Genomic DNA, 986,123 nt, shown 5'->3' on the forward strand with positions numbered 1-986,123 from the left:
CACCTTACGCCCGGACCTACTCTATACTCTTAGATTAGACCTAACCGTTACAACTCGAACTTCCCTCGGATTTTCTTAGGAAATTGGGCTGCAATCTTTCTTGGAAATTCCCTAGCAAATCTAAAGTTAAATAGCCAGGGATTTCCCTAGATAGATAGAGAGAATTATATTTATTTCTAATTTTATATTATAATCTAGAAGATTAATCTTTAGAAGAGATTTATTATATTTAGAAGGTTAATATTACTATACCTAGAAGATTAGCAGCTAAGTATTAAATTGAGATTATTCCCAGAAGGAAATCTAGTTATTTATATATTCTTTTCTATTGCAGAACCAGTTTCTATAATACTTATAGCCTGATTTTTCCTACTTTTAGCGATGAGATTCGAATGCAAATCTCGCATGTGCTCCTAAACCAACCCGACGAACAAACGTCGACTCGTCTCTCGCGCTCGGAGCTGCAAAAGACCGTCTCCAGTGGCTGGGAAGTCTTCGAAACTCCCGAGGGCAGTTACCTCTTCTGTTATGACCCCGAAGATGTTGAGCATGTATCCGATGCAGGGCATAGCTACCCGGGCTCAGACTATGAAGATGAAGACGATGACGAGTTTCGGACAACTTGGACCCATCCGGACCCCAAAATGGATCCTTCATTATACGTCCTTGAACCGGACAGTGAGATCTGGGCCCGCGAACCAGCTTTTGACTGCCTCTCCTACGTTTGGGGGCCCCAAGACGATCCCGAGCCGGCCTTTGTGGAAGCCGTCAGTGGAGGAACTATTGGTTCGTTCAAGTTAGGTCAGAATCTTGCCTCAGCGCTCCATCATCTCAGATATGAGGACAAGTCGCGAACCCTGTGGGTGGACGTCATTTGTATCAACCAAATAGATCCCGATGAAAAAGCCGTGGCCGTAAAATGCCTCTCCAAGATGTATAGTTTGACCACCCGCGTCGTCGTTTGGCTCGGACCTGAGGAAAACGACAGTACTGTTGCAATTTCGCTATTGGCCCATGTGGGCGCTCAGGTTGAGACCACTCTTGATGGCTTCCGACTGACATCGCCTGGTGCCGATGAACCAACGTGGTACGACATCGACATCAATCTCCCATTTACCAATGAAGAGTGGGAGGCAATGGAAGACCTTGTGAGCCGGCCTTGGTTCACAAGAGTCTGGACAGTGCAAGAAATCGTGCTGGCCAACCGCCTGACCATACTCCACGCTGGTAGTGCCGTCATCTCGTGGGCTCTTTTCCGTCGCGCAGTTGAGTGCATTTTGGATAAGAAATCGATTCACAAGGGTCGGGATTCTCTGGGAATAGCGAGGACTTCCATTATGAACGGAATTGAGAGACCGCTAGCTCAAGTACTGATGCGACACGGTGACCGAGCATGCCTCAATCCTCATGACAAGGTATATGGCATGCTGGCAATGACACCTCCTAAATTTCTGGCCGCAATTGAACCCAGCTACGAACAATCGGTTTCAGATACGTACAAAGACGCATTTCTCATCAACATAAATATCATCCGCCGATGGGAGCTATTCGGCTGCACTCCCAACCAAAGGACCATCCAAGCTCCGTCCTGGGTTCCCGATATATACCCAGTGTTTCCATACAGTTATAATTGGTTTCTGGTTGTTCAGAGCTACAATACCGCTATGAGGCGCCAGACAAGCTCATGGTCAAGGGGATTCGTTTCGATACCATTCAGTCGGTTGGGGACTGTGCTCCCCCGAGTGGGTTAGGAGCGCTGAGAACTATCCGGTCCTGGGAACCAGACGACCTCTTCAGCGCTTCCTACTGTGGTGGGGGGTCTTTTTTTGATGCGTACGCCATCACCTTGTTCCAATACTGCATTCGCGAGCGACATCCAATCGAAGAGGGCTGGCCTACCTTGGCGGAACTGAAGAGATATCTCCGAAACAAGATCTTTTCGACTGCTACTCAACCAAAGAAGGCGTTGAATTTCGGAGATTATCTAGATCACATTCTGTTTAAACGATGCGAAGGACGCTCGCTCTTCAAGACTGCGGGAGGAAGTATCGGTCTCGGCCCACCTACATGCCAGCGAGGTAAGAATTCAGCTCTTGGGAGTTAACAGAGTGCATTCTAATGAGCCCAGGCGATGTGGTTTGCGTGATACTTGGCTGTGATCGGCCGTTAATCATTCGTCCCGCCTCAGATGGAACCCACCATTTCCTAAGTCACAGCTTCGTCTACGATCTACAAGACTCCCAGGCCTTCCTCGGACCTCTTCCGCCCCCGTGGCGCGTACAAGTGCACGCAAACAGGGACCAGGAGTTTCGAAGTTCCAATCAATACTACAACGCAGACACCTACAAGCTGACGCCTGAGGATCCCAGGCTAGAGCCGCTCCCCGACTGGGAGAGGATTCCACTTGACGACCTCGGGCGAGGTTTGAATGGAGATGACCCTGAGGTTATAGACTTCTTCAAGAACACAAACGATGGGCGAATCTTGAATTCTGACCCACGATTTTCGCCGGAGGCTTTGGTAGAAAGGGGATTGGAGCTGGAGACGTTTGTTCTGTCATGATATTTGGATTAGTGATATTCGAACGCTCCAAGTTTCAGGATTAGGAATTAGAACGCCAAGGGAAAGTATAAGGTGACTTCCAGGACGTCGAATAGAATCTGGTTGGCAGTAGCGCCGACTAGACAAGATGCGTACTGGGGTTACGGGTGAGAGCCGCTGTCTCTATACAAAAAAGAAAAGAATGAGTGGCACCACATCATTGTCTAACAGGCACATTGATAAGTTACAGGTCAAATGCTTTTTCTCTGCTTCAAATGTCGCTCCACTCCTTCTGTCCCAATTAAGAGAGCTGTCATGATGCCTCGATTCCTTCGTGGCTGCTCTATGCTGGTGGACTAGTGACCCAGGCCGTGAAGTTGGTCAACAAATGCCATCGCTCCTCCGTTAGCATTGGGGCCTTGACGTAGGTTGTTGCTGTTGAGGTGCCATAATGATATCACCGTGTTTGCGTCACGGATAGTCACCTCAGCAGGCGACTGACGACGCTACAGTCTCCTACCGCTGTAATGAAGTATAATATGTAGCCTCATTCCCCTTAGTGCTGGGGTAATTCCAGTGGTAGATACAAGACGCGGTGGGGAATTGGGGACACTGGCTCTAATATTCCCCGCAGCTCCATCTCCGCGCAGGCCCACTCAAGCTACACCAACGCCATGTACCTACACTCCGCAGTCCAGTCGAGGATCCTGTATCCCAGAAGCCAAAACGAGAGACTGAGAAACGCCGGACATCTGGCCCCATCCTCTGAGCGATTTCCCTTTCCCCCCCGACTCACAGAGGTTGTCAGGTCAGAGAACATCGACCTGAGCGTCCTCTCTCTCGACTAAACTACTGCTCCTGATGGGATCTTCCCGCAACAGCAGCATCAAGCCCTTGCCCCGTATCGCTATCTAATTGATGTCGAACACATTGGCCCGTCCAATATAATTATCTATGGTGAATCTGCAAGGAGTCATTCGGCGATTTCATGTCTAGTTGGTATCCAAGGAGCTAGCATCCCGGCGCCTGGGGGAGCGTTGCTGCTACAGTAGCTCTGCGGGTGAATTTGCTAATTTTGTTGCCTCTGGGTAACTTGAAATTCTACAGATTAAAAATGTTAATAAGACGTCCGAGCTCTGTTGCCAAGCCGAGGCTCAGAGAAAGGTCTCCCACGCGTCTCACCCCAGATTTCTCCATTCCTCGTTCCATCATGTGCCTCCGCCCCGTATGGCCATGAGGTTCGCACCAATCAGACTCACGCCATTTCACCTCACAAATGCACTAAAAACACGATGTGGGGCACCCGAGGTACCGGCGTCCCCCCTCAGTCGGCCTGGCCGTCATGTCGAAGTGTGTATCCCGAGGATCTCGGGCATGGGGCTAGATTAAGCCTTTCGTCGCGCTGGGATAACTACTCTCTTCCTCCATAACATCTCCTCCCTTGGTCGATTACAGGTTCTTTGGCTTCAGATTGGCATTGAATTTGATAGAAGGGTTTAGACCACTTACACAGAACATTGCTGTCCGTACACATCCTTCATACACATCACCTGTACCTCCGCCCACTCGCCATCATGAGTCCTCCCGAAACGACCTTCTCCCGCGAGGAGGTTCGCTCCCACACCACCGAAGACTCGCTCTGGTGCATCATCGACAGCACTGTCTACGACCTCACCGACTTCGTCGATGCCCACCCCGGCGGCGAGTCCGTTCTCCGCCAGGTCGCCGGCCAGGACGCGACCACGGCCTTCTATAACCTGCACCGCCACGAGGTCATCACCAAGTACGCCGACCTCGCCATCGGCACGGTCGAGGGTGAGAAGCCCCAGGTCATCACCCCGCAACCCGGCGACCTCAGCGAAGTACCCTACGCGGAGCCCTTGTGGCTGGCGCCGTCCTTCCACAGCCCCTACTACAAGGAGTCGCATCGCCGATTGCAGCGCGCCATTCGCGAGTTCACGGACCGCTACCTCTATACTGAGGCGCAGGAGTGCGAGGCCACGGGGCGATTCATCAGCCAGGAGATGATTGACCGCATGAGCAAGGAAGGGATACTACACATGCGCCTTGGCCCGGGCAAGCACCTGCACGGTGTGGAGCTTATGGGCGGCGTCGTCAAGGGCGAGGAGTTTGACTACTTCCACGACTTGATCGTGGCACAAGAGATGTCCCGGGCGATGGCCCGAGGATTCCAAGATGGCAACATGGCTGGAATGATGATTGGATTGACCGCCGTGTTGAACTTTGCCCGGGACGAGGCGTGGAAGAAGAAGATTTCCGACGAGGTCTTCAGCGGCAAAAAGAAGCTGTGTCTGGCTATTACTGAGGCGTTTGCTGGTTCGGATGTCGCGGGCCTGCGCACCACCGCGGAGAAGACTCCCGACGGAAAACACTACGTAAGTCGAGGTTGCGCCCGTCATCTACAAAGAAAAGTGACCTAACACAAGGCAGATCGTCAACGGAACGAAGAAGTGGATCACCAACGGATCTTGGTCCGACTACTTCGTGACGGGTGTGAGAACCGGTAAGCACCTGAGCGTGCTCCTCATCCCGCGGGGCGAAGGCGTCGAAACCAAGCCGATCAAGACATCCTACTCTGCAGCTGCTGGCACCGCCTACGTTACCTTCGATAACGTCAAGGTCCCCGTTGAAAATCTATTGGGAGAGGAGAACAAGGGCATTCACGTCATCCTCAGCAACTTCAATCACGAGCGATGGGCCATGGTTTGTACGTCATCCCCATCAACAAATCTCCGGTCCAGAGCTAACAAAGACGAACAGGTGGTAGCACCCGCGTCTCAAGAACCATTGTTGAGGAATGCCTGAAGTGGTCAAACCAGCGCCTGGTCTTTGGCAAGCGCCTCATTGACCAACCCGTCATTCGACAAAAGTAAGCCAAGCCTCAACCTCAACAGCGCACAGAGCCCAGATGAGAACTAACACCGTCCAGGCTCGCCAAGATGATTGCTCTGGTCGAAGCCAACCAGTCCTGGCTCGAGACCATTACCTATCAAATGTGCCACATGCCCTACAAGCAGCAAGCCCAGCACCTCGCGGGTCCGATTGGGTTGTTGAAGATGAGCGCTACCCGTGCGGCTCACGAGATTGCCGATGAGTCGGTCCAGATCTGGGGTGGCCGCGGTCTCACCCAGACCGGCATGGGCAAGTTCATCGAAATGTTCCATCGGACGTATAAGTTCGATGCCATCCTTGGCGGTGCCGAGGAAGTACTCGGTGACCTCGGCGTAAGACAGGCTATGCGGAATTTCCCCAAGGCCATGTTGTAAAATTCTGTCTCGCATTGGAGTCGAGTCGTGTATTTTTAGTTGCTTGAGGTGCTTTGCAATCGTGAATCTTCCAAGAAAGCTCTTTTCGGCATCCAGAGGGAGCTGTTGATCCTGTGGCGAGATCCAGGTGATGTTGAAGTGTATTATCCAGTCGCGGTACTTAGCGAGTTGCTGCATTCCGAATATTTCGAACTTGTTCAACTCTACCCGGCGGTCAACTTGGTGACCGTAATGCTCACCTGTCGTCTCTCCTCGGAATCATCATCTGCGCTGCGACGTAGCCAACGCAGGGAACGGGTCGACAACACCAGGACACACAATCATTCACACCAAGATCAAACTCCCGTCGACATTCGGGATCAACACAATTCATCTCGTCCTGACTACCAAAGGAGCAATCCCCATACTCTCATCTTCTGCTCTCCAGACCCAGCGGTGGGTAGAAGGCAGGGGCACCCAGAACGTTGCTCACAAGCCATCATGCTTTTTTTGTAATCTTGTCACTCATCAACCGTCACCATCCGTCTCTCTCCATAAAGTCGAGCCGTATGCTTCGTCGAAGCCTTTCGTTACGTGACGAAATCCAATACTGAGATGTTCCTATCGCAGGGCCGAATGTAGGCAGCCCTTGCCGAAGTCGGAGCAACGTGAGTCGCAAGCCGCCTATTTTTAATGGTCGTAAAGGTCGTGTGCGAGATGAACTTCTTGTCAAATATGTCGAGAAAACACAACAAAGGAAAAACAAATGTCGTCCGTGGGCTTCATGAAGCTTCCACGTCAACCATCCCTCGGTTAATGAACCAAGAGAAGTCTCGTCGCCATTTTAGTTGGGGCACTGAGCCTGAACGTGGCCACCCTGCTGGCACTTGTAGCAGATCTTCTCACCGCCGGCAGACTCCTTGGGGCAGTCGCGGGAGTAGTGGCCAGACTCGCCACAGTTGTAGCACTTCATGCCGTTGACGCACTCGCCTAGATTTATATTAGCAGGGTCAACCAGGGGATGAGAGACGTAACATACGGGACATGTGGCCGTAGCCGCCGCAAGAGTAGCAGGTCTTGCCAGCACCGCCAGCACCGCCAAAACCACCGCCGCCAGCACCACCACCGTAGGAGTTGTTAAATCCAGCCTTGGTGCAGCTGCGGGCAATGTGGCCCATCTCACCGCACTAAATCTTGTTAGTTGACGGCCTTTCTTGTCAAATCAGGATATTCTCACCTTGTAGCACTCGGTGGACTGGCCACCGCCACCACCTCCACCCATGGGGCAGTCACGAGAGATGTGGCCGGGCTGGCCGCACTTGTAGCAGGACTTGTTGTCCTTGGCGGGCTCGGAGCAATCACGGCCTATAAGTTGGTTAGCACGTAGTTAGGGAAAATCGGGGGTTTTATAACATACTCATGTGGCCCTCGCCTTCAAAGCAACAGATGTTAGCTCTCAAATCACACTAATGAATGCTATCAAAAGAACATACCACCACAGTTGTAGCTGATTATTGTTAGTTGGAATTCATCAACGGGAGGGATTGACAAAGAATGCATACCACTTAGCAGGACCCTTGGTGGGGCAGTCGCGGGCCTGGTGACCGGCATTGCCGCCTGCATCCACAGATTAGTACCCCTTTCTCATCAAGAAATCGAGTAGTATGTGTAAAAATAGGTGGGGGAAAATTGATGAATCAATCCAAAAACCGGAAGATATCTGGACGGTATGTGGGTCGCGACCAATTGACAAGGAAACGGTCAGGAGGAATCCGCATCTTTGTCGATTATTGGTGTCCTGCATGGCATCTGCCGGCTCGGCGAGCAAGTGGCGCAAAATTTCCCCGAGATTGAGAAAAGCAAAAAGTCGGACAAGAGATGTTGCGGTGTGATAATCGTCGGGGTCATGCGCAATCATAATTGCACTAAGAAAAGAGGCACTCACAAGAGTAGCAGGCGCCACGGGCAGGGCCGCCGGAAGGAGCAGAGTAGTTATCCATTTTGAGGAAAGGATGATATTCGAGAAGTTGGATCTGGCTTCGAGGTCAGCAATCACTCAGATCAAGCTCCGATGCAGAGGTGTGAAAACGTGGACTAGCGCGAGTGCCCGCCCCGAGATCCGATAGAGGCAAAAGATTAGCGAGGGGCATGGGATAGACCGCCGCCAGTACCTTGAGTCAGGAGACGAGGGGTGGTCTAGGCCAAGCCAAGAACAATGACCTTGTCCGTTCTTGTGCGGGGGAAGCTGGCGAGGGGCAGAAATGTGAAGGAATTGAGGGCAAGGGAAGCGTAGATGATGATTTGAACGACGAGCCGTCCTGGTGAAGTTGGATTTTCCCCAAGAAGGTTTGCGCCCACCTTGCGTCGAGCTGCGAGCTGGAAACGGTAGGCGGGGGCGGGGTGCAGAGATTTCCCAATGTTTGGTAAGTGACGCAGTGCAGTGAAATTTGAGAGCAGCGCAGGGCAACAGCGGCGGGGGCGGGGAACGAGATGTGTAGAGGGACCGTGGGATGGAGGCCAGGATGGGGAGATGGGGACGAGCAAGGCAATGGAGGAAAGCAGGCCACTTACTGAGAGGAGCCGGTCTTGGAGGCTCGAACGAGGTCAAAAGGGTGCGCAGAAAGGCAGGTGTAGAGAAGAAAGTTGGGTTGGTGGTGGTTCAACGCGCCTGTTGGTGCTTGTGAGGGAGAGGTTTTCTGCAAGTGCGGGCCCACGGAGTTGATGTAAGAGTGGTCAGGGCCTGGGCAGGAGGGACTTGGAAAGTGGGATGTGGGAAGTGGAGCGCGGCCACCGATCTCGAACCGGGAGGCGCCCAATAAGTAGCCAGTTCAAAAAATTCGCCGGCCTCCTACAGCGCTTCGCTTACAGGGCAAAATCCGTGGTCGAGACCTCTGCATCCGCTCCTGGCAGCGCCCGCCTCGCCACTGTCCAGTCACTCCAGTGCATCATCGCTGTAACATGGTTCGACCTCGTCCTAGTGCCATTTGCTGAGGGCCGGCCTTGTGACATCGGATGATGCTCTATCTCCAGCCAGGGCACTCTGCCGCCCCCTCGTTGACTCTATCCCTGGTGCGTTATCCTCGGCACTGTGCCCCGTAGTTGGTAGCTGGTGCGTTCCCGCTGCGTCAAACAACGGCGCACAATACGCGGCACTGCCTGACGGGTGAAGAGATTTCTGCCAGCTGCCCGACGGCTGGCGTCTACCGTCGGGGATTTCACAAACGCAAGAACTCTCATAGCAGTCAGGTAATTCGTCAGGTGGCAATAACAAACAGTGTCAGCTGAGTGCCCTGGCTGGAAGAGGCAACTAAGCTAGTTCCCCAAGCGCGCCATTGGACTCTCGAGCCAAAGTCTCGATGACGGCGACTTCGATTACCTGAATGTCCCAAGAAGCTATCTGGGTAACCGGCACTTGCTCACTGTACAAACAATCCAGTGCGCCAATTTTCTCGTTGAGGGTTTCATGTATCTTGCCGCTTTGATCCTTCCAGATATGCGCAATCTCTCGAGTTTGTTTCCGCAATCCTGGTTGTTTGCTAGTGTCTCGCAACAGACAAATGGCAAAGAAGTCCGGATTCTCTTACGGGATGAGGCAGGTCGTCAAACTTGTCGCGTAGTACATGCAGTCGGCCATGTTGGTCGCGTGACACGGGACTAGATCATATTGCACAAAGATGCTGCAAGATTCCATATGCGTTTTGGCCAATTTCGTTGTTGCTGTGCTCTCATCTTCTGGATAATGTGGGCTGCGCCCTCGGGGATTTTTCACAATGGGACGATAGCCATCCACATGAGCCGAAGTATTGATACGCACCGGCCCGCAATCGAGTCAATAAGCAACTTCCTTCCAAGCACAGGCTCAATTTTTTTTTTTAGAAAGGCCCCAGAGCTTGTGGCACTGCATGATCCCTCCATTGGACACTGCGAGTTGCCCCCTCGCTATCGGAAGTTTAGCTGTACAACTGAGAAAACGCCACGATCCTAACACTGCAGATGGGAACCGTGCGACAAGCTGCCAAATGAGATCTCGAAGCCCGATGGTCGCACGGACGGTGCGAGTGCGGGGTTCTAGCCTGTTTTGGTTTAGGAATTTTGGAGATTTTGGACCATCCATGTGGGTAGAGGACCGTTATTATGGAGAGAAGGATTCACAAGGCCATATTAACCTGTCGATGGTATATGACGGTAAGCACCTCATCTTTCTAAACTACACCAGGGAACGTAAATTATATCTAGTAAATTGGGCATTCGATATTACCATTTTCCATATCAAAAGATACCAGGGCACTCCGTTCCCTGATTGGCATTAACCGATCTTCACAACAGGCAAATCATTCTTTGCCCTCGAGGAAGCAACATGACGGCAATATTCACGTGCCTCCTTTGAAAACTAAAACACCCGAGTATATGAATGGTTTGAACCCCACGACGCAAGTAAATTTATGTATCTTTTCGGGCCCAGATTGGATTGACGACTAGAACTCCCGTTCAACTATTGAATCAATCCACGCGCGCTTCTGACAATTCGGTGTCACAGGCCATTCTACCTAGCGAGCGATGTCGTTACCTGTGCGTTGCCGTTTAAGCCACTAGTGCATATTTTGGTACCGTGTGGTTTCAGATATCGGGAAATTGACGGATACTCGGTAGCAGTGTGGTACACAACGCCCACGTAACGTTCCGGTTCGACTCCGTTGCTGCACAGCTTCCAGATCATGGTCTGACTCATTTGTCCCGAATTGCCATCTAGGTCCGTTTCTATCGGAACCGAGTCTAGTGTTGGTGGTTTTTGGTGATGTCTTGTTGAACTAATCGGGTCAGCGCCGCACAACCAAATTGCTAGATCTGGGCCGATTTGCGAGCCTAAGCTCGGAGGTTTCAAGAGAATTACCACCTACACCCCCAGAAGGCTGACTGATTTCACAAATTCTGGAACCAGATGAATTTTTATCTAATTCCACACTACGCACGGATCAAAATTTGTCTTTGTGGCTTGGATCAACCTGGACTTAACACTGGACTTACGAGCCCCGCAAAACCGATGAACATCCGTCCTCGTGGACTTCATAGTTTGTGTGCGGTTAGTTTAATGGAAACCGCATCTTCAAGCTTCCTAGTTATATTAATTGTGATCTCCCGGTTCATTGGGTAGTGCTCAATCAACAATGGTAGCCAACGAGATAGCCACAGCCACAGACTGAAGCTTGCGTTACGAGTCCCGGGTTTTTTGGTCGAGTCATTATGTGCTTGACGCTGCATTCAATTCAAACACAAATTTACAGTCTTGACGCGCTCAATTTTCTCTTTCGCTGCCGTCATATTCGATAAACTATTCACACTATCCGGATCGCGCTTTAGTAAGGACAAACCTTGACGTCAAAATGCGACATGGTGCCCGGCAAATCACCTTGATAATTATTCTAATCGGTGCTTTTTTTTTTTGAGAAAATCTTCCTCATTCCTCCCAAACGCGCTCTCATTTGTCTACGATGTGTCTATTGCCAACTGGGTTCATCAAGTTGTTGCCACATCTAGCACACTTTGGTAACCTAAATATGCTACACTTGCTGCTTGCTAATGCCTGTTTCAATTATGATGGTTTTAGGCAAGCACTCTCGATTTCTGATAAAGAATAAAGGACGACATCTTTCATTCCATCATATTGGCCTTGGCGGATGATGGAAAATGAGAAACTGATGAGAAAAATAGGCTCGGATTTTGGTGCTGCCTGAGATCAAGAGATTTTAACTCTAATAATCATAACGACTGCAGCTGGCAGCATCTCGCAAGGCTTTTCTCAATTTTAATGACTTTGATGATCTTAAGTTTTGAGTTGCACAGTATGTCAATGTAATTGATTGGTAGCTCACCGATGTGTCCCAAGAAATATGACATTAAGCCATGAGTGGCAAATGGAATTCTTGGGGCTTTGGGCCTCGAAAGCTCTGCTTGGCCAAGCGTGATATCTTACAGCGAGCGGTCTATATGCTTTAATAGACTAGAGCGAACCTGAATGAATGACACGGACGGAGATTAAATTTGCTTCTGGAACGAAGAACATTTTAGCCAGTATGCCAGAAGATCACACAAGGGTATCTTGAGGGTGTTGTTCGAAGGCCATTACATGGCGCCATATCTTCTTTCACTGGAATAACAGTGCCTGATTTGACAATTTTCAAGCTAGATTCTTAACACATGGGTTAGATCAAGAGGTACGGTGCCCTAGTACACACATACCCAGAGGGGGGACTAGAAGCTCAACAGTAAAAAAAAAAATACCAACAATCGTATCAACAATACAGACCATACACCCAGTCCATTCAAAGGTCAACAATATACTCAGATAGACTAAGGTTTCTAGTCCAACTGGTTACCTTTCCCGATACCTTTATGAGCTGCAGGTAACAGCTATGCCTTGAAAAAGCTAGATCTGCTGGAAAAGCTAGATCTTGGAAAAGGCAAAATCCCGATGGATATAAACGCTCTGCAGGCCCTCTTCTATTCCAGTCATCCTTCCATCCTCACACCTCAACCAACAACCCAACCAACAACCCATCCAACAACCCAACCAATAACCCAACTGAACATGGGTTAGATAGTTTACTGATATTTGAGATTGGTATCATTAAGGGACGTCCAGCCCGGGAAGGAAAGGTGGTATCAAGCATATCAGATCGTACTCGCAATGACTAATACCATTTTTCCAAACTGGATTGATTGTTCACAAAACTCAACAGGTCCCGTGGAGAGCCCTTCACGAGTTCGATAACGGTTCTAATGGAGAAGAGTTTCGGAACAAGCATCAGACCGTGGTGGTCATGGGACCGATGGCGAGGAACGGCAGAAATACAAAAGGGGTGATATAATATCAGATTTATGCTCTGTATTAGTGGTTTCAAGGAATTACCCATTGAAGGTCTCACTTTGTCCAGGCTAGAGATGTGGTTAAAATTAAAAAGGATATCTACGGGGCATTTGGCTTACACGGGTGATAGGCAAGAACAAGCTTCAATCCCGCAGGTGACTTGCACCTAAACTTAAGACTCAAGTTAGTTTTCATCAAACATAAAATACCATGTTTATTTCCCTCTTCATCCATCGGAAATTATTACCGTGGAAACATCATGGCACAGCGACGACGAAGTTGGGGAAGTTGGTCCATTCCAGTTGACCAGGACTGTGTCACGTGGAGTCAGCCGCGCCAGATTTCGCACCAGGCGGCCCGCGTCGGCGATGTGGAGACGCGTCAACCTCCACCTCCAACTCATACCGTAAATCTGTGCATCAACGAGTCGCCTCATATCAATCGAATTGATGATGGTCACGAGTCTTCACAATCTACAATGACGAGTTGGTTTGACACCGGGCGCCCGGAAATTATAAACGCTGTCGCCGCAGCATGTGAACGCGTCGATCAGGCGATCAGGCAAGGTAAGCGCACCTGGGAGCATCGTGTTCTAAGATCAATCCTCTGACAAACTGCAGACCTCGAGCTTGCCAGACTCGAGCTTCGAGAAGCCCAAAACGAGCGGGATGCTCAGTCCTTGCGAGCTACGGAGCTTAGAGCTGAAAATGCTCGTCTAAAAAGCGAGCTGCTAGAAGCAACGGCAGCGAAGGCATCACAGAACCCACAAAACCCAAGCAATTCTTCATTAAGCGCTTCATCACGACCAACTGACGGCGATTCATCCGAGATCCAACCTGACTGGAAAGCAGAGTGCGCTAGAGTAAGCTCCAAATTTAATGCCTTATCGGAAAACTTCAAGAAAGCCAAGGATGCACTTCGGAAAAGAAAGGATGAACGAGACAAGTGGGTTGAGCATTCTATGCTCTTGGAAAAAAAGATCAAGGCCGCAGAGGAGGAGCATGGGATTCGCATTATCGACCGGAGCAGCAGAAGTGGCCGCGCCTCGACAAACCCCGACACCGGGGGTGGAGCAAACAACACCAGCCCGAATACCAGTTTTACTTCCGATGCTGGTCTAGAACAAGCTGACTTGGAACTCCCTCCTCTTGCCGCTGCATCCCTCGGTTCAGAACACGATTCTGCTACCGCTTTCACCAAGGCTGCCAACCCACAATCAGAGTCGACACAAGGGGGATCTGATGCGAGGGAATCGGACGACTTGCCCGACCTACCAGCACAAAGTGGAGTTGACGATGTAATAGTCAAGGAGGAACCATCGTCGGATCTGCCCGTTGTCGTCGCTGAAAGAGCTGTGCGGAAAAGGAAAAGGGATGAGCCGGAGCCCACCGATTCTCCTATTCGGAAGGTCAAACTGGAATTGAGCGATGGTTCAAGTCCGATTCTCTCTGTGGGGCAGAACTTTTCCGATCTACAGGACGGCATCGATCTAGGAGATGTTGTCCAGAGGATGTTGACACCCAGAAAACGCAAGGAACTGGAAGATTCGGCAAGAGGTCTCAGGGCTCGACTCAACGCTCTCGCCACGCCAGCAACGCCAGCTCCATTGTTTGTAAGAGCTGATGCCAATCCCGAAACAATTCGACCTCTTGAATTCTCATCCGCCCTCACCCCACTCAGTGTCAACCGACGGGTGATCCGGTCTGGGAGAGACAAGCCGTCGCCAATCGCTCCCCTTAGAAAGGGACTGAGTGACGCCATTTCCGCCCTAGCGGAGGACGGAAGCACCTACAAAAGAGGGGCCAAGGAAGTGCAGTTGAAGAGTGGGATGAAGCCAGTCCCTAAGGGTCGACTGGATACGCTCCTAAACAGCCCATCTGCCCGTGACGATGAAACGATTACACGTTCCAATCCTCGACCACGGGTAAGGGCCAGCCTTCTTCCAGGTGATCTCCCTATCCCAGGGCGACGCGAGCTTCCATTTGAACAAGATGTACGCTCGAGAGAAAAGACAGCAGCTCAGTCGTCAAACACTCTAAGCCGATCGGGCCTCACCAAGTCCAGACTCCTACCTCAAGACACGAGGTCTCCTCTGGCGCACAAAATCTCAACCGGGCTCCTCCGAAACAAACCGCCGTCGGAATTACGCCCGGATGATTTCAAAGTCAATCCCCTTGCTAATGAGGGTCACGACTTTGCATTCTCAGATGTTGTGCGAGACAGAAATGAGAGGGCTTGCTTGCCAGGATGTACCGACATGCACTGTTGCGGGAAGGAGTTCCGAGCATTGGCCCTTTCACAACGCCCCAACCCACCCCTTACACCAGCGCAACGACAGGAAGAGCAGAAGTTACTGGAGGATTATTTGGGCGACTACGCTTACCGACTTACCACGATGAACAAAACTGAAAGGGACGAGCTTTGGGTCGAGGCAAAGACCCAGGAGCTAGCAAACAAGTATGGCAAGCATCGACATCGATACTCCCGCATGCGTTCTCCACCAGGCTTCTGGAATGCCGACTTCCCAAGCACTCAGGAGCTAGAGGCAGACAGGGCGGAGGCAGAGAAGCGCAACAAACAGTCGGTACAGGAAAGGTATCGAGAAGCGATGCGACCAGGTGGCAGGTGGTTGTTTAGAGATGAATAGGACGGAATCAAAGGAGTTGGGACAACGGGGTAAGACTGGCCAACCCCTGGTGGCATTGTTACGGAGTTATCTGGGCACAGCGTGTGTATGGGATTGTTACCATGGTATGTGACGCCATGATACGGATGTGAGGCCAATATAAGTGAAACCAAACACAGCATATTCAAGGTCACACAAAAGACGCGGAACAATTAGATTGTTTACGAGTGTATAGAGTACATCTGCGAGGCGTAACTATTTGGAGGGTGCGTGCAAGAGAACGTAGAACCGGAGGGGAGCAAGGATGCTCCCATGGCTTCAGAGTTGACCCAGTTGACCTAGGCTCTGATGCGTGACATTGCCCAAATGTTGGGGGTCATCGCCAACAGCTTTAGCGAGATGGCATAGGCGCTGTAGGGACCGGTTACAGCGCAACGAGGTGCCTAAACGCAGGGGATTGCTGCGTGCGTGCCATGGCATGCGGGGCACTCAGGAGCACGGACCAGAGGGCGATCCTGGCTGCCTGGTGTCAAGCATCAATTTCTGCCTCAGACAGAAACATCTCGCCCTCTCCGGCTCAGGGCGGCCACTGCGAGCTGGGCCACCCCTAGGTACCTACCTACGGAGACAGACCACTAGGGGCGACCCGGCGCAACTTGGCTTGGCTCGTGAGCACCTTCGCAGCCTAGGTGCCAGGAAACTCCGGGTCCCAAATTTTATTCTTTATTCTTCCAACGCCAACCATCGGCCTGACGCAGATCTCCCGGTGCGTATCTTCTTCGGCCTGTGTCCTCTGGGAATACTTGGACCTCTCCGCTCCTTTTTGCGCACCCCTTTTCTTCTCCCTGCGGCCTTCCGTTTTCCCGCTTCGGTTTCGTTCCCGAGCAGCCAGAAGCCGCCCCTCTGCGCGCTCCGTCATCGCTATCCTCCCGTCGTCGTCTTGCAGCAAATCAGGCCGCTGCAGGAAGTCGTGTCGCGCAAACAATCTGCGATCCCCGATTCCGCAACCCGCAATTCACCATCCTCCCCGATCCGACGCAGCTTCCATCCTGGAGCCCGCCATCGCGAATCCCTCCGCTCTCGAGCCTCAGCAGCAACGACGTGGCCGCGGGAGTCGCGCCAACTGGGCGGCACCCGTCTTCATTCAACCCCCAAGCCGGCACGATGAGTAACCGCCATCTGCCGGCTGGGCAGAACATACAGGGAGGAGTTGGCGGTATGCCTGGTGTCGACATGTCTGGTGGTCTGGGAGGCCCTCGCAGGAGGCAGCCCCCTCCCTACGTCCCACAGTATCACCATCAACCCCAGCATCAGCATCACCAGCATCAGCATCAGCACCAACACCAGCACGTGAACCCCATGTATGCCAACTACATGCCATATTCGCCCCAGCAGTACTACGGCATGCCGCCCCAGTACCAGAATGGCGGCATGCCTCATCAGCCCGGATACATGCCATATCAGAACTACGCCCGATCGCCTCCCTCCATGCACCAATACGTCCCCATGGTCGGCGTCACTGTGCCGCCCAGCTATCCTCGTCCCGCCCAACAGTCGCCTGCTCTCTCCACGCCCTACCAGCCTCCGCCAGTGCCGGCTCCGATCCCGCCTCATACCCCATCCTCGACCCACTCGTCGCAAATGCATCATCCCCCGACTCCCCCGACTCCCCAGACAAGAGAGCCGATCCCCCCCGTTGTTGCTGCGCCGGAGCCGTCTCCTGTGGAAGTGCCTAAGGAGCCTTTCCGAGCACCTGTAAGTTCCGGTGGGAGCCATAACTATGCTGCACTTGCTAACCATTTACAGCTGCCTTGGCTCTCAAGACCTGACTCGGATTTCCCAGTCAGAACAGCAAAGTCGAGGCGCCGGAGAAAGCCACTCAACGCGAACAGCCAGGCTGTCTCCCTCCCGGTTGAGCAACACGAAGCCGCCGCGGAACAAATTGAACAAATCACCGGACCAGAGTCGACACCGAAGGATTCCCCTGCCTCCACCCAACCCTCCATTGTCTCCGATGCGCGATCTGAAACTCAACGTCAATCCGCTGAGGCTGTTCCTTCTACGCCCACAACCCCAATCTCTCTCCAACAACGTTCTCGGGCCAACACAGCCACCAGCGCTACGCCCACAGCTGGTGGCAAGCCCGCTGCTCGCTCTGGCGCGCACCCCGTTCCTGCCGTTCCTGCCCTCCCTAAGGGCAGCGCCAAGGATACCAAACCTGCTCGCGCTGAAAAGCCAGTGAATGGTGAGGTAGCTGCTGAGAAAGCGGCACAGGTCACAGCGTCCGCTGATGTCGACATCGCTCCAGTTGAGCATGATTCCATTGCCCCCGAATCTGCTACCAGCGCTCCAGCCAAGGCTCCTCCATCAAGCTGGGCGAACCTTTTCGCGAAGTCTGCTGCTGCAGGGAAGTCTACTGGGCCCAATGGCTCCTCATCTGGAGCTGAGGGCACCAATAGCCACGATGCTGATGGCGTTGTTGGAGGCCCCAATGGCTCTACTGCAAGCTTCTCCAAGGCCAACGCAAGCTCGGTGGCGGAAGCCATTTACGCGTATCACGTTGGTGGAGGTGACAAGATTTCGTTCCTTGAGCCCCGTGGCTTGATCAACACCGGGAACATGTGTTACATGAACTCGGTAAGTGGCAGCATCTAAATGTGTCTGCACAGACTACTAATTAGCCCTAGGTCCTCCAAGTTTTGATGTTTTGCGTTCCCTTCTATGACTTTTTGGATCAAGTGAGCAAGCGAGCTGTTCACAGCTTCAAAAGTGAGACACCTCTGATCGACGCCATGTAAGTCAATCCATAGTCAGACATCCTAGTATGTAATTCTAATCAACCGTAGGATCATGTTTATGCATGAGTACAAGTTGATCAAGTCGGCTTCATCCGCCGAGGCATTGAGACGTGCCTTGAAAAATGAAGAGCTTGAGCGCTATGGCGAGCCCTTTACCCCTGACTTCGTTTACGAGGCCATAAAGCAGCTTTCCCGGTTTGCCAGCATGAGGGTATGCAACAATCTCTCCACATATCTCTGACCATTCTTACTAACTTAAGATAGCGCGGTCATCAGCAAGATGCTGAGGAATTCCTCGGGTTCCTGCTCCAGTCTCTCGATGATGAATGCACTTCAGTCATGGGCAGTTCGTTGTTTTCAGGCATCTCAGAGGCCACCCCAGGTCAGGATGCTGCCAATCCTGCTGGTGACTGGCTTGAGGTGGGCCGAAAGCAGCGTGCGGCTGTGACTCGGTCGGCTGGTTCAAACTCGTCAACCCCAATCACCAAGATCTTTGGTGGCCTGTTGAGGTCCGAGTTCCGAGTGCCAGGGCTCAAGGATTCCATCACCACCGAGCCCTATCAGCCGCTCCAGTTGGATATTGGCTCGCCAGATGTGCGCAACGTGGTGGACGCCTTGCGTGGACTAACCCGACCTGAGCGTATGCAAGGAAACTTCAACTCGCCCCGTGGCAAGGATGTGACAGCCACCAAACAGGTTTTCATCGAGTCTCTTCCCCCCGTACTCATTCTGCACCTCAAGCGATTCCAGTTTGATGCAGAGGGCAACGGCACTGTCAAGATCTGGAAGAAGATTGGATATCCCTTGGATCTTGAGATCCCTCGCGAAGCCCTGTCTCGACAGACACGTCAGACTCTGGGTGAGGGATCCATGCCCAAGTACAAGCTGATCAGCGTGGTGTACCACCACGGCAAGAACGCCAGCGGTGGTCATTACACCGTTGATGTGCGACGTCAAGAGGGCCGGGAGTGGATCCGCCTCGACGACACCATCATTCGACGAGTGCGGAGTGATGATGTTGCTGAGGGTGGCGAAGAGGAGGGAATCAAGGACACTCGCAACGAGAGTCCTGCTCCTGGTGCCTCGGGCAATCGATTTGGCACTATGATGGATGAGGACACGGGAGACGAGGACGGGTGGAAGCAGGTCACAACTGCCCCTGGGGGGAATAAGCAACGATGGAGCAGTGTTCTCAATGGCGCTAGCAACGGCAGTGGGAAGGGGAAGCAGGTCAAGGACAGCATCAAGGACAACAAGGTGGCCTACCTGCTGTTCTATCAGCGTGTATAAGCCAGTCATGTTCTTCTAGACCTCTGCTGGTACAGGTGTCAGCCACTTGATCACTTGTTTGTTCAGTCATAAAGAGGAGGGCACGAGAAAAGCATTAACGGCCATATTTGCACCATTGTTTGGGACGGAGTCGCATCCTGGGAGACGGTCGGAAAAGGACGGATGAATGTCGACAGATAACGATCCAAATCTGGCTCGGCGTATGGTGTCTCGGCATGGTTCCTGGGGGATTGTGTTTGGGAAGAAGGCTGTGGGAGGTGAGGACCCGGCCAGACCTCTAGTCTGGCCATGAGGGGCGGTGCAGATATACAGACCCTGGACCAAGCTGTTCCTGGAATTCTCATCTCATCGATTGGAGTTCCCGGGCCGCCGCATAGGGTCTGCTTGGAGATGAATTCTTCGTTTAGAACCTGATCCAGATGGCGGCACATTGTAAATTACGAAAAAGAAGTCCAGGAAAATAATAACAAGACATCACAAAAACAAACGGATAGGAACAATTGTGTAAAGTGAGTCAGTAGACGACCTCTATACATAGGGTACACGCGACTGTCTAGTCCATTTGGGTCGCCGTTCGCTCTTTGGAGGCGCTGTTCACGCTCAAACCACCCATCCTCCTACTCTATACACTCGTCAAATTCCCCGATTGGTCAACCGGACCGCTTAGTTCTTGCGGATGACGGCAATGGAGTCGAGCTCCTCCTTCTCGGCCATCTCGGCCTTGATGCCTTCGATGACGGGTGATAGGTAGCGGGTATCCTGTGGTAAGGAGGGTTAGCCAGGTTCTCTTCGGCGGTCGTGGTCATTGCCGAGGGGGATCGTACAGTGGCGGTGGTGGTCCACTGCTCCTTGGGAAGCAGCTTGTGCTGGTAACTGCACTGAACAGCGCGGCGGATACGGTAGATTCGCTCGTAGGAGTCCTTGGCGGAGATTCGCTTGAGGGCCTTCTGGGCGGCATCGTTCTCCTCCTCGAGAAGGTCATCGTGTCTGCATCAATTGAATGACCCGGTCAGCAAAAGAAGTCCGTATCGAGACCACAGGGGACCGTAGGTGTCCAAGACCGCCCAATTGGGTGTTTTAAGTCGCTGGATTCGCATCGTTCGGTCGAGAGGGGGGTTTGTTCGCGTACCTCAGGCCGAGCTGGCGGTAGCCGGCGGCGTTGACGTACCAGGTGGCCGCGGGCTTGAAGAGCCGGGCCAACCAGGGCCTCCGCAGAATGTAGGGGGCGAGTGAGTACTTCATGGTTGAGGGATTGACGAGGAGCTGGGGGTCGTTGGAGGGCGTCGTCGATTCCGTCGTTCGTCGTCGGGTTCGGGAATGCGCGAAATGGATGGGCTGAGGGAGCAAAACTTCTGGGAGAGCTCGGGAAGTCACGTGCTATTTGCCTTGATGACCATTCCTTCCTCGCTCGCTCGCTCGTTGGTTGCAGTGGGGCGGCCAGACGGTTTAGGAGCGTGACCTTCCACGTGACTCTGCCGTTTTGCATGCATGGGGGGATGAAAGAACGGTCTTGCGGATCGGGGGTGGGTGGATGCGGTCACGGGGAAGGGTGCAGCAGGGAAATGTGGGGGGGGGTTGCATCTCAGTCTCTTCCGTACAAAGCCGGCACTCGGAAGACTACGGCCAGGGATGGCGGTTTGAAGAGCACCTCCTCGGCCAGGGCAGATGACGGTTGACGACCAAGTGACTGAAATGGTCAGCTCTGGAGTCACAAGCCATCTACTCGGCGTGAGAGTGTCATCCAGCGATCTGCGTCGCATCAACCTCGGGTTGAAGCCTGTGAGAAGACAAACACGAGTCAACATTCCGCCCCGACGTTCCTTTCTTTGCTACAGCAAACCATCCCACGCCTGCCCGGCCGGATAAGCCTGGTCGGTATCACACCTGTGCGTGGACGTGCGTGGGATGGCAGAGATAGACATGCCGCGGACGCACGCGAGACCTGCAGCAGAAGTCGGCTCGATGCACCGCACTGCAACGCAGTTGAGCGCACCTGCGACAGGCGGGCTTATTGTTGGCCTGGTATACGGTATGGATTCGTCGTCAACCCTCTGTAGATCTGTAGATACGGTCCCAAAACACCCAAGAGATGCCGCCTTTTCTAGTGTCGATTAGCACTGCGTCATTTGTCCATGGCCGGGACCGGCTTGTAACGGGCGAAGAGCAGAAAAAAAACACTCCGACTCCTGCATCGCAGATACCAACTCCTACAACGGGCCCACTGCGCTGGCGAGAGCGCTGAGTGCTGGAACCCACATGCTACCAGGTTTTGCGCAGGGGGGGCTCTTCGGCCGTAGGCGCTACACAACATGGTCTAGACGCTACACCCACTCGCTACACTACACCCGCCGGCGTGAATTGGCCCCTCAGCACCCTACGGCCGACGCAAACCCGCTGGCTGCAGCGCTCTAACGCCCACCAACATGGAATCCGCTGGACTCCCTGCCTTACAGCACGTATTAGTAGGCATTCCCACCACCCGCCCGACCCGTCATCGACCCGCTGCCCGCCGCCATTCTTCTAGGAAACTTGGCTTGGTTCCCATCTTCTCTCTCTCCACCATCCCATCCTCCCGCTTCCTCCTCCACGGGCCGCCTCGCTTTCCCCCCGTTTCCTCCCGCCCATCGCGCTCACCGTCTCCGACCGCTCCGGCGCCCAGGCGAATCCCCTCCAGTCTCTGCCCCAGGTCAATGGCCGGCGCCAATCGCTAGGCGGGAACGGTCACGGCGCGCGGGAGCGTCCCCCCGCAGCACCAGTATCGGGCGGCGAGGGCTTCCTATACCGGCACGAGACACCCTCGACGGACGGCTTTTTGGGGGCCGAATCGGCATCGGAATAGGAATTACAGAGGGGGGAAACTTGGCTGCCAAAGGAAAACACGGCCCCGAGAGCGAGGGAGGGAAACGGCTTATCTCGCCCTCGTCGACGGCATCCGCCTGCTCCCCGGCCGGAGCCAGGAAACGGCAGCGAAACCGACGACGCCTCGTTCAGTAATCCTTGTCGAAACGACCCAGCGTCCGCCAAATCCATTCCTACCGAGACGGGACAAGAGTTGAACAAAAGTCGACTACGAGGAAGCGGCCAGAACGACGGGCGAACGAGAGCCAGAGGGAATGTCGTCTCTTGACCAACACTCCCCCGAAGCTTCCCGACCGTCGTCCCCAGAGTATGCTGCATCGCCCTACGGCCTCGCTGCTGCCAACGCCCAAATGCACGACTCCGTAGCAGTGACCCCGCTGCACCGATGGACTCTCCACGCCTCCGACTCGCAGTTCAACGCCCTCGCCGGCGCCATCGGCGGCTTCACCTCGGGCATCGTCACCTGCCCACTCGACGTCATCAAGACCAAGCTGCAGGCGCAGGGCGGCCAAATCTTGGTCGAGAAGGGTCGCCATGTCGGCCACCCCAAGATCTACAACGGCCTAGTCGGCACCGCCAGTGTCATCTGGCGCGAGGAGGGCATCCGCGGGCTGTATCGCGGGTTGGGGCCCATTGTCATGGGATACCTACCGACGTGGGCTGTGTGGTTCACCGTCTACAACAAGAGCAAGGGCTGGCTGGGGGGCTACTATGGTAAGTTGAAAGCGGGAGATGTCGGAGAACCGCCGTTTGCTAATCGTCGTGATGCGCGCAGACAACAACCATGTCATCAACTTCTGGTCCTCCATAATCGCCGGCGCCAGCAGCACGATCGTCACAAACCCGATTTGGGTCATCAAGACCCGGCTCATGTCACAGAGCAACATCCATTCTCGATCCCAAAACGAGTCATTCTTCCCCAAGCCCGGTAGCACCCCCACGGCGCGGCCGACCCTACAAGCGCCATGGCATTACCGGTCAACAATCGACGCTGCCCGCAAGATGTACACATCAGAAGGCATCGCCTCCTTCTATTCCGGCCTGACACCAGCCCTGCTCGGCCTAACACACGTAGCAGTCCAATTCCCGACCTACGAATTCCTCAAGACGTCGTTTACGGGGCAGGGCATGGGTGAGGCGCCTGCCGAGGGCGAGGCGCAATGGGTGGGCATTCTTTCAGCCTCGATTCTCTCCAAGATTCTTGCCAGCAGTGCAACATACCCTCATGAGGTCATTCGGACTCGACTACAAACCCAGCGACGTCCCGTAGCGGGAGAGCAATTCGTCCAGGGAATGGGCGTCACACCCGGCCGTCCTACTCAACGAGTGCCAATAGAGCGCCCCAAGTACAGGGGCGTGGCGAGTACCTTCCGGACGATCCTCCGTGAGGAGGGCTGGAGGGCATTCTACGCCGGACTGGGGACCAACATGATGCGAGCCGTTCCTGCAGCGACCGTCACCATGTTGACATATGAATATGTCATGGGACACCTAAACAAGACGAGGGCCGAGGCACGAATGTTGTTACTTGGAGAAACTCCAGAGCCGTAAATACAGAGGCAGAGTCGAACATGATACACGCAAGATGGTAAACGAGGAGAAGTTTCTGAAGACTATGGGGTTGTACACATTGATTCATACGGAATGGGCTTGGGGGCGGAACAAGGCTGAGATACCCTTGGTCGGCTGTAGGTTTAGACAAATCTTGGTTCAGACGGGCCAGGAATGAATAAAGGGGCCTAGTCAGGTTTCCCTATCAATTCATGCTCGCAACGGCACACACTCACACTCAACGCATACGCAAGCCAGGACATTTTTTCTGTTTACATGTTTTGGGAGAGGGGGGAGTGTTCTGGTTAGGGAATGGGAACATGGGACCATGGGATGCATTGCGGATGACGGGGTGTAGCATATCGTGCTGGTGTAGGTTTTATAGCATGGGGAGTTGGCTGATTTCATCAATTGGTTTCTGAGAATACATTCACAGCCCTATTTGGTACATACGGTAGTCCTCAAGTGACCAACATATGTCATGCAAAGAGGAGACACATGCGGTCGTTGGTAAAGCCTCCTCACAATGCGGATCTCTCGAGTGACACTTGGAACACGCTCTCTACAGCTTGGGTGAAGAATGGCGCAGTGCGAGCCTGGTGATTACCATGTTTCTTCAATTGCATAAATGAGAAAACAAATCGTACAAATTCACGCTTCCCGAGCGCCGTATCCGAAAGGCAAGCGATGCAATGATGAATGTCTATGATGTTGGTATCTCACTGACCCCTTGGCCGCTCTCCCAACTTGTGAGTCCTCTAACACCAGGGTTAGTCCCGGGAACGCGGCGGCAGTTTGTAGTAAGTAATAACACACCGCTTGTTCTCTTGCTGATCGGATAGATGATCTCGTGTATCTTTGATGGGCATGTTGCCCTCTGGTTAGCATCAAAAGCTCACTCCTTCATGGCGCGGTCCAAAACCACGCCACTTATCTCAACTCACGCGAGCAGCACGCAGGCCATTGTAAAGGCGGCCGCGGGGGCCATAAGTTTCTAGACAAGAACACGTCAGCATGCGGAGGCTAACTTAAGAGACTCATTGCAGGTGGCAACTCACCCGAGGATTCATGTTGGCGTCGAGTTATCGGGAGGTTGCTCCGATGCTTGGCAGGTGTTGCGGATGCACCGATACTGCGGTTGACGCCGACGCTGACGCTAAGAAACTGGTGAGTAGGTTGGCAGCAAGCCAAGAGCAAAACGGTGCCGTGACGCGTATGCGCATTGCTGCAATTGATGCATAGCCTTTGCGTAACGGAGAGTTCATGCATCTATCGGTTCGGCGCGAGTCCCCCACAGTCCAAAACGCAGATATCTAAGCGAATGGTGGCCCGCGCGCCGCCCGCTGCCGGAGGGCCCAAGCTCCCGGAAGCTTACCAGAAGCACTCGCGGCTATGATTGGCTCAAGGGTTGTATGCTCCAGTTTCCTAGGTAAGGTACTGGACTATCGGAGAGACGGTTTGCCAAGGTCGGTCAGTGGGAGGTGGGCGGGAAGGTGCCATGGTGCTGGCGCTCTTGGTGCTGGCGCTCTGGTGCCATTGTAGGCAGGTTGCTCCGTCTTGCTGTTGGCTCCTGCGACTGCGACTGCGACGGACAGTCCCCATTTCGTTCTGCGCGTCCGCCCCCCCTTCGTTCTTTCCTCTCGCCCTCCCGCTCTCTCGCTACCTTACTCCCCTCTTCCCAAGCGCCCAACCTCGTCCTTGTTTTTTTCCGCGAGCCCCCTTTTCCCTTTCTCGCCTGCTTCGTCCTTGTCCAGACACTGCGCCCAAGGCTTGCGACAGTCCCGAGTCTGTATCTGAAAGATCCGAACGGCAGAGCGAGCACGTCATCTCCCGTCGCTTTCTGAAGGCCCTGGTCGCATTCGCGTTTCGCATCGCATCGCAGTCGCAATCGGAGTCTCAGTCACAGGCGCATTACATCGCATCGCATCGCAGCGCATACCCTTTCCCCCAAAACAAAACCCTCCACCAATCTCTAATCATGCCCGTCGAGCTGCGCAAGCGCAAGGCCCGCGAGCCTCCCGCGCCCGCGCCTGTGACCAAGAAGGCCGCCCCTAAGGCTACCAAGGCCAAGGCAAAGGCAGCCAAGCCTGCTCCCGCCAAGAAGGTCGTGGAGGAGTCCAAAGAGGATCTGACCGAGGAAGAGAAGGAAGAGCCCAAGAAGGAAGAGCCCAAGAAAGAGGAGCCCAAGAAGGCCGAAGCCAAGAAGGCCGCCAAGTCCGACAAGGTCGAGGTCGGCGACATCATCGACCTGGACACCTTTGGTGGAGAGATCGAGACCAACGATGGCGAGACAACCAGCTTGAAGAAGTTGGTTGACGAGAGCGAGGCTGGTGTCGTCCTCTTCACCTACCCCAAGGCCTCGACTCCCGGCTGTAAGCTTCCCCGTTCAACCGTCTCAGCGTATTGGATGTGTCCGACTAACTCACCATCACCAGGCACCAAGCAGGTCTGCTTCTTCCGCGACTCCTACGAGCCGCTGACTGCCGGCGGCCTCGCCATCTATGGCCTGAGCAAAGACTCGCCCAAGGCCAACACCACTTTCAAGGAGAAGCAGAAGCTTCCCTACCCGCTGCTGTGCGACGCCAAGCAGACGCTGATTACCGCCATCGGACTGAAGAAGGCCCCCAACGGCACCACTCGCGGCGTCTTCGTTGTCAACAAGGAGGGCAAGGTGCTTGTTGCCGAGCCAGGTAGCCCGCAGGGCACTCTTGACAAGGTTGTCGCCCTCGTTGAGGAGCTTGGCAAGAAGTAATGTGACTCGGTATTGAATCCGAGCTGGATGGATATGGGATGGATGCAGAATGAACGGGATGGACGGGATGGATGTAGGTAATGAAGTCGGGCTAGCATCGATTTGTATAGGTTATTCAATGGTGTGTTTTCGTACTTTGATAGCAGGTTCACGTAAGGACAATAGACGGTGTTGGATTTCCACATGATAGTCAAGTGGTCTTCCACATGTGATCATACTCGCTCCTCTGCATCTGCCTCTGTGATCACGTATCTGTATATCATCACTTTGAGGACTTCGTAGGGTTTGTCGCGGTTGCCAATGGCTTACTGGTTGTGAACTATGTATTTTCTTGACCTATTATGCCAACCTATGCTTTCTTTCGAATTGGTTGCTAGCTTCTTAACCCCGCTGATGTGGAGGCCTGTGATGTTGAGCTACACCACGACCAGAAACCTCTAAATACGCTGTGAAGAGAGAATAAAGAAACACAACAATAAGCGGATCAAGCTCGTAAAGGTTATATTCACCAAGGAGCTTGTGTCTTAGAATACAGTGCTCGCGCCAAGTGACCCAGGCAATGATATAGGGTAAGTCGCATGGAAGACGATTCGGCAAAGTATCGGCTAAATGACCCGTCCCAGACTCCGGCCAATAACCACGGCTCCATTTCAACTTGCAAACAGTTCCATCACCCGAACCTCAATCGACGCCGTCACCCGCTATACCGCCAGCATGTCGACGCAAGCGGCAGCCAAAGTCGCCGGTGACGTGGTGAGCATCGCCAAGGTATGCCGCAGCCCCCTTCTACCGACCTCAATGCCTTCCAATGGCTCGCATCCGCCCGCCCGTCGATCCGAATTGCCTCGCCCGTCCGCACTCTAGACAGACCAAGACGCAGTCGCTGACAGATACGCTCTCGCGCAGAAACACACACTCCAGTCCACGGGCATCTGGGAGGTAGTCCGCCGCTTCCTCACCCTCGACCCCAACCGCTCCAATGGCGTGCCGCTCAACCCTCACTTCCGTTACCCGGCTCCCGGCGCCAACGACCCCCTCGAGTACAACGACCCCGTGACGATTCCCGCTGGCGACATCGCCGACAACGCCTACTGGAAGCGCGACCACCGCCGAGCGTACCCCCAGCTCAGCGTCGTCGACCAGGCCCAGTTCGCCTCGCTCCTGAGCGTCGGCAGCGCCGCCGCCCCCAAGGTCGACCTCATCGGCGAGGCTGGTGAGCAGGCCCTCGTGGCTGCCAAGCAGGACGCCGAGACTGGCCTGGCCAAGGCCCTGGAGAAGGCCCCCAAGGATGTGACCAAGGACGTGTTCGTGGATGGTCTGCCGCCCCTGCCCAGCGGCACCAGCCTGGCGTCTGGAAAGTGGGATGTGCACAAGTATGCCATCACGGATACTTCCTATGGCGAGGGGTAAGTTCCCCAATAGATTTGACAGGACGGGAATGCGTGTGCTAACGTATCACAGATATCCTTGCAGGTCGTTCAAGTAAAGGAAGTGTGGAGGAAAGCCATTGTGTATACAAGTGTGAGGTAGTGAGGGTATAGATTTCCCATTGACAATGCAGACGTTCCCTTTTTGTTCACAAAACGAAACCCCAAAACTCCGTCTATGTGCTGTGCCAACACCGCAAGCTAAATATGCCAAGCCGGAATTTGAATGCCCAAAAATCGTTGATCGTTACGCACCCACCGAGAACTGCTCAGGATGTCTCCTTCGCACCACCACCACCCACCATCCGCTCGACAATCTTCGCTTTCCCCAGCGCCCGCTTCACCCGGTCGTCAAAGTCTTGCACCGCCTCATCCGTGTTGGCTGTGGACAGGGTCTCGGGCTCGACGAGGGCGTAGAGGGTGTTGATGTTCTTCTCCAGGCGTGCGTTCTTGGGCAACTGCGGTAGCGTACATGGCTCTTTGGCGGTGGCATCTGCTGCGGCGCCTGGCTGGTGAGGAATGCGGTTTGCCCAGACGATGGCCTTTCCGGCGAGACGGCCGCTCTCGAGGAACTTCTCGAAGCCCTTTTGCATACCGAAGGACCGGCCTTCGATGCGCCCCGCCTGAACGCCGTCTTCGAGGCCCTGTTGGTAGCCCTCCGAATAGAAACGCTCCTCGATGTTGAGGACATCGTCGAGGGGATCGGACGCCATCGTGACTCTTGTTCTAGACCCGAAGCTGGTGACAATAGGGGAACTGGTCTTGGTTTTGCTTGACGGGATGATCAGTTGTGAGCGGCCTGGATGAGTAAGTGAGCGAGAGTGTGAGTGGGCGAAGACGGCAGAATTTGCGTCACCGCCTGGATATGGCGGGGCAGTTGACATGCGCCGGCCGATGGAAACTCACCACTAACACTGAATTCGGTTTACTTGGACAGAGACAACTTATCAGCTCGCTGACCATAGGGTCTGTGAGCGGACTTGCTACACAAAATTGACTCTACAGGTTGTCGCATTCACTCACAATGGCAGGTATGAAATGTGTTTGCTTGTATTTGAAAAAAGCCCTTCTATGGAACGCCGATGTCCGGATCTATCTGACATATGCCCCTTCATCTACTGCATACCAAAGATCATGCCTCCATTGGCGCAGATGACCTGGCCGGTGCACCACGCACTCTCCGGGCCGGCCAGCATGGCGACGATGCCGGCAACCTCCTCGGCCTCACCGGCCCGGCCGCCACTGGTTTTGGCGTCCTCGACGACCTCGGGCGGGTCGATGCCTTCGCGAGCAACCATGAGAGGCGCATTTTGGATAAAGGGCTTGATCAGCTTCTTGAACTCGTCCGTGTTGCGCGAGTACATCTCGGAACGGACGGGGCCCGGGTTGATGGCGTTGACAGTGCAGCGCTCGCTCAGCTCGCGCGCCCAGGTGCGCGTCATGGCCTCGAGGGCCGCCTTGGAGCCGCCGTAGACGCTCTGGCCGACGAAGCCCATGCTGGAACTGACGCTGCTGAGGTTGATGATGCGGCCAGAGCGGTCGGTGGGCAGGTAGGGCACGGCGGCCTGGACGAGCAGCAGCGGGCCGAGAACGTTGACGTCGTAGGTTTTGTGGAAGTCGTCTGGCTTGATGTCGGTGACGTTGTCGTTGAGGGCCACGCCGGCGTTGTTGACGAGGATGTCGATGCGCAGCGGGCTGAAGGCGTTGGTCGCCTGGGCGATGAGGGATGCCGGGCCGGCGACGGTGCTGAGATCGGCCTGGACGGGGACGACCTTGATTGAGTGCTTGGCAGACAGCTCAGCGGCGAGGCTCGCGGTGGAGGCGGCAGAGCTCTCAGAGGTGTAGGCGAGGAGGAGGTTCGCGCCGCGGGCAGCGAGCGTCTTAGTGATGGCCAAGCCAATGCCTATGGAGAAGTTAGGGTTGGGAATGGCAGGACAAGCTATGCTTTCGGGATGTTTACCTCTTGAGGCACCGGTGACAAGGGCCAGCTTGCCCGTCAAAGGAAGAGCCATTGCGAGAGCCTGGAAGGTTGGGAGGGGAGTTTGGAGTTGGAGGAGCAAGTTGAATAACTTTAGCCGGCGGTGTCGTGGTGATGGGATCGAGCTACACGGCACAGAGCAGGTCAAAGCACGGAAGCAAGAGAACTATAACGTTTCAACGTCCGAGACACGAGGAATTGGAACATGGTGGCCCTTTATATACCACCGACAGACAACCCGCGAACTCGCGAACCCACAATGCACACTGCGCAATCTTTCTCCCTCGTCCTCCCCGCCGGCGAGAAACTGTCAAACCGCAACCACAATTCCCCAAAACGCACAAGGCGAACGAAGCCAAACCCCACCCGCGGCCGGCCGCCGGTTGCGCACCAATCGTGGCCAGCGCCGTGCGGACCTTGTGCCCATCTAGCCCGGGCGTCCTCCGCAGCGCGTGGCGGCTGGCGTTGGAGCTGAGAGGCGCGGCTGTGTGAGGGTGAGGATGGGTTCCATTTCTTCCGCCAGAGGTCATTTCCTATTCGAGGTCAGGTGGCCGTTTTGTCTGCAGCAGGCCGGCAGTTTTTAGTCGAGGGGGGGGGATTTTATCCACTGTAACTAGGTACCTATCCACTGTAACTATCCACTGTAACGTAGCGAGTAGCGAGCCCTGGACAGCGCTGCGCGGGGCGGGGGAAGGGACCTGGAGGGGAAACGGTGTACAAGGCTCCGGCGGGGTGACGCCCGAACGCCGATGCTGGACCGTCGTCGCCTGTAAGTTTGGCCCCCGCCGCAGTTTACAGCGAGGTTGTAGTGGGGTTAACTTAGGTCTCCTCAGTGCAGGCCACGAAAAACTGGACCCCGATTGACAGGCCTCGACGCCTTGCTTCACACCAGTTGGCTTGAGCCTCAATCTATCCCATCCTCCAAAGCAGATCCCGAACCTCCACCTCCTGCAACGCCGAGACGCCTTCGACGCCCGCCTGTACGACCTCCGGAAATCCCCACTCCTCCTCATCCGTCGTTCTCTTGCTCTCGCTCCCGCCGAGCCCCCGACGCAGCCATGGATATCCGCCTCCTCACCAACGCCGACCTGCCCCTCATCCAGCACGCCAACCTCGAGAACCTGCCCGAGAACTACTTCCTCAAGTACTACCTCTACCACTCCCTCTCGTGGCCGCAGCTCAGCTACGTGGCCGTCGACGTCTCCCGCCCCAAGAAGAACCCTTACGAATATCCCAAGATCGTCGGCTATGTGCTCGCCAAGATGGAGGAGGAGCCCTCCGACGGCATTCCCCACGGCCACATCACCAGTCTGAGTGTCATGCGCACCCACCGTCGTCTGGGCATTGCCGAGAAGCTCATGCGACAGAGCCGTATGTTTTATCTTGTCCCTGTCCGACTTCCGGCGTTGCTTCACCCCGGCCCTCGAGACCACTATTTCGACGTCTAAAGCTGACCCATCGTGACTAGAGCTTGCCATGGTTGAGACCTTTGGTGCCAAGTATGTCTCCCTGCACGTCCGTGTCTCCAATGCCGCCGCCCGCCACCTGTACGAGGACACCCTGCGCTTCAAGAACGAGAAGACCGAGGCCAAGTACTACGCCGACGGCGAGGACGCCTTCTGCATGCGCCTCGACCTCGATGGCATCCGCGCTCAAGTCAACGAGGCCATTGCCGCCGAAGAAGCTGCTACCGCCGAGGCTGTTGACGAGGGCGAGCCCGTGGGCGAGGTCGGTCGCGACCCCGAGGCCGACAAGAAGAAGGAGATCAAGGTCGCCGTGGGAAGGGGTCTGGGTGTTGGCGCCCTTGTGGAAAAGGACGAGTCCAAGCACTGAGGCAGAGACTGACCGAAGCGAAAAAATAAAGCAACGTGAGGTTAGACGAAGGCGAGGTGCATCTGCCGGGACGGGGATACTGTATATATATATATGGATAGACAAAATATTTGACGGCTGGGTGAAGCATCTCACGACCGAGCATGTATTCACGAGGATAATGAGAAAGATGATATATCCTTGAGACGCAAAGCGCCTTTCTTTTTTTGTATTTTCGTAAGTGGTTTACTAGCATTATACATTCCTCGTCATCATAAGACAGCCATATCCAGGCCCATTACCTCAACTCCCAAGCCTAGTGTACATACAGAAAGTTTGAAATAAACGCAGGAAAATCTCTCATCCAGGAGAAAATAAAACTGATCAAGTATGGCCTTCACTGGCCAACTCCCTCGCGTACGTCTCGTCTGCCTCCACCCTCAAGGTCTCTAACGTCCCCAGCAGCGACTCGAGCTCCTTCTCGACGGCGCGGCGCTCCCCGTCCGACACGCCCTTGTCCGTCATGTTGGCCTTTTTGGATTCGATTTCTGTTTCCAGGCCGGCAACCGTTCGGTACTTTTCCGCGGATGCCGGACCCGGGGGCGGAAGGTCGCCGTCGTCCAGACCGTCCTCTTGTCTGGCATCGTCCTGTCTGGCGTCCTCGGGCCAGGAGCCGGGGAAGCGTCCGCCGTGCCCGAAACCGGGCCCGTGTCCCCAGTTGTGCCCGTGTCCGTGGTGGTTTCTGCCCCTGAAAGACCGGCCGCCATCGAAGAAGCCTCCTCGTCCTAGCGGTCCGTTCGGTCCAAGGGGGCCGTTGGGACCAAGAGGACCATTGGGACCGAGAGGACCGCTGGGACCGAGAGGACCGTTGGGACCGAGAGGGCCATTGGGACCTAGGGGAGCGCTGTCGCCGGGAGGACCGAATGGGGCCTGGCGCCCAAAGAAGCCGTGTCGGTTGAAGGAGGAATCATGGCATCCACGCCCACGACTCTCTCCCCGGCCCCGGTGACACCCTGACATACCGAAGGGAGGCGGCCCGGGGACTGAAGGAACATGTACATGAGGTCCAGGTCCCGGAGGTACTGGTGGATGAGGTGGTCCGCCACGTCCGTGACGAAGATCTCTCTGGGCCTTCTTCATCTCCTTCTTCTGCTGTCTCCTCTCCCGTCGTTCCGCCTTTCTCCTCTTCCGGCGATCCTTCCTGCGCTCTTTCCGGTCCTTTCTCTGCTGCTTCTTCACCGCCCGCCACTGCTGCGACAGCGCCTTGATCTGGGCGCGCAGCATGGCGCGGTCGACGTCGCCGAGGTTAAGCGAGGTCTGCGACTTGCTGGCCTTGATCTCGCTGCGGAGCTGCTTGATGTCGGCCTTTGTGCGCATCTCGGTCGGCCGCGTCGTCCATGCCTGGAGTCGCTCGACGTACACGGGCAGCTGCTGGTCGCGCAGGTCGTCGTAGTCGGGCAGCGAGCCGATGGAGGACTCGGAGTTGGAGGAGGCGGAGGAGGAGTTGGAGGAGGCGGAGGCGGAGCGGGAGCGGGGGCCGTCTGGGTGGGGCCATGCGGAGCGGCCGCGGTCCGGGCACCACGGGACACCCGGGGCGGGCGGAGGATAGTGCTGAGGGCGGCCGAATGGTGGACCGCCGCGAGCTGGAGGTCCTCTGACGCCGCCGCCGTGGCCGTCCATGCGGATGCCGTTATTATCCATGACTAAATTGCCGATCCGGAGACCATTGGTGTCGGCGACGAAGCTATCTCCCCACCGGAGGCTGTCGTTGTCGATTCTGAAGCCGCCAAAGGCTCCTCGCCAGCCAGGTCCTCTCTGCTGCTGCTGCTGCTGCTGCTGCTGTTGTTGCTGTTGCTGTTGTTGCTGCTGTTGCTGTTGTTGCTGCTGTTGCTGCTGTTGTTGCTGCTGTTGCTGCGGTGTCCCACCCTCTCTCGACCAAGATCCCGCTGCGGCGGCAGAAGGACCGTCAAACGCCGAATCCCAGGCACCAGGCATCCGGGCTTGGTCAACCATGGGCTCGAGCTGCACGCGGGTGCCCCTGGGGCCGAAAAAGCCGTCGTTCCACTGCTGCACTGTGGCCTCGACCTCGACGCGCCGGCGCATCGCCTCGATGGGATCGACAGTCTGTTCGGCAGCGCGGCCGGACTTGACGCTCCCATCGGTGGGGGTCTTTCCCCCGCGGAGGTTACTGTTGTCCTCGGACTTGGCCTTCTCGCCGAGGAGGGCTTCGTTGCTCTCGGTGTCGTGGTGCGGGATCAGGAAGTTGACAAATGTTGCCCAGTCTTGGGCGGTGATGTCACGGTTGGCCCAGTCGGCCGGGTAGGGCAGATCATCTGGCTTGGAGCCGGGCTGCACGACTACCCTGTGGACGAGTGGCTCACTGAGCCGCGGCGAGGCGGCCAGAGCAGGCCGGCCATCGAAATAGTAGGCGGCGCTGGGAGAGGGCGGTATCGCTAGTATGTTTGCATTGGAGGATGTGCGCGGGGTGAGGGGCGGAGTGAAGATGACGGGGTCGCCAGTGGACGACGACGAGATGCGGGAGGCGGCGTCGTCGGCGGGGCCGGGCACGGTCGATGGGGGGCCGGAGGTGGAGTGCTGCGACCGGGCGCCGGGCGACGCGGTGGAGTAGATGTCCGTCTCGGAGTAGGGCGGCGGGGCGTCGTCAACGTTGACGCGCAGGTGTGAACTCGAGATGCTGGCGTTGGCGTTGGGAGCGGAGTCGCCCATGGCGGATGGCGGACTTGTCATGATGGAACGCTGAGGGTCGGGGCTGGTGTTGAGGGAGGAATCCCAGGTCAGGAGCTCATGGGGGGAGAATGCAGTCGTGGGACAACGGTATATAGGGCGGCGAGAAGTGGAAAAGTCGAAAAGCCTCACGTCACCGGCGGGTGGGAGAATGTGTGGAAGAAGGATTCGGAACCAAGCTCAACCTCGCATCTGGGTGGGATGATTTATTTAAGCCAGCATCCCAGCTCGGCTGCCACAACAAGAAGTGTCTACCTAAAAGATGCGGGCGGACTAGACGGAGCAACAGTCGACACGACCAATCCCAGCCCATGGCTCCAAACGGCAAGGTGGCGTGCCAGGTTGCGCATCCGAGCCCCCTCTGCGATTACATGATTCCCGCCTCCCCCAGAATCAAGCCTCGTCCCGCTGTGAGTCCGCTATGATTTGCGACCCATGCGCGCCACGGATCGTTGCGCAGTGGCCACGCAACTCGCATTCGCACCCGACAGCCCTATGACTCGACCCCCGCCCAATCGCCCGCTAGCTGCTGACGCGGCCAACCCGCGAGGCCGCCTGGAGGGCTGATCGCCTATGCCGGGGATCCGAGAGCGAATTGATTGATGGGCCCTTGAGCCCTTGAGCTTGCACTTTAAACTGCACAGTATTGTTCACCGCACCATCGCATCGACGCTTGGCAACGTCCTGGGTTGGCAAGCAGTCGACGAAGCATGGCGTGGCGATTCGCGGCCCCCATCTGGCCTTTCTACACCGTCAGCTCTGGCGCCGTGGGAGTTGCATTCGCGTTGGAGTTGTTGCGTGCTGCGCCTTGGGACCTCGGACTTCCGGCTTGCATGGGTCATGTCGTCACGGCCAAGCCCTAGGCAGACATTTAATCAACTGCCCTGCCGGGTGTCAAGGCTGAACTAAGCTTAATCGTCTCACTGTCATGGGCTAGACCGCACCAACCACCTGTAACCCACCAACACCAACCCATTCCACGGCAACAACATCGTGAGATTCACTTTCAAGACGGGTCAAGCATCAAATGCGAAAATCAACACCTCACCCTCGCTCATGAAACATCACCAAACAGACTGTACAGCTCATCTGTCTTCGACGCTCTTTTCCTTTTTTGAACCGTCTAATACTCCTACAGGCGTCCCCGCCACTCATCCCACTCCATCACCGCTCTCCCTCATTCCAGAGGTGAAAGTCGACGTCTTCCTGTTTGTAGTGATCCGCAATCAGGCTTGACAGATGATCGCTTGAGTGCGTGCCCCTAGAAAGTCCCATGTTAGTCTTGGTCTTCATAGCAGAAATGTGACGATATGAGCAACTCACAGGTTGGTAATGTATGTGTCAATAAGCTCGGGGGGGACCATCTCGGTGATGGCGCTGCGGATTTCCACCCCGCTCACCATGGCACCGTCCTCAAACCCGACAAAACTCGACGAGTCTCCCCACTCGATCAAAGACTCTTCGTTGAATGGGTTCTCGGGGCTCAGCTTGTACACGCCACTCAGCACAATGACCGCATTGCCCTGCTCCTTGGCCGCCCTGGCTACGGCTGCTGCACCGGCATCCGCCACGACACCTCCATTGGCGACAACTGCCCGCGCACCAATGATGACCTTGTCCACCCGCGACATGTATGCCATGAGCCCTCCGTTCATGATGTTGATTACTGTGATGCCAGCCGCCGTGAGCTTCTTTCTAAATGAGGCATGCTGGACTTCGGACGTCTGTTTTCGAGGGGGCTCGGTAGCTATCAAGACGGTAAACCGTCGCTTCAGGGCGGCACGGAGGATGAACCGCTCCACGGTGGGGGACGGCTGGTGGATGAGAACGTAGTCTCCAGGGTGAATCTGAACCTCAGCCAACGCCGCAATCTGGTCATCCACCTGGCTAATCTCATCCTTGATCTCCTCAATACCGTCAATCACCTCGGATCTTAGGGAGTGCACCTGGGCAGAGTGTCCCCGCCATGAGGGTGTCGACGTCCCCGAATTGCCAAAGGGAGCTCCAAGGAGGTTTCCCTCGCCGTCGTTGGGCGATGACACCGAAAGGAGGTGAAAAAGGGTCTTGGGAACATTGACGGAGCTGTATGAGGATAGCCCCGTTGGCCGACTCTGCAGTGGCTTTGGGCTGTTGGAGACTTGGTCGCTGACGTTGTCATGGTGCTTTGTAGGCGTCGAGGTTGGCCATTTTGGGTCGGGGTGGACGGTATCGGTTGGGGTCATCTGAGCTTCACTGGGTGTCTCGCTGGCGCCCTCGTTTCTATCTTCGGCGGCTTCATCGCGAATAAGGCCCAAGACTCTCCGCACAATGTTGGCAATGACGAGCTCCTTGGGTTGGGCCTCGACAAGGCGGCGGCCGATGCGGGAGACGTTGTCGATAAGGCCGTCTACGTCATGCCATCTGGAGCGGGCAACAACCTGGAGGAGGATGTGGGCAGTTGCTACGGCGCAGGGTTCGGAGCCCTTGATCTGGCGTCGCTTGAGGAGGCTATCGATGCAAGGTTAACCACACGACCACACTAAGGATTGGTGGATTTGAGGAAACCACTCACGAGATGAGGCTCTCGACAGAGGCGTCCAATTGTTGACCCTTGAGAGTTTTCAGGTACTTTTCGAGGTCGGGCGCAAAGCCCGTGGGGTGGGAGACCATCTCGGGAGCTGCCTACGAAGTCGTCGTCCGCTGGTGCAAGCCGATGTTGTGCGGGACGTCGTTTCGCGGGGTGTGGGAGGGGTTGCACAGATCGGCCAAGAATGCGTGGGGGGACGATTTCCTGTTGAAGAAGCGAATCCTTGTTGCGACGAGGTTGATAATAACAGGTAGGCGGTCGTCGGGGCGCAGAGGGTTTCGTGGGGGGCTTGTTGGGGAGAGAATGCGCTGTGAAGCTGCTGTGTCGATGGTCTCGAAATCGGTGACTCAATCGCACCGTCGGGGCCTTTTTTTTGCGCGAGGCTACGATCACCTGCCGTCACGGTTGGGGCTGCCAGGGAAAGTGCAAGGGCCTACCCGCACCGCGCCCGGCGAATGGGGAAAGTGTGGGGGCAGCCACAGCCTTCCAGGTCCCCCTCAGTGAAAGAATTCATGGCTGCGGTGGGAGGCGCCATGCTGCGGCATGCGTCTAGAACGGGGTCTTGAGGCTTGCGAAGGCGATAATAAAAAGGAAATAAAAAGGAATATTGGTATTCATAAATGATATTTCTTTTTGCTTCTGTGTTGGGTATCAATGCCTTGCTGTGCTGGCAGGGCTTGCTTCGGCATATGTGCGCTCTGTTGGCCACTTAGCCACTTAGCTTGGCTTTGTACGAAGCAATGGTTGTGGTTTGTCCAGAATAGTTGACAGAGGCTGGCTACCCCGCCGCTGAAATCCATCAACTCCGCCATCATCGATTGCTGAGAGAACACGTTGATATCGAGATTCGCACAGCCTGATTACAGGAATTAATGTGCCGAGTGAAGTCTCGATAATCTTTGCTCACCGACATGTCTGCTTTGAATCTCGGTCAGAATTGGCGTCGCCTTTGACGCTTTCATAGGTAGATGCAAGAGCCCGGTGAACAACCCGCCGCTGCCGCGATACTTATCCTCTTGCCCTTGTCGTCGGTGTCGACTATGAATCGCTTCCACTGCCCAAAGAGGGAATTATTACACGGACACGACTCCGTCGGCGGAATTTACCCCCAGCGGCATCTTCGGGAGGAAGACGATGGACATATGATACGAAAACGAGCAGGACAGGAAACCATTGAACCATTGAACCATTGAACCCACGTGGTATGCGACCAAGCTGCAACTAGGCGGTTGTCGTCCCAAGTAGGAACGCCTAACTCAAGGCCCATGTCGTCGCGATGGCGCACCTCGGACCTTCTTGGGTTTGGGGTGGGAATGGGTGAGAAAGATAGGCGGCCCAAGACCCTATTAAGACCCATGGCAGTTCAACGCCGAGGCGGGAAACCCCACTGGATGCCGCGATTACGTAGTTGTAGCGCGTCGAAGGCCGCCCGCTAAACTCCCCGAGCATTCTCCCCACCAAGAAACGAGCAGAAGCATGCATCCGGTGAGGCCAGGTCATTCTCCAGAGGCGAGCGAGGTAATGGGGGAGTCAATAGAGGCCCTGCGATAGGCCTGGCAGGCCGACGCCACAGCGGCACCCCTCCGCGGGTCACTGACGGGCGTCTGGTGCATCAGGGCCTCACTATTGGCGCTCCGCAGGCATGTACCTAGCCCAGCCCGTATGACGACGGCCATTCCCATCTGCCACCTGCCACCGGATGGCGTCCACGGGAGTGACTGGACGGCCAGAGATACCGCGATTCCGAACTCAATGCCGAGCCCTACCTAACTAGCAGCACGGCCGTCCGTCAGTCAGGCTGCCCTGTTGATTTTTCCCCCTTCCATTTCCTTCTCGGCACCTGATGGAAGGGATCCCCAACACGTGAAGGTCGCCTCAACCACCCTCGGGCCTCTGTCTCTGTCCACTCAGGCCCCCGGTCGCCGTGGTTGTAACTTGTAACTTGTATCTTTGTCTGTTCGTCCAGGTTCCGTTTTCCGTCCACGGGTCCTCCGTCACCCCTCGAACCACTGTGCGCCCTCTGTCCTTCCTGCGCCGCCGCCCAAGACGCCAACCAACTCTGTCGCTTTCTCACCCGTCACCCTCGCTCGCTCAGACACACACTCGCTTCTTCCGTCGCTGCGTGGCGCCGTTCTTCCCACCCTCCATCCCCTCCGTCTTCTTTTTCCCTTTTCCCTCTTCCCCCTTCCCCTTCTCAACGTTCCCCTCCCATCTTGGCCCTTTTTTGCGCCGCAGCAGGCCTTCAGCGTCCTAGAGCCTAGAGCCTAGAGCGACCTGCTTCCCACTAAGCGTTTTTTGGGGGCTTAGTCCGCCAACAAGGTTCGAGGTCCTCGGCTGGACGCCACAAATTCAACAACCTCAGGCGCCTCTCTCCCGCCCGGAACTCTGGAACTCTGGCACCTTGGATTCGTCGTCCTCTTCCCTTTGCTACCCGCTCCACACGCCCACACGCCCACTCGTCCACACGTACTCCGTCCATCATCCGTACATGGCGATCGCTGCTCCTTCACTCCTGACCCTGTCCCTGACCTGACCCTGATCCCGATCCTCATCTGTCCGCAAGCTGCTTTGCGCCCCGGAGGAACCCTCGATGCTACCCCGTTGACACTCGTTTCCCTTCCGTCTCGCCGTCTCGCCGTCCCGCCGTCCGCTTCAGGTACTGTGCGAGCTCTCGAAAGGCCATCTGTTGGCCCGCGCATTGCCCATCGCCGACGACCCGCGCCTCGCTTCCTCCCTGTCATCTCCCATCTTCCCTGCTCCTGCTCTATTTTTGACCTTCTTGACCCTTTTGACCTCCTTCTCCCTCAACGCCCATCGCATCCTCCCCCGTGCCTCATGGCTTGCTCGGCTCCGTCACGATGAACTCCCTCAACATCATCACGGCCCGCGTCTCGCCTCCCTCAAGCCCCGCCCAGTCGCGATCCAATAGTATAGGTTCCATTGGCATCGGCATTGCCCCCGAAGACCACTCCCACGATCAATCCGACGATAGGCAACCCGCCCATGGCACCGAGACCTTCCCCGATGACACCTTTGACGAGTCGCGCTTCGATACGGAAAAGCCCCACGCCCGCGAAGACACTCCTTTGCTAGGAGGCGAGCCCGACAAACGAAGCAGCTGGTGGCATGCACTGCCCCGGGGGATCGCATCGAGCCTTATCAGCTCCATTCGCTGGGTTTTTGCGACTCTGGCCTCTCCAGGTGTCTATCTCATCGCCTGCTTCTACGACGAGAATGGCTTCTTCGCGCCCTTCTCACAGCTTGGAAAGCTGTTTGGGATCCACAAGGGCACTGGTGCCAAGAAGTCCTTGGACGAGCCCTACCCGGCTACTGAGAAGCAGGGCTACGGGCGCACATCGGGATATCGAAGTTTGTCACCAAGGGCCGCCGTCTCGTCAGGTTCATCGTCATCAGGTCTGTCCTCGGAATCCGAATCAGAAGAGTCCCGGTCAGGTAGCCTAGGTCGGCATACCCGGTCCAAGTCGTTGCAACCCACGGAGGAAACCTCACCCGCCCGGAGGTCAATTAGGATCAAGCTCAGCAGCGACGAGGCTCTGAGGCAACGAAAGCACAGGAAGACGCAGTCTGCCGTCGCGCGGACGAAAGCTAGTGAACTGGCCAGCGGAGACATCTCATCACTCTCATCACACCTCAAATCACCCACCTCTCCCATCACGGCCCTCACAAAATACCCCAAGACCCCGGCGCCTCCCCAACCCCTTATACCCCGGAGGCAGCCATCGTACCTTAATATTGAAATACCGAAGAATCAACAGAAGACATTGATCCTGGACCTGGATGAGACGCTGATTCACAGCATGTCTAAAGGAGGCCGGATGAGCACAGGACACATGGTTGAGGTGCGCCTGAATACGACATACGTGGGGGTTGGTGGGCAGACGTCTATTGGACCGCAGCACCCCATACTGTATTGGGTCAACAAGCGACCTTATTGCGACGAGTTCCTGCGGCGGGTGTGCAAGTGGTACAACCTGGTCGTCTTCACAGCGTCGGTACAAGAGTACGCAGACCCAGTCATTGACTGGCTGGAGCAAGAGAGGAAGTTCTTCTCGGCTCGATACTACCGACAGCACTGCACGTTCCGGCAAGGTGCATTCATCAAGGACTTGAGCGCTGTCGAGTCTGACTTGAGCAAGGTGATGATTCTGGACAATAGTCCGTTGAGCTACCTCTTTCACCAAGGTAAGGCCTGGTCCCTGAGATGTGGGGGTATGGCAGGAGACTGACATGAGATTCAGACAATGCGATTCCGATTCAAGGCTGGATCAACGACCCGACGGATAACGACCTGATGCACCTAGTACCCCTGTTAGAAGGCCTACAATATGTGCATGATGTACGGGCACTGCTGGCACTGCGCGGCGGCGAGGACGGACAGCACATGGCATAGAATACATGACCTCGGGAGGAATCCCTCATGATGGGCGTTGAATTTCACTGGCACGTGGGGAAACGAGTGGCGGAGGGGCCGGGATATGGGATATGGCATAGGCCCTGCCCTCATGTACAGATAGACGCATGGAGTTTTTGAGTTGCCATGTATGGCAGGAGTGTACGGTATTGAGGAGACCGGGGATATCCAGCGGCTGATGGAATTCATGCCAGCGATTTCGTGCCAGGAGGATTTTGCTTGGCTGGAGCCGAGTTTGGAGAGTGTCTATTTGTGCGTGAGGTGCACCCTGCGTGTTGGCGCGGGAACGATCTGGATGAGTGATGGGGACGAGGCAGAGGGACGTCGTGTGTCTGTGTCTGTGTCTGTGTTTGTGCGCATCCCTGGATCGCCAACAGGTTAGAATGCTCATGGGACACAATATTACGGTTCATCTGGAAAGAAGTCTTATCAGGGTCCAACCACAGCTCATTTATGCACACATCCAGTCTCCCCTGCACAGTGTGTAGGTGTCTAGGACAGGGTCTGCTGTCTGTCCCATGTGCTCATTTTGTTGGCATCAAAGTCTGAGACATGGTGCGTCCAGTGACAACAGCAACCAGTGACAACCCCATGCGGCCAGCGCCAGAGCTGCCAGGAACACGCAAACGACTGGCCCAACTAGCCGGGACGGAAAAGAACTGGGCAAACCGACCCGAATCCGGCTGTAACCGCGAGGCCGTGTGCGCAGTAGTCTTGTTTCTGGCTGTGGGCCGAGGGAGCGAGAGAGGAGAAGCGATGGGAATGACGCCGTGACACCATCATCACACCCGCCACATAGGGACCGAATCCCTAACTATGACTACAGTAGTGCAGCGCATATGCCCGCCAGAATCACCGGGCTAGCGGCCGACCTGCTGTTAGCCCGCCAGGTACACGCATGCGGCCAGGTACCCGCGGGTGGCAACAGTCTAATGGGATCGACCATGTACCTGAGCATTCGGGGTACCGCCCCCGCAATTACTCCTCCATGCCAGTTGGCCCACTGCCACAACCAGAGTCTCCCGGAATGGTGACATCATCATATCTGGTGACGACACGGCAAGCCACGGGCTCGTCAGGGAGATCGGGATCGAGGAGGGGGAGGGGAGGACTGAGACGGGAGTGAGAGTACAAATAGACACAGTTGCCGCTTGACTTCGGGCTGGTTCTTGTACCTCTGTCACGACTCTAAGTTCACGGACTCACTTACACGGCTTCACCTCTACATCAAATAAGCACCATGTCTCTGCACTGTCAGTCTCCCCCGTCTCCCCTGTATCATCTCCCAAGCTAACCAAGAACCCCCTCGCAGACCTCCCCCCCGTTAAGCCCTCGGCCATCGCCCTCGGCACAGCCTTCAACCACGGCGTCGAGCTGGTGGTGCTGTCGCCGCTGCTGGGCGCCACGTACCAGCGCGCCAAGCTCGCCAACACCAAGGAGGAGTTCATCCGCTCCAAGGAGGCCAGCGGCGCCGCCCTCGCCTGGGGCTCTTCGGTCGTCGGCTCCGCGCTGCAGAGCTACGGCGTCGGCGCGCTCATCAATGCCACCGGCACCTTGAGCTACAAGGGCGCCGCGTACCTTGGTAGCTTGATCTTTTTCGCCACTGCTGCTCCCGGTGTAAGTTTCCCCTGTTCTTCGTCCTCTTTTTTACTTGGGTCTTGAGTAGGGATGAGGCTTGTAATGAGATGGAGCAAAAGACTAACCGACTTGCGTGTAGTACATCTCCCAGATCATCGTTGAGAAGCGCCCCCTCGACACCGTCGGCGTCAGCGTCGCTGCCAAGCTCGTTGAGACGCTGGGTTTGTCCGTCTTCCTGACCTGGTGGGGAACCCGTACCAACCCTTTTGACTAAATGGGATGGATGGATTGAGGGACGATGACGGGCATGAAAAGCCTAGTCGCACTCTGTATGTTAATAGGGAAACGAGGAAGCAGGCTGAGGAGTGTTGGGGGTGAAAGAACGTTATCCTTTCTTGCCTCGCCTCGCGGTATCGTTACCACAATCATGTACCCGTATAACGCCCTTTGGCGAAGTAATACATCACTTAAAAACGTTCATGTCTCGGAACTTAGCATAAAACCACATGTGAAGAGTCGCTTGCGTATGGAGGAGATGAACATCACACCAGGGTCTCAATGAACTTCTGTGCATGGTTCTAGAAATCATGCCTCCCATTTTCAATGCAGTAAAATACCTGAACGCCGCCAAGCCCATTCGGCCATATTCGTCGGCCAAACATCTGGTATAGTACACCCAGATCGTCCACAAATCCGACACGCAGAACCATCCGACACGTTTCTTCTCCCTTTAGTCCCGTTCTGTTACATCTGGCTAGCGGCACTGACGCTTCTAGACTTTCGACGACTCGCCCTTGACCCAGTCGGCCTGCTTGGAGTACTCCTTCTGCACGTACTTGACCAGCGACGCGTAGCTCTCGCCGAACGCCTCGCCGTCGTCCTCGCCGTCCTTGTCGGCCGACTTGTCCTTGCTCTTCTTGCCCTCGGGCTTCTCCATGATCATGACGACACTGGTAGGTCGCTTGGTCTTGGCGGCGGCGCCGAGCTCGGCACGCGAGGTGACGAAGATGAAGGGAACGTTGTGGTCCTCGCACAGCACGGGCAGGTGGGAGATGACGTCCATGGGGGAGATGTCGCCAGCAATGATGACAATGCCGGGGAACGAGGTGTAGCCAGGGGCGGAGGGGGGAGACTTGCGGAGGGTCTTGACGACCTCCTTGACACCACGCTTGAGGGTGTTCTGCTTGGCAGCTGTGATGGGTACGCGTCAGTAATTGTTCTCAAGTCCGCCAGGCGCGTAACATACCCTTTCGGATGGTCTTGTAGACCTTCTTCATGCCCTTCTCATCGGCGACGGGGATGGCGAAAGGCACGACGGTGCGCTCCAGGGGAAGCTCCTCGACCTTGTCCTCCTCCATGTCGGAGTCCTCGTCGGCGTTCACGGAGGCGCTGGGGGCGGCATCCTGCTGGATCTTCTCCTCGAGGGCGGCGGCAAGCTTCTCCTTCTTATCCTTCTTGTCCTTCTTCTCCTTCTTGGACTTGGACACGCCAGACTCGTCGCTGCGCTTCTTGTCCTTCTTCTCCTTCTTGTCGGGCTTCTCGGCGGCCATGGCTGCGGCTTTGAAGTTCTCGGGAGTTTGTAAAGAGGCGGTTACAATGCAATTGGTCTCAAACTTCCACGGAGATGGGATGTTCAGGCCAATTGAGGGAAATCGGGGGGTGACGGTGGGTGGTCGCAAACGTTCAACTTTGGTTGTTCGAGCCTCCACTGACCTCGAAATTTTTCTGCAAAACCCAACTTTTTTTCTCGGTGAGGGGAGCTACTCGCACGGCGCACGGCGATTTGTAACGCCGGTTCCGGCTGGAGAGGCTCACGTGATACCAAGTGCACGGTCGAAACCGGTTGCATGCGAAGCTCACGTGACTGAACTCTTTTCGCCCCGTATTTCGCCTCACCCCTTGTTACACCAAAATTCCAGTGTAAGTCAGGGAACTCAGCGAACAATGAGTGAATTCACCAGCTATCTACACCTTTCGGCAGCCTGCACGCCCAGCCGCACAGAGCTCGTTCATTAAGATGCCTCTACGAATTCCCTACAGTTTACTTGAAAAGTTCGTAACTGTAAGCCTTGCTCGGCCGTTATTCCGGCCTGCTAGAGTGGCTGGGATCACTTCCTCTGCAGCTAAACACAGTGACGTTGCTGAAGCCGCGGACGTTGCTGGAGCACTACTTCGTCCACTTCATCCACCTCTAATTCCCAGAAGTGGACAACTTCATTTACTAACGGTCCTGAAGCTTTGCGCTTCTTGGGATGCGATGACTACAAGGAAGCCCGTACGTCCATGTTAAGTTGTCCGTACACATACGGAGCCTGTGGCTGTTGTCTTGAGGAGGGAACAGCCGTAGTAGCAAGCCTATGCTGTCTAGCAAGCAGATCGGTAGTAATGTAAGAGATTTGTATGGGAAGCTCACTGCTCTCGCCTATTCTTTTGCCATTTATTTAGCATCATCTCAGCGGCCCTTTGATTGTCAGGGACTAGGTATGTTAGACTTTGGTAACTGTTGGTGTCTCAAGGCAGGTGGCTGCAGGGGATTGTGTCCTGTAATTCAGGGCTTCTCTAAATCACAGTGCTTGGTGTGGCGGGAAGATGCTGAGTGTGGGGCGATGTTGATCACGTGGCCTGGGCCTGCGAATAGCCATGCTCCAATTATGCATTACGAGACGATGAGCGCAACTAACTTGCGCTCTCTGGACAAAACATGAGAGTTGCCATTGACCGAGTTAATGTCATTTCAAAATTTAGGGCAATTGGGTCATGGAGTTGTAGATGATGAAAAATAAAATGATGTGACAATTGTCTATTGCGTCCCTAGGTCTAGGCAATGATGTACAATGAGTCCAGAGGACCACCTCTACTCCAACACTCGTTTCCAGTCTGTAGGTGCTCTATTCCTCCTCATCGCCAAACTCGGCACGGCCGGCCTTGGACTGGTAGTAGTGGTTGCTGCGAACTTGTTAGTCAAGAGTTTTGATGCCGTCCCAGTCACGTTTGCTCCGTACCGCTCAGTGGCCCAGTCCATAAGGTAGTAGCCGGCAATCATAGGGGGAAGCCAGTAGAAGATTTGGCCCTTGGTGCGGCGGAAGGTGTTGAAGATGGCGGCGTGGACGGATCCGGCCCAGGGGTTCTGTCGGTTGGCGGACAGACCATAGGTAATGATACCACGCTGCTTCTCACCACCTGCATCGAGTTAGCACTTGTTCCTGGGGGATCGTTTCCCATTCTCCGTGAATATGGCATCGATCGAGTGCGGCGTGTTGGTGGGGGATTGACGCCTAGGAGATGTGTTCGATAGCGATAGATAGTCGGTTTAATCGCAGCGCTCTCAATGCGTCATCAATCCCCTTCGTCTGTCGCGCAGCCGTCGGTCCAATTCGATCGTGGTTTGGGAGAGCAGGCGCTTACCGAAGTGGCCCCAGTTGCCCAGGTAGCTGCGATTCATCGTTAGCAAACAGTTCCGGGGCGATTGAGGGCGAGAGGCTGCTGGCGTCGAAGCCGGGGATTGACGGGATTCCAGCTGGTGGAAAAGCCGCATCGCCCAGCGCGGCGCCAATTGCGTTCCCTCCGGGGGTCGACGTACTGTCCGTTGATAGGATCAAGGTGAGATCGGAGAGCCTGAGTGGGCTTCATGTTGGCGGATTTGCACGGGGGATTCGGTGGTGGATTCCTCGGTGATGGGCAAGGCGAGGCAAAGGGCAGGATTTCTCGGGTTGAGGTTCGAAAACGCAGACGCTCCCCATCAGCCGAGCTTTCCCGAACAGGACTAGCGCCCCGCCCGCACCCAAAAATCACATCGCAGACGGAGGTTGCCGGGACTGGTTGGACTTCCAAGAGCTTCAAATCCACCGTCGCCGTCGACTCCGAAGCTTCCAACAGCGACCGACGAGCATCTTCAACCGGTTTCCCGCTCCGGTTCCTCCCACGCCCAAGACATAACTCTGAAACTATGGCGGGCGCCGCGAGAGCTCTCAACTGGATGTACCGCATGGCGGTGCCGGCGTCGGCGGGAGTCTTCCTCGCCAGCAACGCCATGTTCGACGTCAAAGGTGGCACCCGCGCTGTCATCTTCGATCGCTACTCTGGTGTCAAGCAGGAGGTCGTGAATGAGGGAACCCACTTCCTCGTCCCCTGGCTGCAGAAGGCCATCGTCTTCGATGTGCGCACCAAGCCCAGGAATATCGCCACTACCACCGGTAGCAAGGATATGCAGATGGTCAGCTTGACTCTACGAGTGCTGCACCGGCCGAACGTCAAGGAACTTCCCAAGATTTACCAGGTGAGAATCTCCATGCCCGTGCTATTTCAGTTGCAGTACGCCCGCTAACCCAGGTGAAATACAGAACCTCGGCGCCGACTACGACGAGCGAGTTCTCCCCTCTATTGGTAACGAAGTCCTCAAGTCCATCGTCGCCCAGTTCGACGCCGCCGAGCTCATCACCCAGAGAGAGGCCGTCTCTGACCGCATCCGCGAGGATCTGACCCGTCGAGCCGCCGAGTTCAACATTGCCCTCGAGGACGTCTCCATCACACACATGACCTTCGGCCGTGAGTTCACCAAGGCCGTCGAGCAGAAGCAGATTGCCCAGCAGGACGCTGAGCGTGCACGCTTCATCGTCGAGCGAGCCGAGCAGGAGCGCCAAGCCAACGTCATCCGTGCCGAGGGCGAGTCCGAGAGCGCCGATGCCATCAGCAAGGCCATTGCCAAGTCTGGCGACGGTCTCATCATGATCCGAAAGATCGAGGCTAGTAGGGAGATTGCCGCTACGTTGTCCTCCAACCCCAACGTTGCGTACCTGCCTGGAGGCAAGCAGGGTGGCCAGTACTTGTTGTCGGTGGGCAAGGCTTGAACGTGTATACCTAATGTATCGGAAAAGGGAAATCCCCGCTTATAGTTGGTGATGAGGTCATCCCATCTTTACCAACCATGTATTTCTAGAAAGGGACCAAAAGGGAATGCCACCCATATCTCTCACTCTCATTTTGATAATCCTCAAGTGAATTCAGTTGTGACTGTTGGTCCGTAAGATCGTTGTATGACACAGGCTACTCAATAAAGTTGCCAGTGTGATGTCTACCAACCTCACTGTTGCCATACGCTTAAAGTTGTTAATTCAATTTAAAACCGGATTATTCAATTACAATCAATTGCTTCGCCATCCATCTCTATCTTTTGTGTAATAATAACCTCAGAGTTGCCATCTGGCCCCAAAGTAATGAATAGCGAGCAAGATGCCCTTAATCCAGTGGCTTTGTTTCTTAGAAACCTTCGATGGTGGTCTTTGTAGTGGTGTTAATTCTCAATAAATTCCTCCGTGAGAGTCACCTTTCCCTCGACGCTCTGCCCCGGGGCGATGACTTCTCCATTGACCAGCCTCCATCCGTTTCTCTGCAAGTCCATCCAGAGGTTCTTAATCTTCAACCTTACCAAGTCACCTGCCGCCCTGGCGTCTTCGGCCGAGTCGTGTCCCAGCATCTTTGGCCCGGTCTCCTGCTGGATCTTTCGGTTAAGGTGAACATCCATCAGCATTTTGAGTCCGTACCGAAAGGGTAGACCGCCCTTGTGCGGGTAGAGCAAGACGGTGTCGATGAGAGTCGGATGAACGATGCGCACGGCGTTGAGGTCGTTTTCCAGGCCATGGCCGATCAGCGGGGTGCTGGGTGAAATGAGAGAAAAGAGTAGATCCCGGGCGACTTCGGGCGATGAGACAATCTTAAGCGTCTTCTTCTTAGGTTTGAGCTCGCCGTCTTCACTGCCATACTCTTCACCGCTCTTAGTGGGCTTTGAGTGGTCGTCTGCAGACCAAGGCTTTGCTTGGGCCATGTCCTCTGGCCAAACACCCGAGTACCGTGAGTTGAGGTCGAGGATTTCTCCCAGTGGCCTCACCAGGACATCCAGCAACTCTTCTCCGGACGGCCAGGATGTTGCCGTGAGTCGAACAAGCTCGATCCCATGAACGGTGTACCCCATCTCACAGTCAAAGGCCACGGCTCGGTCAGTAGGAGCAAGAGGGTTTTCTGGGGTCGCAGCAAAGTTAAGAGTAGACGCCAGTCTCTTAGGGTCTGTCGTTTTGTAGACATGATGGTCAATAGTAAAACAGCCGACGGAGTCTCCGACATCCTGGCCACAGCACTGGTACCGCTTGGGCTGATGGGATCGATCACCCGGTGCTTTGGCGGCGATGAACGTCTTGCCCCAGTGAAAGGTGCATGATCCCCCAGTCGTAAGGGCACCATCTTCTTCACGGCGTCCGGGGAAGACCTGGAAGCGTTGCTGGCAGCGGTCGCACTTCTCCCATCCCTTGGATGTGTCAACGCCCTGTCGTGCTTTTTCGATGGATTCATCTGATGGTACGACTGGGACATATCCAAACTCAGACAACTTGTCGACGGGTGTCAGAATCCGCTTGGTGAGTTGAAGCTCCTGGGCCGGTGTGAGTCCGGTCTCAATCTTCTTGGGTGGCTCGGATGAGCCGTTGGGGGATTTTTGTTTCTGCATGACTTTCTGCCTTTCTTCTTCGCGTTCCGTTTTCCACTGGTCGACTTTCATCCGCTTGTATTGCATCACCTTGTTCTTCATAACATTTGCGTAGACTGCTGATTTATGGACGGCGGTGTGCTGCTCTTCATCCAGGGCTCGAATAATGAGATCCTGTTCATTCATGATGAGAATCTTAGAATCGTCTTTTGGGTCTTTCTTCAGGTCTTTATTGAGACGGGAGAACTCTGAATAAAGCATCTTGAGCAATCTGAGACGGATCTCATGACTAGCGGGAGAGCTTTTAATAAGCCGAGGATTGAGTGATTCAGCTTTCTTTGGTTTGGTTTGCGAGGGCTTGCGGGCGGGTGTAGAGAGTGATTGGCTGCTGGATGAAAGGTGCTTTGAGCTTGGAACAGACGAGACGGCGGGTGAGTCCGTTCTTCGCTTTTCTAGGGATGGCGCCTTTCGCTTCAAAGGCGGAGGAGAAACTGGACGAGTGATGGATTCAATATTACTCGGGGCGGCTCTCTTTGTCCCGGCCACATCGGCGATTATACCTCTGACTGGCTTCCTTGAACCTTCGGACGAAGATGAGGCTGAGCCGACATCTGCCTTGACGCGTTTTCGTGGCACGTCTTGGTTTGATGAGGTGACCTCTGCGTCTTGGTTTCGGCTACCTGCGTCCCCAAAGCCGGGTATGATTTCAACAGGAGCTTGATCACTTTCATGGCCGAAGATGCAGTGGAAAGCGGTGCAATTGTTGCCCGCTGGGCACGGGATGTGCTTGAGTGACAGACTCATTGTGACGAGGCGTTGGGAGATCAGGATTCCTCTTGGGGCTAGGCTGTTTTCATTATCCCGGGATGATGGAGCACAATGGCGGGTTGGCCAAGGACGTGCTGGGAGCCGCAGCGAGGATCGGGCTCTTGCGAGGTGCTATTGCGAGGTGGATGATGCAATGCAAAGCCGAGCAAGGGGGAACGCGGACAAAGAGCCACCTAGCGAGCGAGGTCGCACGGGATGAGCAGGGCGTCACAGTACACGGTGTAGGGGCCGGGAGCGGACATGAACTAGCGCTCGTGATGGGTGTTGGCTCTGGATCTTTGACTCTGCATGCAGCGTTGCTCGGCCTGTCTGGTTCTGAAGCTCACCTTGTTCAAGAGAAGTTGAAGATGAGACGACGGGACGTGAGTGCCGCCTGAGGCAGCCTGGCCCAAGCACCACGGGGCGCTTCCAGGGGCGCTTGCTCCCTAGAGCTCCCCACTCAGCCAGCTGCCGGGCGCCATGTGGAAAATGCACCATCGGGGCGGTGACCCCGCTAAAGTCCGGCGCTATTCAGTGCATGCAGCGGCCTGTGAGGCTGTGAGGCAGATATGCAGTGAGCGAGCAAGCTGTTCGCGCCGCATCATCATCGAAAGCAAGCCCGGTGAAGGACAACATGACCGGGCTTCGGGGGAATGATCAGTACCAGGAGGGTTGGGATCTTGAAGTGTGTCAGGTTGTACCCCGTAGCTGAACAACCTCATGACCTCCACGAACGCGACGTCTTTCTCATGGTTCATGGTGTGTGTCAAGCTGCCCTCGTCGAGATGCTGGAAACATTCATTGCAAAGACCAGGCAACTTCCCCAGACACAGGTCCATGTTCTAGAGCCGAGGAATGGTGTTTTACTAGCAGAACAGGGCTTAGCCTGGACACGTATCAGTTGCTCGCCCGAGATTGCAACGAGTGTGCTTGCTCATTATAGTTGGCGCCAAGTCGACGGAGGGGTCGTCATTGGCGGCGGCCCATATCATCGACTACTGGAACTAGCCATGCGACGACGTTATCTCGACATTGTTTGTCTCAATTCCTTATCTCATCCCACAACCTCTCAGTATAAAGCCCTCTCATTCTCCTCGTCTGGTCGCGTGCCCTCCTACACCGACCCTGTCTCACTACGCACACAACCCAATCTGCCTTGCTAGAAAGAGGCTTCATCGGACATACGTAATCCGACTGGCTGTGCTAGACTTCTGCTGCCACATCTGCTCTGCCACATTTGCTCTGCCTACAAGGGACATTGTTAGGCCCAGCTTCTTACACGTGGTGGGGGTGCCTGATTATTCCAGCTGCAGGCGGCCCTGGCGCAACTCTTCTTCCCGAGCCCGAGACTCCGGTTGTTGGGGCTGCGCATCTCCTGAGCCTTCGGACTTAGACGGGGCTAGAGTCCCAACTTTTATTACCCGTTTCATTTATCTTGCCACGATTTCCCAACTACGTCAGCTTTTTCATCGATCAGCAATCCTCAAGTATTCTTCATCATGACTGCGACCGAGACGGACTTTGCTGGCGGCAGCCCCCAGGCCGAGCACCTATGTGTCCTCGTCCACGGTGTAAATAACCCCCCCGAGACCCCTGGAACCCGACGCGCATACGTCATGGCTAACACATGTGGATGCTGCAGCTCTGGGGCAATCCTACCCACATGCGCAACATCGCAAAATCGCTCCGGGAACAGTATTCGACCGACGATCTCTACCTCCTCCTCGCGAAGCAAAACAGCGGCAGCTTCACCTACGATGGCATCGAGCGCGGCGGCGAGCGCGTCTGCGCCGAGATTGAACAGCAGCTGCGCGACATTGAAAGCAGCGGCGGCAAGATCAAGAAGCTGAGCATCGTCGGATACTCGCTCGGCGGACTGATCTCGCGCTATGCGATCGGCTTGCTTGATGCGAAAGGCATCCTCGACACCGTTGAGTGCATGGTAAGTATAAGCAACTCCGGCGCTCGCCCACCCTCCAACGCCAGTGCTGACTCTGCGTCAGAACTTTACCACGTTTGCCTCTCCACACCTCGGCGTCCGAACACCTCTTAAGGGGTGGCATAATCATGTCTGGAACGTCATGGGCGCTAGGACATTGTCCATGTCGGGCCGCCAGCTCTTCCTGATTGACAAGTTTCGCGATACCGACCGTCCTCTGCTCTCTGTGCTAGCCGATCCCAAATCCATCTTCATGTCGGGGTTGAGCAAGTTCAAGCGACGCTCGCTCTATGCCAACATCGTCAACGATCGAAGCGCAGTCTACTACACGACGGGAATCCAGAAAACAGACCCGTTTACGAAAATTGACAATGTCAAGGTCAACTTCCTCAAAGGCTACGAAGGCGTCATCCTCGACTCCAAGAACCCTGTGGCACCACGCCCGAAGCTCCAAGGCCGTGCATCCCTATCTACGGTCACGGCGGCAGCGTTGAAGTGGGGGAGGCGCGTCCCCTTTATGCTTACTGTGGCCGTTTTCGTCCCAATTGGCGTTGTGGCCTTTCTCATGAACTCTGTTATCCAGACGGTCCGGAGCTCCAAACGGATCAAGCTGCATGAGACAGGAAAGGGAGGCCTAAACATCGAGGACTATCGGATGTCTGTGTGGATCAAGGAGATGCGCGAAGAGGTTGAACATGCCTACGAAGCTCTCAATAACTTACAAAACCAGGAGTTTCTGGCGACCGAGGACGAGGACGAGGACGAAAGCCTTGATGCTGAGGATAGAAGCTTGCTCCGCAGGGAACGTAGACTCTCGACCCCCGCACAGCCCACGCTCGCCCTTGCGCCGTCCCAATTCGAGATGATCCGGAACTTGGATTCGGTGGGCTGGCGAAAGTACCCTGTCTGGATCCAGAACATTGGACACAGCCACGCGGCCATGATTGTGCGGTGGGAAAAGAAGGAGTTCGCCGAGGGGTTTGTGGTGCTGGGGCACTTCGCTAAAGATGAATTCTTGGTTTAGAGAAATGGGGTCGAGATCGAGTGTTGCTTTTGGGAATGATTTCTCCCGGTGTTGGCATGATTTATGTGAGCGATGCTTGTACGGTATAGAAGGCGGGCGTTGGGTCTTAGGAAGCTTTAAGGTAGTATCTCTGGAATACAATGCATATAATTGATCGGAAACCCATAGTCGAGTCGGAAATCGCCGACGAAAGTGCCATGTCTGGCTACAATGTCGGCATCTGACATGATCTCGGATCGTCACAAGACATGGATCGTCAGAGACGTGCAATCCGTGCACGGACCAGCCAATGCACGATGCGGCTGAAGCAACGATGACGCCTGCAAGTGCGGGCTTCTACGGACTAAATCACGTGCCAATCGCCGCACCTTCCCCCAGATGAGCCGACGATGTCGTGTTCCCCGCACTTCCGGCCAATCACGGACCAACTCCTCCTGCCAGCCAGAGAAGGCCAAAGAAAAGTTCGGCCGATCGTCCAGCTCTCCATTGGTCGGCGCCGTTGCACCGCATCCTAATCATCTGATTGAATGCTTCATAGCCTCAGTCTCCTCTCTTTCCTCCTCCTCACCCGTGCACCCCTGGGTTTGGCAGGTCGAGGTCGCGAGAGCTCTTTCCCACTCTCCTTCTCTCAGTTATTATCACGGCCGTTCTCGCTCTTCCCATTCTTCTCTCTCGCGGCCCGACATAGCTGCGAGCTTTCCCCGTTCCGTCCGAGATTTGGCCTCTAGGAAGGTAGTTCTTTTTTCGGCTCTTAAACCGAGGGTCCCGGCTCAATTTTCCACCGCCAATCCCCAGCGATTTATCCGACGGAGCAGCAGAGCACCCAGCTCCAGCTTGAGGGCATCGACTCGAACCCATCGCTCCAGATCGCATCGCCGACATCTCTAAACACATCCCAATCGCCTCAATTGGCCTCTGCAGCTCCTCGACTCCCGTCTGTCCCGTCGCGAGCGCCTCCGCGCACCAGCCGCTGCAATGGTTCTCACCCACACCACCAACCATACCTACTCCCATCCCTTCCCGACCGTTACGCTCGCCTTCTTCCTCCGGTACTCCTCTCCGCAGCTCAATCCCTTCGCCGCTCATGTCATGAGCACCGACACAATTGACAGCCATGTCGACCCCAAGACCAATCGGCTGCACACCACCCGCATCCACCTCAAGAAGAGCCGCATGCCTGCCGCCGTCTACAAACTGCTCCCCAAGAGCGTGACTGGAGGTGGCACCGGTGATAAGGCCTCATACGTCCTCGAAACCAGCATCGTCGACATCAAGGAGGGCTGGATGAAGTGCGAGAGTCGCAACCTCAACTTTACTGGTGTGCTGTCAATCACCGAGAAGCAGCAGTTCTACCTCCCTACCTCGGATGGACTTCAGGCGGCTGCCAACGAGACGGATGTGACAACAATGGTCGAGTTCAGGTCAAGACTCGGAGAGAAGCTTCGAGGCAAGTTGGGGCAGGCACGAGAAGATGGCTGGCTCTCTGGCGTCGGCGGGTGGGGTACCAAAGGTATCCAGCGCAGCATCGAGAGCCTGGCCTCTACAAAGACGCAAGACCAGCTGGGAAAGAGCCGCGACGGTATGCGGCTGGTTCTCGAGCGACTGCGAAACAACGGTGTTATTGGCGTCCTCGAAACCTTGCGGAGAGAGCGCCAACAACTTGTCTGATTATATCCACGACACGATTCAACTGTAACAACGAACAACGGACTTGGCGCAACAAGGACTTGGATTGGTAGACCTTTGATGTCTCACCACTTACCCACATTCACGACAACGTACTATTGTACTCCTGAACTGTATATTATATCTTCATTCTAGCACGGCGCTCAGTGTCTTTTTGGTTGGGGCAATGTCTTGGGACGTGGTAGGAGGAGGCTTGGACAAAGCAAAGTGCTAGATCCGGCCGGCCACGAGGAGAGAACAAAAATCGTGTGTTGACACGAATGGAGCGCTTCAAGAAAGCGTGTGGAATCCCCTCTCTTGTGATAAGTCTGAGAAAAACACGAAGAATAGGAATGAAAAATGGCGTATGAACATTTAAGAATGGTGACCTATTGTGCCTTTTTGCTAGTGATGTAAATTGAGGCTCTTTGTGGTTGCAAAGTTGAAGTCAGTCTTGTAGCTCATTACAGGAGAGACGTGAGCCATTCACCAGCGGCGAATTTGCCAAGCTCATACCAAGACCCTGTCCATATTCTCTAATGTTACTATGCGAAACAGTGTTTGCTGCCAGCGAAGGCGAATATTCTGATCATCACAGTAGTCCAGGGTAACTTGCCGGGTAAGAGTCCATCTTTTCAATATTATCATAGGCACAACATGACAAACGTTCGAATGAAGACCATATCAGTAAAGGATCTGCATATATTATTCTTCCTGGTATGTAGAACAACCTTTGAGTGCGGTCCTTTTGAGTCTTGATGAACGTACTCATGCACGATTGTGATAAGGACGATTGTCCTGAGTCAGAGAATAGCATTCTTGACATCCTTCGTAGGACAACTTGCCAACATTTAGTATCGCAATTCCAGAACCTCTAGCTTTATACAAACTTGGTCAGGCCCAGGTCGTTGGTGCTCGCGCTACAAGCATATAGCCGACCTCGGGATCCTTTCCCGGCTTCTAGGTAGACTAGTCAGTTGCCCATGGCCCTAAAACTCGAAGGTCACCTATTCGGGGACAACATCCGGGGCTCACTCCTCAATGAGCCCCGCACTGCGATTTCCCCATCGCCTTCATCCTTGACATGGACCAACGGGACGCGAGGGCGTATCTTGGAGTCGCTGCTCTCCACGTTCCGAGATGACCTGGGGTTCGGCTTCCCCCACAATATGAGCTCATGTCCAGATCGATCAAGGCACTTCCCCGCTGATGGAGTTGATTAGTTAGATGAACTACAGACTTACGAACCATTGATACGCAACTATCGTGCGAGGCCGGGTGAGGGGAGTGGCGGGGTTGCGCCTCGGATGCGAAACCCGAAGTACGGGGTCTCCAACTTGCTGGACCAGGGGAGATTGACGTCCTGGTGATTCCCCACGGGGTAAGTTTGAACACCGAGAGCGACGAAGGGAGCAAAGCGCCAGATTCCAGATCCCGTGTTTCCCGGGATGGCGGACGGGATGGATTGAGTCAGGACGACCGGTCAACCATGTTTATATACCGCCTGCCCCGGACGTTTGAACAAGTCTCCTTGAATCAACCATCATTCTGGGACTGACATCGCTTCCCTCTCCTGTCTTCACATCTCGGTTCTTATCTATACTAAATCATCCCCTCTACTCTCCGACAAGCCTTTGCAAAACCAGGTCTCGAGATTAGTCCGTGACAATGGCTGTCGAGCAGGAGAAGATTGGCGAACGCCCCACGTCCGAAGCCATCGAAAGCCCCGAAAAGTTTGACAACCAGAACAATGAGATTGCCATCTTCGACGAGATCGACCCTGCCGAGGAGAAGGCCCTAGTTCGCAAGCTCGACAGAGTCATCATGCCCCTGATGGCCGCTGTCTACTTCTTCCAATGTGAGCCTGTCTTTGGTTCCGGTCTAATTTGCCTGTGACAGGCGGTGCTAACCTCAGTGTCTCACCAGATCTTGACAAGGGCTCCATCAACTATGCCGCCATCTTCGGCCTGAAAGCCGACCTTAAGCTCACTGGCGAGGAGTTCTCCTGGGTCGTATCTCTCTTCTACCTAGGTCAACTTGCCTCCGAGTACCCGGCCGCATACGTCCTCTCCCGCTTTCACATCACCCTCTTCGTTGGCGCCACCATTGTCGTCTGGGGCGGCGTCGAAATGGCCATTGGCAGCACTCAGAACTTCCACGGTCTCGCAGCCGCCCGCTTCTTCCTTGGATTCGCTGAGGCGGCTGTCTCCCCGGCCTTCGTCATCATCACTTCCAACTGGTACCGACGCAGCGAGCACCCCATCCGCGTGGCTACGTGGGTTTCCATGAATGGTATCAGTCAAATCGTCGGCGCGCTGCTTATGTATGCCGTCGGAGGCGCGGATATGGCCATTCAGAGCTGGCGGGCCATTTTCCTTGTGTTTGGTGGTTTGACTATTGCTTGTGGTATCGCCTTTGTTCTCCTGATGCCCCGAGACACTACCAATGCATGGTTCTTGAACGAGCGCGAGCGAGAAATTGCCACCAGGCGTCTGGCTATTGATCGCGCTACTCGTGATCGCGCTCACTTTGACAAGAAGCAAATGTGGGAGGCACTGAGTTCGCCCCTGACCTGGCTCTGCTTCATGATGGCTCTCTGCATCACTTTGACCACACCAATCCTAAAGGTACGACCCTTCTATGTCACCAAACTCTTACAATTGTATCTAACATATTATTGAACAGTTCTCCTCCCTGGTCATCAGCGGCTTCGGCTTCTCCAAGTTCCGAACCATGCTTGTCGGTCTCCCCGGTGGCGCGATCAACTTCTGCACCGTCTGGCTGTCCGCTCTCATCCCTCGCATGTTCCCCGGAACCCGAATCTACACAGCTATTGGTCTCACTCTTGTCCCTCTTGTTGGGTCAATTGTTCTACTCTCCCTACCTGTCCACGCTGGCAGCGGCGCCTCCTGGGGGATCGTCGCCGCGACCTGGCTAGCGGCCTGCTCATCCGCACCCCTATGCGCGTGTGCCGGCTTGATAGCCAGTAACGTCAAGGGCAACACCAAGAAAAGTATCGTCAGTGCTGGATTCTTCATCACTTATTGTGTTGGCTGCATTGTTAGCCCTCAGGCTTGGCAGGAGGAAGATGCCCCACGATACACCAAAGGCTGCATCCTCAGTATTGCCAGCTGGATCGCCATGTTGGTCACCCTTTCAACCTATATGGTTTTGATTAAGAGAAAGAATAGCACTCGAGATGCTAAGGCTGCTGAGGGGCGTGTCGAGTACCTCTCGCAGTCTCGACTTGGCGAGGGGAGTCACACGCAGATCGGCGTGTCGGTGGACTCTGATTTGACGGACCTGGGCGACAAGGGCTTCCGGTATAGCACTTAAAGTTAGGACGAATAGCAGAATAGGAAGTTCTATGGTGTTATATATTTAGTATGAATATCATGCAGTGGGGCTTTTGCTCATTACACCTAAAAGTTCTGGATGTACCTTCGTTTGTCAAAGTCGGTGATTGTGAAATGTGTCGAGAAGATCGCGTTTACCACCAACACCTGACATGTCTTATACTGACTATACATGGATATATCTAAACTAATATCTAAGGTACTTAAGGCAGGTATCACCGCATCTAAAATAAAAATAAAACACTGGATCAAGGCCCAAAATATCCAAGCCACTTAGAACTCCAAGGCCTCCCAGTCGGCCAACTCAGCCCCAGTATAAACAAACCCCGGCGTGTGATATACCCAGTACAGGGCGTTGTCACCCTCGAGAGAAATGCTTGCCAGATCTGCATTGCCGTGAAGCATGTTCTCCATCGCACCCTCAGCCATGCCTAGCGAGGCGCCCTCAGTCTCTCCAACTGGGGGTGCTGGAATGTCTCCGAGCTGCCTCGACTGGTTGTTTGACGAGGGAATTGCCCCAGGCACAAAAGCCCCAGTGTTGCCGTCCGGGTCAAAAGAGAATGGTTGAGTCGTCGTTGCGTACGGTAAATCTTGACCTATGTGGGGCTGGTCTTGAGATGGTCGGAGATGTATACACATTTGATCAAGCTCCGCCAACCGCTTTGCAGCAGCCCGGTTTCCAACTGTGACAAGATACTGGAGAACGTGTCTAGAGCCTTCAATTCCGCCCAGGCCAAGGTTTGTGTCTGGGTGAATAGCCTCCACTAGGACGAAGATGAATCCAACGGAGAATAGGATATCAAGATCAAGGAACGCGTTTTTAGCTAGCTAGTGTCAGCCAGGTACAGCAAAATCGAGAACAGAATGTGGTATGAAACACTCACCAATTAACTCCGTATTTCGAAGCATTTGAAGAATGGCCAGACTTTTTCGAGCAGCTTCAACACAAATCTCGGCCAGTCGGCGCAACGTTGGAGTGAGATTTGTTGTTGGTTCTGCATCGCGCTCTCGGACATTCCGAGCCATGTAGAGGAGTATCGGTCGTACCGTATGTATCACCGCCTAGGCCATGCTGTATGAGCATCGTCCTTACTCGAGAAGATCAATACACGTACCTGGTAGACGCTCAAGTAGAGCGATGAACTCGTCCGTGCATATGCAGTGTCCGCTTCGGCAAATGGGCGGCCTGCCACCAGTAATCCGGTTGGGCTGAAGTTGATGCTGTACTCGGCCGGCATGGTAGACTCGATATCGTGTAGAGAGTGTAGAATACTCTCAACGTCTCTGATGAAAGATGCCTCTGAATCGGTGTTTTGCACATATATTGCTAGCTGCTTGTTAGAAGCTTGATAAAACTTGTTGACTGGAGCGGGAATGTGACTAACTTGACGTTATGCGGCCTGTAATGCGGGCTGCCCTGACATTTACTCGAATTGCCGCCGCCGAAGAAAACCCAGACACATCGGCCGGTGGACTTATTGATATGGCCTCGTCAGCAATGGCCATTGGGTGACCACCAGCAGCAGCTAATCTCCTATCGATCGTGTATTAATATCTGTAGCGAGGCTGATGAGAGTTAAAAAATATACCTTTCCTGCATGTAGAGAGACCACCAGAGGCGACTTCGATGCACAGAATCTGATCGAGAATACGTCTGGTTTTGGTTTGCCTTGTGCATGCCATTGCTTATTGCCAAACGTAAGGCTATACTTGCCTGCTTGTGGGTCAGTATCATTTCACAGGCAAGTTGGGGACCTTCGAACATATAAGTATGCCTCATCTTTCCGATCTGCGACTTGAAGGAACAAGGCTGCAAGTCCCACGACCTCAATTCCAAGAATTCCATGTTTTCCAACGTCACTCATAGCAGGCATATGCCGCATGGCTTCGTTGAAGAAGGCCACTCCAGGGACTTCTAAATCGTCATCGGTACCAGCTCGCAGGAGTCTCCCCAGAGCCAGAACAAATAGAACCTGCACAAACCAAAGTCCTCTCAAGGGTGTTTCGTTACCCGTGTCATGATAAAGCCGGGCTAAATTGTCAGAAAAGGAGCGGATATCGAAGAGGTGTTGTGATATTCCGACGTTTAGGATGACGAGTTCAAGAAGCTGGTTCGCCTCTTCTTCAGATGGCCACCCGTGCACGTTGTTGATGAGTTCTCGATCTAGATGTGGCGATGCCACAGCGGCCGAAATTGGTGTACTTTTATCTGATCTACCTGATGAGCGTGCTAGAAGAAGCGTACGTATCTCTGTGCCGAAGATTTCGCTTGACGATAGAGAAGGCCCAGGGAGAATTGCTACACGAGTTGATGAGTTAAATAGACTGTGGAGGGCCATTCGAATCAGTTACCTTTTGGAGCGCAATTACTTGGTGCGCTAGTAGATCCCGATGGCTGGTCCTCATTGGCGACGCGTTGGGTGAGTAATGAGAAGGCTGAAGTCTCTGAATGAGGCGTTTCGACCGTCCGAGTAGCAAGACGACTATCGGAATTTGGTGATATTGCCACGGTCCTTGACGATGGTGGATTCTCATGACCGCCTTGCTGGCCTTGGTCTGGTGAAGCTGGGCGCAGAGTTAGCAATAGATACAGACGGAGGATCAGAGGAGTCATACGTTGGTTGTGGCTAGATCCCTCCACAGGGGGTTGACTCTCGTAACCAGCAACCTTCTGCTGAAGTTGTTCTATCTGGCTTTTGTCAAAGGTTTTATAAGCTTATGATCCATTTAGCGCTGGCAAGGAGGGACTGAGACGCACGCGACAGGGTACATCTTCCGCTTCTCGGACGCTGAGAAGACACAGTTCAGGCGTCGCTTGCTGCAATAGCGACAGGGCCACGAGCCAGAGCACTTGACCTTCTTGTCGCGACAGACATGACACGCCGTAGATGTGCGAGCGGCCTCAAGCTGCGAAGAGAGCCGGCGCCGTCTGGTCCGATGAGTGTCACCTGGACTGGTGCTTCTCCCAGCAACGGCAACGGGGACTGCGGCCTGCTCATTCTCCTTCTCCATTGCCGGGGCAGCCCGGCATCGGGAGGGTGACGGTAGAGAGCAGGCTCCAGGTAATTTATCAATGGTCAATGGGAAGTCGAAAGAGAGCGATAAAGAGCGAGATACTGAGGTGGTATTGCAATTATTTGATGCTGTAAAATGCACATCGTGTCAGAAGCGGTCTAGGGTGTGGGGGATGTGGGGGAGAACTACGACAGGGCGCTAGCGAATGAGTTACAGTGGTCACGAGCGGATGCACGCCACCACTCTCAAAAATCAGGCGCCTATAACTCGCCTATTAAACCGGCTATATGATCCCCCGTCAAAGAAATCCACCCATAAATCCGGATTTCGCGGTAACGGTACACATTAGCCAAGGTTAGACAAGATCGGAAAAGTTGCAACTGCCAAAAGTCTCAATCCAGAAAACAAATCACCTCTAAACCGAGAGAAAATCACTATAATAGGTGTGGTTCGTGAGCGATAGCTCGGTAGACCCAGCATTCAAATATCATTGAAGAGGCACGTGCAGTTTAGGTGGATAGATGACGGCCTCAATCTCCCTTGGCTACATCTCGCTCTCGGTGGGCACCAAGGAATATTTTTGTAACATATTGAACAGTCCTAAGGTACCTTCAGCAGAGCTAGCATAAAGCATTCGATTGGGACTTTCCATCTCTGAGGATCTCCCCAGCTGCCATTTGTGCGTAGAGTCAATTAGGGCCGTGGATGGGCTGGCAGCGGAGACGATGTGGGCTGTCTTACACTCCCAGCCAATTTTGAACCTGGTTTCGGCCACCCGGCGGATCGGTCCTTGCTGTTGAGTGTACCAGAGTGAAGAGGTGTCCAAAAACTCCACAGCGGACCCGTGCAGGGACTGACGACTGGAAAGACCTCGGTTATGGCGGCAGCCAGTTCAATAGGGAAAGCAACGCCGATTGAACCGTGAGACATGCCTCGTCCAATTGAGGGGGAGAGCGTTTGCATCCGATTTACCGGCATGTCTGAGCCAGCAACCAACGACACACACTTTTGCTTGGTAACATCAAGTAAGCGTAGTGTATGTACGTGATAAGGGATGCTAAGATGACTCACGCGCGAGAGTTGGCTGCATCCGTTGAGGTCCGTGGACGGACATTGACCGGCGCTAGGCCGGGTGTGAGCCCGGGTGCGGTTAAGAGAGGGGCCGGGTTCCGGGCTCGGCGCGGAGCTTGGTGCACGAAGCTGGCATCCTAATGGCGGGGTCAACGGATCCGCATCCGTGACGGAAATCAGCTTCGCTTCTGTTCCCCGTCCACTATTCCGAGACGGCTTCGACCTCGGCCCCGTGGATGGTTTCCATCAAGTCCTATTGGTTCTGGATGGGAGGGCTTATCGCTCTGTTATACCATGCTCTTACGTCTTCGTAGAAAGCGGCGTGTTGCACGAGGTTCCCCACCAGCACTGCTCTCTCTGCAAAATTCCACTTTGATTATCCACGGCAGATGAAGCTCACACAAAAAGGTCCACTCTTCAACACGAGAAAGAGAAACTGCAATCGATGCCATCTTTAAAATTGCGATTTTTAGGTATCTGTACAAACTGGAGAAAACTCACGGGGCGGTCTGAGCCATATTACCCCGGAAGTAGCTGGAGGGGGAAACAAGGAAGTCTTCGCCGCCGCTTTTCCAGCGTCGAGAAAAAGGTCTAAAGTGCCTTTCATAGCGCTACCTAATACGCTCACGATAATTGGAAGACCAATGTGGCCGTCCAAGCCCAAGCCCTCTCGTATCTCTGTTGACAATCTTGTGTTATTAGCGGCTCAGGTGAGGTGCCCCCTGTTAAACCCATGGTGAGCAGGAAACACTCGACGCGGATGTGGATGTGGATGTGTATCCGGCCCGAGAACACTTAGCCTAGCTCCGTTCCGAAGCTTGTTGAAAATCAGGCGGTCGTTTTGCCCCCACGCGGTATTCCTTACAGGTACAATCTGTCAGCGAGGAGTTGCATGTGCTGGAAGCTAGCGAGGCACTTTAGTAACCCCCGCCCCCCCTCTGACCGCTTTGTTGGCAAAGATAACCAAAGTGTTGACTCCGATTCATCCGAATGTTGGCACGCCTCCAGCTCTGAACGGTCTGCAAGTTTCTCGAGGTAAGTTTGATGGTAGTGTTGGGGCTGAAATCGACTATAAATTACATTTCGTCCGCAGTAGGTATATCCAGACTGGTTGTCATCTTTGCTTCTGAATCTAATTCCTCCACCTAAAGAGAGCTGTAACAGCATCAACCGATCAGACAACCACGACTTCTCATTTCATTCAACGGCCCAATTAGCCAACTACCACTCCTTGAGGGGAAGTAAAACATCATTATGTCTACTGGAAACTGTCGTTGTGGAGGTGTCAAGTTCACCTACAAAGGTGACCCTGTTGCAATTGTGTGTCATCCCAGGGTTTTATGGCTATAAACTTGTTCAAGCTGACACAAGATTATTAGGCTGTGTGCCATTGTATTGACTGTAGGAAGACATCTGGAAGCGCTTACGGCATAAGTGTTATGATCCCCGCTGCCAATTTCGAGGTTTGCGGCACCCCCTCGACATTTATCAGCAAGGCAGAGAGTGGAAATATGGTTACCAGTCACTTTTGTAGCAAATGCGGCACCACTTTGTGGGTCGACGGACCTGCTGTTCCCCTCAAGTTCGTCAAGGCGGATGTACTTGACGATCCGAATGCTTTGGACACGGCCAAACCAGTGATGGAATTTTATACCTGCCGGCGTGCTGGTTGGCTGCCCGCCCTCGGTGGCTGTCAACATAAGGAGAGGATGTAGACCATTGGACGGGTCATCTTCTAATTGATGTTTAGTTCTACACATGACCGAACTATTTATATTTCGGATACACAAGCACGTAATGAATCCGTTAATATTCAAATTCTTTGCACGGTCTTGCTCTTATTTGTAGTAGAGAAGAAGAAACGGTCGTGGCATATTAGTCGTCGATGAGCAGATTGGCCTTTTAATTCATGCTGCTCATAGACATTAACTTAAACGGTACTAGAACACTCTAGGCGAATGAAAGGCGAATTTGAAATATCGAAATACCAGTGGGTTGTAGTTAAGTAGCCTTATATTAACAGACAAACGTCAACTAAAATGTATTGGTGAGAACCCACCTATCTCCTATATCATTTATTCCCTTGTTTGATGCTTATCACGTAGCAACTAGAACGATCTAATATCTAGCCTTCCCCTTGGCCTATGGTGAAGATAGTCTTGTTCGCGTCACTTATAGGCCGCAATGGGTAATCTTGACGTCAATGTCGGCCGCCAGTATCAAAAGAATCAAAGTGTCTGAACGCGATTGAGTCCTAATTAGAATTACTGGTACCGTTAAAACGGTGCTCTGAACTCGAAAGCTAGTAAGTAAGAAGCTCTAGTTTTTGATAGCATGAGGGGGTTTATATTTTTGTCCCTTTTACGGGGCTGGGGCGGCGGTGCTATGATTCCCATTGCAGCTCCTCATTTCCCACGGCCGAGTAAGACTACTTACTTACGGTGCAAATAACGCCAAGTTTATCACGATCAGTGAACTCCTCTGGGGCTACTTGGTTATGTAAGTTAGAACAGACTTGCAATTTTTCAACTATGATTTGAGATTATTTCCACTCAGCTATTACTTTTCGCAACCAAAACGTTATGAAGAGAGAACCTGCCAGCAGTCATTGGGGCCAGAGAGAGCACCGATCAATTTAAGTTACTAAATATGCAGAACCTAGGGTACGAGCTTCACTCAAGCCTGTAGGACATTCCCATAATTCATGAGATAAAATTCTTGTATGGTTTTGTACTTATTTCTGTGAAAAGAAAATGGCGTTGACATTTAGTAGAATCCAGTCAGGATGAGGAAACTAGTTGGTACACAGCTCCCACGGTGCCCTCAGTGTCCTCAAAGTAGCGGTAGAGCCCACTCTTGCCCTCTTTGACCTTTTCGCTCAGCATTTTACCGCCAGCCTTCTCAATGACCTCGGCAATAGCATCGACATCTTCCACGAACCAGTTCAGGCAGACACCACCCTTTCCGGTGGTAAAGCTCCCAGTGTCATCGGGGGCGAGGATCCCACCCGTGAGGTTTAGGGCAGGGTTGAAATCGAACAGTCGGATCTTGTCTTTGGGGTAGCTATCGGATTGTTCCTTGAAGGGAAGCTTAAAGACGGTATCGTAGAATTCAGATGCTGAGTCGAGGAAGTCAGGGAGCTGGAATCAAGAGCGAAGGACGAGAAGGTGGCATACCACGACCAACATCCTTGGCAGGAATTGCCATCCAGCAAGGGGTTCCAAAGGGAGGGGCCTTCCACTCGTCGGCCATTTTCACAGGAGTGATTCGAATTATTGGACAAAGCGGAGAGTTGATAATCTTGATTGGGTACTGCACTGAGCACTAGAGGGAGACAAAGACGGTGAACTTGAAAGACCAGTTGATTGAGGACTAAGGCTTCCGATAGCCATCTTATATAGCCCAATTCATGACCCGAATGACTCTCTCGAGCGGGGAAGACGGACAGACTTCAGTCCGGTGGCGTACGGTCGCTGGTGATACCGTCACGCTTGGGCAATCAGGACGCGCCTCAAACGCCATAGTGTGGTACCAGCTTGACACGGGATCACGTGGAATGGCTCGGATTTGCGGGTACACAGTGTGAACCGGCACTTATCCTTGAAATCACTGTGCAGATAACCCCTCCACGATAGCGGGGCATACGGAGTATTATGGCGCGCAGGGACCATCACGTCACTAAGGCGTGAATTTGTACAGTACCGTTTCCTTCGTCGCGAACTCCTCAGCCAGCTTTCCCCTTTTCCCGAACTCGCAGAGCCTAGCCGTCGCAACCATGCCAGAGCCGGTGTCCGTGCTATTCGTGTGTCTCGGCAACATTTGCCGGTCGACCATGGCCGAGGGCATCTTCCAGAGCCTGGCCAAGCAGCCCGAGCTGAAGGGCAAGATTGGGCGCGTCGACTCGTGCGGCACAGGTACGTGACGGTGATTCTGGATATGACGGCATGCTTGCGGCGCATCGCCGTGGGATCTGAGGTCATTTTGCTAATGCTTTGCTGTGTAGCCGCATACCATACTGGCGACGGCCCGGACGAGCGAACCCTGGACACTCTCGAGGCCCATGGCATCGATGACTACGACCACATGGCTCGGCGCGTACGTCCCCCGGCCCCCTTTTCTTTTTCCTGTCGAACTAGGCGGCTGCTAACTCGCTCCCTCGGGCGCGTCTAGTTCCAAACAAAGGATTTTGAAACCTTTGACTACATCTTCGCCATGGACCGATCGAACCTCTCCGACCTGCAGCGGCTCCAGAGGGGCAACCCAGACAGCAAGGCCAAGGTCATGCTGTTTGGCGAGTTCAGCGGGGGTAAGCGAGCCGAGGTTGTCAGCGACCCGTACTATGGTGGAGACGAGGGCTTCGCGAAGGCGTTTGAGCAGTGCTCTCGTTTCTCTAAAAACTTCATCAAGGAAGTGATCGGTTAATATATGCGAGGGAAAAGGAGGAAAGGAGGGAAAGGAAGGAAAACGGGGGTTTTGAGAGACACGTGAATAATACCCGATAGATGTATATACGAAGACGGCTTGTGGAAGAAAATTGCACACCATAGAATAGACCCTAATATTTCGCTTCAAAGATTTGACAACTGGCCAGAGAGACGTGATGGTTCGTCTGAGAGATTGTGTCCGGACCCGACGCTCCAACCGGATCGGACAAACCCATGTTCGAGGCTGGACGGAGCGGTCCGCCGAATGTCAAACGGCTCGCTATCGATCCATCCCTCTCCTGATGGGAGTGGAAAAGTCCAACGGTGGTAGGTGATAGGTGAAGATGAAAATTACGACGCTGGGGGTACGAATGGCCAATATAACCTCAGATTGGCCTGCTTATCCGAGGAACCATTGCATCTTCATTCGAGACTCTCTACGCCAATGAAACGTCTGAAGTCACCGTGTCAACATCGTCGGCAGTCTCAGACCCCGGCATGAAGACGCAACGGGTCCCACCACCAGCTCCAGCGCGGCTTCAGCCCTACGTTCCCGGGTCGCCCTTTAAGGCCGCCTAGTGGCCGAGCTGTCAAATTGGGGTCCGGCGCAGCCATGCCATGCAGCGGGCAATGGGCGACGGCCAGACGCAGAACACGGGATGCCGAGCAGTCGTCATCTCATCTCGAGGGCTCTCGGGGAAGCCGGCGTGCCGGGCCACGACGGGAATCTGACGTGCCGGGCGACCGCAGCTTGGCTGACGTCGAGTTGGTCGTGTTGCGGCTGTTGCGGTGTGTGTGTGTGTGTGTGTGTGTGTGTGTGCGTCGCCGTCGTCCATGCTGCTGCTGCTACGCAGTAGCTTTTGGCTGGTGCTGACCACGTTGGCGGCGTACTACGCAACTCCGCCCCTCTGTGGCACTGCGACGGCGTCGACTATGCTCTCTGTGCATGTACCATGTCCCGCGGCCACGAGGACAAGCAAAGAACCAACCGCCAAGATTGCACTCGTATTTTTCAAAGGAGCCGGCTGCCTCGCGGGGCGTCTTCGACCGTGATATTTCCCCTTTCCAACGAGGACAACCTCTGGCAGGCCAGGATGCAAGAATCCCCTGAGAAGCGCAAGCCAGGGTGACGAGGGTCGTTGTCGCGCGGCTACGCTCTGGCGGGCGTGATTGGCCGTAGAGCTAGGTGTGGTGTAGTGGGGGCCAAGAGCCCAGCAAATCAGCCGCGGGCCCAGCGGTGGCTCTCGCTGCGGGGGCGGCGTCTTAGTGGCTCGGGCACCTGCGGACCCCCGCCAGAGCAGCCCTGGAGCGCCCCGAGCAGGCTGCGTGAGCAGTACCTAACCTAATGGCGCAGTGAAGCATAGCGGGTGCAGGGCGCTGTGGGCTGTGGACTCGGCTGGGAAGCTCCCTCCAGTCCTATGCCCGTCTGCCCGTCCTAGGTACATCCCCTCCTCGTCACACTTTGCAACCCACCTCCCACCTCCGACATACATATAATCGCGACGCGCCAGCTCCCAAGGACGACCCGTCTCGTTCCTCTCCACCTTATCGCCCGTTCCTCCCTATATCGACCTCCCTCCCTCTCGGTGCGCTCGTCCCTCGACCGCCGCTGCAACTCTCCTTTGCTTTCGCCTTCCATTTGCATCGCGACCTGCCCCGCTACACGGCCGAACCCGCCCGCTCTCCCCCGTACCTCCGTACCTCCGCACCGATTCGCAACCACCCACCATGGGCGACCTCCAGGGAAGGAAGGTCTTCAAGGTCTTCAACCAGGACTTCATCGTCGACGAGCGATATACCGTCACCAAGGAGTTGGGCCAGGGCGCCTACGGCATTGTCTGGTAAGCATGGACTCTCCCCGCGCTTGGTCGCACTTTGCATCTTGCGTGTCCCAAGTTACCTACCCCGCCGTTTCTCGTTACTGACGAATGCCCCGCCTCGTCGGGTCCAACAGCGCTGCCGTCAACAACCAGTCCACCGAAGGTGTCGCTATCAAGAAGGTCACCAATGTCTTCAGCAAGAAGATTCTCGCCAAGCGCGCTCTGCGCGAAATTAAGCTGTTGCAGCACTTCCGCGGCCATCGCAACGTGAGCCTAACTCGCCCTGGAGCGTCGTCATAGCGCCCAGCACCACGTACCACCAAGAGAACAATACTGATACTGCGGCAATAGATCACCTGCCTGTACGACATGGATATCCCGCGACCCGACAACTTCAACGAGACCTACCTGTATGAGGGTTAGTGGTGGTGCTCTCTGAATTTTCTATGCGCGGTGTAAGCTGACTCGGTATACAGAGCTGATGGAGTGCGATTTGGCTGCCATCATCCGTTCCGGCCAACCCCTCACCGATGCTCACTTCCAGTCTTTCATCTACCAGATCCTCTGCGGTCTCAAGTACATTCACTCAGCCAACGTCCTGCACAGAGATCTCAAGCCCGGAAACCTGCTCGTTAACGCCGACTGCGAGCTGAAGATTTGCGATTTCGGTCTGGCCCGAGGCTTCTCAGTCGACCCCGAGGAGAACGCCGGATACATGACCGAGTACGTCGCTACTCGATGGTACCGAGCGCCCGAGATCATGCTGAGCTTCCAGAGCTACACCAAAGCTAGTACGTGATCCATTGCGGTGCGATTCTGGGGAGATGACTAACACGATGCAGTTGATGTGTGGTCCGTTGGCTGCATTCTGGCCGAGCTTCTGGGAGGACGACCCTTCTTCAAGGGCCGCGATTATGTGGACCAGCTTAACCAGATTCTTCACATTCTCGGAACCCCCAACGAGGAGACTCTCCGCCGCATCGGCTCTCCCCGTGCCCAGGAGTATGTTCGCAACCTGCCCTTCATGCCCAAGAAGCCGTTCCCCAGCCTGTTCCCCAACGCCAACCCTGATGCCCTCGACCTCCTCGACAAGATGCTCGCCTTCGACCCCTCGTCCCGTATCAGTGTCGAGCAAGCCCTTGAGCACCCCTACCTCCAGATTTGGCACGATGCTTCGGACGAGCCCGACTGCCCGACCACTTTCAACTTCGACTTCGAGGTCGTCGACGATGTTGGTGAGATGCGCAACATGATTCTTGCCGAGGTGGATCGATTCCGACAGATGGTCCGTACCGCTCCCGGCGCCGGTGGTGCTGCTGGCGCTCCTGTTCCTGGCGGCCCTGGCCAGGTCCCTCTGCCCCAGGGTGGCAACCAGTGGACTGTTGAGGACCCCCGACCACAGGAGTATGTCGGTTACTCCAACGGTCTGGAGCAAGATCTCCAGACCGGTCTCGATGCTGGAAGGAGGTAGAAGGTCATGCGATGAGAGCCAAGCATTTGGATGACGAAAGGTCTTCAGTTCTAGAGAAGGGACAGTGAAGGGATACACGGGAGTGTGGTCGTTAGGCAGACGACAACCAAAGTTGGGTAATTTCAGTTTCGCATGCAAGAAACAGAACCAAGTCACACCAGGACAGTCGAGGTGCTGCGCCCGGGTGATCCCCGATGAAGAAGAGGAAGAGATTGCGTGGCAGCTTGGATACCAGAGGAGGCGGCCCAAGGGGCAAACAAAAGGCTTCTTGCGGGACGAGGACTACACTTCCCCGCCCCTTTTTCCCACGGAATACGAGATGAATACTATTTCTTGAGTTTTATTTTTAAACTTGATGCTTGTCTAAGTGAATGACCTGTTTCATTTCGGTCCGTGTTTGTGCCGTGTATAGGTTGTCGATGGGAGATGACATGGCCGCCCAGACGGCCGCATCATTTCCAGGCGCCCGTCTCTGAGATCCCACCGATTTTTGGCCTTGGCGGTAATTTGGTGCTTGCGACAATCCATGGCCACGCTAAGTGAAGCGGGAAGTGTTTCTCGAATGCATATTTTTAGCAGTGGGACAATGCCATGTTCACAAGAATAGGTCAATAGTGGAAGTATGTGGTCAAAGTTTTCTATGTTCTTTTGCCGGGCAGGGCGATGCACCCGCGCCCCATCCCAAATAGCTCCCCCTAGATACAAGCATGCATTAAGATCCATAACGCCTCAGGGGAAACCGCCCCTGATCTAAAGTATGCCAAAATTGCGCTGTGAAAAGCGATATGTGCCTTTTTGGTGAGATTCAAGCGATTGCGCGCGCCCCGTCATGTGTGAGCTGTGGTATAAAGTGTTCCGAAACCCCGAGGATGCCAGACGAAAGGAAGGAAGAAAGAATTGAAAAACAAGCGCGACGAAACCCCAATAAGTGACAGGGAGTAATAGGGCTGTAACCATGAATTGTAACTCCGAGGAACCCCGTCTATTCATGTATGTGCCAGTAACGAGAGAGAAGAAGTGAAAAGGGGAGCCAAGCAAGGCGCTTAGCCGTAGAACCAGTACATGGTGGTGTACGAGGTGCTGTCGGCGCCGGCCTTGGTGCAGCTGTGGGCGTTGCCGCCGGCGGTGAGAACGCGGTAGACGTACTTGACGCCGATGCTGCCACCAGCGTCGCCAAGGTAGAGCCAAGCAACAGCGCCGGTACCGTCGGGGCCTTTGTTAGCGGAGGCCGGGGCGGCGACGGCGTCGAGCTTGGTGCCGATGAGGACCTGGCTGCCGAGATCGAAGGTGGGGACGCCGGCGGCGTTGAAGTAGTGGTGGCCGAGGAAGGGCATCTCGAGGCTGTTGACCTTGAGGGCGGTGCTCGCCGTGAAGGGGTTCTGGGCGTCCGCGCCGACGGCACCTGCGCCGGTCTTCATGTTTAGGGGAACGGCGTGGTTGTCGAGGACATCACCGGTGAGCGTGAGCCAGGCGGCACTGCTGAGCGACCTGCGGCTCTGGCTGGGGTACAGGTAGGTGATGTCGTAGAGCATGGCGAGGGCGCCGGTGGCGGCCGCGGTAGATCCGGCGTCGGCGCAGGTGTAGTTCTGGATGCCGAAGCCGAGGGCGATGTGCTTCAGGGTGACGCCGGTAGGAGGCGAGGGGAGTTCCTTTTCTGGATTGTGTGTTAGTGGGGAGTTTGGCTTATGTGAGAGTGAGGGTGAGAGTGAGGGTGAGAGGTTGGAGTGAGATGCCAAAGGGGATAAACTTACCACCACCGTTGACGGGAAGGACAGGCGAGGATCGCACACAAGGCGAGGCCAGGGCCAGAGTGGCCGAGGCGAGAAAGAGGAGAGACTTGGCGAGCATGATGATAACTATGTGTGACTGTGTGTATACCGAAGTGAAGTGTTTGTTGTGTGTGTTTATGCAAGTATGCAAGTACTGTGGAGAATTGTCGAGAATTGAAGATGCAATTGAAGTTGGTCAAGGTGTAAAAGTTCACAAAGCTAGGGCAATTGTCGATCTCTTGAATGATCAACCGGATCGAGGAAGAAACAGGAAAAGCTGGAGCTGGAGATCTAGGGAGTGCAACAAGCAACAGAGAAAGCCAGAAGGGGCGGAAGACGGCCAACAGATATACCAGCGCCGCGGCAAGCACAACTGGTGGCGGCAAGCTAATAATAACCGCAAGGAGCAGGGGGGTGGGAGTGGACGCAGCGAGTCCAGAGTCCACCTGGGCGCTTAATGGCAGCAAGGTCGCAGCGAAGTTGATGTGCAGAAGCGGGGAATGCGGACGGCCAGGCCAGAGTGGAGGGTCGGCAGGGGGTGATGTGGACGGGGTGGCTGGCTGGCTGGGGCCGGGATGCGACGCTGGTGCTGGTTTTTCGAGAGGAGGATTTTTGTTTGTGTTTCTTCGTCAGGTCTGGATGAGATAGTTGCTGGTTTGAGCGTGGTGTGGGAGCAAGTGTTTGAAGGGACGGAGGCTCTAGTCGGTTTATATGGCGCAGGAGGGAAACTTGTAAGCTGCCTACTCTGTCTAAAACATGACACACGGAGGCGAAGGGTTTGGTCAAACGAGCTAGAATAATCTTAACCAAATCTCATCTAAGCCGTCGACGCCATGACCTGGCGGGGCCCGATGAGTATGTACCGACCGACACCTGGTCAAGCAGACTCATATTAGAATAGCGAGTTTACGAGAGGCGGAGACGGGCACCGTGCAGCTTAGAACAGCTTAGAAAGCTCTTCCCGGAGCCCAGGGTTGATGGTTGTCCACCACCCATGCAGCCTCACAGCTCACAAGCAAAAACTCGAGAGCCAAGAAGCAGAAGCAGAAGCCTTGAGGCCTTCCGACTTGGCTGCAGGCGACCGGGCCCTGGTCGGAGCGGGAGGCATGGGCGTCCGAGTGGGAGGGAGGATGCAGCGCCTCGTGGCCCCGGACGGCCGCGTTGGATGAGACCCTAGCGCCATGTATACGGGGACCCAAGATCCATGGCAGAACAACGCCCGCCCGCTTTGGCCGCCCAGGTTGCCTTCTCCCTGGAGCCCCCCAACTCGATCCACCGCGGCCGAAGAGAGAGACAGAGAGAGAGAGGTTGGGCGAAGATGCGTGTGACGGGACGAAATGAAGCTCGGATCATGGATCGTGTTCGGCTGGAGAAGCCGTCCGGAGCCCTGTTGTGGGTCGTGAGCCGTGAGCCGTGAGCCCCGCGGTCAGGGTTTCAAGTGAATGAATGAATCAATTGCGCCCGTTCATAATTACTTTTCGTCTTTCGCCTGTGACGGCCGAGTGAGGTCAGGGCCGTCGGAGCTTGTCGCCTGTTCTTTTTCCGTCCTCTCTCTTTCCCCCATCCACTGTTCTCCCCTCCTCTGTTTTCGCCATGTGGTTTATGCATCGCCGGTGTGTGGGTGGCGTCTGTGGGCGTGTGTCCCGACCAGTCCTCCGCCTGTGCCATGCACGCACGCGTGTGTTGGCGTTTCCTCGCGCGCTGAGTAAGAAGTGCGAGGATGAAGCATGCAGTCGACGATGGGTACAGTACAAGTCGCAGCAGGGCAATTCTCGGTACGCCGAATAGATGGGCCTTTGGGCTTTGGGTGGGAACAGGCGCGCTACTTTCTCACGCCCAGACACCGAACAGCTGGCGCAGCAGACTCCATTTTGTTCGGAAGAGCGCTGGGCCGGACGGCGTATCATCCTGCCGGTTATATTTTACTGCTTATCGAGGCTATTTGATTCCAGTTATGGTGCTGAGCCCGTGCTAATCAAGACTTTGCTCAGCTATTTGCATCCTTCCATCCTCGCTGGGGCCTGGGTTGTGTAAACCCAGCTTCCGCTCTGGGATGCTCACCTTCCATGTTGGTCGTCTCCCCGCCGTGGCCTTTGCATCGCCAAACAAGCGAAAAGAAGCGACGGACCCAAGACTGCCGTGCCGCGGAGGTCCCTCTTTTAGCCCCAGGCCAAGACACCTCAGCATCTCGATGGGCTCTTCCTTCTGGTGCTTTGCCTTGCGGCGCGGATCGGGGATAACGATTGGCAGCAGGGATCGTGATTCGTGATTTGACCGCCCGAGTCTTGGCCTTGATGGGCCAGACTCTGGCTCTCTCCTACAATGTAGGTACGGACGGACTTGTGCTCTGCGCTGCAGCAATGCTCCCTTTGCACAAATCAGACGGAAACGAAATGGCGGCGGCCGGGGGGCGGACGCAAACATGTTCCGATTTCACCTCCTCTTGACCGGGCTGGCCCCAAAAACCAGGATCATGTCTCTTGTGCTGGGCGACTCGGAACGTTGCGGCCAGGATCACGGCTCCCCACAAGGCAGAGGGTCCCCGGGAGGGGGATCTAACTTCTAAGCGGAGGGAAACAGGGGGACAAGAGACGAATAGAGGAAAAAAGGTCTGAGCGGACGGGAAGACAGGGGGGATTCGTCCACGCGAGCTTCTGGAGAGGGGGCATCTCACCGTGGTATCTGTCGCAAAAGATTCAAGTGAGCGGTGATGCGTAACATCGATATTGGCGGTTGTTTCGCGACTGCACGAAACCTGGTTGAAAGGCACGCCGTCACCACGCCACTTGGGCCTCACTCCGGAAAAGCAAAACATGGCCACAGAGAGTCAAGCTTCATCTCCCCGTTCCCGTTCTCCGCGTGGCTGCATGGTCTTTCGGGAGATTAATTGCGCAGCTATGCATCTTGCATGTAGAAGACAGACGCGAGGGAAAACAGCACACACACGCATACACGCACCCGGTGAGCAGACGGTTGGAAGAGGAGGGTGGGCGCGCCTACAGACGCGGAGTAGACGCAACGGTGGTTGGACAGCCACACCACCGTTGTCTCCTCCCTAGCCCCTCGTTGACTCTCGAGTGGACGGGGGCTCTTCGACGGCGCGGCGTGGGCGCTGGGGTTGACGGCTTGAGGACGGATAGGACGGCGTTTCTAAAATTGGGGCGGTAACGGGTGCGCGCTGGCAGCATACAGACGCTGAGTTGCAAGTACACGGTAAGTAAACGGTGAGTAATCGGTTGGCAACTTGACATTGGCGATGGGTTCAGTGTTTGTGATGGTTGGATCAGGGAGGTAGCAAGAAACTAAGTTCTCTACGGTAGCAATGGCGAGCGTCACCAAACCGGTGAGGCTTCTTCCAACCCTCCTTTTTAGCTCAAGCAATGATACCCCCAGAGTCGCACCTTTTGTTTGCATGCGACGGTTCCCTGTGAAGGTCGCACCGCGTCCGTTGCACTACGCCAACCTTCTTCAAGAGGATTCACGGAGTACGACCCGAGTCAATAGTCGCAAGCTGTGCCACTCGACGATGCAGAAACTCCACTCATGTGCAAGCTCGGCGAGAGTCAGTCAGTCAGCCTCTCTCGGGTGTTGTTGGTTGTCCCCGACAGAGTGCGCCTTGCTGCCGGGAGCGATAGGCCCGTTGGTCCAGGGACTGAAGGCCGCTGCGATCAAGGCCGCCGCGATCCCGGCCTCTTGGGTTGGCAGCTGCGGATTGATCAAGGCGGTGCTGCTTCTGCATGGCCGTTGACATGGCCGTTGACCTCGCCGTCTGGCCTCGCTTCTGCATGTCTCGAAGGGGGGTTCCGCGCTATTGGGACCAGCTGAAACTCCGACAGCCAGTCCCAGGTGCGTGGTTACATGGTTTCTAGTCTCAGATCCAGGAGGATCACAGTCGATCTCTTGCGGCGCAGACGACGCACAGTAGGATGTGTTTGATCATCAGGAGTTGCCCCTCTAGCGTGGGCGGCCGTGCTCACGTTGGACGATATCCAAGGTAGTTAGCAGCACGCATCCAGTGCAACGTTGGCAGAGCAGACGAAGAAGAAGCAAGAAAACGGGATGAAACCGACTAAACACCCGTAAAGCTGCCAATTAATTGCCTTTGTTTCCGTCCGCGTTCCAGGCGATCCTCTGCTTCAGCCCTGGTTGCGTTGGTTGAGTGGAGGCGACCAGTCCGAAAACCCGGCCCCACTCACCACAGCTCGGGCGGCCAAACGTCAAGCGCGAGCAGACAACGGGGGCAGCTTTCACGACTCTCCCTCCGCCTCCGCCGCTCCGTCAACGGAACTTCGAGACGCCTCCTCCCAACGGCCGCCTATCATGTCGCGCCGCACGGCCAAGGGCGAGTACATCGAGACCGTGAGTCGCGCCGCCCCATGCCTCGCTGCTCCCCCGCAAACTGACGCCCCCTGGCTGGTCGTAGGACACCGGTAACAAGGTCGCCCGCAAGGCCGTCCTCGTCGGCACGCAGAACATCATGCTCGGCGGCAAGACGGTCATCCAGCCCGAAGTCATGATCCGCGGCGACCTCGCCCGCACCGCACCGTCGTCCTCCTCCTCCTCCGGCGCCGCCCCCGTCAACACGACCGCCGTCGCCATCGGCCGCTACTGCTTCCTCGCCCGCGGTGCGCTGCTCCGCCCGCCGGGCCGCATCTACAAGGGCGCCTACACATTCATGCCGCTGCGCATGGGCGACCACGTCTTCGTCGGCCAGGGCACCGTGGTGCAGGCCGCGAGCGTCGGCAACCACGTGCACATCGGCAAGGGGTGCACCGTGGGCGAGTTCGCCATCATCAAGGACTACGTCAAGATCCTGGACGGGACCGTGGTGCCGCCCACCATGGTGATACCCAGCTTCTCCATCGTCGCGGGACAGCCGGCCAAGGTGGTGGGCGAGATACCCGAGGGCGGACACGACGAGTTTGAGCTGAGGGATCTGTACAAGACGGTCGGCAACAATCCTCAGCCGCCGGCTTCATGAAGAGCAATACCAGCTGGCTGGATAAGCGGAGAAATTGTCGACCTTACTAGCACCCACCGCCCTCCCAGTTTCATGTTGGAAACGCGGTTGGAGAAACAGCCTAGAACATGTTGCGTTGACAGATAAAGATTGTCACAGAACCGTCACGCGACGACTGCTGGAAAGGACCAGGCCGTTTCTATCTGCCAACTTCTTGCTGGAATAGGCGGCAACCAGTCTCATAAAATGATGACCTGTGGCTGATGGACGAGAGCTGCTGCAAGAAGCAAGACTCACTCAGGAGACATTAAAAATGTAGAGGTTGGCATAGAATGTGTGACCCGGTCGACAGAAGTTACAGAGTTTTCAAGCGCTAGACTTGCAGTTTTAAATGATACCCTTTGATTCATCCTTGCATCATCCTTTACCCAACTTCCTCGATTCGAATTGCTGCCTGGTGCCAACTGACTCAACCTCGATCAAGGAAGCTGATGCCTCATTGTCGAGGTTCTTCAAACGAGCATCAAACAACAGTTGCATGTTTCCAACAACAGGAAACTACTACAACGAGTCGGCGTCCCTTTGTCCCATTGTACATCACGTTCAATGAGCTTGTTGAGGTGAACGGAACTCTCCGAGGGAAGACAAATTCCCCTGCTCAATCTTAAGATTCCTTGGTCTTCCTCCCTCATGCACTGTCATTCGTTTCCGTTCATATCACGTCGGTGGGCTTCACATGCCACCCAAAGTCCCCTAGGGAGCTCACAGCTGATCCTCGATACACCATGCAACTCCCTACGAGGTTGGTCACCTGTCCGCCGCCATGGTGCCCAGACGAATATTCAGATGCACCAACCTCCTACAGTCCTGAGCCCTTTCAGCTTCGTTTTCACCACGTCCGCAGTCGAGACACATCCCTCTGGGACGCTCTCCACAACATAGCCGAACTCAACGACCGCGGCGTGCAGGACCGCATCCTGCCCATCTGCCGCGAGATCTACACTGCGTATCATAGCGAGGCAGGTGACGAGCAGTTTTACGGTGTGCCTGTGAAGCTGCTTCGGAAGTTTGGCGAGATATCTCTGCGCGTTCTTCATCGGGTCTGGGATCTTCATCTTGCGTACACAACTACTCCACATGTCCCTGGCCATGAACCTGGCTACGGCCCTGGCCTCTTCTCCGACAACTTCTACGCTACTATGCGTGATGTTGTCTTGAAGCGCCTCCACACTCGCCTCTGTCGTGCGCAGCTGGAAAGGGCCCTCGCGGCATAGCACGCCGAAGACTTCCAGGCCGCGCAGCCCACGCCCCTGCCCTTCATGACGGACGTCCTGGCACAAGACCTTAACGACCGCCGGGCCCGCGCTGCCAAAGAGCATCAGGTCCTCAAAGCACTGTACGAAGAGGTCGGCCAGCCGCACCCGGAACAGATGCCAGCGCACAAAAGCGCTGCCCTTGGAGAATCCTGCGCGTTGGCCATCCGCCGGTGCAAAGAGACGACGCGGAAATTCCACGACTTGTACTGGGAGGATGGCATGGGGGAGGGGAACCGCGACAGACAGGCGTTTGTGCTGTGGCATGTCGCTGCGAGGGCAGCCGAGGTAGGGATGGGATGGGAGCCGAGGAGGGAGGCATCTTTGGAGAGTGCGTTGGCTACGTATTGTGACGATATCTTGGAGGCGAGGGAACGAGTGGGACAGCGCACAGCGGATTATGAAGGACTAGGGCTTTGGTGAGAGATGTCTTAAGAGTCGCAAGCCAGGATGCTGGGACAACCAAGGGCGTATCGAACACATTTCAGTTGCCCTTTGCAAGTAAGAAATCAAGAACCAACACAAATCCCATTCCACCCATCATCATCTCCCGTAATAAACCTCGAAATCCATACACTCCGACTCCCGAACCATCCCCGTCCCCGGCATGGCGGATAACATCGCCCTACCAAGCACCCATCAGAGTCCGCGGCTGAAGCCACAACCGCATAGCCGACAACTCGGTCAGTCCGATGCCCTCTCTAATTCTCGGCCCAGGGTGTGCCTCCAAGCCTTCAGCCCGTCCTGAGCCGGCCATCGGCCCCAGAGCTCTAACCCTTCCACCCCACAGCGGTGTCACTTCTCCGCAATATGTGGGCCAGCGTAGCTCCAGAGCACACGACACATATCGGCCTGTGAGGGCACTCGGCACATTGGCATTGACCCCATTGACAGACGGTCGGGTCCTTTATGCAAAGAAATGACTGTTCAAGGTTGAGTCACCACCGTTCGTCATTGTCGAGGAGACGAGGGGCAAGGAGCAACGCAGTCAAAGACGGCACACGGCATGGTTGAGGATATCAGGAACTCGTTTGTACTCTTCATCTTGATTGAATAACTCTCTAATTGGTAACTCTATCAAAAAAGCCCGTTCTAGGCATATGGGCCTGGGAACAGATTCCCCAAGGAAGGCCCAGGTTGCTTGTAGACTGTCTAATAGACCGGGGGTATAAAACCGAACAACTCCTCGAAACGAAATGAACAGAAACAATGGAGGTTTTCATCAACCAAACAGGCCGGAAGCCTCTTCTCTCCTCGTAATCCCCGTCTTTTAAGTTTTGGACCTCTAAACGCCGTACCGATGTAAATGCTCAAATGCAAGGCTCTTCCCGCTGCCCTTCTCGCTGCCCTTCTTTTTCGTCCAATGTACAAAAATTCATCTGTGTCGTCGTGCGTCGTTTTGTGTAGTTGTTGCAACTGTCATAGTGGAGATGGGTCGTGTGTGCAAAAGTCCGCCGGGCGCGGCCAAGATGCGAGGCGGCCATTGGGGAGGGTGTTGTGGTTCGTGAGGGCGTGATTGTGGTCAGGACTGGATCAGGAAACACTTCACATCACCATCTGTTGCTGGCGCTCCTTCTCCTCGGCAAAGACCTTGCGGCTCATCTCAAGAACACGCTCAAAACCCTCACGGCCCTTAACAGCGTTCTCCTTAAACTTGTGCACGAGACTGTCCTCGATGCTGTTCTTAATTCGCTGCCAGCCACCACAGAGAGCGGTAATGTTTGCCGTCTGCTTGAACTGGGTCTGGTGGTCACCGAGGGGTTGGTAGATGACCTCCTCCTGGATGTTGACGAGGTTGTTGTACGTCAGGTTCTGGCTGACCATGGTAATGGTCTTGTTTTCCGGGTCGACATAGCTGGCCTCATAGACGTGTTGGTTCTCAAAGTTGGTGCCCATAATTGTCTTGATCCAGTCAGGGCAAGACTGCTTGCAGGTGATGAGGCGCTCAGTGCGCAGGATACCAGTCTTGGGGTCGACCTCGCGGGAGATGGTGTCGACGGCGATGACGTGCTCCGACTTGTTGTTCCACGGGCCGTACTTGCGCCAGTTGGCGGTCGAGACCTCGTCCCACGAGTAGTCGAAGGTGACGGTGTTGGAGAAGACCTTCATGATGGTGGTCGGCGAGGATTCGTAGGATTCGTCGGGTAGAGGAGGAGTTGTAGGTTTGTAGGAGGCGGAGATGGTGGAAGGGGGAGAAGTCGAATGGCGGTGGTGATGGCCGGGAGAGAAGGAAGCTCTCCGAGGTAAGACAGACTTTTTTTTGTCCTTTGGTAGGTACAGGCAAAGACAAACGTAACCGAGCCGTTTGCTTTGTGAGGATAGTCTGAATCAGCGACAGGGAAGAACAAAGAAACCCGCCTATGAACAAATGCCCCGAACAGACGAAAACGACGACGACGATGACGATCGACAGCAAGTGAGAGTGCGGTGCGTGCGGCTTTTGTCTGGGGAGCGCGTCGATAAATTTGTTCGCCGCATGTGAAGAAAGTCGCTATCTCCGGTGGCCCCTTCGGAACCCATCGGCTACCTGGCCCGAGCGCGTGCACAGGCCAGCTAGTCCTGTTCAGGCGGTACCCTAGCCCCATGCGGCATGGCGCGTGCGACATCGCGAGAAAGCCCCGGAATTTGCAGGTTTTTTGCGGCGCGCCCATTGGCTCGGCCAGCAGGATCCCTCTTCAGCAGGAGCGGCGTCCCCCCCGGATGTTCGCCCCCCGGGGACTAAGCCACAGGGTGGCGGGTGACGCAGGAAGAAGCCGGAGCAAGCGAGCGATGCCGTGAGAACTGGGAATTGATGATCCATCAACCAACATTGGTCCACGGCATCAATCCCGATCGTCCAGCGGAGGCGATCGGCCTTCGATTGACCAGCTGAGTCCCTTGATCGGCAGTCCGGGGTTTGCACTGGAACGCGGCAGAACCGGTTGCACTCAACAATCCCCGTGCATGGCCAGCCACAACGTTCGCGATCGATCAAGCATCTTGCAGACGAATGAGCAGATGCGGTTGTGTCAAGGTCCGGTTGCAGTTGGCACTCTCCTGCATGGCCAGTGGCTGGGGTAAATGCAACCTTTGCCGTGGATGAACGAATGAGTGAGCAAAGGGTGTGACGGCGATGCCGGACGGGACACTCTTTTCATACGCGCACGACTAGGTGGATGATGAATCATTCCCGGCCCGCCATTCTCAATCTACCAATGACTGACCTCATTATACGCCGTATGCCTCATCATTGAAATTGACTGGTGTCGGCATGCGACACCACAACGATAAATTCATTGATTCGATCTGGAGCTACCCTATATAAGGAAGAGGAGAGTCGTATTTCAGAATCCTTCTCGCAAATAACTACCGAGTACTTTTCACTTATACGGTTTAGTAGTCATCTCCACGGCTGATGACCTCTTTCACGGTGGGTCGGATCAGGATGGTCTAGGAGCACATGTGTTAGCTATCCGGAGTTGCGTCAGCGGCGGTATCGAGTTCAACTTACATGCTCAAACTGAGCAGTGTACGAGCCCGTCTTGTCACACAGGGGCGGGTACGCCTCGACAATGCCGTTGTTGACCAGGCTGTTAAGCTGTGATTAAGTTAGCACCTGCAGCGAACCTCAACGGAATTGACCATAGCTCAACATACCCCGAGCAGATACTTGTCCTGGCCGAGACGGTCTAGGTATCGGCGACAGAACGGCAAGGTTCCGAAGTTCTTGTTAATCACGTTGAGCAGCGACTTGGCCGAGCTCAGGCGCAGATCAATGTGCTGCGAGTCTCCTCGCTTCGCATAATGCGACGTCTCCATGTCGTCCCGGACGTATCCGTTACCGGTGCTGCCGAAAGTCTCAATGGCAAAGACGTCTCCCTCCTCCATCTTGGTCTGGTCGTTGCTCTTGACGATAGGCACCGCCTTGGTTCCGTGGATGCTGTAGGGCAGGATGTTGTGGCCAGTCAGGTTGCGGATGCTCTTGACGGGGTAAGTGGTGCCGTCAATCTCCACCTCGAAGCTCTCCATAGTCTCCTGGATGACGCCGCCAATCTCGCCGACACGAGCGTCGATGCCTGCCTCGCGGATACCGGCGTTGGTGGCCTCCTTGACGGCCAGGAGCAGGTTGTCGTACTTGGGCTCAAAAGACATAGTAAAGGCCGAGTCGACGATGCGACCGTTGACGTGGACACCGAAATCCACCTTCATGACGTCCTCCTGCTTCAGGACCATCTTGTTGCCGGCGTTGGGGGTGTAGTGGGCGGCGCAATGGTTCAGACTGAGACCGGTAGGGAAACCCATGCCGGCGATTTGGGCGTCGCCATCGGTCAGACCCTGGTGGCCAGTCAGGGCGCGGACGCTGTCCTCGATACCATTGGCAATATCGGTGAGAGTCTGTCCGGGCTTGATGGTCTTCTGCGCCCATTGGCGGACCTGGCGATGGACCTCGGCGGCCTCGCGGTAGTCGGTCAGGAACTCGCTGTTGAGGTTGTCGAGGTGGCGCTTCTCCTCGTTGGTGGTGCGGTAGTTGTTGTCGTCCTTGTACTCGACCTCCTCGCCCTTGGGGTACGTCTTGTTGGGGAACAGCTGGCTGATCATGACGCGGGGCGGGTCTGTTTGGCTGGTGGGGTTCTTCTTCTTCCTGGGCTTTCTCTTCTTCTTCTTCTTGGCGGCGGTGGACGCACCAGCTCCGTTGGCGGCGGCCCCGTCGGCCTCGTCTTCGGAGTCATCGCCGTGGTCGTCGCCGGCGGGAGTCGTCTTGGACTGGGCGGCCGCGCCGGGGTTCTGGGAGGCGTCGGCCGCTGCGGGGGATCATGGTTAGCATCTAACCCGAGCGTCTAGCGCCGTGGACGAGGCGGGAGGGGACGGGGCTGTACCGTTGAGCTCCTTGGGAGCGTCGCTGGGGATCTGAGCTGCCATGTTGGCGGACCTGCGCGAGTGTTGGAGGAGCAAGACTGCTGTCGAGCAAGAAAAGAATTCGGTGCGCGGGTTGTGCCAGGCGGGATGGATGGGTGGGATTGATTACCCCACCAGGCGATTTGTCGGCCGTGGACAGAATTCGGCCGTCGCCATCCCGGCCATTGTAACGTAGGGGTTGTTTTTGTCCATTCCGTCATGCCGTAGCCCCACAGCAGATTTTTGCCATGATGAAGTGGGTAGCACATCGCACGGTTTAATTATTGCCGTTGGTCGCCTTGTGGGGTACCGTCCAGCGCATCATGGTGGTGTTTACTGATTCGGGACCAACGGGATGGTGACGGAAGTGGCAGCATGCTCACGCCGTTGTATCACCATCCCCCTTTTCAATTCATGTAGCCTTGTGTTTTCCACAGTGTGGATGGATAATAGTGTCTATTCTGGGTGGTGATGGTTATTACCTATTCAAGCCCCGATGGAGACATGGCACTCCTCCACGTCTTGGCTCCCGCCTCCCCAAATTCAAGAGCTCCACCGTGAAACCGCAGAGGAAACAGACTTGCCTTGTCACTTTGGTATCAGTATCCACAGCCGGGAACATTGCCACATCTAACCAAGTACTATGTAAAACGTGGGAATATTCCTACTTTCGTATTTGCTCTGGCTAGACCCGAGACCATTGCCCCCCTCCACCCACATCTTGGACCCTGTAATGCGCATGACGCACGAGACCCCGACACCATCAACTCTTAATTAGCGGCCGCACGCAGTGGAGGATGTCCCGTGCCTGTCCCTCTGGGGCGGGTGTTACAGCGCCCTGCGCCACCCGCCGGCCGCTGACGGGTTGGCGCTGGGTCGCTGATGACAAGGACTTTGGGGGACCGTCTCAGCCAACCGCGGCCAACATCAGTCGCAAGGCTCGCTGCTGATCAGTGCTCACCATGTCCCCCGGTCCGTTTAGATCCTGCTTCACAACCTGTCACGCATTAATGATACCTCCCCGAAGCGAGCCCACGTCAAGATCATGATCCTCCATATCCAGGCAGGCCGGTGCAACTGATGCGCCTCGCCCGGACGACTCTCACGACTCCAGACCGCGTGTCATGCGCCTCCTCAACGCCAGGACGCTCCGCCTCGAGTCTTTCGTCGGTCAGGCCCCGCGATACGCAATCTTGTCGCACCGGTGGGGCGACGCCGAGCTGCTCTTCCAAGATGCCGTCCATGATGGTTGGCAGCACCGCATCTCGTCCCCGGCCGCGACCAAGGTGAAGAGCGCCTGCGCCCGCGCCGTTGTCGACCATCTCGACTACATCTGGATCGACACCTGCTGCATCGACAAGGGCAGCAGCGCCGAGCTGTCGGAGGCCATCAACTCCATGTTTCTGTGGTATCACGAGGCTGTCGTGTGCTATGCCTATCTCGCCGACGTAGACAAGGACGATAGGTACGGCTTCGCCCTCAGCCAATGGTTCAAGCGTGGCTGGACTCTCCAGGAGCTCATCGCCCCCGAGGTGGTGGCCTTTTACGACTGCAATTGGACATACATAGGCGATAGGAACGCCATGGCCCGCACCATCTCGGAAATCACCAGCATCCATGAGCCAGTCCTAGCTCGGAAGCAGCCCGTTGCATCCAACGCCCACGACCTCATACAATGGCAGCGCCACCACCACCGAGACTACCGCCTACGGTCCATCCTTAGCTCCTACAGCGTGGCGGCCCGCCTATCCTGGGCAGTGGGCAGAGAGACCTCACGGGAAGAGGATACAGCGTACAGCCTCCTAGGACTCTTCGACGTCAACATGCCTCTCTTGTATGGGGAGGGTGATAAGGCCTTCCAACGCCTGCTCCACGAAATTATACGGTATACCGGAGACCCGTCCGTTCTGGTCTCCTGGGGTGCCGGCGCCCCGTTGCGCCAGAATCCCTCTCACTATGAGTACAGCGGGAGTGTAAGATGGCTAGAAGCACAAGGGTCAGCATCTTCGAGGGTCTCGGTCACAAACCCCCGAACTCTCGCCATCGAGGCCCTGAACTGTCCCTGTGTCGTGTATGCTGCAGGAGACATCGTCGTCAAGGGCCACTTTGTCGTTGCAATAGTCGATTGCATCTTCGATGGTAGCCAATCAAGGATTGGTATAATTCTACGAAGACGGGGGATAGGCAAGGTCTTTGAGCAATATCAGGAATTGCCATTCGTCCAGCTAGAGCCTCACCCACAGGGCAAAGTCATTGGCTCCATGTCCAGTTTAACCATCACAAAAGGTAAGTCAATGGGTGCGGGCAATTGCGCCAAACTTCCGCTGACACATTTCGCACAGTCTCGTTCAAAGAGGGGGATGCACAGTTTGGACGTTTGCAGGTTGCATTGACAGAGACGTATCCAGCAGCACGCGGGAACCCTAAACTCTTCGTCACCCCACTAGTTCAGCCACCGACTCTTCACTACACCCTCGGTACCTCGGAGCTAGTTTCCGACGACTTACACATTGTAGACAGTGATGTCGGGGTATTCGTGGTGGAAAACGAAATGTCGCGGGGCTTCTTTCTCATCTGGGGCTATGGCCACCTGGACGAAGACGCCGGGATGGAGCTAGAAAGCAAGGCTGAAGGCGTGAAACATATCAAGCCATGGTGTCGAGTCCTCCCCTGGAAGGGGGCTATGCCCGGGGCTTCGCGGACTGAGGTGCATCTGCAAGGGGAGCCAGACATCTTCGTGCTGGATCGCGATCCCGTGGAACTTTTCTCGGCGCGGGAGACGTTTGTGGAGATGATGAATCGGTTCCGGACCAAACGCAGCGACGGACGACTGGTAGACCTGGGAGACGTTGTGGTCAGGGCGACGTTCCGGCCCAATACATTCCTCGGCTACACGCAGTACAGCCTCGTGGTCGAGATTGAGCCGGCACGCGCACAGGGCCGAGAGCCAGTGAGAGTGCCGATGGGATATCCGTGGAAGAGGAAGAGGGCCTGGTGGGAACGCTTCAGCCCGCCACTGTTGATGATTTCGGCCAAGAAGAAGGCCACTCAGTGGTGTTAGTCGGCATGGTGCAGATTAGCTGGACTGAACCGAGCGTCCGACAGCCTCGCAATGGTGTGGCTCAGCACAAGACGCTTGGTTGAGCTCGCCGGCTGAAAAAGTAATACCTAACTGTTAATTATAGCATACGAGACGAGGATACCCGGTCGGCTTTTGGTTACAAGTGGGATGGATTTAGTTGGAAAGTAAATCGCTGTAGCGTATGAGTGGTAGACGCAAGAAGCATAAGCCTGTTGCCGCAGTTCGGGAGAGCGCCTGGGTTAGGTTAGTGTCAGCATACGTCCTTCGAAGATGGCATAAGTTACTTGGTACATTGGTTTAGATTCAAGCTAATATCATCTTGTCCCACGGACTCACCGGTACTTGGGACATTTGGTTTGTACATGTCAAAGCGGTCCAGCCAGGGGACAGCGGAAGTTCAGGCGCCCGAACAGGGCCCCCGCCATCGATGACCTCACACAACCGCTAAGGGGAGACGGCGTCATGGCGAGCATGGCGGACCAAGAAAACCGCCGGCGCAACTGCAGGACGAAACCAGTTGTTTCACATTGCCAAGGATTTTTGCTTCTTTTTTCCCGTGTGAAGACCGCAACATCGTCAACTCACAGAGTCGACGTGCCCAAGCCACCAGTCGCCCTCATGATTGCGTGGCGTGGTGCGGACTCGTCGGGGCCCAGGCCAGGTCTCCACCGCATCATCCAGCGTGGGCCGCCCGTATTTCTAGCTTTCCCCAGCTAATTCCCAGCGCAGCCAAGCCCCGGCTAGCGTCCGCCACCCTGTTTCTCGGGCCGCCGTTGGAGGCGCTCCAGCGCTGGACTCCCGGCCATGGCGCTTAATAAATGCACCTGTCCTCTGCACTCCGCTGCACGCAAAACTCGCCCTCGATACGACCGCCCGAACAACACTCTGCAGCACGAAGCAGATCGCATTCGCAGTCCATCATGGGAGATCCTACGTTTGAGGATCCGGCCCCGCGGCCAGAGGTCTCGCCGAATCCCGGAGCGACGGAGCAAGCCCCTCCGCTGCCGGCCAGACCCCCGCCGCCGTATGTCTTCGACGCCGCCGAGGACGTGAACCACAACCGCAGTCACAACCAGAGCGACAATGACAGCGATGGCCACAGGAAACGGGACACATCACCGAGCCCGCAACTACAGCCTCAGCCCGCCTCCTTCTCAATTCCCCGCAAAGCCGTGGCCTCTGGCTCCCGGACGCCGTCGCTGACGCTCGAGATCAACACGTCGCAACCCGAGGACTTCGAGGGCGAGCTGGCCACCAACCACGACCTGCCGTCCCGCGACACCCTCCGCAAGATTGGAAACTACATTGTGCTGGACCGCGACAGCAAGACGCACCCCTTCAAGAGCCTCTTCACCGGCAGCAACGTCGCCCGCCGCGTCCTCGTCATCTTTGTCCGCCATTTCTTCTGTGGCGTAAGTTGAAACCGCTCCGCCCCGTGCTGCGTGGTCCCCGCGAGACTGACCATGATGGGCTTTTGCAGAACTGCCAGGAATTCCTCCGCTCGCTTTCCGAGGCAATCACCCCCGATGCCCTCCTCCGACTCCCCGTCAGCACCTTCATCGCCGTCATCGGGTGCGGCGACCCGGCCCTGATCGACATGTACGTCTCCGAGACGAACTGCCCGTTCCCCGTCTACACGGACCCTACCCGCTCCCTCTTCCAGGCCCTCGGCATGACCAACACGCTCGCCCTGGGCACCAAGCCCGCCTACATGCGCAAGAGCATGACCCGCAGCATCATGGACAGCGTCGTTCAGGGCATCAAGCAGATCCCCGCCGGCTACGCCCTCAAGTCCGGCGACCAGCGCCAGGTCGGCGGCGAGTTCCTCTTCGAGCCGCGGGACCTCGTCACGCCTGTGACGACGCCCCGCGCGGAGAAGACGCAACCCGTCGGGGCGTTCGAGGAGCCGTCGGACAAGTGGGCGAAGAACGGCAAGGGTGCTGATCACCGCGAAGACGAGGAGAAGACGGTGACCTGGTGCCACCGCATGAAGACGACGCGGGATCACGCCGAGATCTCCGAAATCATCGAGGTGCTCGGTCTCCCGGCAGCCCGGGTCCCAGCCCAGGTCCAGCAACAGGGCTCTGGCGGCGCGCCGTCGTCGGCGACGTCACAAACGAGAAAGGGAAGAGGCCACAGCATGGCGGAGCAGATCCGCAAGCTCAGCGCCGAACAGAGTCGATCTGCGCCGGCGTAAGTCGATTCCACCCAAGGTGTATGTTTTCGGTCACAGCGTTGGAGTAGGGATCGATTTTCGGCTTTTTCAAAGTATAAAGTATCTATGCATCAGCTCGCCGGTGTTCCCAGGGCCTGGCTTTACAAATATTGGAATCCATAGATGTATAGAGGTGATATCCCCAAAATGATCAACAAGGAAGTTGTCTTTTTCACACGTCTACTCGTGCACCCAGCCTCCGTCCTCGCGACTGTAAACCACCTCGTCGATTTTGAGCCGGTTCTTGAGGATCTCGTCTCCATTCGGCAAGTCGTTCTCCACCGCCCTGCGATCGCCCTCCTCGATGTCCTTCACGATGCCCGCCCTGACATGGCGTTCCCGCAGTCTCCGCCTCGCCACCTCGTAGTCCACCTCGACAAACCACAGCTCATCCAGCAGCGCCGCGGCGTCGCGCCACACGTCGCCATCCAGCGCGACGTAGTTGCCCTCGAGCACGACGATGCGGTGCTGCGGCAGGACCGCAATGTCGTCGTCCTTGGGATCCTTGACGGCGTGGTCGAACGACGGCGCGAGGACGGGCGCCTCCGGGATCGGGGCGGCGCGCAGGGCGCTCACGAGGGCGAGGAACTTGGGCGCGTCGAAGGTGAAGGCGGCGCCGCGGCGGGCGTGGGCGACGGCCGGGTCGGGCATGGCGGAGAGCGCGGCGCGGGTGAGGTGGAAGCCGTCCATGGGCACGAATGTTGCTGGCGGGGCGGTTGGCGGGCTTGTGGAGGCGGCGTGGGCGTTGAGGCGGCTGGTGATGATTTGCGAGAGCGTCGTCTTGCCTGTCATGGCAGGTGAGCGAGTTGCATCATGAGTCATGGGGTTGATGAACGGTACCTGAACCAGGGATTCCGGCCACTCCAATCACTGATAAGAGTCAGTAAACATTCCCTATCCATATCCTATTAGACCATCTTTCCCAATGCCTCCCTCAGCGCCGAGATCCATCTCATAGCTATCATGACGCGCTGGGGCCCAACTCCAAACCTGACGGGGGCCGCATCGACTTACACAGCCGCCGATCCTGCGGCGTCTCCTGATAGCGCCTCCAGGCCTTTTCGACGAGCTTCTTGACCTGGTCTTCCATTCTGCGTCCTCAATCCGTATTCGAGCCGCCGTCACAAGCGAAGTTGTCACGTCCAGACGGAGTTGCGAGATGCCCCGCGTTGGCTGGACCCCACGTCGCTGCGACAGGGTCCCCCCACTTCCGAGATATCCCTGCATCGGTGATGTCAGTCGATCCCACTGGAGTGCAACTATGGGGTTGAGAGTGGTCCATTTTGCAGGAGAATATGACATCGAGCATCCAATAGCATTACCATCCAGGCGCTAAGGTCTGGTACTACTACGTATTGTTTGAGAATTTATGCTCTGGTCTTGCGACCATGTCCCTCAACGTGTTGGTCGTGGCAGCCTACGGAGTTCTGAACTGACTGTGTCTCATGCTCAGTAGCTCGTCCATGTCTAAGGTTGAGTCGGGTCTTCCAAAACTCTATTAATTCCACGATTTATATTTCCAAGGCATTTTTTCCCCGAAGTGACACTTTAGTATCCTCGAAGTCAGTGGTGATACAAGTGCAGCCGAGTCACAACCACCACACCACTAAACCGCGGTGGGGCCGCCATTCTCACGTTTTCGCAAATTCCTCAAACCCAGTCATCCCTCCACTACCACACCACTCGCCGAGGCCGCAATCTCCCGACCATGGACGACGAAGAAAACGGCCTCTTCAACATCCAAGTCTCGGACGCCTCCGACGATGAGGAGCGAGAGGCCAAGGAAGCCCGCCGTACTGGTCAGTCTGAGGACGCTTGGAGGGCCGTCCAGCGCGACTACCAAGCCAAGGTTGAGAATGGGGATGTGAGTCTTGAACACAGTCCTGTATATCTAGTCTATATCAGCGATGTCTAATCTTAAATAGATCCATGAGACGGTCAAGCTGCCTATCGGCCCTGACGCCTCAAAGCAGCACCTCCAGGAGGTGATCCACGCCATCGAGGAGTTGTACTTTTTCCGCCATTATGAGCATGCCATCGGATTCATAAGCGACGTGCTTTCTGGCAGCAAAATCCTCGATGCCGATACCCAGCAGCTACTAGCCACTTATCAAGATAAGTGTCAAAAGAAACTCAAAGCTCAAGGGTGGATGTGAGAGGATGGACCGACCACATGAATTTCTGAAGATGGAATGAGGCATCACACATAGACAACATGATTCTGCGAAATGACTTGTGTTTGACTACATCTGGTACTACTTGGCCGATCTTTGAGGGCTATCGACCCGGGGTTCTTAGAAAGAACCACAGTCTAGCTATCGTCAACCAAGGCGTTCTTCCTCTCATCCCTTCGCCAAGTATCTCAATCTCCAAAGGTACACGTGGGCATGTGTCGTGTAGATAGAAAACTCAGTTACACATCAATATCACCCGTGGGTTGAACTCCCTCACCGGGACAACCTCTGGTCGCGCCGTACGATCGACTACGTCAACTGAAGAGAAGCCATTGCCTAGCGGGAGCCACTGAAACCAGCGAAACTTCCTCGGAACTGGGCCGGCTTGGTCGCAAAGCGGGACTCGCTCAGCCCCTGAAGGCATGTGCCAGTGCTGCTTCCCGAACCGGTACGTCGTCCACCGCCAACTGACGCAGCATAGGCGCTGCTCGCCTGAGTGGCAGGGGCTTGTCGGGTATTGTGATAGCTGCTGTGAACATCAACTTTCACATCGGCATGAGCCCATTTAGAATCAGCCAGACCCTTGGTAGGGCGACGCTGGGTGATGGGCTTTGTCGCAGTAGGCTCAGTGTTACCAGTCGGGGTGTCGCGGTCTGCCTTGATACTCTGCTGCGCCTTGGATTCGCCGCTGGGGGTATTCGCTTTCGAGGTGGTGTCGACTTTCTCAACAGTCGATGTCGCGAACACAGACGGGGACACTGGGAGATCTTTGGTGGTCTTCCAATCGTTGGGGACAATTGCATTCGACCGAAGCTGAACGAGAGCCTCGGGGGGATACTTCAAGGCGCCTGGATTTCCGGCCAGAGACTCGGTAGAGCGAATAACTGCATCCTGAGCTTTGATCTCCTGCCCTTCCCCACGGCCATTGAGGCGGTGATGCATCTTGATCTTGATCTGGGCCATGTTCCGGAGGGCGGAAATGAGGTCCCCTCTGATGTCATCTTCAAAGTCTCTCATAAACCCATTGGTGATCCAATACTCGATCGCACCATCCTCAATACCTCGAATGACAGAGTCAATGAGATGATCTTCCAGTGCAAACTGGGTAATGACTTTGTCAATGAGGTGGATCATGTGATCAGCGGCGTTTTGCAGCGATGGGATTTGAGTGTTTTGAACTTCTTCAAACCCATCGAGGTCAATAAGAGTCCCTTCAGCTTTGTTGGATCCAGAATATTTGGCATCGGTGCTGAGATTGGTAGAATTGGTGGTATTGACGGCGTGAACAGGCTGGCTTGCCTGGACTTGAGAGACAGGTGGCTCAGGGTTCTGAACAAGTGCGACGTCGTTGGCCTTCACCTCCACTCCGCAGCCCTGGCGACGCTTGGACAATTTCTGCTGCATCTTCTGGAAAACTGAACGGAACTTGTCAGTCTCTTCGATGGTGGTAAGTCGTAGATAGTAGTCCGATTTGCTATCACGGTGTCGGAGCTTGCAAAACCCACCATCCATAACTGCGATATCAAAGTCCAATATAGCATGAACTCGCTCGCCTTTTCCTGGAGCCGATAGTACGAGGGTCACCTCCTGCTTCATGGGAAACAGCACCATCTTGAATTCCACTTCGAAGCAATCAGCCTCGAGCTTGGATGGGACCACCTCGCAGTGTCCACTGCAAACCAAGACTTCGGGACAGCTGGCGCTTTCCGGCTTTCCTGCGGGTTTCATTCGCAGGTGAGCAGGCCTTTCCTGTGTAGCAGTCCCATTGTTTGGCTGATTCTGAGCTGCGGAAGATATTGGGCTCTGTGTAGAATTGCCGGGGGGCGGGGCCGGCGTTCGGAGAACCGGATTCAGTGTGGGAGCGAGCTTGGGCGGTCCCCATTTGGCCTCAATAGGAGGCACGGGCTGCTTAGAATGAATCAAACCCTGAACGCTTGACTTCTAGTCTTGGTTCACAGGTTTAAATTCAATCTGCTTGACACCATCTGGGCCCGACTGACCATGCGGGTGGTTGTGCTTCGCCCGTTTCGCACTGGGAGGTGGCCCAGCAGGGTGAGGTTGAACTCGAGTGTGTTGACGGGTGGGAACAGCACTATCACCATGCAATTAGCAATGTTATTTGTGGTATGATAGCCCACTTACTCTCTAACTGCCTCGGTTTCAAGAAGGTGCTTGGTGAACTTCTTGGCCCATGGGCGAGCGTCCTCGGCGCAAAGTCCCTCGATCTGTCGAGCTTCTTCGTCATCGAACTCAACTGTACAGGTTGTTAGCTCTTATCACAATACAATTTGGGTTTGCTTACTGCTCCATTTGTTGTTCAAGTCTTGTTTGAGCTTGGCGGCGTAGTGGCTCGTTCCATTCTTGCCGCTGGGTTGGAACGAAGGCCCTTTTTTCTCGACATTACTAAGGGGCAGTTCCTCTTGACGGTCACGGCTGAGGTCAGCCTGTGGAAATAGTCAGCACTGTCTATATCATAGCTGGAGTAGTGACAAGGTGGGGAGGGTGTGACGGAGATGGGAAGATGAGCTGAGCGAGCACATGGACGTTCCAATGCACTTAAGGCTCCGCACACCAGGTATCCGCAGCATAGACCTTGAGAGGAAGACGAAAGAGAATGTTTGTTTGAAGCAAAGTAGTGTACCGTAGTCGGGAAGGAGGCATTCTTGGACGTGATGGGGTAGCAGAAGTGAGGAAATCTTACCATGCAGGCCGCCTGGACGATACGAGGATCGATGTTGCCACTCATCGTGGTGCCTCGCAGAAACCAAGACCATGCAATGAGAAGAAGATATTGGGATCAACTTTGAAGGTGCTTTTTGGTGCGCTGAGTGTTATTGAGTGACTCAGGTAGTGGTGGTGTTGGTGGGAAAAGGAGAGTGCGTGGGTGGGGGGCGGCGACTTTTTGTGGGCGAAGGAGGGCTGCCAACGGACTGCCCCAGCAGGCAACACCCTAAGTCCTGAGTTGCAACCAGATCGTAGCCTTCAAAAATGGAAATCTTAGGGCTGGGGTCCTCGTGAAATAAGCGGGCGTTAGAGGGCCAGCATTGGTGTTCAGAGAGGGAGAGTCAAGGGCTAGAGGAGGAAGAGGATATGAAATGCAGCCAGTGGCTTCGAGGCAAAGTCTTCTCAAACATGCATAGTGATCAACCAATTGAAGTGGTTTTAGCAAGTTGTTCCTTCTTCCAACAGGTTCTTCCGCCCCGGTTGACGCCTTTCATGCAGAAGTGGCAGGTGCGAGACGGGAACCTGCAGGCCGAATGCAGGGCGGTAATCGTTGAAGCCCACAAACAAGTGTTGTCCATGGGGCAAATTCATTATCTACCTATCTCTCTACGGTCTGAGTGAATCGTATTTAGGCCTAAGATTGTCCCCAGCCGATAATTGCAAAGTTGTTGTGCCTTGCCATGCCCCCAGGGGCTCCCTAGAACAGTTGCCTGGACACTGCGTCTGCAATGAACTAGCTATCTTTGATGCAGCGTCTGGATGTTTGGTGTGTTAGATCGCTTGGGTGTTTTTATTTTGTTTGGGCATCGTGAATCTCAATGCTCTAGGTACGGATCTGCTTGACAGCTGGCGGAGGTTTGTTGCCCCCTAGCAGGACCAGGTTTGTTTTGTCCACATCACGCCGAAGACGAGTGCCTGAGCATGACCTTACATGATCCCGCCGATATTTTCCCTGGTTCCATATCGGCGATGTACCTCTATGCCCGTTCTGGTGGACCTGGCTTCTTTCTCGTCGAGTCACTCGCGATCCTCCTCCCAAGTCATTTCCTCCTCCGCACACACCCCATCATCAGCGGAACTTGATGGTCCTTCTGCATGACGAGAGGCCAGAATACTTTTGGTGGAATCACGTCCCACATTTTGGCTTGCATCCCCGTCCCATCTTCGATCCAAGAGCTAATGTGATGGAATTACTACAGATGAAACTATCGCACGACGCGCCCCAACGACACGATACCCTCTCCGAACCCGACACAACCTCCCCGACTGCCATTCAAGCTGCAAAGTACTTGGTGATGAAGCTCTCCAGCGACGTTAGTTTGGCCTGGTCGCCAGACTCCCCCTTGGCCACCGCCGCTCTGGCCTTCAGCTCACCCGCGGTGACCACGTCGTTGGGCACGCCATAGTACAGGCCTCCCGAGTGCTGGCAGAAACCGAACATGTACTTGACCGTCTCTAATGCACCAACGCCATATGTCTCCATAGACTTCCAGTCCTCGATTGGCACAAATCGCGCCTTCTTTCCGGTGACTTGCTAGGCGTCAGCGACTGTCCTCAATGACAAATGGGAGTTTTGGGGCCATACCTTTCTGGAAATCGGACACGAGCTGCTCCGGAGTCGCGCTGGAGCTGATGCCCTGCAACAGGCGCCCGTTGTACTTCTCCGGGGCAAGGAACACACCGTGGACGAGGTCGCCATAGTCCTCAATGATGGAGATGAAGGGGATCTCGTCATTGCCACCCCAGCGAGGGACGCGCAGAGTCAGGTAGCCCTCATCATCAGCGACGAACGGGAACCCTCCCATGACGGGGGCAATCTCCTCAACGAGGTGGTTCTCCATGTACCAACCGGGGCTGACAATGTTGACTGTCTCGAAGACACCCTTGCTCTTGGCGTACTCTCCGATATCGTGCTTCTCTACTCCAGGTTAGGGGGAGAGTCAACAGAACGGAGAATCAAGACGGACCCTCGAAGGCCTTGTTAGGCACAGCTCCCTTGGTGATCTTGGACGCAGACTCCATGCCGCTGTAGACGAAGTGGCGGACTCTAGCCTCGACTGCAGCGTCAACGATGATCTTTCCCAGGTCAGTCTCGCTCGGTCCTTCCGGCTGGTTCACGGCCTTTCAATGTGTCAGTACTGTTATTCTTTCCGGCTAGACCCCAAGAGACTTACAGGGTCGTCTGAGTTAGTGTTAACAAATACTCCCCAGCTTCCCCGAAAGGCCTCGATCAACTCCTCCTTAACAAAACCATCGGCCTTCACAACCTCAACACCCTGAGACGTCAGTGCCTTGGCCTTGTCGGAGTCTGGGTTACGAGTAATTCCTCGCAGGGAAAATGCATTGCTCTTGTTCTGGAGAAGAGAGGTGACGACGCTGCCACCCTGAGAACCGGTGGCACCATAGACAGTGATGAGCTTAGTGGAAGACATGGCGATGGATGGCTGATGGGGATTATTGCAAGAGCAGGTGAAGTATTGGAAGAAGGCCTTGAGTCTTGAAAGGTTCGCTTGAGTGTTGATGCTTTGCTTGCTAATATTTCCTACAGCACGGCTGCAATGGACATTATATACTCCACGAGTGTCTTACTCTTCGACATGACCGCAAGATCTCAACTCCGCACAACCTCACGACAACTAATACGAGCAATACGTAACGCGTCAACCATTCTAATCACAACAAGCCAATGATCCCAACCACGTTGAATAATCACCTCGAGCCCGTCATGCCAAGGACACAACTCCGCAGCCTACGATGAGGGCGACGCCGCAATGTGTGGGCCACGCAAGGCGACCATTCCGCGACTCTCCGTCCTGGACAGGCACCTAGCACTAGATTGGTGGACCAATGGGTCAACCATATGCCACGGGTTATTTTCTCATCATTTTTCGGGCCACGCACTCCGCGGACACCGCAAGCTGTCGTGGCTTGAGCGCCAAGACCAGTTGTGCAAGCGGACGCGTAGGTACTGGTGGGGATTATTAATTCAGCCCTACACCACAAGACGCCAGCGGACCGGCGGTCGGCCGGATTACTCTTCGTATTGGTGGGCCTCCTTTGGCGGAGGAGCGGACTTTGAGCATCGATGGGGCTGCGGCTGAGGTTATTTGGGCTTCATTGTGATTGTCCTTTCTCTGTCCTACCTTAGACAAGTTAGGAGGGGAGGCAAAAGAGGTGCGGAGAGTATGATACTGTGCTCCTAATTGACTTAAATTGGACCGCTATGGAGGGGTAGACGGGATAGACCGCAAGTATGAACTCCAAATAGATTGACAGCTAAGACAAGCGGAAGGGCCATTCGGAACTTGTCGACCAGACTTCATCCAAGCCTTGATGAGTCGATTCTGCACACAGAGTTTCCATCGAGCAGAACATCACGTGATGGTCAATCATCAGCTCATCCGAGCTGATCTGGTCTGGTGGTCTAGCGGTATGATTCTCGCTTAGGGTACACCCTACAGCATAGCTTGCGAGAGGTCCCGGGTTCAATCCCCGGCCAGACCCTTTATTTTTGTATTTTTTCTGCAATTAATTGACCAAGTTGTTGTGGTTGACTTGCTTCAATTATACGGATTCTCGTTCGTGGTGCATCTTTTTGATGCTTCTCGCTTGGAATGCAGGAACAGCGTGGGCTTCTGGTCCGTGCGTATCGGCTTTAATCATGCTGGGGCCAGTTTCCCTTCACGGATGAATTCTCCGAGGCATGCTTGCATGCATGTGTGTGTTGGACCCTGAACGTGATGATAAGTTTCTTTCATCGTGTTATACGAATCGTATTCCTCGATTGCTTTACATACAAGACGTCTGTAATACGTGACCTTCGGGTTACTTTGGATAAGTGCAACAGCCTTTTGTTTTGGATCCTGGATGAACCATGAGGGGATACCACCTATGCAATTCCGACGGACTGGTCAATTCATTCAATTGCGAGTACTTTGCCCCTAGAATCTCTTGACGTCTAAAACGAGGTGTGGAAAATCTTCTCAATAGTGTGTTGGACTTTTTTGGGGATGTAAAGCTGATTGCTTAAGAATGGTAACTAATAAGTAAAGAAAGTCGTTGAAAAAGACGCAACACAATGAAGTAGCTGACTTTCGATAATCGACACATCTGCTCATACTCCAATTCGCCATGATGATCTTGTACTATCAAGGAAAAATAAAAGGGCCAACTCTGTGTTGGCCAAGGTTAAAGGGGAGTATAAATGAACAAAAGTGACCTAATTAATCCACCTTCACAAGCCTCCCCCCCTTATGATTGCCGTGAGTTGTCTGGTAGTTCCCACCGCTGAGCTGGCTGGTATGGAGATTCGTGCATGTAGACGGGTGGAGGGCTCTGAGATTGCCCATGCAACTCAGGCGGCCGGCTGTCTCCAGAAACCTCCACGCGTGGGCTTTCTCCACCCATCTCCGGACGCCAGGCGGTATCGCCTCTGACCTCGTGGTGTCCTGGGACCGCGACTGGGGGACTTGGTGTTACGTTGGGGAGCGGGTGGACTTCTTGGCCGCCAAGCTCGCGCTTGACGCCATCGCCAGAGAGTTCGGTGGTTTTCGAGACAGGAGAGACGGTGGAGGAGACTGGGGAGACAACAGAGCTACCCACGGGTTTTCGGACAACAGGAGCGGCACTCATCGGAGGGGGTGCAGTGGAGATACCATTTGTGCCGCTCTCTTCGGACGGCTGGGTGCTCGGAGCAAACTTCGTATTGCGGCGTCTCCTCCAGAACCACCATGCCAGCGCCGCGCCTAGAATAGCCACCACGGGGACTGCAACACCCACACCGATCTTCACAGCGGAGTTGTCGCCCGAATCGTTTATGTTAAGGCTCGAGGGATTGCCATCCGAGTCCACATACATGGTCGATGTTACTTGAACGATTACTAGAATCACCACCAGTTAGCATCATCACGCCCCATTAAAGACACAGGCACAGTACCTGGAGCAAAAGCAAAGGCACCGTCGCCATGAGCAGCATGAACTTACCCAGCGACTTGGTGGCCCCCGCGCCTCCCTCGGTGGTTTGGGTAACAATCGTCACCTGGGTCGTCGTCTCCGCAGAGCCAGAGTCAGCCGTGCGGCTCGGCTCTGCATTGTCGCTGCCGCTACTCTCCGTAGAGGAAGGCTCCGCTTCTGTAGTCGCCTCAGCAGGATTATACCAGTCTGTGGCACCGGGCTGTGTATATCCGGCGCCCATGCAGTAGGATGCGTAGATAGACTGCATGGAACTGAGATCGAGGGTGAGATCGCCCCTTCCACAGGTAGACGACGCGCATTTGGACATCCAGCCGTCTGCGACGGATGCAGACGCTGAGGCCGTTGCGCAATAGCAGTTGTTATCGTAGGGGTCCTCACAGCCCATAGCCCCACCCAAGTCGGAGAAGATGGTGTAGTACAGACATTTGCTAACACAGGTATGGCCAACATTGTCGAGGAGACTTGAGATAGTAACTGTCTCAACAGCCCTCACAGAGGACTGCAAGAGAAGCAGTAGGGTTGAGAAGAGGGGTAGTAGGCGAGCCATTTTCGCTGGACTTGGTCTTTCACCAATATTGCAAGAGTTGATGTTGAGGAAAGGTAGTTGTTACCATAAAGGTCCAGGGCAACAAGAAGCTACGGAGGAGAAGTAAAGCACCACAACAATGGCGGGAGTGGACGACTTAAAGAGTCCCTGGGGACCGTTCGTAAGATTCTCCTTCATGCGGGCAATCATTAGGCCGTCTCTTGATGCTTCCCAAGCTTTCAGCTGGCGGTCCAGTATGGTATAGTCTGACTGGGGGCGGCAAGAGCTGCTGCGGGTGAAATACCCAGGATGGATGGCGTCCGGCAGTTCCAGGGGTGGGCAGCGCCTTATTGGCCATGATATGGGGATAAAAATACCAAGAGCCTGAAGTGCAGGAGCTGATAGATTTTTGCTGGGGGGGCGCGAAGCTAATCGCATACTCAAAACGTCTAATTCTGCGAGTGCATTGGCCTCGACCAGTGGGATGCACTTGGTGGGCCGTGACGCTGCCACCAGCGAGCTGTGATGGGACGATCTTATCCAGGTGGCACGGAGGACAAAAATGGTGGAAATGAGTTGAACATGGGGGATGGATGAATGCGCGGATAGAGTTGGTCTACCAACATGGTGGGCAAGTAGCAAGGCATTTGCAACCGCCTCTGTGGGGAGCTGGCTGAAGATGCAGATGCAGATGAGGAGGCAGATTGTGATGGAGGTGCAGATGGATGGGCCTGGGATGGACAATCTATGACATTGATTGGCTGTTTCCGACGCTTGTACCAAGCCACGGCCTGGGAATATTTCATGAAATCAGATCTGTGCCCGCGGAAGAAATCCTGAAGCTACTGGGACAGATAAATCCGCCCCAAGTCGGTGTTGGGAGGTTGCACAACCTCCGCGTATGGGCGGACCGTCACATGGCTCCAGCATCCCTGAAGGATGCAAGTGCGAGAAGTGGTCCTGTGGTCGGAAGAGTCACCAATCAGACGCCATTCCCCGCGCCATTTGGATTGAGTCGCTGGGTGCAGTAACCGTCCCAGTGTGTGGTGGCATCTTGAGATTTTAGGGCGAGGTTGAAGATTCCGGAAGCTAGGAAACCTTAAGGGCGGCAACGAAGCGCGTGGCGGTAAGCCGTGGCCTTAAAGTGTGATCCACCAGCTTTGATTCAACGATTCAACGCCACTGATGTTGGTGGAACATTGGTGGGATATTGATGGGATTTGGCGGAAGAGGTGGGTTTATGAGGCCTGCACACCCTCGAGTGAATCCGGCTGTCCCTGCTGGACAACAAGACTCAGCCAAGAGGTTCTAGATGCCGTGTTGCCGCAACACCAAGACAACGAGGCGTTTGGTCACGCAGCGGGAAAAGAACGGACAGCGGTCAATGCCAGGGCGGAATGATGCGTGCCATTCCCATTCGTTCTTTTTTGTTTCTTGCTGGGGCAACGGATGGGTGAGGTGGGGTCGCACGGCAGTCAGCCCAGGGCACATACATCTTACTATAGCACTATACTAGCACTATACCAGGTACGCATTCCATCTAAACACCCATATTAGGAAGATTATGAGAAGTGAGGGAAGACTTTTTCGTCATTTACTGAGCTGACAGAGGGTGGACATGATCAAATACGGACATGGGATTGCGTGGGGCCGTGAGTATGGCTAGATCTAAATGGGATGGGATTGGAAGGAGTAAGGTAAACTCGCCTCTGCGTGGACAGCTGACTATTGATGAACCCTATTAGAGACACATATGGAGTACGCGAAGCAATTCTTAATAAAGCAATGATTCAAGAGAACAAGGTTGGGATGGAGACCAAATGTTCCGACGTGGCGGGTTTGTCCATTTGCCAGAGTGGTTGACGCGTTCGCATACTCGTGGCGCAGTTACCCGAGCGAGAATTGTGGCGGCATTATCGACTCGTCGTTATTTTTGGACCACACTCGCAGCTCGCTGACCTGTTTGACCTCTCCCTCACGGCAGGATCTGAGGGCAGGATGACCGGCAAGAGGACCTGATAAGCCCGATGACACTACGCCCAGAACCCAGTGCGCGACCATTGGACGGATGGGAGCCCGAAGTGCAGACGAGTCCACTGGGCGATTGGCGAACTGCCAGAACGCCTTACCTGACTTGAAGCTGGCGGACTGGCTTGGCTGGACTCGGCTAGGCTGGAGGTCTTGTTGGGGCTCGGCCGGGGACTAGGCCTGAGCTGGGCCGAGCTATTGTAGGCGATGGCTTGCTGGGCTGATGGAGGAGGCTTACTGCTGATGCTCGGGGAACGGGGAATGGTGAGGCAAGGCGAAAGCAATATTACTACAGTGCCCTCAGAGGTATCTATCGTGGCCTCCTCCCTTCTTCCTCTTTTTCTCCCTCTTCCTTAACCCTCGCCGTCCGTCCTCGTTTCCCCATCCCCAGTCGCCAGCCCGAGCCCTGGGCATTTGGCACTGATTGCAGGGAACATCGCCCCCGTGTCCAGGCAACCCCCCCGCGGCGCCGACTTTCCGAGCACTGAGCCACCCCCGGCCTGCGAGTGCTAGCGACCGACCCGAGCGACGTCACACTCGCCCGCCCAACGCGCACATCATCACCCGAACGGACCCAGGCCAAACTCGCGGGAATCGCCCTCACGGCCCTTGCATTGGCAGCATTCGCAAATAGACAAGTGGGCACAGGGTGGTGATCATCCGAGCCAGCGTCTGAAACAGGGAGCCGTGTCGCCAAGCCTGTTCCCTGGAATTTAATTGCCATCTCCCGCCGCGCATCCTTCCCGCCTCCCACACCCCTCGCACAGGGTCGCTGGGCCACTGAGCCACTGAACTTGCCGGAACCACCCAGCTTCGCCCCCCCAGCGCCAATCCCCTAGCGCAACGCCGCGGGCCTTCTGTAACGTTTTCATCAGCTTGAAACCGCAGCTCGGCCTCCGTCCTCCAAGCCGTCTTTCCGCTCTGCATCCATCCCGTCTCGCCGTTTGCTTCTGTCGCTGCCTCGGCCGCCGTGTCTTTGTTGTTGCGATTCTGCGATTCTGCAATCCAGCGCACGCAGCTCCTTTGTCCGAGGCCCGCAGTGAATCACCAGCGCATTGCGGCTCCCGCAGGCTCCCGCTTTCTTTGTCGCCCAGCATTTTTGGCGCGACGTCAACAACGCTCGATACGACAGCGCGGGTCCTTGCTCCTAGCAACCTGGCAACCTGGCAACCACCGAGCGTCCTCTCTCTCGACTCGACGTCAGCAGAGTCTCAGACTCTTAGCCCACACCAACCACACATCATTCGTTGAAGCAGCGCCTTTGGGTGCGCATAAACTCCAGCAGCCATGTCGTATAATCGCTTAGGCAAGTCCACGACGTCCCCCGTGACCCCTTCCGTCGTCATCTGGCCCCCCTTTCCCATCCTCTGCCCCCGATGAGACCCCTCCACTCTTGAGCACACGCCCCTGGTTGTTTGCTTCAGACTGCGATTTGCCTGCGCTCTGTTTCTGGGCGGCGCAGTCTTGCCTCTTTGCCTTCGCCTCCCTCCCGCACCTCGTCTTTGTCCTGAGAAAAGCTTCTGGCGCAGGTTCGACCAGGCTTGTGTGTGCGCGACGCGAACCATTGTGGCGGAGTCCCGACTAAGAACGACCTACCCGCTCTCCTCCACCTGCGACGAACTTCTACTTGTTCAATCGAGATCTAACATCCTACTTGCGCAGACGACGATTACTATAACGATCCGATGGACCAGCGTCGGGGAGCTTACAGGACCCCCTCACCGGGGAACCCTCTTCAACATGGCTATCAACTCGACGACAACCCTTACGGCCATCAACAGCCGTCACAATCTCACATTGATATGCCCGCCGTCAACGACCCGCACCGGCTCGGTACGCCAAGCGACCACCTAAATCTCAATGCGGCAGTGCGTACATCTGCCCTCTTGCGGTGTTGGCCGCAATCCTTCCTTGCGCCATCCAGGCGCAGTAATCAGCTAATGAGCTAACAACTTCTCATAGCACTCGGTCGATAACGTATCGAGCTACGGCCACAGCGATTACTCCGTGAACCCCGAAGCGCACCACGACGGATACTACAACCAACCCTATGAGCCGCATCCCCAGGAGGGTTACGATCAGGGTTACGATTACGATGACCGTCGGCCAATGTTGACTCACCAAGAGTCCGATGCGCCCACTGAGCAATATCAAGACCAGCCAACGCCGGCACCTCCAGGCGGAGGCATTAAGCGATGGAAGACAGTCAAGCAGGTGCTTCTCTACCGAGGTAACTTGGTTCTCGACTGCCCGGTTCCACCAGTTTTGCTCCAACAGAACCCCCACGGCGAGCGCGACGAGTTCACGCATATGAGATACACGGCGGCGACCTGTGACCCCAACAACTTCTACGACGACAACTTCACCCTGCGACAGAAGCTCTTTAGTAAGCCCCGTCACACCGAGTTGTTCATCGTTGTTACCATGTACAACGAAGACGATGTTCTCTTTGCCCGAACCATGATTGGTGTCTTCAAAAACGTCGAGTACATGTGCAACCGCCCCAACAGCAAGACGTGGGGCAAGGATGCCTGGAAGAAGATCGTTGTTTGCGTCGTCAGCGATGGCCGTGCTAAGATCAACCCTCGAACTAGGGCTCTGTTGGCCGGCATGGGTGTCTATCAGGAGGGTATCGCGAAGCAAAAGGTTAACGACAAGGATGTGACGGCACACATTTACGAATACACTACCCAAACCCATCTGCAGCTCAAGAATGACGTGGTTTCGCTCGTCCACCGACGGCAGCCGGTCCAGATCCTCTTCTGTCTCAAGGAGAAGAACGCCAAGAAGATTAACTCTCACAGATGGTTCTTCTCAGCCTTTGGTCGGGTTCTCGACCCCAACATTTGCGTCCTGCTTGATGCTGGTACCCGACCAGGTGGCAACTCCATCTACCATCTCTGGAAGGCGTTTGACCTAGAGCCCATGTGTGGTGGTGCCTGCGGTGAAATCAAGGCCATGTTGGGTACGGGTGGTAAGTTGCTATTGAACCCCATTGTTGCAGCTCAAAACTTCGAGTACAAGATGAGCAACATTCTTGACAAGCCTCTGGAGTCTGCCTTCGGCTTCATTTCCGTTTTGCCCGGTGCATTTTCTGCTTACCGATATGTCGCCTTGCAAAACGACAAGAATGGACAAGGCCCCTTGGAGAAGTATTTCCTTGGTGAAACGCTCCACGGTGGAGGTGAGGCAGGTCTCTTCGAATCCAACATGTACCTGGCCGAGGATCGTATTCTCTGCTTCGAACTGGTCACCAAGAGAAACTGTCATTGGATCCTTCAGTACGTCAAGTCTGCCACCGGCGAGACCGATGTGCCCGATACGGTGACGGAACTTGTTCTTCAGCGACGTCGTTGGCTGAACGGTTCCTTCTTTGCTGCAATCTACGCCATCGTCCACTTCTACGACTTCTTCCGCTCGGATCACACTTTCATGCGAAAATGTGCTTTCTTCGTCGAATTCGTCTTCAACACCATCAACATGATCTTCGCTTGGTTTGCTATCGGCAACTTCTTCCTGGTCTTCAAGATTTTGACAACGAGTTTGGGCGACGACAGTCTCCTGGGTAGGGTCGGCGAGATCCTAGGCGTCGTCTTCACATGGCTCTATGGCGTTTTCTTGATCACATGCTTCGTTCTCTCACTTGGAAACCGGCCTGGTGGATCTGGAAAGCTCTACCTTAGCATGTGCTACTTCTGGGCGTTACTCATGATGTAAGAACACGCAATATTCCTCCCGTACACAGAAAGCTAACACCTGGCAGATATCTCCTATTCGCCGCCGTTTATATCTCTGTCATAACCATCAGGGATGACATGAAGAAGAATGGCGGGTTCAACATCGACGACCTCTTTAAGAACAAAGTCTTTTACATGCTCATCATCTCCGTCATGTCGACGTACGGTATTTGGCTCATTGCCTCGCTCATCATGTTCGATCCCTGGCACATGTTCACCTCATTGGTGCAGTATATGCTCTTGACCCCAACCTGGACCAACGTTCTCAACGTCTATGCCTTCTGCAACACCCATGACGTCTCATGGGGTACGAAGGGTGACGACAAGGTTGAGAAACTCCCTTCGGTCAGCACAAAGGATGGAGCGGGTAAAACAGATCTCCCTGATGAGGGCGATTTAAATGCGCAGTACCAGAGAGAAGTTACCTTATTCGCCTCTAAATTCGTCGAAGTCAAAAAGGAGCCAACCGCTTCCGATCTCCAGGAGAAGCAAATGGACTACTACAGAGGTGTTCGAACCGGCGTCGTTTTGATTTGGATGGTTACAAACTTTGCCCTCGCGGCTGTGGTCTTGAGTTCTGCTGGTCTGGACAAGATCACCCCTGGCGACAAAGATAACGACGATATCGAGCTAGCCCGCTCCAACATTTACATGACCATCGTCTTGTGGAGTGTAGCGGGTTTGAGTGCCTTCAAGTTCATCGGCGCTATGTGGTTCTTAGTCGTGCGCATGTTCCGTGGTGTCTAAGATGCATCATGATGGCCTGCCTGACGCTCAGATACGAGACAGGCATGGTTTGTATTCTTTCGGCTTATACCCCGTTTTCGAATAGATTCCCAGGAGTGGAGACTGGGGGCTATGCACTATTGGATCTTCGATTACGTGCGCTTTGATCGCAATAGTTCAGCTTCATGTTCATTTGGTATTATTTGGAAGTAGCCCTCCATGGAAAGGGGGCGGCGTTTGGATTGCCAAGTGGGTGGGTGTTCAGATGTATACACGTTAGGATGAAGAATATAACGACCTTGCCCTTACGTTGTCGATGCTGTGTTTGTTCTCATTGTCGTACCGTGAAGCTGGCGAACTAACATAATCTTTCAACCTGCTCTCTCAGCTAAGGTCCGTTTCTCGTACATCAAACCCAAACATTTCGTTAGACTCGGTAGAATTCTTCTCTCTCATCTTATTTGCCGTCTCCACTCCTGCAACTGGGACTTTGTATTCAAATTGCTTCCCCTGTGCCGGAGTCCGGCCGTCTGGAAGCGGGTACGGAAATGGCAGAAACTCGGGCATAAGTCCCATCTGCCGGAGGACGCTTCCCTGATCCCATGCGATATGTTCGTGATATAGCCGGTCACCGCGGATATTTACGACAGCCGTCATGGGAATCTCAAGGTACTTTCCTGTTGGCGGGATTCCAGGAACTCTGTATCGACACCGTCAGCTGGAATCTTTGAAAACATACGGTTTGGGTAGACTCACAGCCAGTCAATGGCCTTGTCATGGGTACACTTGTAGATGAACTCGTCAATCACCCGGTCAATGCCGATGGTTCGGCTGATTAACTCGAGTTCTGTGTCGTCCGCGTTCTGGAAAATGAAGTGGCTGCGATAGAAGTTGCTGAGCCGTTCACGGCCAATGCCACCAGTCATCTAGGAGAGAACAAATTAATGCTGGAACCACACAATGGTGGCGCAGAGCTGCTCACAGTGGGTACGTGGTTCACGTAAGGCTCCTGGACCATTGTAGCCATTGTGTGCTCCACCGAGCGGTCGTTGAACTCATAGTGAGTGTGCTCATCCCAAATTGCTTCAAGATCAAAGTACGGACCATCAACGAGGGGCTTGAGGAAAGTCAAATTCCGGGTGTGAGAGACGGCCTCGGCGGAGTAGTTGAATTCTGTGGTGAAAGGAGTAGCGAATTTAAAGGATGAGAGAGAGGGGTAGAAATATTCTGTGAACTCTGCGGTTCGTGTGGGCAGGCCTGGTGAGTCCCCGGCCAGGTGGATGAGAACTGGTACAGAGGCTTGGCTTTGCTTTAGATCATAGCCATGGTTGGCATACACGATGGCTCCTGAAATCTCAGGGACTGAGTGGAGAGCTGGGACAACCTGGCTCCACAACTCCGGATCATATGCTAAAGATGACTGTTAGATGAAGTTCGATTGAACACACAGTTACAGAGACATACCAACAAGTCCAATCTTCTCTGTTTTGTCACACTTCTCACACTCCTTGAGCGCGCTGAACGCCGTCTTCAGAACGGCCGTGCCTGCTGCAAGGGCTGTTGCTTGAATTTCTACAACAGCGAATCCCTCCTCGGCCCATTTGACGGAGGCGGACGGAACACCCTCCTTAATGCTTAACTGGTCTGTCGAGTTAGCAGTGAGGAGAATGATGCCAGGGCCATGGCCTCGCCGAGAAAGCGGGGCTAGCAGCGACATGCCGGATTGCAGCTCGGTGAGCTGCGTCTGCGGGAGGCGCGCGGGGGGTTGCGAGATGTCTGCATACAGCATGATGAGTTGATGGCTTGTGAATTGTGAATTGTGAATTGTGGATTGGGTATTGTGAATGCTCGTTGGTTCAATTGGAGCACACGCTACAATTGCATGGTGATGATGAAGCTGTAAATAAACGTCGAGGCCAGATATGGATAGCCAAATGGAGATGAGACGTGCGACTCTAAACCCGGTGTTATCGGCTTATCAGACACAGCTTTGTCGCATGGGTACGTTAGCCGAGCACTGTGCGCGGCAGAGGCACGTCGGATAGCGCACCAAAGGGTGTGCTACCAGAGGCGTCAAGCTCCCAGTTGATAAGAGGCCGTCGCACCCAGCGTACCACTCTACTACGTGTACCACTCTACAGCGTCCACCTTGCAGCGTACCACCCTCTCTGGACGGCGTACCACTCTGCAATCGGGTCCGACGCCAGCCGCTCCACTGCCCGTGATAGGCAAAGTGCCCACGAGCGATCGGGGGCTGGTTTCAATTGCCGCGATCCTTGTTGGTCGGCCAGGTTCCTCGACTGCGGGTCCCTACCCGATAGCGGATGTGGTGACTCGGTCCGGGTCAAATGCATGGGGATGAGCAGCACAGCGAGCTAGAATCTGGCCCAAATAGGGATGATAACTTGAAGATTCCACTTGTTGAATCAATCGCAAAAAGCACCGCGTTATCGTAGAGATCTGGTTAATCAACGTTTTCAACATGGCTTCTAATCCCCCTGGACAATGCTGCGCAGCTGGATTCCTCCACGAGTAAGCGAAATCGTTCTACACAAAACAAACCACACACACTCACTCATCAAACAGAGGAACTCCGATAGGAAAGCTCATCACCATTGAGAACGGGATTCAGGCCTATCTGGCTTCTCCTTCCGCCTCAAAAGCCCATGATGGCGTTGGCCTCCTGTACGTGCCAGATATCCTCGGTATCTGGCAGAACAGTATGCTCATGGCCGACGCGTATGCGAGAGAGGGTTATACTTGCCTTGTCCTGGACTTGTTCAACGGCGACCCTGCTGCCTTGAACATGCTGGAAAACTTTGATATTATGAGCTGGTTAGCGGGGGGCTCTAGCGGCGATAACCCGCATACGAAGGAGTTTATTGATCCCATCATCGTTTCCGGCATCAAATACTTGAGGGATAGTGGGGTGACGCGTATTGGAGCTGCCGGATACTGCTTCGGTGCCAAGGTTAATAGAAATTTACCAGTGAGACGTGTCACAGAAGCTAACTGTTGCATCAGTATGTCATCCGCCATTACAAGGACGGCATTGAGTGTGGATTCGTCGCTCACCCCTCGTTTGTCGAGTCCGAGGAACTGGCTGCCATCACCGGGCCATTGTCAATCGCGGCAGCAGAGACGGACACCATCTTCCCCATGGAGAAGCGCCACGAGTCGGAGAAGATTCTCATCGGAACCAAGCAGGACTACCAGATCAATCTATTCTCCGGTGTGGAGCATGGGTTCTCCGTCCGGGGCGACCCCAACGTCAAGGTGGAGCGGTTTGCCAAGGAGCAAGCCTTTCACCAGGCAGTTTCTTGGTTTGACAGCTACCTGGTGGACAAGAGAGAGTATGCGACTAAACCCTAGTTTCTAGACAGACGAAATATATCGTTCAACATTTAGAAGTATCATATTCGTCATAGAGGAGGTTATGAATGCTCGGGAATCAAACTAGTAATGATTTTCAAAGAGAATCTGATTAATGACTACCTTCACCAATCCGAGACTAAAATTGTCTATGTCTATGACGCTAGATGATGAATCATTGAATATGCCTGCCTTTAAAAATGGGTTAACTATCGGCCTTATTATTGCCAAGTTGTCGAAACCCCACAAACAGTCTCTGTATGTACCTGCTTTATCCCCCACCACTTGCTAAACCCTATCAATGCGAAATAGCAGTTCTTTCATCTTTTTCCTACAGTGCCATTGACAATTGCTCGTAGAAGTTGCACACTGCCACGTGATTGGTCGCGTGATATTCAGCCGCACTTTGCTTCTTTCGACCGCTAGTTAGAATGAGACTAGTCTACTCTGTCGCGGATTGTCGCGTTGTAGAGCTTCAAGCCCCCCTTTTTCCATATTCCTTGCTCCATCCATTGTCTATCGCAGCGTCTTCAAAATGGCTGATAATGGGAAGTCGGCGACGGATATCATCACCTACATCGGTGTGCCGTTGGCCGTGCTTGGAGGTACGCTATTTCCCCCACTTGCCAAGTCGCTAACGTCCTAACCTGCATTCACAGTGCTTCCCATTCTCTATAACACCTTCGCGACCCTTGTCTCACTTTCGCGTATCAAGCGTATGCTCCGGCGTAGTCGGCTAACTGCGCTGACCCGGAGTGATGTGGTGAACCGCGTCATTGAGATTGAACTTCCACGGTATGCAGTGATGCCCTTGGACAGGTTTCAAAATCGAACAGAGTATTGGACCCTTTCGCGTCATCCTAGCTCGATCCCCGGCGGGAGCTGGACAACCTTCAACTGGAGAACCAATGCAATCGGCCTCAAGACTCAACGCGTCGAGTATGCCGATCAAGTGCGTCAGCCGCAGGTGGAAATTGCTTTCGATGAATTGGTCTGTTACCTCTTAGACTTGGGCGCTGTACCAGACCCCCATGGCTGGAAGCTGCTGCGAGCGACAGGGCTATGGACGCCGGTAGGCTGTTCATTGATGATGTCCCCAGATGGACGGGAAAAGGCACTCAGTCTTGCTCCGTCGGATGACTCAGATGGAAACCTGTCTCTTGCAGTGGCTTGGTCGAGTTCCTGGATTACACGGGACTACTCACAGCTGCCACCCTATTGGGTCCGTCTGCCGTCGCCGCCCCAGGATCCCAAGAAATCCGAGCCCGGTCAGAGTTCTGCCGAAGTCGAAGAGGATGATCAACCAAAGACTGCGGTTTCGGAGGAAGGATTGATCAGTGATGGAGACTTTTACAAGAAGCAGGGCTCAGCCGAGGTTGACTCTATTGAGAATGAAACCAGCTCCAACTCCGAGAAAACCATAACCTGCCAAATATCGATGGCTGGGATCGTCACCGCCTTGACGCAAGAAGACCATCTTCAGAGCACTGTTAGACTTGACAGCCTGTATATCGAGCACATTCGCGTCCGAACGGGGAAAACAGATGGCGTGTGGTTCGCCAGTGCCGCAACAGCTTATGGAACGTCACATCAAACCATTCTCTGGAACTACAAGATTCCGGATGAAATTCTGTTCTTTTCCAGGAAGGAGACGGTGCCCTGTGGTGTCATGGTTCTGCTAGGCATGGTGGACGAATCTGAGACTCCTGAATGGGCGACTAATCACGCTGATTATGGAGCCTCCCTCGATCAGTTTGCGAGGAGAAGCCAGGAGCAGCGCACAGCCATGGCAGCGGAAGCACGGATGGCCCCTGCGCAGCGGGAACAAGCGGTAAAAGATAGAATGCGCAGAGAGATGGACCAACGGATGCAAGACAGTGAGTTTTCCTACCCGAAATTTGATCCTTGGAGTTCTGGTTACTGACAAATGTAGTGCGTGACAAGTCAAGGCAGGACCAGCAACGGCGCGACCAGCGTATGATGGAAGCCCTGCAAAGCCCGAAATGGGACACCAAGCTTGTTGCGGAGCACACTCTACGATGGCTCAAAGGCCAGGGTTTATGGAGCGAGTCATTGACTCTCAAGGAAGTTGTGGGCTTCATGTTGCATCGCATGGTTCTTGAAGGCGAGTATGCTTCCAGCATATGCAGCATGCTGGATGTATGGAAGGGCTGGGCGGACATGGGAGGAATGAAAAGAACGGACTACCAGAAGATCGTGGACAACAAGGCTACGTTTGCCCATGCAACCCTGTTGATCGCGCTGATCAAGGATACGTCTACGGCGCTGGATGGCACGCTGGCGATGGACTTGCAAGAGTGTTTGAGGATATGGAGGAAGGTTCGTCTTGGGTAGATTCAGTGGGGAAAAGAATGGGAAATTATTTTATTTATGGGTTATTCTGATGGTGTTAGGCGCCTTGACTACGATTGAAGAAGATGTGGGCGGTCGAAGCTGGCTTGGAGCTCGGCGGCTAGAGGGCATGAATGGAGGCGTGAATGGAGAGCATGAATCGCTGGCATTTTGGTGCAAGGTGGGACCACGTCTCAGGTTGACGGCATTGGACGGGAAGCACAGGTTCCATCTGCTCAGCCCCCAAAACCTTGTGTCCATCAGGCAGAACACCACTGTAGCTAGGTACCTAGGTAGGCAGAAATAGCGACCAACGCAAAAGTCTAGGTACGCGCCAGGGAAGAGGCTGAGCTGTCCTCTGGACAAAACGGAGAATTTGGGTCCTTATCGACGACTTGTCCTTTTCCGTCTCACCGACAAAGTCTCGAGGGGATTTCCTCTTCAGTTTCTCGCACTGCCACTTCTGTTGGGTTATCGCATTCCAGTGCTGGGCTCGGCTAGCGACCACGCTACTTTGAGGCGGGCAGCTCACCTACCTACCTTACCTTACGCAACACCTCATCATCTCACCACTCTCGTGACGGAAGCGAGGCTCCATTTTGTCGGTCATTTGTCCTCAACAGGCGGCACTTCGCATCCGTATGTCTGCGAAAATGAGCGACAGCAACCCCCGCGGCGTGGCATCTCCCTCGTCGCGAGGCGGCTCGGACAGTCCAATGTCCTACGGTACCGTTGGCTCGCAGGTGCCCCTCCCGCGGTACTCGGACAACGAGGCCCAGCAGGCTGGCTACCGCGATCGGGCTCCAGGCGACGTGGAGAGCGGTTACGACGATCACGACGGCCACGACGAGCCTCCGCCAGAGTATTCCGCCACGGACCCGAGCCTCGGCTTCCCTGCGCCGGCCGACTCGTCCGCCTATCCCTCCGAGCTCCCCACTCACGGCCCCGGCTACCCGCTGCAGCCCTTCTCGCACAGCGCCGACTCCAGCACCGCCTACTATCTCGACCGCCGCCTGGACACCGACCCGGCGTTTCTGGAGCAGCACATTGCCAGCCTTGCCGTGGAGCCGCCGCGGCCGTTTGTGCGCGTCCGCGGCCACCACTACGAGACCAAGAAGTCGGGCGACAAGGACCACCGCCGCGAGATTGTCGACTTTGACGTCCAGATCGAGCTGACCCCGCTGCTGTACGAGGACAACGCCCTGCGCCGCGACTGGCATCGTCTGGAAGCCGCCAAGAACTTCGACAAGGTCCGCCGCGGCACCGTCTTCCCAACCCGCGCCCCGGGCTTCGGCGGGAGCGGCACGCCCGAGGACGGCACCCCGAGAGTCGACCAGTGGTGCCAGCGCTACTGCGAGAGCTCGGCCTCGCTCAAGGCCTTTACGCTGGAGCGCCGCATCACGGGATGGGACTTTTCCCTCGTCGGCGGCCAGCTTGAGAGCCTGGTGCGCTCGACCAACTACCAGGGCCATCTCAGCGTCAACTTCCCCACCATCGACTCCCGTGTGCAGATCTATAACGACTGCCCTGCCAACCGCTGGCGTCTGACGCGCTGGATCGAGCTGGTGTTTTACTTCACCTTCCTGTGGATCTTTTCGTGGCCGTGGTTGGCCCTGGGCACCAAGTGGTTCGAGACGGTGTACGTCGAGTGGCCCATGGGCGTGCCCGACGAGCGCGGTGTCATGCGGTACGCCTGCCTGAGCGAGGAGCAGTGGTACAGGCTGTGGTGTCGACCCATTCAGCAAGCTATCCTCAGGCGTCGCCAGGCAACGCTGTACCAAGCTGACCTCGACGATGCGTACGATGCGCCGGGGGCCGGAGATTTTGCCAGAGGAGTCCAGGCCGGGTTGGAAGTAGTCCAGCGGACGATGGGATGGGGTGGCGACACCGGGTGTCACCAAGGGTAGGCATTTTTTTTCTGTCTGCCTTTTTTTCGGGAGCGAAAAGTAGCATGCATGGTGTTTTGCTGTCGTTCTTAATACCATCGTTGGCTTCGGTTGTGTTGTTTCCTCGTTGTCGTCGTTCCTGGTTTTCAGATTGTTTGGGAGCATTTGGGTGGCCGGAGGAGTACTGCTTGAACGGTATGGCGAGTCTTTACCCCTTGCCTACTTGAAATACTTAGTGTCTACAATGATATAGCGAAAAAGATTGAAATCTCCGCTTATTTTAGGATTTGAAAATGTTTCCATCTGACTCTTGAAAATATCTGCTCATCATGAAGTAATTCTCCAAGTTAACCATCACACTTTTGCTGCAAAAATGCGGGGTGGCCTCGAGCCAATCTGTGAGGGGTCACTTTAGTACCTCCGCAACCGGTCCGACGGTTTTCATACATTTTTTCCCCCTACACTAGCTCTTCTTACACACTTACCGAAACTTTAGTGTGATGGTCGAGTTTTTAGGTGCGGTAGATGCGAGAAGGCAGATGTAGATGCCTGGTCATTTCTCCCCATGTCGATCTCTCAGTCTTCGACCCCATACTTTCCACGCAAGGATGCCGAGATTCGCGTCCTCATGGTTAATGTCATGCTGGAGTAAGGGCCTAATTGGCTTGTCTCCTTGACGCAATCAATACTGGCCGTTGGCAGATATGGATACAAACTTCATAACTTTTGGTACGGTATCCACGAATACCGCCCTGATGCCATCAAAAACATAACTAGTTGTACTTCTATCTCTTCACTATCCCCCTGAATCCCCTAATCATCGTTAACATCTTCCTTCTTTCTCTTATATACAAAATTCTCATCATTTAACATCCCAATAGTAAACACTTCTGCCTGAGTCTCATCGCCTTGAAACCACCCGATTCGGAATCGCCTCTCTACAAGAGACTCATGAAGATCACCCAGAGGCATCAAATGCGCATCCTCTGGTACATCTTCCAAAGCATTTGAATCATAAACCAGAGATTCTATCATCGCGATGGAGTTGAAGCCATCAGGTGCCAGGCCCTTCAGGTCCATATCAAGTAGCCAGCTCCGTTGGCCGCTTGACAGATGTCGTACAGCTGTTGAGACCAGAGCGTATAGATTGACAATAACAATTAGAGACAAAATCCCCACGAGGATAAATGATGGGATCGGACTTTGAATTAGTCGTAGCCTTCCATTGTCTGCGATCGTTGCATTGATAGGAAGGAGGTCTCCATGGTATGAAGGAGCTGTCGATGACTTCTCATGAATGCCCAAGCGCTGTTCAATGTTTGCAAGCTGGGCAGCAAGAAAACCAAGATTGGAATGAAGCGCATCAAGGATCTGATTGTCATAGGCTGATTCGCCAAAATTGCTTAGCTGAATCGGCCCAAAGGGCTCGATCAGTAAGCCGAACTGTGTAGGAAACGTGCTAGCCAGGGGATCTTTAGCTGTAAACTATGGGTAGACTGGGGATTCAGAAGGGTATTCAGGGAAATCCGGAAAGTTGAAAGGCGGGTTCCAGGGTCTAGTAGTTGAGTTATCCTGAATAGGAGGACTCTGATGATCTATCAGGATCGTCTCATTTGTCCAGATCAATTTAACATCAGCTGTAACCTCAGCCCATGAGTAGTTGAATCGCCAGACAGAAAGGTGGTCAAAATCCATCGTTGAAAAAGAGAACTTTCCCCATGCATATGTCTGCACTCTCGAGGTCGGGGGAAAAGAATAGCCGCTGAAAGTAATACCACAACTGCCGTCGCCAGTGAATGAAGTGTCAGACGGAAGAATTTCTGCAATGTATGGCCGTTCATTCTCTTCTGTGGCGTCATCCTTCCCGGTGGATTCATACAGTGGGATATGGTTAGTATTAACAGACTTGATGGAGCCATTCGGGCATGTGAAGGACTGCCTGATGACAACGGTGGGAGTACCCATCCAGTTATTCCCGATTGACGTCTCAAAATCCGCATCTGACAATTGAACGCATTTTGGTGGTATTTTTGCAGCAGGAATTCGAACTTGAATTGAGGTGTTGGCATTCCAATCTGTATCATTGATGCTGAGGGCGGGGAAGAGTAGGTCGGCGTAGGTGTGTTGTGGATATGTAAGGTTTGATAGGCGCCATACCAAAAGTAAACTACTCAGGTCCTGTCTAGTAGCCAGTTGATCGTCAGGATCTGTTGGTCCTGGTCGAGAGCCAAACCAGCTTTCCTGTTGAAACTGTATGGATGTTGTTTCTGGGACAAGTTCTGTTGTAAAAAGAACAGCTGCTATTGTTGTCAAGAAGCCGCAAATTGTAGCAAGAAGCTGAGATAGAGTAACAGCATAAACTTTCAGCTTGATTGAATGATAAAGGGCTCGGAATCCGATCATATCCGACAATGATATATCGAGGTCTCGTGAATTGCAAGATCTGAGAGAGAGGCTGGAGAGTGTGGATAGATCGCGTATCGCAGTATCAGTCGAACTGATGTATAAAGAAACACTGAGCATCCCCAAAGTAGGCAGTGATGTCCATAGCAGAAGTAAATAACCTTCCTCATGGATTGTCGCTAGCCCCTGGGATCTCTCTGATATATCAAGTGCAATTACAGAACCGACGATAAGGCCAAGGGCGAAGATAACGAAGAGGGCACGAGCCCAAGTCCTTAAAGCAAGTGGCGAATAAGAAGACTGTACCCACTCAGTCTTTCTCATTTCCCTTTGCTCTGACAAGGACTCCATGAGATCAGTGGCGGGATCGGTATTGCTATGAAAGAAGATCATATTGCCCAGCACCGTAGCCGGGTCCCGGTACCAGACGCAGGGTGCTCTCCTAGACTGAACCAATGCCCAGAATGAGATACCTAAAAGAAGAAGAAAAAGACCAGTTACTAGAGAGCAGGTCAAGTCGCTCACATGGAGTTTGTATGTCTCCCTGACAATCAATCCCATTATTTGGCTCTCATTTGCTTGTCGGAGGTCGTAATGAGAAAGCATTGGACCAATCTGTTGGGTAATATTGGTTATAGCTTGTCTCAGGACCTTGTTCTGATACAATGTTTTATCTCCAAGACTTGTGTCCATGTGATTTAACTGGAAAGCTGCTTCCACAGGCCCATGCACTGGTCTGGACACTCCATGCGATACTAATCCACCAGGTATAGAGACTTGTAGCATAGTCCAAGGATTTGAGTCGATTGTAATGTTGTGCTGATTTGTCAACATGGTCATCTGGGGATTGATTCCATCGTCGACAATTTCGGCTTTTGAAATCCATGCGATTGGCGAGCAGACCAGAGCTGCACAGGTCCCCAAATGTGGTACAGAGGGGTCCTGGGTGGATGGTTGAAAATACCCTGCGAAGTATAGAAAACTGGGATGTCGTTTGGGAAGCGATGAACAAGGGTGCTCATGTTCGAGATCGTTCTCAATCTTCCATTCGCCTGTGGCGTTGGCTGCTATGTAGCTTTCGATGTTGATTGAGTGTTCGCAATTCTCGAACTGGAGATCAGTTGTAAAGATATAAAAAGTCTCAAAACCTGCTGGCGTTGCAGTAGTTGTGTAGTTTTCCAATGCATGACATTGAATATCCATAATCACCGCATCCACAACAACTGTTAAAGGTGCATTGACCGTACCACGACTTGTAGCACCTGGCCCTGGCTTCGCCAACTTAAAGGTTTGATATGCGCCGTCTTTTGAAACACCGAAAGGTAACTTCATGTCGAAATATTGAAGGGCTCGGGCGTTATGATATGCATCACTGCCGATGGTATGGCTGGCATCCTCGGTCATTGTAAACGAGTCCAAGACTTGTACTTCAACAGGGTGCGAGCTTCTGGTAGTCTGCAGCTGAAAAAGACTTGGAGCAAGAACAATCTGAGCCTTTAAGATCATAGAAGCTGCAGAAATAAGAAACACGAAAAAGTGTTTTCGCTGCAAAGACCGGATCAAGACTGTCGGAGCCAGCATTGAAGTGTAGTTCAAACTGTATCCATCTGGCCCCAGAGACTGTCCATTCTGGATTGCGATCCAAGGGGTATATCTGAGCGTTTGTGACTCGATACGAGACCAGAAGATGATGATTGTGGTGAGAACTAATAAGTAAAGCCAGGTTAGTAAATACATCCAGTGCTTGGGTGGGAAGTGTCGAGAACTTGGATTAACTTACGGGCAGTCGGGCTGAACCTCCACACATACACAAAGTTTGGGCTAGATTCAAAGAGACCGTCATTGCGCTTGGAATACAACAGCATTAATGGCAATGCTTTTGCGAAGCACAGAAACAATCCACAGAAGCTACCAAATATGGTCGGTTTCAACCAAAATGGATGCCATGTCGCGCCAATACCCGTCTGACACTGTTCTCCATTTGCATTTTCATTCTTGGTATTGGGTGGCATGTTCAAGAGAGTTGAATTGACGTTTTCATGGGGATCGTTGGGTTCGAGAGTCGGCTCGGGTTGGGTGTGTTCGGTCGTGGTCGAGGAGTTACTGTCATCAGCTGTCTCTTGGGCATGATAGTCGAGCACGGAGCCCGGGAATTGGATCATGTCGGGGAGACCTCCGGCTGAAGAAGAGCTGGAGCTGGAATGTCGTCGTGCTCTCTGGTACCGGCGCGTGTTGCCGCCAAATAGTGGCTCCAGCTGATGGGATTCGGCCATGTTTCGTTGAGCGAGAAATTGAATAGTAGACAAATACCAAAGTCAATGGGTTTAAGAACGAGGAAAGTTGAATTGTTACCCAATCATGTAGAATAAGTAACGGGCTGGAAAAACTTGACTTGGTCTTGGTGTGACCTGTCTTTCCAGGAGGGTCTGTTCGGGGTAAGGTAAGGTCTGGCTTCTGGGAATTGGATGCCTTGGCCTGTGATTAATGATAAAAGAGGCCAGAAATATTTTGCCTGCCGGAAATCAGTTAGGATTGCCCGTCTTGATGCTTGCCAAGCCACTGCAGTGGTACTTTTATTGTTCTTTGGGTACACAAAACACAGTCTGGTTTTCGTCCACCCTGACCCCCATTACGGCGTAGGTACTTCTGCGTACTTGGCCTACGGGGGCAAGGACGATGAAAAATAAAACTCCAAACCCATTTTCGTGTCTAGATTAAATCGAAGAGAAGGAGGCTCGACGACGTTAGAGTGTTGTTGACGGCGTGGAAAGGTCGTGGCATCCTCAACACGAGAATTTGTTTCACAAAAGGGGGCGGTAAGCGGAATTCAACACACTCCATGCATCCGTCTGTGAAACCATTCTTGGAGGCGGCAACACAGTGAGAATTTCGTATCGGAGCTGCCCGAAGGAATTGCTGTGCAAATGTAGCCATTCCCCTCTTGTCTGGTTTCCAGCCGCATGCGGCTGCGATGAGACTGATTTTCTGTCATCGGATGCTGCATGTGATACTGATCGCGAAACTATCAGATAATGCAACTAATATGGACTCACAGTAGCATCAGAAAATCGTAGGTGGAGGCTGTTCAAGTCAGAAATTACGTGGGCAATAGCTTTTCTCGTGGTCTTCCAAAGGAGCGTCTAAATACAATCTTCAACTCTCCAAGCCGAGCCCATGATCACATCAAGCCAATGTTACCCACAATCTCCTCACACAGCTTCGCTTATCCTGAATACAAGTCCCCTAGATATGTAGCTCAAATATCGGTTTGCCTTTTTGGCCAGCACGGTTGTATGATGCATCACAAGGTCGGTTGCTGACAGCCGGAGATTGGAGATCGGGCCGACACGCAGCTAGGCTTCACTGCAATGACTCAATTAGATGGCTCCGGGTCGTTTTTTAGCCTACGATATGCAAAAATGTTTGGGAATCAGGCTAGGAAAGAAGAAGCGTGAAAAGCAAACTAAGATGCCGTATGCCCTCGTTGTCCAACCGTGACTCTTCGACCCCGTCACTGCTCTTCTTCAGACCAGACTGTGAGATATGAAGCCGACGCAGTGTACCGGACGAAGGGCCGAGATGGATCAGAGACGTCAGCTGAAATTCGCTTTGGCCTCCAGCCCTTCGACCTGGTCGGGCATGACTTTGTAGTACCCGTCAGTCATTGTACTGGTCGTAAACTAGCTCTGTGCAAAACCAATGCCTCACCAAGATTGCTCAAAAGCTGATTGTGCCAAGCTCGCCTGCATTTCCGCCGCCAAGGACCTCTCTGTTGGATCGTTTAAGCAGTCCTAGGAACACCAATCTCTTATGAGCATAAGAGCCTCATCCTTGTTGCTAGGCTAACTCGGGCACTAAGCTATGAAATAAGAAGAAACCTATCCGTTTCGCTCACCGTTTACGACGAGTAATTGAGCTCGCAGTACGCAACGTTGGGGATGGTATTCATATCGGTTTTGCAGCAACTGCATGCGACGTTGAGGTGGAAGAATGCCTCGAGGTTAGATCACCAGACAATGACGATGACGGCTCAAGCCATATTGAGACCGCCGATTCCGACGACAATATCACGACGGGGGTAGGCGACAGTACTGCCACAGATCTTGACGACATCACAGCAACGGGTTCTGTCGACAGCACCACGAAAAGTCCTGGTGAGTCAGGGCTAGGGTTCGGTCTTGTAGATGAAGATAAGGGCAGCCTCCGGGACCGAGACCCGGAGGTCTGAGACCGTAGTCCAGACTAGATTCATATTACCTGGTCTGGAAGCTGTTACAGGCGTCTCACTAATCCCAAAATATGACATAACCTTTCTTATGGGATCACGACCTTCAGTGCAGGTAGGTAATCGGGCAAATCGATGGCAATACTGCATCTGACAAGAGATTGCAGGTAAAATCACCAAAATCATATTAAACGCACACTAATCATTGAAAAATATATCTGTTACGACACTCCAAGCAATCTCTTTGTGTCATCTCACCGCGCTACGATCACGAGATGGTTCCCGAGTTATCGGCGCAGTTGAAAACCTTTGTGATCATGCCAGATGCATAAGCGTCTTTGATAGAAACACCTACACCATAACTGAAGACAAGTTAGCTTTGTCAATGGGCATGTGGGACGAGCACAAGGTACTTACGTTCCGGCGATAACCATGAAGAGTCCAATCGAAACAATGAAGATATGAAACCCATAGATGGCCTTCTCACGGCCTGATCCAGTTCTATACGATTTGAAATCATACATCCACAGCATAGCGGGGAAGATCAAACTGAAAGGGGCAAAGCAAAGTGATCCGGCAAGGCCGAGGAGGTAGTTGAGAATCGGGACCGCTTCTGCAATGATAAATCCAAGAATTCCGAGGAGGAGGTTAGAACCCAACCATGTGGCCCAATGCGTGGTCGTGTTCTCCTGCAGGTGGCGGGAGTGGCGTAGGATGCGCACAAACATGTACTTGGCGGCAACATGCTGATAGATACCAACACCAATAATCAAACCGGGCAGGGCGACTCCATATGAGATCTTCTTGAACAGGGTACCGGCGCTGCCAAATGCTGGCGTAGTGAGCCAAACACCGCACCAGCGGTAGATGACGAGAGAGAAGGTCAAGTACATGGAGCCAACCAGAACTCCAGTGACAAGGGCAGCCTTGCGGTAATCCTGCGGGCGTCGCATCTCGGAGATGACAGGCAGATACATAGACGAGCCGCTTCCGCTGATGAAGATGTTGGCACTGGCGGTAATTCCGACCGTGAAGCTGGGAGACGCAATAGCGACCCATCCAAGCTCGTAGTCTCCTGTCTGAGGGGCTGCCGCAGGACGGTCTTGTTGCGTGACGGCAACAACAAAGATAAAAACAGCGATGAAGAAGGTCGCGAAGCCGAACCAAGTCAGCCATCCGAGGCGGGAGAAGGTTCTGACGGATGAGAATCCAGTGATGAGCACGGCGGAAACGAAGCTGAAGACGACCGTGCAGGCACCATGTTCAGAAAGTGCATTGAAGGCAGTAGAGCAAGAGACGATTCCAGCGGCCGTAATGAGGACTTGGGCAATCAAGATTTGGAGGCCCACGAGTTCCTTGCCGACTCGGCCCCAGAGGAGTCCGCACATGTCGGCCAGAGCTGTACAATTAATTAGTGTCATTGGTCAATAGCCGAAGCCGTATTCAACCACGAAAAAACGTACTATGACATTCGGGGTGGCGGTTGCGAAAGTCTCCCAGGATAATGGCGGTGTCTGCAGAATTGGTGAGCATTGCTAATGGCGCTTCATTGAGCAGCGTTACTAACAAGTGTTCAAAACCTCCCACCCGACAATGGAAAGGGCTCCTCCGACTGCGCCAAGTGTTGCAAGAGATCCAGGAACACTCAGGATGCTCATGGCAAACTGGATCTTGAGGAAGATGATGGTGGCGCGTTGCCAGCTAACTGTTCGGAAATTGACTCCATCGGCCGAGTCCTTGAACACTTCGTGTGTTTCGTACATGTCTCCCTTCTCGCTGGGAGTGTTACTGTTCATCATCTGGGGCTCGATGCTATCCTGGGTCTCAGCCCCGGCGGTCTTCTCGGGGACACCCATTGTGAGAATCTTTAACGAAAAAAGGCGGGGAAATCACCAGGAAACGATGTTGGGAAGGACAATGTGTGATTATGCCGGTTGCAGCGACAGGGTATCATTGAATGCAGGGAATCTATGAGAAGATATAGACAGCTCGTTATCGTTAGTCCAATTGATAGCTCCCCTGTTTCCATCCCCAGTCCATCCCAGGGTTCTGGGCTCCAAGAGTGGGACATCACAAGGGATGGTTGATAGCCCGTATCCGGCATCGGCAATGCTATCTACATATCACGGCCAAGCGTACCACGCATATATGTGGCGTTTTGCGCTGTCTACAGCCCACAACGGTTGGAAAGGTTGATTCCAGCTGTATTTGCATGGAGTCTCCACCAGTTATTCTGTAGGTTGAGGTGGGCTCAGGAGCTTTCTCTGCTAGCAACTAGATATGCATGTATCGGTTACTCTCACCCTCGACTCTTCTGCAGCAGCATCAAAAGTGCCTGTACGAGCGGGTCAAGTAATGAATTAACCTTTCCAACCGTCGTGGGCTGTATCAGACAGGCATAAGTTATCTTCACCCACCGACTGGGTCGGATTATCGGCATTCGTCGAGACCCGCACAGTCTGAGAATTAAACGTCGGACACAGTCTCATGGAGATAACGGCAAAGATGACGAAGATAGGGAGCAGATCTAGGCCAAACATGGTTTGGCACAACTCAACATGTGTGGGGTAATGATACGGGGTAACACGCAGACATGGGCTTGAGATACCGAGTGGAACCTGGACAACTGAAGAAGCGTCCTCCCCACGGGCTAAGAGGACATCTCGACCTGCTCGCGGGAGCCCAGAAGCCTGTCCGCTTCAATATCTCAACCTTTTACAGCACTCATCCACTGCAAATTGACTATGCCGCGTCCCCGGGTCCATCCTAGCCAGCGTCAGCGGGCGGCGGAAGCTTGCAACTTCTGCCGCGCCTCCAAAAAGCGATGCAGTGCTACGGTGCCCTGCACAGCATGCACAAAGCGTGGGATTGAATCCTCGTGCTACCTCACTCACAAGCCTTGGGGCTCAAGACGCAATACCGACGCTGCGGCCAGTCCGCGCCAGAATCCGGCCACGGGCCCGCTTGTGGCATCTTCTGCCGGGAGCAGTTCCACTCAGAATCGACCCATACGCAGTGGTCCACCGCCGCACGAGGCAGGCCGGGGCCAAAGACATGCTTCAATGCCCCCGGCCGCATCTCCGGCATGGGGCCGGACCCCGGGATCGTCGCGGGATGATGGTGAGGAGTACCGGCCCATCTCGCCGTCAGAGTCTCGGGTTGATAGCCCCGATGCCATTCAGAGTACTGCTAGTGGTAGCACACGTAAGCTGTCATTCAGTCGTGATCCTCATGCTCGAATGTTGTTAAATCTACGGGGAAATCGAGGTACGTGTCCCAGTTCTTGGTCAAGGACAATTATTCCCGTTGAGTAATGGCCTTGTTATGTCAATGAGGCTTGGCGTCTCATCAAGCTCGACCCTACCCTTACTTTTCCATCCACCCACTAACGCAATGTCATAGTGTTCATTGGGGAAGCTGCCTCAATATCATTCCTGCAATTCCTTCGAGACACAGTCGAGGAGCAGATTGGTCCGTCGCAGTTCACTCGCAATGACAAAAGTCAAAACATGCTGGAAACGGCACCAACCACATCAGACACCACATCCCCAGCAGCTCTAGACATTGAAGCCTTTGGCAAGGAAGAAGTATCACTCCACTACAATATTTATCGCGCCGTTGTAAGTTCTCTTCATCATATACGCAATGGTGGTCGCTTACCAGGGATAGACTGGCGGGTTCCTTGATCTTCTTGCATCTTCAGAAGTTGAGGCTCTCCTCGATTCTTCAAATAAGCCGGCAAACCTTTTGAGTGATGGAAGTCGTACCATGCTCGACCTTGTCGTCGCCATCGGCGCACAATGTAAATCTCCTGATGCTGCCCAGGGAGTGGGCCAGGAATACTTCCGACGCGCGCAGAGTCGAAGTTTTGCGTCAATGCTTGAAGACCCAGACATCGACATGGTCAGGGCATTCATATTAATGACTTTTTACATGCTGGGGCACTGCCGACGAAACACAGCTTTCCTGTACTTGGGGATCGCTACCCGCGCCGCTGTGGCCTTGGGTATGCACCGCCGAGACTCATACATGGATTTGACCAACGAAGAAGAGAAATTCAGGTAAAATCCCTCAAACCTGTTTTGCCATCGCTGTATCTAACGCTACACCTCTTTCAGATTGCGTGTTTGGATGAGTCTCTGCATTGTGGACATGCTGGTCAGCGCCATCCTTGGACGACCTCCAGCAACCTTGTCATTGCGATTCGACGTGGATGGCGATCTGGTGGAGTCGCCAGGCATCTCCACAGACCCAGACACCATGTGCCTAGTCGCTTCTTACAAGATTAGCAGCATCATCAATGCAGCGGCCCATGAACTATACGGCAAAGAGGCGGTAGCGCACGCGGCTGCGGAACGGCTACTGGAAGACATCGACAAGTGGAGTCGGGCCCTTCCCGAATACCTCAAGACCGAGACCGTGGGCTCCGGCGGCACACGCACACAAGCAGAAACTATCCGAAATGTCCATGTTTCTTGTCTGTATTACTTTGCAGTAACCCTGGTTACGCGGCCCATTTTAATATCAACTCTGAGCTCTCGGCCGGGGCCTGAGACCTCGTCCTCGTCACAGATGGCATCTGCGTGCTTGGATGCCGCACTATATCTTATACAGACGTGTATGGATGCACACCGAGCAGGCCTTTTACTCGGGAACATGTGTATTATGAAGTGAGTATTTCCGAGATCCCTGGAAGTTTTCGAAGCTTACCAAAGTGTTCAATAGGGCATTGATCTTCGCCACTGGCCTTATCCTCGGATTCGTCATGGTCGCTGAGCGCAACTCCGACTACGAAGTAGAAAAGGGATTCCGCAGTGCCAAGGAACTCCTCGGTTATTTAGCTATGCAGAGCCCACAAGCAGCTCACTACTGCGAAATATTGGGGCTATTGCTGAGTGCAATTGAGACACCGCGGAAAAGGCTAGCCACTCGCGGGCGCAACAAGTACGTGGGAAGGCTGTTTACACTCGATCGGGTAACGGAAGACTCGTCAGCTATGGATATCCTACCCGACAACAGTGGGGACTTGGCAGGAAGGGACTTCGCGGGTCTGGCCGGTGAAGAGAATGGCGCTTGGGTTGGCTTTCCACAGCCACTTACTGATATTGATGGCGATTTTCTGTCGGGATGGGATGCACTGGATTTGTCACAGTGGGATAATTTTCCCTTCTTAGGTCCGCGAAATTTTCTTGTAGATTGAAATGTAGATCAGAACCATGAAGCGAATAATTCCAAGCAAAACAAGATGGTTCGATGTGTGATTGAGCGGAACATCTTCAGGGGCGTTGTTTGAACTTTGAGGTGAAATTTCGGATTGGGAAGGAATACACCTGAACTCGGACTTCGAGATGGCATCAAGTAGTTCTACTCTTAAATACTCGGGAAAGAAAAATTTCCCAATGACGTTTAAATCCCCCCAAGAAACGTTGATTTTATCGGAGGGGCTTCTAAGAGCTACATCCGAAGTTCCGTTATCATCATCCGAGTATCCGCGGGTAATGCACGCACTTATCCGACATTCCGCTGGGCGGATGCCATTTCGCTATCATTTCTTGGGGCGGAAAGTGGCCTAATTGGTCGGCTGTCAGTCATCGACACCCATTGTTCGATGAAGGTTGCGGATAGTGACGGCATGGAGCATCTTGAGGCGTTGAACTTCGAAATAGATAAGTTGTAAAGAGGCATCGTGGTTCGAACTATTGAACTCTGCCATCTCATACTCATCGCTCCTCATCAACACAACACCACAAACAATCGAATCTTCAACCTTTGCATCTCAGAATCAACCAGCATCATGGGCTCTATCCCTACTCCCGGATGGCGCCAGTTGAGCGTCGCTGTCATTGGTGGCGGCATTGGCGGCATGTCGGTAGCAATCGCCCTTCGCCGCGCTGGCCACCTGGTTACCATCTACGAGAAGCACGACTTCGCCGGTGAAGTTGGCGCCTCAGTCTCTTGCGCTGCCAACGGCACTCGCTGGTTGCACGAGTGGGACGTCGACGTCGCAAAGGGCGACCCCGTGATCCTGAAGAAGCTCATCAACCGAGACTGGAAGACTGGCGAGCCCGTGAGCGTGTATGACTTGGACGACTATGAGAAGCGTTGGGGATATGTCTACAACATGTTCCATCGCCAATACATGCATGCTATGCTCAAGGATACTGCCATGGACGAGGCCGGCGAAGGAACCCCAGTAAAACTTCTCGTTAACTACAAGGTAAGGGTTCTTCGATCCACATTCAATCGGTAAATGACTAACTCTTGCCACAGTGCCAAGAAATCGACCTGGAGAAGGGCCTAATCACTTTTGGGAATGGAGTCACAGCGAACCATGAGCTCATCATCGGCGCCGACGGCATTGGATCCGTTGTCCGCGGAATCCTGGGCATCCACCCCGCAAAGAAGCCTTCCGAGTCTAGCTGCCTCCACGCCAACGTCTTGACGGAAGATGCCGTGAAGCTTGGACTGGTTGACTACTCGAAGAACGACGCTCTGGAGTACTGGGGTGGCCAAGAGGGCAAGTGGGACAAGATTGTGCTGTCTCCCTGCAACGGAGGCAAGCTGCTTTCATACTACTGCTTCTTCCCCCGAGCGGTCGGAGATTATACCACTCAGAGCTGGGGTGCCGAGGATCGACCTACTGAGGAGCTCCTTGCTCCTTACCCCAACCTTGATCCTCAGGTGCGTGAGCATCTTAAGATTGGCAAGGAGATCCAGCCGTGGCGTCTCTGGGTGCAGTGAGTATTTCTCGCCTTTAGGATGATATGAAATCTAACGCGGATTACAGCGAGCCCTACCCTTACATCCAGAAGAGCATGGTCTGCCTTTTGGGCGATGCTGGTCACCCTGTACGTAGCCTCGAGTGTTAATGAAAACATGAGAACTAACTAGAAGCAGATGATGCCTCATCAGAGCCAGGGCGCCTGTATGGCAATTGAGGATGCCGCTGCTCTCGGAATTATCTTCAACAAGGATCACTTTATTGGCGACGTCTCCGAGTCCCTCGCTGTGTACCAGGACATCCGACTCCCACGAGCCACCCGAGTCCAGTCTGCTGCCGCGAAGGCCGCATACAACATTAACGAGAGAATTGGTAAGCCTCCTCCCAAAGACCTTGCTTAACGGGAAAGTGCCAACATATCTAGGATTCTCGAACAATAAGGGGATATCAACATATAAGGTCGAGGATGAGAAGAACAAGCTCACCATCGAGGAGATGAATGCGTCAGTATCCCCGAACAACTTCCATGTCCCAAAATACTAACATGAAATTCAGATATGACATGTATGAAGATGTCAAGGAGCAGATCGCCCGCAGACGAGGCACTGCCTATACCGAGGAGTTTGTGAAGGGTCTGCCTGTTGGACTGGAACTACCCAGCGGAATTATCGCTCGCTCTTGATTTGTATGAATTTTATCTGTATTTTGGGTTAGCGAGAAGAAAAGAAGCTAGATTGGAATCTACAATATTCATTTTGAACATCTGAATCGTTCAAAAAGCCGGTCAATATTTTGCCCCACTTAAGCCATATGTATCGTCACTGTGACGACGTAAAATTTGACACCTTACATCACGATAGTGTCGCCAGCATTGAACATGCTCCTCTCCAATCATGTCCCGCGCGCCCTCTTTGTTTAACTGCCTCATTCGTACACATCACATCACCTCGCGCAAGAAGGTACAGCGCGTGCGACGGGCGGCGAGCCAGCTCAATGTAGACTGGGTGTTCATCCGCAGCGGTGGGTCACCTGGCATCATGTTCGCCGAGTCTCGCGACGAGGCTGGACTGGTAGAGTGGGTTGCTGCTGTGCAAGCACTACGGTACAAAGACTTTCGGTGCGCCGTACGACCAGGGCCGGCGCCTGTGACTGGGAATGGAGCGAAGGGCAAAGGTGAAAATGGACGTCTTTTGAGGGCAACGGGATTCGATGAGACGGAGTCGGTGGCGGAGTTTGCGAGGCAGATGGACGTCAGAGGACTGGGAGCATGGTGGAAGAGGGGAATGGGATATGAGTCGGATGGGCAATGACGAGGAGATATTCTGACCGCATCACCTACCACCAGGCTTAATCGAAATTCAACAAGGTCATTCTTTGATCACCAGTTGCAAGTCACAAGGATGCTGGGATAAGTGGATGTACTCAAAGTCCGCCAGCGACTAGAAGGAATTCCCAAGCGCTATGCTCAAGCTGTTGAGATATTGTAGAAGCTCACTGCTAGATTCTTGATGAGGAGCCAACAGTTGTGTTCTGGCAGCTCAGTTGCATTCTCTTGGACCTTCCCATTCAACCTTTTGGGGTCGAAGAGGCTACAGTTCATCGAGATAGAAGACAAATGATAATTTCATGCTTCGAGATTAAATTACTAAACTATGAATAATGTCCATTAAGTACCTTATGTTAATCGTTCCAAATTCCCCTACCACCTCCCCACATCGGTACTTCCTCCACCGGCCAGCTCCGTCATGCTCTCGTCTCTTTGACTCTCGTGAGCATCACGATTTCGGTTGGAGAACTCGAACGGGGCCACATGAGGAATTATTGCTAATTCAGTATTCTCAGACCGGCCAAGATGTCGCACGTCATCGAAAAATACCTTGCAGGCTTTCCGTGATGTGACGATGTATATTATGGAGTTCCAGAATCCCTGTAGCGGCAATACGATGGCACTCATATACTCGAGAGCAACTGAGGAATTGTTGTTGTGGATGACTGAGTAAACACGGTTTGCACTCGACGGGATCCATGTGATAAACATGGCAGTGAAAAACAGCACTGAACACTTCGCGTAGGACCATTCGGCCGGGCTCATGGTCTGGCGTGGTGGGTTTATTGGCGAAGGCGGCGGCTCCGACATGTTGGAAGTCCCCGTATCCTCATGAGAATCTTGGCTACCGGGTTTGCTGGCCGTGATGCTCACGGAATAGGCCAGATTCTGTGGTTGAGCAACACCCTTTGACCCTAGTATATGCTTGATTGGTGTATTCCAAATCGCCTCGGATGTTACCTGGATCTCCGTCGTCTTTCTCCCTGTGGACGTGCTGGTATTTGTCTCGAGGTCGGTTCGGCTCAGGAGACGAAGCTCCTTTCGATTTCGGTAGATGTCGCTTCCTGTGCGGATATATATAAAAAGAGTGACCAAAATGACAATCCTAGACCCTGGTGTTAGAATTTATCGAAAAACATCAAGGAAGAACTCACCAGATTGGGCCGTAGAAGGTTAATATTCGCCAGATCCCCCACTCTTTAGAAACCCAGCACCACAAAGAGGCATTTCCATATACCCTGTGGCCATTGCCATCCCTCACAAATACGTACGTGATCGCAGGGACGAAGGGGATTCCATAGCAACATATCAGATACAGAAATTCCTTTTTTCGTAAATCGACAGCGTTGTATTTGTGGTAAAATGTCAGATAGACGTTGATTGCCATCGACAAAGTCCAAAGTGCATCAGCGGGCATTAGCCTATATATGTTGTTAGGGGGTTCCATTGAAGAAGTGCCAACAACTTACCACTGAATTAAAAACGCTTGCGTTTGGCAACCCACAGAGTTGGGTGACCCGACGTATGATGTAGCCATCAGTGTGGCAATATTCACAATGCCATTGCCAAAAGATGCGTAAAAGACCAATCGGTTGATGGGCTTGTGGAAGGCTTTGGAACAACAAAATGTGACGATGATGAAGAGGCATCCGATGAGTGAGAAGACTGAGCCCGTTCGCTCAACAATGCCTAAGGCATGGATATTCCTTTGCGCCGAGCCGGATACCGCGTTTGGAGCCATACAAGCGATGCGCTCTGACGGACGACATGCAAAGTAGGCAGAAGATCACACACCGTAGTGTATAGGCAGGATAAGACTAGGTGAATTGTTCGTATAGAATATCCTAGTCGATCGAGCTTCAGAGTTGTATCGAGGCCAGGAACGACGCTAGTCTTGGGCGGTAATGGAGGGTTGGATGTAGCAATGTTCGTTCGTTCACCTTTACAACACAGAATCGGGAAATGGGACGATAAATGAAGGGCGATCAGCAACATGAATGCAAATGCTTCCAGAGCCACAAACCCCGCTCACAGGTGAGGGGGCCCAAATGTGTCCTCGGCTTCGACACCAACAAAGGGATGGACTGCCATAGCCTTCTTCGCTGACGAGACAGCATGCCAGTCTCTCAGGAGGGAAGGATGCACGTTCACCGTTTTCAGAGAGCTTAAACGAATCACGTACGCTCAAAATGACAATGGGTGCCATGTCGATGGTGAGAATTGCATGGCAACATGGGATTTTGGGAGCCACATGCATGCAGTGCACCATCCGCGAGACGAATAGAGACCTGCTGCATAGTGAAAATCCAACACGGCTTGAGGAATTCCTATATTTGGCCCTAGATGTGAGTTGAATAGAACCTAAGGTATGGCTGATTACTCTCTGGTCAGCTTTTAGATGTCCCAAGGATGCGCCGGACATGGGGCGGAGTTATGACACACCTTGACGGGCAAATGTGGCGGGTCTCGAAGCTGTCTTGTGACACAGGCTTGGCCGTGCGTATCCAAATGCATATTTACATTCCCTCAATTATCTTATTTCCTATTCATTCTGAAAGGGGTGCGAGCTTGGATTGCTTGGCGTCATCGGCTTTGTGCCATTTTGGATCAAGTGTGCGAGGCGCACGTTAGCGCATCCAGAATTCTAAACTGGTGGTGCAACGGCTCCCCAAGTGGCCCCTACTCATCAAGCTCTTATCTTTTGACGGTACCATCAGCTCTCCGAGTGTCATAAGATTTAATGATTGGGTCATCTCGAGATATAAGGCTGCGTTAGTGAATGAGGCGCAACGGTGAGGAGGTCTGCTGTGATTCGGCCCCCACGACTGCCAAAACGTCTCCCGCCACTCAACGCAAACAATAAACCTATAACGGACAGGTGGCGGAAGACCGGTGCGGGTTGTACCGATGCGTCTGTAGAAATATTGCTTTGTAACCATGTCGGTAGGTCACCAGACCTGTACGTCGAACCAGTCTAGACGGACAGGGCTAAGCGTCGAGTGTTTGCTCTGTCAATGTAGTTTGCTAGACCAGCTAATGTTTCTGTAGACTTATTGAGGTAACTCATTTGCGCTTCTTCTGTGACTTTCACCCAGATTTGGATGGAGACGAGCCTTGCTGGAAAATTTCTGAATATTTCCGAGATCAAGCAAAGTTAGTGAGACGAGATGCCGCCGACAAAGTTACTGTGAGGTAAATTTGAAGCAAAGGCCCTGCATGGTGTAGAGAGTAACAGTTAGTAAGAAAGCAGCCGATGTGATATGTAGGCCGCTCGAGGAGTCGAGAACAGGACCCTGGCACGAGCTCCGATATGAAAGTGGGCCTGTTCAGCCTGCAGTTCAGCTGCGGTCATTCCTCAGTAGAGAATCCTTGAGAACGTAAAGGAATGTTTGTGTGCATGAAGTTCGTCTCACAGTATACCGATTGGCCCACCCTACGAACTCGTTCGCTAGAGGGTTTACAATCTAGACAACACTGGGGGTGTGTCTAATACCAGTCGACTACCCTGATTTCGAAGCACACCACGTCGGAGTTGCTCAGGCAGCGTATTCGGGCATTCAAATACCCGGCAGAGTCGATTTTTAATACGGGCAATTACCGTCTCGATGCCTTGAGTATCAATTACAGGACACACTCCTGTAGTTGCCAAAGCACAGTTCTCAGGGGACCTAGAATCATCTCCAGAGCATGTCATGACTGCTTCTCAATAGGCATCGTTCTGGATTTTTCACAAAGCAAAGATTGGCAAGATGATGTTAAGACGACTTAATATGTCGTTCATGCGTGTATTTTTGGTGTTATAGTGCAAAGTCATGAGAAACATAGGGAACCCGTAATCCAAAACCCCAGGCCCTGTGGTCACCTAGAAAGGATCCCATTACTTGAGATGCTTTCCGCTCAATCATAAACATCAGCAGGGCCATGAACCAATCCACATTTTAGAGATCGGACATCTCTTCCAAGATTAGGTGGAAAGGAGTCTGGCTAGTAAAGGCCGACGCAGATATCACCCTTGACGCGGGCAGTCAGGTGGACCTCAGCTTCAAGGTCGAGCTTGATGCCGACAAGGAGAGCAGCGGAGGTGTTCTTGCCGTTCTCATCGGTGGGACCCTTGAGGAGCTGGCCTGAAGGAAACTGTCAGAAGCTGCTCAAAGTTGTAGTGGCTGCGATGATTACCAGCGGGCTTGGAGAGGCCAGTGGCGGTGGGCAGGGGAACGACGAACTGGCTCTTGCCACCACGCTCAGAATCGGAGTCGCTCTGGTAGGCGTTCTTGGAGAGGCTAGAAAGTGTCAGATGGGATTTTTAAGGCTGTTCAAGCTCGATTGGTCATTGCAAGCGAGGTGCTCACAAACCAAGAGTTGAAGGAAGGGGAGTCTTACGCGCTGGGGGCAGACATGTTGATTGTTGGTGGTGGTTGGTGAAAGACGGAGGTATTGAGTGAAGATTTAGAGTGGTAGTTGAGTGTTGAGAATGGGTGAGTGGATGATGAGAAGTTTGATCCAAGAGGGCTCGAGATGAAGTCTTATATAGCCCGCTCGAGACTGCAATAACCTCACAAGACGGCTCTGAGCGACAGGATATTGCCGACAAGCATCCTAAACATCCCGAATGGCTTTGGACAGCATCGTGATGCTCCCTCCCTGATCCCTGATCGAGATACAATACAGCGAAGGCCAATTGCTCCAACATCCTTGGTTGATGAGTTGTCATGTACGCCCCACCGCGAAAAAGCACAGCGGTTAACCAAGTCAACAGGGCCATCGGACAAGGCGCCATGCAACTCGAGCACCAACATGATACACAGAGGCGCAAAAAAGCAACGCTGCTTGACACGTATGCACGACATCGGGCCATGTGATTAGCGGGTTGGCGGGCTGTTCCGATTCCCCGCCGTCGAGATCCCGCATTCACTTCGTCGACGCAGCTCTGCGCGGGCTCCACGTCCGAATCTCCGAATCGCAGGGATAGGGAAGGCATCGCGGGGAGAGGTTGGGTTGGCAGGGCGCGGTACTGGCGTGGCAAGGGTAGATGCAGCGGGAACGGCGGCAACTAGGAATAGAAGCAAAGAATCCACCATTGCCGAAGGGGCTTCTCCAGTTGGCAGCCAATAATGGCTGTTGATAGGAAATAAATCTCGCCCGGCTTCAGATCTGGCGTGCATCATGATCCACTCGTGAGAGTCCTCGACATGGTCCATGACTCGCGAGAGCTCTCTCCGCACTCGTAACGCCGTGTGGCGGCTCAGAATTGCCTCGTCTATGCCGGTCCTTCATACTGCAGTCTGCCGGTCCTTCATACTATAGTCTGCCGGCCCTTCATACTATAGTCTGCACCTCATACTGCAGTCTGTCCGGCTTCGTCAGCTGCCGGAAGCTCGATCGCTGCCGATTCGATCCACCGAGTTAGCGTCCATGTACGGATGCTCGATGATCTTATTCCGGGATGTTATGATGATGCAATGCTACCGTGAGCGCTGATCCAGCGAGATCTGGTCAATTGGGGGCTACGTGGTGTTGCCATTTGCCTCAGACCCCGCACAAGCGGATGGGACTTCTAACCAAATTCCAGGCCAACCCTTCAGCGGCAATTACTGAAATTACTTACGGATCTATGCGCAGTGGGTTTCGGGGCGGTGGAGAGGGCGCTGTTCAGCTGGGCGAGCTGAGCCCAGACCAATATCACGCGACATGGAAAAAGAAAAAAAGAGCGGCTGAGGCCGAAGAAAGGCGACGGAGGCCATTGACACAGAGGTAAGCTCCGGTCAATGAGTATTGTAATCAAATAATTGCGGTTTAAACCGGCGGCCGGCACCACAAAATGACCTCTGTCTAGGATGGCGTGCGTTGATGTGTGAATATGCTTAACGCCACTAGGTTTCGTTACACAAGCTATCCCGCCGCATTGGCCTCACATCCATAGAAGGGCAGTCGAAACACCCGCAACAGTTGTGGTATTCGGATTCTGGCCAAATAAGTCCCTTCACATATGAGCAGTCTATTTCATGATCAGACGAATTTAGACGGAAGCAGACCGATTTCATAGCGATACGCCAGGTGCTTTGCCATCGAAATGGCAACTTTGTGGGGTAATAATAGACGTGGGATGTCCATGATTGCGTGTTGAATTGGCCGCCTTCAATATGAGGAAGTGTTTTGACGGGCGCTCACAGGGTTTCCATCATTATATCATCAATATTTCTGTCCATACGAATATTCTTCTTCACAATGGATTCTCAATGTCCACACGTCCCCAATCTTTCTCATCCAATGGGCACTTCCAGAGCAATTCTCGGCAACCCTGACCTAGGTAACACATCATGAAATTGAAGCATGTCAGATATACGAGATGTGATCCATCAAGTTAGGCCCGCCATGAAGCTTAGCCTGAGTAGGCTATCGACCGGGGCATCCATTCACTCGCAAAGCGGCATGGTTTCCACTACACAGGTTTCCTAACTAAAGCAACGCTCAATTCCCTTTCTGCGCATCAATACACAGGAAATGCTTGTTTGCTAGAAGCAAACTGCAGGGGCATTTGTCCAGAGAAAGCGATCACTCCTCTTAACATGCATCCAACGCAGTGCAAGAAGTCAGAATTAGAAGATCATGCTGACGGGATATTATTCTTGGAGATTATACGTTAGACGTCGCCAATTGAGCCATGATGCCAAAATAAATCTAGCAATTGGAACACAAAGCAACATGGCTGAGGAAAATCGCCAAAAGCACAATAAGATCTAGGGCGTAAAACATAAGGATTTAAAGTTATTTAAAACTATATAGAATAAAGTAAAGTAAAATAAAATATACTAAACATATTTTATAAGATATTAACAGAATATAAGCTAAAACATATTTAATATCCATTTAATTTTTGATCTGCTGGGTAGTGATGGGCCGTAACCCACAGGTAGCTGTGGGTAGTAACTTTCTGCCCATCGGTACCCTTCGGGTAACCCGCCCGTGGGTACCCATGGGTATTTACAGCCCTAATCAGATCGCCAGAACGATTGATCTTAAGTCCATGACGAAAGCCAGAATGGAACTCCGGTCTCATCCTCGCCCAGTTCAGATGCAGCATTTGCGATAAGCTATTTGAGCGAATTAAATGGCTTCTTTTCTGTTCCGGGAGGCGACTGAATGCGTATGACTCTCCTCGGGGAACTTGAGGCATCGACGTAAGGGACAGTGCAAGCGATCATCACTCGGGTTGCGGAAGCTGGAAAGAAGATCGTATCAGGACTCCAGTCTATTCGCGTCGCATTCGACTTGGCATAATCTTCCTACACAATTCACCGGAATTACTACTAATACTGATCGACAAAACATCTCACACATGACTGGATACCCAGGCGCAAAGAAGGCAGCTGGATTCCTCAACCCAGACAGTCCGGGAGATGAACTCAGTGTTTTAGGGGGCGTCATCACCCTGAGATCAATCTTCGAGACTCCTTTGACTCAATCACTAATCCAACGAGATCGGATCATGGAACCAAATCACGGGCCCCTCCTAGAGAGTTTGAAGGTACACACCCCATTGTCTTAAGGTGAACGACTCAAGTTGGGTTCGAGGAACTATTCCCAGATAACTATTGGCGAACTAAACTTGCACCAGATGGTCAAACCTTTTCGGAGTTAAGCACGGTTCTAAACTCATTGGTACACTCACGCTCAAGAAACGCTTCATCAACTTGGCAGCGACGACTCCGAAGTCTACGTACTATCGCAATTATTTCCAAGGGCACCTGCGTCACATATTGGAGGAGCATGTGTGTTGTCTTTGTGCCGCTTGCAAAAATGTTTGACTGAAATGGGCTACAGGAGAGGACATACGGTTGTCACCCTTGAGCTGGGGCGATCTGTTAGCAGACGGGGAGAAAACACCCATAGGAAACGCAAGAAATAGACCGCACACAGCATTTAACTAACATGAATCACGAAAAAACTATGTTTAGAAGTAACGAGTCCACGAGAACTGTGTATGCATTATATATACCTATGTTCGTGCTTAATATTAGACATGAAGTAACATAAAGAACCCTCAAGTTTGCCATCATCCCCATCCTCCCGTTTCAAGATCAATTTACATGTTCTCGATCAGCTTGGGAATGAGAATGTCGTTGTACCACCAGAGGTGAGTCTGGAACTGGGCAAACCAGGCACCACCGGTCCACCAGGTGGATCGGAGGCCCTGAAGGGCATACAGGTCTTGGATGAAGCCGTCTTTGAGTTCATCGGCCGACACGCGGGCGTGCATGGGGCCGTGTTCGGCAAAGGCAACAAACTCCAACTCGGAAGAGTCGGGGGTGTCGATGGCGCCAGCCTTGATGAGAGCGTTGAAGTTGGTCTGCGCCAGCTCCTTAGCACCGGTGCTGTCGAGGTTGCCGTCACCGATGACCAGAACACGGAAGTAATCTCGGCCCTCGCCTTCCTCGGTGCCCATGTAGTCGAAGCGGGCCGTAAAGTCCAGCTCGGGGAGGACAAGCCAGTTGTTGGGAGAAGCAGTGGCGGGCAGGTTGTTTAGAGAATATCCGGTGGGCAGGCTCGGGTTGGATACAATGCCGGCACCGATGGCAGAGTAGGAGAACTTGTCAAAAACAGCGTGCTCCTCGTCATCCAGGTTGAAGGGTGCAAGGTTGCTCTCGGTGGGCTCAATGGCAAGGAGGAGACGCTTGGCCTTGACGGTGACGGTCTGGTTGTTGTTGCTCTTTACGGTGAGCAGGACGCCCTCGTCAGAACGCTTGGCGCTCACAACAGTTGCGGAGTACATGACATCTTCGCCCAGCTTCTCAGCAAAGGCATCGTAGATGTCCTGGTTGCGGCCGGAAGCAGGGACGAAAGTGGACTGGGTGCCGAGGAACGATCGGGCCATGGGGCCACCAAAGGCTTGCATGACCCAAATTGTCAGGACGTTGGAAACGTTTCCGAGACCCATTCCAGTAACTTTGAAGAGTGTAGGAACGAGGGCCTCAAGTTCGTACTTCTCAACGAAGTCGCCGAAGGTGAGGAGCAGGTCATCGGGGATGTCCTCGGGCGCCCAGAAATCCCAGAAGCTAGGCAGAAGCTTGTCCTCGTACTGGGCACAGATCTCAGCATACTTGGCAAGGGCCGCCATCAACTGAGCAGAAGTAGGGGCGCTGTAAACAACATCCTCGCCGGTGGTGAAATCCAGGTAGCGGGTAGTAGTAGAGGTGCGGCCAGGAGCCGCAGTCTTAACACCAAGGCGCTCATTGACGAACTCAGCGGCACCGTGGACATCAACGAACGACTGGACGCCGTAATTGTAGCTGTTGCCTGAAGCGGCGTCATAAGTGTTGACGTGGCCACCCTTAAGTGTTGGTTAGGACATGGCATATGTACACCCGAGGAGTGGCGACTTACAAGATGGTCTCGCTTCTCAATCAAGAGGATGCTCTTGTCGTAATCCTCGCGGAGGCGGAATGCAGCGTGAGAGCCGGAAGCACCTCCACCAATGACAACAACATCCTTCTCAAGAGTGCACTTGCCAGCCGTCGCCAGGGCGGCGATAGTCAGGAATTTGACCATGGACTTTGCGAGCGACATAATGAATTGGGTTGCGTAAACGAATGGCGGGTAAAGATTGGGGACCCGAAAAAAAGTGACTGATACGATCCTACGGAAACAAGGTCGATGGGCCAGCAAAGGCTTATCCGAGCGACGAGGCGTCGATGGCATCGTTTAAATACTACAGAGTAGGTTGCAATGGCAGTCCGTAGAAGAGGGTGGACTCCACCACCGTCGACGTGTCATCTCATCAACTCCTCCGGGGGTTCCTGAAGAGCCAAGACTCGGCGCCGCGTGGCGCGTGGCGCGTAGGCATGGGCAGGCAAAAGGACAGCCAGAAGCGCACGTAACGGAGCTATTCATGGGATAGTCCAATGTACTCCCTGGCGCCATGTCCTTGCTTGCAGTTGTTAGTCCGCCGGAGAGGAGGCATTGGCGGTGGACTGGATAATTAATTTACATTGCCAGGAGGCCATGCTGAAGCAGCGCCAGTTCCAGGTGCTAATTCCCGGAGCCCGTACCCGCGCTACGCCCTGTAAATTTATCTCCAGGAGCTTCCTTGTGGGGGCTCGGGCCGGATCCGCCGCTAGAACCGCTGGTCTGCGCATCCCGCGCACTGAACATAACGCTAATTACAGCCCTGTACTAGACCGCTGTGGCTACAGGGTCCGCCTTTTATCAGCTAGATTCCCTCGAAATGACAACCCTTGCCCATCAACAGCCCAGATGCGGCACGCAAAATGCTCCAATTTGGTGCTATCTAGACCAATATCCCTTCCCACATCTCTTTCAGCTCATTTTCCAGCGCGTCCCGGCTGCATGGGTGGCGTCAATAGCGGGAGTTTACCCCATGGCTTGTGGATTCCCATCATGCCCACCACTCCTCAACGTCACTCTTCCGGTGTGAATTGAGGCCTCTAGCAAGGCCAGGGACAGATATTTCAGGCAATTGTACGACTAGAGCGCTTCCAATCAATATATTGACCGTTCGTGAGCATGTTTCCTTTACCAAATGGGGGTGCCTGCCAAGGCGTGGTAACTCCGGCTTTCCGGACCTGCGGACTCCAACACGAATACCCTCTAATGTCTATCTATAGCCCTACATCTCTGTCTAGAGTCCCAGTGGAGCATCTCGACAGTCTACGCTCACCTTGAACCTTGAAACGATATCGCTCTGTTGTCAATCCGACGCACCCAGCAACACTTGACGGCTTTGACATGCACACCGTCATGTCTCCCACGTGGGATCAAGCTTCCATTAAGGAACATCCCTCTACTATACAACCTTGGGGGACTACGACAGTACCATCCAGCGGGGTCTTTCGGTTCTTCGGTCTCTACCAGAGGCCCCGAGTCAAGTCAGCACTTGGTACCAGTGTAGCAGTCGTGGTGGGCCGTCAACCGTCGCTTGCAACGACAGAATATAGCGTCATTCTCCCGTTTCCTGTCATTGGGCATTCTTTCCGGGGCCTAATAGGGCCTGTCTGTCAATTTTCCGGCCAGTTATCCTCAGTCCCCTAGTCGCCGCATAATCCTATCCTATATTTGACGATGGCTCGACTTACTAGACTGAGTCTCCCTCACAATCCACGCTCATCCGTCAAGCTGGAAGTCAGTCGATGCTGATAAACATGCTATAGTGGTCCACAATAAATCCACAAATCAACACATTTGTACGCTGTTAGCACTTATTAGTAAATAAGACACGCAATGCAAGGCATACAAGCGTTAAGATCATCCAGACGCACAGGGCTTCAAAGTCCGAGTCAATAGAAGTGTATCATCCCAAATGCTCAAGCGCAGGAACAGTTCAGATGAATCTCAAACCGTTCACAACCTGGCACATTTAACCTCCGCCTGACACACCTCACAGCAACAATTACCTCACATCCCACTCGGAGTACTTGTGATTTGGCCAATCACATATTCATTCAGGCTTGACGTCAAGTGTGGAGCCAAGCCATCCCGTTACCGGTAAATCATAAGGACAAGGGGGCGATAGTCCTGTGCCTGGGGTGGAGGTGGAGATGGAGACAAGTTAGAGCTAAGAATTGCGGGCCAGCCTGCCAGCCAAGCGATGTTCTTCTGTAGGACATGCTCTAGCCGAGATGCAAAAGTCTCACCACTCTCTGTAGGCTTTGCTCGCCTTCCCATATTTCTTATTGCTCGTGTACGATGAGAGCAATCTGAATCTGGTAGATGCCGTCTGCCCCCCTGACGTCCCAATTGTTCAGATAGAGTCACGCCATGGCATTCGTATCATTCAACTCCCACTCGGCAGTCCGGGGCCCTAGTATGAGCATCACCCAGCCTCCATGATCGTCGACCCTCAACTTGGCCGGAAGGAGTCTGGGAGATTCACAAAATCAGGCCATCCAGCAGCCAGGGTACGAGGTCGATTCTGCCCTGTTGGCATCCACACGGAGAACGGGAGGTAGCGTCCGCAGTGGGCCCTCGAGTCTTCCGTCCCGCAATACCCGTCTCTCTCCTAACTCAAGTTCACGCCTGTGCGTAAGGCGTCTCGCACTAACAGCTTAAATCTGCCGGGCAGAGTAGCACTTACAGCTGCAAAACTTGGCTTTATAACTTTTTATGAACAACTTCGCGCATTCTTTGGCTACCATAGCCGGCACCGGGTTTCACTAGCAACAAAGACCACAGGCTTGCATATCCTGACACTCCCAAGGGCACTAGGCCCCAGTCGAGTTGAGGCTGTTGACACGACCCAGGGTGTGAATCCTGTGCCAGGTTCCCTCCAGCTGCAGGCGTATTCCGCCTGTCCTGGATCCCCCTGGCAATCTGCATTAGAATTCCCGGCGTTGACCAACAGTGTGCCTGGTGCCAGGCCCACAGCACTGGGCCTGTAGTCGCCTCTGAGACTCGGGCTTTGGAACCCCCTCAACCAGACCCAGTCGCCGGGCAATGTTGCAATCGAGCTGGGTTCTCTAGAATTGTTCATACGCCAACTCGTGTGCTTGTCGTTGGATCCTTGTACTATATGTCCTCGTCTATGACCCAAGACGTCCAACCTAAACGGGCTGTGTCTAGCAAAAAAAAGAAACGGTTCCCTAGGGCGTCTCGACAAGGACAGGAGGTGAGGAAACAGGGCAGGCGGTAGACGGGTACTACAGTGGCAACGCACGATGGCATGGCACGGCACATGAGGTTGCGTGTTTCTCGCGGCGTCCATTTGGGTTGTAAGGGTGGAATACCGGAGCCCCCTCCGACTTGTCAGTGCTGTACCTCGCATTCCCGTAGATCGATTTCTCGAAGATCAGCGTTCAAAAGAGTGTCCTCTCCAATTCTAAACCATCCCACTGGGTCTGTGTACGGGATCCATTTGCAGGCCCTTCACAAACCAGCCTACCGGGTCTTGGTTGATCTTGGTATCGGAATAGTTGACGAAACGACCATCGCAATGTCGAACTCGGGCTCAGTCGTCGTGCTCGACCCGGCGACGGCGGCAGAGAGCAACGTGGGTCGAATCCTCGCCGTCACGACGACCTTTCACTTCCTGGCACTAACATCTGTCGGCCTGCGACTCTACGTGCGACTGGGAATGGTCAAGGCTGCCGGGCGGGATGACTGGACCATGATGGCTTCGGGGGTGAGTTGAGCAACGCTACTTTTAGGTGGTTAGAGAAAACAGTAGTGCTTACGACTTGTTCTCTTCTAGCTATGCGCCTTCATCGGATGGCTCATCTTCGTTCTCCAGTCGTTCCACGGTCTTGGACGACATAGGGCTACGATCGAAGAGCTGGACTACATCGAATTCCAGAAAGTCGGCTTCTGGCAGTCCATCATCTCTGCCACATGCGCGATGGCTCTGCTCAAGATTTCGATTGCCCTCAACTTGCTGCGACTTAGCCAGAGCAAATGGTATTTCTGGTCTCTGTGGTCGAGCATCGGTGGGTCTCTCCACGTCACTTTTCCACGATTTCTTAAATCCTACGGACGTCAAGACAATCCGCAGAGGATCTCGCGTACTGACAATCATCAGTCTTCGTTTCGGCATACAGCTTCATGGGAATGATGACCTTCTTCCTCCACTGTCAACCCATGGCCGCTCACTGGGACACTCGCATTGACGGAAAGTGTTATCCGTTAACTCTCTTCATCCAGTTCTCCCTCATCAATACATGTGCGTCTTTTCGCTCCCCGTCTTCAAGGAGGATTAATTGCTGACTTGCATAGCGTTCAACATATTCACCGATGTCCTGTTCGCGACCTTCCCCGTACCGATCATCTGGACGCTCCAAATGAAACTTCGAACCCGTTTATACCTTATTGGCATCCTTAGTCTCGGATACATGTGCGTTTTTCATCTACTCTCCCTACGCTTAGGACGTCACAGTGCTGACTCGCGACGTAACAGGGCCGTTGTGATGGGTATCCTGAAGGCCATCTTCCAGATCGCCTTCGCAACAGACACGGATAAGTCCTTGTAAGTTTACGCTTCTCTGCCTCTACAATAATCTCATGCTAATTTACTACCATTAGCAACCAATGGATCCAGTTTTGGGGATTGCAAGTTACTCCGGTAGCCCTCGACCATTTAACTTGACTGACCAAATGCAGCCTCCAGCTAAATCTTGGCATGATCGCCGCCTGCGCCCCTTCGTTAAAGCCCCTCGTGAGCAAAGCACTCAAGCTGTCCTCCTACTACAACTCGACCCCTTACGGCAATCGCTCGTACGGCGCACACTCTCGGCGGCTAACAGGGGGCGGGCGTACCCCAGGCAACGTCTCCAACTTCTCGCGCAACAACGACTTCGAGCTTGGCGACCGGCGCCTCGAGGGCGATGGCGTTGCAGCTGGCGAAACCGGTGTCACGACTACCTTCTACAAGAACGACAGTTCCGACGGCGGAAATCGATCCGGAAGCGAGGAGATGATACTCGGCGATGGCCCCTTCAAGGCGGGAATTGTCCGCACTACAGAAGTGACCATCCAGCGATAACGGAATGGATCAAGGAGTAACTTACATGACTTTAATACCAGTCGTACTACTAACAAGCCAGGCATCTGGCGGAGGAAAACGAATGCGATTTTGTTTCGTCGGCTCCCAAAAAGGATGGGATTTTCATTGAAGGCGCACTCGGCCATGTACCATTTAGCTGTCAGGGAAAAAGCAAACACAGGCTCTCAATACCCTGAGTCTCTTTCAATCACTGTAATTTTACTAAAGCACCTCCTGCATACAACCCACCAGAATCTTCATTTGCGACATCGCCACAAAATAAAAGTCCAACCACCAGTAAATAAGCAAGTCCTAATCCCCCTAAAATTTAGGGCTGTTATGACCGACTATGATGGCAGTCTCAGGAAAACACCACTCGTTTTCTTGGCTGACATCGGATAACCGTCTCCCAATTCAAGGGGAAAGTACCGAGGGAGAGGGACCTGGTCATAAGGAAGCCGAATTGAGAAGGCCAGCAGCCCAGGGCGTCTGGGTTCTTCAATGGGAAAGAAAGGCGTCCCATTCTAATAAGCCAGACAGCCACCATCTGCAGAGGCTCCGATCTCATCTCCACGGAACCACAGCCAGCCCAGGAGGAGGCGGATTCCGCCTCCTCCCTCACGCAAAGCAATGGGCCCATCTCTCCCTCGTCCACAAGGATTTGGATAGAGGGACTAAGAGGGAAGAGCCCACCGAAACATGTCCGATGGCACCCATGCATTCCCGAGGCGGAAATAATCAGCCACGGCCTACCCCGGCCCGGCGCAGGGAGCATCGTGGTGTCTGTGTTGCGGGTGCCCTGTAAGGTACGGACAATAATTACGGAGTCCGTTGACTCCATTTTGCTCGCTTACACGAATGATAACGTTGCTTTTGAGAAGAGCTGCAGAAGCCAATCTGTGGTTGATCTGCTAACTGGACCAAGCATAGCATTACCGTATCGGCTCGATAAATTGCCCCTATTTTTATGGACTAAAGCTAAGCTATAAGGCTTAGATTTCCTAAATCATGGGGTATAAAAAAACCTGATGGCAATAAGTGGGGGAAGGATTCAGGGCCAATTTACTGAGTCGATACGGTACTTATCCAGGCTGCAATTGTGACCATTTCTTTTTTTTAACTGGCGAAACCCACGGAGAATCTTCCCCTTGCATAGCGTCATGTTCACTCGGTGCGGAAAACCACTCACTTCAGTTTCAAAAGCAAGTGTCATACACCGTTCATCCCCCTTTCGACAGCATTCCCCTTCGTCCCGGCTAGAGCACCAAACCCCTGCACCGCGTTGCTCAAATTCCAGGAACCAAGTCCCCGGAAGGCAATCCACGTCAGGAACCCGGCCTTAGGATAAGCAGGGGTGACGGTTCTGGCGGCGAACCCTGGACGCTTGGCGCTGATGCGCAGTCATGGCTTTGTCAAGAGGCCGATGTCATGTTTCTCCTCAATTCAGACAAGGAATAAGACTCGTCTTCTGCATCAGGAGAGTATTATTTTATAGAGTAGCAATTTTGTCTGACAGTAAAACATGGAATTATCTACTAGTTTGCGTGCGTGCTTTAATCGTAGGAGGTAGAGAAGCATCATCTTGGACAGCTCTTCATGAAGCCCTCGATGTATCTCCTCAGAATCTGGCCAGGGGCAAGTCGCATCCCCAAGTCCCCGGATGACGTCCTGCACTATGGTTCCCTGTCTCGGCCCCTTTGTTCACGACGTCCCTAGGTGGCAAGACTTCGGAGCTTGTTGAACCGTGGAGTTCCCCAGCCAGTGACTGGGTCCCATCCCTTGACGGCATCCCATCCTGCGTTCGGGATCACGGGCGACGGAAGACCCCAGATGCTTGTACCCTGGCAGCCAACCGAGCTGCCCTCAGTAATGCTATTAACATGTTAGCGGTGACCTAGACTCCAAGGTACGAAGGTTGGAAGGGTGTACACCTACTCTGTGAAACCGATCCTGCCAACCTGGTAGATCCAGGGGTTGAGGAATCCCATCGGGCGTTTTCCCTGCTTCAAGAGTTCATTATTGATAAGGGCAATCATGGCCCCAAAGACAGGGGATGCGGCGCTGCAGGCTCGTCAGTCTGGCGTGTCCAACAACTTGTGGCGACATGGCGTGCTCGACTTACCTAGTTCCTCCGGTCGTCTCCTGAACATCATGGTTCATTATCTGGTGGCCCCACGCCAGTGCTGCAACATCCGGGTACGCTCGCCCGTTGGGATTGTAGTAACCCTTCCACTTTGCCCCGTACTTCTTCAGATAGGTTGAAACGGTGCTAGCTTGCCAGTACGGTCGAGGCCAATACTCCGAGAAGCCGCCGCTAGACATGTAGGATGCAACTTCTGGACTGTTTCCCTCCGTACCACCGACCGAGGTAACATATGGGCATGCTGCTGGAAAGCCAGGGAGAAACTTAGTTTTGTTTTTGCCATCATTGGACTGGCAAGACATTCCAGGGCCAAGATTGCCTGCAGCGACGACGACAGAGACTCCGCGGGCGCCCAATTGACCGAACATGTTGCAGACTTGCTTGGCATAGCTTTTGGGGACGTGCTGCTCATTTACCTAGATGTTGTGTTAGCCTAGTCTCAAACACTGTAGTTCCGACTGCGTTACCCCGTATGAGATTGAGATGACCTGGGGCAGCTTTTTATCTTCCAGGTTGACCAGGTATGTGGTGAGCTCAAGGAAGGGCTCAATCCACGCTTCTGTTGAATCGAACAGGCTGCAAAACTAGTCAGTCACAGCCAATATCGGGCCAATTTTGGAAACGTACTCAAGGTCCGTATTGAAATCGTGGTTTTCCCCCCCGACAGAGATGAATTGCACGGGGACCTGGTCGGCCAGTGCAACAGCGTACTGGATGTTCAAGTTGGCTTCTCCGCTGGGATATTCTCCCTGAAGGTTTTGCCCGCCGTTCACAAGGGAGACGGAAAATCCAGTTCCTTGTCGATCGGGGGCAAACCTTCGAAGAAACTCTTCGAGCTGATCATATTGCGCCGCTTGCTGCATTATCGTCAGTCTGCAATTTTTGAAGAAACTGGCGGGATATGGTCATGTTCTTACCTCGTTAAAGCCAGCAATGGCATAGAGTGCTCTGCGGTGAGCTGTCGGGTAGGTATTCGCAGGCATCTTGTACAGTTTTCGCAAACATGCCGGTGTCAATTCCACCTTGCACTGTTCCAGATCGGCCGGGTCCCCGTAGCTGGCACTCCTTTCCTTGCTCGGTCCTTTCTTCGACAAGTACGGGGCAGAACGCTTGATCTTTCGGGACTTCTTCAGACTATGGAAAAAGGTCGTCGGCTGGATGGATGTGATGTGGTCGCGGACCTCTCCGGGGACTGAGTACTCCCGCGTTCGCACCACATGCTCATCATCTCGAGCAAAGACACCAAAACGGGTGCTAAGCAGGCCTTCAGCTTGACTGACAGTGGCTCGAATATGGATCCACTGGCCGTCGTCGTCGATTGCGCGGTCGGCGATGCCAGCGTCGGAGAGCCAGCGCTTGACGGATTCCGTAGCCACCTGGGACGGGTTGAGGAGGGCCTTTGCTGCGTCGCGTGAGAGATGCCTGCCGTAGTTCGCATGGGAGGGATCCGAAATCTCGTAGAGAGTGCGCTCGAATCGCTCGTGGTCTTCTGGCTGCATCCCGATGGAGAGCTTGATGAGCTTTCCTGGGGCAGGGGAGCTGACCTCCTCCCATCCCGCGGGCGCCTCGTCCAAAGACTCGACGACAACTGGGCTCGACATTGCCATGGTCGCCATGGCGGCCAGGATGGTGCTGCTGTATCTCAGCATTTTGAGCGCCATAACGATACTAGGGATTTTGTTTGTAAAGAGTGGTGTTGAAAGTCTTTGCCTCTGGTAGGTAGTTGAGATGTTGTTCTGCTCCTGCTTCGCTACCCTCCGGTCCGTTGCTGCTCTTTATACCCCCTTCTCACCTCCTCTCAGTTGTCCAGGGAGGCACCTTCCAAGCATCATTTCATATTCCCGTATCAGTACCCGTGCTTTCATTGCGTATTGTACGCCCAACAGTGTCGTGGCCCAATCGGGACAGTGAGTTGGGGTTGTGGCGAAGAACAATACTAAGCCTTTCATATTGTTGTTGCACGGAGCAAGGATATGGTACCAACACGACGGGCCCCAAGCGCAAGCCCGCGCCGATCCACGCCTAAAAAATGCTCGATTGGGCCAGTGATGCCTTCCATGCAAGGAATTCGCCCAATTTGGCACATGAAGATTGTTGGTGGCGGCCCTTCTCTTGGAAGCCAAGCTTATTTGCGTTCCAGAAGATGGATGGAAGGTAGTGGTGATGATTTGAGGCGGCGCTAATGACGGCGCAGAGAAGTGATTTGTCGCCTGAACTGAGACGCCTTAAATGAGAGGCCTCTTCGTCACACAGCTTGTCTCCATGTCTTGTAGTCTCTGTCGGGAGCTCTGCGCATTGCCAGACCCCGCCCTCAATCCGAGGTAATGCAACGAAACTCGTCGGTTAACAAACATACCTCAGCATCAAAGAAGTCGTAGGAATTTTCTCCAGCTCCTGCGCTTGAAGACTCATGCAACCCACACTACGCTCCCCAGCGGTGACCCCTGGCTGGTGCCAAGCTGGGAGCATACCCATGCTCAAGTCATACCTACGCCACATGGAAATTCTTAGTATTGTTCTTGCCCACCCTGGCTTGCTACGGCTTGTCATGTGCGCTATCCGAAATACCCTCCTGTCTATCGGATACTGTTGGGCGGTAGCTCCTTGGCCTTGAACACAGACCCGCTCACCCTGTAGCGCTGCAAATGATGGTTCACTTGTTGGTTCAATCGCGCAACATCGCTAGGAAGACGACTGAAACTATGCAAAGGGCATCAATTTCAGGGCTCAGTCCGTTGTCAAATGTCTCTTTTCCCTTTCATTACGTGTTGGTGCTGTGACCTGCAGTTGAGTGGTCCGCAGTTGGGATGGTAACTTGCAAGTGGGGAGCATTTCCAACACGCACCCAAAGAAGAGGATCGACATCTATCGGGACAAAAGAAAAGTTTCGGAAGGCAAATGTCGAGGCACCCAGTCATCGGGGTGCCTTGGTTAGCCAAATTTTTGCTCGCTGTGCTGGAATGGAGTTAACATATTTAGGTGCATAGAAAAGCGTGAGGGTGATTCTTGAGCCTTGCGGTTCGCACAGGAACAAGTCCCTTCCCCTCATAAATGAATGAAGAATGTCATTTCCAACTACTGCATTATGTGAGTTGTTGATAATTATCTTGAGGGATCGGGCCATGTACTCATGCGTGCGAATAGCGGTTCTCGGACTTTAGCCATCCCGGGTTGAGTGTGCAAATGAGTACCCTTCAGCTTTATGTGCAAAAACTTCACTGCGTAAGTTATCTCTCTGCAAGCCCGATTTCATTGGGAATTATGTAGACACTGGCGTCTCTTTGTTCACGGTGTCACAAAGTATGCAACACTGACGGCAGTGGGCCATTTTTTGTGTACAGAACTTGCACAACGAACACTGCTCTTTAATGCTATGCTAACGACGCCGACACCCAACATCCGCATTCATGGATAAAGTGAACGGTCTGAAGTAGAACAATGTACAGATGCTGTAGCATCGTAGACCGCTTCGGTGCAGGTCCAAATCGGTGCAAGTCCATGTGTCTCAGTGGAGAAGAGTGCGCAAGTGAAGTCATCGCCGTCAACTTGACCCAATCAGAAAGCACGGCAAGTGCTGCCCTGCAAATTAGCAATGGAGTCTTCAAAGCAAGCATCGCCAATGGCAAGAGCACTAGCCGGTCCAACCTCTCGCTTTTGCCTCATCGCCGCTGCATTTGCCTGAGTTGTCGGTGAGTGGTCCACACCGGCCGGTGGAGACTCTTCAGTGGCAGGCAGCACCCTCAGCCGCAGGAACGCGTCTCCCCATTGGCCAGATTCTGCCAGGCAGGCAATCACCGACTACGCTCACCGCCCAGAGATTCTGTATAAAAATCTCGAGTGCCCGGCAGCTTTTGGACTTTTTTTCCTTTCTCCTTAGCTCTCTTTGCCTTTTGGCTTAGATCAAGTGTAGTATCTGTTCTTTTCAGTTTAATCTCTGAAATGTCTCTAAGGAGACAAATCTTGATTATTCCTATTTTTGGTTCTCGGGAGGTTTCCTCTGTGCTTGCACATGATTCCACTCACTGTGTCCCTGGTATTACACTGCCTCCAGGTGACGCGAACTACACTTTGGGCTCTCATTTTCATTGTTGATCCGGGCTTGCCTGGGGAGCGAAGAAGATGATTTGGTGGTGTTGGTAGTTGTGCGGTCCTGGTGAAGTCGTAGTTTTGCGTGACTCGGGAATTAGGCGTAGCGCTGTGAAGCCGTGAGACTGCCGTGAAGAAGAAAAACTGCTCTCCAAGTCGGTGACATTCCTTGCATCCTGCTTGCCAGCGTAGAGACGAGTTATTGATCATACATCTTCCGCTTCCATCTGCTGTCATCTCTCCAGCTCATTCTCGCACAAACTAAACTGCCGCCCTGAATTTTCACTTCCATTACGCACCCATCCGCAGAGCCTCAACACCACCACAAACCGCCATCATGTCCGCCGACACGCCCCTCCTCGACCCCGCCATCTTCGCCCACCTCAAGGACAAGCTCGAGGAAGAGACCCAGGTCCGCGACACCCTCACCCAGATCGTCCAGCGCCTCGAGCGCGCCGTCGCCGCCACACAGGGCCTGCTGTCGCGCGTCCACTCCACACCCCGCGCCCGCTGTGAGTTTTTGCCCCTGCTCTGACTGCACGCTGTGTGAGGGAACCTGCGGCTGATGTAGCATGTCTGTTCTAGTCCCCGCCCTCGTGGCTCAGCTTGAGGAGGCTATCAAGGAGGAGGTGACCATTGTGGGCGAGCTCAATGGTGTAGCCAGCCAGCAACCTTACTACAAGTAGGTTTCTCCCAGGCTTCCTTGCTTCACGGCGGGTGACGCCGTCCATACTAATCATCCTCATTATAGGTACAACTCCAAGTGGGCGAGATCCGTCCAGAATGCCATTGGCACCGTCATCTACTGCGGCTGGCTCGGCGGCCTAGGCAACGACTCCCAGCCTGGCGAGCTTGGCCGCCTGCTGACCCTCGAGCAAGTCGGCGAGATCTTCAACGGTTAGTCACGGCCTCAGCCTCAGCTTCCTCCTTCCAGTCATCTTCGTGCCTAACCCAATTTCTCCAGTCCCCACCAACCTCAAGGACCGCGATGCCTTCCACCTCACCATCGAGGAGTACCTTCTCTCCCTGACGGACCTCACCTCAGAGCTCGCCCGCCTGGCCACCAACGCCGTCACCCACGGCGACTTCGAGCTGCCACTCACCATTAGCGCCTTCATCAAGGACTTGTTTGCGGGCTTCCAGCTGCTTAACCTTAAGAACGACATCTTGCGGAAGCGTGCTGATGCTGTCAAGTACGACGTCAAGAGAGTTGAGGACGTGGTCTACGACCTCAGCCTGCGAGGGCTGATCAAGAGGCCTGGTGAGGGTGATACTGAGATGGCTGCTGCAGAGTAGGAATAAATCCAATGGGGCTTTTGGTACATAATCACCAAGCCCAATACCAGGGCGCGTTTTAAATAAGAGCTCCACGAAGCATCAGATCTTGTCCACAACTTTAGTCATGAAGGGTAAAAAAATTGCATCCACCTTTTAGGCAAGGGGATGATAGTTATATGCAACGGAAAGATGAAATTGTCTAGCTTGTGTGTTTGTTGGCGCATTATTAAACGCCATCTGTGGTTAACATCTCTTCCAAATCCCGACACCCCCGCCGATGATAATGATGTTTTTACAGTAATATACAACCGCCTATCCACTGCCCATTCCTCCCTTTCGGCTGTTCCTCGAGGCAAAAACGTAACCATGGCCAAATCCTGTTGGCGTCCTGAACCTGATACCGCAATTATCCCCCTCAATCGTGTCTGAAAGTGCATTTGTCTCCTCTAGCACATTTGCCCTGCTGCCAGAAAGTGCATGGCTTGGTTCCTATGAGCGCCTTATTGGCCGGTTTGTGAGGTGGGAGAGTCCCCCTCTTTTTGCGGGCATCCCTTCCATCGCGTTGCTCGCCTCGCTGATCCTCGCCACGTTCCCAGTCCCGGTCTCGATCTCCTGCAGGTGGTGGTGGTGGAGGGGCTGCCGGTTGCTGTCCCTGGGCCAGCTGGGTGAGCATCATGTATTGCTGATACGAGGGATCGTTCGGGTTTAGGAAGCCGGCCGGGTTCGAGGCCGGGGTCTGCGTAGGCTGCTGCGAGGGCTGGTTGATGGCGGCCAGGATAGACTGAAGCTGGCTATCGGGAATCTGCGATTGTTGGGCCGATGCTGCCCCAGGCTGCTGCTGTTGACTTGGTTGCTGGCCACCCGTCATCTGCTGTAGCAACGCCATGTATGGCGCGTAAGCCTTCTGTTGTGCCATATAGGCAGCCCACTCCTGGGAATTGCCCGCTGCCTGGCCACCTGTCGCAGCTGCAGCCGCAGCTCCTAGGACATTGCTGGCAGCCTCAGCCCGCGCACGCTCCTCCTCCGCGGCCTTCTGTCTAGAAGCGGCCTCCTTGTTGTATCCGATTTGCCACTCCCGGACCTTCTCCTGGTCATGCATGATCCAGTCGGGGGGCGACGCCGCCGGGAATGCCTTACCAGCCAGAGGTCGAGCCACAAGTTCGACAGCGTTTCCGCATAGATGAACAGATTTATCGGAGTAGTGGAAGGCACGCCACACGTCGGAATGCGATGGATTCGGATCCCGCCAGTTCTTAACCCGCTCGGATCTGAGCAGAGTGAGGACCTGTTCTTCCACGGCCCGACCCAGTATGACCGGGAGGCTGTCGTGTGTCGGACCAGAGCTCTGCTGGGAAGATGCCGATTGCTGGGTAGGAACCTGAGGTGCCGATGGGACTCCCCTGAGTCGGCCCAAAATCGAGTCAAGCTTGTTCGAAGGGTTCTCTTTGGCATCCAAACGCTTAGTCGCTGCGTAAAGAGCCCCATCAACTCCCATCTGTTGCTCATCCCTCCAGCGGAGTTGGATTTCTTGAAACTTGAGGTCATCGCCAGGCAAGTGCTGAGTTTTCCATTCGGCCCCCCCAACCGGTTCAAGTGGTGGCGACTTGGGCGTTGGAGGGATGTCGTCAGGATCCGTGTATATGGCCATGAGCTCTCGTTGCTCTCGGTCCTTGATTCTTTGTTGTTCATCGGTGGTAAAGGTAACCTTTCCACCTCGAGTGACAAAGTTCTTGTTCTGCACCTCTTCCGAGAGGTTCGACAGGTTGATGGCAGTCGGTTCCAGCCAAGGTTGGTAGGGAATGTCGTCGTCATCATCCTCTTCTTCAACATTTGCGCGCTGCTTCAGGACCATACCCTCAGATCGATCATCGCCAGCATCCCGGATCATGTGAACTTCCCTGCCTTCATCTTCCGCCTCTTCCTTCTGGAATATCTTGACCTGAACCAGTTCGGCCTCAGGTTTCCAGCTCACGCGAAGCTTTCGACGAGCTTCCTTTCGAAGTCGCTTCGTCTTTTCCACGGGAGTCTCCGAGGTATCAGGGCTCTTGTCTTCTTTAGGAACGACGACCAGAGGCTCAGCTTTCGGAGCATTGATCGAGTCAAGTAGTGAAGCGATTCCAGACAAAGCGCTAGAGGTAGTCGAGGGAGTCCTAGGCAAAGGCACCTTTGTCTCGGGTTTGGTCGGTGCTTTTACCTCTGCTTTTGACCTGTCGTCGCTTGCGATTTTGACCTCGGCTTTGACCACCTCGGGTTTAGGTACGGACTTCGCCACCGGTCTCATCTTACCAGGCAGGATAGACGTGGCCGCTGCCTTTGCTGCAGTGGTTTTTGAGGCTGATTGGAGTTGAATCTTGGGTTGCGCCAACTTCTTACTAAGAGAATTGCCGCTGGATTCCACCGCGATCTTCTTCACAACTCGGGTGTCAGACTCATCATCCCGGCCTCTCTTCGCCGTAGAGTGATCCGCCGACCCCCTTGTTGCAGCCTTAGCCCGACTAGCTGCCGAGGTGCCCGTGTATCCTGTTGAGGTATCGGGATCGGCCTTTAGGGCCTTCTTAACCTTAGTAGAGATATCACGCACGAGCTCCTTGACCTCTTCGTCACCCTTGTCTGCGAACCTCTTCCGCACTGTCTCAAAATTTGTTGTTTCAGCAATCCTTCTCGTCATAGGGAAATGAGTAAAAAGTTCCAGGACAATCTTTGGTAGCTTTCCGGAGAAATCGCCTGCCTTAATGCACATAATCAAGGCATTCACTAAGCTGAGAACCAACTTCTGGTGGCCGCCCATGTTGTCGATGACAGCATCGTCAGCATGCTCAATCGTGGCATCGAGTGCCCGGTAGAGCATGTCCTTCTTCTGCTCGAACTCCTGCCGAATCTTGGTTATCTCGGCCTCGGGGTCTTTGTCCTTGACGGCTTGGTCAAGTTCCTGCTTCGTACGATTCATGTCGCCACGTAGTTTAATAATGAATTCCCCAGCCTGCTGCACTCGAGTAGCAATCAAGGCCGTGGTTCTCGCTGTGGATTGGTCAATGTGGACAATTCCAGTGACATCCCACGCAGCGGCTCCAGCAAGATCTATAGGGCGAGTTGCAGATCGGATCTTGTACAAGTCAGGCATATGTTCTTCGCTGTGGGTATCTGGGGTCCAACTTACGGGTTTGCTCCGCTCCTCCTCCATCTCCCTCTTCGCTTTCTTCTCCGCCTTGTTCTTTGATGCTTCGTCGGATTTCAGCTGCTCTTTGAAAGCATGAGGATACTCGGTATACTTCGGTCGTCGTTTGCCCAATGCCTTCATAGAGCGGTCGAATTCGTCCAGCATATCTTTAGCTTCGATTCGCCTCTCGTCCAATCCTCCCTTGTCTGGTGAAGGTCGGTATAGACTGGTAAACCTCCCCTGAACTTCACAAGGCAGGCTGTAGCCGAGCTCTGGAACCATGGCCTTTCCGCTTCGCGATGGATGAGCCACTAGAGGAGCAAGCTTATCATAACTTTTCGGGGCTGGAAGCTTCGTACTGGCGTCATACACGAAGTGAGCGAGACCTTTGATTGCAGGTTGCTTCGCCTGCAAAGCCTTGGCGCGCCTGTTGAACTGGGCGATCAACTGCGCATCTTCGGCAGATGGAGTCGGGGCAACCAGAAAATCAACCTCATCCACCCTCCTGGGAGAAGTAGTACCCGGAACAGAACCATAGTCCATGGGCGAGTCGTGTGCCACCGTGGGCTCAGGGGTATGAGTTTCCGAGACAACCTTGGCGGCCGTGCGCTTCCTTTTCTTAGCCGGAGGCTCAGCTACAGCAGGCTGGGAGGCTGGGCTCTCAACATCCACTGGTTGATGTCCCATAATGTACTGTGTACTAGCAGCTGGTGGCGAGGAGCTCGCAGTGAACGGGGCCGATTGCTGATGCACCTGATGGAAGCTCTGGTTCGCGACATTCTGTGCCGGTTGTTGATAGGGAACAGACTTCTGAGTAACGAATTGGGCTTGGGCTTGAGGTTGAGGATATCCTTGCTGTTGCTGAAGGGTTTGTTGGCGAGACTGTTGGTAAGTGTGCTGCGGGTTTGCCTGGACTTGTGTTGTCTGCCCGTTGACGGGGGGAGAGAAGGCGGAAGTCTGGGTGTATGGTTGTTGTTGGTTCGGAACGGGTGAATGCTGAGGCGGTCGGCTGTATCCATGCCCATGGGCAAAGGCGGGAGTCTGCAATCCCTCGAACTGCTGCACCGGAGTATGATTCTGTTGCCTGTTTTGTTGAGGAATCACATGTGGCTGGGCGTATTGCTGGATGGGAGACTCGTAGGATTGCTCGTTCTGCGGGGCGAAGGAGTACTGGAAATTCTGGGAGTGGGTGTGAGAGTGGCTCTGAACCTGGTTCTGGACTTGGTTCATATGCCCCATGGAGTCTCCTAGGTTCATCTTGTCCTGCTGTCCGTACAGATCCGGGTGAATGTCACTGAAGGCAGGATCCAATACGTCCTGAGTGGGTTGGGAGAACTGCTGGTTCAAGGCCAGCGAGTCGTGGCCAGCATGGAAGTTGGATTGACCCGGTGGTGAGCCGTGCAGGCTCCCTGAGAGAAAGGAGTTGCCTGTGGCCGGTGAATCGAAGAAATTGGAGGTAGAGGCATCGTGAGGGTTGATGTGTGAGTAGGCAGCCTGGTCCGCCATGGGCTGGGACCAAGGCTGATGAGGATCAAACTGGCCGTTCTGGCCAGCGAAACCGTAGTTGGGCTGCCATTGGTGCTGGTGCGACTGCTCGTCTGCGCCGCTCTGCCCAGTGTTTGACCACGACTGCATCTTGCGCGATGCTTAAGGTCGCGGCCGCCACGGCAGCGCAACACCAACAATCAACTAACTGCAACGAGTGACTATGAGGCTAATGCATGTTGTCAGCGATCATCGCCATGTACGTGTGTGGATGCGCAAAGGGAACGATGCAGTGACGCGAGGCCAAGTTGGCGCTGAGGGTGTGGTCACCATGAGGCGCCCATGTAGTCCTGTTGGCACGGAGAGGGCGGTGCATCAAGGAGCGGGCGTGGGAAAGTACCTACACTGCTGAGCCACACTGGGGTGAGACTTGATGCTGGGCAACCACAGTTAGCGGGTCAATACCGGCTACCACAGTCACGAGAGACCCACAATGATGATGGCACTAGTCTGCACTAGGCGAGATCGACAGGGATGTTTTATCGAGCTGGGAGGAGCCAATCTGCAAAGACAAATGAGAAAGAAATCATCAGCAAGTTGCACCAGCAGGCGAGTGCATGGAGGAGGGTATGTGTGGATGTGAGAAGTGTTTGTGAACGTGAATGGATGAGTGAGGATGAATGAATGATGTGCGGATTGAAGGCAAAGTCCTGGCAATTGGTTCATGAGTGCTGGAGCGAAATAAGGGAGCCGCCTGAAGGCTCTCCGCCAGGATGCGGGTGGACTTGAACGAGGCCCAGCCATGGTCGGGACAAAGAGAGTCGTAAGAGGGGAGACGACGCGCGACAAAGAATCCAGCGGCCACACAGTTGATGAAGTCGAGAACCAAGATTAATGAGCGAGCTGCATCGTGGACTTTGGCGACGGGAATGCTTCGTCCGTCAGGGCATGCCTGGGATGGTTTTGGTGGAGCCACTGCCGCTGCCACTGTGTTTGCCTCTGGAAGTCTCGATGTCCCCCCATTTAGTCCCTGTTGAGCTGTCGCGGCCATGGCCGACCTGGACAAGTTATGGCGCAAACCCCCTGCACCACGTCCTTCAGCATCTCCTCCCGCCGCTGGATGACGATGATAGCAGGTTGGAGACTCGGGGTGTTTTTTCTTAAACGACACTCGCCCGTGGCATAGAACGAGATCACATCCAGGCCCGCCAACTGCGGGCGCTTCGATGCGTGCTGCGGTCATGCCCAGAGCGTGTGCTGGCAGCCCAGAAGCTTCGACTTCCGGCCACAATACCCTCTCTCCAGCCGCTTTGCAGACATGAGAGGCCTAATCCCCAGAGCGAGTCTCCACGGTAGTCACCAGCTCGCCGTCTTGCAATTTAAAGGCTGCAAGGAATCGGCGTAGCTGGCTCCAGTACTCATAGAGATTTCACAGATACAATGCTGTCGCTTGGATTCATGGTGATGGAGAAAGGGGGGGTGGTTCTGGGGTGATGACGCGACGGGATTGGGAAAGATGATGGATGGGATGGGGATAGAGGTTTGAGCATACCCTTGGACCGTTCAAATCGTTTCCTATGACAGCTTTATCCGTTTTCCTACCGGGGAGACGCAGTCTTTGCCTGTCCCATTTGTATCGCGAGCGAGTCGCTGTTTACACCATCCTCGAGCGCGGCCTGTCGGGGGAGGAAAGCAATCACAAGGGCGGCAGGCTGGTGTACGGTCAGGTCGAGCGCAAGCGCGGGATCTGGGGATCCCTGGGCGCCACCAGTATCTACCGGCGCAGTTCTTCGGGTGTCTTCTGGGCAGCTCCGACGCTGCGATCTCTTTCGACTGCGACTGTGACTGCTGCTGATGGTGGCGACGGATGGTTGTTGATGAAGTGTCGTCGAGAGTTGGAAAAAGTCGTCCCTTGCTTCGCGACGGGGGCTGGACGTGCAAACGATGGCCCCATATGTCAGGCACTCAGCTCCTCAACGTCAGGCACTGCCCCGCCATGACCACTCTCCACTCGGCCACTACTGGCTGCCCACTGTGTCCACTGCCGTTCCTGCTATCCTACCCAATCGCCGGCGCTTGAATCGGTCCGTGCTTGCAACGCAGCTTATCCTCATGGGGGAGCTTTCAGCATACTACGTAGTCGCGCAAGCAACCTTGGTATCGTGGCCTCAAGTCGAAACCAAGCCAACATTCTCTTGACCTGGGGCCGATCTCGAAGCTGCCGGGCTCGCATCGCTCCTTTCCGTCGGATCCGACTTTCTACTCCGCCCAGTTTGCGCAGTCTGCCGAGCCAGCGCCATCTTGAGCTGGGTGGCACTTCGTCCGGTAGAACGGCCCATCCCACCGCATCGCATTCGCTCCCAGACCACCGACGTCATCTACCACAATGGCGACCAAGGGGAACTCCCTGCGGGATCGCCAAATAGGTATTTGAATCACTGATGCTTCGCCAGTCTCCGTATTGACCGCCCAACCAGCTTCCCTCCGAAAGATCCTCAACCTCAACGAGACGGTCGAGTCCAACGAAACCGACGAAGCTCACGCCAATGGCCTCCTCGCTCCGGTTGCGCCCATCCTCGACGCCGAGGGCAATCCCATCTGGAAGATCCTGGTCTTTGACGACCTTGGCCGAGATGTAATCAGCAGCGTCATGCGCGTCAGTGACTTGCGCGCAATGGGAGTGACGATGCACATGTCAGTCGAGCCAACCTTGCCGTCACCCCGCCCACTCTAACTTATGCCACGATAGGCACCTTGCAGCTGCAAGATATCCGATCCCCGACGTTCCAGTCATCTATTTCCTCGAGCCGACCGCCCAGAACCTCCAGCATATCACCACCGATTTGCAAAAGGGACTCTACTCCCCCGCCTACATCAACTTCCTCTCGTCCCTCCCCCGCGTCCTCCTCGAAGATTTTGCGACACAAACAGCCAATGCAGGCACCTCTGATCAAATTGCGCAGCTTTTTGATCAATATCTCAACTTCACTGTTGCCGAACCGGATCTGTTCAGTTTGGGGATGCAACAAGAGCACACTTACTGGGCTCTGAACAGCGCAACAACCAGCGATGCTGAGCTTGATCGAGTAGTGGACAGGATAGTGAGCGGTCTCTTCAGTGTCATTGTCACTATGGGTAAGCCCCTGTTCCTCAGTGTCATTCTATGGGATCTAACACCTCAGCAGGAGTCATCCCGATCATCCGATGCCCCAAGGGCGCCGCTGCGGAGATGGTGACCGCACGACTTGATCGCAAGCTTCGAGATCATATCCTCAACTCCAAAGAAAACCTCTTTTCCGCCCCTCGACCGACCGCCTCAGCTGGCACTCCCTCCTCACGACCAGTCCTCATTCTCCTTGACCGAAACGTCGACTTGATACCCATGCTGTCGCATTCTTGGACATACCAATCTCTTGTCCACGATGTACTCAACATGAAACTCAACAGGATCACGATCGAGAGCCCTGCGGAAGAAGGGGCCCCTGGACAGGGAAAGACGAAGAAGTCGTATGACCTGAATGCCACCGACTTCTTCTGGAACAAGAACGCCGGCGTTCCATTCCCTCAGGTCGCGGAGGATATCGATGCTGAGCTCACCAAATACAAGGAGGACACTTCCTCAATTACCAACAAGACGGGTGTTGCGAGCTTGGAGGATCTGCAAGACACCGGCGCCAGCGCCCAGCATCTCAAGGCGGCGATAGGATTACTTCCTGAGATGAGAGAGCGCAAGGGCGTTCTGGACATGCATATGAACATCCTGGCTGCTTTGTTGACAGGTATCAAAGACCGCCAGCTTGATAACTACTTCCAACTTGAGGAGAACGTCGCCAAGCAGACCAAGGCTCAAATCATGGAGATAATCAAGGATGAGAACAAGGGAACCGAGCCTGTCGACAAGCTGCGGCTCTTCATCATCTGGTTCCTGAGCACAGAGCAGGAGTTCAGCCGAGCCGACTTTGAGAGCTTTGAGAAAGCTCTCGCTGAGGCGAATGTGGACGTATCTTGTCTATCCTACGTTCGACAGTAAGTGATTCCGTGTCAATACATACCAACTGTCAACTAATAATAAATAGGGTTCGTGCGACGACAAAGATGACCCAGCTGGCCACTATCAATAGCAGCAGCAACACGGGCCAACAAGCGCAGACATCTGATCTCTTTGGACGATTCTCCTCCATGTCCTCTCGCCTCACAGACCGCCTCAAGGAGTCCGGCGTCCCCACCGGCCTCTCATCCAACTTTGAATCCCTCATTAGTGGTGTCAAGAACTTCCTCCCCGCCGACCGCGATCTCACAGTCACCAAGATTGTCGAATCCATCATGGATCCTTCCGCGGCCTCCTCCTCCGCGATCGCTAAGACAGAGCATTACCTCTACTACGACCCGCGATCCGCCAACGCTCGTGGCACCATGCCGCCGCCCAGCGCCATGCGTTCTGGAGCAAGCTCCGCGCCTGGTGGCATGCCTGGTTCGCAAGTGCCAGGTCAGACTGCCAGCTTTGGGCAGCGACGACAAGGCTTCAGCGAGGCGGTGGTCTTCACCGTGGGTGGTGGAAGCATGGACGAGTACGGCAACTTGCAGGAGTGGGTTAACAGAACAGGAGGAGATAGGGCGAAGAAGAGGGTGGTGTACGGCAGCACAGAGATGGTGAATGCGGTGGAGTTCATCTCAGAGGAGCTGGAAAGGCTAGGAAAGGAGGTTTCGTCGTAATGACGATATTGTTAGTGAATAGAGTAATGAAAATCACGGGAGGAGTTGGTTTAGTACCATGGTTACGAAGACCCAGTTGGTTGGAATGTTAAATTGTCCGTCCCTGTGCACAACTGTCCCCCTTTCCTTAAGGTGTGATGGCGCAATTTTGTCTGTACTTTTTAACTGACGGTAGAGCAATTCACACAATTTAACATCATGGGAGTCTCGGGAAAGCAAAAGGAATCTTACGAAAATACGAGACAGTTCATAATCTCTATCAATCCGTCACTTTTGTAACAACACATGTTGAATGATCGTACGTTGTAGGGTAGGTGATGCTAGCCGGAACTGGGATGATCCGATGCCGGCTGGCTGTGGACGTGTCTCGAGCGCCCACCAACAACACACAGCCTTGCGGCGACGGGGCTGCCAGTGGGCATCAAGCTACGTACCGCGGACGGCAGGTGCGACAAGGCGCCCCCGGAAAACCATCTTCTGCAAACCTCGTTCCTTACTCATTGCTTCTCCCAACGCTCCGCGCATCACCAACTCGAGTCTCTCATTGCACATCTACGCGTCAAGCGCCATCCCGAATCGATTTCCTTTTCTCGGATGCTCGGCTTTCGCCTTGCTCATCGCGTTTTGTCGACTCCCTACCGTTCCGTCGCCTCACCCGTCCACCAACCCGTGCGTCCCTGACCATGGACGACTCCCCCGTCAAGACCGAGGGCGGCGCCGCCCGACACCGCGCCGGCTACAAGTCGTGGAAGAAGAAGTATCGCAAGATGCGCATCGTCTTCGACCAGAAGATGCACGATGGCGAGGAGCTGCACAAGCAGGAGGCTAAGGCGGCTGCGCTCGTCAAGCGCCTGGCCGTGGAGAACGAGTACGTCCCTTGGGCCCAATCCATGCACCCTTGTGCGCGCCAATCCTAACATACTTCCGCAGCCGGCTCCTGGACATCCTCCTGGAGGTCAACAATTCCCCCCAGATCCCCCCCGAGAAGCAGATTGACCTCTCGCTGGAACCTTCCTCAGACTCAACGGCAACAATCCTGCCGCTGGATCGAGATCGCGCGACCCGGAAGAACGAGGCCGCCAAGAAGCTCGAGGACCTTCTCAGCAACGTCCCGCACTCATCATACAACCACGCCAAGGAGGCCCTCCCTGCGATAGTCGACGACTTGAAGGCGCCCGAGGGTGAATCACACCCAGCCGACTTCCTCTCTGCAGACGACGTCGACAATTACATCTACGAAGTCGACACTGGCATCGATCCCGAAACTCACATTCCTACTCTCGCACCTAATGCTCATCCTAACACCCATCAACCGCCACACCCCAACCTCAAGAACCCAACCAGCGTCACCAACTGGCTGCGGAAGCACGCCCCAAAGATCTTCCTCCAGGATGGAGAATCCCACGCTGACGCAGAGGACGGCGAGGGTGGCCACACCGGCGGCCGCAAGACGCGCGGTGGCAGGGGAGAGCGTGGTGGCCGCGCCAGCACAAGAGGCAAGCGAGGGAGCGCCGCAGCCAGAGCATCAGCAGCGGCAGACCGCGAGCGTGGCGATTGGGACGCCAGCATGGACGATGATGCAGACTTTGGAGCCACGCCCGTAGGCAGAGGAAAGCGCAAGAGAGACGACGACGGAGGCTACAAGCCCCGTGGCTCCTCAACCCGGCCAACCAAGAAGAAGCGGAAGAGCGAAGTTGATGGAACTCCCAGCGTGCGCAAGTCTAAGAAGGAAGCCGCTGCTGCAGCCCGCGATGACTAGCACCATTATCTACTCTGACTCTTAAAACGAGGGATGGAAATCGACGGCTGTCGAAACCTGTGACTCTCACTTGATCTCGATGGCGCCGGAACATGTCCGTACATCCCTACACACATGAATCCACAAAACACGGGTGGATCTCCGGCCGCCCGGGACACCTTACGTCGGGACATGTCGGGGGAGGATCCTCGGGTCTACGGGGGGCACACTCTATGCGGAGGCAGAGGGCTTCACCCAACTAACCATTGCCACGGGCGGACACGTGCCATTGAGCCGAGGCATTACTGTATTTTGTAACATTTTTGGTACTGGGGGAGGGGGTAATTCCCAAGGAGGAATGGGAGACCCTGGATGGATGGAGGGAGGGAGGGATGGTTGGGCGAGCGATCTGCGCACAACACAAAAAAAGAGGCGTTCGAGCGGCGCTGGACTTGTACATGTGAACTTTTCTTGAGGATCCAATAGGTTTGCTCATTGTCGAGGCACTACTTTGGCGTTGGTCGTATGACTCCTCTTATGCCGCCCCCTACCTGTACGTGGGCAGGATTGAGCGAGACAGGGAGTAATGAACTCGGCACTTGAAAAACTATATAAAGCTGGACGGAGCAGCCCCATGTTATCTTTATGTACTTTCTTGTCGATACAACAACCAGGTGTCTTCTATCTACAATGCCTGCCTGTCTTATATAAAGACGATGTTGTCTTGCCACCCATATGTCCCCCTGTTCTCTTCTTTCCCACCTCCTTTCTTCCCATAACATGACGATGGAATAATGTGTCCTTTGCCTTGCTTTGCTGCCTGCCTGTTTCTTTCGTTTCTATATTTCATACAGGAAAGTTCTTGCTTGCTTGTTTGTCCTTGACCATGCCAAATCCCAGCAAGGTGGGGAGGCGGGAGGGGGAAGTACGCCCTCCATAGCCAAAGAAGCTGAGGGATGCCATGATATGCTGGCGAGGCAATGCCCAAACGTTGCAACGCCGCTACTTCATGGGATTCATACAGGAACCTGCGTTGTGCGAATGGAGGAGAGAGACGGAGAGAGGAGGGGGTGTCCAGTCGCGGACGGGGTTCAGGTGGACCATCATGGGAGAGTTGTTGAATGATTTACAGCTTCTCCTTGAGGATGTTCTTCATGCGGCGCTCAACAGCGTTGAGGTACTCGGTGGTGGTGACGTAGTCCTCACGGCCAGTCTTTCCACAGGCAAGGGCAAGATCCTTGGTCATGATGCCATCGACATCGACGGTGTCAATGCAGGCCTGCTCAAGGCTCTCGGCAAAGGCAACGACCTCGGGGGTGTCGTCGAGCTTGCCACGCTGGATGAGACCACGGGTCCAGGCGAAGATGGAGGCAATGGGGTTGGTGGAGGTCTCGTTACCCTTCTGGTGCTCACGGTAGTGGCGGGTGACGGTGCCATGGGCAGCCTCAGACTCGAAGGACTTGCCATCGGGGGTGATGAGGACGGAGGTCATGAGACCCAGAGAGCCGAAGCCCTGGGCGACAATGTCGGACTGGACATCACCGTCGTAGTCTGTGGGGAGCGCGTGTTAGTGGATGAGTGGAAGAGACGTCAAGCGACGAAAAGTCAAGTGACGAAGAGTGGAAAGGATGTGGGAGGAGAACTTACTCTTGAGAGCCATGATGTATCCACCGGAGCTCTTCATCATCTGGGCGACCATGTCGTCGATGAGACGGTGCTCGTACCAGATCTTCTTGGCCTCGAAGCCGGCCTTGTACTGGGTGTCATAGAGCTCCTGGAAGATGTCCTTGAAGCGGCCATCGTACTTCTTGAGGATGGTGTTCTTGGTGCTCATGTACAGGGGAAGACCCTTGTCCAAAGCGAGCTTGAAGGAAGCGTGGGCGAAGCCAGTGATGGACTCGTCGGTGTTGTACTGAGTCTGGGCAACACCACCGCCGTTCTTGAACTCGAAGACATCGATCACCTGGGGCTCGCCACCCTCAGGGGTGTAGACCATGGAGAGCTTGCCGTTGCCGGGGAGGACGGCATCCTTGGCGCGGTACTGGTCACCAAAGGCGTGGCGGCCGATGATGATGGGCTTCTTCCAGCCGGGAACGAGACGGGGAATGCGGGGGATGACGATGGGCTCACGGAAGACGGTACCGCCGAGGGCGTTTCGGATGGTGCCGTTGGGGGACAGCCACACTAAGAGAGTCAATGTCAGCAAGGTTTGTTCACAATTGGCTGTTCGTTTCCCCATGTCGTCATATCCATATCATTTCCTCTTCACTTCAAGCCTCATCATGGATGCGGGGTGAGGGCAATGCAACCCAATGGATGACGGGGATGGACGAGGGAAACTCACTCTTCTTCAGCTTGAACTCCTCGACACGAGCCTCATCGGGGGTGATGGTGGCACACTTGACACCGACCTGGTACTTCTTGATGGCCTCGGCGGAGTCAATGGTGACCTGGTCGTCGGTCTGGTCACGGTACTCGAGACCGAGATCATAGTACTTCAGGTCGACATCGAGGTAGGGATAGATGAACTTGTCCTTGATGGATTGCCAGATGATACGGGTCATCTCATCGCCATCGAGCTCAACGATGGGGTTCTTGACCTTGATCTTGGGGATAGTGGTAGCCATGGTGCGGACGGCGAAGGGGGAGACGGTTTGGACGGCTCCGAAGCGGATGGGACGGGCAAAGACAGTACGGCGCAGCGAAGACGACAGGAGAGACCTCGGAGCAGCGAAGGCGATGGCGGGCATGATGGGCGAGAGGAAGAGAGGACGCGGGACGAAAACTAATATAAAGGGACCTTCGGAAAGGGTCCGTTCGGGATCGGGGGGCTAGGACTGGAAGAGTGGGAGCCTGAGAGCCGTGGCAACCGTGGGCAGCAGCCGTGGGAGCAGGAAGGAGCCTGGGAGTGGGATAGACGAACGGGGAAGGCGCGCTGCGGCGGCGGGTCGTGGCTGCGGGGTGGGGGACGGGCAGTCGGAGCAGCGAGGAGTGAGGGGGTGGGTAGAGCTGGATGGACCGAGGAAGTCGCCGGGTAACTCGAGCGCGCGGGAGGCTCTTGCCCTTGCTGGGTGAAAGCTGGTGCGGGTGTTGGCTGGGCGTTGACTGGGGCGTACGGAAGGCGACCGAGGACGACTACCGACTGACGATGCGGGATGCGACGATGCGACGTGCGACAAATAAAGCGCGCGCTCCCCCAATGAAACGAGGTGGATTTGATGCGATGAACCCGGTTGTTGTCGCCGCTTTTTTTTAGGGGCCGACTAAGGAAGAAAGCTGGGGAATCGTCTGTTTCCCTTTTCTGCACTGTCGCCATGCGTCAGCCGCTGCATATGTCACGAGTCGGGGGGGGAAGAGTTCGAGACGGATTGGAGGCTGGGACAAGGCATGGCGTCGCGTGGCAATAGGGCAACAGGGCAATAGACGGGATGCGGCGGAGAGGTGCGGCCGGGCGGTTCTCGTTGGACAGCGGTCCTCCTAGACGCTCGCCGTGGCTGACACCGGATCGACGAGTTTCCGAAATCTCGGGAATTGGGCTTGCGGCTCAAGGATAACAACTTACAGCTTCTTCCGTGGTGGTTTCCGTTCCGAGAACGTCTGAGTTACGAGCGGTATGGGATGCTGAAAACTGATGGTTGCGGTTCCAAAACCTCGGGCGGCAGCAGTTCAAGGGCGAAAAAAAGAGCCTTCAGGATCCGACAACGGACGTCGAGTGGGAATCACGGCGGTTTTCTTTTAGTCCCTGGGGAACCTGGTCGCCGCCGTCGCCTGGCACGCCGAACCCGGCAACAGGGTCTCAGAGCGACAAAAAGGCCAGCCACGGTTTTTTTTTTTCGCTCATCATGTCCTACGGTACTAAGGCAGAGCGGTGGGCCGGGGGGCCAGTGTCTGGGTTTGCTACGACTATGGGGTGACGTCCGGCGTCAGTGTCATGAACTGAAGCGCATCGTGTGCTGATTTCCTGCCGCTGAGGACGCAGATCAGGAGGAGAATCAGGTGGTGGCCTCGTCGTTTGCTTTGGCGGGCAGCCCTGGGCATATAGCCTACTGGCGGGTAAATAATCCAACCCAACCCCTGCGAACTGAATCGTTTACCCCCTCTTCCCAACCATTTCCTGGCTTTCCGAGCCGGGCACGTTTCTTGCCGTTTCTACGACGCTGACCTTCGGGACCTGACCGAGCGGTACCTGGGAACGGCTGTCATGGCGCTGATGAAGGGTGCCTCAGCGCCATCTGCATGCAAGAAGTATGCGCAACGGGTAGCGCTAGCGCCCTGTCGATGCCGCGCTTTGTGGGGGTGGACGGATTGGTTTTTGGGGGCTTGCGTCCCGCGTGGGCTCGGCCATGTCATGACCGAAGGCGCGAAGAAGCCATGAGGGCGGAGGGAGACGTGGTGAGTAGGTGAGGCAGCTGGTGAACTGGTGGAGTTGGCTTGGATTCCAAAAGAGGCAATCATGTCAACGACACCAAATCATCGGCACACAGGTCTCACACCAGCAGCACGCACCGAAACACAGGCTTTTCATGCTTTCCTTCTCCCCCACCGGCACGCAGCTCGCCCGGATGTCCCGCTGCTGCCCCCACCGTACACCGCCCCAGAGCAGCAGAAAACCGCGCTAATCCGGTCCCTCCAGCTCGGCTCCTCCCGATCTCCGTCGCCCGACTCGGAGCTCCGGTCGTGGCCCCGCCCTCCGCGCCGTGATCGGGGCATCTCGCGAGCAAAGTGACTCGCTTTCTTCTCCGAATGAAGCCATTTTCTGCCGAGCCGCGAGGGAAAAACGTTTAATTGGGAAATTGATGCCTGCGCAACTCGTTGGGCCGCTTTTTTGGGGGTTTCTGTCCGGGGCCCTGCGTCGCTGCGACTGTACGCGTGGTTGCGACTCCAAGGTGGTATGTTGGGCATTGGCATATCCGAGGTAATGATTGAGCTTCCCTTTGAGCCGCGCGACCAGGGTCGGGCTGTGGCATGTCCTTGCGCATGACAAATATCTCATTCTGTATAGTTCTTTGAAGGTATTCTGTGTTCCTTGTGCATTTATTAACTATACTCAGCCTTTCAACGCAGGTTCTAAGTCGAGCCCTTTACCGAATATCCGCTGCCCTCTTTCCCATAGCCAGGATGACCCTTCCCCTTCCTTTCCATCATGGCAAGTCCCTCCCCATGTTGAAACTCAACCACCGTCATATCCATAAGCTCCTTATAGAACGGCACGCTCCGTTTCCAGTCAGCAGTGAACAGGATGCTTCTTCTCAGATACGGCATGCCCTCGACGACCTCCTGGACGCATCTGATGAGCCATCTGCCAAGGCCCTTTCCCTGATTCTCGGGGCCGATCCAAACATCAGTCACGTAGAGGAACGTTGTAAAATCCGTCACGCAACGTGCAAGGCCGAGGAAAGTCAGCGCCGACTCGTCGGGGTTGGTTTTGGCCTCTGAAGACGCAGCAGCTGCAGTATCGACGCTCTGCTCTGACCCCACTTTGTAGAGCCCGAAGCATAGGGAACTGTCCAGCATCTCTCTCATGACTTCATCTGGCAAAGAGCTGCCCCAGTAGAAATCTTCACGCGCGAACATCTCATTCAGTGTAGGAACAGGGATCAAGGACGCGTCCGTCGAAATGAAGAACGAGTCCTGGGACCATGTTCGTTTTCGAAGCTCCGAAGAGATGGGACCCATTTTGTTGCACTTCATTGGTTAGTGTCGTTTCTTTACGCTTGAGAGTGCCAGACCTTACAGTATTAGGCTGACCTTGTCTGTGACAATGAGGAATGCTTAGTTGGGCAATCCGGGTTTCTGGTCGCATACACCACTGCCGAACTACATATACTTCATGGTTGCCCTCGATGCACCTGTTTGATGACTCTTTTCTGACTCACGTCCTGTCAAGATGCCATGCTAGTCAAACACGCCCTTGGTATGCAATCGCTTATCAGCGGCCGTAGTCGCGATTAGCTTCGGATGGTTCCTCCGGGGCGTCTGGAAGAATGTCGGAATGAATCTCCGCCTCCGATGTAAGCTGAGAGAGTTCCTGAGAGATGGGATACACTAGCTAGCATCTCTATTGGTCCGTCATTAGCGACATCGACCTTTCGCTTGATAAATTAGGCCCTGTCGTCAATCGTGTTCTTTTGATGTGACGACTCCATTGATTCTATTACCATGTTCTCCAATTGGGTCAGCCAAAGACCTACATGGGTTCACAGTGTTCAGGAATCTTGCCAAACCAACTTGGTCTTCATCGAATTGAAATCTCTGTATTCTGTTGTACACCCAGCCCAGCCCCAAACTGCCATCATGGTATCCCTACACGTGTGCCCATCCCAGTGTTCTTGATTTTATACATCGAAAATCTCTCCCGCCCCCTCTGCGCCTCCCCTGCGGTGCTCCACAATGTCTAGCCTCCATCCCTCCCAGTGCTTGAGCGACCGCTTAATCTCCTTGATCCGCTCGATTCGCTTCTTCGACTCCTCCTCTTGAGCCTTGCGGAATGCATCCTCGTCAAAGTCCATGTCGTCGTCGTCAAGGAACTCGTCATCACCACCCCCGGCAAGGGCATTGAGTCCGCTCGTAATGAATTCGCCAATGCCGCCGGCAGTGGACTTGCGCCTAGCCGGAGAGGTTCCGTGCCCGCTGGTCAGGTCGACATCCTGGAACCCTGGAGTGGACGCCTCCATCTCCCTCCGCTTACCGATCCATTGGCCACTGCGAAGCTCGTGCAAGTCGCTCTCGAGAGCTCGAATCTTCTTTTTGAGTCGAAGACGTTCTTCGTCTTCAAGCTCATCCATTCTTTCGTCATCCAGGCCACCATCCTCGTCTGTCGACTTGCGGCTTCTGAATTTGAGGTTTTCGGTCTCAAGCCTCTCCACATTGGATCGCAACTCTGTGGCATCACGTTCTGCCTTCTCCTTCTCTCTCTTCAGAGCTTGTAGTCGTGAGTCTTGCTCCTTGTGCAATGTCGTGAGGGTTGATGCCTTCTTCTCTAGCGCCTCGACCTTTTTTTCTAGTTCGACCTGGGCGCTCTTGGCTGTCTCAAGCTCAAGCTCCAGCGTCTTGACCTTGGTCTCGGCGCTTGTTCGTTCGCTGCCCTCGCGCACAGCCTTCTCCACTGTCCGGTCGAGGTTACGTTTCAGATCCTGAAGTTCTCGCTGCGCCTTGCCGGCCGCGGCCTCTGCGCGGGCTACCTTATCTTCTAGGGCAGTGATCTGTTCCTTCTCTGACGAGGACCCACTTGCTTGGCGCTCGACTCGTGCCGTGAGCTTCGAGATTTCGATTTCCATGGATTCGATCGTCGCCGATTTTGAGGCCAGCTCGGCTCTCAACTCTGCGGGTGGCGCGGGTACCGAGAGGGATGGTCGGTGGCCATGGCCATGACCTGAGCCGCGCGATACTTGCTGCTGAAGCTGTGAATTCTGTCTCTGGAGGGAGGCAATCTCAGTCTTCTATCATGAGTGTTAGCCAGCCTAAGGCACGTCAGGAATATTGCGGACTCTTACGAGTTTGTCCACCTGACCATTATCCCCACCCTCGGCAGCGGCATCGTCACCATCGGCATCCCGAATGTCTGCCAATTCCTCCTCAGCCTTTTGCCACCTCTTCTCAGAGTCTGAGGCCTCCTTAGCTAGGCGCTTGTTCTCCTTCTCTAAATCCTCGATCTTGGCAACATGCTTCCTGTAGATTTCTGGCGCTGTATCACCGTCGGGGCTAAAAGGCCCGGGGCTGAAAGGGACGGGGGAAGTCGCGCCACCGCTGGGGGTGGAACTGGCGCGGAACGAGGTCGATCTCAGCTTCGATTGCTGTGCGAGAGATGGAGTCGCTGAAGGCGAAAGTTCCCCAGAATCATCCTTGGGAGGTTCCTCGAGCAGGGGTTCGGGCTCCTTCACAGCGGACTCTTCGAGAGCCTCGTCGGCTTTGTCGTCGCTTGGGGGCGCTTCGGGAGTGTCTTCGACAGACTCGGCCGCTGGAATCTCTGCGGCCTCTGGTTTGGCCTTCTTGGATGCGGTACCCTTCTTCTTGTTCTTCTTCATTTGCTCGACCTGTGATACCCTAGGTCAGCTCGTTGCGCGGAGGGAGGGGCAAGGGATGACGAACACGCTTCTTCGCGGCCGCGATTTTCTCCTGGCGCGCCTTTTCTTCAGCGTCCGCCATGATGGGCTAGGTTTGGATAATTGCGCTGTAAAAAGTGTCTGGTGGAGGATGCGGCGCCTTGATGAACGAGAGAGGTGTCACCAAGTGGAGGGTGTTAGATGCGGGCTTGGCGATTGGGAAGCTCCGTCATCAGCCTGAAGCTTAGCTGGCCTGTGCAACACAGTGCGTTATATGGAGAATGCGCACATCGCCACTGTACAACTCCACTTCCATGTCTCGTCCCACTAACAGCGATGCCGTGAGTATCATACCTAAGGCCCTGATCCGCAAAGACCTTAGACCTAAGGTCTAAAGTCTAAGATCTAAGGTCTAAGGTCTCTGCTTAGGTCTACGGTCTTTAGAGATCAGGGCCTTATTACTTGGGCGTTTCTATCTAGGAAGGGTTTTCCTTCGTCAGTAAAATAGGTCTATGCCACTATCCTACTGTTTTATCTGCTGCAAATAGACATGATCTTGATGTCCCCCTTTATGGAGCCCCCTGGAACTTACATACCTACCGACGGCTGTCACGGTGTCTCTCCTCGAGTTCAGCTCTGTGACTCCTAGTCACACCTTTTCACACGGAGCGGTCGCTTGACTGCACAACAAAGACCAAAAATAGGCAAGACCAATATTGTTTCTAGTGATTAGCCTTGTTTCGTCTCGAGTGTCAAGCTTTCTTTGGCTCTTTGGCGCCTCCGCCAAAGCTGCATGTCCCAACTGTAAGTCATTGTGTGACGATGTGTGATGCCGTGCCGACGGGAAGGCAGCTGGACGCAGCTGTCATTCACCCGTGGCTTTTGAGGCAGGCGTCTCCTCCCGGCTCTTAGCTGGCCCTCGCTTTCCCTCGCAACACAGTTTGCTTCTTCCTCTTCCTTCTTCACCATTACTCTATGTTACGTCCTCAGTCGTCACCACGATCTCCTCCACAGATGAACTGGACTGAAGGCGCTCTCGCTCGCCATTCACGTCGCAAGGGCTGGGACAAGGATGTCGCTCGTCAGAAGCAGTACTTTGCAAAGGCGCGCGCTCGCAAGCATGAGGGAGCTTCAAAGAGGAGTCCCCGCGCATCTTCCTTCATCCCCGATTACATTCCACGAAGCCCGCGGACCCAAGATCAGCAACATGTATCGTCTCCCGCCCGGCAGAAACAGATCATCCCCAGAAAACGATTGTTGATCAGTCAACGAGATGGACATCGAGTTGGGACGGCCAGCATCTCTGGCGAGTCTGCTAGTTCAAGCCTTGGGGGGCAGACAGCCGCTTTACTTCAGGCCGGGGAACCACCATCCAAACCAGAGAACCCCGCCATTGATATCGAATCTAAACGACGAAGGCTCCTAGAGAAGAACGATTGGACAGGGGTTAGCTTTCAAAAGCCAATTCTAGTCGACTTTTCCTGGCAGGAATCTGGAAACCGCAGGCCAAGGCCTCTGGACCTCGATTCGAGACCAACCAAAAGGCAGAGGCTGTCTGGGTTTCCACACAAGGGCGAGAATTCGAGAGACAGCAATGGAAGACCACTCAATCCTAGCGATCAGATGAAGATTAGAATTGGCAGTCAGGACCTCCGTTGGAGTCGAGCAAGCAATTCTGTGAGAAGCCCAACCAGTCAGAATGGGCCTCTTCCAACATTTGATGCGTGGGCATCCCAGCAAGGGGGATCAGACACCTCTTGTTTACCTTCTCGCCAATCACCAAGTTCTAGTGTCCCGGTACAGTCCACCTCGGACTTTGAGAATCTTTCTGGGACAGGCTATTCGAATCCTGAGTCTCAAGATCGAACGAGTCCCACAAACGAGATTGAGCACTACTCAAGGAGAAGCATCGAAAGAAGACGGGAGAAAACGCCAGACCTGCCAAAATACGTTGTCGCATCCTCACCACCTATCATCCACCAGCCTCAACCCACTCGAGGAAGAAGACTTTCGTTGTTCGACATCCGTTCTCCAGACCCAGAGGATATTGGGAGTATGATTGCCCAGATTGGTGCTCCAAACGATGGACCTCGCCATATCACGAAGGATGATTCCAAATGGAACAACTGGTTGAACCCAGACGACAGCATTGCTCCACATAGTGGCTCAAACGTTGAAGGGAATAGCCAGCGTTCACGGTCAATAACCCCCGGGGTTAGCCACTATTGGAATACCTCGGAGGACCAGTTGCTACCGAGAAGTGGTTGCGAGACTGCTAGTGTTGGAGACATAATTGGCAATGTTACGGAGCCGCCTCCCACAACATGTTCATCAACCCCGATTGTTCCATTTGACAGCATTTACGCATCTATTCGTCCCGAACAAGAACTACCTACTCACACTGAACAACGTACCAGCTCGAGATTGGATGAGACTCACACAATAGCCTCAAGCACTCTAGTTGTAGGTTTCGATCGCGAAGGAAACGAGAGACACGCAGAGGCCAAACACGATCTGGTTCTTCCGTCGAAACCCGAGTTACCCAAAGCCCCAAATGTACAGGACTTGATGGATTTGTTACTGGAAGATGACGAAGGGCACCTCGAAGAGGGTGACAACCTAGAACAGATATCCGAGGACGAGGACGAGGTTTGGAAGAGGTTTGTCTTTGACGAAGACTCTGCGGAAATCAGTCGCAAGGCATGCCAGGAAGCACAACGACAGACAACCCATGACCTGCGCACAGCCATGGCTGGCCCTCCTAGCGACGTTGCCGAGCCACCATCAGCATCACGAGGGAATCCTTATCTAGATCCAGGTTCAATGGCAAGTTTGCCCTTGGACTCCCCGGGGACTCCGTCCAAGGTCGACGAGCATATCTCAGCCAACTCCGCTTCAGCCAACACGACGGGCACAGCCAACTCCAACACCGCCCACATGGGCTCGCCCAAGCCGCACCACTCGGATAGCAAATTCCACCAACCCAGTCTCTTTATCGGAAGACTGGCCAGCTTGCCATCCGCCAACACAGGCCCCGTTCAGTTGCAGCCGCTCAAGAGGCGCAGGGGACGCCCGCGGAAACGCAGGGGCGCCGGGCGGCCAGACTTCCGCGCGATGCCGGACTATGACGACGACCCAATCGAAGAATGTTGCGAGGATTAGGCGCAGGTGGAAAGGGGTGGAGGGCTGCGGGTAGGATGAGGTCACGGGGATAGAGTACGATTGCGGTGTGTGATTCACTGTCTGGTGCACATGGTGGTACGTGCCTCGTACTGTAACGAGTTGTAGTCTATAGTCGAGGTACCTAAACGTACACGCATCCCCTCATTGTACATCATCAGGTGTTTGAAACCACCCATGCGCCGACAAAGAAAACGAAAAGCAGAAGAACTCCCGGTATCTATCTATCCCTTCTAGTAAAGTCATCACAGCATAGCCACGTAGGCACAACAAGCATAACGTAAGCCGGGACCGACGGCCCAAGACCGAACAAGGAAAAGAAGAAGAAGAAGAACAATTCGTGCCCACCCTTATCTCATCGCCCCCCCGGTCGCCAGTCAGTCAACCAGTCTAACGAGCTGCATGACCAAAGCGATCAATCCATCACCCCGGCCCCCATCGACGGGGTTAGGGGAGCAGGGGGGCCGAGAAAGGAAGGAAGATGCACTGCCCCAGCCACCGCAACCTTCGCCCCCGCTTCTAGAACAATTCTCTCAGTCAGCCTCGCGGCTGATCTGCATTGGAAGCTTGCGGGTATGATGCAGGAGAGCAGCTGGGCGCGCCAGCGTCATGCAGGGATATGTTGCGGTGAGGGGTGGTGGCGGTAGTGGTGGTGGTGGTGGTGGTGGTGCATGAGAAGAAGAAAAGAGGCAACGAGTGTGATGAATGCATTGGATGGATTAGACATTGCTTGGAAAGTGCAAGGAACTGATGGGGCTCGATGAAGGGCGTGAGGCAGACGCAGAGGGTGTGAAAGTGGAAAAACGCCTAGTGCCGTCACTGCCGTGCTTGTAGTGGTGGTGGAGGAGTGGTCATGACACTGCTGCAGCCTCATTATCAAGCTGAGTAGCGAGGAGAACGGCGACTACCGGCGGGACGTCTTCAGCTCGTTCACATGCCCTGCTGCTCAATTGGCAAAGGGCAGAATCCGCCTGGGGCAGCCAGGATCGTGTGTCAGAGCCATGACATGCGAGACAGGTTCTCTATCGCGGCAGTTACGACGACGACAGCGAGAGCCATGGGAGGGGAGTGTGGGTGGAGGTTGTCACCAAACCCTCTCAAGAGTGGTTTCGACGCTTCTCCTTGCGCTTGGGCTCGCAAGACGTCTTGCAGCCGGGACACTCAAAGCCGTTCCGGGAGATGTAGACGCGGACGAGGCAGCGGTGGCATCGCCACCACGTAGACGGAGCATACCGGCCCTCGAGCCAGTCCTCGTTGATGGTGTCGCCGCGCTTCTGGATATCCTCGCGATGATACTCCCGCAGGTGGTCGCGGAAGTGATCGCGGCGGTGGAAAGGCTCGCGGGAACGAGTGCACCGCGGGTAGTCGCACCAGTAGCTGTCCTTCTGCGACTCCGGCGCATGCGTGTTCCTGTAGTGCCTCTGGAGGTCGGCGCAGCGCCTGAACGGGCGGGCATTGCAACCAGGCGAAAGGCAGAAGACGGGCCAGTCGCGGCCGGGAGCGCTCCTAGTGGGAAGTTAGTATTGGTGGGAACTGACGGGCAGAGCAAAAGGGAAACGCACGATTCACTTCGGGGAGTGACAGTGTCATCCGAGGCAGACGGAGCAGACGTGTAGTACTGCTGCTGCTGCTGCTGTTGCTGCTGCTGTTGCTGGTAGGGATCGCTCATGGCAGTGGTGTCGTGAAGGGTATAGAAGCCCAAGGGAGAGTCGGGGATGGAAGATGCTTGAGAGCTTCCTCCCGAGCTCGGGTACCTGGCGAGGGCTGAGGACTGATAGTAGTCGCATGGAGATCCAGACGGCGATCCCAAGTCTTGAGGAGAGGATGCCTCGTACCAAAAGGCGTGGTCGTAGTGGGATCCCATCCTGTAATAAATGGTGCGTTGAAGTTGCGCCGGCACAAGTCAACTCTTAGACGAAAGAGAGAGTGACTTGGTTGGCGAGCCGGACGAGCCAGAGCACGGCTCCAGCCGAGGACGTTGAAGGAATCGTGCTTTGACGAGGCGAGCAAGCAGGAAGGCAACCAGCTCGCGGACAAGGACAGGGTGTGGAAATGTGCAATTGCAGCCACACGTCAGTTGAAAAGGGCAAATGGTTCTTGAAAGATGAAGCAAGAGATGACGGGTGGTTTGAGATGTGCAATGGTACGGAGAGACACGAGTGGAAGAGAGCTTGCCCAACCAGCTAATATATATTTGCTGAGGAGGAGGAGCAGTGGTGGAGGAGAGGTGGAGGGGTGGAACCTGGGTGCGGTCCTAGGGGCAAAGCAGAAAGGTGAGGCTCCAAAGCGCACATTGCAAGTGAGGCGGAAGGAAGGTGTAGTAGACTCGTGCCAATGTGAGCGAGAGCAGCGTGGGCAGCGTGGGCAGCGTGGACGTGGACAGCGTGGACCTGAAACCGGAAACTACATATCATCACATCTTGGGGCCAGGTCCAAAGGGGTATCATTAGGCTTCTAGAATGTCCAGGGGTGCAAGGGCCATGGGCCTGACGCAGCGAATCCCTGGGGGATGGTGCGTGCGTTCTTGACGTGGTACTGTAGGACGAGAGGTCGATCTCACAGCCATGGGTATGGCGCGCGTGCATGCGACAGGAAGAAGAGGAGGGGAATGAGAACGAGCAAGGAGCCGGGGCCGGGGCGGAGCATCTGGCGCACCTTGGCTCGTGACGCGCGAGTTGACGCTTGAACGGGAGCATCGCGGCTGGCCCAAGCGACGAGCCAAGGTGACGATGTGCCAAGATGATGATAGGTCAAGGTGCAGAGATGGAAACCGAGACAGCACACTGAGCAGTAAGCGCAGCGAACAGCCACTTGGCCGGTGTCCTGAATGGGAATGGACGAGGATGCACTGGGCGATCCCGATGGCCGTCTCAGGGACGACGACGCAATTGCACTTGCATGAGAGGACCCATGTCTTAGGACTTGGACTTGGACTTGGGGGGAAGGGGGGGCTTGGAACGCCTTGTCGAAGATGCCCGGGATAGTCGGTATGAGGGGGTACATGGCAGAGTACATTGTAGAGTACATTGTAGATGTAGAGTACCGAGTACATGCGAATGGAAGAGGCCACGGGGCCAGGATGTCAACGGGATAGCTGACTGACGCGAGGGCATCCTGCATCCTGCATCGAGCGGAGATAATGCCCGAGACGAAAGGAGCAATGAGTGCGTTGAGTGCGTGTGTGTGCGTGCGTTGGTGGCGTCGAAACCAAGAAAGCAACACCAAGTGAGCACCGGCCAGCTGGACCCTGAGACGAGCCAGAGACGAGCAGGTGTTAGACGGGCGTCGAACGCGGCGCCGTCATCGCCTCGTTCGGGGCTGACGAGTGAGCGACGAATGCGATAGGGCAATCGACAATGGGGCACTGCTCGCCATGAATCAACGACACGGGCCAAAAACATGGCGACGGGAGTGGAGGCGGGTGTGGCAGAATCCAGAATGGCGATGCGCTGTATTGGAGGGGTGGAGGACACTTGGAGAAACCGCTCACGCGCAAACCTTGGGGGTAGCTCTCTAGCTCTCCAGTTCCCTAGTTCTCAGCTAGAGCTTTGGACTCTCGGTGACCTCATGGGCGACAGCGCAACGGCTGGGCTGTGAGTGGACGATTGCTTGGGTGGCTACCTAGTCAATGAGTCAATGGGTCAACTGCCGTCATTGTTCGCGGGCGAGCTTGAAGAGTGGAGCGTGGAGTTGTCGGTTGTCATTGCTCGTTGTCCATGTATAATATCGCTAATTAATTCACTTGCGCGATTGACTTTGATGCGACTGTGACAGAGATAGCGGCGGGCCGCACACCAAGCGAGAAGCGACCGACGCAGGGGAGCCACTGGCGGGACGCTGAGTGAGAGAAACGCAGCATCTTGGCGCGCTGAGCCATGCTAGACCGCAAGAAACAGGCTGGCGCCGCATTAGTTTCTTGACAGCCCGGCGAGCAGAATTGGCCATCGGTAACGGGAGGAATCAGAGACAGGGCCGGGAGTCTGGCCTCCGCCAGTTCCTTAATCCTACCATGCTAGTACCATGTCAACATGTTAGCAACTTTCCCTTGTGTTCCCTGGTTCCTTGTGTTCCCTGGTACCCTGGTTCTCTGGGCCGCCCCACCCGCCTGGATCCCTGGCTGACACTATGGGATCGAGCGTTTCCTGGGTGGCTATACGGATGGACGAGCTGGGCTGAAGATGGGCCAAACATGGGGCCAGAGTGTCATTGATCGGGCGGGTACTCCGTGCCATCGGGGACAGCAGCCGCCGAGAGGAACACCTGCTGAGACTGGCCCAGATAGGCTACTGCGACGTGGCACAGCGCGTCACAGTGCCGACCTCGATCAATTGCTTGATGAGCGCGGTATGGAGTATGCCACAGAATCATCTTCGGCCTTAGATTGAAACCGTATTACGGCAGATGACTATGTAGTCTTGTTGCGCCTCCGAGGCTCTGCTGAACCTAGGTTAAGTGCTGGAATGCGTCAGCCTAATCGGATGCATCAAGTTTGTGCAGCGGTATGCAGTGCATCCATGCGTACCGTGGTGGCATTGGGTGTATGCGCGTGCATCTGTGTGTATGCGTGTGAGTGTGTCTTTTGATGGGATGGTGGATGAATGGCTGAGAGATGCCGGAAGGATGCCGCATCCACACACCACAACCACGGCCATGACCATGCCCAGCACCATCGCCCATCATCGGCAGCGAGTTCAATGCTTCGCCCAGACCAAACCGAAGATCCAATCCACTTCCCGGTGCGAGCCATGGATTCAATCCAGATGCATTGTTTCTGCTGCCTAGCTGCTCCCAAGCCGCCCACAGCAACAAGGCGCCACAGCCCCCGGTTCGTTCGATGACGGCCCCCGTGGCCAATGAGCGCAGGTACCAGCAGGTACATGGACGCTCTCCACGGCGTCCGCAGGGGCTGCGCACTTCGTACTTGGTAGCATCATAGCATTGGCCGTCAAGGTTTCACTCCATCTTCTTTCAACACCAGCGCCAACCAGCAATCCGCAAGCACAGACCGACAGCAGCAACGCAACGAATGCTCACACGGCACAGACAAGACAAAGACGAGGTGGCTCCCCCGGCCCCGCCAGCCCCATCCTCACCCGCCTGTCGCTGCTCCACCGACGTCTGCCACACCACCCCACACTCGGTGGCCGATCTGGGTACGTACATTGCACCGGTATATCGCTCTTGGCCGGGGGGAGACTTGGCGATATGGCGCCGCCAGATGCGTTTCCGGTGCGTTTGCCTTGCCTTAGGTTTGGAGGGGGGGGGCGATTTGCCCAAGCTGAGGGAATACCATGCACGAGGGGCAGAGAGAGCCTTGCGGACTTGCGGGAAAGCCTGGCCGTTCAGGAGCCCTGCACGCAACCTGCGACTCTGGTTGCCTGACCAGCCGGAATGGACACCGGGCGACAGCCAAAAATAAAAGTGTCGATGGCGCCAGACTACTGCTGTACAGTAGCTGGAAGCTGGAGCTGGAGCTGGGGGGAGGACCGGAAAGGAGACGACTACGTCGTGTCGTATTTTGGTAGAGTGCAAGTGAGGCGGGCCAGGATGATGGCGCCTGGGCGGATTGAACTGCCGTAAAAGCTCCAGGTCTCGATCCAGGGTCCTATTCCAGGATTCGCCCGGACGGCCGTTCCGTGCCGTCAAACTCTTTCTGGTCGTCAAACAAGACAATCGTCAATCGCAGATGTCCGTCCAGCGTCCAGGTGCAGTACTGTAATTTTGATAGGGTTCCCCCAGGGCCACCAAGGGGACCCGACGCCATCGCGCCCCTGCCTCCCCCGGTCGTGGATTCGCGAGCGAAGCGTCTCAGTGGATCGCGCGGGGCTGTCAGCGATGAACGATGGGAAGGGATGGGATGTGGTGGGATGGATGTGGTGATGGATGTGGGATGGATCAGGGTTGTCTCATTGGACGGCGTGGGAGTTGATGGGACGGACGGATTGGATGTCACCCGACGGACCCCCTTTTTTCCTTCCTTGCAGGGGAGTTGCGGGCGCTGGAGAGCTTCCAGAAGCCTTCCTGATCCGACATCGTCCGTTCTGCAGCCACCTTCCTTCGTTTTTGTTCTGCGTGATGCTGGATGCTGGATGCTGGATGCTAAATGGATGCAAGTTGACGCTTCCCCCTTCCTGCGGCGCAGCGCAGCGGGATAAGTAATCAATCCAGGGCTTCGGTTTTGGCCAATATCCTTGTTGTTGCTTGCTGGAGCTGTGTTTCGTGTGCTGGAGTCTTGCAGATTCCGTCGTCCTCCCGCATCCCACATCCCACCCACCCATCTTACCTGCCTTGCTGGGAGAAGACGCGCGTGCCCATTTTGCACTTCCACTTGCGCTTGCACTTGCACTTGACAAGGGAAGCCAAACTTAGAGGAAGCACTGACAGCGAGCCAGGAGAAGCGACCGGTAGTGGCGACAAGTAGCGGCGACAAAGGCAGAAGCGACATGAATCCAGCAACGAACAAGACATCCCAGACATCCCGGACAACCCAGATAGAGATAGGTCCGATAACCCAGACAGGTCCAGACATTCCAGAACAACCCAGACGTCCCAGAGGACCCAGACATCCCAGAACAACCCAGACATCCTAGAACAACCCAAACACCCCAGAACAACAACCCCCGAACAACCCAAACCCGACAAGCTGAAGCCACCACCACCGGTGCCCGACCCAGATGCATCGCAACCCGTCAAGCTCACACCCGAAAAGCATCCAGGCGTTTAATGCATTCCTTCAAATAGAAACGCCAGCCATGGGTGCCAGACGGATCCCATACCGATACCGAAGTCATGCCGACTCCGTCGCAGCCCTGCATCTCGCTGTTCCCCCCCCTCCCTCGCTTCCAGCCCCAATTTCTCCATATTGAAAAATTGAAAAATGAAAAAACACGAAAAAATTGAATTGCACTTGTCGGTCCGAGATTGTGTCGTGTGCTTTGACGCCGTTTGCCCAATCTTGTCAGTGAGATCGACCAGGGTTCAGCTCTAGTCCTACCCGCCGGACCTTACTCAACGAGGAGCGTCAAATCATCCTGATCCAAGTCACAAGCCATCGGACTTGTCTGCATTCGCACGACGTGGGCGTTGTCGTCGTTGTGTTTTCAACCGGGGATCGTCTCCTTTCAACCTGCACTTGTTTCCTTTCGCGCTGTGGCGTGCTGAACGTGTCCTGTCGTGAATGTTAGCCTTGCGCAACTCCAGAAATGGGCTGGCTGGCTAGTGTGGTACAGCTGTAGGGTAATCAGGAAGCCAATGTCGAAAACAATGGTAGAAGAAGCATCTTAATCTTTCACAGCATCGCGACACATATCGCATTTTACAAGTGGAGGAAATAACCATTCATATAAACCTCCACTCAATTTTTTCTTCCCCTTTCCTTGGGTAGCAATGCATCACCGCGGAATTGCGCTGAAGCAAGCACCTTCTACTCTCGATGCCGCTTCACCTCAACGGTGACCGGAGCGATTGCCACGTCTGACGCACAAACCTCTAAACGGACCGCCTCACCCAAAAAGCACTCACATGTGTAATTAGCTCGACGTGTTGGTGGCGCATCTCGACTCAAGGCTGTGGCAAACCTGCGGGGTATCGACTGAGAGGCATCCTCGGCCAAACAAATCTTTTGTAGGGCGAGCAGTGCGTGGCACCGCGTAGGGCGACCAAGCAAAAGACGCCGAAAACGACACTTTCCAAGGCCACTTCACATGAACACCTCACCAGGCTAGTAAGCATGGAAAATGCCACAAAATACACTTTCCAAGATTACTTCACATGAACACCTCATCAAGCCAATAAGCATGGAAAATGCCACAAAAAGACACGAGACCACAGCAATACCATCGAGGCGTTTCCCAGGGCGTCACGCCCGGCAGCCGAAAATTCCAAAATTCATCTCTCAACACTAGAGGTAACTCCCAACGTAGCCTTAGCCGTAGTAGCCATCGCCGTCGCGTGTTCGCGAAAAGTGCCGAGTGAGACAAGAAAAATGAGGCTACCATCCCTTTCCTGCCCCCATTAAACCCGAGGGGCCAAAACCAAAAGTACAGACAGCCCGTCCCATTGTCACCCCCCTCTAGATATCCCCAGAGATAGGGGAGGCTCTTCGGCCAGTCCCCTCCTTTGATTAAACATCATCCTCGAGGAACTTGTAAGCAAACTTAAAGTCCGCTTTTCGTCGGTTCATCCTGTTCATGGGTTAGCAAATGCTGGCTTAAGCGTAAACGCTAGCTGTAGACTTACCAGGTGCTCTCGTAATCGAAGAAGCGATATGTGCCTTGCTCAAAGTCCTCGGTGATGTTCTTGGGCTCCTCATGGCGCTGGAACCATGTCTGATATTGCTTGTGGAATCGCCAGCTCTGATCCTTGAGCGCCTTGGCTGCCAGATACTGTTGCGCTGTCCCCTGCTTGTAGTAGAAGACGTAGAACAGCGTATCCGGGTCAATGCGCGAGTACAGTCGCGGGTCGTCGAAGATGGGTAGCGGGTCTCGTGGGAAGCCTGAGCCTGTGGGAGGCACTGGCGCATCGGGTCGATATGTTCGAGGTACTTCCGCGTCTAATGCGTCGGGGCAGCTGGTTTGACTCACTCCCATCATTCGCAGTGTTGATGGTGCCGAGGGAGGTGGGGGACGCTTCCTCGACGTCTCGTACGTCTCGACAAGATCTTGCAACGATGCCGGCAGGTGGTAGATTGACTCATCCTCGGGCTCCTCCTCGATTGGTTTGATGCCGTTGGAAACTCCGTTACCATTGGTTTGGGGTGCTACGTTCATCATTAGCTTGATATGGGTACTGATATTGGTGATATAACACGTACGCTTTGACGGCGCTGAAACTTCAGGCACTACCGGCTGCTTACCAGCAGCCTTGGATCGCTTGGTTGGCTTGATGATGGATGGTTCCGGGGAGTTGGTTGTTGATGCTATCGAGGCAACAGACTGTCTCGACTCGGCCTGTTGCGACGCGAGCTGGACTAACGACATTGCGGGGGAACTGGTGGCGCTTGTCCTGGACTGTGCCGGTAAAGATGATATGCCTGAGATAACCGCGCCTGGAGGCGGAGGTAAAGGCGCAATCCCGACGTTGTTCCTGTCGCTCGCGGCCGCAGCAGCCGCTGCCGATGCGTACTTGAGACCCTCTCCTGCCGGTCGCGTCGGTACTGCTGCCGGCTTCATGATAGGGCCACCGGCGTTGTGGCTGATAGTTGACAGGGGGGCATGAAGTGTAGCGAGAGCGGGCAAGGGTGACTTGACCTGTGATGATGTTCGTCGTATCACAGATTCTTCCTTTTGCTTTCTCGGAGGTTTGGGCAGGTCGGGCTCGACAGATATATCGTCCTGTACGGATTGCGCGTCGAGGGATGAGTTCTTCTCGTTGTCCAGGCTCATGCCGTAGGTGCCTTCCTCATCTTCCAGGTCCAGCTCGTTGTACATCTCGTCGTCCTCCATGAAGTCTTCGTTCATGCCGTCGGAAACGTAGTATCGGATGCTCTCCTCCAAGTCGTTGACCTGATCCGTGTCGACACCGCCGTTTTCGAGGGACCGTCGAATCAGCTCCAACTTGCCCTGGTGCCACTTGTGTCGCTCCATGACCCGTTCAACCTCGGCAATGCGTTCCGCCTTGGCCGTGTTATTCTTGCCCTTCTTCATCGTTGCTTGTATCGACTCGCTTTCGGCCTCGAGCGCCTCGATCTGCTGCTCTAGTTCGTCGACCATGCTACTTAGGAATTCGCCGGCCTCGACCTTGGCCTGCTCCTTGGGATCCAGTTTCGCCGCGGCTGACAGACCTTCTTTGGAGTACGCCTTGGTCTTCATGGCCTTCTCGACAGCCTTGAACTTTTCCATTTGCTAAACGTGACGGGTCAGCTATCGGCAGACTCATCGCTGGTTTCGCCAGCAGCGAACCGGCCGGCCTGAGGGGAACGAACCGTCTCGATCAATTTGCGATGCTCCAGCAAAGGAGCCTTGTCCTTGATGTCGTTGCTAGCGGCCCATGTTTTGATCTGATCTCGCAACCGCTGCAGCTTCTTGATCTCGCGCTTCAGGTTGTCTTCCAGCTTCTCCTTCTGTGCGGGGTTACTCGACTGCTCAATCTTCTCGTAGATGGCTTCGAATTCGGCGACGCCCTCGGCGACCTTCTTGAAGCACTTGTCGACTTCTTGTTGCAGCTTCCGAGCTGCCATTATGAAGATGCGATGGTGCCTCGCGGCTTCGAACGCGGATCAGTCGCGGGGAGGCGTCGTCGGGGTTGGGGTCGGGGGTTTCTTTGTTCTGTTCGCCTGGCCTCGTCCGGACCAGAGGGGATCTGGCAGCGGACGGAGAGGGTGTCGCGGGGGGCCGCACGTCACGGGTGCGGTGCAGATGGCTGGCAAGACGTTGCGCAGCGCAGGGAGAGGTCGTCGCCGTCGTGGGACGATCAATTCGGGGGACGTGGCGGAGTGATTGCGTTGCGAGAGCAAGCTGTGGTAGCCAGGTTGGTGATGATGGACGAGGGAAACAGAGTATGAGGCCAACAGCTGCGGGCGCGCGATTGGCTATCAGGCAACAGGTCGCATCGGGCTGAGTTCGGTTAGCCGCTGCAGCCCTGGAGCCGCTCGACAGTGCTTGGCTCCGCGTCTGAAGGCGGGGAAAAGCTAGCGGAGGCCTGTTATTAGGCCTTTGAAGGGGATGCGTTTGAGTTTGATTGATGAATAGATTATTTGCGAGGCTGAGTGCGGCATAAACTTCATTGTCACTATCGCCATGTACCTATGTGGCCGTGGATTCCTGCTAGGCGCCCGGGTACCTGACGCACCACTGGCGTTCTCACATGACACATGACACGGATACGAAAAAACGCCCCCAGCGAAAAGGCTCCGTCGCTGTTTGAGACAGCGCTCGCTCAGTATGAGTCTTAACTTGGAGTTGGCTTCGCTTTGGACGAGATTGTATAGTCGGCTCGCTGAAAGCCATAGCGTATTGCTTGACAATAATTTCTCCATCCAACTCGTTTTCGTCTCCTTTTTTTGCCTCATCTTATTGATCCCTTGCTTTTTAAAGAGATACTGCTACTGAAGAGTCTCCACAGAGTTCCATAGATTTCCTTGTCTTTGTCACTGCGCATTTACATCATTTACATCACTCACCACCCACCACTATGAAAGGTACGTACGTCGCCCACGGCAAACGCAAACACCGGCCACCATCTGTTTGCAAGCTGCATGGCCCAATGAGAAACGGCCTGCTGACATCATGTCTAGCAATCCTGCAGCGTGTCCTGTCGGCCTCCGTGACGGTGGACAAGGAGGTCATCTCGACCATCGGCAAGGGTGTCCTCGTCTTTGCGGCGGTCGCCCCCGGGGACACGGAGAAAGAGGCCGATTCGCTAGCTGCCAAGGTGCTCAAGATGAAGATGTGGAATGATGACTCTGGGGGCCGGGTAAGGTTCGCGTACCTGGACATCTGGAGCCGTGGAGCTGACGAGTGTGGGATAGTGGAAGCGGAGCGTCACCGACATTGAGGGCGATGTTCTTTGTGGTACGTTCCGATATCTCTTCACTATGGTCTAGAATACTATGAGAGAGGCTTAATGCTGACTGTAATCCCTAGTCTCACAATTTACTCTCTTGGCCAAGACGACGAAGGGAACAAAGCCCGACTTCCACGGTGCTGCGAACCCCGAGGACGCAAGCCGGTTGTACCAGTACTTCGTCCAGAAGCTCCGCAGCGAGTACCGGGAGGAGAATGTCAAGGATGGCAAGTTCCAGGCTATGATGGAGGTAGCCCTGGTAAATGATGGACCGGTGCGTCGTTTCCACTTCCTTCTGTACAACATCCACCGCCGGCCACGTTTGCTAACACCCCCGTGAAAGGTGACATTGGAGATCCAGGTCGGTGCGAAGACAGAATGAGACCTGCCGTTGTTTGCAGTAAGTCCACGTCACGGTATCTCAGGTGGTGAGTAATCAGCAGACGGGATGCAGGTATACGACACACGGGATGAGTCTAGAACTCAGCGCTGTCTTACGATAACCTGCTCAGAGTGCATTAGAAGCGAGACAACGGTAGAGGGGGAAGGGAGAACTTGGGCCAAGGAGAAGTCACGAAGACGTTCTCAACGTGTTTAGGCCAACATCTATCAAGCCCAATCCCGGCGTCATTGTAATTCGACCCGACGTCGAGACAATGCTTCGGTGGCATCCGGGGCTAGACTAGGGATGGCTTGCGATGGGATGTTATCAGCAAGCCACCAACGGCACCCACCCGCCCGAAAGAGCAGCTTGCAGCAATCCTCCAGCCTCGTGCTCTCAAATCACAATTGCCAAGCAGTCCCTTTCCCATCCCGTCCCGTTTGCTGATACCGCCATGTCTACCGCCATGTCCTGTTGATCCCCACTTTCCCATCTGTCCTTTCAGCTCCCCCGGGCTCCGGTTTGAGTCACCACGGTGCGCAGTCTCTGCAGTCTCTGCACCCCCCGCGAATTAGGCGACGCCCACATCCGAATCGTGTTCCCGGCTGGACGTCTGCGGCGCCGATTGGGTGCTGTCTCGTGGGATCGACCAGCGGCCTGCGTTTAGGCGTCGTGTTGTGGTTGCAATTCCTCCCCCACGACTCAAGGGGTTCAATGGGGTTATGCTTGCGGGAAAACAGGCTGTGTTACTCACCAAAAGTTTGTGAGAAAACAAAACAGGCAAACGAGAGGGTGAAATTTTTTTTTTTTTTTGCCATTGGGTTTGTATATTGCGTTCTCTTTGTGACTGGGATACAATGCCATTTCGGTGTTGAGCGCATTGGTAGCAACCTCTTTGGTTCGTATGTTCTACTGATGTTTCGGGCAGGACTGTTCGTTCGCCTAACTTCCCGTCTAATTTGGACTGGTGTTGTTGTCTTCGCCGTCGAAAATGAGGAAAGATTGCTCTGGTTTCGCGCTGTCAATGTGAGAACAAGCCGAGCTCAGCCAAGAGTCTCCGTACGGAGTAGTCGGCGGGATGAAACAGCCACGGCAGAGGGCCTCAAAACCAACAAACATCCATCGGACAAAGCGAATTGGTTGATGTCTTGCCGTTCCCCCCCCTCCCAATCTCTTCTCGCTGTCTCGCCCGGCGAGTCGTTGCTCGGCCTCACCTTACCTGGCGGCGGCTTAGACCTTACCCTTGCATTCCCGGGACTCCGAGCCGCCAGCCACCCGGAACCAACCACGAGATCGAGACCCCGGGGATACAGGGCATTCCCGGGGACTCAAAGGGCTGGCAATGCTCCGTAGCTCACTGGCGGGGGGGCCATTGGGAGCAGCAACGAGGCTGGGCGGCAGCGGGACGGGGGACCCGGCCGACAAGGGACGGGAGAAGTAGCCTAGTTTTGTTTTAGGGGGAGGGGAACTACGCGCCGGGCGGTACTAATTACGAAAGGAGGCTACTAGGCGAACGACGTATGTAACGGGGATCACGGTATTACTTGCAGGAGTACGGCAGGGCAGGGCAGGGCAGGGGATTGGATTGGGCTGGATTGCCGCAGGGCCCTAAGTTGACTCGCAAGGCCAGGGCATTTCCGGGTGTGACACGGCAACTGCGCGTGAGATGTGCATGTGCGGGCGATGGGCGATGGGCGATGGATTTGACAAGGGCGTGCTTGAGGCTGGAACTCCACACTTTTTTGCGGCAAGGGGACGGACGAGCAGCGAACAGGAGGCGAAGCGAGCAAAGCAGGAAAAGGCACGGCAGATCAGATCAGAAAAACGAGACAGGAAAAAAAGGTGTGTGTAACGTCAAATTTCCATTCAGGGTATTGAATGGACCGAAGACGGGGTGGCGGGGAGGGTCAACTAGAAACTTCCATGGAGCCAACGTGAAGCGCATTGGGAGAATGGATGCAGGCGGCCAAAAGAGGCAAACCACCACAAGCCTCCACGCTGTCGGGTATCTTGCGGCAGGCAGGGCCAATCGGCGGGCCGGCCGTGGGCATTGCGGTTTTGGACGGGCATCACGTCACGGCGTCAGCAGATTTACGGCTTCTGTGCGCGTGCGTCTAGACCGCCGGGTGCTTTGATGCTGTGCTGTGCTGTGATGTGATGCGTGTTGCTGGAATGTGATGGCTGTGATGGGGACGGGATGGGGATGGGATGGGGATGGGATAGCGGTCCAAAACCCCCGGGGATGGGAAATCTGGATGGCTCTCGGATGGGCATCTGCCAAATCAGCGACCCTGTTCGGGATGATGCCGTTGCTATCTCCATCTCGTCATCTCGTGCGTGCGTCTCTCTCTCTCTCTCGCTCGCCCAGCCGCCGCCGACCCTTGTCCGTATTGTCGTTGTCGTCTCTTTTCTCAGCACTGCCGTGTCTCTGGCTCTCTGCCGTCGGTGACGATCCAGAGACAAGACACGACACACGACACACGACACACACACACACGCCGCCGCGCATCGCATGGAACACACCTGAGCACAGACAACTCATGTGCGTGCTACGTACGTGCTGTGCCGTGTGCTAAGGGCGATGCTAGGGAGGATGGGGAGCATGCTAATGACGCTCCAGCATGTGCTAGCTACAGCGGCGTGTGGTGCGCTGTGCCTGGCTGCCAGGTACCTACCTACACAATGGTGAGACCTGCTTGGTGAGACCTGCTTCCAGCGCGCGCAGGCCTGGGGTGGTGTGAGCGTGTTCCAGCCCCGGCCGAGCGATATTAGCACCCGTCCACTCAGCAGCTCTTCCGAAGAAAGACAGAAGAAAAGAAAAAAACAAGAAGAAGAAAAAAAGAAAATAGAGACAAAAAAAAAATAGCACACTCTGCCACCCCTTGCTTCTACAATCCTTTTCACTTGCGACCCTGTGTTGGTTCTCGCTGCACGGCGGGGGCGTGCTCCTGAAGCGTGGTGGTTCGCCTGGTTTTTGCGACAATGGTGGTGGCATTGTCGTGGTTCGCCATTCGGATTCGGCCTCTCTGTCTCTGTCTCTCTCTCTTTGCCGGTTGTCCTTCACCAGCAAGCAACGAAGCATCATTCAGGCGTGTCAGGCTCCCCCTTCGCTCGTCATTCACTGCCTCGTTGTCTCCGCCTTTCCCCCCCTTTCCGGCTCGCTGGTGTCTCTTTTCCCACCCCGAAATGGCCCTGTCCCATACGTAGCCCGTAGAAGTAGGTATACCTAGGTCATATAGGAGGGTACCCCGCATCATGCCCGTGGTTTCTCGGGCACAATCTTTGGCCTTCTCTGACGATCCATCTCTCCTTCGGAATCCTGCCTCTCAGCTCTCTGGTGCTTCTCCCCCACGGCCATTTTGTTTATTTGTCCTCCCTGCTCTCCCTGCTCTCCTCCCCTCCACTTGCGGAAATAAAGTCACAACTCAGCCGCCCATCCCGGAGCCGGCTTCTCAGTTCCTTTCCCCCCGTCCACTTCCCACTCGACTCCCCTCCTCTCTCAGCCGTGTGCCCCCCACTACTGGTCATAACCACCACCACCACCACTACCACCACCAACTGACTCAACCTCTCTCCCCTCACCAAACCTCCACTCCTCCCTCAACTCTCAACTCTCAACTGCCATCCCGATCGAACCTCTCTCCCTATCTCCCCCCCTCTCTCCACTCTCCTCGCCCCCGTTCAATTGACCTCTTCTCCATCTCCTCTCTCCCCCCTCCCCGTCTTACACCCATCACAATGGCGTCCGACGGCGACTCCTCGGCGGCCCGCCCCCGCGTCTTCTTCGACATCTCGCTCGGCGGCAAGCCCGTCGGCCGCATCACCATGGAGCTCTACGCCGACATCGTCCCCAAGACGGTCGACAACTTCCGCGCCCTCTGCACCGGCGAGAAGGGCAACGGCAAGTCCGGCAAGCCCCTCCACTACAAGGGCTCCATCTTCCACCGCGTCATCAAGCAGTTCATGATCCAGGGTGGTGATTTCACTGCTGGCGATGGCACCGGCGGCGAGTCCATCTACGGCGCCAAGTTCGAGGACGAGGCCTTCCCCATCAAGCACGAGAAGCCGTTCCTGCTCTCCATGGCCAATGCCGGCCCCAACACCAACGGCTCGCAGTTCTTCATCACCACCGTGCCCACTCCCCACCTCGACGGCAAGCACGTCGTCTTTGGCGAGGTCCTCAACGGCAAGTCCATTGTCCGCCAGATCGAGAACTTGGCTACCCAGTCCGGCGATCGCCCCGCCAAAGAGGCCCTTATCGCCAACTGCGGCGAGCTCACCGGCGACGCTGCCCTCGCCGCCGACCTCAAGCAGCCCGATTCCATGGGTGATCCCTACGAGGATTTCCCCGAGGACTGCCAGGACCCCCTCGACGCTGCCGCCGTCCTCAAGATCGCCACTGCCTGCAAGGACTACGGCAACAAGGCCTTCAAGGCCGGCACCTTTGCCCTCGCCGTCGACAAGTACCAGAAGGGCCTGCGCTACCTCAACGAGGACCCCGACCTCGAAGGCCAGCCCGAAACTACCAAGGCCGACCTCCTCGCCCTCCGCTTCTCCCTCAACAACAACTCGGCTCTCCTGAACATCAAGCTTGAGGCCTACGAGGACGCCCTCCGTGCTGCCACCGCCGCCCTCGACGTCCGTGGCACCAAGGACGCCGACCGCGCAAAGGCCCTCTACCGCCGCGGCTTCTCCCACGTCCGCCTCAAGGACGAGGAGGCTGCCCTGCGCGACCTGGAGCTGGCCCACAAGCTCGTCCCCGAGGACGGCGTCGTCGCCAACGAGCTGAACAGCGTCAAGGCCAAGGCCGCTGCCCGTGCTGCCAAGGAGAAGGCCGCCTACAAGAAGTTCTTCGTCTAGGGTGGTGGCTTGGCCATCATCGCCCACCGCTGGACATTGATCCAACGGAGGGGCCCTGAGGCGTATATAATATCATGAAAGAGAAACCCAAGAAACATCGAGTTCGAAAATCAGGCGCGGCTAAAACATAGGGAGGACATCTTTTCAACTTCATCCAAGGGAAGCGGGTAGGAGTCGGCGCTGATGAGATACCATTGCAAATAAAACAGACATCATCTCATTATGTCTTCAGTAAAAGCATTGCTTCGACGTTTGTGTTACATCAAGTGATATACTTTTCCTTGAGGCTGCCGATGTTGTGTGACTCGAGCACGATCGATCTAACAAAGATTGGCTACCCTTTCATGCAAGCCAGTTCTGCATGCAAGCTCAGTGACATACAGCTCACAGAAGCAAAAAAATGGTAAAGAGAGAATGACCTCCCGTCTTCTTTCTTTTTGTCTACCGACCAAGGATATATAACACAACCACCCAGCCAAAGCAGTAATCCAACCACTCCATCTATCTACCTGCAATAATGCAAAAGGGTATTTTCTTCCAGTCCCCTTTGCCCCTGTCCAAAAAGCCACACACCCGCCTCCGTTGAAACCTGATAGATATGCAAACACACGCACTTTTCACTCCCCCAACAAGAACCCGTATCTGTACGTTGCGAACCACCTCTACCGCAATAGCACCGACAACACCTGGTCTATTGCAAGATCGACGTCCATCCAAAGGGAGAAATCCAAGAAGCAGAAAAGGGTAAGAATAGAAGTAAAGAGTCAAGATGCACAAATGAAACGTCTCACATATAAGAATGAAGCTGCTGGCCATCGTGGCCATCCAACCGTCTCCTACTTCTGGCATCCATGAAAAATGAGAGATATGGGCCGTGTAAACATGAAGAGAAGAGAGTAGGTGAGTCATCATTATGTCATGAGGGAAAGGCCGTCTCGATCCATCACAGGCACGCATGGTGCCTGTTCTAGTTTGGGTTGTCGTGATCACTTCGAGCGCTCATTTCTGGTTTTTATCCGGGCTCTCGCCGCGGCCGCCTATCCGCATGATGCCACTGAGAATCGTCCGACCGACGCGGCCGTTCTTAGCCCTGATCGCATTGCTGGCACTGGCGCTGGCATGTCGCAGGCCACCATGCCTGCGGCTCTCTGCGTCTTTGACCTTGCCGCGGTGTTTCTCCTTGCTTCGTCGCCGATGACGTACTTCTTCCGCGATATCGCTGCCGGAGCTTCCTGGTGGAGGTTCGTATATGTCGTTCCAAGCCGAAGACGAGCCAGCGTACGAGATAGACAGAGAATCTACCATGGAAGCCTGCTCAAGGGTATCGGCGATTTCGTCGGTAGGCGTGTACGCCGCGTCATTGGCCCGATAGGACTCAACCTTGGCAAGACAGGCGTCGGCACGATACTGCAAGGCGAAGCACAAGTCGTCGAATTGCACAAGGTCATCATCCACCTCGCCTTTCTTGTCCTCAATCGGCTTTGCATCAACCCATAGCTTTACCAGACCAGCAAAGTTCCTTGTGTCGTCAACTAGGTACGGCAGACTTGGGAAGCCCTCCTTGGCAGTGGGACTAAGGCGCCCCAGGATTGTGACTGGAGTGCTATAGCCGGCGGGGACCATGTTGGCGCTACGGTCGGCAGGGATACTGCACACCTGGTCGATATAATCGCGGATGGACTGCCGTTGAACATTCAAAAACCTATTCATGGGCTCCATCCACTCCTCCCGCTTGCCAAATGTCGACAGATTGGCAAGCTTCTGTAGTGCCTTGGCGATGAGGGTAAAGGTCCGTTGAGCACGAGGCCGAGGATGATCGCGCAAGAGGTTAAAAAGCTTTGGTGACAGGATGGCAGGGCAGATGAAGCGGAGGAAAAGGAAGCCGGATACGGAGGTATAAGTCACGGTGCGGAGGAAGTCGCCGTAGCGGTCCTCGGCCACAGCCCGAATATACTTGAGGATGTGTCGCAGCTCTGGAGGGAGTCGGGCAGCCGAACTGGCGATGCATTTCCATATCTCAGTCGTCAAGTGGATCAGCATGCTCCAGTGGTGGTCGAGATCCGACCCGTGAGGAACCTTGCTCGGGTCAACCTCACAGTCTGGGTTTATCTCGTTGATCTCGAAGATCTTCTCTTGCAGAATATCTTCCAGATACTCCTTACCCAATCGGCGCATGTGAAACTCGAGGGCTTGAGTCAAAAGAGAGTTGCCACGGAAGAGTAGATTTGCCTCCCCAGCCAAGGACTTGCCGATGTCTCTCACAATCAGTTCGCGATCAGTGCCCGAGTCGATTGTATCATTTGACTTGAGACGGCTGCTGAATCGGTACTTCTTGATCGAAGTTTGGTTCCCAATACCGTCAATTTCATCCTCAACCAGTGCCATCAACCAGTCACCAGCGGACCCGGATACCTGGAAGATATTCAAAAACAGCTCAGAGAGGCGACGCAGGTGCCCTGGCAACACAGACGCAATCTGGTTCGTTAGACCGGCAGGGAAGCGATGCAGAAGATCTGAAAGGGGCCGATACTCCCTGGATAGAAGCACAACATGCTCCTCGTGAGTCACCTTGATCAGCATTTGGCCAAACGACTGCCCCTTCTCGTCCAATACCTGGAGCCAATCCTCGGTTTCGCCTTGATCCTGGAGTTCAAGAGATATGTCGACGGTGCCAACAATACACTCTTGTAGGTTTCGAGTCTTGGGTAGCCCAACAGATGCCTGGAGCAGGTTGCTCGAGCTCTCCAAGTTACCCTCCACTCGCTTCAAGACGACAGACAGAAGAGGTGTCGATGGCGGAAGATCGGTAAACTCGCATTCCTCTCGCCAAAATGGATTTTTCGTTCCTGTCTTGGTTGTCGATCTCGCCCTGACCTCGCCATCAAGGATGACCTCGGCCAGGTAGTTTCCAACGAGGGGATCCGGCTCTAACCTCCCTGCCCCCCTTTCTGCAATGCTGTTTTCGAGGCCTGGCGGTTTCCCCTTGAGCTTGGCTTCTGTCACTCGAACATTGATCGTCTTTTCGAGGCGGAACACTTCTCCGTCGTACTCGTTTTCGATGTTCTCAATCTCCAAGATTTCCGAGTTGTTGGGGTCGTCAAGCCTGTACATGTCCGGTACCGCAAACGCTCGTAGCAAGACAAGCCAGACTTCGAAATGGATCCGAGTATCAAGCGCGAGGTAGACTGGTCTGAAGATGGAAAGGTGTGTTGATGCTGATGCGTAGATGGGGAAGATGGCGATGCAGTACTCTTCATCGAGAACGGTCCGATCGAGTTGCTGGACAGCGCATCGTGAGAGTTGGGAGAGTTCGATAATTGACAAAACGGATACATCATTTTCCGTCAACAGCTTGAACTCCCCGTTGTCCTGCAGGATGCAAGAGACTCTCCTCCATGATGTGGTTGGTGATCGTAGATCTCTCGTCGAAGGCCGCTTCACAATGGCCCTAGGGGAACCGGCCAAGCCCTTGTCCCATAACATCACCTTGCCAACCTTGATAATATTTGTAGGTTTTGGTTTGTCATTGGAATGCCCGTGTCTTTTTAGTTCCGGCCTGGACAGCGCTGGGCTTGCTGGCTTTCCGTTGGTCAGCTTGACACCCGTCGGCCGGAGCTGCTGCCAGCAAAGCAACGCTGCCAACCACAAGTCGAACTCTTCGGCGACCAGCGGACATATTAGAATTTCCACAGGAGGCTGAATGCAGACCAACTCCAGGCACTCTTTCGTTTGTTCAGGGTAGTCGACTGGGAGCACCCTGCAACCCCGCAAGTCGGACACGAGTGTGATGTGGAATGGGCCGTTCTGGCCCGAATCAAACATGAGGCATCCCTTCTCTTCTTCGATGTAGGCTACACCGGTGTGCCAAGGCCCTCCGGACTCGCCCTGGTACTCGATCTCGCCGCGCATTCTGCCACATAAGGTCCTCATCAGTAGCAACACCTTGTTTGCATCATCAGTCGCAATTGGTAACGGAAGTGAGTCGACTGTCGGTGGGGGAGAGATGAGGGGCGATGTAGGGCGGGACGATTGCCGCTTCATGAGGCGTCTACTAGAACTCTTCTTGTCTTTGGGCGTGGTGATGGGTTCTCGTATGGAGACAGGCGAGTGAAAGGATAATGTGTCCAGTGATGCACTGGGTTTCGGTTCATCAGATGGATGCTGTGAACCCGAGGAGCTGACGCTGCCCACGCGGTGACGCTCACTAGTGGGTGGCACGCTCCGCTGGGCCAGCATGGAGGCATCCATGGTTCGGGTTCTCGGTCGCATACTTCCACTGGTGTGTCGCAGGTGTTGAGGAGGGCTCGAGTCGCCGCTCTCGTAGGACTCGGAGAAGACCTCGTTGAATACCATGCCTTGGCGGCGGGCAGGTCCACCGGGGATGGAGCGCGGTGAGCTCTGCTGTGAGTTGGCACCTCGGTGGGGTTCACCAGGGTTGCCCGGTACCGTAGGGTCGGTCAGGTCGGGGGTAACGGCGCGGATGGTGCCGGAAGGGTTGAGTGTAGCCCTGAAGGCGGCCCTCAGGTTGGATGCGCTGGAGCGCTCCATGTTGGGGTCGCGCTGGACGGTGAGGGGCATCGATGGGTTGTGGGCAGCGGAATCGGTACCGTTGGGTTGTAGATGGGCTTGTCCGTCCATGTATCGCGATGGCAGGCCTATGCCATTCTTCGTCTATGAGCACATACACGCTGTGGTTCGTCCCGCATTGAAGGCGTCGTCAAGTGAGGGGACAGCAGCAGGTGGCGGCACCTTGGAGCTGCGGAGTCCCTCGAGGCGTAGAAGTTGCAGTGGGTTCGCCGCTGTAGTCGCCGTGGCCGTGATTCCCGCGGATGTCGTCGTCAAAGAGGAGGGACCGGGGCCGTGGCCGTTCGGTGGCCGCAGGTGTTTGTGGTGGAAGTCGACGTCAAAAGGCCCAATCCCCAATCACCGACTGCGGCTGCGGGGATGGTTTAGTCTCGGCAGGAACTCGTTGGCTGGAGCGAAGGTGCGGGCCTGGCAGCTCAGCATACTCAATCTGTAGCGGCAGAAAAAAAAACGGGCGCAACGGCAGTTTCGATAGGCACCAGACGAGCGATTCGCAGCGGCGACAACGGGCTCTCAGACTATGCCGTTGTTGACGGGAAAGCGAGAGGAGGGGGAGAAGTTGAAGGTTGCGTGAGGTGCGGTGTAGATGTAGGTGTATGGCAGATGAAGCCGATGGAGTAAAGCCAGCCGGAAAGTGCCAAAGTGGCGACACACACAACAACCTAGTTGCCAGGAACCTTAGGCGCTGTAATAAGGTACCTTAAATTCCCTTCGAGAGCTGAGGAAGGCAGGTACCGCAGGTAATTGTGTGCGGCACGCGGCACACGATCCACCGGGATTGCAACGACCCTGGACGCTGAGCCACGAGTGTCTCTGTTGCGATTGGCCTCGAGCTCAGTTCCGTTGACGACTAGGAGCGAGCCAGGAACCAGGAGCCGGGTTGTTAGCAGGATGGCATCGTTTTGCACGCACACGCACACGCACACGCAGAGGTACACAGGCACACAGGTTCGGTGCAGCAGAAACGGCAGGGGGGGTTGGTTGAGAGGTTACTGGGTGAATCAAATATGTCCCTTTCGTCCCGTCTGAGAGCCGGTGTGGGGGGTTTTCAAACCTGGCCCAGGTCTGTGCCGATCAAAAAAGCACCACGGCGCAGATGAAAGGCGGATGGAATGATGCAGATGCAGATGCGGATGCAGGGCCGCCGGCGGGCTGCGTGCGGGTTGCGGGCGTGGTGGCCGTCAACCAGGGTTTCCCGCGCTGTGTGTTGCACCGTGTTCGTCGCAGAAAGAGTGTCGACGGGAGGAATAGCAAGTGAGGGTTTCACAGGGATTTTGCAGAGGTACTGCAAGTATGTAGGTACGTAGCACTAGAAGTCAAGGAACCGTAATTTGGTTACGAGGCCATCATCACTGCAATGCCAGGACCCGGAGGAGTGGAAGTGGAGAAGAGGAGCGACGAGGAACAGCCTTGAATCGGCACGACAAGTGGAGAGCTTTCCAGGGCTCTCTCCCATGCCCCCATAACCCACCATAACCCACTGGCCCCAACAAGCCCTCAAAGCCCCCCGCTCCCTTGGCCCTTAGCCCTTGGCCCTTGGCCCTACTAGAAGCCTACCACTTACGTAGCACGTAGCACGTCTGGCGAGCCCCAGGAAGCCCCAAAGGCTATGAAGAGCTTGGACGAAAGCCCGCCGGCTCGACTTTAGTGCTTGGTGGAGCCAATGGAGCTTCCGCCGCTACCTCTGGGCCAGCAGCCGCTAAGACGAGCCCTGAAGCAGAAGGTTCCTGCCTACGAGTTCTAGACGGAGCTACCCGTGCCTGACTTCCGCCCGTAGTAGGGACCAACTCTAGTAGGAGAGATAGCCGCCCGCAACGGCACGGGTTGTGAGGCCCGCACGCCAAGCCGTACCTAGACACCTAGACGAGAGATGTCGAGGACAAGACAAGGCTGCCGTCACGACCATGTCTGGAATATCTCGGTTTCATACAATATCGGGTCAGGTACCCTCCATCCCTAGCCTTGCTGTTTCCCAGCACTTCCAATCCTTCCAGGGGGTGATCGCCTGTCTCTGCGCGACAGTCGGTTCTCTTTTACGGGGTTCCGAGCCAGGGGCCAGGGGACGTCAGGGCGCACCCAGCGATCCAATCTCAACGTCGCCGGGGCCGGGATGATCTCCAGGTGTCGTGTGGTCTGTGGCACTGTTTAACCTCGAACCGAAAACACTAGAAGCGTCCTCGGCTGGGACCTGGAAATGCGGGAATAAATGATAAAGAGGAAAGCAAGAGTTGAAATGAGGCAAGCCGACATGGGAATCTTCCCGGAGACCCAGCACCGCGCTCGCATCATAGGTCATGCCCTCTGCACCTGGCGTGATATTGCGCCGGCTCCCCCAATCCAACAGGACTAACAACCCTTTCGTACAGTAGTCGATCGAGCTATCACCTGACCCTCGACACAAGCTACTGTACGTCCCTCGCACACCAGACGCCGTTTCCATCATCGTTCCACGAGCCAACCTGAGCCAACCCACTAAACCAGCCCGCTGACACGGGATCCTCGCTCCCCCTTAGCTCAGGACCCTCCTTACAGGCCGCCAGTCCTCCGTAGTGTCGGTGCGCAATGACTTCCCCACCGTCTAGCCAGCTAGACTTTGACGTTAGGTGTGATGGTGGCCAACCATTACTTATTGCTGGCGAGCCAGACGGAGATTTGGGTTGCTAATTGAGCGGGATAAGCAGCGGGCGCGAGTGGGTGGCGTGTCCAGGTTGTGTCTTCCGTCTAGAGTGGGGGTGTAATGTTGGAAATAGCATCCGGTTATTAGAGTCTACGAAGTACGTACGGAGTAGTACAATGCTGGGCATGCCAATACTCAGGATAGCGGTTGATGGATGGGTGATGGGTAAAGCTCATGAGCAGCACGTAAACAGAGGAACTTTAGGAATTGTAAAATAGATTTATCACCAGATTTGCAGTGAGTGCACCTAAATCGCTCTTCCAAGCGGAGCCGCCTCTTTTTTTTTTCTCCTCCATCTCCATCTTACACCTCCATCAATGCCATTCAGCCTGCTTGTTAGCTCACTTTATCACACACACACACACACACACACACAATGGCTCAGCCCACTGAATCGGATATCCTGGCCGCCCTTGCCAGATACCGTACACATATTGCCGAGGTCACCCACCGCGCTATGCTGAGGATACTTCCAGTGGTGGAAGAAGCCCGTCTAAAAAAGACCTACTCTAGGGTGACGATCGAAGAAGAAGAGGAACGGCGCTTTAAATATCTTAGCCGCCTCATCGCCTTGCCTGAGGGTAATACTCAGCCGCCCATTAAGCGTCCGTATGACGTCCTTGAGCACTGGGACCTTATTTCAAGTCAAGTCTCCCTCGATGGTACGACGGTGAATGCCGACCCAGAATGGCGGGCCGCCAAGCGCGAGATGTATCGATCGGCCATCCTCGAGGGTCTCGGACATCTCGAGTGTCCTACTGGACAGTGGACGTTGCCTCCCGATTTTGAGATCCTGATGCAGCACGTTGACGGCCTTGAGGGGCATGGCTGGTCCATGCTTCGTGATGTATCGGAGCGCCTTATTTTCTGGGTAGGCTGGGGATCAGAGGGTGTCTTAGAGACTTATGAATCGATTCAGCAGAGGGTTATGACAGGAGAGGCCATCCTTGATGAGATGGGGTATGATGAGACGGATGAGTATGATGAGATGCGTGATTATGATATAGCAGGGGGATGGCTGTCTGGTGAGGGAGGTGAGTCTGGTGTCTATGTGATTTACAGTCGGCTTAAGGACGAGAGCGAAGGTTGGTCTTGGCGCTATGTGGCTGCACAGGGCCAGTTTGGCACGGAGATCTTTGATAATATTGTAGCTGTCCTGGATTGGTACAAGGGGGAATGTGAGCCCGTTGATATTGAGCTTAAGATCAACGCAAAAGATGTCTTTGCCCCTTGATCTATAAGACAATAAAAGGGCATGCATTGCAGGAAGCCGGCATAAGTCAGGTATTCAAACTAGCGGGCGTTGCGCAACCGCATGGCAGCGGGGACGGTGACATGTCCAAGATTTTCCCGTAAGACCTCATTGCTGATGCTGATACCGCTGAATCTTCCCAGATAAGCTTTCCCAGGCTGCGAGAAGCCTCCACCAGCAACGAAGTCTGGCCAAGTCAAGCACCCCAGCTTATCCAGCGGACGGATACTACATACTACGTACTCGGTAAACCAGGCCTACGTAATTAACCCAGGCCCTGGCGAATTCTTTCGACGAACAAGGGCGGGGAAAGGCCCCAAGACGGCACATCGGCCATGATGAAGAAGCCAAAGAAGCTTCTGCGGCCGCTGAGGACCCCAAACTCCTAGTCCCATCCGGTTGCGCATTTCCGGAAGCCCCAACGGTGCTAGTTTCAATCACTCACATCTCACACTCTCCGCCTGACGAGCGTCAGCAGATGACAAAAAGCAAATAGCGAGAAGAAGAAAAAAGGTGACAGTTCATTCATGTTCCCTCTGCACGCCTGCTGACGGGTTGTGATTGCTGCGGCTCTTTGGTTTGTTCTTGCATCTCACGATAACTTATGGACCCGAGTGAATGGCGATCCCCAGAGCTTCATACCCAGCTCGCTGGAGACGTGTTGGCTCCTCGCCGCAATCCCACCGTGTTTTAATTCTCCGTCCCACTTTCCACGTGCGCCCAGTCGAGCCAGAATTTTGACACCTGTGGCCGCGTCCCCGTGGGAGGAGCAGCCATGTGCCAACGGCTTAGCGGACCAGTATCTCCAGGGCAGGGGGTTGCATCTTGGCCGTGTTTGCTTTTTATTAGAGGGTAAATTACTTACTTTTTCCATGATGTCCTGTTCCCGGTTTTGAACACAATCCAGCCCGCAAATCCCTGGATCTGTGTGTGATATTGTATGACGGAGGTGCATGGGCTGTCGTGCTTAGTACCGTCTGCAAGGGGACCGGCCGGCAACCATGTTTGATGGTCTGTACGCAGTAGGCGCGGTATTGGCAACCCCAGGCGATAGAAACAAGGTCGAGCAGGGGATGTACTTATAAATCCTTAGCTTTAGCCTTCTTCCTAGCCGTGGCAAATGTTTCCGTCTGGTCTTTTAGAACAGGGATCCTGCTCCATGTCTGGGCATTCATTCGTGGCCTTGCTTGTGGGGGAGCTCCTGGACAATTACCCCGTCGCCTGGCCCAGCAAGACGCACACCGCACATCATTGCTGGCATGACTATCTCATCAACGACTGATTCCCTTGCTCGTGCCTATGTCGACATCCTCATGCGAAACACCTTTTGTTCCACAACTTCTAGACTCCCGCGTACTGTACCCCGTACTATCTGCCTTCTCATACACCGTGAACCACGATTAAATTTCATCCATCCTATCATCTTCGTCTCATCCTGGGCCAGTCTCGGTTCACGTCCCTGCATGTCTTAATTAGTCGTCCGTCTACTGAGACTCTAAATCCTGTCATTCATCTCATTCCCTCGCTCGTGAATGCTAACCCGGGGACCGCAGACACTGGGCTGGGTGTCAAGACTCAAATGTGTCCTGATGCGCAGGGACTATGAATACAGGCTCCAGGGCCCTTTAGTGGTCTCGCCCTTGACTCGAGACGAGGTCCCTCCCAATCTCGGCAACGCCCAAGACTCAAACCCCAGTCCCGGCCGGAAGACCATTCGGGGATTCGCGCACGCCCGCGGATCCACCGGCGACAATGCTCTTCGAGGCATCATGCAGACGTGTCTGACTTTGCTTGGAGTTTTTTTTCCTCTGAAATTGTCAAAAGTCTGAGACTACTGCACCCTACTGCACCACAGGGTGGGCCAACCTGTGCTCCGCGGCCCTTCTGTGCCACTCGTCTCAGTACCCGCTTATCGCGCCGACGCCGACACCGACGCCGACGCCGACTCCGTGCAGTTAATGTGAGAGATGCGAAACCGAACGTTGTCTTTGTAAACGGAGAATTGGTATTCGTACTAGTTTCCGCAACAAGGGATCCCTTGATGTGATATCCTTCATGCGCCACAAATCACAACTTAGTCGTTCTTGTCTTGTGCTCCTTGCCTGCGCCTTGCTTTATCTCCGCTGCTCCCGACTTATAAAAACGCGTTCGGAAATATCAATCATCCATACCACCCGATCTCCCATGAATCTTCTCTGGCGACATTAGAAATGGATTTAGGGAACAAGATAAGACAGCAAACCAAAAAGAAATGCTGACTTTCACGAGGAGATAACTTCAGCTTCCAAAAGTGACAAAAACAGACAATAAATTGTGCTTGATCCCCGAAGCGCACGTAAAACAGCTTTGACGCCAGTAAACTTGTCTTCCAACTCCGAATTACCAAATTCCAGAGTCCCCCGTGCTCAAACCCTTGTCAAAATATGACCCAATATGAGGTGCATTGTGAATGAAGTGAAGTAAATCGAAGTGAAGTGAACAGCCAATATAAATATTGTCTTTGCCGTATGGTCATCGTTCTTTCTGCCGTGGGATTCATGCCATCTCACACTATTCCCTCAGCGGAGAATCGATGACTCGATCGGGCTTGTAGGGATACTTCGGACATTGCTGAGATCGGCACTACCTGTCCGTCTCAAGGCCTGGCTCATGGTCTCAATGTTAAGATCACCACCAGGGACGCTGATGTTGAGGTTGGTAATGCTCGTCGGGCTACCCAGGGGTTTACGGCGGGGGCTCAGCTCGAGGCCCTTCATGCTCCCTGGGTTGCTTGTGGGAGGGCTGGTTTCGGGTCCCTGGCTTGACACGGGTGATCGGATGGGTGAGGGTGATCGGTTTACTGCCGCAGGGAGAGATGTAAGCCCTACCAGATGGATGCTGTCGCGGGATCCAGGAACTGCTGAATGAGACCCATGCTCGGCTTGTACGACATCGGCAAACGAGATGAAGGATAATCGACGAACGTCAGAGGAGTCCAGGGACCCATAGTTGGAGGCATTATCGGTCAAGCCAGTATCTCGATCAGCAAAAGAAGCGAGTTCTGCGGCCCATTCGCTAGCCGTTTGGTCGTACTGGTTGATCGTCACAGCGGCGGGCTGATGCGAGCTGTGCGTCACAATCTCTACCGTGTCCGGGTCAAGCTCCCGGTTTGTGATGGCCTCAGAAGCATCATCGAGAACCGAGGGGATATAGTTTTCGGTCTGAATATGTGTGGGGATCGCCGGGGAATTGGGGCTCAGGATAGTGCTTTCCTGGACATCGCGCTCGAAAATCTGCGAGGTGGCAGGCGATGAAAGGCGTGGGGAGCCGCTGAACCCGCGGCTGGGGGACGAGGGCAAGACGAATGATTGCTCTCCTTGGGTGGCCCAGGTTGAAGACTGAGTAGCAGAGAGCTTCGACGCATCGCGGGACAGGGTAGGCGGGCTTGTGGTGGCCGAGTTTGAGTTTGGCGGCGACTGCGATCGAGTATCGGATTTCGAGGCGTCCGTAGACTTCTTGGTGGTGGGGGTCTTCTTCTTCCCGAATCCGAACAAGCTACGCTTCTTGCTTTTCGCTTCCTTCTTGGAATCCTCTGTAAGGCTGTCTTCGTCGTCCATGAAGTCACTAGCTCGTGGGGTCGCATTGTTCAACCGCTCCTCGGCCAGGATGGCCTCGGCGTATCGGCCACCCGGGGCGACAGTTGTTGGTTCGGCGAAACTCATGATGAGGGTCAGGGTGGATGGCTACTGGATTCGGTAGCAGCTGCCTTTTTCGAGGACGGATGGAGGAGAGGGAAGCCGGAGGTTTGAGTAGTAGTTTTCTGGGAGCGAGCCAAGCTGTTAGTCACCGTGCCCTCGGAATGAAGTTGGCATGGAAGCGAGACGAAGCCAGGTCATCAGCAGGGCTGGGCTGGACCAAAAAGCAAGGCGGCGGGGAGGGAAATAAAAATATCACAGCCAGGGCGTGCAACACGGTTCGCCGTGCATGACCGGCCGCTATTCGCTGCCGCCCTTGGAAGGGGAGACATTGAAGCTGGAAGTGGGCAATATTGAACACAGCACATACCTGGGACTGGACGACCGTCCGTAGCTCCCGATTCAACACGCACCAGACCCGCTGTGACCAGCGCTAGTTATTAGGATCCAACTAATCACGGCTGTGCCGTTGTCCGCTCTGCCGCCGTCTGGTCTTGTTTTCTGGGCTGGGGTCTCGTGGAGGGGCCACTTGAGGTAGAAGTGACGCAACAGGATGGGTCGTAGGGCGCGTGGTGAGCAGAGGTCGACGACTCGAAGCTGTGGGTCGAGGTGACAGCCCTGCGTGGGGGACTTGGAAGTGGAAGTAGAAGTGGAAGTCGAGGGAAGGAGACTCGGCGCTTGAGGATGACGTCGGCAGATAGCGCAAAGGGCGACGATCAAATATCCCAAGTCAAGGGGGAGTGGGAGAGTTCGTAAGTGGGTGTTGGCGTGTTGGCTGTTGTCGCTTGGGCTTGGGGCAGTGTTGACAGGGTTGGTGGGCAGGATCAATGTCTGCCTGCTGGGCAGAAGGGAGAGGGGGAAGGAGGGAGAAGGAGTGGAAGGAAGGGGCGGAGAAATAGCTGCCGGACATGCAGCTGGACAATAAAAAGAAGGATTCACAAGAGGGATTAGATGTCAGCAGAGGGCAGAGGGCAGAGGGCAGAGGGCAGATGGTGTGCGAGTTTGTGTGTGGCTGTAAAGGGAGCGAAGCGCCAGATCTTTGGCCGAGGACAGTGCTGTGCCGTCGAGGGCAGTGAGTGCTGTGAGCGTGCAGTAGGTGCTGTGAGCGCTGTGCAGGAACAAGATCAGCACACCGATGACTGCAAACCAAGGCACGGGGCCAGCGGGTATTAATCAACGAACAGCCGCCCACCGGCAGACGTCCCGTTCACAAGTCAACTACAGAAAATCCTGGTGGGCACGAGACTGACGGGACGACGGCCGCGGGCGCCACGATTCGGTCCCCTTTTTTCCTTGCCATTTTTCTATTTAGGTTTTGGCCGCTTGCTGGGTGCTTTGGTGTGGTTGGGCTGTTGCCGGCGCAGCGAGGAAGGATACCAGTTGACCTCATCTGAGACGCGCAAAACAATTAAACCGGCCCGTCGCGACTCGGGGATTGCCTTGGTGTTTTGCATCGCCCTTTGCGACGTTGGTTGGCTGCGCCATGGCCGTCCGTGGCATTGTGGAGAGGAGCAATTACATTGTCGCACCTTGCAGTGGGAGTGCCCGGCATCAGTGCGAGTGAGCCAGCATCAAAGGGAGATGCATTGATTGCTGCATGCATAGTGCCGTATGTGATGTAAGTACATGCAAGTCACGGACCGACCACGGTCCCCCCGGGACACAATCTGATCGAGCTTGCCTGATAAATGCAAGGCGCAGCAGAAAAAGAAACTGGTAATCACACAGATGGAGCCTTTTACTTGAGAAAATTTGGGGTGATAGGACGGGACTCGGATGGGCTGAGATCGGGTTGCATTCGTCATGCCCGATTGCCAACCTGGTGTTTTGAGCTGTCACTCCATATCTCCCTCTGTGTCGGTCTCGGCTTGGAGAACAAGGCACCATGCATCACCCAACTTGGTAATCGGATGCCTCAAAAAGGGCCTGATCTTCTTCATCTCCTTCCCCCTCTCCTCATCCCTCGATGAAGCCGGTGATGACCCCACTACCGACAATGCCCTCGTGACAACACCTTTTCCCAAGCGCTTGACATCACGCTCCCAGCCTGTCCCACTAATTACAGTAAGGCACGATATGACACAACATATCACAGCATCCCTAAATAGGGTGGGATCCACGGCCTCGACCAGAACACGCTGAGAAAGGAGGGGAAACTTCCCTGCTTAAACTCCTTTAGGCTGCCCTTTTGACCTTGGAGGCCACGCCAGGAGCCAACAAAAGGCACCATCTAACACGACATCACACTGGCCGTGATTGGATCTCCTCCCCCTCATTCATGCTGCGGATACAGAAGCTTCTGATAGGCCCGGAACCAACCCCTATCAATTCGCCACCGAGCAAAGGGGTCCCAGGGTCCAGAAACGTGTTCCCGCATCCCCGGGAGGATCTGATCGGCTCTTGACCGACATCTTGAAACATGGACCTCGTCACAGGTGAAGCTTGGTGCTTGGGATGAAAAAGCCACCGAGGGGCTAATGGAAGCCACAGAGGGGCTCACACTTTGGGCGCGGCTGGACCCCGGCATGCCGACGTCATCGGGCCGCCGATCCCGAGCTAGCCGATAACGCTCGTGACTGATCATGTGATTTCCAACGTGACTTGATCTGTGGGCTGAGCCGATTATGTAACCCTTCGAATTAGGTAAGCGGACCTCGAGACAGAAACTTCAGATCCTCAATTTGGAAGTGATCGCGAGGTCCATCCCCAGACCGTACGATCTGTCAATTCACGCGGCCACTCACCAACGCTGGGTGAAGGAGGTTTGCCCGGCTAAAACAAACCTCTCTTAATCAATCTCCCGCATTCCTCACACCATCACCTCCCTCCCCACGACATCACGCGACAATCGTTCCATCGGCCACAATGGAGTTCCGAGCTCTCGCCCGTCCAGCTGCCCGGCTGCTGAACACCACTCGTGCGACGACCCTCCCCCTCATTCCCGTCCGAGGACACAAGACGACAGCACGGACGAAGCGCTCCCTCAAAATCGCCGCCCACGACTCCTTCCTCCCCAATCGCCAGACCGCCTTCCCCGCCGAGGACTCCATCATCTACAACCCTCCCTCCTCCGAGGCTTCGCCTGAACATACACCCTTCCTTTTCCTCCCCAGCAATGACGCTCGCCGCGCCGCCTTCACCCGCCTCCGCCACATCGCAGACTCCCCCGCCGCTCCCAAGAAGGTGTCTGAACTTCCCAAGGAGGTTCAATACAAGCGACGAACCCCCTCCTACCACCTCGGCGCTGAGGAAATCAAGGAGATGAAGCGCCTCCGCAATGAAGATCCCTTTAAGTGGACCTCATATGCTCTGGCCGAAAAATTCCAATGCTCATCCGTCTTCGTACGAATGGCTGCTCCTGCGCCCGCGGAGTACCTGAAGGCCCTCAAGGACAAGTCCGAGCGAAGAGAGGGCAGGTGGGGTCACATCCGAACCAAGGCCAGGGAAGACCGCAAGAGGAGGACAGATATGCTGTACCGGGGAGAGCTGTAACGGAGAACACGGAAACACCAAAAGGTGTACCATTACGACCGAGTCACAGACCTGTATACAAACGAGACCATCTGACGCAACATGTAGGATTATTCGGAGTTGGAGCGAGAGACAAGGATGGTCATCTGTCCGGGGGCTTAAAATGGTCGGCTGGCTCAAGTCATTGTATAACTGCCTATACCAAGAACTCCTAAATACATCAAAACAGCCTTTTGTATTTTACCCCTATGTCCTAGGCCTTGTGTTTAGGCTTATGATCCCTGGGACCTTTCATCTTCCACATGATCATTACCATCGCCATTCAAATATGCCAGAAATGCCTGTTATATCCATAACCCAAACAGATGAACCAACCCAAATCCTAATGATATGCAGAGTTCGACGTTAACTTCAGCCTGACACCGAGTTCGACGTTGAAGTCCTTCGACTACTGCCTCCTGCAGAAGATGACGAGGACGACTCAGGAGCATTTCCGAGGTCCTTGTCTCCAGGAACAACACGCCAACACCAACCACACCAACTCCGTCGAGCACCTCGGACCTCGCGGCCAAGGATTCGGGCACCGATGCCACGCTCGTCGTCCCATTCCGGGACACACGCGCCGACACGCACCATGCGCACACGCTTGCGCTTCACGATGCCGCCGATGCCCTCGATCTCGTGGCGGTTGTAGCCTGGCCCCAGCTGTGGAGACGGCGTGCGCTCGTGGGACAGGCGCAGCGAGTCGATCAGGGCGTCGACAGGGGCCATTGTCGCTGGTATCGGCGTTGCAATCACATTGCCGTCTCGGGCGTCCTCGGCGTCGCAATCTAGCTGCTGCTCACGCTCCTTGGCGCGGCAGCAATCAGCTTCGCGGCCGCAGATGACACCGCGGTCACCATCACCAATGCCGGTGCCGAGGCCCCCGAGGATCTCGCCATACTGGTTGCGCCAGCGCCAGATGCTATATTGGTGTTAGTCGATACGTTTTGCAAGGGTCTGAATAGGACGTACCGTTGGTATTCATGATCGGCGCCACGAATACTTCGCCCGCAGGGCTGGCATAGCCATACTCCCTCGTCCTCGCACTTGCAGACAGCTCGCTGGACGGCTTCTGAAGTCAATGGCAGGGCCGCGTCGAGGGGAGGCTTGGCCAAGGTAGCGATGGGGGCATGTACACAGCCCTTACATAGTCTCCTGTGTCTCTCGCGCAACGCTATTGGTGCTGGGGGCTTAATTGCACAGTTCTAAAGTCGCATGTCAGCAATCAATCTCTAATTCTGCATTCTCCTGGTAGGATGCTTTTTGGTGGGGATTCACTCACCCTACAAATCACTTGGCTGCAACGACGACACTCGCCGACCATGTCGCGCGCGCAGTCGCCAGACTTGCCGCTATAGTTGCGCCCATCTTCCATATAGAACCAGTTGCCGGCTCGAGCGCGGTACCGAAATGTCTCGGCAGGATCGACCGCAACGGTCTCATTGCAACAGCGCAGGGTGGAAGACAGGAGGATGCTGCGATATTGGAGAAGGCCATGGTGGACGAGGCGGCAGGTGCGAGAGAGGGAGTCGAGTGTATTGAGATCGATTGAGGAAGCGATTGCAATGACGATGCTGTTGAGAAAAAAGACACAGGTTAACACGGGATGATTTCAACGTCAGGTAGGTGAGCCGTTGGGGTTCGTCCCATAGGTCCCATGACGAGGCATTCTTGTGACACGGGACCATTGAGGATTGACAAGTACGATGAATTGGAACAGATGGGATATGAGGGAATAGGAGAGAGAGTAAAAACATACGGATAGCACCCCAGGGCGTCGGTGGCGGAGCTGCGGAAAGTTGCAGTGTCCATGGTGGCTTTTGGTTCTGGTGTGTAGTAGCCGTCGGGCCAATGTCCATTCCGTCCGTTGGCAGAAAGTAGCTGAAGCTTCTTGAGCAGCAACTGATGCTGGTGTTCCTGCTGTTGCTGGCGTAGCTGGAGTTGCTGGGGGTCGTTGTCATGAAAGTGGTTATGATGTAGCTGGCCCGGCATCGGCATGGGGGCCGGCGTTTGGCCAGCATAAGAATGCGCCTGTTGAGCTTCATGGCCAGGGCCAGGGCCAACAACGATGGGACCGGCGTCGTCGTCGTCGTCCAAATCCACAAAACGCGCCATAGCTTTTTCGGTTGAGCAGCCGGCTTGTTACCCACACGAGACGTCCAGCCCCAGGATCTGATAAGCACGCGATGGGTCGGGGCGTCGTCGGGGCGTCCGGCGTCCGAGGCTCGGCCGATGTAGCCCGGCGGTCGAGGGCAGCGCGGGGCGGGATGAGGCCGGTAAGCGGTAAGCGGCTGGGACCTGAGTAGGTCCGGGGCTTTGGATGGGCGGATACTTGGTACGTAAAGACGGGATAAATGTCCAGTCTCTGCTCGCTGTTCGACTCTTGGCAGGCAAGCAAGCAGACTAGAGTTGGACAAGCGTGGGAGATTCGCGCGGAGGATGGATGCAGGAAAGAAGCCAGGCCAGAAGGAGCCGGGAGTTGATTTAAAAAACTGGGGATGGAGGGAAAATGGGGCAAAGGGACGGGACAGGAACAGTGCAGGGAATTGGCTTGTGAAACGGGGATGGGAAAGCCTGAGATGAGGGGGAAAACGAACGATGATGGAGGGGGAAAGCGTGAGGAGAGTGAGGAGAAGGAGGGCGCGCTGACGGACGAGAGGGGATTTACGAGGGCGAGGGCGAGATCGTGAGTGTCATTGGAGGCCGGACGGGACAGGACGGGACGCGGTAGGACAGGGGAACAGGGGATACTTGGGCCGAAGCCGACGAGGAGATGTTTTGGAGGAGGGATAATGGACAATGGATGGAAGACAGTGGATGATGAATCACTAAACGGGCACGTCACTGAGATGCTATGGACTGGATCGAGGAGGAGGGGGGGGTTGGACGGATGGCGATTGCGATTGCGATAATGCTAGCGTCAGAGGCTCAGAGGCTCAGAGGCAAGCTCCATGTTCAGACTGACTTTCACTACTACAACCTACGATCCCTTCCAAACACGAACCTGACGAACCTGGAGCTTCCGTCGTCCCGGCTCCCGACTCAGCCATCATCATCGAGCTCCGCCCCTCCGTCGAGTCCCTCCCTGTCTTCTGTCCCTTTTCCACGCAGCTTCTGCGCCTGTGGAGCCACGCACGAAGCTGCATCATCAACCACATGCAGCAACCATGCAACAGCTCAACAACTCCCGCGCTCGTTTTCCATTCCAGCCCTCACGACAACCACATCTCTAGCGGGTCTAGGCCGTCGTCCACCGCAAACCATGCCACCACCGCCGCTCCGTCCCGGCGGTGACGCCCTCTCGTGCCCTGAGCTCGTTTGCTTGAGGCAGCCCTGTGACCTGTTGTGACGCCGCTTCCCCCCACTAACACGCCGAACGTCCACTGGGAGAAAACGGCCAGGCGACCCCGGGGAATCGCTAGCCGCATGCAGCGTTCCAGGGCGTGCAGCCTGTGCCCCACGCGCCGGGCGCGTCATGGGAACCGTCGCAGATTTTCGTCGTAGCTTTCCATTGCTGAGCTGAGGTGAAGGCCGTCCATTTGGCGACGGAAATTGGCTCACCTGGAGGAATTGATGACCGGCCCCTTTTCTCTTCTTTTCTGTTACGTACTGCTGACAAGTCTGTGTTGATAACCGCGGGACTTGGAGCTGCGAGGAGCCGACTTGAAGCTTGAAGGTCCGGTCTCGGGGTCCTCGAAATTTCTAATCTAATCGCCATCGCCCATCATCATTTGGGATGATGCTAATAATAGACCGCTAGAAAATGAGAGATGCATTCTCCGAGATGCGTCCAGCCTCGTGGACCACAATGGGCGTCCTCATACCTGGAGAAACCTGTTCATAATGCCACATGGCAAATTGGAGATGTAAGGGTTGAACTGATGGTTTAACGCAAAGATCCCTAACCCTATCCCTAAGCTGATAATGATCGCAGAGGGTGTCTAGATTCTGGTTGGGCTTGGGTTGGATCGCATTCATGCGCATCTCGAGCGCATATTGTTGCCGCATCCGGAGGAAGAGGCCGTCCAGGTCCTCTGGATGTTTCTGTGCGTACTCCGTGACGGCGTCCGACTCCACCTGCTGCTGCATGTAGGTCGTCATGTCGCTCCCGTCGGGCAATATCGTGTTGTGCGTGACCTGCCGACCTTCTCTTTGGTCCTCTCAGCAAATGCGAAGAGCTCGCCGATATTGATCGCCACCGACTTTCGAAAGCGCTTCCGTGGTATATATTTGAGTGGCAAGGGTCGTTTCGCTTCTACTATATCTTCATCGTTGATAGTCGAGAATAGCTTTGATTGCGCCGGGTCTCTTTCGTCGATGACACATGGGGCGATTTCACCCTCCCTGATGCTGTATTGATGCCTTGGTCGCAAAAAATTCGCAGTGCCATTCCCACCTCGACCCTCTATCAGTCTCTGCTCTCTGACTTTCTGGATAGCTGCTCCTTGGGATAGCCAGCGGGGCCGAGGGTCGGAGTTAACAGTTGTTGGGCGGCACACCCAGGGACGACATTTCGTGATGTCAAGGTGCCCCCGAGGGCTCCAGCCTCTGCCTGTTCCAGTTGCCCCTAGTCGAAGTTAGTTGGTGCCCAATAGAGCCCGCAGTCCCCCACTTACAATGTCATGAGCGCTCTCCCATATCACATACAGGAGCTCCGTAATGGCGTCGCGGAGTTTGTATATAAGCACCTAGTGTGGACAAGTTGTCCCGTGTCGCGAAATAGCTGAGGGGAAGTCAGTAACAAATCCAGATGAAACTCGAGCCGAGCTTACCAAGTGGATATATAACCCTAACAAGTGCGACGAAGAAGCTCGACTCGCCGACGTCGCGTTTCCCGATCTTCTAGATGCAGTTGGACTCTGGAGAGTGAAGAGGGGAAGCAATGTGGCGTCGATATCAGCTACCGTAGTGGCCTCGTGTCATACTGACGGGAACAACGGTGCCAATAGGTCGCGGGTGTGGGTGGCTCTGTGTGGACACACTCTAATTTCTGGTGTTATATATCAAGGATGAAAGGTATGAAATGAAAAGGAGAATTCTAGGTCATCTAGAGGGGTATTTAAGTAATCTAGAGGTGAGTCAAGTCCTGCCAGCGGCTCACAGTCAGCTCGCAAGCGGATTTATTTGTCCTGAAGTTATGTGCGGGCTGCAAGCTACCCCTGATACAGACTCCGCAGTTTGCTAGCTGTAGACTACTTCGTATTGAAGTACGACCTTCTGCTCTTGAATATGTTGTGGCGCAGATTTCCAGTTAATCACTACGACCAAGCAAAATAACATGGCTCGTTTGCTTATTACATAGGAATGTTGCCAGATGTTAGACCAGTCGGTTAAAATTATGACTTCACAGAGCCTATGACTGGTGCGAGGCGGCAGATGATCGGTGAGTCAGACAGGACAAGCCCCATGTTTAAATTGATGGCAGCGCGGCTTGTCGAGTGTGACGTGGTGTGTACAACAAGCTTCGTTTCATCGCGGAGGAAATCTCAACCAGTACAACTAAGAGGCAACAAAGTAGTAAACGAGCACCAAGGGTTCGAGAGGCAACCTCAAACAAGAACAAACTACGCAGGGTGGAGAGTTTTAATTAGGGCAGAGAGAAGCGTATTGTATTACATGGTGAGAGGCACGCTGCCAAGTAGCTGACATTAGGTCTTTTCTTCTGTCACAATAACAGAGTAAATAATCACATAGGAAAAATAATAGCAAGATTATTAGGTCCTAAGGTTAACACTCACGGAGAAAAGAGGTAGATTTTAGGTCCCGAGCTTCAGAATAAGAGTTTACAGGCTTAATATAGCTAAGGATATCTCAGGTCTTCCATCTGGCCGATCACCTAACACGTCTCTTACCTCTCAGCTCACGACTTCCTTCTCGCTCTCGGGCACTCGGCAATTTTCTCGTTGTCCGCCCCTTTTGCATCATTAATGATGGAGCAGATTACCCGCTCTCGGGGTCCTACCCCTAACCCAGCGAAGTGATAGTGCGTGGATGGCTTCCGTTCAGTCGTCTTGGCCGAGAGGGAGTTGCTGCGTTTCAACAATCCATCGAATAGCCCTGCTTAAGTGGTTTGTTCTTCTGCAACTTCGATGGCGTCAAAGGATTACTTGGCGGTAAATTGGGAGCCGCTTTGCAAATACATGATGCTTCGGCGTCAACTCTTGGCTGCCCAGTTCCTTTCTCCAAAACCTACATCGGGAAGTGCCATGTCTCTAGCTCGCCCTCAGGTGGCCTTTTTCTAAACCGCTTGTCACAGAGTGCGCTCATCTGGAGCACTTAGCACCAGAAACGGATTTCCTGATCTCCACGAAACGGGTTATTTATTCCGAAAGACTACATTAGAGTGATTTGATAATGGGCTACCGGGGGTCCTCTGTAGTGACACAGGCGCCGTTGTCGAGCTTGCAGTCTGGGTCATCCCTAAAATCTTAAATCTGGTTAAGTAGGACGGCGAATGCTGAGTGTTTCGGGAAAGGGTAAACTGGTTGGATATGGAAGGGTTGGGTTTCGGCTGGCTTCCTCCTATTTCACACTCGGGTCTTATTTACCGCGCATGAAAAAAGCCATATGAGCACAAACTCGTCCCCATTCCATTGCTTGTTGATTCACCTGTCCCTTATGCTTCAACACCCCGGCATCTTCCACACCGATCCCTGTGTCGGACAGTTACTTTTAGCGAGTGTCGCTCCAGTCATCCAATGTATACACCTGATCCCCTGCCGGAATGCACATTCATGAGTGAGTCAACTGTAGGCATTTTCTTCATCACCGCAAGCATCTCTAAGTGTGTTTAAATTGCCGCTGCTGACAGTTCCAAGGTGGCTAAGATTAAGTCATCTCCCTTTCTCATAGAGTGATGCAAGGTAGTGCCTCAACCGCCACCGCTCATTCAGCACATTTAACGAGCATGCGGCCAGTTTTTGCATACTGTGTTGTAAGTGCGCTGCCACACATGACTCACCAACCGAGAGTCTACCATACTGTGAGTTATTCTTCATCATTATGTCGTTGCCGTATTTGTGTTAGTTTCCTACGTGGACAGGACGGGGCGATGCTCGAAACCGAGAGGCTGCTCTCCAAGCCAACCGTTTATATTATCTTCCTAATTCGACCCGGGGGACCACGCCGGATATTTTCCTGTCATAGACATCTACTAAACTGATAGTCCTTCGACCATGGCTCTCACGGGAACGGCGGCGTTAGCGCCTGCATTAAGAGAGGGTTAAGACGTGAGAGTCAAAACTTCAATGGGTTGGAGTAGAGTTCCAGCGACGACAGGAACACATCTCAGACTAAGACTAGCGACAGACATTGTGCGACCCACTGCCCTTTTAAGAGCGACAAGCTCTATCAGGCAGTGTAAAGATGAGTAGGCAGATAGTAGCTCAAGAGATGGCTTGGTAGAATTGAGATGTAGACAGGCGCAGTAATGCCGCCAGATGACTATCACATATCCTGACTGAGGTTCGTAAGCTCACTTTACTTGTCCTGTGGCCGTATTCGATTCGCGTCCAGCATGTCACTGACTTCAATGGCAATATGCCAGACAAAAGTCCTAATGAACATGAAACAAATAAACCGCCAATCCAATTATACCGAGAAAGATCCCGTAACCGGGTTGATTCGCCGAGGAATCTTGGGGGTTTGAGATCTTTCCCGCCACATATCCCAAGGCCCGGAAGTTCACGCCACATTATTTTCCCTTGCAAAAGCCCAAGTCTGGATCCAGATCTGCTGTTAATTCCAACACTTAAACTTCACTATTACCTACTAGTAGATCGCAAAGTCTGCACGTTTTCGCTCTTTCTCTTGCCGCTAATGAGGAATTCCGTCTTGGCTTCACTACGACAGCTAACGCCAGGACGTTTTAATTACCCGACAGCCATGTAATTTGTTCATCTTTAGATACATCAACCCTCCCGCTGATCTTATCCCTTTTGGTGGAAGCTTTTATGAGGTCTGGCCGGGCAAAAATACCACCGGCGAGCAGGATGTTAAGCAGTTCCTCAAGGATGAGGCTTAGGGTCATCACGCCTCGTGTGCCGGTCCTATCGGTCCTGATGACGACCCAAAGGCTATCCTTGATTCCAACTTCAAGGTTTGGGGCACCGATGGCTTAAGAGTCGTTGATGCGAGTGTATTCCCTAAATCTCCTGGCTTTGATATTGCATTACCACTGTTTATTGTCTCAGAGAGGCGAGCCATGCTATTATCAAGGCGGCCCAGGCACATAAGAGTTAAATCCCCTGCCTTTGGGAAACTCCTGATGACGAGGCATTCCTATTAAATTTCTATGAGTGGATTGGAATGGATTTATACCTGCGCGAATAGCAATACTCAATATGTGATCAAAGATCAACCAATAATTGTGTCTGTAAAGACTTATGCTCGCAGACACGGGCTGTTAGTACTCCGAAGCAGTTATTCACGCGGGTGGGGATAGAAGAAATAAGTTCGTGGTCCAACAGGTCTCTCAATTCAAAAGCGATCATGGCTAATGCTATACGGGAACTCATCATGCACATGAAAAAACAAATGGAACGACTCCCCTCCCCCCCTTAAAAATCCCTATTCCACCACTGCGAATTGCGTCCGGCAACTTGGTCCCAGACTCAAGCAGCTACGCATTGCAAACTCAACAATCAATCAAATATCGTTCTCTGAAAATCAGAATATGTTCTTTCCTTTTGATCTTGACGCCTTGGGGTTGTCATTTCGTTTTATCGTTCTTCTGTCAACTTGGCTGACATGGCTTAGAAGCCGATCAGGCGGCGCCACTTGGAAGCAGCAGTGTTTTCTGCACGCTGGTTAACTGTCTGGGTGACATAGACAGTTGCGGGAGCCTTGCTCGTGGCGGTAGCGAGAGTAGTAGCCGCAGCCGCGTCAGAGACGGGGCATGAGGTGATAGTCTGGACTGAGGTCTCTGTCTCGGTGACCGTGACCGCGACCGCAGTCTCGGAGCCGCCACCGCCAATAACAGTGACAGTCTTGACATCGCCACCTGTAGCGGTCTCGCCACTGCCGGAAGCTGTCTCGCCTCGGACGCTGCAGTTGCCATTCTCGCAGTCCCGAGTGATTGTTACCGTCGAAGCTTCGCCGGTCTTTGTGATGGTTGCCGTCTTAACTCCAGTCTCGTAGACGGTGGTCGTCTGTCCTCCAGTCTGATAAACAGTCTCAGTCTTGCCTCCGACTGTGACCGTCTTGTCGCTTCCTGCAGTGATGTACACGGTTGAAGCCTTGCCTCCGTCAACGGTGACCGTCTTGTCTCCGCCGCCAACAGTAACGGTTTCAGCGGCTCCAGGACCCGTCAAGGTCATGCTGATGACTCCAGTGGATCCGCCCATGGTAACCGTAACATAGTTGGTGGAAACAAGGCGGGTAGCAGTGCCTGCAAGAGCAGATGACTCAGTGGCTCCAGCAGGGGAATCAACGGTGACCGTGATGACCGTCTCCTCAGCAGAGCAGCCGCCGCAAGTGGGAGAGACGGTCATTGTGACGTAGCTGGTCGAGAAGGCGCCGCCTGCACCGGTCTGGGTACCAACGACGGCGGTCTCGGTCTCAGCCGCAGCCTCGGAGGTAGCAACAGTTCCAGGGACCTCATAGACTCCAGTGCCAGATCCGGCAGGGTAGCTGCCAGACAGAGTCATGGTGTAAATGCTGGTTGTGCCAGAGGCGCTCATGGTGATCAGGCTAGTGGTCACATCGCCGGTCACACTAGTCAGGCTTCCGCCGACGCTGGTAGCGCCAGCGAGAGCGCTGGAGGCAGTGGTGCCAACAGAGGCAGGGATGGTGATGGCAGTACCGGTGGATTCAGCGACAGTCTGGCCAGTTTCGGTTCCAGCAATGGCGGTGGAATCAACAATGGTCTCGCCAGTCTGGATGCTCTTGGTCTGCTGAACGCCGGTGCCATAGGGGCCGGTCTCAACACCTGTAGCCGGAAGAGTGAAAGTCGACTCCGACACGACAACTGTTGAGTCACCGTTGCCGTTAGTAACTGTGTTTGTGAGAGTGACAACACTGATGTGGGAGGTCTCTTCGCCAGAGCTGGAGCTGGTAGCGCTCGCAATGGCAGTCTCGCCAGTCTCGGTGCCAATAACAACGCTGGACTCCTCGCCACCGCCATTGGGGACAGTTCGGGTCAGCGTGACAACGCTAATCTCACCAGTCGTCTGAGTACCGGTAGCGGGAAGAGTGACGGTTGACTCAGTCAGAACAACAGTCTCCCCAGTCTGGCTGCCAGTAACAACACTAGACTCCTCGGCACCGCCGTTGGAGACGGTTCGGGTCAACGTGACAACGCTAATCTCTCCAGTAGACTGAGTACCGGTAGCGGGAAGAGTGACGGTGGACTCGGTCAGAACAACGGTCTCGCCAGTCTGGCTACCCTCAACAGCAGTGGTAGTGCCGGCAGCGCACTTGGTGCAAGGTACTGTGATAACAAGAGTGGTAATGCTGGTGACAGTGGAGCCCTGCTCGTCGACGTAGCTCACAGTGATGCCCTGGGTAGTTTCAACCATGACGGCGCTCTCGGTGGTAGCGACGCCAAGAGCAGAGGAAGCAGTGGTCTCAGCAGGGAGGTTGGTGACCGTGACAATGCTAACACCGCCGGTGCCGACTGTGCAAACCTCGCCAACTGTGAGCGTGACGGTGCTAATGACAACGCCGCCGTTGGTGATGTAAGAGGACTCAGCGCCGTCAGTGGCATCAGGGGGCAGGACAACGCTCTGGGTGACGGTGCTGGCCTCGGTGTCGGTGGTGTGGGTAGCGGCAGAGCCCAAGCAGGCGCTGAGCTGGTCCTTGCAGTCCTGGACATCGAAGTTCTTGCCGGAAGCAGAAGTGCAGGACGAGAACTGCTTGTAGCAAGCAGCGTTGCAAGCGGAGCCAATCTCAGTGTGAGACTCAGCGTCGGAGCCCTCACCAACAATGTAGCTGCCGGAGTTGGAGCTATCAGGCTTGACAATGGGGCAGTTGGCACCAATGGCATATGTGAAAGTAAAGACGGTGACCTGGCGAATGATGATGATCACGGGCTGAGAGATGGTCTCGGTGACTGTGGAAACTTCCGTTTCCACGGTGCCATCGCGGGTGACAGTTTGAGTGATAACTATGCCGCCATCTCCTGACTCGCCGCCGGAAGTGCCAGTGGGGAGGGCATAGCCGGTGGAGGAGTTGGTGAAGATGCCCGCCTGGGTAGAGGCGACGCTGGTGTAGCCGGTGGAGAGGATGATAGACTTGGAAGTGAACTCAGCGGCAGCGGAAGAAGCAGCGGCAGAGGAAGAAGCAGCAGCAGCGGAAGAACCGGCACCAGTGGCATCGCCGAGGACGGTGGAGGTGGTCTCCTCGCCGAGAGCAGAAGAAGCAGTAGCTCCGACCTCGGTGACATTACCAGAGAAAGAAGCAGAAGCGGAAGCAGAAGCGGCGGAAGAGGTTCCCTCGGCAAGAGCAGAAGAAGCAGTGGCTCCTACCTCGGTGACATTACCAGAGAAAGAAGCGGCAGAAGAGGTTCCCTCAGCGAGAGCAGAAGAAGCAGCGGATCCCTCAGGGGTGGCGGTGGTGAGATCAAAATCGTCGTCGGTGTCGGTAGGGCACTCCTCGTCGTCATCATCGGCGGCGGTGGTGGCAGAACCGGAGGACTCCTCGGTGGTGGTAGCTTGATCAGCCTGTGAGAGAGTGGCGGTCTTGCTGCTGGCGGCAGCATCACACTTGGTGCAGTCGATGGTGATGGTGCTCTCGACAAAGAGGGTGGTACCATCGATAATGGAGGTCAGGACGGTGGGCACAATGGTCTCCGTGTCGACTACCGCCGTCGAGCCATTGAAGCTATCACGAGTGACAGTTCGTGTAAGTGTAACATCTCGAGGGGCGACGACGCCGGCGGAAGCCTTCTGGGCGAAGGATTGCAGCGCAAGAGCTGCAAGGGTGTATCGGGACCACATTGTTGCGAAGGGTTCGGAAGTTGGTGATAAGTTGGTGATGGAAGTGTTTGGTGGTGAAAAGAAGGAGTGAAAAGGCTCTATCAAAGAGCAACGAATGAAAAAAAGCCGGTTGAAAGAAGGCGACCGAGCACCTTAGAGAGTGACAAGAACAAACCCAAGAGGGCGAACAGAAACGAATGGGATGGGAGGGTAAAGGGAGAGACGAAGAGGAGTGAAGTGAAAGGAAAGAACAAGACGAAGCCGGGGAACGACGCAGCGTCTTAAAGGACTCTGGCACTGGCAGAATCTGGTAGGATCCGACAGGGAAACATTAACGAGCCGCAGCACGGCATGGTACGGAATGGCACATCGCAAGCACTGGCCGCGACGACGTAAGGCGCCGTGGTAGACTCCCCTGTCATGGATCGGAGTTTATTGAGGCGTCCTGAACATGAGACGGCATGGAAGTGGTCGTCGTCGCCAAGATGGACACACCCCACTGGCCCACTAGGGGTGGAGGAGGAACAAGGAGGAGCAGGAGGAGGAACAGGAGGAACAAGGCAGAGAGGGTAATTGCTGCGTAGTAGAGCGAGAGGCCATATCGCTCGAGCTATAGTTAGTCGACTACTACATAGTACGTAGTATAGACGAGACGAGCTCTCGGAAAAGTGGGCGTCGGGACGGGGCAAGGTTGTGAGATCGGGCCACATGGGGGTGGTTGTCCGGGGAGGATCCTCACGGGTAGGCGGTGGGAACGGTGCAGTATTGGCCACGGTAGGTTAAGTCGCCAGATGTACGATGAGAGCAGGTGTTGATGGGTTGGACTCTGGCTTCAGAGTTGGACGGTCATCTGGCCACGGCAATTCGCTTCGGACGGTGGCCCGGAGGCACTCATCCCATGTCGTCCCGGGTAAACCGATAGAGCCATTCTGGTGGGAGCAATCACGGCCATCAGTCGAGAGACGATCGGATCCCGGATTTGCACATGCCATGGGCGTAGATCAACCGCTAGAAGGGGAGGCGAGGAGAAAGCTCCGGCGTGGTGTTTGAGCATCGCCGTTGACAGTCGCACACAGACGGGGCTTCCAGACGGGCAGCCAATCAAGGAGCGCACTGGCGTCCGTTTGGCTTAAGTCGATGCTCCTGGCTAAGATTGCTGGCTCGATTGATTGCCGTGGTTTGTTTCTGAGCCTCGGGGCGCGCGTGGGGCTCTGGGTCGGAGAATCGGGTGGGCGGTTGCAGCGAGGTTGCGAGCCAGAGGTTGCGAGGAGCAAAGTTGTCGCCGTGTGCGCAGGGATCTGAGAATATGCATAATATTCCCAGGGGCAAGTGTTCCCCAAGTCGCACGACGGAGGAGCCGGGGTGCGTCAGCGACCACACGGTCAACAAACCAACCATCACGGGAAACTCGCGATGACTAACGCCTCAGCACTACGCATGCTACAGCTGAACGCCCGAGCTTCGTCTCATCAACACCAGAGACCAGTAAAGACACGGGCCAGCGCCAAGGATCTCCCCTAACAGAGGCCAAAAACAGAACAGGAGGAGCCAGGGTCCCGTTTCATCGTGGCCAGTCCGCCTAAAACATGACGACTCAGGGTCGCTTTGCCGTTTCACAGGCCCGTCGCAGGCCCGAATGTGAAGCAAACGCCTCCACAAGGCAACGCAACCTCTGGCCTCTACTATGGTCTTCGCTGCTGTCAGTGGCCAACCCGCCGCCACGGCTGACCTTGAGCTGATCATCTCGTGATGTCGTCCCGTTCATTCGGCCTCCCTCCTATTTCGCCCTGTCGGGGGGTCGTCGTCCCGTTATTCCTGCAACTGTGCTGCGCCACCCGGGCAACCGAGAAATGGCAATGCAGCAGGAAACCGACAGATTTCCTATTGATGGAACTCCGATAATAGTTCGTCGTCGTCTGTACCGAGTATCAACGGTGGAGTAGCCACACCTGCGGCCTTGGTGCTTGACCTGGAGGTGGAACTTGTCACCAACTAACAAGCAGAACCAAACCATGACAAGCTGGACCAAGCTAGACCAAGCCGTACCTGATCGCCAGCCCGTTCCTGCGGCTCATCGCCTTCACATTCGTTCGCCATTAATAAACTTGACACCCCTGATCTACCTCGATAATCATACACCACCCCCTCCATGTCGTCAGCGTTTGGAAAGCGCACTTTCGTCTTCCGTATGCGCCTTGTCCTTGTGCGGGGATATCCAATTCAGCCTCCGACCATTCCATTTTTGGCTACCACCCACCAAGGCAAATCCAGCCCGCTCAAGCGCCGGCACTCGCAGGACGTGGCTGATGCACGGGTCTCTCACATAGAGTGGGATGAATCACCAGTCGATCCCCTCAAATTACCCTCGAAACCGTCTTGCTTACCCCGAAGGACCCGTCAAGGGTAGAAACGTAATCGACGCCAGAACCACTCCGCCACCACATGGGGCTTGTTCCTGAGGGCCCTGGCGAGAAACAGTACGGATACGTCGGTCCTCTTTAATATACAAGAGCCCTCAAGTAAATAGAGTTGGCCGCAAGCTATCGCGGTCATGTATATTATCTCACCCGCCCGCCCGCCTCACCGCTTCAATATAAATTGTTTGAAGTTATACAAATACGAAGGGCGGTGGCCAAATCTTACTAACCGTCACCCTGATCTGACTTTGATATCAATAGAAGCCCATCAGAAAATTGTGGTCTTGATGGATGAGAGCCAACGACGGCCTCCCATCCTGATAGTGGCGTTGCCACACGAGCTCCCCGCACGTCCATTCTCGCCAGTCCCATATTGCTTGTTGGCTATGTGGCACAACCCACACTTTGGACAAAGCAGACAGTAATTTGGATTAATCTACCATTCAAATCTCGGGATTGAATGAAGTTTCTTTTTTCTACTCATCTCGTACTTGTACACTGGTGACACCATTTTTAAAACCCCCATCCATCTGCCTCTGGGGAATATCAACACACGTCATCGTGTTGTCAAATAAATGGACAGTCGAAAGGAATTACAGACAGCAACGTGTCTAAGCCAATAGCGTAAATGATTGCGAAATACTACTTACGGGGCGCTATAATTAGCACGCACTTGATCTGCACGCCTCCAATATGTTGTCCCAAGCTCCTAACGCTAAACAATCGCGTTGTAGATTCTAGTACAGGGTAATTTTGTGATTGTTCCACTACTTTCGCATCATGAAATTACTTCTTTGGTACATAGGACGATAACCTATGCTATGGGGACTAGTGATGTTACGTTTTGGGCAGATGCTGGGATCGGAAAGGATTCAGTCATCGTTGGCTCGGTGAAGATGGCAGAACGGGCGGTGTTACTGAGACACCTTCACAACCTCACCCGTGCAAATGATGCCTCAGAGCCAACCGAAATTCATTTCTCAAAGATACATATCCAAGCTATAACGTATAGGCCGCGACAACATTTTTTACGGCTGTCGCATTGTTGGTCACTCAATACTTTTATTCTGAGTAGCATCCTAAAGCCTGTCCTCGCGCAGCAATCTTCAGTTCGTATTATTTTTGGGAAACTTGGCTATCCCTTGAGCTACGATTTAGCAAAATCCACAACCTCAAGTACCATCGAAATTGCCAGCCTCCCATCCAACTCGCATCCTCTCCGTAGTGGGCACCCGAAATCCTGTATTCTTTTTTAAAACACCTTCCTTCTTTCGGACCTTCGCAGCCAGTTAGGAAAGAGCGATTGTCTAGTGAAGAGAAACAACCTACCAATTCGCTCTTGGGGGCGCACCCAGGTGGTGAACTGATATGTTCCCCATGGAATGGTGAGTAGCGTCGCCGAACGCCACGAGCTTGTCGTCATTGCCAAATTCGCAGCGAACTTAATCGCTGGATTGAGCCCCCTTCCTTTTTCTTCCTCGTCCCTTCTTCTCTGTACCGCTCTCTGTCTCCACAGTCGGCCTCGAAGTTTGGTATGCCTTCATTTCCAGGGTGCCAACCCTTTTGTAGTTTTCCGTACACGTTTTGCGCTTCGTTGAAAACTTGACCGGGCCAAGAGTGTTGGTGGTGGTCGTATTCTTGCACACTGCAGCGGCATGTTGACCGCCGCAGAGGAGACATTCGAGTAGGCGTTCAGCTGTGATCAACGTTGTTTGTCCTTGAACAAAGAAGTCTTTGCCTTGAAATTCAGCCAACAAGTCCTTGCCCTCAAACTGTTTTGGTTTCTCCTAGATCACCTGAGACAGGTTTTAGCATACTGTCCAAGACTATCATGAGGGGCACGTACCATAAATGTTGAAGTCGGGAGTCCCATTGTGAAAAGTCTTCGGATGTTGTATCCCAGAGCACCGATCTTATGGTCCTTATTGTGAGCAAGCAAGAAGGCCTCGAGTGCTGCAGAAAGAAGCTTCGGGGTTGCGAAAGGACCAAGTGACACACTCCAAGTTTGCGGGTCAGAGTTTGCGGCGAATGGAGCCACGATTGGGGCATGCAAGCCGCCTTTCCAACCAACCCTTGCGAGCCTTAATGACTCAACTGCCGTGTCGCGATGAGCAGTGGTTTTGTAAAGCACGGCTAGAAAAATGCCAGCACTCCGAGTGACGCTGGACACATCTGAACACTCGCTTGATTCGGCGACAAATTTCTCGAGAGTGGCAAGTTGGCGGTTGCTTCTGAGACGGCAGCTTTCGGGGAAGGCAATCCACAGGGCGCGATTAGAGTTGAACAAATTCTGGCAGTCTCTCTCACTGATGGGAGCGTGTTTACTTGGGGCTCGTGTTGGCTTCGCTTGAGGTAGTGTCTCCATTGGTGTCGGCAACTGGAGGGTGGTTCGCAGCTTTTTGCTAGCTGGCTCCATGATTGGGGCTCGAATTTGATGACAGTGGGGATGAAGGAAGAAGGGAGGAATGAGAAAAGATGAAGAAAGCAAAGAGCCAATGAGGAAATGAGTAAAGGGATTAAAAGTGGGAGTTGGAGGAAGGCTGCGGACACTACAGTGATTCACTGCAACAAAGGCAGGCTAGTATCAGGCAACCACGCCTTTGGTTGCCATGTTTGGACGACAGCAACGGCAGCTCACAATCGATGACAGTCATCACGATGCGTAAGTAGTTCGATTTCATGTCTTTGATAAGCTGCCCCCGGGAAAATGTTCCCTTATACCAGCAACTTCGCCCTACAAGGCAAGATGAGAAGTAATCTGGGTCAAATAGACAATTAGTATTCAAGCAACGCCGCAGCGTAGTGTGATGATCATTCGAAGAGCTTCACAGGGTAGGCATCAATTCACTCTGGAGTAAGGTTCCATTCCGTTCCTTCCCCCCTTCAAGCAGCCTGCTCTACTTGTGACCGCCAACTTGATGCAGCAGCCAAGGTAAGCATGCCATGTAAGGCCTACTGCATGTCTGCAGTAAGCGATCGCTTCTTGTCCGGATCCATAGACCTGCGGGTATTATGTCAATTTCTTTCCTTTGCGGGTTACGTTGACTTCCTTCTCAGAATCCCATTGCTTAGGAATGGCACTTCGTAGCTAGACACATTCGCATCATACAGGTCAGAGCAAATAGAAATAGAGTAGGAGAAAAAAAGTCTTATACAAGCTAAATTCTAGTCCTGAACAAAACCGTGCAGCCCCAAAAGGATATGCACACTCCTAACATACACCACGTGGCCCTCGGCCATTTTTTCTCGTCCACCATTAATCCAAGGCTAGACGCCCACGAGAGCCCACCAAACGATAGCGCGGAAGCATTTTCGCTGGTCTTGGGCCTCGGTCCAACACGCCGTCCCAGCGATGGCGTAGAAGCACTGTCGCTGTCGAGGGAAAGAGAAACTCGTAAGACAGCGGGTATAAACGCTGATGGGGTATCATCAAGAGCAAAACTGCGCAGTAAAAGCAAGGCCGAAGCAATAAAAGGTAAGACACAAAATCCTTGGGCTGGTTCGTGTTCTCTGGGATGGTTCTGGACACGCGAGATGGATGAGACGATAGCGTGGGAGCATTGTCTTCTCATCCGTCGTGAGTCCGGATGTGTCATCTAAGGAAACACTGTCGTTAGTTAAGCCATCTCTAAGACCCTGCCGGTATCTAAGAGACTGGTAAACAGCGACTTGAACACTCCCTTCGGTGACTTTTCAGTCGAAGAGAATTATGAGGTTGTAAAAATGTAGGTTGAGCTACCGGTAGCTGAAGAACAAGCGTTGAAGTCGTCGGTCAGGGCGATTGTTGAAGATCAGGTCTTGGCTAGGCGACTCTCACTAAGGAATTAAGGGACAAGAGTTAGTTCCGGTTGCCTCGCTTCCAAGGAAGGCTCGAGCCGAAACCACGTTGCTGACCCTCTCGTCTAGCCGCGCCATCCTCAAAGTCGCTGGCTGAGTCGTCCTGGAACTTGCTGCTGGGAGGATTGCCAAAGATCTTCAGGAGAGCCTTCATTAGGAAGGAACTCAAGATGCTCATGCAGAGGATTCCGATCATGGTGTAGTTGCTCTTGCGGTACTGGTGAGGGCCCGCAGCAGCGTCCTCAGGCCAACCGGTATACAAGGCGTACGTGGTCATGACGCTACCAAGGTTGCCCAGGCCAGAGACGAGGGCAGTGGAAGCCGCAACACCGACCTCTCCGTGACGCTTCTGGAAGATCTCAGTGCTCCAGGCCATGCAAATGGGGACAGTAGGACCGAGGCCGAATCCCACCATGAGAAGGCCACCGTATCGAGCCCAGCCGTTGTTGGTCGCCAGTGTGGTGGTCAGAAGACCGCAAATCTGGATGCAGACAGCTCCCGAGAAGAAATAAGGGCGCGACTTGTGGAAGCGATCCGAGATGGGGGTGACGATCAAAATGGCGATGAGATCCATGATCCAGATGGGAGCGAAGAGCAAGCTGACTTCAATGCCACTAGCCTCGGGCTGGATGGACGCGATGATAACCGATCCGTACAGCTGAGTGCCAATACCCACACCGACAACGCCAAAGTACATCATAGTCAAGGGCCACAGGCGCCAGTCAACCAAGACGAGACCCAGATCCCTCATAGTCCAAGGTCGGGCGTGGTAGACACGTCTAAGGTCATGGTAATGGATGACAGCATCTTGACCAGTCAGGACCTCGGGGGTAGCCGGAAGAAACTTGAAGATGCCGGTGTTGTCTCTGACCTGACCAGGAGCCAGAGGTCTGTCAGGGAGCCACCAGAGAAGGGTGACGCTCAGGACAATAGCAACAAGGCCGTAGATAAGGAACATCCAACGGAAACCAACGAGACCACCCAAGCCATCCATTTTCTGGAAGCCAGCAGACACAAGCCCAACCACAGCCGCGGAGACTTGAGCGGCAGTAAAATACATGCCGATACGCTTAGCGGTACGGGTAGGCGGGTAGAAGAGAGTGAGGTAGAAGGCCATGCCGGGCCACATGCCAGCAATCACAACGCCGAGAAGGAATCGAAGAAACTTGACACTCCACGCATCCTGGACAGCGGCGAAGCAGGTGCCGACAAGACCCGTAGCGAAGACGATTCGAGCCATCCAGAGGCGGGGACTGAGCTTGCTCATGACAAGGTTGGAAGGGCAGTCGAAGATGACATATGCGACGTAGAAGAGGGCGAGGGCGGTAGACGTATCCTTGGCCGTCATCCCGAGGACGGTCATCAGGTCGTGGCCGACGTCCTTGTTCATGGTCTGGGCAATGCCGATGTTGGACCTGATGGCCGAGCAGAGGAAGTAGAGGACCCAAAAAGCTGCCAGTGTGAGCGGATACATTTGTCAATATGTGTATGGGGGACAAACCTGGAATGATGCGGCGATCAATCTTCCGGTACACACGCTCGACCGTTTCAGCGTCATAATCACCCTCCCGGACATTCCCCTCTTCCTGGTTGGCGAGTCCATTGGATGAAGGATGATGGATCTCATCAACCTCGTCCTGGAGCTTCGCGTCGCCAATTGGCGGGCTAAAGGTGGGCTCGGCCATGCTTGGACTTGAGAGCAATGGAAAAGCGTGCTATAAGTCTGTCGCGTGCCTTGTTGCCAGTGCCTTTGATAATGCTTTGTAGATGATGATTTGGAGGAAGAGAGGAGTGTCAACGGAGAGGGTTGACGATGCGGGAGATGGTGTGGGGGAGATGGAGAGAGAAGAAAATATTTCACGCGGGTATTTGCTGGAGAGGGAAGGGAGAGCTGGTGGAGGAGATGGAGGGGTCTTTATCAACGAAAGTTGGATGGAGGGGCACAAGAAGCTAAACCTGGAAAGCTCTTGATGAGCCGATTTAGGCGCGTCGCTGCACCAAGCACTTCCCTGCTAGTGCACCAAGAGTTGGAGAAGCTATTCAAACTAGGCTAGCGGTGTGCTCGGAGGGACGCACCGAGACAAGTGCGTTGGGACCGAAATTTCCCCAGAGACAAAGTGCACATGGCGGGCAAGCTCTGATCCGACGACAGAGGACGCACGCGTATGCAGTAAAATCCTGCTTTGATATATTATTTAGTCGGCCAGAAGTCCACCGGTTTAGCTGCTAATATGAGACTGTGCGACTTCATAATATGATGAGGGATATACTTGATAGTGGCCTGTTCTGCTCTGTTCGATTAGCATCCAACTCGAGTGGTTTTCTGGGTCCGCGCCTGTGTTGCGTCTGTGTGACCCTGGCAATCCGGGATCGCAGCAAGTGGATACAGACTTGTTGACTTCTCAGCAATTGCACGCGTGGTATTCCCGGTTCCTGCTGTGCATTTGTTAGCGGCTTCTTAGTGTCCAACTGCACTGAAGCTGTCGGCTTTGTCGACCTCGGCAAACTACCGAGTGAAATCCCTATCCTAGCCGGGTGGCTTTGGTCAGGAGAGCATCGAGCTGCAGAGAGGGCGTCACCATTTTCTCCAGGGCTGGATGCACGGCAGGATTTTCCAACCCCGACAGATCTCGTCTCCAATAACCCCGTGCACCATCTGTGAACGCAGGCGAAAGGTCTTAGAGCCAGCTCGGCTGCGTGTTAATTACGTACCTCTGATATCAGCAACGTGGAGTGTGGGATGACCCAACGTACTGGAGCACGGCTATCCAAACTCTAGCTACTCCGTGATTATTATGGGGCAATTAATTCACGGTAATTACTACCGTGCTACGCCCGCCTGAGGCCTCGAGTACTACAGTGAGTGGCACAGTTACGCGGATCACGCTGTCAGTTGTGTTTCGGCGTCACCTGCCGAATCGTATTTTGTCAATCAAGGGCTCAACATTACAACAACCAGACCCTTCGGATCTATGTTCCAGGACCGGTTCCTGTCAGCTTCAGGGGATAAAAATGAGTCAGTCCAGGCACCGTGATCCTTGAGATCCACGTCGGCACTGAAGATGACGGCACGGACATAATATGTGATCTCCCATCAGTGTCATCCTCTTCCCCAGCTCCACAACATCCAACCATGGGATCCCCACGGAATGACAGTGATCTGCCTCCTTCACTAGTCTTTTAGGGACTCTATCGACGTTAATTCGCCGATTAGGCCCTTGATCATCATCGACGCCGAAAAGCCCCTCCTCCAGGCAGCACCCCCGCAAGTCGATACCAACTGTCCCACCCGGACTTGCACAACCACCTCCTCCCAGGATGTTCAACTTCTGACTTCAGGCCATGGATGGAACAGTCGTTGGTCATAATTAGAACTAGCGGATCGAATAGGGCTCCTTACGCAGCGCTGGATTGCACTCGAAATTGACAGGCAAACGTCTCACTGAGCTACCGCCCAGGAGAAAGAATTCGAGGACTAGCGCTAAGTTGAGAAATGGGGTGTAGGTACCAATTTCTGTGATACGATGGCGTCGACATGCTTTGCCAGGCAGCGAGGGATAGGGCACGTCACATACGTTAACGTAATCAGTATTGTTGTGTTTATCCAAGATTAAGTTCATCCCATAACCTTTGGTTACTCCCTAGAAGGTCATGACACCCCTTCCATCGCAAGATGAAGGAGGTAGGTATGAAAGATAGTGAAGGACACTCTAGATCAACGACATGACATCGGAGTGACGTGAGGAGAAACAAAATCCAGGGTACTGCTATTCGCACACGAGAATATTGCTGTTTGCACACAGATACAAGATCCTTTACTAAAGCGCGAGCTGGGCTAAGGTACCTAGGTAGGTATCTACCATACATAAAGCGAGGGATGTATTAAACATCTGCCTTTATTAAATTGGACCTGATAAATGAATACATAAATATTACTATGAAGAATAAATAAGAAAAAGTAGTACTTAGACTTCCTAAGCCGCTTAACTAGGATATCAGGCAATTGTCAGTAGGACTGAGCGTATGATTATGCATGGAAATAGCAATACTCATTGTCCAATGATGTACCCGCTGCGGAGGAGGATGATGCTTGGCTGATTATTTTCAAGTCCTGGGCCGTATATGAGGGGCTCAAGAGTAGGTGGGAATCAAGGTAGGCAACCGGGCTATGAAGAAGTTGGTGGATACCTGGTAGTTGAAAGGACGGGCCGGAAGGCGGTCAGTTTGCGCGTGTCCTACGCCTGAGTGTCACATGGCCAAGTTTGATCCGGTTCATTGTTCAACAACTTTCTGCCTAAGAGCTGAACCACAAGGGTGTTGAGAGCACAGGGATGCCTTGGTGAGGCTGACGAGACCCGGGAGCAACTCAAGGTGAACCGCCTCGACTTGACATTGAATCTGAGGGCTGTGTGCTTCGTGACAAACGTCACACCCAATGATTACAGATTAACCCTTGAACGCCTTCTCAAGAAGGCCAATGTCCAGCTTCTTCATCTTCATCATCTCCACAGTAGCCCTGCCCGCCGCCGCCTTATCATCTGAGCTGAGCATCCTCTTCAACGCCTTCGGCACCACTTGCCACGCGACGCCATACTTGTCAGCAATCCACCCGCACTGCCGCCTTGACTCATCACCACCCTCCCCAAGCTTCTCCCAGAAGTGGTCGACCTCGGCCTGATCCTCGCACTCGACCTGGAAGGAGATTGCCTCGTTGAAGCTCCACTTGGCCGGCCCGCCATTAAGGCCCACGAATCGATTGCCCCGGAGCTCGAACTCGACCACCATGACGGAGCCAGGCTGACGGCCGTGTGTGTCCTCCCCTGCAGAGGAGTAGCGCTGAGTAGTGGTGATTTTGGAGTCACCCCCGAAGGTAGAAACATAGTGGTTGGCTGCCTCCTCGGCCTGGTTGTCGAACCAGAGGCAGGTGGTGATCTTACTGATAGACATGTCGGATGGTTGGTTTGATTGGTTAATTAATCGTAAGGCAGAAAGAAAGGATCAATGGAGGTGAAGAAAAAGGGGATAATGCGTTGGGATGCGGCACGGGGAACTATAAGAGAAGGGAGCGGTAGAACGCCTCATCAGCTGCAAGAGCGCCACGGCTGATCGCACTGCACAACTAGTCTAATTACAGCACTCCATACCAATGGTTCGGTCCAACTAACGTCCTTTGTGACGTTTTCTGACATTTTTTAGTCTTGGCGGTCGAGGTGGTATTTGAACGCTGCAGCTGCAGAAATAGGGTGAAGCATCGTGAATGGCGATTTGAGGCGTCGCGCCACACTTGTGAAGGGCGAACCAGGATTGCGAGAGATGAAGGCACTGAAACAGTAGATCTGAAGTCATTGGCTGAGGCTGTGGGTTGATCACCAAGAAGCATAACAGGGCTGCCTGGAGATTAGGGGCTAGTTTGAACGTGTAATTACATACCTTACTTAGGCGCTGTGTCTCTTGTTGCTGTGCCACCTCACAAGTTCGCAATGCTGGCTGGGAACCTGGAGGCCGTCAGGGCATATAGATCACGTGATTCCGCCACAAGAAGGCTTCCCGGCATAGCCTATTGAGTTAATGGAATCCCAAAGGCAAGAGTTGCTACATTTTGGTAATAATCAGGAACATTTCTCAATTCTAGCTCACCAGGATCTAAATCGATCATAAGAGGCATTATCAATGACAAGGTTCTGATTTGTGGCCTGAGGAAGCAGCACCCATGTCTTAGCTGCTTTTGGGTAGCATGCCGTCGCTAGACTATCAACACGAGTCTCAACCTCATATTTCTGGTGTAAATGCACAAATGCCTGACCACGGACGGGAGCCAGCACACCCCAAACGAAGCTCCAAAATCCCACCCTCTTTTCGCCGTTTTCCCCCTCACACACTCAATGTCGGGTCGCATGGTGAACAACTCCGAAATCGGTATGCCAGCGATCAAGGCGTCAATTCATCATCATAGTATCATTGCCAGGATCGCCGGATGCTCCTCTTATCATCGGTTTGTTTTCGCATCAGCCCCAGTCGGAAGACGCCACTCCATTCAGCCGGCATCTGTTTGTCGTCATCCCCTTGAATACTCTCTTACCCGGGGGCTTTGAGATGCGCAGGAAGTACGCGTACAATACCGCCACGCCAACGCATGCTGGCTTGCGTCTAATCGCCACTGGTTCTAGTTCTGCCGAGGCCCGAATCGCCACTTGGAATAGAGGTCGTGGTGAGAGCGCAACATGCAACATACAGAACTCATTGCTAGAATAAAGTTATTCGGCTTCTCTGTCACCACTGACTATCTCTCGGCCGAGAAACTACCACAGATCTGGCCTTGGTGACTGAGGCAGAAATGACCCGGAGAAGTTGCTACGTTTCCACGACCGAGGTAGGCAACTCCTGGGCATGATGGACCGGGAGGTGGTCATACATCCAAATCCTTCTTGGGGCGCACGATCCAGTGCAGTGCCCAATGGGGAGGTCTCCGTGGATGTAAGGCCTCGTGTTAGACCAAGTCAGCCGGTTACAGCCAACTCGCTCTATTACCCGTCCATCATGAGTCCTCCGGGACGGACCAGGCAACCCCCCCCCCTTCCTTCATCCTGTCCCCTTCCAGGCGCACGTCATCGAGTGGGACGTGGGCGAAGTTGACGCCGGATGACCGGGGAACACGCGAATTACACGGAGCTTGGAAGCAAGATCGTGAACAAAATCACAGGTTGGTCCCTGGATGGGCCTCATTTACATGTCTGTTAGCCAGCTGGCACAGCCTCGCGCGCAAGTGTGCGCCAGGCGTCTAGCGGAGGCCACACATTCGACAGCAACACGCTCTAGCGAGTGGTACGCCTGAGCCAGCGCAAGGCAGAGGAGTGCAAGGGCTAGGGTGGTATGTGTTGGTGCACCTATTCACACGCAGCCTTCCCCACGCCCATGGCGGCAAGGCACCATTTAGGACGCCGTGAGTCACGCCCGGGCTCATGCTCCGGATAGAAGCGTTTCGTTGGATCCAACGCCAAGGACTCGCCAACTCCTCTTCGAGTCACAGGCGGGTGCCTAGACCGATGCAAAGTACTAATACAGCACACTCGCGATGGCCTTCTATCCACTGGTTTGAGGGCTGACCCAGAGACGAGGACCATTCGGAACATTCGGCGCCACATTGTACGCACATGCTCAGGCTCAAGCCAAACGCACAGACCACACATTTCCGCCTCGTCACGTGTTATCACTGACTAATCATTTCAGTCCATCAGCCTCCGTTGCGTTCCGACTCTTCATACCATAATTTTCAGGCCTCTATCAATCCGAGCTCATCGCAGTAGCTACTTGCCTTATTCAACCACAAGCTCGACGACATATCGGCCAAACCCCTGCGCGCGACATTCAACTTTTCGCCCGTCTCTCCCTTCGACACAACTGGCATAGACCTCGTCCACCTCCGACTTCTGCCGTCGGACGCGACCGTTGACTCCGTCTCCGCGGCAGCCGCGTCTTCGAACACCTTCCTGTCCCTACAACATCGACCTGCCGCCACCATGAGTGTCGCATACGAGCCAAGGAACTTCATCCACGAAGGGGCATATCCGCCCATCGGAGACGAACACGACCACGCCGCCGACCAACGCTTCACCGACAATGATGTTGCCGAACAACTCAGCCACTACACTGCCGAGGCAGCCATGCTACCCGACGATAGAGTCGTCCTGGGAGATGATCGAGGGATGATACCTGAGGATGCTACTGCTATCCAGGAAGCGACGCGCCTCGATCTAGGGCATGCAGCTTTCCCATCCCCTCTTGAAGCCGCAATGCAGGTGCCGCCGTCACTCGACCCTCTCCAAGACGAGAAGGACCTTTCTCCAGGCGTTGGATCCCCTCCCTCGTTGCGCATCAAGCCGATTCCCAAGCCCGACCGAGAGGTTGCAAAGCAAGCGGATGGGAAATTCCACTGCCCTCTAGATGATTGCAAGGAGGAGCTACGAGCGTTTTCGCGCAAGTGCGAGTGGAAGTAAGTAAACCCCCGCCTAGAACAGCCGTATTTGTTGGACTGGCACTAATCTACATTTTCTAGTAAACACATGGATAAGCATGAACGGCCATACCGATGCCCTGCTGACGGTTGCGAGAATTTGCCTGGGTTTACGTATTCCGGTGGTCTACTCCGACACGAACGCGAGGTCCATGGCAAGCATGGAGGGCCCAAGAACACTGTCAACTGTCCTCACCCGAACTGCAAGCGGCACACTGGGAAAGGCTTTTCGCGCCAGGAAAATCTGAATGAGCATCTGCGACGGGTCCACACCAACATGGAAGGGATGACACCTCCTGCCGAACCTATCCCATCTCCCGAAGACAACGAAAGCGAAAAGGCGGGGATGAAGCGCAAGCGACGATCCAGCGGCCAAAGCACCGAGGAGCTTACAGAACTTCGGGAGGAGATCAAGCGTGTACGCGAGGAGAATGAGAAACTCAAGACCGAAATGGACCAACAGTCTCAACACTCGCTCGCCATGATGGCGCAGATCGCCGAACTGCAAGATGCCCTTCGACACGGACTGGGCCAGCACGGACTGGGAGCCCCAACGGCGCAGATGATTTAGGGACCACACCCGGCCAACCTCCTATTCTAATGGCTCCTGGCGGAACTCGTGAGTTTTCAACCTCGAGTTCTACTACGGTTTTACGACAAAGTCCCTTCATGCGAAGTATACACAGCGGATAGATGATATGATTCCACTCTCCTTGTCAATTTCTTTTTTCGGGGTTTCCCTCACGAAACTCTCCTTTTTCACTTTCACACCTCGCTCGGCGTTTGGTCCGCAGTCATTGCGTGCATGGCACAGGGTTGCCTCAAGGATGAGAAATGTGTTTTTATTTTCGTTTTGACTTTTCTTGCATGGCGTTACACTGGAAGAGATGATATCCCCTTTCCCATTTTCTTACATCACCATCACAAGGAAGATGTTTTGGTGGGGCTGGTTCGGAATGGCATGGGCACATTTGGTGAGGGGTCGGAATAGGGGGTTATACCAAGATCGGAATCGGTGACGAGGATACTGGAGTGTGCGACGGGCTTATTTTCTTCCTTTTTGGTCTTTTCCCTTGTACAATCGTGTAATATAGACGGCACTTATCCCTCTTCTGCTGCTTGATGGCTGAATCGAATTTGGCGGGCTGTCAGACCCCATGGCTCTACTTCACTCAATCTGACGCCTCCTGCTCTTGGTCCATCGCATGTGTGAACTGTCTCGGTGTGTCTCGCCATGAATCTGGTGAGTTGTCTCCGGGACCTCCGGCCACGTCGGGGGTGTGGCGAGAGTGATACGTGTGGACGTTCGTCAGCCCCTCGAGGGACGCGAGTCTTGATGAGGCAGGCGAGTAGGCAGTGCACACCATGCTCCTAGTACTGGAAGGTGTGGTTGACGTGTATGTATGTACCCTATCCAAACGGATGCTTTCTCCGGAAATATACATGCCTCGTTCCGTCTTTTTATTTACATTGGCCGGTTCTCATGACGGCGGCGGAAGCAACTTTGCTCGCTCGCTCGCTGCTGACTCTCATCTATACACGCCCCAACACTCGCCGTGCCTCTGCCCCAAAACATCTTTGCTGTAGACTTCCTCTCCCCGGTTTTCTAGACGACGGCTTGGACATAGCTCGCGGGCACACTCGCCGTGACGCCGGCCTTCTCGACCTCGACCCAGCCATCGCCGGGGTCCTCGGTGACGAGGACGAAGCGCTCGCCCTCGACCATGGAGTGCTCAGCCTCGGACTGCGCCGCGTACTCGTAAACGGCCTCGACGTATCGGAGCTTCTTGGCGCCGCGCCGCGGGGCGACGGTGGGGCCCTTCTTCTTGCCTGTGGCGGAGGAGGTGGTAGAGGTAGAGTACGTAGACGAGGGACGGGCGGAGGCGGAGGGCGCGGCCGCAGAGGGGCCGGGCGACTCGATCATCTCGACGTAGGAGGCCGGGACTAGGCCTTCCTTGTAGCCGGCGCGGACCTTGAGCCAGCCGGAGCCATCTATTAGGATGCGGTTAGATATACAATGCGCCACGTTTCGTAGGGGAAAGTGCAGGACCTACCATCTGGTTCGAGCAACACAACGTCGCGGCCCTCTGGGACCGTCAGCTCGCCCGGGGACCCTGAATCAAACCCGTACAGCATCTTGCCCTTCTTCTCCTCCTTCTCTCCGCCATTTGGCGCGGGTGCTCCCGGTCCGTCGTTGATGTAGGCAGTAGGGGGTGGGGCCATAACTCGATTCTTGCGCGCGCTGGGTGACTTGGCCGATGAGACGCTGGGCCGCGGAACTACCTCTGGCGGCGTCTCCTCGGCGGGGCTGCGCGGTCCAGAGACTGAGCCTGATAGGGACGGGCGTGCAGAATGCGAGCTGAGCGAGTTCATGGTGTTGGAGCGGGTCAGTTCTGGCCCGTCGGACGATGTTTGCGACGTCATGGTAGCACTGGGCTTGAGGAGCTTGTTGGCCGAGTCCTGGCGCTCGGCCTTGAGCTTCTTGCGCTCATCCTTGGTCTGCTCGCCAGGACAGTCGGGGGGGACCTTCATCTCGCACTTGCTGTGGCACGTGTAGCCGCAGTCTCTGCAGTCAAAGCCCTTGGCGCTCAGGCCCCAGATCCTCTCACCACAGAGGTCGCAGTTGGTCGGGATCTTGAATGTCTGGCCCTTGAAGTTGTGGTTTTTGGCGCCGAGCGTGACGTCTCCGACGACGGAGGTGATAGTCGATGTCTCGACCTCGGCCGTAAGCCGCTGGCGGTCGATGGCGTGAAGCTCCTCCTGCATTGAAAAGAGGATGCGCACAACCTCGGCTTCGTCCTTCTTCTCAGTGCCTTCCCTGATGCGCTGTTTCGTGCGTTTTAGTCCCTCGACTTCTCTGCGCTTCTTATCCACCTCTCTCCTCAGCTCGCCCAGTTGTGATTTCGACTTGCTCAGCACATTTCGAAGATACACTTTAGCCGTATCATCCACGACCATGGCGCCGTCATCGTGCCACACTGGGCTAGGCTCGAACATCTTGTCAGGGGGTTCGTTGAAGGTTCCCAAGTTATGCTGGATATACATCATCGAGTCGAGATGCGGTAAGTTCCTCTTGATCTCGGTGCCTTGGTGCTCGACCATACCATTGCTCTGCTGTAACATATCTGACTCGAGTTGAGTCGCAACCCCCCAGAGGTTGTTAAGCTTAATTGTCCGGAACTCGTTGAGGTCTTGTAGACTATCCATGACCTCTGGGATATACTCGTGATAGTACCTCTCCTTCTGCTTGTTGGTAACGTTGATGGCAATAATGTAACTATTCTTCGCGTTGTTCATCTCAAAGACCTGCTGCTGGTAGGCGCTCTGGGCCTTGGCCTTGTCGTAATGAGACTCAGACTTCTTGCGCTTCGCTTCGACTTCCAGGCAGACGGCGTCGTACTTGCCCTTGTTCTTGCGCAAGTCGGCATATGAAGTCTCTCGCTCGCGTTCGAGCTTCTCGGCGTATTCGGCATGGCGCTTGCGCAGCTCCTCGCAGCGGCCGCCAAAGAACTTGAGTGGCTCTGCGACCTGGGAGAGGAGGTTGTTTGCGTATCGGTCGTGCTCGCTGGCGCGGGACTCGAGAGTGGTGAGCTGGGTAGTCCATGTAGTTAAGGAGGCACTGGAGAGTGGTAAATTCCATGGTCAGTACAGGATGCGCCAGAAGGGTTGGGTTGGGAGTTGGGCACCTCTCGAGGGAGCCGGGGGTCATGGCAGGAGTGTCTCCGACGCTCAGCTGGGACGTCTTCTTATTTTTCTTTTCGAAATATTTCTTGGCGAGCATAGTGAGCTTTTGACTATATTCCTTCTCGATGGCGGCGCGCTCGCGGTAGAACTGCTGGATATCCTCGAACCAGGCAATGCCGTGGCCTACCCAGGCGTTGGCGGGTTTAAAGCCATCCTAGAGAGACGAAGAGTCAGCCGGCGGGATCGGACGGGTTCTTTCGCTCGAGATGCCGCGGAGTTGGCGGGCGAACAGGGGCGAGACGAGCGATTGGGAGAAGAGGCCACCAACCTTGAGCTCTGCGCCAAAGGTGGGCACGGCGTCGGCCTCAGCCATGGCGACGGCGGCGGACGTCGTCTACTCGGGAGCGAGAGGGAGCGGCAGGCGGCCGAGGCGGAGACATGTACGGAGACAGAGACACGGGAGGGCGGGATGCGATTCGCAAGGCCGCGGGCAGAGGAGCGGAACGGGGGCGCGCAACGGGGAGGCGTGTGAAGCGCAAGGAGCAATGTTCTGGACGATGGAGATGCGAGTCGTGGCGAGAGCAGCAGCGGGGAGACGAGGCGCAGTGGGACGGACGGTCCGAATAGGGTAGGTGGTGAGTTGAGGCGTTAGTTACCTGGTGGGCGCCTTAGTTCATTAAGGTAAGGTAGGTAGTGGCCTGAATAGGTACGCAGTGTAAGCAGTACCCCGCCAATGAATTGCCCTGGACTGTCGATTTCCGGTAGTATTTGTAAGTGCCTCCCTCGACTGCGACGCTGCGGGTTGAATTGGTCTAAGTATTAAAGTCGGGTGTAAGATGGCATATCTGGGCCAGCGTTGGTCGTCCCAGCAATTCATCCAGGAATTATGCATGATGACGGGGAGGCAGCGCCTTTGTTGGGGCGTCAAGTATCCGGACGTCATTCCTTAGGTATACGTAGTACCTAATAAACCCGCACTGACAGGAACCGGACTGCCGGCAAAGCAGCCCACGACCGACATCCGCTGCATGATACACCATCCAGACAGTCTCTCATGCTTCCATGCGGCGCCCCACGTCTTCAAAACAGCCTCAACATAGCCAACAAGCCAGAGTTCGATCCCCATAACAGAACCCAAGCCTAGTCCTGCGACTTCTGGCCCGCCCTCCAGCAGACTTCCCGAATCCCATTCCCCCTAAACACCCGCTAGCCCGTTAGCCAGCAGCACCCCCCGGGAGCGTCCCCGGAACGCCCCCCTGAGAATCTCCCTGTCATGGGCTGTCGTGGGGGCTCAGGTGGAGTCTCGAGCTGTCGGCCGGGCAGCTCTCAGCGGGTTCGCACATGAATATCTGCAGATTTCCGGGCGGTCGGAGGGATGCCGAGACGCCAGACGCCAGGGCGAAAAAGCACGTCACCTCTCCCCTATCGCAGCAGCCGGGGAGTCGACTCGCTAGAGCTGAGCAGACCCAGCACGGGACGACTTCTCCCTCTTTCTTCTGCTCTCTTCTTCAGACTTGCATTCACATCGACTCGCTTCATAAACTTGTTCGCTTTTATTTCACTCCAATCTCTGCTCTGCCGGGATCTCGGGTTCCGTCTCGCCGCTTCTGACTGCGCATTCGTGGCCGTTATCGCCAACATCGTCTGACCCGCAAATTCGCATCACCAGTACCCTCACTCATCTCACGGTTGAGCCCACTTCGCCCTCTTCACCCTCTTCACCCTCTTCGCCACCAACCGCAATCATGGCATTGACCCTCCAAACCGCCATCAAGGGCTCGCCCTCCTCCGTCGCCGTCATCATCCCCTCCAAACTCACGCCTCTCACCATCACCTACGCCGCCCTCAACTCGCACGTCTCTGCCTTCCAGGCCAAGCTCGCCGACCTCGGCATCACCACCGGCGCGCCCGTGTCCATCGCCCTCGTCAATTCGTTCGAGTTCATCGTCTCGTTCCTGGCCGCCTCCTGGCAGCGCGGCATTGCGGCGCCCCTCAACCCGGCCTACAAGCAGGATGAGTTTGAGTTCTACATCGACGACGTCAAGAGCGCCATCGTCCTCGTCCCCAAGGGCGCCTACGCTGCCAACGCCGCCAGCGTCAAGGCCGCCAAGAGGTTCAATGCCGCCGTCGCCGAGTGCTACTGGGACGCCGCCAAGGGCGAGATCGCGCTCGACGTTAAGGACCTCGGAGGTCTGAAGGGTAAGAAGGAGAAGCTCTTGCGGGCTGAACCGGATGACACTGCTCTCATCCTGCACACGAGGTCAGTTTCACATGTAACTATACACCTTTAAATCAACTAACACATGTCCAGCGGAACGACGTCTCGACCCAAAGTGGTAAGTTTTGATGGATGCCGACAGTCTCCCGAGACAACTCCGCTGATGGACGAATAGGTTCCCCTGTCTCATCGGAATTTAGCCAGAACCATGCGTATGTCACAACCACTCTCGTGCCGCCTACTGACTCCAGCTTCGCTTTGGTACATGACTTACACGACTAACACCGTGCCTAGACAACATTGAGCAGACTTACCAGCTCACACCCAGCGACCGCACCATGCTAGTCATGCCGCTCTTCCACGTCCATGGCCTCCTCTGTGGTCTGCTGGCCCCCCTCTACACTGGCGGCTCCATGGTGGTGCCTCCGAAGTTCTCCGCAACTGAGTTCTGGGGTGACTTCATCGCCCACAAGGCCAATTGGTATACGGCCGTTCCCACCATCCATCAGATCCTCCTCAAGAACCCGACCCCGAGCCCCAAGCCGGTCATTCGGTTCATCCGCTCCTGCTCCAGCCCTCTCTCTCCCACCGTCTTCCAGAAGCTGGAGGAGACGTATGGCGCCCCCGTGCTCGAGGCGTACGCCATGACCGAGGCGTCGCATCAGATGACATCAAACCCTCTGCCTCCTGCCCAGCGAAAGCCTGGCAGCGTCGGCCTTGGTCAGGGCGTTGAGGTCAAGATTCTCACCGAACAGGGAGAGGAGGTGCCCCAGGGAAGCGAGGGTGAAATCTGCATCGTCGGTGAGAATGTCACCAAGGGTTACCTCAACAACCCGGAGGCCAACGCCTCGTCCTACCACAAGAACGGCTTCTTCCGAACTGGCGACCAGGGTAAGAAGGACGAGGATGGCTACATTATCATCACGGGCCGCATCAAGGAGCTCATCAACAAGGGCGGCGAGAAGATCAGCCCCATTGAGCTCGACAACGTCCTGACGCGCCACCCCAAGATCAGCGAGGCCGTCAGCTTCGCGATCCCCGACGAGGTGTACGGCCAGGACATTGGCGTGGCGGTGGTGCTCAAGAAGGACGAGCAGCTGACGGCCAGCGAGCTCAAGGACTGGATGGAGGAGCGATCCGCCAAGTTCAAGGTGCCCAAGAAGGTGTACTTTACCGACATCATGCCCAAGACGGCGACCGGTAAGATCCAGCGACGCATTGTCGCGGAGACGATGATGAAGCAGGAGACTCCCAAGGCGAAGCTGTGAGTGGTTGAGCAGAAGACGACATAGACACTCGCTACATATTGGAGGATAGATGGATGGGATGACTAGACTGGAAAATGGAGGACCTGGAAGGCTGGGTTGGATGGGAGTAAAGAGCTTTTTGGATTTGAACGAATATGAGATTCATTGGTCGCTACCGTAACTAAAACATACGGGACTCTTCTGGAGACCCCTCATTACACTGCCATGACTGATCTATCCTCGTAGCCTATGCATAGGGCTGATGCCCAGATCAGATCCCATCTAGTCTCATCTCATCTCATCTCTCATTTCATAAAACGCCCCGATTCCCCCGCATTAATCCAGATGCCCAATGCCTTTTCAACAATCCCTCTCTTCACGCTCATGCCCGAGCCTTAGTCGTAGTGACCATCCTGGTCCTGCACCTCAATGACATCATCCTCGTCGTTATCGTACAGGCTGCTGTCCTTGCGCTTGGGGCTCTCGGGCCGCACGGGGTTGAGCGTCTTGCGGGGCACGACGGCGTGCTTCTCGACCCAGCAGGCGGTGCCGTCGGGGGCCTCCCAGCGGAGCGGCTCGCGGGGCACCTGGATCTTGGGCTCGACCTTGGCCTCGGCGGCTTGTTGCAGGCAGGCGGCGTTGGCGTCTTGGAGCTCGGAGAAGACGGAGACGATGGTCGAGGTGCCGCTGACGTCGCTGTCGCGGTGGAAGAGGATGTAGACTGAGGGCGCCATGTTTTGTTTTGTGTGGTTGTGGATGGTTGTGTGGATGGTTGAGGGTGTTTGGGGGATAGTGGGTGGCTTCAGTTATTTGGTGTTTTGTTGGGGGCGAATGGATTGGCTTGAGTGGTTGCTACTGTAGCTCCAAAGGATGCTAAGAATGATGATGATAGAATGGAGGAAACAACAGAAACAAGAAGTGAGACGCAAGACATTATATCCTGTCCTCCCAAGCACTCGGGCCATGTCGCCGCAGAAGCTCAGGTGACGCATAAAACCTGCCATAACCGAGCGGCCTCTCCATCTCCAAGGCCATGGCCCCCGTAAACTGGAGAATCAGATCCCCTTCCTCGATTGCGGGACAATTCGAGCTGTCAGAAGTGGTGTGACGGGAAGCACGAGGCCGTTGGGGTCCCTTATCCCGGATAATGCCTCTCTGCAAATGGATCCATCCGCATTCACCCAGGACCTCCCGGGCCGGCCGAGTCGTCGCGGGACCATGATCCCGTGAGGGAAGAAGCCCCAAGTTCTGGCGCAAGCCCAGCGCAGCTAGGAAGTTCCTGGTCTTACCAGCTGAGACCCCCCCGGAGCTGAGAGCGGGTCCCTGCCGGTGTGCGCGAGGCGTCCACCTCCCGGGGCCTCCGGCGCTGCGCCGGGGGGCAAGGTAGCGAATTTCCAGCAGTCCAATTCTTGGAGTGCGGTTTTTCACATCCGGACTTCAAGTTCTCGAATAGCTGGAGATCTGGATGTTCACTTCCAGGACACGCATCTCCAGATACAGCAGATTGAGCCGGAGGGGGGGCGCGGCGGTGGAAACCCGTCATGGCAGTTTGGCCCTCTCCTCTGGCCACGATGACATACGATGGAGGAAAGTTGGCCGAGAAATATCTAGCAGCTCACGGGGGACCCAGTAGCGGGGGAGCTTGCGCTTGGGCCGTCGGGCGGCCTTTGGGCGACCGGTGACGTTATTCCCGGGGACGCGGCCAGTTTTCGGTATCTTGGACCGTTCCGTTGCCTCGCTCTCGTCCCTGTTTGCGCAGCTTCAACGGCGGGAGAGTGGCAGGCCGCTGCTGCAAACCAGCAGCCGGGATCTCCGGTTGACGAGGGCCGGATTTATTTCCAGGGGTTGAGTGCATAGTTACGTCGTGTTTATTAATTCCTCAACGGGAAGTGGACTCGGCCTGAGTTGGCCTTGGTTATTACCTACGCCATGAAGCTCGGTGGTCGAAATCCGATGCGGGCTACCCTGGACCAGCACCCATCACTTGACCCAGGACCAACTTCCCGTTCGGTATGCGCTTCCCCTGTCTAACATGGCAATTTTGCAATGTACATCTAGGTATTTGGCTTTGTATCTCCGGGACGTGACTCAGGGTCCATCCACGGGGACGTGGCCACGAGATGAGATTTTAGGTTGAATGCCGTTGTCGCAGCGCCGACGTCGGTGATGGCTTCGTCATGATTGTTTCCGTATCTGCTCTCACCTTGCGAAATCGGGTTTGTCAGCTAATATCGTCATAGCTGGAGATTCTTTTCTTTACTTGCATTTTAAAATTGCAGAATGCTGGGCGATTGACCCTCGATTGTTCGGATACGTCGGAGTGTGGTTGACAGTCAATGAGAGTACCCTCGGTCCAAAGTGTTGTGCCGACAGAGGCATTACCGAGAGCTCTTCTATATCACCGCCCGTTATTGGGTCCTCGCCGAGTCAAATGGACACCAAACAAACATATTCTAGGACAAATAAATCTGTTAATTAGAATTGTGTCATCTCAGGCAGTGTATGCAGATGTGATTGCTATTCGTACGCAACACGTTCTTAGGCTTCAAACTAGCCTTTGCTGCTGAATCTAACGCGATAAAATAAATACAATGTTATCAAGGGGCATAAATACTAAGAATTGGTCTTATCAAATCTGTTCCCCTAAAATGCTTCATTAGTTCATTGTTGATAGTATCGTTAGGACGAGGCTTGTCCTTGCTGGTGCAAATCGCAATACCCAATTCAATATGCACAAACGTGAAACCCGAGTCAACACAACACACAATACGCCCTCCTAGTTACCTCGGCTGCTGATATTGAACAAGGCTTATCCATCGTGCACCTGTACATTTGCTATGCTGAGCACCCGTTCCAATGTGGGGAGATATATAGTGACCATGTTCCCCGCCAGAAAGGCGCGCCTCGTCATGACATTCACAACTTTACCCCACATTGGCTCGCTCACTCTGCACCCCGCAACGCAGCTTCCATCATGTCAACTAGAATACACTTCTCCGTCCTATAAAACCCCGCTACAACCCCGAATCTCGAGTCCCGACGCTTGTCCCGGACTCACCATCCCATGGCAAGCCGTCTCGCCTTCCAACGACTTGCACTCTCTACTACCAGAGCTCTATCGCCCTGTAAGCCCATCGCTACCCCGCTCGCCCGCTTCACCCGCGTCCATACCCGCACCCACACCCGCACCATGGCCACCGCCCCGCCTCCAGGCAAGTTCGAGTTCCTCGTCATCGCGCCCGACAAGCCCAACGCCCGTGAGAAGCGTCTCGAAGTTCGACAGTATGGTCCCCGCCCCCGATGCCTGTGTGACGCTGGCTAACTGGTGAAATGCAGCCTGCACTTCGAGGGCATGGTCCCCTTCCGGGAGGATGGAACCTGGAAGACCGGTGGTATGGACACCCAACCCCACCAAATACACGAGAATTGCGGCGCTGACTTATGATGAATTCAATAGGCGCCCTTCTCAACAGCGTCCCCAAGGACGATAACCCCGCTAGCCTGGACTTCATGGGCAGCACCATCGTGGTTGTTGCTGAGTCGGTCGAACAGGTCCGCGAGCAGTTGAGCAAGGACATCTACGCCACCTCGGGTGTCTGGGATATGGAAAAGGTGAGCATAGTCCCTCATCCCCGCCGACTCTGCTGGCCCGAAGATGCTAAATCCAATTAGGTCCAAATCTATCCCTTCAAATGCGCCTTCAGGAACCCTTGAGGAGTAGTGCCACCCACAATGCTTCACAGCAAGAAATCCAGAAAACGAATAATAATTGATGATCGATAACGGCGTCAAAGACCTTGAATGCATACTGCCGATCCCTTTTGGTGTCCACCCCTTGGTTTCCACCCCTTGGTTCCCACCCCCCCGTCAAAACAAATGCCCATTGCTGGAAAGCCCACGTCTTCAATCCATTCCAAGATCTCCCCCATTTCCCACTGCCCATGTGATGATCAGCAAGATACCCTCCCCATGACCCATGAGGCCAGTTACCACCAAACACCTCGAGAGGACGACCCATCATCCATCCATTCACCTCCAGCACAGTAAAATTAACCAAAAAAGGACAAAACAATAATCGACGCCATCATACACCGACACAAGAAAGCACCCATATCAGCTTCACTCAGCCTTGATCTCAGTCTTGGTCTCGCCATCAGCCTCATCGTCGGCTTCGGGAGAACCGGCCTCGTCGCCCTCCTCCGCTGCCACACGTAGTTCATAGTTTAGATCGAAGCACTCAGCTAGCAACTCGGTTACGCTGCCTTGGCCCTCAGGAATGTCGCCATTGACAACAAACTTGCCGTCCACTTTCATGTTATCAAGCGAGTTGAGCTGCACCAGAGTTAGTTGTGCAACTGCAGGAATGGAAGACCGACTAACCTTCATGCTATATGGGTAAAGTTCTCGAACCGACGAGACGCCTCCGCTATTCTTCACCTCGACAAGACATCGCTTCAATGTCTGAAGCTGGTTGTAAATTGGAAGCAGGGCCTCCGACACCGGCTCAGAGGCCAGCATGAAGGAGTAAATGTACGCATACGACCGTCGGATCAGATACAGCAGAGTTCGCTGTGTCCACAAGTCGGCCGGCCGAGCTCGGTCATCCAGCCAGTTTCCGTTTTGCCGGCTCTCGTCAATCCTGTCGAGCTGTCGCTGGAAGTCGTAGAGGTCTGTCTCACGGAGAGACCATGCTTGAGTCAGGGAAAGCTTTTCGAGATCGTTTCGGATCCCGACCAGCACATCATACATCGGGCGCCATTGGTCGGCAACTACACCCTTTCTGGGAGGGGTCAGAGTGCATCGTCATCGGGGCGGGGAATAATCTTACCGTTCAAGGACAAGATCTGACCATTTGAGGCATCGTTGGTACAACTCACGAACCTCTTCGCCCCCGGACACCACGGTGCCATCTTCCGCTGTGAACTTGCCGCCATTATGGCGATCTCCAATTTCCACGATCTGATGCCTGAGCTTCTTAACCTCGGTTGTTGAGAACTGGGCAGCTGGTTAGCGTAACTCGTGGATGTTGCACAGCCTTCCTTACCTTGGACTTTGTGTTTGCTAGCGCCACCGCCCGCAAGATAGAGACTAGTTTTTGGTGCGTTGACAGTAGTGATTCAGGAACTCGCTCGAGTCTCTTCTGAAGCTTTGCTAATGTGGTCTGGCACAGTTCGACTCGGTACGACAGCAGATCGAGCATGTAGGGTGGGGGCTTCTTCTCAGGGACCTGCTCCCCTGAGGCCTGCTGAATGCTGTGGGTGAGACCCTCGAGTGTCGACCTGATGCTCCCGAGGTCCTTGGATGAGTATAGATCGGCTTCAACTAAGTGGTCGAGCAATCGCTTGATGGTCGAGGTCAGGGCATACGTCGCGGGTGCCTCATTGTTGCGGCCGATCGTAAGGTAGAACAGAGAGAGCAATTGGAAGCAGCCCTCCAAGACCTTGTCCACTGCAGGGAGTCCTATTAGCTTAGGCGCATTTGCAATTCTTGGGAGATATCTCACATCTGTTCTCTCCCTTGTCCCCGATCTCGGCTCGGACGATGCTGAGCTCCTTGACTTGCTCCATTGTTTGATCAAACAGCGGCATAACATCTTGTGTTCGGATATAGTTGGTGCGGTCCTGCTTGAGGAGCAGCAGCTGGTCTCGGATCATGGACAGTCGGTCGAGGATGGCGCGTTCCCGGGGGTCCCGCGGGAGGGGGATCGCTGGCGTGTCCATGGTCTCTGAATTGACGCTTCGGGCTCCAAGGCGAGTGCAATGCAAGCGGAAGCTGTTCACTGGAAAGCGAAGTCAATGAGATTGGCCTGGTGAGCCGTGGGCAGCCGAGGGGTAAGAGTCTGCGCGGAGGTGCGTTCCTGAGCTTCCGGGCAGCAACGAGCGATGGGCACCGACGGCGACAGGTGGCGGCGGGGTTGTCGACGGGAGCTGAGAGTAGTGGGGGGAGGAGTTGGGAATTGCCTGGACGTCAGGGCCACGGAAGAATCGCCATAGACGAGCCGATGAAGGAAGACGTAGTAGGCACTGCTTGAAGGTGTGGCTATCGCGGGGGAGGGTTGCAGGCCGATTTGTAGGCGTAAGTCGGCGTGCGAATTGCCAAGCGTCCAGCGTCAAGCGATTGCGGCGTTACGTTCCGGACCAGGGATGTTGTCACTGGGTTCTTGCTAGTACATCTCCAAGCGATAATGGATAAAGGACGATGGTGGGGGGGTAGACAAGAAGGAGCCAGCAGGGTGGGGTACATGCGTCGAGACCCTCTGGGGCGTCGCTGAGGCCGTGATATGGCCCCTAATTGGCTGGCTGCAGCACAACCAATCACAGGCCAGGCCCACTTATCCTCTGGCACACGGAGCACGGAGAATCTATTTCGCCCTCCACTTTAGGTCTTGAAGCCCTCCAACCCGATAATTTCGACCAGGGTAATTTTGTGGCAAGCCTCTTTGGTGATATTCGATCTCAAACCACAACGACAGTGCAGACTCTCCATCAACCACCTGCATCGCCAGAATTCATTCACAATGTCTCACGCCGAGCTCGCTTCGTCCTACGCGGCCCTGATCCTCGCCGATGATGGCGTTGAGATCACCGTACGTCCTTTCCCGCCGCCCACGACCCTGCTGCCCCGCGCCGTCAAATCGAAATTGTGGTGATGCTAATTCGTGATGGCAACCTGCAGGCCGACAAGCTCCAGACCCTCATCTCCGCCGCTAAGGTCGCTGATGTCGAGCCCATCTGGACTTCCATCTTCGCCAAGGTACGACCCGATCGCTCAATCCGATGTCTATGCGACGATTAAGAACTTGGGATTTTCTGACTGGGCATTTTTGTGTGTGCAGGCTCTCGAGGGCAAGGACGTCAAGGACCTCCTCGTGAACGTCGGTTCCGGTGGTGGTGCCGCCGCTGCCGGTGGTGCCGCTGGTGGTGCCGCTGGTGGCGACGCCGCTGTTGAGGCTGTCGAGGAGGAGAAGGAGGAGGGTACGTTGAATTCCCCCAATCCCCCCATCGCTCGACGCAGAGTGTATGCTAACACCCACTATAGAGAAGGAGGAGTCCGACGAGGATATGGGCTTCGGTCTCTTCGACTAAACAGCCACGCCACGACGACTGTTTCCTTGCTTCTTTGTACTTCAACTGCATGGCTTCGGGGTTTCCAATCGATCGAGCATACAGGATGGAGAGGGCACGATATCGTGCGCCCTGGACAGAGTAGCTTCGTTCATACGATAATATGATGAATGCTCTCATTGGAGTTCGCGGAGGGAGAATTTCAGTTAAACGGCTCTGATAAAAAAAAGTCCCGCCATGGGTGGTTTGCAGTTCAACATTGGGTCCGCTCAGCAAGTGACAGTGGTGCGTGAATGCTCGGTATTGTATTTGTTGTCATGTCCGATTTGTGCGATGGTTACTCCCGACCATTGCCCTTTTGATCTCGTAAAAGCCGATGCCCCAATGCCACACATCACCCGTTGCTACTACTTGCTACTTCACCCCCAACGCAACCGTACTATACATTTGCAAACGCCATGCCATGCATATTTCGCACACTCGCTTGCTTTCAATGTCTACTTCACAATCAAGACCGATGACGGGACCAGTCCAGCTTCCTTCAAGGTCTTGGAGAAATCCACGCTTCCCTCAAAGGTCTGTCGAGGGAACGTAGTCGTGAAGCTAGCAACTGCATTGCCCGTCTCGGCCTGCAGCAGCTGTGCGAGCTCAAACAGAGTCGTCTCAGCGGGGAGCGTCTTCATGATGTTACCAGAATCGGTCTGAAGGCGGAGTCTGGCCTCGTTGTGGTTGGCCTTGGGCCGGGGAGCCGCAGCCGCGGGAGCAGCAGCACTTGCAGCTTCGGGGGCTCTACCTTCGCGGGCAGCCTTGGCCTCCTCGGCCTTGCGGCGGCGCTCGGCTTTGTCGGCTTCGATCTTGGCCTTGATGCGCTTCTTGGCTTCGACGTCGTCGAGCTTCTCCTGGCGCTTGCGAGCGGCCTCTTTGATCTGTTCCTTGCGAGCAAGTTCCTCCTTGGCCTCATGGGTCTCCTTGGTGGACTTTTGGCGGATTCTCTAGACACGATTGTTAGTTGGTGCAGTTTCATAGGACTGACATGTCGTTCGTACCTCGTTTCGTTTTTGTTCCTCCTTATCCTGTTCGGACTGGCGAGCCCTCTTGGCCTGTAGGCGGTCACGGAGCTCATCGAGCTTGGCCTTCTTTTCATCTGCGGTCAAAGGAGCAATCTCCTCGGTCGACTCAGAGAAGTCAGTGTGGTCGCTAAAATTTCAGATAAGTACAATTCTAGGGCCACTGGGGAATACTAGGTGGAAGACTGACGTTTTGGAGGCGTGGTAGCTGGCAAGATCTTGGTTGCGGAAACGCTTGCCACAGTCATTGCAGACGAGCGAGTGAGCCGTGCCCGACTCGAGCTCCGCAATCTTTGCCTTGGTTTCATCTTCGTCTTCATCTTCATCCTTGTCCGCAGCCGCTGTAGCAGCGGCGGCCTTGATGTCGTCGATAGATTTGTCCTGGTTGTCCTCGAGCCACTGGAGCGCGCCCTGCACTGAGGCGGGTCAGCTGTCGTGGCTGCCGGGAGCGTTGGGAAAGAAACTTACAGCCTCCGGTGTTCTTAACGGCGAGCTCGACACGCTCCTTGTCAAAGCCCATGTCGAGCAGGGTGTCGAGATCGGAAGGCATCTTGGCGGTGAGGATGTTGGTGGCTGTTGGTTGATGTTGATGGTGGGGTTGAGGTGAGTGAGGGGCAGTGAGGCTACACGGTGGTAGCTGGTTGATGCGGGTATCCCAAGGCGGTTTCGGCGACCTTCTCTTCAATTCCGAAAAAATACGAACCTCAGCGAGAGAAGTGACGAATCTTGGAGTCTTGAATTTGGTCAAGCCCGTGAATATGCGTGTACGTACAAGGCAGAGCTTAGGATGATTTGTGCCTCGCAAATGTGCCTAGCACGAGACGTCATTTAGCAGCTGCCTCAGTGACGTGAGAGTGGTGCCGGAATTACCACGGCTAACCACCAGCTGCCTTACGATACCTATGCATCGTCTAAGCAGGTTGTGAGATTGATTACGGCTTTGCGCACAAAATGCAAGATCAAGGCACTGTCAGCTCATTAGTCTGTGTGATAATTAGTGCCTTTCTACAAATGTGTACTGTTCGTGAAACTTCATGCTGTCATCCATTTCTTCAATGGATCTGCGGCTTGCCTTCTCGAGTCGCCCCCATGCTGGATCCATAGCTAAAGCTAAATCTTACGGTCTCGATGGAAGTGGTCGTGTGCGCATTGGCGAACGAGAAATACTCTCAATTGACGTCCCATCATTGCCATGTCCGGAGTGTTTTATTCTTGTATACTACGTCACTGGTGGTGGTTTTCTGAACTGCACATTGGTACCGCTTACGACACCGATTCCGTCGATCAATATGGTCCTTTAACTCGAGTCACTAGCCTCGGAATTCGGAATCACAAGCCTTCGTCCAATCTCCCAGCTACTGTATAACAGAGCGCTACACCGTTGTTGCAGGCTGGTGCCCTGGATATCAAGGGGCTCGTTTGACAAACCCTGGACGCAGCTCCTTTGCTGGTGTAATGGTGTTTTCGTCAGTCCCTGGACGCCGGGATATTAATAATAGGTCAGCCTTGGCAACCCCTGGTCAAGGCGACGGGAGGTGATGACCGGCGGGCTGGAGCCGCAGAGACACGAAACCTGTTCGGGTGGTTGCCGGTGACGACAGGGGCGGAAAAGCAAGAAAACGGACAGCACACTTGAGAGTAGAAGGCGGTTGGAGATATGCAGGGCAAAATTGAGTCGTGTGCGTGAGCGAGTGTGTGATTCTGCGTGTTTCGGTGCTGCACGCATGTCGTGATGTCTGGCGGGCTGCTCGCCGCCAACTTGGCAGGTTTTGGTTTGTGGTGGGCGCCACCGGGGGTGGATGAGGGTGGAGGAGGTGGTTTGATGGAGGTGGTCCGTGCTCTCTCCAGCAACGAACGGGAGAAGGCAACCAACTTGGCTCCCCCAGCACCAGCAATTACGTCGTGACGGAGCCAGACCACAGCAACGCCATCTTTTCTACTTCACCACCGCAAATTAATAATCTCACTACTCGACATTTGTCCCGTCTCGTGCCTCCGCGCAATCCATCTGCCCACGACCTCTTCGCGCATCGCCCGCCGTCCCCGAGTCGTTCCTCTCCCGCCGTCATCCTCCTGCCACCTGCCACGGCCACGTTTCCTCTCGCCTGCCACCACCACCGCGGCTCGTCCATATCGCCCGCACCGCCTCGGCGCATCTCGCGGCACACCAACAAACCACCGAACCCGAATCTTCCCCTCCAAAAACCGCAGCCATGTCGGTCGAGATCGAGCCGTTCGAGCTGAGCTTCCAACGTACGTCACCAGTCGCTGGGCACGCGAGACAGCGAGGCTAACTCGGAACGTAGGACCATTTGTTGCCGAGGTAGCGCAGACGCTCACCATCAAGAACCCCAACACCGTCCCGGTTGCCTTCAAGGTAAGCGCTCGTCCTGATCGTCGCGCGATAGACGGCTCTGCTCACGTCAATCCCAGGTTAAAACTACTGCGCCGAAACAGTATGCCCCCCCTCTCTCGCCCGCCCAGACCCGATACCTGACCATCTCTCCAGATATTGTGTCCGACCAAATGCGGGCCGCATCGAGCCCGGCAAGGCCTTCGATGTCACTGGTAGGTTTTTGCGTATCTTTGATATCGAGATTAGGCAACTAAGTGCTATGCAGTGTTGCTGCAGGCCATGAAGACGGAGCCTCCGGCGGACGCGAGATGCCGAGACAAGTTCCTAGTTCAGTCGGCGCCCATCACCTCCGATAAGGAGTTTGCTAGTATCGCCAACGTTGTAAGACGCGCCCTGCTGTCCCAATACGTCGCACGTGAAAGCTAACAATCGCAAAAGTTGGACACTACCGACAAGGCACTTCTCCAAGAGAGGAAGATCCGAGTCAACTGGTTGTCGGCGAACCCCGAGCACGACCAGAGCGCAAGCCGTCCTATGGCGGTGACACCCAGCAAGAACTCGCTATCGAACGGAGTAAGTCTGCGGCTTCCCGGCGCATGGATTTGACTGCTGACTACGTATCCAATCAGGCCCATGAGACCCCTGAAGTACCTCGCGCGTTTTCATCTCCCGGCGCCACCGACGAGACTTCCCCCTCCACCGCTCCTCCACCCTACCCTACCGAAGATACCCCTGTGCAGGATGAGGAGCCTGAGGAGAAGCCCGAGGCCAAGAGCACAATCTCTCAAGCTACTACGGCCGTCACCTCCGCCGCTGAAGCGACAGTCGACGCCCTCAAGGCCGAGCTTGCTCAGGCTGAGGCTCAGATTGCTGCCCTGAAGGAGACTGGTCTTCGACAGCGCAATGTCAAGTCCGCCTCTGTGGATGATGAGAAGAGGGCTGTCGCGAAGGTGAACCAGGCTGTGAAACAGACCGTTGAGGGCGTGCCAGTACAGATCGCGGCACTCTTGTGCCTGATTAGCTTCCTGCTCGCCTACTTCTTCTTCTAGAAAGAGACAGTGGCTGCACAATCAACGCTCCTTGTAGAGAAGCGACCAAGCTTGGGCAGGACGCTCATAGGTGGCCGGGTCCGAGGAGGTGATGAATACGATTGAAGCCATACCAAGCTCCAACAAGCTGTAAGACCAACGCCCCTTAAGGGGCCTGTCATCCGTGTACGAGGTCATGGACTGAATGAACATGCTTTATTCGAAGCGGCATCGGCGCATCGGCGATTCTCATATGTGAGGGACCTGGGCAGGCAAGTAGGCACGCAGATGGCGGGACGGGAGATGGGGAGGAATGGCGAATGATGGGATAAATAAAGAACGTTTGGCAAAGGCCATCGTGGGTAATTAGGATGGTTGTACATCCTTGATGGTGATGGGGCGAATATCCGGGGAGGAAAGTTGTCCGACACGACCCTGTGTGTACTCTAGCTGCCTTTTCTTCTTCGCTTTGTTTTCTTCTTTTTGTTATGCTCTCGTGTTAGGTGGTAACATTGGCGTCTTCTATTATCGTGAATCTTTGCATTATCGGCTGCTTTACACATGACAGGTCTGAGTGTCGAACTTCACCAATGGGCAGATTGTGATGGTCAAGAGCGGGAAACAAGCCGGGCATCATCTTCATGCTATATTCAGGGAGAGGTTGCCCGACGGCGGTCATCTATCTTCCAACCTAAAAAAACGCCATGCGCGAACATTCTGTCCAATGGTACTTTGCCTTACAATACCTTCTTGCCAGCTTCATGCTCACTAACCACCCGGGGTAATATTAAAACACCGCCACAACGGACAGACCACCCGCTTTTCTTTGAATACAAGACTTAAAAACACAGAATGTACGCCGACTTCTTTCATTGCGATCCTCCGTCTCGGGGACCGCGCCAGTGACATATGAGCTCCCATTTTGGGCTCACGCTTGCTCAACAGATTTAGGCTTGAATCTCTGAATCCTTCCAGTTGACGGCGCCGCCGACGATACGGCCACCCTCCTTGCGCTTTACGCGGCAGGACATGCCGACGTTGGGGTCCAGGATGAAGCGCCAGATGGCGTAGACCCAGCTCTCATGGCGGGGCAGGGTATTGTAGAACTCAGGGGCCATGTCGCGGAGGGCGTGGAGGCGGGTCCAGGGAACGGCGGGGAAGTCGTGGTGCTCGTTGTGGAGACCGACGTTGTAGGTGAACCAGTTCAGGGGACCATAGTAGGAGAAGGTCTCGGGGATGGGGATGCGGTTATCGGGGTCCATCTGAGAGGGGCTGACAGTCTCGTAGACGTAGTGCTCGGCGATGAAGTGGCCGGCAAGGGGGTGGAGACTTCCAGCGAGGAAGGAGGAGACGAGGAGGTAGAGGAAGGCGTTGGGAGAAGCGAAGCGGATGAGGGCGTAGTCAAAGGAGACCTGGACGATGACGTTGAGGAGGTGGATTTTGGTCATGGGGATGCGGTAGACGGCCATGGGGCGGAGGGCGTAGAAGAAGATCTGGAAGGTGCAGAAGAAGGCCTTTCCGAGGATGGAGTCTAAGAAGACGGCCTCGAAGGCAGTCGGGAGATCGGTATCAAGGCCGTCGACGCCGAGGGACTTGTGGTGGGTCAGGTGGTAGGGCTGCAGGGTCAAGAAGTTAGCAATGATTCAACAGGATGTCATGACTCGACAACGCCGTATTTTGAGACAAACTCGGCGGAGGATACAAGCAAACGATGGAAAGACGTACTCGGAACGAGGCGCTATAGGGAATGCCAATGGGAAGGTTGGCAAAGATGGCGATGAGGCGGTTGAGGCGGGGGCTCTTAAAGGCCAGGTTGTGCGAGATCTCGTGGATGGCGAGGAAGAGGTTCTGGTTGGCGGTCGCACCAAAGACGTAGGCAACGGCCCAGAACTTCCAAGACCAGAAAGGTGTCGCATGGAGGAGGCAAGCGAGGACGACTTGGAGGGATACGACGCCGAGGACGACCCATTTGGTCAATGGCTCAGGGCCACAGAGCTTGGTGACCTATTGCGCCGAGGGGAGAAGCGTCAGCGGGGGCTCTATTTGAGGGTGTCAATTGGGGAGTGCGGCGCGTGGAAACAAACCTCAGGGTGGGCCTTGATGATGGCAAGACGACGAGTGCGATGGGGCTCCTCGGTGTAGGTCCAGAAGAAGTCATGGGCCTTGGAGCCATCGTTGCCAGCCGCCGGCTTGTCGCCGTTGGCCTTGGACGTGACGGTGGAGGCGCGGGAGGTCATTGTCAGTCTCTTTTTCTCTTGTCTCTTTGGACGAGGGCGTTTCCAGAAGAAACGATGAGAAGAGAGGGGGGAAGATGACACGCGGCAGCCAAGTTTGCGCGAGAGCGAGCGTGGTGTTGAAATACAGAAAACGAAGCGGTGCTGTCGCTGAAGTGTGGCGGGACAAGGGACTAGTGACAAGGGGCATTGGAGGTTACCTGGAAGGCGGTGAAAATTTAGGGGCAGCTTTCAGGGGATCGGGACGGCTTGAGGGGCTCTTTGGGGCAGCCTCGACCCAACCCTTTGGGGAAGTGCGGGGCAAAGTGGCGTGTGGGCCAATGGCGGCGGGCGGCTACGCGGCGTGGCAGCGCTCTGCAGCCTGCTGAGAGGCCACTGTAGCACTGTAGACGCTGCAGCTGCGGCGGGTGGTCACATCTTGCCCAAGCTTTCGGAGGAGGGCGGGAGGCGCGGAGGTGCAAATGGTGAGAGTGGTGCCATCCGGAGCCGTCGAGTTCCGGGGATCAGCATGGATTTCCATACGATCTTTCGGTATTTGTTGGAAGCTTCTTTTCGTCTTTTCCCTGTCTATGTTTGGGCGGCTTTTTTGTGGACATCTCTCACCCTTTTTTGTTGAATTGTAGATGAAGATTGGGAGTTTGTCATGTTGTTTCGCTGACTTCTGCAGCCGCGTACACTGGTTTGCGAGGACATATGGCGGATATATAGAGAATACGGATACGAGACCGATTGGAACTGAATGTGTGAGGCCCTCAGCGGCCTGCCAAGAATTTCACATGACAACTAGGGATCCATGTTCTGCTTCGATGTGTCTGGGCGTTGGTTCGCTCTAGTCCCGGACCATATGCTCAATTGACTGCATATTACCCGCGCCCCAGCCATTGGTGCACCTGGAAGCGGATTACTGCTGAAAGTCATGGTGTTGATCTGTCTTTTTAGTACAGATCGCCGACTGATTAATTCCTGAAAAGGTTCCAGGGGTGACTCCCGGTCAGGGGCCCTGTCGTACTCCACCTGCGATGGGGTTGTTGGTAAAGTCGGTAGTCTTTTGGTCCATTGATTCGTACAAGCGGAGACGCTATCAATCAATTCATTCATAATCGGATCATGAATTGGATGGAACGATTATTGAGAAGGCAAACCTGAGCCTCTATCTTGCCCTCCAACTTCTAAGGATGATGCCTAATTTGATAGAGTATTGCCCTTCGCGCACACACACCTGTTGCGTCTTGCACACCTAACTACATGCCTCAATCCCGCTGATAATTATCCATCTTCATGCTGGCTTTTAGAAGACCAAGTCTTAGTATCTGTTCCCTAATGGTTCTTCTTCTTCAAACCATTTTATTTTTATCAAGTTGACATCATTGATAACTAAGGTGTAATAATTCCAATGTACATACTTAGTACATTGACTCTGAGGTTACGAGGCTTGTACCTGTGTGCGAATAGCGACGTTCTCATGTGCGAATAGCAATACTCGTTTAATATCACGATTGGAAGGAAGACTAGTGACTTCAGCCTACGCAGCAGTCCTGCGATACGTCTCTGTCAAATTGGTAGATTTGGGCAACGATACTTGACAACTTCAATCAATAAAAATGGCAGGGTATGACTGTGGCGTATTCGGCAGGCCCAGACTCACGATGGTTGCCGGATTTAAGAGTGGGAACGTGCACCCGACCCTTCTCGGCGCTCTTGGCAGGTGCAAGTGGCGCTATCGGCTTGAGGCTGAACAAACTCACCTCGCCTAACCCAACTTCATTCCTTGCCACCCGTTGTCTACATCCAACTCCATATCGAATTTTGTAGCGACTATGCCCTTCTCGTCTTTTAGTTTACCCTTGAGGGAGAACGCCTTAGAGGGTATGATGCCGCGCCCTTCAAACCCCAGTCATGAGCAACATTTGGCATAACCGCAACCACTGAAGCCCCTCACGTTGACTTCTAAATCAGGGTCGGGGGACTATTTTGCCATCCAAAACGAATTGAAAACCTGACAATCTAGGGGTATCTTGAACATGTCCATATTCTTGCGGTCCTGATGGAAACTAATTATTCCAGTCTCCTTGACGTCACATTATGTGTCCATGCAACGAACCATCTATCCTCGACATTTAAATACCATTGCTAGCGCACGAGAACACACCTCCCACCGTCCCGGCTTCGAATTGGTCGATGATTCCCTGGACACTGGCGTATGTTCCCACCGTCAGAAACATGATGCCTACCAGGATTAAAAACACATTGACCACGATACCAGCCCAGTCCGTCACGGTGCTGTGCTTTCGTCCCACCTGCTTGTCCGCAGTGCGCATTCGGAAGAAGGCGACACCCCAGAAGATGAAGCCGAACCAGGAGTCAAATAGCGACGACATGACGGATAGTACTAAGAAGTGAGTGTCAGCGGCTATCTATCAATGGTGAGGAATGTGAAGCTGAAAAAACTTACAAGAATTGAAGAATGGGATTACTTGAGCGATGATAAAGGCGAAAACCCAAGTCGTCACCAAGATCCCAGCCCAAGAACCCCAACCCACCACGGTGTGGCTGTTGACATGCTTCGTGTTTCGGAATACGCGGAAGAAAACGAAGCGCGCAGTCACCGATGCATACAAACAACCCAAGAAAATGATGGTCGGAATCATGAACGAGAACGCCGCCTTCTTATAAACCAGGTCGAGCGAGCCAAATGCTGGCGCAGTCACGTACTGATTGCCGGAGTAGGCGTACACAACAGCGCCGACGATACTGAAGACGAAAATCTCGGCAATAGTGCAGGCCCAGAGTGACTTAGGGAAGTCCCTGTGACTGTGTTAATATCCTTCTTGTCTAGGAATGCGATGGGGTGATTTACCGAGGGTCTCGCATCTCGGCAATGAAGCTAGGCAGTGTAATCTGGCCGATGAAAGTGTAACTGATGTTGAGAAATGCAGACATGCCATTGACAAAGGTCGTCCCTTTGACTGGGAAGGCTGTGACGATAGGCTCGCCCAATGTGCTGGGGTCATACAGGGACGGCTTGCCCTGAACGCCCGCGAAGACGGCGGCGAGAAGGACGGAGATGAAGGTGAATATGGCTGAGGCCGTGCCGAGCTTGGACATCATGTCAAAGGTTCGGGGCAGCGAGCCTATGCAGCAAATGATGGTAACAACGACAGAGAACATCACTGTGCGGCAATGACCAACGTCGTCGGCCTCCGTCATGGTGTTGAGGTACTTGGCACCAACAAGCACATGAAGAGCCTACTTGGATGTTAGACGCTAATTCGAAACCCGAAGATCATCTTACTCGCCTGAATGAAAGTGTTGTTCAAAATGAACATCACAGCTGTTCCCCACCAGGCCCATTCTTTACCCCAGAAGAGCATCTGGCCAAGATCGCACACGTCGCGCACCTCGGGGTGCCGAAGGCAGAACTTCCACAGCACGAGGCTGGTGTATAGGACGGTAGCGGCAACGACGACTGTCAGAATCAGGCCGGGAACCAGTCCGAGCACACTGTACGACCAGGGGAAGCTCATGATGGCTAGGCAAATGTACTCGCTGAAGAGCAAGCCGGCGGTCTTCTGCCACGAGCAGGTTCGGTATTGGATCTCTGAGCCATCCTCGGCCGCTATTTGTTTGTTGACAATAGCCGAGCTCGTATCCTCGCTGTCGGAGACGTCGTTCTTGACGAAGTCGGGCAGGCCTGCGATGCGGGGACCAATGCTGACACCGCTCCCGCCGAAGATGGCGGCCCAGCGGGAGTAGGGAACCGCAGGCTCAGCGTGCTCCGGGTCAGGGCTCGCAGGCGCAGACTTGAAGACTGACTTTTCGGACATGATGGCGTCGTTCTCCCAGCAATGAGTGGGGGAGGTGTTCGAAGGTAACTATGCCAATTGGTATCGCCAGACTTCAAAGCCAAACCCTGTCCAGGCTATCGTAATTGAAGAGGCCAAAGAATAAGGCGAGAAGGATGACACGAGACGCTCAAACCAAGGCAAATATCAGAGCGGACACTGAAACACAGAAAAGACTGGAACGGGAAAGGCAGAGTTTAAGAAGACATGGCAACTCTACCTAGACCAAGCTCGAGAAAGAAAGCTACTTTCCTGCAAAGGTCCAGCATCCTTGAACCCATCCGTCGTCTGAGTCTTGGGTCGCAGACGCCCCCCTCGCACGCCTTCCACATCAGTCACTGCGTCACCGGCGGTCGAATTGGACCATCGAAAACGAAACACCACCCTACGAACAAGGCTCCCCACACACCCGTGGCCTTTTGTAAGAGCCGACCTTACGTTGCTACACCCACCAAAGAGGAACCACGACTCCACAGGTGGGGTGCAAACCATGCGACAAAGCGTTAGGTGCACTTGTCTGAATCCTAGTCCGATGCCTAATTGCACGGAGCGCACAGAGGAAGCCCTCAGCGAACAAATCGGGGCATGGACTGCCTTGTAACAGGAGCAACTACTCCATGCTGCAGGCCGGCGAAGGATCCGCCCCCCACTCCACCCGTCCACATCCGTCCCGCAAAGCCCTCCGCGCCAAGTGCCGAACTTCCGGCGCTGGCAGACCACCGACGACCCAGAGGCAGAGACGGTGGTAAGCAGCGGAAATCACATCGCCGTATAAATCCCAGCGCCACTAACCCAGGCCCCCGCCTGTCGATCATACTTGTACCGTCCTGGGTACGAGGGCGAACGATGAGGGGCGGAAAGAATGACTTCAAGCGGGTTGATTGGTTCGCCTTCCCCGACGAGCTGTGGATTCCTACGTTGAGCATCCGGGGCGAAATATTGAGTCCACGCCTGGTTATCATTTGGGAAAGAGACTGCTCCTGGGATGCTACCAACACCGGGGTGGTGAGACTGGCAGGATGCTGCATCTTCCCGTTCTGTGTCTGACCAGTCAACGACTTTGCAACATCGGCCAGCCAATGCGAAGGGAGACTGCCTCGTAGCTAACATTCCGGGATTGAGGGATTTGCGTTGGCATTGTCGGCCATATTCTTCATCGTATCTCGGGGTTACTTTTTCGCCCTAGGTAAAATATAATCCATTACGAAAACCTGCGAAGGCGACCAGCACGCCATCGGGCTAACTCCATAAGTTGTCGCATGGACTTTCTGTTCAAAGTCAAGCGTCGTAATGCCTGTGGAATGTAAGTGTCACTTTAGGTAAGACGAGAAGTAAGAGGATGGCTGGTGGGCGAGTTGCATTCAATAGAAAGCTCATGGTCGACAAAACAGAATGACGTGGGGTGTTTAGAGCGACCAGGGCTGTCACTTGCATCAGCGTAGCTTTAAAAGACGTCATTTTCAATGGAGCAAACAGGACGCGGCTCGTCGGGGAACCCAGGACCCCTGTCTGTCCTGCAGATTCGGAAGTCGATGGGTACATCATTTCATGACACACAACGTGGTATTGCCTCTTCTACTCTTTTGGTGTTGGACGAGATGTCTTCAATATTGCTGCGTACGCAGTTCGCGATGAGGGCATCACGGGGAGTTCGGGGAACGCAGGCTCGCTAGCCCGAGGCCAAATGGCCAGTGCTTGAATTAAGCTTATTCTCCTCCTTCACGGTGGGGATTGGAGATGTGTTGAGATGGCTCGGGCACCAAGCCAGCAACCTGGGCGAAGTGCGTTAATGCATTGATGCGGCACCTCGCTTCGTCGGACAAACACGCGCGGACTCGGGCAGATGGATCCCGTGTAGCATTCCGTCGGACTCAGCTGAATGTCTGCAGAACCTACGGAAGAAGAATTCTTCTGGTGTGCGGCTGGGGATCGTGATTCCCCCGAGATGGAGGTTCACCTGTGGGGGATGCAATGATCTGCTTCAGCCAGGTACTGACGCAAAGCGTAACACGACCAGTAATGTCGCTGCAATACCGGCTGCCTGGAGGCAATTACCATTCGGCTGGTCGGGCGATGCACGGCGGGGATAGATCAGCTCGGGGTCGCCGCAGCGTTGAAGAGGCGTCTTGCAGGGGCCAGGGTCAGGAAACGGCGGTGATCCGGGGGTGCCACCGCTTGCATGGCATTAGCGCTTGGGTTGGCAGTTGTAGCTTGTAGTTGTATGGGCTGTCTTGGTTCGAATTGAGAGTCAACGTTGCGTGAGACTAGTTACTGTAGTGTGTTCATCTCGAGATTAGTCTCTGAAGTGTGGTTCTGTCGTACTATGCAAGTCCACTACGCAACTGAAGTGGTCAAACCTGAAGCATGTAGCTTACTCCAGACCATTGCTTGAAATTTCCCAAGTGTTTTAGACTGCCTTATCTCGAACGAGAGCCGTGGGGGTACACACAGTCGTACAATGCGTTGTTGGAAACTGACATTCACAAATTGTAAGGTTGAAGTGGGGACTGCAAGAGGGCAGATCGAATGCTGCCTTAAGTTCGACCTGTAGTCCATAACTAAGGTAGGTATACACGGAGAGCAGACCAATTTCAGAGAGCGGCTGTCACAGCGCGCAATTCCTGTACTTTCTCCCGGGCACACGCCACATATAAAGCCACACGTCAACGCCACATCCACCACATCAGCTCCCTCCATTTTAGATGGCATCGATTCTCAGAGCAAGGCCAAGGCACAAGATCCAACTCCAGGATCTCGAGGGCGCAAAAAAGCAATTTCCTTTAGGGACAAATCAAAGGCCAAAAAGTAAGAGCGACTGGCAAAAGGGTTCGGAGCCGAATGCTCCTACGTCCCTTGTCGTCGGGGTTGTCGTCGGGGGTTGTCGTCGAGGTTGTTGTTTTTTGGGGCGAAAGTGGGATTCGAACCCGGCGATGTTGTCGTCGGATTTGTTGACCATTTTCCACCCGGCGGAACAGTTTGACCAGACCGCTTACCACGGCGCCTTCTGTTCCCCGATGAAAGAGGGTGAACTATTTGGTCTCATAAGGCTCTAGCAGCTCATGTCTCCCCCCAGTAAGCGATTGGTCCTGGTCAGCGTGTGCTCAGCTGGGTGGTGGGCATCGTGGTGAGGGTTGAGGCTGTTGACGCGTCGAGGGAGCGCCGTGGTTGGCAAACACCGGCCACCCTGCTGGCAGCTGGCAACCAGCCATAGGCAGCCGATTTCCCCCCACAGCGCGTGAAGCTTTCCACGTCCCGTAATCAATGCCCTTGTGATATTTCTCAGTGTTTTGAAGCATCCACGGATGTTCTTTCCACCTTAGAGCAAGAAATTCACGCAACCACCACCACCCACCACCATCATGGCCATCAACACCACAACACCTAACGACCGCCGTCAAAACGACGACGTGGGCACAGTTGGATAAAAGAACTAAGAGCAACGCTTGTCACACTGACGTTCAAATACCAGCACTTGTCATGTACCATTCCTTTCATCTATGTCCACATGGAGGCAGCACTGGCTACACTGGGCAAAGTTTGCGGCAGCTCAACGGTCGCGACGCATTGGGATTCGAAATCGCAGGGCACTAGCAACAGCACTCACAGCTGCGTAGTTCCGGTCGTGTGCGCTTCGGTCGGTCGGTCGGGAACTCGTCTTGACCATCCGAGTCTTCTGGGGCAAAGTCTGGACAGTCACAATGGGGAAGGCCAAGCAGTTTACGATGGCAAGCAACATGGCAAAAAAAAAATGTGGAGGGTGGTCGGCGTGTCAGGTAGGCACTTGCAACGGTATGGATGGGGCTTCGTAGCGATTTGGAAATGGCTCGTATGGAGGGAGGCGATTCGGGTCGACGGTCGGGCGGTAGCGTTGGTTGGTGATGGTGTAGAAACGAAGTTGGATGCGGCTCTAGGGCAACGTGGAGTCAGATCTAATTGCCAAGGTTTGCCAAGTTCGAATCAGGGCTTCACAAGGATGTGCGCATGGATAGATGCATAACCTCGCAACACGACGATACTACCGCAATACTACATACCCAAATACCCCTCATACGGCAGGTGCGGAGCACGGTTCACGCCCATCTTATCTTGACAAGGGCTAAGACCAGCTCTAAGCCTGAAAAGGATTAACATGGGTTTTGGAGAAGGTCTCATGAACCTGTGCCGCACGTTGTCGAGATGCCAACCCGAAACGACAGAAGGTATCATGACGCCTTGGGACGGGGTGGAAAGTGCGGGAAGTCATGCAACAAAGCCAAGTAATGCAGGTCCGTTCTGTGCATTGACAAACAGACCAGGATATCCTTTTTTTGTATGGTATAATCCAGCTACGTGGCCGTCGGTTGGTGTGGTTCGGTTGGTGAAGCGCGGGTTGGTGTGTCGGGTCGGTGATGCACTCGCACGGAAGATAACGTGAGGGTTGCGTCGCGTGAGGACGATACTACGCATGTCGGCCACTCTGCCACTCTGTGCGGGACGAGACAACTGGCTAGTTCGCAGGTGATGTTATTGGCCTTATCGTGTCGGTGTGACGCGACCCAGGCCCCTCTTCCGCGGCCTCTGTGAAGCACGCCCTCCTCGTCGCTGCAGATATCGCTTTGCTGTGCTGCAAGAGCTTCACTACTGCAGCTGTCAGTTCGTTTCCTGCCTCCGCACAGATCTTCATCGAAACGTGCCAGCAAAGGAAAAAAAGCCAACCCCGCCGCCAGCAAGGTCCAGGTGCAAGAGCCCACCCACCCCCCGGTTGAGCTGCGTGCTGACACGTGAAGATAGCGATAAGTAAAAAAAACGGCCGTGGCTCGGCTGCTACCTGTTGTAGCCACCTTTCCTTGCTTGGCGTAGAAGTCACCACCAAACACACACCCACTTCTGAGCACCACCATCAAGCTCCTTTTCTTCCTACTAGGCAGACTAAAAGTAGCCGCCCAAGCCTAATATCCACCCGTTCTCCTCCATCTCCATCGCCGTCTCCGACACCGTCTCGCATCACCTCCGCCTTCGCTCGCTCTCTCCCTCGCTCTCTCTCTCGCAACCTCAAGACCTACGACGATACGATAGCTAGCTCCTTCGCTTACCGCTCGACGACTCCATCCCACCGAGCTACGACCAAGACCGAGTCCGATGTGCAAACACTTTTCAACGTCGACTGGACGATAGCTACATCTCTTTTCTCAACGTGCCCCGTTGTCGCACGCTTTGGATGCACGCCCGATACCTATCCCCCTCTAAGCCGTCCTCTCGTCCCATCGCTTCCGCTCCCTCGGCGCGGCCTACGCCAGCCATCCTCCCGCCCCGATGTGGTTGATATTCCGCGTCTTCTTCAGCTCCGTCTTCCTGCTCAGCATCGTCCTCTCCATTCCCGTCGCCTTCGATGTCGGCGGCCGCGATAGCGGGCTGGCCTACAGCCTAGCCCTCTTCTTCTTCTACATCTTTTACTCCGCCCTCGAGTTCCTAACGCCTGAGAAATCGCCCTCTCGCTTCCTCGTCTCCGCCTTCCTCCGCTCCGCACAGTGGATCGTCATCCCCTCACTTCTTATCTGGGCCCTGGGGCAGTTTGCCGTCGATGCAGGGAGCGCTAGCTGGGTGGATCGGACTATCGGGGGGCTGTTCCAATCCAAAAGCACGAGTTGGTCGGAATGGACCTTTGGCAAGGACGGCCTGGTAGAGACGGTTACACTGGGAGGTTGGGATAATGTGCTGAGATACTCCGGGCCCGTATTCCAGCTCTTGGAGGGCTTCTGCACCTTGCTGGTCATCCAGGCTGTGGGACAGCTCACTCGGTGGCTCGTTAACCGCGGGAGAAGCGATACTTGGGTTGTAAGTCATCATTTTATTCACACAAGGTCCATAATATGCTAACTGTTGGCCAGATCGTTCTCCTCGTCTTCTCAAGTTCCATCATGGCCAGCGCCGTTTACTTCCTCTGGCGCGTCGCCCAGTTCCCCCAAATCAGCAACCTCGATGCGACTTTGATCGGTATTACGATGACTACCGCCGTCTTCATTTGCGCCTTCGGCATCGGTAGCGGCCGAGGAAATCCGGTCGAGTCGTCCCTCCTCTTCGCTTACATCGTTCTTTGCGTCTACCAAATATTTACCGACTACCTCCCCTCCGAAAACTCCGATCAGGCCGACCAGGCGAGCTCGCAACCCGAAATTCCTCCTTTGCCACCCATCATCATGGCATCTTACTCCACCTTCCTTCACATGCTAGGCTCCCTCCCCTCGGCCCTTCACTCCGCCCTGGGCCTCCTTTATGCGGCCTTCCAGACCATCACCCCTTCGGTCATAATCTCACTCACCTACCGTCTACTCGTGTTTTATTGCGCCACACGAATTATTCCTTCGATACGAAACTCGGGCGCTCAAGGCGTAATGCAGGAGCCAGACTGGGATGAGTCAGAGACTGCGAACAAGCTTCTGAGTTTCCTCAACTGGTTTTCGCCATCGATCTTGATCGCCGTCTACACCAGCCTGCTCTTACAACATTTCTCGACGAGTGACGGCCCAGATGGTTGGACGTTGAGAGACGGTGATGTAGGTGGGGGCACGTGGCAGTGGACCAATGTGGGGTTGACTATGGTCCTGTACGGAGTAGAGCTCTCCCTAAGCTCTGACGAGCATGATCACTGGAAAGTGGACTAAATGGGAACCGAGATAGGAAGGGAGATGGGCAGCGAGGTGGGGTGGTGGGATGAAGTTGCGGAAGGTATTCGATTCGCACCAAAGGGTGCTTACCATGTCAACATGAACGGGGACTTCCCCAAGGGAATGATAAAGGCATGGACAATTGGAGAGTGAGGAAGAGAGGGCGTCTAAATTCACACCGATATATATTCAAGGCAGCATAAGTGGGCTTGGGACCTGGACTGGGACGGACAGTATTAGGGAATAGGCGCAGGGCTGCAAACGGCGTTAGGGCAGGCAGTCTTTGTTCTTGAGCAGCATGGCGATATTTGATATGATGTATTCTCTCTTTTCTTTGACTCTGATTTCTGGGAGCGCCAGCCTGGTTGTGATTTTGATATAGCAGGGGGTGCATAGTGGTTCTACTTGGATATGCCTCTCTGGCTAACCTTGTTGGGTATTGGGAACCTGTGTTGGGCCATGAGAAGATCTTGTTCTAGCAACTCTCGGTTCATCTGGTGTTTGGTTTTGCATGGTTTATTGATACATAGTATCTATCGATCGCTTTTGAGGCGGGTGCTGGGCTAGACCCGGCAAGGCTCTAGATACCGAGGATGAATCAACAGAACACCCGCCTAAGACAATACCACGAAGATCAAAGTCTCATATTTTGCAATTGTCTTACCTGTCTGCATTCCCTACACTCAACATTTCAGTCGTTACATCATTGCGTCATGTCCGACAGCTGTGCGACGGTTGATTCCCTTGACCCCACACTCCTACGTCCTGACGGCTCACAGTGGATCAAAGGACGAGACGTCGGACATCAAAAGCGTCCTACAATTCTCTCATTCACTACCTCGCCCACTCACTCTCAACTCACGCCAACATGGTCGACACATACGCAACAAAAGGCCTTCCGCCCCCACCCGCCGTCTCAAAGACGACGCTGCCCATGGCCGGGCTCCTCGTCGATGTCTACGGCCTCGCCGAACTGCCCTCCGGCTCCACCGCCGGTGCTCCGGCCCCGGGCCCGGTGACCTGCCTGTGGCTCCTCCACCCCCGCCTCCGCACCCGCGGCCGGATGCATGACATCGCCAGCCGGACCCTGGCCGCATGGCACGCGCGCGCGGGCTCGCAGACCCGCGGCCTCATCGCGCTCTGTTTCGACATGCCCAACCACGGCTCGCGCCTCGTCAGCGAGCAGGCCAACCTGGCGTGGGACGACGGCAACGCCAGCCACGCGCTCGACATGCTCGCCATGGTCAAGGGTGGCTGCGCCGACATGCGCGGCCTGATGGACCTGGTCGCGGGCTATCTCGGCCGGGATGTCGATGCCCATGTGTGTCTGGGGTGGAGTCTGGGCGGCCATAGTGCTTGGCAGGCCTGGGTTGGCGAGGAGAGGATAGATGCCGCCGTGGCGGTTGTGGGATGTCCCGACTTTATGGGTGAGACTCACCCCTCCACTACTCACCAAGGCCGTAACTGACATTCACAGGCCTCATGAAGGACCGCGCTGCATCATCTGAGCTCGACTGCGGCGCCTCAATCCTCGGCAGCAAGTACTTCCCCCCAGATGTCATCGCCGCCTGCCGCACCCAAGATCCGAAGGCCATCCTCTTCGGCACCTCCGCCGTGCCAACCTTGCCGCTCCCTACCACGGAGCAGGCCCGGCTACGACCACTGCTCGACGCGCGCGTGCGAGGGAAGCGACTGCTGCTATGCTCGGGCGCCGAAGATAAGCTGGTGCCGTATGTCAACGGCCAGCCGCTGATCGAGGTGCTGAAGGAGGCGGTCGGCGGAGAGGGATGGTATAGAGAGGGCAAGGTGGTTCTGGAGGATCGTGTGTATGAGGGCGTGGGACATCGGTTCAGTGCGGCCATGGTGGAGGATGCCGTGAGGTTCTTGGTTGATGCTGTGGAGGCGGGACCGAGGGGGAGGAGAGAGGAGAAGCTGTAGAGATCGAATAGACTATGGCCATTTCTAGAGTCTAGATTTATTCTACGTCTATCCTTTCTATATCCCGTAAACATCACGTAGGCTTCATCGCCACGGCCGCGTAGCATCCTCATCCAACACCTCACACCCACCCTCCTCCTTCAACATCAACCCACCCCGATCTCTCCCATTATCCGGAAACACGCTCTGTGCAACTCCCCACGGATTTCTCTTGGCCCGCTTCCCTGCGAGACTCGCCCCTCTCCCGTGGGGATCACTCCTCCACTCCCCCATGGCCATCCCCACGCCCTTCATCGCATCTTCCTTGTCGCCACCGCCCGCCCCTCCTGCCGCAAGAGCCGCCATCCCCGGCGGATCGATGCCGATGAACGAGACACGCTTCAGGGGGAAACCAATGGCCGCACAGTGGCCGTCGACGAGGCGCTCTTTCTTGAAGTCGTGGCTCACGATGGTCATGTGCGTGGGCCACGCGTGGAAGCGGGCGTAGAAGAGTGTGAGGGTGAAGAGCACATTGTAGTACGAGTCTAATGCGCGATCTTCGACTATAATCTCGTCGTCTGAGATACCGCCTGGTAGTAGACCCCAGTATCCGTTCTTCGCTGCGATATTTGCGTAGCTCTGCGCCTCGGACAGTTGCGACTCTTTCCTTGTCGGGCCCCTATCACCGCTTGTGTAAGTCAAACAACCCCGAATTCGGATTCTCGGACAAGACTCACCCCGAGAACATCAACACGGAGCCCGCTCGATCGTCGGCGAGACATGTCACCCCGGCCTTGATGTGCTCGATAAACGTATCTGTCTCCCCGCGTTGGAAGTCAGCAATGAGCCACTCCGCCTCGTCGCTGCCGTGAGATGGGCCGCCGAGCCAGATGCCGTGCCCGCAAACGACGATGAGGTGCGTACGGGAAGAGGCCATTCTTGGATGTTGGTTGAGGAAAAGCTTCATAGATTGATTTCGGTTGGGTCGCTGGGCTTGAGAGATGAGGGTCTGATCATGTGATGTCGGGCTGGTCGCGACTCTGTGGGTGAGGCATCTCGAACAAAAGGAGTTGGCATGGCTGGCAAGGCGTAGCGGGTACGTGGGAGTGACCATAAGTTGTCTAGCAGGATCCATTTCGTGACGGAATAGGTTGAACAAGCGCATTAACAATAAGATTCAAGACCAAGTATTCTCCAACGGCATTGTAATATACAGTTAGGTTCCGTCAGCCCGTGGTGCTTGCGTTCCGATTCTATGCATCCCATCCCAACCCGTCCTAGTAGTACATGGTCATAGATATTTAAGTAAGTCCTGGCACATCTGCGATCTCTACGAGTCTCGTCGACCCGATGCCAAGGTATCCGCAAACGGATCAACTGAAGTCCCCTTGCCGTCCTTCTTCTGCGCGGCGCGAATATTCCTCAATTCATTCGCCTCATTAGCTGCTGCTGCTGCCGCCACCTCCCCCACATTCGATTCCCACGCGACGTTAGAGCTGCGCTGTGCTGCAGACTCGGCGGTCTCTGTTCGTTCGGGCATGATGAAAGGCGACTTTGTGGTCTCCCTAGCCTTCCGCGGCCGTCCGAGGATCATCGTGTGCCCCATAAACTTCTTGTGGGGCAAGGCCCGCCGCCCCCTGACCTGGAGCATGGCCTTTTGATACTCCTCTCGGTGTTCTATGGCCTGATTCTTGAGACCTTCCAGCTTATCGGCGAGACTGTCGACGACCTCGTTGGAGGATTGCCCGTCTTTGGCGGAGTTTCGTTTGATATCATTCTGAATGGCAGAAATCGATTTCCGGTATCCATTCGCTTGTGTCTTGTGGTAGGCGGCCTTCCGTTGCCACTCGGAAGTCTCCGCCGACACCTCTGGAGAGTTGACCTTGCCACCATCACGCACGTTGGCAAAGGTCTTGTTGCGTATAGGTGATAGATGCCAGTGTCGCCGTGCCTGCTTGAACTCCCTTTCCTCCTCCTCCGTCAACTTCCGCTCTTGTGCGAGCTTGGTGTATCGATATAGTTGTGATCGCCCAGGCCTGCGAGTTCCAAGCTCTCGCTTTCGACGGATGCCCTCGAGCTTGAACAGATCCCTTATGAGGTAGAGGCTGCCGGTTACCACAACCGGGCCGTCTTTGCCGGCCTTGTCGCACGCCCATTGCAACGCAGTTCCAACTTCGGGCTGGCCTGCGTAAATTTGATCGGGACTCTTGACAATGGCCTTGGCGTGGTCTGCGCCATAGTTGGCAGGAGCTGGTGCAGGGTCATTGGGCCCTTGAGTAAATTCCACAAAGGCAAGATTGTCTTGGGGTCGGACAACCTTTTCGATAATTTGATCAAACGGCTTGTGTTTGCTTGACGACATTCCCATGACCCAGGTCACTGGCTGCGTATCCTTCCGAAGCCACTTGTCGACATGGCTGACAAGTCCTTCGATTCCTAACATGTTGTGAGCTCCGTCGACCAGGATATTCCGATCTTCTGTTCCAGAAATCTCTGGCGAGATCTGAACCTCCTCCATCCGACCGGGGAGGTAGGGCTCGGTGGCCAGTAGTTTGTCGAGGTTGATCTCCTTATGAGGGAATATGTGTCTAAAAGCCAGGGCTGCGCACAGTAGATTCTGGATCTGGTAGCTTTCTAGCTTCCACTTCTCGTTGTTAAGGGTCAGTAGGAAGGGTTCGGCCTTCCAGGTGAGGATGAGATCGGTTCCCACCTCCCGAGCGTGTTCTCTCAGCACTCGTATGACGGATGGAGGGTTGGTGTGGTCGACGATGCAAGGGACATTCTTTTGCATGATGCCAGCCTTGACCTTGGCGATATTCTCAATGCTGTTTCCGAGAAACTCTTGGTGATCGAGGCCGATCTTGGAAATGACAGTGACGGCCTTTTGTTTCATGGCATTGGTGGCATCAGTGGCTCCACCCATGCCGACCTCGACGATGCCGTATGGGACATGCATCTTTTCGAATACGCGAAAGGCTGTGGCCGTCTCGAGTTCAAAAGGCGACAAAGTCTCGGGGTCTTCGCCGTGTTGGAACTTCCACCCGGAGGCTATGCGATCCCACTTGGCCTGAACGTGGTTCTTCTCCATCTCATACATGCGCGGATTCACATAGAGTCCATTGATGGTGATGCCATTATAGCTTTCCGGGAAGGCTGGTGACGTGTAGCTTCCATATCCAATACCACCGAGCTTGAAGAGGCCGGCGAGAAAGGTGCAGATGGAGCCTTTGCCATTGGTGCCGGCGACATGAACCCCCTTCCACTCCTGGGTGGCCGGTACGACTCGGTTAATGCGGTCGAGTCCGAGACGGATATCTCGAAATCCGGGCTTTCTCTTGCCGGATAGAGCGCGGTAGATGCGGTTAATGGCGAGCTGTATATCCTGGGAGGAAGGCATGGTGAGACGGCATCTCACCGGGCCCGCCGCGGTGATGAGGTGCCGAAGGGGCTACGTATGTGAGAGATGGGTCAATCTCCCGGCCGATTGACAGGATGAGATGCGGTGCCAGTGAGGCCTTGGAGCGGAATGGTGGCGTGAACTGATCATCATGGTCCAATAATTTTCGCTGCGTCGTGGGAGTCCGGCACAAGCCCCACTTGAGATTCTGTGCCACGCCCCAGCCACACATACTTGCCCCACCATGAGACATGGTTTGTGGCTGTGTCCAAGCGTGTGAATCCAAGACCGTTCCCAGCCACAATTTAATAGCACCTGTTAGCACCCAGCTTTATTATCGCAAAACTTACCTGTAACGCCTCGCAGCCGCTAACAGTCACCATCATCAAAACAAACGCGGCTGCATGCATTCAGGGACGGGCCATTAAACCAAGAGCGGGAAGTGCCCACCCGCCCTGATTCGCGCCTCCCTTTTCAACTCTTCACTGGTCTCTCGCCTCCGCCCCCGCGAAAAATTGACAATTAACCCCAGCGCGAGCCTCTCCCGTCGCTTGTCGCCCCGTCTCCCGACTCGATCCATCCTCCTCCACCGTCCGACTTCACGCTCCAGGCAGCGCCATCACCACCCACGCCGCCCAGCTTCAGCGACAGTCCTCGGGGCTCGTCTCCAATAATCCCACTCTCGCGCCTTTCGTTTCTCGCTTTTGATATCCCATTCCTGCGAAAATGGGCCTTCCGTAAGCCAACCCTTTTTTCCCCAGCCCGCCTTGACGCCGTCGCGCCAGCGCATCGCAGCGCAGCCGCACTCCCTGGTCCGCATCAGGGATGGATCTTGCCGCCATCGCCACATCACGTCAACGCATCTTACATCGCGTTGCGACCGTGACTGCACCCCGCGGTCATTCAATCACGCGTAGCGATGCGTTCCCTTGATTCCGTCGCCGTCACGCCCGCAGCAATTTCATGAAACCTGTGCACTGATTGAACCCGACCCTCTACAGATTATTCGTCGCCCCCGTCGAGTCAGACTTACCATCCAAGGCTACGGACAAGAACAGCGCGACATCACCATCACGCTCCGGCATCCGGCGTCATGCGCGCCCAGATTCTCGCGAACGTCGCGCAGCCATTCGACGCCACATGTCGATTCGCGATCGACTGGCCACCGGCTCCTTACGGCAATCAAGTTCTTTATCTGGGAGTGGCCGCCCCAATGTGCCCGCTCGGCTCCCCGGCGAGAACATAAATTTCGGCGAGATCCAGATGGAGGACCCGCATTCAAGGCCATTCCGCGAAGTATTGAGGGAGATGGTCAGAAGCGACGATCAGAGCAGGGAACGATTCGAGGAACAGCTCCACAGCCTGTTCAGCGGCGACACCCAACAAGTCAGACCGGCGGAAAATAACAACTTCCGGGATGTTGCTGCGACTATCGGATGGTGGGCAGGTGATCCTTTGGCACACGTCCCCCGCACTCGGATTGTAAGCTGCCCCAATGAATATTCGATGGTTCCAATACATTACTCCTACAATCGGCGCCATCATAGCACCTTTCGGACCTTGATTGCTAACTCGATCTCAGCAGGATGGTGAGGACCGCCCGCGCCCGAATCAGAGAATCTTGCCATTGGTGCCACAGCCAAGAGCGTCTCGCCCCCCGTTGGTGACGGGTAGTTTAAGCCGACGCCAAAGGACAGAGTCTCGTATCCGTGCATCCTTGTCGGGGTTTGAAGGTAGCGAACACCAACGCAATTTAATCATTCAGCGCATGCGAGGTGTGGACGGGCTCGGGGATCGTGACAGGAGCCTGAGTCCTGAGGGTTGGGACACCCTCTTGACCACATTGACACCTGACCCTCAGCCACCCAGCGCGGGCTCCTCCTTCCACTCCACCGTGGCTTCCCAGAGCGCCGGTGTATCATCAAGCACATCTTTGACCGGACCCGAGCTCGGCGAACCTGGAGCACCAGACCAGCCCTGTGAGTCGGGATGTGAGAACTCGGACACGGAGGGAGCCGATCACGACCAACCTGACTCGGGACAAATCCACCGTCGCTATAACGAGTCGAGGCGTGTTCGGATGCGAGTCCCCGACTACGACCTGGATGGGCCGCTGGACGGGCCGTTAGAAGGTCCGGCAGACGGACCTTTCACTCGGCGCGGGGCAACCGCCTCCGAGCGTTCGGCACGGGCCCGAAATGGCCCAGTGGACCGCCAGCGTCGCCGACAGGTAATGGGAGACCCTTTCTCCCACGAAAACATGTCTCAGGCGCACTTCTACGAACCCCGATATGGATGGATTGGACATCTGTCCGTAGGCACCTCGGACGACGAGCAGGGAACGGAGCACCGGAGTCCGAACCGGGAGAGCTCCGCAACATCGGCGAACAATGCGACCCCGGGGGAGGAGGAGTGGGCAGGTATGCAGCGCATCGTCCGCAGCCTGGCTCGACGGGAGGATATACCGGACGAGTGGTGGGCTGAGGCTGGCCTCAGCAGAACACTCCCGCAGGATGGAACAGATTAGAAGGCCGGGTAGGCCATGTTACGATTTTCCTTGACAGCGACAGTTGGAGGAGGTGGAAACGGGAGAACTGGACGAAACCACGGAGGATCCAAAACGGCTGAGAGATGAAAGAAAGGCAGGTGAGGATGTGCTGTATCATATCGGAGTATTTTGGGACTTGATTTTGGCTTGCGATAGGATTCTTGGCTGACGTAGCCATGGTTTTAATGGGTTAAGCGAACAGCATAAATGAATGCAAAAAGACCACCAAAGGTGGCCTTGTCTCTCTGGCATGGCTATGTTTGAATGTCAGTTTCACGTGGTCCCTCGGAAATCTCGACATGTAGGCGTTAAATATTTGTGACGCGCGGTTGGTCAAGTATGGCTTGCGTGGGCGTGTTTTACACATACAGCTTACTCCAGGCACTGCTCAACGGTTTCACTTAGTCACGACTCCAATTGCCAGAAATGAGAACGTTTTGAAGAAACCTAGCCTAAGTCGTTGGGGTGAAGTGCTGCGTAGTAAATAGCCTTGCCTGGTTCTCGGGACGGATGCTTGCTCCTCCGGATCTACAAATCGGGATTGAGAACAAGGGTTACGAGACATGGTGGGTGGGCACTTGCTGCTGTATTTCATCTATCTGCGCCGCTGGCTTCTCACCGCTCTGGGTTTCGCTAATGCTCGGAGGCATTGATTCGCGAGTTAACCTTTCTCGCGTGGCCTAGCGGTTTGGCGGTTTAGAATGAGTGGAGAGCAGGTACTTTCAGAGGAGGCAGTCAAGGCTCAAGGCTCAAGGCATTGACGGCATCCCTGACGAACGCCACGAGACATCGTCATGCCAGCGTCACGTCACACTGTCGCTGGGCGGAACGCATGGATGCAACAGGAGCCTGGGAGGCCACTCTAGACCGCACCCTGGCCAGTTCCCCTCCCGCGTGATTTGCAAAGGCGATCGGCGCCGGAGCCGCCATGGACAGGCCCAGGTTGCGTGCACATATCTCGGTAGCCATGCTCAGCTCTTCAAGGGAAGCCGACGTGGCGAGGCACACCAGATCGGAGGATTGCAGGGAGTAAGAGATTAAACTGGGGAGGCCAAGTGCGCTCCCCATGCCCGATGGGTGTAGACAAGCCAGGATGAGTCGCATTAGCGGCGCGAGGCTAAGGCAATAGTTAGAGAGATAGTTGGTTGGTTGGTTGATTTCATCATCCGTCGTGGGTGGGATGGAAGCTCAGAAAGGTGAGAGGCGCCAGTTGGGGCGTCGCTGAGGCAGGCTGAAAGAGCAAAAAGTCGGCCCTCGTTCTTGGGATGGAGGTGATGAGTTGTTTATCGACAACGGGAAGGAGTCGTCATCATTTGCGACTGTGTGTTAATTGATTGTCCCTGGACTAACCAGATCTGAATGCTTCAAAGCCACACGGTGATGGCGGGCTGAGACATGGACCGCCCGAGGGAGCGAGCGTGGATATACGGATTAGATAGGGTAATTACCAGTGATTACTCGAGTCTGAACAAGGGAAACCGAGTCCGAGAGAGGAGATGGCGCACATAGGCACCTCCCTTAATCCACCTAGTAATCCGGGGGCTGAAGCCTTTCATCCACTCCCTTTGTCTTGGCCTCGACTTGGACTTGGCGAGCATTCTTCCCATTTAACCCGAGGGATTGTGGCGCCTGGGGGAAGGGCGCCCAACGGAGACAAAAGGTGAGACCTGCCCAGACACCGTGAATCCGTTTTCATTACATGGCATGACATGGGCGTGATCTGAAGGATGGATGTTGCCGTGGTCTGTATCGACGCCATTTCTAGGGCTTGAGCGACCGACCCTGCAGATGGAGAAACAAAACAAAGACATGGTTAATTTTGCAGGGCCAAGCATTGAGATCTGAACCGCCCTCGCCATCGCCCTCGCCATCGCCCTTGTATTGGTTTGACTTGGCTTGTCTTGTTGTTCGTGTTGATTTCGGGTGCCCGTTGGGCGTGAAAACAGGCGCGTGAAAATGGGGAGCTAGCCACCTCAACTGTGGGGAATTCGGAGCAGATGGGATGGCCGCCGCCCAGGAGCCAGTGGGGAAACCGGAAGATTGGGAGAGAGCTGGTGGAGAAGAACGGGCAGCCAGTCGCCAGCAGGTACGGCATGCAGTGGTAATACCTGCAACAACACCTGCAATGTACGGTAAACCTCAGCGGCGGGCGCCCTGTAAAACCCACCAGGTAAGGTATCTGCACTCGCATGTATGTATGTACGCCCGAGCACAACTCGTACTTACCCGCCTAGGGCCTGATTAGGGGCGGGGGGAAGCACAGCCGCAGGTTTGTTCCAGCGCAGTCCAGCGCCCTGCAGCGCCCGTGCCGATCCCTGGAATAGGCGCCGCCGCCCGGCATCACTGCATCACTACATCGATGCATCCACTGCATCCACAGCATCAGCTGCATCAGCGCTGGGTGGCCCACGCACGGCGCCGTGCACCTCCGTACCCCGAAGGGCCCTTGCATGGATGCCCCCCGGGTAGCCCCCATGTCTGCCACACGTCCCTCTTACAGTGGATGGCTCGCAGGCCGTGCCAGCTCCCTACGGGCTCCCCATAGGCTGCTGGGAGGCTGCCTACAGGCGGGGGCTTACAGGGCTACGCTGGCTGGCCGTAGTGGTGTGTGTGGTGTGTTGGTCGCTGGGACTTGGTCTTTTGCTTGGTCTCGGTCTTTGGGTTGGGTTGAGATACAACACAACGGCCATTGATTGATTGGCAACGGCATTGTGCATCCCTCTGTACCTGGGCTGAATTTCCTCTCCCACCCTCGCCCACTCCCTCTCACTCCGCTCCTCTCTCTCCCTCGCCACACAACGGGCTTCCCTCCCTCTCTTTTCCTCCGGCCCCAGTGTCGAACCGTCTTTCCTTTGAACTAGCCCCGGGCCCGCTCTCCGTCGCCTCCCACGACCCGACGCCGTCCCTTGCTGCTGATCCGCCGCCCCTCCCTCCATCTCAACTCCCGCGCCCACGATCCTCGATCACGACGACCCCGACAGCCCGGTAGCGAACGAGACGACCGACCGCACGACGAGAAATCCTCGCAATTCGATCCTCGCCTCGTATGCGGATGCGGATACAACTCCTTCCCGCTGCCGCAGCTCGATCCTAGCCGGGAATGCGATCCCCGCCTTGACGCCCATCTCGTCGTCCTCCCCTGCCACCCGGTCGCTCGCTGCCGCTGCGTCTGCTTGTCGAGGCACATCCCGCCCGGGGACAGCCACCGTTGAGCATCGCCAGCAGAGAGTGAACCTGAGAGATGCTGCCCGAGCGGCAGTACCACGCCAATGGCCGCGCCGGTGCCGTGGCCGGCCGCGAACGCTCAGCCATGCCCGGCACACCTTCGCGCAAAGACAAGCACCGCGAGAGCTCTGCCCTGCAGGATCCGGGCTTGAAGGACTACGTGTGTACACCCCCTACCTACCGATCCGGTTCCCTTTCCACCAAGGAGCTGGCCTACATCGTCCCGACCGTGGGGGATTTGCTGTGGGTGAGATATTGCAGAAGTGCTGACATACGGTTTTTTTTGGGTGGTGGAATAGCGCTTAGGTGAATGTCTCGGAAAAGGCGCCTTTGGCTCCGTCTACAAAGCCTTCAACTGGGGAAACGGCGAGGCCGTTGCCGTAAAGCAGATAAAGCTCACGGATCTACCGAAAAGCGAGCTGCGCATGATCGAGGTGGGTTTGTTGTGGTGTGGACGAGCTGAGCCGAATTTTGAGGGGAAGCTGGGCAGGAGACTGAGATGCTGACGGGCTCGAGCGCACATAGAGCGAAATCGACTTGCTCAAGAATCTTCATGTAAGAGAAACCTCACAATTTCCAAGGAACTCAAGGGCAGCAATGGACTAACCGTGAACAGCATGACAACATTGTCAAGTACATCGGCTTCGTGAAGTCGGTGGACTGTCTCAACATCATCTTGGAGTAGGGCCCTCCAATGAGGAATGAATGGCTGAGAACTGAAAATTAACTGGCCACCAGATATTGCGAAAATGGATCCCTGCATTCCATTTGCAAATCCTACGGCAAGTTTCCTGAAAACCTGGTCGGTGTCTACATGACCCAAGTTCTTCATGGTCTGCACTACCTCCACGACCAGGGTGTCATCCATCGCGATATCAAGGGCGCCAACATCCTGACCACCAAAGACGGCACCGTCAAGCTGGCGGATTTCGGTGTTTCTACGAGTACCCTCGCCAGTGGGCAAGACAAGGAAGCCCAGGTCGTGGGGACTCCCTACTGGATGGCCCCTGAGATCATCCAGCTCTCTGGAGCTAGCTCTTCCTCGGATATCTGGAGTGTTGGATGTACCGTGATTGAGTTGCTGCAGGGCAAACCGCCGTATCACAACTTGGCCGCCATGCCCGCCTTGTTCGCCATTGTGAACGATGACCACCCTCCTCTACCAGAGGGTATCTCTGCTGTTAGTCTTCGATGCCCCCCTTGGCAGTCTCCGCTTTCTAACTCAATTCAGGCCGCCCGAGATTTCCTAATGCAATGCTTCCAAAAAGATCCCAATCTCCGAGTTACCGCCCGAAAGCTACTCCGCCATCCTTGGATCACGGGGTGCCGTCGAGCGGAAGCGCCTGTCTCAAAAGCACCCTCTAACTTTGACAAAGCCGTGGAAGAAGTTAAACAATGGAACAAGGCCCTCAAATCTTCAGAATCATCCCTCCGCGCGTCGACCGGTTCCGAGGCTGGTCCCTCAACTCGATTTGGAGGGACGCCTGGCAAGGCGCCTTTGACTCTTGCCAAGCCTCGGCCTGGTGCTGAAGCTTTCAGGAAACCCGAACTTGCTGGTATGTCACAAACTATAGCGTTTGTCTTTCCATTGCTTTTAATCTTGAACCGGCCGCACACTTGCAGAAGCCTATCAACACCAATCGTGTTTAAGCTCCCAACAGGCACTGACTTTAGCTTATAGATGACGACAACTGGGACGATGACTTCACGACGGCCATTTCGCCCCGCGCACTCCAACTGCCGCATCTCAAACCACAGGACAATTTTGGTGGTTTGCTGTCTAGTGACCGCCTCAAGGCATTCGCGTCGGTCAACGATGGGAGGAACGACAGCTCCAACTACGATGAGGACTTTGAGGGGGAGCTTATGACAATCAAGGGCCCCCACCATTGGCATGATAACGACCCGCAGGAACAGACGATTAGGCCGTTGCCCAAGAAGCCCGAGAAACCCATGGAGCCGTCCAGGTCACATCACCGGAACAGATCGAGCGTGAGCAGGGCTGCAGGCCTTTCAGGTTCGGGACGGACCAAATCACCAACGAAGTCACATTTTGGCAACCGATTCGAGCTGCCGCCGAGGCCCGATGTGGTATTCCGAGAACAGAGTATAGAGGACTTTTCAGACCTCTTTGTGGACAACGACAGTGTGTTTAATCACGGAGTGAACCAGGCAGTCAAGAAGGTATACTATACCAGTTCTCCTTAGCCGATCATTGTGCATAGCTAACATTTTGCCCGCAGGGCTCACGACAGAGCGATGCTCCACAACTCTTCCACCCCTCAGACCTCACCACTCTGCCTAGATCGATGCAAGATCCCATAGCGGGAAGCATAAAAAAGACACTCGCGTCAAGGCCAACCGTGCTTCCGGATCGTCCCATGAGACGCACTCGCTCCTCGATAGAGATCCAGAAGTTTGCCGAGGATGATGACGAGGATTTCAGTGACATCTTTGGACCCGAAGCCCCGATTGCAGAAGTGGAGGAGAGCGAGCGAGGATCCGAGGATGGCGGGCTGATGCTCTTATCTAGAGTGTCCAGTAACTCATGGCTGGGGGATGACGAAGACGAAGACGACCCGTTTGCATCAATGGACCCTGGATGGGACGAGATGGATCTAGAAGCCAACATTGCCAGAGACAGGCACGCCAGGTTAGCAGAGAAGGTAGAGGGCTTGGTAAGATCTTTGAAGACGACGGAAGGTGAGGACGCACTGGCAGAGTTCTCTGAAGACCTAGTAAGTGGTATCCCATGCGTCGGAATCAGGACATGTCTAACCGCATCCAGCTTGCCCTGCTATGGGAGAACAACGAGGTGAAGAACCTCATCATCAGCGCTCATGGATTACTACCCATCCTGGAGATCTTGGAGCCCTGCACGGTGAAAAGCCGGCAATACACGATATTGCAGCTGCTCAAAGTAGTCAACGCGGTAGGTCCAGTCAGTCATAAGCTATCAGGCCTCGCTAACATGTGTAAGATTATCCTTGACGATGTCGAAATCCAAGAGAACCTGTGCTTCGTTGGTGGTATCCCCATCATTACCAAATTTGCAGCCCGGCAGTACTCGGACGAGATTCGTCTAGAAGCAGCGGCTTTTGTGCGCCAGATGTATCAGACGTCGACTCTGACACTGCAGATGTTCGTCTCCGCCGGTGGTCTCAACGTGCTCGTCGAATTTCTTGACGAAGACTACGACAACGCCAGAGACTTGGTTCTCATTGGCGTCAACGGTATTTGGAACGTCTTCGAACTTCAGGGCCCGACGCCCAAGAACGACTTTTGCAGAATCTTCTCACGCAGCAAGATCTTATACCCGTTGGCGTTGGTGCTGCACAGAGTTCTCGATGAAGAAGGCGAAGATGAGCTGGACGAACTCATCGAAGGGCGAATCGTCAACATATTCTACCTCTTCAGCCAGGCAGAGAACTACGTCAAGGAGGTGGTGGCGGACCGACAGGTGCTGAAGAGTGTTCTGAAGGACCTACGGCGGATGACTGCCGTTCACCAAATCACGATGCTCAAGTTCATCAAGAACCTCTCGATGCTTTCTACAACTATCGAATCCCTCCACTCCGCCGACGCCATCGAATTCCTCATCGACCTCCTCAGTTACAGCATGAAGAAGGGTCAAACGCATTTCCGGGAAATCTCCAACCAAGTCCTCAACACCCTCTTCAACCTCTGCCGTCTCAGCAAGGAGCGCCAAGAGGATGCTGCCGTGGGCGGTATCATCCCGCTGTTGCTCCGCATCATGCGGACAGACCGGCCACCGAAGGAGTTTGCGCTACCGATCCTGTGCGATATGGCGCATTCCGGATCTAAGGGTCGCAGATATCTGTGGCAGAACAAGGGCCTTGACTTCTACGTCTCGCTCTTGACGGACCAGTACTGGCAGGTGACGGCGTTGGATGCAATCCTGATCTGGTTGCAGGAAGAGACGGCCAACGTGGAGAGCCACCTCGTGGACGGCCACTTCACCCGCGCCATCGTCAGCTGCTTCAATACCAATAAGCTCAACTCGTTCGACTCGAACCTTCTAGAGCCCCTGCTCAAGCTGCTGCGCCTGAGCCCGTCGGTCGCGGCATCGCTGGCGAAGCCCGAGATGTTTGGGGGCATTTCCCAAAGACTGGGACACAAGAAGGCCGTGGTGCGCCTGAACTTGCTCAGGCTGGTGAGGACCATCATGGATGCGTGCGAGCCAGGGCTCGGAAGCGGCGATGGAACCAGGTCGCTCAACAGCTCCCAGGTTCGTTCTCTCATGGACGCCATCCAGACGCTATCGGAGAATGATTCGGCCGTTCTGGTACGGAACCTGGCTTCGGAGCTGGTCAGGTCCAGCGTCGAAGGAAGCGCAAGACCGCACGAGGTCGTCCCCAGTGTACCGAGCTCGACCTCTTCGCGGCGTTCGGGCTCACGACGCAATACCAGTTATACGCCACCGGGCCTACACACGTCCGCGTCCGTCCCGCAGACGCCGACGCATCGGAGCCGAGCCAGCCTCGCAGGAAACGCATACATCGAGGTTGCGGCCAGCCCACGCCGGTCAGCCGCTCTGGAGCGAGAGCGGGAAGGCATCCTCTACCGGCCCCGAAGCCGAGATGGACCGACCGGCATCCCGCGACGCGTCAGCGGAGAGTCCATGTCGCTGGGCAACGCTGGAGGCAAAAGCCGCCTCCCCCGGACGTCGATGGCTGGTCCAGGCAGTGCCAGGATGGACAGAGGCGGTGGCATCGCCCGGTCTGACTCGCCCATGGTTGTCCGCAGCGACAGCAGCCTGAGTAATAAGGAGAACGTCGTCCGCGCATCAGCCAGCCGCGACGGTCTCAGGAGCCGCGATGGGCTGAGTAGCAGAGACGGGCTGAGCAGCAGAGACGGGCTAAGCAGCAGAGACGGCAGCGGCGCGCCCCCAAGCCTGGGTCTGTCCGGTATGACGGCGGCCGGCGTCGGCGTCCACGTCACCAGCAAGAGGCGAAGTCGGGCGCCGAGCGATGTCAAGTGGTCATGATGCTAGTTCCCATGACGTATATGACATGAGCATCTAGGAATAGACGACATGACAGGGGGTACATTACAGCAGCGGGGCAGAACAAGGACGAAAACAGCAACGAGACTATACCAAGGGAGAGGTGAAAGAAGACAACGTAATATCAGGTCCTACTATACCTCGACCCCTACCCCCTGATCCCCGGCGTCATCCACAGACGAGGCGAGGTAGAAGAACCCGGATGCCTCCCCCCACACCCTTTCCATTTCTACCAGTTCTTTTTTTACTTTTTTACCCTTCTTTTCCCTTTCTTGGGGGCGACGGTGTGTCGCGGGGGGATGCCTGGGGTAGCGTCTGCAGTGGGTTGGGCATGTATGAGTCAAACGGAACAAACGCAAGACGTGCGCAGATGACGCGGGGGATGGATGAGATGAGATGAGACGAGACGAGGATGAATAGCATGGGTTCGCATGGCTGCATGGCACGAGGTGGTTGGGAACGGGCATTACTGTAGGGTGAAGTGGCTTTGACTTGACTTGAAGGATGATAGATGATGGATGAATCGAAGGATATAGGCCGGCAAGCAATTGCAACCAGACGTTGGACATCAACTATTTGACTGCTCGACTCTCTTGTGTTTACGAATGAACTTCTAAGGCCAGAAGCTAACCAACCAAACATTGTCCGGCTGTCTCGCATGGCTTCACAGTTAACGGAACCATAGACACAAATGTTGAAGTGGCCGTCAATTTAAATTGTGCCAATTCCTAAACTAATTCTACATCTCCATATCTACCTGTCGCTTCCTCCCTTCCTCCCTGTCTTCTCCAGCAGAGCAGGATAAAAGAAGACAGGAGAGCGCCAGGAGATGCGCAAGGAATGCAAGAAGCAAATGTCAAATTTGCCAGACATGTGTCCCAGCCGGGACCGCCGGCCGTAACTCACACCAGGGGCCGTCTGATCGCCTCGCGGAGACCTCAGACCAGACATCTCTCCCTTCCGTGATTTTCTCATCCTCATTGGTATAAAGATTCCTCGTCAGTCCCCCAAACAAACACCCGAATAGTCCGTCTAGACTGAGACAAGATAATCCCCGGGCAATTCCCCCTCATGTCGTGGCCAAGTGTAACAAGACGTCTGAAGGAGAGACTGTGAAGCGAATTATAAACTTCGATAGGTAATAAAGCAGGCAAAGACAAAAGTGTGGATTAACCACCCCATGCAGAACGGTAGTAAAGACTCCCCAGCGAGACACAAAAAAAAAGGACCCAACGAAAACCATCAAATGCATTCCCGCCAGTCCGAGCAGTCATGTGAAAAAGAAATAGTCCGGGCACATAAGTCGTGAGAAGGAGTGTAATGAACATCTATAGCCGCAGCGTCACCTTAAACACCCTGGGTGCCCTTGGTGAGCACCAATCTCGGTGCCTTGCGCTGGCTGTCAGCCGACTCTTGCGCCTTGGCCGCTCGCAGAGCGCCATTCTTGAACACATTCGCAAAAGAGCTGTTCTCGCTCTCGCAACCTGAGGTTGCACTGCCTACACTGTCGGAGCTCTTGCGGCCCTTCTGGCGCGAGCTAGGTCGGTCCGAGCCGATAGCTCCCCAGGCACCGCTTGTGGAAGTTCGCGCGCTGTAGCACTCCATCTCACCAGCCAGGCTGCCGGAACCACTGCGTCCAGAGTCAGACTCGTTGTCGGTGATAGGAGTGGTCGACTCCTCGCCGGTCTCGGAAACAGGGCTCATGCTCCCGCACGAGCTGCCGGAGCCCTTGCGGCGCTCCAGGCCAGCACGAACAAGGTTGTGAACTGCAGATCGTCTGGTGCGGGTGGCAAAGTTCTTGCTGCCCTCGTGCTTGGCGGTAGGCTTCGACTTGAGCTCATCCAGGGAAGGAGGGCCACGGGGCTGACGAACAGGGTGCTCGCCAGCACGGGCCTGGCCAGGTCCGTATCCTCCGGTGAGGGGAGTCATCGGGAACGAACCGGTCTTGGGACCGGCAGACTTAGGAGCATCGTTGGGAGCGGCGGCGGCGAGGGAGCTGTTGACGGGGGCTAGGGAACAAGCCTTCTTATGACCCCGGCGGAAGGCATTCGCAGATGGCGGGGGGAGAGGCGTCACCTCGCTGGGAGACTCGTATCGCTTGGGAGGGGAATTGCTTCGGAAAGAGAAGGGCTGAGTTTCAGCCGGGGGGGAAACCTGGACAGAGGGGGTGGCCTGCTGTTGCTGCTGCTGCTGGAATCCGTTGAAGCCAGGAGTGGCGGGTTGGTCGGCATAGGACCCGTTCATCTGAACAGCAGCAGAGTTGTCAAAGTAGTACTGGCCAGTCATGGGGTTGTAGTAAACCTGCTGGGTCTGCTGAGCCTGATGGGCTTGCTGCTGGCTCAGGGCGGCTTGGACGCCGAGCTGCTGCTGCATGTTTCGGAGCTGCTGCTGCTGCTCATAGAGAGCCAACTGCTGCTGAGTGAGCTGCGGGTTGCTGAGGTTGAGCTGCTGGAATTGCTGGGCAGCGGCCTGCACGCTCCTAAGTTGCTGCTGGAGGCGCTGCTGCTGCTGGGCCAGATACATGTTGGTAGCGACAAGTTGGGCGTACAGGTTAGGGTCCATGTGCTCCTGAGCCTGCTCATCAATGGGGAGCTCAGGGGGGGCCAACACTTGATCGACGGTGTACTGCTGGTTCATCATAGAGTTGTTGTAGTTGTTCTGGGTGCCGTATTGAGGGAACGCCGTCTTAGGGCCGTTGTAGGCATTGTCCTGACCCATGCCATAGGCGTTTCCAGCCATGGAGTTGCGGGCGTACTGCTGAGCGGGAGCGGTAGTAGTAGGAGACTGGGGGCCGAAGGAGGCAACAGTCGCGGACTTTGGCGCGGTCCTCAGACCAGCGAGCAGGTGAGAGCGGCTGGTGCGAGGGGTGGGGAGTCCAGGGTCCTTGTCCTTGCTCTGGTTGATGGCATCAAAAGAGAGGGGCTTGACATTCTGGCTGCCACGGCGGGCGGCCAAGCCTCCGGAAGGCAAGGTCAGCCCGCTGGGGGCGAAACTGTTTGAAGACATTTGAGCGAGACCGCCTGCGTCCATGGCTCAAAAGTAGTTATCGCGAGACGTTGTTGAGAGTAGGAATGAACGTGGGTCGAAGATCTCTTGTGGGAAGAGACTATTCGGGTGGAAATTAGAAAGGTCGGTAGTGTCCGTTGAATTGGGCAGGGAAAATTATGCGCTGTGGGTATCTCGGTCGAATCGACGAAGGTTGGCGTCTGAAAATGGTAATGCAGAAGCACGAGTCGAGGGCGGAGTTGTCGCGTGGCGGAGATGGCAAAAAACGCAGATCCAAGAAAGCGTACTATTTCGGAGAACGGTAGACGCAAGGAGTGGGTTCACGAGAATTTCCGCTCGCGGTGAAAATTAAAATGAAGTGTAGTGGATGCAAGAAAGACAAGAAGGCGAGGCGATGAATGAAAGGGCCACGGGAGACCTTGTCGATGGCAGGAGACGATGGACGTTGAGAAGAGGAAGTAGGATCCCGGAGGATGCAGCTACTAAAATCTTCTTGGGAAGTCGTTGAGGTGTGTGTCAGGCCGAAGTCGGGTGATGACTGTACGCGACGCGGGCGATGGCGAAAGAGGTTGGTGGGTGATGATCGGTTGAAGCGACCGAGAGAGATTCACGCTCCAAGCGGACAAGTCGGGTGATAGACACACGACTAAACACGCGAGCACCAGCTGGGTTTGTCTGTCCAAGACAAGAAAAATGTCGAAACAATGTCGTTCCAGGTGTGAATTCGGAAGCCTTCTTTGTTCCTCCGAGTGTTTGTTCTTCCTTTTTTGTTGATGTTTTTTGTTTTCTCCGAGGTGGGTTTTTGTCCGAGAATCGTGGTCGGGATTTTGATGGTCGGACGGAAATTAGGAAGTGGTGTACGGCGGGTGGCGGGCGCGCGCCAAAAAAGCAAAAGAATCGACGAAGAATAAAGTACAGAGATTAAAATGGCGGGTATCACCAGCAGATGCGCCTTTCCAGAACCTCGGGCTGGATATCTTGATCTTTTTGTTCGGTATCCTGCAATCTTTGTTCCTGAATCCCGAGGGAGATGCGATACGGTGCGAGCGGACGGGCAGAGGCGGGCGAGCGGGCGGGAGTTGGATTGTGCACGGAGAGGCCAATGACGAAGACTCGCAAACGCGAACGCGGGGGTCGAACGTGGCAAACGAGGCGACGGACGGAAAGAGAGAGATAGAGAGAGGAAAAAAAGAAGGAAGGGCGGATGAGCAGCAGAGGTAGAAGGGGAGGGGGGGAAAGGAAGTGGTGGAGAGGAGCGGAAGAAAGTCGAGAGAAGAGAGAGCGGAGGAGGAGGAAGAAGAGGACGGACGAGAGAGAGTAAGAGGTGTGAGTGGGCGTGGGAAAGTGGGAGGGAGTGGGCGGAAGGAAAGGAAAAAGAGGGTTTGGCGGGTATGCTGGGCTGGGGAAAGCACGCACGAACGAGCCACAGAGCGAAAGAGCGAACGAACGGGTGGATTGGTTTGGAGTCGGGGGGGTGGGAAGCGAGGTGGAAGGGGAGGGGGCACTGGCGACTCCTTCCTCACCAGTTGCACCTGGGGGCGAGTGGCCCTGCCAGGTGGCCAGGTAGCAAGGCAGGGAAGCCAGCCAGGTGGCTACAGTACAGTCGATAGTTGGTACAGTACGGTAGCCAGCGCAGCACACCACTGGCGGGGCACCACATTCACGCGCAACTCAGTCGCGCATTGCCACAGTGCACCATTCACTGTCCCCGCGGCCCCCGGCAAGAACAGGGGGTCGCGGTCGAGGTCGAGGTCGCGGTCGCCATCAGCACTTGGCGGTACCTGATTTTACAGCGGGCTACGTCGCGAATTCCGAACATGCCGCTTGGACGCTGATACAATGCTCGCGATGCCCGGTATGTGAAGAGTGAAAGCCAAAATTTTAATTTTAGGTCCGTAACCAGACCGTCCGCCTCTCAAGCCGCTCCCACCCCTTAGGGCCGGAATCTCCTTGGAAGTAATCCCGTGCTTGGAATGAAGCCGACGGTCGCGGCTAAGTCTTGGGGGCACTCGCCGGCTGTGGTGGCCAAACCTGCCCTCTGATAAACCCGAATACCCGGGCGGTTTGGGGGCGGCTCGGCCGCTCGGGGGGCAAGCCACTCCACTAAACTGGCAAAATCCCAGTGTGCCTGGATAGGCAGGTACGGTGGGACGCTTAAGCACAGTGCGCGCTCCCCAGTGCGGCTTCTACGGGGCTCGAGTGGACTCGCACACACGCGCGCACGCTTGCGACATCCGTCACTTCCCATCCAATCCGTCCAATCCATCCGCTCACGCTCATCACAGGCGCTCATCACTACGACGTTGGCCACTATTTTCGCTCACACACACACAGAAGAGAACGACAACGCACAACCCAAACTTACAGTTACAACCGCGGTAAATCGTGGTGATCTAGTCCGTGATCTAATCCAATCAGTAAAAGTATGTGTGGTTCTGCCCGCACGCACAACATCCACAACGAACAGCGCAGACGCTGCAGCACTTCGTACATGGATGGTATGGACACCAAGCACGACTGACCCGACCGCGTTCGACTCCCCCCTGGAGACCAATCACATCCTCCCATCGAGCAGGTAGACGCTACCTGACCGCGCAGTAGTCCCCTACGCCAGTGGCCAAGTAGCGTGTGACGACCACTCAGCGTCTCAGGCACGTCGCAAGCGGTCTCCATGGCATCCCCTCCCATCCCCTCCGTGGACGCCATAACCCAGTGGAGAGGGCGATGGATTGGGCCCAATGCCACTTGTCATTGAGGATCATGACATGGATCTGGCCGCTCCCTGATGCGTTACAACACTGCCCATGTCTCTCTCCGACGCAGTAGGAAATTCTCCTGGGGACTCTCTCTAACGAGGAGTCATCGGAGTCATGCCTCCCCTGTCCAGTTCCAGGTCCCAATCAGCGCAGAAACATAGCAGCGGGCGTTGAGGCTTCACACGGCCATGGGTCACAGGGCTCCGATGCCTGCTAGAACGGACTATCGAGGCAGGGCTCAGGGGCGTCCCCCCTCCTCATAGCTCCCCCAGCTCTAGTGGCGGCTGCAGCCAATCAGCGGCAGCCTCTCAGGGGATTGGTGAGCATCCATGTCGATGGGCTATTTGCATCCATGCAGCCCTCTGTAACGGCGCGATCGGCCTACGCATTCCGTCTCGGGACAGTCCCTGGCTCTGACAGGAACCCCGAGCAGAGTCGTGACGATGATGGATACAGCGCAACTACCTGGGCGTGGTTTAGGCCGGGCGATGCAGCTCAAAGTGTTCCAGCAGGCCGGAAATGGAAATCTAGGAGGACAATGCCTGTTCATGATAGACGACATCGAGGCACGGGCCGAGCAAGAAACCGTGAGATGCAGAGGCACGCACCAACAACGGAAACCCTCGACGAGTCCCCAATGCCGAGGCCACGGGCATTCAAGGCCCCCCATATCTTCCCTATCTTGGCCAGGCTTAGTTGTGTTGTGGGTGCGTGGGCGTGGCGCGTGGTGGTGGCGCTTGTTGTGGTGCTGCAATGTTTGCTTTTGCGACAATGTCCTAGCGACCTGCACCTCGAGCGCTCCCAGGGCGAATAACATTCAAGAAGGGGTCGCTGTTTCAATCGACATTGTTGGTCTTCAGCGCCATGGATCGGCATCGTCCTTATCCTTATCCTTCGCCTCTAGCTAAGAATAACCTCGCCTCTCCCGCTCACGATGGCATTTCGATGTCCTTGCATCAGGGCGGTAGCTTCTCGCCAGAGAGAGGTTAGGCACGACTCATCAATAGCTAAATTTACACTATAGGTATAATCTCGGTCATCACTGAAGGTGGCCACACCGCAACGCACCACCACACCACCACCGCCACATCAATTCCCAACCTTTAGCACGAGAGATGAAAGACAGGTTGATCTCGGGGAACGGACCATCCCGTTCCAGCTCTGCCCGGTTCACCTCTTCTTGGGTGGCTCCCGTTCCCGTATTCCACATTCCCGCGGCGACCCTGACCTAGCCTGCTGGGCCGGCCGGCACGTTCGGCTGCATCGAACACACGATGATGGGCGACCAGAGACCAAGAGACCAGAGCCAGATCATGGGCCAGGTCAAGACCAGGCGAGACTCGCAGGTAAAACTTAGGAAGACCGGGCGACACAACAGCCAAGACGACGAATCCAGGCTTCGCTATCCAGGACTAATTATCCAGCCAAGCGAAACCTCATGGCCCCCCCGGAAAAGGCCCCTTCGTATTTTCCCCACGTCCTAGATGTTTCATGACGGCGTACTCCTTGTACCTTGTCCTTTGACTCAGCTGCCCCTTGCTAGTTACTCTCGACACGTGCCGCAGGAGGGACCTCGTCCACCCGCCGTCGCCGCTTAGGCCTGTCCCCTCGCCTCATCTCAGCGTCCTCTAAGTCTGTCTCTGGATGCTGATGCTTCATCTCAGGGAGTTCCCGATGGTGTGCCACGGGTTGGCTCGGGATGGGATGGATGGATCGGGGTCCCCGTCCTAGTCGTCCACACAGAACAAGATGAAACGAAACACGGGCACGCATGAGTGCCCGGGCGAACATGACACCTCACAGACCAACTTAATCATATGGACGGCGTACAAGGGGCCTACTACGTAGTAGTTCCCTTTACCCTTACCGCACACAATTTGCAAAATAGGACACGGTGAGAAATGCCGCCTCGGCGTGGATCGTAATCGTCTTTGTTCGTCACCTTGCTCAAAGGCAGAAGAACCCCGGGCGGGCACAGGACACTCAGCCACGCCAGGATTCCCAAGCGGACACCCCCTGAGTTATCCACTCTCTTCATTCACGGGGGTGGTCTCGAAACGCTGCCCATGTCTCGTGTCCCCTGGGGACGCCATCGGGCATGGAAAATGGGAAATGTAACAGGCCGGACGAACCTGGCGAGCTGTCTATCGGTGACCTGCATTGCTGTTTGATTGATGGTTAATTCCTCTGCAGGACCTTGTTTGGACTTTGACTTTGTGCCGCCAAGTTTTCCTTGCCATGGGACTTGCGTAGCCGCGTTGAAGTTGAGGCGACCCGTATAATCAATCAACTCCATCGAGAGACGTACATGCTTCGTACGCAACTCGCCTCTCCTTCATTTCCCTGGCACTATCGAAGTACAGGTGCCTCCACAGCATCGGTACCGCGACCTGCTCGTCATGACCGCATCCGCATCCGTACTCGGTAGTCGCTTCAATGTTACACTACCCATCCACAACCCCAAACTCACCACTCACCGTTGCACGTCTCCCTGCATAGTTACAGCACAGCAGATTGTTTCGCACCAACGCGTCTAAAAACAGTCTCGGCCTTGATCCAACGCCCAGCCGCCCTTTCCCGCGCGTCCTCACGGCGCAAGCAACAATGCCATACGACGGACCAGTCCTTCGTGCAGGGCATGCTCCCGGACGCTCTGCTGCCCTATCAGTACTCTGCATTGCAGCGCGTGAGCGCCTAAGCGGACGCACTCCTCATGCCGCCAAAAACGGGCGCGAAATACGCAGAAAAGCCGACTTGTGGATTGGAAACTGACGCTCGTCCCAACCTTCACGGGCGCTTACTATGCACCGCAACGCCTCCACTGGCAGTGGCCCAATCGCCATGCCGCGGGGATCTCCCAAGTCGGGTGGCGACGCGGCTCCATGCATGCAGCGTCGACAAAGGGGCAAAGAACCGGGACATTGTTGCTTCTTGGGCCCATTTCCTTTCTCGACATGGCTTCGACGCTGAAGCGAGACGGGGCGTCGAGGGCTACGCCATGTGCTGCGCCGTGATGCTATCAGAGACAAGCGCCGAGTCTAAGCCTGGATGTGTCGTCGTCTCAGCATCTTCCCCCGTCCTCCGCTGTTGCGGGTTGTAATTAATGAGCGTTTCCCGACTTCGTCAACGCCTACGTACGTACCCCGTTAATAGGGTCCATACTCGTCGACAGATTCAAGCCCAATTCCCGGACGGACAGGCAGGGATTGACGTTCGTCCACACCCAGGGAATCCCGTCCTGCTCGGCAAACCCCGACCTAGCTTGCGTGTCTGTGCTTCGTCTCAAGTGTCTCAACATCTTCATGCTTTGTCGTGATCGTGAAGCAACAGGGATGATGTCTTACCCTATATCGTTAGGGCTCACTTCATGCCACACTGATGTCCATCGATGTAGTGACACTATTCTCACATGGACTCAAACTCATCTTAAATTGGTCCCAAAAGCCACGTTTTGCCAATTGCCATTGCCTCAGCCCCGGGACGCTCACGTGTCAACCGAAGCCGCGGCATCATGTCGCATTGCCCGCACTGAGACGGCCTTCGTCGCACCACGTGAAACTCTGTCATGCTCCACGCCAGAATGGCAAGGCAGTGTCCTGGTGATCGGTGTTTGAGGTTGCCGTATGAGGTTTCCCATTGTCTACTTCCCCGGGTGGAGCAATGCAACCCTTTCCGCGGACTGCAAGTTCTTGTTGCGGGGGATCGTCCATGCGATATGCTTACGAACTGTAATCAATGGGCCTGGCTGCGGCCATGAACCGGTTCTGGATCCGATCTGGACCAGATTCTCGGGTCTGCGCTGGAATGTTTCGAGTCACAATGTACATTGCCTTGCTCTGAGCCTCGATGAAATTCTTGCTGGGATGGTCCATCCTCGCGACATCAAGTTCTCAGGTACATGATGGCGTCTGCCATGGTGTTTGTTCATGTGGGATATATCTCACTGCCCTGTTGTCCCCCGATTCCCAGAAATGGAGATTGGAATACCGAACAACATAACTACATAGGGAAAACTAGAAGAACTAGGTAAATTTAGAACTCAAGGTGGAAACCGTAAATGTGACGTGCATTCCTGGCGTGGCACCAAGGTTCGCCCAGGATACAGTTTCGAGGCGTCTACACCCCTCCAACTAAAACACGCCCGAATAGATGGACACAATTGGGCCTTGTTCTAGAGGTGTTTCTAGGTAAACTCTTTATCCATTAGCCACGAAGTCTGTCAAGTGTCCACATTTGGTACATGGAGTCACTGAGCCACGACCAAGTTTCACGATTCGAACTGGTATCGTTTGTGAGTCAGATATACTCTTGGGGGACTGAGTTATCACCAGTGTTTATGCATTGTAACTCCTTGGTGTATTCAGTCAGAGGTCAAATCCAAGCAGCGTAGTATGTCCCACGCAGCGGAGGGACGCAACAAAGTACCATACCCAGCACCACAACATTCAGCAATACCAGTCAATGGTGTTGATGTACATTTGACCATCGCCCCACCCCACTGTTAGTCAGTATGATTATCGTTGGTATGATGGTACTCTGAAAAACCTGCAGAGCCCAGACTGGCCATGTAGGACGGGTGTATCCCGAACAGCAACTCACCAGCCGCGATGTCTTTCACAACACTACGAACTGCCAGTAAATCTCTGCGCTTCCCGTAACTCTAAAAGAGCTTTTTCGATTTCATAAATTCTCTCATCATAACTACAGCACTACGCGGAACAGAATAGCTGACCCAGTCGGTGCGTCTGGCTACTGGCTAATTACTGAGTGTCTCCGTCTTCAACATTCATTCTGCAGCACGGGGCACCGCGGCTTCGATCACACCTGGAAGAAACGCCAAAGTTTTCCAGAGTGAATGCATCTCACGCAAACACTCCGTGACAATGGTGTGCTGTATTTCTTACGTTTGTGCTAAGGATGCCCAAGACTCGAAACTCCAGGACCTACCCTAGAGTTAGGCACCATCACCCCTGACAAGACATCAAGATCTTGTGTTGACTACGGAAGGCTCTTTCAAAAGTCTTGTCCAAGCGCTAGTAAATCATGCCCATTTATCCCTGTCGGTTACCTGAGATACATGAAGCTGTCACAGTCTCGTTAAACAGCCGCTGTAACTTCAGGAGTAGTACGCTGCTGATCAGGATATAGCGGTTGCTGTGTGCTGTAGCCTGCTATTCTTTAGGGCCTATAGAAATCAGGAAGTACTTAGTGTACTTATTATCTAATCTAATAATTAGGACTTACTTCTTATGGATAAGACTTTTGAAAGGGCCCTCCGTACGTTCACATCTGATAGTCAGCTAAATTACTAAATTAATTTTCTGTCTTACTAGAGGGTTTTTGCGATAATGGAATAGGGAGTTTGGTGGTTTTATATACTTTTGGCAAGCAATTATCAACCCAACTGCTTGGTGTCATACAGCACAGTATTAAAGTAGTTGCATAACCCAATGCTACCCAACGTCCCAACTCAAGCAGATCTGTTCCTATAATGTCTCTTAAATCACCACGCACGACCCTTTGTCAACTCCGCAACCACTGATTTCGCGCTCGACCGCTCGACTAAACTAGCCATTTGTTCATGAGATATTTACACCAGAGTCCTGTCTTCTGCGCTATCCAGCCATAAACAACAACTAGAAGCCGTTCCCAAATGTACGGCCAACACACCCGTGTCGTAAGCCTGTCACTCTGTTGCATAAGTGATCAACTAGCATCGGAGAAGGTTATAAACCATTGGACACGATATACGACCCATCCTGCAAGTCACTCGGCCCAGACGCAACCTGCACGATAGGCTCCTTAGTCTATCCCCCAAGCCGCTCACTCCGTAGGACAAGTCCAGTTAGTCTGTCAGACAAGGGATACGCCACCAACCTGGCTAGACAGGGCGCCACCGTCCCCAACGTGAAGCAGCGTCGTTCAAGTCGTCACAGAGTGCTCTCACCCTGCGTCAGCAGCAGGGTCAGGCACGGCAGGATCTGGCCGAAAGCCCGCGTTGTGACGGCATATCCATCTGGTATAAGGAAGCATCGGGCCTTAGGTCTTAGTATAACAGGCCATGCTCATCTCCACATGGTCTCTCTCACTCCCGCACCCTCAGCATCTACTCCATGTATGTATCCCTTCATCAAAGCGTCCTTTGATGAAGGAACCCCGGCCGAACTCGCCATCGCCAACTCCTACAACGCCCGCCAGTGCCAGTCCTGACGGAGCAAAGCTGCTGCACGACGAACTGCAGACTCGCGCATGAGCACGTCGACAAAAGTCCCCATCTTCCCTGCCGGCTTAGATTTCCCGTCTATCCCAAAAGTGCCCTTCCCCCCTCCCTCCCCCTCTTTCTTCTTCTCTCGCAGACCCCTCAGCTTCTTCGCATGACGGTCGACATGGCGGCGGCCCGCTGCTCAGTGCCACCACCTCACTTGTTGGGAGTGCCAACTGGCAGTCTGCCGCGGTCAGACCACCATGTGGGATATCCTGCTCGGGTCTAGGACGTCGTGCTCAAGTTGGGAGCAGGAGCAGGGTATCATGCGAGCCAGCACCCAAGCCTCGGCCCGTTATAGCTGCATGCCGAATGTTGTCCAGCGCGATTCATCACCAACTCAAGCCTAGCCCAGCTCTCTCTCTCTCGCCAGCTTCTTCCAGCCCTCTCAGCCCTCTCAGCCCATAGCTCTCCAGTTCTCCCCCTCCCCACGAACTGCCCCATGACGACCGTTCCCCTTCCCCCATCAGCCGTTCTGCCAACGCACCCAACCACCACCACCCGTGACACCCTCCTTTTCCCGACATTCCCCTCCCAATCGGCCGCCCAGAGCGCCTCGTGCGTCTCTGCCCCCGCCCTCCTCCCGCCGTCTCACGTCATAACTCTAAATCCTGCGTCCTCGCAGCCCTAGGCGCCGTTGTTGAGTGCCCAGGCCGCCCCCGGCCAGCAATCAGCTTGTTCCATGTCCTCACCGATGTTTCCCCAGGGCTCTCAAGTCCTACTCTATTTAAAGAGCTCCACAGACCTTGAAAGCAGCTCCTGAGGGGTCGGGCTGCCGCCACGCGAATCATGTATCGAGCAAGGTGTCCGAGGTGTCAGAGTCGGCGTGACATTTTCCGGGTTCGACTGCATATAACCAACTCCCACATTTGCCTCAACGTAAGGCGGTGCCAGCATGGGGAAGAAGCAGATCGTCGTAAAAAGCAGGTTGTGTTTCGCCATCCCAGTTCCCAACTGTCGTGCATATATCGAGACCAAGGCTGTTTCCCCTTTGGTTTCGGCTATCATCCCTTCGTCACAGGGCCGCGAGATGACCTTGTGATAAGCACTTGCAAGGGAGGGGGCTGGGCGCGGCTGTCTGGTGTGTTCCCCAGTAGGGCTGACGCGAGCCTTGAAAGGATGAACAAGGACCGAGGAAAAGTGGGAATAGTCTCCGGAGCCTCGGGGAATAGATGGACGAGAACCGAAGTACTGGCCGGCAGCAAACCGCATACCCATCAAGCCGCATATCGACGAATCCTAGTTAGCCGCCCCGGTCATCACTCCGAAACACCACAGGCAACTCGCCCCAAGCCATCTCGCAAGCCATCTTGCGCTTCTAAGAATTTGGCTTCAATCTCAAACGTCTCACTCATATCACTAGGAATAGACCACCAACTGCTCGGCACTAGACGAAAGTCCCGGCAAGTGTGAACCAAGATTAGGTAAGAATCATCGTATCATCATGAGTCGAGCCGAAACCTCGACAGATATGTGCTGTAGATATGAACATGACATACACCTGCACTCCCTGTGCTTCGATCCCCATGCTTGCGCGTAGCCTCGCAGCTAACCATATCCAGGGGTATTATGTACCTGAAGGCATTAAAAGAAAAAGAAAAAGGAAGACGTAAAGGAAAAAAAACCAGTTCGAAACAATGACCGCAACCCAAGAAGAAACGAAGACAAGCCCCCGTGTGCTCCCCGTGTAAATGCTCCCCCCTCTCGTTACATCAGAAAGTCGTACACGGTCCTGCTGCCCGGACCCCGATGCAAACCCTTGACTGCCGAGCCCTGTATCACTTTTTCTCCGATCTGTATCAAACAGCCAGCCATGAGGTGGGAGGTAGATAGATCCCCCTTCATCGCATCTCCTCGGGCCGTACCGTTGCGCCGTAGAAACCGCCACCATGGTTGCCGCCAGAGGCCTCACACGCCAGACACACGCCGCCACCGTAGACGCGAGTGTGTCTCGTCCACCCAGCACCTCCGCCGTTGAGAACCCCAATGATTTCTCCTTTGACGTCGATCTCCTTGGGCCCCGCCGTCGGTGGGGCTGGAGGCAGCAACGGGCTTGTGGGTGGGTAGGAGCTAGGTGAAAAAGTAAGATCGGCAGGATCCGATGCGCCGGGCGAGGTCTGAGGGACGGGGACACCGATGGGCAACGTCTTGTTGTAAGAGCGGCGGCGGGGGATGGCGGGGGATGAGGCGCTCGAGGGCAAAACAGAACTAGTAGTCGACGACATGTAGTCAGGGTTGGGTTGGCGCATGAAGCTGTCGTCACCAGGTCGCGGCCGATCCTCAAAAGTGAAGACGGCGGTGCTCAGCTCGGGCGGCGTCAGAGGCGGTGCAGGAGGAGGACGCGCCATGAGTGGCCTGGGCATTGAATCGCCACCACCGAAGGCTGAGTTGGTCCAATTCGGGTCGATGACAAGCTTCTTGGCCGCCGCCTTCTCGTCCCTAAAGCCCTCAAGGTTGGCGTCACCCTCCGTGGTCATGGGGGGCATGCGATCCTTCTCGTCCATGGCCCAGACAGGTTGCGGGATCTGTGGTTGATAATGATGTTGGGGCAGGATGCTGGTCCTGGTGGGAATCGGCCTGTCAGCGCCGCGAAACTGTCGCAACCATAGGTGCAGGCGAGCTACGCAGAATCGGGCGATGATGAAAAGCGCAAAGATGGCCAGGCCTGTCTGGACCGACGCCAGCGCGGGTGGAAGAGACTTGAAGTAGTCGCGAGTTGCTGTCGTCGAGGTGGTGACGGGTGTAAGTTGCACCACGCCGCCTCGATTAGTTACAGGCATGGTGGTAACTGGTGTAGGAAAGTCAAATTGGCGCCGTCAGCGGGGCCACCTGAGGTCACTCTACTTCTGCGGTCAGACGGTACTTCTGGGGTGATGCCTGCGCTCTGCGACAAGATCCTCGTATGGTAGGGCGGAGCCAAGAAGGTCAAGAAGGCTGGGCTGGGCTGAACAGGGTTGTCGGGGACCTGAGATGTGTCGTCCCACGATTCTGAAGGATGCCGATGGTGGACGTTGTCGACGTTGATGTCAGAACCAACGTAAGAAGCTGAGGGGCGAGTGGTGAGCGACCGTTTTCCCAATTATACAATCCAATGACTCTTTATTCTTTCTGATGGGTGAGAGGCGAAGTGCGGTGAATGACTTTGAAGACGAAAACGTCCGTGAGAGATCCCCGAGGGTGGTGATTGATGTAAAAGGGCGGCGTCCTTGACCGGCAGAGTCCGACTTACATCAAAAGAGGGCCGTCAGATTCGGTTATGGGGAACAGAGGCGCCGAAGCCAAAGTGAGTTTGCGTGACGGAGGAATTGATCTGGTGATGATTCTCCCTTGAGCATCACTGACGAAGAGTGAAGACTTTTGTGTGATTGATTGAGATTCTGGCACACGTAATTGGTGACGAAAGCTTCAAGGGCCAAGGCACATTCTGATAAGAGACGGGAACTGGGCTGGGGGCACGAGCTTATATGGTTATAGCAAACCGAGTGAGTGTAGGTTGAGCAGCGTCGGATGTCGAGACCAGGAGCACGACATGTATCGAGTCAAGTGCAGGACATGGCTAGATGGACATCTGGGGCGAATTGGAGGCTAACAAGACCCCCCATCCACACCTCGTCGCAAGCCCTTTTGGTCAGGTTGGACTGTTCGCGAAGCAGGAGAAAGGGCGGGTTCAGACAAGCCTCCTTTCGGGGTCCGCCAATCGAGAACAGCTGTGGCTTCGGCTCCGGGTGTGGGCATTGGCGGCGCGCTTCACTCAAGGACGTTTGGTTTTTAGGAGTGGCTTCCTCAGGGTGGAGCCAGGGAGGATGGATTGGGGCACAGAATGCCAGGGTTGGACATTGGCCGACTGTGGTGAATGACATGGGATGTCAGTGGCCCATGCTCTATGCTCCATGGCCGTATTTCCAGGAGGACAAGGACAGGATCCCATGGCCCATGCAGTCAGACTATGGTGATTCGCGTCACATACTGTGTACGCAGATGGCCATGGATAGGATGGTCTCCAGTGCCGTATGATGCCGGAAGCCCTAGAACTGTCAGCAGGGGCACGAAACTTGGCGACACGCAGGCCGAAATGTTAGTACGCACTTTGCACTTCGCACTTCGTACAGCAAATGGGACGGACAAGGAAGCGCGTTGAGTTTGAGGAGTGTGTGTGGGCTGCGAGGGCAGTGCAGCTGGCCGAAGACAAGGACCCGAGCAACTTGGTGCGTCGGCCTGTACGTGGTGGAGGGCATAATTACACGGTGGATGAAGCTGCCAACCCAATCGCGGGCGGGACGGATGCCATAGAGCCCGTAGAATCGAACGGATTTGTGGGTTGGGGTGGGAAGATAGAATGGCTCACAAAGTGCTTGCTCCGGGCCCAGGCATTCCGAAGGGGGGGTGTGCTCCAGCGTATCTGGCTGGCTCTGCTGCTCTCTGGTGTACGACGTTGCGGAAACTGGCAAGATCGGGACCCCTGTTTTCAGCCCGGGACGTCGACAGGAAGCGTCAGAGGCACTGGAAAGGGTGCCGTAGAAGGCCAGTGTCCCTGGCCAAGCGGACCTAGCGCCCCACGATCGCACTGCAATCTGCTTCGAGCCCCGGCAGGCGACCCATCTTTTGCAGAGGGGGTTCCCGGCCCAGCCTGATCTAGTGAGGGGAGTGACGCCAGAGGAACAGCTAGCAGCGAGCATTTTCAGCTGAGGTGAGCCCTACTCGCGACGCCATGGGCGAAAGACCCCGGTCGAGAGCTTGTTCTCGACAGGGCCAGTCTCATGGCTGCCATTGGTTAGAAGCCCCTTGGAGATGGGGCCGCGCCTTAGGACAGGATGGGAGCATGGGACCCATTCGAAGCCAAAAGCCTCTGAGCCTCTCTGGTGTTGCTCGAAGCTCACCTACAAAGGCTAGGCCGGAGACATCGATGCTTCCAAGGCTGGGGGTGTTAGTCAGGGCCTGGTGACTTTGGACAGTGACCTGCCGCCATCGACTGAGATGACGTTGGGCGAGGTGAGCGTAGTGGGAAATGAGACGAGGCGAGGTCAGAGAGCGGGCGGTGTACCTGGGTACCGAAGACGAATACCGATAGCGGTCCAGAGAAACGAAAGTAAGTGTGCGTCGTGGAAGACCCGTCCATCCCCTGTCTACGCTAGGGATGGGAAGGACGTCGTACTGGCGAACGGTTACCGGGTGGAAGCTCTCTTCTGCTCTTGTTCAGCCAGCCAGGCATGGGACGCTTGGGGCGTTTGGGACTTGACGACCCGACCTGGGGAGAGTTGCAGAAGCGGGGCGCGGGTGTTACTGTTGAGATTGAGTAGTGGCTGGCATCACTAATTCCAGTTTCCTTGCGGAGGCCAGCTGAGCTGCCGTCTTGAGTTGGGCGTCTGGAACCCAGATCAGGAAGCTTTGGGCGGTTGTGGATGGCACAGGCTTCTGGAGTACCCGGAGGATGCGTCGGGCTAAGAGTTTCTAGACTTGCTCTTGGGCCCAGCACAGTCTGGAGTCCCCGGGTCTGGATTTCTTGGTTGCCGCGACCCGTCTTGGTCGGTCTGTGAGTATGCAAACCCGGGCGGTCCGAAATCAAGATGATGCACGAGAAGGACAACGGGGCGTCAGGTCGCGGTGCAGCAGCGGATTCCGGTAGATGGAATCTGTTTCGATGGATCATCATCAGCTGTCAACGAACCACCATCTTGGTGCGTCGACCATTGTATGCGCCACGCAGCACATGCGAGCTGGACTTTTGCCATTGCCATTTGCCATTGCCATTCCTGCTCCCAGATGCCGATGGGCCAGCGTAGGATTCGATGGGAGGCAGTCTTACAACGCCACCCGTATGAGATTGCTGGGCATTCAGGGCAGAGAAGACAGCGCCCGGCGGAGCGCCTGGCAGAGAGCCCTGCCCTGCCCTGGGCTTGCTTGCCTGGGCTTGCTTGCCTGCTAGGGAACTACCGGAGTTAGTTACGGCCAGGCGAGAGAGACGACGAACGACGACAGGCCGCTAGCTTGGTCCTTGGCTGTGGCGTCGCGCGTGCTCAAAGTGGTTTGACTGGTAAAACTCGCGGCAGTCAGTGACTCGCGCGTGGGCGTCGACGTGGACCGCGGTGGCGTGTCGTGTCGGGTGTGCGTGTTGCGTCTACGGTCTGAGAGGTGGGAGAGCTCGGGAAGGGCTCAGCTGAGCCGGACTTACTGCGGCCCGTGATTGGATCGAAGCCGGCGAAAAAGAGGGTGGCCTATGCCGCATCGGGATTTGGCCGTGCCAGGGAAGTGGTGGCGCACCGAACTGACATGCTATGGCTCATGATGCAGGATAAGATGGGACGGATCCTTTTGAGGATCCCTGTGGTGAAGAAGAAACGTCGAGGAAGCGGAGTGGTAGATGTGTGCGTGTGCGTGTGTGTGACGTACTGTGCATGCAATGCTTGCAGTTACAGCGCTTCCAGTACCGGAGGGGGATAGGATGGGGGGAGGAGAGAGGGATGTGGGATGTGGTATTCAAGATGTGGGATGGTACACACGATACGAATACAGTATCCCGGGAGCAGGGAGCTAAGAAGAAGTCCTCTACTGCACTTGGTTGGTCCAGATACATGGTACTCGGGCAAAACAGATGCCGACCTGAGGGCGAGCAAGAAAGAGCTTTCGCCAAGTTGATCAAGCAAGTCTCCGACTCTTCCGCAACGCCTCTCCAGAAAGAGACAGCCGACGACTATGCCGTGTCCCAGTGGGCAGCGGCCGAGGTCTCGATCCCGTGCCGTCTCCGGTTCGACACTATAACCCACAGTTGAACTATCCCGCCTGGGTCTTCTCCAGCCGTCCTGCACGTCGGCCCGCCCTGGGACAACTTGCAAGTTTGTTGGTTGCTGGGCGTCAACAATCAGCAACAAAAGAACGCAGCTTCATCAACCAACAGCCACTGACGCAGGCAACGCACACACGCACGCGCCGCAGGGTTTACATGTATACTAATCAGGTCCTGGCCCCATGTCTTGCTTTGCTTTGTTGGCGGCGTTGGAGCTTCCCCAGCGTCTCGGTAGCGAATCACACGGCGACGATCCGCGACTCCGGTAGCCATGCCCAGCTGGACATCGTATTTTCCCCTCTCCTCGGTCGGTGGCTAGCAGAGGTTCTGTGCGAAGTGAGGGATCATCCAAGAAGTTCTAGGCCCCTGGGCACTATGTTGGAAGTGACACATGACAGTAATAGGGAGAGAAGTGATACGCGGTCTCGGCACCTGCAGGGCAGGGAACGCAACCTGCCCTGCACCGTCTGTCCTTCTAGAAACACGAAACAGGGTTGCGCATCAGAAACGAGTCCGACCAGCCCGTCCAGCCCGTCCGAGGTCCCCACTCGCCAGAAGGCCCGCGATGATGAATGATGATGATGGTGTTGCCACACACTGCGCCCCCGTTGCAACGCAATCTCTTACAGCGGGCTTGCTTGGCGGGCAAAACTCTCTCTCTGCAACGCGGAACAAGGCAAGGTACATACCCTACCCGCCTTACAGATGTACGTTCATGTAGGATCCGGAACTGGGTCCCTTTTTTCATTTTTCAGCTCAGATGGGATGCAGCAGTGCCGTGACGCCATTCTTGCCTCCCGCATGTGCTTGCAGTTGCATGGCAGCAACCAAGCTCCGTCTCTGCATGATGTGGTGCACGCGGGCGCATCCCCAAAATGTCGCTCAACCTCTTGCAGAGAGACACATTGAACTGGGTTGGCTTGTAAGGGTATATCTCCGGTCATTATATGGCGGTTGGGTGTGGCACCTTTTGTTCCCGGGTGGTGATCGCCTCCAACCACATAGGCGCCCGTTTGAGACCAGGGGGTCGAAGGATGGAAGGCGGGGGGTGTCACGGCGGACACAAAGTGTACTAAGTCAAAGTCGGTAGAAGAAGGGTCGCAACGTTATGCAAGACGCAGACGCTACTCATGCAGAATGCATCCCTATCCTCGCTTGTTACGAGCCTCAACAAAGGGCTCACCAGGGCTCACCAGGGCTCACCAGGGCAAGGTTAGCGCCAGGCCAGGCCTGTAAGTCGCGGGCTCAAGGGTGCCCGATGCCTGTGCCCTTGCTGTCTGTCCCTGGCATGAAGCAGCAGCAGCAGCAGCAGCAGCCCAACCCATTTCTGCAAGTTTCTGCAACTCCCAGCTGCAAATGCACCTGTTGGTCTCAGTGCCACTGGAACATGCATATTCCGACGGGGGCCTATTCACACCTCTTGAGTACTTTGGACCTCTCTGGACCTCTCTGGACCGCGTTGGACTCTTTGTCTGCTCTTTAGCCGGGCTGTTGGTAGCTGGAGTTTACAACCCGAGTGCTCCGTACGGAGTATGCAGTTGGTTGTTGTCTCCGACCTCAACCCCCCCCTCAACCCCCCTCAACCCCCCCCCCTTTCCTTCAGCCCAATGAGTCCCATGAGTCCATTCATCAACCCCATCACCACATACATGGTATCCTTGTCCCCCGAATTCGCAGTCTATTCCGCTTTCCTGGCAATCCCCGGGCTCTCCAAAGTCCTACACGCCCCTCAACCCCTCCCCCTCCTTTCGGGATAACTGGAAACAGAGCAATGGAGCGCATCCTCTTCAGCCTTACGAGCGAGCCCCTCACCACCCTGGTCGCACCCCTTGTCACATGCGACTCCTCATCTTTTTCGTCAGCACCCCATGTTTATCTCTACCGGCCTCCTCTTCTCAGATCCAACCTCCTAAGACGACCAACTGCCCGTCCGAAGTTGCCATCCGTATCCTCCCCCCCCCCCCCGGCGCATTGATTCCACAACATCGCTCATCTTTCGCGCCCGTCACCGCGTTGTTGGCCTGCAAAATCCCTGCAGACTGATGACCGTCATGGGCCGCCCGCCCTAACCTCGTGTGATTTGATGCTGATGGGGTTGTCAGCACGCCCACATCCAAGCCCCCTCATAGTATCCCCGGCTCGTCTTGTTGCCCGGCGCATTTTAAATCGAGCCTCCGTAGGACGATCGGGGACACAAGAGGTGCCCGGCAAGCATTGCGAGCCACTCAAAAACAAGACGAAACGGAGTCGGTCTCACGGGCTGCACTAATTCCGTCGCTTGGGGATTTCTTCCAGTGACGATGTATGGGCTCAGCGGCATTCCTCCGCGCTCGCGGTCGTCAGGCGCTGCTCACTTCGCCTTCGGCTTCCGCTTCGGTGACGATTGATCTCGGTGCCTTGCGCAAGTGTGTACGACACCAAGATACGACGCCGAGAGTCGCCACAATCGCGGTCAACACGGCCCCCATCCAACCGGCGGCCGAGATTCGCCAAATCCCTTACTCGCGCCCCTCTTCGATCCGTCGGCGTCTGAAGAAAGGCTTTCGTCCTCCACAATCCAATACGTCTAAAAAGTCATCCCCCTGGTCAAAAGACCCAAAAAGCCCCCAAGGGTCCCAACCCGCTGGCATCAATGTGTCACCACGGCCAATTAGTGTCTGACGATGTCTTTCGTCTCGCACCTCCGCTGCCGCAACAAGCGCCAGCCCAACGCCAGCGCCAACGCCAACGCCAATCCATGTTACCAGCGCCGGTGCCACGGAGATCCCAGCCAGCCTCAGCCTCAAGCCCCATGCCAAGAAAGGTAATGGGCTAATGCCCGGCTTCTGTTGCGTCGAGGTTGATCTTTCGCTGCCCCTCCTACGTCAACCAGTCATCAACTGCTGCTGCCTCGTCCGCAATCCGCCCGACAAGATATGGCCACATATGATCGGAGATGGGATCGTGCATCGCCCCCCAGAGCCTCAACGCTGTCGTATCCACACGTGGTTTTGTGGATGTGTGCCTATTCGTCCCCCTCTACCCTCCTCGGAAAACGCCATCCCATTCAGCTCCTCCACTGTCAATATTGGCTTCAATTCATCGGGATGGCGGGCTGACTCAGACCGCTTATGATTCATCCGCAAGCGCCAAACCAAGGAATAACAGGATGCCGTCCCATAAGTGACCCAACTACATGGACTATCAATCTGCTAGTCAACCGCCGACGGGTGTCATTGCCTCCAACCAAGTCAAGCATCACCCCGGACTCACCAGTCTAGTTGCCCTCTTGGGACATGGCCAGCGTCTCGTTGGCCAACATGGCTGGCGCAAGGCTTGGCCAACCATCCCTCTTTGGACGAGAGATGCCCCGTTTGCCTCACAGTTGGGTACAGGTACAAGCGAGAGGCGCCGGCGGCTGGCTGAATCATGTCCCACTCAACCGCCTGTGTGCCGGAGAAGTCTCCTCCGTCCCCATGCCACAAGAGTACGTAGCCCGGACACTCAGCAGACCATCCATCACGGGGACGCCCATCGTCATCCCGCCTGACCCGGACGGAGCCTCAAGTGCCTCACCGCTTAGTCTAATAAGCTGCACGGCCTGGCTCATCCAATCTGAAAGGCCATCACCTTGTTGATGTCTGCGCGAGTGCGCCCGCTTAATGCAGGTTGCCTATCACGGGTATCACAGAAACTAGACAACACTGCAAACTGAGTGGCTGCATTGGCTCACCCAGTCCCCCGGTGTTCCCAAACGTAATCATCGAGATAAAAGAAAACATAGAATTTCGTAAACAGTTGCCTGGCGCTCAAGTCGTCCCAGCGCTGTAACCAATACACCTTGGACAATCGAATAGTTTACTTCCCAAACAAGCCCCCCAAAACCATGCTCTTCTGCGCTCCGGGATATGTAACCGAGATATCAACCCCAGCGGCCCAATAATATTGCTCACATGCCAACACTGAGTTCCATTGGCTCCCTGTCCATCGACCCATCCATGCCATGAACGTCGCTTTCTTCTTCCATCATCTCAATCAGGCTGTCCAGGTTGGTATCCAGGGTTTCGCCGTCCTTGGGATCCAAGCACCGCTTGAGTAGTCTCCTATACTTCTCGATTTTGTCCCCCGTGCCTACCATGCTGAGCGCGTCCACGTACTCTGTTTCCGCTTGTCGCTGGTCCGTCAGCATCTGGCTCAGCTGTCGCGCTAGACTCAGCCTCTCCTCATACGACTCCCCTTGCACCCCGTCGCCATTGATACGATTCAGCTCGTTATCCACCGCCTGCTGAACGTGAAGCCGGTTTTGGTGGGTGATGAGTGATAGCACTTGGTGTTTGGCTAGGTTCGCTTCGTTCATAATCTTCCCTGCAGTGTCATCGGGCTCTAGCTGCGCCTCAACCTCAGCTATTTGTTGTCGTACCGAGTGGAGCTCAGTCTGAGTGTTGGACAGAATTCGGCGGGCCTCTGTCTCCGCTACATCCTTCTCATGCCATTCCTCTTCGTAGCTCTTGGCCAAGTCCTGAAATTTCTCCATAATGAGTGGCGAGATTCGTGATTGCACCGTGTTGGCAGCAGCAGACAGGAAGCTAGCAGGAGGCTTCCGAGTCGTCTTATCAGAGAGAGCATCTCGGAACGAGGCGTGCCTTTGAGAATCAGGGGCAAAGGGTGAAGATGACCTCTGAGGACCGCGCTCCTTCTTAGTTGCGTTCAGATCCATGATCAAATCCTCAGCTCGAACGCCCTCATGGTTTGCAATGTCTGACGAAGCATTGCGTCCCAGCAACGCTCGAATACACTTCCTAGCGTTTCGCTGAGCGGCGAGATGTAGGGCAGTGTTTCCCTCATTGTCCTGAACATCTAGTAATTGCTGGAATGCGCTTGGGTCTAACGTCTCTTGTAGCTTGTTCAGGATGTTGTCCAAGTAATACCGCGAACAAGATGAGTTGAAGACCCGGCCATTCTTCATTACGGCTGCGTGATGAATCACAGTGCAGCCCATATTATCCCGGGCATCAAAAGTCTCAAACAGCTCCTTCATCACGACAGGGAAGGTCTGCTTCTCATAACAATTGGTGAAGTTGACGGAGTGCATGAAGGGAGTTTCGCCGCGGATGTTTTTCACGCCTGAAGCTGAGTTGAACCTCTTCAATTGTTTGACAACGTCCATGTCTCCCATCGCCGAGGCCCAGTGGAGGGCGGTATGGTCTTCGGCGTCGATAGGCCAATTGGGTTGAAAGTTGGGTGGCGGATCGGGTTTGACTGCTGGCTGTTCCGTCTTAGAGAGTAGGAAGTAGTCGAGCAGTTCGTCTCCATATAAAGCATGTTGCTGCTCTGTGAGATCCTGCATTATTTCTTCTCTCTTTCGCTTCCTTTGAGCAGTGGTTGTTTGTGACATGTCAAAGCGGTCGTCCTCGGCCATGTATGATGCTACTGTGAGGTTGTCAGGCGTGTCATCCTCAGCCATCAACGTGTCGGCTTTTTCATACTCCTCCTGGACAGGAGGTGGGGGAGGAGGTGGAGGAGGGTCTGTAACGTGTAAGCACATGGTCTAATCTGGATCGTGGTTTGACGTACTGTTCCATTTGGGAGGGGGAGGTCGCTTGGGAGCCTTGGGCTTGCTTGCATGCCGAGGCGCCGGAGGAGGACTTTCATTCCCAGGAACATACTCGAATATTGGTTGTAGTCGATCGTAAATGCTGTGTCGTCGTGCCAATGACTCTCCGCTCGGGAGAGGAATCCAAGTGCCTATCCAGTATTGTTAGCGGTAGGGGAAAGGTCTGATAGGACGAAACGAACCCTGGTATTTTCCATAACCGCCCTGAATCTTCTCGTGGACTTCCTTCTGTACATCGCGCTCAAGGATTCTCGTTCGAGCGGGTTTGTCGAAGCCAGCGGCTTTCAGGATGTGTGTTGCATTGATCCAATCGTCATGTCTCCTTCGCATCACATGCTCTTTCAAGTCTCCTCCGAATTGAAACTCATACACGGGAATCTAGTGGGATGCTGTTAGTCAATGAACATGACATGAGACCTGCTTGGTGTGGGGTTGCGCCGGTCTGCAATGGAACCTTGCTAAAAACACAGAAGTCTCTGATATGCCCTCCCAGCGCTCAACGGGACAGAAGTTCATCACCGACGTTAAATAACCTGGAGAGGGATCCAAATAGAAGAAATATCACAACTCACCCCACTGTACGTGGCACTGTAGATGCCCGGCCCGGCATTGACAGGTGGTGCGGCCTTGACCATCTCGGCGGCTAGGATAGACTGACGCTGGAAACCATGCACAGGAATTCGGTTGAGAGGGGGTCAATCAAGTATCGCTGGACGGAAGAAACACCCTAAAAGGACATTGAACGAATACAGGAAGTCGACAAGGCGGTTGCGGCGGCGGTTTGGATGCTTCGAAAGCTCGTTGCTAGGTCGGATGTTGCACTGGGAAATGACGGCACGTCGGTGACGCGGTCCGTGATGGAGGAGACGCGCCTGCACGCGAAGCACTTTAATTCTGAATGCCTGAGGCGCGAATCGGGACCGGAAATCACGTGACTAAGCTGCCACGCCTCCTGAGCTTGGGTGGCCAGCGCGTATTGAAGACAGGGGCCGTACCTCAACACCCGAAATTGATAACGACCACTTCCCGACGCCCCTGGAGGAAATTCATGGATGCAACTAGCTCACAGGCCTCTTGGAAACTGCCGCGCTGCTGACATATTCTGGAAAAGCCGAACTTGGTGGATGCTGTGAGCTGCAAACGACGCTAGGGAAGCTCAAGGGACGGGCCCTTGGCTGGTGAAGGCAACGCGATTGAGACAGTCGATGCGAATATCCAAGCAAGGGAGACAACGACCTAAGTACCGGACACAACCTCAGCCACAATCATGGCTGATTCTCTACACAATGCGCCCATAGTCCTTGACAACGGGTCTGGGACTATCCGAGCTGGTTTCGCCGGCGACGATTTGCCCAAGTGCTTCTTCCCCTCGTGGGTCGGTCGACCGAAGCATCTGAGGGTGCTTGCGGGTGCGCTGGAGGGCGAGGTATTCATAGGCGAGAAGGCCGCCAACGAGTTGAGGGGATTGCTGAAGATTCGGTACCCCTTGGAACATGGAATCGTCACCGATTGGGACGATATGGAGAAGATTTGGGAGTACGTGTACGGTGAAGGGTTGAAGACTCTTAGCGAAGAGGTATGCTGTCGCTGAATCAATTGACCTCGCCCAGAGATGCTAACGTTGGAAAAGCACCCAGTTCTCCTGACTGAGCCTCCCCTGAACCCTCGAAGCAACCGCGACACCGCCGCCCAGATCCTCTTTGAGACCTTCAACGTCCCCGCCCTACATACATCCATCCAAGCCGTGCTATCGCTATACGCCAGTGGCCGAACGACTGGTATCGTCCTTGACTCAGGTGATGGTGTCTCGCACGCAGTACCCGTGTACGAGGGTTTCGCCATGCCCAGCAGCATCCGCCGGATCGATGTTGCTGGCCGAGACGTCACCGAGTATTTGCAGACGCTACTACGCAAGAGCGGTTACATCTTCCACACGAGCGCGGAGAAGGAAGTTGTGAGGTTGATCAAGGAGAGTGTGTCATACGTAGCGCATGACCCACGGAAAGAGGAGAGGGATTGGATGGGAGTGAAGCCCAATGAGAGCAAGTTTGCCGAATACGTCCTCCCCGACGGCCACAAGCTCAAGGTGAGACTTCTTTCGTTGACGACCTACGAATCGGCAGCTAACCAAGTTATAAAGATTGGCGCGGAGCGCTTCAGAGCCCCCGAGATTCTCTTCGACCCCGAGATCATTGGCCTCGAGTACCCCGGCGTGCACCAAATCGTTGTCGATGCCATTAACCGGACCGACCTGGACCTGCGAAAGTCCCTCTACAGCAACATTGTCCTCTCCGGAGGCAGTACCCTGACCAAGGGCTTCGGTGACCGTCTCCTGACGGAGCTGCAGAGGCTCGCCGTGAAGGACATGAGGATAAAGATCTTTGCGCCCCCAGAGCGGAAGTATTCGACATGGATTGGTGGTAGTATTCTTGCTGGCTTGAGTACTTTCCGAAAGGTCTGTCATTCCGCTACCCCCTCGCGTTTTCCAGAAGGCTGACTTGAATTAGATGTGGGTGAGCATTGATGACTGGCATGAGAACCCGGAAATCATCCACACCAAGTTCACATGATCATGCAACACCAGCCCAAAGCGTCCCTTCGCTCACGATGCGGAACAAACAAACCAAAAACATGGGACCTCTACCAACACGGTCCCGGGCTCTTCACGAAGCAGGTCCACCCCATCGGCCCTTGTTCTCCGCCAGCCCGCCTCTTCTCCCTCCCCGCAATTGATGATAGATGACCCGCGTTGTGATTCCACCCCCGCACGCGAAAGCATGCTTCCCTCACTCACCTCACCTTCCACCCACAAAACCTCCTTCTCCCTTCTCTTCTTTTCTGAACAAACAATGGGTTTTATTTATTTTCGACGACGGACGGCCTCGGATGAAGATGGGCTGTAGACTTGAAACTTTGACCTATGCCAAGCGTGGAGCGACCAAAGCAGTGTAGAACACCCCCCCTGTCAGATAGAGAAAGCCTAATGATAGATACCCTGATGTGTTGCAAAGTGCCGTCTTCCCCGCGTGTCGAGTTTCTCTTTGTGCCCCCGGCCATTTTTCTTTTTTGGTTCCTGGTGAGCATGGGCTTTGCGTGCCCCGAGTCCCTGACTAGGAAGCCCAGAATGCGGAGAGCGCTTGGATCGGATGATGGAAGGGTGATGGGTCACATGCATGTTGCCCACCCCTCTTCTCGCTTGCATGGGATTGAATTGCATTGGGACTTACACGGCCCTGTTCGGCTTGGTCACACGACATGAAGGTGCCACCGGGGCCGTCCATCGGCCGGGTCAAGGGATCACACATTTGTCACGATGATGGAGGCCAATAGTAGTGTTTGCGGTTCGAGGACCACAAAGGTCGCTCTCTGTTTGATTGGTATACAGGAAGACAGATATTAACTAAGATACAAGCAGATAAAACTTTTTTTCGTGTTGAGTAATTGTTACTCGGGGGTATATAGCTTCACCAGAAACAAACGCCCTGTAATGACCGGACGACATGTTCATATCGTCGTCCGCCATCAGTGTTCAATGCAAAAACCGGATATCCAGGTTTCCCATTTGCTCTGAGGTCCCCGCCATGATGCCAATAACGCCGTTCGCTTTGTTGTTTAAGAAAAAAGGAAATGAACCCAAAGTTCCTCCAGCCATCACCATAATTTTTGTGTCGAGTTGTGTTTATTGTGTTGTTGGTTGTTCAAGCCAGGTTGACTGACTTAGTCGCGGTTGAAGGTGCCGCTGACGCGAGCCCACAGCTTGCCCTTGACGCTCTCGGTGCTGCTGGAGCTCACATCGGAGGCGGCGTCGCTGGCCTTGCGGCGGTAGACATTGCCGGCACCGCCAATACCGACGTGGCCCATGGAGGCCTGGTCGCGGGCGGCGACGCGGTCGTACTCCTCCTCGAGAGAGAGGGCAGGGCGCTCGCTAGCCTGGTGGGCGTTGCCAGCTCCGCCAATGCCGCTGAAGAAGCGGCGCGAGGGAGTGATGGTGGGCACGGAGTGAGACGAAGCCTTGTTTGTGTTTGAGACGCGGACAACGTTGCCGGCGCCACCGCGGCCGGAGCGCATGAAGGCGGTGGTGGAGGGGGAGGACTCGGTGACGATGTAGTTGGGCATCTTGATAGAGGGGGATGTCTTGGTGTAAGACAGAGTTGTGTGTCTTAAGAAGTGGGTGGGTGGGTGAGGGAGCTAGCAATTGGCTTCCAATGTGTTGAGGGTGTGTAGTCGGTGGCTGAGAGAAGAGTCACAAGGAAGAGGTGTGAGGATGAGCTTTGTAGTTGAAGTTGTGATTGAGTTTGGAATGGAGAGAGGTTGTCTCGAATTGTCGTGATGTCCTTGGTAGTTATAGCTGGGGCCACGGTTGCGGCGTCAGAGACGGTCAGGCGACTGACAGGAAAGCTTTTTCCCTCTCCACAAATGGCCCGTCGCCATGACATCGTGGGCCTTGCCGGTCTCTTCCCCCGCGTTTTGGTGCGCGCTGGTGCGGCACGTTGTTGGATTGTTCGTCATGTCGCCATTCCTTGGCTGGGCCTGGCTCGCGATGGGAACGTGAGACGGTGCGGTCAGGTGGGGAGGCGGTAATTTTCCCAGCGCGCACTGTGGACTTTAGGGGATTTGGGTGGACTCCCGTGGCGAAAAGACCGGCATAAAACGAGCAAATGCAAAAACCGAGAACCCCGCTGGCACAGTGCGTGGACGGTGCGGCTGACGGCCCTAAACGGCCCATCTGATGCCCCCAGCCTGGACGCTTTGCAGTTAACGGCAACCTCGCCGCCCTTGTGATGAATTTGCGGTTTGAAATGGCGCTGGCTGGAGCTGGCTGGCGCTGTCACGCGGGCTCGAGGTTCCTGGATCCCGAGTTTGTTGTATGTAATCGTTACCCCATAGAAATCCAGAAGCGAGTGCTAGCCCCGCGCTTAGGCCATTTGGCGTTGCGGAATGGCCTAGGATCCTGAGGTAATACTCCAGCTGCTCCAGCACGCCGCCGGGATGATTGGGCTGCTTTTCATAGCATCTCCCCTGGGCCAGGGTTGCGAGTTCTGGGGGATCCACCGGTTGCCGCCATTTGCAGGAGAATTTTTCTCTTCTTTCGCTTCTGCTTGGTTCTGCCGGGCTCTGGGGCAAGTGGGAACTGGAAAGACTGGGCTTCTGGGTCATTCATTGCCTGTGACCTTGTGATGGCGAGCTGTCGTCGTCATGGAGGAGCCAAGCACGGCCACGGCTCAAACGTGTGGGCAAATGACTCTTTCACTGGTCCAAGCTTGAAAAGTCGAGGCATCTCGTGCGTTCCCCTGCATGCCTGGTTCGGAGTTGGCGGGACTCCAGAGCCTTCGCTGTCTTGTGTTCCTGTGTTCCTGTCTTCTGTACATACGCTGTTCAGCCACCGGCTCATCTGGACCAGAGCGTGGCGGGAGGGTCCGATGCTGACCGTCGGGCTACGGCGAAGGCGATGGAGTGATGGAGTAATGGCTTGATGAATGGCGAATTTAGATGAAGGGAGCAAGAATAGATCATCGCCGCCCAAACTCAAAGCAAAAGGATAATTCGTCATAATGGGCGTTTCTGACTCGGACGGTCCGCTCACCTGGCTCGCTACTTTCTGGTTTTAGTCTTTGTCGTCTAGTCTTTGTGGCTGCTAGATCAGGGGCGGGAGCTCCCGCCTCACCCAAATCTGGACTTCCAACTGAGTCTGAAAGGACGGACGACAGCCTCAAAAAGCCCATTTTTACGGCATCTACCGTCCTGAGAGCGTCCCCGCCTCTTTCGAGACTCTTCGCATTCCTCTGTATAGTTTACACTCTTCTAAGGTACGCGACGACTGCCTCGCCTTTTTCAATGCCATGTCTCGCACCCAGCTGTCCAGATCATTGAATTCTTCACCACAACCATTGGAGACAAAACCACATGTACAACATCTCTAAACATCCATCAGACCCTGGCCTCTGCCAAATCTCTCTACCAGAGCTCCCTTTCCCCGGATCTCCAGATCTTAGCACGGCTGCTGGCATGGACATCCCCAGCCCAGCCGGGCGGAGAGCACGGCCGAGTCAGGGGCGCGGGAAACTGTTAGGTAATGGCTTGATGGGAATCGACAGACCATGCATCTTGATGTTTCCAACTAGTCTGGATGGACGAAGACAGCTCATGGACAGTAACAGCCTAAGGAAGCCTATTTTTACAGTATATATTCTATCCAAATTTTACACCATAGATATATTAGTTAGGCCAGAAATTATCTTATATTACTATTGCCAGTCGCAGCCCGAGTATACTTATTGGATTCTAGCGTTATTCCAATCGATTTTGTCATCAGGGCCAGTATCATCCTTGCCGCTATGCCAAATAAAGCGCTTGCAGCTGCCCCCGGAGAGTCGCTTCCCTCTGACAACGAGAGACATCTGGAATGCGACACAGTGTAGAAACATGTTTTCAGGGCGATAAATAATGAATTGAGGGGCATATGCAATCAGAGCATAAATCGAGACGGAGAACGTAGAAATTCTTGATCGTCTAGAGTAGTTACGCGTTATTACCAGCATACTACAATAGGCGGTGGACCTTGTCTCCGATCTGATCAATATCCTCTCAGTCATCTACTCAATCATTTCGGGGGAGGCCACATGATATAGAACCGTTACAGACTTGGATAGCGCGTCAAGTTCTAGAGTAAACATCCGTCAAAATGGTTTAAGTATTGACTAGTTAATTTGAGAATAATTGACAGGAAAACGCGAGGGAGTCCTCGTCCTCATGTGTCTTAGTCTCAAGCTCTATTGCTAACTTCCAAGATAGCAATCTCATAGGGTTTGTCGAAAACCACAGAAAACTTGCCCTTGTTCCCTTTGACTGTCGTTGTCGCGAGCTTGCTTGCCTCCCCTCCCAGTGCGCGGAGATTGTTGACACTCTGATCGCTCTCGGCAGACAAGACGGTCAGTGTTGCCTGCGTGGCATCCGAGTCCTCAATGACAACCTGCACGGCATTTTGGCTGCCAGTCTGTCCATTATAATTCACCAACTTCAGAATCGTGGCATCGCTTCTCTTTGTGGCAGACCAGTACACCGGTCCAATACCCCCGTCAGAAGCTTTGACTGGGAGTGTCTCGGTTCCCATGTTGTGGGCGAACAGCTTCTGGACGTGGTAGGTCATCGACCTCAGGATGTCGTTGGCCGTGTGCTTGATGACGGCCACGGTGTTGGGCTCCTCGTCGTACTGCTTTATCAAAGCACCGTAGGCCGACCCAAGAATGATGTCCGAGTTCCTCTCGATGCCCAGAAGGAAAATCGCTTCGGCGCACGACATGCCAAAGGTCTGCGCGCCGATCTCTGGGCCGCCGTTGCCCAAAGCCCGGATCGCGGCGTACTCTGCAACAAAGACGGGGAAGTCCCTGCTCGCTTGGTCGAACGTGTTGTAGAGGCTGGCAAAATGGTCTTGGCTGTCGTAGATGTGCAAATCGATCATTCCACCTTTGCCCTTGTCGGGAGATGGCGACGGGTTAATGGTAGCCACAAAGTGCATGTCAGGGTACTTTTGCTTGAGGGCTTTGTAGAGCGTGTTGAAACGGTAGTCGTAGTAGGATTTGGTTCCGCCGTTGAGATAGTCTTCGTTGCCAATCTCGACCCATTGCACGTTGAACGGCTTGGGATAGCCCAACGACGAGCGCAAAGCACCGTACTTGGTAGAAGAATCGCCCTGAATATTAGTCAGTCCAAAATTTCTGCAACTGGAGTAGGGCTATGACTTGCATTCAAAAACTCGAGCTCATTAAGCGCCATGTCAACGTACGGCTGCATGTCGGACGGAGCAACAACATCGCCGTTCAGATAAAGCCCAGCATGGACGCCCAGCACTACCGTCAGGTTGAGGTCCCGAGCCATCTGCATCTGCTCCAAGAGGCCAAACCCGTTGGTGTTGATGTCACCCCATACTCCAATTTGACCGGAACGGTCCTTCAGGGCTCCGATAGTCTGGTTCCACGTCCAGTGCAGAGGGCGTCGAAGACCTTGCATGTTATTGCCTCCGGGCAATCGAATCCAGCTATGGCCCAGTTCCTCGACGGATTCAGCCAGATCTTGGCGCAGACCGTTTGACCGATCTAGGAACGTCTGCTTAAAGAGGCTTATGAGGTTCACATCAATCGTCTTTCCGGCTAGCTTCTCTCCGTCAAACGTGAAGTAAAAGGTGTTGTTTGGGTTGCCAGGAGACTTGTCCGGCATAAAGGTGGGCGTCCACACTTGAACCCAGCCATCGGAACTCTTCTGGTTCACCTTGATGGCAGATGAGGACAGAGTCTGGCCAGAGATGGTGTTGCGGAAGGAGGTGTCGATCTTCCCAGTGTAGTCGGCCCGGATGTACAGGCTGGCAATATACCGTTTGGCGGCGTCCACATTGAAGCCCCAGAAGCCGTCGTTGTAGAAGCCAACAGGGCCTTTGGCACCCGCAGGCACCTTGATTTGAAGGTGATGAGGGAGGCTGGACGAGAGAGGTGTGGTGTCGGCAATGGACAATTCGACATTTCCAACGGGGTGCCAGAAGTCAGTGGTTGGGTCAAGGCTAACACGCCGGGCAACGGCGGAGCCCTGGAAAGCTCGATTGCGTATCATTTCGCCATACAGGCCACCATCACCTGAATGGTAGATGTCCTAGTAAGTTGTATTAGTATCTTTTGCCGCGTCTTGGTAGCCGTCGAATGGACTCACTTCATAGAGCAGGCCATAGAGGAGCTGGCTTGATTGATTGCCACCGGAGGGTGCCAGAGAGAGGCTCAATGCACTGACTGACCCCAGAAGAGCCGGGGAAAGATACAGCAGACGCATCTCGAAGGACAATGGCCCAGGCTGCGCTTGAGAGGCTGGTGGTGGTTAGGTGTAGAGTAACCTGAACGTGAAAGAGATGGTTATTCCAAGATGGCCAGTCCAATGAACCGAGGAAATGATATCTATTATATAAAAGATCAATCGATAGTACTACAATGAGGATACTGTCATCGTTGAGCTCCGATGCGCCGACTTGACGACAGTTCGGCTACACTTTGACCGAGCAATGGTCACCAGATGATCATTGGTTGATGATCATGACGAAGTATAGAAATCTCGGTACAATATTCCATCCTCGACTACAGCCTAAGAAAGCAACCATGGCCAACAGGGTTAACCAAGAGTCCATGCCAATCTGAAGCTAAACTGAGGGGTGGGAATCGCCAATCACCTGGGCCGCAACGGCTTTACCCCAGACATCAGCAGCTCCCCGCGGGGATGAAGCCAAATTCCCGACAAGCCGGCGGGGTAATCTGCAGGCCACAGGGGTCCGTAAATTAAGAATATCCCTCAGGTCTTTCCTTGTACCGGGGGATGATGTTCTGAGATCAGGGCTCCATATGAGCCTCCTATATAACTTTGATCTCGGTAAGTTGTAGAATTAACAGTTAGAAGTCGATATTACCAGCTAGATCGTTTTATCAATGGGGTTAAATGCATATAGAGAAGACAAGCTACATAACAAGTATCGGTCCATATGGCAGGTATACGACGCTGTGGCAGAAATACCAGCAATAGGGCGGAAGTCGACCTTCTGAGCGGTTATGATTGCAAAACCACACGGATTAAGTTTTCAGCTCATCTACCATTGGCGCGGATCTCGGCAGCTCGTGGCTTTGCGGGGAGGCATCCCAGTTCAATAGACCGGACAAGGAGCGGAAAAGCGCCATCCTCATTGGAGCCCATGCCGCGATCGATCGATGCTGCCTTTCTCACGCCACCAAATAACCAGCTGAAGCCGAGTTCTGGGGACAATTCATACCGAGCGTCGGCGTCGACTGAGCTGATCTGCGACGTCTGGCTGGTTTACATATGCTCACATCCACACATCGATTGCTGCACCCCAACCGAAAACGAACTCGACTCAGAATCTCGTACCAAACCACATATTGCAGCTTCCAAACATACCTAGAACAATAGCAACGCCGTCTACGGCCTACTAATCCTTAGTGGAGTGTTTGCTGGTCTGGGGAGTTTCCTGTATGGTTACGACCTCAATATCCTGGTGAAGGTAAGCCATTCACCGCCTTCCCCCATGGACCATTGAACCATTTGATGGCTCTGATCCGTCTTTGTTGAACTTATGACTTACTTATTCAGCCAGCTGTCTCTAGTCACTCCTTCAATGACATGTTCAACCCCAGCACTGCGGAAATCGGTCTCGTGATATACCTCCTCGCAGCTGGTGTCTTTGTGGGAGCTGGCATTGCGGCACGGTGAGTGACTATGCCGGCCGTCGGCGAACTATCCTGGCGGGCAGTCTGGTATGGAAGAACCGCAAAGTAATCTTGGTAACTAGAAAGGTAGTATCCAATTCCCTTACCATGGCTAGTCAAGTCGCGTACCCTATGGCAAGAACGTGTGATTATAATCAAGCTTTTATTACCAAAATTAACCAGCGGCTCTTTAAATATTTCTTTTATCTCATCTCCCATGCACAGGCATAATATCTATGCCACAGTGACATTGGACCATTGCGTAGCACCGGCAGAATACCGAGGCAACAGTCGACCTGGTGATGGACCCTCTCTCTATATGTTTCTCAGCTCATTTGCTAGAGGTTAGTTCGCAATGACATTTCCCCAAGGGTTGATCTTATCCTTTATCCTGAAGGATTATTTTCTTCTGACGTATTAGGTTAGATGTAATAATCCAGGTGGGCCTTTAGCCTAATATTGTACCCTTCGGCTGCACATGGCAGGTACATTGGTTTGGCTGCGGCCTAGGTCAAGAAACTTATACATGTGTGCGGAGAGCAAGATGGATGTCTTCGAGTAGTAGTACTCTACTATAATTTCCCATTCGTCCCTTTTCAACTGCCAAGAGACGGGACAGGTCATAGAGTTTTGCCAAGCGAAGACCACGTGGAGAGAGACCAGGATGCAAGATACCAAGAGGCCAAGGCGTCAAGCCAAGGAAACAGTTCATAAAATGTAGTTTCAATTACACAATTACCCACAACGTATTGCAGATATGGCAGAATCTAGCCGTCTCCTCCTTCGAGATCCAAACTGGATCCACTGATGGGGCTTAAAGCTCCAGGATTCTGGCGATAATAGTAAACCGTCCCCCTTCGTCATCTGACGAATTCGGGGACCAACTTAACAACCCAAATGTAAAAAAGAACCAGCCGTGCCAGGCTATTTACATCCAATCATCCAATCCAACGCCACGATTTGATATCGTTTCTCCCATCCCTCCAAATTTGCGCAGAGAAGCACTGGTATATGGTCAGAGTTTCAACTGACAACGTTTACTCTCCGAAGCTCATCCATCCAAACATGCCGCAGGCAGTCGCCAGGACAAGGAAGGTAAGGATACCAGCGCCAGCCTTGTCAGCAGAGGTGGCGGGCTTGTTGTTGTTCTTGTAGTTGCTATCTCCCTTGGTACCAGCATCTGAGTTGCCCTTGGAGGTACCACCCTGCTTAGCAGTGACAGGGGGAGGCGTGTTCTCAATGAGAAGAGACGACACAGCGGCCAGGACGTTCATCTGCTGGCCAACACCGGTCTTGCCATCATAAACTCCGCTCTTCCACTTGAAACCGCAGAGGCGGCCGTTAGCACCGCCAGTGCACTGCTTGATGGCGGCAGCTGCCGAGGTGGCCAGCACGGGCAGGATCTTCTCAGAGGTGAAAGGGGCAATCTTGGTGGCGACGGACATCCATCGATGGGTGTAGCCCTTGAAGGACAACATGTCGGTGGTGCAAGTGTTGTAGGACTCGCAAGAGATCTCGAAGGCGACATCGGTAGGGAAGAAAACGTTGAGGGTGGCGTCGACGAGCCTGGTAAGTCTTGTCTCCCAGACCTTGGATCCATTGGTCTTGGCCGGGTGTTAGTATCTGAGGAGTATAGTTACGAGATTACGGGTTTGACTTACGTAGTTGTACATGTGGGCGGCACCCTGGAGAAGGACGCCGGTGTTGTAAGAGAACTGGGCCTTGTTGATATCGGTGCAGTTCGTCTGGACGTGAGCGCCGTCGTAAATGTGGTAGTTCTCGTTGTCGATATACCCGACGCCGTACATCCAATCCCAGGTCTTCTCAGCCCAATCGGCATAAGTCGAGTTGTCGGTATAGCGGGCAAGTCTAGCGCCCAGATTGAAGAAGCAACCGTTGGCAATACCTGGAAACATGTTAGCAAACCGTGTACGGTTCATGGGAACAGGGACGCTGACTGTTCTTGTAGTCATAACCGTTGTTAGAGAAAGGAATCTGCCATCGCAGACCACCGTTGCAAGTCTTGTCGTGTCGATCCGGGTTGGCCTGGGTGTTGAAGACAGCCTGGGCCAGAGCCAGCCAGCCGGGCTGGTCGGACGGAGGATCGGGGAAGGCGAGCTCAGCGGCAAGCATGGCAGACATGCCCCAGAAGCCTTGATCATCGTTTCCCAGGGACAGAGTGACGTTGCTAGGCTGGTAGTCGGCGTCAGGTCCAGCCTGGTGCTGCATGGCGGCCATGATGAGGTCGTTGTATGAGTCGTCTCCAGTGCAGCGCCAGTAATCCATCAATGTCCCCCACATGGCACCAGCCTCCCACCAGTAATAGTCTCCAGCGGGAGGAGGACCGGGCAGGATTCCTACGGTTGCGCCACTCTCATTTCCATGGTAGTACTGGAGCATATCCCAGGCGACATTAGCAGCCGTCTTCTTGATATCAGCTGTGATGAGACGTTAGTAGGTTGCGCGTGGTGGGAGGGCAGGATTCGCACCATCAGTATCGATGCTGTACTGGGCGCGGACCAAGCCGGCCGAGGCGATAAGCGATGCGGCAATGCCGTTCGCCAAGAAAGACCTCATTGTGAGGGTTGGATGTGAATTTAGAGCGAGCGAAGAAGTGGGCGAATTGGGGTGAGCGCGACGAGGAGGCCAGAGTCGTGACGTCGACGACGGTGTGTTTGTGTTGATGTCGGAATCGACGAGCGGAAATGAGCGACGGGTGCGCGATGACACGAGCTGATGAGACGAAAACGAGCGGCGCTGGAGAGAAGTGAAATGGGCGCCAAGAGCAATGACGATGGGGTCGAGTGTTGGAGTTGGCGATGGCGATGTGAAGGAGGAAGAGAAGGACGACGGAAGCCGGAGAACGACAGCGTGCCAAGTTGCCAAGGAGAAATGGGGAGTGTGACGGGGAGTGACGGGGGGGTTTGCAGGTGGGACGTAAGGATGAGTACCTCCCTAAGCTGGCGAAACCTGGGTTCCTGACAGCGTTGGAAGGGAGCCCTTACTGTTACGAGGCGCGCTGCGGATTGGACGGCGCGACGTCGCTAGTGGCGGATGGTCTCAGGGCCTCACCACCCACAGGCTTTTTCAGGTATACGAGCTTCCCACCCACTCGCTGTTCGGCGTCAACGGAGCACGGTAGCAATGCCCGGCACACTAAACAGCGCACTAAAGCAGGTTTTGGGCGTGGTCATCAGGGGTGGTCCCCGGCTGGAGGAGCACCTGTCACAGTCTGATGCCCTTGTGCCGCTGAGGGATTCCCTTTACAGGCTTACACTGCCTCCCTCTCCTGCGTCTACTGCGTAAATTACCAAATTGCCCTGGAATGCCGTTCCATCTTGCTCACTGCAGATTTACATTCTCGGCTCGATGCTCCGTCCCCGTTACCCACACGGCTGTCACGGATGTTGGCGCCCACCCAATGATCCAATGGTTCAATGATCCAATAACCCACCCACCGTAATGCTGCTATCCTTCCCACCCCCCATAAGTGGTCCATGATCCATCCATCACACCTAGGTAGCCAGCCTGGATTTAAACTCGGCCCTTGCTTCTCACTAATCCCGCCCGCGAGCTTAAAACTTCCCCATCTCGTCCCGTCCCTGGATGTTGCTTCATCGTGACGAGCACGAGTGAAGTTCTCGAGGCCAAGAAACAAATGACGCCAGCAGCCTTGCCAAGAATTGGATCGGCAATGACATCCGATCCGCTTGCCAAGGCGGTGCCGCCAAGCTCACCAGCGGGCAGCCCAGCCGGGCCCGTGAACGATGGTGTTCGCTTGTCTTGTCCCCTATTTCGCTTCCTTTCACCGTGGCCCGCACATCCACTATCTGGGCAATCCCACAGGGAACACCGCGAGCCACAGCCCCAACCTTCAGGGAGTGGCGTCGTAATTGCCACTAGGTCCAGTTCGTGCTTGATACGAATTCACTGTCGTATAGTTTCTCTTCTCGGTTTCCAGGCGTTCATCACTGTCTTCCAATGCCGCAAACACGAGTGCAACCCCAGGCTGGCCCGAGAGCGATCCCTAAGCACACCCTCGCATTCGCAGATCCTTTGTCATGGAAGATGACCCTTGTCGCACCTTGGAAGCAAGTGTCAATGGCGTAAATAGCACACCACACTCGAGAATGTCACAATCCCACAATCTTGTTTGGGGCTGGCAAAGCGTTCACACAAACCATCGGTGAGGCCTCCCCATGGCGCATTCAAGAATTTAATCCTTGAATCTGCTTGTCAGTATTTCCGATTCTTTAGTCGGCCGACAAAATCAGCACCGGTTATCTACGTAGTAAAAGCTGTAGGTGCGATGACCCGAGCGGGCCTGGACCCAGAATTTACCCCTGATCGATATTTTTAGACCTCACACTTTGACACTACACACTATGCATCAGATCTGCAGCCGACCGGCACGTCTCAGATTGACGCACTCAAGTTCCCATGCAATGGCAATTGTAAATCGGTAGCTAGTAGACACACGAGCAAGTTTAGTAGCAGATGGTTAACTAAGTGTATTACACAGCCACATCTCTCGCAATTTTACTTCGCTGAAAGCGCAGTTCCGCCTTCAAACTTCAGCTTCGACTCTAATTCCAAAATCACCCTGTCTCACAATGTCCACAAAGAAGCGAGGGGAAGGTTCGAGTGTATGGACTCATGTAGGATTCGTCAGTGCCATATTCATCCGCTGGTTTAGGAAGAAACACCAGCTACGCCGTGTTACATGAACCGAATGAAAGCGCCTTTTCGCTATAAGTATGACATTGCTACACATGTGCATCCTTCAAACTCTCCTCTACGGTGAATTCCGGTTGCAGAAACTCTGAATCGCCGCTGATGACTATTGGCCATTTCCGTGACTTGGTCACAGTCTTGACACGTGGGACAGACCTGAGCTCGGCACGACTTTATCCCACTTCCGAAATCCGACCAATCAGCGCCGGGACCCTGAGCAAGGATGAGCTATCAGCGACGCTTCTGGTTAAGTTGTCCTTTTGGCAGTACCGGGAGCATCATCGCGAGACGACAATCTGATCCGGCGACCGTGGACCTGTTGCTGCACAAGGCAATTCAAGGCCCCTTGACGCCCAAACCAACCCTACCACGCCTGCCCTCGAGGCATGTTATAGCCAGCACCAATTCGCGCTCCTGGTGTATACCGAAGCTCTCAACTCTGACGGCCGCGCGTTCGCGACACGACGACCCCTGCGAATCGCCGATATATATACTTGCTCTCGACACATCTTGCGACTGCGGATTCGCACACCGCAGACATGATGAACGGAGATGAGAAGCCCGCCGCCGGCGAGGACAAATTTGCACCCAAATCGGGGTCATCCGTCGTCAGCGCCTTCGATGCGTTTCGTAAGCTCCCTATCCTGCTCCCGATGCCCCGGTGTGCGCTGACTCTCGTCAAGCCAAATCGAAGCCGCAGTATGTGATGCGGACCTCTGGCGGCGGCAAATGGACCGTCGCTATGTCCATCATTTCGCTCCTCCTCATCTGGGGCGAGGTGTCGCGATGGTGGCGCGGCACCGAGAGCCACAACTTCGCCGTCGAGAAGGGTGTGTCCCACGAACTACAGATCAACCTCGACATCGTCGTCAAGATGCACTGCTCCGACGTCCACGTCAACGTCCAGGACGCCTCGGGCGACCGAATCGTGGCTGCCAAGCGCCTGCAACGCGACCCGACCACCTGGACCCAGTGGGTTGACGCCAAGGGGATGCACAAGCTGGGACGGGATAGCCAGGGTCGCGTCATCACCAATGCCGGCTGGAAGAACCTGGGCTACGATGAGGAGGGTTTCGGCGAGGAGCACGTCCACGACATTGTCCGCGCCGGCAAGAAGAAGGCCAAGTGGGCCAAGACTCCTCGCTTCAAGGGGCGAGCTGATAGCTGCCGCGTCTACGGAAACCTGGATCTGAACAAGGTGCAAGGCGACTTCCACATCACGGCCAGAGGCCACGGATACATGGAAGTCGGCGAGCATCTAGACCACACCAGTGAGTCTGTCCTGATCATGCGACTATCCGACCTTGACTAACGTCGCCTTAGACTTTAACTTCTCCCATATCATCTCCGAGCTCTCGTATGGCCCCTTCTACCCCTCGCTCGTCAACCCCCTCGACCGCACCGTCAACCTGGCAGCCACCAACTTCCACAAGTTCCAGTACTACCTCTCCGTCGTGCCCACCGTCTACAGCGTCGGCTCCAAGTCCATCTTCACCAACCAGTACGCCGTGACGGAGCAGAGCAAGGAGGTCAACGACCACTATATCCCCGGCATCTTCGTCAAGTACGACATCGAGCCCATCCTGCTGGCCGTGAACGAGAGCCGCGACGGCTTCTTGTCCTTCATGATCAAGATCATCAACATCATCAGCGGTGTCCTCGTTGCCGGACACTGGGGCTTCACGCTGACCGACTGGATCACCGATGTCACGGGCAAGCGGAGACGACAGAGCAGTGGTGGAGTGGGTGTCATCGGTACTGGCAAGAACTTTGGCGAGTAGTAGTCGTCTAGTCGGTGGCTGTGTTTGAGTACAATATACATATGCATGATGCATGGGGCAGCGGAAAGGCGCGGGGTGAGCCAGATGGAGGGAGTTGGGGCTCGGGATTGTATACATTTGCCACCTCATTGGAGTTTGGGTTAAAACACTGGGCATTCACGTTTGCGTTACAATAAAGATACAGAGTTGATCAATTGGTATCAGACAATCCGTTTCAAATTATAGGTGACGTACCAGAGTGGGTTGTTTTTGTCGTCCACCCCCCTGTATTTAGACAAACACCCACTGCGCTCAATACCGCTTGAAGATCCTCAAAAGAGCCATGGTGATTCATGTCTCAGGAGGATACGAGGTGCCTACTAGGAGGTGCGGTGATTACTTGTGGCTGAGCAAACCGTTGCAAACCGGCGTGTCATTTCGTATTGAACTGGGGAAGGGGGCAGTGCCAGTCGGATACCACGACGAGAGGAGCATCGCAATCTAACCTGTCGGGTTTACACCTAGCCGCTGCAGTTGACTCAACGGGGCCCGCCCAGTTGATCACTATCAGCTCGTCTCCAGATCATAGCTGCTTGAGACTTATCCACTCAGGCTCATGACCCTCCTTGGCCACCTCTCCGCCCATGATCCCGTAAACATATGCATGTACAACATATTCCTGATGGCAACGGGCGCCTTGGTCTGCTACAGTTGAGCGCAATGTGAACGGCATCTCTGACCCTCATGTTCTGGCCCCCAGTCCTATCAACCCTTTCGATAACAAAGAACCGCTTGGCTAGGAAGACAGTGGCCAATTCGGCACAAGCAAGCACTCTCTCTTCCATGACTTTTTGCCTTCTGCCTCATCCTTGGAGCAGCCGGCTGGTGTATTCTCCCTTACTCTGAAGTTCATATTGAATGTCTGCCATCATCAATCGCCAGAAGCGATCTTCATATGTCACTCTAGGGGGATAAGTGTAGTTAGCTTCGCAAACCCTGTTAACAATAACCCTCCATTAATCTAGTACGTTGAGAATTTCATCACCCAAAGGGTCAAGCCGGCTCCAGCATCGGAAATTTGGTCAGCCAACAGTCTCTGCAAATACAACACTGACTCCATAGGGGATTCCCTTATCATGCCTGGCTCTCAAGCACTTGCATTGTGTATCGATACAACGTGAGCCATGCCCTATCAGGCCCCAAAATTACCTCATCCTGGTCGGCACACCAGTCTAAAACCCAAGATGGTAAACCAAGAAACCTTTGGACCTCGGTGTCCCTTAGCATAATGTGTAGGCTCCCTCTAACAGTGATTGAATTGCGAATTACCAGGGTACCTGTCTCCAAAAGAGAATAATCCGCACACACTGTATCACCCAGAGCTAGCAGAGCGAAGCTTTTGTGCCTCTAGCTCTTGTCAAGAGCGGGACAAATTGAGAATAGTAAAGCTCTCGTGTTTGCCAAGGGTTTGATGCCATCGGGTTCTGCATGACCATGTCTGACGTGGCGGGGATAGCACCAATCTGACTCATAAAGCGCCAACAGTCTGATCATTGTCACAGCTTTGTCGACGAAAGACTGTCGGATGGCTTCGGAAAAGCTGTATCATCTTAGACAACGGCAGTCTAAGGTGCTAGAGACAAATGTAGCCTGTGTAGGTAGGATTAATTCCTGCGCAGTCCAAATGTATTGCCATCATCTGAGGTCCGCAAGGCTCCCAAGCGCTCGAAGTTCCTCTTGTTTACTGTGGTCTACAGATTCTTATTTGAGGTTGAATGACCACCAGTCGCAAATATTTCTACGAGCTTAAATACCTTGGTTGCTTCCTCCTCGGCGACGGTAGCTTCGGTGGCATGAGGACCTGCCTGATGAGTAACTGACACCTCATGGACTGGGAGTTGCTGATTCGGCAAGGTATTCTGGATACGTCGTGGCATATCTGTAAAGTCGGAATATTCTCCAAGCCAAAGGATTCTATGTGAGCAGTGGGAGTAAATCTCCTCCATCAGATTGACCTGATGCGATATCTCGACAATCCCGGACTGGTCGATACAGAGAATCCATCCTAAGATGTCGATTGCAATCCTGGTGCCACAATCGCCTGAGAGCAGTCCCCAAGTTGGTCTCGGCACTGGTAGTTTGTCCATCAACGGAGATGGGGTGGCAAGCGAGGGGATCTCCTCACACACGATAGCGCCTCATGGCGGAATTCCGAGGCGGCTGTGCAGTACCATGGCCAAAGAACAAAATGTTTTGACAAGGCAGGATTGATAGGCCGACTACATGTCATGGTCTGCCTACGACTGAGAACATTTATGTTGAACTTGTTGGCTGACCTGAGATATGTACCATGCATGAGGCTGTAGAAGCCACCATTTGTTTAGAGGCGATGGCTTACAGGGCAAAGAAAATACAAGCAATGATTGGATGCTGTGGTGGATAGGTTGCACATTGAGCCTCATCAGTCGGCGCCATCCCCAAGTTCCTTTTGGATCCGAGACCCGATTTGTTGGGTAAGGGACGAGACGCTCGGGCGGTCCGGCGTCATGTGGGCGTCGGCGAAAAGCGTCTTGTGACGCGACCTCGCTCTCGCGAATGGCGAATCGTAAATTGAAAAAGGATACCGACGATGAATACTCCAACACTTGTGCAACGTGAGGATTTGATAATAAAATAAAAGGCCCCTTTCATTATATTTACGGGTCTACGCTATGCTGTCTAACGTGGTAAATTTTATTCAAAGCACAAGAACCAAGGCAAGATTCAAGATAGTCCAGGGTACAAGTCTTGGAGGGGTGAAGATTTTGGGAGACCGATGACGACATTTTGGCTGCGGGGTGGGTCATGTTGTCTTGGGCCTTGGACAGGGAATAAGGACTAAGAACCAAAGACCATACATCAGACCAAAGACAACGCATCAGTGACAATGGTGACGGGACGGAAACTAATTAACGAGGGCAAGGTTCAGTTCCTGGCGCTTCAATAAACAGGAGATGAAGTTGGTGATATTATTACCAAAATGCACATCGGATCGTCAGGTGCGAGGTGGGCAGATCTGACCCCCCCCAACATCATCTTCGTGAAACTCGACTGCCATACTTGACTGCCCATGCTTGACTGCCTGGGGGGCGTCATCAGGCTGTGTGCTGCATGTCTCTCTCTGCCTCGCCGTCTGCCATTCGCTACATGCAGCCAAGCACACCCCTTGCGGGTGCGAGTTCCACAGCACCTAGGCCAAGGAGCGAAGGCGACCGAGCGACCGACGGCTTCGCCCCAGCGCCACATGATGGATGCCACTCCAGAGGTCATTGACTCACATTTGCTGTCCACGACAACGTCATGGCCTGCATGCAGCTCGCGCTGGTTCGCCGGCACCCACCGGGCCCCCCTCGCGCTGTCGACCAGAGTTGGATTGAAAAAGAAATCCAGGCTAACGTGGGTGCGTTGACTTGCAGACAAAGCAGAGAATCAGCCACAGTGGGCTCGGATTTGCGCTGGGACTGCGGCCAACAGCCGGGCCTACTGGCAGCCCAAAGGCCTCATCGAGAGCATTTGCGCCGGCCTCATCTGGAACAAATGAGAAACTGGCGTTTGTTTTGAAAATCAACAACAACAACATTCCCACGGGTTTCTCTGGTCTGGCCGAGCAGCAGCATTGATACGCGTGTAGATCCCCATCTGCCATCCGTAGACAAGTCCAAGCTTCGAGCTCGGGGGATGTTCCTTGACCCGCAAGGCCATCTCCCGAGCTCCCGATGAGGAACATCTGCTGGAGGGACAGGGTGTTCCCTTGCATTACGTGGACCGGGCGTTTCCAGAAGTTGGAAGAACGCCGCTGCCTTTTCTCGCCGCGGGGCTGGACAGGGCTGGGCCGGGGTACGGTATCTGTACTTGGGGTTTGGTTTGGTGGCCTGGTTCCCTGCTTGAGGTTGTCTACTACCTAGGTACGTAGTAGAGCCCAAGAGATGCCGTGTGTAGGTTTGCGTGCTGCATCTTGCAGGGGGCTCTGTTAGGCTGCGGCGGGGAGACTGTCCAATAGCTCTCGGCGCGGCAGCATCACCCTGTGTTGATGAATTTCATTCACGGAAGCGGTAGGCCATAGCCACAGTGGGCTTTCTCATCACCCATTCTTCGCCCCATTCCCCAACGTTGCTAATTTACGTAGGGATGATGGATGGCTTTGGATGTGGGCTTTACTAAGGTACGTAGTATGTGAAGCCCTGCCGTTGCTAGTGAGGTACTGTACGGCCTGTACCCCGCCGCCGCCCGCTGCACCCGTGTCGCTCCCACCTCTCCCACTGGCCGCTGGGTGCGCGCCGTCTGTCAGCGCCAGTTAGCGTGCCTCTCTTCTACCGGTAGTGCTCTAGTGACTCTAGTGAGTCCAGTGAGTCCCACCCGCCCACACCAGCGGCCATAAGACCCAGGCTGGTGACCTGGGCGAGCCATCCTGGACCTTGGACTGAGCATTCAGACCAACACTACGACATTTCTCTTCCGTCATCGCCTTGTTTCTGATCCTTTTCCCTTTTCCCCTTTCCCCCTCCTACAACATTCTCTCTCACCCTCACTCATCGCAGTGCGCTTGAAACTTGATCCCGTCTTGATCATTTTTTTCTCGCGAAATAACACCAAACAGCGCTCCCTTTGTTCTTGTACTTTGTAAGAGCACACTCCACCAACCCGGTTAACCCCTCTGTCGTCATTCCCCCGCCATGGGTGACGTCTACAGAGAGACCCGCACTTATCGCGAGCACGACCGGGATCGCGGCGACAGCTCTTCAGACGAGGAGGACTACCGTTCCGCAACTGTTCATCGCTACAAGGTGACCCCCAGCAGACCCGGCCAGTACGGGCGCACCACCACCGAGAGAATCGTCACCGAGGTTGACGACGACCGCCGTTCTCGCACCTCCACCTACGGTCGCACTTCCGGCGACCTGTTCGAGACTGACCGTCGCTCCAACGCGTATACCGGAGATCGCTCTCGCTTCTATGAGCCTGAGCGCGGTCGAGAGATGCCGCCGCCTCCCCCCGGCCCTCCGCGAGATGTTAGGTCACCCCGCGAATTCTATCCGCCGCCGCCGCCGCCACCACCACCCGCGTCGGACCGTCCCAGAGTCACCACCTACGAGACGAAGGAGGTCGAGCGGGTTGAGCAAGATTGGGACCGGCGCTCTCGCTTTGACGGTCCGCCATTTGAAGACGAGGTCAAGGTCGAGAAGCGCATTGAACGCCGCGACAACGGGGACTACCGCGTCGAGAAGCGAGTAGAGGAGCACGTCGACGACCGCGAAGGCTGCGAAGTCGAGCGCTATCGCAAAGAGACCGAGTACTACACCCCCGTTGACCCTCCGCCTGCGCCTGCCCCCGTCATCATCCGCCAGCGCGCTCCGGAGCCACAGCAGATCATCGTCCAAGAGGCAGCCCCTCCCGCTCCCGTCATTATTCCCCGCCGAGATCCTGGGGTCGTCGTTATCCGAGAGAGGGAGCAGCCTCGCGAACTCATCAGAAGAGAGCCACACGAGGAGGAACACTACTATCGCCACGAGAGACGAGATGTTGGCCGTGGTGGTCGCGACTATGCCGTTGAGCGATATGATCGCCGCCGTCGCGATCATGACCACTATAGCGACGATGAAGATTACTACGTCCGTCGCACTGTTGTGCGCCGTCGCGAGCGAAGTGAGAGCCCCCATCACAAGCGCCACCTGGCAGAAGGCGCTCTTGCTGGCGCTGGTATCACGGCCTTGATCAATAGCCGCCGAGATGGATACGGCGATCTTCCGGAGAACCGAGGCCGAAAGGTGATTGCGGGCGCTGCCCTCGGTGCTCTCGGTACTGAGGCCCTCCGGAGGGCGCACAGCGCCTACGAGGACCGATGGCATGACGATGACGAGTCTCCCGATCGACACTCCCGACTTAAGCAAGGCCTCGGAATCGCTGCTGTGGCTCTCGCCGCTGCTGGCGCTGCCAAGTACTACCAGGCAAACAAGGTTGAAAAGGAGGAGGCGCACCGTGGTCGCAGCCGGGGTCGCGGTTACTCTGACGACGACTACTCTCGATCTCGTTCGCGATCTGTACGATCTGTACGATCCGTCAGGTCAACCAAGAGCAAGAGCAGCCGTCGCCGTAGTTTGTCGACTGCTGCCAAGGCAGCTCTGGGTACCGCTGCCACTGCAGGCCTCGTGAAGCATTTGCGCAACAAGTCCAAGTCGCGATCTGAATCTCGCAGCCGCTCTCGCTCCCGCAGCAAGTCCCGTCTCCGTCGCGGCGCGGAGCTTGCTGGGGCCGCCGCAGCCGCCGGCGTGGCTAGGAAGGTGTGGAAGAACCACAAGAACAAGAAGGAAAACGAGAAGGATTATAGCAGCAGCAGCGACGATGAGTACTACCGACAGCGGGGTTCGCGCAGCCGGAGCCGCAGCAGGTCGATGGCCCGATCCAACCGTACAGAGCGCGCCACTGATCCTGAGCTAGGCTTAGTTGAATACGGCAACGACCCGCTCGAGCCGTCGCGCCCTGCGTCGCGAGGTTACGAATCTGAAGCGGGAGAGCGAAGACGCAGGCGACGTAGAAGACGTGACCGTGACGACTCACGATCCTCTTCAGGGTCGGATAATCATGAAAGGAAGCGTAGCAAGAGCCGGTTGCGAGATATGGCGGCCGCTGGAGCTGCGGCCATCGGAATCAAGGAATACAAGGATAAGAAGGATAGAGAGAAGAGGGAGCAGAGGTCACGAGAGCGTCGTCAAGAGCGGGAGATTGAGCGAGAGCGAGAGCGAGATCGTGGTCGGGATCGTGATGGAGACCGGGACCGTGATGGAGACCGGGACCGGAGCCGGAGCCACAGGTCCAAGTCCCGGGAGAACGGGAGACGTAAGAGAACCTTGGAGGAACCCCTTGACTCTGGCTAACCCTCCGACTTAGGCACCGAGTCTCGAGATGACCGACCCTTTGATGACCGTCGTACGCAATCGCCACCGATGGCCTCTGGGGGCGCCTACTACCCGCCTTATCCCACAGACGCAGCTCCCGCACAGGGAGGAGCTGGGTTCCCTTCATATCCAAACACGCCGAGTGACTTCCAGCCTTATGTTCCGCAAGACTACACTGGCTATCCTCCACCCCCGGCAGGGGGCACCTTTCCACCTCCGCCGCCTCCGCCGCCTGGCCCGCCTCCTCCCCCAGGACATCCTCCCTCGGGCGGTCGAATCCTGCCTGATCAAGTGAGTCACTCTCCCCAAAGCCTCTTTGGCTCGCGAGGGATAGACGAGGGTGCGTTCCGTCGTACTTTGGTCGCTTCTTCTGGGGATACAGAACCAGACACTGACAACCAATTAGCTGCCGTAGTCCCCGACGAGGCACGATCATCTAGCGCCAAGTCCGTGATCTTCATACCCATGTCGCCTACGAGTGAAATGACAATGGAGAGGCACCACCGTGAACAAGCTGAGGCAGCGGCGGTCGAAGAAGAACGCCGACGAGTAGAACAGGAGGCTTCGGACAAAGAACACGGGCTAGTGCCATTCCGTCAACGGCGGCGTCGTCGACAGTCCTCCTCGCCATCATCTTCTTCTTCGTCCTCCGATGATTCTATCAGTGGCCGTAGACGGCGGCATGGAGACGATGACTCAAGCTCGGATGGAGCAGTTGAGATGCTGCCTGATCGGTTCGACCAGGAGGGCGAACGACTCGACGGCCGATCTGCTACCCACCACAGATGGACTAGTCGGAGGGGCGACTTTGAGTATCGCCCTCAACATCGCGGAGGCTTGAATGTCCGTGGAGCATGGCAGGTCGCCGGGACTGATGGCGAGATGGTGGAGCGGTTGATGCGTGGTGTATCAGGCGCTTTGGAGGGCAGGAAAAGCTGGCTAGGCGTATTGGGAGATGTAATCGGAAGCCTGGAGGGACCGAGGAGTCAAGCTGCGATTAGGGACAACGGCAGGAACGAGGACAGGAACAGGGACTCTGATGATGACGATTCTGATGATGACAAGCGAAGGCGAAGGAAAGAAGTGAGACGACGGAGGTGACGATTTAATGACTGTGGTTTTATTGTGTGATTTAACGAGGGCTTGTTCAGTTGGATGGGTATCTGGTTTCTTTGGACGGGGATCGAGTTACTATACGAACTTACGACTTTGCCTATAAATAACGGCCGATATAGAAGAAATGATGAAATGTATCTCTTACGAAATTTGGAACTGTGCTTTGATCATAGAGGCGCTCTTTATTAGAAGTGAACATGTCTCAATCCATGAGCCTGAGTTGGCTTGTTAATAGGAGTTGTGGCTGTAGACTGAGATGATCAAGACGAATGATAAGAACTCTTCTCATAAATCTATGCTAGGGACAGAAGACTTGGTCAGTCTTGTTAACGTTGAAATGGTCTACAGTCATATAGCACGTCTAATTTGTTCGCTGATATTTCGTACAACCTCCCGCCCTACGCCTCGTGCCCCCAACAAACGCACCTCATCATAACTCATCATGCTCCTCTGCTCGTCCGCTGTCCTTTTGTAGATCGACGCCGTGCTTGCCTCGCCAGTTCTGCCACACGCCCCAGAACTCGCCCTCCATCTTCTTGTCCATCTGGTCCGGCAGGACCACCAGGTACTCGACGTACAGGTTGCCGAACTCGTGCGTGTGGTACACGCTATCGCCGTCCTCGTGCCACCTGGGCATGCCCTCGCCCGCGACCGTCTCGACGTGGCCGGGCTGGATTACGTGGCCGCGCTCGCGGCCCAGGCGCACGATGTGGTTGTCGAGATGGGTGAGGTTGCGAGTCCAGTCGCCCATCCAGGCCTCCCGTAGAGAGAGCACCTCGGTCCAGTATAGATCATCGCCCTTGCGGCGGAAGAAGACGCCGTCGACCTTGTCCGGGTTGTCCACGTCCAGTTTGGGGGCCTTCTCGGACAGCGACACAATGAGGTCGCCGGCGACCCAGTCGGGGCTCTCGTCGGCCTCGTTCTCGTACACCACGCGCGAGTCGCGGGGCGCGCCGCGCTCGATCTTGAGCGAGACGGTGGTGGGCTTCTTCTCGACGCGCTGGCCCTGGCAGTGCGGGCACTTGTGCTTGATGGACTTGCCGCGGCCGCCGCAGGCGTCGCACCGCATCTGCATCTGCTGGAACATGCCGGGCGCGAGCTGCTGCTTGACGATGCGCACGCCGCGGCCGCCGCAGGTGTTGCACGTCTCGACCTGGCCGTCGGCGCTGCCGGTGCCCTCGCAGTGCTCGCAGATGTGCTGTTTGTTCCACTGGAACTCGGTCGTGGCGCCGTTGTAGAAGTCGCGGAGGGAGATCTCGACCCGGACCTCGACGTTGTGGCCGCGGGGCTCGCCGCCGCCGCGGCCGAAGTGTCCGTGGCCGCCGAAGAAGCGGCTGAAGAGGTCAAAGGGATCATGGCCGCCGCCGCCGCCGCCGCCACCGTTCTTGTGCTTCTTGACGGCCTCGTGGCCGTGGCGGTCGTAGATCTGGCGGGTTTCGGAGTCGCTCAGGATCTCATAGGCTTCAGAGACCTCGACGAACTTGTCGTGCGCAGTGTCATCGCCGCTGGGGAAGAAAAGTTAGCAAGGCAAGGTTGGTGCTGGAGAAATGTCTTGGAGGGGCATACGGGTTCTTGTCTGGGTGGAACTTCTTGGAGAGCTGGCGGTATGCGGATTTTAATTCCTTGTCTGAGGCCTTCTTATCGACACCAAGAATCTGTCTATTGTCAGTTTCATGCCACGGAGAGTCGTGGGAAATGGGGAGGGAGACCGACCTTGTAGTAGTCCTCGGCGCAAAGAGCCAGCTGGACAAACGCCAGGAGGACGAAGATGAGAGCTCCGTGGAGCAACATTGCGCCACGGTGTGCCCAAAAAAAGGGACTTATATACTAAAAGGAGAAAATTCAGGATCCGGCGACCAGGACTGTCAAGCCAGGTGGAAGTTCAGAAGCGGTGGAGGAAAGAGAGAATGGGTTTGGGAATAAATGACGGAGCTGTCTGGCCTCAAGTTTACCAGCGTGTTATCAACCTTTGTCTATTCCGCGCCTCTTTCTGGAACAGCGCATTGCTTATCGCGGGGCCCTTGCAGGTGGGTCTGTTATCGGGAACTTTCCATTGGCTGCCGGACTAACTTTCGGATTATCTTTCTAAATTCTGGGAACGTCCCAGGCTGCCGCATCATGATTGAGCTTGAGAGCAGGCCTCAAGCTTCCAATTTGCGACCAGTCCCTAGACATTTCCTTCGCGCCGGGAAAGAAAATTGGGGAGCGTCTTCTCCTTCGAATTGGTCTCGGACCTTGACACACCCATCATGAGCTCCAAAAAGTACGCCTTCCTGCCCATGGGTGAGGACGAGGTGGGGCCTCAGAAAGTCACCAAGGAGAAGAAGCACAAGCACCGCCATCGCGACCGAGACGACAAGTCCTCTTCCCGACATTCCAGATCGCGTCGCGACCGCAGCCGTAGCCGCGAAAAGTCCCCCGGCCGAGGGTCATCCCACACCAGCCGCCCGAAGCAGTACCGCCGTCGCGATGGAGATGCCGACCCTGACGACAGATGGGGAGACGAGGAGCCGCCTTCCGACGACCCGGAGGAGGAGAACGAGCCTGAGTTTGAAGAGTCGGCAAGCAAGAGGGTTAAGCTAAGCCACGATGACGTGAAGGAGGAGGACTTGTCCGACGGGGCCAAGGAGGAGCTGGAGCGTCGCAAAGACATTGAGGAGCGAGAAGCGTTTGCGAAGCGACTCAGGGAGAAGGATGGCGGCCGATCAAAGAAGAACGACAAAGACACCGAATCATCATCGAGGCGAAAGTTGGCAGAGGACGCCGAGGCCAGAAACAAGGCGCTACCTGACATCCGTGAGAGGTCGCGACAGGAATATCTAAAAAAGCGAGAGGCAGAGCGCCTGGCTCTGCTGAGGAAACAGGTAGCCGAAGAGACTTCCGAGTTGAGGAGCGGCGTGAGATTGTCCGAGATGGAGAAGGCCGAGTTTGCAAAAAACCGAGAGATTCTGCGCTTGGCCGAAGAGCGTCTGAAGATTGACGACTACCGCGATGGCTACATGATGCCCGAGGATTATATCACCGAAAAGGGGAAGCTGGATAGTAGGAAGAAGGAGGAAGCGCTCTACAAGCGCTACGTCGAAAAGGACGAATTCGGTCAAGAGAAGTTTGTCACAGAACATGAGGAATGGGAACGAGAACAGACCTCGAAAGCAAAGGCCCAGATTCAACGCGCCGAGCGAGAGAACGAAGACTACGACTACGTCCTCGACGATGCCCAGTATATCCAATGGAACCTGGATTCCCGGATGGCAGGCGAAGATCAGACCATGACCAAGGAACAGAAGTTCTTGGCGGCCCAGATCGATGCTGCAGAGAAGAAGGCGTTGTCCATTCAGGAAACGAGAAAGAGCTTGCCGATTTACGCGTATCGTGACGAATTTCTTGCTGCGCTAGAGACTCATCAGGTATTGGTCATTGTCGGTGAGACTGGTAGTGGAAAGACAACACAGCTGCCGCAATACCTCCACGAAGCAGGCTATACGAAGAACGGCCTTAAGGTGGGATGCACGCAACCTCGACGAGTCGCCGCCATGAGTGTGGCGGCGCGTGTTGCGGATGAAGTGGGTGTCAAGGTCGGAAACGAAGTTGGATACACGATTCGTTTTGAGGACTGCACATCCGATAAGACTGTCTTGAAGTACATGACTGACGGCATGTTGCTGCGAGAGTTCATGACTGAACCAGACCTGGCAGGATACTCGGCGCTCATGATCGACGAGGCTCACGAACGGACAGTTCACACCGACATCTTGCTTGCTCTGGTCAAGGATCTGTCCCGCGAGCGTAAAGATCTGAAGTTGCTGATTTCGTCGGCGACGATGAACGCCGAGAAGTTTGCACAGTACTTTGACGATGCACCCATTTTCAACATTCCTGGCCGACGATACCCTGTGGATATTTACTACACACCGGCTCCGGAGGCAAACTACCTGGCTGCGGCCATCACCACGACGTTCCAGATTCACACAACCCAAGGCAAGGGCGATATCCTCATCTTCTTGACCGGACAAGATGAGATTGAAGCGGCTGAACTGGAGATTGCTGAGACTGCGAAGAAACTTGGCAGTCGCATCAAGGAACTCGTCATCTGTCCGATTTATGCAAACTTGCCATCCGAGCTGCAGTCCAAGATCTTCGAGCCCACGCCAAATGGGGCCCGCAAGGTGGTCCTAGCCACCAACATCGCCGAGACGAGTTTGACCATCGATGGCATCGTCTACGTCATTGATCCGGGTTATGTCAAGGAGAACGTTTACAACCCAGCGACTGGCATGTCGAACCTGGTCGTAGTGCCTTGCTCTCGAGCATCCGCCAACCAGCGCAGTGGTCGAGCTGGTCGTGTTGGCCCAGGAAAGTGTTTCCGGCTGTACACCAAGTTTGCCTACATGAACGAGATGGACGAGTCGACAACGCCAGAAATCCAGCGGACCAACCTGAACGGAGTTGTCCTGCAGCTGAAGTCGCTCGGAATCAACGAACTTCTCGATTTCGAGTTTATGGATCCGCCACCGACGGAATCGCTCATTGGCGCGTTGAACCAGCTCTTTGCCCTCCAGGCATTAAATCACAAGGGAGAAATGACCAAGCTGGGCCGCCAGATGGCTGAGTTTCCAACCGATCCTATGCTTGCCAAGGCCGTTCTTGCAGCAGACAAGGAAAAGTGCGTGGAAGAGGTGCTCTCTATCGTTTCAATGCTGAGCGAAAGTTCGGCGCTCTTCTTCCGTCCCAAGGACAAGAAGATCCACGCAGACAGTGCTCGCAACCGGTTTACCGTCAAAGATGGAGGTGATCATCTCACCCTGCTCAATGTCTGGAACCAATGGGTGGACAGCGACTTCTCCCCCGTCTGGGCCCGCGAGAACTTCTTGCAGCAGCGGTCCTTGACTAGAGCGCGCGATGTACGAGACCAGTTGGCCAAGCTCTGTGAGCGAGTCGAGGTGGCACCTTCGACGTGCGGAGCATCAAACCTTCGCCCTATCAAGCGAGCCATCACGGCTGGTTTCTTCCCGAACGCGGCGCGCCTGATGAGGAGCGGTGACAGCTACCGAACTGTCAAGAACAACACGACGGTTTGGATCCACCCCAGCAGTGTGCTGATGTCGATCGATCCTCCGGAGAAGATGGTGGTGTACTTTGAGCTGGTGCAGACGACCAAAGAGTACATGCGCAGCGTGATGCCCATCGAGCCGGTGTGGCTGGCGGAGTTGGCGCCCCATTTTCACAAGAAGAAGGATGTTGAAGAGATGGAAGAGAAGAAGATGCCTAAGCGAAGATGACAAACTATTCGCTCTTCATGCCCCGAGGCGATGGTATTAGCTGAAACTATGTAAACAATATATCCCTGGTATCTGGTCCCAATCAAGCAGCAGTCTCCTCTGCAGTTTCTGCAGCCGGTTCAACGTGCGAAATCCATTCATACAAAATATCCGTCCTTATTGTGTACTTTGTCCCCTTTGTTACCGTGGCGCCCTCGTGAAGTAGGCCCCTGTGTTGGAAGATCAAGACGTTTCCCGCCTCGGGGGGGATGTCGACTCTGCCGCCGTTTTTTCTGCCGAGAAATGAGGTGGCGCCGCCCTCGAGTTCTGACTGCGGGTCGCTCTCGACAGAGTCGTTGAGATAGAGCTGGATCGTGTAGTGAGTCTGGAACTCCCTCTCGCCGTCCTTGTACCAGTAAGGACCATCGCAGTGGGCTGAATGAAGCGGTTAGATATCGGATAGGTTATGGGCGGTTTAGTGACTTACGCTTGAAGTACTGGCCAGGAGAGTACTTAAGGAACCGCATCCGCTCGTTGACGCGGCTGAACTCCCACTTGCCGCCGCCCATGGGTGATTGAGGCGGTACGACGGCCAGCAGCTCGCGGAGGCCGTCTGCCTGAGCACAACGCTCCCAGATACGGTCGACGACGGTTTGCTGGTTCCAGATGATGCGGTCACTCTCGCGGTAGCCCGGGGCGGGAGCCTCCCATCCCGGCCCCAAGCTGACAAGGGCCGGCCTCCACGCCGAGTCGCCGGCCTCCCTCGGCACCGAGTCCTCCGCCAGGGCGATCAGCTGCTTGCACTCTTCCGGCGAGAGGACGTTTCTGAGGAGGAGGGCGGTGCGGCCTTGGTTTTCCGGGAGAGGGGACGAGGCCCAGTCGATGTGGGTGCAGGCGATGGGCGTTGCGGGGGGCGTGGTCAGGAAGGAGTCCGGGATGGGGACGTCGTTGTGGGTGTATGTGACTTGGACGGGGGCCTTGCTCTGGGTTTTGGAGGAGACTTTGACGGCGAAGGAGGATTTTTGGGGAGAGGAGAAGCCGAGTTTGGAGGCGAGGTTGGAAAACATGGTGATGATGGTGGTGGCGTTGACTTGCAATGGGTTTGTTTCTGAGTGAGACTTTGGCGGGCCGAGAGTGCTGTCTTTATGTGCAGAGATTCCTTAAGATGCAATATGCCACGTTTCCAAGCCTTGATTGAAATAAGAAACTTGTTGATGAGTCAAATGCCTTGAAGCAGTGAGGCCAGGTTTTATTTGGAGATGAAGCCAATGTTTTTGCTGTTGCCTGGCTTCTATAGAGCTAGCTTGAGCGCCTATGCCACCCAAGGCTGACAGGAGGCCTTTTTGGGGGGAGTGGCTTATCGACCGCTCCGCCCCAGCCACATTTCTGCTGTGTTGCATCCATCGTCATGGGAGGGCTGATGCGAATTCACCTGGGGCAGATTGGCTATTGGATTCCCCGCGATGCATCTTGCGCTATTGTGTTCTGATGGCTGGGAAGGCATCGGAGCGGCGGTTAGACAAGGAGTTGGAGTGCGGCTGGCCACTGAGCAGGCGCTGGCAATTGGGAGTCCAACGGCGATGTTTTTCCATAGCTAATAATAAGCCGTATGGCTGTTTCATTTCCAGCCTGGTGAGTCAGTGCTAATTAGGACTTGTAGAGTTCGGTCCGTAGTCATTGTTGAGATGCCTTGCGGTAAGGCAGCACTGAGATGTCTCTGCGTGGGGGCCGTGGGTGATGGTGATATTCGTACAGACAGCAATAACCAGGAAAGGCATGGCAATGCATTCAATTGATAGACAAGGGCACTGCCACAACAGCGGTTAGTATTGGAACGAATCATGTCCCCAAACCAAGCTTCATATCGCAACATGCGATTTACCTCTGAGCAACCAGCCTTCCTCTTCACAACTGTCCAAACAAGTGGAATTGAACAGGGCTAGTGCATTATCTGCAGGGTCGTAGGGCAGAGGCTTGCCAAGAAGGGAGGCGATCACCTGGGGGCGCTTGGCGTGCAGGCCCAGGGCTCACTGCGGGTCCCCGAGAATAGCTTCATTATGGTCCATCACGACGACGTTGATGGAGGAGGATTGCTGAGGAAAAATCGTCAAGGTTATTAGTCGTATTACACGTCGACTAGCGATGGCGTCAATTGCAAGGGGAACGACGGAATACGGCCCCATGAATAAGCATAGACGCAGCAGCAGCTTTCGCTTGACACATTCCTTTTTTGGGCATGGGGCTCATTCGGAGAATTTCCATTCAGACCAACAATGCAAACCTCTACCGTAAAAGAATATGTATGTATTGGGCGGCCGACGCAAGTCTCCAAACTATCATGTCATAGAGCCCGCACAAGCAGGGATTGCGGCGCCATTACGCCGAAACATGCAGTCGTTCTCCTGCAGGTGGGCCGCCCATTGCGACGTTACCCCGGCGTCCCATGACGCCTCTTCACGACGTCGCGGAGGATCAAAGACGGGCGATCCTGGGAGCTCGCAGCAAATGGAAGCCAGCCGCCGATCCCTGCTGCCTTTTCTCTCTCTGCTTTCACCTTCCACCTTGTCGCTAGCGGACGGAGCCCCCGAGCAGTGGAGCGGGTTGTGGCCGCTCCCACACGATGCAAAATGTTACCTAACAACCCTGGCCGCGTATCCAGAATCTGGGGTTTCGGTCCATGGCCGTCGAGCACGCAATATCCCGTGCCTGAGCGGTTTAGGTCGTACATGGCGGTTGTGGCAAGCTAAAATATCGTCAACGGCCGAGTGTGAAACCGATTCGTGATGCATCCGACTCTGTTCTTCTCAAGCGCGGTAAGAAGCCTCTGATTCTTCGACCAACTATATTGCGGCCGTAGCCAAGCATATACCTCCTCGGGAGGTATTCACGAACCATGGAATACAATAACTCAACAACCCTCGACTCTAAAGAGGCCGGCCAACCTCCATACCATGACGTCGAAGGCTTCAATCCCGGCCAACACCACGCGCGCGGGCCGACGCAGTCCGACCTGCTGAAGCGCGCCCTATCCGCTCGCCAGGTGCAAATGATTGCCATTGGCGGCACCATTGGCACAGGTCTCTTCTTGGGAACCGGCAAGTCGCTGGCCACTGGAGGGCCGGCCTCGATCCTGATTGCCTACGCCATCGTGGGCGCCATTGTCTTCACCACCATGTTGAGTCTGGGCGAGATGGCCGCCTTTATCCCCGTGGCCGGCAGCTTCTGCACGTTTGCTGGGTGAGTTGGTTGTTTCGGTGCCGTGGACTAGGGCTAATTGGTTCTGCTTAGGCGCTTTGTCGATGATGCGTTTGGCTTCGCGTTGACCTGGAATTACTGGTTCAACGACGCAGTCTCTACGGCTTCTGATCTCGTCGCTCTGCAGCTCCTTTTGCAGTACTGGACCGACAACTTTCCAGGCTGGGCTCTGAGCTTGATTTTCTGGTTTGTCTTGATTGCTGCAAACATCATCACGGTGAGAGCATACGGCGAGGTAAGCGCGCACTGTTACAATGATATTGTATTTATACTAACTTCTTCAATAGCTTGAGTACTGGCTAAGCCTGCTCAAAGTCATCACCATCGTTGTAAGTGCTGTATCTCGCCCCCTCCCCCCCGAAACCCCACTCACATTCCCACGCAGGTCTTCATCGTCATGGGCATCGTCGTCAACTGCGGTGGAAACAGTACAGGCCACTACATCGGAGGCGAAAACTGGCACATTCCCGGTGCTCCGTTTGTAGGAGGCATCGGTGGTTTTGCATCCGTCTTTGTGACCGCCTCATTCGCTTGTAAGTCTTCTGGTCCACTACCTCTAGTACTCATTGATGCGAACCATGTATAGACGGCGGTACGGAAAGCATTGCAATTACCGCAGGAGAGACGATGAACCCCACAAAGAACCTCCCAAAGGTCGTCAAGAATGTGTTTTGGCGGATCATTCTGTTCTAGTACGTCACATCGATACAGCAGAACTAGTACCAACTCACTAACTCCCAATAGCCTCCTCTCTGTCCTTTTGATCGGCCTCAACGTCCCGTACAACTACCCAGACCTTGACTCCAAGGAAACTCGCACCTCCCCCTTTACCCTTGTTTTCGAGATGACTGGAGCCCACGCCGCCGGAAGTGTCATCAACGCCGTAATCATGACGAGCGTTCTGTCCGCGGGAAATCATGCTTTGTTCGCAGGTGCTAGACTAATGTACACTCTTGCCATGGAGGGACACGCACCCAGGGTCTTCGGAAAATTGAACAGGAACCAAGTGCCATGGGTGGCCGTCCTCGCGACGAGTCTCATCGCCGGCCTCTGCTTTGGGTCCAGTTTTATCGGAGCTGGTCAGTTGTGGACCTGGCTTCAAAAGTACGCATCTACTCACATTCTGAATGCCTCCTTGTACATCTAGCTAACATCGCTCAGTATCGTCGGTGTATCAAACCAGCTGAGCTGGATTGCCATTGGCATCACCTCGATCCGCTTCCGCTCCGCTCTCGCCCTCCAAGGCAAAACGCACCTCCTCCCATTCCGCAATTGGACGTACCCGTACGGCCCTTGGTTCTGCGTCATACTAAACAGTTTCATCGTGCTTGTCCAAGGTTGGAGCTGTTTCAGTCCCAAGTTCGACGGCGTTAGCTTTGTTAGCTACTACATCGAGCTTCCGATTATGCTGATCATGTACGTTGTGTGGAAGCTCTTGAAGAAGACGAAAACTGTTGCGCTTTCGGAGATGGATTTGGAAACCGATACATATACGGCAGATGAGAAGGTGATCGAAGAAACAGGCTGGAAAGCCAAGGTCAAGAATGTAGTGACCTGGCTATTCTGAAAGGCAGATGTTAGTTTATTAGATGAGACAAATAATAGCCACTGCAGGTTCAAATCATTACCCGTTTATATGAAATCTCCTGATAGATGTTCTCACGATTGAGTTGGTACGAGTCGCGAATTTCCCTCTGGGAAAAACAGTGTCATTCTATTGGCCGATGCCTCTGGTAGACGCGATGGCTGCTAGGACAAGTGCGCTCATGACCTTGCGAACTCGGACGACTCAGTCATCCTCGGCGACTGCACGGGCTTCTTTGACACTATGTTTGACACTACGGCGTCTTCTTGTGTAAATACCTCGCTCCGAGAGCATCTTGTTGCTGACCCAGGCACTGTAGAGTCACCTTTATTCGGGTCCTAGAAGCAGCTAACCTTTATATTTTCCACCTGCACAGGATTCACCGCGGTATTTTCCGACAATAACGTTGCTCTCAGCTAAGTTATTATTTGGCACGCATTAACCCTACTATCACTCAATCTGACGACCTCAGCGCCACCGAATCAAACATCTTGGAACAAAGAGATGTATTACACATGATATATATGACCTATAAGAACATGACCATTGAGTCGCAAATTCGCACAATCTGGTTGTTCAGCTCTCAAGTTTATTTACCGATGATGCCCTTGTCCATGTCTCCCATTTTTGTATTCCTCAGGAATCACGGGCCAATTATCTATCCCGTCCTGAATCACCATCATCATACCTCCCAGCATATGATTGTTAATATGACAGTGCAGAAGCCAAGCACCGGGATTACTGGCATGATACCTAACCACTACCCAAGTCACATTGTCGTTGGCAGGGAGCGAAGTAAAGGCGTCTCTCCGGGGAGGGTTCACCAGGTTGAACTGGTCGGGGATCTCCTTGATGGCCTCGTCGACTGAGTTCCACTTGAATGGACCTACCCCAGAACCAATCTGGTACATCTTTGTGCCGTGCTTGTGAATTGGATGTGGAGGCTGCGGGAAAACGGAAGCGAAGAATACGAGGTCGACCCAGGAGTTGAACTTTGTTGACAAAGTAACGTTGTTGTGCTCATGAGGATCAGGGTGGAAGAGTGTCGGCTCGCCGGCGTCGAGGTCGATTGGCATCAGTCGCGAGCTGTTCAATGCCCAGAGGTACGATGCCCCGTCAACCTTCATGGTCAGATGGAACAAGGCATCCGCACTCGCGGGGATGGGATCAGGCGGGTATGGATGCGCAATATTCTGGTCAAAGAACACAACGTCCTTTGTCAGCGGCACCCCCACGAAATTGACGTACGGGTCGGATTCTCCATATCCGCTCGCGCCCCCAACCGAGAGAATTGCGTGGCCAGAGATCATTTGAGGCGCACTGACGGCGTTGAACCGGATCTTGAAGTCTCCTGGCTTGTCCAGCTTCACCATGACAGAGTATCTGTCGCCATTGGTGAGGACAATTGCCTGGACCTTCTGAGGCTCAATGTAGGATCCGTCCATGGCGTATACCCACATGTCGTGCTCGTCGATCGAGACAACCCCAGTGGCGAAGTTGATACCCCCGACGATGTCGATGGCGATCCACTCGTCGTCCTCGCATGATGGCCTGATCACCTCAACCTGACCGTCAGTTTCCTCACAGCCGGAAAAGGTGCCCGGGAGTAAGGCGCCCTCGTTGCCCTGGCCTCCCGTAAGTGCCATCAGTACCGAAGCAGGAAGACACCTGACAAGGTTAGTTATGGAGCCTCCTAGTAGGGGTAACATACGCTTTATCAGTCATGGTAGAGCCAGGTACTAATCCTAAGAGAGTCTTTTGAGCATCATTGACAAGCGCAGCAATCTCATCTGCTGGGAGACACTGCACGCTTCCCTTGCCGTTGAAGAGGATGGAGTCGTAGCATGAATCCTCAACCATTGCGGCAAGGGTCATGTCCCACTTAGCATCAGAAGTGAGGTGGACGAAGTCGGCAATGACGAGGGGTACGACGTTGCGCTCGGCCTCCATCATGGCGTGTACTGTGTCGATATCGTCCGAAATGAGGTTGAACGGCTTTGGGTCGCCTCGGCGTGGGTGGATGACAATGGGGCCGTATAAACCGTCTTCGATCTGGCCTCTGTAATGCGCGTGGTACCAGTAGCTGCCGTACTGGGTCGCCTTAAACTTGTACGTGAAGCTGCACTCGGGCTCGATGGGCTGTTGAGTGACACCAGGAACTCCATCCGACCACGGGGTTCCCATCATCTCAATACCTGTTGCGGTTAGGGATGGAGGGCGTAGGAGGGGGGCCTCAATGGCGTACCATGGAAGTGAATTGTCGTGTTATAGGGAGAATGGTTGTAAACATTAACAACAACCCAGTCATCTTGATCGACCTCTAAGACCGGCCCTGGCGAATTGCCATTGACCAACAGCATCTGCCTCGAGAAGCCATCCGGGGCATGTTCCTCCCAAGTAATGCTCAAGTCGTACTCCTTAGTCTGCCCAGGGTAATATTTCTTCCCCGAATGCCCGCCTTTTCCTGGACGAGAAGCTTCAGCCACCGGTCCGAGAAGAAGGAGGGAAAACAAGAGGCACTGGAACGAGTAGACCATCTTGAATGAGATGCCAAGATAAACAACTAGTGAAGGATATAATAGACAAGTAAGTTGAACGTGTTACGGCACCATTTGAGGGCTTCCTTGGCTTTCCTCACCGGCATGGCGAACTCGTAAAAATTGAGGCGTTAGGCTAGATGATATATCCTGCACATCGCGATCTGCCTTGTTCGTGGCACATCTGTTCCCCATTGATATACACTTTTTCTGTTAGCTGCATGCGAAGCTCGCTCAGCGATTGCCACGCATCCCTACCTTGCAGGACACATGCATCATCTACAAGGCGTCAGCCAGCGCCATCCGAAGTGAAGCTAGGTAATCGCTGCCATAGAATGCAGTGGCATCTACTGCGTATGGAGTTTCCTGATGGGGCAGTGGAAATTTGCCAATTGGATAGAGCCCTGTCTTACCTCGTGAAATCGTCAGCGCTAGGACTTCGCGCTGATGTCGTTGGTGATCACCCAGCCTCAGCAACGATCTTTGCGAGAAACCGATTGGGTAGCTTTGGGGGTTACATGATGGCTGAGGTGAGCCAGCATATATGTATGTCAGGCGCCTCACCGGATAATGTGTTGCATGCGTGTTTTTGGACTACTTAGATCTGACTTGGCCCCCAGAAGGCGTTTGTGCGTTGTCACTAATTAGACAGCATAAGATTGGTCATGGGGGTTTTCCAAGACACTGGGTTCGATAGTACTAGCTTGGAAATAGTTCTAACATTAAAAGAGACATGGGGAAATTAGGATGAAAGCTCTAGATCTCCAATGGCAGGGCGAGCTGATCCAGTAGGTGCGTTAGACATGCATGGAACATTGTGTCAGCGGTGATAATGTGCCCGACATTGCCCCGTGAACAGAACTAACCTGCAAAAAGAAGTGTGAGATAACTAAATCAGTCAGCAAGCCGGGAAGCTAGAGGAGGAATTTCGTTGATGTGTTGTGTAGGTGGTGTAGGAATGGATCCCATCAAAAGCACCGCCATGTCTTGACGCAGGATTGGACGTCATTCTGCCACGCGATGGAAGGATGCAACTATTTCTGGCGTAGTATCCTAGGTGAATCCAACTGAAGCCCTCTCGTGCCACCCCATGTGCAGGTCCGGATTGCCGTTCGGGCCGCGAATGGAGGGAGGGACAAGAGCATCAGTTCCGACACCTTGCAAGGCCGAAAGGCGCAAGGAGGATTTCAAAGACTACAGACCAGTCAATTTGAATGGGAAGCGACACAAAATGATGATCTTCGGCGAGGGAAGTAAGCCGAATATGCATATGACATTGGGGGATGCATTTAGTGTTGGAGAATGAACGAGATTGGATGCCTGCCAAACCTGCATACGAGCTGAACACTCCCTGGTCGCCCGAGACACATACATGCTTGTCGTCATAAAAATGTCATCAATGAACCTTGGCATTTAAAATGCATGTCCGTTGAGGCCCCCATCTCTAGCGAAAGTAAGGTCCTACAAGTGCTTAGAATATCCGTTGCCAAGTGGTGTCGGGGGCAAGAAATCGATGGCATTGCCATGTCCAACCAGTTGAAAATTTCTTCCATGTCCAGCGTTCATGAGACGTAAGCAAGACGGGCGTCAGATAACTTATATCGCCTTGATTCTGCAGCCCAAAATGCTGACGTCTGAGGCTGAAAATGTTTAACGAGATATCAGCAGCATCGGAGTTTGCGTAACGTGAGGAAGAACGACACCAACGACATGGGAGAATCCTGCATTTATGTATCAGTAAGGTGTCGGCGATGGCCTCAATTGTTGCACTTTGGGCGATGTGCCACCATGAGCAGACATGCCATGAGCCGAAACCGTAGGCGAAAGATGTGTAGATGAAGGAGGCAAAACTGAAGGGAAGAGTTGGAGAATGGATCAAGCCCGTCAGTATCGGCACGGAGATTTCATTTATGCGACACGGACAGTTTCGGGTGGCTTTTTTTTTTTTCGTATTTCCCTTCCGAAGCGGATCATCGGCATCATTTTCGATGTCAGATGCAGGAAGTCGGTCGGTGTATGAACTTGTCACGGCATGAAGGAGTGAATGGCGACGCACATATTTCGCCTGCTACAGCGTGAATCAACGAATGGCGAGCCTACGGTCAGGCTAATGCCGGCTAAACCCGCCATGACGCAGTGCTTATTTGTGGGCGTGACGCCATTACAGCACCAGACGGTAGCAGTGGAACAGCTAAGGATTCCCAACCTGGCCGCCAACAATACATTCCAGCATGAATCCACGCGTTTCTCAGCGCTGCATTTGCGGCGTGACTCATGCGCGCGTCACAATTCCCGGCCCTGAGCCATTAAAGCGCGAGTCTGGCACGAACCCACGTGCAGTTGGATTGAACAATTGGACATTTCCAATGTTCGGGCCGTCGGCCTGTAAGCCTTGCAGGTCCATGAGGGGAAGGTCTCTGCGGTGGCGGCGATAGTCGAACGGGATAGGCTATGTTTGAGTTGAAATCGAAGTATCAGCCTTGATGGGCTTCTACGAGAGAGGGGTAACTTAATACTTAAGGGACAATCGATCCCGTAATGGAATCATAACCTCCCTCAACTTACTTTGACATTTCAAGACAATTCGATCTCTCTCATCCATCTTACACCCATCCTCACCCGTTTTCACACCTCAAACCTCTCTCCATCATGCCTTTCTCTCACATTTCACTCCCGGTCGGTGACCACTTCGCCGAGATGCGAGACTTCTACAAGGCCATCCTCAAGCCCCTCGGCTACGAGCTCGTGGTCGAGGCCCATGAACCACACTCGTACTGCGGCTTCGGCACCAAGGGATCCAACATCGACTTCTGGCTCGGCGGCGGCTGCACCGACGGCCTACAGAAGTACAACGGCGACTTGAAGGGGCGTGTGGCTCCCGTGCACGTTGCCTTCCCTGGTAAGAACCAGGAGCACGTTGCTGAGTGGTATGAAGCTGCCATGTAAGTCGAGTCCCTGTCCGAGATGATGTTTCAAAAACGGTGCTGACTCCCGAGTAGCAAGGCTGGCGCCACCGACAATGGAAAGCCCGGGCTCCGCAAGGAGTACATGGAGGGTTACTACGGAGCATTTGTTCTCGACCCTCTAGGCAACAACATCGAAGTTGTCCACGTGACTCGTGAAGCTTAGGTGGTCGTTTTCTTTAGGGTCTCAATCAGGATGTCTTGGAAACCGAGAATGGTTCAGTGTTTAGGGCTTGATACAAAACAGATGAATGTACGGGCAAAGGGTGTACGGTGTTGAAATTCTGCCAGAATTGTGTTGCTGGTGCGCGGAGCGTGGGGTGTTGGTATACATGTAGCTGTGACAAATTGACGTTGATTGATTCCCCATTTACACATGGATATTCTAACAGACTGCACATGTGCGAGAGGTGCCGCAATAAATGAGCGCGGAAGTAGAATGTAAAGGCGGTCTATAGTCTAAACTGAGGTTGTTAAGTACGCTGGGTTCTCCTGGCTAAACGTTGCTCCCACTCGCACCAGCGACCAACCCACAATCCGAGGCGGATAGTTGACCCGGGTATCAGATGGATTTCCCTCTTGCGCTGGCTCTGCTTCTGCACCACTCACGTCATCTCCTTCCTCAAACCCTCTCACAATGTCTCCCCTTACTTCCGCCCACGGCAGAACGGAAGCTGCGTGTATTGGCCTCCCTTGGATTTCCGCCAGTATCTGGGTCCGTGATGGTGGCGTGCCTAGATTCCGGTTCGTCTCCCATGGGATCGGGGTGTCCTCCGGGAGTGGGAACAGCTCGGCTTCGAATTTTTGCGCTCCATACGGTTCGCGTCCCCAAGTGATCCCTCCCTTGTACCGAGCCTCTGGGAGGATGTAATTGACCGTCTTCATACGCGGCATGTAAGCGTACAACGGGTCTATAGCCGCTCTCCAGTAGCTGCTAATCGTTTCATCCTGGGATGGGCGGGGGATATCTCGAAAGAAGGCACGCCATTCAAGACCGACATTGAGCACGCGGTCCCACCCGGAGACTTTCATGCGCGGTTGATTTGGTTTCGAATGAAGCAAGGTGCGCTGATTGCGGTCCAAGTAGAGGATGTCCTTGTCCGGGTTGAACCAGTAGCCAGGGTGATCGTCACGAGACTCGAAAAAGAAGCCCTTACGGAGGGCAACAGCGCGAGATTCCGAGCACACGCGCGTGCAGACTGGAGGGGGATGGCCGATGTGGAAGTTGAAGAATAGGCATCGCGGGTCTGGATTCATAAAAGGTCGCTGCCGGGACATGCCTTTGACGTGAAAGACGCGACGGTCTGGTAGAGCAAACTCCCAGATGAGTTCGCGGATTTCGAGAGGAAGGTCTTTCAGCCCGAGCGACCCCGTCCCCGATGAGCTGCTTAGCTTTAGATCCATCATAGCAAAGGTGCTACTGCCGTCTGGTTGATAACTGATGATGTTGTGCTTGGTACGAAAACGACCCTTGATGAGAGCTTCCCCGGTAATGGAACTTTGCGCAGATGCTGTGATTAAGACCGTTTCTCAGCTCCAAGGCACCGAAATTCCCAAAGGGCTGCCTGTGATGGCTTCTTGCTAAGTGGGTCGAGGCGTTGCGGCTGGACGTGAGTTAACATGACAACAGGCTGCCACTATTTGCTGACACCACAAACGGCCGACTAGGGAGAAGCGGTGCGGATGTTTATCCGAGCTGGAGCTTGTAATTATTTCCCCTCCGTTTAAAGATAGGGATGTCATGCCTTGGAAAATGCCTTAGCGACCTCCCCCGTACTGGAATGGGCTGTCGGGCTGCGCTTCATAAATGTACAAGGTGCTGTTGTGTTGATCTGGCATCCAGTATAACCGCAACTTGCCGTCTTCAACGCTGACATCGACGGGATTCTGCGTCAACCTCACGCCAAGGGCGCTTTCCAGCGCAATTGGGACCTCAGCTAACGGCACCATGGTGGCAACATCGACGAGCGCGATGCCGCCCAGGTTGTAGCCGCCAATGGTGACCACTCCGGAACACAGCATGACGCTCTTTCCATCGTAAAACTTGCTGTGGCCTAGCCATTTGCAGTCTTGGTAGTCAACAAAATAGCTTGGGTTACGAACGACGTGGTTCGGTTTGGGCGTCGCATCACAGCCTGTTTTGGCGCGCTCGAGGTCCCAAGTCGTGGCATTGCGCCCACCCCAATTTAGAGCGGTGATGGTGTTCTGGCGAGTATCGTGCACAATGCCTCCCAGATGGTCGGCATACTGAAGCACCTGCTCTGGGTCCAAAGTAGTTGAGTCGGCTCGGTAGACGTAGGCCGTGCTATTTGGACGATATTGGCCGACAGTTCCCCAAATGTATGCGCCGTCGTAGTCAAGACCTCCGTTGTGGTATTCGCTCTCGCCTTTCTTCGTGATACTCGCATCGGCGATGCGCTCTCCCTTGCCGTTGTAGACCATCAAATGAGCGAAACCTTGGCCTGCTGTGCGATCTGTTCCATTGATGGTCTCGCCATACTTTTCGGTGTGCTCGGTGTACTCTCCGCAACTGACCACGTAGCGATCGTTGCTGAGACGCACCATGCCTTCTGGCTCGAAGGTATCTCCCTCGAAGCTGATGTTTGCGATACTTTTCCACACAGTGGAACGACCAAGGGTCTGGAATAGTTCAATGATTTGTTCTCCATCCGAGCCGGCATGCGACGCTGGCAGCGGAGACGGAGCTAACGACTCGTTCTTGTAAAAGGTAATGTTGAGGGCTGCCGCCAAAGGGGCGCAGGTCTTAAGAGTGCTTGAGAACTTCATATCTGGCGGACCAGTGTTAAAACCCACACCAATGTGAGGTCCAAGAAAGAAGAGAGCCCCGACAACGACGAGCGGCACCGTCAATTTAAGGGCCGTGTACGACCACGCGCGGAAATCCTTGGGCAACGGCTCACCAGAGTCACTCATTGTACCCCGGTCGCGATCGGCAGCCGGTCGCCCGTAGTCGTGCATCTCCTGTTGCATATTGCAGCGGCAACTGAAAAGGCATCGGAGATGTTCTAGTGGAAATGCGTCGATGAGCAGAGCAGGATGAACTCTCGCGATGCATCGCCTGTGAGTGAGGATGCAACAACCAACCCAATGACTGGCTGCCATCACGTGGCGTGGGGCCCGGATGGTCCGGCCTGTTTACGGCGGTGGGGTGGCTGCTCCGGCCGGGGACTGTGGGCCATTGCTCTTAACTAACAAGCCTGGGACAGTTGGCGAGACTCTGGGATAAAAGAGAAAGGATGCTCAAATTGTCGAGGATTTTATTACAGGACCGTATTTTCACACAAGCACAAGTTTGTATGGACGAAGTATTCCTTGACCACCTGCACCTAACTCCCAGGAGCGTGCGTGACGTTCGCCCAGCAGTCTTTGGAACCTTGGAATAAAAACGGCAAAGAATGTATACAACTCAGAAAGATCAATCGTATCAAAATACTTCGACCGGACTCCAAAATCAGGTGGTTGCATCCACATGTAACAGTGTCATACGTGCATCACGAAGGTCAAAACAAATGTCCTTTCATCAAAAATGAAAAAGATTTCTCAGTTCAAAAAGTGCCCGACTGTCCTTAACTATAAGGGTGCGAGATGACTCTACATAACATACTCCCCATTGCCTTCGCCGTAGGGGCGAGAACTGTAATTAGAGGTCTCGGTCCAAATCGACCTGGCCCATCAGTGACGCTAAATCGTCCACATCACCATCCGATCCGCGATCCGTGGACCTGTCCACTGGAAGCACAGCCGAGTATGTAAAAGAGTCCTCTCCTCTGTAGCTCGAAGGTGTCTTCATCCTAACGATATCAAAAGCCTCTTTGCGCACCTTCCGAAGCATTCTGTCAAGAATGTCCTGTCTTCTCTGTACCCCTTCCTCGCCTTGAGTGCTAAGTACGTCGGGAAAGCGCCAACTGATGTACAGATTCCCATGAGTGGGACGGCGTCTGATGTGCGACGGATGAGCTTCAAAGTAGTAATCGCAGAGCTTGCAGGTTGGCTTGCTGCTACCGATATACATCCATCCATTGAAGAAGAAATGGTTTTGCAAAAGACCTTGTTTATCCAGCTGGTCCAAAAGCAGGACCTCTGAATGGACAATGGGGTGGAAGGTGTCCCGTTTATACTCCTCCTGGATCAATTTGTCAAGGTCGAACATTTGGAGATCGCGAACGAAATTTCGAAAGGTTTCCATTATGTCGGGCTTGCGAGTCATTCGGCCGACAATTCCTTCTGCACTTTGGCTCTTGTTTCGGGATGGCCGCGGCATGCGCTCACTGGATTCGTAGAAGGACACGTCGAATCGTTTAAAGAGTACAGGCCACTTTCGCTTTGCTCGTAGCATGAATCGGACAGACTGAGAATATGCCAGTGTACGATTGATCATATGCTGGAGGTCCGACCAACAATCCTCGCTTGGGACGCCGAGCATGCGACCTTCGAGGGCACGTTCAGTCATCACACGCCCAGAGGATGACAGCTGAATCCGCTCAAGCATGAGAATGATTTGGTGGCATTTTTCGACAACTGATAAACAAAAAATGTGAGTTCAAAACGCATGTATACATTGTTAAAGATCTTGGGATTCCTTACAAGACTGGTCCGACGAGCTAACCAAAGGTTCAAGGTCAACCAAATTGGCCAACGCCCTGAGAATCACGGCAATCGCCTGGTCTTTTAACGTCAGTATTAAATCTCATAAACTCGCTTGTTAGGCGGAGTGTTTCTAACTCACTCTTCTCATCGACGCTGCTAAGGCATATGCTGATACACTTGCTTGCTTGGGCTATGATCTGTTTGATGTAGTAGGTCACTCTCGGCCGGTTGAAGCTCAAGACATTAGAGAGGAGAGTTGCGAAGACCTCTTTTTCTTTTCCAATATCCTCAGAAGCTTCGTTTGCCTTTTCAAGGAGCCCTTTGACATAGATCTTGGTCGTCTCTAGCTCCCCGTGCGTGCGCTGATTCGAAGCAAACCAGTAGTGCACCAGGTCCTCTTCAGCCTGATCCTGCAAGACGCAGAAGGAAGTGATTGTTGCCCCACAATCTCCTTTGACGTTGTCGCAGACGTGGCCTAGCTTGTACACAAAGGCCTTGAAGATTTCTTCGTCATCCTCAATGTCAATTGATGCCTCCAAGCTGGGTGAAACGGCCGTCTTTCTTGTTGCGGAACCAAGGGCCTTGAGAAGCACCAATGGCTCGAAAAACTTGTGAATTTCTCGAGATTTCATGGGAGTGATTTCTAGATACAACATGTCAGTAATTGAATTATTCGGCATTGTGTGGGCTCTTACCAGACATGCTTGCGACGAGAGTGTTCGCGTAACTCGGGGGAAAATTCCAGATTGATGATAATTTACTGAGAAAGGGCTGATTGCAGTGAGATAATGAATCTTTGTTGTCTTCTGGACGTTTTTTTGGGAATCTGCGTCCATATTTATGCCCAACGTGAGGTACCATTTGATCTCACTCCCTTCCGTCCCACTTCACCAACAAGGCTCCCACACCTACTGACAACGAACATGTTCGAATAGAATCGAACGGAGGCCGACCATGCACGTGAGATAAACTAGACAGCTGAGCTCATTAATTGGGGGGTCCCTCCCTCCATCATCCGACGGAACGCCAATCACACCTGCAGGGTGGCATCGCACGTATCAGTGTTGGCCCATTTGAGCAGCCCGCGTCTGGGCGAGACCGCAACAAGGCGACCAGGCCAGGCGTTGGGTCTCGACCAACAAAGCGGACTTATTACACTTTGCGATTGTGCGGCCACCGCGATTGCGGCTTTTCGTGCAGCCTGATCGGATTGTTCGTGTGGAATGTCGGGGTGCGCAGAGTGGGTGGTGTTGGGCGCCAATGTCTATAAAGCATGTTCAATCCGACGCTCATGAGAATCCATGTTCCCATCTTCTCTTCATCAGAATCATCATTTCAATTTATCTGTCTTCTTTCCTATTTCTTGCAATTCTTTGGTGATCTTGCGACCTAGTCAAGACAAAATCTTCCCCATCACACGATTTACCTTGACCTCACAACCAAGGCTGCGGTGCAGTACGCCAATTCGCCTTTTCGTTCCCTATAGAAACGAAACCAAAGGTTTGTGAATGATCCCACTTCATATAGTCTATTTAGAATGAAGTACTAACATCAGAGCCCAGTCAAGACATGCAACTTCATTCAATTGACTGGGATGAGGAGTGGCTTGAGAAAGGTAGGCCGTCCCATTTTCTCAAGTGTTTACTAACTCTTGTTAGGAGCCAGGGAGACCTTGGGTATGCCGGAGTGGGATGCCGCTGCGGCTGATCTTCTGAGATGCCCCGAGGGCACCGACTCTGACGTCCAATATCAGGCCCAAGACCAGGCGTCCATTTCGTTATTCGATCTCGGGTATACTCAATTCGGCACTTTGGGAAATAACCTTGTTCCTCTGTTTGGCAGTGACAGCTCTTCTCCTACCGATTTATACACTCCCGCCTCATCCGCCTCCTCCCTTGCCAATTCCAGCCGACGGACTTAGTTCGGGGTAGAGCCTGGTGGGTTTGGTCTTAATCATAAAGCCCTTGGGCGGACTGGATCTCCAGCGGAATTGAATATGGAGGGTAAAGCACTCTACCATATACGACATACATGAAGCTAGCTGACAGTTCGTAGAACATAGTGATCAAGGATATAAGAGATGCTGCGGGAGGTTGTTGAAAATAGGTCGGAATTTGAAGTGAGTATTGGATAAAAGAAGGCAATATGAACTATTCCAGTAACAAGAACCAGCAAGCACATGGTGCGTCATACACGGCCTCGCCCCTGCAAGGCCGGTGCAGGGTGCGACTATGGCGCCGCTTCGATGAAAGATCTCAACAGACATTATTGGTCCCACCACAAAGTCTGGGCGGAGGAGAATTCAATCCCCGATGAGAGGTGCAAATGCGACGCTTGTCATAAATCCTTTGCCAGAAAGGACCACAAGACAAGGCATCTGAGGAAATTTCCTGAGTGTCGAGAGAAATTAGGTCTCCCAACAGAGTAGCCTTACTTGTTTCGCCACTTAGAGATCGATCGGGTGTTGCGCTGATGTCCACCGTCGGGACTTTTGCCCTTATTTCCCTGCCATTTTCGTTTGGATTCAACGCTTGTTTTTTGCTGGTTATATTTACAGTCGCTTCTGAGTTGTGGAATCTGGTCTATTGGAGATTAATAAGTCTTCACAAGGATCTGAGTTTTTACTTTTTCATTTATTCAGCTCTCTATTTGCTTCAGTACAGTTACCAAATTGTTAACGTTAAGACCAATCCGTGCCAGTCTACTAGATGCTCCCAGGGTGCGTCTTACACATCATGGTTTCAATGCCATCTTCACATTTTCCTTCCACCTGTCAACCGCATCATTACCAAAAGTCATCAGGGGTTCGCTCGTCTTTCTTCTCTGTTTCGGGCTCCTCTTCCTGTTTGAGTGCCTTTCTCGGCGAGGTCAGTCGCTGACGGACGTACTCTGCCAGGATATCGGCATTGAGGGCCTTACTCTTTTTCAGGTCGCCCAGTCTGTCCGATGACGGATTCGATACAATGCTTCGGATGTTGGTCGAGCTGGGGATGTAAGCGGAGGCAATCTCTGCAGGTTTTGGGATGAAGCGGATCATAGTTCTGGGTTTCCGAAGTCTGCGACAGACCCAAATAGCAGCCAGGTTATCAACCGCCAGGGAAACAGCTTCTTCAATAACTGCTCAATAAATCATTAGCACTTATTAACGTTACATATCGGGGAGGAATCAATTCTTACCTTGACGTGACTTTCCACGCAACTTGGCTTCGATTTGACGCATAATCCGGCCGCGATCGATGTCAGGCTTCGTCCACGTCTCATAGCCAGGCAGTTGTCGAAGGGAGTTGGGGCAGAGGAAGTCGACAGGGCGAGAAACATTGCTGGTGAGGATGCTTTCGCAATTCCAATACTTAGGAGCCGGGGTACCCTGAACCCCAACGTTGTCGGGTCCTCCAAGAAGTGCAAACTTCAGCTCGATTCCGCGCTTTCTCAAGTTGCCGGTCAGCTCGGCTTGGAACTCGGGCCAGCTAGCCTCCGATCTGTCGTAGATCCAAGCCCAGTCAACTGGAACTCCCTCGCCACGCCAGAGATTGACGCGCTGCTCTCTGGAAAGAAGGAAGGGGTCTTGTTCTTTGCTGAGTTTTGCTTCAAGTCTCTCATCATCCGTCATGATGATGATTGCGCCGACGACATGGAGGTCTTCGCCCGCATTTCCGAAGACATGGCAGAGGAGATCGAGGTGTCCCTGGTGAGGTGGGTTGAAGGAACCCGGGAAGACGAGTATGCGATTCACTCCGCGAGAGCGGAGTAGTGGTGGGGATCGAGCATTTCCGTTGTTGAAAGGCCGATGCGTTGCCTTTGATGGGTCTTGTCCGCGGAAGTAAATGCTCTCCACATAATCACCCAATCGAAGAGACATCTTGATGATAGATTCGGTGGGATGTAGAGGCGTAGGTGTTTAGTGTGGAAGGAAGGAAATTTGTCTTTTCGGGGCCGAAACATGGAGGGTGAAGTAGTCGCCGCCCGTGATTCCTGCTCCTTGAACTGAGAAAGATGTGATAGCGGACAGTTGCAGTGATTCATTGTACGACGGGAACAGTGGACGATGTCACAAAGAGGAAGCCAAAATGCAATGTCTACAGAACAACATCAATGAGTGTTCGCGTTCGTTCCGTGAGAACAAGTGATCAGAGTTCAAATGCTACGTTAAATGAGGTTGAGGTCAAACCGGGGGTAGTCCAGGGTAGTTGGCGGCAGACGGAAGCATTAGAAGCCTGGTGGCGTAGAAGTTGATCGAGTTGAACACTGAGATCCCGATTGGGTCCTTCGAAGTCGGGATGATAGAGACCGGATTGAATCGTCTTGGATCCTCTTGCATATCATATTGGTCTAGAGTTCCGGAGAGCCGTGATTAGAGGTCGACGAATGTGGGGATTTTGGGGTCACAGTTGCAGCAATTTAGGTGTTCCCAGCGGAGTAATTACAGCATGTGGTTGGTGGGTCGGCCTGTGCAAGGAAGATGCCAAAAAATCCAGGCACAAAGCGGTTCCTTTTTTAGTTTTTAGTAAGGAAGATGGAACAGGGGTCCAGCTAAGCACAAACAAAACCAGCCAAGCTCCCATTTGTCCAGCTGCCGGTTTGTTTGGGCTTGTGCCACAGGACAACGGGAGATGAACGCAACCGTCAGCCACCATATGTCACGCTCAGCTCGCGGAAGGGAGAAGAAGCAAAAGAAACAGGGTCACATATTTCGCAGCACGGTGTATTTCTACGTAGGTACGGGTACAGTCACAAGCCCTCGTGCTACAGGTAGGCCGTCGGCATCGCGTAACCGTCAGATTGCTCCCGAAATAGAGCTGCGCACGGAAAGGCGACCTTGATACCGATGTACCGACATTTCAGACCAGTTCTTTGCTGGGTCGCGACTTTGCGAGGTACCTGACGTCGACAGGGATGGTTGGCAGTGGGGCTGTATGCACGCTGGATCGCGGTGGCCTCACCGCCAGGGCAAAGCGGAGCGACGACGATGGCACGGGCAATCGGAAGAACGATGACCAGGAATCATGCTGCCGGCAGAAGAAGTAAGCCCCGATGGCGGTGAAAAGCACTGAGCGGATGGCACCTTGCTCCGCTCGTCTCGCCGCACGAGAGTAGGGCACGGAGACCTGGACCGACCGGATTGGCGTACCGTTCGTGCTCGCACACGTGAAATCCCCAAAAAGAGACAGTATGGGGTAATGGTCGCAACGCGACTCGATGACGAACAAGACAGGCCTGGACGGAGCGACGGGGAAGCTGTGCTGGCCCTGGCGAGGAGGGTTCTGACCCATGCGCCCCATCCCGGATCGTCTGTGCACTAGGATGGATGGTCGCAGCGGGACGTTGTACTTGGGTTCGGATGCGGAAACGGACGAACACTTTTTTGTTGCGACAGCTGGCCAAGGTGCCGTGGATGGCACACGAAATATTCGTCTCCAGGCAGGACATGACTCGAAAGGATGGGACGCGCACATGACAGGTTCTATTCGTCACCATGACGCCCGAGGCCTTCGTGAGGGTGGTCTCGGCGAGCCAAGGCTTCGAGGCAAGCTTCTCGAACAAAGAAAGTACCTAGCGCTTCCGTGCATGGGCAGGCCCTGACCTTCGTTTGTATCCTCAGAGCGCGCTGCAGCGCGGCCGGGAAGCTCTCACACCCGCTCACGAGTGTGTCCCCCGTGTGCTGGGTTTGTCTCAGTCACTGGGATTGCTTGAAGACATGGGCGGAGGGGTGAAGCCGCTGTGGTTGCTGCTGCATTGGAGACTGGACGCGGGAACTTATCATGGCTTCGCTCATGGCTTCACCCATGTAAGGGCAGCTCAGGCTTTTCAGCTGGCGTTGCTTGTCGCGACAAGGCAGAGATCCCCTATGGTTGTCCGACACTGGCCACGGGACAACACCCGCCGTCCAAACATCAGGCTCGCACAACCAGCCATCCAGCAATCCTGTATCCCCAACCAGACAATCGGTGGACAGATTTATTTGTGGCATGCCCCCGAGCTAGGGCGGGCAGGGTCTCTGCTTGTCGTGTGTCACTGCTGCTGGGAGCCTGTCTGTCCCATCCATGTCTCACGGCCACTAGCGCCCACCGCCCCTCGCCATGTCGTGGCTCCGGCCAGCGATCCCTGCCTCCCATCCATTTGAGCTGGCTGCTGGGCGCGCGCGAGTTCTGGGAATTTCCACGGCCATGCCATCACGGGCTAGGCCGGCAACAGGGTGCAGTGCGTGCAGCAGTCCCGGGACAGGCGTAACAGGAACCAGACCTATTGGGCCTGGTGCTGTGTCCTGGTCACGCTCCGTTGCGTTGGACGCAGCTCCCCGGACGCAAGACCCGGGTGTCCAGGCTGCGGTCTATCTCTGTCGCGTTGTGTGTGTTTCTTTTTTGCATCTTCCCAAAAACATTGCGAGATTTCGTGGGTTCGGTTCATCAGTCTTGACATCGCCATCGCCATCGCTGGCGCCGATCCATGACTGCTCGTCCGTCGCGCGCTCGCTCGTCCCGCCGTTGTCCGCCAACAGCCAGCCACACACCGTCTGCCGCTTTGCCGCGGCCGCCCTGCGCATCTGCCGTCCGCCAGCCGTCCGGCCATCCATCGTTGACCCACGCTGTTGTGCCTTGCGTCCCCGTGTCCGTCGGCGTCGCATGGTGGGCTTGTTGAGAGGGCGGTCGACGCCTTCTGTTGCGTGAGGAGGGAACTTTGCGCTGCATTCATACCATACCGCGCTGTCGAGTACGGAGTACCCCTAGGTACTGTTGGCCAAGGTATTAGCTGGTGCTTGCTTTTCCACTTTGCCGCCTGCCGCCAGCTGCCGCCAGCTGCCGCCTGTTGCTCGCTGTAATAGCTTCCGGCCCGCTTCTGCGTCGTTCCGGCTTTGCTCCAGCCTCCCCCAGGTACCCCCGTACCTTACCTTAACCAGGGCAGCTTTACGCCGCCGAGTCCCCAACCCAACCTCACGACTCAGGCTATCTTAGCGGCTGCTCCACCCAAAAGTTGTTAGCGCGTTCTGGCGCTGGTGGTTGCTTGGATTTCCGGGGGGCCCTCGTCATCCAGTGCGTGCAGCAGTGCATCCACCGAACGGAATTTTCGAGCTAAAAACTCGGCGCCATGGATCCACGGCAGCCGCCCAAGCTTCCCTTCCAGCCGTCGCCCTACGCACGCTCTCCTTTCCCGCATCCTCCTCCGACATCATCATCAACACCATCCATCGCCGCCGCGTCCACCGCAAACGTCGCTCACAACGCTCACAACGGCGTCGTCGCCCCGAACTCGGCTGCCTACGCTTCGCCCTCGCCGTCGGCCCTCTCGACGCCGTCTCTCCCCGCGCACGCGTCCCAGTCCCACACCCAGTGCCTGAGCCCCAGCCGGAGCCCTGCGTATGCCGCCCATAACCCGCTCCAGCGTCGACCCTCCGATACCCCCTTCCATTCCTCGGCTGCACGCCCGTTCCAGCAAGACTCTGGCCACGCGCGCATCCAGAGCTCGTCCTCGCTTCCGTCGCTTCGAGACCTAAATCGCGCGATGCCGCCGCCAAACTCGCCTCCTCAACCGGGGGCGCCACTACCGCCTGGCCAGCAGTCGCACGGCATGATGGGCTACGGGCCTCCTCCGCCTAGAGCGCCTCCCGTGGCCGTCGGTCCTCCCATGTCGTTTCCCTCCGGTCGAGAGCTCCCGGCCTTGAACTCAATTGCGCGAACCAACAGCGGTGGCAGCACCATGTCGATATCAGCGATGCTGGGCGGTCCACCGCCGGCGCTTCGAGACTCGCAACCTCCCCCGTCGCACTACCCTCCTCACTCAGCGGCGCCTGGTTCGGGGCCAGCCTTTGCGCCTGCTATGCACGCCTCGCCTAGAATGCACTCGGCCGCCGCAGACTATCCTCCCTTCCGACGACCGCAAACGCCCGATCACCAGAGACCATACGATCCTCGAGCCTCGCCACAAGGCCACTACTCGACCCCCGAAGTCCAGCGTTATGGTACACCGTCGGCATATCATTCGCGCCATCACTCAAGCTCGGCCGACCCTGGCAGGTTGCCTTCCGGCCCGCCCCCCAGGCCGAGCAGTCAACCCAAGGCGTACCCAGGAATGCCTCCTAGGTCCATGGAGATGGTTCGAGGTCCCGGTCCTGACGAAGGTTATGGACGGCGGGATGAGATGGGCCGTCCCGCGCCCGGCCCCCCAGTGGATTACAACCCTGAGAGAACAGGTCTACGACCCTTCCCCTACGACGACCGGTACAGGGCAGAGCGCGAACGAGGAGAGGCAGAGCAACGGGAACGAGAAAGGAGGGATCGAGCTTACTCAGGTAGCGATTCAGGCCGGCACCCTATGCACCACGAATATGGTCATCGCGAACCTCCAAGGAACCCGCCCCAGTATGGCCGTCCACCTGACGCGCGCGACCCCCGCGACATTCGCGACCCACGAGATCCCAGAGACCCACGAGATCCTCGAGACCTGCGGGATCCTCGAGACCAGCGAGACCCTCGAGACCAGCGAGACCCTCGAGATCCTAGAGATCCTAGAGACCCCCGAGATCCTCGAGACCCGCGAGATCCGCGAGATGCTTGGGGACGCCAGGGACCTGATCCAACTTACAGAGCACCCATGGATCATCAGCGACCACACCCAGAATACCCTCCTGCCACCGGGCCGTATCCACCTCACGGACCTGCTTACCAAACTGCGCCCCCCGATCGATACCCCCCAGTATCCCATTCTCAACCTTTGCAGAATCCGCCTGCCGCTCCTCCGCATCCCTATGACTCCCCCGATCGACTTCGAGTAAGCCTGATCCATCCGCTGCAACAACAGCAGCAGCAACAGCAACAGCAACAGCAGCAGCAACAACATCAACAACAACAGCATCAACAACCTCAACCCCCCCAACACCGACAGCGCCCGAGTGAGGAAGCACCACCACCACCGTCAATCGCGTATAATGGGGCTCAAGGCCCGGCCCAGTTCGAACCCCCTCGACATCGAAATGAAGACCCCTCGGCACCCAACGGCCACCAACGGAACCTGCTGGCCATTCAGGAGATGAACCGCAAGGGCCGGATCTCTCCACTTCCTCAAGCGGTGCAAGGCGCACAATTGCAGCAACCTGGACCGGCCGGTGAACCTGGAATTAAGAGCGAGTTCGGTCGAATGTTTGCTGGTATTGGAAATGGACTCATGGGTGTGTCGGGCCCGATCTCAGCTGGCGCCACCATGCCGTTTACGAACGCGTCGCTTGCGAAGCGGGAGGATGCGGATACCACGACGCCCGATTCAGGCACAGAGATTGTTGGAAAACCCGCCAAAGGTAGGAGGAGGAAGCTGAAGGAAGAAGACAAGGCGGATGATGACAGTAGTGGGAGGCTCACACCCACGGGTCGGACAAAGAGGCCCAAGACGCACTCCCATCACCATCATCACTAGTATGTGGAAAATTCTCGTTACTTAGATTATACTTTACTGACTGGTCTTAGTCGTGTCCCCCACCATCATCACCACCCCGAGGGGTCTGCCCCAGCTGGAGGAGCTACGCCATTCAATAACCAGAAGGGAGGGGCGCCTGGGGGACCTTCACCTACCGACAAGAATGTCGGTGTTCCTCACCATCATCATGGGCCCCGGCCAGGGCATCCACATGCCGCCGCTGCAAAGCCTGCGCAAAACGCCGCGCCAGTCATCCCCCCGAAGCCCAGGACGATTGTAACCTCCAAGGCAGTGCTCGATTCTGTGGCTACCCGTCCTCGTCACCATTTGGGAGATTTCATTTACGAGCCGGGGCTCAAGGCCGGCAGGCTAATCCCTAGCACCTCCACTCATCGATCATTTGCTTCCAACCCCAAGCCTCTGCCATGGGACATGATCAAGGACAAGGAAAACTGCACTTTAACAATCAAGGTCGCGCGCATCCACCTGTCTCCCGTATCCCGCGAGGAAATCACTTCTCGCGGCTTCCTCTGGGGAACCGACGTGTACACGGATGACTCTGATGTGGTGGCTGCTTGTATACACAGTGGATGGATCAAGGGCGAGTGGACTGAGGACGTGGACAGTTCACTATTGGACCTCGACCAGGGAACGACGGAAGGCAAACGACGCAAGAATAAGAACCTGGCCGCCACTGTTGACCTGGAATCCGAGGGCCTTATCACATCAGCACCGGCTGGTGGCCCTATGTCGATCCCCCCTCAGCGCGACTTGCACATCAACATTTTGATCCTCCCGCGACTTCTTAGGTACTCGGCGTCAACGCGGTACGGAATTTCGAGTCGAGAATTCGGCGGAGAGTACGGTACTCGCCACACGGTCCACGACGGAATCAGCTACATGATCAACAGTGTGCGATGGGTTGAGAATGGAGCGCAACCGCAGGCTAGGCTCCGCGGTAAAGCCCGAAGAGAACGCATGCGCAAGGCTATGTGGGAAGTCAAGGGAAGTCTGGAGAATATCAGCGGCCAGGAGCGCGAAAAGGAGAAGGAGCGAATCGGACGTCTGAGAGGCGAGATATCCGGCAGCTGGTGGACGAAAGACCGCGAAGGAAGCGAACAAAAGAACAGCAGCGGCGAACAGGGTCCCTCGAGCGAAGGGGACAAGGAAAACCGGTCAGCGGATGCGGACCCAAAGTCACCACTCACGAAGGAGATCAACGAGGTACAGGACAAGGACGTTCAAATGGCGGACACGGACACGCCCGAGGAGACCGGGAAGGGAGACCAGTGATCTGGCTCATTGCAAAAACGGGTTGGTTGGACTCGAGGCGTTTACTCCGAGAATGCATTGCGGCGGTCGGGGTTGACGAGGGTTCTTGTAAGATTAGAGAATACCCATTTGATCTCATGATAGGACATTATTAATCGGAGCCGTGTGGCCCAACACTTGAACCTAATCCTGAAAGAGGCCATGTCTCATCTATTGCACCGTTTCTTATCGTACATATTCGTAGCCTTTTCTGCATGTCTTAGGGATGTGAGTCGCACCCCGTTTTTCGACTTCGGTTCCCCCGATGAGCGAGCCCTTGACTCAGAAATCCGTCACTCGTCCATTGTAGCTCCAATCGCCCTTGTCGCCCCACCGCAGCGGCTCATTCTTGGGCCCGCCGACCTCGCCGGTCTTGGGGTTGACGTCGCCCTCGAACTCCGGGGGCGCGCCGCGGAACAGGCCGGGGTTGACGTCGGTGACCTCAGGGGCGGACGCGGCAGCGGTGGCATCCGGCGATGCGGCGTCGGCTTCGGGCTGGAAGGCGGAGGACACGGCGGCGGCGCGCTGCAGGCGCTCGAACTCGGCCTGCTCGCTGGCGGGGAGCTTCGGCGGCGCGGGGCGCGAGCCGAAGCCGGAGGCGAGGCGGATGGCGGAGGGTGCGCTGGGGCGGAGGAGCGCGCGGAGGTTGGGGGCGAGGAGGCGCGACATGGTTGCTGGTGTTGGCGTGGTGGGAAGTGAGGGCTGCGGCGGAACCGGCGGGTGGTGATGATTTCGGATGGGTTGGAGGTGTGACGCAGATGCCACTAGCAACCTCGGCCCGTCTCGCCTCCGAGCTCCTCCGCGCTCCGGCTTCCGGGGTGGGGGTTCATGTCTGGTACGTACCGGGGGATCAGCGAGCGGCCATCTTACGGAGTGCCATCCTTCTTGATGAAGCTGGTCAATGGGTGGCTGTCTAGCAGTTGATCGCCGCAACTTTAAATCACCACCAATGCCAAGGCTACGCCCTGAAAGCGCCAACCCAGCACTAAACAGACGACAATTGCTCTGGCGATGGCTTCCGCGACCAGTCGTTGACGCCCGCTACAAGCATGTTCCTCGCAGGGAAGATGCACAGTTGCCTGGACACGCTCATACCGGGGGGAACCCTTGTCTCGGTCGCTAGATTCGTCGAGCGGCGCCGCACGTGGGGATGTAACGGCGATGGTGTTGGAGCTGGGCCGCAGAGTCTCGTCTCAGGGCCTTGGCCGTCGGACAACGTGGTGCGAGGTCTCCAAGATGCGAATGAGTGCTGCCGACCCACGGCCTGTGGCGTTTTTACAGACTGCGTTGTCGCGGACAGCTTGGTCGTCGAGATTGCCTGCTTGGGAAACTCGGTGTCGAAGCAGCCATGACGAATCGCCACATCCGCGCCATGTGCACCGGATTCTGCAACGCTGGGCCTGCGATTGACTTTCGCTGCGTGTTTCACCCGCCGGCGAGCCATCTGCACAGAAATCGGCAACGTTGCTTGTTCCTGGTCCGTGGGCGTACAGATGTGGTGCAATGCTGCACCTAGGAAACTCGGAATATATTCGCCTTGATTGTGTGGCAATCCGCCCAACCATGGTCGACGATATGGTAAATACCATCAACGGGCGTGAATGAGAAATAATACCAGAGAGCTAGAAAAAGAATATGCAGCTCCAAGGCTGGTTGTCCAAATATTTCCTAGGCTAAGCTGAGCGGCCGTTTCGTACGTCGTCGCCTCGTGGCCGATCTGGTGCGTGTCATTGGCCCACGGCGCATCCCAGCCAAGAGGCTGAGGGTCATCTTGATAGAATGGGACCAGCGCGGCACAACAGAAATGGCGTTTCGTACCCGCAGCAAGCAACGGGACTCGGCTGTGAACCTTCTCGGGTGGTTCTGCCGCAGTTGCTCTGTGTCATGGCGCTTCGCATTTGTCTCCATCCTGGCTGATCGATATCCCCCTGCGCCTCCTCTCGGTCAAGAGTCGTGAGCCTCGACGCCTCTAGTTGCAAACCTACGCTAAAGACTGGGATCCTTGACTTCAACTTCTCCCCTGGCCCGTCGAATCAGAGCATCGCCACGGTGCACATTCGCGTTGCTCACTCGCTGCACCGTCCATCCAGGAACCGCCTCGACCACCCGTTGCGTGGCCCCCTGGCCTGGCGCAGTGACGCTCATGGAAGCGACGGAACCCATCTAGGACCTTAACCGCTCCACTGGGTCTTTGATCGAAGCCCAGCTATTAGTCAAATAGTCGTCCACGAGCTCCGTCGCCTGCCACTCGCCCTGACCCTGCGCATGTTGCAACGTGCTTCCGGCTGAGCTTAGGCCACTGCATATTATAAGATCCCGCCCACTCCCGCCCACACCCGCCTTGACAGCGTCATCCTGGCCCTCCATCAGTGCATCACAGACCATCGTCGACCATGGATTGAGCGTCTGGGTCACGGAGTGGCCCTCTCACGGCTGTCCAGGCCAGATACCAAACTAAGACATCTCAACCACCTCTCAAACAGAGCTCTACCTACCTACATCGTTTATCCACCCCATTTGCGGGCTACTGAGCCTTTACAATGGCGGTACTCCATCAATATGACTACATCTTTGTCCTCACGGCCATCTTCGCCATCCTCGATGCCTGGAACATCGGTACGTCTTCGACGCCGGGATGCTTCGTCTGAAGCTGGACCGCAACTGACCCGTGACAGGCGCCAACGATGTCGCCAACTCCTTCGCCACCTCGGTTTCGTCGAGATCGCTGACCATGAAGCAAGCCATGCTTGTCGCCGCCGTCTGCGAGTTCTCTGGGAGCGCTACAGTCGGAGCCCGAGTGGCAGATACCATTCGGAACAAGATTGTCGAACCCCATCACTATGAGGACTCGCCCGGCGTCCTACTCCTCGCCATGATGTGCGCCATTATCGGATCGTCGCTCTTCCTGACCTTTGCGACGAGAAACGGCATGCCGGTGTCAACTACCCATTCTATCATCGGCGGTATCGTCGGGACAGCCACGGCATCTATCGGTATCGACAAGGTCAACTGGGGATGGAACGGTGTTTCGCAGGTGTTTGCCGCCTGGATTATCGCTCCTGGAATCGCAGGATGCCTTGGCGGCTTTCTATTCTTCATCACCAAACGCTTCGTCCTTACTCGGCAGCGTGCTGTGATGCGCTCCTTTTACTCCATCCCTTTCTACACCTTTCTTACCGTTTCCGCTTTGACTAGTACGTCTTCTTGTTCCTATTATGGTGGCTACAATACTAACTGGACCCAGTGCTCATTTGTTGGAAGGGTATTCAAGGAGTCGACCTCCCCACTCATGAAGTCCTCATCGCCATATTCACTACAGCCTCTGGCGTCGTTATTCTCCAGGGCTTATTTCTAATGCCCTTTCTGTGGACTAGGATCATAAAGGAGGACTGGACCTTGAAGTGGTACCACATTTTCCAAGGGCCGCTGCTGTTATGGCGTTCAATCCCGCCCCCTACGCCCGTCGGCTTCTCGAAACACCGCATCAAGGACTACTATCGAGGGCACCTTACACGCGAGGAGCTCGACTACGTACGCGCATCCGAAAATCTACTCGCTTCGGTCCAGACGGATAACGGCGAGCCGCCGAATCTCGACAAGGACGACGTATGGATCCTTCCTCCCCCGGCTCAATCTCCTCCGGCGACTCCCCGTCCTCGCTCAGAGGCGCGATCCTCCTCCGAGTTCATCCCCCCTCGCCCTGACGGCCCATGGAACCGCCCGCAGGTGCTCGCCTGGAAGGTCAACCGCGTCATGCTCCGGGGCATCGAGAAAGACGTCATCAGCATGCAGAAGCGCAATGCGGTGCTCAAATGGGACCTCGAGGACATGCATGCGCGAGCGGCTCACTACGACAACCGTGCCGAGTACATGTATTCGGCGCTCCAGATTCTCACTGCCGCCACGGCTTCATTCACCCACGGCGCCAATGATGTCGGAAACGCGATCTCTCCATTTACAACCGCCTACGAAGTGTGGTCCTCGGGCAAGATCTCCGAGTCGGTCGAAGTACCCATCTGGATCTTGTGCGTGGGTGGCGCATCTATCGTGCTCGGACTTCTTACCTATGGCTACCACGTCATGCGCACGCTGGGAAACCGGCTCACCCTGATTTCACCTAGCAGAGGATTCTGCATGGAACTTGCGAGTGCCCTTACCGTGGTTGCGGCGACGAGGCTTCAACTTCCCATCTCCACGACCCAGTGCATCACGGGCGCCACGGTTGGCGTGGGTCTAGCGAATGGGGACTGGAGGTGTATCAACCCCAAGCTTGTGGCTTGGATATATATGGGATGGATCATCACGGTCCCAGTGACGGCTCTGTTGTCTGGCTGTCTCATGGGACTCATCTTGAACGCACCGAGATGGGAGACGTGATGGTCCTCAACAAAGCTTAGCGAGCCTGGGTCGACGATATAGAACCGCTCGTGTGGAATTCTTATTTGTACAAATTTTGCTTTAGACTTGGGTAGCTTGGCGTTGGGAGAAGTGGGAAAGGGATGGGTCAACCGGCAGAGCGCCTCGGGGGTCTGATATTTGATATACCTCTTAGGCGTTGAACCGTATTTAGGCGGAACTCTTCAAGACGAAGAGAATGGATGCAAAGTATTTAGATGCTACAAATATATTATTTTTTAATGTCTTGCCCTCCTAGCCACGTGTAAGCGATATGATCTGAGATGTCAAGTTAGGAGAAACGTGACGTGTACTCGGGAGTGGAGAGCCCATCGGATATCGACATTGCGCAATTTCCTATCAGGGAATGGCTCGGCAAAGACGGCAGGCTGTTTTGACTTTGCTTCTAGAATCCTTGAATTGAGCAGGTATTATGAGAAAATTACAGGCTGGAGACTGGAGAGTAGTGAATAGTGGAATGTCTTGGTTAGTAGGTAGGACTTGATGTATCACGCAAACCATGAAAGTTCAGGACGGGAGTTGATATTGCAGTTGAGAAACATGATATCTTGAGGTCATGACTTGAAAAACAAGCATGGGCACGGTTACGCCATTCACCATGGTCGCTTAGTTTCATGTGAGCGGGCCAAGCTGTCATGATGGCAGATCTGAGGTTAGTCGAAGTGGACGATCCGGATCAACATGGTAACACACAGGGGTGTTTGTCCGTTGGAACAGGCTGGCCAGGTAAAACCAGCCTCACAACGCCAGACAGTCTTTCGACAGAATCGTATGCTTCCGGTGACTCCTTTCCACTCGCGCCAGCGCCCTGCAAATCTTGACAAGCGCCCGGCTCGCAGCTCTCTGGCGCCGGCTGTGGAGGCCATCACCGCATCGCACCCCTGTTGCGCAGAGACCTGAGACGGCCGCGAAATTTCGCAGGACTAAGAGAGAGCCTTGGAATCCCGGGATCTGCGCTGCGACTGACGGACGGTATTTCCCCGGCCGGGGGATCCGAGCCGAGTTTTCGTCCCGTCTTTGAGGGAGTGAGCTCACTGCTATCAAGACTCCACCGCGGGTTGTCGTCGACGAGAGTTATATCAACGCCGGCGCTCCCAGAGTTGCGGCTTTTGGCTCTCAACACTATGCCCTTTCGTTGGTAGTTTATGTGTATCCGTTCTTTTCAGTGCGCATCTTTTTCGTCCGTCTTTCTTTAAATTTTTTTTTGGTTTCGCCCAGTCCACTCCTTTTACAAACATGTACAAATCAGCTCTCCTCGGCCTGCTGGCGTCGAGCTCCGTCTCGGCCCAGCTGCACAGCCTGGCGCTGGACGCCGGGCTCCTGTACTTCGGCACCACGGTCGACAACGGATATATCAGCGACGAGCCCTACATGGCCATCGTCAACGATGTCGAAGAGTTTGGCCAGCTGGTTCCTGAGAACGGCCAGAAGTGGGATGCCACCGAGCCCACCCAGAACACCTTCTCTTACACCAAGGCCGATGTCGTTCCCGACCTGGCTGCGACTAACGGCCAGATCTTGCGATGTCACGCTCTGACCTGGTACAGCCAGTTGCCCAGCTGGGGTAAGCATTTAATATGACATATGTGACATGATGGACTAACAGTATCTAGTCTCGAGTGGTGGATTCACGGCGGCCCAGCTCCAGAGCGTCATCGAGGCTCACATCTCCAACGTCGTCGGCCACTTCAAGGGCGACTGCTACGCATGGGACGTGGTCAACGAGGCCGCTGCTGACGACGGCACCTGGCGAAGCAGTGTCTTCTACGACACCATGGGCACCGACTTCCTCGCCGTGTCCTTCAACGCCGCCCATGAGGCCGACCCCAATGCCAAGTTGTAAGACATGCCCTTGAGATACACAACGTGATATATATATATATATACTTGTCACTAACACGCCGCAAGGTACTACAACGACTACAACCTCGAGTACAACGGCGCCAAGACCGACCGTGCTATCGAGATCGTCCAGATCATCCAAGACGCCGGTGCCCCCATCGACGGTGTCGGTTTCCAGGGCCACCTCATCGTCGGCTCAACCCCATCGCGCTCTTCGCTCGCCACCGCCCTCAAGCGCTTCACCGCGCTCGGCGTCGAGGTTGCCTACACGGAGCTCGACATCCGCCACGCCTCCATCCCGGCCTCGGACTCGGCGCTGATGACCCAGGCCAACGACTACGCCAACGTCGTCGGCTCGTGCCTGGACGTCGAGGGCTGCGTGGGCATCACGGTCTGGGGCTTCACCGACCGCTACAACTGGGTGCCCGCGACCTTTTCCGGCGCCGGCGAGGCTTGCATCTACGATGAGGACCTCAACAAGAAGCCCGCGTGGACGAGTATCTCGAGCCTGCTTGCTGCTGCCGCCACGGGCTCCAGCGCTCAGGAGACCTCCACCAGTGCCTCTGTCGTTGCTGAGACTACCATCGTGGCTACTACCGCCGCGGCTACCACTGCTACGAGCACCGTTGCCACCTCTGGGGAAGTCGTTTCATCCGCGGCCGCCGCTGAGACGACCGTCCCGGTTACCACTGCCGAGCCTCTCCCTACCACGACCGCCAGCCCTACTTTCGAGGAGATGGTCTCATCGTCGACTGTGCTTGAGTCTTCCAAGGCTCCTGTCTTCACCCCTGGCCCGGCTTTTACCCCCATCTACACTCCTCGTGTCAACGTTTCGACTCTTTGGACTTCATACTCCGTCAGGTCAAGCACCAGCCAGACTGGGTATTTCAACTTCTCTAGCCCGCACACCACGTTCCAAACCAGAACTACCGCCGTCGCTCCCGTCTCTGTCTCGTCCGTTACCTCTGTCTCCGAGTTCTCAGTCTCGTCCGTTGCCTCCGTCTCTGAGTTCTCAGTCTCGGCCGCTGCCTCTGCCTCCGAGCTCTCAGTCTCCGAGCCCTCAAGCTCTGAGCCGTCAGTCCCGCTCCCGACTTTGAGCCTGCCCACAAACCAGACCGTCATTACGACCGTTATCGAGGCCGCTGCTTCCACCCACGTCCCCGTTATCCGCCACTCCACCACCGCGTACACCGTCGCCCCGTGGAGCAACGGAACCATGACCACCATCGTCAATAGCGTCCCCTCCGGCACTGCGCCGTTGCCCACCGCTACGGAGACGGACGACTACGAGGGCGACGACGACTGCGAGGATGTCGAGCTGGTTGCTCACTACTACCAGTGCGGTGGCCGAAACTGGGAGGGCGCCACTGTGTGCGAGGAGCCCTACATCTGCGTGGAGATGAACGAGTATTACTCCCAGTGTGTTGAGAGCAACTAAACGTAATAGACTCAGGCATGGGTTGTACGGAAAGGAAATAGGTTAAGGGGGTTGGTATTCACTTGTACATATTCTCAACTATCACACATAGTTCCAGAGTTCTTTGCTTGACGCGCGAACTCGCCGGCCAAAGGCAGGATCCTAATTACCAATGAAATGACTCATAGAGCTGATGATCATTCAATCGTCAATGAATTGATTTCGTTCTGAATTACTGCAACTTCATCCCCTAGATTGGATCTGACCACAACTGTCAGCCAATCATTTACTGATAGATAGATCGCTCCGCTAATGGAAAACTCCGCCCCCTTCTTCTCCCCATCTTCCCTCGACCCTTGGAACACTTACTCGGGTTTCTCTTCCTTCTTGCGGTGCTGGTACATGACGTAGTCATACGTCAGGTCGGGGAGCCGCTTGAGCAGCTTCTTGAGAGCTTCGTCTTCTAGGAATTGCGACTTGCTGAAGAGCACGTCCACCACCAGGTCCCTCAGCCCCCGGTCTGAGTCGACCGTCATGGTGTAGGCGATTTCGCTGGCCTCGGCGAAGTTGTGTGGTGAGATGGTGCGCGGCACGAGAAAGGAGAAGCTGCGGTGTGCCATCTCTTTGAGTCCGGAGATCTGGTACTTTTCGGCGATGGCGTAGACCTTGGCGTGGAGGCAGAGGTACTCGTCTTGCAAGGCAATTGTCTCCTCACCTAGTTCCAATTAATTAGCTATGGTGTTGTTCGTGTACTTGGATTACGGGGCTGTCTACCGTAGGTCTCGATGTTCCATCCTTCTCCAAGTCTCTTCATCTGTGGTCGTTCGGCATCTGCTTCCACCCGGGGATAGCATCCCCTGTACAGATAGCAAATCATGGCGGAAACGGCCTCGGGGTCGTCATCTGGGAGATCTATCTCGCCATTTTGACCTTCCTAGATAACAATTAGTACATGAACATACCAGGCCGCGAAAGTGAGAAGGGTGTGACCTTGAATGGCCCATCGCATGCCTTTGCGAAGAATGGGGACCGCGTGCAGAGCAGGATCTTGTGAACATAGTACTCGTCGGTGCCGCACTTGATGAGGAGGTCGGAATACACGCCGCTCTCGGCCCTGCACATTGTTAACGCCAGAAATTAGAGAGTGGTTCATAAGACGACTTACGCGATGAGAGAAGCCTGGAGGGCCTTGGAGGTGGCTGTGTCAAGCTTCATTGTGGGCGAATTAATCAGTAAATGTAATATTTCTGGTCTGTAGAGTAAATGAGTTTCAGACGGTAGAAAAACGACTCTTTATAGAGGTCATACAGAGCAATGGGCCGTGTTGGTGAGGTATGGCATCGACTGCCCAAGACCCACCGGTACAACAACACGCCAATGTATACGCTAATGCAAACGACGGTAGACGTGGCCCGCTGTGTAAAGAGCCATATCCTGCCGGCAAGCAGAGGATCCATCGTGAAGGAATAGTGGCAAGGTTCTGCAAACCCGACGAGTGCCTAACTCCTCGGCGCTCTCACGACTTCGCCGCAGTCCGGGGTTTGTGGTGTTTATATGAACCAGCACTAAATAAGGGAGAACAAGTCATAATTCAAGGCTTGCCTGGGAGCGTTCAAGGGGCCAGTAAAAACACCACGGCTTGGTCTAAGGTGGGGGCAATTGATGGGACAAGAGAGCACAAATCTGGACCAACAGGGGTTTTTGGGCATCATTATACGACGACAAGATTAGTTAGCTGACTTGGATTCTGCTGGTCTGCAGAAGAATCCTGGATTAGGTAGCTTGGGCTTGGGAGACACGTAGACAGCTCCCGGGTGGACTCTGTATGGCCTCAATATGACGGGAGCATCGGTTAGTCCACGATACGCGCAGTGGCCCAATGCGATGTGCTTGGCGAACGGTCCTACCGAATGCACAATCTCCTTTATGCTTGGAAATTGCTGGCGTGTGTATGTCGGCCTTGGGCTTCGGCTCCTATGCAGCAAGGTCAAGGTCCGAATGCAAGATTTCGCCCCAATATTGTAATACGCCCGCATTATCGAATGACGGGAAGCTTGAGAGCTCACTTCACAGCTTGGGCAATAGTGGAGAAGGACATCTCGATCCACCTTAGAACTGCGCTTTCCCGTGTAGGAATATAGTACCAAATATTGCCGACTGCTTACACAGCAAATGCAGCAAAGCATTATCAACTGGCAGAGTGCCTGAGTGGTTAAAGGGATGCACTCGAAACGTTGTGATGCATTGGCTTCGGCCGCGCAAGTTCGAATCTTGTCTCTGTCGCGGATATTTTTTTTGTCTATTGGGCATGTTTATTTTTTGCCGTTTGTTCTCTTCCTGATTGATGTTTCTGGCCTTCAGCATGTGTTGCGTGATCTTCGTTCTGTGCCAGTCATCTCTTCCGGTGTCTTAGCTATGAGAGCAATTGTCGCGGATCTCACGACGAACTGAGTGTACTCACTCACTTTACCCTATGGCGTCCTTGATATTTCTTTACTCTTCACCACCTTGAAGAAAACTCTACGAGGATTTGTATCCGCTGTAGGATCCGTATCGATACCAATTGAGACATCCCGCTCCAGTGCTGCGTCCCCTTTCCTTGGTGCCAGTGGAGTGATTACTGACCCACTTGAGATCTGAGGATCCAAGTGCTTATCAACCTTGTGATTATAAGATTACGATTCCTCCCATTGACCAGTTTACGCAGTAGACAAGGGGATTGCAAATCACTTCACTGCACCTGAATTAGAGGCCTTGGCTTGCGGCGTTGGAGGATGAGATCACGTATCTAATTAAAGTACTAGCGACAAATCTGTCGTCAGTGATCAAGGCCATTGACGCTTGACGAGCAATTACTCCTCACTGTGCTGCATATTGAGGCAAATACGAATTACCTCTTGTCGAGCAGCACGAACTCTCTAGACACGCACCTGCGAGGTTTAAGCTAATATCGATAATTCCCAAGATGCATGATGTATTAGTTACAGGGTGTCTTAATCGCAATTGCCCAGATCGGCGACCGACGCTGACTTGTTCGCGATCCTTCCATCATGAGAGGGTGCCATCAGCGCAGATCCGGCTCGCCTTGCGTTACACTCTACTGATCGACTTCCCTAATCCACCATCGACCTCGCAGTTGAGTAATTCCCCACGTGCCATCTTCCCTGAGCACCTCCAACGTCCGTGTGCAATAAGATCGCCGCTCCCCACGCACGTGCTGGCCCTTGGTTCAACTGTTGGAGATCCCTGCCAAGCCGTTAACAGGGCCGGGGCAGTCCGCCTGCAGGCCGGCGCCGAATGAGAGGCTCCGAACCATCCCCGTCCGACCTGAGCTCCGTTTCCGTCACCGAGCCCCGTGGCCGAGGTCCCGGTTGGGCAAGGTCAGGGCATCTTGGCAGCGCTACCTGCAAGGAAGATGGGATGGTTGCCAACGTCATGACGGAAGGGCCGCTGGTTGGTGTTTGCTGTGTCGGAGAGAAACAAGCATAATTCGGTAGCCTGGAGGTTAAAAGCACTCATTATTCCCACGTCTAAACCACCCTCTCTTGGATTGTCTGCGGCACGTCTTCAGTTCTGGGGAATACTCTCAATTTAGCTCCAAAGTCCCCTCCTCGTCACAATGGTCGCCGGATCTACCCTTCTCCAATTGGCGTTTCTGCCTGCTCTAGCTCTCAGCTCCTCTGTCACTACCAGAGCAAAGAATAGCGACTTTGACTATGACTCTCTAAGCTTGAGAGAGGTCGGAGCCCGCAACACCTTGGTCAGTAGCCAGTGAAATGTCCTTCTTAGTTTCCCACTACTTACCAACCGCAGGATTGGCGTATTTGGCTGGAGAAGGACGGCAAGCCCATCTCCTTCTGGCACGACGTTCCTCTGTACCCCAGTAAGAAGAATAACCGCATCATCAACTTCGTTGTGGAGATCCCCCGCTGGACCGACGGCAAGATTGAGACCAGACGTGATGAGCCCCTCAGTATGTGTAATCCAAGTTTCTCTAACACAGCCCTACCCACCCATAAAAGTTAACACAATATCATAGACCCCATGTTCCACGACGATAAGAAGAATGCACCTCGATTTGTGGAGAGTGTTTGGCCTCACAAGTCGTACCCCTTCCACTACGGCTCCATCCCCCAGACTTGGGAGAGCCCCAACTTTGATCACGATTACACCAACTTTCCTGGTGACAACGACCCCGTCGATCTCTTTGATATCAGTGAGACGTAAGCCAACAACGGGCAACAGCATAAGATGACATGCGGTGCTGACTTCCATAGCTCTGCCTACACCGGTGAGGTTAAGGCCGTCAAGATTCTGGGCGGTCTTGCCTTGAACGATGTAAGCTCCTTTGCATCAACGACATGGAAAATTCTTATTAACATGAGTTTGAAAGGGTGGTGAGACTGACTGGAAGGTCATTGGCATTGACGTGAAAGATCCATTGGCCGCTCTCGTCGATGGTAAGTTTCTGATTCGCGTGTTGGTAATTTTTATTGCTAACGAATTCAGACGTCAAGGACCTGGAGAAGTATCGACCTGACCTAGCCGAGACCTTCTACAACTGGTTTACAGTAGGTTAAAACCGTGTATTATGGGATTTCCTCTTACTAACTTACTTCTAGTACTACAAGGTTGCCCGAGGTGACGACGTCATCGAGATCGTTGGCAGCAAGTACCAGACCGCCAAGTACATGGCCAAGACCATCAAGCAGAGCCACGGGTTCTGGGAGGACCTCGTCCGCGACCGAGTCGACTCCAACGAAATCAACTTCAACCAGACCAGCCGCAAGAGCTGGAAGAAGAGCTACGTGGAGAGCAAGGATGCCACCAAGAAGTTCAAGATCCCCAAGAAGTCCAATATTCTCCCCGCCGCCGCGCGTCCTGCCAAATACGACAGTTGGTACTACCTCGATGAGGACTACAAGTTGATTGAGCTCAAGTAGAGGGTAATGTGACCAGTTGGATCTTGGATTGAACATGCCATATCACTTCAGCCATGCCTATGGAAATTAATAGCATTCTCATGACAGCACCCGATCCTGCCAGAAGGGGCTGTCAAAGTATCATAGACTAGCCTATCACAATAATACGATAAATACAATGAAACCGAAGAATTTGTGATGCATGGTGCCATGATTTTATATGAGCTCTTCCGAGCCTCTTGATTAATCCAACCGCTATGATGATGCGCCCCGTCTATAAAATTAGTCTATGCGATGTCTATAACACAAGGAAAGAATGACGACCAGGTGAGCCATTAATACATCCACCTCTATAACTTTTATACAAAAGTAGTCCCTTATTCGTACTTGACGGTCTCGTACTGGCTTCTGGCTCTGATTTGTGGGCCGAATTTGAACAGCACCCAAGGCACAGGCAAGAGAGCCAGCGCAATAAATCCGAGCAAGCTGCTTGCCCAGTGAATGCCCAAGTTCTCGTACACTAAGTCTAGTTAGCAATTTCACTCTCGTCTCGTCGTGTTAAGAAGGGTATCACTTACTCTGAATGGTAAACAACGGGAACACTCCAGCAAAGCCGTACCGGGCAAGACCGTTTGCGCTTGATGCACTCGCCACCACGCTTCCGTGGTATGTGTCCGTCGTGTACTGGATAGCGCCAACAAAGATGCAGAGATTTCCCCAGGCGAAGACGATGATTGCAGCGGCTGGGCTAGCCCACGAGATTTCTGATCGAGCTGTCCAACCGAACCAGAACAGGGCAATTGGTGGCCCGACGCTTCCAATCATAGCGGGATAGAGTCGGTACTCTGGAGGGATTTTGTTGAGTCCGTAGGTAGCAGCCTGCTTGCGGTACAAGAGCACATCGCAAAGTACGATGGTAACAAGACCGAGCAGACAGCCGATGACGATGGACAAGAACATCAAGCCTGACTTCTCTATTCCAAAGTGATAGACTGTTCCAAACGTATATGGAACTGCAGCGAAGAAACTGAACAGTGTGCCAAACTCGACTGCAACATAGAGGCAGAAAAAACCGACGATGGGTTCGAGGAACAACATGCGAACGGGTCGCAGGACAGCGATGACGGCGAAGGTCTTGAGGCGATCGGCCATGGGAGGCGACGGTTCTACTTTGAGGCCTCTCTGCTTGGCCAAACGCCGCTTGATCACAGGGTGAAACGTCTCGTGGGTGAACAGCGTGGTGATCATGGCGAAGATGGCGAAGAAGACGAGGGTCCACTGGGTCCAGCGCCAGCCCTTTCGGTTCACGACGAACGATCCTATGACAGGACTAATCAAAGTCAGTACGGAACCATGCACGAACAGGAGAAGAATGAGAGATGCTTACCCAAGTCCAGGCCCGAGGAAAGGCATCATAATGAAGACTGCGGAGACTGGTCCTCGACTCTTCGGCCTGAATGTCTCGGCGAGGGACCCTGACGCGACAGCCAGGACAGGGCCCCAGCAAAGACCAGCCATGAACCGGAGGAAACACAGTCCACCGATGTTGTGGACGAAGCCAGCCCCGACAGTGAAGATGGCACCCAAGGGGACACACGAGACGTAGACGGGATATCGGCCGATGGTTTCTGATAGAGGCCCGCCGATGACAGGACCCAAGCCCAGGGCCAAAACATACATGGTGAGAGGAAGGAGAGCGACGGTGCTGCTCACGTTGAATTCCTCCATGATTTGGGAACGAGCAGAGCTCAGGATTGACGTGCCGATGGATCTATTGGGTCGTTGTCAGTTTCCGAGGAAAGAAGCGGAACCAGATGAACTTACGCCAACAAAGCTGTTGCAGAGAGCATGATGACCTGCAACAATTTCTGGTATGCTGGCCAGTTGAGGGGGTTTTCTGGGGCATTATCCCAATCAAGCCCGTCTGTAGTTCCAGGCCTTTCAGACTCCTCCTTCTGTTCACCCAACTCGACACCCCTCTCAGTTGCGGAGTCGTCGAGGATCCGAGATCCCTGAATTTCGTCTTTCGCCATTTCTGTCGAGCTGTCGCTTCGGATCTCTGCCATTGCTGCCAGTTGCTGGTTATCGATGTCTTTGTTGATCTCCGCAATCCAACTTGACAGAGGTTTTCGACATTCAGAAACACGGCTGGCCTTATATGCACAACGATCCTTTTCATCTCGAGTCGCCAAAACGCCGTCGGCGATTTGGCTCCGTAATCCAGGGTATGCGGCAGGGAATAGCGGAATTAGTCGTGGTCGGGACGAGTATATAATAGCTCCGCAAAGCGTTGCGCAAGTGATTACTGATCACTCACTGAATAGTGATCACTCGCACCGTGGCCAAAGAAAGCCACCCAAACATCACTACTAAATGCAGCGTCCCGCAAGGATTATCAATACAGAATATCACCTCTGCTGCCGCCAATCCAATCACGCAATATACGCCATACACGTCAGTCGTTGAGAATGTTACCACACTGCACCAGAATGCCGAGGTTCGGCGTCAGATTGCGGGGTGTAACCTCAGTTAATGAGATTTCCAATCGCTCGGTCTTCGCGTTTACGATGCCAAAGACCCGAAGTATGTTGCATGCATTGTTCTCGCGGCGAGCTGATTCTTTTTGTATGATTCCATACGGGTGGTGGCATAAGCCAGCGTCTAACTACTGAGCTAGTGTCTCGCCAGGGCCCAGCTGAATTCTTTTTGACATAATGAGCCCGTCTAACTTCTCCACGTGACCTACTTGTTGGATAATAATTTCCGTAGGTATTTCCTGGTTGGCCTAGCTATCGAAGGCTCGGTTATTCTCAACATCGCGAAGAGGAGCTCTTTTATCCTTGTCAGCTTCAGGGTCTGCGTAAGCAGTGGACTTCCAAGCATCTCAGCCCCGGGCGCTGGCAAGATGAAAGGTGCTCTTCTGTTCAACTACCGAGTTGCAGGCGAGGTCACAGTTCTCATACGAGGATGCCACTATTCTTACTGTCGGTGCTGTTATTCTCACAACTATCAACTGAGATCTTCCCCGCCTCCCCGCAGATTCATCGCGATGGGTGGATCCAGGCTCCGTCTAGGGTAATATGGGGTTGCTGCACCATCCCCAGCAGACATGGACGCTCCGATAGCGGTAAACTCGACCATAAAAGCGCCTAAAGAAACACGAGCAGAGATATTAGATAAATGGTAATGCAGTGGGTCAATGGAGTATTGCACATCCCATCCGCGATGTCGAATGAATCTGCCTCACAACCAAGAAGTGCAGCCATCACGGCGTTCCACCAGCCACGGTGAGCGCCCAAACTGGTGAGACTACTGGCCAGTAAACATTTGATTGAAATATGACAGTAAGTTTCCCCTGGTTGAGTTTATTTGATTCTTCTCCGGAAGCTCATTGAGGAATCTACGAGTCGGTCGTCGTGGCACCGGCCGGCTGCGGAGCACCCCGGATGTTGGGCGGCGTGGGGCCGAGCACGCTGTCGACTACCGCCGAGTTCGACAGCGGGAACCGTTGGCCTAGAATATCGGGGCGGGGGTTGATGCGTCTTATACAAGGACGCAAGTTAAATTCTTAAGACGCTGTGTTTTGGAGCTCGGAGCTACAGCACGGATCAATTACGGCGACGCAATTCTACGATAAGTGAAGATCGACGCCATCGTCGGTTGCAACTGGACGACAAACTGCTCGTTTCCATATAATGTGAGACGGATATTACACATGTTTCATTGCACAAGCACATGCAAACATGCCCCTTATTCAGTTCATTTTCGTTCTGTCTCGGAGATCTCCCGCTGCATTGTGAGGGGTGCATTTGTGAACGCTATCAGACAAGTGGATTGATTGAGACAGCTTTGGGGACGAGAATGATCTTGTCTTTTGGTCTAGGAAGGAAGAAAGCTAGCTATTTATACCTAGGGATCTGACTGACCCGGATGCCGTTGATCCGATGATGCCGTTGATATCCGAAGATCTAGGTTGTTGAGGGCATCTAGATTCGAAGGGATCCACGGCACAGATGAAAGTCTCTATTTAGGTTCAAAGGAAACCACGGTACAGATCCGGTCCCTTGCAGAGCTGAATTTTCCTATCAGGCTGCCTGACAAACGCTACGACCCACGGGGCCGGGGCTAGGCACAAGATCGACACGAACAGTTCAGTACTGGTCTTCCACAATATCGAGGTAACCCCATAGCTAGCATGACCGAATGATCATTGCAGTCTCAGGGAAAGCGAAAGCTGTCACGTTCTGCTGGGTTTGCCGCCATACCGAAGGGAAGTCGTCGGTGGGAAATGATCTATGCATTTATTGGGCTTTTTGTGGCATATTCTCGTATCAGTGGCATCTCAGGCCCCTTCAAAATGGTTGATCCAATACTACTAGGTCATGCTGAATAATTACTACCTGGATCGGCGGTTGGGTATGGAAAAAACGACAGAAACTGATATTGACACCCAGTCTATATCGTAACCAGTCGTTCGGGGGCAAGTCCCCGCAACCTGATTCTCATACCAATCCCGGGTAATGTGGCACAGTGGCTTAATGAGAAACCCTCAACAACCGACCTATTGTGTAACATATACGTATCGACTTTGATTGGCGCTTTTTTATCCAGGGATTTCCGCCGCTTTATCACTCTGGCGGCGCCTCTTTTACCGATCGCCAAGCGTTATCAAGCCTCTGCATTGCGCTAGTCAATCGATCTCGAGTCCAACGGGCTGGGCCGCTCAGCCACAAGGTGGAGGTGGAGGTGTTGGTCGGACAGCATGGAACAAGGATGTCACTGATTAGGGAAGATATGCGGCGAGTGTACATCAGATCCCACTAATTCTGCGCCTGACACGGATGTATTGCAGCTCCTTTGATAAACAATGAGATCTTCACCAGGATTGCAGTGTCCGCAAAGGTGACGGCAAATATGGAGACAGTACCAATTGGTGGTGCCTTTGCTCTGGCAAAGTGACGTTGGTCTGACCGCATGGAACTGAAACATGGCCACGTATTTCTCATAACAAGGTGCGGGGTGGATGCAGGCGTGTAATGATTTAGGAATGATATTAATGCCAAGTGCGAACAGTTCTATTCACTCCCATGATTTTTCCATTGCTTCGTGTCATATATACCGAGTCATAGCATAGATTCCATCTCGCCTGTTGAAACGCACAAGAGGCCGGCGCACTGTTGGAAATCCAAGTTTCCCGCTCATCTGAACCCTAAGCAACCGTTGCACTCCCCGAAACACCTCAGAAATCCGGCAAGAGGCCAAAACATTCCTCATCCGGATGGTATTATACAGTATTAAAGTTCAAAACCGTCTCCCATTATCCGTCTTGTTTGTATGGGTCTTTCGTTAAAACGTCTAGCTAGACATGAGGTCCTTCTCAGTAATGTAGAAGTCCTTCTTGGAGGCGACGAAATCCTTCTGGAACTCCAGGAGAAGATCGCCAGGAAGCTGGCCACCAACAGCAACCTTGATCCAGTCCTTCTTGCCGGTCCAGAGATGCTTGATGAACTTGCCCTCACAGCCAGAGTGGCTCTCGGGGAAACCGTTGGCCTCGGTGCAGAGCAACTCCTTGATGTCCTTGGGGTAATCGTAGCGGATGTAGGTACCGAAGCCTCCCTGATCGGTGGGCTTACCAGGGCGATTCAGCTTGAATTCAGTGCATTCGGGGTGCTTGCCGCCCTCCTCAGGGCAGGCGTCCCACTCCTTGAAGATTTCGTAGGTCTTGTCGTTGTTCTGGGCGACGATGAAACCAGTGTTGAGATAGACGTTGCCGAACTTGTCTTGGTTGTTCTTAGCGTTGGGATCAGCGGCAAGTGCGAGGGAGTTGGTGGTGGGGTTGAGGTTCCAGTAGTTCATGAGCCACTCGAAGGGGAGATCGAGGTGGTGGAAGATGGCGTCTGAGTCGAGGTAGATGCAGGCATCGTGCTTCTTGAGGATCTTGGCCATGATGTTGGGTTTCTTCCAGGAATCACGGCGATCCTCATAGGAGTCGATATCGACATAGTAGTACTTGTAACCGTGGATCTTGGCTACGAGAGGGTCAGTACGGGGAATGCAGAGTGAAGCGGTAGAACGTACCATAGGCCCAGTGGTTAATGATACCAGCGGACAGGCCATGAATCTCCTCGGGGCGGTCCCAGGTCATGCCGTCGGGAGAGAAGGCCTGGCCGGGGAGATCGAAGGTACGGCTGTCCAAATCGATGATGCACAGGTTCTTGCCCAAAGGCTTCTTCCAGTAAGGGTCCTCGCTGAGCTCGCTGGCGCTGGCGCCATAGGGGTAGTACTGTTTGTCATCGGGCTTGACCTTTGGCTTCATCATGCGCTCAATGTAGAGCGCAATCAGGTCTGAGTCGCTGTGATACTTGGGCGTCTCGGGGATCGAGGCATCGTCGGTGTCGGTACTGACAGGCAATGTTAGCAAATGATGTAGCGACACGAGGAGCTGCGCCTCTCGGCAATCGGGTTGCGACGCGGGAGTGCTCACGTATCGGCGGGTTGCTGCCAGGGCTCGAGGTGGTTGTAGGCCAGGCCAACGAAGGCGGTGATGAAGATAACGACGCCGAGGATGAGGCCGGTCGCCTTGTTGGATCGTATTTGTCCGAACATTATTGCATGCTCCGCTGGGGGACGAAACGAGGGGAACTGGAAGGGGACGAGGGAACCGAGATGCGCGAGCGAGTGAACGCGGTGTGAAGATGCGACCAAAACCCGAAGCGCGCGATGTCGCCTGAGGGAAAAGAAGAAGAAAAAAGAAGGGAAGAAGTGCGGATGGAGTCGAGAAAGGTCGTTGAAGAAAAAGGGACGAGATTGAGGAGATGACGGAAAAAGATGGGACTCGCAGGGGGTAGGGTAGTGACGAGGAGACGACGGGGAGGCTTTGATATGACAGGGACTCAGGGGCCGTGGCACTATGACTGTGGCACTGTGGCACTGGGAAAAAGGGTGGGGCAGGTGGGCCGTGGGCTTTGGGAAGGGTGGATGTCTCAGTGAGGACTGTGGAGGGAGGGGAAGGAACGAAGGAGGCGACGGGCATGAAGGAGGCAGGGAGGAAAGAAGGAAGGCAGCGCGCTGGGGTGGGTGACGCCGGCAAACAGGGAGCCGGGAGGTGTCTCGCCAAGTCGCTTGGCGGCTCGTCTTCCAGAGGCGCGGTCGGTACCACCACTGCGTACGTACGTCGGGGGGATAGCGGACACTGGGTGGCAATCGGGATTCGGTGCACAGTCGCAGGGCAGGGACAGAGGGCGGGAAATAGGGGACAAATGGGAGCCACGGAAGCTGTTGGGCGGGATAAGCGGTGGCCAAACCTCCAGCCTACAGAACCACTAGCGACATTCTTGGGCCGTGCTTACCTTAGGTTTGGCGACTGATGAGATTACCAGCCCTGACTACCTACCTATCTATTAGAGCCCCGCCGCGCCTAAGCACCAAGCGGGAACCAGCTGCAGATGGTCCGGCCATGGGCGAGCGAGTCCGCTGCAGGGCTGGCGGTCACTGCGATGCAGCAGCGCTTCAAATCAAGATTGTGGTCCATGCAAACACGCTCTAGCCAGCCCCGCGGCCGCTCTCCAAACCCTCTGAGCGGGCGGGCCTACGGGGGTCTGTCGGGGGGATGCATCTGAGGAGCACGCACTTGCAGTCCTGGGGGGGAGGGTCTTTGGAATTGCCCTTGACGAGAGTGGAGGTCCAGGGGGGGCGTCCCAGCGCCGTTCAGCTGTTCACCAATGGCGGCGGACGAGTTCGTTGCCTTTCCGTCTCCCTGTGTCGGACGGAACGGAGATGAATTGTCGGGGGAGAGATTTCGGGCGGGGCCGGCGACTGTCGCGCATGGCCGCATGGAATGGATCCCCCGCGTATGGCACAGGACGTTGAAATTGGAATCGTTCAAGTGGACTCTAGTCTGGGCCGGATTGGAAAAATTTAGGAGGCTTAATAAGTTTGTCGCTAGACACGCGACCGTGAGACACGGCGCTCCCCTCTGATGGATGCCCGCCTGTCGACTCTCCCTTGTCCCCGCCTCGAGGCAAGACAGATATGTTCGAGGTCGCGCCACTGACCCGTCGAAGGATGGGAAAACAAGGAACCTTGATAGAGAGTGAGGACATGCATGCCGAGGATCCACCCCGACTTTTTGGTCCAGCCGCCTTCCCGTCTTGGCCATGGGATCACGTTCGTTTCAGGACTTGGCATCCTCGCTGGCGTTGTCGAGCTCGAAAGACGCCACGGCCGTCGCAAATTGGATACTCGCCCATATCCGCTAACCTCTTCAATCAGGGGAACAGTTCTCGGCCGGCCACCTAGCGCAGACAATAGTCTGTAATCTGCACGGACGGCACTGGTATTCTATGCGCGGAAAAGGCACGGGTTCCGCTCCAAACCCTTTTGGCGTATTTTTTCTTTCATGCTGCTTTTCCTCCCTGTCGGCGTCACCCCTTGCTCATTCTTCTGCAACAGGTAACCAGACCATGCAATTATCTACCAATACAGGACGAGCCCCCAGCTTGTCAACGTAGACGACCGGCCGGGGATCCACGTTCCAGGCCTTCGCATAACGCAGGCCTTCCTCGTATTACAATCCTGCCCCGGTTGACATGTGGCGGGCGAGTGGCCGCTGACGCTGACGATCTCACTGTAGCCACATACGCGCAAAGCCGGCACTTGGTCGTCAGCCTACCACACAAAGTCCCAACACACACACGCTTTCTGCAGCGCCTCCATCCGGAAACTGACCAATCACGTAGCTGCAGCCTGCTGCGAATAGAAGTGAATCCGCGATGGATTGCGGGCACTGTGCCACCTGTCACCCGCCTGCAAGTCAGATCACCATCATCGACGCCCTATGCACCGCCGCCACCACCCGTCGTATCTGGGCCGTACGTCCTGCACTGTACGTAAATATAGCACCGAGAGCCGTTTACCATAATTCAGGACTGTAAATCTTCCATTCAGCTTTGCTCCATATCTGAGGGTCCAGAACCCAATATCCCATCGTAGTCTGCATGTGCAAAGTGAGTATTGGACACTAGGTCTTACACCCACCAGCCTGTTAAATCATCCCCAACGTCCCCTAAGGCGTTTGGCTTTGACCCTAGCCTCCTGTAGATAGGCGACCAGCGATTGCTAGAGTCTTTCGGCTCTAGCGCCATGCTCAGACGATCAGGTAAATTACCGCTGCTCAGTTCATCCCAATAAATGCAAACCCCTGATCCATCGTTAAAGTTGGATTCCTAACCCTGCCGGCATACGCCATGTTGACTGGTCATGTCTGAGAACGCAAGACTTGGCTGGCCCTCAGCTGAGAGACGGATGGAACGCTCCTCCGCCCAAGCATAGCCAACCAGAGGACCCGATGCCAGTTGAGATTGTCGATGGGATCTAAAAGTCTAGCTCTTCAAAATGTAACATGTGACAATACTGAGAAGAAACTCCTGCAATGCCCGATCACGAACCATCCCCGGCCTCACCCACGCTGGGCATGAATCCGTTTGCACCAATCCCGCCCATGAGCCACTTGGTAGTCACAAAGTCGTGTCTCCATCATGATGCCAATGAAGCCCGCAATACAAATACCCCCGCTGTCGCTCACACTAGTTGCCCCTAAGCTAAACTCCCGCTCCTCGACGGGCACGTTTTCCATGATCTCAGCGAAGCAGTTGACATAGACTGCACCACCTAACAAGCCCTCCCAGAAGATGATTGCGAAAACCACGTATACTGATGGGATGAAGAACAGGATTGCGTGAAGAGTGAGGATAACTAGGTTGCCCACTTGGAACATCGAGGGGAGGTATAGGTGGTGGATGCGAAACCAGGGAGTCGAGGATCGAGAGATGAAGACGCCCAGCTGATATAAGAAACCATAGAACGGATAGAACCCGCGAAACTCATCGAATGGAGACTGGTCCAGCGGGAATAGCAGTGTGGGGGCGACACCCTGGTTGATGGTGTACTCCGCAACGTATACGAGCAGTAGCGGGAGCATATATGGGAAGAATAGGGCTTTAGCTCTCCTCAAGTTTTCTTGCAACGACGACCCCCCACCTTGAGCATGCGCCGTATACGCGGATGAGGCCACTGATGGCCCGGGGGCAAGTAGAGCCGTCGAGGCTGTACCCTGTGGCATGCCATCCACATCGTCGTCGTCAAGATCTCGCTCCGGCACAGCACCGTATTCCTTAAGCTTCGACCCTTCATCCAGGGGCCCCCGTGGCAAGACCACAAAGAAGCTTATGAACATGATGGCGGGCAGACACGCCGAGAACAGCAGGCTGTCTCGGACGCTGAAGCCCCACCAGTCCGTCAGCACCACGTAGAGCCCCGCGCCCACCAGGCCCGCGGCGCCGGTGCCCGAGCCCCAGCCCGCGAGGCTGATGTGCCCGTAGTAATGGGTCAGGCCGAGGAAGCTCAACTCGCCGCCGCCGCTGCTGAGGCTCGCGAGCACGACGCCGAGGAGCTTAACGGCCACGGACTTATCGGCCGGCGTCAGGGCGACCATGAGCATGCCCGTCGAGGACAGCCCGATGAATATGAGGATTCGCACGGCGTACGGGACGCGGTGGATAAAGTACGGCGCGACGAGCTTCGTGACGAACGAGGGCATGACGTCGGCGAGGAGCACCACGCCCTTGGGGAGCGACCCGACGAGGTCCTGCGCGGCGGAGAGGATGATGACGTAGAGGACATTGTTGATGAGGCCTGGGGATCCATTAGCGAGGACGCGGAGACGCGGAGACGTTCAATTCGACTGCGACTGACCAAAGAGCCAAAAGGCGGCAACAACCTTCGTGTCCGAGTGTCCGAAGATGGAGGCCATCCTCGCCCTGTAGACGGCCCACGACGACGACGGCGACCCGGGCATGGGCAGCAGCCCGGAAGAGGGAGGCGAACGACCAGACATGGCAGCTCTTGCGTAGGATATCAGGGCCAAGCAAACATTGTGCACAGCGTATGGTGCGTGGATCGCGAGGGCATGCGACGGCGCGACGTTGATAAGACGGTTGCGGGCGAGACAAGGTGTCACGAGCCCCCCGAGATAAGAGGTTCCGAAGGTCTGGGCTCTGCGCCCCATGACGTTGATCATGCGTGTTGGGGGTGCTGGGGACTCGTGTACAGCGGCTTACAGTGGGCATAGTGGGGATGCGCATTGTGCACCCGCTAATTCTCGAGTGGGCCTGTGGGAGGAAGCTCCGGGACTCAATTACAGGTTTCAACTCTAGGATGATAGGAACCGAGCACGAGGCGTGACAGTCGCTGGAAGCCCAAATATTTGTTTACAAGCTTGTGTCCTTCAAGCCCTCCATTTTGCATCCAGATTGCAAGTTTATGCCAGAGTCAGAAAGTCCCTGCCGTCAGGCGTTGCTAGTTTTAGACTGATAGATGTTAGGTCGACCTTGGCCTGCTTCGCCATCTCATTACAGTCTGCCATTTCGATGCAGATACTGAAGAAGAGAGTGGTTGCTGATACTAACTTGTGAATAAAATTCTTATGATCAATTGCATTTACCAAGAACTAAATCCGCTTTTATCTTCGCCAGGACCGACTCGCGATATCTGGGTGACTTCACTTGGCCTCCCAGGCCTCTTCACAGTCGATACATCAAATTCATGGTCTGAGTCTTATATTTTCATATGGTCTCGTAGCTGTCATCTTGCTGGTCTTTCCACCGATACCATATCGGTTCGAATTCGAGTATACCAATGTGACCACTCGTGGCCCGAAATTTCTCCTTGGGCCTCCAGATCAGGAATCTCACACAAGGGGAGAGAGGCATCGAAGGGTACGGGATCTATATTTTTAAGGGTTGATAGTGCCGCTTCCTAACAAAAATTTCTTAGGGACCTCAAAACTCATTAACCCCAGCATCGAGTTGACATCTAGGTGTTGGTAACGCGGTAGCATCCACGTAAATGCCGTCATCCCGATCCGATTAGATCCGGTCCGGCGCCGCCCGGAAAAATACCGGGCCACTTTTTTTTCTTCTCATCGCGACCCGGCCGGCCGCAAGCCAATCCTCCTGATCGCATTACCATGCCTCCGAGGTAGCCGTGGGATTACGCCATTGCTGATGCAAAACACCATGGTCCTGTAGCTTCGCAACTCCTCCCGTCACGACCGCATCTCCTCTGGCAATCACACCAACCCTTCAAGCATTTCTCCCGCAGCTCGAAGTCACAATGGCCGACGCCAACGCCCAGTCCGCTTGCCCTGTCGACCACAAGACCCGCGACGCCTGGATCGAGCAGGCTCGTGAGGCCGAGGCGAAGAAGGCTCAGGCCCAAGCCCAAGCCCCAGCCCAGGCAAAGGCTGCTCCGCCTTCCGTGTGCCCCGTCGACCACACTGCCCGCTCCGAACCCAAGTCTTGGTCGCAGACGTTCTCATCCTACATACCCTGGGGCTCCTCGACTCCCACTGCCGTCCCTACTCCCACACAGCCTCCCCGCGGCGGCCTCGACACCGACCGAGCCGTGTCGACCATCCCTCGAACAACCGGAACCTCGGCCGCATGCCCCGTCGACCATGGCGACGATGCCCCTCCCAAGCCCGCGAACCACGAAATGGAGACCGGGATGGATCCGTCTGGCAACTGGGTGTACCCGTCTGAGAAGATGTTTTTCGAGGCGATGAAGCGTAAGGGGTACGATGCCAAGGTTGCGGATATGAAGACGGTGGTGCCGATCCACAACGCCGTCAACGAGCGAGCTTGGAAGGAGATCAAGGAGTGGGAGGCCCCGTACCTCACCGGCTCGAAGTAAGTCCTCCGCAAGCCAGTCTGTTCACGCAGCGGAACGCTAACGACCTGCAGATGCGACGGCCCCAAGCTCGAGTCCTTCGCCAACAAGATGGACCGCATGACCCCGACCGCCCGCATCAACACCATCCTCGGCTTCACCGCGCCTTTCGACCGTCACGACTGGGTCATCGACCGCTGCGGCACCCGCGTTGACTATGTTATCGACTTCTACGCCGGGCGACCAGACGGCAAGGGTGGACCAAGCTTCTATCTGGACGTGCGGCCAAAGCTGAACACCTGGGAGGGCGTCAAGATGCGGGCGATGAAGTGGGCGTGGCTCGCCTAGGACCTTTTCCTCCGGGTCGTGGAATGTCGAGAATATGTAAAATTTAGAGATGAGGAATGATACCATTTGATGGGGCGTTAGGAGCAATGTATAACAATGGATAGACAGGTACGGAGGGGGTTTAGAAGACCCAGTCAAGGAAAATCTCCAATGTACATCATCAAGACTAGTATAGTTCTTGTTCGATCTTCTTAATTATCTCTGGGGGATAAGAATCCGACTCATTGAAAGAATCTACGCCACTCGCCGACTTTCAACACGAGAAACTACATGGCTCATGAAACAAGCTCTACGGCCGTCATGTCTTGTTCTGCTCGCCCATCGTCGTTCTCACTCGTCCTTCTTCGTCCGAAATTGGGCCGTCAATCGCACTGGTGCTGCGGTCTCAAATGCCTGCGAGTCTAGATTCCACCCATTGGATGCCATTTTCTCCCACAGCTCTGGATTGCAGAACTGTTTTTCGTACCCGTTCACATCTCGACCATCTTTGACCACAATGTCGTTCTGCCAGGTGTTAAACCGCGACCTTTCTCCACAGAAGATCCGGTCTATCTCCACGGTGTAGCCCACCCCTTTCTCCATGAGCCAAGTTATCTCCAAGGCCATGAACCAGGCACTAATCGCATGGGCCGGCTCGGCGCCCTGCCAGAGGAGGATCTTGATAGGAGTTGAGCCAGTATTAGAGTGACACCAGATAAACTGGGTTTGCATACCACCGTCAACTATCGCAATGTTAATGCGAGGGTCGCCTCCTCCCATAGCGTGCGAATAGCTCTCTGCCATCTCAATATGAGAAACGGATTGCCCGTCCCGGTTGCTGGCCACAGGACTCCAAAAGATGATGCTCTCCCGTCGGGCAACTTCGGTCGGCGTCAGGACTTTGCCGGTTTTGAGATACTCGTGAAAGAGAATTGTGGCACGCTGGCGATTGAGATTGGTCATGCAGACACTTCGAACCCCAAGATAGTTCATCCAGAGGTGAGCGAAAACCAGACCAATCATCAAGTAAACGACGCTCTGATGGTTTTCAACATGCTTGACCAGAAATGTTCCAACCAAAAGACCAATCAGTCCTACTGCAGTCTCTTGGCTTGCTTCCTTTGCGTTCAGCTCAGCCAAGTTGTCATGCTTCGCAAAGTGGACGCTCAAGGCTGCTTTGCTTGCACCGGCTGAGACGCCACAGAGAGCGCGGAGTGCTTCACCAGAAGTAAGAGCAACAATCTTGCCCCACGGTCCAAAGTAAGGGCTATACAACTCGAGAAAGAAGGCAGTGTCGTTGAACAGATCCGCTAGAAACCGATACTTCTTTGCATCTGGCTCGATACGGAGGCCAAACTGCTGGGCAAAGACAATGGTGGCAACCCGGGACATGGCATCCTTTAGGATGGTCAGAAGCAGGGCGAATGTGGCGGAAGAGTTGGCATCGCCGACTCCGAGACCTTGGAGGAGGGCGCGGTTGGCGAGAAGAGAGGTGATGGTGGAAAAGAAGGCTTGAAGAGAGTCGTATGTCTGGTAGGCGAAGTAGTCATCCGAGACGGAGTGCGGGAATCCGACCGGGAGAAAGGCGTCAAAAAGGACCTTGCGCCATTCACGCATCGATCGGAAAATGAAGTTGTTGGACTTGTTCTTGGCCAAGACCTGTTTGGGATGTTAGCAAACGGCGCCATTAGATAGTCGGGGACGGTAGGTACTGGGACGATGTGGTTGTCGGGAGTGTGTAGCCATCGCTGCGTGATGTTGCCCGACTTGTCTAGCTCCTGGATTTCGACCTCCTGGCCTTGACCAAGAAGAGTGGTGATTCCATTGTGTTTAGTCTCTGGAGAGGCATCGTGGTGGTGAATGGGGTCAGCTTGAGCGCGAAGCCCTGACCCTTCGTCGTCGCTCATCGTGATGAAGGGGTCGTTGCTCTGACGATGACAACAGATTTGATGACGTCTGTTCAGTCAGGCAGATTCACACAATGCTCAAGGGCTCCAATGCATATGTGTAGGTGTGGAAGATGGAAACCCGGAGTGGGCGGGCGGGCGATTGTTTGTTGTAGGTTCCACGTGTGTGCGAGCAGGAGCCGCGAAGCCTGAAGGTGAGTGTCACAGCTTGCCAGCTGTGATTCACTGCCGGCCGCCAGCTGCCACCCGTGCTGAGATCAGCGCCACAACGCTGGCGTAAAATGGCGGTAAATATGATTTTATTCGCAGATGTTGCTATTTGCACGCATTAGATACGAGTCTTCCGAAAGGGCGCTTGGTAATATCTCCGCCGCCTTGTCTGTATGCGTGAATGAATGGGAAGTCTTGAGTGCTGGAGGCTCCCTAGCGTTGAACTCTTGTGCGTCACCCGCTTTGCGCCTCTTCTCATGCCAACTCGGTGTACAAAGTTGGAGTAATTCCCTTGCACTGCTTCTAGCTTCCGTTGCAACAGCGGATTACTTAGGAAGCGAGACGAGGTGAGGGGTCAAGTTCCCGCCTCTACTTCGATCCCGCGTGTGGCCAACTACAGCGCCATTGCCAGCTCGGTGAACCGCCACACGACCGTTATGGAATCAGGAGAATATTACCGCCGGCACTGAGCCACCCTGAGGCCTACACAATTGGCCACGTTTGGGCGACTGTTGGGGGAATACTCTTCTTCCACCAAGAGACAGCCAGGGTCAGGTTGGCCGGCTGAGGCCGACATGCGAAGACGAAGGAAAGAACGCCAAACCCCTAGGTATCATTCAAGAGTGAAGTGACTATCCGACACTTTTACAGTGCAGCAGGTGACACTGATGGTGTGGCAAATTTAACCGCGTTTCATTCCTTGTTGATTGCCGACGGGCTGCCGACTTGGTCGATCACTTTAGAGGCACAGCGACCGTCGCTCATGAGAGCCTGTCAATAGTACAACGTTGGCCCTATATTCTAAACCAGAGGGTTGACCTTATGGATTTAGTCTTCCTCTGGAGATTGAATATTGCAGATAGAAAGCATATGAGCAATGAAGCCGGACGGAGTTTGAGAGTACATTCGTCGCGGCCGTATCCTTATGACGAGTGTATAGTTATGAATGGCAACAAAATCGTGAAATTTCAACCCATTCATGGCTTCTCAGATGCCGATCAAAGAGCAGTACATGTCGGTCTTTTTTATTACAAGGAGAAGAAAAATTTGTCTTGACCCTCTCAATATCCAGCTCAAAGACGTGATCGTCGTGCTAAGGGGATTTCAATTCCTTTGATCTTGCGTGCTACCGGCGACTAGATGCCTCTGGTTGATGGAGCATTTACCTCTGGAATCATGGGCGGAGAAATTACGGCAGGATTGGAAGAAAGGAATTATTGATCGATGTATACTATAACTTGGGTAATGTAACTTGATTGCCGGTGTTTATAAAAGAATTCTAATTTCTCAACGACTGAAGCTAAAAGTGGAATGGCCCTGATTACGACCGGACTCTCGAACTTGCCCAAGTGGAAGGCCTATGCTTGGCTCCTGGACGATATTAGCTGCGAGTGCTAATACTTCCTAGCCGATCCAACCCCAACCACGATCAATGGGCAACCCGGTCAATAACAGCTTTAGAAGTATGCGACATGGAGTTTAAAGTTTTTGTTATATAGGTCCTCTGATCATCATTTATATTGGATGTGCTTCAAAGGCCGTAAACTATTCGCTCCTGGTCTATCGCTTAACAGCTTGACCATTCTCATCAATAAGGTACTCCTCAGTCTTGATGGGGCCCTCGCCAACGCCAGTCATAATTACCCTGCTAACGCCCTCCTTCAGCGATGCCGCGAGGCTGCTCTCAAGCTCCACGGTCGACTTGATGCTGGCGGTACCCTCCTTCCAGCCCGTGACCTCTGCAAGGGGTTGGTAGAAGCTGCCCAGGATAGTGCTGGCATCCTCCTCCAGGTAGTAGACAACGCAGTTGGGGCCGGCATCGAAGGTGTAGGCGGCAATGGTCTTGCCGGCCTTGGCGTTGATCTGCTCGACCGCGCGGATGGCAGCGCGCGAGACGTCGTTCATGTAGAAGATGGGAGGGTAGGTGTCGGCGCAAGTGGCGTGGAACGAGTTGGACTCCCGCATCGTCACCTCGGCGAACTTGGCAAAGTCCTTGGCGTGGACTGCAGCCTCCATCGAAGCCATGTTGGCGGGGACAACGGTCGATATCCTCTGCTGGAAGAGACCAGAGGTGGCAACGGTCTGCTGCATGCCGGAGGTGGAAGAGACACCCTTCTTAGCAGCGCTGGCAACCAGGATCAGCGCGCGCATCTCGGGCCAGTGCGAAGCGGGAGCAATCAGCTCGGCCTTGGAGTCGCTTCCGTCGTCCTTCTCTCCCATCCTCCACGCGACGTAGCCGCCAAACAGACTACGGCAGGCAGATCCAGATCCCTGTCGGGCAACGAGCGAGAGCTCAGCGGGCGAGTCGGGGAGCTCGTAGAGGAGCGCGATGGCCTTGACGAGGGCGGCGAAGCCAGCGGCAGACGAGGCCAGGCCAGCTGCGGTGGGGAAGTTGTTTTCGGAGACGAGCTTCACGGGCATGGCCGACAGCTTGGGCAGCGACGCGTCGGCAGCCTCGAGGGCGGCACGGCGAGAGCGCAGCTCGCGGAAGCAAGCCTGGGTTCGCGCACCAGAGACATCGGAAGCCTCGCCATTGAGGGTCAGGCTGTCGCCGTCGTTGTACGCGCTGGAGCAGGAGGCGGTCGTCAGGGTTCGCAGGTCGGCCTGGGAGAGGGTGACGGAGAGGGAGCTGTTGGTGGGGAGGTTGAGCTTGGGGTCACGCTTGCCCCAGTACCTGTCGTCGCGCAATTAGCCATGGAATTGAGCCGGAACATATATCAAGAACGCGTACTTGACCACGGCAATGTTGACGGGAGCAGTGGTGCTAGCCCGGTAGACCTTGGTGTCCGCCATTGTGAGGAAGAGGGGTTGAGGATGTTGGGATGGAGAGGAGCAAGATCAAGGCAGGAAAGAAGCTCTCGCGGGACAGAGAACTCTCAAAAGGTCAGGGAGATGCAGATATTGGCTAGCGACAAGCTCTGCGACTACACCGACTTGTCGGAAAGACTTGGAGATGGCATCCCGATGGCTTGAAGGACCGGTGCTGCGGTGGCGGCCCGATGGAGATTAGTGCGGGGTCCAGCCCCTCAGTTGAACCCCTGAAAGCCCCTCAACACCAACAAGAAAACATCCCGACATTGGGCTGGGATGTCCCCTGAATGTCGTGGGGGCAGCTCACGGGATTGTGCGGGATCGGGTGGGATAGACAAGCGTGTAAAATGTCTGAAATTAAAATGTATATGAGTGTTTTGAATTACAGCTCCAAGTTTTGTTGCTAATATGCGTCTGTCTCGCCGTACAAAACGCCGTCATCAGACTCTGACGGGAACCTCTAGAAATAACCTCAACGCAAACTCCCAATGAATTGAAGCTCAAGGCAAAGGCCAGTCTGCAACATCTTTATTGCTAAGCTACTGTCTCCTCTGATACTGGGTGTAGTATTAAATGCATGTCCCTATTGCTCGTAAATGCTTCATAGCCTTGATCTATCTCAGGACCTCGTAGAAAATTAAAATTAAAACAAAAACAATAAGAAAGGAAATTATCCCATTCTTTTGTTCGCTAGAGAGGGGTTGGACCGGCTGCGGAGACGCCTGGCTGTCGAGCAATCCCACGGGCGGGTAGTGCACTGGTGCGCATGCGACGATAGGTAGAGCTCTAGGATGTGAAGCGCTCATAGAATCCTCCGAGCTTTGTGATGGCGCGGAATTAACAGCCGGGCTAGATTGGAGGTTGCCAGCAGCATAACTGGTCTGAGTAGAGGGATCCATATTTAATGGCGGGTTGGCTGAGGTCTGAGTAGAGTGGCCCATCTCTAATGGTGGGTCGGCTGAGGCCTGACTAGAACGGTCCATCTTTAATAGTCGAGTAGATTAGTTGAGAGTGTATAGAGTGTGTTGTTGTCTGGTTTGTCTGTGCAAATGAGATGATGTGAGCTCGTGCAGGAAAAGACGACCAGCAGAACAGCAAGACAGTCAGAGAAGATAGTAGAGAGTTGGAAATAAAAGGGAAAATCTTCAAGTCTAGAGAATCTCCTGTGATATTTATGTTCGTAGACTCGATTTGAGTTTGCACGTCTGGTCAAAAGGGTGTTCAGTAAAATCGTCCAAGGCGTGAGGATGCGAAGTTTTTCTGGGCAAGAAACGCCCAGAAGACCTGGATGGTTCTCCAATAACCAATTGAACCACTGGTGAAGAGGAGGTCCTGCGTCCTTCCTCCAAATTTAGACAGCAAGGTAGAGACTCGAAAGTGTACCAATAGTCAAGAACAAGTGGCCTTACAATTACCCTCATGGCTTTGGCATGTAGTTTTTTGCGCGGCCATTACATTTCCATGGATGTTAAATAGGGAAAGGTACCTGGAAGAGTAGCACCCATTAATTCGGTGCAGATGGACTCCCAAAGCTTTGCATTGAGGCGAAATTGCATGGCTAGCTACCCGGTAGCTCCTCTCAACAACGATGACTTCTCTAGGCAATAGCTGGACATGGACATGTCACATAGGACTCTATTGATGCTTCCACGTCCATAAAGGTTTACCATTCGAACGCACCTGGTTTCAAGTAGGGTGTTCACCATCGACTTGCTGGGTTGACCCGCGGTGGGAAGCGAGATCGGCGCCAGCGTCGCATTGTGGGCCTATCACCAAACGGCAAAGACATGCCATGCCATTCTTTTTGTCCATACCGCATGAAGGGAAGTTTTGAGACATAACAAGAGGCCCAAGTGCCCGGAATCATGGTGCTCAAAACTAGTGCTTGTCCAATGGTGGCTCGATGAAGCCCCCTGGGCCAAGCTTGGGTTTGTGACGTCATGGACCCTTTCCTGTCCGGCCAGATCCAGGAACAGCTCCAAGGATCTTCCACGAACTTGGGATCATCTCCAACCAGACTGAATTTGCTATCGACGAGTTTCCTTTCCATTCGGATTGATATTTACTCACATAGACGAGCGGTCACAATGAGCCATGTACTTTGTCGCGCGACAGTGCGGTTCTCTCCCGCACTGCGCCTAAGACCATCCTCGCCCTTCAGCTCCCACCACCAGCCCTTCCTGCGGAGTCGCGTGCCGCTGACGTCGGTTCTCGGGCGCTCATTTTCGAGGTCGTGTTCGTTGAAAGAAGAGGAATCCGACAGAAAAGAAGAAGAGCAGAGAGAGAAGGCCCGCCAAAGAGAACAACGAAAAGTTACATCCGGAAAGAGTGCGCAGTCATTGGAGAACGACCGACCATGGCACAGAGAGGGTAGTCATGCACAGCCAAAGTCAACATCACCGGACCCTACACACGGAGACTTAACGAAAGGTACATTGCACTGTCGGTGTGGATTCGTGCCCTTACTGATACTGACACGATTACAGGCAGGCTCTTGACAACCCCGACCCGACTACTCAAACTTATCCTGCCCATGCCCTTCCACCCCAAGCAAGAACACATCAACGTGCCCGTTGAGAATCCAAAAGGCGAGACGGTCGAGCCATTGGCACTCCTAGTTCACCCCCAACAGCCGCTGTCCTACCTCGAGCGATTAATACAAGCGGAGATCCCACCACTACGATACAACGACCGAGACAAGCTTCCAGATATTGTATTTCGGGCCGAAGCCGACCAGGAAGAATCCCACCACCATAAGGACCGGCGGGATACCAATGTCGCCTCATACTCTGGCCTTGGCCATGAGGGCCCAGACAAGAAGCACACTGCCTGGGTGCGCTGGAGTGGTAGCACCGAAGTAGGCGACTTCATACGAGACGCGGCGCGTGGGACCGAGTTTGCCATCGACATCGAAGGCCACGGAAAGGAGTTGCGCGTGGCCGTGCCGAGCTTCAAGGACCGTACCTACTACATGCGGATGCAACTGAGGAGAATGTCGCGCGAGATTGATGCCATGGCCAAAGTCAAGAGCGAGTGTGATCAGCTCGCCCATCAAGGAGCCCACCGACTCGCTCAAGGTGGCTTCGCTGCTCTTGCTACATGGTGGGGGGTCGTATACTATATTACGTTTCACACGGAGATGGGATGGGACTTGGTGGAGCCCGTGACCTATCTCGCGGGATTGACTACCATCATGGGAGGATACCTGTGGTTCCTCTTTATTAGTCGAGACCTCAGCTACAAGGCGGCCATGAAGCTGACGGTGTCGAAGCGTCAGAACGCGCTATACCAGGAGCGCGGCCTCGACCCGAGCAAGTGGGAGCACCTGGTCCACGAGGCAAATGGGCTGCGGAGAGAAATCAAGATGGCGGCGGCCGAGTACGATGCAGAGTGGGACGAGACGAAGGACTTGAGCGAGGACGTGAAGGAGGTTCTAGAAGCAGAGAAGCGGAAGAATGGCGGTGACAAGGAGAAACTAAAGGACGATGATGACGAGGACGAGGAAGAATCACTGTCACGAGATAACAAGTGAGTGGCTTGACGGAGAAGCCGACTGTGTAGTTGATGTGTTGGACGTTCGGCACATCGGCGAGTCCGTCGTGGGTCGACAAGCCAGGAGACAATACCGGGTGATGACGGCAGTTTGCGCTTCGAAAAAGGAAATAAAAAACATGTGCCTGAATGGCGCATAGCCCGGGCCAAAGCTGAAATGAAGAAATATGCAAGATCTAACTGATTCGGCATCATCATTGAGTCAACGTCTCATGATTGTTAGCGTAAAGTCACTAGCAGAATGGGGTGATGTCTTGGATGACGTATAACAATGCAGATTGGCTGGTATTCGCACGGCCCTAGAGTGCCATTTCCAGCGGCAGCATACAGTGCGGATACAGCCCTACTTAGTGGCCATCCCGTCCATCCCCTCACACCTGAGCTTGTTCATCCCACCTCACCCCACCCTCTCAACCAACAACCACCACTACAAACGACGCCGTCTCGCACTCCACCAACAGTCCGACGTCCAACCATGGCCCAGGCGTTTGTCACGATCGCCTCGCCGGAGGTCAGCAGATACCTCGAAGCGGCAGTCTTCTGGAACTATTCTGGGCCTGTTCTAGAAGCCTGTTCCCCTCTCGAGCCTCATATCATCCCGCACTAGCTGTTTAAAAGCTGGAGGTCCGAGACCAATCCCCCACCCCCTCACCGGCCGTAACCGCAAGCGACGAGATGGCGCCCCAAGTCATACATCTGCCCGACGGCCAGACCTTTACCGTCACGCCTGTGTTCGCAGGCCTTGGCTTCAAGAGCCACGAGCTGAACACCCACCGCCACGCCTTCCCCATCGGCTGGACTGTCGTCCTAAACACCGAGGCCGATTCGGACGACGACGGCGACGAAGACGATGACGATGATAAGGATACCGATACGGACCGTCACGGCGCCGAGAATGGCCACGGCGTCTTTCTCGACGGAGACAAGGGCGCCGCCGCCCGTGTGAAGAGGCACATCCACTCGTTTGCGAAGCCGACGCTGCAGGGCGACAACCTCTTCATCTCGTCGATTGCGAACCCCTCGAGCTCCGAGTTCAAGCCGGCCGCCAGCCCCACCCGGCAGATCGCCATGATGCTGTGGATCACGCTCTACTGGTACTTCCACCAGCCCGAGCCGGACTCGCAGGTCCCCGCCGGCGCCGCAAAGGCCACTCCCCTCGGGGCCAAGCCGCGCGGGGAGTGGAAGATCAACATCAAGCGCGACGGCGTGCTGCGGGGCCGCAACTTGATCCCCAAGCTGGAGCGCATGGGGCTCATCGCCTCGGCTGACACTGCCGTCGGCACGAGCGTCGACGACAACGACGAAGGCTGGACGCGGATGTTTGCGACTCGCCGGATGTTCTGGCAGCTCCCGGGACGGCTTTTTCTCTTCTCGCTGCAGCCCAACAGGTCTATGAGCTCGTTCCCCGGGTCACCCACCAGCAGCCGCCCCGGTTCACCTACTCGGGGCGAGGGGGCTCATAGCCCGCACTATCACTCCCCACACTCGTCGTTTGGACGCCTGGACACCGACCTTCCTGGTGGACCGATTCCAACCACCATGGTGACGGTCCCAAGCTTCCCAATCGGTCCATTCTTCTCGAGCTCTCACCTCCCCACGTACTACCCGCCTCCGCCGCTCCAGTACATCTTCACGAACAACATTCGCCACCCCCTTCGGCCAAAGCCCCCGAGGATGGGAGAAGTCTTTTACACCCGGTTTGTTCCGAGTGTTGGCCAGTACCTGTCGTTCCGAGTCGCGTCGTCCTCTCCAAAGCCAGTGCCATACTATGGCCCGGTTGGGCTCGACCCCCCGGTTAATGTTCACACGACTACACTCAGCGATAATGACCTCATGAAAATGTGGATGGGAAAGCCCCGTGTAAATGCTTTCTGGGGTGACTACGGCCCGGATTTCCTCACGAACTCTTTGAACCAGCCACATTCATTCCCCGTCATTGGACAATGGGATGGCGTGCCCTTTGGGTACTTCGAAATCTATTGGGTCAAGGAGGATATTTTGGGCCGCCACCTTGGCAATGAAGCTGGGGAGTGGGATAGAGGACTTCATGTTTTGATTGGTGAAGAATGGGCCAGAGGCCGGGTGCCCGTCTGGTTGTCGGGTCTGGTGCATTGGTGTCTGACATCGGACTACCGCACCATGAACATTTGCCTAGAGCCAAGGGTGGACAACGCTAGGTGAGCAAGCAATTAACTGGAATTATCACGCCATATACTGACAAGCTCCAGATTTCTGCAACGTCTTGAGTATTCAGGTTTCTGTCGAGAGAAGCAGATATCCTTCCCTCACAAGCAATCCTGGTATGTGCGCATGCGCCGGGAACAATGGGAAGGGCCTGCCCTCTGAGGGCGTTGCCTATGCTGAGACGACTGGTGTGACTGCATGGAATGATTTTTATGTATTCAATTTTATGTTGAGCGAGCGGGTGTTGATATCGCAATGTGGGCGCAGTGATTCAGCGATGAACAAATGCGATAACAAAATTGGCTTTGACATTTGGAGAAGAAATCAGAACTAGTCTGTTGTTCTTTCTGCGGCTTTGTCTTTCATAGCCCCCGGACGTGGTCTACAATACAGCTTCTCTTTCTTGGATAGCACGAACACATGAATTTCTCCAGTGTCGCTGTCGAGGTGTAAAAACCCATGTTTCATTCCATTTTCATGTGTAAAGTTCGTACCCTGTTCCAGATACTGTCCGTCATGCCGGGTATTGTTCATCAATGAACAGTGCCGGATTTCAACATCTTTTCCACATATTGCATATTATTTCTTTGTTCCCCGAGCAAGAACCCACCCAGCTTAGGAATCTTGTTCTAATTCTACGACTAAAATTCCCCTCAGCTGAGGGATAAATAGGAGGGCATTTCGTATTCACTTTACTAATTGCTCTATCATCACGTTTCAATACGGGAAGAAAAGGACAACCGCGGTAAATCAGAAATTTATTTGGTAGCTGAAGTAAAATGGCCTCCTCTTGTACTGAAGTGCCTGCCACTGACGCACGGATTGGAAACCGCTCTGCCTCCTTCTCTCTGCATGAAACCGATGAGTTCATCCGGCAGTCTTACCTCCGCGGTCACTTAGCCCCAGCCTTTACGCCTCCCAGCAAAGAATGCACCCGCTGCAGGAGGATGTATACCGGCCTCAACGAGCTCTGCATCAAATGCCTCAGGGAAAAGTATACTCAAGACAAAGCGAAGGAAGAAGTCCACGATTCTTTCCTTGAAGAGTGCCAGCGATGCAAAAAGCCCACGTTGCATTTGGGTCTTGAATGGTGTGTCGAATGCAGTGCAGTCCCGAATGAAGAGTTCTCTTTGTATTGTGACCAATGCGATATTGTATTTGAACTCCCTCTTTTCGTGAGAGATAGGGTTGGGAAGATTGTGGATATGCTAAAGGTCAAGAACCTGTGGTGTATGAAGTGTTCAGGAGTTGCAGGGTCATGGTTGAGACTATTGGACGATGAATGAGCAGTGAGAGGAGACTTATTAGGGAACTGGAAATGGAGTTTGAACTTTAGTAGAATCAATTGCTCCAAGTATAATTAGCTGAGGAATACATGAACAATCTATTTTATTTTCATCTCTGCTTGAGACTTGACTTAATTATGCCTCCAGCTCAACGAGGAGCTTACCTCCGCTGATTTCACCCTTGCGCATTCGATCCAGCCCCTTGTTAACATTGTGTAAACCGTCCTCAATATCGATAATTCTCGGCGGCACCATCGCGCGAGTAGCCAACAGTCGCTCCAGCCAGCTCGACAACGCCTCGCCAATTTCGGGCACTTCATGGTACAGCTTAACGGGGATGGTGTGGAAGATGATGCCCGCGGGTTGTTCGCCCTTGGGCAGACCGCTCAAGCCTACTAGGTGTGCTGGGATGATGGGCTCACTGGGAGGTGTGCTGGGAGGTGAGTTGACTGGAGCAGCTCGCTTGGCCTCGGGACCTAAAGCGCGGAGGAGGAGCTCGGCGGTGTCACGGCCTCGAGTATCGATTCCGAATCGTAGCTTTCCGTTTGTGTTGGCACGGAGGATGGCGACTGCGCGTTCAGGGTCGTGGCTGTCGACGAGCAGGTCTGGTCGGAGGATGGGGTTTTCTGAAATTCTCAGTCCATGCTTGGCGTTATCAACCACCAAAGCGACCTTGAGTCCAACGAGACGAGCCAGTTGCACCGCAATGCTTGCTGATGTAGATGATCCGCCCCAGATTGCGATCCAATCCCCTGACTTGGCGCCCTCGCTGGGTAGGATACCCTGCAAGCACTCTCCCCTGATGTCTTGGGGCACCGATTCCTCCGGGATGCTTCGAACAAGATCGAGGATGTTAGGGCCGTCATGGGCCCTGGTAAAGTCGACGCCGAGGCAGACTCCCAGCGCCAAGGATGCCGCTACGAAGGCGACGCCGAGAGTAGCTCCCTCACTGACGGTGATTTCCTTGGGGATTCTAACGACATTGAAGTCAGAGGCCACGACGTATTGCTGGTATGTGGCTTTTCGGAGGTCTCGGTAGTCGGTTGAAATAACAATGACCTGTTGGATATTAGCTTCAGGAATATGAGGGAATTTTCATGTTCGTGATTGACCTTGTCATTTGTCTTGACCCTTGAAGGCCGGTTGGCGGCTCGCACGACTGTGCCTGCAGCCTCACGACCGGAGATATAAGGAAGCTCTGGGATGCCAAAACCGTAATCACTGAATAATATTTGATTAATAATGGGTGACAAATACCCTCAAGGCTGAACTCACGGTGATTTCCAGTCGATTGGGTTCAACCCGATAGTGCTTGTCCGTACCAACAGCTCATGGTCGTGTTTTGTAGCCGGCAACGCGTGTCCACTCGTCACCTCGTACTGCTGCTTCACTCCATGTAGTAGGAGGACAGTTTGGGTATCTGGTAGTTGGACTGCGGGGTTGGAATCGATCGATTGAATTGACGCGGCCTGGCTGGCTTCGAGGGAGTGGATTGAGGGGAGTTCGACAGAACGAGGCACAGCAGCGAACTGAGTTGCTGTCGTTTGGAACTCGGAGACGGCGTCGGTGTCTGCTATCCGGAAATCGTTTGAGGGCTCCGCAGTGAGCGAAACAAAAGAACTACCGAAGCTCATTTTGGCAACGATGCCTTTTCGATTCAGATTTCGTCGGTAGATGGTTTGACCAGTCGGCTTGGCGTTTGATACGACGAGGCTGGTTTGGGAACCCGGAAGAGCGTGCCAAACCTTCTAATGATCTACAAGACAGTGCAGCTGAAAGAAGCGATGAATGAGTCTCCAAGTTCATCAATGTCGGCCACAACGGAACCGGGCTCGTTTTGTTTGATCCCAGGCCTGTACACGCGAGGAGTTAGCGGGCCTGTAGTGGATTGCGTCATGTTCACTGCTGTCGAATCAGACTCAAGGTAGATATACCACGCCCGCATTTAGGATGACGTGACTCGGGGAATTGTCGCTTCTGTTGGTGTTGCTTGCCGGTGTCGGGATGTGATCCTGGGACCCCACACAGACGATGGTGTTATTTGGCCTATCGATGACCCAACTTGCGATTGTCCAGTATCTACCCCATCTTAGTGCACCGCTTTTGCTTAGTTTTATAAATAGTTTCAACGCATAGATTTCTTATTGGGTTGATTTTGTACGTGTGGCAAATCCCCCGTTCTCGTCTCGCTAATGAAAAGTTTTGCCTGGCATCCTTGGATGAAAAGAGTCAAAAGATTAGCTCTACGCCTATTTAATGAATTCAAGAGTTAATGAGGGATAATATCGAATAACTTGAAACTTAGAAAGAGCCCCCATGGTACATGCTTCATTGTATGGTCGGGACAAGACCCATGAAGGATCGAGGGCCAGATCTTGCGATAAGGATATCTTGATAACTCCGAATGGATTCGCGGGGTTTCGCCAATCAAGTGAACCATTCAAAGCTTTTTGCGGCTTACCTCGGGTGCGTATGGGTCTGCGTTGTTAGATATCGATGGTGCAACCCCCCTATACGGATGACGCCATCCCCGGACCGGAGGGACAACTTCCAATTTCTTAGAGAATGCGTAAGTGGATGACGGATAAATGGGGGACTTGATCTCACAACATCAGATTGGACGAATATGGGAAGTCTATGTAAGTCTGTCAATTACCAGGTCAATGCAACTACATACACGTTATGCCCTTCAGATCAGATATAACCGGTTTCGGCGCAGGCTTGGCAGATCTTCTTACTGAAACGATTGAGGATGCTGCTCAAGCTCTTATCAACTATCGAGCGCCAGTGTAGACCGCCGAGCATTCGCATCGGTCGGCCATAGCTACGAATACCATCAACGAGGCCAAAGCTGATCTGGCGTCCTACCTCGATATCTCAGACGATTACGAGACAATCTTTATACATAGTGGTAGGTAGGGGGAGGTTTCCGCTTTGGCTCGGAGCATGCCAACATTGTGGCGGATAGCCGCAAGATGAATAGCGGAAGGTTTGGAACGATGCCGGATAATAGTACCTGGAACCTCTCTTAGGGTGCCGCAATGGTCTATTATTGTGATAACGAGACGGTTGGGTGTGGAATTCGCTGGGTTTCCCTAGTCCCTTGACCCGGGGCTCGATAAACCGATTGTTATAGCCGACATCAGCTCCAACATCCTTTCAAGGACGATCACGATCAAGGAGTTCTCAACTATCTTCTTCAGCAACCAGAAGAACCTTAGAACGACTAGCATCACCTTTGTAGTTACCAACAAAAGCTTCCTACCGCCTATGGCATCTTAGCCTCCTGCGACTCTATTGAGACAACTGGGTCTGCCTATTACGCCTCGCATCTTCGAGCATGGGACTATTGCAAAGAACAATAGACTCTATAATACACTCGCATTTTTGAGTACACACACCACTTTCAAGGTAAGATCTAAACTAATCAAGTTTTCTTCACTGTGTATATTGCGGGCCAGGTCCTAAAGAGGCTGCTGCTACATCATCCCAAAATGTAAGGACAGCAAGCTGTAGCCGAAGAGAAGGCTTGACTGATCTACAGAGCTCTCGAGGCCTATCCTGATATCTATAATATCATCCCTGATAAGACGGTGCAGTCACGTATGAATATCTGCTTCAGGATCGAAGGGGGCGATCCTGCAGAGGAGACTTTCTTGGAGGAGGCTGCTACCCTGGGGCTGACTGGGCCGAGTCTCAGGCCACCGTGCTGTGGGAAGAATTCGAGCGAGTATTTACAACTTAATCTTTCTCGAGGGTGTGGAGAAGCTTGTCAAGTTTATCGGCACCTTCACGTCGCCACGGGGCTTCCATAAAATAGTGAGGCAGGGATGGCTAGCTCAGGGCTTTCAGGGGCCTTCGAAAAAACGCCGCAGTGGTGGAACTTCTGTGTTGGCTGTGCTTCGGAGTACTTGAAGGTTCACCAGATTGCAGACAGATATTCATTCTCTGTTTGCTCGCACTCATTCGATATATTTGTTCCGAAAACGTGGTTGCTGAATTGAAGCCAAAGGAGGCATTGCGGTCCAGAACAGGGACGGCTTCCTCACTATCATTTTATCATTTCGGTTCGCAATCGACAACGCCACGACTTCCAGCTCAGCCAATGTCACCCGGTGTCGTCTTTACTACCGTTGTCGCCCCGGCCTCTGCTTTTCCAAGCCAAGCAATGCCGAGTGTAAAGCAGTGACCGGGCCATCCTCAGGCTCTGGAAGTAGGGTAATAGAAGCGAAAATTATTGACAAGCACTGAATAGAGGAGAGAGATTGCAGCAGATATACTGCCGGTAACTGTTGAAAATACAGTCTCGAATGACACACTCTTGCTTGGTTTCTATCAAGACGTCACTCCTTGACAGATGAAAACTTTGGATATGCTTATGAGGACAACGGTCTCGGGCCCTTTCCTAGACAGAACAATATAAAAGACAGGTGGATTTAGGAGCAAATGAATGCATCCTGTACAGAGGCAAAAGTTTGAGGAATCCCATTTCATATTCGATTAGAAACATTGGCGTGACGGGTTCTTATTTTGACCCGACACTATTAATATTTCGTATTTCTTCTAAAATGACAAATAAAACAAGAAAGCAAGAGGCCGCCGATGCTTAATAGAAGAAAAAGACGGGTGTGGTTCGTTCGCTTATGCAACCCCCCTCCATTCGACGTGGGTGCCTTGGACAGTTTCTTCCCTATTGCTCGTATCGGCACACCCAATTTTTTCTGCACATACATATTTAGCATAAGATGAACTCGTTTTCTTTCGGAGAGAGACTGGCTGCGCTATGTGGCATCGGTTAATATGACATTGTACTGCGTATAACATTTGCGAGTTGCTCAAGCATTTCTAATTAGACACCGCAGCTAGGAGTAAAACTAGCCAGTAATGAGATTAGGAATATACGGGGAATCACAGTGGAACCTATTGGCACCTCAGCCTATTGGTTCAAGATTCACTATCCGAAACGACTGGCACATAAGTTTGTTTTGGAACATTTGAATTCATTTTAGGGCATATTCAACGCCTTTTGTCACTAATCTATCAAGCTTCATGAGCTATTTCTAATTTTTCGGACCAATTACTTCAACAGGGGCTTCAGAAGCTCAATGATATCCTGGTCCGTCTTGCCCTTGACACCGAGGAGCTCGTTGTCGGTCTTCTCGAACTTTCCACCGCTCTTGGGGTCGAAAATAGCACGGAAGAGGTAAGGAGCAAATGTCTCCATATCGTAAAGTCCCTTGGCCAGTCTCTCATCTGCCTTGGCAGTGAGATCGTCCAGGGCAACAGGGATGGGTGCCCAAGACCTCTCGGGAGCAACCTGCTTGGCAAGGGCGAGAAGCTTGTTCTGGGTAGTAATGAGATCATGGATATAGACGACGCGGTTCTTAGTCTCATCCGGGTGGCTGACAACGCCAATAAGAGCATCAGCTACACTGGTAAGAGTAGTGGTGCTGAACTCAACATCGCCGCCGTCGATAATGATAGGCTTTGATTGAGAGTGGTCGAGGATGAAGTTGTGCTGCAGTCCCCAGTCGAGGAAGGCGGCGTTATAAACAAAGGTGTAGCTCAGAGGCGTCGACTTAGACTTCTCAATGAGGACATCCTGGATCTTGACCTTCTGGGCGAAGACGGGAAGTTGGCGAACGCTAGGGACGTCCAAGTTGGAGCCGTACTCAGAGGGGAGGAAGCGCTGAACGCCAGCAGCGATGGCGGCGTCGATAAATGTCAATTGAGCGTCGATGGCGAGAGTTGTGAGAGTAGAAATGACGGCATCCTGGCCCTGGAGGGCGGACTTGAGAGACTCGAGCGAAGAATAGTCGACCTCGACAACATCGGTGCCAGCGGGGAATTCCGAAGCAGAACCAGCGCGCTTGAGGACGCGAATGTTAAACTTTCCGGACTCGACAAACTTCTTGAAGACGATGGAGCCGAGAGAGCCAGAGGCACCGGCAATGACGATGTTCTTGAGGGCAGCCATTGTGGATTGTGTTGGTTTAAATTAAAATGGTGAATGATGATTGACAGATGTGTTAAGGAGTTGAATGATGATTGTGAGTTGATGGATGAATTAATCTAAAGCCATAGACACAGAAATATATACACATGGACAACTTTGGTTTCGCTCATAATGATGTTTGTGATGCTATACGAACCTAGTTACTCAGCGCCCAGCCTCACCTGAGGTGAAGTTACAAATTTCCCCTGGGTTCAGGCTAGGGAAGTCTGAGGATGTGGGATACCGAGTGGGATGCCGAGCGGGATGCCGTGAGCGGGATGACTTTAGCAGAACTCCGGAAAGCTAACCATGTTAGGGGATTAGTCAGTCTAGACCCGACTCTGCGGCCACCCTGGTTATCCCACTCGGCGTATCCCACTCTGGCTGCGTATCCCATTTATCCCACACCTCCGCCGGTCCAGGCTCAACAACACCTGGATTACGAACTTTGGTCACAGACATTGCGAGGCTTGTTATGCGAAAGGCCACTCGATTGCCCCATTGCTGGTTGTGATTCCACATGATCTGTCCGATTACCGTCTAACATTTTCCTTGATTACCTGATTAAGCCCCTGCTGCAACGGGAGTGGACTCTGGGATACCCAGCTTCTCAGAACAGTAATCGCGATGCCTTCTGGATTGGATCTATCCCACGATCCATCCCACGATCTATCCCACCCGGCTATAGGAGCAGGAGGGGATCCATTCGCCCACAGGTTAGTGTAGCCCCAAATGTCCCCCGGAACCTACTGCCACCGCCTGTCAACGTGAAAGTGGGATTCCCGACATACCAATCTGGAGCCTCGTCTAATCAATGTCTCAGCACGGCTGCAGGAGATCAATCCACTAGCCGGCATGTATGCCATTGTGGGAAAGCCTTCATTCGGAAAGAACATCTCAGGCGACACCAAGCAACCCATGGTGAACGCACTTTTGTTTGCACAATCTGCCAACGGTCGTTCACTCGCAAGTTAGTCTCTACCGCCCTGAAGATATGCACTGCTTTATGCTGATTACTGTACCATTAGTGACCTGCTCCGACGCCACTTGACACGGCATGATTTGACTTCCGCACCGGATTCACGCAGGGGGAGAGCTTGCGATGCTTGTCACGCAAACAAGACGAAATGCGATGGAGGCACTCAGTGCTCTCTGTGCTCCAAGCGAGGAATCAGCTGCACATATAGACTTGTCTCTGCCAACGGAAGGGCAAGTGGAAGTCCACCAGGCGCAAAGAGTGACGGACAATCCTCCACAGATCCCGCGGTGCTTTCTACACCATCCACAACAGAGAGAGATATTAGAGAAGATTCTCCAGTACCTGCCCCTGTTGGTGGGTTGAGCCTTGAAACACAACAGGCCCTGGGAAATAATCCTGCAGTCATCGGGTTAGCTCGGTTTGCCAATGTCCTTGCATTACGAACCACTACATTGGATGACAATTTCCGGCTTCCTGAAGATGATCGACGATGGTTCGAAACCAGCACAAACGAGTATTTGGGCCATTTTCATGAAAGCTGGCCCATTATTCATGGCCCCACCTTTGATTCAGCGACACCTCCTCTTTGCATCGTTGCGACTGTGGCAATGATAGGATCGTGGCTTAAGAACCCGACAGACACGGAGGACGCTGCACTCGAACTCCACAGAATTCTGATGGAGAAATTCCTTGAGGAGCTGGTTAGTCGTTCCCGTACTTCGTTTTGACATCAGCTCACCACTTCTAGTCACAACCTGCCCCTCGTAATTTGGATGAGAAGCCTTGGCGGACCGAATTATATCAAGCCATCGTTCTAAATATCATCTTCGCATTTTATCACGGGGTATGTACCACACAGCTGATTGCAGAATATCGTTGTTTAACCTTTGCGTCTAGGGCGAGAAAATAGTAGCAAGAGCTGTCCTGATTAAAGGAATTCTGGTTGCAGTGCTACGAGAGATTGAATTTTTTGTTTGTTCAAGCTCTGGATATCAACAACGAGCTCATTTTCCGGGCACATTCTTGCCCTGGGTACAAACTCTGCGCGAACGTTGGAAGAGGTAAGCATTCTCTCTCATTACTTTTGGAATATTCTTGACGGCTAACGGTAAAAGAACGATCGTATGCTTATACAAGATTGATGCGTACTTGTCAATTGCCAGATGGCAACCCCCTACAATGCACCGAGAGGAACTGGATGTTGCCCTCCCATGTACATTTGCGCTCTGGAATGCCTGGGGCCTCGACGTCTTCTTCAAGAGGCTAACCCAAGAGCCTGCCGACCGCACGACTTACAAACTCTCTGAAATCACAAACAACCCAAATTCACGAGGAAGACCCCTATTACTAGTCGAAGACGTTCACCTCGCCCTATGCGGTTTGCTCCCGGGAATATGGAACCATTTACAAATAACTCGCCGGACCGGAAAAGTTGGACTGGATTCACTGAGGTCTTTGGCGTGGCACCTCGAAACCTGGAAAGCCGAGATGGAGAGGATCTCCCTTCAATGCAGCCAAAGCTTTCTCACGGAGGAGACGGCAGGGCTCCCATTTGTGGCGTATCTGGGAAGGTTTGATGAGGACCCGGCGCGTGAAAGGCTGGCAGCAACGGTGCACATCAAATCACTGCTATCTGATTCATTGATGGTGTATCACATCCAAGGGATGCAACTCTATGCCGACGTGCGAACAATCAACGCTGTTGCGATGTATCTGGATACCCCAACACCAAGCGAGTCCACGGTACCGCCTAGGATCCAAAACTATCAAGCTCAGCTTCACGAATGGGCGGTTACCGCAGAGAGCAGAAGAGCACTGCTTCATGCCGTCGGGGTCCTTAGGATGCGCGAGGCCGGCTCCGACGGAAAGGAGCCGCCGAATCAAAGCATCGACCCAGTGACGCAACTCGCAAGTGCATTGAGCGCTCTGGTGGTGTGGGCGTGGATCATGTATGCCGAGGATGCATGCAGCTGCATCCCGAGTCTGGATCACATCAACATCGGGGTTGATCCACCGGACTTACAAAGCACAACGCGCCTGGAGAACTGGATTCATTCGGGCGGCACAGCCGGAATACACGGCATCGCTTTCTGTAGATGCGTTGTGGATGGGTGGATGGCTCAATTCGCGTCTACTCTACCGCAGGGGAACCGCAGATGGGAACTTGGCGAGGAAATTGCGCCTATGCTTCGCGCTTCATTGAAGACGTCACTGTGAGCTCCCTGGTTGGAGACATACTACTACTTATTGTATAAAGTTGCTTGGATTGCATTATTGAATGTCGGAGTTTGATTATGGAACTAAAGGAGACCATGGATTGTGACACCTCCGCATGAGGAATGACCGATGTTTTGTTCATCAACCGAGCCAGTCGCCTGGATCGGTCGAGGTAGGTTGCCCAACATGTCGGTCGAGCGAACTATGTAGATGAACTCGTACGCGACCCGCCTAGGCATCGAGTCCCACAGTATCATGGGGGTGGAAATGATTGCAGAGCTGGAGTTGGTCTTGAACAGGCTCTGGAAGTGCGTTTCGCGCAGGGCGTACCACTCGATATCTTTCAGGTTCCGGGGGCGCCAGTGGACGAAGTCCTTCCACTCATCCAGGATGGGTCGCGCGTCCGGATCCTCGAACGTCGCCTTGAATAATACGCGAGCATCAGACAAGGCCTCCAGCTCCTGCACAATCCCCGGCGAATCCCTCGGACGGTTGTCTCCGCCACCGTTTTCCAGCGGCGCGAGGCAGATTGGCGTGCCATCCAACCGCGTGAACCGGTCCCAGTACGGCTCAACCTTCAACTGGTAGATGTCCCGCTTCGCCTCCAGGCTGAGCACGCTGTGCAATCGCTTGATCTCGCATCCGCGACCCATCTCGGCTTCGATAGCTAGCTCCCCCAGGAGTGCTCGGGTGAACGAATGTTCCGGTTCACCGCTCGCCTTCTTCCTCTTGTTGGAGGCGCAAAACACTTCGCACCGCCGGTTGAAGATGCGGCCGTAGTTGACCATGTTGCCTGCATAACAGCAGTCGAAGAGGAAGAGAAGATCTCCGTCGAAGTCTTTGAAGTTGTCGAGGATGCTCGTCCAAACAACCTCGGTCTGTTCTTCGGCGTTCTCGCTGGGGCGCCAAACCATATTTCCATCTCTTTCCACCGCATGGCCCCCGTAGTATAATATGAATAGTTGTGTTGGATCTTCTGGTCGCTCGGCTGGTTTGACGTCTTCCGTGGCTTCGCTGAGGTGGTTAAGCAGTTCCAGGTTGATTGGCATGCGTCATCTTTTTTTTTTTCATCTCATAAGGCTTTTGTTCAACTTCGAATTGGTATTGGGACTTTAGCACACGGCACAACTCTTTTGTTGACTGGCGGATGTGCTGGCGATCGCTGAGCTCGTCTGGCCAGCAGGCCACCGGCGCTGTCACCTTGTTGTAACGCCGCTTTCCGGAGTGGAGGATGACATCTGTGGCCGAATTGAGGTCCGCAACGAGGTCTTGGAGGCATTTTAAGGAAGGGCTGTCGATGGATATCTGACTTGGGTCGGTGGCGGTAGATGGGTCTTGCGAGGTTGCTCTTAAGCGGTCTGAGGTGGAGCTGGAGTCTATCGGTCTAATGCGTCAGGTAATGGAGTAGAGTCGTGCTGTGGGGTAAAGCGACGTTGCAGCATTGAGTAAAGGAGCGGTTTGCCGAGCGGTCGATTTGGAAACTGGAGATGGTGCCTACTTTCATGAGCAATCATCCACGTGATATATATGGCGTTGTTCAGCCTGATCCAAAATGCCGCTCGCGTCCTGGAACCAACACGTACCTGCCTTTCCAACGTTGGGCAACACGGTGTCTCTTGCATCGCGACAGAAATGCGGGAAGGGTAGTCTCTCAGCATCCAGCATGCCGCCCGTACCCACAGACGTGCTGTCAACCCAACGCCAACATATCACCAACTCGCCATGAGTCCTCCCCGGAATGATCTCCTCAGAGACCTGCGGGAACCTTGATATTTGGTCATTGTGGTAGCATTGGGTAACAAATGTTTGAATTGTGGATAAAACTGTGTTTTTTTGACCTTGTTCCGGCAACTTGCTCACCTTGAGGGAGCAGACAGAAGTTAGATTAGTGTGGAAAAATTGCGAGAAGTAAGTCTTATTGACACTACTGGGATACTGGATGGGGTAAGGCGAATGCTAACTCTCCCCACCACACTAGGCATTAAGCCCTTCTGAGGGGCACGAAGATGTTCGAGAACAATCGCAGGGATGGGATGAACTCTGGGAATGCCTGGCTAGATTGCAAAGCCGTCGAAGTGATATCCTCAAATTCATGAACGCGAACATCATCGTCATCTCTGCTATGGAGAGAAAACCTTCGGACAGATACCCAAGACGATATGCAGAACGCACAAAAGAGTTGTTATGGACGTTGAGGCACTTTCGAAACAGACTACAACGGCAAATCGATAGGGCTGCGATCATTGAGAAGCCCATTGAGCTTGAAATGAACCGCGTATGGTCTTCCTCGCTCTCCCAGTACCATGCACCCAGTTCAGAGTTAACAAACGAGCAGGTTGCACGCAGAGCCCAGGCCGAACAAGTCTCGACGAGTCAATGGATTTCAATGAACTCACTCAAGATTTCCTTTATATCTCAGACATTCTTTAAAGCCGCTGCGATGGCTATTCTAATTTTTATTCCTTCCATCTTTTCGTCTGTGACTCTCGAATGTTTTATCCGCCCCCATACGAACTGGGACCAACTGGTGACAGACGTTGTTTAGCAGTTGGTTCTTCGGGCCTGATGGGCTGGATGTCGCAAATGAATACTGGATCTTCTGGGTGGTCTCGGTGCCTCTGACATTATTGGTCCTGGTTCTCACGTTTTCGTCGTATTCTTTACGCTCGGGGATTCACACAAGGTTATTTCGTCAACGAGATGATCCTACCGTGCCTGAACCATCTCCCACGAACACACATATACTTCCCGTCTAGATAATTTACTGCATTTTCGTTGGACACGTCGCAGTTGTCAAGGCTCATGTTTGGGTTTTAAGCTCATTGTTTTACATATGCCGAAATACAGTCTAACTTTTTCGTCCCATTCTAACCTTTGAAGACAGAAGAGTTGAATTGAAGCCTTAGGTAAGATTAGCGTGTAATAACTTTATTTCCAAGCAACTGTTTCTTGTACTGGGTGTAGCACTTACTGTTTATCTCTACTGTTTGAGAATACTGTATCGCTTTGGTCTATCTGATGATATGAGTAACGCTAAAAAAAAAAACCCCAAATAGTTCCACGGAAATATAGGTAAGAAATGCCGTTGACTTGACTCAGCCTCTCCAATCCAAGGTTAGAAACCTAGATAAGATTTCGATTCTTTGTCATTATTCTCGGTTAGTGATTAGAAGGCGTAATCGGAGGCTGCTCTCACTTAAACTTCCTTTCTAGGCTTAGTACAGTCCACAATGCCCCTCTAGCCCGCAAGCTATTGAGTCAGTCAGCCAGTGAATAGATTAGAGAACCCCGCTCCAATCCGGGCGCGGCCATGTGACGTTCCCAACCGTTATCAAGCTGTCCGTTGCGTCCAGATTCAAGCATCTGCAACTCATGGACCGGAAAATCACTTCTGATATTGACAAGGTCGAAGCGGCCTTGTTAGAATAGCAATTCGAACCCCTGAACCAAGACCATTGGAAAAGAGAGGATCGTGGCGCATGCCATGCCGCCCAAGCGACGTCCCTATGTTCCAAAGACAAAAGGTTCGTGCACTGTCAATATGTGGCCTATGATAGAGGTTCTGACTTCGTAGGCTGCCATGAATGCTCACAGAGACGGATACACTGTGACCGCGCCGAGCCTGAGTGCAAGAAATGCACGCAGAAAGGGCTGAAATGCAGTGGCCTGGGGATTAGGCATCGCTTCAACGATGGAGTTGCAGCAAGAGGCAAGTGGGTCGGAAAGACCATGGAGCGGGTTTATCAAGAGTAAGTCAAGATCTCTCTTTTTGTTGGTTGAACACATATGCTCATCAATCCTCCCAGGAAAGAAGCAAAGCTCAAAGGTGTTGCTGCAGATCCACTAAAGAGATCGCAATGCGCGTCTGATATCTTGGTAACGGAGTCACTACAAACATTCCCCGATGACCACGCGGTATTCGCAGGGTCAGGTTGGGAATTGATAGAATCAACTGCATCGGCATTTGGGTTCGAATCCTTCGAAGCCCCCGATTCGATGTTGAGAAACAATGACGAGGAAATCTTCTCTTTGAGCGGCACCGTCCTATTTCAGCCAGTTCCAGAAAAGATCTCTCGGGAACAGCGGAACCTGCTTTTATATTGTAAAGTGCCTCCGGGTATTATCCGTCTTGCAATAGCTTACATGTCACTAGTTTCTCAACACATCGCCATTGAGATGATTGCATTTGACGGTCTTCACAATGGCTGGCGTCACTTGATCCTCCCGTTGGCTTATCGCGATGATCTTGTTAGGAATGCCGTCCTCGCCACGGCTGCTGCTCACCAATGCGTTGGCCAATTATCTCATGACAGACTACACACCAACAGGTACACGCTTTGGCACCCAAAATCCAGCCAAATGTACGCCCGCGCCATTCGAGGCCTCCAAGAACGGCAGGAATTTGTACATGGCGACCAGTTAAGCAAGTACTCGATTTTAGTCACCATTCTGGTTCTCTTGACAGCGGTCATGGTAACAGGCTGTTCCGACTTTCCTGTTTTGTTCCGGATGCTTGAGTCTGCAGTCAACGCAATGGGCGGAAAATACGGGCTTGGTGAGGGGGAGTTGACCGAGTTCATAATGAGACAGGTTCACAAGTGAGTTCTAAGTCACTCAAATATTTGGAATTGTTGCTCACGCTACGCAGAATGCGAGTCTATGCGGCGCCGCTTCTTTGCGAACAAACTGGTGTGGAGATAATTTCTTCCGAACGACAGACTGCTCAACTTCTTGACTGCTTGAACTATTCTACCCAGCAGTACCCAGAACAAGCCTTGGTTTTATCGAACGTGTCGAACATGGTGGAGCAAGCCCGCGATATATATCTGCAGCAAGTCTTCCTTGATCCTCAGTGCTCGTCTTCTTTGAATACGGCGGCAGGTATCAACTCTATCCGACGGGTGCAGCGATTCAAAGAGTGCCTGCAAGCCTTCCCCCCTGGGTCTCCCGCAGAGAGTGTCTTGATTTGGGCCACGTTTGTGGCAGCGTCAGATTGCCTGCTGGACGAGCACAAGGTGTTCTTCGAAGATGTCCTGATGCGACAATTTTATCGCAATGGGTTCGGAAATGTCTTGAAAGGGGTCGAATTACTCCGGCAGATTTGGAGAAGGAGGTCGGGGGAGAGATGGACCTCATTATTACCCGAGGCTAAGGTGTTTGTGATGTGAGGAGGATGGGGACGTTGGATTATTTTTTGGAGTATTCAGGGCATGAGCATGCATAGAACCTAATTTACCTTGCTGTGTGATAATTATGTGGTCTTAGTAACTGTCCATTACAGATCCAAAGTTCTCAAGTACTGTACCCTGATCATACAGCTACACTTGGTTCACAGGCGAAAAGATGCATGCATGGCTATAACAGCCTGCAACTCACAATGCCACTAACTTGCAACTTGCCACTCGGGGAGCAAAGACGGAGAGCGGCCCAAGCCCACATACTGGACTTTTATTGTGCCTGACGCAGGCGTTTTCCACCCCTGATCCTCTTGAAGGGAGTATCATTCTTAATTAAAGTTTTGCAATGCGACTATCCACTTGGCGGGCGTTACATTTTGGCCGCACGAAAATTGTACGGGGTGAGCAGATATTAAGCGCCCCAACAGACCAATAGGTCTGGCTGCGCCTTGAAAAATTGCGCCACGTTTCGACAAAGCATTTCTTACCTACAGGCCACCTCCCTGCTCGCATATCTATTTCAGGCATATCCTGCAGGCATGAAAATTGCAAAAGGGGCAGTTAAAAATGCCTCATGTTGCATGACCGTTGATTTTCCAGCTTGTGCCCCCGTGGCAAGTCTAACCTCAGTTATCGAGCAGCCCTTAAACGAGGATGACTAACGATCCATCGCAAGACTACTACCAAGTTTTGGAGATTGATGACTCGGCAGATGCTGCTACCATTAAGTCAAACTACTATCGCCTTGCCAGAAAGCACCACCCTGATAAGAACAAGAATGACGACACAGCAACCGCTCGGTTTCAGCAGGTAAGTATTCTCTAACCGCCGTTCCAGGAAGCATTAGAGTCTAATAACCCCCCAGATCCAGCATGCTTACTCTATTTTGTCTCACCGTTCCAAACGGCGGGTCTACGATGCGACTAGAGTAAAACCAAGGCATGACAGACAAACGGCGGCACGACATGGCAGGGAACAACAGGCTAGGGAAGCTGAAGAATTAGCCGCTCGAAGGGCTAGGGAGGCAGCCCGCCAGAAGGCCCGAGAAGAAGAACAGCGGCGTGCTCAGCAGCGGCAACAGGTAGAAGCCGCTCGAAAAGCTTGGGAAGAGGGACAACGCCGTGTTCAACAGCAGAAACAAGAAGAAGCTGCTCAAAAGGCTCGGGAAGATGAACAACGACGTGCTCAACTGCAGGAACAACAACAACAACAAGCCGTCCAAAAGGCACTGGAGGAGGAACAGCGACGTGCCCAGCAACAGCAAGAGGAAGAAACTGCTCGAAAGACTCAAGAAGAGGAGCAGCGACAAGCCCAACTACAGCAACAAGAAGAAGCCTCCCGAAAGGCTTGGGAGGAAGAGGAGAGAGCAAAAGAAGAAAGCTATTCTCAAGAGCAACAACACAAAGAATTAGGGGAGAGTGCTCTGGATGAGAAATTGGGTGCTTGCAAGCAACAAACACCAGTACAAGATACTGAACAGCCCGGCCCCCTCGAAGATCTCCTCGAGCCGATGGGAATTTCCATCCAATGCTTGAGTTCGAAAACCGCCTGTCTCTTCTCTAGATCAGAGGGCCGGACTTTGGGACCCATATTCGAGCTGTTCGTTGTTCTGGTATTGATCTTCGGGTGTTTGATCGGCTCTCTATCAAATCCATTGGCGCCAGCAACTCCGGTCGTTTGCTTTCTAGTGTCAGGAATTTTTCACCTCACCTTCTGCGCACCACCTCGTCCAGATACACCAATCTCTTTTGATGGGCTTGTGAAGGGGCTTCAGATCGGCTCAAAACTTGGAGAAATACAAGCGATCGCGGCCAATCGCTCGGAGATACCCTACCTTCTTCAAATCAGTGAATTGAGGGTGGGCAACATGCTGATACCTTTGGGCATGGACGATTGGCCATTAGAGTATGTGCTTTCCACACAAAACTTCCAGATGGTGGTATTAATGCTGACAGAGCAGGGTAAAACTCTCAACCCTTGCTGAAGAATACTGGGAATATTCCGCCGAGGCGATTGATGGACTCGTCGAAGCATTCATAGTGATCGATAGATCTGTCGACGAAACGATGCGCATCATTACCAGGGCCGCGGAAGGGATGGAGTCATTCTATCAGCCATCTGTATTTTCTCGACTCAAAGACATCTTCATTGCGGCTATTGTCCCTTCCGCAAACAAGTTGGCCAGGGAGGTGGCCCTGCGTCAGTTATTGCTCCACATGGCTGATGCAATTGATCAAAGACTTAGCGAGACGCTCGTGTCATTGACGGCAACCGAGGATAATCTGAGCAGGATGCTAGGCGTGCTTTACAACGTCGCCTTGCACGTCATTGGCGACAAAGGGACTCTTGATGACCACATCATAAAGGAGACAAAGACCTGGGTATGGGTATTTGTAAAAATGGGGAAAATCGGGGCGCCTCGGAGTGTGATGACAACGGCAACGACTTTCTACCGCGACACAGAAGGAGCACGCATGACGATTTCAGGAATTATATCTCGTATTCGAGATCTTCGCGACGATATCCGGACATTTCAGAACACTATACAAGATGCACCCATGATTATTGGGGGTCAAATGGGGAGCATCTTGCAATCGAATGTGGATATGTTGCGCAATAACGTGTACGAGTTGGAAGAGAGCCGCCGCTCAACGAAGCGGTTGAAAAGAGGACGGAGAGCACAGAGGCCGCTATTTGTACGTTAGGAGTCCTAGATCAAGGATGGGTTCAGTGTGTATTACTCGCACAGAAGCTGGAGCAAAAGCGGAAGGTTGTTTGTTGTATCATACTGTAAGATGAGCTTGGTTATGTACCCGATTCGCCGTAGGTCCATTAAGGTATTAAGTATGGGCCACCTTTGTGACTTTATCCGCAGAGTATAGAGTTTCATCTTAAACTGGGGGTGCTCATACCCTGATGGCATGTTGAGAAGGCGTAAAAAGAATAAAACCAGACCCCGGAATCGAACCAGGATATGCGACCCCCCGAAGGGACTACTTTCTCATTTAAGATTCAGTAGCTGCCACACGCATGTGTTGCCATTACACCAGTCTGGGTGGTGGTGGTTGAGAGAATAGGGACGAAGCTCTATCTATGTGGGTTCGTGATTGGTATTGGATCCTCGTGTGTACCGCGTTGATGAATACTCATATTTGAGTAGAGATTGAGAGATGGCCGCCCCAGGTAAAGCCAAGGAACTAATCTTTCTTCATAATACGGCTTCATGCAACCTTCTCTTTAATCTTCCTTAGCTTCCTTGATAGCTTGGATAAGGTCTGGGTGGAAACGATTCACCTTCTCTCCTGGGTCTTATTCTTAATGTTCCCAAAACCTCTTCCTACACTAATTTGGCACTATTCATAGCAATCTCTGATGCGTCTGCTACTCTGCGCCATCTACTGATACGGCTCGTGTATGTTGTGCGTTCTCCGACGCCGAGTATTTGAACCTTGCCACAGCAACAGACCACGATTGTGAAGCAATAACATGATTGACTATTCATTCAAGGGCCCTGAAACATGGGTTTGTTCTAAATACTTGAATATCTGAAGGTCAAGCGATCTGGGGTGGTAAGTTGAGGTGGCGTCATTATCCTGCGTCGCACGCCACTACTTGCCTGCAGCAACAACCAGTTAAAGGTGTAACTGGAACCAATGATCAAGGTTTGGACTGCCTCAGTGATCAAATGATAAGCTTATTCTGATTCGCAATGTCTCCGCATAAATGCACCATATCAATTTCGTCCTCTATGGGTTCCAGGACGTGCACTAAATAGCCCTCGATGTCAGTGAAGTCTGCGGAGTTACACAACTCACCTAAGTTTCATTGACTGAAATTTCAAGCTAAATTTCTTGGACCTAAAATCGAAAGATCGGTAATAATTGTCGAAATGGCAAGTCTTGAAGCTCATAACCATGTTTCCCCCGACTCAGGGAGACCGATCACCATCCATCCAAATTTTAATCCAAAAATCAAGTTCTGGAACCCTCCTGACTCTATTCGCGAACAAATTGAACCACCAAAAGACCGGGCTCTTTTTGCAGACCCAGATAAGAAGGCTCTTCTGTCCGCAGCGAAAAAGATTGATCTCACCGAGTCGATTGGCAGTGTCTTGGAAGGCGTGCAGCTCTCCAAGCTTACCCCAGCCCAGTTGGATGAACTTGCTCTGCTAGTCAATGAACGTGGTGTCGTATTTTTCAGGGATCAAGACCTCACCACGGAAACGCAAGTTCAACTTTTCGAGCATTATGGAATACTCGACAAACATCCAGCACAGAAGGATTTGCGACATTTCGTGATTGGCGGAAGCACCGCAGATCACCGAGAAATTGCAAACTATACACCATGGCCTCAGGGAGACTTTCATGCCGACACGTCGTTTGAGATAAATCCTCCCTCTTATTCCCTTCTGCGAATGGAGGAGCACCCAGAGGTTGGCGGAGACACGGCATGGGTCTCGGGCTACGGACTGTACGATACGTTGAGCGATGCCATGAAGAGATTTGTTGATGGCCTCCATGCAGTTCACACATCAAGGGTTCGTAATTCTGCCGGAAAATCAATCGGGTCATAACGGAATACTGACCTTAGTGCTTAGTTGCAATACGACACGATCATTGATCTCTGGGGTAAAGGCCCAAACCGGCCCCCTATTGACACTCACCATCCGGCTATCAGAACGCATCCGGTAACAGGTTTGAAGGCGATAAATGTCAATCCAGGGTTTGTAACAGGGTTTGCGGAACTAAAAAAGGTCGAATCAGGTAAGTTGGATACCTCTCGGCAAATAGTTCAGGGTACTCATTTGTCCTGCAGACAAGTTGTTGGATTTCTTCGCCTATCACATCCATTCAGCGGATGATCACTACGTGAGATGGAAATGGACCGTTGGTGCTGTTGCTATGTGGGACAATCGGCGGGTCACTCTCTTTTATTTGTTAAGGCGTGTTCTAACTAGTCTCCAGATGCGTTCTTCATCGAGTGATTCCTGGGACGTACGAAGGGCCCCGCCGCGGTATCCGCACTACAGTATTCGGAGAGAAGCGTCAGTTGAATGGAATTTTCGAATAGACGCCACCGTGCTAACTTTGTCTTAGCATTCTTCGACCCGAGCAGCGAGGGACGTGCCGAACGAGCTGCTAGGGTCAAACAGGAGAAGTCTGGGACGGACGAGAGCGGATGAAGCCTTCTTGGTGGGCGAAGGTAGCTGACTAGATATTCGAGAGAATAGAGTGACGCCTTTGAACTACAGTGCTGCCATGCATAGCCGATTCTGTCTCTTCACTTGTCTCAAGCATGCCTAAGAGCCACATCAACATCGTTAGGAAATGTGTGAAAGGATTTCTTACGGGGGGCTCACACGTAGACTGCATAAGTAACCATCTTACCGCCTACACATCCGGATATAGCTCCTTTAATAAGGGTCTCAGAGTTGGTCTCAGTGAATCCTAGTGCACGGACGGGCCGGACGACACCATCAGGACGGCAATACTAGCCCATATCGTGATCAGCATTCTGGAAGCTGTCGCCAGCTTAAGGCTAGACGCCGGACTGCCATCGTCCACGGCCGCCGAGCCCGCTATTGATCATTAAGAAGCAGCTCCTTGCATTACCCACCGATTGACCCTAATCAATTTCCATTGAGATGCGTAAAGCAGTGCCAATGGCCCCCAAAACTAGGCATATTAAAAGAGAGGATTCCCTTGCCAAACATTTGGAGGGTTCCTTGAGCGTCAGTCTTGCAATAAATGCCGACTCATCTGGCCCCTTCCCTTCCCGGCCGGCCTCCATAACGTTTCTGTAAGAGATCTATCCTCCTTTCTCCTGTGGTCACAGCGCACCAGCAGCATCGGCCGGCGTCTGCGTCTGCGTCTGCGTCTGATCAGTCCCTAACATCTTGTCAAGACCTGTGCATAAATCGGCATTGCCCTCTACTCTCCGCCATGCATTCAGAATCTTGCGCTCAATGCCTTCATCCAGCCGCTCGCAGTCCATAGCTGGTAGCTGACCACTCTGGAGAATAATGTTCGGATCATCATCGTCAAGCAGAAAAACCGAGAAGTGAACGGATTCTTTCGACTTCGGATGATCGTTTACGGCTCTTGGTTCTCGAAGTTTGGACCCGGCCAGCCAATAACGCTTGGTGTACGAATTGTGCACGCGAAAGTGTTGAGCTGGCGCCTCATCTTTGAACTTGTCCTTTGATTCTCGAAGGAGACGTGACACCAGTCTCCAGTGGCCAGCAAGTTGAGAGACCCTGTAATCATTGAACACCACAAACGGCTCCAACTTGGACATCATCCAAGCAAGCGTGAGGTTTGCGAGTCCACTGTTTGTGCCTCCACCGCCTACATCGCTATGAGAACCTCGAAACCAGCACTGTTAGGTTTTGCACGTCATGCTCCCCCCACAACTGTGGCTCAAAGTGAGAGCGTTTTTCGTCCAGTGCCAATGCATGAAATACATTCTCAATGTTTACGGAAAGCGCTGAGTCGACGAATTTCAGTTTCTGGGACTGCATCTGCTGAAACCATTTAGGGAGCTTCGCCCCAATGGCAGCGACGGTGTCCCAAACGGCACATGCCTTGATCTTGACTTTTCGCTGAGTGATATGATGTTTTTCCAGACCGAAAACGTAAAAGTTCAATGGCGAGATCTCCTCAGAGGTTTCGGTAGATGATCCAGGGGGTACCAGGTGCTTATCACCTGAAGGTGTTGTCTGAACCTGTTTTTCCCAGAGATCGTAGACTTGGCTCAAGCAGAACCTTCCAGCACCTTTAAGCACGCCAACATCACTAATCAGAGACGCAAGTGCGCGGACAGTAAATGCCCCTCGAGAGAAGCCGATGAGGATGATTTCATCGTCAGGAGTCGAGAAGTTGTCGCAAATGAAGCCGTAAGCGTCGCGTATATCCTGGGAAATAGCTGCAAGTAATGATAAGTACTTGTTGGTGGTCGAAACTGAAGGTGGGAATACAGTACCTGCCGCGAAAGCGCCTTCGTACCAGTTGAGGGGGCCAAAGGAGCTAGTGCCAACGCCGGACTGATAATGAACGATTTGAGTGAAATGCTTCTCATCTCGGCGATCGCAATCGGCAAAGCAGAGTGCTATCCTAGCAACATTTGACAGAGGCTGATCCGTGTCGTTCTTCATCCATGTTCCGTCACAGCATACAATTAGACGTCGTGGTCTCGGATCCTCCAACCGGGCATCATGCTCTTTGACCATGTGAGCCGATAGGACGTCATGTCCAAGCTCACGAGCGATTGACACTACCGATTCCCCGGCACTATCTTCCGCTCTAGTGTCCGCTCCTTTCTCAAGAAGTAACTCGACCGTGCGCGCATCGTTGTTGTGAAGTGCAGTGTGAAGTGCTGTTTGTCCGTCAGGCCCACAAGCTGGCGCGTTGGGATTGGCACCATGTTGGAGAAGCATCTCGGCCAGCGGATGATATTCTCTTCGAACTGCAATTTGCAGCGCTGATTCAGTGCCGGGATTGGCGTTCACATCTGCACCTTTCTCGACAAGAAGATGAACTAGCTCTTCCCATTTCTTGTTGACGGCGATTTGAAGCGCTGTTTGTTGCATCCCTTCTGCAATCACCAAGGGAGTATTAATATCGATGTGGCCATCTGTGTTATTGAGAATTTGTCGGACCTCCTCGACATTTCCATTTTCTACTTGCTCTCGAAAACGATGGACGGCGCCGAGATTTAGGTAGGCTGTAGCCATTGTAATGAAGGATTGGTCGGTCAGTTTGTCTAGCGCCTACTTAGGGTCTAGGGCGAGGTAGAATTGATGATGAGTTTAGCTGGGAGGGCAGTGGCAAGATAGAGTCAAGGGAAAGCACAGTCCAGGCGAAATGTGTTGGGCGGAAGGACGCGATGGGGCAGCAATGTATCTCCCGCCATTGGGCTGCAATGCATCCCCCGCGAATAGGTATCCTCACTGCATATTTGTCAGAGCCTGGGGCGAGGGACCGGGAACTAATATCCAGCCACGCAACAGGGACGCGGAGATTTCACAGCGACGGCGCCAAGAGGAGTGGCTCTCTCTTTCTTTTTTCTCTCTAGCTTAAGATACCTGATATACAGAACCATGTTGTTATATAAACCGACATTGTTGAAATCACTGTTCTGACTACTGTTTCAAATTCTGTATCACTTGCTTGCACGAGTGTGATGAGGGACTTGGTTTATTGTTTTATTGATCGTGAACCTAATTACAGTCTTTTGCCTCTTCTAACCCCCAAGCATATAACCTCCTCCGCAACATCCCTTATTCAGTTCCCTTGGGTTCTTGTGTCAATTCTTTGGCTGCGAGTTGACCAACACCACCTCGTCCATCAGCTGTATAGTCCATGCTGTGTAGTCACAACCACGCAATCTCTCGAGGAATTCATTTCCTGTTGGAGGGATTCTATTTATTCGGTAGTTCTCAAGAAGGATCTTAAGGTGGCGTAGCTCTTTATCAACCCAGTGTTGTAGAGCCAGATCCGTGCCAGCTAGCTCTTGGATAGTGTGGCAGCCAAAGATCAGTAACCATATATGTCGTCGGGTCTGTTGGTTCGGATTTCTGTGACATCTCACAATCCGGACTTTCGAGCTGCAATTTGCAGCTTCCCAATAAGAGTTGGGTCATTCCTGATTATATCATACAAATCAAATCGAAAGCTATTAATATAGCGCCGGTTGGGAGGGACCTGATCGGTCTGTATTGTTCGATGGAAAGCAGACATCTTCGATTGATGTAGTATTTGGTTGAGTGGTTGGTTGGTTGAGGTGTGTGTAAGGATGGAAGGATGACTGGAATGAAAGAGGTGCGGCCTGCAGAGCTTTTATACCCATCAAGACTTTGCTTTCTCCAATATCTAACTTTTCCAGCAGATCTAGCTTTTCCAGGATCTAGCTTTTTCAAGATCTAGCTTTTTCAAGACGCAGCTGTTACTACAGCTCATTGAGGTATTAGGAAAGATAACCAGTTTGACTAGAAACCTTAATCTGTTTGAGTGTGCCGTTGATCTTTGAATGGACTGGGTATATAGTCTGTATTATTGATACTGTTGTTGGTATGTTTTTTTTTACTGTTGAGCTTCTAGTCCCCCTCTGGGTATGTGTGTACTAGGGCACCCTAACCTCTTGATATAAACCGAGTGTGCACCTTCTATATTTTTGGGCTAATATTTTAATGTATATCTTCAATTGAGGCCCTCGATGAGGGAACCCAATGTTTGAATTTACTGCATTTTGGTTGTGCACGTCACATTTGCCAAGGCCCAAGGTCGTTGACTGCAGACAGTAGGGTCGTTGACTGACCCTGTTGTCTACAGGCAGCAGGGTTGAAGTCAGAGGGGTTGAATTGAAGCTTCAGGCAGAGACCAGTGTGCAACAACCTTATTGTTCAGCTACTGTTTCTTCTGGTGCTGGGTTTGGCACTTATTATTTGTCTCTACTGTTTGAGAATATTGCATGGCTTTGATCTATCTGATAATATTGAGTAGAGCTAAAAAAAACCGAATATTCAATTGAGGGTTTATATAATACCGTAAAGACTCGATGAATTGAGAAAGTCTAGCGCCGCATTTAGTACGGTCTTGGCAACTTCATCAGCCTTAACCATGGGTCCGATCGAACTTCCATCTGACAGACTCGGGTAATAATAGAATTAACTTAATTAATTACCTCAGATCTAATGGTAACAATAACTTAGTCCATGTGTGATTACTCGTCTTTCGCGGCAAACAACCATTTGGGCTCTGCTTCTTGGGGTGTTCCTAGCGCAGACTTCATCCAACAGGTGTTCTTTCCACCGCCATTATCTCCATAGCCAACTCCCTTGCACATGGTATTATTCGCGCAGGTATCAATGCAAACCACCATCGTATCGGTGTCAAAATTCTTAAGATCCACCGTGCCCTTCACTACAGAGTTATAGTCTATGGCGCAAGTAACATTGAACTTGGTGTCATCGGGGGCTGTGTAGACAGAGCTGGGGCAGCTGAATGTCGACGAAGCAGTGCTCGTTGCTTCTGTTGTGGCCGTTGTGGCTGTCGTTTCTGTCGATTCCGTCGTTCCCGTTGTTTCTGTTGCTCTTGTCGCCGTGCTTCTCGTTTCGGTTGATGTGGTTGAGGTTGTGATTGCATCAGCTGTTGAGGTGCCGCTGTGGGGAAGTTAGCATATGACGGGTTCCAGTAAGCCAAGAATGATGCGCCAAGCTGTACCTACCTGTCTGTTGAATCATTTTTCCTCATTCCTAGACCAACTCCCAAACCTACTGCCAGCCCAATAACCACCAGCGCACAGAGGATACCAAGTAAGATAAAAAACCACCTCTTCGGCAAGCCGCAGATGCGGCTGCGGCCTGTCTTGGCCGGAGGATCGCCGTTGAAGCCATGGTCATATGGCGAATATGGTTGCTTGCTGGTTAAACTGTGAGCTTGCTGTCGAGTGTAATCCGAGTTCGTCCATCGAGCTTGGATCCGGGAATTGCCCCATACCTGGGATCCAACTGTTTCTGCCAGTGCCAGGGCTGTTCGACAACTTGGGGGGCTTCGGGTTCCTGCACGACCTCGAGGCCAGCTTGTTCGTTCAGGTGGTGTGAACTCATTGGGATGTCTGATATTCGTAAAAAAAATTATGATGATCTTCTTCGCTGAAACTAAGGCTCTTCCGTTAGTTGCGGGCGGATTTAAACTAGTGTTGGCCGCCTATGAGGGCGCGTTGAATTGGCTTGATCAAGCCGTCGTATGTTGGCTGCTACAAAATTTCGAGATTTGACTTCAATTTTCAAGAACAGAGGCACCAATTCCGGGACTGTCAGCTTTTAGATCTTTTGTTCAAAATCAACCCACCGCGGACGGAGATGAATCTGCCGCGCAGGGAGGGTAAGCAAAGTGTGGATCCAGCTGAGCGAACCCCATTTAACATGGAAGCGAAATTGTTTCTCACCGTCGTGATTCGCGCATTTTATGCGATGGTGAAGGGGGCTGACAGAAATACCACACGCTATGACTGCTCAGTGCCGCCAGCCGAAGCCCCCAGCTCTACGGCTTACTCAATCCACCCGGCTTTGCTTTTCTCGCGCGCTGATTGAATGAGATTTCAAGCTCTGCACTGGTTTAAAACAAGGGGCGTTAAGCGATGTGATAATAAGCGCTTCAAAAGGCTGAGACAAGGGTCAAGCTGGAGCTTTCAGTGGCACGGAGCACGCTCGCAAAGACCGTGTCATAAGATGGAGGCAGGGGCTGAGTGGAAAGGGTGACAACTGCAGCGAAATAGACTCATCTGCGTAGACTTGTCACGCGGGCTGAAAGCCATTATCGCGTGTGGAGGTGTAACCACGTTGGGGGCCGCCAGAGATTATTCTCCTGACGCTGTGCCGAGACCAGGCTAGACTTGCCTAAAGCGTTCAGAACTACACGCGATGATGGTTGTATTCTATATTGATCGAGCAAATGGTCTTGGCTACTCTCATGGTATTGCGCGACATGATCCCAATCGCTATCAAGAAACTAGTTGCTGGGTGGTGAGATGTGAGCAGCAAAGGTACGGCCACCCGCTCGCTGGATACGCTAAGGGTTAATGCTCTGGGCAGGTCAGGAAGAGTCTTAGGAGGGAGGCATCAGAGTTGCAGTCTGTACGCACCTTTCTTATCTCGAGTCTTTAGGGGCCATCGGCCCAGCTCTAGCGGTATCTAAGTTGGTTATTTTCCCCATAACCCTGAAGACCCTGGCTATCTACCTCATGACCATATGCCTCCGGTTATTGAAAGTGATGCTAACCTCGTAATATTAGATCAACTTGAATCCGCATCGAACACCACTGTCAGACGTACATTTTCTACAGCCCCGACTCAGACTTTGTGAGCATGTGTGGTTTTTTTTCTTTTTTGGGAGAAAAGGCGCTTCTCTAATTACAGCACCGTCGAAGATTTGGGAAGGAAAGTCCGCGGGGTACCTTTTGGGCTCTAGCGAAGATTGCTAAACTGCGTCGTGATCACACCACCATCATAACAGAAGGTTTCTTTTACTAAGCTAGATATGGACTAGCCTGTGACAGTACTGAAGGAAATAACTATAGAAGTAAGACTAAAGTGTAACAAGCTGAACGTGGAGAGAGTGAAGGGATGCTGGCCTGGCTGGAGGCTCGCTGCACCATAGCTGGAGGCTCGCCAGTCGCGCGAAGCAACAGATAGTAGGATCGAAAATGCTGATAAAGTTAGTCTCTGATCTGTTCAAGGTTATGTATGGGCCTGGACTAATAGACAGGATAGAAAAATCCGGCCAGGCCGCTGGTACTGCCCAACAGGCTATGCTTTCATTTGCGTATAAAGAGCTGCACAGCCCAGTGCATCTTGACATTGGGGAGTTCTTGCCCCAAGATAATTCTCACCAATTGACTGGTGTCATCAATGATCCCTTTGGAGCTAATTGTCTGGCATGAATTCACGGAATGGATTGCAACTCTGGCGAAAAACGACACTGGACGTTGTGGAGCTGCACCATTGGATTTTAACTTGAGCTCTTATCATTCTCCTGATGTTGGAAATCTGCCTGTGACATCCTGAGGGCCAGGAAAAGCGTCTTCAGCGTCAGAAGAGCAGAACAGAGTGAAAGAAGATAGCGCCAAGCTGCACAATAACGGTTTGAACGCCACGTTGCCTTCAGTCGAGCATATAGTCGGGGTTCGTGCCTGCTCACTGGAAGGGGATGGGTAAAGCAGCATAAATGAAGCAGGTATGCTGTAGCTGACTATTTTTGTTTGGGCATCCTTTCCGAAAGCTTGTGGCAGTAACCTGATAGGTGGTTGGTTCAACCTCAGATGGGCTGAAGACAGGCAACCGAAATGCTCCAATCAAGGCCAACGATGAGTGGCAGATGCACAACCCATTCGGTATGTTCCGCTACCACTGCCCGAAAGCTGAGCATCCTTAACCATCCACGTCCGTGTCTGGAGGAGGTCATTGACCGTAGAAGCACTGGATGGACTATTGCTAGTTATTAGCGACTACCCAATACCTGAACCGTTCGTACTTGCCAGAAGGTCAGCTAGCCACGCACTGAAGTATAAACATAACATTCAATAGGATGTAGTATGTGGGATGCACAGAGGCGTAGGTGTGGTATAGAGCGGAAGGTTCCGTCGAGTCCTGGGTGGCTTCATACAATTGCATGACCTAAGTTTGGAACAGTGTCACCACCAGCCCCGCTTCTGGGGAACGTGGCTGAACCACTGCAACATCTTTGAGCTTTAGACTTGATACCAAAATGACTTCAGAAAGTCCATCTTTTGGCACTCGAATCAGCAGAAATTGACAAGTCAACCGAGAATTTGCTCCTGAGAAAAGCGCCGCAATGGTTGCGGAGGAACAGGCCGGTAAAACCCTTACCGAAGTTGCCCAAGATTACGGCACAACACCAAATACGGTATATAAGACGAAGAGGCGCTGGGAATTACGACAAAATAACGCCCCAAGATCAAGAAAATGGCGTCCAAAGCAGCTCTCGGGATTACAGATTATTCAGATCAATTCGTATATCAAGCGGAACCGCCAGCTTAAGCGGGCTCGGGGCTAGTATACAGCAATCGGGGCTTCAAATTGATATAGGTCCTGACTTTGTATGACTTCTGTTGGATTAACCAGCTGCGCCATTTTGGGCAAAAGTTTAAGGTACCCCGCTTATGCTTATAGCTTTGATTGTCTAGGTATATAATCTAACAACTTATTGTTATGCAATTGAGGAGGGAACATCGGCGTTGAAAATGGAGGTGGTGCTTTTCTAGGCTTTTGACGTAGCATTTTACATCACACACACGTAGTGTGGACTCAGGATGGGAGGTGGGGAGGTGGCCTGGAATTTGCTTCGCAGTCGTCATGGTCATCCGCCTTTTCTTTAGTGGCGAGTTTAATCTCAGGTATTTCACGTTCAGTTCCCAAGGCTTTGCCGCCATATAACATCGGGAGCATGCGTCTACTTTATACTTGGTCTAACGCAGCAGTCCAGCGAGCGAAGGTCGTTCACGATTTCCAGTCACGGTGCCATGGATCCATCATCATGGCCGGCGTGGGCACGTCAAGTCTTCCTCCTCTTTGCATGGTGCATTATATGGACATCTGTTGCGCAAGATGAACCAGCCTTTATCCCTTGCCTGTTATGGGGGCACCGGTCGGCCGTGGTCCATCGGAAGCTATACATCGACGGGGGCTTGGTCAACAACTACACCAAAGAATATGAAGAGTCCTCTAAGAATTTCAGCAGTAGATCTCTGTCCCCTGCCTCGGATTGAGAAAGTGCCAACAAGAATACAGACCCTCTCCTCGCAATCCTCGACCTCGACCTCGACATCTACCTCTATTCGGAACAAGGTCATGGAATATACACCAATCTCTCCAAGAACCACACCATTCCGAGCGTGAATGGCGGCATCTTGTGGGAAGATTCAGTGAACAAACGGCTCTACCTTTCCGGCGGTGAGTACTACGAGACTCCACCATCCGATGACTTTATTCTCTATAGTTACGATATTCTCTATGATGAATGGGTGCAACATGGCCCTCCCAAGGGAGCGGGAATAATCGATGCAGTCAGTAGTTATGGGGCTGGAATATCGATTCCATCAAGGGGAGAGGCAGATTACTACGGCGGATGGCTAAGCAATAAATCTGTTCCAGACTGGAAAGGTCTGCCGAGGGCCACGAATAGATTGATCAAGTACATGATGGACTCGAATTCCTGGAGTAACCTCAGAAGGCGCAATGGTCTTCCTTCCCATGGGAGATGCTGGGATGTTGGTTTATTTCGGTGGCACCAAAGACTTGTATGGGAATGGGACCCTGACGCCGCAGCCCTTGGATCAGATCTTCCTATTCGACGTCGCGAGCGCAACATGGTACACCCAAATGACCTCCGGCCACACCCCCAAGATCAGACGGCGTTTCTGCGGCGGCGCAACCTGGGCACAGGACGGCTCAAGCTATAACATGTAGGTCCCTATGCCCAAGAGTACTACAGACTATCGAGAGGACAGGGCTGACTCCATCCCAGCTACATCTACGGCGGCGCAGGCTTCCCTTCAAATACGGCAGACTATGATGACATCTATATCCTTACTATCCCTAGCTTCCAGTGGATCCGAGGCCCATACCCACCCCCCAATTACATCACCGGGGACTACCCAAAGATGATGACGAGCTGCAACGTGGTCGACTATGCGCAGATGGTTATCATTGGCGGCACCAATTCGGGCAACTACTGCAGCGGGTTGTTGGACGCCAACTTCAATATGAACCTCGGCGAACAAAACTCGGACAACGACATCTGGTGGGAGTACCAGTCCAACTTGACCACGTACGCCGTGCCCACCGACATCCTGACGGCTGTGGGGGGGCGCCAATACGGTGGCGCAACCAGGACCGCGCCGACCAGCGGGTTCGACGACCCAGACCTGACGGGCCTTATGACGCGCACGGCGAGGCCGGCGACAAGAACCCCGACACGCAAGGTCTCTATCGCTACCACTACTACCACTCCGTCAAACTCCGGGTCTCTGAGCGCGGGGGCCATAGCGGGCATTGCGGTCGGCTGTAGCGTGGCTCTCATCCTCGCGCTGATAGGATGTTACTTCTTCATCCTCCGCAGACGGAAGTCCCTCGACCACAACCGCGTGGTCGCATCGCCGCCGGTAGACGGGATGTCGAAGACATCCCATCATGATGCAGCGAGTCAAGAGCCGGAGCACAGAGACCAGCAGTGGGTATTGCCGGCAGGGCCCCCTGCTGAGCTGACAAGCGAGCGTGGACTACACTACGGACATCAGAGCAGCAGTCCCACGAGCGGCAGGTTGCAGAGTGGCTCTGGAGACCCACCTGCTGAGCTGGCGGGTGGGCGTGAACTGCATGCACTACGGACATGGGAGCAGTAGTCCCACGAGCAACATAATTGAGAGTAGCCCTGGAGTGTCGTAACCGGAAACGACTAGTGATAGAGCTTTAAGCTCGCCGAGGTAGAGTCCTGATGGGTTGACCGGTTGCTCAGCTCTACAACTAGAGCAAGGAGGGCAGCGGGGAATACACATACTGTATTTATATAGGGACATTCCCTAGCCTTCCCTTGATAATTGATACCGATCCATTGAGAGAGACAGGAGCCTATAAGTAGACGATTTTGCCTAGCAATATGTATTGAGCCCGGTCTCTGAATTGAACTGGGTTGTTGCGTCAGAACAGCAACAAAGCTTCCACGTCGTCAAGACCGTCCGGGTAAAGATAACTCGCCTTTGAGACTACTAAAGTGACAAATGGGTGAGAATGAATATTGTCTTGCACATCTAACATAATTTGTCGATAAGCGATGCGCATAGTCATGTCTTTCTTTCCGGTCAAGACCAAACCTTTCTTTTTTTTTTAAATAAAAAAAACCACGCTTAAAGTGGAAGCTCCGTCAGTGAATCTACCACGACATAGGTTTCCCCTTCTTTACTCTGAATACCAAATCTGTCTTACCTTGTCTCCTTGCCCAAGCTGCGGCAGTAGCTCTTGTCACTCTTGCTTTATTTTTGTACCCCTCACCCAGAAGCATTTTGCCAAGTGGTCTATGAATAATGCAAGCCAATTATGTCATTTCGTGCAGCTGTACGTGAATTGCCTCTCTATACCTTGCTGTTGGCGATAGCCTCTTCCTGGTCACGGGTATGGTTTGCACCCGATCGGCGTTGAGAAGTCATCGGAAAAGCCTATTGAAGACGAGAGGTGGCAGGATCAAATGAAGAGTAAATGTGCTTTGACTTAAGTATAAACAGAATATTTGTGTTGATAGTGACAAAATATATACATCCGATCGTCGGTACCGCCCAAACAAAAAGAAAAGGAGAAAAGAATACCAGACCAGCCAGTGCGATGGGAAACGCCCACAACGCATCTTGAGTTCTAAACTTGCTCGATCTTGCCCGTCTTTACATCATATATATACCCTGTGATCGGCACATTCAAAACCAGCGGGCTTTTCTTCAATAGCTGAACATCATCGAGGACGCTTTGCCTCAAGTCGGAAAATGGTAGGAAGGACATGTGGTCGACGTCCTCGTTGAGTTCCTTGCGGACCTTTGTTCGGAATTCCGAGTCGGAGAACTTTTGCATTCCACATCCGGTCTGCGAGGAGGGAAAGACGGGTTAGTGATGGGCGCGGTAGGGAAAGAGAGGAGGGGTTTGGACTGCTTACGTGGTGGAGGACGATGATTTCGCGTGTTCCGAGCATTTGCTGCGAAATCAAGATTGACCTCATGGCCTCTACGGCACGGCCGCCGGCCTATACTCGAGCAGTTAGCAAAGAGTCGTTTTTCCAAGGCTGCACTCCGCATTCGTGATTCTTACGTTTCGGATCACGTGGGCATCCCCGAGTTCCAGCCCCAGAGCCTTAGCGGGATCTAATCTGGAGTCCATGCATGTCACGACTAGCACCTTCCTGGATGCAACTCAGCCCATGATCCCGGGAGACGTATAAAAGCTGGAGATTGGAGATTCGAAAAGACATACCGGCTTGGCGGAGAAGGCAAATCGGCCCCCGTGAAGCTCTCCGCATACTGCTGGTTCGCCGCTTCGAACTCGGGGGCGACGGAAACGAGGGCGGTCATGGCAGTGAGTCCAGTGAATGTGATGTATCAATCGCTGCTGGAAGATGGGCATCGCTGGCTGTGTGGTGGCCGGGGTTCTTATTGATAATTCAGGCCCTCGCAGCCCTCGCAACACCTCAACGAAATGAATGCCACAAGAGGCCGTTCCCTCTGACGTTCCGTTTACCCGGGTGTGCCAGACCCGGCCAAATGAGGGCGCGGCGACGTCCGATGCCAGGCTTAACCCCTCACCACATCGGGATGCTCACGGTTGACGATTGGCCAGCGCCGCGCAGACGTGCTGCGTGATGATCCCAGATCATGCCATGGAACGTCTGCCACACACAGCTGCGGGTCTAGACCAGGCGCCTGCAACAGCCACCCAGACGCGTATAATTGACACCTGCACCCGCATCGCGCCATGGACGTCGGCGACAGCCTTGTGCCGACCACTTGCGCGACTAAAGAGGGAGGTGAAAGTGTTGAGATGTGTGTGTCCGGGACGTCCGCCGCACGCCGTCGCATTCCCGACTGCTCCCAGAGACGGCCCGGCCGACCAGGTTTATCAGCGCTCGTTTCAAAACCACCAACCGGCTACTACCCGGGATCTACCCTGCCTACGTGAAGAGCAGCCCAGATATGCATGCTTGGCATCCGGGGAAGCTCACATTAGTGTGCAAACCGGAAATCCAGCCTCTTGTTCCCCTCGTCCCCCGTGGTATCAAGGTAATGCCGCTTCTGCTCGTCCGACATGGCGCTCCATTTCTCCTCCCTGACCTTGTTGCGCCACATATAGTACGCCTTCACCAGCATATATAGGCCGATGTTGAAGCATGCGATGGTCACCAGATTCCGGTTCCCTCGCCGGTAGCGGGGTTTATCGTCGGCCCGGTATATGTTTGACGCCATGATGCCGGCGGTCTGCACGCACATGTTGTACATGGCCGCGGAAACCGTCCGTAGCCGAACAGCGTTGGAGTTCCGAGAGTTCCAGCTGACTTGGATGGCGTGGGCTGTCGTTGCAATCAGTGAGACGGTCCATCCAGGCTTGAAACGAGGCTTACGAGAGGGGTACGCGAGCAGCAGCGTCAGCATCGCCCATGCAACCCATCGGTTGATCTGCGTGAGATCCACGGCGTACAGGAATACGAGGAACGGGAGCGCCCATACTTGAGATATCATGGCAACGAGAGCTCTCTCGTCCAAGAGTTCCGACAGGTACGTGATACCCAAGATGGTGCACATGGTCAAGAACATGGTCGGGACCGTCAGCAGGTTCGTGACGACGGTGCTGAACCCAAGGTCGCGCAGAAGCAGTGTGAGATACTGCTTCGGAGGTACGACCGGCTGCTCCCAGAAAAGGCCGAGGATGTAGAGCGGCCAGAGATCGTAGTCAAGAAGACTCTGGATCAGTAGCTTCGGGGTGATGGGCTGTCGATTGTGCATGTCTCCTTTGCTTGGATCATCTCGGATGATCCGGTTGACCATGATTATTTCTTCCCTGGTGAAGGTCAGTGCTTATGCCTAGTGGAAGGTAACAGGGTTTTCAAATGCCTTTTGCTAAACCACCCCTTCTCTCCGCGAAACCAGTTCGCGGTCTGAGTTGGTGATGGTGGCATGAAGCCGAACGCCAGCAAGCCCACGGAAAAGGTTAACCCCCCCTAGACTCCAGGCTCAGCTATAAATACGGACAAGGTGCTTTCATGTTCGTCACTTACCTCGATCAAGAACAACCATCGCCATCCTTCCAGACCGTACAGTCCGCGGAGCTGCAAAAGGCCCGCGGCCAGGAATCCGGCGACAATGTCGGAGAAGGACATGGCCGCCCAGAAAAGAGCAAGACGCAACGACAGCTCACGCGACTTGTAGAAATAGCTGAGGTACAGAATGATCTATCCGTGATAAGCTTTTACCGGATCGTGGCGGCAAGGTTGTCAAACATACGTCGGGAATGAAGCCACCTTCACAGATGGCCAATAAGACACGCGTGATCAAGAAGGTGGCCTTGTCTTTTAACCAAAATTGGCTGATCGATACCACGCTCCAGAGGCACATTTGCATAGGAACCCATCGATCCGGGCCGACCCATTTACTCAACACTTGCGATGGGAGTTCAGCACAGAGGAACGCCAGCTTGAACAGCGTGTTTCCGAGATTATAGTCTGGGCCGTGCTATTAGCTAGCGGCCGCATATGTAAGTCTCGCGCTCTCCTACCGTCAGTGTCAAGCCCGAGATCGGATAAGAAGTTATCTGAGAGTGCCTGCGTGAGGTTGGCGCGGTCAAGTTGCAGCGCCATGAAAGTTACGCAGGCGAAGATCATGATGCGAATGTCGATTTTCCTGACCAGCTTGTATTCCTCATTCCAAGTCCACCGCGCGGAGGGATCAAAGCGATGGATGTTCTCCCAGTCGGGACGAGGTTCATATCTCTTTGCGAGGACCGGGTCGTCGAAGACCGACTCCTGAGTTGCGATTGCATCTCCGTCAAACCCTTGATCCTTTTGCCACCAGAACAGTTTCTCATTCAGTGGCTGGCCTAGCGGCGGTGTTCCAGGATCGCCTTCGGTTGACGCTGAAGATGTCTTGTGCTCACCGCCGAGAAGAGGAATCTCATCATCGCTGGACGGTGTCCACAACCCACTGCCTGAAGGGTCTGTCCCTTCGTCATTAGGTTCATTGGGCGAAGTACGCTTTTGCCACGAAGAGAATAGAAATGCCATAATTGCGTCAAGTGCTGTAACAGTATTCAATACGATGCTCGATTACGATCTAAAGTTACAAACAAGCAGACGAGGAAGGCCAGCAGCACGGTGACGCCTGGAGTAGTCACAGGCCGCCCCAAGCACGACATTTGCCCCTTGTTTCGACTCTTATCACACGCCCACTGCGCCTTTCTTACAACTTTCTGGGTGAAACCAGGCCCAGATGTCATTGGACAGAACTGACTGACTACGTGCAAAGTCGGCTTAGTCATGGCGTACAGAGCCCATCACGCTCATAAATAGGACCCCGATGGCCAAAATGGCAGTGCTAACACAGCACTCAAAGGATATGATTGGCAGGATGTGTTATATTTTGAGACAGTGCTTCATTCTTAGTGGCTCTGAATGTCGTGACGTTTTCGTGATCACAAGTGCCGATGACGTCTTGTGGTTGGTTCATCACACTCGTCAGAATCCTTATCGCCAAAGCACGCAATCGCGCTTCGCTCACATGAACAAGCCAAAGTGTGGAAAATGTATCTTCTACTTCATGGCTAGTCAGCTGCGAAATTTCGTGAGGGGTATAACTGTAGCTAATACAGAAGCAGGTTTATCCGCTTGCCTAGTGCACATTAGCTGGGAGATCTAGAATTAGGCTGTATCCTCGAGCAAACGCCGAATATCCCGAATAGCGAGATGGTTCACTAAGGCAGCCAAGATTTTCGTGGAGGGTTGCAGTTGTGCCATCCATTCCAGATGCATAGTCTCGTGGTTGGTTTTAGCTTCGTCTGGAAAATACTAGCATGGGAGGGGACTGAAAGAGGACAAGGCGCAGGCCGCAAGATGATATATGAATGATCAGATGAATCGCTCGATTCGTAGGGCAAGTCGAGGTTTACCAATCTCCCTGAAATTAATATATACAATAATAATACATATACGCTCTCTAATATTCCAACACTTTAATCCAGCTTCTGGCCCGCATCTTGACAAGGAACAGGCTGGACTCCAAGACCTTCGCAGTCCCAGTCCTCGGCATCTCCATAGATCCAAAAGTCTATGCAGCCGTTAGGGCTGTTCCACACATACGGACGCTGTCCGTACTTGTCGTCCGTGGTGTCGACGTTACAGTTGTTGACGGCGCCCGTGAAGCGGGCCTCGCAGTCCGACTGGGCCACCTGGGGGATGTAGGCGCCGTCGGCGGGCTCGTTGCAGCCTTGCAGGCCGGTGGTGGTCCACTGGGTGATGAGCTGGAGGGTTACGCCGTCCATCTTGTACGTCTTGAAGATGGGCTGGGCGGCCACGGGGAGCACGATTTCGTGGCTGCAGAAGTCGGCGATGGCTTCTTGCGCCTGGCTGAGGCTGAACTTGGTGTAGACGGTGGGATCGGCGCAGTTGTTGACCTCGGGAGGTGCGGTAGGCTCGGGCTCGGGCTCCTCGAGCTTGATGGTATCCATGCTATACTTGCCGCAGCCCAAATCAAGCTCGGCCTGTCCGGTGTAAAGATGGCTGTCGTACTGGCCTAGATACGGTCAATAAGGGATCGAGTGTTAGGTCTGTGGGGGTTCTTACAAGAATGGATCATCTGCTCATAGGCCTCGGTGCAAGTCTTTGCGCATTCTCCATCCTTCTTTTCAAAGTTGAATTTGATGTCGGCATCCAGCGTCTGAGCCGGGTCCAGGTCACCACCGCCGAGCTGGAGCTCAGCATCGGCGTCAAATGCGATGCCACTTTCTTCGCAGAACTTCTTTGCCAGCGCGTTTGCAGTGCCAGGATCCATGCCAGCCGCTTCATCTGCATGTTTCGAGCAAGAGGGAGTCGCTTCCACTGTGTGTGTCATTCGCCGCTCGTAGTAACTGCGCTCTTGCCAAACACGCCACATGGTGTCCGGGGGATCAGAGTACTCGCCGGTCTCCCAGTTCTCCTGGAAGTCGTCATACTCGATGAACATGATTCCACGGGCAGTCTTGAGCCGGGCATCAATCTCGTCATCGGTTTCTTCAGCCGGCGGTTTCACATATGTCTTGGTGATGACTTCGACGCCTTGGAATGCTCCGTTCTCGCCGGTCAAGATATCGATGAGCTCGGCCACACGATCCGGGTAGCGGTAGGTAGGGTTGTCAAATGAAGTCTCGGGCATCCGGGGCACGGAGACGAAGATTTGCACGTTGGAGTCAGCGGCCAGTATGCCACCTTCAACAGCAAGCCTGCTAGGGGGTGTGAACTTGTCGGAAATTGCAGTTCCCTCTGCATCTCGGAGTTGGTTCATCATCCCGTCCCAGAGATCTTTACGACCATTGTTAGCCGCGTCATCGGCCGGTTTGTTCGAGTCGTAGAAGAACCCTGGCTCCATCTGGATTTGGTCTGTTAGTTTATTCTTGTGTTTCGCCGAGGGAATTCCCGAGCAGAGAGGTTTCACGTACGAAGTGAGCAAGCCAGCCACCCCTGTCTGAGGCAATAGTAACTCCGGTACACCTGGAATTAATGTTAGCAATCGAGTTCAGAAACGTAAAGCCACCTTGACTTACCCGACCAGACCCTCGACGGAGAGACCAAATGGATTCTCTCCCCACTCGCCATCAATAGAAACGACGTTAGTAGTGATAGTGTTCCAGTTTAGCTTGTTTGCGCCTTCACTAATCTGCCGAAGGACATATCCATCTTTCTTTTCATCTGTATCGTACTTGGCCTGGTTCATGTTATCCAGCCGTCTAAAGAGACCGCCTCCATCCTGTGGAGTCAATGTAGGCTCCGCCCATCGCCTCTCGACGTTGCATTTTGTGCAGTCGACGTCACAAATGAATTCGGAGACGCTAGTAGAAGTCACCGTGGTCACAGTTGTGACTTCGGTCGTAGCCTGGGCATCACACTGGGTGATTGTCACGCAATCTTCAGTAGTCACTGTTTCGACAGTCGAAGTATCCACGTCTCCATCTTTGTAGAAAGAGGTAGATAGGTAGACTGTCTGAGTGCAACTCTCGACGCCGGTTTCTGCACAGCTGGTGGCAGTTGTGGTCGGCCCCTCTGTAGAAGAGACCTCATCTGTTTCCGTAGGTTGATCGGTCTCCTTCTCCTTCTCCTTTTCAAGCTCTTCAGAAATCTCCTTGAGCGTGTCCGTAAGAGTGATGATGATATCAATAGGGGGTACCGGAAGCTTGACATTATCGGCCAGGTTTGTCACAACCTTAGTCGCACAGCCGACCAGCTTAGCAGCATCATCAAGGACATCGAGGATACCCGAGATAAGGCTCCTTTTTGCCAACGCTGTTTCACCGCATTCCGTGGGAATCTCGGGCTTGATATCAAAATTGGCCCACAAAATCAGAATATCGTCGCGGGTGTCCTCGGACTTTCGAATGTATTCATCCTTCTTCTCCTCATCTTGGATCATATCCCGGTTCGACCAAAGGGCAAAGAGAATAGGACCAGCATCGATGGCGTCGTCTGTAGCTTCAGGGCCGCTAACGGTGGTCGTGGGAGGATCATAATCTGGGAAGCCAGTGGTCCCATCGGCTGCTTCCGTTGTCGTGGCGCCATCAGCAGCAGTGGTGGTCTCCTCAGCAGTTGAAGTCTCACCGGCAGCGGTGGTTTCAGCAGTAGTCTCCTCAGAGGTGGTTTCATTGGTGGTGGTTTCGCCAGGCGTGGTGTCCTGAGCAGTTGTCGTATCCTGTGCAGTTGTCGTATCCTGTGCGGTCGTTGTGTCCTGCGCAGTCGTCGTGTCCGCGACGGTAGTCTCACCGGGAGTAGTCTCCTGTACAGGAGTAGTGTCTCCAGTAGTTATCGCAGCCCCAGTTGTCTCTTGAGCAGTGGTAGTCACTCCAGCCGTCGTGGTATCCTCGGCGGTAGGAGTAGTTGGTGTACTGGAACCCTCAACAACGTCGGTATACGTCGATGAGACCACGGGAGGAACCAACGTCGTTGTGTCTTGTGGAGTCGTGGGAGTGTTGGGCTCTCCAACAACATCGGTAAATGTGCTAGAAATCACAGGAGGAACCGATGTTGGCTCCTCAGGAGTCACGGGAGTAATGGGGGTGCTAGGTTCTTCCACAATATCGGTAAATGTGCTGGATATGACTGGTGCAATGGTCGTAAGGCTCGTAGGCGTCACAAAAGCGTCTGTGGTGGGAGCGATCGCCGAATTGTTGGCAAGAATTTGCGCGGCATTGCACAGAGTCGCCGACGCACCCTCGGGCAGAGGGTAAGGGACATCAGTTGTAGGAAGAGCTGGGACTTCCAGAGTCACCGGCTCGGAGGCCACCCAAACATATCCGAAAGGATAGATAGTCTCGGTCTCGGAGATGGCCGTGGGAGTCGCCAGCGTCCAGAGCGCTGTGTCTGCCACCTGAGATGGTGTGAAGGTGACATCTCCTTGTGCGCCAGGCACTACCAGACTAGCAGCAGTAGAGATGTCTGGGTTTCCACATAGCTCTTGTTGACGCCGGGCCAAGCCCCAGAGAGGATTGGCCTGCGCAGCGGAGGCAAGGGACAAAAGAATGAAAGGAGTGAGGGCCATCTTGGAGGGCGGTATTCCGGCGCGCTGCGTGAATGCCAAGACGGTTACGAACCAACAGCCAAAACCCCCGAGGACGCGGGAGCCGTTCAACTTAAGCACAGCGCATTTCAGATATCAGATGCTTTAAAATGTTATGAAAGTCACTGTGCGGTCCCTCAAACCGGCGTCTCCATGGTTCTAGCATCCTTCAACGAATCCTTCGAGGCTTTGCCTTGTTTCCTGCTGATTACAGGACAAACACAGCCATTGACTGCTGGCCAATTCGGGCCACGGATGAGTCGCGTAAGTACCACTGCGGATTGCTAACCTGGAAACGCTTGGGTCAATCTTCGTCCGGAACATACGGGAGACGATCTCAGATGTTACATGGCTTGCAGGCTGTGTGAGCAGAGGCATTAAAGTGGGCGCGTTATAGCCTGCGAGGGCTCTTGATTGACCGCCTCTCCTCTTGGAGCTTATTGAGAGTTGCATATTTGCCCCCTGCTTCATTTCCCTTCCCCGTAGAAAAATGCACGGCCTGGCCAGGGCTTCCACGGCTTACAGGCTGCACAGGCATCAACCTAGCCTCGTCACATCGTGATACTCGGCTGTGTAAAACTGCAGCGTGTTAGAATGCAAGGACCGGAGCGCTTAATTACAAGCTTAGTCTGTTCGTTTCCACGGGGCATAGGGCTGGCGCGAGCGTATAAATTTGATACAGGGGCTGTTTCAGCCAGACAACGCCCGACAACCTGAGACCCTGTCAGCCCTAGCCTGCGAATCCTTCTTGCGGCTATCATGCGACGGAGGATTCCTCTCCACATTACCGATGTTCCTTTTGCGCCTATCTTTACTTTTTGATGGTCGCAAATGTCTCCGAGCGAAGATCCGAGCGAGGATCATTGACTCGTTACTCATCAGGCTCCATCCGCCAGCTTTCCATTCACGCAAATGCAACCACACAACCCTGCCCAACCACTACGCCCTTCCTTCTCTGGAGCATAAAGAAATCCATCTCGCATTTTACCTCCAAAGTCAGCTCATCCTTTTGAGAATCCTACAATTTTTCTACTTTTCTCTTTCCCTCATCACGCCAACATGGCCACTCCTCAACGGCCATCAGCGCGCCCGCGGCATCCGCGCGACGTACTTGACGAAGCGATTGCAGCGGGTTCAATCGCACAGCTTACAGAAGCACTAGAGCTCGCCAAGTCGAAGCCCATCCGAAACACGCCATATGAGAAGTTTCTAGCCTCCGCTTTATCTTCTTGTGTGCAAGATGGCAAGATCGATTTGGCGACACACCTTTTAGAACAAAAATCTGCGCCCATGACGTTTCTCTCCCCTACAATTATTTGGACCAAGTTCTCAATTCCTCTTCTTGAGCTACTCATTGCTCACGGTTGGGACATCAACCGATCCGCTGAACCTGGTGCAAGAACCCGCTGCCAGCGCCTAATTGATCTTGCTTGCGGCAACGAAGACCTCGTCAGATGGCTAATCGACCATGGCGCGATAGTTGACGGCGGGGAGGATGAGTATGAAGTCTATCCTGAACCACCCCCGCTCCTAGAGACATGTGCTGTCCGCGGATCCGTCTCCACATTCAGATTCCTTCAGGCCAGGGGAGCCCGGCTGAGCAAAAGGACGCTCCACCGTGCCGCCGAGGAAGCCGCAGCTGCAAGGGCTGATCCCAGTTCCAAGGATGACGGCGCTGCCGTTCAACCGGACCCGATCGACGATCCCAAGGCGGCCCTTGCCCGGCGCAAGCAAGAGAGAGCTGAGATGCTCCGCTTCCTAGTCGACGACCTCAAGTTGGATATTAATGCGATGGACACAAAAGTTCTACGGGCGTTCCATTGGGGCACTCCTCTATGCTATGCGGCTACGAAGCCAAACGGCGAGGCGGTGGCGAAGTGGTTATTGGAGAAGGGGGCTGATCCTAACATCAGAAACATCGAGGGAGCGGATGCAGAATATGTAGCCAGGGACCACAATTGTGATAAGACTGTGCAATTACTGAGGGATTGGAAGACGACCCATGGGTAATCCAGTTAATTAAAACATTCGGTCATAGCAGTAATGTAAAATGATGTGTGACCAGACGCCATGCTGAAACACGCTCAAGGTTATTGTCACTACGATTTGCAATACCAAACACCAATATTACTGGAAATGATACTTGGGATGGCATTATACAACCTGTCATGCCACACCTCAACGAGAAGAGACCCAATCCTGCTCTTGGGTGCCAGCTGTCATAGTCTAGGGTAGGCAGAGTTGAGCTCGGTCGAGGCCAAGAACATATTGGGAGGGACGACAAACCCAGATGACAAAGCGCTGAGAACAAAGACATTACGAAGCAGGTTGGAAATGGGTAAATTTGTTCATAGTAGAGTTGTGCGAACTGTTGGTGCTCGCTTTCTTCTAATTCACCGCTAATCCTCTGAAACCTGAACCGCCAACGCCGACGCTACCCAAATAGATGAGAAAATCCAGCTCTTCATCGTTGTATTCCAAAATTCAAGTCATTGCTCCATGATAAAAGAGGCACGATTTGCCAGTGCCATCCATGATCCTTGGTCTTCTAGTTTAATCCCTAGCGCCATTCAATCCATTCCCGGGTATCTCGCACCATCAACGGTACCCCCCTCTCGGGTACGACCTCGAATTTTGATTTTGTTGTGCAGGATACGCTGGCGGTGGCATCCACTGGGTATGTTCGGGAGGAGTTCGAGCCGCCACTGGAGGAGGAGGCACACCGATATCCTTCGGAATGTGTGCCATCGAGGGTTCGGAAAGATTCACCTGGCGCCAATCGCTGTAATCTAGTGGTTTCGGCTCATCTCTACTTCGAGACTTCTTGGATTTGCTTGACTTTTTATGTCGTATGCACAGGACTATGCCAACAATGATAACAGTGACAGCAACTAATTCTCCAGTTAACTTCTACCCAAAAGTTCGAACTGGAAAGGGGTCTTACCGAAAATTCCAAACGCGATGCCAATATCAGTGAGCCTGCTCAGGGTAGGAGCAGAAAAGATGCTCTCCTCTGAAGTGCTATCGGTTGTGGTGCTTTTGGGGACGTCGGTCGTTACAGTGGAGGTTTCAGCCTGGGCCGACTGGCGGGGAGTGATGGCGGTGAATAATGTCGTTCCCGGAGGCGCAGATAGGATGCGCGAGAGTTGTTGATTTAGAATATTATTGTAGAGGCTGTCCAAAGATGGTAATGAATCCGAGGATTCAGTGGTCGTCGGAAATGCATTGAAGCTCGTTGCTGCTGGCGGTGCCACGTCGTTGACGGGATCGCCAAAGCTTGGCGGCACCAAGGTCTTGAATCCGGACATTTTCGGAGTTGGAGTAAAGAAATTCGGGTCAATATTCGTGTCGCGGTCCAATGTTGTAAAATAGCCCCCGAAAATGAGTGGAACGAAAGGAATTCGGGTGGCGGCTCACAGAGCGCTCGGTTCGTAAATCGTAATGGTCGTGGTCTTGAATGATGCCGCGGTCTCAACACCAAAAGAATGCGAAAGAGGAAAAATAAAGAAGGACGTAATCTCAAAGGAGTGAAACGGAGAACAGAGAGACACGCATTCCAATTTTTTTTGGGGCGCATCCTGAGGTCTTTCTTGACGCGGCCAGGCGTTGTGTTGTCGACGCCGCGAAACCGGATCACGTCGGATGTGTGGGTGGTGAGACGCCTTGGGCGAAGATCACACCCAGGGGGCCCGCAAACCAGTGCTCCGACGCAGTTCATGACACGGACTGCAGCAGTTTCAGTTTCATCTCGCGCCAATTGTGGTCACCGCCAGCATGTAAAAATACACAACACGGAGCCGACTTGGCCGAATGGGGTAAATTTAGATCACCTGTCGCCTGTCGTTGCTGGGCGCCAACGCTGGGTTCATGCGCCGTCTGCTGGAGATGCTAGGCCCCAAACAAATATGCCTGCTGTGGCTCACAATGAGACGCACACAGCCCGCCGGCTGCGAAGATGGCATTTCAGACGTGTTTACAATGCGACCCTGGCACAGCTTACCTTACCGAGAATGGCCGCCTGACAAGGGTGGATGGGCCGGCTTACCGAACGGAAAGGCCTGGTTCCGCCATCCAAGACCTCGCGCATTTGCCCAGTCAGCGATTTAAGAGGCCAGACGTTCCTTGGCTTTCTTCAATGTTGATGATGGATGGCTTCGTCTTGCAGGAATTCATGGCTGGATCTTGAATCAACCCCGCTCTTCTTGGAAATCCCGCTTCTATCCGGATAATGCAAAAACTGGTCAGGAGAAAGCCGGATGTCAGTGTCCCCTCGTAGACAGGACGGATGCTGGCTCTGGACGAAGGGCATTGTGTACTCCCCAATCTCCAGCTCGTAGCCTTATATCTGATGTGAAAGGCCACTCAGACCCCGAACCGACCTGTGCTACGCCTAAAATGCCCTCCCGAGCCGCCCCTCCTTCACATGAGCATCGCTCACACGCTGGCCAAGAGCGAAGAGGGGTAGGCCAGGTTGATCCCGGAGAGGGTTAGACGAGGATGCTGACCCTGAATAAGCCAATGGTAAGTCCCTCAATCGCTGGTAATCGTCCTCTCGAATGCTCTCAAGCAGCGTCTGAATAATTGCCGATTTCAAATCCCGACGCGCTTCCCCCACAGTTCCTCCACACGTCGGGGTCATGACCGATCTCTGGGGTATTCAACCACGGTACCCCATTCGCCAATCTGGTCAGTCAGACTCGGGCTACATCGAGAGGCGATACTAAATCCTCTTCCCGTGATTTTCTTGGGTATTTAATCGACCCGAGAAGACCGAGTTTGCCATTTCCTGTCGCTTCACTCGGCATTTCTAGAACCGCCGATCTGCGGGTCCTCACCAGCTTTTGACTCTGTCGCTTTGGCTGTAGAACGAGCTAGAGAAACTCACGCTGCTGCCGCTTTGTACTGAACGTGAATGAGCAGGGATCAAATGACTTTAGCCAGTGTCCTACTGGCCAATTGATCGAAATTCAAGTGCGGGATAACGATTTCCCCACCCCAGATTTCGGAGCTTTGCTTCGACTCTCGAGCCCGGACTCCCGACAGGCCGCGTGGATTGCCCCACGCAAAGGATCAGCTTTTAGGGCGCCTCCTCATTCCGTCCGTCATCATTCAACCGAATAAAGATCCTCCACCTCGTCGACCAGAGGACGGATCTAGGGCCTGAACACTCTCGAGTTGTGCGACTTCGCCATGGCAGTGGTGGACATCTTGCTGTCTTGGTGGACGGTCCCACTCGGCATCGTCGGCCTCATCATCTCGTACCTCTACTCATACTTCGTCACCTATGGCCACCTTCGAAGCCTACCAGCGCCATTCCCGGCGCAGTTTTCAAACCTATGGCTTATGTACGTATGTCGGCGCGGTGAGCGCTACAGCGTCATGCACAAGTTGCACCAGCAGCTCGGCCCCGTGATCCGGATCGCGCCGAACCATGTGAGCATCGCGGATGACGACGCAATTCCCGTCATCTATGGCCATGGAAATGGATTTTTGAAGTCGTAAGTACTGGCACTATCTTCACTGCTTGAGAAATCTGACCAATCGAAGCGAGTTCTATGATGCCTTTGTTTCAATCCGTCGTGGGCTCTTCAACACCAGAGATCGCGCTGAACATTCGCGCAAGCGCAAGCTGATCTCGCACACTTTCTCCACAAAGTCCATCACCCAGTTTGAGCCATATGTGCATGAAAACCTCGAGCTTTTCGTCAAGCAAATCGACAACCTTATTGAGACCGGCAAGTCCAACGGCGGACGACAAGAAGCCCAGCTTGACTGCCTCCCTTGGTTCAACTACCTGGCCTTTGACATCATCGGCGACTTGGCTTTCGGCGCTCCCTTTGACATGCTTCGCACTGGTGTGGACATGACGGAAGTCAGAGCCACACCTGATAGCCCGCCTATCTACGCCTCCGCAATCGAGATCCTGAACCGAAGAGGTGAGGTTAGCGCGACCCTGGGCTGCTTCCCGCAATTGAAGCCGTATGCCAAGTGGCTGCCTGATCCCTTTTTCAGCAACGGCCTCAATGCTGTTCAAAACCTCGCTGGAATCGCCATTGCTCGGGTCAAGGCGAGGTTGGACAACCCGCCGCCAAAGGAGCGCAAGGATCTTCTCGCACGTCTCATGGAAGGCAGAGACGAAAACGGGGAACCCCTTGGAAGGGAGGAGCTAACAGCCGAGGCGCTCACGCAACTCATCGCCGGTAGTGACACGACTTCTAATTCGTCCTGCGCTCTGCTCTACCACACAGTTCGAACCCCTGGTGTTCTTGAAAAGCTCCAGGCTGAGCTCGATGCCGAGATCCCCGCGGGTGTTTCTGTACCGAGTTTCGACATGGTCCGAGACTTGCCCTACCTCACCTCCGTCCTCAATGAGACGCTGCGGTTCCACTCTACCTCAGGTATTGGTCTTCCTCGACAGGTTCCCGAAAACTCACCTGGCGTCACCCTTCACGGCCATTTCTACCCACCTGGAAGCGTTCTGAGCGTCCCGACATATTCGATGCACCACTCTAAGGAGATCTGGGGACCGGATGCCGACGAATTCAACCCCGGCCGATGGGAGAATGTAACTACACGACAGAAGAACGCATTCATCCCGTTCAGTCATGGGCCCCGAGCATGTGTGGGAAGGAATGTTGCCGAGATGGAGATGAAGCTCATTGTCGCTACCTGGGCACGACGATACTGCGTCGAGTTACGGCAAGGGGTTATGGAGACTCGAGAGGGCTTTTTGAGAAAGCCGCTCGGTCTGGACGTCGCGATTTGGAAACGATGATGCAAGTACGGAGGCCTACACTTCAATTTGAAGATGATAGAGGGACGCTGTGGAAGGTGGCAAGCAATCAAAAGGGATGCCTCACAGAAAATTACTGGGTGTACGAAATCTGGGAATGCGGTGGATCAGGAATGAAATTGGATCACTGGCGAAGCAGGCGTTGAACATTGTTCATTGTTGTCAACCCCGACAAAGCATGTATGTACCATGAACATAGATTGATGTCAAGTCCATTTCACTACGACTTCAACCCCTTTGTCAACGTTCGGTGTAGCTTTAAGAGTGTTCACTTGGTCTAAGCTCGCAGCACAGGGGCGCTGAATCACTGATCAGCCCGAGGAAGCCAAATGTGTGCCTGACGCAGATACAGCAGCTGTGGAACCGGGTGCTCTCTTGTAAACATGATCTGCTCTTTCGTCCTTACTTGAACCTCTCCGGGCGTGTGCGGACTTCCGGGATCGCGGCGAGCTGAATGTCAACAAGATCAAATTACATCGACATCATTCTGTTCACTATTTCTAAAACTGTGATCCAGTAACAACATCTCAGCAGCGGCTCCTCTCTCACTATCACCACTGTGCCCCTATCTACAAGTGGCCAGCTGTCAGCCAGGTGTCAGGACGTGAGCCCAGTCAACAATCTCACCGTTGCCTGAGGCGCCGTAGCACACATCACTTTCGTCTCCTCGCCCTTCAGACCAAAGCCTCTTCAAAACCTCTCAGGCACACAACTTGAGTCTTGGATCTCACCTTGCTCTGCAAAACACAACCTCTCTTACCACTACTTGCTCCCTTCACTCACTTCTTCTACGACTACGACGAAAACACTTCCGCTCACCACCTTGAGTCGCCGACAACATGTGTCTTGAAGTCATTACCCTCGCTCACTGCGCGCCGCAGAATCCGCCGGCTCTCTCGTTCACTTGCGGAAAGCTGCACATGGTTGCTGGCTCTCGCAGCGTTTGTAGCCGCGCTCGTGGCCCCTGTGTGTGCTTCTTTGGCACATGCGGCACTGTTGAGAGAGATGTCGGCACGACAGCAGTTGACTTTACCGCTCTGACCAAGATTCGTTGTGCGCACTGCACCACTCGTGAAGACGCCGTTGGTGACAGACGCAATGGAAAAGAGATTATCGAATCACCCCTCCTCCAACGACCTGCCCTGTCACTCGATGACGACCAGGCGTTTCCCAAACACTACGCTACACTCAAAGAACTCTGGGGCGGGAGGCCAACATGCCCATTCCATTCTGGTATCAAACCGGAGCGACCGTCGATCGAGTTGAAGACTCCGGATGTCATTGACCCACGACTCGGAAAGACCACTCTGGGAAACACAACTGCCACACCAGTCGCTGACCGCAACACCATCAACAACATGGCCGGCACACCAGTCTCGGAACCCCAGGACAGCGACATCATCGACACAATCATGGAAAACGTCAGTTTCCTTGCAGGTTCCAACACCAATGGAGTAGAACCCGTTTTGCCCCGAACGGAAATCACCAACGGCCTTGAGACTGACGTTGGCATCAAGTCCAGTCGCTGGGCCACTGGAAACTCGTCGAGCAACGTCACGCCTCACCCGATGGCCCGACCACCTCGTCCTGCCCAACCTTCTCGCCGTACCCCCGAGGTCAAGGACAGCTCGAAGCTGCGCGATGCGACCCGAAAGCTCGCCGGCGCAAAGTCATTCCTGGGCAAGCTTTCGATGTAGTTTGCGTCGTGGGACTCGAGGTGCCAGTTGGGCGTGAAGTTAGGCAGGCAAGGGTTGGTTTTGGGAGTGGGATTAATTGGCTGGGACTGCTCTAGACCGCTTTTTACGGCGCGATCTCATCGTCTTCTGCTTTTGCCAATTGAGTTCGGACACACGTACAGGGTTGAGACGGGAAGGGATGATTTCTTAATTGCCATGATGGCCAGATTCCATAGCCCTGCAACATCAGCCATTCGATCGGCGCATCTCAAAAATATTGACCGCGTTTGCAGTCTTTTCACCACTTGCATGTTAGCTTACGTGACTGTGTTTCTCAGCCTTGTGTGAATTGGTTCTGAAGCCCTGGGACTCCAGCATCGTGACACCAGTAACCACGCCATGTCGGTCAATGCATGGATTGTCGTAGCTGGCCGAAAGCTGAACAGTGTGTTTGCCAAGAGATATCCCCACTCTGTAACTTGAACAAAATAAGACAGCGGCTTTGAATCCCTGGTTCTCGGTCGGTCTCCCACATAATTCCCATAGCCCAATTCTCAGTTGATAAGCACTAATCAATAGGGCACAGCCGCTGAAGGAGCCGTCTATTACACCGTCTCTAATGCAAATATCACCAGGTTAATCAATTACTTTACTACCTTGTCCTAAATCCCCAGCAGACACAGGCTTAAATTCCTCGCTGGCCAAATCGGCGGTAAAGCAATGCATAATCCATGGGAGTCAACGCCCCTGCATCCAGTCGCTAATAAGCGTGTTTCGGGGGCGTTATGATCACGGGACCATTGGTGAGGCTGAGATTCGCGCATGATCTGACCTATGGTCGGTCGCGCTCTTTTTCGCGTCTCTGTATTGGCGCATCACCATTTTCGCATTGTCAAAACAACAACAGGCTAAGAGGAAGCTGGACGCCCATTAAGTACCAGTGAACTCACAGGTATTCTCCTCTATGGCATCATCCCAGCTCTCGAAGCGTGAGCTGGTGAGGGAGATTTCCCGGGAGCGGGGGCATCTTGGAGAAGACAAACTGTCCAAGATTGGCGAAATCGACCCCGAGCTTAGGCGAACAGTTGAGGAAGCGTTACTCCGCAAAGATGAGATGATCGGCTCTGGTGTTTTGACGTACGTACATGCTGGCTCGGGATACTCTGTCCCTTGACGACTGCATTGAGTCGAACTAATCCATCTGCCCTAGATTGGCTAGAAACCTGTACACCAGCAACGCGAGATTTATCTTCGAGTTGCTTCAGAACGCAGATGACAACGATTACAGTACGATTATTGCTAAAGGTCAAGACCCGTTCGTCTCATTCGACATCCGATCCGATAAGCTGTGCATTGAGTGCAACGAAAATGGCTTCACGCCTGAGAACCTTCGAGCGATCTGTGATATCGGCAAGAGCTCCAAGATTGCTGCGCAAGGCTACATCGGCGAGAAAGGAATTGGCTTCAAGTCAGTTTTCATGGCTGCCTGGAAGGTGCATATCCAGTCCAATGGATTCTCTTTCTCATTCACTCACCGAAAGGGCGACTCTGGTCTCGGAATGGTGACGCCTATTTGGGAAGAGACCGAGGAAACTTTGGGGGACTGTTTGACCCGGATCACCCTCTTTCTTCACGACAGCGGTGACGCGGGTACAAATGCAAGACAACTTGAGACGATAAAACTCCAGTTCCGAGATCTTCAAGACACCATTTTGCTATTCCTTAGGAAACTTCGCAAGGTACAAGTTTCGTTTCACAACGAGGATGTCACCGACACAGACACAACAACGTATTCGCTCCATGGAAACGACCCCACAACTATCCGTAAAACGACTTTAGCTGGGGAAACTTTCAAAAGGTATCATGTCACAAGGCATATCGCCCACAACGTGCCAAAAAGCGAGAACAGGACGTACTCCGATGAAGTTTGGCGAACCGATGCTGCACCCGAGATTGTTCTTGCTTTCCCGTTGACGGATGCATATGAGCCGATCGTCCAGGATCAAGATGTCTTCGCATTTCTACCCATGCGACCCATGGGGTTCAAGGTAAGTTGCGCCAACTCACTCGTATTCAACACCAGACAATATTAGCTAACTCGCAAACCTCCGCTCCCAGTTCCTCATTCATACAGATTTCGTAACAGAAGCTAGTCGCCAAGGACTTGTCACGACTTCTCTTCGAAACCAAGCACTCCTAGACGGTATTGCCGACTGCTTTATCAAAGCTGTGGAGCAATTTTGCCAACATCCCACTCTCCAGTTCCAGTGGATGAGATGGCTTCCTCAGGCCAACTCATATCCGTGGGACGACTACTGGGGAGGTCTGCTTGAAAGAATCCGTGGGCGAATCAAGCCGATGAAGATCTTCCGCACTTGGGAGAAAGAAGCACTGGAATCTCTCCAGCGGTTGCGATGCCTGTTACCAACACACCTCGACCAGCATGGAGAACCTCTGTTCCGAGACGCGAAAAAAGAATACTACCTCTCCAAAAAGTATGAGCCTGCGGATGTGGCACAATTGTATCAATATGGGTTGGAAAATTTGGACAGCAAGCAAATTTTGCATCTTGTCCTGCTCGATCTACGATCCATTGGTGGCCCCTCTCGCATGAGAAACGATGCAACTGACGAAGATTGGCATTCGCGGGCAGCGCAGGTGTTGCTAGCTGTACGGGCTGCGTTCCCCATAAGTTCCAAGGAGGTATTGAAAACTGTGAAACTCATCCCATTGACTAACGGCAATTGGGTTGCGCCAGGGAGTAGCCATCAGAACTTCTACTCAACTTGCAGCGGCGGTGTTGCGATACCCGATGGCCTTGGTTACAACTTGGTGAGTGAAGCAGCAGCAAACAACCCGGATCGGCGTAAGCTTCTCAATGAACTCGGTTGTCGTTCAATATCCACCCAGGAGGTTCGTTCTACAATTGTCAACAGATGCGATCACATGGCGCGAAACCACGAGGCTTTGTCCGCTTCAATTGGCTTTCTGAGGTATCTCTATCTGTCGGAATCTTTGGTAGGAGAATTCGAACGAGATTTGCCCAAAAGGTTCGGTCTCTTTGACCAGAGGATGCAATTCATGTCGCCATATTATCGGGTTATCTACCTCCCATCAGCAGATAAATACGGTCCACTTGAGCTCCTGAAAGGAACCAGCAAGTCAGGGGAGGGCTTTAAAACAGCATTCCTCCATGAGAGATATTTGGAAGCTGAGCCACAGACACCTGAGGGGCTTGATTTGTCTTGGGCGGATTGGTTGGAGTCTCGAATGTCTGTCCGCCGCAAACTTCCGCTTACCCAAGTCGACAAAGACGGTGAACTCGATATCTCTGCAGAGTTCCGGTACATCGAAACACACCACCCAGAGAAGCTCCTTGGGGCTTTGCAGCAATACTGGCCCCTCGAAGAAGAGAGTATCACGAGCGAGATAATCTCATTGTTTCGTGACTTGGAAGTCTCCTGCAAAGGAAACAACGACTATGGGTTTGGTGAATGTCTACAAGCCACATATTTGCCCTTGCCAGAGCTTGAGAGCAAGCATGCTCGCTATGCTGAAGGCGATGAGTACATGTTTGTGGATCTCGGCGAACCCATCACCATGGGCTATCGGCCCAAGTGGGCCTTTTTGGTCGATCACCTTGGCGTAGGTCATCAAGATGATCTCGAGTTCTACATCACCATCCTTCAAGACATCTGGGGTTTCAATACTACGGCTGCAGATGTTGTCCGGAGTTCTAGAATCCTGGATCTTTACGAAACAATACATTCTCGCTGCCGAGAGTCTGAAAGTTTTGAAAATGCCTCGGCAAAAGTTAGGTTCGTGTTTATTCCCACGCGAAACCGCCGTTCTATCAAATATTCACACGACTAGGGACGCATTTGTCAATGGATGTCTTGTTTTTGCGCCAGGGACCAAGTCAAGATCCGCAGCCTGGGCGTCACTGGATAAGTGTCTATGGCATGCCGGTGAGAATATGCAGACCGCATACCCGCTAGAACACTTGTACCGAACCCAATTTGGACGCTCCCAAGCGGATCTGGACATTTTGAAGCAGTTTTTCGAAGTGACCCTCCAGATTCAAGATTGCACCTGGAAAACGTATCTGAATGAAATCCGGTTCCTGAAGACAGGTGGAAGCGAAGACTTCGACTGGGTCAACAAGCTATATAGCTCCCTCGCGACCGCATGTGGCGAGCTGTCAGCAACTGACGCGGAGAGTTTGAGGTACCAATCAATATCCTTGCTTCAGGTTATATCTAACCAGTACTGCAGAGGTAGTTTCGCAACTGAACCATTGATCTATGCCAGTTTTGGCCAAATCAGTGGCTGGTACACCATTTCACAATGCCTGTGGTCGAGTTCTACTCAGATAAAGGGGAGAGTCGCACTTAATGATCTCTACCCCGACCTCGGAGAATTCTTCCTGGACTTTCTGGGAGTCCAAGAGCTAACTATTCAGATGGCATTTGAGGAGCTCAAGTATATGGGTTCTCAAGAGCCTGGCCCATCAGTCTTCAATGTCAAGGAAACCATCTGGGCATTCAATTCACTTCTGGACTCGGAAGGGGGTTTCCCCGGTTCGCATGAAATGGTGCATCGAAAGATTCTTCCTGTTAGGTATCCCAATGGATTCGTGAAGCTGCAAGCAATGGTGGAAGATTTCGCCATCGCGAACCGCAAGGCGTTGAAAGAGATATTTGAAACGCGAGTCAAGTTACTGGATTTCACGCTAGATGAAGTTCGCAGGCTTGCGCCATTTTTTGAGTGGATTGGGGCCGAGTCGAGATATCTTTCCACCATGGTGAGGGAGATTTCGACAGTAGCAGACGACCAAATGCATCGCCTACAGTATCCAGATAGAGATATTGGTCCGAAGGCTCACTCCTTGTTTAGGTAAGGAAGGCGACCGCTTATTTTCGGCTACTGATGTCTTTGATAGGATCGCAGTTCATTTCGACAGCCCCCGTATTTCCGACAACGGTCTGGACTTGTACAAGGTCCTCCGCCGAACTGAAGTCTTCGAGACAAGTGGAATATCCTCCGAACTTCACCTTTCTCAAGATGGTCATGATATAGTTCATTCCCAGGAGAAGAGTGAGTTACATTTGCGAGAAAATGCCGGCGAGTTGAAGGTGTATGTTCCCCACGATCCAAGCGCCCAAGGATTCTGCTACTTCTCAACTCTCCCTCGACGCTTGTTGGAGTGGATGATGACAGATCCAAGCACTCTTATTACAAAGAATGCAGGCTCTAGAGCAGCTCATGTCGTTACATCGGTGTTGAATGCGCCGATGGTCAATGTGGAGCAGATCTTAGAGGCTGAGGGAATTGTTGACAGCGAAGTTCCGGATGATTCAGAAATCGACATCAAGGATAGAAATAACGAAGATCTTCGGGCAAGAGACCTCCCAGTCAGGGATCGAGGCTTTCATATTTCTACCAAGGCGACACCCAGCTTGGCGACAAACGCATCAAGCGGATCGACGTCTCAGACGCCGAACCAGCCTCTGTTCATATTAGGTCCTTCTCCCGACGCTCAGTCAAGCGCTTCCTCGCTCTTCCCAGAAGCCAAAAATGGGGAGCCAGTTGATGGCAATGACCCCGAATACTTGAGGCTAATTGAAGAGGTAATATCTGCTTCAAGGAGGGTGAGATTTCCTGCCAAGGATACCGCAGATATTTCAGGCCTGTTTAGTGGCCTGTCTATCGCTCCTGAGGACGTTGAGTCGTCTCGCAGATTTATGTCAAGATCCAACCAAGAGCGAGATCTTAAAGTTGGAGCTCTGGGTGAGCTTCTTGTTAGTTTGGTTACCCTGATTCTTAGTAGGCAAGTTAATCTAACAGGTCATGCAGGTTTTTGAGCTCCTCTCAGGACTCTCTCCACCCTTGCCAGGATTTGGTAGAGAGAACTGGCAAAGCCAAATCCGAAAATTCGTCACAGTTCACGCGAAGTACTCAGACATGCTACCTTGGAACGGGAGAGAAACCTCAGATATCGTGTATCACGACAAGGACAGGATTCTTACCGAGCTCCTGGTAGAAAAAGGACACCTTCAACGTGAAGATTGGCTGAAGAAAACGCCTCGGTATTTCATCGAGGTTAAATGCACCGTAGGGAAAGCCAGTACGCCATTTTACATCAGTAAAGCGCAATACCGGAGGGTAAGTTTGTGCGGCCGAAAACGGGTTCAAGAGACTGACGCATTTTCGACTGCAGATGCAAGACTACGTCAACGCGTCTGCCTCACCATTGGGTTCCCCAACCATATACCTGATTGCGCGGGTATTCAATATAAACAAGTCGAATGTTGACTTGCGAATTTATGTGAACCCAGAGAGGATGCGACAGGACGAGGATTTGGTTTTCACTTCCGAGACATGGTCTGTTGTTCCAGGACGCGGGCGGTGAATATCAACTCGGGTAAAATCTTGATGTATTTCTTTTTTCTTGTAGCCTTGTATTAACTGAACTTGGGTTAAGCTTGCTTGTGTGGGAGTCCTACTGGGCGTAATTACCGTAGCAAACTCGATAAATTGTAACGTGGGAGGAGGACTGCCCACTTTTAAAACTTGGCAAGCCCAAAAATACGCCGGGAAATCCTAGACAAATTCCCAGATAACGTCAAGGCCAAGGGGCCATACCAAATATGGACTAGGTCGGTTCTCTCACTCACGCTAAGCAACGTCTCCCAATCTTCCGAGTTTCTACTCCATACGACAGCTACAATGTAAAAACAGAGAGACAGACAGAGAGACAAAACGACAGTTGAACAAAATAAAAGACCCCGAATCCAGGAATCGAACCTGAGACAGCTGCCCCCAGTGGGGCACATGCCGCCCAAGAGCGGGCATGTGTGTCAATAGCCGTGTTACCACTACACCAATTCGAGCATGAACAAACACAACAAAGGTTAATTATATGTCCCTTGAGGCACGCTGAGTGAGGTAAGACAAGGACACGGACTTGGTTGAATTCGTAGCAGACAAAATCCTTACCCTTCGAACATTGACCAGAGTTACTACCACATTCACGGTTGCCTAGCCAGCTGGTGTCTAGTCAAATGGGTTCATCGCACTATCTTGGCCAACGATGCTTCGTATTATTCGTTTTTATTAATTAGATCGATTCTGACAGTCTATGTGACGTAAATAGAAACTAAACCTGGCTGTATTTCATGAACTTCTTACTCTAAGATTGCTTGGTTAATGATATTCACCCGCTTTTCAGCTCCTAGTCCTAGGGAGATCATAGTGGCGGCAGCCTGAGCACGTATCCATTCTCTAGGGTTATTGTTTGAAGCTGCATTGTTAATTCGCACTGTCCGTCTATCAAGCCGCGTGTTCTTTGAACGTCATCCCGAAGTGAGCCACTATGCCACCTCAATGATAGTAGTCTTTGTTCAAGGAACAGGCGTATCTTGAAAGGGTTGTTCCGTGGTTGTGGCTTTTGTTCCTCGTTGCATTGCTCGAGGTTTGTCGCTCTTGGCATACGAACTCCGCAATGGAAGTGGTTACCTAGTCATGTTATTTTATTTAAAGTGAACAGTGAATGGTGTAAAACACGGATCAGAGATCAGAGATGTCTCCCGTGATTGAGTTGCTCGGCCTGTGTTCATTTGGACCATAAAATATTCGCCTTACCCCCAGCCATCCATCTTCATTCTCTTCTTCCAACTCCTCCTACAACCAAAAGGAGACTTTCACCAACACACCCACCGGTACATCAACGAAGCATCACGAGTCTCAACCGCTTATCGATCATCGCCATGGCTACGGCAAAGGATTCCCTGTCGCCGGATGAGCCTCTACGCAGGCCGAGTTTCCAAGCGTATACCCCTGCCAACCCATCACGCCTGGGCCAAACTTGGAATGCTGATGACACCTCGACTGAGCGTGACCCTTCGCCTCAGTCTCCTTCTTCCAATTCGACCAAGTCTCACCGGAGCATTGCGGGTCTGTCTGCAACATCAGACCGAAGCGATGAGTTCTCTGGTACCCGAACAACATACCCGCCGGTTGGAACCGCCCAAGGTCAAGGCCAGATAAGGGAAACTCCGAGAAGGTTTCGTGCAGCTATCCAGATCCCCCACCCAGCTATTCAGGTCCCTCGCCCAGCTATCCAGCCTTTTCACACACAGCTTGATCACCCAGCTATCCAGCTCCCTCACCCAACTGTCCCTCTCCCTAACCCAGCTGTCCAGCTCCTTCACCAAGCCACCCAACTCCCTCTCCCTCAGGTGGATTCTCCCCTACCTGAGGGGTCATGGGTTAATAATATGGGACAGGTATTTCCGCCAACACCCCCTGGATTCGAAGAGAATGACAGAGGTCAAGCCAGACTGTACAACCTTCCGTTGGGCATGATTCCGAGTAGGTATGCTCCACTGTCTGTCGACCCTAATCCTCCGCATAGGTTGATCCAGGTTTTCGGGCCATCGCCACCCCCTGTTCCTGGTCCTATGCTCGGAGATCATCCAGGTCCCGATTTCCCTCGTCCTCCCCTGGGTTCCCAAATGCCCCCCGGTCCCCCGTTCGGTCATCACCCAGGTCCCGCACCACCTGGTCTTGCCATGGGTTCGCCTATACTCACTGGTCCTCCCCTCGGTCATCATCCAGGTCCCCCTTTGCCCGGTCCTCCCGTGGGTTCGTATATGCCCGCCGGTCCGCCTCTCGGTCATCACCCAGGTCCCGCTCCACCTGGTCCTCCGTTCCATCACCATCCAGGTCCCGATTTCCCTCGTCCTCCCCTGGGTTCGCAGGTGCCCATCGGTCCTCCTCTCGGCCATCACCCAGGCCCGGCTCTACTTGGTCCTCCCGCGGGTCCGCATATGGCCCCTGTTCCTACACTTGGTCATAATCAAGGACCCACTGTACCTAGGCTTCCTGAGGGCTCTCGTATGCTCACTAGTCCTCCGCTTGGTCACCATCCGGGTCCTGCTTTGCCTGGTCCTCCCGTGGGCTCGCAGATGCTCACTGGTCCTCAGCTCGGTCATCGTCCAGTTAACACTTTGCCCGGTCTTCCCGTCAGTTCGCACGAGCTCACGCCTACCGCGAACTACATGCCACAACTCTCTCACTCCGTGTCGTTTGATCCGAGTCGAAGCCCGACGCGAGACAGTGGACCAAACAAGACTCCACCTAATGCAGAATCCCGTGGCGATGATACCTCGCCTAAGGAGTTTGTTCTGAATCCTACGTCGCCAGTCTGGGCTCCTGGTGACAATCTTGGAGTCAACTCAACCGAGCCTAACAAGCACTAGGAATCCTCTGGACTCCAAGAATTGGGAAGGAGCTGTTTGATTACCCGAGTGGGTATAATAGCAAGACTGTGGAGTAGGTTACCGTCGGGAATAAACCCGTGGAACGGGCGTGGTTTGCCTTTTTCTGCTCTTCCATGTAAGGTAGTCCCCATAGCCCCATAACATTATTACTATTCGCATATAGAGAAATAAAGTATTGTAATCGAACTAGGTCCGCGATATTATAGTGAGGCACCTCTCGCCTTGTCATAATTTTAAGCTGAGTCCAAACGAAGAGTCGTGTATCATGAGTATCTTGTTAATTGCACGATGATGAATATGACACTCTCATGAGAGCGGGTACGACGTGGCTGAATCCCTGGGGGAAATGATGCATGGTTCACAAGCATGGTTTGGATGCAATTGTTTATGAGCTTCAGGGCTCATGGACCAATGGTTTGACCACTTGAGTCTGTTTGTATTTTCCTATCGCAAAACTAGCGACTAGGATGCTACCTAATGCCTCTCTCAAAGAGCACAATGACGTAAATATCTCATTTTGTACCGTCGATAATCATAATGCTGGAGCGAGTGTACTCGCTTCCTAAGCCCCCTGTCTTCGCTTATCCTCAATCTCGACGCCCATGCCGTGGTCCTCCTCAGCAATGCGTTGCTTCTCATCCTTAGCGATGTCCTTCTGCTCGGCATCCTGGTTGCCGTAAAGACCAATCTTGTACCAGGGCAGGTCGAACAGGTGATCCATGCTCTCCAGGCTGCGACCACTTGTCTCAGGAACCGAGATCAAGACCCAAAGACCACCAATGAAGGTGACGGCGGCGAAGCACCAGAAGGTACCCTTGGGAGAGATACCACCATGGCCGGTGGGGAGAAGCATGTTGGGAACAGCGCGGGAGTTACCGTACTGGTTGGCGAAGTGCAGAGTCATGGCCCACGAGGTGGCCAGGGCACGAATTCGGAGAGGGAACAGCTCGGCAGTGAGGAGGTACTGCATGGAGTTCCAGCCCAGAGCCCAACCGAATCCAGAGATGTAGATCATGGCAATGGCACCTCGGCTGGGGCCCTTGTCGGACTCGGGGAGGACAAAGTCATCAACAACGCCCATCTTAGGAACACTGGTGAGGAAGGAAGCGACGTAGAGCATGGCAATGGTCTGGAGGGTGATGCCGGTGAGAAGAGCTCGCTTTCGGCCAATGACATCGACAAGGAAGAGGGCGCAGATCAGGGCAGCGCAGAGCTTGACAATACCAAAGACGGCAGTGACAAGAAGCGTCTCGTTGGTGCCAGTAATACCAAGAAGGCTGAAAAGATCAGGGGCGTAGAGGGTAATAGAGCCGGCTCCGGACCACTGAGAGAGGAACTGCACCATGCTGGTGAGGTAGAGGCGGTACAGGTTGCTGGGGACGAGGAACATCTCCTTGATCTTGCCGAGGGCACCGACACCCTTGGTGGCCTCGAGCTCGTGGTCGAGGGCGTTCTGGATAGTGGCGATCTCTCCGATGATGTACTCGCCGTCAACGGGCTGCTGACGGATGCGGGCCATGACCATGGCAGCCTCGTCGGGCTTGCCCTGCTTCACGAGGAAACGAGGGGACTCGGACTGGAAGAACATGAGGATCAGGATGATTCCGGACATCATGATGTGCAGGCTGGTGGGGACCAGCCATCGGTTGTGGGTGTGCTCGGACATGTGGACGGCGCAGCCATAGTTGGTGAAGTATGCCAGCACGATGCCGATGTAGACGGCACCAGTGAAGAAACATGTGCAGAGACCTCGAATAGAGGCGGGAGCCACCTCAGCGATATAAATAGGACTGCGAAGAGTTAGATTTGCGAGTACTCAGATGTGCTTCCGCAACATACCCGACGACGGGAGTTTGTCCCACACCGAGACCGGCAATGAAACGTCCAGCGTAGATTGCGGCCAGGCTGCCGTTAACACCACCAGCCATGAAGATGGCAATACCAGCGGCCCAGAGCACGCAAAGGAAGCGGGTAGCCCAGATACGGCCGATTTTGTCGCAAATAACGAAAGCACTGTCGAGTGTGTTAGCCATGTGCGACTTTGCAGTGCAAGGGTGGTTGGCGGTCTTACATCAGAGCGCCACCAACGGATCCGATTTGGACCATGGCGGAGACATTGGCCTTGATGTTGGCCTGCTCGACGGTGGTGTAGGAGTCATAGTTGATGGTTCTCTTGAAGTCGACCGAGTTGAAGGCGCCGGAAATAAGACCCTCGTCGATACCTCGGGCGGCACCAAGTAGAGAGAAGGAGATGACGGCAAACCACAGTCGCCAGTTGAAGGCGCCTGCGGGCTCATCAAGGTCTTTCAACCTAAAGATGTTGACGGGCTTCTTAACTCCTCCGGCCATTTTGAACAGACTCTGAAGGGTAGAATTGATACGGGGAGGAGGAGGGGGGGAGGGTATGAGAGAGGGGAGGGTGGTAAGAGAGCAAAGACGAGGACGTTGGAGCTGGTATTTATCCCAACGCCCGATCTACCCATGTAGGTCCGTTTAGTACGTACAGACAGGATCTAACGGCTCGGTCTTACGAAAACCGAGGCCGAGACATTTCCGCGTTCTGGCTCGGAGCTGATCTTTTGCTCGTTTGACGGAGAATCCCCGTGGAGGAGCGAGGAGGCGGCGGCGACGGCGCATGGGCTGTTCGTGAGCTTCCCCATTCCCGCTTGGCTCGCCCTCCACAATCCAACAATGCTTGGGGAATTTCGTGGGGTAGGATTCGACGAGTTGGGGCACCGCGTAATAGCGCCAGCAAATGCAAATTGGGACCAGGATTCTTCCCCCCCCCCCCTCTCAACACGGGGACGGGGACGGGGTCCACCCGCAAGTGTGTGTGTCCTGTGTCGTGTGAGGGGAAAGATGATCCGCCGGGGTGCGGGCGCGCGAGTAATGTCTGGTTTACGGATGCAACGTTCTCCGCACGGCAATCTCGTCGGCTGAGATGCCAGATTAAGTGTGGTGTGGTCAGCTCCGAGGAATTGGCGTTGATGGCCCGGCGCCACCGTGACACTCGGGAAGCACTTCTAGAAGTCTGGATCGCTGGGCGGAGGAACTGTATAAGAGGAACCAGCGGGCTGGGACTATTCTCCGGCGCGTCTCTCCATGCTGAGACGGCTAGCTTGCTCTTCCCAGGTCTGTCATTGTTTTTTTTATTTCATCTTCTCTTTTCCCCCGTATTATTCACCCGCTGGGACGTCCAATACGGGAAACGGCCGCCGAGCGGTGGGATCTGGCAAGCGAGAATGTTAGCGGCCCCTCCACCACGGCGGGCGGAAGCCACAACATCATCCATCGCCACGCTGCCAAGAGGCAACGCCCTGAGCCGCAAGCTTGGCGGAGAATCCAATTGGAGGCGGGAATAGATAACAGACGACTGCCAAGTTTTCCAACGACAACGACGGGCAACGTCGAGATAGTCGCTGCCACTGCCGTTTATCAAGGCTCCGGGCGACGAAACAAAGGGCATAAAAAACCGGAAGAATGTCATTTAGCTACGGAGTACGCCGTAAGATACCGCAGCGCAATCATCGGCAATTGTCACACCGTCGTGCCCGTGTGCCGCGTCACGAGTCAAGGACGAAATACGGTTATTTCTATCGCACTAACAACCCCGTTCGAATCCACCACCAGCCTCCGCATTCCCCGCAGACCTGTCCGAATGGTCCCCATAAACAAGGCACATGGCGCTGAGCTGTGACCCAGTGTCAGCACTTTGCAGGCGACGGGATAGGTTCGCGAGCACGGAGTCGGCCCGGCTCTTTTTCTGTTCCCCGACATAACCCACAAAGCGGGGGGCCCCTGGTTCATCTGCAGCCGGTCTAGGTGGTGAATGTGATGAATACGCGCACGCGGTGGAGGAAGCCCGGGCCATGAAATACCACATCGACGGGGGATTCCCTAGCTGTCGAGCCTGTTGGGGCCGGGGTAGCGGGGTCTCTCCGACGCTCCACGAAATGGTCCGCGAAAACGGTCCACGAGACGAGGCTAGAGCAACAAAGTGCCCTCGCCGCCGGCCAGTCCAGACCAGTCACAACCCAGGCTCGACTCACTGATCAGTCGCAATTCGCTGGCCACTGCCGGTTTGCTCGAAACAAGGTTTGGCCCTTCGTGCTGCCCGATACATCCCGGCATCAGCCACGTATATCTAGTACGACATTACATGGTGTCTACCTGGTCGGGGTCCGCCCGTGGGAGGAATCGCACGATGTTGCTGCAGTTCCCCTCACACCCAGTATCGTCCCCATATTTCATAGTCTTCCTTGCTGCCCCGGAACTCGAAGTGGAACTCCACAACGTCCTGGAACCCTTCCTTTGTGTGTGGGGCCTTGTACCGCGACGCGAACCCGTTGAAGGCCAGCTTTGGCAACACCTGCCTTGACTCTGGGTTCATCGACGAGTTCATTGAGCGCACGGCATCGTTATGTTCGCACAGAGGCAGCGGCGTTGAGAACCACACGCATCGGATAGGAATGCCGAATTTCTTGGCGAGGTCAATCCAGAGAGATCTAGTGCTGGGATCGGCGTTTGTGTTGTCTGTAAGGAACACGCCGTCAATTAGCCGCTCGGATGGGGTAAAAGGAACGCTGTGGGGACTGACCAATTGCAATCGAGTCTCCTTCTCCAAGGTGCTCCCGGGCGGTGTGGAGGCACTTGTCTCGACTCTTGAGGGTGTCCTGGTTGATCCTTTCATACCCAAGTGGCTTGAGGTATTTCCAATAGAAGGTACTCTTCCCGGCCCCGGGCGGCCCACAAAATAAGACAATGTCCTGGCCATTTGTCTTCTCAAACACGGCGCGGGGCCCGTCCGATGCGGGCGCTCCGTCGCCACCCTTAGCGTAGGGGTAGTCGGCCAGGTCGAATTCTCGGATAAAACTCCGTGATTTCTCTCCCAGGAAAAACTCTTCGGGAGTCTGGTAGTTGACCCCTGCGTTGTGTGCAAAGTTTCTATCCGAGCAGCTGAAGTCCTTTGCCACAGCCGCAACACCCTCTGGTCCCTTGCCCAACGTCGCAGTTCGTCCTCCTGCATCGCCGACGAAGATGCTGTTCTCGAGGTCTACTTCGTCCTCCGGAATGTCATAGTCGTCGCAGAGTTCCTTCCACATCCCCGTCCTCGGCTTTCTGTAGATATCTCGACCGGTGGCGGCATAGACGGTCGTAGGCAGGTTCAGGTTGCTCAGGATGGCGCTGCACTTCTGCTTGAACTCACCCACACGCTTCTGGGCCGCTGCTTTCGGGCCCTTGTAGTTAGCGTCGAAGTGGAGTGTCAATCCCCCCTGGTTGGAGAGGATGACTATGCGATACCCTTCGTCTTGGTACATCTCTCGTAGTCGCCCAGGCACACGGTTGTCCCACCACTTCCAGTCGGATGCGCCACTGCCGTGTTTCTTCCCTGATGCCGTGGAAATGAGCGTTGAGTCGAGGTCGAACGCAGCAATCTTCATCCTTTTGATGGTCTTGTCTTCTTTCACCTCCGGTTCGTAGCGGCCGACGAGGAGGGTTGCTGGAGTGTCGTCATTGGGGCTTCGTTCAGACCATATCGTTGGGTCCTTGGGCTTCTGCGATGCCGGTGTAAAGAAGTTTGCGACAGCATTCTCTAGATCCAAGTCAGTCAGTGGTACTCCCTTGGGCATCTCGGGGAGGGTCGCGGTAGCCTACTGGTAGTTGCGCTCTGGATCTTCCTTTTGATGGCCGGAGGGGAGACGGGTGCATCAGCAGCCTTGCGTTTGCCTTTTGGACTGGCAGGAGCCATTGTGAGCACAGGGATCGGGAGAAGGGCGGCATGAACCTGGATGCCGTCGCTGAGGAGAGGAGTGTCGATGTCGGAGGCGTGCTCGCCAAGGCTCCTAACGCGGACAGCTTGACGCGAGATCACGTGCCCAAAAGCTTGCATTGGTGAAGCTCCACCAGAGCTTCAATCGGAGTTGCTCACCCATCAAACAATGACATTTGCGGTTTTGAAGTATCCTGGGCCCTGTTCCCGGTGAACGCTTGAATATCTGCAAGGAAAAGGAGTCATAATCCATCTCGCAACGTACAGTCCACCTGCGCAGAGTGTCCACACCGTCGTGTTCCGCGTTTTCGGAATCCCTCCGCCACCATGTACGAGCTGTTCCTCACGGCGCTCGTCGAGGATACCGACTTCGGCGCCGCTTGCGCTGTCCTCGGAGGCCTATGCGGCATGTCGCCATGGGAGAGCGTCCACCGCGTGCTCTACTTCCAAGGGCCGCCGAGGCCAGTCGGCATCTCCAACCAGAGCTCAATCGACAAGCCCATCCGTAAAGACGTTGGCTTTCTGTGGAAAGACCTACACCAAAATCTCAGCCGGCAATCCTTCGTGCTGCAACTACGCTACGAGGTATTGAAAGACCGCGACATGGGCCCCAATGCCATTGCAACCGACCTCGATGCGACGCCAGGCATGTTGCGGTGGACCGACTTCCCAGATCCGCCACATGGTCGGCCCATTCTTACCCAGCGCAAGAAAGTAGAGCTTTGGGAACAAAAAAAGCTTCCCTCCGTTTTGCGAGATAATCTCTATCAGTATGATCAGACCTCACTCCGTACTGTCCAGGAACTAACACATCTCAGATTTAAGACCGAGACAATCGAAGAAGTCTACCGATTCTTCCGTGAAGAAGTCGAGTTCTGCCTCGTGCGACACTACTTCCTGAAGCCCCTTGATCACTATGTCCCAATGGAGATGAGGGGACAACAAGCCAGTGCTTCGCCCAGCCTACCGGCCTGGGAATCTCTGACACCCATCGATATGCAGAAGCGGTGGTTTCTTCTGGTCAAAGCCAACGTTTTACAGGACAACAAACCCGATGAGATTCGCAAAGTTCAAGACCAGCTTCTCGCCATCCGCAATGAATTGGAGGGCGTGTTCGAGTTCAAGACTATCGACCGCAAGGTGCATGACACGAGAGTGGCACAACAGCAGCAGGGCATTCAGGCCCTGCCCCAAAAAGTAATGTTGGGGAAGAACTGAGGGGGTTAGGCCGGATCCACACGACTCTTCTCACAGATGGGCTGGCAGGGGGTGGCTTACTCCAACTCAACGTGATCCACACGAATCGTTCACGAGACATGCAACGCCAGAGGACGAGATCCACTGCGCCGGACAGCTCATCGTAGCTTCGGCTGGCTTGCAGGTTCACTTGCAGTTTGTGAGTTAAGCATAACGGCTCGGCCGATGCATGGTAAGCGAACCCTACGCTACACCCAAAACGCACGAAAATATACCTCATACAGTAGATCCAATTTACTATCACACTAGTTACATATTTGCTTCACCCCCATCCCGTGATGAGAACCGGCAGTCTTGGTTGCCCTGGACTGAGATCTCGTGTTTCAATATTGACTTGCGAGTCTCACAAAGCCACCACCCGCTTGGCCCATCTCATTCCGCTGCTCGCGGCCCGTCCAACGTTTCCGTTCCTGAAGCGGCCGAATCCATTGCCCCTGCCGTTTCCGCCGTTGTTGGCGTTGTTGCCGTTGTTGTTACCGTTGTTGGCGTTGTTGTTGCCGTTGTTGTTGTTTCCATTTCCTCCGTTGTTCCCGGTAGTATCATCCCCAGTGGCGTCTCCGGCAGCGTCAGTCGCGGCGGGAGTCGCGGGGGTGATGGCACTTGTGACGATGTCATTGCCGGCACCGTTGCCGTTGCCGTTGCCGTTGCCATTGCCGTTGCCGTTTCCGTTTCCGTTCCCGACAGCCGAAGTGGCAGCGGCATCAGCAGCTGTAGTTGTGGCGGCAACGTTGCCTCCACCATTAACCACTTCGGGGGTCTCCTGAGGAGATTCCTTGGAAACAATAGAGTTGCTGAGAATCGCGTTGACAGCGGCGAGGTTCTGGGCGGCCTCATCGGATCCAGCGTTCTGGTTCGCCTTCACAGCGACGTCGAAATCGGCCTGGTCCTTTTGTACCTGTGCAAGAACGGCCTTCAGGGACTGTTCGGTACGGATGGATGCAGCCTCATTGGTCTTCTCATCAGTGTCGGCCTGCTGGACTGCGAAGCAGCCGCCGAAGGGACCAGCCAGAGCGTTGTTGCGGCAGCGAACGGTGCACACGTTGCCAGTTGATGCTGTCATGTTTTAGCGGTAGTTCTCTCCTCGGGACTTGTGGGATTTCTCACCTCCAGTGCAAGTGAAGGTGTCAGGCATCTTGACTGTGATGTTGAATGATTGTGTCTTGGCCTGTGAAAATCCGTTTGTGCCGGGAACATTGTTTGTAACAGTCAGGTTCTTGGAACTATGTTAGCGAGTCCTTTTTCAAACAACTTTGCATGCCATTCTTACCTGTGAGATGACTCCGGTGTTGCTGGTCTCGTCAAGATCACATGCGTAGGGTCCAGCACCGTCGGCATTGACTTGGTGGATCGTCACAGTGATCTCGCTTCCAGCTTCAACCTGTGTGACCTGTCCAGCAGCCAGGGCGTTCTCGGTATTCTCTCCCACGTCGATGTTTCCAGCCAGCTCAGTACGGCCACACTGGTTGACGACGTTGGCGTCGATCTCGGCTTGGCGGATGATGGTAGCGTCTTGTTGGCAGGGGTTGATGGTTGTGCAGTTTCGGGCAATAGCAGGGTCAACTAATACTTGTGAGTACAAATGATTTCCTAGAAGGAGTTTGTTCTCCTACCTTGGAATCCAACACTGGCAGGGGAACCGTCAAGGCCTTGAGCGTTGAGGATCACTCCATGGGCGCTGGCCAATGTAACAAGTGCCAATTGGGCAAGGAAGGTCTGAATAAAAGCCATTGTGAAGGAAAGAAATGTGCCTGCACGGAGAGTTAAAAGAGGGATTTTAAAGAAATGAAGTGAAAGAATGCCGGATCACCAGGATCAGCCAATAGATGAGAAAGTAAAAAAGGGAAGATGAAGCTGAAGACTGTGATGAGGATGATGGGAAGAGAGTAGACGACTCGCACGACGCCTTATATGGTATCGTCCATTGTCGTGACTACGGCATTGCCAACACCGTTTGCTACCGATTCTGTCGCATCACGGCGATCAGGAAGGCTCAAGGCGTTTGGAAAATCTACGAAAAGGGATTCGCCTCGCTTGTGCCCGTCGTCGGCGCTTGGCAGCGACTTCTGAGGCTAGCGACAGAAACATCATCGGAGCCGCGCGACACCTGGAGTAGCAAGACGTCGATCTCTTCGAGACACAAGGCCGGCTGCCTTCTTTGGGAATGACTCGAGATCCGCGCTGCGACGCTGGGACTCCTGCGAGCGAATGAGATGTTGGCTCCGGGTTTCCTCGCCCAAGTAGGGGAGGGCTTATCATGGGTTCCCAATCTTAACCCTGATACACGTGCAAAACTTCGCGACGCAAGACCTTGGTGGAGAATCTCAGGGACGTCTCGCAGGCGGCGGCGCCTACCGAAGGCCAGGGTGCATCAAGATCAAGGGATGCCCAGCTCAAGATTTATCCACCGAGCACAACCCAGGAGCTCGTTTGGGCTATTAATAGACGGAAAATTATGGCGGGAGCTTTCCAGGCACGGTGTTGAGGCGTTTTTCCAGCATTTACAGATGGTGCTATATGTGGTTGGGTCGAGTTAAAAGCCGGCGGCTGAAAGAAGTCTGTTCCGTTCCAAAGCCACATGTCCACCATCCTACCCAAACAAGCCACCGGACTGATCACCCGAAGATCTCGGATATTTCATGGGCTCGCCAAGCAGCCACTGGTTTTAGTCCTCGCTTCAAAGGTGCCGAGGGGTTATTACCGCCTATTTCCTGCGCCTCGTGGGCGGCTTGGCACGTTTCGGTCCTTGTTTCGACCAGGGTCGATTCTCCACCCAACTCATGAAAATCGTTCGATTGGAATCGACAATCGGAATGTTCTGCGACGCGTTTCGTACTTTTTGTCTGGGCATTGAGGGTCTTGGATAGACAGGGCATCAATCGTGGCTGCTCGTTTGGCTCTGAGGTTTCACGATGATCAACTAGAACAGACAAAACTCTTCGGGCTTTTCTCGGAGTTTGATCTGCATCTATCGCCGAAATTGATTAAAGCATCGTAATAATTGCTTGGAAGACCTTGAGCTGGTCCAATAGAAGCGCTCCTGGAGTAATTATTTTCATCCTGTTGTGCTCCTGGACTGGGTTGCAAGGCTTCTGCCCCTGTTCCTTAAGGTCTCGTAGTAATAACAGCTTCCGGTCAACCGGAAGGCCTGGTTCGCTTAATATTGCGTTTGGATAGATTGCTAAGCAAAAACAGTTGTGGATTTATCGTCCCGCACGTCCTCAGTTCGTTGCTGGGCTCCAGCATGCCAGCCGTCTATGAACTCAGGGAGTTATCTCGAACTGGCAAAATCGGTGTAGAACACAAGAATATCTATGACGAATCATTGTGCTAGTACATTAAAAAAATTTTTGTGTATCATATCAATCATTATCTTAAATTATAAATTTGACGATGAGCAGTTCACCAGCCTTTAACCACGCTGATTATGTTCGTCTCTAGGGTAGGATGAGAAGATAAAATCTCGCATTAACATCGTTGCATTAACACGCCAACTGAAGAGAGGGGAAAGGGCATTCTGGTTATTTGGATGTATTACAATAATCGAGGGGCTAATCTTGGCAATTATCCGTCGAATGGAGATTTTGATGAAATCAAGATCAAACTCCTTGAAAGCTTCAACCTACAATTTAGCGGAATATCCCATTCCTCCTTGCTCCTTCCTTCTTTCTTGGCTTATCCTATCGTTTAGACGTTATCAGGGGCGGCATTTGCGTCCGTGCTTCCACTTCTTACGCTGCTCTTCTCACCATGGGTCTCAGCCTTATTACGTCTCTTCATCAAAAACACCGCTGCGCCGACGATGCCAACAACTCCCAGTGTCACAAAAGCACCGATGACACCTGCAACGGCGTTTGACATGCCGCCGTTCTTGCCGCTTTCCTTATCATTGTCATCATCTTCCTCGGTCTCTGCACTCTCATCATCTTGATACGCAGCGCAGAAATCTTCAGTAGCCGAGCATTGCTCACACCAATCGCCGATGTCGAGGATGGCCCGCTCCTCAACCTCAGTAACGAAACGCGACCACGGGAGTGAATCCTCATTTGTGCTGAAGAGAGGATAAGTGTTCAACTCTCCGGTAGTGCCGTTCTTGAATAGCCAGCGCACACGAAGGTCGGCCTCGGGGTCAGACGGGAACTCATCAGTGTCGTCGCTGAAGAGCTCAAATGCCATGGTGGAGGCATAGTCGGGAAGACCGTGGAAGTCGGGTGACACATCCAGCAGCTCCGCAACGCCGAAAAATGCCATGAACGTGTCGTAACTCCCAGCGAAGAGGGAGAACTTTAATTTGCCCTCAGTCGCAACCGTCTGGTTGAGCTGGGTGAGCACAACACCAAACAGCGTTTCAGCGCCGATGGCGCGGGCGGGCTCCGAGACATTCCAGTTAAGTCCGAGCTCGGCGGAATCCGACAGGGTGCGGAGCTGAAACAAGTCCTCGTCCGAGACGTTGCGGGCGGGAGAGGTCGCATTGTGGATGCGGGCGACGTTCACGAGATCAAAGATGTTGTACGCATTGGCGTATGTCATGTTCTCGGGTTTCAGATTATAGACGCCGTCAGAGAGAACGTCATAGAAGCCGGCGTAGAAATCGCTAGTGGCATCAACTCGCTCCTGGAAAATCTCGCTCTTCATGAAGGCCTTGGATGAATTTCTGTAGGCAGGGCAGCTGTCGTCGCCCTTGATCCAAATGGTGTCGGGAGAGTTGTCGTTGATTCCATGAAGGACAACATACTGGTATCCGTCGATCGGGCTGGTGCTGTTTGTCCCATTGTTGAGGGTTTGGCTAGCAATCTCCGGCGCAATCTCACCCAGCGGCGGGTAAAAGCCTTGAAGGAATGCCGTGGCGGTATTCATCAAGATGCCTTGGTCTGGAGCACTGGCGAAGAGTTGCGAAGAGACATATTTGTCCTCGGAGATGCCAAGGATTTGGTTGGGCGAGTCAGCCTCCAAGTAACGGCTGCGATACTCGCTACCGACTTGGTAGTTCTGCTCTGCACCGAGGCTTGTCAAAGACTGCGCCCCATACCACTTTGTCGTACCTAAAAGCTAAGTTAGGACAGAGATTGGCTGGAAGCGGGGTCTGAATACAACGTACGATCACCATGACGGCTGAAGACGACGGCGCCGTGGATTGTCTCCGCAGCAGCTGTGGCAGCCAAGCCTCCAACAATCGCAAGTAGCGAAAGCGACATGATGGACCAAATTATATAAATCAGTCAAGGAAGTCGGCTGCTTGTAATTCGGATTCACGATGCGAACGAACGAAGAGCAACCGCGGAACATGCAAGGATGGGCGTTGTCTAGCTTTAAGCATTTTGTCTAAGGTTAATATTTACCCCTCACGAGGCGGAAACCATGTGGGTGACAATGATGGGGTTGCACTCTCGTCGGATTGGCCTCGAGAACTTTACCACGCCACTAAGACCCGAGATCCTTCAACTTTGGTTATCTTGCATGCCGTAGCTTCACCGAGTTCCGTTGTTGGCTGACATGCCAAGGAACTAGCCACGACACCATGCCAGACGAGGCAGGTTGATAAGCGAACAACCTCTTCACTTCACGGGTGGTCGGGGTCGGCAGCTCATGCGCGGGGACACAATGGACGGTTTTCTTTCCCTGAAAGGAACAATGGCCTGGAGAGTGGGAAAATGTGTGTAAATGTGGTCGGTTTGTTCCTCTTGCCCCCGCTAGAGACTTGAGAAACACAGATAGATACTCCACACAATTGGTTCATGACCCAGCACTGCGGTATTAACTCGACGCTACCACTTCTCCGGTCGCTCCGCGGGGTCGGAGATGCGTCGTTGGGTAGTATCGCATTCTGCGCGTCAGTTCAAAGACCAAGTCCTTCCGGCTTGCTTCCGTTGCCTCATGTGAACAAGGCGCTAGTTTGGCAACTAATGCATGCTAATCTACAGCGTAGAGCGGATAGGTTCCGGCGTTGAGGCAAGCTACGGAATCATGAATCTAGGGTATCGCGCGAGCTCTAGATCGCTGGACGGTTTCACTTTTCCTCTTCACTTACAAGTGTGAGAGGTTGTGAGAGTAATGGACTGGGCCCGAAATCCTGTTGGGCACCCGTGTCACAATTGACACCGTACCTTTTCTCGCCCACTTCATCCTCAGTGGCAAACTTGTAAGAGCGACATTCTACATGAGAGGAATTAGCTGGGATCCGAACGGATGTGATGACGTCAGAACGGCCATACCGCAAACATCAAATCTGTCACCTTGGACAAGGAACGCAATGAAACCGCGATGCGTGACCAAGAAAATGTTCTTGTATGACTTGGAGAGAACTTGGAGGCGTTGACGAACCCTCTCGGCACGTGCTGTTGCATCTTCCGGGCTGTGTGGAGGATAGTCCCATTCTTCGGAACAGGCCGAAAAATCGAATTGGGGAAACTTGGCGGCAATGTCTGCCCGCGCGACACCCTTGTTGCAGATCGCGTCGTATCCTTCGCGCAGGTCGGGCCAGATCTGAACCTCGACCTCGGCAGGAGAAGTGGAGAGAAGGTGGGGGAAAACGAGAAGGGCCGTCTGGATAGTTCGCGTCATGGGGGATATGAGGATGAGATCGGGTGTTGTTGGCGGCTGCACGTCCGTTGCCTGCTGTATCCCAAGCTCTGTTAATGGGGGATCTCGGTGTGGATAGCCCCTCTGGACGCTGAATAGGCGGTTAGATTCGATCTCAACTTTTGTTTGTTGGCATGCTTACTTGTGGAGTGCTTGTCCATGACGCAATATGTGAATTGTGGACATATTTTGGGATGCTGCGGTGTGATATGAAGCCAAAACGTGACGGTGAGATGAAGCTTGTTCGGTGAGGATTTCTAGTCGAGGGGTGGGCTAACGCATCTGACCGTCCGGAAGTTTCAAGTTTCTTATGTAATCCCTAACTACATAAATGATTCGTACCCCGCGGATGCCTTTCAGTGGAAAATAATTGGCTCCGAGTTACACCGGCTAGCTTCTCCTAGCTTATTCCCGAGTTGAAATGTAACATACGCAGCGAGCAAATGCCATCCTCTTCGGAGCACAGTCTGTCGGTTGCCGACTTGCATCCCGCGGCAATGCGGTGGAGAAGCAGGAGTAGATCAAATTTCTTTCGACATGCTTCTCAGATATCACGCCTCACTCTTCCCATTTACGGGCTTTAAGCTCCTCAAAGTCTTCAAGGACTTAGAAGTCTCCAAAATGCGTCTCAGGAACTCCTTGTAATCCCAACCAAGGCCATTGGCGGCCATGAGCGACAGACTGGCCTGATCATCACGACCTGGTCGACCTGGGCCAGTCATGTTCTTCAAGGAGTAAAAAATAACAGTCAGCTTTTAAAGCATAGGGTTAATACGATATGCGCACAGAGCACTTACCGGTTTCATGTTGACGTCAAACAGGGCAAATGGTGAGTCTGCTGTATTCTTGAAGCGGCGGACGTCGATGCGGATAGGCGCAGTCAAACCTAGAACACGTGCGGCACGCTCGCATTCCACGGAGAGTTTGGCGTATGTGGGATTGATAGCAGCGTCTTCAGCAAGCTTTGAGTTTGTGGTGATAGCAACGACACCGTTGTATGGTGCAATGCCGTTTTGGTGATTAAAGCGTGAGACGATCGGAAGAGCTCGATAGCCCTGACCATCCTGAGTAGGAGGCATTACTGTAACTGTTGCCTCCTCTCCTTGAAGAAACTCTTCAATCATAAATGCCATTGACTCGCTGGAGAGGCCCTGGGCGTGTTCTTGGAGTTGTTCCATATTGTGGCAGACCTTGACGCCATAGCTGCCCCGGCCTCGAATTGGCTTCACGACCACCGGATATGAGAGCTGACCAATCTCGGAAGAGATACTCGACATGGAAGGGACAGTAAAACTACGGGGCATCGTGAAGCCGCCGAGCGCGCGGAGGTAACTGTTGACAAACTCCTTGTCGTCGTACTTGTCCACAACCAATGGCCCCTGGCCAACAACTCGAAGACGCTCTTCGTAGTCTTTTAGGCGAGAGGATGTCTGTAAAGGATGGGAAGCAAAAACGATGGTGTTTGCCCAGAGGTACGTAGCACCCTTGGAAATGGCATCCAAAATTCCTTCCTCGGTATCGGGAAAGCACCAATCACCATCATTGGCGGCGTTGGGGCTCGCAGAAGGAGTCACAACTTCCACATCCTCGCATTGGCTTAGATTAAACCCTATATCAGCACCGGAGTCCTGGTAGCCTGTTGCATGAGGGTGGTTAGCGAAAGGTAAGTTAGAATGCAAGCTAGAACTCAGAAAGAGGGACGGACCGCCTGGTTTCTTCGGTTTACGAACACCATTAATGATGGGGGGCTCTAGTGCTTGGTAAAGAACAGCAACCCGCATAGTATTATCCGTGGACAGTGATCGGGCCATAGGCTGCGGCCAGCGCAAGCTTCGTAGGTCGGCAAAGCCAGATACTTTCCGCGAGAGAAATACGCGGCAACGGGGAAGTCGAGAAACAATAGCTGCGTTCATAATACTGGATGGCGGATGAACGTAATCGGCGCTTCTGGAATAACTAATAATGTCAAGATAAGGGATTATGAACTGGCAAAGTTGGAGAGATATTTGTGAGAAGTTGTTCAAAATCGGGGCCAAGCCGATGCAGCCGTCCGCTTCGGTCGGATGTAAACCGGTGAGCGGAGTAGTCCGAGCGCACGGACTCTCGCCGATCACTCGTGATAGCCACTTTTGGGGACAACACGGAGTACTCCGTAACTTAACTTACAACCATTAATTCCCCTTATGAAATGCTAATATCGTCAAACAATTGAACCACGCACGTAACTCTTCGAAAATCCATTTCATACTGCTGAGGGTTGACTAGCCATAGGCATTCCTAGCTGCCATTTAAAAAAAAAAAATAAAAAAAAACCTCAATACGACCAGCCTGTCTCACGGCAGAACGACTAATAAGAGGGCGATAGAACAACCAGGATGCACTCATTCCTTTTGTGAAAAGCCTCTCAGCGTCAGTGGGTAGCAATCTGAACGCCGCATTTGAATTTTACCTTCGAAACAAAGCTGATTCTAATCAACGTATTCTGCTCTTGATCAAAAGCAGAATCTCGGAAACCTCGGAAAGTTTGTCAAATACGTGGCTAGGCAGATCCTCTGATGCCAACAAATCATCCAAGACTGAATCCACACGGCCAAGATCTGCTCGGACACACCGATTGTTCTCTCGCAGCTCACTGTTTTCGGCTTCTGCCCGTGAGTTGCGAGCCTTGAGTCTCTCGTGGTTTCGTCGCAGCTGAGTCTGGTCTGATACAGCTAGGGACTGTTGGGCTGAGTTGGAGTTTGTTGAAGCAACCCCACTTTGGGATGGTGTATATATCTGTAGAGGCTGAGGGTTTGCGTTTCGTTGATGATCTCCGGGTACTTCAAGTAGTGGGACAGACCACGTGTACGACGGTGTTGACGTTGAAGAGAACAATCTGGTGCCAACCACGGATGTGGAGTCCGACGAAACTTGGTCTAAAGACTCGTATCTGTTCCACGTGTCAACATTTGGAACGTATATGATAGTCAACTGGAATAATTCGCTTCAATCAATCCTTACTTACCCATTGGGTGTGCCGGTTTGAAGAGTTGATTGCCCAGTCGCCAGTAGCTGGAATGATGCATTTGAAAATGTTATCGCAGGGATCATGAAGGAATCCAAGTGGATATAGTCTGGAGACAAGTCAATGGGATTCTGAGTAGGGTATGTGATCAACTCACATGGCCAGAACTCGGTTTTTAGCGAGTCCAAATCACGTCCCTGCATCCCTGGGATAAGTAGTTGGAACAGATTCCACCACGTCTCCTCGTCCGAGCCCGAGGAGCAAACCCTCTCAAGCTCTGTCTCGTTTTCGGCACTCATAAATCTTTCTGCACCAGGCATTTCTCTAGTCTCGCAGGGATCCCGCTGCTTCTCATGACTGGAAAGCTTGCGTTTGGATTCAAATGATCTCCAGCAGCGCTGACATCGGTAAGAAAGCATGTGTCTACGGTTCAAGTGCTGCCTGGCTATAGTTAGCCATGGATAAGTACCATTACTGTATCATCCTGAGCACTTACTTTAACCGATAAATCCCGGCACACCCACCCTCCGGATTGCGCGGTGCTTGCCTGAAGCAGCTCTGTGACGTTTCGAAGGCTTGGTAAGGACATGCAAACCGCAGGAGCTGCTTTTTAGTCTTTGGACATGCGGTTGGTTGGCGTGAAGGCTTTCTGTTATCATTCCCGCGCCCCGAGTTTTCGCCCTGGTTGTTTCCACCTGATGGATCGAGGTGATTGCTTCTTAATCGCGACGATGAATCCTCAGATGAGTCAAAGGGCTGATTCAGATCTGGCGTATCGTTTCTGTCAAAGGTCCCTGCGTCGCCATTTTCATTTATGTCCTCAAAATCAGATTCTTCCCCTGAGCTATCTGTGTCATCGTCGTCTGGCTTGTTTGTGCGATGACTGTTCTGAAGAGAGAGAATCTCAATATGAACACGCGCTATGCCAACTTGTCGCCTGGCATGGGCCGGTTTTGTCGTACCTTCAGTACGATTCGGTTCCTCGGCGGTTCCAAGGCTACCTGCTGGTGGGTTCTCGGCGGCAATCGTGCTCTCGCAATCGTCGTCAATTTGCTTGATAGTGTCTGCGGGGGTGTTGTACTCTGGCCTGGCTCCATCAGTTTTCAGGTTAGTATAGGTAGCCGCTTCTGAAGTCCTAGAGAGTGTAGCTGGTGAAGGCCCGCCTCCTGCCCTCCAAAGGTCCAGTAAGCTCATCTCCGAATTGAAGAGTTTCTTTGCCTCCTCTTCGGGCGAAGGATCGTCAAGGTTGACACCAAGGAACGGATCATCCCTAAACGATGGCAATCCCGTGACTTTCAAGACAGCCCCATCATCCTCCGCAGAATAAGATTTGCGTAAATGATCCATAGAACCTTGACCGTGATCTGGATCTGCATTCAAATTATGAGCAGATTTCGAGGCGAGAGACGTGCTACTTTTTGGCAGTGACCTGACTGCCGCGTCTTTTATGGCAAAAGCAGGCGTTGAGATGTCTGTAATGGGAGGTGACAGGAACCTTTTCACGATATTTCCGCCTATCATGCTTCCCGATCCGGTGATTGATGCACAGGAAATTCGTTCTGTGCCGCATGATGCCTCTCCTGAAACGACAGAGTCACTCCCCTGGCACATACGCTCGAATTTCGCGATAGCAGCCTGGGAAGAAGCTGGTTGACACGGCTTGAATGCCCCGGAGAGTATTGAGGAAAGGACAGGATGGTCTATCCAGTTTCTGCTTTCGCGTATCAACTGTAGGTCAACTTCAGTGAACGATCCTCCACCTTCTAGGTTGTAGTATAGTTGGTGTGGAATCAATATATTCTCCGATGTGTGCCCAAGGTCGATGTCTTTCAGCTGAATTCCTTCGTACAAAGAGTTGGACGAGTTGACGTCGGCTTCGGTATGGTCCCATGCTGTGCCAGAACCGGAATTTGCCAGCCATTCTTCCACAGCTGCATTTTTCTCTTTGAATTCCCGCATGGCATAGAGCTCATTGACACTATGGATATCGTGACGACTTTTTGTGACCCCATGGCGAAAGTTTACTGGGGCCTCGATTTGCTTGGATACGCTTTCACGTGAAATAGGATCCGCGGAGCGGCTTCTTTTGCGATTGGCATGCAGAGTTGATGATAATGGTGATAGAGTGGTTCGGGGCGAAATGAGGCCTCGATGTGAATCCAGGGTTGATCCAATGACCGCGCCCTTTGAAAGATCTCCGCTCAGGGTGATCAAAGGAGCGTCAGAATGTTCTATCCTGCTTGGGGCCACTTCGTTGCAGTGCTCATTCACACTAGAGGTAGCAAGGCCCGCCGCGTTTGTATACAATCTCTTCTCTTGGTCACTGGCCGATGACTGAAAGAGGGGAGGGAACCTTCTTCTGCTGCGCATAAATTTGATTTGACGGGGTGGTGTTGGAGAATCCATTGGAGCGAATTTGTCGCGCAGAGAATATAATAAAGCGACGGATGAAGATTGAACTTGATCCTATGATGCCAATGGACCACTACCTGATCTTAGGGAACAGGGCGTTGCGGAGTGTGTGATACCCAGATCCTACTTTGACGAAACCACCAAGACAAGGCGAGAGAACATGACCCAGCCTTGTGGATTTATGGGATATCAGCAAGGGTGGCCTCTCTGCTGCCTAAGGCAGAATTACACAGTTGTGTTGACACAAAGGAATGCAGGGGTTTACGAAAGTTGATTGGTCAACTTTCACACACTCACACAACCAACAAGTTGCAAGGGTACTTGGCACACCACGGAATTGGCCCGCATATTAATGTATTTGTTGACACACAGTCGATGGGAGCAGACTTGTGTCAACCATAGCGCATTGGGAAGAATGATAGATGGGTATACTTCATTTGTGTCCGAGTTCAGCACATGGCGGGACAATTCTGCGGGACATTTCAGGCTCAACACCACAGGTGTGTCATCACTCACACAACTTGGCGAATCCATGTGGTCCCGGTGTGACCTTATCCTCTATACATACCTTGATTCGCGGCATGGACTGCAGTTCAATGAGTCTTGGAATAAATCATTTCGAATCCTCTTCCTGCTCCTTGCAGTCTCCAAACATTGTCATTTCTAGTCCCATTGTGTCTGAATAACCCGACATCCATCCAAACCCCACTACTTTACTGATAAACACACGACCCCAAACCAATATGTCATCTTCCACTCAGAGAATTACATGCGAACTCAGAATCAAGCCGTCATTGTAAGCTGCCTCTCGCACTTAAACACTCAAGGCAGCAAGTTTTAACCCTTCTAACTAAAGTAGCAGAGATTCTGATGTACCTCAATGTCAGGATTCAGGTTCCTTGATATGCGAGCCCGACCATTCCTTACTCGCAGAACAGAAACTCGAGGTCCAAAGTCTTCATGCCAACATTTACCCAAACAACCAGTCAGAGATTTTACTTAGGGTTGGAACTCAATTCTCTTGAGTCTCAAGTTAGCGCATGAAACGAGATGCTCATAACTTCCAGGCATTGCTTAGGGACAGAGGCCTATTATGCGAAGAGGGGAGGCCTAGATTGGTGCACCGGAGGTTCTTCATCGTGTAGGCAGGGGGTGTGCTGTGACTATTTGAACAGGTATCTTGATCTTCAGTGTTACATACAAGTGGACTCTGGGCAATGGGATTTCTAGTCCAAATAAATCCCGCTGTTACTGTCTCTTCTGGTGCTGGGTGTAGCACTAATCCTTTATCTCTATTATTTGCAAATACTGCATGGCCTTGATCTATCTGATTATATTAAGTAACCTAAACAAAATCCCCAAATTAATCTAGCTGTGGGCTGGATACATTCTAATCCTCGTCGTCAGATGTGTGACCAGGCAAGAGCCCCAATCCCCAACCCCGACAGTCTACGACTATCTCGACCTAAGTCAAAGGGGGTTCTGTGTGCCACATGTTATTTTACTTAGAAAGCAACTCGGTGCTGGACTTTCACTGAGGTAATTGTTCCCTGTCGCATTTTGACATATGGCTAGCTGATCAGGCTACAATAGCATATCTAGAGATGCCTAAATGTGACATTGCCAAGAGTATGAGAGTGTAAAGTGTTGATTTGCTGTCAAAAGTTAGATTTCCGCTATACCAGCTTTATTTCCATTGCTGACCTCACGCTGCACACCGACTGACACAAAGTGACGGGTGCACCATTAGACCCACATTCGGGGCTGAATCGCCGCTAATACGAGTAGTGCTGATGAAGGAAGAGGCGAAGAGCGTCAATTTGCTTGTTCTGTTTACGCCGAGTATCCGAACGCCAAGCCAAATACTGTTCATGGTGCGAGGCAACCAACGCGACCCTTGTCATTATGCGGAGAACCGTCTAGCTACATAACTCACACATCTTGCTCCATGGTCCCCTTGTTTTTCTTTCATACTACTACGCATTTCTCACCATCATCGACGAGCTTTCCAGTGAAGCCAGAAGAAGGATATATCAATGCACAATGGTGGACTTGGATCCAACACTAGGTTAGTTGGTAGATTCACCTGTGTTGGGTATATTCTAATCAAGCATCGCAGCGTTTTACTACGCATCGCTCGTTTTTCTGAGTGCCTTCGTCACCGTTCCCTTTCGGGACGGGGATTTCATCTTTTCTAATGGTAAGTCATATCCCATGATGGATTTGCATTTGCTGATTCGTCAAGTTACGTGGTTGTTCCTTGCGTTCTTGGATGGCGCAATCCTCTGGAGTTGGGGCGATCGCGAGCCTAGAAATAGTCCGATGAAGTCACAATTGCTAATGCTCGGATTGGTTGTGTTGGTCTTTTGGTTTATTTTTTCGGTCATAGTGGCAATCAATGCCTCGAACCAAGCTACGCTAGATGAACGAAAAAAGGAGGAGCAGAGGAAGAAAGAAGCGTTAGAGGCTGAGAAGCGATCAGGGGCCAAGGTAGCTTCGGGCTAGTTGTTTTTGAAGCTCTGCTGCGCCTCCATACGGTAAATTTAGGTAGGACTCGGTCTTATTTTCCCCGTATATTGTGAGTTGCACTTGTCTCCGAAAAAAATGTTACCAAGACCTCAGTGCCTAGGCGTGACTCTAATGGCATAGATCATCTCTGTGTCCCTAAATCTGACAAGCGTCACATGTACTGGAGGTGCGTAGACAGCAGGATTCCCTCCTTGTAAGGTTTAATTGCAAACTGAGCTCGCATGATGCCGCGTATATAACCTTGTATACTCCCTCAGACAGTCGTGACTCCCGCTTTAGCAACCTACCTATTTACTTTCAATACCAACTGACAGGGTTTACACTGCTTCAGTCTAACCAGCCCCCTGTCACAGTCATCGTCGCGGAGGCTACTCAGCTTTGCCAAGATCGCGTTTCTGCGGCATCTCGCCATCCGCAAGACGACGACCATCATCATCACTTCAAAGAACCGAAACCAGATCCCTGCTACGAGAATCCTCTCCTACATCTAGCGGTGTCCATCTACCAAGCCGAAATTACACCGCGCAGAGCTCGCGGCTTTGTGGTGGGAGCATATCAACTGAGTCTTGCAGTATGATACCCTTTTCCTGGCGGAGGATTTTGTTGCTAACTCGCTCAGATCGGGGGTCTTGTTGTCAACTGCGTCGCTCGTCGCACCAGCGACATCCAGTCTCCCGCCGCTACTTGATCATCTGCGGTATGTGGTTCGTTCCGGAGGGATGTATTCTCAACCCCAGCGTGGCGGTCAAATCTGTTGTTGAAACCATGATGCCCGTGATGGTCTTCGGTTTCGGCACCGGCTGGGTGCCTATCTCCCACACGATTTCGCAGAGATCGCCAGCATGAGACTCCGAGATGTGACTTACCGAAGTGTGCAAGTGCAGGAGTTGGTCGCCCTCCGAGAGGTGATCACCCTCTGGTGTCTTCATGTTGTGAGCTTCTAACCCTCGTATCTTCGTCGAGCCTCTGCTAATATTCCTGGTTGGCCATATTTCCGATCCCGCTGAGTTTGTTGCCCGTTTGTACGCTGCTCAACCCATTTACTCCCGGGATGACTATGCCGCTGTTGCTCCGGTGGCATCTCTTCAGCGATTGTCCAACGCTCCCTCGGTTTCCGATCCGGATATTGTTGAAGAGGGCACTCTCGCCGCGTTTACTTGTGCCTTCGCACCTTCTCTGCGGAGTTCTCTTGGCCAGAGTGCTGTCAATGCCGCGCCTCTTCTAGTAGTTTACTATAAGGGGATCAAACCCTCCTGGCGGGATGCCTCCGGTCATACGCCGTGATCCCGCACAGCTCAGGGTGGCCGGGGTGGTCGAGGTGGTCGAGGAGAGAATGGAGGACGGAATCATCCCGAGTCTCTTAACAACGCCTCTGCCAACGATGCCTCAACACAAACTACTCTAACTTCACCGTTTTAAAAGCTTATCTAACGCATGGAAAGATTGGATTTTCAGCACAGGCAACCAACGGCAGAACCCCACGGTCAGAGTCAGATCACCACCACCACCACTGCACCCAAATGCCCTTCTTTCTGTGAGTACTGTCAACAGACTTGAGCAGCGCCTGATTTTGGCGCACGCGTCGCGACCGTCGTCAATCAATTACACTGTGCGAGATGCAATCCCGGCCATGCCGCCATATTCTTCTTCAAGTCTCAACCCACCACGGTAAGCCCACGCCGGGGCTATGGATCAAGCACTTAGACCCAGACAGTTATGGGCATTTCACTGACCAAGACACCAAACACATCACCTGGTGCGATAACCACGGATGTACTACAACCACAGGCTCTTCCAAAGTGTGAGTTTCCAACCGCTTGGAGCATTTGATCCAAACCGCAAGCAAGAGTGTTTCACAAGAACCCGAGTGATGGAATTGGGATACTGGCGAGGTCTACTGATAACTGGATGAAGATGACTCTTGGACGTTGGGGTTGCTAAACTTGTTAGAAGTCTGCAGTTCATGTTTATTTAGCACCGAGAAATAACACCTGCCTACCTTATTCAGTGTGCAAATTTCATTGATGGACGTATTAGCTAAGAGTATTGCTATTCGCACACACGACTATATTCTCACTCCTACTAATAATAAATACGAATATTTAGTATTTTTCATCGTCATACTTTTTTTTTAATTGGGTCTCATTTAATAAGAAAGACATTGTGTTCAGTACTACATGTGACTTACTTATACGCAAGACAGATTGGTACCTAGTTTAACTAAGCTGATGCTTTGGAAAAGAAGCTTGTACCTGTGTGCGAATAGCAATGCTCTTACCCAAAGTGATTGATGCTTGCTACCTTCGATCTAAGGCAGCAGGGTTTCTAAGGAGGAATTAGCTTAATACCCGGGACGAAGCTTAAGATGTCGAGACTAGCAAGCCCAAGCAAGAAAAACGCCCAGGTTATCTCAAGTCATTTCTAAGATGATATTAGTTCGCTGATGATCAGGCATCTAACAGCCACAATATCATTGAAGAAACGTGTTCGACATAGCTTCAGCTTATTATGAGGTCAGAAATCCCCTTCAGTGATTCTTCTCTGAGTACTTCAAACCGCCAAAAGAGAAAAGAATACCTGTCGAATTTTTACTCTGAACACATCAACTTCGTTGTGAGGGGTTGTCTGGTCCGCGAGATCTAAGGACGTCCAAGGTAGTGAATTCCTAGTTCCGTGCTTCAGAGATGAGACTAGGTTCACATACTGGTTCCTTGCTTTGGATAGGCCGATGCACAAAGTTGGTGAGAGGATTCAGATGCAGACGTCATGAGCCGGGTTGGTATGAGCCTCATCGACAAGGATGAGTATGAACCGCCACTCTCCCTTCCTCAAATGTTAATGACATCTGCACTGCGCAGTCACTCAACAAAGCAAAGAAATTCAGTGGCAAAACAATGTTGTAAACACACACCCTATGGACCCAGAAGCCCGGTTTGCCTCCCGTGGATCTCGGAGAAAATCAAGAGCCGCAGGGGGCGCTGACAGGCGGGAAACGGCATAGTGGCCGGGATGCAGAGTGGTGACATCATTGCCGAGACGGGATTCCGGTGCCGGCATTATGACAGCGCGGGACGGTGTCAGAAGGATGACGATTTACAGGCGATCAGCTGAAAACGGACATGTTGCCGACAGAATTTCCTCCGCAATTCCCTGCCGACGGTAGATAAAAGCCAGAGGGACTGTTGAGTGGAGGTGCTGACTCTTGATGATACTGGGCACAATGGCGACATGACGTCGTTGGGTGAGGTGCCCTGTCAAACCTGCGTTGTGCGGTTTGAACCCTGAAAGCGCCCACAAACCGAGATCGCTTACCGCGCGGGGGATCGCTGATTCCTCGGGAATTAGCGGTCCAAGTTCCCCGCAACGCATGAAAGAGGAGCGATTGAATTGATGCCAGTTTTCCTTCCTGTTCCAGCTTTAGACCATTGATAAGAGTGAGGGGACGAGGGCACTGCCGGTCCGACTAGCTACGAGGATGTTAAACTCGGCTACGCTACTGCGAGGACCCCGGGTGGAAGGGGGGTGCATATTTTGATGTGTACCGCACAACATCCCGTTGTTTCTTCAACACAGGAAAATTGAAAGAGTCACCACGCAGTCATTCTGGCGGGCGGAGCGCCGGATACGGATGTCTACGCCCGTCCATACGGCCGGGCCGAGGCCGAAGCCGGGGAGGGGGCGGCCGGCGGGGATCCTTGGCAGCTGCGGGGTTGTAGAGGAGAAGCAAATGTATCAAAGGCGACTGGCGGAGACGAGGACCTGGGGAAGGGATCTGGCATCGGCTGGCATCTGCAGTGGGAATGTGGGAATACAGTTTGCATCTCGCGTCGTACTGTACCGGTACTAGAACAGTCTCTCGACTTGGGACTGGCCCGGTTCTGGGCAGAGTCCAGCTCCTTGGCGTGGCTGAACGGGGCCGGACCCAGTTCAGACGGACGAAACAAACATGGCAAGGAAGCGTACAGTCGAGCGTACATTTGTACAGTACAGCTTGTACCACCCTCCTTGCGAAAGCCGGAGCCGCACCCAGAACAAACACAAGCTTTGCGCGGAACCCATGACTCGATCATGACCCGGACACCTATCAGTGGCGGTCAAGACGATTTTCGCTCAGGGCGGAAAATTTTTCTGGTCGCCCACGACGGGAAGCATGGCGCTGCGACAGACAAGAGTGAGTCAGGTGCTGGGCGGCCCTGGCCAACGGCAGCGCTCGAGGAGGGCATCGAGACATTCCGAGGTGTGCAACCCAACCGGGCGGACACGACTGGGTGCAGTACGGCGGACAACCCATCAGTAGCGGGTGCCGGGCCCGTAGCTACGCACGTCGGTCGCCTTGCTTTTTGGCGGAGGCCCGGCCAGCAGAGCAATATTTTGTTGATGCGTTGTCCCCACCGAATGAATCGCCCTGATGAAGCCCAGCAAACCCAGCAAACCCAGCAGGCCCAGTCAAAGCCCAACGCAACTCGTCACCGCTAGCTGACTGCAGCTCGTTTGCTGCCAAATACGAAGTGCAAGACATTCTTTTCCCTTCAGGCTTGCAGCCCGTGAACACGAACACGCAGTAGGGCTGCGACGGGACCGACGGGACGCTCGCAGCCCTGCTGAAGATTGCGTGCAGAGCGGTCCAGCCCAGCCAGCCCGAACATCCTGCAGGGGGAGCCAAAGACGACACAGCGAGGCCCTCCATCTGGAGGAGTGTGGCTCTAGACGGGCCTTCGATCCATCGACTGCGGGGGCGTGCGCGTGGAAGAACGCGCGCGGCTGGGTCCTCGCCTGAAGAGGCAGTTCTGGGCGTTGGGCCAAGTAGGCCATCGCCGAGTGGCATGACCCAACGACTTCGGTCTCGATTACGATGACGGGGCGATTGGGACAAAAAGGCTTCAGATAGAAGACAGATAGGGCCCACGGGGGGGGCCTTTTGCTTGCGGGGAAAGCTGCCACCCCGGCTCGCGACCAAGCGTGGAATCCTCGATTATTATTATGGATTCCGTTTTCCTCGGCCGAGCGAAGCTATCTCTAGAGCTGTCTGATTAGAGCCCGTCTCTGCCTGCGTGCTCGCCATCTGGTACTACCACCCGTGATGCTGCACCATTGCCGCGTCGCCGTGGCGCATAGCTGTACGCGTTCTTTTTTCTGATTCACCGCAATGGATGCATTACATTGCCTCGTCAATCCATCATCATCATCATCAGCTCCGCGCATGTGACGGACGCGGGGAAACCCTCCCACGATGAAGCAAGACCCTGTCGGCCGGGTCAGACCAACGAGATGCACATGCTCCAGGCGCGCCCCCTCCTGGCCAGGGTTCCCGGCGCATTCTCATGGGAGGCTGGCTGGAGCTGGCATTGGGGGTTTATTGGCAGATAGCTCGCTGCAGATGATCTCTTCAGCTCTCAGCTTTCAAGCTGTTGCGCAGCACGTTGGTGGACGCGGGACGCAGCCCAGCCGAGCCCAGTTCAGCCCAGCCCGGCCCAGTCCAGGCAGACCAGGCCCGCCGCACCGACGCCTCTTCTCAGCCTCTCCCGCACACATCCCATATACAGTCGTGTACGGATGAATACAGGCTGGCTGTTTTCTGACGAGAGACATATGCTACGTAGTAGGGCTTCCCCCCCAAAGCCCTGCACATGGGGGACCTCGTCAGCTCCGCCCCCGGGCCTGGCCGTGCCGTCGCGCCCACAGCCTTGTCAGCTTCCGCTTCGAGAGCACGCACGACGTCGTCTTACTACGTAGCATGGTCAGCCAGCCGCGAGCACTGCCTTCCATCAGCGTTCCGTTCGGGCCACGGCGTTGTCCATCTTGGGAGCGCTGCTCTCAGTGGCCGCCCGGCTTGTGTCACCACGGCGGACCGGGGTTGCGGGTGCGAATGAGATGGACTTGATGCTTCTCCACAAACATGGGCATCTGTGTATCGCGTGGCATGGCATCTCGCACCCCCGGCATGTCAGCCAGTGTGGTTCCAATATTGATCAAAGCCACAGACCCTGGTAGTAGTCAAATGTATCTCGATAGTATTTTGCTGCCTAGCAAATGCATCCTCCCATGCTGCCTTGTCCATGTCCTGGTTACGCTGGGCTGCCTTGCCGGCCGGTACCAGTACCGCCGGAGTCCAGACCTGGACGACAGCAGGCCTTGATTCTATTTGACGAAAGCGGTAATCCGCAGCTGCGCAATGTAGCGCGGGCAATTACCAACTATATCAAATCCAAAGTCGATCAGTTCCTCCATGCAGCGCCAATTCCCTCACGCCTGACGAATCGTGACAACACCTCGCCCCGTTCCCAAATCGCCCGCGCAGACACAGGAACAGACAGAAAAAGACCTCATCGTACCACCGACTCATGCCCGTCGCGGGCCCGAGCTTCTCCGAAGATCGCACATCAGCACACCGAGAAGTGGTGTCGGGGCTCCACCACCCAACCCGCCCGTTTGTCGCGAGTCGCCGGCGCTGGCTTCATCGGCACACCCATTCTGCGTTCCGTGTTTGCGTGTTTGACTCGGGCCAGGCGCGAAAAAGATACTCGCTGCCAGGCCAGACCCGGTCACTTATCTGGAGCCGCTTCCACATGTAACCGCCGAGACGGGATCGACATGTTGGCTGACTACAGACGGCGGACAATCTCGTGCCATGTCGTCGGCCACGAGCGCATCTGCTTATGACAGCTGAGTCGTTGCAATACGGTGCAGCACGAGACGGACAATAGACCTGGTCCGGCAGTTCTAAATCGAGCCCATCTCATCAAGATACGAACGGTACCGAGTACACCCGCGAGACGGACGCGGCCACGGCGGGAGATGTGCAAAGGAAAAACGAAACACAACAACCACCCACTCGTATCTTGACTAGCCCTCCATCCAACTCGAGTCGGAGGCCATCCAACGAGGCCATTCAACGACCAACCCGGCCCAACCCAACGAAGCCCCTCAACAAGCGGCCTTTTTTTTCCCTTCCTCATGTCTTCTTTTTTTGCCTCGCCATTGCAAAATTCCCTCACTCCCTGCGCACGCACGACTCGGTTTCCAGGAGAATCCGAGAAGCTACATAACGACGAAAAGCCTCTTCCCCATAAGCATAATACTAGACGAACCTCGTTCGCTCGAGTTTGTCGGAAACCCCGATGAAGAAGCTTACTCTGCGCTTCGACCCCCCCGGTTTTCCGCGCTCCCCGCAAAAAGAAACGGGGACAACAACAACAACAACAAGCCAAAAAGGAGCTCCCAAAAAAAAGGAACAATCCACCCACGGCATGGGACGAGCCTGTGGGGAATCGTAATCTGGACCCCCACTGTTCCGCCCACTGTACGGAGGTCCGTCCACTGTAGGTACGTAGCGCAGAGCAGTCCGCCCAGTGCGCAGCGGCCAGCGTCCGCCACTACACCACAGGTACCTACTGTACCCGCGAAGCCTGCCTCGACACCACTGTCCCAAGGCGGTTCCACCAAAACTTCCAGCGTCTCACAGTGCATCTGAGAGCCAGCACAGGCAGCCCGTGCCACTGTCTTTTCCCAGCTTTCGTCGTCCGCCCAGCCCTCCAAATCTCACTGCTGGCGCACGCCCCCCGTTGCCAACCCACCCCCTATCACCCCCTAATTACCACACCCCCGTAACGCCCCAACGCCCCCCTCCCCCCCCTCCCCGGAACCCGCCACCGAGGCTACCTCTGGCTGCCTCGTTCCCCATTTCCATAATTCCATTTTCCATTTTCCCAGGGTTCATATTGCTCGGCTCCGCCCCCATCTCGCATCCCATTTCTATCCCCGGTTCTTCTTCAACATCACCTTTTCACCTTTACCACTTTCTCCTTTGCGCGGGTCTGCATCTCATCACCTCATCTGCCATTCGACTCTTCCTTAACCCTCTCTCAACTTCCCTCTGCTGGTTCTTGCTTGACGCACCCATCAGCCCACACACTGCACTTCCTCGCTACCGCCCTCACACAAACAAAAGGCCAGCTCCTTTGTTTGCTTGTCCACTCCGTTCTCAGGACAAACAAAGAAGACCACCTCTCCTACGAACATTCCACCCCTTTCATCACGCACAATCACACAACGCAGCGCCGGCCGCCTACAACTAGCTTCCAATCGCCAGCGTTTTCTCCGTTTCCTCTCCTACTTTCACCCAAACATCTCCGACCTTCTAGCTCATCTCACCACCACAACAATCAGACATCATGGCTTCTACATCCCAATCCAACTACTACTACGACCCCAGCGCCTACACCTGGGTCCAGCCCACAATCATCGAGGACGATGACCTGACTTTTGACGGCAAGTCCCTGAGCACCTGGTACGAGGAGGAGCGCCGCCACTTGAGCAGTGGCAGCGGCAGCGACGATGGCGAGGAGCGCCGGGGCCGTGAGCGCGTCCGGAAACACCACTCGAGATCCAGCAAGTCACACAAGAAATAAACGGATCACGACAGTACGCATCCGAGTCAAGCAGCAAGCCAAAGGATGGGGGCAACCGTGGCGGCGATGCGGTGAGGAATGGAATACAACAACTCTCGATACCATGATACCCAAACAACATTCCACCGACCCCTTCAACCACTCCCACCAAATCTCACCAGTCGTCACATAATATTGACCCACCTCCTTTGGCTTGTCTCACTTTGGATGCTTCCACGCCACGGCCTCACACAGCATTGCATCATCGCATCTCATCATACCCGCAACAGCTCAGCATCTCCTCATGGAAGGACCATAGATTCGCACTCTTGCTTTTTAAACCTCCCGCCGGATACCAGCATCACCATACACTCGGGATTTCATCTTTTACAACTCAGCAACAACCCCTACACCACAACATTGTACAACTCATCCCGTCCCCATCTCCCGCTCTTCTCTTGCTCTCACCGAAACCACTCGCATACCCCAACATCCAGTGTCCTCTGCTCGCTCCGCATTGACATCGGCACTGGCTCTACCACAACCGCACTTAGACTTTTTTCAGCTCTCTACACATCTAGTCGCGTGCGCGCGACGGAACACACACATGGTCGCACACCTCGGGCGTTGATTTTACTTGGCATTTGGGATACCCCATTTGGTTGATTTTTCTGTTTTTGGATTTTCAGCACGGGCACCTGCATTTGTTCCTCGGATGCTGTGATAGACAATCGCGAGCACTCGGAAATGCGATGGTCGGGGAAGTCGACGACGTGTCCCCTGGTGGTGAGAAGAGAGGAGCATTGGGCATGGGTGACATTTTGGAGCGCATCAGGTAGCTCACCACAAACTGAATGGCAGGAATACCATAACTTAACTTTCACTCAACCTGCTTGACCCCTAGCTCTGCTACGTGAACTCATGTGCTATGCTTGAACGTGTCGGTGGCAATAACCTCGTACTCCAGAGCTCCCCAACGGTGGCATCTGGGAAGTGTCATCTGTGAAGTGTAAACAACGCGACTATGACCGTTGCCACTATCCCCCAAGAGGGAATAAGCTTGTCTGTTCTCTGGCGCCTTTTCTCGTCGCAATCACACCCAAACAGCGCCTCCCAGTGCTCTCTCGTTCACCGCATCACGCCGCAAGTGCAGATGATCCACCGATGAGGTCATCTTCCAGGCGGCCGGCGCCCCCACGATCTGGACGGGCAGCGCACAACAAAACTCGAGTCCACGGCCAGTCATGCCACGCAAGGAAACCAGACTCCCACCAGTTCGCCTCGTGCGCGGACCAAAGCAGTGCCGAATTAATTCACACCCCTCCCCCTCGGTCGGGAAATGCGGATCGTTTCGCTGGGCGCTGTAATAGATGCGCTGGGTACTGCGATTGTCCTGCGTCGATGACGTAGCTTGTGTTTTGCAGCGGCGCCGGGTTCCTTGGTCCCTTGCATTTTCGCAGCTTTAGAACCCTGTCCCCCTGTCCAATCTTTTGCGCAGCTTTCCAGAGAAGCTGGCTTAAGAGGGACAAAAAAAGCTGTTTCCTGTTTCACGGCAGTTCGGATGATCGGCAGTAAAGATCTGTCAAAAAATCTATGATGCGTGTTTTCTGCTCCTCCGGCCGAATAGAGATGTTGCCACGCCGGGCTCGCGGCTTCGTACGAGATGCTGCTTTCTGAACTCTGCAAAATGCCCATCCCCACGTCGTCCATGATGGAGCTTCAGTGCGAATGAATGCCATGGCCCTTAAGGTTGCACTTTTCGCCAGGCCAGATCCTGTTGTCTCAGTTGGCAGACCACATGCACGTGTAAGGTGACATGGGTCATCCGGCAGGCAGGCCCAGGCCTGAGATCGTGTAGGTAGTATCGGAGGGTCAGGCAGTGGTTGCGTGAGGCCATCCCGTGGGGGGCTCTTCTCTTTTTCATTGGCATCAGGTCACTCGTCGCCCGTCCGAAGTGGTGCCCTTCGCGAAGAACGTGTTGTCTTTAAAGACAACGTGAGGCCGCGTGCTACGTGTTGTGACGCCCAGCCTCATTTTGATGCTGTCGTTCGATGTTGGGCGCTGTTGCACTGTTGGTGGGCTCCCTCGCTGTCCGCCCTCGTTGTCTGCCGGCGACGATGCCTTCAACAAGCATCAACAGAAAGTATAACAGTTGGGCATCTCGTCTTGGTGGTGTGCCCCCGTCACGACACCCTCCATCGAATGCGGTATCTCACAGCGGTTGGTAGGACTTGCGATGGAGCTACATGGCATCATCTGATCTGTAGTCCTCCTCCGTATCTTTGCACACACTTGGCCCTATCTCATTTGGCTTCAAACCAGCAGAAACCCACGAAACGTCTGCCCGATGTAACGCCCTGAAGATCTCCCAGATGCCACACCTTGAGCATTTCCTAGATGCCACACCTCAAACATCTCCCGCCCTAGTCCCGCCAGTCCTGTTTCACCCGCCACATGTCGTCGGCCTGCAACCCACCGCCACGGATCAGCTCGCAGTCCCGATGCCCCCATTTCTTGCGGAAGATCTCGCGCCCGGCCTCGGTCAGGATATCAATCGCCTGCTCGATGCCCGTCGCGGGGTAGTAAAACGGCTCGCCCCGGCCGCCCTTCTGACCTACCTGCCACACGTTGCGCTCCCGGTCGCCGTGCTTGTAGTGCGACATCTCCTCGGCAATCTTCGACAGGCTGCGCCAGTACTTGAGGGCTTCTCCCTCGTCGCGCGGGGTGACATCGCGCTTGGCTTTCCCGTCGTCCGGCTTCGGCGGCGGGGGGTTTGGGTCGGTGAATCGCGGGACGATCGAAGTGTTGCGGTACAGAGCGCCGAGGTCGTCGAGGACGGTGCTCACGTCGGTGATGATGCCGGCCTTGGCATCTCGCTGCCTCCATTTGGCCATGTTCAGCCGGGAGTGCATGTCGCAGTCCGTCATGTAATACGGAATAAACGTGTCCCATCCGCCGACGTCTTCGTATGCCTCGCGGTTCACTAGTGCGAGGTGGTCGTAGGCGAAGAAGACGTTGGCCCACCGCGTTTCCGTGTGGAGCGTATAGTTGAGCTCGGTAAGGCACAGCTCGTAGACCGTCTTGTATTTGGGGTCGGAAGCCCACGGAGTGACTCCCTTTTGGCCGCTTTCGTAGGACAAGGCGAGGACATCCATATGTGACCAGAAGTAGTAAGGCCAGTCATGCTCGTGGGAGAGGTGGATGTAGTAGTTTTGCAGCTGTGCAAAGTTCATCAAGACGGGCGTCCTGATAACATTAACCCCGAGCTTTTTGAGTTGCTCGTAGTTGATGTAGTATGGGTTCTGAAGCGTCAACTTTCCTTCCAAGTTGGCACGCTGCACGCCCGTATTCTCAACAACGTAGATCTGCTCGGCCGGCCATCCAGCCGTGATGTACGAGACAACGGCCTGGAGCAGCATCGGCCATGATCGCGTGAAGCCGATCAGCAACGGCGGCGCGTACTCGATGCCATATTTCTTGTGCAGTTTCTTTTTCGGGACGTTCCACTTGGGGATCGGTGGGGGAGTCGAAGTCGCGAGCGCCGGAAAGGGATCTTGAACTGCGGGTGGCAGCCACGTCGGCTCGGGGAGGTATTCGGGATGGGGCGGCTCGTTGGGGTCTTTGTGGTTCGTAAAGTGTTTTTCAAAGTACGCTCTTGGCCCGTCTACAACTAGGAGTAGGAGAGTCAACGTTGCGACGAGGAGGACCAGGATGATGAATCGTCGGCTTCGAGGGTTGATCAGAAGCATGATGGCTGCCAGCTCACACGAATGTGAAAAGAGAGCTGTGAAGTTGGCTGTCGTCGGAAATCATGTGCGCCGATAGAATGTCGTGCATGATAATCACTCACGTCGCCAACAGGAACAGGCTGAGGGTAGCTCCTGCGAGGACAGGCTTGTCCAACCGAATCTGCGCTTGTCGAGTATCGCCTTCTCTTGTGTCCCAGAACCAGGCTAGCTCTTGATTTTAGATTCTCAAAGCTGCATTTGCCAAAACGGGATGAAAATGATTGTGGTTAGAAGTTGGATGGTCTTCGTCAGCCGCAAAGGGGGAACCGAAAATTACGAATGTGCAAAGCAGACAACGCCACACACATCGCCAGGCAAAACACAGAAGGATCTGCTTGGTCCGTTTTAAATTAACATGCTGCCTGCGGCCGCTTCAGGAACCCCCAACTACTGCGTCTGCCGGGTCAGGGGTAACAACGAGGCGCGAGGCTGGCAGGACGGGGCAGTACAAAGCCTCGCGGGAAGCCCACTTGATTTGCACGTTACACAATGCATGCATTGGTCCTTTGCGGGCTAGATGGAACTGGGACCGCGTCATCTCGGGCCGTGAAATCGGTTGGAGGATTTACGAGGCAGCAGAAGGGGGGACTATGCTTCAAGAAACACAGGGATCGTCGCGGAGGATTTTGCCGCTTATACGGTATACGCTAATTATACGAGAACTCGGAAAGTCTCGGTGACTAGTTCGGGGTTTTTTGTATTCTGTTTTTAGAGTGAGCAGGAACAGGTATGGTTTCATTAACAAGCACCCACGTAAGTCTATTATGGATCTATTCAACGAGACAATACCTAGTGCTACGAGTCAACCAACGCCATAGGGCTGAGCGTTGTCGGCACTCGGCAGAGGCAAAGGACGCGATTATTATTAAGGACACACGGATCGCGATGCACGGGCGAGCCCGATGCCAGGGAGGAAGCATGGCGTAAAGTCAAGCCCCCACTCGAGAAATGTCAATATGCCCGTGGCGCAGATCCGTTGCGCTGTATTCAGCTGCCACGGCGCTGCTTGCTTTGTTGGACCCATGTTCTCGCCCTTATTGTCTGGGTTATTGTCTTTGCTAGCGACAGATGCGGAGGAAATAGTCCAGGTCCTAGATCGTCCGTGGCGTTGTGATGGGATCTAGACCGAGGGGCAAGGATGGCGGCGATGGACAGGGTTTCGCGGCATCCCCTCGTCGGGATTGAATTGGGGACATCGATGATGGTAACCATTTCTCGCATCGCCTTAAAGATATTGCCATGTATGTTAAGTAATGCGAACTGGCGGGATACCCAATCCAGTAAACCCCCTCCAGCTTGGTTGCAGCGAGTGCATCTGGCAACCCTTGCGAGTGACATACTTGCAGGCATCCTCGCCGATCCTCCGCATTTCTCTGCCGGGATCCAAAAGAAAACACATCCCCCATTGTCTTGGCCTCTCTGGTCATCGGATTTTGTCACAGCGGAAATCTCATGGCTCGCGCAACCCCTTCAGGTCGTCACTTTTCCCACCGCATCCGCTGACTGTACAATCAGCAGCCTCACCTAAAAAGCGCCCGCACGGAAGAAGCAAAATCACGGTAATCATCCTCACTTGTCGCCGCCGTCGCCGCCGTCGCCGCATGGCCATCGGATCGCTCGGAGCTGGCGTGCGTTTACACCGACGTTTTCGACAGGTTGACTCACGCCTTGTGCAGCCAGCCACGGCGCGCAGTGTGCCGTGGTGGTGCACTGTGCACTCCCGCACTGCCAGTGACTGCGGCATCATCCACGCCGACATCATCATCATGAGATATCTGCTCGTCGCCGATATGGCGCGAACCTTATCGCGGCTTGCGACACGTCTCAGGTCTGGGCCTGCTGTCACCAGCCCTCGAGGCTAAGACCCGGTGACCCAGCGCTCTTATCTATTCCGCATCCCCCGCCGCTTCGACGCTTGGCTCCCATGTGCCAAGCGCGACAAAGCCTCGCACGCGACCTGGGCGCCGTGGAATCAGGAAGTTTGAGCATCGAGGCCAAGCCCTTCCAAGCCCTCCCCCGCTCAAGCCGAGCCCAGATGTCGAAAAAAAGGCTTCGGGCTGGCGATAGGTTGTCTTATGGTTGTCGGGCGGGCCATGATGCTGACCATTGCGTGGTCTGCTTGGCTGATGGGCTTGGCTGGCTTGGCTTCGCTTTTTGTCTCGCCCTGCCTCACCCTGGCTGGCTGATGATCAGCAGTGCATCTGCTGTCGCTGCGGACATGCACACATTCGCACCCTTGCAGGCATTAGTTACTGACGGTTGCAGGCATTCCTGACTGTCACTGCGGCACAGGCAGACAGCAAATGTCACTAGCAGACCCAATCCCGGGCTCCAAATGCCGATGCCGCCGTCCATTCGCATGCCGGCCGCGTCCCATTCGAGGCGTCTCTCGCCCGAGTTGGCGACTTTGAGCGAGATCGTCAGCTCCCGCACTGCCCGCGGCGACATCCAGCCCGTAATCCATGATGCAACTAACACTGCACACTGTAGCTCTCGCCGGCGTTGACTCACTCACGCCCGCGCATCCGTGTCCATCCGCCTGTCTCGGCCTATTCCCAATCCATGGCTCGTCGACGGAAACCTTCCTATCCGTCCCAGCAGAGCCACCATCTCCAAGTCTGAAGTCTACCGTCAAACCCTCCACAGCCTCTCTCCTCTCTCCCCTCGCCCTGGACCCATTCGACGCCGCCAGCCAGCCTGGGCATTCCCCCCTCTTCCTGCGGCATGTGACGACGCCCACCCTCCATCAGCGCGCGCCATGAGGACAGTCCAAGGGTTCCCTGAATGTGGTTGACGCCCTGCGCATCGTGGCGTTGGCGGCCGGGCCCAGCTCTGCTGATGGCTGCAAAGTCTGATCCAAGCCGCTCGCCGTTCTGCCGCCGTTGGGCACCGATTCCCCGGGAGAGGAAAGGGAGGGAGGGGCGAGAGGCTCGAGGCTCAAGTATAATAGGACTCGCTTTGACCTCTTGACGCTGCCCTGCATCTCCAAAAAGAAATCCCCCCTAGCAAAGCAGGGACCGACCTTGTCTCTTAAGTGAGCCACTGTGATGACGACCCACCTCAACGCAGCCAACGCATCAACGCATCAACTTCGGGACCGTGATCTGGACAAGAAACAAGAAAGAAAAAGCAAGGAAGAGACTTAATCAACACGCCGCTCTAATAATTGAGGTCGATGAATTGAATTTCGTTCATAGCCCCATCCCTCTGCACCGACTGTCGTCGTCTTCCCACCGCTTCTTGTCAATACGAACACCACACCACACCACTCTACTCCACTTACACCACACTGCAACACTACAACACTGCAACACTGCAACTCTACAACACTACAACACACGCACAAACACACACACACGACCATCCATCATGTTTCGTGAAAACCGCCCCAGACGCCCGTCCATCATCTCCGTCGTCTCCGCGTGGAGCTCCCCCAGCGACGACGGCATCATCGTCACCAAGCACCACCGCCGCACGTCCGAAGACCGCGTCGCGATTCCCGAAATGGAGCGCAGCCGCCAGGCGAGCACCTGCTCCGAGCAGAGCTGCGAGGGCATGACGGCCGACGAGACCAGGGACCTATGGAGGTGCATGCTGGAGCTCCAGCTGCGGTACGGCTGCTACAACTCCACCCGCATAGACATGGCTCTCGACGCCGGCGACAACGGCATGGACCTCATGCGTGCGTGCTCTGCTCTCAATGCATTCAATCTAGAAAAATCGTGCTAACTCGCCAATAGCTAACCGCTTCATCATCGACACCCTCAACGAGTCGGTCGTCCATCTCCCCGACGAGGGCCGCGAGCTCTTGAATCGCTACCTGTGCCCCTCGTCGTGCGCGGACAAACAGAAGTGGAAGTTCTGGAAGAAGGAATAACGGTCATTCGTTTCCGGGAGCCTCCAAAAAAATATCTTCTTAGTATAATTTGCGTATCTGAGCATGGACATTGGGTGCGATGGGCATGGGTTTGGGCGTTGTTGCTGGGCACTTAGATCGGGCCATTGGGATGCGGCACATGCAGGAGTTGACATCTAGACTGACTGCCTACCTCTTACGACTTACCAAGGCGTTTTAATCAATGGATACCCGACCATATCAGAATGGAATCATATTTATCTTCAGAGGCATTAGCGCCCGCGGCCTCGTTAATCGTTATTCACTACAGCTTTACCTTCATAAACTCGTGTTCTCCATATCCCATGTGCTGCGCTTGGATGTGCATACTATCCAGCACCCGGTGCTTCACGCTCGCATCCACAATATCCATGCCCGCAAACCCCCCATGCGTCTCCTGGAAGTCATACCGCCGCAGCGTCTCCCACATGCGCGCCATCTCCTGCACGCTCAGCGGGATGAAGTTGGGGATGCTGTAGAGGAACGAGAACGAGTTGAGCCCCGGCGGCCGCTCGCGCGTGGCGCCCAGCGCGTCCGTGTCCCACTTGCCAACGCCGGAAAAGGTCGTCATGAGCGTGTCGGCGATGAGCAGATGCCTGTCGAAGAGCATGACCATGGATCCGGGGAAGTGCCCGCCCAGCTTGATGGCCTTGACCCCGGTCCCTTGAATCTCCGTCTCCGTTTCCGTAAGGAGTACCTGGTGTCCCGAATCCATCGTCGTCCATGATTTGTCCTCGGACGCCAAGTACACGGGGCACTTGAAGGCCCTGGCCCATTGCACATGCGTGCTGTAAAAATGCGGGTGGCTGATGACGATGGCCTTCAAGCCGCCGAGAGCCTCAATCTTGGCGATGGTCTCGTCGTCCAACAACGAAATGCAATCCCAGAGGATGTTTCCAGCCGGCGTTTGTATCAACATAGCTCGCTGTCCGATGCTCAGCTTCGGCACCGTCGCTATGAAGGTGATCCGCGCATCCGATTCACACGGCGTGAACTCGTTCTGGTGCGTCTTCCGCACGTCTCCCAGCGTGGTAAACGACTGCCCCGACGCGGGCACGAACTGCCGCGGGTCATCGCATATATGGCAGCTCTTGACGGCAGCCCGGTCCGCTGTAGGGAACTGAGTGCCGCACGTCACGCAGAACAGCCACGTCGCCGCCGTGACTGGGTCGTAAGGCTCGGCGGTAAATGCCATGATGCTGATCGGAGCGGCTGCAACAGTGAGGCTAGGGTATCCACGTTCGCTTGCCGCAGATCTCAGACCTAACTCAGTCGCTGCAACTACCAAGGCAGTAACTAGAATCCCTGGGCGGCCAATTCATAGACCTAGACCTAGACCCTTGGTCTTCTCAAATGAGGCGGAAGCAACAGAGCCAATATTTATTGCAGCCTCTCTACAACCGCCAGCGGCACGTGGCTTCACCTCTCCCCCCACTTACGAGAGCCGGCCCAAGTTTCGGCCGACGCATCCCGCATCTGATTGAGCGAGTCTCTTTGGAACTCGCGCCTTCATCAAGTCGCGAGCCGCGAGCATCCGACGACGGAGCGGAGGGCGCCCCAGTCGGGTAAACCATTGGGTCGAAAGAGCGGGCGAGATGCTCCCACTTATTCAGCACCGCCGAAAGTGGGGGAGAGCTAGCATCATCAACGGCACATTGACGTCACGGCATCGTCTTGACACCCACTTGGATAACACAGCTTGAGGAGTCATTGTCGCGGGGCTTTCCATTCTCAATAGCGCATGTAGTGGATTGCAATAATTAGCACATTTAAGACTATATTTAAGCAAATAATTAACTCTTTACCGGCCGGATGATGTCACCTAGAAGTGTAGGTGAATAGGAACATCAGCGACGGATTTCTTGTTCCGTTTACATAAATTCCTTGACTCAGATCCGCCTGAATGTGGTGCTCTTCACTTCTGAGGTTCAATCGATATGTCGATTAGTCGATTAAGCTCGTGTCGATGGCCGCCAGGAAGCTCTCTTGTCAGCCTTATGTTCACCTCAACCGGGAAACAAGTCATCCCAGGGCCCGTGGGTTCTCAATTCTCTCCAGAGCCTTGAGAAAAAAAGTTCTACTTCATCGGAGCTTCTTGATCGGCTGGTTTCAGGAAGCAGCAAAATCAGGTTGCGTATTCTGCCGTGCACAAAATTGTCTGCGACCAATACCCTTGTCACCAGCAAGTGTAGGCCAGGCGTTTAACTTCAATAATCCCATTTCATCGGGAGCATAAGATTATGTGATAACCTTCTGGGTTCTAGAGGCACAGATGTTTCCCGCGGCCAAAAGTTAGCTCTCCAATCCGCCATGCATGTGATCGACGAGCAACCATGCCTGCGCTTGACCAAGCATGAATGTGATGGCTGCAGAGCTCGAGCTTCCCTCACTCTCCTGCCTCTCAGACGCATCAATCTTAGTGTTTGTGAAAGTAGAGTTCTCCAACAGCAGGCATTACGAGGCAGTGGGTCAATCGCTGAGGAGGATGCTAGAATGATGTCGGTTACAGAGCGGTCAAGATTGGTGGCCAGCAAATCGAAAGCCCATACTGCGTAGAAATCAGTGCTTGTTTGCCGATCTTACCTTCAACATTGATTGGCATATGGGGGTTGGTTCCACGGCGAAAGTGCATCGACTGATGTGACTAAGATAGGCCCGCCAAATAGGCCAGGCTTCACAAGGGGCGTCCCTCGACCATCTGGCAATCCCTATTGTCCAATAACTCCCCCTTCCAACTCCTAAATTTCCTTACTTCTTCAGCCCTGATCAAATTTACTCGCAATGCTTGTCGTTCCAGCCCAGATCCCCTAATTCGATATGGTCGTGTTCCGTGTGGCTGGCACTTTTCCCATCGAAACCGACCATTCCGATCCCTTGGTAAAATCGCGACTTACTCCTAGTGTTCTCTATTCCTTCTTTCCGTTGCTCTCATAATTGCCTCCTAAGCTTGCATTGAATGGCGTACGGGCAATTATCTCCTGACGGTGACGCCAACCCCCTTTGCACCAAAACAGTGTGAGACGTACAGGGTCGCTTTTTCGCAGTGTCACCAACCACTTCAACATTACTCTAACTTACCTCCAGTTAAAACAACACACCTAGGCTCCTGATTCCCTGCTCCGGAGATCTTCATCGCAGAGTTGTCGTTGTATCAAGGCGCACTGAGTCATCACGTCACGAGTGTCAGACGGACGCGGATTGGCAAGATGACAAGAGATGGATGTCTTGGAAATCTCACTAACTTTAAGCTTATACGGCTTTCTAAGATCGTATTGGGAAGTTCCTGCATGAGTAGAGGATCATGGTGTGTCAGGTGGACACCATCATGCGGTGGAACGAAGGAATGGCCAACACCCTCCACAGTAGGTTTTGGGCGCCGCATCTACATCCCGTATGCAAGATCAAACGCAAACTTTGTTTCAAATGTGTTCCTATTCGCCTACATTCGGCATCATTGGGCTTCTGGTTGGCATTCCCAGCTTTCCCTACACCCCTGTTCCATGCCAGCGTTTAAAACATACGCCCAACTCAGCGGGAGCTCTGAGAGGCCGCTTTAATATGTTGTGTCAGGTCTTAGTTATGTGTTATTGCCTCGGACCTGCATGCTTTGGTCCTGACTTGTCCCCGGCAGGCGCCAGGTGGCAAGGGTAGCTAATCAATGCGAAGCGCGGCTCCTAGGTTAGGTTACCATTTATACCCTGGTTGGCTCCCACCTATTTCCTGGATGTCCTACAATAGTCTCTATCCATCTAGTCCTGCTCGAGTCTGAAGGCTATGTTCTATGCGCTATGACACATGTCGCGATGGAGTTAACGACCTGGGCAATGGCCAGCCGCCACCTATTACCGTGCGTTTCACCGGCATATATAGGTGTATGTCCCAATCAAGTCTAGAACGTAAAGTTCTAGGTTTTCCTAGGAGATTCTCCTTCCTTGTGAGAAGCATTGACAAAATATAGGTTAACGACTAATGCCTACGACGTCCTAATATAGTCGCGACGAGGGGTATTTCAGCATCATCTCCATTACGACAGCCAAACAGAGTGCCCGTTTCAGAGAAGATAATAACAATGCATAGAAAGTTTAGAATGATATATCTTGTTCTAAATCTCCTATGAAGTAACACCAACTCCTTTCCTATCGTACCATGAAGGAGTAATACCTCAACCACGATTGTTGTGGTACCTACCCTGGACCATATCCTCTCGACTTCGGGCCATGGTGCCAGCACTTACACAAATCAACAGCTTTTCTGTCGAGGATGGCACTAATTGAGTCAATAATTCTATTGATATAATAAACGTGAACCAGACGGACCTGATTGACTCGGACGGGACCAGAAATGACCCTGGGTATGAGCACAGCAGGTTACGGAATTGCTCCATTGAACGAATGCTGATCATGAACCGGAACTACTATCAACAAATAGGCACTTTTGACTACGCATTACCGGCACGCAAGTGACATTGTTTCACATTGAAAGAGCCATTGAACCCAAAGGATTGATCTAAACAAGCATTCGTCACCTCACAGACGAAAGCGTCACCGGTTTAGTGAATTGCCTCACCTGCCACAGTTCTATCAGTCAACTCTCTCTAACAAACGGCACCAATTATCCCGCACAGCTACAATCATACGAACACATGGCAAGCATAGAATCACCACAGCCGTCGCCCTTCGCCCGAAAACCTCCAACGTCCAACCGAGCTCTGCCGCGTCCTCGCGACAGCACCTCACCGCCAGACAACGACACCGTCGCCCACAAACTCCCGATGCAAAACTAAACAACGGCGAGGCACATAGCCACGTCAACTCTGCCTATCCGCCAGAGGCTTCTCCGCTCGGGAAAGCACTCGCAGCACGTCGTGATGCGGCCGTGGGACGAGTCTATCCAGGGTCTCACGCAAGGTACTGCGCGGCGTGCAGCAGGATCCCCTCGTCGCCTCGTCCAACATACATGTGCCGACGGTGCCGTCGAGGGTTCCTACGTCGGCTGCAACTCTAGGTCGCGGTTAAGCATGCACAGTAAGTAAGTACGTCGGCCCATGACAGCTGTAGAGGTGGCCCAACAACTGGTTTGCCACTGCGCTTCAAACCACACGCTTCCACGTAGAAGAGCCATGTGCACCCCATGCAAACGCCGTCGCAGCCGCGGCGCTTCGACACTGGATGAGATCATGTCGACATCACACAATTCGCCCTCTACGCCTGCAGTCCTTGACCGGCCCCAGCGAGCAATGGGCTTCTCCCCGGAATGCGCTGTTCCCGGTTCCATCACATGTCCACGCCGACATCAGCCCCGGACGCCGGGATGGCCTCAATGTGGGACAACTCCCGCGCCAGCAGCATCGCATCGCATCGCATCGTGGCCGACGCTCGGCAGCCCGCCCCCACCTCGCTGACTCCCCAGAGCATCCCCGAGAACAGATAGATAGTAGGTAGGTAAGCAGGTACTGTACAGTAGGTACATGTATGATCGGGGTTGATCCTCTGGCGAATGAGGTGTCGCCACACGGCGCCAGCCACGATCCAGGCCTGTCCCGCCGCGTGGATTTATTTGCTTCTGCAAGCAGCCGCCCGGGTCCCCATGGAAAGCCTCTGGAGGCAATGGCCATTGTCGAGTCGGATTGAGTGACTAACACACAAGCCGTGCAGAGGGAAATTTGTCAATTCCACAGCGGTGAACAGGATGAACCCGCAGGGCGCCTGCTTACTCCGTCGCTGACTCTCCCCGTGTTTTCGCGGCTGCGTATAATTTGCAGGGATATGCCTCTTGGGCACGGCTGGTCGAGAACCTCGGAGGTCGAGAACCTGAGACCAACAGTCTCGCGCGACTTTGCTGCATGTCGGCCATGGCCCCGGACTCAACGGGTGCCGCGTCTCCGGGTCGTCCGGCCCATCCGCATCTTAAAGTGTCTGGGGCAGAGCTGAGCTACGCTGGTACGGCGCCGTAATGGCTGAGACGGGAGCATTCAGCGAGGAATTTCCTTGCAGAAAATAAATTGGCCGCGGCTGAGAGGCGCAAATGGCTGTTTCATCCAAACCGAAATGCAGCGTTGGGATAAGGACGTCCTAGCCGAGGGACAAGGTTTCTCAACCGTCAGACTTCAAGGTCAAGCCCGGATGAGAACCCTCACCAAGTATCTTACTTCTTCGCACCATCTTCACACGCACGACTGCATCAGATCCCAGCCACCTCAAGCCATTTTTCAATTGCCGATTCGATTCCAATGCCCCCTTGCTGATGAAAAATGTGACATCTGATTGCCGAATTCTCTTCACCTAGGGCACGGTGGAGTCACCTAGCAAAAAGAAGAAGAAAAAAAAACTTCATCGCCGTTCTCCATCCACCACCAGCCCAGAGAGCCAGTGATGGTTGCCCACCTTTTCAGGGCGCTCTGCTAGCCCGGGGCATGCAACCACTCAACCGTCTCCGGTGCCTGAGCACAGCGGAACGGTGCCTGAACTGACCGATCCGAATCGAGCCAGTAGCAGGGCGGCGGCTGAATGCTACCGACTAGTTAAAGCCAAATTGTGGATGGCCTCAGCCGAGACCTGTCTCTCAAGTCACACTTTCCAGATGCGATCCCTGCTGCATAACGGCATGTTCCTGGCTCTCAAGACGAAACAGAATCCTTTGGTCGTCAAGAGGTAGACGAAAAAGCAATAAAAACCATCTGAGAAAGCTGCGAGAGCTCTTCCCTGCCGAAGCATGGCTTTCGTCCTGCTGCAGCGGCCAACTCAGCTGGGCTCAGGTCAGCCAGCGCCCGTTGGCGCACTCCCGTGTGTGTGTGGTACCACTTGTCCCGCTCTGTCCAGCCCCCCGGCCACGATCGTCAGGAACGCAGACGCACCAAGCTTTCCTGTCTGCGTGGTGGCCCTCTGTTAGGGCTCGGCGGAGCGAATGGCGTCGAGTCGCAGCCCTCCAACTCCAGAGCTTGGAGCTGTCACAGTGAGACCGAAAATGCCTCGCCAGGCACAAGCCGAGTGAACCCCAACGGCTCTCAATTGGAAAAACCTTGCATCTCGATTGAGAAGCTGGTGGAGAGGCAGGATGGGTAGTACCCGCAAGAACGTTGCCACTTTGACATGGACCAACACGAGGTTGACACTTTGGATGATACTCCTCATGGTACTTCGGACGAGGAGATATGTTCCTGCGCCACCGGCTCGCACAATGGCGGGGATCAATGGCGGACGAAAGAGGGCTGACAAACCTCCGTGGAGGTCCATGGTCTGCCTCCCGTCGGCTGAGATCGGTCGATTACCTACTCAGATACCCCACGATAACCATTGGACCATCGTCGATCAAACAGCCTCCCAGCATCATCCTGCTTCGCATCCTCCTGTCAGCGGCGCGGCGAGAGTCGGAGCCACCTCGGGCAAGGCTTTGTCCATGGAACCCAGAACCTGGATCCCTTGTCAAGGTTCGTCCTGGGCAGGGAAAGGTTGCTGAGAAGGCTGCAGAGAACCGCAACCGCTCCCACTCTGGACAAACGAAGTACTCCATAGAATCCATCCGTCAGCATGAGTGGGTATTGGTAAGGGATAACGTCCAGTCGATGTCGTCGTCAGCACCGCCCACCGGCTGCAGGTACGTCCAAAGATGGCCGTAAGCTCCCCAGCCCCCAGGACGTCGTATCCAATCAGGGACGATTAGATTGAAAGCTCTTCAAGAGCTCCTACCGAAGCGAGGAAACCGGGAAGAGCTCAATTGGATGACGAACTTCTTACGAGCGTTTTTCACGGTCGTGACGTGAGAGCTCCAATACGGACGTGCATCCTAATCGGTCCTCCAGCCCCCGTAACCTGACGTGCATATGACGCGCTACAGGATGGAAACGGTTTACAATTGTCATTGGCTACCGTTTAGGTCGCGTCGAATTTCCAAGAATATGCGAAAGACACCTGCAACTTGCAGTATGCCCGTTACCCCTTCCGCGGGGCCGATGATACAGTGCCAGTGAGAAATGTAACAGAGGCGCTTCCCGTATCGTTCAAGACATGGCCCTATCTGTTCTGCGTGGCTTGAATCTTCGTTCACTTCGTGGCAAACTCGATTCAATGTAACCCAGATTGCCGATCTGCAGCACAATCGGTGCCGAAAATATGATCAGAGACAAGTCTAACGGCTTCCGGGCCGTAACCCTGTTTCTCTTCCCACGATTGTGGCTTGAGGTAGGGCAAGCTATTGCTCAATTGGAGGGTGGACGTTGCATTGTCAACGATTCTCAGCCAGCCACCGATTAATTTGAGTGGAATCACCCGGTTGTTGGGCGAATTCCTTGCCACTCTGCAACCCTCGTTCGTCTTTCTCATTTCCAGATCTCATTTTCTTCAACTGCCGCCTATATTTAACTGCCGAGGGATTGATAACGGGAAGCCCCAACAATGCTGACATGTACGTGATTCTGGCCGCATGATATGCAACGTTGGTGCGCGGAACATTTGTTGGTGGCGACTCGCATTAGACTAGGGGCGGACAAGGGAATTAATTGATTGCAGATATTCAATTGATACGCTCATGTTAGCCGAGCCCTGTTCTGGGCTGTACGCTGAACCGGGTCGTAACAATGGACCGCTGGGCGATGCTGTCGGCAAGACGACTGTGCACAACCTCACTAGAGGTGGCGGGCCAGTTGGCTTACACGCAACGGTGTCACAGAGACAATCGGTATCACCGACTGAGACGGTGCTTCTTCCTTCAGGTAAGAAGGGCGGCAAGCTCACGCTATCACTGGATGGAACGCCGGACGGTGCGTGCTCAACTGATCGTGCGGCGCCGGTGCCAACTTACAACGTGCTTCCGCAGTTCCGGAGAGCATATTTGTGCAAGCCACCAGTCCGAGCTACCAATATCAGCCGAGCCGAGCCCATAGAATAGATGAAAGATAAGCACAGCAACGGGGATGAGGATGGCGGAACTTTGCGGGTTTGCGCGAATGTACAAGCCATCCATCGCCATGCTTGCGAAAAGTGGTTCCTGGGAGTTTGTCTCTCAAGCTGGTGTCCTGTTCCTTGTTGGGGAGTTGGTGGTGGCAGAGACCATCCGCAGCTGACAAGGGTACGTGGATTGGTGCCTCGTCGCCCAGGCACCATCAGCATCCGCTCCCAGGCACCAACTGAAGCGGGTCGGAACGAGGCCGTCGGGTTGTGAAGCAGTTCAACATGGCAAGGATCACTAGAGGTTAGAGGCAAGTCGAGAGCCAATGGAGGCGAGGCAATAGATGGGGCGGATGACACAAGAGAAAGAAGGCGAGAGAAGAGCCTTGCACAGCAGTCATAGCCCAAAGAAGAACCGAGCAGCTTGACAGTAGTGGGGGTTGATAGGGTAGGATTGAACTCAGCTGGGCGAACCGAATGGCGAGCAAACGAGCCGCCAAATGTAACCTGCTTGCCAAAAGAGGCCGCATACCGATGATGACGGGAAGGATTTGCGATGGTAACGGGGAACTACCGCCTTGGTGAACTCAACAAAGTCCACTGAACTGCGCCGAATGCCGAGGTTTCCCTCTGATTCTGCATGTGTTCATACTCAATGCCTAGCGAGAAGCTGGATAAGAGTCATGGCGACGGGTTTGCGAGAGCGCACAAAGGCCCCCCCGAGACCGGACAGAGAGCACACGAGCACATGAGCTACTGCCCACTCGGGCACTGATTCCGTTGACATGTCTCCACGCGAGAACCCATTTGCTAGACTGACTCTCTGTCACTTGCGATTCTTGGAACTACTCGCAGTCTGGGCGACTAAACCCCCACGACCACGAGTCGGGCGTGTAGTGCAAACTCAATTGTCTAGACACACGTCGCAAGTCAATTGTCGGGTCTGGCTTGCAACGTAGTGTACTCGGTAGTCCTCAGAGGCGTTAGACTGATGTGGAGAGGGTTTCGTGGACAAACGCCATTCCGCATGAGTAAGGTGAGCGAGTTCCCGTATCTACGCTGAGTCGATTGCCCATCCATATCAGGCGTTATCAGACGCACGTGTTGAGACAGGCAGGTTGTCGGTATCAAGAAGGCCATAGCGCCAGGATATGTGCTGTGCACTCCGTATGTAGCGCACATTTGCGCATGCACAAAGCCCATGTGAACAGCACTGCCAATTGTCAGTCGGTTGTGGTCTGTTGGCGCACCATGTGTGACCAGCCACAGCCACAGCTCACAGGCAGCTAGAGAGACGACGCAACGGGAGCAACACACGTGTGAGCGGGACACTGTGCAAGCTTCCGCGAGCGTCGAGTGAGAGGAACATGCTCCGCTACGTGCTGACCGGTGAGAGTCGAGGTACCCTCTCTGGGAGCTAATGCGGCAGGGCTTTAACCTCCGACACACCAGGGCATCGTGGCCGCTGGGGGATGGCTTGTCTGGCCTGGCGCTGAGGGCCTGGAGTCTGTTTGCACTCAGCGGTCGGGCGGTTGGATCGGAACCTGGCGAATTGCGGGTGGATTGCTGTTGCGAAAGGGATGAAAGGTCGGTCTGCCAAGTGGCGGAGATCTTTGAGTTGGCGGTGTTGAAGAATCCCGGACGATTTATCCGCTCCCGACCCGTGACCGGAGGCGAAATTTGTATTTCCGCCGTGTCGCTACTCGTAAAGAAAGAGATTGAATCTCAATGACAGCTACCCAAATCACGGCAGATCTACTTCAAACACGAACAACTGAAGCTTAGCGAGGGAAATGAGCGACGGCACACCCATACCTGGTAACTAAGCTTTTGGGGTCGCTCCCGGAGCGCTGGACCACGGCGGTCGCATCCACGGCGCCGGCGCGATTTGGTGCCCTCTGGCCCCGGCTGGTGTCTCTTGGTGCCCAGCCACCAGCGCCGGTCCTCCTCTAGGATGCCTTCCATACCCTTCCATGGCCCCGCTCGCCGCGTCGTTTCCTATCCCTTGGGAATGCCCTAACAGCGGCCGCTATGCTTCGACGGGCAGTCGTGCCCCGTCGGCCACGAGTCTCGCGGTACCAGGAGAGTCAAGTAGCATGGGCATGGGCGATGCTGGGAGTCATGGCCCAAAAGTTGGGGTCTCGGAGGGACACCCGGAAGCCTCCCCTGGCGACGGGTCTGCCTGGGGTTCATCTGGATATCCATCTGCGTAGTACGTACGAGAAATTTCCAGCCGTCTCAAGTTCAGATGCGATGGAGCCAAACCTGGAGTCGGTGACGAGAAGACATGGATGCGATCGCGTTAGCTCTGACAAAGCCGGGCTGGCGGAGGCAAGGACGGTATCGGACCGGGGAACGAGGCAATGCAAAGTGACGGTTTACACGCAAAAACAAAACCAGAACCAAGCATGAATCAGGGCGGCCCTAGTCACAGAGACCAGGCATCCCGTGATGACCGATGTGGGCATCGCGGACGTGGACGTCGGAGAGGCGGCCGGAAAAACGTGAACGGGTCGCTGCCGAGACACCACGACCGAAACGAACGCCTTCGTTGGCATTGACGTTGCTGGTAGGTTGGGCTCCCGCAGGCTGATTGGGGAAGGGATCAGCACTCTGGGCAACCAGCTTGGGTTGTTGACGACGTAATGATGCAGTTTTGGGCACTTAGATTGAAAGGGCACATGGCAGTGACAATGCATTGCGTGACGGCTTGTGCCTTGGAATGAAGGGACCTGTGTCGTCAGTGGCTTTACGGCGAGACTGCCTCTTCTGTGCGTTGAGTTTGGTAGCTCCGGGAGCGGTCTTGAGTCAATCCGAGCGAGGCACCGACAAAACGTAACCGACCGACAAACGTCGAGAGGCGAATCCAGACCCCGAGCCTCCGAGCCAGTCTGCGCACAGGAGTAGCATTGGGTCCAGAGAGGCGGGAAGCGGCGAGCGACGTTAGATGGAGCTTCCGGGACATGGGTTCGCTTTCCGGGCTCCTAGCGGAGCGGGCGGGACACCAGGGAATCGAGACTTTGGGGACCTGCCAGCCAGCACCGGGGGGACGAGGCCAGGAGGTGCCAGATGCTGGGGACGGTGTCGTCGCCCCCCTGCCAATACTGGCGGTGCGGTTGTGCTCGACCCGGTGTGGGACGACAAGTGGGAAGATGGATCCTTGGGGGCAAGAAGACGGTATAGGGAGGAGGATATGAGAGGCGAAGCGAGGGAGGAGGTGTAACGGGATTGCATCGGGGGCTGGCTTCTGAGGTCGGGGAAGTGTCGGGGAAGCAAGCAGGCGCGGAGGTGCAAAGAAGCAAGGAGAGGTGCAGAGTTGGGGGTTGTTTGCTATCCGACTGAATGGGAAGGAAGATAGATAGTGACAAAGGACAAAGAGTCCACCGCAAGCAAACACATATGGAAAAACATGACGCACATAGCTCGAATAGGCAGAGAAAATCAACACGCTGGTTCAACAAACAATGGAGAGGCTACGCTGACTGGCTCTCGGTCAATGGGCGAACAATGAATCAATAAGACTCAACATTAAGAGTCTCTCTCTCCTCTGTTACCATACCATTGGGAAGGGTGGCACACCAGCCACCCACCTCCCGTAGATACGCAACTGCACTCTCCGTCCCGTCCGAACTGCTGTCATGTTTGTCCCCCCGGAGTTTCGCGACCAGTGGCATTCCCCAATCGCATGTGCTCGTCTACTCCCCCGACATTTCCCCCCTCCCTCCGTGTGGGATGTGGGAGCAGGACGAATGCAGCACCCGCAGAAGCAGCGGCAGCGGCAGCGGCAGCGCTGACAGCGTCACCTACTGCGCGGCGGCGTGAGGGGGCGTATGCCGCCATGGTCGTGCCATTTCTGGGCGTGTCTGCTTGTTCCCAATTGCCAGCGATTGTCCCATTCCGTCCGACAGACACGCAACCTGTCCCCCGTGCAGCCCACGAGAAGTCGTCTGTCAATCAGCCCAGCCAGTACGTGAGCCAGCAAGAGTGCAGGACCAACCAGGGCAAGCCCGCAGTGAGGAGAGACCTGATGCCGTATCCCTGCTATGCTTCTCAGAACTCTCTCATGGACAGAGGATCTTTGTGAGCGAGCATTGGACGCTGCGGGTAGTCCCCCTCCGGCTAGCGGTTGACAGGGAGCGCGGAAGTGTGGGAGGGGTTCCAGGACTTCTTTTCTTCTGTTTCCAGGCCTGATCCTGGCCGGGAACACAGCAAACAAGCCCGAGAGAGAACAACCAGGGTCCTGGTTCCCCACCGAAAATGTCCACCGACCAACCCATTGGGTGGCAGCCCGAGCCGGGAAAAGGTCCTTGGAAACCCCACTGCAGTGGCCGTGGACGCTGGGAGCCGTCGCCTGGTAGCCTGGCCTGGCGGTAGCGTCGCAGCGGAGTAGGCTGGACGGGCTGCCACTGGGCTTTCTGAGGGGCTGTCACTGGGGGCGCTGCCACCGCAGGGTCGAGAGAAAGCCCGCCCAACCACGAGAGGCTGCGGCTGCTGGGTTTTGCAGGCAAACCAGCCGCCCTCGGAGTCGGACTCAGGCTCAGGACTCGCTTGCACTTGGATGGAACCCGCAACCTACGACTTTGTGCTCGAACCTCGCCGTTGCAGTTCCACCTTGATTCACTCCACGTCACATTGACCCTGCAACGACAAATCGACAGCACGCAAAGGGAGGAAAAAAGAAACGTCGACCAGACCGTCTAGACGGAGACACAGACTCACAGGCGAGACAGCCTCTCTCTGTCGACCCCAGGCCGCCGTGCCATCCGTCCCCCTTCCCCGGCCACTCACCACCCACCTTCTTTGCTTCCCCTGTGATCCTGGGCCTGCCAGGCCCTATAGCCGGGCGCTCTTATAGCTACCTACCTTTCTTGTCCCCAGAGCAAAAGCACGGCAGACCACTGCAGCAGCACGCACCGCGACGACATTGACCACACAGAAGGCTGATTGAGTGCTGGCCTGCACCGCACCGCAACGCCGCACCGCAACACGACAGCACAGCATTACAGCACAACACAACAAGGACAAGAGGATTATTCCAGGAACAATACCGCAAAGTGCACCACCTACCTTGCGCACCGTACATGCGTGCATAATACCTACATACAGACATACCTACCACCTACATCGTACATCCATTCCATGCAAGTACGTACCGCACCGGTCTACAGCCGCGGGTAGCATCATAGCAGCAGCATCAAGCAACTGGCCCATGTACTTGCGCCCAACCGACAGCTCAACACGTGGACGACTGGAAGCTCCCTTGCTCCCTCTCAATCAGTCGCTCAACCACCTCAACTCAAGTCGCCCTGCAACCCCCGCGCCGACGCCCACGCTGCGTGCCTGCTGCCCAGCCCATCGCATCATCCCACGCCCATGTCCCATGCCCATTCATTCCCACGCCCTGGTTCTCCGCATCGATTATAACCATCGTGTCCGGCTAGTTTCTCTGCCCTTTTTGTCTCCCAGCGGCTTCTCTCGGATCAATTCCACCTCCCCTCTCTGTGTATTGAGAAAACTCAGTGCAGCACAGTTCAGCCATCTAGAATTTGTTACAAGTCACAAACAAACAGCCGCCCTACCGTACACCAGCCAACACCGCACACCCACCGGCGGCAAAGTCTAAACAAAAAGAAAAAGAAAAAGCAATCGTCATTATAACCGACTGTGTTTTTGTTGTTGGCACCCACCCAAACAACAACAATCAACAAGTGCTAGTAGCGAGGAAAGAGGGTGCCACCAGTCCCCCTCGCCTCGTCCCTCTAGCACCGGGTCCCGGATCCAAGCACCGCCCGCCGCCCGCTACCCAGGGAGGAAAGAGAAAAAAAACTAGGAAGCCGCGGTCCCAAGCCAGGTTGCCAGGCTCCCTGTCCACCCTCCACCCTCGCTCTTACCCTCGCTCAGTCGCTCTTACCCCACCATCCTCCCGCCAGACCAGAAGCAGCCACCGCATCCCGGTGCCCAACGCCAGCGCGCAAGTGCAAGTGCAAGTGCCAACGCCTTCGCCCACTGCACCCACTACCCACTGCATCCACAGCGCCCACCCCGCCAGACCGACCGCGCCCGTGCTTGCTTCTTGCCATCCCACATTTTTGACGGATCAATCCACATTCGGATCCGCCGCCACTAAGTACTTTGCTCTTTGCTGTGCCACACCCACACCACTCCTCAGCCATCACAACTCGTTCCTCTTAGACCGGCCGGCGTCCTCTTCCACCCTCCCTCCTCTCTTCGTCATACATCCCAAAAACAATACAACAACCACTCAGCAAGTCACGGCTTCCCCTCTCCCGCCCCTCTACCCACGGTCTCGACCGACGGCCGGCATCATGTCGCCCAGCCTCAAGCCGCTGCTCCTCCCGCAGCTGGTCGACCAGCGCCGCAAGTGGGAGGTCCAACAGTCCAGCCCCGACTGCGATCTCTCCTACGTCTACTACACCACAAACTCGTCCTCGTCCGACATCACCTCGCCCGTTACCCCGACCTTTTCTCCCAAGGGCCACTTCCGAGTTTCCAGCTCTGCCTCGTCTCTCGATCTCCCGCCTCAGTTGCAGGAGAGCCCAGTCTCGCCTACTACGCAAACCGTCCATTCCAAGTCGAAGAGTCTGTTGCCCGACGTGCAGGAAGAGCCTTTTGAGCCCGAGGACGACGACGACGACGACGCTTCCGATATGGACGATCACTTTGGTCTCTACAGCTGTCTCTGTATGTTTTCCCCTCCCCTTTCGCCCTGCCTCGCGCTGCAACCTCGAGGGACGGTTCACTAACACGGACGATTTCTTCCACATAGGTGACGAGCCCTGTGAGCACCGAAATAGTTCCGAGGACATCATGTTTCACGGCAACCTCGTCAGTGATTACGACTTGGACTACGACATGGGATTCCTTAGCGACGGTGACGTCTCGGTCGACGCCAACTACTCTAACAGGAAAAAGTCGGGAAGCGAATCCCCATTCAGCGGCCTCACCTCGCGCATTGGATCCCGCCTGCCCAGCATGACCCGCTGGAAGGCCAGCAGCCGAAGCAGCAGCCGAAGAGGCAACCCGATCCTCTCTCCCGGCGGCGAGCTCAGCCTCGAGAGCGTCGTGCTTTCGGGTGCTCCCTCAAGCCGCTCGTCGTCCATGTCTGCCCCGAGCCGACCTGGCCCTGAGCGCGCCAACGAGCCGATCCTACCCACGCCGGCCCTGTCCTTTTTCGAGAGTACTGAGAGCATCAATCTACCTTCGCCCATCGATATCGACCAGCCCATGACCTACCAGGAACGATCGAGCCTGGAACGCGAGCGTGGAATGGCCACCACACCTCTCCTGCCGCCACTCATGACCAGCGGTCTCAGCAAGCCTCCCCCAGAGTCGCCTCTGCAGTCCCCTACCGTGGCGCCCTCTCCAGCCACCACTGAAATCCAATCGCCCCCGCCCACACTCACACAGTTCCCGAGACCGGCCCTCAGCACCAAGCCGTCTGTCTCATCTTTCCGACACGGCCCAAGTAGCCCCGAGCTGCCTCTCCCGCTCCCCGCGATGCTACAGGAGCACGATGAATGGTCGGACCGTCTCGGACACGCAAACTTCACCATTACCCCCCTGCCCTACCAGCCCGAGACAATCAACCTGGAGGCGCTTCGACAGCTGCGCAACGATTGGGACATGGCCAGGTGCAACTACACTAAGCATTTGGTGCGAACTGGCGAGAACTACGGCGAGACGAGCAAGATTTACGCGCTGACGGAGGCCAAGTGGGCGGAGACGGAGAGGCGATGGCGATCGACCCACGACAGCCTTATGGAGCAGATTGTGGCGGTGACCAACTCGGCTTCCCCTTCAATGAACGCCTCCCGAAGCCGCAGCCGAGGCCGCGGACGCGCGCGCGCTAGTAGTGGCGGTACTGCGCTCCTGGGCCGTCCCCCGGTCGACGACGTCTTTGCGGGCATGCAATGGCGACGACTGGAGGATGGACTGCCCAGCGCGGTTCCCCGATTGCTCGACGCGGAGGGCAAGTTCCCCGCCCGGGGCGACGAGGACATTGTGGGACCGATGCAACGGGACGAGGTCATGCTACGGACGCACAGCGAAGAGCGCAAGGGGGCGCGATTTTGGAGGAGCCTGGCCGGCAAGGTCGGCCTCCGAAAGTAATGGGTGCTGAGGCGAACACGAACGTCAACCAACCCAACGATAATTTCTATTACGACCTGGATTCGATGACGAGTTTTAACGAAATGACTCGCCCACGACATTCACACACGACACACCAAGCACCTGGGTTTGCTTGGTTTGTTTTTTTATGCGCTTGTTTTCTATTTTACTGAGAGATACCCCGACTCTTGTCACTCCTTTTTTTGGGACATGGATCCCGTTACGGCCACGACGGCACCACAGCACACATTTACAACCCAAAGCGTCTGAAGGAGACGTTGAACATTACGCTTTCTATTGTTTAGACCTGTAGATAATCAGGGGAGGAAAACGGGCGTTGGACAGAGGACCATTTGCAGCGTTCAAAATCCAAAAGTTTTAGATCTGGAAGGCGGCAAAAAAAGGGACAAGGAGCGAAGCGACCTGGATCGTGCTCCTGGAGTTTTTCCATTTTTGAAAATTTGTTTAATCTGGAGGTGCGTTGGCGTTGCGCATGAGACTTGGGGCGTGTGCGACGCACCTCGCGGGCAAGGGACAGGGGAAAGACTACTGAGTGATTGGCTTGGATACGGACTGGCAGGTTGGACAAAACAGAACAAAGACAAGGCCAGGAGGAAGCTGTCACATACAAAAGATGTTGTACCATGATGTGTATCCCGGAGGATTCTACTGGGTTGTGTGTTGATGTTTGTACAGGGATATTGTGTACGGGTGGAGGATGAGGGGACGAGAAACGTTGGCTGTGTTTGCCATGACACACAGCTCTCCGGCCTCGGCTGAATGGGCAGCCTTGGTGTCGAGGAGGATCAGGGTCAGACGGCCCTTGCAGATGAGAAAGAACAAGTTGAATGACAAGAGAGTTCAAATCAATTATCGGATGGTGTGCAGTGTGCAGTGTGTGATTATTTGTATATTGGTTTCATGATGAAGTGAGTGGATGGATGACCTGTCATGTTAGTGGTGGGTGTTTGCATGGAACTAGGAACCGGACAGTAGAAACGGGGATTCCCACGAACCAGAGGTACAGAGGACGGGTAGCAAGCACGGAAGCAAGCACGGAAGCAAGCACGGAAGCAAACAAATGAAGAACCGAACGGTTGCATCTCGCATGGGTTGATTGAGTGGTGATGATTGACGGACGATGCGACAGACGTAGCCAGCTTAGACCCGGGGAGGATGGACATGGCTCTGACTGCGCATCACAACTCACAGCTCACAGTTGACATCTGACCAAGACGACGAGCAATAATAGTCAGTCCACTTAATTGATCGATCCTCACAATGACGATATGCACAACCTCCCGTTCCGCTCCAACCCATTCCTCTAGTCCCCGCGCGCCGGCCGCGTTTCAGGTCTTCTACGCGGCCGGTGTGCGCCACCGTGTTTCGGCGGCGGAACGACGGGGGGGCCAGCCACCGCTCGGCCGGGTTGCGTGTGCGTGTGCTCGGCCTGGCGGGACGAACCAATGCTGGCGCGTCGCGTATCAGAGCGTTCGTTTCGCGATGGGGGGTTGGGCCATCGTGTGTGTGTGTGTGTTCTCCAGCAGTTTGTCTAGTATTCTGGTGGTGCAGCTGACTGAACAAGAGGCCGCAGACGGGGCCGCAGCGAAGGGGGGGTTGGTTTGACGGGCTGGCGTTTGACGTGGATGAGACGGGCGGCCGTGTGACCGGGAGACGAGCATCGGGCGTGAAGGCTGGATGAAGAAGGACGAACCATGGTTTGCTCTTCCCCCTCTTCCCCCTTCCCTCTTCCCCCGGGCTGTGCTCCGCCGCATGCTATGCTGTGCTGCGCTGTGCGGTGTGTTGTCCTGCCGCCTGCCGTGTTTGCGTGCAACCCCCTCCCAGCGGCACGACGACGAGAGGGCAAAACCACGGCTCTTTTCTGCTCCATTCCATTTCATTTCGTCTGGCGGCGCAGCGGGGGGCGCGTGAGACACACGCGGATGCGCCGCGATGTCTTCCGCTGCGGGCTTCCGTCGCTTTGGAGTGGCGATGACGATGCGGGGTGGGTTGTTGGCAATTGGGCACGAACTGAGTTAGTGTCGGCTGCCCGCAGCCTTGTGGCCGGCGGGGCGAGGCGAGAGACGAGGTGGCATGAGACAGGGCGGACGGGACGAGGCGAGACAAGACAAGACAAGACGAGACAAGGCCGGACGGACGGACTAAATCGCCAGAGAGAGTCAGGCCGCCGGGGAGAGAGACAACGCATCGGGCTTTTGTCTCGGGGACCGGTGAGGAGTTGGCGTTGGCGCGTGGGGTGTTTTGGTCAAGTGAGTGAGTGGGTGAGTGAGTCAATCCTTCGGTGTGCATAACCATGAAAGCCTTGGAATCAGGCAGTCAAGACATCTCCAGAGTAGTCATGTCTCCGTCAAGCTCAATTATTGCCCATCATGAAGCTGTCTGCGCCATATATACCATGCGCCTTGTAAGGCTGAAATACGGCTCCCTAGAAACACGCTAGCTGAAGCTTAAACTCACACTTCAAAGCTACGCCATGGGCTCAAAACAAGGAACCCAGACACGCGTTGGAACATCTAATTGTGCAAATATTTCTACTATTCCAGATTCTACACGGTAGTCGTAACCCATCTCAGTTGCACCGTCTGTGCTTGTCTGATGAGCCTCCTCTGCCTAGCCTCCTCTGCCTAGCCTCCTTTGTTTGTGTATGCAACACCATCCCCACAATACCGCCATGACATGAGCCTCATCCAGCCCATCCATCCCACAACACGTGCAATGCAGAAGAAACATTTACTTGATCAAGACTTCTAACATGGTTCAGATTTAAAGGCCGCCGACTGCCGCATGTGCGAATCCGCCATCAGTCCAACTCTACCTGGACGGGTATCTATCTCACGACCCTTTGCAAATGCCGCAACCTTCTGTTCCGGCTCGCATCTCTCTCCGACTATTCGTCTCTCAAACTCCTGTGCGATGCCTTCGCAGAAATGAAAATCCAACACGCTGTTTCCCAGCGACAACTCAAACATGGTCGGTCTAAAGTGGTATCGTGTGACCACTCCCAACGCCTGCCGCAAATGCAAATGTGCAGTCTTCGTACTCTCGTCTCAATCTGATGCAACCATCTCAGAGTGTACCTTTCCTCCAACGCCAGTCAAATGCAGAACCAATTACCATAAAACTCAAACATCATCTTCATCAGCTTGGGGTGATTCGTTGTCATCCTCGGCTCGGCCACCAAGTGCCCTCATCCCCACCTAAATCTGCGAGCGAGTTCTCGATCGCGTCATTCGCGTCGGCCGCGCAGGTGTACCATTAGCCACCATGCCCAGGTTCTCTGCAAGCTTTGCCGTGCGCTTGCTCTGGGAAGTCGTCTTGGGCTTCGCGATGCCCGTCTTCCCCTGGGTAGCCTTGGCTTTTGGCACTGTCTTGCCCTTTGAGGGCTTCTCCTCCTTGACCATCTCAAGAGGCTCCTTCCATACAACACACTTTCGTCCCTTAGACGAGTCTGATGGCACATCTGAGCTATTGTCCGAGTCGTCCCCCTGCGAAGATTCTGCAACTCTAGCCAGAACTTGCGCGGGATACTCAGAAGATCCCTTATTCTTCTTCGTATTCATGCGCGTCTGCGCGGTGAGCTCTTGTTGATCACTTCGGACAGTCGAGTTTAGGACCGCACCGCCGGCCCGGCCAGCACCAGATCGGCCCAGCTTGATGGCAGTGGGGATCGATGATCTCGGTCCCGAGCTGATTCCAGTCTGGGTGCGTAGACGAGTAGATCGTCGAGTCAATGGCCCATCCAGCTCGGCCTCATCATCTTGGTCATCCTTCCTGTCGACCTGTTCGGCCGTCACCTCCGGGACGGTTGGGGCGTCATCAGCCTTGTCCACGACCGGGTCAACCTTCCGCTTGGTGGCCTTGGCAGTGCGGCGGACACGCTTCGCCGCTGGTTCTTTGGGCTCGTCGGATTCCTTGGGTTCCTTAGACTCCTTAGGCTCCTTGTGTTTCTTAAGCGGCGATTGAGCCTCTTCGTCCTTTTCAAGCTTGCGCTTCTTCTGAGGACTTCCAGTGTTGGGGCTCTTAGCCACCAGAGGTTGTCGCTTCGCTGAAGGCGCCATGGGCGAGCCGGTTTCTGTAGTTGTGGTCTGACGGGAACGCTTGATAAAGTCTCTCATGTAATCTCGCCCAGGGCTATCGTCAAAAGTTTCTTGGCGAGCGCTCGCAGGAACTGCAGGGCTGTTTGGAACGGGTGTGGTCTTCGCTGGTGTCATCTTCTCAGGTGTTGTCGAGGTATCATCAGATGGTGCAGTGACTTGAATTCGCGGCGATGTCTTGTTGACAGGAGTAAAGGAGGTTGTAGGGGTCGTTGCCACAGATGGAGTGCCGTTCGCCACCAAGACATTGTTAGCTGGAACAGGTGTGACATTTGCCACGGTCGAGGGAGCAGGAGTAGGTGTGTTTGCGTCTGTAGACTTGATAGGGGTCTCTTCAATGCGCTCTCGCATAGGGGTAGGCTCAAGAGGCGATGTAGGCTTCGCAGAAGCAGTGAGCTCGGAAAACAGGGGGCTGGAGTTGCCCATTTGGGGAACTTCGGGAGTTCTGACCACCGGCGTCTGCGCCAAAGGGGTGGCATGTTGTGCAAGGCCCGGTGCAATAGTAGGAGTCTGCTCCAAAACACTATAGGACATGTCTCGTTTCGAAGGAGTCTTTTGTGTTGAGCCAAAACCGTTCAAAGGCCAATCCATAACCAGCGTTCGGTCAGCGTTGGCCGACATGTTGGGGGTGTTGTCAAAGTTCGACCAAGCCGGAGACATGACAGAATGCTGGAAAGAATGTTGACGGTGGTTGTTGAAGTTGATTCTAGGCGAAGAAGAAATAGCCGACGGTGAAGTCGTGAAGCGAGACTCATCGAGTCCCTGGCTGTCTGGGAACATGTAGGAGTAGTCGGTCGGAAGCTTAAACCGAACAAAGAGTCTACTATTCTCTTGCGTGACTACGACCTTAGCGTTGCCAGCGCATCCATCGTTCGCAAACTGAGCAAGTTGCTGCACGGGGGCGGGAGGGGAAGAGACTTGCGCGCCGAAGATATCAGGGTTCTGGCGCATGTCAATGTTCAAAACGCCGTGTTCGAGAGTGGGAGCATGGATATTTGGGGTGTCCTCAGCAGGAGTGACAGCAACAGTTGGGGGTTGTTGGTGGACAGGTTCAGGTTTGTCTTCAACCGCGGTTTCAGGCTCGGCTTCAACATTGATGGGCTCGGCAGTGGCCATTGTGACGTCCTCGTCAGCAGCACTAACGTTCTTAGGAACGTTGGTCTCGGGAGCAGTAGGGCATGCCAAAGGCAGGGGCGGTGTAATAGAGGCATTGTCGCAGACAATATCGTCATCCTGGAATCTGACCTTTCGCGGCGACAACGACTTACGTCGGGCCTGCGACTTGAAGTGCTGTCGCAGAAGTGGTTCGCTCTGTCGGCGACGGGCGGAGTTGACAGTCTTGATTCTTCGAGGCTCACTGGCCTTGGTAGAGGCGTTCATCCAAGAAGGAGAATTAAACGAGGCAGACACCTCGCCGAAGTGGAACTCGGCATTGGTGGGTGTCTCAACCTTGAAGGTGCACTTTGGCATTTGGGGAGTGGATGGGGGAATAAGAGCGGCCAAGCCGATAGGGCTGTCGCTCCGACCAGGAGTCCACTTGATGGGCATCGGTGTAAGGGCCTGAGGGGTGGCTGGCTCAGGGCGGTTCCATCGAGAGGGAGTAGGTGCCACAGGCCGGGAGAACTTGACCGGAGAGAACTCCTCAGCAGAGAGTGAGGCATTGCTCGTTTGGTTGGTGAGGGAGGATGAGTCGGCATAAGATGGTGCTCGGAAAACGCGACCAGGACGGGCGGGTGACTCTTCAATCGAGAGGTTTTGGGGCGCGGTATGCCACAATCGCGACAAGGGGCTAGAGTTGCCAGCTGGAGTAATGGCATGCTTCGTGGGGGTGGGAGACAGCCTGAGGGGAGTAGATGGCGCAGATGCCGACTTGGTAGGAGAAGGCTCAGCCTTGGGGCTAGCGCTAGGGACCAGCTTGACAATGCTGCTGGTAATACGGTGGAGTCCATTCTTGATGGGGCTTGTGAGTCGGGCAATTCGCTTTCGAGGGGATCGCGACTCGGCCTTGAGGGTGGGGGGTTTAATCATGTGAGGGCTTAGAGGCTCCGTCACATCGGCAATATCAGACAGGTCTGGAACACCTCGTGCGGCCACATGTCGTCGAGGATCTCTGCGAATGTCGAGCATGATGGAAGAAGTCTCGGCAATGGAGGCAGTGGTGTAGTCCACCTCGTCCATACCCTTCTTCAAGGCGCGGATGATGATTGGCATCACTTCGTTGTAAATGTTGAACTTGTTGCCGCCAACAGGGTCGATACCCTTGGGCATGTCGGAGCCGGCATATCGCTTGACTGGGGTGACTTGGACGTAGGTACCGCGTCGGCACTGCTTCTTGTCCTCCCAAGAGGTCGAGGATGAGTAAAGCATGAAGTTGTTGGAAGTGTCAACTAGCGCAGGTTAGCTCTTGCGTGAAAACAGGCAACTCGCCAAAATCGTACCCTTGGCCTGCATAATCATAGCAGCCACCTGTGCTCGCGAGGAAGGTCGGCCCTCAAACTGAGCCTCCTCCTGGGCAGGCTGGTACTTCTCGAGTCGTCTCCGGATGTTACGAGTCTCCACCTCGCGGGTTTCGGGCTCAGGTACAGGCTTGACAAATGTTTGGGTCTGCGCAGCGGTGTGTGCGTTCATCATAGGTCGTCGGGCGCAGAGACCAACGCGCTTCATAATAGGACCAGTAAAGCTGGTAGAGGCATGAGGTTGAATCGCGACGCGGGACCACGCGGGGAGTCGGGTATGAGGGACGGGGATGGCGAAATTCGCGTTCCAGGACCTATTCCAATATTATTAACACATGTAAGGCCATACAACGGGCATCCAAACCAAGCGTACATGGTGTTTGTATCGGCGGTGTTCAAAGAGGGCATCTCGGTGGCGTCGCAAGTCTGAAAGTGGGTGACGAAGGACGTTCCAACGGGGTTACTGGGGCGAGATATGTCAGTACATCGCAATCTGAATATATATCACGTCAATAGCGCGAGGTTCTTACATGTTCATGGGTGGTAAGCCAAAGCCCCAGTTGGGGGCATCCGTCTCTGCCATCGCGACGGATTGGGGCGAGAGACGGGCGAAAGTAAACAAAGCGCCACAGTACGGGGCAACGAGTCAAGTCGGATCGGAAAATGGGGTGCAAAGCTTCGTGAAGCTGTACAAAGTGCAGGAAACCACAGTGGCGAGATCGAAAAGTCGCGGTGACGAGAAGTGGTCGATTTGCTCTACTGTGGTGTGTTGTAGAAGAAGTTGCCGGGGCCAAAGTGGGCGTGGGTGCTAGAATCTTTGCGACGCGTCGAGGTGCGCCAAACAACGGCGTGGGTCACGTGGGGTCCTTGGGCTCCACTGGGTCGGCGCAAACGCCCTCTACACTTGTTTATTACCGCGGGGCGTGTAAAGATGAGCTGGGGGGTTGATGATTTGACGGTTTAACGGTGAGCAAACTAGAAAACGGCTTTGGTCCCAAGACAATAGAGTTCGGATGTCTGCTGGAGAGCAAACGGCGGTGTTTACAATGCTTGAGTGTCACATCAACATTCCAGTCACTTCGATATTTCACGTAGCGGAGCAACGCACAATAGCAAGGCATCAAGACTAGAGAAAGGAAATTCCCACCCAAAATCCTCGTTCAGTCTGCAGCTGCCGTGGTTGTGAACGTAAATCAACAGTGGCTCCATGCCAGGGTCTCGCCCTTGGCTTACACCAGGCGAGAGCCCACTCTCGGCACGAAGCAAGGCGGTATGACCAGTCCAATGCTGGCAGCTGGACACGGCCTCGCCAAAACAAAGCCATTGATCCTCGATTAACATCGAATCGAAATGCGGTCGTTCTTCCAGCGGCCGTTACGACACTGCCGCTCCGTAGCCAATCATTCCGCTGCTGAAAGTGAGAATAAGGTGAGTCTCGCCCAACGCAACGGACAAGGGTGCGAGCTTAGTCATCCAGGTCGTCCAAGTAGCTCGACCAATACAGAAGAGTGGGGTGCTGCCCTGTACCTAGGTACTTGCCCCGCCGAGTTCCATGGTGGCTGGCTTGAGCCTCGTCACCTGCGAAACGTCATCCCCCACCAGGCGCCGATATTCCAGGCTTCGAGATTCCAAGTTACCCGCAACCATTCTACTTCGATAACCTCCCCTCACTACCAACCAACCCCTTGTTGTCGAAACACCCGCCCACCATGAACCGTCTCTTCGGCTCCAAGCCCGCGGGCCCCAAACCCACCCTCAACGGCGCCATCGGCAACCTCGACACGCGCATCGCCTCGCTCGACACCAAGCTCAAGGCCCTCAACGGCGAGCTGGGCGCCTACCAGGAGAAGCTGTCCCGCATGCGCGACGGCCCCGGCAAGCAGGCCATGAAGCAAAAGGCCCTCAAGGTGCTGCAGCGCCGCAAGGCCTACGAGGCCGAGAAGGAGAAGCTCGAGAGCCAGGTCTGGAACATGGAGCAGGCCCAGAGCATGCAGGACAACCTCAAGAACGTCATGACCCAGGTCGACGCCATGAAGACCACCAACAAGGAGCTGCGCCGGCAGTACGGCAAGATTGACATTGACAAGATTGAGCGCCTGCAGGACGACATGGCCGATCTCCTGGACGTTGGCAACGAGATCCAAGAGAGCCTGTCCCGGGGCTACGACATCCCCGACGAGGTCGACGAGACCGAGCTGGACGCTGAACTAGAGGCCTTGGGCATGGAGGTTGAGATGGACGCCGAATTTGGTGGTGCCGTCCCCGGCTTCCTCCAGGACGAGGTCGTGCCCGACTTTGTCGATGAGCCGCCAGAGACCGAGGCCAAGATGAAGCAGGTTGCCGGATGATCGGGGAGCTAAAGGACTGGAAATATACGGAGAAGACGCATTAACGGGCGGCGACGAGGCGTTGGTTGGATAATTATTGGCTCACGGGCATACCACATTTTATCAGTTAAGGAGTATCGGATTAGCATGGCAAGAAAAAAATCGTTATATTCATATTGATAGCATTTTGTTTGTTCCATGCGACCATACTCCCCATCCAGGGAATCGGTTTGTCCTATGCCGTACACATGACTTATGTCAATGTTTACCAGGTTGATATGTGATACAAGTCTTTTTTACAGCAACCAAACACCCATCGCATTTGATGATGGTCCCTTAATATTGAAACGAATCGAAACTCCATCGCTAAACCAAATCCTCACCCTATTCTCGGTGCCGTTGTCAACCAGAGATATAGGTGTTGCCTCCCGTGCCAGGACAGTCTCTCAGTCCACCGTGGCGAAGAACCGCACCGCCTCCTCCAATTCGGGATCTTTGTTACAGAAGTCCCAACCCACGATGACAGGTGCCTGACTACAGCAGACAATCTTTCGCGCGTCAAATTGGAGCTTGAAGACTCGAGCAGGCGCATTCTCGGCTGCCGCGATGTGCGGGTGGTGATGCGCCCCTTGTTGCGCGGCCGCTTGCGCTGGGTTCTGCGCCTGGGCCCCCTGAGGTGGTGCAGCAGGAGGTGCGCCTTGGGGTTGCATATTGGCAACAACGGGAGGCTGAGCAACGGCGGGTTGGATAATGGGAGGTAGTTGAAATTGAGCGTTTGCTCCCATGGGAGGGACGGTTGCTGCACGCGGGATGGCAGAGGGATGAACGGGAGTACCTGGTGCAGGGACACTTGGTCCGGCGACGGCCGCCGCACCCTGTGCAGCGTGAGCTGGAGCTCCTTGAGTCCCTTGGGTCCCTTGGGTCCCTGAGGTTCCTTGAGCCGCTTGCGCTGCCCGCTGCCGAGCTACCTGGTTGAGTTGAATAGCAATCAAGGCATCTGTTACCGCCTTCCTGAGCTGTGCTCGAACGAAAGGTGACAGTTCGCGTTCGATGGTCGACTGTAGATATGTATGGTGGGCCAGAATAACGGGATACATGGCCATTGCTTGCCTCAGGGCGACGACACCCAGAGGCACAACCTGGTCAATAAGGTCCTTGTACGAGCCAGCGATGCGGTAGCCATCTCCGTGTTGATCGCGTAGGGAGGCTGGGGCAGCGGAAGATCCACCGGGTTGAAGAAGCACCGGTCCTCCAGGGATGTTATTGGAATTTGGCATTCGAACAGGTGGACGACCTTGAGCAGCTCCAGGGGCTGCTAAGAGGGCTGTCGTTGCAGCAGCAACATCGCGCTGGGCGGCGGCAGCAGCCTCTTCTTGGCGGAGGTGATGAGCAGGCTTCCAGACACCTTCTTTGTCACGCCTCCAGACAATAATGCTCTGGTCGTATGACCCAGACACGATGCGACCGTACTTCCTCCCACCTCCACCTCCAGGGGGAACCTTAGCCCCAAATGCCTGGAGATCCTCAGGTCGCGAGCTGCCGGCATTCGCCCTACGACCGCGGCGGCGTCTTCGTTCGAGATTGTGATCAATTTCTCCAGCCTCAACGGCTCGGAAGTACTCGGCATCTACTGCCTTGGCTTCTGCTTCATCCTCGTACTTGCTGTAAGGCAGATCGCCAAAGCCTGCCTGGACTGTTCGGACCAGGTGAGCGTGTCCTCTCAGTTGTGCAACCTTGAGACCTGTCGGGGCATCAAAGATGCAAACTTCAAAATCGCTGCTACCGCTGACTATCCTCCTTCCGTCGAATTCGACGCACGCGATTCCCTTATCGTGTGCGGGGATAGTCTGGGTGCAGACCTGCTCAGGCCAATTCCAGACCTTAATGTGCCGGTCCCCTGACACAGAAACAATGGTTCGGTCACGCACCTGGATGGCGTTGACAGCTGCACTATGTCCGTCTAGACGGCCAATAAGCGAGAAGGCCGGCTTAATGGGGAGCTCTTGAGCGAGGTCCGGTTCGTAGCCGTATCGTCGCAGGTTCGTGGGTACGGGATTGACAAGCTCATGTCCACCATAGCCCAAATCACCGTGTCGCAACGGGTGGCGGTTGAAGATCTTGATTGTCTTGTCCTTGGACGATGTAACGAGGATCCGATTGTCGAAGCGGACATTCAGCACCGACTCACGGTGGGCCCTCGTTAGTTTTTGGATCAGCTCACCAGTTGAGAACTTCCAGATGAAGACGTTAGAATCACTGCTGCCCGAAACAAGCAGGTCCTCGTCTGGGTGGGCATCAAACTGAAGGCAAAGCACAGAACCCATGTGACCTGTCAGCGGCGGTCGAACCAACCGACGAGTGTGGACGTCCCAAATCCTCATGCTCTGATCACGACTACCACTGACAAGATAGTCGTTGTCGAACTGGAGGGTGTACACGCACTCTTGGTGTCCCTCTTCCGGGTAACTCGGATGGGGGAACTGAAATGTCGAGTACTTACCCAGTTCCCAGTTGGACTCGAGTCGACGTCGCATGGTGTACAGGTATCTCCAATTAATTCGATACCGGGCACTATTGACGTCCCAGATCCAGAGCGACGACGGGGGCATGGTGCCCAAGGCTTCGGCGGTGGACGTTGGAGGAGGGGTCAAATCAGCCTCGCCGCCTGGTTCCTTGCGCTTCCCTTTGCCGTCAGAAGATGATGAGTGGTTCCAGTCGACGCTTTTGCCTTTAGAGCTGGCGCCGTCGAGATCCATCTCTCCCAACGGTAGGATGACTGGTCGATTTGACGCAAAGGATGATGAGGGGCTACCGAAGATGCTTCCACCAGCAAAACTCTCGCTAAAGCTAAGTGAGCGGTCGCCATCAGTCATCTCAAGGTCCTCCTCCCCGTTAACGATGGCACGGATCTTGTTTGGATGGGCGTCTTGCACCGACTGCAAACGGTGCAGTTGGCGGATCGACACGCTCAGGCCATTGTTGACCTTGACTTCGCAGCTATCAATTTCGCTATAGACGGCTTTCCAGCCCTCCAGATGATAGAGAGTCTCCCATAGCTTTCGATCCAAGGCCAAATCGAACCAGGCGCGACAAGTCTGTGTAACACTGACCAAGGAGACGGGATCGAGGTAACTGAGGATTTTGAGGCAGATCTCAGCGGGGAGATATCGGATGAAGTCGATGTATAGTCTAGGATTTAGTCGCTGGACGATTTCTGCGATGACAGAGGTAGGAAGTTGGTCGAGAAGGGACATCGTCAACTCTGCGGGGAGGTCAGTCATGATCCGGTTTGCGGGGCACCAAGCAGCCAAGCAACGTACCAGTCCGAGTTTGAACGGGTAGCAGAGAGATGTTGGCGGCGAGCCATGCTGGGAGATCGGCGGGAGATCTCAAGCTGGCCAGGGCCGCTGGGAGGTCGTGGTTGACGGATGGGTTGAGAGGGTCCTCGGAGTAGCCCTCGTCGGTTTGATGGGCGGGCGAGAAGGGGTCCATCGGGGGAAGGGTGTCCTTCTTGGACATGGTTGCGAGGCTCGCGGCCCCTGTAGACGAAACAATGCTCGCAGCTCACAGCTGTGGGAGAAGCGGAATGGCCGGCAGCAGGGGACTGCCAGAGGTCGGAAAGTGAGGGCGTGTGTCGTCCGGATTCGAATCGAGTCAAGTGGGTTCACGAAGTCGGTGTCACGACAGAACAGGGCGGAAACACGGGGGAGGCGGAGGCGTCGTCGAGCCCAGCGAGTCGCATCCACGGGGGCTTTATGGACGAGGACGACGAGAGACGCGACCGGGATGGCGAGAAAGGAGGAGCGGTTTGCGAAGACGGAGCCGGAGGGTCAACAAGCGTGACACAACCAACGGATGGAGGTTTGGTTTGGTTCAGGCCTGGATGGATGGATCCCGATGGAGCCTAGAGACATGGGAGGCTCTGTTGGCTGATAAGATTGGCTTAGCCTTGCCTACTGGCCTGGCCTGGGCGCTGTGTGCACTTTGCGGTATGTCGGCTTTTTAGTTAGCGCGCGGTTGGCAGCCTGGAAAAGGACAAAGGAATAGCCGGCCGTAGGTGCGGGCGGGAGGCTGTTACCGCTATTTTACGGCTGCGCCCGTACTGTAAGTTACCAAAAAATATGCACGCGACCTGGGAGAGCAACCATTGCCGCGGGCACTCGCTCGAGATACGAAATTGCAAGCACCTGAGAACTTTATGCCCAGTACTCCGTAATACTCCTGCAAAGGCAAACTAAATTAGACAGAATCACGGATTCGCGCAGATACGGACAAGATCTATCTAATAAGCGACTCCCTGTCGTCGCAGCCCTGCATGTACACAGTAGTACGAGTCCACTGCCAATTCTGGTAGGGTTCGCGGTCGGCAACTCCCAGGCGGCCCAGGCGGCTGAGGGGCCGCTAGACCAGCCCTGGGGCGATGTTGGCTGCGCCGTAAAGCTGTGGAGATGACCCCCAGACAAGCCCATGCCGCTGACGGCGGGAGGCGGCGCCAGTGGCTCGTCGTCCCCTAAGACCGCTGGAGGCGGGTGGTGGGATTTGATATGGTCGCGGTCCCGGGTAGGAGAATTGGTAACTGTCCACGCCTTCAGACGAGGGACTTCATCCAAGCTACGTTGGCGTTTCCTTTTAGCATAAATGCATTACTAAAATGCGAGCAAATAAAACGTAGCTAAGTCCTTCTTTTCGTTTAGGCCAAAATGAAAGCGTACCATTGTGATATGTGATTTGTGACAAAGTAACAGCCGAGCGTTGCGTAGGCGACACGTTCAAGTAAACGCAGGGTGTTGGTGCCTGATTTCTTTCATAACAATTCACGCTCTCTGCACATAAATCAGAAACATGTCTGTACACTGCAAGGAACTTGTCACTCATCACTTTAACAAATTCCAAACCGTATTAATGAGCGGCCCAGCTCGAGTGAAGTCTTCCGACACAGATCTAAGTTACATCTCACGGGATCTCTGCTGCACCTGGCAACATTGGCTCTAATAATAGCCAGAGAACCATCTATATAATAACTAACCCACTCGCAATGCTACTGGTAATAATGAATGGTAACAATGAAACTCCATAGATAGGCTCTGCTCTGTGTCTGTGCTCTCTTTATACTTCTTGCTTGTAAGACCAAGGTGGGGATGCAGGGATGACTATTTATTACTGGTAGCAAGACAGACCGCCATTAACAACGGCAATCCTGGCATCAAGGACGAGAAGGGCATTGAAGTCGGAGAGGTACGATTCGTAAGCGACCATTCTTCCTAGTCTTGTCTGGTTGGTTTGATACAACACTCCCTCCTGAACATGTTCTGTTACTCGTTTGGTATGTATCCAAACCAAACCGGCATGGTCAAACGTCATTTATGCATGTATGAACCACGCGCTGTCGGAACACGCCTTGATGGAACATGAAATAAAACGCGGCCGCGCCGATCCCGTCTCTACACATCTGGCTAACGCGGTTATGTCGCACGAATAATATTTTACCCTGCCAATCGGGGAAATGCTTGAAAACATTCAGAGCTGTTTTGGATGCTACCGGCACCTAGAGTGCTCCGTCTGAGGTAACATCGAGACCACATGGGAAACGGCATTTTGTGCTGCCGTTCGGATTGACTTTAGAGATTTGCTTCATATCAAGGCGTGGCCTGTAGTACTCAACATATTGTGACGGGATTCTCAGAAACATAAGGATGGATCCGACTACAACGTTTGTCTTCAACTCCGAATGTGACTTTACTTTCAAGGTACACTTGAGGTCGCGCTACAGAGTCCAGGGAATACTATCCCTTGGATTAGAAAACCATCATCCACGCATCTCGTAATTATCTCGACTAAGCGGCGATCTCGAAGTTGAGTGCAAGAGTAAAGAACGGGGGCGGCTGAAGGAAGTCCAGTGCAATTGGGACATATGTGTAGATAATACGCGGGAGGAATTGAAGTAATCGTCTCGGGTTTAGATGGCCTCTCTAGAATCCTTACAATTGATGGAAACATGCCAAAAAAAATATACTGAGGTACTCTGAGAAGAGGATCCGGAGAATGATACAGTGATGGCGTTCGTCGCAATGCTGGCACTGTTGGGACAATAGACTTTGCAGCTTGATGACATTTCCTATAAAGTGCGACGTAATGGGCCACACCATCCCCTCCTTGGGATTGAAATCTCGATCGTGATTTGTGGCATGTGCTGTCACATCGTCGATCCTCTAAGCGGCGTAGAGAGTTTAGAAGAATACAAGTTTGCTGACCAGCTCTTGTACAGGGTACCGGAAAGAGTATCACTGTACATATGGTTTGTATTACAGATGGTGTATATGCTATTGTTCATGCCCTGATCCCCGAGAAAACCGTGTGTAGACTGGGACACTGGCTGCAACCATTCTCTATGCTCTGTGGCATTGCTGGATTTCTCTGGCGCCCCGATGGCATTGTTCACAAGCATGCCAAGGTCTATTCATCTTGAACCTTCATTCAGCTGCGTTTATCTGAATAACGCCAAAACCTTGATGGTACAGATGAAACACCCACAATACAGCCGCCAACTTCTGAGCGAATGGCGCCAAAGTTGGCCAGACAAAGGATGGTATTCCACAGTCGTGGACGAGACACCAAATGGTCAACAACTGGTGGGGAACATGCGTGGGGTATGATCAATTTGTTCATCTGCAGTGACAAGTGGCGGTTTCCAATAGATACATACACTGGACCGTGGGGTTAATTAACTCCTGACATATTTTGCCTTCGACGGAGCAGTGGATGATAAGCAAAAAAGCAATACGTGGTTGCGTTAGGCGTATTGAGGTGGGATACATCGGCGCAGACGTTGTTGGGAAGAGCAGTTGGCCGCAGCTGAGAACCTGTTGGGCGCTTGGGATGGACAACAGCTAGTGGTTCGTCGCGAACCTCTACATGGCTTCTTTTCGCCTTTGCAGAAGCTCCATGAACACTGGTCTAAATTTGCGTTTACGCCTCTTCTCCATTGTATGTAAACCCTAGGGTTCTGACTCAAGTGCATGACGCTCAAGTCATAGTCCGACTCAGTGTTGGTGAGATACCAGCTGAAAGTGAGAAAAAACCCCCCCCGATCGACAAACAGTGTGGCCAAAATCCCCTCGTTGAAAAAAAAAAACAATTAAGAGGGAGGGTCTAGTGGCGAGTGGCAGTCATGGTTGAGTCGCACTGCAGGGAGAGGTGAGGGTCGTTGGCACGATGCGACGCTGGAGATTGCCACGAGCCCACGGCTCCTTCTGGCCATGTTCCAATCCTTGTTCATTGGGTAGTATTCTCTCGGCAGGTCACTTTGGATTGAGATTCACGACAGGCCAGTTACAACGGACCTGAATGAGTGCGGCTTGGGTACCCCAGGACGTGGCTCGATGATCGACATTACCCGATAACAATGTCCGGTCAGCTCTTGTTCGGAATATCTCTTTGGTCGCATTTTGGTCGCATTGCAACAACCCCAGCATGGTTCAGGACTGAAGAAGTCGCCGGACGAGCCCCTTTCCGATGTACTGAGGGTCTAGACTCTGTCTGGCTATCTGTCTGGCTATCTGTCTGGCTACCTATCTGTTTGTCATTCTGTCTACACAGGACGCAGTCTCTGGCCTCCACCCATGGCCAAGCCAGTGTCATTCTCGGCGGCCTGTGCATGGAGCCGAGTGTTTCAGCGCCGTCGATGTGTGTGGTGCATGGAACTTGACTGAACTGGCAGCTGGAAGCTGTTGTGGTGGGGGGCGCCAGAGGCCAAGCAGCAAAAGATGGCCAACGACGAGTCAACGACGACGGCGCCCTGCATCGAAGGTTCCATGAAACCTTCTTTGGGGCAACAGTCGCCCACCCCCTGAGATGATGTCAGGGGATTCCAGTGGCCGGGTTGTCATGCGCACAAGCCCACCCGCTGCGGCGCCGGCGCTGATCGTTGCATGTGTCTTGTGCGACATACGTAGGCATGTGGGTGTGAAGTGCGTACCGGCAAGTGGGAGGGGGAGCTCTCAGCTCTCAGCTCTTTGACCTCTTGTAGGGTTCTGCCAAAGGGTTCTATCCCGCAGGCCAAGCCCGTGGGAGAATTAACGGGAGTCCCGCGCCGCGCCAAGCGAGTTGGAGATGTAATATGTATCTGTCCGGTGGGCGCGCGCGGGACGGGAATGGGAATGGGAGCTGTGGGTTGCGGATTTGCGGGCTTGCGGGCTGAGCATGAGCCACCCGATCTGATGACCCTGCCAGGACGAGGGAAGGGGATGAGGGCAGTAGCTGGCTCGGGCTCGGGCCTGGTGATTGGGCATGGAGATTATTGTTAACCGCCACCACGCGTCGCTGCGCATAAACGAGGAGCGTTGCACTTTGGAGGCTGACAGAGCAGACGAGATCGGGCAACGAATCCGACAACGCCCTTTGCCCGGCGGATAGCGACCTTGGTGAGACAGCTATTTACGCGCTGTGCTATGTATGTCGCCGGCTGATAGGCTGATTATGTATAGAACGGACTTTGTCGTGTTTCTGTGACCTTGATAATGCGCATCTGACTGGGTAGTTGTCGCTCGGGAGGGGAAGGGGACGGAAGGGTTTATCGACACAGACCACGACTGTCGGAGTGTCATTCAGGGGTATCCGTGTCGGGGCTCAACGAGGGTCCAAGAGGGGGTCGCGCATTGTGTGCATCGTGTGTGCGTGCCCCTCTCTTGACGTACAGTGCAGTGGCCCATCTGCCATGTGGTGATGGCTGTGGTTAACCCACAGGCAGATGGAAGCAGAGCAAGCAAGCAGCTGCTGGACACGACTCTCCTCCTGCTCGTGGTGCACGGGGCATGAAGCGTGGCGTGGGAGCCAAGACGGCTAGCATGGTTAGCATAGCTATGGGATGGGTAGACCCGCTGAGCTAGCTGGAGATAAGCAATTTGGCAACGTAAAAGTGAAGCCAGTACGTGCTGTCGCTACCGTACCCAGTTGATGAACCTCAGAAGTAGAGAGAGAGAGAGAGAGAACGAGGGAACTGCGAAGATTTAGAAGAGTCAAAAGAGCCAAACCAGCAGAAGCGGTCAACCGAGGAGAGAGAATCACGTGCGGAGTTTCGCGGCAGCAGATGAGGACAAGACGCATCAGCCCATCAAGAGCACACGCGAGGTGTATATTTGACACAATCCACACTAGAAGGAAGAGAAGAAGAAGAAAGGAAGCATCCAAAAAGGAAAGAGGAGTGAGTAAATTACTCCGGGATGCATCCTCCATGCACGCCTCAGGACGGACGCATCCGTACATACAAGACATGCGTACGTTTTGGTTGCTTGTCTGACGAGGGATGCATGCTTGGATCCCTCTCGCACAAATCCGCGCCAGGCAAATTCATGCCCTTCTGGTCATCTGGCCCCCCATTCGCGGCCTCGAAGCCCACCACAACTGCACACTGCATACGAAGCGCGGAGGACGACGACAAACACCACATGAACTTGCTTCTGTACCGCCGCCGGTGCTAGCCTGCACTTCCGCCACCCCAAAGCGGCTGCAAGCCCTTTAAGCCATGATGCATCCACCCATTCACCCATTCACCCATCCAGCCGCCGCCCCCTACCCGCTGGCCCTGCCTCGTGCGCCCTGAACAGACACCCAGCCCATGAATCGCGTGCATGGCAATCCTGAGCATTGAGCCCTCGGCCAGCGCTGGCGCACCGGCCTGGAGGGCTAGCATCTGCCAAGTTGCCAACGGTAGGGCCCTTCCGCCTGTCTGGAGCCCGTCTGGAGCCCGCCTGGAGCTGGCTCATCAATGGGAGACGACAGGCGAGAGAGAGCCATTCTGGGGATCCACACGGCCACCGCGGAGGCGACGCGGGACTAGGCCGTATGGGGTATAGAAGGTATCCCCTAATTTGAAACAGACAAGTATTATCCATCTCGCAGTCAATGCCCAAGGACGCACGTACCATGGGACCTAAGGTACTTGAGTCATAGGTACCCGAGGGCCATCGTCTTGGATCGTCGCGGCAGCACACCTTCAGCGAAACTGCCCCAGGTGGGAGCCCCGGAACGCCTTCAGCGGGCGCGCCAGCTGTTGCCCGCTCTGGGGCAAGCGCTGAAGCCACCGAGCAGCCCTGGAGCTGGTGGCCTGCAGCTGGACCACTCTCGATCTGATAGTTGGGCGAGACAGCATCCGGAACCCAAGACAACGAGGACGGGAGAGAGACCTGCCTCAGACAGTGCAGCTATGTAGATCCCATGGCGGACCCGATTGCGACAGCGGACCCCGTGGAATCTTCTCCATCCCGTGCATCGTCATGACTGTTTCGTCTCGTCGTCTGCCGCGTCCCGTGCGGACTCGGGAATCACGACCCCCGAAAAAGAATTAACCCCTCCCAGCCTCTCTCGCGGGAACCCAGCACAGTACGGCCGGCGCAAGTACCCAAACCCCCGCTATGCTGATTGCTGCCCGCCTAACTTCACTGGCGTACCAAGGGCCGACGCACCGCTCCCAAGTAACTTAGGTACCGACGTACTGCGCTCCGTACCAAGCCAAGCAAGCAGTACCTGCAGTCCGGTGCTGCTGCCGCCCACTCTCCTCTCTCTCTCTCCCACTCACCAAACCCTCCTTCTCCCGACCGCCGCCTCCGCCATCAGCCTTGTCCCCTCCCGACCACGGCTTTCAGGAGTCCACCGTCGCGACCAGGACTCTCCTCTTAATTAATCCCACCGCCGACCACGAGATTTCCACCCTCTGCCACCCGCTCTACGGCACGTCTCCTCTGGTTCCCGACCCAGCTTCAATCTGCATCGCCGCCGCTGTTGGCGCCTATCGGATCCGCTGCCCTCCCTCGAGCCGCTCCACCGCCAGACCGGGACGGCAATCTCAACCACGCCCACGCTGCCCATCGCTGCCGTTGCCGCTGCCGACGACACGACACGACACGACGCGACGACGACGACGACGACTATTGCGATCCTTGCGACGACTTCAATACAGATACCCAGCACGCCTCCTTCTCTCGACCTTCGTTTGGCCTGCGCCGCCCGGGTCCTGACGTGACCGCAGCTCCACCGTCCAGCCACCTCCCAAGTGACTCTCCTCCCACGAGAGGGGATCCCGCCTCGACATTCACCGCCGTATGAAGCCCGACGGATATTAAACCGTTCTCGAGTCGACGCCAAGCGAGATTGAAAGACTCCTTCGATACGACATCTGATTCCTCGACCAACGTCGATTTCGGCATCAGCAGCCACGGTCCCTCTCCTTATCCCCTCCGCCTGACGGCTTGTCCACCTCTCCTCTGACCACCACCACGGCGGATGGAGTAAAGGCGATGGCACATGCCCCGCTACTACGAACAAATACGGCCCCGGTCTTCCAAAACTCCAACGGATTCGGCGGCCTGCCACAGCTCAGCATGAGCCATGCGCCGCGCGCCAGCCAACTCTCCGGCTCGACAGCCATGGCCGGCTCTACCGCGTCCTTGAGCTCGCTCGGTAGCGGCACTACCATCACGAATGGCGGCCCCGTCACAGCGACCGCGAATATTATCAACCAAAAGGCCGATGCTTCGCGGTCCCTCTACCAGATCTGCATTTCCCTCAAGCAGCGCCTCGCTCAGGTTCCTGGCTTTGACCCCTACCTAGAGCAGCTCGACCCCAACGACCCCGTCGATCCCCTGTGGAACCTCTTCCGCACCGGATACCCCCTCCTCGCTATCTACAACTCTTTGCAGCCCGCCACTGAGCTCAAGGTCGAGGATGCCAGCGCCAACGAGGCTAAGAAGTCAAAGATTGCGATTTTCAAATTCGTCCAGGCCTGCATGAAAGAGCTCAAGGTCCCTCCCACCGAGAGCTTCGTCATTACTGACTTGATGGGCAATGATACTAGTGGTTTCGTCAAGGTTTGTTGGACACTATGCTTATGTTGCGCACTGAGCGATTCCGAAATCAATTGCGCTCTTGACATTTGCTAACCCCCGGCATAGGTAACCCAAGTCGTCAACTATGTGCTCGACCTCGCCGAGCAACGCGGCTACCTCCTGCAACTGCAACCATACCCCGAAGATGAAGCCGCAGTCCCTGGTGCGGGCTCAACGATGACCTACCGAGATCATATCGTCAAGGAGCTAGTCGATACCGAACGCAAATACGTCCAGGACTTGGAAAACCTACACGATCTCAAGAGGACGCTGGAGGAGACGGGCGCCATCCCTGGCGACAGTGTGCATCAGATTTTCCTCAACATCAACGCGATCCTCGATTTCCAGCGCCGTTTCCTGATCCGCGTCGAGACGACCAACTCGATGCCCTCCGCGAACCAGCAATGGGGATCGCCCTTCGTCATGTACGAGGATGCCTTTGATATTTACCAGCCCTTTATCGCGAACCAGCGCAAGGCGGCTCAGATTGCCAATCAGTCCTTCGATAAGATCCAACAATCAGAGCACCCAGTTGCGGCCGACTTCAACACATTGGACGGTTTCTTGCTGAAGCCCATGCAGCGATTGGTGAAATACCCGCTCTTGCTCAAGGTATGTGGGCTCGGATACGAGTTTTGAGGTCGGCGAGCTAACTTTGCCGTAGGACTTGAACAAGAAGAGCGAGGATGAGGAAGTCAAGGCCGATCTGATGGCTGGCTGCGAAGCTGCGGAGCGAGTATTGCACAAGGCCAACGACGCTGTCAACAGGGCTCTACTTGATGAAGCCCTGGACGATCTTGTCAGCCGAGTGGACGACTGGAAGAGCCACAAGGTGGAGCAGTTTGGCAAGCTTCTCATGCACGGCGTCTACGGTGTCATCACTGGAAAGAACGATCAGGAGAAAGACGTGCGTGACCCATTCCAAGACCCGAGCATGCCCGCTAACCAATTCGCCAGTACGAGATTTACCTGTTCGAATGCATCCTTCTCTGCTGCAAGGAAATTTCCCCAAACAAGAGCAAGGATAAGAAGGACAAGACGAGGTCACAAGGGCCCAAAGTCCGGAACCGGAATGCTAGACTTCAACTCAAGGGCAGAATTTTCATGACTAACGTGACTGATATTGTGTCCCTTTCGAAGCCCGGTAAGTGACCTATCCGCATCCGGATGGTGGTGGCATTTGCTGACCCAAAGTAGGTTCTCACAGTGTCCAAATCTGGTGGAAGGGCGATCCCGGTGTTGAGAACTTCACCATCAAGTTTACACAAGAGGATATGATGAAGAGATGGGCCGCTGGGCTTGAGGTTCAGAGGAAGGACAATGCGCCGCGCACTTCGCTCATGGGCGAAAACGCAGCGCCCGACTTCGCTTGGACCAGAGACCACGCTGGCGGCTTGGAGAACCCGTATCTCCAAGCAGAGGAGGAGGAGGACGATGACGACTACGGACCGGCGACGGCCCCTCCGCAGTTTCCCATGCCTACCACCCACTCAATCGCGGGCACTATGCCACGAACCGCTTCCAACAACAACCTGAGACAAAGGGCGGGGACCGGAGAGAGCACGCTGTCTTTGGCTGGCATGATCCGCGGCGCACCGTCACGATTCCCCATGCCAGCGCCACCGGCACCGCTCAGTCTCCAGACCCCGAACACGGGCGCTTACTCACCTGGGGCCTGGGCCGGCGACAGCTACTTTTCCCCAGTGGCGGAATCGCCGGCGTCGTCTAGAACCAGCACTGCCAGTGGAATGTTCTCTACGCCTAACTACGGCTTCTCCAAGACAGGCACCCCGCAACCGGTGTGGGAGGACAGCAACCGATACACTGCCCCTGCTATGCCTCGCGCCCCCTCGCGTGATGGTAGCTCCCCCAACCCCCATGTTATGAACGGGCGAAACCCCAGGGGCCCGTCGCTTCCCGCAATGGCTTCTCAGAGCCAGACGGCCGCCCAACAGCAGAGGAGCAGGTCGTACAGCACTCCAGACATCAACGTCCCTGGCATGCCCCGAACCCGACAGCCGAGTCAAGGTAACATTCCGGCTGTCCCCGGAATACCACAACATCTGCATCCAGGCCACGACAGCCACGTCCCCAGAGCTCAAACTGGATCTCCAAGAAACGACGCGCCGATGCGATCCCACACGAACAGCCCCGGCGCCCAGCGAGAGCGGATGCACCAACACTCGGGCAGCCTTGGAGGCACCATGGCCCAGTTCCCGACGCAGCCCGTCTACCCCCGTGGAAACACTCCCAGCCAAAATGGGAACCCGCTGCGAGTCGACCCAGGCACTGCTAACTCCCGAACTGCGTCTCCTGCGGTGGGTATTGGAGCACCGCCAGCCATGGCCGCACCGCCACCCACTCCTGACCTACCCCTGCCCACTCAACTCAAAGTGAGAGTCAATTGCCAGACGGGCAACTATGTTACTCTCGTGGTACCTTTCAACATTACGTACCAGTCCTTGATCGACCGCATCGATGCCAAGCTTGCGCGGTTTACCAATAGTAGCATCGGCAAGGGAATGCTCAAACTGCGGTATCGTGACGAGGATGGTGATTTCGTCACGATCGAGAGCGACGACGACATCCAGATTGCCTTTATGGAGTGGCGCGAGGGCATGAAGAACATGTACTCTGGCGGCGTTGGAGAGATAGAGCTCTTCTGCGTCGGCGACACTTCCTAAACACCCACCAACACCGCCATTCCTAGCTCTGGGATGGCCTCTGCTGGGAACTTCATGGTGCATTGTGCTGGGTATACCACGGATCATACGCATTTTTGGCGCATGGAACACTCATCTTTATTTCTTTGACTATGATCTAAGGCACGGTTACGATTGATCGAGGGCGTCGGAGTGAGCGGCATCAATCATATAGACGCGACATGGCAGCGACTTGCACCAACTTTTGAAATACTTCATACCCGACTTTACGCGTTCCTTCTGGGCGCCTACTCGACCCGTCCTCTTACGCCTTTTTGACTCCTTTCTTGGGTTTCTGGCGATATGCCGCACCTCTTGGTTTTTCAGTGCGTCGAGCATTGCATACGGACCTCATGTCGTCGACGACATTTACGGCTTCGATGACCAACTCTACTACCGAGCCGGATATATTATTTTCTCCTTCTTTTGACCCAGCAACCGAGGAAACGTCATCAGGACTCGTGTCGCGACTCCTTTCGTTTCATTCTGTGGTTGCAATTATTGGTTTTTATTCTTCATCATTACTTCATGGGACATGGCGCTATTGTTGAGATTGAGGCGTTGGTACTGGGGAGCACGTTACTTGCATTCTTCATATCCTTTTTTGGGTCTTGTTTTGATTCCTTTTCTTTTACACGTTGAGAGTGGGCAGTTGATGATGGGCTGAAATTTGGGCGCGTGTTGATGCTCAGGAGAGAACAAGTGAGGTAGATGTGGACATGCCAGTGGAGGGTCTGTGAGAGAAAGGGATGTCTTGCACAGTATAGAAGAATGCACGCACTTCAAATGAATTGCCACGTGTGTGAGCCTGACATGTGCTGAGTGAATGATGATAGAAGTTGCAATTACTGTAGCACACTGGAGGCACCCAGCCGAGTGACCAAAATTGTGAGGGGAAGTCATTGGTTTGTGAGATCTTGTCTTTTGTATTGTACAGCGCTAAATGTACACTTCCACCTCTTCATGTCCCGTGTTGCGTCCGGGTCGTGTTGTACAGTTCAAGCAGAGCTTTCTTTCGACCAACGCCCTTAAATGCATTCCATCCCGTCGCACATGTCGTGTCCTCAGTCGCACTAAACGTCCTCTATCATGGCGAATCATCTAGCGTCGTGCACCTCCCAGCGCCTCGTTCCGACAACCACATTGGGCTGTCCAGCTCGCAGCGGCATCCTTGCCGAGTTTGCAAGAAGTCGTGCACTATTTCTGCTTCCGCGGGCTGGTCATGTACTTTTGCATGCGTGACAGGTGGTAGTTGATGGTGTTTGCGGGGGCCGGCGCGGCAGGCGGGCCGTCCATGCATCGGCGGAGCTGGTTCTCGATGGCGGCGCAGCCGGTTGCGTTGTAGCCGGCGGAAGCCCAGCATGCTGGGGCAGGGAGGTGTTAGCAATGCGTGATGACGTGTGACGTGATGTCTCCCAGCGCACGGGGCGAGCGCGAGGGAGCTCGAGACCGGGACGAGAGCTGGGACCGGACGGGCTGACGTACCGAGGACGCTCGACATGATGGCGATGCAGGGGTTCTCGACTGCCCGCTTGGGGTTGTGCACGCGCAGCGTCTTGAGGGGCGGCAGCCGGATGGCCTTGTGTCGGCCGGTCATGCTGGGCGAGCTGGTGTTCCGCGCGGGGGAAGCGACGGCGACGACGACGACGTAGAAATGCGGTTTCCGGTTTTCTTCGAAGCCCCAATTGAGCCTGTCTCGCGCGGGTCCGGGTCGGAGGGAGGCACGCGGGGGACGTGGGGAGGTGCCTGTGGCGGGTCGGTCGTTCGTTTTTGCTCCTGCGGGTGAGCTTCGCGATATGGCAATTGGCGGGTTGGATGTGAAAGTTTGGGAGGTTGCTGGTGGTCACGTGCGGGCGGTGAGGCGGGGGATTGTCGGGTGGGTGTATACGGTGGGATGACGGAGCTTGGCTTGTCGCAACGGACCGTATAAAACGGAGGTTCGACTCAAACGTCGTGTAACTGGGGGGATATATTCATCAAACGGCCCAAAAATGACCATCTATTCTAATGTTGCGTGCTTCCGTTTCTATTCATTTCCATCTCTGGTGTATTATCCAGGCTTATTTCTTCATCTGGGCGAGGTAGGCCTCGACATCCATCCCCCTCAGCCGGTGGGCCTTTTCAAGGACCTGATTCTTCATCTCTAGCTGATACGCCTTCATCTTCTCAAGATACTCGGGCATGAACGCTCCCAAGATTCTAATGGCGAGGAGTGCTGCATTGGTGGAGTTGTTGATCGCCACGGTGGCTGTTGGTACGCCTCGCTATGGTTCTGTTAGCAAATTTGGAGAGGAGGTATATGTGGGGGAACGTACCGGCATCTGGACCATGCTCAACAAGCTATCCATACCGTCGAGGTGGGTGGCTTTGACAGGAATTGCAATAACAGGCAACGGGGTGTAAGCTGCCATCATTCCAGCCAGATGGGCTGCACCGCCAGCGGCCGCGATGATGGCCTTGATGCCTCGAGCATCGGCATCGGTTGCTACTTGGCCCATCTTCTCAGGGGTTCGGTGAGCTGAGGTGATGTCCACTTCCCACGGGACACCAAACTGGTTCAGAATGTCGATACCAGCCTTTACAACTGGCAGATCAGAGTCGGAGCCCATGGTGACGAGCACCAACGGCTTGGCCTTTCCCGTGGTGGGAGTGGCAGGGGCTTGCTGAGGGCGCAGGGCTTTGCTTGAAGCTTGGAGACGCTCTTGTCGGATCTCTTCGGCGATCTTGACGAGGGGCTGAGCAAACTCCTCCAGCTCGGTAATGGAGCCGAGGCCGGTCAGAGTGATGTGGCCAATCTTCCTGCTGGGCTTGGACTCCTTTCCGTAGAGGTGAAGGTAGACAGCCATGTTCTTGGCGAACATTGACTTGGCCTTTTCGACAAGTGGGAGGTGGGAATCCGCATTGGCGCCGCCCAGGATGTTGATCATGATGCTGGAAGAAACGTGGGGCTGCAGCTCCTCAGGAAGAGGCCCGTCCAGAATAGCAGTAAGCTGCGCCTTGTACTGGGACCTAAAGGGGGAGATTGAGTTAGCATCCGCTTTTGAAAGCATGGACTGTAGTAGGGACTTACATATACGGGACGGCCTCAATCAAGTGGTGCCCGCTGTTGTGCGGCCTAGGGGCGGTCTCGTTGACAATGACGCTGCCATCCTTGGTCAAGAACATCTCGACAGCAAAGACACCTCGGCCCCAGAGCTTCTCGACGACACTGCAGGCAACCTCCTGAGCCTTCTTGGAAACCTCCGCAGAGACACTTCGCGGGGGCATGAAGACACGTGAGCAGATATTCTCCTCGTGGACTGTCTCCACAGCTGGGTAAGGGAGCAGGCGCTTGGTGTTGCCGTCGTCGTCCTCAGTGCGGATGACCATGACTGAGAGCTCAATCTCAAAGGGCACCCACTTCTCGGCATAGCAAGACAGGTTGCCGAATTCAGCGACGGCCTGCTCCAGGTCTGCCTCGCTTGAGATCTTGAGATTTCCTCGTCCGTCGTAAGAGTCCTTCCTCGACTTGAGCATCCAAGGGAACCCGAATTTGGCAGACGCCTCCTTCATCGAGGCAAGCATGGCATCGCCAGACTCAAGCGGCAACTGCTCAGCAATGGGGATGCCCTGCTGGGCGAAGTACTCCTTCTGCTCATACTTGTTCTGGATGAGGCGGAGGGTCTTCCAGGAGGGGTGGACGGCGACCTTCTTGGTGGTGGAGGAGCCATCGGCGGCGGACACTTGCACGCCGTGGGTGGCAATCTCCTCGAGGACCTGGGTGTCGATGTGCTCAACCTCAACTGTGAGGACGTCGCAATTCGCGGCCAGCTCTCTGATCTTGACGGGGTCCTTGAAGGACCCGGTGATATGGTACTCGTTGCTGTTGATCTGCTTGGCGGGGGCGTTCTCGGCATCCAAGACGGCGATGGGGACGTTGAGAGGAGCGGCACTTTCACAGAGCATCATGCCCAGCTGGCCTCCGCCGAGGAGGCCGATGGTCGGGGTGGAGCTCATTTTGAGGATTTGTGAGTGTGGTTCAATGGCCGGGGTCAATGAGATGAAGCTGTCATGCCTTACAATTTGCCTGCACCATGATGGCGGGGGAGGGGAACGAAGAATTTCTACAGTGCGTACCGCGCCAGAATTTTCAGTGGGGCCCGATGCCGGGACTGATGCCGGGACCGTTCCGGGGCTCGATTTAAAGTTTAGCGCCGTCTCGCCGTTTGTTACGGTCATGACTGGGAACGGAGCCTCAGGACATTTCATCATGGGGACTTGACTGTCTTCCGCGGCGTACAGTAGTAATGCAGTCAATTTGATTCACTGGGACAACAACACCTCGGGGGATATTATTGAATCCCTGAAACATCTGTAATTCGCTGGCTCTCTAAGGGGGGTGCAGTTACTCTCTTGGGGGCTGCTTGCCAACGAGATCCAACAATATGCAGCAAGTGGTCCAATAATAGAAATATGGATGCATGCAATAGGAAACTGGCGGGCTGGATATGTAGCATGATGCTCTGCCGCTCAAGTACCACTAGCTCACCGTTTGTTCCCTAGTAGCCAACTTCACTTACACCAGCGACTTCGCTGTACGCGCCCAACATTGGAATAATCACAGCCGCCGAGCGAGCGGTGTGGCATCCTTCCCTGTTAGCTCTGACTGATTCGAGTCTGTCATATCCATTTCCAGAAATACCCGAGCCTCAAAGTTCATCTGGTTGCGCCTCGTTGATCCTCAGCCCAACCGCGAGGACCATGATGCTGGTAGCCAACACCTCCCACACCACGGCATTTCTGACGTGTGCCAACCAGCCAACCAGCCCGACCAGAAAAAAACATGCGACCCTGAGTCTTAGTCGACATCGTACAAGTCCCAAACGAAGCATTGATCAACGACATGTCTATTCGCCAGATACCCCGGTTGTCGGCTTTTGTTTCGCCGCAGCAGGGATCCCGCGTCACGGCCCTCCCCCAAACTGCTGCGCCTTGTGGCATCGCCATCCTATCAACGAAACTCTGCGTTTTGACGGGACATCACCAACGGCTCCTTCGGAACACCTCACTTCCAGGGTGATTCAATGGCGAGACACGCGTCGTCATCGCCGATCCTTCCGCAGAGGCGCAGGAGGGATTCACCGGCGTTTAGAAACCCTGCAGAGCTGGTAAACGCCCATCTTCATCAATACGCCTTGGCTCGGCCTGCTTGAGGCCAGATCCAAGACGGCCGATGAACCTTACTATCTGACCATAGGGACTGGTGGACAGGAAGCAGCAAAAAATAAGAGCCATTGCCCAAAGCCCTGCGGGTCGCGGCAGCATCCGGTCATCTCATCCCTGTGACGAGATGCAATAATTGAGGTGGAGGGGGCTCTAAGCACTGCCCCGTGTTATATTAGCATCGCCGTATAAGAGACCGATTCATTGGACAGCTGCTACGACAGCGCCTGCCAAGTCCCCCGGGAGCAAGGGAATTAGATTCACTATATACTCTCTCCTTACTCTACTCACAAAGTTCTTTCTAACATTGTATTACTCTGCTTGTCCCTATTCTGTTCACATCTTCGTCCTCATCCTTCGGCTACCATCACCGCCCACTTCTGATATTCAACTTCCACACCAGCAACCATGGAGAAGCCGAGTATGTCCGCATGAACCCACGCATTCAAGAACCCGTGCCTCGTTTCCTGTGTCCGTCCAGCACTAACTCATGCCTCCAGCGCCACCCAAGGACATGGGAACCACCCAACCTGTGGAGTTGGACACCATCGACACCCAACCACCTCCCGCGTACGAGCCCAGCACTTCATCCGCCGCCAAGGGACCTCCCGGAAGCTTTTCACCCGTTCTTCAACCTCCCCTCGAGCAGCCTCCTCACGCCGGCATCGCGCCCCTGGGAGATGTGGCAGGCCATGTGCCGCAGAACGACCTGGCCTGCGTGCCTCTCGAGACGCTGCAGGTCCGGAGCGCGCCTGTCCACTGTCCGAACTGTGGAAGGAATACCCATACGATTGCGACAGCAGAGGCCGGAAGGTTTTTACAGTATGTCCCTTAGAGCCCACAGTTGATCACAGATTGGATCCAGGATCCAGGATCCAGGATCCAGCGGAAGGATTGATGATTTGAATGCTAACCATCAATAGTGGTGTTGCTGCCTTTGTATGTATCGTCAGCTGCTTGGGATGTATCCCATACCTCATCACCTCTCTCAAAGACGTCCACCACAAGTGCGGAAATGTACGTGACCTAAGCTGCCTTTCGTCCAACATGCTTGCTGACAGTTTTCAGTGCGGAATTTCCCTCGCAAGGTTCCACCACAACGGTCGCACCGAAGTCCTCGCATTCATTAATAAGTAATCCACTTGCCGTTTCCTGCTGAGTGCTGCGTTTGAGCATCGTGTTTATGAGTGAGCGGATGTTAAGGAGGCTGATTTTCGGGTCGATATTATTGTATCGTTGGTCATGGGTTGAGATACTTGGTCTGGGTTGCGCTGATATTTTTCTTTTGTTACTGTCTTCTCCTTCATTCTTTGGATAAAGATTTGAACTCGAAGGCGGATCCTTCACTTGATGGACACATAGCCAGCGAGGGTTAGTCAAGGCCGGCGTGGAAGACACTGGGAGGCGTTCCTACTTTACAGAACCATTTCAAGGATATCTTGATTAAAACAACATCCAGTTTGTGACGTATGATCCGGGGACACTACCGTCAACATGTGATCAAATACGCAACATGGCTCTAGAATTCCCATTTTGTCTCGGCGGTCTGATATATTTCCCGCCAAATCCCATCCTTGACGCCAGAACATATATATGTATGTTATCCTTTAGACACAGGGATCAAGTTCCTCTCTCCCATCTGGTTAGAACTTAGATCTATCATGTCGTACAGGGACAGTGCCCTGATCACCCAACAACGTCAAACGTTTCGTCCACATCCATGTCATCATCATTTCGTCGGGAACCACCAATCGTCGCCCAGCCCGATTTGACAGGTACAGTCGTAGCCTTCACGGGTGCGGCTTTCACAGGAGCCGCCTTGACTGGAGCCGCCTTGACTGGAGCCGTCTTGACGGGAGCGGCTTTGACAGGTGTAGCCTTAGCAGGCTTGGTCGCCCTGGCACGTCTCGCAGGCTTGGCAGGTTGGACGGGCTCCTCCTCAACAGGCTCCTCCTCGGCCTCCTCTTCTCCTTCTCCCTCGGCTTCCTCACCATCATCTTCGCCTTCATCATCCTCATCATCTTCGTCATCGGAGTCGTCATCATCATCGGACTCTCCAGACCCCTCACTTTCTCCCTCACTCCCAGGATCGTAGTCTTCTTCATCTTCATCCTCTTCATCATCCAACTGCTGCTCAAGCTCGAGATGTGCCTTCTGCAGTTCGCTCATCCCACCCTGTCCTTCAGCACCATCTGCCGCGGCTGCGTCTCCGTTTTCCGCCGCGTCACCACCCTTCTTTGGTCCTTTATTCTCTGCCAATTCCAACTTAGCCTTTCTCTGCTCAGCCATGCTGCGGTCTTGCAGCTTGTTGCGCCTGATGTACTCATCAATGCCGCCGTAGTCTTCCTGATCCAGCATGGAGAACTCGAGCTCTTCGGTTGCGTCTCCTTCACTGGCAAAGACCTCTACGGCAATGTTGAAAGTCCGCTGCAAGATGCTTGTGTAACTTGTCGCAGCAATACGGTTCAGGGGGATGAACATCAGCGGTTTCTTGAAACCCCATAGAATTCCGTTTTCGAGAAAGAAGAGATAGCCATCCTTGGAACCTCTGAATGCCTTGACATGGACTGCCTTCTCATTTGGCCTGTGTGGTTGCTTCACCATGCTTTGGAACTTGTTGGGATTGGCAGAGACGATTTCCACATCGTTTCCTGCAGGCCTTAGATGCCTGTTCAGGGCCCAGTGGAAGAGGGACTTGTATGTGTCGGAGACAGCAGAGGCCGTTCCAGCTTCTGGGCCACCCACCGTACCTTGCTTCGGGGCAGTCGAGGGGACAGTAAAAACGAGTGGCTCCTCGCTGGGCGGGTTCGTCTTGGATGGGAGGCACGTGCCTCGAGGGAACACGATGTAGTTGTGCTGCACCTGGGTCTTCTCGGGGACGGGAAGATAGAAGATGTATTCTGCTTCGTTAGCATCGGGATGGAGTCAAGTGCCGTGGTATGCGTACCAATGTCCTTCCAAGCATGTGTTATGGCCGGAATTGGTGCCGTGGTCCCTGGCGCCCGAGCATAGAAGTGGTTTGCAGTGAAGCAGAGCTCAAACTTTTTTCGCTGGGGGACGGAGACGGAAATTTCCTTGATCTCAAGGAGGACAGCCTCGTCTGCTGCATTGGTGATTGTGTCGGCACTGGTGTGTGTACCGTTCGCGCTGCCGTTGGCCTGGTCTACATCCACACGTCGTTTCTTGTGCGCTGGCTCGCCATTTCCTTGGATCGTATCGTACACGTGGGTGGCAATCTGGTTGAAGAGGGCGACTCGGCTGGGGGAATCTGTCATGAAAAATCAGTCTCGCACGGTCAGAGCTGCTGCATCAGGGGTATTTGTTTACCTGCAGCCTTCTGGATGCCTTCAAGAATGTCTGGGCGGGTCTGGAAGACGAAGCCGAGCTTCTGGTTATCGAGCTTGGCGCCCATGATGGATCCAATTCCAGGCCGTGGCAGGTGGACGGCGTGGTGGAAATTGGAAATGTTGTTGTGTGTGAAAGATGTTTCTTTGTTGTTGGTGATGGACACTGGGTAGGTGCGGCATCGTCATTGTCAATTTCGTACTGGACGCGATAAGATAGGCCGGCATTAGCGCCCGGGCGTATTAGTCATTCGTCTCATGGCGCTTGTGCTAGGTAGTTAAGCGCTATAGTTTGGTGGTCTCGAGCCCTGGGAATGGGGCTTTTAGGGGACTACTGGTCCCACTACCGCTACGTACCACCTGACGTCAGTAGCTGCCCCGCGATATTCGGCGATGCATCGCCACGACATCGCCAAAATATCTGGACATTGCCTGCGACGAAGCAAAGGTGACACCGATACGCGATAACCCTGGGCTTCACCAGACGTTCGGCCAGAGAACCATGTCAGCTCCGTTCCCCAACATCTACCACCATCGGAGGGTTGCCGAGACGGCATCCAAGGCTTGCGATGTGTGCTACAAGCCAAGCGCCTCGGTGTTGATCACGCCCGATAACAAGGTGTGCACGAAGACTCTAAGATGCAGGGTAAGCAGAACAAGCGTAGACTGACTCAACTATAATAGGACTTCTTCTACGTATGTCCCGCCCACCTGAAGGACCACTACTTCTGCACGCCCAAGGTCGACCAAGATGCCCTGAAGGCCAAACGAGAGAAGGAGGTCGAGGAGGAAAAGGAGCGTCTCAAGAAGGAGTATGAAGAGAAGCAAAGAAAAAAGAAGGAGAAAGACAGCAAGAAAGATAAGGAAAAGGACGGTGACAAAGACAAAGATAAGGATAAAGATGACAAGAAAGATGACGACAAGAAAGATGATACAAAGGAAAAGGTGAGCTCAGGATCAATTCCCGATGCAGACTAACCACCACCATGTCTTTTTTCACTGCCCATGCTAATACTTACCAGGAAAAGGAAGAAAAGGAGGCAATCCCCGAGCCGGAACCTCGAGTGTTTGAGTTGAAGAGGTACGTCAGCTCACTCCATCCATGGATTGTATTAACAGATGTAGTTCATTCTATCAGCAACGGTTGACGAAGAAACGACAAGCCGACGCAGCGAAACGCGACAGAGAGCGGATGTCTAAGCCTGGCTACTTCCCGTCTGTTCCCAGAGATGATCCCAGCTGATCGGTGTCTGCAAGCAGACTGTATGTATCGTGAAGCACACTGCCGAATCCAAATCTATCCATCCTAATGAGCGAGGAATTTACCTATTCTTATAAAACTCCGATCTTGGTGACTCCCATTCTCCTGGAAAACTGACGGTGGTCTGTTAAGATAATAACGACTGGTCTTGTGGCTGCAAGACATCCGGATTTGTTGTATTGAGCCAACGCCACCTAACGAGCCCCCGGCTTGAGCAAGATCAAAGACGGCGAATAGACACCAAGTAAAGATATCAATTTACCACGGAACTCGCTGTGGTCATGCGATTATTGGAGATTCTAAGAACTATCACTTCGCTATCTAGGCGGTCCCTTGTGGAATGAAGACACGTTCAGATCTCATCAACTCAATTCCTCGCAACTCAACATTAACATTTGCAGTCGAGCTCGTTCATATAAAATTTCGACAGAGGGCATTGAATTGGGATGAAGCCATCGACAGCTCTCACTCGCACCCATATGTCTTCTCAACGCAAAATCAAGCTCCCGCAGTTGCATTGGCATACCCGATTCACACCGATCCTTTTGTGAAGTCACTTGCGAATCCCGATCTGCGCTTCACAAAGACCTTGTCAGAATTCTTCTTCTCCTGTATCAGCCAGCCTCTGGTAAGTGGATGACTATTCATGATACACCAAGTACTCCAGTCCGGCGTCGACTTGGGTGGAGTGGTGGTCATCTTATATACCTCAAGTTGAAAGTCAACAGTACACAGTACACAACTCCAAATAAGTAATGATCTACCTTATGTCGCATATACCGCGTTTTTTTGTGCTTCTCACAGTTATCGACGACCTTGGTTATTAGATAGAAACTCGGACGGGTTGCAAAGAGATGCTCAAGGCACACGTTCGTTGCACATTGACGTCTATTTCTTTTACACGCTGGACATTCTGGTGCCATGTAGCCCAGTTGTGTGCGATTACTGAGTGGTATTACTCCCACGTTGCTTGATCTGTGTAGGAACACTGCAAAGGTCTATCCGATGACGTTGAAAGCAGCTAAACAACCCCAAAACAGTTCGAGATTCTACACCGACCTTTCGCTCAACTGTCTATATCAGAGGGCATATTAGTCCGTCCGTGCACGACAAAAGACCCGAGTTGAAGACTAAGTCCTTCCTCGCCGATCCTACGTCATACCCTTGCATGTATGGATCTGCTTCATGGGCTTCGATTCTGCAGGCACTCCCTCCACGAGTTATGGGGAACCAGTGACATCCTCGCTGCAAATCTCCGAGCTCAATTGCAGGATTGGCGAGAACCGTGACCCCTGGGACAGTCAGATAATAGTGGCTCGGACTTGGGATGAAGTAAGTTATTCCTGATGCGGAAGCTCGCGGTGGTGTCTCGGACTTGATTCCATTGAGATTGAGATACAGTATAACGTTATCCGACCATCCCTGCTCAACCGAAGCTCTATTAACGTGAATTCTATTGGCCTTTGTACGAAGCCTTCCTCTGCCGGCTAGAAGGATTGAGGTACCTAACAAGGCTGAGACCCTTCAGCCCTGTGGTTGCCTTCCTTCAATCTGGGGTGGCTGGGTATTAAGGCCGGGACTAACTGGGCCAGGATTCATGGCTCGTTTCAATCCAAGTAAACGGTCCAGTTGGAAGGCCCTCTCCGGCGAGATGGAGCCTCTCTGGCGCAGTTTCGGATACCCACTCCGAATGAGTGTCCGGCGCGATGTTGCCTTGGAGGGTGAAACTGGGCGCAGTTCCTGGTACAGGGCTTGGATAGTGAGCCTGGTGTGCCAACCCAACTGATTTGCCCTATTGCCAATAACCCCTCCTGCGACTCCATCGCCGCTGTCTTCGACCCGCCGTGGATTCGAATGCCGAGATTTGACGGGTCAGATCGTCTGGTCTCCGCAACAGGCAGGTTTTGAGGCTGCCATCGGCCGACCATTGCGAGACCGTATGGGTTCTAGCGCTTACATGCTCACCAAGACTCTCCCCGCCATGATGGACCACCTTGGTAAGCACCGCGAGTTTCTCTGCAAAAGAGTGGATGGCTCGCACCTCGAAATAGGAACTCGCCTTGCTGTGAGCCTGGGACGCAATGGGTCCTAACGGGTCCGGTTCGGCGGGTGGTGTTTGGCTGTTGGCGATACTTACACCAGGGAGCATCCAGTTATCTTGGCGGCAGGGTTGACGGCACTTTCCGACTACAAGCAGCATCGAATACGCCCAAATCTCGGCCTGGCCAATGCGGTTCGACACAGGCTCCCGGGGCCCTTGTCTAGGAACAGCGGTGTCGTTAACCAACTGCCTGCTTGAGGCGGCGGCTTGCCTCGGTGGCCGTGGGCACATACACATACAAACTAGCACGGAGTAGGGTTGTGGGCTGTAGCCTGTAAGTAGCCTGTAGCCTGTGGCGCTCAACTAACCTCAACCAGGATGTGACAGGTGAGCTCAGACAACTCGCTATGGCGACCCGTGGCGCTGACGTATCGTCGTGGTGTCAGCATTCCACCGGGCTCTGAAGAGGAGGAGTGCGAGGAGAGGAGGGGAGAGACGTAATCACCACCATGAACCACGACCAGCTGCAATTATGCAGCCCGTGAGAGCTTTGATCTGGGCTTGGAGGGCAGGGAGGGAGGGCTTCGGCGACATATCGAACGACTAGTCCCGAGCACATGCGGAATCGGGAGATCCCACCCCCTCCTCCGTTGGTTGAGATGATGACTGCAGAGTGCAGAGTGCAGACGGGCCTGAAGTGGCATGCATGCATGCCTGCATCCTACTTATCCTGTTAGCGGCACGGAATCAACCCTGAGCATCTCGGTCCTTCACCAACTCGTCATGAGAGGACCCGCGGAACCACGCTGCCATCACCCCACACCTCCGAACCCGAAGTCGGTTGAGCTCCTTCAGCAACGGGGCGCCATGTCCTGCCATGACTTCTTGCCCGGCCGACGCCTCGTCTCGCCCAGCAGGCCGCGAATACATCTGACATGGCGCATGAGCGCCGCCGCATGTGACCCCCCTTCGAAGCATGTTTCTGCTCTGACGATAGCGCCGAGAATGACTGATCCCTCCCGAGGGAACTTGGGAATAGCTCCAACTACCGACAGTTTGGATCTGCCGCGGCTGGCTGTCAACTGCGGATGCGACTCTGCGCTGTCAGCCTGGATTCTGATGCAAGGTGGACGCTCCCCGGCGCTAATATGAATGAGCCCGGCGAGGCGAATGGCTTAAAGCCGTGCTTGATGCATCTGGATGACGAATCTGCCACAAAATATCTCATGCTGCCGACAGGGCGGGCTGGTATACCGACTACACCCAACAGCATCGCCGAGGCTCTTCGACTCCGCCGTCTAGAACGGGTGGAAACAGCCCCGAGGTGTTCGTCCTCTTCCCCTCAGCCGGACACACCAGGCCGTCCCCGCTAGCCTCATCACGAAAAGAAATCCACAAGGCGTCCGGGCTAGGAGTTCGCCCTCGTCGTGGCTAGGCTGGAGGAAGCCCGGAAGGAGGTGGCCGGTGGGTTGGGGTTGCAATGATGCACACCCACGCCGCACGACCTGGACGCTCAAGCTTGATTTCCTCACATATCTGCCCGCCTGTGATCGGCACTGATGGCGTGCTTCCAACGAGGACGGTGTCTCGAGGGGCGTGTGCGAAGAGAGTACTTGGGGCTTGTCAGACCAGAGGTACTTGTTGGACTTTTGGCTCTTTGTACCCTCCCTAGTCTACCCCTGGGTGCGCCTCTCCGAGCCAGGACCCACGGTTCGAGCCATGCAGGCCGGCTTCTTCCCTCTCCCTGTTGACTTCAGCCTTGCGAACGATGGAACGCTCTCGTCCCGTGCCCCGGGCCGTCTCTGAAAACGTCACCCGCCCGATCGTCCCCGAGAGGCCGGCGCCTACCAGGGGCTCTCCGGGACTTTCGGGCTCGGAGCGGGTCTCCCACTCCCCCCCGTGGATGACCATCGTCGTCCTGATATCCCGCCCTCGTCGACCAAAACAACATGATCCCGCTTACCAGGGGCCTGCTCAATGCAGCCCGTGACGCTGGATACACGCCGACGCGGGACTCCCCTGAACAGGCAACCTCTGCGCTACGAGAAGGCCGGCTTCCCGCGCGGTCTCGGCGAGGATGATGGCTGCCTGAAAAACAACATCCGCCTGTACGCCAAGCTCAGAATGGCAAAGGACGACGCGGTCAGATGGGCACCCCCCGAGCTGCCGATGAAGCAACTGCATGATGTGAATACTCGGACGACACAACAACAAACGCCAAGCCGACGACGACGGACAAGGGGGGGGCAGGGGACGAGCTTCTAGAGACGGTAGATCTTGAGGAACAGCTCGATTCGGGGAACGTGGCGTCCCTGAAGGGCTCCACCGCGTGATGCTCGCGTATGCCAATTGTGCTCCGAAAGGGGTATCAAGACTCGAGCGTCGGGCATCTGGGACCCCCTTCATGCCCGTGGACGGGCACGTCACCCCAGGAAATCGCCGCCATGGGCTACGTCACTGCTCAGAGCTACCCCTCTCGATGGGAACCACGCGGGAGTCGTCTCAGACCAAACCGCTGAGTCACGGATCTGGCCTGGGATGGTGGTCATGGTGAGTTGAAGGCCATTTGATAGGCTCAGGGGGGACGAGTGGTGAGACATCACGACCTGTCACCACAGCGTCATCGTTCTGAAGGAACCAATCTAACATTAGAAACCAAACCCATTGGATTACAAAGACGGCGAATCCATATATATCCTGTTTGTCTATCGATCCAGAGCTCGGCGAGGCGACGGTCTTACACCCACTGAATGCCGTCTCTCAGCATGAAACCGAGGTTTTTTTTGTCTGACAAGCATCAATTGCGCGGAGCTTATTCCCCAACCTCTCCAAGGCGTCCCTGGAAACCCCCTCGAGGTCGCACAACCCGGGAACCCCGATGAGACGGATGACGAGAGTCCTATTTGCTGACGATGACTGGCGGGCTCGGATTCGCTGACGCCTCGAAACATGGCTGCGTGCGGCCCCGCGACTCAAGTCCGGGCAGCAAGCCATAAGCGGCGGGTTACTCGCTTAGTATTACTACGACGGGGCATTTCTTGTGCACGTTGAGTCCTAGTTTTATTGTCTTGCTGCGGGAGTCTATGGATCTTCGGGGTTTGGTCATATGGCCATGGGCGAGATAGAGGCTCTTGAAACTAGCCTCGCCCTAACGGAGCCATGTCAGACAGCGACTTTTATGTAAATATTCAGTCTCGAACGGGAAAACCACCGTCTACCGTTCTTCTCTCTCCTAACCATCTCAGGAAAACGGTGGAGGCGGGATCTTTCCGCCGGGGGTGCCAACAGCCGGAGACAATTGTCTCGTTCGCTCTCGCTGTTGGGCTCCTGTGATCGGATATATCGTGGCCCGATCGGCCAGAGAGGGATAACAGGCCGCAATCGGCAAGGTGGAAGCAAGTAGGAAGTAGAAAAAATATTGGTAGTGTCACCGCCTGTGACTCCCGGGGAGGTAAAGATGCAGAGCTAGTCCAAAGGAGGGTGTGTGAAGCGCTCCCAAGGGTCGCGATGGATGGGATGGTGTGGAACAACGATGGGGCATGCGGTCAGGGATTGCGCTTTCTTCTGTGGACATGGTCAGTTGGTTGTGGGTTGCTGGATGCGTCGTCAAGGCTCGAATAAGATGCTGAGCAGAAACCGTCTCAATAGTCCGAGCCTAGTGCTGAGCATGCTGAGGGGCGCTGAATGGGCTCTGGAAAACGTCCGGGGTCTTTGTTTCTCATGGCTTCTCTTGACAATCGACGCATGGCGAATACACCCCTCCCCCACGAGAAACTCCCATGCCCGTACCAGGAACCATCCGATCGTCCCGTCGCCGTCTGACGATCTTTCGGTCGCCCCCATTCACAAGCCCCTCTCTCCGTCTTCAGCGGCCGCCATGGTGACCCATGCGCGGGTGTCTCAACAACACCCCGTAAGCCCTAACGGCTTCCCGCGTAGAATCACCCCCCTCCCCCCTTGTCCCCCAGTCATTTCCTCTGTTGCGCTCTCACTCGAGGTTCCGCTTCTGACATGGCGTGGGGCCCGAAGGCACCGGTGCGTCAATAGGGAAGTCTCCGGTGAAGGTAGGCCCCGTTGTTGGCGGAGAAGTTTGGCAACACCTCCCGCCTTGAGATGCCTTTGGCCAAGGCCAACTTCGGGGTTTTGGTGGGGTTCCGGGGAGTAGTAACAGGGGAATCGGGGACTCGGGGGCCTGGTCGCCGGAGTCCTAGTCGACGGCGACTCGGCGGCTCGGCGGCTCGGCGACTAATGTCTTTGAACGCCGGTTGCCCGGACGGGCAGATTGTTGCGCGTCTGGTTCCCCGTCCGCCTGGACGTTACAGGTTACCGCCGCGGGGTTTGGCGCCGGGCGGCATTCGGATGCCCGTGGCCTGGCCGGCGGCTGTGCCCGGGGCCCTCTTGACGACATCGTCAACTCTGGCGCGCTGGAGGGAGAAGGCCGGTATGACCCAGCCGCCACAGGAGCACCTGAAGCCCTTCCAGTCGTAGCGGCCTACACCGGCGCCGCACTTGGCATTGGGGCAGAGCAGCCGGCCGTTGAGCTCGCCCTTTTCAAGGATACTTCGCATCCAGCTCAGGGGTTCGATAAAGAAGTGCTGACACTGGGCGGTGGAGTGTGCATCCGAGGACTGATGGTCCACGATGAACGGCGCCGTAGCCAGGGTGCGACGACACATCTTGCACCGCAGGCTGAGCCCAGACTCATCGTGGGGCTGAGCCTCCTCGTCCTCGAACCGCAGCCTCGTGGGAGCCTGGCCCACGGCCAAGTTCTCCTCGACCTCGCGCATGTACGCCCAGCGCTGGTACACATGATGGGTCTCGACGTCGTCGGGGCAGCCCATCTCCCACCAGAGCGCCAGCTGGTCCATGAAGCCGGGGTTGGGCTCCGCCATGGGCCGCGTCCGGCGGACGTATGTCAGCGCGGCGTGCACAGCCTCGGCGGCTGTTTCCTTCCGCGACCGCCTCTTCGTTGACGATGACTGTGGGTGCGCATGGGTTGGATCGGAGATGACAGTCGGGACGATGTTAGGATCGAATCGGTTAGGATATCGCCAAAGCAAATAGGCAATAATGGTCGAGACCGATCTCGACTTCCCGGCGGCGCAGTGGACAAAGACGCCGGGGCGCTTGCCATGGCCCCCAATGCTGAGGTCCTCGACGCCCTTGCCCACATCTGCGTCAGCATCGTGAGCGTCTGCCGAATTCGTGCTGGGCCCCAAGCCATGTCCTCTCAAACCCTTATCGATGAACTTGACAGCACCAGGGAGCTCCACCAGTATGTTTGCGTCATCAACGTCGTCAATGTCGATGACGAGATGGCGAAACTGCTTTCCGTACTCGGACCACGGCTCATCCTTGAAGTTCTTCAGACCAGAAGGATCAAAGCCCACCACGGACAGCACGTGAGTGATGCCGCGGTCAGTCAGGGTATCAGAGCGGCGCAACGCCCAGAGCCTGTATGAGGGCGTCAGCATGAGTACAGTCCGCCAGGGCTCAAGTCTCCAGCCGGCTTATGCGCCCCTGGCCCAGGGAGAAGTGTACTTACCCGCCAACAAAAAGCTCATCCTGGCCCTCGATCCGGCTGAACGCCATCTCAACGATGCTCTGCTTGAGAAGCTCTAGCTCTCCGGCCTGGAACTGATGCCCGAACTCCTCCCACTGCTGCAGACGCGTGCTTGGTTCCGGCTCCGCTGCCTGCTGGCTGGCGCTATCCGCCCGGCGATCGCCTGGTTGGGAAATTGTATGATCCAGCTTGAGGGTTAGCACAAGCACCGCCTAGTTGCGGACGGCTCCTCGGTATGCCTTGACGAAATGTCGATGGGTTTGGTGTACTGTGAGGCAGACGGCAAGGCGTTCCCGTTTCGCGACTGGGCCAAGTAGTGTGAGAGATGCGACTAGTTTGAGAAATCCTCGCAATGACCCGAACTGTTCCTCCCTGTATTCATCTATGTCGACGTTTGTATATGTCCCATCTGGTCTGGGAGTTGTTCACAAGTTCCTCATGACTCCTCGCCGGCCGTGCCATCGATTTTTCTTCCCTTGCCCCTCCTTGAAGTTGCGCCACACGCGGCCTACCCCGCCATGGCCGTTGTTGCCTGTGACATGCATTCACCAGCCACAGCACAGGGCCATGTTCAAACCCCCACCAGCCACAACAACCCTGTCTCAGGCAGAGCCAAAACGGCGCTAAACCCCAGGGCCTCGTGCGCTCTCTGGCCGGTACGCAGCTAGCTGGACTGGGCATGGACTTCGCAAGCATGTCTCATGCTGTTCACTGGTATCAGCCTCACCGCGTGGCCCCGTAGGGCTAAGTACAGGTGCATCGCGTAATTAGTAGTGGCCGGCCATTGCCCTCTTCGGCACTTCGTACATCCTCCCTCGAGCGATGAGGACATGGCGCATTAGAAACAAAACAGGCCCCACGTGACTGGGTCTTGAATCCTTCGCTCCGTCTCTGCCGGGAGCTTTTCGAACCCAGGACGCCGGCTCGCTCTCGCTCCTTCGCTTGCAAAAACCCCAGAAGCTTACATTGTAGAACCCCAAATCCCAGCGGATTTCTCGCCCTAAACTCAAATCCGTCCGTCGCCAAGCCCGCCCTCATCTCGGGGTCCCTTGGGCCTTGGGGGCGTCAGCACCTACCATAGTCAGAGCTACTGACTAAACATTTGACATGCTCGGCTTCAGCCCCTTCCGCCAAGGCCTTGCTCGGGCGGAAATCCAAAACCAACCTAACCTTAAAAACTCAACTAAAAAGAAAAGAATAAGACAAAAAAAAAAGGGCGCGTTGCGGCCTTGGCTCCGCTTCCCCAGGGACGGCATACGATACCGTCCCGCTGCCCCATTCCCTCCCTACCTTACCTAGGTGCCTTAGTCAGTCTGATGCTCTTCTTCCCTCCACCTCCACCTTCACCCCATCAGCTGAGCTGATCTTGTATGTACGGCACAGGAGTGGGCAGAACTAGCGAAACCCGTAGCCTTTTAGCTGTTAGCTGGTGCACACAGAGTCAGTAGTCTGCGAGCTGAAAAGAAAAAGACACACCACTCCGCGCACCCACCCCGTTCAACACGGATTTCCCAAACGAGAAGCTCGCATCATCTCTCCGCCCTTGGCCATTCCGCGCCCCGTCCATTGTCTCTTTCGTGACCTCTGGTTTGTCGCGGCCGCGCGAATGGCGTTCTCTAGCTTTGGGGAGCTACCCAAGGCCAAGTCCGTCTAACAATCAGGTGGGCGTCAGCTGTCGCGGCGTCATGTCATGTCACATCCAATCACTAGCCCGCTTCTCGTGTCATCCTTTCACACTTGCTTCACAGCTCGTTCACACTTGTGATTCAAATCGTCTTTGGGCTATTCGATCTTTGTTTGTATTGAATCAATTCTGCTTTCCCATCCGTGACCATGCTACCGTATTCCGTATCCTTTTTGCCGTTCCCCATGACATGAAAGGGCTCCGCAGCTTCAAGCCTGGGCCCTGGTACATATGTAAAAATGTTTTCCTCCCATCATCCCAGCCTCGCCGTCTTGCGGGGTATATATAATTACAAAAAACCAAACAATAAAATAGATGGTCCGGGTCAAATAGACTCGGCATATGGCATTTCGTGGGCAGGGCCGACTTCCTTCCATCTTCCCTCCTCCTTCGTATTGTGTGAGCATCATAATCGTGCAGGTCTCCAAACGCCATGCCTGAACAGGGGTCTTCAGCCCAGTAAGAAAGTAGCGCCGCCACAAATGCATGGTCAAAGGCCAGTGTTTTGCCCGTCGGGTGCAATCACCACCCATCCGCAGTAGTTCCCCTCAGATTTTCGTTTCCATGTCGCCTATGCGAACCGCCACTGTCAGACCGGGCAAACGTTGATGTCGTCAAGCCCACAGCCACGGCTTCTCCCGTAATCAATAATCGCTTCGTCTGGAATGTTGCAAATCCACTTGCTCGGATCCGAGTGGAGTCGTTGCTAGCCGTGTCGCCTGGTGGAGTCTCTACCGCCACCGCAGGCATCGTCACCCGTGCTCCAACAGGCACTGCCGGATGGCACCATTCAGCCCTCCCAACTGCAGCACAGAGGTTGGGCACGGAGAACAAAAACATGTGCGCCGTCGTAGCGCATTTAGGGCGCGCCTCGGGGGCCGCGGGAAGCCCCGATCCGAATGCGGGAGATCAGCGCACATATCTCAGGCGCACTGTGATTTGCTTTGGTGTCGACGCATCTGCAGGCTGCGGCACGCTCCTCAGTCGAAACAGACTTTTCACGCCTTGCCCGTGTCCATCGATGCAACACCCTGCAGGCATTACTGTGCCGCTTGTATGAGTGGTAGGGCGCTTGATTTTTCTTGTTAGGTCCTGCTTTCGACCTGTTGGTGACCACGCGTCCTCCCCGGTCGCAAACGCATCGTCGTCGGGCTATCAAGTTGTCGGGTTCCAGCAAATCGTCCATGGATAAGAGTCGCCGTAATTGGGCCAACTGGGGCAGGCCGGCTCCTTGCTGACTGCTCGTTTAGTACCCCGCCTGGTTCAACCTTGTCCTCCACTGAATCTCCAGTCCCCGACACCCCTCCCCTGTACGAAGCGTTACTCAGCGGGTAAAGGATTGGGGCTTGAAACGTCCATGTGCGGCACTCGAGCTGTTGAACCCCGGGTCACCGTTGATCATCTGATCCTTCACCTGGGCGTCGGGTCCTCCTCCAACATGCACGCATTCTCAAGCATGTTGGTCCATTTTCCGCTGGTACCTGCGTGGCTGTGCTTCAGATGCTGTCTGAAGTGGTCCGCTCGATAGAATTTCTTGGACGAGTTGCATTCCCTGAACTTGTGCGTCTCTTGCAGATGTCGAATGCGATCGTCCCAATCCTGTTCCGTTGCATGCCGCGGCGTATTTGTTCCAGGGACGCGTCCTGATCGGGGGAATTCGTCACCGCAGTAGCCACATGCATCGGCCTCTCCGGGCCTGTTGGTTGATTCGTGGAATGCGCGATCGTATCCAGAGAGGGCCGAGCAGGACCAAGAATGGCGGCGGACGTGAAGCGAATTTTGGTGTCGCTCGGCCTCATTCTTGTTCTTGAAACGGTTTCCACAGAAGGAGCAATTGTATTGCTTTTCCGCTTCATGAGCACTGCATTTTTGGTTAGCCCCATGTTTTGCTTCTCTCGTAGCAAATATCAATGCGTTTCATCCAAGTCGAGCAAATAGAACAGGCGGGTCGGGAGCGCCCGTGGTGAGGTGCGGTGGAGCAAGAGTGGAGGAATTTAGCGCCGGGAAGTCAAACACTTACTTGAGCTCTTCAGCCGTCTCAAATCGCTTTGGCTTCTTCGGGCAGCAGTCGCACATGAAAAATTCTTGAAGCTTGGGGCCTCCTGACTTCTGTACTTCGCCAATCTTTCGAGAGCTGGCGCTTGAGACAGTCCTTGCGTGCATCGCGCTCCGGCCGGAGATGGAGTTCCTCGGGCTGGGGTTAAGGGACATGGGCGTGGTGTAAGGGGAGTTGCAAGACGTGGGGGAGATGCCACCAGGCGATAGACCAGGCGAACGTCGACCAAAAGAGTTAGCAGTGGTGATAGTTGTGGGGACCGACATGGTCGACATGTATGAATTGGATCGCGATGTGGATGGTACGGATGGGATGGTTGTGCCCTGTGGGATAGTGGTAAGCCGGGGCTGTGGTGACCCGCGCGACCTGCGGGCGAGTTCCATCTGGGCGGCTGAAATGTGCTCGTCGGGTGGGCTGGCTGCCCTCCGCTTCTGGCCACCAGCTAGGTACGCATCGTCAATGTGCAGCCTCTTGAGAGACGTCTCTTCAATCTCCATGTCTTCGGCCCCATTGAAGTCATAACTGCCTTGGGTCGATGTGGCATCGTCGCTGTTGTTCCTCCTGGTGCGAGTTCGTGGGGAACGGTCGATATCTGAGCCGTCGTTGGGAGAGCGGTCTCCGTAGTGGAAGGGAGCACTGCGGGGGGAAATGGCCGAGTGCAGCGGCGTCTCGGTGAACCGGGCTGGTGAGCCCAGGATGTTGCGGGTGTGGATGGGAAGCTGGACGGGGACGCTCAGGGCGGGAGGGAACCGGCTCTCAGCTGTGGGTCTTCGAGGTAGCAGCTCGTTTACAGAGGCACTGAGGAGGGATCGGGGTGGTGACTTGTCCAGCATGCGTACAGGGTCGAGCTTCTTCTTCATGCTGTCAACGGCGGGTGATTGGAACTGGAAGTGGTTGTGGTGTAGGCCAAACTCTGACCGTAGTGATTCGCGAGACCTGTGGAAGCCAACATTGTTAGCCGACTTGGTCCAGCTCAGCTGGCCCGGGCTAGCTTGCGGCCGTGGAGCAGTGACGGGAGAGCACGGAGACTCATACCTGTCTGTAGAATAACTTGAGTAACCCTCGTCCCGGTCGCCATTGAAGCTGCCCATGTCCCTTCGTAGGTAGCTGGGTCGTTCCTCTGCAAAAGATGAGGCCATGCTGCCGTAGCCGCTGGCAAAGGATGCCGTATTGGGTCCGAAGTCTCGCTTGCCTCGCATGTCTGGAGGAAGGTTCGCGGGCTCAGTGCCAGGGAGGTATCGGGGGGGAGGCAAAGGGGGAGGAACGTTGTTTTGAGTCTCGTCGATGCCGGGGATTGACATGGCCAGGCTGCTGCTGCCAAAGGGTCTATCGTGATGGCTGGCATGATTTCGAAAGCCGTCGGCCCCGGGGACTCTAATACTTGGGAGGGAGGGATACGCCGACATGGTGGATTACTTTGCTGTGTTCGAGCAAGCTGAGATGGGCCACGAGGCGAGACAACGGGAGCTGAACAAAAACCAGGATGACGACTGTCGGAGCCAACACCGTCATAGAAGAGGTGGCCGGCAGACACGAGCCTAAATTTTGCTGGGTCCTGCTTGGCTCGTTTGGGAGTCCCCTATTGCCTTGTGGCTCGGCCGGCGCTGTGTCGGAGCCAGGGTGAGACGTAGTCTGTGGGTGGCGATGGCTTCGGAGTATCCGTCTGGCCCGCGGGTGCAGGTCTGCAAGGTGCAGTGCGGTAGCCGGCTGGGGCCGCCAATGCCGGAGTAGCGGTTTGGTAGGGCGAATAGCAGGGCGTGCTGGGGGATGCTCGCACGGTGGTTCAGACAGGGAGACGGAGCCGCAATGTGAAGGGCATGCGCAGAGGGATGAGGAGGAAAAACGGAGTATAACAGAAGAGGAGGATGGAGAAGGGGGAGGTGGCGAGAGGTAGGGTTTTGAAGGTGCACGAAGTACAGCGTTGTGTTGACGTTGTCGCTTCTTGCACTTTTTTAATCGTCTGTGTCTGTGTGTCTGTGCTGCCGGGGGGCGGCTGCATAGAAGATGGGCACCCCTCGCTCGCTGAGATACTGGTACAAGCCTTCCCTTTTCCTCACCACTTGGGGTGACGACAGCGAAAGCGGCGGGGGGAGTGAGTGAGTGAGTGAGTGAGTGAGCGAGTGGGATTTAGATCGGCCACCACTTTGGGGACTCTGAGTCTGACGCACGCACCACAAAAGAGGAGTGTCGGGGGTTTCTGGGCGTTTGATTTCGAGATGACGGAAAGGATGTGAGGGGGAGGTGAACGACGGAGAGGATGGAAGGCGAAGCGAAGGGGAGGGGGGTGTGGCCTCTGAGGTACTACCGGGGGGCGTCTTTTTGATTTTTGATTTTTGATTTTTTTTTTGGCTTTGGTTTTGGACGTTGCGTTTGCCCGTTAGGTTCTGTTCCGCCGTTGGACGAATGTGTACATCCGTATGGTTCCGTTTCTGCCTCGATCTTTGTTTGCGGGCACTTGGGTGGACGACAGGAGGTGGCAGCAGATCAGGATGGGCGCATGAGGATTTGGAGGGAGACGATGGGTGTATGTACTGCCATAGATGCTCCAGTGCTCACAACATGGATGTACGTACGTCTTTGCGTACCAACCGTTAATTAACACTGACCTCCGCTGCCCCCAGTCCCGTAGTCCCGTTCTCCGTCGAGACATTCTCAGTCCCCTGTTGGTTTAGTTTGGGGGGGGGGGTGGGAGTGTCTTGACGTAGCGACGATTTGACGGTGGGAGGGCGGAAGCAAGGTGTGCGGGTATGGGTATGAATGAAGGTGGGCCGTGCTAGTCCCTGCCGCCCGCCCCGCCTCTGGGGGGACCTGGGAGAGCCCTGGGAGAAGTTGGGAGAGCCCTCCAAGGCGAGAGGCGAGAGGCTACAGGGCTGGGTGGGCGCCTGGAGGTTGCGCATCCGTGTGGCGGACCGGGGGCGTGCGAGTGGCTCGCAAAGGATAGGCCGCCAAAAGGGCAGCCAAGGACGGACAAGACCTGACAAGGACAGACAAGGGCGGACAAGGCCCTGTTCGACGGCGCCGCGGGAGGGGGTGTAGGGCGTGAGGGCGTGGAGGCGGTAACACGCCCCTTTGGCCTTTGGTCTTTGGTGCGTGGGCGGAGGATACTCAGGCTTGGCGCCCTCGCAAGTACCTCATCTCCTTGCCTGCTTCGTGCTCAACGGGCACTCCTCTCCCTCCTCCCACTCCCACTCCCACTCCCCCCTCGTCACCTCACCCACACGCGCATCCTCAGTCCTCAGTCCTCACTCATCATCCATCATCATCCTCACTCAGACTTCGCCCGGAGGCTCGCCAACTCTGCCTGGCCGCCGGACGCTCACCGGGAATCGGGGCGCATCAAAGCGCCGAGCAAGTAGTAAGTAGACAACCTCGCACCGCACCGCACCGCACCGCATCGGATCGCATCGCACCGTTACGCACCGAAAACGAGTTCCATGCATTGCGCATTGCACCACCCACCACTCCCACCACCACTACCACCACCATCTGCTTCGCCCTGTTGGACCCTCGCTCTCGGCTTGCCTTTGCGGCCTTGTTGGGCCGTCGACATTTGACAAGCCCTATCCATCCTATCCAACCTATCCAGTCCCTCCCGTCCCCTCCGTGCTCATGTCTCCCATCCACATCCCCCAATTCACCCCAGACCTTGCCATGGAAGTCAAAAAATGCTGCAAAAGAACTCGACGCTTCCCTGCTTCATCAAGGTAGCTCAACGGGCGTTAATTGCCGTTGCCGTTGCGGCCATGCATGCTTCCACCCTTGATTCCATTCTACGTATACTTTCATCCTTCCATCGTATCCTATCCCTTCATCGCCCCGGCCCCGTCTCGCTCGTATGGCCTCTCTCCCGCCGCCCGCCTCCATCCTTCGTCCCCATCCCCGGCCCTATTCTTGACGAACTAGCCCACTTTCAGCCGCCTGATGCTAGTAGGGCGGATTCTCGCTGGCACCGCAAGGCGGGAATAGCCTTGAATGAAGCCCTGCTAAAAGCCTGGAGCCGGCACGCTCTGTTTGTTTTCGTTGTTGTTGCCACGGCCAGTTACACTTTGGCTTGTCTCGCTTCCCCTGCCATTGGCCTTGGCCCCAGGGTCTCGCCCAGCCTGTCTGTACCCCTTCATTCCTGTTGCAGTGCTACCGCTCCGCCATCCTCGTGGGGCTAACAGGGCCACAGAAATTCTAAGACGGCTTCTTCCGTCCTTCCCTTACCCACGTCTTGCGTGTACCCGTTGCGTAATTACTCACTCAGCTCCCACCTCCGGGGGTCTTGTCTCTCAAAGACGGATACACACAAACACACAGACACACACGGTCTCAGCATGTGCCAAGAGACTTTGTCATGTTCCAAACTCAGCCTTTCGCAAATGTCTGATCGCATCGCCTTCTCCAACCACGCACATGACTACATGACTCGACTTCTCCACCCTGCAGACAACTTTTGCCTCTATCCTGTGTCTCTCCATGACTATTTGTTGACCGCCTTGTTACTGATTGAGGCAACGGTCGTTTGCCAAGGCCAACACGACTGGGAAATAAGAAAGTGCCTAATAATGTTCGCATAGTCGCCGCTCGATAGATCTGGACCTGACTCCGCGCCAGGGGACTCACAGGCCAGCGGAGAGTATCCAGATGGGTCCTCTCACCGGACCCCACGGGCCCGATCATCCAGGATCTCGTAAGGCGGACCCCTGGACCATGTCTGCTTCTGCCGAGGCATGAGAATTGCTGTCATCTGACAGACTTAGACCTCGTCTCGTCTATTTGCAATTATATCATCAGCGCTTACAACGCCAACCTGTGTTGAATGGGTTGAAGAAATGCAAATAGTACATTGTTGCCTTGACTCAGGCGTGAGTCGGTAAGGCAGGTGGCTGACTTCTGGAATCCTGCCAGCCCTACTAGTGCATCCTCCTCGGGTTTGGTCCAACAGACACGCGACCACGAAAAGCATGGCTCGGCCTCACCCACAGCAAGGCTGGCAATCCCGGCTTCTCATGGGTTGCATTACGGAGCGTGTCAGATAGGATTTGGTTGCCTGAGCTTAAACCTTCTTGCAGTTTATGGCGGCTCTTGGATGGATGTCGAATGGCCACCGCGGTGCAATCGTCGTATTCACTCGCCCCACCTCAGCCCACCAGGACCATGGTGTTCCCTGGCAGTTTGGTTGGCGCTTACTTAGCCTCATTTACACGGTACACGCGGCGGATGAACAGGGCACGGTTTCGTTGCTATTCCTGATGCTCTTCTCCCGGGCGGGTGGATTGGGTCTAATTTGGTGGACAGGCACTGGCCAAGGCAACGCCGGCCGACATGGCAGGCATAACAAGCACGGACTGTGTGTAACACAATGGCAGAGCGTCTCCCCGAAACGGGAGGTGTTAAGTTCAGGTGAAGTGAGGTGAGGGAGGTGGTATGAGCCATGGGCTGGTCTGATGGACGAAGCTCGTCAGGCGGCTCTGGACCGCAGCCAAGGGAGGTCTCCCGCTAAAACCGCACTTACAACCGTGGGGCAAGCCAGGCAGTCCAGGTTCCGTCTCCAGAACCTCACACTCCCTGCTATTAAATTCGTGCAATTCATCCTGACGGGCTGGCGAGACACGCGCACGTCGACAAGGCAGTGCTGAGACATTGAGGATTAGCTAACCAAGGCAATGGCCGAGCCACAACGAGCCGCCTGAAGAAAGCGATGACGGGACCGAAAACGGCTAGCGAAGGCATCAGCAACAACGAACCGCCCTTGTTCAGGGATGCACCAGCTAAGCCCTATAGCTTCGTCAGTGCCTCCGCGCCTCCCGTACCTCTTTGCCTCTCGTTCGCAATCGTGTTCCAGCAACTGCAGCAGTCAGTCAACCAACAGACCTGAGTCGTGTTGGCGGAGCCTCCTTGGATCCGGCCGGAGTGACCTCGGAAAGTGGGGCAGCGGCGTACCACTCAGCGGGTCGCTATCGCAAAAGACATTCAGTGGGGTGGCACACCCACAGCTCAGAACCCACAATCCACAACCCCCAACCCACACCCTCGCCCGCGAGCCCCAAGCCACGAGCCACGAGGCCCCCAGCTCCCTCCCTCCCAGGCGTCGGACAACAGACCGCCCCCCCTCAGCCCTACCACATTTCCCTGGCTGTCGCTGGATATTGAGACCCTTTGCTAGTGGCGGGTCCACACCGTCTGGGCTGGTCCCCCCTCCCGAGCTTACCGAGGCTGGCCTCCCATAGGGCAGAGTAGGACAACAGGTCGCGAGCAAATACGCGGCTACGTACTCCGTACCATGAAACGGCACGCATCGCCGGGGTACGTACCCATCCTACCCTTCGAATCTCCAGAGGGTCTCAGAGGTACCGTCGGCACCGGGGCGGCGGGAAGGAAGACTAAGCATCCAGCTAACTAGCTCACAGTTCAAGCGGCCAAGCATGAACAAACCCCCGAGACCACCGCATCGCCTGTCGGCCAAGTACCAGAAGTACCAGGCCGCTGCAGTTTCTCCACTGGAGGCGTCAACAGTGACATCGCTCATGACGTTTACCGTTGTTCGCCGTTAAACGCCGTTGTCTTTGCCGTTGACGTCGACGTTTGAACATGTCGCCCCTCCTCTCCCCCCCGAAACCTGTTGCGGAGATCAAAGTTTGCAACCCTGACGGGACTCCGGCATTTGACATTTGGCATTTACGAGCCCCGCCACAACACCTCCCCAATCCAGAAAAGACCCTCGCCTGGGCATCGACCTCGCTGAAACCGGGATCCTTGGCAGTACACCACAGCGATTGAGGGAGGCCAAAGCTTAATTAGTGTGACTGCCCCGAGATACGAACCAGGACCGAGCTGAGCGATAGGATGTGCCAGGAAATGCCCATTTAGGGCCTTCGGCGACTTGGCTGTGTCCGACCTGGCAGAGGAGAGGGAAGAGAGGGAGGAGAGGCGTCAAGGGCCAGGTGCTGCGCCACGCTGGGCCCCAAGCCAAGACGGACGCTAGACAGCGGTGCAAAGCATGATTGGGGTAGCGAGAACCAATCCAGCCGCCAGCCCAGCGTCTAGCGTTGCAACCCAGTGTCCCAGAGATTGCCTTGAACCCAAACGAGATGCCTTGCGAGCTCCACCGCAGGAAACAAACTCAATACAACCTCATCGCCTCACTAACACTGCCAACATCGCCATCGCCAACTTCGTCACCCTTGCGGCCAGGCCAAGGCCAGGCCATATGCAATAGCCCCGGTACCGATGCCAACTCTCCGCTCACCGTAACCAACCGCCGTCCTCACACCGACGCTCAAAAACCGTGTGCTACCAGCGGTCTAGACACTGCTCCGCCGCGCCAAGTTACCAGTGACCACCGTGCCCCTCCCGTCGACGTCAACCACCCACCAGCCATCGCCGCCATGATTTCCACAGGCGAGGTGCTAAGAGCGCAGTAGGGCTGGTGCAAGACAGCCACGCACTAGGCCCGGTCCCCAGAATATGGAGCTGGCTGGAGATTCCAAACGGGTATGGACTTCGCGCCGGGGTCTTGCTCTGGGCGCGAATGTGGCCAAGGTTTGTACTGACACTGGCGCGCGGACGCCAGTCAAACTGTACCGCCACAGCACAGATTCTTGGGTCTTGGGATCATCTCGTTCAACCCTATGGAGCTTATGTGTATGACGATTGCGCGACTCCCCAGATATGAGTGGCTCACGGGAGGTGGGGTGGTGAGGTTTCATGCCGGTTGATGACTCGCCTTCGAACCTCGTTCGACAGTCAAATTTGCGCTCAAATCACGGCCTTGCCATGGGTCAATGACGGGTATCCGCTCCTCTCATGACCCATCTGTCTCCTCGTTCGATTCGGCGGTTGACATTGGCGCTCTACATATGTCACCGCTGGAGCATATCTGTCTCATATCCTATCCTGGGTAAGGCGCGTCATTCGAGCTAGTCACGCTATTGGACCACACTGCTTGGCACACTCCAAACCTCCTGCTAACTACGTATTAGCCCTGACCTTTGCTAGTCCCAGAGTTGGCGATCACCTCACAGCCGCCCTGGGCATTTGTCTCAGCCCTTTTCGTCGTCATCATCATTTCCGAGACGGGATGATGGCTGAGTATACCGTATCGACTCAGTAAATTGGCTCTGGATCCTTCCCCCACTTACTGCCTCAGGTTTTTTTTATACCTAAGGATTAGGAAATCTAAGTCTTATGGCCTAGCTTTGGTCCATAAACACAGGGCCAATTTATCGAGTCGATACGGTAGGACGGATCATGACCCACACAGCACAGCATGAGGCCGGCAATTTGTCTGTGAGTTCCAATCCACTGCCGGCCACGGAAAACAATCCGCTCGGTGAGAACAATGGCTTAACTTCCGAATGTTCCTTTGTTGTTGCAGAATACCAAGAAACCATTGCGTTTCAGGGGGTGCGAGGTCCTCAGTGGGCTGAAGTAGTGAACGCCACGATATCCACTCGGTGGACCATCACCGTCCTTGCCCACGCGTCCGTGTACGTAGTCGGTTTGCTGTCCTCGCACATTCGCAATGGTCTCGCCTCTCTTTTTGAGACCGTATCACTCATCATTCGGTCATCCAACGACGTGACAGACCGGCAGCCATTTGCTTCCGTCCAGACAAACATCGCCACCGCCTCTGGCGTTCCGTCTCAGATTCAGCCTTCATTACGGAGAAGCAGATTTGCGGGAGGCTAACATAAGGGTGAACGGGGCGCAGTAGGAATCTGTGCTGCGTCGATCTCCCATGGCACACAGACCCTGCCAGGGGTTGACAGATGCAAGATCCCCTGACTCTCGGCCCATTTCTGCACACAAAGAGACTCAATGTCCGAAGATCACGAAACCGAGAGGTTCTTTTCGGAGAATATTAGTCAGGGCCATCTGCATGCTCGACTTGTTGACTGATCAATCCCCGGATATCCGGGCTTTCCGACTAGTTTTAAGTGCTGACGGTACATCAGTAGTTCGGCTTCGGCTTCGGTCTCTCCTCTTGCATAGCCGACGTCCAGCTAAGCGCTACTACTGTGGGCCACTTTTTAAAGAACAAGTGCCTGGGCCATTGGGGTAGAACTCCAAAGCGCAACAAAGCCCAGCTGTGATGGAGAGGAGGCCTAACGGAGGATGCCGTCGCATGGCACTGTCGGCTGTACCCGTCATTCCCCAGCTGTGAGAGGCCAGATTGCCGGTTGCCAGGCCCAATTAGGATGTCCGTTCATGGAATCCTCGTGGCTGCGAGAAAAACAAAGCTGACTCTAGCCGAAGATTGTCGGCCCCAGAGCGTTGGTCCGTCAGCCAGTTGCCACTACATCCGTCCATTCACATTTACCACCTTCCCGCATTGTGTAGCGGGCGATTGCTGCACTGAAACGGAGGCAGACGTGATGACGGCAAGTTCCGCTGCACGACACGCCAGTATTGGCGCTCAAGCCTGCAGCCCTCTCGCCCAGATTTCTGGGATTGGACAAGAGTCTTCTCCTGGATACCTGGTATGCAGCCTGAAAATTCAGATACTTGAGGCTGCGAGGTCATCCCGTGGCAATGCAACGTCGGTGGAGAAACAAAAAAGCTTGTCGCGCGTTGTAATCCGAAACGCCGCGGGTACCTGGTACACGGCAAAGATCGTCGCCCCGTCGGCGCTTTGTCATCGGAAATATCTTGGTTGGTGCATAATGCCCCGGGAAGTGATGCATCTCATTCCTTGGAAGAGGCAAAGATGCACCGAATCACGAGCTGTTGGTTGGGGCTCAGCTCGAGGTTGAAATGCCACACGGCTGCATCGGGCAACGTGCTTGATCTCTGCGTTTCGTCTGACACTCAGCCACCAGATTGACGAAGCACGAGGGCCCAAGAGGGGGGACTGAATCTGTTTCTCACTGGATGTGCACTCGACAATGGCCAGCCAGTCAGTCACCTTACAGGGCTGGCCTGGTATTCAGTAGGGGCACGTGTAGCCGAGGAGTGACATGGTGAGCCGCCTTTACCTGAAGCCATTGGCCCATCTCGACCAGCAACTCGACTAGGGAGATGGTCGAGATATTGTGGCTTGTGCAACCACCAATGTCGCGTTGTAAATGATATGTCACGCATGCGGTGGTTCGACGCCCAAGAAGGCGTGTTGAATCGTCGCTCCATAGCTGATGGTGCCACACAACCTTTGAGAAGCCAGTGGCCCCGAAGTTCCGTCCCGGTCAAGTCGTGAGGAGTCGTCACCGCTGAGAGCCGACGCGCAATTGTGGTCGGGATGTGGGAGGAAGGTTGCCGGGGTCGCGCCATGGCTTGTAATCAGCGGAGTGCGCGAGACCAGCGGACGACCTAATAGCCTTGGTGTGCGAAACCAGAAGAGACTGGGCTCTTCTCTTTGTTCTGAACAGAGTACGTGGCCCGACGTCATGCGACTCGCTGTTGTCTTAGTAGCGCCTCGTCCGCGCCAGACAGCCACAACCGGACCATGTTATTGGAGTAGCTCTCGTAGGGCTCGAAATGAAAGAACAGAGCGAACTACGAGTTCATCGGAGCATGGGGGGTCTGCTCAGTTACAGCAATAGTGGAGAATCGGCTCTTCGACCTTGCTACTATGGTGGCTCCGGTGAGCATGTACCGGTGCTAAGGAACATCATTCTGCTATGGTGGTTTCTTGTTTGGGCAGTCTGCACGAGTAGCGATATTTGCTCCGACGCTCCCGGTGGCAATGAGGAACCTCGACGAGAGATGCGACGGCAACCCAGCAGAACTCTACAAACCCTAATGAACCACCAAGCCTCTCGCCTCGAGTCAAAGACATCATCGTGTCAAGCCGCCATGATTCAAGGTGGCCTTGGCGAAAAGAGTACTTTGCTCAAACCACACCCAACGTACCGAGCGGCGGGACGGGGCGGGATCGAGATTTTGCTGTCAACCAAAGGGATCGGTGCCCGGTGAACGCGCGTCCAGTCAGGAAACCAAAAAGGAGGCTTGTCTCTGAACGTCCGTAGGACTAGCATTCGTGGGTGCGGATTAGCTCTTTGGAGGCGCGCTATCGACTGTCCTTAGCACGGTTTTGGGCAAGGGAGGGGTGTGCCGCAGCTCAGGGTGGATGAAGGAACGGAAAGGAGCTTGGGAGTTTCTTGGTAAAGTGGAGAGGATTTGTCGATGCCTCGGTCTAAGTCTTAGCTTCATGGGACTGCAAAAGGACACGCCTGACGAACAGTTCGCCGCCCTTCAAGAGGGAGTTCCGTGGCCCCCCTCTTCGAGCCTGGGGGATGGGTTGGAGCAGCCCTACGTCGACGGCGGACGCTACGTAGTATGCAAGATCCCCGTTTTCGAACTCACTCGGGCTCCACCCTCCCCCTTCGGCCGCGTCGCCTTGTTCTCCTCCGAAGGCAAATGCTCCGTGGGCGGCCCCCAAGTGCAACACCCCCGGGGCCCGCGGACCGAACGGCCCCCCAATGCCACCGACCACGGTGACCCAGAGAGCCGGTACGGAATACGGGGAGGGAGGCGGTGCAGACATGCGAGATGCAGGCAGACGTGCAATTGAGGCAAACTACCCAAGAGACCCCGGACATGCTTCATCTCCGACTATCCAGCTCGACACCCCCGTCTCGGTTTCGGTCCAGCGCCCTCTTTGGACGAGGTGCTCCCTCTCTTCTCGCTGAGACCCCCAGGACGTCACACGAGCCTGCCTCCTCCGGGATAGGCAGAGACCAGCAGCCCAATCAGCGGCGCAAGGGCGCGAGGAGCTGAAAACTGGTGGCTGCCCTGGCTTGCAGATGCCCCCCGTACAACGTCCTGTCATTGGGATTAGCATCGGGGCCCGTTGTGGGGTGGGCTGGATGTTATTAATTCCGCACTGGAGAGCAGCACCCCCGTAAGCCGTCAGTGTGCCAAGCCTAGGCCAGGGCGCTCGTCTGTCGTGTAGGGGTGGTGGCCAATTCGTTTGAAATCGTTTCCCCTTTTAGAGCAGGTTCTCATGGACTCTTGGTCAGCCTTGGTCAGCCCCGCCCGCGATCATCCTGCATCGGAGGAGGAGATCTGCTGGACATCATCTCTCCAGGAGCCCACCCATCGCATCACTCATCACCAGACGGAGCGGCAGGCCCTGGCCGGTGGCTGGCTGACGACGACAACGACGACGACGACTTGGGCCGCCTCAGACGACGGAGGCGGATACGGCCTTCGCATCCCAAAAGGCACACGTTCGCAGGTGCAATTACACTGGCCAGCTAGCAAACCATCTGGGGCGGCTTTGGCGAGATGCAGTGCGGAGGCCAATGTCCTACGTAGCATGTCTCACCGGCATGTGTTGCTGTCCAATGTTGGACAGGTCGTCGTCCTGAGCCGGCCTTGGCCAAGAAGCGATGTTCTGTTGGGGCGTTAGGGCGTAAGGTAGTGTTTCTCGGAGACATCGTCGTACATGAGGGCTAGACGATTCGTGGACACTACTAAGCAGCCGTCTCGCACCTGAGTAAGAGATGGGATTCCCAGGCGCAGCGAAGTCGAAGGGCGTTCCCTGTCCCGGCAAGGGTGGCGTCGATGCACCCGCGGCTCTCATCCGAGCCCTGACCTGGCAAGATATTGGCACCTCGTCAGTGCTCAAAAGCCAAATGCCCATCGCCATGCCGCTTAGGGACTGTAGGGCTCCGGTCCCACGACTACCGAAACGGGCTCTTGCTCCTCTCTGGTGGCGCCGTGTCTCGAGGGGCACAGATATATTACTGGGCGCGTACATACGAGAGGAGCATGTGGGAGGGATGCGATCCCATGTCCCCCAAGGCCGTGGGCGTCGCAGATTGACAGCAGACAGCAGATTGACGCGGCGAGACCAGGGCAAACGCAGGGCGGCGCCGTGGCATCAGGGAATAAGGCAGAGCAAGCCCAGCAAGGCCAGGTCTCGGTCTCGCATCTCCACCCCCGCGCCGTCACGTCGGTCCTTGTAAGTCGTGAAGAGGCCGACGCTGCTACATCCAGCCATCGGTGTCTGTAGGGCAGAAGTGGTACCATCACCCCATGGCATGCCCGCAGCGTCGGCCGTCTCGTGGCGGAGAAACGTGAGGTGTGCTGTATCCGTAACACGGCCTCGAATTGTCTCGTACATTGCGGCACAAGCGGCCGTAGGGCTGCCTCTCAGACAACCTTTGGCTTCCCAGATCGGCTGCCCACATTGTCCTGCCGGTTAGGTCATCGCGCAGCACACTGAGGTCTCGAGAGGCGCTGTTCCGTGCCGCCCAGCACCGTTTCCCTCCCCAAGCCCCTTCCAATCTGAAACGCCGCCAGTGGACGGCGATAGGCCGGCGGACGGCGATAGGGTCGGCCGAGGAAGCCTCCGCAGCACGGCGATGGCATGTGCGACGTCACTGTCGATGATGTGGTTTGTCCAAGCGGATGCCGTCGTCTGGGATATTAGGGTTCCAAGGAAGCAAGGAACCCGGCGGCGGAGGAATAGCAACGCGTTGATTATTGACGATTCCCGTGCTCTGCTTGTGAGCAGATGGGATGCGCGTCCCTGTTTCTATTTGGAAATGGTCCTCCGAGCCGCCCCAGGGCCAACCCGCCAGCAGAAACTCAGAAAACCCCAATGCCGTGCAAGGATGCCGGGGTTTCACTCCCTTCCACGCCCACCCATATTGGGCATTCTTCGAGAAGCTTTCCGGAAGACTTCCTGGATGGGACGCTTGACCAGGGGGGTGGTGTGCTGCAGCAGCCTCGGCTTCTTGTTGGCCACGCAATCCATGCAGGGAGGGCGAAAAGAGTTGCTACTACGTAGTATGTAACTTTCGGTACGGGTCACCAGAGCTTGGAATACGCAGCAATCGCTGTACATGCGGTCCCTGCAGTGCTATGGGGACTTTTTGCTCTCCCTCCTGCCAGGCTTTTCCCGCCCCTGGAAATGAACAGGCCAAGTGCATTTCCTGGATGCCGTCTCCCCCGGAGCTCACCTCGGTGCTTATGCGGAACTGGCTCTTGGCTATGGGCCATGGTTTCGCAGTGACATTCATTCACAGACGCGTTTACGTACAGCAGCATACCCCCAGTCAACAGGTCAATTCGGCACAATCACATGCGAAAGCGGAACCCCAACCAAGCCGATGAGGGCCATGATGAGATGAGGATCCATGAAAGACGACCGGCCCAATTCCGCTGTGCGGCATCGTCCCTGACTTTCCCTCTCCCTAGGAAACAATCCGTCCAGCGCGCGGGAAACCTAGCGCGGTGGGAAGCCCTGCGGAAGACAAGACCCCTTGCAACCCAGAAAGCTCCAGAGCGGGCTAGCAAGCTCCGGCGTGGCGCTGGATAAAGGGCCTCGCAGAGCTGCTGGTGGAGGTCTGAGGAGACGTGGGTAGGGCACGACGGTGAGAACTCGTCCCAATCTTGGTCCACTCGACTGCGTTGGTCGCCGACGATGCGACTTATGGCATGTTCCGTCGCTAGACACGCAGCCCACGCAACCTGTGCCGCCCTCCCACGGCTTCGCGCAGGCCTGGACCTTGATCGAGCGTTCCCCTGGCATCCTTGAAACGGGCCTCCCTCTGCGCCGCACCAGCCTTTGGGGAATTCCGTCTCTATATCAAGCACTCGTCCTCCTGGAGCGATATCCGGAACAGTGGGCTCGCCCAGGCGGCAGGCCTCATTTGTGGAGAGAATGGAGCCCGGCTGGGCAAACTGGGACCTGAACTTTGTAAAGCGGTCCCTGTTACGTGATGGCAACGACGGCCTCACCTATCTATCCGGGCCCGTTCGCCGGCGGGAGAGCTTCGACAACTTGATCGGCCCTAGTGGTGTTATCCCCGCAAGGCAATTTGCCCAGGCGCTTCGATTACAACACGCGCCGTGTACACCAAACACGACGCTATCGTGGCTCCGCGGATAACGCCGCCAACGTACACACAACCAGCGGCGGGAGTGCGCCGTGACCGTATTTTGTACTATGGGGACTATGTAGGGAGGGTCTGGGTCCTTTTGAATCTCGCCCGGATGGGTCGCACCACAACCGAGAGGCCTCCCCGGGGAACCCTAGACACAAGCCAACACGGTTGGTTCTTGGGGCCTTTCAACGCACAACCAAACCTGCCATGCGTTCCTCGTAACACTGAGTATTTGTCATAGGGCTCGTCGTGTCATCTCTGTCAACTGCACGGAATCCTTCTCGAAAATCCTCCGCCTAGGCTTGAGCCGCGCCGCCTTGACAGGGAGTCTAGTTCTAGCTTCCCAGTTGAGGGGTAAGTTACCCCATGGCCACACGATAATACCATTCTATAGTATGCTTTTGTATCAACCACCCGGGAATATCAATGCGTTCGTTTCATATATGGTAGCGATCGAAGTTAGAATTGGCTCTCCGTCGAGCAATTTTCCGTCCTCCTTCTCCAGTCGGCTAGACCGCGGCGTTGACGACGACGATCCCATTGCCCTGGCCGGGATATGGTGAAGTGCCGTTGCACCCCTCGCCTCACGGCATTCATCTTGCAGACGATGATCCACTCCCAATGTATGGGCGTTCGGCGGATGATGGCGTCAGCATAGGATTAATACCCGCCAGCGAACACCAAGAGTCCGAGGCTACGTAACTACGTTGTAATGGGCGGTATATCATGGCTCTGATATGCTCAGTACCCGCCGTATAATCTCCGTCGGCGTTTCTTCAGGGCATTGCAACGCTCAGTTGGCCCTTCCTGACAGGGCTGGCCTGGGGACTGACTGGGCTGTAAGGCGGACCCCACTCCTGCTTCTGGGAAACCTCGCCGTGGTCAACCCGTGGATCGTGGGCGACTCCCGGTAGCAAGGGGAGGGGGAGAGACGTGTGTGGGGAGCGGCCATCGATCAGGGGGGGTTTCAGGATGTCGAACGGCGGTAAGGATGCGGTTCTGGGTGGTCAAGGGACATTTGATAGACCGGCCTTGCGTCATGCTCAGCCGTGAGCCGAGGCATCGTAATGGCGGTGGTGGAATCCCGACGTTCATGTTGGATTCGGCCGCAAACCTCACCGAAACAAGACGAGATGAGACGCGGGACCACCTCTAACCGGTTGGGCCGGCGCGGATCGCATGCCCTACGGTAACTATTGCTCCGGACAGCCGGTAGGGCTGGGCCACGAGCGCCATCTTCTCGGTGCTTCGGGGGGACCATGATCACCGCGCCTGGCGTCGATCTTGGGGAGGCTTGACTCGCCATGTGTGCGTTGTTTTGCAAAGGGGCCGCTGCAGTCAGACGCACTTTTTTATTTTCCCACGCGCGAGCTAAACTGGTCCTGCATCTCGGCGTTTTTGGACGGCAACTGGGAGCCGAAGGAGAATTTGTCCAAGATTGTTAAGCAGCCCTAAAGCAACGATCGATCGATGGACTACTCGGGGATTCGGGGATTCGTGTGCAGAGGAACGGGCAGAAAAACACCTTTGTCTCGAGTGGGAAATACGGATATGCAAGAGTGGCAAGACATATTCCCGCCTGCCCTATACAGAGCTGTGTACTTGTAGTAAACGGCCCGTTTGTTCCAGTGTGCCGGGACTGTGTGTCTGAGGCCGGGTTTCAGCCCTTCATACGGGCTGGAGATAACCGCGCCGCTCGGTCGATGGGACTGGTTAATCGGCCGACGGTCGGCTGGCGGTAGGTGATACATGTCTGTGATTCAGCCGTCTTCGGGGTAATCGCACGTTCAAGATGGCTCGGGGAATTGGCATTCCTCCGTGAGACCTGTCGGAGTCTCGGGGCATTGGGTATGGCTACAGGTTAGGGGCGTCGGTGTAGACGATGAATGAGTCCGATTAGGTCATAAGCACCCGCTCTATCAAATAGCCGGGCGAGATTCATAAGGTGTATTGAGACATTGATGATCTTTTGAGCTGAACTAAGACAGAGGCCGCTCACCACGGATTAAGTGATCTACGGGTGACTTCTTTCCTTCTGTTCCACATTCCATCCTCACAAAAGACATGCCTCGTATGCCGATGTCGTATCCATTGTTGTATTGATGCCGAGGACTTTTGAAGAATCTCTGGGAGAACTGCAGTGAACTTCTCGTAGTAACAGGTCATATAGTCACAGCATTAGCGCTTACACTTCACGTCGTCACATCACAATGCCCAATGTCTATAAGTTTGTGGTGATGAGAACCGTGAGCTGTAAGTGGCTGATGCTACCTTATCTACAGAGTGGTGATTACGAGTCAATCCTCTTCAAATGATACTGTGATATCTATAATGCAGAGTATTGCTATTCGCTGCTTACATGCACCTTGCTATCTGCACACGCGTCTTGCCTCAATCAGCGGTATAAGTAGATAGTACACCTAGGGTAGCATTTTGGGAAAGAAAACTCAATGACGAACTTTTAGTATTTACTCCTCCTAATGTTTAGTATTTATTCCTCTTAATGAATTCGTATTTGACTTTATTAAAGGTCAACTAAGAGCCTAAGAGCGTACCATTCGCCTGCGTGTATAAGCTGCGTGTCTTGATTCAGCTAAGATTTGGGTAAGGGATTTTGTACCGGCTTCAAATAAAACTGCTCATAGTGTACATGATGTTCAAAACAAGAAGAATTACGTGGCCATCAACTTGAAGCATAATTTCTGTTGTATATCGCCGACTAGTATTTTTGCCAGTAACCAACATCCATGAACATGTACAAAGAGCTACAAGGAAAAGAAACATGTACTGATATTGTGGTAAGAACAATGGGCAGAACTATTCTTTTGTGTCTATGGCGGAGTCTGTTCTATGTGCTGGTTTCTTTGAAAGGCTGTGTTCAATGTGGCTGCCGAGAACGAAACGTTTACACCGCCCTCATTCCCAACATAAAACGACCTCCATTTTGAGATTATTTAACGGACTGGCCTACATGTTCCGATGCGATGAGTTTGTGTCGCAAGAGTCGAGCTGCTAAGCCCTCAGCTAGTCGTCACTCTTTGATGGTAGGTGGTTGCCACCTTTTACATCCTCATCTACAACCCAAGGAAGTGTTTCTTGGAATCAAGCAGTATTTCTAAATGCAATTTCGGAAAATGGTCAAGTCGGGGGATCTAAACTCGCAATTGAGAACAAGAACGAGAGTGATCTTTCTGTCAAGCGATGTCATGATACCTACCCTACACTTCCGCAGCAACAAAAGAAATGACGGAACGCATCAACTAGTGCTAATGAGAGAATTGGTAAGCTGGGTCTCATGCATCTATATTTACTCTTCCTCCATGCATATCATTCATGGGCGTTGGGTCAGGATTGTTGGTTCATCAAATTTATTGACAGATACGAAACTGTCTGGTGGGAGTCTGTAGTCGGTTGCCCTCGCATCTAAACCAACGTCTGATACTTCCACAAGCATCAAAGCACCGACATGAACAGACATCCCGAAAATTACAAAAGAGATAACACGTAGAAGTTGACGTGTCTAACCAGAATCTCCGGTCTCCCATTTCCTTCTCCCAGTTCCTGCTCCCAATTTCCGTCTGCCATTACCCGTATTCCATCTTCCGTCTTAACCTCGCGTCTATCCGTTCCGTAATATTCTATCTCATCCTAGTCACCAGAAAGAAGTGTCAATTTGGTATCCTTTCGAGGGTATAACGGCTTATCTTACCGGCAAAAACTTGCGCCGTCATGGAGAAGAGCGCCAAAACATATCGTGGTAACCCTTCCAACGACACTTAGATCTGTGGTTGTCCCTGTTGCGAGGCGGCTCTATCGTTGCCAGTCACGTCGTGAGTGAGGCGAAGAGACCTTCTTGCTGTAGAGGCTGATGGCGTCTTTCGTCTCAGAGCTGGAGTCCGACAACACATGATGACAACAATGATCATGGTTTCGCTGGGAACCAAGACAGACTGGCGCAAAGTGATCAGATCTTCACAGAAAGGGAATCATCGCCGCGGATGCTAGGATGATGACCACAAAAATCCGCGATAAATCGAAGAGGCTGGGCTGAAAGTGGCACACGAACATCTCCATGAGCCCGACGATGCTGATAACCCGCAAGATCTCCAAAAGGTGGCCCTGAACCTGAATGTTGAGTACAAAGACCAGACCGAAGAGAATAGGGTTCGCTGGAAAGAATCGCATAAACACCTCGGCGACTAGGAATACGACCAAGATTCGGGCAGCCTCGAGAAAGCCGCCTTGAAGTCCAACATTAAGCATGAAGGCCACAAGGATGAGAACAGGGTCCCAAGGGATGATTTTCATGAAAAGATCAAGCCAGGCGTAAAGGCACGCGAAGAGAACAAGGACCGGGAAGGCAAAGTCAAAGTTGAAGACGATAGCACCAAAAACGGTGGCGTACATATCGATAGCGTACTCCAGAGTGGAGCGTAGAGTCGGAAGATAGAGCAAGAAGGAAACGCCGATGAGGCAAGGGTTCAAGGGAAGCATTGCTGCGAAAGTAGCGACCCAACAGTACAGAGAAATGAAGTAAAAGACATCCTCGAAGAAGGCCATCTTGTGATGAAGTCTGCGTGTTGAGCAAGTCAAGAGTGCCGAAGGATCGCGTGTTGTTTCTGAGGTTGAGGTCGGCGAGATGTGTAGAGAGTTGGGTTGCAAGAATGCTCGAGTGACGGATGGAAGTGAAGACGTCGATGTGAGGTATAGGTGGGCTTGGGAACAGCCTCCACTGTGCCAAATTATGTGTTCACTGTTTATTCCATGAACAGGCACCATTGTTCAAGGGGTCACGGGGCCAAGAGCAGGAAAACACAGGGCCACAATCAGGCTGGCGAGGAGCATATTAGCAAGAGCAAACAAAATCCAGTGCTGGGAAGATTGGGGAAACAGGCCGACGCGTGGGAGATGTGACTCAAGCATGGAGCGCGAAATGGCTGGAGTCTTGTTTTCTTCTGATGCTCTTCACACATCCACATCATGCAAATCGACCAAGCACTCAGCTATGAAATCGCTATCATATTAGTAAATTATTCTTACTGAATTGCAAAATGGGGTCTTACTTAACCTTGTCTGCCCATCCTCTCGAAATGCTACGAACGATCCCCCCCTCGAACCTACCGTGAACGAACCGAACACCAACAACCGACCGCTTCAGTGTCCTCTCCTCGATTGAATACACCAATATATCCCCAACAGTGATCTTCTTTCCTTGATACTACGAGGTTCGTCGAGACAGCGAGTCGAGAATTCCATCAATATCCACAAACGCCAGTGCCGACATGGTTTCGCTCCAAATCCGATCTCTCAGCTTTTCTCCACCAGGGCCGTAGACTGCCATGTTGTAGCTGAGTACAGTCCAAGTCAGTATCTGTATCTACCTTTGGAATTCCAGAATGATTCGCGGAAGACGCCTTGCTTGCGGGGAGTGTACTTACTGGAAAAGCTCCCAGTCCATCACGTTGCTCCCGTGACTCTCTTTCCCACGCACCACCGCCGCATCGATAAATGTGCTTGCACCCTGCTCCATGGTCCTACCAGTCAGTGCCTTGACGACGGTGAAGATGGCCTTGACGACGATGTTGAGATTTCGGTGAAGACTCGTCCCCTTGACCAAACCGGGGTCCACCAAGTTGACCACGACGTCGTCAGCGCTCACCCGCTCCGCCAGTTTGACGATCCAGAAGTGCCCGAGGGCTTTGCTACTGGTGTAAGAATCCATCGGGTCGAATTTGGACTCATCGTCGTAGTACGGAAGGAATGGGTCAGATGCCGCGTTAGCGAACTTGGGCATAAGTGCCGAGCCCGAATTGACGATGGTCAAACGACCTGGTTTTCCGGAGGGAGTTTTGTGTTTCAACGTGGGCAGAAGAAGAGAAGAGAGGAGAACTGTGGAGAGGTAGTTGACCTGGAACATGATCTCGTGTCCTTCCGGGCCCAACTTGAACTTCTCCTCGATGGCGCCCGCATTGAGGATGGCAAAGTCGATCCGATCTAGCGTCTCACACTTGGCCGCGAATGCTTGGATGCTTTCGTACGAGAGCATATCGACCTGCCAGACCTCAACAGTGGCCGACGGGAACTTTTGCCTCAACTTAGCAGCGGCATCGTCGCCCTTCGACGGCGTCCGCACAGCCATGATTAGACGTGAGAGGCCCAGGCCCAGCAGACTCAGGGCGCACTGGAACCCGAGGCCGCCGTTTGAGCCCGTGACGATGGCCGTTTGGTCGGCGAGAGAAGTGCCCTTTGGGGTAGGGACGGGCTTGACGAGCTGGGACTGGAAGAAGTGAAATCCAGATGGAGTCAACTCGAGTGATTTCGGGGCCATGGCGAGGAGCGGACTGAGGTTGGGCAGTTTGGGGGTTTGAGAATGGTGAAGTTGGTGCTATGATCCCAAGAGATCCAAGAGGGTGTGCGATCCGGTCCTCCATCCTCGTATGGAACGTCTCGATGTCCCTTTTATCTACTTTCGACTCTGTTCACAGAACACCGCGATATACCAAAATGGAAAACAATCCATCGGGCTTCGCTATTAGACATGGCGGCGCTGAACAGAGACATCGCCACACGGACATGTCGCAACCCGTTGCCACTTACAAGACCAGCCCCCTTAGGAAACCAATCCATCTTCTCTTTATCTGCAACTAATCTTGCAGCGAATCGCAGGCGTGAAGCATCCCAAGTCGGGCCCAGTTAAAGGTTGGGGAAGCTGGGTGCCTTTCCCAAATAGGAAAACAATACTCTGTCTTGGTACTCCACCACGGCCCTGTGGCTGGCCGGGATGACGATGGCCCATATCCGCAGTCTGCTCGTGCTTCCTCGATTGTTTTCTGAGAAGGGAAAACAATACAAGTTTTCTTCAAGTCTCCCTTAGGTGACCAAGATTTCGAAGATATCGGCGTTGCAAGAGACTCGAGAGGCGATCCGAGTGACCGAGTCGGCCTGACTTGAAGCCGAACCGCAGCCATCTCGACGTCATGTTGGAGCCACCCAAGCCGCACCTAGCTGCCTGCAAGGGGCCCAAGACAAAGAAAACAACAACCCGCCCTGTCCCTTGTGTGTTAATCTTCCCTTTTTATCCTTTTCCGTATCTGCACCTAGTTTCACGAGCACTGATATGCAGCAGCCAACAAGTTCGAGTTCGTCGCCTCGGATCCGGGTGGAAAGCCCCATCCCGACGCCCGCAAGATCATCCGGAGCCATGTCATGCGCGGCAAGAATAAGAAGCGTCACGACGACGACTCACAACGGAATGAAGTGGCCCGGACGAACACGTCGGCTTCAGAAGCGCACCGCGGTGATGCTTTGGTTCAAATCGAGGCCTTGGCCGCTATCGAGGCACCTCAACCCGCTGAACACGATTCCTCGGAAGAGGTCGCTGCCCAGACGCCATGCCCCACGGGGATTTCTCGAGTCCCTTCTGATCTAAGGCTCTTTAACTTTGCAGCTCCACTAGATGAGGTGTCTCGGCATATGATCTTTATGTGTAAAGCTCCATCTGTGGTTTCTTCTATCTTGACGTCGTCTAACAAGTGCAGTCTTGACCACCGTTAAAGAGACCATGTACCCTGTCGAATGGTGTTGCCAACGCGACCACACAAAAGTCTGCTGGTTCCGATGGCTGCTCGAAGACCCCGCCTACCTTCAATCCGTGCTGTTCATGGTCAGCGCATTCCAAGACTTCGTCGACTTGCGAGCAGCGGCCAACGGCGGCCATGTCAACTGCTCGGGGGGCGGCTTCTCGGCACGAACGCAGAGCCGCCTTCGACAGAGCATCCGCCTCCTCCAAGGAAAGATTCAAGACCGCGAGACGCAAATCGAGGACACCACCATATCGGTCGTCGCTACACTGGCCATGGTGGCGGATGCTGCTGGCGACGTGGTAGGGTTCAAAGCGCATGCCCGAGGACTCAGCGATATGGTCAGGATGCGTGGGGGTTTGGCATCGCTTGACCACAACCGGCAGCTACAAATCAAACTCTGCCAGTAAGTTCCCCAGCTGTCGGGCGTGGGCGAGCATTAACAACTCGGCGGTAGGGTCGATCTCGGGTGGTCCATCACAAGTGGTAGCAAGCCCAACTTATACGACGACAAGCTATCATGGGAGCCAATCCTCGAACTGACGATGCGACGAAATTCTATACCCTACAACCGACCACCGCCCTCGGGAATTCAGAGCGCCGTCGAGCGGTGCGACTACAGACTTCAGCACGTCTTCACAGACCTTTATGGATTTTCGAACATGGCCAACTCGCTCGTCCCCGGCCACGAGAAACTCAGACCCGAGTTGTTCCAGGAAATAATGCTTTCCATCCAGTACCGACTGCTGCTCCTCGAATACCCAGTAGATGTGTATCCTCTGGAGGAAACGATCCGCATTGGCCTCCTCGCCTTCGAGTCCACGCTCTTCCTACACTCACCCAAACTCGGGTTGAAACTGAAATCAGAGAGATTCTACCGCCAACTGCGCCAATGTATTGAGGAAATACACATCGATAGTCCGGAAATTGCCGATCTCAAACTCTGGCTCCTTCTCGTGGGGTCTGTCATCGTCTTCAAGGGCAACGAGACCTGGTTGGCAGAGTCCATTGATGCGTTGGTTGGGGACCAGGCCTGGAGCGAAGTTCGAAAGCGGGTCAAAGGGGTCATGTGGATTGACATTATTCACGATGACCCGGGGAAGCTTGCTTTTGCAACGGCAACTCAAGGCCGAGTGATGTGATATGAGTGGAGTGCAGCTGTCAAGCCGTCACTTCAGCTACATATAAGGTTCAGGATGCTGTTTGGCATGGCTTGACTAACTATTCAGGATGGTGGACGGCAATGCCATTCCGAAACGCATAACTGCAGACATGTGATGCAGTTCAAGGTTTGAGCTCTTCCGTGGATGTATAATGGTGCATACCTATCTTGTGATTGTATTCTTAGCATACTTATCCGCTCTGTTGAATTTCGCATCGGAAACGTCCAGCCGAAAATAAATCCGTAACACGAAGCGTGGAATTCCAAATGGAAGCGCTATTTCCTTCCGAATAGCCGTCTTGGCTAACTAGACTCTTGAAACTGGCGAATGATAGCCTAAAGAGGAAGTAACTTTTTGCGATTACGAAAGCACATGTTCATGTTCGGGCTTTACGGGACGCGGCCTGCTGGATGCTGCATTGCACATTGGACGGGATCAGACAGATTTGGTGAAATGGGATTCGTGACTTGATCGGATGCAAGGGCCAGGTCCGGCCGAATCAGCCACGTGTCTTAAAAGCCGCACACTACTGGCGGAATGGGAGTTTGGGGGGACGAAGCATCAGGGACTTGACTTGAAGAATATCCATCTATACGTGCTCTGGGCGTCGATGGTTGGAGTCGGAGGACAGCGGTGGACAGTGGTGGATGGACAGGTCACAGCGGTGCAGCAGCCAGCGGTCGGAACGTCAAAAAAGACGGAGATTCCAAAAATGACGGCATTTTGTTGGCTGCTGACAAGGGCTGACAAGGGCCTGAAGGAAGCCCAGGCGCTGAGATGCGGCTCCTCGGCAGCCAAGACAATCAGGAAGCAGAAAAGAAGGCGCCCTGAGGCAAACGCATTGCTTGTGTGGCCTGCACAGGGACAATTGGGGGACGCTGGAACAGGGGGGGAAGATGGGACGATGGATCGATGTGACGCTGCTTTAAGCCGTGTGTTAGGATTGATAGACGAAGAGTGCGTAGGAGCAACTTAAAGCACGAGTCAGCGGTCAGCATCACGACCACGTGACCCGGACCTTGAAAAGCCCGCGACTCCGGCAGAGCGGCGACAGCGCTTCGGCTGTTTTTGGCTAGACGCGCTGCTTTGACACGACTTGGGGGACCAAGACAAGATTGGATCTCTGGCAGCGGCGCCGAGACGATCACGCCGTCGCTGGGCCATGGCTGTGCCGTCTGTTCCGAGGGACAGGAGAGGCGGGAGAGGGAGCGGCGAGACGCATGTTTGGACAGACGAACACGCAATGTTATACGACGAGGTGAGGGTCCTGGGCACCGAGAGGAGGATTCGACCATGATAGCTCCATTACGTGCGCACTCTTGCCATCCAGAACTCCTCTTCCAGAATGCTTTTCGTTTCGCCCTCAACCGCGAACCCGGTCGGGTTAGCATCGAATCAATCCGCGCATCTGGCCCACGGCAACGCCGGCCCAACCGCCCCACGGTGCAGGACTGGGCGCTGTTTCTCGATTGTCTGGGCAGGGCCGGCAACAAGGGGGCTGATGACGGAGTGACGGATTGCGGCGCCTCTATTCGCGGACCTCGAGTGTCTGAGTCCTGCCGAGACCCGATCGCTTGGACCAGCAGCAGCAGCATTCCACGGAGTTTGTGTAGATGAAGATGGTTTTGCATTGAATTGGAGAGTCCTCTACCCGTGCCGGCTGCGAACTACTTGGGTACCTACCCATCAAGGCAGAAACCCTCAGGGCCAAAGGCACAGGCGCACTGCACTGGGCCAAAGACGAAGCCGGAGAAAAAAAGCCACCAAGCCTTGGGAGAAGCCGTCTTTGCCGTGCTTGTGTGGTTTCCGTGGTTTCTGTGGTTCTGTGCTGCGCACCTCTCGCCGCAAAAAAGGCCCAGAAGTGCGGGCGACGACGCTATGTGCGACGCACTACGGCTCTCCCGTTCCGAGCTGGGGGAACTGGCTGGGGGCCTTTTTGGGCTGGGGGCGTACGGAGAAGTAACTCGTAACTGGGGCGTACCAAACAAGGGCTGCTCAGCGCTGTCTCTCCGTCTTCCAAGGACCCCCAGCGTTCCCCCCCCCCTCTCCCCACCGAAAAATCTCCTCTGGGCCGCCGCCGCCACCTACGCTGTTGAGTTCGGCGGTACTACGACGCAACTACGTAGGACCTTCTGCACATTTGTCGGGCTGGTGCAGCGACCTTACAGCACTAATCACACCCGTGGACTGCGCTGCATCCGCTCCGCTCTGCGCTATTCTGTTCTGGCCGGCGGCTGCAAGCTAGCATCATTCCTTCCCTTTCCTTCCCATGGCCACAGCCACAGCCACTCAACTCTACCTACTCAACTCTACTCTATTCTGCTCTACTACTCTGCTCCCACTCGGCCACCTGGTTTCTCGAATACAACTCAACTCCCACTTTTGCCCGCTGCCACTCACTCTGCCGCTCTGCCGCTCTGCCGTCCGCCAACCCCGACTCTGCGGGAAACACACACACACATACGACACTACGGCGTCTTGCCCCCCCAGCCTGGATGACACGAGCAGTCCAACTGACAACGTCCACCTCCACTGCCGAATCCCGATCCCAGGTCCCAGATCCCACTCACGTCCAGTCCGCTTCTGTCGATCCACGCATCGCTCCACGCATCGATCCACGTATCGACCACACATCGCCCACGTCGTAATTGCGCGAGACGAGACACGGCAACCACAACCGTACCGCTCCCTACCGCTTGCTACCGCTCTCTACCGCTTCCGTCCGCTCTGCCGCTGCCGCTCCCCAGTCCTGCGCTGCCTCGCTTCCGAACCGTCCTAAAACACCATCGCCGCCCACGCACCCTTGCTCTCGATCTCTTCCTTTCCCTCTCCCACTCCCTCTCCTCTCCCTGCCGCTCGACCATCCTCTCCGCCTTCTCGTCTGCTCGAGTCGACCCTCCGAGCCATCGCAAATCCCTCGATTGGATCCCGCATCCATCCCCCGAAGCCAGAGCGCGCTTGCTCAATCCGATCTCCGTCCACGTCGCTACCGTCGCCGTCCCTCGCATCCCATCGCCACCACCCTGCGCGCCATTCTCTCCGCATCTGCGACAGCCCCGTCACGGCGCGACACCTTACGAGTGAAACTGGACGAGTGAAGCCATCGCCATCCTTCCGGCCCCGTGGCCATGGCGGAAAACGAGAAGACGGTCCCCATGGGCGGGGACGTCCCAGGGCCCATTCGCCGCTCTCAGTCCGTCCGGACTACTCACTCTCAGGTTACCAACGACGTAGCCTCTGATTACAACGAGGTAAGTCTTTCCCAAAACCTCCCTCGTCTCTGGTCCTTATCATCGCGGCTTTCCTCCTTCAACCCCTGGCTCTCGTCCCCATTCCATTGACGATTGACCGTTGTGTAGTCCTTTTCCTACGATGAAGACGATCTTGGCGACTATCACATTACCGAGCAAGATCTCCACGTCACCGAAGATGACCTTCTCGAGGCCCGCGAGCTCGCCTCCAAGTACACCCTCGAAGATGTCCGCGATATCATGGCACGCGTCTACCGCATCCACGAAAAGGACCCCAACTTCCCCCTGTCCGTTATCCAAAAGATCCAGGCCTTCCTCGAACACGAAGACCTCTTCACCAACCCCGAGAAATACGAAAACATAATCCAAGAGATGAAGCTCGAGGCTGCCCTCATCACAAACAACAGCCCCTACGCCGAGGTCCGCGCCGTCGTGGACAACAAGGACGACACTAGCATCCCCAGCTCCACCATTCGCAGCTGGGCTATCGGTCTTGCCTTTTCCATTCTGCTCGCCTTTACCAATCAACTCTTCGACATTCGTCAACCCGCCATCCGCATCATGGCCAATGTTGCTCAGTTACTGGCATACCCCATCGGCAGAGGCTGCGAGCGCTGGCTACCCGATGTAGGCTTCACGCTCCTGGGCGTGCGCCATTCTCTCAACCCCGGTCCCTTCTCCAAGAAGGAGCATATGCTCATCACCATCATGGCCAACGTCGCGTACAACACCCCCTACACAAACTACATCATCTGGGTCCAATACCTTCCCCAGTACTTCGACCAGCCCTACGCCTCCCACTTCGCCTACCAGATCCTCATTGCCCTCAGCACAAACTTCATCGGCTACGGCATGGCTGGCATCTGTCGCCGCTTCCTGGTCTACCCCTCGTACTGTGTATGGCCCGCCTCTCTCGTCACCATCGCCCTCAACTCGGCCTTCCACAACGACGTCAATACGCCCGTCGAAGGCCCCTTTGGCAAGGTGTGGCGCATCTCTCGCCTCAAATTCTTCTACGTCATGTTTGGAGCCATGTTCATCTGGTTCTGGTTCCCCAACTTCATCTGGACCTCGCTTTCCAACTTTAACTGGATCACCTGGATCGCCCCCAACAACCGCGATCTGAATACCATCACTGGCTCTAACAATGGTCTCGGCGTTAACCCGTTCCCCACCTTTGACTGGAACATTTTGCTTTGGGACTCGGCGGACCCCCTCATGGTCCCCTTCTTCAGCACCTTTAACCGGTTTATTGGCGTTTTCATTTCCTTCTGGGTTGTTCTCGGATTCTGGTATGGAAACCTGTACGACACTGGCTACCTCCCCATCAACACCAACCGTGTCTACGACCACTTTGGCCACCTCTACAACGTTTCCCGCGCCGTCAACGACCGTGGCCTGTTCGACCAGGACAAGTATGCCGCATACTCACCGCCGTTCCTGGGCGCTGGCAACGTTGTCATCTACATGTTCTTCTTTGCCATCTACAGCTCGACCCTTACCTACGCAGTGCTGTATCATCGCCGCGAGATTGTTACCGGATTCAAGGGCATTATTAACAGCATGCGGAAGAAGAAGCCCACCGGCAATGAGGATTTGCATGACCTGGACATTCACAACCGTCTGATGAAGTCATATCGAGAGGTCCCGGAGTGGTGGTACACAATCTGCCTGGTCCTCGCCATCGTGCTTGGAATCTCGGGCATCGCTGGCTGGGAGACGCATACCTCGCCTGGAGTCATCTTCTATGGTCTTGGTCTCTGCATTGTCTTTGTCATCCCCGTCGGCATCATCAAGGCCATGACTGGAATCGAAGTCACTCTCAACGTCCTTGCCGAGTTTATCGGAGGTTCGTGGGTGGAGGGTAATGCCTTGGCCATGAACTACTTCAAGTCTTTCGGATATGTGACTTGCGCTCACGCCGTCATGTTCTCCAACGATCTCAAACTCGCCCACTACGTCAAGATTCCTCCTCGACACACCTTTTCAGCCCAGATCGTTGCCACCTTCATTAGCACCTTCATCTGCGTCGGAGTTTTGAACTTCCAGATGACCCGCATTGATGATGTGTGTACCGAAGACGCGCGATTCAAGATGACGTGTCCTGGTGTTAATACCTTCTTCACCGCTTCGGTTCTTTGGGGAACCGTTGGCCCCAAGAAGATCTGGGGCCACAACGGGCAGTACAGCGAGATCTTGGTTGGCTTCCCTCTTGGTGTTGCCGTTGTATTTTTGGTTTGGGGCCTCAACAAGAAGTTCCCCAAGTGGACGTGGACCCGACAGATTCACCCTGTTGCCATTATGTACGGAGGCATCGTCTGGGCGCCTTATAACATGTCATATGTTTGGCCCTCTGTGCCCATTGCCTACTTCTCTTGGATATACCTCAAGTCACGCTTCCTTGGCTTATGGTCTAAGGTATGTGGCTCTACATACACCCTGGTGTGGCCTATGCTAACCTTTCTCAGTACAATTTCGTGCTCTCAGCAGCTTGGTCATGTGGCATTGCGATTGCTGGCATCATCATCTTCTTTTCATTACAGTACAACGGGGACGAGTTCGAATGGTGGGGCAACGAGGTGGCCTACCGCGGCTGCGAAGATAATGCCTGCACGCTGAAGAGCCTCGGCGAGGGAGAGTACTTTGGCCCTCGGATTGGAGAGTTTGAATAATGGCGGCGAACGCCCGAGTACGGAAAAGAGATGATTCTGCAATGTTAATGACTGAGCGTGTTTTGCATTTTGAGGGTTTCGGAATATGGATAACTTATATACCCCACGGATATATCGATGAAATAGACTCGTCGTTCGCATGATATACAATAAAATGTTTGTTCAATCTCGAGTGGTATTTGAAAGTGATGGTATGCTCTTATAAGCTTGATGGCTAAACTCTAGATACGAAGAGATGACATAAAAGACATTGGTATCATTATCCGACGCCCACAACACCAAACCGGTTAACCTTGTAGAATAAACAAGTAAAAAGACAAATGAAACCTGACACTACTACTTGAAAAAATTGTGACGTCCAACTGGAGACACATCTTGGGTGGCATCGTTCAATCTTCCCCACATGGACATGTGCGGATATCCACCACCAGTGGTCGACAAGGGACTCACTTCATCCTCATAAACAGAACCTTTTGTTTGATTCTCTCCATTTTCCTCCATGATGGCCTCCGCAATTCCATCAGAGCCACCACTATTCCGTCCTGCAAATAGTCCCGAGAGCGACTCAATGTCCATGAGCTCCGGGACGCTGGTAATCGGATCGCGAGGAGTAATGGGAGTCAGCGGGGTGTCGACACTGGTAGGCGACATCTCCCCGTGATCCCTGCTCTCCTTGTGCTTCTTCCAGCTCGGGGCCTTGATGCTCAGCCCACGCATGCTGTCGCGCCCGCGGAGGAGCCGCATGCTGTTGCGCCACGTCAACGCCTTGTCCGCGCTGGAGGCGGGCTTGGGCGCGGGCTTGTCCGGCAGGAAGCTCGTTGTCTTGCTGCGCAGCGGCAGCGAGAGCGCGCCGCCTTCGCGTAGAGCCTGGGCGACGAACGCGAGCTGGGCCTGCTGCGTGGGGTTCTCGATGACGTCCTCTGCGGCGAAGACGACGCCGTCGATGCCTCCGATGTTGAGCTGGGGGAGCTTCTGGTTGAGGCGCGAGGCGAGAGTGTGGGCAGGCAGGAGAGAGTCTGCGCGGCTGTAGAATGGAGTCTGCCGAGGCTCCTCCTGGTCTGTCGACTTCAACACCTCGTTCCAGGCTGTGGCGATGGCATGCTCAAGGCTGCTTCGCTGCTCAGGAAGCAGGAGATGGTCGATCGGAACGTGTCCAGCAGCTTTCTGTTCCGGGAAGGGGATGCGCTTCTCTGAACGCTCAATCTCGGCTGCGGATTGCAGCATCGGCTGGGCGAAGGTGTCGCGGGATGTCAGTGTATTCAACGCCGCGACAAGGAGTCGCATACACTCTTCGACGAAGGCAGCGCTGACTCGGTTCTCGGCAAACTGGATCTGGATATTGACCAGCTCGGAGCTCTGCATCGTCGAGCACACGAGAAGATCTGGTAGGTCGCGCGCTTCGGGCTCGACCGTCTTGTAAGTGAAGGTTGTGCTCCCAATGTTGAGCGTGGCAGATCCGTCGACGGGAGCCGTGGTCTGGTGATGCACCACGGTGCTGAAACGCGTCCAGGATGGCCAGCGAGTGCATCTCTGCGCAACCTCGCGGACGCCAAACGACTCGTAGCGGCAGTTGGAGCGGCGCTGGCGCTGGAGGGACTTCATGAGGTCCAGCGGCGTGCTGTGTCGCGCAGGGAAACGGAAGCGCACCGGGATGGTGTTGGTCAGGCAGCCGACCATGCTGGAGAGGTCGACGTTGGCTGGCAGCTTGATGTTGTGCCCCTGAATCGTCTCGCCGAAGAGCACGTCGTTTACACCGGAGACGGTGGCGAGCACCGTGGCCCACGCCGCCTTGACGATGTCGTATGGTGTCATGCCTTGGTCGCCGAGGGTGTTGATCTTGATTGTTTCCTGGACAGACTTGACTTGGGATGTTGGGCCGCATGGCTTGGAGTGCGAGACGACTTCGGTCATCTTGGCTCCCTCCAACTGCTTGGTCCAGTACTCAATGCCGCCTGCTTCGCTCGCAGACTTGGCTGCCCGCATGTACGCGTAGAAACTGGACGCGGTCTGAACGTCGTTGTTGTCTTCATATAGAGCGGTAAGATCCTGTACGAGAAGAGACACCGAGGCGTCGTCAATCTGGGCCTTGCTAAGTCGGACGATCAGAGTACCCTGCTCTCCAGCGTCGAGATAGGTAAAGTCCGTAGTCGGAACGTGAGGCTGGAACTCGATGCTCTGGTTCTGCGTGACTACCTTGTCCGCGACGCTCTCCAGCCGTGAGGTCGGGCATTGAAATGTCTCGAACGCGGGCTGGAACGAACTGCACAGGACTTGGTATACCTGCTGCCCGTGGAAGACGAAAGCTGTTCGGAGAGCAGGGTGTAGTTTTGTGAGCGCCTCGCACGCAGCTTCGAGCTTGTCGGCGGAAAGGCGGCCGTTGAAGTTCAAGACGATGCTGACGATGTCGGCGCGGGTCTTGTACATAGCTAACTCGAGATTCCGGATTTGCTCCGACGAGGCCTCGGTGACGTCGAGGACGTCTTGCGCTCTGCACTGGAGCTTGGGGGCGATGACGTTCTTGACGAACTTGGAGTCGAAACCCTTCATCAAAGCCAAGTTGCGCGGCGCCTTGACGCGCTCCTTTTTGGGAGGCTGGTACGAAGTGGTCGCCGAGCGGCAGATCTCCGTGAGGGTGACCTCCTTGAAGATGTCGGCTAGGGAGACTCTGAGGCCGACCCTTCGGCATGCAACCACGAGCTCCGAAGCCAAGAACCTGTTTCCTCCCGCCGAGATGAAGCTGCTCGACCCCCTAATATCCACGACCGGGACGCCGAGCACGCGCGCCCAGACGGAGCGCATGACGTCCTCGGGACGTGTCAGGGGCAGCGGCTTCTGGGCGAGGACGACGCGCTGGATCTCCTGCGGGTTGGGCACGCTCGACATGTCGACGAGCTCCGCGTACGTCAGGCCCGCGGCCATGCGGAGCAGCTTGCGGCGGTTGATCTTGAGCGACGTCGACATGGGGAACGCCTTGAGCGGAATGAAGACGGCCGGTACGCAGTGCTCCGGCAGTCTGGGTGCGCTGGCGTCTGGGTTGTCGAGGGATGCCTCGAAGAGCTTCTTGGCGATAAAGGTGCGCTCCTTGACCCGCTGGCTGACTTCCTCGAGGCCCTCCTTGCCGTCGAAGAGCGAGTCGCCGAGCTCAAGGAAGGCGGCCAGGATCCGCAGGGAGTCCTTGGTGGCGATCTTGTCGACAACGACGTCGACGCCGGGGCCGAGACAGCGGCGGATTCTCTGCTCAACATTGGCAACGTCGACGCTTGAGCCATCAACTACGACGTCGTCGCGGACGCTGGAGATGAACTGGACCTTGCCGTCGTCCAGATACCGGACTCGATGGCCCGTCTTCAGGTACCGCGCCCTGGGCTTCTCCGAGGGACTGGCCGTGCTGTTTCGCCGGCTTGGGGCCACGAGCGGCATGTCAGGGGCGAACCGGTGAGGAGTGACGCTCGGGCTGTCGATGGCCAGCTCGCCGATGGCGCCCACGGGCATCAGCTTCCGGGGATCCTCGGGGTTGAGGATCCAGAAGCGGCCCATCAGGGGCGGCGGGATGATGCTCAGGTCCTTGTCTTTGGCGACCTCGGTGACGGAGATGCCGAGGGGGCAGACGTCGGGAGCGCCGTAGGCGAGCAGTACGGTTCGGTTCTCCAGCCACGGGCCGTACGTGTCCTGGTCAAGCTTGCGCGTGCGGAAGCAGAGCGTCTTGAGGCTCGGGACGGACGCAGGGTTGATACGGCGAGCCAGCACAGTCGTCATGTACGTCCAGGTGACGCCCATCCTCGCGATGGCGCCGGCCAGGTCGTGCACGCGGTCCCTGGGCGACGGGACGCACACACAGCCGCCGTGGACCATGGTGCCGAGTATCTCCACGAGCGAGATGTCGACGTTGAAGGCCGACAGCTGCAGCACGCGGCTCGCGGCATCCATCCTGAGTGCGGGGCCCTGGGCGACAAAGGTCGAGCACAGCGCCGAGTGCGTGAAGAAGATGCTGCGCGAGCTGCCGCTGCTGGTGCGCTTGGGGGTGACGAAGACGCAAGCGGCGTGGTCGGGCGTGGCCTCGCGGGCGAGCGTCGACAAGTGTGGCGGCAGCATGGCGAAGAAGGCGTCGTTGACGATGACTAGGTTCAGCACTACAGCGCCGAGCTCCTTCCAAGCCGTCTCGCTGGCGAGCACGATGTGAGGGTTGAGATATCGGATGGTGGACTGCACCGTGACTTGGTCTTGATAGTCGAGCGCAACAAAGCTGGCGCCGGCTTGCATCACGGCGAGAAGCATCACCGGAGCCCAGCGGTTCTTCTCGAGCACGACGGGGACCGTCATTCCAGGGCAGACTCCGAGGTTGACCAGATACGTCCTCAGCCTGGTCACCAGCGTGGCCAGCTGGATATAAGACAGCTCGCCGTCCCAGGCACAGACGGCCGGCGCATGCGGGCGAATCTGGCCGTGGCGCAGAATCACGTCGTGCAGACAGGCGTCGACCTTCGGAGACCGCTGGCCGGCCTCCCAGTCGTGCAGGACGAGCTGGGCGTAGTCGCGGTCGGTGAAGAGGTCCGTCTCACCGATCAGGCGGGTTGGGTGCGCGATGATGGCCTTGACCGCGCTCTCGAAGCTGTTCATGACGCTGTGGACCTGGTTGCTGGAGAGGAAGCGCGAGCTGAGGTTGGCGTGCAGTCGGTCGTTGGTGAACATGGCCGTCAGGGAGAGTTGGCAGTCGGTGCGACGGGCAGAAGTGACCAGCGAGAGTTTGATCTGGTTCATATCAGCGCCGTCACGCGCGTACCCTGCGAAGAGGTCTGCGTCCTCGAAGAAGAAGCAGGTGTTGAAGAGGTTCTCGCGGAGGTGGAGGGCGTGCTGGATCTCGGCCATGGTGAGGTTCTGGTGCTTGCGGGAGTTGGCAAAGGCCTCGTCCACGGCCGCTAAGCACTCCTTGATGGTCTGGTCGGGAGAGACGTCGACGGAGCAAGGCAGGATGCTGGCAAAGCTACCGACGGCCTCGCCGATGCCTCGGAGGAGCTCTTCGTCGCGGCCGGCATACTGGTAGCCAAAGGAAACGTGGTCCATGCCGACAAAGGCACGCAGGACGAGAGCCCACGCAAGCTGCAGAACCGAAGCGGGCTCGACCTCGCGGCCGCGGCAGAATGCCATGAGCTGCGCGCGACTCACCTCAAGGTCGAAGGGCTGCGGCTTGGCGACGTCTTCAGCTTCAGGGGTTAGGCGGGGGAAGAGACACGGCTTGGCGGAGGCTAGGTCTGTTTTCCAAACCTCGAGGCTGTAAGCTGTATCCAGGGATGAGACGTGGTAGAGATATGTGTGGTGGAGGGCCTCGTTGTGCGAGGGCGTATGGCCAGAGTAGACGCTGCACAGCTCTTCCATGAGGTTGTGGACGCTCGTCAACTACTTCTGTTAGCACCTTGATTCCGTGTTAATGGATATCACTTACATCGCAGATTGCTTGGCTGACATCCACCCTCACCAACGTCTTGGCGGTTGTATGGCACACCGAAAGACGATGGCGCGGCTCCATCAGGGGCATCTTGAGGGCTGGCACCCGGGACAGCGCCTCCTCAGGCCTGGACGACTCGAGAAACAGCATGCTCGGCGACGCCTTCTTGAGCACGACCTGGTCGAACAGGCCCTCTCGAGAGACGCTGTCGATGAAGATGCTACGCAGGGCCGGCTTGTTGGCCACGATGCTCTGCCAGGCCTTGCACAGGCGAGTGGCGTCGACTGCGGTGCCGTCGGGCGCTCGCAGCTCGTACACGCCGTGGACGTGGAAGCTCTCGGCGCTCTGGCTCTGCGACATGAGGATCTCCTGCTGCGCGGGTGTGACGGGGTAGATGGTCTCAATGTCCTTGGAGCTCGGGAGGCCGGATCCAACAAGACGGTCGGTGCCCAGCCTGGTGAGTGCTTTGTAGGATGTCCTGAGAAGGGGCACATCGGACAAGGTCAGTTCGGGCTCGTGATAGCGCAGCCGGCCGATTGCCTCTAGCACCAGGTGCTCGAAGCTCTGCAGCCACAGCTGAATTTTGTCCTGGTGGTCGGCATGTTTGTGGTACGTGAACTCGACGTTGGCGCCCGAGTCGTCCATCATGACCGTCACCTCGAACAGCGCCAGGCGGCCAACGTTGGCGCCAATGTCGGACCTCAGCGTGCGCGCCGCCTGGCCGGGAATGGTCATGGGCTGCAGGATGCCGTGCTCGCGCTGGATGCCCTGTAGCGTGTCGACCCAGTTAAGAACCACCTCGACGGGGATGCCCGAGGCGCCTTCGGCGGTGGAGAACTCGGACGTGAAGAAGGGGATGCCGTCGCGGGGGATCGCCCGGCGGGTGTCCTTCATCAGCTTGATGACCTGGAGCAAGTCTGTTGCGGCTTCCAGGCCGACGCCGACGGGGCACATTGATGTGAACCAGCCAACCGTCTCCATGATGTTGAAGTCGGCGTGAACCACCTCGCGGCCATGCTCCGACTTCCAGAGGGTAGGAGGGCTACGGTCTGTGAATGTCTGGCGGAATGAGAGAAGCAGAGAGGCCAGGAATACGTCGGCGGCGTCCGTCCTCAGCACGTCGCTGCACGCTTTCTGCAGGATCGAGGAGAGTTCGGTGGAGAGGGTAAAGGTGGATTGTTGAGTGTTACCGTAGCAGTTGGCATCGCGACTTACATCCCAGTAGCCGAGGTCGGCTGGCAGCACCTCAAACGGGAGGGTGGGCTCGAACAGTCGCTGGCTCATCTCATAGCTCTGGTAATCGACCCAGTGGGGAAACGGAATAGAACCCTCGGAGAGGAGCGTCCCTTCTTGGAGCAGCTCGTCGAGATCATGCACCATGATGCGCCACGAGATCAAGTCCACCACCAGGTGGTGCGCCACGAGGTAGAGCATCTGCTCGTTGTCGTTCTGGACATGCTCGACCGCAAAGACGGGGCCGTCTGTGGGGTTGATGGCGGCTTGGGCGGCCTCGACGAGCGCCGACATCTCCTCGTCGTCGACGTCGGAGTGATGGCCGAAGCGATACGAGTTTGAGGCTTGCGGGATGATGACTTGCACCCACTCGTCATGAGCGGGCCTGAATCGAGCTCGAAGCATGGCATGGCGAGCAACCATGGCCTCAACGGCGGCCTCGATATCAGAACTGTCGGCTCCCCCCTTGACTCTCAACATGATACTCTGGCTGTGGCGGTATTCAGGCTCAACGATGCAACTTGACTCGCGCATATGCTGCATCGACGTCTGGAAATAAAGCTGCTGCATGGGCGCCAGCGGGAAGCACTCCATCTCGTCACAGTCGACCTCGTCGTCCTCCCGCCAAACCTCCATGCGGGACTCGGCCCACGACCGGCGGTGCTGCTCGCGCGAGGACGGGTTGAGCGAGGGGCGCCGCGGCTCCGGGATCTGCAACGTCATAATGTCCTCATAGACGGCCTCGTTGATGTTCTGCACCCACGTCTGCAGCCTCCTGGTGTCCGGGCGACCGCCATCGCGCTCGGCCATGCGCCGCAGCGGGATCCAGATCTGCGGCCGCCGCGAGTCGGCGCCCCATTCCTGCACGGCCATGCGCAACAAGCGGATCTCGCGTTTCTGCGCGGCGTGTTCGGAGCGAGGCGGCAGTAAGATGTCGTTGGACGGAGGAGTGGCGGGGAGGGCCTCCGAGTCGCACATCTTGACCAGGGCCACGAGCTGGCCGTCGAAGGGCCCGGCACGCGGCGTCACTAGACATACATTGCTGACCCGCGGGCTGGATTTCAGCAGGCTCTCGATGTCTTGGCCGGTCGGTCTGGTGGCGACGCAAGAGTCGTCGCTGCTCGACGAGGTCGTGTGCGAGCCGTAGCTGGATACCGAGTATCGGTGGACTGGTGAGAAGAGGTCGTCTGCGCTGGCGCTCAAGCTAGACGGTCCTGATTCGTTGTCGTCCTCGGAGGCAGGATTACTAGCCTCCACGGGGCTCATAAGACGTGGCGGGAACGGTGTAATGCGAGTCTGCAGCTCGGCGAGGGTGTGGCAGCCCATGATGTCGTCAGCTTTGGCCTCGATGCCCTTCCTCCGACAGGCCAGGCGCACCGTCTCGGCGGCCTCTTGGTCGCCGCCGAGGTCTGCAAACGAGTCGAAGAGCAAAATGTCTTTGCGGGGGATGTTGAGCGTCTGGGCGACGGCCATGATGAGGCGCTCCGAGTCCGGCTCGTCGTGTAAGACGCCCGTGTCGAGCCGGGGCAGGCTCGGTCGTTGCTCGGCCATGGCGACAAGCGCTGACGAGCCGTGTAGGTCGGGGAAGGAGAATTGGGAAGCAAGATGGGTATGATAAAAGGTCGGGAGAAACACTGTGAAGACGGACCCGGCTGTCTTAGCTTAGCCACATGGCGGAGTGAAGACGGGCGAAGAGAAGGCAAGACGGAAGCAGCCCGGCGAGGATGAGAGGCGGGTAGTCTCAGAGCAGATGGAAAAGAGACGGAGAGGGAGGATGAAGAGGGATTCTAGAATAAGCAGCCAGCCACGAGCAGCACTGGGCACCGGGGGCTAGATAGCTGTTCCTGGATTCTGGTTCCTGGATGGAGGAGATGCAAGTAAGGTAAGCTCAGCTCAGGGCCGTCAGTCTTGAGCCGCCGTCCGCCGTTTCCGGGCGTGTCGGGGGAGGTCCGGTGGTCTAAGTAGGGAAGAGGGCGGAGCGTGCGAAGAGATGATGGTGGAGGAGATGTACGCAGCGTGTGTCGTGTGTGCAGCGTGCAGCGTGCATCCCATGGAAACGTTGGGATATCCTTGGATCCCGGCATCACAACCCCAGCCAGAGGAGCACGGGGGCATCGGGCCAATGGCGGTGCTGCATCGCATCATGCATATGGCGGGCTTGCGGCGCGCGGTTGACGATGGCAAGGCAAGGCAAGGTAACGATGTGGGAGGAGGAAGTTAGTATGTGCAACCAACCCTGCAGTGGGATTCGAGAGCCGTCCCGCATTCCGCAGTTTCACAATACACACTCCACACTCCGCAATCCACAGTCCGCATTCCAAATGTTGCCTCCCAGACGAGCGTTTGCCTGCGTCGAGAACGGGCGATTTGTCCCATCCACAACGGGGATCCACAATCCAATTACACAATGGCTCTGTATGTGCAAAGTATATCGGCCATCTGCGGAGTATCCAGCCCGGCGGCCTGTTGTTGTGTCGTTCGGCATCCGACACACCAGAAACAAGGGTTGCACCGCCATGACGCACGCCCACTCGACCCACGCAGCGGCGCTCTCTGGCCATGCTGCTGCTCCTTCTTGATCGCCTGGTTTATTACCGTGTAACCTATCCGGCAGCCTCATGATCAGATGCGGCGCTGGAGCTATACCGACTGAGGAGTCAAATGGCCACCAACCGACTTGGCCTGGACCAACTGGCCGCGGCGGAGTGAGACACTGCTGAAGATGCAGTGAATCAACACCCGATATACTTTCTTTGGATCCAACTATACGGCAGCCCGCCCGGCCACCCCATCTTTGTCATGCCGGCGTCGATTGGCTAGCTGCTGACGAGAATAGAAACAAGCCGCCGCCAAGCTGAGCTGGTGCTGGAGCTGAATAAAGCCCGAAAACAGCCACCGCCCCCCCCCCCCTCCGGACAATAATACACGGCGCATAGGAGCAAGTCAACAAGGACCAACCTGTTTTCTCTGGTCCCGTCACCCTCGGCACATTCATCTTCCTCTCTCTGATGGAGCCCGGTTCGTTTGGCCCTTTCCCCAATGCGACAGCCCATCAACCCACTAACCCACTTAACTCTCGAGTCTTTGGCATCATGATTGCTTGCAAAGGATCCGCATCCTGGGGGAATAAGTAGTAGCCCGTCCAGGATGGTCCCCGGCCGGATGAACGCCAACAGGGAAAATCATTTTAAAAAAAGAAGAAAGAAACAAAGACCCTTTGCCCTTGTCTTTTGCCCTGTCTATTACTATCGTACTGTATGTAGCACCGTCGTCGCACAGCCTCCGCCGTCGATCGGAGGAGCCACACCCGGCCGGAGAGGGGGTCTGCCGGCGCACGGGACTGGCTGCTGCGCACGACTCATCATGCACTCCGCCACAGCGACATCTCGACTCAGCAGGGATAACAACACCCAAGTCCCAAAAATGTGTGGCTTTTCCAAGTGCCGTACTTACTTTGGCACTTTGGCTGCATCTAATTTGTTCATGCTGATGCTGATGCTGATGGTGCTCACTCGCTCTCGGCATCCGAAATGAACGCCTTTCGCTTCATCCCTGCAAGTCTAAATCCTTCTCTCGTCTAGCCGCCGAGTTGCACTACCTACCTACCTACCTACCTACCTCCCTTAGTTTTCCTCCTCGCAACTCCTAGTTCACACCACGTGCATTACAAGTCCCTGACAATCCACGCCTCTCGCCGATCAGCTTCTATTGGCTCCTACTCTGGTTCCTCCAGGCTCTGGTTCCTCCAGGCTCTGGCTCCTCCAGACTCTGGCTCCTCCCATAGCGTACCATTATCGCTCCTATCACTCCCATCACTACTAACCTCGGAAAGGAATCCCACTCCTCTAACCTCCCAAGGGATTCTCTTTAAGCGGGTGCCTGAATCCTTCGCCGACTACTAACCGCAACATGGAGTTGAACTAGGTTCGTCATGTAATATGTGCGATCCGTCTACCATTCACTAATCACTATCCACTATCCATCTACAGTCCAACCAACCTCTTTTCCCCCTCAATCCTTCAATCCCTTCCTCCTGCCCTATACGACAGAGACTCACATCCATCCTCTTCCTCGTCATCGTCAAGATTAAAGCCATCCGCCTTGTAACCCAGTCTGCTCATCTCCTCAACCGTCCACATCTCTCCATATCTCGCCACAACTTGTCATGTTTAGTGGAGAGCTGCAACCCTCACCATCCTGATAATCTTCTTCCTGCATCATCTATTGTGCCATCGTTCCCTTTGCAAATAACCCCCAACATCCTCCAGACGTTCCTCGCCGCAAAGGATTCGTCCATTTCCTGCAAGGATCGCATATATGGGGAAGCCGAGAACGCTACTATTAAACCAAAGAGACGGCCCTGTGTGAGGCCATTCCCGTCACCGAAACATCGAAATGCAGCATCCCACGCCCGACCAACGCCCAGTCGCCCCCGGCAGCCCCCACGGCGTTTCACCGTTTCGTATTGGTATCTAGCCGCTGACAAGCCAACTTGAAGTGACCTTCTGGGCGACCAGCCATCGCATCCTTGCCCAACCATGCCCGAAAGCGGCACAAGCGAAATGCTATCCTCCCCTGCCATGACGGCCCATCCGATCCTACAGCAGGGATGTACCCGCTGTCCCGCTTCTGATAACACTCGATTAACTCCTGCTTTGCAGCGCATACGCGGGCATCCGTGTATGTGTTATTCATCCTCCGGAGTATTGGCCGCGAAGAGCATGGAGTTATCAACGTGGCCAGATTCTTTCTTTGTCGTGGGAGTTGGCCCCATGAGCGTCTGCACTTGTTGGCGAGCATGGCTCAACCGGCCAACTGCTGTCTTGCCTCGGCACATTTACCGTTTGTTCATTGGCGTATTCGTCAACGTGCTCGTTAAAATGTTCGTCGGCGAGCTCGGCATGCAATCAGCGCTCGGCAGGCTCATTGACGCTCGTCCAAAGACTAACGTCATCTCCCATTTACGAATCCACATACAAACTCACATACTCCTATTGTCTTCGATCCTACAACACTGGATACACAGTCTCCCTATCCCGCAACATACTACGTACAACACATGGACCTAATCAAAACAATAAATGATATATATCGTACACTAATCGCCTGGCATCGCCTGTTCATTGCTCAAGATACTCCATCATTATACCCTCGGATTCCTCCAGACCCTGCATGCCCCCAGCCGCCGTTCCAGTAAATCTATGCCCCATCTAAGCCCCTAGAACAGTTTGGTATCATATTGAATTCAAATGACAACCTCGTCATCATCCGGGTCCTCGATGCTCGTTCGCCTCTTTGCCTCCTTGACCTCAACCGCCTTCTTGTCGTCGTTATCGCCCGCATCGTCCCCAACCCCTGCAGATCCGGCCTCGTTAGACTCCAGCTTCTCTGCCTCCTTCTCCTTCTCGACCTTGGATAGCCCAAACGGCCACAGACCGCTTAGACCTCGAGTGTTCCCCTCCTTTGCTGGGTTGACAGCCAACGGCCTCAAAACAAGGCTGTGATCATCGCCCCCAGTCGTCCGCTCATCTTCTGCCATGGCAAAATCTCCAAACTCATCATCGTCGTCGTCGTCACGCTCATCATCAGACTCATTACCATCTGTCTTCTCCCTGGTTCTCACCACGCCTCGCCACCAAGAACCACGCTCGTCCTGGTCGTCGTCATCGTCGTCCATGTCTTCCTCCGTGTCTGCAAAAGGATCCGAAGGGTTGTCATCGTCGTCGTCATCGACATGATGCAGAGCCCCAGAGCTCGACTGCGTGGCCTGGCTGTTTTTCTGGTGCATCGCCAGCCGAGCCGCCAGCTGGAGTCTGGCCCGTGAAGGAGGAATGTTCAGCGGTGGCGGCGCGTTCAGCGGCGGCGGGGGAGGAGGGGGTGGTGGAACCGAAGGCGGGTCCATCAACCCGCCCGCGTTGTTGAGAGGGTCAGTGTAGGCTCGGAACTAAGACAAGAGAAGTCAGTATCGGAGAGCCGTGAAGCGACGACACAAAGAAAGACGAGCCCGGCACCGGCATGGACATCCTGCGTGAACTCTGGCATCTCGGCATGACCCCCGTTCCATTTCTTTCCTTGCCATTCAGCCCTAACTCTTGTCTTCCTCTGCCCATCATACATCTATACATGTTCCTCGTGTCTCCTTCGCAAGAGCTATCATGACGATCTTTTTATCCCATCCGTCCCGTATGTCAACCCACAACGCCTGCTATTTCTGCTCAGGGTATTTCCTCAGACAGGAACCTCAAGAGGTCTTCGAGGTTCAAGTCGTCGTCGCTCCGTTCATTCTCCACTGCACCGAGGGCACTGGAAGACGCGTAGTCGTTGACCTCGTATCGACGTGCCCCATTCTAAGGTTCATCCATCGATCTCATAACGTGCTCGATCTGCTCTGTCCGAGCTTGAGATTCCCCGAATGGCTCCATCATCATCAACGGTGCTCCCTCCCCGCCAAAATCCATCGGCGAGTCCATAGTAATATCCATATCAGTTCCAGGGTCTGGAGAGTCTGCCCGGATCGGCTCTGGAGAGCCCATCACCACATCCTCTGGAGAATCCACCATGCCAGTGTGCCCAAAGGAACCCGCGCCCACATCGTCACCAAGATCGTCATTGGAATCACCACTCACCTCAGAGTTAACGTCTTCCTCATCGCCATCGCCATCTTCATCCTCCTCGTCGCTGCTGCTGCCGAAGCCAGACATCAAAGTCCCGGCGCTGATGGTGAAGGGACCGATGCCGTTGCCGGACTCCTCGCTCAGCTCAATTCCGCCGTTGAGGCCGGCATCTGCCAGGGCACTTGAGCCGTTGCCGGAATTTCCACCCAGGCCTGACAGGCCGACACCTCCCAGTCCGTTACCTCCCATGGCTCGATTTCCAAGAGCCACGTCTGGTCGAACACCACCGAGAATGGCATTATCTCTCTCACGAGTCTCGGCCAGAGCGCCTTCGACGTAGTTGATCCATTCCTGGCTCATAACGCTGTCAAGGACCGTCTCAGAAAGCAACTCCGGCGGGTGTCGCTCAGTAAACTTGACCACTTCCTCCGCAATGAGGGTGAGGTGGCCCATGTATCCCATGCGAGTCTTGGTCTTGGCCTGAGACTCGTCACTGGCTTGCTGCCCGTTGATGATGGCACTTGTAATATCTGCGGCCTCGAACAGGGAAACAGCCAGGTTAGGGTTGTAGCCACGGTCCATTGGGCCGTTGAAGACCTGCTGAACAATGTCGTAGACCACATTGTGTAGGAAGTTGTTCCATGGGTATCCAAAAAAGAAAGACTGCTGGGGTTAGAGTAGTACAGTGTAGTTGGGGGAGACTTACCAAAATTGTTGGCACAACGCGATATTCGACAAACTGCATCTTCAAGAAGTCTCCAACAACTGGCTCCGCGCCAGTTGTCTGGTCTGTAGGCTGATCCTCGGCGGACTGAGAAGCAGTCTCGCCTGATGGAGCTGCCTTTGTCTCAGTGGTCAGATCATCACCACCTGCGAGAACATCTGCTCTCGCGCCACCTGCCAACTTCTCAGCTACTTGAGGGGGTCTATCGGCACCAGACTCAGGGGGCGGGGGGGCGGAGAACAGAGGTGCTGGGGTGTCCTCAGGGTGAGGCACCAGAGGCTCGGGTTTCAAGGCCGAGTCGACCTCGGCAACCGGAGCGTTTGCGGCGTCGATCTTGACGTCCGGCTCAGAGGGTGCCGGGGTCAGGAGGACGGAAGAATCTGATCCATCATCAGTCGGGGCCTTCTCGGAAACGGCGCCATCTTGCGCCTTAGACTCCGAAGCATCCTCAGGCTTCTTCTCAGCGGGCTCCGACTCAGTGGGCTTCTCAGAAGATGCGGGCTCGGCTGGCTTGGGCTTTGTGGGCGAAAGAGGGGCAACGACGAGATCGGGCTCCTCGAACGGCACATTGATTTTGTCAGGGCGAGCAGCAGTTTGAGGAGGACTGAGTGGCTCGTCGACAAACTCATCGACAAGAGAAGCGGGGTTGATGTCGACCTCGGCCTTGACGAACTCGTGGGAAGTGTCCTCGCTCATTTCCTTGCTCGGCTCAACCTCTTCGAATCCGTCATCGTCGGCATTTGTGACCTCCAAGCGGCGGGTCTCCTCGGGGGCGGCTTGAGGTCGTCGCATGGTCAAGTCTTCGGCTGCAGAATCCTCCTCCTTGGCTGGGCCAAGTTTTCCCTCATCCCGCAAACGACATCGTTGGGCGTCCCGCGTTGAAATCAGTTCCTCCGAGCCCGGCTCGTTCAAAAGGCCCATGTTGCTGCAGTGCAACAGCTCTGCCATCAGCTCGCAGGTCTTGAAACGGTCAAAACCCAGGGGCTCTAGTTTCTCGCCAAATGTCGAGTCAATCTTGTTCTTGTGAGAGGGAGCTTCCATAATCAAGCTCATGAACTTGGGCACGTTTTGAGCAAACAAGCGCAGAAGGGTTCCCAGATAGATTGGGTCACGGCTGGATGGGACAGCGCTGGCTTCGGTGCCCATGTCGGGATCGTAGTCAGAGTTGTTCTTTCGGATTACCTCGATGATGATGCCGACGCCGACGGTGAGGGGGTTGCCACCACCCAGCATGTATTGGATAAGCTTCTCGACGCAGGGTTTGGAAACCAGTTGGCGGGTAAGCTCGTTCGGACCAATGCACTGTTGCTCATTTTGAGAGGCGTTGGCGGAAATGGTAATGATGGCCTTGATGAAGTCACCAGCAGCCGTCTGAACAACCCAGTTGTTCTCGGGGCTGAGGCAGGAAAGAAGAGTTGGAATGATTTCCTTGGAATAGAGCCACTACAGACACGGCGGGTTAGATGGATGCGACGCAGAAATGTATGGGGAAAGACATACCTCAACAACGCCCTGGCCGCCTTCGCTGCGATCAAGGGCAATGATCTTGAGAAGGAGGTCCATGATCATGGGACATTCGACATGCCTCAGTAGGTCGGGGACAGCATCGGCGAGGCTCATCAAGAGCTCCATCATATCCTCAGTCTTCTTTTCAAACAGAGACTCGTTGACCTTTGTGAAGTAGCTCGCCTGCAGAGGGTCGAGCGGGGCCGGGCGCGAGAGGAATTTCCAGAAGTTCCGGATCAGCTGGCGGTTTTCGGCAAGGGCCTCGTAGATGGACCAGGTATCGGAACCGAGGACCTCGCAGGCGACAAAGGCATAGCGGTTGCGCTTCTTCTCCTGCTCCTCCTCATCATCAATGCCCGGGTCGGTGGCACGAGAGGAGGCGCGCGGGCGGGAAAATGGCAGAATGCGGGCCTTGGCCTTGGAGTCGTCGTCGTCGGCAGCAGCATCTGGGTCTGCGGGGGTGTCGGCGGCGGCGGCGTCGGCTTCGGGTTTTGGCGAGTCTAGCTTGGGAGCGACGACATAGTCGAGCAGGCTCTCAAGGACCTTGTCCTCGCGGAGGTACTCGATGAGCTTTGTGTTGTGCTGCTTGAGCTCCTGGATCAGGTCGCTCTCGTCGAGCAGCTCCTCGAGGGTAAAGTCGGGTTTGTCGAGGATAGTGTCGATGGTGGAGATGTTGGCGTAGCCGCCAAACCTCCAAAACATGGTGACGGGACTATGCCACGGCGGCGGACTCGCAGCGCCGGGAAGAGAGGCGGGGGGAGGGTTGATAGATCGTGGGGTGGTGCTGAGATGATGAACGGATCATGTAATCAGAACAGGACAGTACAATATGGGATACGGTCGGGGGTGTGCGGGATGATTAGGCGGCCTGCAAACGGCCAGGCGGGCGGGCAGTGAGGGTTGAGTCAGGGGCGGGCCGCAGCGCTGAAGAGGGGAGGTGCGAGGGGAGGTGCGATGCGCGAGAATAACAGAGGCCCGTCTATGGCATTCCGGAATGCCTTGGGCAAGATGCGTCGCTGGGGAGAGCTTCGCGGGGAGACAAAGAGAGAGAGACTCGCGCAGGTCGCGGATCGCGGGTCGCGGAGGAGGGAAGAAAGTGTGAGTGTGAGTAACCAGTCAAGGCTCAGATGGGAAGTGGTAGGTAGGGCAGTAAGTTAGAGCAGTGATGTCAGCCATTCGCTTCGCAGCGAGAGGGCGGGAGGAGGAGTGAGTGGGCAGTGTGGGCAGTGTGGGCAGTGAGCAGTAGGCGCTGTGCTGTGGTGGGCAGCAAGTGAAGTGGGCTGTGGCGGGAGGGCGGAAGCGAGCGGCTACAGCGACAAGCAACAGGCTCTCAGGCGCTCAGGCTGTATCCTCTCAGCGAGCAACAGCAACAACAACAACAACAACAACAACAGCGCAATGCAATGGGCCGCGCGCCAAGTTCGATCCAAGTGCGAGAGCGGCGCAGAGAGGCAGAAATCAAGAAAAAAGGGCTGCAGTACCTGACCTACGGGGCACACACGGGCGCACACAACGCTTGAACTCTCGCACACACTCGCGACACACACGGGGCCGCGCCGAAATTGGCACCGGCGGATTGTGGCAGATGGGATGGACACGGCGCGGGCGCATACAGCGGCTGCGGGCGATGGAGGCGGTCGGCAGATTCGATAGAGACGAGACCGGGCTTGCGCTTACAGTAGTGATCCCACTATAGCCCTCACCGTCTCAGCTGGCAAAAACCGAAAGCTATCGCTCCTCCGTCCAGCCGAAACCTGTCGCTTGCCTCTGTTGACGCAACTACTCGGCATCGAGTGTGATCGATTGTGTGCCTGATCCGGGAGCCGGGGTGGTGTCGGTGTCCCCACGTACGTGTGAGAGCGTGCGCGGGTGCGAAAGCGAGGGTGGATATTTCCGAGGGTGTGTGGGGGAGACGAACATGGGGCTGGGGCTTGAATGGAGAAGAAAAAAATAGGAGAGCGGGACTGGGTAGGGAGTTCTACGAATAGAAGAGATGGCGACACAGTGAGTCAGTCGTACGTAGAGACTGCAGAGCTACAGAGGTCTGGTCACCATCAACAACCCATCTCGGTGTGTTGTGTTCGACGGAACGGATGCAAACGCGATAGAGAGGAGGAATGTAGATAGCATATGTGCTAGTCTCAGATTGTTCCTAGTCCGTCGCTGCCTCGTGCGGGAAAGGCGACGGGCGTCTCAGCCACCAAAGTGACTCGATGATTATGATTAGGATCATGGTATCTGTCAGGATGATTACCCGGGAGTAAACCAGATGAATGACCCTGGAGTAGACCATGTGAACCAAAGGGATTATAACCGTGCTCTCAGTTTACACCGGACGATGACGCGGCAACGATGACGACTATAACTGCGACTCAACCTGCTTGCCAACAACCCACCAAGACCCAAACGGACAGGTAATCAGTGAGTGTGCAACAGATAAACCGGCAATCGCATATTTAGCTGGGAATTGGAAACACGCCAGCTGCATCAAGGGGAGCTGCCCAACTCTCCCTCCGCAACCTCCAAACCTCCACTATGAACTCTACAGCCCATCCATCCTTGATATCAACAGCCTCATTCCCCTCCACGAGGACGCACGGTATACCACCAGTCTCTCTCAAACAAGAACCCCAGCATCCATCATCTTGGCCCCATCAAGCATCCATTCATCTCATCTCAGTCCCGGCAATACAAAACCAACCCCCTGGCTCACACACAACACCCTCATCACGGACCCTTCCCACCATCCCTGACCTGCCACGTTTTCTTCCCGTGCCCATCGCTTCCGTCGTCGAGTGGATTTGTCCCAGCCCAGCCCAGATCTTCGCGTGGCTGGCCCATGTCTCACACAAAACCAAGTTTTCCATCTCTGATGCTAGTGCCATCGTGATTTAGTCGCACCTGAGATGATCCATTCGCTTCGCAAAAGGAAAACCATGCGTTGGAGAGCCGTCTTTGGTTCGTCCGCCGTTTGCGTGCCTGTCCGCTTCTGGGTGAGGCGTTAGCCTCTGTATTCAGGTCGGGTTCCTTGCAGGGATCCACGACGCTGAGACCAACGGGCATGCGCAATCACAGCCTCATCTATCAAAGATTATTCCCACATGGTTTTATCTGTTTTGTGAACGCTACATCTTTGTTTCTCAGATGTACTATTCTGTGGTCCGCCCCAAATGCACGAGCGAGACTGTGAATAACTTCTAAGAAAGGTATATTGCTTCGTGTATCATCACCTTTTGTATAATCTAGTCTGAGTGCGGGTGCAAGGCTCTTGCGTTCGCCAGCAAATGCAAAAGAAGAACGAGTATAATTGACTCCAAATCCCAAATCCCGAACCCAGGATATTAATGAAAGGAAGAAAAAAAGGCTTCCCAATGTATGTCGCTTACCAAGTCAGTACATGCAATTCTCGTGTTTTGTTCGCTCACTCCTCTCCTCTCCTCTCCACACCTCTAGGCAGCGCCGTTGTACGCCAGGCGATTGGGGCTGCCGATTCCGGGACCGATAATCACATTCTTGGTCGCCAGGTTCTTGATTCGGGTGGTGGTGGCTCCGGGAGAGACAATCGACTCCTTGGCTTTGAGGTACAGAGCCAGACCAGCGACGTGGGGACAGGACATGCTAGTGCCGCTCATGGTGGCGGTGGCCGTCTTGCTAGTGATGCCGAGGCTGGTGATGGCGAGACCTGGCGCAAAGAGGTCGACCACACTGCCGTAGTTGGAGAAGCTGGCGCGGTTGTCGTCCTTGTCGCTGGCGCCGACGGTAAGAGCGCCGGGCGCAGAGCCCGGCGAGGAGAGAGCGGCGTCGACGTTGCTGTTGCCCGCAGCAGCCACCACGAGAACGCCCCTCTTATAGGCGGCATCAATGGCGGCGTTGAAGGCAGCGGACTTGCCGCCGCCGAGCGACAGGGAGATGACGGCGTTGGCAGCGCGCCCGGGGGTGTTGGTGATGTTGGAGACGGCCCACATAAAGCCGTCGAGAACGATATCGGTGGTAGACTAGACCGAGGTGTGAGTAACCTTAACAGTAGCAATCAGGGCGCAATCGTCGACTTACGCTGGATCCGTCGAGAACCTTTACAGCCATAATCTTGGCCTTCTTGGCAACGCCATAAGTCTTGCTCGCGATGATGCCGGCGCAGTGCGTTCCGTGGCCATTTGTGTCGGCCATCTTGGTGTTAGGCACCGCGTTGTAGCCCGGGAAGGCCCGGCCCTCAAATTCGGCGTGGGCAGTGTAGACGCCCGTGTCAACGACGTAGGCCCAGGTGCCCTGGCCGGCACTGCTCTCGTAGACGTACTCACGGTAGCCGGGCTTGCGGTGCGAGATCGATCCAAGGCCCCAGGTGGATGCGGACTGGGTGATCTTGGGGGCGTAGATCGTGATGGTCCGGACGGGCTCGATGGTAAGGACCTATCAGGCTTGATTAGAATCCCGGGCTGGAATGCTTCCCACGTGGACTGGGATGTGGAGAGCCGGATTGGGGAACGCTAGACTTACCTCGTCGCTGTTTTTGATCTCCTTGATGGTTTCGGGATCGAACTCGCCGGAATATCCCTTCCAGGTATCGGACCACACCTTGTCGACGCCCTTCTCGTTGGCACCAGCACCACGGCGGCTCAGACTGCGCGCGTGGATGTCGTCAACCCAACCGAGGTGGTCATTCAGGTTGGGAGCATCGATATCGGGGTTCATGATGACGATATACTTGCCCTTGACAATATCGCTGTTGGCATGCTTCGAGAGGGACGGCCGCGCTAGCACAGCGGGCAGGGCGGCGAGGAGGAAGAGCAGAGAATGCATGTTGAGTTGAAGTGAGAGAGGGAAGGTATAAAGAAAGACTGGGGTAAATTGTTGCCTGTATAAGGCGATGCTTGGGTTGAGCGGTTAGGGTAGGGAGTCGCTGTAAGTGAGGGATGGGGTTGCTCTGGGGAACAAGATTCAGCCAAGTGAGGTCCAGGTTCTCTTTATACTGAAACCGGCCATCATCGTCACCTCCATGCCGACGGCAACACCAAGGACGCTCTACAAGTGACCCATGGTCGCCTCTCTTGGTCTGGAAAGCCCTCGTACAGACTGTGTGTCCACTGCCAAGTGCGCGTCGAGCCGCTGCCATCGACGCCGATGCCATTCCGGACCTCAGTCTTGAGGACCACTGAGTCGCGCAGAGCGCCTCCGAACTGCCCAGGGAACCTTATGCCTCCCCACAAGTCTGGAACAGGCTTGAACAGGATGCCCTGGCCGTCGATCTGTCTAACTCGGGCTCCCGACGGCCTGGTATGCCACATTGGGCTTGAGCAACCCCAAACAACCTTTGCGCCAGTCTCGAGACGTGACGAATGCTTCTAGCGACACGGACACTTCCATGCTACTCAGTCAGGTGGCTGTTTTTCTGGTTGCGTTACGCCGCCTCCAGGAACACTTGCTGAATAGCAGCGGGCGCCGGTCTGAAAGCTGGATGCCACACACGGCGCCCGGCACCGCCGTCAGGAACACTTAGCGCCTTGTTCCACTTATCCGAACAATTGAAACACACTGCAACATGGCTCCGAATGCCGGGCGTCATCGCCACTGACCTCAGAGACACACCAGAATGGTTCCAGAAAGTCGGGACTGTGTTGCCTGTGTTGCTGCACCCAGGAATGTGGACCCTGTAGCATCGTGGGTCACGTCTGAATGGGTTAGTCCACTTCCCAACTTGGAAACCGACCTCCAACTCTCAACCAACTCCACATGCCAATTCGAGAAACCATGCACATGGCCGTGGATCAACTCTCAGTCAAACTCACCTTGGAAACCTTAGATTGGACATGAATGGAACTGTTTGAACCTATTGTATTGATTTGTGACACCACACCGATGTTCGAACGTATCGGACCCAGCGCGTTGCCTTGGAATAACGATATTTGTCTGATAAAGACGGGACTCCGAAGCTGAAAAAGAGTCAATTTCAATAACACTGAGACATTCGGCGTTGACAAGAACCCTGCCACTATTGTCCTCGGCCGTGATATCGAAAAGTGGTCATCAAGAATGGCAAACTCGCCTTCAACGAAGTCAATACCCAACGATGGCCGTTTCATCCGTCTCTCTCCGTCTGTATGTCCCCTCTCCCGACAACCTGGGTCATGACTAGTAGATCAACGCCGGCTAAAGTCTCTCATCCACACCAATGGTGGAAAACAAGAGGCAGCCATCCGTTCATGTTCCTGCTACCGCATTCACCATGACGCGGAGACCCTTGTCAAATTCGCCCCTGACGCCTCGCGCTTCGGCAACGTCTGGTGGCAGGACGCCTCTCCACCAACCGTACCACTCCGCCACCTCACTCAGGTCGGCGTCGTCAAGCGCTAGCCATTGTTCCAGCTTCTCGTGCCACATAGGGAACATGTGCTGTACGAGGACTTCGGCTACATTCCTGGTCCTGAGTATCGGTATCCACGTGAGGACTCCTGTCAGCACTGGCAGGTAAGGCTCCTGATCGGCGGGATCGACACGGAAGTTGGTGCGCATGTACTTGCCCATAGACGGGAGCACATGTGACATAACGAGAGGCCGCCATTGATCTCCGAGCACACTTTCCCACTGTGTCAGCCCGGGCAAAAGTCCTCGCTCGAACTCCCACGAGTCAATCAGTTGCCGGAACTTTCTTCTGACATCAGCGACGAGTCCAGTTCCCCGAGGGTCTAAGTGGTATGACGGAAGATGCTGAAGCCAAGGGAATAGCCAAATATGAGGTAAATGATGGCTCTGACGCCTCTTTCTGGGATTCCAGTCTGACACAGCAGTCTCTAGCTTCCGGGTGATGTTGTCGATAAACTGGGCCCGAACAAAGGGCGGGAGCAACTCATCCCAAGCTTCCAGAATGCTAAGCATAGGTGTCGGTTCGAGGACGTCCCAAGCACGGACTGCCGCAAGCGCCTTGGGCAGCCAGTTCTTGTACATCATGCTCTCGAAAGCAGTGGTGGCTTTATGGTGGCTTCTGTAAACATCATTATTGTTGATTTCAGAAGAATGCCACTTTCCGAGCGACTTTTGGTTACCATCCGATGGCATCAATAGACGGGAAAGACCTGTCAGGTCCGAGGCGAATCGGGTTGGCTCTTTGAGAATATTCCAGTCTGCATCTCGCAGAAATGGGTGAACCGCTGCAACCGCAATGTCGGCAACCTCAGCTTGGGCCACTCCAAGCTCAAGGGCTTTCTGGAGACAGAGAATAAGTTGCTCCCAGTCGGCAGTCGCAACTTCGCCAGTCACAAGATCCGAGAAAACTTGGAGTCTCCCGAGATCGGAGCCCAGGTCGTCCATCTCCTGCTCTTTTTCCTTCAACTCCAAGTCGATCCACGTCTTTCGTTCCTCTAAGCTCTTCCACTCATCGGAAAAGGCAAGGAGATCTGCTTGGGCCCGCTTAACCAACTTTCTTGCTTCAATAACTTCTGTCGACTCCGGAGTAGCTGTTCCGGTTGTTGGTGTCATAATACCGCTCGTTGAAGTCAGCATCTTGCTTCCGGGTCCAGTCATATCGAGGATTGGGGCGAAAGCGTCAGGAATGTGGAGACCAGGCGCCGTAGCCTTGAGCTCCTCGGCCGTGAGGTACTTGGTCTTTTGGCGTCTCGGGGTGCTGGCGGCGCTATCAAAGGCGCTTCCAAGCGTCTTAGCTTTAGCCTTCTTCCGTCTTCTCTTCTTTTCTTCTTCGTCAGAGTCTACAACGACCTCCCCGCGCATCTGAGCCTGTCGTTTTTCTTCCTTTCGCTCTTGTTCCGACTTCTCTTTGACAGCGCCCAATCCAACACCCTGTGGCCGCAAGTTGGCCTCGATGATGATGTTTCGGCCCTGGCCCTCCTTGCCCAGACCTTTGCCCTCTTGGTAGCCCATCTTTGCCATCATTCGAGCACCGAAGGATTTGGCGTTAACCTTCCCCTTGGCTCCAAAGGCGCTAGGTTGTGGTTTGTTTCTCGGCGTCGGACTGCCATTGTTTCCTGGGTCGTTCAAAACGGGTTGGCGGGAAGAGGATGGGACAAATCCCATCCCCAAGGGATTCTTCCCATTAAACTTGGTCCGAAATGTCGGGTAGGACGGTGAACCTCCGCTAGCCTCTTGTGGAGTGTCTTGTGAGTTCCCAAACTTCCCCATCATACGGGATGCGCCGCCAAACCCAAGCCCAACCCCTCTGTCGTCGTCGTCGTCGTCGTCGTCTTCCTCGTCCTGATCCTGAGTGTTGTTCCCGATCATAGGCCTAGCGTCTTCGGAGTCGTCATCGGCTTGGTCCCTTCCTCCAGTGTCGCTGTCGTCTCGATCTCCCGCGCCTGTGGCGACAAAGCTCATTCCTTTACTCCTGAGTGTCTTTCTCTTCCACTTCCTTGCTGGCCCATCATCCTCACTGTCGGACCCAAAGATGCCCAGCGCAGCCTTTTCCTTGCTGTTGCCTCCTAACCGACGTCGCTTTCGAGGATTGGCATCGCCGAAATCATTGTCGGCATCGAGTCCCGGGGCGAGGTAGTCGTCCTCGGATTCGGATGCTGATGAGGAGTAGTCGGCGACCGAGGCCTTAGTGAGGCGCGAGGGGTCAAAGGAGGGTCGTGACGAGCCGTTCATGATGTCGGATCGCTTATTCAGGACAAATCATTTGACGAAGTGGATGTCTGTGCAAAAGCGCACGCGTATCGTCGCTCTGTGAGGTTGTCGCATGGACGCTGGTAGTGACAGGCTGCAGAAGGCAGTCGCGCAGGCATGACGATGTTTTGGAATTTCAGATCTACCCTATCTTATCTGCACGTGACCGACGGCAGTCACAGCACAGTGTGTGGCATATGTCACTCTCGCGTGTCCCCTTTCCTCATCCCCGGGCTTAAACTGCCTTCAAGATTATGTGCATCATCAATCCACAAATACGCTGCAGCTGCCTGGTTGGGTGGTGTCCCATCACGTACGTACCTAGTGTAGAATCCTGCGCAAGCAGTTGGGGTTGACGTCTGTCAAACGCCGTCGAACGGAGGGAGACAGGGAGGATCCACTACCCTGGAATCGCGGTGCCTCTTCCGATGGACCACGTCAAAGCCAAATCAGGATGAAACATGTTCTTCGTGGAAAGGATTGCGGATAGAACCCGTGCTACGGTCGTAAGGAATGCAAGTAGCCCCGCCAAGAACCCGGCTGCAGCGCCAACCTCGACGTCATGCTACGTGCTTAAGAGTCCAACCAAGAGGGTTTGTACCAGGGACACGGAGCCCCAGAGTATCCAGCCATCGCCTCACAACGAGTCAGCCTTGCCGAAATGATGCAACGAGAAAATGAATATGTGAACACTACTTCATGTCCTTGGATGGTTATTTTTCTTTGGAGTATTCTTGTCGCAGCGGGATGCTGGCGGCCCTCCACGTGCTCCTTTGCTTTGTTTATGCATGGAACATGGTGGTGAGAGCGGGTGGCTTGGTCCCTGTTTCTGGGGCAATGAAATGCAACCTGAGCGAGGATTGGGCGTCAACAACCATGCGAAGTCACGCTTCAGAACAACACACCTAGAGTCCGCGAATGACGGGACAGTTGTCGAGGTGAATGTGATGGAAGCGAACAGCATGTATTTTATATTTTATTTTCCGTATTAGAGAACGGTCATCCCTTGTAATGCGTCTTGCGCCAACTCAATACCATGAATATTTTGAATATCCTACCCAGTACTCATTCCACCTACCCTACGCCTACCATTTTGCTCGAGGCACTAAGTAAATTGTTCCTCAGGTCCCTAGAATCTCCAGTTTACACTACAATCCACACAGTCCACGCCCCTCACCGACCCCTGCGCATCAGCTGACAGCGCTTGTTGACTTTCCCCTCCACCACAACCAAACGAAGACCGAACTCGTCGTCGTACCTGGTCCCGACCCGACAACAAGGATTCCCAGCGACACCCGCAGCGCGCCTCGACTCCGTCTCTCCTTCCCTCACAACCTATCGCTGCCTAGGCGCCTTGCATTTGCTTGCTTGCTTGCAGAAGGAACGACGCACTTCCTTTGTTTCCTGCTTCCTGCTGCCGCTTTCACTTCACGCGACCGCCCGACTTTCTTTGTCGCCGATACCGATACCTTCGCCGGCGCATTCATCTTCTCGGTATGTATTGTGATCCCCTCCTCAAGCCTCGCCCACCGGACTCCGTCTGTTTGGTTACACCCTGTTCCTCTCGTTGGCGTTGCCGCGCGATCATCATGGAGTCCCGGAAACGCCGTCGTCCGCTGCAGAAGCTGATTGCCCGTATAGCCCAACTTCCCAACCCATTCAAGAAACGTTCTCGTAACGAACGATCCCCGCTCTCGAACTCGACATTCGACCCTCCCTACGCCTGCACCGCGATCATGGCGGAGCAAGAAGAAGACTTCAGCTCTTTGCCGATAGCTGACCGCTTCGGCCACAAGGTACGTTGTCCGCCCACGCTGTCCACTCCTTAACCCCCCAACCCGAGCTAACACTTGAATTTCCAGGTCTGGAAGGTCAGAAAAGCAGCCTACGAAGATGCCGCCAAGCAGTTCTCCGTGTCAGCCTCCGAGGACGACCAGTGCTTCCGACCGTTTCTCAATGACACCGGCCTATGGAAGGCTGCCGTCACCGACTCCAACGTCGCCGCCCAACAGGAGGCCATCATTGCATTGGGCGCCTTCCTAAAATTCGGTGGACGAGATCACTGCCTAAGGACACGGAATCACACCATTACGCCCATGGTCGAAAAGTGTCTCTCCTCCACCAGAGCCGCTACCAAGCAGGGTGCTGTTGAGGTCCTGCTCCTCTATATCGAACTCGACGTCTCCGCTCCTGTCATCGAGGATATTCTACCTGGATTGGCCAACAAAGTCCCCAAGAATGTGGCAGCGACACTACATGCCCTCACCCAGATTTTCCACAACTACGGCTGCAAGATCGTCGACCCCAAGCCGGTTCTCAAGGCCCTGCCAAAGGCTTTCGGTGCCGCCGACAAGAACATCCGAGCCGAAGCAACAGCCCTGGCTGTGGAACTGTACCGATGGCTGCGGGAGGCCATGAAGCCCATGTTCTGGGGCGAACTGAAACCCACGCAGCAGACCGACTTGGAGGCCCAGTTCGAAAAGGTCAAAGCTGAGGCACCCCCAAAACAGGAGCGACTACTCCGGTCGCAGCAAGAGGCTATTGCCAATGCCCCGGCTGGGGGAGAAGATGAAATGGAGGGTGATGACGAACCCGAGGAGGTTGAGGAGGTGGATGCTTTTGATCTCGCCGAGCCCCAAGATATCAGCAAGAAGATCCCTCCTAACTTTAGCGATATGCTGGCATCGTCAAAGTGGAAGGACCGCAAGGAGGCGGTCGATGGCCTCCACCAGGCCCTCAGCATTCCCCGAATCAAGGACAGCGATTTCAACGAAGTCAACCGAGGATTGGCCAAGTGTATGAAGGATGCCAACGTAGCCGTCGTTACCCAGGCCGCGCTGTGTATCCAGGCTTTGGCATTGGGCCTACGGAAAGGCTACGCCAAGTACAGGACTACTGTTATGCAACCCATCATGGATCGTCTGAAGGAAAAGAAGGTAACTGTTTCTGATGCTCTCGGTGCTGCCCTTGATGCTGTTTTTCTGTCGACCGACCTCACCGAGTGTCTTGAGGACATCACCACGTACCTGGTCAACAAGAACCCCCAAGTCAAGGAGGGGACTATGAAGTTTTTGATTCGATGCCTGCGAACGACACGAGATGTGCCCAGCAAGCCCGAAATTGTCACCCTCTGCGAAGCTGGCAAGAAGCTTTTGTCCGAGTCGAGCCCCGCGCTTCGAGATGGTGGTGCCGAAATCCTCGGTACCATCATGAAGATCATTGGTGAACGAGGCATGACACCTCAGCTTGAGGGTCTCGACGATATTCGAAAGAACAAGGTCAAGGAGTTCTTTGAGATTGCCGAGGTCAAGGCCAAGGAGAAGCCCAAGCCGAAGCCTCCCCCACCAAAGGCAGCCCCTCCGCCCAAGAAGGTGATGGGTGGGAAGAAGGTCGGGGCCAAGAAAGCTCCGGCAGCCGCCCCTCCCCCTGCCGAACCCCTCTCCCCTCAGCCATCATCTCGACCTGGTCCTGCTAGGATTGGAATGCCGAAACCGGGTCTTAGTGGACTGAAGGGTCCCCAGAAGCGAACCCTAGGTGGCCCCGGCGGCGCCGCTTCTCCCCGTCGGGCCCCTGGAGCTCCTGTCATGCCTTCAGACGACGAGCCAGCACCTCCACAGCCACGCCTCGGCCTCTCCCGTGGGCTGGCCGGGCGGTCACTTGCGAAACCTGCGGCTGCCCCAGCTCAAATGCCTCCTGCTTCACCGCCGCCGTCAAGCGGATTGACTGCTGTGGAGCGAGCTGAGCTAGAAGAGCTCCGTGCTGCTAATGACCGACTGACCCGCCAGGTTGATGAAATGAGACAGGAGCGCAGCAAGTTCATGTCAGAGGTCCAGGAGCTCAAGAATCAGAATGCCGGATTAATCGAGGATCACACCAGGGATGTATTAAGCATCAAGGCCAAGGAAACACAACTTGTTCGCGCCCGAAGTGACGCGGAGGCTACCGAGCAGGTAAACGACCGACTGAGGCGAGAGCTGGAGCGACTTAAGAAGGCGCTGAGCCGAGCCGAAGGGTTGGGTACGTCCCCGAGTGGCATGGGCAGTCCTCGTAAGATAACATCTGGTACTCATATCCTCGCTGATACTGACGGGTCCTCCCAAGGTATCACATCACCAACTCACGATGACGTCTACCGAGACCACAGCTCTTCTTCGGCTAATCGCCACCGAATGAGCATCACGAGCTCCATGTCAGAAGAAAAGGAGAACGGAGAGATGATGAACCCCCGAAGCAAACTGAGCCCTGAGATGAGATACGCTGGCAGTAATCCATCCTCAGGGCGTGGCTCTCCTGCTAGAGGCTTTAGGAGCGCAGTATCTCACCGGGATGACGACCACAGCTCGGGGATGTCGCAACGGCCCATGTCGTCGTTGCCACAGCCAGCAGGCAACGGGGTGGAGAGTTGGAGGAGAGCGGCAGAGGTGACGAGCCAGCTGAAGGCCCGAATTGAACAGATGAAGGTACGTGAAATCTCGTTTGATAAAGTGACGACTGAAATTCGTTACGGATGGCATGACTGACATTTCAAAAGGCTAAGCAAGCATACGCTCGACCTTGAGGAGGAGGAGGCGATGATTCTCAATCATAGCGAGGCACCTGGTGGGATTTTGTGCGTCTGGACGCGTGTTGTGTGACTATTGTTTGTCGGCTACTTGGTTGCAACGAGACGGCGTATCTAGGGTCCGGTCCTAGTTCTGGGTGCATTTTCACGGCGTTGAGCTCATACCACCATACTTGCTTCAGTGGGGGAGGACACATAGAATTATGACTTGGCTCATGGCTATTTGAGGTTCTATGATACCGCGCTCGCAAAAGGGTCAGAGATACCTAGTTTAATGCATGAATTTGATGACAAATATTTTATTGCGTCCCATGTTCCTGAGTGATGTTCAATTCTGTCGTCTTACTCCCCGTCCGCCGGTTCGGCCAATACCATTTCCTCCAGCAAAGTGTCAAAGTAGCTTCTGACCTCAACAATCTTGCCTTGGTCGTTGAATCGCGTCAACCAGACATTCTCGTTGTTGTAGTCCATCCCCGTCCGCCGCGTGGCTTCCCCCCTGAGCTCGACCGACGTCCACCACCCGTCGTCGGCCCTCTCCCCATCCACGATGACCTTTGTCACGACGAACTAGATGGGGCCCTCGAGGCGCTTATCGATCTTGTCGAAGGACATGTTGCTGTGTTCTTGGATGCTGTTGCGAGTGCCGACGAGCGAGTGCGCTTGGCCGGTGATGGTCCACTTCACGTCGGGGACCATGGAGTCCGAGAAGAAGGAGTTGCGCCGGGCGATGTCGTCGGTTTCTTGCAGCGGCTCGAAGGCCTTTAGGACGTGTGGTCGGGTTAACTTGAAGTCGGCCATGGTTTGTGATGGTGAAGGAGGGAGAATTATTTGTAGATGGGTTGTGTCCTCGTCAAGAGAGTTATATTCCCAGTTTGTAGTTTGCCCTTGTTGAACTTTATGCCCTGCTTGGCATGTTAGAGGTCGTTTCGTTGTCGAAAGCGGCCATTCTGCGATCCTTGCCGGGTATAGTAATCCAATCCTACAGCTCATGGGTCCGTTTATTGCTGATGGGGAACATGTGAGACCTGTAATTCAGGGAATTCCGTCTTGCAGCGTGGTTTCGGCTATGAACTTCATCGCGGATAAATGACATTCCAGTTGTGGGCTTGCTAAGGAAATAATTCAAATGCGCCGAGTGCCTGCAACCTAGCTCTCATCTTCCTGTTCCGTGGCCTTGCTCTTCTTCTTCTTTGTGGATTTGTCTTTCTTTGAAGACTCATCTTCACCCTTCGTCTTTTCTTCGTACTGAGACCCCTTGGCAGATTTGTTTTTCTTTGAAGATGCGTCTTCCTGATCATCACCATCATCACCCTTCGTCTCTTCGTCGTCTTTGGACCCCTTTTTGGTCTCGGCCTTGTCTTTCTTGTCTTGACTATTTTTGGCTTGATCCGCTCCAACCCCGTCGTCGTTTTCGGACTCCTTCTCTTCGGATTTCTTGTCCTTGGATTCCACGTCTTCGGACTTCTCTTGCTCGGGCCCCTTGGCACCCTTCTCGGCCTTCATCTCATTTTGCTTTCTCTCCTGTTCCTCCTTCTTCGCTTTCTTTTCGGCCTCTTCTTTCTCCTTCTTGACTCGTTCCATTTCCTCCTTCTCCAGCTTGGCCCAGTCGGTGTCGTGATCGGCAATGCCCGATGCGCCGAAGCGCTCCTCCAGACCGTGGGAGGTCAACGTCTGACCCTGGCTAATCTTGGTGCGGCCGACTAGGGAGATGAAGATGGCGAGGCCGACCATGGCCGTCAGGAGGAAGCGGTAGGTGCCGTACCAGTGAGGAGCCCAGCCCCGTGTGGTGGCACGGGAATCGACAAAGTACAGGGCGACAAAGGTCGCGAACTGGGCCGTGAGGGCGTACTCGACTGGCATGAGGAGTGTTGGCCAGGCCACAATCGAGGCAGCCAGACCGACGCCATAGCGAAAGCGAGTGCGCTCGAGGAGGGGCTGCTTCTCAGCATATTCCAAGCCCTACAGCCATACCACTCAATTAAACTAATTCATATATTGTATTTGACTTGGATGGAAACTGCTCACCCAGTGAATGGCGCCGAGGAAGGAAATGAGGACTGCTCCGTATCCCAGTTGGATTGGCTCGATGATGGTCAAGAGGTGTTTCGCTGTCTCGTGATCTACGAACACGGCGTCGTACAGGGAATTACCGGTTGGCGAATGTTTGTTTAGATCCCATGACAAGAAGAGAGTCGAGAGCGACGTGCCCATGTAGGGTAGTGTCCCGGCGAGGCCAAGAATGCGGGATTCACGAGGCACGCTCGAAAAGCTGAAGGTGTCTTTGACGGCGTCCTGTTCCTAGTCAGCTGTGCATATTGCACATATTTACTCCTCAAACTCACAATGTCATGCTTAAGCTCGGCAGCCATATCATGGTCGTTGTCTGTAGGAGCCTGCGACTCTTCTATCACATGCCGGACTGAGCTTTCTGTGGTGACAGCACTTGGGTCGGACTTGAGGGTCTCCTGGGCGACCTTTTTCTCATGTTCACGATCGATGGATTGATTTGGGGGATTGTTGGTCGATTTACTGGAAAACAATGATGCACGGTACGTTTGAGGGAAGCTCGCGGGGGAGAGTCGGACGAAGACGCGGCCCACAGGAGCGGTCGAGGACGCTCGCGAGGTGAGTCTGAGCAGGGATCGAGAGGTACTGAGCATGTCGAATCTGGTGACGAGGGTCGTCTCAAGACAGCTAGATATTTTGTTCTGGTGGTTCAGACAGGAGTCAAGATCTGCTACAGTGCAGGAGGGAAGATCCCATTTGCGAATGGGATGCTTAAGGACTCGTAACAAAACAATGGCAATGGGCAAATCCGGTTTCGGACCGTTCAATTGACTTCTGTCATTTCATTCGCGCATGTGGCTGTAACGACGACATCATCGTTATGGCTTGGCTAAATGTGGTTGCGATGATCGAGCTTCAGACGATGTCGTGACGTCATGTTGCTACACGAGCCATCTCGTGTTTGGAATTCTGGGCTTGAGGCAAGCGAGAGGATGGCTTGTCGCCAAGGTAGTGAGTGGCTTTTGTTTGTCCGAGAGAGGACGGAGCTGAAGACCCAACCAGGCATATGTGTGCCCATTGCCGTACGCAAGGCCCAGCTTGAGAAGCAGTTCCATATCTCACAATTAAGTAGATGATTGCGATGTTTCGATGGATGGGGCGTCATAGCTCCTGGGCACCACTTTAATAGGCCTGAAACGGAGCTGCACCCGCTGCACTCGCTGCACCCCTCAGGAGAGCGCCTAATAAATGCCCCGCCATAATATTGCTCCGAGCTCCAGCCCAACAGCCCCCCCGTCATCGGGACTCGGGACCTCAGCAGTGATCGACCAACTAGCAAAGGCCAGTGAGGGAGCCCGCTAACTGGCTCCGGTAGGGCGTCATCGAGAGGTACCTCGGCGGCCACGCCCTCCACTATGTGATCCGAGGTACCGCGCTCGGAGCCTTCCTCTGCCTAGGCTAGGCCTGGGGCATCAGCGTCATACAATGGCACACCTTGCCAGGTTGGGCTGCTTCTTCCCACTTTTGCTGATGCGCACAACCTGGATCTGCAACTTCAACAGGCATGCACTACTGCTGTGTCAAGACTTGTTTAGGCCGCGAGAAGCTTGACGATATCATTTGAATCCGTTCCGAGCATCCTACGTTTGCACACCGCTCGACACTTCCCGCCCAGCGCCTCACGTACCTGTTGACGAACCGCATTGCGTTCCCGAGCCCGTCCCAGACCTTCCGACCCCTCTACGAGCACCTCGACGCTCTCGCACGATTCGCGGCCAGGCAGCGAGACAAGCGCTCCCGGATGGCACCCGCGCCCACGACACGCATTCGAAGCGACAGATGAGGTCCCGATAGAGATCTCTTCATACACACAGCCTTCGCTCCCCTCGCCCGGGTTACGGCTCCCCCACCGCCAACATGTTGGAAGGCCTCGTTGCGGGGCTGCTCAACCGCTTCCTGGGCATGTACGTCCAGAACTTTGACCCAACCCAGCTCAAAGTCGGCATCTGGTCGGGCGATGTGAAGCTCCGCAACCTCGAGCTGCGCCGCGAGGCCCTCGACCAGCTCAAGCTCCCCATTAATGTCATGGAGGGCCACCTGGGCCAGTTGACCCTCATCATTCCCTGGTCCAACCTGCGTGGCGCCCCCGTCAAGGTCTTCATCGAGGATGTCTTCCTGCTGGCTAGCCCGAAGGAGGAGGCTGAATATGACGAAGAGGAGGAAGAGAGACGGAAGCAACGTCTCAAGATGGAAAAGCTGGACAGCGCCGAGCTGCTCAAGGAAAAGAACCAAGAAGGCATGAGCCAGGAGGAGCAGCAGAAGAACCAGAGCTTTACCCAGAGCTTGGTCACAAAGATTGTCGACAACCTGCAGGTCGAGGTCAAGAACATCCACATCCGATACGAAGATTCCATTTCCGCTCCCGGCCACCCATTCTCCCTCGGCATGACTCTCGAAGAGTTCAGTGCTATCAGCACCGACGGACAGTGGGCTCCTACATTCATCCAGGACTCAACCTCAGTAACGCACAAGCTGGCCACCCTCGGCGCGCTTGCAGTGTACTGGAACACAGATGCGTCGTTGCTTGGCACTGGCCGAGAGGCGGCTAGTCCCAATCACGAAATGTTACCCCACGATGAGCTGGTCAACAAGTTCAGGGAGATGATGACAAACGGTGCCGAGGCGAGCTCGACCCATCAGTTCATCCTGAAGCCTGTCAGTGGCCAGGCTAAGATAGAGCTCGACAAGTCAGGCGATATTCGCGTACCGAAATTCAAGGCGAACCTTTTGTTTGAGGAGATTGGTCTCGTCTTGGATGACGATCAGTACAGAGACGCGTTGATGATGGTGGATCTCTTCCATTACTTCATCCGTCATCAAGAATACAAGAAACTTCAACCCAAGGGAGTCTCACCCACGGAGGATCCCGGCGCCTGGTTCCGGTTTGCGGGCAATGCTGTCCTCTCCAAGATTCACGAAAAGAACCGGAGATGGTCCTGGGACTACTTCCGCGAACGACGTGATGACCGCAGGCGATACATTGAGCTTTTCAAAAAGAGAAAACAGCAGCAGCAGTTTACAACAGACGAGGATGCAGACATGCAGCGCCTCGAGCGGAAGCTTGGCTACGAGGACCTGCGATTCTGGAGATCGTTGGCTCGAAGCCAACTGAAGAAGGAAAATGCCGAGGCTTTGAAGAAGCAACCTCAGCAACAAGAACAACAAGGCTGGATCGCCTGGATGTGGGGCTCGAAACCCCAGGAGACGATTGAAGAGAATGGTGAAAACACACAAATCACAGAGGAGCAGCGCAAGGAGCTCTACGATGTTATTGACTGGGATGAGAAGAACGCCATCGCTGAGGAAGTGGATCTCCCACGTGAAGCTGTCAAGATGTGTGTCGAGACATCTTTGGCCACCGGTAGCTTCACACTCAAGAAGGGACCCCATGGTAACAACATTGACCTCCTCAGCTTGCACTTTGATGTCTTCAAGGCCAAGGCGCTGCAGAGGAAGGACTCTTTCCTTGCCAACGTCAGCCTGGGAGGCCTACGCGTCAACGATGGCACCACCCCCGATAGCGTGTACCCCGAGATTGTCCGTGTCAAGGATTCTCCCGACATTAACAAGCGCAAGAGACTCTCTTTGGCCGAGTTGGAGAAGACTGAGGATGACCCATTCTTCCAATTCGAAGTCGAGCAGAACCCCATTGAGCGTGAGGGTGACATCGCCATCACTAGTACCATGAAGCCCCTCGAGGTCATCTGGAACCCCAACTTCGTTGTCGGCATTGCCGACTTCTTTAGGCCCCCTGAGCGGCACATGGAGTCTATCAGTGCCTTGATGGAGACTGCCGGTGCCACGGTAGAAGGCTTCCGGGAACAGACTCGGGCGGGTCTCGAGTTTGCATTGGAGGAACACAAGACGATCAATGCCGAGCTTGATCTTCAGGCGCCCCTCATCATCGTGCCCGTTAGCATCACCACACTGAACTCGACATGCTTGATTGTCGATGCTGGTCATATCCACGTCAACAGCCAACTGGTTGATCAAGCCACAATGAAAGAAATACAGTCGAAGCAACGGCAGTTGTACAGCGACGAAGACCTGAAACGACTGGAGTCGGTCATGTACGACAAATTCATTGTCAAGCTGACGTCGACTCAAGTCCTCATCGGCCCGTCGATCGATGAAACCAAGGCGCAACTCATTGACAAAGACGATGACGCACTCCTCCATATTGTGGAGCAAATCAACGTCGATTTTGTGGTTGAGACGTCCATCTTGCCGAAGGCTCCAAACCTGACGAAGCTCAAGGTGTCGGGACACTTGCCCATGCTCCATGCTACTGTCTCTGACTCCAAGTACAAGAACCTGATGAGGATCATTGACGTGGCGATACCGAAATTTGGAGGAGATGAACCCCCTGTGCCAGAGCTATCGCAAGAGTTAGAAGAACCATCACGTCCTCGCGTTCTTAGTGACGTATCAACACGATCAGCTCGAAAACTAGGTCGCGATAGGCGTCTGTCAACCCCCTTCCCTTTTATGATGCAGGCTTCAACTGCTGTCTTGCTTGACGACATGGATGAGGATGACGATAATTTCGAAGACGCAACTGATGGCGCTGATGCCGAACAACTTCGGATCAAGCAGCGCAGTTTCGAGTTCAAGTTCAAGGTTGACACCCTGAAGGGTTCGCTTTATCGAAGCGACCCCGATAGGAAGAAGCCTGACGCGCTTCTCGTGGAACTGGTTGCGGAGCGGTTTGACCTGGAGTTCTATACCCGACCTTTCGACATGGCGGCTGAGGTGTCTCTGGGCTCCTTGACTGTTGATGACTTTGTTGACAATCCCCCGGATGAGTTCAAGGCCATCGTTTCGTCAGGCGACAGCGAGGATCTGAAGGAGGGCCGTAGCCTCGTTCTTGTCAAATTCATCAAGGTCAACCCCCTCTCACCCGAGTTCATGCCAGTTTATGAGGGCGTGGAGACAAATGTCACGGCCGCCATATCTACAATCAACCTCATCGTCACTAGAAAGACTCTATTGACGCTCTTGGATTTCATTCTCGTCACGTTCACTGGTGGAGACGAGCATCAAAACTCCCAGGCGCTCTTGGATAGCCCCGCGATTGATTCAAAGGACGCTGAGGTGGTGGATGCACCTTCGCCAGCGCAACAAAACGCCAATGCAGGGGCTATCCGGGTCAAGGTCGACCTCAAGAGTATCCGACTGATCCTGAACAATGACGGCATTCGACTCGCCACCTTGTCTTTTAATAAGGCTGATGCCGGCATCTTCCTCCGCGGAGGGACTATGCGCGTCTCAGCTAGACTGGGCGACCTGTCTCTTGTCGACGATGTAAACCAAGGTGTGTCTGAGGATTCGAACCTCCGCCAGCTGGTTACAATCCAAGGCGATGATCTGGCCGATTTCCGGTACGAGACCTTTGACTCCACCAACCCAAAGACATATCCAGGGTATGACAGTTCCATCTTTCTCCGGGCTGGTTCCGTCAAGATCAACTTCGTGGAAGAGCCGTTCCGGAAGATCATTGATTTCTTGGTCAAGTTTGGCAAGATGCAGGCTCTGTACAATGCGGCACGACAAGCTGCGATGAACCAGGCAAACCAGATGCAGCAGAGTCCCAGTCGTTTCCAGTTTGACGTTGTGGTCAACACCCCTATCGTCGTGTTCCCCCGTCTCGTCACCCCCGGCCGTCCGAAACGTGACCTGATCACAGCCTATCTGGGTGAGATTTATGCGCAGAACAAGTTCACGCCGCTCGACGATAGTGAGGACTCTGAGATTGCAATGAAGATTTCGGCTGGAATTCGCAACATCAGACTGACCTCGGACTTCCACTACCCTGATGATAAGTCTGAGGAATTGGAAATGATCGACCATGTCGACCTCGGGTTCAAGATCACTTATGCCGAGCACAAGAATGGTGCCAAGAGACCCGATACGGAAATCGAGGGAACCATGTCAGACATTAACCTCCGACTCACGCAATACCAACTGAGGTTCCTGATGGAGATTTCCAAGTCGGTTCCAGCCGCGTTTGCTGGCGAGGGAGGCGATGGTGATGAGGAGGCCGCCAAAGCTGTCGACGAGGGTACGCTGAAGCGTGCTCGGACGATATCTGACGACAAAAACGCCAACAGCGACCAAACGCTGGTTGATCTGGGCCCGGAGCTTGGGTCGCTTGGCCAGACTTGGACAAAGTTGGATCTTGTATTCCGCGTTAATACCATCGGTTTGGAATTGGTCATGGCCGAGCTAGATGCGCCAGTCGGCGACTTGGCTCAGTCGAGCTTGTCACGCTTCTCCCTTGACGACACCAAGGTCAAGACACGGATGCTTTCCGATGGCTCCCTCGAGGCGGAACTACTCATCCGGTCGTTTACCATTTACGATAGCCGCCCAAGCGAGACGAACAAGTACCGCCGCATCATGTCGTCCATGAACAAGGATGTGCAGCAGCTGATGGCAAGCGTGACCATGTCAGGAGGGGATGAAAGAAATGTCATCGCCATGGCTACGGTAGACAGCCCGCGTGTCATTTTTGCGCTGGATTATCTCTTCGCCATCCAGCGTTTTGCATTGGAGGGATTGACTGTTGACGAGTCTAGTCCCATGGATAGCGAAAGCATTCTTGAAACCCCGGAAGAATCAGACACAGACTCTATGCAGGTCACTTTCACTGGACATGAGTCACGCAAGGCACGATCACAGACATCAGGGCGACAAAGCACAGATGTGGCAGACGAATCAGACGCACCGGCTCAGCCAGTGATGAACATTGCGTTCCGAGTCAATCTCGTCGATGCCCAAGTCATTCTCATCGCCAACCCGCTGAGCTCAAGCTCTGAAGCGATCGTGCTGGGAATTCGCCAGATGCTCCTTTCCAAGCAACATGCCTTGACCTTCCAGGTATCGGAAGTTGGCATGTTCTTATGCCGGATGGACAAGTTCGAAACATCTCGGCTCAGAATTATCGATGACTTTTCGATTCAATTGAGCATGGATAACTCAAAGCCAACCGACACAAGCATTCATCTCGAGGTCGAGCCTCTCATTTTGCGGCTTTCGTTGCGCGACATCTTGCTTGCCCTTCAGATTATTAGCAAGGCAAGTGAGCTATCTGGCAGCGAGCCAAAGGTGAAAGAGACTCCGACCGAGCAGAAGGCGAGAGAAGTTCGCAACGCTGGCTTGAAGCAGCGCTCTGCCAGTGGCAAAGGAGGCTCTACTATAGCGACGAAGACAAGAGCGAGTCAACCAGCCATCGAAACATCATCCACGCAGAAAAGCCAAGAAGTTGCGGTGCCCATGCATGAACAGTTGTCAGCGACGGTGGAGGGAATCCGCGTTGTCTTGATCGGCGATTTACACGAACTTCCCATCCTTGACATTGGAATCAAGAATTTTACTGCCGCTGCTGAGAACTGGTCTTCGAACCTCAAGGCAGAGACTTCCATCGAGCTCTACTCAAATGTGTACAACTTCTCCAAGTCGAGCTGGGAGCCTCTACTTGAGCCGTGGCAGGTGGGCTTTGGCGTGGCCAAGGCACCTATATCTGGATTGCTGTCGTTCGATGTTGTGTCCAAGAAGACGTTTAACGTGACCATCACCACAGCGACTATCGCCTTGGCGTCCAAGTCGTTCAATTTCTTGACGACGGAGCAGGATGTCTTGGACAAGCCACGTGGTGTTGAGGCGCCTTATCGCATCAGAAACTACACCGGATTCGATATCGTCATTCACTCCAAGAGCCCAACTAGCGACGAACCGATTACTCTCAGTCTGGAGGACGGCAAAGAGGGCCCATGGAGCTTCGAACACTGGGAGAAGATGCGAGAAAATCTCCTCACCGAGTCCAACCAGACATATGTCAGCATCCAGCTCGACGGCAGTGGCTTTGACCCTGTGAAGAATGTCCGCTTGAATCGCGAGGGCGAGTTCCTGTATGGCCTGCGCCCAAAGATGGAAAATGTCCTGCATCGACTTTGTGTCGAAGTTGAGCTTGGAACCGACAACGTTAAGTATGTCACGTTCAGATCTCCGCTGCTGGTTGAGAACGCGACGCAGATCCCGGTGGAGCTTGGTATATATGATGTCAAGGAAGGCCACCTTCTCAAGATCGAGAAGATTGCCCCTGGAGACTCTCGCCCAGCCCCCGTCGGCGCCGTTTACGAGAAAAGAGTCCTTGTCCGACCGGATGGCGGGTTCGGATACCAGTGGAGCGGAGAGCAGCTCTGGTGGGGAGACTTGCTCAAGAGACAAACCAAGCAAGTTGTTTGCAAGGCGGATAACGGAGACCCCTTCTACTTCCAGGTTCATGCCAGCTATGACAAGTCGAACCCGTTGACAAAGTAAGACTGCCTACCTAAGATTGGATATCATGTACTAACGATGCTAGGCAATACCCATACATGCGAGTCAAGCTTTCTGCGCCGGTTACTCTGGAGAATCTCTTGCCGTACGACTTCAAGTACCGAATCTACGACAAGAACACCAAGAAGGACTGGACCAACTTCTTGCGAAAGGGTGGCGTCAGCCCTGTCCACGTCGTGCAGTTGTCACACCTGCTACTCCTGAGCGTTGACATGCAGGATACTGTGTTCAAGCCAAGCGACTTTGCCATCATCAACCCCGGAAACAACGAAGACTTCCGCAAGGAGAGCAAGATCATTGTCAAGGATGATCAAGGGCTACCGCTGAATCTTCACCTGCACTACTTCAAGATCCCCCACAGTGGCGGTGCGTTTAAGGTGACGGTTTACAGCCCGTATGTCGTGCTCAACAAAACTGGCGTGGATCTAAGGGTCCGGGCGAAGGGGTTCCTGCAGCAAGCCAAGCCAGCAGCTGGGCAGTTTCCCCTCATGGACACGTCTGATCAAGACCGCCCCAAGGCGCTGCCATTCATGTTCTCGTACAGCAATGATGACCACCGCAACCGAGCGCTGTTGAAGGTTGCAGACTCAGAATGGAGCAAGCCTCAGAGTTTCGATGCCATCGGCAGCACGTCCGAGGTCGTATTGCCCTCTTCCAACAAAAACAAGGAGATCCATGTGGGCATCACTGTCAAGTCTGGAGAGGGCAAGTACAAGATGACCAAGGTTGTCACCCTGGCACCTCGCTTCGTGTTGCAGAACAAGCTTGGCGAAGAGATTCTCATCCGTGAGTCGAGCTCGTCTGGCTTCTTGACTCTGGGCCAGGGTTCTTTGCAGCCCCTGCACTTCTTGCAAAAGTCGCGTGTCAAGCAACTGTGTCTCTGCTACCCTGGAGTCAACAATCAATGGACATCACCTTTCAACATTGCTGATATTGGGACAACCCACGTCAAGATTGCCAAGGCTGGTCAGCGACAGCGCCTGGCAAGAGTCGAGATTCTCATGGAGGATTCGACAATCTTCCTGAATTTCAGCATGGAGACGAAGAACTGGCCCTTCTCGATGCGCAACGAGAGTGACATTGAGTTCACCTTCTGCCAGGCGAACCCGAATGTAGACGAAGATGGGGTTGAAGACCGCAGTGGTTGGAGACCTGTGCGATATCGTCTTCCGCCCCGGAGCATCATGCCGTACGCGTGGGATTTCCCTGCGGCCAAGTTCCGCGAGATCATCATCGCGGCTAACGGAAAGGAGCGGCATGTTAAGCTGGCTGAGATTGGCAACCAAATCCCCATGAAACTTGCAAGCTCCGCTGGTCAGCAAAAGATTATCGACATCAACGTCGCTGCCGACGGACCGACGCAGACGTTGGTTTTGAGCAACTTCCGGGCAAGCAAGAGCAAGTACAAGCCCAAGACACTCTCAAGAACCAGTACCGGGACCGAGGCATCTGCCTTCGAGGTCAAGGATCAAGACACTGGCGAAACCTTCAAGGCTCAACTCAAGCTGTCGGGCATTGGTATATCCCTTATCAATGCTCAGATGAAGGAACTTGCGTATCTTACATTCAGAGACGTCCACCTGCGATTCAGTGACTCCCCGCTGATCCAGACTGTGTCCATGTCAATCAAGTGGATTCAGATTGACAACCAGCTGTACGGTGGCATCTTCCCGATGATCCTGTATCCAAGCGTGGTGCCGAAGAAGGCACAGGAGGTTGAGGCTCATCCCTCCTTGCACTTCATGGTCAGCCGAGTCAAGGATGACTCCTACGGAGTGTTGTACGTCAAATACGCGACGATTTTGTTGCAGCAGATGACCGTCGACCTTGATGAGGACTTTGTCTTTGCTTTACTCGACTTTTCGAATGTCCCCGGTGCCAGCTGGACCCTCGTGGATGACGAGGGTAGGCTGTGTGACGAAGACCTCGGCATTCCGGAGCCGAAGCAACTGCAAGCCGGACAGGACATGTACTTTGAGGTACTCAACATTCAGCCGATGCAGATCGATCTCAGCTTTATGCGGACAGAACGGATTAACGCTGAGGATAAGACTTCATCGCGCAACCCCATCATGTTCTTCCTCAACGTCATGACCATGGCAATTGGCAATGTCAATGACGCGCCGATCCGGTTCAATGCCCTCATCCTGGACAACGTCCGCGTGTCGACGGCAGTCTTGATCCAGAACTTCTCAAATCACTATAGCCAGGAGGTCATGTACCAGATCCACAAGATTCTTGGATCCGCCGATTTCCTCGGAAACCCCGTCGGTCTTTTCAACAACATCTCGTCGGGTGTGACCGACATCTTCTACGAGCCATATCAAGGGCTGATTCTTTCTGATAAGCCTGAGGAGTTTGGCTTGGGCATCGCCAAGGGTGCAGCTTCATTTGCCAAGAAGACGGTTTTCGGGTTCAGTGACAGCTTCTCCAAGTTTACGGGCAGCCTTAGCAAGGGTCTTGCAGCTGCATCGCTAGACAAGCAATTCCAGGACCGGCGGCGCATTACAAGGGCACGGAACCGGCCGAAGCACGCCCTGTACGGGGTAGCGGCTGGCGCCAACAGCCTGCTTACCAGCGTTGCATCGGGCGTGGGTGGACTGGCGCGGAAGCCACTAGAGGGTGCCGAGCAGGAGGGCGCGCTGGGTTTCTTCAAGGGTGTGGGCAAGGGAGTCCTTGGTGTGGTTACCAAGCCGGCGGTGGGAGTTCTCGATATGGCAAGCAACGTGAGCGAGGGCATCCGTAACACGACGACTGTGTTTGACGGACAGGAGCTGGATCGCACACGATTCCCGCGATTTATCCCGCTTGACGGTATTGTTAAGCCGTACAACGGGCGGGAGGCTCTCGGGCAGTACTGGCTCAAGCAGGTGGACAATGGCAAGTACTTTGACGAACAGTACATTGGCCACTTGGAGCTGCCCAAGGAGGATATGGTGGTGATGGTGACATATGCGCGGATCCTACTTATCCGGTCGCGGCGACTGACGAGCGAGTGGGACGTGCCTCTGAAGGACATACAAACGATTGCTAAGGAGCGGACGGGAGTGAGCCTCTCGCTCAGGGGAGGCGCGAACGGACCGTTCATTCCGGTGGGAGAAGGAAGCGAAAGAGGTTTCCTGTACAAGATGGTTGGGGTTGCGGTGGAAGAGTTCAACAGGCGGTTTAGGAGCGGCGAGTAGGGTGTGGACTTGGGAGCGATGTCGGGAACTGCAGAAATTAGTATAGCGTCTACATACTTACTTGCTTGGGGTTTGGAGTTAGGGTTCATTAGTGAATATTCGTGTCTGGTGGACTAAATTGCGGTTTCCTTGCTTGAAGTGAGGTTCGGGGATATGCCGTGGAATGTCTAAATCAGTTGAATTGCGAGGGAGCACATGACTTGGCGGGGGATGGAATGGGTTGCATGGAGACACTCTGGCGGAAAGTACCCGCGGACAGCAGATGCAGTGTCGCGTGTGACTTGGACAGAATAGGATGGAGGGCTGGAGCTGACGTCGATCCGGAGCAGGCATGGCATCGGACCCGGCCGAGAGGGAATGGAAACGGCCGACGAAGAGAGTTGAAGATAGAGTGGCAGAGATACGACAGTCTTCACATGCTTGGAGGTTGTGTGATATGGCTTATCCTGCAGGGCTCACTCAATCTCTGGGGAGAACTGGGGACCGGATTGGGACATGGTGAGGCGAGACGGGGGAGAGCTGGAAGCTGGGAGCTGGGAGTTGGGACGGCCGGAAGATGGAGAACTGGGGTGGGATAAGCGCCGATGTGGGCGTGTCTCTGTACGTATCTGTGTAGTTTCGGGACAAGGGTAATAAACGAGGACAAGCACAAGGCGGGGGCGGGATGGTGCGCCGAGTCTACGTGGTACTTTGTGGAGTGGTTCGTCGGTAGCACGAGCTTGACGGGATAGACTCGAGATAGACTACGGCAGGTAGATACAGCTAGATACAGCACGTAGATACACCAAGGACAGCACGATAGGCGGCGGCGGCGGACCTTATCGCACAGGATGACAGATGACAAGATCTCGGACCAGGATGGACAAGGAATGGACAAGGATGGACACCGAAGACGCCTGCAACGGCTGCAAACCCCATGTCTAGCGTGGGATGAGGAAGATAGTGGAGGGGATGAAGACAGGGAGGGAGGGCAACATCCGGTTGGGAAGAGACGGGGTAATTAGACGGGGTATAGCATTGTACCTGGAAGATGGCTATAGAGGCGAGCAGACGAGATGGCGAGGCTTATGCCATGCCATGTTGGTGGTAACTAGCTACCTTACAGGCTGCAGTTGCTGACCTACCCGATGCGGATAGTGGCATGGCAAAGGTGGCATGCATGATATCCCTGCCATTCCTTGGCTTGACGACTAAAGGTCTTGGCTAGACGCTTGTTTTTACTGGTGGGTGAGACTCGATTGCATCGGTGGCGTGGGCAGTGTGCGGAGGAGGCGTTGAGGCGGTGGGAAGGGCTTGAGATGGGTAGATGTGGCTTACCAGGAGTGTCACTGGAAGAACGAGAAGAAGAAGAAAAAGAAGAAAAAGAGGTAGAGAATGAGGAAGAGCTGAGAGTTAGCGATGGCATGTGTATTGCGCATGCCGAGGCACTAGCAAGTGATAGCTCAGGACTCTAAACGGAGCGCCAAGGAAGAATGAATAGACGCGTGGTTGCGTGTACTCCATACTGTGTATCTCTGGACAATGCTCTGGTGGTGATGTACGGAGTACGATAGGCGATGATGGAGATGATGGGACGCCTACCGAACCTCCGGGAACTCGACATGATCAAGGCGGATCACATTCCCAGGAAGAGGCGACATTTCCGGCACGTCGCTGGCGGTGGCTGTTCTGGGCGCGTCTTGGCTCGTCTTGGCTTCCAGTTTGCCCAGCAAATGGGATGGCGGTTGATGAAATTGGCGGCCGTTTTGGGAGGGCGCTTCGTCCCTTGCCGGACGGCCTTCGAAAGTTCCTACAGTAGGACGATTTTCACTATCGGACAGGCCGGGGGGGATGATGCCCTAACGCCTAACAGGGAAGAGGGACGAGAAAGAAAGACCCGGGGTAAGATGGAGATGGGGGATGGATGACAGCCAAGGGCGCCGGCGGCGAGAGGGCGTGTCGGGCTGGCCAATTGATAGGCGGGGATTTGCTGGACGGCGGCGATGGAAGTGCAATCTGTAGGAAGTAAGTAGGCATTATTTTAGCTGTCGGAGAGCACCGGTGGCATGGTTAGGCAGGTTGCAACCATCGTGGAACTGGGGTTTGGAGTTTGTGCCCGAAAGAAGCAGCAGCTGAAGGAGTTGGTGATGGGATGAAGACGAGAGGGCGGAATGGACGGCACAGGATAAGGTGTGTTTGTTGGTTGGTTGTTGGCGAGATGTTGGATTGGGTATGAATTGAGGTGGGTTATGGTGTTGTGGTGATGTTTTGGAGCAAAGGAGGAGCAGGAGCATATGGACACGCTGAATTGAGAGATTGGTCCTTCTTTCGGTAATAGAGCATGTTCCCGTTCGAGACCCGATGAGCTGGAATCGTACTCCATCGTGACCCTGGAAGAGCCGTGTGTATCTGCGCTTTGCTGTGGATGAAAGGATGTAAGGGTAACGGGAGTGAGGGCGGGCGATAGATACGATGTGGGGGGGACTCTTATCGTGCCAGACCGACCACCCAAATCGAGCGCTGTAATTACGCCTCTTTCAAAGGGTCCTCGGCCATCGTCAGGGTTGTCAAGCCACTGAAGGCGGTCCGCCGTCCACTGAAACGCGGCAGAACAGCAGCAACTGAGCAAACACTCGCATCAGCTTACAGTGCAGCGAGCAAAATACGCAGTAGAACAGCCAGCTTAGCCCCGGGTAGCGTGCATTGGCCACTGCGGGACCCCCGTTGGGACGGATACAGAGGGCCCTCGTTCGCACACGCCCCCCTATCCCCCTGTAGCCTCCGCTGTGGATTGTCCCCTCCGGAGGGCGCTCCAGGGCGTGATTCGCTGCGGCGGCGGCGGGGGCTCCAGCACAGGCCCAGACGTTTCCAGCAACCTTCCAGAACGGGCAACGAGCCGTGCTGGTTGTGCTTGGTGTGGCCGAGGAAGGCGCCGGGTGGTGGCGAGGGGCCGTTCTTTCGTCTTTCGGGGGCTCGGAGCGGAGGTTGTTCCACCTTGGACTGGACCTGAACTTGTCATTGGGAAACTCTTCTGATTCACCCGATTCACTTCTGGCGATCCATCTCGGCCCAGCACCTTTGTTTTGCACACCTACCTGCCTTACTACGTACTCTGCCTTATCAGTTGCTGGGCCCAATCAGGGTGTGTCCTTTTGCCGTTGCACACACGCACTCCCCTGCCCACGCGGCACTCGAATCCTAATCCAACGCGAAGCTCCGGATGGGCTCGAAGGCGAAGGAGCGGTGCAGATGGACTGCAAGACGGTCCAGACTGGCCGATGACAGCTCGTCGACGAAACGGGTGACCGAGAGGGCTTCTCTGTACCATCCCATCCCATCCCATCTCGTCCTGTCGCGTGTGGTGGGCGTGTGCATCTCGTCTCCATGTGGGTGTGGGCAAACCTCGAAAACTTGGAGATGGAGCCTAGGGCCGGAGCCTCGAGATAGACACGACACGCGAGGGGTCCCCCGGACTGATAAGGTTTCCCACACCATGGACCAGGATCAAGGATGCAATGCAAAGGCCGACAAGGGTTGATGGAGCTCTCCCTGCAAAGCCCTTTTGCCCCTCCCGGCCTTGTCCCTTTGGCTGTGGTCTGCAGCCATCCGCGGTTCGTTCTCTGTCTATCTGCAAAGCGGCCAACGCCTAGACTATCTGCACGACAGGGGCGAGCTGCTCGCAGAGGATCGTCACCTGGTCCCCCAATGGGTCGCGCCCACCGAGATTTCCTAGCTGAGGGGACTTTGTTGCAGTGCAGCTGTCTGTCTCGCCGCCGCGCGCGTGCGACCCTGAACCCTCCGCTCTGCGACTTAAAAAGGTCTGAGGATCCTCCCTCTCCACAGACGATCTTTCCTCACACGTCGTCGTCTTGCGCTTCTGTCCTTCCCACCCTTCAGGGTTCGTGCTGTCAAAAAGCTGAGACTTCCCGTCTTGCAACCGTTGTTGTCTTGCTTGTCCCTTCCTGTTGCGATTGGTGTTGCTGAGACCAGCAGACCGCAGACCAGCAGACCGCAGTCGCAAGTCTCACACTCCGAGCTTGATCTGAGTTTGACCTGAGCTTCATCTCAGCGGAGAAGGAAAGACTGGGCCTTCAACACGGTGCCCGCCTTTTCTCGAACAATTGGCTTGATCTTCCTTCATCCCGATTCAACCCTCTTCTCCATCTTAACTTCAACCGTCAATCATCACCATGGCAGACACTACCACCACCCCCGAGGGCCTGCGCCGTAACTCGGATCCCGCTCTCGATCCCGCCAACCAGCATCGCCACGAGCATCATAACCACTCGCCGCGCGTTGATGCCGATGGCCACGACGATGCCGTCTACACCACCGGAACCACCACCGATCCCACCGCCGTGCCTCCCCAGAGCCATCTCCACAAGCACGACGTTGAGTCGGCCAAGGACCTGAAGGACGACGAGAAGCTCAAGCTCTCCGACGGCGCTCACGCCGCCCACACTCCCCCCGACTACAGCGACCACGAGAAAATGGAGCCCGGCCTCATCTCCACGACCGACGACCATGGCTCGCAAACCCGTGGTGGAAAGCTGGCTCCGCTGTACCGTCACCGCCGCGTCTTGATCCACCTGTTCATCGGCATGCTCTTCACCGGCTGGTGGATCGCCTCTCTGGTCCTCCACCACGACGACAGGAACTGGGTCGTCCCTTTCCTGGTGTGGCTCTGCATCATGTTGCGCCTCTTCTTCTTCTACGTCTCGAGCCGCCACGTCTCCAACCCCATTCGCTGGGTCTGGCACCACTCCGCCGTCGTCGTTTACGACAAGATCCCCCCCAAGATGCGAACTCCCGCCGGCGCTGCCGTCACCATTGGTGCCATCCTTATTGGTTCTTTCGTCTCTGAGGAGAAGGAGGACAACACCCGCGAGAACCGTGCCATCAGTCTCTTCGGTATGTTGGTCTTCATCGCTTTCCTCTGGGCCACTAGCAGGGATCGCAGCAAGATCAACTGGCGCACTGTTATTGGCGGCATGCTGGCCCAGTACATCATCGGCATCTTCGTCCTGCGCACTGGTGTCGGATACGACATCTTCCGCTTCATTGCCGACCGCGCCGCCGACCTCCTGGGCTTCGCCAAAGACGGTGTTACCTTCTTGACCAACGCAGAAACCGCCAACCAGGGCATGTTCTTCTTCGGTGTCATCCCGGCCATCATCTTCTTCATCTCCATCGTCCAGGTCCTGTACTACTTTAACTTCCTGCAGTGGTTCATTGTCAAGTTTGCCATGTTCGTCTTCTGGGCTCTTGGAGTCTCTGGTGCCGAAGCTGTCGTCGCTGCTGCCACCCCTTTCATCGGCCAGGGTGAATCTGCCATGCTGGTCCGGCCCTTCGTCCCTCACATGACCAAGGCCGAGATCCACCAGATCATGACCTGTGGTTTCGCCACCATTTCCGGTTCCGTCCTCGTCGGTTACATTGGTCTTGGTCTGAACCGCGAGGCTCTGGTCTCCTCCTGCATCATGTCCATCCCCGCCTCCCTGGCCATCTCCAAGCTGCGATACCCCGAGACCGAGGAGACTCTTACCGCTGGCCGCGTCGTCATCCCCGATGACGACGAGCACAAGGCTGAGAACGCTCTGCACGCTTTTGCCAACGGTGCCTGGCTGGGAATCAAGATTGCCGGAACCATCATTGCCTCGCTGCTCTGCATCATCGCCTTTGTCGGTCTCATCAACGGCCTCCTCACCTGGTGGGGCAGGTATCTCGACATCAACAGCCCCAAGTTGACCCTGCAGACCATCCTGGGCTACATCCTGTACCCTGTCGCCTTCTTGCTCGGAGTTCCCCGCGAAAACGGCGACATCCTCAAGGTCGCCAAGCTCATTGCCGAGAAGATTATCACCGTAAGTTCTCCTTCCTCCCCTTCGTTCCCCAACGCTGTAAAGAGTGACGTCGATAACACCGAATGCAGAACGAGTACAACGCCTTTGCCGCCCTCACCGATTCCAAGGGTGATTACACCACGCTCTCCCCTCGCTCTCGACTCATTGCCACCTATGCCCTTTGCGGCTTCGGCAACATCGGTTCTCTGGGTATCCAGATCGGTATTCTCGGCCAGCTTGCTCCCTCGCGTGGTGGTGATGTCTCCAGCCTGGCTTTGTCTGCCCTTGCGTCTGGCGTCTTGGCCACTCTTACCTCTGCCAGTGTTGCCGGTCTCGTCGTCACGGATCAGTTGACGTCTTTCGCCCCCTCTGCTTAGTGATGCCTGTCACGAATGGTGGACGATGGAAGAGATACCCATGGCTCAGAGTGTGTTTTGCCTAGCAGTTTAATGTATCTGTAGTATTGTCAGGCTAAAAAGATAGCTCCTTAATGATTCAGTCTGTTCTGAACAACTTGGTCTAACTGTGCCACTGATCCCGACTGCTGATGTTCGTTTCGTTTCCCCTGAAGAATGCTCATGAAAACTCCTGATACCGGTGCCCACATCTACTTTGATAGGTCGCGCCTGATATTCCCTCTCATATCCAAATCATGGGATAATGGCGTTGTACTACCGAAGAATGGCTCCACTGGCAGTTAGGCTCTCAGACCAACCTCTACGCATACATCGTCCACCGGCAGATTGGTTAGGGTGGGACATCGTACTGTAGATGTTATATTGCGGCAGACAAACGGCTGTTATTATGACTATTACTATTCACACCCATGCATCTTGCTATTAGTACACAGGTACAGGCCCCTTGCCAGCAAACTAATGTACGTAGTATGCGTAGTGAAAGGAAGGGTACCTATGTTCTCCAACTTTGAGCCTATCTTTATTAATAAATCCAATAAAATAGGTATAACGGATACCAAACCCAAGGATTATAAAATGTTATTTTTTACACAGGTTTCTCACGATGATAGATAATTATCAGCAGAATTAAGTGAGGCGCGTAGCTACATGTGCAAATAACAATAGGTGTGTGTGTGAGTAGCAATACTCTTTATTACCTATTCCGTCACATTCGATCGGCCCGTTGCCTTTGATGGAGATCCATTGCCCGCCGTATCTGGGACCATGTGTGGGTATGAGGAGAAAGCCTGGTCCTAAATGAGCACCGAGGGGGAGTGGCCAGAGAGGAGGGTTGGGGCAGATGGTGCTCTGTGCGTTGAGATCTCACGATGGGTGCATATGGAGAAGGATTTTTTCACTTGGGAACAGTCTGGGGTTGTTTGTGGTGCGAGGACTCGGATGTTTTCATGGAGAGGTGTAGTTTCAATGTGGACCTTTAACAGAAGCCACTGCACACTGAAGACTTTTGCAAGTTACAACTCTTGGACCACGTCCGATCCGCATCATGACGCGTGTGCCATCTCCACCCGCAGGGTCCATGATCCATCAACCCTCGTGGGTCGTGCAGTGCCGCGGCCGGTCGAACGTTGCGGGTGCTGGTGGAGACGAGGGGTCCTCCCAAGTGGAGAGAGGTCCCATATGCCCTGGACACAAGCGCGGGTAAAAGACGCAATCTATCTGATGATTTGCCTGGTTTAGGTAATGTTACGTTGCTTGGGTGGAGGACCCGCGGCAAGTTAGCCGTTGAAGTGGGACGTGAGTTGGTGTTTCGTTTCGTCTATCGCGGGGAGGGTGCAGTTATTGGTAACTGGACAGTGGAATGAAACAGCCGGCAAGAAGCCAAAGTGACGTCGATTTCTTTTTGACATCGTATGTCTGGTAAATAAATGAGTCGTCATCCAAGGACCCAATAGATGGCAGTGCTTTAAGCTCCCTCCATCCCGTATTGCTGTGTCCACTCGCTGCATTTGCGCACCTCCTCTTCTCCCACCGACGGCTTCGTCTTGTGGACCGCATCGTAAAGGTCCACAAGCGCCAGGGCTGGCTCCTTCAATTGCCGCGCCGGGACCTTGTTCCACCTCATTGGGATGGCGCCGCCGTCACCGGGGTTGCAGGGCGTGTACCATTCGCCTTCTCGATCGCGGAACTGCAAATCATGAGCATTATTGTACCCTGCACGGATCGATCGGAAGCGGGGCTTACCTTTCGGAAGTATGTCGCGGTATGGACCTTCTTTACGGGCATCATCAGTGCGTCTTGGACCAGGTTGGCGATGTCGCTCCCCGAGAACCCAGGAGTCCTCCACGCGAGATCGCGGAAAGCATTCTCTGTGTTTCCTAGCGAGGAGCTCATGTCGCCCAAGTGGACCTTGAAGAGTTCGCCCCGGGCGTGTTCGTCCGGCAGCGGGACGTGGATTCGCTTCTGGAAACGTCTGCGGACGGCAGGGTCGAGGGACCACGGCAAATTGGTCGCAGCGAGCACAAATACGCCGTCGTTGTCGTTGCCTAGACCGTCCATCTGGACGAGGAACTCGGTTTTCATGCGCGCGGTGTCCTCGGCGTTTGCGCCTCCGCTGTCTCGCTTTCCGCACAGGGCGTCGATCTCGTCGATGAAGATGATTGACGGCTTTTTCTCTCTGGCGAGGATAAAGAGCTGTCTCATCAATCTATGAATACGTTAGGACAAGCAATCAAGTTACCATGTCAAGCAACATACCCTTCGCTCTCACCCGTCCACTTAGACATGACGTCGCCGCTACTTACGCTAAAGAGCGTATGGTCGACCTCAGTTGCAACGGCCTTTGCGAGATAACTTTTACCGGTACCTGGCGGGCCATATAGTAGCAGAGCGCGCCTCGCCTGTCGCTTTCCCCGGAACATTTGCGGGAAGCGGAGAGGGAAGATGATGGCCTCCTGAAGCTCCGCCTTGGCAGCTTCGAGACCGGCAACATCCTCCCACTTGACATTTGGCTTTGTGGAGACGATGGAGCCGAGGAGCGAGTCCTTGAGGGAGGAGTCGTTGAATTGTTTGCTGAGCTTGTCCATGTCCGAAGGCTGTTGCCCAGTCGTGTTGCTAGGCACATCCCAGGTCGGACGAGTCGAGGCGGGCTGGGGTGTCTCTCGAGCCACGGGCGATGCTGATTCTGCTGGATTGCTGGCCTCTTTCAATATGTTCAGCGACAACGGGTGTCCGCATGTTCGGCGCGCCTTCCAGCATGCCTCGCAAATGTCGTAGTCGCCACCATTGCAAGTGTTGCAGCAGTACACGACAGTGCCGTTGGTGAGCTGTGTTTGGCATCCGTCGCATACGGCGTAGCCACCAGGGATCTGCCGAACGGAGACTTTGCTGGGCAGTTGAATGGAAACTGGGCTCAGGGTATGCTTGCATCTCTTTGTGAAGGGCGGTTCGACATAGCAAGAGAAGCACAAGTCAAAGTCGCCGCCATTGCAAACACTGCAGAAATACGTATTCTCGCCAATGTTCAACCCTGCTGAACAGCCATCGCATGTTAGTGCGGCCACGGCCCATCGGATGGTAGCGTCTTTGCCGGTCCGGCGAGTATCGACCTGCCACATTGCCTGGACGAATTCTTCCCTGTCCAGTTTGCCATTTCTATCCTCATCGATGAGCTCCCAAATGTCAGAGAGAACTTTCCTGTCGAGCCCGGTGTCAAGCAGGATACGGGCGGCTTCCGCCCCGGGCAAGTGGTCCCTGTAACCGCTTTGCACGTCAAACTGCTTCTCGTACCGGGCTCGCATGTTGGCTGGGACGGGTGGAGGACGGAGAGAGGTCGGGACATCGCTTGCCAGGGGAACATTTGGAGTTGGGGGTTGCGAAAGTGGCTTGAGAGGAGTCTTGGCTCTGGAAACGGCTGGTATCATGTGTTCTGGGGGTCTGACATTGGTCGTCAGTTGTTGGAGCAGTTCAGTGGTGACCTCGGCTGTAGGCAGTTCATAGGCATATTGCGTTGCACCCGAGAGTATGGGGATTGCTTCGATGAAGTAAAAGTCATTGGACCAAGGACAGAGAACGGTGTTGGGTCCGGCCGTGAAACCCAGTGCGATGATATCTTTTGGGACGAGACTGTTGAATGAGTCGGCGAGCGCCTGGGTAATGCCGTCCCAGTGGAGGACAGTGCCAGCCTTGACAACGACGGATTTCCCACTGCCGAAGAAGATGGAGTCAATCTTGGAGGGCTGGCGGGTCTTGGCGGCAGGGCCAGACAGATCCATGTAGCTGTTGGCGATGGCGTAGAAGGCATCGGGGAAGCGGCCGGAAAGCTGGGCGGTGCCGTCGGCATACTTGATGAACCAACCACCGAGCGGAGAGAAGCAGACATGCTGGACAGAAGTACCGTACACTTTCTGGAGCTGCTCGATGACGGTATTTAACATGTCATCGCAGTTGGAGAGCACTGGGGCGAGTCAGGAATTGGGACAAGGGACAGTCCAGGGTTACACGAGGCGGGGATTGAGGCGGGGACTCAGCCCTCTCAGGCGGGGGAACTGGGGTGGAACTGAGGAGTGGACTTGGGAACGAGGGAGCTGAGAACGAGGGAACAACACACAGTCGCCGTTCTTTGTCATGATGGCATAGTTTCCGCCGGGAGATGTGGACATCCATTGGATTCGCGTGCCGGCCATTTGCTTGTCCTCAAAGGGTTCGGCCAGCTGGTCCCAAACGGCCTGGATGGGCTCGGGCAGGCGATTCCTGGTCATCGAGCGTCAGCTTTCTACGGCGGACGGCACTCGGGAGGGTGGAGTCTTACGCCAGGGCGAATCTGTCGTTGCCAAAGGCCCACGATGACCGGTCCGGCCCGAAGTAGTAGAAAACCATGGTGATCGCACAGAGGTTCACGGACTCACGGACTCACGGATTCACGGATGCAGGTGGGGAGATCAAAGATGGTGTCCGGTGCCAAGGCCCGCCCCGGCAGTGTTGACTGCGGCGCTTGTTAGGACAGACGCGGCAGCCGCCATGGTTGTTCAGCTGAAGTGTGGGAGGTGAAGGGAGTGGAATGGGATTGATTGGATGGTGCGTATTCTGTGTTTGGAGTAGTACGGAAACAGATTGTGGTGATGGGCAATGGGTGATGGGTGACGGATGGCCTCAGGTTGAAACCCCGTGACGCTTTTTTTCCGATTCGGCCCCGAGCAGAATCCCGGCGGCTGGGTACGACCTGGACTTTCGGCATATGTCGAACGGCTACACGGGAGTAAAAAGCCAAAACGACTCAGTCCATCCCGGATACAACCCGGAGTTTGGCGGGCTTATCAATGAATTTGTTTCCCGCGGAGTCTTCGGGAACCCGGCAACACCGAGACGACGCCGCAGCGCAGCACGTCAGGTGCGCCAAGACGTTTGGGGTTGTCTGGCCAGGGCCCAACGAATCAGGCTCAGCGAATCAAAGCGGCCGCGCTCGCCGTCTAGCAAATTGAAATTGAAGCGGCGAATCCAGCGAGGTCGAGCGAATCGGGCGAGGTCGAGCGAATCGAGCGGCATCCTGACACGCTGAGACAAAATTCTGGCTGTGACGTAGGTGGCCCACCGCCCAGCTGCGCTACCGCCTGTCGCTCCCTACAAGAGGGGAGCTTTTCAGGGTTTGTCCACTGTGGTGAGGTCATGTAAGCTGCTGTGGTGAAGTAGCACCCATCACACACCATCACACACGCGCTGACAAACTTGACTAATAATGGCCCATCTCCAATAAAGTCAACCATCCCTTCTCTTCTAAACCTGCTGCCATCGTGATTTTCTCCCTCTTCGTCCCTCGTCGTCCCTCGCCATTGCCGCCGTCAAGGCAACATGCATCCTCATCGCCAGCCGTCGCCCTCGGGCTACTTGCAGCCCGGAGCATTATCCTCATCGTCTCGGCACCCTCGAAGGCCCTCGCCCGAGCCATCGCACTCACCCAACCCGGCCACCCCGGTAGCCTTCGACGAAGCCGGAGTCGAATATTTCCCCGCCCTGTCTGAAGCTCCCTCGACTCGATCTCGCATTTCGCTGCCCTTGTCGCGTCCATCCTCGCGTCCATCGTCCATTGTTAGCGCCACCGGAAACCGCCCGGCGCTGGAGCAGGGGGGCCGTCTTTCCAGCATCCGCATCCGACGATCCTCAAATGCATCCCTCCGCGCCTCCGGGAACGACCTCGTCCCCCCGAACTCGGGTATTTTCGAGGCCCACGATGGCTTCCAGGGCGGTCGTCCTCGTAGCATCTCGCAACCCGAGCGTGCTCACGTCCCCGACAACGCTGGCCTGGCCCGGCACTCAAGGAGGGTTCCGCAAGTTGCCATGCCGCGTCTAACAGAGGAGGGTGGTCGTCCGACTCTCACTGAACTTGGCCTCGAGCCGACGTCACCTCTCTCTCCGACCATGTCCCTACCCGAGCACACAACCAGTCCCACTCAGGACCTGCCTCAAACTCAAGACCTCGACGGAACCAGGCCGCAAAGGGCAAGGAGACTGACCCGGATGCTGTGGCCTGGAAACATCCGACGACAGGTCAACAGCCGCGAGTCTCGGCTATCTCAGGCCCAGGAACCCGATGATGAATACGGCCAGGAATTGGTCGATTGGCTGGACATGATTGGTACGTCATCTCATACCCTTAGGCATTAACCATACTAACAGTCCCAGATCCCGAGGTCCAGACCTTGTCTACTCTTACCAACGTGCAAAACTCCCTGTTCATTCCCGACTTGGGCGGCTGGATCAACCGCCGTCCCACCTACGTCCTCTCCGACCACGCGCCCCAGCAGGAGTGGGCAAGGGGGGCCCTCGCCGAAGAAAAGCGCCGTGAACAAGCAGACCAAGAGCCAGCAGAGTTGGACGCGGACCGTCCTCCTATTCAAAGAACCAGCACAATATCATCCCGCCTGACAGAGTCGCACTATGCAGCTCTTCCGCATGGTACGAGCCTCGAGGGGTGGAGTGCCGCCGAAAAGTCCGAGCTAGACGACCATGTCCGACACATGCTGCACTCACGGCGATCCAGGTTCAAACGGAGAATGAAGGGATTCGGTCAATACGTCAGAAGACCGCTGGGCTTCTTTGTCACCCTCTATGCCACTCTCATCACCCTCTTTGGCCTTGCATGGGTTCTCTTTCTCATCGGCTGGATCTATGTCGGAGATAAACAAGTTTACACCATCCACATCATCGACAGTGTTCTTGTTGCCCTCTTCGCCATCATGGGTGATGGCCTGGCACCCTTCAGAGCCGTCGACACTTACCACATGTTCTTTATTGCTCGCTATTCTCGTAAGATTCGCAACGCGGAGAAGGGCAAGAGGCCCAGGTCAAGACTTCAAAAGCGCAGCATCCCCGAAGAAGTGGCCAACAGCCTCGACGCCAACGGGGGACATGTTACCTCTCACCAGGCCCGAGAGATTCTGGCATCCACAGGCCCTTGCGCGTCTGCTAATGAAGAAGTCGGGACCGACCCCAACCAACTAGCCGATCTCGAGAGTGCAAAGACGTCGGTATCGGAAAACGACATTCCCGCCTTGACCTACGCTCAGCTGAAAAGCCTCCAACATCACCAGAAGAAGTTTGCCAAGTCTCACAGTTTTTACAAACCACAAGAAACATTTACCCATCACTCATTCCCGTTGGGCTACCTTATGGGCATCGTCATCCTCCTCGACTGTCACTCTCTCTTGCAGATTTCGCTGGGCGCCTGCACATGGGGAATCGACTACCACACCCGACCATTTGCCATTACGACTGTAATTCTCTGTGTGAGCATCACCTGCAATATTACTGCTGGTCTATTGATTAGCAGAGGTGATCGGAAGACGAGAAAGAAGGAGGTGATGGATCTTATCAATAGACAAGAGCTTACAGGAGATGCCATCAAGCATATCGAGAAGAAAAAGAAGGAGCAAGAGAAGGAAAAGGAAAAGGACAGGGACCAAAACAAGGATGACCAGCAGAGCGAGAGTTCATCGAGCACGAAGCATAACGGGAGTTTTAAGAGCGGGAAACTTTTCAAGTCGCCAAGCTGAGAGTGAAGCATGACTAGATAGATGAACACGACATATACCATGCACGGCCGAATCAATATTGAATAATACTTAATTGATCCTTCCAATGCTGACTGTGTACTTTGGCAGGGATGAGATTATATCCCGATGTAGCTCCCGCCCAATCGAGATGCTGACCGGGTCGGTGCGGTATCAGACTTTTTACTAGGCTTGCCAAGACATCAGCCGCATAAGTGCGCCAAGACTTCTTGACGTCGTTGATGATATTTTGCAATGATATAAGACTCCATTTAGACCATATCAACATTAAATCTATCGAGGATAGGGCGAAACGGGGCAAAACACCATGGCTTCGCGATATTACTGGCATCATTCTGTAGACCAGCGCCTTTTCAGCGCTTTTTGTATTTCAAACGCCAACTATCAGAGGGAAACATTATTTAAGTACAGGTGCACCATGTGGGAGTTGAATGACCGGCTATGCGATTGAGAGATTCTATTAACTCAAGGGAGCTCATTGAGCGGGTTCAGTGGCTGAGGGGTAGAGTGAAGCTCGTTGGGCAGCTGCGGATTCGCATGGAGTTCATGATTCGGCAGTGCGTCGGAATGCAGCTCCTGTCTCGGCGGAGGCGTGGTCCCTATCATTTCGTGCTGGATCGTGGTTCCGTCCGGGCTACTGCTCGGCTCGTACTTGAGCGGTGTCGAGCTCTGGCTCGGGGGTGTTTGGGTTGCAGGGGGCGACACCACGAAGCCTTCGGGATGCCAGCCCTGTGGCGGATAGCCCGAAGGCGGCTGGTTCTGGGGGGGATACCCAGGAGGCGGGTATCCTTGTGGCGGAGGAGCCGTGTAAGCGGCCATGGGGGGTTCTTGGGTGTTTGCCATGTTCGCCTGTCTGCTCTTCTTCCTGCGTAGTAATGCGAGATATCCGAGCACGGCGGAGATGAGAGGGATTCCTACGCCGAGACCAACGCCCAGACCCGTCTTCAACGTGTGGCTCTTCCTCCTCTTCGTCGAGTAATAGTTGTCTGAGGAGGAGCTGCTGCCGCTGTCGTCGGAGCTCGGCAGGGCGATGTTTGTATATGTCGCCAAGTTATCCGCTGTGGTGTCCGCCTTGCTGCCGGCCGTTGTGCTGCTCCCATCAGAGCCCGCCGTCTCGGTAGACTGCGCGTCGGTCGCTGCGCTAATGGTGGAGCATCGTATCCCCGTGGGCATCACGTAGCCCGCCGAGCTGCACAGCGACCGGGCGTAGGCGTCTGCCTCTTCGCGGGCCGAGTCGGTGCAGCTCTCGTGGAGACAGCAGACTCCGGCGTCGAGGTAGGCCTTGTTGGTACATGAGCAGCTGAGGTCGAATGCGTTGCACTCCGAGGACGAGGACGACGAGGAGGTGTCAGTGAAGCCTAGACAACTGTCCTGGCCAAGGGGTTAGAGCCTCGTGGGATTTCGATTGAAGCGACTTGTGGGTTGGGACTTACTGCGCAAGCTGGCAGATACTGAGATGCCGCGATGCGAGCAACAGCCAGCACGACGGCGAACCTCGAGTGGAATTTCATTTCTTGGGAGCGACTTCTAAGGCCAGCGTTATGGTTGAATTTAGAGTGTCAATTAAATTGAGCGACGCGTCGGAGGAGCGCGAAGAGGGCCATGGCTATCTAATACCAACTCAATTCCAGCCCTTCAGCTCGCAGTCTCCAGCCCAACAACGGCAACCATGTTCCGTCTGGATGCACTTGCTCATGGTTAATTCAGCTCTAGTTCCGCGTCCAGCCCAAAGCCGCTAGCGCTTCGGTAGCTGAGACGCCCAGGACGCTCAGCTTTCGCTGGTGATAAGTCGATAACGCAGAGTCTCGGATATGGATGCCGGAGCTAGGCCCGGCGTCCAGGAGACGGAGCCTGCGATTGGCCGCGCAACGGGCCCTGAGGCACTCACGAGGTTGTTTTCCCTTCCCGATATTGCCGGGCTGAAGGAGAGCAGCCAAATGTGCAGATTAAGTGTTCCATTCTGCGGCACGGAGGGCGGAAACGGGCCGCTGGTTGGCACATACACTAGGCGCCCTGGAAGGCTGGCACGGGAGGCGTTGTGCTGGATTCGAGTTTGAAACTATATAGGGACTACAACGTCGATGGCTGACGAAGGCTAAGAGGTACAAGAAGAAGAATGGGAAGCCGCCGCTAGCTCGCAAATGCGCAGGCTTCCCCGCCATGGAAACACGCCGCAGCGCTTAGAGGCACTGGGAGTAGTAGTCGTTTTGCTTGGTGCAGGTCGAGCCAGACTCGCACTGCGTGGCGCCGGTCCAGGTGGCGCCGCCGCACTGCTGCCACTTGGAGGCAGTGGCCTTGCTGGCGACGGCTGTGGCAGTGGCCTTGACAGTGGTGGTCTTCACGGAGGCCTTCGCGGTAGTGGTGGCCTTGGTGGTGGTAGCCTTGGCGGTCGTAGTCGCCTTCACAGAGGTAGCCTTAGCAGTAGTCGTGGCCTTCACGGAAGTGGTCTTGACGGTAGACGTAGCCTTGGCGGTAGAAGTAGTCTTCACCGAGGACGCGGCGGCAGCAGTGGCGGCGACGCCGGTCTGCCAGCCGCGCTCCCGGGAGAGCTCGTACCACCAGTTTCGCAGCATCCAGCCGTCAAAGTCGGTGACCTTGGCAGCGGAGCCAGCAAGCATGATGAAGCTAGTGATGCCGGTAGGGGTCCAGTCTGGAGACAAGTTAGCAGGGAACGCGCCAGAAGGGAGGGAGTGCCATCGTCAGCCACTCTGAAGGGTGTGCATACCGTAGACTAGATTAGAGTTAGTGAACAGTTCATCATAGATATAAGTTCATGGGTACTTACAGTCATCAAGGCCGTAGGTGTGGCCCATCTCGTGCTCCAGGATGTGGACATCCTCAGCGTCGATGGCCTGCATGAAGTACTCGCGGCCAATTCGCTGGCCCCAGTCACCACCAGTGCCTCCGCTGAGGCCGTCGGTGAGCCACAGGGACTGGTCGTAGTGGTTGGAGGCGCCGGCAGCGCAGCCGGCGTAGTTGTTGTCCTGGTGGAAGAAGCGACCGCAGGACTCGGCGCACTGAGGGACGCCCTCGCTGTCGGTGTCGGTGTAGATGTTGAGGCCGCTGGTGTCACCCTGGAGCAGGCTCTTGTCCTTGACGGCCCAGCCGACGACGTTCACCTTGACCGCGGTGTAGGGGAAGTTGTCGTAGCCGTAGACCCACTTGAACCACTTCTGGTACTGGGCGTCGACGACGCTGGCGATCTTGGTGCGCTCGGCGGCGGAGAGGGACGCGGACGACTCCCATCGGACACACATGTTGACGGTGCTGGATCAAGTTAGAGGGATGGATCTTCTCAGTTGTTTCATAATGTACACACCCTTTGTTGGCAATGAGCTGATCCCAGCCGTAGTTCTTGAAACCGAACATGTTGCCGCTGTTGTACGTCGACTTGCAGTGGTCCCAGACCTCCTTGAGGGGGGTGGCCAGGTCGGAGGGAGGGCTCCATCCGGACTGTCTCTTGAAGGGCCTGTTGCGGCGCTGCTCCTTGTAGTCGTATGATCGTTCCTTTACGGACAAACCCTCCCAGACGGATCCGTCAAGATCGGAGGGGGAGGACTCAAAGGTGGACGCCACGGTCGACGCGGCGAATGCCACCAGGCCAGCAGTGGTAGAGAAACGCATCTTGGAAAGAATTGAGTGAGTGAGTGAGTGAGTGAAATTGGTAAAAAAAAAATATGTATAAATAAGAAGTTAATGAACGTCAAGCTCAAAGAAACAAGCAGGAGAATGGCAGTCGAAACGAAAGTGTGCTGAGTAGAAACATCCCAAGTTGTCCTCGTCGACACACATATATATATGGCAGTCTGGAGACCCCTAGCGGTGGGCCGTTATCCCTGTCTAGGATCATGGTGTAACCTCGTATCTCTCATTGGCGGGATAAACCTATGGGTCAGGGATGGGATTGTGGACTGAACGCGGAGTCCGGGTCGCTTGGATGTTTTGCGTTGACATGATGGTTTGGATCGACACTGGCACTTTGACAGGCACTTCCCTTCTAGAACCTGAGTACGGATAGGGACGCGGCTTTTGCTCTAATCAATGTGATGCATTCATGTTTGAAGAAGCAGTTGTTCCTGTCAGGGGAACTCATGCATCGGTTGGTAGCCTCTCACGATGTAGTTAGAGCGCGGCCACGGATTCCCAATCGGGCAACATTAATATGACGGAACGGGCCCAGGCCAACATGGCCGTATAAAGTTGCGGTTATGGGTATGCTTAAACCATGCTGCTGGCGACATCCGTGGCTCCACCGCGTCCCTATTACGGGCTTCCGGTCCCAATTGGCCATCCTTGAAACCAAATTCTCATAAAATCTGAAGACTTTTGGCGACTAAGGCCTGAGACGGCTTGGCAGCGCGGGCATGGTTCCCCTGGCGCGCTTGGCGTGAGCCGCTTGACATCCGGATTTGTGGATTTTTCGCAAACAGCGGCCCAGCTCCGGATGGAGCGTTTCAAGCCCTGCTGTGCCTGTTTCGTCTGGTCGGGATGCGGAGAAACTCCAAGATCACGCGCTTGTTGGTGATGTCAACCATGTCTTGCGGCGCCAAGCTTTCCCAAGACTCCGGCTGGCTCCACGTGAATCCACACGTGATTCCGGTTTGCCGACTATCGGCTTCAAGACCCGAACCAAACAAACCCGATTCCGGTTCGGGATTGGGTTGCACTGAGTCAACCCCGCTGTCGAGACTCCGAAATCGACGCCGAGTCGACAGACCACGAAACCGAAACCGAAAAGACTCGTGCGACAATGAGAGCCGTCATTGCTTGTGATCGGTAAGTTGCTGCTTCTACGCCGCGGAAAAGTATTCAGCCGTCGTAACTAATTTATCGTATTCAGATGCAGGTGATGCTCGCCCCAGTTCTGGTGTCACCAACCCACTGACCCGTTAAATGACACAGGAGGTCCAAAGTAAAATGCAAGCATCATGGCCAACCCCCTTGCATGGGATGTGTGAAAAGTCGGAATACCGAGAGTTGCGCCCTCAGCGGGCCTGCTCTTCCTCCCAAGCACTCCCCTAGCCCGAGGTTACGGACGCTAAAGCGGAAGAATTCACAACAAGCCGATGATACAGAGGCTTCTAAAATCTCACGGCCGAAGACGGTAGAACATGACATTTGTCAGGTCTTTAACCAAATCCCGCGGGACCGGCTCATCCGGGCTTCCGCTGTGTTTCAGTCCCAATTTCCCGAAGTTGGGTTTCTGCATCCCAGCGACCTTGACTATGAGGATGCAGATATAAGTGCGGTGCAAATGCTTCGGCTGTTGGCTCTACTGGCAGTTTCAAATCGCTATCTTGACGACTGTTCGATCGATGCAAGCTCTAACCATGCACTGCTGGTGACGACCGAGCTTCATAAACGCCTTCTCAGCTCTCCGAGCCTCTACCTAGTCCAGGCATTTCTGATTTTGTCCCTGTGCAACTGGGGCGATGGCGATGGCTTCAACGCCTGGATGCATGCTGGGATTGCCTCCAGGATGGCTCAGGGGATTCTCGGGACCAAAATATCCGATATTAGCAGAGCGTCCATGTCGGAGTTGGAAAAGAGAACGTTGTGGTCGTGCTTTGCGGTGGACAAGCTTCTGAGTTGCGGGAAACGACGGCAAAGCATGTTTGACCTCGAGAGTATGAACCGCCTTTTCCCATCGAATGATGCTGATTTTGCATTTGGAGAACGGAACGCGCCGCAGGGACTTGTGCTAGCTCAAGTATCATCACCGCACTCGTCACCGCACTCGACAGGCCTTGGGCCAAGCGACTCCTTCCTGCTCGTCATCAAGGGCCTACATATCTGGTCCAAGATACACTCTTGGACTGCAGAGGGTGGAAGAAGGCAACCGGGGATGGCCGAGGCAGAACAATGCCCCTGGGTGGAAACCTCCCAATGGAGCTGCATGATGCGAGAGCTTCTCGAATGGAGAAATTCCCAGAATGTCAGGTTGAAATACCCAGAGACAAAAGTATCGTCACATGCCCACATGAAGCAAGCTGAGAAATTTGGATATCTCAACTTGATTTACTACGTCAGGTAAGCTATCATGCCTACACATTCAATTTGTCTTTAACTCGTCGCAGTATGCTCTTTCTTCGCCGCGAGTACATCCCATTTCTCCCCGTTGGAGAAACGAAGCCTCGGGGCCCCATCGAAGCACCATTGTTAAAAGCGACCGGCTCGGATTTATTCTGGGAAAACAATCTAAAGGAACTTTCCTATGCGTCCGCTCAAATATCACATATCCTTCGAGATCTCAGACGGGCTAACTCATCCCTTCATACACCATTCGCTGGTGTATGTGCCTTCTCGTCGGCACTGAGGGCGCTCTATGCAGCCTCCTTCCCGGCTTACTTCGGTTATGATGAGGACCAGACGAAGGAAGTAGAGATCCAGGCCGAGGAAAGCATGAAAGATCTTCGTGAGACTGGTCGCTTGTGGAAGATTGCCGATGACTGGATTGACGTGCTCGACACAGCCAAGAGCCTTTTTTGCCGCGTTACCTCGGAGACACACGGGTGGAAGGTGAGGCGATCGCGATATGACTACCCGGATCTCGAGGAGTCTATTTATCTGCTCCCGCTCAAGGGAATGCCGCGACCTGCCGCCTCTTCTCAACCAGCCTCGAGTTCCCTGACTTGTGTTGATGAAACAATGTCGGCAACAGGACAGGGACCAATTGAGGAAGAGATAGAAATCAATCGTTCTGCGGCTCCCAAGGTATTCTCCGAGGACATGTCGAGTTTTAGTAATGGGATAATGGACGAGGATGAGTGGAGGCTGTGGTCATTTTGGGATGACCCGCATCTGCTACCCACAATCGTCGATCCTAACCTAGAGCTCGAGGAGAGGGGCGAAGGCATACTCGGTCCTACCGCCTAAATTATTATTGCATCTAGAAAGGGTTTTTTGAGACTTTCTCGTGTGGTACTCCATCAAATTAACACTGCAATTGTGACAAAGCATTTTGTGCGTACTCGAGATTCAGTCTAACAGATCTTGAACACGGCGGTTTCCAGGTCACTCAGTGCGAGTAGTACTAGGGACTAAACAGCCGCAAATACTCGCTACAGATTTATGTGATAATCCAACAGATTGCCTTGAATTCAGATTTTGCGTGTATCTTGCCAATTTTTATGCCAAGCCTCATATTACACACTCCTTCTCCCTTCTTTAATGACCCAACAGCAACGACGCAGATGTGCGTTGGCTGTGCACAATCCCCAACCTCGTGGATTGATACTGTGCTTAAAAGAGTGTGCAGAGCCAATCCGTCACGGCCCGCATCGAGGTGGCCTTGACTAGGGTGTTAGAAAGAGCATACGAACCACCGTACTGTACTTGTTGGCATGGAACCTATCCGTACCTTTTAGTAGTTTGGTGCAGTCATGAAATTCCGAGACGAAGAAGCCCGCGAGGATGTCCCCTTTCCAGCCATTGAACGTGACGGATTAAGTTTCGCCAAAGCTGACTAGTTACGCTTGGAGCGCTATGATCTACAGCACTACCGGTGAACCATGCAGAAATACCATCCATATAAGAATCCCTGTACTATGGACTAGAGCTCTATTCTCCTCAGCTATCAACACACTTGATTAACTTGGCCCAAGCGCTCGCTAACTATTACCAGACGTGACCTTTAACCGGTCTACCGTACTCCTAACATCTAAAGACGCAGCCTGTGACCACCGCGGTTCGCTGCTCGATACGACGGGAACCCCTCTCAGTTAATCTACCCTACGTCCCAGGCTGGACCCGAAATATCAGAGTCTAGGTTTACAGATGTCAAAAAGTTAAGATTTTGGGACGAGGAGTTGTATATTTTAAGGTGTCTAACACGAAGATACGTAGCTAATACCTCAATGTTGTAACATAAAAAAGTTACAAAATCCAGAAACCAAACCTGTGAAGGGAGCCTGTGCGGATGAGGTAAATCAAAGATAAACGCAGAATCGGCTGGCGTTGGATTCAAGCAGCATAACAGATAATAAAACCTCAAGGTAGCGCGTCGAGATTCGTTCTGAGTTCACCGTTGCAGTCAAAAACGCGGTTGACAGCATCGACGCCGGTTCTCTCATGAGGGAGAACCCTCGGTTCTTCCACGAGGAGGCTCAACATAAGATTTACAGTTAGAACATTTGGGATGGGCACACTTTGGACACGAGGGTCTACTGTCTGAACCTTATTGTTATTGTCTGTAATAGGTTATGATCTCTTGATAGTAGAACTCGATATTTTCCCCGGAGGGTGATCTTTTGTCGTTTCGTGCTTTCCAGCATCAACGCCATACGAAGACTGGCCCATTTATCGACTAAACATGCTTCCCAGGCGAGAGTAATTCATTTCGCATTCGTCTCGGAAGTAACCGCTGAATTTATTCAGGCAGGGTGCAACAAAAAAGCAAGCCCGATATGTATAAAAATGAGGAGTTGTAGCTCCGCCATCCATCTAAAGTTTGCCCAGACGCCGAACGCACGAAGCCAAGCCCTTTAAAATAAAACAATGCGCCGAGGTACTCGTAAAGCAATCCCGTTTCGCTCTTCTACTTGAGGCTAATTTCCTCGAGGCCACTATTCGTATGTAGGGGATTTCTCGGGGGCAAAGGTGGCGGGATCCGCACCATGACCTTTTCATTCCCAATCGTAGTGTTGGGTGTGTTGATTTTGTCGTCATCGACCGTCGTCAGGTGGTTTTCTATGCCATAGATCCCGTTGATGCCGTGCTCGATCTCGCCTGAGCCCCAGGGATTATCGCTGGTAGAATGATACGGACTGCCGTCAATCTTCTTGTCGTCGCTTTCATACACGTCTTCGTAGACACTTGATGCGTCTTGGGACATCTCCTGCCGGTCGAAGCCATTCTGTGTTGGGCTTGAAATGGGGATTATTGTAACTGGTTCCGTTTGTGTTCCGGCCTCGCTAGTCGTGTATGACACGGCCCTATTCCGCCGCCTGGGAGAACCGGCGTCTGACTGGTAGCTCGAGCGCTGGCTTCTTGTCCCAGAGACTTCCAAGCTATTGCGGTAGTATTTGTTGTAGATGGGGCTGTTGGGGCTGGGGTGGTACTCGAATTGCTCGCTTGACGGCCTCGAGCGCGTTGCAGCATCGCGGATTTCGAGACCTTCCTTTTCCAAAGCCAGCACGCCATAAGGATCCGGATCGTCGATTTCTGGGATTCCAAAAATCTTGTCGCTGCCAGGGGCTTCCACTGTAACGTCACCTGGTGCTGGTTGTCCCTCCAGTTCGTCCATGAGCTCTGTGTCGACGTCGGTGCGGCCTTCTGCAGCCTTGAGCGTTTCCATCAGCATCTTGATTTCCGGTGGCGGATGACGCGCTTTCCCGGCCAAGATGTCGGCGACACCAATCTCCTCTCCGTAGAAGCGTGCATTCTCGTCGTTCCGCTCAATGATGACTGTGCCATCAACCTGCACGCCGGCGTAAAAGCCCCGAGACTTGAGGTAAGTGAACACCGGCCTGTTTGCCTGCTTCCATTTGCCGTCGTTTTCCAGAACGCCGCCAGCTCCGACGGGGCCGGCGACTGCGCTAATCTCGCCGCCCAGTGTGGCTCTGATCTTGGTGAACGCCTCGAGAGCCTTGCGATTGTTGATGACGACGACGCAATCGTAAATGTCCACGCCAACGAGGAACCCCAGACCGGCCGTATGCAGCATGATGCCCGACGGAGGAGACCATGTGCCGTCCTCGCCGCGGGCAACGAGGACACCGGAACCGCCGGCTCCAGACACCCACAAGCCGGTGCGCATGGTGGTGAAAATAGCGAGACCGACGGCGTTTTTGATCACCTTCTGCGGGATCTTTTTTAGCACCCGCTGTTTCTGCGTTGGCCCAGCTTGGTCAGCTGGCCTCGCGTCCTCCTCCTCGGCGTAGAAACCATCCTCTACGGGGTTCTTTCGTTAGTCAAGAAGGGCCACGCATCGACAAGGCACTTACTGCAGAATGATCTCAGAATCCGAGCCGCCTTGTCACTCTCCTTGTCCAGCGTCGTGGGCCAGAACGCTTCGCTGCCAATCCGGTTGGATAATCTGTTAATTGGCGCCCCAAGCTTATCAGCCCAGCCCCAGGCCTTGTCGAAGCCTTTCTTGCTCTGAGTCTTGGTTTTGTCCCAGGATGGCAGCTTGGCCACCACCTTCTGCATGTCGGGCGATTGACACAACGGATCGATAGAATGGGTCCTTTACAGCCGAAAATAGATGCAAGATTTTGATGCCAATCTTACATGGTGTGACGGGCTTTACCCGTCTTTATACCGAGCCTTGGAGGAAGCATCCGGTATATCCGAGGGTTGCCACCACATTCTCAGCCAGCCTATGACGTACGTCGTCGGGTCTGCCGCTGCCGTAGGGACCGCTCGAATGAAGTTAATTACGCAAACTCCCGTTATTTTCCGGATCCGTCAATCTAGGTGAATAATGAATGCCCCGAGGGAGATTTGTCAACAATTTCCAGAAATGTTGCGAACATCCCAACTGAGTGATTGTCCAGAATCCCTCAAGTTACAGCGGATAGTTCGGCATCTATTGGCAAAGTTAGCATGTTTTTATTCATGCACCTTTTAGTAAGCCGACCGGGAATTTTTTCTACGAATGCAATTGAGAAAAGCGTTAACGGCACATTTTGGATGGGGTTGAGTGTGTATGGTGATGGCGATGGTGAGCCCACCGGTGTGTTTTAATGGCATTGGCCTCGCCTACTAAAACCAACCACTACGACTTAAGAGGGTATACTGCTCAAGAAATTGAGTGGGCGTGTTTTTTTCCCGTCCTCAATTTTTATGGCACTGCGCGAGAACAACCACCAAAAACGACGTGGCTGTACTTTGACAATGACAAGATGCACTGGGATCCCAAACAAAAGAGAAGACTGCTACCACTTACGACGACGTCGCCTAATCGAGTGGTTCAAAAGAAAATAACGACACGATTAGGCTCGAAGATTTTCAATGCAGTATTGAAGGGTGGTGGCACTGATGTTGAAGACGCCCACTGTTCAGTGGGATCTGTACATCCCAGTAGACCTATATGTTTTGTATATTCAACAACACCTTATTATCGAGGCATAAAGTATGTTCTAGATCCCTAAATTGTGTGCCTGCGATCATAGTAAATAAAGTAAAGAAAAAAATGAGTAAAATAATAGAATTGGTGTTTATACAGACACTCGACCAAATGACCCAAAACTACGGGAGAACATGCAAGAATTCCAACCTCTTGATCCCCTCACAGACAGTCAAGACTGAAGTTCTTTGTATACCCACTACCTAGGTAGTCTGAGGCTTAGTCATGTTTCTCCCAGGGGTATAACGGTCCAGCATAGAAATGCTGATTAAAACGGTGTTGTTAAGACGTGCGTTAGGGCAGATTTTGCGGTTGACGCGGAACTTTTGTCTACCGACTGTAAGCATAAATTAACCTTAAGCTTGGTAACATTAAACAGCGCGAACTGCAAATATCTGGACCATGATTTGCCAAGTTCCGAGATGTGAGGCGGGGGCCACCCTGTCTGGGGTTCGGGTGGCGGCGACAACGAGTCTGAGAGAGCGATCTGGATGGTCACTGAAATATGGGCTCTTCTCATAGTGGATCCAAAGCTGCATATTTTAGTCTCACCCTGGTTGAGACATGGTTGATGTGCGCAGGAAAAGCGCCCTTGAGAGATATTGAGCAAGATACCTCGATACAACCTCAGCCAGGGTCCTCTGCCAAGACTCTAGCCACCACAATGGGATGGGGCCATTTTACAGTTGGCAATGGTATAAAGCAGTAAGATGAGAGGACAGATTTATGACTGCCGGGTTGAGTTTCCAAGATTGATATTGGCAGGACTGAAACGTTGTCTTGAATACTCTCGGAATCCTTCGAACATGGCTCTCAAGCGGTGTCTGCTCCTCCTCTGGCATGCCAATCTGGCACTGGCTGATGGAGCGGGCCTAATCGGCTTGGGAAAGCACATGTACAAACCGGCATGTGCATTTGCCTGCCGTGGAGTCATCAGAAGCTGCCCTCTTTCCTGCACGCCGGAGGAGGGAGGTGATGTTCACGGCATGGGGCACTCGACATCCACGACACCTCCTGAGTGTTATACCAGCGACCCATCCTTCCTGCGTACCATGGCCATGTGTATCAACACTTACTGCCCTATAAGTGATGCACCCTCGCTAAGCTCGCTGGAGGACTACTGGGCTACCCACCTGGCTACAGGTTCCGTCGGTAGCCCCGAATGGAAACCGGTTATCTCGTACACGGAAGCTCTCATTGCAGCACGAGAGGACGAGTCGACTGCCGAGGAAAAAGCACAAAATTCCACCGCCAGTAGTTCCCATCAACACAAGCTGCGCCGTGAGATCAAAGCTCGCTATGGCGGCCATATGGAGGAGTCGGCTGAGGACACCACAATTCAAGTCGACAGTCCGCTGCCCATTATTGCCTCCGGAGAGCCACTTAATGTGACAAGTTTTGTCCTTGCTTCAGACTGGCAGATCCAGTATAATGGAATGACGTCGTTTGAAATCAACGAGAATGGCCATACAGTGTACACGTAAGTCATCATCCACTCCCACGCGTGCGATATACACTAACGGAATCAACATAGCGTTACAGTCATGTTCGTGGCCCTATTCCTTCCAGTCCTTTTGTCTCTCCTTCGCTTCGTGCCGCTCCTCAACAGAAGTCGCACATGGGCATGGCTCAATTCGACTCTCATCCATCCACCGGCATGGGGATCATCTCATCGCACACCGGTTTCCTCTTACCTTGGCGGCGGTCTGATGCCAACTCGAGGCCAGCTTCTCTACATCGCCCTTATCAGTCTTCTCAATTTTATCTTTCTTCTGGCGCCTTATTATACAATTCAGCCCCAAAGCAACTTTGCCAGCCTGCAGGAACAGGAAATCAGCCTCATAGGGAATCGCGCTGGAGTGCTTGCACTTGGAAACATGGTGGCACTCTTTGTCTTTTCATCGCGCAACAATGTGCTCCTATATTTGACGGACTGGAGCAGTGGGACATTTCTGTTGCTCCATCGGTGGCTAGGGTATTGGACTATCCTACTCACGGCGCTGCACTCTATTATGCTTTTGGTCTACTACCTTCGATTTGGAGACTACGAGTCCGAGTTTACCAAGCTATATTGGTCCTGGGGTATCGTCGGAACCGTGGCTGCGGTAGCCATTTGGCCAGCGTCCCTCCTTGTGGTGCGTCAAAAAGCTTACGAGCTGTTCTTGGTTACTCATCAAGTTCTGGCCTTGCTTTTCCTCATCGGTTTCTACTACCACATATGGTACTGCTTTACGTACAACTGGGGCTATGAGATATGGATGTTCATCGCATCTGGAATCTGGGCCGTTGAGCGCCTCGTTTGAGTAATTTGAATGTTCAGCAAGGGGCTTAAGACGGCAGCCATCTCGCCTGTCGAAGGCTCGCAGGGAGAGTACATGCGTGTTGTCATCGACGGGGTCTCTGTGCAAGGCGTTGTATATCTTTGTTTCCCTACGCTGTCGTGGCGATTCTGGGAGACTCACCCCTTCTCGGTGGCTTCGTCGCACTCCTGCGAGACCTTACCGGCTGTCTCGAGCGTTTTGAACAGGGACGAAACTGTCGACTTTGACTTAGAGAAGACTGCCACGGACCGAATCACTCGAGCGGAAGAAAAGTCCCCAGCGGCTTCATTGGAAGAGCCACAGACATCACCGACAGCTGTCAAAATCTCCAACAGCGCCAAGTTTCTGGTGCGGACACGGTCAGGAATGACGAGTCGCATTGCTGCCAGGCTAGCAGCTTCCACAGGCTCGATCCGCTTGCCAGTCCTAATTGAGGGCTCCTATCATTCGACGCACCTTACACAACTGGCCAACTGCAACTCCCTTGTGTGTATTGCGGGAGGTGTGGGGATTACTACGGTGCTGCCTCTTCTTCAAACCAGGGGTCTGCGGCCGGCGCGTGTTTTTTGGGGTCTGCGCGACGATTCCCTGCGAAAAGGGCTCTTGGCGGACATTTCCGGTCTTCCATCTAGTGTTGATGTCGTTGTCAGCATTGGGGAGCGTCTAGACATTGGAACCATCATTGGCGATGAGCTGGCTGGCGTCGATGGAAGCAGTGGTCCAGTTGGTATCCTCGTTTCTGGGCCACCTGGAATGGCGGATGATGTACGCATGGCAGTGTCGAGAATGGGGCGCTCGGGACAACTTGAGACGAGCTTTATCCTTGTAGATGAGGGTTTTAGTTGGTAGAGGGAGGTAGATCATTTACTGCAGAGTTTGGCGTTTCATCTCTGTGGTAATACGTTAATTATCAATTGACTACCATCCATAGCCATGTTTAGCCTTCTGTGAGAGATAGAATGTACCAAATTTGGCACGGTTGGTACTCGAACTAGTTAGTATCGCTTCTACACCGCCAAGATAACATTAACCGGTGTGAAAATTTCACTGTACATAGTCCTCATCATGAAGGAATCACAGCCTACCGACGCGGCTGCTGCCTGAAGGCTGGGGAGGTTGAAACTGAGCAAGGATGGCCAATCAATCATGTTTTGTATCCATGACTAATTCCAAGGATCAGACGATGCAACCAACACATTTATGTATCCTGGGCACCAACCTTTTGCTTATTATCAGTCCAATCTCCAAGCGGGGTAAATTGATCATTCTTCTTTGCATTACTTTTCAGTTTACCTGCCCTAATTCAGTGACTCATCAATTTATCTTGTCAACACCTGGGACCAGCGTTCCCACTTCACATCACGCAAAGTCAGGCTGCAAAAAAGGCTAGTCATCATGTCGACCAGCGATAGTGATTCTAGCAGTGATTCTGATGCGGTTGTCATCTATCGTGGGGATGTTAGTGACTACAACCCAGAGCAAATACTGCCCCTACCGCAAGAGAATATCCAGAAAATTCGGGCCTGGTTGCAGCCCACCTCGTACGACATTGCTGGTGGGGAGTACCGCAAGCACCTAGCGTCTCATGTGGCTGGTACAGGAGCTTGGCTCAGTTCGAGTGCCGTATATCTCGAGTGGTTGAGGAGTGCTGAACATGGGCTGCTCTGGATCAAGGGAATTCCAGGGTCTGGAAAGTCTGTCATGGCAGCCAACCTGATTGATGAAATCGCCAAGTCAAACCCGGGATCTCCCGTCTTGTTCTTCTTCTTCCGCCAAATCATCGAAGCCAACCACGAGCCTAGAGCCCTCTTGCGAGACTGGATGGACCAAGTATTGAGCTATAGTCCTCCTCTGCAAACGCAACTCAACACTTACGTGAAAGCCTGTCGCTCTATTGAAAGTGTGTCAATCGAAGACATGTGGAAGGATCTGAAAATGGCCTTTGTAGGCTTGTCCGAAAAGGTCTTCTGTGTCGTTGATGCACTCGACGAGATGGATCGAGACCACAACGCATTTCTCCAAGCACTGGGCTCCCTTGGACAGTGGCGGCCTGAGAAAGTCAAAGTCTTGATCACGAGCCGCCCTGTTCCAAGTGTGGAGGGACCACTAAGGCAAATTCCTTGTCTTCACCTGCGGCTACAGGAAGCCCTGGTCGATGTCGACATTTCAACCTTCGTGCAGTTCGCTCTGTCGAAGTCTACCATCCCGCAGTGCGACTGGCAAGTCATTGCGGATGCAGTACCTGGCCGGGCCAACGGCTTGTTCATCTACGCCAAGTTGGCAATGGACGCTTTTCTTGAACCGGGCGCCGATATCAACTCTGTACTCACGCAGCTCCCGACGGACTTGAATGTTCTGTACACGGAGCTACTGAAGGAGCATGCCCAAAGATCCGGCGTAGCAGCAAACATCCAGCACTTGATTTTGCAATCCGTCACCCATGCTAGTCGTCCTCTGAGACTGCTGGAGCTAGCCGAGATGATCAGGGTCATCAGTCCTGATGGTTTTGAACGACATCTGAAGGCAACAAAAGATCTCATCAGAGCCGCGTGTGGGCCACTCTTGGAGATTTTGGCGGACGAGACTGTTTCGGTAATTCATCATTCCTTCACCGAGTACCTCAAAGGCACCACACGGTCCGATGACGACGTTGGATATCCTATTTTGCAAATGGGGTCGACACACGCCCAACTTGCACTCTTGTGTTTGCGCTACTTACAAGCTGGGTGCTTGGGTGCTGTCGGAAATAAGGCCAACATCAAGGATAACGATACTGACACGTATTTCGACCATGGCGACTACTATTCACCTCGGGTGCTACTAACTGCGGTCCCGAAGAAAGAGGTCCGATTAAGGCTGAAGTATCCGTTTTTCGAGTATGCAGCCGGCAACTGGCACCATCATATTCGTAGGTCCGAAGCCGCTGGATACGACCAAACCGAGGTCAACACAGAACTTCGTAAGTTCTTAGGAGACGCCGATACCATGAATGCCTGGCTGGAGGTCAAATGGCGAGGCCGAGGATCATCCATCACCCAAGTCCATATCGCCGCCAAAGGGGGGCTCGTCTCATACACCAAGGAGCTCCTCGAAACCATGGAGGTGGATGCCGACGACGGATTTGGAAAAACACCACTGTAAGTGTTTCTACCATGCCTCAGTTCCTCTCAATCGCCTTGTGGCCGACCATGCCATTTGAAGTTGAGAAGATAATCAATGAAATCTACTGGCTCATAAAGTTGGAACCAAGCGCTATATGCTAATAGTTAATTCCAGCTGGTGGGCTGCTTCCGAGGGTCATGCCGCGGCCATCCGCGAATTGGTTGCCGCCGACGCGAATCCAGATGCAGATGACAAGGATGGCCTCAAGCCTCTGCACATGGCAGCGAAGAATAATCGCCCTGAAGCCGTGAAGGCCCTGTTGGAGGCGGGTGTAGACCCTTTAACAAGAAAGACGCAAGAAACCCCCCCGGATGAATGTGGAAATGTCCATACAACTATTGGGAATACACCGCTTATGTATGCATGCCGCGGTGGCCATGTGGAGGCAGTGGAAGCGTTCCTACCGTTCCTCAAAGACATCGATACCGTTCACAGAGCTCTGATGTGGGCAGCTGAGAAGGGCAACTCAAAACTTGTGGCCAGGATTCTTCAACATCCTGGTGTGGATGTCAACGCCACGGTTGATGGTGACACTCCGCTATACCATGCCTGTGACACTGGCGATGTCGCGACAGTCACAACCCTTCTGCAAGCTGGAGCAAACCCGAACATTTTATCTGTAGGAGCTGAGAATCCATTTCCTGATATAGACATGGATGATGAGGACATGGAAGCTCTCATCCCTGGGTACGAAGCTAACCCTCAGCCTCAGCTGAATTGCTTGCATCGCCTATGCGGTGTGGGACGTGGGCTACACGATCAACGTTCCGCAGAGGCCTCCGACTTGCAAACAATATTCTCGCTACTAGTCCAAGCTGGAGTCGATGTCAATCAGCGCACTTCATTAGGCCAGACTGCGTTGCATTTTGCAGTTGAGTCACCCGTGTTGGTCAAGTTACTCCTTGATGCTGGGGCGGATGCGAATGCTATTGATTGGAATGGTTCTGCACCCCTTCACAAAGTGAAATCCATGGATTCCATGGTACTTCTTATTGAGAATGGACATGCGAATATCGATCTCGCACAGGCGAACGGGCTGACTCCCCTTATTTGCCTGCTGCCTGAAGGTAGATCGGAAACTATTCTCAAGCTTTTGGAGTATGGACCAGACTGCAACGTGCTCGATGACAAAGGCAATGGCGTGTTGCACATTTCGCTTGAAAAGTCGCCAAAGCTGGAAATCATCAAGGCTCTACTCAAGGGAGGTGCCGATCCGAATCTGAAGAATCGTGAAGGAGGCGTTCCTCAATTTTCCCTGCGAAATGGCTCGGAATTTCCCACCGAAATTATAGACCTGCTTCTCGACGCGGGTGCTGATATCAACGCCGTGGACAAAGATGGAGCGACCCTTTGGTTTCGCATGTTGTCGACCTCCCAGTCCGTCCATGGAAAGGTTTCTCACGGAGACCTCACCGACCTCATGGATCGAGGAGCTTCGACATCTGTTCGTGACTTCAAAGGCCGGACGGGACTTCACCAAGCAGCCAAGTTTGACAACGTTGGAATGTCATTTCGGGACTTGTGGAAGCCCGATATGATACGATTTGATTTCCTGGTTGGCCTCGGACTGGACACAAAGGCTGTTGATTACCGTGGAAATAGCCTCCTCCATGAACTTGCCCTGCGAGAATGCAAACATCCAAATTCTGGAAAGGAGCCAGTATTGTTCTGGGAACGCCTGATTGGCATGGGCTTGGACCTGGAGCAGAGGAATCACGCCGGGCGAACGCCTTTGCACATCTTGTGCGCGACGCGCTCTCAACGCTTCAGGCAAGGAGCCATGACAATACTCGACTTTGTCATTTCGCGAACCAAGAATCTCGACATCGCTGATCACGATGGCATCACACCTTTGCACATTGCTGTGACTGGCGGGGAACTGTGCACGAAGAAACTTCTCGATGCCGGTGCCAATCCCGAAATAGTCACTTACGAGGGATTGACTTCTCTCCACCTTGCGTCCCGTTGCAGAGAGAGTAATGTGGTTGGCCTCCTCCTGGATGCTCTGAGAAGTAAACAAAAGTCATCCGTTGCTCGCAGCTCATCTCGGCTTCGAGAATCTGGTATTGTGCCATTGAGCGACGCAGCATCATCACCAGAGACAGTGATCGGGGTGAACGCTAGAGCATTCGGTAGAATCGACCATGTTACACCGCTTTTCTATGCTTGCCAGTCGGGGAGACCGGAGACAGTTGCACTTTTACTCGAAGCCGGCGCTGATGCTAGATCCATGACAATATTCTACGCACTCATTGGGTTTGAGCAAGAGAACGAATTGTGGAAGACTCCCTATCGGCCACCAGGTGATGATGGGTGTGAAGATACAGTTGCGCTCAAGCTGCATGATATCTCTCGCCCCATAACATATCCACCAACCACCAGGAAACCACATGAGTTGATGGCGGACGAGACAACCAGACTTGAAGAAATCCTAGATATGCTCATCAAGCATGGAGCTGATATTTCCCCACTTGCAGGTGATTGTTGGACAGAAAACTATGAATGGATGAACGATCCTGTTCAAACGGCTGCCAAAGACAACAGAGATTACACCGTTGCGAATCTGCGAGATGCCTGGGATAAGAACCACAGCGCGACATCGAAAAAAAGGACCAACGGCATGACGGTAGAGTTCTTTGAGCTCATGGATCATGCGCGCAGGAAAGCCTCGGTCCAAACGCTCAGGGATACCGAGTTCTTCAAGCCTGGAGAAAACAACCAATGGTTATTGTGGCGTTTCCTGACCCGGCGAGAGTACTATCTCGTGGAAGAACTCTTCCATCTTGACGTTGACTTTCTGTCCACATCTGATCCAAAAGAACCTTGCAACCTCGCTGTTCTCGTACTCCACGGATTCGCTTCACTCGTCGAGAAGATAGGTACCCTCGAAGCAGAGTCAAGGCTAGAGAAGGGAGACTGGCATGCGTTTGGGGATAAGACAAGGCCAGGTCTATTTCTCGCACACAAGGGCACGACCAGAAGCAAGAATTATGTACCGTTCCTCCTCGAGGCTGTCAAACGAGAGTTGCCAAATATGGATGTTGTCCGATTACTGGTCGAAAGGTTCGGAGTACCCATCCACGAGCCTATCTCGGGCTATTCTGCCCTTCATTATGTTGCCCAGGGTAAATCTTGGTGGCACGCTCACCAAGCACTCCCGTACTTCCTCAAGGCCGGTGCTGATGTGCACATACGGGACGGCCTTGGGCGAACTCCACTCCATCTAGCCCTCAAACCAGACAGAGACTTTACCGGCCTGTTTCATGCAGCTGCAGCTGAAGCAGTCATTGAGGCAGGGGCAGATGTCAACGCGGTTGACAAGGAAGGGCGAAGCTGTCTTGCGCGTGCGCAAAACGACGTCGCCATGATAAGGCTTCTCAAAGCACATGGAGCGACAGTGACGGCTGACGCGATCTTCGCTGCACTTGATGCATGTAATGTTGAGGCTCTCGATGAACTCCTCTCTGGAGAGGTGGATACAGACATGCGTCGGGATAGGCTGCCTGAGGATCTGAGAAAGGGAAAGAGGAGCTGCGATGATGATCTTTATCCTCGAATGACTTACTTGGAGTCTTATGAAGAGTCCCCGCTCTATCATATTGCAGAAAGGTTGCACTGGCCGACAAAACCAACGCAATTCAATCGGCGGATATTCAAGGCTGGGCTTCCGATGGTTCAAATACTGCTCGACCATGGTGCGGATCCATTTGCAAAGTTCTTGAGGAAGGCCAAGAAGTACGACAGTGAATACTGCAAGGCCGGCTCTCGAGCCCAAACACCTTCTATCAATGTGCCTCAGGGCTATGAAGAGTGCACAGCCTTACATGAGCTCTTGCTTAAGGATAGGCTGGTGGTGGATAACTTTCTCCACCTCCCAGGGCTAGATGTCAACCATCGGGATGCTAAGGGTCGTACACTGCTTCACGTATCTTGCCAGGGAAAGTCAGGACCGGACTATCTCCTTGGATCGCACGAGGAGACTGTGGATCGAGGTGAACGTGTCACTGTTTTTCATCGACTGATATCTCTGGGTGCTGATCTTGAAGCCCGCGACAACTTTGGCCGAAATGTCTTGCATTGCATGACTGGCGGCCGTAACTGCATCCGGTTCAACCTATTCGAAGATGCATTCAGGTATACTCTCAGTAACGCACCAATCTTGGTAAACCAGACAGATGATGATGGAATGACGCCACTCCAATATGCTGTCAGTCTCGCCACTAAGGAAGCGAGGACAAACATACGGGAGATAGAACTCCTCCTGTCAGCTGGAGCCGACCACCTCGCTGTTGACAGGAACGGCGACACACTTCTTCACTTACTCGCACGGAAGCTCAAGACCCCAGCGCTACGTGGTTTGTTCAAGGATCTAGTGGGCCGGGGTGCAGATGTGAATGCCCACAACGCGCAGGGCGAAACACCACTGTTCGCATTCTGCAAACGCGTCCGGACGGTCAAGGAGGACAGGTTGGAATACTATGACTGCATGGGTATACAGTTCACAGAGAAAGACGCCAAGGGAATGCTGGAGGAGCTGGGCGCCGACTTCTTTGCCAGAGATGCCAAGGGCCGAGGGCTGATGCACATTGCGGCGAATGGAGATGTAAGACGATTCAAGGAGCTTATGGATACGGGCCTCGACGTTATGCTGGAAGATGATGCGCAGCAGACGCCTATCGATTTTGCTGCTGCGTGTGGGAATCTGGAGGTTTTGGAACTGTTTGAGAAGAAAGAGTAGCAAGAATGTTTTAGGTGAGCATGTCTTGTGATAGTCATATGTTGGGTACCTTATGTAAGTATCTTTTTTATCATTCAACTCAATTAATTTTATTGTACAGCCGTCTACTACCTGATTGACGTGGGGGGAAGGGATGGTTATTTGTGATACCTCGGAACAACCTACGCACTCCGGCCTTCTATCGACAAACACTCGATTAATCCGACACCTCCAACTGCTGAGCCACTATAATTCACAAGCCACAGTATCTATTAGATTCCATTCGAAGCCACTCACAGCCACAGGGGCCCATCCGACGGCGCCAGACCATCAGACCCGCCAGCAAGTCTAATAGGTATAGCATTCCAGGCTAGAAAGCAGCTTATTATGGACTTACTTTTTTATGTATCCACTAAACGCGGGATGGGTATTTATTAATGTAAACAAGATCGTTGGTAGTCAACATATGTCAACTGCTCTCTATCGACGGTCTTTTGAGAGGCCTCCATGTCTCATAGCCACCGCCACTCAGCTGACAGCCCGAAACTGCACTTTGTCTACCCCGCTCTTCCACGAGTTTCTTCAGCTCCGAGAGTTATCGCCAGTCCCTCGACAAAACCACCACTCCATCGCAATCTCAGAGTACCTAGCGACGTATCATCACCATGTCTTCTGCACTGGCAAAATTCGCTCCACTGAAGGCTGAGATTCGTCTGATGCAGGCTACAAAAGAGTTCGAGGCAGACCTTTCCGACGAGCAGAAGAAATCCTTCCTCACCAACATATCCCAGTCGTGCCTATCACCTCCTAGTATCCACGATATCATGCGACTCACGGCCGAAATCGACCGTCGCATTTCCGGAAAGTTCAGCGGTCGGCGAGGCTTAGGGCCGCGTTTGACCAATATACTACAAGCTGTTCAGCAGTTCGCGGCGCTCGGAGACATTATAATCGGTGGCTCCCAGAACATGATTGCATGCGGTATCTGGTCACTGGTGCAGTTAACATTACTTGTCGGTCTCGTCCCATCTTATCCTTTCCTTCTTAAGCTAACGTCCCATGCAGTCGCTCGTAAACTTCTCTTCCTGCCTCGAAAAGTTGTCGACTCTTCTCATGATCGTCGGTCGATCGGCTCCCCGCTACGAAAAGATGGCCTTGCTCTATCCCCGGTCCAAGATTCTACGGTCAGATCTGGCTGAATATTTCATCGTGGTTGTTCGTCTCTGTCACCAGATATTAAAGTTAACGAAGAAGTCGATTCTCGGACAACTGGTGTCGTTCCCAAGCGACTCCGACATGAAGAATTACCAATCGGAGCTAGATCGATGGGCCAGTTCGATCAGAGAGGAGGCGAACTTGCTGATGGGCGAGGAACAGAGTTCTCGCTTCAAAGCTCTATTAAGGTCCTCTAAATCCGAGTCACACCGCCAAAGGCTGAAGGCTCATGCCCATGTCCTCGATTCCTACTCTACATACAACTATCAGACGACGTGGAAGCAGGTTCGAAAGGTTGGAAACGCGACCTTATTTAACCAGACCCCTGAATACTACGCGTGGAAGGTCCGAGCAGGTTCTTGCACACTGGTGTGTAGAAGCAAGCTAGAGTCGGGAAAGTCCGTCCTACTGGCCAATATTATCGATGATTTGAACCTTCATATTCAAAGTACAGAACAACCAGTAGCATATTTCTTTTATCGCCACGACATTTCCAAGAGCTTGATAGCGCGCACAGTCATTGGCTCTTTAGCTCGACAATTATTGCGCCCAATTTCAGACCTCACCATAGTAGAAGGACTCATCAATGAGATTACCTCAGTCGTAGATTCCAACACAATACTCCGCATACTCCAGCGCGCCCTTCCACCTAACTTCAAAGCTTCCTTTATCCTAGACGGGCTGGATGAATGTGATGATCTTCAGGCAGGGATATTAATTGAATATCTTCGGGAACTCCAGGACGCATTTGCACTATGTATTTGTGTTTCAATGAGATTGGAGGCCGACGATGCCTTAAGGTCAAGCCTGGAATTATTCGCCAAGCACAGTACTATTGCGATTCCTGACGACAATCCCGACATTGCAGGCTTCGTCAGTGCAGAGTTGGAGAGGTGCATAGAATCCAGAAAGTTGACAATAGGGAACCCTGTCCTTGTCATTGAAATAGAGGACGCCCTGCTGCAAGGTGCTCAGGGAATGTTCCTCTGGGTGGCTCTTCAGATTGAATCATTGTGCGCCGCCAAGACAGATGAAGCCATTCGCCTGGCATTAAAGGATCTCCCCAAAAGTCTCCCAGAAACATTTTCTCGGATCCTGCAGAGATCGGGAGAGTTGGGAAAGCATTATCAGACGCAGATATTTAAGCTTGTCGCCGTAGCTCACCGACCATTAACAACAGAGGAGCTTCGAGACGCCTTGAGCGTAGTTCCAGGCGATACTGTCTAGAACCCTGAACGGCTTCTCAACGATGTATATTCGGCCTTGGCCTGCTGTAGAAGCCTTATTACCGTCGATGAAGAAGAGCCGACCGTAAGATTGGTGCACCATAGCATCAAGCAATTCCTCCTCGGTCGTTACCGACACAGGTCCGGGGCGATGTGTGCAATAGACAGTACAAATATGACTATAAGAGAGGTCATGTTCACCTATCTCAACTACAATATTTTCACTACCCAGGTATCTACTGTCATAGTCCCGCAAATATCAGCCAAAGCAGCACCATCCAGGATCATCCGCTCAATAGACACCTCGGGCAGCATTCGAAGCACTGCATTAAAGCTTTTGCAGTCCCGGAGGCAGCCTAACTGCAACATTAGAAAAGTCCTCGCAGATACAACCAAGCATTTCAAATCGACTTCTGTGGATCAGTTCCCATTTTACTCCTACGCGAAGCAATATTGGCTGCAGGACGCCTGTGACATTTCAGAGCAAGAACCCATGATATACGGTCTGCTACTCAAAGTGCTGGAACGGAGGATCGTCGACGTGAATGCAAGGGACGATGAGATTTGGACGCTGCTATTACGGGCGGCTGAGAAGGGCCACGATGAGATCGTCGGGCTTCTCGTTGAAAAGGGCGCTGACCTAGAGATCGAATGCACGATAATCGGCATGACGCCACTGATATGGGCCGCCGAGAGCGGAAATGAGGTCGCTGTCAAGATTCTGCTCGAGAAAGGGGCCAATATAGAGTCAAGCGATAATCGTGGTCGGACGCCGCTATTAGGGGCCGCCGAGAGGGGATACGAGGCCGTTGTCAAGCTGCTGCTCGAGAAAGGGGCTAATATAGAGTCAAGCGATATTTATGGTCGGACGCCGCTGTTAAGGGCCGCCGAGAGGGGACACGAGGCCGTTATCAAGCTGCTGATCGAGAAAGGGGCCAATATAGAGTCAAGCGATAATCGTCAGACGCCGCTGTCAAGGGCCGCCGCGAACAGACACGAGGCCGTTGTCAAGCTTCTGCTCGAGAAAGGGGCTAATATAGAGTCAAGCGATGATAATGGTCGGACGCCGCTGTTAAGGGCCGCCGAGAGGGGACACGAGGCCGTTATCAAGCTGCTGATCGAGAAAGGGGCTAATATAGAGTCAAGCGATGATCTTGATCGGACGCCGCTGTCAAGGGCCGCCGCGAACGGACACGAGGCCGTTGTCAAGCTTCTGCTCGAGAAAGGGGCTAATATAGAGTCAAGCGATGATAATGGTCGGACGCTGCTGTTATGGGCCGCCGCGAACGGATACGAGGCCGTTGTCAAGCTTCTGCTCGAGAAAGGGGCTAATATAGAGTCAAGCGATGATCTTGGTTGGACGCCGCTGTTATGGGCCGCCGCGAACGGACACGAGGCCGTTGTCAAGCTGCTGCAATTGCATCAAGGTCAATCTTCATCAACTACGCTTCTTTAACCTCCTCCCCACCTACCACCGGGTGTTAGATACTCTTTATATATTACTCTGAGGTGGCAAATAGATTGTGCTGGAATCTGATGGAAATTTCTTGCTTAGCTCCCCCAACAGAATGCAAGGGTAATTATAACACAAGGAAATTGAGGTAGCACAGACAGTTGATATCTTGAGGAACGAATAGATAAAAATGCATCCAGAGTAGCTGCCCCTGGAAGATCCATAATCACTCGTCAGTTATGTGGCTCACCAATCCAGTATCACGCACTTTTAATCAGCGACTTCATTCCTCCTTCTCGCACCAGCCTGTCCCCATGCCCAAGCCACACTATTTCAATAGGTTATAAATCTTTAGCGTTGCTCCCATCTAGTTCGGGCAGCGTGCTTCGTGTCCGGGAGATATTTTAATTGTCCCAGAACCTCGCTGGTGGGAATGCTGGATGGCTGAGCTTAGGCTTCTTCGATGAACGGGGCGCAACGTCGGTCGGTGGTAGACTCAAACAGGAGAGACGTCGGCGATTGTAGGACAGATGTTGATGTTTGGACAAACAGTCCGTTCGGGCTCCCAAGGTTGCCCGCTGTTCGCTCACTTGATCGAAAATTCGACTGTCACATTAGCTTCATCGACACGATGAGTGTTGAACAATTCGATGTCGACTTCGCCGCGGTCTGCAAAGACATTCCACAAGACACTAGGTTTGGCGAGAACGTCTTCTTGGAGTTCGGTCCTGGAATCTGGTTCGGATTGCTTTTGCAGTGTTCGGGATTGACCTAATCTTCTTTCGACTGGGAGCTGGCTTTGGGCTTCGTGACATCAGGCCCGGGCACCGTGGGGAGAGCAGTAGTATTGACGGCTTCTACTCTTACCTTTCCATGGTATTTAGAAACATGCGCCAAGGCACTGCAATGGATCCGACTAGGCCCCGCACGCCTCCCGTCGTACCCCTCAGAATCCATAGGCTTTCGAGTAAGTCCCAAACCCGTCCAAGCAGCTATTACTGGGCTCTTCGAAAGATTTTTGAAGGTATTCAGTCGCCCATTCTAACTTAGTATCAACAGTATACTTCGCTTTGCAAAACCCCAATAATCCGGGTACCAACAAGACTGCTCTCAGTCTATTAAAGCAGTATCACGGTAGGGAGGCTCTGAGTAAACTATAACATTACTTGAATATCAGCATGAGTAAAGACAACTGCAGCGTCGTCTGGTAGAAGTTGTCTGTATGGGTCTGGTATATCCTCAGGGGCCAGGCCAGGCCAGTGACTTTCCTTGCCTTTGCAGAGAGCCAGTCTTAGAAGTATTTCACAGACCGAAGAGGACCAGCCCGCGGCAATACCCCATTCGTGAGTACAACATCGCTATAAGGATTGCTGTTGATGTGGCCTAAGAATTAATTAGGGTCAAATATTCATAGTGGACATACTGCCTACCAAGAAATAGATCGCTGGGGTCTTGGCGGAGTTGGCGGAGTTCAATAAGGATGTCCTGCAGATGTTCACAGACTCCTTCTCGCTCTGTTCGATTTAGACAATTCCACTGATTCTCTAGCGTGACACCTTGAACATGCTCCATGTGCAAGAATGTAACATCGCTGTCTTGCCTCCAGCCATAAATTTCCGGGACCGGGACTTGAGGTAAAAGCTGACGCAGAGACCATAGGCATTGGCCCTCAGCAATAGTTACCGTCAGTTCTCTGCCAAACTTAACAACTAGGCCAGCGGTTCAAAAAGAACCGGGGGTGGTTGATATGTTCCTTAAAATAAGGATCCTCGGTTGCACTTTTGGCAAGAACCTCGCTGGGAGATGGCAGGACAGCATCAGGTCCGTTCCGTGAGAAAAAGATGATTGCACGAAGGTGACCAAAGATCTCGACGGCAAAGACTCGAGCGACACCGTAGTATGGATCTGCATTTTGGCGGTAGTTGGGCAGAGCGGTGTCTAACAAAGTTGCTCGAGATAAAGTTGAGTCGAGGTTGGGCGCAAAGTCAGAAAACGCACGCAAGCCCATCTAGACATAGCCTGGGCGGCTAATAGGCGAAAATGACTAATAAGCAATCCGTAAAGCTTGTCACGTACAATGCGCTGTAGCCCAAGTGTGCTCTTCTTACATTTTCTAGGAGATACAAACGGATAAACTGGGACCTTGCAGACTCACGGTGAAACTGCAGAAGAGTGCTATTGAGACTGATGATAGAGGCAGGATTAATTAGACGGCCAGTGGTGCTTCGCTATTATGTTGTCAACTGGGCATCTCGTCACGTATGTAAACCAAAGGACAACGAAGCGTGCAGCGCCTAAGCATTCGATGTTTTCGAGATTCCAGCACTAATGGTTGAGTTCAATGGATTTTTTTTTAAAGAGAACCTCTTGTCCAGAAGGACTTGGCAAGGATGGTACTTTGGTATCTTCTGTGTTGTACGATTTCTAATCCGTGACTTTTGGATACTTTAATCCGGTCTGCATCCACCCCAGGGACTCGTGATCTACCAACCACTGTCTTCACAGTTCGTATCATCTCCATGTACCGTCAACACGATTTAAACTTCATTTTATTCGAGATAGCACATTCATCAATGCTTCTCGTGCCTAAAACTTCGCTGTAGCCAATCTACCACACGACAGTATCCACCAAGTTCGAATAAAGCACGACAGCGAGCGTGTTTTGGATACTGAGAAGTCCCGCACTCCTGATTCAATCCCGTTGCAAACCGCCCTTTGAGGCACTACGCTAAACCTGATATCTGTGTAACATGCGGGATTCGAGAACCCGCAGCAAATCACATGTCTTCGTCTGTGGAGTCTTTCATACCCCTCTCCATGCGATGACAAGGTGGCGTCTGTACGTAAGGTAGCTTCTAGGATCTTGCACTGAAATGCGGCGAGCTGAGAGAGGCGGTCAGCACAACAAGTCGACTCTTCAGTGCTCTGTTTGGCTCTATGCCACGCAAGCCCAGGCGCAGCTTCAGAGTGCTCACCTAGTTATGCAGGGATAAGTCCCCTCACATCTGCCTTTGTAAGTAGCCTATCATATGTGCTCTCAACGTAGCTCTGGTGCTACTATAATCGCGTTCTACATGCCCCAGAGAAGAAATTTGACCGCCTTCTCACTGATACCCCGCGACTTCATCTGCCGCTCTATCGATGAGCAGGACCGGTGAGGCCCCGCTGCTGTGTTGCTACCTTGCCCCTCCAGTATGGTTGGTCGTTGAGGCTTGGGATGCTGTCTCCTTGCAGGTCCAGACTTGGTCAGCTGCAGATCTTGAGCTCGTGCAATGTATCGTTTTCGCTTCCCTGCAGATCTTGCGCGAGTGGAGCTGTGACGCGCATTCAGCTGCACCTCATCACCAATCGAGCCGCGAGGGACGGGCAAAGCGGCGTGAGCTTGGATTCAGAGCCATCGAACCGAATCTGAATCGGAGAGAGAAACCAACAGGGGCTGGAGAAGAGCTAGCTTTCACTGTCCAACTTCTACGAGGGGTGATGGTGAGAGCCATGGCAATCTAGGCCATTGCACCTCGCTGCATAAGGTCGTCTGTGACCTGGGCTAGAATCCCATTAGCGTCGATCTACGACGCGCAGGATCCCGAGCCGAGGGCCCGAGAGGCGCTGCGGCTAATACAGCTAAGCCTTAATCAAGATCAGATGGGCCCAGTGGCTGCATTTCCCGTCCCTTAGTCTCCAATGATTCTCTGCCAGAGTCGTAGCGCTAAGCAGCATCTTGTTCTCCAGACAGTGTCGTCCAACGATTCACTACACATGCCGCCCAGATGTCTCAGTGTAGCTGATAGATCAGACAAATAACGGGCGGCACGAGAGTACATGTGTGACAAAGACGTGTACGTGCCGCAATATGCAAGACGGAGGACTTCCCCGCCTTCAGGCTCGCGACAGCCCGACGTTGAGACGGCCCGTGTCTGCCGAAATGAGGAGTCGGTACGGTCAGTGGACAGGTTTCAAGTCACAAAGTGAGGGGGCTTCCCAGACATTCAGCTGAGCTCTGTGTTACGGCTGAGAAGCTGTCGTGGCGGCCCTGTTTTTGACCCGAGATTTGTGGCCGAATGATAGCAATTAATTGTGAACTGACAAGTCGAACCCTTCACTCTGTTGGCAATCCAAGATCAAAAATACAGACCGCTTCTGGTGGCGAAATGGGATACAATAGTGAGCACTCTGACTGGCTAGGAGCTTGAAAAACTTGTCTGCAGCTAGATTCAAGGTTCCAGACACAGGCCTGTGGATACCCTCCTCATATGCACCTGGTCTTAAGCTATTGATACCCCGCGAGTCTACATTTCAGATCCTCCTGGCCGAAATCGGTTTGCATCGGTTGCCTAGATCGACACTCCCGGAAGTACATATTCCCCCCAAAAGAGTATCCCGGCGGGGCTGCATGTAGCCTATCAAGTCATTGATTTCACTTTGGCACCACTTAAACCGCCGTGTCACCACAATACATAGCTTTCACTTGGCATGTGTCCACCCTTGGAGTCCTTGCTGTCAATTAAAGTCGACGCTCAAAACACATAGACTATATTCACTAGAGTGACTAGCGGCAACTACAACCCAAATCATCAGAGCCGGCGACTGCGCAGAATGTCTAGTCAGCGAAGCTATGAACGATATCTACTCAATGCCAACCAGACGTCCGTCTTGTTTGCTTCTTGCCATACATAGAGTACACATGAGTAGTAATCTGCGGGAATTTTTGAACACAACTTGGCTTGGCCCGTTCTCCCTGCAGATCTCGCCCGACCGATACACCGCATATGCAGAGGGACAAGACTGGACGATACGGGACGGCAGGATGCGCATTTCAGCCAGCCACAACGTCAATGCGAGCAAGTTGTGAAGCAGCTCTTCCTACGTTATGTCATTATGAACTAAGCAAGGGCGGGATACAAAGTTCAACCAACGTCGGTCAATGCGAGGGACTTGCAGAGCCTTCCTGTGATAGGTTACTGTGGACTATCAAATGGTAGGATACGCACTTCGGCCCACCGTATCATCCATGTGAGCAAGTTACGGAACATGTCTTCTTGTGATATGTCATTGTGACCAAAGGGCGGTCAAAGGAGAATGCATCTTCCAGCTAGTCACATTGCCAATGTGACAAAGATCGGGCCGGGTTATCCTGTGATAGGTTATTGAGAATTGTTGGGAGGCAGAGCAACATCATGTCTGCAGTCTGCAAGGAGGGGGAAGGGTTGGGGATCTCGATGTGATCGCTTTGATGCGAGTACCTTTAAGCTGCTCGCAAAGCTCATTGTGGTATAAATACAAGCCCGTGTTCCCCTCCAGACTAAGATATTCCGCATCACTCGCACTTCAACGCTCAATCCCACAAAGCACACACACTTCACTTCAGCATACTCTTTACACCCCCAAACCTTCATCCAACATGCCTCACAACACCCTTGGAAACGGCGAGTGGCTGAAGACCGGCGAGAGCCTCTGGAGCCAGGACGGCTCGGTCGAGTTCAAGATGCAGGGAGACGGCAAGATCGCCGTCTACTGGGGCGGCCAGTGCCGCTACCAGAGCACCGCGCAGCAGTCCTCCAACATGAAGGGCATCATCATGCAGGGCGACGGCAACTTGTGCATGTAGTAAGTGCTTTCCCTTCCTCGAGGTTCATTCTCAGAGATTTGTTGTGGCTAATACAAATCCTTTGCGCAGTGACAACAGCGGCAAGGCCACCTGGCAAACCAACACGGCCGCCCCTACAGGCGACGACACCGTCATCTGCGCCGTCCAGAACGACGGCAACGTTGTTCTTTACAAGGGCACCCCGATCTGGGCCAGCAACACCAACAAATAGGCTAGCTTCGGAAAGGAACTCGAAGTCTTTTGACGAGGTCGATGATAAGGAACGGAAATGGATCAAACTCACTCCTTCACAAAGAATAGTTCTTACAAAGAAGTCCAAGTCATTTCCAACTCTGCTACAGCTCCTTCTTCTCTCCGTGAAATCCATTCTTCGGCCCACTGTAGGTGACCCCCCCCGACAGGAATAACTACCCAGATGCCCTTATCCGCCTCCCTTCTGTGCCCTTTTCCCTCCAACTTCCACTCCGCAAATCTACCCTCATCAATTGTCTTGGGGCTGTTCTCGGTGTGCAAAATATCTCACAGTGACCATACATCGTATAGACCGATAGTCTTTGCCCTGTAGTAGCGGTGCATCCTCCCATTCGCTTCGTTTACTCCATACACCTTCCATCCTCCACTCGCATCGATGAGCCTCGTGACCTGTTCTTGGATGTTCTTGATGCAGATGATGGGGTTGTCATCATACGGTACATCGCCGAGCCAGGTCGTGCCCAGAAAGTCAACAAACTTGAAGGCGTATGACGCGCCCTCCATGTATTCGATCACCCCAAACATATCATGGCCTATCACCCAAGTCTAGATGCAGCCAGTGCAGACGCTAATTTTTCTTCCTTGCTCCTTCTCGTGAGCTACTCATTCGCGCTCCCGCTCCAGTTTAATAACTTCTTTTCTCTCTGCCCTGGAGCCACTTGAGGAGAGCACTTTCCGGCTGTCATCCAGTTCCCAGCGTGGCTCCTCGGAAGGGAACTTTCTCTTTAGCTCACCGAGTACCTTTTCAGTCTCGACTATAAAGAGGGAGCTTTTGGGGCGGCCGGTTAAAGCCCAACTAGTGTTCTTTATACTCAAAAGAGAGCATTGGCGACGACAGTAGTCGTTCCGAAGATCTCGGAACTCTTTCTCATCTACAAGCAACTTGGATAGCATGTCGCGGAAGATTTTTATGTAGCATTTTGTCGAGGTGTAGTGTTCCTCCCGCCTGGGTCTGGCTGTCAGGTTGTCGAGGCAAGTTGTCATCTCCCTCCACAGTTAAAGACAAAAAGTAGGAGGCCAGCTACCACGGCCACAAATCCGATAAGGGTGATGACGATGGTGAAAATAGCTCTAATACATCGGCCCTTGAGCCCGGCTTTAGGGGTTGGAGGCAGGTCCTTCTCGCCCTTGTGTTTCGGGCGGTCGAAGTCAGGCTCCGCATTCTCAATGCTTGAAGTCTCATCTGACGGCTGCTCATCAGTGTCAGGGGACAGACGACCAGGAGGTGATTTACCCGGATCACTGACGCGTGGCCAAAGCAATTAGTTCTATGCACTGATCAGGCATTTTCACTGCACAAATTGTGGCGTTGATGATACCACTTTGCCAAGTGCCATTTTCTCTTTCTTTTTAGTGTCGAATTCTTGCTAACTCTCTTAGTTGGGGCTGTCAGCGCAGCGCCACTGGCCCCATATTTTTACTTATCCGTCTAATGGCCTATGGAATCTTGCCTACCCTGTATCACGAATGACCCGCGGAGCGTTATAATTTTTGGATAAACACTTGCCCGCAATCCCTACACTAGAAGTTACAATCATTAGCTTTCCATATTATTTATATTCCTAGAGTTACATTCGAATTTTAACATATGTTACTTATATGGCTCATTCCCGTATCCATGATTGTATATGCCGCTAGAAATCTATGTGATCCACCTATTATATCCGGCAAGCTGGAACCCGATCGTGACCTCAGATGACCTGTCGTTCCAAGATTCTTCAGGCAAGTGCTTGCTATTTTAGTATGTTCTTGTACCTTACATGATTGTGTATGATTGTGGGCTACGGTCGCATTGGTTTCCGTAGAGCTCCACGATATTCAGCATCTAAGCAGGTGGACTTGAGACGAAGATCTACGCACTCCAAGTGGATATATCCCCTCATTAGCCCAGGCCCCAGTCTCCGTGCTACCTAAATGCCACTGGGACAAGTACCTAATTTTTAAAACTCTCCGATGCCTAGAATTTTGTACGGATTGTGGTGTTGGCGAAAATGCACATATTGAATCACTGTGCACGCTGTGAACTTGGCAATGGTCGACTTGGAAGGTCCGTACCTTGTAGTTGACCTCTGAACTGGTCTTTGAGTGCTGTATTCTTGGAACTCTTGTTATCGATAAAGTACAGTTTCACGGTCTAAATTTTGATTGGGATATGGGAAGGATCGTCGCCTTGATGAAAGCGACGGCGCAAGGTTCGCCGATGGTGATCAACGCGGGGAATGTCCAGGGTAGGGTAACTCTCGGAGCAACCGACACGTTAAAAAGAGGGCCCTTGCAACCGTTTGCCGATCTGCTATCATGATGATACTCAATTATGTCTCATGCAGTTTTCTCGTATGTGATTGCGGCCCGTGTCAGATTGCTCTTGCAGACACTAGAGATGAGCTGAGATTTGTGTGCCACACGCAATCCGCATGCCGCGGCAAACCAGGTATTTCTCGGAACGGTTGCCGAGGAATGACGAGGCCAGGGAGCGGCAAATATTGCTGTTAACGCGCAATTATAGACAAATTCCGGCTACGATTGCCTTTGGCTAACCAGACGGGCGTGTGTTGCGCTCCTCTACGATGCGAACTGGGGTATATTCCTGGCTGAAGCGGCGCAGCGTAAAACGCGGGGTCCCCAGATTGTTGTATTCGGACCGATTGTCAACCTGCTCGACCCCATCAACTCCTCCTACTTAGACTTAATCGAGCTTAATATTGGACAGGCCAGCTTCAATATCCGTGGTAAAGGCGCAGTAAAGGCGTAGTAAAGGCGTGGTTTTGCCGAACATATGCCTCTTGAGTGGTTGGTAGGCAGGGGTTTCACCTTGTTAGTTGACCCGCGCCCGGCCTGAATCCTGTTCTGGACTCGCGTCCTGCATATATTCCAAGCTAGCACGCCCCCATTAATGGGCTCATCCCACATTCCGACCGTAGCTTCCTGCCAAGGCGAACACTTACGTACCGCGTGGCAGTTGGTTGTCTTAAGCTTACTCCAACTAGCATGGCTGGGGTAGTCTAGCTAGAAGGAGTCTGAGGTGTGATCCAGGACGCATTGCCGAGGGCGTTTCTGGGGGAAGCTATTCGGGCAATCGCCATGAATCATGTTCCCTGCCCAATATCTCCCGCCATCTGTCAGGCGTTGCGACTTGGCATGAGGCTCATGACTTGCCGCCATTGGATGTCGGGTTTCCCTTGGCTCCTGGGGTGGTGAGCACGAGGCAAGCCACCCTTGGGTTGACGCGCGCTGCGCTCCGCAAACTGTAAATACATAAAGAGCCGACAAAGTTTCGGATATCCGGTTTTCCAGCTATCTTCATCCCTCGCCTCAATCATCTTCACTCTCATATCCTACCTTTTGTTATCAATCAGCTCGAGCCTGACCTCACCATGGGGAAAACGGCCCACCAAGCAACGTCTGCCGAGACAAAGGCTGTCGGCCAAGAGCTGGCGGCCGTCTTGCCGGACACTGGACCATGGTACAAGCAGAAGCACCTCATCAAACTCAACTTTACCATTTTGTCCATGATCCTGTTCTCATCGTCCAACGGATACGATGGTTCCATGATGAACGGCCTGCTGGCCCTCCCTCAATGGGCTGAGTTCATGGACAATCCTTCCGGCGCATGGCTGGGCTTCATCAATGCCATCTACTCCCTAGGCAGCGTGGTGGTGTACCCAGTTGCCGCGTGGATGTGCAACAAATACGGCCGCAAGCCTGGTATTTGGATTGGATATGTCTTCCTAGTCCTCGGAACTGCTCTCCAGACTGCTGCCAACGGCGAAACGGCCTTTGTCCTCGCACGACTCTTCCTCGGCTGCGCTTCGGGCTTCTTTCTCTCAGTTCCACTACTGATTACCGAGAACGCCTTCCCCACCCAGCGCGGTATCGCATCGAGTCTCTACAACTGCGGATGGTACATCGGATCCATTGTGGCTGCCTGGGTCACCTTTGGAACGAGGGAAATGGACCACTGGGCCTGGCGCGTCCCCTCGTTGCTCCAAGCCGTCATTCCATTAATGGCAATGCCCGGATTCTTCATGGCCCACGAGTCGCCTCGATGGCTAGTCTCGGTTGACCGTGTCGACGAGGCCCGACAAATCCTCGCGCAAGATCACTGCGGAGGAGACGTAAACGCACCCTTGGTCGCATTCGAAATCACCGAGATCGACGCTACGCTCAAAGCCGAAAAGGAGGCCCAGGAGTCAACCTCGTGGAATGATCTCTGGAGCACCCCAGGCAACAGGCATCGACTTTTCATCTCAGTCACTCTGGGAGTTTTCGGCCAGTGGGTTGGAAATGGCGTCGTTAGCTACTATCTAGCTATGGTCTTGGTAAGAAATCCTTGGTTGTTGATGTGTGAATGCATCATCAACTCCCCCGTGTTGAGATGTGGTGATACTGACTACTCAATTAACAGGAAACGGTTGGCATTACTTCGGTCAAGGATCAGACGCTTATTTCAGGTTGTCTCCAAATCTGGAACCTGATTTGGGCAGTTGCAGCCGCTTCCATGGTTGACAAGATTGGTCGACGTGCCCTGTTTCTCTCCTCGGTTAGTACACGCAATATTGACCACCCCCCCGAGACCCTGGTCAGATTTGGTGACACGAACGCGACGCTAACCCATCGATCTACAGGGAGCCATCATGTTGGTATCATACATCATTATTACTGGCTTGTCAGGCAGCTTTGCCGCGACCGGCAATGCCGCCACTGGTACTGCGGTCATCCCGTTCCTGTTTATGTAAGTGTCCCGTCTCTACAACGCTACGGAGATTTTTAACTAATCATCACCAGCTACTTCATGGGCTACGATATCGCATTGACGCCGCTCCTGGTAGCTTATCCGGTGGAGATCTGGCCATTCCGTCTCCGTGCCAAGGGCCTGTCGGTCACGCTACTCACGACCCTTGCCGCCGTCTTCTTCAACACTTTCATTAACCCCATTGCGCTCGACGCAATCCAATGGAAGTACTACTTTGTCTTTGTCGCGGTGCTTGTCGCTATGATTGTCACCATTTGGTTCTATTACCCCGAGACCCGAGGCCGCACGCTTGAGAACATGGCATACCTGTTTGACGGCGACGACGCGGTGGCTGGTGGTATCACGGCCCAGGATGTTCTGAAGGGAGCTAGTGCGGAGCACGACGAGCGAGATGATATGGTGGAGAATAAGGAGGCCCACTAAGGCAATTTCTTCATACAAGAAAGACCTACAGATAGTCAGTTCTATGCCAGCCTGTAAAGCGGTTCAGCCGCAAGTGGATAAATCGAACTGCACGAATTACGTTTAAAGATCAAATTTGCTGCGTACAAAAAGCCGAGGTAGAAGTAACACACAGCCGGGTAATATGACTCGGGTCTAATGACTCGACGCACGACTGGCATTCTGTTACCAGGGTCTAAGCGCGTGGCATCAGTCGTTCTCCAGATTTGCCGTACGTTGACTCCACCTGCTCCAGCACTCCACTGACCCCGTGAGGGGGAATGCGGGGACTGTTTAATGGGGACGATCAAATGGGGTAAATTGATCAGGGGTCAGAGACAGGGAGGGATTCAGTAGCCGTGCTGAAGTACCGAGATTCGCCTCTTGGTCGTGTTTGGGTCACACGAGCTTCTAGTTCGCTTGTGCGTCCAATCGTTACTTGACCCGTGAAATCAATTTACCCTGCCGTGATCCGTAGCTTGCATCCTCGATTAAATAAACCTATCCGCTGTTGCATTGCGTGGCTGTTCAAACATGCTCAGCAACTCCACCGATCCCGGATGAATGGGACGATATTCGTTAGCAACCTGCGCCTATAAACTCTATTACATGCCAAGAATCAGGTTACACATGTACGCATCTCCTTCTTTGTACCTTTGTATCCTTGTACACATGGCGAAAACAGGCTCTAACGGCCGAGGATTGCGCCGACGGTTTGCCGATGCCGCCAGTGGGCTCATATTGCCATTAGTAGATCCTGCACAGGAGAATAATCGGAGTATTACATTTCCCTCATGAACTCCAGTTTCCAGCTAAATATCCCGCATAAAGTGCCGATATTGTGCCGTCCGGGCCTGGCGGAATTGAACAAGTGGAGATGATGCTCTCGTGACAGCTTGGCATTGAAGGCCCCGCGACCGTTTTTGGAGCTGTCGCCGGTGGAATGGCCAAACCACGCTTGGTCCATAGGTCTATGAGGAAATAGTTACCCGCGTCTGGAAGTTTCCATGTAGATCCCCAAATTAGTTCCAGGATTTAGGTTCTTCTATTCTTTAGTAAGTGGGCCACTATATACAGCCATTATCTCACATTCCCGACTCTTCAGCTATGTTCTCTTAGTTGCTCTAAACCGAATCTTTCTTCTCTGAACTCTTTCTAATATCCTACGGGGATATTTGAGAGTCTCTTCGGGTTGCCAAAATGGTCCTATCTCAATACATGTGGCAATGTGCCTTGGCGCCGTTGCTGCTGTCATGGGTTGCTCTCGCGTCACCAGCCCCGAGTCGGTATGTGCCGACTGCGAAAACTATTAACGGCACGTATTATGGTGTATACAACCGAGCTTACAACCAAGACCTGTTTCTTGGAATGCCATACGCACAACCTCCTGTTGGAGATTTGCGGTTTCGAGTTCCCCAGTCCCTCAACACCACATGGAAAGGTTCACGAAATGCAACCGAGTACTCACGTCAGTGCATTGGATACGGAAGCGATACCTGGGTGCTTGGAAACTACGTGTCAGAGGACTGCCTCACTATCAATGTTATCCGGCCATCCGGCACAACCAAGGGCGACAAACTCCCCGTCGCTTTATGGATCCACGGCGGCAGTCTTACGAATGGCGGTGGCTCTGATCCTCGATACAACCTGTCGTTCATTGTCGAGCAATCTGTCAAGATGGGAACTCCAATGGTCGCCGCAAGCATCAACTACCGTCTGCATGGCTGGGGTTTCCTTCACAGTGCCGACCTCGCTGCAGAGGGATCGACCAACCTGGGGTTCCGAGATCAGCGACTAGCCTTGCACTGGCTAAACGAAAACATTGCTCAATTTGGAGGAAACCCCCGACACGTCACTATCTGGGGTGAGAGTGCCGGTGCGCGCAGTGTTGGTGCCCAACTTGTGGCTTACGGTGGACGAAATGATGGCCTCTTCCACGGCGCAGTCCTCGAAAGTGGCTCGTCTCTTCCAGGAATTTTGAAGCCTGCCACAGCTCAGTCGTGGTCGCCGTACTACACGGCGCTTCTCGCAGCTACGAACTGTGCATCTGCCAGTGACTCGGTGGCGTGCTTAAGGCGTGTGCCAACTGCCGAGTTGAGCTCAATCTTCAACAGCTCCTTCGCTACCGTTCCCGGCTGGGGTCAAGTGGTAGACGATGACTTTTTTATCGCCCCAGGAGATGCCCTGCTAAAGGCAGGCAAATTTGTCAAGGTACCCTTAATGCTTGGTACCAACTTCGACGAGGGAACTGCGTACGCGTCGACAGGGATAGATACCTCAGAGCAGTTTCTTTCTCTGGTGAAAGCTGGGGGTGTCGGTGCTGATCTTGCGCAAAAGGTCGCAGAGCTGTACCCAGATGAGCCTGACCTCGGCATCCCAGCCACTTTCGAAGGCCGGCCTGAAGGGTCCCTTGCGTCATACGGAGCACAATGGAAGCGAGTGGCGGCATATCGTGGAGATGCAGTGCAGCACGGAGCTCGCCGCCTTACTGCTCAGTCGTGGGCTGAGAACAAGGTGCCAGTCTGGAGTTATCACTGGAATGTTCTCGTCAACGGCATAAAACCCATAATCGGAGCCACTCATTTCCAAGAGGTAGTCTTTGTGTTTAACAACATCCAGGCCAATGGCTACAACACGGTGGTCTCGACGAATCCTTTTACTGGGAAGCCCAAGACGTTTGTGCAACTCGCAAATCTCATGTCTCGAATGTGGGTTAGCTTTATTACCCAGGGTAATCCGAACTATCATCGAGGTAAGGCGGCTCCGTACTTCTCGGAATCTGACAAGACCAAGCAGTCACTAACTTGCGTTCACAGCTGGATCCATCACGTGGCCTCAATACGACGTCAAAAGCCCCAAGAATTTGGTGTTTGACGTCAATACTACGCAGCTGGCATATGGAGAACCTGATACATACCGGGAGGAAGAGATAGCTTTCATCATTGACAACCTGTACTCATAAAGTCGCAAGATGTTGAATATCATCCTCGAACAATAAAACGGTCTATTGAAACTGAATTATAACTCGTCACTGTTATATATGACAGAAAGAACTCGATCCAAATGTAATATAAGCATGTCTCCTCTTCCAATCCTGGTTGCTTTGTAGCCTGCGTTTGACTCGCATCCACTCCCACGTGTCCTCCTTCATTCCAATCCTGCGTTATTCGAAACGATCCTATTTCGCGGTCGGCCTTTCCTCCTTCGCTCGCACTGATCGTAGTGAATCATAAAGCTTTCCTTGGACGTGTATTGAACTCGGTGGGCAGTACCTGGACGCCAGCAAACAAAGGGGTGGTCACCTTGTTTGCATGACTTGGCATGCGACTTGAACTTGTCTTCGCGATAAACATTGCTACAGCGGCACTGAATCTGTCGGCGATTGGCTGTTCTGATATGTGCTTTGAAGTGCTGTTTCTGCATGGATTGCAACCCACATCGACATCGGTATGGAGCGACACCGGTGGTGAGGTTGCATTCACCACCAATCTTGCCGGTGCAGACATCACATGCGCATTGACAACCGGGGGTAGGATGAGCCGAGGCAGTGTGCTCCCTAAAGGAAGACGCGTTAGTGGCAATATTCGACGTATGGTGCGTAGTTGCGTACCTGAGTTTATCGGTGCCTGAAAATTGCTTTGGGCATCGAGTGCAGTCTACCAAGTCTAAGGTTTCAGAGGCGAAGACATCCCCAGTCGCCGGAGAAGCTGCTGCATGTACCGAGGGCAATCCAGCTTGAGGTTCGAAGCAAATGGCGTCATTTTCTAGTTCGGCGAGGCAGACGGTAGTCCTAACTGAGGAAATAGGTGTAGAAGGAACAGAAACGAGTGCTGTTAGGGGCGAACCACTAGAGTCTGGTGTGGTTTGATTATGGGGACCTTGAGGGAATGTAGGCAATGCATCGTGCAAAACATCGCCAAGTGGGAGGGTAGGACAATTTAGGCTCCGACTATCGTTGCCAGTTATGGTAGGCGTCTCGTGGTAGTTGTAGCCACTCGCCTCCCAGTCATAACTAGCCTGCGATGTCCGTCCATCGGGCCAGAAAGGATTGTTTTCGAGGAGCCTTAGCTCATGTCCAAAGAGGTCAACAGCACCAAGAAAAGTACTAAGATAGACATTTATATCGGTGCCAAAATCATCAAAGAAAATACTAGGAATAGGAGAACTAAAAGAAGTAGAATGTGATGCGATAGCGAAAAGGGCAGCGGTATGGCCGTAGGTACTAAAGTGGCTTGCCGCTAATAGTGATCCGATGCAGATGACCACGGCCCAAAAATAGGCTGCGGTGGACTGCGAGGTTCAGCTGGGATCGTTGCGATCCACGGCGGATGAAGAAGCATGAGAGATTTGACAAAGCCCAATGGCGATGGAAATGCTTCTTTTAAACAATGCCGAAGTAGTCATGCTGACATAATGAAGAGCGTCTCAGCAGGCCAATTTTCTGATTCGTCCACACTATAAGATAGGAGGCCAGTTTTCTGATTCGTCCAATTCTGCTGTTCAAGGCCAGACTGTTTGTGGTTTTCCCTTTGCAGTATTCCTGGCAAGCTATTTACCTTGATCTAGGGTTCTAGGCTCTTCTAATACCGTCCACGCTCTGACGTATAAGGCCAGTTTTGTGATTCGTCCAACTGTTCCTTTCAAGCCCAGCCTCTTTTGTGATTTGCTCTTTACGCAGTACCTAATGACAGCGAGCTCTTCACCTTGGTGTGGGGCTCGATGCCCCTCCAATACCGTTCGCGCTCTAACGTATCAGGCCAGTGTTCTGATTCATCTACGCTCTAATGTGGAAGGCCAATTTTGCGATTAGTCCAACTGTGCCTCTCAAGCCCAGGCTCTTTCGTGGCTCACCCTTTTCCTAGTACTCCCGGCGAGCTATTTACCTTGGTTTGGGGTCTGAGCCCCCTCAATACCGTCTTAAACGAACAAGCCTCAGACTTGCCGATACACTTCATTTCCTAATCACCCTACATTATGCAGCGTGTTGTCATTCTTTTCTTCTCCACTTCGCAACCTCAATCCCGGGCCAGTTTTGTCACTCGCTCAGAGGCGTTGTTGAGTACTGCCTTCTGATCTGCGGTGAGACTGTATCTGCAGGGCCATTTATCTTACAGGTTATTTGAAGGGCATGCAAGTTTCATGGCGTTGCACTTCAGTCATGTCAGTAGCAAGTATCGTGCTGTTGGGTAATACTGTCGAATAAAAACGGCACAGCCGGGTCATCTTCTTGGATCTTGCGGCCAAAGTGGAACGCCTCCTCATCGGACCCGTTGACCGCATCGTAAACCGCAAACCAGTCCCTCATGGTCTTTCCATGAACAGCGTGAGTACATAAGGTCCCAGTCCAGACACATAAAGAGAGCATCATATCCAGCTCTCTCGAATAGCAATACACATACTTGTTTCTGGACATCACCTCCAATGGGCGTCTTGACTTCTATCGATGTGGACACATTGGAGTCGCCACTATTCTTTTCAGGAAGCCTTTTACCTACCCGAGTCACAAAGTCTCGTTCTGCAGGCTTTCTAGCACCCAACGCCATGCCGTCCACTCCTCTACAAACGCCATCAACGGACTATCCCGAGAGTATGTTGAGACCCATCCTAGAGTCCGATTAGAATGTATCACTAACTTGAGTAAAGGCCACGCGAAGGGAGCGAATGAAGATCTCCTCTCACCTTTATCTCGGTGGAAAATGCAGGACGCGAAGAAAGATCCATGGTGTCACCTTGCCGTGGTTACTAAACCCGTGCCATCCTCCTTGGAGCCGTCAAGCTCCTCCAGTCTTCAAATGACAAAGGAAACATCAAGTCTGTGCATGGGTCAAGGCGTGTCGGTCGGAAAATCTGATAAATAAACACGGACGGTTAGAATATTCCGACTACTCAATGCTGCCCAGAAGACACTGCATTCTAGTTATCTCCATACTTGTACACTCCCTCTTCAAGACCCTTGATCTGCAATGCTAGCAGCTTGGAGTAGTATCTGCACAATGCCAAATTTCCTCCGTGAAACCAGAATCCTGGGTGACCAGTGCGTTGCCAGATCATCCTCATTTCGCCCTCATCGTTGTAGCCCCAGATATCACCTACCGCATCCGCGACCTCAGCGCCAAAGATGGTGCGTGTCTGGGTACGCATGTTTTGGTACCCCGTCGCCAACACGATTTCGTCTGCCTCCAGCTCTGAGCCATCTGCAAATTTTAACCCATGGGGCAGCACCTGGTCGACCTCTTGGCCTTGTTTGATCTTGATCTTGCCTTTGATGACCAGATCTGAAGCCCCCACGTCCATGTAGTACCCGCCGCCGCGCTCGAAGTACTTCATGAAGAAGCCCGCGTCATCTGGACCGCTGTCAAGCTTGAACCCAGCCTTTGTGAGTCCTTTCAAAAGTTCGGCGTCATGCCTGCCCTGAGCCAACGTGACGGTCACCTGATTGGTCTTCAACACCGGCGAGGGTATACTGTGAAAAAGTAAATCTGCGTCGTCGACGTCCGGTCCATTCTCTCTGTAGAAGCCCTTGAGTCCGATTTCCGTGATTGCCTCGGACGAAATAACACAAGTGCTAGATCTTTGAACCATGGTTACCTCGTAGCCCTTTTCGTAGAAATCCTGAGCGATATCGTGGGCAGAGTTGCAGCAACCAATCACCACTGCTTTCTTTCCCACCTGGTTTTCTCGCGCACCTGGAAATTCGGAAGAGTGGCACAGAAGATGGCCCTTGAAGTCCTCAATGCCGGGGATGTTGGGCAAATTCATCTTACCAGAATGCCCAGTAGCCTGGACGATATGGCGTGGGCGGAAGATCCTCGTCTCTTCGCTGCCGTCATCCAGTTGCCGCTTGACTGTGACGGACCACCTGCGTTCTTGAGCATCCCATTTGCTGCTGGCGATTTCCGACTTCATCCAGACATTAAGTTCAAGAAGCGTTGCGTACGAGGCAAAGAAATCGGCCAGCTTGTCTTTGGGCGTGAAGATGGGCCATTGCGGAGGGAATCGGATGTACGGTAGGTGATCGTACCAAACAGGGTCGTGCAACACCAATTGATGGTATCGGTTCCTCCAGTTGTCTCCAACCTTGTCGTTTTTGTCGACCATGAGTGAGTTGATCCCGAGAGCTTTTAGCCTAGCAGCAATGGTGAGACCGGCCTGTCCAGCGCCTAATAAGAGGTCAGTACATTGATCTGCTCTACCAGTGCAAGGCGTCTCATACCAAGGATTAGCACTTCTGGCTCGCTCCCGCCATCGTACTTCATCTCAGAGCTACGTCGGTCCGCCCAATTCTTTCTTCCGGGCTTTCCGCCATGCTCGACACCTTTTGGCCGCTGATTGAAGATGTTTTCCTTGTGACCGTTGAGCTGTTGGAGGATCGTGTAGAATGTGTAGATCTTCCAGTCATCAGGTCCAACTTCGATAAGACGTCCGACGCCGTCGCCGCTTCCAACAGTCGTTTTTAACGTGAAGCAAAATTGGAGACAAGACACCTTTTGGTCTGCATCGAGGTAGCTCGTTTGTGGCTTTCGAGCAGGCGAACTGGTGTCAATGGCGATGGATTTGAGTCGGACTCCGGTGTCGGTTGAAGCAAATCCTTGGAGGAACGTTTCGATGTTCTTTGGACCTTGGACTGTTCGAAAATCCCATGACAGGGCTAGGTGGTCTCGCCAAAAGCTGTCGTCAGCAAAAAGGCCAGACAGGGTTGCATAATCTTGTTTTTCCAGAGCCTGGTTGAACTTTTCCGTGATCTGTGTAACAATTGCGCCGGGGTCGGCATTGATTACTCTGGGCGGATTGGGGAATGGGGCTCCCTTGATGTTGACGGACCCTGGCACTACCCGCATGTGCGAGGGGAGTGCATCCGACGTCTCCGAAATGACTGCGATCATGTTGAGATTCAAGAATTACAAAAGGTTGGGAGAAAATTGGAGACTGGGGGGAGAATTGCAGAGAAAGGAAGACCAAGTTAGTTGGAAGGCGATGTCGGGGGAAGACACGGCTCATATACGTGGCATCACATATGCAAGTCTCGCTCAATGATATCACAGAAGCGGGGGAAGGCGGCAGTGATACAGTCGTAACGAAATGCATCTTTTACACAAAGCCAACACCTGATCTACACAAGGCGGAAGGGAAGTGCGGGGAAAGGGAAGCTCGCTGTGGATTCCGTGAAGGATCCGGGGAAAAGAGAGGATCAACTGACCCGTCGACCAATGGCTGGTGATTGTATTTGCGCTTGCAACTGCCTTGTTGCTGCTTTGGGTACATTTTACATTCTCCTGCATGGCGATCTTCTAGGGAAACCCTAAGACACCGGATTGACCGGCCACGTTAGCGCTCGGAGGAGATAAAGTGATATCGGCGTTTCAAGTCGGACGAAGCACATTGTTAAACGTTGGTGATTGTCGATCTTGTTCTTTGATATTACATTGCCACAGTAAATTCCTTGTCCGAAATTAAGCAGTGCTGATAGCATAGTGACCTCGGTCTACCTAAGCTAAAGTCAAAGCAAGCTAGTGCCTGCTTCACGACTGGAAGTGATACCGGTGCAGCATCCAAGGATCAGGGTACATTCGTGCATCGGTTGTAGCGGAAATAACAAATGATTGACAATTATGCTGCACAGAAATAATGCAATTACGTCTTGGACAGTCACGCAGCGGCTTGCATGCATTGAATCGATGATCCAATCACACGACTTGCGTGATCAAATGACCAACTGCTTCTTGGCGGCTCACGAGTCATGCAGTTGAGATTCGCATGGTTTTAGAAGCCATCTCGATAGAGGAAAACTATGCGGTGGTGCGTCCTCTGGTATCTTACTCGTCATACTTATCGAACTCTGCAGTAATCGAGCAGAGTCGAGCAGTAGGAGACGCTGAACTGGATAAGGTGGAAGATGTGGAAGAGAACGACGATAAGGGCTCCATGACGAGGTGATGCTGGCTATCATAGCGCTAAGCACAGTTCCGAGAAAGAGCTCGAAGAGAGGGACGATGTTAGTTTGTTTCGACTATTTCTCTTCAGAGAGCCGAGATCCGTATAGTAATCGGGTAACGACCGAGCAGCGGGAGCTGATGGATATCCATGGGGAGAAAGTTAAAGAACAAAAATATGTCGCATTCTGACATACAGCTAAATGGCCAGGCTGAAAATGAAGTGCGTATTACAACAGAAGGAGTTGATTATTCGGGAAAATAGAGACGTCAGAATCTGGCAAGATTATATGCGGTGCTTGTAGGAGGGAGGAGGTTGCTGTGTTCGTGATCGTGGGACCGGGCATCATCGGCGTGCGATGTTCAGTAACGGGTATTCACATCGACGGGCCCGATCGAAACTCGGACGAGGAGCCAGCCGATATATGGTGCTATCGCGTGCGTCATAGAAGCGATGCCCTCGAAAACTAGCGGCCGTCGGCCGTCAAATGTGACTCGGGTAGATTATCGCGAAGCTAGACAGCTGTAGTGTCAGGTCAGCCATGTTCCCGATTGAAGTACTGTGCTTTTGCATGCCGAACAGAGTTCGCCAATTGTTGTAGGAGAGATGGGAGTCATGTGGCCCGGTCGAGGGCCACCAGAGGTTGGGGCAGAGGTCGTCTATACCCCTATTCAAGGGACGATACGTTGCGTATTGTTTATTACCAATGAGCTAGCATACCGTAGCATCTTGTCCATCACTCTTAATTAATTTGAAACCTGAAATCCGTCTTCTCTTCTCCTATCGCGTGTCTGAACCATTCACTCGGGAGTGGTTCCATCCTCACGCACCCATGTCCATTCATGGGTTCCGGACCACATCCTTGGAATAATATGCCCGTACGCATGTAGTATACTTCCGAATCCGTCATTAGGTCCGCTTCCGGGAATGATCGAGCGATTAAACCACCTGTACTAGATCCATCGACTTGATCGTAGTGTGATAAATGACGGAATACCTACCTCGCGCAACGCGACCTCCAACCCCTTCATCGCATGATCCACCCAGGCATGTGTGACCAACGAGGAAATAGCTCAAATGTTCTATCGTCGAATAAATGGCTCAAATATGGTACTTGATCAGATAGAGAAGGCGAAATGGGGCATGTTTTCTTGCTTTTCCGACGTCGTGGAATCGACGTCATGCCTCTCGTTTCAGACGCATGTCATGGACGTTATCGTAGCCGTCTGCGGCTCTGCCTTGAAAGAAACATGACGCCACCTGCAGGCAATGTCCACGTGCATGACAATAAATCAATTCACTTTAGCATGATGCGCCTGTATCTCCAAAGCCTTTCATCTTGATTTCAACCGTATAATCGGTGACGTTCCAAACCAGGGGGTGCAAGATTTTCGGAATTCTGACCCGAGAGAGAGTCCACGCTGTACTTACATCAGTTTTGGAGTCTGGGCCATGACTAGATCCCGGTTAGTACTTGGGGTTGTCCAAGGGAGCATTGCGTAGCGGCGTCAGCCAAAGGTCGGCGTGAGCCCACGGCGGGAAAGCCGATGGTGCCATCCACGTCCCATTGGCTCAATAGCAAGTCCCTCGCACCCTGATAACTTCGTGTGAGTGAAATTACTGTTGCTATCCGCGAAGGTTTACAGAGTTGGGCATGGCCGCCTAGTGAAAATAAGCGGCACGTCCCATCGGAATTACACTCCGACGTGGCAAAGTGCGCTTAGGCCACCAATCCATGCCTCGGAATTCGAGGTGCGAACAGGACGACTGAGTAACAAGGCTCATGTCAAACATGCCATACAATCAATGAATCAGGCCTGGATGGGGTGAGGGGAAGGCATGCTGCTGCTCCGCAATCCCCAGGCCCACGATTTACTATATATGGCTTCCCCGGATTTTTCTCTTTTTGACTTCCCCAGATTTTACCCCACGCTCCACGCCTATTCTCCATCACACACATTCTCCAATACTGGGACTTTCCGAGACTATTTTCTCATACATCGACTTAAGAAGATATGGACGAGAAGATCGCCAAGGGGGGCTCGGACTCCCATCATATTGAGTCCAGCAGCGGCATCAACATTGCCGAGACCGAAGCTGTTGTTCTCCAGAACGGCATCTTGAGCGGAGAAAGAGAGCCATATGGAAAGGCCGGTACGTCACGAGCCATGGTTCGCTATTTTGCCGTTACTGACACATCTCATAGGATTCGGTGGCATCTTTGGTAACAAATATGTCACCATCTGTGCTGCATTCGCCACCATGGGCGGCGCCTTGTTCGGATACGATCAAGGCGTTGTCTCCGTGACGCTGGTCATGGACCAATTCATCGAGCAATTCCCCGAAGTCGGTGCAAACGCTTCCGGTGCTGGTTTTCTGAAAGGCCTTATGACGGCCATGATCGAGCTCGGTGCCTTCCTCGGCGCAATGAACCAGGGCTGGCTTGCCGACAAGATCTCTCGCAAGTGGTCCATCTTGGCTGCGGTCATCATCTTCTTGGTTGGCTCTGCGCTGCAGACGGGCGCCATGAACTTTGGTATGCTCGTTGCTGGTCGTTTCGTGGGCGGCATTGGGGTCGGTATGCTTGCCATGGTCGCGCCACTGTACATTTCGGAAATCGCACCGCCTGAGATCCGAGGAACTCTTCTTGTTCTTCAGGAATTTTCCATCGTCACGGCTATTGTCATTGCTTTCTACACCACCTACGGAACAAGGCACATCCAGAGCGAGTGGTCGTGGAGGCTTCCCTTCCTTCTCCAGGTACGTGTTGACGACCTATTCTGATGCCCACCAACAGCTGACCTGTCATGTAGATGGTTCCGGCTCTCTTCCTTGGTGCCGGTGTCCCGTTCCTCCCCTACTCCCCCCGCTGGCTCGCCTCAAAGGGTCGCGACGACGAGTCCCTCCAAGTTCTCTGCAAGCTCCGCAACCTGCCCGCCACCGACGCGCGAATTCTTCGAGAGTGGTTCGAAATCCGATCCGAAGTCCAATACCGCAAGGAGGTTAATGCCGAATTGCACCCCAACCTGCAGGACGGAAGCACATGGAGCCGTATCAGACTTCAGGTCGCCGGATACCTTGACTGTTTCCGCAAGGGAGCTCGCGCGCGCACCCATGTTGGTATCGGACTGATGTTCTTCCAGCGTAAGTCTAGCATTTCTCTCCTCTGATGTCCCCGCTCGCTTACACATAGGGCCATAGAATTCGTCGGTATCAATGCCCTCATCTACTACTCCCCTACTCTATTCAAGACCATGGGTCTTAGCTACCAACTCCAACTTGATATGTCCGGTGTCCTGAATATCCTTCAAATCGTCGCATGCTCTTGGTCTCTCTGGGGAATGGACAGATTTGGCCGACGCCCACTCCTGCTAGGCGGAGCTGTTTGCATGACCACGGCCCACTTCGTCATTGCGATCCTTGTCGGCTTGTACCAGAACAGCTGGGAGACTCATAATACCGAGGCCTGGATTTCCGTCGCCTTTCTCTTCTTCTTCATGCTGTCTTTTGGTGCGACTTGGGGTCCGATTCCCTGGGCCATGCCCGCGGAAATCTTCCCTTCGTCTCTGCGTGCTAAGGGGATGGCCTATTCTACAATGTCGAACTGGTTCAACAACTTCATCATCGGCCTCATTACCCCCCCTCTTATCCAGAACACGGGCTTCGGAACGTACATCTTCTTCTGTGTATTCTGCCTCTTCGCCACCGTTTGGGTCTGGTTCGTGATCCCCGAAACCAACGGCCGAACCCTGGAGCAGATGGACGACGTTTTCAACGACAACAACGGCCAAGAGGAAGCAGCGCGCCGAGCTAGGATTGAGGGCGAAATGGAGAGTCGAATTTTCCAGAATGGGGAGCGAAAGGGCCTCGCAGGCGATGCTTGAGAATGGAACCATCCGGTGGCTATCTGCGGCAGGGAAATGCGCATCGAACTCTGATCATCGAACTTGAGATATGTGGGACAAATAAATATCAGTCATCCTATGCTGTATCTAGATAATCCTCCAATTTTTGCTCATTTCTAATACACATGGTGGACCATTGACTCAGGGACTTCGATTGAAACCCGGATTGCTTCGCTCCTCACACTAGTCTGTCAAAACCTAGGTGCTAGCCGTTTATATATTCCCAGCGGCTCGAATGTTAAAGAACGATTTATCGTCCGCGTGATTCCATAATTAATGTGGTGTGGAGAATTTTGGGGCAGGGTGTGAGGAGAGAGAAGGACCGGTATAGGGTAGTGAGAGTGGCCCGGGAAAATATGTCATTTATCTATTCTAATCAAGGGCCAAAGCTGATGGCGGAGCTTTGTGTTTTATTTTATTTTATTTTGTGTAAAAGCTCTCCCCTTGCTCTTTAATCTAGTCTTGGGATAACTTGGTATACCAACTTGGTACTTGATGCGCACAACACCCCTTGCTTATAATCCTGGGTGCAGGTGGGGTCATCTCATTTTGCAGCCGTTTGTGAGGGGACGAGGCTGGTGTTCATTACCAGTCAGCGCACAATCCATCCGGACGTTTATTAAATTTCCCTGGTTAGGATTCTGCACTTGGAGTCTATAAATGCCGGAAAAATTATAACTGATTACTGGTTTTTATTTGGTGGGAGCGACTCGAATTCCTGCTCAACGGCTCGGCTTTGGTTCCGATATCCTCAATGCAGCCAACATTTCTCCACATAAATTGAGGCCCAGCATTTTGACATCGCCCTACGTCAGGCGAAGGGCGCACACATGTGGAGATTAACTTACTATAAGGGGACAGCGCGTCTTGTGGCTAATTGTCCGCTATCATTCTCCAGCCGCCATCGCTTCGCCATGACTGCATCTTCAATTGAGCTGCGGCGCTCGCAGCCGACGTCTCCTGATATTGGGGGCTTGACGGGCTCGGAGGAGGAGGCACTTGGCAAACATGAATTCTCTCTGCCCAGGGTAGATGGCGGAAAAGATGCGTGGCTCTTCCTCGCCGCTTGTTTCACGGTCGAGGCCCTGACGTGGGGTAAGCCGTTTCCGTCCTTGCATCTGTCGTCTATCCTCGATAATTGGATTAGTCGCTGACTGCGGCTATTCTTCAGGGTTCCCGTTCGCTTTTGGAGTTTTCCAGGATTATTACAGCACGCATGAGCCATTCGCGGGGTCTTCCCAAATCGCCGTCATCGGCACATGCGCGATGGTAAGCAATCTCCCAGAGTCTTAGCCTCCTGTCTCGAACTAACAAGCGCGGCCAAGGGAATCATGTATCTCGGTCTTCCATTCGTCATGTTGGTCCAGAGACTGTACCCCAGGCAGACGAGGTGGTCCCCGATTATTGGCCTCTTCATCATGTGCGTGGCGCTGGCTGGGAGCTCCTTTGCGCAAAACACAACACACCTCATTGCCACCCAGGGAGTCGTGTACGCTATAGGCGGGTCGATATCATACTGCCCTTGCATATTGTACATGGATGAATGGTTCGTGAAGCGTAAAGGCTTCGCATACGGCGTCATGTGGTCTGGAACAGGGTTGGCGGGCTTCGCTCTACCACTACTCTTTGAAGCTCTCCTGGGCCGCTATGGATTTCGCACCACTCTGCGGGTTTGGTCGCTCGCATTGTTCATCTTGACCCTGCCGCTCGCCTACTTCATCAGGCCGCGGCTGCCGTACTCGACTACGAGGCACGTCAATCCATTGAAGCTGAGCTTCACCTTCAGCCGGACCTTTATGCTTCACCAAGCGGCCAACATTTGCCAGTCGCTGGGTTTCTTCATGCCTAGCATCTACCTCCCGTCGTATGCACGCGCCGCGTTGGGAGTCAGCACGGTCAAGTCGGCTCTGACAGTCTTGCTCGTCAATGTCGCGTCCGTCTTTGGCTGCGTGGCCATGGGGCTGCTCACAGACAAAGTCGACGTCACGACGTGCTTCATGCTGTCGGCCGTGGGCGCTGGCATCGGCACGTTCCTCCTCTGGGGCTTCTCGTGCAACCTTCCGGTTCTGTACATCTTCTGCATCGTGTACGGGTTCTTTGCCGGATCCTACACCACCGCATGGCCGGGCATCATGCGACTGGTCACGTCCGGCCAGGACTCGCGCGAAAGCCCTCGTACCGGGAGCGGCAGCTCGTTTGACCCCGCCATGGTTCTAGGTGTGCTATCCGCTGGAAGAGGCATAGGAAATCTCGTGTCCGGACCCCTAAGTGCCGTGCTACTCCGGGGAATGCCGTGGCAGGGGCATGCGGCCGGAGGATATGGAACGGGGTATGGAACCCTGATCGTGTTCACGGGAACGACGGCCTTGGCCGGTGGGGCGACGTACTTGTGGAAGAGAGTCGGTTGGATGTAGGCGGAGTCGTGTTGAGGAGATGCGGTGATGTGGTGATATCATCGTCGGGGAGTCTAAAAGTCATTCCATCAATGCTCGCCACTGCGCCAGGCGAAATGGGGTAGGGTCGATCGACGCTTTGGCAATTTACATCTGTCATTGTTTACTCCGTACGCGTACCAAAAACCGACTGCTACTCGGCATTTCCCGCTATTAATAGGACAGAGGCAACTTACTTGCCTGAATTCAACGTGGCGCGACATGAATATGCCCTCGGCACGAGCCTATACGTTGCGGTGGTCGCCGTTCATTCTACGCTGCTCTTCGACTGCAATTAATTAGGGCTGAGGCTGTGAAAACTATTTGCTGCCAGCTCCCTCCGGCGGTCTGCGAGGCTGGCTGCTTGTCTCGAATGGGAGAGCCAGCAGGGCCAATTCTGGTTAATTCTGGCTAATTTTAGAACCCCGGCCCAATTCCTGGGGCAAAAAGTCCCAGAAAATACGGTAGAAACCTTCCAAGCGTGTGCCGCACTCCCGAAATGCCCGTCAGGCGGCGTGCTTAAGCCTAAAAGGAGGGCCTAGATCGCTGTGCCTCGGCATGACCGCTGGGCTGTCCGGCCTCAAGCTAGCCAAGCGAGTGGCCTTGCCGGTACTTCGCAGTAGGCTCTACTACGTAGTACTACGTCGTACTTCGCTATAGGCGTGTTCCTGGAGGGCCTAGACCCGAGCCATCCAGCAATGCTCGTATTAGGCCCCGTGCTGTCAAGTTGTGGCTGGGGAAGCTCTCCAATCGCAGGGGGTTGCCGATGGCAGTGGAGTCGCGCGCTGATCCAAACTCCGCATTTCTTGTACGAGATGGCGTTGAGTAGAGTGCTAAGGAGGGCCCCTGATTTGGGGCTGTGGTGGGCGAGGCCAACAGTCTAGCTAATATTGAATTCTAGCTAATTGAATCGCCGAGTATGGTCGCCGAGCTATTGACGGTATTTCTATATAAACAATAGGAAGCTGCCCGACTGCTTCAATTATTCCATCACCAACTCACTCTTCACTCATCTACAGCTCTCTCAAAGTTACAACACTCCATCTACAGTACAACTTATACCCACCAATCTCCACCACCAACACCACAACAACACCACCACAACCATCACCATGCAGATCAAGGCTATCCTCTTCGCTCCCCTCCTGGCCACTGGCCTCGTCTCGGCCGCGCCCGCCACCAGCAAGCCCAAGACCTTCGAGATCATGGCTCTCCGCTCCGCCAGCCCCATCCACTTCTCCGAGCTCCAGGCCGCCCGCAACAGCATCTTCCTCCAGCTTCCCGACCAGAAGGCCTACTGCCACACCAAGTCGGACAACTACGCCACCTTCAAGCTGGTCGGCGACGAGCTGCGCCTCTACAAGTCGTCCGGAACTCCCCAGAAGATCTGGACCGACCGCTCCGGCATGGGCCAGGGCGTTCTTGGCTACAGCACTGGCGACTCCAAGCCCCGGAACGGCGAGCACAAGGGATGGAAGATTGACAAGAACGGCGACCTGACCTTCAAGGGCCAAGGTCTGCTTGCCTGCCCCGGCAGCATCAGCAAGTCTTGGAGCATCTGGGTCGACACCGGTATCGCCAACCCCGGCGGCAACAAGAACTGCCTGGGCTTCTCTGCCCGCACTCTGCCCATTGCCAAGCCCAACAGCTGCAAGTACACTGAGCAGAAGTAATGGGATCGAATGAGTGGATAATGAGAGCATAATTGGGAGGCTGCATAGGGAGAATGGGCTGGGCATGATGGAACATGGGCGCGACGGTGTATTGGTTATTACTGCATAGCGATCTTTAAACATAATAATTACATTTCGACATTAGATGCATTTTGTTCAGTTGTCCCTCGTGCCGTAGTTTCTGAACAATATTCGACGCATTGACGACCACTTGACTTCTCCACGCTTTCTTCATAGTTGGCTGACTGCCGAGATGATCTTAATTTGCTGCCTCACGGCTGGCTAAACAAGTTTCCCGATTTCCGATCGCGATTAAAAGCAATGTTTCAACGGGTCCACGCTTAACAGGGAAGCTCCGCCCTCGACTTTAGTTACTCATCCACCATCTTATCCACATGAGGCGGAGTGGGGTTCAGATCGTCCTCAAGCTGGAACTCACCGCATCATTTACAATTCACCAGCCTCTTCACGGAATCATCCATCGTCCCGTCGTCCCTTACAATGGAAACCTCGGCCCCGGAATCTACCGCGCCACGTATGTCGCAGGTGGCATCGTCGATCAATGTCGTCTCGTCATTTCTAGCGCATGAACAGATATCTAACGCAGCAGCCTTAGAATCTTTCCTCAGCTCCCCCTCCACCTCGAACGGCAACTCCGACGATCTGACGTCGACAAGGGACAAAGTGGTTGTGTTTTGTGCATCCGCAGTCCTCTCTACTGCCGAGTCGGTCTTCTCATGGGCCGCTGGGCGCACAAGCAACCGCTCTGATGGCCGGCCAAGAAGTAATGACAACGTCACCCTGGTACTCGTTGGAGGCGTGGGGCACTCGACGACGCTGCTCCATGATGCAGTCAAGAAGCATCCTGTGTTTAACACTATCGCCGACGAGGTTGATGGGAAGCCAGAAGCTAGAGTTTTGCAAGCGATTGCTGAGCGATTTTACAATCTTTCCATCTACAATGGCCAGCTAGGTCCAGGATCTGATAGGGTTGCGAATGACGGGCAAGGCGGATTGCTCATCCTTGTCGAAGATCAATCTACAAACTGCGGAGCCAATGCGTCCGAGACTCGAAGGGTTCTCGAAAGACACGGCATCAAATCGCCGCACTCAATTGTGGTTGTCCAGGATCCGACAATGTGTCGGAGAACCGTTGCCTGTTTCGAGCACACGTACTGGGATATCTCTCATGGCACCCTTCAAATCTTGAGCTGGCCGACCCTTGTTCCGGAGGTGTGCGTCAAAGAGACCTTGCAGAATGAGCTTGCACCATCACTTTCATCCCTCGCCTACATAAACCAGGGACAAATACTCACTGAGGAAGATGGGATGTGGTCAATGGACCGGTTTTTGGATCTTCTAATGGGAGAGATTCCGAGGCTGAGGGATGATGCAAATGGGTATGGGCCAAACGGCCGAGGGTTTATTGGCCATGTGGAAATCCCGCCTACTGTTGAGACGGCTTGGGAAATGGTGGAGAGCTTCTTGCGAGATAATAAAGGGGAGAACGTATCCCAGCGACAGCAAGTGGGAGCTTGATAGATGGCGTCACGAGTAGAAGGAAACGGAACGGCAGCAGCAGGTTCTTTCAATAGGTTTATTGTTTACGAATATGTGGCAGCTCACAGTTAGAGTGCATATAGAACCATACTCAAGCCAAATCACTGAGAAGGAAGTGAAATTTCACAATCTTCTAAAAATAATTAATAAATATACTATGAAGAATAAAAATCTAACCCGCTTCTCCCCCATTGCATGCTATCCCCAACGCTAAACATTATCATATGCACACCCTATCACTATATGTTCCTCCTATTAGGCCGTGGGGCAAGCCTTGGCGCTCTTGCTTGTCTTGGTAATCGTAACGGTGGTCGAGGCTCCAACCTTGACGGTTGTAGTCTTGGTCACCGTAGCTCGCTGGGTGACGGTGCTGCTGGGCTTGAGCGTGGTCTTGACCGTGGCCCAGCTGGTGATGGTGCTGCCTGGGAGAGTGACCGTCTCCACAGAGGTGACCACCTTGGACTGCGTGACAGTTCCCGTGGACTGGTCGAGCACAGATGTGATAGTGCGCGTGCTGGTTGCCGCGTTTGTGACGGTGCTGGCAGGCAGGGTGACTGTGGACTTGATAGTCTCCGTAGAGCTAGTCGTCGATGTCACAGTCACAGTGGACGCCTTCAAGGTGGTGGTCTTTCCAGTCGTCTGCGTTGTCAAGGCGGTGGTGGTCAAAGTGGAACCAGGGACGGTCGTGGTCGTATACTTGGTGTATTCAGACACGCTGGTGATGGTCGAGGTGGCAGCCTTTAGCGTGGACACCTTTCCAGTAGTCTTGGTAATGACCAGGTCGGTAGAGACAGTGGAACCAGCAATCGAAATGGTCGACGTCTTGACTGCGGTTGTGAATGTCGAGGTCACAACGACAGTGACAGTTTGAAGACCTGCTGCGCGAGCCAGGAGAGCACCAGCAGGGACGTCATCCGCCCAGACGAAATCAGAGCCAGGGGCCACGGTAGGCGCCGGGAACTCATCCAAGGACCTCTTCTTAGCGCTGTTCGCAGGGATACAGCTAATGGTTGTCGTCTTGGAGGAGGTCTTGGTAGAAGTGGTGTAAACCGTGACATATGAAGTCGTAGCCTTGGCTGTGGTGGTGGTGGTTCCGCCGGTGCCAGAGGTGACGGTGGTCGTGCTCTTGACGGTGACAGCCTTGGGGCTGGTTGTCTTGGTGGTTTCGACGGTGCTGCTGATGACCTGGGTGACAGTCGTAGGCTTGGGGGTGCTTGTCGTGTAGGCTGTCTCCGTGGTGGTGGTCTTGATAGTAGTAGCCTTGGCGGACGTGGTGGCGAACGAAGTAGTCTGAACCTTGACAGTGGTCCACGAAGTCTGGGTAGTGGCATCAGGGGTGATGGTCGTGCCGACGTCAATGATCTGGGTGGACTTGGACGTGACAGTTTCATTTGGCTCCGTGATGGTTTGCGGGATGGTAGTGGTGCTTTTAGCAAACGTGGTAATCGTGGCCGGGTCAGGGGTAATGGTGGTTCCAATATCAATAACCAGGGTCGTCTTGACGGTTGTAGTCTGCACAGGACCAGTGGTGGTTGTGGACAGCGTCTGCTTGAGGGTGGAGATGCTGGTGGTGAAGATGGTGGTAGTGCTAGGAACTGAAGACGTGGTGGAGGTAGACGTGGAAGTGCTGGAAGCAGAGGAGATGCTCGCGGTCTGGGTGACAGCTGAAGCAACGAACGGCGTAGCATAGACGAAAGTGCTGTTGATCCAGGCGGTGGCCGAGAAGAAGGTAGCAATCTCGAACTGTGCAGCGTCACTGGCGGACAACTGGGTGGCGAACGAGGCTCGGCTCTTGGTCGAAGCTCCAGGGCCAGAGTTGCCCATCTCACCAAAGATGACACCATCAGTGCGAGGATCGGTCTTGGTCCACTGGTCCCAGCCGGCAGCCTCGATCAGAGAGCCGAGGTAGCTGCTGATGTAGGCAACGCGGGCGTACTGGTTCCAGGGGCGACCAAGGGAGACAGACGAGTAGGACGCAGTGCCGGCGGCCTTGATGGTGCACTGGTCGAAGACGAAGCCGGCAGCGGTGGTGCTGGTGGCACGCTTGTGAGCGGTGATGTCGATGCCGTCGCGGTTCGTGGCAATGGTCGAGTTGAGGAAGTATCCGGCTCCAGCTCCCCAAATCATGTCGATGTTGCCCTCGATATACGAGTTGGAAGCGAACATGTAGCCGTTGATCAACAATGCGTCCTGGTTTCCATAAACCTGGCAGCCATAGAGACCAGCGTACTTGCTGCTCTTGACACCAAAGCCCAGAGAGGCGTAGCTACGTGATGGTCAGTATTGAGTATAGGGACAAGCGGCGAGTACTTACTTGGCAGTGGTGCCGAAAGTGTTGGCAAAGTTGATGTTGACAGCCTGGAAGTAGTTTCCGGTAGCATACACGGTCGCAGAGTCAGAGTTGGAAGCATCGGCCTGGGTGTCAATGCCCGTGTTGTACGTGATGGTGACCTGGTTCTGGGTGTAATCCTTTGGCGAGGAGGAGTAACCAAGGAAGATGGTGGTGCCAGACTTGCTGAGGATGAGCTGCTCGTTGTAGGTGCCGGGGTAGATGAAGACCGTGGCAGTCACACTGCTGGAAGCGGGGAGAGCGTTCAGAGCAGCCTGGATGGTGCTGTAGGTGGTCTTGCCCTCAATTGCGTTCTTGGAGACAATGAATGCGCCAGCAGGGGGGGTTGTGCCGTCATACGCCGTGGTAACTGGAGGCGTCACAACTGTCTTGGGCTGAGGCGTTTGGATGTCATTGAAGTAGGTCATGTCAATCCAGTCGGTGCTGTCCATGACACTGGCCAGGCTGTAGGTATCGCTGGTGAGCAGAGTGGCATAGCCAAACGCCTCTCGAGCAGCGGTGTTGTTGCCCCAGTTTCCAGGTCCATCGTTGTTGTACTCGGCGAAAGTGATGCCACCAGTCCTGGGATCGGTAGTAGACCAGATCTTCCATCCAGCTGCCTGGATAGTCTTGTCGAGATAACTGTTCTTGATGACGACGACGGCATACTGGGAGTAAGGGCGTCCGAGGTACACGGCTCCAGTCAGATCAACGGTAGCACTAGGGGCAGTTGTGAAAAGACACTGGTCGAAGATGTATCCACCGATAGCCGAAGCGCTGCTGCGAGCCTGGGCCGTGATGGCGGAGGACTTGCGCTTGGCTCCAAGAGTGCAACCCTTGAAGTAAGCCTTGGAGTAACCCCAGATGAAATCGATGGCGCCCTCGATGTAGCAGCTCTCGTAGTACTGGTATCCAGCAGTCGCACCGGTGAGCAGGGTGTCTTGCCAGCCGATGAAGGAGCAGCCGTAGAATCCAATCTTGTTGCCGTAGATGCTGGCAGCGAGAGTGACGTAGCTAGCGGTCGATCCATCCAGGTTATCCGAGTTGATGATGTCAATGTTGTACATTGCGATCTTGGTGCTGGCGGTCGCGATGGTCGCCGTCTCGGAGTTGCTGTGGCCGGTGGGGAGAGGGCTAACGGACAGACCTCTGGCCTGGGTGATGATAACCTGGTTGGTCGAGTAGGTCTTTCCAGGGGCGCTCTCGGTGTAACCAATGATCATGACTGGGCCAGCGCGGTTGACGGTAGGAACCTGCTCGTTGTAGGTACCAGCGTACATGAAGATGACCTGCGTCGAGGAGTCGGAAGGAAGGCTAGCGAGAGCATCCGTGAGGCTGCTGTACGAGCCATCAACGCTTGCGTCGACGGAGACGAGAACGGCGCCGGCGGGAGGCTCAGTGCCGCTGGTAGGATGAGCCCAGTCGGCGGCAGCAGTGGTGGTAGTAGCAGGAGCAGTGGTATCGGAAGTCTTGGTCCAGGTGTAGCTGGGCACGTAGTTGTACGCAGTCATGTCGAGCCAGCTGGTACTGCCGATGAAGTTTGACAGGGAGTAGGCTGAGGCCTGGGTTTCGCTCAGGCTGGTCGCAAAGGATGCGCGAGAGCTAGTCCAGTTTCCAGGTCCGGTGTTGTTGAACTCACCAAAGAGAACATTCTAACGATTATTAGCGGATATTCAGAACAAGAAACTGGGATAGAACTTACGCCAGTACGAGCATCATTCGTAGTCCAGGTAGCCCATCCCGCGGAAGAGATGTGCTTGTCCAGGTACGAGTTCATGTAGACTACAATAGCGTACTGCGACCACGGTCGACCGAGAGAGGTGGAGCCAAAGCTGCTTCCATAGCTCGACGTATAAGTGATGAGCGAGTTGTCAAAGACGAAACCACCGGCCCAGGTCGAGGAAGGTCGGTTCTGGGCGGTGATGTACGCGTTGGCCGTGTTGGAGGCGATGTAGCACTGGTGGAAGTACGCCTTGCTGTAACCCCAGATGAAGTCGACACTTCCCTCAATGTAGGAGTTGCTGAAGACCTGGACACCCTGGTTTACCAAGAGACTGTCCTGGAAGCCCTTGAATGCACATCCGTAAGCAGCCATGTTGGTGCCGTAGAAATCAGCGGCAAGGGAGGCATAGCTATTGGTCTGGGGGAACGTGTTGGTGAAGTTGAGGTTGTACAGGGCCAATCCCTCACCATTCGTGTTCTTCCAGTTGATCACGGGAGTCAACTCGTTCTGGTTTGAGCTTGTAGACACTCCGTAGCTGAACTTGATCAGGACAGTGTTTCCGGAGAAGTCGTTGGCAAAGGTGCTCTCTCCTCGAAGGGTGACCTTTCCTCGTCGGGTGATGGAGAACTGCTCCTCGTAGGTACCAGCCAAGATGTAGATGGTGTAGTCCTTTCCATCGCTGGGAAGGGCCGCAATGGCGGACGACACGGATCCATACTGGGTGCCAGTAGGGGTAGGGGCAACAGTGAATGCAGATGCAGCGGAGGTCGACGTGGTTGTGGTTGCAGCTGAAGTGCCAGACGATGTAGCAGTGGTAGAAGTGCTGGTGGCGGTGGTGGAAGTGGTCGCAACGGTGTACACAGAGTCAGGCCAGCCAGAGAAGGGGGCGATGGCGGACGAATCAAGCCAGCTATCATCACCGAGGATGTTCTTCACCGTGTATGATGAGCTGTCAGAAAGCACCTGGGCATATGTGGAGCGAGAGGAGGTATCAGCGCCGGGGCCGGTGTTGTTTGCCTCGACAAAAGTGCCAACCCAAGTGGAGGGATTGCTGATCAGCCAGCCAGTAGCAGCAATGTGAGCATCGAAGTACGAGTTGACAAAGGCGACGTTGGAGTTGGTGACGTAGTCTCTGCCCAGGTAGGTGCTCTTCTTGGCGAGCGAGGAGCTCTGCGGTACTACGGCGCAAGAATCGAAGACGAAAATTGACTTGCCATAAGCATTCTGGTACTTGTGGGCGGCGATGGTCTGGCCACTCGTGGTTCCATCGGTCATGATGACTGAGTTGTAGAAGTAACCGCCTCCTTGGCCCCAGACAAAGTCCGTGGTGCCGGAGATGCGACCGCCGCTGAAGTAGACGCTGCTGTAGTCGAGGTAGAGCGTTCCTTGGGAGGAGTCGATGTTGCAGCCGTAGAAAGCAACCTTCAGGGCCTTGACGTAGACAGCGAGGGCAACATAGTTGGTCGTCGCAGGGTAGCTGTTGACGAAGTTGATGTTGTAGAATGAGGCAAGCGTCGTCTGGTACAGGTTCTGGCTAAAGGTCGTGGTGGTAGAGGAACCTCCGGAGCTGGAGATGCGGCCGTTGGAGTTCGTGATGGTGACCTTGTTGGCGGAAGAGGACGCAGAGTTGGAAGTCTCACCACGGAAGACGACAGATCCAGTTCGGGCGATGGTGACTGCCTCGCTGTACGTGCCACCCAGGATGTAAATGTACTGGGTGGTAGAGCCGGCAGGCAGCGCGGCGACAGCGGCACTAATGCTGGTGTACTGAGAGCAAGCATTGTCTGCGGGGCCGACAATAAGAGCTGTGCTGGGCATGGACGAGGGCAAGCACGACGACACAGCGTTTGAAGCAGATGCTGAGGTGCTGGTAGTTGACGTGGTGCTCACGCCGGACGAAGTGGTAGTCGAGGCGACAGTTGAAGAGGAGTCAGTGGACGAGCTGACAGTGGACGAAGTAACAGTCGACGAGGTAACAGTCGACGAAGTCACCGTGCTAGACGTAGCAGAAGAGCTGCTAGAGGTTGTGGAGGAGCTCGTCGTCACCGAGGTAGAACTGGTCGATGCAGACTGGGCGTTCGCACTGTTGCTGGCCCGGATAGCACTCAGAACATCCGGATCAATCCAGTCCACGTTGGCAGCAGCCACCGAGGGGTTGACGTTCGTGAAGAAGTTGGAGATGTCGTAGACCGAGAGGTCCGAGGCGCTGGTATACAAAGTCACGTATGGCGCTCGAACAGCAGCGTTCTGGGCGTAGCTTCCGGCTCCAGTGGTGCCAAACTCCGAGTACTGGTTCACGTTGGGTGAAGGCTGCGAGATGGAATCAACGTGGGCACCGGTTCCAGCGATGAACGAGCCGATGCTAGAGCTTCGATACAAAGCAACTGATCCAATGCCGTTGGCTGCAAAGAGGTAGACACTCTTGTTGGTAAGTCCGGTCTTCTGAGCCACATTTGAGTTGTCCACTACAACAGTTGAGTTGTAGAGGACACCGCCGGACGTGAAGCCCGTGGTGTAGGTCAAGAGACCGCTGGAACTCGTGGCGGTGATTGTCGAGCCAAAGATGTAGAGCGAGGGATACTTGTAGAGGACAAGGTTCGTTGCCTCGATGTACGAGTAGGCGATGATAGCAGCCGCTAGGTTTCCAGTAATAGCAACTTGACCGGCAGACACGAAGCTGCAGCCGTAGAAGGCATTCTTGGCTCCTCGGATGTACACGGCGCCGTTGCTAGAGCCGATCAAAGAGTTGACAAAGTTGACGTTGCGCCAGGTCATGCCCTTGGTGCCGACGCCCATGTTCAGGGGCAGAGCAGCGGCTCCGCCATTCGTCAGGATGACCTTGTTGGAGTCCCAAGGATTGGAGTCGCGCTTCTGGGGGGTTGCCGTTGACGTTGCGCCGACGACGGTCACGGTGGCTGTGGCTGCGACAGAAACCGCCTCGGTGTATGTTCCGGCGAGAACGGTGACCGTGGGGATCGCGTTCGCCTGGGCATATGAAATGGCCGGGTTGATGGCTGTGTAGTCACCGCTTCCATCGGTAGCGACGGTGACAGCTAGATGTTGGTTAGTTGATGTCTGCGAAGTTGTGGATGAAGATGAGGTTTGTGTTGTGGATGAAGTGACAGTGGTGGAGGAAGTGGTAGAGACAGTGGTCGAGTCGGTGGAGGAAGCAGTTGAGCTCGAGTCGATTGAGGAAGCAGTCGAACTCGAGTCTGTGGAGGCTGTGGAGGCTGTCGAGTCTGTTGAGACTGTCGAGTCTGTCGAGGACGCCGTTGAGCTCAACTCCGTCGTGGAGGAGACGACATCGACTCCTACAGTATCACTTGGAGTGACGGAATAAGAAGGAGTCGTCTCAGCCGAGAGTCCGGGAGTTGTCTCTCCCGTGTTGCTCGGGGTCTCGGCATAGGAAGGAGTTTCTTCAGTTTGAAGTCCATCGGAGGTTGAGGAATCCGTAGAGTCTGTCCCAGGCGTCTCGATGGGCGTGGCAGTGGTCTCAATCTGGGATGAATCCGGCGTAGAAAACGCGGAGTATGTCCCTAGTGTATCGCTCGACGTGACAAAATATGAAGGAGTTGTCTCGGACTGGCCTTCCGGCCCCGGGGTAGAGTCTGCACTGCCGGTACTCGATGTCCCATCGGTGTTTTCGGATGTCGTGGACAGACTAAACGTGCCGCCGGGTGTGAAGGCGGTTTGACTGGAGAACCCTGTGGGGGTTGCCGCGATCGACAAGGAGTTGTCGGTGTTGAGTGGAGTGCTGAAAGGATCGTCGGTGGCAGTTCCAGAGTTACCGGGTGTTCCGGGGAGACCGGAGGTTCCAGAAGAACCAGGTGTTCCAGTTGAATCAGGCGTTCCGGGGAGACCGGGCGTGCCAGAAGAATCAGATGATCCGGTAGAACCAGGCGTTCCGGTAGAACCAGGTGTTTGAGCAGCCTCTGTTGGAGTCCCCGTATATGACAATGAAACTGAGACGGTAGGGTCGATCCCGGAGGTTGGAGTCGCTGAATCGACCAAAGAGTGTGGGCTGGAGGTGGCCAGTTCCTGTGAGAGCGGGGTGGATCCGGCCTCTGTAACGAGTGATGGTGATGCCGTGGGGGAAGGGGTAGAATCAGAGGCAGTGAAGGAGAAAAGAGTGGTAGGCCTCTTGGCACGGCAAGCAGAGGGTGGAGCACGACGAGAAAGAGAGACATCCGAACCTGTTAGAGCGTGAACAGCGCTCCCGGCGCAAAGGCCGAGGAGCATCCATCGCGAGATCTTAGCCATGATGCTCAAGCCCTGGTGCCTCTCAATCGACCTCGCTGAGAGAGGGAGAGGAGGTCAAAACGCAGGGTTGCAGCAGGACGAACAAGAATACAAGTACAACAGCCCCTGGCGCCGATCAATGGGGTGCGTGATGGACTGGAGCAAACGAATGGATTCAGGGTGACATTTCTCCAGGACTAAACCGGGGTGTCAGGTTGATAAAGGCCGTCTACCCGTAGCGCGATAGAGGTCAGAGAAGTAGAAAAAACAACTCGATGCCTCGTTGGGACGGCCCCGAGAGGCAGCTCAGCTCGTGGCGCCTTGATTAGTCTGCGAGTCGTAGCATGTCGACGCATCTCGTGGCCATGGAGCTCTGGACCCATCGAACAGATCCAGACTATCGGTATTTCCATGCTGGCGGGTCCTGCGGGATCCTTGCAACGGCCTCCAAATAGGGCAACGTTTGGATATCCGGTGCCGACGGTTCCTGGCCAGATGGATTCTCTCCAACGGGGACGGCCCTCATTGGCCTCCAAAGTCTTCCAGCGGCTTCAACGGCAGCTCCGGGGGGACTGGATGCTAGAGACAAGCGCCAGCTCCCCAGGCTGATTAGAGTATCGTTTCAGCCAGCGCCAGCAGAGACCGCGCTGAGCCTGGTGTCGGCAACGGCGTCGATAGTCTACGGAGGAGAATTCTCCGCCAATCCCACGCCTCGGTCTCGGCTTAAAGTCGTTCACTCAAGCTTTGACAGGAAAACGCCAAGCCTGTCATGGAATAGCCCCTGCTCGTACAGGATGAGCCCCCGAGCGACTAATGACGACGGTGGTACAAGCGGAAACCTAGACCACTTAGTCCAGCACCGAACCGAGAAGAGCCCGGTAACACGATCTAGACTCAGGGGGGACCCGTCGCGGCACACTTCTTCCTATCTCTTAGGGTGAAAATTCCTCGCTGGCCTGAGGGTTGCGGCGTGCGGCGTGCTGTTGCGGTGGGATTCGGGTCTTTCCGTGCTGGAGACGAGTCATATTCTAGACTACCATCGCCCTGCCATTGTCATGATGCTCTTCTACTGTAGACGCCGCGCTGTATGCCCAATATGGGCGGCTTGCAATCCAAGGTGACGTGGATGGCGTGGGTCGGCGGTGCAATGTTCCGCGCACAAGACAAAACGTACGTTGTATAGAGAAGCGGAAGTAGTCACAGTGGCAGGCGCGTAACAGCCAGGAAACCTCTTTTCCAAGAGAAATTCGCCATGGAGAGAGGAAATTGAAGCCTATCACGATGGCAACGCGCGTCCAATATTGAAAAGAGTCCACCATTGCCACGTTCTGGCCAGCCACCCCGTCATAATCACCCTGCAGCTAGCCGTAAATGAATAGAATTAGGCGAGTGACATTTATTCACCATTATCCGCTTGCCCTAATGGGGCCATTCCCCGTTGCCCTACCAATTCTCCGCTTCGGAGCCGAGGGGGTCTCTGAGTTAGTCGCTATCTTTTCCACATGGCCGCCACGCCACCACCTTCAAGCGCGACTCAGTCCAATACGGGGCCTCTGGCGAGTCACTCGCATCTTGGATGCCGACCAGTGAGCACGTCCCACTGCCTAATTGCCGCTGGCTAGCCGATTTCCTCCTTTCAGCTGAACGCGGGATGCCTCCCGATGTGGAAATCGTCCAGTTTGCGATGCTGGCTCTAGACTTTCGTGTCCGGGCGATTGCGCCACGTCAACTAGGTGATCCCTGCGCAATTTAACGCACATGGTCGATTTTAGGGGTCCTCGTGGTGTTATGAGGGGACGCTCAAGCGGCATCTTAGTCCTCCTTACCGCTTACTTACCGCCTAGGTTGACTCAGCTCTAGACCACTCGCCTCGACTCGCCCGTGCCATCTATTCACATTGTGACATTCGCCTCTTATGCTTAGTCGTCCCGTGCCAGCCCTAAACCCTAGTTCTGAGCCTTTATTTCTATGCTAATACTCGTATTGTGCACAGGGCATAGCGTCTCCTAGCCACACCTGTCCCGCCCCCCTTCCGAACACCCGGATCTTTAATGGGGCAGTAATCAAATCCGTCCGATTACGAACTAGTATCAAACATTCTACAGGGCCCATGCTAGTAAACGTAATGAATAAATCAATTTACCGTGATATCGCTGCCTATATTTACGAACTTTCAGTTACTCTACACCCGGACGTTGATATCTTCCACTTAAATAGCTATGAAAATACAACGCCACAATCGACGTGACTATTAATGAATTCCCCTACCGGAAAAGAGAACGAAAGGGATTATCTTATCATGCGAACTCTCATCGCCACACTTGTCTAGAGAGGGCTATTCGACTCTATCGGCACAGCGGGAACAGTAAAGGCGCATCTCATCTCTGGGCGTATGTTTCCCAGTAGCAGGCTTTTCACGGTCGGCTTTGGCAACATGGGGTTGCCCAGGCATATGTTATGAGGTGAGCAATCCAAAGTATTGAACTTGTATATTCGCATTAGAAGCAGGCTCTGTTTCTTTCTCCAGCCTGCATTGCGTTGGTAGCACCTGGAATAGTTTGTGGCCACATTGATTGGATAGTATATGAGCATGGTCGTTATCCGGTCACAGGTTGATTAATTCCATGACTTGCCAATAGCTGCCTCACGCTGTGCATCAATTCTTAGTGTGCACGTATCAGTTGCTTGGCATGCCAAGATTACGCCCTAATACCAGTTAGTGATCATTCCAACACACTCATCTGTCCAGTAATTTGTACTACTCGCTTACCCCACGTCATTCATGGGTATTTAATATCACACCCCCTGAGGGTCAGCTTTGCTGTTTTATCACACTAAGCGGCATGCCGCTCACATTGACTGCGCCTACCCTATAACACGACATCGAACTACAAAATGTAAATATTACAATGAAAATAAGGGGACGTGATGAGGGTACACAGTGTGCGTAGAATATTTCCCTGTGTTGAATTCTTTACCTGCACATCCATTTTAGATTTGTAATGTTACTCGTCTCTGTTTCTGTCTTGTCGAGGATGGAGCAGGATTTTGCAGGAAGCCGCATTTTTTGGCTGTTTGCCCTTTACGATAGTCACTGCTCTCCAGGACCGGTAAGACTCATCAAATCAATTTGGACTCATGGTGAGTGGAGAAAGTGGACATGAGCATGCATAAACCCAGTGTACCTTAGCGTATCTCGATGTGCACACCAATTTTAATTACCTAGTATACGGTGATCTACTAAGGGGTCTCAACATTTCCTCGAACGAACGGGGGGTTGAGCTAGAGTGAAATGTCGAGATCCCCCTAGTAGCCCCCCTAAATGGTGGTACACTTCAGGTCTGTCTGTCCAAGTTAGCTACGGTTCTCAGTGCACGTCTGATCTCTAGATACGTTGCCATTTGGCGAGCACCGGGAAGTGATCGGAGGGAGCGACCTTGACATTGTCCGCTTCTAGCACGTCTTGAATCTCCTGATCCACGCTGTCTAGAAGCATCTTCTCATTCCAACGAGGTTGCCACCCGATCTGATATGCGTTGACGGGGATGAGTGGGGTGCTGCATTACTCGTTAGTTCTCTGCGTAGGCGCCAAGGGGGTGAGAAAAGGAGTGTACCAATGGGTTCCCATGATTCGCGCGATCATTGGGGGAACTCCAAGAGATACCGCTGCCATTTCGTCGCTGGGCCAAGTCTGTGTTTTCGGCTCCTCGACAAGCCCGAGGGCGTGCAGCTGCTCAGCAAAACGTTGCATCAAATCCCAACAATACAGTTTGTGAGCAACCGCGAAGTAGTAGCCATTCTCGCCGTTCGGAATCGCCTCTGCCTGCAAAATCTTTTCCATCAGAAGACCATAGAAGGCTGTTAGATCTGAGATGTGGACTGCAGCGGGGTTCTATCGTGTGTCAGTACGTTCTGAAGAAATGAATGTCTCGAGACAGCTCTTCCAGCTATTACACAGACACCAAGTGTTGGTCACAGTATACGGCTTTTCTTAAGTTCATACAAGATGCAAGAATAACCTACCCCGTTCTTGTCGAATTGGTGCACCGCTTTGTTCCTAATGCTCGCTCTGATGAAGGTTGGGAAGGCAATGGACATCTTCTTACACTCGCCCGTACCCCGTCCGTCTGCAAGAAGCTTAGCGCAAATCTAAGGAGCGAGGCTTGCCGCGCTTTGCAGAAGTGCCATTGCGTCAGAAACTTACAAACAGCTGGAGTCACAACGACAAGGGTTGTTACGCCCTGTGTTTTGCCTTCTTCGATGACTTGGATGTCAGTCTTTCGCAGTACAGTATCAGAAGCCATCATCTTAAAGTTTTTTTATGGTATGTCGCAGCACTTACGAGTCGGATTGGGTTATTCGCTGCCAACTGCTTCTCCGTCTCGAAGACAGCATCGGTATCTTTCATCTCTTCGGAGGGCCAGCCAGCCTCTGGAGCAAATGCAGTGGTTCCCGAGGTCTAGATGAAGTTCAGCAGGTTATCTGGTGCAGCCTATCCACGAATCGCTCACATGCACGAAGTATGTTTCGGTTCCAGTGGCCTTGCGACGCTGACCCAGAGCCTTTATAAGATAGGACACAGTTTTTGGGTCGTGCGAGCTGGCCGTATGGAGGATGATGCCAACTGCCATGAGATAAGCCAGTCGACCTTACAGTGTTTTCGTTGTCAACATACTCTCATTGCGAAGCACGACTTCATTTACAGCTGTTTCGTCTGTAAGATCAACACAAACCACGTTGACGCCTAATTTGGCCAGGGTTTCGGCTTGTCCGTCCGATCGAACGGCGGCGCTGATGTTTGCCGTCTTGATCAGACCGCTTGTACGAGCAATGAAGTCCGCGAGGATGGAACCCCCGCTGTAATGGTGTTAGTATATCGGCTAAAGATGGAGGAAAGGGCCTAGTCGTCTCACATGTAGCCTGCAGCGCCAGTGATGAGTAGGTTTCGGTTCATGATGCTGTATTGGGTAAACAAGTTTCAATGATAGAAATGGTCCCTCGATTGCTGAATTCCAGAGTACAAACCTCGGGCCTATTTATATCCCATTCCATTCTGCCTAGAGCCCTGATACTTTTGCCAAGCGCATTCGCATCTGTGATAGAACCATGCAATGGGTGGATCAGATCGTATGCTGGCCAATCAGCCCTGCACCAGTACCTACGGAATCCCGCGCGATTCCGTGCCATAGAAATACGTGGTGAATTTGTCAGCTCAGGCATTCCCCGACTCCATTGTCCATGATGTTACTGCAACAATGCGTGGATTGCCTCTTCCTGTCTTACATCGTTAACACCCCATCGGAAACATGGAAACCCGCGGGAATCCCCCTAGCGAGCGATCCAAGAGTCGCCCGCCGATCGCCCGCCGCTCAGTAAGTTCATGTGCAATTCTGTGAGCGGCCAATTTGGACTTACTTCTCAGTGCGACCACTGTCGAGCTCGAAAGGTCAGGCTATCATTGTCAGAAAACGGAACAGAGAAGCTGAAACCTCACCACGGGACAGATCGGCTGTGACAGGGGTTCGCCTTGTTCGAATTGCATCTCGGCCAAGCTCAGGTGTACTCACAGCGCTGTTGCATCCAACACGATAACGCATAAGCAGCGGGTGACAATTTCCTCTCAATAGTGCGCCGATCTCGCGAGCGTCTTCATGTTCGTTTGGGAGGATACTGCGGAGTACTAATTGGATTGTGTTTGTCCAGCGAGAAAAAGATTGACCACATCGCGAAGAGTATCGACGACATTAAACTTCTTCTTGAGAGACTCAGCACACCCTCAGATGCTGAGAAGGTCGAAACCCACCCACCGCTCGTTAAAAGCGGACTGCCGAAACCTCTGGCCAAGTACCAACCCATTGGTACCGCTAATGGTGAACACATACCGTGGGATCACTCGGCTTATATCGTCGGATTTGTCGATTGTGTCGCCGAATATGGAGGGGTAGAAGGCGTCCCGTCCGGAGCGGGCTTTATTATTTCTTCTCTGAGGAACATGGCACAGACTCTGGTACGTCCCGATATCAATCGGGACTTCGCTTCCACCCAGGCAAAGACCGCGAGAGATCAGACTGACGCTTCTCCGATGCCACCTTTAGAGGCTACTGTTGCGGCATTGCGGTGGGTCAAGGGTTCGTTACTTACGGTGAATAGATGTCACGGGCGTGTCTAACACTCCATCCTAGTTCACGAACAACACCCCAGCCTCGCCTGGATCTCTCATATACTACCTCACGGAATGTTTGGAGAGATCTGCAAAAAGGTGTACTTTGCAATTGAAGACTACAGTGAAGTAGACTTTACCCTCGCAAATGGTTACCTATCTTACGTGTTTGCTGCACTTGCCGCTCAATCTAAAGAACTGGATTACCGAGAATACTGGGAACTCTGCCGAGATAACCTTTTCAGAGCGCTTTCGCGGCTACCTATGATTCTCCCTACATCCATGGAGGCAGTTGCTGCATTGACACTTGGGGTGGGTGCGCGTATTGGAAAAGCACCAAATTTCCCTCTAATGGTGACTTTAGACATATAACGCAATCGAGATACTTGATGCCTCTCGAGCTTGGACATTTATTTCAAATGCCTCGGATCTAAGCCAGAGGTTAGGATATCATCGCCAAGATTTCCAAGGAGAAACCGACCAATCCCTCCGCCTAGCAGAGGAACGTCTATTTTGGACTATTTATCGGCTGGAGAAGGCACTCTCGCTTCGGCTCGGAAAATTGTCCACGATTGATGATACGAAAATTATACTTCCTGGTTTTGACTCGCAGGCGTCACGATTTATGAGGCTTGGGAGGATTCGGGCACGGGTCGATGATCAACTACACAGCCCAAATAGCTTGGCCTGCTCAGGAGACGAAGGAGGACATTCGGCTGAGCATCTTGCTGCAGAACTGCGAGAAGTGGTTCGAGAAACACACCTTGGTGTTTTCGTAAGTTTCGGCGGCTCTCATTTTGTGACGAACTTGCTAATGAGGAGTTGAAGAGTGCCAGCGACCTGTCCTCTGAGATGGGCTCGATGCAAGTCGTCAATATACAGTGCGAGCTGGCTTGCCACTGTTCGCTTCTCGCCTTGATTCTCAGGGCTATTTCCACTGCAGGAGGCTCTCTGGAGCATTGCTTTGCGGTTGCTCGCGATGTTCTAGATATTCATCACCAATGCATCATAAGCCTCCGTGGTTGCGAGAATGACACGTTTATGATATCAAGATATCTTGACTGGTGGGTTCTGCATTTTCAACTATATTCATTTGCGGAAACCAATTTTGGATGCTATTACTTAAACCGCCTCTCCCCATCGTCGCTGACACGTACCTTTCTGGTTTTTACAGGTCAATCCTCTATACCCCCTTTATCCCGTTTAGCATTCTTTTCCCTCGTACCATTCAGCTATCGGATCTCGACGACCTGGCCCGCCTTGAACGTTTCGCAGCTTCATTCGGGCCTGACGAGGGTTCTTGCTCGTCAACTACACAACTTTACCAGCTGTATCAACTTCTCTCCCAAGCTGCACGTATCTACATCCAAGCGAAAGCCCCGATATTTCCTCTGACCTCCACCTCGTCCCAAAATCTGCCAGATTTGTTAGAGGAGGTTGATTTCGAGCATCTTGTCATGGAGGCACAAGCTGTGGCAAATGGGACCTTTGAGGTCGGCGATTCTCAGACGCCAGGGCTCAGCGGTTGGGATGATGACAATCAGCAGCTCATGGATTTGATAGATGATGAGATGTTTTCGACATCTGGAATACCTGAGGAGACTAGTATAGAACCCGAAGCTCCAGGAGGAAAATCTTGATGACGGACAAAGGCAGTAAATACAATGATCGAACGGCCAGTTCTCTGATCTACCAAGACCCGCCCCTAGGTTATTTCGTGTCTGCTTCTGTTCCAACTAAGATTGAATGTCTAGTGAGAAGAACTAACAATACATTTAACATTTCGCCCTGACTGAACGCCAAAGGTTTTCGCAACTCTCGATGTGCTGCCCAAGAGCTCAGTTTGGCGAAGTGTCGACCACGTGATAAGAGGTCTGGTGGTCTAGCGGTATGATTCTCGCTTAGGGAAAACCCTACAGCATAGCTTGCGAGAGGTCCCGGGTTCAATCCCCGGCCAGACCCTTCCTTTTTGCATATTTTTTGTCAAAGTCTACTGAAAGGAGTCATTTAGACGTGCAGATGGGTGATTCAATGTGTTGCAGTGGAAGATATGGACAGGGAAAGGGGAAGCGACTGCGAAGTTGATGGAGGCTTGGATGGGTGGAGTTGGTAAAATCGCATGCTGCTTTCTCACCTGTGTAAGCAGCTTTTTAGTCGGAACTCTGCGAACATAGATTCTGTATATTCCCCCTCGTGAATACTCAATCTCACATTTCCACAATCTCCACATCTCCTGAAGTCCTAATGAAACTTGCTACACAGCATTCCCATCGTGAAGCTTGGCTGCGTGAGTGCCGCGCCTATCCCACCACAGATACCCCCCAACTACAGCAAAAACCACCGGCATAGTGATCGCGAAGTACAATGAAAGACCTGGTTCTGTATTGATCACGAACCGACCACCTTCTGATGCAATATCAAGGTATCCCATCTGCAAAAACCCCTAAAGCCGGTTAGTTCGCTTACTTGCGTCGGTGAATTATAAACGTACCGCAATGAAAGTGGGGGGCAGGAATACTAGAGTCATAAAGGCGATAATCCGCATAGTACGGGCTTCTAGGATGGTACGAGAACTCATCTTTTCCATATTATGGGTGCTGCGTAGATGGACAAGATCACGAATCTGAAATGAGGTGAGCGAAAGTGTATCGACTTTTCTTGGAGACTTGTTAGCAAGAGGGCTCTTACCATTTCAATTACGGCTTCCAGCCTATGAGTTATCAATTGAACTTGATTGTGCTCAAACTCAAGCTCTTGAATGATGCTCTGTGCGTTGTGTGAGAATTGGGCCCTTTCAGCCACCACCTGACTAGGATGCCATATCATGAAGCTCTGTTCGGCTTTGTTCTGCACTGCCCTCAGAGTGACAATGTTGCAATGTAGGACATGGGAGGTGGTGTGAAGCTTGTCAATTATCTCTAACCCATACCCTAGGGTTTCCGCGTTGGCTTCACCAACGTCAGGGCGGTCATAGTGCGTTGCGGTAGCGTCTCTCTTCTGTGATTGATGTCAGTGAAATGTGGGTAGCTACAAATGGGGAGCATGGTCACAGACAATCTGCTCTACAGCTTTATGTAGGCATGAAACATATGCCGTCCAATTCGCTGTCAGACTCTCAAAGACGATATTTGGCATCACAGCCCATCCTTCATCCACCCTTGAACTGGGTGTAGAATCCCCGAGCTGTCGTTTTATTGACGCCCACAGCTCATCAGAGGGGTTGATAAGGAGTATTGTCTCATTGACTTGATTGCAGCGCTCATAAGAATGATACACTGCCTGTTGTCGTATGGACCATCGATGGACTTCGTCGTAGCAGGTATCAGTGTGCGCGGTCCGGCGTGTGTTACGTTCGACAAACCTCAATAAGCAGCTGAATTCAAATTCTAGCCGAATCATCAATATACCATCAATGAATGAGACATGAGAACTTACTGCCGTTCGAGCAACCGGCTTTTGCGGGAGGATTAAAGTGCGCTGCAGATTGACCAACATAATAATCCGACGACTGGTCTCTAACAAAAGTGGAGACGATCTTTTTAAAGCCCGCAAAGATGTTGAAGGAAGTCATGATCGTGCTTAAGGACTCTGGAGTGACATTAAGCGAGCCGCGTGAGTGCTGTTGAGGGATTATACTGCACCAGAAAGTTAGAGAACTCTCAGCCAGGACAGGCTTACAGAACTGACATGAAGGTTCGTGCCTGCTTGGTGGACCTGTGGGGAATGTAGATTGGTTACAATTTGGCCAGGATTTGCTTAGAAATGTCAAACTGACAGGTATGAGCGCAGCTCGTCCTCACTCTGCTCCTTTGAATCGTTGAAAGGTGCGGCCTGGAAAGGGTCTATGCACTTTAGGCTCGTTGATTGACACAAAATGGCGACCATAGAAGCCTTACCCAATTGCCATGCTTTGATGGAAGAAGCGTCCGAGTAGAGACCGTCAGTCTCCTCTGCGACATGATGGGGGACGATCATGATTTGAGACGCGGGACGCAGCACAGTGCTCGCCAAGTGCTTGAAAATTGAAGGTCCAGACTGACCCGTGTTGACACAAGCACTAGAATGTGTCCTGCAACCGCGGGTGTATGGACTTTGACGATTCCGCCTTGTACTCACCAAAAAACGAGGCTGCGGTGGTGGCTCAGGTGATTGCTTACGTTCTGTGCGATGCATGAGCGGTTGTTGGTCGAAGGTTCGAGAGCTGAGGCTCGTATTTTAGTTGATTACATACAGCCGTTTGTTCCCTCTGTATTTTATTATGCGGCTTAAATTCACTTTTATTTCCAATACGGATACAGTACGGTTCAGAGTGCGGCGATAGTTTTCATAGGCAGCCCGGACTTCACAAGGTCATTTCGGTCATTGATTTATCATCATCAGCCTTCATGGTAGTCGGGCGAAGCAATAATTGTGCCTGGTTTTGCTAGGCGCTCACCACCCTTCGCCTACAAGCTGCGCCATATTTCCCCGACAGTGCCCCTTCTGACTGCGCCTCGCTCGCATAATCTCCACTCAGCTGTACGACTTCCCATAATTGTTCCTATCGATCAGGGTTTTCTTCTCCTCCTAGATCTTATTAGCGCAGTGTGAAAGCAGAATCAAGTGCGCTGACTTCAGATAGAGCCGTTGCAGCCCAGATTCTATGGTCGCCAGTTGAATACGTCTATAAAAGTCAGCCCAACTGGTTTGCCAAGTTCATCATATAGATTTATATACCTCGACCATATAGTTCTGAGTCTTCACATTACGCTTATCCGTGGTAGTCGGGTATATCGACTCCATGTACTCGATGATGTGATCTCGATTCGCGTTGTGGCTTATGTCGGTGTAAACCCACGTTGCAGCCTTGTTAATGACGAGTGTAGTCTTCTTTTTAGGCATGATCTACTGTGCAAGTCAGTGCTTTTCTGAAAGTTGTGGGTATGTAAGAGGTGGAGATGGCAAAGCCGCAGGATCAAGGCACGAGACATTTATGAGGCTGGGCTAATGAGGCGACCATGTACCACGTCATCAGTAAGCTGAGTAGGCAATTTCTGCCTAATGACGGTTGCCTTAAAGATAAAGGTGCAGGAAATTTTTACTGGTTACAACTAAAGCGCTTGCGCTGACGAAGCTAAAGTGTTGTATTTCCTATCGATTTATTCCTGAAGGGGAGTTCCGTTGCGGCGTTGCTCAGAATCAAGGTGACGGCGAAAGGCTTCTTCGTGAGACCCGCTGCCAAATATGAGATGAAGAAAACGAGTCCGACGACTTGTGCTACAGACCTCGACCTCGTTAAAGAATTCATAGCTGTCATGTGGATGGCGATGGCGGCTACCGTCGAAACACCAGTGACAGCGCCTTGAGGGATCGCTGTGATCGTCTTCGCCGTGAACATCCTTACGTAGCTTGAACCCCAAAAATTCATATATCGCATCAGATTGAACGAAGATAGCCCAATAAACCGAGGCCAGGACTAGGATACCTCCCGTAACACCCAAGGCTATTTGACCTTGGCGTCTGAAAAGATCAAATATGACGACGGCGAAACTGAACAAGAGAACCACTAAACCTAGGATTGTCTGAAGTATCCCGTGCTTGAGCTTCTGGAATGACGAGACGTTTCTATCACGCAGTTGTCGCATCCACGGCGGCGGATGGCGTTGATCGGCAGGGAGCCAATTTCGCGCGGGATACCCTATAAGTCGGGTATGCACAGGGACAGGGTCCAGCCAAATGAAGCCGACTGCGACAAGTCCTGTAACCCGGTTAAGTGATGTTCATTACGGTTGTATAGACTAGGACTTGCCTTCAATCAAAAAGTGCCCATAGACCACAAGATTTCCTGAGAAGTTGATGGCGTCCTGGAGTTTGTCTTGTGTAGCGGTGAGACATATATAAACGACAGTTACGATCCAGTGCAGCACAATGCCACCTTCTGGGGTTCCTCGGTTAGTGAGTGGATCTTGATCCAACAGATACTCAACCGCTTGTTCGTTTTCGTTGACGTCATGCCAACTGAATTTGGGTCTTAGAGGGCCGGATCGCCTCCAGAACCAAGACCATGGCAATATACCTGCCCAGCCAATGCACTGTTTGACTACTCGAGGGTCAGTTAATCGAACGGAATGAACTCAAAATTGACGCAGCCAATACCTCTAACACTAGTGTAAGCAACACTGATCATACTGCCGATGGCTGAAATAGCTATAAGGATAGCCGTGGCCACTCCCGCAGTGTCTGAAAATTCACCAGCGGAATCTTTGGTGCTCACACTAAAGTACTGCGAATGTGTTAGCTCATTTATCTAGATGATTTTGAGTGTGACTTACAGCTGCGGCGTAATTTTTGGGTGTTTTTTGTTCCGGGAATGCGACACACTGCAGGTCAAATTAGCCAGGCCAGACTAGAGTACGGGGCTGGGTAGGCCGCCTTACAAACAGACAGGCCACAACTAAGTATAATATTCCGACCGAGGATACACCTAGGATGAAACCTGATCTGAGAACGGAAAAAGACGGAATTTCTCCAGTAACCTAAAACTCAGTTAGCCCCTGCGATGACGAGCTGGGATGCCGATAGGACAAAACAAACAAGAGTGGCATTTTCCCAGCCATGGAAACTAAACAACACTGTGATAAATGCAACAACCCAGTCTGCATGGTAAGTGGGAGGAGAACCATCGACCGGACTGTACCCCCAATCATTCGTATGCGCGCCATGTTTATTAATATAGGCTCCACCAAAGCCCACAATAACCACGAGCAAGAGGAGTTTTGCGGCAGCAGTGGCTCGGTTGAGCCAGCGGCTTTTAGACTCGGAGAGGTACAGCAGAAGGCAGATAGCAGTGGTGGCGGTAATAGCAAGGAAGCGAACAAGGCGCATATCCATGTTGTCGTCTTTGCCAACGGTGCCTTTGCCATTTGAAGCCAGCATAGTCTGGTTTGCAAACTGCATTGCGTTCGTACAGGTCGTGTAAACAAACACAAAGTAGAAGGCATACAAGGTGTACGCCCAGAGCCGTTGCCCTGAAAATACATCATCCAGCTGTCATCCAATTAGCCCTCTGTCAAGAAGTGAGAGTCCAGGTAGTTTAGTAGATACGAACATAGACTAGCTCGCCGCCTGTGAAGGGAAGTTTTCTGGCATATTCCAGATACATTATCATACTTGTAAGCGTCAGTGGTAGTCTCGATCTATAATCCACCCGTAGGGTTGGTTGGGTGCCTCACCTCAAGATGGTGTACGCAAGCCCGAGAACCCATAGCGCCATGGCCACTCTCTTACTCCGAGTGTTTACAAGAACCGTATAAGGGCCTGTAAAAATGCCCGTCCCAATCATCTTGTTGATGATTAAGGCTGCTACATCTCGCCGTGCCAATATTCGTGGAGCTTCAACCCTCGGGTCCGCCCCTTGGTTGTCATTCTCTGCATTGAGAGGCGGTGGTGAGCCACTGTCGGGGTCTCTGAGAGTCGTTTGGCCTAGGGTAGGTATATCGGTGGATGAAGGGGATGTTGATATTCGGTTCTCTATGGAGCTCCTCGAATCTGTTCGTCCAAGGCTCGTGGGCGATCTGGGGGATGTGTGGCCACTCATCGTACTGGCGTGTCTGAGGAGTGTTCAGGTCTCTGGGGGACTGAACGAAATTTGGGTGCCCTGGGAGCAAATAAATGAGTAGATACCTGGTAATAAAAGGGCAAGGCTCTGTTATGCACATTAAGCAAACCGGTTACAGCCCAATTGAGCGTGCATTGCGAACGACATATGTATCAAATTGCGAACAGCGCCCCACACCAACCTCGCGAGACATTGCACGGCATGGAATAGGGTGGAAAGCCAAGGAATGAAAAATTACAATTCCCAGCCGCCTCAAATAATTTGTATCTTGTGTCCTGTAGGTGATGAGTGACCAATCTTCGTGGGGCGCGTGAGTTACACATTGTTAGCTAGTAATGGCTCGCTTATGCATGGTCATACCAACAGAAGGATTCAGAACATCTCACAGGTGTAACGATAATTCTCCGTCACAGATGAATCTTCCATTGGAAAGACATTAAGGTGGCCACGAAGAACCGTTTGGGTCTCATCAATCTAGACCAGCCTTTCTCTTTTGATTGAACAGGGGGAAATGGAATGAGGAGAGAGTGGTTGGCATTTGCCCGTAGCATTCTAGACCCGGGTCAAGGCACCAATTCCAAGCCTCAGACACCACGACGCACCAGGTGTTACTTGTGCGGGTAGCTACTTCAACCACAAGCGAGAATTTAGGAACTATTCGCTGAGCTGAGACCGGACGCGTGCATGTAAGCGCTACAATGCCGCCACGGCTGAAAGCCACCTGCATAGGCATTGGAGGAGACGAGTGGAACCGAGATTCTTGGCGGTTTGGACGATAACGTAGATGCGGGTGATATGTGGCCTGATGGAAAACATCACAAGAACCGACTGTTTACAAATCAATACTCGTACGGGCGATAAATGACCAGTGCCTGATAGGCCGTCGACGAAGAACCCCTGGTTTTATTGATTGCCACTGGTTGGCTCTCAGCCTGTTTTGCTTCTGCAGCCTGATTTTCCTCCTGCATCTGCGTCGCCATACGAGACTCCCCGATACCGCAACTCCTTGGCGAGGCGGATGTTCCAATCGATATCGCTTCGCCTTGATTGAACCTCGAAGCGAAATCCTAGCTATCAGCCTCCTTGCTTCTCAATCCTAGGCAATGCTCAGGCATCTGTCTCTTCAGCCTTTTGCTAGGTGTGCTGGCGCTCTGTTTGAGCGATAATCCGCATGTCCGAGTTCGAAGGCGAGGACGCGGTTGAGCTGTTTACTTTTCGCGCCAAGGAGGCAAACTGCAACAACAATAAACTGCTGAAAAGACTGAAGAAGGAAACTAAGCGTGCGTGCCTACCAAGTTCGACAGCGAGCAATACGGAAGGCCCGTTATATGAGATGTTGCCAACGGTAGACAAAATTCAACGAGCACTCGAGCCCGGCGAAGTGCTGCGTTCACTGTGTTGCCACTGCCGGTTGTGTGGAAACGAGGATGACGATGAGAGCGTCCACGAGTTCGACCAAATGGTTTCCAATGGCAATATCTTTCGACCCGACAACATCAAAGGCCTCGCTGGACTAATATTCTGCGGATGTCTCTTCGCTCTGAAGGCATTCTGTGAGCCCAGACACCCACTATCCACATTGGTAGGGGGGTCGTTCCTTGACAGATCGCTGCCCCCGTCACTCCGCCAAGAACTTCGGTCAAGGCAGCCTCATATATTTCGCCGTTGGGGTCCCGGAACTCTAGACGCCTCCACCGATGATGCCCCAGAAAATGCCCTCCTGCCACGCGGTGACTCTCTGGAACGCGCTTTTCGAGACGCCATCATGCTGTGGGGGGCAAGGTTGTGAATGTACCGATACTCGAAGCATCAACTCAATGCGAAGACCGAACTACCCAAAACGTGCCAATCATTCTTCAGCAACGCATCTCGCCAGTTCCTTCTAGAAGGGATCCAAATGTTTCGGTTTCCTTCTACTTATCCAAGATTGAGCCAGGCTGCGCTCGACTACGAGGTCATGAGGTAAGATGAGACACATCCCAGTCACTACCCTGGGAGAATCCACGTTGTTAATTGAGGTGTAGGATAAAGACTTATTTCGCAAGGTCTACGACTACAGGCCTGACGAAAACGACTACATTCAACGCGCTATCCTGGAGGCCAATATTGCCATCAAATTGGCGGAAAGAAATCACGGGAGCATAGCACATGTGCTACTTGCCTTTCATCGGAAGGACTCAAACCGCCACTACATTGAATTGATGTTTCCCAAATACCTGAGTGACCTTGGAAAGCTCTTTTCAGGAAGTTATACGCCTTCTGAACCGCAATCAACTCAGAATCATACGGGGTTCGACCATCCATTATGGAAAGCTGCCATTGATGTTGTGGACGCGCTTGCCGTGATGCACGATGCTATCAACAAGGGGGAGATAGATTGCAACGGTCATTTCGATATCAAGCCGGCCAATATACTGATCAAGGAATATGGCAAAGAGGTGACGCTCCTCCTTGCCGACTTTGGGGAGGCTGCGGGCAATCGGTCGGGCACTCAGGACCATAAACCTCCAGAAAGAGATGCCCAAGACGATCGAAATGTGGGAGATCTGACGAAATCGTACGACATTTGGTCCATGGCTTGCGTGCTACTGCAGGTGTGCATTTATATCACGAAGGGACAAGGTGGAATTGAGTCTTTCAATGCCGATCGCTTCCGACCAGACTCCTCCAATCCTGAATTCTGGCACCTGGAAGCCAATGGGAGGTTGGGGCTTCGACCATCAGTTACGGCTGAATTAAAGGCGATCGAAAGGCTTTTGGTTGAAGACACTAGGACACGAACCATCGTTGCAACTTTGCGCTTGATGTTCAAGATTGATCCGACGAAGCGACCCACCGCTGCGGCTTGCTTGGGTTACCTCACATGTCCTCGTAACCAAAATCTGGTTCACAAGGGGCTTCAAGATTGGAATATATCCTACACCGCCACCGAGAGATCACCACCGATTCGAGCTACGCTGTGGTTGTACCGAGATCAACGTAATCGAGCCGACCGAGCTGTCACCGATGAAGAAATCACTCTTAACAACCAGCTCGTCAAATTCGAGACGAAAGCAATCAAAGAAGTGTACTTCATACCTCCTCGAGCCTTCTTCGATTCGGGGTCCAACACTCAATCCACATTCGCTTGCTGCTTCCAAAACCTCCATGACGGCGTCACCTTTCACTTCACTCGTCTGGATCAATATCTGGATTTCATCAGACTAATGACTTATCAGAAGATTATGCCGGCTGAGTGTAATAATCTCGCAAGCGGGATGCAGATTCGGGTCTCGAGAACCTCAATTCGGACGAAAGGCAAATTTATCTTCAGTGACACGTCTAAATTCATCGGGGGTAAGCTGCAAGTTTGGAAACAGGCAACGGAAGCAGAGTACAACAAGTCGTACCCGCAGTGGCCACCTTTAGAGCAACAGAAGTACATCAACGTGATGAGAGCCTCTGGAAAATAGCTCTATGGACGAAGACGAACAACATGGCCAACCAGTTGGTTTGTGTTGTGATTGACATCGGTACAAAAGCATTAAGGGTGGAAATCCCGGAGAACTCAACGATTGTATGCCTGACACAACTGCGCAATACGGCTTTTCGTGGTGCCGTGCTCAAGGCATTGAACAACGAGGGGATTCCCGGGTTTCCGATATCGCCGGATCTACTTTCGACGAAGCTGCACCTCCAATTGGAAAAGGTTAAGATCACGTTTGAAGGCCCGCAAGGTGAGTTCATGCCGTTTCACGCTGAACATTGGCCAGCCCGGTAACTTACGATGGCAGATCGAGAAAATTTTGTAACAATTTTGAAGAACGGAGGGATTCTCAAATAGTTAACCCATTTCAATCGGTTTGTTCGATCTCGCAAATCGAGCACTAGACAGGTCGGGAGTTGCAAATTCGGAGTCGGTTCTCGGGTGATAGAAGAGGTAGTGGATGCCGAAATGCGTCCATCATCTGCTACCTCGGCGATTATTTAGTTTTCGTTTTTTTGTTACCCGCCAATTTATTTAATAAAGAGGAAAGCCGCAGGACATTTTAGTTGCATGTACTTATAGATCGCCCGTATTAGTTTTGATGCTGCTTTTGCTCCACATTTGAACGACTTGGCACTTCCTTGGTGTCCTGATTGACGCAAATTCGACCACGTGATCTCGTGTAACATAGCTGCCTTCTGCGATGTCCAAATCCTAGGCAAGGTAATATGTTTGGTAAACAAAATTCTGCCGGGCGGAGGATTATTCCATGGGAGACCGTTGGGTTGTGGGGATGATTGATCTTGGAAGTTAAGACGGCGATTGTCGCACTCCAAGATCTACTACCGAGCCTTGTCGCTCATGTTTCTCTGTTTGAACTGGCGAGTACAGATGCCAAGAGGAAATAATTGGGGCCTTTTGCTATACTTATAGTTGTTTGAGCGGCAATGCCGTCTCCGATGAGTCGACATGGTCTAGATAAACACACCATGCTCTTGGCTTGAAAGCAAACCCTCTCCTGATTATCGCGACTCACGTTCACATGCCCACTCCAAAGTCGCCTCATGGTTGATTGTCGCGTCGCACGGGCTACTCTAGACTTCTCTTCCGCAAGCCCGACCCATATTCAAGACGCATCCAAGTGGACTTGCCGCGGTTTAGCTCCGATGAAATCCGGGGTATGTCCGCGGCCGGCGCAGGGAGTATCGACTACTGGCCCACACTGTCCTCTCTATCGAGGTACAAGGAGATTTCAACCGTGACAAGCCTGGGAAATGCCGTATTATCCGACTTACCCCTCCTTCGGTGGCATCCGGCCTTCGGAGAGACGAGCTCACTCACCGAAAGCCCGAGTTCGCGCTGCCAGCTCGACGTCTACGCGGCAGTTGCAGGACTCTTTGCTGTAGAGGGTGCCGTCTTACATGGGAGAAGTCGAGGCCCTGTGCCAAGAACAAGGTGTCCAGTGGACAGGGCAGGACGGCATAGTGCTCCCGACCCCTGCAAGAAACCTGCAAGCAGCCCGCAAGGATTTCCGCGTGAGGCCTAACTGACCGGGGATGCGCCGTCTGCCGCCGCAGATAGGCTCGGCCGATCACACCTTAACCTCGAGAGAAGCGGGGAAGCGGGGGCTGTGGGGGTTGCTAGACGAAACAAGGAATCGAAATGAAGGCGTCCAACGATGTTGCAGCAATCGTCGGGCGTAGATGAGGACTAAGCTCGACATATCACTGACTTGGACGAATTTGGACCGCTCCGAGAGGCGTCGGCTAGCTGTCGGAATGCTACCTTGGCTGCTTTATTGATTATGCGGGGATATGTCGGTGGCTAAAATAGATCGTCTCCGCACCATGTCGGTATTGATTCCGTATCACACCCTCCTTGTCTAGAAATGGGGGCGCGTTTGAGATTCCAAGGCTGTTGCGACGCGTTGGACGTCAGGTTGATTCCTCCAAGGCTCTCCGATATTGCGTGTAGTTGTTCTGGGTTCGATAGCCTCGGAGTGGCTTATCTCAATCATGCCATACCGTCATTATGATGTTGAATATAAGCACAGGAAACAAGGTTGACGATGTAACACGATGATTATCTGCGACGATTGTATGATGTCATATCATGGAACTTTTGACGGTGCATTCAATTTGTACAAGCTGATTTCGTAGAACTACCCCCTGATGAAATCCACGACGCGACCCAATGAAATTTCCCACCACCTCAAAGCTCCCCTGACATATCATTTTTGGAGCGCACAAAGTCAGGCTTAGTAACGACATTGTTGTCAGCATCCTTGATCTTGTCGAGGAACAGCTTGGCGTTCTTGGGGTCGTCGGCGAAGAGTGTATCGACGACCTGCTTCTGCGGAGTCTCGCCCATCCACTTGAACAGCGAGATGTCGCGGAACTCGTCGGCGCGGAAAATCTCGAGCATCTCAATGGGCTCGTCGCCAATGTTCTCGACAAAGTGGCCCATGTTGCGAGGGACAATGCCGACGTCGCCGGGGAGATAGTCAAAGGTCCTGGCATTGCCCTCGGAGGCAAAGATAGTCACCCTGGCTCGGCCCGCGATAAAGAAGGTCCACTCATCGGCAGTAGGGTGCCAATGCATCTCTCGGATAGCTCCCGGCTCGATGACTGCATGAGCGGCCGCGACAGTCTTCGAGATAGGGAAGTTCTTTGAATCCGTGATTCTAACGTGTCCACCACCATTGGTGCTGTTGATTGGCTCTTGGTCGAGCATCCTGTGGGTAAAGTTGTACTTGGACTTCTTCACCTTCTTGCCCTGGGGTTCCTCATCGTCAATGGAGCCAGGCAGGCTTCCCTTGAAGATGTACTTCTCTCCCTCGGGAATGTGAGCGAAGACCTCAGGTGCGAGGTTGAAATTCTTCGCGATGACAGACTTGGGGGTGTGGGCTGGTTTGGTTAGTAGATGAATACGCTTTCAGGAGAGAAAACTCACCGAGCCAGTCAGTGAGGATGAAGGTGGACTCCTCAGAGAAGTGGCCGTCGTCGAAGATCAGGAGAAACTCGGTGCCATTCTCGCTGAGGCCCTGAAGAGAGTGAGGCACGCCGCTGGGGAAGTACTATGGTCTTGTCAGTTTCACATCCCGGAATATCTAATCAACATAGGGAGCGATATTTGAAATTAACTTACCCAGAGATCACCCTTCTTCAAGTCGTCGATAAAGTTGCCACCCTCGTAGTCAAGTGCTGTGACGCGGACCTCGCCGTCAAGGACATAGGCCCACTCGGCCTCCTTGTGCCAGTGGAGCTCGCGAATGACGCCTTCACCAAGGCGCATGTTGACGCCTGCCAACTCAACACTGGTCGGCAGCTCTCTGATAGTAGTCTGTCGAGTCCATCCTCCTTCCTAAGTTTCCAGTCAGTTCTAGTTCAAGAAGGTGGTTTTGGAAATGGAGTCTCCCCAATTGTAGTGAGAGATTAGAGACCCACCTCAATGCGGATGTGAGAATCAGCGAAACTCCAGCGCATGTTGGCCAGGTTTCCATGATCAGTGCTTGGTGGTCGGATCAGGTCAGGGCTCTGCCTAGACCGTTCCTTGTTCCATGGGCCAAGCACAGAAGCACCAAGGCCATTTCGCCATGGGAGCGGGTCAAGCTCATCACCAACCGAGTCAACTGGATTGTCGTAGGGGTCTTTATGCCCCGGTGTAAAGGGAAGACGCCCACCGCCAGTTACACTGCGGTAGGTTGAAGGGAGGCCGAGTCCATCCAGCAGACGCTGGCGAGGACTGTCTTGGACGGGAACGGCATCGCAGAGGTTTGCGACGAGGGCCACACCGAGCAGAAGGTGGGAGTGCATCTTGATGATTGGACAGCCTCAAGCAAGGCTCAGATTACAATGTGACGGGTGCGTGTGTGTGTGAGATTTGCCTGTGCGAGTCAAGCTAGATGATGGATGGGAGGCATGGGAGCTATGCACTCAAAGCGTCCAGAGATCACAGGACCTATAAACTCCCACGACGGACATTCCCAGGGGCCATTGAGCAGCGTCCGGAAAACTGACACCGAACGAAGCCCGAATATTCTCCATGTAGCAATTGAGCCGTCGAGGGTGGCACAGCGCTTTGATTGACTGCCATCGTGCAGCGTGCGGGGTGTAAGCGCCATGAAATAGCGTCGGATGAAGGTGTGATCGAGCCAGGGTGTGGTTCATGTGCCTCCATCCTTCTTTTAGGTTGCATTGATCGCCTGCATCTAGCTCTCCCAAGGTGAGGGGTGATTGCGACCGTATGGCACTATTGAAAGTACCTCGGAAATCCGGACTTGGCAGCCCGTCGTCAATGTATAAGGGGTAATCCTGATGGAGGTTTCTATCGCATAAACGTGCATCCCGACCTGAAGAAACGTACGACTTTTATCTTGCCATAGCCCTCCTCGCCCAATCCTCGTCACAATTCATCTTTATATCGCACGCAATGGCGACCCTGCCCACTTCCAACTCGTACGGAACGGTCAACAACTCCATCGGTGATGACGCCATCACCGACGATGGACAGAATGGACAGAACGCTCCGTTGCTTGGGCGGAAGCCCGAGCCCAAGTCGTGGTGGCGACGAAGGATGGCAGTTGATGTGCGCCGCGACTGGTCGGATGTAGTCTTGTTGGCCTGCTACATCATTACTGGAATCCTTGATAGCGCTTCCATCTCCACCTGGGGAGCGTTCGTGTCGATGCAGACAGGTATGATTGCGAAAACTACGAGTAATATTTTCCTATCGAAGCTAACATACGTGTCCTAGGGAACACTGTCTACCTCGGTCTTGGACCAACTGCAGGCACCAACCGTTGGAAGAAGTCGGGCATCTCGATTCTGGCCTTTTGTATCGGCTCCTTCTTCTTCAGTCGCCTGCACAGGGCCTTTTCCCCGTCTCCAAAGCGGAGATGGGTGTTGTGTCTTTCCTTTCTCATCCAGATGACCCTCATCATCGTGGCAGCGTCAATCTTGACATGGGGACCGAAGGGTGCTGGGCCAGACGACGTCCCATGGTACGTCATTGTTCCCATTGGTCTCGTGGCGCTCCAGAGCTGCGGCCAGGCTGTTGCGAGCCGAGCGTTGAAGTATAACGCCCTTACGAGCGTCGTCTTGACGAGCATCTACTGTGACTTGTTTTCCGACGCCGAACTGTTCGAGAGCATCTTCATCAACGTGGAGAGGAACCAAAGAATGGCAGCGCCGTCATTGCTTCTGGTCGGTGCTCTGATTGGTGGCGTCATCGCAAAAAGCGCTTTGGGAGCTGCTGGAGCTTTGTGGGTGGCAGCGACATTGAAGTTTTTCATCGTCTTGTCCTGGGCTTTCTGGCCCGCAGAAGAATCATAAGTACCATATCCTAGATACAGACGAGATAATATTAAGGGTGTACTCTGGGACAACTATCTAATCGTTTCTCTACGCCAATCTTCCACTTTGCCTCCCCAGTTGATCCAGTTCCCAAGCGATCCATTGTTTACACCTATCCATTATGTGACAAGGTTGGTGCCTGTCGATGTATCATTGCCGCTGCTAACAATAGTATGTTTCCTGAGTCAGGGCTCTGACCTGAAACAATACAGAGGGCCTTCTGGTCAAGGTAACATCCCTACAATAGCCACGCTGATCTGCTCCAATGCCTCTTAAAGCCGATATATCATTCCCAGACACGGGCCGATGCATTGATTAGGTGGCGCCCTGCAACAGGTACGTTCCAACCAGTCACCTTCCGAATCCATGCTCGGCTAGGCTTACAGCATTATCCCGTGACCATTGAATACGGATAATATGCAAATCCAGCGACTGGATTCGTCCACACACGGTGATGATTTTCCACTACTAGTCATCAAACTTGCCCCCACACACATAGCATTCATGGCGCCCGTTCCGTTCCCCTCATTTGTGAGAGGTGCGTGTGATCACGATGCAAGCGGGCAAGCCCCCGCTGCAAACGTCCTTGACGACGTGGAGGATTACACTTCTCTCCTCCAACGAGAGGGGCATCAGCACCCAATATTCCGGAACCCTTGGGGTCACACCCTCTTCTACCGCTGATCATCTAGCTGTGTCACAACTAACGCTATCACAGCTAGTCTGTATGTTGTTTCGTGAATACTACCTTCATGACGACCAGCTCTGCGACTACCACTCGCCCTACACCACCGTGGCCACCTACGCCGGCGATTGGACATCGCAGGCAGGCCGCCATACACCCTCAGGCCAACTCTAACTGTTTTCCAGCTCTCTCTGATTACTTTCCCCTCACTTTGATGAGCTTTGGGGATGCCGAAGCCCGAGTTTCATTCGATAGGACTCAGAAACGAGACGTGGGTGATGACCACCGCATGTACAGGATTCGATCAGCCTTCCCGCATCATGTATCTATTTGGAGATACGGTGCGTAGGCACAGTACGCTCAGATTAATTCTGGACCCTTTGAAACTGACTTATCCGTTGGAATATCTGCCATTGAGTTTCCCATATAAACCCCGCCTTGTCTTGGCTTGGAGTTGTTTGCGAAACTCCAACCCCTTCTCCTCACCTCAACATACTTCTCTATCATCTATCCAACTTGCATCATCATGAAGGCTGTGGATAAATTCACCTCGGATCTCCGAAATGACGTGACCTGGAACCGGGCTGCCCGTCTGGGAGTCTCTGGTGCCAAGGCGCTGCCGTCCGCCTCGGTACACTACGTCTCTGACAAATTTCCCATCATCGGATGGCTCCCGAAATATAAGTTCAGGTGGATCCTGAACGACGTGATTGCGGGCTTGACCATTGGTCTCATGCTCATTCCACAGGGTCTTTCATATGCCAAGATTGCAGAAATTCCTGTCGAGTATGGGCTCATGTCCAGTTGGTTGCCTGCTGCTATCTATGCCTTCATGGGAACGACCAAGGGTAAGAATATGATCATCCCACCGAGTTGAAATCGCTCAAACTAACTTGTACCTTCAGATGTATCGACCGGCCCGACGTCGCTTATCGGCCTCCTCACATCCGAGAACGTACATGCACTTCAAGACCGATGGACTCCTTCAGAGATTGCTTCAGCAACAGCTTTCATGATGGGAGTCTACGGCATGGCACTTGGGTTCCTCAAGCTCGGTTTCCTGCTGGAATTCATCTCCCTACCGGTCCTCAGCGGTTTCATTACTGCCATTGCCATCACGATCATCTTGAACCAGATGGACAATCTCCTTGGAGAAAATAATGTTGGCGACGGGACGGCGACACAGATTCATGACATTTTCAACGAACTCCCAAATGCCAACGGTTGGGCATGTCTGATAGGTTTCACTGGGATCCTTTTCTTGACAATCCTCGACAAGTCTGGCAAGAGATGGGGAAAGGACAACAATGTCATCTGGCTCTTGTCAATCACCAGGGCCTTCTTGACCCTCGTCCTCTTCACTGGAGTCAGTTACGCCGTCAACAAGAACCGAGAGGAATACCTCTTTGAGGTTGTTGAAGTCAAATCAGAGGGCCAAGAAGCCCCAAGTATGCCCAAGACCGATCTCATCCCCGAAGTTGCCGGCCGCAGTATCGCAGTCTTCATAGGTGCGGCGGTAGAGCACACAGCCATTTGTCGCGCCTTTGCTGTCAAAAACGACTACACTACGGACCAGAGCCAAGAACTCTGTTACTTTGGCGTTACAAACTTCTTCAACAGCTTCTTCCACGCCATGGGCGTCGGTGGTGCCATGTCTCGTACCGCTGTCAACTCTGCCTGCAATGTCAAGTCTCCGATCTCTGGCGTCGTCACCATGGCTGTCGTTCTAATCTGTGTGTACGAGCTGGTCGGGACACTGTACTGGATCCCCAAGGCAACATTGGCGGCCATCATCATCACAGCCGTTTGGGGGCTGATTTCGCCACCTTCAACCTTTTACAGGTACTGGAGGACATCTTTGGCCGATTTCATATCTTCCATGATTGCACTTTGGGTCACCCTGTTTGTCTCCTCTGAGGTCGGCATTGGCTGCGCTGTTGGCTTCAACATTGTATATGTGCTACTCCGTCAAGTGTTTACTCGTCTATCAACAACCGGCGGGGGTGTTCAGACTGGATCTGAACTCGCACACTCCTTGAACGAGGCACGTTCGATACCCCAAAATCTGCCCGAAGACACCCGAATCTTCCGGTTCAACGAGTCGCTCTTCTTCCCCAATGCTTTTAGCAACACTAGTGCAGCCCTGGATGATATCCAAACATTTCATGCACCAGTCTACAATGGAAGCCATGGTCCTGAAACGGAGCGAAACTGGTCTGTCGTCACCGAGAAGCGAGTGGCTAGGCTGCGCAAGAAGGCAGGCATTCATGACCCTTCAACGCTTCCTGCCATCGGCCTCGTTGTACTGGACTTTAGTCGAGTCAACCACATTGACAGCACAGCGGTAACCCATTTGAAGAATCTCGCGGCCAGCGTCAAGAAGTACGGAGGAAAGGAAGTCGAAATTCGCTTTGTGGGGTTGTCCCCATACGTTCGTGAGCGTTTCGAAAGGGCCCAGTGGCGTATCATTGAGACAGGAGACGAAGATGAATTTGAAGAGGATAACCAGCCTACGGTACTATACCGAGATCTGGGAAGCGCCGTGAGAGCTCCAAGACGGGCGGAGTCAATGACTAGCGAAAGCGGCCTCAAGGCACACACAGAGCACTATGAGAAGGCCGAGGCTTGAGTTTGACCAGTGGGCATGATTATGATTTCAAGGTTTTTTCTTTTTGGCCTTGACTTTGCGTTATTATTAAGATAGCTGAGAGGGGGACTTGACGGAATAATTTGAATTCCAAGCTTACTCTCCGATCAAGAGATCATCACGTTTCTTCCTCCAGGTCGTCTAACTCCTCATGACGCCGAACCAACAATTGATCCACTAAGAAGATACGCGGCACTCTATTAACTCACCAACATCGCTGTAGAATGCCGTTAACTATCCTAGAGATCCTCCATCATTATGAGCATTTCTTGATTCCTGGAAAACCAATTACCAAGCTCCGCACCCGTAGGATTCATCTCAAAGCCAGTGTATCCAAACCCGGCATTTTGCGCTTGTAGACCTACCCTAGACCCATGGCCGAGCAGTCCACCCAGTAATTGTGCTTCTTTCGTTCCAGCGCTTGCTATGCTGCTGACAGGCATGGTAGAACTTTGTAAACCGCTCGTCGAATCTGGCAAGGAAATTGAAAGTGTTTGAGATAAACCAGCGGGCTCTCGTGTACTTAATTCGTTAGTGTAGTCGAGCACTGTGCAATCCGCAACTTGGTCGTCCGCTCTGCTAGCTTTGACTTCTACATACTTTACGGCGACATCGTAAAGTGCTTTGAAGAGTCTGAATTGTTTGCCACAAATGGGGTAGTGTACCGACGTTGATGCCGATTGTAGCGTTTCAACTAGAGCGCCAAGGCATCCGAGGTCGGAAGACTCAGAGGTCTCCACAATCTCGCAGAAGAGAACAATGAAGGGGATGAATGGGGATTGCATCAAGCTCCTATGGGTTTAGTGTAAGCACTGCGCAACAGGTCTTCAACTGATGTCCACAGTATTGATACAAGGCGATTTACGTACCAATTGACATATATTCCGAGGAAGCTTGACTGCAATTGGTTCTCTGCCATCGTAGCTATGCACCTTTCGTGTTCCGTCAGTGTGGCCTTGGCGGTAGCGATGCAGTCTTCACAGAAAGCTGAGCTTGACAGCCCTTCAGAGGGAATGCTCCGGTAGATGAGAGTCAGTAAAGACAAGCATGTCACTCTGTCCATGTGCCGTTGAAGCTGATGCACAGCTGGTCCGAGTGATTGACGGCTTGCATTGTTGTATTGCATCTAAACGTGCATTAGCTAAAAGATAGGCGAAAATATGACATGTTGGGATTAGTACCCTTGATCTTGCAAGGGTACTCGCAGCTTCGTACCTCGAATTCGTCCTCTGTGCTCATAATGGTCTTGAGCTCCTTTGCCAGAGCGCGGGCACGAGAAGTCCGTATATGCTCCGGCTGAAGAAGCGCTCTCGAACTGTATATCTCATCGTAAACTCGACCTTGCAAAGTCGACAGGCGAATCCAATTGGGCAGGATACTGCATAAAATGGTGTCGGTGGTTTGATCCGGGCCTGGCATTGGCAGGGTAATGTCCTCGTCCCGAATAGTCGAGGTTCGGCCGAGCCTCAAAGATAGCATCTTCTCTGTGATATATACGCACCAAAAGACCCTCTCCTGCCAATTTCTCTTCTCTGGCGCGGTAGCACTTAATGGGGGAATGGTACTGTATATTCCAAGTGTCTGGCAAATCCTGGACGCTGTGGTGATAAAGGTCCACGCAGCGAACGATTGGCATCTTTGGATGAGATAAGAAGCCTATTTCCTGATCAGAAGCTTAATACACTGTAACGCGAGAGTTTGAGGCCTACAGCCAAGTTCATGGCGCAAGCATAATCCATTGTTGTGGGCATGTGGAAAGATAGCCTGGACAGGATTGTCTCAAGATTATCCCGACAGACACATGCCTGAGCGTCAAAGTCTTGCTTGATTGATTCATCAACGGTTGCGCTGGAGCAGGCGCAGAAAAGCCAGTAGAGTCCAACGTGGACGATGATCAAATCTGCTTCAGTGGCCATGCCGGGGGAGTACACCTTGATGAAGTATTCCATGAAGTGGCCTAATGTTGGAAACTCCATTGCCCAATATGCTCGAATTTGAGGAAATTCTTTGATACCGTATTAGAAGGGATCACGAAACGCAAGGGTCAAAGTTCTGCTTCACCTTTGGCCATTCGTAGGCATGCAAAAGCCTTGTCGAGTGGGGGCAAGCCAAGTTGACGGACAGTTGAGCCTGGCGGTATTAGCTTGGCGTGCGGATACAACGCTTCGACGTTATCCACATTCTGCTTTTGGGCCTCTACAATATTACGCAGAGTATCCAATACCGAGGTCATTTCCAAGAATATATCGGTCGAGCGATTGTTGTTAACCTCACCCTGGAGAAAACTCGTGGCAAAGACGGCATGGGCGAGAAGGGAGGATTCGCCCTCGTATTCGGCCCTTGAACCATCTTGGTCTTTGGTATCTTGTATTGGGCGGTCTGGGTCAGTCATAGTAGGTGTCGAGGATGCAGGGGTTGGACCAATCGAGGCCAAAGATTGGGGAGTTGAGAATGCCGGGTGCGAACCCGACGAGGCGGGAGAGGGCTGTGCAATTTTAACAGAATCCAATCGAGCGATTATTTGGCTCATGTCTTCTATTCTCTTCGCAATGATATCCATTTTGTTCTCGCTGTTGTGGTCAGTTAGGGCTTTCAGATCATGAATGGGGGATGCATCTAGCTTACAACATGGCAGAGACAAGAATTCGTTGCCGCTTCTCCTTAAACCTCGGGGCCATGGGATAAGAGCAACGTAGCTTTGCTTTGACGCATTGAGAACACGGGTTCTCTCTGTCACATCGGATCTAGGAGGAAATATGCGTGAGCGGAAAGCCAATGCCGGGGTTGAGGGGACACGGTGAGGTACCTTCCGCTGGCGGCATCGGTCGCACTGTTAGAGGTGAGTAAGCAGGTTTACTATTTATCGATGATGGATGTTGGAAGAAAGGGGGGGAGAAAAAGAAGGGAGATGGTAGAATGAGAATGGAGACAAAAATAAAGGGATTTGTTGCCCATACTGCCAGCTTCTCTAGTGTTGGATGCCCAGTTCCATGTTCCAACCGCGGGGAGAGATCATCGTTGCCAAGCCAGAAGTCGTCCGTTTCCTCTTCCATTGCCGTTAGAGACGTGGAGTTTGAGCTGCTTTTCATTGGCGTAAGTCCCATTCTGTCCGGTCCAAATGATCAAACAACAAGCTGACAATTGGAACACGCCGGGGACAAATGAATGCCTTCGGAGAGCGGAATGCCTGGGAGGCCGTGTTAAATGGCAAACTGAGTCCCAGGACGGAGCGCGCACTCTTGGCGTCCGCATCTCCGAGAGGCCAGTAAGACTCGTTCGTCGGGACGCGCGGATTCCAGGCTGGAGCCGCTTATCTCGACTTGTCTTGGTTCGGACGCTGGAGGTTTGCGGTGTGGGCTCCGTTTGGCTGGGCCGTAGAAATCACCAACAGCTTCATTCTATTGGCCCGTCGTGGAACTTGGCTGAATTCACCATCTTGAAGGACCTGCCAACATTACATTCGATCGAGACTGCAATTTTAGCCGCGCAGATAGTACTTACTTATGTAACTGGTGAAGGAGAGATGATGCAGCCAAGTTCAAGAGGCACTGAAGGAATGTGTAAAAATAGAGAGTAGCGCGCGCCGCAGATCAAGGGAATGCCGTGCTTCATTGCTTATTGGACAGCATCGTCTAGGTCGTTTGAATGTGCGGGTATTAAGTGCTTCGAAGTACCATTGTGAAACCTGCAGGATTTTATCCAGGTACTTGGGTGTTATTTTATAATTTTAGTACACTTGCACTGTGTCGCTCACAAACATAAAATACACCGAGATGGATTGACTCTGGATCAGGTTGGCGGTGTCAGCTGTTCTTGAAGCTCTGCGAGTGTAGCTCTGGGCTGGAAGGAGGTAGGTACATGTGCTTTATCCATTGAATGACAACAAAGCCACTAGTGCCCCGGGTTTAACTCCCACATGCCCTCAGCGTCGAGGCCATATAGGTTGCCCGAGTATGAGAAGAGCACATCACTGCCGGAGAAGTTTGTCCATCTCAATTCGAGAGTCCCGTAGCCGACGGGAGACGTAAAGTTCCTATTGGTCATATGGTGTAGTGAATTTGAGAAGCAATAACCCATCTGAGATCGGAATTGCAGACAGCCCAAAAAAAAAAAAGAGAACTGGCGACGGGGCATAGGATGCATTGCTGGGGAACACCAAGTCCACCTCGATAACGCTCGATGTGTTGCTGCGGCGGCATCGACGGCCTCACTTCGGACAAGGAGGAATCAATAGGCCAGGGAAGTCACCCAGTGAGAAAAAAAGCGCATATGATCACCGCTCTTACTCCTGAGAAGCGGCTGTAGAGGGTGGGTTGGCGGGCTGGCAGCGCGGAGGCTTAAGGAAGCTGGTATGGCTCAAGGTGAGGGAGGACTCAGGAGGGCACGACCAACGCACAACGGCCAGAGGAGATTTCTTTTGCAGGTTAACAATGACGAGGGTCTGCCTGCTTTTCACACGGTAATAAAACGGACAGCATACATAATCCTGCACCATCGCCGCTGCGGTTGGTCCTCGCTTGCGCTCCCCTGGCTGCTTATCCGGCTTGGCGCCTTATGATGTTGGAATAGAGTCACCCGCTCAACTAATTTGAGCCTAGTGATGGCAATTATATATACTGATTAACCTAACCAAGAAAAAAAGATTTCAATCTAAACTGATAACGTTCTCGTTCTCGTGCGTCATCAGGAAAGGGTATTCTCAATAAGCCCCTCCTATAAGCAGTCTCTCCGCTCCAAGACAGCATAATAAACTCCAGCTTGTTAACGTCATCACCGCCATACACAGCTCTACTCCAGCCGACCAACAAGCAATAGTAAACACCCTGATTTTCCAGGCCCGAATCCAACATCACACGACTCATGTCAAAATAATTCATGATGGGCTCTTCAACTTTGCTCGTCTTCCGTAGCGATCGCGAAAAAGGATTCTTACCACCATTTACTCGTACTCTAAGCAAAATCCCGTCAACAAAAAGGATTCCTTTGCGTTCAGCTCTCGCAAGGTCGACTGAGTCGAGCACTGAGCCCGGCACCCTCAAGGCTCTGAAGCCAGTCTCTTCTCCTAAGACATTGATGTAGTCTGCGGGGAAGGGGGAGGGTTCCTGCGTGGGATACACTTGTACGGGGATTTGACGTCCATCCTTCACCTCAAAAACTTGAAGATAGGGCTGAGGTGCCTCATAAGTGTTTTTGTCATAGAAAACTTTCCCTTCCCATCCCGCCCAAGACCACGATGGAAAGCCCCTCCTCCTCCGGACAGGGTAGAGCAAATTGACGTGGTTCCACAGTAAAGAGATTTTGAAACCATTACGTGGAATGCCCCAAAGGAACCCAGAGGGAAGATTTCCTTCTCGGAGCTTTTCCAGAATTCCAGAAAATGCGTTAAGCGAGTCCTCGTCGTATGATAGGGCTCTGGTGGAGTAGTCTTCCACCAAGTCATTGTATAGGCGTAATCCGTCACGACAATCTTCCCAATTCTCAGTGGAAGCCGAATTTCCAGTGGAAACCGAATTCTCAGTGGAAACCGACGCTCCGCTGGATTTACCAACTTGGAAATACAACCTCTGTTTCAACGAATCTCCTCCCCAATCTTGCACTGAGAGGGAGTGGGAGCTTGAGTCATCAAGGGATTCGCAGGCCTGAAAAACATTGCACTGGTAGTACGCTTGATCCTTCGCAGGAACTGTGCGATACGACTGAAACGTACATTTTCAATCACCTGGAGACCTTCGATGAGGCTACGGTACGCGACCATGAGAATCCCAATACAAACGTGGTTGAAACGTGCCAGGCCGCACTCTTGATCGTGATGATGCAGAGCAGCGCCAAGTGCTACAAGACGAGACGCAGACTCACCTCGAAGCGGCGCACGGATTTCGTTGCCATCGTAAGGAACCTGCGGATCTTCAAGATCAGACACACGCATGGCCAACGTAAGCAAACCTGGGGTCGAGTCTGCCATTAGGCTCGCAATCGGGACATTCTTCATAGATGAAATGTGTGTCCTGTAACTTAACCACCCGCCATCTACAACTGTTTCCGATATGATGGGGGATCTACCCTACCGCGAAAGTCTTTGCTTACAGCCAGGCGAGGCCAGGCGCCTGCTACGTCATGTCTTTCGGGATCTGGGCTTCGCTGCATCTCTGTTGGGCATCATGCCACAAAAGATTCCATCGTTCCAGGGCCCTTGATATCATCGGGAGACAGGTTGCCATTAACATTCCAAAGTCTTAGAAGCAGAGAGGGATGCAGGGTTGCAGGGCAGTCTGCGTTTTCGTGAAATTTGTCGACACGATGCTTGAACATGTCCACGAGTTCATCAAGAATCATCTCCGGCAGTAAATGGGTGTTTCTTTGCAGCCGCTAGGCCTTGCGTCTTTTCAATCGGAAGTTACTCATTGGGTAGTTAGATGCTGTCATGGATTCATGATGTTCGGCTCGTGATTTCTAGATTCGTTATAACCGCATCGGATCAACCGAAATGGTAATATCCGAAGGCACCATAATTTACATCTACCAAAATTACTAACCACACTAAGTCCAATGTGGATGGCAACTCCGGGCTTGGAACAAACCGGTGTCTTGGACCGGGAAACCTGCCTCTTGGAAATATTTCTGACGCCTTTCGTCACCTGGGAGCTGGCGAACAGATGGCGGGCCCCCATTCAAAACTGGTGTTGGTGTACCTGGTGGCCCCGTTTCAAGTCGAAGAGGTGGGATTTGGATCCATCACCCACTGCCAGGTGGTACTGGGACACTCAAACAAAGAGTCTAGCGAAGATGCGAGAGTCCTTTTCTGGTAGAACCTTTATGGAGTATCAAAAGACTCGCTTGAATCCAAACTGCTCCGTAGTTCAACTCAGGACTCGGGGTATAGAAATAGCATCGGCAGGACTTTTCCCGGACATACATGTAGATACGGGACGCAGACCCTGTCCTCACCGCGATTACGTTCGATCACACCCCTTGGTCTCGCAACAAGTCCCATCACGGCCCCTCTAGATCCTGGGCTAGCCCACAGGCAATGCTCGGTTAAGGACGTGACGCTGAATCTGGGGTAATAACCTGCGGCGGCACTGTTCATGATGGGATGCTAGCTGGATAGGGAATTGGTGCATCCACCAGTAGATGACAACCTAGTGATTTTGGTATCAATATTCTGACGCGTGATCGTATTGCGGGGAGTACCCCGCGAAAATGCTCGGCTCGATGCTCCCAAAGCTCGTGAGACACACCAGCTTGATCGGTTACCCCAGATTTGGAACGGTGCGCTGCAGGACTTTGTGGAGGTCCTGGCAACTAACCTATCTTTCTTGGGAAAACATAGACCACACAGCAGCGTTACGGTGGAAGATAAAAGGTAGCCGATTTCTCCTTGCGCCAAGATTCTTGTACTTTTCCTCTCAGCATCTCCTCTGCCATCTTGACATAACTTAATACCATCGACTATACCGGGAGCCAATTTCTCGCCTCCTCAACTCAGTGCAGCATTGTCCAACTGCTGATAGAAATCGACCATGAAGTTCCTTGCCAGTCTCGTCTTGCCAATCATCGCAACTGGCAGCGTCTTTGCTGCGTCGATTCCTTCGATGCCCTCGCTTGTCAAGCGCGTTACCGGAACACTCAAGTTCCTCACTGCCCTCGATGGGACGACTCAGGTTCCGTACTTGGAGTATCTTCCAGCAGACTATAGCACTTCATCCAGCTCCACCAGATATCCGCTTCTGATCTTTCTCCGTACGTATAGGACCTTAGGAATAAACGGTTCTGTTCCGTCTTCCTACGAGGGTATCTCCTCGCTCTGAAACTGAGGGCCCTGCTGATTTGGGATCCTCGTTCATAGATGGAGGTTCGGGCACTGGGCCAGCAAGTGGATCTAACATTGATGCTGTTCGGACCTACACCGTCCCGGCACTGATTGAGAGCGGCAACACAATGTGCTTCAGCTCCAGCGCAGGCCAGCCCACCCACTGTTTCATTACAATTTGCCCCCAGGCGAGCAGCACCTGGTCCTCGAACAACGTCGGCGCTACGATCGACTATGCTATAGCCAACTACAAAGTAAACCCAGCTCAGGTATATCTCACTGGACTCAGCATGGGTGGTTCGGGGGCATGGACGGCGGCAACTAGCACGAACAACGGTGTCTACTACGGCTCGAAGCTCGCTGCTTTATCGACTGTTGCTGCGGGCTTCACCACTGGCACTGCCGCCAACACTGCACTTTGCCAGGGAATTGTTTCCACTCAGCTCGCTGTTTGGGACTTCCACAACTCTGGCGACCCCGGTAAGAATCCCGTTAGAGCCTGCCTACATACCTCCTTGTTCCGGTGCCGTTGGCCAAGACTGTAGTGGCTAATCAAACACAGTCGTGCCCATTGCGTCTGACCAGCAAACCATCGATCGTCTCAACAATGTGGCAGCTTCTTCGTTGGGCTACTCTTGCTCATATGGCGCGATCAACCCCAAAGCCAATCTCACCATCTATAACTCCAACACCCACGGTGGTTGGGATACGGCATACAGTGTTACCAACGACATCGGAACTGGACAGAATCTCTTCCAGTGGTTTCTCTCGAAGACTAACATCTGAAAGTATGAACTAAGCTGGAGATTTGGAGGGAAAGATATTCTGATGTGGTTGCTCCGCAATCGACACGCATTTGGCTGACGATTTCATATGCCATGAAGAAGTAGTCCATGGCCGCTGGACTTCGTTACCAGTAAGATGAAAAGAGGACGAGGCTAGCGGGTCAAATTTGCACAGGGACGTGACATAATAAGAGCACGTTAACTTGGATCATTGAGGCGCATATTTCCAATGAATGAAACGAAGCAAATGATATCGCAAAAAGGACGACCGAAAAAGGATGAGGATACACATATCAGTGAGAATCCATGTTCCTCACTTTACAATTTATGAAGCACACAAATAAGATCGCCCCCGCATGTTGCTGACATGGGCTGTAGTTACTCCTGAAACATTCATCTCCGAACTAGACTGTCGCGAAGTTCTCGGTTGTGGGTAAGCGCATGATGAGCCTATACGTATACCGTGTCGAGAGAGGCAGCCACGCGGTCACATCCCGGACATGCACACGTAGCGCCCAAGTTTGAATCCACCATCTGAAAACAATGGTCCCGGTTGTATAGGTTACGATGGGAATGAGGGTACCTCATTGCACACACCGTCGAAGTTATATCCTTAATTAGGCTGCGGGATAATAGCATTCTGTACTAGCTCACTTCCTATTTGTTACATACGATACCTATCTCTGCCAGGTAGACTAACCTCTCCAGGAGACCTTGCGGGCGCCGTCGTGATCTTGGCTAGCCAGAACGAAGGATGTGGGACAAGGTAAAAGAGAAAGATTGAGACGGCTAATGCATTCAGGAAAGTCTCTATCATCGATAAGAATTACAATCGTGTTCTATTGGGATACGTTATATGCGTGACCTCACAACGCTCGATAATATCGACCCATTGAGAGTGCGCCCCGTGGTTCGTTCTCGACTGCGACCCGATGAGGCCTAACCCAAAATATGCCTTTGAAGACCTGGTACTTGTGCATAACACATTACACATGGTAACGGAATGACTTGTTTTCCTTGTCCGTCAAGTCGTCCAGACCTTGAGAGAAATCTGCGGGGCCATAATGCTCTTCACGCTTGCGGTTCTCCCTGACCAGGAGAAAGCGGAGGGTTTCAGAAGCAACAAAGCAGACGACAAAACAGATGAGGATACCAATGAAACTGCGATCGTAGCGGGGGGCGTAAGATCTGAAGGCGACCCATTAGTTTGAAGAGAAGATTTTTTCCAATCCATCTATCACTTACGCATCGAACATGAGAGGACCAATGATGTTTCCGACAGAGTAGGCAAAGAATGTAGCCGCGGCGTAGAGGGCCTTTTTGGTGTGGCCCGCCACGTTGGAGGTGCCGAGGCCAATGCATTGAGTCCAGGCGGACGAGAAAAAGTTGAGGAGGTAGAAACCAATGATGCGTCCAGCCCTTGCCGAGGAATCAAGCTGCCATCTGGAAGAGAGTTAGCGCAAAGGAACTTAGCGTTGTGCTTCACAAGACACTTACAGAAGACAACAGCCCAGGATGACGGGAAGACAAGCAGCCGAGACGATGTGGAGACGCGCGTTGGGAAGACGTCGACCCAAGTACCCAGAACCCAGGATACAGAAGAAGGCGAGAGCGCCGATGGGCAGGTTGAGGAGAAGCGACTGAAAGATGGTGAAACCCATGCCGTTGAAGACAATAGGGGCGAAGGTCGTAACGGCGCCAGAGCCGGTGCAGGAGACGATCGACAGGATGCAGATTCCCAAAAGCTTGTAGTCCCCAAGAGCCTCCCAGAGCTGGTAGGCTTTGAACTGTTTATTCTCGGACCCGGAATTGTTGCGGCGGACACGCTCTTGGATCATCTGGCGCTCTTCGTCGGAGAAACCTTTGGCGAGCTGGGGAGTATCGGGGAACAACCACCATAGGGCAACGCCCCAGACCAGCGTCTAAGAGATGGTCAGCAACACTGAAGGAGGAGTCTGAATTAGTGCGGGGGAGGAGGTATAAGTACCGCAGCGCCAGCAATGATATACATGTATTGCCAAGGCTGAAGAGAGCCACCGCGGACGTGGCCGAGGCCGTAGTTGATGAGAGGTGATACAAGCAGGGAGCCGCCGCTGAAGGAGTACCACCAACTCGAGCGGGAAACCTGCTCCGCGTGCGTGTACCAGAGCCCGACAATCATCATGAACATGGGAGATACGCCAGCCTCGATGAGCCCAAGGAAGAAGCGGTTCACGAGGAAGTGCTCAAACGTCTTGCAGGCGGGGGTGGTTAGGACGACGACTCCCCACAGGATGCAGATGGCGGTGATGACCCAACGCGTCGGGAACTTCTGAGCGAGCAGGGAGACGGGATATGTGCCGGCCATGTAGCCAAAGTAGAAGATCAGAGAGGCCCAGGAGTATCGCAGCCCAGACATCATGTCGAGGTCGGCGCGCATGCCGAAGATGGCGGCTTGGCTGAGGAGGGCTTTGTCGTAGTACTGGAGGGCGTAGGTGAAGCAGAGCTGGCGCGAGGTTGGGTCAGCTCAAGTGTAAATAGTCGGAGCATAATCATGGTCCATGTTCGGAGCGATATAGGTGGTGTTGATTTCCACTCACAACAGGCATGACGCGCCAATCAATGCGCCGCAACAGCTTCTTGTCCGCTTTAAGGTCGATGGTAATGCCGCCGGAGAGACTCCCATTGCCAGCGGAGAGAGGCTTCTCGTAGACGTGAGTGGCCTGAGCCTTCTGCGATTCGGCGTCCATGATGATGAATGGCGCAGAGCGGAGTAGGCTGATAGTCTAGGTGAAGGTGTTTCGTATCTGGAGACTTGGGCTGCCCTCTGGAAGGAAAAGTGAGAGTGTCTCTGTCTGGAGAATTGGATGGGAGAGATGGGGCGCCTGGGGAGATTAAATATGATGTTGCGGGAGAGAAGAGAGGAGAGCAGAAGGCACCATTTTTGATCACCATCCGACCCCTGATGGCCAAGAATCCGGGGTCTCCAGGTAGTTCGGCCAAACATGTAATTGCAGAATGCGGGGACGGTCTGGGGAATGGCCCATCCATCTCGGATCGTAGCGAACATGATTGAGGGTGGGTATCGTATGTGTCGGATATTCCGCTTTGAGAATATGCGACGACGGATAGCCTCCATTTGCCCGCCCCCGAATAGTCCGGGGCCGATTTGCCGCGCGGAGCATCGATCCGAGAAGCGTGCCGGCTTGGCGACTCACCTCTATGCTTTTGGTCAATCTTTATTTTTCTTGATTGTTGCGGACATTCCTTGTGCATATGGGAATATCGGCGGTGTGGATCCAGCCGTGTGGACCGAGTCGGAAAAGAATGGTACATATGGGTAGCTTCCGGGAAACCGCAACGCCTATTTTACACCAATCATCTTTATTTCCGTATTTCTTCAAGATAAAGACTCCAATAGCAATGTGTTTCCAGTAATTGCAAACGCTCACATTGAACATCATAGATGCCGCTACCTACCTAAAGAATTCCCCAGAGGATGCCACAAGAATAGGCCGTGTGATACCTCCTGACCAAGCAGACATTCACGCAAGTTCCTGAGAGTTACACTCATAAGTCTTGGCGTATGGAATTTACCGTGGAATATTCTCGCCTTTCCAGTTCAAGAAAGACCCAGAATCATCTGGCGTCAGCCGTTCAATGATATCCACCATGCCATTACAGGCCTCGCTGATGTTAACCTGGCCTGGCCTGTGAGTAAGTTTTGTCTTGATGAAGCCTGGCTCAAATTCCAGCGGTATCACTGGAATCCTATTGCGCTGGAAGTCCAGAGCAAAGTCTTTACTTGCTCGTTCGCCGCAGCATTAGCCATGCGGTAGCCAATGACTTCTCCATCGTGATCAGGTGCTGGAAAGCAGGCCAGTCAGTGGCAGTGGGATTTCCGCGGGTGTGAAGGCGAACTTCCGATGCTTCCAGATTTGGAAGTGATGTAGATCAGCTTCCCGGTGCCATCTTTCCGAATCAACGGGAGAAAAATTTTCGCAACTAGGAAAGGGCCCTTGAATTGACTGTCAAAATTAGCAGACACAGCAGTAGTGGGTAAGTGGAGAAGACGTACGACCACCCTAACTAGAATCTCTCCATCAAGTCATCCTTCCCGTGGGCATCCCACTCAAGTGGGCGCACTTCAATACCTAGGCGGAACTTGACAAACTTCCGGGTAGGGTCACAGCAAATTGATGCTGGATCGGGTTACCTGCGCAGTTGATGAGAATATCCAGGGTGACATACAGATTAGCAGCTGCGGCTTTAATTGTGTCCTCATCCTTGTGCTTCATCTCGATGATTTTCGAGCTCGTTTCTCTGAGCTGGGTCCGATTAGGCGAAGAATGACTGATGGGCGCGGTTAAAGGGAACGTACGTCGTTAATTGAGTGATCATTCGACGCAGCGGTTTCGGGGCGGACAGAACCAAGAGTATTACATCCTCGTGACTTGAAAGTGCGAATCAGCTGGAGTCCAATGCCGCGGTTGGCGCCTAGAGTGTTCAAGAGAGGAGTGGTTAGACGGCGACCTGCTCAAGGTTGGAGGTAAGACATGGAGTCCAAGTGAGGGGGGCATACCAACGACCAACACCGACTTCATTTCTTCAGGCCCGTACGTAGGATAACCTGATTCACGCAGATGCTGTTTTCAAGGAGGCAGAATGAATCGTGCCAAGTACCAAGCAGGACAGCCCTGAATGCCCAGAATATCTTCATGGGGTTTTGCAGAAACAGCGGTCCGGACCCTCCTTTGTCAACCGGCCCGGGGGTGATCCTGTTAAGCACCTCAGGGACCAAAGGTTCGAGGCGGATAACACATGAGACACGAACGCCAACGTGTAAAAATATACCACTTTAAAAAGAAATTCCAAATTTAAAACAAATTGAATACATAGCATTAGATAGTAGGCATAGCGTGACGGACGGTTAGAGACTTTGGGCTAGCTGGTCGCTAGCTGAACCATCGCGGGGATAAAAAGGGGGGTGACTGCACACAGAGGGGAGGAGGCATCGTGTTTTGTTTTATTTTGAGACTTCTCCTGGAAGTGAGAGACTCAGTAAGCTCGAGGATTCTTATTAGAGTCAATAAATTGGTTGCCTTTATTTTGAGATACTTTTCTGAGGCTAGGAGGAGAATCTAGTATTTTCTTTTTCTGTTAAAAAAACATTTCTTTTAGGATCTTTTTACATTTTCGCAAAGTTAACTCTCGTAAGGTCTCGATAAGCTAACTGCTGGATGGTAATTTAGTAAAATAACTACCTTATGTTTCAAGATATCTCCGTTTTGACACGTATCATTCTTGATTACTGCCCTTTCACTAATCCCGCAATAACCTTCTCCCTCCAAGCCCACAATCCTGCATACGTTGCACCCGGTCCTACAAGTATCTCACCCGCAAAGATTGCCATGCCAGCACTGATAGCTTTTTGCGTTGTGACATATCCCAGTCGTCGCAGCTCGTATACGCTGTACAGACACCACATCGCCACAGTCCCGAAACACAGAAGCAAGTCGTACTTCCAAAAACCGTCGATGTCGTTGTTGATTCCCATAGATGCAACTGTAGGAAGATTGAAGAAGGCCTGGGATATGGACACGGATGGGCTGTAGCGGACATACACCATGGTGCAGATGTGCGTGATGGCCGTCGCGAAAAAGGACAGCGCGTAGCCAGCTTCCAGAGGGGCAAGGTCCCTTTTCTCATACATCTCCCAGTCTAGAGACTTGGCGGGAGAGAAGTGCTGGAAAAATCGAGAAAATGTCCACGTCAGCACAGAGACATACACAGGAGAAGGCTGCCAGAATGCAATGGCGTTTTGCTGAACGACGCTGTCTTCGTACTGAATGAACATGAGGGCAGTGGGAAGGACGTATCCCAGGCACAGAGCGGGAAGCAATGCATGTGCAACCGAGGAGGGAATCGGTCGGCCTGTAGGACGCGTATAAACTGCCCTACTGGTCGTGAACAGGCTTATGGCGAAATACACGGGTGCGACTTTTCCGATGCCGACGAGCTGGTAGACAGTAAATGCCGAGGGCCACGACACGAGAGGAGACCGTCTGTTGCCGTTACGGTAACCCTCCACTGTCCAGATGTAGATGATAGGGATGAGATTGACCAGGAAGTAGAGGGCTTGAACTCTCTTGTTGAGGTTAGAACCAGAAGTAGCCTCGGAAAAGGCCCAAACGAGAAACGAGAGCATCGCGTCAACTTGAGTAACCCCAGTGAATGTCTTTTTCAACTCGTGAGATAGGAAGGTACTAGGTCCCGGGTCTGGCGAAATGACGAGGGCGTGTTTCGCAATGTAAAGGAGGCCGCAAAGAACAACTCCCATCGCCAGCTTGGGCAGCATAGACGGAGGCAGGGGAGGGATGGGGAGCTCATCAACGAACGGATTAAAGTGCAATCGCTTTGGCACGTCCAAGATGTCAAGTTTATGGGCGCCCTCGAAGTTCGTACTCCACGGGTCTTGCTTCTCTTCGATGGATGTCATGGGGAGAAGGTACCGGCCAACAAACTCCAACACTGGACTCTCCAGGGCGGAAATCCGTTGCTCCAAGTGAGAGGCCCCGACAAGCTGCAAAACGCGAGGCTCGCGCGTCTTCTGCGTCAAGGCAAAGACGCCGTCAATATCAGCAAGTGTGACGCCAGATGGATGCGCATTTAGCATGCGTGTCAGGTTGGTCACGAGCACTGCGGCGGTTTCGATGGCGCTGTTGCCTCCCTGCCCAGCGATGGGTTCAAGCTGACGATTTTGGGTTAGTGACAATCACTCGAGAGTATGGTGGATATGGGAAATATCTTACCTTGTGTGCCGCATCTCCAATAGTCATGATGCGGTTGAAGTGCCACTTCTTGAATACATACTCGGGTAGTGGAGTCAGAACAGAGGAAATTTTAGCCGAGTACAGGTCTCCGAATGTGTAACTCTCAGTAATCTTGTCGCCTCGGTGCTCATTAACCAGCGCCTCTTCGTCTTCTTTGGTGAAGCGCGGAAGTTCTGGGCCGTAGTGTGTCTTGCCCATGTTGACAAAGAGGAACCAGTAAACTCGGTGCTTCGGGCCAGCTATTATCAAGTACGAGAAGTGTTTGTTCAAGTTAGTCTGGACGGCAGAGGCCTGCCAGGCCTCCATCACGGATATGCCAAAGATGCACTTGTAGATCGTTGGCAGACATTCTGGCGACTTGTGAGTTTTCTGAGTCTTCATAATCCACAACAGACGGACATACCTGTATGTTCTGAAGCGGGAATGTAGCCAGGCTCCATATCATCTGCTAGTCGCCACATCTCGCTCCGTACTTGGCTGTGAGTTCCGTCTGCGCCAACCAAGATGTCGCCTGAGAAAGATTCGCCGTCACTCGTCTCCACTTTGACTCCAGATGGTTCAAGATGAACCTGAGTGACCCGCTTGTTAATGAGGACCTTGTCCTTTTTCTTCAGATTATTCCACAACGCCTGAAGAACCATTTGACGATCTACAACAATGACGTCGTATCCGTATCTGCGGGATATTAGAACCATACCAAATACAACGTGTGTGAATGCCCAACTCACCGGTTTCTGAACTGATCTCCAATGCCATCGTACTGACTCGTTGCATTGCCGTCAGAATTGCGGAGAGATATTTGGAATAGGGGTTCTTTAATTAGATCCCTGATTTTGTCGTAGACCCCGATCTGGTCAAGAACACGGCAGCCGTTAGGCACGAGGCCAATACTAGCGCCGACTTGAGGAGCTATTTCCGGGTAGGCTTCCAAGATGATGTAGTCGATCCCTACCAGCTCAAGCATATTAGCTAGCGTCAAGCCGGCAATGCTCCCGCCGGCAATGAGGACGGTGAAATTCTTAGAGGACATAGTGACTCAGCTGATGTCATCTAATGAGGGGTTTGCTCGAGAAAGAAGTGACTGGCGAATGTGGTAGAATGATCGACTGCAAGATTCGGGTCACTCGTCAGGTTATATAACTTACCTCCTGTATGAATCGTCCCTTGGCGGATGAATGCGGGCCGTTGTGGATATTTGGATTTAACAACGCATTCAATGCAGGGTTTCTTGAATGCCCGAACGAATGGAGTGATAGGGAGCAGCGCAACAGAAGCGGGTACCAAGGTGCAATGCAACCCTATTGATGCATGGGTAGCAGCATAAATTCACAAAATATATTTGCATTGGGACAACAACAACCGATTCTAGCAGTATCGCGATTCTCGGCGAAGCGGAAGTGTTTACTGAGCGCCTGTAGTAGACTTGAGTTTAATCAGCTCAATCCTGGATTGTAGCTAGCATGAATATACAATATTAACATCGCACGAGTTAGTTCTACGACAGTCTAACTTACCTCCGGTACTTTTTTTTAGGCTTCGTACCAGTTGCAGGGATCATTACTGGAGTCAATCAACTCAACAGTGATTCATAAGCAATACGACATATTGATAGCCTGGGTATTTAGCTAGATCAGTGCATGTCTTTCTCGGAGCTTCGGAAAGGTTGATGTGGTGATCCTTTCTATAAACAGACTTCCGCCACATTTGAGTCTCGCGCTAACAGAAATTCAGGGGGTGGGCTATAGTGGAAGGGTGAGCACAGATAAGCCCAGATTTTAATGAAGCGTTACATCAAAGACGGCGCAATAATACTTCGCAATTTGGAACCAACATGAACTCGCCTGGAACTCATAGCTTGGGGATGGGGACTATATCAAGTTGATCAGAAGTTCAAATCATGTATGTCAGAAACGAAGGCATGATCCTGGTCAAGGGTGCAATGTAGTGGATGCTATTTATCAGGCAAATGGGCACATGCCCGGGAAATTGGAGTTGAAACCAAACAACCGCATGGCTCCCTTAAAGTGACGTGGCTTGCGGAACTCCGCATGTAACGAATCTTTAAGTCACGGCATTGTGGGAAGTCCACAAACGGCAGGTCGGCTCCGTAAATCTTTAATTTCGACAAGGCTCCTTGCAGTAACAAGGGTGCATAACCAACCAACCGTTGCAGATCACAAGGTACACGGACACCCACCTCAATTATGTCCAAATGGAAGTAACTGGAATTCCAAATAAGTAGGCCAAATCGGAATCTGGCAAGTGTTCCGCCACGCAGGGTTAATCGAGGAGCCGCAGACACTCCTCTTTTTATGAGCCTCATAAATGAATCTTCGTTGGGGCATTCTTCCCAACCTCCTGATTTCATAACCCAAAAAAAAGGAATTTCTTTTCCTCCGCTATTGACAATAGCTGTGCCTTCATAGGTGGGGAAGAGCTATATTATCCGGAGCTTTTGTCTGTTCCTCGGAAGTTCTGATATGCAACTTACCCATGGGATCCTCAGAGTGGGAAACGCCCTTTGTCCGCATGGCAATATTGGGATAAAACATCTGACCTCGTGTGACAGGCGGTTAGGGACGCTTGGGCTAGCTGGTCGCTAGCGGGGATGTCTCTAGGGTGGTCCGGATCAGGTTAAAAGGGAGGAAAGGAACCTGCGCTGGAGGACAGGATCATCGGTTTTCAATTCTTTAGAAATTCAAGCGGGACGTCAGAGAGGCCGGCAGGCCTCTGGACAGCTTGGGAGTCTGCCTTTTCTTTGCCTTTAATTTTGAGAGATTTATTTGAGTCTATTTTTGCTATTGCTACGATCCTTGTCCAACCTCTGTCTTCAACCTCCCTCAGATTGATCCGACCTCATACGCGTAATCTGGTGCAGCCTCGGGCTGACCGGCCAAGACGCCTGTGCGACGACTCTCTGTGCATTTCCCCTAGGGTAAGTTAATGAGTTGGGTGTTGTTTTCCGTCCCTTCCTGCTGCTAAACTCGTTAATGCGTGGGGAAGATGAGCAAAAGAAACGACTGAAAGACACAACAGCCAGCCCAAAGGCCGATGAAGCCTGTGGTGGCGGTGCGTCTGCGATAGCTATGGAAGCTGAGATTGAAGATGATGGGAATGAATAAAATAGACAGGATATTAGGAATCCTGCTATGGGTATCATCTGATCAAATGATTCATGAGGGAATGCCGCATCAGTGGGCCAAACAATACTGTCAATCGGCTATTCTGTCAATAACGGTTGATGGTGATGACGGACAAGTCAATCTGCTGTCTCTAAATCTTCTCTAGAAGACCAAAAGTCTGACTCATCAGATCAAGCCAATAGCCCGAGTTAGGGCAAGATATCCCAAAGGAGTCAGCTGGCTGTGGGCTCCTTCCCAAAACAAATGCACAGCCTCAATTTTCCTTATTTTCCCCCAAAGACCTTACTTAAATGCCTGACACTTAAATAAATGTGGATTATCCGAGGAAAGGCTGAATGTAACTTGGGGATGTGGAACTACCCCACGTCTGATTGTCAGATTGATCTCGAGTCAGTGCCGTACTAGGGTATTCTAGAGATCCGGCAAACGCCAGGCCGAAAACATTGTAAACACGTCTCTCCTTCCACACCCCTGCGGTCACGAGATAGCCGGATATTTATCGCATTAGCGGCTACGGCAAATTTAGAAGGAGCACTCCGCTAATGCGTAGTGTAACTGAGGCCAATATTATATGGGACAATATTCTCCCCCAACCTCGACACCAGCTAACTGGTGGACCCCCGTCGCCCATGGCAGTAGCGTAGGCGGATAAAAAATGCCATTTTTGCTTGGAGCTTTTATTTGCGTCCTGTCTTATAGCAAACTAGGTGTATAGTATATTTGAATGTTGAAATATTGGTCGAGTACCAGGCATCTGCAGTTAATAGCTTTGGTGTGGTTTGTGTCTGGCTGGCTTATTAGCGGTACAACGCAGTGCATGTTTTATGACGTCATGTACCCCAACTTACATCGTTAATAACTCGAACTGAGGTAATTAACCTTGCGTTGTAAGTGCTTGGCGCCAACCTGTGAGTATCGTACGATGGTACAAGCTATTCGACCTCAAACCTCACCAAGAATCAATAAACCGACAAACTCAAATAATATATTCCTTCCACCACAAGCGTCTCCGGCCTTCCGCTTGCGGCCTGGTCATCTGGTCCCTCTTATCTTATCGCTAGATCCATCACATGATTGCTAGCGTCAAATGACCATGACGTACACAGCCCCCATCTCATGGCACCTCGGTGAGCGTCTCTTGAGGATATTGCGGTCAAAACACCCACCGTCGTCAACCCTGGGTCCCAGCATTTCGCCAGGCATCTCGCTTGAGCGTGTATCCACAGAAGGCGTTTGTCTTTTTCCAGGTCGACACGATGCCCGCTCTTGAGATAACCAACTTCAACATCATCGTCAGCCTCCTGGGCGGGTGGATTGCGGCATTTGGATTGGTCTCCTATCTGTCCAAGGAGAACCTCTACCTCTCTGAGGCCCGTAAGTTGTTCACTTTGTTCCTTCTCCATGGACATCGCCGAATCTAAAGTGCTGCGTAGTCGTATCCCTCCTGGCCGGCGTTGCTTTCTCCCCAGCCGGAGCCAACTTCATTCGCCCCCTCGACTATGCTGGCAATAGCAAAGATGTCGAGGCCATTACGCTAAACTTCACGCGACTGGTGCTAGGCGTGCAGCTTGTCATTGCAGGTGTGCAGCTCCCCAGTAGGTACTTGCAAAAGGAATGGAAATCACTCTCTATTCTCGTGGGAGTCGTCATGGCTATGATGTGGTTGACCACCAGTCTGCTGGTATGGGCCTTTATGCCACAACTCCCGCTCCTCCATGCCTTGGCCATAGGAGCCTGCGTCACTCCAACCGATCCGATTCTGTCCAGTGCTATCGTAAAAGGCAAATTTGCCGAGCATAACGTGCCTAAGAAGCTCCAGCAGATCATCGTTGCCGAATCCGGAGCCAATGACGGCCTCGGATATCCGTTCCTCTTCCTTGCCCTGTATCTCATCAAGTACACCAGTGACGAAGCGAATCCAGCAGATGGCGGCTCTTTGACAGCCATCAGTCTGTGGTTGGGAGACACGTGGGGCTATACTATCCTCTTGAGCGTCGCATACGGCGCCGCTGCAGGCTGGGCCGCCAAAGATCTATTGCACTGGGCCGAGAAGCGAGAGTATATCGACAAAGAGAGCTTTGTAGTATTCGCTATCGCTCTGGCCCTGTTTGTCTTGGGCACATGTGGTATGATTGGAAGCGATGATGTGTTGGCTTGCTTCGTGGCCGGTAATGCCTTCACCTGGGATGACTGGTTCCGCCTACAAACTGAGCATGACTCTTTTCACCCAACCATCGACATGTTACTCAACATGACCATATTCATGTGGTTTGGCGCAGTATGCCCGTGGAGTGATTTCTTGAACAGCGACGTCATCTCAATTTACCAATTAATTCCTCTCGGCATTCTGGTCCTGCTCGTTCGACGGCTCCCATGGGTGTTGGCCGCACATAAATACATCCACCAAATCTCAGACACAAGGGAGGCATTGTTCGCAGGGTTCTTTGGCCCCATTGGAGTGTCCGCCGTCTTTTACGTGTACATTTTGGCTGAGTTTATCGACAAGTACCTAGTCGACGGAGACGAGGTCCGCGCCGACGTCAAAGACCTTCGGGAAGCCGGTCTGGTCGTTGTCTGGTTTCTTGCCGTTTGCAGTGTGGTGAGTGAACAGAAATACACTGATGTCTAGGTCGATGACTAACGAGCTCACAGGTTGTTCATGGTCTGTCTATCCCCGTGGCAAAGGTTGGCTTCTTTGTTCGTGAAAAGGTCATGGGACGCCTTAGGTGTGAGAGCTTGGGGTCCAGTGAAGCCTTACCTCAAAGCCAGCTATCGCCAGGTCCTGCCAACGTGGAGACACCGTTGTTGCCCAAGTCCTATCAGTCCTTTCAAAGCATACGGGAAGAGAGACTGGGATCTTCTTGTTGATCTATGTTCTATTATTCTATAGCTCCGCATCTGCATCGCCGTTCTAAGCCAACGTGTAACTCACACGGGACTGTCCCTTGTTTCTAGAAATCTTCTTTACCTTGGTCTCACCGCACAAATCTGACGTGTCAACATGTGTTCCTCCGCAAGGATAAACCTCAGCTCCCACAATATTAACCACACGAAACTTCTCACCCGGCGGTGCCATGCTTCTATCAGGAATCAGACGCTCAAGCCCACGCGTCCGGAAATCTTCCTCGTCCCACCACTCAACCTCGACAGGCAGGTTCGCCGCAATGTACTCGTCGACTTTCTTCTGAATAGGCTCTTTCCATTTTCCATCGATGCTCCCCTTGAACTCGCACGAGGCTGCGTCGGGGAAGTGAGATGCCTTCAGCTCATCGAACCCTTCAATCTCGTTTTCCAGGAGATGTCTCACTGCAGCGCCGAGAACGTGGCCGGCAGTGTGGAACCGCGAGTAGAGGAGGCGCTTTTCAACGTCGGTTGCTTGCTCAACCTCATCGCCGTTTTTAAAAATAGTTGCTGGGGAGGCGAATTGTCCCAAGTGCAAGACTTGGCCGTCGTTGATTGCGTCCATGCGGACTGACGATACGGTAAAGGTAGCCCCAGACGGATGGGTCATCTCGCCGACATCAGAAGGTTGGCCGCCTCCTTGGGGGTGAAAAATGGTTCGATCCGTAACGACAACATGGTTCTCATCGCCACCTTGCTTGAAGAGCAGTCGGTTGGCTTCTTCAAGGGCGCTGAAGGGAAGAACAGCGGTGACGAGTGTTTGAAGCTTGTGAAGCTTGGCGTTGTGCTGGAACGCCAGATAGGTTCGAGCTGCGGCGGCCATCATGGGCGATGATGAATCTATAGTTCCAATCCAAGGCAGAACGCGTTCCTCTTAAAGGAGTCGAAGGGTCCAGATGACCTTTGCTTTGACAGCGTGCAGTTGTCAAGGGCGCAATTGACATGGCGGTTTGTAACGGAATTGCGGGGCGGGCATTTTCGTCTCCGCTGAAAACTCGGCTGCCACTAAACCCAACAAGTTAGGTGTGAGACGAGACGTTGAGAGGCCAGATGGCAGTTGCAATAAAGAGGCAAATTATTAAATTGACACACAAATATTCTGCAGTCACAGACATATAATAAATAGTTAAAAAAAATCAATGTGACAGGCGGATAGGAATACTTAGGCTAACTGGTTGCTGGTAGGGTAGTCCGGATAAGGTTAAAAGGGAAGGTCAGAACCTGCAGAAAGAATGGATTTTTTTTTAATTCTCTTTCTTAAAATCAGAGTAATTATAAGATCCCAAAACTGCTAGAAAGTCTATTAATTTACTATTTTTATTAAGTTATTACTGTTTTTTTTGTTTTTTTTCCACAAGTGAAGCCCAGTTCGAGAAGCTTTGATGATATATTTTGCTCTTTTAATCGCCAAGGTTGATCAGAGCGATCCAAGGTGAATGGGCTTTAATAAGTACTGGTTCACGTTAAGCCACGCTTGTAGTTTATCTTCATGGAGAGGTTGCAGCTATGTTTGACTCGTTTAACAAATAAATGTTGCCCGTAGCTACAATTTCGGTTGACTAAATCCACAACTGGAGGTAAAGTGACACGAGCGCGCTAATTCATTCGTTGGTGCGCCTATGATACCTCAGTATCCGCCTCTTCTGTTGTTGCCCCAGAAAAGTCAAGGCATCTTCAAAGCAAGTCCGTCAGCAGATACGGTTTCCGCATTCTTATGCTGGAGAAATATCGCATGCATCAACACTCTGTTGTACCCCGCTTCCCAGGTCCTGTACGATCACGCTTCCGCTACCACCAAAAATTGCTCCAGCTACAGCTGAAATTACAAGCCATGTTCCCTGGTAGCCGGTGACCTGAACATAGATTCCCGCTTGAATTTGAATGGAGTAGGACTAAAGTATCAGAGTTAGCCGATGGGACTTGAGCAGCATCCATCGCAACTCACCATTTTCAGGATCGATACAATACTTGGATCGGAAGTGCTTATTTCTTAGGGTGATTCGGGACCAGCGTATCGTGTGTAAATATCAAAGTGATTAAGTTGAAACTCCGGGTACCTAGGCATTTATACCTACTCGAGCCCGGGAGCCTGATGTTGTCAACCTACGTCCCATTCGATGCCTTCATCCGCCTCACTTTCAGAGCTCTTGGTCTCTTGCATGACCGAATATGCAAATCACGGAAAGATGGAAGCTCAGCGGCCAATTGGATTTGTTCGCCAAGGATGCAGGGTGATTACTAGTGCTGAGATAATACGGCTCTAACTCCTCCGATACAATATGACGTGCTGTAATGATAGACGGGCCTCGAGGGTTGAAAGCCAGTCCACTCAATCCACGTATTAGGGGGCCTCAAAAGCAACCCCCCTTGGACTCTTGCCTCATACAAGGGGGGCGTCTTTAAGTAGTAAAAAGTGGTTGATCAGAATATCAAGATGCACCAATCGCTCAGTAGATTATAGAGGAGTATATCGCCCATTTATAATACTTTGTATCAGTACCCTGTGTCGCAGCATATATTATTTCTCTGCATAGGCCTATTGACCTACTAAAATCACAAATATATTGGGTCACATACCAATTGACGAGAAGGCTCCTGCACCCTGAATTACTTTCCCAATCAACGACTTTTTTCCCCTACGCAATATTCTCCCCCCCCGTGAAGGAGGAACAAGTCACATGGAGGAGGCGCTTTCGAGGCCGTGGATACACTCGTGGATTCCGCCGTCCACTCCACTGGCAAAATGCTGGCGGATTGGCAGAAGTGCAATCAGCTTCTTCAACTCCGCTTGAACATGCCGCACAGGGTAGCCCGCAGGCCAGCGCAGAACTACAATATTTATGTACAGAGGCGGGCAAGAGTGGTAGAACCCGATTGGTAAACTGCCGCCGAGCTCGACTATTTTTTTCTTTTTCTAATCATCCTCCTCTCGGTGTGTTAGAAGTCTCGAATCGACATTGGTTGATTCGAGCGATGCTGCCTCCGCTTTTGCAACTCTACCGCCGCCCATTAAGCCTGGCGTACTCAGCACACCAAGCTGCTGTGTGACCATTGAATGGAGTGACATCACATCATTTCTTAGGGCCAGGGCGAGCCGGAGTGTCAAGGCAACCAACGACATCCCCATCATTCTGAAGACCAGAATACTCTCCTACGTCTGACCAGGCTAGATGCCACTTGGAGACGTAATGAAGCCGATTCGAAATGCGCATACGGTTTCCATCATGGAACGGTCTTATGGACATGCCAGATCGTTGCAGGAAATGCCTCGACTGCGTATCTGAGTCACCATCGTCGTGGAAAGGCACCGGTGGTACTGAGCTATGATGGTACGTTAACACGCAGGAATACCTCCCTCAGGTTTCCGAGGGCTGGCTGTTTTCTTCAAAGTGACATCCGGTCATCTCACTCACTTTGCTAGGAGTCGATGATTTTCGAACGTCGCGCCTTTGATTCTCAAGTTTACTGACCAGAAACTCAAAAGTTTCAAGCATAACAGTCATGGACCGGAACGTCTCGTTAACTCCAGTTAACCGCCTCCGGGACTAACCATCTCCCTGAAAGACTTGAACAACGACATAAAGTCTTGACGAATACTCTCAAAGGCTTCGGTATTTTCCCCAGAGAGTATAGCCTTGATAACGAGGTTGAGTATGTGTCCCGTGCAACGGCCATGGCGTTAAATCCAGCGTTCTCTGCGGCTGGCCTACCCTACACTCAACACTGAAGAAATTTTCGCTCTCCAGTAGTCCATATGGAGCAGCGTATTCCCGTCACGGTACTTCAACTACTCTCGTAGGATGTACTTTACTATAAATATATGTGAGATGTTTACCGACTGCCAATCATATCCCATGCTTTTAGCCACGAACTTCCCGGCGTTGAAGGTTCGGGGCGCGCCGTTATTTAGCCGAAGTCGTGAGAACGGACGCAAATCGCCACGTCTTGGTGGCGATCTTTGACACGATTCCAAATCACTAGACACAGACACAACTTACAAGCTGAGCTACGGGGCCAGCGACCAAGTCCATGGAACCAAAGCGGCCCGGGGATGGCGGAATGAACAGCGCCGAGACGCCGCCGCACGCAAAGAGAGTCCAGGTTCCGCGGGCGTGCCAGCGCTGCAAGACGCTCCGCCGCGGCTGCAACGAGTTCCGGCCCTGCAGACGATGCGTCGACGCGGGCCTCGGCGACCATTGCACGCCGCAGTCGTCGATGATCTCGCTGGTCATGTATCCGGCGAGTCCGCTGAGTCCGCTGAGTCCCGGCGGCGGCGTTGACCCCGTCCAGAGCATGGCCGAGCTGGTTCCGCTACGTGTCATCGACTACTGCGCTGAGCGCTTCTTTGCGCGCCTGTACCCAACCATCCCCATCCTCACGCGCGACTACCTGGCCCATCTGAAGGCCGTCATGGCGTCGTCGTCCGAGTGGAGAGTAGAGGCCTACTGCGTGCTCGTCGCCATGTGCGCCCAGGTGTTGCTGCAGGCCGAGGAGCCCGAGAACTTGTTTCCGCAGGGCATCATCTCCGAGAAGAACGCCGTGTACGGCCAGATCATCCTGGACGTGGCGCTGGCGACTCACCAGAGGATTCCACGCAACGTCAAGCCGACCTTTAACCAGTGTCTGCTCGTCTTTTTCCTCTACGCCTGTCAGGCTCGACTGTCGCACCACAGCCAGGCGTTTTTGTTTCTGCGCGAAGCCACGACTCTGCTTCATCTGTTGAGGTTCGATCATGTCGATGCCACCTTTAAGGATTTGGCCGGCCGTCTCTTCTGGGTCTTGCTCATATCAGAAAGATCTCACGCAATTCGCTACCGCCGCCCCATCACTTTGCAAGTTACTCCCGAGACGCCCGAGCTGGATACCAGTGACGAGCGGCTCGTCGGCTTCTGGAGTCTCGCAGCCCTGTTTCGTCCCATCGAAACCTCCTTTGTCGCCCTACTCAATCACGAGATAGTCGCTACACCACCTTCCCCTGCCGCAATCGACTACGTCGAAACAAGCGTTAATACCGCACTCAAGCCCACGCTGGAACTACACGACACGCAAAAAGCAAATCTGAGAGTTACACAGCTCTGGCTGCGCGTCATCATCTGGAAACTCCGTCTACGCCTCGGCTACCTCAGTGAGGGCGCTTCTCAACACAGCCTGACGTATAGCTACCCGCTAGAAGTGGCGAAAGAACTCACGCTCTCTACGCGGGATCTGCCTCTCGACAGCATCAAGGTGCACGGTGTTGGGTTAACCGAGAAGCTCTATGACATTGCCTCGGCTGTGGTGGATGTTCTCGCCCGAGTCCCGATAGCACCATCCAGCCCACAAGGGCTCGTAATGGGCAGGTCGCTGGAAGACGACTTGATATATATCCGACACCTCATAACTCAACTCCCAAGCGGAACATCCACTTATGACCCGTTACTGGAAAAGCAGATTCAACAGGCACTCCCCACTACAGAGCCTAGTCCAGCTGATGAACCGCCCTGATCAATAGAAAGCAGAAAATCGAAATAAATCATTTGTCATGAAAAGAGAGCCAGTGTTATTTTAAGAGATTACCACTAGCCATCATAACTTTGTTCCCTCGGAATTTCTACAGTTCCTTTTCATCCACCACCTTCTTCTCGTCACTCACCTCGCCAGAGTACGGGTCAATATGAGTCTTGGCGAACTTCCTCGCCGGGACACGCCTCTCAAACAAGAGATCAAGCTCAGCATAAGTACGATCCTTGGGTTCCGGCAGTCTGAAGAAGACCCAGACGGCGGACATCAGGCAGGTGCCGGCCCAGAAATAAGCAGTGCGGGCTCCCCAGTTCCAAGCAGTCGATGAGAGCTGGTAGTTGGTCATGACGTTGACGAAAATGTTGCTGGCGTTGTACGCGGCGCGGGCCAGGACGATGGTCTTGGCCTTGAGTCTTGTGGATGACAGCTCTGAGACCAGAGAGTACGTCACCGGTCCAACTGTGAAGTCATAGACAAAGGTGAAGACGATCAGCATAGCTCCAATGGCCCAGACGGAGCTATTGTCGTTAGAAAACGACAGCGACCCCACGATGATGAGCAAAAGGAATTGGGCGCAAAGACCCGAGAAATGGATCGTGCGTCGGCCGACCTTGGCCATCAAGAACCAAGATCCAAACGTGCCCACCATGCCGAGGGCGTACTGTGCCATGGACAACGAGAAGGAGTTGCTGGCGTCCATTCCAGCTTGCTTCAGGAAGTAAGAGAAGTAACCCATGAGGTTTTGACCACCCAGCGTTTGCACGAGCCAGATGCCGACGACAATCTCGGTCCGGCGGAGATCAACGCCCTGGAAGCAATCTCTGTACGTGGTGCCGCCCTTGATTTGCTTTTCCATCTCGTTGGTGTGCTCAATCATGGCGATGGTCTCGTCAACGTTGAAGTCGGGCTGGTTGCGCGAGGTAAGGCGTAGGAGGGACTTCTTTGCCGCGGCTCTGTTGTTCTTTCGTACGTACCACCAAGGAGACCTGGAAGACGGTTAGCAAGTGCCGTTTTACTAGTGATGGGGACGACGTACTCGGGCGCAAAGATCAATCCGGCCAGAATGGGAACAGGCCACACCCACTGGACGCCGAAGGGGATCCTGTACGCCCACTCATCATCACGGCTCACGGAGCCCTTGTTGACGGCGGCGGCGAAGAATTGGCCAATCACCCAGCACGTGTTGATAAAGGTGGTGAGATACGGCCGCAGCACAACCGGCGCAACTTCAGAAGCGTAGGCGGGCGTGACGCTCTGGAAGGCTCCCCATGGGATTCCTATTGATGGTCAGTTCGGGTCTACGACAGATCTGGGTTCAACGAAGACGTACCGCACAGCACCTCTCCCAGGACGAGGATCTTGATGTTCGGGGCGAAGAAGAGAACAAAGACAAACGCAATCATCAGAACCAACGCCCCAATGGTCGTCATCTTGTATCCCCATCGATCAGACGCCCAGCCCGCAAGGATCAGCCCAAAGATCTCGCCGGCGCGGGCTCCGTTGGACAGACCCGACTGCCAGGCGGCCGAGATGGCGTAGTCGTCCTTGGCCGCGACGTACTCGCCGAACTTCTTGTTGAAGACGGGCGAGGCGTACAGGTTCCCCAGCAGCGCCAGGTCGTAGCCCTCCATGATGAGCGTGCTCGACAGGAGGACCGACCAGCCAATGGCCTTGGGGTACGTCTTGACGGCCTGCCAGAGGCTCATGTTGTGCTCGGCGTCGGCCGCGAGCTTGGCCTCAGACGTGAGCATCTCGGCGTTGATGGTCTCTTCATGCTGGGTGTCCACGTCGTCCCCCCGTGGAGTGTTGGTCTTGGTGTCGGCCATGATGTGGTGTAAAGCCTGGCTGATGGTCAAGGCAAGATGGAGTGCTCTAGAGGAGATGTCGATTCATCCAGGCGACCGTCGAGGTCTTATTTATGCTCGCTCGAGGCCCCAAGCCGGGGAAGGGTCCAGCGCGCCCATCAACTAAAGGAACAGGCTGTCGGAACAAGGCCAGGCCGCATGGCATCACCTGAGCCGCTAAGATGTTACCGGCTTTGCAGAAGCTAGACGGTCCCGGCTGTTTGGGGTGTGACCTGGGGAAGCATGGAGAACAGGGCGGGGTTTGTCTGGGGTGACGCGAAGAATTCACACGATTGGGCAGACTTTTCCTGCGGCGAGCTAGAGGTGCGAAGGAACCAGCCGTTGTCGACAGGAGACTCCGAGCTGAGTTATCTCGTGGTGGAGGGTCCGGCTGTCACGGACGTCAGGACACCCTCAGGGGCGGAGATGAAGCGGCTGTGATGGATATATGATTGGCTGGCTTCTCAATATGGAGATGATGTGAGGTGAAGCCGGAGCAGCTCCGCAAGTCTAGGCGTAGACGATGGCTTAGCGGCGGAGACTCCGCTGAAGATATCTGCTAGCCGACCGATGTGAGGATTATCAGCAGCTGGGCATTCCTTGTTACGCCGACGAAGGAGCATTCCCACCTCTCTCTCTTGCTAGCGGTGGATCGCTCCAAAGTCTTTAACACACGAAAGCCGAACGCGCGTGTATGCGGACTCTCCGCGCACTCCGCAGACTCTCCACCAGAAGGATGCGGTCCACATGTTGCATTGCAGCTGCGTGCTGCAAGCGAGAGACGTCAAATAACGACCCATCCTTCGGCCGGTCGACGAGCTTGCCAATTCCCAGTTCAGCCTCTTTGGCATTTCTGCTGAAGCCCGACGAGCTCTAGTGTCTGGCGACTCTTCACAACATTCCCGCTCCATTCAAGCTCCACCTTCACTTGTGACCATGGGATCGCTCATCTGGGACGCCGAGAACCGATGGGTCGGCAAGCAGCCGTGGTGGAAGGATGCCACCTTCTATCAAGTCTACCCGGCGAGCTTCAAGGACTCGAACGGCGATGGATGGGGCGATCTTCCCGGCCTCATTTCTGAGATTGACTACCTCAGCGACCTCGGCGTCGACGTCGTCTGGGTGTCGCCCATTTTCGAGAGTCCCCAGAAGGACATGGGCTACGACGTGTCAGACTACCAGAAGATCTACGCGCCGTATGGCACGATTGAAGACGTCGATACTCTGCTTGTGGAATGCCACAAAAGGGGACTCAAGGTCATCCTCGACCTCGTCGTCAACCACACCTCGATTGAGCACGAATGGTTCAAGAGCTCAAGGTCATCAAAGGACGACCCGAAGAGAGACTGGTACATCTGGAAACCAGCTCGCTACGACGAGAACGGCGTGCGCCACCCGCCGACAAACTGGCGAGGGTACTTTGCCGGTCCGACATGGACGTGGGATGAGCACACGCAGGAGTACTACCTGCACCTCTACGCGCCAGACCAGCCGGATCTGAACTGGGACAACGACGATTGCCGCGAAGCCATCTACGACAACACGATGCGCTTCTGGCTGGACCGCGGCGTGGACGGGTTCCGCATCGACACGGTCAACAAGTACTCCAAGCGACGGGACTTTGTCGACGCTCCCATCACGGACCCGGCTTCGTCCCACCAGCCGGCTCCGGAGATGTGGTGCAACGGACCGCGCATCCACGAGTTCATCCACGAGATGCACCACAAGGTTCTCGGCCCCTACAACGCCGTCTCTGTGGGAGAGCTGTCCCTCACACCTCACCCTTCGCAAGTCATCCCATACGTCTCTGCGGCGGCCAAGGAGTTGGACATGGTGTTTGAATTCACCATGATCCGGCTCGGCAACGGGAACGGCTTCGGGGATAAATACATCTACCAGCCGTTTCCTCTTTCCACACTCAAGGCCGTCACTCACAAGTGGCAGAGCTTCATCGAGGGCACCGACGCGTGGGCGACGGCATTCTGCGAGAACCACGACAACGGCCGAGCCGTGAATCGCTTCGGAGATGCCTCGACGCCCGAGTGGTGGCTCAAGTCCAGCAAGACCATTGCGCTCTGGCAGGCCACGCTCACGGGCACGCTGTTTCTGTACCAGGGCCAGGAGATTGGCATGACCAACATGCCCAAGTCCTGGGGCATCGAAGAGTACAAGGACATTGAGAGCAACAATTTCTACGCCGAGGCCGTCGAGTCGGGCGATGAGAAGCGCGTCCAGGCTACGATGCATGGCCTGCAGATAATGGGCCGCGATCATGCCCGGATTCCGTTCCAGTGGGACGACTCTGCCAACGCGGGCTTCACGAGTGTCGGCGCGAAGCCGTGGATGCGGGTGCACGACGAATACAGAGAAATCAACGTCGTGAAGCAAACCAAGGATACAAACTCCATCCTGAACTTTTACAAGCACGCTCTGAAAATGCGGAAGCAGTACCGGGACTTGTTCGTCTTTGGCTCGTTCAAGCTGCTGGACCCGAGTGACGAGTCTGTCTTTGCCTACATCAAAGAAAGCCCCGCGCCAGTTAATGGCCAGGATGGAGTAAAGAGACGCGCCGTGGTCCTTCTCAACATGTCTCAGGAAGAGAGGCTCTGTTTGGATGTTTGCAAGGCGTTGGGTTGTGCACCTGCTGAGACACACCTGCTTCTTAGTACAACGGCACAGAGTGGAGGTCTGAAGGGAGGCCGGCCGACACTGGCAGGATGGGAGAGCAGGGTTTATGTTAATTTTTGTCTTTAGTAGAGAATCTACGTCGGTCGTTGTCCTGAGTCGTGGGCCGTCGCGCCTTGCTCTGTTATACCGGGCCCGGGTCGCTTTTAATTGATCGTTATTCGGCTTATAAGAGCCTGTTCTGAAGACAGTTCCCGGATGCTTTAATTACTGAGTTTATTTGGTCTTCGTTAGAATTTGTTCAAGTCAACCCATTTCGTTGCTTCATCGATCACCAAATAGGTACCGGCAGTCCTAAACGTTTCCATATCTACAGCCCCAATATGAATACGAGCTCACCTAATGCATCTTGGCCGTGAATGTCTTCAGTCCTCTCCATAACATCTCCAGTATCAAATACGACATGCGCCTTGACTATGGTCCCGTCATCTCAAGGATACGTCTCTGCCCAAATGAGTTGTTTGAATGTGACGAGCTGAGTCAATTAAGGATTCGCACAGGCCCCTTGAGAAGGAAAAGTATAGTTGATTGGGAAAAAGAAGATACGTCAATCACTTAGTATCAAGAGGTTAGGGTGCCCTAGTACACACATACCCAGAGGGGGGGCTAGAAGCTCAACAGTAAAAAAAAACACCAACAATCGTATCAACAATACAGGCCATATACCCAGTCCATTCAAAGGTCGTCAATTAGTATATTATATAGGGAATCAAGTTACTCGTAAGTAATAATTTCGGTCAGCAACTAGAGTCGCAGGGGGTATTATTTATCTATATGGGCCTATTGACCTGGCGAAATCCCGGGTACATTTAGTATACAAATTAATATTCTGGCCCATGTACCCTGAGTTATTTTCCCGATCAACGACACTCTTCCTACTCCCTTGGTCAATTCAGAAGCTCCGGTTGCATAGATGTGCCGTCGGAGTGGAGGTTGTGCCGTGCGCCCCATTTTGTGGATCTTGTATTAGGAGCCACAAGTTACTAGCCGCCAAGAAGGATCGCGTGTCACTTTAATTTATTGGTAGGCACAAGAAAGAGATAGAAAAACGAGCTTACACCTGCTTGTGTAACACTTCAATATATCAACTTAGCATGATCTATGTCGGATTGTGTCGGTTTTGTAGCTGCTTGTTGTATCTGGCTATCAAACCTGAGCTCAATCGCAACGGTGCACTGTCTTTCAGTCTTTAAAGCACGTGAATTGTCACCGCCCGGTGTAGTGGAGCATTTGGACAAGCAGCCGGGACGCGGCGTAATATCATTCCACAGTCATTTCTCTCGGCAGCCAAAACTCATTGAGCTCCGTGTGGCTTGTGCCGGCGATCTTGATGCCGAAGACCGACTGCCGACTACCGACACTTATTACCATGCCAAGCCCCATCATTTTTGGACGCGGGATGATATAGGAGGAACCAACCTTTTAATTCCTCATACCGAACAACAAAATGGACGCCACCGCCGAGGCTGTTGGCCTGACTTTCCTCTCGATAGGCAAAGTTCAAATCCGGCCATCCATGAAAAGCCAACCCATCGGCAACGGAATCAGAGCTCTACGTCTTTTTCGCTCTTTTACGGACCGCCAATGGACCGAAGAGCTGCCAATTGGTGTATTCGTCATCTCTCACCCCGGTGGACCAATTCTTTTCGACACGGGCGAGTCGCCCATGTGCAATGCCCCTGGATATCAGTCAATGTGGAGCCTCAACAGCTTCGTCGCCCAGACTACGATTTCCGAAGAAGACGGAATTGTGAACCAGCTTCGGGCGAATAACATAGCGCCTGGGGATCTCCAAGCCATTGTTCTCAGCCATCTACACGGCGACCATGCCGGCGGCCTCAAAGACCTCGCGACTGCGGCTCCTCACGTACCAATCTACGTGAGTAATGAACACTGGGATGCATTTGGGAAGCACCCATTCCTGGCAACTCTGCAAGGCTGCACTCCCCAACACTGGCCAAAAGACTTTGCGCCAAAGATGATTGACTTCACGGATGCTGCAATTGGCCCTTGGAAGAAGACGCAGAAAATAACATCTGATGGAAAGGTCGTTGCTGTCCAAACTCCCGGGCACGTTCCAGGCCACATCTCCTTGGTTGTGTACGGCGACAACGACGACGGGACCACTACAACATATTTCCTAACAGGAGATGCCACCTACGGCGTGGATCTATTGGATAAGGAAGAGCCGGATGGTATCAACGATAACCCAGCAGTAGCTCTGCAAACTTTGAAGACGATCAAGGAATTTGCAAGCCAGACTGACGTCGTGGTATTGCCTAGTCACGATGTCGCCACACCTCGCCTACTGAGAGACCGTATAGTATATAAGCCTCGGCCTGTATAATAGTTGAGCAATATGTATTTTTTTTTGTAAATTTGCCAATGCTCTTTAGGGTAGTCTCTTGCCGTCCGCTCTAGAACAGACATGCTAAGCATCCTTCGCGTTTAATTCAACCGAGGCCACATTTTGACGGTGTTGGATCTTGACTTCAATATTGTCGATAAACGTGAACCACCACCAACGCGGTGACCATTCTTTGACGGCATGATCCAACTGAATCTGAATTATGTTAATATCATCAAAAACCCACAGGAATTTCCGACTCACATCGTATCGACCAAATAATGTTGAGATGACCTTGTGAATTTCAAGGTTCGCCATGTTCCTACCCACGCATACCCGTTTGCCAGAACCAAACGTCAAGTCAGCATCGTTCATCTTCTTTAGCCGTGCCAAGTATGCATCCTCATCCTCGTTTTCGGAGCAAAGCCAGCGTTCAGGGCGGAATTTATCAGAATCTGTACCATAAACATCCTTGTTTCGCGACAAAACCCACGGGTTGATGCCAACTTTCGTCCCTGGTGCTATCACACGGCCATCGGGGAGAGTCAAGCCGCAATCAGGAACGACACGCTCAAGAATTCCGCAGATGACGGGGTGCATTTGCATACCCTGGCTCGTTCCTCGTTAGTCAAGGTCCTCAAAATATGAATGTTGGACAGCGAAACCACAGAACAGGCAGCACTCACCTCTTTGATGACTGTGTTGAGGTAGGGTAGCTCTTTGGTTTGCTCGTAACTTGGTGGAAAGCTCAAGTGTGCTGCATCTAACTCGGCGCGGAGAGTTTTGAATACGGATGGATGCGTGAGAACATTGTAGGCGATTGCCTTCATGACAATAGCAGTCGTATCAGCACCAGCAAGTACCTATAAATGTTAGTGCGATTATTCGATTTCGGATTGCAAGCTTTCGAGGGACTTATTGAGCGCCTTACATTCATCATCAGGTATCTGACGACGTCATTGTCGCTGACAATATCAGGGTATTGCTGTTTAGCCTCGAGGAAATTACCCAGAAAGTCCTGCCGCGACTTTGCATCCTGGCTAGCTACTCGTTCCATCACGCGCTGAAAGCTGTAAATAGCCGCGTTTTCAAACGTGGCAAATTTGATAGGGCAGTACGGGTTTTTCCCTAGGAGTCTGTCGAGTAATGGCATTTGGCCAATCTTGGCACAGTCAGTGATGAATTCGAGTGGAATTCAATGACGATGGAACACGTACACAGCCAAGATAACGCATAATCATCTCTCCAGTGTGAATGATGTTTTTGACATCCGTTCCTGACTTGAGAAAACCCATGTCCTGGCTGAAAGTCAGCTCCCAATCCAGATCCCAAGCGCCTATCCAGGTCCGTTAGCATGCATCTAAACAGCAGATAGACTGTTATCTCACAGTATTCAATCCAATCTGCCAATGGAGCCGTCTTGCCAGCATTTTTTCCGTCTACAAAGCGGTTCTCAAGCTGCTGGCAGAGTAAAATGACCATCTTGTCTGCGATGGGTTCTTTTTCTAGGATGGCATTCATTGCAAAGTATTTCTGGCATGGTTTCATGTATCGACTGTGAAAGGCATTGCTGCGAGTGCTGAAGACATTTTCAATCTGTGACCATTCGAAACTGCATCCGCAACCTCATAAAAATTGCTCTGCGTTGGTTGTCCATGTGAGCAAGAGGGAATGACCCGGGCAAGGAAAGCACAAACCTTGACGAAATCTCCTCCAGTCGAATACACTGTCTTAAGCAAGCTCGGATCGCTCAAGCTGATCATGTTTGGTCCAATTCGAACAGCTGGCCCCAACCGCTCGTGAAGCTGCTGGTGGGTTTGGATCTGCGTGCATCTCCAGTAGTCTAGAACGCGCCATAAATCGGTGAATTGGGCCCAAAAGGGACCGGGGAAAGATCTCAAGGGAGAGTTTAAGTATGAGAAGAGTAACCGTAAAAGAAACGGGGCGATGATCAAGGCGATGACCTTGCCGGTGGAGGTTTCGAGCACCATGGCGACAACTTGATGATGGTTTAGCGGTGAGAAGGATAAGACTGGCCGAAAGCTAAAGGGCACAAGAAAAGAGGGATGGGCTAGATAAAGATAGCTCTTTTCAGAACCAGTCATACAAGCAGCTTCCTATACCCACCTATGCATTAGATCACATCTCATTAGCTATGTGTAACCATTCGGAACGGCGTCATGCATGATGTTGTTTCGGGTCTACTTCAGCCTTCCAATTGAAGCTCCCTGGTGGTTAAGTTGCGGGAGAATCCGCGATCTGGTAACCCCCCCGGCATGAGCCCCTGCATGGTCCATGAGATGTCCCTCGATCATGAGTTCACTTGCAAAGGGTGAGACTTACTGGTGTCTGTCCACTTCTTCATCAACCATGGGCATCTCTTATTAAACCCTCCTAAGTAAGACTGAAGATTGTTCAGGTCTGGCATGAAAACAAGTGAACGACCATAGTATTTGTCGGAAGCATCATGCCCTGTGAAACTGCCGATGTCTCACAAATAGGCAACCCAGAGAGCCAAGCCAAGCTGAATCTGCATGACAATGGGGTATGCTAACTGGCCTCCAACCAACGGGCCATTACTACCGCAGCACATACCCGGTCCCATATTTCCTGTAGGGAACATCCCAACTTCAAAACGCCACAAGAGAAGCAAGGTCAGGCTGGTGGATAGCCAGAGAAGAAGGCATGCTTAACAATTCAACTAGAGAATGAGGGAATTCTTTTATCGGACATCCTCACCCTGTCATGAAAGAAATACCCATCGACGATAGAGGAAGAGGACCTCAGAATTGCTATATTTGCAGGTCTTTGAAGTGTATTATTTCCAACACCAGCCTCGCATTCCCAAAATACTAACATTAGCAATGGATGCGGTGCTGATTCGCTCTCTAACATGCGCATCTACTTCGCCCCAGCCTTCACCAAGTCTCCAAACCTAGTTCCATCCTCTGCAGCCAACACCATGGGATTCCCAATCTCGACAATCTCTCCCATATCCATGACAACGACCCTGTCGAAATCCATAATCATATCCAGCCGATGGCTAACCGCCACAACCGTGTAATCGCTAAATTCAGCCTTGATAATCTCCTGCATAACGTGCTCTGTCTCGTGGTCGACACTCGAGCTCACCTCGTCCAACAACAGTATGCCGCCCTCTAAGCCACCGGCTCCCAAGCCCAGATTGCGCGCCCGGATGCGTCGTCTCAGCAGTGCGCGCCCAAGTGACATGAGCTGCCGCTGTCCCGCACTAAGAGTCGCCGCATTCATGCCTGCATCTAGGCCACCGCGCTCCAGGACAAATTGCCACAGCTTCACGGCCACAAGGACGGATTGGCACTCCTCAGGCTTTGAAACGTTGAACGGATCCAAGTTATCTTGGAAAGTAGACCCTTCAGGCAAGAATACAGCTTCCTGAGGTACTGCAATTATGCGTTGACGCAGCGCGGGCCGGTTAATGCGGTGGAGCGGCGTATTGTCGATTACCACGTTTCCTAATGTCTCCGAGAGTGGATCGAGGAGCTTGAGGAGAAGAGCGACAAGACTGGACTTGCCGCTGCCAGTGCGACCACAGATGGCGACTTTCTCGCCCGAGGTGATCGTCAGGTTGATATCACGGAGGGCCAACTTAGGTGTGCCCTCAGTTTGGTCTTCCGCACTACTTGGGGCGTTAGCTGTGTGTACGTGAGATTCATCAAGTTATTTCTCTTACTCATAACTCGCGGATACACCCTTCAACTCCACCACACCACGCTGCGGCCACTCTTCGGCAGGAACAATGTCCTCTTCATCTTTGTCCTCAGGCTTTACGTTTTCGTTGAATGCCTTGAGTCTGGCTATCGCCCCAATGGAGGTTTCCAGCTTGGTGTAGAATATGACAATGCCTGAAAGGTTCTCTCCAAAACTCATCAGGGAGACCAAGGAAGCGCCGGCAAACCCAGCGTTGGAGTGAAGTCGGACCGCAAGGGTCGTCAGGACCGCAGCCATTACCATGACTACGAGGTCAAGAACGAGGTTGAGCCACTGTTGAATCATTGCCAGGAGATATGCGGGTCGCTGGTTGGAGTTGATCAAGCGAGCGTTCTTTAGGATATCATCAGGAACAAATCCTACGTGTCCCATGTGTTAGTCGTGTCTTCGAGGTCACACGAATATCTCCATGTGGAATAGGAATGCCCCATTAATTTATGAAACCTCTGCCGTGATTTCTAGGTTACTTACCGAAAGCTCTCAGGGTTGCAATGCCCTTCACAGTGTCCAGGAAATGCGTGCTAAAAGGATGCATATTAGTATAGAGCATAACAGTTGCACAGCAGCGGGCAGAAGACTTACTACAAGGGGCTTTTTGCCTCAAGGTCCAGTAACCTGAGCTGCCTGGAAGTCCGTAGGTAGAACCTTTGCACGATATACATCAGGATGCAGAGGAACGGGTAGCTTATGGCCATATACGGAGACGTAGTAAGCATAACTGCTGCTTGTCCAAGTGCTGAAAATACCTGCGAGTTCCTTGTTAGACATGACGGTTTCTCTCTCGAGTTGTCCAGGGACAAGCAGCAATGTCACTGCCGACTCCCACTTGGTGTCCAATTGGAAACTTACGGAAAACAAAGTGTTCAATAGTGCATTTGGTAGCTCTGTGTCTATAAGATTCAGATCTTGTGAAAACAAATTCGTCACGACGCCAGTGTCCGTTGCGGTGAAAAAGCGGAGTGGTGCTCGAATCAGTGTTCGCAAAGCATCCTGATGGAGACTCGCGCCCGCTCTCCTCACAGAGACTATAAAAATCGCGATACCGAGAAGGAGTAGCGATAGCATGGCGCAAATTTGAAGCAAACCGTATATCCCGGCGTAGTAAGCGTAACTGTGAGTCGGATGTTCCGAGTAGACGTCATCAGACCAGTATGTGAGCCCTGTAAGTGGCATTAGTTAGCAATGCCCATAAAGTATTTTGGAGTTCAGTACGAGCTTCATTCTTGTGAATGAATTTCCAAGCCGTCGGCTGTTCCGCCGTTTGCAGAAAAGAGCTCACTCACAAATTGTTGGAAAGTTGGTGAAGAAACCCCAAAGAGCAGAGAAGCACAAACTAGACCCTACCACGGCCCACCCCACGCTCTTGAAGTAATGCGTGTATACCGTTTTATCGCCCATTTTCCGCGATTCATCTGTTTCCGACGCCAGGGTTGATGCGTTGGTCGTCGTCATGCGGAGCAGTTGCGGCCTCGATTCTCGGACGCTCTTCTTTGACGCAGTTTTCTCCGACGAAGCATCGCTGTTAGAAGAGTTTTTCAACCCTAGACGGTGAACATATCCTTGGAGAGTCACCAAGTTACCGAATGTGCCTTGCTCGGCAACGGTCCCATCTCCAAGCGCGATAATGTAGTCGGCGGCGGGTAAGTGCCTGATGCTGTGGGTGCACAATACAACAGTAGAACGTCGACGTCGGAGGAGCCCATCTGGTCCGAAGACTTGTCGGAATACCTGCTCCTCGGTGTCTGCATCTAGACCACTGAAGATGTCGTCTAGAACGAGCAAATCAGATTGCAAGTACAGAGCTCGGGCGAGAGAAACGCGCTGTTTCTGGCCACCGGACAACGTGATCCCATCAGATCCAACATTCGTTCTGTCGCCTTGTGGGAGTGTGTCCAAGTCGAAGCCCAGAGCAGTAGCCTCGATCACCTCAGAATATCTCTCGTTATCGAATGGAGAGAATCCTATAATGTTCTCTCTGATCGACCCGTTTGAGAGGAATGCTGTTTGGTCGCAGAATCCAACGTGGGGAAACCTGGTGCTCAGAATGACACTGCCTTCGCTGAAAGGAATCTCTCCAAGGAGTGCCTTGCAGAGCGTAGATTTCCCCGAGCCAACTGGTCCAATGACTATAGTGAGCGAGGACTTGACTACTCGAGTGTTGACGTTCTGCAGGGCGAACTTGTCTGCTTCCCAGCCAAAGTTTCCGTTCTCGATCACAACAGGATGCGCCAAGTTCAGATCTGAGTCGGTATCCTCTCGTGTCTTCTCCGAACTCCGTTTCATATCAGCAAGAACTTGTCGAAAATCGTGTCGGGTCTCGCACTCCAAGAAAGCTTGGATTCGGCCCAAACAGGCCAGCCCAGAGAGGACCTGGGGGACAGATTGGAAGATCTGCGACAACGGGTTCGTCAGAAGCAAAAGGTATGAAAGACTGGTGAACATCTTGGCGGCATCGAGTGTCCGTTGGGCGAATGCAAAGGTCAGTGGCGGGCTGACCAGCAGGGGAATGAATGCGAAGAGCGCCGCAATGATGACGATCTTGCGGAATCGCGATCCCGATGCCAGCTCATCCACACGGAGCTTCTGCACAAAGTCACCGACAGCAACAGAAAGGCCAGACATCTTCAGGTTCTTCATGCTGGCGATGACCGTGGCCGTCAAACCGACACGCTTCTGGACTCCTGCCATCCAGGCCCTCTGAGAGTCCCCAGTGAAATTCATCAAAATCACCAGTCCTGTGAAGCAGACTATGACAACGCCAATTGGTGCGACGAAGACGACGCCAAGTTGGTTGTACAACATCCAACTAGCTAGAGCCACCTGGATAATGCTGGCCCAAATATCGTGCAGCGGCCTGAATCCCATGTCGATTCGCTCTATGTCAGTGCTCATTAAAGTAAGGGCAGCGCTGTCGTCACCAGTTCCGAGAGGGGCTTTTGTGGCGTTGATAAAGGTCTCGGTAACTAGTATTGACCTTGCCATGGCGCGCATTCGATGGTGGAAATACCTGTATGCGTATATCAGTGGCGGATCTTATCATTCATTCCTTGGCGGGCACTATACCAGCAGAGGGCTGTGGAGATGGCAATGCCAGAGTAAATCAAGACGCTGGCGCCGATGAAGCCGTATCCAACGTTGGCGTCAACTTCAGACTTTGCAAGGTGATGCAGCAGCTTTTCCAGGAAAAAAGGCTGGCAAAACGTGAAACCGAGAAGCGCCAGGCGTGGAAATACTGGAAGCAGGAGAGGCACTTTCAGCGTGCGCATCAGCACCTTCAAAAGACCGAATTTGTCGCCCTTCAGTTTAGAGTAATCCATGTGCTTGGAGAACTCCTCGTGGAGCGATCTACCATCCAAAGTGCTATCAAGCGGGTAAAGGTCCTTTATCGTCAAAATTTTGTTGTATCCCTCCAGGAAGAGCTTGTTGAGCCAGAAGAAAACCCCAAGAGAGAAGATGCCGCTCGTCTCCTCTGGGCTGTGCTCCTTGTCATCCCAGCTCACCCATCTGGATTTTCGTTGAGCTTCCAACACCAATATTCCAACCTTTACAGCTATAGCAGCACTGAAAAGACTGCTGTAGGTGAGCTCGGGCTTGTCGCCCGATGACAAGAACAGTGTTCTTGCCTGCGTCGCGTCTAGGAGAAGAGTCAAAAACAAGTAGCTGTTCAGTAGCACGGACGGCCTTGGGCTCTTGCTGTGATCAACAAGACTCAGCGTGATCATGAAAAAGGCTGACACAAGCTTAAGGACCGAGGAAGCGATAAAAATGCTGGTTACATGGAACGATCCAACCGCAACCAAGATGAGGAGTGCCAGTTCAAGCCCGACATAGGTCGTTATGGCACCCTAAGGGGGTTAATCAGCATTTTAGATGGCACACATGGTCTAACAGGAGCATACCACTTTGACAAGTTGAAAAAACGGAGCATTCACCACGGTGGGCTTCCGTGCCTGGGATAGCGTCCGCCATAATGAAGTTACGATGAACAAAGCCGACGGGATGATGGAGAAAAAAAGTTGCTCGAATTGTACGTTGAAGTCAAAGTCCTCCTGGTTCAGCTGCAGCAAGTTCTCCTCTCCCGTGGAGAAGGGCATCTTGGACTCCGAACACTCGGCTTTTGATGCAACCTGATTTTGCTGCGGTGCAAGCAGCGGTTAGTACTTGCAATCGCCGATTGAGATCCTGGCCAAGTTCACCGCGGGGGGGGGAAGCTGGTAAATATGTACGATGGCCACGGTAAAGGCGAACAAATTCCTGTGTTGGAAAAAGATGCAGGAAGAAACTGCGATGATGCAAGTGTTATCACGCGAGGTTCTTTTGTCAGGTCGCTAACTAAATGATGACCGCGTGCGGCTTAGTGGTCTGGTGTACGCGCCACTGCAATAATCTGTACTAGGATTATTTACGACTCATGTGAGAGAGACAAAACTCAAGACATTAGTGAATATAATTAAGAGCAATATGTACTACCATCCTAATAAAACTCCTCCCATTGCCCTATGCAGAGGTTTTCATCTTCATCCCCTCTGCTACCTGCTGTCGATGCAGTGGAATTCCGGAAACCGATGGTGAACGCAGCTCTTGTCGCCTGAATAGGAAGGTCCTCTCCTGGCTTGCAGCTTCCCAAAGTACCTCGGCTCTTGACCAGATGATTGGCCAATTAACGAGGTGTCAGGAAGTCCCTAAAGTCTCCACTTGCGACCTGCCAGATAAAGCCGCGCAATCGGTCAATAAACACGTATAATCACGCTACAACGGTTGCGCGGCAGGACTCTGCGTATCCGTCTCGTATTTCGTATTTCGTATCAATGGCCGGCGTAGGATAAACTAGAGCCCGCAATACAGTCATAGGCTATGTTCATAGTCAAGGAGAGGTAGGCCCTGAGCCATCATACCAAAACGTCTGCCTTTACCTCAGCTCCGAGTTACACAGGATGTGAGGGTCTTCAGGCCATTAACGCACGCATCAATCAGCTTGAAAAGGGTCAAAATGCAGGGAGGTGCTCACTCTTAGCTGCCTTGAAAGATCCTGAGGGGCACACCAAGGGGCACACCTAAACGTGAGCACTGACTATCTCTTCACGTGTATAGGGTAAATGCCAGCTATGCAAAAGTGGAACGCTCCACTAGAGAGCTCACGTATTCCGGTTTTTCCTAGTTCAACAGCTATTGGAAGAGTAGACAAACACCACGCCTAGCAATCGTGATATAACTGAAATACCATTGTTAACACTCTGCGAGGGAACTAAACATTCTAGATTCGTTTCCAGCGATGGTAATGCCGGTAAGCAGAGGAAATGACGCTATTGCTGGCATGTGGGGTTAAAACCTCCGGCGGAAGATCTGTGAAGATAACCCCACACTGGATGTTAGATTGAGCTGATGAGATGGGAGATGGTGCGGGGGTCTCAAGAAGATCTTCCGCCGGAGGGTTTAGTCACGCATGTTCACACAACCAATCTTCCTTCGAGATTAGCAACAGTGCCAGTGATTTAGACCGCAAGAGGAAAGGACGCGTGTGAGGCTTCTAACGATGCTCCGCCGGAGCATTGGATATCAGCTCGAGATGCCCTCTAACGCGCGCCTTAAGATTGACGAGCTAATGGTAACTGGTGACCAGCAATTGATAAGACTCAACTTAGGAATCAGAATGGGACTATATAAGACCAGACACCAGTCCATTCAAATTATCTGTACTTGAATCATCCAGATCAATATCGAATATTAAATCTACTCTCCATCCAAGATGACCACCCTTTCTTCCAAAAGCCTTGCCAATTCTGTGGCCTACTTCAATGGCCGCGTCTACACTATCGACACACGACAGCCATGGGCTGAGGCATTCATTGTCACCGCGACCGGAATTTTCGAAGCGGTTGGGTCGGACACAGAAATTCTCTCAATCGCCAAGAAGCGAATGCTTGTGCAGTTCGATCTACGACAGAAGTTTGTGATGCCTGGCATCCACGATGCCCACTCGCACATGTACATGGGTAGCACCATGCAGCTGAATGAAAGCACTATGAATCTGGAAATACCCGACAGCAAGATTGGAGAAAAACTTCACCACGGACATTGCATGTGTTCTTACTATGGCGTCAGAGATGATTGGGTCATTGGCAACTCTTACGGAGCGTTCAACTTCGCCGATTCAATTCCTGACCGTCGGTACCTTGATGGTATTTGGCCAGACCAGCCCGTCTTTCTACGAGAAGTCTCAGCTCATAAGCTTTTGCTTAATACTGCAGCCTTGAAGAGACTCGGGATCGACGATTCCATCGTCGACCCTCCTGCGGGTGCCTTTGTTCGGCGATCAGATGGTACATTGACAGGCGAGCTGCTGGAATCAGCTACGGGGTTGGTCTGGGATAACTTGCCAAAACCAGCCCTAGCTCACGTCAAACGGGCTCTCGAACATGGCATGTCTGTCTGTCATCGTTACGGAATTACGTCCGCCCAGGAGGCAATTGCAAACACCGCTTACTTGCACGCATTGCATGAGTTAGAGTTTGAGAACAGGCTCAACTTGGACATGTATACACACATTATGAGCGCTCCTGCGGCCATCGCCGAAGAGAGTGAAGAAAGCCTGATTTCCCTGCTGAATATTGCCGAGGGCTTCAGAACTAAACATATTCACCCTCAGTTTGTCAAGTTCGTCTTGGACGGGGCACCGATCCCACCTCATCTGACACAAGCCGACCTCGATGAGGACGGTCGTACGTGTGAAGAGAACATATATGTTGACAGAGAAACGCTCCTCACACGTATGAAATTGTTTGACTCGAGAGGCATGACGTGTAAGCTTCACGCTGCGGGTGAAGGAAGCGTCAGAATGGCGCTGGAGGTCATCGAGAAGCTCCGAGAATCAAACAAGGATGGCCCTAGGCATGAGATTGCTCATTGTAACTCTGTTCATGCTGGTAAGGATTCAATGGTCAACAATTATTAATCGGCTGATTTGCTAATGTGCTCATATAGATGACATAAGGCGCTTCGCTCCTTTGCGAATCACTGCTGAGATGTCTCCAGCGATATTTCACCAGCCGCTCCTCTTTGAATCGGTCCCGCACTTAGGCAACTGGAATTTTAACGGGTTTCTTTCCTCAAATATGCTCATGACAATAGGCTCGGACTGGGCCGTTGTACCCACTCCAGAACTCTTTCCCGCTCTGACCGGGATCGTTGAAAAGATCCACGGATTTGAAGACGATAATACTACAGACGGGGATGGCTTAACCGATCTCCAACGAGGTGGCCGGATCCTTTGCCGAGTCATCACGCTGGGTGGGGCCGAAGCTGTTGGTGCAAACCATAGAACCGGCAGCATCGAGGTTGGAAAGAAGGCGAATTTTATTGCCGTCAATCAGGACTTGAGCGAAGGGCATTTCAAGGATGCAAAGGTCTTGCAGACTTGGTTCGAAGGCAGGATAGTATTCAGCGCGAGGAGTGACGGGATGCCGTCTCTTTGAGCTTTGGATTAATCTTTCTATAGTACGCTCACCTTGATTGTCTTTCTATCTGTGAGAGAGACTTCCTTGTCTGTTTTAGTATAGTTATTAGGATCAAACTATAGGATGGCAGGTATTTAATTTGTTTGCGTCATCGTATGAGAAATCCGTATGATATGCTTCAATGAATGTACTGGCATTGCAATCGGCTTATTCGCTCTGTTGTTCGCTAAAAGGCACTTGACCGAAACTTGAGAGAAATTCCCGGAATATGTTCAGCTAGATTACACCATGATATCACCTCCGAAGCATCTTTAGACTTCCAGAATGTTTTTAAAAGCGTCTTGACATTCCGCCGATATTCGCTAGTCATCTTGACGAGGTCGTCAATTCGGCGAAGAGATCTGGCTCTGTCGTCTTGGCTATTCATTTCGAAGCAAGCAGCAACGACAATGAAGTCAGTACAATTTACCGCTAAGCCGGTGGATTGCTGGGCGAATTCCAACTGCTGAAGAATCTCGCAAGCTAAGATATGTGCTGGATGATCTTCTGTCCCAAATGGATAGCGGATGCGATGCGTAATAAGAAGGAGCTGCAAGCGAAATACTTGGGCCTGAGTCGTTAAGTGTATTATCTCAGCGGCGGTAAACTGGGATAAGAAATTGCACGGCGGGTCAGGCTGCCATGATTGTATTTGCTGTAGGACCTTTGTTATTGCGTGCTGGATATCATCAAAGTCGGTTGAATCCGAGTGGTAGAGTGCATTGTTTAACTCGCACAAGTCGTAAAAATATTGCAAGAGGGGCCAAGAAAGCCCGATATATCGGTCTACATAGTGTTTGTATTCGGCTGCGAGCTTCAGGCGTAAGCTCGGGGCAGCGCAGTGAATCAGGCATTGCAACAATTCGGTAAAGTGTATGCCTAAGAAGAATGGCAGGACGTCCAGCTTCATGACCGGGCATATATCGTAGGTACTCTTAATCAAGTTGAGGGTATAGCGGCACAGCAACAGAGCTTCGTCGGACGCCCACTGCGGAAGAAATGTGATGGCCGCTGACCCTACTACTAGGCATGTTTGCAGGGCTTGTGGATCTTCTGTTGACAGTTCGATCAATCGTAGTGATGCAACAACCGAGGCGGCTCGCACAAAGCACCACTCTCTAGTCGTACCATAAAGGGCCAGTTTACGGTCATAGGCAAACCAGGCAGCCACAGCGAGACATGCCCCATTCAAGATAGGGAGAGAGAGTTTCACAAGGTTTAGTATCGTGTTGTGGTGAACCTTGACGAAACTTGGACTGACTACCAAACATTGAAGAAGTTCATCGGTGAAAGTCAACTCTAAAAGACGATGTTCTCTTGAATCGAGGCCGTTGAGTATTGAAATTGAGTCGAGTGATTGGGTTCTGGGTAGATTCGCGATGGTGTAATGTTGTGGTTGACATGATTCCGGTGAAGTATGAAGTTCGCGGTCATTTCCTGGAATTGAGATTCTAGTGTAAGATCCGAGGACGCCTCCGTCCGCCAGAACGTTGTGAATTTCAGACGCCAATGGGTTATTGCTTCCTAATTCTGCCGCAGAAGCCGGCAGCCCAGAACCGACTGGAGCGTTCCGAGTCATATTACGGCGCTGAGCAACCGGAATCGGCGGAACGAGCGGGTGAGCTGCCGGTTTTGGACCGGGTTTATGCAAAGGACGAAGACTCTTGCAGATTTTCTGCAGGCGGACGCATCGATTGCAGGCTGTAGCGTTCGTCTTCCAGGAGCATCGATCCTTCAGGGAGTAGCATCGGTCACAAGCTCTTGGCGTCGCTGGAGCGCTCATCTTGAGATAGGCAACTGTACCTGCAGTTTCTCTTGACGTGGTAGAAGGAATGAGGAGTCCAGGAGAGGGGTTCAGGCAAATACCCGGCTGGTTGACCTAAAGCCCGATCAAGATTAGTGATTGATTAATCAAGTGTCGGTGGAATAACGCCTGATTGGCCGATGCTAATCCCACGTCGCGAAAGAGAAAAGGATACCTTGGATATTTTCTTTTCGGTGATCTGAGCTAAGATGAAATGCAAGTTCGATGTATTCCGCAACACATAATGGATAAAACAAAGATGTGATGAATTTCTCCGATTTGAAACCTAGAGTCGGAACGCAACGCTTGTAGGACTGAGTAGACAGACTTGATTCGCCCTGAGGTGAAGGTGTTACTTGGCTCTCACAAACCCCGATATGTATCGCTGCTAATAATAATAATTAGTCTAAAGACTGTGGGAAAGAAAGGAGCAGGTAATATAAATTAATTACTAGATATAAATTTAGCTATGTATTTCTTGTAAGGTTTAAAAAGAATATAAAATATTTTTAAAAATAGGAGATTATTATATTAATATTTTGTATAAAACTAGTTGTAATATTTTATATATTTATAGCTTATAATTTTAGAATATGAAAAAATATTAAATGTCTAATTTAATTTTATTCTTTTTTTGAATTAAAAATCTAAGTATCTATAAGTTTATACTCTACTGGCTTCTATAATGTCTAGTATATTATTAGTTAATAAAATCTAAATATTAATTTCCCTGGGCCTATTTTGGAGCAATTATTTTAGTATATTATCCCTCAAACTGTTTCGCGATCGACATCAGGGTTATGCCTCTAATCTGTTCAATCAACTATAGTTGATGGAACAGATTGCCTTCTTGGCGTAGATGTGTGACAAAACCTCACCGAAGATTTCCGCTTAAACTATAAGGTGAATATTGTATCTACATCTTAGTCTTTCGGCCCAAGCTCAAACAGAGTTTTGGGACAGCAGAAAGACTGGATGAAGCTCTCACAAAATATTAAAGATGTCACTTTCCAGATAGAACAGGAAGAGATCTCCGACGTCACCCGCGAGCAACTCAAGGCGGAGCGGAAACAGTGCTACGTTAAGAGACGACGACTAGAAGCAGCCAAGTTACGGGAAATACCAAAAAATTAACCCATAGAGTCCTAGAATCAACGGAAGCCTCACAAGCAGGGTGATTGACGACATGGCCACTCTTCCGTATTATGAACCTCCTACCAGGATGGTTCAGCCACTGTCGAAGTGACATGGGAAAACTGGACCTACCACTTTGCTGCGATCCGGTTTTCTTTCGCAACCTTACCACTTGTGATGGGCATTGTCCTCCAGCGTCTGCATCAATTCTGGAAGGGCGGCGCCGGCGCCCATCATATATGTCTGCCGGTTGGATATTTTCTGATGCCAAGGCGAATTCCGCTTATTTCCTCATCCAAAGACGCATCTTCAGAAGCCGTTTTGATTTTAATAAGTCTGGTGGTTAAAGACTGAGAGGTTGTTCAGCTTCATTCCCGTGAATAGGAGGTGGCTGGTGGGCTGGTTCCAAACTATGGGCATGTGATTATAAATCCATCGGCTGCGGGGCCCGAGCGTACTCTCTCTCTCCCCTTCTTGGAGCCCATCCATCATCATAATCTCCCGTCCTAGAGGTGCTTTGCGTGCTAGAGGTGCTTTGAGACGCCTGCGTGTAATCCAACGCGAGGTTCCGATCCTTGCCGCGTGCCTCAGCGCTTTGAGAGAATCCATTCCCTCTTCGGCTGGAGCCAGCTCTCGCCCAAATGACCGACTCGAGCAGCCGCGTTGCGGGCCAATATGGCCGCAAGCGGGTCATCCAGGCCTGTCTGGTGTGTAGGGCAAGGTCTGTTGGTTCACTGTCCATGAAATGCCCGTTTGTCTAACAGTAGAGGCTTAGGAAGTCGAGATGTGATAGTCAGAGGCCCCGCTGCGGCTTCTGTGTCCGAACCGAGTCGGAATGCACATACCCCGAAACTGAGACGTCCAAGTAAGCTCTAGATTGCTGGTCCATTGAGTTTAATCTACCGTACATGTTTGACATATCCAGGCTTGACCGCGCTTCTCTATTGATACTTGAGCGGATCCAGACAATGGAGGACAGCGTGCTCCAGCAGCTGAATGTGGCCGCGTTGCCCCAAAGCTCACGCCACCAACCCACCGGAGTAGACTCCAGACCGCAGTCCAGAACCAGCGCGGCTTGGCCCAACGGCGATGTAGTCATGACGTGGCATGCGCTCCGCCCCCCTGCCATCAGATCTGGCCTGCATAGCCATTGGGGAGCGTATCGAGACGAGCTTTGCGCTGTTGGGGTCGCAACTGCTGTGTCTACACCAGGTCTAAGTCCTTCGATAAAGTCAGAGTTCTCGCATCGTGACTCTTCGGCGAACATGCCACTTACTGTTTCGTCACCATTCAACAATGGGCACTTCGATGCCGACTTGCCCATGCCGATGGACCTATCCAGCGATGTCACCAACCCTCTTGCGCCCGAGCTAGCAGCCCCGCTGATCTACAATTACATCGTTCACATCCATAGCAAGTATCCCGTCTTAGACCTTGACTTTCTAAGACGCCTGTTAGATTGCTTACTCGCCGGTGGCTTTGTCTACGATGGGTCGATTCTAACCTCGTTACCAGACGGTTTCGAGGAGCCCGACCTGGCAATCCTCATGCTCGTCCTTGCTCTTGGTCAAGTTTCCTCGGAGCTTGAGCCCAAGAATCAACCAGTTCGACAGAACAATTACATCAAGTTGGCGCTACCTTGGCTAGGTCTCACGGCATTCAGCGGTAGAAGCCCGATCAGGGATCTGCAGGCTCAGCTGTTGCTGGCGAGCTACAACATGTGGATACTGAAGCCATGGGCAGCATGGTGCTACGCGGATACTGCGGCTTCAAAAGCCGAGAAATTGCTGTTGAGGTTTGTGCACGAGTGCCTTGAACGCTTTGGCATCCGATCTGACTTTTCCCGTTCAAGATATCCAGAGACTGTCGAAGACAAACTTAGCCACCGAGTCCTTTGGGCTGTGGCCACGATGCAGCTCGAACTGGCCGAAGAGATCTACCCTCATCTTGATGTTGTTCAATGCGGCAGGCTTGCACAGTTGATACAGAGTACTCCGATACCTCCACCACCGTTACAACCCTTCGTGTGGCCTGGAATCAGCTCGCATCTTGACTCAGTTTCCTGGTACCACTATCTGGCCGACACGTGCAGCAGACGCTTGGTGGAGAAGATCAAGGCTGAGTTGCATGATAGTATGTATAGTACCTACCCCTTGACAATCCCACAAGTCATCTAAGCAGGCCGAAAAACGCGCAGCTAATGAACAGACCCCTGCAGAGTAAGTCGCCCAGGCGACGAGAGGGCCGGCCAGCTCGCGGCGGCGTACCCTTTGGCATGTGAACTCGAGCGCCAGGTGAATGAATGGTAAGTTAGCACAGAGCTGGAGAGCCATCCATTGATTCCCATCATTCATTATCACTCGATTGCGTACTCAAACTGTTGAGCCTAGGATTAATTCGTTACCCCCGTGTTTTCGCGGCAGTCTGTCTACTCCGGACGAATCGCCGATCGCTCCAGACGCGCTTGCAATCTCGACAAAGCAACGGATGCAAAAGGATCTGCGCAACCGTCAAGGTCAGTTGCTGATGCTCGTGTTTCGGCCCTTCCTGGCGACACTTGCAGATGGTAACTACAAGTCGCCTGACAATGAAGACCAGACCACTACGATGATGCACCTGCTTGAAGGCACGAGCAGATACTTGCACCACGCCATTGACTTCCTCCACCAGCAACAACCCCCTGTAGAGCGGCACTACGGTTGCTGGCTGCTGGCCCGAAATATTTGGTCCGCAGCTCTGTCACTCCTCGTAGCATGCCACACGCCGACTGTCCTTCACCATATGGAGGAAGCGGAGCGAAAGAAGAACCACGATGCCAATAGAGAAACTGGTTCTTCTGCTCAGTTAAGAAATGAGGGCGGCGTCTTTTACCAGAAGGCTGTTGATGCTGCAGAAGGCGCTTGTACCATGCTGCGGCAGTGGGAACACGAAAGTCGAAGCCTCAAATTCTGCGCCGACCTGCTATTCTCCTTGGTACTTGATGCACGGCGGCACAAGAATAGGACCAAAGATGCATCCGACTCTGAAACTAGGTGATTAACTGGTTTGAATCGTCGAGATTTCACAGAACCTTCAAAGGTTTTTGAATATACTCTGTACACTATCGTTCGTAGACAATCTCGTTGGATATAGCGCCAATGCCATCCATTTCCACATTGACGATGTCGCCTTCTTTCATGCACACTTGGGATTTTCTGCCAAGTCCAACCCCAGCCGGGGTGCATGTGAATATCAAGATACCTGGTACGAGGTGAGCAAGTGGTTCAGCTCATACAAGGGATAGTGACACACCTGGAAGCAGAATCACGCCTTGACTTAGGAAGGACACAAGAGATCCTTGCTTGTTGTCGGTTGCGCGAGTTTCGGGGGAGAAGGGCTCCCAGCGCTCAACTCCCTGGCGGTCTGGAGGGCCTCGTCCGCATTACCGTGATGGACTTTTACCGTCGCCCTTAGAGATGAAACGGACAAGACGTTGGACCGGCATTTTGATGTTGGGGGAAACCCGTGAGAGTGGCCTTGTCACTAGGTAAGGAAGATATCTTCCATGATCAACACGCCAAGAGCGCTCTTTTTCGTCCCAATACGAAAAAGTCCCGACTCTTCAAGCAGAACTTCCAGGTCCGTGATTCTCCCAGCCGAAGAGTCTTCGTTTTGGCAAAGGCCCGCAATTCTTCGGCTGGTCTCTCCACGAGTGCCTCTGAAGCCTGCACCAACAACAGGACTGTCTCGTTTGCCGTGAAAGCACTGGGGTTCCTCACGGTCAAGGGGATATCGGAGACACGGTCCTGGTCGGGATCAAACTTGATGCGGGTTGGACCGTCGGTAGAATAGTAGAAAGTTGTGTACGACAAGCCGTTCCCAAAGGCAAAACGAGAGCAGGATGACTCCAGGTGAGGCTGTCGATGTCCGACGAAAATTCCTTCTCGATAAAGTATTTCCTTATCTTGCGTGATGAGTTCTTCTACGTGACCGGCAGGATAGTCCTCCATCGTATCCCAGAACGTCGTAGGAGTCGGGCACAAGGTGATACATTTCCGATAAGTATACTAGCCAGCGCATTGCCAAACTCCTGCCATAATGCACCAGGGATTCTCTTGTTCCACAACAATGCGAAATGATTCGAGATGTATCTCTCTCGAGGCTCCCTTTTCAATGGCGACATCACTCCATATTCTTCCATTCTATGCCTCGTTGGCTAGGGGCCAGAAGGTCTAGCCTACGCGGGATAAACTAGAGTCGGATCAGCCTCACTACGCATCCACTTGATGATTGATCTTCTGACAGGTACTCGGATCCATCCGACGTCCCGTTTTCCCAGGGCTTCGTCGGGGCATTTCGGCCACAATGCCGGGGTGCGGAAGGCTAACACAAACTGGAATTGGTCGGGGCATTTCGGTGTCTCTGCCGATGGACACGCTAGGTCCAGAACTGTTACGAGCCGCGCGTTTTGCCCCGTAAGCGCATACGAATTATAGCATGAAAGAGCCTTAAATTCGAACAGAGTAAAGAGCGGTCTGCTGCGGTTTGGTATTTTAGAATAGAGCCTCTTTGTTGCGTCTGTACCATCTAATTATGTCAAGTATTTTATAATACATCCCTTATTTTAATGTTGTATTCAATCTAGTATTTAAATATTTATAATAGCTTTAAAAAACAAATATGGAATAAATTAAGCAATTGTAAGAGTCTGTCTTCCTGAAGCAGAGTGTATCAGCAGATAGCCCGATGATCCGTATCGCGTCAACCCCAGATTGTGCGGCATTACCGACCTTCGCAAGTGGGTCAGTTTGACGTGCAGCTGCTGACACCAGACCAGTGAAGCGGTCCCAATTATATCGGCCTCCCGGTCTTGCAGCAGTTCACTTTACTCTTGTTCCGGCTGAAGAATCGGGCCGTCGGGAAGACGGCCTCGCGTCTCAACTTTCTCCGAGTAGTCCGTTGTTAGTATGCAAGCGACAGCTTGTTTTTGGCTGCAAGGTTCATGGCTCTCGGCCCCACCAGCCGCATCTTTAGTACTGACAGACGGTGACTACCACGAGCAATTTGCCATCTTAGCATCTGGGATCGATCGATGCTGATAAATGCAGCCGGGGCTGACAAATGTAAATGTCGCAAACAGTGTCCTGATTGCCCTCTGTAGCTGGGTGCTTGGTGTAGTACATAAAGCCTCCAAAGTTCTATTTTGGGGAAAATATTCGAACATCTCAGCAACTATCGTATAGACACTTTTCCACCTTTACTCTCTATCCACTCACCGTTCTATACACACCATGGCTCCTGTTCTCTACGGAAGTGTAGGCTATATCTGCACCAACCGCGTCCTTCTTGCCGCCGCTGAACTGGGCGAAGAGCTGGAGTTTGTCCACGTCGATACAATGAAGGGGGAGCACAAGGTATATACCACACACCGATTCAAGCTGGTCTTTTCAACCATCTAATTCACAACACAGACTGCCGAGTATCTCAAGATTCATCCCTGGGGTAGAATTCCAACCCTGAAGAATGGAGACTTCACGATGTACGAGTCGCGAGCTATTTCGCGCTACTTAGCTTGCAGCGTGTTCCCTGAAAAGGGGAAGAGCCTCGTTCCTTCGCCAGATGTCGACCCTGAAGCCTTCGCCTTGTTTGAACAGGCCGCCAGCGTCGAGATGGCGTACATCAACCCATTTTTGGAAGGCCTGGTTACGGAGAAGTACTTCGTGCCGTAAGTACTAACAGTGAAATGGTAGGATGTAAGCTGACTCGCCGGTAGTACTCTCGGGGGAAAACTCAACCCAGTTAAAATCGCCGAGCAGAGAAAGAACCTGGATGACAACTTGAAGGTTCTGGATGGTATCCTCGCCACTCGCCAATATGTTGCTGGCAATGTATGTGTGTTTGGCATTTACACATAAAGTGAAGAACTAACAAGATATTAGGAGTTCACCTTGGCCGATGTCTTCTATGTCCCTTTCATTTTCATGCTGGGCAGTAAGGAGGTCGGTGAGTTCGACTTGATCACTTCTCGCCCCAACATTAGTGCCTGGTGGGAGCGCATCACCAGCCGCCCAGCTTTCAAGAAGGTATATAGCTCTTGAGGTTATCATGGCTATTATTTGGCCCAGATATTTAGTGTAGGTTTAGTCATTTGATAAAACTGTGCTGCACACAACGCTGGTTTCCCCGGTCTGCGATAGAGAGATCTTCATTGCCCCCACCATTAAATCGGTACGGGGTAAGCTGTAATCAATATCATAACCGTACTTCTACTTCGACTAATCAAGCAAGTGCAATTGTACTTCTAATTAGATTTTCGCTCGTGAATATAATACAGACCTACGCGGTCAAGAGTCTAAGTAAAATCCGGAAGGCACAGTCGACCCAGCATACTTTGTTTTTTGTTGTTGTTTTTTGTGGGCTCCTCTCAGAGGACTTCTAGAGCATGAACCTGGCAGGTAACTAGTAGCCTATCTCTGTGTTCGTTGCTGACTCGCCCCTTCATCCTCTCTTGTGCCCTGGTTGCTAGTGCATGTTCAAGGGTGCTTCGGGGCATTTCGGTCAAGTTACCGTTCGTATCGACTTCGACGTGGGGCTACAACCCTAATAGGATCTAGTCCGATACCCACCTTTACTAGCCTAATTAATCCCTGGCCATGTCAGAGTGGAGAGAGAAGTGGTTAGTTCCTGGTGGCAATGTAATTCTAGCTCTTCTGGCTATCACAACACCAGCGGAATAGGACGGTTGCAATAATGTATAACCAGATGGCGCGATTGATTAGCACGTAAGCCAACCTAAAAAAGTAAGCCAGATGAATTTACCCCTTGGACCAGAAAGCCGTGCTGGTCTCGGGCCCGCGTCGTTTCTTGGACGCAGTCCGGAACATCCTAACACCAATGTTGTCGAAAATGTGGCCCTCCGACACCCTCGAGCGGATCATTGATTAATTAAGTCTCAATGCCAGTTTCATCCGGGCTGTTCTCAAGCAATTCCTTTAGTATATCATCCCTCCCAAACTCTCTCGCGATCGATATCGGGGTTGTGCCCCTGTTGCTTTTGGCTTCGGGATCAGCCCCTTCTTGCAAAAGAACCTTCACGACAGATGCGTGTCCGTACTCAACAGCCCATGATAAAGCTGTTCTCCCACCGCGGTCTTGACGTTCAAGGTGAACCAATCCAGTAGAGAGAAGGGCTTGGATGACTCCGGGCGCATTGTTCTGAATAGCCCATGCCAAAGGCGTCCAGCCATCAATGTCCTCCGTGTCGACCCCTGGGCATCCATTCTTCAAGAGGATGCGGAGAGCATTCAAATGTCCAAACTCACTGGCCCATGAAATAGCATTTCGCAAATCTTTGTCGACGCTCGCCTTATCCACTTTCTTGTGTTGAACGAGGAAATCAACAACGCTATCATGGCCGTTGCCAGCTGCCCATGAGAGAGGCGACTTCCCATTGTTGTCTTTCTTGTTGAAATCAATGCCTGGTAGCTTTGACAGCCGTTGTAAAACCTCACGCATGCCATCTCCAGCAGCCCAAGACACGACTGTGCGACCTTTTTTATCCTGGTGGTTGACATCAACACTCGCATGCTTTGCTAAGGTGGAGATGATTGAATAATGGCCTCCTCCTACGGCCCAAAAGAAAGGAGTGGCCCCAGAGTCGTCTGCATCGTCACATCTGCAGCCATCTTGACGTAGGAATTCCGTGACAATACGATCGTGCCCATTGCCGCATGCAAATGAGAGTCCGCTCCTCCCCATTCGCCCACTGGTGTTGATATCAGTTCGTTTGTCGGCTAAGATCGTGACGACGCATGATAAATGACCATGTTCAGCCGCTGCTGTTAGAGCTGTCTGTCGGTCAGACCCTCGCATGTTAGGGTCGGATCCCGCCGTGAGCAATTCCACGACAATGCGACCATGGCCTAGTCGAGATGTCCATAAGAGGCTTTGGTTTAAGATTGCCTGAGAAGATTCGTAGCTATTTAGCATATCCTTCAGCGTCCGGTGCAAGTTAAAACGAGCTGCCAAGACGATTGGTTCCTGATCAAGGGAATTGGTATCCATTGAGGTATCGGATTCCGTGCAGTAGAACTGGAACCAATTGCGGCAGCTCTCGTTCTTCACACTTAAGAGCGACATGGCAGATTTTCTGAGTGTATCAGATGCGGATTCTTCGCAAATAGCAAAATGCTCTGCCCAATGCAACGATGCATAGCTGTAGAAAGCATATTTCGAAACAATACGATGACAAACGTCCGAGTTTAGCGCATCTGGTTCACGGAAAAGCACATCAGCGTTGAGAGTGTAATCATTTTCGTCCCCGGAGTCATCGGCGAAGTGGCCAAGCGGTAATTCGTCATTGAGATCAGATATTCCAAAAATAGAATCGGTAGGTGAGTTCTCGGTCGAAAAGAAACCATCGTTGAAATCATCTAGAAGCAGATATTGCATGCAGGCATGAGCTATTCGCAATGCGGAGCCTTCGGTATTGATCGTGCGCATGGCAAGGAAACCTTCGTGAAAATTGGCACCTTCTAGGAAAAACTCCTTGACTGAGAGGTGGACCAGAGACACCTTTGACCCTGAAACTCTTACCAGAGGACCCAATATTCCCTGAAGAGTATGGGCTATTGCAGTTTGAGAATCTCGCACAACATCCTCCGTGGTGCTGTGGGAAGAGTGTATTGTGAAAGCAGTATTGATCTCGTCCAGGTGCAAAGGTCTTGAGCTTGCCAATAGCAACTTCAGCAGATGTGAAGCATCTTCTAGATGGTCTGAAGGAATATCAGACATATACCGCATATATGTATCCTTGAGGTCTTGAGGAATTCTTGTGACAATATCTCGAAAGTCTTTCATCGCTGTGAGCAGGCTCGTTTCCACTGACGCAAGGACCACGTGAACCCAAAGGAACGTCTGATCCGCCTTTGAATACATTGTTTGCAACAAGAAGTCTCTGACGTCGCTTGGGTAGTTGTGTTTGAGAGATATTTCATCAACTCTTCGCTGAATGAAACTTCGGAGGTCTGCAACGTAACCGGCTTGACCCTCATCGATGGAAATATGCGGCTGTAGCGCTTTATCGGTAATATAAGACTGACGAAGAAACGGTCGACTTGTGACGAGGAATTTGACGCCATTGCCGCTTCCTGTGGAGTGAGCGGAGCCGACCAGCATTTCGGAAACTGACTCAAGAAGCTGACGACGGGTGACATTCTCACATTCATCCAGAGCATCAAGGATGATGTAGAGGGAGCCGAGTTTTGGATCCTTTGCAATCTTGAGAAATATGCTCCAGAGTGAAGAAAATGACTCGATCATGCTCGGGCCTTGGAGTTCAAAAACTCGTCGGACATGTCGTATCATTGAGCGATGGCGTTGGATGATTTGGAAGATCAGGCTAATGATAATCGCCTTCGCATCTTTTTGCCTACTGACCTTGTCGTCGCAAAAGTAGATTAGAACAGTTTGGGGTGTGCTGGCCGCACGAACTTCCTCAAAGTACTGAGAGAGAGAGAAGGATAGCATGGTTTTACCACAACCCGGGTGCCCCGTCAGCCAGAGTAGCGCACTTTCAGTCTTCTCAAGCCAAGAGACAAAAAACGGATGGTCTCGTATCCATTGGCAACTGCCAGGGATTGGCTTTGGAAGCAAACCCTTGTATTCGGCGACATCGAAGGTATTGAAGAGCTTCATGCATGTGATTTCAACATCACTGAGACCTTGAAAGAGTTAGAGCTTTGTTCTGGAGTTTCACTGCGTGTAACCCACTTCTATCGGACGAGCGAGTATTTGCTCGCTTGAGCTCCTGGCCATCATCTGGTAACTTGCAAGCGACCCTTCGCAGAGCTCGAGCTACACTCATGTAACTCGAGGTCTCGCCTGCAAAGCGGCAGATAGTCTTGTGATTTTCATACAGAGGAGTGACGTCCTCGTTCGGTATGCCCAAGATCGAAGATTCGCGACCAACCACCTATTGGCATCAGCTTGTGTCTTTCAAACCCAGGCAGAGAATGAAATCGTGCACTCACCAAAGAGGAGAGAGGAGGTGTCGCCTCGGTTTCATAGAATGAAACCACAGCGAGGTTGCGCAGTCGGTTTCGAGCTGACAGTAAGAGGTCCTGAAGTGTGTTGGAATTGGAGCTAAGGTCGTCTAACAGATCATTTCTGACTGCTCTAGGCCGCATCCCAGCCGTGGAAGTCTTCGTGCAGATGTTGATGATTGTTGCCAATGTGCTGCCGAGTTTGGCAGATTCACTACCTCGATGTGGCGTCCCCAGAAAAGCCACGCCAATTACGGACTTTAGAACTTCTCCATAGAAATTGTCGTCCTCATGAGCAAACACCAAAGCCTATGGATGTTAGTTTGTGCCTCTCAGAGTTGGTGGGATACGAGCCTGTTTGCAAACAATTCCACCAAGGCTATGGCATATAAATATGATGGGGCGACGGCCCTGCTTTCATGTCAGATGTGATTGTGAGATATGGATGGGTGGCGGTACAGTACTTGAGTCCTCGTGAAGATCTCTGATGGAGCTCAACAGACCTCGTGAGTACTCTTGCATACGTGAAAACGACGTTTCAGAAAATATCTTGGAGGGGTAGCCATATGTGTAGATTCGACACCCAGGCAGAAAGCTTGGAAGGAGATCCCGGAGCCAGAATGTGCCGTTTGAATGACACCATGTGTTGAATGCATCTCCGTTTAGGCCATGAATTGCAATGATATCAACCGAGTACAGTTTCGAGCTTGATGAGTCTGGCTGATTCCCAGCAACAAAAAACAGACCAAACTTTTCAGGCCTGGGCTCAGTCGTGCCAGTGTCGTGGAGCGGCGGGTTCTCGGATTCCTTGGATCCAGCATGTCGTCTTGAAATTTTACCCTTGAGGCGTTTGAACATTTTATTTGCCTGTTAATGTTGATGTGACTAGACATTGCTTGGGGATTGTTAGACAAATCAAGTGAAGTCAGGACATTGGGCGGCTAAAAATACCGCAGCGGAGACCTGCCGTTTCGCACCCCGGATCAACCAATTAGCGGATCCATTCACAATGCTGGTGCTGATCTGATGTCTCACGGGTCTTCAAGATAGCTTGCGAGAGTCCTGTCTTTGGAAATAATGACCTTCTCCCAGTTGTTCTATGTGGCCCGTTTCGCACAGAGCCCCAAGTCGCACTAGCCCTCTGTTACACAGAGCCCCAAATGATTTACGGCAGCCGGCATGATGGAATTTCCAATGTGATGGGGCTTCCTATTTCTTATTGAGATGGCGAACGCGTTTAGCATGAAAAAGAAAACTTTGTATCGTATTGTAAAATGCAATGCTAGAATTAAAACCAAACGTCGCTGTCAGCAGCCCGGAAGCTAAGGCCATAGGTTGGTTCTGCCACCTAGACAAGTAATTATGCGCGACTCGAGTCTCAGGTTATCTTGTCAGGTCCAAGACGAAACAGCGCTATTTGCAGTACGAGGGATGAAGATGGCAGGTCCAATTGTAGTATACCTGTTAGCTGGAGCATACCTGGTAATATATGTCTATATATCTATCTTTAGTTCGTGGTCTCGGACCATTGCATTGACTCTATTAAATCTCTCTCATGCACTAGCCAACCTTTGCAGGAGACGCTTCAACTATCCTAAAATCAAATCCACCTCCTCAACACCATGTTTGTCCCATGTATGCTCATTCACGGTGCCAGAAGCCTTTCGATATGCAACGCCAGCAACCCACTCCACCCAAAGCACGCAATATCTGTTCTCGCCTCCTATTTCCTCTCTCCGGCAAATGGCCACGAGCTCAACCTTGAAGTCAACATCGGAATCAGCCTCCGGGAATAGGGAGATATCGTCCGTGGTGTGGAGGTTCAGCCGACCGCAGTAATTTCCTTGGTGGTCCAATAGTCCAGCCTCTAACTTGTGTCTCTCGTAAGCAATCTCGTTATCTGAAAATTTGCTGTTGGGGATCCGGGCGGCAGCGAACCAGCCACGCCATGTTCTGCACGATATGTAAGGCGTCTGTGGCGGGTTGAAGGGCTCCGCCGTCTCGCCGACAGTCCTTTTGGGTACTGGCAACCAGAAGTACTGGTCCGGGACGTCTACGGGACGATATATGTATTTTCCGAGACCGTGAGGCGGATCTCTCCCTTTGTGTTCACCTGGGTTGTGTTTGGTTTCTTCGTACTCCTCTCTCGTCCACCCTTCAGGCACCTCATATCCTGATGCTTTGAACTTTTCCGCCAAGCGGAACCAGTTGGCTTGGATTGGCCGCTTCACCTTCACTGTCGCGTCTGGCGTTGCGTGCGTGTACCACTGCGTGATGGGCATTGTCCTAGACCCTCTCGACCCTACTGTGAACGTCTCTTCCGTCACGATCGCCATGGCAAAGCATTCCCAGCTTATCCACGACCAGGATGGCAACGGGGATGCGCAATCAAGCAGGTTTGTCCGTCCAGAATCCTCTCTTCTTGTCATCTCAGTAGTCAAACTCGTTCGCCACATCAGGGCCGAGTCAAAGCAGGTCTCGGGTAGGCCGAAGAGAAAGCCACCTTCAAACGATCGGCTAAGAAGAGCAAAGAGACCACTGATCCCGGGCAAGGCGTCTTCGGGGTACGTGAGCTGGCGGTGGTTGTAGTCGCTGAGTAACCTGGACAAGGCACTAAAGTCAGGCTGGCCGTTCAGCAGAGTCGAAAGCAAGCGGTCCGCATGTTCTCGGCCGCCAGATGCATCTTCAGCCGCGATGAGATCCTCGTGGAAGGCGGCACAAGAACAACTCCATTGCATCTGGTTGTTCGCAAAGATCAAACGTCGCTTAGAAAGGTAAAACTCCTGGAACGTCCAGCCGCGCTCGAAATACAAGGAGCACCCCGATAGACTCTCCAGCAAGGGCAGCTGCCGAACTATGACCTTTTCGTTCTCGAAAACAGGAATCACCGCTTGCTTAAACTCTCGCGACGGCGATGAGCCCTGTAGACCCAATATGCCTTCGGTGGCATCTCCGTCAGAGGCAACGATGGTGAGGGTTGCTGACGAGTAAATGGCGCCCATCAGCCGTAGTTGCTCCATGCTGTGCGTCTTGTCATCCTGGACGATGCAGACCGAGTCTACCCATAGATAGCGTTCTTCTATTTCATGTACGAGCTGCATCGCATGTCTGATTCCCGGTGGCAGCTCGGCACCAAGCTGATCGGGGGATAAGGACCCGGGCATTAGAAGAGTCGGCAGTAAGTCACGGTTTAAGCGGAAGGCCGCCGAGTCGCCCCATCTGTAACTCAGCGTGACAAAGTCGGATATATCGGTGCCTGGTACCAGGCAGTCGTTGGCAGTATCGATGAGCCAGGCTGGCGAAACGTGATTGATCTTGAAGGGATTGCTGCACTTGTCGCCGTGCTTGGTAAAACAGTCCTTCTTCCACTGTCTAGCCAATTCCAGATTTACCCAGTCTGGATCAAGAACCCGTCCGTAGCCAGGAGTCTGCGGCTCATCCCTGCCTCTTGCCAGCAGCACATCCCAAAGCCTCCCACTATTGGACGATTCCTCGATGTGGATTTGGCCGTGCGGTTCGTCATACCGACTGAGGTAGATGTTGTAGGGTCCAGGTCCAGGTTTGTCGTCCTTGGGCTTCTCATGTGGGCTACCTTCTTCTCCTTCTTTGTTCTTGGCGTCTTCTATGTTCTCGACCCTCTCTGAGCTCTTCTCATCGTCACTCTTCCTAGCTCCGCTCCCTCCCGGTTCACCTTCTCCCTCCTCTCCTCCCTCCTCGTCTTCTTCCTCCTGGCCGAGCTGAGAGTTATTTGCATCATCAAACTGCTCTCGAAAATGTTTCAGTAATGGGTCGTGCCCCGAACACCGAGTTTCCAACAATTTGTCGATCATTCCAAGGTCCACCCAAAATTCGTCCTCTATGAACATCCTTCGCAGATTGGCGCAAATCATGCAATCGGTGCTCACACTCATGGATGGTACGTCGGGGCCATCCACAACCTCGGCAGAGTCCATCCTGGGCATTTCTTAAAGGTGACTTCTTGCTTGTTCTCGCCCTCGATTCTGCGTATCTTGGGCTGGAGTTGCTACTGTTCCCGTGTTTGAAAAGTGGACAGAGAATGAGGCAGTTTAAAGTCCCTCATAAATCAGCCTGGAGTGGCGGAGCTCAGCTAAGCCCCGATATTGTCATGTCCTCAGTCCAAGGTAAATTATTTAGTGGGTAGTTACATGCATGCTGATTGCGCCAACTAACCATTGCCAGGTCTTGCAGCAACCAAGCAACCACTTCCAGGGTTGCGTAGTGAGTGGGTCGAAGAGTCAAATATAGTAGATAAATATCGAGCCACTATAAGAATCACTCTCTCACCCGTAATTCTAAAGAGAAAAGTCCATAGACGCCCAATTAATACCATAGACATCATCGCCAGGCCCCAGAGTCCCCGCCAAAAAATCGTCAAACCAACCTGCCTCAGTTGTGGGAGACGAAAACAACGTGAGGCCCGGGAAATCCCACTCAAAGACAAATTGTTCTGGAACAAACGACTCCAACTCAGTGTGCACCCCTGCATCCGGTCTACCTGGAGTCTTTTGGGCTAAATTGGACTCCGGAGGACGTGATGAGCTCTCCTGGTAATCCTCTGAAGACGGATCCAGCCCATGTTTGTATTTCTGGATGCTCAGCTTCAGAAGCTGAAGGTACAGTAGGCTTGTGTTGGATCGAGTATCGTCCTTTGGGCCTCCAGCAACAACATTCCCCAGCTCGCTCAGCAGAATGCTTCCTTTCTCCGCGAGCTCGTGACTGAAGTCCCTCGATCGCTGTTCGTCCCCGTCAGGGAGCAAGACCGATAGTTTGAGGAGAAGTAAGCAGCAGAATGTGTTTTTAGCCCAAACAAAATCCATGGCGTAGCGTAGGCTGTTGAGATATAGCCGCGGCTCTTGAACGATGGTATCCAGATGCTGCTTCAGCGAGTCCTTGGTCATCAACAGGATGTTTTTCTGCGTCATCGACATGGCGTTTACGTTTTCCACACCTGAAGCCCGCACCGCGCCGCACAGAGCCATGCTCTCTGCCCAATACCGTTGCACCGATAGGTTCGGAGCAAACCAGGGCATGTCCTTGTGGTGTTTTTCCGAGATGAGCATCCAGTCGTTGTACCACACGTCAATGTCAATCTTGGCGTCTCTCACCAAGTCTATGATCTCTTGGTCCTCAAGACTGGTGCATTGATACAACGACATGTATATCTTGGCTCGCAAAACGTTGAGCTCTACTTGGGCGAATAAGTAGTGATCCATCCCAGTAGACAGTGGGCTCTGGAGAAGAATCCTGCATCGGCGCGAGGCACCTCGGAATTTGAAAGTCGGCAGTCCCCCAGCGTCGACTTGTAGGAGGTGGCTCATAACTAGAAGGTGTAGCCAGACACGGGCCTTGCGCATTAGCATGCCATCCTGTTCGGAAACCGCTTCATCCCCGTCGTTGCGTCGTCTATCCCTCGATACAAACTGCGCGGTAAGCGTGTCGTAAGCCTCAGGAAACCCAAGGTCCATCGCCATACGGATGGCAATGGATATGAGGAGTGATCTTTCGGAAGCATAGCAGGCTTGAACAAGGAGTGCCTGCACGGTTTCCAGAGACCCCATTGCTGGGTTGGCGATGGCGGCGTTTAGCATGCGTTGACTGTGGAAGTTGAGTGTACGCCAGCGGGAGTCGGTTCCATTCAGTACGCGGCAACCCACGGAACAGAGTGTGGCAAATAATAATTCACTTCTGCTTCGGATGTCTTGCATCGTATCATATCGTGTGTCGAATACAGGAACGTAGCGGTCACAGCCGGAGAAGAAGGTGTTGAAGAATAGCTCTGAATCCTGGGTGCCGAGCCCACCTGCAGTCAACAAGTCGGTCGTTGGGGTTTCGGCCTCGAAGCAGGATCTATTTCGTTTTTGGGATCTCGTGAGGAGCGAAGTAGTTGATGGAGAGCCCGCGCTGGTCGCCGCAAGTTGGAAGGAGATGCCTGGCGCCTCTGGGTATCTTATGCTCGTCGTGTTGCTGAAGTCACTGAAGATACCGTCCGGGACAGGTCCCTCATTTTCCAATAACTGGCCGGAGGGTGACGGTTCTTCCATCTCTGACGGGTGTGACCATTCCGAGACGGATGCAGTGTGTAATGGTAGACGCGCCCGTAGAAATTCGACCTCTTTCTCGAGAGCTTCAATTTTCCTATGTCGGTCAAGTCAATCAGCCGCGTTCTTGGGTACATGTCATTAGTTATAACCGAGACAGACATTTCATGACTATCTTTAGGCTTCTCCACAAAGGTGCATGTCTTCTGAAGCTGGCGGCAGCTTGTCATAACCCAGTGTTAGCTCTATTATTACCATGGAAAGCATGGATACATACCGAGAACATGGTCGCAGGCCGTCGCATTTAACCTATCAACGCAGTTAATACCTTCTCATTGACTGAATCGTGCAGTATTCACTTTGCTTTGACGACAAGAGCCGCACGCTTTCTGTTGATCAGGCAGAAGATCAGCGAGATTGACCCAAAGATGGACGATGTGGAGTCATGGGTATGTAGATACCGGGATCCTTTTCTTACGAGCTCGTGGTGGCGATTCCCCATTCACGGGCTCTTGGGGCAACATTTGTTTCAATGGCTCGCGATCATTCATTCCGACTTGGCGTTCCTGATTAGATAAATTCTAACTCTCGTCGGCTTTGCGGAGAAGTCGAACGATCGGGTGACTGTGTGCGGGGGCGGGTCTGGGGATGGGTGGATTTATGTTTATCCTGTAAGCAGCTGATGGGCCACCTAACCCTGTCAAGGAAAGGCGGAATTTCGGGAGGTCGGGAATCCAAAGGATTTATGTGCCGGTCGAGGTGGACTTGAAGCAGCTATATAATCTAAAATTCGCATTCTTCTTCAAAAGCCGCGCCTAAAGCTGCATTCCAACCGGAAGCGATTTCGATTCATCCGTCCGTTGCATAGAGGATAAGGAACTCCGGGAGGAGCACTATACCAGCATGCGTCAAGTCACTAGTGAACGCTACGATGTACAGGGATTGGTGATATCGACCGATGTGCTCCGAACTGGCTAGGCTCACGGATAAAACGGATTACGCAAGTCTTGCAATATACAAACGAAACATGCGAAAAGAATGGGGAGCACTTATTCAAAATCCCCATATGATGAGGGTGGAAAAATAAAGGAGGACGGGAATTTAAGACTTCTAATCCTAGTCGGTTCGCGGTTGGGGCGGAACCCAGAATGAAGCTATCGAGAAGGGCTACCTTGATCCAAACCCCAACTGTGGACGACCTCAGTAAACATAAATAAAATCCTCGTTCTTCAAGTCGGTCAAATCCTCAAAACCTCTCTCTCCGGTTTGATCATTGGCTTGATTCATAAGATCGTCATCATCCTCCAGCTCCCTGTTATCCATCATACTGAAATCGACAATGTGCTCAGGCTTGCCGAGAGCCACACGTTGGCGGGCGTGTCTCTTGTTTAGGACCTTGATCAACAGCATGCCGAAGGCAAATAGCACTGCCAGTACAATGAAGAGGACCAGGTTCGCTGTCAAACCACGAGTGTACCTGGGGCGTTCGTCTGTGCGGAAGAGAAGCGGGCCGATGATGTTGCCCGCGTTGGATCCAATGAAGATCATGGCCGTCGTGACTTTGCGCTTCGTATCACCACCCGTGTTCTGGCCTGACCAAGAGTAGATCAAGGGAGTGATGCCCGGGTACACGGAGATGATATAGTAACCGAAGAGGAGCAGGGCGCGATCGCTAGGCTCACGTCCGACGGCAAGAAGAATGGAGCATCCCGTAATGGGGCCGAGGCAGAGCAGAATCAGAACGGGGGATTTCATCTTGATCTTATCTGAAAGCCAGGCACCTCCGATCGTGGCAATCATTTGAATAGCGCCAAAAGGCATGTTGAAGAGGATCGTGGTGAACCGGTCGAAGCCGAAGGACTCGATGATCAGGGGACCGAATGTCGAAATACCACCGCTCGGGACTCTGTAGAAGATACAACCGTCAGAAGAGTGCGTTTGATGCAAGAATTTGGGTTGTTACTCACGAGATGGCAAATATGGTGCAGAACCACAACCACGTCTTGGGATCAAGCAGACACTCCTTCACATGGTCCCACTTCCAAACTCCGGATCCGATACCCTGCTGATTCATGCGGAGTCGCTCAACAGCAATCAACTTGTCATCTGCATTCAGGAATTTGGCAGTCATGGGCGAGTCGGGCATCCAAATGCTAGAAGCTGGTCAGTGATCTACCGTTTTCCAATGCCCCATACCGAGGCATTGTGCTGAGCCAAGTATACTTACAACATGACAATCGACCACGCAAAGGTGAGGCAGCCACAGAAGAGAAAAATGACCTGATAAGGATGAAGGACGCTGGAATTGACATGCCCCAGTCCATAGGATAGCAGACTTCCAAGCTGTTCGCCTGGTCAGCACCCTCGGTTCAAGATGATGTCAAGTGCGACCTACAATGTTCACAACTCCAAGTTGTGCATACCAGAAAGAGTTTCTCAGAGTCTGTTCTCGTCGTCTATACCACATCTGAACAATGGCAACGAATGTCGGGGCTATCGCAGACCAATCTGTTAATACTTGCCGAAGTGTGCCATTGAGGTCCAGTATTGAATCTCGAGGACGGATTGATAGGCATAAACTTACCGACAGAAGCTTCGAAAATGCCAAGAAATAATCTGGCAGTAACCAGGCCGGTGAAATTATGTGCAGCAGTCATGCAGCACAGAATCACGCCCCAAGCAAGCACCATGCATGATATAAACTTGCCGATGGGGAACTTGACGAGGATGTATGCCACGACAGGCTGGAAGCAAAGCTGCGCCACGTAGACAACAGACCCGAGCCACGAATACTCGTTTCCAACCAACTTGGCATCGTCGATGAGACCAAAGACGCCGGCATAGGACAAGGTATTTTTATCGAGCGATTGGAGGCAGTATACAACACTGCGAAGGCTGCATTAGCATAGTTGGGACTCAGTAGGAAGTTGAGCTCACAGGAGCAGAGGCAGAATCCTCCAGTCGATCAGTTTCCGCACGCGACGGTTCTCGGCCCGCGTCACGACAACTTGATGCTGGGCCTGCTTGAGAAACTGCGCGGCCTTGTCCAGCTTTTCGACCTTTGCAGGAGCGGACTCGATGGCATCGTTGTTTACACCGACCGCGTCATTTGCAGGGGAACGGGTCTCGATGTCTGGCATCTGAGCCTGCTCCACCTGACTCGCCTCAGGGGCATCTTTGGGCTCGGACATGCTGGCCGCGATTGACAAAAGACGGATAGAAAGTATTCACAGCAAACTAGTGGTGATGATTGCACCTGCTGTATCAGCAATCGTAAAAAAAAGGGGACACGCCATAATATATGTAGTCCTCCTCGCGGTCTGGAGAGTGCCGATCCCCTATGTGGAGCTGGGGCCCCATGGGGATGCCACTGGAAGTGGAGCTAAACTGCGGAGAGAAGTCCACTAAGAAGCACTCGGAGTTTGTCAACTTTCTCCGACAACGCGTGGCAAGGGCCTCGTGCGAGTGGAGAGGATCGCTCGGACGTTGGAGAGGGTTAATGCGATGTCCGAGCGATCCTGCACCAGGGATTGGGCGAGGCTAGTACATGGCCGCGGTGACGAAGCTGCAATACGACGAGAAGGGGACGAGACCCTATCGTCGGTGTGGTTTTGGCAAGGAGTTATCGGAGTTATGTTGAGTAGATCCTACTATTTCGCGCTGTATTTGGGATCTTCTTTCCTTCACGCCAAATTTACAGCACGAGTCAGGAGGTCGTGAACAATAAGTCAATTCAACAGCCACCTGCCTCGCGTAAACAGGGTCCGGTTGCAGCTACAAGATACCGGTTCCTAGACAGGACCACCGATGCTTTGAGGAACGGGACTAAACTGAGGCAAGAGTTCAAGTTCGAGCACAGTGGTAGGCGTCGGTCCGCTAGATCAGCGGGAAATCCCCCAACGAAGCTTGTTCCGCTCGTTGTGGTCGTTTGCTCACCCTGCCCTCCATCACCTTCAAATACACGGCTTGTACCTACCTCTCGTCCACCTTGTCCAGTCTTTACTACGGCACAAGCTTAAATACAGACTTCGGATTGATTCAGTTTTTATTGTTACTATTTTGTAGTTATTGTTGCCAGGAACGACTTATTACGGCCTCTGCATGAACCAACTGCAAAAGTCGCCGCCCGAGGTTGACCTCAAGCAGTGCGCAAAATGCTCTACGCCCCCGTACTGCTGCAGGGGCTGCTAAAAGGCAGAGTGGAAGGCCCATAAGAATATTTGTAGCAGACAAACCGACGCCATGGCACCATTTTTAAATAGGCCTGCAACCGCAAATTTATCGCCTCCAAAGGGGTTGGAACAAGGTGTCGCCTACCCATTTACTCGCCTTGATAATGGCACCTGGCTCTATGACTGAATAGAGAATGGTGTCTATGTGCTGTTCATTTATGTGTACCGCTTACACGTCAAGGGCATGCACAACATGGAAGGCGAGACGGATACAGACAGCAACGATGGCATCGCTGCCGGCATGTTGCGTGGCTTCCAGCGCTTTCTGGGGCGCGCCGTGGCTTGTTGTAGTCCGCTGCCACCCGTGGTCGGATTTCAAGCACAAGGATTGCGAGCTACTTGGTATTATGTAGAGATACCATGCTGGATAAGGGTTTTCCTGCACTTTACGGGGAACTGTTCCCCATAGTAGCATGTAAGATAGATATTAGGCTTTGGCTTAGCACGTTCTGTGCTCAATAGTGGACCTGCCTGGGGCGAGAAATTTACATACATATATTCAATTAACGGCAGGTCAAAATTGATTCATGTTTATGCATTCTAGATTCAATATTGATTGAGATTGAGTTGGCGCTGATTGTGAATCCACTCAATATATTGGAATTCGTTGGGCTGAGTGTATCATTGCTTGCATCCCAATTTCGAAGGGACAAACAGGAAACGGAGAAGCTATTGAGACTAGTCCTTTGCATTTCAAGGCGACAAAGACGCCCCCGCAGAAGGAGCCTAGTGCCTTAGTAGACCACTTAAAATAGACATCCATTCTTGCTCGTTGCGATGTGCTGGCTGGGAATACTTGGTTCAGGTCACGGTTTTGTCAAGGAACTCCTGGAAGAGTGAACGCCACTTGTAGCGCCTGGCTATGTGTGGGAGGTTACGGAAGCATTTTCCAGCAGATTCTATTTGCCAAGATAAGAGGGATGTAAACAGAGCGCAGGAGCAGGTGGCGGGTGGGATGGAGGTCAAGCCGATGTTGTCGATGAAGATTTAGCACCATGCAACTGGAGCAACCGCACGATAATATCATGCCCTTTATGAACGGCATAGGATAGCGGCGTCCGGCCGTCCTTATCGGCCGCCTCAATCTGTGCGCCCCAGCCAAGCAGTAGCTGTACAACAGCGCCATTCCCATGCACAGCGGCATGTAATAACGGCGTCTGCCCGTTATTATCGGTCACGTCAATTTGCGCACCCCAGCCAAGCAGTAGCTGTACAACATGCTTAAGCCCAAATGCGGCGGCATATAATAATGGCGTCCGCCCGTTTTTATCGGCCGCCTCAATATATGCGCCCCGGTCGAGCAGCAGCTGGATAATAGCCTTATCTCCCTGATGGACGGCATATAATAACGGCGTCAAGCCGTCTTTATCAGCTGCCTCAATCTGTGCGCCCCGGTCGAGCAGCAGCCGCACGACGGCCTCGCGCCATTTCTCGGCAGCATACGACAATGGCGTCCGTCCTTCTTCGTCCTTTAACTCGAGGTCGGCGTTATAGTTGCCCGAAGCGAGGACAAAAGCGAGGATAATCTCTTGGCCACACTCTGCTAGATATGAGAGGAGAGTTCGTTGTCGTGGAAACTTGAACTCGCGTCCAAGAGCAGCTTGTTTCTTTCCATCTGAGTAATATTGTTCACACAGGCCGTGAAGTAGAGACGTTTCGGGTTCAGCCTCCGCCTGGGCTCTCAAAAGTGCCAAGACCGCTTCGTGACCACCCGTAGCCAGCGCAGCAAGAATTGGCGGGCCATAGCGCTCAACTTCTACTTGGAAGCAGGATAGGTTGTTCGAGTGGATTCCAATGAGATTCGCCAGGTTATGTTCCGCCAATATATACAAAAGACTTGCTTCAGGAGTGTGTCGGCGCACTTCAAATCTCTCAAATAGGTTGTCGTGCGTGATCCAGTCGGCAACCTGAAAAGTCTGGAGAAAAGTCTTTTGGCTGACGCCGCCCCCTTCAGCCGCGTCTGCATGATACAGGACATTCTGTACAGCATACTCTAGGAACGGAAACGCTCTATCTCGCGATTGGCGAGCTTCTTCAGCTTCCTGGGACGATGCCTTCGGGAGTGAGATGCCAATGTTCAGATCAGCGAAGCCGATACCCATGTAACCGATGCAACACTGCTTTAGTCGCTCGTGACTTTCTCCTTGGAAGTTCCCTCCGAGGTCGGACCAAATTTCCTTCAGGCCGTTTTCTTTAAGAAGAAAGTCCCTGACTGACTCATGAATGAATTGAACCGTCGGGGCTTTTTTGGACCTGGTGACTTCGGCAAGCCCTTTAGAGGAACTGAGGATAAACCTTTTGATATCGGGTTCTTCGATTTCATCGGGATCCCACCCGGATACAGCCTCAGGGTCAACGCCGGACAGAACGGCAAAGTACAACTGCTCCGGCTTCAGCGGCTGCCTTGCGAAGAGCACCCACTGAATACACAGAAGTAACTCATCTCTGTTGCGGTGATCACGTGTCAAAATATCGCGGAATAACTCATGCAGGTCCCCAGGGATATCTCGGAGTCTTTGTCGAAGCGTATGCTTGCGGCCATCGTCATACTCCTGTTGCAAAATCCCTACCACCAGGACAACCCACATAAAGACCCCAGACGCCTTTTCTTTGAGATCGGCACGGATCCGCTCGGCGAGCTTACTGTGTCCAATCTTCAGCTCGTTGTCTAGGTAGCTGACAATGTCCTGTTCATGTCCCTCTTGCCCTTCGAGGACCAGGCCGAGTCCTTTCGAAACCGTGATGTGGGGGTAGTGCCTGCTTGAAAAGCAGACCTGGAATGCAATGCCGGCTGATGTTGTCAGTTCGCTCACGTGTTCGAAAAACGATATCATGTCCCGGATCTGATGCTCGTCGCACTCATCTAACGCATCAATGAAGCACACCAGTGATGACGTTCCAAGACCCTGTACAGCTTGTTCAAAGAGTGCTTTCAGTGAATCAACGCTCCACTGCTGGGAGCTACCATTCCATGTCACTAATCCAAGAGAATCGAAGACGCGCTGAAGTTCTGGAAGTCGTTCGAGAAGCTGTAGTAACAGTGATCGATACATCCCGATTGTCGACTTCTCCAGCTGCTCTCCTCGCGCATTGAAAAAGAAAGCGATAATGATCCTGTTCTTCATCTTCATTTGGGCATTGTTGAGAGCGAACTTCATCAACGTCGACTTCCCAGCCCCAGGCTTCCCCTTGATCCACAAGAAGCCGTGATGGTCGCCGAGCTTCTCGGGGTCAAGCCAGTCGATATACTCGGGTTTTACCAGCAGCCATTTACATGTCTTGGTATGTGCTTTCTTGATGCCCTCATGGCGAGCATCGATCTGGTCAAATCTCAATGAGTCCATTAGCACCCTTTTCTCTTCTTCATCCAGTGATCCGGGTGCTTCACAGAAATTTAGCTTAAGTATATTCTTGTAGAAGCTTCAAGTCAATCATTCTTACCGGCTTGAACTCGATGAGGTAAGGTTTGCAAACTTTGGTTATCGTCTTCATAACGGTGCCTTTTGGGTTTACCATCTCTGACACAGAGAGCATGCTCGTCGAGTCTGCGCTTAGCTTTGCCGTCCACACCTATCGCGACGGCGTCACTAGGGTAATCAATCAGCTCAAGACCCTTCCTGTAAGCGAAATAAACGTGATGCGTACTAGCTATTCTCTATAATCGGACCTTCTCTTCGTACGACGCTCTTGGGTGGAATCTCGGCCAAGACGGCCTTGGCGTAGGCGGCAGCCATTGCAGCAGCATACGGTTGCCATTCCTTATTCTTATGTTCGTCTCCATAGTCGCAGACCCCTCGAATGACGCCCACGGGAATGCGGTTCATTGTCCCAGCCGCCTCCATCTCGAGGCCAATGATGTTGTATTTGTCTCTCAGCTCATTCCGTTTCCGGGCATTCTTCATGAGCTTTTCTCCTGAGCCTATGGGTCCGTACCAGACTCGAGTTCTCTTGGAATCCAGCCTTCGTTCTCGTTCTACCAGACGTTCTGTGACACCGTCGTCAACTTGGTAGAGTGCATCTTTCTCTTGTCCGGGGTCGATGAATGTGCCGTTAGGATGCTCTTTGTCTTTGATATGCTCGTAATACGGCAAAAACATTTCTGCATCCTTCGGTGCCTTGAGTTTGATGCTGCCGATGGCTGATCGGACAACCGTTTCCGTTGTGGCCAATACGTGACCGAGGCGCAAGAGCTGAAGACAATCTTGACCTGTCTCCTTGCCTAGGTCGTAGGCTATAAGCCCCGCACTGTTGCCCTCAGGGATGCCCACGAGAACATCGCCAAGACGGATATCCAGTGGCGGATCTCGCGAGAGGTTGGGGAGTCCAGCCGCAACACCAACCAGCAAGCCGAACCAGAGATTCGGGAAAAACCTCTTCACCTGGCTGGCGAGGGCGGCGGCCGAGCCGGTACCATATTCTTGACCCGCCGGCAGGGTTGCAATGATGATATTGTGTCCGCATACATCGCCAGCTTGGAAAACGTAGTCATCACCGCGGCCCATCGGAAACCTGCCTTCGTGGCGATTATCCAACAAGTGTAGGGCAGCCCGTGCCTCGATCTCCAGCGGGGCGAGCCATGCGACGGTATAGAGCTCGGGATCTAACTCAGCCATTGAGTCAAAAGATCAAGAACCGGGAGGAATGTGTACAGGCCAGGCTGAGGCTCAACGACGGCAGCTGGGTTCGGGTCCTCGCGGTGCTTGTAGCGATGTCACGTAGCGTCCTACAACTTCGATAAATGGAAGTATGGCTTTGAATCCCTAGGCAGGAGCGATACGAGGAAATGCAACAAATGAGTGTACGATTCAATATCGCTTCATTCTGCGGCAACTGGGCGAAAAGCCCAAATGTGGGGTTGAGAGAAAAAAGAAATGGCGCGGCGAAGCTGAAGTCACGAGCCACATTTGTACCCAATGCCCTTGTGGCTGCTGCCTTCCAGCCTGACAGAAGCAATATGCAAGGCTGTGGCACTGCCCCAAAGGAAGAGGTCATAGAGCTCTGTGTGGTGTAATACGGGTTATGTTTATTCCGGCAGTAAATCTCCCCATCAGGCTGAGCTACCCTAGACAAAAGAGCAAAAGTATTCCTCTGGCTCAAGAAGTTTCTCGGTCACCAAAATAAACTTGCTGGATTTATAGATTATATTTGTTGAGTAATTGAATATTGAAAAAGAAGATTAATTAACTGTGCTGTCAAAGACAACCATTTGCTTATCTTTCCGGCATCTTGCACACACTGACTATCAGCTGGAGGCCGGAAACCGAGAAGCTCAGATCGAAAACTGCACTTGTGTTCCGTATTGTAATACTTGCACAGTTGAAGTGGATTGGCTCCAGATGATAAAAGCAGTGAAATGTATGGAATACAAAAAATGATTTGACCCATTTTTGACGTGAAGTATCGCCGTAAAGGATAGTCGGAGAATTTATCTTTGACGTTCGGGTCCGCACCACTTTCTAGTAGAGCCTTTAAGATGCGGAATTGGGCCGAGGAATCCGTGGCGTCCGTGGCGCAGTTATCGAGAAATCTGTCTGAAGTCATTTGCATACAGATCTGGAGTGGTGTTCTGCAGTAGTCCACTTCTGTAAGGTGCTCTGGCCGGTTGGGGTTAGCTCCCTTAGCAAGAAGCCAATTAACAGTATCGTCTTGCCAATGTTCGATAGCAACATGAATTGGGCGATGGTTTGGATATGCAAACATCAGATTAGGAATCTTCTCGTCGGTCCAGATTGGGTCTATCGTTTGACCATATTTTAAGAAGTATCCCAAAAGCTCGATATCGCCTCTCATTGCACCAATGAATAGAGGAAGGGAGTCGAGCCTCCGACGGCACTCCTTGTATAACTCTTTCCCAAAAATATGGTGAAACAACCGTGATACACTTGCGAGATTTTTAAGATCTCGAAGTGAATGAAGGTGTGGAACTAATGAAAATAGTAATTCTACAGGCAAGTCGCAGAATCTATTCAAGCGGCTATGCCCTGTAGTCTTGTCAGTTCTCTGTAAGGTATTTGAAAGGTTTCTTACCTAAGTTCAAAATGGTGCCAATGAAACGAAAGACGGTGATTGCCAGGCACTGACCTGGTGTCTGTTTAACTGTGACGGAGGAAATTGCTTGAACGGGACGAGGCGCTGAAGTGGAAGAATGCATGAAATATGCCTGGATCTCAGGATGAAGTCCACGGCGCCGCCCTTGCATATACCCAGAATAGTCCCTTAAATGATTAAGATGACCGTAGTACATCAATCCCTCCTCGTCATTAGCTATGCGATGCATTATTTGGCGAAACTCTTCTGGGCTACGCGTTACTTGGCGAAGCTCTTCTAGGCGAAGCTTTCTTGGCGTGAGGGTAGTTGACATATTGTGGAGTCTGATAATGGAAACAGGAGGGTCCTTGTGCCTTTGACTTTGCGCTTTGTTCTTAAGTATGTTGTTCGTATTGAATGTTGATCACAAAAACGAATCTCAGGTTGATGATGTGATGAAGGGTGTTCTGGATAAAGATCTTCAGATATAACCATGAGATGTCTCATGAGACTATTGGCTATTTCGACGTGCATTGGCCCCAGAACATGTTTCTTAGTTCCTGCGCTTGAATAAAAGATGCCAGAACGGTGTGAACTATAGCGTGAAGCTCATAGACACTTGGCTTTGAGCTGCTCATATGCGTTGTTCGGTTGGTGGCGCCTTCGGTGCATTGGCATGACAAAGCCCACCCCGTCTGTTCCCGCTCAAAGAAAATTAGACTTCTTTTGTTAGCTGGGATTTTTTTTGGAACAATTTCGCCAATGCGGATTGCTGGTCGCCGTGGCTCGCGAGTTCTGGTAGTGGGCGAGGTAATCAGCCCTTTCAAATGATTGATGGAACTTCGAACGTTGGAACAATTGGCTGAGCAGGAAGAGACAAACTAAGAATGTGTCATGTGATGGTATTGCAGCCAGGTAGATCATTTCTTCTACAGTTGTAGCTTATGTTGGCTACGGTTGCCAGGGGCGGATAGATGCAGCTGATGCTATGATGATGGTTCCATCTTCCCGTTGTATCAAGCGGGTCAAAATGCTCATTCGTGTCGTAAATGCGTCCATTACTTAAATTAGGTGACGCAGCTAATCGACCGGGAATTGTATAGCAGCCACTCGGACCGGTCTACGTCAGACGGGCCTGCATAGATAACTTCATCTTGATGCTAATTTCTGGAGTAGAGCTGGGGCCCCATGGGGATCCGGCGGAAGCGGAGTCGGACTGCGGAGAGGAAGCTCACTAAGAATAATTTGGAGTTTTGTCAAATTTCTCCGCATCTTGCTTGAGTCATGTTGCAGTCGTTGGTCATGCGATGTGCAGGGATCGGAGTTGATCAACTTTCTCCGACTCCACTATCGGAGAAAGAGTAGATCAACCGACTCGTTCTCCATGTCTCGGTCTTGGGCCAAATCACAACCGTTGAGGGCAACACGAGGAGCATGAATTCCCCACACAACGCTGGATCACTTGGGGTTAAAACGCAGCTGTGGTTCCTCGTACGAGATGATTATGCTGTGATTCCTAGACCCATGAACAGTCCTTCTCTTTAGGCCGGTGTACTCGCAGGCATATTCGCAGGCATATTCACCATTCAGTCAAACAACGTTCACCATGCCTCAACGTGAACGAATCCCCTCATCCTGGGCCGCAGACCCATCTCGGGAAGCTGTCGATGCGGCACCATCAGTCCACCTCCGCTGCGGCGATGCTACGCTCCCTTTCCGCTTCTCATTTGAAGCTGTCCGTTCCAACGTGTTCAGGACCACCTTTACGTCCGACACACATCCGAAGCCCCCGCATCCCAGCGTTCCACACGCTGAGGTGAAGCTGGATGGCGTCCAGCCTGCAGTGACGTCGTCTGAGAAAAACACCAAGATCCAAATTGGCGATGTCATTGCCAATATCGACTACACCGGAGAAACTCCCCTTCTCTCCGTTGCCTTTGAGGGCCAGTCGCCCATTTTGGAGGACGTCCCCAATCGATCATACGCCGTCAATGGCGATGGCGTCGCACACTACACCCGGTATAACCGCGGTACGCTTCACATGGGCCTTGGAGAGAAAGCAGCCCCAATGGACCTCTCAGGTCGGCGCTTCCAGTTATCCGCGACCGACAGCTTCGGCTACGACGTCCACCGAACTGACCCTCTCTACAAAAACATTCCACTGTTGATCAATGCCACGCCGCAAGGATGCGTTGCCATGTTCTCTACGAGCCATACCAGAGGCGAGTACTCTATCGGCTCTGAAATGGATGGCATGTGGGGCTTCTACAAGGTCTATCGACAAGACTACGGCGGTCTGGAGGAGTATATCATCACGGGAAAAACCCTCAAGGACATCGTTCGGACCTACGCCGACTTGGCGGGATACCCACTTCTCGTTCCTCGCTGGGCGTTTGGCTACCTCTCGGGTGGCATGAAGTATTCCATGTTGGATAGCCCACCTGCGGGTGAAGCTCTACTAGAAATGGCCCACAAGATGAAAGAGCATGGCATCCCTTGCTCAGCTTATCAGATGTCTTCTGGGTATACCGTCGCCGAGCAGCCTCCCAAGAACCGACACGTCTTCACCTGGAACCGACATCGCTTTCCCGATCCCGAGGGATGGATCAAAGAGTATCATAAGCTGGGCATGAGACTCATCGCCAACGTCAAGCCATATCTCACTTCCAGCCATCCTGAATACGAAAAGCTCAAAGCAGCTGGAGGTCTGTTTCTAGACCCCCGCACGAAGCAACCAGCTGTGACGAAGCTTTGGAGTGCCGGTGGCGGCGAAAGAGATGATGGCGGTCACATCGACTTTACTTCAACTGCCGGCTTCAATTGGTGGTTCGATGGTATCAAGAAGCTCGCAGAAGAAGGCATCGACTGCATGTGGAATGACAACAACGAGTACACAATCCCAGACGATGATTGGGAATGTGCACTAGATCTTGGCCTGCCCTCTCTTACGGTCCCTCCAGGTCTTGAGAAGCGCCCTCAGGTCGGTCTTTGGGGCCGCAGCCTCCACACCGAGCTTCATGGCAAAGCATCCCATGATGCGCTTCTCGCCGTCAACCCGGACGTGCGGCCATTTGTGCTTACGCGGAGTGCTACAACGGGCACGCTTCGATATGCCTGCAGCTCGTGGAGCGGCGATAACACAACGAGCTGGGATAGCATGCGAGGGTCAACTGCACTATCGCTGACAGCGGGCGTTTGCCTCATGCAATGCTATGGGCACGATATTGGTGGCTTCGAAGGTCCCCAGCCCTCCCCAGAGTTGCTGCTTCGTTGGATCCAACTGGGCATCTACTCGCCCCGTTTTGCCATCAACTGTTTCAAAACAGGAGAAGACAATTCGGTCGGCGATGTCATTGAGCCATGGATGTACCCATCTATTACCCACCTAGTGCGCAAGACTATCAAGCGCCGCTATGCTCTTATCCCATACATCTACTCTCTCTCGCTTGAGAGCCATCAAATTGCCACACCACCGCAACGCTGGGTAGGCTGGGGCTACGAATCGGATCCAGAGGTCTGGAAACTCCTTGACGGAGAGACCCAGTACTGGTTGGGCGATTCCATGCTTGTCGGAGGCGTGTTCGAGCCAGGAGCAAGCAAGGCCAAGATCTACTTGCCCAAAGCTTCAGATGACGACGAGGGTTACCTGAACCTCAACGCACCATATCAATACCTCGAGGCAGGCCAGTGGGTTGAGCTGGATGCCGAGTGGCATGGTGCGGGAATTCCAGTGCTGGGCAAAGTCGGCGGTGCGATTCCCATCGGGCGAGACGTTCAGGTTCTGTCACCAGGAGAGAAGGAAAACGTGGCCGACTTGCCACTGGATGACTATAGAGCGATCGAGATCTTCCCGCCCAAGACTGCCTCGCGCAATGGCCAATGGCACGAGACGACGTGGTATGAGGACGATGGCATGTCGGTGGCAACCAAGAACAAGATTTCATCCTACACCATTAGCTACACCGCGACAGAGTCTGAGATTCGGGTCAAGTTTGCAAGAGATGAGTCTTCGGGCTTTGAGGCGCCGTGGAAGACGCCGGTGATTGTGCTGCCATCGGGCGATCAAAGGAGCGTTGTAAGCGCGGATGGAAAGACAACGTCGTCTTTGGGTGTCGATGAACAGGGGAGAATGCAATTCGAATTTAAGTAGAGGGATCATAGATTGAAGTGCAGCATAGATAAAACAAATTGACACAGAGGGTTTGTCTTATTCATTTGGGAGCTTTGCGTTGAAACACATGTTACCCAGGCCGATGTGCCAATTACTTTTGGCCCTTGAGACTCCTCGAAGCTATTTTCATTCTACTGTTGCTATCAATCTAGTAACGATATCGTAGATCATGCTCCTCCATACTGCTCCTCGAAGGAAGGTTGACCACCCGTTATATGAAGAAACTCCCAGCTGGCGGGGTATCGGAAAACCTCGGACATTCCGTAATCAAATAGATCATCGCAGAACTCATTAAATTGGGAACAAGGCCCATCAAGATTCAGCAAAGGTTGTGCAAATTGGTCCTGATAGCTCTGATGACTGTCCGAAGCTTGCCCTGCCATGCAAGGATGGTTCGGTTGGAGGGAGACAGCGGTTGAGAGGAGGGACTCATCTAAAGTGGCTGCTGTGTCATTTTCATGACGTGATGTTTCTTCTGCGGTGCCGGTCGTTCTGGAATCGGCGCCATCGCTTGATTGAGCGGGCTGGTTGGCGTCACTTGGCTGCTGGTCAACTGTGACCGACATGCAAGATCTCCACAATCTCTTGGCCAGTCTGGCCACGCCTTGGGCGCTTGTCCACCGCTGACCAAGGGAATCAAGCGCATTGCAACAAAGACCAAGGTCGTGAAACGCCGTGTCTGTGTCTCGCCTACCGTCACGCAGAGCGCGGTATATCACAGTCGTAGCCATGGATATGGCGTATGGCACCAGCGGGAGTGGGGGAAGAGTCTTATGCTGTCCCCGAGCGATAATACCGAGAACACTATCTGCTGATGCTAGTCGTCGAGTGTAATGAATGGTCCCCGGTCCGCTATGTCGACAGGACAGCATGGCAGCAACATGGTACCATATTTCGAGGTACCCTTGGGTTTTGTTAGTGATAGGAAACTGATTGACAAAGTGACCCACCTCTATGAGCTCTGTGACAGCTATTTAAATCAACGCCTGAAGTAAGCTCCGCGAATGAAGGAAAATATTGACAGTCGTCAACAGTTGCAGTGGAGCTCGCTTTGTAGACCTTGGTCGCCGTAGCCATGAGGTCTCCTAAAATCAAGGAGACTGCCATAAGCCGAGACCGGTATGTGCCTGCGGTAGGGGAGATGCGTTTAATCGAAATGTCGGTATCGTCAATGATAAAAGGCGCTGCTCCCATGATGGGCTTGTTCAATCGGTCGAAATTCCGAAGAGACCACCACAGATAATCACACTGTTCCTGCTCCGAGTTTCCGGCAATGGTGAAGTGTAGAGATACTGACCACGCTTCGCTGATGGCTTGTGATAGGTAACTCGAGGAACGGTCGACACCGCCCTGGCCATCATTGTGTAGATGCATCAATGCCAAGACCTGAATCTTGGTAACTCGATCCGGTTCGAGATTTGCCTTGATTGCAGCATCAAGGCCAGCAAGCAACTTGGAAGCAAAGTTCATGTGGTTGAACAGCGGGCCGCCGTCGCTGAGTCTGAGGAAAGGAGCGGCTTGCTGGGCTTTACAAATGACGAGGCATATTGCCCTCACCAGGTAGATGGACGATCGCCCATTGCTCAGATCGCGAAAGACGCTGACCGCATCCATGACAGGGATCAGATCGTCGAGGAGGGAGATGTAGATCGGCAGAAGGCCCTCGGATGTTGTTCTAGGTAGTTCAAGGAGTGCACCCACGTCTTCAAGATATTTCCGATGGTGTTCAGATAGCTTAGGTACAGCGGTTCGTCTCTTGTATCTTCTGTACCAGATAACTTTGCGGCGTGCACTTTGACATGCAGTCGTTTGGGTACGACTCAGACTGGCTCGCAACGGAGCGGGGCATGGTTCCAGCTGATCGCCTGTCAATGGCTGGGCCAGAGGGGATAAGTCCTCGAGGACGGACTCGGGATCGTATTCGTGAACAGGCACCGGACTTGTGCTCGACGTTGGCGCAATTATCGACTCCTGGTGTGAGTCGAATGGTGAAGCTTCGCCATCTTGCACGATGCCAACGCCACTATCACAGTCTTGGTCTTTTGTCGGCGGGAGAAAAGACGGCGGATTATTATCATGGTAGCATCTTTTCTTGCGCGTACGACAGCCCTGGCAAGGTAGATTTGGCCCAATGATGTCAGCAACCTAGACCTCTCCTTTGAAGCTGAGACTTATCTTGCGCAGTTCTCTTTCTTGACGGTGTTCCAGAAGACTGCCACACTAGTTCCATTTTTGCTACAGTGGCATCGCCTTCTTTTCGATAACAGCCGCTCCGTCAGACTGACCTTCAGCGGCACGGTAAAACAGCAGATTGCAGAGGAGAGTAAATCAAGCATCGGCATCTCCCCTCTTTGGAAAAGTGCGTCGGTAATGGCTGCCGACCCAAAAGGAGGAATTGTTTTGCCGATCCCTGCAGGTGCATCACGATGGCTTCCCCGCACTCCGTGACTGGGTTTGGAACAAGTTGTAGTCGGTAATATGTATCCGTAACATCGGATCCAATGTCAGTCGTCTTGCTCCTCACACCTTGAGCTAACCTACTAGGGGGCCTCAAGAGCAACGCCCGCAGTAGTAAGCCAGGCATCGTACCGTAGAATGTATCATTCGCGGGGTTTACTCGTTTGGCAGATCATTGGGTGGTAGGTATCCCCGCACGCTTCCAACCCACACTAACAGTCCCACCCGCCTCTCAACCCGAACAAGCGAAAGTCATCCATCATGGAGCTGCTTGATAGCGTGCTCGAAGATGTTAACAGTCAATCTGTGTACCAAGCGTCTTTATTGACTGCTCAAACAGGGTGTTATCAGGGTTCTGCCTTTGTATTTTGTATCATGATAGTAGATCGTTCGGTTACCTTGGCAAAAGCACGGCCAGCATAATTCTTTGCAAAGTCATGTCCATCGGAGATTGCAGATCCGGCACTTCTTGGTTCGTCATGATCATGATTTGGTACCGTTCCCAAAGTAAGAGAGGTTGTCAAAGCTGGTGGCGACCTATCCTTACTCATACGCCGCCTCTTCGGATTCCTCTCCTCAAACGCTTCCAGTTCAGCTGCATTTGCCAGGACCCACGATCTTAGTCGAGATCTCCCACTGCATTCTTCTAGGTCTGGGTCCTCCCTCTGATCGTCGATTTGTCGTTTCGGCATCCCTTCCTCGTTTTGCCCAGTTTGAGAATCTGTCTTCCTAGACCGCTTAGTAGGGCTTGAGCTTCGTGATCCTCCACCGCCGTACAAGCCGTTTCTCTGCACACGATCCATTTGTACTACACTAGTAATCCAAGCCGGACATCCGTTGGCATCGTTGGCGCGCTGCATGATCGCAAGCTTCCGCCTATCACCTCGGAGAATAAAATCCTTGATGCAGGCAAAGACGGTCAGGGCAAACCGGGCGAATAAGAACTCTATAGCCACGGACTCCAGACTATGAGCTTTCCGGTTATGGATGTCAAATGCTGTATCTCCGAGGTTCTTAACGATGGAGAAGAAATGCACCACCAGATGCCGTTGCCCTTGGCCATCTTGCTTAGGCACTAAAGCAAAAGCTCGGTTATCAAAGACCCTGTGCAGATCGGGGCGGAGCCGACAGATATTTTCTTCGCTATCTGTGACAGATCTTGCCCCAGCTGAATAGTCGAACATGGCATTGTCCGTATACCATTTATCATGGGCTTGAGGGATAACATGAGCTGTGTCGATAGTGCGAGACCCGGAGATGATGCAACTGGGCTGATGGTCGAGTTTAGTTGGTGCCAAAGCTTGCCAGCTTTGCGGAAGTGACGCGGGGAAGCGCCATTCTTGAAAATTGGGCGTCACTGCGTATGATGTAGTCTCGTTCCCGTCGCCTAATTGTTTGGATCATCAGCTTTATTATAAAACACAAGTGATGAGGGATCAAAACTGAATCGATCTTGAGGGTATGTACCTTGTGGAACATGGAGATAGTAATGGTTGCGCATCAAAATGCCTTCCCGAGAAATGCGAACTCTATCGTGGCCTGGGCGGTCGTAGCTTAAATAGGCAGTATCAAATTCATTACCAGTAATGATCTGGCAGGCCAACAATACAGTCTCAAAGTGAACTCCGTGCTTTGTGCTTATGGGTGTATTGTCGGCGGTATTGGTGTTCTCGTCATCAGTTTCGTCCTGTGAATCTACGGCGTCGAGTCGCGGTAGCGAGAACATGTTATCCTCGCCCCGGATATACCCCGGATGCCATATTGAGATCTGAGAGCGGAAGTGCGCCGGGATCTCAGGTGTGAACTGACATTCCCCTAAGCGCATGACGTGTATCGAAGGTTTCGCTTTTAGCGTGGTTGGTGAGAACTCATCTAACTTTTGGGGTTTCAGATGGGTCGAATCAAGTAAGTGGATGATTAAAACCTCTTTTTGTCGAGACTAAGTTCGTTGAGTCGCCCGTGAACCAGCGACGTGTATCTCAAAGGCGGTTTGGACAAGGAGTTGTTTACCTACTTTTCCGTTGTAGCGTTGGCTGGTCATTTCGTTGGCCGAAGTATTCCCGGCACGTGACGGTCTCCAAGGCCCCTCCTCAGATCCTTCTTGTCGAGACATTCAAGTCTCCTCCTTTCTATGCCTATATTTCCTAGACGCCTAAATTATTCTCTGTCCCGTAGGCAGAATCGCAGATCAAGGTGTCTCAAGCACCCGACCATAAATTACAGTTTCAGTTCTTTAACACGAGAATGGCCAGACAGGGTTGTAACAGCACGGTAAACTGTAGGCGATTGACTCAACCGGCAATAGGTTCTCAATATTTTGCACACCATGGCACATGCTCATATTTACCTACGCCCATTCATTCTTTTTAGGGGAAGTGTTGTTTTTCGTACCGCAACACGTGTTAATCCCGCCCTGAATTGAGAAGCTTCCGCTTTCCTACCCCCACAAATGGTGTGGTTGCGTGGCGGCAGACCTAACCTATACCGCATTTGGGTCGGCACTGTGATCCATTGCAAGATGTACTTTGCATGAATTTCTCACAACCCAATGGTTGCTTGCCGAGTGTGAAAGTGACTGGGCCGTTTTCGTCATCAGACATGTCAGTTGCAGAGTCAAACGCCAATGGGCAATTGGTACGTAGCTGCCCGAGGGCAGAATGTAAGCCTGAAAGCTCGTGTACAAATAGCACCAAACTTGATCCGCCTTGATCTTGCTTTCTATCAAACCTTACATCTCACCAACATCTCAACCTTCAACGAATATTACTTCTGCACCCTACCCTACATCATGACTTCGCCTCAGCTCAAACGCTACGCCATCGTCGGCATGGGCGTCCGGTCCGAGTTCTACTACAAAAGCATCATCCAAGACTTCAATGAGGTCGCCAAACTCGTCGCTATTTGCGACACAAACCAGACCCGCATGAATGCCGCCAACGATCATATGGTCGAGCTGGGAGGGTCGCGTTTGCCCACTTACAAGGACGCAGACTTCGACAAGATGGTCCAAGAGCAGAAAGCAGATGTCGTTATTGTCACAACGATCGATCTCTTTCACCATGTCTATTGTATCCGTGCCATGGAGTTGGGCTGCGATGCGATTACCGAGAAGCCCATGACCATCGACGAGGAAAAGCTGCAGCTCATGATTGACGCCGAGAAGAGGACTGGAAAGCAGATCCGAGTTCTCTTTAATTATCGCTACGCCCCTCACCACACCAAGGTTCGAGAGCTTATTGACTCCGGTGTCATTGGCGAGATCTCAACCGTCCATATGGATTGGATCCTCGATTGCGCACATGGATCCGACTTCATGCGCCGTTGGCACCGGAACAAGGAGACTAGCGGAGGCATTCAGATGCACAAGTCGATTCACCATTTCGACCTGGTCCACTTCTGGTTAAACACTGAACCTGAACTGGTCTACTGCATCGGCGATCTGAAGTTTTACGGAAAAGAAAACGCGCAAAGACGGGGCGTTCAAAATCTCGGAGAACGTTATCTTGGCAACGATGATGCCAAGAATGACCCGTTTGCTTTTCAGATCGATGAGAGCGATCGCCTGAAGAAACTCTACTTGGACGCTGAGCATGAAGACGGCTATATCCGGGACCGGAATTGCTTCGCTGAAGGCATAACCATCGAAGACAACCTCTCCATGATCATCAAGTACAAGAACAGCGCTGTCATGACGTACAACACCTACGCATATGCGCCATGGGAGGGTTACCGCTGCGTCTTCAACGGAAGCAAGGGCCGAATTGAGATCAACGTTGTGGAGAGTGGTTATTCGGCAGGCGGCGAGCCGGTCGCCAAGGAGAGCGATAGTGGCAAGGACCAGCCCTACATCCAAGGAGGTGTTGAGAACACAAAGATTGTCGTGTACCCGTTGTTCGAGGCTCCGTATGTGGTGGATGTTGTCAAGGCAGAAGGCGGACATGGCGGTGGTGATCCTGTTCTTTTGCGAGATGTCCTCGTTGGTGACTTGAAGGACAACTTCAAACGGGCTGCCTACATCCGCGACGGCGGCAATGCGGTCTTGGTGGGAGTTGGTGCGAATCATTCCATGAAGACTGGTTTGCCGATTAAAGTACAGGATTTGGTCCGCTGGTAATGGTTGAAGAGAACCGGGCTCTTCATCGGCCATTCAATTCAGTAGTCAACTTCATAGGCTGATATTAATAAGAAATTGTTGGTCCAAAGTACGGAACGGCTAGTGAGACCTCGGATCAATAACTTGCTATATCCAAACGTGTCCGGAATGACATAGCTACTTCGCTGCATCGGGGATTTTCGGTATAGATTTAATATGTTGGTCTCCGCCTGGATAACCCTGAATGATGATTCGCAATTCATGTGAAGATTGATTCCAATCGGCGAATTGTGTCTTGTCCGATCACTCCGATAACATGATCTCGGCCAAAGGCTGAACACGCCTATCTCTAGATCGATTTATTATTGTGGATTTATTCCACCAATCTTAGTCTCGCCTTTTTCGAACAGAGTCGGCACCGGCCGATTTACGGATTGCCCCGACGTGTCACCGTTAGTTTGCACTAACCCCGCTTATTACCATCACTGTAGCACGCCTATCTCTTCTGTTATCGCGACTTTGGTGAGAACTTTTCTTGACCAGTTTCCAAGCACTCTTTGAATCTCGCCTCTCGCCAACCTAAGTCAGCGCTGCGACTGGAGTCGGCAACGTGGATTTCCGCCAGAGCAATCATTCCCAGTCGAAAATATGGGATTAGATGCTCCGAACAGACACAGGGAGAGCGCACCTCAAGCGCACCAACCCACAATCGAGTCCGGCAAGTACACGAATCACGGTCTGTACCACACCGCCGTGTACAATATACTAACAATTTCGCATGATGCAGATATCCTAGCAAATGATGACATCAACTATCCAGAGGGAGGATCTGAGGCCTGGATGGTTGTTGTCGGTGCCTGGTGCGCAATGATTCCTCCGATGGGCTTGATTAATACGCTCGCTGTTCTTCAAGCTTGGGTGTCAGAGAACGAGCTCCCGAACATCACTGAGAGCAAGACTGGATGGATTTTCAGCTGCTACGCATTTTTTATCACCGCTTGTGGTGCCCAAGTTGGTTCGTACACATCGACAGCAACCCTTTCAACACGAGAATAATCCTAACGATTCACCCTCGCAGGTCCTATTTTCGATGCACACGATATCAAGGTGCTGATGTTGCCCGGCTCCATTGGTATAGTTGCATCTATGATCTTCCTGAGCCTATCAAAAGGTAATAGTCTGGCTCTTTTAATTCGGGGGAGCGTAATACTAACTATTATCTACCAGAATTTTACCAGTTTCTTCTTTCCTTCGGCGTCTTGGGTGGAATCTCAGCCTCCTTGCTTTTCAATCCGAGTTTATCCGCAATAGGCCACTGGTTCTGCAAACGCCGAGCCTTTGCAACTGGCCTGGCGTGCACTGCCGGCGGACTCGGCGGAGTTGCATTCTCTCTCATCATCTTATATCTTGCGCCTCGCATTGGCTTTCCCTGGGCGATCCGTGTTATTGCCTTTATCTCTACTGGTCTCTTAATTATCGCCAATATCTTCCTGCGGAAACGCATACCTGCGAATAAAAACGCCAGGGTATCCATCAACTTTGGACTCCTTCGAAACACCAAGTTTGCGGTCACAGTCTTGGCCATCTTCTTTGTTGAGTTTGCCGTCTTCATCCCTTACTCATACATATCGTCATACGCTCTCTATCACGGGTTTAGCTCACGGCAAGCATACTTGCTTAATGTGCTCCTTAACGCTGGGGCTATACCAGGCCGCATTTTCCCCGGTTACATTGCGGACCGCTTCGGGGCCTTTAATACGATGTGCGTAACTACATTAACGTGCGCTGCTTTCATATTGGGCCTTTGGTTGATAGCAGACGGAGGACAAGCCAAAACCATGTCTTTTTCTGTGCTCTTTGGTTTTTGGTCTGGAGCCGCTATCAGCTTATCACCAGTGTGCGTATCGCGAGTTTGCAAGATTGAAGACTATGGGAAATCTAGCGGCATGGCATATTTCATCGCCAGCTTTGGGGCGTTGATTGGCATTCCTATTGCCGGAGCGCTGCTGGATACAACGAGCGATCCATATCAATCTCTGATCGTCTTCGCGGGTGGGTTTTACGTGGCTGCCTTTATTGTATTTTGTGTGGCTAGGGGAATAGCAGGTGGTTGGAAACTGGGACCGTTTTAGATCATGATGCCGCAAACGGTTGCGGGCAAAGCTGTGAACCCTTCAGGAATATTCATGCCTTTATTGGGTTGAACCCTCTCCATATACAGCTTCCAGTATGGGGAGTCGGTGGCGAAGAATTCGTCATCAGCCTCTTGGGCCTTGAACTCTGGCTTGGAAAGATGTTCATGATGAGGCTAGAACTGATCCGCGTATGATAGTGGATCAAACGAATACAATGTTATTAGATCGTTATCGAGTGTGGGGAGATACACTTGCCCAAACTGAACCGATCCCGACTACCCCGCAAGAAAACCGCCTGCTCGCCATGCGTCCAAAAGAGGAAGTCTGCCTGCGTCCCTTGATATGCATCCATTTATTTATTTATTTCTGCTTCCTCATAAGGTGCTTCACTGAAGCGATAGATTTCATCACAGAAACGCCAACTTTTTTAACGAGCTCTCACACCATTGATAGTGTATTTATTACCCGCCCCTCTGTCAATAATTCAAGATCTTTTCTAATCTAGTCCTACATAGTGGCACAGTCTTCATTACTCAACAATAATGCCTGCTTCACAAGGAAATACCACGGGTACCTTTGACCCGAAGTCTGTCCCTCATGGCCACTGGGATTCCTTTCCCGAGGAGCCATTTCCTCTATACGAGGGCACCAAATCCATTATCTATCGATCCAAAGACGGCAAAGTGGTTGTCGGAATGTTGCGTGAGAAGGGAAAAGACACCCTCGTGTGGCCAGTGGATGAGTTTCTGTACGTCACGGAAGGATGGATCAAAATCGACGTCAAGGACGGTGAAAAGTTTACGTTGCACAAGGGGGATGTGATGGTTATGCAAAAGGGCCAGACAATTACCTTTGAGTGTAGCGATGATTTTGCCAATGTTGCAGTCTTCATCGACATGCAAGAGAAGGTTGAACTTGTTTAATTGGGAGGATATCTTGAAAGACCCGAACTTGGAGTAAATTCAAGCCAAATTGAGATAGAGAATTGATTTGAAGTTTATGCCGTGGATGGTGAATGCATCGTCCTTGTCAAACAGCATACGCTTAGTGTAGAAGTAATGGGAATTTCAGACGCTCACATAGCAGCAACTTTTGAAGCCAACTGAGCATGGTATAATCTTGTATTGTATTGATGCTAAATTATACAAAGTAAGCATTTATTCTACAGCTTATTTTCAAGTTTCACTGGACCATAGGCTTGGATGAAACCCTTGATTGTTTGAAGTTGGGCTTCGGCACCCGTTCGTCCCCGAGCTCGTGACGCAATTTCCTTCAATCGCCGGTTTTCCTTCACGAGGTTCTCATCAGTGGGTTGGCCATTGCAGTAGTCGCCTTTGATGTAATTGCAATAGTTCCTCAGACCATTGACCTCCTTTGTTTTACCAGGAGTGGCTGCCTTCAGCGGCTCAAAGTCCGGAACGAATCGCGCCGTCTGGGTACCGGTGACGGAGTTGTAGGCGTCGGCGACATCTTGGAAACCCATGTAGTCAGAGATGGCCCAGATGGTTCTCTTGTCGTAACTCGTGGGATCGAGGAAGACGGCATGCACCGCATCGCCGTAGTCGTCACGCACCGACGTCCAGGGAATCCTCTCTGGTTGATTGGGCATGGGGAACAACTTCAAAGTGAGGAACCCCTCCGAGTCTGGGATAGTCGCGAAGCCTCCAAAAGCCTTTCCATAAGCCTCCATCCAAAAGATATCCATGGCCCAACCGATGTTGACTTCGACGAAGGATGCAAAGCCAGCTTTGCGCCCGTAATTGGCAATGGCATTCTTGTTATCGAAAGAGAGGATTGAGACTTCGCCGTTGGTGAGCTTTTTGGCCTCGGGCAGTCCGGAGAAGACAAAGTGCTTGACGCCCTGTCTCATTGCAGCATCGATAACAATTTTGCCCATGGCTGACTCTGGAGGCCCAATCTCATTCTTGAAGTTTGGGTCGTCCGAATCGGTATTCAGAAAGACGCCGTACGCGCCCTGGAAAGCGACATCAAGTTCCTGTGGGCTCCAAGAGTCTGCTTTAATAACCTCGAAGCCTTGATCAACGAGTCGCTTTGCTCTGGTTGTGGTTGTGTCGCGAGTGGTTAGTCGCACCCAAAAGTCGGAATTGTCATGGAGGGAGCGGGCGACGGAACCTCCGACCATGCCCGACCCTCCAATTACGACAATTATCTTCTTCTCGGAAGGGACAGCGGCGACCATGATTATTTAGATAAAAGTGATATCAGTTGAAAATAATAACAAGATATGAGATTAACTGGGCGGATGTTGAAGACTGAGGTCGGTGAGATATCCCGAATGTGAAAGGTTAAGTACCAGGGGCAACGACAGCCTGTGCCTGGATGGAGCTTCGGCCGATAAAGATGTCGAGACTCGCAATGAGTCTTGATCGGGTAATGGATGAATGAAGTGATTCAGATACCGATTTGACTCCGATCTGCGACTCTACCCCGCAAGTTATCGCTGCAATCCATTGCTGCATTGGGGATAGTTGGATGAACTAGAGTCATGTCACTGACAGCCAACAAAGCTCTCACGCGTATTTCCTCATTTGGCCAAATCCCGAGGTTATGATCCACCTTCTGGGCGCCACCGACTACGCCAGATTGCATGCTTGCATATCCGTACATACAAGCCGGAGGGATCTCGGCCAGGCCACAGTCACTATCCACCTCGAGATGCCGATATTTGCTACGCCAAGCTGTTGTATTTGTCACTAGCCATTAGGTTCCGAGCGATTAGAGTACGCTGTACCCATCGATGAGCTCCCACAGCATCCTCATCAAACCTAACCAGAGCTTCACACGTCAAGGTCATTCGGGGCTCGTTCAACGATAATACCAAGATTTACTCCTTCTGAAGATCGTCTCCAAAACCATCGTATGGTTATTTAATTCCTCACAAGTCATCACAGAAGGCCTGCTGGAGTAAATCCGAATAAGGAACGCAGAGGACCGAGACTTGATGTGCCAAATGCCAGCCGTCAGTCGAGCATCGTCACCCAGGAAATTATTATCAGTGATGGTGACCTATTTCAGTTTATGGTCTTGCTTTATGTTGGATTTTCAACTCAAGCACTTGTTCTCTTTACTCTATGTCTCCAATTACATCTCCGACACAATCGCCAAACGAAGCATGAATGTGGTCTGTTCAACTCGTATACCCCCCATCGGATTCACCAACTCGTGACTTAGACTCGCGTCTGCGTAATTTCGTCTGGTGGCATTATAATTGTTTCCGTTTCGCCCTCCTTTAAGAGGTTGTGACATCCCAATACGTCACAGCTTTGCGCTCAACGGCAGAGACTCATAAAACTCCATCACTCGGTTCCTTGGGTCTTGAAGTCGCTTTGATGACTCTTCGAATAGACGCGGTAAGCCAGTTTCGCTATACTGCTTACCCTCTAGAACCATATCGGTCACTCCTTGGGCGCAAAGGAAGACTTGGGGCATGCCATGGCCTGTAAAGCCACCCATGATGAACATGCCTGGGCGGCTCGGAATTGGGCCGACGCGGGGCAGACGGTCGGACGAGTAGCCCATGACTTTGGAAGAGATCAGTAACCTGCTGTCTGGAGTGAGGGAAAGGTGTTGGCGTACTTCCTGTCCAAATGTCATCAACATAGGCGCCGCTATTCTCCCACCCGCTGAAATGTCTCTGCATGTAGCCATCAAAGTAGTGTCGAGCACGCTCGATTAACTTGGTGTCGTCAACATTCCCATACCAATCTTCCTGATGTCCAATGTAAGCCCTGCGAGCACCGCCCACAATAATGCTCCCGTCTGGGCGAGGAATCAAGTAGTCAAAGTCCCACTCAGCGAATCTCAGTGCATAGGAATTTGTCAACAGGGGCGCTTTGCCCGGAGTGACAATGTGACTGCACACGGCTCGGTAAGGTATAATCTTGTTGGTATACTCGGGTAGGAGGGCTGATGTGTATGCGTTGGTTGCCATCACGACTTGCTTGGCCTTTACTACCCCTCGGCTAGTTTTGAGGATCCATCGGCCTGTTGCATCGGGACCCGATGACACACTTTGAACAGGTGTGTTCGTCTGGAGGTTAACGCCTTGTTCAATCGCTTTTGAGAACATGTGGTGTATGAGCTTATATGGCCAAAGGTGGCCTGCAGTATAGCTGAAGCAGCCTTTTGCTCCTTTGACGCCAGAGAGCTTTGAGTTGTCAGAGGGATTATGTTAACGTGGATGAATCATATATGTAAACCACTCACCTTCTCGGCATATCTGTCCTCTGCACAATACGCTCCGTTCGTCGCCTTGACACCAGCAGCCAGCAGTCTTTCGTAACCAGCCCTCACTTTCTCTTGATGCTCAACAGAGAACTGGACATCGGTGGCCCGCGTGAGGATGAAGTCACAGTCCACTTTGTTCTCTCTAATGAACTCGGTCACTGCGTCGACGTTGGCCGACTCAAAATTAGCTACCTCTGCAGCCGCATCAATCCCGTACTCGGTTGCCAATCTCGAGATGGAATAATACGAGTCTGGTTTTAGATGTCCGCCTGCTATTTATTAGCAAACCGTCAGGAGTAATGGAACATTCGCAAATAATTTACCATTTCGCCCTGTGGCACCAGAACACAGCTGCCTCGCTTCCAAGACGAGAATCGACGGCAAATTTCCTTTTGCTTGCGCGATAATATGCGTAACAAGCGCAGCCGCTGAGTATCCAGCTCCCACCACCACAATATCACATTCCTCCGGCAGTTGTGCTGTTGACCGATGGTTGTCCAATGTCCCCGGATTTGCCCGCCAGAAGGACTTCATCCCATTCGGGGGAGGGAAAGTGCTGGGGGACATAGTTCGTGAATGACTGGGATTTAATCTCAGCAATTGGCAGTCCGAGAACGGGGAGGTATCCCTTTCAAAGAGAGAAATGGCGGAGCAATAGCAGGCACCAAGTTCTGCTTCTCAATGCTGACGTCTTATATCCGGGTTTCGCGCGGTGCGCAAGGGTATCAACCTTGAACTCTCCTGTGCTAGAAACGCATGGGTGAAGTCCCCGCGAATGAAGATTCCGATTGTGTCTCGGGAAATCACACACTACGGCAGTGCGATAACGGATCATCTGAGTCAAGCCTCGCTTTCCTTATCAAAACGGCTAGATCCTAAAGGCTGCATCTGTGGAGCTTCGGCTGCGACTAGTACGAGTAGGCGTGTCCACTTCCTCGCGTCCGGGCCAGAATAGGAAGGGCGTATTCGCATCGGCATCGGTCGAAATAGGACTGGTGAGGAGGTTTGCAGGCATCCATGCGTTCGGCGGGAGTGAAATTGCATCACATCGTATGTCGACTGGATCTTAGACCTAAGCGGACGATCCCTGATCTCGAAGAGCTGGGGAATGCCATCACAATGGAGTCTGTGCGATGAGCGAGGGTCTCGCCAATTTCTAATTTACGCATGCAACTTACGTTTTATGGTATTAATGGGCTGACTGAAATCAGGGTACAGATGAACAACCTTATATTTCCTTGCAACATGATTCTCAGGTCCACTAGAAAGCGACTTACATGTAGTAAACAACTGCAAGAATAAAATCGTCGGAATTATAAGAGTACAGCATCATCCTAGCATCATATTCCAACCTTTGTTCAACATAACCTCAAGCCAGTTGACCATCTGGCCAGCATCGCGCAACGCCCACACTTCATCCAACAACTGCAGCGCATCGAGATTCCCCCGCAGGTGGTTGTGCGAGTACAGGTCCTTGAACCGACGCTGGACTGATTCGCGCTCATGCGTATCCTCTGCCAACAGCTCTGATCCTGCCGTCAAGAGCGGTATTGCTTGGAGGTTGGTTGAGGCGTGGCTGGATGGGATGGCTGTGAGAGATCGAACAATTATCAGAGCGCGATTTCTGATGGTTGTCTCCAAATCACCACCGACGACATTATCTTCTCCCACTTCGAGGTTTTGTGGTGGATCAAAATCGAGCGATGTTGCGTCTTCTTGTACTAGTGATATGTCGTCAAGTAATGGTGAAATGTCTTCCAGGAATGGCAACATGTCGGATAGTGACGGCGATGTGGTTTCGAGTGCCGTCTCCTTGACATCTCGGCGATAACAAATGGCTGCTAGGTTGATCAAGCCATGGTGTCTATAGGCATCACTCAATGCTTTGAGTTCGGGGACGTCGCAATTTGGTTCCCATTTCGTCATTTGCTCCTCCAAAAGAGCTTCCAAGATGTCGTCACGGATCCCGGTCTCGATAACGGACCGGCAATACCGACCCAGGTTACCGATGTAGTAAAATATCTCTGTCGAATAACCTGCAATGGGATGGTATTGGTCACCAATCTCCAAGACAGCCGAGACTATCTCGTGGGTATTGATGGGGATCTGGCGGTTGGTCGGAACAAGGAATGCTGTGGCCATTTCCCAGTATAGATAGGCGCCAATCATGAAGCCAAAGTATGGTGGCCTATTCTCTTGAGCCGAGGAACTGGATAGAAGCATGTCTACCAGTGCTCGCGCGCCACGCAGATGCTCCTGGCCGCATTTCGAGGTGGGTCCGTCAGTCCAGGCGGCCGAGAGTCCCAGGAGGAGCACGCTGAGAAAGACGGGGAAGATATTGTCTCCCGGGCAAGTAAGTTCGCCTATGATGAGTCTTATCGCCCAGTTGCGCTCCTCTAGACAGGTCGACAGCTTTTCAGGGTCAAAGTAGTTCTTGTGAGCGGCGCTGGTGCTCTGCAGAGCGTGCTTGAGGCTTGGACATCGTTCAATGTACTCCAGGATGGGGAACGAGAGCGGGTTGTCGTCAGGGTCGATGACCATGATTTGACTTGCTCGCTCCAGCCAATACTGCAGCAAAGCTGTATCATCCGAGACTCCACCTCTAGCCCGCAAGGCCGTGGTCGACGAGCCCTTCCTGGAGTTGATCCAAGGCGCCTCGATCTGCCATTGTCGCAGCCGAGGCGCCGACTGGCAGACTGCGCCGCGCTTCTGACAGCGAACGCACACGGGGAACGTCTCATCACATTTGACCCGGCGCCTCTTGCATTCGGTGCAGCCCCAGCGGCTGCGGCCTGCCTCTTGGGCCATGGTACATGGGGCAATTGCATCCGGCTGCACCGTGATACCGGAGCGCGAGCCCGGCCACAGGCGGATCTTCAACTCGGTGTTCTTCATGGCGGCTTTGTTTGGCTGTGTAACGAGTTTATGAGAAATATGCTGGCGACCAGATGCCACTGAAGGTCGAGACATGTTTCAATGGGAGGTTCGGAGTCGCAATCTGGTGGCAAAGGACCAAGTTGCCGATCTAGCCATCCCCGCATTCTGCTGCACTTCTTATCTTGACTCGTTTAGGGCGCCCCGGTCTCACACTAACGGTTCCACAAATGATATCGTGCCAATCCTCCTCTGGAAACGCCCGCTGGGGAATGTCGAATGCTCTAGATAGCGTAGTCCTCTGCTGTGGCTCTCGACGCACAGTGCTCCTCTGTTACGGCAGACACGGCGTGACAGCTCACACTCATGTCCGAGCAACGATTCATTATCATGTTGGGCAATGATCTGGAATGTCTTTTTGCTGGATTTAATATCCTTAATCAAATGCACTTCAATCATTTGTCTAGAAATGTTTGATTCCCCTCCTCCAATCCTCCTCAGCACGCTCCAGCCATGACTATCCTGCCACCCCTCCTAAACCACATGGAATTTCAATTTCAGGTTGTGCCCTTTAGGTCCAGCCAAGTACTTATCCTCCAGTTCCATATCCCCGTGAGTGTGGATGGTGGTTGTGAAGTTGGTATAGATGCTCGCAATACAGTGTTTCATCGCTGTCAAACGTTAGCCGGGCTCAGGGTGCACGATGTACGATATAAACAATGAGAAGGGTGGGAGTTGTATGAAGTTATGCGCTGTAGGCAATTCAAACAGTCAAAGGCGGTCCGATACTCACAATAGTATGCAAAGTGGCTGCCAACGCACATGCGGCCACCACTTCCAAACGCCCAAAACCATCGACGCATCTCACTCAATTGCTGTGGAGTTGCTTCGATCCATCGCTCTGGCCTCCATTTGTCGGGCTCTGGGAATACTTCCGGTGTTCGATGGAGGGAATAGGCGTAGCATTGAACGATGGTGCCTGGCTGAATATTGTCGTACCCGCCGAGGGAGCATGGCTTAGGGACACGGCGAGGTTGTCCCCCAGCAACAGCCGGATACAGTCGCAATGTCTCCATTATCACGGCTTCCAAGTAGGGCAACGCGTCGACGGCTTTTGCAGCTGGCAGATTGACGTCTTCTCCCTCTGGGATTGGGTACGTTAGAGGATGGTCTAGCGTCAGAAGCTCCTCGCGAAGCTTGGTCTGGATTTTGGGATCCAGTGACAATTCGTAGAGGCAGTAGGTCAGAGTGATTCCGCTTGTCTCGTGTGCGGCCGAGTTATGAACAAACATGTCGCTCGCAATCTTCATGCGGTTTGCGTACTCCTTGGGCTTGGTGTTGATCTCGCTCATCGCCTTGACTTGCAATGCCATGACCACGGGCTTGTTCTCCTCTGCCAGCGTGTCCTCGCCTCGAGCGAGAAGCTCATGAGCCTTGTCGCACTTGTCAAGATTCCATGCTTCGAGGTCATGGAATCCAGAGTCAACCTTGCTTGGGATCCACCCGACTGACTTGAGCAACGTGTTGAGGGTGGGGAATTCATACTGCCAGAAGACATATGGGGCCGCTGCGCCAAAGCCGTCGAGGTACATTCTTCGTTCCTCCTCATCCTCGAGAAAATTGCTTGCCAGGCCGCAGCCAAACTGCCAGCCAATGAATGAGTCCATCGAGTACGAGAAGTTCATGTCAAGGACCTCGAGCGGCTCGTCATTCTTTGCCGCCTTATACAGCATAGGCAATAGACGGTCGTACAAGACCAGTTTGGTAGCCGCACGGGCAGTTGGGGATGAAATTACATTTGACTTGGAAAAGACGCCGGATATGATTCTCTTGCGAGCAGAGTGCGTAGGGTTATCCTCAAAAGTGAAGATATTCTCAGTGCTGTCAAAATGTCAGAGTCTCACCAGCCAAGAAGAACGGCGTACACACCCGTAATTGGCAAAACCCCTCCAGTAGAATTCTGTCTTTGGAAAGCCACCAAGATATATCTGCTTAAGCCCGCCTTCAAAGCAGTTGAGGCTCAGAGTATTTGGCGAGAGACGTAGGGCTTTTCCCTTTCTCATGTGGTTCTCATACACCAGCCGGTTTTCCCAGCGAGCCCATTTAGCCCAGAGGAGCCACACCGGAGAAACATGACAGCTCCAGTGAGGGGCGGGGATTTTTGACAAAGGCGACAAAAAGGCTGGCTTGATGATGTACTCGAAGATGGCGAGGATGATGGCTCCGCCTAGAGCAAGCAGAGGGAGAATGAGAGCCATGTCGTGTCGATACCGATGTCGTCGTTCCGAGTCGTCTGAAGACAGCTCTGATGATAGGATGGGAGCTGTGATCCGTAAATCCAGTAGGACTTGCCAACTTGAGAGTTTTTATTTTGGCTGACGCTGCGTGAAGCGTAAATATGGGTCATCTCGTGGAACCTGTAGAGTGCTCGCCTATTCGACACAATAAGTAATTCGCGACAAGTGGGGGCTCCAACGTACTTATATGCATCTGGACTAGATCCCTTGTATAGAGTGTTACTGGGCTATGCCCTTAGTCATCTCACCAAGCATTCTCACGGTTCGTCCATTTAGAGGAGGCTGTAAATGCAGTGCGACCATCTGCAGTGGCTTCATGGTGGCCGGAGCCGACCATCCACACCCCGTTCCATCCCGTCTGGGCATCGAGCCGAGTAACAAAACGGCAAATGCCCCTCAGCTCGTATCATGCCAAGGCACCTTCTACATCCATATATTTTACGACGAAAAGCGCAGGATAAACCACGTCTACGCAGAATAAGCAAATATTGCGAAAGAAACAAGGGACTCTGACCGACTATGACGACAGTTGGGATGTTGACCAAGACCACCTTATCTTTCTCTTCAACGAAAAGGAATTGCAGCACATTACAAAACACATGGTTGGATACAACAGGAAGGGATAAAAACCTGGTATCGCGAATGTCTACATTTTACGATGATTGATCGGAGCAGATATGTCGGGCATCAACGCGGATTTTCTGGAAATGGCATTCCGATAGACAGCCACCAGGATGTTGCGGGTGCAAAAGAATACGAGTTGAATGATTTGATACCACTAATATCTAATATATCCCGATGCCCCGCCCTTGGTCGTCCCGACACGAACCCTAACACCCTGGCATTTTACTCGTTTACTGCTTGATCAACTTCTCTAGTAGTTCGAGGAGCAGATCCGCTATTATTTGTCAGTTTATTGTAATCGAACCTAAGCGACACAGCCATAGTAGGAAAACTTACCGTGACGCTTTTGAAATACCAGCATTGGCCTCAGTCGGATGGACTGTTCTCCACAACCGCCAATGTTCAAGCCCATTGCCTTGGAATTTCTGATCAAGGTGTCTCTCTTTGGTGAATCAAAGGCAATAAAAGTACCCCGATCTTGGCCTCTCAGGTTCATGATTTGCCCAGTGTAGCGCTCCTGGAGTCTCTTCAGACCAGAGTATAGATAACTTCCGACATCAGCCGTGTTCTCGACGAGTTTCAGGCGTTGTATCTCTTGGAACATGGCTTTGAACAAAAGAGCCCGGGCCGGGTCACCCATCCAAGTGTTGAATTGACGATAAGGCTTGCTGGGGCGCAGCCTCTTGTCGCTGTAGAAGTATCCCGCGGCCTGTGCCTTCTTGGAGAATGTGACCATGTCAGGGGGCGTTGGGAGATTCCAGTGTTCGTGTGCCCAGAACTTGCCAGTCGCACCAACGCCCGTTTGAACCTCGTCTACAATGAAAAGAATGTTGTGCTTGGTGGTCAACTCGCGCAGGCGCTGGAAAAACGCAGGGCTTGCATGGTTATCGCCACCTTCGGACTGGATTGGCTCCACAATGACAGCGACTGGTGGACAATGCCATTCTGTAATTAGACGCTCAGTCTCTTGTAGACATCTTTCTTCCTCCAGTTTGTTTTCTGCGGCAAAATCCTCGAGGGGATACATCAGCTTGGGGAATGGAGCGGCTGGCCAATCGAAGGCAGGAATGTCGATTTTGTGAATAAACTTGGATCTCGTTGTCGTGAGGCTTCCGAAAAGGCGACCGTGGAATCCTTGCTTGAAGGATAGAATGGAGAGATTAGGGGCTCCAGGTTCCTTATTATCCATGGCCGATGAGATCTCCGTCTGGGTAAATTCGACATCCCCGCGTTGCTGCTGACGCTTCCACATGAAAGCCGCCTTGTACGCAAGTTCATTTGCATCTGATCCGGTCGTCGAGGTAAAAACATTCTCGAGGCCCTTGGGGGCAGCCTTCAAAAGACCATCTCGCAAGATATCGGCCCAGTCATGCTGGGGAAAGTTTCCCAATGCAGGGCGATTAACCAGAGCTGTCTGGATGGCGCGAGATTGTGCAGTAGCAAGAAGCGCTGGGTTGTTGTATCCAATGGCAATAGATGCGATTTGAGCATAACTAGGATTTTTAGTAAACATGATTTGATATTTGACGGCGAACTCACACGTCGAGCAGCATGTTGCCGTCTGGATCCGCAATACTACTACGGTTAGCTCTGAGTCTCACACCATGTCTGACAAAGTTACTCACTAATTTCCAATACTGCGTTCAAAGTCAGTCACCATATTGACATTGTTGGTGTCAAACACATCGTCGATGTCAGCCAGGGCAGCCCGTGCCTTGGGTCCGGGGATGACTGTCGAAACAAGAGGCTTTGTCGGTTCATTGGGGAAAAACGATTCGGTGGCAGTTGCGAAGCGTCTGCGGTTTGATGGCCTCAAAGCCGGTTGACGCAGCACGAGGCGACCACGGGCCAGGGTTGCAGCGACGGACATGGTGCTCGGAACAAGTGGCGTCAATACAAAGTAAGCTGTGAAGGAATACAGAGTCCAAGAGCACTGAAAAAGCAAGGCTCGGCGGCGTGGTCTTAATGGCGATTATGACACTATGCACAATACGTTACGGGTGATGAGCCAGCTCCGATGGCAAGGTAGTGTGCCAGGTGTATGATTCTGCCCTCGTTGATCAGCCCAAAGAGGAAACAATCTAGTTACTTCGGCCTGTTCACTCCACATCGCGTACCGTTCCAAATGGGCATGTGGATCCACCGTCATACTTGAACAGCGACTAGAGCTAATCCTCCGGCCTTGTGTGCAGTCGCGAAGCCCTCAATTTGAGGTTAGTCTCAGTTTTAGAACAGCTTACATAGTCTTTCAAAATTACCCCATCTCAAGACTACAATGGTATCCACAAAGTCCCCAGACTGATATTGTCGCCAAGATATTACACGGGTGTCTTGGTCGAGACGTGCTGGGTTGACAAGCCCAAATGGCGAGTAATGAAACTAACACTGAAATGACAGCTCATGCTGCCGGGTGGATATTTCCAAAAAGGACATTCACGAGAAAGTTTCATGAGACGTTAATTGGTTCCCTTCAATTAATTCTGTTTATTTTTGTACACGCTCACAGCTTCCCAAAATTTTAACATTCCTCAGAGCTTAGAAACCTGAGGAATCTCAAAGAGAAATTCGTCCACCAGATTAATTACAGCACGAGCGAGCCCGAAACTGTACACGTATCCTCCAGCATTTTGTCCGTAAGCATGAATGACTCGCTGGCCGTCCAAAACTTCCTTCTCACAGCGGACGCCGCCGATTTCTTTATCCATAACGGGATAGACGCCAACATGATCATACAAAATGGGCCAGTCCTTTGCATGAGGAGACGGGAAAACATCTGGCTGGTTTAGATGGGCATTGCGACAGATCTAGAAAAGAGGTAGTGTTAGCTTATTTTTCATCATCCATGCCCACTCTTTCTCGACAATAGAAATACTTACTATAGTCCTCTGCTCCTCGGAGATAGTCAGGTCTCGAGAATCTTCCTTCAAGACACCGCCCACATAGACTGTGCCATCTCGGCGGGAGAAAGCAGTAGAGTAGTAACCATTCTCGCCACGCCGAATAAAGAGTCGATCATAGTTTTCGGCCTTGGCCACGACACACTGCAACCTCATTGGCACAAGGTTCTTCTCCTGAACATCCTTCAGTTTCTCCGAGCCAAGACCCGAAGCGTTGATGAGGACATCATGACTCAGTCCCTTCAAGTCTGCAAGAGAATTGACCTTGGTACGGATGAATTTGACGCCCCTGTCCGTCAATCTCTGATGTAGCCATAGTAGAAATATTTGGGGCGTCAACACCAGAGTTTTGTACTTCATTCCATAGATTGCACCCTTGGGAAGCTCATCCTTTGAGAGAAATCGGAACTCAGGCACTTTTCCTGCGTACCACACGTCGGACTTTGAGCCTCGATCCATTATCTCGGTCATCTCGATCTGGCGTATACTGGACTCTGGGTTGGTCTCGGCGAGCTTCCACAGCCCAGCAAACCCTTCCAGTTGCATCTTTTGCTCTTCAGGTTTGGATTGATGCACACCAACCCAAATTGCTCCTGCCCAAGGACTCGCCCACTCCTTGGTGTCGTAGTCGCCTGGCATGTGTTCAGCAACTACCGTGATGTCATAATCTCTCGGCAGCTTGGCCGCAGCCATCATGCCGGTGACGCTATAGCGGTTCGTTAGTCCAATGTTGATAAAAATGAGCAACCGACTAAACACTCACCCCGACCCCAAGATTGTGACTTTGACCATGATGATGACCGGCGCAAATAATAGCCAACGTGCTGTCAGAGTGTGGTCAGGTAGTATCAATTGACTGGCCTGGCCGGTAGGAGATATGGGAGAGAAATGGAATATATTGGAGTTCCCGATCCGTGTCTGATGTAACAGACCAACTCCCTTATAATCAACATGGACCATACTGGGTTAGTCTTGTCTATGAAGAAGTGGCTGGGATCATGTGCCGAGCCTGCACTAGTTGGCCCACCTAGATTGTGAGAGGTGAGAGAGTGGGCCTGCATCATGCTGTCGTATGGTTCTTCCCTATTTTGGACATTTCCCGAGTGGTAAAGTCCCCTGTGTTGTTGGGGAGGCTCTGATGGCCGCTTCTGGATTTCGTGGACTTATTCAATCCCGTTCATAGCCTATGACCATCATCTCGGTCGAGACTACGTGTCAACCTGTGGTTCTTGAGATGGCCTCGTCACAAGATGAGATATTCCACTGGCACCCGTGACTCCCAACATAGATTGCTTTAAGGTGAAGCTAGGTGGATTTCAAAACCTATAACATATAGCCTCCCCAATTGAAGCAGAGGCTTAGTTAGGAGAAACAAAGTCTCCAGCTCTTTGTCAGACTCAATTCCATCCACGTGATTTCAACGCCACGGTCCCGCAATGCCCACAGTTCATCCAACATATCAATACACCGCAGCATTACTGCAATCCTGCAAATAGAGTACAGGGCCTTGCATCTGATGATGACATCCCCCCGAAGAGATACGTCGCATTCTTTCAGTTCTGCTGCCGCCGTGAGCAGCGGCATCGTTTGAAAGATTACGCAGGCTTCGTGCATGGGCGTGCTCAACAGGTTTCGAAGGGTCTGTAGGGCATAAAACCTAACTATGGCTTCCGTCCCTTCAATAATCTCCAGGCCATCATCACTGGTGATGGTACGCATTGGAAGACCTGAATCCGGGCAAGTGTTGTATAACATGATAAGAGCGTGGTTCCGATAAGCCATGCTTAAGCGTGCCAAGTGTGGATGACGGTCATCAGGTTGCCATGCCAAGAGCTTCGTCTCAATTTCGACTTCGTGCGCTGGATCGCGCCCTCGATGGTCTAGTACACGGCGACAATACCTACTGGCAGAGGCTACATAAGTATAGAGCTCAGAAGAGAAGCCATTCATCGGGTGGAAAGCGTCTGAATTTGGTTGAAGAATAGCGAGGATCTTGGGCGTATCGACCGTTGAGAGGTCATCTGAGTCGGCGATAAAGGAACAACACATGTCCCACCATATGTACCAGCCCAGGAGGAACTTCATGAGGGGATCCTCAGCCATTCCCTTCTCTGATAGAACGAGGTTGATTACAGCCCTGGCACCATTGAGGTGTTCTTTACCGTAGCTTTGAGGTTGTGACTCGAGCCAAGGTGTAGAAACACCGAGTATAAAGACTGTGAGCAACGAGGTGAGTGGCGGGCGTGCGCTATTCGCCAACTCCTGGCGCACCAGTTTGAGAGCGCGCCCACGCTCCTCCAAACAAGTGCCAAGGCTGGAACTATTGAAAAATGTCTCTTGGCCGGCGCCAACGCTTTGCACTGCGTGGACGAGGGAAGGGCTTGCGGCGAGATAACGGAGCAGCGGAAATGATAGCGGGTTATTGTTCGGATCCACCGACATCATCTTGCTCGACTGCTCCAGCCAGTACTGCAAGAGCCGTTTGTTGGGAGGGCTATCCCCTGTCCAGGGGCTGAGGGAATAGTCGGAATACCACGAGACCTCAGTTTGCCACTGGGCCGGCCGGGGGCTTGAGAGACAGACGGAGCCGCGCCGTTGACACCGGAGGCAGACGGGATAAGTCTCGTCGCATTTGACCCGACGAAGCTTGCATTCCCTGCAGCCAAGACGGCTCTTGGTGGTGCGGTTCCTGGTGCGTTCCAGCGGCGAGTTGCTCTCATCTGGAGACGGAGGAGTGGAGCTGGATGCTGACGGAGCCCGCGAGGCGTTGGCTTCCGTCGACGCCGGCAGCTGGTATTTGCTGCTAGGGGCAAAGCGGATTCGATATACGGATGACATGGTGGTTCAGGCTGGATTGGGTCGATTACCGAGCTGGGGCTTGCAGCGTCTGAGGATAAGGTATGCAGTGATGAGATTTAGATAGAGACAATGGGGAGGAGATCCGCGGACATCAGCTGGCCTGTCATATCCTGTGCCTCTGCGTCATTCTGAGCCATGCCAGATCGAGATAGCTTCATTTCAGACACCCTCCACCTTGTATCTCCACTCGCCTTCTCGACATTTGATTCGTCCCACAACGACGCCATGGTTCTCTCTCGGATCCTGTCTCAAAGAGGCAATTTTACATTCTGCAACCCCGCACTCCGGCCCATAATTATGGACTAGTCGTGGCTGTTCTGCATGTGCCCCAGAAGACGCCGAAGCAGTGGCAGGATGGCTGTAATCGCAGCTCTGGTAATCACCTCCAGCGGACAACCAATCAATTACTCAACCATCCAACTGCATCTGCCCTCATTCAAAAGCCAGTTGCCTAACTTGATCATGGCCCGAGATCTGTGTGCGTTACAGAAGTCGGGCTGCTGGTGTCCCGCTCTGATCTTTCTAGAATCTCCTGCTACGGTATCCTGGCAGAAACGAAAGTGAAGATGCCGTACCATGAGTGGGTCGAGTTCTCATGATTGAGACCATTTCCGTAATTCCTAGTTGATAGAGAAAGTTTCCCAATTAAGACCTGACACGAGCCGACAATTGGCACCGCAGCAGTGGACCAATTCAGTCGCCATCACTGCTTATATCGTCGTGTACATCATCTCGCCCGCGTAAACGGTTCATATACATGCTCCATTCAAAATCTCATTTCACTACTTCGCTCCAGGGCTCCACATCTGCGCGCTGTATCAACCACTTCACCTTGATTGATTTCCATTGTCTGCTCTCAGAATGGGACAGCCAGTTCAAGTCGACGCCCTCGTCGTTGGTGCCGGTGTTGGCGGTATCTATTCCACCTACCGCCTGTCGCGATTGGGCCTAGATGTCAAATGCATCGACATGGCAGGGGATGTTGGCGGTACATGGTACTGGAATCGATACCCCGGCGCAATGAGCGACACTGAAAGCTACCTGTACCGTTACTCGTGGGATAAAGACGACCTCCAAACATATCCATGGACACACCACTACGTCTATCAGCCCGAGATCCTCGCCTATCTCCAACATATTGTCAAGAAGCACGATTTGAGAAAGCATATGCAATTCAATTGCGAAATGAAAACGGCGGATTGGGATAATTCCATCCAGCGATGGCGAGTCGTCTGTGGAAACGGCCAAGTTGTCCTTGCTCGCTACCTTGTCAACTCCCTTGGGCTTCTTTCGAAAGCAAATTATCCCAGCATCGCCGGATTGCCAAGCTTCAAAGGCACCCTCTTACATACAGCTACATGGGACGATTCGGTGAAGCTAGACGGAAAGCGTGTTGGCATCATTGGGAATGGATCAACTGGAGTCCAGGTAATGACTTCCATCGCTCCCATCGTTGACCACTTGACGTCCTTCCAACGGCACCCACAATACTCCGTACCGAGTGGACAGAAGCCAGTCAGTGCCGAATATCGTCAAAAGACCAATGAGAACTACGACAAAATTTGGGACAACGTTTTCAAGTCTACCGTTGGCTTCGGTGTACCTGAATCCGCCCGGAAAACCATGGAGGCCACGCCCGAAGAGCGACAGAAAGCTTTCCAAGAAGTCTGGGACCAAGGAAATGGCTTCAGGTTTATGTTCAGTGCGTTTGGGGATATTACCACCAACGAAGACGCCAACAATGAAGCGTGCAACTTCATCCGGGGCAAGATTGATGAGATTGTCAAGGATCCACGAAAGGCGGCGGTGCTGAAGCCCAAAGACCTCTACGCTCGTCGCCCGCTCTGTGATTCGGGCTACTACCAAATTTTCAATCGCGACAACGTGGATGTGGTGGATCTTCAAGCAACCCCCATCCAAGAAATAGTCGAACGCGGCATCAAGCTGTCAGATGGCTCCATCCACGAACTCGACGTCTTGATCTTTGCCACCGGATTTGAAGCTATCGAGGGAAGCTACACCAGAATCATGATCAAGGGCCTCAATGGTGAGACTATGCAAGAACACTGGAAGGATGGCTTGAGGGCATATGGCAGCATCGCATGCTCCGGGTTCCCTAATATGTTTCTCATTTCAGGACCTCAGGGTGCCTTTGCCAACTTTCCACCAGTCATTGAAAGCGAAGTCAACTTCGTCACGGCTTGCATTATGCACGCAGAGGGAATCTCTGATTCCCACAAGGTTCTTCAAAATGGCAACGCGAACGGCACTGCGCAAAAGCCCCGTATCATGGAGGTATCCAAGGAGGCTGAGGAAGGATGGTCAGATATTTGCAATCGCATGATACAAGGCTCCCTATTCACCAAGGCCGCCAGCTGGATCTTCAGTCAGAATATTCCTGGGCGTAAGGCAAGCACCAACTTTTACTTCGGTGGTTTGCGGTCGTATTTGGAATGGGTTGACAAAGAGATATCCGGAGGATTCCAGGCATTCACGAGATGAGGGCTGATAAATTAGACCAGCTATGGCTTAGAACTTACTCTATGAGACTTTATTTGAAATGGTCTAGACTGGAATGACAACATGTGAATCACAAACGCATCATATTACAAATAAATAGTGAGATTGAGATACCACCTGTTTCAGCTAACTCGAGCATAAATAAAAGAGCAATTAAACCATATACCACTATCGCTCTGGATTGTACTCATAACTCTAGCCCCCAGACACTCTGGCCCTATCGGGGTTTTTTCCCATTTTCGGTATCAGTAAAATCTATGTGACGTTGATCCTCCTTCTGTTGCGAGGACATGTTCTGAATATCTGCTTCCATCTCACCAAGGTGTGGAAATGCTTCAAAGAGATCACCGATTCTCGTATACAATACTCGAACCTCTTGACCCTGCTCATCGAGGACAGTGGCTCTAGATCACTCTGTTAGTCTAGATCGTGGGATTGCCCGTGCAACACAAGCAAAGAAAGAATAAACAGGAGAGTCACAAACCTTTGTACGTGTGACAGATTGTTACTCTCTTTTGCCACACTCCAAGCGATCACACAGTCCTCAACAGAAGCAAAGTCGACAGTCCACATCCCTTTAGACCTCTCCACGATGCCACGTGCCCAGTGACGTGTCCTCCAGAACATTCCTCTCAACATACCAACAATTTCGTTCGCGTCCGGATTGAACCGCGTCAACATGAACTCGTCGAGCTCGAGACAAAGAGCACAAGACTTCGCCATACCGGATACGCAGTTCAGTGGAGTGAGTACCACACGCGAGTCTGTGTGAATCCCGCTTGGTTACCAATATCTGTAGAATGGAAAAAAGAACTGAGTTCAAGTCGCTTCGTAGGATATCTGCCGACAATCTTATTGCACATAAAAGAGGAGAAAGGAGGGACCATACAGAGGCCTCTGAGATGGGTGGGAAGCCTCTATATACCTATCAAAGTATGGGACTCAATGCATTTGCTGGGTTTGCCATGTGCTAACAATACCTGCCCGGTATGCACGGCCGAACTTCTTTGTCCGTCCACTGGAGTAAGTCTCCGACCCGTGTAACTTATTGGCTAAGAGGCTCTCACTCTTATCTCTTTCACCATAATCCTGCTAGTCTTATTGGTGTAATCTTCTCACGTGGAGCTGACCGACTACCTGCACGAGACCCTCGGCGACCACCAGATGAGCATCCTGATCGAGCAGACCAAGGAGACGTGCATGGCCATGCTGCAGATGACGAGCTCCATGGACGAGATGAAGGAGCTGGTCCAGGCAGTCGAGATTGCAACCAGCCGACGCGGTATAGAGTCGGAAATGCGCTCCTGGCTGCCGCTGGGAGATGCCGTCGGGGCTGTATCGGAGCGTCCACAGACACTCTTCGCGCAGCTGACACAATTCCGATACAGCATAGCCAAGCTGGAGGCTCAGCCAGATGACGGCGAGTTGAAGCTCAAGAGTCTCAAGCTCGAGGTCAAGCCCAACGAGCAACAACCGGAGAATTTGAGCCTCGACGACACGAGAGCGACCGAAACCTCAGATTATCGGGTCCCGGCGACCTATATGGGCGGAGCGGCATGGGTCGAGTGGAAGCCGTATCGTAGCGTTCGATATGAGTACGAGGATAAGCCTGGCCAATTCTACTACCGGCCCACGAGGCTTGTCACGTCCAACCTCGAGCGGCTGGTGGCCATCCTACACATGGACGATCGGCCGACGCAGTTCCGCGTGCCACTATGTGCCGGGTACTACGTCGACGACAACCAACGGTTCGGGCTCATCTACAGGGTGAACGGTACGGCACCACGGGCGGCGGAGAGCGAGATCACATCGCTGTCTCAACTGCTCCTGCTCCAGGACAAGCCGCCGCCTCCTCTTCAGAGCCGTATCAGCCTGGCGACTGAGCTGGCTACCAGCCTCTACTTCCTCCACGCCGTCAATTGGCTTCACAAGGGTCTCCGCGACGAGAGCGTGCTCATCCCGACACGGGGCGGCATCCCAGACTATACCCAGCCCTACATCAGCGGCTTCGAATACTCCCGTCCAGATGAGCAAGACCTGACCTCCACTGCGGCCTCCGAGGCCTGGGCTGTCTACACGCACCCGGACTACCTAGGCGTCGACAAAGTGGGGTACCGCAAGACGTTCGACATGTACAGTATGGGCATCATCCTGCTAGAGATTGCCTGGTGGAAACCGGCCGACGAGATTCTCGGCTTCAAGCAGCCTCCAAAGGCGCCGGGAGGCCCTGGCGAGACTGCGGGGAGGATGAACGAGCCTCTTGCAAAGAAGTCATACTCGAAAGAGTCGCTGCACGATCTCAAGTACGTCAGGAAGCGTCTTCTCATCGATGAGCCAGCACTGCTCGAGCACGTCGCTGCAATTATGGGTTCTCGGTATCGCGACGCAGTGAGGGCCTGCATAGGAGGTCTCGAGGACGTCCAATTCCGGACGGAGGTGGATGAGTCGCGTGAGGTTGTTGCCACTGTGCTCCAGCAGGCGTATTTGCGGCTGGTGGTAGATGTCTTGCGAGGTATTAAAGTGTAGTTAACTACTTGAAGTTTAGTATTATATATTAAGAGTGCGACTGCTATCTATTAGCTTAAGTAGGAGGAATCCATCTTCTTGGTTGCTGAAATACTTTTCGAGCAGTTTGAAGCAATTTTGTATCGTCCACCTCACATGAACCATGCCGGGCCAAGGTCAAAACGGTCTTCACATACCCATGACCAGCTGAACACCCCGTGTCCCATAATTAGTCCTCGATACACCCCAGTTGATTTGATTTTCTCCGTGAAAGCGTTCAAGGTACAAGCAACAATAAATGACCGAGAGGCGCCGCTTCGTCCCTCACAGTACTATATCTCTCAACATCTGTGAACTCCATCTCTCTCCATTCCCACTTATTCTTCGTTCCACTCATCAGCGATGTTACACGGGGTAACGCTAGTTACGCCTAGTAAATGAATGGTTGATTGAGGAAACAGAGCTGCATGGACAACTAAAGAGCCCAATGCGCTGTTGCATGTACAAACGGGCAAGGTGCATATGGTGTTACATTTTTGTTATCGAGAGACACTTGGCAAATAATTTGAGAGGATTATTCTCAATCTCTATCACGAGAATAAATGTGACTTTGTGGTTCGTTCATGATATTAAAGCTACGAACATAAGATGTGTAGCTCATCCATGATTATAACCCACCATTACAGTTCATCCAAGCCATTGACGATAGCGGTTTCATGGCAACAAATGGCTCTAATAAACCTACCCTGGATTACATCAAACCAACTAAATAAATCAAGCTTTTGGATGCGCGGTAGGACCTCCACACTGTGCTGGTGCCCATGCCTCATCTAGCTTAGCACACCAACGACTGAAGCCAACGCCACGCAGCGAGGTTTCAATTCGGAATCTCGGCACGGCAGATGAATATATCCGGAGTCACATCTCGAGGGGTCTTGTTAATTTCGTATTTGTTGGATTGTGACCCTGTATTACGAAACCTCTGATAGATGGATATCCTGACCTTAGTCAGAAGGGGGGTCTGATAACCCCTCTTCCGGGCCGATCCGGATGACCGGAACAAGGAAGCATCAACATCATCATCACTGCATTGATCCTTATCCATTTGATCGAATAGTCCGTAACGGATCCAACAGTATTTATGACCTCTTTCTCGGTCCACACGGCCAGCTCATGGTGCTTGGCACGATTGACTCCGCGCTCAACCCACCACCTCAGGACCCTCGGGTAGCAATATTCGAACGCCCTGGCTTCACTCTCCGGATTGACCGCTCATCTGGGCGACCGCAGGGCTAATGCTGAGCCATGGCCCCGGCCCGGTCGCAGTTATTGTTCGCCCCGCACGCGCAACCTTTTGACTTCGTCGCTAATGATGCAATGTACCACCATCACAGGCGTCAGAATGGATTCTCATCAGCATCACCGCTGTCGTCATCAGTCTTCGGCTCAACCTACGGCTTAGAATCCAACGGGAGAAACTATTGATGAACGATATTCTCATGTGCGCTGCGTGGTTAGCTGCCTGTGTGACTTCCGGATTTGACATCAAGTTTGCACGACTTGGCGCGCTTGACCCAATTGTCACTACGACCTTGGCAGGCTTCAAAGGCACTACTGAACAAAAACAGTTAATACTGAAGGTGAGCACCTGTTATTAACGTCAAAATGCAGAATCGGGATCAGACTACACTTCTACAATGGCAGCTAATAGACACACCTAGCTGTACTGGATCGGAAGCTTTACTTTCTTTACAGCTGCTTACCTGTGCAAGGGAACACTTCTAGCTCTGTACCTTCAAGTGTTTCCTCACTTCATGGTGAAACAGAGATTATTCATCTGGATGACAGTCATCGTGGCTGTTCTCTCATTCCTAAGTAGTGTTCTTACAATGATCTTTGTTTGTCGCCCGATCAAGTCGTATTGGTAAGTGAAATACAATCCAGCCCGTTTTAATACTAATCTGGTCAGGTCTGTCGACCCTGCAACTGTATGCCCTTATTCAGCGTATGCGTTGGCTTTTGAGTTGACTTGGGCTTTGCATTTTGCTGGAGATGTGTTAAGTAAGCAAACTGGAAATCCCAGTCGGTAGAGAGACGGATAATACTAAACAAAGTCTGTAGTCTTTGCTATCCCATGGTTAATTATCCCTGGGCTACAGCTAAAAGGAACGCTTAGAATTTGTCTATATTTCATCTTTTTCCTTGGTATTATTAACATCGCATTCTGCGTTCTCCGATTTACTGCAATTGAAACTGCAAATGGCGACGCCAATGCCTCTCCTCTCAGTTTATTTGGTACGTATTGAACACTCCCCCCGGTATCTATATCAATTCAAAGGCTAACCAATATCGTCCCCCTTATAGAGCTGTGGTGCAGTCTTGACAGCAATATCTCACTCTTGGTAGCCTCCCTGCCGTCTCTCGGGTCTTACTTTCGGACAAAGCGCGGTGCTGAGCATGACCCTTATTCGAATATATATACCAACTCGACAAGCACGAGACCGGTTGAGGCAGGATTTGAAGTCGTTACCGCCCCATACCCAGTATCATACGGGGATCGACATTATGGATCTCACAGCTTGTCCAACTTGAATACGGTCGATCAAAATTCACGGGAATGTGGAAAGAAAAGAAATGCCAGTGATATTGAGTTGGTTCAGGCGAGGTTACCAAGGAGTTAAGGTTGCGAGTCACTAGGGTTGCAAGGTTAGGAAGGGGAGTGGATAAAGGCAGAGAAATTAGATACTATATCTACTTCATTTATCTCAAGCCAACTTCCTTAATTTCTGACTTGCTTCCACAGATAGTCCATAATAAATCTAGTAGCATTGGCCCGAAGTGCGTAGACATACTCTAGATGGACTCCATTAACCGCGTCAAACACAATTTGTTTCTTGTCCGACAACTTGTACCGCTGCCAATTAGGTCCGTGGTCTGGGTAGTGAACGTTAGAGAACAGAGTGTGAAAGCGACCAGGCAGCATGGGGACTTACGAGGGTGACAATTGGGGTCCAAATCGTGAGCAAAGGACACCCACATTCGGCTCATGAGATCTGCCAGATCCAGATACGATTGAGGTTTTCCCGCGAAGGGGTTTGGTCCCAAGTAAGGCTGGCTGACGTCGGTATAACCAATACCATCGCGGTTATTTAGGACAAAGGCCATTTCCATAAAATGCGTAACGCTCCATACATCTTCAACGCCGTTCGGGATAGTGTTGAATCAGTAGGTATATATAGGAGCTGTGCTTTTCTTTGCCATTGCTTCAATCATCAGTTTTCTTGGGACTGACATTAAAGCATCAGTAACTATTGTAGCAATTCGTTTCCATTGAAGACCGATTGTGGAATTGAACTGGGCTGGATGAGAGTTTGGGATTAACTGCGCCGGGTTATTGGGATATAGTGCCATCAGCTCTGATACCGTAGCATTGTCCAATCCGAATTGAGATAGAACGTCAAAGAGTTGGCTGTCAGAGTTGACTCCGAAAGGAGAAAATGCAGTGCCTTCGTCCGAATTATCTCCGGCAAGGTAAGGTACCTTAACGAAATTCCCCGTACTCAGTTGGTTGAGCGTAGGACGAGCGATAAAGTCCCCGTCAACACTTGGCCAAAAGCCGGATGCCTCGTTGTTATGTGCAGCGAGAAATTTCTCAGGAGAGAGAGACCGTAGGCAAGCGAGTTTGTCCAAATGGGTTTCACACCCGGCCCGCAAAGTAAAGTTGTGAAAGGCAGCCTCTATTTGAGCTTAAACAAAATGTTAGTGGTCAAGGATCCCCTGGGTTGCCATTTTTGTGTATACCTTCACTTGGAACAAGAAGAGCCATGCCAATGGGTTGGCCGGATTCTGAAATGGCTGCTCTGAATAGCTTGTCGTCACGGCCATTATAAGCGAGGAGGTGATATCCAACCGAGAATCCGCCGCTGCACACGTTTCACACTGCTTTAGCTTTGGTTGAAAGATATCTGGGAATGTTCACTCACGCGCTCTCCCCCCAAATCGTCACTTTCTCAGGATCACCGCCGAATCCTGCAATATTTTCTTGCACCCAATGCAAGGCCAAACTAAAGTGTGTTTGGCACAGCGAGCCTGCAAAGGATCAGGTTCGGCACAGTTGGGTTGGTCTTACCGTTGATCTTTCAATCCCAAGTTTGCAAGTCCAGCATCCAGTATTTGCTTCGACCGCGCAAAGCCATACGCAAGAAGACGGTAGTTGAAGCTGACTACTATGATTGGTTTTCCGATTTTGGCGGACTGTTCGACGATAGAGGTAAGATTATAGCGAGGATCTCTGCTTGAACCCTCGACGAATCCTCCACTGTGCATGGCATTAACCCAAGGAGTGATATAGGCACAGACGCTTGAGCTTACCCATGTATCCAAACAAGAACCGGAAGTTTAGCATTTCCATCATATCCAGCAGGGCGTACGACATTCAGGTTAAACAGTCTTCATTGACGTAGTTATCAAGAGGGTAGAGTGCCCTAGTACACACATACCCAGAGGGGGGACTAGAAGCTCAACAGTAGAAAAAAAAACACTAACAATAGTATCAACAATACAGACTATATACCCAGTCCATTTAAAGATTAACAATATACTCAGATAGACTAAGGTTTCTAGTCTAACTGGTTACCTTTCCCAATACCTTTATAAGCTGCAGGTAACAGCTGTATCTTGAAAAAGCTAGATCTGCTGGAAAAGCTAGATCTTGGAAAATGCAAAATCCTGATGGATATAAACGCTCTGCAGTCCCTCGTTCATTCCAGCCATCCTTGTATCCTCTCACACACCTCGACGAACCACTATCCCAACAGAATAAGATGTCTCGCCCTTCCCGCCTTACGATACAGACCGACGAGCTATATTTGACGTAGTTATCAATTGCGATCTGAGTATCCTCGCCCAGGCCCACACAGCCGTATCCATACCCTGTTGCATTCTTCGTCCCGGACCACGTCGAGTTCACACTCTGCGGCAGTTGGAGGCGAAGATGACCGGTTGGGGGCTGGGCGTAGGGGATTCCCAGGAAATTTTCCGTGTAGGACTGTTCAATTCTTTCGCCGTAGTAACTGCCGTTAAGAATGTTTGCCACGGGCACGGGAAATGTAGGACCCGAGCATTCCTTACACGTAGCCGCAGCAACTGAGGCCAGGAGGCTGAGTCTCTCCATGGACGTAACGAACTTCATCATGTCAATGCAACCAAAAGCGTACACAAGTCGAAATTTTGGAAAGTCAGTGATGGAGTTTATACACACCTCTATGTCCCTTGCCGCGGTGACTAGCCCTGAAACCCAGGCCTTCCTCTTTTACCTTATCTGCCTTTCCGGACTACTATCTTAATGAGGTATGAGCCGCGGTATTCGGGTGCCCCATGATTCGGCAATGGTCTCAATTAGGCACCCGCTCTTTATCCTCTGAGCTGTATCTTTGAGGTCGCTAGTTATCATTTGAAGTTGGGATTGGAAGGCCGTATACCCTGTGGCACGAAATCAGCGACGAGAAATAGCTCATACAGGGATGTACTGCGCTACTTAACTTAGTGCATAGCGGCGTGATAGATATTTCCTATTTAGGACAGAAAGCGAGATCTCCACTCTGTGTTTAATGCCGACTCAACCCCCCTCAACCTAGGCGGAATATTCGGTTGGTACGGAGGATGCTCGATTTGAATTGGCACTGAACCGCTCTAGAGTGATATTAAGCCGGGTGGCTTATGGCCCGAGTCAAAATGCATGTTAGCTGCGACGGGGGGTTAACATTACTACCATGAATCATCCAATCCTGATCTCACTCTAGGGTAGGTAGTAACATCAACTATTCTTGACATGCATGAATCGTATTGCATGGATGCCCCTCATTTTAAATGCCATTTATCAATGAAATAAAAGGGCTTGTCAAAATTTACATTGGGATCGCTCAGTTTGGGGGTTTGTATGATTTGCGAGTTATTTGTGATGATCAATTCTAGCGTTCGATATACCCGGATCACTATATTCGGCTCATGTAGTGAGTGGGTACTCCTGTAGACCACTATTAGTACTAAAACAGTACCAATACCCTGCTACTGTTTCCTCATCCAGTCAATTTCCGAGGTGGCCTGCTCAGCAAAGGTAGCCACTACGAAGCCCCATTGGTCTAGGGTGGGGAAATCCTCTGGTCAGTCAACGTAAATCATCTGTGTGTTCGTATTTCTTTCTCTCGTTACACTGCCACAGCCTTATTTAAATACAGTAGAGACACCGGTCTGATTATTTGAGCTTGATAAGTCACATCTTTCTTGCTCAATACTGTATAGAATGGCGTCTCCGGACTCAGATCTCATTGTGCAACTTGAGGCACCCAACGGCGTCTGTTACGCGCAGCCGGTGGGGCTTTTCATTAACAATGAATTTGTGGCCGCAGTTTCATCAGAAACAATCACAACAATTAATCCGGCGTACGTCAAGTGTCTTCTCATGACAATCAAGATGATACTGGGGCTAACGGGCTCTTCAGAAACGAGCAGGAAATCATCTCCGTTCATTCAGCAGGCGTTGAGGATGTTGACAATGCAGTACACGCCGCTCGTGTCGCCTTCCATGGGCCTTGGAGGAAGTTTTCCCCTGCAGCCCGTGGTAGACTACTGCTTTGCCTTGCTGGCTTGGTAGAAGCCCATAAGGAAGTGCTTGCTACCATCGAAACCTGGGACAATGGTATTTAAAGCCGTCTAGTTGGACGCGGTTAGATACCGTACATGGGACTGAACATTTCTAACCTCCATCTTTTTCATTTTAGGAAAGCCATATCATGAATCCTTGGAATTTGGCGTTTGCGAGGTTGTCGACGTCTTGACATACTATGCTGGATATGCAGACAAGCAACCTGGCCAAGGTTGGTACCCTTCATTTGTGTACTTTCAGAACTTAACTGACTGTGGCACTCTATACATTAAGTGATTGGTGTGTCTGACAACCAGCATGTTTACACGCTTCAGGAACCCATTGGAGTATGCGGTCAAATCATCCCCTGGAACTTTCCTCTCAACATGGCTGCTTGGAAACTTGCACCAGCCCTCGCTGCCGGGAATTGCGTGGTATTGAAAGCAGCAGAACAAACACCACTCTCAGTACTGTACCTTGCTAGCCTCATCAGAGAAGCTGGTTTCCCTCCTGGCGTTGTTAATGTGATAAATGGCCTCGGGAAAACCGCAGGCGCAGCCTTAACAGGCCATCCGGACGTCGACAAAGTCGCCTTTACCGGCTCAACAGACACAGGAAAGCAAATCATGCGGCTTGCTTCCAATACCCTCAAGAAAATTTCTCTTGAGACTGGTGACTATTCCCAGGGGTGGTTGATTCTAAGAGTCCACGCAGACTGACAATCGTCTAGGCGGGAAATCTCCTATGATTATTTTTCCAGATGCAGACCTATACAAGGCTGCCTACTGGGCACACTTGGGTATCATGTCTGATGCGGGACAGAATTGCACAGCGAATAGCCGCATTCTGGTCCATGAGCTCGTCCACGATGCCTTCTTGAAAATATTCCTTCAGCAAATTCGAAGTGCACCATTGGGAGATCCTTTTAGTCCACATACCTTCCAGGGACCTTTAATCAGCAAGGCACAACATGATCGGGTCTTGGATTATATTGAAATCGGATTGTCAGAAGGCGCTTCCCTCGCTACTGGTGGAAGAACCTGGAATCAAAGGCCCAACCAGAAAGGATACTTTGTGGAACCGACACTATTTACTGACGTGCACGATGATATGAGAATATGTCGCGAGGAGATTTTCGGACCCGTCGCTGTGATGATGAAGTTCAGTTCGGAGAACGAGGCAGTGGCACGAGCCAACGATTCCATCTTCGGGCTTGGCGCTGCACTCTTTACCAAAGATGTATCACGGATTCATCGTGTGGTGAAAAAGATTGAGAGTGGGAGTGAGTTATTACATTCTATGATGACATTACTGAGAATCTTGAGACTGACGTGATTTCTCGCGACCAGCTGTTTGGGTCAATTGCAGCAACAACATGGATATTCGGGTTCCGTTTGGGGGGGTGAAGCAATCTGGTATTGGACGAGAACTGGGAGATGCGGGGATCAAGGCGTACAGCAGTATAAAATCTGTTTACATCGAGTTGGAAGATGAGGACAGCGAGAAGGCATCGGTGCAACATGTAAACAGGGATAGTCATCTTTGATGGGTCAGTCTCTGGTCCAATATGCGTTCACTGCAGGGACGTAGCGTCTGGTGGTCAAGTGACCACAGATCTTTTGATAGAAGAGCCAAAGACTAAGGGAATAAATTATATCCAGATGTGCCTACGGGTTTGCTATTGCTGCGTCCTACAGGCTGCGTATTTGTCTCTCCCTCAGCCGCACCAGATGGCCGTCAGCTACAGAGAGGGGAAGTGATCTCACACAACCAACCACGGTGATCCGTCAGAACATTAAGTAGCAAGAAGGTTACTGTCGAAAATGAGTGTGCACAGGTTGAAAATTTTACGGGAGGAAAACATGTCCGGACTTCGTCAATATATCACATAGGCAGATAGATTGAGGACCAGGAAACTAAAACCATGGCTTTTCTAGGTCCTCATTCCCTGAAAAGATTACAGAATTCATATCAAATTAAAATTCAATATTTTGACTTGCAGCATTAGGAATACATTCGCGCTCAATGAACAAGTTCGGGGTAGTGGCGATAGGTACCGTTAGAGTACTTGGGTTTCTCTCGGTTGCCAAACACGCGTTGATATTTGATCGTTGTTTCACGACCCCATCAAGAGAACACACTCCTTCACACTTTCCATCGTGTTCTTAAGATGCCAGTAATTTCGGGAAGGCGAATTTGAGACCATCCAGTTACCATAAAGTCAATCGATGCATCGCTTCGAAAAGCCGAACAACGTATCACAAAGAGCACTTGATAACATGTAATCAGCTCAAGAGATCAAACAATATTTCCTTTTGAGTATATATCGCTACGAAAGGGACAAGGCACAACAGAGATACCAGACACTTAAAATTATAGACGATCGTTGGGAGGACCAAACAAGCTCGTATATTTGGATATGAGAATTTCCCTTGCACAACCTCCGACAGAGTAACATGCTGGCTAGAGTCCTGGCATTTTGACGAACCGCGGGATGGCAAAGCGTTTTTGAGGCATTGTCTCAACGATAGGCTCAATCTCATGGCCAGATTGGACACTCCGCTCACGACCGCAGGCACCTATACCGTTTGCAACCGTAATGGCGCGCCTAATTAGTAGTTCCAGTTGACCTGATGGTGAAGTGTTTGCGCGCACGGAAGATCCAGTCGATGGTTGCCCCGATGAAAATAACAGCTATGATAGCGGAAACATAGTTCATGTCTGGCCGGTTCGGTTAGCAGCGGGAAACGAGCCATTTACCGTTTCTGACAGGTGGATGCTTGACTTACTAGATCCAGTGGCAGGCATGACATATGGAAAAGAGTAAACGACTGTGGCGAAGAGGCAAAAGGAAATGGTCATGACTCTTGAGAAGGTCCCAAAAAGTCCGGTGTGGAATGGGCCCTTGACCTCTTTATTCCGAGGTAGCAAGGAATAGAAGGCCGGAAGAGTGTAGGTGAGGGAGGGAAAAATGATAACGCCAGCAGCCAGACTACGAGAGGAGTCAGTAAGGGAATCGTGAGGGTGAAAGGGCTCGTTACCTGTTGAAAGCTGTGGTGGAGGCAACGCACAGCACCGATAGTATACTGCTCATGGAGGCACACAGGATCAGGGCTTCAAGCGGAATGTTGAGCTTGGGGTGCACCCTAGACCACAGGTGGGAGAACGGAAGGCCATTATCGCGAGCAAAAGACCAGCAGATTCTTCACTGATAGGCGTGGAGCGCCACGAGAGCAAATGTCCAAGTGACGATGAGAAATGACATCATGACAATCGCCCCGGCCTTGCTCTTTCGTAGAGAGAGGTAGAAAAGCTCGAGTAGCGGGAAGCCAGTCTCGGTATTGACGATGGCGTCAAAGTCGGTCATGCAGTACATGAGGAGGACGGCAAGTGGCCAAGCCGTGATGAAGCCGATGCCGACGGTGAGGTACAGAGCCTTGGGGACGTTCTTTTCCGGCTCCGTGATTTCCTCACACATGTGAACCGCCGTATCAATTAGGCCGAAGCTGTAGTTTGCGTTGATCAAGCCGACGAGGAAGGCCACGCCCTTTGACTCCCAGCCACTAATGTTCTCGACGCTGCCGAAGATGAACGATGGCTCGGTGTGGGACTTGCTGACAGCAGGAATGATAATAATTATGCCAGCGCAAACAAAAATGTTGAAAAACATTCCGATCGAGAAGCCTTTAACCACGTTTTCTCTGTTTAGGTTGATGATGAACGTCGAAAAGTTGAACGCAACGCCGATCAGGTAGACATGCCATTCCTTGATGACGCTGATTGGGGTTAGTAAAAGCACTCGTTGCACTTGTCCGAGGTGTTGTCCATAGATCCGACTCACTAGTTGCTATGGGTGAGCTTTGCCATGGCGAGGACCATGTGGCCTATCAGTACCGTAGCACCGGCCGAGGCAATAATGCTTCCAGCGAGATTGCAGATCCCTGTGAAGTAGGCCGACGGACGAGCAAGTTTCCCGGGAGCCAGCTTGGTGACCCAGTAGTACTGACCACCAGCGTTGGGCATGGCGCTGACCAGCTCAGACAGGGTGGTGACGAAGAAGATGTTGAAGACGGCGACAATGATGAGGCCGTAGACGAGAGAAGCTGAGCCGCCAATGACAACACCAGTCGAGAAGCCGCCTGTCACACCAAGCCACGATGCGGTAACCATGAAGGCAACTCCAACGAGTTGAAGGGTGCTCATCTCTCTCTTCATCTGCGGCTTGTAGCCCATGGCTAGCGAGGTCAGGAGAGGCGAGTTCTCAATGAGATTTGCTTGGAATGGCATTTCGGCGACATACCTATGAGTTTGGCAGCATCGGGGGAGAGGTTCTTCTGCTCGCCCATGGCAATAGACTCGGGCCTGGCCATACCGTCAATTCCCTTGTGGTCTTCTGCACGCGACTTATCGCCGCCTTCTAGATTTGGAGGGTGCATGTTCTCGGTTTCAGCCACGCGATGAGGGGAAGAGAAGCTGAGTATGGCTTGATTTTAAGGCTGAATAAGATGGATTTGACGTCGTTTAAATATCATGGAATGCGATTCCGGTCGGTCGACCCAAAACACAGTCGACATATCTTTGATTCAAAGCACAAGGTTGGCGATACCTACGTATCGCTTACCCCGCAGCCACAGGGATGCTAGGGATAAAGCCCCCGACTCAAAAACGAGGCTATTTTGTTACTCCTACCGCTTTGAGCATGGGTGCGAGATGGGAATTACCGGGGCTAATGGGTTTGCGATACGGCCGGACCCATGATAGCGCTCTGCCGTGCGGAGGATTGGGAAAGCCCTTGCCACTGGAAACTTTCTCAAAAGGGCAAGAAAACCAGCGAAGCCTAGTGACGCCAGTGGGGAAGCTAGTCGGCGCCGCCGTGGTGTTGACGTATTGGTACAAAGGCCAATCTTTGCACCCAAGGCTCGCCTCCGACGCTGCCGCTTCAGTGTCTGCATCCCTCAGTTTTTGGACACAACAAGTTCTCGCCTTGTCAATAATCCCCCTGTCAATAACTGAGCCATTACGCAGGCAAGAGAGTAGATACCGTTTATGATACGAGCTGATGACGCAGCTTCGGACAGCCACCATGCCTCTCCGTGTTGAAGCGGTATGTTTGTGTTCCGTCTTGCGAGTCGCGTCCTTGATACAGCTGCGTACTGAGACAATCAGATCTACACGTATCCCATCAAGTCCCTCAGGGGGGTATCGCTTCATTCAATACATGCCAGGCCCACTGGCTTCGCATATGACCGCCATTTCATGCTCTGGGATGTCGCCAAGAAGGAGAACCTCCATATCGGACTTCGACCTGCCCTCTGCCTCTTCACCACCAGGCTCACCCCTGAGGATGGCCCTCGAAGCATCGAGGTCCAATATGGCCTGAGTCATACCTTCGACAAACCTTCTGAGCCCGTTGAACAGTCTACCTTATCAGTACCCCTGGAGCCGGATGTGAAGGAGTTGGCGCAGGTCACTGTAACAATGCACTTTAGTCCATGCTCGGCCTACGACATGGGAGAAAAGTACAATCACTGGTTCAGTCGTCGCTTGGGATACCCTGTCAAGCTGCTCTACATTGGAGACTATCGAAGAAAGGTCCTAGGGAATATGGGCCAAGGAGTAGCGTCTGGGATGTCCAAGTCACTTCATCTCTCGTTAACAGCCATCCCGGTGACCTTGCTGCTGGTGTACTCTTTACTTTCATCAAGCCCGGCAAGCCAAATCTCCTGGGCAATCACCGGGGTAATGATTCTTGCAAGCTGCATGGTCCTTGTACAACAGTTCAGGAAATGGCCATGGAAAGGCGAGCCCTTGATTACGTTTGCAGACCTTGCTGCCTATCTCATCATCAGCCAGAAGAGCTACGAGGACGTCAACAAGAGGCTTCCCGACGATGAGCAGATGGATATTACCAAGTTCCGGGCCAACCTTGTTGTGTCTGGAGCCAAAGAAGAGTATGAAGAAGACTATTGGGCCGACCTGCGAATTCGTGGGACCATAACAATGAAGCTGACGCAAAACTGCGCGAGATGCAGCAGCCTCAACGTCGACTACGCCACTGGCAAGGCTGGCAAGACCGAGGCAGGCAAGGTCCTGAGGAAACTAAGCAAAGACAGGAGAGTTGACCCAGGCGCGAAATGGAGTCCGATATTTGGCAGATATGGTTTCCTTACATCGACCTCGAGCGAAGCTGACGCAGTTGTCATCAATGTCGGGGACGAGGTTGAGGTGACAAGGCGTAACTCAGAACGCACCATCACAGGCAAGTGTCTTCCCAGAGAAGACAAACCAATAACTACTCTAACGGAGACGATGCAGATTATCCCAAGTCCTAGCGGGTCAACCAGTCACTACTCGAGGCAGGAGAAGGTCAGATGACTGTCAACATGGACAGAGGCGCTCGTGAGACTAGACGGCTGTTGGGGGAACAGGCTCAGCATTCAGACTATTTCTATGTGGACAGTCTTTGTTATAGATGCCTAGAATAGGGTCACCACACATGGATCCCTCATTATAGGAAGTCGACAACGGGCAAAGCACATGTCTACTGTACGTAGAGTGCCTCTCATCGGTCAGGGTAGCCCCGTAGAAACCAAAACCTTCAGCCCTTCCTTGATCCATGGCTCGTCAATCGACGACTAGCAATTTCTAAGTCGATGATGTCCACTTTGGTCCGGTGGAGGAGACTGCTTGCGAGGCGACTCATGAGCGAACGTCATCTTGAGACGAGGGATACACGGCCAACTATTAATATTGACGGCACCACACAACTCATCATACCCACTACTAACACGGATGTGACTACTTATTGCAGGGAAAATTCCCTAGGTTTTCATTTCTGGAAGGGTCGACTTCGAGTGGCTTGACCAGAGCCGCTGGTCCACCGCAAAATGCTAGTCACCATGGCCGAGGACAGCGAAACCTAGGCGTCCCCCTGCGAACCGTCACTTCCTGAAATATTCGAGTCGTCATCCGGCATGACTATGCTGTTGAGAAAGGTGATCTACAGGTGTCAGTAATGGATTCAAGTCTGCTAGCCTCCCATGAACCTACGAATCCCACCAAGGGCCTCAGAATCTCTGTGACTTTGTCCTGCGTGTCGTCTGCACACAACAAGTCGTCCGGGATCTTCTTGGACACGGTAAACTTCCTCAACTTCAAGAGTTCGATGTCCCGGTGGTCAGCAATGAATCCCTGGTAATCCGTCAGCCCCATGACTCCGTATCCGACTACGTGTCGCGCACCTTTGGCCTTGTCTTGAGAGCCGACTCCCTGTTCTCGCGAGCAAAATGCTTCAGCGCCTCGTCCTCTCCAGACCCCGACGCAACGTTTGGTAGAAAACACTGCTTGAACCTGTTTTCGTTCAAGGCTCGACGCCACCGTCTTGGTCTCTCGTCGATGCTGGAACGGAGTCGCTGCAGTTGCTGAGAATTCGGAGCAAAGATGCCGCCGGCAATGAAAGATGCTCCCGGTTCGCAATGGATGTAGTAGTGGGCATACATCCCTTTCCGTCCCGTGCGGGACCACGCTGCCGAAAAGTGTGCCTGGAAGTTGTCACTCCTAAGACTCACAGTAGCACTTGAAAGGTCGTCGCGGCGGTTACCTTGTATGGCTTCTTGTCGGGGCTGAAGCGCAGGTCTCTGTATATGCGGAACATGACATCCTTGGCTGGCAAGTCAGGGATGGTGTCGTCAATGGACATGACCGAGGATGTTGTCCGCTCGACAAAGGTCTCCCAGTCCAAAAAAGCTCGACGGAACTCTCCATCATGGGCTCTAGGGCGTTAGTATCCTGGATCCAGCAGCTTCGTGTTTCCTCACTACCTTTCAGCCACGCTCTCTTATTATTATTCTTCAGGTCTGTCAGAAACATCAAGCTGTTTGGATGAACCCTGAAGCCGACGTATTCGACACCGCCAGCCGATCTCATCTGTTCGAGGGGAATTATCGTCAATCTTGGCGACTCGTCTTCGTCCAGGTCTCCATGAGATTGACCTATTTCGGCTTGTTCTCGCTCTGAATCGTTATCGTCGTTGGCTAGCTCGTGTCCGTCATCTTCGTCATCCCCATCCTCTTCTTCACCCTCTTCTGACTCGTCGACATACTCGTCTCCCGACTCCTCCGACTTAGCGTTGTTCCGCTGGTTATGACTCGATCGTTTCGGCGACACGACCGGAATTGGTCTGCAAGTTGTTTCGCTATCGCTTTCGGTGTCAGCTGCGTAACGGATCCTTCTTGATCGGCTCGACAGCCGAAGATGATGGGGTTCAGGTTTGGGTTGCAAAGGGAGTTTTCGTTTGTTCGCAGGCATGATGCCTTTTTCTTCGGCAAGGAGAAGCAGTGGCTCGGTATTGTAATGGGAGATTTTATTCAGAATCATCTTGAAGGACTCCCGGAAAGTTCTGAGTTGCCCCCTCCCTCCCCTTACAGCTGACACACGTACAAGTGGGTATAGGAATTAGCGCTCAATCTTTTATTCGTCCATGAAAGTCATATCCAATCAGCTCGAGTTACTAAATTACATGCTTGGCGCCTCGGACTCGGTCCTAATTAGGAAAGAAGCATTGGTGGGGTTTTAAATAGCTTTGACGTAATTTGGGCCCCCGTATCTACTGGTAATTACCAACCTCGAATTGTTCACATCCATTTCATCCAGCAGTCAAAAGCTGCTCGTAGAATGCCGCCAGCCCTCGCTCGTGATCCCGAAGGTGAATCTCCAGAATCCAATGCCTCTTCTTGCCGTCCTTGCCCAGGGTGCTCATTGGTACCTTGTTACCCCTGATGATATAGAGCGTTGTTTTGTCGCGGGGAATCCGCTCATGAGGAAATGATCCAACTAGGTGGCCAGCCAAGTCTGCGCCAAACGACCATCCATCCTCCTCGGCAGTCCGAACCGCAATATCATAGAGCTCTTCGCCTGTCATGTCCTGATTCTTCAAGAACTCAGCTTTGACCTTGTTCCAAATCGGCTCGAGAGCATCTCGGATCTTCTTCTTGTCGGGATCGTTTCCAAGAACGTAGGTCCGTCCGAAATCGGCTTCCCAAGACTCGAAGACGGGGCCAAGATCAACGACAAGGATATCGTCCTCCTCAATATCGCGATCTGGGGGGTTGTCTTGGAAGGGTCGGAGAGCATTCGGCCCGCTCCTGACAAGTCGCTTGTGCCAATGCGTTTCAATGCCATATCGAGTTGCACCAAGCTGGTAAATCTCGTTGTTCAGTGTCTTTTCGCTGATTCCGGCCCGGATGAGGTCGCGCTCAATCTCATCGAACATTTCAAGAGCTTTCGTCTGTGCAGCAAGAAGCTGAGTAGCTCGCTCGCTGTCATCGTATATCTTGGTTGTCATGATGAATGAGTGGCAAGGGGTGTTTGGTTGATTGACTCTCTTGGCATGCTAACCATGCTACTTTATATCATGGCTTGTGAGCTCTGTACATAGAGCTACCAGTTATTTAATTCTGATTTGTAAGCTTTCCCGAAGTGATTGCGAAATAAATGCGGAGATTACCAGGTTGGCATGGTTTCTCTGATAGGCAATCATTGCGGGGTCTGATCTGAGTGCGAAGGCTCCGTACGACATTCAAATCGATCCTCCACTTTTGCACCAAGATGTATCGCCTTGATTGGCCAGAGTCCTTGGAGTTGCTTGATCGTAGCCTTCGCACACTCATGGAGATTCCAGCGGCGGTTTCTCTTCTGAGACTGTGAGGGTGGCCACAAAGGGTAGAGGACACATACCTACACAGAGAGGTATCTTTTCAAGCCCAATACCATGATACGATATGAACCAAGTTTAATTAGCTCCCTGATTGCGGCTCCAAGTAGAGCCCCTCATACAGATGCATTTACTAATTCACTACCTCAATCATGATTATCAATCCCAAGTCGGATCCGACTGAACCAACAAGGGGCCCAGACCCGGACGACAGGAACCCACCGGAGAAGGGCAGAAGCGTGAGTGCCAGGGAAAATTCGTCGACTCCGCATCACAGTAACAAGGCCACTCAGTGCTCAGCGTAATTTTCCATCTAGACCGCCTTCTCCTTGGCACGCACCCACAAGGGCCCGGAATAGCCGGACCCGACTTTGACTAGAGCGAGATCCCAAGAACGTAGTTAGTCTTCCCCTCACGCATGCCTTCGGTACAACAGATGTGTCTCCAAGCTGCTTGTGGAGGCGCTCTCTACCGACGCGGGGGTTCTCCACCCCCAGGTTTACCCCAGACTTTCTGTCCGCTCTTTGGCCAGGGGGCACGTCTTCGAACTCCTGATTTTCCTACTTAAGACGGCGCCGTTGTCCATGTTTGAAAGGCGTGACGACAAACTCGATCAAACAAAAGGCCCTCGTGTAGCCACTGTCGCCTTTCCAAAATCAGTCATTATGTCTTCTCCAAAGCAATCGTTTGACATCGAGATGGTTGAAAACCATCCCGGTCCTTCTCTCGCTGGTCTATCAGATGATGAACTTCTCATTGAGAAGAGGTATGTCAGGCAATCTCATTTCATGGCTTTGTATAAACGATATCTCAATGCTGAGTTGATATTTTCATAGGCTCGTTCAGAAGATCGACTACAGGCTCCTCCCAACCACGGCGCTAATCTATCTGCTGTGTTATCTCGATCGATCAAACATCGGTAGGCTCAAATCTATTACCATTAGTGCAAGACAAGAACAATTCCTCGCTCACAATGCCGCAGGAAACGCCCGCATCCTCAATGCCGACACTGGAGACGACATCATGGAGACTCTGGGACTAACCTCTCACGAGTATATCATAGCACTTATGCTGTTTCTCATTGCATATTCTCTCTTCGAGGCTCCCAGTAATCTAGCTCTCAAGATCCTTTCCCCTAACAAGTTGATCCCGCCAGCATCTACTCTTAGCTCGACCCGCTAACAGTGGCACAGATGGCTTGGGTTTCTCGTCTTTGTCTTTGGCGTCTTCTGCATGGGTATCGGAGGCGCCCAAAACTATCACACCGTCGGTGCGTTGCGATTCTTTCTCGGAGCGGCCGAAGCTGGTGTTTTCCCTGGTATGGTCTACTACCTGAGTTTCTGGTACAAGCCTCAAGAACGGGCATTGCGAATTGCCGCCTTCGTGTGCAGTGCCAGCCTAGCGGGAGCGTTCGGCGGGTAAGTCTTCCCATCCGCACGCTTATCAAGGAACTCGCTCTGAAATGTGTGGACAGTTGCATTGCGTATGGCGTGGGATTTATGAACCGTGCCGGTGGCTTGCAAGCATGGCGTTGGCTTTTCATCCTTGAGGGTGCTCCGTCAGGTGAGAAATCTACCTTGTGTCTGAATATCCACCAAAGTCATCAAATTGACCTTGTTTTGCAGTTATTGTCGGCGTCGGCGTTTTTTGCTTTCTCCCCAGCTACCCGGAGCAGTGTCGCTGGCTCTCCCAGGAAGAACAGGCTCTTCAACGCAAGAGACTCGGCGAGGTGGGATCCAGGTTTGTTCTCACGTCGGCCATTCGCTTGCTCCGTCTGGTTTGCTAAGATCAACAGCAAGCAAAAGATTACGTGGGTTGATGCCAAAGCAACCCTTCTCGATCTCAGGCTGTACGCTCATTATCTGGCATATGTGGGAATCGGCTGCTTAATCGGCTCCTTGTCTCTTTTCGCGCCTACTATTGTCTTAGGTCTGGGATTCGAAGGACTGCGGGCACAGTTGTTTACTGTCCCTCCATATGCAGCCGCCTTCCTGACGACGATAACCGCCTCGTTCCTCTCTGATCGCTTCAACACACGCGGTCTTATCGTGGGGTCTTCGCTAAGCATATGCTTTTTAGCATTCACCATATTAGGTCAGATTGAAGTCCAGAAGCCATGACGTCCAGACGCTAACGAAACCGTTTAGCTGCTCTCCCCGATGAGCATTTCGTTGCCAGATATGTACTCTTAATTATCGGGACATGCGGAGCTTTCAGTGGCCTTCCCACCGTAAACGCATGGATCGGCGACAATATGACAAACACCACTGCTATGTCACTAGCCACGGCCATTAATATCGCCTTCTCTGGCCCTGGTCAGATCATCGGCGTCTGGATCTACCGTCCAGTGGACAAGCCTCTGTACAGCCTTGGTCATGGAGTCAATGCAGGATTTGCGGCTCTCTCGGCGTCATTGTGCTTCGGACTGACTCTCTATTATCGACGGCTGAACAGCAGGGGACAGTTGAGAGCAGATGGGCTCCCTTGGATTGCTTGAGGATATTGGTTGTATCAGCGTGTTTCTTGTGGCTCGGCTTGTGGTTGGATACGCTCAGTCCCTGGAACTCTTGTCGCGTCTCTAGATGCTTCTCTGGGTGTGAGTTGGTCAAGATTTTCCAATTATGCCGGCAGTAAAGCAATGAGCATGAGATTACTTGGTTTTGTAGTTCATGTACCTTGCCAGTATCGTTCGTCTCAGAATGAATGAGTTTGTGTGATAATTGTGTGTTTCCGTGAGAATGAATTCTAGTCCTTCTTTCCATCCTCTCCCACTTTTTCTGTCCCGTGTTTAGCGATACAGTGGTGACTTGGCTGGATGTCCAACTATTACCATGTTTTCCTTCGTAGCTAGATAAAAGCGTCGCCTAACGATGGCCGGCTTGGCCTGTATTTCAGCTCAAATAGGGACTTTCGACCGCATACCCCTGTACCATGTTCGGCTTTCTACATCCCGATCCCGCCTCCCTAGCTCTAGCTGCTTTCGATCTGCCATCCCATGTCGTCCGGGCCATTTCCGGTGGTCACTAGACTTGTGCTCCGCATCTGCTAAACAAGCGGAGCAAAGGCCCAGACCGAGCGGAGGCGAATTAATCAGTTAAGTTACCGAGCGGAACCGACCCCCTCACCCATCATCTTATCTTCTGAGCTCGTGAGGAGCTCCCACTGGGGCCAATGCCGGCACGAATCAGTATAAGGCCCCCATGGCGTGCTGGCTCGACAAGATGAAGCCGCGTGTTCCACCATCTCCCCCATAACGATCCCGCACATCATATCACCACCATGGAGGCTGATTCTCCCCATGCTTCCTACCCTGATTTGTCGGGCAAGGTTGCCCTCATCATGGGCATTGGGCAGACGGCCGTGCCAAATTCGACGAAATGGGGCAACGGAGCAGCCATGGCCTACCGGCTCTCCCAGAACCATGTCAAGATATTCGGGTGCGACCTTAGCATCGAGGCTGCAAAGAACACGCAATCCCGCCTCCCCGGCCAGTGCGATGTCATGGTGGCCGACGTCACGTCGGCGGCCGATGTCTCCAAGGTTGTCAGCGCGTGCTTGGACAAGCATGGACGCATTGATATCTTGGTCAACAACGTTGGGTTTCCCATTCTAGGGGACGCTGTGACGCTTCCTGAAGAGGCCTGGGACAAACAGATCAACGTCAACCTCAAAAGCGTCTACCTAGCCTGCCATTTCGTTCTTCCCGTCATGGAGAAGCAGAGGTCAGGCACTGTCATCAACAATGCCTCCATCGCCGGTCTACGCTACCTGGGCAAGCCTCAAATCGCCTATAACAGCGCCAAGGCCGCCGTCATTCACTTCACACAGGTGACTGCAGCCGAGTTTGCCAGCAAGGGTATTACGTTAAACTGTGTTGTGCCGGGCCTGATCCTCACGCCGTTGGTGGAGAAGTGGGAGCATAGCGATAGTGAGACTGAGAGGAGAATGTTTCACAAACTCACAAACAGCAATGTTCCGATGGGGAAGATGGGGACTGGTTTCGATGTGGCGAATGCTGTTTTGTTCCTCAGTAGTGAGGGCGCCAGGTATATGACTGGCCAGTCTTTGATACTGGATGGCGGCCTTGTCGTCTCAACGGGTACTTGAATGCCTTCATAGCTCGGCGGAGGGGATTTTGGACTAATTCAGTATTCCGGATCGTCTCTTCTTATATGAGGAGAGAGAAGGGCATCTCAAACGCCGACAGAACTAAATACAATGTTGCCTTCTCCACAAACGTTGAACATGCCAGTGACGTCTATCACGGTCGCAAAAAAAGAATGCGTAACAACTGAAAGTTTTCCGAGGCAAACAACACCAAGCAAAGACAATTGGAATTTAATCCTGTGCCAGAACCCGTCTCTGTACCACCAACGCCTCCAGTGTGTCTGGCTAATCCAATGACACTGTCAACGAGCGACCAACCTCTCCGACAGTAGCCTGGCTAAGTCGTATGACATGCCCGATCTTCTCCCGAGCAACCACAGTGCATCAATGCAATGTTTCACGCGTCCTTCAGCCTCCCTCATCTCATTGGGATAGTGACCCAGGGCCTGCCAGTCATTCTGTCTGAGATCCTCCACTATGCCCAAATGATATACGGCGGCGTTTCTAAAGGCCCCAATCAAGAGCACAGTCCAAGGTTCCGTGAGAATGGCGCTGCTCTTCACCGCATAGTGGTAGCCAGGCAACTGTTCTGTTGAGGTGGTTCCTCCCCAATCCTCATTGAGCGGGCAAGTCAACTTGGCCAGTTCAGCTACATCGATGGCGGTAGACCTCCTCATCCGTGAGGTAATCTGAGCCTCAGACCTTGCTGCCCGGCCATCTGACTGCCCAATCTCATTTTTGTTTGCAAAGTCGATGAGGTCTGCCATTAGCATCACGGCAAGATGCCAGGGAATAACGATACAGATGAACCACCCTTTGATCCGCGCGGGCAGGGTTGTGTACATTTGGGCCAGCTTGCGGAAGAACGCTCCGTATGTAACATTCCAGCGCCGGTAAATCATGATAGAGCTTTGGATAATGTCGTCGGTTTGCGCATGGTTGCCTTGCCGCAGGGCGTCCTGGAGGGATGAAACCTTCCTGAAAAGAAGAACTTTGACTGGGACAGACTTCGTTAATACATCAAATGCATCATCTTGGGTAGTCGGCCAATCGAGTTGCAAGGGTTTATCGGTCTCGAAACATTCCATTTCCCGAAGCCCGTCGGATTGAATACCATCAAAAGAAGCATCGTTCGCAGTATCTGCGCGCTCTTTTGATGTCATACTGGTGCAATATTCCTCCTTGATGGCAAGAGGTCTTTCATTTGTAGAGGAGGAAACGTTGTCGCACATGACCACCAGCCAGTACAAGAGCCTGGCTGTGGCTTGTTCTTCCGGACCTATGATGGGCGGTGACGAGTTCCTGGGCTTTGACTTCTTTCCTCTTGCTCCAGTTGTCTTCCGCAATCCAATATTGGCAGCATCAAGCCTGAACTTGAGTACTTGTATCTTGCGGGACGCACTCTCGATGAATACGGGTGGTCCACCGCGGCCAACCATGTCGGAGAAGCTACAAAAGAGCGCATCAACGTCATCCAACCCGTTCTTGCCAGCCCAGCCACCAGCCAAGTCAACATCGTCCGACCCCTCGGGTTTCTCAGTCCAGTTGAATAGGATTTCGGCGTACACAACGCGGTATGATTCAATCTCGGAGGCTTCCAGTAGAGCTGCTTTGGCCTGGTGCCAGGTTGCGTGCTGAAAGTCCTTTTCGAAGGTTTCATTGTGATTCTCGAAGAAATCGTCCTCAATGTTGCATGGAGTGGAGTCTCTGCCAAAGAATCGTTCTTTTCTGGTCACGTTTTGGGACCACTGCGTCGAAAGGGCCATTATGACCTGGCTCAAGGCCCTCGACGCTGCTCTGTCTTGAGAGGGGGTCAATGACACGAGATTGTTGGTCGCCATGGCTCTATCAAGGCGAAGAATCCGTGAGTAGAACTGATTCAGTGTAAGTGTATTGGTTGAGGACGGTGATAGCGTTGATTGGGGCGACGGAGCTGCCGGTCCTTGCGCTGATACATGGCCATCCATAAGGACGGCCATAGAGCTGTTCTTAGTGTAGGGACAGGTCCGTTCTGTCAGCCAGCACGCCAGATTCGACTCCAGAACATCGTGATATATCTTTAGCAGACTCTCCATGATAAGTCGTTTGTTGGATATTTGCATCATTGTTGTTTGCAAGTCAAACTCGGATAAAGCCGTCTGACTGGCAAATGGGCCGGGACTATAACGAGCTCTCTTCGCCAAGGGAAGTTGTGCAAATGATTCGGGCATCACTGATGTCGACGGGCCCTATCGATGTTAAGATGGATGCTGATGCAACTGGTACGATATGGAGGCTCACCTGCTGTGTATTCTCCTCAGAGGTAGCCCCCACCTTGTCTGATGGGACTTGTTCCTGGGTGGTTGCGCGGCTCGGAGGACCGTGGTCAATAGACTCTCGAGTTACGGGCACTGTTTGTAAGTCGAGAAAGTCGAGCCAGCTTCTTTGCTGAATTGGTGCAGGATTCAGAACATCGGCGATAGATAGGCACGACCCATCCGTGTGCAAGGCTCTGGCTACTGGTGTTGAGGTAGCTGGTATTGATGTTGATGTAGCTCGCGTTGATGTATGATAAGGCGATTCGTGCAGGGTTGGCTCGAGTACATCCTCAGGGGTTTGGCCCACGACCGTATGTTCGGCGGCAATGTGTTCATTTTCCTCGAGTTTACGCTTGGGATTGTGAGGGCTTCCGTCCGAGGTTCGCGGCGAGTCGTTTGATGGCTGAGGAGACGGGCCAACTTGGAGTAGGAATCGAGCCTCTAACCAACGATGGTGAAGCGAACACTGTTTCTTGGTCCTGTCACAGTACGAGCAAGGCAGTGGCTTGCTGCTCGGGTCTGAGTGGAATTAGAATCAGAACGGACTCACAAAGCTGGCTGGGGACCCAGGGGCAAAACTGACCGGGACTGCTCTCTAGGCTATCTGGGGTTGATTGGACCTGGACCATGGCGTTGAGGTGGAAGCCATCGCAGGCCTTTTTGGATCCCCTGCACTGCTCGCATGACAAGTTCTGCCGCCTCTTCAGAGCCAATCCGGCTGCTCGTTCGTCAGGTGTAAGAGTCGTCATGGCTCCGGTCGGCCAGGATCTAACGTCAGAAGCAGGACGTGATGGGCCAAAAGGTGTATTAAGGTGAGGAATTCGCATCCAAAACAAATTTTGGCGGGGATTAATCAGTGCCCATCAGTCAACGGCGTAAGAGCTGCTGGTGCGGGCATGTAGGTTATCTTTGGACTTGTTCGGCTCAGCCCAAGCCAATCCCGACCACGCGCCTCAGTTGGACCGAGCAATAGGAAGGCTGCTACAGAGTGACTTGGATACACGCTACTGAGTATTACTATTTACTCTTACCCCGCGTTAACCTTGTCCTGTAGGATTTCCCCGCCAAGTTCGCATCCATGGTCCGGTGACGTCCCAGATCCGAGATGCAGCTACAAGTATCTTGCAGCGAGCGGTAGCGAGTTTGGATCCGTGTCTGGGAATGACCCCCTCATCTGAACGACCAGGTCTTACCGCTTTTGGCTTTTGTCCTCTTGGCGGTGTTAGATAGCATAGCGTCAGGTGCGGTCTTCAAATTTGTAAATCACTCGTCCCCACTGACACCTCGGATTCTGTCCCGAATAGGAAACAAACTCGGTGAGTGTGATTCATTCATGTAATTAGCTCAATATTAGACTGTCGACACCGAGACGCCCAAACATCATCTTGGTCTTTGTTTTGTGGAAGTGGATAGCCGCCCATGGAATCCATCAGCTGCCCAAATTTGGTCATGGACGCCACCAAATCGTCGCCGAGCCAATTGCCCAGCAAGTCCTGCTGTGTGCGTTCTAGCTCGCGGTGATAATGCCCCCAGACCTTGATCGTGCGTCAGGTTACCATGGCTACCCAGCGAGGATGGAATGGAGACTTACTAGACATGCAACGCCATGGGCGCTTTGGTCGCTTGCCAGATTCACGGCAACTGATGCGACCCCTTCCAAGGTGTTGACGTTAAGGCCGGCGTTGGTGATACTCTGTCCAAAGCCCGCGGTGAGGTGAGTAGGCGTGTAAGACGGAACCACGCTGTTGAGGTTGATCCCCAGAGATGCCGCTTTCCGGAGAGACGCCCTGAGCAATCCAACAACGCCATGCTTGGAAGAAATGTATGCAGCGTTCCCAGTCGACCCAAAGTAACCAGAGGTCGAGGTGACAAAAACAATGGAACCACGAAAGCCAGTGGAAGATGGCTTGTTCTGACCGAGGTAGTGAAGGCCCAGCCTCAGCGCTGTTATCCACCATCAATCAGGACATGTGGCAGCTGGAGGTTCTCTTGATGAGCTAGACGCGCGACTTACTGTTCAATGTTCCCTTGAGGTTCACGTCAATCACCCGGTTGGCCTCGAGAGACTCGACAGGATCGCCAGCTTCGTCAACCTCCACATGAAGCACCGGCTTGCTCTCCATGATGGCGGCGTTGGCCACGACCACATCGACCTTGGAAAACCTCTGCAGCGCTATTTTGAACACAGTCACAAGGGCCTCCCAGACGAGGATGTTGGCGGGGACGAAAAGGCTTTTTTCCGGATGTTGAAAGGACTTGATCAAAGACTCGGCCGTGTCTTTCGCGGAAGGTAGGTCTACCAGAACCACATTGGCGCCGTTCGAGTTGAACAAGGCTGCTGTAGAAGCTCCAATACCTCTACCGGCACCAGTAACAATCACTGTTTGGCCAGCGAGGTTGGACAAGTCGCTGGAGGAGAAGTCTAGTTGATGCATGGTGAGATCTGCTTAGCTGCCGTTCACGGTTTGGACAGCGAAAGGTTATTGATTCGTTCCTTGAGTTGTAGATTTAGAAATAAGAGATCAACATACACCCATGTATCTATTTATATTTGCAGGCAGTAGACGAATTCTCGCAGCAGCCGTGTGGTTATCGGGGTGGGACTTTTTGGGCCGTGATGGCTTGAAGAAGTGTCCACACGTTGTCTTGTCGGCCGTAAACCGATCGATACACACCGTGACAGTCACTCGCCTTTGGAAAGCCGGCAAGTCAGTCTTCGGAGCTCATCCAGGTTCGGAAAGCGCTCACGGGTCCCGGAGAAGACGTAGCCCCCCTGACTGAACCAGCGTCCGTAGGGCATATGACGCCATGATAGATCGTGCGGGCGCCCCAATGAGGGGCTTTCCTGCCGGTGATCGGCTAGATCATAGTCGGTACCGATTGTATTGAGTCGCAACGGCAGCTGACGTCTGGGGGATCCGACTCTCGGACCGAGGGGGCATGTCATCGAATATGGATTCAAGCCGTACCCAGCCGTACCCAGCCGTTCATTAGAGTCAAGTTTGCGCCTCAAATCATCATAAATTATCTCGGTTTAATCCAGCCTTCAGTCAATGCCTCCTCGCTCACTCAAGCAGATCTTTATCACTCCATCTATCTCGTCCGGCAAAACTTTGCCCACTCCAACCTTGGCTGCTCCGTCTTTGCAATGTCTACACACACCCCTGACCCCCAGGCCGTGGAGTTGCTCAAAAACATCGAAAATATTTTCCTTCAAACAACCCAACTTTCAGAACGATGGTATCTTGTCGCACTGGCAGCTTTAGCCGGAGGCAATGATCCGGTTCTGTGCAAGGACCTTTATCTCTACCTCATTTCCAAGCCAGAATTCTCTCAACCAGGCCAGAGGAAAGCCCTCGTTCGACGTGTCCGAGAAACTCTCATCAAATGCGTCGCCGTTGTCGGCGTTTGCAAGCCTATCGAGGCCATCCTCGCCATCAACGAGTGTGAAAGAGATGAGGACAAAGACCACAGCATCACTCGAGAAGGGTGGCAGTGCGACGATGCCAACCTGAAGCGTGGTAACGACTGGATGCAAAGGCTCTATTCGAGGAACATGGACGAGACTATGGGGTTCTTTAGTGACCACAGAGACTTCGAGTGGGTTAGCAGACATATTTCATATGGGTTGTACCTCAGCGACCGTCAGGTCCTGGACGATATCGATACTGAGATTGTTGTCTTGTCATCAATCATGATACAGAACCTTGGCAAGGAGACGCATTGGCATATCAGAGGGTCAAGGAGGTTGGGCATCCCCAAGGCTGATGTTGAGGCTCTTCACAGCTCGGTGGGCACTATCGCTAGACATCTTGGATTGAGTCAGCACCGCATCCCGAGCGTTGAACAGGTGGAACAAGACGTGTAGAACTAGTAGACTCTAGATCTAGGCCTATTCATGGCGAACAATGGCATTGTTAAAGTCATTGATCCTGATTTTTTACGCTCGAGGTGCGGGACGAAGTGAAGAGCATGCTTTGGTTCTATGGCGGTAAAAGTTGTCTTGTCACGAGGAAACTCACCGCGTAGTTTTTCTGTCACGCTCTCATATACCCGGATGCCCAGACTTGAGATTGCTACTCCCGTTGCGTCAACGGCGTGCCCAGTATCGTAACCATCGCCACATATGTCACAACCGTCACTGCTGCGTGTTAGACAAATTTGTTATAAATCAAACCCACATTGCTCACGTTTTAGGCTTTTGGCCTTGTGGAGCTCAAGGAGTGACTGTGGCGGGCCTAGTTACAAATGATGCATCAAGCTCATTACTAAACAGCGTCGAGGCCTCTTTCCTCAATGAGCTGAGATCCGAGGTGACGAGAATTACCGTTGTTTCAGACACGAGGCTTTCCATTTGTCGTCCTGCCTCAATATACCATCTCATGACGTTGCAAATTGGCTGTGAACTATGTCTATTTAACTATCCAAAGCTTACTTATAACCTACCCCTTTAAGTAGAATTAGCCTCGTTAAGAAAGTCTTCAACAGTTATACCACTTAAACCTTGCAGAACTCCCTTCCCCCATTTTAGTACCCTGTCCTCCGGACAGTGGTTTGCATTCGTGAACCCCATGAGCCGCATCTGATGAACAGCTACGCCGGGGTCATTCGCCCCCAGTCCTTTCACAATAGCGTCCAATACTTCAGCGATAGTTACAGGCCTAGACTTCCATTCTGGGTCGCGCCTTTTCACAAGTGCGAAAAGGTCATTGTAGGTAAGAGCCTCCCCACCGACATGCGTAAACTCTGGCAATGCGGACCCAGCCTGAATGCTGTGCCTGAGCACTTCAACGGTTGCGTTCGCGGCATCATTCAAGGAAGTCAAAGTGAGCTGCTGCAAGCCATCGCCATAGATGTCGAAAGCTTTGGAGTTGTGGTCCATCACCCACGCCCGCCCAATTTCCCGAAGTGGATTCTTGTTCTGCGGCAAGACATATTCCATAAACCAGCCATGGCATACCATGGTCCACTTGACATTTGTTTGCGACCTCATTTTTTTGCGCACCACCTCATGTGTCGTAGCACTAAACATAGGCTGGTCGGGGAAATCCTCGATGTTGATATTCCATTCGGACAAAACGTAGTGTTTGCAAGAGGGTGACTGTGTGCATGCCTCCAGAATGTTGGAATGAGACGAAATATAGAAATCGTCTGGACCGCTGAGGGTTGAGATAATGGCGTCGCAATCGTGCAGATGTTGTTTGAGGCTTTCAACAGAGTAATCTGTCAAACGAATCTCGACCTTCAGGTCCTTCAGGTGGGATTTTAGAGATGAGGCGAGGATAACGATCTCGTCTTCCGATTGGGACAACTTCCTGGCGAAGGCTGTGCCAACATTCCCAGCGCCGGCAATCGCAATTTTCATAGTGTTGGTGAGGAACGAGTGGGGAGAGAAGAGTCAGGTTTAGAAAATAGTTTCGAAGGGGGCAAAGCAGGAAATGATGATCAGGACATTGACTAGATCATCGACACTCACGATTTATACTGAATCCGAGTTGAAGGCCACCTCACTCTGATGTAATAAGTGTGAGCCCTTGCATGATACCGAGTGAGATTTTCGCATTTGTAATCCTTGGCAAGGTCAAGGTTACTTTCCCTTTTTGGATCATTCCCGAGCTCTGACTAGGATGATTTGTTAAAGTTGGGCCAGCAACCCATCACCCCACATGGCGAGCTCGCTAACACCCCGGTTGGTTGTATAGCAAGTGGCAAGACGATCTGGTGAAGAGACCTTGGGATCCAGATTATTCACCCTTGTGCGGTGAAGCGGAAGGGATCGCTAGTCGGCTGTTACACAGGCCATTCTTTGCTTCCGCAGTTAGGACAAGCGCTGCTTAAGCCGCTTAGTAAAGCCCCTGAGTACATCATGCCCATGCTTCTACGATAGAACACGACCAAAATCTAGGTTCTAAGATTTATCTTACCGCTAAGATCTCCGATTTCACCATTATCGTGAATGCACACGTTCTTAGTGTGGATAGCGGATTATTGGGTTGTAGCTAGAGAACTTACGATCTTGGCGAACATATGCTGATTTTGTCCATGCTCCATAACCTTCTCTCGCTTTAGGTATAGAGTAATCTGTTTGCGACGCCACAGAACGGACGTCACCCTTGAGAGCTTCTGACGGTGGGCCGGTGGCTACCTGTATGTAGTCGATTGGGTAGACAGGTCGCGTCACACTGCACCGTAATGCACACCTCGCATTTCATCCTAAAAAGGGAAGTAGAAACGACGGAAATAAAAACTATTAGAACATGGCCGTATTACAAAACCTCCAACAGAATGATATCGTAGCCTTAGTAATTGCCGCAATAGCGATTATTGACTAATCCTTTGCTCTGTGGTACAACAGTCTAGCACAGCCGCTTCATTAAACCCCCAGCTAGCATGCCGAGAAATAAATTCAGCCTCCCCCCCCAGATACCTAAGGCGAATTTGTTAGCTTATTATTATGCTTAGCCAAACTCATACTACCACTATATACATTTAGAGCATGTCTTCAAGCCTGGAGTTTCTTGCCTGGAGTTTCTTGCCTCGACGTTTTAAAACAGGCGTCTCCGTTATGCTTTCCTGCCATCTAAGGCCCAAAGGAATTACGTACTTCAATCGCGGTCAATCCCTCCATCGGGCTATATCTTAATTTGCCAATATTCTCTTTTGGTAACTAACATGCTCTTTAATTAGAGCCTTGTTCTGGTAGCCTTGGGCTTCACTAATCTTGCATTCCTGAGTAAGCCACTCCATGCAGCCTTCGATCACCTTCGTTAATCTAGTTTTCGAGCAGAAAGCAAAAATGCCGAAGATGAGAAGAGCGCCAGCGTGACGGAGCCGGCTCCCACCTTGTCGAAATCCAGCGCCGAAAGTTTAGCGCTGGGATGGATTGCACCGGATTGCGAACTCATCCGCTATTCCTTCTCCCTAGATGACAAGAACTGGTACGAAATCTCGAAGGTTTACACCGAAGATGTCGGCATCTATTATCCCGAACCAGTGGGGCCGATTGCCGGTCTAGCGAATGTCATGGTGGTGATGGAGACCATGCTGGAGTCAATGTTAACCCCTGTACTCATTGACCACACAGAACATGAACATCACGAACTACGGCATGGCTATGGTCAAAACCTATGGTCGGCCAGTACACTTTGACACCGGGAAACTTGTGAATCAGTCAGTGTCTTATGGGTCAAATACGAGAATAGCGTTGTCAAGGTCAACGATAATGGGGTGGCAGATTGCGGAATATCTCCTTGCGCTTCTTATCCCTCTCAGCCAGAGTCGATGGCCTGCTCCATTTTCTAAAAATTCCCCCTTGGACTACGACAGTACCGTAAGAAATAGTAATATTTCATCAATGTCTCACGCTGATTGTTATATTCTACAACTTCGGCCCGGTGATTGATGTCTGTCAATCTCACAACACATCCGCGAATTTGACCGGGAGTATTTCCCAGACTATATTATATAACATAGACTAATTCAACCTCACTGCTTGCCTGAAACCTCCCATTGCCAGAGCACATTCCAGCCGGTCCACCCTCCCAAGAGTCATCGAGGTTATGTACAGAGCTGGAGGGTCCCGTCGAAAAGTCACTCTGTTGCCTAATAGAGCATCTCTTCCCAATTGTATTGTCCGGATGGTGCGCTCCAGCCGCGGCGTTTCCTCTTTCCACATCGGCGGGATGTTTGTGAGTGTGGCTGAAGAATGAACTCTGCCCGATAAGTCGTAGGTAGGGCCGCAATGGCGGCAGGCAAGCCATCAGAAGGCAAACGTTGGTATCAAGGGCGCACCAAAGCTCTACCACAGAGTAATGTTAGCTTACCACTCTAGGCCTAGTATGACAGAAAGAATCTGAAACTCGGAGGCAAGGCAATCACATACCAACAAGCGAGATAGATGGTGGGCCTTTGGATAACTTAACTTGAATGATCAAAAAGCGTGTTAAGCAAAAGGATATGTTTATGAGGCCCAGTCCGAAGGTACAGTATACGCCAATCTTGACTACTGCATCCAGTTTTAATTCATGCAAAATTAAAAACGGAAGGATAAAAACTAGTAAATGTCTCTTGTTAGCTGATCCATAAGGTGACCTGTAAGCGTAGAGCAGGGTTGGGATTACTTATAATATCACCGGAGAAATGCAAAGCCCATCCAACCTGTAGAACCCTGTATGCCCGACTAGTTGGGCATGCCGCTGTTGGATCGAGTGACCTATGTTCTGATTGGTTCTTGATCTGAGGTCCAGTAGACTGACGTGAATGTCAGGGGTGCAGATGCGATTACGTACCAGTTTGTGTGAATAGGCCAACAGTAAAAGAGGCTCATGGATATTGTTACAATCCATTCGCAAACGATATAAACAATAGCCACCCACAGTACAAATCTTCGTTTCCGTAAAACAGGCGGGAATAGTTGATTGTAGAAGGTCAATATTGCCGCCTTACAGAAATAGAAGCCCATATAAAACGGAAAATTAGCAATCCAGAGAAACTGCCGTATTTCGTCAATAGACAGCCTCACTCATACGGAGTGCAACAAGACATCACCTTCAGTCCTTTCTGCTTTTTCTCAGGGGGTCCGCTAAACCCTTTTAGTGCGTAGTCGACATCCGGGCGTAGGATATCAATCTTGGCGAAGACAATATCAAACGACGCCATAGTCACTGAGCAACACCATGCTAGGCATATCAAAATATCGCTGGGCGCAAATTGCTTTCGGTTAATCTTGAGGCGAAGATAAATTCGAGCAGCAATGAGAACCGCGGTAACGGCTATAAATGACCATTCGGTAAGCTGTGCAGCATTAGTATTGGGCCAACGAATGTAAGGAATCGTCATGTGGAGAGTGAATTGAGGAGGTACTGTGTGACAAACAATTAATGATGCAGCCGAGGGATTAGCGGCCGACATGGCACCAAGCGGGTAATTTGCACACCCAAGGTGACAGCAGATATGTCTCAGAAAGGTTGATTACACTCCGCTGCAAGCTTTGGGAAATGCGGGGTGCAGGCCGGAGCACAGTCATATAATTACTCAAGACGATCCTCGCTGTGTTTGAGGAAAGCATCTAACATCTTAAGACAGTACGGGCCCTTAACAGCATGGTTCTCTACGTGTCCGGCTTCGTATGAAAGACTGTGGCAATAGTTCTTCTTAGGAGCGCTAAATTAAACTTCTAAAAGATTGCTACCGGCGGTTTACTGGCCTAGCTCTCTCTGTCGCTGCGGAAAGTAACGCATGACATCGTGGAGATGTCTGAACGAAAACCGTCTCGGGTCCCGGCCAAAATAGGAAAGTCGCGGAAAGCCTCGTCCCGCCAGTCTGATATCAGTGGCCAATCACTGCTCCTCCGTTCCCCCACACATGAGGAGCCTTCTAGACTAAGACGGTGGCTGGCCCGGATTTTCTCGCCTGGGGGGCAAAAGAACAAGTTCGCACAGTAGTAGGCCAGGGCATGTCGTCATTACTACGCAAGGGTATTGACTGCCGGGAGGGTACAATCCAGGGTCGATGCACTTCATAGAAACTGATTTGCGAGACGCAGGCACTCATCTTGGCAAACAGGTCGAGATGACAGGATAAAAAATAGAGCGGAACAGCCTCACTAGCTCTATCGAGTGCCTCCTATAGCCAGCGGCCTCAGCCAAATGAGACCTCAAGCGGGCAATCAGTAGGTATTCTATACCTATACCTAAGCACCTGATATCCGATGCCTTGCCTCCCCAAGCAATCAATGAAGCAATACCACTGGGGAACGTGATTCAGTAAATTGCAGAAGACCCGATCCACCCACTGTTGGTCTTGCTGGCTCATATGTTACTCTACATGGGAGGAGTTTCTATGGATAGATTTTTATTAAAAACCCGGATGAATGGCTCAGAATTGGATAAGAAAACGAAAACCCAAGAATCCTTGCACCCAACGAACACAGAATGATGCATTTTTGTAAATACCCTATACCTTGTGGTTATTGGAGGATCAGTCTTAAATACCCCACCACGCAACCAACCAACACCACCATTAGAATATTGGGGAAAACCTTTGATAAAGATTTCTTTCCCTCTGAGCTCTTTTGTCTCTGTGTTGCCCAAGTAACAGTCAGTGGAATGAGCTTTCCAGGTTAGAAGGGTGCGGCTGTTCGTTTCGTCTTTTTCCCCTCTACAATCAGGCTCGAGACAGCATCAACTTACGCTGGCCGGGGCGGCAATCAACTCCCCAATATACAGCCTTTCCAACTTCTCATCGGCTTCTTCGCTATGGCCAACTTCTTCGTACGCCTCGGTAGCGTCCGTCCCAGCGACCTCCAACAAGACTTCCTTTCCTCCGCTGGAGTAACCGCATTCGTCAACCGTCGTCCCTGGGCTACGGAGAAGCAACCATGGGATAGGCTCGCTGTACTATGGGGGTGACTTACGGATGCTTTTTGAGGAAAGAAGTACAGTCGTATACTTTATTCCGGATGACCATGTATGGGTCATACTCACCATCATGTTCGGCGACTTCTTGCAGGGTGAACGATCGTGGAGCCGCCATGTTATGTGAAATTCAATGATTCCAATTGAATGGGTCTGGAGATGAGTGAACCGCTTGTAGCTGGTCCTTAAATCGGGAAGAGTGAGTTGAATCCAGAATGATGGCACGCCAGCAACAGCGAGCCATCTTTATGTTTCAACCAAGCCAGCCCTGGTGCGATTGTCCATAATCAAGCATACGCTCAAGCTCAGTTTCGTTATTACTAATTCGGGCCTATGATCTGGAGTCTGCGCGCCTCTTCACTTGCCCCATTGAACTCGGACACGATGCTCAAAACAACACGGCAGAGCTGGTGTGCCGTATGAGCTCATGCACTTCAGGAATTGCCTGTTTTAGCTGTACTGCGAACATCATCTAGCTGTTAAACTGCTAGCGTCCGGGAACACCAACGGCGGGTTTGCTTACACTGGTCGTTAAATGTCTCAAGCCACGCACCAGTTTTTGAGGCACTCTACCTGCTAACACGGGCTTCACATTTTGGTGCATGGCGGCAATTTTGACTACACAGGCCAGTTATTGACGTGATCGTTACAGAAAGAGGTCTATCGACGAATGGAATCTGACTTCAGCTCACCCCTTTCAAGGGACAGTGGGCCTTGAGATGTCTCCAATCCGAGACTGGTGTATTGCCCATCAATACAAGGAGCGCTCTACAGCCTGGGCTCGAATGAAATTTAGCTGCGACTTTCCGGAGCAAACTCCCAGACCACTGTGTTATAAATCGTGTAGGCCTTGAAACCGTCCTGTCCTGCTCTTGGCCAATGTCCGGCTGCTTGAAACTGCCAAAAGGAACGCGAGGATCCACCGTTTGACGCCAGCCGCGTGCACCTGAGCCATCTACTTCTCGCTGCTACTAATTATCAGCAACTACACGCCATTGGATTGTGGGAGCTTCGTACGCGGGATCGATGGTCGAAAACGTTTCCCAGGACATGGACTTGACCAACTCGTTGTCGATGAAGAGACCCCACGGCTGTCGGAACGGGATTGCTTCAATCGCCTTCTCCAAAATGGGACTAGCTTAAGACCTCGGATTGCTTCCGCTTTAGGCAAGAGGCCTGATGTAATGTTAGCTTGAAAACACTCGAAAACACTTGAAAACACTAGCTGGATCAAGTTAAACCTTTGCTCGGGATTCTCCTGCATCTGGAAGGGTCAGATAGATGACTAATCGAGGCGTGGCCAAGTTCTTCCCATGCAGGCTGCTTCGCTCATCCGACGAACAAGGAAATACGTGCTTCAAGCACCTGCTCTGAAGTGAGGTTAAAACTGCAGATGATCGTCCTCAGTGAGTCTCTGGAGAGCCCCCAGACATGCTTCATTATCTGGAACCAGTACTCTATACCCAATCGTCTCAACCCGACCGACACGCTCGTCTAGCCAACAACCACATCAAACTCATCTCCTGCTCGACCGCCGCGTGCCAGCCGCAATCATGACCAAGCAACGATATGGAGAGGACCGACCCGTCTCAGACGCCTCGGCTTTGGGGCAGCCTCTGAAGCTGGCCTTCTCCCAGCGAACAGCCAAAAACAGATTCCTGAAGGCGTCCATGACCGAAAGGCTGTGCACCTGGGACACCAAGGACCTCAGCAAGCGCGGCATTCCTACACCCGACATCATCAATGCTTTCAAGTGGTTTGGAGAAGGTGGCATTGGTACAATCCTGACTGGAAACCTCATGGTCGACTCCGTGAACATCGAAGGCGCCGGCAACCTGATCATCCCTCCCGACGCCCCCTTCGAAGGGCCACGCTTCGACGCCTACAAACGCCTTGCCTGGGCTGGAAACCACGACGGAAGCTTGATGATCGGTCAGGTCTCTCACGCTGGCCGTCAGGTTCAGAGCCGGCTGAACTCCGACCCCGTCTCAGCGTCGGCTGTCCATCTCACCAAGGAGGTCTGGGGCATGAAGTTTGCCAAACCGCACGCTGCTAGCCACCAAGAAATCAAGGGTCTTGTCGAAGCATTTGCGCATGCAGCCGAGTATCTTTACAAGGCCGGCTTTGACGGTGTAGAGCTCCACGGTGCTCACGGCTACCTGTTGTCTCAGTTTCTTTCTCGCCGGACCAACCAGCGTACTGATGAGTACGGCGGTTCCATCGCAAACCGAGCTAGGATCATTGTAGAAATCGTTGCTGCAATCAGAAAACGAATCCCCCTTTCCGCTGGCTTCGTTCTCGGCATCAAACTCAATTCGGTCGAATTTGACGAGAAGGGATTCACTCCCGAAGAGTGCGGCGAGCTCTGTGTACTCCTCGAACAGCAGTGCCAGTTCGATTTTGTAGAGCTCTCCGGCGGCACCTACGAGGACATGGCATTTGAGCACAAGAATGAATTCACCAAGAAGCGCGAGGCCTTCTTCCTGGAGTTTGCCGAATCGATCGTGCCAAAACTCAAAGACACCAAGGTCTTTGTCACGGGAGGGCTTCGCACCGTTAGCGCCATGGTCAAGGCACTGGACGTAGTTGATGGAGTTGGGCTGGCTCGCCCGCTCTGCGCAGAGCCTAACCTGCCCAGGGACATCTTGGAGGGCAGAGTGAAGACGGGAGCCGTGGTTCTGAAGATCAACAATGCAGATTACGGCCTGACGGAGACAGCGGCAGGAACTCAGATCCGACAGCTTGGCAGAAATCAGACCCCGATGGACCTCACCAAGGACGACGTCGTCGAGGCGTTCAACAAGAGTGCTGAGAAGTGGGAGGCGGCCTTGGAGGCGGACGGAGACAAGATGGAGGTCTACGGCTACGTTGATTTGGAGGGAGTCGAGCTGGCTCCGATGAGGAGCGAAGACAAGTCATGTAAACTTTAGAGAGGTATGTTAGCTAGACAAGGTAGCGGGACAGCGTGTGCAATAGAATTCAAGCCAAGGTCTGCCGTCGTTGCACTATGAACAGCCGATGTTCCACTGCCACTGCTTCTGCTGTAATATCTACCGGAGTCCCTGGAATGCTTCGTCCCCCGTGACATTGGGTGGTTGAGACGTAAAAGGGCTGACAAGATCTCATGTCAATTACGGGCCTACAGCGAAGAGGAAAGATGCGATGCGGATGTTGGAGTGAAGCACTGCGCGCCTCCTTGCTTCCTCTTCCAATGATTGTCCGAGGCGGGACCGAGCTTGAGAAGAGACTCATGGGAGTTGCCAAGGGTCAATTTTCAGCCTCGATTGAGCCTGAAGAAGGCTTGGGAACGTCACCAGGTCAACCAGAGTGTGTTAGCACAGGTGCCACACTGGCTGACAACTATTGACTCGTCACACTTCAAGTCGGTCCCGATCGGAACCGCACTCGATCAAGCGGGGTAGCGGGGTAGAAAGGATCCGTCATCAGCAAGATAGAGAGGGGATCCCCAGAGAGTGGCATCGGATACGAGCGGTGCCGTACGCAAGGAGACAGAAAAGCACTGGGGAAGCGGCAACGGCGAGTGGGCTCATCGAGCGGGAGAATGCGGGCATCTATATTTATTGCTTCACTTCAAAGAAACTCGTCCATATTTAAGACGGTCGCGCTGCCTCTGGAATTCGAGTCTTATCTTGAACTGTACCTCCCATCATCCGCTCAACAAAGCTTCTAGCCAATACCTGCAACACCTTCACCACAATGGCCGCCGCCGCTGATGTCCAGAGTGTGCCCTCCTTCATGCGCACAGTCCCGGGATCTATCAATATCCCAGTCGCCAAGTTTCCTTCGCCGTCAAAGTCGGTGTCCATCTCCAACAATCCTCAAGAGGTTGCCGCCAAAGTCGTGGAAAAATTCAACAACGCACTCCTCGGAAATGATTACCCGACACTCTCAACCTTGTTCCAGGAAGATGGCTACTGGAGAGACCATCTTGCTCTATCTTGGAAATTCCGTACAGTCCAGGGGCCACACTCTATTCTCAACTTCTTGACCAACTGCGCCGGCTCCAAGGACGGTGTCAGACTGAAAGAGATCACCATCGACAACAGCCTGGAGGTTAGATCGCCTAAAGTTCTGCCCATTGATAGTTCTGGCCATGTCCTTGGTGTTCAATTCTTTTTAACCCTCAAGACCGCCTACGGCACCGGCCAAGGCCTCTGTCGTCTGGTCGAGGATCATGGCCGGTGGAAAATCTTTACGCTCTACACTCGCATTCAAGAGCTCAAGGGCTACGAAGAGCTTATCAATCACCGACGACCCAAGGGCGCAGAGCATGGTGGACAGCCAGGCAGAAAGAGCTGGGCTGAGCGCAGGGCTGTGGCCTCTAATTTTGAGGGAGAAAGTGAGCCCACGGTTCTTATTATTGGTAAGTTGAAACCTCGATTGTTTCTCGCTGCTACATCTCAGACGATTAACCATACTTTTATCTTTAGGTGCTGGTCAAGCTGGTTTAACAGCCGCCGCGGGGCTCAAGATGCTGGGAATTGAAAGCCTGCTGATAGACCAGAATGACAGGGTCGGTGATAACTGGAGGAAACGATACCGTCAGCTCGTCCTTCATGACCCAGTCTGGTACGATCACATGCCCTACCTGCCTTTTCCTCCCAACTGGCCTGTTTTCACCCCGAAGGATAAGCTTGCCCAGTTCTTCGAGGCATACGCCACTCTACTCGAGCTCAATGTTTGGACCAAAACAGCCATCACAGACATCAAGTGGCATGAATCGACACAGTCTTGGACTGTTACTATTGTCCGCAGGAAGGATGATGGTACGGCTGAGACTAGAAGTGTCCATCCGCGGCATATCATCCAAGCGACTGGTCACTCCGGAAAGAAGAATATGCCTGAGATGAAGGGTATTTCGAGCTTCAAGGGCGAGCGACTCTGCCACTCATCTGAATTTGCCGGCGCTCGTGAGAATAGCCAGGGCAAGAAGGCTGTTATTGTTGGATCTTGCAACTCAGGTCACGATATTGCCCAGGACTTCTTGGAGAAAGGCTATGACGTAACTATCGTCCAACGCTCAAGCACGCATGTTGTCTCTTCAGAGGCCCTGACAGATATTGCTCTTAAGCCTGTTTACTCTGAAGGTGGGCCTGCCGTGGACGATGCCGATATACTCCTCCATGGTTTGCCAACGCCAGTGCTTAAGGCTATCCAAATTCAGGTCGCTAAACGCTGTGCCGAACTCGATAAAGGAATACTTCAAGGCCTCGAAAAGGCCGGTTTCAAGACTGATATGGGACCTGACGGAGCTGGAGTTTTCTTTAAATACTTCCAAAGAGGTGGCGGTTATTACATTGATGTCGGTGGTTCTAAGCTTATCGCTGACGGGAAAATCAAGGTCAAACATGGCCAAGAGATCACAGAAGTCCTCCCTCATGGCCTTCGCTTCGCTGATGGTACTGAGCTCGAGGCTGATGAGATCGTCTACGCTACTGGCTACCAGAACATGCGTACACAGACACGAGTTATTTTTGGGGATGAGATTGCAGATACGGTCAAGGATGTCTGGGGCTTTAATGAGGAGGGCGAGATGCGGACTATGTGGCAGGACAGCGGGCATCCTGGGCTCTGGTTCCACGGTGGTAATCTGGCAATCTGCCGGTACTATTCTAAATTGTTGGCGCTGCAGATCAAGGGTCTCGAGGAGGGATTGTACGCTTATGGTGACGTGTGATAAACTTTCAAATCAATCGACGCAATAATAAGGATCGAAATACATTCTGAAGGGGTATGTCTGGCGTGGAGTAATTGAGTCAGTGTCCGTGTAATGAGTGCCAAGTTAATGACATGGATTGGATGTGGTGTAATCTCCGCCCGGATCATTCCAGTGCATTGAGGATAAACATGGGAAAACGTCAATGGGAACAGTCCAAGAGCCGGCCGGACTCCTTGAAGGACTTCATTAGCGACGCGAATGGAAGTTTCCGAGGGTGACTGCGCGGCTGGGGAACATTGGAAGGGAATATGTTAAGCTCATCCGCCGAACGCCGTAGTGGGAGTTATGAGGGGCGATGTGACTTCGTTCACTCGTTAGGGACGAAGTCATGGCCGTGATAATCGACGCTCATTCTAGCATTTGACTACACTAGCGTGCGGAAATCGGTTTAAAAATGCCTCGAGCGTCTGATAAAGAGAATATATGGCACCTTGGCATCGAGGTAAAGCTCCAGAGAAGCTATGTTGATAGGCTGTCGCACTGAGCCGGCTATTGCTCGTAGTGTGCTAGTGCGTGGCAAACGTCATGAGACGAGGCATTCGGGCAGGCTAGATCCAAGCTGGTAACTGTAACCATAGTATCGAGATGAGCCCGCATGCTTCAACTGCCTAATTCGCTCAAATCCCGACGGACGAATTCCTAGTCCTCGGCCCTCGGCCAAATCTAGTGCGGCTGTGGGAATAAATACGACCTAGTATCGTAACAGGGACTAATATTACTTACCAATTGTCATTCTTCCTCTCTGGTTTGCCGCTCTTGTACCATAATGACCCTTGCGTTAGACCCAGAATATGTGCGGGCTCTAGAGCCTCTGAAAGCGGCACTCAGCACCCGCGGCCAAGTCGTCGCAGCACACGATATCGAAACTAGGAGGGCGAATATCAACGACTCCATGGAACTGTTGATGGCCGCTCGAGAGACCCATGCCGACGTTTTGCATAGTACTATTTCCGTCAAGTCTCATGATGGCGTCAACATCGATGTGATCCATGTGCGCCAGCAAGGGGCAGAGAGTGGTCCACCAACGCCAGCCGTGGTTCATGCCCACGGAGGCGGGATGATTGCTGGAACAGCCAGCCTGTATGTGAAGCCAATCGACAACTACGCCCATCATTCCGGTCTTCAATTCTTTTCTGTTGATTACCGCCTCGCCCCTGAGCACCCGCACCCAACTCCAGTGGAAGACTGCTACGCCGCCCTAAGACATATTTCCGAGAATGCCCAAATCTTCAATATTGACCCTGCGCGGCTCGCTGTGCTCGGTGAATCCGCTGGCGGCGGCATTGCTGCGGGAATGGCTCTCTTGGCACGGGACCGAGGTCTAACACCTCCTTTGGCGAAACAGATCCTCATCTACCCCATGCTGGACGACCGGAATGTTGAGCCGATCGAGCTTCTCCAGCCGTTTGCTGTGTGGAACAGTGTCGACAATCTCACTGGCTGGACAGCCCTTCTAGGCCGTGGCAAAGTGGGAAAGGACGACTATATTTCACCTTACGCAGCTCCAGCAAGAGTGCCGTCAGTAGCGGGCTTGCCGTCTACGTATATTGACGTTGGCGAACTGGATATCTTCAGAGACGAGGATATGGAATATTCTATGAGGCTGTCCAAGGCCGGTGTATCCACTGAATTTCACCTTTACCCAGGACTGCCACATGGCTTTGACTTCATGGCACCTAGCATTTGTGTGGTAAGGAGGGCGATAGAAAACAGACTTAAGGCTATGGCTAGTTTCTGAAGACAGAGAATTATTTTATGAAACCAACAATCTAGTGAATGGTATCTATAACGCACGGCACAATCGAATCATCCAAGTGCCTCTGTGACGCACTCACCGAGCCACGTTGCGTAGAAGCGCTCACGCCGGGCCAAGGCACTACAATTGAGCCTCCTTGCTATAGTATGTATAGCATCACTTGTGTACTTTGTTCGCGCTTTTCGACCGAACATCAACATTCTTAGGGGACTTTAGAATTGACAGGGCGTGCTATGTTTCACCTCGATTCAAATCTAGCGTAGATATCGGGTGTAGTTCTACAGTATCTACGTTCAACATCCCTCACATCCATTCTACCCTCAGAAAGGAATCAAGCGTCGCTCTCATTTATTGCAAAGATTTATTCCCCGGCTACCCGTCGACACTGTCCCTTCACCCGTCCTTCTCTTGGTAGTCGTGCTTTTTAGCTATAGAAACGGATCCAGCACTGAAAAGCCTTGAACTGGCCCAGCAATGTGTTGGCCGGTTGCTGGCTATCTCCCGAAGAGCTAGTCAAGGTGGAGGCCTTCCACAACATATTTCGACAACAATATGGTGAGTTAGTACTATTATAGGTCTTCAGAGGCACCTACAGGCGGCACCTCGGAGTACTGCGTGGAAAGAATACTGCCAAGCCCCTCCGACATTGGCCCGCTATTGAAGTGACCCTCACAGGTATAGCTTGATGCTTTGTTCACATCTCCAGTACCGTCATACTTGGCCATCTTAGGAAACTTGCAAATGGGCCTACTAGCCGTGTTATCCACCGAGTTGGCGATAATTTGTCCTGGAGCCTTATCGTTTTCCACCCAATCCACGAGGAGATCGAGCCATTCCTCCACTTTCGGAATAGGCGGATTACCACTACCTGCCACACCTGAGGATCGGAGACAGTGATCTTGACCTGGGACAAGAAACAGCCGGGAGAACTTTTCTAATTCATCAGCACCACCGACAATATCCGCGGCCTTAAGGTGGTAATGGATGGCGCTTTGAGGAGCAACGCCAGGATCCGCCAAAGCGTGGTAGGTAATCATCTTAACACCAGCATTCATCGCAGGTCGCAGGTCAGGGTTGTCTGAATCCATGTGGAAGACTTCTTTGTCGAGGCGCTCTGCTTCTAGGATAGCTTCAGTATACTTGTCGTATGACCAGTACATCCACGCGTCGGAGCTCTTGCCCAGCGGATGATTCCAGTTCGGGGAGGCGAGAGACGGATCTTTGAGCATGACAGCGAAGTAGTTACCGACAATCTCGCGTTTACCCATGATAAACCCAAGCGCGGTGCCGCGAAGTTTTCCCCACCACAGCTGGCCACTTTGTAGGTTCTGATCTGTACCGGTGGATACAGAAGGGTCGGGGATCGACCCATCCAGTGTCGGGCCATACCAGATCATATTGATAGCCTCAAGTTGGCGTTTGGTAAATGCCCAAGTCTCTGTACATTGACCCCCTTCTTCGACCGACAAGAGAGAAAGGTCTTTTGTGGGGTCGTAATTGTTTGTGAGGGTGCTAAAGTAGCCGTCGTGGTCGCCTGTGACTTGGGTATCGCCAAACTCGAGAGCTCTTTGCGACACAACCTCTTGTTGGACCTCGGTAAAGGCAGACAAGTCATTTAGATGGTTGTTCATGACGATGAAAGCATGGCCCAGAGACGGAAAAAGACGCGACTGTGTGATGGAAGGGCAGGAAGAGAGATAGCCGTCATAGTCCTCAGGAAAGTCCTGAATAGCCTTGTAGACAGCACGGCCTCCCGTAGAACATCCATAAATGTATGCGTGGTGAGCTGGCCTTCCATAGTAGGCCTTTGCAATCTCTTTGGACTTGACTGATAAGAGATGCGTGGCCTGCCAGTTGGCGTTTTTCCAGCCCTCGAGGTTCCACGACCCGTCGTCATTCAGTAGCCACTGCATGTCTTGATAGGCTCTGGGATTGGATTGACCACCGTTGCTAATACCAGACACGTAGCCTAGTTCTGTAGCCATCTCGGAAAGGTAACGGCCTGTCCACGACTCGGACGATGAGAAGTCGAGTTCAGTGACTTGGGTGTCACCTTGAAGACCACCCACGATGTGGTTATAGATACGTCCGTTCCATGTGGCCTCGTCAGGGAACCAGATCTCAAAGCCAACATCCGTCCCGCTATTGGGCGACGGGAGCTCTGGCGCAGGTCCGTTTGTTCGAATAAAGAACTTGACCACGGTGACGCCATGCTCAGCCCGGGGTACTTTGGGACTTGGCAGCAATTCAGGGTCTCTGGTCGGCAGCAGGAACTCGCCGCGGTTGAAGTGGCGGACCAGGAGGATGCGAGCGCTGTCGTCGTTGCCAAAGACGTCGTCAAGAGCAGAGATCATGCGCGACTTATAGTCGATCGCGCATGTGGCGGCGCCTATGAGAGACAACCAACTTATCAGCCGTAGAAACGGTGCCGGGGTAGTAAACCGCCGCATGATGAGTGTGAAGTACAGCGGAAGAAAGATATGGGAATTGATGCAGATGCAGATGTCGAAGTCGATGTCGTACTGACAGTCGGCGTGCCGTGGGTGTAAGAGGACTCGGCTCTATTATACCCCGACGCAGCCGGCCAAGGACATATGTTGATGATTCTGGGCGTGATGGGCAACACCGGGATTCTTTCGGGATACAACAGCTGCTGAAAGTACCCGAAAACCCGGGCGGGGTTTCTATCTAGTCGCTGCCGATTATTCTATCTCGCCGCTGCCGATTACCCCCTCATGAGGTTGTTGCCATACTACGGTCCGTAGACGCTCACGCTCAGCATTAAGCGACCTAGAGATGCCGCCGCCAACAAGCTTGACAAATGGGAAGACACTCAATTGATTGTCTGCTATCATGAGACCTACCAAAGAACATCATAGAGGCGAGTCAACTAACCCAAAGACTAACTAGCTTATCGCCATGGCCCAGAAAAGAGGGGTGAATGTCACCCTCCCCGGTCTTACCGAGGCGCCCGTCCTTGATTGCGGGGTTGAGGAATGAAGATTTACTGGAGGTGGTGACTTGCCCCTTTGGGATGAGTTCCGAGGTCTCCGTAATGGCATCCTTCTAAGTTCATCATTAAGTTCGAGGGCCGGTTAGTCCATTAGGACTCTCCTCTTCGCGGCATAAAGGAGGGTGCACAAAGTGCCACCTGGGCCGAGATTGCCAAGGCCTCTAGATAGTAGACATCTTTACCCCTCCTCGTCACTCCCTTGTTTGTTACCTCTATGAACGATGTTCTTGTATCGGAACCGATTGATTCAACACCGAGACAATCTAGGCCCCGGAGCCGATCGATTCATTAGAGGGACAATCTAGACCCCGGACAGTGAACCTCCCCGGTTTAGTAGTCGCTTTATCGGTATCTTATTAGTCTTGAAGCCCAAGGTTGGAATCGCCAAACCGCTTCTTTTGCTATAAATACCACTGAGGTATGTCAATCTGCAATTCCAAAATCACATCTATCTCACCTCAGAGGATCCAACTCTTGGCCAGTAAAAACACCTTACCAAAATGCCGCCTGCAAACGACAGTTCCGTTTCTGCCGGGCGATTGGTGCCTGAACGATCATCCAGACTCATTCTCCTTGTCTTCCTCGTCGTCACGGCCAACTCACTGGTAAAGTCACAGCTAGTTGTATCTGATCTTCGTTTTCTAACTCCTGTAGACCTTAGGTTACGATGGAAACATGATGTGATTACAATCTACATCTTCCCAAGAACCGCTCTGACAGGTTGATAGGAATGGACTACTGATCCTCCCTTCATTTGCCGACTACTTGCATTTGAACACTGGTTCTGAGGCTGCAAGCTCCGCAATCATGTGGGTTGGTGCCGCAGTCATCGCCCCATTCGGGGGCCCTTACTTGGATAAATTCGGCCGCAAGAACGGTCTACTTGCCGCAACTGTCATTACAACCGCCGGGGTTATTCTGCAGTCCGCAGCTGTGAATGCTGCCATGTTCATGATCGGACGTTTCATCCTGGGAACGGGTATTGGACTCAACTCCATGGCCTGTCCGATTTACGCCGCCGAAATCGCGCCAACCAAATTTCGAGCCCTCATGCTAGGCTTTTATTACAACCTGTTCTTTCTCGGCGGTCTTATTGCGGCATTGGTCACCTATCGATCAGCCCAGATCGAAAATACCTGGTCCTGGAGGTTGCCTTCTATCGCTCAAATTGTCCCTAGCATTTTCTGCGTCGTCGTTTTGCCTTTCGTTCCCGAGAGTCCTCGATGGCTCATCTCTCAAGGCAAGAACGAGCTGGCAATTAAGATATTGGCCATGGCCACTTCCAACGGTGATACGGCCGACAACCAAGTACTCACAACATACAGTCAAATCCTCGAGACTATCGAACACCAGAAAGCAAACCCAGCTTCACAGAGTTGGCTTGCAGCGGTGAAAACTCAATCAAACCGGAGAAGAATCTCACTGGCCCTCTCTGTCGCTATTATCGTCAATTTGAGTGGAAGCATTATAGCAGCGTGAGTGAAACCCGATCAAAGAAATCTGGCTTGCTGCTAACACATGTTAAAGGTACTGGCTGGGAGCAATGCTTAGTCAAGCTGGCGTGACAGACACAGTCAGCCAACTGCAGATCAATATTGCTCTCAACGTATGGTGTCTAGTCTGTGCATGTACAGGCACCTATTTCGCGGACAGCATTGGCCGGAGACGTCTTGCAATTGGCAGCTTATCGTGGTCTATCGTTCTCCTATATTTAGTAGGAGGATTGACGAAATGTGAGTTCAGTGTATAGTTATGCTCCGAGTCATACTAATTATTCCGTGTAGTGTATGGTTCATCCAGCAACAAATCCGCCGTGTATGGCACTGTTGCATGCATCTTCTTGTTTCAAGGTGAGATACAGAAATAAAAAGTAATGTTCAATACTAATATAGGTCACAGGTGGCTTCAGCCTTGGATGGGCTACATTGATTGTTATGTATCCGCCCGAGGTATTGAGTTTCTCACTCCGTGCAAATGGCATGGCTATGTACACATTTTTGTCTAACGCGGCAGGGTCAGTACCAATTTCTACTTACACACACCCATTGCACATGTCCCTTGAGCTTTGCTTATCCTTTTTTTTGATATCGTCATTACTAACACAGCCGTGAAGGGTTTTTGCTATTTTTGTCATGCCCATTTCTCTGGAACATATCGGCTGGAAGACATATATCATCAATGCCTCATTTGATATCTTGGAGCTTGCTTTTATATACTTCTTCTGGGTGGAGACAAGTAAGCGATCACTGGAGGAAATTGAAGAACTCTTTGACGAGAAAATGGGACTCAGCATTGAGAATGTTATGGAAGGCGACAATATTGAGGGCAGGAAGACCTCCTTGGTGGATGTTTCTGTGCTGCCTAGCGATAAAATCAATGGGGAAAAAGCAACCTGTACTTGAGGAGGAGTAGCTACGAATGCTGAGCAGCTATGTGTAAAGGTTAGGGCACAGGACGCACTCCTACTCTGGACTTGGATTGTATAATGTAGCTTTAGTAATGCTCAGCAAGTACAATATCTGTACACTCCATTGCAGGTTATTGAGGGGTGAAATAATAATAATTAATTATTGGGTTGCGAACGGCATTTTCAACCGCAGCGATTATACTCAATAGAGGGTAGAGATTGAAGATAATAACGCTTGATCTTGGATTACCCAAGCCCCTTCTTTTCTCGCGAGAGGTTTGAATCATCAATACTATCTGTGACGAAGGTTACGATATTAACCTACCAGAGGATTTATGTATCATTGCCGAGTGCCTTGAATTACCGAACAGAAGGACATCGCCGTCATCCGAACATACAAGGGACACCGAAGTTACACTGTCTAGCGTATTGTTCGCCGCCTGAACCAATGCCCATTCTAATAGGTCAATCTCCGGAATGATCTAATGAAGACGTCGCCTGGGTCCAGCGTTCTTTTCAGTCGCGACAGTCGTTGATCAGTCTTAGGCCGCCATAGCATCTACGTCATCCGGGGGACAGAAGACCGGGAATCCTTCTTTGAGCTGACACTTAAGCTTCGAAACCTGTGCCAAAAGCCGAATTGCCCAGGCGTTGCTTTCCGTCAGCATGTCTTCGTCAGACTCGCCGCTTGCAGGATGACATGACGGTGGCGGTTTGGAAGGATAGTCCCAATACCATCGTCAATCTCTTGCCGGGCACGTTTTTGATGGATGTTGTGCACAACAACGGCTCACGAAAGATTGATCGGAGGGTTCAGAGCAAGCACCTTTGCGGTGTCGGGACTGAGGTTCGAGACGTTGCAACTTCGGAAGAATATGAGCGTCGACGAATCCCCGCCACCGAACGCAGCAGGTGTGGCTGAATGAGGCAATAAGTATTCGTCTTGCAACCGGGCTGGCGGCAGTCTGGTGCGCAGAGAGCGAGTGCTAGAGTTGTACTTATCATGCTTGCTCGAAGAAGAAATTCTGTCGCATTAACTGCTACGGCAAAAGTGGAATGAACACTCCGCTAATGCGTAGTGCAACTGAGGCCTATATACTGAACGTGGCAAATTCCCCCAACGATTGTGGGAGCTATCTCATGACTCCAAGATTCGGGACTGGCAATCGGCTCACGGAGAGTTTTAGACCGATCCCACCTCTCGGAAAGATAGCGAGTTGCCCGATCGGGGCTGGATGCGAGGCCAATTTAGTAGCGGCCGCTGAGTATTTCACAGTCTCAGGCAAGGCCCCGGAGCTCGCAAGCAATTGCAACGCCCAATGGCAAATGAGACTTCCCAAATAGTCATAAATGCGAGCGGGTGAGCGGTGGACTGCCGTCGTGCCGCATGCGGTGGCCTCATGATGATGGCGGACTTGGCCGAGGCGCATTCCGGGGTGAGGTCCGCGTGGAAAATAAAGCAAATGATATCTACCAAGTTCCTTTAGTAATTTATTCGTCTGCTTTTAGCAAGCGGCGTCTAAAATTCGTCAACTCGCGATCCCTTTCTCTCCCATCTGTCCCTCTCCCATCTGTCCCTCTCCTATCTGTCCCTCTCCTATCTGTCCCTCGTAAAGTCATAATGGCCACCGTCGAGAGATTGAGACGCAACCAGACCGCCTTCGACTACGTTGTCGTGGGAGGCGGCACCGCTGGCTGCGTTATCGCGAGCCGTCTAGCTGCAGAGCTCCCATCAGCCAGCATCTTGTTGATTGAGGGCGGCGAGAGCGACGTTGGCAAAGACGACCTCCACAACCTCAAGCTGCAGGTCAACGCCTGGGGAGGCGAGCACGATTACCGATGGAGCTCGGTGCCTCAGCCCAAGGGTAAGATGATAATGCACGCGAAAAGGCTGTCGAGTCGGCTAACCCACTGTCGCAGGGAACAGCTTCATCCAGCACTCGCGTGGCAAGGTCCTCGGGGGCTGCTCCAACATCAACGGCTGCATCTCGTTCCGGCCTCTCGAGTATGACATCCGCAAGTGGCAGGAAGCCGGCGCTCACGGGTGGACGTTTGACGAGATGGTGAGGCTCGTCGACAAGCTGCGGGTCACGGTCAATGAGATCCAGCCGAAGCATCACAACTCGGTCGACCTGGCGCTGGTCGAGGCAGCTCAGCGGGCATTCAACATTCCCAGAACGGACTCGTTCAATAAGAACGTTGTACACACGGGCAAGATTACGCCATCAGCAGGCCATTTAGCGATAGCTCATAACCCGGACAACGGCTACCGCAGCAGTGCCAGCGTCGCCTACATACACCCGATTCTGCGCGAAGAGGAGAAACGGCCTAATCTGACCATCCTCACCAGCGCCTGGGTCCATCGCATCAACTTCATCGACAACGTCGCTGCTGGAGTCAGTCTGACACTCAAGTCAGGCTTCGAGGTGACCGTCAGGGCCGATATCGAAACCATCCTCTGCGCGGGCGCCTTCGATTCGCCGCGGCTGCTGCTTCTCTCCGGCGTCGGGCCACGAGACCAGCTCGAGAGCTACGATATTCCCGTGGTCGCCGAGGTTCCGGGCGTGGGCGAGAACCTGATGGACCATACAGAGACGGTCATGATGTGGGAAATGAAGATGCCGGTTCCGCCAGAGTCGGTCATCTACTCCGATGTGTGCTTCTTCCTGCGCCGAGAGGCAGAGAACTCTCGGGGCGACGACGGCGACATTATGGACTCCATGTTCCACGTCTTTGGAATCGGCTTCGACGACAACACGGCTCGTCACGGATACCACGCCCCCAAGAACGCCTACTGTCTGATTCCGAACCTGCCGCGGCCTCGCTCCCGGGGCCGCGTCTACCTGCAGTCGTCAGACCCCAAGGTCCGTCCGGCCGTTGACTTCCGCTACTTGACCGATTCCGAGGACTACGACCTGAAGACAATCCTCTTCGAGCTCCGGGCCGGTCGCAAGTTGGCGGCCACAGCTCCCTTCCGAGACCTCATCAAGCGAGAAATTGCGCCCGGTCCGGACGTCCAGACGGAGGAGCAGCTCATCGACTACACTCGCAAAACCCATGGCACTGTCTTTCACCCATGTGGAACGGCCAAGATGGGAGACACGAGCAAGGACAGCATGGCAGTTGTCGATCCCCAGCTTCGTGTCCGTGGAGTCAAGAAGCTGCGCGTGGTGGATGCCAGTGTCTTCCCGCTCATCCCGTCCGTGAACCCGATGCTCACTGTTTACGCCGTTGCTGAGAAGGGTGCCGAGATGATTATCGAGGATTATACCTCGGCCAATCTGAAGCCCAGGATCTGAGCCTGTGTCGACGACGTTGTAAGATGCGATACTAGGCTTAAGGATAGGAGACCGGAAAGCTTTGGAGCCGTGAACTCCCGCAGTACCAGGATTGTCCAGCCGGTAGTGGGTAATGAGATGATGGCCATTCGGAAAGGGTCCGGATTCGGAAAGCTTGATATCTGAAGGCATGATGTCGCCTCGGCCTGCTATGACAGGGACCAAGAAATGCTAGTGGATATACAAGTTCAAAGATGAAACGGCGTGTACATGTCTTGTCACTGTGAAGCGGACCGAAAAGGCATATTTTACCATCTTCAATTAACAAGTATAATATTAAAGCATCGAGATAGCCGTTGAGTAAAGCCTTTGCGCAAAACATTCCCCAGCGCGATGACAAGTTCAATACTACACTCCCGTCAGGCAAATGTCAACTGCCAGTTCTTCTGGAGCAGAAGCTCGATCCAAGAGATTCCTATACCGGCGTCACGCAATGACCACAGTTCCTGGAGAAGGTCAGCGGCCCACATGTTGACCGCGATGCGATTGCACGAGTAGAGAGCCTTGAATCGGTTGATGACTTCTTGGCGAAGGTTCCCTTCCGCCCGTGTAAGTTCTGCACCTGCTGTAAACAGCGGTATTGATTGGAAATTGAAGGATCCCTCCTGGCTGGGCGTGTCCAGCATGCGCTGAAGACTCTGCATGGCGTAGGATTGAATGACGGCTTCTGTTCCTTCGGCCTCGGCAAGGTCGGGTTCCGTGCCGCGAGCTATGCGTAGTTCCCGGTCGGGCGTGTTGCAAATCTGAAAGAGCATGATAAGAGCATGGTTTCTGTACGCAATAGCCAAGTTTGCAAGGTGCTGATGGTCGCTGGGGGGGTTCCATGACAGCAGCCGCTCCTCGAGTTCTTTCTCGAGATTGAAGTCTCGGTCTCCTCGCTCAATAACAAGGCGGCAGTGTTTTCCAACACGGCCAACCAGATAGTATAGTTCGGCCGAAAACCCAATCATTGGATGGAAGGGGTCGCCAGATTCCTGGAGGAGTTGAAGCACGTCGGTGGTATCTAACGGACTAGGAGCATCGGGGTCGGCGATGAATGAGCAAGACATGTCCCAGTATAAAAACCACCCGAGGAGATAGGTAATCAACGGATCGTTGCGGTGTTGTTTGTCGGCCATGATAAATTTGAGCATGGCCTGCGCTCCAGCGAGATGCTCCTTGCCGTAGGAATACGGTCCTTGTTCTGTCCAAGCGGCCGACACGCCGAGGAAAAATACGGTCAACAACGAGGATATGGAAGCGGATTCTGCGTCCCGTAGCTCTTCGCGCACAAGTTCGATAGCGAGACCGCGTTCCCGAAGACATGTCTGCAGCCCGGTGTGGTCAAAGAAGGACTCGTGGCCGGCGCTCACGCTCTGGACGGCATGAACTAGGGACGGACTTTCGAGCAGACGCGGTAGCAGCGGGAAGGATAAAGGATTGTTACTGGAGTCGAGCGACATCATCTGGCTCGACTTCTCCAGCCAGTATTGCAGCAGCCGTTTATTGGTGTTGGCCCTGCTATTGAAGCAACCTAACGAGGGCGAATTGGGCGACAACCAAGGCATCTCGGTCTGCCACTGAGTCGAGCGCTGCTCAGACAGGCACACCGAGCCCCTGCGCTGGCAGCGGAGACACACGGGGAAGGTCTCGTCGCACTTGACGTGGCGCGCTTTGCATTCCCTGCAGCCCATGCGACTCTTCTTCCATCGCTGGACCGTCGAGGGCGGCGTAGCTGCAGACGACGACGTGTGAGCGTCCAACAGCAATTGCTGCTTCGTGCCGCTGGCGAAGCGCACGCGGAATGATACGGTCCTCATTGGGTTGATGTGACGGAGCAAGCGAAGACGCGAGATTTGGTCAAGCTTGGAGTAGCTGGGCTTCTGGGATGGTTGATATGTCGGGGGAGCGGACCTCGAAGGAGGAATCAATGCTACAGTACCGGTATGTACGCTAGTTTTATCTAACCCTTCTACGCTTGTCTATCAGTACCGGGGATTGATCGCTTGGTTTGGTCCACGGAGATCATCACGCTAACACGCGGCTTGAATGGCCGGCAAAGGCGGGGAATGGCTTGGACGCCGTAAGTGTGTACTATTTTGGCTGTCTTAAACATTGACATGTACCATGTGACGCATGTGCCATGGATCTCCTTACGTCGGAGCAGGTCGGTCACGGCGGCGCTGCGAATGGACGCAACAAACTTTGCAGCGCATCCGCACTAACTACCTCACAGCATTGGTATGGGTGACCTGTGAATGTTGGCTCCTGAGAAGTCACCAGGTTCTTATCAGTCACGCGAGGTCCGTATCTCTTTAACAAGCCGCCATGATCCACGGAGGGGGCGAAATAGAACCCCCATCCCCCTGGCAGATACCATCAATTCCACGGCTCGAGATTACGCTGTGCCGTCGCTAGGGCTGGACAAGGGATTCCCCGCATAATCATGATTGTAATCGCCTGCTATCGTGTGTGATAACGCGGGGATGGAGCAATTCAGACAGGGGGTTAACCAGGTCACTCAAGACATCCCGGCCGGTCAAGGGGCTCCTAACGGCGGCCGTGAATTTGGCCAATGTGATTCCATCTAGTCTAGAGACTAATCAACTACCCGATCATGAGTCCCCTGTCCTGTCACTGTCCACTTGCCCAATTCAGCAACTTCGCGATGACCCACTCCGTCGGAGCCACCATGCAAGTAGCGTCGAACTCTGGACGCGACTGGATATCAATTCGCTCAGCCGTAAATCTCAGTGTGGGGAGTATTTGCCACATCCGTGTCGTGTGCGTGAGGTCGGTCCAGTCTGCTGGGACTCTCACCAGTGCCTTGGCTATCGATATCTGCGACTTGAGGCAGAGATTCAAGTCCAGCCGCTTGATCCGGATCCGTGATTTGGGGGTATGGCGAGTCGAGACATTCATAACGGACGTGTTTTCCGCGGTTACTTGTCCCGAAACTCGCTCAATCGACATGTGGTGACACGGTCACATTTTTACTATCATTCGTCCTCCCTATATCGCCAACGCAATCATGAAGTCGGACACCAAGAACACAACGTCGAAAGACCCCGAAGTCGGCCTCGCCCGCCCTGAATCAACTCGCAGCGGCACGCTCGATCGTATGGATAAACCGTTCAGCACTCTGTCCGCCATGGCTATCGGTGCCACGACAACAAACAGCGCCGTCGGCATCTACCTCACCTTTTCCACTACAATTGCGTACGGCGGCACCATGTTGCTATTCTACGGCTTCATTGGCATGGCTTTGGTTGGCTTGGCTACGGCCGTCAGCCTCGCTGAGTTGACAGCTGGTTGCCCGGATGCTGGTGGCCAGTATGTATGGGTGGCCCGCCTGGCTTCGCCCAAACATCGTCGTTTCTTGTCTTACATCACCGCTCTCTTCAGTTGGGCCGGAGCTGTCTGTGTTGGAGGTTCCACCTGCCTCATCTCGCCTCTTATGATCTTTGAGATGGTTACCTTCTTTAATCCCGACTTTCAATACGACCCTTGGATGGCATTCCTAGCATATCAGGCAGTCAACTTATCGACGCTCATCCCCACCTTATTTCAGCACTTCTTGCCAAAGTTTAGCAAGGGACTCTTAATGTGGACCTTGGCTCTCCTCTTGTCGGTCATTGTCGGCCTTTTCGCTGCCTCTGATGACAGGCGTAGTGCCGAAGACTTCTTTACCCATTTCCACAATACCTCTGGCTGGTCAAACGGAGTCACTGTGCTCGTCGGTCTCAACAGCTTGAATTGGTGCTTTTCTTGTTTGGACTCGATTGTGCATCTGTCTGAAGAGATTCCGCGTCCGCAGGAGAACATACCTCGTGCATTGATGTGGTCTATCGTCGTTGGCTTCTCAACTGGCTTATTGACCATTTTTGCCTTTATGTTTAACAGTACCGACTACGACACGCAATATTCTGCTGTTACTATCATATATTACGCCTTTAGCAAAAGCAAGACTGCAGCTGTTGCCTTTCAGTCATTATTCTTCATCTCAACCATTGGGGCACAGTTTGGAATCCACGTCTGGCAGTCACGCTTGGCCTGGACCATTGCCATCAACAAAGGGATCCCCTTTCACTCCCATCTCATAAAAGTGGCTGGGTCACCTTTCAACACCCCCATCTGGGCCTTGTGCTTCTCCGCCGTTTGGACCAGCATTCTGGGATGCCTATACCTGGCCTCTACCAGCGCCTTCAACTCCTTCACGGCTACTGGCATCCTCTTTCAGTACGCCAGTTACGTCATCCCTGTCGTTCTTCTGAACATCCGCGGCCGATCCAAGTTCCAACATGGCAAATTCTGGTTCCCGTGGTTAGGCCTGGTCGCCAATGTGGTTCTGTGTTGCTGGTTTGTAGTAGCACTCATCTTTTACTCATTTCCGTACAGTCACCCACTGGTGCTGTCGCAAATGAATTACGTTCCTGTCGTCATCGGTTGTATTCTCATCATTGTGTTGGCATGCTGGTTTTCGTACGGTCGGAAACACTTCACATTTCCCGAGCTGGAGGAGATGCAGGAAGGAGAACACGCGAGCTTTCCACCTCGAACCACCATTGAGCGCGAGGCAGTCGTTCACTCGGGAACAGCATCGTGAAACCTCAGGATAGTTAGCACATTTGAAACACGGGAATTAGCACAAGCGTCTGAGTTTGACGTCTACAAAACACTGTTCAATGAGTCAACATGGTATGTGCGACAGTTTTACCGTCAAACAATGGGACATATTTCGCTACGGATCTTGTCTTAGTTTCAATATATCTCTTAGCTTCCTTGGGCCCTGAATTTATGCAACAGCGAGGCCTTGAGCCAAATAAATCCCATTGCACAATCAATAACAGCTAACCGGCACTTCAATAGCCCAATTATAGAACACCCCATAGCAGCCGGTTGACTAATCCATGTGACCATAAACGTAGAAGAAACGGCGGCAACTTTTGGAGACCTTGTGTTTGTGATAACCCGCCTTGGTTACCCCGCGGTTCCACATAGCGATATGAATTTCCTACTTTGGTCGTAAAGCGAGCCTCATGTGTGTGTGTGGGGCGTCGATGAATCTTGCCGTTCTCGGGGTGATAACGATGACGTGAGCGAAGAGAATAGAACGAGAACGAAGTAGAGGCGGGACTGTATAGATGGTGATGTGAAAAAAAGTATAAGAACTTCCTCAGTGCAATTTTAACATATTTCTAGTGAGATACAGAACTTCCCACTCAAAATCCATCGCTACTCGCAAGCCAAACGAAGATGGCGGCCGATCTTTACCAACAGTTAACCGCGCCAAACGGCCACAAGTACGACCAACCACTGGGTCTCTTTATCGACAATGAATGGCGTCCTGCTAAATCTAACGAATTTATTACTGTCGTGAACCCCACGTATGTTTTCCATCGCGTTCTAGGAAGCGAACATCGTTGACTCTTGAGGATTAGCGACGAGACAGAAATCGTCAAGGTCCATGCAGGAGGCGCCGATGACATTGATGATGCAGTCAAGGCTGCTCGTAGAGCTCTGAAAGGGCCATGGTCACATATCTCTGGAACTGAACGAGGAGAGATGATGAGGAAGCTTGCTGATCTGGCCGAGAAAGCCACGAACGACCTTGCGACGATTGACACGTGGAACAATGGTGCGACCTACGACGACTCCTCAAGTCCTATTATCTAACACGACTAGGCAAGCGATTCTCATCGGCAGCGGGGGACGTTTCCGAGTTGACAGGCGTTCTACGCTATTATGCGGGATTCGCAGATAAGCTGTACGGGCAAGGTGAGCAACTTGACAATACACCGACGACGGATTTTCTCATTATAGTCAACATCTCTAATAGGTCAATAGTCATCAGCACTACTGAAAAGAAGTTTGCCTACACATCCGTCGGACCAGTTGGCGTTTGTGGCCAAATCATTCCCTGGAATTACCCGCTAGGAATGGCGGCATGGAAGATGGGTCCTGCGCTCGCAGCCGGCAATTGCATCGTTCTGAAGCCAGCTGAGCAGACGCCTCTCTCCGTTCTCTACTTTGCGAATATGATTAAAGAGGCTGGTTTTCCCCCAGGAGTAATCAACATCGTCAATGGCCTCGGTCGCAAGGCTGGCGCAGCATTGGCTGGACACATGGACGTGGACAAGATAGCATTTACCGGATCAACGCCCACCGGCCGAGAAATCGTAAAACTTGCTGCGGGAAACCTCAAGGAGATATCCATCGAATCAGGCGGAAAATCTCCCATCATCGTGTTTGAAGATGCCGAGATGGAACAGGCCGTCAAGTGGAGCCACTACGGCATCATGGCCAACCAAGGCCAGATTTGCACGGCGACGAGCCGTATCTTGGTCCATGAGAAGATTTATGACGAGTTCGTCAAGAATTTCACGGCAGAGGTGAAGAAGACGTCCAAGGTCGGCGATCCATTTGCGGAGGGGACTTTCCAAGGACCCCAAGTCAGCAAGGCGCAGTACGAGAGAGTGCTTTCATACATCGAGACAGGCAAGGCAGAAGGTGCCACTGTTGCCACTGGCGGAAAGCCGTTTACTGATGTGAACGGCAAGGGCTTCTTCATTGAGCCAACTGTCTTCACAAACGTGTCAGACGAGATGACCATCTACCGCGAAGAAATCTTCGGACCGTGTGCTGTCATCAGTCCCTTCTCGACTGAGGAGGAAGCTATTCGAAGAGCTAATGATACTACCTTTGGCCTCGGCGCTGCCCTATTTACAAGCGATATCACACGCGCGCATACCCTTGCCAAGGAAATTGATGCTGGAAGTAAGTCATTCCATCCATTCTCTCATCTTAAACGGTGTTATTCTCGCAAGATCCTTTCTGCGACCAGGTTGCTGACGGTGCCCCGATTCCAGTGGTTTGGATCAACAGCAGCAACGATTCCGATTTCCGTATTCCCTTTGGTGGCGTGAAGCAATCCGGTATTGGACGGGAATTGGGCGAAGCTGGCATTCGTGCGTATACGAGCAGCAAGTCGGTTCATGTCAACATGGGCAACCGGCTGTAAATTAGAGACATGGCCATCCCGAAATGTGACCTGCGTGCCAATGCTATGAGTCCGTAGTTTAAAAAGCCGTACTTAAATCACGGTAAATAGAATGATTCCAAGCTACATTTAAGTCATAATACTTTATTCTTACGTCAAGATTGGTTCCATCCGATGGGTAGAGCCGCCGAACTCTCCCTGGGTTTCGAGAATATAATTATCCGGCTCAACGTAGTGAAACTGATGAAGTTTGTGTTTAGGAGTCATTATCTCCATTAACCTCGCAAATTCTGGCCGGTACATACTGCCTCCGATCCGCCTCCGATGACGAAAAAGAATGCCAGTTCTTATCACAGGCACATGACAGATCAGCAACACGGGTAGATTCAAGATTAGCGGGCATTGCCGTTTTCAGCGAATAGGCGATGGACCGCTTTTATCCCCAATAAGCGGAGCCCTCAGAAGTAGCGTAGCGCATATGCAGGACAACAAATGCGGGGTTTTGGTGGCTTGTGAAGGCATCATTATCGGCGAGCTCGTTACGAATCATAGCTATTTTGGCTTTGCCTGTTTGGGGTCCAAACCGAGAAGCTCATCATCAAGGGTTAAGCTTGCCGAACTGACGAAGAAATGGCGTTAGCGCTATGGTATATGCGGAGATAATCAGGTATATCTTGAGCTTGTTGCAGCCATCTTGTCAACTTCATCATCTTTCTCCAATCTCCCAGCCTCGGCCACTAAGACTGTCACATCTCGCACCCGTCCGTCGGTAAGAATCTCAAACAAATAGTTCTATAGTACAATGCTGACCAAAGTGATGCTAGATTCTCAAAGAAAGTTGCAACATGTCCGGCGTGGTACATGGAGACTGGGACTCGTTTGAGTGGACGGCCTTCCCCGAGTACAATGGAAGCAAGATGATTGCCTATCGCTCCCCCGACGGCTTAATCGCTGCCGGAGCTGCGCATGAGAGCGGCACAGCGACCTTGACCTACCCATGCGACGAGTTCTTCTACGTCATAGAAGGGTCCATTACGTGCGATGTTGTTGGAGGGGAGAAGTTTACCCTCACCAAGGGACAGGTCTGCTATTTTACTCGAGGAACAACGGTGAACTTTGAGTTCAGCGATGATTTCAAGAACGTTGCCATCTTCATATCTACCGATGGAAAGAAGGTTACCTTAGTGTGAAAAACATAGAGATAACTCAAGCCAAATACAATTTCCCACAAGGCCTCCAAGCAAGATCAGATGAGTCTGCGACACCACAGTATGGAGATAATACAAGCCTCGCAGTTTTCTTCATCGTTCTCAAAGATCACGGCGTGGCGAGCCACCCAATCCGCTTCCATACAAAGGAACTCCCTCCAAGAATAGCCGTAACACCCGTAAACACCATCAACGGTCCATACCCACTCCCATAGCCAAATCCAGCACTGCCATTCCATGGCTGGTCCTTGATCAAAGCTTGGCTCAAGGGACCAGAAAGCATGTTGCCGATTCCTCTACCAGCACACAAGCACCCGAAGACTAAGCTGGAATCCACGCCACGGCCCTTTCTTCGCTCGCGATCTGCAATATTGATCATGATTCCAGCCCACGCAGATGAATACGACCCAGCAAACAGTCCGTATACAATGCAGAAGGTATAAAGTACTGGTAGGCTAGCGGACAAACCCCATAGAACCAAGGAACCAACCGCAGCGCCAACGGAAGATAGGAGCAGACACGACGGTGCGGAAAGGCGGTCGACAAGCCAACCCATAACAATACTGCCAGCGGCGCTGGCGACGTTACAGAAGAGCAAGGTCGCGGCAGCGGGAAATGAGGACACACCAAGGAAACTCTGCGCATATGAGGGGAGATAAATACCTGGAAGAAAATAGCCAAGCGCCTCAACAACGTTGGCTAACTGGAAGAGGGCAAATGCACCAGTAAACACGAAGCGAAAGTTGGAAAGGGGATTGCGGATGGCTAAGCCCGAGCCAGGTGCGCTCGTCGGCGAGATGCGCGGCTTTATAAAGTAGGAAATTGGTGCAGCCAAAGTGAAGAGAACGGCAGACCATATGCGAAAGGTTGTCTTGTGGCCAAAACGGCCGAGGAGGGCTTCCAGCAGCATTGGGAGGACGATGCCAGCAAGACTGGTACCAGACCACATAACGCCATATGCGAATCCCTTCCGCCGGACGAACCACCCATCGGCGTAGATTATGCATGGGATATATGCAATAGAGCCGCCAAGGCCGTATAAGATGCCCTGGGTGACAATCAGATGCGGCACCTTGGTCGAGAAGGACGACATGGCAAGGGCGAAGCAGGCGATGACGAGACCGACTGTGGGTGCCCACCGAGTGTACCACGGAACAATGCGGAGGGCAAAGATGATGAGGGGAGCAGTAAAGTACATGACTCCTGTGGCACAGGTGCCGATGACGGCGATGTTGTTCGCACCAGCGAAAGGCGCGTGGGTGCTGTAGTAATTCTGGAACACGCCGAAAGTGAGAGGGAATCCTAGCAGAGTCAACATCAATTCAGTAGCATATAGACAGGGGATCAAACCCCAAATAAGTGCGTCAACACAAAAGGCCGCCGCTAGAAAGCACCAGGCCTGCTTGCCACCATCGACCGGAGGTAGCGAGAACTCATGATCGGGGTCGTGAAAGTCCTGTACCGGTTCACTTTGGTTCTCTGTATTGCCGGATTCTCGTTGAGCCATTTGAGTTGAAACTGGCTGCGATATGCGAGACATCATCGGTGCTGGTTGAAGCTCGACTGAGCACTGGACCTGGGTTGTAGTCATGCTGGATCTCCCTGGTAGGCTGCACCACTTTAACTTGATGAAAAAAAAAAAGAATGAAGGAAACTGAGGGGTTGTCGCACATTACTTTCATATATAAACTAGTGGTGACAAATATGATATGTCATCCGCATCGTCAAGCATACGAAGATGGAAGGTATAATCCGAGGGAGCGGTGAGCGGGGTATTAGATCAGGGTTAGCATTCGAGCCCAGCCCTAGCATAAGTGCAACGTAGATAGATGATCTTTACTAGTGGGAATTTCTCATGTGACTGCCAGCTAGTATCTGCATAGAGGATTTCCAGGCCTGCATGACTTACGAGGACTAGTTTTGTCTTGCTCAACTCGCTGAGATCACTTCTAAAGTAATGGCCAATCGGGTCGGTCACTGAGTGAGATTACATATCAGGCTATTGAGAGGCTCGCAGATGTTTTTGCCTTGTTTTAAAGCCAAGCAAAATATTCCGAGAGGCGTCGTCTTCTAACTTGCCGAGACAGCGCCCATCATATGGTGGCCACATCCCTGATCTCGAGCTTCCCTGTTTGCCCAGAACCCTACACATTCCCAGGCCTGCCAGGACCCCTTCAAAGATTTCACAATGAATAATAGTATAATACTTTCATCTATACACGGCAGGTTTCTGAAAATATAGTCAACCTTTCGGGTTTCTTTATCCACGATCGTGAGCTCGGACAAAGATAGCCCCAGAAGGGTCAAAGTACAGAAGCTTATTTAGATGGGTTGGATGCAACAGCCGTGGTGCCAAATAAGATCAAGTTTTTCCATCTACCAAAGCTGCGATGTTAGAGGAAGTCTATGAAGAAACAACTCAGCGCATATGAAAGGTTATTATGCATTATTAATGTACCATCGCCAGCATACAAGAATGGGAAAATGAAGGCCGGGGATGAATACCTGATTAGCCCAAAGAGCATTAGCTTTATGTCAAATCCCAGATGGTCTAAGCTTATACTCAGAGGTGTCGTTTACGAATCTGCCGTCGTAGAGTAGGTCAATATGACGAAAAATCAGGCTACCACGTGCGGAACTGGGACAGAGGGGATCGTCTGCAGTAAGCTACCTGCAAGTGGAGATCTTAATCAACACCAGTTCGATCCCAAGCCACATTTTGCATTTCTTTTTAGATATCAATGAATCTGAATAGGCAAGAAATTGACTTGGTGTCCATCCGCTGCATACCGCGACCTCCAACGCACCTACTTCGTGATTTCGGAGGTAAATAACCATCCTGCAAACAGCCATAGTGCAAATAGTCATGAAATTTAATTATTCGCAGATTCAGAGCATAAGGGACGAGTGTGGCGACTTCCCTCATTTTCGACAGACCACAGGATATTGTCGTGCGTTCTGAGCAGGGACGCGTAACGTGAGGATGAGCCCAGATAAAAGACCGTGGGCACATGGTAGACCCTTGAAAAAGAGAGATTCGTTTGGCGTCTTCCAGTAGCTAGGAATTGGTCTGGACAACTACTGGCAACGCCATGAACAAGGCCGGGGAAGGGGAGGTGAAGGGAATAGACGCTAAAGAGCCCCCCCCCACCCCCCTCCCCGGCATACAGAATTACTACTTTGGGAAATTAGGCGAGATCTATCATCAGGAGTGATGCTCTCTAGTCTTGTTCCTCAATTTCAGCTATCGGCTCTCCCTTGTACCCTATGGAATCAATGGATTTATCCCTGCCGTATCGGCTGCTCACCGATAATGGATGTGCCAAGAACATCTAAGCTTAGTACAAACACTATGATGCATGCTCGTATTGTTCCCAGTGTCCGGGGAAGCTTTCCACTAGGCTGAGAAGTTCTCATAAAGAGGCCAACGTCTCCAGCATAAACTGAGATCATCACCCGCCATTCCCCATATTCTCAACTCTACACTCCCACCACTTCCCTTAGACTTCTCATACCCACATGTCACCACAAGCATGTCTCAGAATACGGACATGAAAGCTCCATCCGATATGGAGAAGAGCCCTACCCGGCCTCCCTCTGCCCAAGGCTCCATCAGAGACAATGATGACCAACTCCATCGCACTCTGGGTGACCGGCAAGTCCAGTTCATCACGATTGGGGCCGCTATGGGAACAGCCATCTTTGTCCTCATCGGGACCTCTTTGGCGCGTGCAGGACCTGCGGGTTTACTGCTCTCGTACACCTTCTACGCGTGCATCCTTGGCCTTGTCAATAACTCGGTGGCCGAAATGGTTGTCTTTATGCCCATCAGTGGATCCTACATACGCATGGCATCCAAATGGGTCGACGATGCTTTCGGCTTTATGGCTGGATGGAATTTCTTCTTCTACCAGGCCAACCTAATTCCTTTTGAGATTTCCGCCATCAACATCGTTTTGCAGTTCTGGAGGGATGATATCCCGACTGCAGCTGTCTGCGGTGCATGCGTTGTCTTGTATTGGTGAGAACTTGCATACATCCAGCCTACGTTCCCTATCCTAACCATGTGTAGCATAACGAATCTCTTTGCAGTCAAGTACTACGGCGAAAGCGAATTCTGGCTAGCCATCGGAAAGCTCATCCTCATCGGCGTCGTCTTCGGATTCACCTTTGTCACCATGTGCGGCGGCAATCCTCAGCACGACGCTTACGGCTTTCGATACTGGAATAACCCGGGTGCCTTTGCCGAGTATCTGGGAACAGGTGCTCTCGGAAACTTCCAGGGGTTTCTTGCTGGCATTTGGATCGCCGTCTTCACTTTTGCCGGGCCCGAGTATGTGGGCATGGTCGCCGGCGAGACCAAGAACCCGCGAAAGCTGCTGAACAAGGCATTCAAGACAATCTACTGGCGGTTTGGAATTTTCTTTATCGGCAGCGCCCTCTTTGTCGGCATCGTTTTGCCATACAACGACCCAACCCTCACAGCCGGCTCCGGTGTTGGCGCTGGAGGCTCTCCATATGTCATCGCCATGCAAAATATGGGCATCAAGGGTCTCCCTCACGTGGTCAACGCGCTCTTGGTTACGAGCATCTTCTCGGCAGGCAACGCATACACCTACTGTTCCACGCGTACGCTCTACAGCCTGGCACTGATGGGCCATGCACCAGCGATCTTCAAGAAGTGTACCAAGAATGGTATTCCGATTTACTGTTTTATGGTCACCACTCTATTTTCGCTGTTGTCATTCCTATCAGTGTCTGAAGGGACTTCGCAAGTCATCACATGGCTTGTTAATCTCACCACTGCATCTCAGCTGATCAATTACATTGTGGCCTGTACAACATACATCTTTTTCCACCGAGCCATGAAGGCTCAAGGAATCGATCGGGACACACTCCCATACAAAGGGTGGTTTCAGCCCTATTCGGCCTGGATCGCGACAGTTCTCCTAGGCCTGATTCTATGCGTCTACAGTTACGCAATGTATTTGCCAGGGCAATGGGACATTGGATCTTTCTTTTCATACTATACCATGTGTTTCGTTGGGTTATTGACATTCACTGGATGGAAGGTATACTGGAGGACCGAATTTGTCAAGCCTGAGGAGGCTGATTTGGTATGGGATCGACCATTCATTGACTTGCATGAGGAGTCATTACGGGTGTCCGAAGCGTGAGTGGTGGAGGTAGTCCAGGCGTGGAACAAATAGGAGTTGGAAATTTAGAACCGTTGATTGAGAGGCTCCCTATCTTCCTCAGGGTCTGTTCTGAGTGCGTTGCCGATCCACGTCTTCCAATGTGCGTCGGATGTCATTAATTGGAACTCTGACTGGTTCCTCCCGGGGTCTGGGAACAAGTGGACGTGAGGTATGGGTGTGGAGAGGGAAACCAGAGGTAAAACAAATGATGCGCCATCAGGACAGGAGGCAGCTGGCGAGAGAAACAATCGACCACCGCTTGTAGAAAAAAAAACCATTGAGAGCTATCGGTATGGCAGTTTCCCCGCGCCACAAAAAAATCGCAAACGTTTCAATCATTTCTTCGCATGGAATTCTCCGTGAATAGACGGACGGTGGCGGAGCTCCGGGAAGCCAGCCCTTCCTCCCCGCAGAAAGTAAGGGCCAGGTCGGGTCCAGAGCAATGGGGATGAACAGACATCGTGGATGAATCGTAGCTTATATTTTGTCTGTGGTTTAGGTGGCTGGAAATGATCAGCGTATTGTGTGGTGCGGAGCGGAAAGGACGGGTAGGACGCAGCAGAATGAATCTTGTGTTTGGAAAAGCACTATGATGCCAATCTTATATCGGTCCTCATGGAAAAATCCTCCTGGCCTTTGACAATCTAAGCCCAAACGAGCCATTGATAACATCGATTCTCTCGACAAAGTAGCATCTGGGAAGCCATGCAGATCGACGGACTTCTCCAAAGCATCAATATTTTCAAAGTGCAAGGCATATTATGAAAATAAGGCAATAAGTCTGACTAATTTAGTTACACCAATCATAGATAGACTTCTTCAGAGTGTCAAACTTTTTTCTCGTTCATTTGAGCCAGTGAGATGCGTATAGAGGCGGTGCAAAGAGTCTGCGCCCTGCATCCTTGGGGAAATACGGCGGTGAATCTGGCTGAACTCACTCCACCAATCAGAGAGAATTTCCTTGAGAGTGTCAATCTTTTTTCCAGTGTTATTGAGCCTGTGCCTTTTCGAATCTGTGCTACAGCCTGGAGGAGTCATCCTGAAATAAGGCGGAGGGCCCCACTGACTTTGCTCCACCAATCAGAGAGAATTTCCATTAGAGTGTCAGTCTTTTTTCCAGACTTATTGAGCCTGAGCTAAGTACGTGCTGGCTGCAAAGTGGGAAATGAGGCGGAGTGTCTGGCACTTTACTCAACCAATGAGATAAATATCTTCAGAATGTCAATCTTTTTTCTTATTTCTGCGATCCTGTGCCGGTGGCGCAGTATTTACTGCTTAAGGCAGTGGATCCAGCTGACTTACTCGAACAATTGGAGATAAACTTGTTCAAACTATCAATATTTTTCCTCCTTCACTTGAGCCAGTGCAAAAGCCGTGAGTCATACTTCGCCTTCATTCGCCTCAACTAGAACCGGGATGTTGGGCCAACAAGTCCCCTGAAGGTGGCCACGAGGTGAGCGCTGCAGTCGGTCGCTGTCCGTCTGCTGAAAAAGATGCTCTTGAAATGGGACATCAATATCCATTGCATCAGGTTTCGGAGCACCCGGAGGAGTTGGATACAGTTGTGACGTTAAGCCGGCCTGAGAACGTTCTGCCGCCTGTTGGACGTGGAGAGGTTTCACGCATTTGCGACCAGCCTCTGTCTTGAGATGTCTCGCTAATGCCGAAGCTCTACTAAACCCCCGCCCACAGCCCCACGCTCCGCCAGCTTTAAGATCGCCTCTGCAGACGAATGGCTTCTCCCCGGAGTGGAGTTTTTCGTGTGTCTTTCTGTCGTGCCGTCTCGGAAAGGCTTTACCACATACTGTGCAAACAAACGGCCGCACATCTGCGTGTGTTCTCAAGTGCGATCTCAAGTTGTGTGCTCGCGTAAACCGTTTGAGACAAAGGGTGCACTGAAATGCTGCAGGGTGTTTTTGCATGTTCATCGACGGAGGATTCGGGTCCGATACATCAGGGAAGTCAGTCTCTTCACTGATAATGCCATGAGCCTCAAGCATATGCTTGCTCAAATCATTTCTAGTCAGACAGCCGAAGGTAGCCGTGGGGCAGCCATCGAAAGTGCACGTATAGGCTCGTTCGTGGCGCCTGACATGCTGATCTCTGTTCTCTCGAGATTGGAACCCGTCGTAAAAGTGGCGACAATAGATCTTCGGGCACTTGAACCACTTTTTCCCGTAGTAGAGCTCTAGAGCGGCTTTCGACTCAGGTGTAAGGGCCTCCATGCTCATACTCTCCAAAGTGGATCTCAAATGACTCGTTATGGCGGGAAAGTTGAGCAAGTTGGGTTCTTCGCTGTCACATTTTTCGATCAAAAGCTGCTTTCTTGACCACACTACCGTTTGCGCCAAGGAATCATAATTCTCCATTCGATGGAGGAGATGAAGCTTGTCGTGCATAGCCTTGGAGATGGTACTCTTTGGCCAGCTCTCAGAAAAATGTTGATCCAGAAACTGATCAATTGTTTCTTGCAGCTCAGCAATGCTGCTGTTGTCAGGATTCTCGGTTGATAACCACGACATCAGGTGAGGAACCCAACATGCCACTGCATACTCGTAGAATGAGTAACGTCCGGCAAGGAGGGCACTTCTAGTAGATTGTGGAGTGACCGTTGTGCAAAAGTCCGGAAAATTCAAATATGCTAGACTTAGAAGGCATAGCTCTAGCTCGGCATGCGACGCTTGTATCATCCCCCGAGTCATCAAAAACCTTCAGGGCATTAGCAGTGTCTCAATTATCCCATACGTCACATCTGTCACATACTCTCTCACTGTGCTGTGGACAAGCTCGACAGTTTGATCAGCGTGCACCTCGACAAATGACGCGCAGAGATCTTTGGAAGTATCAACCAGTCGTCGATTTTCTTCATTAATGGTCTCTGTGTCTAGGTCTATCGAGATACATGCTTGAATCTCAAACCATCGAAGGGGTCGTTTGGAAAAAGAGATCCAAGATAGCAGCTTCTCTGTGACGTTGCGTCTCTGCTCGACCTGTTCACCCATCAGCCGCCGAAGTATTCGTTCGTAGCTGAGGCCAAATAGTCAGCACACCCCGTTCGAAAAGGAAATCTTAGGGGCGTACACTTCATTAAGGTCGGAAGGAAAGGAGTCAGTTCGCCATTCTCGTAAAAGATCGTCCTTGCATGGCTGCTGGTAGAGCTCCTCGAGGACGCATTTGGCAAAGATAAAGATGCCTATGTACCCCCAGTCAGACGTGCTGTATGGAATATCCTTGTGTGCTGGCACACTGATTGTTGTACTCACCCTGTGACCTCGCAGCCACAATCTCGGTAAGGTTCAGGCCATGTTCCTTCAGTGATCCGAACCTATTTTCAATTCTGGTTTGCCAGTGGCGACAAAACTCTGCAATGTCCATTCTGTTGTGTTCGACTGTGATGGTGATGGTGGAGAGCATGGATAGATCCTTTCTTGCGATGCCGTCGTCCTGGCTGACGAAGAGACATCGAATTTCGTCTTGTTTCGACGTAGGAAGCGAGTCAACAATCGATCTGAACCAGCGACAGATCTCCTTCCGTTGGCCTCTTCCACACTCGTCAATTCCATCGAGAATAATATACGTCTTTCGTTTTGCTAACGCCACCTGTAAGAGTTCTTGTGCAAGTGTTAAACTCGATAGAATGGCATGGCCACTTGAGGTGGACATCTTTTCCTCAAAATGGAGAAGTAAGGATTCGTCTTGGGCTAGCAACTGAGCCAAGATACTTCTGGCGATGGGCAGGAAGTCATCTTTTTCTGGATTTCCATGAGCGCAGTAGAAGAAACCTGCTGAGATAGAATTGAGTCTCATTGCTTCCTCGACGATAACGGACGTCAAAACCGATTTGCCTTGTTGAAGTTAACATATTTGGGCCGGATAGTAGCATATGAGAAGTTTTTTATTCAACATACCTGCACCTGGCTTTCCGTTGATCCAGAGAAGCGGAGTAGAGCAGTAAATGGGATGGAACCATCGCTGGAAGCGATTGTCTCCCAGTATCCAACGACATGATTGAGGATTTAGTGACCTCGCCTTTGTATGCCTCTCTTGAGTCACCTGGACATTCGAGGGGCATAGCCACTGTTGTACCGCGGTCTTTCGTCGTTTGTTCTCCATTTCTTTCAACTCTCGAAAGTTTGCTTCAGCAGAAACACGCAGGTTTTGCAAGGTTTCGAACTCTATGAGGGAGGCTCGTCCCTCTATCAGTTGCTTATGACGTCGCAGATTTTCCTTCAGCAAAGAGATTTCTGAGGAAAAGCCCTTCCAGTTTGACCGGAATAACTGCTTCCACACTGGGCCACGTCAGCATTACTTGACCTACACTGTAGACTGGGAAGTCTTACACTTTTGACGAAAAAATCGAAATGCTGTCAGATGGAAGGACATGATATCCTGATAAATCATAACCAGAAGTGATCGCATGTGAGGATGGCTCGAAAAGAGATCTTTGTATGACTCCAGGAGAGGAATCTGGTCTCCGACTTGCTGGTAAGTATCGAGGAGAGAATCAAATGCCTCGATAAAATTGGAGGCAATCTAGAACCCGTCAGGATAGACTCAGAATCTGACAGCGGACAATATTACCTGGAGAAGATACTTTATCGGCCCCTAGGATTGTTAGTGGCCTCATATCTCGCACTGCAAGGGCTGGCAGGTCAGAAGACGGATGGAGCTCACCCAAACAAATGCAAGGATCTCTGATGAATTAACAAAGACCTCTATGACTTTCCCATACTCAACCATAGTCTTCAAAAAAGGATCAATTCTCCTCATGAAAACTAGCCTCTTCGTCTTTGACTGCTTGTCCTGAATTGAGCGTAGAGTTGATAGGACATCGTTGAGGCTGCTGAATTGGAAATTGTCGCGCTCTTTTGGTGTTAGCTCTGCCTTCGCTTTGAAGCTTTCCACAATCTGGAGAAATTCGGTATCCATCTTTGGCTCGTCAAGATCACTCGGAGGCGGAAGAATGGGAGAGAGTGGTGAGTGCGGGATGTGAGTGATATACGCAGCCTGATATTCAATTCTGCCTTGGCCGCCACATGCAGCCCGATTTCCTTAGGCAGCATGGGTAGTCAGGCATATGCAGAGACACGTGTTAAAGCCTGACATGCACAGCCTGATCTTGGTGGCAGTGATAAAATGCCGCGCCACCACCTACAGGTATTTGAGATAATACATCGCTTGGCTGCGAGCTTGTAGTCGTTTTGCCTATCTCAGTTTATCCATGAGTCCCGCATCCGGTCCATGATACACGACAGTGCGAGGGACATTTACGACCTTTGAATCCGCAGCAATGAACGAGCCGTCTAAGCGCGGCTCCGATGATTATTCCGATAGCGCCATGTGGTTTGATCTGGCCGATGCAGATAATCTCGTTCTGGACCACAGCCAATTTCCAAGCACGGGTTTCCCAGATATTTCATCCGTCGAACTTTCAGGAGATGCTTTTTCCACAAATCCACCGACATTACTGGACTCTCTTGCATTCAGTGATGGAAGTCTTTCCGCGACATGGCCAGATCTAGGAACAATAGCTCAAGATCCTCTCCTTTCAAATGCCCCACGAATTGTGTGTTATGGCATGGTGAGTTTAAGCACAAGAAAAGCGCGCCGGTATCTGAGTTGACATAACGGCAAGCTCCCCCAGGTCGAAGTCCAATTGAAATGGCCCCCTCGACAATACGAGCCTGTCCCCCAAATGGCAGCGAACGGCGACACTTACGACCTCATGCACCTAAACCTGAAAGCAGATCATGGGTTCATACGGACAAGTTCCGACCGAGCAATAGGCGTACTGAACGAAGGGTTATTCCAGGCACTAGTCTCCTGTATGACGGGTGAACATTTTCAAATTGATGTCTGGGTTCCTTGGGAGGAATGGTTTGCAAAGGAGCCTGATGCGCAGGGCTTAAGCATCAACAATCGAAAAATTGTGATACTGAAAGTCGACTTGATTCTTTCTGGACCAGATCAATTTCTAGACAAAATCGCCACCGGTCTAGGGGGAAGCAAGATATATCTCCAAGACCCTCACATGGGGCTGTTCCAACATCCTTATGCTAATCCTCAGTCATTAGACTTACCAGAACTGCCTGCTGAGTTCCGGATGACGATAGACGGAAACCCTACAGAATTTATGGCAGAGGATGCTAGTGAGGCGGAAGATGAGGTCGAGAAAAGTCGAGAAGGGAATTCAATCGAGCTACACGACCTCATCGCCGACATCGACTCGCTTCTCGAGGCATCCCCAGTCCATAAGCCTACCATTGCTGCGAAGAAAGACGCCAGGATGATCTCTACTCTCTTTAGGTAGAATATCCCTTCTCTCATCAGTCAAACTAAGCTGCTAAACCTTAGCCCAGTCATCAACAGGAGGCGGTCAACTTCATGATTGGTAGAGAATCATTGGAATTTGAACTAGGAGAGGGACTGTGGGAAAGGAAGACTCTATTGAGCTCCGAAGTCTAGTGAGTTATCTAGTTTTCATTCCATATAACGATAACTAATCAAACACCGCACTGAAAAATAGTTACCAACACACCATCACAGGTGCCAAGAGTGAATCCGCGGAAGGGTTTATGGGAGGCATTCTCGCTGACGATATGGGTCTTGGCAAGACTCTGACCACGCTCACGTTGATCGCCAGATCGATTGATCACGACAGAGAATTTAGTTCTCAAAGCTCGCGTCAAGTTCGTCCAGTTGCAGCATCAAAAGCAACTGTTGTCATTGTCCCATCAGAGTGTGAGCTGGCTTTTTTTTTTTCTATTCTGTACGAATTCAGTCCCTAAAAGTTGATTCTAGTGCTATTGAATACCTGGGTGCGCGAAATCGGGAGGTTTGTTCAAAAGTTGTCTTCGAAGAGAACGTTATAACGCTGATCATGGGACAGACACTTCTACCCTGGGTCCATCCGATATCTCAAATACCACGGCCAAGGGAGACGAGATTCCGATAGCCGGCTGAATCAGCAAGACATCATACTTACCACGTACGGCACGGTGATGGCCGAACGCCGTCGCGGCAACAGTCCCCTCCACCAAATCGAATGGTATCGACTTGTCTTGGACGAAGGTATCCAAAGACGGAGTAATCTCTGCACGTTCTTGGCTGATCACTATTAGCACATACCATTCGAAACTGGTCCAGCAAGCAGTTCACTGCCGTGCACAGTATTTCTTCCCAGAGGCGCTGGTGCCTCACCGGCACCCCGATTCAAAACTCGCTTGACGATCTCGGGTCACTCCTCAAGTTCCTGAACATGCCACTCTTCAATGAGCCAGCGATCTTCAGGAAATACGTAACCAAGATCCGATGCCACGAAGGTTCGACGAAAGCAGATTTCCAAAATCTTCGACTCATCCTGTCTGCAATATGCCTTCGCCGAAACAAGGCAATTCTGCCGGGCCAAGAACATGAAACGGAGGATCGCCGCCCTAGCTTCACCCCTGAGGAACGAAACCAATATCGCAGTATAGAGCTTGCGTGTAAACGGGCTCTTGGGGTGGGCAGCAAGGGCTACGGTAACGAGAAAACTCACCACAAGGTGATGGAAGCATTGCTCCGTCTAAGAATGTTCTGCAACAACGGTCTGGACGACTGCAGCCGATCTAAGCCCATGATGCTGGGTTCTTCCTCGCGCCCTGATGAAATACTTAGCTTCCTTCAACAAAGTGGCGAAGCCATCTGCGCACATTGTTCAGTTGACGTACTCTCTGTCGGAAGCCCATCTGATCCAGATACGGGATCCCTAACTCCTTGTTGGCGTGTTCTTTGTGGCGAGTGCACGCAACAACCCCGAAGTGAGCCAGGAAACGAAAATTCTTACATTTGTTCTTTTTGCCGTCAGAAACACAGCATAGGAAATGGCCCCGAGGATGGCGGGCTTGCTAGGCCGTCTGTTGAGAGACAGTATCCATCCAAAGTCCGGGAGCTCGTTGAGGATGTCCAGGCTCACTATTTGAAAGATAAATGGTAGCAGCTCATCACAGCAATTCTGGATCTTGTCAAAGCTTGAAGCTAATCTCTGGCAGTGTCATCTTTTCCTTCTGGAAGACCACACTGGACGTTGTCGGCGATGCTTTAGAGGCACGCGGTGTCAAATATCTTCGAGTAGATGGAAACGTGTTGGCAAAGAAACGGAACACCATCCTCCTCGATTTTCAAAACAGGAGCGCCTGGAGAGTGCTCATCATGACGTTCTCCACCGGGGCTGTCGGGTAGGCATCGAACTTACCTGGTCCAGCTTCCCTCGATCTATGGCTGACCCTTTTAACAGTTTGAATGGTCTAACAGTTGCAAATCGAGTTCACATTCTTGAGCCTCAATGGAACCCTGCAGTAGAGAGCCAGGCCATTGGCCGATTCCTTCGAATTGGTCAACAGAAGAAGGTGACCGTCGTGCGGTATGCAATGTTGAGGTCAATTGAAGAGGTAAGTCCCTTCGCCACCGATCAAACCGAATTCGAATGCCATTCTTTGATTTGGAAGACTGAATTTTTTTATATCTAGGTTGTGCAAAGTAAACAATTACGAAAGCTACAGTTGGCTGGTGGCGGATTTACTCGCCACGAGGATCGGCGAGGGCAAAGAATAAGCCAGTTACAGCAGCTCCAAGAATACTTTGACACAAGAAGTCAGCCATAGGGGGGGCATAATTAGTTCTGTAATTTTCTTCATTTCTTTTCGTATCAAGACACCGTTCAATGTCCTGGAACACTGTGAGTGGTTGTGATGATGGTGTTTTGGGGTTGTTACTAGGAAGTTTCCGACAATAGCCAACATTGTCGAGATATCTTCTGCACCCCAGTTCATAGGCCGCAGTTAGCCATTCATTATCACATTAATCTTGAAGACTAAGATGATCGTAAAGCATTCACTGAGCATGTTCTCTATTGGATTCAGGGAACCATAAACCCGAGTCTGCAGCATACAGCGGGACGCAGAAGGTTGAACCCGAATACTTGTACCGTAAGAGCTTGACTAAGTATGAGAGCCAAGTATCTCATTCTTAGAATAAGGCATCTTTGAAAGAATAAAATGCTCTAATCTTTACATTAACCCCCATATTGGCGATAAACTGTACCCCAATACAGACAAGTGTATTGTATGAGCCACTTAGATCGGGTGCAAATTTTGTGCATCCCACTGTATGGTAATGGCCCTTCGAGTCGGCTTCGATAAAGACTTTCTCGATTCGAGAACAAAAGAGGCAAGCCGATTGCGATTGCATGTGCATGTGGCATATTAAGAATAGCGCACACAAGCTACGTCGACAAGTGTGTCAGTCGAATGCAACATCCGCAATGAAAGCCATACATATAGCTATAAAGCGATAAGCATTGACATCTAACACTCAGCAACAAGAAACTTAGTTACACAAAGCTATCTTTGTATAGATTACTAGACCAGTGGCATACATCGTTCACTCTTACGACGCTGTGATCACCTCAGTTCATGCACCTCACGCCCCGACCTACCCTAGACACACGTTCAGGAATCGGCCAAGACATCAAACCCAGCATCCGACGCCTCAGAGCCAAAACAAGGCGAAACGTCAAATAAAATAAAATAAACCCAGAATTATCACGGGGACGAGATATGACTCACAATAATAGTGACCAACTCAAGTGATGTTTTGCGCGCGTCAACCAAGACCTGATCAGGCTCATTTCACCTACATGCACACACTCCCATACTCCCACACTGGGGTCTCTATAGTGCAGAATAGCCAGTAGAGAACCACGCCCTGTATTCCCGACGATGAGTGCAAGCTAGGTATAGCTTGCTTGATTACAGGGAATTCTGTTTCCCCTCGCGCTACGTCAAGCTCGTCGTCTATTGGCCTAGAACGGCAATTTTGCTTCGGATATTGCCTCTATCTAGTCATGACTTCCGTCTAATCATCCCCACGATACGGCCATGTTTTATAATACCTAGATTATCACAGTGTACGGGTCTCTATTAATCCTGTGGGGTTCGAAATTGGCAGAGGGTGCTGTCGGTGCAAGGTATTTTCTTCGACCGCGCGTCCCAGTACGGGGAAGTCCTAGATACTAGATACCACTTACACATGTACTGGGTTATTGATACTGTTGTTTCAAATTCGCGTGCCAGATCATAATGAGGCTGGAGATAATCGTCGAATTTGATATCCTGCCCAGATAACCCCCACTTCATACCGAAGAAGCGTATCATGAATTGAACCTGTTTTTATTTTAGGAGTCGCCTTGATGCAACGGTATCCGACGCAACCGAATCCGAGCTCAGTCCTCGGTGTTGACTTGAAACTCGGCCACTGATAGTTTCCAACTCATGCCGGCATTCGCACAGGCCGTTCCGTGCCAGCACGGGACAGCTTCGCGCTTCTCGAGAGTCTGGAAGCCGGCGAGCTCAACTGCGTCGCACAAGAAGATTAAAATACTCGTATCGGCCGCCTTGTTTATCTTTATTGCAGCTTAGGATTTACCTGCATCGATTGAGTGGCTCAAGTTAATTACGCAGTGAGCGTTTCGGTGAGTTGCCGGCTCGCCTACTGTCCAAAAATGGCTAGTAAATCTCCAGGCAATCCCTGTTGCAAATGACGAGCGCATGGGATGACTCGCCAGGAGCCCGATAACGCGGCTGGGGTAGTGGGGATCGTGGATGCGCTATTGCTCTTGAGGGTTAGTGGAATGACTGCGGGCGTCATCCGCGTGGTCGTGTTGCAATGTAATGTCAGTGTTACATCTTGAATCGGGGCAATCAATGGCCATGTTCTTCGTAACGTCTACGGCCAGCAGAATCCAACGCCGACCAAAAGAGTGCGAGAACTGCCCAATGCCTAATCTGAGGATGCGGGCGTTCCGGAGGAGGGTAAGATGCAGTAGTTGGATCAGCCATGTTCTCACGCATGACCCCGGAACTGGCTCTATCGTACACCTGTTCCACCACGACACTAGGGTCGATGTAACACCGAGGCACCCGTTAGGCACACCTTAGAGCCTGGCCTGAGACGCTATCAAATTCTACAAGAACCGCTTCTTCTGCTGCCAAGACCAACAACCACAACTTCAATGCCTCTGTCTGCCATCCACACTACATCTTTCTTCTGAGACCATGGACCTCTCATCTCATATCATGGCCCAACCAAAGAAATCGCCCACCTTCGACATCCCAAGAGACATCAGCGGCGACTCGGACGAGAAGATGGTCGACGTCAAACAGACAAGATCGCTCCAAGATGGCCAGGTCGAAAACGTCCACGACAAGCCCTTTACCGTCCTGTCGGCAATGGGCATCGGCCACGGAACAACGAATACGGCCGTTGGGTTGATCTTGACTGTGGCGACTACCCTGAGCATGGGCGGCTCGCCCCTGTTCTTCTGGGGCTTTCTGCTCATGGCGGTTGTCGGACTAGCCACGGCAACCAGCCTCGCTGAGCTTGTTTCCGCAATGCCTCATCCCGGTGGCCAATATGTCTGGGTGGAAAAGCTCTCCCCTCCAGGCCCTCGAAGATTCCTTTCTTACCTGACTGCCATCATGAGCTGGTTTGGAGCCGTGTCCACTGGCGCCTCAGCGTGTCTTGCGGTGCCGACAGGACTGGTTGCAATTGTCACCTTTGTCAACCCAGATGTCGAATACAAGCCGTGGATGGGATTTCTTGGATACCAACTTCTCAATTTCTTGACGTTGCTGGCAGCATGCTTCGAGTCTGCCTTGCCCAAGATCTCCAAAGGTCTCCTTGTCTTCACCATCTCTTACATTTTCGCCACTTTTATTTGTCTCTTCGCCATGGCACCTGAGCGAGCTTCAGCATCCGACTTCTTTATCACCACCACAAATGTCTCAGGGTGGCCGAATGGCGTTGCTTGGCTGATTGGCTTGAATGGCGCAAACTGGTCCTTCTCCTGCCTCGACGTCATTGTCCACATCACAGACGAGATACCGCAGCCGCGTACCAACGTTCCAAAGGCGTTGATGTGGACGATTATTGTGGGCTTTGGCTCGGGAATGCTCATTGTGCTCGGCGTCCTGGTCAACCTCCCCGACATCGATCCCACCGTGGATAGCACGCCCCTCGCCATTTACTATCGGATCTGCAATGACAACCAGGCGGCCGCCATCGGATTATGGCTTTTCCCTCTCATCTCAACCATCGGCGCTGTTTGGGGAATCCACACATGGCAGTCCCGCTTGGCCTGGAGTCTTAGCCGCCAAGGCGGTTTCCCGTTCGCCTCCTACTTGGGCAGAATTGCTCCTTCGCCATTCCATACGCCGGTTTGGTCTCTTGTCTGGTCTTCCCTGGCGACGAGCATTTTTGGATGTCTTTATCTCGGATCTCAAACAGCCTTCCTGTCACTGGTATCTGCAGGTATCCTGCTCCAGTATCTCAGTTACAGCATTCCTGTGATAATGATGCTCCGGCGCGGGCGGTCTACATTCGAGCATGGGCCGTTTTGGTACCCTCGGCTTGGATACCTTGCTAATATTGTTATGTTGTGCTGGATGGTCACCGCCCTGGTGTTCTATTGTCTTCCCTACTATCTCCCCGTCGAAGCTGCTGAAATGAATTACGTCTCTGGGGTCTTGGGTGCAGTATTCCTCTTCACTGCGTCCATGTGGTTTTTGCATGCCCGAAAGAACTATCGTCTTTTGGAATAGGGCAATTCCATTGTCTTGTAGGTAGTCAATCTATTCATGAGAATCACTCGTACCGAGATGTACGTAGGCTTTCACGGTGTGAATATTTTATTTTATGCATTACGCCTAGTCCATTTCGATGTCCATTATCGGCTCCCTGCCCTAGGGACGTTTAATTTGTGAGAAGATTATAACACGTAACAATATTTTACTCGCGACATTTCGCATGTGGTAGACCCGCAGGACCTCTACGGTGTTAACGGAACACGGCTCTCGTATCTACGTCACTCTGACGAGAGCTACTCACGATACTCTCTATATTCGAATACCTATGTTTGTATCACGAGGTACATGGGAGGAAATCTGTATGTGTGCGAATAGAAGTCGTTGTTTGAATGTAGTCCATCAATCAAGAGTTACAAAAACAGACTTGATGTTCGTGTATGCCTCAATACCCGCCGTGCCACATTCTCTCCCGATCCCCGATTGTTTAACTCCACCGAACGGTACACGAGGGTCTGAATTGTTACTGCTGTTGATCCAAACCGCTATTTAATGTTAGTATGAGTCGGCCACGATGAACTGGGCAAGACTTACTACCGCTTTCAATCCGTCTTGCGATCCGATGCGCCCTACCAAGGTCCTTGGTAAAAACCGCTGCTCCGAGGCCAAACTGCGAATCATTTCCTCGGAGCACTGCCTCTTCCTCACTCTTGAAGCTCACAACAATAGCCACCGGGCCAAATATCTCTTCCCTATATATCGTCATGTCATCCCGAACATCGACAAAGACAGTGGGCTCAATAAAAAAACCCTTTCCAGATTGAGGATCTGTCCAAGCCTTTCCCCCGATAGCCACGGTTGCCCCCTGATACACGCCGCTTTTGATATACTCGAGGACTCGATCACGCTGCAAGCGACTTACTTGCGGGCCCTGGAACGTCTCAGGAACAAATGGATCCCCCATGCGTGCGGTTTGTACTTGTGTTTTGAAAAGACCCAAGAAGTCTTTGAGAACAGACTCGTGGACAAATATTCGACTATTGGCGGTACATATCTGGCCCGAGTTGCCCATAATCCCGATATGAGCCCAGTAGGCGGCCTTGGAAAGGTCTGCATCCTCGAACACAATCATTGGTGATTTACCACCTGTACCAAGTTAGGAGGGCATGTAGAAGCAATTTAGGGAAAGGTGATACATACCTGTTTCAAGAGTAATGTTCTTTAGATTTGATGCAGCCAGTCTTTGGATCTGCTTGCCAGTCTCTGTAGAGCCCGTAAACCCGATCTTGTCAACGTCGAGATGGCTAGCTAAAGCTGCACCTGCGACCCTACCATAGCCGTTGATGATATTCACGACTCCTGCTGGGAATCCGGCTTCCTTAATCAAGGTTGCAAAAAACAGGATCGACAATGGTGTCTGCTCTGCAGCCTTGAGAACTATAGTATTTCCAGCCGCTAGGGCAGGAGCAAGCTTCCAAGCCGCCATACTGAGGGGGTAGTTCCACGGGATAATATGCCCGCATACACCAATAGGCTCTCGTATAGTGTAGACATGTTGATTCGACTCTGTTTCTATCACTGTTATGCTATTAGAGGGACCTCTTTTGGGATTGGAATGGTAGGTACCTTGGCCGTGCATCTTGTCGGCATAGCCCGCATAGTATCGAATAACAGCCAGGACCTCTGCCAGGTCGCCTTCCAGAGCGGAAGCATAGGGTTTGCCTAATTTGTCAGCGTTTTAATTCAGGAGTATTGCCTGATCCTGTACTCACCGCCATCCCAAGCTTCGATGGTTGCCAGCACACTGGCGTTGGTCTCGATGAGTGATGCCAACTTCATCAACAGCTCGCCTCGGGCTGTTGCTGAGATATTTGCCCAGGGACCGTGGAACGCTTTTCTTGCGGCTGCGACGGCATCGTCAACATCGTGGAGGCCTGCGGCGTGGACTTGGGCAATTTCTTTTTCGTTGCTTTGAACCTCATCAGCATTTGACCGTACATCAAGACGGCCCGGAGGCCAATCGCTTACAAGGGACAAATAGATTTGATGAGGTCCCCTGACTTTGCGGGAACAAACTCGTTATCAATGAAAAGGCCAACTGGTTGTTCATACTTGATGCCGTTGGGTGCTTCCAAGGCCAGGGAGAGGGGGTGTGGCATGATGAGGGAAAGGTTGCGTGAAGATATGAGATATTTCCGGCGATGCTGAAACCGAAAATTGCTTTTATAAATGAAGACGCTCGTAAATAGAAGCCCGATTGCCCTGCTATTGTCACCTCAATCACGCATGGATTCTAGCTCAAGTACGATAGCGGCGGGTTTATCGGTCTGTAGCCACCCCGCCTCTCCGCATCGCCAGGATCAAGCCAAAACTAGCTAGCGCTCTCGATAATTCGGGATTCGTAACGAAGCTCGTTTGGGTAGGTAGGGCGGGGGTGGATTGAGTCATGAGCCACTCATGACGAGTGTACGACGCATCGGTTTCGTCGGGAACTCACATTGCGCTTGACCGGCAATGGGTGTGGAGGGATATCAAGCCGGAATAGCCAAGATAGGAGATTATTACACGCACACGCGGAACCGGCAGCGATTAGTGGCGTAGGATCATCTGTGTGCCCTTGACTTCGGATCAAGGACGGATTTGGTCTTGCTGGATAACACCGGGACTGGTCCTACACATCTACAAAAGTGGCGGCTCTGGATCTCATTGCCTGCAATTAAGCACTCATTCTCCAAAACCCCTCCCACTTCATTGCAACCATGGCATCTGTGAAAACCCTCTCGGCTCAGCAGCTCACCTACGACTATGTCATCGTAGGAGGCGGAACGGCTGGCTGCGTTATCGCCGGCCGGCTTGCGGTCCAGCTCCCCGACAAGCGTATTCTGCTCATCGAAGCCGGACCGAGTGACTGGAAGGATGACAGGATTCTCGACTTGAGGAACATGTATAACCTCATGGGCAGCGAGTTTGACTACGGTTACAAATCAACCGAACAACCATTTGGTCAGACTGCCCAATGAAGCATGTGAACAAATACTGACCAAACTCGCGTGCAGGCAATAGCGACATTCTCCATTCCCGTGCAAAGGTCCTCGGCGGCTGCTCCAGCCACAATGGATCAATTGCAATGCACCCGCTGGAGTACGATTGTCGGAAGTGGGTTGAGGCCGGCGCCGCAGGATGGTCATTCGACACCTTCAAGCGTCTCATCCGGAAGCTGCGTACCGACATCAATGAGATTCACGAGCGTCACCGCAACCCCATTGTCGAGGACTTCATCGAGGCTGCCGCCAAAGCCACGAGGGTACCTCCGGTGAAGAACTTTGTCCGAGAAACTGCTACTGGGACCGGTTTGCATGGCGGAGGTGTCGGATATGTCCCCCTGACGTACAACCCGGACAATGGCCAACGCATCAGCGCCAGTGTTGCGTATATTCACCCTATTATTGGGGGTGAAGTCCATCGACCGAACCTCACAGTCCTTACCGACGCGTGGGTGTCTCGTATCAATACCACCAACCACGTTGCTACGGGTGTGAACCTGACGTTTGAGTCAAACAAGTCAGCAACCATCAACGCCAAGGTCGAACTTGTTCTCTGCGCGGGAGCCATTGACACCCCTCGCCTGATGATGCTGTCAGGACTAGGCCCCCGCGACCACCTCCAAAGCCTTGGCATTCCTGTTGTCCAGGACTTGCCAGGCGTTGGTGAGAACCTCATGGATCACCCCGAGACCATCATCACCTGGGAGCTTCACGCGCCTCTTCCCGACCGCACCGTCATGTGGGCTGATGCGGCGATCCTTGCGCGCCGAGAGCCGCCAAATGCAGCTGGCGATGACGGCATCACTCCGGACACCATGATGCATATATACACCATGCCGTTCAAGGGCCATACCGAGGGCATGGACTACGATCAGCCGGACAACGTCTTCTCCCTAACCCCCAATGTCCCAAGATCCCGTGCTCGCGGACGGATTTCTCTCAAGTCTGCAGACCCCAAGGAGCATCCTGCTATCGACTTTCGTTACTACACTGACCCCGAGGGTTATGACGAGGCTACAATGGTATGGTCACTGAAACAGGCCCGAAAGATTGTTAACGAGGCCCCCCTCAAGAACTGGATTAAGCGTGAGGTGTGCCCCGGAGTCCATATTCAGAGCGACAAGGATCTCGGCGAGTTTGCCCGGAAGGCTGGAAGCACAGTCTACCACCCTTGCGGCACAACAAAGATTGCAGACCTCTCGCGGGATCCCATGGGCGTCGTAAGCCCCGAGCTCAAGGTCAAGGGCATTAGGAACTTGCGCATTGCTGATGCAGGCGTTTTCCCGTTAATTACGACTATTAACCCCATGTTGACGGTTTTGGCCGTGGGAGAGCGTGCCGCGGAACTCATAGTGGAGGATGCCAAAATCCGGCCTTCGTTGTAATTAGTGTCAAGAGGATGATCGTGGAAAGTGTCAATGACTTCCAAGCATTATACTGTACGTTTATGCAAGGCCTTAGCAAGTGTATTGATCGATTGTGAATTTATATAGGGAGTGTAGAAACCAAATTATATTCCACCAGCCCCAGTTTGGATCCCGTGTCAAGTGAAATCTGTTTCCAAACCCGAATCTTGACACAACCTACCGCCGCTTTGGCAGCATGGGATATGGCGCTCGTCAGCCTGCGCTCACTCGGCGCAGATCCTGCTCCTGGAGCTGGCTGAATTATGGCGACCGAGGACCTATGCAACACTTTCGCCATGCGTGGGAACCAGAGAATCTACAGTGAGGTTGAAATTTTGCGGATGCGAGAAAAGGAGTAGTCCATTGCTCGCTACGTCCATACTGATAAATTTTGCCCTTTGACGTTATTCTTCAGGGGCTGAATATATGCTCTCTTCGGAGTCACTGGGCCAGCTGCAATCCGCGGAGTGAAACGTGAGCCCTCACCGCCGCACCAGACCCGACGTCGAATTCCTCCGCGAGGTCCATACCGTGAGCACCCGCCACGCTTGCGAACGGAACCTCGTAGCTCCCTGCCTCCACCGTCCCGTTCATCAGTGTCAGCTTAAAACTGGGCCGGTTGGCAATCATGTCGGCCGTGATGGGGAACCGAAAGGCTGTATCAAAGGCTGGGTTGAAAATGTCTGTCCCCGGGCTGTAAGTCTTGCCAGGCGTGACAAACTCCTTGTCGCCCCATGATACCTTGACGCTCGGGTTGAGCTCGTCGCGTTGACCTGTCAGTCCGACGACGCCAGCAATGAGCACAGAGGCAAGCCCGCAGATTTGTCCTTCACTTTCGCTCCCGGCGGCCGAAATACTGTCAGAATCGCCAATGAAGTTATAGAACTTGGCATGCACTGTCAGCTTGCTTTCGGTGGGTTGGCCTTTGTGGACAAGAGTGAGCTCCTGGGTGCCACCGGCCAAAAGAATCTGCTTGACTGTCGTGGTAGCGATGCCAATGTCGTCGTCACCTCCCACGTCGTCGTCCTGCATGTCGATAGTGATGCATTGTTCGTGATCTGTGACGAGAAAGTCGTGTGTCTCGTTCCACTCTGGCTCGTGGTTGTTTTTCTGGGTCGAAGTGCGCCACTCCCCCTCCGCACCAACGTTGACTTCGCAATAGCAGTCAGGAATGTCTTTGACGAGTTTTTCCAGTAGTCGCTTGGCTCCGCTCTTCTTTGGGCCTGTTATCCCGGTAGCGGCGCCAATCGTGAGGCGAATGACACCGAGGTGGCGTTGAAAGGTCTTGAAGTAGTCGTTGGAAGCGTCGAGCTTGACGAGGAAGCGGTTGGGCAGGACCGCCATGGAAGCAATGATGTTGAGAATGACCTTGCGAACGGCCTTGTCTATGACGGAAAAGTCGGCGAGGTTGGCGGCGTCAGTGAAGTCGAGTTCAAGAGTCGGTGGGTTGATGAATGCGATCTGGGCGGCTCCAATCTGGTGGCATTTCATATTAGTGTCTGAGCACAGCACGTTGTTGACCTGGTTGGAGCCCATACCAAAGGGATGATGTTTGTCAAGGGGCAGAGCAAGACGGACAGTCTTCCCTTCAATTTTACGTGCTCGATTCCCTATTAAATCGATACCCAGTCAGACGTAGAGAGCAACCGCGGTTGGTAGATGGTGGTGGATGTTTACCACTTTGGGCACCATTGTGCCTTCGAGCTCGAAATCGCACCGGCCGTCCCATTCCAAGTCCATGTCAAGCTTGATGCCTTCGAGATCCGTCTTGTGAACGTCTACGTGAGAGAACCGAATTGGGGTGGGCCCAAAGTCCAGCTTGACAAAGTGTAGCGTCGAGAGAGGGCCGGGGAGCATGGAAGCGAGCATGGGCTCAACCACCTGCTTGATGATTTTGCCGCCGGCGACGTTGATGTTGGGCCATAGCTGGGCGATGATGTCGTTGAGGAAGCCTTGTCAAATATGAGCGAGATGATCCCACATAGTCAGGGAGGTAAATGCGGAATCGAGCGTGTAGAATTGTGAACGTAGAGACTCGGAGGGGAGCATCTAACCTGCGGATTCTGTGCCTCCAGAGGCAGTCAAAGTGTCGACGAGAGAGGCCATGATGGGCGAGGGTGGTCTTCTTGATGGATTGGAAGAAGGATACAGAAAGAAAGTAGAGGATTTCAAAATCTGGCAGAATATAAGTTAAGCCACCGAAACAAGGTCTCGATATAGGTAATGATGACGATGGATCTCGAGGTTTTGCGGGGTTCCAGGATCTTGGTGCCCGAGGAGAGCCGAGCCCGACGCCCTGACGTCATTGCTGATTTACGTCATGCTATTCGCTGGAATGTGAGGGGACTCGAGTTCGAGCCAGTGAATCGCATAGTTGCCAGAGTCGGTGAATAAGGCTCCAGATAGAGGAAATAAGGTAGTAGACAGGAAACTGGATAAAGGAAACGAACCAAAAAACTTTAAAAATAACCCTAAAAAAATCTTTCAGGCCAATATACAGCCGTATCTTTCCTTTTCATGGCCGTAGCTGGTTCGCACTACGCAACAAGTCTTAACTATACTGGGACAAATTATACTAGTGCCCGGGAAATGCGGGAGCAGCGCGGGGAATGTTTTTTTCCCTTTCCTTTGGTGTCTAATTATATGGGCTCTTTGCGTCCAAGGAGGTGGGGGCAACTGCTCACCCTGCTCAGTCGCTGCTCAGGCGCTTCTCAATTGCTTCTCAGTTGTTCATACACTACTCAGGTGTGAATCAGGTTAAAGCGATAACAACTCCAGCCCACGCACGACAAAGGAAAGTTTCAATGTCGAGATTCACCTTTTTACAACTCACGGTTTCAAATATTCAATGAGATTTTAATCTAACCGAGAACGTGTACAATGTCTTTGGCTTCATCAGCCTGTTATCACAGGTGATAGTGACGACCGAGTCCAGTCCGTAATATTTCGTCTGCGCTTGAAACGAATGGCACATTTGTCGATGAATCGTAGCCGCCGGCTGTGTCCTCGAGTTGTGTTCATGTGATTCACATTCACTCTCCGCTTTATGCGCCTGACTCGAATTGGCCTCGTCGTCTTATCTGGTGGAGCCAAGCTAATGCAATGTGCCACATCCTGGGAGATGATTTCGCCTAATGGCTTAAAAGGGAAAAGAGTCGGTCGTCGTCGTACTCTGAATCATTGCATAAATGCCTAGCTCCTGCCGTCACTATATCCTCATACTGCTCTTCTTTGCCTTTCCGCAGTGCCTTTCACTCTGTTTACGTCGACATCGTTCATCAGACTAGAGACACGCCCTCCTAGTTCTTCGCCATGGTTGCAATCACAATTCTCGGTGCAGGGTGAATGGTACCCATCTTCCTCTCTGTTTGATCTTTTGCTCACAGCTCATAGCATCACTGGCATGGCAATCGCCAGTCAGCTACCGCGGGACTATAAGATCACCATCTTGGGAAAGCATCTTCCCGGTGACCCTCTGAACAAAGACTTTGCCAGTCCTTGGGCAGGGGCTTGTTGGGTCGGAGTCCACGTGTCCAGTCCCCAGGACCAAAAGCTCCAGCTTGACTCCTTCGCTGCCCTGTGGAAGCTCGCAAAAGCCTACCCTGAGTCTGGAGTTCGAATTTCGGATATGACCGAAATTCTGGAGTATGGCTCACCCGAAGACATCTGGTATCGATCCAAAGTTCCTGGCTTCCGATTACTGAGCAGGGATGAACTACCAGAGGCCGCCAAGTTTGGAATGACGTACAAAACCGTCGTTATTTCGCCACCAGTATTCCTGTCTTGGATGAAATCAAGACTTGAGGCCAGGGGAGTGAAGTTTGGGCGGATATCTGTCCAGTCGCTTGGCGAGCTCAAAGACTTCGGCCATGACGTGCTCATCAATGCGACTGGGGCCCAGTCGAAGCACCTCAGGGATGTTTCCGACTCCACCCTTGTTCCATATCGCCTTCAATCCATCATCATGGAGAAGGAGTACAACCAAGGGTATATATATCGAGGAAACAATGGCTATTACTTCAACATGTTTGGTCGACCAGATGGAACCACATACGTCGGAGGCATCAAAATGCTAGGTAGCAGCGACCGAACCGTCTACGACTCAGATCGTCAACTTGTACGTTTTTCACCTGAAGGCGATTCAAAAATGAGAAATTATTTACTTACCCCGATTTAGATCCTAGCTCGCGGGCATCAGCTATTGCCGGACCAGCTTCCTTCGTCAAACGCGAATGACTACCAGATTCTTTACGACATTGCAACCACGTACTCTTTCAGACCCCAGGAGAATGGTGGCGCTAGAATAGAAAAGGAGATTCTTGACGGTCAAAAGGTTGTGCATGCATATGGTCAGGAGGCTGGTGGGTATTGCTACAGTTTTGGACTCGGCAGAGCAGCGACCGAGTTAGTGGCGGACTACATATATGAGTTGCCTACCCAGAGTCAACTATAAGTGGCTATGCCCATCTCAATATCAACCGCAAGAGATGCCTTCTCCTTACTGAAAGGCCAAAGGTGGGTTTCGTTCGCTCATGGCGTAGACCCCAACTGTCATGCACGTAAGTGTTCCTCCAAAAGATTTCGAGTACAGAGTATGAGCCCAGCGGCCAACTGAGCAGGCAAGTGGAAGAAGCTCGAGACGGGGATTAATTATTTTTTTGTATTCATTCTATTCAACTCCCGATTCAATCTCCGTTAGTCTTGTGGCAACATGGGCTCCGCAAAGCTAAAACCTTGAAATATTGAACGAAATCAGGCAATAAATTATCGTCCCTCATAGGCATATTTTGTACCCACCTACGTTCTCAGTACCGACCCTTTTGCTAGGTATGTAAAGTATTGAGAAATGCTCCGTTCAGAGGAGTATGTACGCCGCACTTCTCACTCTTACTTTTTAGGTTCCTTCTCAGCAGTAGGCCCCAACTTTGGAGCGGGGTATTGAGGCTCGGATAAGAAGGGTAGGCCCCTTTGCCTAATTCGGTCAAAATACGAAGCCCGCCAGTTGCCCAATTCTATGAGCTTACGACTCTATGATAAGCGAGGCCCTATATTTACTGGAAATTCTGGTGTATTTCAATCAATATCACTATTCAAATTACAAGCTCCCATTCAATCACTCCATCAGAAATTCATCACCATGGCCACACAGACCCTTCCAGCCGAGGATGTTGCCAGCTACGATTACCTGATCGTGGGAGGCGGGACTGCCGGATGTGTAGTCGCGAGCCGGTTGGCTGAGTACCTACCGAAGAAGCGGATTTTACTGATTGAAGGGGGTCCAACTGATGTTGGAGATAATCGCGTGCTTTTGCTCAATGACCGTATCAAGACGATTAGTACAGACCTGGACTACGGCTACACAAGTGTACCACAGCCCAATGGTATGTATCCTGTGCCGCTCAGTATTGAAGCCATGTCTAACCATGAGCTCAGGCAATAGCCATATCCTTCACTCCAGGGCAAAGGTGTTGGGTGGCTGTTCCAGTCACAATGATATGGTGTCCTTCCGCACTACCGAGTACGACGCATACACTTGGCAAAAGCTGGGCTGCAAAGGCTGGACCTTTGAATTGTTCAACCGCTTGCTCGACAATCTGCGCACAACTGTTCGGATCCCTCATCCTCGCGACCAGAACCAGATGTGCAAGGATTGGATCGATTCAGCTCGAAATGCTCTTGACATCAACAAGATTTCCGACTTCAACGCTCTTATTGCCACTAAGAAAGGCCTTCCTGAAGGTGCTGGGTGGTGCAATGTGTCTTATGACCCCGACACGGGCTATAGAAACAGTGCAAGCATTGCTTACTTGCATCCAATCTTTCGTGGGGAGCAGCATCGGCCAAACCTGACAGTTCTTACTGATGCGTGGGTTTCGAAATTGCACGTCGAAAACGACACGGCCACCAGTATTGATGTCACACTTCGTTGTGACAATAAACACACCCTGCGAGCAAAAAGGGAGATTGTACTCTGTGCCGGCGCTATTGACACACCGAGGCTGCTTCTTCTCTCCGGAATCGGTCCTCGCAAACATCTGGAGTCTGTCAATATCCCGATTGTCAAGGATATACCTGGAGTGGGCGAGAACTTGAAGGATCATCCGATGACGACTATGCTCTATGAACTCAACAAGCCTGCCCCCTCTAACACCGCCATGAACTCCGACGCTTGCTTGTTCATGCGCGCCAAACCATTCAATGAGGCAGGTGACGATGGATACACACCAGACGTGATGATCCACATGTTTCAGATTCCTTTTTGCGAAGACCTAGAACGCCTTGGATATGAGATCCCGAAGAATGTTTTCCATTTCCTTCCGGTTGTTCCGCGACCTCGATCAGTTGGCCGACTTTACTTGAAGTCAAACGACCCCAATGAGAAACCGGCTCTAGACTTTCGATATTTCACGGACTCGGGAGCTTACGACGCTTCGATTCTCGTGGAAGGCATCAAGGCATCTCGCAAAATTGCGGAACAAGCTCCGTTCAAGAGTTGGATCAAACGCGAAATCGCGCCCGGCCCTCACATATCAACCGACGAGGAACTTGGCAAGTACGCCCGCGCTGCTTCTAGCACAGTTTACCATCCTACGTCTACTACCAAAATGGGTGATACAAGAAACGACCCTCTGGCGGTTGTGGACTCGGAGCTGAGGGTTAGGGGTATCAAAGGGCTTCGAATTGCTGACGCAGGCGTCTTCCCAACGATGCTGTCTGTCAATCCAATGTTGACAGTGTTGTGTGTGGGGGAACGTGCCGCCGAGCTGATCGCTGCGGAAGCTGGCTAGGCTGTGGAGAAGGCTAGAATCTGATGTTGTATGACAAACGGGTCATGATATTTCTGGATTGCGTATTACTATTGTATGCTTGCAGGTATAGCAGACCACCAAGACTACAACATTCTACTACCCCACGGTTCTAGCGTGGGCTAAACAATAATGAATTAAAGGTATCTGGGAAGGATGCTGTATCATTCAAGCACTCAGAATAAAACATAATGACTCAAAATAATGCAAGAGGTTGATATACCGGATCTCCAGATTTCCAGAATATATCTTCTGATTACATGCTCTCACCCAAGCCTCAGTCTCCAGTTCTTAAGCAACATTAACTCGAGCCAAGAGATACCAACACCCATATCTTTAAGTTCCCACACTTCTTGCAGAAGCTGAGTGGCTCGTAAGTTTGCGGGCAGTCTGTTGAACGAAGAGAGAGCTTGGAACCTGCCGATGACTATTCCCCGGAGTAGTCCGTCGTCTTCAGTCAGCTCAGCGCCAGCTGTCATCAGTGGAATCGGCTGTAGTACTATCAAAGGTGAATCTACCGGTATAGAAGAGAGACTTTTGATGGTTTGAGTAGCGTATTCCTTGATCTTCAACTCATTATCAATCGAAAAGGTATAGGCATGATCCTGTGGGGAAGTTGCGTCCGCGTTTTGGCCACATATCCGGTTTAGCATCAAAAGGCCATGGTATCTAAAGGCATCCGCAGTCGTATCCCAGGGAATATCATCTCCAGAAGGTGTCCATTGTAATAGTTGCTGCTCAAATGTCCGTTCCAGTGGAGCATCACGGTAGCCACCCTCGACCACAGCTCTACAGTGCCTCCCTAACTTTCCCAGCAGATAAAACAGCTTGGTGTAAGAACCCGTGATTGGATGCCGATTGTCTCCCATATTTATGATATACTCATCTAATTGTGAGGTACTCGGGGGTTCTCGCTCAGCAGGGTCAACCAGGGTTGAGCATGTCAAACTCCAATACACGTATGCCCCCACGACGAAGCGCATCAATGGGTCAGTTCTCGCCTCTGGGTCCGCAAGTATCAATTCGAGCATCTGACGGAAAGCAAAGAAATGCTCCTTGCCGTAGTCAATAAAATCCTCATCAATAAATGACGATGAGATCCCCAGAAGATAGGTCGTTAAAAGATATGGCATAAGCGGTCTTCCACCATGCTGCAGCTCGGTACGTAGTGTAGACATTGCTTTGCTTCTTTCCTCGAGACATAGATTGAGTTTGGAATGTTGGAAAAAGTGTTGATAGGCGGCGCTAATGCTCTGGATGATATGCGCGAGTGAAGGAGCGTTGGAGAGATGGGTGAGAATAGGAAAGGATAGTGGATTCTGGCCATGGTCCACCACCATGATGCGGCTTGTTGTTTCGAGCCACTGTTGCAATAGCTTCTTGTTCATGAACGAGATGTGATGAAAGGGACCCCAAGTGAAACTGGCGGGTGGATTCATGCCAAGAGCAGATAGCCAAGGGAGTTCCATTTGCCACTGGTCAGGTCGAGGAACCGACGAACAGAGTTCGCCCCGCCGTTGGCAGCGTAAACAAACGGGGAACGTTTCATCGCATTTGACTCGGCGAGTCTTGCATTCTCGACAGCCAGATCGACTCTTTCCTGCCGAGCGTCTGATTCGGCGGGCTGGCTTGGAACTGCCATCACCTGAGACGGATGTGGTGATAGTGGCGGTGGTGATATCTGTGGTGGGGCCGCATTTTACCGGGGCAAATCGAATCCGAGGGGCCGCCATATCGCTATATCGCGCAGGAAGCTATTCTGGATCAAGAAATACGAGCTTGGCTGATGGCAGGCAAGACTGAGTCTGCGGTCGAAGAAGAGACGGCGCAAGGTGGAATTGAGGGTGGAATGAGGAGGCTTGACAGGGGAGGGATTAAACACGGCGGAGATGGGCCTTGAACTCGGCAGCACTCGACATTCGGAAATCCACTACTGAAGTGCCCCGTTTACTACGTAGCTTAGCGCCCTACTACTTCTTATCATCGGCATCTCAGTGTGCTGCAACAACACGCCGGCTTCGTGATAAGTCCCCGGCCCGAGATACCCCGCCCTGCCAAGGGATCGTAATGCCGACGAATCTGGAAATAGTCGTACACCAAGATTGTCCGTATTTTCTTCAGATGCGGTAAGCGCCGTTACCACCTCGCCTATCCAGCGGGTTTCTGCCCCTCTTCGATGTAGGGGTTTGGGGGTTGTTTTGTTCGTATTTCCTTCTGTTACGGTAAGTGGCATATCGTGTGGCCTCTACAATGGATTTCCATGCCTCTCTAGGTCTGTCCTGGGGCTGGGAGCCCAAGAGGCCTCTTTGGACGACGGATTGGCGAATCTGTAAGCAGCCTCGCTAGTAGATATATCAGCTAGAAGCTCACCCTGGAAAAGGATTCTTGTCTGCCAATATTTAACTATTCTTTGCCTTGTCCCAGGACTACTCTTACGGGAACGTCTCTTGACCCCCCGTCGCAACTCTCTATTCGCCAGTCACCATGACTACACAACACTATGACACCCTGATTGTTGGCACCGGTATTGGTGGTATCTATCAGCTACATACCTCTCTTCAAATGGGTCTTTCCGTCAAGGCAATTGACCTTGCCGGCGGCGTCGGTGGTACCTGGTACTTCAACAGATACCCGGGCTGCATGAGCGACACGGAGAGTTATCTGTACAGATACTCTTGGGACAAGGATGACTTGCGCGACTACCCATGGCCAAACACCTATATCAAGCAAGAGGAAATCCTCAAGTATCTCAACCATGTCGTTGACAAGTATCATCTGCGTCAGCATATGCAGTTCAACACCGAAATGCAATCTGCAGACTGGGATGATGAGGCCAAGGTGTGGAAGGTCGTTTGTGGAACAGGGGATATCTTCATTGCGAGATATCTTGTCACATCCTTGGGCCTCCTATCCAAGCAGAACATTCCAGACATCCCTGGAATCGACACGTTCAACGGAGAAATCACCCATACCGCTGCTTGGAGCGAAGACATTGACATCACCAACAAGCGCGTTGCGGTTGTCGGCTGTGGATCTACCGGGACGCAGGTGGTAAACGCAATTGCCGACAAAGTCAAGTCACTGCACGTTTTCGTTCGCAACCCGCAGTACTCCGTTCCCAGTGGCTTTCGGCCCGTCTCCGCTGAAGAACGAGAAGACATCAACCAGAGGTACGACAAGATCTGGGAAGAAGTACGCAACTCGAGCGTTGGCTTCGGCTTTGCAGAGTCTACGGTTCCATGCATGTCAGTGTCACCCGAAGAGCGAGAACGGATCTTCGAAGACCTGTGGCAAAGAGGCAACGGGTTTCGGTTCATGTTTGGCGGCTTCTCCGATATTGTCGTCAGCAAGGAGGCCAATGAAGAAGCCTGCAAATTCGTCCGGAAGAAGATCGCGCAAATTATCAAGGATCCCAAGAAAGCGGCTATCTTGACACCTCACCAGTACTACGCTCGTCGACCTCTTTGCGACAGTGGCTTCTACCATCAATTCAACCGGGAGAACGTCCATGCCGTCGATGTTAAGAAGGCACCAATCACTGCCATCACTAGCCAAGGAATCCAGACGGAGGATAATGAGCTCCACGAGGTTGACGTCATTGTCTTTGCTACTGGCTTTGATGCTATAGACGGCAACTACACCAGGATTCGGATCCGCGGACGCAACGGCCTCACCCTCAAGGACTACTGGACTTCTGGGCCGACAGCCTATCTCGGGATATTTGTCCCGAATTTCCCCAATCTGTTCATGATCAATGGCCCCAACGGTCCTTTCTGCAACATCCCCCCTGCTGTGGAGACTTCAGTGGAGTTTATCAACGACACCATTACGAGAGCTGAAAGAATGAGAAAGACGGCATCGAAATCGGACTTTGTCGTCGAGGCGTTGCCAGAAGCCGAAAGCGAATGGGGAGCAGTTTGTAATGAAGCAGCGGACGGAAATTTGTTCAAGGAAATGCAATCCTGGATCTTTGGTGCAAACGTGCCTGGCAAGACTCAGGCAACTCGATTCTACTTTGGGGGGTTGCGTCAGTTTAGAGGGGCTATGGACGAGGTCAGAGCAAGCAATTACCGGGGATTTACCATGTAGCCAGCATTGGATAATTGGTTCGTATATATAAGAAAACTAAACTTCGTATTTCCATGACCTCCATCAACTCTATGGAGTAGTAATATGTGGTGAAGAGTAGTGGCAGGTTGATACGGGATTAGATCCAACCTCTCAATCATTGTAGAATGTGTGTTTGATTCAACTTCTCAAGTACATCGAGTACCTAACGATGTGCTGTGTACGATACCTTGTTCAGTTGCATGGTGTATTTAAATCGAGATATTAGTACCCGCTGTTTCGGCCGCCCCATGGAGTCCTGAGCCTCTGCTACGAGAAGTGGTAAACCGATTCAAGTACCACGACGTCCCCCATCAGCTCCCAGGTAATTGCGATCACATGGCCAGAAGCAACTTCACAAATGTTCAATGCGGAAGCCGCTAATTTGGTGATAGTTTTCCTCGAAATTGATATCCCGCGTCACCTGAGTGTATACTCCCCGAATCTACCTGCAGATAGCGTCTCACGCTTATAGCTGAGGTGCCACTTCACCCCGCACAAGGTCCCCATACAGACAAAATGTGGCGGGCGCTACACGGCCGTCACAGGGGTTCGTATTCAAGCCTAAAAGAGGAATCTCGTCGGTTGGTTTCTTGACATTTAGCGCTACCCATCCCAACGAAGCAAGTATCGGGGATTCATGGTTGCCCCGAGTAAATAGTTGTACTGTGATTTTTATATCTATATCAGACCGCCGCATAGGTTCAAGACGTTGAGAAATCGTCAATTACCTGTACACAACCTTTGACGCTACATAAAGACTCGCCCCTCATGATGAATGAAGCCAATGTCCCTGCCCCAGAGGCTTATTACTTGCCCCCAACACGTTACGTTCCAAACAGTCCTTTACCACTTTTGGTTTACAGGGACGTGTTGCCTAAACCAGTCACGGTTGAGTCGTCTCAGAGATTTGTCGAACAGCATGGCTGGGATCGAAAGGTAGGCAACCCGTTACAGCTGATGAGGTCACCGAATAGGACACGATCGGAATTATATGATCGGTGAAGTTGACGCTGGAACTCAGGGCCATGTGTGGGAAGCATTTTACAAGCGCCATTTCCACCCCAACTCGCACGAATGTTATGGTGCGTGCTCATGCTTCGTTTGCAAAAACTCGAGTGGTGATGATAATGCTGATGGCGTGTATTTTACTCTCTGCAGGTGTAGTCAGCGGCTCATCAGTAGTTTTGATGGGGGCTGGAACATCCGATGAGACCGAGGGTCGCGATCCTCACGATTCAACATCCGAGGCCGTGGGTATTCGTCTTACACTTCGACAAGGCGATGTCATCATCCACCCCGCCGGAACTTCACACGCCAATCTATCCATTGAAGGCGAGTACAGATATTTGGCATTTTTCCCGAGAGTAGGTTGAACTGCCCACACTGTCATGTCGCCCACTGAAGGGTGCTAACCATGGATGACTCCCACTATAGGATGCTCCTCGGTGGAGGACTGAAAACGGTACCAACCTAATGGATGTGGATGCAATAATGTCCGAGATCAAGGCTGTGCCAATGCCCCAAGATCCTGTGACTGGTGATAACGGACATCTTCAACGTCTTTGGGGTGAGGAGGCAAAAAAGGCATGTTAGGCTATCCTGTGATAAGCCAATCTCAATGGCGGCGTGGCAAGTTCCGTTGCAATGCAGCTAGCATTTACACCCTAGAGAAATGACATTCAATTCTTTCCTATCTCAGTCATTTCGCGAGATCGTGGGTGTTGTGGGGAATTAACCCCGCATGCTAGTCTTCTTAAAGTGAGGTCTCCATCACTCCCTCCAGATGGATCCTACCTTGCTGCAGCAGCACAATCAGCAAATACGTGGAACTTATCGTCTCAATCTCGGCTGTCGGGCGTGTCAGGGACGTAGTCATCTCTTCTAATTGTGTTTGGTCACCTTCGGCAACCCTCACGGCAGCCAGGATCCCTGATCTGATCCGTTTTAGATGGCTGTCCTGACCCAGCCTTCGAGACCACCACTGGCTACACTGGCTGTTGATATTGAACGTTCTAGAGATTGAAAGTCTCTGATGCGTGCTTCTTCTATGTAAATCCGGCTGTATGACTTCCTCTCTAGGGGAATTGAAACAGCAAGTCTACCTGCGAATAACACCGCATCAGGTGCACTCCCTCACCAGGGTGTTCAACAATTTCCATCGGGCAATTATTTTCCTATGCACAGAGGCCGATTTAATTTATACCTCGACTCTCCTTTTACGTTATTCTCCCACCTTAAAAAATCCCGTTATAGGTCACTGCAGGTTCCAAGGCCACTGTAAAGAGCCCATTGTCTCGGTTGCTTTCAACCTCACACCGTTAGCCCATCGTCTCCCAATGCAACACCACATTAGCTTACCGTCTGCTATGTGCCACCCAAAATTTGCAGCCGACGGCGAGGCTGAAAAAGCGTCAGCGGATTGGTTGGTCGCATCCGGCCAGTTCGCCAGCACAGTTCCGTCAAAGGCTGGGAATTGGACTCCGAAACCAACATGATTATCTGGTCGCACGTTTATCAGATATAAAGGTCCGAATTAGACGGGATCCTGGCGCGGATTCAGTGCGGCTCACCTTGGGGGTAGTTGCTAGCACTGCTATACGTTGATGGCGACATCGTCCCGAGAGGAGTGTTTTTTTCCATATCTGAATCTGCACTGCAATCATTCTGGCTCCTAAGAATAACACTCAACGCTTTGGCGGCTTTCCGTGCCTCTTTGGAACGACTACTTGATCTAAGCCATATGTCATGCGATCTTCTGAGAGATGCTCGAATGGTTTCGGCCATCAGCGCCTCTGTTCCGTCATGGGTCTCACCACGAGTCTGCTGTAGAAAGAAGCAGAGAACACTTGTGGCGAGGAGAAAGTCGTGGTTGATCAGAGAGGACACTCTCCAGCGCTCCTGGTATAGTTGACAGAACGGTTGCGACTCTTCATCGAGCATGTGTTGGTATTCGAGGAGCTTGAGCGCCGCATTTAGGCATTCCTTCTTAGAATGGCCTTCATGAGTGTTTGTCGGTGAGCAATGGAGGCGAAGGTATTTTCGGTGCAGCACTATCCTTGCCCTGTAGAATACAATTTCCAATAAAACCTTTTGAACGATCATTTGGGGTGAATCCGTGATACACTGGGTCATTGAACGCCACTTGAGGCCTTCGGGAATAGACATGTGCGCCTCTTGAAGCCTTGCATCCATTTTCATAACCTCCACGTAGGTGTATGACCTGGTGTCTGCGGCGAAATCCCAGATAAACCCAATGGTTCTCATGATGCGAGCCTTCACCAAACGGTAAAGCATCGGCGTGATGTCCGTCTCCGGCCGTGATGGCGGCATGTCTATCGTGTCTTTATCGAAATCATTGTCTTGGAGATTCGAAGGCTCTTTCGTGTCGGTTTGCCATTGCTTGATCAGTCGCGGGTGGCCTACCTGGGCGGAAATTCCAAGGTCAAGCTCGACGATGGTTGCCCAAACCCGTTTCCGCATCTCGCCCGCGAAAGGAGACATTCCCTTGAAATGCTTCGGGTCTCTATGGTACCCCATATGCATCGCGAGCTGGACGGTGGTGCCGAGGAGAATCCAGACACCAATCTCAGCATCGTTGCGAAGGAAAAGTTCAAATGCAATGTATAGCATTAGTGTCTCTAGCACGTAAGGGCCACCTTTGGCGTAGTTCCCTAGAACAAGACAGTGGACGATTTTTTGGCGATAATTTTCCATCGTCGTCTCGAGATCGTGCTCAACTGATACAGTCGCTGGTGTTTGGGTGCTGGGGTCCAATCTGAACTTTTGAAATTGTGTTGCAAGAGCCATGATGGTAAACAAGAGGCCGAGCCAGATGACGGGAGTATCGGATGGGTTCTCCCAAAATTCCTCGTACTAGGGACATGTCAACTTTGAGCGAGCTTCTGGGCAGTCAAGCGAATAATACCTCTTTCAAGAACTGCCCGGTATGCAGCACCGCTGGGGTGCAACTGTGAGCCTCGGCCAAAGGTCAATTGAATGGTGAATTTACCTGTAGACATTTCAAACGAATTGAAGTATCGCGAGACCAGTCGGTCTACAACCGGCCTCGCAGGGATCGACTGGAGTATTTCTTCCCTGGTGGCGAGGTTATTGCATCCGTATAGCAACTGGGGGCCGCTCCAGTCGGGAAATTGAGCGTCGGAAAGACGACGAGCTTGCGCCTCTTCCTCCTTCTCAAAGTGATCCTTGATGTCTGCGATTCCATCTAAGACGGCGGCCCAGTGGGCGCTGTTTACGTAGCTGCTACCGGATTTAGTCCATTGCATGCTGCCACAATCGGAGGCAGGTGAAGCAGTATCTGTGGGATCAGTATCTGAAGTTGCTGCAGTCGGGTAATCTGTAGTGAGCATTGGACTGGGCGGTCCGAGATTGGCTTCAGCTTCTTGCGCAGGGTGGCTCGCAGACGTTTGCTGCATTAGATCAACCACAAGACTTTCCAGCTGCTGGATCCTCTGTTGCATAGTGGCTGGAGGCCGCTGAACAGTTTCAACAGGTCGTGATGCGTACGTGCAAGACACGCCGAGACCTCGCTTGGTGCAGGTGCCGCAGGGATCCTGTCGGTCGCATCGCAGCCTGCGGAAAATCAGGACAGGTTCACGAACAAGAGAATAGTGATTGCTCCGGCTCGAAGAGGAGCTTGTTAAATGGAATACTCACTTCCTTCGCCTGCAGAGATTGCACGATAGCTGTCGTTTTTCTCGGCGTCTGCTGGCAGGGAGGCGTGCTCGGCCCTTGGCTGTCTTGCCAGGTCCCCATTCTACGGGGCGCTCTTCATCCCGATCAGACATTCTCTCTCGTAAATAGCAGTGCCAGAGGACTAGACGAGATATGGATTCAATCAGGCGGATGTAATTGTATCGTCGATGAAGGAGCTTCGGGGGGTGTAGAGCAGAACCATGGAAAAGTGGCCTTACATCACCGGTCACCTTTTTAGCTCCGATCCTCCGATCCTCCGCATGTGCTTAGGCTTCCATGCGGTCACTCCAGGGATGTTCAACGAGTTGAAGAAAAATAGTTAGCGTGTACACATGCACCCACCTAAATTAAGTGCTAGCAGATGTGCCATCCATCGTGGTGCTACCAGATTTACAGCAAGAATCAGCCTCCAGTACCCTTCACGCACGCATGTCAGGTAGCCAACAGGTGAAGAGACACGGCGTCTTTAGCGGGACGTAATTCCTGCAAAAGAAGCCGTGATACCCGTATATGTTGGCGGATTTCCACGTTGGCCTCTCAGCTTGCATCTCATCCCCGGCGAGGGCAAACAATACCCGCCGTGCTCCGATCCTCCGCTCCGATCCTCCGTTTGTGTGTTGAGTTACACACGCCAGGCTCGCCATACGCATTAACCACATCAGAAAAGGCGGAGATGATCAAAAATTAGAATAAAATTCACATTACGTCAAAGGATCAATTGCGTAATTTATGGGGAACACTCATTGATGCAAGTGACAGGCTCCTTTTTGGTTGCATGCTGTGACAGCCCTACCCTGTGGAAAGAAAAGTGCGCAGGTACTGAGAAGGCGGAGGATCGGACAAGAGTCATGGCCGTTAGGGGGTCATCTAAAGACACTCTCAGCTGATCTCATCCTTTTTAACGTCCCTCTATTTGCTATAAGAGCCAAGTCTGCTGTTCTGAGGAGAGCTTAGATTATTCCAGACGCAAAACGTGGACCATCCCGTTTCCTTCATCATCATCCACCGTCGGATTTTACCACCTTACTAAATATTTCTTGTTTACAATCTATTTTAAACAGAACTTCCATGTCGAACCCACTACCGTACGAAAATACCAGTGGCTTCGAAATGTCCACACAACAGCTTTCCTATCGCCAGTTGGAGTCAGACGTTGGAAGTATGGGTGCGGAGGGAGAAGAAAGCGACAGGCACATCTCACTTGCGGGAACCATCATCAATGAGCCAAAATCGTACCCAAACGTCGTCGATTGGGATGGTCCCAATGACCCTGAGAACCCTCTCAACTGGTCATCCTCCAAGAAGAACATGCATGTAATTATTGTGAGCCTCTTCTCGCTTGCAGCGTTAGTATTTCACCATCTCGTCTCCCATGAACATGACAATGACAGCCATGACTAACTCTCGATCCAGAAACTTGGCTGCAACTATGTTCGCCCCTGGAGCAGAGCAGTTGGTCAATGAATTCCGAGTCACTGATTCCACCGTCGCGGCCATGACAGTCAGTCTCTACGTGCTTGGCTTCGCTCTAGGTCCACTGATTCTGGCACCTCTTTCCGAGCTGTATGGCCGCCTCATCGTCTACCACTTCTGCAACATCGTCTATTTCGCATTCACTGCCGGATGTGCGTTTAGCACCAACGTTACAATGTTTCTCGTCTTTCGCATCATCTGTGGCTGCGCTGCCTCGGGCCCGATGAGTATTGGAGGGGGAACAGTGGCCGACATTACCCCTCAAGAGGAGCGAGGCAAGGCAATGGCATTGTTTGCCATGGGGCCGCTCTTGGGGCCTGTACGTGACTGTCTCACTGAAAATAGGAATTGATTCTAACGTACAATACAGGTCGTTGGACCCATCATGGGCGGCTTTGTGTCTGAAAATGTTGGCTGGCGTTGGACGTTTCGAATAATCCTGATTCTGGTGAGACAGGCGTTCCAAAGTATCATAATATTGTTCTAACGCATCACGCAATTAGTCTGGAGTTATTGGCGTCGCCACGGCAATTTTCACACGAGAGACTAACGCCGCAGTCTTATTGCAACAGAAGACGGAGCGAATGCGCAAGCAAACAGGAAACGACAAACTGGTACCCAAAGTAACCCGGGAGGGGACACCTCGCCAAATGCTCCTAAGGGCCATCGTTCGCCCACTAAAAATGCTCATCTTCTCGCCCATTGTCCTTCTGATTTCGCTATATACTGGAATTCTCTTTGGCCTAGTCTTCTTGCTATTCACCACTTTCCCCGCTCTGTTTGAAGGAATCTATGACTTCAACGCAGGTATTGCTGGGTTGGCCTACCTCGGTCTTGGTCTTGGCATGGTAGTTGGCTTGGTACTCTTTTCCGTTCTTAGCGACAAGCTATTGGGACAGAAAAAGGATGGCCCTGTTGCCCAACCGGAGAAGCGTCTTATTCTCATGAAGTGGTTCGGCCCTATCACCCCGCTCGGATGTTTCCTATACGGCTGGAGTGCGTACTACCATACACACTGGATTGTACCAATTTTGGGAACCTTCATTGTCGGCCTCGGGTCCCTATTTGTTGTCATACCTGGACAGATATATCTCGTCGATGCCTTCGGACCGGAGGCCGCTGCTTCAGCCCTTGCAGCGAACTTGCTAATTCGCTCTCCCTTTGGCGCGTTTCTTACTTTGGCGGCTTCACCGTTGTATGAGAAACTGGGACTGGGCTGGGGAAATAGTGTGTTGGGATTCATCTGCCTGGCTTTTACGCCGGTGCCATGGCTGTTTTATCGCTATGGCGAGACATTAAGAACTCGCTTCCCAGTAGAGCTGTAGTAGCCTAATAACGGCCACTCTTTGGACATCCTCCGGGGACGGGGCTCGGGCCGGCCAGGGAATCAATGGAGGCTGCTGATTCATGTGCGCAAATATTACCCTGTGTACTAAGCAAGGGCGACGTACTCACAATAGCCTCATTCTTTCAGTAGTATATGCAATCATAGTTATTCATGAATACTGCGAGGTGTCATCATCTTTCAGCTCAGTTTGATCAGGAGAGAGTATGCCTTTTTCTTTACCAGCAAAGAGATAGAGCTATTCTCACCACTGAGATGATCGAGGTAGCGGCGAGAAATTGGCGCCATGGCGAGGAATTCATGAGGGTTCTTCTGAACTTGCGAGAGGAGGTGATGTTTACTAGTATCACATTGAAAGCAGCAGTCGGGAATTAGAACCATTGCGAGGCAGTGGTGAGGCTTTTGATTGACCAGGGACAACAAGATTACGCTTACCGAAGAAGTCGTTTGGATTGCGGCCGAAAATTGGGATCCTAGGGAGGCAAGAATACGGCTGGTTATCGAAGGTCGGAAAGTAATAATTGCGATTACCGATGAGGCAGTAGCCTCCGTTCACATCAATCATCTGCGAGATAGCACATGAAAGTGTCTTGCCTCGCCTCACTTCAATCAGCTAATGGTTACTCTTTTGCTTATTCATGAACGCGTAGTTGAAGAGATCAATTTTTATGCGCAAAGAAATTGAGACGTCTCATTAAGAGCCTGTAATCGTAGTGTTCGCCTGAGATTATTATCTAGGGAGCTTGTTTCCTAACTATTGACACGACTCTTCCAGGATTGTCGCTTCGTCCTGTCCAACGAACAATTATTCATGGCACCTAGACTGTCCCACTCGGCCTCACTTCCTCGATAAAATCTTGTTCCCGCTCCAGGATCTCTCGCTCAGCCTTTGTTTGACCTTCTTTGGGTAGGTACTTGATAATGACCGGGATGAGGGCAGCAAGTATGGTACCAAAACCGGTAAATGCACCAGTGGTAGCGAAACCCTTGACAAATGTCGGTCCGTCAGAAGCAGGCCAGAGTCGGCTTCCGTACACAGCCGAAAGGTTACCGATGGAGTTGACGAGCGCAACAACGACAGCTCGCTTCTCGGCAGGCAGAGAAATGACTTCGGAAGTCCAGTTGAGGATCAGAGGAAGAGCCGTGTAGAGCCCGGCGATGTAAAAGCAAAGCATGGCGTACAGAACCTTGGGGTTGTTGACGGTAATGCACACCAGAGTGCAAATGAAGCTGAGGCCCAGACATCCAGTAATGTGCCAACGTCGGTCGCCGGTTCGGTCAGCTGTATATGAAAGAACGATGAGAAAGACGGCGCCAACCATCCAAATCGGGATAGTCATGTACTGCGCGTGGACCGAAGTGTATCCCATCGACTTGACGATGGTGGGGATAAAGTATGAGATGGTACACGAGCCCAGATCCATGACGAAGAGAACGATGAACAAGTAGGTCCTGGGGTCAGCCACTGCCGCCTTGAACGACTGCCAGTGAGTGAGGCGGATGCTGTTACTGGCAACGCTGGTGTTGCGGTCGTGAATCATTCTGACGACTGCGAGTTGGCGCTCCTCGATGGAGAGGCGCTTTGAGCTCTCGGGAAAGTCGAGAAGGATGAACTTGAGACATATCGCCACTGTAATGGTGACGCAACCCTCAATCAGGTACAACCAGCGCCATCCACGCATGCCCCGAACACCTTCCATGTTTCCTGTGATGGCGCCGGCGAGCAGACCGCTCATGGCACCAGAGCACACAGAGGCGGTAAAGAAGATGGAGAATCGCTTGCCTAATTCCACAGTATCAGCACATCGTCCAGGTGTAAGATTGAGATGCAACGTACCAATTTCGGCCTTCTTGTACCAACAGGTCATTACATAAAGCACACCTGGGAAAAAGCCTGCCTCGATGGCGCCGAGGAAGAATCGCAGAGCCAGCATGCCTTTGTAATTGTGAACCACTGACATGACGGCGCAAAGCGCACCCCAGATGATCATAATACCAGGGAGGTACCAAGATGGTCGCGATCTGGTGAGAATCATGTTGGATGGGACTTCGCAAATCAGATAGCCGATGAAGAAGATGGAAAGAAGCATGGCGTATTCTGTAATTTGATCCATTAGCTATTCTGAAGTTTAAGATTCCTGCAATCACAATACTTACGGTCGTCGGACAAACTGAGGTCCACGTCCATGCCAGCGACTTTTGCGTTGCCCTTTGGGAAAAGTTAGCTGGATATCTTGGCAGAGCGCCAGTTGACCTACAATATTTTGGCGGTCAATATACGCCAGAATGTACATAAACCACAATGCAGGCATCATGATCAGATCCATCTTCCGCACCAAGCGCTTCTCGGCGTCGGATCCAGGAACATAGCTGGCGAGCGCAAGCTCCAACTCGAGGTCGTGCTCTGAGAGATTGATGTTCTTCATGGTGCCGTCGGCCACATCGCTGGATTTGGCACCCGCCTCAATGGTCTTGAGGTCAGACATGTTGCCAGGGACGGCTACTGGGAGCTTGGGATTGGAGTTGAGGGTTGAATGCGTCGGTCTGAGGGTTGTCACAACTTGTCAGAAGCCATCATCCAATTGCATGGAGAAAAGCAGGCATCCTTTCTTATATACAGAGTTGGCTTATCTCGAATACACTTTCAACGGCGTGCGACGATCGACCGTCAAAGCCCAAGTTACGCTGTTATCTGGCTATCTCGGGGAACGATTTCCACTAACGGCCGAACCATCGCCAGCCCATCACTCATACCCATGTATTCCCCCCGCATTTTCCTCTATCTTTGCCTAATATGGTCATCCCCGCTGCTGGAGCATCGCAAAGATAGTGCCACTGACGTTGGCTCCGGGGAGCAAATACTGGAGTAGTAGCGGCAATCTGCTGCAGCACCGGGCCGGTCGCTGAGCTTCACCACATTGCCGGCCCAGCTTCACCTGGCATACACCGTTCTTTCTTTACCCGGGTCACCAATTGTTCACCGGCAAATAATTATTAAAGCTCCGCAGGTTCTAGGCCGACGAGTACCGGCCTCATTTAGACAGTTAGGGCAATCTTCCAACCCGTGGCTAGAAGTTCAGAATGATGGCTCTCTCATTCGGGGTATGGCTTTGCGCACGTCCTGAAGCCGGATGTTTCGCACGTATCTCAGTCTCCTAATTCCAAAAATGCTGTCAAGCGCACTGCACCAATAATGGGCTGGTGATTAAGCGTCAAACATATGCCTCTGAACATCAGAAAACAGCATCCCATCTAAATAATATCGATTTCATGTCCAGGAAACGTCGTAGTCGTCATCGTACCTCGTACAATACTACACGCGGATCGAGAGTTCAGGGATAACGAACGACTATCGATGCTATGAGCCGTCACTTCTATCAACCAATCCCAGACAAATCCTGATTGTTAAAGCAGTCTATTAATATCGTGCATGATTTTCGGATGTCTAATTCCACGTCTTGTCGCCTGCAAAAGACAATCAGAGGTGCCCAATGGTGTCTGTAAAGGAAGAGCTACCGAACTGGCTTCTATTCACCGTGCCGGTGTCCTTGAACGCTCAAATCAACTATGCCGGCTTCTAAAACCCATAATACACACCGGCACAACTTCACCGGCGCCGATTCTTGTCGTTGCGGACGAAGCAGCCGGCCGCTAAGGAGTCCTTCAAGCAAAGGCCTCTTCTTGAAATACATAGAAATGACGTTCCGACGACCGGGATGCTTTATCGTAGGCCAGTATCTCCCCGGAATTTATGCCGGTTAGCACATTAGCACCATACTAACGGAGGTCAAGGTGAGGTTGTTTGTTAGCCTTGCAAATGGTTCATGCACCCTTACGGCTTCATCAGTCACAGCCGGTAGCAATGTAGTACCGGCTGCGTGGATGGCGATAGCGACAAGAAAGTAAGATAGAACGGGAATGCATCACTGTATCGTTGAACGCAGTAATTTTTTATTGCAGAATACGGTCTGACTGGTGTCGCCAGTATCCCCGAGGACATTCTCATAAAATTACTTGGCATAGCCTTGATGTTTACGTTAAAGAATAATATTACCATCAAACCCGACGGCTTGTTGACTTCTATTCTTGCTTGAAGCACTGAGATAGAAGAGTCCATCCACCGATATCAAGCCTCCACGCCTTGTGCGACGATGTCGGGCAGTAAAGATTATCCAGAGTTCTGGTATCTTACTCCGGCATCGCCCCGCTCACATTGTGACGCTACACCTCAGTCGGTCAAGATCGCGTCGCCTTTGCTTCACCGGGCCGGGACTCTGTATCCAAGATGCCACGATACGACGCCAGTTGTAGCTGGTGAAACGAGTGATCGACACTATCCTAGACGAGGAAGCTGTTCCATTATGGGCGTCTCCTGACTCGTAACATTCTCTGGCCCCGCTCGTCTGGCCGGCACACACCCGGCTCTTATCTGGAGATAGGGAGCAGGGCTCGGAGCTCCTCACAGTCTACAAAAGTTGTGCAGAGCGGGGAACAGGCTGGGTGGTATTGCGGGCTCCATGGGGTCCCATGCTAGGTCTGGAATAATATCCTACAAAGATTGTATAAAGAAACTAAAACGGCAGCCCACCAAGGGTCGCACATTAGCATACTCCCAATCGAAATTCGGCATCTACCAGGATTAAGACTCAATAACGGACTCACCGTCACAAAACCATGTCTGCTCCCAAGAAACACGTCGTCTTCGATGTTGTTGGCACCTGTGTCTCGTACGATGCCATCTTCAACGCTCTAGACTCGCGGCTGGGCGATCGGCTTCGCGCCGAGTGTATCAAGCCCAAGCTCCTAGGATACACGTGGTTCGAGGCTGCCGAGCGCGAGTACACCTATCTGAGCATCTCGGGTCGCTATATTCGCTTCTACGATGTTTTCCGCAGCCTGTTCTACCGCATGCTGTGGATGGCTGGCATTGAGGAGCCCCGCAAGTTTGCAACCGACGACGATTTGGCCTATATCCTTGAGCAGTTCATGCAGCTGGACGCCCGGCCGGGTGTGGCCGAGTGTTTCCAGATTCTGCGCGACGCGGGCTTCACCTGCTGGGCCTTTACGGCCGGCGACGTACAGCGCGTGAGCGGCTACTTCACTCGCAATGGCATCGACATGCCGGCTGAGAACTTCATGTCCTGCGATTCGCTAGGCATCGGCAAGCCGGCACCGGAGTCTTACCAGCCGCTGCTAACGCAGTTCGCCGGGGAAGAGGCGTGGTTTGCCGCCGCCCATATGTGGGATGTGTCTGCAGCCAAGTCGACTGGGTAAGTTTAGCCACCCTGCCAGTCTAAGTGACACTATGCTGACTCGGGTTGATTATTCTAGATTCAAGGGTGCATACTGCACTGTCTGGGAAAAGGAGCCCTGTATTGATTTGTTTGGCACCATGGACGTTATGGCCGACACGTTTCCAGAGATGGCACGAAGAATCGTGGCCACATCTCAGGCGGCCGAACCCAAGCACTAGAAGAGCTTATCTCGCAATAATAAGAAATAATGCATCGATAAGCCGTTACATAAATCATTGTACAGACGCTACGCGACTCGGTGCTATCTTGGTCCCGCTTCACGAGCGGGTCATTGTAGATCTTACCCAGCTTTAGTGATAAGCCAAGTAGCTCGCTTACCCTATACCTCAACAGCGGCGTGCGTTCAACGGAAAGGACAAAGAACAACATCACGGAGGACACGAGATGCAAGAGATAAAAACAAACCCAAAAACACTTGACTCCGCCCCTCTGCGCATTTGATGCTCCGTTGATTTTTCTCCGTATCCCTCGGCTTTGATGAAGTGTCTAGTTTGCTAAGTTGAGACCGTCATTTAATCCAACATCACAATGATCATGGGAGTTGGTAGTATGTTTTACCAACTATGTTCTTTCCAACATAAGACAAATCAGAAATGCGGCAAATATTCCTGTCTTTGCTAAGCTCTATTCGAATGACGGGGTTGGCTTCAATCATGCTTCTACCTCCCGGAGATCGGAGGCTACTTTTGGCCTCCGAGACCGAGTCCTTGAGAGACCGGGAACTTGCCGGCCTCGGAGAGCGATGACCCCTCAAAGATCGCCGGATCCAGGCTGAACAACTCCGCGCGAGGGTCCGGTTCATGACTCGAGTCGGAAAAGAGTCCGGTCCAGTCTAGGCCAGGTTAATCCGTCCTCCGGCTTGTCTCGTCTGATTGAATCTGACCATTGTATCCAGCCTCTATCAACGTGTAGCCGGCCAGCCTTCTCCAGGCCGGAATATGCCACGCGCTTAGTCGGGTGGATCCAAAGTGGCCTGGACTCTTATCTCCAGCTCGCACTGAAGCCAGACATATCAACCAAGGTATATGATAGCATCGCGCTAGAACCGTGGCGTTGTACCTGCTCTCGCCTGATACTCGCCATCTTTGCATCTTCGTGGTCCGGTATCAATAATTCTTGGATGATCAATCCGCTTAAGTGGCATCATGTCGAAGCCAAGCCAACAAGGACGTGGCCCAGTGCCCAAGCCGGTTCCCTCGTTTTGGAATGCAGAGCCACGCATGCTCGATGACTATCGTAGCACCGCAGAGTTGCCTTCGGTATCTGACATCGTTATCGTTGGCGCTGGCTTTGCTGGAGTGGCCACTGCATACCACCTGCTCAAAGACAACCCCAACCCGCCATCAATCGTCCTTCTAGAGGCTAGGAATCTATGTTCCGGGGCGACAGGCCGCAACGGAGGCCACGTGAAGCCAGACACCTACTACAATGTACCAAAGTACACCAAATTATACGGTACGGCTGCGGCAGCGGAACTGGCTGCTTTTGAGGCATCTCATGTCCTCGCAGTTAAAGGCCTTGTGGAAAGTGAGAATTTGGACTGTGACTTCCACCTCACCAGAGCCGTTGATGTGTATCTCGACCCAGAGCACGCGAAGCAGACGGAGGCCTCGTACAGGGAGCTTGTCAAAGCTGGTGTCGTCGATTTACGCGATGTTGCCTTCATACCGAAGGATGACGCTGAAAGGGTAAGTTGACTACTCGGAACTCTTAGGATTTCTCTGACGAATACACAGGTCTCTGGGGTCAAGGGCGCTCAATGCTGCTTTTCCTTTACTGCGGCTCATCTATGGCCATCTAAAATGGTCCACCAACTTGTGGAAAAACTTCTAGCTAAGGGATTGAGTCTACATACAAACACGCCAGTATCAGCAGTATCACCCCAGGTCGACAGCAAAGGCATTTGGACGATCCAAACTCCTCGCGGAGCCATCCGGGCTCCAAAGGTCATCTACGCCACGAATGGCTACACAGCCCAGGTACTCCCCGAGTACTGCAACACCATTGTTCCTGTCCGTGGCATTTGCAGTCATATTGAGAGTCCCAAAAAGCAGGACACTCCTCATCTTGTCAACACGTATGGCATTCGCTTCGATGCGCTGAACAATGATTATCTCATCCCACGGGCGGATGGAAGTATCGTGGTGGGTGGTGCGAGACAAAGATTCTGGCATAACAAAGATCGTTGGTTTGATAATGTCCGGGACGATGAGGTGGTTGGAGAGGCTGTGTCTTACTTCGATGGCTACATGCAACGCCACTTTCGAGGATGGGAGAATAGCGATGCCAAGGCCAAAGAAGTCTGGACTGGCAGTAAGTCGATCCTGATCTCCTGCTCAAGTGATCAAGACTAACATTTCATTAGTCATGGGCTACAGTTCTGACTTCATGCCACACATTGGCGACGTGCCAGGAAAGTCAGGGCAGTTCATCATTGCTGGGTTTTCTGGACATGGAATGCCTGAGATCCTTCTCTCGAGCAAGGGTCTCGCTACCATGGTCCGTGACAGCGTTTCATTTGAGGAGTCTGGACTGCCCCGTATCTTCAAGACAAGCGAGAGTAGAATCTCATCCAAGAAAAGTCTATTGGAGGAATCGATGCAGTCCTTGTGGAATGGGAGTACTAAGCCAAAGCTGTGATCACCAGGGACACCAGGATATACTTGCGTAATTGGATGTTGTTCCGTGCAAGCAAAGATAGGAAACCAAAAGGAAGATTGAATTGAACCTTGCCACACGGTCTGATTTCAGCCATAGCTACGCACTGCAGTAATTAGGGCTATTAGATGGATGTAGAGCGACCTTGGGAATGCAAATAGACGTGTGTCACATTTAACCGGGCAAGGGTCATCTGATTCACCTGATAACGGTATGTGACTCGGACATGCCATGTTGCAACGGTCTCAAGCTTGGTATCCCAATGAGTTTTGCTCGCCAACTCAAAATCAGTGGTTGTCTACTCTTCCATTTAACAGCAATGTAGACCTTGCCATGCCCTGCAAAGTTCACTGGCTAATCATACAGAGAAGAATGGCTGGCTGAATTGACCGCTACGGTTATTCTAAAAGGTAAGCTTCATGCATTCTGCTACTCGTTTAACAAGTCCTCAAGTTGCTGAAAGGTGTTCTGAAGCTTACCGCCACTCATTGAAAAGTGGTCGTTCTTCTCTCTGGAACGCGTTACGTACAGAGTAACTGCCATGAATTCATTGACTAGCCTATCCTTTGCTTTCTCCTTACCCAGACCTCTTTATCTACAGTACCCGAAGCATCATCTGTCTTAGCAGCTGGTAGAAAAGAGAAAGAACTCTTGACATCGCGCAACTGGACCTCCCACACTTTTAGTTTGTACTGCCCACGATCTGACATTCCACTGAACAGGTCAAAGGACCAACCATGTTTCGGACATGATAATCCGGCGCTGAGAACAATCCCAAAGTCCTCAATGTCGAAAGGAGCGCCCCGAGATAGAGGAAATGATGAGTGGGGGCATTTCTGGGAACTTTTATTCAGTTCGGTCGATTCATGGGCTTTGGATGGATTCTCAGACTCACATGATCAACCGCATGAAACTTGCCCCTGTACTGGAACACTAGAACCTGAGTCTTCAAGTCTGCTCCGATGTCGGATGGCTCGGCTGGATCGTCTTCAACCAACATCTCGGAGGCTTGAGAGCTGTCTGACTCCGGAACCTGGAAGACCTTGCATCCTGGCTTCACCTCACCGTTGCAGGTGCGAGGTTCTGATAAGCTATTGCCATCGTCTTCGCCGAGGTCCGGGAACGACGAGGTGAGTCCGACCGGGAACCAATCGGCTCCTGAGTTGTAAAAGCCCCTGAATGGGTTCATCTCAACGCTCTTCGTCCGCTGGTCAATCGTGTCGTCTTTTCTGGTGCTTTTTGTTAGGTTCTTTATCTCGACCAGGTCGAAATTGAGCTTTGCGGTGGATTCAATACACGTGATGGATCACGTGCTCCACTACGCCTTTTTCGTGCCTGATCAGGGCCGACGCGATGAGTTTGGATTGAACAGGAGACGCAAACCGCTTGCAGTTTGCCTAAAAGAGCCTCGAGGAACGGATTTAAACCGAGACAGCTTTGGACTTCAGCCCGTAGGCAGGGATCGTGCGAGCATCCGAGACAACGAGAGACTTCAACCTTATCGGCATGCCGGCGGGCACTATTCTTCTGACGCCCATGAGCACAAGGCAGGGATTTTTATAGGTAATCAGATGCCCGATAATATAGTCGCTACTAAGGCGAGGCTAAAGGGACTAAATAAAGCGACAATCAGATATATAAAGTATTAGATAGGAAAAGATAACCAGTTGGACTAGAAACCTTAGTCTGTCTGAGTACATTGTTGACCTTTGAATGGACTGGGTATGTGGTCTGTATTGTTGATACGATTGTTGGTATTTTTTTTACTGTTGAGCTTCTAGTCCCCCCTCTGGGTATGTGTGTACTAGGGCACCCTAACCTCTTGATAAAGTATTAGATTTAGTAGGAGTTGGATAATAGAGGGGTTAACTTAGATTCCAAATTAAAGTAGAAGACTAAAAGTTGTAGGCCACAGTGGATGGATATTAGTATTTGAGATATAATTATAAAGCTGACAGCGATGTAATGAACACATATTTATGAAGCCGTCGCATTATTATGCTCTAGATCACGTGGGTAGCACAGAAGTTGTCTCTTAAGGCACCGACGAGGCTGCGCCAAGCTGTCGGCGAGCCTGATCCTCTCTTTATCTTCACACTCAGGGCCTTAATTCGCGCAACCTCGCTCATAACGTGTTCAATCCAATGCCTCAGGCGTTTCAGCAATGGTTTCCGCAGTTCGCTCCGTACTTCTCTCGGATCCTGCGCGACAACTGCAGCTCCGAGTACCACGACTTCCTCACCCTGCCCGATCCGTGGACCAACTACCACGCCAACATGGTCGTATCCTGCATCCTGGGGCACTTTGACGAGAGCGGCAAAGCCCAGTTGGCGGCCGCGTCGGTTTTACTCGGTTTGCTGCCTACCATCCTCGGCATGGTTGGATCCAACACGACCGAGATTGGCCTCTTGGCCTTACGACAGCCAGTTTTTGCTTTCTTGCTGTCCCTTGGAGCCCCCGTCATCTCGCCCATTCGATCCTTTGAGTATCGAGATCCATTCGAACTATTGCAGCTCAAGGAAGACGACATACGACCCTTTCTAAACTGGCGGCGACTACTCTACTTCGTCGAGTATCTGGTCACATTCACTGCCATTGGCAACGTGGTTCATGTCACCTGGCAGCTTTCCGTGTCTTCCCTCTGCGCCTTTTCCGGGAGCAGCCAATGGTTGCCAGCGTTGTATGTTAACCCTGCCGCACAAACATGCGCGTGTCCTGTCGCTCTCTGCGCGATCCCTAGCTAACATGCCGCCTTGAACAGCTGGTTTGGCATATCGGTCATTCCACACTTTTTCGGAGCTTATGCAGTCAGGCTAAGGTTCAAGAAGTCCGACATACCCATAATTAAAGCTCTGCTGGATGAGCTCAGATTCAAAAAGGAACCGAGAGAGGTCAAGCTGGTAAAATCTCCCGAGTCAAAGCGATATCTCGTGTGGTCTTGGCTGGCCTCAGCTGCGACAGTCTTGCACATCGTCATCGGGACAGTGGTGTTGTCTAGTGCCCTGTTTATCAGCCCGTCCGATGCGGTAGTGGTTTCCCTTCGTTTTTTCGCCTCAGGCGTCGTGTGCAGGATCTTTCTCATGTTTGAGTTGCACGGTATGGGGAAGTTTGTGGAGCCTGAAGAGAAGGACACTGTTTCCACGTCCACTGGAACTGGCCAGTCGATGAAGCCAAATAGGGGCGTCTAATGCGGCTAGCATCATACTCCTTATATTCGCCACGACAACAAGCTAAACCCCGCCGATTTGGTGAGGCATCTTCAGAACTGAGCGTCAGCGATCGAGTGGTGATGATCGACGGACGGAGAAAGTTAAGATAAAGTTAAAGACTGGGCGGAGTAGATTATAAATTAGCTCAGGGTGATCCCGGAAGATCTCACAGCTGCATTTCGGAAGCTCTGGTGCAATCACGTTTCGTCTCTTGCGTTCGGCCAGACTAACTACAAGTCTAGTCAGGCGTCCCTACCGCCATCTACCCTTGCTTTAGCTTCCCGTCGCTGTTGCATGCTGACTGTGGCATGTGTTGCTATAATCTGCAGATATTCCGACATCGTCACGTAATCTGTGTCTTGTCTGGAGGGATACCGGACCGCGGAGTTATGATTCACCCCCGTGGGTGTTTTTTCAACAACTGAAAAGGATGACAACGTCTGGCTAGGCGACAATACACATATCCATAACCACTAAGCCGGAATGCATAGGTTATCAGACAGGAAGCTTCTATTCTCGCCTTAATTTAGGTCTCAGACGCTGTCCCTCAATCCGTGTTCAGGGAACCGGCTCTTGGCCGCCGTAGACGTCCTCGAAGCTTAATGATGACAGCCCAGCTCCCATAACGCCCGAAAGCCCAACTCATGGCTCCCGCACGATCTATTACTCGCTTCGAACCCAACTTGCCTTCACATCGCCCAACAACACCACCGGCGTTATGTTGGTATAGTTGGGCCCGTCTTCGAACACTGCCTTCGTCTCAGGGACTACCAAAGCTTTGCGTGCACCGTCCGGGCTGTCGAAAGTTACGACGGCGGCAACAGAAAACGGCAAGGCGCTTCCGCCCACGGCGTCTGTGAAATTGATGAACTGAATCCCCGCAATGCCGATATCCTTCCATGCCTCGGTAGCTATTTTTAGGTGGGTGGATACGTAGTAGTCCATGTCGAACTTTTCACCTTCTGCAGGGGCTGGGTAGAGCACAGTGACGTTCGAAGTGGATGCCATGATTGCGAGAGGTGAGATCGTGAGGTTTTAATTGCAGTATACTTTAGTTGACTTAGTTAGCGGTGGGATGTAGTGGCGGTTTGGAAATAATACGTTGTAGCGTTGGGCACACTTACTGGGAGTGGGAAGTGCTCAAGTCGAAGTTGGATACCTAATTCGGGGAGAGTCTTCGGAATAGATTGTCAGGATCTTATTTCACGGGGAAGCTTTAAGTAGGTCCAGAATGACTGGAGAACATTTGGTCCATGCTGATAAATCAAGACCGAGTACTCCGCCGGTCCGCTTTCCGACAATCGGGTTTCCGCTACTCCGCAGTCTGCAAGCGGAGTAACCTTAGTGTCCTTATCACTTGCTGTAAATCTAGCTAGTGGATAATGAAAGTAAGGCTAGAGTTCTAGAAGCCATGTCTCTCATTATTTTATATTACTTGTGGTATATATCAAGATATAGTTAGATTCCTCCCCATGGTACATTTCCTGTCAACAGGCCTGCCGACAAATCTAAAGAGAAAATGTGAGTGTACAAGTTCAAGTTGATGCTCGCTGTTTATGAAACCCGAACGCTATACCTCAATTGACGTCGCTATTGAAGAAACCGAGGGCTGAATTGCACTCGCCATCTAAGGGGATCTTCCATTCGGAGTTTCACTCGTCAACGCAAATTTCACGCCCTTCCGGTGGCATACTCAATCATAAAATTGATCAAATGACTCTGATATCTAAGCAAACCAGTGAGTGAGTGCTGTTCGGTGTTCGGCTAGAAGACTCCAGATAAAACGTCAGCTCCTCAGAAAGGCGTCATTTCATAACGTCATCCAGTCTAGATACTTCGACCACCTCATTATATTACTCAGATCTGCAACTCACTACTATTGTAATAGGACCCATCCTGTCTCCCGGAAAATCATGAAACCCTTGCTCACTAAAGACAGTCTGCGCCCTCCAGCTCAAGCCCTTTTGTTTTAGGGGCGCAGGCTCTGTAGCGTCGGTCTGTCGACATTCCGCTGGGGCTTAACCGGTGGCAATCATATTAGATTTTATCTGGGAGGGTGCGTTGACGTGTAGTCCGGTTTGCTAATGATATGGCTATGGCAAAATCAATGGCTTGCACCTAGGAGCAGGGGATGGCCCTAGAGGATAGAAGGTCGGTTCAAGCCTTGTAAAACATCGGGCTTGACGACTGGGCATAGCCTCTGTGGCTTTTCGTCACTGGTGGAGAACTTACGGGTTATTAATTAGACCGGTAGCAGAGTTGACAGTCAATTATAAATAATTCCGGCGGCCAGTTCCACGATTTTCGGGCTAATAAAATGCCGGCGGCTCCATCACATAAATTATCGAGCCAGTTTGGACTAGCGGCCCCTCAACCTTGATAAGAGACTCCATCACTCGGGCCTCTTTGCAAATAGAGCTGCTTTGCGGTGTGGATGACATATTAAAGGCAGCCACCATATTAATCACGAATTGTGCATTATGTAAAATTAAATTCGTCATCGAAGGCAACAGCCAGGCCTGCGCAATGGGGTCCGCAAAGGCAAGTTCAACCTGTGAGAGGGAGCAGTTGCACTGCAAGTGCAATGTGAAGATTGCTAAGCATATGGAATCATGAACGTTGTGCATCACATCATACCGTGGCCAGTACGCTTAATACTCTCTCGGCCCTTGGTATAAGAGAAGAACGAGATGGCTTGACGAAAAGAGTCTTTTCTTGCTTCCATACTCATCAACATCTTAAACAACCTACACTACTCCTCATCTGATCCAATACAAAATGTCTGCCCCCAAGACCTTCTTCATTACTGGCGCCAACCGCGGCATCGGCAAGGGCTTCACCGAGAAGCTCCTCCTGCGACCTGGAGTCACCGTCGTAGCCACAGCTAGAGACCCTGCAAAGGCCGCCGCCCTCAACTCGCTGCCAAAGGGCGAAGGGAGCAAGCTGATCATTCTCAAGCTTGACTCCCAAGTCGATGCCGATGCGGCTGCGGCAGTCGCACAGCTCCAGAAGGATTACGGCATCAAGTCCCTCGACGTCGTCATCGCCAACGCCGGCATCGCCAACTCGGGCAGCACCGTGTCCAAGACCACTCCCGAGTCTCTCCGAGAGCACTTCAACACCAACTCCATCGGCCCCGTGACGCTTTTCCAGGCCGTCTCCCCCCTACTCCAGGCCAGCTCGACCGGCAACCCCATCTTCTTCCCCATCTCGACTTTGATCGGCAGCATTGGAAGCCAGGAGGCCCTCGCGGCCTTCCCCCAAGTTTTCAGCCCTTACGGTGCCAGCAAGACAGCCATTAACTGGATTGTCTCCCGCCTTCACTTCGAGGAGCCCTGGCTCACCGCCTTCGCGGTCCACCCTGGGTTGGTCTTGACCGATATGGGCGCTGCAGTCATTCCTGAAGGCGTTGACCCAGCTGCAGTTGGCGCCATCGACGTTGAGACTAGTGTTAACGGTCTCCTGAAGCTGGCTGACACTGCTACTCGGGCCGAGTTTGGTGGCAAGTTCAAGAACTATGACGGCACCGCGCTTCCGTGGTAGATGCCTCGCACGTAATCGAATAGTTAGAACCGGATCTTATAGAATTGAATAGACATAATTCACCACATACAGGCCTGAAATATTACCATCCCGTGTTCCCTCACCTCAAATTAGGAAGCATACGAACAATTACATGCTGCGTTTGAGGAAGAGCAGCGATACTTTAGGGAACATCTTGCAGCTGCCCTTGGAATCTTCGTTGCGCGCGGCTATGGTGAAGGCATCGCCGGACACACGTCCCTCCGTGATCCCATTCGATCCAATAATTTCTAGCTAACGCGGCAAGGAGAGTACAGAGGAAGCATCTTGAGAGTTGACGCTTGTGCCGATGAAAGAGCGTAGTGTAGAAAAGCAACGAGAAAGGGAGAGATACGATAGTTACAACATGCTCTCCCTCCTTTATCTGCATGCTATCAGTTTGCTACACCGTACTAATTTGCACCTATGAATGCAATGAATTTTACTGAAATTGACTTCTCGGATCTTGTCTATATCAACGAAGAAGCCGAGATTACGGAAACCAAGCGGTAAATGCTACAGGCTTCTTCGTTCACTCTGAGATTCACAGGGATCATCCTTAAGTCAACGACGTCTGTCATGCACACAAAATCTACGGCAAGGCGTACCCGGTCTTCTGCAAGAAGCTGCCAGCTATTATATAGGACTTTGCAACGATTCTACGACTCATATAGCGTCGATATTCACTCTGGCGGTGTTGTTAAGGGGCAAGAACATTGCCGAATCATTGTGTCCTCAAGGCATTATTTAGGATCATAGACTTCCATCAGTAGGTGAGGCAATGAACGAAGCGGCCGGTTTGTTCATATGCTTCGACAAATGTCGTCAAAGACAGATGCTGATTGACGCCGAATGAGTGCCAAGACCGAGGGACACCGACCAAAAGGGGTGGATCATGAGACACCCTTCTTCATTGCGCGAAAGGATTGGGGCGAGACTCCGTGGCTGGCTAACCTTTCAGCCTTGTTACACCAATATGCTGAAGTAAGCCAATGGCGTACAAAACGACGTATCACTATAGTTATTATGTTCCCGGCCTAAGGCCTCATTACCAGACATGCCCGAAGTCTGTTTTGAAGTTTATCATAGTCCAAGTTCCAATTCAAAGCACCGAGAGTCGATTGAGGACCCGCAGGTACTCAAGATATGTTTTCTATTTCGGGCTAAAGATACATTTCCCCGGTTCAATAGCAGTTCTTCCCAGTCATTGGTTATTTTTGCAAGATTTGATTGTCAATTTTGTTGCACCTTCTGTTACTCAAAAGGCCACAGTATTTACATCAAGGCCAACTGTATGTTCATTCATTGTTGAGTGTACAAGCCCCAATAGTTCTTAACGTAGCGTCGCATGTCAGTATCACCCCAGCTTGCTGTTACGTCAGAGGCGTCTATCGCCAAAGGCCCAGACTCAGGATTAGCCTTTTCTTCATTCAGCTCTGTAGCTAGCCAAACTCAAACCCGGCGAGGCTTCCCAAGACTGTCGCAAGGTTGAGGTCAGTCCAAGACTTTTTAAGCCATCGCGATGGCCTTCATCTAGGTACAAGACTGACCCCAAGAGTGAGGGGGTGCACTCACTAGGTAAGAACAATATCATGGCTTTCCTCACACATGACCATTTCCACCCACTAATGCCAAACGTATGCTGACAATCACGCCTAGATCCCCTTGGATTCGTCTCACTTGGCGCTAGTCTGGTTCAAAATATTGTGTGGAGGTACTCATTTACCCGTTAGATGACCTCGGAAGACATACGTCACATACTGTCGAGACAAGTCCACCCCCTCATCGCTGTGGCTTCATATCTTGCGGAGCTAAGCATCCCGCAACTTTCAGTCGCTTATCCGGGAGTTGAATACCCCTTATCCGGGAGTCGAATACCCCTTAGCGTAGTGCGGGGTGATTGTCCGCTCTGTGTGGTCGAATTATCCCTAGTCTGAAGCTAAACACCAAGTTCCGTGTTCCGTTGATTCCGATGCCTCCTCGCACCGTATCAACGATATCATGGCGGAGCGTTGTTCTCCGCATTATAGACTCTTGTGTGGCGCTGTGACTAAAAGAATCCGTCGATAAAAGGCGCCGTGAGACCCCAATGAGAGAGAAGGTAAATACGATTATCATTCAATACATCTTTTATCCACACTATCCCCCTCCATTACACTCAGTCTCTCACCATGTGGGGCGTCGACATTGAAGAGGATACTTCCATTGTTTATGCGATCTTTGGCATCCAATACCCTGGAGTTGAGCTTGTAGAGCCTCAGTTATCCCTAACCGAGACCTTCAACAAGCTCATCGACAACCACCCACCCTATATCGATCGACTCACCCAAGATGCCCCAAAAGGTCATTCAACCAGGATCTGGCTAGCGTATTGGCCATCAGTAGATGCCTATAACATCTGGTGGACGAGCCCCCAGATTACTGAATTCTGGGGCTCCCTAGCAGCAGACGCGGGAATGTGGCGCGAAATCTTAGCTGTGCCAGGACGACGGACCCAGTTTGGCACTAACAACACAACCATAAACGGCCTTTCTTCTGTGGCCAAATTGGTGCCCTATTCCGACAAGACTGGATACTGGGGCTGCTATCGAGACCGTCTTAAGGAGGCAACGCCCCAAGAAAGGTTGAAAACCCCCCTTGAAGAATTTCCGGCCCAGAAGTCAGACCTTGGAGATGGCATTCGCCTCGGGAGGACGAAAATAACTGGGTTCCCAGACAACCTGTGCTTTGTTCTAGAGGGACAGGATCATACGCGTATTACGGACAATGAGAAGGCTCATTGGTTTGAGAATTTTGACGGCCTGGTAACGAATTGGATCGGCGACTTAACAAAGACTGGAGCGTCTACTGGAATCCTAGACACAAGGGTATGCTATTCGGAGTCGTCTGGGGTGTACCGCTCGGCCGAACCCGCTGCACTCAACTTCAACAGAAAGATTCAATTATTCTATTTCCTGGATCTGAGGTACATGGAAAAGATTGGACGGGTGAACAAGGGCCATGTTAAGCTACGCGAGAGCTTCATGCAGTCGTATTGTCCAGCTGGGCCCATGGGCAGCGGGTTGTTGACTTTGTGGGTAGAGACAAGCGTCTTGAAGGGGAACGAGATGCAAGCAGAGTATGTGGGGTGTGTTGAAGGGACCGGTTTTATGGCATATGAAGGGAGTGGAGCTTTTGACTGCGTCAATGACGTTTGAGTTCTTCTTTACGAGAACGTGTTGCAATTAACGACTTATCTCCGTATCCTCTTTAAGTCCATCTCATATGCACCCTATTACTCTTAACTTTCTCCCCAGCCCGTATCTCATTCTCGCCAATTTCTTACCCAAGATCACACATATCTCCACCACTCTCACTGCGTCACGAGTAAGCTGTGCCGCCTTTAGCACCGCGATTGATCCGAGTCGTTGACATGCCCTGACTCAATGGCTCTCTATCCCACTTTATCGAAGGAGATGCCATGATATGCTAAACAGTCACAGCCACGACTTGTCTCTGTCGTAATCCATGACCGTTGAAACGGCATCAGCCTCCCATGGCATCTACAGTCGATAGGTAAGTCACAAGTGTTGTAATAAACAACCTGCATTAGCGAGATGACAAAAATGAAGGAATAAGTAGCGAGGTATCGAATGCTCGAAAAAGCAAGATAATCAATGGACATTTACCAATGCTCCTCCGAAATGGCCACCTCATTGACATCAATTCCTTCTTTGAACCACCTCTCAGTATCTCCAATCTTGACGTCATTTCCACTCATCTGTCTCTTCCTCATCAGCCCATTCTCTGCAAATGTCCAATCCTCGAGTCCGTAGGTACGCCACCATTGCCCAGCACTGTCCTGCCATTCATACCAGAATTGAACTGCAATCTAGCCCGGTGTTAGCAGCTGTCGATGTCGAAGATCGGTTTTGGCAAAATACTTTATTGTCTGTAAATGCAAACAGCTCCTTCCGCAGTCGATAGTTCTTCTCTTTCTCCCACTTTTTAGTCAGAAAGGTTTTGATGGCAGCGCGACCCTGAAGGAACTGATCCCGATTGCGCCAGATAGAATCAGGCGTATACGCCATTTGAATAACTTCAGGGTTCCTAGGTATGTTGGTTAGATTGGGCGTTTCTTATTCTCGTGAATGAAGCAACTCACATGGTATTCCACGCATCTTGAGCAGCCTTGACCTTGACTCTGGCCGATTCCAAGGTAAACGGTGGATACGGTGGCTTTCCTTGTTCGGTTGCCATGATGAAAGTGGCGGTCGCTGGTGATGGTAGATAATTGCGTGGAATATTTTGATCAAAGCAAATCAATCTGAAGAGTAGACTAATAATGAAAGAGTCATTCACATTTATCAGATGGGAGGACGAACTATATATCAGCAACGCCACGCCCTTTCCATGATGAACCCCACCTATTGTTTAACCAATGACAAATCGACAACGACCTGAAGGATTCCAAACTTCACCACAAAATGACGTGGTTATTACACATAGCATAAGCTTACCCTATACGATAAATCTCCGCGGTATCCGACTGCTACTCTCAAGTAATTGTCTCGATCCGGATTATGTATTCTCCGATCTCAAAAAGATGCGTCCAACTTCCGGTTCTAACTTCTTCCTGAGCCTGACATCATGAATTGCACCAGCAGAGATGCGCATTTGACAATGGCATGAATTAGTCTGCATGTTCGCTAAGAATTGCAAAAATATTTTTCAATTGCTCATTGTACTAATCATGAGAGCCACTTCTGGCCGGCCAAGAAAGGCATGCAGCATATGCAAATCCCAGAAGGTAAATCGAATCCCACTCTATTTGCAACTTGATTAGGCATGTTCGCTCATATTACCAGATACGCTGTTCAGGAGAGCGGCCAAGCTGCAAGCGATGTATAAGGCTAAGACACACTTGCAGCTACGATGGCACGTTATCCACTATACCCAGGGGATCATTGCAAAGAAAGCCCGCAAATTCTTCATTAACGCCTGTAACAGGCCCAGAAAGAAGACATGCAGTCAGCAACGCGACGTTGCAAGCCGAACGACATATTGTCTCTGCGCCTAGCATACTGCTAGATTACCCACAAGAAGGCTTGGATCTGGGAATACCAAAGCAACTAGTATTAACACTTGCCGAGGCGTACTTTGAGAACATGTACAATGCCGGATTTTTCCTCCCCAGGAATATCTTTCTCGAATCACTTGCAGCTGGCACGGCTCGTCACCACGTCGTTTTGAGTGTTTGTGCATGGGGAGCCAAGTAAAAGTCCATAGACGATTATCCCGGACACGGCTGATGTTGTTTAGTTTTTACCGAGATAATACTGGTCAACCCACCTTCAAGGAAAATGGATCCATGATTAAATGGGCAAAAAAAGCAGGGAGTCTCGTGTTCCAAGAGGCTGAAGATCTTCATGAGGAAAATATCGTCACATTCAGTAATCTAGCTCTGTTTTGGCACAGCCAGGGTTCATGGAGAATAAGCCAACTCCACAAAGGTAAACGAATTCGACTCCAAGGTATAAAGTGTCCGAGTCTAAGCTGATATGGGCGTAGGAAATGCATACCAACTTCTAAACATCATCGGCCTCGGGTCTAGAGTACCAAGCCATGAAAGTTCATTGGAATCCGAGATACGCCGCCGCCGTTTCTGGGCTTGTTATCTCATGCACTGTTACAGCTCCGAAAGATTGACGCTTTTCGAACCAATTGCCAACATGGAAAATTTGCCATTGCCATGGACCGAAGAAGATTTTGAGGCTGGAATCTCCAGATGCCCCAGTGTGTCATTGAAATCTGGTCAAAGGAATGGAGGAATCTTTGGCGAATTAATTAGGGGCCTAACATTTTGGTGAGGAGCGCGATGTGAGATGTGCGCTGTCGATACTGATCGTCTATAGGTCATCTGTGGTCTCTTCAATCAAATCCGACTCTAGCTTCAACGCCAAGCTAACAGACATCCATGCACTTGACGAAAAGATATCAGATTGGTGGCGGAAAGTGCAGCCTGCCCTCAAGTTGAACTCTTCAAATATCGCAGCAGTGCCGCATGATGCACTTCCCAGAATATTGCTAGCCAATCTGGTATATCATCAATCTCTGTGCGCCCTCCATGCGTCCATTGTACCATTGTTCTGTTGGAGCCCAGGTGATGATAGCTGGTCCACGGCTCGACAATTGTCAGCCCAGCTAGCTTTCGATCACGCGTGCAGAGTCTCTGAATTGATCGATGGGGTCTTATCAACGTACCCGCGACTCAGTGCAATGCCGAGTTTCGTCGCATATGCGGCGTATTGCGGGTGTGCGATCCAGATTCCGTTTATGTGGTGCCTCGATCTGAAGATCAGAGAGCGGGCACATGCTAATGTCAAAGCAAATGTGAGGATGATACATACGATGGCGCATTATTGGAAGTTCGCTGCATTACTGGTAAATAACTCAAGCAACGGGTAAGAGTGAGATTCGCTGACGCTTTCTATTTAGCAAGTTCATGTTCGTTGCCTGTACAATATTCACCATAGAGGCCCGACCATTCTTGAGCGTGAGCCCAAGCATCTCGACCCATCGAAATTAACGAATTTTAAAATCAATGCTGCACATGCGCGAACTTCAATCCTGGAATTTACCGGCATTTTACGGTCCAAAGGAGATGGCTACGTGATACCGGGAGAAGAGACAAACGATCTCGGGCTAGAAGAAGGCAGCGACATTCCGCTGCCTCCGCCTCTGGAGCAAAGAGAGCCACAACAGACATCGCAGGAGCAACTTCAACAGGAGACACCGTCTATTCTTCCTCAGCTGAATTTTCTTACTGACGAGGGCCCGACTCTGGACGTATTCAACTCGTTCCTAGACCCGGAGATGCTCAATCTCTTCCCCAACGGCGAAATTCCAGATCTTGCAGGATTTGACACAAACCTATTGAGCCTTGATTATCTCGAGATGGAGGGGTGGGACGATGCTCTGGAGGTAAATCAGAGCTAATACGGGTGGAGATCACATCCAGACCGAGGCACGGAGCATTATCACGCCGTGATGGGGCAGTGTTCAACTGATGACGATGGTTTTCCCGCCTCGGAAAATGACAGGATTGGCTACGGCGGAGATAGCAATGTGGCCGGGTCGTCAATGAACCGGAAAACTCCACTTAAGCTACTCCACTTTAGCATTGATCGCCCGAGGATTTATAAGGCTAGTCTCTGTCATGATACCGGTTGGAGGTTATTTAAGTATTGGAACTAGGACCTGTTTCTTTCTCTTGAGCTTCCATAGCCGGATGAATTAGATCAACCCTAGTTCATCTCTTGCAAAACTGCTTCTCCCAACACACCATCCTTACGAACCCTCCATCTCCAACCGCAATAATGACCCTTATTGTCCACCACCTACACGTCTCCCAGTCAGAGCGTATCCCCTGGCTTTGCGAAGAGCTAGGGATTGACTACGAGCTCAAGACATATACGCGGGCACCTATTCTAGCTCCGCCTGAGTACAAAGCCCTCCATCCCATGGGAGCCGCGCCAGTCATCCAGGACGGCAATGTGACTCTGGCCGAGAGCTGCGCATGTATCGAATACATCTGCCACAAATACGGAAATGGCAGGCTATTCCTGAAGCCCACACACCCGGATTACGCCGACTTCCTCTACTGGTGGCATTGGGTAGACGGCAGCTTTCAGCCTGCCCTGCTTCGAGCTTTGTCAGGGAGCTCGAGTAACAATCCCGCGATAGCAAAGCTCATAACGGATCGTTATAGCAGTGCTTTGGGGTTCCTGGACGAAAGGGTGCGCGACAATACGTGGCTTGCCGGGACAGAGTTTACGGCTGCGGATGTGATTCTTGTATTTTCACTCACGACCATCCGGCACTTTTATCCGTATAGTCTCCGAGAATACGGAAACATTGTCAAATACCTCCAACGCATTGGGGAGAGGGCAGGGTATCGGAAAGCCATGGCAAAGGCGGATCCCAACATGGAGCTGCTTCTGGGGCCCGATCCTCCGACTAAAGACTGATACGGCATCAAAATAGCAACCGATTGTGATGATAAGAGAAAGTTTAGAGTAATATGCACATAAGATTCTACTCCAAAGATATATGGCCGCCACGCTCACAGTTGATTCCTAACCTTTGATACGCCGATATTGGCCTCCACCACTTCAACACCTTCGCTGGTGACAACTTCACCTCCCTGAGTTGTCTTTTCCATCACCCTATTGTCGTTCCAATAATAAACTATCATGAGCGCAATCAAGACAATACTTCCAGCGTAGATACACAAGATCTTGAGGAAGCCGTTGTAGTAGTATGGTGCATCACTTTTGACAAATATGTTCTGCCCAGAGAGACCCCCAAGATTGGAGCCCGCAACCGCTAGGGCGAGTCCAATGCATCTCTCCTGTGCATCTGCAGTGTTGACACTGAACCAGGCGTCATTGATGCCCTGAGATACCGCCGTCCCCGAGGTGAAGACGGTTAAAATAGCGTACTTGAGCCAAACGTCGTGACTACGGACAATGGCGTACTGTACTCCTGAAAATATTAGAGAGTATACGCCACATAGAAGACAGAGCGGCCCCCTAGAAGAGGTTTTGTCGCTGATCCATGCGACCAGAATTGCCAAAATGCACACTCCAAAGTTGTTGACAGACGACAAATTGCTGGCAGTGATCGAACTGAAGCCCATATTCTTGATGATTGTTGGCGCGTAAGTTCCAAGTCCTCCCTTTGGAGTGAGCGTGATGAGGTTGATGGCGAAATGGCCCCATACTCGAGGGCTAGCAGAAAGGATTCGAAATACTCTTTTAAAACCGATACCAGAGAGGTCAACGACCTTTCGTGGGTCGTCGAGAACCACCCGATTGTTCAGGATGTGGCGTTCTTCTTCAGTGAAGAAATCGAGTTGCTTGAGGCCACATAGTGGAACAGTATTTTTCGTGGATCGGGGCATGAAGAGGATGAAGAATACGCCAACGACAAGTGTGAATAACCCATCGATGAGGAACAACCACTACCGTGGAAAAGATAAGTTAACGTGCCACCAATTTATCAACGAATCAAGCAACTTACCTGCCATGACTTTAATCCAGTAGATTCTGGGATATGAAAAATTGCCCCCGCAATCAAACCGCCCATCCCCGCCGAGAAGTAATTGCCAATGTAAACAAGCGTCACCCTCATAGCCATTTCTTTTCGAGTATAGAAGGAAGCAAGTATAGTCAAGGACGCAGCGAGGTATCCAGCCTCCCACATACCCAGCATAAATCGGGTGGCATAGAACCCGGATAAGTTATGAATCGCTGTTTGTGCCGTTGCGATGGTGCCCCATGCAAAGATTTGGATTGTCAACCATTTGGCGGGGCCAACTCTTGACAGGATCAAGTTGAAGGGGATTTCAAATATCACGATTGCAGCAAGCATAAGCTGGTTTCCATAGTTGACCTTGTTTTTGTCGATGCCGAGGTCGTCCGTGAAGCTGGTCGTGAGGGCGTATGCGACGTTGCCTTTATCTAGCTGAAGTGCGAAAAGACCCAGCATGAGGAAAGGAAGGATAATGAAGTCAACCCTACTGCTGTGAGATATTTACGGGGTAAGAGGCTTGGAATTATTTACTTTCTTCTGAGTTTGACCTCTGCGTCGTGTGACCAGTCTGATATGATCAGGGGTTGGGTGGTTGATTTCTCTCGAGTCGCCTTCTCCAACGAACTGATAGAGGCAGGTTCAATATCAGGACTGATCTCAATGGCCGGGTCACGACGGACCAAGGCTTCCATTGTAAGAGTGCTGCTTTGTAAATAGTAAGAATCAAGTTGATAAAGCCAGAGCAAAGGCGATTACGAGGACACACCACTTATAGAGGGCCTTCAGGATTATTTCTGCCATCTCGAGGCTCCTGTAAGTGATGTATGTATGGGCACGTGGAGCCAATTGAGCCCATATGCTAGGCAGATGGTGCAATTCTCAAAGCCTACGCTCCATCCAATTAGTTGCTATGATCAATTCCTCGCATTCGGCGAGAGGTGCTTTCGGAGGTCGGGAAGAGATGGAGGTTTTTCCGATGGCCGATACAGGGGCTTTCGGTTGCATCAACTTGCTAGTGGATGGTGCAATGCCAAGTAGCGTCATTCCTTAGCATGCACGCAACACTTTATTAGGCGGTATATGTATTACAACTGCACATCTTAAACCTGAATCTATCTGTAATATGGATATCCTTCACTTTAATGCACTCGCCGAAGAGAGAGTATCACTTCATTCACCAACCCACCTCAAAAAGATCACCTCTTCGGCTTGATTAGCCACTTTGCAGGGATCTCTGTGATTATTAATGGCTCACGATCTAGCCTGAAGCGCACCCTACTTGAACAACTCAATGTACACGAGACTAGAGTTCTATGCTCCTTGACTTTCAGTACGCTTGTTCAATAGACTAAGACTTACATTGCTTATCCGACATCTTGTCCGACATCTTGATTCACTCCACTCTACGTCCCAAGCCTACCCTATACTGGCCACTGAGTCAACCCGGGACGTGCACATGATTTTGTGGCTGAGGCGGCGACCAAGCAGGAAGCAAGTAAATTTCAGCAAATTTATTCCAAACATGTTCACGAGTATTATGGTGGCATCTAGTGTCTTAAAAGAGCCTTTTCGTCCAACTTATCGATGTGAAGTGGCATGGGGCCTTGAAGTATTAATATTCTAGGCTAACATGACAAATGGCGTACGAGTGGGCTGCCGCGCATTTCATATTTCCGTTAACAGGATGTTTGTTTGCAGTTTGAGAAGCTCATACAGTTGAGAATGACCCTCGTGTTCATGCTGGAATTCCTAAAGAAAGGGATCTTGATATAAGATGCGGATTGAGGTATTCTGTGAGCGATTAGATGTCAAGTTCTCCATTCAGCACAACTTTTCCAACCCTGGCTGAGGATTGATCACCTCATGAGGCCCAATCCGAGCTCTCACAATGGAGAAAAATATCCACTACTTACATTAGTTCCTTAGAAAGGCCTAGAGCGGATAGGAATGTATGATGGCTGGTTGGTGGGTCTGGGGCTCAGAGGCGTTGAAGATCGTACGTTGCTAGCAGCCACTGGAATGCAGACCCCGCCAATTGTTGCAATTTCGACTAACCTTTTCTCAGAGATGGACATTGATACCGGAAGTATTTGTTCATGAGCATAATGTCAAAGGGGGCTTGTGCATCCTCGCTCTGTAACTATATAGAGGCACATTTTGACGATTCTACGCGTTGAATCGTTGATATAACCCATTAGAGAATTCGCTAGCTCCAGCATAGTGATCACTGATCCACGGCTGGGCTTGGGAGGCCAAAGAATCATCCACCAAGCTTTGTACAGTACAAGCTCCAGTCAAACTTCAGCCACAATCGGCTTGTGTATCGTCAGGCTGTCATTTGCAAGAGCCAAAGATCCAGGCTGGTTTCCGCTCCGACTTGCCAATGGTCTCCACACACCTGGGCCGAGCTGCCGGAAGTGGTGCCCGATTAGCTGGATTCGGCTAGAGACATTGCATCCGGAGCATCGAGTACGATCCACGGCGTTCAAAGGCGTCGAGCTGTGAGACGAGCTAAACGCGTTGAGAGTGTACGGATTGGTTGGAACCCTATGCCCTGGTCTCGAAGCTAGATGGCCAAGTGTCTCTACCGTACTATGATCGATGCTCATATAAGCTCCGCCCCGTCCCTCTAGGGGCACTCATATGGAGATTCCCACTCCATACTTCTGCGTCAATGAAATGGCCAATAAATCACGCCTGGCCCCTCGTCTACGTTAACACCAATCCAAAAAGATGCGACGTCTATCGATGCCATGGGCCATCTTCGTCGCCTTCTATCTGGAATTTCCAGGGGCCCGGTGTGAGGCTGGGTCACTCTCTATTCTCGACCAGCTTCCCGACTGTGTTGTATGTTTAGTCTTTCCATCTTACGGGCGGATGGTCGTCAAACTGATGTTATCTTTGAAGCTTGGGTGTCTCTCGACCGCCATTGTCAATTCAACTTGCTTAGCTACGAACCAGACATGTGTCTGTGCGGACGAGTCGCTTCAATCGGCCGTAGGCATTTGCGTCTCGGAGAATTGCACTGTAAAAAATGCTCTCAGTAGGTTCCTGATTCGGACCTTGGGTGTCTTTGTGACTCAAATTTGACCCTCAGCTACCAAGAACGCAACGATGGAGTATTGCGGCGAGCCTATTCGTCAACGTTCCGTCCAGTACGATACCTTTAGTGTGGTGGTGGTGATAATTTCTGGTTTATTCATTGTCCAGAGATTCGCATTCAAGATCTACGCGAAGCTTGAACTACGCCTCGACGACTGGTTCGCTTTACTAGCATCCATTATCAGTATCCCGCTAACAGCCATTGCCATTTGCGGTGTCTCGGCCAACGGCCTAGGCCGAGATATATGGACCTTGACATTCGACCAGCTATATGATTTCGGCAAATACTTTCTGATCTTGGAAATTCTCTATTTTACTGAGATTACCATTCTTAAGCTCGCCATGCTCTTTTTGTATCTACGCATCTTCCCGGCCGCCTCGATCCAACGGACGCTGTGGGGCACCATCATCATCAACTCGCTATTCGGTATTATCTTCGTGGTTATCACCACCTTCGTTCAGTGCCGACCCATCAGCTACTTCTGGAAAATGTGGGATAATGAACACGAAGGAACCTGTCTGAACCTGACCGCGATCGGTTATTCTAACGCTTGTATCAGTATTGCACTGGATCTATGGATGCTTGCAATCCCGTTGGTACAAATCAGATCTCTGAATTTGAGCTGGCAAAGGAAGATTGGCGCTGGTGCCATGTTCTTTATTGGCAGCTTGTACGGCTTTCACCTCCACTTTGCGAAGGAAATGCTAATTGAATTCAGTGTCACTGTTGTGAGTATCCTTCGTCTTGGTTCTTTAGTCAAGTTCGGAGCTCATTCACGAAACCCAACCTGGGAATATGTTGAGGTGACCATATGGTCACAGGTTGAGATAAATGTCGGAATCATCTGCACCTGCATGCCCTCATTCCGACTGTTCATCCATCGGCTATTCCCCAGGCTCCAAAGCACTGCCGAGAGGTATTCATCCAGCTACGACAGAAGAAACCCCTCTGCAATGATGGAGAGTGGAATTAGGCATTCCGGAGCTAGACACATCGCGATTGTGGAGGTGGACTATAGTCGAAAGGGATCGCAAGCAGCCATTTGCCGAGAGCCACCAGGTCTGGATCATATTGAGAATGATGATACTGAATTGGTTGAGATGGATATTGAAGTCAGAGGCTCGAGGTCTCTGTAGTCAGCGAGGCCACATTGTCTCTTGTAACAAACGGACTCGAGTCCCAATTTTATAAAGAATACACCACTGAATCATTTGTAGGATAGATGTAAAGGAGCGAGCGAAAGAAGTTTATTGGAAACATAATTAGTACGAGCTAACAAACTTCAAGCCCGAAAAGACACCGCCACATTGCCAATCAGACTAGATAACCTAGAAGAATGACTACTCGTACCTAGGTATTTACGTAAAGTGATGCCAGTGATTAACCCAGTCAAACCCCTGTTTTTGCAGCTTCGGCGTCGTCTCAAAAGCCCTCACTGGGTCCTGGTTTTCCGCTTCCATAAAGTACCCGAGTGAACAATCAGAAAACCACATCTGGGGTTGGTTGGAATAAAATTCGTCAAATCTCCCATTCAAGGACTGTTTCAGACTCTGAACACTGCCATCAGGATGTAATGACTCCCACGGATAAGTGCAAACCCGATCTTTGCAGGTCTTCAGCACCATGATTAATGCGTTTAATCGAGTGAGGATCTGATCGAGTGGCCGTCCCGCGATTTGATATGCCGAGGGATTGCTTCCGGGAGCTGCAAGATTCTGCACCTGATATTGATCGGCCTCGAAGATGATCAGCTCACTGCTTGCGCACAGTTCATCATGTTTGCGTACCTTGAGATCGAAGAACTCTGTTTCGTTGGTGCACCATACAGAGTAGTAGATACTGTACTCCTCCGAGACTATTCTCAGTCCCTTGTATGTATTATTGCGGTAGTAGTTATGCCAAACACCGGCCTCCCTATTTTTATCTCCACGACCTCCATAGATCCCTTCTGGAACGGCCTGGGAACTGGTGAGCACATGCGTATATGAAAAGAGTGAGCTGTCTTACCGGACCCCAGTACTCAATACTGGCATGTTCATACCTGTCGATATCATCGCCCACTACCTGTAACGGCATGGCGATTCCATCAAGCTCCTTTTTGATACCAGCAATCTCAAGTAAGGTTGAGCTGACATCGGTATGTGTTGTGACAGCATTAACAACTCCTCCTCGGGGAATACCTGGTCCCCGTGCAAAGAACGGGATGTGGATGTCAGTATCTGCATCTAACATTAGCACTCAACGACATGTCCAAGGGTCATCAAGACGTACCATATCCGCACTCTTTACCTGGATTCATCCGATGTTGACTAATGTGATACCCGTTATCTGTCGTGTAAAAGATGTAGGTGTTGTCAAGCTGCCCAGCCTCTTCAAGTTTCCTGACCAGTTCTGACACCATTTCGTCTACCGATTGAAGCGACCTTAGTCTCTGTCGTTGATAGTGATCATTATATGCAAGCACAGACTCATTCAGTGGCGGAAGATCCCTGATCCAACTGGCTCCTCCGTCAACCGCCGTGTTGAAGCTCTCGTCCCTGGGTATAACATAATCTCGGAACAGATCTTGGTGTCTGGGCGCAGCTTTTGGCTCTTCAAGATAAGACAAATCCTTTTCCGGTTCAATGACCCAGTTGGAATGAGGCGCAATGGGCGATACGGTGAGAAAGAAGGAACTTTCTTGTTCCAGGGCTTCTTCTAGCCAAGACATGGCTTTGTGAGCAACGACGTCTGTCGAGTACTGCCCCGCGTAACTGACAGGCTCTTCGCCGTTATGCGTCATCTTTGCGTTCCAATACTGGTAGGTATAAGGATCAAGTAAGAAGTCAGACCCGTTGAACCCTCGTGCATAGGGCCGGTCAAAATTATCCACGGCATGGAAGTTCCAAAGCTTGCCGACGTAATACGTGTTGAAGCCAGCCTCCTGCATCCAGAGGAAGAGATTATTGTCGTTGATACCTTGGGTAACAACCTTTGGATATCCGCCATGGGGAGGAGACACATTGGTAACGTTGTGATTATGCGCAGCCCTACCGGTCCACAGAGTTGCTCGGGAAGGACAGCATAAGGCAACCGTACAATAATGCTGAGTGTAGGTGATACCCTCGTCGACGATTAATTCCTACGTCAATCAACCTTATTGAGCCTGAAATGATGGAGCCTAATAACCTTCAGATATGGCATATGCTCAACGCTTTCCATATGCAAGTCTTGATCATCTGTCAGGATGAAGAGAATGTTTGGTCGCCCGCATACTGCCGACGACCCAAACAGCAGCAACGCAGCAACGGAGGCCAACATTTTCCGGCTTTCAGATGCGAATTCGAATTCACAACCAAGTTCGCCTAATCCGTTTCATTCACGTCTTCATTGAAATAAGACGGGACTGCCCTTGAGTGAGATTCTAGGCTCGTGCCGATGTGGGTCATGCAGCTCCTTGTGTAGTTTCCGACGGCCGATAGGCTCCCCGATGGCCGATATTCGCCGACGACCGAACGTCCGATGCATACCGAACCTGATTTTCGTACGAGTAATTACGCAAGCCATTTTAACGTACCGCGATAGCAGTCGAAGAATGATTGGCCAGTGGTGGAGATCATACTTGGTCCCAATATGAAAGCATTGGTGGATATGGACTAGCGATGTTGAACGAGCAGAGTCGCGTAGAGAACCCAACGTCTTTCCGTAGACAAATCTTCTAACATTATTCTCTGAGTTAAATCTAGTGAATGCAGCTGAATTGATAATATGGCTTTGCAGGCGACCAACACCAACTCTGAGGTGGATGAAGGAGCACCACTACTGGCCCCGGGCAGGTCTGCGTGTAAGGTTGAATCAAGATTTATACACTAGGTCTTGGCTAATGCCTGAAATTAGGTGTTCCTGGAAAGGATGATGCAGATGTATCAGCGATCGTGATATGGATGGTATTCCCTATCTTACTCGCAGGTATTGCTCATTTTTCAATTATGAATGGCGAGTCTTCGCTGATCAGCCCAACCACAGGCATTTTTCTGTCCAACGTTGTTTCATCCGTTGTAATTGCGACAAATCAGCATATTGCGTCAGAGTTTGATGCCCTATCTTCTGCTGCGTGGCTGTTGACGGCGTACACGTTGGCTCAGTCCGCAAGCCAGCCACTGGTAACAGATATCAGCCTGTTTGATAGGTGGTTTATTTTCTAATGAGAGCCCAGTATGGAAAGGTCAGCGATATCTACGGGAGAAGAAAGTGTCTAGTCTTTTGCTGGACAGTTTTTGGACTAGGCTGTCTACTTGTGTACGTTCCCAAATTGTTGGTCTTAACAATGACACTGACAAAAGACAGGGGAGTTGGTCAAACTTATTGGCAAATCATTCTTGGGCGTGCCATCAGTGGTATTGGTAGCGCCGGGAAGATTGCTCTGACATCTATTGTGGTGGCTGGTAAGAGACAGCTTTACAGTCAAGCTGGCCAATACTAACCCCTCTAGACCTTGTTCCCCTACGACATGTTGCACAGTACCGCGCATATGTGAATTTGACAGCGACTACAGCAAGGTCTATTGGAGGCCCAATTGGTGGATGGCTTTCTGGTAGTGTTGGCTGGCGCTGGTACGTGCCAATTTACTTATTGACCAGCTTCCGTCATTATATTAAATCCGCTAGGTGTTTTCTCGTTCAATTCCCTGTCGCCCTCATCGGACTTGGTCTTGTCCTGTGGAAATTGCCCGAGCCTCGGCAATTCCAATCTCAACAGCTTGAAGAGGATGGAAAAAAGATATCCAATCTATCGAGGATTGACTTTGCAGGCGCGATAACGCTTGTTGGCACTATCCTCACCGGCCTCATATCACTGGACATGGCAACAAAAGGCGCCTCGGTTCTGATTACTTCGTCGCTGGGGGCTGTATTCATTACATTCCTGGTGCTTTTTGTTCTCACCGAAAAACATTATGCAGATGAGCCGATATTGCCTCTGGATCTTGTCTCAAAAAGAGATGTACTGACCTCGTATTTGATCGTGGGGTTTCAATCAGCCGGCCAATTCGGAGTCAGTAATAACCAGCTGTGGATGGCAGACTTTTCGCTAATCGCCTACAGCTTCTCTACACAATCCCCATATACTTTCAAGTTGTCGGACGGGAATCAATATCATCTACTGGCACTAGAATAGTCCCGGTCGTCATCGGAAACGCCGTGGGAACGGTATTAAGTGGCAAGCTCATCACCAAATTCAAGAAATACAAACACTTGACAATTTTCGGGAACCTGACTGGCTTGGTTGGGTTCCTTCTCGTTCTTCTCAGCTGGCGCGGCAATACCAATTGGTTCCAAGCCTTGTTCGTATCCTTGCCTGGCGTGGGGATGGGCATCATCCAATCTTCTACATTTATTCATCTCGCAGCTAGCCTGGATCATTCTCAGATTGCCATAGCTGGAACAACGTGGTTTCTTGCTCAAAACATTGGCGTTCTGGTCGGCGCCAGCCTTTCCACTACTGTTATCAACGATGCTCTTCAGAGTTCTCTCCAGACTTCACTCAGTGGGTTGATAAAAAAGGACGATGTGAGTAAAAGCTACCTACAACACTTTACTGTCTCACATTTAGTAACAATCAAAGATCATCGAACATGTAACATCCAGCGTCGAGTATACTCAAACGCTGCCAGAGGCAATATGGAACCTAGTATCTAAGGCATATATCAGCGCGCTTTTTTATTCCAATGGTATGCTTCCCAACTCATTTGGTATCGTCACTCGAACTGATTAGGTAGTCCTTTCTATGGTCTTAGTTTCGATTGCTTTGGTGGCTACTATATCCATGAGGGAGAAGGCATTGTAAGACATAAATCGAGATATATATCATGGCGTCTAACAGGAGGGCTATGTATTTATTTGGATCGGAAGAACATACGAATATGCAATGCGAGGATCCAGATGCTGCATAAAAACGAACATTGCTCTGCGGCCACGCGCAAATACCTGAAACCAGTTAAAGATTGCATGCTGTTTGCGCAGCACAAGGACCGGGAGTTGATGCATATGGTGCTGAGGGCACTGAATGATATTTGCCCAAAAAGCAATGGGAGTTATAACTATTATTGCCTAGGCGAGATAGTGAATGGGACTCATACGGGAATGGTCAACAATGACTATTTTACAGTACAAAATGAAAAGGGAATTGGGTTGTAAGCACAGAGCTCAAACCAGATGGCTATTCACTGAGGCCGGAAATTCGTGGAGTCATCTCATCACTCAAAAGCAGCATGAAGAAGATGAGGAACAAGGCACTAAAGACAAATGGAGAGTCTAGACAGGCAAATTGCAGGGTTGTCAATGCATCCACCATACATCGTCATCACACCTCCTAATCCGGGATAGGATGAGCACGCCATTTTAACCGACTCTACGCAATCCTCAGCTCCAGCCAAATCATAACCGACCGCCGAGAAGAGTCGTTGGATTCTCTACTCGTCCCAGTATTACGAGGTCATGTCTATTCGAATGCAACCAAGCTCTATCCAGAAGCGGAAGGGCTCAACGATCAAGGCATGCCTCCGCTGCCATCGACGAAAGCAACGATGCGTGGGCTTCCCCGCATGCACAAACTGCCGCGCTGCAGATCTTCCTTGCAGCCGAGATTCGACACCGTCGATGAGACGTCTGGCTGGGCTTTCAAAGGAAGATCTGCTCAAGAAGATTGAGGCTCTCGAAGAGCAATTGCCAGCTGCGGAAAGACATGCCGAGAATAGTCCAGATTCGCCGGCGCACTTCTCATCAAGACGGCGCCTTTCCGTTAGCTCTACGTTTTCTGAAACTATGGAACCGCAAGTGGAATGCGCTGATGGAAATGACCTACAGACCCTGCAAGCCGGAGAAGAGAACATGGAGCAACCGGACAGTTCTCAAATCTCCCCTACCCCGGTGTCGTTGTGTTCAGATTCCGGAGCAAGGATACCTCAAATAAGGACCGCTCTTGAGCCTCAAAATCCTCCCACCGTCCATTTTGGAGGCACACGGGATCTCAATGAGCGAACAGGATCGCAGCTACTGGTAACTTACCTGGAAAGCATGCATCGACGACTGCCATTCTGTGACTATGCTCAGATTCTCATGACACTGAGAGGTGGTGTAACTCCGTCTTCTGCCTCCACACCAATGAACTTGTTTCGACTATACATGGCTTGCGCAATTGGCGCAGCCATTAGAAAGCTGACGGGGACGTCACACTCAGCACATCCTGAACAGTACTTCCTCGAAGCATCAAAAATCAGAGAGTCCCTGAAAAATGGCGACATGGTGGAGGAAATCGAAGCAACGTTTTGGACTGTTCTTTACAAACTGCGCTCTTCCTTCTCGTCAGAGGTTTGGTATCTCATCGGGTTAGCTATGAGGACAGCCATCGAAGTTGGACTCCATCGAGAAGATTACTACGAAGATCTGGACCCAAAACAGGCAGATTTACATCGCCGTCTATTTTGGGCAGTCTACATCATCGAAAGAAACGTCTGCTGGTCTTTAAAACGTCCCTTTAGCATTTCCGATCACGACATCGACACCAACCTACCACTACCAGGAATAAATCCCACGTACTTGGAAGACCCCGATCACCACACCTCAGAGGTGCAAGGCGGATCACGAAGACCGCTAGATCTAAACATCTTTATCGCCACCATCAAGCTAAGCCATATCAACGCGAAGGTCTACACCCAGCTCTACCGAGTAGATGAGGCTCGCTCTGCCCTAGACCAAATCCCATCGTTGCTTCACGAAATTCGACAATTCGAGGCCTCATTGCCTAAATACAGTCCACCAGATCATGACTTCCTTCAATTGCACATCAACAATGCCATTCGGGCACTCATCGAGCCTTCCCTACCGACGCTTGATCCGTCAGATTATCTGGCCAGGCGCTGCCTTGAAGCCTCTGGTGGCGTTTGCCAGTTCTTCAAGCGACTGAGACTTAACAGATGTCTCGGTTACTCTTTTACGATGCTTAACTCGGTTTTCATAGCTGGGACAACCATCTGGTACGGTTCATGGTCCGCAGCCTCCAGACGCGAAACTGACATTATCAGTTACATCATCTTCAAAGATCCCACTCTTTGGACGCCCGCCAGATCCAATGACCTCCGTGCCTGTTCTTCATCTCTTTTCGTTGCAGCTGAACGCAACAGCGCCGTGCGAAAATACTGCGATGCGCTGGAAACAATCATCGAGGCGGTGATGGAGCACGTGGAGAAGCTATCACACCCCGTAGATCTGGTGACAAGTGAGGACCCTAACAGCCCAGCCATATCGCCGGATGAAAGCCAAAGTCCGCAAGAAGCCTTTGACAGGTTGCGTCACATATTCAGGGAATCGAGATTTGAATTCCCATCTCATTCCTATCCCAGCTATCGCCTGAAACCGGGCGAATCACCCAAGAGCTCATTAGCATCGACATCAAGCACCAGCGGGGTTGCTGAGAATTTCTCCCAATACACCCATTCAAACTTGACTGACGGTCTAGATATTCTCCAAGAGAATCATTGGGATTTGATAGGAGGGTTTAACGGAGCAGTTGATATGAGCTCTACAGACTTCTTGTTTAGTAGCGATCAGTTTGGCCAGCAAGCTGTCGATGAGCTCTTATCGAAAATGTCATAGTTTGATTTCTTGGTACAAGTACCATAGGGCTTGAGAGCCGAATACCAGACACGCTTCGCCATCCTCGTGGATCATAATAACGTTTTCTAGCATCAATCACTTAAGTCTACTAGTATACGTGGCTGGAAGGCGACATCACGCAATTCAATCCGCTTACCCCCTTCTCGCCGCATTGTCCCCTTCATGGCCTAGCGGAAGCACATTCGCAGCAATCACGACTAGCTGAGTTCCCGAATTAATATTTTAGAGGTCGAGAAATCCTCTCTAAAGGCCATGCGATGTCTGATAACAAACAGTAAAATAATATATTTTCTCACACCTTTGGACAGTTCTATCCGCTCTTACCCCGTGTATATCTAGGTAATCTATCTGCTTTCATAACCACAGCTCATCCTAGTCCGGGGTCGTCTTTCGTGCTAAGGTGACCTTACACCACTCCAGGGTAACTGAAAAACAAACAACATAAACTATCGCTCTTCGTCTTCTTTTTTTTTACTTGGTTTTCGTTGGAGTGCTCCTTGATTGTGCTGAGCCCTCTAAGCTTCGATTCACGCCAATGCCACAATGCCGCCCAGGTAGCGCCTGAGCCAACCAAGAACTGCCCAGCGACAACGCCAATGGCAGCTTTAATTGCCTCGCCAGTCTTGATGTATCCCTGGCGACGAAGAGTCCATACAGAGTAGAGATTGCTAGCTGAGATGGCGGTGACAGCAGTGAGCATATCGTACTTGAAAAAGACAGCAATCTTCTCGCTGAGGCTCGGAAGCGACCACGTAGCCTTGAAAGGATTTGGCACGTCGAAAAACATCTTGAAGATGGAAATTTCTGGGTGAGCCCATGCGTACGCAATGGTGGCAATGTGCGACGTCGACTGCACAGCGAATGCGAACGTGTACACCGATTTGAGAGCTCCCACATCATGCGTCTTGTAGCGGTCGAAAATGTGCTCCTTTTCGTACTGTTCCTTGGATTTGCTGCCACGTTGCCATCTCCTCAAGCCAGTAGAGAAAACATGGGTCAGCACATTGAATAGAGGGGGTGCGAATTGCCAAAGCGCAACCCAGTTTTGCCAACTGTGCAGGTTAGATGAAGGTGAGAAAGATAGGATAGTCGGTAACAAGTATCCAAAGGTCAGCGCGGTCGTCAACACATTCGCCACTTCTGTAGGGACAGCACGGCCCGTCGGAAGTTGATGAGCGAAGAAAGCACTCATTATCCCGTGCAGTGGTGCCATGCGTCCAATTCCTTGAAGCTGCATAGCTCCTGTGAAGATGGAAGGTAGAGACAAAATGGTTCCCTGGTTGCCCAGACGATATCCCTCGATGGTGTAGATAAAAATCGGCGATATGAGCTGAGTGAGGAAGTTAATGAGGTGAATTCTAGGAGCTGGGTCTTTGTCCACCAGCGGGATTGAGAAAACCGATACCAGAGAGTTTAAAAACTCTCGCGAGAATCCGCCAGTTGGCCACGATAGATCGATGATGCTGGTTTCTCCCCACGTAGTCAGCTCAGGAAGTGGTAGGCGGAAGGCCTTTTTAGTGACCAGTAAGATGAAGCCCATTCCTCTGATAAAGACGTTGCGGACAATCTTCGATTGCTGGACGCCAATAGGAGTTGCCGGGAGTTCATCGTCGTACGGGATAGCTCGGGGTCGGTAAGGGACTGGGAAGTCATTCAGCGTTGAGACGCCCATAAAGGCTGTGCTGACTTGGTTCAAACCGAACTCGGTGCCCTGATGAGGTGCCAGGACTTCCCACACAAGTGTAGAGAGAACAGGGTTCTCAAAGGCGTTCAAAGCCTGCACCTCGTGGGCAAGCCGAACGATCAGGTCAGCACGCTCATGCCTAGGAGCCTGAGTTTCCTTGAAAATACCCTCGATATCCTGGTCGGATAGGCTATCCAGGCTTCCATCTCGCTGAGCCCTCTTTCTCAAAGTGGCATTGATGAGTTCGGCCATAGACTCCAAGGCACCATTGCCACCCTGTCCACCAATAGGATTTGGCTACCACAATATTAGTCCAGGTCGAGCGAGGGGGGTTAGTATTCATGACTGACCTTGTGGGCCGAATCTCCAAGCAAGATGATTCTTTTGAAGAACCACTTCTTGTACACAAACTCGTGTAGAGGCGTTAAGGTTGACGAGTTGCGTTTTGCGAACACCTGACCAAAGGTTACCTTTTCAGTAATCGGCAGGTTGATGTTCTTCTTGACAAACTCGGCCTCGTCTTCCTTGCTATACTCGGGAATATTGCTGCCGTACTTGACCTCTGGCAGCTTCTCAAAAATAAACCAATAGACCCGATTATCGGGCCCGGAAACGACCAAGAGTGAGTTGCCCTCACCCAAAACGATGTTCTGCTCCGTTGGAACCCAGCCTGGGACGTTTTGCGCAATTCCGAAGCTGCAATTATAATAGCATGGCACAAGCTCATTCTCATCGGGACCAAACTCTTCCGGCTGTAGCTCCCTGGCCATCTTGATCATCTCACCTCGGACGGTGCTGTGGACGCCATCTGCTCCAACAATCAGCGTGCCAGTGAATACTTCGCCGTCTGCGGCCGTCACATTTACGCCCCCTTCGACGTGATCGATCTTGACAACTCGCTTGTTTGGCAGCACTCTTTCTTTGTGTTGTAGTCGATTATACAGAATCTGCAAGAGCATTTGATGGTCGAAGAACAGAGGTTCGTAGCCATGTCTGAGTGAAGACCGTTAATATTTCTCAACAATCAGTCGGACTCTGGGCGGTCTTACCGTCGTATCATGTGCTCGGACATGTTCTCCATGCTGGAAATGGGTTTGCCAGATTTGTCGCGATTGTAGCCTTCTTTCAAGGCACACTGAGCTAGCTTCCTGATGGGCTCGTAACAGTCGATCTGGTCCAAAATGCGTAGACCATTCGGAAACAGGCCTATGCTTGCACCAACTTGTGGTGCAATTTGGCGGTATGCTTCCAGCACAATGTAGTCGATGTCAAGCCTCTCCAACATGTTGGCCAATGTCAAGCCCGCGACGCCTGCTCCGGCGATTACAAACTTGAATGCCATGCTCAATAATGTATCAGTCTGCAAATGATAGAAAGATGAAATGAGTAACTTGATAGTTCAGTTTAAAAAGGCGGAACGGGTCATGGCGTTTAAACCCAACGGTACGGCATGCCATATACATGTATACGTGGTCCTGACTGACTCTTGACGACAATATCAAGCTATAACGCAACAATATTCCGCTTATATAATATGGCATCCGGTGCTTAGCAAGGACCGCAGTCTAATCGCCGTGCTTCGTCACTACCGCAGCTTGGCAAGCCAGGGGCTCTCAGATCCATCTCGCGGTAGGACATTCGGACTTTTTCCCGGACCCGACTCGGCACTTGGCGGACTCCTCCAGATGATAGGCAATTATTATTTCCCACTTCATAGATCCATGCCCTGAATTGCGTCGTATCTTCGCAAATTAAAACGCCGGTCAAGGGATCCATCCACGGAGGGGCGGGATCTCCTCGCCCGATATCATATTGACGGCATTATGCAAGCGGAACAAAATACGTTTCATCAACAATTTGGTATGATGGATCCTAATGGCTAAGTGGAGGCTTGAATTTCGGTAGTATCTGATCATCTACCACTCCGTTAGGGTAAAAAGGTAGAGACGGTCATCAACAGCGGAAGTCGGGTTTGCAGTCTTTACATCTGTTCTTGTTTGAGTCTTTGGGTCTTGTAGTCCGGCTAACTGCACCTTCAGTTTTTAATTCACTTATTTTCCTTCAGTTCTTTGAAGATCTCAGTTGCCGACTGTATGGCTGTGTGCCCCCAACATATTGAGAATCAAAATATTGTCTACAGCTATCAGCAAAGCTGCGCATGCAGTTATCACCGATATAAGCAAAACACCTATGTTTCCCCGAGCCTTGTGCCTTCGCTCCTTTGGGCATAAGTCCATGTGTCTTAATGACTCTGCTCCTCTATCCGTTCCATTCCTCCCGGCGTATAATTGGAATAAGATATGATCTTAAAAAAGATCCGCCAGATATCTCAACAAAATTTCTACAACATTGCTCGCTGTTGAGTTTCTCGCCTCGAGCTTTGACGTTATTAACATTTTTTCTTTGCCTCGCATTTTGCTACAAAGACCTCGTATTCTTTAAGGTAGGCTGCGATCACTGTGGCTAATGAGATGTTTTAAGAAATCACATCCCTGCTTTTACATTCACGTCTGGAAGTACTTGGCCACGTGGTATTTCGTACCCGCGAATGTGTGGTGACAGCCTAGTCCTCGGTGGATTTAGACCCAAGGTTCCCAGGGTTCCTCCCATTAGACAACAGTATTCAGTAGTAGAATCGGCCTCTACCACGTCTTCCTGATTTCTAGCAGCTGGAGTAGTACAGATGCGGGGAAACCAATCACGTACAACCGGGGCTTTTCGAATCGTCGTGACGGAGCGGGGCTGTCCTGTGAGGGCGGAAAACAGCATCCGTCGACCATTGCAAATCGACGGCCCATAAATGATTCACCTTTCATCACTTGGTGAATGAGTTTGAAAGAAAATTCCCTTCCAGTTGTATCTCTTAATCTCTTCTTACGCCCACCATCATGACGAGAGTTATTGTCTTTGGAGCTTCTGGCGTGCAAGGAGCTGCTCAAGTAGCCGCCTTGGCTCGCGCAGGACATCATCCTGTGGCGGTGAGCAGGAACCCGAAGCCGCTCAATATAGATGGCATTCCAATTGAGACATTTGCCGCCGACTTTTCCGACAAAGAAGCCATATCCGACGCCCTCAAGAATGCTGAAGTTGTCTTCCTCAACCTCCCGTCAACCTCTTTCCAGGAGACCGGACCCCTCATTGCGGGAGTCAAGACGATCGGCCATGCTGCATCCCAGGTATCTTCACTTCGGCTTGTTGTATTTAACACCAGTATGCCGGTTCCTGGACAAAAATGCGGTATCAAGTCACAGGATGACCGAGTGGATATCAGGTCCATGCTGAGGGAGATGGGACTCCCCGTTGTATCCATTCAACCCGTCGTCTTTCTTGAGAATCTCTTTGAAGGTTGGGCCTATCCCTCAATTGCAGAACGGCAAACCATTGTGTACTGCCATATGCCGGACCTCGAGGTTTCATGGATCTGCCACCACGATATTGCCCAGCTCATGATTGCTGCCATGGATAAACCCCACTTGGCAGGCCGCAACTTTGCCGTTGGCGGACCTGAGACGGTACGGTTGGGGGAGTTGGCGCAAAAGTTATCGAGGGCATGGGAGCGAGAAATTTCATACGAAAACCAGACAGTTGATGACTTTTGCGACAAGATCAACACGGCCATGAGGGCAAGATCTGGCTTACATGCAGATACAGTCATCAAACAGATGCACAAGGCATATACATATTACAACGAAGCGCCGGAGAAGCCGTTCAAGATAGATATGGGTCCAGTTTTGGAAGAGTTGCCGGTGACCTTGACGACGATTGAGGAATGGGGCCGGCAGACAAAAGATAGACTACCTCCTGCAATTGTTTGAGGGAGAAATGCTACAGGGACCAGAATTGCTATATTTACTCTGCTCACTCTCATTTAATTCGACTATCTATTTGGGTTTGATAAATTCCGCAGGGAGCAACAGCCAGATGAAGCTCGCTCTCACGACCTGACCTGAACAGACGTCTAACTGGTTGTCTGGCCGGTTCACACCCTGGACCACATGCGAAATAAAATCCGGTATCATTTTACTGGATCATATTTGGTGCCATTGCCATAGCGACTGCGCTATTAGCTCAAAGCGGCGCGAGGGGATACCTCATCCCGTCATCGCGGAAACGTTTTCCCGCGATGGCCACAAAGTCGCTTAAAAACATAATGAAGTAGCCACGATTTATTGCATGCCCCTCTATTTGCAACACGTTGTGTATCCGCTTCTGCATCGATTAATAGTGTCGTCTCAGATTTGTCCCAAATCATCCTCGTTTCTGTCCTCTCAGTATCCTCTCGATTGACACAGAAGCGTCGATCATCATGGCCACAACACTCCAAGGGAAGGGTATCTTTTTCGTCAATTCCAAGATCGCTCGCCCCGACATTTTGGATGTGCCAACATTCCTAAAGTGGTACGATGATGACCATATTCCTGAGATCATAGAGACCAGCGGAATTCGGTCCGCCCGTCGCTTCGTCGATATCGACCCAGAGGTAGGCATGCCCTACCTTGCTATGTATCCCATGGAAGATATTGGCTTCACTCAGAGCCAGGAGTTCCGCAACATCCACGTCACGAGTGACATATTGCCTGGCGACAATTCAATCTACGACCTCGCCGATATAAACGCCCGCTGCGACAATCTGATTTGCGTCTATGACAAGGCTATGGCAGGCAAAGGAGCCATGAAAAGTTTGGTTGTCATTGCTTGTGAGATAAAAGGGAGTGCCTCGCCGGAAGAGGTCGAGCAATGGTTCCGCGAAAAGGTTCTTAATGCCTATCTACGGATGATTTGATAGCCGTCAGTACTGAAGTCTGGGGTCTAACAGTGAGACAGCACTGTGCCTCGATGGCCGAGTCCGTCGGCTATCTTCGAACCACGGGCTTCAAGCTAGCAAGTGCAAGTTCGAACGCACAACTACGCGTACTTAAAGGCCTTGACCAGCCTACGAAAGAGCCTGCGCCGCAGCCTGCTACTTGGTTATCACTGCATGAATTTAGCTGCGATGCTTCACAACTGGATGGCGCAGAACTTGGGATGCTAGCGACTAGACCTTGGGGAAAAGATGCATTCGGTACCTATGATGTTCATATTTACAAGCTTGCCAAGGAAGTCGGAGAGAAAGACTGGTTTCATAGGGTAGAGGTCTAGGTTTAATGGGTTCTACTGTTACAATTCTGACGTTGCAATGATTCTTGGTCAACACTGCCTTGACCGATTTGTTTCACACTGCTCCCGAAGAGTAAAGTCGCCCTGTCTACCGTTACTTTCAACAAACCTATAATGGATACGGAATGAGATTTATTCAGTTTTCTTAGAGCCCTTCCAAATGTCAAGGTGACTGTCAAACAAGAAGATTTAGTTGTAGAGGTGCAAAGGGCTTTCGTCGGCTTGACTGGCGTAAATCGTCAAAGAATCAATGCTTTCGGTATCTGGTATCTTGCCCTGGACGCATTCCCGTGCCCACTGCATACAACCCTATCGCACCCATATGTCGAGGTCAGGTCTCTTCAGACTTGCCCAAGCGGTACATTAAAGTCCCATGTCCGAATACGTCATAACCACCTGAGTTTGGGCTGTAATCACCACCGCCTCCCTCCACATTGCTTGTCAAGTTTCTGTTGACATAATCACGGTACGCCTTAGACCATGAAGCATTTAAGCCTTTGACCTCTGCATAGTGGGAATAGATGGCCTCAAATCCAGGGCGAACATCGAACCGAGCTTTCGTAGAGACATTTGGAAGGATCCCCTCCCAGCTTCGGTATGGGGTGTAAGGCACTGAGTGGTTTGTGTTGTATTTTGCAGCATATTCAGCCCTGCGAGAGGATTGTATTAGATATCGTCATGGATGATTTTGATGGATTGGTTGAGATGCGAACATACCCATTTAGAATCTGATTACCGAATGTGGCATAGAGATCCACGCCTTGGTTATATCCCTGCTGACCTATGACACCGAGGAGCGAAAAGTCCAGTAGCGTATGTGCTTGGTCACGTCCAGCTTCTTGGCCTTGCATAAGTATCTTTCCAGAACCCTCTTCGGTGAAATTCGCGATAGAGAAGAAGGGAAGTGCTCCGTTTGCAACAGCACCGTCAGGAGGACCGTTTTTGAAGTAGTCGACGGCGTAATTATACATGGTTCTGTTATCATTAAAGATCCCAATGGCCATCAAGGAGGCAATGTTGCAAAGATCCCAATTGGCGTAATAATGATCGGGCTTGTCGTTGTGCGTGTCAAGAAAAAGACGATTATAGCGTGCAAAGACGTCGTTGAGCATGGTGCCAAATGTTGTCTGGTCATCCTTTGACCAACCGGAATACAAGCGAAGCAGTTCTGCCGCATTTGCAAACTGGTAGCCATATAAGCCAGCGGCGAGATACTTGTCCGAAGTGCCGTAGATGTCCGTCAGTGTCGAACTCCACCCGTTCAAAATGGTCACAGCAGCAGTGGCATATGAAGAATTTCCCGATATGAGCCAACGAAGCGTCAACTGATATGCGGAGTGAGCATCGCGGTAGGCATATCCGTAATTTTCCGCCAGCTTGTCATTTGCACCACGGACAAGGACCGTCTGTGGCGTTGGTTTCCACGCCGTTTGCGCAAGCTTACTCGCTTCCAGATGGCCGAAAGCTGTAACCCATGGTTCTTCTTGTTTCTTAAGTCGATATTTGACTCTGTGGATGTCTAGGACGGTATGCAATGCTCCAGGATGGACAAAGGGCTTTGTATCACGATAATCGGCGCGATCTTCAATGTCGGACTTTTCCATAACGGGTGTCGCTTCAGTAAACACATTGCAGCTTGCAAACACCCAACAGGCCAGAATAGCGAAATTGCCCTTGTACCGCATGGTGAGATTTGTGAAAGCGGTAGAATTGAAGAAAGATGTGTGAGTTGCCGTATGTTTAGTCGTCAAGCATAGTGTCTCACTGATAATTCTCAAGTAACTGTCAGATGCCGATCTGATGTCTGAAAGGTTGAGAAGAGGGTGATAGCCAGGGTTGTGTCTCGTGAATGACTCAACCACAGAGAGAAGGACGTCGAACCGTTGTTGCTTTGGTCTATCCTGTATCCAAGGACTTCGACTCCATCTTAATACGTTGCAAATCAGAGATGACAGTGCGGGGTAGAATACAATATCCCTAGTCTCTCCGAACTACCCCAGACAACTCAAAAGAGAGGGTGTGGGTAAACTGCAGGTCGTTTGACCGGGTTCCTGAATGGACGACGCCCCCGACACTTCCCCGGACGCCATGTCGAGCTAGGCTGTAGAGTTTTACTTAAAACGGACGGGCCTTGATAATTCCTCCGGACTGGAAAAGCTCAGTCCGTCGGGTGGTATCCGGCAGTTCGCCCGTCGAGATCGACACATGACCCTACCCCACGGCTATTGTGATAATTCATTCATCAATCCCAGCCAGCCATTCTTGTCAATCTTTCCATTTCAGATGTCAAAACATCACATCGTGCTGGTAACGAGGCCCGCTACTTTTCCCGCAGTCGACATACACGCATTCCAATGACGCAACCCTCAGGAACGAACAGCCACAAAAAAGTAGACACTAAAGGTCATAAGCGGTGATGGATGTGATTTCCTCATTCACAATTACCTTAGTCAATGCGTCATATCGATAATGGAACGAGAAAATTTCATCAATAAAATATCAAGCCGCGATATCTAAAAGCCAAGGTTCTAGCAACCCGCCATCGATTGATTTCTAAATCAAACAAGCACATTCTCTATCGATTCTATTCCATGCATCTCTAGCAATTTGTTACCCACAAGCAAAAAGTAGTAGTCCGCATACACTAAGCCATGATTCGCCCAACGACGTGGGGCAAACTCGTAGTTGTTGATGGTCGCTCCTCCAAGGATTGTCTCCGGTGTGTTGTCAGGCTTCACGCTGACCTTTCCTGCGATGTCGTGTGAAAGAGACTCGACGGTATCAATTACACAACGAGTGGTAACAAACTTGTCGGGCGTATTCAGATACTTGGAGCAAACGCTCTTCAATAGGCGAATAGCCTGATCAAAGTAATCTGACTGCTGCCCCCGTGCTACCTGTGCTTCGTGTATGAGCAGCAGTCCATAAGCAGCAATCACAGCTGCACTTGTGTCAGGTGGCTGTTCAGTGTCCTTTGGTGCAGAAAAGTCCCATGGAGGTATCCCGTCAGCAGGTAGTCGGCTCAGAAAGTAGTCAGCGCACGATTGGGCCGTCTTCAAGAATGACACGTCTTTGGTCCACTGGAATGTTTGTGCAAATCCAGCAATGGCCCAGGCTTGTCCTCGAGCCCACGATGAGTCGTCCGAAAACCCCTGGTTTGTCAAGCGCGACTTCAGTGAGCCGGTGATTGGATCCAATACAACCAGGTGCGTAGTTGAGAAGTCGTCTCGGATGTGAAACTCTTGAGTCTTCCGAGCATGGCTGAGGGCGATCCGATACAACTCCTTATCGTCAAGCTCCGACGCTGTCCAGAAGAGCATGTTGAGGTTCATCATGTTGTCCTACAGGAGTTTAGTAAAGTACCAACTCGGTTTAATTGCATGGCCAATACTAACAATGATGAAGAGGAAGTCTGTCTTAGGATCAGTAAACGCATATCTCTTTGTTATGCAGGTATCCCATGACCGAATAGCTCCGATATGGGGCACGTAGCGAGACGCCAAGGTCCTTGAAGCCCGGACTATCGTATCCAACGCGAGAACATCGTGGTTGAGCTCCCAAGCCAATTGGGCCCATGGGAAAACCATGAAACCGAGATCGTGTGTTGTGGAGAGGGAAGCATTTTGGTGAAGATTGACGGTCCACCATTTACAGGCAAATCTGGAAGATGTCATCAGCTACCATCTGTTATGGGTGGCTTCGCTTGCCATTAGGGATGAAGAAGAAGGTGTTCCGCATGGATCATATTATTACTTACTCAAGATGCATTTGGTGTGGTTTGTCGACAAGTCCATTGACAGCAGTCTGAAGTTGACTCTTATACTTGCGTTCCCGTTCTAGCAATAGGTACAAGCAACCCGGAAAGAACCCCGAGGTCCAGAAATCATGTTCTCGATAGACGTATCTAGTCCCGTTCGGTTTCGTGTACTCCGGATATAGGGCGGGTGGCTGGGACTACAAGCGAACTTCTGTTAGTATGGCGGTCTATTTTATCTCAGCGTGACTGCTTGCCTTGTCTAATGCTTGCGATGCAACGTTCCATATTTTTGCATATACATCAGTCGAGTATAAAACATCTCGCAGGGAGTGTTGTGTTGATATGCCGTTATGCGTCGTGGTGGGAGCAACAGCTGAAGGCGCGTCGCCATGCTGTGGTTTACCGGTCGAGATGTCCTACTTTCGAGTCAGTACAATTCGGAGCCAAATTGCATGTGCAACAAACCCCATTCATCATTTCCTGATCATCAATCGAAGTGCGTCCACCGCAATGACTCCCATTCAACACTGGCGGAACATGGTGAAAATCAGACACCAGACCGCCGGAATTGTTGATGACCATCATGGTCAAGAAGCGTCGATTCTTCGGGATGCAGCTTGCAGAGACAACAAAATTCGGCGTCACCGGACGTCAAGATGGCTGCGGTTTAGAGCAGCAGCCAACGTACGATCGGGACTGTGATAATTGGAGCAATATCTATTTTCCCACGAGGAGCGCACACCAGGTATTTCAGCTTCCCACGGTCCGTCAGCCGGAGCAGCCACCGCGCCGACGAAGGATTCGCAAGCGTCCAGGAACAAACTCCGCGACTTATCCCGGACCCAGGATCAGCGGGAGATCCGGCGGAGGGGACGATTCCAACTTGGTGCTAGCGTGAATTGTTACGCATCACCAGGGTTTCTCGCATGACTTCGGAGGAAGTTTCGGACCAAAGGCCGAAATATTCTGGGCGGGGGAGAAACTGGGCGACGACTGCACAAGCAAGTTCTCCCATATCATAACTATCACCGCCGCGGCAAGATGATGAATCCCAAGCTGCAGTCGAGACTCACCATCTTCCATCTCTTCTTCACTTTCAACAGCCAAGACCATGTCCTCTCCCAAGGAGTCTGAGACAGCCCCTGTCGCCGACCACAAAGAGGTCAATGGCTGCAGTGGCCAAACGACAAAGGACGTGGATGAGCACGAGAAGAAAGATCCCTATGCGACTGGGACAGGCATTGAGATTGATGCTGCGACTAACAAGCGCCTGTTTTGGAAAATCAACCGCCGCATCCTCGTTATCCAGCTGGTGACGTATTTCTGCCAGTCATTGGACAAGGGAACTTTGAACTTTGCCTCCATTATGGGAATCAAAACGGATGCGAAATTGGTTGGACAAGAGGTAAATTGCCTCCTTAGCAATAATACTCCTTTCCCGGATATATTTCAAGCTTCGCTGTCGCTTTCCTATGACTTCGCTGCGCGTCATCAACTCCCTCGTTATTGCTCTTAGGCTTCTCATATCGAGCACGAAAACTAACACCTCCAAGTATCAATGGCTCGGCACGATTCTATACATCGGTATCCTCGTCGGAGAGTACCCGCAGAACTTCCTTTTACAAAAGCTTCCCTTGGCCAAGATGCTGTCCGTCAACGTCTTTATTTGGGGAGTTGTGGTCTCATGTTCAGCCGCTTCGACCAACTTTGCGTCTCTGATGGCTGTCAGATTTCTGCTCGGTTTCTTCGAGAGCTGTGTACAGCCGGCGATGATGTTGCTGTGAGTGTCCAAGAGTCCTATTGTTCTGTACTTAGCTGATCGTGTCCAGTACGAGTATGTGGTATACCAGGGAGGAACAGTCCCTCCTCAACTCTTTATGGTATTGCATGTCTGGCGTGCAGTTGATGGTCAGTACTAATCAGAGGAATTGAACATGTGTGACGCTTGCTAATGTTTGTTTAGGTTGGTGGACTACTGGCCTTCGGCGTCTCGCATTACACTGATGGTCCCATCAAGAACTGGCAGCTCTTATTCCTTGTTCTCGGCATCGTCACTTGTGTTTGGGCAGTCTTCATCGGCATCTTCCTCCCCGACAGCCCCTTGACGGCCAAGTGTTACAGCGAAGAAGAGAAACGCTTGATGATCGAAAGAGTGCGACACAACGAAACCGGCATCCAGAACAAAGAGTACAAGAAGTATCAAATCGTCGACGCGTTGACCGACCCATTCGTTTGGTGCTGTGTGTTGCTCATCACGGTTGCAAACCTCGTCATCGGTGGTCTAGGAGTCTTCTCGAACTTGATCATCCAGCAATTTGGGTTTTCGCTATTGCAGACTCAGCTTCTGAACATTGCTCAAGGTGCTTGGTTGATTGTTGCCATGATCGGGTCCGCTCAAGCATCCCAAAGGTCGGGACAAACATGCCTAATGATGGTTGTAAGTTTCACACCCGCCACTAAATTCAATGTATTCGTTTACTGACCCTGCGCAGCTCTGGACCATTCCTGCAATTGCTGGCACTGTCGTAATCCTTGTCGTCACTCCGAACTCGTCCAACGCTGGTGGAATGCTCATCGCATTCTACTGCACTCAGTTCTTCTGCGCCCAGGGGAATATGATCATCTCGCTTATCACAAGAAACATTGCTGGCCAGACGAAGAAGGGAATCACCATGACCATGGTTTTCATCGGATGGTCGGTGGGTAACCTCATTGCTCCGCAAATCTTTCAAGAGAAAGACGCTCCCAGATATCTTCCTGGGTTTTTGGTTCATGTTGTTGTATATGCGGTTTACCTTGGCCTTGTTATTCTCACCCGTATTGTCCTCATGGCCAAGAACCGCCGCAAGATGGCAGCAGTGGCTGAGATAACTCATGATCTAGCGTTCGAAGATTTGACTGACACGGAGAACCCGAATTTCCGTTATGTTTATTAGCGCCATATGGGGTGAGGGGACATGTTTTTTGCCTTTTCGGTCAGTGGGCATGGATGAGGCGGAACTGCCTTAAGATTGCAAGATACTGGGTAGTTAGTTGTGTTACAGCTGAGCCGGAGATAGGAGGAGATACAGTGTGAAATATCTATGGGTATTTTGCCATAGGCTATGTAGTATGGCAAATCCTGGATATTCAGTTGTCAGTACTCTCTTATCAAGAGGTTAGGGTGCCCTAGTACACACATACCCAGAGGGGGGACTAGAAGCTCAACAGTAAAAAAAAAAAACACCAATAATAGTATCTATAATCCAGACTATATACCCAGTCTATTTTAAGGTTAATAATATACTCAGATAGGCTAAGGTATCTAGTCTAACTGGTTACCTTTCCTAATACCTTAATAAGCTGCAGTAAGTAACTGCATAAAATTTGAAACTGTAGTCAGTATAGTAATTTCAACAATAATAATTGAATATTATAATTTAAAGATTTTAAATTAATTAGAATTTAATTAAAACTATTAATTTATTTAGCCTTTAAAAAGCCAGTGATCTGTATAATACAGTTACATATTCTGTCGCCCCCTTTCTAAGGGAGAGAGGAGCCTTTAGCTCCCAGTAGAGCCCGCGATTACGTGCGCTAACGTCAGCCCCCCGGTATTCTTCCGTTACAGTATGCCTTGGTACCACCAACAGCTGAGTCTTCCGCCTATTAGGCTGACTGACCAAACATCTCGATCCACCTTCTACAAGATGCCGCCATCTGGTTCGCTACATGCGTCTTCACTCAGGATGCCTTATTGCGCCTCTTTTTATTGCGCCTGCGCCTCAGATGCTCCTGCACCGTCTGGCCGCCTTAGGCATTCTTCCCCCGCGTCCAGGCCTCCCATCCGCCCCAAACTCCGCCTCTTCACCATCTTTCTCGATCCCCATCCTCTCGCCAACACCTCCCGACCGACATTCACCGCCATGGCCGAAGCCTTGGGCTTGGTCGCCAGCATCATCGCCGTGGTTCAGGCCTCAGACGCCATCATCAAGATCTGCAAGGGCTACATTGATTCAGTCAACGACTACCCCAGCGATCTCCGCCGCGTCCTTCTTGAGGTCTCCAGCTTGAAGGGCATCTTCGATAACCTCGAGTTTCTTCACGATACCGACGTGGAATCCTCGCTGATTCTGACCAATATCGGGGCCAGAGACGGCCCCATCGAAGGCTGTCGGCGAGTCATTGCCGACCTGCGGCGACAGTTCCCGACCAGCGAAACCAACGTCGAGCCATCTACCAAAGAACCGTCTAGAAAGCGAAGAAAGATTAAGGATGCTCTGGGGCGACTGGCTTGGCCGTTAAAGCAGACTAAGGTCATGGGCCTGCTAAACGAGCTGTCCCAGTACAAGTTAACCATTACAACCGCCTTTTCAGCAGAGCTAGTGTACGCCCGCTCAATTGAAGCCCTGTTGAGACTCGCAGCTGATGGATCGTAGTCACCATGTTAGGCAAATGAATGGAAGAGTCCAGCGCATCAGCGAAGCAATTGACGGTTAGTTTCTCCAGACAAGCGACCACAGATGTGTAGAGGTATTAACGAGAGCATCTACGAATAGCCGAGTCTAAGCGCAAATTTGGAGAATGGCTATCACATACCAATCCTTCCTCGAACCACAACTCCGCATGCTCTCAGTACGAACCGGGAACCTGCCGATGGGTACTTGACCTCCCTCAGTGGACGCAATGGCTCAACCAAGATCTCCGATGCCTCTGGATCCATGGTATTCCCGGAGCTGGCAAGACGGTTCTATTCTCTCAACTTGTTGAGGCGATCCAGTCCCACAGTAGGACCTCCACTCAATCAAGATTAGGACATGTGTACTACTATTGCCATCACGCCCGGAATCAAGATGAACTCGTTCCCTTTCTACGTTGGGTCCTGTGGCAGCTGAGCTCACAGGCGGACGCTGTCCCCGAGGGCATTTACGCGACCTATCGAAACAACCTGAAACCCTCCACCCCACAGCTTCTTGAAGCTATTGGGGAGATGCTGACTTATTTTGACGCGGCATTCATCTTTTTGGACGCGATTGACGAGAGCCAACCTCGAGATTTACTTCTCAAGACCATCTCTGACTTGCTGGGCAACGATCGCTTCTCCAAACTTCAGCTCCTCGCTACAAGCCGAGAGTATTTCGACATTCAGAATACAATGCGAGCCCTGCCAAACTCATGCCCCATTTCCATGGCCAATGAATCTTTACGGAGTGATATTGAAATATATGTCATGAGAGTCCTCACCGAAGACAAGCCATTCCGTCTTTGGTCATCCGATCTTCGAGCGGAGGCCCGAAACTCCCTTCTTAGGGGCGCTAAGGGGATGTATGTGTCCACGGCATGATTCGCCATGATTCTCATAACCTGGGCCAGCGATTAAAACTGTGTAACTTATTCTGACATATTACATCTCTAGGTTCCGATGGGTTATTTGTCAAGTTGACTTGCTCAGACGCATGAGGCTCGTACCACGGACAGCTATCCTGGACGCACTCCGCTCGCTTCCCGAAACTTTGGACGAGACCTATGAAAGGATCTTTTCTTTGATACCCAAAGCGGACCGCGTATATCTTCGATCAGCCCTTCATTGGATAATCTTTTTTCGCCATCCGGGTTTCACTTTGCCCCTCGGCTTTTACTCACTCAGTTCCTTAGCTGAGTTGGTCCTTCCACATTGGGAGCGGTGTGACATTGACGAAACAAGGTGGGAGGAGACGCTGCTGGACATCTGCGGTTGTCTAATAAGACGCACATCCAACTACAAAGGACTCGATACTATAGATCTGGCGCACTACACAGTTAGGGAGTTCCTGGAGTCTCGAGGCGGCGGCCATTCGGCTTCATCCCTTGCAGTCAATACCCCAGAGCTGTTAACGGAACGTCTAACTATGCTTTTTGACGAAAGACCGAGGGGGCGGTCAGGCCAACTCTACGATCAGGTTCCTATTCCCGAAGCAGACATTCTTCAACTGATCCCATGGACGGTGATCATGGAAACCGATGCAAATTCCCAACTAGTCGACATTTCCCTCAAGAATGATTCTATACTACAGGCTATTTTCAAGCTCATCTCATCAGGGCACCCGATTCTTCCCCCTTCTATCCAAGAGAATTATCATCATTACTTTCCGCATTCTACATGGACCTGGTTCGCGATGGTAGCTTCCAAGAATGTCAAGGGTGGTGTTCTCTATGCCCCAGGAAGCCAGGAGTTGGACCCGGACACTTTCTTATTCCTTACACTTCTGTTCATCGGTAACGATAAATGGATGTCGAAGTTTCTGGAAACTGCGAATAGTCGAACTCTTTTTCAACAGCATATCGGGATCCGCTTTGATCACAACCTTCTGGAGGTATTTGACATCGTCATTGATTCCGACTGGCTAAACCGCTATGGCAAATGTTTTCAGACTGACAATCCTCTCGAGTTGACGGGCAATGTCATCGATGTCATCTGTCAACTAGACGAACTTTGCTTGGACGGATACGTTGGCCGATTCAAAATGATCTATCAGTATGACCAAAATCTGTTTGATCTAGGAAGGTGTTTGGTGTCCGTGTTGATATCTACCTACGCCATAAGAGACTACGAGTCCCAGGACCAAGACTCATTGTGGGGCGTGGTGGAGAATCTAGAAATTGTTTTCAAAGAGGGGGCTGTTGTTACATTCACGGGCAGTTGTTTGGGGGCTCTGCAATTGGCTGTGATTTTGAGAATTCAAGAAGGTGGATTTTTTTGGGTGGATGGCAATGGGGATGAGGATGACGTTTGTTTTGACCCTGTTAAAGAGCTCCTCTGTAGAGGCGCCGACCCGAACGAGATTGGCCAAGGAGAGCGGTTTTCAAGGGAGTGGCTAACAGAACTTAATTCTTACCAAGGACAAAGCCCTCTTCGTATATGCCGAAATGCAATGAGGGGTGAGGACAGGATGGACCTACCCCATCTGGAAGAACTGGAGGAACAACTGATTAAGGCTGGGGGAAGGGACTTTTTTAAACTACCGGTATAAACGGATTTCCAATCAAAAACTGGAAATAAATAATAATAAATTCGAGGGTATTTTAGAAATTAAGTTAATATATAATATAGATAGAATTTATAGCAGATGTGCGTTATCTAGGCTGACAGTCTGGGGTAAGCGCAAATCGTAGGGGTTCAGGTCCTCGTAGGGATCAGGATGTATAGAAATAAGTTCTAGCGCAGTTACTGCAAACGTAGGTAAACAGTAGATGAG

At 53.0% G+C, this 986,123-nt stretch overlaps 357 protein-coding genes, 4 non-coding genes and 1 pseudogene across 362 annotated transcripts; 175 read left to right on the forward strand and 187 right to left on the reverse strand.

Moving 5' to 3' along the window:
- Positions 1–392: 392 nt before the first annotated feature.
- On the forward strand, positions 393–2,562 carry BGZ61DRAFT_536514 (heterokaryon incompatibility protein-domain-containing protein; the record flags this gene model as incomplete). The annotated part of the gene is made up of 3 exons (XM_046254410.1): positions 393–1,623; positions 1,677–2,078; positions 2,129–2,562. 3 exons carry the CDS (start codon positions 393–395, stop codon positions 2,560–2,562), a joined length of 2,067 nt encoding a protein of 688 aa, XP_046099475.1.
- A 1,346-nt stretch (positions 2,563–3,908) lies between these two features.
- Positions 3,909–5,944, forward strand: BGZ61DRAFT_100891 (acyl-CoA dehydrogenase/oxidase). The gene is made up of 4 exons (XM_046236823.1): positions 3,909–4,937; positions 4,993–5,269; positions 5,323–5,431; positions 5,492–5,944. The coding sequence occupies exons 1-4, from the start codon at positions 4,116–4,118 to the stop codon at positions 5,826–5,828; spliced, it is 1,545 nt and encodes a 514-aa protein (XP_046099476.1). The 5' UTR covers positions 3,909–4,115; the 3' UTR covers positions 5,829–5,944.
- A 7,122-nt stretch (positions 5,945–13,066) lies between these two features.
- On the forward strand, positions 13,067–15,655 carry BGZ61DRAFT_427457 (DNA repair protein endonuclease SAE2/CtIP C-terminus-domain-containing protein). Its single transcript, XM_046243703.1, has 2 exons — positions 13,067–13,238; positions 13,293–15,655. The coding sequence occupies exons 1-2, from the start codon at positions 13,151–13,153 to the stop codon at positions 15,317–15,319; spliced, it is 2,115 nt and encodes a 704-aa protein (XP_046099477.1). The 5' UTR covers positions 13,067–13,150; the 3' UTR covers positions 15,320–15,655.
- Positions 15,656–16,340: 685 nt separating this feature from the next.
- BGZ61DRAFT_100942 (uncharacterized protein) lies at positions 16,341–19,417 on the forward strand. Its single transcript, XM_046236824.1, has 5 exons — positions 16,341–17,053; positions 17,105–17,935; positions 17,986–18,092; positions 18,145–18,307; positions 18,361–19,417. The coding sequence occupies exons 1-5, from the start codon at positions 16,463–16,465 to the stop codon at positions 19,384–19,386; spliced, it is 2,718 nt and encodes a 905-aa protein (XP_046099478.1). The 5' UTR covers positions 16,341–16,462; the 3' UTR covers positions 19,387–19,417.
- Positions 19,418–19,886: 469 nt separating this feature from the next.
- BGZ61DRAFT_458494 (cytochrome b-c1 complex subunit 7) lies at positions 19,887–20,951 on the reverse strand. The gene is made up of 3 exons (XM_046246767.1): positions 20,516–20,951; positions 20,211–20,373; positions 19,887–20,145 (listed from the first exon to the last, which is right to left on the reverse strand). Exons 1-3 carry the CDS (start codon positions 20,626–20,628, stop codon positions 20,050–20,052), a joined length of 372 nt encoding a protein of 123 aa, XP_046099479.1. The 5' UTR covers positions 20,629–20,951; the 3' UTR covers positions 19,887–20,049.
- Positions 20,952–22,298: 1,347 nt separating this feature from the next.
- Positions 22,299–23,902, forward strand: BGZ61DRAFT_100973 (mitochondrial carrier domain-containing protein). Its single transcript, XM_046236825.1, has 2 exons — positions 22,299–22,959; positions 23,021–23,902. Exons 1-2 carry the CDS (start codon positions 22,500–22,502, stop codon positions 23,794–23,796), a joined length of 1,236 nt encoding a protein of 411 aa, XP_046099480.1. The 5' UTR covers positions 22,299–22,499; the 3' UTR covers positions 23,797–23,902.
- A 1,219-nt stretch (positions 23,903–25,121) lies between these two features.
- BGZ61DRAFT_458503 (thioredoxin-like protein) lies at positions 25,122–26,769 on the forward strand. Its single transcript, XM_046246768.1, has 2 exons — positions 25,122–26,168; positions 26,232–26,769. Exons 1-2 carry the CDS (start codon positions 25,295–25,297, stop codon positions 26,546–26,548), a joined length of 1,191 nt encoding a protein of 396 aa, XP_046099481.1. The 5' UTR covers positions 25,122–25,294; the 3' UTR covers positions 26,549–26,769.
- Positions 26,770–27,262: 493 nt separating this feature from the next.
- On the forward strand, positions 27,263–28,034 carry BGZ61DRAFT_536522 (uncharacterized protein; the record flags this gene model as incomplete). The annotated part of the gene is made up of 3 exons (XM_046254411.1): positions 27,263–27,316; positions 27,455–27,954; positions 28,010–28,034. The coding sequence occupies 3 exons, from the start codon at positions 27,263–27,265 to the stop codon at positions 28,032–28,034; spliced, it is 579 nt and encodes a 192-aa protein (XP_046099482.1).
- A 210-nt stretch (positions 28,035–28,244) lies between these two features.
- BGZ61DRAFT_497144 (uncharacterized protein) lies at positions 28,245–29,987 on the reverse strand (the record flags this gene model as incomplete). The annotated part of the gene is made up of 3 exons (XM_046251112.1): positions 28,245–28,693; positions 29,102–29,878; positions 29,936–29,987. 3 exons carry the CDS (start codon positions 29,985–29,987, stop codon positions 28,245–28,247), a joined length of 1,278 nt encoding a protein of 425 aa, XP_046099483.1.
- Positions 29,988–30,780: 793 nt separating this feature from the next.
- On the forward strand, positions 30,781–31,978 carry BGZ61DRAFT_458509 (N-acetyltransferase complex ARD1 subunit). Its single transcript, XM_046246769.1, has 2 exons — positions 30,781–31,324; positions 31,422–31,978. The coding sequence occupies exons 1-2, from the start codon at positions 31,012–31,014 to the stop codon at positions 31,784–31,786; spliced, it is 678 nt and encodes a 225-aa protein (XP_046099484.1). The 5' UTR covers positions 30,781–31,011; the 3' UTR covers positions 31,787–31,978.
- Positions 31,979–32,149: 171 nt separating this feature from the next.
- On the reverse strand, positions 32,150–34,492 carry BGZ61DRAFT_497146 (uncharacterized protein; the record flags this gene model as incomplete). The annotated part of the gene is made up of 1 exon (XM_046251113.1): positions 32,150–34,492. The coding sequence occupies one exon, from the start codon at positions 34,490–34,492 to the stop codon at positions 32,150–32,152; it is 2,343 nt and encodes a 780-aa protein (XP_046099485.1).
- Positions 34,493–35,674: 1,182 nt separating this feature from the next.
- On the reverse strand, positions 35,675–37,159 carry BGZ61DRAFT_361914 (uncharacterized protein; the record flags this gene model as incomplete). The annotated part of the gene is made up of 3 exons (XM_046241309.1): positions 35,675–35,771; positions 35,834–36,997; positions 37,062–37,159. 3 exons carry the CDS (start codon positions 37,157–37,159, stop codon positions 35,675–35,677), a joined length of 1,359 nt encoding a protein of 452 aa, XP_046099486.1.
- A 2,775-nt stretch (positions 37,160–39,934) lies between these two features.
- On the forward strand, positions 39,935–41,487 carry BGZ61DRAFT_536528 (NLI interacting factor-like phosphatase-domain-containing protein; the record flags this gene model as incomplete). The annotated part of the gene is made up of 2 exons (XM_046254412.1): positions 39,935–41,279; positions 41,336–41,487. 2 exons carry the CDS (start codon positions 39,935–39,937, stop codon positions 41,485–41,487), a joined length of 1,497 nt encoding a protein of 498 aa, XP_046099487.1.
- A 1,261-nt stretch (positions 41,488–42,748) lies between these two features.
- Positions 42,749–43,360, forward strand: BGZ61DRAFT_497149 (uncharacterized protein; the record flags this gene model as incomplete). Its single annotated transcript, XM_046251114.1, has 3 exons — positions 42,749–42,761; positions 42,821–43,125; positions 43,226–43,360. The coding sequence occupies 3 exons, from the start codon at positions 42,749–42,751 to the stop codon at positions 43,358–43,360; spliced, it is 453 nt and encodes a 150-aa protein (XP_046099488.1).
- Positions 43,361–43,858: 498 nt separating this feature from the next.
- BGZ61DRAFT_536530 (50S ribosomal protein L30e-like protein) lies at positions 43,859–44,636 on the reverse strand (the record flags this gene model as incomplete). Its single annotated transcript, XM_046254413.1, has 2 exons — positions 43,859–44,277; positions 44,333–44,636. 2 exons carry the CDS (start codon positions 44,634–44,636, stop codon positions 43,859–43,861), a joined length of 723 nt encoding a protein of 240 aa, XP_046099489.1.
- Positions 44,637–45,871: 1,235 nt separating this feature from the next.
- BGZ61DRAFT_458518 (cytochrome b-c1 complex subunit 8) lies at positions 45,872–46,845 on the reverse strand. Its single transcript, XM_046246770.1, has 4 exons — positions 46,667–46,845; positions 46,492–46,517; positions 46,089–46,266; positions 45,872–46,032 (listed from the first exon to the last, which is right to left on the reverse strand). Exons 1-4 carry the CDS (start codon positions 46,714–46,716, stop codon positions 45,975–45,977), a joined length of 312 nt encoding a protein of 103 aa, XP_046099490.1. The 5' UTR covers positions 46,717–46,845; the 3' UTR covers positions 45,872–45,974.
- Positions 46,846–47,032: 187 nt separating this feature from the next.
- Positions 47,033–47,933, forward strand: BGZ61DRAFT_482207 (band 7 family-domain-containing protein; the record flags this gene model as incomplete). The annotated part of the gene is made up of 2 exons (XM_046249371.1): positions 47,033–47,362; positions 47,427–47,933. 2 exons carry the CDS (start codon positions 47,033–47,035, stop codon positions 47,931–47,933), a joined length of 837 nt encoding a protein of 278 aa, XP_046099491.1.
- A 262-nt stretch (positions 47,934–48,195) lies between these two features.
- Positions 48,196–50,720, reverse strand: BGZ61DRAFT_458524 (uncharacterized protein). Its single transcript, XM_046246771.1, has one exon. The coding sequence runs from the start codon at positions 50,363–50,365 to the stop codon at positions 48,377–48,379; it is 1,989 nt and encodes a 662-aa protein (XP_046099492.1). The 5' UTR covers positions 50,366–50,720; the 3' UTR covers positions 48,196–48,376.
- Positions 50,721–51,411: 691 nt separating this feature from the next.
- On the forward strand, positions 51,412–53,492 carry BGZ61DRAFT_458525 (putative serine esterase-domain-containing protein). Its single transcript, XM_046246772.1, has 3 exons — positions 51,412–51,939; positions 52,011–52,310; positions 52,372–53,492. The coding sequence occupies exons 1-3, from the start codon at positions 51,868–51,870 to the stop codon at positions 53,329–53,331; spliced, it is 1,332 nt and encodes a 443-aa protein (XP_046099493.1). The 5' UTR covers positions 51,412–51,867; the 3' UTR covers positions 53,332–53,492.
- An 814-nt stretch (positions 53,493–54,306) lies between these two features.
- BGZ61DRAFT_536535 (PRELI-like family-domain-containing protein) lies at positions 54,307–54,999 on the forward strand (the record flags this gene model as incomplete). The annotated part of the gene is made up of 1 exon (XM_046254414.1): positions 54,307–54,999. One exon carries the CDS (start codon positions 54,307–54,309, stop codon positions 54,997–54,999), a length of 693 nt encoding a protein of 230 aa, XP_046099494.1.
- Positions 55,000–56,628: 1,629 nt separating this feature from the next.
- Positions 56,629–58,401, forward strand: BGZ61DRAFT_427504 (major facilitator superfamily domain-containing protein). Its single transcript, XM_046243704.1, has 3 exons — positions 56,629–56,854; positions 56,923–57,623; positions 57,682–58,401. Exons 1-3 carry the CDS (start codon positions 56,665–56,667, stop codon positions 58,330–58,332), a joined length of 1,542 nt encoding a protein of 513 aa, XP_046099495.1. The 5' UTR covers positions 56,629–56,664; the 3' UTR covers positions 58,333–58,401.
- An 88-nt stretch (positions 58,402–58,489) lies between these two features.
- On the reverse strand, positions 58,490–61,514 carry BGZ61DRAFT_427508 (uncharacterized protein). The gene is made up of 9 exons (XM_046243705.1): positions 61,111–61,514; positions 60,969–61,045; positions 60,705–60,917; positions 60,116–60,651; positions 59,942–60,066; positions 59,738–59,886; positions 59,468–59,679; positions 59,237–59,414; positions 58,490–59,176 (listed from the first exon to the last, which is right to left on the reverse strand). Exons 1-9 carry the CDS (start codon positions 61,362–61,364, stop codon positions 58,626–58,628), a joined length of 2,295 nt encoding a protein of 764 aa, XP_046099496.1. The 5' UTR covers positions 61,365–61,514; the 3' UTR covers positions 58,490–58,625.
- A 2,178-nt stretch (positions 61,515–63,692) lies between these two features.
- Positions 63,693–64,153, forward strand: BGZ61DRAFT_536538 (Mss4-like protein; the record flags this gene model as incomplete). The annotated part of the gene is made up of 2 exons (XM_046254415.1): positions 63,693–63,758; positions 63,818–64,153. 2 exons carry the CDS (start codon positions 63,693–63,695, stop codon positions 64,151–64,153), a joined length of 402 nt encoding a protein of 133 aa, XP_046099497.1.
- Positions 64,154–65,055: 902 nt separating this feature from the next.
- On the reverse strand, positions 65,056–66,071 carry BGZ61DRAFT_458532 (uncharacterized protein). The gene is made up of 2 exons (XM_046246773.1): positions 65,615–66,071; positions 65,056–65,556 (listed from the first exon to the last, which is right to left on the reverse strand). Exons 1-2 carry the CDS (start codon positions 65,688–65,690, stop codon positions 65,219–65,221), a joined length of 414 nt encoding a protein of 137 aa, XP_046099498.1. The 5' UTR covers positions 65,691–66,071; the 3' UTR covers positions 65,056–65,218.
- Positions 66,072–67,006, forward strand: BGZ61DRAFT_458535 (low molecular weight phosphotyrosine protein phosphatase). Its single transcript, XM_046246774.1, has 3 exons — positions 66,072–66,352; positions 66,442–66,533; positions 66,609–67,006. Exons 1-3 carry the CDS (start codon positions 66,214–66,216, stop codon positions 66,858–66,860), a joined length of 483 nt encoding a protein of 160 aa, XP_046099499.1. The 5' UTR covers positions 66,072–66,213; the 3' UTR covers positions 66,861–67,006.
- Positions 67,007–68,447: 1,441 nt separating this feature from the next.
- On the forward strand, positions 68,448–70,499 carry BGZ61DRAFT_458537 (kinase-like domain-containing protein). Its single transcript, XM_046246775.1, has 5 exons — positions 68,448–68,703; positions 68,817–68,949; positions 69,034–69,100; positions 69,159–69,473; positions 69,525–70,499. The coding sequence occupies exons 1-5, from the start codon at positions 68,591–68,593 to the stop codon at positions 70,151–70,153; spliced, it is 1,257 nt and encodes a 418-aa protein (XP_046099500.1). The 5' UTR covers positions 68,448–68,590; the 3' UTR covers positions 70,154–70,499.
- Positions 70,500–71,196: 697 nt separating this feature from the next.
- On the reverse strand, positions 71,197–72,001 carry BGZ61DRAFT_536542 (uncharacterized protein; the record flags this gene model as incomplete). The annotated part of the gene is made up of 2 exons (XM_046254416.1): positions 71,197–71,807; positions 71,905–72,001. 2 exons carry the CDS (start codon positions 71,999–72,001, stop codon positions 71,197–71,199), a joined length of 708 nt encoding a protein of 235 aa, XP_046099501.1.
- Positions 72,002–72,256: 255 nt separating this feature from the next.
- BGZ61DRAFT_458540 (uncharacterized protein) lies at positions 72,257–73,348 on the forward strand. The gene has a single exon (XM_046246776.1). The coding sequence runs from the start codon at positions 72,498–72,500 to the stop codon at positions 72,720–72,722; it is 225 nt and encodes a 74-aa protein (XP_046099502.1). The 5' UTR covers positions 72,257–72,497; the 3' UTR covers positions 72,723–73,348.
- Positions 73,349–74,162: 814 nt separating this feature from the next.
- Positions 74,163–74,990, reverse strand: BGZ61DRAFT_101364 (uncharacterized protein). The gene has a single exon (XM_046236826.1). The coding sequence runs from the start codon at positions 74,735–74,737 to the stop codon at positions 74,240–74,242; it is 498 nt and encodes a 165-aa protein (XP_046099503.1). The 5' UTR covers positions 74,738–74,990; the 3' UTR covers positions 74,163–74,239.
- Positions 74,991–76,135: 1,145 nt separating this feature from the next.
- BGZ61DRAFT_458544 (trimeric LpxA-like protein) lies at positions 76,136–77,291 on the forward strand. Its single transcript, XM_046246777.1, has 2 exons — positions 76,136–76,281; positions 76,346–77,291. Exons 1-2 carry the CDS (start codon positions 76,243–76,245, stop codon positions 76,901–76,903), a joined length of 597 nt encoding a protein of 198 aa, XP_046099504.1. The 5' UTR covers positions 76,136–76,242; the 3' UTR covers positions 76,904–77,291.
- A 376-nt stretch (positions 77,292–77,667) lies between these two features.
- On the forward strand, positions 77,668–78,618 carry BGZ61DRAFT_482219 (uncharacterized protein; the record flags this gene model as incomplete). Its single annotated transcript, XM_046249372.1, has 2 exons — positions 77,668–78,124; positions 78,167–78,618. 2 exons carry the CDS (start codon positions 77,668–77,670, stop codon positions 78,616–78,618), a joined length of 909 nt encoding a protein of 302 aa, XP_046099505.1.
- A 1,122-nt stretch (positions 78,619–79,740) lies between these two features.
- Positions 79,741–80,304, reverse strand: BGZ61DRAFT_361887 (PRELI-like family-domain-containing protein; the record flags this gene model as incomplete). The annotated part of the gene is made up of 1 exon (XM_046241306.1): positions 79,741–80,304. The coding sequence occupies one exon, from the start codon at positions 80,302–80,304 to the stop codon at positions 79,741–79,743; it is 564 nt and encodes a 187-aa protein (XP_046099506.1).
- Positions 80,305–81,567: 1,263 nt separating this feature from the next.
- On the reverse strand, positions 81,568–83,094 carry BGZ61DRAFT_361806 (methionine aminopeptidase 2-like protein; the record flags this gene model as incomplete). The annotated part of the gene is made up of 4 exons (XM_046241297.1): positions 81,568–81,624; positions 81,686–81,772; positions 81,832–82,976; positions 83,052–83,094. The coding sequence occupies 4 exons, from the start codon at positions 83,092–83,094 to the stop codon at positions 81,568–81,570; spliced, it is 1,332 nt and encodes a 443-aa protein (XP_046099507.1).
- A 1,100-nt stretch (positions 83,095–84,194) lies between these two features.
- Positions 84,195–86,131, forward strand: BGZ61DRAFT_536547 (heterokaryon incompatibility protein-domain-containing protein; the record flags this gene model as incomplete). The annotated part of the gene is made up of 2 exons (XM_046254417.1): positions 84,195–85,356; positions 85,413–86,131. 2 exons carry the CDS (start codon positions 84,195–84,197, stop codon positions 86,129–86,131), a joined length of 1,881 nt encoding a protein of 626 aa, XP_046099508.1.
- Positions 86,132–87,072: 941 nt separating this feature from the next.
- On the forward strand, positions 87,073–88,349 carry BGZ61DRAFT_361778 (AhpC/TSA antioxidant enzyme-domain-containing protein; the record flags this gene model as incomplete). Its single annotated transcript, XM_046241296.1, has 2 exons — positions 87,073–87,564; positions 87,633–88,349. The coding sequence occupies 2 exons, from the start codon at positions 87,073–87,075 to the stop codon at positions 88,347–88,349; spliced, it is 1,209 nt and encodes a 402-aa protein (XP_046099509.1).
- A 99-nt stretch (positions 88,350–88,448) lies between these two features.
- BGZ61DRAFT_101423 (P-loop containing nucleoside triphosphate hydrolase protein) lies at positions 88,449–89,599 on the reverse strand. Its single transcript, XM_046236827.1, has 3 exons — positions 89,382–89,599; positions 89,208–89,237; positions 88,449–89,152 (listed from the first exon to the last, which is right to left on the reverse strand). Exons 1-3 carry the CDS (start codon positions 89,455–89,457, stop codon positions 88,548–88,550), a joined length of 711 nt encoding a protein of 236 aa, XP_046099510.1. The 5' UTR covers positions 89,458–89,599; the 3' UTR covers positions 88,449–88,547.
- A 476-nt stretch (positions 89,600–90,075) lies between these two features.
- Positions 90,076–90,523, forward strand: BGZ61DRAFT_536550 (uncharacterized protein; the record flags this gene model as incomplete). The annotated part of the gene is made up of 2 exons (XM_046254418.1): positions 90,076–90,231; positions 90,293–90,523. The coding sequence occupies 2 exons, from the start codon at positions 90,076–90,078 to the stop codon at positions 90,521–90,523; spliced, it is 387 nt and encodes a 128-aa protein (XP_046099511.1).
- A 354-nt stretch (positions 90,524–90,877) lies between these two features.
- Positions 90,878–93,287, reverse strand: BGZ61DRAFT_536551 (uncharacterized protein; the record flags this gene model as incomplete). The annotated part of the gene is made up of 5 exons (XM_046254419.1): positions 90,878–92,446; positions 92,498–92,633; positions 92,684–92,795; positions 92,844–92,985; positions 93,243–93,287. The coding sequence occupies 5 exons, from the start codon at positions 93,285–93,287 to the stop codon at positions 90,878–90,880; spliced, it is 2,004 nt and encodes a 667-aa protein (XP_046099512.1).
- Positions 93,288–94,201: 914 nt separating this feature from the next.
- On the reverse strand, positions 94,202–96,091 carry BGZ61DRAFT_555230 (uncharacterized protein). Its single transcript, XM_046255613.1, has 4 exons — positions 95,440–96,091; positions 95,233–95,386; positions 94,851–95,183; positions 94,202–94,795 (listed from the first exon to the last, which is right to left on the reverse strand). The coding sequence occupies exons 1-4, from the start codon at positions 95,695–95,697 to the stop codon at positions 94,539–94,541; spliced, it is 1,002 nt and encodes a 333-aa protein (XP_046099513.1). The 5' UTR covers positions 95,698–96,091; the 3' UTR covers positions 94,202–94,538.
- Positions 96,092–96,678: 587 nt separating this feature from the next.
- Positions 96,679–96,769, forward strand: BGZ61DRAFT_t173. Its single transcript has one exon. It is a non-coding gene; the product is annotated as a tRNA-Pro (tRNA).
- A 489-nt stretch (positions 96,770–97,258) lies between these two features.
- On the reverse strand, positions 97,259–99,138 carry BGZ61DRAFT_101490 (uncharacterized protein). Its single transcript, XM_046236828.1, has 2 exons — positions 98,249–99,138; positions 97,259–98,145 (listed from the first exon to the last, which is right to left on the reverse strand). Exons 1-2 carry the CDS (start codon positions 98,784–98,786, stop codon positions 97,517–97,519), a joined length of 1,167 nt encoding a protein of 388 aa, XP_046099514.1. The 5' UTR covers positions 98,787–99,138; the 3' UTR covers positions 97,259–97,516.
- A 3,340-nt stretch (positions 99,139–102,478) lies between these two features.
- On the forward strand, positions 102,479–105,277 carry BGZ61DRAFT_361853 (chitin synthase-domain-containing protein; the record flags this gene model as incomplete). The annotated part of the gene is made up of 3 exons (XM_046241303.1): positions 102,479–102,661; positions 102,756–104,506; positions 104,557–105,277. The coding sequence occupies 3 exons, from the start codon at positions 102,479–102,481 to the stop codon at positions 105,275–105,277; spliced, it is 2,655 nt and encodes an 884-aa protein (XP_046099515.1).
- A 363-nt stretch (positions 105,278–105,640) lies between these two features.
- On the reverse strand, positions 105,641–107,045 carry BGZ61DRAFT_497170 (uncharacterized protein; the record flags this gene model as incomplete). The annotated part of the gene is made up of 4 exons (XM_046251115.1): positions 105,641–105,956; positions 106,013–106,182; positions 106,239–106,666; positions 106,721–107,045. 4 exons carry the CDS (start codon positions 107,043–107,045, stop codon positions 105,641–105,643), a joined length of 1,239 nt encoding a protein of 412 aa, XP_046099516.1.
- Positions 107,046–107,561: 516 nt separating this feature from the next.
- Positions 107,562–108,766, forward strand: BGZ61DRAFT_427543 (dienelactone hydrolase). Its single transcript, XM_046243706.1, has 3 exons — positions 107,562–107,788; positions 107,843–108,227; positions 108,281–108,766. Exons 1-3 carry the CDS (start codon positions 107,739–107,741, stop codon positions 108,626–108,628), a joined length of 783 nt encoding a protein of 260 aa, XP_046099517.1. The 5' UTR covers positions 107,562–107,738; the 3' UTR covers positions 108,629–108,766.
- A 397-nt stretch (positions 108,767–109,163) lies between these two features.
- Positions 109,164–110,983, forward strand: BGZ61DRAFT_497172 (uncharacterized protein; the record flags this gene model as incomplete). Its single annotated transcript, XM_046251116.1, has 3 exons — positions 109,164–109,233; positions 109,288–110,505; positions 110,562–110,983. The coding sequence occupies 3 exons, from the start codon at positions 109,164–109,166 to the stop codon at positions 110,981–110,983; spliced, it is 1,710 nt and encodes a 569-aa protein (XP_046099518.1).
- A 638-nt stretch (positions 110,984–111,621) lies between these two features.
- On the forward strand, positions 111,622–112,887 carry BGZ61DRAFT_497173 (uncharacterized protein; the record flags this gene model as incomplete). Its single annotated transcript, XM_046251117.1, has 2 exons — positions 111,622–111,792; positions 111,943–112,887. The coding sequence occupies 2 exons, from the start codon at positions 111,622–111,624 to the stop codon at positions 112,885–112,887; spliced, it is 1,116 nt and encodes a 371-aa protein (XP_046099519.1).
- A 377-nt stretch (positions 112,888–113,264) lies between these two features.
- On the reverse strand, positions 113,265–117,542 carry BGZ61DRAFT_555244 (uncharacterized protein; the record flags this gene model as incomplete). The annotated part of the gene is made up of 4 exons (XM_046255614.1): positions 113,265–114,344; positions 114,453–116,975; positions 117,050–117,239; positions 117,303–117,542. The coding sequence occupies 4 exons, from the start codon at positions 117,540–117,542 to the stop codon at positions 113,680–113,682; spliced, it is 3,618 nt and encodes a 1,205-aa protein (XP_046099520.1). The 3' UTR covers positions 113,265–113,679.
- A 2,220-nt stretch (positions 117,543–119,762) lies between these two features.
- BGZ61DRAFT_361883 (transmembrane amino acid transporter protein-domain-containing protein) lies at positions 119,763–121,290 on the reverse strand (the record flags this gene model as incomplete). Its single annotated transcript, XM_046241305.1, has 4 exons — positions 119,763–119,856; positions 119,912–120,893; positions 120,958–121,008; positions 121,062–121,290. The coding sequence occupies 4 exons, from the start codon at positions 121,288–121,290 to the stop codon at positions 119,763–119,765; spliced, it is 1,356 nt and encodes a 451-aa protein (XP_046099521.1).
- A 769-nt stretch (positions 121,291–122,059) lies between these two features.
- BGZ61DRAFT_458576 (uncharacterized protein) lies at positions 122,060–124,749 on the forward strand. The gene is made up of 5 exons (XM_046246778.1): positions 122,060–122,761; positions 122,897–123,114; positions 123,164–123,555; positions 123,613–124,164; positions 124,220–124,749. Exons 1-5 carry the CDS (start codon positions 122,239–122,241, stop codon positions 124,692–124,694), a joined length of 2,160 nt encoding a protein of 719 aa, XP_046099522.1. The 5' UTR covers positions 122,060–122,238; the 3' UTR covers positions 124,695–124,749.
- A 539-nt stretch (positions 124,750–125,288) lies between these two features.
- Positions 125,289–126,897, forward strand: BGZ61DRAFT_361951 (uncharacterized protein; the record flags this gene model as incomplete). The annotated part of the gene is made up of 6 exons (XM_046241315.1): positions 125,289–125,711; positions 125,765–126,231; positions 126,282–126,342; positions 126,392–126,587; positions 126,640–126,718; positions 126,771–126,897. The coding sequence occupies 6 exons, from the start codon at positions 125,289–125,291 to the stop codon at positions 126,895–126,897; spliced, it is 1,353 nt and encodes a 450-aa protein (XP_046099523.1).
- Positions 126,898–127,060: 163 nt separating this feature from the next.
- BGZ61DRAFT_458578 (uncharacterized protein) lies at positions 127,061–127,826 on the forward strand. The gene has a single exon (XM_046246779.1). It carries the CDS (start codon positions 127,109–127,111, stop codon positions 127,523–127,525), a length of 417 nt encoding a protein of 138 aa, XP_046099524.1. The 5' UTR covers positions 127,061–127,108; the 3' UTR covers positions 127,526–127,826.
- Positions 127,827–127,914: 88 nt separating this feature from the next.
- Positions 127,915–129,283, reverse strand: BGZ61DRAFT_536563 (uncharacterized protein; the record flags this gene model as incomplete). The annotated part of the gene is made up of 3 exons (XM_046254420.1): positions 127,915–128,647; positions 128,697–128,963; positions 129,012–129,283. 3 exons carry the CDS (start codon positions 129,281–129,283, stop codon positions 127,915–127,917), a joined length of 1,272 nt encoding a protein of 423 aa, XP_046099525.1.
- A 2,243-nt stretch (positions 129,284–131,526) lies between these two features.
- On the reverse strand, positions 131,527–131,939 carry BGZ61DRAFT_536564 (uncharacterized protein; the record flags this gene model as incomplete). Its single annotated transcript, XM_046254421.1, has 3 exons — positions 131,527–131,666; positions 131,719–131,822; positions 131,923–131,939. The coding sequence occupies 3 exons, from the start codon at positions 131,937–131,939 to the stop codon at positions 131,527–131,529; spliced, it is 261 nt and encodes an 86-aa protein (XP_046099526.1).
- Positions 131,940–135,625: 3,686 nt separating this feature from the next.
- Positions 135,626–137,088, reverse strand: BGZ61DRAFT_361961 (uncharacterized protein; the record flags this gene model as incomplete). Its single annotated transcript, XM_046241317.1, has 2 exons — positions 135,626–136,870; positions 136,924–137,088. The coding sequence occupies 2 exons, from the start codon at positions 137,086–137,088 to the stop codon at positions 135,626–135,628; spliced, it is 1,410 nt and encodes a 469-aa protein (XP_046099527.1).
- Positions 137,089–139,600: 2,512 nt separating this feature from the next.
- Positions 139,601–140,347, reverse strand: BGZ61DRAFT_458582 (uncharacterized protein). Its single transcript, XM_046246780.1, has one exon. It carries the CDS (start codon positions 140,315–140,317, stop codon positions 139,685–139,687), a length of 633 nt encoding a protein of 210 aa, XP_046099528.1. The 5' UTR covers positions 140,318–140,347; the 3' UTR covers positions 139,601–139,684.
- A 138-nt stretch (positions 140,348–140,485) lies between these two features.
- Positions 140,486–141,631, forward strand: BGZ61DRAFT_427561 (uncharacterized protein; the record flags this gene model as incomplete). The annotated part of the gene is made up of 6 exons (XM_046243707.1): positions 140,486–140,674; positions 140,744–140,975; positions 141,068–141,208; positions 141,262–141,379; positions 141,443–141,511; positions 141,568–141,631. 6 exons carry the CDS (start codon positions 140,486–140,488, stop codon positions 141,629–141,631), a joined length of 813 nt encoding a protein of 270 aa, XP_046099529.1.
- A 1,870-nt stretch (positions 141,632–143,501) lies between these two features.
- On the reverse strand, positions 143,502–145,823 carry BGZ61DRAFT_397733 (peptidase S8/S53 domain-containing protein). Its single transcript, XM_046242980.1, has 6 exons — positions 145,088–145,823; positions 144,798–145,027; positions 144,638–144,746; positions 144,150–144,586; positions 143,963–144,088; positions 143,502–143,899 (listed from the first exon to the last, which is right to left on the reverse strand). The coding sequence occupies exons 1-6, from the start codon at positions 145,817–145,819 to the stop codon at positions 143,740–143,742; spliced, it is 1,794 nt and encodes a 597-aa protein (XP_046099530.1). The 5' UTR covers positions 145,820–145,823; the 3' UTR covers positions 143,502–143,739.
- A 1,710-nt stretch (positions 145,824–147,533) lies between these two features.
- On the reverse strand, positions 147,534–147,848 carry BGZ61DRAFT_458589 (uncharacterized protein; the record flags this gene model as incomplete). Its single annotated transcript, XM_046246781.1, has 1 exon — positions 147,534–147,848. A coding segment is annotated over exon 1 (238 nt), but the record flags the coding sequence as incomplete, so codon positions are not given.
- A 203-nt stretch (positions 147,849–148,051) lies between these two features.
- BGZ61DRAFT_101582 (uncharacterized protein) lies at positions 148,052–148,294 on the forward strand. Its single transcript, XM_046236829.1, has one exon. It carries the CDS (start codon positions 148,110–148,112, stop codon positions 148,260–148,262), a length of 153 nt encoding a protein of 50 aa, XP_046099532.1. The 5' UTR covers positions 148,052–148,109; the 3' UTR covers positions 148,263–148,294.
- Positions 148,295–148,593: 299 nt separating this feature from the next.
- On the forward strand, positions 148,594–149,552 carry BGZ61DRAFT_497182 (Translin; the record flags this gene model as incomplete). The annotated part of the gene is made up of 4 exons (XM_046251118.1): positions 148,594–148,768; positions 148,842–148,938; positions 149,008–149,153; positions 149,221–149,552. 4 exons carry the CDS (start codon positions 148,594–148,596, stop codon positions 149,550–149,552), a joined length of 750 nt encoding a protein of 249 aa, XP_046099533.1.
- Positions 149,553–149,949: 397 nt separating this feature from the next.
- BGZ61DRAFT_497183 (uncharacterized protein) lies at positions 149,950–154,326 on the reverse strand (the record flags this gene model as incomplete). The annotated part of the gene is made up of 2 exons (XM_046251119.1): positions 149,950–152,637; positions 152,692–154,326. 2 exons carry the CDS (start codon positions 154,324–154,326, stop codon positions 149,950–149,952), a joined length of 4,323 nt encoding a protein of 1,440 aa, XP_046099534.1.
- Positions 154,327–154,605: 279 nt separating this feature from the next.
- Positions 154,606–155,585, reverse strand: BGZ61DRAFT_101599 (uncharacterized protein). Its single transcript, XM_046236830.1, has 2 exons — positions 154,669–155,585; positions 154,606–154,612 (listed from the first exon to the last, which is right to left on the reverse strand). Exon 1 carries the CDS (start codon positions 155,417–155,419, stop codon positions 154,766–154,768), a length of 654 nt encoding a protein of 217 aa, XP_046099535.1. The 5' UTR covers positions 155,420–155,585; the 3' UTR covers positions 154,606–154,612; positions 154,669–154,765.
- A 689-nt stretch (positions 155,586–156,274) lies between these two features.
- Positions 156,275–159,154, forward strand: BGZ61DRAFT_591526 (sec1 protein). The gene is made up of 5 exons (XM_046256686.1): positions 156,275–156,602; positions 156,654–156,870; positions 156,926–157,311; positions 157,362–158,202; positions 158,253–159,154. Exons 1-5 carry the CDS (start codon positions 156,563–156,565, stop codon positions 158,887–158,889), a joined length of 2,121 nt encoding a protein of 706 aa, XP_046099536.1. The 5' UTR covers positions 156,275–156,562; the 3' UTR covers positions 158,890–159,154.
- A 418-nt stretch (positions 159,155–159,572) lies between these two features.
- On the forward strand, positions 159,573–160,648 carry BGZ61DRAFT_497185 (IEC3 subunit of the Ino80 complex, chromatin re-modelling-domain-containing protein; the record flags this gene model as incomplete). Its single annotated transcript, XM_046251120.1, has 2 exons — positions 159,573–159,757; positions 159,820–160,648. 2 exons carry the CDS (start codon positions 159,573–159,575, stop codon positions 160,646–160,648), a joined length of 1,014 nt encoding a protein of 337 aa, XP_046099537.1.
- A 707-nt stretch (positions 160,649–161,355) lies between these two features.
- Positions 161,356–163,702, reverse strand: BGZ61DRAFT_101650 (uncharacterized protein). Its single transcript, XM_046236831.1, has 3 exons — positions 162,972–163,702; positions 162,275–162,811; positions 161,356–162,178 (listed from the first exon to the last, which is right to left on the reverse strand). Exons 1-3 carry the CDS (start codon positions 163,375–163,377, stop codon positions 161,754–161,756), a joined length of 1,368 nt encoding a protein of 455 aa, XP_046099538.1. The 5' UTR covers positions 163,378–163,702; the 3' UTR covers positions 161,356–161,753.
- Positions 163,115–164,094, reverse strand: BGZ61DRAFT_101682 (uncharacterized protein). Its single transcript, XM_046236832.1, has one exon. The coding sequence runs from the start codon at positions 163,941–163,943 to the stop codon at positions 163,413–163,415; it is 531 nt and encodes a 176-aa protein (XP_046099539.1). The 5' UTR covers positions 163,944–164,094; the 3' UTR covers positions 163,115–163,412.
- A 380-nt stretch (positions 164,095–164,474) lies between these two features.
- Positions 164,475–165,082, reverse strand: BGZ61DRAFT_482245 (uncharacterized protein; the record flags this gene model as incomplete). Its single annotated transcript, XM_046249373.1, has 2 exons — positions 164,475–164,670; positions 164,790–165,082. 2 exons carry the CDS (start codon positions 165,080–165,082, stop codon positions 164,475–164,477), a joined length of 489 nt encoding a protein of 162 aa, XP_046099540.1.
- Positions 165,083–165,640: 558 nt separating this feature from the next.
- Positions 165,641–166,705, reverse strand: BGZ61DRAFT_458598 (gcn5-related n-acetyltransferase). The gene has a single exon (XM_046246782.1). The coding sequence runs from the start codon at positions 166,316–166,318 to the stop codon at positions 165,695–165,697; it is 624 nt and encodes a 207-aa protein (XP_046099541.1). The 5' UTR covers positions 166,319–166,705; the 3' UTR covers positions 165,641–165,694.
- A 70-nt stretch (positions 166,706–166,775) lies between these two features.
- BGZ61DRAFT_427579 (uncharacterized protein) lies at positions 166,776–168,877 on the reverse strand. The gene is made up of 3 exons (XM_046243708.1): positions 168,716–168,877; positions 168,121–168,660; positions 166,776–168,066 (listed from the first exon to the last, which is right to left on the reverse strand). Exons 1-3 carry the CDS (start codon positions 168,770–168,772, stop codon positions 166,963–166,965), a joined length of 1,701 nt encoding a protein of 566 aa, XP_046099542.1. The 5' UTR covers positions 168,773–168,877; the 3' UTR covers positions 166,776–166,962.
- Positions 168,878–169,724: 847 nt separating this feature from the next.
- On the forward strand, positions 169,725–169,938 carry BGZ61DRAFT_458600 (uncharacterized protein). Its single transcript, XM_046246783.1, has one exon. It carries the CDS (start codon positions 169,742–169,744, stop codon positions 169,928–169,930), a length of 189 nt encoding a protein of 62 aa, XP_046099543.1. The 5' UTR covers positions 169,725–169,741; the 3' UTR covers positions 169,931–169,938.
- A 910-nt stretch (positions 169,939–170,848) lies between these two features.
- Positions 170,849–171,898, forward strand: BGZ61DRAFT_458601 (uncharacterized protein). The gene has a single exon (XM_046246784.1). The coding sequence runs from the start codon at positions 171,238–171,240 to the stop codon at positions 171,829–171,831; it is 594 nt and encodes a 197-aa protein (XP_046099544.1). The 5' UTR covers positions 170,849–171,237; the 3' UTR covers positions 171,832–171,898.
- A 1,048-nt stretch (positions 171,899–172,946) lies between these two features.
- On the reverse strand, positions 172,947–173,713 carry BGZ61DRAFT_536576 (uncharacterized protein; the record flags this gene model as incomplete). Its single annotated transcript, XM_046254422.1, has 2 exons — positions 172,947–173,355; positions 173,412–173,713. 2 exons carry the CDS (start codon positions 173,711–173,713, stop codon positions 172,947–172,949), a joined length of 711 nt encoding a protein of 236 aa, XP_046099545.1.
- A 291-nt stretch (positions 173,714–174,004) lies between these two features.
- On the reverse strand, positions 174,005–175,075 carry BGZ61DRAFT_101765 (uncharacterized protein). The gene has a single exon (XM_046236833.1). It carries the CDS (start codon positions 174,899–174,901, stop codon positions 174,296–174,298), a length of 606 nt encoding a protein of 201 aa, XP_046099546.1. The 5' UTR covers positions 174,902–175,075; the 3' UTR covers positions 174,005–174,295.
- Positions 175,076–176,156: 1,081 nt separating this feature from the next.
- Positions 176,157–177,036, reverse strand: BGZ61DRAFT_458606 (uncharacterized protein; the record flags this gene model as incomplete). Its single annotated transcript, XM_046246785.1, has 2 exons — positions 176,372–177,036; positions 176,157–176,304 (listed from the first exon to the last, which is right to left on the reverse strand). Coding segments are annotated over exons 1-2 (364 nt in total), but the record flags the coding sequence as incomplete, so codon positions are not given.
- A 2,935-nt stretch (positions 177,037–179,971) lies between these two features.
- BGZ61DRAFT_497190 (Not1 N-terminal domain, CCR4-Not complex component-domain-containing protein) lies at positions 179,972–182,026 on the reverse strand (the record flags this gene model as incomplete). The annotated part of the gene is made up of 4 exons (XM_046251121.1): positions 179,972–180,032; positions 180,088–180,607; positions 180,662–181,691; positions 181,772–182,026. 4 exons carry the CDS (start codon positions 182,024–182,026, stop codon positions 179,972–179,974), a joined length of 1,866 nt encoding a protein of 621 aa, XP_046099548.1.
- A 953-nt stretch (positions 182,027–182,979) lies between these two features.
- Positions 182,980–183,733, forward strand: BGZ61DRAFT_536578 (D-Tyr tRNAtyr deacylase-like domain-containing protein; the record flags this gene model as incomplete). Its single annotated transcript, XM_046254423.1, has 5 exons — positions 182,980–182,986; positions 183,083–183,261; positions 183,317–183,359; positions 183,432–183,625; positions 183,695–183,733. The coding sequence occupies 5 exons, from the start codon at positions 182,980–182,982 to the stop codon at positions 183,731–183,733; spliced, it is 462 nt and encodes a 153-aa protein (XP_046099549.1).
- Positions 183,734–184,336: 603 nt separating this feature from the next.
- On the forward strand, positions 184,337–185,184 carry BGZ61DRAFT_101845 (uncharacterized protein). The gene has a single exon (XM_046236834.1). The coding sequence runs from the start codon at positions 184,448–184,450 to the stop codon at positions 185,084–185,086; it is 639 nt and encodes a 212-aa protein (XP_046099550.1). The 5' UTR covers positions 184,337–184,447; the 3' UTR covers positions 185,087–185,184.
- A 477-nt stretch (positions 185,185–185,661) lies between these two features.
- BGZ61DRAFT_458618 (uncharacterized protein) lies at positions 185,662–186,610 on the forward strand. Its single transcript, XM_046246786.1, has 2 exons — positions 185,662–186,286; positions 186,354–186,610. The coding sequence occupies exons 1-2, from the start codon at positions 185,911–185,913 to the stop codon at positions 186,434–186,436; spliced, it is 459 nt and encodes a 152-aa protein (XP_046099551.1). The 5' UTR covers positions 185,662–185,910; the 3' UTR covers positions 186,437–186,610.
- An 861-nt stretch (positions 186,611–187,471) lies between these two features.
- Positions 187,472–188,593, forward strand: BGZ61DRAFT_497191 (cyclophilin-like domain-containing protein; the record flags this gene model as incomplete). Its single annotated transcript, XM_046251122.1, has 1 exon — positions 187,472–188,593. One exon carries the CDS (start codon positions 187,472–187,474, stop codon positions 188,591–188,593), a length of 1,122 nt encoding a protein of 373 aa, XP_046099552.1.
- Positions 188,594–189,592: 999 nt separating this feature from the next.
- Positions 189,593–193,171, reverse strand: BGZ61DRAFT_362089 (uncharacterized protein; the record flags this gene model as incomplete). Its single annotated transcript, XM_046241335.1, has 1 exon — positions 189,593–193,171. One exon carries the CDS (start codon positions 193,169–193,171, stop codon positions 189,593–189,595), a length of 3,579 nt encoding a protein of 1,192 aa, XP_046099553.1.
- Positions 193,172–196,230: 3,059 nt separating this feature from the next.
- On the forward strand, positions 196,231–197,088 carry BGZ61DRAFT_482255 (uncharacterized protein; the record flags this gene model as incomplete). Its single annotated transcript, XM_046249374.1, has 1 exon — positions 196,231–197,088. One exon carries the CDS (start codon positions 196,231–196,233, stop codon positions 197,086–197,088), a length of 858 nt encoding a protein of 285 aa, XP_046099554.1.
- Positions 197,089–199,664: 2,576 nt separating this feature from the next.
- Positions 199,665–200,807, reverse strand: BGZ61DRAFT_361964 (uncharacterized protein; the record flags this gene model as incomplete). The annotated part of the gene is made up of 1 exon (XM_046241318.1): positions 199,665–200,807. One exon carries the CDS (start codon positions 200,805–200,807, stop codon positions 199,665–199,667), a length of 1,143 nt encoding a protein of 380 aa, XP_046099555.1.
- A 1,776-nt stretch (positions 200,808–202,583) lies between these two features.
- BGZ61DRAFT_555286 (uncharacterized protein) lies at positions 202,584–203,505 on the forward strand (the record flags this gene model as incomplete). Its single annotated transcript, XM_046255615.1, has 2 exons — positions 202,584–202,844; positions 202,960–203,505. 2 exons carry the CDS (start codon positions 202,584–202,586, stop codon positions 203,182–203,184), a joined length of 486 nt encoding a protein of 161 aa, XP_046099556.1. The 3' UTR covers positions 203,185–203,505.
- Positions 203,470–204,482, forward strand: BGZ61DRAFT_458627 (mitochondrial ribosomal protein subunit L20-domain-containing protein). The gene has a single exon (XM_046246787.1). The coding sequence runs from the start codon at positions 203,646–203,648 to the stop codon at positions 204,270–204,272; it is 627 nt and encodes a 208-aa protein (XP_046099557.1). The 5' UTR covers positions 203,470–203,645; the 3' UTR covers positions 204,273–204,482.
- Positions 204,483–204,662: 180 nt separating this feature from the next.
- On the reverse strand, positions 204,663–206,408 carry BGZ61DRAFT_536584 (uncharacterized protein; the record flags this gene model as incomplete). Its single annotated transcript, XM_046254424.1, has 4 exons — positions 204,663–205,215; positions 205,266–205,498; positions 205,576–205,867; positions 206,053–206,408. 4 exons carry the CDS (start codon positions 206,406–206,408, stop codon positions 204,663–204,665), a joined length of 1,434 nt encoding a protein of 477 aa, XP_046099558.1.
- Positions 206,409–208,049: 1,641 nt separating this feature from the next.
- On the reverse strand, positions 208,050–208,394 carry BGZ61DRAFT_482260 (uncharacterized protein; the record flags this gene model as incomplete). Its single annotated transcript, XM_046249375.1, has 1 exon — positions 208,050–208,394. One exon carries the CDS (start codon positions 208,392–208,394, stop codon positions 208,050–208,052), a length of 345 nt encoding a protein of 114 aa, XP_046099559.1.
- An 11,836-nt stretch (positions 208,395–220,230) lies between these two features.
- Positions 220,231–221,214, reverse strand: BGZ61DRAFT_102049 (uncharacterized protein). The gene is made up of 2 exons (XM_046236835.1): positions 220,472–221,214; positions 220,231–220,421 (listed from the first exon to the last, which is right to left on the reverse strand). Exons 1-2 carry the CDS (start codon positions 221,039–221,041, stop codon positions 220,413–220,415), a joined length of 579 nt encoding a protein of 192 aa, XP_046099560.1. The 5' UTR covers positions 221,042–221,214; the 3' UTR covers positions 220,231–220,412.
- A 1,249-nt stretch (positions 221,215–222,463) lies between these two features.
- On the reverse strand, positions 222,464–224,147 carry BGZ61DRAFT_361769 (major facilitator superfamily domain-containing protein; the record flags this gene model as incomplete). Its single annotated transcript, XM_046241294.1, has 2 exons — positions 222,464–223,914; positions 223,964–224,147. 2 exons carry the CDS (start codon positions 224,145–224,147, stop codon positions 222,464–222,466), a joined length of 1,635 nt encoding a protein of 544 aa, XP_046099561.1.
- A 2,761-nt stretch (positions 224,148–226,908) lies between these two features.
- Positions 226,909–227,409, reverse strand: BGZ61DRAFT_361694 (3-demethylubiquinone-9 3-methyltransferase-domain-containing protein; the record flags this gene model as incomplete). The annotated part of the gene is made up of 1 exon (XM_046241289.1): positions 226,909–227,409. The coding sequence occupies one exon, from the start codon at positions 227,407–227,409 to the stop codon at positions 226,909–226,911; it is 501 nt and encodes a 166-aa protein (XP_046099562.1).
- Positions 227,410–229,979: 2,570 nt separating this feature from the next.
- On the forward strand, positions 229,980–231,044 carry BGZ61DRAFT_361854 (uncharacterized protein; the record flags this gene model as incomplete). Its single annotated transcript, XM_046241304.1, has 2 exons — positions 229,980–230,452; positions 230,516–231,044. 2 exons carry the CDS (start codon positions 229,980–229,982, stop codon positions 231,042–231,044), a joined length of 1,002 nt encoding a protein of 333 aa, XP_046099563.1.
- Positions 231,045–232,079: 1,035 nt separating this feature from the next.
- BGZ61DRAFT_482266 (uncharacterized protein) lies at positions 232,080–234,530 on the reverse strand (the record flags this gene model as incomplete). Its single annotated transcript, XM_046249376.1, has 4 exons — positions 232,080–232,465; positions 232,528–234,092; positions 234,160–234,371; positions 234,486–234,530. 4 exons carry the CDS (start codon positions 234,528–234,530, stop codon positions 232,080–232,082), a joined length of 2,208 nt encoding a protein of 735 aa, XP_046099564.1.
- A 1,372-nt stretch (positions 234,531–235,902) lies between these two features.
- BGZ61DRAFT_362014 (uncharacterized protein) lies at positions 235,903–237,643 on the forward strand (the record flags this gene model as incomplete). Its single annotated transcript, XM_046241324.1, has 4 exons — positions 235,903–236,417; positions 236,469–236,493; positions 236,551–236,587; positions 236,670–237,643. 4 exons carry the CDS (start codon positions 235,903–235,905, stop codon positions 237,641–237,643), a joined length of 1,551 nt encoding a protein of 516 aa, XP_046099565.1.
- A 374-nt stretch (positions 237,644–238,017) lies between these two features.
- On the reverse strand, positions 238,018–238,356 carry BGZ61DRAFT_482268 (uncharacterized protein; the record flags this gene model as incomplete). The annotated part of the gene is made up of 1 exon (XM_046249377.1): positions 238,018–238,356. The coding sequence occupies one exon, from the start codon at positions 238,354–238,356 to the stop codon at positions 238,018–238,020; it is 339 nt and encodes a 112-aa protein (XP_046099566.1).
- Positions 238,357–240,812: 2,456 nt separating this feature from the next.
- BGZ61DRAFT_536594 (uncharacterized protein) lies at positions 240,813–241,336 on the forward strand (the record flags this gene model as incomplete). Its single annotated transcript, XM_046254425.1, has 4 exons — positions 240,813–240,904; positions 240,959–241,014; positions 241,080–241,234; positions 241,295–241,336. The coding sequence occupies 4 exons, from the start codon at positions 240,813–240,815 to the stop codon at positions 241,334–241,336; spliced, it is 345 nt and encodes a 114-aa protein (XP_046099567.1).
- Positions 241,337–241,741: 405 nt separating this feature from the next.
- BGZ61DRAFT_361641 (uncharacterized protein) lies at positions 241,742–243,342 on the reverse strand (the record flags this gene model as incomplete). The annotated part of the gene is made up of 5 exons (XM_046241283.1): positions 241,742–241,954; positions 242,003–242,402; positions 242,451–242,617; positions 242,667–243,070; positions 243,126–243,342. 5 exons carry the CDS (start codon positions 243,340–243,342, stop codon positions 241,742–241,744), a joined length of 1,401 nt encoding a protein of 466 aa, XP_046099568.1.
- A 797-nt stretch (positions 243,343–244,139) lies between these two features.
- Positions 244,140–244,707, forward strand: BGZ61DRAFT_482271 (60s acidic ribosomal protein-domain-containing protein; the record flags this gene model as incomplete). Its single annotated transcript, XM_046249378.1, has 4 exons — positions 244,140–244,208; positions 244,298–244,375; positions 244,458–244,596; positions 244,661–244,707. 4 exons carry the CDS (start codon positions 244,140–244,142, stop codon positions 244,705–244,707), a joined length of 333 nt encoding a protein of 110 aa, XP_046099569.1.
- A 153-nt stretch (positions 244,708–244,860) lies between these two features.
- On the reverse strand, positions 244,861–246,755 carry BGZ61DRAFT_591550 (ubiquitin-related domain-containing protein). The gene is made up of 4 exons (XM_046256687.1): positions 246,222–246,755; positions 245,944–246,169; positions 245,733–245,883; positions 244,861–245,678 (listed from the first exon to the last, which is right to left on the reverse strand). Exons 1-4 carry the CDS (start codon positions 246,301–246,303, stop codon positions 245,184–245,186), a joined length of 954 nt encoding a protein of 317 aa, XP_046099570.1. The 5' UTR covers positions 246,304–246,755; the 3' UTR covers positions 244,861–245,183.
- Positions 246,756–247,966: 1,211 nt separating this feature from the next.
- On the forward strand, positions 247,967–249,158 carry BGZ61DRAFT_536598 (PapD-like protein; the record flags this gene model as incomplete). The annotated part of the gene is made up of 7 exons (XM_046254426.1): positions 247,967–248,006; positions 248,060–248,130; positions 248,187–248,209; positions 248,263–248,321; positions 248,375–248,490; positions 248,548–248,682; positions 248,739–249,158. 7 exons carry the CDS (start codon positions 247,967–247,969, stop codon positions 249,156–249,158), a joined length of 864 nt encoding a protein of 287 aa, XP_046099571.1.
- Positions 249,159–250,084: 926 nt separating this feature from the next.
- BGZ61DRAFT_497203 (fatty acid desaturase-domain-containing protein) lies at positions 250,085–251,374 on the reverse strand (the record flags this gene model as incomplete). Its single annotated transcript, XM_046251123.1, has 3 exons — positions 250,085–250,753; positions 250,863–251,141; positions 251,222–251,374. 3 exons carry the CDS (start codon positions 251,372–251,374, stop codon positions 250,085–250,087), a joined length of 1,101 nt encoding a protein of 366 aa, XP_046099572.1.
- A 1,961-nt stretch (positions 251,375–253,335) lies between these two features.
- Positions 253,336–255,307, reverse strand: BGZ61DRAFT_102493 (transmembrane amino acid transporter protein-domain-containing protein). Its single transcript, XM_046236839.1, has 4 exons — positions 254,668–255,307; positions 254,229–254,617; positions 253,824–254,176; positions 253,336–253,760 (listed from the first exon to the last, which is right to left on the reverse strand). The coding sequence occupies exons 1-4, from the start codon at positions 255,193–255,195 to the stop codon at positions 253,489–253,491; spliced, it is 1,542 nt and encodes a 513-aa protein (XP_046099573.1). The 5' UTR covers positions 255,196–255,307; the 3' UTR covers positions 253,336–253,488.
- A 5,198-nt stretch (positions 255,308–260,505) lies between these two features.
- Positions 260,506–261,854, forward strand: BGZ61DRAFT_361502 (ICE2-domain-containing protein; the record flags this gene model as incomplete). The annotated part of the gene is made up of 2 exons (XM_046241272.1): positions 260,506–261,027; positions 261,081–261,854. The coding sequence occupies 2 exons, from the start codon at positions 260,506–260,508 to the stop codon at positions 261,852–261,854; spliced, it is 1,296 nt and encodes a 431-aa protein (XP_046099574.1).
- An 827-nt stretch (positions 261,855–262,681) lies between these two features.
- Positions 262,682–263,812, forward strand: BGZ61DRAFT_521099 (uncharacterized protein). The gene is made up of 2 exons (XM_046252475.1): positions 262,682–263,284; positions 263,335–263,812. Exons 1-2 carry the CDS (start codon positions 262,726–262,728, stop codon positions 263,793–263,795), a joined length of 1,020 nt encoding a protein of 339 aa, XP_046099575.1. The 5' UTR covers positions 262,682–262,725; the 3' UTR covers positions 263,796–263,812.
- Positions 263,813–263,879: 67 nt separating this feature from the next.
- Positions 263,880–264,711, reverse strand: BGZ61DRAFT_361489 (uncharacterized protein; the record flags this gene model as incomplete). The annotated part of the gene is made up of 2 exons (XM_046241270.1): positions 263,880–264,453; positions 264,512–264,711. The coding sequence occupies 2 exons, from the start codon at positions 264,709–264,711 to the stop codon at positions 263,880–263,882; spliced, it is 774 nt and encodes a 257-aa protein (XP_046099576.1).
- A 214-nt stretch (positions 264,712–264,925) lies between these two features.
- Positions 264,926–267,314, reverse strand: BGZ61DRAFT_458667 (Mur ligase). The gene has a single exon (XM_046246788.1). It carries the CDS (start codon positions 267,169–267,171, stop codon positions 265,105–265,107), a length of 2,067 nt encoding a protein of 688 aa, XP_046099577.1. The 5' UTR covers positions 267,172–267,314; the 3' UTR covers positions 264,926–265,104.
- Positions 267,315–267,538: 224 nt separating this feature from the next.
- On the forward strand, positions 267,539–270,113 carry BGZ61DRAFT_458669 (uncharacterized protein). Its single transcript, XM_046246789.1, has 3 exons — positions 267,539–267,908; positions 268,173–268,653; positions 268,757–270,113. Exons 1-3 carry the CDS (start codon positions 267,898–267,900, stop codon positions 269,696–269,698), a joined length of 1,434 nt encoding a protein of 477 aa, XP_046099578.1. The 5' UTR covers positions 267,539–267,897; the 3' UTR covers positions 269,699–270,113.
- Positions 270,114–270,322: 209 nt separating this feature from the next.
- On the reverse strand, positions 270,323–271,190 carry BGZ61DRAFT_458670 (uncharacterized protein). Its single transcript, XM_046246790.1, has one exon. It carries the CDS (start codon positions 270,821–270,823, stop codon positions 270,512–270,514), a length of 312 nt encoding a protein of 103 aa, XP_046099579.1. The 5' UTR covers positions 270,824–271,190; the 3' UTR covers positions 270,323–270,511.
- Positions 271,191–271,204: 14 nt separating this feature from the next.
- Positions 271,205–271,584, reverse strand: BGZ61DRAFT_458671 (uncharacterized protein). The gene has a single exon (XM_046246791.1). The coding sequence runs from the start codon at positions 271,576–271,578 to the stop codon at positions 271,327–271,329; it is 252 nt and encodes an 83-aa protein (XP_046099580.1). The 5' UTR covers positions 271,579–271,584; the 3' UTR covers positions 271,205–271,326.
- Positions 271,585–272,070: 486 nt separating this feature from the next.
- BGZ61DRAFT_482281 (uncharacterized protein) lies at positions 272,071–272,655 on the reverse strand (the record flags this gene model as incomplete). The annotated part of the gene is made up of 2 exons (XM_046249379.1): positions 272,071–272,247; positions 272,299–272,655. 2 exons carry the CDS (start codon positions 272,653–272,655, stop codon positions 272,071–272,073), a joined length of 534 nt encoding a protein of 177 aa, XP_046099581.1.
- A 305-nt stretch (positions 272,656–272,960) lies between these two features.
- Positions 272,961–277,952, forward strand: BGZ61DRAFT_362015 (uncharacterized protein; the record flags this gene model as incomplete). Its single annotated transcript, XM_046241325.1, has 9 exons — positions 272,961–273,104; positions 273,244–273,378; positions 273,561–273,625; positions 273,683–274,124; positions 274,176–274,500; positions 274,626–275,128; positions 275,188–275,682; positions 275,733–275,876; positions 275,925–277,952. 9 exons carry the CDS (start codon positions 272,961–272,963, stop codon positions 277,950–277,952), a joined length of 4,281 nt encoding a protein of 1,426 aa, XP_046099582.1.
- Positions 277,953–279,317: 1,365 nt separating this feature from the next.
- Positions 279,318–280,976, reverse strand: BGZ61DRAFT_362077 (uncharacterized protein; the record flags this gene model as incomplete). Its single annotated transcript, XM_046241334.1, has 1 exon — positions 279,318–280,976. One exon carries the CDS (start codon positions 280,974–280,976, stop codon positions 279,318–279,320), a length of 1,659 nt encoding a protein of 552 aa, XP_046099583.1.
- Positions 280,977–284,011: 3,035 nt separating this feature from the next.
- BGZ61DRAFT_458675 (uncharacterized protein) lies at positions 284,012–284,341 on the reverse strand. The gene has a single exon (XM_046246792.1). The coding sequence runs from the start codon at positions 284,292–284,294 to the stop codon at positions 284,073–284,075; it is 222 nt and encodes a 73-aa protein (XP_046099584.1). The 5' UTR covers positions 284,295–284,341; the 3' UTR covers positions 284,012–284,072.
- Positions 284,342–285,122: 781 nt separating this feature from the next.
- On the reverse strand, positions 285,123–285,775 carry BGZ61DRAFT_458677 (uncharacterized protein; the record flags this gene model as incomplete). Its single annotated transcript, XM_046246793.1, has 1 exon — positions 285,123–285,775. A coding segment is annotated over exon 1 (248 nt), but the record flags the coding sequence as incomplete, so codon positions are not given.
- A 6,060-nt stretch (positions 285,776–291,835) lies between these two features.
- BGZ61DRAFT_361913 (uncharacterized protein) lies at positions 291,836–292,774 on the reverse strand (the record flags this gene model as incomplete). The annotated part of the gene is made up of 1 exon (XM_046241308.1): positions 291,836–292,774. One exon carries the CDS (start codon positions 292,772–292,774, stop codon positions 291,836–291,838), a length of 939 nt encoding a protein of 312 aa, XP_046099586.1.
- A 485-nt stretch (positions 292,775–293,259) lies between these two features.
- Positions 293,260–294,841, reverse strand: BGZ61DRAFT_102630 (uncharacterized protein). The gene is made up of 2 exons (XM_046236840.1): positions 294,081–294,841; positions 293,260–294,019 (listed from the first exon to the last, which is right to left on the reverse strand). The coding sequence occupies exons 1-2, from the start codon at positions 294,668–294,670 to the stop codon at positions 293,746–293,748; spliced, it is 864 nt and encodes a 287-aa protein (XP_046099587.1). The 5' UTR covers positions 294,671–294,841; the 3' UTR covers positions 293,260–293,745.
- A 4,238-nt stretch (positions 294,842–299,079) lies between these two features.
- Positions 299,080–299,436, forward strand: BGZ61DRAFT_482286 (uncharacterized protein; the record flags this gene model as incomplete). The annotated part of the gene is made up of 1 exon (XM_046249380.1): positions 299,080–299,436. The coding sequence occupies one exon, from the start codon at positions 299,080–299,082 to the stop codon at positions 299,434–299,436; it is 357 nt and encodes a 118-aa protein (XP_046099588.1).
- Positions 299,437–300,703: 1,267 nt separating this feature from the next.
- On the reverse strand, positions 300,704–303,003 carry BGZ61DRAFT_482288 (uncharacterized protein; the record flags this gene model as incomplete). The annotated part of the gene is made up of 4 exons (XM_046249381.1): positions 300,704–302,280; positions 302,329–302,499; positions 302,551–302,746; positions 302,941–303,003. The coding sequence occupies 4 exons, from the start codon at positions 303,001–303,003 to the stop codon at positions 300,704–300,706; spliced, it is 2,007 nt and encodes a 668-aa protein (XP_046099589.1).
- A 357-nt stretch (positions 303,004–303,360) lies between these two features.
- Positions 303,361–304,896, forward strand: BGZ61DRAFT_458690 (actin-related protein, ARP1 class). Its single transcript, XM_046246794.1, has 3 exons — positions 303,361–303,944; positions 303,999–304,454; positions 304,509–304,896. Exons 1-3 carry the CDS (start codon positions 303,636–303,638, stop codon positions 304,863–304,865), a joined length of 1,122 nt encoding a protein of 373 aa, XP_046099590.1. The 5' UTR covers positions 303,361–303,635; the 3' UTR covers positions 304,866–304,896.
- Positions 304,897–305,698: 802 nt separating this feature from the next.
- On the reverse strand, positions 305,699–306,615 carry BGZ61DRAFT_102679 (uncharacterized protein). Its single transcript, XM_046236841.1, has one exon. It carries the CDS (start codon positions 306,482–306,484, stop codon positions 306,086–306,088), a length of 399 nt encoding a protein of 132 aa, XP_046099591.1. The 5' UTR covers positions 306,485–306,615; the 3' UTR covers positions 305,699–306,085.
- A 1,481-nt stretch (positions 306,616–308,096) lies between these two features.
- BGZ61DRAFT_102687 (uncharacterized protein) lies at positions 308,097–308,999 on the forward strand. The gene has a single exon (XM_046236842.1). It carries the CDS (start codon positions 308,273–308,275, stop codon positions 308,807–308,809), a length of 537 nt encoding a protein of 178 aa, XP_046099592.1. The 5' UTR covers positions 308,097–308,272; the 3' UTR covers positions 308,810–308,999.
- A 132-nt stretch (positions 309,000–309,131) lies between these two features.
- On the reverse strand, positions 309,132–311,182 carry BGZ61DRAFT_361627 (glycoside hydrolase superfamily; the record flags this gene model as incomplete). The annotated part of the gene is made up of 3 exons (XM_046241280.1): positions 309,132–310,040; positions 310,091–311,008; positions 311,066–311,182. 3 exons carry the CDS (start codon positions 311,180–311,182, stop codon positions 309,132–309,134), a joined length of 1,944 nt encoding a protein of 647 aa, XP_046099593.1.
- A 697-nt stretch (positions 311,183–311,879) lies between these two features.
- Positions 311,880–313,075, forward strand: BGZ61DRAFT_482292 (uncharacterized protein; the record flags this gene model as incomplete). The annotated part of the gene is made up of 5 exons (XM_046249383.1): positions 311,880–312,169; positions 312,353–312,413; positions 312,503–312,618; positions 312,844–312,962; positions 313,059–313,075. 5 exons carry the CDS (start codon positions 311,880–311,882, stop codon positions 313,073–313,075), a joined length of 603 nt encoding a protein of 200 aa, XP_046099594.1.
- A 580-nt stretch (positions 313,076–313,655) lies between these two features.
- On the reverse strand, positions 313,656–315,195 carry BGZ61DRAFT_497216 (glycoside hydrolase; the record flags this gene model as incomplete). The annotated part of the gene is made up of 4 exons (XM_046251124.1): positions 313,656–314,222; positions 314,280–314,524; positions 314,577–315,056; positions 315,108–315,195. 4 exons carry the CDS (start codon positions 315,193–315,195, stop codon positions 313,656–313,658), a joined length of 1,380 nt encoding a protein of 459 aa, XP_046099595.1.
- A 2,696-nt stretch (positions 315,196–317,891) lies between these two features.
- On the forward strand, positions 317,892–319,133 carry BGZ61DRAFT_361676 (putative COPII-coated vesicle protein; the record flags this gene model as incomplete). The annotated part of the gene is made up of 3 exons (XM_046241287.1): positions 317,892–317,982; positions 318,036–318,623; positions 318,676–319,133. The coding sequence occupies 3 exons, from the start codon at positions 317,892–317,894 to the stop codon at positions 319,131–319,133; spliced, it is 1,137 nt and encodes a 378-aa protein (XP_046099596.1).
- Positions 319,134–319,743: 610 nt separating this feature from the next.
- On the reverse strand, positions 319,744–321,436 carry BGZ61DRAFT_458701 (uncharacterized protein). The gene has a single exon (XM_046246795.1). The coding sequence runs from the start codon at positions 321,257–321,259 to the stop codon at positions 320,864–320,866; it is 396 nt and encodes a 131-aa protein (XP_046099597.1). The 5' UTR covers positions 321,260–321,436; the 3' UTR covers positions 319,744–320,863.
- A 348-nt stretch (positions 321,437–321,784) lies between these two features.
- On the reverse strand, positions 321,785–322,115 carry BGZ61DRAFT_458702 (uncharacterized protein). The gene has a single exon (XM_046246796.1). It carries the CDS (start codon positions 322,028–322,030, stop codon positions 321,809–321,811), a length of 222 nt encoding a protein of 73 aa, XP_046099598.1. The 5' UTR covers positions 322,031–322,115; the 3' UTR covers positions 321,785–321,808.
- A 1,709-nt stretch (positions 322,116–323,824) lies between these two features.
- On the forward strand, positions 323,825–327,145 carry BGZ61DRAFT_536616 (uncharacterized protein; the record flags this gene model as incomplete). The annotated part of the gene is made up of 3 exons (XM_046254427.1): positions 323,825–325,985; positions 326,037–326,384; positions 326,451–327,145. The coding sequence occupies 3 exons, from the start codon at positions 323,825–323,827 to the stop codon at positions 327,143–327,145; spliced, it is 3,204 nt and encodes a 1,067-aa protein (XP_046099599.1).
- A 281-nt stretch (positions 327,146–327,426) lies between these two features.
- BGZ61DRAFT_591569 (DnaJ domain-containing protein) lies at positions 327,427–329,119 on the reverse strand. The gene is made up of 3 exons (XM_046256688.1): positions 328,874–329,119; positions 328,727–328,815; positions 327,427–328,665 (listed from the first exon to the last, which is right to left on the reverse strand). Exons 1-3 carry the CDS (start codon positions 328,949–328,951, stop codon positions 327,591–327,593), a joined length of 1,242 nt encoding a protein of 413 aa, XP_046099600.1. The 5' UTR covers positions 328,952–329,119; the 3' UTR covers positions 327,427–327,590.
- A 290-nt stretch (positions 329,120–329,409) lies between these two features.
- Positions 329,410–332,439, forward strand: BGZ61DRAFT_536618 (P-loop containing nucleoside triphosphate hydrolase protein; the record flags this gene model as incomplete). The annotated part of the gene is made up of 1 exon (XM_046254428.1): positions 329,410–332,439. One exon carries the CDS (start codon positions 329,410–329,412, stop codon positions 332,437–332,439), a length of 3,030 nt encoding a protein of 1,009 aa, XP_046099601.1.
- An 82-nt stretch (positions 332,440–332,521) lies between these two features.
- BGZ61DRAFT_361544 (uncharacterized protein) lies at positions 332,522–333,485 on the reverse strand (the record flags this gene model as incomplete). The annotated part of the gene is made up of 2 exons (XM_046241276.1): positions 332,522–332,853; positions 332,906–333,485. The coding sequence occupies 2 exons, from the start codon at positions 333,483–333,485 to the stop codon at positions 332,522–332,524; spliced, it is 912 nt and encodes a 303-aa protein (XP_046099602.1).
- A 123-nt stretch (positions 333,486–333,608) lies between these two features.
- BGZ61DRAFT_102801 (uncharacterized protein) lies at positions 333,609–334,255 on the forward strand. The gene has a single exon (XM_046236843.1). It carries the CDS (start codon positions 333,733–333,735, stop codon positions 334,063–334,065), a length of 333 nt encoding a protein of 110 aa, XP_046099603.1. The 5' UTR covers positions 333,609–333,732; the 3' UTR covers positions 334,066–334,255.
- Positions 334,256–334,884: 629 nt separating this feature from the next.
- BGZ61DRAFT_458710 (amino acid permease/ SLC12A domain-containing protein) lies at positions 334,885–337,297 on the forward strand. Its single transcript, XM_046246797.1, has 7 exons — positions 334,885–335,655; positions 335,707–335,908; positions 335,961–336,002; positions 336,059–336,206; positions 336,260–336,365; positions 336,418–336,777; positions 336,835–337,297. Exons 1-7 carry the CDS (start codon positions 335,312–335,314, stop codon positions 337,238–337,240), a joined length of 1,608 nt encoding a protein of 535 aa, XP_046099604.1. The 5' UTR covers positions 334,885–335,311; the 3' UTR covers positions 337,241–337,297.
- Positions 337,298–337,851: 554 nt separating this feature from the next.
- BGZ61DRAFT_536621 (multicopper oxidase-domain-containing protein) lies at positions 337,852–339,795 on the reverse strand (the record flags this gene model as incomplete). Its single annotated transcript, XM_046254429.1, has 3 exons — positions 337,852–338,926; positions 338,970–339,453; positions 339,504–339,795. 3 exons carry the CDS (start codon positions 339,793–339,795, stop codon positions 337,852–337,854), a joined length of 1,851 nt encoding a protein of 616 aa, XP_046099605.1.
- Positions 339,796–342,009: 2,214 nt separating this feature from the next.
- BGZ61DRAFT_458714 (Glyoxalase/Bleomycin resistance protein/Dihydroxybiphenyl dioxygenase) lies at positions 342,010–343,127 on the forward strand. Its single transcript, XM_046246798.1, has 2 exons — positions 342,010–342,737; positions 342,795–343,127. The coding sequence occupies exons 1-2, from the start codon at positions 342,445–342,447 to the stop codon at positions 342,922–342,924; spliced, it is 423 nt and encodes a 140-aa protein (XP_046099606.1). The 5' UTR covers positions 342,010–342,444; the 3' UTR covers positions 342,925–343,127.
- A 153-nt stretch (positions 343,128–343,280) lies between these two features.
- On the reverse strand, positions 343,281–344,126 carry BGZ61DRAFT_289690 (uncharacterized protein; the record flags this gene model as incomplete). Its single annotated transcript, XM_046238557.1, has 1 exon — positions 343,281–344,126. A coding segment is annotated over one exon (846 nt), but the record flags the coding sequence as incomplete, so codon positions are not given.
- Positions 344,127–344,516: 390 nt separating this feature from the next.
- Positions 344,517–345,545, reverse strand: BGZ61DRAFT_361762 (uncharacterized protein; the record flags this gene model as incomplete). The annotated part of the gene is made up of 1 exon (XM_046241293.1): positions 344,517–345,545. The coding sequence occupies one exon, from the start codon at positions 345,543–345,545 to the stop codon at positions 344,517–344,519; it is 1,029 nt and encodes a 342-aa protein (XP_046099608.1).
- An 874-nt stretch (positions 345,546–346,419) lies between these two features.
- BGZ61DRAFT_362070 (uncharacterized protein) lies at positions 346,420–347,998 on the reverse strand (the record flags this gene model as incomplete). The annotated part of the gene is made up of 2 exons (XM_046241332.1): positions 346,420–347,297; positions 347,506–347,998. 2 exons carry the CDS (start codon positions 347,996–347,998, stop codon positions 346,420–346,422), a joined length of 1,371 nt encoding a protein of 456 aa, XP_046099609.1.
- Positions 347,999–350,066: 2,068 nt separating this feature from the next.
- BGZ61DRAFT_555327 (uncharacterized protein) lies at positions 350,067–351,706 on the reverse strand. Its single transcript, XM_046255616.1, has 2 exons — positions 350,544–351,706; positions 350,067–350,483 (listed from the first exon to the last, which is right to left on the reverse strand). The coding sequence occupies exons 1-2, from the start codon at positions 351,223–351,225 to the stop codon at positions 350,152–350,154; spliced, it is 1,014 nt and encodes a 337-aa protein (XP_046099610.1). The 5' UTR covers positions 351,226–351,706; the 3' UTR covers positions 350,067–350,151.
- A 540-nt stretch (positions 351,707–352,246) lies between these two features.
- BGZ61DRAFT_458723 (uncharacterized protein) lies at positions 352,247–352,943 on the reverse strand. The gene has a single exon (XM_046246799.1). It carries the CDS (start codon positions 352,839–352,841, stop codon positions 352,368–352,370), a length of 474 nt encoding a protein of 157 aa, XP_046099611.1. The 5' UTR covers positions 352,842–352,943; the 3' UTR covers positions 352,247–352,367.
- A 1,506-nt stretch (positions 352,944–354,449) lies between these two features.
- Positions 354,450–358,061, forward strand: BGZ61DRAFT_482307 (histone deacetylation protein Rxt3-domain-containing protein; the record flags this gene model as incomplete). Its single annotated transcript, XM_046249384.1, has 2 exons — positions 354,450–356,767; positions 356,819–358,061. 2 exons carry the CDS (start codon positions 354,450–354,452, stop codon positions 358,059–358,061), a joined length of 3,561 nt encoding a protein of 1,186 aa, XP_046099612.1.
- A 300-nt stretch (positions 358,062–358,361) lies between these two features.
- BGZ61DRAFT_361986 (uncharacterized protein) lies at positions 358,362–358,748 on the reverse strand (the record flags this gene model as incomplete). The annotated part of the gene is made up of 1 exon (XM_046241320.1): positions 358,362–358,748. One exon carries the CDS (start codon positions 358,746–358,748, stop codon positions 358,362–358,364), a length of 387 nt encoding a protein of 128 aa, XP_046099613.1.
- A 44-nt stretch (positions 358,749–358,792) lies between these two features.
- Positions 358,793–359,914, reverse strand: BGZ61DRAFT_458728 (uncharacterized protein). The gene has a single exon (XM_046246800.1). The coding sequence runs from the start codon at positions 359,521–359,523 to the stop codon at positions 359,065–359,067; it is 459 nt and encodes a 152-aa protein (XP_046099614.1). The 5' UTR covers positions 359,524–359,914; the 3' UTR covers positions 358,793–359,064.
- Positions 359,915–360,493: 579 nt separating this feature from the next.
- On the forward strand, positions 360,494–362,603 carry BGZ61DRAFT_427682 (phosphate transporter). The gene is made up of 3 exons (XM_046243709.1): positions 360,494–360,695; positions 360,755–361,273; positions 361,324–362,603. The coding sequence occupies exons 1-3, from the start codon at positions 360,620–360,622 to the stop codon at positions 362,454–362,456; spliced, it is 1,728 nt and encodes a 575-aa protein (XP_046099615.1). The 5' UTR covers positions 360,494–360,619; the 3' UTR covers positions 362,457–362,603.
- A 1,088-nt stretch (positions 362,604–363,691) lies between these two features.
- BGZ61DRAFT_555339 (glycoside hydrolase superfamily) lies at positions 363,692–365,947 on the forward strand. Its single transcript, XM_046255617.1, has 3 exons — positions 363,692–364,059; positions 364,109–364,334; positions 364,404–365,947. The coding sequence occupies exons 1-3, from the start codon at positions 363,732–363,734 to the stop codon at positions 365,773–365,775; spliced, it is 1,926 nt and encodes a 641-aa protein (XP_046099616.1). The 5' UTR covers positions 363,692–363,731; the 3' UTR covers positions 365,776–365,947.
- A 172-nt stretch (positions 365,948–366,119) lies between these two features.
- BGZ61DRAFT_482311 (uncharacterized protein) lies at positions 366,120–366,969 on the reverse strand (the record flags this gene model as incomplete). Its single annotated transcript, XM_046249385.1, has 4 exons — positions 366,120–366,469; positions 366,508–366,684; positions 366,717–366,868; positions 366,920–366,969. 4 exons carry the CDS (start codon positions 366,967–366,969, stop codon positions 366,120–366,122), a joined length of 729 nt encoding a protein of 242 aa, XP_046099617.1.
- A 979-nt stretch (positions 366,970–367,948) lies between these two features.
- BGZ61DRAFT_t174 lies at positions 367,949–368,037 on the forward strand. The gene has a single exon. It is a non-coding gene; the product is annotated as a tRNA-Ser (tRNA).
- A 1,336-nt stretch (positions 368,038–369,373) lies between these two features.
- On the forward strand, positions 369,374–370,799 carry BGZ61DRAFT_427687 (inorganic pyrophosphatase; the record flags this gene model as incomplete). Its single annotated transcript, XM_046243710.1, has 7 exons — positions 369,374–369,514; positions 369,568–369,727; positions 369,794–369,977; positions 370,032–370,092; positions 370,148–370,214; positions 370,264–370,325; positions 370,377–370,799. 7 exons carry the CDS (start codon positions 369,374–369,376, stop codon positions 370,695–370,697), a joined length of 996 nt encoding a protein of 331 aa, XP_046099618.1. The 3' UTR covers positions 370,698–370,799.
- Positions 370,800–371,053: 254 nt separating this feature from the next.
- BGZ61DRAFT_362069 (major facilitator superfamily domain-containing protein) lies at positions 371,054–372,709 on the reverse strand (the record flags this gene model as incomplete). Its single annotated transcript, XM_046241331.1, has 4 exons — positions 371,054–371,196; positions 371,255–372,006; positions 372,064–372,447; positions 372,501–372,709. 4 exons carry the CDS (start codon positions 372,707–372,709, stop codon positions 371,054–371,056), a joined length of 1,488 nt encoding a protein of 495 aa, XP_046099619.1.
- A 3,322-nt stretch (positions 372,710–376,031) lies between these two features.
- BGZ61DRAFT_536635 (uncharacterized protein) lies at positions 376,032–377,282 on the reverse strand (the record flags this gene model as incomplete). The annotated part of the gene is made up of 3 exons (XM_046254430.1): positions 376,032–376,705; positions 376,755–377,077; positions 377,161–377,282. The coding sequence occupies 3 exons, from the start codon at positions 377,280–377,282 to the stop codon at positions 376,032–376,034; spliced, it is 1,119 nt and encodes a 372-aa protein (XP_046099620.1).
- Positions 377,283–380,133: 2,851 nt separating this feature from the next.
- Positions 380,134–381,531, reverse strand: BGZ61DRAFT_362000 (batten's disease protein Cln3; the record flags this gene model as incomplete). The annotated part of the gene is made up of 2 exons (XM_046241322.1): positions 380,134–381,368; positions 381,429–381,531. 2 exons carry the CDS (start codon positions 381,529–381,531, stop codon positions 380,134–380,136), a joined length of 1,338 nt encoding a protein of 445 aa, XP_046099621.1.
- A 1,334-nt stretch (positions 381,532–382,865) lies between these two features.
- Positions 382,866–383,750, forward strand: BGZ61DRAFT_305386 (cytochrome c/c1 heme-lyase; the record flags this gene model as incomplete). The annotated part of the gene is made up of 2 exons (XM_046238729.1): positions 382,866–383,422; positions 383,477–383,750. Coding segments are annotated over 2 exons (831 nt in total), but the record flags the coding sequence as incomplete, so codon positions are not given.
- Positions 383,751–383,855: 105 nt separating this feature from the next.
- Positions 383,856–385,784, reverse strand: BGZ61DRAFT_555360 (vitamin B6 photo-protection and homoeostasis-domain-containing protein). Its single transcript, XM_046255618.1, has 2 exons — positions 385,442–385,784; positions 383,856–385,388 (listed from the first exon to the last, which is right to left on the reverse strand). The coding sequence occupies exons 1-2, from the start codon at positions 385,634–385,636 to the stop codon at positions 384,081–384,083; spliced, it is 1,503 nt and encodes a 500-aa protein (XP_046099623.1). The 5' UTR covers positions 385,637–385,784; the 3' UTR covers positions 383,856–384,080.
- Positions 385,785–387,072: 1,288 nt separating this feature from the next.
- BGZ61DRAFT_427701 (GHMP kinase) lies at positions 387,073–388,808 on the reverse strand. Its single transcript, XM_046243711.1, has 2 exons — positions 388,578–388,808; positions 387,073–388,520 (listed from the first exon to the last, which is right to left on the reverse strand). Exons 1-2 carry the CDS (start codon positions 388,637–388,639, stop codon positions 387,407–387,409), a joined length of 1,176 nt encoding a protein of 391 aa, XP_046099624.1. The 5' UTR covers positions 388,640–388,808; the 3' UTR covers positions 387,073–387,406.
- Positions 388,809–390,744: 1,936 nt separating this feature from the next.
- On the forward strand, positions 390,745–392,189 carry BGZ61DRAFT_361638 (uncharacterized protein; the record flags this gene model as incomplete). The annotated part of the gene is made up of 2 exons (XM_046241282.1): positions 390,745–391,087; positions 391,144–392,189. The coding sequence occupies 2 exons, from the start codon at positions 390,745–390,747 to the stop codon at positions 392,187–392,189; spliced, it is 1,389 nt and encodes a 462-aa protein (XP_046099625.1).
- Positions 392,190–392,444: 255 nt separating this feature from the next.
- Positions 392,445–394,955, forward strand: BGZ61DRAFT_458753 (acyl-CoA N-acyltransferase). Its single transcript, XM_046246801.1, has 2 exons — positions 392,445–394,386; positions 394,438–394,955. The coding sequence occupies exons 1-2, from the start codon at positions 392,885–392,887 to the stop codon at positions 394,553–394,555; spliced, it is 1,620 nt and encodes a 539-aa protein (XP_046099626.1). The 5' UTR covers positions 392,445–392,884; the 3' UTR covers positions 394,556–394,955.
- Positions 394,956–395,592: 637 nt separating this feature from the next.
- BGZ61DRAFT_427712 (uncharacterized protein) lies at positions 395,593–397,518 on the reverse strand. Its single transcript, XM_046243712.1, has 3 exons — positions 396,955–397,518; positions 396,792–396,900; positions 395,593–396,738 (listed from the first exon to the last, which is right to left on the reverse strand). Exons 1-3 carry the CDS (start codon positions 397,311–397,313, stop codon positions 395,815–395,817), a joined length of 1,392 nt encoding a protein of 463 aa, XP_046099627.1. The 5' UTR covers positions 397,314–397,518; the 3' UTR covers positions 395,593–395,814.
- A 3,143-nt stretch (positions 397,519–400,661) lies between these two features.
- On the reverse strand, positions 400,662–401,823 carry BGZ61DRAFT_521136 (uncharacterized protein). The gene has a single exon (XM_046252476.1). It carries the CDS (start codon positions 401,654–401,656, stop codon positions 400,757–400,759), a length of 900 nt encoding a protein of 299 aa, XP_046099628.1. The 5' UTR covers positions 401,657–401,823; the 3' UTR covers positions 400,662–400,756.
- Positions 401,824–402,096: 273 nt separating this feature from the next.
- On the forward strand, positions 402,097–404,951 carry BGZ61DRAFT_591593 (uncharacterized protein). Its single transcript, XM_046256689.1, has 6 exons — positions 402,097–402,390; positions 402,498–402,644; positions 402,703–403,354; positions 403,402–403,497; positions 403,551–403,714; positions 403,769–404,951. The coding sequence occupies exons 1-6, from the start codon at positions 402,302–402,304 to the stop codon at positions 404,868–404,870; spliced, it is 2,250 nt and encodes a 749-aa protein (XP_046099629.1). The 5' UTR covers positions 402,097–402,301; the 3' UTR covers positions 404,871–404,951.
- Positions 404,952–404,953: 2 nt separating this feature from the next.
- Positions 404,954–405,784, reverse strand: BGZ61DRAFT_536645 (uncharacterized protein; the record flags this gene model as incomplete). Its single annotated transcript, XM_046254431.1, has 1 exon — positions 404,954–405,784. The coding sequence occupies one exon, from the start codon at positions 405,782–405,784 to the stop codon at positions 404,954–404,956; it is 831 nt and encodes a 276-aa protein (XP_046099630.1).
- A 2,396-nt stretch (positions 405,785–408,180) lies between these two features.
- On the forward strand, positions 408,181–410,119 carry BGZ61DRAFT_591594 (uncharacterized protein). Its single transcript, XM_046256690.1, has 5 exons — positions 408,181–408,394; positions 408,445–408,619; positions 408,677–408,972; positions 409,024–409,468; positions 409,519–410,119. Exons 1-5 carry the CDS (start codon positions 408,355–408,357, stop codon positions 410,036–410,038), a joined length of 1,476 nt encoding a protein of 491 aa, XP_046099631.1. The 5' UTR covers positions 408,181–408,354; the 3' UTR covers positions 410,039–410,119.
- A 430-nt stretch (positions 410,120–410,549) lies between these two features.
- BGZ61DRAFT_458764 (uncharacterized protein) lies at positions 410,550–412,870 on the forward strand. The gene is made up of 3 exons (XM_046246802.1): positions 410,550–410,857; positions 410,913–411,952; positions 412,008–412,870. The coding sequence occupies exons 1-3, from the start codon at positions 410,702–410,704 to the stop codon at positions 412,750–412,752; spliced, it is 1,941 nt and encodes a 646-aa protein (XP_046099632.1). The 5' UTR covers positions 410,550–410,701; the 3' UTR covers positions 412,753–412,870.
- A 124-nt stretch (positions 412,871–412,994) lies between these two features.
- Positions 412,995–413,103, reverse strand: BGZ61DRAFT_t177 (annotated as a pseudogene). Its single transcript has one exon. The product of its transcript is annotated as a tRNA-OTHER (tRNA).
- An 833-nt stretch (positions 413,104–413,936) lies between these two features.
- Positions 413,937–415,229, forward strand: BGZ61DRAFT_361445 (alpha-ketoglutarate-dependent sulfonate dioxygenase; the record flags this gene model as incomplete). Its single annotated transcript, XM_046241266.1, has 5 exons — positions 413,937–414,584; positions 414,645–414,810; positions 414,863–414,983; positions 415,012–415,091; positions 415,144–415,229. 5 exons carry the CDS (start codon positions 413,937–413,939, stop codon positions 415,227–415,229), a joined length of 1,101 nt encoding a protein of 366 aa, XP_046099633.1.
- Positions 415,230–415,494: 265 nt separating this feature from the next.
- BGZ61DRAFT_521141 (uncharacterized protein) lies at positions 415,495–417,779 on the reverse strand (the record flags this gene model as incomplete). Its single annotated transcript, XM_046252477.1, has 3 exons — positions 415,495–415,625; positions 415,888–416,425; positions 416,511–417,779. 3 exons carry the CDS (start codon positions 417,777–417,779, stop codon positions 415,495–415,497), a joined length of 1,938 nt encoding a protein of 645 aa, XP_046099634.1.
- A 451-nt stretch (positions 417,780–418,230) lies between these two features.
- On the reverse strand, positions 418,231–418,829 carry BGZ61DRAFT_458767 (uncharacterized protein). The gene is given in 2 exon segments (XM_046246803.1): positions 418,231–418,294; positions 418,314–418,829. 1 exon segment carries the CDS (start codon positions 418,686–418,688, stop codon positions 418,518–418,520), a length of 171 nt encoding a protein of 56 aa, XP_046099635.1. The 5' UTR covers positions 418,689–418,829; the 3' UTR covers positions 418,231–418,294; positions 418,314–418,517.
- An 871-nt stretch (positions 418,830–419,700) lies between these two features.
- Positions 419,701–420,857, reverse strand: BGZ61DRAFT_521142 (uncharacterized protein). The gene is made up of 3 exons (XM_046252478.1): positions 420,544–420,857; positions 420,272–420,466; positions 419,701–420,206 (listed from the first exon to the last, which is right to left on the reverse strand). Exons 1-3 carry the CDS (start codon positions 420,651–420,653, stop codon positions 419,768–419,770), a joined length of 744 nt encoding a protein of 247 aa, XP_046099636.1. The 5' UTR covers positions 420,654–420,857; the 3' UTR covers positions 419,701–419,767.
- A 3,230-nt stretch (positions 420,858–424,087) lies between these two features.
- BGZ61DRAFT_508751 (uncharacterized protein) lies at positions 424,088–426,003 on the forward strand (the record flags this gene model as incomplete). The annotated part of the gene is made up of 4 exons (XM_046251965.1): positions 424,088–424,304; positions 424,413–424,784; positions 424,825–425,029; positions 425,092–426,003. 4 exons carry the CDS (start codon positions 424,088–424,090, stop codon positions 425,966–425,968), a joined length of 1,671 nt encoding a protein of 556 aa, XP_046099637.1. The 3' UTR covers positions 425,969–426,003.
- A 968-nt stretch (positions 426,004–426,971) lies between these two features.
- On the reverse strand, positions 426,972–427,675 carry BGZ61DRAFT_536652 (carbonic anhydrase; the record flags this gene model as incomplete). The annotated part of the gene is made up of 4 exons (XM_046254432.1): positions 426,972–427,193; positions 427,264–427,350; positions 427,416–427,506; positions 427,578–427,675. 4 exons carry the CDS (start codon positions 427,673–427,675, stop codon positions 426,972–426,974), a joined length of 498 nt encoding a protein of 165 aa, XP_046099638.1.
- A 169-nt stretch (positions 427,676–427,844) lies between these two features.
- BGZ61DRAFT_555397 (major facilitator superfamily domain-containing protein) lies at positions 427,845–430,381 on the reverse strand. Its single transcript, XM_046255619.1, has 6 exons — positions 429,870–430,381; positions 429,599–429,816; positions 429,373–429,546; positions 429,209–429,315; positions 428,719–429,155; positions 427,845–428,667 (listed from the first exon to the last, which is right to left on the reverse strand). Exons 1-6 carry the CDS (start codon positions 430,372–430,374, stop codon positions 428,324–428,326), a joined length of 1,785 nt encoding a protein of 594 aa, XP_046099639.1. The 5' UTR covers positions 430,375–430,381; the 3' UTR covers positions 427,845–428,323.
- Positions 430,382–431,318: 937 nt separating this feature from the next.
- Positions 431,319–434,869, reverse strand: BGZ61DRAFT_508754 (uncharacterized protein; the record flags this gene model as incomplete). The annotated part of the gene is made up of 5 exons (XM_046251966.1): positions 431,319–431,878; positions 431,929–432,709; positions 432,780–432,831; positions 432,885–434,472; positions 434,542–434,869. 5 exons carry the CDS (start codon positions 434,867–434,869, stop codon positions 431,319–431,321), a joined length of 3,309 nt encoding a protein of 1,102 aa, XP_046099640.1.
- An 875-nt stretch (positions 434,870–435,744) lies between these two features.
- BGZ61DRAFT_397898 (ankyrin repeat-containing domain protein) lies at positions 435,745–436,971 on the forward strand. Its single transcript, XM_046242981.1, has one exon. It carries the CDS (start codon positions 435,947–435,949, stop codon positions 436,895–436,897), a length of 951 nt encoding a protein of 316 aa, XP_046099641.1. The 5' UTR covers positions 435,745–435,946; the 3' UTR covers positions 436,898–436,971.
- Positions 436,972–437,233: 262 nt separating this feature from the next.
- On the reverse strand, positions 437,234–438,587 carry BGZ61DRAFT_591603 (uncharacterized protein). Its single transcript, XM_046256691.1, has 2 exons — positions 437,832–438,587; positions 437,234–437,778 (listed from the first exon to the last, which is right to left on the reverse strand). The coding sequence occupies exons 1-2, from the start codon at positions 438,193–438,195 to the stop codon at positions 437,486–437,488; spliced, it is 657 nt and encodes a 218-aa protein (XP_046099642.1). The 5' UTR covers positions 438,196–438,587; the 3' UTR covers positions 437,234–437,485.
- Positions 438,588–440,068: 1,481 nt separating this feature from the next.
- On the forward strand, positions 440,069–442,110 carry BGZ61DRAFT_427729 (cytochrome P450). Its single transcript, XM_046243713.1, has 2 exons — positions 440,069–440,385; positions 440,435–442,110. The coding sequence occupies exons 1-2, from the start codon at positions 440,078–440,080 to the stop codon at positions 441,660–441,662; spliced, it is 1,536 nt and encodes a 511-aa protein (XP_046099643.1). The 5' UTR covers positions 440,069–440,077; the 3' UTR covers positions 441,663–442,110.
- Positions 442,111–442,519: 409 nt separating this feature from the next.
- On the forward strand, positions 442,520–443,377 carry BGZ61DRAFT_555405 (uncharacterized protein; the record flags this gene model as incomplete). Its single annotated transcript, XM_046255620.1, has 1 exon — positions 442,520–443,377. One exon carries the CDS (start codon positions 442,520–442,522, stop codon positions 443,375–443,377), a length of 858 nt encoding a protein of 285 aa, XP_046099644.1.
- Positions 443,378–444,213: 836 nt separating this feature from the next.
- Positions 444,214–450,234, forward strand: BGZ61DRAFT_397903 (uncharacterized protein). The gene is made up of 8 exons (XM_046242982.1): positions 444,214–444,493; positions 444,567–445,404; positions 445,475–447,174; positions 447,230–447,583; positions 447,632–448,252; positions 448,299–449,157; positions 449,213–449,521; positions 449,577–450,234. Exons 1-8 carry the CDS (start codon positions 444,321–444,323, stop codon positions 449,766–449,768), a joined length of 5,046 nt encoding a protein of 1,681 aa, XP_046099645.1. The 5' UTR covers positions 444,214–444,320; the 3' UTR covers positions 449,769–450,234.
- On the reverse strand, positions 450,143–450,249 carry BGZ61DRAFT_t176. Its single transcript has one exon. It is a non-coding gene; the product is annotated as a tRNA-OTHER (tRNA).
- An 876-nt stretch (positions 450,250–451,125) lies between these two features.
- Positions 451,126–452,619, forward strand: BGZ61DRAFT_482340 (uncharacterized protein; the record flags this gene model as incomplete). The annotated part of the gene is made up of 1 exon (XM_046249386.1): positions 451,126–452,619. The coding sequence occupies one exon, from the start codon at positions 451,126–451,128 to the stop codon at positions 452,617–452,619; it is 1,494 nt and encodes a 497-aa protein (XP_046099646.1).
- A 427-nt stretch (positions 452,620–453,046) lies between these two features.
- Positions 453,047–455,054, reverse strand: BGZ61DRAFT_427733 (general substrate transporter). Its single transcript, XM_046243714.1, has 3 exons — positions 454,712–455,054; positions 454,480–454,653; positions 453,047–454,430 (listed from the first exon to the last, which is right to left on the reverse strand). The coding sequence occupies exons 1-3, from the start codon at positions 454,987–454,989 to the stop codon at positions 453,203–453,205; spliced, it is 1,680 nt and encodes a 559-aa protein (XP_046099647.1). The 5' UTR covers positions 454,990–455,054; the 3' UTR covers positions 453,047–453,202.
- Positions 455,055–456,423: 1,369 nt separating this feature from the next.
- On the forward strand, positions 456,424–456,777 carry BGZ61DRAFT_103174 (uncharacterized protein). Its single transcript, XM_046236844.1, has one exon. The coding sequence runs from the start codon at positions 456,510–456,512 to the stop codon at positions 456,690–456,692; it is 183 nt and encodes a 60-aa protein (XP_046099648.1). The 5' UTR covers positions 456,424–456,509; the 3' UTR covers positions 456,693–456,777.
- Positions 456,778–456,862: 85 nt separating this feature from the next.
- Positions 456,863–458,389, reverse strand: BGZ61DRAFT_362071 (DNA kinase/phosphatase Pnk1; the record flags this gene model as incomplete). The annotated part of the gene is made up of 3 exons (XM_046241333.1): positions 456,863–457,173; positions 457,238–458,233; positions 458,296–458,389. 3 exons carry the CDS (start codon positions 458,387–458,389, stop codon positions 456,863–456,865), a joined length of 1,401 nt encoding a protein of 466 aa, XP_046099649.1.
- A 348-nt stretch (positions 458,390–458,737) lies between these two features.
- Positions 458,738–459,628, forward strand: BGZ61DRAFT_361989 (mediator complex, subunit Med18; the record flags this gene model as incomplete). Its single annotated transcript, XM_046241321.1, has 2 exons — positions 458,738–459,180; positions 459,229–459,628. The coding sequence occupies 2 exons, from the start codon at positions 458,738–458,740 to the stop codon at positions 459,626–459,628; spliced, it is 843 nt and encodes a 280-aa protein (XP_046099650.1).
- Positions 459,629–460,010: 382 nt separating this feature from the next.
- On the reverse strand, positions 460,011–461,395 carry BGZ61DRAFT_497258 (uncharacterized protein; the record flags this gene model as incomplete). The annotated part of the gene is made up of 4 exons (XM_046251125.1): positions 460,011–460,720; positions 460,772–460,880; positions 460,935–461,227; positions 461,278–461,395. The coding sequence occupies 4 exons, from the start codon at positions 461,393–461,395 to the stop codon at positions 460,011–460,013; spliced, it is 1,230 nt and encodes a 409-aa protein (XP_046099651.1).
- Positions 461,396–463,351: 1,956 nt separating this feature from the next.
- Positions 463,352–464,859, reverse strand: BGZ61DRAFT_361890 (histidine phosphatase superfamily; the record flags this gene model as incomplete). Its single annotated transcript, XM_046241307.1, has 2 exons — positions 463,352–464,706; positions 464,763–464,859. The coding sequence occupies 2 exons, from the start codon at positions 464,857–464,859 to the stop codon at positions 463,352–463,354; spliced, it is 1,452 nt and encodes a 483-aa protein (XP_046099652.1).
- A 782-nt stretch (positions 464,860–465,641) lies between these two features.
- Positions 465,642–466,483, reverse strand: BGZ61DRAFT_103200 (histidine phosphatase superfamily). The gene is made up of 3 exons (XM_046236845.1): positions 466,386–466,483; positions 465,877–466,334; positions 465,642–465,817 (listed from the first exon to the last, which is right to left on the reverse strand). Exons 1-3 carry the CDS (start codon positions 466,427–466,429, stop codon positions 465,672–465,674), a joined length of 648 nt encoding a protein of 215 aa, XP_046099653.1. The 5' UTR covers positions 466,430–466,483; the 3' UTR covers positions 465,642–465,671.
- Positions 466,484–466,794: 311 nt separating this feature from the next.
- On the reverse strand, positions 466,795–468,024 carry BGZ61DRAFT_361829 (uncharacterized protein; the record flags this gene model as incomplete). Its single annotated transcript, XM_046241301.1, has 3 exons — positions 466,795–466,968; positions 467,041–467,879; positions 467,949–468,024. 3 exons carry the CDS (start codon positions 468,022–468,024, stop codon positions 466,795–466,797), a joined length of 1,089 nt encoding a protein of 362 aa, XP_046099654.1.
- A 564-nt stretch (positions 468,025–468,588) lies between these two features.
- Positions 468,589–469,763, reverse strand: BGZ61DRAFT_103216 (uncharacterized protein). The gene is made up of 5 exons (XM_046236846.1): positions 469,744–469,763; positions 469,405–469,684; positions 469,248–469,356; positions 468,693–469,172; positions 468,589–468,630 (listed from the first exon to the last, which is right to left on the reverse strand). The coding sequence occupies exons 2-4, from the start codon at positions 469,664–469,666 to the stop codon at positions 468,716–468,718; spliced, it is 828 nt and encodes a 275-aa protein (XP_046099655.1). The 5' UTR covers positions 469,667–469,684; positions 469,744–469,763; the 3' UTR covers positions 468,589–468,630; positions 468,693–468,715.
- Positions 469,764–473,506: 3,743 nt separating this feature from the next.
- Positions 473,507–474,876, forward strand: BGZ61DRAFT_591612 (uncharacterized protein; the record flags this gene model as incomplete). Its single annotated transcript, XM_046256692.1, has 4 exons — positions 473,507–473,727; positions 473,779–473,859; positions 474,542–474,759; positions 474,808–474,876. Exons 1-4 carry the CDS (start codon positions 473,703–473,705, stop codon positions 474,874–474,876), a joined length of 393 nt encoding a protein of 130 aa, XP_046099656.1. The 5' UTR covers positions 473,507–473,702.
- A 3,342-nt stretch (positions 474,877–478,218) lies between these two features.
- On the reverse strand, positions 478,219–479,223 carry BGZ61DRAFT_458796 (uncharacterized protein). Its single transcript, XM_046246804.1, has one exon. It carries the CDS (start codon positions 479,011–479,013, stop codon positions 478,504–478,506), a length of 510 nt encoding a protein of 169 aa, XP_046099657.1. The 5' UTR covers positions 479,014–479,223; the 3' UTR covers positions 478,219–478,503.
- A 499-nt stretch (positions 479,224–479,722) lies between these two features.
- Positions 479,723–479,969, forward strand: BGZ61DRAFT_458797 (uncharacterized protein). The gene has a single exon (XM_046246805.1). The coding sequence runs from the start codon at positions 479,742–479,744 to the stop codon at positions 479,919–479,921; it is 180 nt and encodes a 59-aa protein (XP_046099658.1). The 5' UTR covers positions 479,723–479,741; the 3' UTR covers positions 479,922–479,969.
- Positions 479,970–480,619: 650 nt separating this feature from the next.
- On the reverse strand, positions 480,620–481,504 carry BGZ61DRAFT_458799 (uncharacterized protein; the record flags this gene model as incomplete). The annotated part of the gene is made up of 1 exon (XM_046246806.1): positions 480,620–481,504. A coding segment is annotated over one exon (714 nt), but the record flags the coding sequence as incomplete, so codon positions are not given.
- Positions 481,505–482,358: 854 nt separating this feature from the next.
- Positions 482,359–483,562, forward strand: BGZ61DRAFT_103247 (uncharacterized protein). The gene has a single exon (XM_046236847.1). It carries the CDS (start codon positions 482,675–482,677, stop codon positions 483,239–483,241), a length of 567 nt encoding a protein of 188 aa, XP_046099660.1. The 5' UTR covers positions 482,359–482,674; the 3' UTR covers positions 483,242–483,562.
- On the forward strand, positions 482,360–482,596 carry BGZ61DRAFT_497262 (uncharacterized protein; the record flags this gene model as incomplete). The annotated part of the gene is made up of 1 exon (XM_046251126.1): positions 482,360–482,596. One exon carries the CDS (start codon positions 482,360–482,362, stop codon positions 482,594–482,596), a length of 237 nt encoding a protein of 78 aa, XP_046099661.1.
- Positions 483,563–484,998: 1,436 nt separating the features above from the next.
- BGZ61DRAFT_361482 (uncharacterized protein) lies at positions 484,999–486,324 on the reverse strand (the record flags this gene model as incomplete). The annotated part of the gene is made up of 1 exon (XM_046241269.1): positions 484,999–486,324. One exon carries the CDS (start codon positions 486,322–486,324, stop codon positions 484,999–485,001), a length of 1,326 nt encoding a protein of 441 aa, XP_046099662.1.
- Positions 486,325–487,453: 1,129 nt separating this feature from the next.
- BGZ61DRAFT_103277 (uncharacterized protein) lies at positions 487,454–488,525 on the forward strand. Its single transcript, XM_046236849.1, has one exon. The coding sequence runs from the start codon at positions 487,617–487,619 to the stop codon at positions 488,223–488,225; it is 609 nt and encodes a 202-aa protein (XP_046099663.1). The 5' UTR covers positions 487,454–487,616; the 3' UTR covers positions 488,226–488,525.
- A 904-nt stretch (positions 488,526–489,429) lies between these two features.
- On the forward strand, positions 489,430–490,382 carry BGZ61DRAFT_103289 (uncharacterized protein). The gene is made up of 2 exons (XM_046236851.1): positions 489,430–490,045; positions 490,104–490,382. Exons 1-2 carry the CDS (start codon positions 489,733–489,735, stop codon positions 490,238–490,240), a joined length of 450 nt encoding a protein of 149 aa, XP_046099664.1. The 5' UTR covers positions 489,430–489,732; the 3' UTR covers positions 490,241–490,382.
- Positions 490,383–490,523: 141 nt separating this feature from the next.
- On the reverse strand, positions 490,524–491,453 carry BGZ61DRAFT_497264 (beta-lactamase-like protein; the record flags this gene model as incomplete). Its single annotated transcript, XM_046251127.1, has 1 exon — positions 490,524–491,453. The coding sequence occupies one exon, from the start codon at positions 491,451–491,453 to the stop codon at positions 490,524–490,526; it is 930 nt and encodes a 309-aa protein (XP_046099665.1).
- A 3,672-nt stretch (positions 491,454–495,125) lies between these two features.
- Positions 495,126–496,211, forward strand: BGZ61DRAFT_482351 (uncharacterized protein; the record flags this gene model as incomplete). The annotated part of the gene is made up of 3 exons (XM_046249387.1): positions 495,126–495,286; positions 495,318–495,695; positions 495,959–496,211. 3 exons carry the CDS (start codon positions 495,126–495,128, stop codon positions 496,209–496,211), a joined length of 792 nt encoding a protein of 263 aa, XP_046099666.1.
- A 1,197-nt stretch (positions 496,212–497,408) lies between these two features.
- On the forward strand, positions 497,409–498,507 carry BGZ61DRAFT_482352 (uncharacterized protein; the record flags this gene model as incomplete). Its single annotated transcript, XM_046249388.1, has 2 exons — positions 497,409–497,851; positions 498,333–498,507. The coding sequence occupies 2 exons, from the start codon at positions 497,409–497,411 to the stop codon at positions 498,505–498,507; spliced, it is 618 nt and encodes a 205-aa protein (XP_046099667.1).
- A 6,959-nt stretch (positions 498,508–505,466) lies between these two features.
- BGZ61DRAFT_536674 (uncharacterized protein) lies at positions 505,467–507,270 on the forward strand (the record flags this gene model as incomplete). The annotated part of the gene is made up of 2 exons (XM_046254433.1): positions 505,467–505,842; positions 505,928–507,270. The coding sequence occupies 2 exons, from the start codon at positions 505,467–505,469 to the stop codon at positions 507,268–507,270; spliced, it is 1,719 nt and encodes a 572-aa protein (XP_046099668.1).
- A 1,320-nt stretch (positions 507,271–508,590) lies between these two features.
- Positions 508,591–509,654, forward strand: BGZ61DRAFT_103337 (uncharacterized protein). The gene has a single exon (XM_046236852.1). The coding sequence runs from the start codon at positions 508,986–508,988 to the stop codon at positions 509,580–509,582; it is 597 nt and encodes a 198-aa protein (XP_046099669.1). The 5' UTR covers positions 508,591–508,985; the 3' UTR covers positions 509,583–509,654.
- An 834-nt stretch (positions 509,655–510,488) lies between these two features.
- Positions 510,489–514,424, reverse strand: BGZ61DRAFT_536675 (uncharacterized protein; the record flags this gene model as incomplete). Its single annotated transcript, XM_046254434.1, has 4 exons — positions 510,489–513,772; positions 513,824–514,155; positions 514,215–514,304; positions 514,372–514,424. 4 exons carry the CDS (start codon positions 514,422–514,424, stop codon positions 510,489–510,491), a joined length of 3,759 nt encoding a protein of 1,252 aa, XP_046099670.1.
- A 1,126-nt stretch (positions 514,425–515,550) lies between these two features.
- Positions 515,551–516,189, forward strand: BGZ61DRAFT_361709 (Snf7-domain-containing protein; the record flags this gene model as incomplete). The annotated part of the gene is made up of 1 exon (XM_046241290.1): positions 515,551–516,189. One exon carries the CDS (start codon positions 515,551–515,553, stop codon positions 516,187–516,189), a length of 639 nt encoding a protein of 212 aa, XP_046099671.1.
- Positions 516,190–516,331: 142 nt separating this feature from the next.
- BGZ61DRAFT_591621 (uncharacterized protein) lies at positions 516,332–520,132 on the reverse strand. The gene is made up of 2 exons (XM_046256693.1): positions 519,489–520,132; positions 516,332–519,430 (listed from the first exon to the last, which is right to left on the reverse strand). Exons 1-2 carry the CDS (start codon positions 519,685–519,687, stop codon positions 516,615–516,617), a joined length of 3,015 nt encoding a protein of 1,004 aa, XP_046099672.1. The 5' UTR covers positions 519,688–520,132; the 3' UTR covers positions 516,332–516,614.
- Positions 520,133–527,459: 7,327 nt separating this feature from the next.
- Positions 527,460–530,731, forward strand: BGZ61DRAFT_482357 (Pleckstrin homology domain-containing protein; the record flags this gene model as incomplete). The annotated part of the gene is made up of 5 exons (XM_046249389.1): positions 527,460–528,029; positions 528,114–528,659; positions 528,712–528,954; positions 529,005–529,191; positions 529,245–530,731. The coding sequence occupies 5 exons, from the start codon at positions 527,460–527,462 to the stop codon at positions 530,729–530,731; spliced, it is 3,033 nt and encodes a 1,010-aa protein (XP_046099673.1).
- A 1,215-nt stretch (positions 530,732–531,946) lies between these two features.
- Positions 531,947–532,346, reverse strand: BGZ61DRAFT_536679 (uncharacterized protein; the record flags this gene model as incomplete). The annotated part of the gene is made up of 2 exons (XM_046254435.1): positions 531,947–532,113; positions 532,235–532,346. 2 exons carry the CDS (start codon positions 532,344–532,346, stop codon positions 531,947–531,949), a joined length of 279 nt encoding a protein of 92 aa, XP_046099674.1.
- Positions 532,347–532,698: 352 nt separating this feature from the next.
- BGZ61DRAFT_458824 (phosphoribosylaminoimidazole carboxylase) lies at positions 532,699–534,828 on the reverse strand. The gene is made up of 3 exons (XM_046246807.1): positions 533,820–534,828; positions 533,065–533,758; positions 532,699–533,013 (listed from the first exon to the last, which is right to left on the reverse strand). The coding sequence occupies exons 1-3, from the start codon at positions 534,743–534,745 to the stop codon at positions 532,810–532,812; spliced, it is 1,824 nt and encodes a 607-aa protein (XP_046099675.1). The 5' UTR covers positions 534,746–534,828; the 3' UTR covers positions 532,699–532,809.
- A 1,531-nt stretch (positions 534,829–536,359) lies between these two features.
- Positions 536,360–537,088, forward strand: BGZ61DRAFT_536681 (LITAF-like zinc ribbon domain-containing protein; the record flags this gene model as incomplete). Its single annotated transcript, XM_046254436.1, has 4 exons — positions 536,360–536,372; positions 536,452–536,773; positions 536,875–536,968; positions 537,020–537,088. The coding sequence occupies 4 exons, from the start codon at positions 536,360–536,362 to the stop codon at positions 537,086–537,088; spliced, it is 498 nt and encodes a 165-aa protein (XP_046099676.1).
- Positions 537,089–537,637: 549 nt separating this feature from the next.
- Positions 537,638–539,363, reverse strand: BGZ61DRAFT_536682 (uncharacterized protein; the record flags this gene model as incomplete). Its single annotated transcript, XM_046254437.1, has 3 exons — positions 537,638–538,851; positions 538,899–539,219; positions 539,279–539,363. The coding sequence occupies 3 exons, from the start codon at positions 539,361–539,363 to the stop codon at positions 537,638–537,640; spliced, it is 1,620 nt and encodes a 539-aa protein (XP_046099677.1).
- A 434-nt stretch (positions 539,364–539,797) lies between these two features.
- Positions 539,798–540,538, forward strand: BGZ61DRAFT_536683 (VPS4-associated protein 1; the record flags this gene model as incomplete). Its single annotated transcript, XM_046254438.1, has 4 exons — positions 539,798–539,914; positions 539,980–540,240; positions 540,318–540,376; positions 540,421–540,538. The coding sequence occupies 4 exons, from the start codon at positions 539,798–539,800 to the stop codon at positions 540,536–540,538; spliced, it is 555 nt and encodes a 184-aa protein (XP_046099678.1).
- Positions 540,539–542,080: 1,542 nt separating this feature from the next.
- Positions 542,081–543,191, reverse strand: BGZ61DRAFT_482363 (uncharacterized protein; the record flags this gene model as incomplete). The annotated part of the gene is made up of 3 exons (XM_046249390.1): positions 542,081–542,367; positions 542,522–542,922; positions 543,103–543,191. The coding sequence occupies 3 exons, from the start codon at positions 543,189–543,191 to the stop codon at positions 542,081–542,083; spliced, it is 777 nt and encodes a 258-aa protein (XP_046099679.1).
- Positions 543,192–545,828: 2,637 nt separating this feature from the next.
- Positions 545,829–546,837, forward strand: BGZ61DRAFT_103522 (uncharacterized protein). Its single transcript, XM_046236855.1, has one exon. It carries the CDS (start codon positions 546,109–546,111, stop codon positions 546,760–546,762), a length of 654 nt encoding a protein of 217 aa, XP_046099680.1. The 5' UTR covers positions 545,829–546,108; the 3' UTR covers positions 546,763–546,837.
- Positions 546,838–546,913: 76 nt separating this feature from the next.
- On the reverse strand, positions 546,914–548,992 carry BGZ61DRAFT_536684 (protein-tyrosine phosphatase-like protein; the record flags this gene model as incomplete). Its single annotated transcript, XM_046254439.1, has 3 exons — positions 546,914–548,051; positions 548,143–548,323; positions 548,968–548,992. 3 exons carry the CDS (start codon positions 548,990–548,992, stop codon positions 546,914–546,916), a joined length of 1,344 nt encoding a protein of 447 aa, XP_046099681.1.
- Positions 548,993–551,254: 2,262 nt separating this feature from the next.
- Positions 551,255–553,306, reverse strand: BGZ61DRAFT_361918 (uncharacterized protein; the record flags this gene model as incomplete). The annotated part of the gene is made up of 3 exons (XM_046241311.1): positions 551,255–551,705; positions 551,865–552,836; positions 552,936–553,306. 3 exons carry the CDS (start codon positions 553,304–553,306, stop codon positions 551,255–551,257), a joined length of 1,794 nt encoding a protein of 597 aa, XP_046099682.1.
- A 7,487-nt stretch (positions 553,307–560,793) lies between these two features.
- BGZ61DRAFT_103628 (uncharacterized protein) lies at positions 560,794–561,711 on the forward strand. The gene has a single exon (XM_046236856.1). The coding sequence runs from the start codon at positions 561,083–561,085 to the stop codon at positions 561,635–561,637; it is 555 nt and encodes a 184-aa protein (XP_046099683.1). The 5' UTR covers positions 560,794–561,082; the 3' UTR covers positions 561,638–561,711.
- Positions 561,712–563,016: 1,305 nt separating this feature from the next.
- Positions 563,017–563,367, reverse strand: BGZ61DRAFT_482366 (uncharacterized protein; the record flags this gene model as incomplete). The annotated part of the gene is made up of 1 exon (XM_046249391.1): positions 563,017–563,367. The coding sequence occupies one exon, from the start codon at positions 563,365–563,367 to the stop codon at positions 563,017–563,019; it is 351 nt and encodes a 116-aa protein (XP_046099684.1).
- A 4,074-nt stretch (positions 563,368–567,441) lies between these two features.
- BGZ61DRAFT_555460 (uncharacterized protein) lies at positions 567,442–568,142 on the reverse strand (the record flags this gene model as incomplete). The annotated part of the gene is made up of 1 exon (XM_046255621.1): positions 567,442–568,142. A coding segment is annotated over one exon (456 nt), but the record flags the coding sequence as incomplete, so codon positions are not given.
- A 2,289-nt stretch (positions 568,143–570,431) lies between these two features.
- Positions 570,432–571,279, reverse strand: BGZ61DRAFT_521175 (uncharacterized protein; the record flags this gene model as incomplete). The annotated part of the gene is made up of 1 exon (XM_046252479.1): positions 570,432–571,279. One exon carries the CDS (start codon positions 571,277–571,279, stop codon positions 570,692–570,694), a length of 588 nt encoding a protein of 195 aa, XP_046099686.1. The 3' UTR covers positions 570,432–570,691.
- A 606-nt stretch (positions 571,280–571,885) lies between these two features.
- Positions 571,886–573,047, reverse strand: BGZ61DRAFT_427774 (uncharacterized protein; the record flags this gene model as incomplete). Its single annotated transcript, XM_046243715.1, has 2 exons — positions 571,886–572,067; positions 572,158–573,047. 2 exons carry the CDS (start codon positions 573,045–573,047, stop codon positions 571,938–571,940), a joined length of 1,020 nt encoding a protein of 339 aa, XP_046099687.1. The 3' UTR covers positions 571,886–571,937.
- A 649-nt stretch (positions 573,048–573,696) lies between these two features.
- BGZ61DRAFT_536689 (uncharacterized protein) lies at positions 573,697–575,441 on the forward strand (the record flags this gene model as incomplete). Its single annotated transcript, XM_046254440.1, has 4 exons — positions 573,697–573,775; positions 573,846–574,205; positions 574,258–574,705; positions 574,757–575,441. 4 exons carry the CDS (start codon positions 573,697–573,699, stop codon positions 575,439–575,441), a joined length of 1,572 nt encoding a protein of 523 aa, XP_046099688.1.
- A 248-nt stretch (positions 575,442–575,689) lies between these two features.
- On the forward strand, positions 575,690–576,590 carry BGZ61DRAFT_103650 (uncharacterized protein). Its single transcript, XM_046236857.1, has one exon. The coding sequence runs from the start codon at positions 575,938–575,940 to the stop codon at positions 576,436–576,438; it is 501 nt and encodes a 166-aa protein (XP_046099689.1). The 5' UTR covers positions 575,690–575,937; the 3' UTR covers positions 576,439–576,590.
- A 627-nt stretch (positions 576,591–577,217) lies between these two features.
- BGZ61DRAFT_103678 (uncharacterized protein) lies at positions 577,218–578,061 on the forward strand. The gene has a single exon (XM_046236859.1). The coding sequence runs from the start codon at positions 577,341–577,343 to the stop codon at positions 577,959–577,961; it is 621 nt and encodes a 206-aa protein (XP_046099690.1). The 5' UTR covers positions 577,218–577,340; the 3' UTR covers positions 577,962–578,061.
- A 434-nt stretch (positions 578,062–578,495) lies between these two features.
- BGZ61DRAFT_103668 (OPT oligopeptide transporter protein-domain-containing protein) lies at positions 578,496–581,567 on the forward strand. Its single transcript, XM_046236858.1, has 3 exons — positions 578,496–578,713; positions 578,822–581,131; positions 581,182–581,567. The coding sequence occupies exons 1-3, from the start codon at positions 578,591–578,593 to the stop codon at positions 581,383–581,385; spliced, it is 2,637 nt and encodes an 878-aa protein (XP_046099691.1). The 5' UTR covers positions 578,496–578,590; the 3' UTR covers positions 581,386–581,567.
- A 154-nt stretch (positions 581,568–581,721) lies between these two features.
- BGZ61DRAFT_361750 (uncharacterized protein) lies at positions 581,722–589,612 on the reverse strand (the record flags this gene model as incomplete). Its single annotated transcript, XM_046241292.1, has 2 exons — positions 581,722–586,779; positions 586,826–589,612. The coding sequence occupies 2 exons, from the start codon at positions 589,610–589,612 to the stop codon at positions 581,722–581,724; spliced, it is 7,845 nt and encodes a 2,614-aa protein (XP_046099692.1).
- Positions 589,613–593,306: 3,694 nt separating this feature from the next.
- BGZ61DRAFT_482373 (uncharacterized protein) lies at positions 593,307–593,963 on the reverse strand (the record flags this gene model as incomplete). Its single annotated transcript, XM_046249392.1, has 1 exon — positions 593,307–593,963. One exon carries the CDS (start codon positions 593,961–593,963, stop codon positions 593,307–593,309), a length of 657 nt encoding a protein of 218 aa, XP_046099693.1.
- Positions 593,964–594,090: 127 nt separating this feature from the next.
- On the reverse strand, positions 594,091–597,607 carry BGZ61DRAFT_555487 (SIT4 phosphatase-associated protein-domain-containing protein; the record flags this gene model as incomplete). Its single annotated transcript, XM_046255622.1, has 3 exons — positions 594,091–595,338; positions 595,382–596,842; positions 596,900–597,607. 3 exons carry the CDS (start codon positions 597,605–597,607, stop codon positions 594,409–594,411), a joined length of 3,099 nt encoding a protein of 1,032 aa, XP_046099694.1. The 3' UTR covers positions 594,091–594,408.
- A 2,747-nt stretch (positions 597,608–600,354) lies between these two features.
- Positions 600,355–601,702, reverse strand: BGZ61DRAFT_536693 (peptidase S8/S53 domain-containing protein; the record flags this gene model as incomplete). The annotated part of the gene is made up of 3 exons (XM_046254441.1): positions 600,355–600,900; positions 600,959–601,312; positions 601,400–601,702. The coding sequence occupies 3 exons, from the start codon at positions 601,700–601,702 to the stop codon at positions 600,355–600,357; spliced, it is 1,203 nt and encodes a 400-aa protein (XP_046099695.1).
- A 1,398-nt stretch (positions 601,703–603,100) lies between these two features.
- Positions 603,101–605,494, reverse strand: BGZ61DRAFT_361493 (GC-rich sequence DNA-binding factor-like protein-domain-containing protein; the record flags this gene model as incomplete). The annotated part of the gene is made up of 1 exon (XM_046241271.1): positions 603,101–605,494. The coding sequence occupies one exon, from the start codon at positions 605,492–605,494 to the stop codon at positions 603,101–603,103; it is 2,394 nt and encodes a 797-aa protein (XP_046099696.1).
- Positions 605,495–606,906: 1,412 nt separating this feature from the next.
- Positions 606,907–610,234, forward strand: BGZ61DRAFT_103778 (armadillo-type protein). The gene is made up of 4 exons (XM_046236860.1): positions 606,907–607,006; positions 607,154–607,308; positions 607,375–609,972; positions 610,044–610,234. The coding sequence occupies exons 2-4, from the start codon at positions 607,249–607,251 to the stop codon at positions 610,068–610,070; spliced, it is 2,685 nt and encodes an 894-aa protein (XP_046099697.1). The 5' UTR covers positions 606,907–607,006; positions 607,154–607,248; the 3' UTR covers positions 610,071–610,234.
- A 155-nt stretch (positions 610,235–610,389) lies between these two features.
- On the reverse strand, positions 610,390–611,063 carry BGZ61DRAFT_591638 (uncharacterized protein; the record flags this gene model as incomplete). Its single annotated transcript, XM_046256694.1, has 2 exons — positions 610,390–610,975; positions 611,057–611,063. The coding sequence occupies 2 exons, from the start codon at positions 611,061–611,063 to the stop codon at positions 610,641–610,643; spliced, it is 342 nt and encodes a 113-aa protein (XP_046099698.1). The 3' UTR covers positions 610,390–610,640.
- A 42-nt stretch (positions 611,064–611,105) lies between these two features.
- BGZ61DRAFT_508783 (uncharacterized protein) lies at positions 611,106–613,209 on the reverse strand. Its single transcript, XM_046251967.1, has 3 exons — positions 612,416–613,209; positions 612,099–612,365; positions 611,106–612,032 (listed from the first exon to the last, which is right to left on the reverse strand). The coding sequence occupies exons 1-3, from the start codon at positions 612,731–612,733 to the stop codon at positions 611,220–611,222; spliced, it is 1,398 nt and encodes a 465-aa protein (XP_046099699.1). The 5' UTR covers positions 612,734–613,209; the 3' UTR covers positions 611,106–611,219.
- A 788-nt stretch (positions 613,210–613,997) lies between these two features.
- BGZ61DRAFT_536698 (uncharacterized protein) lies at positions 613,998–623,662 on the forward strand (the record flags this gene model as incomplete). The annotated part of the gene is made up of 2 exons (XM_046254442.1): positions 613,998–620,458; positions 620,506–623,662. 2 exons carry the CDS (start codon positions 613,998–614,000, stop codon positions 623,660–623,662), a joined length of 9,618 nt encoding a protein of 3,205 aa, XP_046099700.1.
- A 1,623-nt stretch (positions 623,663–625,285) lies between these two features.
- Positions 625,286–626,248, reverse strand: BGZ61DRAFT_458869 (uncharacterized protein). The gene has a single exon (XM_046246808.1). It carries the CDS (start codon positions 626,022–626,024, stop codon positions 625,683–625,685), a length of 342 nt encoding a protein of 113 aa, XP_046099701.1. The 5' UTR covers positions 626,025–626,248; the 3' UTR covers positions 625,286–625,682.
- Positions 626,249–627,831: 1,583 nt separating this feature from the next.
- BGZ61DRAFT_361473 (Na+ dependent nucleoside transporter C-terminus-domain-containing protein) lies at positions 627,832–629,861 on the forward strand (the record flags this gene model as incomplete). The annotated part of the gene is made up of 3 exons (XM_046241267.1): positions 627,832–628,032; positions 628,075–629,505; positions 629,574–629,861. 3 exons carry the CDS (start codon positions 627,832–627,834, stop codon positions 629,859–629,861), a joined length of 1,920 nt encoding a protein of 639 aa, XP_046099702.1.
- Positions 629,862–629,996: 135 nt separating this feature from the next.
- On the forward strand, positions 629,997–630,780 carry BGZ61DRAFT_458872 (uncharacterized protein). The gene has a single exon (XM_046246809.1). It carries the CDS (start codon positions 630,360–630,362, stop codon positions 630,513–630,515), a length of 156 nt encoding a protein of 51 aa, XP_046099703.1. The 5' UTR covers positions 629,997–630,359; the 3' UTR covers positions 630,516–630,780.
- Positions 630,781–631,365: 585 nt separating this feature from the next.
- On the reverse strand, positions 631,366–632,485 carry BGZ61DRAFT_362023 (P-loop containing nucleoside triphosphate hydrolase protein; the record flags this gene model as incomplete). The annotated part of the gene is made up of 3 exons (XM_046241326.1): positions 631,366–631,587; positions 631,644–632,106; positions 632,157–632,485. 3 exons carry the CDS (start codon positions 632,483–632,485, stop codon positions 631,366–631,368), a joined length of 1,014 nt encoding a protein of 337 aa, XP_046099704.1.
- A 2,579-nt stretch (positions 632,486–635,064) lies between these two features.
- On the forward strand, positions 635,065–637,677 carry BGZ61DRAFT_508789 (uncharacterized protein). The gene is made up of 2 exons (XM_046251968.1): positions 635,065–636,030; positions 636,078–637,677. The coding sequence occupies exons 1-2, from the start codon at positions 635,247–635,249 to the stop codon at positions 637,445–637,447; spliced, it is 2,154 nt and encodes a 717-aa protein (XP_046099705.1). The 5' UTR covers positions 635,065–635,246; the 3' UTR covers positions 637,448–637,677.
- A 121-nt stretch (positions 637,678–637,798) lies between these two features.
- On the reverse strand, positions 637,799–639,177 carry BGZ61DRAFT_458881 (uncharacterized protein). Its single transcript, XM_046246810.1, has 2 exons — positions 638,899–639,177; positions 637,799–638,836 (listed from the first exon to the last, which is right to left on the reverse strand). The coding sequence occupies exons 1-2, from the start codon at positions 638,974–638,976 to the stop codon at positions 637,931–637,933; spliced, it is 984 nt and encodes a 327-aa protein (XP_046099706.1). The 5' UTR covers positions 638,977–639,177; the 3' UTR covers positions 637,799–637,930.
- Positions 639,178–639,506: 329 nt separating this feature from the next.
- On the reverse strand, positions 639,507–641,201 carry BGZ61DRAFT_521192 (uncharacterized protein). The gene is made up of 4 exons (XM_046252480.1): positions 640,785–641,201; positions 640,251–640,732; positions 640,191–640,196; positions 639,507–640,115 (listed from the first exon to the last, which is right to left on the reverse strand). The coding sequence occupies exons 1-4, from the start codon at positions 641,087–641,089 to the stop codon at positions 639,646–639,648; spliced, it is 1,263 nt and encodes a 420-aa protein (XP_046099707.1). The 5' UTR covers positions 641,090–641,201; the 3' UTR covers positions 639,507–639,645.
- Positions 641,202–642,143: 942 nt separating this feature from the next.
- On the forward strand, positions 642,144–644,551 carry BGZ61DRAFT_458886 (uncharacterized protein). The gene is made up of 4 exons (XM_046246811.1): positions 642,144–642,241; positions 642,306–642,311; positions 642,368–643,495; positions 643,543–644,551. Exons 1-4 carry the CDS (start codon positions 642,216–642,218, stop codon positions 644,339–644,341), a joined length of 1,959 nt encoding a protein of 652 aa, XP_046099708.1. The 5' UTR covers positions 642,144–642,215; the 3' UTR covers positions 644,342–644,551.
- Positions 644,552–646,001: 1,450 nt separating this feature from the next.
- BGZ61DRAFT_361917 (uncharacterized protein) lies at positions 646,002–647,614 on the reverse strand (the record flags this gene model as incomplete). Its single annotated transcript, XM_046241310.1, has 2 exons — positions 646,002–647,356; positions 647,410–647,614. The coding sequence occupies 2 exons, from the start codon at positions 647,612–647,614 to the stop codon at positions 646,002–646,004; spliced, it is 1,560 nt and encodes a 519-aa protein (XP_046099709.1).
- Positions 647,615–649,339: 1,725 nt separating this feature from the next.
- BGZ61DRAFT_497289 (ferric reductase like transmembrane component-domain-containing protein) lies at positions 649,340–651,703 on the forward strand (the record flags this gene model as incomplete). Its single annotated transcript, XM_046251128.1, has 3 exons — positions 649,340–650,013; positions 650,068–650,830; positions 650,867–651,703. 3 exons carry the CDS (start codon positions 649,340–649,342, stop codon positions 651,701–651,703), a joined length of 2,274 nt encoding a protein of 757 aa, XP_046099710.1.
- A 546-nt stretch (positions 651,704–652,249) lies between these two features.
- On the forward strand, positions 652,250–659,156 carry BGZ61DRAFT_508793 (ankyrin repeat-containing domain protein; the record flags this gene model as incomplete). The annotated part of the gene is made up of 2 exons (XM_046251969.1): positions 652,250–653,991; positions 654,131–659,156. 2 exons carry the CDS (start codon positions 652,250–652,252, stop codon positions 658,752–658,754), a joined length of 6,366 nt encoding a protein of 2,121 aa, XP_046099711.1. The 3' UTR covers positions 658,755–659,156.
- A 242-nt stretch (positions 659,157–659,398) lies between these two features.
- Positions 659,399–661,175, forward strand: BGZ61DRAFT_536708 (uncharacterized protein; the record flags this gene model as incomplete). Its single annotated transcript, XM_046254443.1, has 2 exons — positions 659,399–659,746; positions 659,799–661,175. 2 exons carry the CDS (start codon positions 659,399–659,401, stop codon positions 661,173–661,175), a joined length of 1,725 nt encoding a protein of 574 aa, XP_046099712.1.
- A 6,767-nt stretch (positions 661,176–667,942) lies between these two features.
- Positions 667,943–668,551, forward strand: BGZ61DRAFT_521197 (bulb-type lectin domain-containing protein). Its single transcript, XM_046252481.1, has 2 exons — positions 667,943–668,231; positions 668,302–668,551. Exons 1-2 carry the CDS (start codon positions 668,026–668,028, stop codon positions 668,441–668,443), a joined length of 348 nt encoding a protein of 115 aa, XP_046099713.1. The 5' UTR covers positions 667,943–668,025; the 3' UTR covers positions 668,444–668,551.
- A 3,307-nt stretch (positions 668,552–671,858) lies between these two features.
- On the forward strand, positions 671,859–673,660 carry BGZ61DRAFT_361606 (general substrate transporter; the record flags this gene model as incomplete). The annotated part of the gene is made up of 4 exons (XM_046241279.1): positions 671,859–672,803; positions 672,890–673,024; positions 673,110–673,216; positions 673,270–673,660. The coding sequence occupies 4 exons, from the start codon at positions 671,859–671,861 to the stop codon at positions 673,658–673,660; spliced, it is 1,578 nt and encodes a 525-aa protein (XP_046099714.1).
- Positions 673,661–674,896: 1,236 nt separating this feature from the next.
- Positions 674,897–676,640, forward strand: BGZ61DRAFT_361683 (Alpha/Beta hydrolase protein; the record flags this gene model as incomplete). Its single annotated transcript, XM_046241288.1, has 2 exons — positions 674,897–676,430; positions 676,495–676,640. 2 exons carry the CDS (start codon positions 674,897–674,899, stop codon positions 676,638–676,640), a joined length of 1,680 nt encoding a protein of 559 aa, XP_046099715.1.
- Positions 676,641–676,825: 185 nt separating this feature from the next.
- Positions 676,826–678,633, reverse strand: BGZ61DRAFT_555519 (uncharacterized protein; the record flags this gene model as incomplete). The annotated part of the gene is made up of 3 exons (XM_046255623.1): positions 676,826–677,234; positions 677,289–677,968; positions 678,562–678,633. 3 exons carry the CDS (start codon positions 678,631–678,633, stop codon positions 676,826–676,828), a joined length of 1,161 nt encoding a protein of 386 aa, XP_046099716.1.
- Positions 678,634–679,591: 958 nt separating this feature from the next.
- Positions 679,592–681,516, reverse strand: BGZ61DRAFT_362062 (uncharacterized protein; the record flags this gene model as incomplete). The annotated part of the gene is made up of 2 exons (XM_046241329.1): positions 679,592–680,838; positions 680,892–681,516. 2 exons carry the CDS (start codon positions 681,514–681,516, stop codon positions 679,592–679,594), a joined length of 1,872 nt encoding a protein of 623 aa, XP_046099717.1.
- Positions 681,517–684,624: 3,108 nt separating this feature from the next.
- BGZ61DRAFT_536715 (general substrate transporter) lies at positions 684,625–686,493 on the forward strand (the record flags this gene model as incomplete). Its single annotated transcript, XM_046254444.1, has 4 exons — positions 684,625–684,763; positions 684,816–685,369; positions 685,423–685,753; positions 685,811–686,493. The coding sequence occupies 4 exons, from the start codon at positions 684,625–684,627 to the stop codon at positions 686,491–686,493; spliced, it is 1,707 nt and encodes a 568-aa protein (XP_046099718.1).
- A 926-nt stretch (positions 686,494–687,419) lies between these two features.
- Positions 687,420–689,321, forward strand: BGZ61DRAFT_458899 (major facilitator superfamily domain-containing protein). Its single transcript, XM_046246812.1, has 3 exons — positions 687,420–687,609; positions 687,686–687,783; positions 687,840–689,321. The coding sequence occupies exons 1-3, from the start codon at positions 687,429–687,431 to the stop codon at positions 688,926–688,928; spliced, it is 1,368 nt and encodes a 455-aa protein (XP_046099719.1). The 5' UTR covers positions 687,420–687,428; the 3' UTR covers positions 688,929–689,321.
- Positions 689,322–690,058: 737 nt separating this feature from the next.
- On the forward strand, positions 690,059–690,619 carry BGZ61DRAFT_536717 (uncharacterized protein; the record flags this gene model as incomplete). The annotated part of the gene is made up of 1 exon (XM_046254445.1): positions 690,059–690,619. One exon carries the CDS (start codon positions 690,059–690,061, stop codon positions 690,617–690,619), a length of 561 nt encoding a protein of 186 aa, XP_046099720.1.
- A 385-nt stretch (positions 690,620–691,004) lies between these two features.
- BGZ61DRAFT_458903 (uncharacterized protein) lies at positions 691,005–692,336 on the forward strand. Its single transcript, XM_046246813.1, has 2 exons — positions 691,005–691,154; positions 691,236–692,336. The coding sequence occupies exons 1-2, from the start codon at positions 691,121–691,123 to the stop codon at positions 692,156–692,158; spliced, it is 957 nt and encodes a 318-aa protein (XP_046099721.1). The 5' UTR covers positions 691,005–691,120; the 3' UTR covers positions 692,159–692,336.
- BGZ61DRAFT_458904 (pectin lyase fold/virulence factor) lies at positions 692,337–697,595 on the reverse strand. The gene is made up of 3 exons (XM_046246814.1): positions 696,211–697,595; positions 694,494–696,160; positions 692,337–694,445 (listed from the first exon to the last, which is right to left on the reverse strand). The coding sequence occupies exons 1-3, from the start codon at positions 697,504–697,506 to the stop codon at positions 692,435–692,437; spliced, it is 4,974 nt and encodes a 1,657-aa protein (XP_046099722.1). The 5' UTR covers positions 697,507–697,595; the 3' UTR covers positions 692,337–692,434.
- A 6,260-nt stretch (positions 697,596–703,855) lies between these two features.
- Positions 703,856–705,424, reverse strand: BGZ61DRAFT_482401 (uncharacterized protein; the record flags this gene model as incomplete). Its single annotated transcript, XM_046249393.1, has 8 exons — positions 703,856–704,027; positions 704,085–704,362; positions 704,494–704,597; positions 704,675–704,747; positions 704,813–704,929; positions 704,982–705,094; positions 705,146–705,327; positions 705,384–705,424. 8 exons carry the CDS (start codon positions 705,422–705,424, stop codon positions 703,856–703,858), a joined length of 1,080 nt encoding a protein of 359 aa, XP_046099723.1.
- Positions 705,425–706,012: 588 nt separating this feature from the next.
- Positions 706,013–708,293, forward strand: BGZ61DRAFT_458908 (uncharacterized protein). The gene is made up of 5 exons (XM_046246815.1): positions 706,013–706,598; positions 706,653–706,942; positions 706,995–707,405; positions 707,459–707,694; positions 707,805–708,293. The coding sequence occupies exons 1-5, from the start codon at positions 706,463–706,465 to the stop codon at positions 708,268–708,270; spliced, it is 1,539 nt and encodes a 512-aa protein (XP_046099724.1). The 5' UTR covers positions 706,013–706,462; the 3' UTR covers positions 708,271–708,293.
- A 208-nt stretch (positions 708,294–708,501) lies between these two features.
- Positions 708,502–708,592, forward strand: BGZ61DRAFT_t175. The gene has a single exon. It is a non-coding gene; the product is annotated as a tRNA-Pro (tRNA).
- BGZ61DRAFT_458910 (uncharacterized protein) lies at positions 708,502–710,801 on the reverse strand. Its single transcript, XM_046246816.1, has 8 exons — positions 710,527–710,801; positions 710,406–710,472; positions 710,318–710,344; positions 710,066–710,265; positions 709,685–710,016; positions 709,319–709,627; positions 709,122–709,253; positions 708,502–709,073 (listed from the first exon to the last, which is right to left on the reverse strand). The coding sequence occupies exons 1-8, from the start codon at positions 710,603–710,605 to the stop codon at positions 708,885–708,887; spliced, it is 1,335 nt and encodes a 444-aa protein (XP_046099725.1). The 5' UTR covers positions 710,606–710,801; the 3' UTR covers positions 708,502–708,884.
- A 931-nt stretch (positions 710,802–711,732) lies between these two features.
- On the reverse strand, positions 711,733–714,345 carry BGZ61DRAFT_103983 (amino acid permease-domain-containing protein). The gene is made up of 8 exons (XM_046236862.1): positions 713,842–714,345; positions 713,718–713,778; positions 713,204–713,656; positions 713,047–713,145; positions 712,942–712,989; positions 712,766–712,892; positions 712,419–712,709; positions 711,733–712,367 (listed from the first exon to the last, which is right to left on the reverse strand). Exons 1-8 carry the CDS (start codon positions 714,204–714,206, stop codon positions 711,769–711,771), a joined length of 2,043 nt encoding a protein of 680 aa, XP_046099726.1. The 5' UTR covers positions 714,207–714,345; the 3' UTR covers positions 711,733–711,768.
- A 1,053-nt stretch (positions 714,346–715,398) lies between these two features.
- On the forward strand, positions 715,399–718,050 carry BGZ61DRAFT_555537 (kinase-like domain-containing protein; the record flags this gene model as incomplete). The annotated part of the gene is made up of 5 exons (XM_046255624.1): positions 715,399–715,780; positions 716,035–716,189; positions 716,252–717,563; positions 717,680–717,943; positions 718,001–718,050. 5 exons carry the CDS (start codon positions 715,399–715,401, stop codon positions 718,048–718,050), a joined length of 2,163 nt encoding a protein of 720 aa, XP_046099727.1.
- A 1,854-nt stretch (positions 718,051–719,904) lies between these two features.
- BGZ61DRAFT_521208 (RmlC-like cupin domain-containing protein) lies at positions 719,905–721,508 on the reverse strand (the record flags this gene model as incomplete). The annotated part of the gene is made up of 4 exons (XM_046252482.1): positions 719,905–720,599; positions 720,646–720,769; positions 720,841–721,056; positions 721,140–721,508. 4 exons carry the CDS (start codon positions 721,506–721,508, stop codon positions 719,905–719,907), a joined length of 1,404 nt encoding a protein of 467 aa, XP_046099728.1.
- Positions 721,509–722,124: 616 nt separating this feature from the next.
- Positions 722,125–723,026, forward strand: BGZ61DRAFT_497307 (uncharacterized protein; the record flags this gene model as incomplete). Its single annotated transcript, XM_046251129.1, has 3 exons — positions 722,125–722,160; positions 722,206–722,389; positions 722,449–723,026. The coding sequence occupies 3 exons, from the start codon at positions 722,125–722,127 to the stop codon at positions 723,024–723,026; spliced, it is 798 nt and encodes a 265-aa protein (XP_046099729.1).
- Positions 723,027–724,258: 1,232 nt separating this feature from the next.
- On the forward strand, positions 724,259–726,361 carry BGZ61DRAFT_361927 (sulfate transporter 4.1; the record flags this gene model as incomplete). Its single annotated transcript, XM_046241313.1, has 2 exons — positions 724,259–724,580; positions 724,638–726,361. 2 exons carry the CDS (start codon positions 724,259–724,261, stop codon positions 726,359–726,361), a joined length of 2,046 nt encoding a protein of 681 aa, XP_046099730.1.
- Positions 726,362–726,409: 48 nt separating this feature from the next.
- On the reverse strand, positions 726,410–729,028 carry BGZ61DRAFT_458915 (C6 transcription factor). Its single transcript, XM_046246817.1, has 6 exons — positions 729,005–729,028; positions 728,441–728,949; positions 728,089–728,384; positions 727,595–728,035; positions 727,249–727,505; positions 726,410–727,171 (listed from the first exon to the last, which is right to left on the reverse strand). The coding sequence occupies exons 2-6, from the start codon at positions 728,907–728,909 to the stop codon at positions 726,619–726,621; spliced, it is 2,016 nt and encodes a 671-aa protein (XP_046099731.1). The 5' UTR covers positions 728,910–728,949; positions 729,005–729,028; the 3' UTR covers positions 726,410–726,618.
- Positions 729,029–731,004: 1,976 nt separating this feature from the next.
- Positions 731,005–732,265, reverse strand: BGZ61DRAFT_482411 (uncharacterized protein; the record flags this gene model as incomplete). The annotated part of the gene is made up of 2 exons (XM_046249394.1): positions 731,005–732,075; positions 732,236–732,265. 2 exons carry the CDS (start codon positions 732,263–732,265, stop codon positions 731,005–731,007), a joined length of 1,101 nt encoding a protein of 366 aa, XP_046099732.1.
- A 1,634-nt stretch (positions 732,266–733,899) lies between these two features.
- BGZ61DRAFT_536730 (uncharacterized protein) lies at positions 733,900–734,975 on the forward strand (the record flags this gene model as incomplete). Its single annotated transcript, XM_046254446.1, has 3 exons — positions 733,900–734,119; positions 734,226–734,669; positions 734,752–734,975. 3 exons carry the CDS (start codon positions 733,900–733,902, stop codon positions 734,973–734,975), a joined length of 888 nt encoding a protein of 295 aa, XP_046099733.1.
- Positions 734,976–735,960: 985 nt separating this feature from the next.
- On the reverse strand, positions 735,961–737,703 carry BGZ61DRAFT_361956 (major facilitator superfamily domain-containing protein; the record flags this gene model as incomplete). The annotated part of the gene is made up of 6 exons (XM_046241316.1): positions 735,961–736,162; positions 736,220–736,417; positions 736,472–736,746; positions 736,798–736,896; positions 736,962–737,459; positions 737,554–737,703. The coding sequence occupies 6 exons, from the start codon at positions 737,701–737,703 to the stop codon at positions 735,961–735,963; spliced, it is 1,422 nt and encodes a 473-aa protein (XP_046099734.1).
- A 2,434-nt stretch (positions 737,704–740,137) lies between these two features.
- Positions 740,138–742,864, reverse strand: BGZ61DRAFT_427847 (FAD binding domain-containing protein). Its single transcript, XM_046243716.1, has 4 exons — positions 742,515–742,864; positions 742,190–742,461; positions 741,766–742,136; positions 740,138–741,704 (listed from the first exon to the last, which is right to left on the reverse strand). Exons 1-4 carry the CDS (start codon positions 742,814–742,816, stop codon positions 740,262–740,264), a joined length of 2,388 nt encoding a protein of 795 aa, XP_046099735.1. The 5' UTR covers positions 742,817–742,864; the 3' UTR covers positions 740,138–740,261.
- Positions 742,865–746,185: 3,321 nt separating this feature from the next.
- Positions 746,186–747,797, forward strand: BGZ61DRAFT_536733 (Na/H antiporter; the record flags this gene model as incomplete). Its single annotated transcript, XM_046254447.1, has 3 exons — positions 746,186–746,303; positions 746,363–747,528; positions 747,582–747,797. 3 exons carry the CDS (start codon positions 746,186–746,188, stop codon positions 747,795–747,797), a joined length of 1,500 nt encoding a protein of 499 aa, XP_046099736.1.
- A 43-nt stretch (positions 747,798–747,840) lies between these two features.
- BGZ61DRAFT_482416 (alanyl-tRNA synthetase) lies at positions 747,841–748,653 on the reverse strand (the record flags this gene model as incomplete). Its single annotated transcript, XM_046249395.1, has 1 exon — positions 747,841–748,653. One exon carries the CDS (start codon positions 748,651–748,653, stop codon positions 747,841–747,843), a length of 813 nt encoding a protein of 270 aa, XP_046099737.1.
- Positions 748,654–751,813: 3,160 nt separating this feature from the next.
- BGZ61DRAFT_458924 (RING-4) lies at positions 751,814–753,349 on the forward strand. Its single transcript, XM_046246818.1, has one exon. It carries the CDS (start codon positions 751,860–751,862, stop codon positions 753,312–753,314), a length of 1,455 nt encoding a protein of 484 aa, XP_046099738.1. The 5' UTR covers positions 751,814–751,859; the 3' UTR covers positions 753,315–753,349.
- Positions 753,350–753,420: 71 nt separating this feature from the next.
- Positions 753,421–755,155, reverse strand: BGZ61DRAFT_361583 (general substrate transporter; the record flags this gene model as incomplete). The annotated part of the gene is made up of 3 exons (XM_046241278.1): positions 753,421–754,315; positions 754,366–754,606; positions 754,660–755,155. 3 exons carry the CDS (start codon positions 755,153–755,155, stop codon positions 753,421–753,423), a joined length of 1,632 nt encoding a protein of 543 aa, XP_046099739.1.
- A 797-nt stretch (positions 755,156–755,952) lies between these two features.
- On the forward strand, positions 755,953–758,199 carry BGZ61DRAFT_104037 (glycoside hydrolase superfamily). Its single transcript, XM_046236863.1, has one exon. The coding sequence runs from the start codon at positions 756,110–756,112 to the stop codon at positions 757,925–757,927; it is 1,818 nt and encodes a 605-aa protein (XP_046099740.1). The 5' UTR covers positions 755,953–756,109; the 3' UTR covers positions 757,928–758,199.
- Positions 758,200–759,146: 947 nt separating this feature from the next.
- BGZ61DRAFT_458927 (metallo-beta-lactamase superfamily protein) lies at positions 759,147–760,333 on the forward strand. The gene has a single exon (XM_046246819.1). The coding sequence runs from the start codon at positions 759,306–759,308 to the stop codon at positions 760,203–760,205; it is 900 nt and encodes a 299-aa protein (XP_046099741.1). The 5' UTR covers positions 759,147–759,305; the 3' UTR covers positions 760,206–760,333.
- Positions 760,290–762,196, reverse strand: BGZ61DRAFT_497318 (cytochrome P450; the record flags this gene model as incomplete). The annotated part of the gene is made up of 7 exons (XM_046251130.1): positions 760,290–760,421; positions 760,470–760,814; positions 760,892–761,068; positions 761,137–761,367; positions 761,423–761,541; positions 761,594–761,801; positions 761,903–762,196. 7 exons carry the CDS (start codon positions 762,194–762,196, stop codon positions 760,290–760,292), a joined length of 1,506 nt encoding a protein of 501 aa, XP_046099742.1.
- A 791-nt stretch (positions 762,197–762,987) lies between these two features.
- BGZ61DRAFT_427863 (putative ABC multidrug transporter) lies at positions 762,988–768,049 on the reverse strand (the record flags this gene model as incomplete). The annotated part of the gene is made up of 8 exons (XM_046243717.1): positions 762,988–763,866; positions 763,918–764,314; positions 764,427–764,476; positions 764,538–764,701; positions 764,805–765,115; positions 765,239–766,962; positions 767,019–767,800; positions 767,855–768,049. The coding sequence occupies 8 exons, from the start codon at positions 768,047–768,049 to the stop codon at positions 763,107–763,109; spliced, it is 4,383 nt and encodes a 1,460-aa protein (XP_046099743.1). The 3' UTR covers positions 762,988–763,106.
- Positions 768,050–769,701: 1,652 nt separating this feature from the next.
- On the forward strand, positions 769,702–771,427 carry BGZ61DRAFT_497320 (amidohydrolase 3; the record flags this gene model as incomplete). Its single annotated transcript, XM_046251131.1, has 2 exons — positions 769,702–770,878; positions 770,937–771,427. The coding sequence occupies 2 exons, from the start codon at positions 769,702–769,704 to the stop codon at positions 771,425–771,427; spliced, it is 1,668 nt and encodes a 555-aa protein (XP_046099744.1).
- A 208-nt stretch (positions 771,428–771,635) lies between these two features.
- On the reverse strand, positions 771,636–773,231 carry BGZ61DRAFT_361634 (uncharacterized protein; the record flags this gene model as incomplete). The annotated part of the gene is made up of 2 exons (XM_046241281.1): positions 771,636–772,885; positions 773,087–773,231. The coding sequence occupies 2 exons, from the start codon at positions 773,229–773,231 to the stop codon at positions 771,636–771,638; spliced, it is 1,395 nt and encodes a 464-aa protein (XP_046099745.1).
- Positions 773,232–774,878: 1,647 nt separating this feature from the next.
- On the forward strand, positions 774,879–777,481 carry BGZ61DRAFT_508813 (uncharacterized protein). Its single transcript, XM_046251970.1, has 6 exons — positions 774,879–775,107; positions 775,162–775,251; positions 775,312–776,181; positions 776,239–776,519; positions 776,595–776,691; positions 776,777–777,481. The coding sequence occupies exons 1-6, from the start codon at positions 775,028–775,030 to the stop codon at positions 777,420–777,422; spliced, it is 2,064 nt and encodes a 687-aa protein (XP_046099746.1). The 5' UTR covers positions 774,879–775,027; the 3' UTR covers positions 777,423–777,481.
- Positions 777,482–779,656: 2,175 nt separating this feature from the next.
- Positions 779,657–780,463, forward strand: BGZ61DRAFT_536743 (glutathione S-transferase-like protein; the record flags this gene model as incomplete). Its single annotated transcript, XM_046254448.1, has 4 exons — positions 779,657–779,779; positions 779,837–780,090; positions 780,139–780,253; positions 780,305–780,463. The coding sequence occupies 4 exons, from the start codon at positions 779,657–779,659 to the stop codon at positions 780,461–780,463; spliced, it is 651 nt and encodes a 216-aa protein (XP_046099747.1).
- Positions 780,464–781,310: 847 nt separating this feature from the next.
- On the reverse strand, positions 781,311–785,305 carry BGZ61DRAFT_555585 (uncharacterized protein; the record flags this gene model as incomplete). The annotated part of the gene is made up of 5 exons (XM_046255625.1): positions 784,868–785,305; positions 784,763–784,819; positions 784,397–784,717; positions 784,137–784,338; positions 781,311–784,087 (listed from the first exon to the last, which is right to left on the reverse strand). Exons 1-5 carry the CDS (start codon positions 785,264–785,266, stop codon positions 781,311–781,313), a joined length of 3,756 nt encoding a protein of 1,251 aa, XP_046099748.1. The 5' UTR covers positions 785,267–785,305.
- A 570-nt stretch (positions 785,306–785,875) lies between these two features.
- Positions 785,876–788,460, reverse strand: BGZ61DRAFT_458935 (heterokaryon incompatibility protein-domain-containing protein; the record flags this gene model as incomplete). Its single annotated transcript, XM_046246820.1, has 1 exon — positions 785,876–788,460. A coding segment is annotated over exon 1 (2,368 nt), but the record flags the coding sequence as incomplete, so codon positions are not given.
- A 78-nt stretch (positions 788,461–788,538) lies between these two features.
- Positions 788,539–791,058, reverse strand: BGZ61DRAFT_458936 (uncharacterized protein). The gene is made up of 5 exons (XM_046246821.1): positions 790,929–791,058; positions 790,827–790,856; positions 790,745–790,776; positions 790,630–790,689; positions 788,539–790,564 (listed from the first exon to the last, which is right to left on the reverse strand). Exons 1-5 carry the CDS (start codon positions 791,016–791,018, stop codon positions 788,722–788,724), a joined length of 2,055 nt encoding a protein of 684 aa, XP_046099750.1. The 5' UTR covers positions 791,019–791,058; the 3' UTR covers positions 788,539–788,721.
- Positions 791,059–791,667: 609 nt separating this feature from the next.
- BGZ61DRAFT_536747 (allantoate permease) lies at positions 791,668–793,658 on the reverse strand (the record flags this gene model as incomplete). The annotated part of the gene is made up of 6 exons (XM_046254449.1): positions 791,668–792,373; positions 792,435–792,620; positions 792,695–792,810; positions 792,863–792,960; positions 793,052–793,353; positions 793,405–793,658. The coding sequence occupies 6 exons, from the start codon at positions 793,656–793,658 to the stop codon at positions 791,668–791,670; spliced, it is 1,662 nt and encodes a 553-aa protein (XP_046099751.1).
- Positions 793,659–795,177: 1,519 nt separating this feature from the next.
- On the reverse strand, positions 795,178–799,546 carry BGZ61DRAFT_427876 (uncharacterized protein). Its single transcript, XM_046243718.1, has 3 exons — positions 798,345–799,546; positions 798,141–798,286; positions 795,178–798,081 (listed from the first exon to the last, which is right to left on the reverse strand). Exons 1-3 carry the CDS (start codon positions 799,310–799,312, stop codon positions 795,662–795,664), a joined length of 3,534 nt encoding a protein of 1,177 aa, XP_046099752.1. The 5' UTR covers positions 799,313–799,546; the 3' UTR covers positions 795,178–795,661.
- Positions 799,547–799,838: 292 nt separating this feature from the next.
- On the reverse strand, positions 799,839–801,060 carry BGZ61DRAFT_482430 (uncharacterized protein; the record flags this gene model as incomplete). The annotated part of the gene is made up of 2 exons (XM_046249396.1): positions 799,839–800,623; positions 800,781–801,060. 2 exons carry the CDS (start codon positions 801,058–801,060, stop codon positions 799,839–799,841), a joined length of 1,065 nt encoding a protein of 354 aa, XP_046099753.1.
- Positions 801,061–802,644: 1,584 nt separating this feature from the next.
- BGZ61DRAFT_458942 (glycosyl hydrolases family 31-domain-containing protein) lies at positions 802,645–804,919 on the forward strand. Its single transcript, XM_046246822.1, has one exon. The coding sequence runs from the start codon at positions 802,768–802,770 to the stop codon at positions 804,874–804,876; it is 2,109 nt and encodes a 702-aa protein (XP_046099754.1). The 5' UTR covers positions 802,645–802,767; the 3' UTR covers positions 804,877–804,919.
- A 14-nt stretch (positions 804,920–804,933) lies between these two features.
- On the reverse strand, positions 804,934–807,414 carry BGZ61DRAFT_104124 (uncharacterized protein). The gene is made up of 3 exons (XM_046236865.1): positions 807,073–807,414; positions 805,848–807,014; positions 804,934–805,801 (listed from the first exon to the last, which is right to left on the reverse strand). The coding sequence occupies exons 1-3, from the start codon at positions 807,125–807,127 to the stop codon at positions 805,065–805,067; spliced, it is 1,959 nt and encodes a 652-aa protein (XP_046099755.1). The 5' UTR covers positions 807,128–807,414; the 3' UTR covers positions 804,934–805,064.
- BGZ61DRAFT_104132 (uncharacterized protein) lies at positions 807,109–807,591 on the reverse strand. Its single transcript, XM_046236866.1, has one exon. The coding sequence runs from the start codon at positions 807,479–807,481 to the stop codon at positions 807,185–807,187; it is 297 nt and encodes a 98-aa protein (XP_046099756.1). The 5' UTR covers positions 807,482–807,591; the 3' UTR covers positions 807,109–807,184.
- Positions 807,415–809,347, reverse strand: BGZ61DRAFT_104123 (uncharacterized protein). Its single transcript, XM_046236864.1, has 2 exons — positions 808,822–809,347; positions 807,415–808,741 (listed from the first exon to the last, which is right to left on the reverse strand). Exons 1-2 carry the CDS (start codon positions 809,177–809,179, stop codon positions 807,702–807,704), a joined length of 1,398 nt encoding a protein of 465 aa, XP_046099757.1. The 5' UTR covers positions 809,180–809,347; the 3' UTR covers positions 807,415–807,701.
- Positions 809,348–810,142: 795 nt separating this feature from the next.
- On the forward strand, positions 810,143–811,468 carry BGZ61DRAFT_361444 (uncharacterized protein; the record flags this gene model as incomplete). The annotated part of the gene is made up of 1 exon (XM_046241265.1): positions 810,143–811,468. One exon carries the CDS (start codon positions 810,143–810,145, stop codon positions 811,466–811,468), a length of 1,326 nt encoding a protein of 441 aa, XP_046099758.1.
- A 544-nt stretch (positions 811,469–812,012) lies between these two features.
- On the forward strand, positions 812,013–813,754 carry BGZ61DRAFT_398063 (major facilitator superfamily domain-containing protein). The gene is made up of 4 exons (XM_046242983.1): positions 812,013–812,165; positions 812,235–812,462; positions 812,526–812,618; positions 812,675–813,754. Exons 1-4 carry the CDS (start codon positions 812,096–812,098, stop codon positions 813,577–813,579), a joined length of 1,296 nt encoding a protein of 431 aa, XP_046099759.1. The 5' UTR covers positions 812,013–812,095; the 3' UTR covers positions 813,580–813,754.
- Positions 813,755–814,124: 370 nt separating this feature from the next.
- Positions 814,125–814,505, forward strand: BGZ61DRAFT_482436 (uncharacterized protein; the record flags this gene model as incomplete). Its single annotated transcript, XM_046249397.1, has 1 exon — positions 814,125–814,505. The coding sequence occupies one exon, from the start codon at positions 814,125–814,127 to the stop codon at positions 814,503–814,505; it is 381 nt and encodes a 126-aa protein (XP_046099760.1).
- A 239-nt stretch (positions 814,506–814,744) lies between these two features.
- Positions 814,745–815,782, reverse strand: BGZ61DRAFT_361517 (uncharacterized protein; the record flags this gene model as incomplete). Its single annotated transcript, XM_046241274.1, has 1 exon — positions 814,745–815,782. One exon carries the CDS (start codon positions 815,780–815,782, stop codon positions 814,745–814,747), a length of 1,038 nt encoding a protein of 345 aa, XP_046099761.1.
- An 814-nt stretch (positions 815,783–816,596) lies between these two features.
- BGZ61DRAFT_427895 (FAD dependent oxidoreductase) lies at positions 816,597–818,596 on the reverse strand. The gene is made up of 4 exons (XM_046243719.1): positions 818,154–818,596; positions 817,810–818,099; positions 817,180–817,750; positions 816,597–817,124 (listed from the first exon to the last, which is right to left on the reverse strand). Exons 1-4 carry the CDS (start codon positions 818,395–818,397, stop codon positions 816,859–816,861), a joined length of 1,371 nt encoding a protein of 456 aa, XP_046099762.1. The 5' UTR covers positions 818,398–818,596; the 3' UTR covers positions 816,597–816,858.
- A 563-nt stretch (positions 818,597–819,159) lies between these two features.
- Positions 819,160–820,725, reverse strand: BGZ61DRAFT_536755 (fungal-specific transcription factor domain-containing protein; the record flags this gene model as incomplete). Its single annotated transcript, XM_046254450.1, has 1 exon — positions 819,160–820,725. One exon carries the CDS (start codon positions 820,723–820,725, stop codon positions 819,160–819,162), a length of 1,566 nt encoding a protein of 521 aa, XP_046099763.1.
- A 512-nt stretch (positions 820,726–821,237) lies between these two features.
- BGZ61DRAFT_427900 (cytochrome P450) lies at positions 821,238–822,962 on the reverse strand (the record flags this gene model as incomplete). The annotated part of the gene is made up of 3 exons (XM_046243720.1): positions 821,238–821,375; positions 821,498–822,585; positions 822,634–822,962. The coding sequence occupies 3 exons, from the start codon at positions 822,960–822,962 to the stop codon at positions 821,239–821,241; spliced, it is 1,554 nt and encodes a 517-aa protein (XP_046099764.1).
- An 893-nt stretch (positions 822,963–823,855) lies between these two features.
- On the reverse strand, positions 823,856–825,495 carry BGZ61DRAFT_536757 (4-aminobutyrate aminotransferase; the record flags this gene model as incomplete). The annotated part of the gene is made up of 4 exons (XM_046254451.1): positions 823,856–823,899; positions 823,962–825,118; positions 825,165–825,200; positions 825,251–825,495. 4 exons carry the CDS (start codon positions 825,493–825,495, stop codon positions 823,856–823,858), a joined length of 1,482 nt encoding a protein of 493 aa, XP_046099765.1.
- A 658-nt stretch (positions 825,496–826,153) lies between these two features.
- BGZ61DRAFT_482442 (FAD dependent oxidoreductase) lies at positions 826,154–827,314 on the reverse strand (the record flags this gene model as incomplete). Its single annotated transcript, XM_046249398.1, has 3 exons — positions 826,154–826,429; positions 826,502–827,228; positions 827,286–827,314. 3 exons carry the CDS (start codon positions 827,312–827,314, stop codon positions 826,154–826,156), a joined length of 1,032 nt encoding a protein of 343 aa, XP_046099766.1.
- A 570-nt stretch (positions 827,315–827,884) lies between these two features.
- Positions 827,885–829,360, reverse strand: BGZ61DRAFT_361506 (fungal-specific transcription factor domain-containing protein; the record flags this gene model as incomplete). The annotated part of the gene is made up of 1 exon (XM_046241273.1): positions 827,885–829,360. One exon carries the CDS (start codon positions 829,358–829,360, stop codon positions 827,885–827,887), a length of 1,476 nt encoding a protein of 491 aa, XP_046099767.1.
- Positions 829,361–830,242: 882 nt separating this feature from the next.
- On the forward strand, positions 830,243–831,883 carry BGZ61DRAFT_362007 (uncharacterized protein; the record flags this gene model as incomplete). The annotated part of the gene is made up of 2 exons (XM_046241323.1): positions 830,243–831,622; positions 831,662–831,883. The coding sequence occupies 2 exons, from the start codon at positions 830,243–830,245 to the stop codon at positions 831,881–831,883; spliced, it is 1,602 nt and encodes a 533-aa protein (XP_046099768.1).
- A 697-nt stretch (positions 831,884–832,580) lies between these two features.
- BGZ61DRAFT_482445 (uncharacterized protein) lies at positions 832,581–834,427 on the forward strand (the record flags this gene model as incomplete). The annotated part of the gene is made up of 2 exons (XM_046249399.1): positions 832,581–832,646; positions 833,027–834,427. The coding sequence occupies 2 exons, from the start codon at positions 832,581–832,583 to the stop codon at positions 834,425–834,427; spliced, it is 1,467 nt and encodes a 488-aa protein (XP_046099769.1).
- A 1,060-nt stretch (positions 834,428–835,487) lies between these two features.
- On the forward strand, positions 835,488–837,181 carry BGZ61DRAFT_458951 (uncharacterized protein). The gene is made up of 6 exons (XM_046246823.1): positions 835,488–835,737; positions 835,801–836,046; positions 836,128–836,330; positions 836,376–836,467; positions 836,528–836,701; positions 836,771–837,181. Exons 1-6 carry the CDS (start codon positions 835,702–835,704, stop codon positions 837,085–837,087), a joined length of 1,068 nt encoding a protein of 355 aa, XP_046099770.1. The 5' UTR covers positions 835,488–835,701; the 3' UTR covers positions 837,088–837,181.
- Positions 837,182–837,185: 4 nt separating this feature from the next.
- BGZ61DRAFT_497337 (Alpha/Beta hydrolase protein) lies at positions 837,186–839,597 on the reverse strand (the record flags this gene model as incomplete). Its single annotated transcript, XM_046251132.1, has 8 exons — positions 837,186–837,340; positions 837,400–837,590; positions 837,699–838,152; positions 838,208–838,329; positions 838,390–838,470; positions 838,536–838,724; positions 838,778–838,855; positions 839,266–839,597. The coding sequence occupies 8 exons, from the start codon at positions 839,595–839,597 to the stop codon at positions 837,186–837,188; spliced, it is 1,602 nt and encodes a 533-aa protein (XP_046099771.1).
- Positions 839,598–840,707: 1,110 nt separating this feature from the next.
- On the forward strand, positions 840,708–842,595 carry BGZ61DRAFT_361925 (aldehyde dehydrogenase domain-containing protein; the record flags this gene model as incomplete). The annotated part of the gene is made up of 6 exons (XM_046241312.1): positions 840,708–840,847; positions 840,907–841,103; positions 841,186–841,281; positions 841,344–841,721; positions 841,780–842,331; positions 842,399–842,595. 6 exons carry the CDS (start codon positions 840,708–840,710, stop codon positions 842,593–842,595), a joined length of 1,560 nt encoding a protein of 519 aa, XP_046099772.1.
- A 1,062-nt stretch (positions 842,596–843,657) lies between these two features.
- On the reverse strand, positions 843,658–845,485 carry BGZ61DRAFT_536763 (amino acid permease-domain-containing protein; the record flags this gene model as incomplete). Its single annotated transcript, XM_046254452.1, has 6 exons — positions 843,658–843,770; positions 843,839–844,041; positions 844,091–844,195; positions 844,259–844,825; positions 844,891–845,284; positions 845,350–845,485. The coding sequence occupies 6 exons, from the start codon at positions 845,483–845,485 to the stop codon at positions 843,658–843,660; spliced, it is 1,518 nt and encodes a 505-aa protein (XP_046099773.1).
- A 727-nt stretch (positions 845,486–846,212) lies between these two features.
- BGZ61DRAFT_320513 (MOSC domain-containing protein) lies at positions 846,213–847,304 on the forward strand (the record flags this gene model as incomplete). Its single annotated transcript, XM_046238930.1, has 2 exons — positions 846,213–846,716; positions 846,828–847,304. Coding segments are annotated over 2 exons (981 nt in total), but the record flags the coding sequence as incomplete, so codon positions are not given.
- A 529-nt stretch (positions 847,305–847,833) lies between these two features.
- Positions 847,834–849,390, reverse strand: BGZ61DRAFT_555646 (uncharacterized protein). Its single transcript, XM_046255626.1, has 6 exons — positions 849,128–849,390; positions 848,870–849,055; positions 848,650–848,819; positions 848,291–848,590; positions 848,100–848,240; positions 847,834–848,049 (listed from the first exon to the last, which is right to left on the reverse strand). The coding sequence occupies exons 1-6, from the start codon at positions 849,354–849,356 to the stop codon at positions 847,969–847,971; spliced, it is 1,107 nt and encodes a 368-aa protein (XP_046099775.1). The 5' UTR covers positions 849,357–849,390; the 3' UTR covers positions 847,834–847,968.
- A 113-nt stretch (positions 849,391–849,503) lies between these two features.
- Positions 849,504–850,481, reverse strand: BGZ61DRAFT_458954 (peptidase M24, structural domain-containing protein). The gene has a single exon (XM_046246824.1). It carries the CDS (start codon positions 850,390–850,392, stop codon positions 849,694–849,696), a length of 699 nt encoding a protein of 232 aa, XP_046099776.1. The 5' UTR covers positions 850,393–850,481; the 3' UTR covers positions 849,504–849,693.
- A 945-nt stretch (positions 850,482–851,426) lies between these two features.
- BGZ61DRAFT_497344 (MFS transporter) lies at positions 851,427–853,258 on the forward strand (the record flags this gene model as incomplete). Its single annotated transcript, XM_046251133.1, has 8 exons — positions 851,427–851,527; positions 851,598–851,680; positions 851,744–851,903; positions 851,955–852,179; positions 852,236–852,324; positions 852,387–852,501; positions 852,557–852,855; positions 852,909–853,258. 8 exons carry the CDS (start codon positions 851,427–851,429, stop codon positions 853,256–853,258), a joined length of 1,422 nt encoding a protein of 473 aa, XP_046099777.1.
- Positions 853,259–854,040: 782 nt separating this feature from the next.
- Positions 854,041–854,868, forward strand: BGZ61DRAFT_361655 (putative short chain type dehydrogenase; the record flags this gene model as incomplete). The annotated part of the gene is made up of 1 exon (XM_046241284.1): positions 854,041–854,868. The coding sequence occupies one exon, from the start codon at positions 854,041–854,043 to the stop codon at positions 854,866–854,868; it is 828 nt and encodes a 275-aa protein (XP_046099778.1).
- Positions 854,869–855,170: 302 nt separating this feature from the next.
- On the reverse strand, positions 855,171–856,973 carry BGZ61DRAFT_497346 (uncharacterized protein; the record flags this gene model as incomplete). The annotated part of the gene is made up of 1 exon (XM_046251134.1): positions 855,171–856,973. One exon carries the CDS (start codon positions 856,971–856,973, stop codon positions 855,171–855,173), a length of 1,803 nt encoding a protein of 600 aa, XP_046099779.1.
- A 1,523-nt stretch (positions 856,974–858,496) lies between these two features.
- On the reverse strand, positions 858,497–859,600 carry BGZ61DRAFT_497347 (3-hydroxyacyl-CoA dehydrogenase type-2; the record flags this gene model as incomplete). The annotated part of the gene is made up of 3 exons (XM_046251135.1): positions 858,497–858,700; positions 858,757–859,109; positions 859,180–859,600. The coding sequence occupies 3 exons, from the start codon at positions 859,598–859,600 to the stop codon at positions 858,497–858,499; spliced, it is 978 nt and encodes a 325-aa protein (XP_046099780.1).
- A 713-nt stretch (positions 859,601–860,313) lies between these two features.
- On the forward strand, positions 860,314–861,033 carry BGZ61DRAFT_536771 (uncharacterized protein; the record flags this gene model as incomplete). Its single annotated transcript, XM_046254453.1, has 1 exon — positions 860,314–861,033. One exon carries the CDS (start codon positions 860,314–860,316, stop codon positions 861,031–861,033), a length of 720 nt encoding a protein of 239 aa, XP_046099781.1.
- Positions 861,034–861,615: 582 nt separating this feature from the next.
- BGZ61DRAFT_497349 (uncharacterized protein) lies at positions 861,616–862,530 on the reverse strand (the record flags this gene model as incomplete). Its single annotated transcript, XM_046251136.1, has 1 exon — positions 861,616–862,530. The coding sequence occupies one exon, from the start codon at positions 862,528–862,530 to the stop codon at positions 861,616–861,618; it is 915 nt and encodes a 304-aa protein (XP_046099782.1).
- A 2,362-nt stretch (positions 862,531–864,892) lies between these two features.
- On the reverse strand, positions 864,893–865,952 carry BGZ61DRAFT_323553 (uncharacterized protein; the record flags this gene model as incomplete). The annotated part of the gene is made up of 5 exons (XM_046238967.1): positions 864,893–864,963; positions 865,048–865,218; positions 865,286–865,377; positions 865,454–865,656; positions 865,713–865,952. Coding segments are annotated over 5 exons (777 nt in total), but the record flags the coding sequence as incomplete, so codon positions are not given.
- A 1,394-nt stretch (positions 865,953–867,346) lies between these two features.
- On the reverse strand, positions 867,347–867,698 carry BGZ61DRAFT_361771 (cytochrome b5-like heme/steroid binding domain-containing protein; the record flags this gene model as incomplete). The annotated part of the gene is made up of 2 exons (XM_046241295.1): positions 867,347–867,491; positions 867,580–867,698. The coding sequence occupies 2 exons, from the start codon at positions 867,696–867,698 to the stop codon at positions 867,347–867,349; spliced, it is 264 nt and encodes an 87-aa protein (XP_046099784.1).
- A 1,773-nt stretch (positions 867,699–869,471) lies between these two features.
- BGZ61DRAFT_458956 (uncharacterized protein) lies at positions 869,472–870,551 on the forward strand. Its single transcript, XM_046246825.1, has one exon. It carries the CDS (start codon positions 869,506–869,508, stop codon positions 870,508–870,510), a length of 1,005 nt encoding a protein of 334 aa, XP_046099785.1. The 5' UTR covers positions 869,472–869,505; the 3' UTR covers positions 870,511–870,551.
- A 785-nt stretch (positions 870,552–871,336) lies between these two features.
- On the forward strand, positions 871,337–873,278 carry BGZ61DRAFT_497351 (uncharacterized protein; the record flags this gene model as incomplete). Its single annotated transcript, XM_046251137.1, has 2 exons — positions 871,337–871,964; positions 872,032–873,278. 2 exons carry the CDS (start codon positions 871,337–871,339, stop codon positions 873,276–873,278), a joined length of 1,875 nt encoding a protein of 624 aa, XP_046099786.1.
- Positions 873,279–874,086: 808 nt separating this feature from the next.
- On the forward strand, positions 874,087–875,058 carry BGZ61DRAFT_482461 (arylesterase/monooxygenase; the record flags this gene model as incomplete). Its single annotated transcript, XM_046249400.1, has 1 exon — positions 874,087–875,058. One exon carries the CDS (start codon positions 874,087–874,089, stop codon positions 875,056–875,058), a length of 972 nt encoding a protein of 323 aa, XP_046099787.1.
- Positions 875,059–875,645: 587 nt separating this feature from the next.
- Positions 875,646–877,430, reverse strand: BGZ61DRAFT_536777 (Tannase/feruloyl esterase; the record flags this gene model as incomplete). Its single annotated transcript, XM_046254454.1, has 1 exon — positions 875,646–877,430. The coding sequence occupies one exon, from the start codon at positions 877,428–877,430 to the stop codon at positions 875,646–875,648; it is 1,785 nt and encodes a 594-aa protein (XP_046099788.1).
- A 1,159-nt stretch (positions 877,431–878,589) lies between these two features.
- Positions 878,590–880,491, forward strand: BGZ61DRAFT_536778 (MFS sugar transporter-like protein; the record flags this gene model as incomplete). The annotated part of the gene is made up of 7 exons (XM_046254455.1): positions 878,590–878,694; positions 878,744–878,769; positions 878,818–879,564; positions 879,617–879,822; positions 879,874–879,939; positions 879,989–880,103; positions 880,203–880,491. The coding sequence occupies 7 exons, from the start codon at positions 878,590–878,592 to the stop codon at positions 880,489–880,491; spliced, it is 1,554 nt and encodes a 517-aa protein (XP_046099789.1).
- A 1,626-nt stretch (positions 880,492–882,117) lies between these two features.
- Positions 882,118–883,795, forward strand: BGZ61DRAFT_361849 (uncharacterized protein; the record flags this gene model as incomplete). The annotated part of the gene is made up of 2 exons (XM_046241302.1): positions 882,118–882,361; positions 882,417–883,795. 2 exons carry the CDS (start codon positions 882,118–882,120, stop codon positions 883,793–883,795), a joined length of 1,623 nt encoding a protein of 540 aa, XP_046099790.1.
- A 410-nt stretch (positions 883,796–884,205) lies between these two features.
- On the reverse strand, positions 884,206–885,519 carry BGZ61DRAFT_398094 (fungal-specific transcription factor domain-containing protein; the record flags this gene model as incomplete). The annotated part of the gene is made up of 1 exon (XM_046242984.1): positions 884,206–885,519. A coding segment is annotated over exon 1 (1,302 nt), but the record flags the coding sequence as incomplete, so codon positions are not given.
- A 1,415-nt stretch (positions 885,520–886,934) lies between these two features.
- BGZ61DRAFT_361967 (amino acid/polyamine transporter I) lies at positions 886,935–888,419 on the forward strand (the record flags this gene model as incomplete). Its single annotated transcript, XM_046241319.1, has 1 exon — positions 886,935–888,419. The coding sequence occupies one exon, from the start codon at positions 886,935–886,937 to the stop codon at positions 888,417–888,419; it is 1,485 nt and encodes a 494-aa protein (XP_046099792.1).
- A 650-nt stretch (positions 888,420–889,069) lies between these two features.
- Positions 889,070–890,936, forward strand: BGZ61DRAFT_521239 (aldehyde dehydrogenase domain-containing protein; the record flags this gene model as incomplete). Its single annotated transcript, XM_046252483.1, has 5 exons — positions 889,070–889,200; positions 889,255–889,451; positions 889,499–889,591; positions 889,661–890,590; positions 890,683–890,936. 5 exons carry the CDS (start codon positions 889,070–889,072, stop codon positions 890,832–890,834), a joined length of 1,503 nt encoding a protein of 500 aa, XP_046099793.1. The 3' UTR covers positions 890,835–890,936.
- A 468-nt stretch (positions 890,937–891,404) lies between these two features.
- On the forward strand, positions 891,405–892,003 carry BGZ61DRAFT_591691 (uncharacterized protein; the record flags this gene model as incomplete). The annotated part of the gene is made up of 2 exons (XM_046256695.1): positions 891,405–891,582; positions 891,638–892,003. The coding sequence occupies exon 2, from the start codon at positions 891,659–891,661 to the stop codon at positions 892,001–892,003; it is 345 nt and encodes a 114-aa protein (XP_046099794.1). The 5' UTR covers positions 891,405–891,582; positions 891,638–891,658.
- A 127-nt stretch (positions 892,004–892,130) lies between these two features.
- On the reverse strand, positions 892,131–893,528 carry BGZ61DRAFT_362064 (major facilitator superfamily domain-containing protein; the record flags this gene model as incomplete). Its single annotated transcript, XM_046241330.1, has 2 exons — positions 892,131–893,323; positions 893,372–893,528. The coding sequence occupies 2 exons, from the start codon at positions 893,526–893,528 to the stop codon at positions 892,131–892,133; spliced, it is 1,350 nt and encodes a 449-aa protein (XP_046099795.1).
- Positions 893,529–895,590: 2,062 nt separating this feature from the next.
- On the forward strand, positions 895,591–897,198 carry BGZ61DRAFT_361474 (amino acid transporter-like protein; the record flags this gene model as incomplete). Its single annotated transcript, XM_046241268.1, has 2 exons — positions 895,591–896,042; positions 896,094–897,198. The coding sequence occupies 2 exons, from the start codon at positions 895,591–895,593 to the stop codon at positions 897,196–897,198; spliced, it is 1,557 nt and encodes a 518-aa protein (XP_046099796.1).
- Positions 897,199–898,466: 1,268 nt separating this feature from the next.
- BGZ61DRAFT_521242 (uncharacterized protein) lies at positions 898,467–902,148 on the reverse strand (the record flags this gene model as incomplete). The annotated part of the gene is made up of 7 exons (XM_046252484.1): positions 898,467–899,928; positions 899,983–900,246; positions 900,301–900,412; positions 900,483–901,064; positions 901,128–901,508; positions 901,560–901,752; positions 901,894–902,148. The coding sequence occupies 7 exons, from the start codon at positions 902,146–902,148 to the stop codon at positions 898,599–898,601; spliced, it is 3,117 nt and encodes a 1,038-aa protein (XP_046099797.1). The 3' UTR covers positions 898,467–898,598.
- An 898-nt stretch (positions 902,149–903,046) lies between these two features.
- Positions 903,047–905,861, forward strand: BGZ61DRAFT_497360 (SNF2 family N-terminal domain-containing protein; the record flags this gene model as incomplete). Its single annotated transcript, XM_046251138.1, has 9 exons — positions 903,047–903,525; positions 903,579–903,683; positions 903,746–903,960; positions 904,021–904,054; positions 904,109–904,290; positions 904,341–905,190; positions 905,250–905,435; positions 905,495–905,648; positions 905,727–905,861. The coding sequence occupies 9 exons, from the start codon at positions 903,047–903,049 to the stop codon at positions 905,859–905,861; spliced, it is 2,340 nt and encodes a 779-aa protein (XP_046099798.1).
- A 2,541-nt stretch (positions 905,862–908,402) lies between these two features.
- BGZ61DRAFT_361671 (amino acid/polyamine transporter I) lies at positions 908,403–909,857 on the forward strand (the record flags this gene model as incomplete). Its single annotated transcript, XM_046241286.1, has 1 exon — positions 908,403–909,857. The coding sequence occupies one exon, from the start codon at positions 908,403–908,405 to the stop codon at positions 909,855–909,857; it is 1,455 nt and encodes a 484-aa protein (XP_046099799.1).
- A 384-nt stretch (positions 909,858–910,241) lies between these two features.
- BGZ61DRAFT_536789 (aldehyde dehydrogenase domain-containing protein) lies at positions 910,242–911,998 on the reverse strand (the record flags this gene model as incomplete). Its single annotated transcript, XM_046254456.1, has 6 exons — positions 910,242–910,384; positions 910,434–910,985; positions 911,040–911,417; positions 911,466–911,561; positions 911,612–911,808; positions 911,868–911,998. The coding sequence occupies 6 exons, from the start codon at positions 911,996–911,998 to the stop codon at positions 910,242–910,244; spliced, it is 1,497 nt and encodes a 498-aa protein (XP_046099800.1).
- A 600-nt stretch (positions 911,999–912,598) lies between these two features.
- BGZ61DRAFT_361564 (uncharacterized protein) lies at positions 912,599–914,268 on the forward strand (the record flags this gene model as incomplete). The annotated part of the gene is made up of 2 exons (XM_046241277.1): positions 912,599–912,842; positions 912,896–914,268. 2 exons carry the CDS (start codon positions 912,599–912,601, stop codon positions 914,266–914,268), a joined length of 1,617 nt encoding a protein of 538 aa, XP_046099801.1.
- Positions 914,269–914,327: 59 nt separating this feature from the next.
- On the reverse strand, positions 914,328–916,510 carry BGZ61DRAFT_458965 (uncharacterized protein). Its single transcript, XM_046246826.1, has 4 exons — positions 916,344–916,510; positions 915,967–916,241; positions 915,828–915,899; positions 914,328–915,765 (listed from the first exon to the last, which is right to left on the reverse strand). The coding sequence occupies exons 1-4, from the start codon at positions 916,393–916,395 to the stop codon at positions 914,731–914,733; spliced, it is 1,434 nt and encodes a 477-aa protein (XP_046099802.1). The 5' UTR covers positions 916,396–916,510; the 3' UTR covers positions 914,328–914,730.
- A 1,091-nt stretch (positions 916,511–917,601) lies between these two features.
- BGZ61DRAFT_398113 (uncharacterized protein) lies at positions 917,602–918,798 on the forward strand (the record flags this gene model as incomplete). Its single annotated transcript, XM_046242985.1, has 3 exons — positions 917,602–917,630; positions 917,683–918,406; positions 918,467–918,798. 3 exons carry the CDS (start codon positions 917,602–917,604, stop codon positions 918,740–918,742), a joined length of 1,029 nt encoding a protein of 342 aa, XP_046099803.1. The 3' UTR covers positions 918,743–918,798.
- A 628-nt stretch (positions 918,799–919,426) lies between these two features.
- Positions 919,427–921,077, forward strand: BGZ61DRAFT_497365 (uncharacterized protein; the record flags this gene model as incomplete). Its single annotated transcript, XM_046251139.1, has 2 exons — positions 919,427–919,670; positions 919,723–921,077. 2 exons carry the CDS (start codon positions 919,427–919,429, stop codon positions 921,075–921,077), a joined length of 1,599 nt encoding a protein of 532 aa, XP_046099804.1.
- Positions 921,078–921,290: 213 nt separating this feature from the next.
- BGZ61DRAFT_458966 (fungal-specific transcription factor domain-containing protein) lies at positions 921,291–922,938 on the reverse strand. Its single transcript, XM_046246827.1, has one exon. The coding sequence runs from the start codon at positions 922,826–922,828 to the stop codon at positions 921,362–921,364; it is 1,467 nt and encodes a 488-aa protein (XP_046099805.1). The 5' UTR covers positions 922,829–922,938; the 3' UTR covers positions 921,291–921,361.
- Positions 922,939–923,579: 641 nt separating this feature from the next.
- BGZ61DRAFT_482479 (cyclohexanone monooxygenase) lies at positions 923,580–925,184 on the forward strand (the record flags this gene model as incomplete). The annotated part of the gene is made up of 1 exon (XM_046249401.1): positions 923,580–925,184. One exon carries the CDS (start codon positions 923,580–923,582, stop codon positions 925,182–925,184), a length of 1,605 nt encoding a protein of 534 aa, XP_046099806.1.
- A 792-nt stretch (positions 925,185–925,976) lies between these two features.
- Positions 925,977–926,798, forward strand: BGZ61DRAFT_497367 (uncharacterized protein; the record flags this gene model as incomplete). Its single annotated transcript, XM_046251140.1, has 4 exons — positions 925,977–926,141; positions 926,227–926,287; positions 926,364–926,569; positions 926,640–926,798. 4 exons carry the CDS (start codon positions 925,977–925,979, stop codon positions 926,796–926,798), a joined length of 591 nt encoding a protein of 196 aa, XP_046099807.1.
- Positions 926,799–927,240: 442 nt separating this feature from the next.
- Positions 927,241–930,125, reverse strand: BGZ61DRAFT_427950 (fungal-specific transcription factor domain-containing protein). The gene is made up of 6 exons (XM_046243721.1): positions 929,883–930,125; positions 929,215–929,798; positions 929,131–929,162; positions 927,776–929,078; positions 927,564–927,704; positions 927,241–927,506 (listed from the first exon to the last, which is right to left on the reverse strand). Exons 1-6 carry the CDS (start codon positions 930,011–930,013, stop codon positions 927,460–927,462), a joined length of 2,238 nt encoding a protein of 745 aa, XP_046099808.1. The 5' UTR covers positions 930,014–930,125; the 3' UTR covers positions 927,241–927,459.
- Positions 930,126–931,031: 906 nt separating this feature from the next.
- On the forward strand, positions 931,032–932,719 carry BGZ61DRAFT_361812 (major facilitator superfamily domain-containing protein; the record flags this gene model as incomplete). The annotated part of the gene is made up of 4 exons (XM_046241299.1): positions 931,032–931,267; positions 931,335–931,713; positions 931,765–931,842; positions 931,898–932,719. The coding sequence occupies 4 exons, from the start codon at positions 931,032–931,034 to the stop codon at positions 932,717–932,719; spliced, it is 1,515 nt and encodes a 504-aa protein (XP_046099809.1).
- Positions 932,720–933,557: 838 nt separating this feature from the next.
- Positions 933,558–935,225, reverse strand: BGZ61DRAFT_361670 (allantoate permease; the record flags this gene model as incomplete). Its single annotated transcript, XM_046241285.1, has 4 exons — positions 933,558–934,522; positions 934,577–934,837; positions 934,897–934,948; positions 934,998–935,225. 4 exons carry the CDS (start codon positions 935,223–935,225, stop codon positions 933,558–933,560), a joined length of 1,506 nt encoding a protein of 501 aa, XP_046099810.1.
- A 2,131-nt stretch (positions 935,226–937,356) lies between these two features.
- BGZ61DRAFT_555721 (FAD dependent oxidoreductase-domain-containing protein) lies at positions 937,357–940,694 on the forward strand (the record flags this gene model as incomplete). The annotated part of the gene is made up of 5 exons (XM_046255627.1): positions 937,357–938,009; positions 938,071–938,176; positions 939,209–939,742; positions 939,791–940,367; positions 940,420–940,694. Exons 1-5 carry the CDS (start codon positions 937,414–937,416, stop codon positions 940,692–940,694), a joined length of 2,088 nt encoding a protein of 695 aa, XP_046099811.1. The 5' UTR covers positions 937,357–937,413.
- A 572-nt stretch (positions 940,695–941,266) lies between these two features.
- Positions 941,267–941,901, reverse strand: BGZ61DRAFT_497373 (uncharacterized protein; the record flags this gene model as incomplete). The annotated part of the gene is made up of 2 exons (XM_046251141.1): positions 941,267–941,548; positions 941,608–941,901. The coding sequence occupies 2 exons, from the start codon at positions 941,899–941,901 to the stop codon at positions 941,267–941,269; spliced, it is 576 nt and encodes a 191-aa protein (XP_046099812.1).
- A 955-nt stretch (positions 941,902–942,856) lies between these two features.
- BGZ61DRAFT_536800 (uncharacterized protein) lies at positions 942,857–943,900 on the forward strand (the record flags this gene model as incomplete). The annotated part of the gene is made up of 2 exons (XM_046254457.1): positions 942,857–943,392; positions 943,474–943,900. 2 exons carry the CDS (start codon positions 942,857–942,859, stop codon positions 943,898–943,900), a joined length of 963 nt encoding a protein of 320 aa, XP_046099813.1.
- Positions 943,901–944,584: 684 nt separating this feature from the next.
- BGZ61DRAFT_482488 (uncharacterized protein) lies at positions 944,585–944,929 on the reverse strand (the record flags this gene model as incomplete). Its single annotated transcript, XM_046249402.1, has 1 exon — positions 944,585–944,929. The coding sequence occupies one exon, from the start codon at positions 944,927–944,929 to the stop codon at positions 944,585–944,587; it is 345 nt and encodes a 114-aa protein (XP_046099814.1).
- A 1,770-nt stretch (positions 944,930–946,699) lies between these two features.
- Positions 946,700–947,464, forward strand: BGZ61DRAFT_361949 (aflatoxin biosynthesis ketoreductase nor-1; the record flags this gene model as incomplete). The annotated part of the gene is made up of 1 exon (XM_046241314.1): positions 946,700–947,464. The coding sequence occupies one exon, from the start codon at positions 946,700–946,702 to the stop codon at positions 947,462–947,464; it is 765 nt and encodes a 254-aa protein (XP_046099815.1).
- A 2,189-nt stretch (positions 947,465–949,653) lies between these two features.
- BGZ61DRAFT_362053 (heme-containing dehydratase protein) lies at positions 949,654–950,679 on the forward strand (the record flags this gene model as incomplete). Its single annotated transcript, XM_046241328.1, has 1 exon — positions 949,654–950,679. The coding sequence occupies one exon, from the start codon at positions 949,654–949,656 to the stop codon at positions 950,677–950,679; it is 1,026 nt and encodes a 341-aa protein (XP_046099816.1).
- Positions 950,680–950,978: 299 nt separating this feature from the next.
- On the reverse strand, positions 950,979–951,800 carry BGZ61DRAFT_427966 (uncharacterized protein). Its single transcript, XM_046243722.1, has 3 exons — positions 951,627–951,800; positions 951,406–951,571; positions 950,979–951,353 (listed from the first exon to the last, which is right to left on the reverse strand). The coding sequence occupies exons 1-3, from the start codon at positions 951,719–951,721 to the stop codon at positions 951,147–951,149; spliced, it is 468 nt and encodes a 155-aa protein (XP_046099817.1). The 5' UTR covers positions 951,722–951,800; the 3' UTR covers positions 950,979–951,146.
- Positions 951,801–952,214: 414 nt separating this feature from the next.
- Positions 952,215–954,460, forward strand: BGZ61DRAFT_361729 (uncharacterized protein; the record flags this gene model as incomplete). The annotated part of the gene is made up of 6 exons (XM_046241291.1): positions 952,215–952,271; positions 952,330–952,736; positions 952,784–952,974; positions 953,033–953,327; positions 953,377–953,905; positions 953,960–954,460. 6 exons carry the CDS (start codon positions 952,215–952,217, stop codon positions 954,458–954,460), a joined length of 1,980 nt encoding a protein of 659 aa, XP_046099818.1.
- A 260-nt stretch (positions 954,461–954,720) lies between these two features.
- Positions 954,721–955,589, forward strand: BGZ61DRAFT_458977 (glutathione s-transferase). The gene has a single exon (XM_046246828.1). It carries the CDS (start codon positions 954,841–954,843, stop codon positions 955,489–955,491), a length of 651 nt encoding a protein of 216 aa, XP_046099819.1. The 5' UTR covers positions 954,721–954,840; the 3' UTR covers positions 955,492–955,589.
- On the reverse strand, positions 955,540–957,249 carry BGZ61DRAFT_555730 (major facilitator superfamily domain-containing protein; the record flags this gene model as incomplete). Its single annotated transcript, XM_046255628.1, has 3 exons — positions 955,540–956,486; positions 956,546–957,041; positions 957,089–957,249. 3 exons carry the CDS (start codon positions 957,247–957,249, stop codon positions 955,587–955,589), a joined length of 1,557 nt encoding a protein of 518 aa, XP_046099820.1. The 3' UTR covers positions 955,540–955,586.
- A 2,200-nt stretch (positions 957,250–959,449) lies between these two features.
- On the forward strand, positions 959,450–960,796 carry BGZ61DRAFT_361526 (GPCR, PTH11-type; the record flags this gene model as incomplete). Its single annotated transcript, XM_046241275.1, has 3 exons — positions 959,450–959,600; positions 959,655–960,330; positions 960,379–960,796. 3 exons carry the CDS (start codon positions 959,450–959,452, stop codon positions 960,794–960,796), a joined length of 1,245 nt encoding a protein of 414 aa, XP_046099821.1.
- A 222-nt stretch (positions 960,797–961,018) lies between these two features.
- On the reverse strand, positions 961,019–962,960 carry BGZ61DRAFT_361815 (alkaline-phosphatase-like protein; the record flags this gene model as incomplete). Its single annotated transcript, XM_046241300.1, has 5 exons — positions 961,019–961,396; positions 961,448–961,618; positions 961,668–961,885; positions 961,932–962,781; positions 962,829–962,960. The coding sequence occupies 5 exons, from the start codon at positions 962,958–962,960 to the stop codon at positions 961,019–961,021; spliced, it is 1,749 nt and encodes a 582-aa protein (XP_046099822.1).
- Positions 962,961–963,628: 668 nt separating this feature from the next.
- Positions 963,629–965,335, forward strand: BGZ61DRAFT_361810 (major facilitator superfamily domain-containing protein; the record flags this gene model as incomplete). Its single annotated transcript, XM_046241298.1, has 6 exons — positions 963,629–963,802; positions 963,856–963,938; positions 963,987–964,084; positions 964,132–964,252; positions 964,307–964,691; positions 964,742–965,335. 6 exons carry the CDS (start codon positions 963,629–963,631, stop codon positions 965,333–965,335), a joined length of 1,455 nt encoding a protein of 484 aa, XP_046099823.1.
- A 309-nt stretch (positions 965,336–965,644) lies between these two features.
- BGZ61DRAFT_508847 (fungal-specific transcription factor domain-containing protein) lies at positions 965,645–968,290 on the forward strand (the record flags this gene model as incomplete). The annotated part of the gene is made up of 2 exons (XM_046251971.1): positions 965,645–965,829; positions 966,157–968,290. The coding sequence occupies 2 exons, from the start codon at positions 965,645–965,647 to the stop codon at positions 968,288–968,290; spliced, it is 2,319 nt and encodes a 772-aa protein (XP_046099824.1).
- Positions 968,291–968,683: 393 nt separating this feature from the next.
- Positions 968,684–971,337, reverse strand: BGZ61DRAFT_497384 (FAD binding domain protein; the record flags this gene model as incomplete). Its single annotated transcript, XM_046251142.1, has 4 exons — positions 968,684–968,716; positions 968,787–970,292; positions 970,346–970,988; positions 971,045–971,337. The coding sequence occupies 4 exons, from the start codon at positions 971,335–971,337 to the stop codon at positions 968,684–968,686; spliced, it is 2,475 nt and encodes an 824-aa protein (XP_046099825.1).
- A 1,546-nt stretch (positions 971,338–972,883) lies between these two features.
- Positions 972,884–973,810, forward strand: BGZ61DRAFT_536813 (uncharacterized protein; the record flags this gene model as incomplete). Its single annotated transcript, XM_046254458.1, has 1 exon — positions 972,884–973,810. One exon carries the CDS (start codon positions 972,884–972,886, stop codon positions 973,808–973,810), a length of 927 nt encoding a protein of 308 aa, XP_046099826.1.
- Positions 973,811–974,189: 379 nt separating this feature from the next.
- BGZ61DRAFT_458982 (uncharacterized protein) lies at positions 974,190–975,302 on the forward strand. Its single transcript, XM_046246829.1, has 2 exons — positions 974,190–974,748; positions 974,820–975,302. The coding sequence occupies exons 1-2, from the start codon at positions 974,302–974,304 to the stop codon at positions 975,132–975,134; spliced, it is 762 nt and encodes a 253-aa protein (XP_046099827.1). The 5' UTR covers positions 974,190–974,301; the 3' UTR covers positions 975,135–975,302.
- A 181-nt stretch (positions 975,303–975,483) lies between these two features.
- Positions 975,484–976,756, reverse strand: BGZ61DRAFT_362040 (GPI anchored protein-like protein; the record flags this gene model as incomplete). The annotated part of the gene is made up of 2 exons (XM_046241327.1): positions 975,484–975,802; positions 975,870–976,756. The coding sequence occupies 2 exons, from the start codon at positions 976,754–976,756 to the stop codon at positions 975,484–975,486; spliced, it is 1,206 nt and encodes a 401-aa protein (XP_046099828.1).
- A 954-nt stretch (positions 976,757–977,710) lies between these two features.
- BGZ61DRAFT_508849 (unsaturated glucuronyl hydrolase) lies at positions 977,711–979,491 on the reverse strand (the record flags this gene model as incomplete). The annotated part of the gene is made up of 5 exons (XM_046251972.1): positions 977,711–978,493; positions 978,548–978,812; positions 978,910–979,106; positions 979,164–979,325; positions 979,375–979,491. The coding sequence occupies 5 exons, from the start codon at positions 979,489–979,491 to the stop codon at positions 977,711–977,713; spliced, it is 1,524 nt and encodes a 507-aa protein (XP_046099829.1).
- Position 979,492: 1 nt separating this feature from the next.
- BGZ61DRAFT_555741 (major facilitator superfamily domain-containing protein) lies at positions 979,493–981,975 on the forward strand (the record flags this gene model as incomplete). The annotated part of the gene is made up of 6 exons (XM_046255629.1): positions 979,493–979,593; positions 980,086–980,314; positions 980,463–980,689; positions 980,739–980,817; positions 980,873–981,346; positions 981,402–981,975. 6 exons carry the CDS (start codon positions 979,493–979,495, stop codon positions 981,843–981,845), a joined length of 1,554 nt encoding a protein of 517 aa, XP_046099830.1. The 3' UTR covers positions 981,846–981,975.
- Positions 981,976–982,814: 839 nt separating this feature from the next.
- On the forward strand, positions 982,815–985,898 carry BGZ61DRAFT_482504 (uncharacterized protein; the record flags this gene model as incomplete). Its single annotated transcript, XM_046249403.1, has 4 exons — positions 982,815–983,275; positions 983,328–983,383; positions 983,448–984,213; positions 984,305–985,898. 4 exons carry the CDS (start codon positions 982,815–982,817, stop codon positions 985,896–985,898), a joined length of 2,877 nt encoding a protein of 958 aa, XP_046099831.1.
- Positions 985,899–986,123: the final 225 nt, after the last annotated feature.

The sequence above is a fragment of the Ilyonectria robusta genome (genome assembly GCF_021365365.1).
Source record: "Ilyonectria robusta strain PMI_751 chromosome Unknown BGZ61scaffold_21, whole genome shotgun sequence".
In the NCBI taxonomy this organism is placed as follows: domain Eukaryota; kingdom Fungi; phylum Ascomycota; class Sordariomycetes; order Hypocreales; family Nectriaceae; genus Ilyonectria; species Ilyonectria robusta.

Coding starts and splice junctions, on each gene's coding strand:
- BGZ61DRAFT_104124 (XM_046236865.1), bottom strand. CDS start 807,127: ATGGAACTAGTGTGGCAGTCTTCTGGAACACCGTCAAGAAAGAGAACT. Junction 807,015..807,072: donor AAGAAAGAGAACTGCGCAAG/ATAAGTCTCAGC, acceptor GGCCAAATCTAC/CTTGCCAGGGCTGTCGTACG. Junction 805,802..805,847: donor CTGTCACAGAGCTCATAGAG/GTGGGTCACTTT, acceptor ACAAAACCCAAG/GGTACCTCGAAATATGGTAC.
- BGZ61DRAFT_103216 (XM_046236846.1), bottom strand. CDS start 469,666: ATGCTTTCTTACCGATGTCAGCGCTGCTGGAGATCATTTGAATCCAAA. Junction 469,357..469,404: donor AAAAACCGAGTTCTGGCCAT/GTGAGTTGATCA, acceptor ACTTGTCTCCAG/ACTATATCCACTTGGATTCC. Junction 469,173..469,247: donor CAAACCGGCACACCCAATGG/GTAAGTAAGGAT, acceptor CACGTGGAACAG/ATACGAGTCTTTAGACCAAG.
- BGZ61DRAFT_591526 (XM_046256686.1), top strand. CDS start 156,563: ATGGCGACCAAGGGGAACTCCCTGCGGGATCGCCAAATAG. Junction 156,871..156,925: donor ATGGGAGTGACGATGCACAT/GTCAGTCGAGCC, acceptor ATGCCACGATAG/GCACCTTGCAGCTGCAAGAT. Junction 157,312..157,361: donor CAGTGTCATTGTCACTATGG/GTAAGCCCCTGT, acceptor ACACCTCAGCAG/GAGTCATCCCGATCATCCGA.
- BGZ61DRAFT_103337 (XM_046236852.1), top strand. CDS start 508,986: ATGGTTTGCTCTTCCCCCTCTTCCCCCTTCCCTCTTCCCCCGGGCTGT.
- BGZ61DRAFT_427682 (XM_046243709.1), top strand. CDS start 360,620: ATGGCGGTACTCCATCAATATGACTACATCTTTGTCCTCACGGCCATC. Junction 360,696..360,754: donor CCTCGATGCCTGGAACATCG/GTACGTCTTCGA, acceptor GACCCGTGACAG/GCGCCAACGATGTCGCCAAC. Junction 361,274..361,323: donor TACCGTTTCCGCTTTGACTA/GTACGTCTTCTT, acceptor AACTGGACCCAG/TGCTCATTTGTTGGAAGGGT.
- BGZ61DRAFT_458710 (XM_046246797.1), top strand. CDS start 335,312: ATGGAATACAATAACTCAACAACCCTCGACTCTAAAGAGGCCGGCCAA. Junction 335,656..335,706: donor AGCTTCTGCACGTTTGCTGG/GTGAGTTGGTTG, acceptor GGTTCTGCTTAG/GCGCTTTGTCGATGATGCGT. Junction 335,909..335,960: donor CGGTGAGAGCATACGGCGAG/GTAAGCGCGCAC, acceptor CTTCTTCAATAG/CTTGAGTACTGGCTAAGCCT.
- BGZ61DRAFT_427712 (XM_046243712.1), bottom strand. CDS start 397,313: ATGAGCTTCGGTAGTTCTTTTGTTTCGCTCACTGCGGAGCCCTCAAAC. Junction 396,901..396,954: donor CCAATCGACTGGAAATCACC/GTGAGTTCAGCC, acceptor AATATTATTCAG/TGATTACGGTTTTGGCATCC. Junction 396,739..396,791: donor GGGTCAAGACAAATGACAAG/GTCAATCACGAA, acceptor AATATCCAACAG/GTCATTGTTATTTCAACCGA.
- BGZ61DRAFT_103247 (XM_046236847.1), top strand. CDS start 482,675: ATGGAATACAACAACTCTCGATACCATGATACCCAAACAACATTCCAC.
- BGZ61DRAFT_458578 (XM_046246779.1), top strand. CDS start 127,109: ATGTCCCGCGCGCCCTCTTTGTTTAACTGCCTCATTCGTACACATCAC.
- BGZ61DRAFT_508813 (XM_046251970.1), top strand. CDS start 775,028: ATGACCGACTCGAGCAGCCGCGTTGCGGGCCAATATGGCCGCAAGCGG. Junction 775,252..775,311: donor CCCGAAACTGAGACGTCCAA/GTAAGCTCTAGA, acceptor TGACATATCCAG/GCTTGACCGCGCTTCTCTAT. Junction 776,692..776,776: donor GAGCGCCAGGTGAATGAATG/GTAAGTTAGCAC, acceptor TGTTGAGCCTAG/GATTAATTCGTTACCCCCGT.
- BGZ61DRAFT_458924 (XM_046246818.1), top strand. CDS start 751,860: ATGGAACCAAAGCGGCCCGGGGATGGCGGAATGAACAGCGCCGAGACG.
- BGZ61DRAFT_100973 (XM_046236825.1), top strand. CDS start 22,500: ATGTCGTCTCTTGACCAACACTCCCCCGAAGCTTCCCGACCGTCGTCC. Junction 22,960..23,020: donor CTGGCTGGGGGGCTACTATG/GTAAGTTGAAAG, acceptor TGATGCGCGCAG/ACAACAACCATGTCATCAAC.
- BGZ61DRAFT_458966 (XM_046246827.1), bottom strand. CDS start 922,828: ATGGCGGCCCCTCGGATTCGATTTGCCCCGGTAAAATGCGGCCCCACC.
- BGZ61DRAFT_458627 (XM_046246787.1), top strand. CDS start 203,646: ATGGAGTTCCGAGCTCTCGCCCGTCCAGCTGCCCGGCTGCTGAACACC.
- BGZ61DRAFT_458537 (XM_046246775.1), top strand. CDS start 68,591: ATGGGCGACCTCCAGGGAAGGAAGGTCTTCAAGGTCTTCAACCAGGAC. Junction 69,101..69,158: donor CGAGACCTACCTGTATGAGG/GTTAGTGGTGGT, acceptor CTCGGTATACAG/AGCTGATGGAGTGCGATTTG. Junction 69,474..69,524: donor CCAGAGCTACACCAAAGCTA/GTACGTGATCCA, acceptor AACACGATGCAG/TTGATGTGTGGTCCGTTGGC.
- BGZ61DRAFT_458927 (XM_046246819.1), top strand. CDS start 759,306: ATGGACGCCACCGCCGAGGCTGTTGGCCTGACTTTCCTCTCGATAGGC.
- BGZ61DRAFT_458904 (XM_046246814.1), bottom strand. CDS start 697,506: ATGACCGATGGAACCACGAGTGGCCAGACCATCGCCGCCCACAAGTAC. Junction 696,161..696,210: donor CGAATGATGCTCGTACTGGC/GTAAGTTCTATC, acceptor AATAATCGTTAG/AATGTTCTCTTTGGTGAGTT. Junction 694,446..694,493: donor ACTTTCGGCACCACTGCCAA/GTAAGTACTCGC, acceptor ACCATCACGTAG/CTACGCCTCTCTGGGCTTTG.
- BGZ61DRAFT_458618 (XM_046246786.1), top strand. CDS start 185,911: ATGGCTGTGATGGGGACGGGATGGGGATGGGATGGGGATGGGATAGCG. Junction 186,287..186,353: donor ACAACTCATGTGCGTGCTAC/GTACGTGCTGTG, acceptor ATGACGCTCCAG/CATGTGCTAGCTACAGCGGC.
- BGZ61DRAFT_102679 (XM_046236841.1), bottom strand. CDS start 306,484: ATGCCCAACTACATCGTCACCGAGTCCTCCCCCTCCACCACCGCCTTC.
- BGZ61DRAFT_458881 (XM_046246810.1), bottom strand. CDS start 638,976: ATGAAATTCCACTCGAGGTTCGCCGTCGTGCTGGCTGTTGCTCGCATC. Junction 638,837..638,898: donor AGTATCTGCCAGCTTGCGCA/GTAAGTCCCAAC, acceptor CCCCTTGGCCAG/GACAGTTGTCTAGGCTTCAC.
- BGZ61DRAFT_427966 (XM_046243722.1), bottom strand. CDS start 951,721: ATGGCAACCGAACAAGGAAAGCCACCGTATCCACCGTTTACCTTGGAA. Junction 951,572..951,626: donor CAAGATGCGTGGAATACCAT/GTGAGTTGCTTC, acceptor CAACATACCTAG/GAACCCTGAAGTTATTCAAA. Junction 951,354..951,405: donor TTGCATTTACAGACAATAAA/GTATTTTGCCAA, acceptor ACACCGGGCTAG/ATTGCAGTTCAATTCTGGTA.
- BGZ61DRAFT_591569 (XM_046256688.1), bottom strand. CDS start 328,951: ATGTTGCTCCACGGAGCTCTCATCTTCGTCCTCCTGGCGTTTGTCCAG. Junction 328,816..328,873: donor GCGCCGAGGACTACTACAAG/GTCGGTCTCCCT, acceptor GACAATAGACAG/ATTCTTGGTGTCGATAAGAA. Junction 328,666..328,726: donor TTCCACCCAGACAAGAACCC/GTATGCCCCTCC, acceptor TTTCTTCCCCAG/CGGCGATGACACTGCGCACG.
- BGZ61DRAFT_427508 (XM_046243705.1), bottom strand. CDS start 61,364: ATGGAGAAGGAGAATGAGCAGGCCGCAGTCCCCGTTGCCGTTGCTGGG. Junction 61,046..61,110: donor CGGAAGATGTACCCTGTCGC/GTGCGTCTCAGT, acceptor CTTTGACAAAAG/CCAGATAGAACAACTTCAGC. Junction 59,680..59,737: donor TACAGGCCGCATAACGTCAA/GTTAGTCACATT, acceptor ACAAGCAGCTAG/CAATATATGTGCAAAACACC.
- BGZ61DRAFT_458910 (XM_046246816.1), bottom strand. CDS start 710,605: ATGATCGTCCCCCATCATGTCGCAGAGGAGACTGACGGTCTCTACTCG. Junction 710,473..710,526: donor CATCAAAGCATGGCAATTGG/GTAAGGCTTCTA, acceptor TAAAGTGCATAG/ACCCTTTCCAGGCCGCACCT. Junction 709,254..709,318: donor TGGAAGCCGTAATTGAAATG/GTAAGAGCCCTC, acceptor ACCTCATTTCAG/ATTCGTGATCTTGTCCATCT.
- BGZ61DRAFT_103628 (XM_046236856.1), top strand. CDS start 561,083: ATGTCCGTTCATGGAATCCTCGTGGCTGCGAGAAAAACAAAGCTGACT.
- BGZ61DRAFT_458965 (XM_046246826.1), bottom strand. CDS start 916,395: ATGGCCTCTCTCGTCGACACTTTGACTGCCTCTGGAGGCACAGAATCC. Junction 915,900..915,966: donor GCACAATGGTGCCCAAAGTG/GTAAACATCCAC, acceptor TCGATTTAATAG/GGAATCGAGCACGTAAAATT. Junction 915,766..915,827: donor TGACAAACATCATCCCTTTG/GTATGGGCTCCA, acceptor AAATGCCACCAG/ATTGGAGCCGCCCAGATCGC.
- BGZ61DRAFT_458899 (XM_046246812.1), top strand. CDS start 687,429: ATGACTGCATCTTCAATTGAGCTGCGGCGCTCGCAGCCGACGTCTCCT. Junction 687,610..687,685: donor GGTCGAGGCCCTGACGTGGG/GTAAGCCGTTTC, acceptor GCTATTCTTCAG/GGTTCCCGTTCGCTTTTGGA. Junction 687,784..687,839: donor TCATCGGCACATGCGCGATG/GTAAGCAATCTC, acceptor AGCGCGGCCAAG/GGAATCATGTATCTCGGTCT.
- BGZ61DRAFT_102493 (XM_046236839.1), bottom strand. CDS start 255,195: ATGTCCGAAAAGTCAGTCTTCAAGTCTGCGCCTGCGAGCCCTGACCCG. Junction 254,618..254,667: donor TGAACAACACTTTCATTCAG/GCGAGTAAGATG, acceptor ACATCCAAGTAG/GCTCTTCATGTGCTTGTTGG. Junction 254,177..254,228: donor GCCGAGATGCGAGACCCTCG/GTAAATCACCCC, acceptor ACACAGTCACAG/GGACTTCCCTAAGTCACTCT.
- BGZ61DRAFT_458764 (XM_046246802.1), top strand. CDS start 410,702: ATGACTAACGATCCATCGCAAGACTACTACCAAGTTTTGGAGATTGAT. Junction 410,858..410,912: donor CAACCGCTCGGTTTCAGCAG/GTAAGTATTCTC, acceptor ATAACCCCCCAG/ATCCAGCATGCTTACTCTAT. Junction 411,953..412,007: donor ATGGACGATTGGCCATTAGA/GTATGTGCTTTC, acceptor CTGACAGAGCAG/GGTAAAACTCTCAACCCTTG.
- BGZ61DRAFT_458903 (XM_046246813.1), top strand. CDS start 691,121: ATGGAAACCTCGGCCCCGGAATCTACCGCGCCAC. Junction 691,155..691,235: donor CCCGGAATCTACCGCGCCAC/GTATGTCGCAGG, acceptor CAGCAGCCTTAG/AATCTTTCCTCAGCTCCCCC.
- BGZ61DRAFT_104123 (XM_046236864.1), bottom strand. CDS start 809,179: ATGCGCTTAGGGGAATGTCAGTTCACACCTGAGATCCCGGCGCACTTC. Junction 808,742..808,821: donor CTATCTCCATGTTCCACAAG/GTACATACCCTC, acceptor CCAAACAATTAG/GCGACGGGAACGAGACTACA.
- BGZ61DRAFT_103174 (XM_046236844.1), top strand. CDS start 456,510: ATGAAATACCACATCGACGGGGGATTCCCTAGCTGTCGAGCCTGTTGG.
- BGZ61DRAFT_555339 (XM_046255617.1), top strand. CDS start 363,732: ATGTACAAATCAGCTCTCCTCGGCCTGCTGGCGTCGAGCTCCGTCTCG. Junction 364,060..364,108: donor CAGCCAGTTGCCCAGCTGGG/GTAAGCATTTAA, acceptor AACAGTATCTAG/TCTCGAGTGGTGGATTCACG. Junction 364,335..364,403: donor GCCGACCCCAATGCCAAGTT/GTAAGACATGCC, acceptor ACACGCCGCAAG/GTACTACAACGACTACAACC.
- BGZ61DRAFT_458977 (XM_046246828.1), top strand. CDS start 954,841: ATGACCCTTATTGTCCACCACCTACACGTCTCCCAGTCAGAGCGTATC.
- BGZ61DRAFT_102630 (XM_046236840.1), bottom strand. CDS start 294,670: ATGCTCGCTGCTAGCTGTTCCTCTGGCGTCACTCCCCTCACTAGATCA. Junction 294,020..294,080: donor TACGAAGTGCGAAGTGCAAA/GTGCGTACTAAC, acceptor TGACAGTTCTAG/GGCTTCCGGCATCATACGGC.
- BGZ61DRAFT_101765 (XM_046236833.1), bottom strand. CDS start 174,901: ATGTACTCGGTACTCTACATCTACAATGTACTCTACAATGTACTCTGC.
- BGZ61DRAFT_102801 (XM_046236843.1), top strand. CDS start 333,733: ATGCCACCCAAGGCTGACAGGAGGCCTTTTTGGGGGGAGTGGCTTATC.
- BGZ61DRAFT_458675 (XM_046246792.1), bottom strand. CDS start 284,294: ATGTCGTCTATCATGAACAGGCATTGTCCTCCTAGATTTCCATTTCCG.
- BGZ61DRAFT_591593 (XM_046256689.1), top strand. CDS start 402,302: ATGCCTTCTGGATTGGATCTATCCCACGATCCATCCCACGATCTATCC. Junction 402,645..402,702: donor CAACGGTCGTTCACTCGCAA/GTTAGTCTCTAC, acceptor CTGTACCATTAG/TGACCTGCTCCGACGCCACT. Junction 403,715..403,768: donor CTGCGCGAACGTTGGAAGAG/GTAAGCATTCTC, acceptor TAACGGTAAAAG/AACGATCGTATGCTTATACA.
- BGZ61DRAFT_102049 (XM_046236835.1), bottom strand. CDS start 221,041: ATGGAGCCAGCTAGCAAAAAGCTGCGAACCACCCTCCAGTTGCCGACA.
- BGZ61DRAFT_458524 (XM_046246771.1), bottom strand. CDS start 50,365: ATGAGTCTGTCACTCAAGCACATCCCGTGCCCAGCGGGCAACAATTGC.
- BGZ61DRAFT_458908 (XM_046246815.1), top strand. CDS start 706,463: ATGGCACAGACTCTGGTACGTCCCGATATCAATCGGGACTTCGCTTCC. Junction 706,599..706,652: donor GGCATTGCGGTGGGTCAAGG/GTTCGTTACTTA, acceptor ACTCCATCCTAG/TTCACGAACAACACCCCAGC. Junction 707,406..707,458: donor AAACACACCTTGGTGTTTTC/GTAAGTTTCGGC, acceptor GAGGAGTTGAAG/AGTGCCAGCGACCTGTCCTC.
- BGZ61DRAFT_427701 (XM_046243711.1), bottom strand. CDS start 388,639: ATGGCGGACACCAAGGTCTACCGGGCTAGCACCACTGCTCCCGTCAAC. Junction 388,521..388,577: donor GTCAACATTGCCGTGGTCAA/GTACGCGTTCTT, acceptor GCGCGACGACAG/GTACTGGGGCAAGCGTGACC.
- BGZ61DRAFT_458767 (XM_046246803.1), bottom strand. CDS start 418,688: ATGACCCAACTCTTATTGGGAAGCTGCAAATTGCAGCTCGAAAGTCCG.
- BGZ61DRAFT_427579 (XM_046243708.1), bottom strand. CDS start 168,772: ATGGCGGACGCTGAAGAAAAGGCGCGCCAGGAGAAAATCGCGGCCGCG. Junction 168,661..168,715: donor TCGCGGCCGCGAAGAAGCGT/GTTCGTCATCCC, acceptor AGGGTATCACAG/GTCGAGCAAATGAAGAAGAA. Junction 168,067..168,120: donor ATGGTCAGGTGGACAAACTC/GTAAGAGTCCGC, acceptor CACTCATGATAG/AAGACTGAGATTGCCTCCCT.
- BGZ61DRAFT_555230 (XM_046255613.1), bottom strand. CDS start 95,697: ATGTCTTCCACTAAGCTCATCACTGTCTATGGTGCCACCGGTTCTCAG. Junction 95,184..95,232: donor GCCTAACAAGGCCTTCGAGG/GTCCGTCTTGAT, acceptor AACCTGGAGTAG/AGAAGCACGATATCGGAGAG. Junction 94,796..94,850: donor CGTGTCCGATTTCCAGAAAG/GTATGGCCCCAA, acceptor ACGCCTAGCAAG/TCACCGGAAAGAAGGCGCGA.
- BGZ61DRAFT_555646 (XM_046255626.1), bottom strand. CDS start 849,356: ATGCCTGCGAACAAACGAAAACTCCCTTTGCAACCCAAACCTGAACCC. Junction 848,820..848,869: donor TAAGAGAGCGTGGCTGAAAG/GTAGTGAGGAAA, acceptor AACGCCCTAGAG/CCCATGATGGAGAGTTCCGT. Junction 848,241..848,290: donor CTCTCAAGACAAGGCCAAAG/GTGCGCGACACG, acceptor ACGGATTACCAG/GGATTCATTGCTGACCACCG.
- BGZ61DRAFT_458753 (XM_046246801.1), top strand. CDS start 392,885: ATGGCGCCCCAAGTCATACATCTGCCCGACGGCCAGACCTTTACCGTC. Junction 394,387..394,437: donor CCAAGGGTGGACAACGCTAG/GTGAGCAAGCAA, acceptor GACAAGCTCCAG/ATTTCTGCAACGTCTTGAGT.
- BGZ61DRAFT_458714 (XM_046246798.1), top strand. CDS start 342,445: ATGCCTTTCTCTCACATTTCACTCCCGGTCGGTGACCACTTCGCCGAG. Junction 342,738..342,794: donor GAGTGGTATGAAGCTGCCAT/GTAAGTCGAGTC, acceptor ACTCCCGAGTAG/CAAGGCTGGCGCCACCGACA.
- BGZ61DRAFT_458600 (XM_046246783.1), top strand. CDS start 169,742: ATGTCGCTCGTCAGAAGCAGTACTTTGCAAAGGCGCGCGCTCGCAAGC.
- BGZ61DRAFT_100891 (XM_046236823.1), top strand. CDS start 4,116: ATGAGTCCTCCCGAAACGACCTTCTCCCGCGAGGAGGTTCGCTCCCAC. Junction 4,938..4,992: donor CTCCCGACGGAAAACACTAC/GTAAGTCGAGGT, acceptor AACACAAGGCAG/ATCGTCAACGGAACGAAGAA. Junction 5,270..5,322: donor CGAGCGATGGGCCATGGTTT/GTACGTCATCCC, acceptor AAAGACGAACAG/GTGGTAGCACCCGCGTCTCA.
- BGZ61DRAFT_458667 (XM_046246788.1), bottom strand. CDS start 267,171: ATGCCTTCCTCCCAGGATATACAGCTCGCCATTAACCGCATCTACCGC.
- BGZ61DRAFT_104037 (XM_046236863.1), top strand. CDS start 756,110: ATGGGATCGCTCATCTGGGACGCCGAGAACCGATGGGTCGGCAAGCAG.
- BGZ61DRAFT_458936 (XM_046246821.1), bottom strand. CDS start 791,018: ATGAATGATCGCGAGCCATTGAAACAAATGTTGCCCCAAGAGCCCGTG. Junction 790,857..790,928: donor CTCGTAAGAAAAGGATCCCG/GTATCTACATAC, acceptor CCTGATCAACAG/AAAGCGTGCGGCTCTTGTCG. Junction 790,777..790,826: donor GCTCTTGTCGTCAAAGCAAA/GTGAATACTGCA, acceptor CTGCGTTGATAG/GTTAAATGCGACGGCCTGCG.
- BGZ61DRAFT_427950 (XM_046243721.1), bottom strand. CDS start 930,013: ATGTCTGATCGGGATGAAGAGCGCCCCGTAGAATGGGGACCTGGCAAG. Junction 929,163..929,214: donor TTCGTTTGAAATGTCTACAG/GTAAATTCACCA, acceptor GTTGCACCCCAG/CGGTGCTGCATACCGGGCAG. Junction 929,079..929,130: donor CCGGGCAGTTCTTGAAAGAG/GTATTATTCGCT, acceptor ACATGTCCCTAG/TACGAGGAATTTTGGGAGAA.
- BGZ61DRAFT_508789 (XM_046251968.1), top strand. CDS start 635,247: ATGCATCCTCATCGCCAGCCGTCGCCCTCGGGCTACTTGCAGCCCGGA. Junction 636,031..636,077: donor CGATTGGCTGGACATGATTG/GTACGTCATCTC, acceptor TAACAGTCCCAG/ATCCCGAGGTCCAGACCTTG.
- BGZ61DRAFT_555327 (XM_046255616.1), bottom strand. CDS start 351,225: ATGTCTCTTCGATTGGGTGATTATGTGGAGAGCATTTACTTCCGCGGA. Junction 350,484..350,543: donor GCGTGGAAAGTCACGTCAAG/GTAAGAATTGAT, acceptor TTTATTGAGCAG/TTATTGAAGAAGCTGTTTCC.
- BGZ61DRAFT_427876 (XM_046243718.1), bottom strand. CDS start 799,312: ATGGCTGAGTTAGATCCCGAGCTCTATACCGTCGCATGGCTCGCCCCG. Junction 798,287..798,344: donor CCGATTATAGAGAATAGCTA/GTACGCATCACG, acceptor TGATTACCCTAG/TGACGCCGTCGCGATAGGTG. Junction 798,082..798,140: donor ACCTCATCGAGTTCAAGCCG/GTAAGAATGATT, acceptor ATTTCTGTGAAG/CACCCGGATCACTGGATGAA.
- BGZ61DRAFT_458951 (XM_046246823.1), top strand. CDS start 835,702: ATGCTGAGCCATGGCCCCGGCCCGGTCGCAGTTATT. Junction 835,738..835,800: donor CCGGCCCGGTCGCAGTTATT/GTTCGCCCCGCA, acceptor CCACCATCACAG/GCGTCAGAATGGATTCTCAT. Junction 836,331..836,375: donor CGCCCGATCAAGTCGTATTG/GTAAGTGAAATA, acceptor TAATCTGGTCAG/GTCTGTCGACCCTGCAACTG.
- BGZ61DRAFT_458886 (XM_046246811.1), top strand. CDS start 642,216: ATGAGAGCCGTCATTGCTTGTGATCG. Junction 643,496..643,542: donor AACTTGATTTACTACGTCAG/GTAAGCTATCAT, acceptor AACTCGTCGCAG/TATGCTCTTTCTTCGCCGCG.
- BGZ61DRAFT_521099 (XM_046252475.1), top strand. CDS start 262,726: ATGGTCGACACATACGCAACAAAAGGCCTTCCGCCCCCACCCGCCGTC. Junction 263,285..263,334: donor GGGATGTCCCGACTTTATGG/GTGAGACTCACC, acceptor TGACATTCACAG/GCCTCATGAAGGACCGCGCT.
- BGZ61DRAFT_397903 (XM_046242982.1), top strand. CDS start 444,321: ATGGCATCATCCCAGCTCTCGAAGCGTGAGCTGGTGAGGGAGATTTCC. Junction 447,584..447,631: donor ACTGACGCGGAGAGTTTGAG/GTACCAATCAAT, acceptor CCAGTACTGCAG/AGGTAGTTTCGCAACTGAAC. Junction 449,158..449,212: donor GAGCTCTGGGTGAGCTTCTT/GTTAGTTTGGTT, acceptor CAGGTCATGCAG/GTTTTTGAGCTCCTCTCAGG.
- BGZ61DRAFT_591621 (XM_046256693.1), bottom strand. CDS start 519,687: ATGTCCAAGAAGGACACCCTTCCCCCGATGGACCCCTTCTCGCCCGCC. Junction 519,431..519,488: donor ACCCGTTCAAACTCGGACTG/GTACGTTGCTTG, acceptor ACCTCCCCGCAG/AGTTGACGATGTCCCTTCTC.
- BGZ61DRAFT_103668 (XM_046236858.1), top strand. CDS start 578,591: ATGGCGGAAAACGAGAAGACGGTCCCCATGGGCGGGGACGTCCCAGGG. Junction 578,714..578,821: donor TAGCCTCTGATTACAACGAG/GTAAGTCTTTCC, acceptor ACCGTTGTGTAG/TCCTTTTCCTACGATGAAGA. Junction 581,132..581,181: donor TCCTTGGCTTATGGTCTAAG/GTATGTGGCTCT, acceptor AACCTTTCTCAG/TACAATTTCGTGCTCTCAGC.
- BGZ61DRAFT_427504 (XM_046243704.1), top strand. CDS start 56,665: ATGGCTGTCGAGCAGGAGAAGATTGGCGAACGCCCCACGTCCGAAGCC. Junction 56,855..56,922: donor CGCTGTCTACTTCTTCCAAT/GTGAGCCTGTCT, acceptor GTGTCTCACCAG/ATCTTGACAAGGGCTCCATC. Junction 57,624..57,681: donor TGACCACACCAATCCTAAAG/GTACGACCCTTC, acceptor ATTATTGAACAG/TTCTCCTCCCTGGTCATCAG.
- BGZ61DRAFT_458872 (XM_046246809.1), top strand. CDS start 630,360: ATGTACGTAGTATGCGTAGTGAAAGGAAGGGTACCTATGTTCTCCAAC.
- BGZ61DRAFT_458576 (XM_046246778.1), top strand. CDS start 122,239: ATGCCGCGTCCCCGGGTCCATCCTAGCCAGCGTCAGCGGGCGGCGGAA. Junction 123,115..123,163: donor ACAATATTTATCGCGCCGTT/GTAAGTTCTCTT, acceptor TACCAGGGATAG/ACTGGCGGGTTCCTTGATCT. Junction 123,556..123,612: donor AACGAAGAAGAGAAATTCAG/GTAAAATCCCTC, acceptor CACCTCTTTCAG/ATTGCGTGTTTGGATGAGTC.
- BGZ61DRAFT_427733 (XM_046243714.1), bottom strand. CDS start 454,989: ATGGCCGGAGGAGTTAAGAAGCCCGTCAACATCTTTAGGTTGAAAGAC. Junction 454,654..454,711: donor TCCGTTGGTGGCGCTCTGAT/GTAAGACCGCCA, acceptor CACACTCGACAG/TGCTTTCGTTATTTGCGACA. Junction 454,431..454,479: donor GGACAAACTCCCGTCGTCGG/GTATGTTGCGGA, acceptor AACTCTTCGCAG/TCCTATTTATATCGCTGAGG.
- BGZ61DRAFT_102687 (XM_046236842.1), top strand. CDS start 308,273: ATGTACAACATCTCTAAACATCCATCAGACCCTGGCCTCTGCCAAATC.
- BGZ61DRAFT_103522 (XM_046236855.1), top strand. CDS start 546,109: ATGGGATGGTGTGGAACAACGATGGGGCATGCGGTCAGGGATTGCGCT.
- BGZ61DRAFT_458942 (XM_046246822.1), top strand. CDS start 802,768: ATGGGCCTTGGAGAGAAAGCAGCCCCAATGGACCTCTCAGGTCGGCGC.
- BGZ61DRAFT_458540 (XM_046246776.1), top strand. CDS start 72,498: ATGCGACGCTGGTGCTGGTTTTTCGAGAGGAGGATTTTTGTTTGTGTT.
- BGZ61DRAFT_458824 (XM_046246807.1), bottom strand. CDS start 534,745: ATGAGCTCCACCCCGACCATCGGCCTCCTCGGCGGAGGCCAGCTGGGC. Junction 533,759..533,819: donor ATTGAGGCCGTCCCGTATAT/GTAAGTCCCTAC, acceptor CTCCCCCTTTAG/GTCCCAGTACAAGGCGCAGC. Junction 533,014..533,064: donor TGAGCATGGTCCAGATGCCG/GTACGTTCCCCC, acceptor ACAGAACCATAG/CGAGGCGTACCAACAGCCAC.
- BGZ61DRAFT_591550 (XM_046256687.1), bottom strand. CDS start 246,303: ATGCCTTCCGATCTCGACACCCTGCTCGACATGGGCTTTGACAAGGAG. Junction 246,170..246,221: donor CGTTAAGAACACCGGAGGCT/GTAAGTTTCTTT, acceptor GACCCGCCTCAG/TGCAGGGCGCGCTCCAGTGG. Junction 245,884..245,943: donor AGCTACCACGCCTCCAAAAC/GTCAGTCTTCCA, acceptor CTGAAATTTTAG/CGACCACACTGACTTCTCTG.
- BGZ61DRAFT_458956 (XM_046246825.1), top strand. CDS start 869,506: ATGATCGGTCAGGTCTCTCACGCTGGCCGTCAGGTTCAGAGCCGGCTG.
- BGZ61DRAFT_427729 (XM_046243713.1), top strand. CDS start 440,078: ATGGCAGTGGTGGACATCTTGCTGTCTTGGTGGACGGTCCCACTCGGC. Junction 440,386..440,434: donor GGAAATGGATTTTTGAAGTC/GTAAGTACTGGC, acceptor GACCAATCGAAG/CGAGTTCTATGATGCCTTTG.
- BGZ61DRAFT_458797 (XM_046246805.1), top strand. CDS start 479,742: ATGAATACAGGCTGGCTGTTTTCTGACGAGAGACATATGCTACGTAGT.
- BGZ61DRAFT_508783 (XM_046251967.1), bottom strand. CDS start 612,733: ATGCTCAGTACCTCTCGATCCCTGCTCAGACTCACCTCGCGAGCGTCC. Junction 612,366..612,415: donor CCGAGCTTAAGCATGACATT/GTGAGTTTGAGG, acceptor GACTAGGAACAG/GACGCCGTCAAAGACACCTT. Junction 612,033..612,098: donor TCCTCGGCGCCATTCACTGG/GTGAGCAGTTTC, acceptor GTATGGCTGTAG/GGCTTGGAATATGCTGAGAA.
- BGZ61DRAFT_458690 (XM_046246794.1), top strand. CDS start 303,636: ATGGCTGATTCTCTACACAATGCGCCCATAGTCCTTGACAACGGGTCT. Junction 303,945..303,998: donor TGAAGACTCTTAGCGAAGAG/GTATGCTGTCGC, acceptor ACGTTGGAAAAG/CACCCAGTTCTCCTGACTGA. Junction 304,455..304,508: donor CCGACGGCCACAAGCTCAAG/GTGAGACTTCTT, acceptor CAAGTTATAAAG/ATTGGCGCGGAGCGCTTCAG.
- BGZ61DRAFT_458796 (XM_046246804.1), bottom strand. CDS start 479,013: ATGCCACTCGGCGATGGCCTACTTGGCCCAACGCCCAGAACTGCCTCT.
- BGZ61DRAFT_103277 (XM_046236849.1), top strand. CDS start 487,617: ATGCGAACTGGCGGGATACCCAATCCAGTAAACCCCCTCCAGCTTGGT.
- BGZ61DRAFT_101845 (XM_046236834.1), top strand. CDS start 184,448: ATGGGGTTATGCTTGCGGGAAAACAGGCTGTGTTACTCACCAAAAGTT.
- BGZ61DRAFT_101599 (XM_046236830.1), bottom strand. CDS start 155,419: ATGACCGCAGCACGCATCGAAGCGCCCGCAGTTGGCGGGCCTGGATGT.
- BGZ61DRAFT_458525 (XM_046246772.1), top strand. CDS start 51,868: ATGACTGCGACCGAGACGGACTTTGCTGGCGGCAGCCCCCAGGCCGAG. Junction 51,940..52,010: donor TATGTGTCCTCGTCCACGGT/GTAAATAACCCC, acceptor TGGATGCTGCAG/CTCTGGGGCAATCCTACCCA. Junction 52,311..52,371: donor TCGACACCGTTGAGTGCATG/GTAAGTATAAGC, acceptor ACTCTGCGTCAG/AACTTTACCACGTTTGCCTC.
- BGZ61DRAFT_458598 (XM_046246782.1), bottom strand. CDS start 166,318: ATGAAGTGCAACAAAATGGGTCCCATCTCTTCGGAGCTTCGAAAACGA.
- BGZ61DRAFT_458503 (XM_046246768.1), top strand. CDS start 25,295: ATGGTGCTGGCGCTCTTGGTGCTGGCGCTCTGGTGCCATTGTAGGCAG. Junction 26,169..26,231: donor CAAGGCCTCGACTCCCGGCT/GTAAGCTTCCCC, acceptor CACCATCACCAG/GCACCAAGCAGGTCTGCTTC.
- BGZ61DRAFT_103650 (XM_046236857.1), top strand. CDS start 575,938: ATGCAAGGGCCAGGTCCGGCCGAATCAGCCACGTGTCTTAAAAGCCGC.
- BGZ61DRAFT_101582 (XM_046236829.1), top strand. CDS start 148,110: ATGTCTCTAAGGAGACAAATCTTGATTATTCCTATTTTTGGTTCTCGG.
- BGZ61DRAFT_100942 (XM_046236824.1), top strand. CDS start 16,463: ATGAGTAACCGCCATCTGCCGGCTGGGCAGAACATACAGGGAGGAGTT. Junction 18,093..18,144: donor ACACCTCTGATCGACGCCAT/GTAAGTCAATCC, acceptor AATCAACCGTAG/GATCATGTTTATGCATGAGT. Junction 18,308..18,360: donor CCCGGTTTGCCAGCATGAGG/GTATGCAACAAT, acceptor AACTTAAGATAG/CGCGGTCATCAGCAAGATGC.
- BGZ61DRAFT_427847 (XM_046243716.1), bottom strand. CDS start 742,816: ATGTCCTCTAAGAATTTCACCGTCCTCATTGCCGGCGGGAGCATTGCC. Junction 742,462..742,514: donor GGAGATCAGTTCAGAAACCG/GTGAGTTGGGCA, acceptor AATATCCCGCAG/ATACGGATACGACGTCATTG. Junction 741,705..741,765: donor TTGGAGATGCGGCACACAAG/GTAAGATATTTC, acceptor CAAAATCGTCAG/CTTGAACCCATCGCTGGGCA.
- BGZ61DRAFT_101364 (XM_046236826.1), bottom strand. CDS start 74,737: ATGTTTTGCTTTTCCGGAGTGAGGCCCAAGTGGCGTGGTGACGGCGTG.
- BGZ61DRAFT_427543 (XM_046243706.1), top strand. CDS start 107,739: ATGGCTTCTAATCCCCCTGGACAATGCTGCGCAGCTGGATTCCTCCAC. Junction 107,789..107,842: donor GCAGCTGGATTCCTCCACGA/GTAAGCGAAATC, acceptor CTCATCAAACAG/AGGAACTCCGATAGGAAAGC. Junction 108,228..108,280: donor GATACTGCTTCGGTGCCAAG/GTTAATAGAAAT, acceptor CTGTTGCATCAG/TATGTCATCCGCCATTACAA.
- BGZ61DRAFT_104132 (XM_046236866.1), bottom strand. CDS start 807,481: ATGCCTGGCTTACTACTGCGGGCGTTGCTCTTGAGGCCCCCTAGTAGG.
- BGZ61DRAFT_458982 (XM_046246829.1), top strand. CDS start 974,302: ATGGCCACAACACTCCAAGGGAAGGGTATCTTTTTCGTCAATTCCAAG. Junction 974,749..974,819: donor AGCAATGGTTCCGCGAAAAG/GTTCTTAATGCC, acceptor ACAGTGAGACAG/CACTGTGCCTCGATGGCCGA.
- BGZ61DRAFT_555397 (XM_046255619.1), bottom strand. CDS start 430,374: ATGGCATTTCTATTCTCTTCGTGGCAAAAGCGTACTTCGCCCAATGAA. Junction 429,547..429,598: donor AAGGTGGCTTCATTCCCGAC/GTATGTTTGACA, acceptor TATCACGGATAG/ATCATTCTGTACCTCAGCTA. Junction 429,156..429,208: donor AAGGGGTGGTTTAGCAAAAG/GCATTTGAAAAC, acceptor GACCTTCACCAG/GGAAGAAATAATCATGGTCA.
- BGZ61DRAFT_591603 (XM_046256691.1), bottom strand. CDS start 438,195: ATGTCCGGATTCAAGACCTTGGTGCCGCCAAGCTTTGGCGATCCCGTC. Junction 437,779..437,831: donor CATCGCGTTTGGAATTTTCG/GTAAGACCCCTT, acceptor CTGGAGAATTAG/TTGCTGTCACTGTTATCATT.
- BGZ61DRAFT_397733 (XM_046242980.1), bottom strand. CDS start 145,819: ATGCTGAGATACAGCAGCACCATCCTGGCCGCCATGGCGACCATGGCA. Junction 144,747..144,797: donor GATTTCAATACGGACCTTGA/GTACGTTTCCAA, acceptor CTAGTTTTGCAG/CCTGTTCGATTCAACAGAAG. Junction 144,587..144,637: donor TCATCTCAATCTCATACGGG/GTAACGCAGTCG, acceptor CACAACATCTAG/GTAAATGAGCAGCACGTCCC.
- BGZ61DRAFT_521197 (XM_046252481.1), top strand. CDS start 668,026: ATGCCTCACAACACCCTTGGAAACGGCGAGTGGCTGAAGACCGGCGAG. Junction 668,232..668,301: donor GACGGCAACTTGTGCATGTA/GTAAGTGCTTTC, acceptor TCCTTTGCGCAG/TGACAACAGCGGCAAGGCCA.
- BGZ61DRAFT_521192 (XM_046252480.1), bottom strand. CDS start 641,089: ATGCGTTTCTCTACCACTGCTGGCCTGGTGGCATTCGCCGCGTCGACC. Junction 640,733..640,784: donor CAGCTCATTGCCAACAAAGG/GTGTGTACATTA, acceptor AACTTGATCCAG/CACCGTCAACATGTGTGTCC.
- BGZ61DRAFT_458671 (XM_046246791.1), bottom strand. CDS start 271,578: ATGGCGAGGGCGGTTCAGATCTCAATGCTTGGCCCTGCAAAATTAACC.
- BGZ61DRAFT_458723 (XM_046246799.1), bottom strand. CDS start 352,841: ATGGTGACGAATAGAACCTGTCATGTGCGCGTCCCATCCTTTCGAGTC.
- BGZ61DRAFT_458670 (XM_046246790.1), bottom strand. CDS start 270,823: ATGCGACTCATCCTGGCTTGTCTACACCCATCGGGCATGGGGAGCGCA.
- BGZ61DRAFT_101490 (XM_046236828.1), bottom strand. CDS start 98,786: ATGGCTCGCCTACTACCCCTCTTCTCAACCCTACTGCTTCTCTTGCAG. Junction 98,146..98,248: donor GGGGGCCACCAAGTCGCTGG/GTAAGTTCATGC, acceptor TGGTGATTCTAG/TAATCGTTCAAGTAACATCG.
- BGZ61DRAFT_397898 (XM_046242981.1), top strand. CDS start 435,947: ATGGCCACTCCTCAACGGCCATCAGCGCGCCCGCGGCATCCGCGCGAC.
- BGZ61DRAFT_398063 (XM_046242983.1), top strand. CDS start 812,096: ATGGGATTAGATGCTCCGAACAGACACAGGGAGAGCGCACCTCAAGCG. Junction 812,166..812,234: donor CCAACCCACAATCGAGTCCG/GCAAGTACACGA, acceptor CGCATGATGCAG/ATATCCTAGCAAATGATGAC. Junction 812,619..812,674: donor CTTCCTGAGCCTATCAAAAG/GTAATAGTCTGG, acceptor ATTATCTACCAG/AATTTTACCAGTTTCTTCTT.
- BGZ61DRAFT_458701 (XM_046246795.1), bottom strand. CDS start 321,259: ATGGACAAACTACCAGTGCCGAGACCAACTTGGGGACTGCTCTCAGGC.
- BGZ61DRAFT_555360 (XM_046255618.1), bottom strand. CDS start 385,636: ATGAGCGACGACGAAGGGTCAGGGCTTCGCGCTCAAGCTGACCCCATT. Junction 385,389..385,441: donor CCGACAACCACATCGTCCCA/GTACCTACCGTC, acceptor CATCCCAAACAG/GTCTTGGCCAAGAACAAGTC.
- BGZ61DRAFT_458582 (XM_046246780.1), bottom strand. CDS start 140,317: ATGCGAGGTACAGCACTGACAAGTCGGAGGGGGCTCCGGTATTCCACC.
- BGZ61DRAFT_458954 (XM_046246824.1), bottom strand. CDS start 850,392: ATGACAACCAAGATATACGATGACAGCGAGCGAGCTACTCAGCTTCTT.
- BGZ61DRAFT_458869 (XM_046246808.1), bottom strand. CDS start 626,024: ATGGAGTACGATTCCAGCTCATCGGGTCTCGAACGGGAACATGCTCTA.
- BGZ61DRAFT_458601 (XM_046246784.1), top strand. CDS start 171,238: ATGGATTTGTTACTGGAAGATGACGAAGGGCACCTCGAAGAGGGTGAC.
- BGZ61DRAFT_458532 (XM_046246773.1), bottom strand. CDS start 65,690: ATGGCCGACGAGTGGAAGGCCCCTCCCTTTGGAACCCCTTGCTGGATG. Junction 65,557..65,614: donor TGCCAAGGATGTTGGTCGTG/GTATGCCACCTT, acceptor TCCTCGACTCAG/CATCTGAATTCTACGATACC.
- BGZ61DRAFT_103200 (XM_046236845.1), bottom strand. CDS start 466,429: ATGTCCACAATTCACATATTGCGTCATGGACAAGCACTCCACAA. Junction 466,335..466,385: donor CATGGACAAGCACTCCACAA/GTAAGCATGCCA, acceptor CCGCCTATTCAG/CGTCCAGAGGGGCTATCCAC. Junction 465,818..465,876: donor TGACAGATTTGATGTTTGCG/GTATGGCCGTTC, acceptor CCTCTCATGTAG/AATGTCGCTCTTACAAGTTT.
- BGZ61DRAFT_458509 (XM_046246769.1), top strand. CDS start 31,012: ATGGATATCCGCCTCCTCACCAACGCCGACCTGCCCCTCATCCAGCAC. Junction 31,325..31,421: donor GAAGCTCATGCGACAGAGCC/GTATGTTTTATC, acceptor CATCGTGACTAG/AGCTTGCCATGGTTGAGACC.
- BGZ61DRAFT_521142 (XM_046252478.1), bottom strand. CDS start 420,653: ATGAGTTCACACCACCTGAACGAACAAGCTGGCCTCGAGGTCGTGCAG. Junction 420,467..420,543: donor CAGAAACAGTTGGATCCCAG/GTATGGGGCAAT, acceptor CAGTTTAACCAG/CAAGCAACCATATTCGCCAT. Junction 420,207..420,271: donor AAAAATGATTCAACAGACAG/GTAGGTACAGCT, acceptor ACTTCCCCACAG/CGGCACCTCAACAGCTGATG.
- BGZ61DRAFT_427895 (XM_046243719.1), bottom strand. CDS start 818,397: ATGTCCCCCAGCACTTTCCCTCCCCCGAATGGGATGAAGTCCTTCTGG. Junction 817,751..817,809: donor AGGACAGATATGCCGAGAAG/GTGAGTGGTTTA, acceptor GACAACTCAAAG/CTCTCTGGCGTCAAAGGAGC. Junction 817,125..817,179: donor TGATGACATTTGGACAGGAA/GTACGCCAACAC, acceptor TCTCTTCCAAAG/TCATGGGCTACTCGTCCGAC.
- BGZ61DRAFT_103983 (XM_046236862.1), bottom strand. CDS start 714,206: ATGAGTGGCCACACATCCCCCAGATCGCCCACGAGCCTTGGACGAACA. Junction 713,779..713,841: donor CTTGCGTACACCATCTTGAG/GTGAGGCACCCA, acceptor GACGCTTACAAG/TATGATAATGTATCTGGAAT. Junction 712,990..713,046: donor TAGTTGTGGCCTGTCTGTTT/GTAAGGCGGCCT, acceptor TTTGACCTGCAG/TGTGTCGCATTCCCGGAACA.
- BGZ61DRAFT_458669 (XM_046246789.1), top strand. Junction 268,654..268,756: donor ACGTCCCCCGCACTCGGATT/GTAAGCTGCCCC, acceptor CGATCTCAGCAG/GATGGTGAGGACCGCCCGCG.
- BGZ61DRAFT_458702 (XM_046246796.1), bottom strand. CDS start 322,030: ATGCGTTGTCTTTGGTCTGATGTATGGTCTTTGGTTCTTAGTCCTTAT.
- BGZ61DRAFT_458535 (XM_046246774.1), top strand. CDS start 66,214: ATGCCAGAGCCGGTGTCCGTGCTATTCGTGTGTCTCGGCAACATTTGC. Junction 66,353..66,441: donor CGTCGACTCGTGCGGCACAG/GTACGTGACGGT, acceptor TTTGCTGTGTAG/CCGCATACCATACTGGCGAC. Junction 66,534..66,608: donor ACGACCACATGGCTCGGCGC/GTACGTCCCCCG, acceptor GGGCGCGTCTAG/TTCCAAACAAAGGATTTTGA.
- BGZ61DRAFT_458518 (XM_046246770.1), bottom strand. CDS start 46,716: ATGAAGCCCACTCAGGCTCTCCGATCTCACCTTGATCCTATCAACGGA. Junction 46,518..46,666: donor CTTGATCCTATCAACGGACA/GTACGTCGACCC, acceptor GATGAATCGCAG/CTACCTGGGCAACTGGGGCC. Junction 46,267..46,491: donor GGGCAACTGGGGCCACTTCG/GTAAGCGCCTGC, acceptor AACTCGATGCAG/GTGGTGAGAAGCAGCGTGGT.
- BGZ61DRAFT_458915 (XM_046246817.1), bottom strand. CDS start 728,909: ATGAGCCAAATAATCGCTCGATTGGATTCTGTTAAAATTGCACAGCCC. Junction 728,036..728,088: donor CTTGCGCCATGAACTTGGCT/GTAGGCCTCAAA, acceptor ATCAGGAAATAG/GCTTCTTATCTCATCCAAAG. Junction 727,172..727,248: donor CTCGGAATATATGTCAATTG/GTACGTAAATCG, acceptor CTAAACCCATAG/GAGCTTGATGCAATCCCCAT.
- BGZ61DRAFT_103289 (XM_046236851.1), top strand. CDS start 489,733: ATGTTTCGTGAAAACCGCCCCAGACGCCCGTCCATCATCTCCGTCGTC. Junction 490,046..490,103: donor CAACGGCATGGACCTCATGC/GTGCGTGCTCTG, acceptor ACTCGCCAATAG/CTAACCGCTTCATCATCGAC.
- BGZ61DRAFT_458728 (XM_046246800.1), bottom strand. CDS start 359,523: ATGGCTCGCCGGCGGGTGAAACACGCAGCGAAAGTCAATCGCAGGCCC.
- BGZ61DRAFT_427457 (XM_046243703.1), top strand. CDS start 13,151: ATGACGAGTTGGTTTGACACCGGGCGCCCGGAAATTATAAACGCTGTC. Junction 13,239..13,292: donor CGATCAGGCGATCAGGCAAG/GTAAGCGCACCT, acceptor GACAAACTGCAG/ACCTCGAGCTTGCCAGACTC.
- BGZ61DRAFT_458544 (XM_046246777.1), top strand. CDS start 76,243: ATGTCGCGCCGCACGGCCAAGGGCGAGTACATCGAGACC. Junction 76,282..76,345: donor AGGGCGAGTACATCGAGACC/GTGAGTCGCGCC, acceptor GGCTGGTCGTAG/GACACCGGTAACAAGGTCGC.
- BGZ61DRAFT_101423 (XM_046236827.1), bottom strand. CDS start 89,457: ATGGAAGACCAGGTCAAGAAGCTCGTCGAAAAGGCCTGGAGGCGCTAT. Junction 89,238..89,381: donor GCCGCAGGATCGGCGGCTGT/GTAAGTCGATGC, acceptor GACTCTTATCAG/TGATTGGAGTGGCCGGAATC. Junction 89,153..89,207: donor GGCCGGAATCCCTGGTTCAG/GTACCGTTCATC, acceptor CTGCCATGACAG/GCAAGACGACGCTCTCGCAA.
- BGZ61DRAFT_591594 (XM_046256690.1), top strand. CDS start 408,355: ATGCCGCCCAAGCGACGTCCCTATGTTCCAAAGACAAAAG. Junction 408,620..408,676: donor ATGGAGCGGGTTTATCAAGA/GTAAGTCAAGAT, acceptor CAATCCTCCCAG/GAAAGAAGCAAAGCTCAAAG. Junction 409,469..409,518: donor ATAATGAGACAGGTTCACAA/GTGAGTTCTAAG, acceptor CACGCTACGCAG/AATGCGAGTCTATGCGGCGC.
- BGZ61DRAFT_103678 (XM_046236859.1), top strand. CDS start 577,341: ATGTGCGACGCACTACGGCTCTCCCGTTCCGAGCTGGGGGAACTGGCT.
- BGZ61DRAFT_521136 (XM_046252476.1), bottom strand. CDS start 401,656: ATGGCTGCCCTCAAGAACATCGTCATTGCCGGTGCCTCTGGCTCTCTC.
- BGZ61DRAFT_458494 (XM_046246767.1), bottom strand. CDS start 20,628: ATGAAGTACTCACTCGCCCCCTACATTCTGCGGAGGCCCTGGTTGGCC. Junction 20,374..20,515: donor TACCGCCAGCTCGGCCTGAG/GTACGCGAACAA, acceptor CAATTGATGCAG/ACACGATGACCTTCTCGAGG. Junction 20,146..20,210: donor AGTGGACCACCACCGCCACT/GTACGATCCCCC, acceptor TCCTTACCACAG/GATACCCGCTACCTATCACC.
- BGZ61DRAFT_101682 (XM_046236832.1), bottom strand. CDS start 163,943: ATGGCGACAGTGCAGAAAAGGGAAACAGACGATTCCCCAGCTTTCTTC.
- BGZ61DRAFT_103778 (XM_046236860.1), top strand. CDS start 607,249: ATGGCGGAGCAAGAAGAAGACTTCAGCTCTTTGCCGATAGCTGACCGC. Junction 607,309..607,374: donor CTGACCGCTTCGGCCACAAG/GTACGTTGTCCG, acceptor TTGAATTTCCAG/GTCTGGAAGGTCAGAAAAGC. Junction 609,973..610,043: donor CCCGAATTGAACAGATGAAG/GTACGTGAAATC, acceptor ACATTTCAAAAG/GCTAAGCAAGCATACGCTCG.
- BGZ61DRAFT_101650 (XM_046236831.1), bottom strand. CDS start 163,377: ATGCCCGCCATCGCCTTCGCTGCTCCGAGGTCTCTCCTGTCGTCTTCG. Junction 162,812..162,971: donor GGAGTTCAAGCTGAAGAAGA/GTGAGTTTCCCT, acceptor TGACTCTCTTAG/TGTGGCTGTCCCCCAACGGC. Junction 162,179..162,274: donor ATACATCATGGCTCTCAAGA/GTAAGTTCTCCT, acceptor CGCTCCCCACAG/ACTACGACGGTGATGTCCAG.